At 41.1% G+C, this 1096904-nt stretch overlaps 13 protein-coding genes, 5 long non-coding RNA genes and 2 pseudogenes across 67 annotated transcripts; 13 read left to right on the forward strand and 7 right to left on the reverse strand.

The window, feature by feature from the left end:
* The first annotated feature begins 52655 nt into the window (after positions 1 to 52655).
* LOC306656438 (pre-mRNA-splicing factor 38A-like) lies at positions 52656 to 54735 on the forward strand. Its single transcript, XM_079131625.1, is given in 2 exon segments — positions 52656 to 53292; positions 53294 to 54735. Coding segments are annotated over 2 exon segments (918 nt in total). The 5' UTR covers positions 52656 to 52662; the 3' UTR covers positions 53582 to 54735.
* Positions 54736 to 75423: 20688 nt separating this feature from the next.
* PSMD12 (proteasome 26S subunit, non-ATPase 12) lies at positions 75424 to 103161 on the reverse strand. Its single transcript, XM_079131608.1, has 11 exons — positions 102967 to 103161; positions 95040 to 95099; positions 94827 to 94955; positions 90645 to 90752; positions 89383 to 89487; positions 86722 to 86871; positions 86503 to 86637; positions 85225 to 85337; positions 79901 to 80075; positions 77111 to 77188; positions 75424 to 76006 (listed from the first exon to the last, which is right to left on the reverse strand). The coding sequence occupies exons 1-11, from the start codon at positions 103072 to 103074 to the stop codon at positions 75797 to 75799; spliced, it is 1371 nt and encodes a 456-aa protein (XP_078987734.1). The 5' UTR covers positions 103075 to 103161; the 3' UTR covers positions 75424 to 75796.
* Positions 103162 to 112746: 9585 nt separating this feature from the next.
* PITPNC1 (phosphatidylinositol transfer protein cytoplasmic 1) lies at positions 112747 to 403808 on the forward strand. Its single transcript, XM_079131631.1, has 9 exons — positions 112747 to 115239; positions 270388 to 270536; positions 283815 to 283903; positions 284834 to 284841; positions 306017 to 306088; positions 354820 to 354915; positions 378897 to 379052; positions 384857 to 384920; positions 399698 to 403808. Exons 1-9 carry the CDS (start codon positions 115192 to 115194, stop codon positions 400012 to 400014), a joined length of 999 nt encoding a protein of 332 aa, XP_078987757.1. The 5' UTR covers positions 112747 to 115191; the 3' UTR covers positions 400015 to 403808.
* On the reverse strand, positions 271302 to 832711 carry LOC306656451. The gene is made up of 2 exons (XR_013762516.1): positions 832539 to 832711; positions 271302 to 273123 (listed from the first exon to the last, which is right to left on the reverse strand). It is a non-coding gene; the product is annotated as an uncharacterized lncRNA (long non-coding RNA).
* Positions 412124 to 420821, reverse strand: LOC306656449. Its single transcript, XR_013762514.1, has 3 exons — positions 419431 to 420821; positions 417198 to 417372; positions 412124 to 412334 (listed from the first exon to the last, which is right to left on the reverse strand). It is a non-coding gene; the product is annotated as an uncharacterized lncRNA (long non-coding RNA).
* NOL11 (nucleolar protein 11) lies at positions 425553 to 451087 on the forward strand. Of its 3 annotated transcripts, none has more exons than XM_079131596.1 (18): positions 425553 to 425736; positions 427582 to 427695; positions 427821 to 427877; positions 428947 to 429095; positions 430902 to 430959; positions 433404 to 433548; positions 434912 to 435100; positions 439911 to 439987; positions 441462 to 441585; positions 442816 to 442904; positions 443251 to 443325; positions 444341 to 444525; positions 444635 to 444760; positions 445285 to 445515; positions 446116 to 446194; positions 446694 to 446786; positions 450336 to 450443; positions 450683 to 451087. In XM_079131596.1, exons 1-18 carry the CDS (start codon positions 425596 to 425598, stop codon positions 450797 to 450799), a joined length of 2157 nt encoding a protein of 718 aa, XP_078987722.1. In that variant the 5' UTR covers positions 425553 to 425595; the 3' UTR covers positions 450800 to 451087. The 3 variants fall into 3 exon arrangements, with proteins under 3 accessions (XP_078987722.1, XP_078987723.1, XP_078987724.1); XM_079131597.1 differs by having other exon boundaries at positions 445345 to 445515; XM_079131598.1 differs by lacking the exons at positions 425553 to 425736; positions 427582 to 427695; positions 427821 to 427877; positions 428947 to 429095 and adding an exon at positions 430069 to 430190.
* Positions 477664 to 482408, forward strand: LOC306656447. Its single transcript, XR_013762511.1, has 4 exons — positions 477664 to 477799; positions 478295 to 478387; positions 481915 to 482022; positions 482261 to 482408. It is a non-coding gene; the product is annotated as an uncharacterized lncRNA (long non-coding RNA).
* BPTF (bromodomain PHD finger transcription factor) lies at positions 542468 to 676839 on the forward strand. 15 transcript variants are annotated; one of them, XM_079131551.1, is made up of 32 exons: positions 542468 to 543317; positions 577312 to 578134; positions 590975 to 591198; positions 597186 to 597392; positions 597916 to 598104; positions 608090 to 608278; positions 612704 to 612891; positions 614298 to 614653; positions 615113 to 615244; positions 625786 to 625915; positions 626286 to 626424; positions 628754 to 628933; positions 630001 to 632314; positions 636694 to 636818; positions 637339 to 637467; positions 639518 to 639668; positions 640147 to 640189; positions 642328 to 642574; positions 642925 to 643086; positions 643302 to 643453; positions 644354 to 644462; positions 649783 to 649988; positions 654034 to 654259; positions 654956 to 655884; positions 657186 to 657268; positions 657540 to 657765; positions 662967 to 663298; positions 666441 to 666614; positions 667340 to 667532; positions 668413 to 668497; positions 671685 to 671871; positions 675929 to 676839. In XM_079131551.1, exons 1-32 carry the CDS (start codon positions 542690 to 542692, stop codon positions 675963 to 675965), a joined length of 9495 nt encoding a protein of 3164 aa, XP_078987677.1. In that variant the 5' UTR covers positions 542468 to 542689; the 3' UTR covers positions 675966 to 676839. The 15 variants fall into 15 exon arrangements, with proteins under 15 accessions (XP_078987677.1, XP_078987678.1, XP_078987669.1 ...); XM_079131552.1 differs by having other exon boundaries at positions 654034 to 654240; positions 654931 to 655884; positions 675137 to 676839; XM_079131543.1 differs by having other exon boundaries at positions 654034 to 654240; positions 654931 to 655884.
* Positions 681324 to 685948, reverse strand: LOC306656437 (UPF0450 protein C17orf58). Of its 4 annotated transcripts, none has more exons than XM_079131624.1 (4): positions 685791 to 685948; positions 683177 to 683692; positions 682907 to 683006; positions 681324 to 682299 (listed from the first exon to the last, which is right to left on the reverse strand). In XM_079131624.1, exons 1-4 carry the CDS (start codon positions 685864 to 685866, stop codon positions 682161 to 682163), a joined length of 831 nt encoding a protein of 276 aa, XP_078987750.1. In that variant the 5' UTR covers positions 685867 to 685948; the 3' UTR covers positions 681324 to 682160. The 4 variants fall into 4 exon arrangements, with proteins under 4 accessions (XP_078987750.1, XP_078987748.1, XP_078987749.1 ...); XM_079131622.1 differs by having other exon boundaries at positions 682815 to 683006; XM_079131623.1 differs by having other exon boundaries at positions 682907 to 683009.
* Positions 709724 to 720516, forward strand: KPNA2 (karyopherin subunit alpha 2). The gene is made up of 11 exons (XM_079131604.1): positions 709724 to 709852; positions 711170 to 711267; positions 711435 to 711572; positions 714748 to 714836; positions 715482 to 715750; positions 716148 to 716242; positions 716339 to 716602; positions 716783 to 717016; positions 717563 to 717745; positions 719201 to 719350; positions 720168 to 720516. Exons 2-11 carry the CDS (start codon positions 711193 to 711195, stop codon positions 720258 to 720260), a joined length of 1590 nt encoding a protein of 529 aa, XP_078987730.1. The 5' UTR covers positions 709724 to 709852; positions 711170 to 711192; the 3' UTR covers positions 720261 to 720516.
* Positions 731612 to 763495, forward strand: LOC306656448. 2 transcript variants are annotated; one of them, XR_013762512.1, is made up of 4 exons: positions 731612 to 732392; positions 759053 to 759226; positions 761831 to 762477; positions 763086 to 763495. It is a non-coding gene; the product is annotated as an uncharacterized lncRNA (long non-coding RNA). The 2 variants fall into 2 exon arrangements; XR_013762513.1 differs by having other exon boundaries at positions 762181 to 762477.
* On the forward strand, positions 790033 to 892439 carry SMURF2 (SMAD specific E3 ubiquitin protein ligase 2). Of its 3 annotated transcripts, none has more exons than XM_079131593.1 (19): positions 790033 to 790173; positions 836732 to 836770; positions 840909 to 841017; positions 846555 to 846688; positions 848834 to 848899; positions 850814 to 850898; positions 853403 to 853486; positions 856048 to 856250; positions 858863 to 858947; positions 864664 to 864822; positions 873220 to 873415; positions 874779 to 874882; positions 877280 to 877394; positions 881282 to 881460; positions 882748 to 882885; positions 885859 to 885979; positions 888617 to 888818; positions 890001 to 890076; positions 890379 to 892439. In XM_079131593.1, the coding sequence occupies exons 1-19, from the start codon at positions 790122 to 790124 to the stop codon at positions 890476 to 890478; spliced, it is 2247 nt and encodes a 748-aa protein (XP_078987719.1). In that variant the 5' UTR covers positions 790033 to 790121; the 3' UTR covers positions 890479 to 892439. The 3 variants fall into 3 exon arrangements, with proteins under 3 accessions (XP_078987719.1, XP_078987721.1, XP_078987720.1); XM_079131594.1 differs by lacking the exon at positions 790033 to 790173 and adding an exon at positions 790230 to 791055; XM_079131595.1 differs by lacking the exon at positions 864664 to 864822.
* LOC306656441 (large ribosomal subunit protein eL19-like) lies at positions 877402 to 881275 on the forward strand (annotated as a pseudogene). The gene is made up of 2 exons (XR_013767005.1): positions 877402 to 879538; positions 879643 to 881275. The product of XR_013767005.1 is annotated as a large ribosomal subunit protein eL19-like (transcript).
* A 3651-nt stretch (positions 892440 to 896090) lies between the features above and the next one.
* Positions 896091 to 922904, reverse strand: CEP95 (centrosomal protein 95). 2 transcript variants are annotated; one of them, XM_079131591.1, is made up of 20 exons: positions 922550 to 922904; positions 921080 to 921208; positions 920203 to 920310; positions 916423 to 916533; positions 913304 to 913409; positions 911438 to 911547; positions 909151 to 909282; positions 908017 to 908207; positions 905999 to 906111; positions 905685 to 905808; positions 904964 to 905114; positions 903696 to 903835; positions 902294 to 902386; positions 901342 to 901471; positions 900358 to 900527; positions 900184 to 900258; positions 898415 to 898567; positions 897072 to 897218; positions 896702 to 896773; positions 896091 to 896436 (listed from the first exon to the last, which is right to left on the reverse strand). In XM_079131591.1, the coding sequence occupies exons 1-20, from the start codon at positions 922566 to 922568 to the stop codon at positions 896245 to 896247; spliced, it is 2466 nt and encodes an 821-aa protein (XP_078987717.1). In that variant the 5' UTR covers positions 922569 to 922904; the 3' UTR covers positions 896091 to 896244. The 2 variants fall into 2 exon arrangements, with proteins under 2 accessions (XP_078987717.1, XP_078987716.1); XM_079131590.1 differs by having other exon boundaries at positions 911432 to 911547.
* A 154-nt stretch (positions 922905 to 923058) lies between these two features.
* DDX5 (DEAD-box helicase 5) lies at positions 923059 to 930190 on the forward strand. 2 transcript variants are annotated; one of them, XM_079131603.1, is made up of 14 exons: positions 923059 to 923175; positions 923465 to 923643; positions 924865 to 925030; positions 925351 to 925447; positions 925543 to 925676; positions 925892 to 925957; positions 926248 to 926389; positions 926474 to 926634; positions 926722 to 926894; positions 927150 to 927260; positions 927531 to 927592; positions 927683 to 927742; positions 929039 to 929263; positions 929486 to 930190. In XM_079131603.1, exons 2-14 carry the CDS (start codon positions 923600 to 923602, stop codon positions 929887 to 929889), a joined length of 1845 nt encoding a protein of 614 aa, XP_078987729.1. In that variant the 5' UTR covers positions 923059 to 923175; positions 923465 to 923599; the 3' UTR covers positions 929890 to 930190. The 2 variants fall into 2 exon arrangements, with proteins under 2 accessions (XP_078987729.1, XP_078987728.1); XM_079131602.1 differs by lacking the exon at positions 923059 to 923175 and having other exon boundaries at positions 923416 to 923643.
* Positions 930191 to 932749: 2559 nt separating this feature from the next.
* Positions 932750 to 948192, forward strand: POLG2 (DNA polymerase gamma 2, accessory subunit). Of its 5 annotated transcripts, XM_079131605.1 has the most exons (8): positions 932756 to 933484; positions 937122 to 937248; positions 937368 to 937473; positions 938596 to 938769; positions 943567 to 943707; positions 943809 to 943889; positions 945846 to 945946; positions 947977 to 948192. In XM_079131605.1, the coding sequence occupies exons 1-8, from the start codon at positions 932926 to 932928 to the stop codon at positions 948140 to 948142; spliced, it is 1455 nt and encodes a 484-aa protein (XP_078987731.1). In that variant the 5' UTR covers positions 932756 to 932925; the 3' UTR covers positions 948143 to 948192. The 5 variants fall into 5 exon arrangements, 2 of the variants coding, with proteins under 2 accessions (XP_078987732.1, XP_078987731.1); XM_079131606.1 differs by lacking the exon at positions 938596 to 938769 and having other exon boundaries at positions 932750 to 933484; XR_013762507.1 differs by lacking the exon at positions 947977 to 948192 and having other exon boundaries at positions 932759 to 933484; positions 943809 to 945727; positions 945846 to 945952.
* Positions 948193 to 961262: 13070 nt separating this feature from the next.
* MILR1 (mast cell immunoglobulin like receptor 1) lies at positions 961263 to 980443 on the reverse strand. 9 transcript variants are annotated; one of them, XR_013762510.1, is made up of 9 exons: positions 980158 to 980443; positions 978929 to 979214; positions 978796 to 978837; positions 977194 to 977247; positions 973050 to 973319; positions 968742 to 968916; positions 966106 to 966195; positions 963418 to 963486; positions 961263 to 962825 (listed from the first exon to the last, which is right to left on the reverse strand). XR_013762510.1 is itself a non-coding variant. In XM_079131614.1 (9 exons), exons 2-9 carry the CDS (start codon positions 978978 to 978980, stop codon positions 962773 to 962775), a joined length of 747 nt encoding a protein of 248 aa, XP_078987740.1. In that variant the 5' UTR covers positions 978981 to 979214; positions 980158 to 980443; the 3' UTR covers positions 961277 to 962772. The 9 variants fall into 9 exon arrangements, 8 of the variants coding, with proteins under 8 accessions (XP_078987741.1, XP_078987743.1, XP_078987737.1 ...); XM_079131614.1 differs by having other exon boundaries at positions 961277 to 962825; positions 968742 to 968858; XM_079131615.1 differs by lacking the exon at positions 963418 to 963486.
* An 11185-nt stretch (positions 980444 to 991628) lies between these two features.
* PECAM1 (platelet and endothelial cell adhesion molecule 1) lies at positions 991629 to 1062006 on the forward strand. Of its 12 annotated transcripts, none has more exons than XM_079131589.1 (17): positions 991629 to 991700; positions 1016832 to 1016995; positions 1017082 to 1017108; positions 1026692 to 1026985; positions 1028501 to 1028806; positions 1030583 to 1030858; positions 1032881 to 1033129; positions 1034735 to 1035010; positions 1036760 to 1037047; positions 1037696 to 1037803; positions 1038908 to 1038935; positions 1039677 to 1039750; positions 1041601 to 1041654; positions 1043134 to 1043196; positions 1048818 to 1048874; positions 1056416 to 1056438; positions 1060965 to 1062006. In XM_079131589.1, the coding sequence occupies exons 2-17, from the start codon at positions 1016932 to 1016934 to the stop codon at positions 1060992 to 1060994; spliced, it is 2217 nt and encodes a 738-aa protein (XP_078987715.1). In that variant the 5' UTR covers positions 991629 to 991700; positions 1016832 to 1016931; the 3' UTR covers positions 1060995 to 1062006. The 12 variants fall into 12 exon arrangements, with proteins under 12 accessions (XP_078987715.1, XP_078987707.1, XP_078987705.1 ...); XM_079131579.1 differs by lacking the exon at positions 991629 to 991700 and adding an exon at positions 1000207 to 1000360; XM_079131578.1 differs by lacking the exon at positions 991629 to 991700 and having other exon boundaries at positions 1016718 to 1016995.
* LOC306656442 (gamma-aminobutyric acid receptor-associated protein-like) lies at positions 1002712 to 1003523 on the forward strand (annotated as a pseudogene). Its single transcript has one exon. The product of its transcript is annotated as a gamma-aminobutyric acid receptor-associated protein-like (transcript).
* A 7068-nt stretch (positions 1062007 to 1069074) lies between the features above and the next one.
* On the reverse strand, positions 1069075 to 1074848 carry LOC306655972. Its single transcript, XR_013762377.1, has 2 exons — positions 1074507 to 1074848; positions 1069075 to 1069349 (listed from the first exon to the last, which is right to left on the reverse strand). It is a non-coding gene; the product is annotated as an uncharacterized lncRNA (long non-coding RNA).
* Between the last annotated feature and the right edge of the window lie 22056 nt (positions 1074849 to 1096904).

Consider the following 1096904-nt stretch of genomic DNA (forward strand, 5'->3'; position numbering starts at 1 on the left):
CCCATAGGTTCATGTACTGTAAGCTTCATCCTGCTGCGGTGAAGTTACCATGTTAAGAAAACTTTAAGAGGCAGGGCCTTGTGGGGAGGTAATTCAGCCATTAGGCCATCAGGGCGTCACTCTGGAAGGCGATTGATGCTGGCCTGTCAGAGTTCTTACCAGAGGGGAGTTGCTATAAAAGGAGAAAGAGTGGAGGCTGGGACTGTGGCTCAGTGGCAGAGCGCTTGCCTAGCATTTGTGGGCACTGGGTTTGATCCTCAGCACCACATAAAAATAAATAAATAAATAGATAGATAGATAAATAAATAAATAAATACAAAAATAATAAAAAAAAAAAAAAGAAAAGAGTGTGGGTGGCCTCTCCCACACTCTGTCTTCCTTTCTTACTGTATTATGGACCCCTGCCCTTCCCCGCCACACACACATACCCATCTTTCTCTTTCTCCTGCCAAGATTCTATTCACCATCTTGTACTTCAGCCAAGGGGTCCTCACCTGAAACTGCAGATAGAGCCACCTAATCTTGGACTTTCAGCCTCCAAAACTATGACTAAATAAACCTCTTTTCTTCATAAATTAGTCAGGTTCAGGTATCTTGTTATAGCAACAGAAAGTGGACTAATACACCACCCAAATTCTTTCAGTCTTCTCTCCTTTTCCCTTTCCCCATTCTCTTATGAATCATCTTCTTTTACTTTCCACGTAATCTAACAAGTATTTATTGTCTATTAATTTGAAACACTCATTGCTTAGCCAGGTTCTTCTCTAAGTCATTTAAAAATATAGCAGGGGGAGACAACATGGGTTTAAAACTATAAAGAAATGTTAAATCCTTGGACATGTGTATACAGGCGCACGTGCGCGCATGTGTGTTTGTGGTGGGAATTGAACCCAGAACCTCAAACATGCTATGCATGTGCTGTCACTGAACTACACTCCCACCCCTAATTTCTTGGACTCTTATATACTTCTCCTTTTTAGGGCAAAAGCTAAATTTGAAGATAGTAAGAGAACTTTTCAAAACTACTTTTAGGCCAGCTTCATTTCTACTTGAGATGTAGAGAACAAATGAGAGATCACACAGGTTAGACCAACTCTCCCACTGAGAACAACTTTAAAAAAAGTAGACAATGTATGTTTTTAGAAGCATCTACTTGAACACATCTGAATAAAAGAGGGGAAAAAAGACTATCAACTATGGGCAGGAAAGGGAGGCAGTTCTGACATTCGGGGTCTTTTGGCCCTGTGGGCATTTGCTTTTGCAGCGCTCTGGGTCTATAGCAAATGTCAGCAAACATTTTATGTAAAGGGCCAGATACTAAACATTTTAGGTCTCTGTGCCAGAATGTTATTTGTTGGTTTCTGGTGTTTTTAGCAGTCCTTTGAAAATGTAAAAACTGTGGAAATAGTGATGATGATTTCACAACTTTGTGAATCTATTTGTTACTACTGCCTTACACACTTAAAATGGCTAAAATGGAAAATATTTTTGTTAATGTATATTTGACCACAGTAAAAAAGGTTTCCAAAAATTTATATATACTCTTTTTTACACTAATGTCCCAAAAAAAGGGCTGAGAAGTGCTAGGGAGGAATATTGGCCAAATTATATTGTTATATTATTTGTATGTACTATGTAACAACAGATCCCATTGATATGTATGATATAATGCACCAGTAAAAAAAAAAAAAAAAAAATGTGGAAGAAAGCTGAAAAAACAGGCTGATAGCAGAATTTGGCCCAGAGGCTGTCCTTTGCCAACCCATTGTCTCCTGGAACAGTTATTGGCATCCAGTGATATGCTAAGGTGATCATGGGAGGGGTCAGACCCAACAGGGAGGAATGGTTTATTATTGATGGTTGGAAGTACGGTAATGGCTAACGGTGTGGCTCAGTAGTAGCTGCTCCAGACTCTGCTCCTCATCACCAAAAACAGAGAAAGAAGTACTGGAATATGGTGACATAAAGAAGACCAGCTTTTACTTTCTTATATCACTGTCATTCTTTACAGAAAATATACCCCTTACTGCCGCCATCCAGGGCAACCTCTTAGCCTGGGTAAGTCACTGATCCTAGAAGTAAGAACAAAGCATAAGTATTAGGCCCTCACAAAGAGTTTTAAAATTCTCTCAATTTATGAAATCGGATCGAGGGATATAGTGCAGTGATAAGAGCTCTTGCCTAGCATGTCCAAGGTCCTGGGTGTTACCCCCAGCACTGCAACAATAAAAATAAAACAGTGAAATGAGTTTGGTTAAAATAACTGCTTTTAATGTTACCTAGAGCCCAAGAGAAACAAATATAAATCATCTGTGGAGGAAGTGGTTTCCACAAAGAAGTTTGCCAATATAAGATCCAACACAAATTAAACATACCAGGCAAATAAGGAATAAGATAACATGAAGAAAACAAATGACAGCAGAATCGGCTCCAGGAGAGGATCAAATGTTGGAATCATCAGACAAACCAAAACAACTATACTTAAAAAGCCCAAAGAGGCAAAATACATGATTGGAAATTTCAACAAAGAACCAAAATGTCTTTTAAAAAGAACAAAATGGTCTGGGGATGTGGCTTAGTGATAGAGTGCTTGTCTGGAATGTTGAGGCACTGGGTTCCATCCCCAGTAGTTAAAAAAGAAGGAGAAGGAGAGGAAGAGGAAGAACCAGATGGCTAGACATAATACACACCTATAATCCCAGTTACTCAGGAGAATAAGACAAAAAGGATCTCAAGTTCAAGTTCAGCCTCAACAACTTAGCCAGATCATGTCTCAAAATTAAAAAAAAATAAAATAAGGGTTGGGGATAGAGCTCAGTGGTAAAGCATCCCTGGGTTCTATCCCAGTAACACACACACACAAGAACCAAATGAGAAAAATTTAAATTCCAGATGAAAATTGTTAAATTTGAAAATACAATAAACAAAGAATGAAATTATAGGATTAGATTTAACAGCAGCTTAGACACAGCTGAAGAGGAAATTAGTGAATGGGAAGTTATAACAAAAGCAAACATCCAAAGTCAAGTCAAAAGTGGTAAAAGGACAGAAAACACAAGAGGAAAAGTAAATGGCATAAAGGATACTTGTAAAGGTCTAAATGCAATTAGAGTCACGGAGAGGAGAGAATAGGGCCAAAGCTAATTTCAGATAGTAGCTTAAGAACTTTTAAAAACTAATGAGAGCTAGGCCTGGTGGCACACGCCCATAATCCCAGTGGCTGCAATCCCAGAGGCTGAGGCAGGAGGATTGGGAGTTCAAAGCCAGCCTGTGCTAAACAACTCAGTTGAGACTCTGTCTCGGGCTGGGGAGAGAGCTCAGCTGGTAGAGTGCTCGCCTCACAAGCACAAGGCCGAGTCCGATCCTCAGCGCCGCAAAAAAAAAAAGAGAGAGAGAGACTCTTTTTTTAGAGACTCGGTCTCTAAGTAAAATACAAAATAGAGCTAGTGACGTGACTCAGTGGTCAAGTGCCCCTGAGTTCAATCCCCGGTACCCCAAAAAAAAAAAAAAATTAAAAAAAAAATAATGAAAGACAACCACAACCCTGTGAGGGTCCATTTTTAAAAAATCCAATTTATGCTAATGCTGATACAGCACAACTATTTTTTAATATATATATATACATATATATGTGTGTATATATATATATTTAGTTGTAGGTGGACACAAAATGTTTATTTTAGTTTTATGTGGTAATGAGGATTGAACCCAGGGCCTCACGCATGCAAGGTTACCGCTCCACTACTGAGCCACAACCCCAGCCTCACAACTCAACTATTGAAAATAAAAAAACAGTAGAAGGAGAGAAACCTTCAAACTGGCCAGAATACCATCAAAATCACAGCAACTAGAAAGACAACTTTTCTACAAAAATAAAGGACATAGGAAAATTGAGATGTGTTTTAACTTTCCAAAAATTCATCCAACCTAAAAAATTCTCAACTCGGCAAAAATACGCTCCAAGAATGAAAACTGAAGACATTTTTTTAGACACACACACAACTAAGAAAAATTGTCCCCAGCAAAAGTGTACTACAGGAAGCACGAAAGAATGTTCTCTGAGTATGAGGAAAATGATCTCAAACAGAATGAAAAGAAACAAATAAGGTAAATATAGGGGAATATATATATGTCCATTGGCTATAAAGAAAAAATAAAACCTTTCTCCATGGCACACCCTGCAGTTTCAACCACTTAGGAGGCTAAGGTGGGAGGCGCACTTGAGCAAGGATTGATAAAGTACTCCAAGCTTCTTAAATTATCTGGAAATGAGGTTCAAGTACCAATTAATATTAGGCATCAATAAAGCAAAGGATGAATATTGTACTACGTAGGATGATCACTAGAAGAAGAAGAAAAGAGCAAATGGTGTCCAAGCCAATGGTAGCAGGAGACTGAATAAAAATATTCAATCCAGCCAGCCAGTGACGCACATCCTAATCCCAGCAACCTAGAAGGCTGAGGCAGGAGAAGGGCAAATATAAGGACAATCTTAGCAATTTAGCGAGACCCTCAGCAACTTAGCAAGACCCTGTCTCAAAAGAAAAAATAAAAAGGTCTGGGGATGTGGCTCAATGGTAAAGCACCCCTGGGTTCATCTCCCAGTACCAAAAAAAAAAAAAAAAAAAAAACCTAATCCAAAAGATGGCAAAAAAAAAAAAAAAATCATAGGTGGAATTTAAAACCACATAAGTCAGAAGTTACTTTAAATATATTACTAAGTAAACTAATTGTTCTAATTATAAGCTAAAGCTAATTTTATGCTATTAAAAAAACCTAAAATGTAAGGATAAAAAAGTGTTTAAAATAATAGTATAGACAAGGGAATGAAGGGAGGGGAAGGGGTTGGGGGGTAGGAAGGATAGTAGAGTGAAACAGACATTATTACCTCATATACATGGGTGACTGCATGACCAATATGATCCTACAATATGTACAATCAGAAAAGTGTGAGTTACACTCCATTTATGTATGATTTATCAAAATGTATAAATGCATTCTACTGTCATGTACAATTAATTAGAACACATTTTTTAAATTAATAAAAAATTAGCATAGACAAAGACAAACCATGCAAACAAAGTAAAAAGCAACCTAAAGAAAGGAAGAAAAGGGGTTGGGGATACTGCTCAGTTGGTAGAGTGCTTGCCTCGCAAGCACAAGGCCCTGGGTTCAATCCCCAGCACCACAAAAAAAAAAAAAAAGTCAATATCCAGAATACATACAGAACTTCAACTAAAAACACTAATGAGGCGGAGGAGAAATTTTTTTGTTGTTGTTTTTTTTGAAATTGTTGTTTTAAAGTGAGCAAAATACTCGAACAGATATCTCCAAAGAAGATAATACAAGTGATCGACAAGCACGTGGAAAGATGTTGAGCATCACCAATCATTAAAGAAATACAAATCAAAACCACAATAGGCTACTCCATACCCATTAGGATTGGCAAGGATGCAGAGAAATCAGAACCCCTGTGCACTGCTAATGGGAATACCAAATGGCATGTATGGTCATTGTGGAAAACAGTATTGCAATTGTCCATCAACAGACAAGTGCATAATCAAAATGTGATATGTCCATAGAATGGAATATTATCAACCTTAAAAGGGACACAAGATGGAGAAAACTTCAGGCCAGTATGGTAGTGAAATAAGCCAGACACAAAAGAACAAAAGCTGTGTGATTACACTTACATGAGGTTTCTGGGTTAGTCAAATTCACTGAAACAGACACTGGGAGGGCGTTAGGTTGAATGTGAAGTGTGCCCCAATAAACTCAGGCGATAGACAATGCAAGAACATTCAAAGGTGAAATTATTAGATTATGGAACTTATAACCTAACTGATGGATTAGTCCATTTGATGGATTTGGAAGAAATACTATACTGGGTGGTAACTGTAGGCTGGTGGGAGATTACTAGAAGAAATGGATTTCTAGGAGCATGCCCTTGGAGATTTAATCTTGTGCCCCTGACATACCTGTCTCCCTCTCTCTCTCTCTCTCTCTCTCTCTATCTATCTCTATCTCTATCTCTATCTCTATCTCTATCTCTATCTCTATCTCTTTCTATCTTTATCTCTCCCCTTCCTGGCCACCTAGAGCTGAGCAACCTTCCTCCACCTTCCCCTTTTTTTTGGGGGGGGTGGGTGTCAGGGATTAAACTCAGGGGCACTCAACCACTGAACCACATCTCCAGCCCTATTTTGTACTTTTTATTTAGAGACAGGGTCTCACTGAGTTGCTTATCACCTTGCTGAGCCACATCTCCAGCCCTATTTTGTATTTTTTATTTAGAGACAGGGTCTCACTGAGTTACTTATCACCTCGCTTTTGCTGAGGCTGGCTTTGACCTCGTGATCCTCCCACCTCAGCCTCCCAAGCCGCTGGTATTATAGGCATGCGCCACCGCACCCAGTATCCACCATCCCCTTCTGCCATGATGTTCTGTCTCACTCAGGCCCAAAGCAATGGAGTCAGCCAACCATGGACTGAACCTCTGAAACCGTGAGCTCAAAATAAACTTTTCCTCCTCTAAATTATTCTTGTGAGGTATTTTGGTCACAGTGACGAAAAGCTGACGAATACAAAGGGCATTGCCAGGGGCTGGTGGAAGAAGAGAAAGGGGAGATGTTCAATGGGTGCCATGTTTCAGTTTTGCAAGATTAAAAGAGTTCTGGAAATCAATTGCAAAAGCAAGTCCTGTATACACAAAAATTGTCGAGATGATGAATTTTATGTTATATGTATTTTACATAATTTTAAAAAATAAAAAAGACTAACTATGCAAAAGTTAACCGAAAGAAAATCTTTAGAGCAGAAAGCATTACTAGAAATAGAGACACAGCATGATAATGTGCTCAATTCACCAAGAAATATAGCAATTCTAAATTTGTATGTGTCCAATACACATAGCCTCAAAATATATAAAGCAAAAAAAAAAAAAAAAAAAAAAAAAGAAAAGGATGGAATTGCAAGAGATATATACAAATCTGCAGTTGTGGTGGAAGTTATGTGTATCAGTAACTGTTAGAACAAGCAGATACAAAATTAGTAAGAAATAGATCTGAACAACTGGATAAGCAAACTTGAACCAAAGGACATATATAGAATAGTGCACTCACAACTGCAGATCACAAATTCTTTTCAAGTATACATGGAATGTTTATAAAATGCTAGGCAATATAGCAAGTCCCAACAAATTTCAAATGCTCCAAATCATACAGAGAACATTCTCAGACAATGATGCAACAAAGCTAGAAAATAAGAATTTAAAAAAATGGTAGGTAAGAAAATGTCTACATGTTCAGAAATAACTATAAATAATAATATTCTTAAATAACTCATGGTTTTAATAAAATCACAGCAGACATTAGAAAATATTTTAAACTAAAAGTTAATTTTAAAAAGTATTGCATCCCCTGGGAGTGTATGTAGCTCAGGGGTAGAGCACTTGCCTAGCATGCACAGGACCCAGCACCAGAAAAAAAAAGAAGAGATTACATCCTAAAATTGTAATCTAAAAATTGGAATGTAGCTAAAGCTATGCTTAAATGTAAAGCTATATTTTTAATGCATATGTTAGAAAATACAAAACATGGAAATAAGAATAAACAAAATATAAACTGGGTCTGGAGGTATATGCTTATAATCCCAGCTATTCAGAAGACTGAGGCAGAAGGATCTCAAGTTTGAGGCCAGCCTGGGTAATTTGGTGAGACTTTGTCTCAAAACAAAATAAAAAGGCCCAGTTGGCCGTGGTGGCACACACCTTTAATCCCAGCAATTTGGAAGGCTGAGGCAGGATGATCGTGAGTTCAAATCCAACCTCAGCAACTTAACGAGGCCCTAAGCAACTCAGCAAGACCCTGTCTCTAAATAAAAAATAAAAAGGGTTGGGAATGTGGCTCAGTGTTTAAGCACCCCTGGGTTTAATCCTCGTACCAAAAAATAATAATAATGAAAAGAGCTGGGGCTGTAGCTCAGTGGTAAAGCACCCCCGGATTCAATTGGTACTCAAAAATTATTTTCTTCAAGAAGAATACGAAAAGATTTAAAAGTTAACTTTCAAAATATTGAGTAGACAGGGATCAATCTAAGGAAACTTGTGCCAGACCTCCATGCAAAACTCAACATTACAAAAGGAAAATCTAAACAAATGGGAAGTGCACCATGCATGGTAGACATGGAAATGTGTCACCTAGATGCTCTTCAGGAAAGAACTTCCTGCTCAGCTATGCAGATGTGGTCAGCTGACAGTCCCCAAGCTGCCAGCTCCTTCAGGATCTGCTGCAGCTACAGATAGCTGCCTTGCTAGAGGTTACATGGGCCCAGGGCAGCAAACATCCAGTGACTGAGTGAGACCAGGACACAAAAGCCTGCCATCCCCACTAATACAAGACATTCTGCAGACGGAAGGCAACTTCTTGCCTTGTTGCAGTTTCTTCAGCATCACTTTCTGATTCCTTCCTCTTCCGTTCATGCTTCCTCTCCTTCCTTTCACCAGTGTTGATCCCTATTGAACATCTTGCTTCTCAAACTTTGTATCTGCCTCAAGAGATTCTAAGCCTGCCAGTCGATATCAGGAGTGGTCTAAGAAAGCAGGTGATGAGATGGGATTTGGAACTGGCTGGCGCTGGGGTTGCCATCACCGATGGTCAGTAGGGGGATCTGGGCCCTGGCACAAGGTGGTGCTTCAGTCGTTTCAACTTTTTAGCTATTGGCAAATAAATAAGGTGTCCAGGTGGAAGTGAATGCTCTAGCAGATGTTGGATACCATGCCTGTGACTAGGAGATACAGAGATAATAGATTTAGGTGATTAGTGATAAGCATCATTAATGTTCTACAGAAAGATGATTAACTGCTAAAGGTAATAAGTAATTGGAAACCAGACATAGGGCTGGGGATGTAGATCAGTGGTCGAGCACTTTCTTACCATGCACAAGTCTCTGGGTTCAATCCTCAGCACTGGAAAAAGAAAAAAAAGAAGAAAGGAGGAAGGAAGGAAGCCAGGTGTGAAATCAGAGGTTTCACTCATTGCATACAATGAAACTCTCATGTCCCGTAGTGTAAGGCAAAAAAATAAAAAAATTTAAAAAAAAAAGACCAAGTCCACACCTAATAGTAGCTGGATTTCAATGAAGGTTAAATACCCAGCAAAGGCAGATCTGATATGTCAAGGTCAGATCCCTAACATATGAAATAGGAACATATGGGTGATGGCTCCAAAGAAGTGACTTCCAACACTTTTATGAACTTTCGGAACCTGCAGAAGTGGCCCATGATCCCAGTACCCCCTAGGAAGAACTAGCATTCCCATTTACTGGAACACAATGCAGAAACTTCTGCAAGAATACCGGTTCCTCTCCGAATTCCCCTTTCTCCGCTACTGTGCCTATAACCAGCTTAAATCGCAGCATAGCCAGCGAGGGACGTGCTAGGCATAATGAGGGAAGAGAGGGACTATTGCCCATGAGGAAGCTGCAAGGCTCAGCCAGAGGACACTGCTAAGAACCATGGACTGGATTCTGAGGGTGCTTGATCAAGAAGGCTAAACTATAAGATGAGGTAAGGAGGAATCTATTGACTTAGGAGTGCTCTCCAAAGTCAGAGCATTTAACATCCCGGCGAGGATCCCCCCCCCGAGGACCCCCAGGGCAAACTTATCGCCAGGAGCATGGAAATGGGATGGCCCAGGAAGCAAAGTTGGAATTCCAGATTTTCCATGATAGAAGGTGGAGGAACTAAAAGGTTTATGGTAGTAAGAATACTGAACAGAAGATCCACCAGATAATACATCCCACAGAAAGCAAGACACCCCATACATAGCCTTAAGGACTATGCTGGGGAGAGGGACAACAAGTCCACTAAGAAGTTTAGTGGGGTTTCCACATAGGCCAGTGTGGACAAAGGGTAGGCGGTTACGGAACTTGGCTTATTGATTGCAGTGGGTGTCGGCATCCTGAGACAATACAGGCCTGTTGGTAGTCTTAACCACCTCATGCTTGGTCCTTACCCTAGGGGTAAGAACTATCACAAATGGGAAGACCAAGTGCAAGTCTCTGAAATTAACCTTCCCCCGACCAAGCTTCCACATCAAAAGTAGTTTGATCTCCCAAAGTAGACAGGATAAGTTTATGTCACTCTTAAAGATCTGAAGAATGCAAGTTTGATGGTCTCTGCTGTTACTCCTGTAGAAACCAAAGGGATCCTTGAAGGTAGATGTATACTCACAGATTCACTAGAGCCAGGCAGTAGCCCTAGTTGCAACCACCATGCCAGATACAGCATCTTTGCCAAAACTGGTTAATACAGATTTATGAATATCGTGTGGGGTCCCTGTTTTGCCAAATGTGATCTTTTCTGTCCAGTAAAGATCAGAAACCACTCACATTCATGTGAAATGGATAGAAAATAAACATTTACAGTGCCGCCCAGGCCCTCCTAACATTCCATCCTCTATCATAGTCCAAAGAGGTCTAGATCATCCTGACATTCTGTAGAACATTCTGTGACTCCATTATGTTGATGACATCATGTTGAATGGTCTGGATGAACAAGAGATGGCTGGAAAGCTGATAAGACACCCACACAATATAGGGTTGGTGATGAAGGTCGAGAAGACTTAGGGGCCTTGAGAAGACTCAGGGCTGCATTTATAAAATATTTAGGGGTCTAATGGTCAAGGGTGTACAAGGATATCCCCCCAAGAGAAAATATCTTGTACCTATATTGTTGGAGGTATCAGTGGTGGAAAAAGATACCATATAGAATTGTGGTCCTGTTCCCCAAAAGGGATACACTTATGCTAGAGGACACAGTGAGAGTCCTACTGAATTAAAACTATGGCTATTGTTTGGACACTTTTAAGTTCCTTGTGTCCAGGGTCAGCAGGAAAGAAGAATCACCATTTTTGTGGTGGTACTTGACCCTGATTATTATGAAGAGGTAGAAGAACATTATAGAACCCAGAGGGGGGTCTCTTTGGCACTTTTGGGTACTTCCTTGCCCAATTGTGACTATAAATGGACAAAAGCGACAACCAAGTTTGAGAAGGACCTGTATGACCAGGAAGCCAGGCCCCCCAATGGGGATCTGAATCATTCTACTACATCAGCCACTGACACCAGCAAAGGTAATACCTGAGAAGTAATCTACAACTAGAAGAGAATTACAGCCCAAGACTAACTGCAATGAAGAAGCCCCAATCCACCCCGCTAACCTCCCTCTTCTAAATTTCCCCTCTGGAAGAAGGAATGCTCCCCCTGGAATCTGAGAGCTGTTCTGGGAATGCAGAGAGCAAGTGAATCCAGGTGGAACAGGGCTGGAGTGTATAAACACAGGAGTAGCCAGATCCACTCTGATCTTCCTTCAGAGGAAGGCCAGTCACCTAGCTGTAGGAAGAGCACAGCCTCCTGCCTTCAGCTCCTTGGGGCTTACCTTCTACGTACAAGGCTCTGGATTCAATCCCCAGCACTGCAAAACAGCAGCAACAACAAAGACACATACCAGGGTGCTCACAACAGCATTACTTGTAACAGCCAAAAGTTGGAAGAAACCCACATATACCTCAGCAGTAGATTAGGTAGACTTCCCTATCCAGTCAATGGAATGCCACAGAGCGGTAAGGAAGATAGAACAAGACACAGGCCAAAGAATTTCTGTATTTTCCTCTTGCTAAAGAAGGCAGGAACCTTCTTAAAGGAAATAGAATTTTAAAGAATTTCTGGTATCTCCAAACTTATCCTCTTGCTGTTCCTTTCTTTTCGGTTCTTGCTTGTATCCACCGTTCAACATTCTCCCAGTCAGTGTGTGAGTGTGTGAGTTCAGTGTGTAGTGTGTGCATGCATGCCAGATCAGAGTGTGTGTGTGTGTGTGTGGGTGGGTGTGAGTGTGTGTGAGCGTGTTCAGTGTGTGTGCTGGGCCACCGGAGTGGGCCTGCATCTCTGCCTCTGGCCCTCTGCAGGCTCTCTGGCCCTCTGCAGGCTCTGCAGAGAATGCTGACTCTGCATTTCTGCAGGCTGTCCTCAAACTGTCCTGGACAGGAAGCCAGGCTTCCTGGGGTCTTGAATCAGCAGGGCAGGAAGGAAATAAAGGCCACAGAACTGACGAAGAGGAAGAAACCAACTTAAAGGCAGAATCCATACCTCTCAGGACTGGTCTGAAAAGGATTTCCATACCCTATTAACAGAAGCACAAGCTCTGCATTGTGCTGTTTCCCCTGACCTAAGAGACTCTGGGCCCTTGGCCACACTGTGCTGCAGTTTCCTCACCTGGGAAATGGGAATGGCAAAATAGCCTTCTATCCGTTGTGATGAATTGCAGGTGTCTTTCACCATGGCTTGGACAGAGGGAATCCTCGAAGTCCTCATTACTTCAAAGTGTTCAGATCTTAAAAAAGGAATCACGCTGGGCAAGGTGGCATGTGACTATCGTCCCGACACTCAGGAGGCTAAGGAGGGGGATCACTTAAGCCCAAGAATTGGCCACCAGCCTGGGCAAGGGTAAGACCCTGTCTCAATAACAACACAAAAGGAATTTTAAAATGCCATTTATTTTCTTCCTGACTTTCATCTTCCACGGGCCAGCTAATAACTAATATCCAAAAAAGCAAACGAAATGAATCAGAAATATCCTGGTAGCCAATTTTTGGCAAGTGTGAAGAGAACCAAGATTTCCTTTATAAGTAATCAGCATTGAAATGGGATAATGTGTTTGAGGAAATCTCCATCCTAGATCCTATTTGCAACTGGAAATGGCACTTAGGGCCAGTAGATATCACTTGAGTGTGTCCCCAAGGGTTCACGTGTAGAGATTGAATCCCATGGTGAGGTATTAGTGTGGAAACAATCTGTGGAGTGTAGAGGCGGGGTCTTTGAGGGGTGATTAGGATTAAAACCATCAAGACCAAGCCCCAAGACTGAATTCTAGTGCCTTCATAAGAAGAGAGCGACCAGAAGACAGAATGTCCCTGTCTCTTGCCACATGATGCCCTCCAATGCCTTGGGACTCTGTCAGCAAGAAAGACATCACCAGATGCAGATCCTTGAACCTCTAGAACTGTGAGCTAAATGAGTCTCTTTTCTATAAAGTTACCCAGCCTCAGGTATTTCATTACAATAGGAAATATGGACGAATACATGGTCCACAAAGACCAGCTCCCATATTTCTAGGTAATGGAAGGTTCAGAGTAGAGTTTTATATATTTATTTTGTGTGCTGGGGATCAAACTTAGGGTCTCCTGCAGGTGATCCACCAGTGAGCCATATCCCCAGCTCCTTCTAAAATTTTACATTGAGACAAGGTCTCTCTAGATTGCCAAGGCCAGCCTGGAAATTTCGATCTTCCTGCCTCAACCTCCCTAGTAGCTGGAAATATAGGCATGCACCAACACATCTGGTTAGAGTAGAGCTTTTCAATCAGTAAAGGCACCAAGAAGCAGAGTCCCGTGGTGAGCCTCCTGTGGAAGCCTAGATGTGATGGGAAGAGATGGTTGACTTAGACTTTGGTCCATCCTGAGACCCTGGTCCTTATCCATCAAATTGAAGTGTTGGACTAAATAGTCTTTTAAATTTCCTGCAACTCAGGGCTGGGGGTATAGCTCAGTTGGTAGAGTGCTTGCCTTGCAGGCACAAAGCCCTGGGTTCAATCCCCAAGCGCGTGCGCGCGCGCGCACACACACACACACACACACACACACACACACACAAAAGATTTCCTGCAACTCAATGAGTAAGGATACCATTTTAATATCAGAAAAAGAGAGAGGGAGAGTGAGAGAGATGTGAGCATTTTGGTTAAGAATCAGCTAGGGAAAAATTAAAAAAAAAAAACAAAACAGGCCCCCTAAGGTCCTTCTTAAAAAAACCAAGTGTGTTTTAATTATAAGTCAAATTTCACTTTGAGGGAAGAAAATAACCCATAGGCATTTTCTGTTCTATTTAGTTTTAACTTTAATTTTTGTCTCTAACAGGTAACTCTTCGGCAGAAAGCCTCCAATAAAGCTTCTCACACTTTCTCCCTACGGGCCAGTTATATCCGAAGAGGACACCCTGAAAGCAGATCTGTCATTCTTAGATAAAGTCACTAAGAAGAAAGAGCAGAGAAAGAGCATTCCCAGTTCAAGTGACTTGAGTCGTCCTTTGGGGTCCTGTCTGACACTGTAGGGTTAAACCAATCTGAAGAGAGTGACAAAGTGCAGGATTTTCTTTTCTCTCTCTCTTTTTTTTTTTCTTTTATGGATTCCACATTCATAACCCAGCTCTTGGCAAGCTGCCCCTCACATGTTGCAAAACAAAAATGTGTTGCCTCAGTGTGATTTTAATAGGTCGAGCAGCGTGTTGGATCACTGTGCTCTGGTCTAGATGCAGAGACTCTGGAGCATTCTCCTCGCGCTTTCTCTGCTTCAGTTAATATCTTGCTTTCTTTGCAGCCATCCCCACGCTACAGGACAGTTTGGGGGCTCAGAGGTGTCATTTCCTGGGGGTGACTACAGGCCCTCTACTAAGCACCCCTGTCTCACTCTGTTCAAAGGAATTCAGATTCAGATTTGTATCATGTTTTGCAAAACTTACAAAATCCCACGACTTTTAGATTTTGAAGTTATTGGCACAGGCAAGTGCTTACGATCCTGAAGTTCTCCTGAGTGGGGTGGAACAGATTTCTACAAACAAAGCAAGCTCTGACCTCTCTAGCCTCCCACAGAAATGTTTCTACCCAGGGAAGGGGTCCTCTCCGGCTCTAGGATGCTGTCATGGAAAGTCTTATTTTTTATTTTTTTGCTTTTTGATCATTAATGAAATGCTTCATGAACCAACTTCAGAATCATCTTCAAGTACATAGTTCACCCAAACACATCTTTTTGCCTCATGTGCTTGACCAAAAGGTAAATATCATTTATGCATCCCCACAAAAGAAAGAAGTTAAGTGTTTATTGGATGTAAGCCAGTTGTTTTTTTTTAAGAAGTCTCAAAAATAAAAAATTAAAAAAAAAATAATCTATTGACTCAAAAGGCCTGTGAGTGGCTTTCGCAGTGGTCAGAAGACCTCCTCTGAGCCTCAGCAGGCCTTCCCATAATAGTCAGTCTGCTGTCCCAGAAGACAGCCCAGCACCATGGGTTGGTTGATCAGGAGGTATTAAAATTCCTCCTAGCACACAGTTGGATTTCTTTTAATGCAGCCTAATTTTTTTTTTTTTTTTTTTTTTTCTGGTCCTTGAACCACGCTTGCCTGCCCGCCTGATTGAGTTATTTAAAGGTTTTATTTGAAGGCAGGAGAGTTTCCAACTCTACAAATGACAATTGGAAGTGGATGATGGTTTCTGACACCAAATAAAGCTGCCCTTACCAGAACTCTCCTGGAAGACAACGAAGAGGCCACAGCCCCAGCAAGCCAAGAGCCAACATCCAGCAGGCCAGGGTGGCAGCGCTGACCTGGACCCTCCGGCCATTTCTGCTCTACCCCCCCACTTGGCCCCTCCCTTTCTTCCCCCTATGGCTGCTTTTCCTTCCCTTCTCTTTCCCCCTGTTCAGCTAGTCTTGAATACTTGCCCAACCACAGCTCCTACCCAGAGTTCGTACCTGTCTTTCATCCCTATTTTCTAGAGCGTCCTTACAGTTGTTCCCACTTTCTTCACCTCTATGGAAACGCCTCCTGTCTCCACTGACCACTGTCCTAGACCACCTACCCCAAATCTAATATCCTGACGCCTCCAGGTGATGATATACCGTCACGGCAGTCACAATTGCAAAGTTTTCCCCAAGTGAGCCCTTTGATCTAGCATTGGAATACGCATTTGTTGCAAACCTCAAAATCCATTCTCTTCGTCCCTAGTTTTCAGATGGCATTTGACGCCCAGACGGCAGTTCCCAGCCTCACTTGCAGCGAGAAGTTGCCCAGGAACAAAGAACTGTAACAAAAACTGTTGTGCACATTGTCAGAAAACATCTGTAAGTGTATGTAGGGGAGGGGGGGTGGGTCCTTCCTACTTCTCTTGGCTTGGAATAAGGATGTGCCGTCTGGAGCTTGAGCAATCAGCTTGGATCATGAAGCTCCGTGGTAAGCACATCAGAGCAGCCAGACTGGAAGCTGTCTGGGGTCTCTGGTGATTAGAGGGCCTCCCTACCAGCCCTGCAGTGACTATCCAAATTCTGTTATTTGAGAAAGTAAACTTCTTTTTTTTTTTGGTCCGGGGGGGGGGGGGGGGGGGGGGGGAGGGGGGGTGCTGGGGATCGAACCCAGGGCCTTGTGCTTACAAGGCAAGCACTCTACCGACTGAGCTATCTCCCCAGCCCCAAAAGTAAATTCTGTCACATAATAAGCCACTATTATTTTTGAAATATGAGTAGCGAAACATGTATCCTAACGTGAAATTTGTAAAGTCACATTGCATATAAGTAAACTTTACCTAACTCTTGCAAACAAAGGTTATTAGGCCCAAGCTGGCCTTTCAGAGGGAACAGATATAAGGAACAAAGAGAACAGATATTGGGAAATTCTAATGACTCAGACTTTTGGGGTTGGGGTGTAGCTCAGTCATAGAACACGCACTTGGTGTACAGGAGGCCCCGGGATCCATCCCAACATCACCCAGTCCTGTTGACCCCCTCTGCGCCACATCGCATAATAGCCTTAGTGTACCAAGGCGGGAGATATGTTTTGTAACTTTCATTTCTCTTATTTTGCATAATCACTAATTACCCAGAAGTTGGGAGATCAGTAAGGAAGTTCCCATATGGCCTTCACCCACATTCCCCAGATTTTAACATTTCACCCACCGCATGGGCTTTATCAGTCGCCCTCTATCTCTCTGTTTTTTGAAACATTTGACAGTAAGGCACAGACACATTCCCTTTTTTCCCCAAACATTTCAAGTGTGTATTTCCTGCAAACAAGAATTTCTGTGGAAACATAACCGCAGTAAGATTCTCCAAATCAGAAAATCCTCATATAATACATGTGGCTTACCTAGAGACATTTTCCAGATTTTGCCAAGTGCTCCAGTAATGTCCTTTAGGATACAAGAAAATCCCAAATCATATGTTGCACTCTGATGTCCGCTTTTGTTTGGCTTTTCTGACATGCTGGGGATGGAACCCAGAACCGGTGCATGCTGGGCAAGCACTCTGTCAACCAGCTGCACCCCCAGCCCCTGTCTTTTTTTATTTTTTATTTTTTTCTTCTTAAATCTGGCAAACTTTCTTTTCCTGCTTTTCATAGCCTTGACATTTTTGAGGAGTTTGTTATTTTGTAGAATGTCTCTCAGCCTGGGAACATCGGATCCTTTTCTCATGGTTAGATTCCATGTGTGCCTTCGGGGCAGGAATGTCCCGGAAGTAAATGCAATACTCCTCTCCATAGAGGGAGGCACCGATGTCAATTTGTCCTGTAGCTGGTGATGTTCACTTGGATTATTGGTTAAGATGGTGTCCACCAGCTTTCTCCATTGTAAAGTTACTGTTTTCTCTCTATAAAATTAGTAAGTACCTTGTGGGGAACTACTTTGAGATTGATGAGTCTCATCTGAATTATTTACTGTGAAGATTTGTGGTTAATCATGATATTACAACATTTTCTTTTTCCAAGGAGGATTGAATTTTAGCAAAAACTCAGGCCCAGGTACTTGTCTCCATGGACACTGTAAATAAAAATAATTTACCTATTAAGAAATCCCATTTTAGCCAGGCATGGTGGCACATGCCTGTAATCGCAGCGACTTGGGAGGCTGAGGCAAGAGGATCACAAGTTTAAGGCCAGCATTGGCAATTTAGCTGAGGCCCTAAACGATTTAGCGAAACCCTGTCTGGAAAATTAAAAAGAAAAAAAAAAAAATGCTGTGGATGTGGCTCAGCGATAAAAGTGCCCCTGGGTTAAATCCCTGGTACCAAAAAAGAAAAAAAAAAAAAAAAAAGGAAAAGGAAATCGCATTTTGACCAGGCACCATGACACACACCTGTAATCCCAGTGACTCAGGAAGCTGAGGCAGGAGGATCACAAGTTCAAGGTCAGTCTCAACTTGGTGAGACCCTCAGCAACTTGGTGAAACACAGTCTCAAAAAAAAAAAAAAAAAATTTGAAAAGACTGGGGATGGAGCCCAGTGGTAGAATGCCCTTGGGTTCAATCCCCGTACCAAAAAAAGAAAAAGAAAAAAGGAATGCTAGTTTTGAACACAGAGCATGGGCCGGAAATCATGCCAGGTCCTAGGATTCAAAAGCAAAGCAATCTATCTAATCATCAGGGGGTGCACTCAGTGAATAGGTGGCTACATGTGAACAAATGCTCTCCAGCACAGTAGGGGTTACTCCTGGGCTGTTAAGGCCTGGGTGCCTTGGAAGAAGGGGCTGCTTTGGTTCCTCTGCCCAGAACTGTGAGATGACATTCCTTCCTCTGCCATAAGACCATTTCCCTACGCTGATTTCTTTGAAGGATAACCCTCTCTGGGAACTGCAAACTTGAACTCTATTTATCTTATGTCTAAGGAATTTGGGTGCCAGACAGGGGCAAGAAACACAGAAACCTGGAGAAAGATCTCTCTCTAAGGAAGAATTGCCCGGGTGGGGCAGTCACACTGGCCTTGGACGCAGGGGCCCGTGGGGGTCTCAGCTGATAGCTTCCCAAAGATAAAATGCAACCTGGGTTTTTGTTTTGTTTTTGTTTTTGTTTTTGTTTTCATGGGGTGGTATAAAAGGGAGGAGGGTGACCTTAAGATTGAACCCAGGGCCCTGCACATGCTAGGCAAGCACGCTAGCACTGAGTGACACCGCAGCCCCTGGATTTCTATTAGTTTAATGTAAGTTGGTTTTAATCAGTGAGTTGACATTATAATTTGTTGGCATTGGACTGTTGTTACTTTGCAGCACGGGGGATCGAACCCAGGGGCGCTCACTACCACTGAGTCACATCCCTAGCCTTTTTTTTTTTTTTTGAGACAGGGTCTCTCTCTAAATTGCCCAGGCTGGCCTGGAACTTGCAATCCTCTGAGATCCCAGACTTTGGAGTTGCTGGAATTACAGGTGAGCGCTACCACACACCCAGGTAGCATTTAATTTTGATTTTGTAGTGTTTTATAGTTTAAATCAAATGCACTTTTTAGACTTCAAACATAAAACTTTTTGTAGATTCTTACAAACCTCATAGGCCCCAGCAACAGTGCCTGATGTGCCCAGGGAATTTTTTTAAGTTGCAAGAATTCTCATTTACTTTATCTCAGAGAAAAATGCCTCTTAGCTAATCAAACTTCTTAAAAAAAAAAAAAAAAAAAAAACACTTCTTCATTGAGATATAGTTATATACCATAAAAGTTACCCATTTAAAGTACACAATTCAGTGATGTCTAGTATATTTAAAGAATTGAGAACTGGTTGGGTGCCTCTAATCCCAGTGACTGAGGAAGCTGAAGCAGCAGGTTTACAACTTTGAGACCAGCCTCAGCAACATAGTGAGGCCCTAAGCAATTTGGCGAGACCCTGTCTCTAAATGAAATATTTTAGAAGGACTGAGGATGTGACTCAGTGGCTAAGTGCGCCTGGGTTCAATCCCCAGTACCAAAAGTAAATAAATAAATAAATAGGGCTGGGGAGATAGCTCAGTTGGTAGAGTGCTTGCCTCTCAAGCACAAGGCCCTGGGTTCGATCCCCAGCACCGCAAAATAAATAAATAAATAAATAAATAGGGCTAGAGATGCAGCTCAGTGGTAAAGCACTCCTGCATCCCCTGGGCTCAATCCTCAGTACCAAAAAATTTTGAAAACTTAAAAAAAACAAACAAACAAAAAAAAGAATTGTGCAACCATCACCACTAATTTTAGAACATTTCATCACTTGAAAAAAAACCTTGTGCCCATTGAAAGTCACTCCCATCCTTCCTCCAGCCCCTAATCACTAATCTATTTTATGTTTGTTTGCTTTTAGTAGTTCTGGGGATGGAACTCAGATTCTTGGGCATACTAGACAAACATTCCACTACTGAGGCACCCCAGCCGTTTCCATCTGTCCATATAAATAAATGGAACCTGTAGCGGGGTGTGGTGGTGCATACCTGTAATCCTAGCAGCCCAGGAGGCTGAGGCAGGAGGATCATAAGTTCGAGGCCAGCCTCAGCAACCTTGCAAGGGCCTAAGCAACTTAATAAGACCCTGTCTCAAAATAAAAAGTAAAGGGCTGGGGATATAGCACAGTAGGCAGAGTGCTTGCCTTGCAAACACAGGAACACAGGGCCCTGAGTTCAATCCAGAACTGGAAAAAATAAATAAATAAAAAGGGCTGGGGATGTGACTCAGGGGTTAAGCACCCAGTACCAAAGATAGATAGATAGATGGAATTGTACAATATGTGGTCTTTTGTGGCTGACTTTTTTTTTTTTTTTTTGCGCTGCTGGGGATCAAACCCAGGGCCTTGTGCGTGCAAGGCAAGCACTCTACCGACTGAGCTATCTCCCAATCCCTTGCTGGGCCTAATGTGGTTTTTGTTTGTTTATTTGCTTGTGACACAGGGAACAAACCCAGGGCTTCAGACATGCTGACCGCTGTCCACCCGGATATTCTTTTTTTTGCAGTGTTGGGGATTTGAACCCAGGGCCTTGTGCTTGTGAGACAAGCACTCTACCAACTGAGCTATATCCCCAACCCCTACCCAGATGTTCTTGAGGACCACACCTGCTGCAGCCACCCAACTCTCCAGTCATTTTTATGAATGAATAAACTGTACAGATAGACCACATTTTGTTTCTATATTCGCCAACTGATGGCAATGGGGTGGTGATAACTCTGGGGTTGTTGTGATCTGATTCAAGCCCTTCGAACATTCTATGGGCATCTCTGAACACGTAATTTTACCTCTCTAGGAGTGGAATTGCAGGATCGCATGGGAACTCCATGTTTAACATTTTGAGAAATTGCCCAGCTGTTGCCCGCAGGGACTGGACCACTTCCCATTCCAGCGACAGTGATCAAGGGTCCTGCTTTCTCGACATGGGGACCAACAACCGTTCTCATCTGTCATTTTCAGCACAGCGGTCCCACGGGCTGCGAAGTGGTATCAGCCTGTGTTTCCATTTCCGTTTCCCTAATGACTGATGAGGTTGAACATCTTCTCACGTGCTAACTGGCCATTTGAACCTCCAGAAAATATCTATTCAAATCCTTTGCCCACTTTCAGTCGGGTGATTTGTTTTGTTATTGAGTGATAAGAGTTCTTTATATATTTTGGACACCAATCCCTCATCATATATAAGCTATGCTAGGATTTTTTTTCCCATTCTGTGGTTTTCTTTTCACTTTCTTGATGATGTCATTTGAAATGCAAAAGTTTTTTGTTTTTTTTTTTTTTTTTTTTTTTTAGTTTTCTAAGTGCAAAAGTTTCACACATTGCAAATGTTAATGATTCCAGGTGATGAATTCTTCCTTTTGGTATTTGTGATTTTGGTGTCATAGCTAAGAAATCATTGCCTAAGCCCAGATCATGAAGACTTACGCCTATGTTTAGTAATAAGAGTTTTGTAATTTAGTTCTCACATGTGGGTCGACGGTCCACCTTGAGTTGATTTTTCAGATCCGCCTGTTCTCAGACCTTGGCACATGCGCTGAACTACACCGCTAGTCACGCAGCTTGCAGTTGGCGTATCACGTGAGCCAGCTCCATAATAAATCCCTTTACATATACATCTCCCATTGGTTCTGATTTTCTGGAGAACTCTAATCCACAGCCCTGAACCTAACTCCACTTTACAGATAAGCACAGAGTATTTTATCATATTTTAATTAATCATGGAAGCTTTTGGGATCCAACAATCATTGATTCAGTAATGATTGAGCTTGGCTCTATGCAGGACTGTCCCCAAAGTTACTGACTTTTCTGGAAAGGCCTTCACTACTGGCCACACCATCTGTGGTATTTAAGTCAGTGACATCATCCACCTGCACCAGCCTGCCTTGAGTGTCCCAATCCTGGCAATTGTTCCCGTATCTTGGCACAAGCACCTGGTTACTTCTTAGGTCCTCTAGTGTAGTCATGCCCCAGCATTTACAGACTGAATGTTTTTATTTATATGATTTTATTATAAATCGCTTTCCATCTATTCCATTGTTTCTATTCTTGTTGATAGTAATTGGGATTAAACAGGGCCTCACAAATGCTAGGCAACGCTCTACCACTGAGACACACCCCAGCCCTTTTTCTTTCTTATTTTGAGACAGTCTTGCCAGGTTGCAAAGGCTGGCCTCCAACTTGTGATCCTCCTGCCTCAGTCTCCCTTGTTGCAGGAATTCCAGGTATGTGATGCCACGCCCACTTTTTTTTTTTTTTTTAATTATGATGTAGGGAGCTTGTTTAATAGATAGGTTTTACTTCAGGAAAACACAGCAGGTATTACAAATATTTGGTTGAAAGAAGGTTTAATGAGTATAATCCTGTTGAGGATGGCTGAGGCAGACAAGGACACCCTCCCCTTCTCACTCACTATGGCTTTGGATCAACTCTTAAGCTCTGTAGAAAAGAGCTGTTTACACCCTAATTAGCACCCACTATGTATTTGGTTTTAGAAAAAAGGCTAGCAAACAAATTTTATCCAGCTGGAGTTGCCGCTCATGCATGTGGGAAGCCCTGAGTTCGATTCTCAGTACCACATGTAAATAAGTGAGTAAAATAAAGGTCCATCTACATCTAAAAGCAAATTTAAAAAAAAAAAAAAAATTTAATCCAGGGCAGGAAGAGGGTCACTCTTTTGTCCAAGATCTTCTTCAGGCATCAGCAGCTCCCTCTTTTTGGGCCATTGGCTGCAGGGGCACCCAGCCAGGCAAAAATCCTCCACCAGATGGGGCTGCAAATTTGTGCAGCCACTCTGGAAAGCAGTGTGGAGATTCCTTAGAAAACTTGGAATGGACCCACCATTTGACCCAGCTATCCCACTCCTCGGCCTATACCCAAAGGACTTAAAATCAGCATACTACAGAGATACAGCCACATCAGTGTTCATAGCTGCTCAATTCACAATAGCCAGACTGTGGAACCAACCTAGATGTCCTTCAATTGATGAATGGATAAAGAAACTGTGGGATATATATATATATATATATATATATATACACACACACAATGGAATATATGGAATATTACTCAGCTATAAAGAATAATAAAATTATGACATTTGCAGGCAAATGGATGAAATTGGAGAATATCATGCTAAGTGAGATAAGCCAATCTCAAAAATCCAAAGGAAGAATGATCTCGCTGATCAGTGGATGATGACACATAATGGTGGGTGGGAGGGGGGCAAGAATGGAGGAAGAAAGGACTGTATAGAGGGAAAAGAGGGGTGGGAGGGATGGGGGAAGGAAAAAATAACAATGAATCAAACATCATTACCCTACGTAAATGTATGATTACACAAATGCTATGCCTTTACTTCATGTACAAACAGAAACAACATGTATCCCATTTGTTTACAATAAAAATAAATTAAAAAAAAAAAAATCCTCCACCAGGGACAGCCAGACACTATGGAGCTGAGGGGGACAGGCCTGCCCGAGGGGGAGGGGCAGAATGCGTGGCTTCCCCCTTTTCCCTGAGAAGCATCTCAGCAGAGTCCCCTCGCCAAGAAGGCCACTGCGGGTCCTAGTTTCCACAGTCTCTTGGCAATGGGGACTCTCCCCTTCATGCCATAAAAACACTCGCTTGCCATGTATTTCCGCCAGGGACCTTCCTGATCTCAGCCTGGTCTTGTCAGTCCAGGACTGCCAACCACCCCTTCGAATCCCGGCTTCGGACTTGACATTCCCAGGTTTCCTGGGCCTCCTGGCTTGTGCTTCACAGTGTCCTCTCAGGGCCCTTCTCAGGTTCGTACCAAGTAGCCAGTGGTTTCCAGAGCGTCCCAGGTTATACCAGACAGGCTCAGATGATCTCTCCTTCCCTGCACCTCCACATCCAGACCGACACCCGGCTCTGTGTACCTGGTAAAACCTAAATCCACTGGAATTCTGAATAGGATTCAATTTTGCTTCTGTCAGTAATTTGGAAAGTATCTGGAATGTTCTGTATCCTACTAGAAAGAAAATTCTCTTCTTGCAAATGCCTCCCTTCTCGGGGCAGCCGTGCCCTTCGGCCCCTCCCCTCCCAGGCCCTTCCCCTTTCTTCTCCAGGCATCTGCAGTCCCTGCAGCAAGGGCCAAGTCACAGTCCCCGGCATTCTCTGTCTGTGTCTTGCAAATTTCACAAGCCTCTGATGTCAAAGGGTGTCGATGGCTTTGCTCTGGCGGGTTACTGCACACTTCCTGGCTCCCCCAGGGACTTGAGAAGAACCATCTCCGGTTTCAAAGACTGAGCGCCATCGCAGGGCAGGGGGAGGTGCCACGTGGTGCTTGCCCGAGTGTATTTAAAATCGAGCACGCCTTGCCTTCCTTTTCTTCCCCCCAAACCCTCTCCTGTCTGGATGACATGGGGATTTGTATTCCTTTTAATAACTCGGCTCGTTTGTTTGTTTGCAGCACTGGGGATTGAACCCAGGAGCACTCTACCTCTGAGCTACATCCCTGGCTGTTTTAATTTTGGGAGACAGGGTCTCACTCATTTGTCCAGGCTGGCCTCAAACTTGCCATCCTCCTGCCTCAGCCTCCCAAGTAGGTGGGATTATGGACATGAGCACCTGGCAAACTAATCTATGAAGCCCCTTGGCGAACAGGCACATTTCCCTTGCCTTGACAAAGCAACCTATCTCAAATGACAATGACGGAAGGCCCAAATTGTTAGGCAGATTCTTCCCAGGCGTTTTTTTTTGTGTTTTTTTCTTTTTTTTTCTTTTGTCATCTTTTTTTTCCCTCTCTCTTTTTCCTTTTCTTTCTCTCTTTTTTTCCTTTTCTTTTTATTTATTTACTGATATATTTATTGGCAGTGCTGAGGATGGAACCCAGGGCCTTGCACATACATGCTGGGCAAACACTCTACCTCTGAGCTGCACCCCCAGGACAGGTACCCTCGGAGGGGGTACCCAACCTCTTTATTCATGCCTTGGTGCCCCACCCTAGGAGGGGAGAGCCTCAGGAAGCAGTGTTTGCTAATTTTTAAAAACTTAGGGGGCTGGGGAGATAGCTCAGTCGGTAGAGTGCTTGCCTTGTAAGCACAAGGCCCTGGGTTCAATCCCCAGCACCCAAAAAAAAAAAAAAAACTTAGCAGCATATGGCATAAATAGGTTACAGAACAACAGCGATAACAATGCAGGCAGAGAAGGTGGGTGACATGTTTCCCTCGGCCCCACCCCCACTGCCACCCTAAGGATCACTCCTATGACAAAAGACAGGTTTGCAGGAGAGGATCATAACATTTACTCCAGCAAAGCTTTTCGTGACACAGAAGGCTTCTGAATGAAGACCCAAAGGCTTGGGCAGAGGAAACTGTTTCTATGGTCAGGTTCTCTGGACAGCTGGGTAGAAATGCCTCTGGACTGCAGGGTATGACCTCGTGGTGGTAGATGACGAGGGAAAACCCAGCCAGGCCCAGGGACACTCGTCTTAGCATTGGGTTGGAGTATTTCCATCTCGCAGGTGTGTGGCAGGACCCCTCTGGAATGAGGCTGGTCTGTGACTGACTGTCAGACAAGGTGGGTCAGAGAACTTCTTGAAGGCCAGAGCCAACACAGAAAGGCTGGGAAGGCTGCACTCAGACAATGGTGCCCCTTCTCTATGGAAGATGAACAGTCATGGGCATCGGTAGCCACCAATTTTAGGGTTTCTTGTAAAATGGTGTAAATGGGAGCTGGGGATATAGCTCAGTTGGTAGAGTGGTTCGACTCCCAGCACCACAAAAAAAAAAAAAAAAAAAAAATGTAAACAGGGTTATGGGCCCTTTTCCTTTTGTGTTGGGGATTGAATCTGGAGCCCTTTGCCATTGAGCCGCATGAAAAGATGGCATGAAAAGATGGCAGAGCCACATGGAAAGATGGCGTACCCGGGCCTCCAGCATCACAGCTGTGCCGCTGCATCTCTCCAGGAACTCACTGCTATGCCTCTGAACTTGTCAGGTGAAGTGACGCACAGCTCCATGGGTGAGGCCAGCAGCTCTCGGGAGCCCTATATGCCCTGAAAAATTTTTAAGGATCCCAAAGAGATTTGGTTCGTGCGTGCTATTCACAGGTTAATATAAACAACATGTTTTTGTGAAAGATTGTTATATTTTCCAAAATAAGAAAATTAGTAAGAAGAACAGTTATTTTACTTTTCTGCAGACCTCTTGGACATCTGAATTCAGAGGAGGCAGCGGGATTTTCCTGTTGCTTTAGCATTTGATCTGTCGTAATATCATATTTCACTACCTGAATGATCCTAGTTTATAATCATGAAAGGATGAGGGTGGTCTTGGGGGGTTCCTGTGAAAATACTTGAAGCCTTCGAATGCCTTGAAAAGGTCCTGGGGATTCCAAGGGTTCCCCAGGTCACACTTTGAGAATGTTGGTCTCAGCCTTTTTTTGAGGAGGGTCAAGGATGGGGAACCGGGGATTGAACTCAGGGGCACTCAACCACTGAGCCACTGAGCCACATCCCCAGGCCTATTTTGTTTTTTGTTTTTGTGGTGCTGGGGATCAGAACCCAGGGACTTATGCTTACACAGATAGCACTCTACCAACTGAGCTACATCCCCAGCCCCTGTATTTCAGTGACAGCGTCTCACTGAATTGCTGAGGCTGGCTTTGAACTCATGATCCTCCTGAGCCACTGGAAGTGCAGGCGTGCACCACTGAGCCAGCCTCAAGCCATTCTGGATCAGGTATTCCACTACCTGGAACAAAAGTCCTCCTGACATGACACCTCAGGGTTGGTGTGCCTGTTTCCTGCTCTGGCAATGCCCCTGCCTCAAATTTTTGCATAAATCCCCTCTCACTTTACGAGTCTTAGAGTCTTATTGCCATCCTGGGCGAGATTGTAATTTTTTTTTTGGATTGAACCGAGGACCTTATGCATGCGAGGCAAGCACTCTACCAACTGAGCTATATCCCCAGCCCCCTTAACCACTTAATTTTTAAGAACTTAAGCTTCATATGGGAAGGTGTTTTGCTTGTTCATGGGTGAGGGCACTCAAAAAAATTATTTATTTTTGTACTGGGGATTGAACTTAAGGGTGTTTACCACTGAGCCACATCCCCAGTTCTCTCTTTTTTTTTGGAGGGGGGAGGGTGCTGGGAATCAAACCCAGGGCCTTGTGCTTACAGGGCAAGCACTCTACCAACTGAGCTATCTCCCCAACCCCTATTTTTTTGTATTTTGAGACAAAATACTAAGTCTTGCTAAGTTGTTGAGTGGCTCACTAAGTTGCAGGGCCTGGCATTGAACTTGGGATCCTCCTGCCTCCGCCTCCTGAGTAGATGGGATCATAGGCATGTGCTACTGCGCCCTGTTCAATAATTTTGTGTTGAATTAATTAATATGAGTGATGACATAAGGAAAACCTAGAGCATGCTCTAATTTATTAAAAGTTAAGTCAGTTGTTAGAACGGCGGTTGATGGGGGCTGTAGATAGGGGTAATGGCAACTTATTTAATTGGCACAAAAGTTCAGTTAGGGCAACTGGGGATATAGCTCAGCTTGCAGAGTGCTTACCCTGGGTTCAATCCCCAGCACTGGGCTGGGGCGATAGCTCAGTTGGTAAAGTGCTTGCCTTGCAAGCACAGGGCCCTGGGTTCAATCCCCAGTACTGCAAAAAAAAAAAAAAAAAACCCACCAAAATATTTGTATATTTTAATAATAATATATATTATTATTTATAATTTATAATTATAAATAATATATTATGAATATGTATAAATTAATATATTATAAATTAATTATGATTTATGATATATAGTTATTAATATTTAATTAATATATTGTTTATATATTAACTATATATATAAATAAAAATATATATATTCAGTTAGGGAAGTTGAAGCTAGTGGTCACATCTCAATCAGGAAGCCAGAAAGGGACTGGGGTCCCACATCCCCCTTCAAGGGCACACCCACCCACAAAAACCTAAGGACAGTCCACGTGATCCACCTCCCAAGGGTACCACCACCTCCCCATAGTGCCACCCTGTGGACCAGGCCTTCCATTACAATGGACCCTCTGAGTACACTCAAAACATCCCCAAACTGTAGCACCTCATAACAGGTCACCTGTGATGTTGCTCATAGCTGAGGAGGCTACACATCTATATCTACTAAGACACTATGAGCTGGGCGCGGTGGCGCACACCTGTAATCCCAGCGAATCAGGAGGAGAAGGCAGGAGGATTGCAAATTCAAGACTCCCACTCAGTAAGACTCTGTCTCAAAATAAAACATAAAAAGGACTGAAGATGGAAGCCTCAGTTCAATCCCAAGTGCCGAAAAGCCAACAAGCAAAAAAATGCAATTTACTTTCATTGTCAACAAAATTCTGGTCCAGCCGGGCATGGTGGCGCACACCTGTAATCCCAGAGGCTCGGAGGCTGAGGCAGGAGGATCAAGAGTTCAAACCCAGCCTCTGCAACTTACCAAGGCCCTGAGCAACTCTGTGAACCTTTCTCTGATGAAATATAAAAAAGGGCTAGAGATCTGGCTCAGTGGTTAAGCACCCCTGGATTCAATCCCTGGTACCAAAAAAAAAAAAAAAAAAAAAAAATCATGGTCCAGCTGATGAGCAGATTCTTTAGCAAAAATGAATCATGTGAGGGGCCGGGGTCGTGGCTCGTTGGTAGTGTGCTTGCCCTAGCATGTGTGAGGCACTGGGTTCCATCCACGGCACCACTAAAAAAAAAAAAAAACTGAATCACATGCAAGCAGGAGGAAAGCTGCTACTGTAGGCACTGAACTTTTCTTACTATCAAATGAAATCTCAGGTCAAGTCTCACTTCTGTCTCTCTCACACACACACACACACACACGCACACACACATTCACGCAGTATCAGGAAACGGCCTGTCCATTTTGGCTGCCTGTCCATTTTGGCTGCAGAGGCAGGGATTTTGGTTTCCTTGGCTTCTGAGCTGTTCTTGGAGTGGGGCCATCTAGGGAAACTGAGCAAGTACATGGGTCCATCGCCCTTGGGTTGGATCCATCAAGGACACAAAAACCAGACTATCCGGCCCTCTCCCCCAAGTGGAGCAGACAAAAGTGCCGTTGATGTCGAAGCTGTGGAAAGCTTCAGAAGGGCAGGCGAGGAAGCATGGCGTGAGCGGGCACACAGCTCTGACGGAGCTGGGAAGGGAGCACCAGGCGGGGGCAAGATCCAGCCCTCGGATCAGCCCCCGACTGTTTACACCCTTTGCTTTCTGAGAGCCCGCCTGCCTGGTAGGTTTCCCTGGTGTCTGAGGAATTTTCTCAAAGGAACACCACCCAAGGAAAAAATGCTCATGATATCATGTCAGATGGAAAAGTCAAGATAGACAGATAGATTTCCTATGTTAATTCTTTTCTTTTTTCTTTCCTATTTTGCTTTCTTTCTAATTTGACCCGTTAGGTTTTTTTTTTTTAATCCCCCCCCATCCCCCCTTTGGTGCTGGGGATTAAGCCCAGGGCCTTGCATATGCTAAACATGCACTCTACCACAGAGCTACACCCCCACCCCCAGCCCCCAGCCCCGGAATTTTTTTTTTTTTTTTTTTCTTCCCAAAGCAGGCATTGAAAAACAAGACCAGAAGGAAATGCATTACAATATTATCAGTGATGTTCTCTGGGTGTTTGGATAACAGGACATTTTTCAGGTCTTCTTTGCGTCTCTCTGTGTTTTAAAAATTTCAGACAGCTAGGATGTGTTATTTGATCACCATAAACACATTTTATAATGAAGCACATCACCCCAAACTCCACCAACCCAGCGGCCCCTCAGCCTGGGGGAAGGGAAGGTGTGGGCTATGGAAAAATGGGTGGGGAATGTGCTTCAGAAATACTTGGCAGTTGCAAAATGTTGGCTGCGGGGGGCGGCGGGGCGGGGCACACGTCTGGAAGGCCAGAGCAAGGGTCCACCCTCTGCCTATTTGCCTCAGAGTTTCCTCCAAGTTACTCCAGTTCCCTGATTTTTGGTCTGTTCAGAAGAAACACAGTAGCAGATGTTATTTTTCCCAAGAAAATGTAGTCCAAACTCCCCTCTGCTCCCTGTCCCCACGTCCCTCACCTGATATTCAGAGAGACTCTGTCTTTCCTGTCTACAAGTGTCTCTCAGTCATGGAGATCTCCTTTGACACTTCAGAGAGCAGGGCCCAAGTTCCTGGGGGCCTGGCTGTTTGCTGGCTCCAGCTCTCTGCTTCCATTTAAACCACCCCGACTGCCTCCTCAGCCATGTTGGGACCACGTTGATAGCACCAGCTGCTGCCCTGGATAATGACATAGACAGAGTTTGTCCTTTGGAAACACTTGGCATGTTTCTTGGAAGGAAAAACTGAGCTCATCCCAAGAAACAGAAGAGAGAGGCAGTACAGTCTTCCCTGGATTCCGCAAGAATCTATTTCTTGGCTTTTTTTTTTTTTTTAACTCCGACTAGACTAGATTTTTGTAGCCCCTGGATTCCCAAAGAATGAGCTTTCTTCATATAAGCACTACAGAGAAGTCGTATCCCAGGCACCTCAGAAGAGCAAAATCATGCCCCATCCTTGCTCGGTTTCAAGTCACTTTCTAAGAATCTGAGAATCTAAGAAGGCTGCGTGGAGCCCCAGGATGGAGCCAGGGACATCTTCCAGTTGCTTCGGGAGATGGACTGATGTTTGAGAACACGGGGAGGACACGCGGGGAGGTGTCCTGCTTGAGGGAAGTAGCAGCTGAGAGGAGTCAGAAGATCTGCAGGCAGCAGCTATTACTACACCCAGGTGGGACAGGTGGGGCATGGCAGATGGGAGGAGGGGGCACCTTCTGACCCTCACGGTGGAGGCTGCCCTGCTGCTACAGTCTCTTGAGGAGGAGCAAAGTCTCCAGAGACCAGAGCAAAGAAGGGAGGATCAGGGGCTGGGGAGAAAGCTCAGTTGGTAGAGTGCTTGCCTCGCAAGCACAAGGCCCTGGGTTCAATCCCCAGCACTGCAGCAAAAAAAAAAAAAAAAAAAAAAAAAAAAAGGGAGGATCAGAGAGGGGATTAGACTTAAGAGGGTCCCCAGTTCCCCACCGCCGAACCTTTAATGATCTTCCTGAGCAGTACAACAACCGGCCCTGTTCTGATGAGCCCCGTTGGCCTGACCTGGTCCCTGAATTAGCTTTGCTCTTTTCATCACCCCAGGCACAGAGCAGCTTTATCCTGGAGGTGACTAAGCTTAGCACTGTGGTCCTCACTCGAGTGACCAGATGGTCAGTGCAGGTGGTGTCCTCCCATGCCCAGTCCTCTCCCGGAAGAGCAGAGGGACGACCCAGCTCTGTCCAACAACAGCAGGTCACAGACCATGTGATGCCCAGTCAGATCCACACCAACCCTCCTCACACCGCTGGCTCTTCAGGATTATACTCAGTCTTTCCACCAAACCCCGGGAAATGACATCCCCTTCCTCACTGGGATTCCCTCCCCTTCTCTGGCCCCTCTCCTGGCCTCTGTCATCTCCTGACTGCATGAGCTCTGATGGTATGTTTAGCTGTCCTTGTCAGTGAAGGGAACTGAATCCAGTGCGTCACCATCTAAATTGGCCCCGCCATCCCTGTGTTGATGCCCTAAGCCCTGGACCTCAGGATGTAAAGTATTTGAAAGCAAGTTCCTTCGAGTCTTTAAAGAGGTGATTAAGTCAAAGTGAGGCCATTGGGGTGCGTCCCTAATTCCCAGGGTATGGGATACAGGATGACAGGTGCCTTTATAAGAAGAGGAAGAGACACCAGGCAGGAAGAGGGCTGCCCTACAGAAGCCAAGAAGAGCGGCCTCAGAAGAACCAGCACCGCCACCACCTTGACCTTGAACTTCCAGCCTCCAGAACAGTGAAACACGTTTCTATCTTTAAGGCACCCAGCCAGTAGTAGTTTGCGAGGGCAGCCCCAGCAAACTAATGATCCTTAGCAGGAGAGAATTCATGGGATCTGCACCAGGGCCCCGGGCGGCTGGCAGCACGCCGGTCACCTGGTCCACCGGCCATTGCCGCAATGAGACAGCAGCTGTTTCCTGCTGCCCTCTGAGACCTTAGAGAGTCTGCCCAGCACAAGCCGGTCTTCCCTTGAGGAGAGGAGCCTGCGCGGGAGCGCGGCGGAGACCGCGAACAGTCGCCCCCTGGTGGCTATAAGGAGCCATGCAGGTCTCTCTGAGGACCAGGTATTAGAACCAGTTTCTATTTAATCAATACTAGAGATTGAACCCAGGGGTGCTTTACCACCAAGTCACCTCCCCAACCCTTTTTATTTTTTATTTTGAGACAGGGTCTCGCTAAGTTGCTGAGGCTGGCTTTGAAGTTGTGATCCTCCTGCCTCAGCCTCCTAAGTCGCTGGGATAACAGATGTGAGCCACCTTGTCCAGCAGAACCAATTAATTAAAAAACAAAACCAAACGAATTGTTTAAAGATATGAACTGCTGGAAGAAGTGCTAATTACTGTCTCTTCTCCTCTCTCTCTCTAGAGTTCTGAGGAAGAGAGGAAAAAGTCAAGAGAGAAGAAAGAAGCAAGGGGGGAGGGAAGCAGGGAGGCTAATCCTGCCCGAAAAAAATAAAGCAAAGTTAAATATTCCCCTAAAAGAACCCCAAGGTCATCTGCCCATTGCCACCTTAAGCCAGGCCCCCTGTAGCCAATGAGCTAGGAGCCCAGCCTGGTAATTGTACCAAATATTTTACTGAGATAGATACATTGATTTAATCCTTATAAAAACCCCTAGGCAGGTGTCTTTTGCTCCAAGTCATTCTGCCCCTCATCAAGGGAAAGGATGAGCGCAGAGTTCTACCCCACCATTCAATTCAGCCACCAGGGATCTCACATTCAACAAGCGTTCCCGCTGTGGTCCTGGCACTGTTTACTGCAGGAAGTAGGACAATGATCTGAGCTTAGGTGGCCCAGGAGAAGGAGAAAGTCAGATCTACACACAAGAATAGGAAAATAAGTAATGGGATCACTTTAGACAGTGATAAGCAACATGGTTCAAGTAAAGCTGGACATTAGGAGAGATGATCTGGTTCAGGCTTCACCTGAACCAGAGAGGTCAGGAAGTCCATTCTTTCTCTTTTTCTTTTCCCAGTGCTGGGGATCAAACCCAGGCCCTTGCACACACTAGGTTAGCACCCTGCCTATGTTCCTGGTCCTAGAAAGCCCACTTAAAGAAGTGTCATTGGAGCTGAGAATCAGGTATTAAGAAGAGCCATGTTGAGTTCTGGGAAAGGAGTATTAAGGAAGAGAGAGATTAGCATGGAGCGCACAGATGCTGCCCCAGGAACAAGCTGATGTGTTCAAGGGTCAGAAAGAAGAGAAGGGGAACAGCTGGAAGGGCAGGCAGGTCAGCAGGGAGGACAGGGGCTTGGATATTATTCTTTTTGCAAGGGATGCTGTCAGATTTATTAGCAGTGATGAGTTATGATGACTTAAATTTTACAGAGGACAAGAAGTTAGAGAGGTCTTTGTGGTCTGGGTAAGATGTGACAGTGGCCCCCACAGGATTGATGGACGGGATGAAGAGAGGCAGAGCAGCTGAGGATGTCAGCGTGAGCCACTGTGGCAACAGCAGTGTCATTTCCTGAAAGGTGGAGGACCACAAAGGGGCAGGCCGATGGAGAAGTCCAGTTCTGTATCTTGGCCATGTTGAGTTGGTCTTGCCATTTATTTATTTATTTTGTGAGATAGGGACTTGAACCCCAGGGGGAATTTACCACTGGGCCCATTCCCAGCCCCGCCCCCCTTTTTCAATTTTGGAATTTTGAGACAAGATCTCGCTGATTTGGTGAGGCTAGCCTTGAACTTGCAATCCTCCTTTCTCAGCCTCCTGAGTAACAGGGATTACAGGCGAGTCCCAACAGGATCGCATTTCTTGTGAAAGGAGAAAGGATGTTAGACAGGCAACGAACAAAATCTACTATTGGTATGTAGCTAAATTTTTTCTATGAAGACGCTCAAGGGCTGGGAGTGTAGCTCAGTAGTGGAGTGCTTGCCTAGCATGTGACACTGTGGGTTGATCCCCAGTACTTAAAGAAAAAAAAAAAATCTAACTCTGTATGGTGACATGCATCTATAGTTCCTGCTACTCGGGAGGCTGAGACAGCAGGATCCCTTGAGCGTAGGAGTTCTGGGCCAGCCTGGGCAGCACGAGAACTTGTCTCTTAAAAAAAGAAGATACGGGTCAAGCATGGCGGGGCATGCCTGTAATTCCAGTGACTTGGGAGGCTGAGGCAGGAGGATTGCAAGTTTGAAGTCAGCCTCAGCAATTTAGCAAGACTAAGCAACTAGTGAGACCCTGTCTCAAAATTAAGAATAAAAATGGGCTGAAGATGTGGCTCAGCAGTTAAGTGCCTCTGGGTTCAATCCCCAGTTCCAAAACAAAGAAAAGAAGGAGAAGGGGGAGGAGGAGGAGGAAGAGAGAGGGGAGGGGGGGGGTGGAGAAATTTTCAGGAACATGCTAAGGAATTTCTTTTGGGGAGAGGGCTTTGGGGCAAGGGTAAGGGATGGGAAAGTTTTAGTTTTATATACTTATATATCACCTCATTTGTTTTACAATGGTTAGGGTTTGTTGTTGTTTTCAATTCCAAGTGTTAAATGCCTGGGGCTTAGGCCATTTTATTTTTTTATTCATTTATGTTTGGGGGACCAAAGCCAGGGCTCCACCTCTGAGCCGCACCCCAGCACTCCAGGCCGGTTTAATTTTCATTCATTCATGTCTTTTGCCTTGAAAAAAAGAGAGAGAAAGTCCTGTAGAAAGAAACCTCATTAACCAGATGTGGTGGTGCACGCCTGTAATTCCAGCGGCTCTGGAGGCTGAGGCGGGAGGATCGCCAGTTCAAAGGCAGCCTCAGCAAAAGCGAGGCTCTACGCAACTCAGTGAGACCCTGTCTCTAAATAAAATACAAAATAGGGCTGGGGATGTGGCTCAGTGGTCAAGTGCCCCTGAGTTGGGTCCCTGGTACCACTGCCACCCACCCCCGCCCCCCAAAAAACGAGGTCTCATGAATGCGATTAAAGAAAAGGTTCAGAGGCAAAGATAGGTGTGCAATTTTTCCAAAATTAGTATCCGAGTTATGCCCTTAATGAGTTTATCCAATAAGTTTAATACTTCAGTTAGTTTCTGCCACATAATAAACGACATGACCAACTTCTTGTTTCAGCAGCAGTAATCATTTCTCCTCCCCTGGTCTGGCCTGGGTTCACCCACTAGGCTACATTCAGCTGTAGGTCAGCTCCGGCCGGGTCGGTGGAACGGTACGGAGCTGCCCTTCCAGCAGGACAGCCTGGCCGTGTTCCAAGAGGACCAGCCCCACGCAGGCCCCGCCCATGCTGCGCGCGGGGCGCTTTCTGTTGTCCCATTGGCTAAAAAAACACGTGACCAAGGCCGGAGATAATGTGGGCGTGGCCTACCCAGAGGCGCAGATTCCCTAGATCTGATTCCGTGGGGTTGGGGGTCATCATTACTATGATTGCTACTACTCCTCTGATCCACTTTAAGAAATGTTTCTTGAACAAAGGAGAAAGTTTTGGAAGACTTTTTTAAAATTATGCTCTATTTAATTGTTGAACAAATCCTTTGTTCAGACAGCATAATTCAATTTGTGTCATAACCAAGCACGTGGTATAATGAGCAGTTTAAAGCAAATTTACATAATGAACACTGAAAGGAAAAAAAATTTCCAAAACACTAAAGAAATTCTAAACGCTACATCCAGTGTCCCAGAGATCAACAGCTAGGAGTTAACAATATTTCAGGCCAGAGGCAGAATGTCTTCTTTGTGGCCCCACGTTGATGGCTTCCTATATGAGCAACATGGAGAGTGGAGACGAAATGCCCATTGGAGTTAATCAGATCCAAACCGGTCACTCCCTTTGACTCCCCGCCGAGAACACAGGGAAGGAGAAAAGGTAGCGGTGCACACCTGTAATCCCAGAAGCTGAGACAGGAGGGTCTCAAATTCAAGGCCACCTGGGTAACTTAGTGAGACCCTGTCCCAAAATAAAAAGGGTTGACGATGTAGCTCAGTCGTGGAAACCTCTGCATTCAGTCCCCAGTTCAGGGGGGAGCGGGGAAGAAATATGGCCATACATGTATGTGATATATGGTTTTTGTTTTTGCTTTTTGTTTTGGTACTAGGGATTGAACCCAGGGACACTCAACCAGTGAGCCCCATCCCCAGCCCTTTTTATTTTTTTATTTAGAGACAGGGTCTCACTGAGTTGCTCCGGGCCTCGCTAAGTGACTGAGGCTGGCTTTGAGCCAGCAGTCCTCCTGCCTCAGCCTCGGGAGCCTCAGGGATCACAGGTGTGTACCACTGTGCCTGCCTGATATACATCGTCATGAAACAAAGGAGGCATATGGCCATTCTGGTCCTCCAGAAGTGAATGATCTGATGGGGAAAATAAAACTTCATACTGGCAGCCCAGAGAGAGAGACTGGCAGACACTGAAAGGATAATAGGAGGCAATTTCATAATGACTTATGAAAAATCAAGCGAGATAGTAAGATGAAAAAGTAGAGACTAAAAAGATATGCAGGGCTGGGGACACAGCTCAGTGGCAGAGTGCTTGCCTAGCATGTGGGAGGCCCTGGGTTCCACCCAGCTCTTCTGGGGTTGGAGGGGGGAGTCTAGAAGATGTAATCCAGTTAAGATGAGGCCTGACTGGATCAATGCCTGGTGTCCTTAAAAGACCAGGAGAGCGCACACAGGCTCAGAGCCTCGAGGAGACACGAGGAGGGCGGCCGTGGAAGGTGGAGGCAGAAGCCACGGAACTCCTGGGGCCACTAGGAAGTTCAGAAGAAAGGAAGGACCCCCCCCCCCGCCTCGGGCCTTCAGAGGGAGCGTGGTTCTGCCAACACCTTGATTTTGGACTTCTGCACTCCAGAACTGTGACAGAATAAACCTGTGTTGTGTTAGGTCACCAAGTTTGTGATAATCTGTTTATGGCAGCCCTAGGAAAGAGCCCCAGGAGGACTGTGTAAGCAGCACGCAGGCCTGTTTTCCTGGCCACAGGAACACACTGGTAGCACTAGCTCACTGGTGCTCCAAGGCCAGGTCAGAAGTCTGAATGTGAATGAGGGGGGCAGTGGGTTTTTAAGTCTGGAAGAAGTATTCCCTTTGATGACCCAGAAAATGTATTTAGAAAGAACCTTGAGAATCACCAATGATTTGGTAAACTGTTCAGAGAATTCTGGATCTTGGAGCTGGGAAGCAGAGCTGGCCAGGCATAGCCTTGCCTAACACGATGAGGACAGGTTCAGTCTCTCGCTCAGGTCGGAACTCATCTTACTACTTGATCAGTTTTCTAAGTCGAATGACATTCAATTAGGCCTCTACACTCCACAGAGTAAGTGAGGAATTCCCACACTAGTCAATTCTGGGGACTTCTTCCCCCGTTGTCTGATTCATATCAGAACTTGGACTTGCTCAATTCAAAAACCAGGAAGGGACCCAGCCTGCAGGCTGTGTGGACACGGTCAGCCCTGGGTCTCTGGGGCTCCGTGCCTGTGAGCCTGGCCTGCTGCTTCTGAGGCCCACGTGCTCCCCTTACCCCATCAGAAGCTCCACAGCCCCTCCTCACACCTGCCACATGGGTAAACAGCACAGATGTCCCGTGATACCTCGAAGGTGCCAACCTGACCCCTTCCCCAGACTTGGGGGAGTCAGCAGTTCCCTGCTTTCTTTCCAGCTGAGGTCAGCCTCTTTCTCCTCAGCCCCAAGTAGTTCCCAACTCCTTTTTTGGGGGCGGGGGGGGGGGTGCTGGGGATTGAACCCAGGGCCTCGGGCATGTGCAGCAAGCACTCTAACAGCTGAGCTATATCCCCAGCCCAGTTCCAGACTCCTTTAATCAACTACTCATGCCTCAAATCTAGGGGTAGAGGAGAGAGCATCCATGACTTTCCTGCCCTCACTGCGTAGCCCTTTGAGAGAGGTGGGACACACAAACACCAAGGCTTCTTGGAACCACAGAGGGAAAAATACATGTCCAGTCTGTTTTTTAATCTCCCACAGTAGCAGGAACACTGAATAATCAGCTCAATAAATCATGTTCCAATTAGTAAATGAAAGAGCAAGTCCTTGAGTCCTGGTTCCCTGAGCCAGATATTTTCTGGATGGATAGATACACAATGATGTCATCGGGATTCAGTTTGTCTGAATAGGGCCCCAAATGTTTTCTTGCTCAACATAGAATATTCCAGGATGCAAGTTTTTTGAAAACAACAGGGTCACTGGGAGCTTCCAGGTACATCTGAAAGAAGCAGATGAAAACAGCTCTTAGTAGTTCTCTTCATTTAAATTCACTTTGAGTAGCAGAGCTGGCTGATCCTGTTCCAAACCCCAGGATTCCAAGGAAACAGATTCGACATCTCATTGCTTATAGATGAAACAGGTGATTCATAAACATACACAGTTCAGCATGATACCATCTTAAAATGTGTAGCATCTAATACATCTCTATCAAGTGGTGGTCTAACTATGTCAAATAATGAAGATTTTTAATCCAGATTGAAAATGCCTTTCCCAGAAGGAGCCCTTGAACGAAATACCAGCCAATGTTTTCCTCAACATAACATCCTTGCCATAAACATTCACAAATAGCAGGAGAATTTAAAAACCAGGAAGGAAGTGAGTGATAGTTAGCTCATGGGAAGGAACACAGCTTCCTTACCAAGACACGAGTGTTCTGTAGTCACTTATATCCCATCCAACTTGGGCCTAGCGATTCAGTTTACTTAGAATGATTTTAAGTAGTAATTGCGTCAGCTGAACAATTTGTCCCTGCAGATCAAATCCTTCAACTGATTCTTCAGTTGAACAGTTTGTCCCTTGTGTGGGTCAAATTCCTGAAGAGGGAAATATGGATTTTTGGTATCATAGGTTCTACCTACCAATCAGCTGTTGGTTATTTGGAAATTTGGGGCAACTGCTCTGTCCAGGCCTTGCATCTTATTTTGCAATGTGTAGTAGAGCCAGTTTCTACCATTTGCTCCAATTCATGAGCTGTGGATGATAATTTTTGGCCAGTCCCTGGTTTTCAACATGCTCAAGGTGACAATGACCCCAGCCTCCATCCTGGGTCACCTCTTGGCGTGCATATGCTGAGTCCCATTGGAACACATGGAGAGCAAGATGCAAGACCAAGAGAGGGGTTCGTTGCAATATGCTGGTCTCATGTTTGGTGGAGTTTTAAGTGGCATGATTGATTGGGAAACCATACTTTCCATTCCCTTTTACCTTCTCTATCAGAACAATTTTTTGTTACCAAATGCGATGTTTTGATTTTTGGTTTCAGTACTAATATCCAGGGACAGATTCTTCCATTGAATACATCTGAGAGACAAACTGTTCAGTTGGTCTGAATAACTGACCTGACTACATCTCAAGGCATTCAGTCGTAAGTGGGGTTTAGCAAACTTCCTCTGACAATACAATTCATCTCAAAAGCCAGAGAGCACCTACATGATTAAATATATAAGTTCAAGTTCAGGAAAAAAAAAAAAAAATGGTGTAGGCCCAAAATGAAGTTAAGCCCAAAATAAGAAAAGTGCTCTCTTTTCTCTGAGTGAGGGTCTTTGGGGAGAGACCAAAAAGCTATCAACAAAGAGTTCACCAGATCAAATTGTTCCCCTGATGAATTTTCTGCAGACCATCTGACCTCTGGCCTTAGAGGAACCCAGCTCATTAAGAGCAGATCCATTTTTCAGGGATGGACACAGATTGTCTATCCATTGCAGTACTGGACTACAAAATCAGAATGACAGTTTACTGATAAGTAAAGAGAAATTTAGCTGTCACCCAGGAAACCACTTGATTAACCCCTACTGGCCTGGTAGGCAGGCAGACATAAATGATATCACAAAAAGTATAGAGAACTTGGAAATAAGTAAAAAAAATAGTGAGTTTTCTTTCAGTGTAGCAATAGGCTTGACTTTCCATTGTTGACTATGTTAAAATACGATTGGAGCATGGATTCATCTGTAGATTTTTGTCCACTGGAGATTCAGGGAATTTCTATGTGGTAAAACAGATAACCCTATGACATTACAGTGTGTGGCCTTGTTGAACATTAATTCATTTTCTGCCTAAGTAGCAGTTATACTCATTTAAATATCCTACATTCTCAAATACCCTCTGAATTGGTTTTAACATCTTACTGATTTCCTTATTAACTAATAAGGTGAAAATATGTGATTTGAAGTCATTTTATATTAGTATGTGTACATTTATAAGAGTCATGGTTTTACCTTTGTAAAAAAAAAATTGGGGGGCCCAGCGGCACGCACCTGTAATCCGAGCTACTTAGGCAGCTGAGGCAGGAGGATCTCAAGTCTGAGACCAGTCTCAGCAACTTTGCATGGCCCTAGGCAACTTAGGGAGATCCTGTCTCAAAACAAAAAATAAAGAGGGCTAGGGATGTGGCTCCATGTAGCTCAATGGCAGATCACTTGCCTAGCGTACCCAAACCCTGGGTTCAATCCCCAGTATAGAAAAACTTAATAAAATTGACCACTTTAAAGTGATCAATTAAGTGGAATCTACTACAACCACCACTTCTGTCTAGTTCTGAAATATTTTCATCTCCTCAAAATGAAGTGACTGTTCCTTCAGCAGCTACTTTTATTCCATTCTTTCCTCCCCCGCAGCACCTGAGAACTGCCAGTCTGCTTTTGGTCTCTCTGGATCTACCTGTTCTGGATATTTCGTATAAATGGAATTAGACCCTATGTGCTCTTTCCTGTCTGCCTTCTTTCACTTAGAATCATGTTGCAAGTTTCATCCTCATTATAACATATGAGGACATATCAGCATTTCTGAGTTTCCTTTTTATATCTGAGTGATGTTCTAGGATATGGATATGGACCTACAACTTATTTATTCATTCATCCTTTGATGGACATTTGGCTTCTTTCTACCTCTTGGCAATTATGAATTATGTTGCTGTGAACATTTGTATCCAAGCATTGCCTTGAATACCACCCCCACCCCAGTGCTGGGGATTGAACCCAGGGTCTCAGGCGTGGTAGGCAAGCACTCTACCACTGAGCTACACCCCAATCCTTGAATATCATCTGCAATTCCTTTGGGTATGTATCTCAGAGTGCAATTGCTAGGTCATATGGTAGTTCTGTGTTTAACTATTCAAGGATCCATCAAACTATTCTCCACCATGGCTAAACCAGTTGACATTTAATTTGGCATTTTTGAAAATAATACTTGGGGGCTAGGGTTGTGGCTCAGTGGCAGAGCACTTGCCTAGCATGTGCCAGGCACTGGGTTTGATTCTCAGCACCCATATAAATTAATTAATTAATTAATTAATTACAAGTCCATTGCCAACTAAAATATATTTAAAAAAAAAAAGAAAATAATACTTGGTAAATTACCAAGTAATATCCAGCATGTTATCATTAACTTAGTAGTATGTCTGGAGGGGTGGGAACTAGAGATTGAACCCAGGGCCTCTGTACCACTGAGCTATATCCCTAACCCTTTTCATTTTCTGAGAGAGGGTCTCGCCAAATTGCTCAGGCTAGCCTAGAGTTCGTGATCCTCCTGCCTCAGCCTCCCAAATCACTGGGATTACAGACTTGTATGCCTGGTCTTAGTGCCTCAATGATAGTTTAAATAAAAAGGTTGCTTTTGGGCTGGGGAGATAGCTCAGTTGGTAGAGTGCTTGCCTTGCAAGCCAAGGCCCTGGGTTCTAATCCCCACCACTGGGGGTGGGGAGAGCTTGCCATTGAGCATGGAGGTAGATCAGAGTGAGCTCACTGTGTGATTTGAAGATATTTTTGCATGCTGTCTTGATCTCGTAATAGAAGTGATTCCTATAAGGGGATCGTGAGTTTGGGGCAGTAATTCCTTGTCCATTTCCATACTTAGGACAGCCTTGTCTCCGGGTCCATTCAGGTGAGTCACATAGCTGAGGGTCCCTCCCACACACTCCTCCGCTCATCAATGTGTGCTTCTGGGGCTCTTATTTTTTTCAGCTTTCATGGTTAACTGCCTGATTGTCACATTCTTTCTTCATAGTACTGTACTTACATAACATATGCTTTTTTATATACTGGGGATTGAACCCAGTGGTGCTTAACCACTGAGCCACATCCCCAGACCTTTCATTATATTTTATTTTGAGATGGGCTTGCTAAGTTGCTAAGGCTGGTGTTATTTATTTATTTATTTTTTTTTTTTGTATTCGGGAGTGAATCCAGGGACACTCATCCAGTGAGCCACACCCCCAGCCCTTTTCTGTATTTTTATTTAGAGACAGGCTCTCACTGAGTTACTTAGGGTCTCGCTAAATTGCTGAGGTTGGCTTTGAACTTGTGAGCCCCCTGCCTCAGCCTCCTGAGTGGCTGAGATTATAGCAGTGCACCACTGCACCCACCTATATAACATATAATTTTAAAACTAGTCAAGTTAAAGTTAGTTGGTTCTTCTTCAAAGTCTGTGTGTTTTGTGACATGTAACAAGGACTATTCTAGATGTTGGGACTCCAGTTGCCAACTCCTTGTGAAAATTGGCATAGGCAGCTCACCTTCTTGCAGTCAGATCTGCCTATTCACTCTGGTACAGACGGAATATGTTGCTGCCATAATTTAATTGTCAGTGGAAGAACATATTTCCAAACTGACTGCAATCCCTAAATACTGAGAGCAGAAGAAAACCACATTATAATAATTCTGCTTCAAGATTTTCATTCTAAAATGTAAAGGAAATGTGGTCTTTCCATGAAGTAGAAACACTTGGCATGAAAGATCTACTCTACCATCTACATATAATGGAAATCAATGGAGAAATATCAGAAAATCAGCTTCTTAGCATTCAGTAGCAGATAGGATGTGTGGGATTTTTGTTGTTATTTGTTTGTTTTCGGTACCAGAGATTAAACCCAGGGATGCTCTACTGCTGTACTGTATCCCTAGCCCTTTCCTTTTTTATTCCAAGACAGGGTATTATTAAATGACTTAGGACCTTGCTAAACTGCTGAGGTTGGCCTTGAACTTGTGATCCTCCTGGCTCAGCCTCCCAAATTGTTAGGATTGCAGGTGTGCGCCACTACGTCCAGCTTGGATCTGTGTTTTAGGAAGCATCTCATTTCTTCCCAGCATTATCGTTTTGCTCTTTCTTTCAGCTGAGTTTGCTTGGTTAGAGGTATTTAATTCTTCAAACTCTTACAAATTCTAAATGAGTACTATGGTAAAGCCTTGATCAAATAAACCTCATCTTACTGCTTTAACCTTTTTAGTTTCTGCGCTGAAAATGACAGTGAAGCATTAAAAAAAAAAAAAAAAATCATTATGAAACCAGAAAGTTTTCTTTTACAGTTCAAAGAAAAATGTCCAAAGTTCAAATTAAGGTATGAAACTGAATCAAGTCCTAAATTTAGAAATATTAAATTACTTAAGGCAAAGATGATTTTACTGTAGACTCAGAATCCTTAATGGATTTCATTACATGTTAAATAGCGATAAAGTCATAAAAATGGCAATACAGGAAAACCAAGAGAAGGTGCTACTGTGACAACTCAGCTCCTCCTGGGAGATAAAGCTCCCAGTTGAGAACATTATTTCTGTGCTCCAAATAAAGTTCCAGAAAACTTGGCCCAGATGTGTTTCTGCGGCTGTATAAATAATCTGTGTTTATTTAGCTATTTTTATTATTCATACTGAATAATCTTCTTTGTATTTGTCTTCAGAAATGCCAGGTATGCTTTAGATTTTTTTTTGTTCTTGTTGTTTTTTTATGATTCTAAAGCCCTAAAAAGTCCTTAATGGATTTCAGACACAAGACCACCTATTGCGAAGACAAGGATTGCCTTATTTAATGGTAGTGGTTCCCCAATGGTTTAGCGCACCAAACACACCCAGCCTGGCTGAAATTACCTGGTGAGGGTCATCCGGAGTCATTCCTAGGTCACTGGCTCTCAGCTCCCTCAATGGCAGGCACAAAAGGACAGAAGTTCTCGTGGAATTGTCTGTGGTTGGTGGGATAAAAATTAAAATAATAAAAGCTTTGCCATGGGATGATCCCTCTGTGGGCCACCACATCCCTCCTTTGTATAAACCCATCCTTTTGGTTTTCAAAGTCAAAATGGAAACGGATGGCACACAGAAGCTCTCTGCACTATCTTTGCAATTTCCTCCAACTCTGTAATTATTTCCAAAATTAACAGGAAGCCAATATGTAGATAAGCCCAAAATAATTGAAAATAGGACCCCAGATAGACACTTGGGCAGTCATGTTCAGAGAGGCAGTAGTCATGGTAGCCAAAAATTTGAACACAACCCAATGATGATCAACAGATAAACAGATGTTTACTACCATCTATCTTCTTTTCTTTTCTTTTCTTTTTTAATATTTTTAGTTGTAGATGGACATAATGCCTTTATTTTATTCACTTATTTTCATGTGGTGCTGAGGATGGAACCCAGTGCCTCCCACATGCTAGGCACTCTACCACTGAGCTACAGCCCCAGCCCCTCTTTTTTTCTTACATTGTCATCAATAGTATCTATATATTGGCTTTTATTTATTTATTTGTTTGTGGTGCTAGGGATTAAACCCTGGACCTTGCACATACCAGATAAGTGCTCTAACTCTAAGCTACAAACCCAGCCCTGCATTTTGGCCTTTTTAAAAACTGTGGTAGCTGGGCATGGTGGCATACAGCTGTAATCCCAGCTACTACAGAGGCTGAGGCAGGAGGTTTGAAAGTTTGAGGCCAGCCTCAGTAATTCAGTGAGACTGTCCCCCTTCCAAAAAAAAATGGTGGGGTGGGTGCTGGGGCTATAGCCCAGTGGTAGAGCACCCCTGAGTTCAATCCCCAGTACCACAGGGTGTGTGTGTGTATATATATATATATATATATATATATATATATATATACACACATATATATGTATATGTATATATATTGTGTGTATATATATATATTTTGTGTGTATATATATATTTATGAAACCAGAAAGTTTTCTTTTACATATATATATATATATATTTTTTTTTTTTTTTTCTTTGTATTTTTGGTGCCAGGGATTGAGCCCAGCTCCTTGGATGTGCTATGCACACAGTCTACCTCTGCACTAACCCCAACCCCTGGACATTTTAATCTTTTTTAAGTACACAGCTTGATGGCATTAATTACATTTGCAATATTGTGCAGCCGTCACTGCTATCTATGTTCAAAACTTTTCATTGCCCCCCACAGAAACTCTGTCCCCATAAACATTAACTCCTTCCTTCCCTCCCCAGCCCCTGGCCACCACCAGTCTACTTTTCTCTTTGGGAATTCGACTGCTCTAGGGGCCTGAGTGAGTGGGAGGGATCCTGTCGCAGGCCCGCTGTGACTGGGTTCCTCTGCACAGAACACCTTCACGGTTCATCCATGGTACCGCCCTCCAAACTGTGCCCCTTTAGGAGCCTGCAGAATATGCAATTGTACCCTCCACTCCCGAGTCTGAAGTTCAGCCTTTCCTTGTATCACATACTGACTCGGGCAGGACAGAAAACCCATCACTCATAGAGTATTTCTCTCATGTTAGCCCCAATTTAGGCTGATCTGATCATGAATAATTACATTTAAATGAAGAATGAAGGGATTCCATTTCAAAGGATTCCCGTGTTTTATTTCCAACGTAGGGGCCTCTTGTGCGGTGAGTTTCCAGCACTTCTCTGTCCACTCGGTTGCTGGTTCACACGGAATGCTGCCTTGGCAGAGAAACCATTTATACCCAGGTTTCTGCGTACATGATTCAACGGAAAGTTGTCTGCATAGATTTTTTTAGTCCTCCTTTTACTATATTAATGCTAACCTGGCTAAAATGATTTTTTTTTTTTTTCTTCATAATATCAAGACCACTTCTGTAAGCTCATGGCCCATGAATGAGGGAGCCAAGCAAACCTCGATCAGCCGGCCTTCCTTGCCTCTGCAGCGAGGCCCACGGATCAGGCGCGGGAGGGCCCGTTTTCTGGGTATGGAGCTGGCCCCGGGTTTCAGAGGAGTTGGGTTTTGGTCTCCCTGGAGACTGCGGACGTGCTTCGGTCGGTCAGGGGCTAGTCGTGCAGGTTGAGACTTTACCTCAGGAAGGCAGCTGCAAGAAGGCTGGAACTCATTGTTATCTGCGGGGACAGGAGTCCAGGTCCCCAGGGGTGAGAGCTCGAATCTTGCCCTTTGCTTTTCTTTCTCTGGGATCCATTTTTTCCCAGAGTGGTGATATTTGCTGTGCCTCCACTTAGGACTAATCTGCATGGGGGAAGGTCAAAGTTTAGGGCCCAGCATTCAGCATCCGCCCCTTTCCTTCAGGGCCCATTGTTATTGGGAAAGGGTGCCCTGGGAGGTTTAATGTTTGGCCAAGTGCCCCTCCCTCTTCCTGAGCCACACTGTCCCTCTGTTTTTCTTGGGGAGCTGTAGGAATATTATTTTCCATAACCCTTCAACTTCTATCTCAAACCATTGAAGGGGTGGGAGGAAAGGAAGCACTTTAGTATAGCTCAGATTTCCAAGTTCTTTAATTTCAACTTTTTTTTTCCTTTTTTTTTTTTTTGCTGGGGATGGAACCTAGGTCACCCTATGGTGGGCAAATGCTCATTTCTGAGGCATGCCCCCTTATCTTTTTTTTTTTTTTTCGGTGCTGGGGATTGAACCCAGGGCCTTGTGCATGCGAGGCAAGCACTCTACCGACTGAGCTATCTCCCCAGCCCCCTTATCTTAATAAGACCTCCAAAACACCTGTCACTCTTGCTCAATTTGTCTGACAAGTGTGCTATTATCACTATTATGACCCAATGGGACGCTCCACAGGATGTCCAGCTGGTCCACTTAGCTGTGGACTATATTCTGACAGCGGGTGAGAATTAATGTAGCCTTGGGGCAAGACTGCGATCACAGACAATTAGTGTTCCATCCTGGATGAATGGGACATGTTAGTTGTCACCTCAAGAGAAATAACACAAGTGGGATCTCGGCTGCAGCTTGGTGTTTTTGGTAATCCATGGTCTCTCTCCAGCCCCTGCCTGGTTTTCATGGAGAACAGATTGGAAAATTAAGACTGTGCACTGCCACTGCCACCGCCACCCCATGGTGTCCTTCAGTGTGCCACCTATCTCTACCCATCACTAGGATGTAATGTTGCCTTTAATTTTCTACTTTGGCCAGTAAGGGGCAAGAAGAGAGTCAGAGGTCTCCATTTAGCCTTCCACACTATGACAGTTATGTCACAGGTCAAGGAATGGCTGTGAAGTCTTGCCAGCTCCAGGAAGGTCCACTTAAATGCTATATTTGAAGGGCTGGGGAGATAGCTCAGTCGGTAGAGTGCTTGCCTTGTAAGCACGAGGCCCTGGGTTCAATCCCCAGTACCGCAAAATAAATAAATAAATAAATAAGTAAATAAATAAATAAATAAATAAGTAAATGCTATATTTGAGGCTTTGGAAATGACCACAGACCCACAGACACACTGCAAGCTGGTCAGGTATTACCTGCCTCCATACGCTAACCTCTAATGAAGAGGAAGTTGTGGTGAGGACAGTTTGGGTCCTAGGATGTCAATGTCAACTCAGACACTGTGACCAACAGTCCTTGGAAGCCTTGGGAACATTTTAGTCTGTTCTTTGTTACTATAACAAAATACCTGAGACCAGACAATTGATAAAGAATAGAAGTTTATTTACTCAAAAGTTCTGAAGGTTGGAAAGTGCAAAAGCCAGTATCCAGTGAGGGCCTTCTTGCTTCATCAAAATATGGTGGAGGGCAACACATAGTAAGGCAGAAGGCCACATGTCAACTCAGATTGCTTCTCCTTCCTTCCTTCCGTCCTTCCTTCCTTCCTTCCTTCCTTCCTTCCTTCCATTTCTTTTTTCTTTTTGGTGCTAGGGATGGAACCCAGAACCTCATGCTTGCTGGGCAAGTGCTCTGCCTCTGAGCTACATCCCCAGTCCTTTTCTTCTTCTTCTTGTACAGCCACCAGCCTCAGGATGGAAGCCTGATCTAATCCTGAGGATCTCCCATAGGCCCCGCCACCAAATGCCATCAACATATGAATTTGAGTATTAAGTTTTGAACACGTGAACTTAGGGGACACACTCAGACTCACCCAAGTGTATATACATGGCCCCTTTGGAGACTTACGTTATGGGGACCGCAATGTTTTACTGTGAGCACCTGCTGTTACTGTGTGACACAGGTTCCTTTCTCCTGAGACCCAGATTCTCCTCCAATCAGGGAATGAAAACAGAGTCAGGTCCAGAAACTGGTCAAGGAGTCATGACTATTTAGTGTCAAGAAAGTATTCGCGCTTTCTTCCTGTTGTGTGGATTAGCACCTCCACGATTGCCCGTTTATCTTACCCGTAGAGAAGCCATGCTTCCTTGACCATCTCTGGACTTCTCTGGCATCGGGCCCCCTTTCCTACCACTCTGAACTTGCTTCTCAGTATAGTTTTTGTGCCCATCTTGTTCTGGATCCTGTCATCTCCACTGCTACCGCAGAGCCAAGTTCTGCAGGCAGATCTGCTCCTGCAAGTCCTGACCTGCGAGTTCAGCCTCCTCGAGCTTTTGAAAAGCACAGTTACATTTCACTTGTTACACTGACACAACACAGTTACATTTCCTATTGCTTTGACAAATGGAGTGTCCTCGGGGCCCTCCTGTGGAACAGCCATCTGATGGATTCTTCTGATTCTATACGGTATATCCATTCTAGCACAGCCACTTGTATGAGTCTTTTCTTTTTTGCTGGGACTTGAACCCTGTCTGCTCCACCTCTTCTTACTAGCAATGAGGCTTTTTCATTGCCAGCTAGCCAGTGGGTGATCTAGTTACAAAATCCCATTGTAGCAAGCACTCTGCCCCTGAGCTATACCCTCAGTCCACCCTGTGAGTCCTTCTTCCACCCTTTGCCTCAGTCCTCTAGTATTTCTACTTCACTTAGTATGAGTTGTTGGTTCCTCTAAATGTCTAAAGGCCATTTCTTTAATTAAAATATTTTTTATTTTTACAGACTGCATTTTGATTCACTGTACACAAATGGGGTACAACTTTTCATTTCTATGGTTGTGCACAAGGTAGATTCATACCATTCATGTAATCATACATATACATAGATAATACTGTTTCATTCTACTATCTTTCTGTCCCCCACCCGCTCCCACCCCATTTTCCTCTACACTACCCAAAGTTCCTTCTTTCTTCTCTTCTCCCCCGCCATCCTCCCTCGTTATGTTATATATTGTCATGCACTTATTAGAGAAAACATTCGGCCTTTGGTGTTTTGGGCTTGGTCTATTTCACTTAGCATGATATTTTCCAACTTCATCCATTTATCAGCAAATGCCATAATTTTCTTCTTTATGGATGAGTAATATTCCATTGTACATATATACCATAGTTTCTTTATCCATTCGTCAATTGAAGGGCATCTAGGTTGGTTCCATAGTATATCTATTGTGAATTGAGCTGCTATGAACATTGATGTGGCTGCGTCACTGTAGTAAGCTGATTTTAAGTCCTTTGGATATAAACCGAGGAGTGGGATAGCTGAGTCAAATGGTGTTGGGACTAATGACACATTAACTAACTCAGGCTGACTCCTTACTCCCTGGCAGGTGAGCAAGATCAAGGCCTCAAAGGCGGTTTCGTGGAATTTTTTTTTTGGGGGGGGTACTGGGGATCGAACCCAGGGCCTTGTGCTTACAAGGCAAGCACTCTACCAACTGAGCTATCTCCCCAGCCCCTCAAAGGCGGTTTCAATAGTTAGTGACAATAAATCGGACCACCATCAGGGATTGGTTAACAACAGTTCCGCAAATGTGATCAGCTCTTGCTTGCCATATAGTCCTATAGGACTCTCGCCTGCGCGAATAGCACCCCCCCCCCCTTGCTGACTTTAAGCTGATTGGTTCCCACCTAGCCTCCACCCTACATAAAAGCTGTGTGACTTCCTCAATAAACAAGTTCCTGCTGTGACTCTGATTGCGTCTGCTTGTCCTCCGCCTGGAGGGCTGGGTGCAGGCGGTCAGTTGGCCCTACCTATCCTGGTCTGGCCTTGTTGGGGAGTGCCCCCTTCCCTTGCCACTGGTTGAGAAGAGCAAGGGGGCTTAAGATCCCGACAAAATGGTGGGTCCATTCCAAGCTTTCTGAGGAATCTCCATACTGCTTTCCAGAGTGGGTGCACCAATTCGCAACTCCACCAGTAATGTATGAATGTACCTTTTCCTCCACATCCATGCCAACACTTATTATTGCTTGTGTTCTTGATAATAGCCATTCTAATTGGGGTGAGAAATCTTAGGGTGGTTTTAATTTGCATTTCTCTAATTACTAGGGATGATGAGCACTTTTTCATATATTTGTTGATCACCTGAATATCTTCTTCTGTGAAATGTCTGCCTATTTCCTTGGCCCATTTATTGATTGAGTTCTTTGTATTTTGGGTGTAAAGTTTTGAAAGTTCTTTATAAACTTTGGAGATGAGTGCTCTGTCTGAAGTGTGTGTGGAAAAGATTTTCTCCCACTCTGTAGGCTCTCTTTTCACATTATTGATTGTTTCCTGTGCTGAGAAAAAAACTTTTTAGTTTGAATCTATCCCATTTATTGATTTTTGCTTTTATTTCTTGTGCTATGGGGGTCTTGTTAAGGAAGTCTGGTCCTAAGCCAATGTGATGGAGATTCAGGCCTCTTTTTTCTTTTATTTGTTGTAGGGTCTCTGGCCTAATTCCTAGATCTGTTATCCATTTTGAGTTGATTTTATACAGCATGAGAGATAGGGGTTTACTTTTATTTTACTGCATATGGATTTCCAGTTTTCCCAGCACCATTTGTTGAAGAGGCTATCTTTTCTCCATTGTAAGTTTTTGGCACCTTTGTCTAGTATGAGATAAATGTACTTATGTGGATATGTCTCTGTGTCTCCTATTCTGTACCATTGGTCTACCTATTTTGGTGCCAATACCATGCCGTTTTTGTTACTATTGCTCTATGGTACAGTTTAAGGCCTGGTATCACAATACCTCCTTGTGAAACCTCCTGCATCACTCTTCCTGCCCAGGATTGCTTTGGCTATTCTGGGTCTTTTCTCCTTCCAGATGAATTTCATGATTGCTTTCTCTCTTTCTATGAGAAATATAATAGGGATTTTAATTGAAATTGCATTAAATCTGTATAGCACCTTTGGAACTATGGCCATTTTGATAATATTAATTCTGCCTACCCAAGAACATGGGAGATCTTTCTATCTTCTAAGATCTTCTTCAATTTCCTTCTTTAATGTTCTGTAGTTTTCATTGTAGAGATTCTTTGGTTAGATTCCCAAGTTTTTTTTTTTTTTTTTTTTTTTTTTTTTTTTTTTTTTGAGGCTATTGTGAACGGAGTTGTTTTCCTCATTTCCCTTTCAGGTATTTCATTGCTTATGTATAAAAATGCTTTAGATTTATGCGTGTTGATTTTATAGCCTGCTATTTTGCTGAATTCATTTATGAGGTCTTGAGTTTTCTGGTGAAGTTTTTGGATCCTCTAAATATAGAATCATGTCATCAGCAATAGTGACAGCTTGAGTTCCTCTTTTCCTGTTCATATCCCTTTAATTTCTTTAGTCTGTCTAATTGCTCTGGCTAGTATTTCAAGGACGATGATCAATAGAAGTGGTGAGGGAGGGCATCGCTGTTTTATTCCAGTTTTTAAAGGGAATGCTTTCAGTTTTTCTCCATTAAGAATGATGCTGGCCATGGGCTTAGCATAAATAGCCTTCACAATGTTGAGGTATGTTCCTACTATCCCTATTTTTTCTAGTGTTTTGAGCATGAAGGGATGTTGTATTTTGTTGAACACTTTATCTGCATCAATTGAAATAACCATATGATTCTTAACCTTAAGTCTGTCGATGTGATGAATTACTGTTATTGATTTCTGGATGTTGAACCAACCTTGCTTTCCTGGGATGAACCTCACTTGGTGCACTATTTTCTTAATATGTTTTTGGATGTGGTTTGTCAGTTTTTTTTTTTTTTTTTTTAAGTTCTTCAAATAGCACATGTTTATTAACATAGGCGCTTTACTTACTTTTTCACAGATAAAACACACTACATTTTTGCATTAGTATTTACAGAATGCATTAAAATTGTCTTACAAACTGTGTCTGCATGAAATATTTCTAGCAATCTGGATTCATGTGTAAATTTTATGACTGTTCCAAAAGTTACTCGCTAATTCTTTCTGTTTAGTTACTTCAGAACAATTAATTTTTCAAGAGTGAAACCCCGTTTTCCTTAAGTACTTTCCCAAAAAAGAAAAATAATAAATAAAAGGAGAGGTTGCAGTGTTCTCTCAGAAGTGGTCTGTCAGCACTTTTACAGTGTAATTTCAGTCAAATAAGATGAGATAAAATAAGCAATTTCTTTTGAATTTTGTGGAAAGGAAAGCATTCTAGAAAAAGAAAACTTTCATAATTCCAGTCAATGAAGTACCTGTTACTATGAAAGACAAGATAAAAACCCTCATGCTTTATATACAGAGAAAAAGATAAAATAATGAAAGGGAATATGTTATTTGTCACTGCAAAGGAGCTTCCAGAATTTCCTTGGTATAATTTTAAATCTGGTATGAGGTGCCGCATTTAAAATGATTGAAGGGATTCTAAAATGGTGAACCGTACGGTAAAGGATGCGCATAGCATCCATGGCACCAACCCTCAATATTTAGTGGAGAAGATCATTCGGACACGGATCTATGAATCTAAGTACTGGAAAGAAGAGTGTTTTGGACTTACCGCTGAACTTGTAGTTGATAAAGCCATGGAGTTAAGGTTTGTGGGTGGCGTCTATGGTGGAAACATAAAACCAACTCCCTTTTTGTGTTTAACCTTGAAGATGCTTCAGATTCAACCTGAGAAGGATATCATTGTAGAATTTATAAAAAATGAAGACTTCAAGTATGTCCGCATGTTGGGGGCACTTTACATGAGACTGACAGGCACTGCAATTGAGTGCTACAAGTACTTGGAACCTTTGTACAACGACTATCGAAAAATTAAGAGCCAGAATAGAAATGGGGAGTTTGAACTGATGCATGTAGATGAGTTTATTGATGAACTATTGCACAGTGAGAAAGTCTGTGATATCATTCTGCCCCGGCTACAGAAACGCTATGTGCTAGAAGAAGCTGAGCAACTAGAGCCTCGAGTTAGTGCTCTAGAAGAGGACATGGATGATGTGGAGTCCAGTGAGGAGGAGGAAGAAGATGAGAAGTTGGAAAGAGTGCCATCTCCTGACCACCCACCGCAGGAGAAGCTACAGAGACGTGGACAAGCCCCGTCGCTCTCCCACACTGCGCTATAGGAGGAGTAAGAGTCGGTCTCCCAGAAGAAGAAGCCCTTCCCCTCGCCGAGAAAGGCATCGAAGCAAAAGTCCAAGACGTCACCGGAGCAGGTCCCGAGATCGACGACACAGATCTCGCTCCAAGTCCCCAGGTCATCACCGTAGTCACAGACATAGGAGCCATTCAAAATCTCCTGAAAGATCTAAGAAAAGCCACAAGAAGAGCCGGAGAGGGAATGAGTAGAGAATTCAGCTTGGTTTCAGTCCAAATGCCTCCTGTGATTATGAGGGTATCTCCATGTGGAAGGATTACGATCTGCTTTCCAGGCAGCTTTAAGAGTATTTTAGTTTTTTTTACCAAGTTTCTCCACCCCCCCCCCCTTTTTTTTTTAAACGAAACGGTGCTAGGTTTTCTCTTTTTTAAATATTGTAATCAATATCTTTGAGGGATGATGTTTCTTTGGTCAGATGTTGACCCAACTAACTATAACTGCATTCAAACTTACAAACTTATGATGGTAAGAAAGGGTCTGGGGGTTGAGAATATGAATGAGAAAGGAAGGATCTGGCTACCTGGCGAGTGACCCTTTCCCTTTTTTGTTATTAAACTCGACATAACCATTTCCTTTTTTTTTTTTTTTTTTTTTTTTTTAGTTTAGTTTCTGGTTTGTTCTGTGATTAGAACTGCTTTGGGAGTCCTGAGATGTATGCTGTTGGTGTTATTCAAATGTCAAATCAGTAAAATATAGTCTTTTTCCAGTGGTAGAAAGTGGTAATAGAGCTGAAAATTGACTGGTTAGCAGCAGTTCTGCAGGATTAGAATACATTCAAACATAATGCTTTGGATCATCAATCCAGTTTCATCAAATAGTTCAATAGTAGCACTTGACACCCTTTGACAGCACATTCCTGTACAGTGCCATTTATTGTCCCCCAAAAGCCTTGAATTCCAGGTTCAGATCCTTAGCTTTTATTCTATGAGTACTAGTCAGTAGCAGTAGGTCTAGAGAACTGGAAAAGATTTGATGGAAAGGAAAGTAGTAACAATCATGGTTTTGACCTGTGTTGCTCAACAGTGGTGCCATTTACAAAGTCAGAAAATATAGTAGGAAGATAGCTTTTTAGAGTGGCAGGAAATGAGGATAAATCAAGGTGGTAATGAAAGTGATGCATTCAGTTTAACAAGTTTAATTTGAGGCAGTTATGGTGTGTGGTGTAGCTAGATAAATTCCAGATGATTTAGAAACAGGGATAAGAGTTCAGCATAGTGATCTAGGCCAGAATTGATGTTTATGTAATTGTGGAAGATGTAGATGAGATTGCCCAAGGAGTGCATGTAGGTAAAAGATGAGCAAACAGTAGCACCATAGGCATCATCAACATTGGTGACAAATCATCTATATAAAACTGTAATGAGTCACTCACAAAGAACAATTAGGAAAGTAGATCAAAGAAGCCAACAGTCTGAGGACACAGAAGCAAAATAAAGAACTTAAATAGTCCCCATTGGCACCAAGAGTCAACAATGTATTAGGATCTTTGCTACAAAAGTTCCTTTCACCTGTACTTACCTTTGCTCATTTAAAAAGGAAAAATGATTGAATGACTTCCTACAGTTCTAGTCCCAGGAAGAATTTTGAAGACCAGCTGCCTTATAGGACCTGGTTTCTTGCAAAGCCAAATCTAGTCATAGGATAAACATCTCTGTTGCTCACTACTGAACTGAAGGAGTTATATAGCAATATTAAAGTTTTTTATATACTTGAGCTTTCATATTCTTAAGTGATTCCTCTCATGACAACACCTGAATGAAAGTTGTCCATGAGAGCTGTTATGGTTTGTGATACAACTATATACAAGACTGTTTTAAATTTAAGTATAAGCATATCTACTTAAGGCTAAAAAAAATAATAATAAAAAAATAAAAAAATAAAATGATTGAAGGGGAGCTGAAGAAATAGCTCATATTGGACAGCGCTCGAGTCCCTGGCACCTCAGAGGACAGAAACAACAACAACAAAAACAACTCTAGGATGACTGAAGGTTTTGAATTTAGGAATATCTACAAGTAAATTTTATCATTTTCATGATTCTGAATATTTTAAAATATTAGATAGAAAATGTCTCAAAAGAGATTATATTGATTTTTTCAAGAAAATTTCTTTTTGACATTATTAGTTGTACATGTTTATAAGACAAATTGTGACAATTCAACACCTGTAAACAATACCTAATGATCAAACTAGGATAATTTAGCATTTTCATCTCCTTATATATTTAGCAATTACTTGTATTAGGAAACTTCAACACTTCCTTTAAAAATCTCTTTATAAATATGTGATAACTTGTTGGGAAGTACAGTCCCCCTACTGTGCTGTAGAACATTAGGACTAACCCCCTATACCAAACCTCCTTCAAACTCTTTCTGACCTCTACTGACTGTGATTCTATTCTTTACATCTATAGAATCCACGTTTTTAGTTTCCATGTAGCAAAATTCATGTGACATTTGTCTTCCTGTGTCTGATGTATTTCATTTAAAATAATGTCCTCCATTCTGTTTATGTTGCTGCATATGACAGGTTTTCATTATTTTTTTTTTATTGTAAACAAATGGGATACATGTTGCTTCTCTGTTTGTACATGGCGTAAAGGCGTACCATTTGTGTAATCATAAATTTACATAGGGTAATGTTGTTTGACTCATTCTGTTATTTTTTCCCTTACCCCCACCCCTCCCACCGGTTTTCATTATTTTTAATGGCTGAATAATATCTTATTATTAATATATATGTATGTATTACCACATTCTCTCTTTCCATTCAACCACCAACAAATAATTAAATTGACTTCAAATCTTAGCTTCTGAGAATAGTGCTGCAATAAACATGAACATGTAGGTATCTCTTTAATATGTTGATTTCCTTTCCATTGGCTACTCAGTAGTAGAATAGCTGGACTTCATGTTAGTTTTATTTTTAGTTTTTTGAGGAACTTCCAGTTTCTCATAAAGACTGTACTAATTTACATTCCCACAAACAATATGTAAAATTTCCACTTTCTCCACATCCTTGATAGCATTTTTTTTGGGGGGGGAGGGAGTTGGTTTGTCTTTTTGATTATACACATTCCAAATGGGGTCAGATATTGTCTCATTGTGATTTTTATTTGAATTTCCTTGATGAGTGGTGATGTTGAGTGATTTTTCATAAACTTCATGGCCATTACTTTCTCTTCTTTTGAGGAGTGCCTAATCAGATCATGTGTTCATTTTACTGAATTTCTTTCTGTTGAGTTTATTGAGTTCCGTGTATATTCTTGATGTGAATTTTCATAGAATAAATATTTTGTAAATATTTCCTCCCATTTTACTGATCATCTCATCACTCTTGTTTCCTTTGCTGTGCACAAGAGTCTTCGTTTGACGTGATCCCATTTGTCTATATTTTTCTTTGCCTGTGTAGTTGGAGTCCCCCTCGGGAATGGCCAGATCCGCAGTCCAAGAGGCCGCAGCACCGGCCTCCGACTCCATGTCCGGGTTGAACAGAGCCTGGCCCCGCTCCTCGCCTCCGCCTCCGCTCAGCGCTGCCATGTTATAACCCAGAGCCGGCCTGAGTGGCCGCCGCTGGGCGGGGAGGAGGAGAAAGATGGAGGGCCGGCTTGTCAGTATTTTAAGGATTTTTGCGTCTATATTCATCAAAGATATTGGTCTAAAATTTTCTTTCCTTGTTGTATCTTTGTCTGGTTTGGGTATGAGGGTGATATTAGCCTCAATAAATGAGTTTGGTAGGGTTCCCTTTTCTATTTTCTAGAATACTTTGAGAAGTATTGGAATGAGTTCTTCTTTGAAGGTCTTGTAGAACTCGGCTAAGAATCCGTCTGGTCCTGGGCTTTTCTTGGTTGGTAGTCTTTTGATGGTTTCTTCTATTTCATTGCTTGATATTGATCTGTTTAAATTGTGTATGTGTATGTCCTCCTGGTTCAGTTTGGGAGGATCATATGTCTCTAGAAATTTGTCGATCTCTTTAATATTTTCTATTTTGTCGGAGTATAGATTTTCAAAATAGCTTCTCATTATGTTATGTATTTCAGTGGTGTCTGTCATGATATTCCTTTTTCATCACTAATTTTAGTAATTTGAGTTTTCTCTCTCCTCTTTGTTAGTGTGGCTATCTGTCAGGATGTTTGTGTTAGTTTTTCATTGCTGTAACAAAATACCTGAGGCTGGGTAATGTATAAAGAAAAGAGGCTGTTTAGCTCACAGTTTTTTGTTTCTTTGTTTGTTTTGAGGCAAAGTCTCACTTTGTGTCAGGCTGACCTCAAACCTCTGGGCTCAAGTGATTCTCCTGCCTCAGCCTCCCAAGTACCTGGGATTACAGGTGTATGCCACCATGCCTGGCCTCACTCATAGTTTTGGAAGATAGAAAGTCCAAGATTGGGGAGCATCATTTGTTTGGCCCCCGGTGAGGGCTTCATGGTCATATCACAACATGGCAGATGGCATAATGGTGGGAACAACCCTTGTTCTTTTTTGTGAACCTCTTTCTCAAGAAGTGATAGTGGTCCCATAAGAACTTCAATAATCCATTCTAAGGGCAGCACCCCTAGTGACATTAACTACTTCCCTCTAAGACCACCTCTTAAAGGTTCCACCAACTCCCAATCTTATCACACTGAGGAATACATTTCCAACACATGAACCCTTAAGGGACACACTCAAGCCATATCCAAACCACAGTAGTATTAAGTCCTGTATCTCAGGAGAGTGTTTCCATATTGATAAGCTCTTCCTTCTCTAATTTTATGTTTCCAGCCCTATTCCAGCACCCTCCAGATCCATGCCCACATGTATTCTCCTGGCTCTTGCTGGCTGGGTCCTGCAGTTCCTTTAGAATCTTGTCTCTTTCAGAAGTAGGCTTCCCTAGCTAGGTTATTTTGTAACTTAACCCTAGTTGTTGGTCTTGTGGTTAGGAGAAGAAGAAGAGGAAGATCCCAAGGGGGAGCCATTGTTGTTGTATGTTATGGTTTGGATTTTTAATGTCCTCTGAAAAACTCACATGTTAATGCAGGAATGTTCAGAGGTGAAATGATAAGATTATGAGAACTGTAACCCTATAAGTGGATTAATCCACTTTATGGATTAATAATGAAAATGGATTACTGGGTGGTATCTAGGCAGATGGGGTATGGTTGGAAGAAGTAGGTCACTGGGGGTTTGCCCTTGGACTATATTCTGTCCCTGGATCATCTCTCTTTGTCTCTCTCTCTCTCTCTCTCTCTCTCTCTCTCTCTCTCTCTCTCTCTCTCTCTTTCTCTCTCTCTCTCTCTCTCTCTCTCTCTCTGTCTCATGAATTCAGACCTCTAAAAAACCCTTTAAGCCCCAAATTAACTTTTCTCCTCTATCTCATTCTTGTTAGGTATTTTGGTCAGAGTGACAAAAAGCTCACACATCTTAAAATGCAGAAACCTCTGCAACATCTTTAGATTTTTTTATTAGAGCATTATAGTTATACATAGAAGTTGGGCTGATTTGGACAAAATCATATGTGCATGGAATTTAATTTACTCCATTTCCATCTCCCCTTTCCCTCCTCTCTTCCCTTCCCCATTCTCCTTCTACTCTACTGATCTTCCTTTCACTCATTTATTTTTTTTATTTTTTATTTTTTTGGGTGCTGAGGATCGAACCCAGGGCCTTGTGCTTGCAAGGCAAGCACTCTACCGACTGTGCTATCTCCCCAGCCCCTCACTCATTTTTAAAAATTTTTTTTTATTTTTTATTTTTTTACTCATTTATTTTTGATTGGTGCTTTCTACATACACATAAAGGTGAAATTCTCTGTCGTATATTTATAGATCTCATTAAATTGATTCTGGATTTCCACCCCTTTTCCATTCCTCCTCCCTCCCTCCCTCTCAATCTTCTATTCCATTGATCTTCCCTATAGGGTCTGATATCCTATCCCTCACCTCCTACCCCATGCCTTCCTTCTTTCCTTATGCTCTAGCTTCCACATATGAGAGAAACATTTGACCCTTGATTTTCTGTCTGGTTTATTTCATTTAGCATGATGCTCTCTGTGTCCATCATTTACTGGCAAATGCCACAATTTCATTCTTATTTATAGCTCAGTAAAACTCCATTGTGTGTATATACTGCATTTTCTTGATCCACTCATCTATTGATGGGCTTCTAGACACTTTCCCTAATTTGGCTATTGTGAAGTGTGCTGCAAAAACATTGAAGAAGCTGTACCACTAGGGTATGCTGCTTTTAATTCTTTTGGATAAATACCAAGAAGTGTGTAGCTGGGTCATGTGATGGTTCAAGTCCTACTTTTTTGAGGAATTCCCATAATGCTTTCCAGAGTGGTTGTATTAATCCCACCAAAAATGTAAGCGTATCTTTTGTCACATCCTCACTAGCATTTACTATTGTTTGTGTTCTTGATAATTGCCAATCTGACTAGAGTGGGATGAATGCTTAGTGTGCTTTTGATTTGCATTCCCCTGATCCTCTGCATCATCTCTAAGTGTATTCTTTAAGAAGGAATGAGCTGCTGGGCATGGTGGCACACGCCTCTAATCCCAGTGGCTTGGGAGGCTAAGGCAGGAGGATCGTGAGTTCAAATCCAGCCTCAGCAATTTAGTGAGGCCCTGAGTAACTCAGTGAGACTCTGTCACTAAATAAAATACAAAAATGGACTGGGGACATGGCTTGGTATTTAAGCACCCCTGGGTTCAATCCCTGGTAACCCCCGCCCCCCGCCAAAAGTAGGCCATTCCTGTAAGATCAAAGAGTCCGAGGGAATCCAGGGTCACCAGACTCTTGAGAACATGAATCCAGAAGTCCCCGCTGTTCCCTGTCTCCCACGTTTTCAATCCATCAGGGAGTTGACAGTAGCGTAAGGAACTAGCTGAAGTTGACTCTCCAACTTTCTCTGAAACTTCACTCTTGATACTTCTGAGGCCTGATCTTCAAAACCGTTTGCATACTGTAGATGAGTCTCCATAGGCTGCCGAGGGGTGTCCTCTGGATTTCACACTTAACCCCCAATGGCTAAGTAAGTACTCCGAGTCTCTGTTTCTCTCCAGTACTGACTGCCCCCAGAAACAGCCGCTCACTTCCATTTCTTCTATCTCCACAGCTTTTCTTGAGGGCCCGGGTGTTCCCCTGCAAGGGTCATCCTAGTTCGCCACCAGTTGGTCTGAACCACTGCATCCTTGCAGTTCACCAGGGGCCATCGGTGCTCCATCCCCATCTGCTACCAGCCATGGTTCTCACTGCCAGCTAGCCACAGGGCCATCTGGTTACAAAAGCCCATTGTCGAGTCAGCATTCTTGGGTCACTTCCAGCATCAAATGAAGTAGGTCCAGTTCCCCGCAAAGCAGACTCTGAGATAGATATTTGCACCAAGGGAGCTTACAAAGGCTCGCCTGGGAGGTCAGCACATGTGAGCAAGCCAAGGAGGGGGCTTGGAAAGAGGGAGAAGTGGAACCACATGGAGGTTGTGTGACAGAGGCCCCATGGATGCTTCGGGGTGTTTCTCCGGAGCTGAAATGATCCTTCAGGCTTGTCCCAGATTGCAGCAAGAGGACCAGGACTTCTATCCTTACATCACCTAGTCATTGGCTAATAGGCAGCTCTTAGAGCTGAAGGTGACCCCAGGGAGCAGGCAAGGTAGACAGCTGTGGCACCAACCCTCCAGGAATAAGCAGTTCAGTCCTGACGACGGTGACAAGCTGGGCAATGTCCCAGTGTCCACTAAATAAAGCCAACAAACAGAACAACAAAAAAGCAAGGGAGCCCAGTGCCATGGTGCATGCCTGTATCCCAGCTGCTTAGGAGGTTGAGGCAGGAAGATTTCAAGTTCAAGGTCAGTCTGGACAACTTAGCAAGACTCAAAGAGAAATCTAAATTATTATAAAAATTTGTTCTTTTTAGCTTTACAGGACAGTAGAATGTACTTTGGCATATCATACATACATAGCGTATAACTTCCCATTCTTGTGGTTGCACATGATGTGGAGTTACACTGGTCATGTATGCATATATGACATAGGAAAGTGATGTCTTTGATTTGTTCTACTGTCTTTCCCATTGCCATCTCCCCTCCCTTCCCCTTTTCCCCCCTGTCCAGTCTGGTGAAACTTCACCCACCACTGCCTCACACCCCATCGTGAGTCAGCATCTGCATATCAGAGAGAACATATTCAGCCTTTGTTTTTGGGGGACTAATTTCACTCAGCATGATAGTCTCTAGTTCCATCCAATTACTGGCAAATGTCATAATTTAATTTTTCTTTATGGCTGAGTAATATTCCATTGTGTGTATGTGCCAAATTTTCTTTATCCATTCATCTGTTGAAGGGCACAGTTTAGCTATTGTGAATTGAGCTACTGTGAACATTGATGTGGCTGCATCACTGTAGTATGCTGATTTTAAGTCCTTTGGGTATAGGCCGAGGAGTGGGATAGCTGAGTCAAATGATGGTTCCATTCCAAGTTTTCTGAGGAATCTCCATACTGCTTTCCAGAGTGGCTGCACCAATCTGCAGTCCCACCAGCAATGTATGAGTGGACCTTTTCCCCACATCCTTGGCAACATCTGTTGTTACTTGTTACTTGTATTCTTGATAACTGCCATTCTGATTGGAGTGAGATGAAGTTTTAATTTGCATTTCTCTAATTGCTGGTGATGTTGAACATTTTTTCATGTATTTGTTGACCATTCCTATTTCTTCTGTGAACTATCTGTTCAGTTCCTTTGCTTATTTATTGATTGGGTTATTTGATTTTTTGGAAAGTTTTTTGAGTTCTTTATATATCCTGGAGATTAATGCTCTGAGGTGCAGGTGGCAAACATTTTCTCCCATTCTGTAGGTTCTCTCTTCATGTTCTTGATTGTTTACTTTGAGGCGAAGAAACTCTTTAGTTTGATAATATCCCATTTATTGATTCTTGATTTTATTTTTTGTGCTTTAGGAGTCTTGCTGAGGAATTTGTAAACCGAAATGATGGAGATTTGGGTCTACTTTTTTTTTTTTTTTTTTTTTTTTTTTTGCGGTGCTGGGGATCAAACCCAGGGCCTTGTGCTTGCAAGGCAATCAATCACTCTACCAACTGAGCTATCTCCCCAGCCCTGGGTCTACTTTTTCTTCTAGGAGGGGCAGGGTCTCTGGTCTAATTTCTAGGTCCTTGATCCACTTTGAGTTTTATGCAGGTGGGAGATAGGGGTCTAATTTCGTTTCATTACATATGGATTTCCAGTTTTCCCAGCACCATTAGTTGAAGGGGACATCTTTTCTATAATTTGTTTATGGCAACTTTGTCTAGTATGAGATAACTGTATTTATGTGGATTTGTCTCTGTGTCTTCTATTTTAAAGCAACATTTTTAAAAAAGATCTGGGCATGTGGTTCAGTGATACAGCACTTGTATAGCATGCTCAGGACCCGGGTTCAATTTCTGGTAAAAAAAGAATTACAAACTAAGGGAAAGTAAAGGGCCAGAAGGGTGGAAGTGAATTACAAAGGGGAGCTGAATCCCTGATCTGTTTCTTACAAATGGGGCAATTCAGACTGTTGTTGAAATTCTTCGTATTTGAAGAAACTAATGGAATCTGGGCAGCTACAACTTGGAAAGTATTTAAGAACTTAACTTCATTATTATTATTATTATTATTTTGGAGGGGTACCAGGGATTGAACTCAGGGGCACTCGACCGCTGAGCCACATCGCCAGCCCTATTTTGTATTTTATTTAGAGACAGGGTCTCACTGAGCTAGTTGCTCAGCACCTTGCCATTGCTGAGGCTGGCTTTGAACTCTCCACCCTGCTGCCTCAGCCTCCCTAGCCACAGGGATTACACGCATATGCCACCATGCCCGGCTTAGAAATTCATTATTTTTATAATTTTTGAGACAGTGATCTTGCTATGTTGCTGGGGCTGGCCTCAAACTTCTGGGCTCAAGTGATCCTCTGGCCTCAGCCTCCTGGCTAGCTGGGACTATAGGTGTGTGCAGCCACACCGGGTTTGTTCTAGCAACTTTGCTTAAATCTTATGTTACTTACTCTTATGAGGGAAAAATTCCTGGGTAATGTAAAATTGGAAGTTGAGGATTAAACAAAATTCTAGCAAGGAATGATAAAGGTTCAAAACAGTTAATAGGTTGCATAATAATTGAACTCAATAGGCATTTGAGTATCCACTATGTGACAGATACAAAGATAAACACATTCCCAACTTTATGAAAAAAAGGAAATAGAAATATTTTACAATCTTTAAAAAAAAATCGAGTTCCACATTAACATTGTTTTATAGTCACTCAAAAAATTAAGAACATTTTTCTACAGCTTAGGAGGCAGCATAAATCCAGACTTTCAAATCACTATACTCAAAAACTGGTACTGAGGGGAGGGGGGGGCAGTGGGGATGGACTGAGACAGACACCGTTACCCTGTATACATGTATGATCACACTACTGGTGTGACTCAACACACCAGAGGAAAAAGTAATGCTCCACTTGTGTACAATGTGTCAAAATGCATTCTACTGTCATGTCAAACTAATTAGGATAAATTTTAAAGATGAAAAAAAATTGGTGCTGAAAGCTGGGAGTGGTGGCACCAAGGGCTCAGGAGGCTGAGGCAGGAGGACCATTAGTTCAAAGCCAGCCTCAGCAAGAGCAAGACACTAAGCAACTCAGTCAGACCCTGTCTCTAAATAAAAATACCACATAGGGCTGGGGATGTGGCTCCGTGCCGGAGTTCAATCCCTGGTACACCCAATCCCGACACACACACACACACACACACACACACACACACTCACACACAAAATTGGTACTCAAGACTCACACTGTGGCTTCACTGTCACATTTACTTTACTCAGGATCATTAGTTATTGGTGGTACTGGGGATTTGTCCCGACCCGCAGGACTACAACGGGAACATGGAGGGGGTAGCAGGCATTGGGAGAGACAAGAGACACGAGAAATGGAGCCAAGACAGCAGTCTGATCAAGTCTCATTTATTAGGGAGGTAAGTCCAGTTGATATCAAGTACAAAAGCCAATCAGGGGAAGGGCGCGTAGGCAAAACTTGTCCACGTGCCAGAGCACTCTATGGTGACTAATGCAGTCCATGCAGAGAGCACGAGCAAGGAAGCATGCTTGGCCATCATAAAGCACCGCGCAATCTAGCCCGATACACACATAGTATTGTCTGACAGTTGTTGGTGCAGGAGGCACGTCCGCCAGCATCCGGCAGGTGCCATCTTAGCTAAACATGTGGCAAGGCAGGGTCCATGGCTGGATGGCTCCGGACAGGTCCCCCTTTTTTATTTTATAGAGCTGGAGTGTCAATCCCTCCGGAATTGCGTCTGTCTTAGGTTGGAACGCACCATCCTAGTCACATAGCCCGTAGTTGGAGAAGACCGCAGCACAGGCGACTTTCCTGTTTTAGGCCTATCTTGTTAGAATCTATAGGATAGCGTTCTCTTACCCGTCATTGGCTGTCCAGTGATGGTCTATTAAGATCTATATATTGATCAGATGTTACACCATCACGATCCATCTCTCCAGTCGATGGTAATGAACCTGAATAGGTTTTGCCTGTATAGCCTCAATTTGAGCTCTGATAAAAGCCATAATCTTGGGGGCTGGGGATATAGCTCAGTTGGTAGAGTGTTTGCCTCGCAAGCACAAGGCCCTGGGTTCAATCCCCAGTACTGCAAAAAAAAAAAAAAAAAAAAAAAAAAAAAAAAAGCCATAACCTTATTGAATATCACAGGACCTAACAGGACCTATAGATACTACGAGCAGCAAGCAAAGGAGGGGACCTAAGAAGGGAAGGAGATAGGGAAGGAGTCCACTGAATCCAGTCCATAGTGGATTATCAGCCAATGCTCGTCGACATTTTTCTAGGTCTTCTTGCAGTTGTTTGATCTTGTTCTTTACGATTCCTGATTTGTTAGCATAGAAACAGCATTTTTCCTGTAAAGCCAAACAAATGCCTCCCTGTTCGGCAGTTAGAAGGTCTAACTACTCTCTGTTTTGTAGGACCACTTCTGCTAAGGAATCTATCTGATCTTGAAGATCTTGTATGGTGCTGGAGAGTATTTGTACATCGGAAATCAATTGTTTGGATAATTTAGTATATTGAGTAAGAGAGACCCCCAAACCAGCAGTACCTGAGGCCACTGCTGTAGTTATTCCAAGTCCTGAAAGTAAAGGGATGAAAGTGACAGCCGTTTAGGTCGCCCTGCAATGTGATCAATTGTTGGTATAGGAACAGGCTCATCTCCTGGAATAATGTCTACGTCTGGGAGCAAGGCAGCTAGGACACATAGTCCAGTCCGGTTGATTGGCAGTTGAGTAAAAGCCTTATTACCTCCACAAACGAATACAGTGCCATTAGGGGAGCACAATGGCTGTGAAAGATTGAATGTCTCGGAGCAATCACTAAATGTTATAGTCCCTATATCCAAATCCCAGGTATTATTATAGCCAGGTGAGAAAAAGCAAGTAGTACTGGAGTACATGAATGGCTGCACCAAAAGTAGTGGAGTCGGTAAACAATTTCCACTGGTGAAACTGGACCATGATGCATGAAGATTGGTCATAGTCTTATAACTTATCATTGTGAGGTTGGTAGCAGAGTTATTTCTATAATCAATTGGGATAGCCAGTGGAACAGGATATCCTTGCTGCAGACAAAGCCAACAATCTACAGTCAAGGGAGAGTTGGACTGGTTAAGCAAGGTGTGAGTGGCCTCAAGAGTATCATAAGGAATTCTGGTGACATGTTGAATTTGTAATTTTTCACAAAATTTTTGGAGGGTTTTGGCTGTATACCCAGGTCCGTTATCTGTTTTAATTTGTTTAGGTATGCCCAAGACTGAGAAGCAATGTAATAGATGAGCGATTACGTGTTTCGTTGCTTCTCCAGCCTGAAGGGTAGCCAATATAAACCCACTAAATGTATCTATGCAGACATGAATAAACTTTAGATTACCAAACTCTAAGAAATGGGTAACATCCATTTGCCACATCATATTAGGAACAAGGCCTTTAGGATTAACTCCTAGATGTGGAACCGGTAGATGAATAGCACATGTGGTACAGCCTTTTACTATTTGTCCTGCTTGTTCCCTAGTGATCTTGTAGAGTAACCTAAGAGAGTGGGCATTTAAATGATGTAGGTTATGAGTGTCTTGAGCTTACCTAATATTATCTGAAAAGGCTACCGCAACCACTTTGGTGGCTGTGTCAGCAATTTTATTGCCCTTGACCAATGGCCCCGGAAGGCCAGAGTGAGCTCTGATGTGTCCAATAAACAAAGGCTCCCTTCTGTTATGGATGAGTGTCTGGCATTGAAGGAACAGTGATGCTGTTTCAGAAACATGTCTGATCTGAGAGACAGTTTCAAGGAGTGGCACCCAGTGCGCTAAGTAGGCACTGTCTGTGTAGATATTAAGGGGTCGATTGGGAAAGGCAGATAAAGCTGCAATAAGAGCCTGTAATTCAACGAGTTGGGCAGATGTGCATTTTGTCCAGAAAGTGACAGTCCTATCAAGGTAGGTGTAAGCAGCTGTTCCTGTGGATGACCCATCAGTGACGACAACGAGAGCGTTGTGTAAGGGCTCCCTTCTGTATGAGGGAACACAAAAGGATGTAGTTTGCAAAATTGAACCAATTTATTTGGTGGATAATGATTGTCTATATCACCTGTGAATGAGGCACAAGCAATAGGCCACGTGTCAGTATTTTGTAACAGCCAATTGACCTGAGATCAGGTGTAGGGTTGAATAATTTTATATGGTTCTATTCCAAAATATTTTCTAGAATCTTCTCTCCCCTTGATAATCAGTTCAGCTACTGCATTATAATAAGGCAATAGCACCTTTTTGGGTGAGGAAGGAAGATGAATCCACATAATAGGATTATCTTGCCAGAAAAGGCCCGTTGGAGTGATGGAAGTGTTAAATATAATGAGTGTCGAGGGGTGAGAATAATCAATATTGGTAACAAATTGACCTGCAATAGCATCCTCCACCCTTTTAAGAGCAGCTAATGCGTCAGGGGATATAGCCCTGGATGATTGTGGATTAGGGTCTCCTTTTAATATCTCGAACAATGGTTTTAACTCCCCTGTGGTTAATTTAAGGTATGGTCAAAGCCAATTTATATCACCTAGAAGCTTCTGAAAGTCATTAAGGGTATTTAAATGATCTCTCCTGATGGTTGCCTTTTGATTAATAATTCTAGGACCATTGAGCAGGAAACCTAGGTAAGTATAAGGGTCTTGTAGCTGAACTTTTCTGGAGCAATTTGTAACCCTACTGCAGTCAGCTGCTGTTTAAGCTGTGTGAGACATAGTAATACCTGTTCTCCTGATTATCCTGCTATGAGTATATCATCCATATAATGAATAATATACATTTGTTTCCAAGAATCTCTAGTAGGTTGTAAGGCACGAGCGACAAATTTTTGGCACAAGGTTGGACTATTAGCCATCCCTTGTGGCAATACTTTCCACTAATATCTTTTCATAGGTTCTCTAAAATTTATTGATGATAGACTAAAAGCAAATCTTTTTTGATCATCTACATGTACAGGGATAGTGAAAAAACAATCTTTGAGGTCAATAACTACCTTAAAATACCCTTGAGGAATGGCTACTGGAGATGGCAGCCCTGGTTGTAGGGCTCCCATGAGCACCATAGTGACATTGACAGCCCTTAAGTCCTGTAGTAATCTCCATTTACCAGATTTTTTCTTAATTACAAATATAGGAGTATTCCAAGGAGAGTTACTCTCTATGATATGTCCAGCTGTTAGCTGTTCCTGCACTAACATTTGAGCAGCTTCAAGTTTTTCAGAAGTTAGCGGCCATTGATCAACCCAAACTGGTTCATTTGATTTCCAAGTTATTGGATCTGCACACAGTTGGGGTGCAGGCATGTCAATGGCCGAAATCAAAAATTTCCCAAGACTTTTCTGTCTATCTGTCCCACATTGGGAATGGGATGTAAAATACCATTTTCAGCCTTTCCTAGCCCTTTGCCTGGTGTATATCCCTGAGATAGCATTTGGGCAGCAACCGTTTCATTGGGGCTGCACATGATTACTTTCATCTGAGAGAGTAGGTCTCGTCCCCACAAATTAACAGGCAAATGAGGTATGATACAAGACTTAATGAGGCCTGTGTTGTTTTCTTTGTCTCTCCAAGTGAGGTATTTAGAACTCCGCTTGGGATTTGTACTTTGACCAATACCCCGAAGATTAGTCATAGTTTCTGTGGTAGGCCAAGAAGAAGGCCAATCCTCTTGTTTAATTATGGTCACATCTGCTCCTGTATCTATTAGACCTGTTAAGGATTTGCCATCTAGCCATAAGGTCAAAGAAGGTTTTTGATCAGTTATGTGTTGTACCCAATATACATTAGAGGATCCAAAGCCTTCATTTCCTCTCCTAGGATTTTGAACTGGGTGTTTGGTTGTTACTAATGATAACAGTATCAGCTGTGCTATTCTTTCTCCCTGAGTAACAGTAACAATGTTGTTCTCTGTTTTAGCCATGATCTTAATTTCTCCCAAGAAATCTTGATCTACAACCCCTGGTAGTACTTCTAAACCTTTCATGGTGGAGCGACTTCTTCCTAAAATTAAGCCAAAATAACCTGGGGGCAATGGGCCAAGAATTCCAGTATTCAAGGCTTGAGGGCCCATTTCAGGAGTTAATACGACATAGGAGGTGGAACTGAGGTCCAATCCTGCGCTCCCTGGGGTTGCTCTGCTGAGGTCTGAAATGGATTGTTGTTGTTGCTGTTGGCTGGAATGAAACTGATTGCCCCATATTGCTTGTTTCGGGACCTGAGGCTGGCCCCTCCTCTCTTTTCCCTGATTGTCTCTTTTGGACTTGCATTCATTAGCCCAATGTTTTCCTCTTTTGCATCTAGGGCAGAGACCAGGTGTCTTGGCCTCAAGAGTTTTTTGTAAGTCTGATCTGCAGTCTTTGGCAAAGGGTCCGCCCTTGCCACATTTAAAGCAGGCCCTTTTGTCTTTGTGTTTATTATTAAGAAAGTCTCTCACTGTCTGCCCACTAAAGGCAGCCGCCATTGCTAAACCCTCTTGATAAGAAGGTCCTATATCTGAGCACAGATGAATATATCCGGTTAAATCTGTCTTCTTTCTGTATGGTCTTATAGCGGGACTGGCATTTTCATAAGCAAGTTGCTTGACATAGTCAAGGCCTGCATCCGAACTGCCAAAAATACGGCCAGCCGTTGTTATAAGTCTATGAACAAAGTCACAAAGGCTCATTGGGGCCTTGTTTGACTCCTGTAAGGGACATGCTGATGTCTCCCTTAACAGGCAATTTTCCAGGCCTTAGTGGCTGCCGCCTGTATCTGAGCATATACTCCAGGGTCATACTGCATATGATTGTCCGTGGTTTCAAAATCACCTACTCCAGTGAGCATATCAAAAGTCCACCCATTTCCCGCCTGTTGATTTCTTTTAGCTGTCTCTTTGCAATTTTCAAAATATTCAGACTTCCAAAGCAAGAAGGCACCTCCAGTCAGGGTGGCTCTGACTAAAGTATTCCAATCCTGTGGTGTTAACCAATTTTCTCCTATGGAGTCTAAAATAGCAAGGGTGTATGGCGCTGTAGCCCGGTACTGAGAAACAGCAATTTTTAATTCTTTTATGACAGTAAAATCAAAGCCAGTGTGGTGCCTCCAGGGTTGTCCCTGATTATCCCTGGTCTCAGTAACAGGGGAAGCACTTAGAGGAGGGGGTTTGAAATCTCTGTTAAGGGAACTCCTCTTGGACACTGTTGTCCAGGTAGAATTTGGGGGCGAATATCCCTTTTAAATCCATCAGGAGTGGGCGCTGACTCATTGCTCGTCTTTAATTTTTGTAACCTAGTCATCAGAACTTGATATTGTTCCTCTAGTTTTAGTTGTTCCTCTAAATGTTTAATTTTTTCTTTAAGGTCTTCCTTTGGATCTATTACTGCCATTGCCATAGGAGCAGAGGGCGTGCGATAGGGAGGTGGGTGTGAGAAAACGGACTGTCCTTGTTTAGGCGGCCAGTCGGGATTATGATATTTTGAGGCTTCCTCATTTATGAGGTCCCAATCAACTTCCTCATTGTCTATTTTATTCTCGTTTGAAGGCTCTTTAAAATGAGCCAGTAAAGGATACATTTTAGGTGGAGCTTCCACCTGATGTTGAGCTTTCTTTTTAACGTCTGTGCCGCCTGCATCTGGAAAGGGACTTGTAACTTCCTCAACTTCACTCTCAAGGGAAATAAGATTTATGCCCCCTTATCCTCGGAGGGCTCTCCCCGAAGATCCTCTTTTGATGCTGTTTTTAAAATGCCTTCTGTCTGAGGGACAGCTGCCGCTATGTCAGAATTATCTGTTGTATGTTCTAAAAGATCCTTTATGAGATTCCAGTAAGCAAAAGCTGTAATAGGAACCTTATCTGGGCCAAATGTTTTATGAAAGTCCCCCAAGGCATCTCCTACCCTATTCCATCTTTTTATATCAATGTTTTCTTCTTGTGGGAAGCAAGGACAGGTGTCCTTAATAAGGTCAAAAAACTTAAAAAGATCATCACTCTTAACCTTTACTCCTCGAGTCTTTAAGGCTTCTTTTAATTGCTTAACAAAAATTTCATGCCCACTTAATTCTTGCCCCATAATTAGGCGGTTCTGCACCTTTGTGAGCAGCACGACAGGCTCCCCCGCGATCCTTCTTGGACTGACTTTCGCTTTGTTCAGCCGATGGATTAGACGCCTCTTCCCTCCGAATTCCCCGGCCAGCCCCAAGCTGGGCGCCAACCGTGCGACCCGCAGCACTACAACGGGAACCTGGAGGGGGAGCCGGGATTGGGAGGCAGGAGCCAGAGGAATGGAGACGAGTCGGCGGCCCGGTGAAGCCTCGTTTATTAGGGAGGTGAGTCCAGTTGATATCAAGTACAAAAGCCAATCAGGGCAAGGGCGCCAGAGCTCTATGGCGACTGATGCGGTGGGCGCAGAGAGCAGGAGCCAGGAGGCATGCCTGGGCGTCATGCGGTGGAGCGGACAGTGCTGGCAGCCGCCGGTGCAGGAGGCTGGCCCCCAGCGTCCGCAGGCGCCATCTTAGCTCCACACGTGGCAAGGCAGGGTCGGGCGAGGGCTCGGACAGGGATTGAGCCAGGAACTTTTTTCTTTTTTTTTTAAAAACCCTATCTCTACCCCTCTTTTTGAGATAGGGTCTTGCCAAATTATTGAGGCTGAGCTCGTTTATGATCCTCCTGCCTCAGCCTCCCGAGTAGCTGGGATTACAGGTGTGTGCCACCACACCGTGACAAAATAAATTTTAAAAAGTTTTTTTTTTTTTTTTTGGTAGCACTTTACATTTAGTGTTCTTAGGAGGAATAGTTCTCAAAGAGTGGTCCATGAACCAGACTGCTTAAGTATCATCTGAGAACTTGGTGGAAAACTCCAGGACCTCATCCCAGACCTGCAGTCAAACCCAGTTTGAAGCCCCAAATAGGTGTTTTAACAAGTCCTGTTGGTGCTCTGATGTGTTAATTTGGAGAACCACTGGTCAAGGGCATAATAAGGTGCGATCTAAGTCATCAACCCTGTGAGAATTTAGGAAGAAAGTAAATTAGTTGACTTTTGAAAAAAACATGTAATGTTTTCCCACTGCTTGAAATAGGGTTAGATTATCCAGAAGAACTGAAGATGTATATACCCAGAAAAACCTGCACACAAATGTTTATAGCAGCTTTATTTATAATCATCAAAGTTTGCAAGAAATCAAGATGTCCATCTGTAGGTGAGTGGATAAACCGAGTACCATCAACAACGTACTATTGTTCAGTGCAAAAAAAGCTATGAAGCCGTAAGACATGGAGGAACCAGGTGTGGTGGCACCTGGGGAAGCTGAAGTAGGAAGATCACAGGTTTGAAGACAGCCCTGGCAACTTAGCAGCACTGGCTCTCAAAATACCAGGGCTGGGACTACAGCTCTGAAGTAGAGCGCCACTGTGCTAACTCCCCAGTACTTGAGGGAAAAAGAGAAAATTTAAATGCACATTAAGAAGCCAATATGAAAAAGCCCATATACTATGACTCCAATTATGTGGCATTGTGAAGACAGGTATGGAAACGGTAAAAACATCAGTGGGCTGGGTTCAGTGGCCTACACCCGTAATCCCAGCAGCTCTGGAGGCGGAGGCAGGAGGATAGTGAGTTCAAAGCCAGCCTTAGCAACTTTGTGAGACCCTGTCACTTAAAAAAAAAAAAAAAGGCAGGGGGTGGGAGGGTCAGGGATGTGGCTCAGTGTTCAAACACCCCTGGTTCAATCCCCAGTACCAAAAAAAAAAAAAAAAAAATCAGTGGTTGCCAAGGACTGGGGGAGGTGTGAACAGAGACTTTTGGTGGCATTGAAAATAATGCTGATATGGTAATGGTGGATGCGTGCCACTGTACATTTCTCTGAAACCACAGAATATACACCAAGAATGACTTCCAGTAACTGTGGACCTTGGGTGATGATGTGTCAGTGCAGGTTGGTGGACTGTAACTAATGCATCCTCTGTTGGGACGCTGAAGATGGAGGCTGCACACATGTGGAAGGGCTACTTGGGACATGGGGCACCTTCCACTCAGTTCCACATAAACCTAAAACTGACCTAAAAAACAAAGTCTTAATAAAAATCAAAACAAAGGGTTGCAGAGAGATGACTTTAGGAAAATAAAAACATGAAAATTATCTATGGTTTTTTGTTTGTTTTAGAAGAAAGAGAATTGAAAAGAGAACTGACCTTTTCAAGTATGAGTTTATTCTCTAGGTTTTAATACTCACAAATTTGTATTTTTATTGCTGCTATATCCAGAAGCTAAAAACAATCAAAAACATGTACTTTTATAATACATTTAACTTACACAGAATGAACTATATAAATTTTAAATATGTTTCTCAATGACTCAACAATAAACATATGGAAAATGAAGGTAATTACAGAAACAGCTACTGGATTTTAAAATAAAAACATTATTTGGAAATCTAAGGTGATTCATTAAAAAAAAAAGCTTCATCACCTGACTGCTGATTAGTAAATTAATGAAAATTATAATGAATCAAGTATAATCTTCCTCACATCTAAAACAAAGTAGCTGTCATGAACTTTAGGTCTGAAATGTAAACAAGATTCATGTAGGTTTTGAATATCTCAAATTCTGACTACCTTATAATGGAATTTTTTTTAAGACTAAGAATCTGGTAAATAATAAATCTTCTTGATTGACTTTTGAATTTTTGAAAAGGGCAATAAATGGATGAGCAGCTTATTAATACAAGTGAGATTTGGTCACCAGGGCAGTTACAAATGGCACCAAATCATAACCCAGGAAGAGCCCAGTTTGAGAGTATTCATGTTTAGTGAAAACCAAAGAGGAATATTCGGGATCTCTATAGTACCATTTAGCCAGTCTAGGTTTGGCAGGCCCAGAGGTAATGAGTCCCAAGATGTAGATTCACATTAGCTCCAAGTTCACTTATAAATCAACAATGCAAAATGATTTTTTCTGCCCTTTTCATTCAAAAGAAAATTAGAACCATATTCTTATTGCTGGTGTGAACTTCTGTTTCTAAACTTGCCATAATTTTGGTTAGTTTTTTAAAGATAAGTGAGAGCAGATGTTGATGCTATTAATGTGACTAATGCATTAAATTTCACAAGAATAAAAATTCCTCTATATGTCATTATTCACAATGACTCAGAACATAAATATTTCAGAGGTCCTACAACCGTCCCAAGCCTTGGGGATCATGAAATAGGATAATTTAGTGATCATTAAATGGGAAATTATGAGAAATGTCATTTCTAGAATGCTTAGTTTTCCTTTCATTTTTTTAAAAAAGTAGACCTCACACTTTCTTCACTTAAACATCATTTTCAGTAACTTTTTGACAGTGTTTTATTTTCCTATTTTCTCTGAAATAAATCAGATTTTTTAAAAAGTCCAAATTTTGCTGATGCTAATTGATTTCAGATGTTTCTTTTGACAGTAAAATTTTTAATTCTGTGGGGAAAAAAAATGACCATACCATTTTCTATGAGGGTGGCCTGAAAGTATTTTTGTCATTTAAGCATGAAAAAATTAGATTATTCAGCATCATACAATGGAACTGAAGTTCCTAAAGAGATAGTGAATTTGTAATTTTAATGACATAATTAGACCTATAAATAAAAACCATAAAGAAGCCTTATAAAAATAACTTTGTTACTTTAAGTCCATTACAAAGAAGGTGGTGACAAAGGAATAGAACAAAAAAAAAAAAAAAAAAAAAGTCACTACTTTTACATAGGATAAACCCAACAGCCTATGTTAACATGATGTCAATTGATTTTGTTAAATAACTGGTCATGGGAAGAGAGATAAAAATAAGCAAACTACTGTGATTGAAAACAGCTTGATTAAAGATAAAAATGTCTACAGCCCACTAGATCACTTCATATATACTCCATCTAGTGACTTCCTGTCATGGTACTAAATAATACCAATAAAAATCAAAACTCTATCCCAAATGTTCCCAAATGTTCTTGTGTACTCTATGGAACCTTTTCAATTTCCTAAGTCACTTTTAGCTTCACAACAATTTATTTAAGAAATACTTGTCATACGGGTATGATTACACACACCTGTAATTCCAGCTACTTGGGAGGCTGAGGCAGGAGGAAGGCCAAGTTTGAAGACAGCTTGGGCAATCTGAAAGATCCTGTCTCAAATTTTAAAAAGTGGCTGGTGGCTGGGGACACAGCTTATAGCTTAGTGGGAGAGCACTTGCCTAGCATGTGTAAGGTCCTAGGTTTAATTCTCTGTACTGGCAAAAAATAAAAAAATAAAATAAAGGACCCAAAATAAAAACTGCTCGTCAAAGGGGCTGAGGATGTAACTCAGTGGCAGAGCACTTGGCTAGCATGCCCAAGGCCCTGGGTTCCATGCCCAGGACCAAAACAACAACAAAAACACTTGTGAAATCACTACCCCACAAAACATTTAGAAGCAGAGGTAACCATAGAAAGTAAACACACATATACTGCTTTTATTATTATATAGTTGTTAGTTGAATGAAAACAAATAGCTAAAAAGTTTTTCAATGACAGAAAAACATACTTGGGTAAGTTATGGCACAATTCTTTGTGTATTCAGACAACAGAAACGTGTATTTTTGCACCAATCGCAAATGCAGAGTTAATGAAACTAGGGAAACAAAAGGTCAAAAGAGCCTCAAACACATTCACTATTTTAAAATTTTAGATAAAGAAGCAGAGAATAGGAAAAAAAAAAAAGAAAGAAAAAAAAGAAACCAACATATACACCATGATAACAGTCTTTGTTTTTTTTTTTAATGACTTCCTATTTCATCTCTTTTCTAAAAGCAATGGGATCCTTATTGTAGATTATGTATCATCTCCTCTTTGGCTATAAGGTGTGTAGTTTTGTTAACCAGAGACATCAATGAGTTCAGTTTCTGAGACCAGTCATTTAATAAATTATTGGGATCCTTGGGTCTCTGGAAGTTGATGATTCCTGCCAACCTATCTACTTTAGCAAAGATGGTCTTGTTAACTACTAGATTTGAGAGAAAAGCCTCTGACTCCTGCAAGAGAAAGACAAATTGGATTAAGACAGAATAATCACACATGATAAACAAAACTCAAGGAAAGCATTTTCTAAATTCTTCATCCAAGAATATGCAAAGTTAAAATCCATTACTAACAGGAGCTGCCGACTGTAAAAAGATAATGTACTTATCATAACTAATGTACTTATGGTATGACAGTCAAAGGAATGAAGGGAACCTGAGTTCCAGGGTCCAGGCCGAGTGCAGTGCATCCCTCCAGGCGCAGGACCACTGGTGCAGGGGAACAGAGCCAGGGCCACCAGCAAGTCAGTTTATTCCCGTCTCTGTATTTCCCCTTGAGAGGTACTTCAGCACAGTTTGTTGCCAGTTTAGAATACTTGCTCTACCCCCTGGCACCCAGCCATGGATAAGACATATTGCTTCTAAGACTTAGCATCCTCATCCGTGAGCAACCAGATAACCAAGCCTTGTGTTCCCCGATCCTCCTACAGAAAGGGCTTCCCAGGCCATTTCCACACACTGCCATGTCTATGGGTGCTAGTGTACATTCCGTCAGCATAAAATGCAAACCTGAATGCAGTACTCCTCTAAAAAGTCCTTTTCAGGTAGAAGGTAGTCAAGTCTTCCTCAGATTTCCCCCTCTTTTTGAGATGCTGGGGACTGAACTCAGGGACTGTGCACACTCGGAAAGCGTTCCATCACTGAGCTGCAGCCCCAGCCCCAGCCCCAGCCCCTACTCACATATTCTATTTGTGAAGTTCATTTTTGTGGAAACTGAAACATATTTATTATCTATACATGTTGGACTTCAAATTAATCAATGTAAAACAAGTATTTTTTAAGTGAAGGATTTTTAGTGGGTGGGCTGAGGAGTATTCTGGGGATTGAACCCAGACCACTGGGCCATAGCCCTCATCTCTTAAGTGAATATTTTAATTAGCATAAATAATATCAGTATAAAATTATTACTTAGTCTATTTTTTGGTGCTCAAGGTTGAGAAACTTTCTTTAATCAAAACTTAAAATTAATAAAAAAAAATATTTTTCTCATTTAATGTTTACAAGGTGACTGATAATCAAAATGGTTAGATAACGCAGAGGAAGATGTTTCCTACTTACATCCACAGACAGATCGAGGAGTTGTGCCATCCTTTTCATTGTTATCCGAGTATAATATTTGGCCATTATTCTAATATTCTAGATACAGGACAGAGGGCAGGGGGACACATAGTAGCTGTTAGTAAGGTTGAAAGTCTATTTATTTTCATATTCAAGTAAGTTTACTTACAATGTCAGACTCAAAACTTTTATTTTTTCGATAGCCTGCCTCCAGAAGGAGGCTGGTTCTAAACTTTAAAAACAAAAATAAATGTGGCGATCCTTTGATGTCTGTAGTTATTTGTGAATTATTTAGTACATTATACAACTCAATAAATATACAGTTAAAAATCTATGCTTGCTTTCATTAGTGATTACAAATTATAACTGTACTAAAATATTTTTGCTAAGCCCAAGAATCTAAAATTAAGCTTTACTAATTATGACACAAATGTTTTAATGGTTAAAACTAAAAAAAAAAAAAGGGGGGGGGGGCAACTTAGAAATCCATCACTTTACACCAGTCTGACTACTTAAAGGTGACTTAAGTTTTCTAATTTCCATGGAAATGACACTGGAATTAAGACACAGAGACTCCCTGTGATTAATATTTAGTGTTCTCAACAAAACACCAACACTTGAAGGAAAAACGGGGCAGAGTGCAGAGCAGAATGGACTCATCTCTGAAGCAGTTACACCTGCGTTGGCACCAGGGCTGACAGCAACACCAACCTCCCTGGGAGCCAAGATGCACTCTAGGCTCCATCTTTCCCATCACCCTTTAAATTGCACCAGTGGCCACATTCTATTCATTCTCTTCCTTCAAACAATTCCACTGCACACGTCCCCTGGGAATCACTTGGCTACCACCTTTATTCACATCCATATAGCCCTTGACTTAACTAATCTTCTCATCTTCTGTATTCTATCTTTATTTTGGAACTGGGGATTGTAGGATTGTACTGGGGGTGCTCTACCACTGAGCCACATCCCCAACCTTTTTTATTTTATACTTTGAGATAATGTCTCCCTAGGTTGCCCAGATTGGCCTCAAACTTTTCAATCCTCTTGACTTAGCCTCCTGAGTAGCTGGGATTACAGGTTTGTGTCATGGTGCCCAATTTCTAGTTTTGTATCTTTAAATCTACTTTCCATATGCACAGAGGGACCTGTAAAATATAAGCCTGGACATTATATTCTTAGTCAAAAGTTTTCACTAGTAGATGCACAAAATGTGCATGATCCAGACCCTTCCCATGGCTCCTTCCTTCCTTCTAAATGCCCTGATGCCCCCATACTTTTGCTCGGACTACTGCGTCTGCTTAAACGGCTGCTCTCCCTTGTTTTATGACCACTACTTCCTTTTGCGAATCTTATCACAGTCATCAATTCACACGTTATCTAGTGTGACCTTTCCTCCAGGTAGAACCAGTCAATTCTCTCCTTATGCCCCAATCTACTTGCTACATACTTGTACCACAATATCATATTTTTACTTATAAACACATTTTAAGATTTTTTCAAAATTTGTTCTAGTTATACATGACAGAATACATTTTGACACACTGTACACAAATGGTTTACTTAAGATTTTTAAGAAGCTTCTTCCCATCCCACCTCCTAGTACTAGGTATCTCTACCACTGAGCCTCATATTTAAACTTTTTAAAATTTTATTTTGTGAGAGAAACTTGCTAAGTTGTAGAGGCTGGCCTTAAACTTGAGATTCTCCTGCCTCAGCCTCCTGAGATGCTGGGGTTACAGGCATGAACTACCATGTCCAGTTGACTTTCAAGCTTCTTGATGTAGGGGATGGTCTCTTATTCTCCTATGTGCCCCAACACTTTATATAGCATCTGCTACACAGACAGCTCACAAGAAATATTTCTTATGTGAATGAATCAATATTGACACATTCAGTGTAGTAATACTGTGAAGATCAAAGTTCAAGTTTAAGACATATTACCCATTTTCACGATGAGCAAGTAAGCATTAGAGTGAAAACATATCTTCTTCCCTTCTTAGGAAAAGCCTTCTGGTGTTTGACTTTTGAGACAGGGTCTTGCTATGCTGCCTGGGCTGGGCTCGAACCTTTGACCCACCTGCTCTAGTGTCCTGAGTAACTAGGATTATAGGTGTGGTCCATCACACCCAGCTCTCTTTGTAGTTTATACACTACAATATTTTGTATTCTTGAGAGGTCTTCCCCAAATAAAATATTCTAAAATATAGTTACCTTTTCTGAAAAGTCAAAATTAAGAGGAAAAAAAAGACAAGATAGATGAGTTAAGCTCTGAACACTATGGGAAATACAGAGCACACATTTGAACAAGACTTTACATTACTACTACCTAGGGTATAAAGGGGAAGCAAATCTTAAGTGAAGAATTAAAAATATAATATCCTACTAATTAGAATAAAAAAATAACATCCTAAAGAATCATTTGATTACCAAATTTAAAAAACAATAGTTTAGCTGGATGTGATGATGCACACCTGTTATCTCAGCAGCTTGGGAGGCTGAGGCAGGAGGATCTTGAGTTCAAAGCCAGCCTCAGCAAAAGTGAGGCGCTAAGCAACTCAGTGAGACCCTGTCTCTAAATAAAATACAAAATAGGGCTGGGGATGTGGCTCAGTGGTCGAGTGTCCCTGAGTTTTATCCCTGGCACCCTGGTCTCAAAAAAAAAAAAAAAAAAAAAAAAAAAAAAAAGCTTAAATTTACCAACATTTAATTCTAAGATGATACAGAAATGTAAATTCATTAGTTAAAGGTTAAAATAAAAACTGGCATCTCTATCATGCAGATTCTTACATGTTCGACAACTCTGTTCTTCAAGTCTTTCCACCTTTTTTCACCTTCTTCTGTAGAACCAAAAACATCAGTTGCCGGACTCTCAAGAGAACCTTTCCTTAATTCCATCCCATAGTCTTCAACAAGTGTGGACCACCGCATCAACTCCATTGTAGTAAAAAGCTTTAAAAGATCCCTGTAAATTACATATAATTTAATATTCCAAATCTATTGAAATGAAGTATCATCTAACACAGCTTTATCATCCCTAATCCAAAAATCCAAAATGCTCTGAAGTCTGAAATCTTGAGAGCTGACGTAATGCCAATTAGAAATTCTACACTGGATTTCATAAATTTGAAGGTAGTCTGTGATTAATTTTAAAATGCTGAACTTAGGTGTAAATAAGTATAAGAAAATGACTTGATTTTTGGTGGCACAGAAAGTCACAGGAATAATGATGTAATAGTGACACTTTTGCTTTATTTATTTATTTATTTATTTTTAGTTGTCAGTGGACCTTTATTTTATTTATATGCTGTGCTAAGAATCGAACCCTGTGCATCAAATACGCTAGACAAGTGCTCTACCACTGAACCACAATCCCAGCCCTACTTTTGCTTTCTGATGGTTCAATATACATAAACTTTGTCTCATGTACAAAATTATTAAAAATATTATATGAGGGGCTGGGGATATAGCTCAGTTGGTAGAGTGCCTGCCTCGCAAGCACAAGGCCCTGGGTTCAATCCCCAGCACCAGAAAAAAAAAAAAAAAAAAAATTATATGAGCCGGGCATGGTGGCATACACCTGTAATGTCAGTGACTCAGGAGGCTGGGTCAGGAAGGTCACAAGTTCAAGGCCAGCCTTGGCAACTTAGCTAGACCCTGTCTCAAAAGAAAAAAAATAGGGCTGGGGAGACAGCTCAGCTGGTAGAGTGCTTGCCTTGCAAGCACAAGGCCCTGAGTTCGATCGCCAGTACGGCAAAAAAAAAAAAAAAAAAAAAAAGAAAAAGAGCTAGGGATTTAGCTCAGTGGTAAAGTGTCCCTCATTTCAATCTCCAGTAACTCCCTTAAAAAGTATGAGTTTAACATATTCAAATCAATAAATGTAATTCATCATTTAGAAAAATTAAGAAAAATGACACAATCATTTGAATAGATGCAAAGAAAGACTTCAACAAAATTCACCACCTACTCATGATAAAAACTAGGGAGAGAAGGACTCTACCTCAATATCATATGACAAATAGAAAGCCAGCATCACAGTGAATGGGGAAAACTGAAAGTATTTCCCCTAAAACTGCAAGAAGACAGGACATTCACTCTTACCACTCCTATTCAATATAATACTAGAAATTCTAGCCACAGTCAGTGCACACCTGTAATCCCAGTGACCAGGAAGTTGAGGCAGGAGGATCGTAAGCCTTAGTAACTTAGTGAGATTCAGTATCCAAAAAAAAAAACAAAAAAAACAAAAAAAACACCAAACCAACATTCTAGCCAAAGCAATTAGGCAAGAGAAGAAAATAAAAAGGATAAAAATAAGAAAGGAAGAAGTCAAATTATCATAGATGATACAGGTGATCCTATACTGAGAAGATCCAAAAAGCTCCACCAGAAGACTGCTAGAGTTAAATAATAAATTCAACAAAATAGCAGGATACAAAAATCTACACACAAAAATCAATAGCTATCCTATACATCAATCATGAATCTGTTGCGAATGAAATCAGGAAAATACCATTCACAATAGCCTCAAAACAAAACAAAAAAAGCAACAATAACCTAGGAATAAATTTAACCAAGGAGATGAAAGACATCTATAACAAAAACTTTAGAACACTGAAGAAACTGAAGAACACAACAGAAGATGGAAAGAACTCCCATGTTTATGGACAGGCATATAAGATTATTAAAATAGCCATAATACCAAAAATACAGATTCAATGCAATATCCAACAATGTATCAATGACATTTTTTACAGAATTAGGAAAAAAAAAAAAGTCCTAAAATTCATTGAAGAATAAAAGACCCAGAATAGCCAAAGCAACTCTAAGCAAAACAATATTGGAGGCATCACATTATACCTTATTTCAAATTAAACTACAGAAGTATAGTAAACTTTACTGGCATAAAACAGACACAGAGCAGGTAACAGAAAAGACACAGAGACAAACATGCATAGATACAGTGATTCTTGACAAAGGCGCCAAAAATATATGTTGGCAAAAAAGCCTGTTTAACAAATGGTGCTGGGAAAACTGATGTTATCCATATGGAAAAGAATGAGACTTGATCCCTCTCTCACATCTTGCACAAAGAATTAACTCAAAATGGATCGAAGATTTAGGAATTAAGTCAGAATCTTTCCAACTCCTTCAAGAAAACAGAGGGTTGGGCTGGGGATATAGCTCAGTTGGTAAAGTGTTTGCCTCGCAAGCACAAGGCCCTGGGTTTAATCCCCAGTACCCCAAAAAAAAAAGAGGGTCAACATTCCAACATATAGGTGCAGGCAAGGATTTCTTCATAGAACCCTTAAAGTTCCAAAAATAATATCAAGAATTAATAAATGGTATGGCATCAAATTAAAAAGCTTATGCACAGCAAAAGAAACAAGAATGTAAAATGAGAACCTACAGATTGGGAGGAAATCTTTATTAGCTAATCTTCTAAAACAGGATTAATATCCAGAATATATAAAGAACTCAAACTTTCAACAAAAAACTCAAATAACCTAATTAGTAAATAGGCAAATGAATTGAACAGACACGTCTCTAAGGAAGAAATACAAATGGACAAAAAAACACATGAAAATATGCTCAACATCTTTAGCAATCATGGAAATGCAAATCAAAACTGCACTGTGATTTCATCTCACTCCAGTTAAAAAGGCAGCCATCAAGTATACAAACAATAAACCCAGTGTGGTGGCACAGGCCAATAAATCCCAGCTACTCAGAAGCGTGGAGAGGAGTATCACAAGCTCAAGGCCAGTCTTGGCAATTTAATGAGACCCTGTCTTAAAATTTAAGAAGGCCTGGAGACGTAGCTCAGTGATAGAGTACCCCCAGGTTCAATTTCTAGTACTAAAGCGGGGAGGGGAAGAATATGAACATAATAAACACTGGAGAGGATGTGGGAAAAAAAGGAACACTTACACTGTTGGTGAGATTGTAAAATAATACAACCACTATGGAAATCAGTATGGGGTTTCCTCAATAGACCAGGAAGGGAAGCCATGTGTGGTACATGCACACCTATAATCCTAGCTTGCTTGTGAGGCTGAGACAAGAGACTGCCAAGTTCAAGGCCAGGCTCAGCAGCTCAGTGAGATCCTGTCTCAAAATAAAAAATAGGCTGGGGATGTAGCTCAGTGGTAGGTTCAATCCTCAGTATTAAAAATAAATAAATAAATAAAAGCCAGGCATGATGTTGCACACCTGTAATCCCAGAGGCTTGGGAGGCTGAGGCAAGAGAATCACGAGTTCAAAGCCAGCCTCAGCAAAAGTGAAGTGCTAAGCAACTCAGTGAGATCCTGTCTCTAAATAAAATATAAAAGAGGGCTGGCAATTTGGCTCAGTGGTTAAGTGTCCCTGGGTTCAATCTCAGCACCAAAACAAAACAAAACCCAAAAGACTAGGAATGGAACCACCATATGACCCAGATATACCACTCCTCAATATCTATCCTAAAGAAAGTCATTATACTACAATGACACATGCATACCATGTTTATAGCAGCACAATTCATAATAGCCAAACTATAGAACCAGCCTAGGAGCCGAGGTGTCCATCAACAGAGGAATGGAAAAAGAAAATGTGGATATATACATAATGGAATATCATTCAGTCATAAAGAATAAAATTATGTTATTTGGAGGAAAGTGGATGGAGCGTGAAAGCATTATGTTAAGCAAAATAAACCAAACAAAGTCAAGGGTTCTGTTTTCTCTCAGATGTGGAAGACAGAGAGGAAAAAGGAAAAAAAAAGGCAGTGGTATGGACTTCATGAAAATGGAAGGGAAAACAGAGTAAAGGGACCACAGAAAGGGTGAAGGGGAGGGAAAGGAAATACTAGGGAATGACACTGACCAAATTATACTGTTATAACATGTGCACGTATGAATATGTAATAATGACGCCATTATGTGTAATTACAGAAAAATAATAGAAAATAAGGGGGAAAAGCACTGCTGAAATTACCTTCAGGCTACGTTTATGAGGTATCCATGAAACAAGCAAATTTTGTATTTAGACTTAGGTCCCATTCCCCAAGATATCACATTATGTATAGGCAGATATTTCAAAAACAATAAACTCTGAAATCAGAAACTTTTTTTTTTTTTGTTTTTTTTTGTGGTCCTGGAGACTGAACCCAGGGACACTTTTTCACTGAGTTACACCTCCAAGTCTTTTTATTTTTTATTCTGAGGCAGTTTTCAATAAGTTGCAGAGTCTGGCTTTGAACTCACAATCCTGCCTCAACCTCCTGAGTCTCTGGGATTACAGGTATGTGACAGGCTGAACTTGGAAACATTTCTCATCTGAAGCATTTCAGATAACAGAGCATTCCCCTACTTAACATTCTGCTCTTGCCTGTCAATCTCTGAAGTAACTGTAAACAAACACAATGAAACAGATATAAAAACCTCTTAAACTGTAAAAGCCCATCATGCTGCTGCTGCTTTTTTTTTTTTTTTTTTTTTGCGGTGCTGGGGATTGAACCCAGGGCCTTGTGTTTGCAAGGCAAGCACTTTACCAACTGAGCTATATCCCCAGCCCCCATCATGCTTCTTGTGAAGCCTGTCTATTTTATATTTGATAGATTATCAGAAATGTGTACTTCCAAAAAACCTAAGTCCTGAACTATTAATGACAACTTTATAAAAAGGGCTAATTAGGGGCTGGGGTTGTTGCTCAGTGGTAGAGCACTTGCCTAGCATGTGTGAGTCACTGGGTTCAATCCTCAGCACCACATACAAATAAGCAAACAAAAGGTATTGTGTAAAAAAAAAAGGGGGGGGGGCCTAATTAATCAAAAGCTGATCAAGTCAGCTTGATACAAAACTTCTAAATAAGTAGTTCAGAATAAACTGTTATAATCTCATTATGTTAATTTCTAATGCAATACTAAAAACATCCCATCACTTAATTATCTCTAGCTTCCACACATGAGAAAAAACAGAACCATTAACTTTGTGAGTTTGGCTTATTTTGCTTAACATAATGCTCTAGTACAATCTGTCAGCAACCAAGAAAGACATATACACTCAGGTGAGACAATTTTCTTTCAAAATGATGTTTCTAATGAGACACACTATGCTAATTACAAAAGCACTTACTTGTACTTGGGAATTTCTTCTAACTTCTTGTCACCACTTATTCGGTGAACCAAATCTGACTGTTCATTGTCAAAGGGAGCCAGGATAACATAGAGAACAACACTTTTCAGAGCCTAAAAATGTTGAACACAACAGGTTATATGCAAGACTAAAAATGTAATGGAAATTTTGGCAAGAACTGAAAAATTATGGAATCATCATACATAAATTTTTAATTTTGCACTCCAAAAGTACTAAGGGGAGCCGGGCCCAGTAGCACATGCCTATAATCTCAGTGACTCAGGAGGCTGAGGCAGGAGGATCTCAAATTCAAGGTTAGCTTTAGTAACGTAGCAAGGCCTAGGACTTACCAAATGTGGTCTCAAAATAAAAAATAAAAAGGGCTGCTGATGTGGCTCAGTGGCTAAGAACTAAGGAATTCAATCCTCACATACACACAAACACAAAAAGTACTAGAGGAAAAAATTCTTACCAGGCTGCATTTTTCATTTCTTTCGGTAACATTTAATTTTTATAAATCCATTATAATAAATATTTGCTAACTTAAATTACTACCTCAACTAACATTTTTTGTTTTTTATTTTATTTTATTTTTTGTGGTGCTGGGGATTGAACCCAGGGCCTTATACATGGAAGGCAAGCACTCTACCAAATTGAGCTATATCCCCAACCCAACTAACATTTTTTTTAACATTCACTTTTGACAAATGTACGCAGGAAAAATTCTTAAAGTAAACTGGCAACATAAACATGGAATATACACACAAGCTATTTAAAACAGCCTTTGTAAAAGAAATTTCCAAAATAATACTGAAACTTATTTGTGACCTTTGTTAGTAAGTGTTTAGCTGTACATAAGAAACTTTAAACTGGATACCATGATGCACACCTATAATCTCAGCAACTCAGGAGGCTGGGGTCCCAAGGGCAAGCCTAAGTAAGGAGAGCCTCTCTCAAAATGAAAAATAAGGACGGGGATACAGCTCAGTGGCAGAGGCCCTGGGTTCAATTCCCAGTGCTACAAAAAACAAAACAAAACAAAAAAACAAAAAAGAAACATTAAGCCTACAGTTCTTCAAAAGTGATATGTGATTTAAATTATTGCCCACTTAGTCTAATAGATATACTGAATATCACACAATGAATAGAAAGAAGCACCACAGAACTGCACATAAGCTACAGTTACAATGTCTTGAAAAAAAAAATCCAAGATCTTCTAACTAATGTCAATTAACTAATGACAATTAATTGTCAATGTCAATTATTAGAATATCTTACCTGCTGCCACTTTTCACTTTCTGCCTGTATACAGGGAGTATCATATATTGCTCTGTAGTGTTTACAAATAGACAAATAAGATCCCTCATGCTGATCCAGCTGAATCATTAAATTATAGTATTTCAACTTTAATTTCTGAAAAAAATTTGACAAAATAAATTGGGGTTCATGGGTCTTACTCAAATTCTAAAATAAACACATAGTCACAGATATGCTCACCTCTGTGTTTTCCTCCTGGAAAAATTTGGTGTTAATTTTCTTGCTGATAATTTGTGTCCGAATATAATCCTTCACGGCAAGGCAGAGCCTCATTTGCTCTAGAATAAATTCCACTCGCTCTTTTTTTTCCATTGACCCATAGGTTTCCACCTAGCAGAGTAATTCCCCAAATAAGTTTATATTTAGGAATTTTTATGAATTGCAACAAAAGTAAATAGTCTGTCAAATAATAACATACAATAATGACAATTACATAAAAAGCTAATTACCTTCGGGAAATTACAATTTAAATAATCTTTATGCAGCAAATGGATGTAAAATGTAGACTTACATAAGATTCATTATATCACTGAGTATCTAGTCATTGTCCAAGTATCATATACATATATTTTTTTAAATATTTTTAGTTGTAGATGGACATAATACCTTTTATTTATTTATTTATTTTTTTAACGTGGTGTTGGTGATCAAACCCAGTGCCTCACATGTGAAGGCAAGTGCTCTACCACTGAGCCACAACCCCAGTCCCGAGTCTCATGTTTTAAAAAGGTGGATTAAAATCCAGATAGATTCAGATTTGTAATTGGTAGCTATAGTCCTCCTTTTTTCTTTGTCCTTTACTTGATGAAGAAATCAGGTCAATCATCTTATATTTTTCTAGAGTCTAGATATTGTTGATTGCATCCCTGTGGTATCATTTAACAAGCTCCTCTGTCCCTACCATATCCATTCTGTAAACTGATAGTTAAACCTAGAAGCTTTTAGGGGAGGCTTGAGATTTTTGTGGGCAAAACAAAAACATCAGAGAGGATGTTGCATCATGTTGTCACATGACCCTCCTAGTTGAAAAACAGAACCTGGAAGGCAAAATGAGACAATTAAAAAAAAAAAAAAAAAAAAAAAAAAACTCATTGGGCTGGGGTTGTGGCTCAGTGGTAGAGCACTGACCTACCACATATGAGGCACTCGGTTCGATCCTCAGCACCACATAAAAATAAATGCATTGTGTCCATCTATGTTAAAAAACAAAACAAAACAGAACTCATTTGTTTGCTAAGGTCTTGGGGAGGAAGGGATGAATAGGAAGAGCAGATTTTTAGGACAAAGAACCTATGCTGAATGATACGACCACAGGTGATATGTGGTATACATTTCTGAAAACCCACAGAACATGCAACACCAAGTGTGAACCCTAACGTAACAAACGTATGGACTTTGAGTAATAATGATGAGTCAGTGGAGGCTGACTGACTGTAACCAATGTATCACTCTGGTGGGGGAGCACAATAGTGGAGGAGGTTGAATACCCCGCGGTGGGGGGCAGCAGATACACAGGAATTGTCTGTACTTCGTGTTCAATTTTGCTGTGAACCTAAAACTCTAAAAGTCTACTAATAAAAATCTAACTACAGTTTGAAGTCAAACAGGTCCAGTATGAATCCAAGCTCTATCACTTCTTGGCAATGACTTTTTTTTTCTTTCTTTAAAAAAAAAATTTTTTTTTTTTTTAGTTGTAGGTGAACACAATGCCTTTATTTTATTTATTTATAGGATTGAACCCAGTGCCTCACCTGTGCAACACAAGCACTCTACCATTGAGCCACAACCCCATCCCTAGACAGGTTTCTTATCTGGGGAGTCCTAGATTACACTGGAGACAGAGTCTGAATTCATTAAAATGACTTAAAAAAATGTGGTCACAGTATACACACATTTTTCAACTAAGAGAGTCCACAGCTTTTCTCATTACTTTTTTGCTCTTTGTTGTCTCATTTTTAAGGCCTCTCTTAAAATACTGTTCTGAAATGTGGCAAATTATAAAGTGATTTTCATTTCCTTTTTTTTTTGTGTGCTAAGGACTGATCCCTGGGCTTTCTGAAGAGTAGCAAGTGCTTTATTACTGAGACATACCCACAAGCCCTGGTTATTTTTCTTTTTTTGTTAAAACTAATTTGGTTCATGGCACATGCCTATAATTCCAGCTACTCGGGAGACTGAGGCAAGAGGATCCTGCCAGTGGTCTCAAAATAAAATTAAAATTCAAAGGGCTAGGGACATAGTAACTCAGTGGTAAAGCATCCGTGGTTGGTAGAGACATAGGGGGACATACATACCTCAAAACCAATTTGGTCTAGAAATTTATCAGATATCAAACACTCATTAAGAACGAAGATAATGAGTCAGGTGTGGTGGTGTACACCTGCAATCCCAGTGACACAGGAGGCTGAGACAGGAGGATTCCAAGTTTGAGACCAGCCTCAGCAATTTATTGAGGCCCTATACAATTTAGTAAGCCTGTCAAAAAGTAAAAAGGACTGGGGACATGGCTCAGTGGTTATGCCCTGGTACCCAAAACAAAAAACAACAACAAAAAAGAAAATAATTAATACCATATTCCTAAGGCATAAGTAAACAGTACATGAATTAACTATTTTTTTCTGTCTTAGAAATTTAACCCAGAGGCACTTTACCACTAAGCCACATCCCAATCCCTTTTAATTTACCTTTTTATTTTTAGATAGGATGTCAGCAAATTATCTATTTTTCACTCTTACTCTTGATGGTTCAACAAAAAGTGATGTGGCATCCAAGTCAGCTACTTGCACAAGACACTGCCAACTCAACAAGTCGCTTTACAAACTCCAAAATGCAGCATCTTACCTGTAATTCTTGTAAAATGGAGGCTGCCTCTTTCACGTCACCATTTTGCTCTTTTATAGTTGCTAATGTTTTAGTCAGTCGAGCACGTTCAATTTCAACATAAATCTACAAATAAAAGAAATTTACATTATCAAAATTTTTGTAGAAAAATGTTAAAATTTATCGAGTTTTGCTTTTTATTTTTTGTAGCACTGGGAATGGAACCAAGGGTCTCATATGTGCCAAGTAAATGCTCTACCACAAAGAGATACCCACAGCCAAAATGTGTTAAAATTTAAAAGGCTGAATTGAACCATTATTAAACTAGGTATAAGAGTACTTACCTTGCTGCTATTGTGCACTCTATCTGCCCTGTATAAAGCTATGAGACATTTCACATTTCATAAATGCAATTTTAAGAAAATGTCTCTATGAAACTATTTTTCAGCTTTGCTTTCAGAACCCAAATACGAAATTACTATGTTTTAACAAGCTATATAAATGGCATAAAAAATGGAAAATGGCTTTAAAAGAATTGATTATTTGAAAAATAACATACTTCATAAAGAAGAAATGCAGATCAATGTCAACAATGTCACCAATGCTCTAAGTCTGATTTATCTATCTATTTTTTCTTTTCTTTTTTTTGGTGCTGAGGACTGAACTCAGGACATCATGCGAGCTAAGCATGTGCTCTACCACCATGTGAGCTACACCTCCAGCCCAATTCATCTTTATATATAAGACTACTTTAAAAATATCTGACCTTACTAAGTATTAAAGTTGTGAGCATTTTTTGTAAATAACTAATGTTAGTACACTTATAATTTTTAAGAAAATAAACATTAAAAACAGCTATCACCTAAAGAGTCAACTGAATGAATTTTGACACTCTGTAGCAATCCCTTCCACACCCTACTCCCCAAAATCTTAATTTTCAATAACATTGAAATACTTAAAGTTTCTGAAATATACCATGTGCCTTTACTTAGGTTATCTTTGTATATAATTTCCCCCCATGTATAAAATACCCTTCTCCCCACACCCTGGTCCTACAGAATTTCTATTCATTTTAAAAGGCTACATAAAATCTGGAATAAGTTCACTAATTCCTAGGAAAATCTAGTCATACCAAGACTGATATTATTTAAATATATTCATTTGCATATGGGAAGATACTAGAAAGGAATGTATAAAAATAATAAGAGCTGTATCAAGCTGATAGCATAATCAATTTCTTATAAAAATAAACATACACACATACATAGATACTTAAAACTCACCTTTCCTTCTGTAACCATTCGTAGAGTATCAATTAATCGAAGTTTGACTGGGAGGTCTGTGATTTCTTCAACATAAGTACAGCACTGCTGAACCATTTTTGCAACAGCCTAAAATTAATATTTATTCATAAGTGAAATTCATTCCTCATACAAGTAGGAAAAATGTATTCTAATGATGGAAAGGCTAAATGTGTAACTTTGGTCAAATTTCATCTTCCCAAGGGGTAACTCTAGACACTGAAATGTCCATAAAAAATATTAAATCACATCAAAATCTTATACCTAAGAAGTACTGAATGTCTAGTAACAAATCATAAAGTTTAGAAAACCTTAGATGCAAAGATCAGCCTGGCAGAAAGCATGAAAAACATGGTAGCATACTGAAGGGGGGGAAAGGGATGAGAGAAGAAGAGTTCCACAGTGGCTGGAAGCCATGAGCAGCAGACGCTGTGATGGAGGGCAAGTGTCAGTGCAAGAGCAGACAGTAAACAGTTCCATCCTCTGGGTGGAGAGGAGCCAGTCACCCATACTCGCCTCAGTAAAACACGGCACTCAACGTCAGAATCTCCTGCCCCTGGTTTCCTCAAAGATAGTATGAGAGGCCTGGACTACATTCCCTCTAGTTCTAATACCCCAAGACCTAGGTCGAAGGTTAGTAAATATTTTCTGTAAATTTATGTGAATGTTTACCAAGTAATTGTTTGTGGACCATATAGTCTCTGTGGCAAATATTCAACTCTGCCTTTTTAACTCAAAGCTCACAGACAACATATCAACAAATGGATGTGGCTGTGTTTCAATAAGTTTATTTAAAAGAACAGGAGGCAGGTAGCATCTGGTCTGTGGTTCATCGCGTGTCAATCCCTAATCTACATTTTAAATATCACATAATCACTGCTAGTAACTAGAACACTAAAGCCATCAAGAAAATGTTAAATTACATTAAGTGTCCTGCAAGACAGCAGAAAAATAAACAGCATATCTTGGAAAGAATTCCATGAAAAATAATCAATGTTCAAGTAGCTTAGGTTAAACTTTTACCTAACTGAAAAATTAGACCAAGGGTTCCAGAAGGCTAAGGTTGTTTTGTTTTTGTTTTAAAAGAGTTTCACTATGTTGCCTAGCATGGCCTTGAATTCCTAGGCTGATGATCCTCCTGCCTTAGCCCCCTGACTAGCTGGGACTATAGGAGCATACCTAGTACTTGCCCAGCTAAAGTTAAGGTTTTATTTGCATTGAATAACAATGCAAAAACAAAAGAAAAAAGCGACAACAACAAAAAATCAATTGGGTTAAAGATAAAACTATTATCAATATTCTAATTTGAAGTGAATATTCTGCTGCTTTCTGAAAAAATGTAGTTATGTCAGTAAGTCTTTAGGGAAGTTATGGTTGGAGTGACCCCTGAGTTCAGGTGATTACAAGTAAGATACCCTTAAAGGAGCAATGTAGAAAAGGCTACTTTCTGAGCCTGCTTATGCAAAAAAAGAAAAATTTTAGGTAAAAAATAATTATAGGATGAGTCCCTAAGCACTTGCCCTATCTATGAAGATACAAACACATCACAGGGAAAAGAGCAGCCCAGTTCCAGTTCTGGTGTCATTAGCTAGCTGTAAGAGTGACTCCATTCCTTTCTCCAGGAAGCCCTCCCTAACACACCTAACCACACATTTTCTCTCCCTACTTGCCTATTATATCGCCCACTACTCTTGGGTCATTTATTATATACTTGTGTCACTTATTAAATACTGCCCCACTTATGTGTGTAATGTTTTATCAATCTTAAGGATACATACTAAATGTATACACTGATACTTGTGATTTAGAGTCCTCACTAAACTACAGGCTACTTGAGATCAAGAGCAAATAGCTTGCATGTTTCTTCATGTTATCACATTCCAAGAGCCTTAAACATAAAGTTTAATTTCTCCATCCAAAAAGCAAAAAGTTAAAGTAAATAATACCTCCATTAGTTCAGATTATATGACACTATAAAACTAAATCTGTATTTTAGGACAGGTGCTTTTGTGTATGCACTGTGTACTGAGCCCAGGGTCTCTGGCATGGTGGATGAATGATCAATCAGTGAGGTACATGCACGGCCCTTTCTTTTTGGGTAGGAAAATAGGTTTCATTCAAAGCCAGTTCTGAAGGAAGACGGATCAAACTGTTGTTTCCAAAGTTCCATCTCCAAAGAGTTCTGGGATGAGGAAAGCTCCCGACCCGACATTTTTTTATTGGTGCCTTATGGTTGCACATAATGATGGGATTTATTGTTCCATATTCAAACGTGTACACATATAAACAATATGATTTGACTAGTATCACCCTCAACACTTCCCCCTAACTCCCCACCTCTCAGCCCTTGGCTCCTTTACTGTCTTCCTTTGACTTCCTTGAGATCTATCCCACCTTTCTTTTTCCTTTTCCTCTCTCGCTTCCACATGACATAAAAAAACACACCCCTTGACCTTCTGAGTTTGTCTATTTTGCTTAATATAATCCATTTTCCTGCAAATAACAATTTCGCTTTTATTTATCACTGAATAAAACTATATTGTGCATATATACCACATTTTCTTTATCCATTCATCCACTGATGGACACCTAGGCTGGTTCCATAGTTTGGTTGTTGTTCTATAAACATGGGTATGCCTGTATCATGTGCTATAATTACTTTAGTTCTTTAGGATAAATACCGGGGGGTATAGCTCCCCAGTTCTTTTTATTTTTATCTTGAAGACAGGGTCTTGCTCAGTTGCCCAGGCTGGTTTCCAACTTGCAAACTTCTCAACCTCCCCAGTAGCTGCGAATATAGGCATGAACCATTGCACCCAGCTAGGATGTAGGTTTTGAACTGCTCAAAAACTACATAAATATATGTTTTTGTTTCTTTCAACCCTGGTTGCTCTAACACTTCTAATTAAGTAGCTCTTTCAAAACTGTCCCAGAGAAAGTCAAGTCTTCTAGAAAACTGGAAAATGATTATCTCTTAAACAAAAGAACTGAGCACCAAAAAGTATATTTCAATGAATTTAACATTCATATATATTGGACCCCCTCAAACTAAAACTTTGCTAATTGTTTAATCTGGATAATTAAAAACAGCCACATTAAAATCTATACCTACATAAAATCTATAGTTACATAAAGGAAACAGTTTTATTTGCAAAATTCCTGAAAAGAAAAATGCTACCACTACCAAAAACTTCCACATGCAGAGAAACTAGACAAATCCTAGTTTGTTGTAATTCGTTAAGCAAGACTTGTTAAGTAGACATTTAAGGGTTCCTCTAGTGAGCCATTCCTTTCTTAAGAAGTTGAAATCTGTTTACTGAAAGGTCATTATTCATGGTATGCCTAAGATTTGGCTCATGGAAACCTAATCAGATGGCTAAAAATATTGGCAATTTACAACCTATTGACATAAATGGCCGTGCAAATTTTTATAATCTTAATTATTGACCTGCATGTTTCTTCTTTACCCCAACTCATTCCTTACACGTAGGCTCAATCTTTTCAGTATCTGGATTATTGGTTCAACTCAGGCCAGGAAAATAACTGTGTAGTAATCAGAATATTATCCAACTGTATATTCTTTACTTTAAATCCTGGTGGAGGTCAATAGTTTCATATTTCTTAAAAACAAAACAAAACAAAACAAAACAAAACAAAACACCCAGAAGCTATTCAAGGCAACAGCACTGTAAGGATACAGTGGCTCACGCCTGTAATCCCAGCTTCTCGGGAGGCTGAAGCAGGAGAATCACAAGTTCAAGGACAGCCTCAACAACTTAGTGAGACCCTGTGTCAACAAATAAAAAGGGATGGAGATGCAGCTCAGCAACAAAGTGTTCCAGGGTCCAATCCCCAGTACCGCAAAACAAACAAAAGATTCAGTTAAACACATAATAAATTAGAAAATCAATGACAGATTACAGCAATCATTAAATAAAAAGCAACCAATAGAACAAAGCTGCATCTTTAAGTAAAACTGCATAAAAATATTCAACTAAAGACAAGAAAAAACAGAAGTCATGAGAATATGGCTAGAATTTTAAAATACTCTCTAGAATGTTGTAATGTTGACTTAACAGATTTTCAACAGAGTCACAGAATAGTTTTCTAAAATTCCTTATTAAAATGCAAATATATTTGCTTTTTGAGCAATCAAGAACTCACTTGTTTTAACTGACTCCGCCTTTTTGACAGAAGCATAATATTTTCATTAAGTAAATCCCATTCTTTAGCCTCATAGCACATCTTCACCACTGCAACTAAGATTCGGGATGTAGACACCATATCAGAAGCCTGTAAGAATGAAAATGTTAAAAGTAAACAGAACAATATAAGTGACACTAATGGTAATTGAGATTTTCAATATAATCTACTCACAGTACGTGTTTGTTTTTCTAAAGAGAGAAGGGTTTCAATGACTTCTTGAAGTCTTCCTTCCTAAAACAAAAGATAAAAATGAAAAACATGAAGATAACAATGAAAAATGATGACACCACCAACACAAACCAAATATCTGACCTGAACAGAGATGTTTCTGAAACAGAAACGAAAAAAAAAAAAAAAAAAAAACGAAAAAAACCCAAAGGCCTATTCTAGAGGGGGAAAAAGAAATCTATAATTACTCATGTTTTTCCCAACTTCAAGATAATGTTTGCTTCTCCAGTGAATTCCTTAAGGCAGTGGTTCCCCACCTGAGGCCCAAAAGTTTTCCTTAATATGTAGAGAAGCCTAAAAAAACTGAACATATAACAACAATGATGCCTCACCTGAGAAAAATGCCAAGTCTTTGTTCTGGATTCTAATTTATCAAACTCAAGAGTGGTAACACCTGTTTATCTTATTTTGCATTGAGACTTTAGCTGGTAATTGCAAACAACTTTGAAGAATAAAAATGGGAAAATAATTGTTTTCTTTACAAATTTACCATATATAGATGGTTTACAATAGGAGCCAGGAGAATAAAAAGTTATATTGGTGCCACAAAGATAGGAAGCTCTGGCTTAATTTTTCAAGAATTTTCCCTCCAGTACTGGCAGTACTGGGGATTGAACCAAGGGGTATTCTACCACTGAGCTACATCCCCAGCCTTTTCTACTTTTTATTTTGAGGCAAGGTCTTACAAAATTGGCCAGGCTGGCCTGGAATTCATGATCCTCCTGCCTCAGCCTTCTGAGTCATTGGAATTATAGGCATGCACTACCATGCCTGGCTTCAATGATTTTTAAAATAAATTAGTAATCATACTTACAGGAAAAAAAAAAAAAAAAAAAGACCACCTAAGAATACTCATACATGCTATAGTGAAAGTCATGCTCTCAAGCAGATATTGACACAACTGAATACACCTCTTTATGTCAACTGATAATAACCTCTCCGTACCTCCCCCCATACAAAAACAGAACATTTTCCCTGGGACTTACTTTAAGGGACAGCAATTAAAAGTTCAAATAATATACACCACGACTAAAAGAGATCATCCTATTAGGAACCATACATTTTGATTAAAACAAACAAACAAACAAAAAAATCCACAGCACAAAAACTGTATTGATTAAGATCAATAACAATCATGTACACAACTCTGCCAATGAACTGGAAACAACGAGGAGAGTTGTTAAAAGTTTTTTAGAATTCTTGACTTAAAAATTTTTTTTTTTCAAACAATAAATGAAAAGCTTTTTTTTTTCCCTTCTTTGTGGGGCTGGAGATTGAACCCAGGGATTTGGGCTTGTGAGGCAAGCACTACCAACTGAGCTATATTCCTAGCCCCAAAAACTTTTAATGACATTCATAAAGGACCTGAGTACTATCCTTTCTTTAATGATGAAAGAAACTAATAATAGTTTTTGAATTAAGGGCCTAAATGATGTTTCCAAAATACTGTTGACAAGTTTTAAACTATGTATTTTCTCTTCTTGTTTTTAGTGGTGTGGGGAATGGAACACGGGCCTTGTACACACTAAGCACACTCCACTGCCCTGCTGAGCCACACTGCCAGGCTAAACTGTATTTTCCATGCAGCAAGGAGTATGTACAGCACAGCCGCTGTATGAACTTACTTTAATTAAATCCAAAACATGCATATTAACATATTTTAACAATATTTCCTATGCAAAGATTCTGGAAGCCCTAAAGATTCATATACACAATAAACACTGGCCAAATGTTCATCAGAAGAAAGGACTAGAAGGACTGCTAGAGATTACTTAAAGCCGTCACTTCACTTCAGAAATTAAAAAGACTGAGAACCAAACAGTTTAAGTGAGTCGGTTCAGCCACAAGTGTATTAGCAGAACCAGATTGCCAGGCTCTTCCCTCCCAGCCCAACGTTCCCTCTACTACATTGCAGTGCTCGCTACCACACTAGTTGAAATCATGCTCTTTGTTTTGATTAAAGTAAGCTCCACAGGGAAATGGTTGATATCTGGAAAACAAAGTGTAAAAAGTTCAAATGCAAAAGACTGCTTGTTTACTGTGATAGTCATCTGTCATATTTACAATTGCTGTGATTATGTGACTATGACATAAAGAGTAGTATACTTTATTATATGGTATTCTAATTCAGAAGCATGGGTACTGCCAGGTCCCCTGGCACAGGCCTGTAATCCCAGCTACGTGGGGGGCACAGGAGGACTGCAAGTCTGAGGCTGGCCTCAGCAACTTAATGATACCCTGTCTCAAAATTTAAAAAATAAAAAGGAGCAGGGACGTAACTAAGTACTAGAGCCCTTGCCTAGCATGCACAAGGTCTTGGGTTCAATTCCCAGTACCTCAAATACACACAAAAGCATGCATATTAAAGAACTGCACCCTACATGGGAGGGAGTCAGACTGCAGCATCAACAGGGAATTAAATGTCATCATTCAGAAAGGTGTTCCTGGCTAAGACTGTAAAATCAGCAGTTATGTAGCGCCTCCTTTAACACCGAACCCTACTGACTTCCTACTTTGCAATTACCCCCAAATTATACTCTATTTTAATGTTTACTATCTTAGTACTCTCACTAGAATGTAAATTCTAAGAGCAGTGACCAAGACACTGTTGTTGCAGCTCAGAGAGCTGCTGCATCACACACCAAGCACATAATGTTGCTGCATTTTTTTTTTTTTTTTTGCGGTGCTGGGGATTGAACCCAGGGCCTTGTGCTTGCAAGGCAAGCACTCTACCAACTGAGCTATCTCCCCAGCCCAAGCACATAATGTTGCTTCAGCAGATACTGTGGTATATCCTTTTATACTTTTGGTGGGGCAGGTAGTACAGGGGACTGAACCTACGGATACTCTAACCACTAAGCTACATCCCCAGACCTTTTTAATTTTTTATTTTATTTTGGGACAAGGTCTCACTAAGTTGCTAAGGCAGGCCTGAAATTTGTGATCCTCCTGCCTCAGCCTCCCAAGTGACTGGTCAACCTTTTATACCTCTTAGCAGAATTACTAATGTACATATCTTACCAACTTAGTGGTTTATAAGTTTCATTAGGCCTGGATCCTTGCTTAAATTGTTGCTTCCCGGGACTGGGGTTGTGGCTCAGTGGGGAGCGCTTGCCTAGCATGTGTGAGGCACTGGGTTTGATCCTTAGCACCACATATAAATAAATGAATATAATAAAGGTCCATCAACATCTAAAAAATGTTCTTTAAAAAAAAAAAAATTGTTGCTTCCCTCACATCAACTTGCATATAGTATGTGTTGGTTGAATGGATGGACACTGACCTGAACTATTCAGTTGATCTTTTTTCTTTTCTTTCTTTCTTTCTTTTTTTTTTTTTTTTTGCAGTGCTGGGGATTGAACCCAGAGCCTCTCTACCAGCTGAGCTATATCCCCAGTCCCTATTCAGTTGATCTTTATGGCTTACAACTTTTTATTTTTACTATCAAAAAAGGGGGATATAACAAATTATGTGGCTGTTAATTTAGTGATATTTGAGGGAGACCTCCAACAATACCTTTAAATGCAACTTCCAATTCTCAAGTCATCCTACATTTTTCTTCTAATTTTCATTATTCAGTCCTGTGGTTAAACATCTTCCTCCTCCCTGTCTATTCACAAAGATCCTGAAATTCTACTTCCTTGATGCTGCCTTTCAACTCACAGGGAACAAAAAGGTTAGACCATCCAACACCAACTTGTTAGAACACGCTGCTTCTGTGACTCATTCTTCTCATTAAAATAGTCCTTGTAAATTAGGTAAATGACTAATAGTCTGTTGAACATCAATGCATGTTGGGTATCTGTAAGTGTTGTATGTCTGCCTCCTTAACTCCTAAATGGATCCAATCTGTTAATGATTTGTTAAACAACCTAAACAATAAAAGGGCTAATAGCAAGTTCCCACAAACAGTCGAAACTTAAGTTAATCCAAAGCTTCTAAATGTCCTATTTCTACAATTAGTAAACTGTTTAATATTTCACCTTCTCTTTATTGTTAATATTAACCTTGAGAAGCTGTAACCAAAGAAATGATAAGTCATTAAGAGGAAGGAGAATCAAAGGATATAGTATTCAACTTAAGAATGTAAGTAGTCCCCAGATAATCATATCAAATATACCATAATCAAAAAGAGAATAGAAAACCCTTTGTGTAGAAAGAGCTGCCAAACCTTTATAGTACAGAAAAGGCCCTCTTTAATTTTAAACTCCTCAATATAAGGTGAAGGGAGAACCATCAGAACTAGTATCACTTTTTTTTTTTTTTTTTTTTGTGTAGATAGATACAGTACCTTTATTTTATTTATTTATTTATTTTATGTGGTGTGAGGATCAAACCCAGTGCCTCATCCATGGGAGGAAAGTACTCCACCACTGAGCCACAACCCCAGACCCTACTATCACTTTTATTATCTTATCAACCTGACACAGTGTTCCTCACATGCCAATCATACAATCACTAGAATGAAATTGTTAAAAATAATGCTTTGATCTAAATCACTTATCTAATACTACGTTGTATTTGTAACTCCTGACCCTCAATTTTTCCTCTTCAGAGAAATGAGACTACCCACCCCAAAGGACTGGTATAAGGATTAAATCAATAGTTATAAAGATATGCCTGGAACATAGTATATACATCAATATCATAGCTAACATTTTTAGAGAACTTATACAGAATAAATACCAGTTATTATTGTTATTTGCTAGGTGGGTGGTCAGTATATAGATACAAAATTGTACTAGAATCAAATGGCCTACATTTGGCAATTTTACTACTCAGGTCTGTTTTTTTAAGGCTTCCACTATATAAGGTTTTCTCACCTTATATATTCTTATTAAGCTAAACCAACAATTTTTACCTTCAAATGTCTTCTGCAATTAAAACTGAAGGAAATTAAGTGCAAATTGATAATCCCTTAAAAAGGTGTGAAATGTAGCAAAAAGAACACTATTCCTGTCGCTAGGAGACCTGAGCTCCCATAAACTGAACTCTTGTTTTCTTACAAGTAGGGGGAAAAAAAAAAAAAAAAAAAAAAAATTCCTTCAGAGTTTTATTGATGGATTCTAAATAAAAACAAAAAGAATGTATGTTAAAATGCTCCACACATTCCAGAGTAGAAAAGCAATATTACTTTTCTTTCTTTCCTTCCTTCCTTCTTTCTTTACTTTGGCAGTACTGGGGACTGAACCCAGGACCCTATGCATGTTAGGCAAGTGCTCTACCACTGAGCTACATTCCCAGTTCTTTTTATTTTATTTTTGAGACCCTGGCCTCGAATTTGCAATACTCCTGCCTTAGCCTCCCCAGTAGCTGAGATTACAAACAATGCATGCCCACACCTGGTTAAAAAAATAAATAAATAAAAATTTTTAAAGTTTGGCAGAATCATTAAAAATTAACATAAAATGGATAACATGTAAAACTTAATTTACGCCTTTAATTGTATCTAGTGTAATAGGGCCAAACATCCTTCGTTAAAAAAGATTCCATTACTCATCTAACACCCCAAAGGCATCTGGCATTTGAGTGTGCAAGTCTTTTCCACTGTCTTGAACCTAACAATGTCCTAAATGAAGGCTACATCTATGATCACTAGAACAACTGTGACAGTGAAGGCTTTTTCTTTCTTACCAGTCTAAAAGCTCTATGACAAGAGCTCTAATAATCTTTATTCTTCCCAGAGTGTCTAATACTGCTAGGTATTGCATAGAGCAGGCCATTACCAGAAGAAATTGGTAAAGAGATTTTTATCCCTTCCCAGGTCTCAATTCTAAGAATATTTACTTGTACTTCTCCTAAAGCAAATAATTTGTTTCTTATTTATGGACACTATAATTCTATGAATTCCAAGCAGAGATGCAAGAGCTGATTTGAGACAATGTCTCACTAACTTGCCAGGTTAGCCTGGAACTTTTCAATCCTCCTGCCTCAGCCTCCTGAGTAGCTGGGATTAAAGGCATGTGCCACCACTCAGCTATCCAGTTTTACATATTAAGGTATTTCACATATTCCTGGTTTCTCCCTCAAATTATCAGCATTGGTAAAGCTCCATCTTCATCCTCAAATGGCAAACATTAACTGGAGATGGAAAGTTGCTTCCCTGGGAGGTGCTCATTAGTTCAGGTTCCCATTACACTTGGCTCAATAGGTGAAACAAGCTAGGCAAGAGCACAGCTTTAGAATTGGTTTGTAGGTTTGTATCCTGGCCCACTACTTTACTAGCTGTATGATCTTGGGGCATGTGACTCAACTTTCCCTAGCCTCAGTTTCCTTGTCTGTAAAATAAGAATAATAGTAACACCTATCAAATAGGACTGAAGTGAGGATCAAATGGGTTCATGTAGTGACCAGCACTACAGAAAGCACCTAATAATTGCTAATTGCTGGCTACTCCTATCTGCCTGAAAATGTAGACACTGAATTTCTCCACCCTTACGTAATTGATGTTTCTTTACCTGATGGAAAGCTTAGGGATGAATTTATGGCTACCCGTCAGCAAGCATACCAAACCTAAGAAATACAGGTGTATCAACTTCATTATCTTTCTCCACACTTGCTTTTTAAAAGTCCCATTAAAATCCTTTTTTTAAGAAAACCAGTAAAAAAGTCTTCTCTAAGAACTAAACGTGATGCATTTCTTGACACTCCTCTTGCCTATGAATTCACTACACTGTAACACACTTATACAATAAGTTCCTTAAGGAACAAAAACAATTCTTAGTGAACACATCCCAGATGAATAGTAATACATGTGTGCAGCTAAATTGATCATGGAATTTAATGAGGCCTGGGTGTAAGTCTTAGCAACAGCCCCTGATGGAGTTGATTCTGCAGCAGCCAATCCCTAATGAGGCACACCTAGTTCTGAATCCTAGATTCTGCCTATTACTAACCTTGGGCATCTAACTTTTGAGTCTTCCTTTCTTTATGTGAAAAATGATACACAAAGTTGTATGACGCTGCACAGGACCTCGAAATGTTTGGGCTAACTTAGTTTCTATTCCATGGTAGAGGGGCTCAAGGTGCAGATCAGAGACCTAGCATATGAAAGGCCCTGGGTTCAATCCCCAGTACAGCAAAACAAACACAAAAACCAACATGTAATTCCGTGGTAGATAAGCAGGTGAGCTATTGTTCATTACCTCCCCTAATGGGCACTCCACCACTGAGCTACATCCCCAGCCCTTTAGTCCCTACTTTTCTTCCTATACTTTCCTAAGAATGACTCCTCCCTATCCCGATCTTACTATTTACTAAGGCTCGATACAAATGTCTGCTTCTCCCTAGTAAGAATGAACAGCTTCCTTCTGTGCGTTCCAATGACACTTTACATTTGTAGAGTTCACCACCATGCATGCCTTGACTAATTAGTTATATATAAGATCGCCTAAAGAACAGGGTCTTGGGTTAATTATTTTTGCACTATCACTTTCCTTCTTCCGGTCAAACACCGGGCACGTTACCAGGATTCATAAACGATTGAACGACACAAATTCATTAGGTAACAGCAATAGAACCCAACTCTCTGATCCAGTCTGAAAGCTGAAGCGGCCTTCATCTCTGGAAAATTCTAAACTAAACGTTACTTAAAAAGAACATCCAAGAAAAGGCAGAGTACAACGCGGCCCCAACTTCTACAGGGAAGAAGTGACCACCTGTCGGGGAGAGTCTGGGAAGCTGCAAGCATTAGCGTCCTCCGGCTACCGACCGAGTCGACCTGGGGTCTCCCACCCATACAGGCCTCACCCGGGCTGGGCAGGCAATGGGGGATGTGCGCTCCAGCCCGCAGGCCCCCTGAGGCCTAAGCAAGCTCCGCGCCGTGACTCAGCCCCTGGCGCCCGCCAACAACCAGCCGGCCTCCCCTCACCTTGGCCAGCTTCTCGCACTCGGGCAGGCGCTGATCCACCGTGGCGCTGTAGTCCACCTCCATCTTGACGATGCGCCCATCAGCCCGCTCCGAGCCGCCGTCCGCCATGGTTCCAGCCTAAGCGTCCCCTGCTGTCCCCCTGCTTCGGCCACCACTCGTCACCCACACCGGAAGCCGCCCGCGCACACACTCAGGCAGTGCGCTGGGAGCCCTCGCGAAGGACCCCGCGAGGCCCCCTGAGCCGACCGCCAGTCAGGCGCTACCGCGGACAGCCCTAGGACGTAGGGCGGGGCGTGGGGCGGGGCGTGGGGCGGGGCGTGGGGCGGGGCTCACCGCTCGCCCCCACCGCCCACGTCCGATTTTGTGCTTGGTAAAGTCAAACTTTTCATCTAAAATTCGTGGGTAGAAAAGCGAGTGTAGCAGAGTGGCACATCCCAGGTTTTCTTACACCCCTGCTTCGAATTATAAATTTCTTAGAATCGCGGGCAAGACATTTAGCTTTTCTTGAATCTCGGTTTTGTCATTTGTGCGTGAGGAGCCTGAAATGAACACTCAGAAAAAAAGTGCTAAGGTTGTATCTGGTCGAGAATCTTGGCGACTTAATCTGGGATTTCTGATTGCTCATAGGGGAGGATATGGCAGCGGCTCGGTAATATTACGTGCTTTTTGTTTTCGTTTTCACTCTAACACACTAGGTAAGAAGAATCAGCCGTTTTATTTGTTATCCCTCTTATGAACATCAAACCAGATAACGTTAGTCCATTTCAGTTCTTAAGGGCCGTACAAGTTTTATTTGTTATCGGCTGCATTCCCAGGGTCCATATAAAATAGCTTAGGATCCTAAAAAATTTTAATGAGGTTGTAGAGGCTATGGTCATATGGTCAACAGTAGCCTGGGAAACAAACGAGAAATTTGGGGGTATTTTTTTTAAAGTATCTTTTAAAATATGTTTTTAGTTGTTGATAAATATTTATTTATTTATTTATATGGAGAGCTGGGAATCGAACCTAGTGCTTCATGCATTCTAGGCAAGCACCCTACTACCGCTGAGCCACAACCCTGGCCCATATTTTCTTACACGACTGATTCTCAGTCTGAATAGAACTCAATTTACTCTCTTGCTATCACAATCATGAATAATATGACCCACCTATAAACAAAACAACATAATACTGTAGCAGTGATATAAAGAGAAACAAATTTTAAAGTACCAAAATATGTCCAAGGCTCTGGGTTCCACCTCCAGCACTGCAGAATAAAACAAAACAATAATGCTGGTAAGTGGGATTACAGGCATGCGCCACCTTACCTGTCTCAACTTGCCTTCTTAAAGTGGTTACTTGGATATCCAAGAGACACCTTAAACATACATCCAAAACTGCTTTTCTTTCCCTCTGGCTTTGCTTCTCCCTAACTGAGGATATAACTCATTGGTAGAGTACTTGCCTGGCATATAGAAGGCCCTGGGTTCAGTCCTCAGAACAACAAAAAAGACAAAAGAAAAGAAAATTCAAAGAGGTAGTCATCTACTTGGACCCCTACCCAAGAACAATACCTTTAGAAGTTGCTTATATGTGCCTCAAGCATCATAAAGGCTTGCAGTTGGAAATATGATTCTTCCAAAATGCTGAATAACTTCTTCATAAACTCTGACTATATGGAATAAAAAAGGATAATCTTCAATCTTCAATTGTTTTTCACATAGAAGAAATCTTAGTTCATATTAATAAATATCATAGCATGTGTAACATCAAATTAGACATTAAGTGCCTGGCAGGACATTTAAAAGTCTGATAATATTTTTATTAAGTGTGTAGGACAATATTTTTTATTAAGTGTGTGTGTGTGTGTGTATGTGTGTGTGTAGTTCTGGGGATTGAACCTAGGGGCGTACTTCCCCAGACCTTTTTAAAATTTTGAGACAGATTCTTGCTAAGTCACCCAAGCTGGTTTTGAGCTTGCGATCCTCCTGCCTTAGCCTCCCAAGTAGCTGGGATCACAGGCGTGTAACACTGTGCCTCTCTAAGGAGAATATGCTATTGTGTAGGTTTGTTGCATTGCAGGCTGCCTAGCATCTCAGTTACATGCTATTTCCCTTTTCTCCCTAATGATTGTGTCACCTCCACGTTCCCCTACAACACATTCTGGGGGCCTGTGTTGTTGAGACATACGAGGCTAAGATGCTACCTAGATTTTCTGTGTTGATTTTCTTTCCTTTTTTTCTGTATTGAGAACAAATCCCATAGCCGTGCACATGCTAGACAAGTGCTCTACCACTGAGCTACATCCTCATACCTTTTTTAAAAAAATAAAAAAAATTAATTTTTGAGACTGGGTCTTGTTAAATTGCCCAGGCTGTTCTTGAACTTCCCGTCCCCCTGTCTCAATCTCCAGAGCAGCTGGGATCATAGGTGTACAACACCACTGCTGGGTGAAATTGGTTTGAACTAAAGTAGACAAAAGGATCTAGTAGTATGATTTTTGTGTGAAAGTTTTGAGAAGTCAAAAAATAACAAAGATGAGATGGAGTCAGCAGATTTATGGTTTCCAGAACTCAAAAAATAAGAGTGGGTGGGAGGACTAAGAGGCAAATAGGATATTGAGAAAACTCTAGTTGGCTCCCAAACCCAAGTTCTTCCTTCCTAGGCTTAGAGGTAACAGAAAAGAAAAGCAAGTTGAAATCTAAGAAAACAAGAAGTTGAAATCGTTAAGTAGATAAAGAGGGAGCTCAGTAGAAATCTGACCAATGGTCAGAGATTGAGAGTACTATATGATAGATGCTTTGTGAATTGAATTCTTTATTTGAATGAGTCTGATTAAATTTGTGGCTTTGTGAGGAAGGAGTTGGTTTCAGAAGAGAAAAATTGGCAATGGAGGAATAAGGTATCTAAAAGACAAGGGGGAAGTGCTGATTGAAACAAGCAGTTTATTCAGGAAAAAACAATGAAATGATGTGACCTAAGGGCTAGGGCTGTAGCTCAGTGGCAGAGCGCTTGCCTCCCATGTATGAGGCACTGGGTTTGATTCTTAGCACCACATAAAAATAAAATAAAAAGATATTGAGTCCATTTAAAAAAAATAATGTGCCCATATATTAATGACTATGTTTGGTATATTTTTTCGTATTTGACATTTCAGGCACATTCAGCTTATTGGCTGACCCAAGGTTCCTGCCTTTGGGAAGTGAACATTCCCATGGGAAGACAGAAAAAACACCTGTAAATATGTGCTGCGTGGGGATTTGGTAAGCATTTGGGAGGTGGTCGAGGAAAGCCTTGCCAGTGAGCCAAGACCGGAAGTAAGGGGGCGTGTCTCGCAGACATCTGGAAGATGACGATGCCAAGAGAGGTTACAGCAAGCAGGTGCAAGAACCCTGAGAGAGCTGGGGATATAGCTCAGTTAGTGGAGTGCTTGCCTCGCTTGCACAAGGTGGTTTCGCCATTAGAAGGAATTGGTTTTCAGTCTGAGTGAGAAGAGAAGCCTGTGGGGGCTTGGGGCAAAGGAGAGACACGAGCTGACTTAACATATTCAAATACTCAGTCTGGCTGCTGTGTGGTGATCAGATTGGCCCAGAACTCGGGAGACTAGTCTCCAGGTTATTACAATAATCCAGAAGGGAAATGACGGTGGTATGGACCAGGGCGGAGGCAGTGTTAAGAAGTGGCTGAATTCTGGACATAGCTAAAGATAGAGCGAGGATGGGATTTTCTGATAGACATGAGAGGAGAAGGTTAAACATGTCTGCAAGATTTTGGCCTAGCATCTGGAAGTTACCATGATGCACCAGATGAGGGAGAATTAAGGCTGGAAGGAAAAATCAAAAAGTTCGGTTCGGGATATGTTTGAGGTGTCCTTAAGTAACTGTTTTAAGAAAGCCCGTAGAGCCAGATAAGGTGGTGCATGCTTGTTATACCACTTACCCAGGAGGATTGCAAGTTCAGGGCCAGCCTGGGCAATTTAGTGAGATCTTGTCTTACGAAAACAAAAAACACTAAAATAAAAAAGAAAGGGCTGGAGATGTAATTCACTGGTAGGGAATTCAAGGAATAGTACTGAAAACAGAACGGAACAAAAAAGGCAAGCAGTTATATTTCAGTTTCAAGTTAAGGGACTAGAGATTTGAAGTTGGCAGTCATTGCTGTATGGATGGTATCTAAAGCTATGAAGCTAACATTACAGAAACGATCCTGAGATGTTGTGTATAAAATGTTTTTATAAATTGCCTATTTTAAAGGTAGTTAGGGGAATTGCTGTTTTCTAGACTGTTGTGAATCATTTGTATGAAAAATTACAGTGTATTTTATCTTTGGAGTAAATCTCTTGGTCCTGTGTTGGAATTAGTTCCTGCCAGATGCAGTTAGAGTCCCAGACTGACGATGTTTCAACTTGATTTTTTTTCTTCACTTTGCAATGATGTAAAAGCAATAGGCACTCAGTAGGAATCATACTTCGAATTTCGAGTCTATCTTTTCCTTTATCTTTTCTTGTGATTCTGGGAAACCCAGCTCCTAGTCAGGCCTGAGATCACAAGGCCGAAGACCCATAGTCTACAGTGGGCTGTATTGCTACTGTATGATGTTTGGGACGTTAGGTGTGTAAATGCATTTTCAACTTAAGATATTTTCAACTGATTATGGGTTGATTGGGACATAACCCCATCAGAAATCAAGGAGCATCTGTATAACAAGTCAAAGTTACTATATTTGTTTCCTATTGTTGCTGTAACAAATCAGTGCCTTAAAACAACAGAAATTTATTCTCTCGTGACCTGGAGTCCAGAAGTCCAACATCAGTACCAGTGAGCAAGATTGAGGTGTGGTGCGACCATGCCCTCCAAGAGCCCTAGGGGGCGACCCATTCCTTTCCTTACCTGGCTGCTGGTGGCTGCCAGCCTCCCTTGGTTTGTAGCTGAATGACGCGTTCATGAGCACATTACCTCTTCCTGTGAGTGTCAGATCTCCCTCCAGCACTCTCTTTCAGAGACATTTGTCATCATTTTTAGGGCCCACACAGATAACCCAGAATAATCACCTCATCTCAAATTTCATAATTGCCTCACACCTGCAAAGTCCCTTTATCCATATAAAGCAACATTTCTAGGTTCCAGGGATAAGAATCTGATATCTTTGGCTTACTACAGCTACCTAAACAATTTTTAAGCTGGAATATTGATTTAAATTATATATATATATATATATATATATTTTTTTTTTTTTTTTTTTTTTTTGGTACTGGGGATCGAATGCAGGGTGTCACACATGTTGGGATGATCTTTACCACTGAGCTATACTAAAGTCCCTTATATACTCTTTTCTTTTTTGTATATGTTTTTATACAAAAAAGATGGACACAATATTTTTATTTATTTATTTTTTTACGTGGTGCTGAGAAATCGAACCCAGTGCCTCACACAGGCAAGGTGAGTGCTGTACCACTGAGCCACAACCCTCGCCTCCCTTATATACTCTTTTTTTTTTTTTCCTTATATACTCTTAATAGCAAATAATTCCCTCTTTTTTTCTCTGGCAGCATCTAAAATGTTCCACATAAAGTGAAATTACATGATGTTTCTATGGCACTCTGTAGTTAAAAAATATTATTTCTGGATCTGTACTGACACCAATTAATGGTACCAGGTTAAATACACTTTGACATTAAGCCAGGCATGGTGCATACCTTTAATACAGCTAGGTGGGAGGCTGAGGTAGGAGGATCCCATGTTCAATGCCAGACTCAGCAACTTAGCAAGACCCTGTCTCAAAATTTAAAAAAATATTAAAAAGGGCTGGGGAATGTAGCTTAGTGGTACAGTGCTTGCCTACCCTGCATCAGGCCCTCGGTTCAATCCCTAATATTGGAAAAAAAACCAAAAAACTTTGAAATTAAAAAAAAGTTATGATTGCATAGTCGCCTTTATTAAAGAACAATCATGATCAAAATCATATCTTCTTTCATCATTAAAATTTCTCCAGGGCTGGGGATGTAGCTCAGTTGGTAGAATGCTTGCCTTGCATGCACAAGGCTCTGGGTTCAATCCTCAGCAACAAAAAAACTACAAAAAAAACCCCAAATTCTCTCCAGTGGGTTAAGGTTATGTACTGCCTCATAGGTGTGAACAGAATACTGGATTGGACTTTTTTCTTTTTCTTTTTCTTTTTTTTTTTTTGGTGGGAGAGGATGCTGAAGATTGAACCCAGGGCCTCAAGCATGCTAATATACATTCTAACTTCCAGCTATACCCCCAGCCCCTGGATTGGGTTTTCCTCTCCAAAGAATGTCACAATGCTAGATTTTCTTCATATGTGTGAAATGAGGAAATATAACAAAAAAGTACAATGGTCTGAACACTGAATTTTTCCTAGGTGGTTCTGTAGGTAAAGACTTACAAAGGAAATTTAGGTTTTTATTCATCAGAATATTCCAATGTGTTGCCACTATCTGGAAAAAAACAGGTTATTCAATAAAAAGTCAAATTTTGATGAATTTCTCACCAGCTTATTTATTAAAAAGAAGAAAAAGAACACCTGCACCTTTGAATTAGAATCTCCAGGTTTTTTCTATGGGAAACAATTTTTACCACATCATTGTCAATTCATTTTTATTTTATGAGCATTTACTACACAGCTACAAGCAATTCCACATCAAAGACATTCTCTGTATTTAATAGAGGCCTGATAAATGGGTCTACATGTGAGAATTGCCTTGGGACTTGTTTTGTATAGTTAATAAGAAAGTATTTTAACATATGCTTATCAACCAAACAAGAATAGATAATAGAGGGATTTAAACACACACAGTTATACTTTGTTGGAATTAAGCAATTAATATTGAATAAAACAAAAATTAATTGCAAAGAAAAACATTTGATTTTCTAGACCTGCCCAATAAAAATGGGGTGCAGGCCAAAAGGAACCTAGCAGCCATCCTGAAAGAGTTATCTGTGGCCAAGTCATACAATCTGAGCAACAAAATTAATAACTGATGGTATTGTATTGATTGTAACTCAAAATATGAAATACATGTGCATAAGTCCATACCAAATAAATAAATAATTGCTGGGGTGTAGCTCAGTGGTGGAGCATTTACCTAGCATGTGCAAGGCCCCTGGTTCCATCCCCAGCACTATACACACACACACACACACACACACACAATATTAAGTGAATGAATAAATAAATAAATAATAACGAATCTTGCAGAATTCCTCATTATGACTGTATAGACACTCTCCCCTACACTGGGACTACACTGCACTCCCTTAGTGTGGGTGGGACTTAATGACTCAGAATCGAGCATGGAAAGGAAATAGTAACTTTACTGTGGAAAAAACCTGGCAGATATTACCTTAACCAAGTGATCAAAGATAAGGTTACGACAAACACAGAAGGGTCTTTATCCAGACCCTTAGACACTTCAGTCATGTAAAGCTGAAAATGCGGATAAGAACAAAGAGACATCTTTATGTCACTGTGGCATAACAATTTTTATTTCTTCTTTCCTTAACCCTTACTTTGACGATCTGAAAGGCGGTCTCAAAAGCTTCCTCTCGGTGTAGCTAAACATTAGACAGGATTAACAAATGTTACACTGATCACCCATCACCCCCACCCCAACAGGCCCAATGTGTGTGTGTGCACGCGCGAGTGAGCACCTTTGGGGGTGCTACCTTTAGTGGGAAAGGCAGGAATACCGCCAAACGTCCTACAGTGACCTCCACGACAAAAGAATTACCTGTCCCAGCATGTCCACAGTACTGATGTTAAGAACCCTGCAGTATTACGTGCATACATCTAGTAGATGTTTCCTGAGTGCCCACAATGTCCCTCGCAGCATGCTTCATTTTCCAGATGACGGAGGCAAATCTGTCTCCTCAGAGGCCCACCACCATGTTGGGTGTTGGAGAACAGATCAAACACCAGAGAGTAGGTTACAATAGTATACATGAGGACCACACTTGCATATAAACAAGAATCAAACGACTAGTCCCGCAAAATGTTTTGGAGTCCTTTAGAGATAGGACTTGCCATGGGCCTTGACTAACCCGTAAACATTATGGGTAGGAAAAAGGGAAGATGGGAAGAAGAGCCATAACATTTTGTTTGGAAGTACCAGTGATATTCTAGGAATAAAACACAATGTGAGTAGCGTTCCAAAAGCTACACTCTTTTTCAGGAACTACGTAGAGGTGAGTTAAACCCTTCAAAGGGTTTATTTTGCACACAAACTAGGAGGTTTCAACAAGGAGGGCTTCATCAGAATGCAACTCAAAGACAATAGGTTGGAAAACTCCTCCTGACTTTGATTTTGATGTGCACCTTCCCCCCACCCTGTGTTCTGAGTACACCTGCCTCCAGAGGTTGTCATTTATGTGGACTAGGTGCTGTCACAAACACCCACAGCATACTCTTCTTTTCCTTTTGGTCATAGCATCCCTCTCTGGTAACCACTCTTTGTTCCTCTTTTTTGCTCTTTGTGCCCCATCCTTATTGTTTTTATACGTGATGATCACTAACCGCAAATTGCACATTGTTAATAGAGCTTTCTTACTAACCATATGATGACAGCAACACCTTCAAGGCCCTTGGTAAGTATGATAGCATCTGTTGAAAAGAAACAAAGATACAACTCTCCTGCCACAGTTGACGACTTACACATTTTTAAACGCTCGCTATTGGCCAGTAGGTGGCGCTCTCTCCCTTAATGTGAGTGAGTTGTGAATGAATACTCTCCCTACGCCCTCCACCTGCAGGCATGGTTGTAGTGAATACTAATCTGTCCCAATTCCTGTCCAGATCTTTTGAATTCATCCTCTTCAGTCTTTGTTTAGTTCTCCCCACGTCTCCTGTAGTATTATAATAACATAATGACCTCCTGCCTCTGCTACCTGTCCTAACCCAATCCAGCACATTGCCGTCAGAATCGTTTTTTCAAAAATATAGACAGTCCACAGTTGGGGGATGGGTTGGGGAGAGGGATTCTCGATGAAGGCAATGAGATGAAGCAGAAGGGTAAAGCCAAGACTGTAAGGCTTTCTCCAGCCACCAGATTTGTCTTATTTGGCTGGAGTAGGGATAAGGAAGGGTAATGAGCTAATTGTGGGAAAGGGATTCTGTGTCTTCAGCCTTCTGCCAAGTAGACCACAGAGAATCACTAAAAGATTATGAAGGTGGTGGGGTTAGAGCTGTGCTTGCACAAGATTAATGTGACCAGGCGACCAGGCATGCGGATGGGTAAAGGAGGAGAGAATCCAAAGAAGTCACCTTACAACAGAAGGATTGGGGGAAGAAACATACTGCTGGCAGTCTTTGTGGGTTTCCTATCTGCAGATTCAACCTATTGCACATGGAAAATATTTGCAGAAAAGCTGGTGCAGTGGTGCTTTTCTGTAAAAATATTTGCAGAAAAGCTGGTGCAGTGGTGCACACCTGTCAAGGGACACAAGTGACTGGGGAGACCCAGGCAGGAGGATCACAAGTTTGAGGCCAGCATGGGCAGCATATGGAGCCTGTCTCAAAATAAAAAATAAAAAAGGGCTGTAGCTGTAGCTTAGTGGTAAAGAGCCCCTGGGTTCAATCCCCAGCACCAAAAAAAAAAATAAATAAATAAAATAAAATAAATAAATAAATAAATAAATAAATAAATTAATTAATTAAAATACTGGGAAAAAATGTGAACACATACAGATGTTTTCCCTTGTCATTCTTCCCTATAGTATAATATCTATTTATATAGTAGATTGTATTAGGTATTATAAATAATTTAGAGATAATTTAAGATATACAAGAGGATGTTTGTAGACTGTGTGCAAATATGCTATTTTATAAAGGGAGTTGAACATTCTTGGATTTTGGTAGCCAAGAGGGTCCTGGAACCAGTCCTCCTATGGATACAGAAGTACAAGTGTACGTGACCATTTACAATTTGGGAAATTCAGAGAAGTAGTTCCTTCACTCCATCAGAACACTTCATTCCAGAACCAATGTCAGCAAACACCTAGGAAGACAGAAATAGAGCCCACACACCTGGCTGTGATGTCCAGTGTGCACCTGGATGGGGGCTAGCCAATACATTGCCTCACTGTGTCTGTAAAGATGATTAGGTGCCCAGAGCAAACGCCACTACACTTGTTTTCAAGTAAGAAGTAGAAAAAAGAAAAACAGCTTGAGCTGCTTCGAATCACAGACTTTCAATGTGTTATTATTCAACACTACAGTGTCAGATTTAGATTTTTCCACCTCGAGGAATTTGGTTTAGCTTTAATTAGTTGCTGTGAATATTTCTGAGCCAACTCTGGGAAGCATTTATCTAGAAAATAGTTTTCATTTAAATATAAGCTGGATACAGGGTGTCATTTTTCGAGCAGGCTTTGTATGATGTTCAAAGTTCTAAATTCACTGTAGTCATCTCATGACCTTAGCCACAAGCCCATCATCGTTAGACTGGTGAATGGCTTATTAATCATAATTTATAATATTACACTATTGAGGCCATCTGTAATGCTATCCAAGTTCTTTGAGTAGCTGCAGAACTTTTACTTCGTGAATATTTTTTGGAGAAAAGATGATGCTTACAGTAATTCTCATACAGGCAACGGATGCATTTTTCATCTAGCAACTTTTCAGAAAAACAAGCTCCAGAATACCAGACAAATGAAAAACAGACTTCAGCAGCAACTTGCTGCTTCCTGAGTAACGGAAGAATGTGCTTCTTGTGGTTAAAATGAAGGATCTGCTTAATATGGATGAAATACCAACACTCCAGGCGTTTTCATTGACATTTCACTGTGACTTTCTGAACTTAAGAGTGCTGACACGAAAACCTATTCTTTCTGCTCGCCAAAGCCTGCAGTCAGATTGCAAAGCCAGGACAGAAGAGGACCAGGCGACATCGGGTTCATGCCTATTTTTTCTATTTGTACTTAATTTTCATTCACACTACTGCACTCCCAATTTCTTGGGATTCCGTCTCTGGAACCAGTTAGGACACTAGGAAGAGCTCCCGAATCTCATCGTTGCTGTAGCATTGGCCTTGCCTACCGGATCAATGTGAAAACGGTGATGGTGGGTATTTGTAAAGACTTTCCTAAGGTCAAGGGACACTTGTGTACCGTGGGTCCAGAAGCTTCCCAGAGTGGCTGGGTAGGGTACTGTGGCACCCAGGGTACATTTGAAAACAGACTCAAAGTCCCTTTTTCCGATGCTCCCCGGAGCCCGCCAGGCTCGGATCCGGGGCAGTCCTGCAGTCTGGCAGCAGCCCGGGAGAGACATGCTGTTTTGTTTAAATCCTCCACATTCTTTGCCATTTCCCCATTGGCCGGATGGGGCTACCCTCCCCGCCGCGGCCGCTGCTGATGTCAGCCTCGTCGCGTTCGCTCCTCCCGCACCCACCTCCCCGGCCCCAGGCACACTGCAGCTCTGCGCGGACTCTCCGGCCCCGGCGAGGTGGCTGCAAACTCGCGGGCACGCACGGCGCTCGGGGAGCCAAGAGGGAGGGGACGCGCGCGGAAGGCGCCAGCTTCCTCTCGCCCGCCCCTAGCAGCAGCCAGTCGAGGTTGGAGGCACCCGGGGCCCCAGCACCGCAGAGCAGAGCGGCGGCGGCGGCGGTTGCTTCCCTTTTCTCCAGCCGAGCCCTGGAGCGACTCAGGGACTGGCCCTAAAAAGAGCAGGAAATCTTGTTTACCTCCCGGGGAGAGGAGCCGTTCGAGCCTTTGTCTGGAAAGTCTGCATCTCCGGATCCGGCTGCGATGTGTTCCTGGTGACATTAGCACTGGGCAGACCGGTCGGAAGAGGAGGTAGCCAGGGTCTGCTCTGCTCTCGAAGGCGGATCGAGTGAGTGACTTTTGTGCATTTGTTTTAATTTGTAGAAATCTCTTTCTTTCCCTCCCTCGCTCGCTGCCGGGCATGTCCTGATCTGGCGGCCGCTCCTACCGCCCCAGGCTGCCGATCGTAGCGCCTCCAGCGGGTCTCCCTCCCTCACTCCTGACTTTGCAACACCGCGTTCCGGGAGGACCGACCTCGGCGAGGAAGGAGGCGGGGGAGACACGAACACCGGACTCAAACCTTGACATGCTCTCGGGAGGACAGGAGGAAGCCAGGAGCTGAGCGCACCGCGGAGGTTGCTTCGCCGCAGGTTCCGAGCGCCCTGCCTTGCGCCTGGGCAGCAGCCTTGTTGGTCTGGGGGGACGTCCCCGCTTCCCGCCCCGGAGGTCCGCGGCCGGCAGGACCATGCTGCTGAAGGAGTACCGGATCTGCATGCCGCTCACCGTGGACGAGGTAGGCGCCGCGCCGGGCCTCGCTCGTTCCCGCCCGCCCACCCCCAGCCCCGGGGCGCGGGTCTCCCGCTGTCGCCTCTCGGCCGGAGGTCCACAGCGGGCGGCAGGGAAACCCGGGTGGAACTCTACCTCCCAAACCAGAAGGCTGGAGGGGGAGGAGACAGAGGATTTGCCGTTTCCACTTGTCACCCTAGCGGGGGAGGGCGGCGTTGGGTGGGGCGGTGGACTCCAGGTGGGCTCTTTGGAGGCACCCAGAAACCAGATTGCTGGGGATCACAATGCGCCAAAAGGAGATGGTGCGCCCCCTCCCTCCAATTAAGAAAACGAATACAGCAAACCCAAGAACCCAAGCGCGCTCCGTAGCTAGGGTGTCGGGAGCCCCCTGCTCTGGAGGTGGGCCCGGCCACTCCTGCCCGCCTTCCGCTGTAAGGTTGGCGCGCGGGGTGCCCTCGGGATCTACAGCCTCCCAACCCCTTGAGGGGGCATCTCAGAGCTCTGGGGGCCGTCTGGGCTTCCGGTGGTCGCTCTGGCCTGGGCGCCTCTCCCGCCATAACCGCGCATCAAGCCTCGGGGATCTGGCTTGTCCTTCTGCAAACCGCCTGGCTGGGAAACTTTCTGCGTCTCTTGTTTCTTCCGCCGCGGGGAGCGTGGTCTGCGGGCGAACCCGGAGCCGCGGGGGCTGCGGCGCTACCACAGGAGGGCGCTGGAGCACGCAGTGCCCGGCCAGGGTCCCAGCTCCAGGTCCTGCAGCTGCCGGGCGGGGACTCGGCCTCCAAGCGCTGCTTGGGTTCCATTCTTCAGATCCCCCAAAGCAGTGATCTCCATCATCCAGGAAATGGTGACTCAAGTGAGGGTTATTCTGGCCCGGTCTTCCCTTTCATTCCCCTCCCCACCTTTTTGGTGATTTCACAACTGCTTAGCGTCTGTCCAGGGACAGCGAGGGAGCTTGAAGCAATTTGAAACTCACAAGTGTGGTTTGGTGTGGCAACACAAATGAAATCAGCGACCCAAACTGTATTCGTATTTAAATACAATGCATTTAAGCGATCAAATATGTCATTGAGTCACTGCTTTGTGAAAGGAGAGGTGCATTTTGTGAAGGGACTCTCTTCGTTAGTCATCTAGAACAAATATTAAGGCAAAGTCCTAATACAATCCAAGGCATGATCAAAGTAGCCCGGAGTTTACAAAACAGGGACACTGACTGCCTGGGAGGGAGAGCCCAGCTCCCACCAGCATGACCAACCAAGCTTTGGAGTTGGCTGGCATTTGAGGAGGGTCATGAAGGGTGGAGGCCATGTGGGTAGGCAAAGGTTTTATTTGGGGTGGGGGCCGTGAATCTGATCTTGTAAATGGAATCAGCACAGCTTTGTGGGGAATGAGGAAGGCAAATGAATGAACAGAATACCGGGGAAGTGTCTGAAAAGGTGGGGCTCTTCGCACCTCCAGGGAACCCTTAGAGTGGAGGTGTGTATGTGTACTCAGTCTCCGGAGGGTGGATAGGAGTTTGGAATCTAGAACAGTGTTGGGACTGCATGAATTGCACAAAAATTGCAGGTGATAGTCAAGAAAAGAACCAGTTCTAGAATCTTCTCTTTTAGCAACAAAATCTCTTTATCCTGGTTTATTTACATATTTATTTGTTTATTTATTTTTGTGGTGCTAGGGATTAAACCCAGGGGCACTCTGCAACTGAGTTACATTCCAACCCTTTTAATTTTTTATTTTGAGATGGGGTCTTGCCAAGTTGCTGAGGCTGGTCTCCAAGTTGCCATTCTCCTGCCTCAGCCTTCTGAGTGGCTGGGATTGCAGGCGTGCCCACCACGCCCGGCTAGCCTGGTGTTTTTCCTCAGGCTTTCTTAAAAACCTTCAGGCAGAGTGCTTCCACAAGTACCCAGTGAAGTAATCACGTTTGAGTGATATAGGTGGAGGCCCTTTCTTAATTGGCCCACAAAATCAGACTCCACCTGAACTATAATGTATAATTATAAATTATTTAATGTATAATTCATTTGGATTAAAACAAGCATGATTCAGTTTCTGTGAGGTCATATTCTGATGTCATTTTCTACTTTGTAAGAGAAGCAAGGGGCAATTTACACAGGAGGGCAAGAATTCAGATTAACCAAATCAGATCATGGATGAGGAAAGTAGGCCTAGCTTGCTACAGGTCAGGTCCCTAGAGCCTGAGCTGGTAGCAGATCTCCCGGTCTCCACCACCATTCCTGGCTCCATGTCCTGCTGATCTTACCACTGGATACTGGGAGGCAGTTTAGGTGCCTTTAAAGACCTTCATCATCAGCTTAGGTAGATTTTGGGAGGCCTAACCTGTGCTTCCAATCCTGATTGGCCTTGGACCTGATTCAACCTACCTGGAACTTCTGGATCTTGCTTCTGTTTAACTACCACAGTTAATTAGTAGCAGTGTCCAGTCAGTGTCCGTTCTTTGTCTCTGGCTTTATCATTTGCTCACTTAACCCCCTGCTGGTGCTTGGGAGTTAGGGGGCTTCTGTATGATTATTCACATTTTGCAGATGAGTTTACAGAGGTTCAGAAAGTCTAAGTGATGTGCTCCAAGCCACATAACTAGTTAACAGCCAAGCCAGGAGAGCCCTGGGAAAGCACATTATTTATTTTTCCTTACTCTGCTCTTTGCCTGTCAGTAGCATTGAATCCAGGAAAGGGAAAAACCATTCCGTGGAAACAGATAGTTTCAGTGCACTCAGCTAAATAAAAAAATCAGAGGGCTTTGAATTGTTATAGATCATACTGACTTCTACTATTTCTCTAGCCTTATTTTACCACATAAAAATGTCCTCCAATTCTAAGAAAAAAGAATAGCTATGAGAGATAAAAGAAAATAAAGCTGAAACACAGCCTAGATCAGGCGTTGGTGTGTATGTGAGTGTAAACATTAATTTCAGAGCTGGGGATGTAGCTCAGTAGTAGAACATTTGCTTAGCATGCACAAGGCCCTGGGTACGCTCCCCAGCACAATAATGACAACAATAAATATACATATTTGTTTATATATATATATATATATAAATTTTAGAATAAAGAATTACAGCTGGGCATGGTGGCACATGCCTGTATTCCCAGGGACTTGGGAAACTGAGGCAGTAGGATCCCAAGTTCAGGGTTAGCTTCAGCAACTTAGCAAGGCCCTAAGCAACTTAGCAAGATCCTAAGCAACTTAGCAAGACTCTTTATCTCAAAATAAAAAATAAAAGGGGCTGAGTATGTGGCTCAGTGGTTAAGTGCCCCTGGGTTCAATCCCCAGTAAACACCCCCCCCCCAAAAAAAAAAAAAGAAAAGAAAAAAAATTACAAGATGTAACATTCCATAGATTAATTTTAATAAAAAAATTCATTGGGGTAGTCTCATTTATGTTAAATGTAGTCTTCTCTGAACTAAATATAAACCTTTTGGAAAGTTATGAACAGGAAGATCCCTAGGGGCCGATGGTTGCTATAAAGAGAAAGTTGTCATTGTCTACATTTGAAGCATTTGGTGACATAGATTCTAGAATTTTAGACTGGGAAGAGCTGTTTAGCAGAGGTGGTTTGTAGTTGAGCCACTTCATTTCACCTAGAATTCTAGGCCAATAGAAGGCACCGTCACTTGTCCATCTCAAGGCTAAGGACAGAATTCAGGTTGGAACCTGGGCCTTCCTATTTCTGGTGGGAGGCTGTTTAAGTGTTAGGTCACCGTGTCTACAGTGGTCCCTCCTCCGGGAGTCCTTGTTGGAAGACAGTGTTAATCCCTAAGTCCTATGTGTACAGCAGCTACGCTGGGCAGTCCCTAGATGAAGGTGCTTTGAGGACTCTGACCTTGTGTCTACCTAAGGGACATATAGCAAGCAGTGCTTGGAACTGGAAGGGTGGCTAGGGGCTGTATCTGGAACTGCTTTTGTATAACAAGCCCACTGGTTGTCCTTAGATGGTATGTTTTTGGGGGGTAGCATTTGGATGTGTAGCTTGAGGAGAGGTAATAGTGGAGTTTGGGACCTCTTCACAACCCCCCGCCCCAGCCATTCCTTTGGGTTACCACTGGTCCCAGCATCCCACTTAGCATCCTCAGGACTCTCTGGAGCACTGTGGATGATCATCCCTTCCTGAGAAGGGTACTTATTAGCAAGATAAGTACCCCCCACCAGGCACAACTGATGGAGTGGAGCACACCTGTAATCCCAGCAGCTAGGGAGGCTGAGGCAGGAGGATCACAGTTCAAGGCCAGCCTCAGCAATTTAGTGAGGCCCTAAGCAACTTAGTGAGACCCTGTCTCAAAATAACAAAGGGCTGGGGGTGTGGGTCAGTGGTTAAACATCCCTGGGTTCAATACCCAGTACCAAAAAAAAAAAAAAAAAAAAAAAAAAAAAGTTAAGTGCCTCCCAAGAGCTAAACACACCCTAAAACTACCCAAGACAGGAATCCTTCAATTTTTAATACTTTCTTTTCCTTCTCTATCTTTGCTGTTTTAACAGTTCCTATTGTGATTGCATTAGCATTAATGTGTGTACTTTGAGGGATTTGTGGTCTTTAGGGATTTGATGCACAATGAAGGAAAACAGAAACTTTCCCCTCCCGTTCAAGACAAGAGGAAAGAGAAAGAAGAAAAGAAAAACAACTTTTTCATACAGAATATTATTTTGTTCTTTGCCCTGGCAGGGAGCCAGCGCACTTTACCCAGGCTCCTCCAGGCCCCTGGAGAGTTTTCTTACGTACGTTTCTGAGAACAGATTTGGGATTGGGGTGGTGCCACCTCCAGAGAGACATGAATGGAGATGCCAGAAAGCTCACAGTGCTCCTTCTTCTCAGTTTAAACAATTTATTGTGCAATGCACCTGGAAACGTCATCGGAGCAGAAATTCTTGAAGGAACGAGGTTTTAAGTTCCAGAGTGGCACTGACTTTGCTTCTTGTACAAAGAGGTACCTTTACATTAAGGTACCCTTAAATGTAAAGTTGTTTGCTCAGGGCTCCTCGTCAACGTATTTTGGAAAACGCTTTTTTTAAGCCTGAGCACTATTTATTTATTTTGTGGTGCTGGGGATCAAACCCAGGGCCTCACGCGTGTGAGGCATGAGCCACATTCCCAGCCATTAAGCCCCCCCCCCCCTTTTTTTTTTCAGTACTGGACTTTTTCCTTTTTTTTTTTTTTCCTTTTCCTGTTAGCTTAGTTGAAAGGGACTGATGCCAGCATCATGACTTTGATTTCTGGGTGACCCAGGTAGCTTTTTGGCCTGTTCCACAGCCAGGGGACAATATTCCTCATGCCACCCAGCTATATTGCAAGGCTCAGTTCTTAGTGGTGAGTGGCAGGGAGGGAAAGGAGGGCAGGTTAATGGATGAGTGTAAACCTTTCGCCACTAATGGAACAGCGAGGGACAGATGCTGTCCTGCTGGCGGGTCGGCCAAGTTGACTTTGTGCATGAAGGACGCCGTGTTTTCCCTGCGCTTTGGGTGTGCATGACTGTCACATGAAACAGATTCTGGGCCTTGAGAGAAAAAAAAAAAAAAAAAAACCCACATTGTCCTTAATGAAACCCCAGTTAAAAGTGGTAGTAATTAACTTTTGCTTTTGATTACAAAGACAGCGAGCAAGTCCCTAAGGTTTTTAAAAGTCAAATTAGAAACCCTGCATCTGATTGAATGAATATTATTGATATTCAGAGAAAAGCAAGTAGTTTTCATTTCAGGAAGGCTGTTATTTCAACTGAATGAAGAATACTTTTTTGCAGGCAGTTGTTTTTTTTTTTTTTTTTTTCCCACTTTGGTGCTGGGAATCTAACCCAGGGCCTTGTGTGTGCTAAGCATGGGCTTGAACTCTAACTCTGAACTACACTCCCATCTCCTCTAGACAGCTGCAAAACAAATCAATACATCTAGGGTCTCTCCCTGGCACCCTAGAGCGCCCAGGTAGTGTGTGCAAGGGGCGGGGATCACAAAGTGTTTTGTTTTGTTTTGTTTTGGAACTGGAGATTGAACCCAAGGCTGCTTTATCACTGGGCTACATTCCCCATTTCTTGTGTTTTAGTTTCTTGTTTTGACCCTCAGTTGCTTAGGTTGCAGAGGTTGGTCTTGAACCTGTGATCTTCCCGCCTCAGTCTCCCGTGCTTGTTTTTGTTTTTTAAAAATATGAAAGTATGTGCACAGTGATGGGGGCAGTTGATGTGTTTTTCAGGAGCAGAAATTACTGGAAAAAACATGTCCGGGTTTTTTTTTTGCTGTAGTCACCTGAGTGAGGGCACAGGTGCCCTGGCAGGCCTGCGGGGTTCTGGCCTGATTTCTGTTGCTTGGAGGTCTGCGTGGCTCAGGCGTCTCTCAAAACTATTATGAAAACTAGGCGACACTTCTGCCCCTGTTAGGGGAAAAGGACTGAGTTCTGAAAAACAGCCGATTTATAGAGAAGTCGAGAAAGTCGTGTGCATCTTTGGCAAATTCCATCCCTGGAGAGGAAAAGGCAGATTGCAGAGTGCAGACTTGCCAACTGCCCCACCCCATCTCGTCTTGGAAATCAGGAATGTTGTGGGATTCCCGAGTGGAGATGTTTTCCTAGGTCAGGAAGCCAGTGAAGACCAAGTATGTGATAAATATTACAACGACAAAATCAGTCTTAAATGTAAAGTTGTTGGAAGAAAGGATCTTGGAAATATTACTTTTTGTACCACACAAACTCCAGTTTACACAAGGGTACTATTCATACAAACAGGGTTTCAGGGGTGCACCTCCAGGGGCACCCTTTGCATGGAACCCAGTAGGAACAGAGCCTGGTAATGGACCAGCTGTTCTTGTCTGCCTCACCACTGGCCCAACCCCTGCCACTGTCATATGCTTCAGCTTGACACTCTAAGCAAGCTTGTGAGTCTGTAAGGGGAATGTCATCTCAGAATCATCTTTCTAGATCATTCTATCCTGGGCTGGGGATGTAGCTCAGGATAGAGCACTTGCCTACCATGTGCAAATATGGGTTCCATTCCCAACTCTGAAATCAATGAATAAAGTAAAATAGCGTCCCCTGTTATTTTCTATCTCTGTTTCCACATGTGCTATTTCCTTCTTGGCATTGACCACAACTCCTTCTTATTTTGTTACTCATCTCCATTGTTATCTTTTTAACATGTCATCCACATGGGAGAACACCCATACAGTCTTTTAACTAATTTTTCTTCCGTACTCAGTCTTTGAAACCTGCTGTGCATTTTCCAATCACAGCCCATCTCAGTCAGAACTAGTCACTTGCAGGGCCCAGGTTCCACGTGTGGCCCTGTGGTTGTCACAATGAACAACACAGTTCTGCTTCAGTGGAGGGTCCTGCACATGGTAAATACTGCTGGATGGATGGATGGGAGGAAACTGGGAAAGCCAGGAACCCTTTAGGAAATCTGACTTTAAATATCTTTCTTTATACTGTCTAAAATTTTTCTGTTTAAAAAGTTTCAACCACCTAAAATTTTACCAACTAGAGATTCTTTTATATTAAAAACATCCTCCTTTAACAATTCCTTAGTGACACTCGGAGAGGCTTGAAGTCCGTCATTCCAAAGAGTTAGGGAATCTGGCTTCTTTCCTTCTAACTCCCAGAGGAATATGTTAGTTTTTGTTTGTTTGTTTGTTTTATTATTACTATGTAACAGATCAGTGGTTTAAAAGAACAACACAGTTTGTCATCGCCCAGTTTCTGTCTGGGTATGGCATGGCCGGATTCTCTGCTCAGGGTCCCAAGGCCAAAATCAAGGTGCCTCTCCCGCTGCCTCTCTTTCTGGAGCTTGGAGCATCTTCCAAGCCTGCGTGGTTGTTGGCAGAATTCAGTTTCTTGTGGTTGTAGAACTAAGGTGCTGGCCATCAGAGACTGGCTTCTAGAGGCCACCTGCCATTTCCTGCTATGTGGCCTCCCCCACGCATGGTGTTTTATTCTTTCAAGGCCAATAGTTGAGCTTCTGCAGTTTTGAATCTCTTGTCTCTTTTTCTGTAAGAACTCTCCTGGTTAGGCTAGGCTCACCATATTCAAGGGAGGGAGATTTTGCATATGCAGGATGTGCTCACCAGGCAGTAGGAATCCTGGGGGCCATTGATATTCACCACAGGGAGATTAGTGAAGTGGAACGTTTTTTTTCCTTGAAGGACAGAAGTAGTTCTTTCTCTTTTTTTTCTTGGTGGTGCTGGGGATTGAACCTAGGTCCTTGTGCATGCGAGGCAAGCACTCTACCAACTGAGCTATATCCCTAGTCCGGTTATTTCTTCAACCTAGAAAACTTAGGAATATGGAAGTTCTAGGTTGGCCCTTTGGCATCCTGAAAGTATTCATTCCACAGATACTTTCTTGAAACTCCTGCTAGGTGCCTGCTACGCTAGGGATGGCATAGCAAGAAGGCAGACCTGATGGCCTTCTGGAGCTCATAGGCCAAAGGACATTGGAGAAGATTGTTGCTATTTAAAAATAGATTTTGGAGATAGTTGCACAACTCTGTATCTATATCAAAAACTTTGAATTGGTATTTAAAATACATCTCAATAAAGCTTTTTTTTTTTAATAGAGATGTTTATAAATTTGTTTTAGCAGCATAGACACCTATGATCACAGAGTCATTGACAGAAAGTGCTGAGCTGGGATATGAGTGAATTGAAAAGTTATGATCCCTGTCCTCAAGGAGATGGCTCTGGTTGTCCTGAATTTAAAGGGCCTTCTGAAAGGAGCTTGCCCTCTTCCACAGCAGTGTGGGAAAAAATATCTGCCAGATTTGGACCAGAATGACCGCAATTTAGGTCAGAACATAATACTTAGGGGAAAAAAATAATCACAGCTTGAAAGCTGCCCTTATGGCCAACAGCAGGACTGTGGGGCACCAGGGGGGCCTTCCTTGACAGGGCACCCCTCCTGCACCCTAGGGGTCAGAAGGGGACAGAGGCTGCTGTCCATCCTGAGAGGAACAACCCCTTGGAACCTCAGGACCATCCTGGGATGACTCCAGCGGCATCTCTGCTCCACATGTGCATTGGATGGGATGGCGGGATGAATCCTGGAATACACAGTGAAGAGATGCCTCTCCAGGGGAGGGGAGTCTGCTGTACTCATGTCTGATAGAGGACCTTCAGACTTCCAATTGTGGGATTATTCCAAAGGTGGCCGATTGGCTACTTAAATTGTCTCTCAGTACCCAGGTTAGGCTGGGCTCATCTTCCAGGATGGCAGGGGACACACTGTCGTAGGCACTGGCCTTAAATTGATGACAGAGGAAGGATTCTGGGGTCACCCACCACTTCCTGGCTGTCTGCCTGAGCAACGTCATGTAAGGCTGTTTATTGACTTAGAAACACTGAAATTGGAGCTCACCAAGATTTTGACATCAAGTATTAAAGTGACTCATTCTTTCATTTCCCAGCACTTTGACCTAAAGAGCCCGCTCTTAAACCCCGATTTGGACGTGAATGGAAGTTGACTCATATATCTACACATGAAGCCACCTAAGTTCTTGCTCACATTTATCTAATGACTTTGGATCTTTTCTCTCTTTTTTATTTGTTCCTTTTAAGTTTGGGTGAAGCGTGACCTTCTAAAATTCATCGTCATCTTTTATTCCTTTAGTGTGCTATCAAACCATCTATAGGATATTGTTTCTCTACCAGACCAAATCATCTAGAGAGGAGAGGCCAAACTGATATAATTTGATGACAACCTATAATAATAATGTTGTTTAAGTACCTAATCTAGCAGCTAATCTCCCAAGATTGCTCACCTACCCCATGTCATTCATACATGTACACGCAGGCACACACACAGACACACCCACCCCACACAGGTCTGATTATATTTGCTTATTAAGATCCCAGTGTTTCTGAGCACTACTCTGAATGCTTATTTAAAAGAAAATTTATTAACTGAGGAATGAGAAATCCCTATTAACTTGGGTGCTACTATAATTAAGTTGTTTAAACTTTCAAATACACAATGTCTCGTTACTGGATTTTTTTTGGCAGTGGGGAGAGGCAGGGTCTTATTAAGTTGCTTAGAACCTCGCTAAGTTGCTGAGGCTGGTTTTGAACTTGGATCCTCCTGCCTCACCTCCCCGCTGCTGCTGGGCATGCCAGGCTGGATTCTTCATATTTCTCAACATCTCTCCCTTATGTTCTAGTTTTAACTGTTGTAACAGAGCTTATTTACTTATTCTTTTCCTTTCTTTTAAGGTGCTGGCCTTTGAATGCAGGGCTTTGTGCATGCTAGGCAAGTGTTCCACCACTGAGCTACATCCCCAGCTCTATTTATTTATTCTTAAAATTTAAACTTAAAGTTTCATTTATCTCTTGTCTCTAGAGAAAAATGCTTAAAACTTGCATGGAAGTTTACAGAGACAGTAGTGATATGACCTGCTCATGAGTCTTGTGCTGGATTTCCTGAAAAGTCTTGTGCAGGACTCGAGTGTCCCAAGAGCTGAGGGATGCACACCTCATCCTGCATTTCTGAGCCATCTTTGCTGCTGTGTCTTATGTAATGTGCATTGTGAAAGTCACTTGCCTTGCTCTCAATTGCAATGGTGAGAAGCTAGACAGTTGTCCTGTGTCACAAGTCTTCATCAAGTGTGGCCTGGCAGCAGTTTTGCTCTTGTGTTCGTAATGAAATAACTCTGTATGCTTTGGCAGTGCATCTTATAAAGGTTCTGTTTGGAAACTGTGGGTGTTAAAACTTGTGTTTTTTTTTTTTTTTCCTTTGGCACCAGGATTAAACTCAGGGGTGCTTAACCACTGAACCACATCCCCAGCCCTTTTTATTTTTAATTTTGGGACAGGATGTGACCAAGCTGCTCAGTACCTTGCTAAGTTGCCAAGGCTAATTTGTGATCCTCCTGCCTCAGTCTTCAGAGCCTCTGGGCTCTGGGTTTATGGGCATGTGCCAATGTGCCTGGCTTAAATTTGTTTTCTAAGCATGCACGGGACCTTGAATTTTCTGAGCATGCACGGGACCTTGAATTCAATTCCCAGCAGCACAAAAACAAAAAAAAAAAAAAAAAGAGGAAAGAAAAAAAATTTGGTTTCCATTTTGTGTGCTTGGACTGTTAGAAGTCACTTTTCATATGCAAAGGGAGGAAAGTGAGAAATTGCATTTGTTGAGAGACTTCCTGTTTCCCTTGGACCTCGGAAGAGTCTTATGAGTTAGATATTATCATACCCATTTTACAGATGGGGATCATGGCTAGTCAATGGTAGACCTTGATTGATATACCTCTGCTCATCCAGCTCCTTAGCTAAAAATGTCCCAGGTCTCTGCTCTATGTAGTTCTGTCTTTCTGAGATTCCTAAAGGTAGAAAGGACCTTTCAAGATCATCTAATCCTTTCACAATCAAAAAACTCAATTTCATAGAGAATAAATAAGTAACTTGTTCAGGATTACCAAAGGAATAATTATGTTACAGCAAGAGGAAAAGAGTGGTTCATAAGTTTAATCTCATATTAAAAGATCAATTTGGGATGCAGCTGTGGCAGAGAGGACCTGGGTTTGTTTGATCCCCAGCACCAGAAGGGGGGAAAATATAGAAAAAAAAAAAAAATTGCATTTAACCTAAGTATTAAACCAAGCGACATTCCTCTGTTCAACTTCAATTAATGAATCATATTCCTCTTTGAAAATAACTTTGATAGTTCATGCTTCAAAAAGAGAACCACCTCTACACTCTTAAATTACTCCTTTTAATGGCAGTAAAAACCCTTGGCCTCATCCACAGAGACGTTAGCTCATGAGCTCTTGTGAGTTACTTCAAATTAGTGTCTGGGAGCAGAAAAGCGCACCGTGCTTCAATGTGTTTAGTGGAAAACTTAAAACTTGACGGGGAGCAAGCAAATTGGGAGGTATTAAAATGATCAAGATGTATCACTCACAGCCATGTAGCTAACCATTCCAGCTGAGATGATGCTCCTTGGAAGTTTCCGGCTCACCTTTATTTACTAGCCTGGCATCCTGAGCCAGTTTACAAGTTAATATCATTCTCTCACAGTCACACTGTGTGTGGACAAAAATAAACGTTCTCTTGATAAGACTGTTATTTTGAGGAGCTGTGGCTCAGTGGTGGGGCATTGCTCAGCATCTCAAGGCCCTGGCTTCAATCCCCAGCACCACAAATAAATAAATGGAAATGAAAATTTTAAAAAGTTAAAAAAATATATGTATGTATATTTTGAAAATGGAGCTCTAAAAGACATTTTTCAAAATTTGAGAAATCTCGGGAAAGACATTTACCATGATGGAGAGAATGTTAATAATGGTTAGGGTGGCAAATTTTATGTCATATGTATTTGACTGCGATTTTCTTTTCTTTCTTTCTTTTTTTTTTTGGTACTGGGGATTGAATCCAGGGGCACTTAACCACTGATCCACATCTCCAGCCCTTTTTTATATTTTATTTTGAGACAGGGTCTCGATGAGTTGCTTAAGACCTCGATAAGTTGCTGAGGCTGGCTTTGAACTCGAAATCCTCCTGCCTCAGCCTCCCAAGCTCCTGGGATTACAGATGGGTGCCATCAGGTCCGGCCCTTGACCACAATTTTCATAAATAAAAAAAAAAATCAAGCAGAAAGTGGCAAGGGTGTACATGTACAATTAAGTGTGGTCCCCTTCCAATAGTTTAGGTTTCAACATGTTTATTTCCATTGCTGGTAACACCTGTGACTCTCCCCCGAGGAATCTGAGGAAGGGTTTCTTCCTCCACAAGTGTACATTTTAGTGTCCTTAAGTGCACTCACTTTGTTGGGCAACCATTGCCACCATTGTGTTAGTCTGTTTTGTGTCACTGTAACCAAGTATCTGAGATAACCAACTTAAAAAGACGAAAGGTTTATTTCATCTCACAGATTGGGAGGTTTTTCAATCCCTGCTCAGTTGACTTGTTGCTTTGGGCCTGTTGGGGGGCAGTACTTCATGGTGGGAGCATGTGGCAAGGAAGCTGTTCACTTCGAGGCAGCTAGGAAGCAAAGAGAGGAAGGGCACAGACCCCATGATCTCCTCCAGGGCACTCTCCCAGGGACCTAACTTTCTCCCAACAGGCCCCACCTCTTAAAGTTTCCACCATCTCCCAATGGTGTCTTAGTTTGGTGACCAAGTCTTTATATACATGGGCCTTTGGGGAACACATATCTAAACCATCGGGACCACCCACCTTCAGAACATTTTTCTACTTGCAAAACTAAAACTCCTTGTGCATTAAACATTGACTCCTCATTCCCGTCTCCTATGCCTCTGGCAACCACTAATCCACTTTCTGTGTTAAGAGTTAGACTCCTACCTAGGTGGTCACTGTTTTTTTTTTTAAGCGTTGGCTCCATAATTTTATCGTTCAACTTGTACATCTCGAAACAAACTAAAAAAACCTAAATGAAAGAATTTAACTAGATTCCGCACCCCCCCCCCCCCCCCCGAATTCTGCCTTCTTTCAAAGAAGGAAAATGACAAGATGGGCCCATATATGTGTTTTGGGTGGCATTAATGAATCAATGAGTGACCCACACCTCTGCCGCAATAGCTGAAGTGATTGACAATTTTAATTCAGAAGAACTACTATCCTGTGATTTAACAGAGCAAACGCATTTTGTTCAGAATATTTACTAAAGCAGGAAAAAATACTGATGCCTTTTAGAAGCATTTCATATGAGCATGGTTGGCATAGACAAATGTTCTACTGAAGTAAAAGACAGAATATTTGATGAAAGATAATGCTTTATTCCTGTACAAGGTAGAAGACATTAATTGGACTCTTTCTCTGAGGAAGGAAGTACAGTTAAAATGTTAGCTTATTTTCTTAGAATTTTATAAATGTTTAACCTAGGAGAAAAAAAGAATTTAAGTCAGCCTGATGGCTTATTAATAAATTAACTTTGTAACATTTTCGTTCTTGTCAATTCTCCTAGCGATGTCTACAAATAGAGCTTTCAGTTCGCTAAACTCACCAGCTAATGGCCTAGATTTCATTAGATTTTTTTTTCTTTCTTTCTTTCTTCTTTTTTTTTTTGAGTTAGTCTCCCTGTTTCCCCTCCCTGGTCTCGAACTCCTGGACTCAGGCAATCCCCCCTGCCTCAGACTCCCGAGTAGCGGGGGCTACATCTTGGACAGGTGATTTTCTTGAAGACAGGAGTCCTCAGTAAAGAATTTTGTGCTTGAGCTCATTTCTGGTATGTCTTCAGAAATCTGAAATTCACTATGGTTAGTTCTCTGGGGACGTAACCCTTCATCAGGAAGATGTTCCCGAGTTCGTCCTGATCTGATGCTGATGAAGAGCCTCATGTGACCTTGACATCATACATGCATCACCATTCTGGATGATTTTATCCTCCACAAAAACTCTGCGGTGACCCAGAGTGGTTTTCAGTCCTTAAAAATTGCTATGAAAATAGATGGTTCTTTCATTTAATGAAGACAGGTTTAAAGATATGAAAGGGGTTACTTAATCCTCCCACCCCCAAGGGCAAAGAGTGTGGTAGCTAGAATTGCATTTGGTCTTCGGGGTACACATTGTACCTGGCAGGCTGGAGACTCCAACCCTGGCCTCTTGAAGGCCGTGATGAATGCTTATTTTTTGATGGGATGCTTTTGCCCCTCAGAAAGAAGTACCGTGTCCAAATGAAAAATCTTTAGATTCAAGATTGAATTGCTCACCTCTTCTGGATCGTACTTGTCGGAAACTTGGACATGGCTGAGAGTAATTATGGTTTTGGGGCGGGATGACTACTCGCTGCAGATAGGGATGCATTTAGACACACGCTCTTGCCAAGATCTGGCTGAAAAGGAGCTTGGGTGTTGTTTTCTTTAAAAATAATAATTAGGCTATTAGTTGTCCAAATGGAATAATCCCCTTAAGCCTTTTCAAGGAAAGCACTTCTACAGGGTCAAGTGTGTTTAAAATCAGCCATTATTCACCAACGTGCTCAGCCCCTTACCTACATTCTTCAAGGTGTTCTTTCTCTTTTTAAAATGTTGTTGGCTCCATCTGTCAGGAACCATCTTATTTTTTAAGGAGGAGGTTCAGGTCTGGTTCTGAGATCCAAAGCAGCCACATCACCTGACCGAGGGCAGTTTTCTCATAGACTCACGCTAAGGCCTTCCTCAGGGTCGGCCTGGCCTGCAGCTTTTGCTGGAGTCCTGGAGGAGGAACTGCCCCCAGGGCCTTCCAGGCCTCTTTTTATTTTTGGAGAAGAGTTAAGAACAAAGTAAGAAGAAGTATGGGGGAAGTAAGCCAGGATTCATGGATTGTGGTTTGGGGGCTGGAGCCCAGACCCGTGCTGAAGGCCACAGGGCTCAGGATCTGTCGCCCTGGGCACCTCTCAAGAGTCTCAGGCTGGGGAGATCTGCCCACCCTGATGCAGATTGGAGGGCTTCTCCAGTCACCTCAAGACACGCCTGTGGGTGTGGCTGTCTGCAAGCAGGAGAGATTTCTCTGTTTTCATTGGGTCTCTTTGGATTGCAAATTGGCCACACCTCAGGAGGTTGACACTGTAAGTCCTGCCAATGGCCCCTGCTTCCCACAGGAAGTATCATCTCTGGAAAGAGAGAACATCACTTTCAAATGTGATGTTTCTTCCACTTTTCTCTATTCTTTTATTTAATTAATCACCTTTGAGTTTTGTCTGCCTGAGCCAAAGTAACCATAAATGGCCCTAAGTTGGGATTTCAAGTCAGCCTTACCAAATTGCCCAGGCTGGCCTCACACTCATTGTCTCAGGCTCCTGAGTAGCTGGGATTACAGGCATGCGCCCTCGTCAATCCCCATTTTGTAGGCTCTGTTTTCCAAGAGGCCCTGTGGGAAGACGGAGGTGTCCCTAGGATCAGAGTTTGCTATGTGGCACAGTCATCATGCCTTAGCTTCCGCGTCGCAGCCTGCAGGACCATACGTTCTAATTTAACTTTGCGCTCCAGCGCCCTGATGTTTACGTTGCCATGGTAGTGTGTCTGTTGCTTGGTGTCAAGATGGCCATTGAAAATAGATAGGCCAAAATAACGGCTTAACAGGTGTCCGGGCCCTGTGAACTTGTTTGTAAAACTATTTGGTAAAGAAGTCCAGGGCAAAGAAATCACAAACTGTGGCCTTCACTGCATTTTATAGTTTAGCGTGGGTTTTCCTTTTCTTTTTCTTTTTTTCTTTTCCTTTAACACATTCCTCCCGCCTTTCCGTTTTATTTATAGACTCTTTTCTCCTTCAAGCGGTGCCATGCCAATTTTCTGTAGTAACACCAGAAGATTTCAGCTTCTTCCATTCAGCAGCAGATCTCCTTTCCTGACTTTGCGTAATTGGAGCCCTCCTTCTAAAAATAGCCCTTCTTTTCCTAAGGTGATTCTCATTATAGCTGATGTATTCTTTATTTAAAGCGGAAGACCTCCTCTTAGCATGCCTATTTTAATTGATATGCATTTGTTTTCTACATAAACATACAATAGATAAAATACACACATAAAATACCTGTAACAGCAGGGCATGGTGGTGCACACCTGTAATCTCAGCAACTCAGGAGGCCAAGGCAGGAGGATGGCAAGTTGGAGGCCAGCCTCAGCAATTTAGGGAGGCCCTAAGCAACTTAGCGAGACCCTGTCTCTAGATAAATGAATAAATTAAAAGGACTGGGGAATGTGGCTCAGTGGTTAAGCGCCTCAGAATTCAATCGCTGGTATAAAAAAATAAAATAAAATAAAATAAAAAATAAAAAGGGCTGAGGATGTAGTTCAGAGATTAAGTGTCCCTGGGTTCAATCCCCGGTGCCAAACAAATGGCCTTAAGAGAACCTGAGCGTTAAGCCAATTCAACTTCCTAAGCCTTCCTACTGTAAAACTTGTTTCTTTAACGCTCTTGGTGATCATGTTGCCTTTCGGCTTACATGGAGGCCGTGGTAGGTGCTGGCTCTTGTGTGGTAGAACCTTTTCTATGAGACCGTCCACTCTGATTTGTTCACGGGTACTTCCCTCTGTTGAGTTGACATCTGACTCCCCAGAATTCTCATGGTCCTTTGCCCCACTTTGCCGCCAACACAAACACAAGCCTCTTCCACATCCTGGCTCTTTAAATATTTAAAGAAATCTATCATATCGTCCTTCAATCCTCTCTGGCACTGGCTTCCTATCCACCATTCCTTTAGTGATTCTATTTACGAAATGGCTTTGAGTCTCCCTCACCGTTCTTGGCCCTTCTTTGTTACTGCCCTTTCAAAAATACTGACCACAATGCTCTTGAGTAGGGGTCAGCCCACTTTTTCTGTAAAGGGCTGGAAACCCCTTAGACTTGCAGGCTGTGACGTCCCTGTTGTAACTACCTCCTTCTGGGTTTGTAATAGGGTGCAGGCACAGGCAATTCAGAAATACAAGCACGGCTGCATTCTAAAAACATTTTAGTTACTAACACTGGAATTTTCACGTGCCACACAATAGTATTCATCTTTGATTTTTTAAAAATTATTTAAAAATGCAAAACCCATTTGTGGTTCAAGGGCTATAGAGAAACAGGTAGTGGACTCGGTTTGGCCTCTGGGCCAGAGTTGGCTTACCCCTGCTCCAGAGTAGGTGCTGGAGGATAGTGCTGAGTTCTTTGGAGCCATTAACCTTCAGCAACTTATTCTATGTTGATACTTCAGTGTGAGCGTGGTCATAGTCCAAAGCTGCCTCAAATTGCTGACCGCTCTTGAGGGGGCAGGCAGCTGCACTTGGACTTCGTGGATCTCCCAGTGAAGCTCAGTATCTCCGTCCTGTGTGTATGAGAGTCAGCACAACCAAGCATGTTGCCAGCAGCCGTAACACAGGTCTTTGATATCTAAACCTGGTGAGTGGCATCCATTGGTTGCAACTGTGACCCTTTTTTTTGTACTTAATTTTTTTTTTTTTGTAGTACTAGGGGATTGAATCTGGGACATCTGAGCTCCATCTCCAGCCCCTTTGTTTTTCTCCTGTATTTTTTTTTTTTTTTTCTTTTTTTTGTGGTGCTGGGGATCGAACCCAGGGCCCTGTGCTTGCAAGGCAAGCACTTTACCAACTGAGCTATCTCCCCAGCTCTCTCCTGTATTTTTTAAAATTAGTGCATTATAATCGTACACAATGGTGGAGTTTGTCATTACATATCCACATAAGCACACAGTGTAACAATATAATTTGGCCAGTATCCCCAGGCCTTTTTATTCTTTGAGACAGTTTCCTGCTAAGTTGCTTAGGGCCTCCCTAAATTGCTGAGGCTGGCCTTGAAACTTGCCATCCTTCTGCCTTAGCCTCCCGAGTGACTGGGATTATAAGCATGCCCCATTGTGTCCAATTTACTGACTAGTTTTGATTCTTGCTTCTGTTACCTGTTGTATTAGCTGCTCGGTGGCAGATGAGGTATGTATGCCACTGACTATTCAAAAACATCTAAATCACAAGATGCAGGTCATTACTGTTTACCTTTGTTACAGAAACCAGTAGGCATTTGGGTGTAGAAAATTAAACTGTCAATTATATTAATAAGCTTAAGACTGGATTATTCCCTACTTCCTCATTAGTTTTAATTTTAAAAATGAGGTTCTTATTAGATATTTTGTGGAACAGTTTAACTCAGATTATAATTTAGCATGCAGAGGAGAAAATTTAGAAAGAGAAGAAGCCAATTTATTTTTAAGTGTATAAACATTTAATTAAAGTGATATATTTATCTTTGTGGACATTAACTTAGCAAGGCTTGGCTTTCAGGGGAAGGGAAAACTCAGAGGGCCCACGTCTGAGGAACATTCTAGTGTTGATGATCTTTTCTCCTTGGAAGTCAGTCTTCAAGGTGGATCCTGCCGTCTTCTTTTTATGGAGGTGGAAATAGATGTGCAGAGGTTTTTGCCAAAAGTCACCCAGATAGTCAGTGGTAGAGCTGGGTTCAAACCCAGGGGTCTTTGGTTATAAATCCATTTACTTTCTCCAAACCACCATTGATTTCCATAGTCAAAGGGAAGTGGACATTAGTTGGTTATCAAGGGAAAAGAATTGGCTGGGCATGTAGCTTAGCCATGGGGCGCTTGCCTTAGCATGCATGAGACTCTGGGTTTGATTCCCAGCCCTACCAAAAAATGGGATTCATACACTAAATATCCTAAAATAGATATATGTTCCTGAAGCATTTGCTGGAATGATAGGTTTCTAGGTCATACATCTGAGGAAATTATGTAAATTAAGCCTATTGACCTCAATGGGATGGAACCATCCAAGTCAAAACTCTGAACTTGCCATTCTCGGGTAAAACAGGTACAATTTCAGATTACCTTAAGGCTGTTTTAAATCTTGAGAGGAAAGCATCTAAGCCTGTCTAAACTGTATCTTGCAAAAAGGCGGTTCAAGATGCCATGCTAAGTAGCCACCAACTCAGATGTGACAGAGCCTAGGTGGGAATGGGCGGTAACCTGAGGATGGTATTGAAACCAGAGCGTCACCAATACAGGACTTCAACAGGTTCTCTGCACTTCGTTAAGCGCCCTGTGACCCCACCTGTATCCCAAGGCCTCACAGCAGATGGATCCAAGGGACATGAAATAGATTGGCAACTGAAGCTCAAGGTAAAATGTAGTTAATAATTGTTTAAGTGTAAGAAATAGATCCAGTGAACAAATCGGTGCTGGGAATGGCGTAACCCTTGCTGAGAGTATTCTAGGGGGAAGCTGGTTTGTGGCCTCCTGGAGCAGGTGGGTGGCTACTCATGGTTTAGATTTGGGGGTCCTCGAAGGATGGCAGTCAACCGTTCCTCTAATGTGGGGTGGGCAGTGCGGGGGCTTGAGCCTGGCCCTGTGCCTGCTGGGCAAGTGCTCCACCACTGAGCCACATCCCCCCTCCCTTGTCGCCTCTTTGATCTTCTCACAGTGACTCACAGAGCATTGCCCTTACTGGTTGCTTGGTTCAGGTTGACTAAGAGTGTATGGCCATTAAAACTCAGATTGAATTTTGTATCGATTGTGGCTCGAAAAATGGGAAAAACGTGTTGCTCTTTTAAAAATTTTGGTTTCTTAAAATTGCATAGTAAATAAATATGAAGTGACACATCCATAAACCCATTGTCCTGCTTAATAAGTAGGAAGACAAAGTTCATTTAACATTCTCTATATGCCCCTCCCTGATTCCAAACCCTGTATACATATGGAGCATAGGAAATGCAGTCTTCAATAGATGGCTAGGTTTTATTTATCCTCATTGAGATATATAATCCCCATACCACAAAGTTTGCATTTTTAAGTAGATAGGCTGTGTTTTTTGCATATTCCCGAAGTTGTGCAACCATTACCGTTATCTAATTACAGAACATTTTTATCGCCTTTAAAAGAAATGCTGTACCCACTGGTAGTCACTTTCCATTTCCTTCTTTCCCCAACGCTGTCAGCTGCTAATGTACTTTCTATCTCTATGGATTTGCCTGTTTTGAACATTTCATATAAGTGGAATCATGCAGTATGTGACCTTTCGTGTTAGGCTTCTTTTGCTCAGCATAATAATTCCAAGCTCTATGTTGGAGCATGAAGGAGTAAAGCTATGTTCATTCCTTTTCATGGCTGCATAGTGTTTCATTGTATTGATGTATAATATTTTGTTTATTTTTCGTTGGATGGACCTTTGGGTGGTTTCCATTTTTTGGATCCTGTGAACAATGGTGCTATAACATTCATTTATGACCTTTTTCTAAATTAAAAAAAAAAATTTGCAGTTGTAGATGGTCAGCATGCCTTTATTTTATTTGTTTATTTATGCAGTGCTAAGGATCAAACCTAGTACCTCATGCAGGCTACCAGGCAAGTGCTCTGCCACTGAACTATAGCCCTAGCTTCCATTTATGAGCTTTTGTTTAAACTTGTTTTCGATTCTTTTGGATATATCCAAGGGGTGAAATTGCTGGGTCAGTAAAAAATTCTAGGTCTAACTTTTTGAGGAAGTGCCAGACTCTTCCATACTGACTGTGCTATTTTATGTCCTCACCCATTGTGTCTGAGGATTCCTGTTTGCCAACTCTTGTTACTTTCTGTCTTTTTCATCCTAGCCGACCTAGAGGGTGTGAAGTGGTTTTGATTTCCCTATGGACTAGTAATGTTGAGCACCTTTTCCACGTGCCTATTGTCAATTTATATATCTTCTTTGAAGAAATTTCTACTCAAATCCCTTGTCCAGTCACATGTTTTTTTATGGTTACAAGAGTTTTTGTGTATTCTGGACGCTAGACCCTTGTCAGACATGTGATTTTCAAATATTTCCTCCCACTCTGTGTGTTGTCTTCTCATTTTCTCCTTAGTGATCTTAGAAGCACAAGTTTTAAATTTCGATGAAGTCCGTTGTATCTATTTTCACTTTGCTTCCTTGGGTTTTGGGTTTGACAGCTAAGAAACCATTCTGTAGTCCAAGGTCACAAAAATTTATACCTATTTTCTTCTAAGGGTTTTATAACTTTAGCCATTCCACGTTGGTCTTTGACCTCTTCTGAGTTAATTTTTGTGTGCAGTATGGGGTTGTGGCCAGATCCACTCTTCTGCAGGCGGATATCCATTTGTCTAAGCACCACTTGAACTCAGGGCCTTCCGCATGCAAGGCAAGCCCTGTACCACTGAGCTACATCCCCAGCCCTCCAAGCACCATTTGCCAAAAAGACCATTTCCCCCCAAGTGAAAAGCTTCTTATTTTTCACTCAGCATTTTGATCTAAGACTGATGCATAAACCACAAATCATTCTTTTTTTTTTTTTTTTTTTTTTTGCGGTACTGGGTATCCAACTCAGGGCCTTGTGCTTGTGAGACAAGCACTCTACCAGCTGAGCTATCTCCCCAGCCCATTCCTTTTTTTTATGATTATGTTTCATCCTATATTTGAAAGTACCATGATGTACTTATCTGTTCTTTGTTCGTGTACATTGGGTTGTTCCCAGGGGTTGCTCTCATGAACTCTGTTGCTGTGAGCCTACTTGAATGTGTCTTTTACTACTTGTGTGTGAGATGCTCTCTAGGGTATGCTGAAGAGCACAGAGTATGCACACGCTTTCCGAAGCGATTGCAATATTTATGCTGCTATCGGCGATGTGTTAAATTACATTTGGGAAAACTTAAGTTTTAAGCATTCTGTTTGTTTTGTGTCTCTGTGAAAAAAGTCATTACTAAGAAGAAAGAAGTGGTATTTGCAAATAATTTGCCTGTTAGGCTTCTGATAGCTTATTAGTAAGAATTATGTTAAACAAGCAAAAGGCCAATAGCTAAAATACCTAGTATCTAATTAATATGTCTTTAAATTTTAGAATAGTGGTGTGTGAGCCTGGCATGGTAGTGCATGCCTATAATCCCAGCGACTTGGGAGGCTGAGGTGGGAGGATCTCAAGTTTGAGGCCAGCCTCAGCAACTTGTGAGGCCTGAAGCAATTTAGCAAGACCCGGTCTCAATTAATCGATCAAAAATTCTGGGGATGTGGCTCAGCGGTAAAGCACCCCTGAATTCAATAAACAATAAAATAAACATGAGTATATGGCTTAAATAGATCTTTGGCTAGTTGAGGTCATGGAGGTTTTTACAGATAGTAAAATGGAAGTCTCCCCTTTTTCACTGTTTTGCTTTCTGAGGTTGCAGTTAGCTGCAATCATCTGTGGTCTGAAAATATTAAATAGAAATATCCAGAAATGCACAATTCATAAGTTTTAAACTACAGGCTGTCCTGAGTGGTGCAATGAAGTCTCACGCTGTCCCATTCCATCCCTCTTGGGGTGTGAATCGTTCCTTTGCTGTGTGTCCATGCTGTATGTGCTACCTGCCCGTTAGTCACTAAGTGGTTTCTCACCTCCCCGACCACACTTTATTCCATCACTTCTCCTACGGTCACTCCCATTAGATTAGGTCACTCCCATTAGATTAGAAGTTTCCTAATAATAAGATCCAAATCCCTGGGGTTAGCACAGCCTCATTTACAACATGAATCTAAGCCCTCTTGTGTGACATTTAAAGTCCTCCCGGTTGCCTAGCATGTGCGAGGCTCTGGGTTCAGTTTCCAGGACTGCAAAAAAAAATTAAAAAATTAAATGAAGTCCCCCTGGGCTGACTTTGCCCATCAGTATACTCTGCTTTTTGCTATATCTTCTGCTTTGGCCAAATCAAACTAATTACAGTTCCCCAAATGTACTATGTAGTTAACTTTTAATATCTCTTCATTTTATTGCCTTAGCTCTCTCAAAAATCAGTGCTAATGAAATGTTGGCTATTACAATTACACGGACATGGTTATATAACGGCTCCGTGATGCCCTTAATAAATGAGATCTACAGTCTTACATCTGTTGAACCCAGAAATTCATTCCAACATTGTTCTGTCTCATGTTTTATAACATTTTTCAAAGATCATGTTGTACTCTTCTTTCTTCCGGATGATGTGCAGAGAATTTTGGTCAAGAGCGATAAAGTCCCAGTGTAGACACCTCAGATATGCAAGAGTCATGTCTTTCAGGATGGAAACATGGTTATTCAGGCAAGCATGATTTTTTAAAAGTCAAATTTGGATATCCTTTGTATTTATTATATGCCTAAAAATATACTGCCATTCTTTATTGCTCATCTGTTGGAAAATAATTGCGGAATTGAAGTGAGGCCCTCTTGATGGCATTAGTGGCTTTATAAGAAGAGGAAGAGGGACTGGAACTGGCACACTTGCTCTGTCCACATGTGGTGCCCTCCACCATATTATGATGCAGCAGATGCAGCACCATGCTCTTGGGCTTCCCAGCCTCCAGAATCATCAGCCAAATCAGCTTCTATTCTTTATAAAGTACTCAGCCTTGGGTACTTTGTTACAGCAACAGAAAACAGACAGCATATACCATTATTTTATTTACAGTTATTTTTGCAGAATATTGCCTCTGTGAGATTAGATGGTGATCCTGTCTATTTAGCTAAGTATACATAAACCTAAGAAAAACAAGGTGGTCATGCGGGCCTAGGGCCCATGAGGTGTGTTTCTGCTGAGGCTCCTCTGCTTCTTCCTCTTGTCCTGGTTTCCAGGATACAGAGGTACTTGGTTTAATCCTGTCATGTCTGAGAAGTTTAATTTTTGCTGTACCGTCCTCCTCTTTTCAGCTTGACACCTACATCACCATTCAAGAACAACTTACATCAGTGATCTATGTCCTTAAAAGGAAATTGTCACGACATTCTGTACACTCCTGGTTCTTGAGCCCAGTGTAATGTCAGTAAGGAAAGCAGAGACAGACCTGATTTGATCTACATATAATTTCTTGTTTGCCAGCCTTGGATCTCCTAAAGCTTATTGTCCTACAAACCTAAGTATTTAAAGTTCTAAATTCTAAATCATTTAATCTGTCTCTCTCTCTCTCTCTCTTTCTTTCTCTCTCTCCTCTCTCTTTGCTACTGGGGATCAAATGCAGGACCTTTGCACAAGCACTGTACCACCAAGTGGGTAGTTGACCAGCCTGGGCCTGCATTTTCCTCCTTCTGCTTCAGGTTGGGGTAGCTGGGATTACAGGTGTGCACTGCTATGCCTGGCTCCAACACACTTTGTACTGAAGGCAGAATTTCTAACTTGTTCAGTTGGTCTGTTTATGACCGCATTGCTCTGCCTGTCATGGGAGAAGCTATTTAATTTAAGCAGCACATTCTAACTTTGCTTACTAAGTAGTGACCTAAAAAATTACACTGCAGGAAAATGGAATTTCATGCAAAAAGTTCCTATCACAAGAGAATTGCATTTTTTTTTTTTCCAATTCTTTGGGCAGGTAGGCAGATTTCTTCATGTTTCTGGAAACTTGCTGGAGGGAAGGAAGCAAAAAAGGAAGAAATCAGCAACTGGGGAAGATGTCAACGTAGGACTTTTTCCTAACAGAGCCATGATGAAAACCAGTGCCCTTGACCAGAGACATCAGGGGCTGGTGATGCCATGGGTCATGTCCAGAGATCTCCCAATCCTGTGAGCAATTTGTGTGGCATTGGGTTAGTATATTAGTTTAGGTGATTTTATGCAAGCTTACCAGGTAAGGGACAGAGGACAGCAGCCTCTTGGTGCAGGTTACCATTGGATTGGTCGTTCAGTGATACTCAGACTGTGGTTCTGTAAGAAAAAGCATGCTGAGGGGGAGAAGAAGACAGTAGGAGATTGGAAAGGACAGGAGAAAGGAGCCCAGAGTGGAAGAGTGGAAGCTCTAGATGGTTCCCTCTGGTCCGGCTCACCAGCACAGAATCTAGACATTTCCTATTTCTGGGATGGAGCACAGACGTGGTGCATCTCGTACGAAGACAGATTTATAGCCAGCAACTATCATCTCGAATGGCTGTGCCAGGCGCCTGGATCCTTCTCTGTCTTGGCCTCCGTGTTGTGCTTTAGATCCAGCCAATCTTTTGTACAGTTTCTAGTTCTGACCTTCAATGTGGTAGTCAGGGAATTTCTGGGAAAGGGAAGACCCTCTTTTCCCTGAAGGAGATGGTACATCGACTCATTAAAACAAACAACCTTTTGCTCCAGAACCACCCACATCTGGCGATCCATAAGGCACAGAGTTATCAGGAGACAAATCATGTCCTCATTTTGCTTGAGTTCTCTGGGCCTGACAAGAGTCCATCTTTGATCCCCTAGAGGTGGCAGAAATAGCAACGCTTTTCAGATCAGAACTAAAAAAAGGCATTCCATGGAAAGGAATATATTTTATTGATCAATGATTAGGAAATCTTTTTTATGACCTGCTTTGTATTAAATATGATTTGAAAACCTTCAGCGGAACATTCTCAGGAATTACTAAGTCACCCATCAGGCCAGAAGTGAGTCTCAACATGTGGCTAAATTCTTGGGGATGCATAGAAATTAGTCACTTCGATTTTCTACTTGTGTTTTTTTATTTCCTTACTTTTAATGTCTTCTCCTCCTAGAAGCACTTAGTGTCTTGGCACTCAGAGTTATTTTCCAGTATTTCCTCTGGTCAAATCAATAACTCTCTACTTATATGGTCGCTATGTGATGGAAGGGAAATCAGAAATGCCTAATGTGGGTGCCTAATTGATTAAGAAGCCACTAAGAATTGCACCAGCCATGAATAATGCATTATCCATGTTGTTAACTAGAAGATACTGGGCTCCAGTCCCTTTTGAGGCTCTGGAGAGTCTTTCTATGTGCAGAGGGGAAGGTAACACTTCAGGAGACCTCTGCACACCACTCCTAGCAGGTAGGCTTGGAGAAGGCGTTCTTCCGTCTGGTGCTAGTGAGAACTTGGCAGGAGTGGCAAGCTCTGTTCGTTTTTCACCCGTTTGGATTCCTCCACTCATACAGCTTTTCCCTCCATGCCAAAGACTTGGGAATGAAGAACAGTAACTTTTGGAAACCTTCTTTGTTGTTCCAAATCTCTTTTTACTCTGTGGTGCTAGGAAAAGTCAGGTTGCTATACCAGCTGGGCACCTCTGCTCAGATCATGGCTGTTAAGTTGCTTTGTACGGAGTTCCGCTCTTCAACGGTGTCAGGGAAGTTACCTTCATTTTCCCATGCCTTAGTTTCTTTGCCTCCTTGAACTGTGGCAAAGACACAGTGTCCACTCGTCTAGTAATTATTTATCGACTTCTGGGAAGACAGTGTTGAATGAGCCAGCGGATCCTTCCCTGACTGGGGCTCACAGTCTAACAGGGCCAAGGCAATTAGAGACCTTCTAGAAATAATATTGAGAAGCTAATTCCACATGTCGGTGATACATGAGGCCAACAGGAAATGACCTCAAGTTGAAGTTAAGATTCACAGTGTGACAGATGAAGCCAAGAACCTGTGAACACTTAGAACCAGGCAAGGTGAGCTGGTGGAACTCTCAGGAAGTATGACTCAGTGGTGACTGTCACCGAGAAGGCGTAAACCATATTATCTGAAGAAAGGTGTGCCAGCACAGGCTGCCAAAGAAAAAAGGAGAGGCAGCGAGGAAAACATAGCAGCACATCCGGGGCCTGTCCCAGGGAGAGGGGAGGCCTGATGCCCATGCAGAGCCCTGGAAGAGGCAGGTGGAAGTGGGGTGGAGCAGGGATTTGGAGAGAAACTGAGTTTGAATTCCAGTTTTGCCATTTATTAGGCATTTAACTTAGACAAGTCACTTCACCTCTCTCAGCTTCAGCTTGCTCAAACTGTCTCCTCTGAGCGGAGCATGCCTGTAATCCCAGCCACTCAGGCCTCTGAGCAAGGAGGATCTTGAGTTCGAGGTCAGCCTCAGCAACTTAGCTAGACCCTATCTCAAGACAAAGTTTATATTAGAAAGATGTCCAATATACTAAAGCAAACCAGAAAAAAAAAAAAAAAAAAAGGCTGCAGATGTGGCTCAGTGGTAAAGCACCCCTGGGTTCAATCCCCAGTACTGGAGGAAAATCAAAAACACTACCTACTTTGCAGGGTGGATGTGTGCATATGCCACTCTAAGCACTCAGGAAATGTTACCTCTGCTGGTAGGGACCCAGCTGAGATCTGGACCTAGCTGAGATCTGAACCGAGCATGTCTTGATTCTCTTACTCCTAAGACTTCATTGTGCTAGCTTTGTTTTTTGTTTAGTATTTAAAAAATTTTTTGATACTGGGGATCGAACCCAGGGCACTTAACCCCTGAGCCACATCCCCAGCCCTTTCTATGTTGTATTTTGAGACAGGATCTCACTAAGTTGCTTAGGGCCTCACTAAGTTGCTTAGGGCCTCACTAAGTTGCTGAGGCTGGCGATCCTCTTGCCTCAACCTCCTGAGCTGCTGGGATCACAGGCGTGTGCCACTGCGCCTGACCTAGCTTTATTTATTTTTTAAATATGAGACAGAATCAGGTGAGGAAGAGCTGTGTTTTAATTATATTATTGCCGAGCTGCTCTCTGTTTTGCCGTGTTGAATGAAGTCCATTGATCTTTGCGGAGGAACGTGTGTTACTGAGCCAAGTCAGCCCGTCTGCGTTATTAACTTGCTCAGAGCTTTTTGTGCCAGATTGATTTTAAAAGCTCCCAACAAAATAGAGGATTTCATTTAATAGAAATATTGTCAGGATGGCATTGAGATTTGAGTTTTATTTTCAAATCATTTAATCTAAGAGTATTTTCTATCCGTGATTGGTTGGATCTGCAGATACAACCTGCAGCTAGAGGGTCTGTGGTAGTGGGTCCTGGCCCCTGGGGTTGTGATATTTGCTCTGAGCATCTTGTGACCTCACCTTGCTTGTAGAGCTTTCTTTTCCACAGATAAGGACTTGGGTTTAACAAAATCTGTTACCAGTATTTCCAACTTACAAGGTCTGTCGGCATTTGAGTGAGGGTAGGTAGTCAGGTTGGTCTGTGGGTTTCTGTGCAATGGATCATGGGGAAACATACAGGAGAAGGGTGCCTAAGAATAGTAATTCATGGGCTGGGATATAGCTCAGTGGCAAAGCCTCTGCCTTGCACTTGCAAAGCCCTGGGTTCAACCCCCAGTTCAAAAAAAAAAAAAAAGAATAGTATTTCTGTGGCTTCTTGCAAAGTGAATTCCAATTTTTTTTTTTGGTACCAAGAATTGAACCCAGGGACACTCAACCACTGAGCCACCTCCCCAGCCCTTTTTTTTTTTTGTATTTTATTTAGAGACAGGGTGTCACTGAGTTGCTTAGGACCTTGCTAAGTTGCTGAGGCTGACTTTAAACTCCCAATTCTCCTGCCTCAGCCTCCCAAGCTCCTGGGATTACAGGTGTGTACCACTGCACCTGGTGAGTTCCAGATTTCTGTCCTCCAGCCAGGAAAATGTTGCCCACATCCCTCGTGCAGGCAGTGATGGTGCTCCTTCCACAGCCTCTTCATCCTCAATTTGATTCAGTGCAGAAGCATCTGGAACCATTTCACAGAAGAGATGTTGAGTGGATTTCTTGCAGCCATGAAAGCCACACTTCCCTAAAATTGGTTTAACACCAATCCTAAGCCTTTTGGTGTTCCTGTTACATTTTACAGGTCTTTATGTGCCCCTCGAAAAGTAAACTTTCTAGAGAAGAGAATGACTATTTCATGGTATGGGACCATGAGACCCTCAGAAATGGTCACAGCTTATTCAAGGTATGCCACTGGTTCAGGGGGCCCATTGTTTTCTCCCCACCCTCAAATCCTTGCTGGAGGCTGCAGGTGGCAAACTTTTCCTTCTCCTCCCTTCCTCTCCTCCCTCCCTGCCCTCCTGTCTTTCCTTCTGCAGGTGTTAGGGATGGGCCCCAGGAGCCATGCAAATGCAAACATTTCTCAAAGTGTCAGACAGTAAATGCTTTTAACTTTGCCAATTATATTGTGATCACTTGACCCTGCTGAATGCCAGTGAATAGTTGTTCAAAAGTGACTTCAGAGACTAGGTGGTGGAGGAATGCGTGTGACCACGTTGATTAAAAACCTAACAAATAGGCCACCGGCCTACAGTCCCTGGTTTGCTCACCCCTTCATGGACCATCATAAACTTCCTAGACCTTTTTGAGTATGAAAACCATCATTTGGAGTAAGAAGTTCATTTGAATAGAAATGATATATATTTCAGAAAAAAACAAGATTCCATATTTACATATGACAACATTTTCCTAAAATCTAAAATATATTTTATTTGTATATAAATGTCACACATTTATTTCCTGAAAAGTGGGTTCTTCCTAAAGGCTTAGTAAGGGTACCTATGTTTAAGATAAAACAAATTCATTGATTGGTGACTGAATTTGTATTCACTTTGAAGTTTCTTTTTATATGTGGTGAGTTCCCAGCACCAGGTGTGCACACCCATCTCTTTGTAGCAACAGGAAGCTCTGAGGTCCCTATGAGTCCTTAATGGCTCAGAAGTGCCCTCTCCTAATCATGATGGACAGTCCATGATTCACCTGGGAGGAGTCTGGTTGCTTGGGATGAGCCCAGGCTAATCTCAGGGCTCTGGGCTTTGCCAGACTCTGGCTACTTTATACCTTTGATACATCGGGCACTTTCTCATTACTAAAACCTCCTCCTCACGAGAGTGGGATCTGGATTTGTCTCTTTTCAAAGTCATCCTTCATTACACACGAATATTGGCTGCACCTCGAACTTGGCTGTGAACTGATGATTCTCACCAGGGCCTGTTAACGCAAATTCCATCACTCCCACAGCTAAAAATAAACCATATTTAACACTTGGAAGCAAAATTCCAGGCAAATATATAATCTGATTTGATTGAGTCTTTGTTGAAAATGTTAATGTTGAAATCAAATACTTACCTTGAAGATGAAAGATTGATTCCTTCCTTCCTGTGATAAGGTGGATGGATAGAAATCAGTTCCACCCAAAAAGGACTGTAATCAGAGAGGTCGGTAGATGTGTATGCATCTGAAATGACAGTAGGTCATCTTGGCATGGGCATTTCCCCCCATTTGTGGCACACTGTCATTGAGGATCCGTCTTCTACTTAAACTGTGAAGCTCCTTTAAGGATTTAGGAATATTTAGTGTTTGCACCTAGTTTCTGTGTAATATGAAAACATACTGCCTAAGATATGCAGATATTAGTGATAGTTACCCCTGAGAGATGATTATAGACGATTTTCTTCCGGGTTGGAGGGGTAGCTTAGTGGTATAGCACTTGCCTAGCATGTACCCTAGAGGTCCTGAGTTAGGTCCCCAGCACTGGAAATAAATACATAAATAAATAAATAAACAAACAAACACGTAAGTAAGTTCAATAATGAATATATAGTACTTTAAGAAAACAGAGGGCTGAGGTTGTAGCTCAGTGGTAGAGCACTTGCCTAGCAGGTGTGAGGCACTAGGTTCAATCCTCAGCACTACATAAAAATAAATAAAATAAAGGTATTGTGTCCATCTACAACTGAAAAATTTTTTAAAAAGTTTTCAAAACATAAGAAAATTTAAAAAAGAAAACAATGCAAAAGCTTTTAAAGTTTTTTGACAGTAACCTAAGTAAGTATATGTTAAATCCTGACCCAGAACACACATGCCTTTATGTATTTATAAAATTAAGACAAGAGTTTCATGAAATATTAGTTAACCTTTTTGTACTTGTCCTTGATGTTTCTTACTTTTTAAATCCTATTTTATTGAAGAGAAAGAAAGGAAGGAGGGAAAAAAGGAAGGACAGAATTCAGAATTCAGGTATTAATCAACTGAAATGATTTCATGAACTGTTGAAAACATTTTTTTTTTTTTTAACCATACTGGGGATTGAACCCAGGGCCTCACACGTGCTAGGCAAATGCTCTACCACTGAGCTATATCCCCAGCCCTTTTTATTTTATTTTGGGACATGGTCTCACTAAGTTGCCAAGATGGGACTTGAACTTGTGACTCTTGCCCCAGCCTCCTGAGTAACAGGGATTACAGGTGTGTACCAACCAGCTTGGACAAAAAAGACTGATTTTAGTGCATTGATTGCTAGTCTTTTTTTTTTTTTTTTTTGCAGTACTGGAGATTGAACCCAGGCAAAGCAAGCACTCTACCAACTGAGCTATATCCCCAGCCCTGATTGCTAGTCTTATATTTCATGAGTCAATGAAATTAAAAAACAAAACAAAACAAAACGGACTTGATATAAGACCATCCACTATTTATATGGTAAAGTCAGGATATTTTAAGACTCCAAAGTAGTCATTTCTCTCATCATTGTTCTTTTATTCATTTGTCATGTTACCAATTTGTTTCTATGAATTTTGTGATTCGGGGGTATTCTCACATTAACACATCCCTGGTCTTACCTCAAGCTTCAATTCACCCCCATCTTATAATGTCCCTTTGGCCTCTGTGCTGCCCTCTTCAGGACAGGGGCCTACCTCGCCTGGCAGTTTGGCTTTAGGGTATAGTTAAACGGAAAATATTCCTTGATAGTAGTACAATGAGTTTGCAGGGGTGAGCTTGCTGTTTCTGAGTTGTGGTTTTGGCTAGAGTTATTAATAAAGACTTGGACACTGAGCAGAATACTAAAAATAAGAAAAGGATATGCTTAAAATAGATCTCGTGTGCTTCTGTGGGGTTACATGGTAATCTGTAAAACCGGGTGGGGAGCCCAGGGCCTCACACGTTCTAGCCGGGCACTCCACCACTGAGCCACATCCCCAGCCTCTAAAAGAATTTTCTGTCGCCTTGAATGCTAACATCCACTTCTCCCTGACTACAACTTATGTTAGAATCATAAACGTGTAGAAAGGCTGGATTCCCACATCTCCACACATTTGCTATCTCCAAGGAAGATTTGTCATTCTGCAAGATGAATCCCTCTGAAAAACTTCCCTTCCTTTGTCTTAAGCCATGGCTTTCCTGACAGCCGTAAGTGCATTTCGGCAGGACCTTAAAGTCTCCTGAGCACCCTCAAACCCCATCAGCTTCTGCTCTTCCCTGACCACACCCACCCCACCTCCTATTTCCCCAGTAGATTCGCCCCCAGGAGAACTCAGCCCTCTTCAGCTTTCGGGAAACTGAGCTGGGTGTTCCTGAAGAGGACGATCTTTTAGCTGTAAGATGTTTTCTATAATAATAGCTAACATTTTTGTGGGCTTGCCATGTTCTAGAAACTTTGTTACAAGCTTGAAGAACATGATTTCATTTAATTCTTAAAAAAAAAAAAAAAAAAAAACATAAGAAACAAAACACCTTCCCCTAGTTTGGCTTCTTCAGAGATCTTTGTAACTGCCAGAGGCTTTTTTGTATGGATTTCAGGTTGTACTGAAAGCTGTTGTACTCATTCATCTTACCCCTATTTATTGAGTGATTATTATGTGCCAGACAGTTGTCTGGACACAGACACATAGCAATGACGCTAAAAATCTCCATGTGTTCATGGTGCTTATATTCTGAGGGTTGTAGGAGAACCCTGACGATGACATATGAATACAGAAAACCAATAATGTCAGAGTTAAGGTGGGAAGAAGGACCTGAGAGTAAAGATGGGCAAGTGGTGGGCAAGGTCTTTGATGCACCACCATTCAAGCTGAGACCTGACTGCATGGCAGCAGCAGCGTTTGTAGCATTTGGCAAAAAAAGTCATTTGCTCCTGCTCTAAGTGGTTTTCCCCTCTCTGGTTTTTAAAAAGTAGTTTCCCTGTCTCCTCCTTGCTGTCAGCCTCAAATAGGGACTTCGCTGAGCCAGATCAAGGGAAGCCGGAGCTGGAAGGGAGGTGGAGCTACAGATGGGGAGTAGAGATAGCAGTGGTCTTAGCCGCAGGCTGTGGGAGCAAGTGTGGACGCGGGGAGACCTGCATCAGGAGTCTCGTGCCTGCGCCAAGCCCACACATGTTTATGGGCAGGTGCACTGGGGCCAGTCACCTGTGCGATGGGAGCATCCTGCCCTTTGCAGGGGGTACAGCCAAGAGTTGCTGGTATTGGCATAAGCAGAGGTCCAGGCTGGATGGGAGGGTGGTCAGGCAGGATCAAGGGGCTGAGACCACAGAGGATGCTGCTCCTGGAGTTTAGAAAAGGACCTGGCTCTCCAGAGAGATGGAGCAGAGCCAGGCTGGGGCTCAGAATCAGAGGCGGTGGCTTTAGAGAGCCTTGCTGACGAATGATTAAGGAGGCAAGAGCCCAGTGCTTAGAAGTCGGGCAGCCAACTGGGAGGGAGACTCTAGCTTGGGACTTGATGTTGATGCCTTAGCCAGGGAGCCGCAGGGCTCTGTGGCTGCCTGTCCTATGCCCATAGAGCATTTTCAGAAGCCACTCTGCAGTACAGTGAATGAAGCGTGCCTCTGTCTTTCTGTCTGGTAAAGCCTGACCGTTTGCATGTGGCTCTTCTGCCTGGGAACCCAGCTGCCAAGGGAAATGTCTTCACTCCTCAGCAGGCAGTTTCCTCTGCCGGCTCCCAGGGGCCTGTTCCATGGTATCATCATTGAGCCTTGTGCTCGGTGCTGGAGTCTGTTAGGGAGGCTGGCCAAGGGTTAGAAAGCCTGAGCTCAGGATCTAGAGTCAGACTGCCTGGTTTGACTCTGAATCTCTTTGGGCAAGTTAAGCACCCTCGGTAACTCATCTGTAAAATGTAATTTATTAATGTACCCTATAGCCTAGGATTCTTGTGAAGATAAAAGTCTCTGGCCCCAGAAGCATTGCTGTTATTTATTTATTTATTTATTTATTTATTTTTTTTGTAGCAGGAATTGAACTCAGAGGCACCTACCACTGAGCCACATCCCCAGCCCTTTTTTGTATTTTATTAAAGACAGAGTCTCACTGAGTTGCTTAGTGCCTTGCTAAGTTGCCAAGGCTGGCTTTGAACTTGCGCTCCTCCTACCTCAGGCTCCCAAGCAGCTGGGATCACAGGCCTGCGTCTGACGTTGCTGGTTTTAATATGTTGGTTTCCCTCACTGAACTGCCAGTCCTCTAAGCAGTCCACAGTTTTGTAGTCCCAGGGTTGACACATGGATTCATATATTCATTCAACAAACACTTAGTAATGCCTACTTCCAGACCCTGCAGGGGTTGCAGCCACTAAGGACAAGGACACAGCCAAGTTGCTGCCCTTTTGGGGGCTGACATTCTGCCGTGGAGACAGACTGTAAGCTGGTGAACACAGATATAAATAATTCAATTTCAGATAGCGATAAGAGCTATAAAGAAAAAATAAGTTGGGGTAACGTGATCCACTGACCTAAGATGGGTGCGAATGTGTGGAAGATCTTCAGACAGAGAAGGCTTTGGCAAGGGCTTCACGTATGAATAATGGTCAGACTCAAGTGACAGTCTGGGGGAGAGTACTCCAGCGAGCAGCAAGTGCTGGAGTGACCTTGGTGTGTTGGATCAAGTAAGGTAAGCTGAGGGAGCCAGGAGGAGAGCAGAAGGTGGGAGGCAAGAGAGGGGAAGGAGGATCATCCAGGAATGCACTGGGCAGCCGAGCAGAGCCCTGGGACCTGGCTGGGAGTTTGGAATCTGTCCCTCTTGCAATGGGAGCCGTAGAGAGTTATCAGCCCAGGAGGGATATATTCCAATGTATGAGTCTTTGCAGTGTGAACTTTGCAAGATTTGGAAGCAGGGGTAAAAGACCAGGAGACAGACGCATCCTGATGGCCTTTGCTGGAAAGGTGGTAATCAGTTTTCAGTTTTAATGATGGCCTTCTGTCACGGGTTGAATAGTGTCCCCCCCAATTCATGTCCATCTAGAACCTAACAATCAGATCTTATTTGGAAATAAGGTCTTTGTAGATGTAATAAGCACCTCAAGATGAGATCATCCTGGATTTAGAGCGGGTCCTACACCTAGTGACTGACGTCCTCATAAGGGGAAGGCACAGAGACACGGAGAGGCCACATGAAGACAGAGTGGAGGCGGGAGTGATGCAGCCGTAAGCCAAGAAGCATCTGGGGCCACCAGAAGCTGGAAGTGGCAAGAAAGGTCCCTTCCCTACAACCTCTGGAAGGAGTTCAACCCTGCGGACGGACACCTTGCTTTTTCACTTAGCCCTACCCCAGAACTATGGGGATACATTTATGTTGCTTTAAGTATCCAGTTTGTGGTGCTTTGTTACTGTGCCCTCAGGAAACAGAAAATCTGCACTGGGTTGGGGGAACACAGGAGGTGGTCTGAGCAGGATCAATGGCCACTCGGTAGACCTCCCTTTGGCCCTGGAAGCTGATCATACCAGGAACTCACAGAAGCACCGGGAGTCCAGAGGAGGCCCCCACTGAATGCCTGCTGAATGAACAGATGCTCCTGAGCCTGGGCTGAACCTGGCCTCTGGGTCACTCTGGAGCCTCAGCCATAACTGTGATTGGCCACGTGCTGAGCGTGGACAGGGTCACCACCCCTCGGCTATGTGCCTTCTAAGCCCCTCTGGACTGAGAAACCAGATTAAGATCTTCGTTATGATTTCTGTAAGGAGGACAAGCTTCCTGAGCAAGGGGCCTGATGCATAGAAGGTGCAGGTTTTAGAATAAGGACTTTGTACCGGTGATTTTTTTTCTGGGCTCAGAAGTGATGGTTCCTTCCTCCTTTCAGATGTTCCTCCGGCCAGTTAGAAGAACCGGAGCTACAGCCCAGGAGCCTCACCCTGGGCCCCAGCAGCAAAGAACAGGCCTGTGGGCACTGTTCTCTTTTGTTCATAGTAGAAAGTGCTGAGACGGGAGAGGAAACAAGAGGCCACTGATATTTAATTGTATCGTAATGCTGCCAGAGGCCCACCCACTGTGTTCCTATAAATTTCTTCTGGCCCGTCCTGTGCAGAGAGCACAGGGACAGTGATGGAGCACTTTTTTCCAATTAGATTAATGAACTGCACTCTCCATAAAACTCAGGTCCAAATGGCAGGGCTCCACAGAGCCTGGGTCTCTCCCAGGAAACCCAGCCCTTTATCTTGGTGACATAGCACCTGGTTGGGTTTGGACACACAGTAGGAGCTGAATGTTTCTGTAACTGCAATCAGGACCAAAATGGCAATACACATGGTCCAAGACCGAGCATGGTTTTTGACTTATGATTTTTCTATTTTACAGTGGTGTGGGACTTTGAATTTTGATTTTTCCTGCGCCAGCAATATGTGGTCAGGTATTGTCTTAAGATGCTGGGCAGCGGCAGGCAGCTTCCAACCAACCACAGGACCACCAGATGATGAGAACATCCCACTTACAATGTTTTTGGCTTTGATGGGGTTATCAGGATGTAACCCCCTTGTCAGCCCAGGAGCATCTCGAGTTTGACCGTAGGTTCAAAAAGAATCTGATTTTCCTAGGAAATTGATCAGGTGTATATTACCTGGATGGTATCAGTTTCTTTCATTCTTCTTTTTTTACTTTTATTTTTTCTTGCCATTTTATTGCTGGAAGCTTGCAGTATTTCCATATCATCCTGCTTTTTCTTCCTAAAAAGAGTCTCTGCTTATATCCAGAGTCTCCACTTATATCCAAATGTTCTTTGCTTTCTAATGCTACCCAAACCCTGCTCCACATATTCCTGTTCTCCCCACCCCACCTCCACTCTCACCCTTTTTAGTCACTGTGTAGGGGAAAGAATATTCTACTTGGAGCCAAACAGAAGGGAGTTTGAATTTTAGATCTGCTGCATAATAAAGGAGTAATCTGGGAAGCAGCTTAACCACTTTGAAACGCCTTAGAAAGGTCATCCATAGGTAGACAGTGAGTGGTTAGGCCAATGTCCAAGTACTCAAGGGTATGGGTTTCTTACCTCTCTTTCTGTATTTCTTGATTCCTGGTCTAATTCTGATTTGTTCCAAAATGAGAATTCTCTCTCTGGGTATCATTCCTACATAATTACCCAGATTTGTGTTTTTCTACTTTCTTGAGCTATATGAGCATTTATCCTTAAGTGATCCACTGATCCCCTCTATCCAATGACCAGCTTAATATCACACCAAAGTATGTCAAACCTTGTGCTTCACCAGTGCAACCATTCGACTCTCCTAACCCATCATTTCTTTCTTTTCTTTTTCTTTCTTTGTGCTGGGCATCACACCTAGGGTCCTGGTCATGCTAGGCAAGTACTATGCCACTGAGCTACATCCCCAGCCCAAATCATTGTTTCTTGACTCAACCCTCTTTGATCTGATATTTCCTGTTAGCTATTGTCATTGATTTAAGTTTAAATTTATTTTTTAAACTGATACATAAAAGGTATCAATTTCTATGTCATATTTTTTCTTGTAATTGATCTGCCGCCTAATGTTGATTTTTTTTTTTTAATCAAGCACTTTATATAGTTAATAAAGGAAGTACAGAATAAGAGTCAAAGCAGCTGTATTTGCTGTTGGCATGACCATTATAGCACCACATTCACAGGAACAAAAGTTTAGAAATAATAGGATGACTTTTGTCCCTCCAGCTACTGGTGAGAACCTATTCTGTAAAGCAGATGTTTGAAGGTTTGATAATTATGGAAGCTTATTTCTCATAGAAATAAATATATTCTCCAGCTTGGGCAGGGGTATATAACATTACTCTTGGACATTTCATTGATTCATCTATTGACAAATGAAACATCATATATATTTATGATGTACTACATGGTGTTTTTTGGGGGTACTGGGATTGAACTCAGGGGCACTGGACCACTGAGCCACATCCCCAGTCCTATTTTGTATTTTTAATTAGGGACAGAGTCTCACTGAGTTGCTTAGCACCTCTCTTTTGCTGAGGCTGGCTTTGAACTCACATCCTCATGTCTCAGCCTCCTGACCCGCTTATAGGTGTGCACCACCACATGCGCTTCTACTGGGTATTTTTATACATACATATTGTGGCATGATTTTAAAAAAAATTAATTAACTGTTTTGTTCTTTGTGGTGCTGGGGATCAAACCGAAGTCCTCATGAAAGTGCCTAAGCCACACCTCCAGCCCACCTGGGGGAACAAGTAAATGAAGCTAACTATCATTCATCTTAGATGAGACAGACATATATTTTCTTAAACATGCTTGGGTGCATTCATGGATTGTGGGAAACTTAGACACCCTGTTTTCTGATTTAGCATCTTTTGCCACACTCCTTGCTTGTACAGAATCTAGCTGGTGATGAATAAAGAAAGATGATAAAAAGCTTTGTGCAGTGGCAGTATCGTAGCCAATGAGGTTTATCTGAGATGTGATTATTGCTAATTGAAAACTTTTCCCAATACCCCACCGTGAGGACTTGCAATATTAAAAGAAAGACAGAAAGATGATAAAGGGGAAAAAGAAAAGAAAAAAAAAAAAAAAAAACCCAACGGAACAGCACAAAAAAGACGCAAACGAACAAGTTAGCAATACCAAACAATCTTTCCCCGTAGGAAGTAATTTTGTATATAAAACGTATGAGGCAGGCAGGAAGAGAACAAAAGTCTGCTGAGAGGAGACCTGTCTCAGCGGAAGGAGGGTGAGATTGGTGAGACGTGCCCCTGGTGTGAAAAATTCAAGAGGACACACCAAAACGCACATAATATTTTAAAATATCAGATTAATACGAAATCCTCCTGATGAACAAATATCGAGATGTTAAAGATAGGACCTGACCCTGCATTGGCCATCTCAACCTCACTTGCTTCCCTCTAATCCTCGGTCATGACCTTGAGTAACCAAGAGTAAGTTCATGGGGATCTCAAAAGGAAAAATTGCTAGTTCCTCTAAACCTGGATTTGCTTTGGGCTTGAATTCAAACTCCATTATAATCTTCTCTGTGACCTCAGGCAAACAGCTTCACCTCTCTGAACTTCCTTTTGTAAAACAGAAAATGCTTTTGCTTTTAGGGCTTTTGGGTGATTTGAAAATGATGCCTTGTGAGGCACTGGGTGCGTAGGGACACCCAATAAACAACAGGTTTAAATAATTCATGATTATTCACAGCAAATTAAGATCCTCAGGAGATATAACCAGGTCCAACCTAAGTGCATCACGCATCGGTCAGAGTTAATGGGGCTTCGTTGCAAGTTCACAGGTTGTATCAGAGTACAGCTCTTCTGCCTGGGCTTTGTACATCCGCTCAACAGCTAAGTAACCCACTTCCTGTTTAGTCACAGCTTCTTGCCTGCGCCTCACTCTGGGCTGGCAGCAAGTTCCCAGTCATTCTGAGTTTCTCTAAGGCATTGCTTCAGATGGATGGCATGTCACCTCATCGTCATTGACACTGTTTGCAGCCTCCCATGCTCCGTGGAGATGGGTTCATGCTCCTATCACGAAAGCCTGAAGCTAAGACAGGCAGAGTGGAAATCACAGGAGGGGGACATGGGGACCCAGCTAGTCTTGGATACAGAAAACTGGAAAGCATCTCATTTGTTCTCTAAAGCTGTCCCAGGCAGATGGAAGCAATAGTTTTGGCCGCTTTTCTTCTAATCGGATCAGAGACCAGAAAGCTGAGCCCTCACTTCAATTCTTCTTCTCCCTGGTCCTGTGAATGTGAAATGAGATGGGGGAAATGACAGAAGACCTTCGCTAAGATAACTTATTAGACTTTGGGAGTCTTAGTCATCATCGATCTTCGTTAGTGTCTGAATATTCATCAGGAGCCTGCTGCTCAGAGAGGGGGGTTGTGAGCTGTGGGGGGCTTCACACATCTGGCTGCCTCCATGAGCGCTCTTCAGAGTTAAGCTCTGCTTGGCCACTTAATCAGTCCACAGGAACTTATTGAACTGGGTGCAAAATGGTACTGAAGAATAAGAGAATGGGATTTTTGTCTCTGAAGTGTTGATGGTTTAGTTGGGTAGAATTGAGGGGATCCCGAGGGGAGCCTTAGTTTCCCACTTCTGCTGTTTTTCCGTGTTCTCTTATTTCTGTCCCAGCAATATGGCTGGCTTCTCCTGGGTTAAGAACCTCTGAGGCCGGGCAGGCACAGTGGTGCACACCTGTAATCCCAGCTGCTTGGGAGGGAGAGGCTGGAGGATCAAAGCCAGCCTCAGCAACTTAGTGAGACCCTGAGCAACTCTGTGAGACCCTATCTCTGAGGAAAAATATTAAAAAGGGCTGGGGTTGTGGCTCAGTGGTGAAGCGCCCCTGGGTTCAATCCCCAGTACCAAAAATAAATAAATAAATAAATAAAATAAAAAACAATGACTACGTGTAAAGCCATATGTGGTCCAGTCTGATCCATGTCATTGCCAATCCTCATGAACCACCTCATGTGGTGGGTAGAGTATTGAGTGGGCATTCCACGGACGGTAGCAAAAGATAAAGATGGGCCCCCAGAACAAACAGCAGCAGCTTGTCTTTGTTTACAATTTATTTTTCCCCATTGTGGATCCCCCCCATTCATTTGATTTTTAAAAATATATTGCATTAGAGCTGGGGTGCAGCTCAGTGGTAGTGCATTTGCCTAGCATGTGCAATCCATCCCCAGCACCAAAATAAATAAATAAAAATATTGCACTAAAATGATATTTGTCTGAAGGTCTGAGACTTTTGGTGTCGCCTTAAATTTTGCACCCGAGGTCAGTACCTCCATCTCTCTCCCCAAGCCTGTCTCTTGTCTATTACAAAAGGCCATCCCAGGTCGCCTTTCTAATAGACTACTAGTGATCCTGTCTCCTGGGCGGCTTCTGATTGCCCAAGAACTAAAACCCAGCCCTGTGGCTTGGCATTCCAGTCTCTTCACCATTGGTCCCTAAACAACTCACGAGGGCAGCTGCCCAGTCTGGTCCTGTTCCTTCCTTTCTGTTCTCACCCAGCCTCTTCAAGAGTGTAACCCTGGCTGGGGTTGGGGTTGGGTTGTGGCTCAGTGGTAGAGCGCTTGCCTAGCATGTGTGAGGCACTGGGTTTGATTCTTAGCACCACATAGAAATAAATAAAATAAAGGTTCATCAACAGCTAAAAAGAAAAAAAAAAAAAGTGTAACCTGGCTCACACTGTAACTGCTGCCCGGATTGTCGCCTGTCCCCAAATCTCTTCACCAAAGTGGCCCTGCTAAGCTCTTGTTCCACCTCAGATACCCGCTCCTGGCGGGGCTCCCCCCAATCACCCTTAATTGCTCTGTTTCCCCAGAGGACACTGTTTCCACTCACTTCACCTGTTGGTCAATGCGCTAGCTCGCTGAATGTGATTTATCTGTTTACCTTTGTCCTCAGTTCCACTGCCCGCTCCTGGAGGAGAGCAACAGGGCTTTTTGTGGCAAATGAATACAGTTTGCTATAGTGAAAAAAAGCAGCAGCTACAAAATAACCCATTAAAAAACAAAAGCATGGCCAAGAGGACTCTGGTCTTACAGCCAGGAGATCCTCGGTTCGAGTTTTAGTCCAGTCAGGATCCGACTTTGCAATGCTGTCATTATTTTTAGATTTTTTTTGCTGTGGAAACTTCAAATGAAAGCAAAAGTAGACCAGTCAACTCACCGGTCAATCTTGTTTCTGGTAGAACTGTTCCCCTTACCAGAAGTGTGGGGGCACACCTGTCATCCCAGAGACTCTGGAGGGCTGAAGCAGGAGGATGGCAAATTAGAGGCCAGCCTCAGCAATTTAGAGAGACCCTTTCTCAAAAAGTTAAAAGATCTGGGGATATAGCTCAATGGTAAAGTACACCAGGGTTCAATCTCCAGTAGCAAAAAACCAAACCAAAACAAAAAAAAACCCAACCTGCCCCCTTTTTGCCCCCTGGATTATTTTGAAGCAACTCCTAGGCACTGGGTACCACTTCATCTATTATTAGTTCAACAAGAACATGGCGATTTTAATTGATTGCAAACTCAACACGATCCATGTGCAAAGAAGAGGTCACCATGAACTCAGATCATGGGGAAGCCCTTTGAAGCAAATCACAGAAGACAGATGTGGATTTTGGCAGCAAAAGTTTGTAACTGGGAAGCAGCAGTCTTATGTGTCAGCAGATTATCAGCAGATTGTTTTAGTGGGAAGGGGGGCGGGGCAGGGAGAGCGAATGGGAAGGGAAACCCGGGCCTGGAACAGTAGGGTGGCTTTTTGGGTAAAGAGAGACTCTGGTAACCTTTTAGTTTTATGTAACAACGTGTGTTTTGAAGAGTTGCATTCACAATTGTGATGTGGGCTGAGGACAGTAGTACTACTTACGTAATGCCCTTCAGCTCTGGCTTTCCAAGCGCTTTCCTTGTTAACTAATTTCTCCTTGAACAGCCGGAGAAATTGTGACAGGCACATTTAAAGAAACTGGTCCCTGCACCAGGCTCTAGTGGGGGAGAAATGAGAACTCAAGTTGTCCATGCACAGTGCTATACCAGGGTGACCTGGCATTTCTTCCCACTGGGCTTAATCCTTATTATGAATAACAGAGAGGAGCTTTGTTAGGCAGGGAGTGGATTTCTGCTGCTGGGAGAATTAGCTGCAATCTTATTCAGAAGGTGCCTTCTGATGCAACAAGGTCTTTTGAACTGTGCATAAATAAGGGCCTTTGTTCGGGCATTTGGAGCATAAGGCTTAAGTTGCTCCCGAAGTTCCAATCAGACTCCAGGTATCTTTGGCTGATTTTGGTTTTTTTTCCCTTCCCTTTTCCCCCTCCAAATTGTTTTAGTTTCTGCCTCTTCAGCACTTCCCAAAACTAGGGCATAACCAACCCTTTAACTGGAGACTTTTCTGCTCGGAGAGGGAAGCAATTCCTCTGTACCCAAAGAAATGAAATGGAAAATGAAAATATATGCAAGCTCAGCCAGGATAACTGACAGAAATAGAGTTCTTAGGGATATGGTAAAGAAATAACTTTGTTTCTGATTAAAATTTATTTATATTTTAAAAAAATATTTGATCTAACGAGGTATGGTGGTGCATGCTTGTAATCTCAGCAGCTTGGGAGGCTGAGGCAGAAGGATCACAAGATAGAGGCCAGCTTCAGCAACTTAGTGAGACCCTGTCTCAGAATAAAAAGTGAAAGGGGCTGGGGAGGTGGCTTGGTGGTAAAACACCTCTGAGTTTGATCCGCAGTACCGAAACACACACACATACAGACACACACGATCTGTAGCCTGCTGCAAAGGTTTTTGTTTTCCTGAGGTTTTTAACTGGGATCCTAGCTAGCACATTGCTTTTCTGTCGAGGCATACTTAAAATGAATTTGGCAGCTTAATCCAGGTGTTACGTTTGCTTTTGTCTCCTTCGTCTACATGTGTCACTGGGCATGTGGATGTCTGTGGATCTTCTACCCAGAGAAAGGTGATTTTATCATAAGGAATTGTCTCTCAGAATGCAACAGCTTCCAAGAAGTTTTTTTTTTTTTTTTTAAAAAAAAGGACCGTGGGTCAGCTCCGTGGTAGAGCACTAGTCTAGCATGCACAAGGCCTGGGGGTTCGATCCCCAGCACCCAAAGAAAAGAAAACAAAAAGAACTGAGCAGCTTTCCTGACCTGCAGGAGAGGGTAGTGACCTCTGCCTGGGGTGTGGGAAGCCCAGGGGGGGCCTGGTTCGGGAACCTGCCCTTATGGTGCTGCATGCATTACTCTGCTCTCCACCCTCATTCATCTCAGCTGCATTTCTACCCTCATTGGGTCTTTCTAGAACCACTGGGCCATTCTACTCTCTCTTTTTCATGGCCCTGTGCTTCTAGTCCATCCTGAGAGCTATTTTCTGGCACAAAGTCTTTTGTCTCCATCCAGTTTATCATATTTTGTCACCAGCCTGAATCCCCAAATTATTGATCAGCCTGTTGTCCTGTCAGCTCTGGTTGCTTCAGGTGCGATTACCGCAAGCTTCCAGTTGTGGACGACCCAGTTATTGCCCGCCAAGGGAACTCCAGACTGGCTCCCCCTGGTTCCAAGGCCTTGCTGACACTCTGGATTACCTTGGCGTCATTATAATGATAACAAACACACCCACTGACGCCATGACAGATCTGACCCTGCCCAAATTAGGGAAGAAAAGATGGCACCCTGATTCCTGGAGACTACCTCCTTTTCTCTGAAGAACTCTGATGACAGCATGTTACCATGCAGCCTTATCACCCAGTCCTAGAACCCAGGCCCCAGGCCTGCCTGGTAGAAGGTGCCTTTAGCACATGAGCCGTCCTTCTCTATTTCTTGGCCATTGAACAAAACTTCCTGCCTGCTAGAACTGTTTGGTTGCTTACAGATGGCACGAGGTAGGAGAAGCAGCTACCTAGCCAGAGACGTTGCTTAAGCTGCCCAGGCAGGTGCGTCAATCTTCAAAGCACTTATTGCTCTGTTCCCTATTTAGTGCCTGACATTTTATCTCTTTGCTCTTCCACCCTGTCACCTGTGCATTGTCACCCAAGCAATTAAGACCATTCAGTTGCACTTACTTAATTTGCACGGGCTTTCCAAGGGGTGAGAGAGCAAAGTCCCTTGTCTTGTGTTTTTTCCTCCACTTTGGAAAGTCTCTGCTTTTGGAAAAAGTTAAAAGTGACCCAGGGAAGGGCTTTTGGTGATGCTGATTCACACATCCCTTTAAAACCTCAGCTCAGGCGTTGTCAATGTAACCTGGAATTTGTCAGCTTGTCATGTTCTAATCTCTCATTTTGGAGCCTTGTTGAGGTTATTTGTTAAACTGCCATTAAAATGAGCATAACATGGGCTGGGGAGATAGCTCAGCTGGTAGAGTGCTTCCTTGCAAGCACAAGGCCCTGAGTTCGATTCCCTAGTACTGCCCCCACCCCCCCATAAAAGGTGTAACACTTTCTTTTAAAGGGGAAAAAATGTAATATGCACACCCCCCTATATTTTATTGGCAGATAGCAAAAAACAAAACAAAACTTCTGTCTTTACTTTGACAAGACATCTAGCCTTGTTGTGGATATTTGGTTGTACGAGAACATCAACCCTATAACCTAGACATCTGGGAGAATTAAAACTCAACAATTTTCTCTGGGGATGGGGAGTAGGAACAATAAAATAATTATGTACAACTAGTTGCTAAAATAATCAAATAGGAAAGCTAATGCATCTCTTTTTAAAAGGATAATCCTTTGCTGGGGTGGTGGCACACACCTGTAATCCCAGTGGCTCGGGAGGCTGGGGCAGGAGGATAGGGAGTTCAAAGCCAGCCTCAGCAAAAGTGAAGTGTTAAGCAACTCAGTGAGACTCTGTCTCTAAATAAAATACAAAATAGGGCTGGGGATATGGCTCAGTGGTCGTGTGCCCCTGAATTAAATCCCTGGTACCCCCCCCCCATCCCAAATAAAAAGAAAGGTTAATCCTTTGGTAGGTCTTTCACAATCGGTGCTAAAATGATGTTAGAAAACAAACTTTTGGGCTGTGTGTGTAGTGCAGTGGTAGAACACTTGTTTCTTAAAAACAAGGATCTGTGTCACAAAACAACCAATAAGCTACTGTATTCTCTGTTGGCCCAGGTTTTGCTTAATTGTTTCTCTTTCTAGAGATGAGATTAGTGTGGTAGTTGGGGATCACTAAGAGCTAAACAAATTAAGTCACACACAGCGGCACTCACATCTCTAGCACACCCAACTAAAGTCGCACTTCAAACAGGGTGCATTGTCCCACACCTGTAATCCCAGCTACCCTGGAGGCTGAGGCAGAAGGATCACAAGTTTGAGGCCAGCCTTGGCAATTTAGTGAGACCAGGGGTGTGGCTCAGTGGTAAAGCATCCCTGGTTCAATCCCAGCAGCAGGGTGGGGCGAAGGGGGAAATCACACCTCATGTTTGCTTTCATGACTGAGAAGTAAATTTAGAATCTGTTTCCTGATTTGTGTGGTATATATATTTTTTTAATTGGCTACTTTAGCTGTTTGAACAGGAGCTTGTGTTTTCTTGCCTTTGCTGCCCATTAGGTGTTTAAGAAGGAAGTAGCCACCTGAGAGGGGTAGAGGTCACGCCATGCCTGTCTTCCTCAGGCCAAAGGGTGCAAAGGAGACTTTTAAAAAATTGTGGTGGTGCTAGGGATGGAACCCAGGGCTCCATGGGTGCCAAGCCAGTGCTCTACCATGGGCTGCTCTACAGTCTGGAGACTTCCTAAAAAGTTGTGGTAAAACACACACGACATGAACATGCACCATGTAGGCCATTTTTAAGTCCGCCATTTACTGGCATTAAAGGCTTTCACCATGTTGCCTGCCGGCATCCTGATCCGTTTTCAGCACTTTCTCCTCATCCCGCACGGAGCTGTGCCCACTCCAGGATCAGGCCCAGGGCCCCTCCCCTCTGCTCCCCTCTCCCCAGGAGCTCATTAGTGGAATCACCCTGGTGCCCCACTGGCTGGCCTTTCCTCCACTTAGCACAGTGTTTTCCACTTTCTTCCATGTGGGAGTGTGTTCAGGATTTTCTTTTTAAGCTTGAATCATGTTCCTTTTTATGTATATACTGCATTTTGTTTACCCATTCATCTGCTGATAGATGCTCAGGAGACACCTGTTTTCTATTTTTTTCAGTGTTGGGGATAGAACCCAAGGTCCCACGTGCTACACAAGTCCTTTGCCATTGAGCTATGCCGCTTTCCCTCCCACCCTTTTAGAAAAAAAATTATTGAGACAGGGCCTCACCAAGCTGCCCAGGCTGGACTTGAACTTTTGATCTGATCCTCCTGCCTCAGCCTCCTTGCACCTGGAGCAGAGGCGACTTTAAAAATTTTGTTTTTAAGGGGACTGGGGGGTATAGAGCTCTTCCTTAGGATATACTGGGCCCTAGGTTCAGTCCCCAGTACTGAAGGGGGAAAGAAAAAATTGGCCATCGAAAAGTCTGTTTTCTATTTTCCTGCTGTTCTTTGGCTCTGAAGCCAGTCTTGCGTGGTGCCAGGTGTTAAGAATGCAGCAACGGGGCTGGGGATATAGCTCAGTTGGTAGAGTGCCTGCCTCGCAATCACAAGGCCCTGGGTTCAATCCCCAGCACCGCAAAAAAAATAGAAAAAAAAAAAAAAAAAGAAAGAATGCAGCGATGGATGAGCTCACCTAGCTTTCAGGGAACTTCTCTTCTGGTGGGGCCGACAGACAAGAAAATTGGCAACCTTGGCTTGGTGGGTGGCCACCCAAGCAGAAGGCCCAGGAGGACCCGTCTCTGCAGGTAGGCAGGGGAATCTGAGAAAGGAGGCCGTTGCTCATGTACTAAGTTCTCTTACCTCAAAGGCTAGAAATAGGTGTGGGCAGATTTTTTTTTTTTTTTTTCAAGATAGTGAGGGTCTTGCTATGTTATCCAAGCTGGCCTTCAACTCCTGGCCCACCTCAGCCTTCCAGGTAGCCGGGAGTACACACACAGTGCCTGTCCAAGTGTGACTCAATTTAAAAGGCTGTGGAAGTCTCCCGAAAGACTCTGGAGCTGTGCTGCCATCTCTCCACACTGCCTCCTGTCAGTTCTTCTCAGGGCTTACTGTAGAAGACTTCTCCGCCCAAAACCACACAGCACAAACTTCCTAACTCATTCGTCTATAAACACACGGGCGCGTGTGTGTGATGTGGGCCAACTTTTAAGCAGTATTCTCATCCACAGTATAGTACTTAAATTCTCAAAATCTGTTATATTCCCATTTGTACATACAGGGAAATGGTAGAATATAATTAACTTGTGGTGGAAGAAGAGTGTGGGATCTGAACGCCTGACATTTAGCCAGCTGCTCTTCTGTCTGTGTTTCTTGTTGCTCTGTATATGATACTGTACAAAATTGCTTGGCTTTTCCATGTGTCGGACACCACGGGACGCTGGGAAGGTCCTCAGGGCAGGGGACTGATTTGTGTGGTTTATTATTGACTAGAATGGTAGAATCTATGTGCGTTTGGAGGGTCGTAGACAGGCCAAAGACAGTATGAGGCATCTGGCCCCCCCTTAACTTGAAAGAACAGACGAATGCCCATATTGGCCACTCGAGAGTTTCAAAGACAGCTAAAGGATGTGTCTTGCTTTCTAGATACTCCGTCTCTGTAGCCTAAATTGCCTCTGTTACGTTCTGCTCTCCAGTCTGTGTATTTGTCCCTAGTTAGATCATCATCGGTGGCATGTTTGTTTTGGTAATCTCCAGCTCTTGGTAACATCTGGCGATCGTCTGCTTTGAAGAAACCGACAGAAGAGCAGCAACAGAGAAAAAGGCATTTGCTCCCGGCCTTTGCAGACATGTCCTTTGATGTCCATGGAGGCGGACTCTTCTTTACCTTTTCAATCTTGAGCCCTAATTTCTTACTCTTTATTTGAATCTGGGTCCAAAAGAATCTACTCCCCCCCCCGACCCCCCCGCCCAATGGGGATTGAACACAGTGGAGTCTTACCACTGAGCTAAGTTCCTAGCTGTTTGTTTTGTTTTGAGACAGGGTCTCACTAAGTGACTAAAGCTGGCCTGGAATCTGTAATCCTCCTGCCTCGGACTACCAAATTGCTGGGATGGCAGGTGTGCACCCCCACATTCAACTGGGTCTGAAAGAATCTGAATTCACTTTAGTCATTTCAATGACTGTCTTTTTGCAAATGATACCCTCATATCATAGCTCCAGCCTTAGACTCCTTCCAATCTTCAACGGTATTCAGGATAATTGTACTTGAATATCCTACAGCACCTTAAAGTCCCCCAAAACCACAATTTATTGCAACCTCCTCTCCCAAACCTGCTCCTGCTGCTTGACCCTTATCTCCCTTCAGGACATCACTGTCTTCTGAGTCACTAAGACCAGAAGAAAATAGAAGCTCTGTCCCCACCCTTTCCCACCACCAATTAGAAACTAAGTACAACTGTCCCTCCTTATCCATAGGTGGTATTCTTCAAGATCCCCAGTGCATGCCTGAAACCACAGGTAGTGCAGAATTCCACGTATCCTACATATTTTCCTGTACACACATACCTATCATTAAGTTTAATTTATAAATTAGGCACAGTAAGGGATAATCAACAACATGTAATAATAGTAGAGAACAGTTATAACTTTCTGCTGTAATAACATTGCCAGTGTCACTTCTCTTGTTCTTTGGGGCCAGTAAGAAAAATAAAGTTTACTAAAACACAAGCATTGCAATATCGGGACGACTGATCTGTCTTAGGCTGCCAAGTGACCAATAGGTGGATGGTATATACAGCATGGATACACCGGACGGAGGGATATTCATGCCTTCTTGCCCTTACACTGTCAAATCTCTGATTCCACTAAAGGTCCCAGATATTATCACCTCAACTCACCATTTCTCTTTCTACTAAAGCCTTCCCTTTCCTTTCCTCCACCTCAGGCTGACCTTGGCTCCTGTAGTTTTTTTTTTTTTTTTAATATTTTTAGATGTTGATAGATCTTTATTTTATTCATTTATTTATATGTGGCACTGAGGATCGAACCCAGGGCTTCACACATGCTAGGCAAGCACTCTACCACTGAGCCATAACTCCAGCCCCCTGTAGTTTTATTTTAAACAACTTTATTGAAAGATAATTTGCATATCATGAACTCACCCATTTTAGCTGCACTGATGAGTTTCATTAAATCCATATAAATCCATATATATGTGCAACCATCATCACAATCCAGTTTTAGGACATCTCATTAGCCCTCATTGTAGTTAGTTCCTGTTCTCACCCCAACCCCAGTGGTCTTCTTTATATCTATAGTTTTATTTTTTCAGTAATTTTATTTAAAAAAAAAATCATATAATTGAACTGGGGTTGTGGCTCAGTGGTAAAGTGCTAGCCTAGCACATGTGAGGCACTGGGTTCGATCTTCAGCACCACATAAAAATAAGTAAATAAAGGTCTACAAAACTTTTTTTAAAAATCATATAATAAGCAGTCATTTAAGTCTGGCTTCTTTCAGTCCACACAATGTTTTTATATTCAGCCACATTGCTAAATGTATCAGTAATGGGTTCTTTTTTATAGCTAAGTAGTATTCCGTTGTATGGATATACCACAGTTTGTTTGCCCAATCATCTGTTGATGGCTATTTGGGTTGTTTCCAGCTTGGGGCTCTTGTGAATGGAGATTCTATGATCTTTTGCAAGTCTTGGCGTGGATGGATATTTTTCTTTCCTTGGTTAGAATTGCTGGGTCTTGTGTTAAATGTACATTTAACTTTTAGAGAAACTTCCAAACTATCTTCCAAAGTAGCTGTTGCATTTGTACATTCTGACCAGCAGTGTATGAGAGTTTTGGCTTTTCTGCATCCTTGCCGGTACTTGGTATTTTCTGTCTGATGATTGTTCTAACAGTGTGTGGTTGTATCTCACTGTGGTTTTAATTTCCTCATTTCCTGTACTCTTTAAGATTGACTGGCTGCTTTCAATTATAGATGTGTTGTACTTTTTTTTTTTTTTTTAATCTGTGGAGATATCTATTTATCTTCTGATAATCTGGGAGTTGGTCTAAGCAGCTGATGGAGCACTGTGCCATTGGGTAGGGGATATGGTAAGGATTTAGGGTTTGTTGAAAGAATAAGCAATCTGAAACAATAATGAGCGACCAATCCTTACATATTTTCAGTAACAGAAAACATTGATAAAGTGATTCCAGAGATGATATAAAAGTCTAATCATTTCTCCTGAACAAACTCTTTGCCAAAGTTTCTCAGAAGTTGTAAACTTGGCTGGAAGTATAACTCAGTGGTACAGTGCTTGCCACGTGCATGAGGTCCTGTGTTCAATTCCTGGCAACACACACACACACACACACACACACACACACACACGCAAAGTTATAAACTTGACAGAATTAAATTTTACTTTTCCCCACCACCCTTTGCTTTGTTCACACATGGTGAGAGGCAAATAAATACAATAGAGACAGCACAGGAGGAGGAAAGAACCTCTCTCTCGCTGACTAAGTGCTTGTGGAATAGCTCGGGTTAGAGCCATGTGGGTTTTGGGTTACCCTGTGGTTCCAGGTGTGGGGGATTCCACCCACATTGTGACTTCCTCTCCAGGCCCAGCCCCCATCTCTATCCATGACAGCAGGGATTCCACTAACATTTCCTATAAAGGGCCAGAGAGTAAATATCTCAGACTCTGTGGGCCAAGAGACAATATGAATGATACCGTGTAGGTGTTTATGTAATGAGAGACCAAACAAGTATCCATGCTTTTATTGAAATTCAAGACATAATCATAATAATTGAGTACAGTTTTCAGTAATACAGGTCTACTAATGAGAAGAATGGGATTCTTTTGGGGAAGATAACATTTCTCGTAATTGGAAGTTCAACGTTAGTGTCTCCTATCATCTTGGTAGAAATGTAGGCCCATTCTCCTTTAGAGCCTCGCTGGAACAAAGGACCTGCCTTCCTGAGAATTCACCAGCATGTGTTGTCTGGATTTTCCTTTATAATGTTGGAGAACTTTTCATAGGAGGAAGCAGGTCAGGAGTATAGGCTGTGGGGCCCTCCTTGGGTTTGAATTCCAGCTCACCTCCAGATTGCCATTCTCTTGCCTCAGCCTCCCAGGTTGCTGGGATCACAGGCGTGTTCCGCTGTCCCTGGCTCTGATTATTTCCACCAGCTATCTGGAAGCTTCTGTTCCCTCATCTATAAAATGAATAACCCCTGGGTGAGGTGATGCACACCTGCAATCCCAGCGACTCAAGAGGCTGGGGCAGGAGGATCATAGTTTCAAGGCCGGCCTCAGCAACTTAGTAAGGACGTAAGTAACTTACCAAGATCTGGTCTCAAAATACAAAAATTAAAAGGGCTGGGGATGGAGCTCAGTGGTAGAACGCCCCTGGGTTCAATCACCCTTCTTCCAAAATAAAAGAGTAATAGTACCTGTTTCACAGGATCGTGTAAAGATTGAACACAAAGACTTACAATGTTATGTGGTGAGCTTTATTCTTCTAATTTTTTTCAGCCTTTTACAAGTGTAAAACCTTTCTTAATTCACAGGCAGCATGAGAATGGGTGGCAGTCTGAATTTGCCCTGCAGATAGTCTTGGATCCCTGCATTAGAGTGTACACTGGAATTATTGCCACTTACTTTTGGAACAACAATTGCTTTTATTCCCTAATTGCAAAGCACCATATGCTCACCTCAGGAAACTTGGAAAACACAGAAAAGCACAATAAAACAAAAGTTATTCAGAATCAACACCACCCCGAGATGCTTCCCCGTTTGCATGTTGCTCTGGATCCTTCCAGCTTATCATCTGTAATACACATTTGTTTTGAAATAAAACCCGCCAGCTCCAGGTTCTGCATGTTGCCTGGTATTCTTTTCACTTATTAATAAATCATAGTGTTGCTAATATTTTTCTATACCCTAAATTTTAGTGACTGCTAAAATTTTAGTGACTACTTATTCTGTTACTCAGATGTACTAAAGCAATTTCCAATGGCATTAAAATTGTTTTGCATTTTCACCATTAGACTTAACTATAAATTAGTACATACATGTTTGTACACATCTCTGATCGATTCCTTGAGATAAATTATAAAACTGTATCAGTAGGTTAAAGAATACCTACTTTTTTTTTTTTTTTTTTTTGCTGGGCATGGTGGTGCACACCTGTAATCTCAGTGGCTCAGGAGGCTGAGGGAGGAGCATCGAGAGTTCAAAGCCAGCCTCAGCAACTTAGTGAGGCCCTAAGCAACTCGTTGAGACCCTGTCTCTAAATAAGATTCAAAAAAGGGCTGGGAATACCACTTAGTGGTTAAGTGTTCCTGGGTTCAATCCCTTTATGGTATCAAAAAAAAAAAGAGAGAGAGAGAAAACCAAAAAAGAATACCTACATTTTTTTAATGGTTTGGTGGACCTTATGATTTTTCCTCCAGGAAAGTCAAATAGTTTATCCTCTTCCTATTTGGTATGTATGAACACTGTTCTTGACCCTGGTCGTATTTTTGCTTCATTACTGATTTTATGAATTAAAAAAAATCAAAACAGTCTTGTTTTGACAACTCATATATTTTAAGATGTACCAACAAAAATGGAACTTGCATTATGTGCCCACGAGAAAGATTAAACAGGTGTGTACATTTTGCCTTATTGCCTTCTGTTGTTTTAAGAAAAACATGTTATAAATTCAAAACCAAGTCTATTATTGTCATCCCATTTTATAGACGAGGAAGCTGATTCGGAATGGTTACGTTACCTGTTTAATTAGTAAGAACAGATAAGTAGGCAATCCTAAGAATGCTTTTTATCATGTTGGTGATATTAATATGGCCATTCCAGTCTTTTCCCCTCTGGTCAGCATTTGCCTGCTATTCATTTTCTAATGCCATTTCTTTTAAGTTTTTTTATGTTGTATTTTAGATGTGCCTTTTGCAAGTAGCATATAGCTTAATTAAAACAAAATCCCAAGTCCAAGAGGTGTTTTTGGTACCCGGGATTGAATCAAAGGCACTCAACCACTGAGCCACGTCCCCAGCTCTTTTTGTATTTCATTTAGAGACAGGGTCTCACTGAGTTGCATAGGGCCTGGCTCAGTTGCTGAGGCTGGCCTGGAATTTGGGACCCTCCTGCCTCAGCCTCCCAATCTGCTGAAATTACAGGTGTGGACCCCTGCACCTGGTCCAAGTCTGTTTTTTGGTAACCAGTGTTTTTTCAGTGTTCGTGTTTATAGTTATTGTTGGTGTTTTAAAATCATTTGTCTGATTTCATGCTATTTCCTATTCTTTTCCTTCATTTTCTTTTTCTCTTTCTCTCTCTTCTTTGGACTATGGTTTATTAATTGTCCCCCTCTTTCTTTTTCTTCTACTGGCTTTTTTGTCCTTAAATGTTTAATGTGTGTACTGAAATGGCAGTCCAGAATTAACTCCTATCACACTCACCTCAGTTTTTTTTTTAATTTAATGTACTAATTTCTTTCCCTTGTGGGTATTTATTGTATCTTTGTATTTTATTTGTTCCCCTCCGTCTCTGCTCATCACTTCTAATTAGTCTAATTAATATGCACAGAATTTATTTTCTAGAAATATATCTTGCAGTGCCTTTTTCAGCAAGTGCCTGTGAATGGTAGACACTCTGAGCTCTTGTTTGAAAGCAACTTCCTCTGCCCCCATCTTTCAATGCCTCTGTAGGGAGAGTCTGCCCTTGACTCTGAAAACACAGTATTCCATTTGTCTTCTGAGTGCTCTTTTATTGCCGAGAAGTCTGTCTTTCCTTTGTGGGTCATCTTCCATGTCCCTCTGACAGTTCTTGAAGGGTTGCTCTTTGTCTTGAATATTCTGCAGTCTCACTCTGTGTGTATGAATTTATTTTTATTAATTCTGCTCAGAACTCAGTATTCTTTCCATGGAGGGTCCCCATGGCTTTCTCGACTATTATCTTTTAAAATGTTGCCGCTGTTTCTTTGTGACAGTCATTAAACAGTGCAGCTCAGCTCTCCTGTTCTGGGAAGCAGAGTTGACTGACGGCCCCAGATGCCACCTTTCAGGGATCACTCCAAAGGCACACTTTCCCTGGGCCGATGTCTGAACAGACGCGGGTGCCTGAGCTTGTCCGTGGGTGCAGGATGCAGGACTGTTATAACAATTGACTTTGACGCAAGGATTCCCCATCAGAATGGCCAAAGCTTTTACTTCTTTCTTTTTTTTCTTTTGCCGTGCTGGGGATTGAACCCAGTGCCTTGGATATACTAGGCAGGGGTTCCACTGCTGAGCTATGCTCCCAGCCCCCAAAACTCTTACAATTACATTTCGCCGAGTCTCTTCCAACTTGCTATTTCTTCCTGCGACGTGATCTGAAGGCTCTCCCTGTCTCCCCTGCTTCCTCCTCCTTTCCCTTCGTAGCTGTTTCCCCAACATCTTCTCTTGGCATCTGCTTCTTGGAGAATCCAAATTCACACAATATCCCCATTTATATCATTTGATTCTAGGACTGTGTATATGGACCTTCTCATTATACTCTCTATGCCCTTACCTATTCTTTCATTCCTTAATTTATTTCTCTTTTATCTATTTTATTTCTACCATTTATCTATTTTTTTAAAATATTTCTTTTTGTAGATGGACACAGTACCTTTATTTTATTTATTCTTATGTGGTCCTGAGGATCGAACCCAGTGCCTCACACGTTAGGTAAATGCTCTACCACTGAGCTATAGCCCCAGCCCTATCATTTATCTATTTCACTTCTTTTTTTCTGTCTGATGCCCTTTGAGTAACTTCTTCAGATTTGTCTTCCATTTTACTCAATTTTCTCTTCATTTGTGTCTAATCTGGTATTTAGCCTATTAACTTTGCAATTCCGGTGATGAATATTTATTTCTAGGAGTATTATTTGGCTTATTTTCACATATTATATTTTTCATTATATATAATGTATTTTTTATATCAGTTATTTATTATTGTCTCTCTTTTTTTTTTTTTTTGCAGTATTTTAGTTCCTCCTTTTCTGTCTTGTTTTTTGTCACTGGGTATTGAACCTAGGGGCACTTTACCACTGAGCCACATCCCCAGTCCTTTTTATATTTTATTTTGAAACGATCTCCCTAAGTTGCTTAGAGCCTCGCTAACTTGCTGAGGTTGATTTTGAATTCGCGATCCTCCTGCCTCAGCCTCCCAAGTCACTGGGATTATAGGCATGTGCCACTGTGTCCAGCCTTGTCTTTAATATTTTTGAACATATTTTGTATTCTTTTTCAAATGATTATTTTATTATCTCAAGTTCCCTGCTTTAAGAATCTTGTTTGTTGTGTTTGCTATTTTCTGCTGATGGTACATTCTAATTTTAAATTTTCTGAACTGATCGCTAGCGGGGATATTTTTTTCTGTGGGAATCTCATGAGGTTTGATGGTGGGACCCTTCCAGGACAATTTGCATTGCTTCATCTAGAGATTCTAGGAGTGCCACTAGCTTGGAGCCAATGTTTCTGCTAATGTCTTAATTTGGAGCTTCCTAAATGATCCTGCTTATGGCTCAGATCCATTTCTCAGGGGAGGGTTTTTTCCAGATAGAGCCCAAGGACACAAAATTGTCTTATGTTCTGGGGGATAAGCTTTCCCCTTTGGTCTTTCTTTCCACGGAGGAAGCAACTCTTGGAGGGCCAAGTGTCTTCAGGTTTTTAGTTCCAACTCCCTACCTCAGGGTGGCTCAGCATTTCGCTTCCTTTGTCCGCTTGTATTTAAAAATGCAAGCCTGGAAGTTACCAGACAGCCTCAGAACACTGGTTGCAGAGGCGCACACCTGTAATCCCTGTGGCTCTGAAGGCTGAGTCAAGAGGATCACAGGTTTAAAGCCAGCCTCAGCAATTTAACAAGGTCCTGAGCAACTTAGTGAGACTGTCTGAAAATACAAAAATAAAGAGGGCTGGGGACGTTGTTCAGTGGTTAAGCGCCCCAGGGTTCAATCTCTGGTTTAAAAAAAAAAAAGTCTCAGACCCCTTCACAATTCACACTTTCACTATTTTCTCTTTCTTCTTCAGGTTACACTTGATCTGGATTCCTAGGTGTTTGTAATGGGAGGATTTTGGTCTCCTCACTGCCTGCACATCATCTTAGTTTGCTGCCATATTCCAGAACCAGAATATGCTTGCCACATTGACTTCTGGGCTTCAGAGTTCTTAGCGGGCCAGTTTCTAAGCTGTGTCATTAGTGAAATCCATTAAGCTCGCCCATCAGTGGAAGAGCAGAGTGTGGGGGGTACATATATATAGATGCATGTATGTCCTGAGGGGTTTGAAAAGAAAGCCACATTTATTTTCCAGTCCATGGTAACTTGGTTGGTAAATTCAGATGGTTCTGTAAGATTTTTCAAATAACATCTAGAAAGCAAAAATAATAATTGCTTCATCGTTATTGTTTCTTCTACCACACAGGCCTGGTAGCAGAACTCCTCTTTTTTCCCACCCCACCCCTTTCTTTTTCTCAGCTTTCCCACCATCCTTCTCAATTTGTCCTTTGTCAATAAGGCAGAAAAGAGAGGTTGAAGTGATGTATGGGTATAATCCACCGTGCTCTGCTAAAAAGATAAACCCAAATGAAGTGATTTATTACTGGTGGCAGGTATTCTGCTCCCAGGATTGTCTGTCAAAGTGAGTGCTTATTGATTTTCCATACCTTCCCTGTCAGATTCTGGGTTGCCATTGTTCGTTGGAGGTGCTAAGCAGTGAAAGGTGGCAGAGTGTTCTCCCTGCTAGACTCTCAGGCCTCCATTCATATTCCAGTGCCCAGAACTCCTTCTGCCTTTTGCCTTCTGCTGTGAGTATGAAAACAGAACTTTTCATTGCTACTTCGAATGCCTCAAATGAGAAATGAGATGTATTCTATAAGTTTGGAAAAATGTCTCTAGAATCTTCTTACTTGATTCAAATCGATAGTGGGTCTCAAGAGAATAGCACAGGATAATAATAGTGCAGCTCTGGGGATAAGACCTGAGTAGGTCCGGTGTGTTAGATAAAAGATATTGAGCATGCTGTGGGAACTTATGAAAGAGAGAGTCTCCTGTCACTTCAGGGGACCATACACTTATCACACAGGATATGTCTTTCCTGTTTTTTTTTTCTTTTTTCCCCTCAACTCATCCCATTGTGTTGTAAAATGATGAAGCAAAAATTTTCCAGCAAATATCACATGGCCTTTGAGCTTCTTCAATATCCAGATAGTGAAAAGATCATCTTAAAAAAATCTTAGCATTTTTAGCTGGGTGCTGTGGCACACACCTACAATCCCAGCAGCTTGGGAGGATCACCAGTTTAAAGCCATCCTCAACATTTTTTTTGAGACCCTAAGCAATTTAGGGAGACCCTGGGTCAAAATGAAAAATTAAACAATGGACCAGGGTTAAGCACCTGTGGGTTCAATTTCTGGTACCAAAGCCTTAGCATTTTGAACTGGCGAGAACTTAGATCTTTTAATCCAGTGTTCTGACTTTACACTGGAGGAATCTGAAGGCTGAGGGTATTCCCTGACTTACTCAGGGTCACAGAACCAGTCAGTCCCACAGGCCGCATGGCAACCTGGGTCTCTCCAGTTCCTGCCCGGCACTGTTTCTGGGAAGGCTTCTGTTTCATTTCTCTCCTGGGTAACAAATGTTCCATGTTCTTTCACAACCTACCCCTCGAATTTAAAGAAAACCGTGCTGCTGATGACTTTCTTGGTTTGTATTTCATTGCGTGGTCCTTTGGTCAGGAAGGGAGTTCTGTTTGTTGGAGGAGGAGTAGACTTAGCTATGATTTTTTTTTTTTCTTTTCTCTGTTGTGTGTTTCAAGTATAATAATCTACCCAAGAATATCTCTTTTTAGGCATTTTCCAAGTACATTTTGTGCTAGGTAAAAAGACTGCCTTCATGTAAATGAGATGGAGCTGGAGAAATTATTTACATGAAGTAATGATATTTCATAATTGGTAAATTTTTTAAGAAGTCTTCTTAGTTTGATTGCTAAATAATCATAGACAAATACAAAGATTGTATTTATAATCTGTGCACATATAATATACTGATGCTATTTAGCATTTGTATTCTGTAAAAGTGTCAGCATCCTGTAGTAATTCAAATAGAAATAGTGGTGCTTAGCAAGTATCAAAATATAGTTGCTAAAGAGAGATGGATATGGATATTATTTCTTTCTTTGCACCTCTGATTGGCAGGTGCGGGGATTGAAAGCTTGGTTTTGGCCAATGTAAAATTTCTTTTTTAACTTTTTTTTTTTTTGGGTGGTGCTGGGGATTGAACCCAGGGCCTTAGTGCATGTGAGGCAAGCTCTCTACCAACTGAGCTTTATCTCCAGCCCTTAACTTCTTATTTGTAATACTGATTGATCCCTTAGTTAAATTCATGGAATATATTTCCATAATGTGCATTTGTGACAACATTGATTCAGTTTTCTCTGAGCCGAAACCAGTGGTTCTCACAAGTCAAGCAGGGTTTTGACTTTATGGTATGATCATTTTGTATGTCACATAGCATGCTGGTGCTCTGAAGAAGCAAATTCAGTTTCCAGAAAGTCCTTAACTTAGAGTTAAGAATCATCACCTACATCAGGAGAGGCTGCTTGAGTGTGACTGTACTGGTAAAAATTAAAAGATATTCTATATGTTCACATAAACAGAGAAAAACATATAAACCTGTGTTATATTCATTTGCTTCCCAGAGTTCCTTGGTGGTTCGATCATTCATCTAGCTGAGATGTAAGATCTTTTGAGCTTCTAACATAATAGTTATTCATGAAGGCATTTAGGCTGATGGCTTTCCCAGAACGTCCTGCTGTTCGTGATGGACTTCATCTATATTTCAACAAATTTCTAAATGGGGGAAACAGAACATTTTTCCTTTGATTAATTCATTGGTTTTTTTTTTTTTTTTTTTTTTTTTGGTCCTTAAGGACTCATAGGCTGGCAAACTCCAAAAGGAAGTCAGAAAAGGAGAAATGGTAAATTGGAATTGGAATCGTAGAACTGGCCCCATAAAAATCTTTGAACGCTGTCCTAAATTCAACATCTGAAACACAATGGACCTGGTGAAGATTTATGAAAGCTCATTTAAAAAGCTAATTTAAAACTGCACAAAAGAAGCACGGTGTTATGAGTTTAATAAAATTCTTGTGCTGTTTTCGACCATTATTTTACAACTCTCTGGTTGTTAAGGAAGTTACTTTGCCCAAGAATCAAGTACTCTGAGTAACAAGTTGCTGCTAGTTAGGTCACAGAGGTATGCTTTGCAAAATGGACTATTAACTGTGAGACTATCTTATGTATTATGTATATTATATTATTATTAATTAACTAATTATATATACAAATTTTTTGGCAGTGCTAAGGATGGAACTCAGGGCCTGGTGCTTGCTAGGCAAGTACTCCACCACTGAGCTACACCTCCAGCTGCGAAGGATGGTCTTGAAAAGTTCTAAGGAAGGCGTGTGTACAGTGTTGGCAGTGCCAGTGTGAAGCCCTATTAGCCCCTGGTTGAGAGAGACTTGGTGTTTGACATAGATCTTCCTACCTTGTCGGTGGCCTGGGAGATTTGACTTGCTGTTGCTGACATGCTCCCAACTTGGGACCTGGGTGTTCAGAAACTAGCAAAATCAACCATTTATAACAGGATCTTTTTAGAAGACAGTCTGTCACCCAGCAAGGCAGAACCCCTCCCTGAGCTGTCTTTCCCCACCTTTGTATGAGGCAGAACAGGGAAATAAGCCTCATCTCTGGTGTTGGGGCCTCTCCTCTCTTCCTCCTTGTCCTCATGGGAGGGCTGGGGTCTTCAAACTAGAAGTTCTCTTCTCAGGATCTACCAAATGCTCCAAAACTTCACAGAAGCTTAACTCCCAGTGTCTTGGGTCAGGTCCCCTGGAAGTTAAGGGGTTCTCCTGGAGCTGATGTGTATGGGGTTGGAGGTGGAGTTGGAAGGGTGGCAGGAGGGGGGAAAGCTAGACCCCTGTTGTTCTTGGGGAACTTGGAAGCATGACTGGCATGCAGAACTGGTGTCCGGGCACCTGGACAAGGGCAGTCTTTAGTGCCCTGCTCCCATATCAGCCAGCGATTGGTTTTGGGCCACAGAGTGGCTCCCATTGGCAGATGGCACCCATCAGCAGCCGACACTCAGAGCAACCTGTGCTTCGTGCCTCATATAGGGATCCAGACAAGGCCCTTTGGCACCACCCATGACAGCAAAGAGAATAGGGCCAAGCCTTGGTCTTTTCACAGCACATCCTATTTTACACAGCTCACCTGTCCTGCAGGGGTCCCTCCTCAAAGTGCCCCTCTTACCTCCTCATTCAATGTTGTCAGCCCTCTCCCTTGAAAAGCTCTACTCCTGGTCACAGGAACGGAGAGTCAGGCGCCTGTGTCTTCTGCGTGTGTGGCTTTAGTGTACCTAACCAGGGTAACCGGAGGCTCTGTGGGCCCTGGTGCTGGCAGGAGAGATGACGAACACTTTAATCCCTGTCTGTCTTCTAACCACTTTCTTCCAGAGCCAACTGGAGGCTAATAAGCCTCAGCAGCGAGTATTAACTTCACCACTCCCAAACAATCCAGCCACCAATTTGGTTTTATAAAAGTATGTTCCTCCTATTAACAAGGCTGTGACCTTGGCTTTTTGCAAAATAATAACCAGCCCTTCTTGTGCCTTGATTCCTTCCTGAGCCTGCTTTTGTTCCCTGTTAGCTGAAAAGGGCTCTGAGCGACCTAGGACATATTTTTCTGAACTCAAATTCTTTCCAGTTACAAGGTTTGGAGGGGGCTGGTGTGGACTGGTGAGAGATTTCATTTGTCCCTTTTTCATCTTTATTCTGACCTAGATGATTGATTATTAACTTAATGGAAGTTGTCACAGGCTTTTGAAAGGGGCCTGCTTGGTGACTGAGTGGCTGTTATGAAATTCTGAATTTGGGGCCCAGGTGTCACTCTCTGCTCTGCTAACTTGTCCCTTTAGGAATCGAATGTGTTTTGCTTTGCTTGTGCCCCCAGCCAGATTTGCTTTACGGGTTATCTTTACTCAGGGCAAACACCGCACTCTGTATCTGAAAAGCAAAGTCACCTGCCAGCCTCGACCAGGTACATGCTACCTTATATTGTGTCAGAATATTTTCATGAGCTAAGAATAAAACCTCCAAAGGGTCAACCTGATCTTCTAGAAAGTTGTCCCTAGGCCAGTGATTAAAAATCAGTAAACAAGGGCATTTTAGACCTCTGGGATTGCTCCCCCTTCCCCCAGTTCTGGGGATTGAACCCAAGGCCTCGCACATGCTAGCCAAGTGCTCTACCACTGAGCTACACCCCCAGGCCTTTTAACAAACATTTTTATTTTGAGACAGGGTCTCAATGAGTTTCTGAGGCTGCCCTTGAACTTGCCATCCCCCTGCCTCAACCTCTGGAGTGTCTGGGATTACAGATGTGCACCACCATGCCCAGCTGAGATGGTCCTTAACTAGTAATGTTTAGAGACTCCTAGTGGGTCAGAAATGAGCTTGATTCCTATGGTGCAGTGGCACACATTGCACGTCATGCTGCATGGGCTCGGTGCTGGGGCAAACGCTACTAGGCAGAGAGGCTTCTGTCCATATGTTATCCTGTGAGGAAAATGTACATTGATAACTAATCCCATTGACCTACATTTCACTGTACTTGGAATAACCATTAAAACAGAAACTACAGAAGGCAGCGAGAGGGGCATGTCACTTGGTGTAGGTTGTCAGGTAATGCTTAGGGAAAGGTGGTTTAGAGTTGTAGAAATGGTCCCGGTACAACCTCCAGCTGGGGAGGAGAATGTAGAAACCAGATTTGTTTTGGTCACGGTCATTTGCAGGTTCGGTAGTCATGCTGGAGTTACTTACCAGCTGTTAGACACGCTGAGGTCAGAGGCACAGCATCAGGCCAGCTTTGGGAGCTGCTCAGGCAGGTGATGGTGAAGCCACAGGAATGATGAGGTGGCTTCCTTAAGAGCCTTTGGAGAGGACCAAGAGGAGGCAAGAGGCTGGGCTCTGGGAGGCTGCCTGGGCCAAGCCTCCCTTCAGGCCTGTCACTTGCAGGCCGTAAGGCTGTAATAACTGAGGAGACCACTGTTAGTAGTTTGTTCCTCCAGCACTGCCACTGCACCAGTCCCTGCAGGTGCCCCAGGATGACTCTGGAACCGTCTGCAGTCTATGAGAATTCCCTTCCCAAGGAAAGTGTTTTAGTCTCTGTGACCAAAAAATCTAACAAGAACAACGTTAGAGGAGGCAAAGTTTATTCGGTGCTCAGTTTCAGAGGTCTCAGTCCATAGACAGCCAACTCCATTGCTCTGGGCCAGAGGTGAGGCAGAACATCATGGCAGAAGGGTGTGTCCAAGGAAAGCAGCTCAGGATGTGACCACAGGAAGCACAGGGATCACTCTGCTCACCAGGGACAAAAATATAAACCCCAAAGCACACCCTGAGTGACCTACCTCCTCCAGCCACACCTCACCTACCACACTTTATTTACCTTCATCCATTTAATTGCTATCCAGGGATTAATTAATGATTAGATGGCTCTCATCATCGAATGTACTTTCTTGATCGTCTCACACGTGAGCTCTGGGGGACACCTCATCAACACTGTAACATGTAGCTGCTGGCGTGACATGTGCAGCCTCCTGCTTCAGCACACACTGAACATACCTGTGCTCTCCATCCTGGACTCACAGTGTGGGCCTCTGGCCATCACATCACACCACCCAGGGCCTGTCAGAAGCACAGACTCCACCCTGCCAACCTAAAGTTATCAGGCTCTGCATTTAACAAGCTATCCAGGGCTCCCCTGCCTGTGGAAGGGTGAGAAGCACTGATCTGATTACCAACTACCTCCTCAGCATCCCGAGGCTGGCTGGGGCCCTGGCACACCCAGGCAGACTCCCCAGATTCTTCTGGCAGCGTTTCCCCCCCATGGGAGTTGAAGTCAAGGTGGGCACCATGGCAGACAGCTGGGGACTGCTGGGTACCTTGCTTCTCTGGGTACCTTGGTCAGAGATTCTGCTCAGGGCTGGACCCGGAGTTCCTCCATGGAATTAACACATTGCCCCCTTCTTCTCTGGTTCACTATCTGTACCCATGTTTAGGGACTTAGAAGAAACCTCAGAAAAATAAAGTAGAAAAAGGCCATCAAGAAAAAGGAGGACAGGACAAAGCAACAGCAGGACTGAGATTTTTTTTTTTAATCAGTTCTCATTGCCATACGATTTACACTGATTTTAAGTGAATTTTCCAATTTTAAATGTACAACAAAGTATAGTCATGCTACCATCCCTGCCATCAAGATATAGAACATTTTATCTCTGTAAAAAGTTTCCCCATGGGACTGGGATTGTAGCTCAGTGGCAGAGTGTTTGCCTAGCATGTATGAGACACTGGGTTCAATTCTCAGCAGCACATAAAAATAAATAAATATGGGCTGGGGAGATAGCTCAGTTGGTAGAATGCTCACCTTGCAAGCACAAGGCCCTGGGTTCAATCTCCAGAACCGCAAAAAATAAAATAAAATAAAATAAAGAAAGAAAGAAAGAAAGGCATTTTGTCCATCCGCAACTAAAAATCTTTAAAAAAAAAAAAAAGTTTCCCCTTGACCTTGTGTCATCAGGTCCCTCTCCTATCCCTAGCTCTAAGCAGTCACTGACCTAAGCAGCTACTGAATGTCTGAGTACTTTGTTCCTGTTTTTTTTTTTTTTTTTTTTGGCTTGGTAGTATTTCTCTGAATGGATATACCACAATCTGTGTACTCATTTATCACTGGATGGACATTTGGACTGTTTCCAGTTTGTAATGATAAGAAGAGTTGACATAAATATGCGATTTTTTTTCTTTTTAAGTTTTTTATTTTAAAATAATTTTAGATTTATAGAGGAGTTGCAAAGATTATACAGCGTACTCCTATAAACCCCTTTATCTAGCTTCCTTTAATGTTAATATCATGACTAATTATGATACAAGCATGAGAACCAAGAAACTTAACATTAGTACAATATTATCAATTCCAAATTTTATTCAGATTCCATCAGTTTTTCCATGAGTGTCCTTTCTCCATTCCAGGGTCTTATTACTATATCAAATTGCACTTTATCATCACATCTCTGTAGTGTCTCCAAACTTTGGCAATTTCTTTGTCTTTCCTTCTTTTTCATAACCTTGACATTGTTGAAGCATACTGGTTGCATGTTTGCAGACTGTCCCTCAAATTGTATTTGATGTTTTCTGATTATCGGACTGGAGTCTGGGTTTTGGGAAAGAATACACCCACAGCCCTCAACCTATAATATCAGGCTGTAGGTGATTATAATTTCATGATGCTGTTGAAGCTAACCTTGATCGCTTGGTTGCACACTGTCTGTCACAGTTTTCCACTGTAAAGTCACTAATTTCCCTTTCCACACTCTGTTCATTAGAAGTGAGTCACTCGACCCAGCTAACATTAAGGCGAGAGTAATTAAGCTTTACCTCCTAGAGGGAGGACTATTGAAGAATTTGTAGATGTAGCTAAAACCACCCCAGTCATGCATACATATTTTTAGAGAGATGCTTCAGGCCTATGCCAGTATCCTGTTTACACTCTAAAGTTTTCCCACTAATTTTAACTTTCATCAGCGGATCCTGCCTTCCTCTATCATTAATAATGTTCTACTCAGGATTTTCTATTTCTCTCAATCCTTCTGTGTTTATTACATGGAATTTTCCCCTTCTCAGTTTATTTCTCTATCCCATCATTTATTTATATCAGTATGGACTCAGAAATATTTATTTTGTTCTCTGGGTGAGAGGTGTTTATAAAATAGAAAAAAAAAAAATAAAACAGCTTCTCTGAATCACAGGGAGGATCATGGGGAGTGAGGAAGACATAGATTCAGGGGAGAGTCCATGGTGAAGAGAATGGTCAGCAAGATTGAGATGTAGAAGGGAGGCCGTGGCAGAAACAAGGTCCTCAAAAGCAGACACAAAGGAAGCTTCCATGTCAGGAAGGAGAACCCGAAGAAGCCCAAGTTAATTAGCTTTTGCTGTCTCAGTCAAGATGTCTTCTGTGAAGAGATGGGGAACTGGCTTTTGGAATCTTAATTTCACTGGCCAACCCTCCTGGCCCCTGGAGCAGCGTTTCCCCCATCAGCACTGGGATACATCGACTGTGGTGGGAGCAGTCGTGGGCACTGGAGGATGGTCAACAGCATCCCTGGCCTTTACCTCCTAGATGCAGAGAATGTCCTCTCCTGCTTGCCCAGCATCCCGTGTCCCATTTACCCTGGGGAGCAAAGTCACCCCTTGCTGAGAACCACTGATCCAAAATAATGTCGACAATCCTGGTGATCCACAAGATCCCCCGACCATCGCCTTTGAAGGCTAGGGCCATGGTATTTGCCTGCTGTTTCCTGCAGACAAACTCTACCCCGGCCAGAAGCAGTGGGGAAAGGCACGTCTCTTCTCGGGGATGGCTGATGGTCCTTAGTATGCAAGCTGCCGAAGCAGGAGGAAATGGAGTTCTGGTTGGCAGAGCCTCTGAAGTGGTTCTGCAAGGTTGTGGTGTTCATAGCCCTGCCTCACCTTGTGGTAGAGGGTTGTTTTGCTCTCCCTGTGGTTTCTGTGTGGGCCGTGAGAAGCAGCTTGGTCGTTATGACAGTTGGGGGACACACACAAGCTCTTCTCACAGGTTAGTTCCTGAAAGCCCATTTGTTTGGGACCCAGCAGGATACCTACTGAGCTGGGTGCACATTGGTTCCTAGTCCAGTTCTCTCCTAAGGCAGCAGGGGAACTTTGGGTACTGTATCCCCTTTACACCTCTTGTCTTATTATCCAGAGATGCTTGCATTTTAGCCTAACATTTTTTTTGTTTTGTTTTGTTTTTTAGTTGTCAGTAGACCTTTATTTAACTTATTTATATGTGGTGCTGAGACTCGAACCTAGGGCCTCACCCCTGCCAGGCAAGCGCTCAACCCCAGCCCCCTGACTTTTTTTTTTTTTAAACCTTTGATAAGTTTTTAACAAGACTTTGACTATTTCCAACCTAGCAAAGGTGATAGAGGTTGAGGAACAGGGCCAAGGTTCAGGCCTGAGTGTCCTTGCACAGCTGCCGGTGCCATCTGTTGGCGGCTGGCAGAACTGATGCCCTTTGCTGTGATGGAGCTTTGTTGATTGCACAGAAAGTTGAAAGTTGGCAGCCAAGAACCTTCTTTCCACCTGGGAGCATAGGATTGGCAGGATTAGGGAGAGTGGAAGGGGAGGGAACGTGGGTTTGCTTTGCAGGTCTGTATCAGGAATCAGATGGTGCCAGAAATCCAAAGCTGAAATAATTTTAGGAGGATTTTTCAAGGTACTGACTGAGATGCCTTTGGGACCTGAAATCCATTTAGGAGCCAATTGTCAGTTAAGGAATTGTGCTTTGGGGAGTTAACAGAGCAAGAAAGATCTCTCTAAGCTAAAAAAACCATGGTGTCATCTGCAGAGTTCACATGAAGTCATTATTTGTCAAATTCGATTATTGAGGGATGCAACTAACTCACTCTCATCCATGAAACTAAGAAAATCACTTGCAAAAGAGCTTACATTCTATCTTCTCTCAAAATGCAAATGCTGGGTGTTTGTTTCTATGGAAATCCATTTAGGCCAGTGTATCCCCATGTTTCTGATGACAACACTGAGATTCCTAGAGACTGTTTTGTAGGTCCGATATAGCTAGTTGATGATGAGAACCGGAATTAGTCCATCTGGGGGGGGTCCTCAAGACTGGCTGCACATTAGAATCCCCTGGGAAACTCCAAAAGCCCCAGTGCTTGACCTTTCTGCCAGATGCACTGAGTTAATTGGGCTGAGCAGACCCTGGTCCGGGTTCTCCTTTTGAACCTCTGGCGGTTCTCAGCTGCCTGGGTCTAAGTATTGCCACTGAAGAAGGGGTCTGCGGACCAGCGGAATCGCGCTGTGCTGTGGTTCTCAGGTGATGCTTGTGCTCTTACAGAGCTGCCCATCTTCTTTGAAGTTGTCTGCGATCGTTTTATTTTTACCATGTGCCATTCAAGGTGTGCTTTGGATGGCTCCCCTCGAAGGCCTGGGGCTACCCACTGCCCTTCGAGTTTCGTGTGTCTCCGATTGAAGCCACGAGAGAGCCTGGGGACCCCCCTCCTCCTTGGTCTTGGTTATCGCCAGCAGTGGAGTGCTTCACAGTCCCTGATTTCTGGGTGCGTCACTGCGTAGTCACTGAGCCAGGGCTGTGGGCTGCCTCCAGGTTCCTCCTGGTGAGAAAGATGGTGCACCAGTGCTGGATTAACCCACCACCAGGGGCTCACATTTTATTCAGCTCCCAAGACACTCCAGCTCAGATTCTGCTGGTATTGGAGGTAGTTTTTTTTTTTTTTTTTTTTTTTTTTTTTTTTTTTTTTTTAATAGAAGGTCCTCAGTCAATGTTTGTTTTTGAAGATTTGAGTGAATTTCAGTCTGTGTGGGTACCTGGGACACATTGAGCATTGTACTCAAGCTCTGTCCCAGTTGGCCTTGGTGCCATTTGCAGGCTCCTGTTGCTGGACAGCCCCCTTTCTCAGCAAAGTCCACCACCGTCCTTCTAAAAGAGATCTTTTAAGTTCATTTCTTGAAATCCAGTGACCTAGGAGAGCCAGTCAAATCTTTTCTAAATCTGCAGTTCCCTTTTGGGTAGTGCCTAAAAGAGACACAGTGGTCCCTGTTCAAACTCATTTTGGGGAGCCCAGAGCCTTGGCTTCCTTTCTACCCCTTCTCTGCTGTTCTCGACAACAAGCCCCTTTTGATGGAAGACCCTTCCGAGAGGGGCAGAGCAGTTTCCTTTTCTGTTTCTTCCTTTCTCCAGGCTTCCCTCCACCGATCTCCTGTACTGCTTCCAAACTTTCTCCCCCAAAGAAAACAACAAACCAAACTTGGAGGAACAAGGCAGGCTTGTCCCCATGGGTGAAGTCTCTTGAAAGGATGTCACTGAAAAATGGTTTCTGTGGCCCCTTTTCTTCTGGAAACTTTGGGAGGTCTCTGAGGACCCGACCTGGAGAGACCCAGGGTGCTAGTTATGTGCACAGAAGCCCCCTTCATTAGTCACCACAGGTCCTTAGACCTTGCCAGTGCCTGTCAATCCTCTGAATTCAGAGGTTTGGAAAGGGCCCCAAACTGGACTTGTGACCTTCTTTAAAAAAAGAAAAAAATGTTTTTTATTTCTTCCATCTCCTCTTCTCTGCTACTCTCCACCCCCAGCGCTTCTCTTCTGTTGCCCACAGCAACCCCAGCAGCTGCTACCTCAGAGTGGAAGGTTACTGAGTTTTTATTCACTGGAGCCACACAAAGAAGCAGGTTTTTCTGAAAGTCTGCTGAATCAAACCATCTTTAGCATCTAGCCAGTAGCTCTGCATCATGCCTCCCACCCCCCCACCCCCCAAAGCTGAGACTCTGCCTGGCCACACCTTTAGAGGTGTCTGTTTACCAACAGTGCTTTGTAAACTCTTTAACACATTCCCTTATGTTCACACTGGTCACCTCTTAGTAGGGTGCAGGGTGTGACTGCATGGGAAGTGCTCCCATGGAGACAGCCAGGCGACAGGGAGGACTAAATGATTCCCCCGTGGCTGTCCTCTGTGTGGACTAGACGGCCAGGCTGTAAGGTTTTTCTCTTTTGCCCTTTACCATAAAAGAAAAAGGAAGTGCCAAAGTTGTCATGGAGATAAATCATTAGCTAGAGTAATTGAGCCATCTTTAAGCAGGGGGAGTGGAACTGGCCCAGTCTTCCATTAAGATATCTGAATCTCAGTCTGCAAATGAGCACATGGTCTGATTCCTGAAACTCATTCTTGTGATTCTTTAGAGCCTCATTTGGAAGACTTTCTGTTTGAATACCATAACACTCCTTTGAACACAGAAAGAGACCAAATCAAAGATAACTTTTTTTTTTTAAAGGGGAGAAGAAAAACATAAATTTGGAAACACAAAATAATGCTCACCATTCATCCTGCCTCCTGATTTCCAAAACACACAGCTCCTTTAGATGCCAAGGACCGGCATGTCCTTTGAGATATTTGTCAATGACATGTGAAGCGTGTGCTGAGCGAAGGCATTTTCTCCTGCAATGTTCATTTTTATTTCAATGGTTTGCCTCGGTACTTTTCTTTAATTAATACTGTTTATGCTCACTGATGAATAATTCAGAGTCATACAAGCAACAGATGTCAGAGGATTCAAAATGACTTTCCCTGAATTATTTATTATTTCCAAAAAAGTAACAGGTTTGTTGAACAAGTAATTGGCAACACAGATGTAGATCAAGGTTTGTCAGCAGGCAGCGAGGTCTCCTCCATCTTCCCCTTCTGTGCCAGGACTACATTGGAGAAGGGGAGTTGTACCCCTGCTCAGAGAGCCATTTATGCAGACGAGCTTGACTTCCGGGTTGCCTATGCATGATGAAACAAAAAGGGAACTCATCCAGAAACACAAAGCCAATGTGGCCTTGCAGATAGCTCTCAGACGTAATGACTTAACACAGGTACCCAGAAAGAGAAGGCATCTTTGTTTGCAAGTATATATTAAGTGTAGGGACTCCCCCTGGTCCCTGCTGCGAAGAGGCTAGAGACCTAGAATAGAGAAACAATCTATCAGATGTCTACAAATTTATGTGTAAGAGTGTTCTCTGCAATGTTGTTTAATGACAGCATTGTAAAAAGAAAAAGTCCAACAATGAATCATTAGTTAAATAAATTCTGGTAGATCTAAGCCATGGAATATTATATAGGCATTAAAGTTATATATGTGTGTGCACATATATGTGTGTGTGTGTGTATGTATATATATATACATGTACTCTTTTTTGGGGGGGGTACCAGGGATTGAATTCAGGGGTGCTTTTCCACTGAGCCACATCCCCAGCCATTTTTTAAATATTTTATTTAGAGACAGGGTCTCACTGAGTTGCTTAGGACCTCACTGTGTTGCTGAGGCTGACTTTGAACTCACGATCCTCCTGCCTCAGCCTCCTGAACCACTGGGATCACAGGCATGTGCCACCATGCCCAGCATACATATTCATTTTTGATTTGGAAAAATATCAGCATAGTAGGTAGATGATGATATTAAGTGAGAAACGCTATAAACCAATATGGTTTCATTTCTATAGAAAAAAATGTGCATGTGGTTTTTCATAGGCATGGAGAAAAGTCTAGAAGCAGCTATTACCCCAAAATATTAATAGTGGTTAGTTAGGAGTAGTAGGAGACAGGGTGACTTTTCTTCTGCTTCACATTTTCTCATTGTCTCTGCTATAAATATGCATGTATTAGTCATCGTAAAGGTCAAGCTGCTGAAAGGAGACATCCACCAGTATGGTGATTTACAGAAGGGAATTTCTCTCTTTTAACAGTTTGAGGTAGGAGAGTTCCAGGGGGCAGGTGGCTCTGTTCCATTCAGATACACATGGACCTTGGTTCCTTCCACCCTCTGGCTTTTCCATTCCCCAAGACCTAAATGGCCAAGGCTGTTATGAAGAGGAAGAATGGGTGCAAGAGATACGCAGAAGCTGTCTCCTTGTCCTGGTCCCAACGTGATCTGTTTCACTTCTGCTGCCATCCTTTGGCAGGGACACAGTCCTGTGGTTGTACCCCATGGCCAGCTGCAAGGCAGGCTGGGAATAAAACCCTCATGGTCATCTGTGTGACCATCTGCAGCACACTATGTCAAGGAAGAAGGAGGAAATGAATTCTGCTGACAGCTTTCAGTTGCTGCTAAATGTATTGCCCGTGCAATAAGAACTAATACGAAAAATTTAAAGGAAATAGAGTTTTGGATTAGATGACTTCAGAGGGCATTTCCTTTAGGAATTAATTATACACAGAGGTATGCAATTGGATCACTATCTTTCCAGGGAGTGACAGTCTGGTTGAGAAACCAGACCAATAAAAATTAAAAGAGGCATATGCAAAGGGCCTGAAAAATGTTCAGAGTACAGAGGAGAAAGTGGTCTAGGGTCACCAAATAAGGCTGAGATTTGAAAAGCTTGCAATTTTATTTCATTGATCTACCAGAATTATGTGGACTTTTGAAAGAAGTAAAACTCTGTTTTGTGTCATTTTAGGGTAGCGTGACATCCTATTATACCATAGAGCAACTGAGTTGTATTTGCCTACTGACCTAGCAATAAAGTCTTAATTGTCCTTCATAACTATTGTTTATTCTAATTCTTATTATATATTATATTAATATATATATTCCCTGCCCCACCACTGGGAATTGAACCCAGAGGCTCTTAACCAATGAATCACATCCCCAGACCTTTTTTAATTTTTTATTTTGAGACAGGGTCTTGCTATCTTGCTTCGGGCCTCACAAAGTTGCTAAGGTTGACTTTGAACTTGCAATCCTCCTGCTTCAGCCTCCTGAGTGGCTGGGATTACAGGCTTGCACCACTGCACCAAACTCTACTTTTTATATTAAAGGATCCTTATTTACACACTTTGCACATTTAATTTTTTTTTTTTTTTTTCCAGTGCTGGGGATGGACCCCAGGGCTTCACCCAGACTGGGCAAGTGTTTTCTCAATCAGTAAGCTACATCCCTAGCCCCTATTGTAATTCTTGTTTGAATACAAGAAAATTTAACATAAATGATCTTTAACATAAAAGAGCTTGGAAAAGCTACAATTTAAAGGAAACTGTTCTATGTAAAAACTATCTTTTAAGTAAGTTTATAAATATGGGCTTAAAAGTTTTTACTAAGGTTATTTCAAGTCAGATGTTTCTAGATTTATTGCAAAGGCAAACCAAAAACATAGAGTTATAGGAATACTATGATACATTATCTTCTTCATAGTAGGATCAAACTTTGCATATCTTTAGCCTTCTGTCTAAAGTTTTTAGTCTGCAGTTTAGACTAATAAAACTAGAACATACTCTGATTTTTATGCACAAAGTCTCCCGAAGTCAAATGGCAGATTACAATCTGGACTCACCCTGATTCTGGTCCCTTTAAACACAGTGAACACACATGCCCTCTAAATTGCTGTTTCTCTGATATTCCAGGCCGTGCAACAAAATATTTGAAGGGAGGCAGAATCATGTGGTGCTTTGGTAGTCTTTTCTGGAAAAATCAGGTTTTGGGAGCTCTATAAGTCAAGAATTATTGCAAATGAGGCTCAGATTTGAAAATTACTATTTGTAACTTATGCTTATTCCAGGAAGAAAGATTTCTATAGCTGGGAAGAACTTCAAAAATTGATCTAGTTGCTTGATTTTGCAGATGAGGACCTGAGACATGAAGAGGTCGAGTCATTTGGGGTCACAGAGTTCATCTGTGGCAAAATTAAAGACCATAGTGCTGACTTCAGTTCTCTGGTCCCCACACCCACAACCCTGGAGGTCCTCTCTTTATGTGATGGCTCTGGTGATAACGCAGCCTCCTTTCTACCAATGAAGGGAACCTCAGGTAGAATCTCCTCTCACTGCTGCTCATCTGAAGGGGTGATGGTTTTGGACCAGGGAGAACCTGGAGGGAGAGACCCTGCTCCTTTCTGGATGCTTTGCTTGCAGAACATCTGCAGAGATAATGAGGGACATCTCTTGATTCAAATTAGTAATAAAAAACCCCATTCCTGGACTTCCAGCCAATTTTGTAAAAGATTTGTAGCCCAAACATCTCTAGATTAAAAAAAAAAAAAAAAAAAAAATTTCTAACTGTTCTTCAGAATGCTGAGAATTGGTATCTCACAATGACAACAAAAATAAAATATTTCCTTTTCATAAAGTGGTCAAAGGGCTGAAAAGCAATCCTATCTTTTAAAAAATTTCTTGCTCTTTTTTGATCAACATTAAGATGAATTTTCACTTTGGGGGCTTGGCTTTGGTTTAATTGTAGCAGTTTTTTTGTTTTTGTTTTTTTTTTTTTAATGTTTCATGACCTACAGGTTCATTGATTTCCAAAGACTATAAATCCATCTGCCTGTCTATCCATCATCCACTTACTCATGAGTGCAGAAGGGGATGTTTCCTCTGAAGAAGGACCAACAGCTAGGATGGCAGGCTGTCAAGTCCCCAGGGGTTCCTACTGTGGCACATAGATCTTAATTTTCAAAATACAGCTCCATAACTTCAGTCAGCTCTGATGAAGGTCTGTGATGCAGACAGTCCTGTTGGTGGCCATGTGGTTGCCATGTCCTCATCCATTCTCTTTCCGTGTGATGGGCATAATACCCAGCTCTGAGAGCTGTGGATGATTCCCACTCTTAACTTTGCCTAATTAGATTTCTGTTAAAATTTGAGGTCATTTGTAGCCAACTTTTCTCCAGATTAAAAACATTAGCCTTTGTTGAAATGTTTTCATTGTTCTAAATTGGGACCATCCTGTCTTGACATCGAATCATTCAGTCACCACATAAACTGGCATAATTCTCCCGGGGCTGCTTATCATTGTTAATTTACATCTGACCTTATGCTGAAAAATATTTGAGGCAGTGGAGCCCTAATTTAGAACATGCTGGCTCTGGCTTTACCAATTAGCCTAGACTTGTGAAAATGTTAGTCCAAATAACCTAAGAAATAGGGGAGACAAATAGGAGAACTAGGGAAGTGGGGGAGGACTATAGATTTTATGTAAACTTCAGATACCTCCCTGAAATACTAGATTTATTTATTTATTTATTTATTTATTTATTTATTTACATCCTGGGATTGAACCCAGGGCTACATCTGAACCACTGAGCTACATCTCTGGCCTTTTAAAAATTTTATTTAGAGACAGTTCTCACTGAGTTGCCTAGGGCCTTGTGAAGTTGCTCAGGCTGGCTTTGAACTCTAGATCCTCCTGCCCCAGCCTCCTGAGCCGCTTGGATTACAGGTGTGTACAACCAGGCCCAGTTAGACATTCTTTTGGCTCTTGTGACAAAAAAGCTGGTTATATCTAGTATTTCCATCTTACACATAGAGAAATAGAAAACTCAGAGAGGCTGGAGGGGAGTGGCAGGGTCAGTATTTGAACCCAGGTAGTACAGCCCTGGGGTCCTGGCTCCCGACCACTTGACTGGACTGCCCCATTATGCATTTGCAGGTAGTCATTTCCTAGTGGCCACACCATTGGGAGTATTTGTTATGAGTACAGTGGGAACTGTGTGGAGCACACTGGAAACTGTAGATGCTTACAGTTTCATCTGGATTTGAGGATTTAGTCCTACAGCCTCTGCCAGGCCATGAGCTAGAATCGTGTGCCTGGGAGGCATCGGGTCCCTGTAGTAGTGGGCGTTTCTAAGAGAGAAGGAGTGACCTGCCAAGTCAGTCTTAATCATCAGAAGGTGAGGGACATTGGAGCTACAGGGAGACATTACTAAAGATGACTCTTAAGATGTCAAGAGAAAAACAAATGACTTCTTACATCACACACACACGCATACAATAGCACATGCTGTGGTACTGTGAGCTGAAGGCTAGCTTCTTGAGGGTGGTTTAAGTGCATTAGATTAGTCTGCATTGTGGATTAAGGGACTGTGGGATTTAATAACTTTGTAGTAAAGAACAGCCCTGCAAATGTTACTCTGCCATAAACATGTAACCACTCTAATTGAATTTAGACCCAATATTAAAATTATTCTTTTGGTGATGCTTCGGAGATGCAGCAAATAAAATAACAAAAGTCACGATTGATTAAATGGAAACTTCACCATGTGAAGGTTGATAAGCACTAAATTCTGTTCGTAGCAGTTTTTATTGTAATTTTTTTTTCTGAAATGTACTAAGAAAATTCTCCTGTTATGTAATTTATGGTCATGTTGCTGTTTAAATGTGCCAAAAAATGTTCTCAGAGTCTTGGCAGGATTTTGGAATATAGTATATAACCTTAGTCTTGGGCTCTCTATATAATGAACACTCTATATGTTGATGGCTGGGTTTTATGAGCTGTCTTCTCCCTTTTTGTGAAGGAAAGAACAGGCTGATGTACAACATGTGATGCCCAGCATGCCTTGCATGAATAATGGTTGGAAAGTACACTTTTTTCTTCTGCTCCCGTGGAGAGTCTGTCTGTAGTTTTACTAAGCTTGTGTCTGCCCACGAAGTCCTAACGAGAGGATGACATTGATCTGAGACTGTGCAGATGTTCCTCTGGGATTCTGCAGCCTCCTGTTCTATGGGCCTCCTTACATTCCAGGGGCTCCAGAGAGCCTGTGGAATCATGAAGTGGGAGGTAATTATTAGAAAGAGGTCTTGTTTTTACTTTCTTTTTTTCTTTTGGTGCTGAGGATCAAACTCAGGCCCTCATGTTTCATAGGCAGGTATTCTACCACTGAGCTATACCCTCCAGCCCTCCCTCCCTCGCTCCCTTCCTTCCTTCCTTTCCTCCTTCCTTCTCTCCTCCCTCCCTCCCTCCCTCCCTCCCTTCCTTCCTTCCTCCCTCCCTTCCTTCCTTCCTTCCTTCCTTCCTTCCTTCCCTCCCTCCTTCCTTCTTTCCCTTCTTTTTTTGGTGCTAGGGATGGAACTCAGGGCAACTTAACCACTAAGCTACATTACCAACCTTTTTTTTTTGTTGTTTTGAGACAGGGGCTTTCTACGTTGCTTAGTCCTCACTAAGTTTGCTGAGGCTGGCCTCAAACTTGCCATACTACTGAGTCACTGGGATTATAGTCATGCACCACTTCTATATAAGGATAGCAGATGGTACAACTTTGAGGGTGGGGAGAAGCAAGGAGGAATATAGGCGACTGAACAGTGTCTAAGCATTTAGCGTGGTGGGGGCAGGCATTTAGGAACATTCCAGAAACCTGCTTCCCTCTTGCTCCTCAGGTAGTCTTTTGGAGTCCTATAAGTGGTATGTTTTATTATTATTATTATTATTATTATTATATTTTTTTTGGGTACTGAGGATAGAACCCAGGGCCTTGCACATGCTAGGTAAGTGCTCTATCACTGAGCTAACCCCAACTCTTTTTATTTTATTTTGAGGTATGGTCTTGCTAAGTTGCCTAGGATAGCCTTGAACTTGTGATCCTCCTGCCTCAGCTTCCTTAATAGTTGAGATTCTATGCATGCACCACCATGCCCAACTATAGAAATTATTGTCAAAAGTTATATAAGCCCATGCGAGAGTGCATGCCTGTACCCTCAGTGACTCAGGAGGCTGAGGCAGGAGGCTCGAGGATCCCAAGTTCAAAACCAGTTTCAGCAACTTAGCAAGACCCTGTCTCAAAATAAAAAAATAAAAGGGGCTGGGGATGTGACTCAGTGGTAAAGTGCCTTTGGGTTCAATCCCCAGCACCCCCCAACCCCTCTAGAAAAAAAAAAAAAAAAAAAAACGCTATATGAGAAAGAAAACCAATGGTATAAGATACGAGTACTGGTTAGACCTTTATCACACACACAAAACTCACACCATTTAAGTTAGATCCCTCTCCACCACCACAGACAAGAACCATTCCCATTTTTCGTTATTGTTCAGATTTGAGAAAGTTCTTTCCTTTCGCATAATAATCTGAAAGAATGAAACATTTCTGTGTCCATCTGAGCTCAGCAGGATGCCTAAGTGAGAGGTGCTTTATTCAACACTTGTCCAAAGATCTACTTCTGATGGAACTGTTAATTTGCAAACTCTAGAAAGGGGAAAGTTTAAATTTTTCCAGCTGCCAAACTTTGGACTTCATGGTGAATCATCAGGACAGACTTTCTAGGCCAAGTGTGAGTGAGCACTGATTGGGGCTGACCGTCTTGGGGTGGAGGAGCGTGACAAGTTTATTTAGATGCCTGGCAAGGGCTCAGACACATGGGCCTCCGGAGCCTGCACAGTACCCCCAGGAAACGTCTTCCCCTCTCATCCCACTACAGATCCTCACGCACTGCTGACAGGGGAAAGCGAGGCTGCAGGTTTTTCCCTATCTGTCGCAGGGGCATCAGGGAGGGAGAACGCTTGCTCAGAAAGAAGGTTTGGATTACTGAGCCGCAGCTCCCAAGAACTGTTGCAGGCAGGATTTCATCCTTGCTGAAGTTTTTCTTTGCACTGAGGATACTGAGGAAAAAGGGAGGGTAAGATGAAAGATAAGCCCCTCTTTAAAAATATTTTTGAGTGGGCCCGTCCAAGAAAAAAATTGGAGATTTCTCAACTCACAAATAAGGGGCTTTACTGCATCGGGGAATTAGAAGGCTCCACAATCAGGTTCTTTGGAAACTAAGCATTGGCTGGCACATCCCAGGCATGGGTTGCATTGGAATGTACCTTGTGGAAACTGGCAGCCTGGTTGTTACACAATGGGAGGCGGAGGCCTGCCAGCCACCTTCAGTGTGCCCCCGGAGCTGTGCAGTTCTCTTAAGTCTTTCTCAAGTCAGCCAGTTCTGCCAGACAGATTCCACTGGCTTGGGGTATGTTGGGCACAGAAATCAGGCCTCACAATTTTATAGATGACACATCTATAGATACCTTGGGGACTTTGTCCTCAGTAATCTTCATCAAATCTGAGAGAAGTTAAGAGTCTCTCTCTCTCTCTCTATTTCTTTTCTTTTTCTTTTTCTTAAAAGCCATGGACTTTTTAAAACTTTATTTATTTGTTTGTGGAGCTGAGGATCGAACCCAGTGCCGCACACATGCTAGGGAAGTGCTCTACCACTGAACCACAACCCTACAACCCTCTCTTTCTTTTTAACTAATTTTTGAAATTGAGGCAGAAATTATTTGGGATTTGGGGATTTTGTTCCTTTTTAAGTAATATTTGGTTGGATGTCTCTACCACATTTTGTTTGTCCATTCATCCCTCAGTGGACACACTTGGGCTACTTCCTTTTGGCTATTGTCAATCACGCTTGCTGTGAACATGAGTGTGCAAATCGTTGTCTGAGCCCCCACTTTCAATGCTTTGGGGTATATGTCCATTATTGGAATTGCTAGGTCATATGGAAATTGGGCTCCCACCCACACCCCCCCAAGAAAGAAGAGTATCGCAGGAGCCTGGTACTGCCCTAAGATCAGATTGCTTATTCTGTTTCCTTCTCCCTCAAGGTTTTGGTGGGAAAGAGTGACCTCTTCTTAGGCTGAAGTCACTGGTGTAAACCTCTATCACTCATACACCCACCCCACCCCCAACTCCAACCAAGGCACAGGGAAGATGACAGAGTGAACTGAAGATCATGTCATGCAAGCAACTCTCTGCTCTTTCTATTCTTTGTTTTTCTTATTTCTCCTTTGAAGACCATAATCTGGGTCTAGATTACATAGCTACTGTAGTTTAAATTCTGAAATCAATGATGCTTCACATGATCTGCATACAGGAATCACCTGTTGTTCACTGATGTTTGAATCTCACCTCTAGCCATTCTGCTTTAATTGGTTTGTGGCCTGGCTTGGGCATGGGGATTTTTGAAGACCTCCAGGTTATATTTACCTGATGTGTCTTTACCTGAGTTCCATAGCACTCAGGTGAATGATTGAGCCACAAGATTTTCTCCCTCTCTTTCTGTTCTTTTGGTTATTTCTTTGGAACATATCTATAAATTTGAAAAATTTCAGTCTCAATTTTAAAGACATTGAAATAGCTCTTTTGGTTGTTTTTATTTCTTCTTTTGTTTTTGCAGTACTGGGATGGCACCCAGTGAGTGCCCGGTGCATGCTAGGTAAGCACTCTACCATTCAGATATACCCTCAATCCTGTTCTTTTGGTTCTTGTTCTAATTATCAAGGCTGCATGATATAATTTGAAACCAAGAACAAGGAAACCTGAGTCATACTCTTGGGTATGTCATTAGCTAACAAGAAATGATGAATTACTTGACAGGATCTCAGTTTTTGTTTTTAATTGTGGCTTTAATATTACAACACAGATCAGAAAGTCAGTTAGGACAATGAGATTAATGACATTTTAAAAGTATCCCCTCCAGCTCTAATATGCTTGTGTGAATGAACAGGTGGAGATGATGGGGAATGAGGGAGGCTTGAAGAGAGTCCATGGTATGAACGTCATCATGTTCTAGTGCCACTGAGCACCCGGATAAGAGGCTCCCCAAGGGTGCTACCTGGAAGTTTTTGATGCCCAGAAGCTGCCTGTAGGGCTGTTCTCTTCAGTAAATAAAAAGATATGAAATAAAGATCTTGGAGGATCTGTAGTCAATGTCACAACAGGGAGACAGTTGGAAAGTGTTGGGATTTCTTTAAGTGATGGGGGGGACACAGCAACAATTTGGTTCCACTAGGGCACAGGTCTTTGTTTCCAGGAATATTGTCACCACTGGGCCACTGTCCACATGGTGCCCCAGGAACTGTTGAAACCAACATTTCTTCCAGGATTCTTTGAGACTTTATACTTACTTCTTTCCCCCACTGATCCTTTTCAAGGAGTGTGTGAATGGTTCAGGGTTTTGTTTTGTTTTGTTGAGTTTCTTCTCTCCAGATTAACAAGGCCAATGTGGTTGATTTGTCGTGCCAGGAGCCATGTTGGTGTAGAAAACCAGAGAATACAGACTTGCCCTGGGTGCAAAATTTTATTTCCATAGGGACTTGTTAGGCCCCTGGGAAAGAGAGAGGGAGGTGACCTCCTCTCAGCTCAGCCTCTGGATGTGGGAGCCTAAGCCAGCCCTGTAGCTTGGAGCTGTCAGGATGACGCAGAGCAGCGTGTGAATATAGCCGGCTGCTGCAGCTGCTGCACTTGACTCTGGGCAGCCTGTTCCCAGGAACCCACAGGACACTAAGGACCGTGATGTAACCCAGATCTGCCAGATGTGGGAGCCAGCATGAGTCATGCCCGGCGATTCATTAAGAAATGTTTTCTGGGTCATCTGGACGCAAAGCATGGTCTGCCTCCCTTGCCATCTGGGCTTGGAGGCACCACCTCCACACACTAGGAATCCCCAGGTTCACTAACATCTGTCAAAAATTACAGCTTGGTTCTTAGAGCTAACACGGTGCAGAGCCCAGGCGCTTGATGGTCTCTGGCTTGTAATTCGTTAAAGGCTTTTACCTCTTTGGGTAGCGGGGGGAAATCGGATAATAAAAACACATGTGTTAGGTTGCTGTGAGGTTTCCATACAACCTAGTGAGATCAGAGATGGGGTGGGTCATTGTGAGGAGGCAGAACCTCTCTGGCACTGTGCCAGTGAAATGCCAGGAATTGTCCTTTTTGTTAGATGTGTATAGATACCTCATGGGGACTAACAAGTGTTGTAAGCTGACATTTAAAAAAACTCCCTACCAGGTTGGGTCTCAGTGGTGAATGCCTGTAATCCCAGCTACTCAGGAAGGTGAGGCAGGAGGATGGCAAGATCAAGGCCAGCCTGGGCAACTTAGCGAGACCCTAAGCAACTCAGTGAGACACTGTCTCAAAGTAGAAATAAAAAGGACTGGGATAAGTGCCCCTGCATTCAATCCTTGTCTCCCTCTCATTCCCCACCCCACCTCCCGCCCCAGAACCTGCCCCTCCAAAAAAAAAAAAAAGTCAACTCCTTATTAACATATAACATACAGTCAGAAAAACGTGTGCGTACATTACTGGGTAAATTTCACACCCAGGTAACCGTCGTGGGTTGAATGATTCTCCCTCAAAAGAGATGGCCCCCAAAGTTGTGAATGTTATCTTATTTGGAAGGAGGTCTTTGCAGACTTGATTCACTTTAGAACCTCAAGATGAGATTATCTAGATCGCCAGGAGTAGACCCTAAATCTAATCCCAAGTGTCCTTAAAAGAGCCAGAAGAAGAGAAGACAGACGCACCGAGGAGAAGACGGCGTGAAGGACGAGGCGGGACTGGACTGACTCCTGAAGCCACCGGAAACTGGAAGAGGAGAGTAACGGATTGTCTCCTGGAGCCTTCGGAGGGAGTGTGACCCTGCTGACACCTTGACTTAGACTTTCAGAGCTGTGAGAGGATAAATGTCTGTGGTGTACATTCCCCACCACTGTGGCCATTTGGTATTTGCTATGGAAATTTATACACCCAGGTCAAGATACGGAATGTATCCCAATACCTGGGAGACATACCTCAAAACCATCCCTGCTTGACACCAGCCCAGGATACCCAGTGGGGTGACTTCCCACCCCATGGGCAGGTTTTATGCCCTTTTTTTTTTCTGGTGCTGGGGATTGAACCCAGGACCTTGTGCTTGTGAGGCAGGCACTCTGCCAACTGAGCTACCGCCCCAGCCCAGATTTCATGCCCTTTGAGTGTGATTGGATGGAAGCATTCAGTACCCGCCCAGGCTGTCGGACTTCTCTCCCTCAGCACTTAGTGAGATGTGTTATAGTACGGTGTGTTTGATCATCTTCTTGCTGTATACAGTAGCCCCTCCTTATCTGTGGCTTCAGGTGTGTTTGATCATCTTCTTGCTGTATACAGTAGCCCCTCCTTATGTGTGGTTTCAGTTACCCATAGTCAAGTGTTTTCTGAAAATATGACATGGAAAATTCCAGAAGTAAACAATTCGTAAGTTTTAAATAACTTTCATTAGAGTAGTAGTATTATAATTGTTCTCTTTTATTATTAGCTATTATGGTTATGCTCTTACCATGCCTCATTTATAAATTAAACTTTTATCATAAGTATGAATGTATATATAGAAAAAACATAGCATATATAGGATTTAGTACTGACCACAATTTCAAGCATCTTGGAACAAATTCCCTACAGATGAGGGTGGGGGCTGCTGAACCCCATGTCTTGGAAAAGCCCATTACAGGGCTGAGCAAGCAGAGCACACCAGTCTCTGGGAATCAGAGTCTGGGCTGCTGATTGTGAATTTTAAATATTCTTAACCCATCACTGGAAAGATGAATGGCACAGCTGTTGTATCCTTCATCTCCAGTCTCAGAAATAAATTTGCATCTTTTAGGAGCTCCAGTTTTAATTCTCCTTTCCAGCTTTCAAGTTTTATGTTCTGTAACTTAGAAGGCACCCACATGATCTGTAACATTTCTAAATATCCTGCTTCGGTGAGTATGTGGAAATAGTGCTGATGTGTGGAGAACTAGATTAAAATCCAGGGTCTCCATCTGTCTAAAGAGAAACTGCTTCTGATTTGCCTGATGCCCCCAAACCTTCATGGAGGTGGAGGAGGATGGGTGTGGTGATCTCACCTGCAAGAGCTGTTTTCCCTACAGACCTGAGGTGGGTGGATGGTGGTAGCAATCTAGCCTTCATTGTGAAAGATAAATCTTTGTTTTCCTAAGACAAAAGCAATGCACCTTCTTTGCAGATTGGGAAAATCTCAGGTCCCCCAGAAAATATCCACCAAGTTGACACCCTCAGTTAACCATCATTGAATATATTCACATATACAATTCATATGCAACCTTTCTTCCTGTGCAAACATTTTATGTCTGCAGTTAACTATTCCTTGATGCCTATTATGTGCCATTCCCTAGGGATATAGCATGAATAAAGGGGACACAACTGTCCCCTGCCTGGTACTGACCTTCCAAGGGGAGCTTACATATACAGTAAGTATGGTACTAAAGTGAGATCTTAATGGCACATGCTTATTAACCACTACTTTCTTCCACTAAACTACATGTCACCTCTTTCCATTGCAACTGATAGTCTGACACAACTTCTATAGATTTATCAGTGAACAAAGCCAGAACTAAATCCCTCGTGGGGTGTTGTTTTGTTTTTGGGACCCAGGGTTGCTTTACCACTAAGCTATATCCCTGGCCCTTTTTAATTTTTGGAGGCAGGGTCTCACTAAATTGCTGAGGGTCCCACTAAGTTGCTGAGACTGCCTTTGAACTTGTGATCCTCCTGTCTCAGCCTCCCAAGTTGCTGGGATTACAGACATGTGCCACCTACTGCACATGGCTTCTCTAATGGTTTTGCATGTTGGTGGTGACCAGCAAAGTCCAAGATGGTGACTGCTCCATCTACCTGGGTTCCTGAGTGCCTGTGAGAATCAGAGTATCCCTGTTTATTTGCAAGTAGTCACTTTGGCTGCTTTGACTGTGGAGGATGTACTATTCAGTTTTTTGTTGTTGTTGTTGTCGTAATGAAATAACCGAGGTGGCTGACTTTGTAAAGAAAATAGAATTCTCTAGCTCACAGATTTGGAGGTTCAAGGGTATGGTGCCTTCATCAGCTCAGGTCTGGGTAGGGCCCTTCCAGCTGTGTCACATCATGGTGGATGGTAATTGTGAGAGCCTGTGGGGGACCAAGTGATAGCATCTTGGTACAAAAACTCAGGGTCAAGCTCAGGCTTTTTTGAAACTCACTCTCAGTAGAACTCACTCCAAGTTATTAATAGTCCCTTCCAAGGTCAGTGCCCCAGTGACCTCAGGACCTCCTACTTGGCTCCAACTCTTAAAGACCCCACCTCCCAACATAGCCACGTTGGTGACCAACCCTTCAACACCTGGATCCTTGGAGGACAAACTACACCAAAACCCCATAGCAGAAACCTTGGGGTCATGGTTACCGAGCATTTAGTGGCCTGTCCTATCTGATGGAGCTACGTGTGAAACATATAAAGTATCTTAAGGGTGGAAAACATTTAGCTAGCTCTATTGTGTCATCACACTGGTGTTAATAGAGAGGGGTTTTGTTTGTGTGTTTAAACCCAAGACATATCATCACATATCATTGGCATTTAAAAGGTACTATTGAGGGGAGGCAGAGCAAGATGGTGGTTGAGTAAGATCGTCCAGGTGATCTCTCCGCCACAGACACACTGAGCCAGGTGACTATTCACACAACCAACTGCGTTCAGAAGAGCTAAGGAAATCAGGTGAGAGACCATAGTGCCCGCTTTTACTACAACAAAACCAAAAAATAAACAAAACGCATTGAAGAAGGTATGAAGGAGTCACCCATGTCTCTGGCTTGGGGAGGGAGAGAGATTAAGTCCAGGCCTTGAACTTGAGGTACATAGAAATGTCCTTGAGTGTGGGATGGTTTATCTGTATTTGACCGTCTTTTATTTGATTATTTCCTACTCCTACGCTTACAGTTTTGGAAATGCTAAAATATAAATGAGTTTTTGGTGTTGCTGGGAATTGAATTCTGAGCAGCAAATGTTGCTGGAATTATAGAGAGCACTTCTGGAAGAGTGCCACATGTAGTACTTGTCCTTAGAGGAAAAAAAATGCCAGGGAGCACAACTTGCTGGAGAAAGGAGCCAACTTTCAAAATATCACCCCTCTAACAAATGTGTGCGTAAGGGAGAGCTTCCCTTTCCCCATTATTTTTCTTCTTATTTCCTCCCAGTATTTAAGTACAAAGTCTTTTGTACAATAATTCCCCCTTGTAAATTATATGAAAAATATTTTTAGTACTCTAGCTTCATTACCAAATATGCAGCTTTTAAACTGGTTCCAAGCGGCCTTTGAGTCCCTTGTGTGGCTGTCTTTGAGTTGAGTCATTTCAAGGTTATTGCTCGTCTTGGTGAAAACCACATTGCATTGGGCCCATTTGTGATGAGTGTCACTCGGATCCCAAGTCCCAGTCTCCCAGGGTTGCTATGGAAGAGTTGAGTCAACATTCTGCTCCTGTTCAGATTGCGCTTGACTGGGAAGTGGAGACACCCGCTGATCCACGCTGGCGGAGGCCTCCTGAGCACCACCATTTTCTAGAAAGAATGGGTTTGCGCGTCAGAGCTCTTTAGGATTTCAACCTCAGACACAAATGTAGTGATGCAAAAGACTATGATCACAGGAGGTTAAAGCATTATTTCTGTTTTGAATAGAGATAAGAAGGTTGAAGGTGGACTGGGATGTGGCTCAGTGGCAGAGCGCTCACCTAGCATGCTCTAGGCCCTGGGTTCAATCCGCGGCACCACAAAAAAATCAAAGAGATGCTTTTAAACACAGAACAGTAGATTTTTAAATTCTAAAGTAATACACAACTATTCCAAATATATTAGAGTAAGAGGTCTTTTTTGAGCTTTTTTAGTTTTGCCCCTCTCTGCCAAGTTTACCATAGTAAAAAATGTGCTATTTATTTTTTCAGACCTTATTCTGTGCAATTACAAACATGATAGAAAGACTTATCTAGGTTTTTTGTATTTTTTAAAAATATATAAATGGTCACATTAAAACACCTTACTATAAACTCCCTTTTTAAAAACTTAATTTATAGCTGGACTTGGTAGTGTGTATCTGTAGTCCCAGCTGCTAGGGAGGTTGATGTAGGAGGATTGCTTGAGCCCAGGAGTTCTGGGCCAGCTGGGCAACAAAGCATGACCCTGACTTTAAACCAAACCAGACCAAATCATGCACTTGATTTAGAACAGAAGTCTCTGTGTGCAGGTATTCTTACATCTACTGTATTCTTTTTAGCAGCAGCTCATTGAATAGATGCATAAAACTTTATTCCCTTAATGACGGACATGCAAGTAAGTCGTTGCCTCCATAAACTCATCTTTGTTTCTTTATGTTTTTGTGCATTTGTGTGAATCTTTTCCCAGGTTGGATTCCTTATGTGGCATTGCTCGTCAAAATTAGGCATGTTCTTAATTTTGATAGACATTGCTGGCTCACCTTTCTTAAGGTATATCAGTTTATAGTTCTATCAACAGTGGGTGGTTACCTGTTTCTCCACATCTTTTCCAATTTCACCTTTTAGTCTTTTTAAATTTTGCCAACCTGTTGACTAGAAAAATCTCAGGGTTGATTTAATTTGCACGTCCCTGATTCCTAGTTGAGGTCAGGTATCTTGTGTTCATTAGGCATGTGTAAATTGTCTCCTAATTTCTCTTGCTCACTGTTTCCTTTTGGGTTGTTTATCTTTTTAACTGATTTTAGGAACTCTTTACATGTAATAGTATTAATATTGGGTATTTTGTCATAAATATTTTATCCTGGACTGTTGCTGTTGTGGTATGAAAGTGCATGTGTTTTATAGTGTCTTTTATAGTAGATGAATTTTAAGTTGTTTTATAGTCAATCTGTCAATTTTCATTTTTGTGTCTCCAGAATTTCATGTTTTTTTTTTTTTTTTTTTTGGTGCCAGGGATGAAACCCAGGTATGCTTAACCACTGAGCCACATCCCCAACCCCCTTTTTATTTTTTTATTTATTTAAAAAAATTTTTTTTTAGTTGTTGATGAACCTTTGTTTTATTATTTATTTGTGGTGTTGAGAATGAAACCCAGTGCCTCATACATGCTAGGCGAGCACTCTACCCCAGCTCTTATTTTTTTATTTAGACACAGGGTCTTGCTAAATTGCTTAGGGCCTCACTAAGTTCCTGAGGCTGGCTTTTAACTTGTGATCCTCCTGCCTGACCTCCAACCCGCTCCCCCAGCTGCTGGGATCACAGGTATGTGCCACTACGCCCAGCTCATGTTTTGTTTCAAAATTCCTTCCACATCCTAAGACAATAAAGATATTTTCCTCTATTTTTTCACATAGTGACTTTAGACTCTGACTCTAAATAAGATATAATTCCCAAGTTTTTCCATTTATCCCAGGTCTTTATTTTTTAATGTCTTTCAGTAAAACTTTATTCCTCTCTTCATATAGGTCTGGCACATTTTTTGTAAATGTATTTGTAGGCATTTTGTGCTTTTGGTTGCTACTGTGGATGGGATCTTTTCCAGAGAAGTCTGATGATTTGCCCAGATTCATTCAGCAAATAAATGGACAATATATATTTTGCTGATGTTTCACTGTCACACTAGTCTGAATACCAGCAGTCCCTGAGCAGCCCACCCTGTGTGTTGTGGTCAGAGGCAGGTGGTGGGTAGTTGGTGCTGGGCTGGTGATGATGGAGGCAGTGGGTGGGGGAGCAGGACCTTGGCTTTGTGTGTCTGCTGACCTGAGCCTTGTTCATGGCTCCCCTTGATTCTGTTTAATAGTAGATATTTCCAGCAAGGAAGCATTGCTCAGTAATGGGAACTGTGATCTTACTAAGGAATGCTGAGTGGGTTCATCTCCCAATCTGAATGTGTTTCTTTCCAGTTCCTTTTATCTTCTTCTCTTCTGCCATATTTACTGGTTGTCAGTAGAGTTGCTAGATAAAATACAGGATGCACAGTGAAATCTGAATTTAAGATGTCCCACTTGAGACTTAGGTGTCCTAAAACATTATTCAACGTTGATCTGAATTCATATGTAACTGGGTGCCCTATGTATTTGTTAAATCCTAATCTTAGAGACAAGAACCCTACCCTCCAGAAACTTACCTTTTGGAATGGAGAAAGTCTGCTGGGAAAACCTTATTGTTGCCTGCAGAGTTTTCCAACCAGATCCCAGGCTTTCCTCATAAGGTGAACCCTCTCCCACATGGCCTGATCCCTGCCAGGCTCATTTCCCACAGCTAGCAGCCAAGGCCACTTCATCCTCCTGCCTTTTTATGTCATCTTTACTCTTTTAAATTGTGATTTAAAAAAAAAAAAATGCAACATCAATTTACCCTCTTAACAATTGTTTTTTTTGTTTGTTTGTTTTGCAGTCCTGGACTGAACCCAGGGCCTCATGCAGGGACTAAGAATGTAGCTCAATGGCAGAATGCTTGCTTTGCATGCTTGAGACCGTGGGTTCAATTTCTAGCACTGGGGTGTCGGGGGAAGAGGAGGGAAATCTTGGCACATGCTATAACATGGATGAACCTTGAGAACATTATGCTCAGTAATGGGATACATAAATAAGTCAATCGCGACAAGACAAATAGAGTAAAATTTCACTTAGGTGAGGTATCTGAAGTAATCAAAAGTAGAATGGTGGCCTTCAGGGACGGAGGACACAGGGAAACATGGCGAGATGGCCTTGCTTGATGATCGTGGTCAGCAGAATGAAAAAGCTGATGTATAATATTGTACCTACGGTTAACAGCGGTATAGTATGTATTTTAAAATGGCTGGACTGGTGGCATAGTTCAGTGGTGGGACCTCAGTGCTGGGGATTGAACCCTGGCCTCCGTTGTTTTGAATAAATGCTTTTATGCTGTTTATCCACTCAGCAATCTAGACCTATCTATTTTCTCCCCACTAATGTGTGAGAGAGTTACCGAGGGTTTAATTTGCTTTTGCTATCCCTCAATTCTCCAGCCCTTCCTAATAGTTAGTAATTTTAAATTATTATCTTAGTTCTTGGCGACATTTGTTACTCTGAGTAATACATTTCTGGTTTTCTTCTTTCTATCTTTTTTTTTTTTTTTCTTTCAATTTTAGGGAATATTCTCTTTCCATTCCAAGCCTTGTGTTTCCCTCCATTGTTCTCCCTTGTTTACTTTTACTTTGATGTCGTCAAGGTTCTGGATAAACAAACATGACATGTCTGTACAATGGGATGTTATTTGGCAATAAAAACTATGAAGTGCTGATACAAGCCCCGACGTGGATGAACCTTGAAAACTTCATGCCAAGTGAGAGAAGCCAGACAGGACAGGCGGCACACGGTTTTCTCCTGTGTACCATGCGGGAGAGCTAAACCCACTGACTTGCTGGAGACGCGGGAGGATGGAGACAAACTGCTTGGGGCTACTGGATTTCTTTGGGGGACGATGAACTCATTTTTAAATTAGATAGCATTGGTTGTGTAACCTTGAGACTATCCTGAAAACCACTGAATCTTATACTTTGTGAGGGTGAATTTTGTTGGCTCAGATTTGCTATTTTGCTGCTGCCATTATTCTCCCTCCCCCAACCACTTTACAACCCAGGTGGTTAGCCCCAGAACTTCTTCACCAGCCATTGGTCCGGTGTTATTAGCCCGCGAAATTCCACTGCTTAAGAAGAGCTCCCCCTTCATTTTCTCTCTCTCCTCCTCCTCTTTCATGCTCTCTCCTCCTGGTTTTCACTCTCTCTCTTTTTCTTTCTCACCCTGCAGGGAGACACTGCCTGACCACTTAATAAAATCTCTTATGTGAGTTCCCGAGTCTGGGGTGGTATCCAGGTGCTTTCACATTTTATGGACTGTAAATTACACCTCAATTTTTAAAACAGATTCTTGACAATAACATTTTGTTTTCTAATCCTAATATCTTTAGGCAGTTTATAAAAGTTGGACACTGGTTAAGGCCCATTGATGTGATTCCTGCCGGTTGAACAATGTCACTCAGGTCTAGGTGCTCAGTTCTTCGTGCCTTCTCTGTAGAATCAATGTCAAGGTCCCCAGATCTTCCAAAGACCAATATTTCAAGCAGCAACTTTGAAATGAATCTTTTTTCCTTATGTACCATCAACCAAAGCTGCTGTTCTTTTCTTTCTTTTTTCCCATATGGACAAAACAGCAACATAACAAAACCATAACACATTTTCTTCACCTAGATGACGTTGTCCCCTCCTACTTCACCTGTCTCAGTCTGTCATCGTCTTGTTCCAACCCTCCAGCCACAGTCCTCTCTCCTTTGCTGCCTTAACTCAACATTTTCTTTCTTCCTTCTTCATTTTTGTTCTCTTTGTAGTCTTTTGAATTTGTAAACCGTTTTGCGAATTCTGCATTAAGAATGTAGTAAGGCGGAAGTAAGATTTCTGCATCTTAGCATGCCCAGAATGATCTTCATTTTCGTTTTCCACTTTGCCATCTGTACCGTCAGTGCCTCCGTTTCCCCATCTGAGTTATCAGTGAGTATTAAGTGCGTTATGGTGGGCCATACTCTTAGCTTCTGGTACATCTTAAATTTACTTGGGAAGCTTCAACCGTCGATGTCGCAAGTTGAGGCACATTAGATGGACCACAGCGTTCCACACTCCGAAAACATCACGTGGATTAACAGTAAATAAGACGAAAGTCAGTGTGATGATGTTAATAATCCTTTTACCTGAGTTGTGCCATAGGTTTATGAACAATTCCTTAGCACTCTTTTCTGCTTTCATAAAATTATAATCAGTGACTATGTGCTTTTTTGGGGGAGAAGGTCACTAGGCTGTTCTAAGCCCTCTAGATTTTAAGTAGAGCAGTCATTTTCAGGAAAGGGATTTAAATTGTAATGCAAATTAATGGAAGTATTTGGGAGAGTAACCATACAAGCTGCTTAAGGAGAAGTGGGGGATTCAGGATAGTGAAGATTGGAGGAAGAGGCTGGCCCAAGTATAAAAGCAGAAAAGCCTGAAAGCCTCAGTCTCATCGATGGACAGCAGCATCCGGGCCAGTCAGAAAGCCGGGTCTGCGGTGGCGTTGGAGCGCGGGTTCCTGGCCTCATCTTGGCCTCTTCTCATGAAGGAAACAACCCTGCGCTAGTGAGAGGACCTGGCTCGTGTTGGAAGCACCAAAGTCAGGTTTACAGTGAGGAGAAGGGAACCCAGTGGATTTGGCCACTCCGCCTTGGAAGGCCTTCCAGGGCCCAGAGGGAAGTGGGCGTAGACCTGGGCAGCTGTAGGACGGAGACAAGCCAGTGGAGGTGAGTTGCTGAGAACGCAATCTAGGGACACGCAGGCGGTGCAGGGGACAGGGAAGCCCAAGGAGGATGGCCCCGGACTTCCCTCGGGTGGAGCTGGGGGAAAGGTGGTAAGAACTGGAACAAACCATGGAACCATTTGTCTCACAAACGAGTTTGCCCAAGTGTAGCAAAGGGGACCTGCTGTGGCTCCCTGAACTGGTGGTGGAGTCCAGGTGCCTGGTCTGTCCTGAAGGGAAAAGTGGGCTGCGTTGTCCACCCAGCACCGCACTTTTGGTTAACTTTTTTGTAGCCCCGGTTTTTTTCTCCAGCCTTCCAGCAACCTGTGGAACATCCTTCCCCCAAAGCAACCACTTTACCACACTATTGAACATAAGATGTTTTCGTTTTGTTTCTGCCTTGAATCTAGAGCAAGTAAAACCATGACAGCACATGCCTGTAATTCCAGTGACTGTGGAGGCTGAGGCAGGAGGATTCCAAGTTTGAGGCCCTAAGCAATTTAGTGAGACCCTGTCTCAAAATAAAAAACAAAAAGTGCTGGGGATGTGGTAAAGTGCCCCAGGTTCAGTGGTTCAGTTCCCAAGGGCTGTAAAAAACAAAAACAAAGCAAAACAAAACAAAAAACCCTGACAACAGTATAATACCTATATTGTTATTCTCATCATCCTGTTCACCCAGGTAGCTGTAGGAACAGCTCTTATCTAAAGCAACTGAAAAGGTGCAGAAGCCACCAAGGCTCAGCTCCTCCAGGAGCAGGCAGTCACCTGGGCAACGTAGTGAAGTTTTTAACTTGCTGCTGAAAATCTACATGGAAATAGCGGAAGTCTTTCTGGAATTCATTCCTTCCTGAGGCAAAGGGAAGTCCTGGGAAACGGTTTAACAAAGCAATTCTTATGATATTTCTAATTTGAATTTTCTCTTTGCTTGGACAGTCTTGCTAAAGTTTTGTCCATTTTGTTGATCATTTCAAAGAACCAACTTTTGGTCTTATTGATTTTCTATTCTCTAGTTCATTAATTTCCACTCCACATTATTTCCTTTTTTCCAGCTTGCTTTGGATTTAGTTTAGTTTTTCATTTTCTAGTGTCTTCTGGTGGAAGATGAGGTTGTTGTTTTGAGATCTTTTTTTTAATACATGTATTTACCACTGTACGTGTCTCTGTAGTAAGGCACTGCTTTCCCTGCACTCCATGTTTTAGGATGTGTGTCTTTATTCATCTCAAAGTATTTTCCACTTTTCCTTGTGATTTTTTTTTCTTTGACTCATTGGCTATTTCAGTTTGTTAATTTCAATGTATTTATGAATTTCCCCAATTTTTCCCTTCAAAGACCAAACCTGACCCTGCTTAGCTTCTGAGATCAGACTAGACTGGGCACATTCAGTGTAGTATGGCTATAATCTGACTTTCCAAAATTTCTAAGTTCATTCCATTGTTGTTGAAGAATGTGTTTTATATGAATTCAGTTCTTTTCAGTTTATTGAGATTTGTTTTATGGTCTAGGATATAGTGTATTCTAAAGACTTCCAAGTACACTGAGAAGAGTTTATGATTCTGCTGTGTTGAATGGCATGTTCTATAAATGTGTTAGGTCTACTTGGTTTATAATGTTACTCCAGCCTCCTCTGCCTAGTTGTTCTATCCCATTATTGAAAGTGGGATAAGGAAATCTGCAACTATTTTTATAATTTAATTGTGTATTTCTACCATTAATTCTATCAGTTTTTGCTTTATGTATTTCAGGGCTCTGTTGGGTGCATACATGTTTATAATTGTTTCTTCTAAACAATGACCCTTTCATTATGAAGTGCCCTCTGTAGCTCTTGCAACACTTTTTGCTTTTAAAATCTACTTCCTCTGATATTAATATAGCTAAACCAGTTTTCCCATGTTTACTGTTTGCCTGATATTTTTTCCACCCTTTTATGTCAAACCTGTTTATAACTTAGAATCTAAATTGTATCCTGTAGACAGTATATTGTTGGATCCTGTTTATTTTGTTTGTTTTAATTTTTGTACTGGGGAGGGAACTTGGGGTGCTGTACCCCTGAATTACACACCCATTCCTTTTTATTTTGAGACAGGATCTTGCTAAGTTGCTTGGGATCTCACTAAGTTGCCCAGGCTGGTCTCAAACTTGTGATCCTCCTACCTCAGCTTCCTGAGTGACTGGAATTACAGGGATGCACCACCATGCCCAGTTGTATCTTGCTTTTAAAGTTGAATAATAATCTCAGCTTTCTAATTGGATTGCTTAATCAACTCATTAGTTAGATTTCATTTTGTTAAATTTAATTTTATTATTGTATAGTTGGATTTACAACTGCCATTTTACTTCTTGCTTTCTAAATGTCTCCTATCTTTTTTGTTCCTCTCTCTTCTACCTTTACCGTTTTCTTTTGTATTAAGGAAATATCCTCTGTTACAGCATTTTTTTTCCCCCCAGTGCTGGGAATTGTACCCAAGGCCTTATTCATGCAAAGCAAGCAGATTACCACTGGGCTTCATTTAGGAATGAAGCTAGTTAACTAACTAGTCCCAGCTAGTTAATTCTGTTATTGACACTATTTTGTTTTTATTTTTGTTTTCATTTGAATTGGAATTAGTGTTCTAGGGTTACTTTGTGATATTTGAAGTGCCATTTATGTCATTGCCTACCTTTGTTTATTTTTTAAATAAAAAGCAAAACAGCATACAATAGCAAAAAAGGAAAGTCTCTTTAGTCCTTTTGATATTCCCCATTAGTTCTGTAACATAAATACTATTATATGAAGTTAACATTAAGATTAAAACATTATAGCAGTGCCATAGTAGTGATCTGTGGTTTCCCACCTGTTTCAAAGCTTGATTTTTTTTTTTTTTTCCTTCCCCCTAGAAAGGGAGACAATGATGCTTATATGTTGATAGCCAGTGCAAACCATGCCTGATCTTCTGGCATAAGACCAGAAAGACAGAACAGTGCGGAGACTCGGTGACAACAGGCTTGTAATAACCATCACTAGGCTAGAGTCTGCAAGTCAAAGCAGAGGAGAGAATTTTAATTGCCTCTATCATTTTGGCAAGATGATATATATATTTTTTTTCCTTCTAACCTCTTATGACTGTAAATTATGTTTTGTTGTGCTTTGTTTAATCTACTGTGATTATAAAAGTACTATATGTTCATGGATACTATTTGGAAACTTCAAAAGAAAATAGAAATTTTATAACCCAAAGATAACTACTCTTTAATATTTTGGAGAGCATGCTCTCCTTCTCCTGTAGTGTTTGTGTCTATATGGAGATATAATATTTAAGTGGCATTCATTTGGAGTTCATTCATTTTGTGCCTAAGAATTATATAACAGTGAGAGTTTTGTTTCGCTTATATCATGGAAGACTTAATATGTATCCTGTCTTTTGTTGTTACTTTCTTTTTAAAAATTGTTTGTGACTTTAGTTTTTATTTCCACTGTGACCAAAAGTTTGTACAGAAAGTTCTTTTAAATTTCCCAGTGTTGGGGTTTGGATTTAGACTTCTGATGCACCTAATGAGTTTTTTTATCAGTGAGGAGGTGACAATGAATTATATAATTTCTTCATGGAATTTAGTTAGGCTTTTATTATGTACTATTTTTATTAATGTTTCAAGAACACATACAAAGAAAGAATAGCTTGTTATTGTGAACTGACAGCAGTTTTCGTTTGTTCTTGTTTGCTAAGACTTTGATCATCCTCTGACTGTGACCATTTGTAAGTCATTTTGTTATGGTTGTGTCTTTCACAAGCAAAATGTCACTACATTTAAATTTTTTCCAACCCAGTATGAAATATGTACTTTAAATATGAAAAGAACAATTCAGTTTTTTTCCATTATTATAACTTAGACTATGATCTTACTTCTGCCATTTTACTTTATTTTTTAATTTCTTTACTTCTCCTTCAACTTCTGTGGTTTGCTTTGTGCACTGTGTCTTCTCTAGTTCTGTGACAATTCACATACTATTTTAAATTCTTGCTGTCACCTTTAGGTACTAGAAAGCATTTTCGGCCTTTGCCTTTTCTGATTATTAAGGTCAAGGTCATTAGTACTTGGAACGATACCTTCCCTTTCCCCCTTTATGCTCTTTGGCCTCCTTACCTTCTATGATAATGTGTGCAACTCTGAATGCTATTAGTACTCCTTTTGCATCATTTATTTTGCTTAAATTTTGATGCTCAGTCAGTATTACATCATATTTACCATGATTATTTGGACATGAGCTCTTTTGCTGGAGCCAATGCATACTGTAAAGTCTTCCCTACCTTGGTTTTCCATATCTCAAGCTCTTTGTTTTGATACTCAGATATCTAGAGCAGATCTTCAGTCTGTAGTTGTTTTTGACAACACCTGACTGGTGGCATGTTTTCCAGTTCTTGCGTTGCATGCAAAAAATAGTTTGACCAGGTGCACAATTTCATAGTAACTCTCTTTCTCAGAATTCTTCAGATGGCATTTCTTTTGAGTTGTGGGTGGCAACACTCACTTCTTCCTCTTTACCTAAATTGCCTTGGAGCTTGCCAGCATGCTTTGTAAGAAGTCGTCTTTGTCCCGTTATTGACTCTGTCATTCTGCAGCCTTGAAGCCCCTTTCTTGTTTTCAGGAGTACCGGCAAATCTCAGCCCTCTTCAGGCCCTTTCCTTTTCTGTCCTTCTTCCCTCAAATCATCATGGTTGAGAGATGAAAGTGTGTAGATATTAATTAGTGATTCAGAAAGGTCAGTTTATTTTAGGTAAGCACATAAATCATGTTTATGCCTGTTTTATACCATCTGAAAAGTTTTTAGTGTATTTAATGTGAAATGAAAATGTGGAAGAAAAGGACAAGCAAGAAAAAGTGAAGTAAGATTTTATATACCTTTTGAGATTAGGTGACACTAATTTTTTTTTTTTTTTTTTGGTGTACAATCTCCCTGTAAATTTAAGATATTGTTTTTAGTTTAGATTTTTCTTTTTTCCTTTTTTTGTGTTTGTTTGTTCAAATGTTTGCCTGTTCTAGTCTGATTTTTTTTTTTTTTCCCTGTGACCAGAATAACTGATGTAGAGGAAAAAAGATTTATTTGGTTTCAGAGGTTGCAGTTTACAGTGGACTGCCTCCTTTGCTGTGGGCCTGAGGTGCAGCAGAACATCATGGTGGGACAGTCTGTTGGAGGAAAGCTGCCCAGCTCCTGGCAACCAGGAAGGAGAGGAAGGGAGGACAAGATAAATCCTCTGGCCTTCCTCCCTCCCACCTGCTTCCTCTAGCGAGGCCCTACCTCCCAGTAATCCATGCAATTTATTAATCCAGCAAATGGATTAGTCCACCAATGAGGTGAGAGCCCTCAGGAATCACTCATTTCCTGAAAGCCCCACCTTAGGACATATCTGAGACACAAGATCTTTTGGGGGACAGTCCAGATTCAAACCATAGTATTGCCCCAGTCATGAATTTTAGAAGACGTGGCTCACATAGGCTAGGGGAAGCATCAGTACTTCAGATTTAATTGACAAAATTTATAAATTCTGCATATATATATATATATATATATATATCTCACACTAACTGAAAATAAATTATTTTCCCATTGAAATAATTTATTTGCTATGTGAATGGTAAATTCAGAACCAACACCTACCATTATTTTCTCATACCGATAAAAATTCAGTTCAATAAACATCTGAATATTTATCATGTGCAATATACTAGTGATAAAAAAATATTTTTAAGTTCTCATTCAAGAATTGGGAATTGATTAAATCACATCCACATTAAGGGATGTTTTACAAAATCATTGAAAATTTTTGAAGAATATTTAAGAATATGGAAAAAGCTGATAATATATTCAGTTAGAAAAAGCACATTACAAAGTGATATATTCAGTGTAATTTCCATTTCATCTAAAAAAATTCAAAAGTAGAATTCAAAACTAGAAAGAATATGTTCTTAAATGTTAAAATTGTTTATTTCTGGATTAGTTAAAAAAAATTTTACCATATTTTAATTTTTCTGTAATGAAAACAAGTTGATTTTATGATCCGATGATAGTATAAGGGCGATGGTGGTTTTTTTAGGGATAGAACCCTGCTCTTTAGGATTAGGGAATGGGCACATTAATCCCCATTTCATGGATCTATTTTAACCTCTTGGAAAAGTGGGCTCAAAGCCAGACCTTAAAGGGAGAATGGAATGTTAAGAGATAACAGGCAAAAAGAAGGACGGACACACTGAAAGGAGTCACACTGGGAAAATGTGCAGAACAGAGCAGGAACCCAGTAAATGGACTGGGAGGCTGGACTGAGATGCAGGGCCTGGGCAGGTGGTACATGGGCGCTGGGGGAAGAGTGGGGAATTCGGGGAGGAGTCTGATTTTGCGCATACACTGGAGGAAGTTACGAAAGGTTTAGATTTGAGGTGAGAGAATCCTAGGAATGGTAGATTTGTGTTTTAGATGGGTGATTCTGGAAGGAGTAATAAGGAGGAAGTTGGATCCAGGAGATGAGAGACAGAAAAAACAGGAGGGACGCCACTCCTGGTTTCTTCTCTTTGGTTGGTCCTTCTCGGTTGCCTTCTGGGTTTTTCTTTGTGCCTTCGCCCCTCCATACAGGGGGCTTCTGAGTACTGTTCCCATTCTCGTCAGGCCACAGCTTCCTCTACCGTCTGCAGGCTGTGTCTTCAGTCCAGAGCTCCAGCCCAGATCTCCTTCCTTCCAGGGTTTCAAACTCAAGTATGTGAATGATGTTCAGGTCACCTTCATCCAGTTGTCCTGTGACTTCTCAACCTCACAGAAATTTCTATCTTTCTTTCCAAACCTGTTTCTCTTTCTATACCTTGTCCTTGATAGTCTTTATTTTCCCACCCTATCAGTTACACAAACCAGAAACTTGAACATCCTCTCAAAAGACACATGCAAGTACTGTGTGGTTCTCTTTATACAAAGTACCTAAAAGTAGGCAAATGTGGCTGCTTGGAGAGGGGGAACTGGGAGAGAACATTTACAAAGCATAGAATTTCAGTTCTAGTGATGGTTGCTCAATGAATGAAGGCTGAGGCAGCAGGATCACAAGTTCAAAGCCAGCCTCAACAACTTAATGAGGTCCTAAGCAAGATCCTGTCTCAAAATTTGAAAATGAATAAAAAGGGCTGGGGATGTGCCTGGGGTTAAGTGCCTTCGAGTTTAATCCCCAGTACCCCCTCATGATTATAATAAATTATTTTTTAGTATTATCATTTTCATTATAATGAAAACCTGTTCACCTTGGTTGGACCCCAGTTCCCAATTTCTCCCATACTTATTTGACCATGGAATTCTGGTCAAAATACAAAAAAAAAAAAACAAATAAGATTGGAAAGTGTGATGTGTTCACATCCTACCGAAGGGACCCACTTTGGGAGCATTCCTGCATGTGTTGGGGCAAGGAAGAGAAAACCTGCTCTGCCCCTTCTGGAACTCAGTCTTCTAAGGCCCAAGAAGTTGTCCTTGCCTTGAAGGGAAAGGCACTTACCCACTCAGGTCATTAAAGGAGCCAGGTGACATCAGGCTCAGAGAACACTAAGCCCTGGAGGGTGAGGGAGCTCAAGCACCAGACCCAGAGACACTGAGTACTGGTGGGTGAAGGACACTCACCCACAGGCCTCAGAGAATCCAGAGCAGTGGTGGACCAGGGGCGCTCACCCGCAGGACCCAGAGGAGACTGAGCACTGCTGGGCAAGGGGGGGCTCACCTGCAGGCCCCAGTGCAGAAGGAACAAGAATGAGCCAACAGACCCTCACAAACAGGACTTTGAGGAAACTGAACTCGGCGGGAGTAGGGTGCAGACCCAGGGACACTGAGAATACTGAGCACTGCTGGGTGAAGGGCACTCACTCACAGGACCCAGAGGGCCCTGTGGAAGCATTATTGGAAATAGTGGTTGGTCAGTTAGTCTTCTCTGGAACCACCTCATGATGTTGTTTCTATGGGAGAGTGGACTTGGGACTTTAAAACACTATAGCATGGAATGGAACTTCTAGAATATCATTCCCCCAGACTGGAGATTGATTAACTTTGCCAAGTTTAAGCATAGTATCTGCTCACTTTTTGCAGAGGATTGTAAATTATTTGGGAAAGGTGGGAAGTTCTGCTCTCAGTCTCTTGGTTAACTTTCTGTCACTATCCCAGATCTATGAATGTTGACACTCCAGGCTAAATGCAGGGAATAAGGTGAGTGAAATGGCAGCGTGGCTTCTGTAGCAGGAGCCAGTCTAACGCCCCAAATCCTGTACAGCCTGAGAAGGTGCCCTTTTTCTATGTACAATCTTGGACCACCCATGTCAATGAAGACTCCTGTTTTTTTCTCATTCTGTCTGTCCTCTTCCCTGAAATTTCAGTAAGGGCTCACTTTCCTTGCTGACTTATTTCTTATGCATAAAAAATTACACACTCATAAAAACTTTAAACGTGGGCTGGGAGTGTAGCTCACTGGTGGAGTGCTTGCCTAGCATGCATGAGACCTTGGGTTCAATTTACCAGTACTGAAGGATATGGAAAATAACATCCCCCAAGAACCACAAAAACAAAAGTATCAAAAACTTCAAACCTTATAGAAACACATTTCCCATAATCTTCTCTTAGGTGATCACCATTAATGATGGACTCTGTTTTTTTTTTTTTTTTAATTTTTCTTTCTCTACTCATATACGAGTACAAGTGTTGCATTTTAACAAAACTCCTGCTCTACCTACTGTTTCACAGCTTGCCTTTTTTTCCCCCAACTTAACTATACATCTGGGGCATCTTTGCATTTTGGCAACTAGACACCTATTTCATGATTTCTTAAAAAATATTTTTTTCATTGTGAGCACAGTGCCTTTATTTTATTTTATTTTATTTTATTTTATTTATTTTTATGTGGTGTTGAGGATTAAACCCAGTGCCTCACATGTGCCAGGCAGGTGCTCTACCACTGAGCCACAACCGCAACCCCCTATTTCATGATATAATGGCTATATTGTATTTCATTATTTGGATGTACCATGATTTATCTAAATGTTCCCCTTGATGGACTACTGGACTCTTTCCAACTTTTGACTATTGCCTATAATGTAGACATGAATAATCTTAAGCAGATAGATCTTTGCATAATTGCAAAAGGGTTTCTTTAGGATAAATTCCTATGGTATGAGCATCTTGTTTTCAGTCCTGGGGATTGATCCCAGGGTCTCAGGCTTGCTGGGCAAGTGCTCTACCACTGAGCTATTTATCCAGCCCACAAACATCTTACATTTTCATAGACCTTGCCAAGTCATCTTCCCTAAAGTTTCTCTTTGTGTCACTCGGACACTGGCTATCTTTCTTAATCTTAATGACTCTAACTGGTAAAAATTCTGTAGTTTAAATTAGAAGGAAAACAGTTTTTTATATGTCCTCCTCTTGAACGGCTCCAGGGAGATACTGATTACTTGAGATTGGACTTTCTAATTTTTGTTGGTCATTTGTATTTCTCTGTAAGTTCCTGCCTGAGCTGCTATTGCTGATGCACTTGAATTCCTCATTGCTTTTGCCTGCCAGGAGGGAAAATCCATTTCCTGTCTCCAGAACCCTGTGCAGATGACTGTACCCTGCCTCAAGGCTGGGCAGTAACATCCAGCTCAGGATTTTTGCTAGGAAGGACCCAGGTTTACTCCCAGCTGCTCCACAGACTGTGACCTTTGATTTCTCTAGTCCTCAGTTTCCTTGCTTGAACACTGAGGTGGTAATTTTGCCTATCCCATAGGGTTGTCTTCAGAATTAAATGGAATGATTTTTATAGGAAGTACTTGGGTCAGGCCTCTCATGGTACAAATGTTCAGGAAATGCTATTGTTGTTATAGCTATAACAAGTTCTTTTCCATCCTCTGCCTTCTGTGCATTATCAACCCTGAGACAGTACTTTCTGAGCAGTATCAATATTGCTTTCAGAGCAACAGCAGTATTGAGATGGCCAAGGGTACAGGGCAAGTCAAATACCTGGAACTGGAGCTGTGTTCTTTTATCTTCTCTGTTCCCATGATTGTATGGTGCATGAGCATTAATGATGTGTGACCTGGCTTTGAATATATCACTTTTCAGTGTTATTCTGAGAGTACACCTCTGTTCACTCTTTTATTACTGACTTATATGTAATTGTAGGTTGCAAACTGCCTGGCTAAGGGCAGCTCACAGATATCTCATGTTTACAGAGTATCATGGTACTTTATGTATGTTTCTTATTCTTATTCTCCTTCCCTTCCTCCTCCTCCTCCTCTTTCTCCTTTTTCTATTTGAGCTGATATTTAGAAACTGAGTCATTAAACATAAAAATCTAGATGCCTGGCTTTTCTGGAGAAACAATAAATAGGCAGTTGTCCTATAGAACTGGTTTGCTGCTACGTGCTCTGAAAGGGTCTCTCCAGGCTTGCTTGCTCCCCACTCTCCTCCCAGTCATGTTCACCTGGACCCCACTTTTAACCCAGAGTCACACTTGCCCTGTTGATTGCTTATGTTAGGCTTATACTTCTTGGTATCCATGTCACTACTAAAAGTGGGAAACTAAGACAAAAAATAAAGTAAAAGGACCATATTTATTTGGATAAGTAAAAGATATCTCCATGTATTTAATTGACCAAGAAAGTGTGTATGTTAATTTTAGCCATTGACTTCATTCATTGGCCTGACCTGACAAATCCCTGGAGCCAGCGGAGACACCTTGAATAAATCACTCCCTTCTGCCTCCAGGGCCATCTCTACTTCCTTTATCCCAAGGGTTCTGGACCTTAGCCTGGGGAGCAACCCATCGTATACACATAGGACACATATAAAAATTTAAATTGAACAATTTTATAGATTTTGTATCAAATTTCATAGCTGTACTATAGAATGGTGGGATATAATGGGTTAGAATATACTGTTGCCTGGGCCTCACCTCAGAGGTAGGATTCAGTTAGCATGAAGTAATGTTTGGGTGTTAGACGGGTTTGTTTATTTATTTTTTTTAAAAAGCTCTCCTCTGTGCAGCTTGGGTTGAGAAATTCAACCCCCAAAGAGCAAGAGAACTTTTCTGAATGGGTGAAGAAGAGGGACATTTATTGGACTTGTGTGTAGGGGCATCATTATTGACATGTTGCTTCTTAGAATCTCCAGGTTTTCACACAAAAATTGAAAGTCAGATGAGTCCTGGGATTCTGCTGCCTTGGAGCTGACCTACCCAGGAAGGCCAAGTGGGTGAATGAAACCATCTGGGCTGGTAATTCTTAGGATAGAAATGTTTCCAGTATTCTCCCTGGTGTGTTCTTTTCTTGGACTCCCCATCCAAAGACCTATAGGATCAGACTTTGACCGTGGACTTGGAGACAGGGAAGCATGCTGCTTGCCTGGCTCTGAGACCTCAGTCAGCTTTCCCTGGGCAACTGGGCCTGTCAGTTTTGGTAGCAGAAGCCCCTCTTCAGAGCTCTGCATCCACCTTGGGGTTTGCAGCCAAAGCTCCACTAGTGTGAGCACTGCCTTCACTAGGGTGGTCTTTTCACCACTTCCCCCCAACAGCATGGTTCATTGTGGCCAGTTGAGGTGCTCAGGCCTTGGTATCTGGTCCCACCATCAAATCTCAACATGATGGCTCTGACTTTCCTGGATTCTAAACATAGCAGAGTTCAGTGCTCTATTCTGTGTTCTCAGGCACTTTGCACTTCCTTTTAGAGTCTTTATATTATTTCAGTATCATTTGTTGTTTATTTGTCTATTTCTGTTACTAGAATCTAAGCTCCTTGTTTCAAAGAACTGTACTCCATCGTTCTCGTATTTGTGGTGCCTGAGACATAATTGGTGTTTAATAACAATTTTTCTAATGCATTTGATTTTTAAGAATCCTGCCAACTCCTTTACTGTAAGAATAGTTGTTTTCTAGATGCTATAGAAATACCACTCCCACCAAAAAAATTAACAAGAAAGTTAGTTCGAAATGTTGCTCACATCCTGAAGGGGCTTGTTATTTAGCGGGGGGATGAGCTCAATCATTCCCACACTTACTTGACGATGGAGCTCTTTAACCTCCTATAGAACTGTCATTCCTTGCACTTACACTCATTCTGGGTAGAGACCATTTATTAGTAGATAGTTGAAGGCTCTTTACCTTTTGGGGGGTCATGGACCTTTTAGAAATGTGTGGTTGAGGAGGATGGTGCACAGTTCAGGTACCCCTGAAGCCCACCCAAGACATCCCTCCATGGTCAGGGAAAGAACAGAAAGTAGGAAATTTCAGGTATGAGGGGATCTACATGGGCCAAGACAGAAGAAAGCTGGAAGAGATGGGGCTGTTGGTGCTGATCAGTTTGACTCTGATGAAGAGATCTTTTGAGGAGGAGGGACCAGGGCTGAGTTGGGGGAAGCCATGTGGAATGCTTTAAATGCTTGAGGTAGAATTAGCAGATCCTAGAAATTGATTGACTGTGAAAATCAAGGCAGGTGCTGGGGCCAAGGATGACTTTACTAACAGAGCCTGGAGCCATAGTGGAATTATTTACAGAAACAGCAAAGCCACGGATTGACAACTTTAGCATGTCATGTAAACCCATGTAGTGATCATGTCAAAATGCCCCAACATGCCTTTATTAACTAGTGCTGAGTCTCCTGTCTGGAAATTCATTTTCAGAATTGAATTTGCCATCTAGCTGGGCATCCTACCTTGAACAGTTAAAAATCAGATTTGTCTGACTTCTAATTTTAGAAGGAACTGGGCTGACCTTCATTCCGCTGTTGCTAACCGGAGCCCTGTTACCTGGGTGACTAGATTTACAATATGTCAGTATGCAAATACCATCTGCCCAGGAGGAGAAAGCAGGAAAGGCCTTGCTCCTCCAGGGGCTGTCAGCAATTCTGGAAATGTCTCCCTCTGGGAATGGGGAAGAGGGCTTGCTGAAGAGAGCCCAAACCAGGGGAGGCGAAGTGATGCTTCATTTCTGGAACCTATTCATGCTTTCCTCACTGAGGAGTTTGGGCTGCCTTAAGGACAACCCTGAAGGTCTATCATTAGGGGTGTACACGCCAAGCTTGAATTTCACATTTCTTCTGGTAGAGGGAGCAAAAGGTGATGCATATGTATGTATGTGTATATATATCTCTCCAGTGGGTCACAAAACACTTAGATCCAGATAATTGAAATAGCTTAATGAAGACTTTGACCATGCGATTCCTGCCTCCCCAAAGGCCATTAGGAATCTATTTTCCAACTGATAAGTGTGAGCTAGACACAGAGCCAGCTGTCCTGATAGGGTGGGCTTTGAAGAAGGATAAAATGATGGGGATCCTCTGCCTCTTTCTCCTGCACATCAGGTTGGCTGGATAAACCAAGGGATTTTTTCTCCCCAGAGCATCTATATTCAGCTCTTGTCCTGTGTATTGTCTCAGGCTGGGGTTTAGCATCACATTTAGAAACATTCAACCCCCGAAGGCAAGGATGTTCTGCTGTTCTTTTTCATGCAATAACTGTCACATCAGCTGTCAGTTGCAGGAATCTGTCCCACCCACACATTTGGTGAGTCCAAATTAGGTGGACTCATTAATTTTTAATTTTAATTTTCAAATCTCAAGGACATCCATGGGTGGGTGAGCTTCCCTTTACTGTCTCTGTGTTGGAATTTATGTGGGAGGATGACTTTCCAGGAGCAGAAACAAGGACCCTCGACTCTTACTTCTAGTGACTGACTTTCCCTGTGGCCTCTTCTCTCTTTTCCCACCTCAAAAAAAAAAAAACAACAACAACACAACAACAAAAAAAACAACCCTCTTCCTGGCATCATCTTAAAACTGTCAGCAGCATGCCAGAGTGAAGAAGGTCCTTTTACTTCTCAGGAAAATCTCACCCAGCATTATAAAAGCCTTTTCTCTGGATGTCAAGCATGTGGCCAGGAAATTGATGCCTGACCAGATCCTAGAGCCAGGCTGCTTGGGTTCACATCCTGGCACTACTACTTACTAGCTGGTGACCCTTGGGCAAGTTACCTAACCTCCTCTATGCATCAATTTCCTCATTTGCCAGCTCAGCATAAAAACACTACCTACTTATATAATTGTGAAGATTAAATAAGAACAGTGGTAAAAAATTTAAGGGTGGAAAGGACGGTGGGAATGAGATGGTCATTATTATCCTATGTACATGTATGATTGCACGAATGGTGTGACTGCATCCGTACAGCCAGAGAAATGAGAAGGTGTGCTCCATTTGTGTAGAATGAGTTGAAATGCATTCTGCTGTCCTGTATAACTAACAAGAACAAAAAATAAAAAAAATATAGAACCAGGCTGAGCCTAGAGAAGTCAGCTCTGTGTGGCAGCTTGTATGATGACTTCTGTCAGGCATCTGCAGGGATCCAGGGTGAAGCAGTAAACTTTTTGCTGTTAGCGAGTAAATTTCCAGGATGCGCTTGCAGGCTGTGAGCTCCCAGTTCCTTCTTGTCGAATGACTTCCTATCTGTGCAGAGATCGAGTCCCACCATCTATGTGATACCCCTCCCCCACAGCAGTAGCTGGTGCTACTCTGTCTCTAGCTCCTTGCAGTCTGCTGCCTGGTTAGCACACTTTGTTATGCTGTCTCTGCACATTGCCTGCTTGTCCATAGCATGAAGTTTGTGTGTTGAGGTTCTTCTAGAGTAGTGTAAAGATGCCCTGAGGCCAGAGAATGGCCTGGGCTGTTTGTTCAATGGATGATTGCCCAAGCCTAAGACAATGATGTGAGTGACCAAGGCCAGACTTGTCCCATAGCTTACTGTTGGCCTTTGAAGCCACTTGTTTGGCTTTTATACTTCTATAGGTAACTTAAAAACCTGAAGTAGGTAGGAGACATTGCAGGTGGGTAAAGTGGTACAGCTACTCTGTTTAAAAAAAAAAAAAAAAAAAAAAAAAATGAAGCATTGATTTTTGGACAACATGGGCGAACCTTGAAAACATTTTAAATAAGGGCTGGGATGTAGCTCAGTGGTAGAATGCTTACGTAGCATGTATAAGACCATGAGTTCAATCCTCAGCACTACAAAAAAATGAGCAAACCAATAAATAAATAATAAAAGAAAAGAAACCAGTCACAAAAGGCCATCTATTGTATGTTTCACTTATAAGCACATTCATAGAGACAGGAAATAGTTTAGTGGTTGTCAGAGACTGGGAGGAAGGAGAAAGGGGAGTCACCCTTCATGAGTATAGGGCTTCATTTGGTGTGATGAAATGTTCTGGAATTAGGTAGTGAAAATGGTTGCATAGCTTTGTGTATGTATTAAAAAACCACTGAGAGGGAAAAAGTCTGAGCAACATCCATATAGTCTACTGCAAGTTTAAGGTCTTTTTCAAGAGTAGCTGTTATCTAAAATAGAATAGAGTGACTTAATTCATATGAAAAATGCAAATTATCAAGATTGTTTTTGAGGGCTGGGGATGTAGCTTGGTGGTAGAGTGCTTCCATAGTTTGTGCCAGGTCCTGGGTTCTGTCCCCAGCACTGCAGGGGACAAAAAAAGAAGTATGGTTTTTTATCCCAAATCTTGGAGTATAAGTTACATACACATGATTCATAAGTGAGTTCTGTAGGACTCTGCTGCTTTCTATATTAAAGTTCTTTAATTTACTGTGCTACTGGCTGGGCCACCAAAATAACACTGAAAGCAGCTTCTGTAACAGAAATAGAAGTGCCCTTTCAGGTCAGGCCCACCTCTACCACCCCCAGGCTTCATGGTAATAATTCACAACTGCTCTTTGTGGTGCCTTACAAGAGAGTCTGAACTGTTTGCAAATGTGTTTGGGCCTTTTCGACCTTAAAGGGATTTGATGCATTGAGTTTGCACCGGAGCATTTCCAGGGAACACCCTCCAACCCCTTGAAAAATAACCATCTAAGTTCATTGGTGTTTCATCAGGAGTCTACTGATTGGCCCTGCTGGTTTAAATAAGTACTAGGGTTGAAATCTCTCCCAGGTCTGTCTTGGTACTTATTTGGAAGATTTGATGCCCAAGCTTTGCCTCAAATGGGCTTTATAAGAATAGGAGACCCTGGAGAAAATCTACAGTTGACCTTAAATGTCCTGTGATCACTACTCATCCATTAGGATGGCCGTTATCCAAAAAATGAGAAATGGGTGTTGGTGAGGCTATAGAGAACTCAGTGCCCTTGTGGGAGACAGATCAGTGGTTCCTCAAAGAGCTAAATCTAGTGCCATAGTGTACACCTATAATCCTAACCACTCAGGAGACTGAGGCCGGAGGATTGCAAGTTCAAGGTTCCCTCAGCAACTTGAGCAGGACCCTGTGTTAAGTAAAAATTTTAAAGGACTGGGGATGTAACTATGTGGTAGAGTATTTGCCTAGTAAGTGTGAGACCCTGGGTTCAATCCCCAGCATCATTAAAAAAAAAAAATTAACGTGGGATTACCATACGATCCAACCATTCCACTTCTAGGTCTATGTTCAAAACAATTGGAAGCAGAACTCAGATTCTTGTATGCTGATTCCCCTAGCATCATTATTCACATAAGCCAAAAGGCAGAATCATATAAATGGATAACCACATGTGGTCTATCCATACAATGGAATATCATTCAGCCTCAGAAAAGAGTGAAATTCTGACATATGATGTAACATAGATAAACATTGTGAAACTTGAAATTTGAAAACATGCTACGCAGTGAAATACACCAGATGCCAGAGAACACATATTGTAATGATTCTACTTTATGAGGTCTCTAAAATAGACAAACTAGTAGAGGAAACAGGCTACTAGAGAGTGGGAGAAATAGGGAGTTGTTTAATGGTTTTAACAGGGGTCTGTTCGAGTTGATCTAAGTGTTCTAGAAATCAACAGTGAGATTCTTTTATAACCTTGTGAGTGCACCTAATGCTACTAAATCAAATGCTCAAAAATGGTTAAAATGGCTAAGTGTGGTGGCACATGCCTGTAATCCCAGTGACTCAGGAGCAAGCAACTTAGAACAAGCACGCGAGGCCCTAAGCAACTTAGTGAGAGCCTGTCTCAAAATGAAAAATAAAAAGGGCTGGGATATGACTTAGTGGTTAAACAGCCCTGGGCTCAATCCCTAGTACATTAAAAAAAAAAAAAAAAGGTTAAAATGACTGGGGATGTAGTTCAGAGGTAGAGTACATGCTTAGCATGTGGTACAAGGCCCTGGTTTCAATCTCCAGCATCGCCCCCCCCCCCCCCAAAAAAAAAAAAAGTAAATTTCATGTTATATATATTTGCATTGCAAAGAAAGAAGAAAATAGTTCTATTAAAAAAAAACAAACAGTAGTTCCTGTTGGTCAGTTCATCTGCTTTTTTCCTCCCTCCCAACTCTTCGAAACCACGGTAAATATATTTCACCATGGTGTTGCCTAGGGGACCTGTTCACACCCTCCCTCAGGAGGACATGCAGAGACAGAGTGACTGCCTCCTGTTGATGCAGTGAAGGACAGGCCACCACTCAAACTTAACCATTGATAGAATCTCTCCAGATCATTAGAATGAGTCCAAAGTGCAATAGAAGCTCAGAAGAAAGATTTTTAAATGTAGCAATTCCTGGAAATGTACCCAATTTACTCTATTTTGCCTATCTTTGTTAGCTGTCTCTGGAGAGCAGGACTTGTCAATCGTTTGCTCTTCATTCTGCTTTTCTGTTTGTTTTCTAACAAGGAAGAGACTCTTAGGCTGCCTTTCCTTAAAAGAACAGTGCTTCCCTACAGCCAGCCACACACTCTCTGGCTATAAGCAGAGACCTGTGGAACCCCCTGCACTTCCCCCAAAGTGGGGTGAGAAAATCTGCTGGAACCTTCCAAGCTTACATCCATAGATATGACTTGGTTCTGCCTCTCTCCCAGCATTGTTAGATAGTTATCCCCAAATGTCTTGCTGTACCAGCTAACACTAAAGCAAGCAAAGGAGTTTGGTGACCTTCCGGTTGAAATTCTCTTGAGATCTTGTTTTGCTAGGCTTGAAGTGACTTGAATGACTGAAAACATTGAGGATGGCCACTGCTCACTTGTGCTCAAAGCAGCAAGTGCTCTGCTTTGCATTTTGCTCTCGGGAGGGTCTCAAAGATACCACAGCTGACTACTACCATTTCTCAGTGGATTTCTCCTTTGAACCTGTACTTTCGCTCCCCATGATACTTTGGGTCATTTTCATAATTGATTTCATGAAGGGTTGACATGAAGTCAGCAAGCACCCAAACAGAGAGTTCTCTCATTCTGGAAAGACCCCTGCTACTCTGATAGATGAACCTCTGTCCTGGGAACACCTTGATCATGAGGCCAAGGTACTGACAAAGAAGTCGGAAGTAGATGGTGCAGAGTCTGTGTCCCAGCAAAGTTTTGTCTTCATTCTCCCGCTTTTAGGTCTGGTATTGGCTATGGACTTATGTTCCACAGTAAATGCCAGAGTCTGGATTGCTTGCAGAGGTCAGACCGGTCACCAGACCTCTCCATTTACTTGAATTGCATTCAGTTTCACTTTTCCTGGCAAATTGTTAGAGAGCTCTGATTCTTGCAGCTGGCAGCCTTCTGTCTTCCAGGCGAAACCCTCTTCTTGGCCAGACACCAGCTGTGTTGTTCACATCTCTGCTTCCAGTGTCTATGGGGCCTGGCGTATAAGACATGCTTGTTGAAAACAATGATCCAGAATGCACAAGCCTTAAGACAATCTCAGGACCAATGTATGGAGAAATCCCTTGTCCTGCCCCTAGAGCCAACTCCCCTAGTGACCTTTGAGTTGAGTTCTACAAGTTCCTCTTTGTTCTCCTAATGATTCTTTCAGGCTGCCCACTACTGGCCAATTTGTTCAGCTTCTCATTTATAAATACAAGCATGACATACACCTACTGCCTATTTTATGTTATAGAATCCCTGTAAGTGCTGCATGATACCATTTGGTTTTTCAGTTTGAGTCAAATGAATCCTTGAGGCAAGACTACCACCCCTAATGCAATCAGCTTTGGAGATGTGAATAAATGTGTGCTTTTATTTGTAACATGCTATAAAGTGCAAGGTAACTCTCCTCTGCTTTTTGAGTAGATGATTCTCCTAGGGGACTGAGCATATAATCTGCAGTCTTGCAGACATCAAGGGGTAATGGTGTGTTTGTACCTGTATGAGGCATATTGGGGCCCTTCCCTTAAAGTGAGTTGCTTGATTTCTATTCAGTTCAGTGAAACCTTGGACAGGTCAAGCATCACTGTACAGTGTGCTTTTATTAGTCTGTCACAAAAGGGGATTTAAAAAAAAAATTCAATATCAATAACCCAACTCCTTTTTAGATTCTTTTATCAGCTTTTTCATTCCTACACCTGGCATAATGACCAGGTATTACGTAAACAAGACACCTCAGAGGGCTGCTTATAAAAATCCAGGAGAAAAGAAATATGTGATGATGTGCTGATATCCTGAAATATGAGCTGCAGGTTTTGTATTTCTTTGTGGGATCGGATATTGGTTTTTTGTGGTTTATTGACCTGGCAGAGTGACATCTGACGAAATACCCAAGAACTTTATGTCTCCCCCCACACTTCCTGTCTGCATGGAGAAATCTGCACGTTAATCACAGAGCTTGGAAGCTGAGGGTTAGCTATCATGTCCTTACCCTGGGCAGAGCCCAAATCAGTTCCTGGAGGTAAAACACACCCTTTCCCCAAAGGAATTGGAGTTGCTCTTGCTGTAGCAGTCTCAGATTGAATCCAAGACTGAGAAGCAACCTAAGGGGAGGTCCAAGGTCAATGAGGAAAATGTCCTTGTAGACAGGCATTAAAGTCAGAAGAATCAGAATGTGTTTTCCCCTTCTGATAGGATCGTTGGCTGCCACACATCAGTCAGCACAGACCAAAACTCTGTACCCATTAAATATGGACTGCCTAGTCCACTGCTTTTCCAGTCCTGACAATACACCATTCAACTTTCTATCTCTATGAATTGACAACTCCAGGCGTCTCATATCTGTGAAGTTCTAACACCCTTGAGAGTGTTTCTGAAAGTGTTTGATGTCACTACCATCAAATAAAACTTCTGCAGAAAGAAAAGATGGTCTTGGGCAGACGGTCATAGTTTTCCTTTGATTTCTTTTTGGATGGAGTTTTACCGTGTTATCCTTGCTGGTCCCAAACTCCTGGGCTCAGGCAAATCTCTCAGCTCAGCCCTCCCAAGTAATTGGTTCTACAAACATGCACCACAGTGCTCAGTTCAGGTTTTCTTTGGTTCCTGCATTATAAATCATGGCGGTTGCCTCCCTTTCTTTCACTTCTTGGAACTACAGCATAAGAGGGATGTGTATGGAACAGATCTTCAAGTCCAGATATGTATCAAATAGGAAGAGTGATAGCGATGGCAGTTTATAGACAGTTTGATAATTTAGGAAGCAGTTGCATTTGTGGATTTTCTCACGTTATTCTCACCATGTCCTTGTGGTTATTTTATTAGTCCCATTTTTAATGTTAACACAATGTGGTTTGGATAAGTAAATTGTCTAAGGTTACAAAGCCAAGAGAAGGGCAGGGGCAGGACACTGGCTCCATGTTTTCATTTCTAAAACCCAGTGCTCTCTGCTGTAGCACACTGTGAACAATTATCACCTCTCTGGAGGCCCAAGTAAATAGCAGGGAAGGGAGGGCTTCTCTAGGCACATCCCTAATCACCACCTCGCTGGCTTGAAAAAACTAGAAACTTGTGGCCTGGCTCTAACTCCTGACTAGCCAGCTTCGGAGTGGAGTCTTGATGAGGCATATTGAATCCTAGCTGGTCTAGATTAAGGTCTAGGCCAGCACCATCCGATAGAAATTTTTAAAAAATATTTTAAAAATATCTTTATTCTGCTGTTTATTTTTATGTGGTGCTGAGGACCAAATCCAGTGTCTCACATGTGCAGCAGGGTAAGCACTCCACCACTAAGCTACAACCCCAGCCCCCAGTAGGAATTTGAGTTGTAAATAAACAGCTATGTATGGAGTTTTAAATTGTTTAATAGTCACACTTTTAAAACATTTAAAAAAAACACAGGTTAAAGTTAATGTCAAGGACATGCTGTAACTGGGCGTGGTGGTGCACACCTGTAATCACAGTGACTTGGGAGGCTGAGGCCAGTCTGGGCAACTCAGCAAGACCTTCAGCAATTTAATGAGACCCTGTATCTCAAAATAATAAATAGAAAGTACTGAGAATGTAACTTGGTGGTAAAGTGCTCCTGGTTTCAACCCCCAGAACACCCCCCCCCCAAAAAAAAAGATATATTCTAGTTAGCCTGGTATATCCAAAATGCTACTATTTTAATATGTAATCATTATAAAATTATTAATAAGCTAATTTCATCTCTTTCTTCTCCTCCTTTGGTATTTAATCTTCAAAATCTAGGGTACATTTCACAATTATAGCAGTCTCATGTCACATGCTAAATTTTCAATGGAGATACCCTATCTGTCTTTAGATTTCATAAAATTTCCTGTTGAAAGAGTAAAGTCACATACCCAAGATGTTTTAGACATAAAGATTTTTAAATAAATGAGTCAAGCATCTGTCTTTAAATTAAAATTGAAGAAAAGTTAACACGAAGTCCCTCCATTACACAGGTCACATTTCAGATGCTCACTAGTGACATATAGCAAGTAGCTACTATACTCCAGTTAGCTACTAGGTGAACAGCTGAGTCTGGTCCAGACTGGACCTAGTACCCATGGAATAGAACAGGGTTTAGCAAACTTTTTCTGTAAAGGGCCAGATAGTAAATTGTTACAGCTTTGTGAGCCATACATACATCCTCTGTGAAAACTTCTCTACTCTGTTGCTGAGTGTGAAAGCAGCCACAGACTGAGTGAGCATGACTGTGTTCCAATAAAACTTTATTTAAAAAGCAGGCACCAGTGCACGTAGTTTGGCAGCCACTAAAGCAGAACATTTGTCCTGGTACTTTAGCTGTGCTGTGGGATTACAGAAAACTGCTCTAACCTCTAGCTTTTTGAGATGAGGTTATTAAAACATGGGCCCTTTGCATCTTCTTCCCTGTGTGTAATTACAGTTTTGACACCACCTGGCGTGAAGTTGGCACTGAATCTGAACCCTGTGTGTTCTACCTTTCAAATGTTCTCTTCGATGCGTTCCTTGCACACCATGAAGCAATTGCTTCACTGTGCTTTGAGGTTCATGTATTGAGATGGAAAGAACTAGAAGAAAGTTTTCAACAAATGCAACAGGGGTTATATGGGTAATATGAGAACCTTGCCAGAATGCCAAATTATATCACCCTCTGCTTTTTCCTTTAGACACATAGCCAGACAGAGTGGCAAGAATCAGACACATTTCACAGATGGAAAAATAACATAATTTCATGTTAAGTCAGAGGCACAGGTGTTTCTTTGCCGTTAGGTTATGTGACATTCATTCATATTGATTGTAAAGGCCTAAGTGAATATAAATTCTGATTTCTGACTTGGGGCCTCATTGCGTCAAATTATATCCTCAGGGAGTAAGTCCTCCTAGAAAAGGTCATGTTTACTAGAAAGCAGTGGCTCACATTTGTCACATCCTAATGTTTGGAAATGAATGTGGGATTAATGGAGGAAGAGAAAGGAGACAAGATGGAAGGACACGGGTTGGTTGGAGGAAGATAACACCCATTGGTTTTCTAGGGTGGGGGAGATGAGAAATGGGCCATGCCAGAACTTCAAAGGCCAGCAGTTGGAAAAGCAGTAAGTGAACTTCATTTGTAGCTTGGAATTCTGTTGAACCTAGGACTTTGGGTCCCGTACTTCTTCAGGCAAGGATGAGGTTGAAGGTATTTTTGGTGCTCAGTTCATAATCCCTTACCATATTCAGAATTGGGGCTTGGAATTGGTCACCTTTTTAAAATCAAAGTTTATGGCTGAACTGTGAAGTGACTCGATGGTGCTCAGCACTATCGTTCGCAAAAGCACAAACTGATGAACCAGCTCTCCTTCTCCAGACACATTCTGTAACTCTACCTGGTGCAAATTCTGCAGCACTTTGAAGCACACAGCTCTGTGCACAAGTGGGAAAGATCTGAATCCCCATGATGTTTTTTGACAATTTTTTGATAATTATTTGGGATAGCTATTCTGAGGATAGCTCACATGGAAGCTCAGCCTGCAGCACAGAGCTGTCTCTAATCATGATTGCCTGTAATGATGATTACCCAAACTCTGGAATTATAACAATAGATTTTACAAAGTTAGAACCTAATTGCTCCTGCATTCCATATGTGATCACAGATTAAGCAACTTTGATCTTTCAGTAAGACTTCTGTTACTCAACTTACAAAATAGCAAAGTTCAAGGCGTGACTTTCTGCTACCTCCCCCCCCCGTCCTTTTAGATCATAGTGATTTAAACCAGATTTGTTAAATAAGTTCACCAGTTAAAGATATAAGGACTAAAATCTAGTGGAGTAGAAAGAATACCAATCTGTGGTGCTCAGATCCCAACTCTGTTGTCTAGAAACTACAGAAAGTCTTTGACTTCTCTGAGACTCAGTTTCCTCAGTTGTCAAGATCTACCTGGTTTAATCATTGTATTCTAAATGAATACAAAACAATCAGTACTTCTTGCTAATGGGCAGTCAGTAAAGTTATGCAATGCCATCATCTCTATCATCATCATCATTGATTCTGTTACCAAGTCTGAGGTCTTCAGAACCCTTCTGGTCTTTGGATTTTGTAGCCTTCATTCAGCATACTAGTTTATTTGCAGTAGTGATCAGAGAGGTGGTATTTTCGCTCAGTTAGGGGTGGAACTTTGCAAGACATTAGTATGAAAGAGGCAAAAAAAAAAAAAAAAAAAGACCTCCTGACCAAATCCCAGCAACTCAGAGGTTGAGGCTGGAGAATGGCAACTTTGAGGCTAGCCTCAGCAACTTAGCAAGGTCCTAAGCAACTTCACGACACCCTGTCTCAAAATAAAAAATAAATAAAAGAGCTGGGGATGTGGCTCAGTGGTAAAACTCCTCTGGGTTTGTTTCTCAGTACCAGTGGTTTGAGGGCAGGGAGAAAAGGAAAGAAAAAAAATAGGCTATCCTTAAGATGGGACACTCCAGCCTGGCACCCCTTAGTCCTGAGCAAGTGCTGATGAATGCCCTCACCACACTCTGCCTCGGAATTCAGCTCTGAATTCCCCTCTTGCTCAAACACACACCCAATGCTGAATGTAGTTCTGGAATGCCCTGGAATTTGGCATTTTTAGGAGGATCCTCAGTGATGTGGAAAACAAGTGGTTTCAGGGCCAAATTGTTTGCTGCTTGTATCTGCAAATCAATTTGTGCTTTAAAATCAAACAACATCATAAACTGCTTCTGGATGGCCCAGCTCCAGTGACCACAAACAGCAAAGCCAGCTTGATTTTCTTGGGAGGGACAGAGAGGACAGCCTTGCTCATCAGGGTGTCTGGACTTGAGTGTCCTGCCACCCCCAGCACCTGTGGGTCACCCCCAGACTGATGCTGTCACAGTGAGCTAAGGCTGGCGGCTGCCCTGCATTGGAGAAGCTGGAATGATCAGTGAGGCTGGGCCCTCCACTGACCACCCGTGAATCAGCCTGCGCTGCCTTCCTGTTCTGTTTTTGTCCCCACAGAGCAGGAAGCACTTGAACTGAGCCCAGCCAGGGCTGACTCGCTTCTGGCTAATGGCTTTTTTGTGTCATGCATTGACCTTGGTCCTATACATTTTTTTATATCTGAGTGGGTTGGAGCTTTTGAAGATAGTCTTGTGTTGGCTCAGCTCTTCTGCAGACCCCACCCCACTGAAGAGAGGACTTTGGGTTTTTAGGTGTCTATTTCTGAATCAAGTCTACACTTTGTAAAAAGTCGAGATGAAAGTCACATAACGTAACAGCAGCATCCAGAACTTTCATAATATTATGCGACCTCCATCACCATCTAGAACACTTATCACCCCAAAAAGAACCCTTGTACTCATTGTACTAGTTTTCTAAGTCTGCATGACAAGCACCACATGCTCAGTGGCTAACAACCAAAGACATGTATTGTCTCACAATCTGGAGGACAGAAGTCCAAAGTCAAGGTGTTAGCAGGGCTGCTTTCTGGAGGTTGTGAGGGAGAGTACGTTCCTTGTACATGGCCTTCATTTCTTCATATCACCTTCCTCTGGCCTCTCTGTCTCTGTCCAAATTCCTCTTTTTATAAGGATACCAGTCACATTGGATTAGGGTCTGTCCTTATAACACTTTAACTGGATTACCTCTGTATAGACCCTATCTCCAAATAAGGTCATATTCTGAGGTTAAGACTTTTTTTTTGAGGTTAAGATTTTTAACCATGTGAACTTTGGGTGACCTGCTTCAACTCACAATGCCCACTAAGCAATTTCAATATCAGTACATCATTCTTTTTTATGGCTGAATAATTTTCCATCGAACAAACATAACATTTTTTCAACATCAAGTCAAAAAGCACCTACGAGTGAAAGCTACACCCCTGAGCAGCTGAACACCTTGTACCCTGTACCAGGATTCTGTCCCTGTCAGGGTAAGGTGGAACATTGATCTCAAGGTATAGCTTCCTAATCTCCAATCTGTGAACTTGTTCTTAATGCCCCACTTGTTCTTATTGCCCCACTTTGAAAGAGCATTATAGTCTTTTCTTATTATTATTTTTATTTTGGGATCTTTAGTTTTATTTATTTATATGTGGTGCTGGGAATTGAACTCAGTGCCTCACCCACCTAGGCAGGCACTCTACCACTGAGCCACCACCCCAGCCCTGAGCACGATAGTCTTTGGAAGTAAAAGTAAAAACAGAACTGGGCCTCTGGGAAGCCAGGCCAAGCTTCTGATACGGTGCAGAGCCCAGGCGCTTGATGGTCTCTGGCTTGTAATTCGTTAAAGGCTTTTACCTCTTTGGGTAGCGGGGGGAAATCGGATAATAAAACACATGTGTTAGGTTGCTGTGAGGTTTCCATACAACCTAGTGAGATCAGAGATGGGGTGGGTCATTGTGAGGAGGCAGAACCTCTCTGGCACTGTGCCAGTGAAATGCCAGGAATTGTCCTTTTTGTTAGATGTGTATAGATACCTCATGGGGACTAACAAGTGTTGTAAGCTGACATTTAAAAAAACTCCCTACCAGGTTGGGTCTCAGTGGTGAATGCCTGTAATCCCAGCTACTCAGGAAGGTGAGGCAGGAGGATGGCAAGATCAGGCCAGCCTGGGCAACTTAGCGAGACCCTAAGCAACTCAGTGAGACACTGTCTCAAAGTAGAAATAAAAAGGACTGGGATAAGTGCCCCTGCATTCAATCCTTGTCTCCCTCTCATTCCCCACCCCACCTCCCGCCCCAGAACCTGCCCCTCCAAAAAAAAAAAAAAGTCAACTCCTTATTAACTATAACATACAGTCAGAAAAACGTGTGCGTACATTACTGGGTAAATTTCACACCCAGGTAACCGTCGTGGGTTGAATGATTCTCCCTCAAAAGAGATGGCCCCCAAAGTTGTGAATGTTATCTTATTTGGAAGGAGGTCTTTGCAGACTTGATTCACTTTAGAACCTCAAGATGAGATTATCTAGATCGCCAGGAGTAGACCCTAAATCTAATCCCAATGTCCTTAAAAGAGCCAGAAGAAGAGAACAGACGCACCGAGGAGAAGACGGCGTGAAGGACGAGGCGGGACTGGACTGACTCCTGAAGCCACCGGAAACTGGAAGAGGAGAGTAACGATTGTCTCCTGGAGCCTTCGGAGGGAGTGTGACCCTGCTGACACCTTGACTTAGACTTTCAGAGCTGTGAGAGGATAATGTCTGTGGTGTACATTCCCCACCACTGTGGCCATTTGGTATTTGCTATGGAAATTTATACACCCAGGTCAAGATACGGAATGTATCCCAATACCTGGGAGACATACCTCAAAACCATCCCTGCTTGACACCAGCCCAGGATACCCAGTGGGGTGACTTCCCACCCCATGGGCAGGTTTTATGCCCTTTTTTTTTTCTGGTGCTGGGATTGAACCCAGGACCTTGTGCTTGTGAGGCAGGCACTCTGCCAACTGAGCTACCGCCCCAGCCCAGATTTCATGCCCTTTGAGTGTGATTGGATGGAAGCATTCAGTACCCGCCCAGGCTGTCGGACTTCTCTCCCTCAGCACTTAGTGAGATGTGTTATAGTACGGTGTGTTTGATCATCTTCTTGCTGTATACAGTAGCCCCTCCTTATCTGTGGCTTCAGGTGTGTTTGATCATCTTCTTGCTGTATACAGTAGCCCCTCCTTATGTGTGGTTTCAGTTACCCATAGTCAAGTGTTTTCTGAAAATATGACATGGAAAATTCCAGAAGTAAACAATTCGTAAGTTTTAAATAACTTTCATTAGAGTAGTAGTATTATAATTGTTCTCTTTTATTATTAGCTATTATGGTTATGCTCTTACCATGCCTCATTTATAAATTAAACTTTTATCATAAGTATGAATGTATATATAGAAAAAACATAGCATATATAGGATTTAGTACTGACCACAATTTCAAGCATCTTGGAACAAATTCCCTACAGATGAGGGTGGGGGCTGCTGAACCCCATGTCTTGGAAAAGCCCATTACAGGGCTGAGCAAGCAGAGCACACCAGTCTCTGGGAATCAGAGTCTGGGCTGCTGATTGTGAATTTTAAATATTCTTAACCCATCACTGGAAAGATGAATGGCACAGCTGTTGTATCCTTCATCTCCAGTCTCAGAAATAAATTTGCATCTTTTAGGAGCTCCAGTTTTAATTCTCCTTTCCAGCTTTCAAGTTTTATGTTCTGTAACTTAGAAGGCACCCACATGATCTGTAACATTTCTAAATATCCTGCTTCGGTGAGTATGTGGAAATAGTGCTGATGTGTGGAGAACTAGATTAAAATCCAGGGTCTCCATCTGTCTAAAGAGAAACTGCTTCTGATTTGCCTGATGCCCCCAAACCTTCATGGAGGTGGAGGAGGATGGGTGTGGTGATCTCACCTGCAAGAGCTGTTTTCCCTACAGACCTGAGGTGGGTGGATGGTGGTAGCAATCTAGCCTTCATTGTGAAAGATAAATCTTTGTTTTCCTAAGACAAAAGCAATGCACCTTCTTTGCAGATTGGGAAAATCTCAGGTCCCCCAGAAAATATCCACCAAGTTGACACCCTCAGTTAACCATCATTGAATATATTCACATATACAATTCATATGCAACCTTTCTTCCTGTGCAAACATTTTATGTCTGCAGTTAACTATTCCTTGATGCCTATTATGTGCCATTCCCTAGGGATATAGCATGAATAAAGGGGACACAACTGTCCCCTGCCTGGTACTGACCTTCCAAGGGGAGCTTACATATACAGTAAGTATGGTACTAAAGTGAGATCTTAATGGCACATGCTTATTAACCACTACTTTCTTCCACTAAACTACATGTCACCTCTTTCCATTGCAACTGATAGTCTGACACAACTTCTATAGATTTATCAGTGAACAAAGCCAGAACTAAATCCCTCGTGGGGTGTTGTTTTGTTTTTGGGACCCAGGGTTGCTTTACCACTAAGCTATATCCCTGGCCCTTTTTAATTTTTGGAGGCAGGGTCTCACTAAATTGCTGAGGGTCCCACTAAGTTGCTGAGACTGCCTTTGAACTTGTGATCCTCCTGTCTCAGCCTCCAAGTTGCTGGGATTACAGACATGTGCCACCTACTGCACATGGCTTCTCTAATGGTTTTGCATGTTGGTGGTGACCAGCAAAGTCCAAGATGGTGACTGCTCCATCTACCTGGGTTCCTGAGTGCCTGTGAGAATCAGAGTATCCCTGTTTATTTGCAAGTAGTCACTTTGGCTGCTTTGACTGTGGAGGATGTACTATTCAGTTTTTTGTTGTTGTTGTTGTCGTAATGAAATAACCGAGGTGGCTGACTTTGTAAAGAAATAGAATTCTCTAGCTCACAGATTTGGAGGTTCAAGGGTATGGTGCCTTCATCAGCTCAGGTCTGGGTAGGGCCCTTCCAGCTGTGTCACATCATGGTGGATGGTAATTGTGAGAGCCTGTGGGGGACCAAGTGATAGCATCTTGGTACAAAAACTCAGGGTCAAGCTCAGGCTTTTTTGAAACTCACTCTCAGTAGAACTCACTCCAAGTTATTAATAGTCCCTTCCAAGGTCAGTGCCCCAGTGACCTCAGGACCTCCTACTTGGCTCCAACTCTTAAAGACCCCACCTCCCAACATAGCCACGTTGGTGACCAACCCTTCAACACCTGGATCCTTGGAGGACAAACTACACCAAAACCCCATAGCAGAAACCTTGGGGTCATGGTTACCGAGCATTTAGTGGCCTGTCCTATCTGATGGAGCTACGTGTGAAACATATAAAGTATCTTAAGGGTGGAAAACATTTAGCTAGCTCTATTGTGTCATCACACTGGTGTTAATAGAGAGGGGTTTTTTGTGTGTTTAAACCCAAGACATATCATCACATATCATTGGCATTTAAAAGGTACTATTGAGGGGAGGCAGAGCAAGATGGTGGTTGAGTAAGATCGTCCAGGTGATCTCTCCGCCACAGACACACTGAGCCAGGTGACTATTCACACAACCAACTGCGTTCAGAAGAGCTAAGGAAATCAGGTGAGAGACCATAGTGCCCGCTTTTACTACAACAAAACCAAAAAATAAACAAAACGCATTGAAGAAGGTATGAAGGAGTCACCCATGTCTCTGGCTTGGGGAGGGAGAGAGATTAAGTCCAGGCCTTGAACTTGAGGTACATAGAAATGTCCTTGAGTGTGGGATGGTTTATCTGTATTTGACCGTCTTTTATTTGATTATTTCCTACTCCTACGCTTACAGTTTTGGAAATGCTAAAATATAAATGAGTTTTTGGTGTTGCTGGGAATTGAATTCTGAGCAGCAAATGTTGCTGGAATTATAGAGAGCACTTCTGGAAGAGTGCCACATGTAGTACTTGTCCTTAGAGGAAAAAAAATGCCAGGGAGCACAACTTGCTGGAGAAAGGAGCCAACTTTCAAAATATCACCCCTCTAACAAATGTGTGCGTAAGGGAGAGCTTCCCTTTCCCCATTATTTTTCTTCTTATTTCCTCCCAGTATTTAAGTACAAAGTCTTTTGTACAATAATTCCCCTTGTAAATTATATGAAAAATATTTTTAGTACTCTAGCTTCATTACCAAATATGCAGCTTTTAAACTGGTTCCAAGCGGCCTTTGAGTCCCTTGTGTGGCTGTCTTTGAGTTGAGTCATTTCAAGGTTATTGCTCGTCTTGGTGAAAACCACATTGCATTGGGCCCATTTGTGAGTGTCACTCGGATCCCAAGTCCCAGTCTCCCAGGGTTGCTATGGAAGAGTTGAGTCAACATTCTGCTCCTGTTCAGATTGCGCTTGACTGGGAAGTGGAGACACCCGCTGATCCACGCTGGCGGAGGCCTCCTGAGCACCACCATTTTCTAGAAAGAATGGGTTTGCGCGTCAGAGCTCTTTAGGATTTCAACCTCAGACACAAATGTAGTGATGCAAAAGACTATGATCACAGGAGGTTAAAGCATTATTTCTGTTTTGAATAGAGATAAGAAGGTTGAAGGTGGACTGGGATGTGGCTCAGTGGCAGAGCGCTCACCTAGCATGCTCTAGGCCCTGGGTTCAATCCGCGGCACCACAAAAAATCAAAGAGATGCTTTTAAACACAGAACAGTAGATTTTTAAATTCTAAAGTAATACACAACTATTCCAAATATTAGAGTAAGAGGTCTTTTTTGAGCTTTTTTAGTTTTGCCCCTCTCTGCCAAGTTTACCATAGTAAAAAATGTGCTATTTATTTTTTCAGACCTTATTCTGTGCAATTACAAACATGATAGAAAGACTTATCTAGGTTTTTTGTATTTTTTAAAAATATATAAATGGTCACATTAAAACACCTTACTATAAACTCCCTTTTTAAAAACTTAATTTATAGCTGGACTTGGTAGTGTGTATCTGTAGTCCCAGCTGCTAGGGAGGTTGATGTAGGAGGATTGCTTGAGCCCAGGAGTTCTGGGCCAGCTGGGCAACAAAGCATGACCCTGACTTTAAACCAAACCAGACCAAATCATGCACTTGATTTAGAACAGAAGTCTCTGTGTGCAGGTATTCTTACATCTACTGTATTCTTTTTAGCAGCAGCTCATTGAATAGATGCATAAAACTTTATTCCCTTAATGACGGACATGCAAGTAAGTCGTTGCCTCCATAAACTCATCTTTGTTTCTTTATGTTTTTGTGCATTTGTGTGAATCTTTTCCCAGGTTGGATTCCTTATGTGGCATTGCTCGTCAAAATTAGGCATGTTCTTAATTTTGATAGACATTGCTGGCTCACCTTTCTTAAGGTATATCAGTTTATAGTTCTATCAACAGTGGGTGGTTACCTGTTTCTCCACATCTTTTCCAATTTCACCTTTTAGTCTTTTTAAATTTTGCCAACCTGTTGACTAGAAAAATCTCAGGGTTGATTTAATTTGCACGTCCCTGATTCCTAGTTGAGGTCAGGTATCTTGTGTTCATTAGGCATGTGTAAATTGTCTCCTAATTTCTCTTGCTCACTGTTTCCTTTTGGGTTGTTTATCTTTTTAACTGATTTTAGGAACTCTTTACATGTAATAGTATTAATATTGGGTATTTTGTCATAAATATTTTATCCTGGACTGTTGCTGTTGTGGTATGAAAGTGCATGTGTTTTATAGTGTCTTTTATAGTAGATGAATTTTAAGTTGTTTTATAGTATCTGTCAATTTTCATTTTTGTGTCTCCAGAATTTCATGTTTTTTTTTTTTTTTTTTTTGGTGCCAGGGATGAAACCCAGGTATGCTTAACCACTGAGCCACATCCCCAACCCCCTTTTTATTTTTTTATTTAAAAAAATTTTTTTGTTGATGAACCTTTGTTTTATTTATTTGTGGTGTTGAGAATGAAACCCAGTGCCTCATACATGCTAGGCGAGCACTCTACCCCAGCTCTTATTTTTTTATTTAGACACAGGGTCTTGCTAAATTGCTTAGGGCCTCACTAAGTTCCTGAGGCTGGCTTTGAACTTGTGATCCTCCTGCCTGACCTCCAACCCGCTCCCCCAGCTGCTGGGATCACAGGTATGTGCCACTACGCCCAGCTCATGTTTTGTTTCAAAATTCCTTCCACATCCTAAGACAATAAAGATATTTTCCTCTATTTTTTCACATAGTGACTTTAGACTCTGACTCTAAATAAGATATAATTCCCAAGTTTTTCCATTTATCCCAGGTCTTTATTTTTTAATGTCTTTCAGTAAAACTTTATTCCTCTCTTCATATAGGTCTGGCACATTTTTTGTAAATGTATTTGTAGGCATTTTGTGCTTTTGGTTGCTACTGTGGATGGGATCTTTTCCAGAGAAGTCTGATGATTTGCCCAGATTCATTCAGCAAATAAATGGACAATATATTTTGCTGATGTTTCACTGTCACACTAGTCTGAATACCAGCAGTCCCTGAGCAGCCCACCCTGTGTGTTGTGGTCAGAGGCAGGTGGTGGGTAGTGGGGCTGGTGGTGATGATGGAGGCAGTGGGTGGGGCAGGACCTTGGCTTTGTGTGTCTGCTGACCTGAGCCTTGTTCATGGCTCCCCTTGATTCTGTTTAATAGATATTTCCAGCAAGGAAGCATTGCTCAGTAATGGGAACTGTGATCTTACTAAGGAATGCTGAGTGGGTTCATCTCCCAATCTGAATGTGTTTCTTTCCAGTTCCTTTTATCTTCTTCTCTTCTGCCATATTTACTGGTTGTCAGTAGAGTTGCTAGATAAATACAGGATGCAGTGAAATCTGAATTTAAGATGTCCCACTTGAGACTTAGGTGTCCTAAAACATTATTCAACGTTGATCTGAATTCATATGTAACTGGGTGCCCTATGTATTTGTTAAATCCTAATCTTAGAGACAAGAACCCTACCCTCCAGAAACTTACCTTTTGGAATGGAGAAAGTCTGCTGGGAAAACCTTATTGTTGCCTGCAGAGTTTTCCAACCAGATCCCAGGCTTTCCTCATAAGGTGAACCCTCTCCCAGGCCTGATCCCTGCCAGGCTCATTTCCCACAGCTAGCAGCCAAGGCCACTTCATCCTCCTGCCTTTTTATGTCATCTTTACTCTTTTAAATTGTGATTTAAAAAAAAAAAATGCAACATCAATTTACCCTCTTAACAATTGTTTTTTTTGTTTGTTGTTTTGCAGTCCTGGACTGAACCCAGGGCCTCATGCAGGGACTAAGAATGTAGCTCAATGGCAGAATGCTTGCTTTGCATGCTTGAGACCGTGGGTTCAATTTCTAGCACTGGGGTGTCGGGGGAAGAGGAGGGAAATCTTGGCACATGCTATAACATGGATGAACCTTGAGAACATTATGCTCAGTAATGGGATACATAAATAAGTCAATCGCGACAAGACAAATAGAGTAAAATTTCACTTAGGTGAGGTATCTGAAGTAATCAAAAGTAGAATGGTGGCCTTCAGGGACGGAGGACACAGGGAAACATGGCGAGATGGCCTTGCTTGATGATCGTGGTCAGCAGAATGAAAAAGCTGATGTATAATATTGTACCTACGGTTAACAGCGGTATAGTATGTATTTTAAAATGGCTGGACTGGTGGCATAGTTCAGTGGTGGGACCTCAGTGCTGGGGATTGAACCCTGGCCTCCGTTGTTTTGAATAAATGCTTTTATGCTGTTTATCCACTCAGCAATCTAGACCTATCTATTTTCCCCACTAATGTGTGAGAGAGTTACCGAGGGTTTAATTTGCTTTTGCTATCCCTCAATTCTCCAGCCCTTCCTAATAGTTAGTAATTTTAAATTATTATCTTAGTTCTTGGCGACATTTGTTACTCTGAGTAATACATTTCTGGTTTTTCTTTCTATCTTTTTTTTTTTTTCTTTCAATTTTAGGGAATATTCTCTTTCCATTCCAAGCCTTGTGTTTCCCTCCATTGTTCTCCCTTGTTTACTTTTACTTTGATGTCGTCAAGGTTCTGGATAAACAAACATGACATGTCTGTACAATGGGATGTTATTTGGCAATAAAAACTATGAAGTGCTGATACAAGCCCCGACGTGGATGAACCTTGAAAACTTCATGCCAAGTGAGAGAAGCCAGACAGGACAGGCGGCACACGGTTTTCTCCTGTGTACCATGCAGGGAGCTAAACCCACTGACTTGCTGGAGACGCGGGAGGATGGAGACAAACTGCTTGGGGCTACTGGATTTCTTTGGGGGACGATGAACTCATTTTTAAATTAGAGAGCATTGGTTGTGTAACCTTGAGACTATCCTGAAAACCACTGAATCTTATACTTTGTGAGGGTGAATTTTGTTGGCTCAGATTTGCTATTTTGCTGCTGCCATTATTCTCCCCCCCAACCACTTTACAACCCAGGTGGTTAGCCCCAGAACTTCTTCACCAGCCATTGGTCCGGTGTTATTAGCCCGCGAAATTCCACTGCTTAAGAAGAGCTCCCCCTTCATTTTCTCTCTCTCCTCCTCCTCTTTCATGCTCTCTCCTCCTGGTTTTCACTCTCTCTCTTTTTCTTTCTCACCCTGCAGGGAGACACTGCCTGACCACTTAATAAAATCTCTTATGTGAGTTCCCGAGTCTGGGGTGGTATCCAGGTGCTTTCACATTTTATGGACTGTAAATTACACCTCAATTTTTAAAACAGATTCTTGACAATAACATTTTGTTTTCTAATCCTAATATCTTTAGGCAGTTTATAAAAGTTGGACACTGGTTAAGGCCCATTGATGTGATTCCTGCCGGTTGAACAATGTCACTCAGGTCTAGGTGCTCAGTTCTTCGTGCCTTCTCTGTAGAATCAATGTCAAGGTCCCCAGATCTTCCAAAGACCAATATTTCAAGCAGCAACTTTGAAATGAATCTTTTTTCCTTATGTACCATCAACCAAAGCTGCTGTTCTTTCTTTCTTTTTTCCCATATGGACAAAACAGCAACATAACAAAACCATAACACATTTTCTTCACCTAGATGACGTTGTCCCCTCCTACTTCACCTGTCTCAGTCTGTCATCGTCTTGTTCCAACCCTCCAGCCACAGTCCTCTCTCCTTTGCTGCCTTAACTCAACATTTTCTTTCTTCCTTCTTCATTTTGTTCTCTTTGTAGTCTTTTGAATTTGTAAACCGTTTTGCGAATTCTGCATTAAGAATGTAGTAAGGCGGAAGTAAGATTTCTGCATCTTAGCATGCCCAGAATGATCTTCATTTTCGTTTTCCACTTTGCCATCTGTACCGTCAGTGCCTCCGTTTCCCCATCTGAGTTATCAGTGAGTATTAAGTGAGTTATGGTGGGCCATACTCTTAGCTTCTGGTACATCTTAAATTTACTTGGGAAGCTTCAACCGTCGATGTTGCAAGTTGAGGCACATTAGAGCGTTCCACACTCTGAAAACATCACGTGGATTAACAGTAAATAAGACGAAAGTCAGTGTGATGATGTTAATAATCCTTTTACCTGAGTTGTGCCATAGGTTTATGAACAATTCCTTAGCACTCTTTTCTGCTTTCATAAAATTATAATCAGTGACTATGTGCTTTTTTGGGGGAGAAGGTCACTAGGCTGTTCTAAGCCCTCTAGATTTTAAGTAGAGCAGTCATTTCCAGGAAAGGGATTTAAATTGTAATGCAAATTAATGGAAGTATTTGGGAGAGTAACCATACAAGCTGCTTAAGGAGAAGTGGGGGATTCAGGATAGTGAAGATTGGAGGAAGAGGCTGGCCCAAGTATAAAAGCAGAAAAGCCTGAAAGCCTCAGTCTCATCGATGGACAGCAGCATCCGGGCCAGTCAGAAAGCCGGGTCTGCGGTGGCGTTGGAGCGCGGGTTCCTGGCCTCATCTTGGCCTCTTCTCATGAAGGAAACAACCCTGCGCTAGTGAGAGGACCTGGCTCGTGTTGGAAGCACCAAAGTCAGGTTTACAGTGAGGAGAAGGGAACCCAGTGGATTTGGCCACTCCGCCTTGGAAGGCCTTCCAGGGCCCAGAGGGAAGTGGGCGTAGACCTGGGCAGCTGTAGGACGGAGACAAGCCAGTGGAGGTGAGTTGCTGAGAACGCAATCTAGGGACACGCAGGCGGTGCAGGGGACAGGGAAGCCCAAGGAGGATGGCCCCGGACTTCCCTCGGGTGGAGCTGGGGGAAAGGTGGTAAGAACTGGGAACAACCATGGAACCATTTGTCTCACAAACGAGTTTGCCCAAGTGTAGCAAAGGGGACCTGCTGTGGCTCCCTGAACTGGTGGTGGAGTCCAGGTGCCTGGTCTGTCCTGAAGGGAAAAGTGGGCTGCGTTGTCCACCCAGCACCGCACTTTTGGTTAACTTTTTTGTAGCCCCGGTTTTTTTCTCCAGCCTTCCAGCAACCTGTGGAACATCCTTCCCCCAAAGCAACCACTTTACCACACTATTGAACATAAGATGTTTTCGTTTTGTTTCTGCCTTGAATCTAGAGCAAGTAAAACCATGACAGCACATGCCTGTAATTCCAGTGACTGTGGAGGCTGAGGCAGGAGGATTCCAAGTTTGAGGCCCTAAGCAATTTAGTGAGACCCTGTCTCAAAATAAAAACAAAAAGTGCTGGGGATGTGGTAAAGTGCCCCAGGTTCAGTGGTTCAGTTCCCAAGGGCTGTAAAAAACAAAAACAAAGCAAAACAAAACAAAAAACCCTGACAACAGTATAATACCTATATTGTTATTCTCATCATCCTGTTCACTCAGGTAGCTGTAGGAACAGCTCTTATCTAAAGCAACTGAAAAGGTGCAGAAGCCACCAAGGCTCAGCTCCTCCAGGAGCAGGCAGTCACCTGGGCAACGTAGTGAAGTTTTTAACTTGCTGCTGAAAATCTACATGGAAATAGCGGAAGTCTTTCTGGAATTCATTCCTTCCTGAGGCAAAGGGAAGTCCTGGGAAACGGTTTAACAAAGCAATTCTTATGATATTTCTAATTTGAATTTTCTCTTTGCTTGGACAGTCTTGCTAAAGTTTTGTCCATTTTGTTGATCATTTCAAAGAACCAACTTTTGGTCTTATTGATTTTCTATTCTCTAGTTCATTAATTTCCACTCCACATTATTTCCTTTTTTCCAGCTTGCTTTGGATTTAGTTTAGTTTTTCATTTTCTAGTGTCTTCTGGTGGAAGATGAGGTTGTTGTTTTGAGATCTTTTTTTTAATACATGTATTTACCACTGTACGTGTCTCTGTAGTAAGGCACTGCTTTCCCTGCACTCCATGTTTTAGGATGTGTGTCTTTATTCATCTCAAAGTATTTTCCACTTTTCCTTGTGATTTTTTTTTCTTTGACTCATTGGCTATTTCAGTTTGTTAATTTCAATGTATTTATGAATTTCCCCAATTTTTCCCTTCAAAGACCAAACCTGACCCTGCTTAGCTTCTGAGATCAGACTAGACTGGGCACATTCAGTGTAGTATGGCTATAATCTGACTTTCCAAAATTTCTAAGTTCATTCCATTGTTGTTGAAGAATGTGTTTTATATGAATTCAGTTCTTTTCAGTTTATTGAGATTTGTTTTATGGTCTAGGATATAGTGTATTCTAAAGACTTCCAAGTACACTGAGAAGAGTTTATGATTCTGCTGTGTTGAATGGCATGTTCTATAAATGTGTTAGGTCTACTTGGTTTATAATGTTACTCCAGCCTCCTCTGCCTAGTTGTTCTATCCCATTATTGAAAGTGGGATAAGGAAATCTGCAACTATTTTTAATTTAATTGTGTATTTCTACCATTAATTCTATCAGTTTTTGCTTTATGTATTTCAGGGCTCTGTTGGGTGCATACATGTTTATAATTGTTTCTTCTAAACAATGACCCTTTCATTATGAAGTGCCCTCTGTAGCTCTTGCAACACTTTTTGCTTTTAAAATCTACTTCCTCTGATATTAATATAGCTAAACCAGTTTTCCCATGTTTACTGTTTGCCTGATATTTTTTCCACCCTTTTATGTCAAACCTGTTTATAACTTAGAATCTAAATTGTATCCTGTAGACAGTATATTGTTGGATCCTGTTTTTTTTGTTTTTTTAATTTTTGTACTGGGGAGGGAACTTGGGGTGCTGTACCCCTGAATTACACACCCATTCCTTTTTATTTGAGACAGGATCTTGCTAGTTGCTTGGGATCTCACTAAGTTGCCCAGGCTGGTCTCAAACTTGTGATCCTCCTACCTCAGCTTCCTGAGTGACTGAATTACAGGGATGCACCACCATGCCCAGTTGTATCTTGCTTTTAAAGTTGAAATAATAATCTCAGCTTTCTAATTGGATTGCTTAATCAACTCTTAGTTAGATTTCATTTGTTAAATTTAATTTATTATTGTATAGTTGGATTTACAACTGCCATTTTACTTCTTGCTTTCTAAATGTCTCCTATCTTTTTTGTCCTCTCTCTTCTACCTTTACCGTTTTCTTTTGTATTAAGGAAATATCCTCTGTTACAGCATTTTTTTTCCCCCCAGTGCTGGGAATTGTACCCAAGGCCTTATTCATGCAAAGCAAGCAGATTACCACTGGGCTTCATTTAGGAATGAAGCTAGTTAACTAACTAGTCCCCAGCTAGTTAATTCTGTTATTGACACTATTTTGTTTTTATTTTTGTTTTCATTTGAATTGGATTAGTGTTCTAGGGTTACTTTGTGATATTGAAGTGCCATTTATGTCATTGCCTACCTTTGTTTATTTTTTAAATAAAAGCAAAACAGCATACAATAGCAAAAAAGGAAAGTCTCTTTAGTCCTTTTGATATTCCCCATTAGTTCTGTAACATAAATACTATTATATGAAGTTAACATTAAGATTAAAACATTATAGCAGTGCCATAGTAGTGATCTGTGGTTTCCCACCTGTTTCAAAGCTTGATTTTTTTTTTTTTTCCTTCCCCCTAGAAAGGGAGACAATGATGCTTATATGTTGATAGCCAGTGCAAACCATGCCTGATCTTCTGGCATAAGACCAGAAAGACAGAACAGTGCGGAGACTCGGTGACAACAGGCTTGTAATAACCATCACTAGGCTAGAGTCTGCAAGTCAAAGCAGAGGAGAGAATTTTAATTGCCTCTATCATTTTGGCAAGATGATATATTTTTTTTTTCCTTCTAACCTCTTATGACTGTAAATTATGTTTTGTTGTGCTTTGTTTAATCTACTGTGATTATAAAAGTACTATATGTTCATGGATACTATTTGGAAACTTCAAAAGAAAATAGAAATTTTATAACCCAAAGATAACTACTCTTTAATATTTTGGAGAGCATGCTCTCCTTCTCCTGTAGTGTTTGTGTCTATATGGAGATATAATATTTAAGTGGCATTCATTTGGAGTTCATTCATTTTGTGCCTAAGAATTATATAACAGTGAGAGTTTTGTTTCGCTTATATCATGGAAGACTTAATATGTATCCTGTCTTTTGTTGTTACTTTCTTTTTAAAAATTGTTTGTGACTTTAGTTTTTATTTCCACTGTGACCAAAAGTTTGTACAGAAAGTTCTTTTAAATTTCCCAGTGTTGGGGTTTGGATTTAGACTTCTGATGCACCTAATGAGTTTTTTTATCAGTGAGGAGGTGACAATGATTATATAATTTCTTCATGGAATTTAGTTAGGCTTTTATTATGTACTATTTTTATTAATGTTTCAAGAACACATACAAAGAAAGAATAGCTTGTTATTGTGAACTGACAGCAGTTTTCGTTTGTTCTTGTTTGCTAAGACTTTGATCATCCTCTGACTGTGACCCTTTGTAGTCATTTTGTTATGGTTGTGTCTTTCACAAGCAAATGTCACTACATTTAAATTTTTTCCAACCCAGTATGAAATAGTACTTTAAATATGAAAAGAACAATTCAGTTTTTTTCCATTATTATAACTTAGACTATGATCTTACTTCTGCCATTTTACTTTATTTTTAATTTCTTTACTTCTCCTTCAACTTCTGTGGTTGCTTTGTGCACTGTGTCTCTCTAGTTCTGTGACAATTCACATACTATTTTAAATTCTTGCTGTCACCTTTAGGTACTAGAAGCATTTTCGGCCTTTGCCTTTTCTGATTATTAGGTCAAGGTCATTAGTACTTGGAACGATACCTTCCCTTTCCCCCTTTATGCTCTTTGGCCTCCTTACCTTCTATGATAATGTGTGCAACTCTGAATGCTATTAGTACTCCTTTTGCATCATTTATTTTGCTTAAATTTTGATGCTCAGTCAGTATTACATCATATTTACCATGATTATTGGACATGAGCTCTTTTGCTGGAGCCAATGCATACTGTAAAGTCTTCCCTACCTTGGTTTTTCCATATCTCAAGCTCTTTGTTTTGATACTCAGATATCTAGAGCAGATCTTCAGTCTGTAGTTGTTTTTGACAACACCTGACTGGTGGCATGTTTTCCAGTTCTTGCGTTGCATGCAAAAAATAGTTTGACCAGGTGCACAATTTCATAGTAACTCTCTTTCTCAGAATTCTTCAGATGGCATTTCTTTTGAGTTGTGGGTGGCAACACTCACTTCTTCCTCTTTACCTAAATTGCCTTGGAGCTTGCCAGCATGCTTTGTAAGAAGTCGTCTTTGTCCCGTTATTGACTCTGTCATTCTGCAGCCTTGAAGCCCCTTTCTTGTTTTCAGGAGTACCGGCAAATCTCAGCCCTCTTCAGGCCCTTTCCTTTTCTGTCCTTCTTCCCTCAAATCATCATGGTTGAGAGATGAAAGTGTGTAGATATTAATTAGTGAATTCAGAAAGGTCAGTTTATTTTAGGTAAGCACATAAATCATGTTTATGCCTGTTTTATACCATCTGAAAAGTTTTTAGTGTATTTAATGTGAAATGAAAATGTGGAAGAAAAGGACAAGCAAGAAAAAGTGAAGTAAGATTTTATATACCTTTTGAGATTAGGTGACACTAATTTTTTTTTTTTTTTTTGGTGTACAATCTCCCTGTAAATTTAAGATATTGTTTTTAGTTTAGATTTTTCTTTTTTCCTTTTTTTGTGTTTGTTTGTTCAAATGTTTGCCTGTTCTAGTCTGATTTTTTTTTTTTTTTCCCTGTGACCAGAATAACTGATGTAGAGGAAAAAAGATTTATTTGGTTTCAGAGGTTGCAGTTTACAGTGGACTGCCTCCTTTGCTGTGGGCCTGAGGTGCAGCAGAACATCATGGTGGGACAGTCTGTTGGAGGAAAGCTGCCCAGCTCCTGGCAACCAGGAAGGAGAGGAAGGGAGGACAAGATAAATCCTCTGGCCTTCCTCCCTCCCACCTGCTTCCTCTAGCGAGGCCCTACCTCCCAGTAATCCATGCAATTTATTAATCCAGCAAATGGATTAGTCCACCAATGAGGTGAGAGCCCTCAGGAATCACTCATTTCCTGAAAGCCCCACCTTAGGACATATCTGAGACACAAGATCTTTTGGGGGACAGTCCAGATTCAAACCATAGTATTGCCCCAGTCATGAATTTTAGAAGACGTGGCTCACATAGGCTAGGGGAAGCATCAGTACTTCAGATTTAATTGACAAAATTTATAAATTCTGCATATATATATATATATATATATATATCTCACACTAACTGAAAATAAATTATTTTCCCATTGAAATAATTTATTTGCTATGTGAATGGTAAATTCAGAACCAACACCTACCATTATTTTCTCATACCGATAAAAATTCAGTTCAATAAACATCTGATATTTATCATGTCAATATACTAGTGATAAAAAAATATTTTAAGTTCTCATTCAGAATTGGGAATTGATTAATCACATCCACATTAAGGGATGTTTTACAAAATCATTGAAAATTTTGAAGAATATTTAAGAATATGGAAAAAGCTGATAATATATTCAGTTAGAAAAAGCACATTACAAAGTGATATATTCAGTGTAATTTCCATTTCATCTAAAAAAATTCAAAAAGTAGAATTCAAAACTAGAAAGAATATGTTCTTAAATGTTAAAATTGTTTATTTCTGGATTAGTTTAAAAAAAATTTTACCATATTTTAATTTTTCTGTAATGAAAACAAGTTGATTTTATGATCCGATGATAGTATAAGGGCGATGGTGGTTTTTTAGGGATAGAACCCTGCTCTTAGGATTAGGGAATGGGCACATTAATCCCCATTTCATGGATCTATTTTAACCTCTTGGAAAAGTGGCTCAAAGCCAGACCTTAAAGGGAGAATGGAAGGTTAAGAGATACAGGCAAAAAGAAGGACGGACACACTGAAAGGAGTCACACTGGGAAAAATGTGCAGAACAGAGCAGGAACCCAGTAAATGGACTGGGAGGCTGGACTGAGATGCAGGGCCTGGCAGGTGGTACATGGGCGCTGGGGGAAGAGTGGGGAATTCGGGGAGGAGTCTGATTTTGCGCATACACTGGAGGAAGTTACGAAAGGTTTAGATTTGAGGTGAGAGAATCCTAGGAATGGTAGATTTGTGTTTTAGATGGGTGATTCATGGAAGGAGTAATAAGGAGGAAGTTGGATCCAGGAGATGAGAGACAGAAAAAACAGGAGGGACGCCACTCCTGGGTTCTTCTCTTTGGTTGGTCCTTCTCGGTTGCCTTCTGGGTTTTCTTGTGCCTTCGCCCCTCCATACAGGGGGCTTCTGAGTACTGTTCCCATTCTCGTCAGGCCACAGCTTCCCTACTAACCGTCTGCAGGCTGTGTCTTCAGTCCAGAGCTCCAGCCCAGATCTCCTTCCTTCCAGGGTTTCAAACTCAGTATGTGAATGATGTTCAGGTCACCTTCATCCAGTTGTCCTGTGACTTCTCACCACCTCACAGAAAATTTTCTATCTTTCTTTCCAAACCTGTTTCTCTTTCTAATACCTTGTCCTTGATAGTCTTTATTTTCCCACCCTATCAGTTACACAAACCAGAAACTGGAACATCCTCTCAAAGACACATGCAAGTACTGTGTGGTTCTCTTTATACAAAGTACCTAAAAGTAGGCAAATGTGGCTGCTTGGAGAGGGGGAACTGGGAGAGAACATTTACAAAGCATAGAATTTCAGTTCTAGTGATGGTTGCTCAATGAATGAAGGCTGAGGCAGCAGGATCACAAGTTCAAAGCCAGCCTAACAACTTAATGAGGTCCTAAGCAAGATCCTGTCTCAAAATTTGAAAATGAATAAAAGGGCTGGGGATGTGCCTGGGGTTAAGTGCCTTCGAGTTTAATCCCCGTACCCCCTCATGATATAATAAATTATTTTTTAGTATTATCATTTTCATTATAATGAAAACCTGTTCACCTTGGTTGGACCCCAGTTCCCAATTTCTCCCATACTTATTTGACCATGGAAATTCTGGTCAAAAATACAAAAAAAAAAAAACAAATAAGATTGGAAAGTGTGATGTGTTCACATCCTACCGAAGGGACCCACTTTGGGAGCATTCCTGCATGGTGTTGGGGCAGGAAGAGAAAACCTGCTCTGCCCCTTCTGGAACTCAGTCTTCTAAGGCCCAAGAAGTTGTCCTTGCCTTGAAGGGAAAGGCACTTACCCACTCAGGTCATTAAAGGAGCCAGGTGACCATCAGGCTCAGAGGAACACTAAGCCCTGGAGGGTGAGGGGAGCTCAAGCACCAGACCCAGAGACACTGAGTACTGGTGGGTGAAGGACACTCACCCACAGGCCCTCAGAGAATCCAGAGCAGTGTGGACCAGGGCCGTCTCACCCGCAGGACCCAGAGGAGACTGAGCACTGCTGGGCAAGGGGGGGCTCACCTGCAGGCCCCAGTGCAGAAGGAACAAGAATGAGCCAACAGACCCTCACAAACAGGACTTGAGTGGAAACTGAACTCGGCGGGAGTAGGGTGCAGACCCAGGGACACTGAGAATACTGAGCACTGCTGGGTGAAGGGCACTCACTCACAGGACCCAGAGGGCCCTGTGGAAGCATTATTGGAATAGTGGTTGGTCAGTTAGTCTTCTCTGGAACCACCTCATGATGTTGTTTCTATGGGAGAGTGGACTTGGGACTTTAAAACACTATAGCATGGAATGGAACTTCTAGAATATCATTCCCCCAGACTGGAGATTGATTAACTTTGCCAAGTTTAAGCATAGTATCTGCTCACTTTTGCAGAGGATTGTAAATTATTTGGGAAAGGTGGGAAGTTCTGCTCTCAGTCTCTTGGTTAACTTTCTGTCACTATCCCAGATCTATGAATGTTGACACTCCAGGCTAAATGCAGGGAATAAGGTGAGTGAAATGGCAGCGTGGCTTCTGTAGCAGGAGCCAGTCTAACGCCCAAATCCTGTACAGCCTGAGAAGGTGCCCTTTTTCTATGTACAATCTTGGACACACCCATGTCAATGAAGACTCCTGTTTTTTTTCTCATTCTGTCTGTCCTCTTCCCTGAAATTTCAGTAAGGGCTCACTTTCCTTGCTGACTTATTTCTTATGCATAAAAAATTACACACTCATAAAAACTTTAAACGTGGGCTGGGAGTGTAGCTCACTGGTGGAGTGCTTGCCTAGCATGCATGAGACCTTGGTTCAATTACCAGTACTGAAGGATATGGAAAATAACATCCCCCAAGAACCACAAAAACAAAAGTATCAAAAACTTCAAACCTTATAGAAACACATTTCCCATAATCTTCTCTTAGGTGATCACCATTAATGATGGACTCTGTTTTTTTTTTTTTTTTAATTTTTTTTTCTCTACTCATATACGAGTACAAGTGTTGCATTTTAACAAAACTCCTGTTCTACCTACTGTTTCACAGCTTGCCTTTTTTTTCCCCAACTTAACTATACATCTGGGGCATCTTTGCATTTTGGCAACTAGACACCTATTTCATGATTCTTAAAAAATATTTTTTTCATGTGAGCACAGTGCCTTTATTTATTTTATTTTATTTTATTTTATTTATTTTTATGTGGTGTTGAGGATTAAACCCAGTGCCTCACATGTGCCAGGCAGGTGCTCTACCACTGAGCCACAACCGCAACCCCCTATTTCATGATATAATGGCTATATTGTATTTCATTATTTGGATGTACCATGATTTATCTAAATGTTCCCCTTGATGGACTACTGGACTCTTTCCAACTTTTGACTATTGCCTATAATGTAGACATGAATATCTAAGCAGATAGATCTTTGCATAATTGCAAAAGGGTTTCTTTAGGATAAATTCCTATGGTATGAGCATCTTGTTTTCAGGTCCTGGGGATTGATCCCAGGGTCTCAGGCTTGCTGGGCAAGTGCTCTACCACTGAGCTATTTATCCAGCCCACAAACATCTTACATTTTCATAGACCTTGCCAAGTCATCTTCCTAAAGTTTCTCTTTGTGTCAACTCGGACACTGGCTATCTTTCTTAATCTTAATGACTCTAACTGGTAAAAATTCTGTAGTTTAAATTAGAAGGAAACCAGTTTTTTATATGTCCTCCTCTTGAACGGCTCCAGGGAGGATACTGATTACTTGAGATTGGACTTTCTAATTTTTGTTGGTCATTTGTATTTCTCTGTAAGTTCCTGCCTGAGCTGCTATTGCTGATGCACTTGATTCCTCATTGCTTTTGCCTGCCAGGAGGAAAATCCATTTCCTGTCTCCAGAACCCTGTGCAGATGACTGTACCCTGCCTCAAGGCTGGGCAGTAACATCCAGCTCAGGATTTTTGCTAGGAAGGACCCAGGTTTACTCCCAGCTGCCTCCACAGACTGTGACCTTTGATTTCTCTAGGTCCTCAGTTTCCTTGCTTGAACACTGAGGTGGTAATTTTGCCTATCCCATAGGTTGTCTTCAGAATTAAATGGAATGATTTTATAGGAAGTACTTGGGTCAGGCCTCTCATGGTACAAATGTTCAGGAAATGCTATTGTTGTTATAGCTATACAAGTTCTTTTCCATCCTCTGCTTCTGTGCATTATCAACCCTGAGACAGTACTTTCTGAGCAGTATCAATATTGCTTTCAGAGCAACAGCAGTATTGAGATGGCCAAGGGTACAGGGCAAGTCAAATACCTGGAACTGGAGCTGTGTTCTTTTATCTTCTCTGTTCCCATGATTGTATGGTGCATGAGCAATTAATGATGTGTGACCTGGCTTTGAATATATCACTTTTCAGTGTTATTCTGAGAGTACACCTCTGTTCACTCTTTTATTACTGACTTATATGTAATTGTAGGTTGCAAACTGCCTGGCTAAGGGCAGCTCACAGATATCTCATGTTTACAGAGTATCATGGTACTTTATGTATGTTTCTTATTCTTATTCTCCCTTCCCTTCCTCCTCCTCCTCCTCTTTCTCCTTTTTCTATTTGAGCTGATATTTAGAAACTGAGTCATTAAACATAAAAATCTAGATGCCTGGCTTTTCTGGAGAAACAATAAATAGGCAGTTGTCCTATAGAACTGGTTTGCTGCTACGTGCTCTGAAAGGGTCTCTCCAGGCTTGCTTGCTCCCCACTCTCCTCCCAGTCATGTTCACCTGGACCCCACTTTTAACCCAGAGTCACACTTGCCCTGTTGATTGCTTATGTTAGGCTTATACTTCTTGGTATCCATGTCACTACTAAAGTGGGAAACTAAGACAAAAAATAAAGTAAAAGGGACCATATTTATTTGGATAAGTAAAAGATATCTCCATGTATTTAATTGACCAAGAAAGTGTGTATGTTAATTTTAGCCATTGACTTCATTCATTGGCCTGACCTGACAAATCCCTGGAGCCAGCGGAGACACCTTGAATAAATCACTCCTTCTGCCTCCAGGGCCATCTCTACTTCCTTTATCCCAAGGGTTCTGGACCTTAGCCTGGGGAGCAACCCATCGTATACACATAGGACACATATAAAATTTAAATTGAACAATTTTATAGATTTTGTATCAAATTTCATAGCTGTACTATAGAATGGTGGGATATAATGGGTTAGAATATACTGTTGCCTGGGCCTCACCTCAGAGGTAGGATTCAGTTAGCATGAAGTAATGTTTGGGTGTTAGACGGGTTTGTTTATTTATTTTTTTAAAAAGCTCTCCTCTGTGCAGCTTGGGTTGAGAAATTCAACCCCCAAAGAGCAAGAGAACTTTTCTGAATGGGTGAAGAAGAGGGACATTTATTGGACTTGTGTGTAGGGGCATCATTATTGACATGTTGCTTCTTAGAATCTCCAGGTTTTCACACAAAATTGAAAGTCAGATGAGTCCTGGGATTCTGCTGCCTTGGAGCTGACCTACCCAGGAAGGCCAAGTGGGTGAATGAAACCATCTGGGCTGGTAATTCTTAGGATAGAAATGTTTCCAGTATTCTCCTGGTGTGTTCTTTCTTGGACTCCCCATCCAAAGACCTATAGGATCAGACTTTGACCGTGGACTTGGAGACAGGGAAGCATGCTGCTTGCCTGGCTCTGAGACCTCAGTCAGCTTTCCCTGGGCAACTGGGCCTGTCAGTTTTGGTAGCAGAAGCCCCTCTTCAGAGCTCTGCATCCACCTTGGGGTTTGCAGCCAAAGCTCCACTAGTGTGAGCACTGCCTTCACTAGGGTGGTCTTTTCACCACTTCCCCCCAACAGCATGGTTCATTGTGGCCAGTTGAGGTGCTCAGGCCTTGGTATCTGGTCCCACCATCAAATCTCAACATGATGGCTCTGACTTTCCTGGATTCTAACATAGCAGAGTTCAGTGCTCTATTCTGTGTTCTCAGGCACTTTGCACTTCCTTTTAGAGTCTTTATATTATTTCAGTATCATTTGTTGTTTATTTGTCTATTTCTGTTACTAGAATCTAAGCTCCTTGTTTCAAAGAACTGTACTCCATCGTTCTCGTATTTGTGGTGCCTGAGACATAATTGGTGTTTAATAACAATTTTCTAATGCATTTGATTTTTAAGAATCCTGCCAACTCCTTTACTGTAAGAATAGTTGTTTTCTAGATGCTATAGAAATACCACTCCCACCAAAAAAAATTAACAAGAAAGTTAGTTCGAAATGTTGCTCACATCCTGAAGGGGCTTGTTATTTAGCGGGGGGATGAGCTCAATCATTCCCACACTTACTTGACGATGGAGCTCTTTAACCTCCTATAGAACTGTCATTCCTTGCACTTACACTCATTCTGGGTAGAGACCATTTATTAGTAGATAGTTGAAGGCTCTTTACCTTTTGGGGGGTCATGGACCTTTTAGAAAATGTGTGGTTGAGGAGGATGGTGCACAGTTCAGGTACCCCTGAAGCCCACCCAAGACATCCCTCCATGGTCAGGGAAAGAACAGAAAGTAGGAAATTTCAGGTATGAGGGGATCTACATGGGCCAAGACAGAAGAAAGCTGGAAGAGATGGGGCTGTTGGTGCTGATCAGTTTGACTCTGATGAAGAGATCTTTTGAGGAGGAGGGACCAGGGCTGAGTTGGGGGAAGCCATGTGGAATGCTTTAAATGCTTGAGGTAGAATTAGCAGATCCTAGAAATTGATTGACTGTGAAAATCAAGGCAGGTGCTGGGGCCAAGGATGACTTTACTAACAGAGCCTGGAGCCATAGTGGAATTATTTACAGAAACAGCAAAGCCACGGATTGACAACTTTAGCATGTCATGTAAACCCATGTAGTGATCATGTCAAATGCCCCAACATGCCTTTATTAACTAGTGCTGAGTCCTCCTGTCTGGAAATTCATTTTCAGAATTGAATTTGCCATCTAGCTGGGCATCCTACCTTGAACAGTTAAAATCAGATTTGTCTGACTTCTAATTTTAGAAGGAACTGGGCTGACCTTCATTCCGCTGTTGCTAACCGGAGCCCTGTTACCTGGGTGACTAGATTTACAATATGTCAGTATGCAAATACCATCTGCCCAGGAGGAGAAAGCAGGAAAGGCCTTGCTCCTCCAGGGGCTGTCAGCAATTCTGGAAATGTCTCCCTCTGGGAATGGGGAAGAGGGCTTGCTGAAGAGAGCCCAAACCAGGGGAGGCGAAGTGATGCTTCATTTCTGGAACCTATTCATGCTTTCCTCACTGAGGAGTTTGGGCTGCCTTAAGGACAACCCTGAAGGTCTATCATTAGGGGTGTACACGCCAAGCTTGAATTTCACATTTCTTCTGGTAGAGGGAGCAAAAGGTGATGCATATGTATGTATGTGTATATATATCTCTCCAGTGGGTCACCAAAACACTTAGATCCAGATAATTGAAATAGCTTAATGAAGACTTTGACCATGCGATTCCTGCCTCCCCAAAGGCCATTAGGAATCTATTTTCCAACTGATAAGTGTGAGCTAGACACAGAGCCAGCTGTCCTGATAGGGTGGGCTTTGAAGAAGGATAAAATGATGGGGATCCTCTGCCTCTTTCTCCTGCACATCAGGTTGGCTGGATAAACCAAGGGATTTTTTTTCTCCCACAGAGCATCTATATTCAGCTCTTGTCCTGTGTATTGTCTCAGGCTGGGGTTTAGCATCACATTTAGAAACATTCAACCCCCGAAGGCAAGGATGTTCTGCTGTTCTTTTTCATGCAATAACTGTCACATCAGCTGTCAGTTGCAGGAATCTGTCCCACCCACACATTTGGTGAGTCCAAATTAGGTGGACTCATTAATTTTAATTTTAATTTTCAAATCTCAAGGACATCCATGGGTGGGTGAGCTTCCTTTACTGTCTCTGTGTTGGAATTTATGTGGGAGGATGACTTTCCAGGAGCAGAAACAAGGACCTCGACTCTTACTTCTAGTGACTGACTTTCCCTGTGGCCTCTTCTCTCTTTTCCCACCTCAAAAAAAAAAAAACAACAACAACAACAACAAAAAAAAACAACCCTCTTCCTGGCATCATCTTAAAACTGTCAGCAGCATGCCAGAGTGAAGAAGGTCCTTTTACTTCTCAGGAAAATCTCACCCAGCATTATAAAAAGCCTTTTCTCTGGATGTCAAGCATGTGGCCAGGAAATTGATGCCTGACCAGATCCTAGAGCCAGGCTGCTTGGGTTCACATCCTGGCACTACTACTTACTAGCTGGTGACCCTTGGGCAAGTTACCTAACCTCTCTATGCATCAATTTCCTCATTTGCCAGCTAAGCATAAAAACACTACCTACTTTATATAATTGTGAAGATTAAATAAGAACAGTGTAAAAATTTTAAGGGTGGAAAGGACGGTGGAATGAGATGGTCATTATTATCCTATGTACATGTATGATTGCACGAATGGTGTGACTGCATCCGTACAGCCAGAGAAATGAGAAGGTGTGCTCCATTTGTGTAGAATGAGTTGAAATGCATTCTGCTGTCCTGTATAACTAACAAGAACAAAAAATAAAAAAAATATAGAACCAGGCTGAGCCTAGAGAAGTCAGCTCTGTGTGGCAGCTTGTATGATGACTTCTGTCAGGCATCTGCAGGGATCCAGGTGAAGCAGTAAACTTTTGCTGTTAGCGAGTAAATTTCCAGGATGCGCTTGCAGGCTGTGAGCTCCCAGTTCCTTCTTGTCGAATGACTTCCTATCTGTGCAGAGATCGAGTCCCACCATCTATGTGATACCCCTCCCCCACAGCAGTAGCTGGTGCTACTCTGTCTCTAGCTCCTTGCAGTCTGCTGCCTGGTTAGCACACTTTGTTATGCTGTCTCTGCACATTGCCTGCTTGTCCATAGCATGAAGTTTGTGTGTTGAGGTTCTTCTAGAGTAGTGTAAAGATGCCCTGAGGCCAGAGAATGGCCTGGGCTGTTTGTTCAATGGATGATTGCCCAAGCCTAAGACAATGATGTGAGTGACCAAGGCCAGACTTGTCCCATAGCTTACTGTTGGCCTTTGAAGCCACTTGTTTGGCTTTTATACTTCTATAGGTAACTTAAAAACCTGAAGTAGGTAGGAGACATTGCAGGTGGGTAAAGTGGTACAGCTACTCTGTTTAAAAAAAAAAAAAAAAAAAAAAAAAAATGAAGCATTGATTTTTGGACAACATGGGCGAACCTTGAAAACATTTTAAATAAGGGCTGGGATGTAGCTCAGTGGTAGAATGCTTACGTAGCATGTATAAGACCATGAGTTCAATCCTCAGCACTACAAAAAAATGAGCAAACCAATAAATAAATAATAAAAGAAAAGAAACCAGTCACAAAAGGCCATCTATGTATGTTTCACTTATAAGCACATTCATAGAGACAGGAAATAGTTTAGTGGTTGTCAGAGACTGGGAGGAAGGAGAAAGGGGAGTCACCCTTCATGAGTATAGGGCTTCATTTGGTGTGATGAAAATGTTCTGGAATTAGGTAGTGAAAATGGTTGCATAGCTTTGTGTATGTATTAAAAAACCACTGAGAGGGAAAAAGTCTGAGCAACATCCATATAGTCTACTGCAAGTTTAAGGTCTTTTTCAAGAGTAGCTGTTATCTAAAATAGAATAGAGTGACTTAATTCATATGAAAAATGCAAATTATCAAGATTGTTTTTGAGGGCTGGGGATGTAGCTTGGTGGTAGAGTGCTTCCATAGTTTGTGCCAGGTCCTGGGTTCTGTCCCCAGCACTGCAGGGGACAAAAAAAGAAGTATGGTTTTTTATCCCAAATCTTGGAGTATAAGTTACATACACATGATTCATAAGTGAGTTCTGTAGGACTCTGCTGCTTTCTATATTAAAGTTCTTTAATTTACTGTGCTACTGGCTGGGCCACCAAAATAACACTGAAAGCAGCTTCTGTAACAGAAATAGAAGTGCCCTTTCAGGTCAGGCCCACCTCTACCACCCCCAGGCTTCATGGTAATAATTCACAACTGCTCTTTGTGGTGCCCTTACAAAGAGAGTCTGAACTGTTTGCAAATGTGTTTGGGCCTTTTCGACCTTAAAGGGATTTGATGCATTGAGTTTGCACCGGAGCATTTCCAGGGAACACCCTCCAACCCCTTGAAAAATAACCATCTAAGTTCATTGGTGTTTCATCAGGAGTCTACTGATTGGCCCTGCTGGTTTAAATAAGTACTAGGGTTGAAATCTCTCCCAGGTCTGTCTTGGTACTTATTTGGAAGATTTGATGCCCAAGCTTTGCCTCAAATGGGCTTTATAAGAATAGGAGACCCTGGAGAAAATCTACAGTTGACCTTAAAATGTCCTGTGATCACTACTAATCCATTAGGATGGCCGTTATCCAAAAAATGAGAAATGGGTGTTGGTGAGGCTATAGAGAACTCAGTGCCCTTGTGGGAGACAGATCAGTGGTTCCTCAAAGAGCTAAATCTAGTGCCCATAGTGTACACCTATAATCCTAACCACTCAGGAGACTGAGGCAGGAGGATTGCAAGTTCAAGGTTCCCTCAGCAACTTGAGCAGGACCCTGTGTTAAGTAAAAATTTTAAAGGACTGGGGATGTAACTATGTGGTAAGAGTATTTGCCTAGTAAGTGTGAGACCCTGGGTTCAATCCCCAGCATCATTAAAAAAAAAAAATTAAACGTGGGATTACCATACGATCCAACCATTCCACTTCTAGGTCTATGTTCAAAACAATTGGAAGCAGAAACTCAGATTCTTGTATGCTGATTCCCCTAGCATCATTATTCACATAAGCCAAAAGGCAGAATCATATAAATGGATAACCACATGTGGTCTATCCATACAATGGAATATCATTCAGCCTCAGAAAAGAGTGAAATTCTGACATATGATGTAACATAGATAAACATTGTGAAACTTGAAATTTGAAAACATGCTACGCAGTGAAATACACCAGATGCCAGAGAACACATATTGTATGATTCTACTTTATGAGGTCTCTAAAATAGACAAACTAGTAGAGGAAACAGGCTACTAGAGAGTGGGAGAAATAGGGAGTTGTTTAATGGTTTTAACAGGGGTTCTGTTCGAGTTGATCTAAGTGTTCTAGAAATCAACAGTGAGATTCTTTTATAACCTTGTGAGTGCACCTAATGCTACTAAATCAAATGCTCAAAAATGGTTAAAATGGCTAAGTGTGGTGGCACATGCCTGTAATCCCAGTGACTCAGGAGCAAGCAACTTAGAACAAGCACGCGAGGCCCTAAGCAACTTAGTGAGAGCCTGTCTCAAAATGAAAAATAAAAAGGGCTGGGATATGACTTAGTGGTTAAACAGCCCTGGGCTCAATCCCTAGTACATTAAAAAAAAAAAAAAAAAGGTTAAAATGACTGGGGATGTAGTTCAGAGGTAGAGTACATGCTTAGCATGTGGTACAAGGCCCTGGTTTCAATCTCCAGCATCGCCCCCCCCCCCCAAAAAAAAAAAAAGTAAATTTCATGTTATATATATTTGCATTGCAAAGAAAGAAGAAAATAGTTCTATTAAAAAAAAACAAACAGTAGTTCCTGTTGGTCAGTTCATCTGCTTTTTTCCTCCCTCCCAACTCTTCGAAACCACGGTAAATATATTTCACCATGGTGTTGCCTAGGGGACCTGTTCACACCCTCCCTCAGGAGGACATGCAGAGACAGAGTGACTGCCTCCTGTTGATGCAGTGAAGGACAGGCCACCACTCAAACTTAACCATTGATAGAATCTCTCCAGATCATTAGAATGAGTCCAAAGTGCAATAGAAGCTCAGAAGAAAGATTTTTAAATGTAGCAATTCCTGGAAATGTACCCAATTTACTCTATTTTGCCTATCTTTGTTAGCTGTCTCTGGAGAGCAGGACTTGTCAATCGTTTGCTCTTCATTCTGCTTTTCTGTTTGTTTTCTAACAAGGAAGAGACTCTTAGGCTGCCTTTCCTTAAAAGAACAGTGCTTCCCTACAGCCAGCCACACACTCTCTGGCTATAAGCAGAGACCTGTGGAACCCCTGCACTTCCCCCAAAGTGGGGTGAGAAAATCTGCTGGAACCTTCCAAGCTTACATCCATAGATATGACTTGGTTCTGCCTCTCTCCCAGCATTGTTAGATAGTTATCCCCAAATGTCTTGCTGTACCAGCTAACACTAAAGCAAGCAAAGGAGTTTGGTGACCTTCCGGTTGAAATTCTCTTGAGATCTTGTTTTGCTAGGCTTGAAGTGACTTGAATGACTGAAAACATTGAGGATGGCCACTGCTCACTTGTGCTCAAAGCAGCAAGTGCTCTGCTTTGCATTTTGCTCTCGGGAGGGTCTCAAAGATACCACAGCTGACTACTACCATTTCTCAGTGGATTTCTCCTTTGAACCTGTACTTTCGCTCCCCATGATACTTTGGGTCATTTTCATAATTGATTTCATGAAGGGTTGACATGAAGTCAGCAGCACCCAAACAGAGAGTTCTCTCATTCTGGAAAGACCCTGCTACTCTGATAGATGAACCTCTGTCCTGGGAACACCTTGATCATGAGGCCAAGGTACTGACAAAGAAGTCGGAAGTAGATGGTGCAGAGTCTGTGTCCCAGCAAAGTTTTGTCTTCATTCTCCCGCTTTTAGGTCTGGTATTGGCTATGGACTTATGTTCCACAGTAAATGCCAGAGTCTGGATTGCTTGCAGAGGTCAGACCGGTCACCAGACCTCTCCATTTACTTGAATTGCATTCAGTTTCACTTTTCCTGGCAAAATTGTTAGAGAGCTCTGATTCTTGCAGCTGGCAGCCTTCTGTCTTCCAGGCGAAACCCTCTTCTTGGCCAGACACCAGCTGTGTTGTTCACATCTCTGCTTCCAGTGTCTATGGGGCCTGGCGTATAAGACATGCTTGTTGAAACAATGATCCAGAATGCACAAGCCTTAAGACAATCTCAGGACCAATGTATGGAGAAATCCCTTGTCCTGCCCCTAGAGCCAACTCCCCTAGTGACTTTGAGTTGAGTTCTACAAGTTCCTCTTTGTTCTCCTAATGATTCTTCAGGCTGCCCACTACTGGCCAATTTGTTCAGCTTCTCATTTATAAATACAAAGCATGACATACACCTACTGCCTATTTTATGTTATAGAATCCCTGTAAGTGCTGCATGATACCATTTTGGTTTTTCAGTTTGAGTCAAATGAATCCTTGAGGCAAGACTACCACCCCCTAATGCAATCAGCTTTGGAAGATGTGAATAAATGTGTGCTTTTATTTGTAACATGCTATAAAGTGCAAGGTAACTCTCCTCTGCTTTTGAGTAGATGATTCTCCTAGGGGACTGAGCATATAATCTGCAGTCTTGCAGACATCAAGGGGTAATGGTGTGTTTGTACCTGTATGAGGCATATTGGGGCCCTTCCCTTAAAGTGAGTTGCTTGATTTCTATTCAGTTCAGTGAAACCTTGGACAGGTCAAGCATCACTGTACAGTGTTGCTTTTATTAGTCTGTCACAAAAGGGGGATTTAAAAAAAAAATTCAATATCAATAACCCAACTCCTTTTTAGATTCTTTTATCAGCTTTTTCATTCCTACACCCTGGCATAATGACCCAGGTATTACGTAAACAAGACACCTCAGAGGGCTGCTTATAAAAATCCAGGAGAAAAGAAATATGTGATGATGTGCTGATATCCTGAAATATGAGCTGCAGGTTTGTATTTCTTTGTGGGATCGGATATTGGTTTTTGTGGTTTATTGACCTGGCAGAGTGACATCTGACGAAATACCCAAGAACTTTATGTCTCCCCCCACACTTCCCTGTCTGCATGGAGAAATCTGCACGTTTAATCACAGAGCTTGGAAGCTGAGGGGTTAGCTAATCATGTCCTTACCCTGGGCAGAGCCCAAATCAGTTCCTGGAGGTAAAACACACCCTTTCCCCAAAGGAATTGGAGTTGCTCTTGCTGTAGCAGTCTCAGATTGAATCCAAGACTGAGAAGCAACCTAAGGGGAGGTCAAGGTCAATGAGGAAAATGTCCTTGTAGACAGGCATTAAAGTCAGAAGAATCAGAATGTGTTTTCCCCTTCTGCTAGGATCGTTGGCTGCCACACATCAGTCAGCACAGACCAAAACTCTGTACCCATTAAATATGGACTGCCTAGTCCACTGCTTTTCCAGTCCTGACAATACACCATTCAACTTTCTATCTCTATGAATTTGACAACTCCAGGCGTCTCATATCTGTGAAGTTCTAACACCCTTGAGAGTGTTTCTGAAAGTGTTTGATGTCACTACCATCAAATAAAACTTCTGCAGAAAGAAAAGATGGTCTTGGGCAGACGGTCATAGTTTTCCTTTGATTTCTTTTTTGGATGGAGTTTTACCGTGTTATCCTTGCTGGTCCCAAACTCCTGGGCTCAGGCAAATCTCTCAGCTCAGCCTCCCAAGTAATTGGTTCTACAAACATGCACCACAGTGCTCAGTTCAGGTTTTCTTTGGTTCCTGCATTATAAATCATGGCGGTTGCCTCCCTTTCTTTCACTTCTTGGAACTACAGCATAAGAGGGATGTGTATGGAACAGATCTTCAAGTCCAGATATGGTATCAAATAGGAAGAGTGATAGCGATGGCAGTTTATAGACAGTTTGATAATTTAGGAAGCAGTTGCATTTGTGGATTTTCTCACGTTATTCTCACCATGTCCTGTGGTTATTTTATTAGTCCCATTTTTAATGTTAACACAATGTGGTTTGGATAAGTAAATTGTCTAAGGTTACAAAGCCAAGAGAAGGGCAGGGGCAGGACACTGGCTCCATGTTTTCATTTCTAAAACCCCAGTGCTCTCTGCTGTAGCACACTGTGAACAATTATCACCTCTCTGGAGGCCCAAGTAAATAGCAGGGAAGGGAGGGCTTCTCTAGGCACATCCCTAATCACCACCTCGCTGGCTTGAAAAAACTAGAAACTTGTGGCCTGGCTCTAACTCCTGACTAGCCAGCTTCGGAGTGGAGTCTTGATGAGGCATATTGAATCCTAGCTGGTCTAGATTAAGGTCTAGGCCAGCACCATCCGATAGAAATTTTTAAAAAATATTTTAAAAATATCTTTATTCTGCTGTTTATTTTTATGTGGTGCTGAGGACCAAATCCAGTGTCTCACATGTGCAGCAGGGTAAGCACTCCACCACTAAGCTACAACCCCAGCCCCCAGTAGGAATTTGAGTTGTAAATAAACAGCTATGTATGGAGTTTTAAATTGTTTAATAGTCACACTTTTAAAAACATTTAAAAAAAACACAGGTTAAAGTTAATGTCAAGGACATGCTGTAACTGGGCGTGGTGGTGCACACCTGTAATCACAGTGACTTGGGAGGCTGAGGCCAGTCTGGGCAACTCAGCAAGACCTTCAGCAATTTAATGAGACCCTGTATCTCAAAATAATAAATAGAAAGTACTGAGAATGTAACTTGGTGGTAAAGTGCTCCTGGTTTCAACCCCCAGAACACCCCCCCCCCCAAAAAAAAAGAATATATTCTAGTTAGCCTGGTATATCCAAAATGCTACTATTTTAATATGTAATCATTATAAAATTATTAATAAGCTAATTTCATCTCTTTCTTCTCCTCCTTTGGTATTTAATCTTCAAAATCTAGGGTACATTTCACAATTATAGCAGTCTCATGTCACATGCTAAATTTTCAATGGAGATACCCTATCTGTCTTTAGATTTCATAAAATTTCCTGTTGAAAGAGTAAAGTCACATACCCAAGATGTTTTAGACATAAAGATTTTTAAATAAATGAGTCAAGCATCTGTCTTTAAATTAAAATTGAAGAAAAGTTAACACGAAGTCCCTCCATTACACAGGTCACATTTCAGATGCTCACTAGTGACATATAGCAAGTAGCTACTATACTCCAGTTAGCTACTAGGTGAACAGCTGAGTCTGGTCCAGACTGGACCTAGTACCCATGGAATAGAACAGGGTTTAGCAAACTTTTTCTGTAAAGGGCCAGATAGTAAATTGTTACAGCTTTGTGAGCCATACATACATCCTCTGTGAAAACTTCTCTACTCTGTTGCTGAGTGTGAAAGCAGCCACAGACTGAGTGAGCATGACTGTGTTCCAATAAAACTTTATTTAAAAAGCAGGCACCAGTGCACGTAGTTTGGCAGCCACTAAAGCAGAACATTTGTCCTGGTACTTTAGCTGTGCTGTGGGATTACAGAAAACTGCTCTAACCTCTAGCTTTTTGAGATGAGGTTATTAAAACATGGGCCCTTTGCATCTTCTTCCCTGTGTGTAATTACAGTTTTGACACCACCTGGCGTGAAGTTGGCACTGAATCTGAACCCTGTGTGTTCTACCTTTCAAATGTTCTCTTCGATGCGTTCCTTGCACACCATGAAGCAATTGCTTCACTGTGCTTTGAGGTTCATGTATTGAGATGGAAAGAACTAGAAGAAAGTTTTCAACAAATGCAACAGGGGTTATATGGGTAATATGAGAACCTTGCCAGAATGCCAAATTATATCACCCTCTGCTTTTTCCTTTAGACACATAGCCAGACAGAGTGGCAAGAATCAGACACATTTCACAGATGGAAAAATAACATAATTTCATGTTAAGTCAGAGGCACAGGTGTTTCTTTGCCGTTAGGTTATGTGACATTCATTCATATTGATTGTAAAGGCCTAAGTGAATATAAATTCTGATTTCTGACTTGGGGCCTCATTGCGTCAAATTATATCCTCAGGGAGTAAGTCCTCCTAGAAAAGGTCATGTTTACTAGAAAGCAGTGGCTCACATTTGTCACATCCTAATGTTTGGAAATGAATGTGGGATTAATGGAGGAAGAGAAAGGAGACAAGATGGAAGGACACGGGTTGGTTGGGAGGAAGATAACACCCATTGGTTTTCTAGGGTGGGGGAGATGAGAAATGGGCCATGCCAGAACTTCAAAGGCCAGCAGTTGGAAAAGCAGTAAGTGAACTTCATTTGTAGCTTGGAATTCTGTTGAACCTAGGACTTTGGGTCCCGTACTTCTTCAGGCAAGGATGAGGTTGAAGGTATTTTTGGTGCTCAGTTCATAATCCCTTACCATATTCAGAATTGGGGCTTGGAATTGGTCACCTTTTTAAAATCAAAGTTTATGGCTGAACTGTGAAGTGACTCGATGGTGCTCAGCACTATCGTTCGCAAAAGCACAAACTGATGAACCAGCTCTCCTTCTCCAGACACATTCTGTAACTCTACCTGGTGCAAATTCTGCAGCACTTTGAAGCACACAGCTCTGTGCACAAGTGGGAAAGATCTGAATCCCCATGATGTTTTTTGACAATTTTTTGATAATTATTTGGGATAGCTATTCTGAGGATAGCTCACATGGAAGCTCAGCCTGCAGCACAGAGCTGTCTCTAATCATGATTGCCTGTAATGATGATTACCCAAACTCTGGAATTATAACAATAGATTTTACAAAGTTAGAACCTAATTGCTCCTGCATTCCATATGTGATCACAGATTAAGCAACTTTGATCTTTCAGTAAGACTTCTGTTACTCAACTTACAAAATAGCAAAGTTCAAAGGCGTGACTTTCTGCCACCTCCCCCCACCCCGTCCTTTTAGATCATAGTGATTTAAACCAGATTTGTTAAATAAGTTCACCAGTTAAAGATATAAGGACTAAAATCTAGTGGAGTAGAAAGAATACCAATCTGTGGTGCTCAGATCCCAACTCTGTTGTCTAGAAACTACAGAAAGTCTTTGTCTTCTCTGAGACTCAGTTTCCTCAGTTGTCAAGATCTACCTGGTTTAATCATTGTATTCTAAATGAATACAAAACAATCAGTACTTCTTGCTAATGGGCAGTCAGTAAAGTTATGCAATGCCATCATCTCTATCATCATCATCATCATTGATTCTGTTACCAAGTCTGAGGTCTTCAGAACCCTTCTGGTCTTTGGATTTTGTAGCCTTCATTCAGCATACTAGTTTATTTGCAGTAGTGATCAGAGAGGTGGTATTTTCGCTCAGTTAGGGGTGGAACTTTGCAAGACATTAGTATGAAAGAGGCAAAAAAAAAAAAAAAAAAAAAGACCTCCTGACCAAATCCCAGCAACTCAGAGGTTGAGGCTGGAGAATGGCAACTTTGAGGCTAGCCTCAGCAACTTAGCAAGGTCCTAAGCAACTTCACGACACCCTGTCTCAAAATAAAAAAATAAATAAAAAGAGCTGGGGATGTGGCTCAGTGGTAAAACTCCTCTGGGTTTGTTTCTCAGTACCAGTGGTTTGAGGGCAGGGAGAAAAGGAAAGAAAAAAAATAGGCTATCCTTAAGATGGGACACTCCAGCCTGGCACCCCTTAGTCCTGAGCAAGTGCTGATGAATGCCCTCACCACACTCTGCCTCGGAATTCAGCTCTGAATTCCCCTCTTGCTCAAACACACACCCAATGCTGAATGTAGTTCTGGAATGCCCTGGAATTTGGCATTTTTAGGAGGATCCTCAGTGATGTGGAAAACAAGTGGTTTCAGGGCCAAATTGTTTGCTGCTTGTATCTGCAAATCAATTTGTGCTTTAAAATCAAAACAACATCATAAACTGCTTCTGGATGGCCCAGCTCCAGTGACCACAAACAGCAAAGCCAGCTTGATTTTCTTGGGAGGGACAGAGAGGACAGCCTTGCTCATCAGGGTGTCTGGACTTGAGTGTCCTGCCACCCCCAGCACCTGTGGGTCACCCCCAGACTGATGCTGTCACAGTGAGCTAAGGCTGGCGGCTGCCCTGCATTGGAGAAGCTGGAATGATCAGTGAGGCTGGGCCCTCCACTGACCACCCGTGAATCAGCCTGCGCTGCCTTCCTGTTCTGTTTTTGTCCCCACAGAGCAGGAAGCACTTGAACTGAGCCCAGCCAGGGCTGACTCGCTTCTGGCTAATGGCTTTTTTGTGTCATGCATTGACCTTGGTCCTATACATTTTTTTATATCTGAGTGGGTTGGAGCTTTTGAAGATAGTCTTGTGTTGGCTCAGCTCTTCTGCAGACCCCACCCCACTGAAGAGAGGACTTTGGGTTTTTAGGTGTCTATTTCTGAATCAAGTCTACACTTTGTAAAAAGTCGAGATGAAAGTCACATAACGTAACAGCAGCATCCAGAACTTTCATAATATTATGCGACCTCCATCACCATCTAGAACACTTATCACCCCAAAAAGAACCCTTGTACTCATTGTACTAGTTTTCTAAGTCTGCATGACAAGCACCACATGCTCAGTGGCTAACAACCAAAGACATGTATTGTCTCACAATCCTGGAGGACAGAAGTCCAAAGTCAAGGTGTTAGCAGGGCTGCTTTCTGGAGGTTGTGAGGGAGAGTACGTTCCTTGTACATGGCCTTCATTTCTTCATATCACCTTCCTCTGGCCTCTCTGTCTCTGTCCAAATTCCTCTTTTTATAAGGATACCAGTCACATTGGATTAGGGTCTGTCCTTATAACACTTTAACTGGATTACCTCTGTATAGACCCTATCTCCAAATAAGGTCATATTCTGAGGTTAAGACTTTTTTTTTGAGGTTAAGATTTTTAACCATGTGAACTTTGGGTGACCTGCTTCAACTCACAATGCCCACTAAGCAATTTCAATATCAGTACATCATTCTTTTTTATGGCTGAATAATTTTCCATCGAACAAACATAACATTTTTTTCAACATCAAGTCCAAAGCACCTACGAGTGAAAGCTACACCCCTGAGCAGCTGAACACCTTGTACCCTGTACCAGGATTCTGTCCCTGTCAGGGTAAGGTGGAACATTGATCTCAAGGTATAGCTTCCTAATCTCCAATCTGTGAACTTGTTCTTAATGCCCCACTTGTTCTTATTGCCCCACTTTGAAAGAGCATTATAGTCTTTTCTTATTATTATTTTTATTTTGGGATCTTTAGTTTTATTTATTTATATGTGGTGCTGGGAATTGAACTCAGTGCCTCACCCACCTAAGCAGGCACTCTACCACTGAGCCACCACCCCAGCCCTGAGCACGATAGTCTTTGGAAGTAAAAGTAAAAACAGAACTGGGCCTCTGGGAAGCCAGGCCAAGCTTCTGATCCTGATCCTAATTCATCTTTAAAATGGATTTGCTCTTCCAGTTTCTTCTTCCTCTTCCTGCTCTTATCCTCAGCGCTCTCTTCTCCCTGCAACTGCTCAAATGCACTCACACTGAAAGCTTTTTTAAATACAGGCCTTTCTGAAGAGAGGTGTGGCCCAGATGAGAAGCATAATCCTTAGAAAAGACCCAGCCAGCGCCAGCCCACTGCTGTTGTCATGGTTACTGGGCCTGGTCCCTCAGCTTGGAGCTTCTTCGCACTCCCCTCCCTGCACCTGCCTCAGCATGAGAGGGACCTTCCACCCATGTGCACTGCTGTCTTGTTCATTTCTCTCTCTCTTTTTTTTTTTTTTTCTTTTTTTTTTTATTGTAAACAAATGGGATACATGTTGTTTCTCTGTTTGTACATGGCGTAAAGGCATACCATTTGTGTAATCATAAATTTACATAGAGCAATGTTGTTTGATTCATTCTGTTATTTTTTTCCCTTCCCCCCACCCCTCCCACCCCTCTTTACCCTCTATACAGTAGTTCCTTCCTCCATACTTGCCCCCCTCCCTAACCCTAGCTCTAACCCTTCCCTCCCCCCCATTATGTGTCAACCTCCACTTATTAGCGATATCATTCGTCCTTTGGCTTTTTGAGATTGGCTTATCTCACTTAGCATGATATTCTCCAATTTCATCCATTTGCCTGCAAATGTCATAATTTTATCATTCTTTATGGCTGAGTAATATTCCATAGTATATATATACCACAGTTTCTTTATCCACTCATCAATTGAAGGGCATCTAGGTTGGTTCCACAGTCTGGCTATTGTGAATTGAGCAGCTATGAACATTGATGTGGCTGTATTTCTGTAGTATGCAGATTTTAAGTCCTTTGGGTATAGGCCAAGGAGTGGGATAGCTGGGTCAAATGGAGGGTCCATTCCAAGTTTTCTAAGGAATCTCCACACTGCTTTCCATAGTGGCTGCACTAATTTGCAGCCCCACCAGCAGTGTATGAGTGTACCTTTCTCCCCACATCCTCGCCAACACCTGTTGTTGCTCGTATTCTTGATAATCGCCATTTCTCTCTCTCTTACGCACATAGACCAGGGACCTGCATCCCAACTGGCCAGAGCCTTTTCAAGAACAAACTAGGATTGTCATTAACTTGCTGCAGACTCAGGCCCCTCTCCCCAGTCCCAGAGTCCTGGTGGCAATGACTTCTGTCTGTGTTGGCTCACATGTGATCTGCAGGAGGGACTGAGCAGGGTCACATCATTCTGCCTTGGACCCTGAGCAGACTAGTTTCTCATGCGAACATTGTTTTCCTGCTTCCAGTCTCTTCTCCCCATCAAATTAATTTTGTCACTTTGAAAGTGCACTGGGGAAAGAAATGCTGGCTGCCCAGCATTTTCAGATAAGCAGAAAGGAGAGTGAAACATCCTGAAGAACAGAAAATGTTCCTATTGTATGTTGCTCCATTTTGTCATTTTTAGGGTAGGACATGTGACTTCTGGGACTGGAACTGAGAGGCCACACCCACAGTGTAGTTGAGTGAAAAGGAGTTAAAGATACTGAGTATGGTTCTTGGTGTGATGTCCTCTTCTGGAGCTTGGTTTCAACCATGGTTGGCCTGGATATTTGGAGCTTTTAAAAACTTCCAGGATCCCAGAGGCTGGGGAGGCTGAGGCAGGAGGATCACAAGTTGAAAGCCAGCCTCAGCAAGTTAGTGAGACCCTGTCTCAAAGTGAAAAGGGCTGGGGATGTAGCTCAGTGGTTAAGCACCCCTAGGTTAAATACGCAGTACCTAAAAAGAAAACTTCCAGGAAGCCAGACATGGTGGCACACATTTGTAATCCCAGCAACTCTGGAGGCTGAGGCAGGAGAATCACAGATTTGAAGCCAGCTTTAGTAATTTAGTGAGGCCCAAAGCAACTTAGAGAGAACCTGTCTAAAAATAAAAAAGGAGCTGGGATGTGGTTCAGTGGTTAAGCTTCCCTGGGTTTAATTCTGAACTGGGAAAAAAAGTTTCTGGGTGATGTCCAGCTGCCTGTGAGATCTGCTATTCTAGGACCTCCAGTAGAAGTGAGCACCTCCAGGGTTAGTAGAGGCAGGTGACACATAATTGTCCGCATCCAGCAATCCTGCTAATTAGGCAGAAAGCAGGGACAGAAACAACATACCCTAGGAAACGTTTGACCAAGCCAAAAAAGACATTAGCTCCATGTAACCCTTAGGGCCAGAATGGAAAGTGAGACTCCAGCACTCCCTTTCCCTGCTGCCGTGGAAGGGTGGGTCATCGCTGAACCTTAAAGACTGCCAGCCACCCCAGGGACCATTTGCCAAGGTGATGTGGAACATTCGCAGGAACAGGCCGTTTCTGCATTCTGCTCACAACTGGTTCTCTTCCTAACTCCCAGAGAAAAGTCACATTAGGCACAAGTGGCTGCTTTCTTTTCTCAGCAGAAGGTGCTGATGTCATTAGTTGCTCCGGCGCCATGGCGGGAGGGGGATTCGTCAGAGGCAAACTGGGGGGCTGACCTCTTTGTCTCTGTGTCTGTGTGCTTTGTAGTACAAAATTGGACAGCTGTACATGATCAGCAAGCACAGCCATGAACAGAGCGACCGAGGAGAAGGGGTGGAGGTCGTCCAGAATGAGCCCTTCGAGGACCCTCACCATGGCAACGGGCAGTTCACTGAGAAACGAGTGTATCTCAACAGGTAAGTCATGGCAGTGGGTGATACACACAGGAGCCCCTTGCACCTGAGCCCACAGCACCATTGAGGTAAAGGGTGTGGATGTCTGGGAGAGAAAGGTCACTTAGAGAGCCAGCCACTCTCATTGCAGCCAGCAATCTCATTGTTTCCAAAAAAGACTCCACCCCCTTTGCATTCTGTGAAATGGACCTCAGCTGCATTTTCATTAGAACTTACATCTTCCCTTTCCCTCCCTTTGGATGACACAAGATGAAATCTGATCTTAAGAATCAAATAACTGGGCTGGGGAGATAGCTCAGTTGGTAGAGTGAAGGCCCTGGGTTTGATCCCCAGCACCGCAAAAACAAAACAAAACAAAAAGAATCAAACAACTTAGTCTTGTATCATTGTTTTTGATCAACTGTAGGAAAAGAGATGCCTATAAATTTTAGGGAAGAGCTGAGGGTGGCGGTGGTCTTGATTTAGGAAGATTTCTATTTACTATCAAGGAGCTAATCAGGTGTCACAAAGAGAAATGACAAAACGAACAGGCACCTGTGACCAGAGGGATAGTAATGGCAAAGGTGGCTTCTTCCACTTCTCATGAGAACCCAACCTCCCCAAATGGAAGCTGTCACTCTGCATTTGGGAGGGTAAAACTTCAAGAATCAGAAACAAGCATTTTCTAATGCAAAAATATCATTCGTTTTGCAAAATGTATTCTTTACTCTTACTGTTTTCTTATCACTGGTGGCACGATTGATTATTAGGGCCTCTCTTGAGTTCTCCCCCCCCCCAATACCCGCATCCAGACATCCTTCACTTCTTTTCTAGGGCATGTGAAATACGTTGTATTGAAGTTACCTGTCAGCCCCAGTAAACCAGTCTGTTATTAACTTTTCCATGACTGGCTTTATGCCCACCATGGCCTCTCCAGTTGACCTATTTGTGATTATTCAGAAGCATTTCCAACTAACTGGCTGAGCAGTACCCCCACTTTATTCACTGACCCTGCGAATATTCATTCATTCATTCTTGGTGCCTTGTATGTGTACATACGATTCTCAGAGGAGCCATATTTGGATTTCACCATTCCATCATTGGCTTTACTCTCTGGCAGACTTACATCGGCCATTCTGCCTTGATGGGAGAATCTGGGTCCTGTCACCAGGGTGAGTGGAAGTTCCAGGCCAGGAAGTTCTTGGGCTGATATAACCAGTGCCTTTTAATCTGCCCAGGGATGCAGTAGCAGGGAATTCCTGAGTCATAATGAAATGCAAATGAGATCAATCCCATTCATTTATTAGAAGCTGTGAATTCCCAGGATTTGGAACCAGTTCAGCCTCCAGCCAGCTGTTGATTTACAAGGAGTCTCTGAGCTCTGGGTCTGGTCCGAAGAACACTTTCTTACAGAGACATATTTCTTAATATGAGCTTTGGCATTCTCAGTGTGGAGGGTGTGAAGCAAATATTGAACAGTTTTCCCCTTCGGGATCACCTCTGTAGAGCAAGAAGAAGTGAGGGAGATACAGGAAAATAGAAACTATGGAAAATTCCATTTCTTGGCAGGCGATTACATTCTCTTAAGTTATTGCCTGGGGAATGTTCTCTGTGCACCAAAATCAAGAAAAATTTTAGAAACTTTGTAACTTTTGCTGAAACAGAATAAGAAGTATCCAGCTGTCTCTGTCATTGTCTGTTTTCTCTATCAAAATATATGGTATTTATTTTAAAGGAGAGTCATAAACATCAGTAAGAGGGAAATTTGTTATAAATAGAATATGCGGGACTTCCAGTAATGGTAACTAAACAGATTAATGTAGACCCTCCCCCACTTCCTATGACAAACACAGGATGAAATTTAACAATATAAAGCTGAGCTCAAAACAAAGAAGGGGAAATCCTCAGGTAATAGAGAATGGGGGAGACTTGAACCACAGTGGGAGGCATACCAGTGAGTGATGAGAAAGCCATGGGACATCAGAATCCAGTGTAGTTCATGATGTCTTGGGGCCAGGGGTGTCATCTCATAAGGGGGCAGGAAGTGTGACCTCAGGACCACACAAATGGGGAGTTAGAACTGAGGATTGAGCATAAAAATGGCTTCTGACAGTCAAGAACTGAGAGGGGTTACTACCTAGAGATCCACATTGAAAGAACTACTAAAGGATGTACTTAAATAAGAGGAAACTGAATCTGGGACACAAAGGGTTATCTAGAAGTAAGAATAAGCAAATAAATTGGTAAACATCTGAGCAAATCTGAATGAGTAGAGAATGTCTTTAAAATACTAAAAATGACAAATTGGGGGTGTACTTGTAGAATCTAAGCAATAGACAGTAATAACAGAAGATAAAAGGTAGTAATTATAGTAACAAAAACCCTCTAAGGTGCTAATAATGTTTAGGAATGGCAGAGAAATGTTTATTCTGGTTTTGTTAAGGCAAGTATACACTTTCAGAACGTAAAGGTAACTCTGAGGGACTAGTGAAGCAATAAATAACTTCTGAAAGAAAGCACAGTCAATCCTTAGAATGTGGGGGAGTGAAAAAGAGAAACCAGCTGTGGATGTAGCCCAGTGTTAGAACATTAGGCTTATAGGCATGTGCCCCTGGGTTCAATCTCCATCATCATAAAATAGAAAGAAAAAAGTATGCTAAATAGAAAATGTACATTTTGAGAAAGGGAGCAGGATCCTCTGAATTCTTGCAGTGCTGTTTCCAGTTGATGCCAAGGCCAAATAAATTCCTTTTAACACAGAGGATCAGTTGGTTAAATGATTTCATGTTAGTATTTTGTTTATTATTTTATAATAATACAGACTTCAGGAAGGAAAGTGAAGAAGAGGGAGAGGGAATGGAGGGTGACTCCTGGGAAAATAATTGATAATACCTACCATATGAACCTTGATAACAAAACCAAAAAATAATAGGACAAAAAGGAGATCTGTAGGTGAATCTCAGCTAAGACCATAAACATGAAATTTCTGTGTAAAACATTAGCAAGTCAGAATAATAATAATAATAATAATAATAAATCATGACCCACTTAGATTTATCCCTGAAATTGATTTAACATTTAGCCAGGTGTGGTGGAGCATGCCTGTAATCCAAGTGACTTGGGAGTCTGAAGCATGAGGATCACAAGTTCCAGGCCAACCTCAATAACTTAGCAAGGCCCTAAGCAACTTAGCAAGATCCTGTCTCAAAATAAAAAATAAAAAAGGGCTGGAATGAAAAAAGGGCAGTGGTTGAGTGCCCTAAGGTTTAATCCCAGGTACCAAAAATGAAAATAAAAAATAAATTAATAAATTAACATTTAATAAATCTTTTCGTGTATTTGTCCACAATAGTCAGGAACAAAATAAGGATCCTTGTTATCACGACTTCTTTCTAATGTGAAGTTCCTGTCCAGTGCAATAAAACAGAACGGAAGAGCTAGGGATGTGGCTCAGGGGGTGCTCAGCATATGTAAGACCCTGGGTTTGATTTCCTAGCACCCTCCCACACACAAAGCAATACAAAGATAAAGAGGAGTAGAAGAAATAAATTTCCAATTGCAGATACTATTGAGTAATGGAAATTTCAGACATCCCAGACAGCTGTTAGCATCAATATAGGAATTTAGCAAGATAAATCCATATTCAAAAATCACCAGCATTATTATATAGCAGAAAGAGTAATTGCACAAATATAATTTTTACACATTTCATTTCTAAAGAAAAAGAAACTTAAAAGTACTCAGTAATCTATAAGCTAAACAAAACCTTTTTGGAGAAAAAAATACAAAACATTTTAGAGAATATTTTCAAAACATGTGGTGAAGTATACCATGTTTATGGATTATAATTGCTTTATTATAAAAATAGCATTAATTTCCAAATCAGTCTATTAATTTAATATAAATCTGATTAAAATTTCAATAGGGTTTTTAATAAATAGAAGTAGAAAAAAATAATTCCAAAATTTTTAAGAACAATTTTGAAAAGTTGAGTAAGTAGAAAGGAGGGACTTGCTCTATCAGGTATTCTGACTTTTGATAAAGTTATAGTAATGGAGGCAGCGGGTACTACAGCAGAGTTAAACAAAACAGCCCCCAAGTAGATCCAAGCCTTTATTAGTATCTGGTATTTAATAGAAATTAATAGAAAAACAGTTATATTTTCAGTATCACAACGTACAGAGAAAAATAAATTATAGATTGATTAGAGACCTAAATGTGAACCAAAAAGATAGAAAAAAAGCATAGGTTAATATTTACATTTTTTGAAAAACAAGGTAGGACTGATTAATTAAGACAAAGAAATGGACTCATTTACTCCATTAAAATTAAGAACTTCCGTATAGGAAAAAAAAACCCAAAAACCAATACTTAAAAAAAAAAATTAAAACATTTTGCATAGCAAAAAACACCAAAATTTAAAGAACTATCTATAGACAAGGTACTGATATTTAAAATTTAAAAATACAAAGAAACAACCCTCCCCCTACAAAAACAAAAATATATCAATTTTTTAAAAAAATAATTAACACACACACAGTAACCCAGTCAAAAAATGGACAGAGATTGAACACGCAATTCAGAGAAGAGCAAACATAAATGGCCAATATATATATGAAAAGTGCCCATCCAAATAAGAAGGTAGGAAAACACAAATTGGAACTGCAGTAGCATCCCCTTTTACAACATACCAGATTGGCAAAAATGAATTCTAAAAATACTAGGGGTTGAAAAGGATGTAGTTTGAAATCGTGGACCATTTTTTATGAAGATGAGATTAAATAGGGACAAGTATATGGTCTTTTCTTTGGATCCCAAAATACCAATTGTACAGGTACCGGATGAAGGATTTATAATCTTGTAATAGCATGTGTGAAAGAAGTATACTGCTTTTAGTTGACAATTTAATATTATGCAATTTATGTGTATAAACACATACATAGTAATTTTTGTATGTATATATACATGTACACATGTGTATGTAATAAACATACAGCTACCAACATTATTATTCAGCTGCATCCAGCAAACAGAAGGATTTCTAAAGCCATATGTTTGATAACCTTGCCTAATTTTACACTAGTCAGGACATACCTGGAGATTTGTCTGTTCCTGGGTGGCACATTGAACATGAATGTAGACACAATGGTGAGTTGAAAGAACTCAGGGCATATGAACATTGACTGATGAAACCAAGGAGGCTTAACCTGGAAAGGACAGATGTGGAATGTATCATGGTACTTTGAGAATTGAACCTATTATACTGTAAGATTAATAGAACCAAGACCAGCAGGTGGGAATGCCAGCAGAGAGATTTAGGCTCCATTTATAGAAGACATTTTCAAACACACAAGTCATCTGAGGATGTGATTGGTGCCTTATAGTCAATTATGCTGTTGTGGGTTCACCCAGGCATGATTAGGACACTCATAGGGTGCCTTCACAGATTCAAACACCAAAATAGGTGGTTAAACACAGTAGATGGCTGGTTCAGTGGACAATCTGGAAGATCCTTCAGAACTCTCCTTTTCTACATTCAAAGTATTTATTAGACATTACCTGCCTCTCAGCATAATGAGTAACCAAAGAGGCAAAAGAAAAAAGTATTTTTAGTTTCCTTTACACAAGTCTAAACTGGGTCCATCATTTTATAATCAGAAAGACTTTTGACTCATTTGGAAGAGAATAGGCATACATTTTAGAACCAGGGAGATTGTGGTTTAGCAATAGGGAAAGAAAAATTAATATGTGGTAGAACCAAGAATTAATAAGATGAATTTTCATAGTCATAAAAGAAAACCAAAACCAAACTTATTACTTGGAAGTCACAATCTAGTGCCTCCTCAAACTAGCTCCTGTCCTACATGCAAAGTCATTTGACTGCCGTGTTGGCAAAACAACACTGTAATCATAATTCACTAAAGTTTTATTAAAACTTACAATGTACAACAAATCATGCAGGTTTTAGAGGGAAGCTCTTAATGATTTAGGCATGCTCCTTATCTCCTGATTGAGGTAGGGTCCAAGGCTGCTTGGTTTCCACATTCATGAGTCTACCTGTCCATCTTGTGAATGTCCACAGGGGAGCAGGTCCTAAAGAATGTGTTGGCAGTAGCTAAGATGTTCCCAGTACTCACTTAATAATTCACATTATTAAACATAATCTTCTTTGGACCTGAATTCATGAGCTGGTGAAGTGAATGGAATCTCTTCCTTACATCAGTCTATGTGAGAAGTCAAATCACATTCAGAAACTGCTGTGTACCCAAGGTAACTATTAGAGGCACTGGAAATATTCAAAGGCTGTATAATCACAACCTACTCTCCAGTTAATGTGGAAAGAAGAAAACTGCACAAAGGGGAGTTAGATTCAACAATAATTATTATCACCAAGTAAAGCCCAAACATCTGTGTTTCAGTGAGTGGTTCTCTCTGGCTGAAGCATAAGTTACTTATGGGAATTAGTGGAAGACAAGCTGAAAGGCAGAAATGGAGTCTGTCATATAAGCAGAAAGGGTATTTCACAGAATAATATTAGGGACCCACAGAATTATCTGAAGGTGAAAAAAATGGGCAGGAATCAGCTGGCTCCAAAGGGCCAAGAACACAATGATGACCATCATCTCCAAGCAGAACCAGACTGCTTCCTTCTGCCACCTCTGCCACCTCCAGCCATCACTACCAGGGTTCTGTGGATGGACCCCAATTGCCCCCTTGTTCTTCCTATTCCTTGTTTCAAACTCTTAAATATAAGCATCCTATGGGTTTCCAGACCTAGCCTTGAATACCAATGAGAAGGGAAAGGAACTTCCAGACTGTTTTCCAAAGGCGCTGGACAATTTATATTTCTGCTAGCAATGCATGAAGGATCCATTCTTCCCACATAGTAGTTGAAGCTGGCTATTGTGTGTCTCTTTGATCATAGCCATCCCACTGGGTGTGAAGTGGTATCTGGTGGTTGTTTTAGTTTGTATTTCTCTAATCATGAATAATGCTGAGCATCACTTGGTGTATTTATTGGCCATGTACATGTCTTCATTTGAGATGTCCATTCAAATCCTTTGCCCATTTTATAAGTGGATCAAATGTCCCTTTAAAACACCATACATCTTGCACATTTCCCAGGGACTCTGGAGTTGCTCCGCCCTCCAGCACTTCCCACAGCATCTGATACATGATTGGGTTCACCATATGCTTTGGTGGTTGCCTAATATGTTTAGTATATTAGCACTAACACATCGTCCATTTACATGGACACTAATACTATAGTACATTTGATGGTTGTCCTTGGTCCTTTGATCCAGTTTAGTTGACCAAATAAGTGGTATTTCTTATCTTGTCTTTAAAACTTTTGGTTTCAATTGACATTCAGAAAAAATAGGCAAGACATTAATCGGATGTGGAATAGTAATTGTAAATAAAACTGTCTCCCAGAAACACTTGATGGTGGACTTTTCTTTTGTCACCTTTTATTTTTCACTCCATCCATTGCACTTTTCTAGTCCCTTCCCACTGAAGCCCATGGGAGGAAGGAGAGGGGGGAATTGGAGAAAAGATGGAGCCTATTTTTAGACTTGTTTTTTACTCATGAGTATCATATCCCTTACCACCATGGCTCCTGGATTATTAGGCTGTGCTGGCAGCTGCCAGTCAGGGAGCCTCTCCAGCTTCTAATAGTGATCCTAACTAATGCTCAATTGATTTGCACAGAGAGAATAGCATTCTCCCCGCTCTGTGACCTCACCTTCCATTGCACTCTCTCGGTCTCTGGTGGATTAGTAGGAGAAGATGAAGCTTCTAGAAGTCATGGATCCTTTTTTGGCAGGGCATGCAAAGCCACCAGCTGGTCCTTTTACCTAACAGTATAGTTGTGGAGCTTTGCTGCCATGGCTCTGTGCTAGCAGTACCATTTCCTCCTCCTATTCTACCAGCACATTCTACCAGATCTGCTGAGCAAATCATTGCCATTTCCCAGATTGTCCCCAAAGTCAGCTTAATGCTTAGAGCTCATGTGGCTTTGGGAGAGCCTGCTACCCAGGTGGTGGAGATAGTGTCCTAGTCATAGATTCTGGCCTAATAGCTTGTTTCCATGCTGTTTTCTAAGAATCTTCATGATCCTTTCCGACTTCTTGATATACAGAGACCATCTTCATTCTTTCAAAAAATATTCATGGAGCACCATTCTAGATGCTGGGAATGCTACAGTAAACAGAACACAGGTCCTTGCCCTGGTGGGACTTGTACTTGTCGGTGGGAGTGACCAAGAGTTCATTACAGACATAACAGAGAAGAACATTCTAGGTTTTACAAAATTTCTATTACATATCATTAACATGTAAGGATATACATGTGAATGTGAGAGAGCTATGGAAAAGTTCTAGAGCATGTGAAGAGTTTCCTCCTTACATACCTTTCTGCCTAAGCCATTCTGTACTGTTACCATCTCAATACTTAAGAACATTCCAGAAGTTCTTCTAGTACCAGGCCCTCTTCTTCCTTCTGCTCCCTCAACTATTCTCACAGGAAGTTATAGAGATAGAAAGTTTTGGCCTAATTGGGGTCTTAGAGAGCATCCAGCTGAGCGTTTTTCCACCTTGGCTCTGCTGTACCCCTGAAAGATGATGTTGACATGAGCAACTGTTTCCTGGGAGCTCCCAGCCTGCTGACCATGTTACCCTAGTGCCATTCAAGCAGAGCCTTCAAAGAACCTGCACGATACAGGCCCTCTTTCCCCAAACTCAACCCAGAGTGTAAGTAAGTGGGGTCTGTGTCCAAGGTTTCTGGGCAGTTCCTGTGGGTGCAGTAGCAGCAACTCCGCCTCCTGCAGGTGATAGCTCTGGTCCAGAACTCTGTGCATCTCCTAATTGCTATATAAACAATTATATTAAGAGTACAATTGAAAGACCAGCCAAAACAACCATTTAGAAGAGTAAGTGAATGAATTAGAATAACTGAAGAAGAAAGACCTCAGAAATCACTGTTCGTACAACTGGATAGGGACCATTGATTATTATCAAATCATTGTCAAATACCAATTTCAGCACAAAGAGGAAATGATAGGTCAGAATATTCCTCCTGGATCAGAGGGAAAGGGTAATGGGGTCCTATTTAAAATGAGCTCCTGTCATTTGGGCATAATCTCAGTGCAGAAAGATACAGGATTTAGGTGTCAGTTTAGGAGAAAATCTCCGGTCCATCTTTTCTGCTGGGAATGTTTAAGTTCCAGATTTCCAGTTAAGACTGTCACAGTTCTGACCCCTGTTGAGAAAATGAAATTAGATTCCATTTAGACCACATTTAGCCTAATGATGTTCACTACCTCCTGGATCAGGTCCCAAATAAGTGTATACTGCAATGTGAGATTAGATACTAGAGGAAACTGAGACTATCTGGATGGTAAAGCAACAGAAGCTTCTAATGGACTATTATGCTTCATTTCCAGAAGCTCTGTGAAGCAGCTGAACACTTTGAACTTTAGACCAGTTCAGAACCTACCTTGCCCAGGCCTTTTTATCTGGTCAGTTGTGATATAGGAAATCTTGGGACTACATGAGTTGAGAGATGATGTACCAAGTTCCTTAACCTTGTTTCTGTTGAATTTGGGGACCAGATAACCATTTGTTATGGAGGGAGACAAAAATACCGACTATTGAGAACCAGTCCTCTAGGGTAACTAAGTGTCCTGATTTGCCTGGGGTTGAGTGATCTTCTGGCATATGGGAATTTCAGTGCTAAAACCAGGAAAGTCACAGGTAAGCCAGGATGAGTTGGCCACCTGGCTGGATTATGTTTCTTTCATACTAAAGAAAGTAAGAAAACCAACATTTTGAAGTCTGTCTGAGAGGCATTGACAAAGACATCTTTTGGGGAATATGAAGCAGTTGACTATCTTGTCACAGTAGCATGTTTTCAGATTTTAGAAAAGCTTTAGAATTTAAATGTCTCTAAATCCTGAGTGTTGGAGAGATGTTCTATTGGGAAATTTGATCCTGGCCTGAGCATGGACTAAGGACTTGATTCAAACTCACTGTCTTTCTAGAACAGAAGCTTTTGTTTGACACCTTGTAGTGAGTTTGAATGACAGGCTTTTTCTTAGAATTGTAGGCTGTGTGACAATGTACATCGTGAAAGTGACAGCAACAGTGGGGACTAATTTAATTCCATTTTCCTTTGCAGGTCCCGATAAATCACTGCTACAGGGAAAAATAAGTTTTACTTTCTCAGACATAAATGATTCAAATAATGATGTGTTCTGGGGAAAGGGAAACTGAAAGGAGGTCTGTTAGTGGGTTTAGAAATACTGAAATAGCATTGTGTTAGTCAGCTTTCTGTCAGCATAACAAAATACCTGAGAAAATGTACTTATAAAGAGATCAGGTTTATTTTGGCTCACACTGTTTTAAAAGTCCCAGTTCATGATTGGGCAGACCGATTGCTTTTAGGCCTTTGTTGGAGGTTTCACATAACAATGGGGGAAAGGGGAGCACATGGCAGACTGAACTGCTCACCTCATGGCCAGGAAGCAAAAGAGGAAGAGGAAAGGGCTGGGGTCCCCCAGTCCCTTTTAAAATGCATGTCCCTGATGATCTAAGGACCCCACATTCTAAAGGTTCCACCACATCCCAATAGCACCACTCTGGGGACCAAGCCTTTAACAAATAGCTCCTCTGGGGGCCATTTAACATCCAGACTATAGCAAGCACATCACAGAACTTGTTGCAAAGAAGTAGGCCCAACCTGCTGCACTTGACCCAGTAAGTGTCTTATACCAAATATACAAAATTGTAGCAGCCATCTTGGCTAGATGCTTGTTTTTTTAGGGCATCTCATTGGAAAAGGTGGTTGACAGTAGTGCTGCCTATCCTGCATGAGTTGTGGTTGCACAGCTAAAATGAAGTTTCTAGATTCCGGAGTCATAACTGTTTACAAATGGAAAACTGTCAATGGTTTCATCTTCCTTCCAGAAAATGATTTTTACTTAGGAATATGGTTCTGCTTGGAGGCTTTTTAAATGCTAGAGGGAATGAATTGTGGAGGTAGAGGGTACCTGGGCTCCAGAGTGCTGCATAGGAGGAGCCTAGTGCATTTGAGGAAGTGTGCAGCAGAGATGGAACCTCTCCACACAAGAGGATTTTGGGAGGCGGGATTTGGGCTTGAAAGAGATGTATGTACTTTGTCTAAGCTAAACAATGCCTTGCTTACTTTGAGAAGAATTTCCAACCCCGTTTCACTCCATTAAAAGCGTAAGAGCATATGCACCCAAGACTCAAATCCATGTCTTCCTACATTATTCATTGGCGCATTGCCCCGGGGTGTGGGTACAAACAGGAAGGACCCCAGGGGAAGTTTTGTTCAAGACCATTTCCTGCAAGCAAGCCTGTGGGATTTTCCCACTCGATGTCAACCTCAGTTGCCCTCCAAAGTCACTGATGGAATCAGTCATCAGCAAAAGCTATAAAAACCCCTGCCAGGGAGCAGCCAATCCTTTGAGAAGCGTGAGTGTGAGGTAAATGAGCAGTTACTGTGGAGATGATTTTATAGGAGTGAGAAATTCTGCATTACAGCAGCAAGAAGTATCAGGTGAATTTTAAAGCAGCTTCAGCTATCTCTTGCAGCCCACCCGAGAGCCAGGGCCGTCGACTGACACTCACCCATCTGTTTCAACCCTTGATAAACAGCCCAGAGCTTTGAGATAGGTCCGGCCAACCATTGAAAATGCATATTTGTCTTTTCAAAAGCCAGGTCTGGCTACTGTCAGAAATAAGAGAAACAATTTGAGAAGACACACAAGGTACACAGTATTTGACAGTCCCTGGTTGTCATTTAGGTTTCACATCTGAGAGGGGTTTGGGATTTGGGGTCTACTGGTTTGATGTCTTCCCTTTCTCGGTTTTATCAGCTTGGAATTCAGAACTGCTTCTTGATGTTCTTTACTGCCAACATGCAGGCCTCAGGGGCTGAGTGTCTACGTCATCTCCCTAGGTTTGATCCACTGAGAGATGTTAGCATCCCAGACATAGCTGTAGGCACCAGAACAGGAAAGAAGCAGAACAGTGGCCTCTGGGAAGACAGAAAAATCCTGGTTATATTGCTGTGGGGGGAGGGGGGTAGAATCATGTAGATGTACTTTAAAGACTTGATTGCCTTACGTATTCCTGAAATATTATAAGGGATATTCGAGGAATTCTTCGGGCCTGTGCTATGCTGTAGGGCTTGCCTCTGAGGGAAAACACAACAGAAGTTAATTAGTGTTGGGTTTACAAAAGACCTTAGGACCTGTGCCTTTTGAGAATGTGTTTTTGCAAATGACAGTCCAGGCCCTTACTCCAGAGGAATGGCTCTGTTGCTGGATAAATTTCCTAGTGCTGACACAACAAATTGCCACAAACCGAGTGGCTTACAACAATATAAATTTATCCTCTCAGGGTTCTGGGGGCCAGAAGTCCGAAATCAAGGTGATAGAAGTGTCGGATCCTTCAGGGACTCTGCAGGGCATCTGTCCCATGCCTTCCGCTGGCTTCTGGTGTCTGCAGCAGTCCTCGACGTTCCTTGGGCCATAGCTGCACCTCTCTACTTTCTGCTGCCGTCTTCACATGGCCTTCCCCTCTGGTGACTGAGTCTCAAATTTCCCTCTTCCTTTCCTGTAGGATGCTTCTCATGGGAGTTAGAGCTCAATCCAAATGCAAAATTATTTCATCTTGAGATCCTTAATTGCCTCTGCAAAGACCCCACTTTCGTATGAGATCATGGTCACAGTATGAGTTTACTTGACATTTTGAGGGACACCATTCAACCCACTGTAGCCATCAAGGGACCACGTTTTGTTTCTCTTCATGTCTCCAAGTTTCTTCTCTCTACTACTATCATCCATTTTTGAAAGGCCACACATACAGGTTGCTAGGTTGAAGCTGATCGCTAAGATTTGCCTGTTTCCCCCACCTTGGGCTTAAACACCCCCTTATACCACCTCATCCACACTATCCCTAAGAGACCAAGGCCGGTTGACTGGTTTCTCCAAACATGGCACCTCCCAGACTCTAAATTCTCCAATTAAAGAGGCCAGGCTTACAGCCCTCAGAGCCTTCCTCCCCCAAATGAGGCTATAGCCTCCTGCCTTTATGCATTTTGAGAGGATATGAATGTGCACTGAAAATGCTCAACTGTGGGAAAGACTGCAGGGATGGGGAAGTGATGGACATAAAGAGAAGAGATACTTCAGGATCCCTGTATTTCTCTAGCAGTTTATCCAGAAAGATGTGGTAACATGTCTAATTTTTATCTATTTTTTTTTTCTTTTCTCAGCAAACTGCCAAGTTGGGCTAGAGCTGTTGTCCCCAAAATATTTTATGTGACAGAGAAGGCCTGGAACTACTATCCCTACACAATTACAGGTAAGGCCTTAGCACAACCAGTGTGCCACACATAACAAATGCCAGGACACAGCAGTAGTGGAATTTCACTGAGTTAGAAATGATAATCCATACAGGACTGGCAGAGGATGGGGTCCATCTAAGCCATTTCATCTTCCTCCCAGGAGTGACTGTAATGAACAACTATGGAACAGGGAGGTAAAACTTAGTGACATCTCTAGAGGTTTTATTATCTTTATTTCTCCCTATGATTCATCTGTGAAGTGGTTTATTTTGGCTTGTTTGAATTACAGCCCCACCCCAATTGATTATAATTTGTGTCAAGATTTCTGTTGAGTCTCTCGCTCCAAATGCCTTCCTTTGTTATTGGAAAATATGAAAATCTTTAAGATCACCTTCCCTCTAAAGCAATGCTCATAAACTTTCTGCACTGAATACTATATCAGAAACTGTGGTCCCAAAATTTAGGTTTGGTTCCTGCACTTGAACACACTAAAATCCAGGATCCTGCTTGCACATGCTCATAACAAGCTCTTTGTATTGGTTATAAAAGCTACTTTTCCACTTAAAAGATTTGCTTTGTGGTTAATGAAATGCTTTACTGGAATTATTAGTCTTTAATTCTGCTCGTAGAATGCCAACTCTTGGGTTTTTAATTAGCCACAAACCTATAGGCTAATTGAATCTCGTTTTCTTGTCCTTATCTGCCCAGCCACAGAGCTATTAAAAGAATTTCAGAGCAAATATGGAGACATTAGTATTTATGAAAATCTAATTTTTGAAAGGTTTCTTTACTACATTTTTAATAATTATAGCTTATTTTTTAACAATTATAATTATAACTCAATATTTATTAATTCTGTGGGTGTATATTACATATAAGTATGGTCTAAATCATCCTTATCTCTTTTTTTTTTTTTCCCTTTTCTCCAAATGAACATCTCGAATCAGAATACACAGTAAGTATCATTAAATTTTTTAAAATATCCTATGATCAGTGGAGTAATTGGAACATTCCTTATATTTGTCTTATCAATGTGAGTTTTTTAAAAAAGGAATAATTCAAAATCAGAAATATTTAAACTATTACATAGTTATATGTAATGCAACAATTTGAATGGTCTCATTTGTTCAAGAATGTAAGTGTTAATTTGAAGTACCTGGATGGTCACTTTATATAATTAACTTTGCTTATAATTTTCAAATGACTGCTTTATTGGTGATACATTCACTATCATAGAAGAACAATTTCTAGCAACGTGATATTAAAGGGATTTGCGGAATTGTTGGAAGGTGTAGTTTTTATGTTGGAGAACTTTGAAACTGGAAAGATACATATGCGAACAATTATCCTCAAAGATCTGAAGTGGACAGTCTCTGTGGCTTGATAAATATCTTCCTGCCCTAAGGCTCTCGAGTCATTACTTACACTAAAAGAGAAAGAGAAAGACCCCATATTATTGTGTTGTGGTATTTTCATTTGTTCATTTTCTCTAGTGCTGCACAATCAAGCTAGCATAACAAGAAAATGGTTAACTGAATTGTGATAAAAGTTTTTTGTTTTTTTGTTTTTTGTTTTTTTTTAAATTTCAATCAAAACAACCCAAGGAAAGAGAGAAGGTAAAAGAAATGGAGGGAAGTGATTCATCATGCCTTTGGTGTGAGCATAGTGCCTGGCACATAGTAGGTGTTCAATAAATCATTATGGACTGACAGAGTGAATGCGTGAATGAATGATAGATGCACAGGTATAGAGGACTGACAGGTGCCTTGGAGTCAACTAGGCCTGGGTGTCCTCTGGCTCTGCCACTTACCGTCTGGACGTCCTCAGCAAGTAGCCCTTAGTGAGTTGAGCTCATGCCGACCATTGCTACATTCTCTCCTATCCTCTGCGGAGTTAAAAAACAAATATACAAATGCTATCAAAGTTTTTCACACATTTAAATTTATTTCATCCAAAGTACTATTGGTAATTATATCCCCTTATGCTTAAGTATTAAAATCTTCTCTTTTATGAAATGATAGTAATATATATAGCATATTTTGCCCAATGTCCCTAACTTCAAAAAAAGTAGCAATTTTTTAGTAAAATACAAATTTTTAATTTTAGAAATTAGGGGACCACTGTTCTCTCTTCCTGTTTTTTTTTTTTTTAAATTGGGAAAATCCTTCTTTTCTAGAGCAATTAACAGAGGCTTCAGTGACCTGACCTAAGGGTTGGAAAATATGTTTTGTCGAGAGTCATGTTGTAAATAATTTCTGCTTTGTGGGCCACACAGTTCCTATCACAGCAGAAGCAGCCATTGACAGCGTGTAAACCACTTGGCATGGTCAGCGTGTAAACTCACCCAGGCATTGGGCCAGCTTTGGTCCTCAGGCAAGTAGGCCAGCCCCAAATCTAAGGCAGGGAAGGCTGTCAGTGCACTGTCTGTGGCCACAGGCAGCTTGACGCTTCCCCACACCAGCGTCCCCAGATCTGCTGCTTGTTGCCATTGCACAGTCGTCAAGAGACAGACTTTGGAATGGGTTGAATCCTGCCTCTGGTGCCCATTAGGGGCTGTGTAGATTACCTTCCTTTAAGCCTCCATTTCCTCACTTGTACGTGAGAAAATGTAATAACTAAAGGGGATGTAAAGTTACATTACATAATTCTTTGAAAACCTAGCCTAGTGCTTGATGCATGGTAAATATTCAACACATGCCATCCTTAAAAATGGAAGCTCTACGGGAGTGTACATGGTGTTAGTTTTTTGTCACTGTGACCAAAATACCTTGTAAGAATATATTACATAAAGGTCTGAGGTTCTGGAAACAGATTGAATACATGTCACTGGATAGTGCTATCCCTACAGGGCCACCCAGTCCCAAGGCAGTACTCTGGGCCAGCTCCATTTCTATAAACCTTGGTCACTTTTGAGGACTTCCCAGGGGCTTGTGGCCTTTACTTCTGTCCAACTTCTGCCCCAGGGTATTCTTGTACCTCCAGTAAGACTTCCATTTCTTTATTATTATTTTGCAATACTTGGGATTGAACCCAGGGCCTCACACATGCTACCAAGTGTTGTACCACTGAGCTATATCCTCAGCCCTACTTATTTTATTTTGAGACGGTATTTCACTAAGTTGCTGAGCCTGACCTCAAACTTGTGATCCTCCTGCTTCAGCCTTTCCAGTAGCTGGAATTACAGGCATGTGCCATGGGGTCCAGATAATTAGACTTTTAAAGATACATAAAATTTTTTATTCCTTTTGGAGAAAATTTTGGATCAAAACATATAAAGAGGAAGTTATTTCCAGTTGTACCATCTCATACTCTCTTTTCTATTGACTCAAAATATTACCTGGCCTCTTTTATCTGCTTTCTCATTATTCTGCCCCTATTTTTACAAACTCTTTCCCAGTTCACTGCTCTGTGTATTTCAGTCTGAGGTTAGCCATCATTTATTAAGTACCCATGATATGTAGAACATCATGGCATCATTGAGGAAAGTCTTCCTGCCCTTTGGGGTCATAATCTGGACATTCCAGTCAAAGCCTAGGAGTCATCAGCAAGTCATGGGGTTTATGGAAGCCAAGAGGGGGGGACTCAGCTGGGGGCAGGCTGGCAGAAGACCTGTCCACTGCGCTGGACAAACTCCAGACTGAGCTGCCAGCAGAGGTCCTGACTGGAGGGCAGAAGAATAGTTCTGGGAAATCCTACCAGACAAGCAGGGGCAATGTGAAAGCAAGGCCCTGGGCTCTGGACTGGGGCTTTGGGTTTTAGGCACAGGGCTCTGGTCCCCAGGGCCAGAGCCAGGCAAGGGCAGAACGCAGCAGTATTAGGCATGTTATCTAATCAAGTGGTGCTTGGAGAGTTAGTAAGCAGAAATACAAAATGTCAGTGGAACTGCAAATTAATGTAGCCACTCTGGAAAGTAGTGTGGTGATTCCTCAAAAAAACTACAAATGGAACCATTTGACCTGGTTATCCCACTCCTCAGTTTATACCAAAGTAGTTAAAATCAAAGTACTGCAGTGACACACCATATTAGTAACTCAGTTCACAATAGCTAAGCTATGGACCAACCTAGGTGCCCTTCAACAGATGAATGGATAGTGTGGTATATATACCCAGTGGAATATTACTCAGCCATAAAGAAGAATGACTTTATGACATTGACCAGTAGATGAATGGACCTGGAGAATATCATGCTAAGTGAAATAAGCCAGTGCCAAAAACCAAAAGTTGAATGCTCTCTCTCTGATTTGTGAAAGTTAATCCAAAATAAGGGGTAGGGGAAGAATAGAAGTTCAGTGGGTTAGACAATGGGGAATGGAGGGAAGGAAGGAGGATAGGAAAAGAAAAGACACTGGAATGAATCCAACATATTTCCTATGTACATATATGAATACACCACAGTGAGTCTTACATCACAAGACTGGAATTCTAATTAGAATAAGGTATAGTCCAGGCTTGTATAAATATATCAAAATGGCTGCTACTATTATGTATAACAAAAAGAACAAATAAAAATTTTAAAAGTAGAAAACATTTAGCTTAATTTAAATTTTCAGATGAACATTTTTCAGCATAAGTATGTCCCAAATATTGCATAGGACATGGTTACACTGAAAGACTATTTTCTTATATTGTATCTGGCAACCCAATGGATAAGAGGCAGCCGTGTGGTAGAACTGGTCTTAGAGACCCAAGTATGGCAATCATGTTATGAGAACAGGGGATTCCAGTGGGCCAAGGGAAGAGGAGGGACAGGAATTATATAGGCCAGGAAACTGTCCTGCAGTTGGCATGCACAGTAAGTCAAATGCCCTGTGGGAACAACTGGGAGGGACCTCCTACCTCCATTATGATTGGTTCCAGGAAGTGGACTTAGTGGGCAGAGTTGGGGAAGTTAAATAGGATCAGATGAACTATCAGTGTTTCAAGGAAGACCAGTGCCACATGTCAGTGTTATGGATGAAGCATAGAGAGTTAGAAAAAGGAGAGAAGTGCCATCCAGTGAAATATGGTAAGATTCCTAGGAGTAGGAGGCATTTCCTGAGGGACAGTGACGCCCCCCCTGCAAACACCTGCTGTCCTTTGTCACCTTGGGCTGAGCAAAGTACTGTAGACTGAAGACTTAAACAGCAGACATTTATTTCCCACAGTCGTGGAGGCTGGAAGTCCCAAATCAAGGTGCAGGTTGATTCGTTCCTGGCGAGGATCTCTGTTCTCACATGGTGAGGAGAGAAAGCAAGCTTTCAGTTTTTTCTTTTAAGGGTACTAATCCCCTTAGAAGGACTCCACCCTCATGACCCCATCTGAACCTCACTAGTTCCCCCAGGCTCCCTCTCTGGACACTGTCACACTGGGGGTTTAGGGCCTCAGCATATAATGACAGTTCAGTCCATAGCATGCCAGCCTAGGGGACAGGTGCTGGATCCTGGCCACCTGGAGGACAGATCGTTGTGCTTGGAAAGTCAGGTCAAGGTCTGGATTCAGTTCTCCTTAGGGACTCCACTTTGTTGCTGACTAGTTTGCTTTTATTTTCCAGCCCAAATATAGGACAGCTTTTTTTTTTTTCCAACTCCCCAGTGACTAGGGATCTGGATTTTTCTCTCTGCCCCAGGTTTACTCCTTTAGGCTTACAGTGCACATTTTGAAGCTGCCACCCCCTGACTCAGACTCAGCTATGTTCTCACACTCTCTGCCCACAAGAGCTTGGGCTAAAGAGCCCACCCTGTGCTCTGAGTGCAGGTCTATGCCCAGGATTTATGACAGATCCTTTCAATGGCCTTCATCTTCCTTCCTATTTTGAGTGCATTTTAATTGCGCTCTTTATCCCTCAATCCTTTAATCCTAAATTCCTCTTTTTGATGTCTTTCTCAATCTCCTTATTTCCTGCTCTCCACCCAAAAGAAAAACTTCCCCAATGCCAGATTCCCAAGTAGGGTCACTGTGCCCTCCCTCTCTCAGACAGGCAGCCCCAGGGCTCTGAAACTCTTGATCAGTGTCTCTTCCAGAGCAATACCTGGGATAACTAGGTCTGTATCTGACCATCCTGCCTGTTACTTAGACCTGGTACTAACCCCATTTGTGATAAAACCCAGGCAAGAGAACTTTGTACTTAGGGTCATCTAGGACCTTGACATTATCCTCATCATCAATGCAGGAAAACTTTTTCATTATTGTGAATGATTGTGTGTGTTTAGAATTCTGTGGAAATGCCATTTGGCCAGGAAGTGGAAAAATATCTTTAACCTGATTATGGGAAAAATCTTAATTATACAGTAAACAAAGAACAACACAACGACAAGTTTTCCAGAAGGCTGATGTTTAACCAGTTTGTCAAAATGTGCAGGCTCTTCTGAAGTTTCAAAAGGCACAAAGCAAGGTGCCTAAGGAGACTGACTGCCTTCCAAAATAGTTGACTTTGTTTTTTACTAGAGCTAAAATAATAATAATAATAATAATAATAATATTAAAAATCTTCCCTTGAAGATGAACATAACTCAGTGGCATCAGTTCGGCCTTAATAGTAATAAAGGAGAAAGGATTTTTTTTCTTTTGTAGGAATTTGAAGACCTTAGTTATAGTGAGTTGATAACAGTATATATATGTGTGTATAAATACATCACTGCCATGACCACACACCTCTCCATCACTATATTCTTTATTAAGAATCCATAGAACCCAGCAGCTCAGGAGGCTGAGGCAGGAGGATTGAGAGTTCAAAGCCAGCCTCAGCAAAAACAAGGCACTAAGCAACTCAGTGAGACCCTGTCTCTAAATTTAAAAAAAAAAAAAAAATAGGGCTAGGGATGTGGTTCGGTGGCCAAGTGCCCCTGAGTTCAATCCCTGTTTTTTGTTTGTTTGTTTGTTTGTTTGTTTGTTTTTTAAAAAGAATCCATGGAAGCCAGGCGTTGTGGCGCACACCTATAATCCCAGCAGTTTGGGAGGCCGAGGCAAGAGGATTGTGAATTCAAAGCCAGTCTCATCAAATTAGTGAGGCCCTAAGCAACTCAGGGAGACCCTGTCTCTAAAGAAAATATTTTTTAAAGGGGGGCTAGGAATGTGGCTCAGTGGTAAGCACCCCTGAGGGTTCAATCCCTCATACCAAAAAAAAAAAAAAAAAAAAGAATCCATGGAAGAGGCGAGGACAAATGGAATGCACCTTTCTATTAGTTAAAACAGTGACTATTCCACAGGGAGAAAAGGCCATGAGGGACAGTCCACTGTTACCTACCAATTTTATTTAGATTGAAGAGGTAGGAAAAAAAGTTGGAAGAGACCTGGGTGCGGGGGTGAAATGACTTTAATGAGAGCCTCAAACAGTATTGAGCCACCGTGAGAGATGCAGTGTTGAGGGCTGGCTTAGACAAGCTTGGGGAAGAGAGCAGAAGCTGTTCACAGTTGAGAATCTGTCAACAGTCACCCAACGTAAACTCAGGTTATCTTCCCAGGAGTGGCAATAGGGAGATTGGGTTATTTTTCAGGAAGTAACTAACTGTCTTGGGTGGAAATTTCACTCACAATCTGGACCTTATCAGCTTCCCCAGTAATCCAGTAGCAGATGGGTGCCCTGATATAGACTGATGACCTCCGTCCTTCTTCGGCCCTCTCACCCTTCTTAAGTCTCCTCTCCCAACCTTCCATCCAAAGAGGAATAGTAGCTACTAAACTACATTAACTAGGAAATCAGGGACATGTCCAGGGAAGAATACCTTTATCATCCCAGACTAATTATAGAGAACCATTTGACCATCTCCAAGCGTCCCTTCTGTGGGGCATGTAGGCACAAGTTAGCTGATTAGGAGATAACTTTCATCTCCATCACAACTAGCCTTCATATCCAATGTAGTACATAAATTTTTGGACAAGGGAAAATTTCTGATCCTAAGGAACAGAGCCATGTAAGCAGGGACATGTTAGGGAACAGTCCTCCAGTTGAGGGCGCTGATGAGCAAGGAAGCAATAGACACAGGCCTGAAGAGGACCCTCATGGAGAAGATGGTGGAGACATAAGTCGTAGACGGGTGTCATAATTAGTAAGTCAAATGACCCAGTTCAGAAATCCTCAGGGTTCTAGAGAATTTGAATGGAAGTAATCTAGAACCATTTATAACTACCATTTAAGATGGTACACAGCCAATTAAGTAAGGGAAGAAATATACAGAGTCAACAGATTTTTTATTCCAGGGCTTCTCCAAGCCTTTACTAGTCTAATGTACATTCTGGATCTCCAAAGGGAGCTGTGGTGTGCAATACCTCCCACACTTATTTATCCATGGATTTTGAGTAAATATGCATAGATTTTGTAAAATCAGTCTTTAAAATGTAGGGGAGGGCCGGAGGTATAGCTCAGTTGGTAGAATGCTTGCCTCACATGCACAAGGCCCTGGGTTTGATCCCCAGCACTACCAAAAAAAAATAGTAAAATAGAAGGGAAGTTCCATAAACTTCTCTTTCAGTAAATACTATTCTTTTTTAAATTTTAGTTATATGTTGCCTGAAGGTTATAATTATTCAAATACCAAAGCTTTTTGAAGAATGCCCAATAGTAATGAAAATGTTTTGTTGTTTTAGAATCAGGTGACACAGAACCTTTAAGTTCCTTTTCATTCCTAGTCAATTCTGTTAAGCCACACAGCAAAGGCAGCAGTATGCTGGGATGCGGGGATTTGATGCATTCAGTGACGTTCCTGTGTTAGTCAGTGTTCTGTCACTGTAACAGATTACCTGGGGTGATTAACTTTTAAGAGAGGAGGTTTATTTTGGCTCACAGTTTTGGAGGTTTCAGTCTATGATGATTGGTCTGTCACTAGACCCGTGGTGAGACAGCACATCGTGGCTGGAGTACATGGGGGCTGAGGGAACCTGCTAACCTGATGGCCAGGATATGAAAGAGGGAGGAGGAAACCTGGAGCCCACTCTCTCCTTGGGGAGCACTCTACCCTCCAATGAGCTAGGATCCTCTCACTAGGCCTCCCCCAAAGTCCTAGTACCTCCCAATAGACCCACCTTGGGGTCCAGTCGTTTTAACATGTGGACCTACAAAACAGCTTATTCACAGATGTGCCAGGGCCCTTGTGTGGACCTGGAGCTTGTCTCCACATCTTAGCAACTCAGCAAATTAACACATGGTGCAGCAGGAGCTTGGGACAGCCAGTTTGTGTGTTCAGTTTACCCCACTTCCATTGTGCTGGCTGCTCCCAAGCACTTCTTTGTTCTTCAGAGAAAACTAATCCAGCCATTTTGAGGGGAGAGAATAGAAGATGTGCTTCTTTAACATAATGTTGCAAAATTGTCACTCAGGATGACATTGCATAGAGAGAAAATTTTTGTAGGGATGTTCAATAGAAGATTGTACTAGGAAATTCTCCTTTTCTTTGTTGTTTATTTTCTACTTACTCTACTAGAAAATTTGATTTCTTTCCCAAAATTTACTAATACCTATGGAGTTGTGTTCAATTCAAGTTGGTGAGATCGTAATGACACAATTGGAAAGATTTTGCAGGGAAGAGTTATTTCTGTTAAAAAAAAAAAAAAAAAATACAAGCCCAGTGCAGTGGCAACATGCCTGTAATCCCAGCAACTTGGGAGATTGAGGCAGGAGGATCACAAGTTCAAAGTCAGCCTTAGCAACTTAGTGAGGCTCTAAGCAACTTAGCAAGACCCTGTCTCAGAATAAAAATTCAAAAGGGCTGGGGAAGTGGTTAAGCATCTGGGTTCAATCCCTGGTACCAATAAAATAAAATACAAATGACTGTTGGCAAACTAAAATAGAGTATTTCAGTGATTAAATAAAGCAAATGTAAAATTGCCCCCATATCTGTTGGCCTTTGTAATCACTAAGATATTCTGAATTTCATGATAGTATATAACTTTGCTATCCAGATAAGTGTTGCTGAAACAATGTAACTATGTTTTCACTTCCAGTTGTAACAACAACAGATTTGCCCAGCTGATTAAAAGGAGTGATTCTTGGCCTGGGGTTGTGGCTCAGTGGCAGAGCACTTGCCTAGCATGTGTCAGGCACTGGCTTTGATCCTTAGTACTACATTAAAAAAAATGAATTAAACAAAGTTAAAAAAAGGGGAGGTGATGCTTGCAGGTTTTAGCTGAGAAACCTTGTCATTTGAAAGTTTCCTACCTGGCCATATACTGTCTCTATCTGGGGAGTCACACGTACTCATTCCCATCCTGTTATTTATGTGCAGTTCACTCGCATTTGATATGGTCAGCCTGTCTCTCTACATCTGTGCCTTGCCTTTATTGAGCTTAGCCATCACTATTCATGAGCATCCTCTGTTTATTTCTGCCTCAACAAGTCCAGCCCTAGATTGTAGGAGACTGTATTTTGTGTGCCTGCTCAGTTTTCCTAGAAGTGCCAGTAGCAGACCATCGTCCATTCAGAAAATATGCTTTCATTCATGTATTCGGCCCTGTCTCTCTCCCGGCCTTGCTTCTCCAGTGAGTTGCTGTTGACTCAGCATGTCAGAGGACAGGACGAGGCTCCATCAATGGCTGAACTAATGAATGCACAGGAGTCTCCGCGTGGGGCTCCGGCTGCCGGGAAGCATGGAGAGGCCGAGCTGCCTCTCCTTGCTGTGGGCTGAGAGGCAGCAGCTGTTTTCCGGCTGTTTCAGTGCTCTGCCTGCCACACACTCCCTTCCTCTCACCCTCCTCCACTTCTCCTTTGGATTCCACTATTCTTCTTGGCCACAGTCTTCTTCCTATATAGCATATATTTGGGGAGTTACTCTGATTCATCCTCATCTCCCTTATTTACATGCAATTCCTTGCCTCCCTCTCCTCTTTGCTTTAAAATTCTCAACTTTTTTCTCCACTTACTTCCTCTCCTCAATTTCTGGAACTGCCTTCTTTGCATTTTTTTCCCCCAACTACACTGCCACTCATCCTATCTGTGGATAAAATCACACAAAGCGAGAACAGCAAAAGGACCCAAAAAAATTTCCCCCTTATTTTGTTTTCATCTTTGCCTGAATAATGACTGAGATTATTAGCAAATGGGCAAGTGGCAGACACACCTTCTTGAAATTGATGTGTGTATTAAAGATCTTCCATACACGCAACAGGAGTTTAAATTTTGCCTTCTAAGTATGGGTAACATTTCTGTGGATGCAGGATAAAAATTTCCTGATTAAGATGAAGAAAGTGGAAAGTTACTTTCAGATTTAAATAACAGCCTGGCACAATGTAATCCCAACTATTCAGGAGTCTGAGGCAGGAGGATCACAAGTTCAAAGCCAGTCTGGGCAACTTAGCAAGACCCTCAGCAACTTAGTGAGACCCTGTCTCAAAACAAAAAGGGTTGGGGGTGTAGTTCATTAATAGAGCATCCGAGTTCAATCTCCAGTTCTTCTGTCCCTCTACTCCCCATCCCAAAAGACTGAGATACCAAAGAAACAAAACCAAAATAGATCTAGATACAAATTATCCTGTCACACTCATTCATCACCAGTCTCCTATTTTACAAGGAACAGTGACCTTTCTCACTTACTTTCTAGTAGTAACTCCAGCCCCAGCATCCAAGAAACCCTAAACTCTCTCCACCTGATCTCACTAGCTTTGTGGAACATTTTGGTGTGAGTCCCCTGTTGGTGAAAGGTAGGAACATTTTCAAATCCAATTTTAGTAATGATTCCATCTCAAGTTGAAGTTCCCCATAGGGCCTTGGAGGAAATTTAACATGATAATGTGGACTATAGTGCCAGAGAGCCAAGTCATCTTCAGGAGAACTCCACCGGAGAGAAGGTAGAATCCATGTGGAGTTTCTTTTTTTTTTTTTTTTTTTTGCGGTACTGGGGACCAAACCCAGGGCCTTGTGCTTGCAAGGCAAGCACTCTACCAACTGAGCCATATCCCCAGCCCTTGTGTGGAGTTTCATGTTCGCTGACAGCAACATGTGCTTTGTGCTAACAGAACAAGGTGGCAAGAGAAGAATGTGTGCATTTCCAGGTAAAAGTTAGAAGGAGCATCTGGGTGTGGTGACACATGCCTCTAGTCCCAGCTACTTAAGAGCTGAGGCAGGAGAATCGCTAGAGCTCACTAATTTGAGACCAGCCTTGACAACATAGAGAAACAGCAGAAGGAAGGAAAGCTAAAAGTAAATGATCTTTTAAAAGTTTATAAGTACTTCATCAACCCCAAACCAGCTTCTCAAATATTCCATTTAACTTTCTGGACTCCAAACCCCCTTGTAAAGTGCTGATCTCAGACATGGGAGAATTTGAGTTGGTGAATAAGGCACTGAGTGTTTGGGCTGAGGGTTCTTCTTAACGAGTAGTTTTCAAATTGTCCTTCTCTTGGCCTGGAACAGTCTGCGCATGTGCCTCAGTAGCTGTCTTGTCCCTGCATAATATTTTTTGAGGCTGGAGCTGTAGTTCAGTGCTAGAGCACTGCCATGCACACCCGAGACCCTGGGTGTGATCCCCAGCACCACAAAGTAAATTAAGAAATAAAATTTAAAAGTGGTTTGAAAACTATTGAGTGTAGCACTGCTTGATCCTGCCCTGTTCTAAAAGTTCATGAATAGGAGTGATGTGAGGCAGGAACCCCCAGAAATAGCAGTTTCTAGACTTGCGGATTTACTTCTCCTTCATCTATGTAATGGTGTTCTTTATAACGTACTTTTCAAGATAGTGAACTAAAACTTTAAGAACTTTTGGGTAATTTTGCGACTTTCTTTAGTGATAGTGTAGTTATTGGGGATATCATTGATGTGCTCGTTAACTCTTTATGGGATTTGAATATTTTCTACTTATTGAAAAGGATGATGTTTATTATAAAATCCAACCATTATCAAAAAGTTTATCATGGTACTAGGGATTGAACATAGGACCTGATGCATGCTGTCAAGTGCTTTACCACTGAGCTACATCCTCAGCCCTTTTTAATTTCATTTTGAGCCAGGGTCTCATTAAGTTGGCCTGCAGTTTTTCTAGTCACTGGAATTATAGGTGTGTATTCTGTGTTTTGTTTTGTGCACTAATGGGGATTGAACCCAGGGTTGCCCTACCACTGACTTACGTTCCCCTTTTTATTTTTTATTTTGAGTCAGAGTCCCATTCGGTGCTGAGGTTAGCTTTGAACCTGTGATCCTCCTGCCTCAGCCTCCTGTGTAGCTGAATTACAGGGGTGTACCCCCATGCCTGGCTTCACATTTTTTTTATAGGACTAATAATGCAGTTAATGAGCTTTTTTCTTTCATCTGATAATTGTGCCCTCCCTGGAGTTCTGGAAATGGTTTTAAAAGCAGTTCCACAATGTAAATTAACCTAAACTATCATACTTAAGTTCAGTTTTAGAACTTATTAAATTTTAAAGGTGCTAGGATATTTTATAATAAATGAGTAATTATTTCTCCAATATATATCTGTCAGAAATATTGGAGAAAACCGATAACTTGTTTTTCCTCCTTTGGGTTTGTCTGAAGCAGGCTACGTCTATCATGTGAGAAGTACACACACGTAATTTTTCTGCTGTTAGTAGCCACTGGCTATATTGAGAAGCAAAACCTGCAGCTCCACTGAACTTCAAGCTCTGCTCTCCTGGAAACCCTTGCATGCTTTCCTGATTCTTAAAAGGGTGTCTGAACTCCAGAGCCAGACAGCCTTGTATATTTGTCGTGTGACTCTGGGCGAGCTGCTAGACTTCTTGGTGCCGTGGTTTCTTCCTCTGTAACATGGGGGTACTGATAGTAGATCTTCATGTAGTTATATGAGGGTTGATGCGTTAATGGGTGGATTCATATGTAGCAAACACTTGAAAAATGCCTAATGATAGTAGTCCTGTAGAAATAAAATGTCATTGTTGCCTCAGTGTTGGGTCACATCTGGGCATGTGGCATGTTGAACAAAATTTTACTTTGGATCATCGTTTTGAGCCAGAGAAATTCTAGAACTCCTAAGGATAAAGAAACATGGGCAATAACAAGTGTTATCAAGGATGTAGAGAAATTGGAACCCTCATATGCTGCTGGTGGGCACACAAAATGTGGCAGCTGCTTTGGAATACCATAGCCATCTGGCAGTTCCTGAAAAGGTTAGTTACTACAGGATCCAGCAGTTTTACTCTAGGTATATACCCAAAAGAAATGAATTGCCTCTACCAGAACTTGTGCAAGAATGCCCATGACAACATAATTCCTAATAACCAAAATGCAGAAACAAATATCCATCAACTGATGAATAAAAAGTGATATCCATGCAATGGAATATTATTCTTTTAGAAAAAAGGAACAAAGTACCAGAACATGTAATCACATTGATAAACCTTAAAAACATGCTGTATGAAAGAAACCAGAAACAAAAAGCCACTTGTATACGATTTCATTCATGTGAGTTGTCTACAATAAACAAGTCATAGAGACAGAGAGTAGTGGTTGCTTACAGTATGGTGTTGAGGGGAGGCAGGAACAGGGAAGTGATAGCCAGTGGGGGAGATGGAAATGTCCTAAAATTAGACCATGGCAGTGGGCACACAACTCTGTCAGTACACTAAGAACCATTAACTTGTATACTTGAAATGGGCGAATTGTGTGAATAAAAGTATTTATTTATTCTGGTTCTGGGGATCGAACCCAGGGCCTTTCACATGCTGAGCACTTGCTTTACCACTGAGCTACAGCCCCAGCCTCTAAGTAAAGCAATTTTTAAAAAAGGGTAGGGGGAATCAACTCCTGCATTTGGGGGTGCAGTCTGGGACTTCACCATAAGAATCTGCAGAGGCCTGATACCTGATTTTAACAAGCCCAACAGATGAGGCATTATGAAGTAGGTCTTGGAAGTGAACTGTTGAAGAGAATATTGTTTTTGTTTTATATTGCCAACTGGTGTCACTTACAGTTTTTTCTTTTTTGTTTTTGTTTTGTTTGTTTTTGTACTAGGGATTGAACCCAAGGGTACTTTTCCACTGATCCACAACATTCCCAGTCCTTTTTATTTTTTATTTTGAGACAAGATCTTCCTTATGTCCTCACTGTTGCTGAGGCTGGCTTTAAACTTGTGATCCTCCTGCCTCAGCCTCCCAAGCCAATGGGTTTACAGGGGTGCACCACCATGCCCTGCACACTTATAGTTCTTCTTGTGGGAGCACAATATTCTTGGACGACAGTCTTCAAAATGAATGGTGCAGATTCTCCAAGTTTCAACACTCTGCTTCTGTGGGCCTGGGCCCTGTCAAGCCTCAGACTCATACCCCATGGCCCTCTTTCTCAGCAGCCACCAATCCCCTCTCCCTGAGCAAGTGTGGAAACAGCTAGGGTTTCCAGTGCCACCCAGAAACTGACTGAAACTCCCCACGCATCTGACCCTTTCTCTTTAAGACTTTGGTTTGCTTACAGTTAGTTTTGTTCTCATAACTGTTTCTTACTGCCATAGCAACCCTAATCAATCACAGGACCAAAAATAGCTCTATCATTTTTCCCTGAGCCTATCTGTAGTGAATTGGGGATGCAGCTTTGCCTTGTGTTTTGAATACGCCACTTTCATTTCCCGACACTGAACCTGGGAGAACTGTCTGGAAATTATTCTTGGGGAGGCCCAGACAGCTTGAATCTTTCCTGGCATTCTTCTTCCTGCCCACAGATGCCCCCTTCAGGTCTAAAAGCACCAAATAGACACATTTAAATATTCAACAAAGAACCATTCCCTAAACATTCAGTTTTAGGTGCTGGAGATTCTGTGGGTACCTAAGGATCCTTTCTCAATAAGAGCTTCATCCTGATGGATTCTACTGGGTTTGGAAGGCCAATGAAAGATGCAGATACCAGATATACAGGAAGCCGGTGAGGGCAGCAAGCAGAGGACAGTGACACTAGTAGATTCTTCTGACCTGGGAGAATCCAAGCTAGAAAATCAAAGATGAGGTGACAGGAGAGCTTCTGCCCTGCTGCACTGATCTCTTCATGACTCTGCTGCTGTTTTAAGGGGGTTGAAAGCAAAACAAACACTGGCCATAATTACGGGAACTTTTTCTTTTTTCTTTTGAGATAGTTACTTAGTCCCTCACTAAATTGCTGAGGCTGGCTTTGAAATTGCGGTCCTCCTGCCTCAGCTTCCTGAGCTGCAGATACAGGTGTGCACCACTGCACCTGGCTAGGGAACATTTTCTGTGTTTCTCTTCTTTATTCTCTCTTCCAAGCTATACCTCTAGTCCAGAAGAGAGAAGAAACATGCTTCATGAGAAAAAGGATTCAAGATCTGGAGTGAGCCTGGGGAAGAAGGACATGTTGGGAGGAGCAGACATGCTTCCCTGATGGCTCCCAGGCTCTGAGACAGGAGCTTGAAAGTCACTGCCCTTTCCTGTTTCTGTAAGCAGTCACTCATTGTGGACCCTAGAGCTCCTGACTTCTGCTTTTTTTATGCTGTTTCTTAATTTCTTGAGTCTCAGTCTTTGTAATTTAGCTGAGTGAACTAAAGTCCTGGTAGGGTTCTTCTTTCTCAGCATGAAGCTGGTAGGAGGTCGAAAGCAGCTAAGAGAAGGGGGGAAGGGAAAGAGCTTCTGCCCAGAAGGAGCCACCAAGGACAGATCCTAGAAGATGGGACGACGTGCCACATGCCCTGGGCAGCAGAGCAGACTAGAGGGTCAGGGGAGGCTAGATCTGCTCCATGGCTCAGCCACCACCCACACCATGGGAAAACCAGTCAGGTGACCTATCTGTGGGCACCACTGCAGCATTGTGGGCTTGCTCTTCCATCACTTGTGGGAGTTTCAGGAGAGGGGTGCCATGGAGTGGGCCAGCCTTTCTCCAGTCCCTCTTCTGCCAGATACTATCTAACCTTGAACATTCATCATCTCATTAATCCCTCATTCCCAGCTGTGAGTTTGGCTTTGTCTCCGTTTTATAGATTAGGAAATCAAAGCTCAGGAGGGTTGGGGAATTTGCCCCAAATCACAGAGTTTGTGAGAAATGAAGCTAGGATTTGAAATAAAGTATGTTTCACTGCAAAACCTGTTTTTGCTCCTGATCCACCACACTTCCTTTGTGTGGGTCAGGGGCACACTGCTATATGTGGGTACCAGCTAATGATGATCTTACTGGCATCAGTTACTCATAAATATCTCCCTGGGCAATAAGCAATGGCTGATGACAGAGCAGATAATATCATAGGTGAAATGACTAAGTCAGAAAGAGTATGAATTCCCAATGCCCTGGACTGTTCAGAGCTCACAGTAAGTGATGCTTAATCAGATGAAGGCCAGAGGGGTGATTCAGAAGGGAAACAGTAGGCAAGTTGAGTGTGTTTGGTTTTCTATTGCCATGTAACAAATTTCTCACAAACTTAGCAACTTAAAATGACACAAATTTATTATCTCAAAGTCTCCATAGGTTAGGAGTTTAGGCCCAGTTTAACTGAATCCTGGGCTAGGTGGATACTGGGGTCTCATCCAATGCTCTCGTCTCTCCTGGGGTCCTCTTCCAAGCAAGCCCACTGGTTGCTGGTAGGATGTACTTCCTTCTGGCCGTAGCACAGAGGTCTCCTTTTCCAGCTGGCTGTCCCCGTGGCTCCCATAGACCTTCCTCAGGTCCTAGCCACGTGGCCCCCTCATAGTTTAAAAGCCAACAAAAGAAATCTCTGCTTTTTAAAAAAGAGGTCATAGATACTATAACAGACGCTCAGGAGTGAACATCTCATCTCCTTGGTAGCAAAGTCTGCACTCCCTTTGAAGACTTGAGGGACCAATCCAGGGTGCAGTGTCCCCTCATAGCTTGTGTGCACCATGGGGTAGGGTTCTGGGGTCATCTCAGAACTCTCTATTGCATTCTGTGGGGCTCATGGAACTTAAAGCATCCTGTGTTTTCAGATGACTGAGACACAGAGAACATGAGAATATTCCAAATTCTTTCGCCATCTTCCAGTTTTAGATAATGGCTGACATTCCTGTTATCCCTCTTGGAGAAGTTTCAAGTGTGGTTATATCAGAGTTCCCGACTTCTTTTCCACTCCCACACTTCTGACAGGTCCCTCAGTGGCATGGAATCCCTTTCACTCAAGGAAATGTCAGAATCTTTAGGGGATTGCATATATTTTGAGGAAGTTCAGGATTGGAAGTCGAGGGTCTCCCTTCTCCCCCTTCATATTTGAGAATGTCTAGGATAGATGGTATATTCCTGGTTGTAGCAAAAGTATTATTTGAGCAAACTTTAATTCAAAGAATGCTTAGAGGGCTGAAAACTGGGGGAAACTGACAGACATTATTCCTATGGTGATGGGATGTGGTGAGGACCCTCCTGTCGGATAGTGACAGGATTGGAGCTCCTCATCTGGTTGGTGATGGGAAGCTGAAGATGATAGCTAGAGCTGTATAGCTGCAGACAGCATGCTGGGAGCTAGAAAAGGCAATGCTTCTAGGCCCTAGAATCTTCAGAGGGAGCTAACATTTCAGGTATCTTGATTTCTATTTCTAACCCCCAGAACTATGAGAGAACACATGTCTTTGGTTTTAAGCACTGAATTTGTGGTAATTTGACTGCCCCCCCACACCCCCTAGGAAATTAATACAGGGAACGAGAACATTTGAATTCAGTATAGACATTTCAGGTCAGATGTAACTGTAAGACATTTTGGGATATCCTTGGGGCAACTGAAATGTAAAAAGAGGTTGGAATTAGAGATGTCCATTAGAGTACCTACAAAGAATGGAATGGTCATGGGAAAATCAGAAGCAGATGAGATGACTAGGGGCAAAGGTTTGGAGGGATCACTTCCATTGAAGGCTGAAGAGGTTTGAGCAGGTTAGGGACAGGAGTTGCTGGGTCATTTTGACCTCTGTGGAGGTCTCCAGGATGCAGTTGAAAGAAGGGTGCTGGTTTAGAAATGCTTTGAGAATCAGTCATCTCCATACCATATTGTACTGGCTGAGAAGAGGTAAACGATTGAAAGAGTAGAACTGGCCAGCACTGACTACTCTTAATATATTTGATTGTAAAGATAGAATTGGAGTTAATTATAGATAGAGGAAGAAACAAAAAACTTTGTGATCATTTGTTTTTAAGAATATATTTTTAGGCTGTGGAGATAGGCAGGGAAAAGATGTGAATTATCAGACAGGTTCCAGAGAAAAGCCTTGGGAATGTTTATTGTTGTGCACCTGTGACGTGCCAAGTACTATGCTGGGCCTTACCTGCATGATCTTATTGATCTTCTCAACAGAGAACAGAAGGATCATCCTCATTCTATAAATGGAGAAACTGAGGCTGGAGCTGTTAAAAGAATTTGCCCAAGGCAGTATGTCTTGGATTTGAGCCCAAGTCAATTGGTTCAAATGTGTCAGGACTTTCATTATATTATTTTGCATTGGGAAAAAAACAGTGACACCTTTCTCTGATTCACCAAGAACAAGGAGCATAACATAATAAGCAGAAGATTTGCAGTAGATGAAAGGGAAGTTGTAGGTGTTTCTGTCACAGCATCTATGTTCTCATCAAAGCCTGAATCAAAATGATCATCTGTGAGATAGGAAGGGCAAAGCCAAGTGCTAGGGCTGGAGAAGGAAAGGAGTTTAGGATAAGTTCGTGGTTGAGGTACCAACAGGAAAAAATAACAGGCCTTGCCTAACACTTATAGATTGCTAGGATTTGTGCGCTGGAATTTTTACAGCCACTAGCCTGCATGGGGCAGGAGGAAGTTTATCTTAAGATGGATATCTTTCCGGAAAGAGGTTAATGACAATTCTGAGCCACAGACTTCTGATTTTAACTTTAGACATTTGCACACTCCATGACTCCGAGAACCAGCTGTCAGGTATCCCAAAGGGATTAGCAGTCCCAGTCCACCTGCCTACAAAGAAAGCACTGACCATCCTGGAGTTGGCCCATCCAGTCCCCATCCTCCTGCTGCCACAGGCAGGTGCGCTCCCAGCCTCAGGGCAGGGTTGCTATTCTGACATGAAAATAACCTGAGTCTTTGACTCCAAAATAACAGCACCTGCTAATTTGCATAGGAGTTTTGCATTTCATATCTGGGTTTAATACCCCAAATGCTAAAATTCATTTGTTTGACCTAGTTAAGTGGTTTTAGAGGTTCAACTGATACAAACTTCTTGTGGTTTTTCTACATGGCATCCCCAGGCCTACTCATACCCTGCATGGCCCTCTTGTCCTGCACTCATTGGATTGGTCTCGGATGAATTATGAGTTTACAAGTACAGAATTGATTCACTTGAAAGCTTGTTATTTTTAAGAGGGTCTCTAGGCCAGGGCATCTCCCCATGTTCATGAGTCTCTCAAAGCTCTGCAGGGGGCTTTAGTTCGCCAGGGTCTCAATAAGCAGCCCCTCCTGGAACCCTGTGGAACAGGGCGTGAGGGCAGCACTTACCCAGGTGAGAGGTTGAAGAAAAGACAGCAGAGAAAGTGTTAATGAATAATCACAGGGCCTCATTCTCCATAAAGGCAATCACTGGAATTGATTGTTTCCATGTTTCCTTAGTCACAGTTCAGAATGCTTATTTCGCTTAGATTCAGACAGATGGATACAGGATGTACACAGGCATGTGACGCCAGGAGAATTATCCCTGGCATGTTCAAGGCCTCTGCCTTCTTGTACAGATGCCCCCTGGGGCTCTAAGCTGGGCCAAAAGGGGAGCATAGTCATTGTGGGGATGAAGCCCAAGAGGTGAGGGTAGGTATTTGTGGACTTTTGGATTTTAGACAATACGCTCTGTTTCCTTCCCATACATAGGAGGGTGAGCTGATTTTCCAACTTGAACAAATGAAATTTAAATTGCTGGACCCTACTCTAGGGTTTTTAATTCAATTGGTCTGGGGTGAGGCCCAAGAATTTGCATTTTTAACTAGTTCGAGAGTGATGCTGCTGTTGCTAGACTAGTTACCCACTTTGAGAAGCATTGAGGTAGTAGTCAAGAGCGTGGACACTGGGACTAGCCACCTTGCTTTCAGACCTGACTCTATGAAGCACTAACTGTGATTGTGGGCCTTTTACTTAACCTTTCTGTGCCTCCATTCCTCATCTTGAAAGCAGGGATGATGATGATAATAGTACCCACCCCTTGGGGTTGATGCAGAGAATAGAGAATACGTGAGAGAGAACGTGAAAGTATTCAGACTATGCTGATGCAGAAAGCACATTTCCTAAGTGGTGGATAAATACTAAAAGGACCCAGCCTCTTGGGACTGTGATCAGATCAAGCCAAGTCTCCTTTCCCAACACCTGCAGCTCCCAGTGGAGTCGCTGGGTCATTTTACCCATTAGCTTTTAATCCTATCTGGAGGCCCAGAAAGTAATGCTACCTCAGTGCCAGAAGGAGTGTGGTTTACACCATCATCTGTCAAAATCCTCTTCTCAAGCTGCCTTAACTCTTAAGATCTACCAGATATACAGAATGAGAAGTCTGGAACACTAGGGCCAAGTTGTATTCCAGGTTTGTGGTGTCCTTCATGCAGCCAGCAAGAGGGGCTGCCTTTTCTGTTCAAGCTCAGCTGCAGCCTCATACGGATCACTAAGTTTGTTGACTGCTTCCTCAGTGCTCAGCATTATTTACATATGTATGATATTTTTGTTGTTTTGTTTCAAAAATTAAACGTAGGGCTTTACACATGCTAAGCACACACTCTTACACTGACTCTTAGCACAGTATATTTATGCACATCATTTTATTTAACCTTCACAATGCCACTCTTAAGGTAATAATTATTATTCCTGTTTTAATACTGCTAGGGTTCAGAGAAGTTGAATGATTTATCCAAAGTCATGTTAAAAGCCAGGTCTGTCTAACTTCAGTTATCTCTGCTTTTAAAGTTCTGCACTACCTCCCTAACTTTATGTGAATATTTATATTCAAGGTAAGGCAGGTCCCCATTTATCCAGCAGTGGCAGTCACTCCCCAAGGTAAGTTCTCCAGACCAGAGTTTTCTTTTCCAAAGCTGGTGGCAGGACCCACAGAACGTATTTCTGTTGCGTTCTCTCTCTGGCCTGACTTTGGAAGAAATTGTGTTCATGCTCCCAAAGGTGGCTTTTCCTAAGTGAATATGGATATTGTCATAGTAGTTCAACACTTCTGCTCTAGAACCATGCTCCCAACCAAATGGTGAGAAGAAAGCAGAGGCTGTACTGAGCGTGTGCAGAAGAGAGAGCTTGCTTTAATATATGTTTGCTTTTTCTCCATAGTGTTCCTTTCTGCCGAAATTCTCCATTCATATAGAAACCAAGTACGAGGACAACAAAGGAAGCAATGACAGCGTGAGTAGCCACCTCATTCTGTGCTATGCTTGCCTCTTGATCTCTGAGAGTCCCTCATATGGCCAGGGCCTGCAGCGGGATCTGGAACTGGAACCCCAGAAGTATTCTGGCTTAAGACCTCTGAAGGTTATTTCCCTGGGATTTCTTCCAGAACTACTTTGTGGCCTAGCTTTTCTTTCTTTCCATCTGTATGTTCCTTCCATGGGCTTCTGCATAAATCTTTGTGACCTGGAAAGGACAATGGGGAACTCAGAACTCCAGGATCTGGTTCCTAACCATTAGATTTAGCACACATCTTCTCAATGACTATTAAATATTTACTTAGAAAAATGTGCACTTATGTGCATGCTGTGTCTGTTGGCTGGTCGGTGCTTGTGTTCTCATGTATGTGCATTCACACACATATGTCATGAAAACTAGGGAGAACCTCTGCAAAATGTTTACCTCAGGAGGTAGTCACACTCTGAATTAGAAGTACTTTGTTTATTAGTATTGCAAAAATCCATCATCTAACCTGGTTTTTATTCTTTTGATTGGGGTGAAATGATTCTAAATTCCCTTCTTGAGGGTGAACATTTTGATGTAGCCTGGAGGCTCTCCTGAGATGGGATGTGGAATCCACGAAGACCTGTCAGGGAAAGAGTCTGGATCGAGAGGCTGCAGAAATTCACCCATTCATTCCTACCTCATTGACATGTTTTGCATTTGTAGAAGTGATAAAGATTGGAGCTCTGTCAAAATGGGCAAGAAAAGAGTTTCTTGACAAGGTGACCTTTTGGTGCATTGTCTGAGGTGAGGCAAAACAGGAGGCAGGAGTTGTGGAGGTACCAAAGAACCATCAAACAAGAGCTAAGTTCTCACATTCCATCAACTTCAAATCAGTCACTGAGAAACTAGGAAACCTGCAGACTCATTTTCCAAACTTTGATACTCAGAGTTTATGTAGGGGACAAAGACCAACATATTAAATGACCAAGACCATAAGTACAATAATGAACTTCCTTTTGTGTGAAGTCATCTCTAGTCAACCCCTAGAATGGGAGGCCTTTGAGGAGGGGGTCTTTTGTAATAACTCACCTATTAACAGGGACTGACCTAGCTTGTACCAGGTCACTTTACTTCTTGAACTGTGCTGGGGAAACTGAGTTTTTCAGGGATTGACATACTGCTTTCTTTGTAAATAAAGCTTTATTGGAACACAGCCAGGCTCATCCACTGTAATATTGTCCCAGCTGCTTCTCAGCAGCAGGGTTGAGTAGTTGCAAGAGAGATCATATGGCTGCAAAGCCTGAAATGTCTCCTACCTGGTGCTTTCCAGAAAAAAAGATCACCAACTCCTGGGTCAGAAAAACTCACATCAGAAAAGCATCCACCAGATCTCAAAACTGGACCACTTAATCCAACTCCCTGCCAGCTGTTGCAGCCATATGCCTTATCCAGAATTTTGGGAACTTTCCAGATGAAAGAACATTGATGGTTTGAGCACTCTCCTCCCACTAAATTTGTGAACCCTATATTTGGCATTTCCTCAAGATGGTGACCCAAACAGAAACTTTTAGGACCACTCAGCAGCAGCCTGAAATTAAAGGCAATTTCCTTGCCAACCTCCTCAAAACCACAACAGCATCACTAAGTGTTTAAACTTGAACTTTTGTAAAATAATGACTTTTTTCTGACTGGAAAATTAATATACAGTTACTAAAACTTAAAAAATGCAAAAACTTGAGAAAAACTTGAAGGAAAAATGAGTAGTAATCCCACAATTCAGAGATGACTGCTGTTAACATTTTGGTTTGCATTGCTGGTTATTAGAGAATTTATTCTTTAATCAATTCCTCCAAAATCAAATCATACAATATGCTGTTTTTAACAAGGCATGATGTGCCCTTCCCCATATGCTATTTAATGATTGCACTGCCTCTAAGCTCTGCTCATTGGATAGCAAAGTAGGCCTGACCATTCTGATATAAATGTGCACTATCAGGAAAAGGTTGATAAAATCAGGTCAGGCACCTGAGTTGCTTTTCCTGGCACAATCAGAAAATATGAGGGGAAATTTTGCTTTAGATTATCTTTAGTCTTTCTAAACAAATTCCTCTGCTTTCTCTCTCTTTCTTTATACCTCTCCAGATCATCTCTCTAGGTGTAGAGGTGTGGAGAGGAGGACGTGATGACTTTTGTAGGTTGATAGGACCCCTATAATCTTCTGCTTTATCCTCTCTTCATTTCAAGCAGTCCAAAAAACTCACGTAATTATCATTTATTTTCTTGTATCCCCTTTTGGCAAGTGCTAAGTTCTTCTTCCTACTCCCTTAGAACTTAGCTGTTTTACTTTCCCTTTCTAGGACTTTAAAATAGCAGGTTACCCTTTCAGATGTTTCCAACACAAGGAAATGATAAACATTTCAGGTGATGGATGTGCCAGTTAACCTGATCTGATCATAACACATTGTATACACATACCAAAATATCATACCACACCCCATTAATATGTACAATTATGTATCAATTAAAACTTCTAAATATTTGGGGGGGTTCTAGAGATTGAACCCAGCTTGCTTAACCCCTGTCCACATCCCCAGTCCCTTTTTTTTTTTAATTTATTTTTATAGTAAACAAATGGAATACATCTTGTTTCTCTTTATGAAGTAGAGGCATACCATTTGTGTAATTATACATTTACATAGGGTAATGGTGTTTGATTCATTCTGTTATTTTTTCCTTCCCCCCTTCCCTCTTTTCCCTCTATACAGTCCCTCCTTCCTCCATTGTATTTTTTCTTTTGAGACAGGTTTTTGCTAAATTGCGTAGGGCCTCACTTGGTTGCTGAGGCTGGCCTCAGATTTAGAATCCTTTTCTTCAGCCTCCCAAGTCACTGGGATGATAGACATAAGGCACCCCAGGACTTTTAAGTATTTTTAAAATATCAAATTTTCCACCTTAGAGTCAGCATCCCCTGCCCATGCCAAGGACTGGACCTCTTTGAGCCTCATACTGGCCTGCAAGAGAAGCACTAACCCCCAGAGAACTCATATGCAGACCCTGAGGACTTAAGTGGCTGACTCTGGGGAAAATGCCAGCTATTGTTACCTTCACTGCCACTTTCTCCCCAACACCCTGACCCTGAGCCTGCCTGTGGGCCTGCTCCTTAACTCTCTGTCATGGCGCTCACCTTTTCCAAGTCCATGTCCTGCTGCCTTGTTTCATTGAATAGGCCACCATGTGTCTGAGTCCCCGTCCTGGCCTCTGTCTGGTTCTGCATCCTCCATTTCCAGGTCTTGGTGCCCAGGCCATCAGACCAGACAACCCCACCCCTGCTGGATTAGCCTTCTTTGCCAAGTCACTGTCCTCTGATTTCCATATTCAGCAGCAGCAGTTGATCATCCAGCTGGTTCAAGGTTGGTCCCAGGGAGGCAGAAAAGGGAGACTCCATAGGTTTACATTCATAATTGCTGATGCTTCAAATCAGAACACAAGAAATATAAATATTTATCTAATAACACTTTAATTATGAAAAGACAGCTTTGTTCAGCCCAGGATTTCAAAACCGAGCCCTAAGCCAATGGCATGTGCTTGCAAGCTTTTCTGCTAAGGGTTGATTGTGGAGGTTTGGGTGGGATCAGTTCAGAAAGCAGTGCTATAGTGGGTATTGGTCTTGTCTCACTTCATTGCCAAGTTATTTAATAAACTCAGTTCATCTCTTGGCATTTTCTGAATGTCTGGTCTTATCATTCAGTTCCCATCCTTCATGCTACTATCTGCACCCTGTTTCCTCCCTTACCTGCCAAAAATGTAATGAAATGGATGATGATAAGAAGCAATAATTGAAAGATGCTAGTGATAATCATATTGATTAGTGGTTGAATAGAGTCCATGTTGTTATCCTATTATCAATTATCATATAAGTAATTTTTTTAACATGACCTAAACTCTAGTTTAAAAAAAAGGTGGGGGGGGGGCCAGGATGACTAGATGGAAATATCTTCTCATCCTTGTTAAAAATATTATTAGTAAATTTATGATTGTGAAAAGCTGCAAACTGTGATTACATTAGCCAGGACACAATGGGGAAGTTGTCTTAAATTGAGGCCCACTTATTTTATGCACATACTGATGAGAATTATTTAAGCCTTAATTAGTGTTGGGGAGAATGGCACCGTGCCAAGCTACAGTTCTGTTGTTTATCCAAGGCCATAAATCTTGATCTAAGAGTCAGTGCTTAGCACAGCCTGGTTCAGCTGGAGGAGAGGCCGCTCCTGGGACACCTGCTGCCAGGTTACTGGTATTCCATGAGGTTAATGGGGGCAGTCTGGCCTTTGCTTCTGCTTCCAAACAAAATAGGCACCATTTAAAGCAGTGGATCTGAGCCTTGTCTGCAGGCTGGACTCACCTGAGAAGTTTTAATGGCTAGTGTCTGGGTCCTAGTGATTTACTAGGTCCCAGGTGCAGACTGTAGAAAACCAGCCAACACGCATGAAGGATGTAACACTCCCTTCCAGAAAGCTGAATTCTCTAAATGGTAGTGAGCGTGGTTTTAGTCTACCCTCTGGTGGAGCCTGATTATGTTCCCTTGGCAGGATACAGGACATGGCAACTCTATTCACCCACTGTAGGGAGCTGGACAAGTGGTTCTCCATCATGACTGCATATTAAAATCATCTGGAACCCGTGGCAGTCATGGATGCCACCGTCCTACCCCCATGGTTCTGTTCATTCATTTGGGGTAGGATCCAGGCAATGGGATTTTTTTAAAGCACCCCTAGGTGAATCTAAGGGACAAGAAGACTGAGAAACAGATATAAGGAATAAACAATTAGGAAACCAGGTTCTACAAATGCCTTCATACATCAGAAAACAGTTTAGAAAAACTCTGTCACCGTCACCTCACCCCATAGCCCTAGGGTAACACATATATTCTGGTTAGCCACATATTGTCAAGGACATTATTCCACAGCTAGGAAACTCCTCTGATTAGATGGAAAGAATGTCTAGTTCTTTTCCAGTTCCTGGAAACTAAGTTCTGTCTTTCACAGAGCTCTCCCTGGAGGTTGCCTGAAAGAAAGATTCATAATTAGTATTTAGTTTCTAGTTCATCTATATAAAAGATCAGTATCAAAGTTCCAGCTATATGACCTTAAGCAATTCCCTTAACCAATCAGTCTTTATTTCTTTATCAAGAAAACAGAATAAATAATGCTTGCAACAGAGTGTGCAGATTCCCAGAGGTTGATTTATATACAAGCTGTAAGGAACTATACCGATATTAGATATTGCTACTGTGATGGCAATACCTTGGGTTAGCTGTGTCATAATCTTTTCCTAATGAGACTCAGATTTTGTCTGAATTATCAATAAGCCATTTGTTGTTTGACAAGTTCTGAGCACCAACTCTGCTGAGCACTAGGAGAGGTATCGAGGATACAGAAATAAGAGATCACTCTTCCATTGCTTATGGAGTCGGGGAAGCAGATCATAAGTTAAAGAAAAAAGTTACAGCTGTAGTTAAATACTAATAAGGCAATAAAAAGAATAGGGAGAAATCAGCTTAAAACCATGTGATTAGGAAGTCTCTCAGAAAAGATGAGGAGTTCATGTGGGACCTGAGTGCAGGACAGAGCCAGCCATTTGAAGGACTTTCCAGGCCAAGAGGACAGTTATGGTTTAAGTCACATCTCCACACATGCACACACCAAAGTCATGTTACCTCTCAATGTGATTGTGTTTGGAGATAGACTTAGATTAAGTTAAAATAAGGCCATTAGGGTGGGCCCTAAACCAACTTAACTGGTGTCTTTATAAAGAGAGAAAAATTTGGACACACAAAGAGGCACTAGGGTAGCTGGATGAGTGGTGCACACCTGTAATCCCAGCAACTCTGGAGGCTGAGGCAGGAGGATTGCATGTTCAAAGCCAGCCTCAGCAATTTAATGAGGCTCTAAGCAACTTACCAAAACTCTGTCTCTAAATAAAATATAAAAAAAGGGGGGGGTGGGGATGTGACTCAGTTGGTTAAATATCCCTGGGTTCAATCCTGGTAACCCCCAAAAAATTGGCACTAAGGGTGCACACACAGAGGAAAGACCATGTGAGGACACAACAAGGAGCTGTCCATCTTCAAGCCTAGGAGAATGTCCTCAGTAGAAACCAATCCACTAACACCTTGACCTCGGCCAGCCTCCAGAGCTGTGAAACCATTAAATTCTGTTGAGTAGGTTAGGGCAACCCCAACAAACAAACACAGAGACTGGAAGGCCAAAGGTCCTGGCCTCTGACACAGCCTAACATTTCCAGAAATTGATAGAAAATCACTGACCAGAACATTTAGAGTGAGAGAAAGCAGATGATGTTGAAAACATAGTGGAAGCTAGATGGTCAGAGACCTCTGGGGCCATGGCAAAAAGTTTGGATTTTGACGCAGTAGGAGTATTTAAAGGCTTTTAAACAGAAAAGTGACATGATATTGTGTATGAAGTTTTTAAATAAACTTTTTATTTTGGAATCATCTTTAATTTACACTGTTTGTGAAAATAATGCATGCATCAAGTTCCTGCATACCCTCTCCCCAGCTTCCACCAATGTCAACATTTTCCCTAACCATGATGGCCTTATCAAAGCAAAAGACTATTGGGATTTTACCAGTTTTCCCACTGATGCCCAACATCCTCTTTCTTCCATTCCAGAATCCAGATTAGGATCCTATGTTATATTGGGTGATATATGCTTTTACATTTGTGGGGGTGGTTTTCCTTACCATTCTATAGACAGTGAGTAAGAATGGAAGCTTGCAGGAGTCTAGCTGACAGGCTGCTGCAATAATCCAGACCTAAATGATAGATTGGGCTGGAGTGATGACAGCGGATGTAAAAGGAAGGGATGGATAGATTTTGGAAGCAGACTGACTTTCTGGTGTAATTGTTGCAGGCCATGAGAGGTGGACAAAATTAGGAAGGCCTCAGGATTTCTAACTTAGTCTGTTGACTGAGTGAGTAGTGGTACCCTTGCCCTCCCTGGAACAGTGCAGAAGCAGATGTGAGAGGAAAACCAGGAGCACCATCTTAGACATAATGTTTGAGTTTCCAGTGAGACTTTCCAGAGAAATGGCAGGTAGGCAGTTGGATACTTGAACCTGGAATTCAGAGAACACATAAGTCATGATTCATGGATAGAAATGGACTAGATTATCCATGGAGTGAGTGACAAAAAACAGAAGGTTCCAGATGTTCCACTTTGGCAAGCTCTCAGGTCCTGAGAAAGATCTTCCCATGGCTTTCAAATCCAGTTTCTGATTATTAGCTTGGTTAAGACTCATTTTCAATCATGGAATTGTTCTTGGTTTTAGGAAATGAGACTCTTTCATTTAGTGACTACAGACGTTTACCAGAAAAAGTAGAGATTCTTTTAAATGAACTGCGTAAACATCTGAATGAGTTGACAGGGCTCAATTTGCATTGCCTTGGAGAACTGGCCAGAAATGTTCTCCCACTGACTCCAATATCTTCCCCTGGAAATTACTAGCTGACAAAAAGGGCATGTCACCATCATTTTAGGAGAGCCATATTGATCAAGGATTTACTACTCCACTAGTCATCATGAAGTTTGCTTCATTATTAACATTTATGACATCCAGAGGGCAACACGGATAGAAGTAGGGTAAAATAATTTATTAGCACATCTCCAAATGTACTAAAATTAATTTGTGAAGTAGTCATGCCAGAGAGAACTGTAGAATCATATTTACAAGTCTCTGGAGTTGATTATCTTTTCCTTAAATGGCTTCTAATTGAGGATTATAGAAAGAAGAAAGCATTTACTTTATTTTTAGACATCTCTGATCTCTGATGTCTTCAACTTTTATGGTTCTGTTTTTAACCTTAGATTATTATAACCAGCCACCTACAAAATCTGCAATTTTCTCTAATGTCAGTGCACGGCAAAAAGAAGGCTGCACAAAACCACCCCCATTTGAGTTTGGAAGGATTATTATCCACTTTGGCCTGTGAAGTGGAAAGTCAATGTCATTACTCAATCTGTGTCTAATGGTATCATTTTGAGGACAATAGAAAGCAGATCATGTTTGATTCCTTAAGATCTGGCCATTGCTATTTGTGGTACAATTTGTGATCTGAGAGCTGGATGCTAAAAAAAACATAAGCACAAGGAATTTCTGTCCAGCATGCTGATTGGCTTTCTGATGCTCAGAGACATCATCACAATGCAGCTTACCTGGACATTCAGAGGACCTAGAATTGTTGCTAGTACCCATTATTATGAACAGATACAGCTTAAAGAGGTATTCGCTTTCTCTCTGGGCCTGGTTCACCCAGGCTGTGATAAATTCAGAAAGCCCCACATATTAACACGTTAGTACCAAAGGTTAAGAAGACACTTAACCTGGCTGGTCAGAGGCAGCATAATCAAAGAGATGGGGCAGAATTATGGTTGGGAAACTAGAGATCAGAGCTAGAAAAGGAAGACCAAGTGTCCAGGTCTGGATGACCATTTTGCAACGACCATAGTAATAATTGAGTCATTAATGGACACTAAACCACTGAATGAAACAAGTATTAGAGAATAGGACATTCATACTGTTTCAAAGTACCATTACAGACATTGTATACTAATAATAAACATGGAGAAGTCTAGTGGATACCTCAAGAAGCAAATTTTGCATCACTTATAATGGGACACATTGTCATAATAAAGCCTGTCATTGTGACATACAGCGGACACAGCCTTACCTATGATTACCCTTGCCAAAATGTTTAACCTGGATGCAATCGTAAGGAAATAATCAGACACTCTACAAAATAAGGGACACTCTACAACACAACTGTCCAAACTCTTAAAATAAGTATATCATAAAAAAATAAAACTAAAGCAAAACAAGAACTGTCCTAAATTAAGTAACACTAAAGGAATTTGATTCAGTCCTGGACTGGGGTAGAGAGCATGTATCAAGCAAGAAAAGATGTTATTGAGACAACTGGAGATATTTGCATATGGACCATATATTGGGTAACAGTGTGGTCTACTACTGAATCAATGTTAAATTTCTTGCCTGTGATCATTATGTAGTGAGTAGGCAGGAGAATGTCTTCAGTCTTAGAAGATACATGTTGACATATTTAGGAATGAAGTATTATGTAGCATTCTCTTACTCTCATATGTTTCAAAAAAAAATATTCATACATGTATTTTTTTTCTTCAAAAAAAAAAAAAATGTCGGGGGTTTTCAAGATGGCGGCCTAGAGGGTGGCTGCATTTCGTGTTGCTCCAGGACTCAGGATTCAAGAGAGGAGATATTGGGACGCTTAGGACCAACTCAAAGCAGCCGGGTGACTCTCACTCCCTGGGGGGGCATCCCGGATGGGACGGGGGTCCCGGAACGCAGGAAACTTTGTGAAATAGAACTGCCGGCGAGACGCCCCTCCCCTCGCTGGAGCAGTGAACTCGGATAGCTGGGAGCGCCGTAGAGGAGGCCGCTCGGCACAGCGCTGGGACTCGGAGCAGCCACTGGGGCTCCGGCGGCTGCCCGGGGGAGGAGTGGCGGGGAGAACTGTGTGGACTCAGGACACCGGGGCCTGCCCTGAGGAGGAGGAGAGGAGCGTGGCCACTTGGATTCGGAGAGACTGCGCCAGAGCTGCAGGCGGTTGCCAGAGGAGAAGCTGCGCGGCGAGCTGTTTGGAATCAGAACGACGCTTCTGAACACCGGGGCCTGCCCTGAGGACGAGGAGGAAGAGGAGCGGCCGCTTGGATTCGGGTGACTACATGGGAGCTACAGGCGGTTGCCAGAGAAGGGGCTGCGTGGCGAGCTGTTTGGACTCTGACCACTTCTGAACCCCGGGGCCTGCCCGGAGGAGTAGGAGAAGGAGGAGAAGGAGCGCGGCGGGTCCTTTGGACTCGCAGTGACTGCATTAGCGCTCCAGGCGGCTGCTCAGAGGAGAAGGCGAGTGGTGAGTTGTTTGGTCTTAAAGTGACAGCTCCTGAACACAGGGGGGCTGCCTGGAGGAGAAGCGTGGTGGGACGCTTGGTCTTGAGTGGCCGCACCAGAGCTCCGGGCGGTGCCCAGAGGACCCATGCAGCGGGTCACGTGGATTCAGAGCCACTCAGAGGGACTGCTCCTGAACACCCGGGGGGTTATCTGGAGAAGAAGGAGGAACGGGGAGGGTCACTTCGACTCGGAGTGATTGATTGCCCCGGGCTACGGGTGGTTGGTGGGAGGAGGAGGCACGAAGTGAGTTTCTTGGACTCCTAGTGACCGCACCGGCATACTAGGCGGCTGTCTGGAGGAAGAGGCCTGTGGCGGGTCTCTGGGACTCAGAGCGATTGTTCGGGGCCACAGGTGGCTGCTCAGAGGAGGGGCCACGCAGCCAGGCGATTAGGTGCAGAACAGGGTCCCAGGATCTAGGAGGCTTCTGGGTGGAAGAGCCGCACAGAGACAGGCTTAGGGCGGAGAGAAGGTTCCAGGCCTATGGGCAAATTCTCTGAGGAGGGGCAGCCTAAGGAGATTCATCTGCGAAGGGTGAGGCTCCCAGGCCCAGGAGGTAGGGCTGGGCCCCTGGAAACTTTGCAGAGGAAGGCAGCCCAGCCCAGGCAGTAGCTGTAAATTGAGGGGAACCTCTAGGAGGAAACTGACCAGCGAGACCTCCCCACTGGGTGAGTCTTCCCTGCCTGGTGAGGTTTCCCCACAAGGACGGTAAAACCAGAGACACAGGCCCAAACAGGCCTTGCCTCAGCCCACAGCCTAGGTCCCCTTTGGATGACCATTGGTCAACAAGTGGAGGCACCTCTGCCCACTAGCAGGGAATATACCCCACCTGAAGGCCACCACTCCTAGAGAGGCAGCTTCCTTGTGGAGCACCGCATTATCAACTTCCTCCAAGACTTCAGCCTACTGAAGGCTAAGAGGGGATATATATAGAAATCTTCAGAGACATTGTAAATCAACAGAGGAAATCTGCAATATCTCAGCGGTCCACTGATATCTGAACAATATGAGAAAACAAGGAAAGAAAATGCTGCAAACAAATCTAGATGTTACATCAATAAAACCCAATGACAGCATGGCAGAAGAAATGACAGAAAAGGAGTTCAGAATGTACATAATTAAAATGATCAGAGAAGCAAACGATGAGATGAAAGAGCAAATGCAAGCATTGAATGATCGCACCAATCGACAGTTAAAAGAGCAAATACAGGAAGCAAAAGATCATTTCAATAAAGAGTTAGAGATATTGAAAAAAAACCAAACAGAAATCCTTGACATGAAGGAAACAATAAACCAAATTAAGAACTCCATAGAAAGCATATCCAATAGGATAGAACACCTGGAAGACAGAACATCAGACATTGAAGACAAAATATTTAACCTTGAAAACAAAGTTGAACAAACAGAGAAGATGGTAAGAAATCATGAACAGAATCTACAAGAACTATGGGATATCATGAAAAGGCCAAATTTGAGAATTATTGGGATTGAGGAAGGTCTAGAGAAACAAGCCAAAGGAATGAACAACCTATTCAATGAAATAATATCAGAAAATTTCCCAAATCTGAAGAATGAAATGGAAAATCAAGTTCAAGAGGCTTACAGGACTCCAAATACACAAAATTACAACAGACCCACACCGAGGCACATTATAATGAAAATACCTAACATACAAAATAAAGACAGAATTTTAAAGGCTGTGAGAGAAAGGAACCAAATTACATTCAGGGGGAAACCAATACGCATATCAGCAGATTTTTCAATCCAGACCCTAAAAGCTAGAAGGTCCTGGAACAACATTTTTCAAGCCCTGAAAGAAAATGGATGCCAACCAAGAATCTTATACCCAGCAAAACTTACCTTCAAATTTGACGATGAAATAAAATCCTTCCATGATAAACAAAAGCTAAAAGAATTTACAAAAAGAAAGCCAGCATTACAGAACATTCTCAACAAAATATTCCATGAGGAAGAGATGAAAAACAAAGAAGCAAATCAGCAAAGGGAGGAATTATCCTAAAGGAATTGTCAAATAAAGGAGGAAACAAGTTGTGTCAAACAAATAAATAAACAAAATTTTAAAAATGAACCAAATGACCGGGAAACCAAATCATTTCTCTATAATAACCCTGAATGTTAATGGCCTGAATTCATCAATCAAAAGACATAGACTGGCAGACTGGATTAAAAAGAAAGATCCAACAATATGTTGCCTGCAAGAGACTCACCTCATAGAAAAAGATACCCATAGATTAAAGGTGAAAGGATGGGGAAAAACATACCATGCACATGGACTCAGCAAAAAAGCTGGAGTATCCATCCTCATTTCCGATAATGTGGACTTCAAGCCAAAGTTAGTCAGAAGGGATAAAGAAGGTCATTTCATACTGCTTAAGGGAAGCATAAATCAGCAAGATATAACAATCATAAACATCTATGCCCCAAACAGTGGCTCATCTATGTATGTCAAACAAATCCTTCTCAATTTCAGAAACCAAATAGACCACAACACAATAATACTAGGTGATTTTAACACGCCGCTCTCACCACTGGACAGATCTTCCAGACAAAAATTGAACAAAGAAACCATAGATCTCAACAACACAATCAATAATTTAGACTTAACGGACATTTATAGAATATTCCATCCAACCAAGAGTGAATACACTTTCTTCTCAGCAGCACATGGATCCTTCTCTAAAATAGACCATATATTATGCCACAAAGCTAATGTTAGCAAATACAAGAAGATAGAGACACTAGCATGTATTCTATCAGATCATAATGGATTGAAGTTAGAAATAAATGAAAGAGTAAAACACAGAAACTATTCCAACATCTGGAGATTAAACAATATGCTATTATATGATGAATGGATAACAGAAGATATTAGGAAGGAAATTAAAAAATTCTTAGAGGTAAATGAGAACAAAGAAACATCAAAATCTCTGGGACACTATGAAAGCAGTACTTAGAGGGAAATTTATTTCATGGAGCGCATTTAATAAAAGAAGTAAAACTCAACAAATAAACAACCTAACACTACAACTCAAAGCCTTAGAAAAAGAAGAACAGAACAGCACCAAAAGTAGTAGAAGACAGGAAATAGTTAAACTCAGAGCTGAAATCAATGAAATTGAAACAAAAGAAACAATACAAAAAATTGACAAAATAAATAGTTGGTTCTTCGAAAAAATAAACAAAATTGATAAACCTTTAGCCACACTAACAAAGAGAAGACGAGAGAAAACCCAAATCACTAAAATTCGGAATGAACAAGGAAATATCACAACAGACAGGATGGAAATACAAAACATAATTAGAAGCTATTTTGAAAATCTATACTCCAACAAAATAGAAAATTTCGAAGACATCAACAGGTTTCTAGAGACATATGAATTGCCTAAACTGAATGAGGAGGACATAAACAATTTAAATAGACCAATTTCAAGTACTGAAATAGAAGAAGTCATCAAAAGCCTACCAACAAAGAAAAGTCCGGGACCAGATGGGTTCTCAGCCGAGTTCTACAAAACCTTTAAGGAAGAGCTCATTCCAATACTTCTCAAAGTATTCCATAAAATAGAAGAGGAGGGAACCCTCCCAAACTCATTCTATGAAGCCAATATCACACTGATACCTAAACCAGACAGAGACTCATCAAGGAAAGAAAATTTCAGACCAATATCCTTAATGAACATCGACGCAAAAATTCTCAACAAAATTTTAGCAAATCGCATACAAAAACATATTAAAAAGATAGTGCACCATGATCAAGTGGGTTTCATCCCAGGGATGCAAGGTTGGTTCAACATCAGGAAATCAATAAACGTAATTCACCATATTAATAGACTTAAAGTCAAGAATCACATGATTATTTCAATAGATGCAGAAAAAGCATTTGATAAAATACAGCACCCCTTCATGCTCAAAACACTAGAAAAAATAGGGATAGTGGGAACATTCCTTAACATTGTAAAGGCCATTTATGCTAAGCCCATGGCTAATATCATTCTAAATGGTGAAAAACTGAAAGCATTCCCCCTAAAAACTGGAACAAGGCAGGGATGCCCTCTTTCACCACTTCTATTCAACATCGTTCTTGAGACTCTGGCCAGAGCAATTAGACAAACCAAAGAAATTAAAGGGATACGAATTGGAAAAGAAGAACTCAAACTATCCCTGTTCGCTGATGACATGATTATATATTTAGAGGAACCTGGAAATTCCACCAGAAAACTCTTAGAACTCATAAGTGATTTCAGTAAAGTAGCAGGTTACAAGATCAATGCCCATAAATCCAACGCATTTTTATACATAAGTGATGAATCTTCAGAAAGAGAAATTAGGAAAACTACCCCATTCACAATAGCCTCGAAAAAAATAAAATACTTGGGAATCAATCTCACAAAAGAGGTGAAAGACCTCTACAATGAGAACTATACAACACTAAAGAAAGAAATTAAAGAACACCTTAGAAGATGGAAAGATCTTCCATGTTCTTGGATAGGAAGAATTAATATTGTCAAAATGGCCATACTACCTAAAGTGCTATACAAATTCAATGCAATTCCAATTAAAATCCCAATTGTGTACCTTACAGAAATAGAGCAAGCAATTATGAAATTCATCTGGAAGAATAAGAAACCCAGAATAGCTAAAGCAATCCTTAGCAGGAAGAGTGAAACAGGGGGTATCGCAATACCAGATCTTCAACTCTACTACAAAGCAATAGTAACAAAAACGGCATGGTATTGGTACCAAAATAGAAAGGTAGATCAATGGTACAGAATAGAGGACACGGACACAAACCCAAATAAATACAATTTTCTCATACTAGACAAAGGGGCCAAAAATATGCAATGGAGAAAAGATAGCCTCTTCAACAAATGGTGCTGGGAGAATTGGAAATCCATATGCAACAGAATGAAACTAAACCCATATCTCTCACCATGCACGAAACTAAACTCAAAATGGATTAAGGACCTCGGAATCAGACCAGAGACCCTGCAGATTATAGAAGAAAAAGTAGGTCCAAATCTTCACCTTGTTGGTCTAGGACCAGACTTCCTTTCCCATAGCACAAGAAATAAAAGCTAGAATCAACCACTGGGATAGATTCAAACTAAAAAGCTTTCTCTCAGCAACGGAAACTATCAGCAATGCGAAGAAAGAGCCTACAGAGTGGGAGAATATCTTTGCCAATCATACTTCAGATAGAGCACTAATCTCCAGAATCTATAAAGAACTCAAAAAACTCTACTCCAAGAATTCAAATAGTCCGGTCAACAAATGGGCTAAGGAAATGAATAGACACTTCACAGAAGAAGATCTACAAGCAATCAACAAACATATGGAAAAATGTTCAACATCTCTAGTAATAAGAGAAATGCAAATCAAAACCACCCTAAGATTCCATCTCACCCCAATTAGAATGGCGATTATCAAGAATACGAGCAACAACAGGTGTTGGCGAGGATGTGGGGAGAAAGGTACACTCATACACTGCTGGTGGGGCTGCAAATTAGTGCAGCCACTCTGGAAAGCAGTGTGGAGATTCCTTAGAAAACTTGGAATGGAACCACCATTTGACCCAGCTATCCCACTCCTTGGCCTATACCCAAAGGACTTAAAATCTGCATACTACAGAAATACAGCCACATCAATGTTCATAGCTGCTCAATTCACAATAGCCAGACTGTGGAACCAACCTAGATGCCCTTCAATTGATGAGTGGATAAAGAAACTGTGGTATATATATACAATGGAATATTACTCAGCCATAAAGAATGATAAAATTATGACATTTGCAGGCAAATGGATGAAATTGGAGAATATCATGCTAAGTGAGATAGGCCGATCTCAAAAAGCCAAAGGACGAATGATATCGCTGATAAGTGGAGGATGACACATAATGGGGGGGGAGGGAAGGGTTAGAGTTAGGGTTAGGGAGGGGGGCAAGTATGGAGGAAGGAACTACTGTATAGAGGGTAAAGAGGGGTGGGGGGAAGGGAAAAAATAACAGAATGAATCAAACAACATTGCTCTATGTAAATTTATGATTACACAAATGGTATGCCTTTACGCCATGTACAAACAGAGAAACAACATGTATCCCATTTGTTTACAATAAAAAAAAAAAAAAAAAAATGTCTAATAGCCAGGCATAGTGATACATGCCTGTAATCCCAGCAACTTGGGAGGCTTAGGCAGGAGGATCACAAGTTTGAGGCCAGCCTCAGCAACTTAGTGAGCTCCTAAGCAGTTCAACAAGACCATGTCTTGAAATAAAAAATAAAAAAGGGCTAGGGATGTGGCTCGGTGGTTAAGTGTCCTCTGGGTTCAATCCTCAGTACAAAAAAAAAAAAGAGAGAAGAAAAATGTCTTATAATATCAAAGAGCTATTCACCTATTGCAACAGATGTTAAATAATTTACACAAGGTCACAAAATCTTTAATTTTCCTTTTGGTGCAGTGTAGCAAGTTTTACATCTTCTCTCTCATTTGTTATGTCCATATTTCATTAATGAAACAGAAAAAAAAGCCTGATCATCACTGTTTTCTATTTACCCAAAATGTATTTATGAAGAGGAGGGTTTTTTGAATTTAAGAACCCTAGGTTCTTACTAATTTTGCACTCCCAGCTGTGCCCTAGAGTTTTGCAGCCATCTGGGATGTTTCAGACTAGACTTGTAAGTATACAACTGTACTAAGGGCTAGAGTATGGGTAGGCACCTCACCTGTGTATTTCTACAACAACAAATTAGTACCTCCCCAACCACAGTACTTAGGCTGTATTGAGTTGCTTATTTAACTGTCTCTCTTTCCAACTAAGTTAGAGTTCTGTGAGGGCAGACACCACATCTTTCTTGTGGTATGTGGTGGATGCTCAAATAAGTTTGTATTGGAACATAAGTCATTAAACCAAGTCGGGAACAAGACAAGGATGCCTGCTATTACCCCTACTATTCAATGTTTTAGAAAGAAACTAGATAAACAATATGAAAAGAAAAAGAATATCTGCTTTGATGGTAAAAATGTTCTAAAACTGGTATGATGCAGAGAAAATAAAGTCCCTGCATGATAATGGCATACAAATTTGTGGAAACTTCATGGTTTTCCTTTTTGGAAGAAAAGAAAATGTGCACATTATCCACTGGTTTTATAAAAGGAAATGAAAACTAATGAGTTTGGCCACTTGCAGTGGGTGGGTGGGAACGGAGGAGAGAGAGGGAAGCACTATTCTGGGGGCATGTGCCTTTTTGAATAGGTCAACTTTTGAAGTCATGTTAATGTCTCCCACACTGAAAATAATAAAATCAAATCAACAAGGATGGGAAAGGGGGTGGAGAGACACTCTAAAATAGAATATAAACAGAAATATGTGAGTCTAAATATATTTTAAATTAATAAAATAACCACAATGAAGGGGAGGGGGAAATATCTACCCTAAGTAGTCCTTAATTACACAGAATGTTGACTCTGTATCCTCACTCTAAGTACAATAAGAATTGTAAATAAACATTGAATTCCTAATCATAAGTTTGTTTCTTACCATAGTATGGGCTAACAATACTGAAGCTATTTTCTGTGTAATGTAAGTTTGAGGAAATAAACAAATGTAGAAGAAAGATGAAAAATAGAGAAGAAAATCACCATTTGCAAACATCGTAATTGATTTATGCAGTAAACATCATTGGATGCTGAAACTTGCACAAAATTTTGATAAGAAACAAGATTTTTTATGTAATCTTAAAGTATTTCTCTGCAAATTATTTATGGGATGAGCAATATAAGTAATTTTACAAAAGAGAAGCCTGGTATAATGCCTATAATACCAGCTACTTGAGAGGTAGAGGCAGGAGAATCCCCCGAGTTCAAGGCCAGCCTTAGAAACTTAGCAAAACCTGTTTTCACAAAATTAAAACAAAACAAACAAAAAAATGTGCCACGAATGTAGCTCAATGGTTGAGTACCCCTGGGTTCTATCCCCAGCACCACCACCACAAAGAAGTAAAAATTAAAATTAAAAAATAGAAAGTTAAATTTCAACCAAATGTCCATAACATTATCAGTCAGTATCAGGAATGATGTACTAAAAAACACACACTATTACTTCTGTGGTGTTTTTGCTTCAAAATGCATAACTGAAATCAAATCATAAGAAAATTTCACACACAGACAAACTGATAGGATTTTATGAAATAACTGGCCAATGCTTCCCCAGTCCACATCTTAAAGACAAAGGCTGACAAATCATTTTAGGTAAGAAGACTAGAAAGACCAGACAGCTAAATGCAACATCTGATCTTGGACTGGTCCCTGAACTGAAGGTTACTGGGTCATTGGCAAAATTTGAATGTGGACTGTGGCTTAGATGATAGTGTTAGTATTATGTCAGTGTTAAACTCCCTTTTTTTTTTTTTTTTTTTTTTTTGCAGTGCTGGGGTTCGAACTCAGGGCCTTGTGCTTACAAGGCAAGCACTCCACTGACTGAGCTATCTCACCAGTTCTAAACTCCCTCATTTTGATTATTGTACTGTAGTAACGTAAGAAAATTACCTTTTGTTAGGAAGTTTATCCTGAAATATTTAGGAGTGAAGGGACATGATATCTGCAACATACTCTCCAGTGTGAAAAAGACAAATATTAACGATTCAAGAATCAGAGTAAAGGGTGTTCAGGGTTTTCTTTTGCTTTTTACAATCTTCAAAATTTTTCGCTAAATTTGAAATTATATTAAAATTTAAAATTACAATGAATTATTGAAATTGAAACAAATGACATAAAGAATATAACTAAAGATTAAAATTTTTCTCATTTGTAGATGATGTGTCTAAATTGAAAACCTAAGAGAATTTACAAATTCTCTTTAATTGTTAAAATATTAAATAATTTAAAATGAGTTCAGCAGGGTGCTAGATAACAGATACTTATAAATATCACTGTTATTCCAGATGTGAGTAATAATTAATTACAAAATATTAATTCTTGCCAGGCATGGTGGTGCATGCCTACAATCCAAGCAGCTCTGGAGGCTGAGGCAGGAGGATTTTGAGTTCAGAGCCAGCCTCAGCAACTTAGTGAGGCCCAAGCAACTTAGTGAGACCCTGTCTCAAAATAAAATATAAAAAGGGCTGGAGATGTGGCTCAGTGGTTAAGTACCTCTGGTTCAATCCCCATAACTAGAAAAAAAAAGGTAACTATGGTGGCAATGTGAAAAGAAGATGACTCTAAACAAAATTCTTATTAGAGGGAATAACAAAGAACTGAGTTAATGTAAGTACCTCATTCTCATGGATAGGAAGACTAATAGTATTGAAAAATAAGTTATTAAAAAATAAATTATTTCCTAAATTAATCTCCAAATGAAACACAATTCCAAGCAGAATCTCTGCAGGATTGTCATAAATTGATTATAAAATCAAGTAGATGAATAAAATAACCAGGACAAATTTTAAACAAAGAAGGGAGATTCATCTTATTAGATAACAAAATCATAGAGTGCTATAAGCACAAAGACAGAAATAAACCTCAGCCAATAATGGGAGTTTGATAATAATAAATAAGGTGTCTCAAATCAGTGGATTTCTAAAGTAACCTGGGTTCAATTGACATTTCATATGGAAAAATAAAATAATAGATCCTTAGCTATATTACCCTATATTCAAGGATAAACTCTAAAAGGAGTTTACAAACCTAAGTATGGAAACCATTTAAATAATTTAAGTCCATATTGTTTATGGGTATATTTACATATTTATAAATATAAAGTTTCCAAAAAATGTGAACCAAATTCACTAATTCACAATAAATGTCAGTCTGGAGTGGATGAAGGGCTTTCAACTGTCAGGTGTGAAACTTTCTTTTTTTAGAAAGGGGGCAGAATTGGAATGAAAATGACCAAATGTTTGCATATGTTCTTGAGTTGAGGTGAGTGGCTGCTTTTAATATGATCCTTGGCTGAAGTCCACAATTCCTACTTATTTTTCCACCATCCATAGGCATCATGAGACTTGAGTTGATAAGTCACATGTCCCTGGAGGCTCTTGTTCTTTTCCAAGGTGGAGAAGGGGAGTGGCCACTAGACCAAGCACCAGACTCTTTACTTAGTGGCCTCTTACCTGGAGATTGGGAGTTTGGGTTTCAGAGACCGTCCTTCCTTGAGTCTCAGTCTCCTGGAGGGGATCCTGCATGGCACAGCTCTACCTCAAGAGGTGAGAGCACCCTGTCCTGTCAGTCAAGTTAGTAATCAATAGGATAAAGGTGTGATGGATAAAGGAGGCTGACCAGTGGGATTTCATTCCCAGATCAGCCACTTAGCAGCTGGTTCAGACATGTTCCTTCATCTCTGTGTGACAGGTATCATGTCGATTCCTACTCATAAGATACTTACAAGGATTAGCTATGTGAATCATGAAAAGTACACAGAACCCTATTTGGTACCCATAGTAGGTGGTCAACATTTGCCATGACTGGTATTTCCATATTTCACCAATTCTAATGCCGCCCTTGATTTTCATGTTTTAGCAACCTGAAAGTGGAGCACATTAGAGTTGATGGCATCTTACCATGCATACGTGATGGCACTTTTTTTTTTTTTTTTTTTTGTGGTGGTGGTGGTATAACTGGTGGCATCTTAGATTCAGTGACATAATGAGTTAATTCAGCGTGATACCTCCTCCTGCCCAGGATGTCGAGATGTCCGTCATAAGTGAACTTAAGCACTGTAGGGTGTTTGCGTACAAAATGTGCACACTGATCTGGATTCTGCCATAGAAAAATCACTGAAGAATAAGCTATTCCATCGTTCAGTCCTGAAAAGTTGTTTGTTAACTTCTTCCAAGACACTGCCAGGCTTCCTAGTAATGCAAATGACTTGACAGAGGTCTGAAAGGGGAACAGTTGAATGTCTTTCCTTGAATCGTCTTTCCTTTGTAGGTTCAGAGCCATCATCTTTGTAAGATAGATTGCTCTCCAAAATCCCTGGGTGGCATCTATCTGATAAACACACCTTCAAGGACAAAGTCTTGGCTAGTATTTTAGTCTCTTAAAAAATGTGGGGTCAGAGGATTGTGAAAGCTGAATTTAGGGAAAAGAAGTTAATGATTTCCAATGAATGCATTTTCAAAGCAAGTTTTTATTTTTGATTCACTGAAAGTGCTACTTCTATCTGCTCCTTTGCTTTCACACAGGCTCTGCTTGGTACCCAACCAGCGTGGCAGCTGTTACTCACCAAATCCTGTACCTGATCTTCTGAGACTGATAACAGTGCTATCTGAACAATATTAAGCTATTAGATCGTATTTAAATCATATTTCCCCACTAACACCTATTGAAGGACTATTTATATTCCATCAGATTTTATGGAGATTTGGTACATAAACTTATTAAATATAAACTTTATGGAACTGCATCAGAAAATATTTTATGTTGTTCCCAGCCCTTTAAAGAGATGGTCATAAATGCCTTTGGAATAGGAAAACCATTATCTGGAGTAATTTTAATTATCTCAAGTTATGCCCATCAGATTAGTAGCAAATAGATGTTGAAAAGCACAGCTAAATGCCATCACGGAATAGATACTCCTGGGTGAAACCACATAATTGATCACTCAGTGCTGAAATGGTTTATTATCATATCTAGGTTCAGAAACCTCTCATGAGTTTGTTACGGACTCACCTTCACCTTGATTAGCATGTTAAAACTAGAGTGAAATATTGAAATGAAATATGAAACAATGAGAAAGGTCCTTGGAAATGAAGGACACTGGAAAGATTTACTTTTTCTAGTAACTTAATTTTGATCTGTGGGGGAAACCTTCTTTTTAGCACCCAACTAAATTTGCTTAGAGCCATCTGGGTGTCTTGGAATGGATGATTTACTAGCCACACACATGACTTCTTCTGAGTACAGATTTTTGAGAGCTATGTTTTTTGCCAGATGTATTCCCTAATTGCCCTAAAGATTGTAGCTTGTAGAACCCACTTTTATACATTTGTACTGTGGGATGTCAAGGAACAGAATGTACAATAGGTAAAAATCATATTATACCCTTACGCAACTAGGAATACCCAGAGTAAAGGACTTTCCAACTCTTCCTGTTTTATCTTATACCACACCAGTGTCCCTACAGGTAATGAATGTTTAATTACATTGAATGAAACCTAGAAGTGGATTTATTGGGCAGAAACGTTCCTGTGCTTGAACAGTTTCTCATGCTGTGAGGTCAGCTGATGTACTTGAGGAGGCCTACAGTGTCTCAAGGGCTGGCAACACTGGCTGGAGAGATGGAGTCAGACCTGTTTGCAACAGACCTAGATAGGCTCATGGTTTTCCCACTCAGTGTTCTGAAATGACAAGACTGTAAAGTGTTCTGGTTTGAAGACTATTCCCTTGGGTGTTCTGTATTCTGTAGAGGTCTAGTAAATTCTTGTGGCTTAAAGACTCTTCCCCCTTAATTTTCCTTATTCCCTTGGGTTAGTTTTTTAAATGACAAAGAATGTTCTGAATCAAATAATGGATGTAAGCCATTTGTCCTTTCTGACAGATCATAGATATTTACTAAATAACCATTATATTCCATACCTTGTCCTCATTTCAGGGTGAGAATCTGAGTTGTCCTTTGTTTTATATTGAAAGTAGAGAATTGTCTCAATGGTGCATTAATTCATTGTACAAGAAACATTTGTGGAGCCTCTATTTAACACCAGGAGTTATCAGTCTGATAGGGAGGCAAATGTTGTTATTCATTGCAGCCTAATTTGGTCCATAGGAAGGAGTTTGAGACTGGAAGGACAGGGAGGGTTATGGTACAGGGAGAGGTTAATGAGAACACAGGTGACTTTGACAGCCTCTCAGATGAGGGGGAGGTTGTCCCAAGATTTAAAACATTGACTGTAGAAATGGAGAGGATTAATTAGAAAATGGGATACAGTAGCTGACTCCAGAGTCAACTGTTTAGTTTTTTGGGTATTTTGTTTGTTTGTACTAGGGATTGAACCCAGGGACACTTAACCACTGAGCCACATCCCCAGCACTTTTTTGTATTTTATTTAGAGACAAGGTCTCGCTGAGTTGCTCAGGGCCTTGCTAAATTGCTGAGACTATCTTTGAACTTTCGATCCTCCTGCCTCAGCCTCCCAAGCTGCTGGGATTACAAGCAAGCACCATCATGCCTAGCTAGTTTTAATTCAAGTTTTTGTCATGGATTGGTATTGGTGTCACCAACTATAACAAGGAATATTTTCAAGTGGCTTAGGAGATACAATGGTCTGAATGCTGGTTCCCCTTTCCCCCACCAATTTCCTATTGAAATCCTACCCCCACCACACACACACACACACACACACACACACATACAGTGATGGTATTAGGAGGCAGGGCCTTTGGGAGGTGATAGCCTTAAGGGTGGAGCCCTCATGAAAACAATTGGTGCCCTTATAAAAAAGGCTATAGAGATCCTTACTCATTCCACCATGTGCGGACTCAGCAAGAAAGTACCATCCATGAGCCACAGAGTATGCCTTTGCCAAACACCAAAACTGCCTTGATCTTGGACTTCCCAGCCTCTAGAACTGTAAGAAATGAATTTCTGTTGTTCATAAGCTGCCAGTCTAGGGTATTTTATTATAGCAAGAGAAGACCAAGACAAGAGAGTTTGAGCAGTTCAGTTTTCGTCCAGTTGAACTTGAAATACTCATGGAAATTTTAGTGAAAATAACCAGTAGGAAATGTAAAGCCAAGACCTAGAGATATAATTTGGGTTAAAAATAAAGATAATTTTGAAATCATAGAAATGGAGGATATTTCCCCAAGAACACGTGAATGGAATGGAAACTGTGGGAAGACCAATATTTAAAGAGAGAAATAAAAGAGCATTTCATGAGGATGAGTAAGAAGAGTGCTCTGAGAGATAGCAGGAGAGTTGGGATGCTTGAGGGTCACCAAGACCCAGGAGAGTGAGAACACCAAGGAAGACATTGTCAGCAAATGATAACATCAACCAAGTCCAGTGAACACAAAATTTAAAGGTCCTGAGGGATTGAGCAATAAGAAGGTCATTGGTGACCTTTTTTGAAATGGTGGGGACAGAAGCCAGCTTGCACTGTACCAGAGAGGAATTCCCAGATGTTTGGCTGTGAACGGAAGGAAAAGAATTGGATCTGAAAGGGACTCAGGGAAGGGAGAAGCCTTTGCAGGACATCCTGTCTCAATGGGAAACAGGCTTATGTTCTAATGCATCTCCTGTGTTCCAAACAGCAGTTATAGATAAAATATCAAAAGAGGAAGCCAGATTGATAGAGCTACATAGGTCAGAAGCCTAGGAGGGCAGAGGTGGATGTAGAGTGACAGGACTCTGGGGATGGGCAGTGGCAGGCATTGATGTGAGTCTTATAAGTAATGGGACTAAAAGTGACTGTGCAAAATGGGAGAGCAGAGCCAGGCTCACTGTATAAAGGAGGCAGGGGTGGGCTCCCCACTGGTGGAAGGAGGTGATAAGCCCCTAGGGTTTCAGCCTGCGCTATAGCTTGAAGTTGGGATTTTGCTTATGGAGGGCAACAGTGAAACCTGCAGACTGGCATAAGGAATGAGAAGACTGAAGATGGAAAATACAGACAGAAGCAGCAAAAACAAAAGACCCTGCAAGCCTAGTATTAATAAATATAGCCAAGATGACCAATGGTTGGAACATGAATTTGCTAGAGAAGAAAAAAATTTTGTAGATGAATCTGGTTGAAATAGTATGTTGGGTGGCTTGAAGGAAAAATAAAAAATGTCCATTTTTAAAGAATGCAAAATAAAGAAGAAAAAAGAAACAAGAAGGATTTGAAAAAGAATCAGTTAGAAATTGGGAGATTGAGTGATTAAAATGGGAGACTCTGTAGATATGATAAACCCGAGGCTAGATACAACTGAAGAGATAATTAGTGAACTGGAAGATAGTATTGAGGAATACAAACCCCTTTCACTGCACAAAAAGAGAAAGATTTTTGTATGGGTTTGGGCTTGTTTGTTTGCTGAGGATTGAATGCAGGGCCTCACACATAGCAAGCATGTACTCTACCACTGAGCTATACTAACAGCCCTAATAATTATTTTTATATATAAATAGTTAAGAGCTGGGGCTGTAGCTCAGTGGTAGAGCACTTGCCTAGCATGTCTGAGTCCTGAGTTCAGTCCCCATCAGCACACTACTGAAGGGCAAGAAAGAGTTAAATTAGGTGGGAAGATAGAGTTGCTACATAGTTGTCTTATAGGAGCAGAAAAATATAATGGAGAAAGTGGGCAGAAAAGCTACCAATATTTGAAATAATAAAAACTAAAAATTTTCTAGAATCAGGGACACAGATCCTTAGATCAAAGTATACTTAGAGCAATAATAATAATAACACTTATTGAGCACTTATTTTCTAGATTCCATTCTGTATTCTTCCTGTGAATTAACTCATTAATGTTCTTATAACCCTGGGATCTGTGCATTTACACATCAGTAACTCGAAAAGAGAGAGAATGTGTGTAACTTACCCAAGGTCAACCAGCTGGGTGGTAGGATTTAACCCCGAGCAGCCTGCCTACCCTTTAATCCCTCTCTAAATGCTAAGGGGATAAGCAAAAAATAAATCCATGACTGGACACATTGTAATGAAAACTACAGATTGTCAAAGTTTTTTTTTTTTTTTTTAACTCTCAAGAAATCATGTACAAAGCAACAGACCTAATGGTATGTCCAACTCCATTTTCTGTAGCTATAACTGAATACTATAAATTGAGTGATCTATAAAGAATAGAGGTTTATAAGCTTGCTGTTCCTAAGGTTGGAAATGTCAAGATTGTGAGGCACATCTGGGCAGTCCTTTTGATGGTGGGGACACTCTGCCAAGTCCCAGAGAAGTGCAGGACATCACTTATTGACACAGACTGACCTAGCTTGGATTTCCCCTTTACTTATGAAGCCAACAACCTTTGGATTAGAGCCCCACCTCTAAGTCCTCATTTAAACTTAATTACCTCCCAAAGGTCCCATCTCCAAATACCATAGTTGGATTAAGTTTTCACTCTTTTAATGCCTTGCAACAAGGGATTAAATTTCAGCATGAGTTTGGGTGGGAACATTTAAGCCATGACATGGTTGGGTTCTTATTACATTAGTATCAATGGCTGGAAGAAGTCAGTGGAGGGTTATATTTTAAAAGTAAACTCAGGGAGAGCATGGGACCTAAGGAGCAAGTGGGGGTCCATCAAGTAATATTAACTCTAGACTGAACCAGAGAGAAATGGTCCTGCTGAGCCTCCAGGCAAGAGGAAGAAGCAGAGGGTGGAGCAGGAACCTACTGGCCTCTAGCTTCCTGTAACTGGGGAAGAAAGGCCATGCAGTGGGATGGAAAGAGACAGGAAAGAGGGTAAATGAAGGTCAAAGAAACCTTTGTGAGAAATAGGTGAGAAGAGCTAGCTGATTGCTTGGCAGTCTTGGCAGCCTGGCAATTTGGGAAATTCTGATCGAGTAGTGCCACCAGCCCACATAGCAGCATCTCTTTCCCAGCTGCGCTTTGCAGCCTGCATGCAGCAACACAGGAAGTCATTGAGTTGATTCAGGATTTATTTTCAGGGTGGGTTTTATAGGGTATGGAAAAATTGAGCAAATAAAGGTCAAAATGAGCCTTGGAGTCCAGCAGAAGCTCTTGGGGATTGGAGAGTTCAGTGAGGTGAGAAGGGGAAGGTGGCCTGGGACCAAAAGGAAGAGAAGGACCAAGGGGTTGGAGAAAAAGTAATTCATTTTCAGATTTCAAAAGAGGAGTAATTCTGGGAGACTCAAGACCACAGCGGAGCTTGCTGGGGAGTGGTTAGCTGAAGTGGAATGGAAGTCAGAGTCTTGGAGGAAACCTGGAAAAGGAATCAAGAGGCTGGACCTGTAGCACTGGTGCACTACCAGATAGACACTGAAATCACAGGGTGGGTAAAGTCAAATCTGAGTGTGGTCTGTAGCGTTTAGTGGAGCTAGGTGAGGTGGTCAGTGAACAACAAGGTTCATCAATGAGCCATGTAGCTAGAAAGCCTGAGCCTAGGAGGAGGAGGAGACCTTAGGAAGAACAGCCACTTATTCTATCACTGGCTGCTAATCTCTAGGAATTTTAATGTGTTTTTAAGTTTTCTCCCAAGGAGTCTTTGAAATCATTTTCTGGAAATGGATTAGTAGTTCCAAACACACTGCCTTTTCAATAGTGAACTCAGTGTTCCAAGGAGGACATATGGTCCTCCACTCCCTCTGTGAGGCTTGCTTGCTGCCCACAGTGTCCACCCTCCGGGGCTGTGGTGTTGCTGAATTACCAGGTAGGTGCCACTGCAGACTCTGGGCTGCCTCTTACACCACAGCTAGTGGGTTCCTTTGATCAATCTGAGCAGTAATCACAAAATTCAATAGTCCTCTCACACCTTTTCCCCAGGTTTCAAAGTCCAAAGCCAGAGCCACTTACTAACTTGGGCAATGATGACAGGGCCCCACCTAATGGCCCTTTTGCAAAGTGCAGATGGAGCCACCAGGCTCACCACCATCCCTTTCTCAGTGTGTGAAGATGCAGAGGGCAGAAGGTAAACCAGCGGCTCCAGCAAGGAAGTAACTTCTTCAAGGGAAAAGTAACCACAATGGAGGCCCCACACATGTGGCCCAGTAATAATGACAGTGACATGGATATTGGCAATAATGTTTACCAAGCATGAACCCAGCAACCTGCTAACCAGTCTATAGTTAGTCTCATTAGACCCTTACAACTATTAATATTCTCATATTGCAGCTGACACCAGGGCCGAGTGAGAACCAGTGGTCTGTATAAGATCAGAGCAAGCAGCTTGCAGACTGGGCTCCATTCTGGGTCAGTGTGGCCTCAGAGCACCAGCTCTTAGGTAACGAATGTGCTATATTTGGCTCCAAAAAATGAAATTATAAGACCATATGTGGGATCTGCTGCCTGAGTTTTTAAAGCCTGGTTGAAGGTTTAAGTGCTTATAGTGAGGAAAGGGAAATAATTCCCTTCCATCTTAAAAAAAAAAAAAATGTAGAAAGAAAAAAAATTTTTTTTTCTCCTCCCAAGTCTTAGAGGACAGCAAATACTCCAGAAAAGAATTGTGCTGGTAATAATATCCTTATCATCGTATGTTTTCAGTAACTCTTTGTTAAGAATTTTCTCAGAGATGCTCTACCCTTATTAGGGGTGTTTATCAACTGGAATATTCAGGAAAATGACTTTCCAACCATGTCTTTGGTTTTTGCACATCTTCAAACATGGAAGGAGAACAGAGGTAGGTCACCTGAAACTTGACTTAGGTGGGATTCCCCAGGATTAGAAGGTGCTGTGGTGTGGTTAGGGTTTTAGTATGTCCCCCCAAAGGGCTTGTGTTTTGTGATTTTATCCTCTCTGTGAGGTATTAAGAGGATGAAAACAATCCAACCATGGAGTTTATAGGTGGGGCCTCTCAGAGGTGACTAGGATTAGATAAGGTCACCAGGGTGAGGCCCAATGATTAAGTCCTAGGGCCTTATTAGGAGAAAGACCAGGAGACACCACACACATGTATATATGCACTCCTGTCTCTTGCCATATGATGCCTTGCACCATCTTGGGACTGCCAGCAAGGCTATCACCCAATGTGGGTCCTCAGCCTTGTTTCCCCAGAACAGTGAACCAAAGTAAAAATCCTTTCTTTCTAAGCTTACCCGATTTCAGGTATTTTATTACAGTAACAAAACTAAGACAAAAGGTTATGCCAGTGTGCTAGTAGCAGGATGCTGCTGATACTTGAAAGGGGGATGTTTCTCATGAAAAGGAGCAGATTGAAGGAGGATCTGGGTGGGAACACCATGATAGGAGAAAGACTGCCCCAGAGACCCAAAGGCAAAGGAAACAAGTTAAAAATAACACAAAGCTAATGATAAGCCCAAGGGCTCCTTGGCAGGAGCACAGTTGAACAGAGAACTCTATTCCTAGAGCCTGATGTCTGAACAATTTATTTTTCCTGCCTCTTAGTCCCCATGTGCCTCCCTCAGCTGAGATCAAGTGCCAAAGGACATCTCAAAATACCCACAGCCAGCTCTGCTCAGCATATCTCCCCATGTGGAGAAGGACAGCACTGCAAAAGGCTTTTGTCCTGAACCACTTATGAATTTTCCATAGTCCGGGCAAGACCTTGGACACATGCCGCCTGCCAAATGGCAGCCTCTGCCCCGCCTGGGAACAAATCTTGTTCTTAACTCCTGAGTGCTCACCGGGTGCGTTGTGAATTCCTCGGTTTTGCATCTTCATCCTGAAAACCTCTCGACCTTTTCTTAATGAAGATTTTAGCTAGGGGAAATTGCATTAGCCACTCATGTACTTCTGCCAGTCTTCTAAATTATGTTAGTTGTAAGGGAAGTCAGTACTGTAAGTCCTTGTATTTGTTGTGGACTATTCCTGGAAATCATAATGAACAACAAAATAATAACTAGTGGACAGGAAGACCACTTTTCAAACCAGGTTGGAAAACTCCTGTGGTACCAGACAGAGAAAATCTTCCTGCATGGTTGTCAGGAAATCCAGTGGATTCAAGGGGCACTCACAGAGCCCACAGTAGGTACAGCACCAAAGGATAATACGTAATACTCATAGGACTGTGTAATATCTCAGTTAACATTCATAACAACACATAAGGGAAATGTTGAGTTTGCAGATGAAGGCGCTGCTGTTGAGAAAATTTTCAATAAATTGCTGAGGGCTACAAAATTAATAACTGACAAAACCAAAGTTCTCAGTTTTTTTCCACATTTAACCTCACCTGCCCAGAAGCAGATGCGTGGCCAGAGTGGACCTCAGTGAATCCTCAGGAATGGAAGCTTTCTGGGTGACTGAGTTGATGGAACACTGAGCAGTGGGTGATAAATGAGACTGTTATTCAGTAGTTTGGTTTAAAAGATCTTCAGGGGTTGGGGATGTAGCTCAGTGGTAGAGGCCTTGCCTAGCATGAATGAAACCCTGGGTTCATATCTCACACACATCCCTGCTTCTGTCTGTCTATCTATCTATCTATCTATCTTTCTATCTCTTTCTCTCTCTCTCTCTCTCTCTCTCTCTCATACACACACACACACACATAAAAGATGAGATTGAGAGAAATGAAAAACGATAGTTAAAAAAAAAAAGATATTTTCTTTACTGAACCTTAAAGAAAACCACCCCTTCCTCAAATACCTACTGTAGCATTTACCTTTGTTGTTCTTGTTGCTTGACCCTTTTTTATTTTGTGGTCATGCTGGGGATCAAACACAGCACCTGGCACATGCTAATCAAGCACTCTACCACTGAGCTAGTCCCTGAGCCATCAAGTGACCCATTTTGCCCCAACCAGATTCAAGTGCCTTCAGAGAGATAGCATGAGATTGAGAACATGAAGCATCACACTGACAACTGGCTTTTCCAAAGAACTTTTAGAACCATGATTAAATTCGACTAAGAGGAGGTCTGCACATGCAGGCTGGAGACTGCTGACCCACGCCTGGATGACCAGGCCCTGGGCGAGGCCCCCTTTGCCTGGAAGCCTATGTCTCCATCTCAGGAACATTTTTAAAGCTGAGCTTCATAATGGAAACCCTGCCACAACCTGCTATCAGCAACTGTGATATTAAACTGGCACAGAGCCAACAGCAATGGCACAGAGCCAGTGAGGAGAGATTAGCATCACAAGATTTTAGGCTCAGGGCCAGAAGAATTTTTTCCCTTTTCATTAAAAATTAATAATAAAATGGTAGAAAGAAAGAAGGAAAGGTGCAAAAGAATTTTTGTTTAGCAGCCCTCAGACTATTCTCCTTGGACATACAGACAAGCATGGAAAAGGACCACAGCCAGTCTGAAACATTGGCAGCTGCCTGACCTTAAAATGGTCTCTGCAATAACAGACCATTCTAAGTTGCCCCACTCTGCTGCCCTTGGGTGGCCCAAATGCACAGGGAGTGTGTTACCTCCAGCACCGGGGAAATTGCAACTAGCAAGGCCCGTTTTCCACTTGCAGTTGGAGGAGCCCTCATATGAGCAGAAGTTTGGGTTGCTCCCTTCTTGTGCCATGCTGCTCCAAGGAAGAACTGTGCAATGGTTGCCTGCTTGTGGCACCTGCTCCTTACTGGCACTGCATCATTCCAGCACACAGCAAGACATGTTTAAAACAATCCTTTTCTAAAAGTCTGCTCCCTTCTGGGTGTAACCTGGAGAGGAGTCAGCCCTGAGAGTTGTATCATGCAAAAGAGCCAAGGTGGCATTTTCCAAGAGAGCGCTGGGACCATCCCCCTCACCCCTCCATCAGGGCATGCAGCCCAGCTGCCCACAGCCTGACCATCAAACCTGGGAAGGACTCCTCTGTTGGAAGCAAGTCTCAGGGACTGGATGATGTGCCTGGTGATCCTGCTGTCTCCAAACCAGAACAGGATGTGTTCTGACTTTCTTTTAAACTTTTTTCTTTAGAAAAATGGCAAACCTTCTGAGAAGTTTGCACAAATAGTACCAAGATTCAAGATTCATCAGTAATTAATGTTTTTGTTCATTCCCTTTGTCTGTTTCTCTCCATAAATATTTACACATTGCTTTTCCCCAGAACCTTTGTAAGTTACAGACATCAAGACCCTCTGCCCTTGAACATGGCAGTGTGCATGTCCTAGGAATAAGGACTTTCCTTATGTAATCATAGGGCAGTGATGAAATTCTGCAAGTTTAACATTGACATAGTATTGCTGCCTGATACAGAGGCATGTTGACATTTCACCAATTGTCCCAGGAATGTCTTTTTAGAGCAACCAACAGTAAAACCCTTCTGATCCTTTCATGTTCCAAATCATGCTTGCACATTGCATTTAGGTTGTCGCTTTCTTGACTGTCCTTTAGTGTGGAACAGTTTCTTAGCCTTTCTTTGTCTTTCCTTTTGCGAAAAGCACTCACTGTTTTGTGGCTGCCCTTCATTCTCAGGTCTTCCTCATTGTGTTCTCATTATTAAATTCAGGCTGCGCATCCTCAGTGGGAGTTCTGTAGTAGTAATATTGGGTCTTTGTGAACTTCCCCAATGCCCTTTCTCCAACATGATAGCTTCCCTTCATTTTAACTTCAGGACTTTGAGAAGACTTTGGCCTCCTTTGGTTTTCCACACTGTGTTCATCCTGGACATGGTATTGAGGAGTGGTGGGAGGGGTCAGTGTCTACTGGGGCTCAGGCTGCCATGTTCCTCAGAGCCCTGGAGAAGGAAAGGAAGAGCAGGAAGAATCCTGAAGTAGGGCCTCTCTAGACTCCTAACTGGGTTCACTGTTAACTCCTGCAGAGTGCCTGATGAAGCCTTCCTGGGTTATTCAGAAAAGATGTGAATTTGACTGGATTAGTAAAAACAGGCCATATTCCTTGGCTCCAAGTTTACCTCTTTTTTAAATAATACTTCTGTGGGGTTTTTTATACCTTTATTTTTACGTGGTGCTGAGGATCAAACCCAATGCCTCAGACATGATAGGCATGGCTCTACTACTGAGCTATAACTGTAGCCCCCCAAGTTTACCTTATGTAGCCAAGTTTGGACATTGCTTTCAGATGGTTTGACCTCTTAAATAGTGTATCATTCCTACTTCTCCATTCAACTACTGAGACCCTATTTTAAAAAATATTTTCTTATTTGTGGTTGATGAACCTTTATTCACTTATTTATATGTGGTGCTGAGAATCAAACCCAGCATGCTAGATGAGCACTCTACCACTGAGCCACATCCCCAGCCCCCTGAGGCCCTGTGTAAGGCCCTCATCTCTTTTCTAGGACAGTCTCAGTAAACCCATCTCCTGCACAGCTACCAGGAGCTGTGCCATCCATTTAGACCACAAAACAATCCCTTTCACAGTAGCTGCTATTGCCAGGATAAAATTCTAGAACCTGGTCCCAAAGACCCTTGTCATCTGGCCACCACTTTCCTCTGTCCTTCCACTATTCCATTTCCTACCCTCAAACTATATTCCTGAAATATTGGATGTTTCCAGAATCTTCAGCATCAGCATTACTTGAGAACTCTACCCCAGACCCACTGAATCAGAACCTGCACTTAAGTGAGCCAAGATTCCCCAGGCAATTTGTGTGCACATAAACAGGGGCATACTATTTAGAACATGCTGGAAGGGCTTGTCCTCTGTGAGGAACTTCAGTTGCCCCTCGGACTCTGTGGTCCTTGGTTAGGATGTGATTCTCAAACTCTTCTGATTCAATAGATTCAGCCACTGAAATTCAATTTGGAAGTATTTTTTGAGTTTTTAACTGATTCTTTTTAGTTATATATAACATTAGGATTCATTTTGATATAATTATAAAAGCGTGGAATATAATTTGCTCTGTTTCAGTCTCAATTGTTTTGCCTTTCCCTTCCCTCCTCCCTCCCTCTGTTCCTTTCCCTCTACTCTACTGATTTTTCTGGTACTATAGTTTTTTTTTTTAATTGTTATTATCTTGCCGACATACATGGTGGTAAGATTCACTGTGGTATATTCACATAGGTACTTAGGAGAATCAGGTCAGATTCATTCTGCTGTTCTTTCCTTATCCCATCCCTTCTTCCTCCTGCTCAGTTCCCTTCATCTAGTTCACCAATCTTTCTTCTATTTTGATGGCGTCCCCTCCCTTTTCCCTTTCTCACTTTCTTTTTATATCCCCACCCCCCTTATTTTGGACTGTCTTCACCAGATCAGAGAAAACACTTGACCTTTGGCTTTCTGAGTCTGGCTTATTTCACTTAGTATGATGGTCTCCAGTTCCATCCATTTATCAGCAAATGCCATAATTTCATTCTTCTTTTTGACTGAGTAATACTCCCCTGTGTATATACACCACATTTTCTTTATCCATTCAACTCTTGAAGCATGCCTAGGTTGGCTTCGTAACTGGGCTATTGTGAATTGTGCTTCCATAAACATCAGTGTGGCTGCATCCCTACAGAATGCTGGTTTTAGATCTTTTGGATATATACTGAGGAGTGGGATAGTTGGGTTATATGGTGGTTCCACTCCTAGTTTTTTGTTCTGTTTTTTTCCTTACTTTGAGATATAATGGATTGGCTTTATCTGAACTTCACTTTTTTCCTTCACAATTTTTTTTCTGAACTTTGATGACTGCTGCTACTTGTTGGCTCACAAGATGTCGTCTGCTGGCAGATAACAATGAATTAATTACCAGCCAACAAATGCCAGTGTTAAGATTTGAAGCTCATGGTATTTAACAGTTCAGTTCAACATCAGCAAAAAATAAAAAACAAAAAGTAAGTGTTAAGCTTTTATTTACATGTGAGATACTAAATGAGTGATACACCTGGTGTGTAGCATGTTCCCTAGGACCCCAAGGTCACGTGTGCTTGTGGGCACTTAATGTCACTTTGGCAGTGACTGTCATCTTACTGGAATCTGGGATGCTAGCTGTCTAGACTTGGAGAATTCAGCAAAATCAAAGACTTTAGCTGACACCCATTAAATTTATTTCATCTCCCATGTTCAGACACCTATCTAAACCAATATAACCATGACATTTATTTGGGATCCCAAGGTTGAAGGATGAGTGTTTTTTAAAACAAAATTCACAATGGACCTGTTACTACTTGCTACCTTTGACCTTATTTAAAAACTTGGCATTGGAGCTCCGGATATGTAGCCCAGTGGTACAGCCCATGCTTATTAGGTATTAGGCCCTGGGTTCAATCCCCAGCACAAAAAACCTTACAACAACAAAAAACTTGTAGTTGACAGACTAATTGTTCAGCCTTTCCTGGAATGTTAATAATATATGACCCCTTAATTTAACAAGAGTAGCGCCTGTTGAGACAAACCTCCTAACAAAGTTGCCTTCTCCTGGTGTTGCCATCAGGGAGATATGAATTGGGTCCTTTGGGAACCCAAGAATTAAACTATAACCACATGTTGCCACCAAAGTGAATTCATGGTATACATCATTGCTTTATAAAAGGTGATCCAGAAAGTCATTGTGATCTTGACAGATGAGGTGGTGTGTTCCAGGCAAATGGGGTGGGAAGAGGCATAGGGCAAAGGAGGAGCAAGAACCAGGGCACAGGGCATGGTGATACAGCTTGGGGCTCTGAAGGGGAAGGGAAGCCTACCCAGAACAAGGAAGTGAGAAAGGAGAACTTTCTAGATGAGTTGATGCATGGAGGCAGGTACACTCAGTCCAGGCATTTGTGTCGTATCTGGGACTTTGCAGAGCACCTGCACACCATTATCTCACCAGGTCCTGACTGCTCAGTGAGGAGATGGGACACGCAGAGTGCCCACTTTCAGATGATGAAATGGAAGCTGGAAGTTGTTTCTAGGGTCACACAACTCCTAGGTCATGGAGCCAAGATTTCCACCATAAACCGATGTGTTCCAGGAGCATTGAAGAAACTAGGCTAGTTTATTGGAAAGAAAATTCATGAGCAGGTGTGTGGATTGCATGGATAGGTGGATAATAGATGGATGGATGGAGAAAGTCTCAAGGGAAAGAAAGTTAGAAGTCTGCAGTTGTCTGGGTGAGATGAAGATTAAAGGACTGTCAGGAAGATGGATTGGTGAGATGTAGAAGCAGTGGAATAAATAGAACTTAGTGCTTGACCAGATAGGAGAATGAGGAAGAAATAAGAGCACAAGATGATTCCCAGATTTCTGCCTTGTAGGATTAAAGGACTACAAGGAGGCACAGCCTAAAATCTTATAGTCAAAGGGTTGAGATGGGGATGATAAATGTAGTTTTGAATGTGTTAATTTTGAGTCAAACCAGAGATTGGTGTAGTCATTTGACATCAACAGGCCTGGACTTCAGGGAAAGTGTCTTAGATATTCAAGAACTTTAGTAGGTCATTAGCAACCAAAGAGTAACATTTTATTACAGGTGTTCACTGTAGTATTATTAATAACATAGCAGGAAAGAAAGAAAGATCTTAAACAGTGGGAAAATTGGTTCATTTTTGTTAGAACAATATAGTGAAAAGCAATTCAGACTTTTAAAGTGAGTCCTGGGGCCAGGTGCAGTGGCACATGCCTATAATCCTAGCAGCTTGGGAGGCTGAGGCAGGAGGATCGCAAGTTCAAAGCCAGGCTCAGCAATTTAGCAAGGCCCTAAGCAACTCAGACTCTGTCTCTAAATAAAAAATACAAAAAAGTGCTGGGGATGTGTCTCAGTGGTTAAGTGCCCCTGAGTTCAATCCCTGGTACACACACCCCACCCCAAAATTGAGTCCTGAACTTGTAGGTGACTTTCCCCATTATGACACTAACATTGTCTGGCACTTACTGAGTCCAGGCCAAAATGAAGTGGACTTGCCCTGCTTTATGTCACTGAATCTGCACTACTGCCCATGTAGGGTAGAGCCAGTTCTGCTCTCACTGTACAGGTCAGAATAAGTAACCTCTGTAGGGTGTCCAGGTCACCCAGCCACACAGCAGAGCTGTTCTCAAACCCAGGTCTGTAGACTTGTGGCTGCCACATTGTTATTTGCTCTATACAGTTTTCTTACTTTATTTTTCCATAATAGAGGTTTGATTTTCATAAGGAAAAAAGAGAGAAGAAAAACTAATCTTTAAGAATGACATAGGAAACAGCCCAAAGTAGATTCACAAAAGCAGATTTGAGAGCTGGCCCACTGAAGTAGTGGCAGGGTCCTACCCACAGGGTTTGTGGGGGGACAAAATTGACAGGCCAGGGCAGGAGCCTGGGACCTCACCATATCACAACCCTGGGAAGAGCTCAACCACCTTCCCACCTGCTGACCCAAGTCTGTCTTCCACATGCTGGGAAGCTCCTTCTGGAACCTTCCTCAGTTACCCAGGATGGGGGCGGATTGTGTAACTCTGCCAAGAGGTCTTTCATAGTTCGCAAGTTTGACTCCAGAGGTATTTACAACCCATGCACATGGAAGGGAAAACCAAACAAAACACAACCTACCAGGAAAGCGTAATCGTTTGTTCCTTGATTTGTTTTTTCTGACAGTAGATGCAATCTTTTATAGTTCTTAAGTGGTTTTGGGCCAGCACCTGTTGCATTGTTTTGTCCAGAAAGGTTCGCCAGGAATGAGCTGGAAGGTGACTCGGGCCCCAAAAGACCTCAGGATGGTTGTTTGGCAAACAAGAGAAGGAAGTCCTCTGGCTTCTAGCAAGCCGGCCGCTGGCCTCATTGCCCTTCAGCTCTGGCTGCATTACCCACGGACCTCAGCAAGCCATCTGTCCCATGTTATCCTCCTCCTTCTCCCTCATATTGAGGTAGGGAAAATCATGTAATTTTTCTGTCAGGAATTCTACCTCTTTGAGCAAAGGATTCCTTGTTTAGGCTCCAAAATAAAATTTTTGGAAGGAGGGGATCAAAGTCACCTGGATGAGGCAGACACCAAACATGGAACCATTAAAGGCTGGCCCCACATGGGCCTGAGAGCACTTCCAGATTCAATATCGATCTGTCAACTGTAGAGGAAACCAGTAGTTCTGGTTCCCAAAGACCACCTTGTGAATCAAAATAAGAAAGAACGGGGAGAAATTGGAACTATTTTAAGCACAGCTTCTGAGACTTATTTTTGGAGGAATTATTGATCCTACTGCGGGGAAACCGTGCACCCGCTTTGGTGCCAATATCTGCATCCACATGTGGGAGGTGTTGACTGGATCTCCTGAGAAAGTCCATGTCCAAAGAAGGCTGCAGCCCAGAGGAGGAATTTGGATTGAGACAACTCTGCACCAAAATTAGACCAAGCTTCTGAAAGGAGCCTTGTCACAGCTGCCCTAGGAACCGAAACTTAAAAGTGTTTTTAGTTTAAAAGCCTATTTAGTAAATGAATGGAATCGTACCATTTGTGACCCTGCTATATTGCTTTAATGTACTTCTCTGTCCTCATAATTAGTTGCCATGACCTAGAGCACCTGATTAGAGCATTGTTTTTCCAAACAGAATCTTTTTCCCATCGGTCACTATGTCACTTTGATTACTGTCTGGAACCTTCTTTCTCCCCTTTTCATCTCAGCTCAGTGATCTCCAGATCACCACCGTGCCCTGCATGGGGCTTCAGGTCATGGCATGAGATAGTTCTCAGTCCTCCCCCTGGTTTGCTGAAACTCATTTTAGACACCGACGCTGGAACAGAAGTGTTCCTTCCCTCAAAGGAACCATGCTGTGGTTTTAGACCCACTGTTCTCCTCTCTTACCCTTGGGTCTCTGCCTCGGCACTTTCCCAGACATTCTTTCCTCTTTTATCTTATTGTCCCCATACTCCCCCAGGTACCGCTATTGGAGTTTTTTTTTTTTTTTTTTTTTTTTTTAACTTCACCCATGAGCCATGGCCTAAGTTATTCCTGTCCTGTCTCTCGGATGTATTGTTGTTGTCAGATGTTTGTCTGTTTTGAATTTTCGAGACCTTGCAGAGGAGGGGGTGGAGAAAGGGAAAGGACACACCTACCAGTGGTTCCTCTGAACACCACATTTCATGTGTTCTTCTCGAGTTCTCTAACCCTGTCTTCTGCCTGCACACCTTACAGCAAAAGGCCTAGTTTTCTTTACTAGTGAATGTCTAGGATGGTGAGGCCTCTGGGTAAAGCAGCCTCCCTGGCTTCAGAGCCCGGAGAGACCCAACTTGACCCAGGGAATGAAGACAGGGTCCTCATCATTTCCTAAGCTACCATGAAAAATGACACCAGCCAGGAGGCTTGAAACGATAGCTAGAGGCTAGAAGTGGAACTCGAGGTGTCAGCAGGGTGGGGTGGCAGTGGCTTTTCCTTTCCTCTCCCACCTTTTGATGGCCCTAGGAACTTCCCAGATTGTGGCTGCATCACTCCAACCTCTGCCTCTGTCTTTACACAACCCTCTTCTCCCTGTGCCAACTGCCTTGTGTCTTCATTGTGTCTGCATTTGTCTCTCTCTCTTTTTTTTTTTTTTTTTTTTTTTTTTTTGCGGTGCTGGGGATTGAACCCAGGGCCTTGTGCTTGCAAGGCAAGCACTTTACCAACTGAGCTATCTCCCAAGCCCCTGAGATTCTTAAAAAGACAAAACCAGAGGGACTGTATAGAGGGGAAAGAGAGATGGGAGGGGTGGGGGAGAGGAAAAAATAACAATGAATCAAACATCATTACCCTACGTAAATGTATGATTATGCAAATGGTATTACTCCATGTACAAACAGAAACAACATGTATCCCATTTGTTTACAATAAAAATCAATTTAAAAAAAAAAAAAAGATAAAACCATTGAGCTAGAAAAACAGATCTGTGGTTGCCAGGGATTGGGGTGGGAGGAGGGTATGACTACAAATGAGTTTCTTGGGTGATAGAACAGTTCTGTATCCTCATTGTAGTAGTGGTTACAGGATCCATACGTGCATTAAAATTCATGAATCCATACACATCCAAAAAAAATCAATTAAAAAAGTAATGTTTCTGGGGCAGGGACAGATCACCGTATCTTACTAAAGGTGTTGAGTTGTCATTTGTATTTGGTGAATGACAAAATGGCACTTGATTTTGTATACAGTTCATTTTTCAATAATTTTATCTGTCCCACACTCAGAGGAGTAATGGGTTATGATATATGTAACTATTATGGGTGGTTGCTAATTTCTTTCCTGTACTTGATTGTATTTTTTGAAGTTAAAAACATCTAGTTCCCAAGAAACTTTTTTTCAAAAAGGGAAGCAGGGGAAGAACTTTAGGAGGTCCTTTCTGTGTGGTTTCACCCAGAGGTGGCCAGACTGAGCAATTTGGGGCCCAGTACTGGTTTCTGAGTGCCCCAACCTTCTTGGCACAGAGTTCTATTCGGGTGTTAAATTAGTTTAAACGGATAGAGAGTGGCGGCGGCAATGACTGTTGAAACAGGCAGGCAAGCCTCCTTTCCTGCCCGTGACTACCCCAGTTTTTAAAATCTGCTTCCTCCTGGTGACTCAAATGTGGGAGTTCTTTTCTACACTTGCTTCTTGGTCTTCCGAGGACACCCCACCCCCATATCCTCACTTCACTGCCAGTTAGTTGCTCGCCTGGGACTTCAGCATCCCTCTGGGCAACCCTGGCCATCCCGACTGTGTGTGAGCCTGCCTTGGTTACGTCAGAGAGCTGAAGAGGACACCTAGAATGCCCGCAGCCTCGCCAAGGGTAGCCACTTACTCCATGCTCCTCTCAGATTTCCACCCTGTCCCTCCCTCAGGGGCTCCAGCCTTCCCTGGAAAGTTCTTAATTCCCCTCCCCTCCCACTCCCCTAATCAATCCTCCCTTGTGGAATCTCATGTATGGTGGGACTGTTGGGCCATTATTCCACTTCCTGGTTCAGCCTGGTTCTATGACTCCTCAGGGGTGTTCATATGACCAGCTTATACCCCAAGAACTTTACCCCACCCTCACAGCCTCTGCCTTCTTCCTTAATCCCATTACTGGAACAGCCTAGAAGGTAACTTCGGCCTAAAGATAGCTCTCTGGAGAGAGGACTCTTGTGAAGCCCCTTCCTCCCACGGTCTGTTTAGTGCTTGTTAAAATGCAAACCCCAAGTTGAATAGGAGGAATGACTTCTCATGTTCTGTAGCACACAGTAGGGTAGCTATGGTTGAAAACAATTAATTGAATATTTCAAAATAGCTAGTAGAGAAGGTTTTGAATGTCCCCAACACAAAGAAATGATAAAGAGGATGGATGTGCTAGTTACCCTGATATGATCATTACACACTGTATACATGTATACATATATTGAAATGTCACACTGTGCCCCATAACCAAGTACAGTCATTATCTGTCAATTAAAAATATGTATTTTTAAAAATTGGGGCTGCGGGTGTGGCCCAGTGGTAGAACACTTGCCTAGCATGCAGGAGGCCTGGGTTTGATCTACAGCACCACCACCCCCAAAAAAAAGGTAAAATAAAAAATGTCCCTTAAACCTAATCCACTGGAAGGTAATTGAGCTGTCCATGAAGGACAGGGGCAGCACAAGCAAAACACAGATCCCAGTAGCCCCCCACCCTGCTGGGCCTGCAGCTCCTCACCACCACCTCAGGCAGGGTTTTCTCTGACACTCTCAGGACTTCAGTCTGCTTTGACACTCCCTGCTGGCATCTAGAAACCAGTTTTCCCTTCTGTACCAAAGGCCTAATGATGATGCCCACCTGGGCACTCTCCAGAGAGGCACCGACGTTTACCCAGCCTCTGAGTCAATCCAGCAGAGCCCTGGGGATGAGTTTCCTTACTCAGCCTTAATACCCCTAAAGCCTTTGGCGAGTGGAACATTTGATGAGGATTAAATAAAAGCAGTTCACCTCCCACTGGATTGCCAGATGGGGCTCTCATTCTGCTCCAAAACCAAGGTCAATTCCGGAATGGGTCTGGGGCCATTTCTTCCCAGGTACTCCCAGAACTCCCAGCACCAATAATCAGAAGTATCCTGGGACCAGGCCACTATGGGCCTGTGTTGATTTTCCTGCCTCTCTGAATTTGCACTAGAGCACTTCTGTCTGAAGCACACCTTTTAGTGCTAGTGCATTGACCCTCTGTGTCTGTGAGCTCTCTATCTGCCAAGAAACCAACTGCAGGTTGAAAACATTTGGGAAAAAAATTACATCTGCCCTGAACATGTACAGATTTTTTTCTTGTCATTATTCTCTAACAATATAATATAAAAACTATTTGTGTGGCATTTACATTGTAGTAGGTATTAAAAAAATATTATATGAGGGACTTAAGCACCAAAGGGGGTCCTGGAACCAACCCATGGGCTATCTGGGCTACTTTAATAACATAGATTATATTTTATTTTATATAGTGTTGTTACTTATATCTTTTCCTTTTATTCCCCCCCCCTTTTTTTTTTTGACTTAGTTGCTCAGGCTGGCCTTGAACTTGTGATTCTCCTGCCTCCTGAGTAGCTGGACCCACACCTGGTTGTTACATCTCATATTAAATCTAGTCTTTACAAAATCTTAAACCCTTGTGAGAGCAGACTTTATCTTACACATTTAAGAGGCACACAGCGTTGAACCCTTAGTAGGTACTTAATACATAATTGCAAACTTATTGATTGCAGGGCACCCAGCTTCTTCCTTTCTTCAGAGCACTGTCTTTAAGTAATTCGATCTTCAGAACAAGTAGCAATTACTCAATGTTCTGGAAAGCAGAAAATGTTTTGGAAGAGGTCAAGGATGACTGTCTTTTTCATCCTGGCTTAATGGCCACATGGAAGGCAGGTTGAAATGTTCTCTGGTTGGATCCTAGAGTGTGCATACTTAGGGAACAGTAACCATTGAATTGCTTAGCCATGAAAATGCCAGTAGTAACAGGGTCATGAGATAGTGGTTTTTGTTGATAACCTGGACTTTTTTCTTTTCTTTTCTTTCCTTCCTTCCTTCCTTCCTTCCTTCCTTCCTTCCCTCCCTCCCTCCCTCCCTTTTCCCCATAGCTGAAGTATTTTTCAGGCTCTTTCCAACTGGATATGTGACTGTTAGATAAGAATCCATAAACCATGAACCAGTTCTAGCCCTGTAGGTTTAAAACATTAGCCAGGTACGAGCATCCCCTTTGCTCTACCAAACCAATGGTCACTTTGCAAATCCAGAGCATTAGAACGAAAGCAGTGTCAAAAGCAACAACTCTGCTGCCAGTGTGTCTTCTCACTGACCCTGTCCTTTCTTGGTATGTCTTAGTTAATTGCTTCTTGAGTGCTGAAAATAAAGTTATCATAGAGGAGAACAGCCGCTTAGCTAGGCTTCTTTGTCCTTTTATCATATCTGAAGCATAAAACAAAGTGGTAGGTATTTCTCAAAATCCCTGCTAATCAGTCACCTCCACCCTGCATCTTCATCTGCTCAGGCATATGGCAAGAGGATAAAATTCACACCACTATAAGCTTGGACCATTTTTTTTTCCACCTCAATTTTTTAGAAACAATAGGCTTTATTTTTTAGAGCACTTTTATGTTCAGAGCGAAATTGTGTGAACATACAGAGAATTCTCATCTAAGATTGGATCTTAAACCATGAAAGTTAACTGTTGTAGAGAAAAGGACTGCAGAATCTGTGATTGTCAGAATTGTGCATTGTGGACTTATAAGAGCCATCCCAGATAGATGGACTGTAATGAGAGAAATTACAAAATCTAGAAAACAACCTAGAAATAAAACAAGAGATTTCAAAATCTACAAAGACACCTCTGTTCAAGTAGAAATCTAGAAACACATTCCATATTTATCAGTGTTTTTCTCCTAATGATCACATAGCACATAATAGTTCATCAGATGGATTTATCCTAATTTCCATGGCCATTTTCCCATAGTGGAATGTTTAAGCTTTTCTCTCTCTCTCCCTCCCTTCCCTTGCCCCTCCCCTTTGCCATTATAATAATATCACAATGAAAATCTTTGTGCATGAAGGCTTTCCTTTATTCAAGTTTCTTTCCTTATAATAAATCCTCAAACTTATTAGACCAATATATATGAAGATTTTTTTAAGATATTTGATAGTTACTGTTCATAATGCTTTACAAAAAAAGGAAAATTGCTCCCTTTTTAAAAAAGTCTATAAGATAATATTTCCTCAGATTTGCTTTCTCATTGTAGTATTGCTGAGTTCACATTAAAAGGAGTTTGTCTTCTTGAGCGTTCACTCCCTGGAGGGCATAGAGGTCAGGGTAGTCAACCAGATGGGCATCAAAATCCACTACAGATGATGTGTGGGAAGAAAGAAGAAGGGAAGAGGAATAAACACTTTAGTGATGGCTTCAATGTGTCCCTTGTTGGAAGCTTAACCCCCGGGTGGCAGTGTTGATAAAGGGTGGAACCTATAAAAGAGGTCCTTAAGTCAACTGGGGCCATGTCCTGAAAGACTTCAGTCTCTCCCTCTGATTTAGTTTGATAATGTGATCTCTCCTTCTCACACCTATTCCTACCATCTACCATGAAGTCCTCACCAGAGCCATGACCTTGAATCTCTAGAACTGTGGCTAAAGGAACACTTTTCTTTGTAAAGTTAACCTGCATCAGATATTTCGTTATAGCAATGAAAAAAATACTAAAAGAATATCTGTGACAAATACACAAAGATGGGAATGTTACTACAATTGATATAGAGAAGTACCTCAATTAACTATCAAATCAAGTCCCATCTCGAAAGACAAATTCTTCCCACAAAGCCAACAAGGCTATAGAGGTGCACAACTCTCCCATTCAGGTGCAACCCAGAGTTTTGGTTTGATGAACCAACAAGGTGCTTCTTGTCCTAAAACTAACTCAGCAGATCTTTTACTCCACCTCGAAGAGCTAGTAGTGGACCAGAACTCTGACAGCTGCTGCTCTCACCATTGGGGAAGTTCAAATGAATACTTTGGCTAAGTGTTTTTCTTTGAAGCCTGGTTAAGCCTCCGTGACAGTATTGGCTTCATTCTGGATCCTGTCCTCAACTGGGCGTGAAGATTAGACTATATCACCCAGCTGTGCCTTCCAGTCACACCACGCCATGACCACCCCCACTTCCCATTTCCTCCCTGCAGCCCCATCACCCAAGTTGGCTGCTTGTGAGTTGAGGGAGCAGGAAGGGAACAAGCCATGGAGCAAGACATAGGACCCAGGTATCGCTCAATATCATAGACTTAACTGGAAGAAATTTTAGTAGTCATCTGGGTCACTTGATTTCAACTTCATTAGGGCCACAGATTGTTTGAGAATCAGATGAAAGTGGTTGAATCCTCTAGAGAGAGATACACCTCAAAACCATCCAGCTAAACTTAGCTTCCCCTACCACCACCCCTGGAGTTAGGGATTGAACCCAGGACCTCACACATGCCAGTCAAGTGCTCTGTCCCCAGCCTATAGACTAAGCTTTTTATTTGACAGACATGGACATAAAAATCCAAAGATGATGCAGGGACTTAGCCAAGATTACACAGAAAAGAAAACTGAATTCAAACTCTACTCTCCCAATTCCCAACGTATGACCCATAAGCCCGTACTATCAGGGCTCCACTCTGTATTAAGCCCTGTATTGGGAATTATGGAAAATTATAATGCTTACAACTAAGGAAATGGAGCTTAAACTTATAAGAGGAAACCAAGATCAATCTGTAACCAATATTCCTACTTTGGGAAGCTGAAGAAAAATTCTTTCCACCCTTCAGCAACTATTTATTAAGCACCTAGGAGCATCTCCTAAAAATCTATAACTAACTAGGAGATTCATAATTTATTGGAAATTTAGATCCTTTGTAATCTCTCACCCGAAGAGGATGTTGAGGTCCTCAAAGTGATTGTGGTGGGGGGGCTTTGTTCAGGTGGTGGAACCCTATCCTAAAGTGGGCTCTGCAGAGTTTTAACTCATGCAACTTTCCCTTGCCTGGTGTTTCATGGACTTTGGCACAAGTTTAAGATCATATTAACAAAGGAGACCAGGTTGTGCAGATGTAGTGCCTAAGTTGAGTCAGCTGCAACCTTAGTTGTTCAAGAAGGAAACAAAAGCAGAAGAACCCCAAGTTTGAGGGCCATGCTAAGCAATAGCTGCCCAGAATATATATTTTATAAGTAGCAGGAGGAAAACCAGATTCAGATTTCATCTTTCTAGAAAGAAGCAGGAAAAGCACGGTGAACCGATAATTGTCTCTTCAGTTGGATACTAAGATACAGCCTTTTATTATGGGAGGAGCCTTGTTCTGAAGCCTGGAGCCTGGAGACTTCCCTCCATTCTGAGCTTCTCTACTGGCTCATCTCCCTAGCTTTGCAGCTTATTCTTTTTCTTTTGCAGAATGTACTTTATTCTGCTTTTTGTTTTGTTGTGTTTTGTTTAACCAGGGATTGAACCCAGGGATGCTTAACCACTGAGCCACATCCCCAGCCCTTGTTATATTTTATTTGAGACAGGGCCTTTCTAAGTGGCTTAGGACCTCGCTAAGTTGCTGAGACTGGTTTTGAACTTGCGATGCTCCTGCCCAGCCTCCCTAGTCACTGGGATTACAGGCATGTGCCACTGCATCCAGGCTGCCTTACATTTTTGGTGATAGCCTCCTAGACTTTCTCTCCCATACGGTGGTAACTTTTTAAGGAGAGGAACTCAGCCCTCACTGTCTTTCTAGTCCTTAAAGCCTAGGGTGGCACTTGTATGCAATGAGTATGTCAATCTGGGCCCAACCAGGAGACAGAGGCCACACAATAAATTCAACAGGAGGAATATAAGTAATTATTAACCTTTGATAGGAGGAGCTATGGAAATGTCAAGAGAACTCTAACCAGTACCCTATAGCTAAGAGAGAATACCCAAGGAAGGACAGAGGTGAAAGGGGCCCCTTTCCATGGTTGGGGCTTCACTGAAGAAGTTGTAGTTGTAGCCCACAGGATGGTGGGGAAGTTCACCAGGTCACCTGAACCAGAACTGGTTCGTACTCACTGGGCAGCAAAAAGCCTTCCCGGTCATAGGCAAGCTGAGACAGGTGGACAGGGGTATAGAAGTTGGGACACACTGCCAGTGCGAGGCCTGGACAGGAGGGCCATGGTCAAGTGGTTCCCAGACCCACGCCAGGCTGCAGGGTCCCTGGCTAACTCTGCCCTCTAGGCACACAGCTAAGGCAGAGCATCACTGATTGTCCCCACATACAGACTCCCTGGCCTCCAGGATCCAAACCTGAAGAGTCCCTTTCTTCCTCCAGTGTCCCTCCAGCACCCTCTACTGACAAGGCTTATGGTAATGTGCACTCTAGAGGGGAGAGAACATTATTAGATTCCAGCTGGTTATGGCAGATCAGAGACTGAAGGTGGGTTTAGACCCTGAGAGGCAGTAATGTGATCACCATTACAATGTGTGATCAAAAGTTTGAATTAAATTAGGTAAAAATCTATCAACATCCTTAACCCTTAACATCTGCTTATTCCCTTTCTTTGAATTCCATAGTTTTTGTTTTTATTTTTTTCTAGTACTGAGGACTGAACTCAGGGTTACTCTACCACTGAGCCACACCCTATCCCTTTTTATTTTTTATTTTGAGACAGGGTCTCGCCAAGTTGCTGAGACTGGCCTCAAGCTTGCCATTCTCCTGCCTCAGCCTCCTGAGTAGCTGGGATGACAGGCATGCATTACCACACCTAGCAGAATCCCATACATTTTACCCATAAATATCAAACCTGTTTAACTTCTTTTGTGATTTACTCTCTACGAGCTTATTCCCTTCGGGGTGTTCTGTTTTTTTGTTCTTAATGAGGCACATGCCTTCCTTCTCTTGGATCACCCTTGAAAAGATGAAAGAGAACAAGAGAGGAAAAAGAAAAACATCTAGGACAACTTATTTCTGTACTCAACCTTGAACTTGTTTGCTTCCTGTTTCATTTCGAGCAATCCACTTGTCCCTCCCAAACACTTTAGGAGTGTCCCAAAACACTTGAAGTGGCAGTGGAAGGAATCAGGGCTGGTAAGACATGAGCTTTCTCTGCCTTTAAAGAAAAGGCAGTGTTCATATCAGGTCAGACTGGGTTGTCTGAAGAGATTTGTCCAAGTAGCTTCCAAACATTTTAGAAGAAAAGAAGTGAGAGAGCAAACAGCAGAGTTGGGGAATAATTATCAACACAAATATTATTCAGAAAACTTTCTGAAAGGACCAATACTTTCATCTTAAGCAAAGCAAACCAAGAATAATATCGCAGTGAAGGGAGCTTCAGGTGCTGTCTTGTGGGAGATCATGTGATTAACAGGCACCAAATTTCAAGACAGTACACTTAGGCATCGACCATCCTGTTCTTCCCAAATATTCCATTCTCCTCTGAAGAGTCTGACATAATTAGTGTTAACTGATGGTTCCCTGCAGGTGCTAGCTCAGCAGTGAGATGGGGGTGCAGTTACAACTTCCTCTAAGGATGAAGTGGTTTTCCATGCATAATCTGTTTACTGTCCTTCAGAAGCATGCTCATCCCTTTAGACTAAAAAAGTAGCAAGGGGGAAAACTGGAGGAACTTAATCTTTCTGCCAAAATTTTTATCTGTATATTGTCTTTTTTCTTCTCCTCCCCCTCCTCCTCCCCCTCCTCTCCTTCCTGCTCCCCCTCCTCCTCCTCCTCCAATTAATGGATATTAATTGGAACCCAATTAGACTGGCAGGGAGCCATGTTAGTATCTTACCAAGTTACACCATGTTACCCCTACATGTACCAAGGAAATCGTGCTCTTAATGATCAAGAAAAATACACTTACTTATCCTTGGGCAGTGGGATTATGTTTTATCTTTTTGCTCATCTGTATTTTCTGCAAACAAGCATGTATTATTTGTAAATTAGCTATATGTAAAAATTTTAATGAAAACACATGCACATTTTTCTTCTCTAAAAATCTGGATATATCACTGCTCTTTGTCTCAAATCTAACCAGCCCCTTCCCAGCCTCTTCACTCTCCCTGTTCAGATTAACTGCCAAAAAAAATCAGCAGACTGCAGTTTTGGAAGAGGTTTTTGGAAGAGATTTATTTCCTCACTTTTGAACTTCTAAAAACAGACCACTTTTTCTTCTACCCCTCACCAAGCAGTGATGGATGCCACACCTGCCTCTGATGTGACAAAACCTAAGTGATGAATAAAAGCCTTTTATGATTCTTGCACATTCTGTGGCAGGCGAAAGCACTAGCTAGGGACACTGAGCCATGTGAAGATGCTTTGTGGAGTGTTATTCTGCCTCAGGCATGGCTGTACTGACCCACAGGCACCTTGGGGGATTTCAGCTGGCATTGCTAACCTTTGATATGTTGCTCTGTCCTTTCAGATTTTTGACAATGAAGCCAAAGACCTAGAGAGAGAAGTTTGCTTTATTGATATTGCCTGTGATGAAATTCCAGAACGCTACTACAAAGAATCCGAGGTAAGTGATAGACTCACTCATTCGTTCATTCATTCAACAGGGATTCAAGTGCCTCCTCTCCTGGGATCCTTCCATCCGTCTTTGTGTTGCTTCAGTTTGTTCTCCCATCTTGCTGGGTTCTTTAACGTGGGTCTCAAAATTAAGTCCCTGCTCCTCAGGGCCCATCACTGGCCTACCTGTCAATCCATTAGCTTTCCTCTCTGCCCAGCTCTGCCATCACTTTTTGCCACATTGATGTTCACAGGGCTGAGCCATCTAACACAATGGCCTCTCTGAAGAACAACAGCTTGAATCCCCAGCTACATACTCTGCCAGAGCAGGAACTATATTTTATTTGTAGCTTTGAGTTTTAACATTTTTTAAAAATCCTCAAACAATCCTTAAAACTTTGACCACTCATGATGACCCAGAACCTTTCTCTCAAAATAGCAAGCACCTTCAGAAGGCCTTCTCTTTTCTTCTTGGCCAGAAATACATTTAAGAGACTTTCCCTCTGGTTTCCACCCTGCCAGAATCCTCCCTTTGCCCAGTTCTCCCTCTTTATTTTATTGTTGGTGCAAGTCACCATTTATATCCTCTTAGTATTTTATTAATGGCTGCTGACGGAACTTGAGTGACCCGCCTGTAAATAACGTCCCGGCCCTGCAATGACAACAGATGCAGGGCTATTTTTGTTGTTTAGCAACATGCAACCAATCACAATATGTTTGGAATCAGGGCCCCAGGCTTGTCCTTGAGCTGTAACACATGGACCTTGAAACTCTTAGATTCATTAAGGTTCATAGAAGACATAATAAATAATCCTGTTAAAAGAGAATTCCACCAGGTCACACACAAACTGGTCTCTGGTGTGGTTCAGATTTGTTTACCTCCACATTTTGGGATATATTTGGATAGAAAAGTCTTACCTGATCCTGGCAGATGTGTAGCTGCTTAATTGCAGGCTCATGGCTCTCCAGCTGCTGTCCCTTAAAGGGCTGATGTGAATCATTCTTGTCATACACATCAGCACAAAGGATGGGCATGTTAATGTCATCAGCTTATATTACACTCTGCAGCCATCCACACCTGTGCATTTTAAGAAAAGTAAGTTAAATATTCTCTGCTTAACTGTGGACCTACTGAGAAGAAGGACAAAGCAGAACTCCATCAGCCTTCCATTGTCTCCCTCTATAAAGATACTTCTGTGGTTCCATACCAAGTCCAAGGTTCTTAATGGGGCTTTGATGACGTTACACAAAGCATTGGGAGAAGCCGTTGCCCCATCACTTCTGTGGCTCCTTCGTGTAGGGTCTACTGTCCTCTGGACAGCTTGTCCTCTCTGGCAGCTCTGCCTTCCAGGAAGGCAGTGTTGCCAGAAAACTGAACTAATTTCAGCCCTTCCTCCTAGAGTACTTTGGTGTGGTCCTGCCTATTCCTCAGGGAGCACTTTTCTGATTTAGTGGAAAGTCTTGGGACAAATAGGGAATATTAATGAAGAAATCAGCAGGTCTCGTTTAAGGTCATTGGGTGCCTGACTCACTTCCCTGTGCTTTGTGCTCCTAAGAACCACCACCGGAAAGCTGCTTTCCATTCACACTGGTGGACTACTGTTGTCATGCTTGACGGAGTCATTCACGGACACATTCATGGACCATAAAGCATTCTTTCCTGGATGTAGTTTGACCAAGGAAATGAGAGATGGTCACTCATCTAATAACTATTGACGGAATACTCACTGAGTTAAGACAGTGAACAAAAGAGACTCAGTGGCCCTCCCTCATGACACTTCTGATGTAGCAGAGGAGCCAAACAGTAAAGGAAAGTTGCATAAACACATAAGTAGAGAGTACTCTCAGGAGAGATGTCCTGAAAGAAATAACAACAATGATGAAAGATTTGCTTCCAGGTGGAAGGCAGAACATGTACAGGATCCCATGATGATGTGTATAGAAGGCAAACATGGTGGCCATGGCAGAAACAAGAGGAAGAATGGGATGATGGAGGAAGGGACCGTTTAACACACTGAGATTTTATTCAAGTGCAATTAATCCCTTTGAAGATATGGAAGCTAGAGCACCATAGGGTCTGATTTATGCTTTCCAAAGATAGCTCTGGATGGAAAATACATTGAGGAGGGCAGAATGGAGATCAAGAGACCCCTGAGGTCAGTAGAGTTGTTTGCATTATTAATTACTTAGGTTAAATGCTGACTTGAACTGGAGGACCAACAGCAGGCATAAGGACAGAGATTTTGAGATAAATCTTGAAGATAGAATTGACAGGAATCAGTCATGGATGGGATACAGGGGTGAGAGAGAAAGAGGAGTCAAAATGGCCCAAAGGATGCTGGCATGGGCAGCAGATAGATGGGGTTCCATTTACTGAGATAGGAAGATGAGAAGAGGAATGAGTTTTGAGAAAACTGGGTGGATTTTGATGCCAGTGAGACATCTAGAATGAAGAGAAATCAGTCTGGAGCTTTAGGTAAGAGATCTGGCCTGGAGACCAATCAGAGTGTCTGGTGAGTAGAAAATATTTAGACTCCTGGGAATGGATGAGAGAGGGAAGGCATAAAGTATAATGGGAGTGGGTTCAGGATGGAGCCTTTAAGAAGACCAGGAAGAGGATGAGGAGGCACCTGGAATCTACAAAGAACTGACCAGAGAATAAGGAAGAACACAGGGAGGGTGTCAAGAAACAGAACGGAAATAAAGAAGAGTGGAAAACTGTTCCCCAGAACAGTTCCAAACTGGGGACAGTTCTGCCCTGCATGGGTGCTTGCCCCACACTTTTGGTTGTCACAACCTGAGGAGCACTGCTGGCATCCAGTAAGCCAAGGCTGGGGTGCTGCTAATTATCCTGTAAAGCAAAGGACCACCCTTTACAGTAGTTATCTGGCCCTAAATGTCAGTAGCGCCAAGGCTGGGCAGTGTGCTCTAGAGCAGAGGTCACTGCAGGTGAACCAACTCTGGGTCAAGCCCGCTCACTCAGAGCCAGCACTGCCTGCCAAGAGTCAGGCTGGGGCTGGGGTTGTGGCTCAGGGGCAGTGTTTGCCTAGCACCTGAGAGGCACTGGGTTCGATCCTCAGCACACATTAAAAAAAATAAAATAAAGATATTGTGTCCACCTACAACTACAGTATTTCTTTAAAAAAAGGAGTCTTAGGGTGGCTTAATGAATGTGGAAGAAATGGGCCTCCTGGGGCTCAGCCCTGTGTACTCCCCAGTTTTGCTTCCAGAGGATCTGCTGCCTTCGTCACAGGGAAAATTCCTCCTCTGTTGGCAGTCAGACCACAAAGGGCTACAGGCATAATCCAGAGCCTGCAATAAATTCTAAGGAAGAGAATGTGTGGGACTCCCAGTGACCCCAACCCCACCATCATCTGATTCTCAGAATCCCTGGCTGCAGTCTGAACTCACCAGCAGTGTGTTCTATAGACTGTTTTGGTTGTTGTGTGTACTGTGAATGTGACAGGGACAGAGAATAAGAGAAGCAACCAGTTCAGTAGGCAAAACATTTCCAAATTTATTTCTATTTAGCACATTGTAAATCATTAACACCCTCCTCCCCGCCCTAAAAGTTTTCTTCTAATAGGAAATCTGACCTTGTCACTCTGCTTAAAACCCCTCTCTGGGCCACCTTTAGAGTTCTACTCAAGCACAACTTCCCCTTAGGGAGCTTTCCTGAGCTTGCTCCCCTAGCCCTTCCCTGGTCTGTGGCTTCTAGATCATTCCACCTCATGCTAGCTCACAGCCACAGCATGAGCAACACCAAGACAAGAGCCGCATCCTCCTCCCTCCCGTATTCAGCAGCTACTGAAGCACCAGCTCTTAGCAGATGCTGCTCCTCAACAGTTGGTGAATGAGCACGAGTGAAGGCCAGGGGCTTTGTTTTTTTCTTCCAGCAGTGACAATTTCAGAGCAAGTGCTATCAAAGGAAATGAATTTGCTGCCATTAAGCTAGCAGTTGTGAATCAGAGTTCCTTTTTGTTTAATCTGAGGCTTACTGCCTTATGGGCTTTTTCTTCCCATTCATTCTTGTGAGTTGACTATATCGGCATGGTAAAGAGCAACACACTTTCTGTGCGGAAAGCCAGCGAGCTGGTGGGCACAGTCCGTTCCAAGATATTTTGATGCTGATGAATCTAGACCAAGGTTAGCTGGGCACTTCTCTCTACCCAGCTACAGCCACACACACTGCCACCCAGGCCAAAGGAGGGGATCAAAGCCCTTTCTTTTTTCTTCCCATTTCTCCCTGGAAACCTGAGCCACACAGTCAAGAATGCCTGTCTCATTAAGGTGACCAGAGCAAGGAATTTTCCACCGGCTGCCCTCTGCCTCACAGTCCTCATGCCACTACTAACCAGGGATTCAGAGGACACTCTGGGGACTCCGGATCAGCTGATAGCCCAGTCCAGAGCTCTCCATATTCTCATTTTTGCAGTGCTGCTGTTTTTTTGTCCAAATCAAGAGCTGTGTTTCAGCTCCCAGGAGCCTCTTAGCCTCAAGTTTTATTCTCATATCCAGCATACAACCCTGCAGGGCATGTTCTAATGTTAAAAAAAAAAAAAAAAAAAAATGAGTGTGATTTCTCAGGCAGGGAGAACACCTCCATTAGGCACCAAGACCTGTGTCCCCTCGCTGAAAGTCAGAAGGATGTTTGCACCTAGTCACAGGGACAGTTCTCATCGGCACCTCCAAAGCAGCAGAGAGAGTGAAGCTGAACGCCAAGCAGGTTGTACTTGTTATGCAGTTGATAAGTAGCTTCTTGCTTCTGCCAAGATTCCCATCCGACTCTTTGATGCTTTGCCAAGATTTCAAGGTGAAGATCCCAGCGGAGGAACCAGGAACTTGGCACAGTAAGTCACAGCACGCCTGCAGAGGGCACAGGCGGAGACTGTTTCTCTAAAGCTGAGTTGGCAGTTTGGGGGGGTGCAAGAACAAATCTCCACATCCAGCCTGCAGGACTTGTCCACCCCAGACAACCTCCAAAAGTCAAGCTCAGAGTGATCTCCTTAGAGGCCATTGGCTGGTGCTCCCTGGTTTACTGTGGTCCTGCGTGAGCTTTGCCTTCCATGATAGGATGGGGTGTGACCAGAGAAAATAGGGTCTTCATGAGCCTCTGAGGTGTCCCCCCTGCAGCTTTTTCCCAGAGACACAGCACTTGGTAGGAATTTACAGCTTCTATATTTTCAGACCTGCCTCCAGACAAAGGTGGGGAAAGAAAAAAGAAATGTAATTCCCTAATGGAGAAAGTTTAGAAGTAGAGGATTTTTGTGGGTATGTGCTAGGTTTTTTTTTTTTTGTTTTGTTTTTGTTTTTTTTTTTTTTTTATCTTCATTGATTGTATAAATGTAAAGCAGTCTCTAGGCCAAAGATTCTCCTCTGGGGACAGTTCAGCACCCCCAAAGACACCTGGCAGTATCTGAAGGCATTTTTGATTGTCACAACTGGGACTATGCAGCTAGTGGGTTGAGGTCAGGAATGCCACCACACATCCTACAAGGCCCAGAACAGACCCACAACACAGTCACCCAGCCCCAATTGTCAAGACCAAAAGAAACCCTGATTTTAACCTACCCAAGGAAAGGACACTCAGTAAGACCTATCAGTGGCAAGACTCATGAATGAATTTCTATAGTTAGCACTTAGTAAGCACTTACTGTGTGCCAGGCTCTGTGCCAGGCCCTGAGAGTACAAAAACAAGATGGTATCAGCCCTGGGAAAGATTACTCTCTGCTGCTTTTTGAATGTGATCTAATCGTTATAGATGAAGGAAACTTCTCTCCCCCAGATGTAAAGGGGTCTTCGTCTTACAGGTGGTAAACAGAGCACAGTAATTTCATTGGGGAAATTGTACAGTATTTTGAACTTGGGCAGTAATCGAGAAAAAAAGACTAACAGGAGCTGTCCTCAAAATTGAAAAGGACCCATAATTGAATGTCTGACAGTGCAGAGGGGATTTGGGGACAGAATTTGATTTAGAGCTTTCTCCTTGGCTTGGGTAACTGGAGTATCTCTTAAAACTGAGCAAGCCTCTAGGTCCCTGGATTATCGTCTTCCTGGGCCAAGAAATCCTTGGCAGCCAGTTCACTGGTCACTCCACTAAATGTCTATTGAATTCTCTCTTGAGGGAAAAGAGCAAAACAAAAAGAGATACATCTAACTTTTCCAATAACTGTCAAGGGTGAGAGATTAAATGCTGTTTGCTAAGGACGGTGGGTCCCCAGAAAGGGAACAGAGAGGCCAAATGAGTAAATATTGTCGCCCTTAGCTCTATCCTTCAGCACAAAAGTGCTTCCTCCAAACCATTCATCACCCTCAAATTAAAAATATTTTCATTTTGATCTGCATCTTGGCAGTTTAGGGTGGTAAGGATTTTCAATTATCTCCAAATGGCCAGATTTGACACAGCTGCCTCATGCTGGGGTACATAGTTAAGTTCAATTTGTTGTGCCGTTATTGTCATTCCCCTCAAACCCCCCTCCCCAGTCCATCTGTTTCTTTCTGAGAGGAACACAGCTGTTTTGTGATGGGTTCCTACTTACTTACTGGGGTCTGGGTGCCTCCTGGATAACAAGAGGACTCACTACAGCCTCGGCATGGAGAAAAGAGACGTCTCTATCCAAAGTGGCCCCCGATCCCTCCCTTTCGCAGGGTCTGGAGATGCTGGTGCTCTTACAAGTCAATGGGGAAACCCTTGGTTGATGCCTCTGGAAGTGGCCAGGAGCAGAAAATCCTAGGGACAGCCATGGGGAACAATTTCCATGCAAGTTTTGCATCCTCAGGAGCTGGAGCTCTAGTGCAGATGTCATCTCCCCAGGGGCCTACTCTCTGGTGGCCCCAGGGCAGCACAGCATGGTACCTACAGCATCATCCTGTGTATGAGGAGAGCCTGGGTAATCTCTCAGGAAACTGGCTTTGTTTTTTTTTTTTTTTTCCCTGCTCTCCTCTGCCCCTTTACAAGTTGGATGACTTCTGGTACATCTACCCGGGGCCACAACATTAATAAGAGGCAGTGGGTCTCAGAGCTCCTAGTGTGTGTTTGAGTGGCTGCCTGTGTTTGCAAGCCAGGATCTGAGCAGCCTGGCCAGGAAAGTTGGAAGAAAACTGCCATTTCTCTCATCTTCCAGAACAGGTCCTTCTTGAGGACTCAGGGCAGGACATTGGCTGGGAGAACGCAGGGGTAAAATGACAGGAAAGACACGGCTCACCTTAAGACAGCTCGTAATCTGGTTGAAAGATAAAGGGCTAGATGACAGTTTGGCATAAGGCAGCGGAGAGATATATACCCACTGCCAGGTGAGCTCTGCTCTCCTGAAACCTCTCAACCAACAGAGGACTCTAGGGAGGAAGCAGTTCTGGAAATGGGAAAGCTGGCAGGGCAGGCTCTACTGGGGAGGTGGAATCTGAGTGCGCCTTTGGGAAATAAAGATTGTCTTTATTATTTGCTCACAAATGGATCATGATCTTTATTTTTAAAAAATCAAGAGATGTTGGAAAACATCAAAAGAAAAATAAGGGGCAAGAGTGTAGCTCAGTGATAGAACCCATGCTTAGCTCTCATCATGGAGAGAGCTATCATTAGAGTTGGTGTAGAGTTTATACCTAAACGTAATGCATAGGTAGCAATTATTTTCTTAAAGTAAGCACATGGTATGCACTCTACAACACACATTAACACACTGACTACGTAAGCATGCCACCTTTCTGTGACAGCACACACCTCTCTAGCAGGTAAGTGGTTATATAATATGCCATGTGTATCGTTCCCCATTTGATGGACACTTGGTGTGTTTCCATCCTTTTGCTCTTATGGTACTACAAGAAACATATCTTTTGGATATTCATAGTGCATCCATAGAGGACATTCTAATAGTGAAATTGTTGAGTCAATGGGTAAGTAGGTTTAATTCCTCCTAGATAAAGAGCCAGATTGCCCTCTGACCCACACTTGTATGAATGAGATTGATAGGCAGTGTAGCAAAATGGAGACAAGGATAGGAAATCTCAGCATATACTCAAGGGTCAGTGAGGAAACTACTTGCCTGAAGCAGAAGGAGAAAACCTGGAATGCCAAGCCAAGGAGTTTAGACTTTATTCTGCAGGTAGCAGAGGGCTTTCAAAGCAGGAGTCACCAGCAACCGTATAAATGATTGCATTTTTGACCTCTCCAGAAAGATGGCTCTCCTGCAGATCATGAAGGCAGGCTCCTGGCCACCAAAAGCTTAGGACCCTCCAAATCCATCAACCTAGTCCCCCCTCTTGCTTTTCTCTTCCATGAACAAATTGCCCTCTCTCATCCTGACAGCAATAATATTTTGTTAATGAGTAGAACAATTTAGAAATAAAGGGGCTTTAAAATGGTAGCTTAGATGAATAATTAGCAGCTCACTTCCTCAAGGAATAAATAGGTGTTCTTTTTCAGACCTCATTCCTTCCAAAAGAGAGGAAGCTGGGACCCAAGACTTGGTGAAGTCTTGCCTAGTGCTGGGTTTTAAAACCACTTCTCCTGTTTGAGAAGAAATAGAACTAATAATGTAAAACTACAGCAATGTTTTGAGCAGAGCCAGGGGATTGGTAGTGCCCAACTTCATCCTAGAGAAAGTGTTTTTGCTTCATAATTTTCCAAAGGAAAAGCAAAATAATTTAAATTGCTATAATAATTTGCATGAATGAGTTCCCCCCAAATTCAGTACCCAGAACAACAGTTGCAAATCTTACCAGTTAAATTTGGTAGTGAAATACCAGACCAAGTAAGTCAAACAAAATAAAGGGAAATGAATTGCTAAAGACCAAATGAAAACCAGAGACTCTAAGTCAGGAATGGAATTGCTGACTATAGCACTGGGTCATTGAATCCACTAGAAAGAACCTTTGGGGATAGAGTCTGACTCAGTGGTAGAGTGTGTGCACAAAGCCCTGGGTTTGACCCCCAGCAGACTCCCAGAAGGAACAGACCAAAGAGGGAAGGAATTATTGGAGCAAAACATCTATGGGACAGAGAGACCATTGGGCTTGTTGTCTCTGCAAAGATAACTTGTAGAACCTATGCATCAGGGTTCCCAGCCCATGCTCCATGTCTGCGTGACTCACTCTAAGATGAGGGACCCTGGCTCAGGGAGGGCTCCCAGGTGATCATAGTCATTGCATTTCATTATCATCAATTCAGTGTCTTGAATCCTTTCTTCCCTTCAAAAGAATGGTTGGGTGAAGAAAAGATGAGATGATATTGAAGGCAAGCCAAGGCATATAAAATGCACAGTCCCTGGTATACAGTAAGCATTTGTGATTTGAATGCCATTGAGATATGCAAATGGGTGGCAGGGACAGTGGCTCAGTGGTAGCCATGTGCCTTTGGCTGCCATGAGAAGCACTCTGGGAGCTGGTTTGCATGTTATTTTTTACCTGACAGCATGAGTGCAGAGGAGCAGCAGAGATATGATGCTAACAGCTCCCATCCTCGGCTTCTCGAAATCCTCTGCAGGCTCAGCAAGATCTTTCTGAAACTAAAGCCGTTTGTGTTGCTAAAACTTACCAAAAAAAGTGTGCTAAAACTTCTGTTGTTGTTTAACCTAAATTTCCAAATGGCTTGTGTCTGATACTTAACCTCTATGAAACCTTAGAAGTTACATTCACTCTTGTGCCAAGTTTGAGCAGTCTGTGCCAATGGAGTCCCAGGACAGTACCTGTCCTTTGTCTGCTGCTATAACACAATATCACAGCCTGGGTAATTTGTAGAAATTTATATGGTGCTGCAGGCTAGGACGTCCAGGAACATGGCACTGGCCCCTGGTGCGGGCTCCATGCCGTGGGATAACATGATGGAAGGGCAAGAGAGTCATTGTAAAACAAAAGGGGCAAAGGAGGCTGAATTTGTAACAGACCCACTTGTCATTACTAACCTATTCATGCAGTAATGACATTAATCACCTCTGAATGGTTCCATCTCATACAATGGCAGTGTTTGAAGGGACATTTGAACCACAGCAACGCCCAAGACAGAGTCAGCTTTCTTTTTTTTTTCTTTTTTTTTTTTTTTTTTTTGTTGGCAATGGACCTTTATTTTCTTTATTTTTATGTGGTGCTGAGAATCGAACCCAGTGCCTTGCACGTGCTAGGCAAGTGCTCTGCCACTAAGCCACAACCCCAGCCCCAGAGTCATCTTTCTATCAGTCTGCTATGCACCTTCTTGCCTGATACATTTTAGGGGAAAAAAATAACATTTTAAAAACTTTAAAAGAAGCAGGAACCAAAGGGCCACAGACTCTCAGGGTAATGAACACTTGCCACCAAGCTTTTCCTCAAGTCTATCCAGTAGAGAACCTCCATCTGTGCTTTCCAGAAAACAAGCAGTGAATCTACAAGTTACTCCAGACTTGGGCCAGCTGCATTGGCCCCTGCTGTTTTTAAAGCACCAGAACTCCTTGGCCCTTCAAGGAGTTTCCAAATCATGTCAGAATCACCTAGGGAGCTTTTTTGAAAAATGGAGATACCTAGGCTTCACTTTAGGCCAGCCATACCAAACTCGCTAGGATGGGACGCAAGAATCTGTGTGAACGCATCAGGTTTGGGAAATGGCCTCAGGCCAGAGCTCCCCAACATTTTTCATGCCATGTAGAAAATGATCGGTATTAATTGACATTGGGGAGGAGCTCATGGGATTCAGAGGCTTAGTCTGGTTGCCTGAGGGCCAAGGGCACAGTGCCTTGTCATATCTGTTATCCATTCCAGGGAAGGGAGCTTTGCCTAAGGGAACTCCATTTACTGTGTTCAAGTTTTTGAATGGTTTTATTGATACTTTGTTTGGGAGAGGGCAGTAGCTTTTAAGACAAAGACTGCCCATTCCTCCACTAAGACAGGGGTCAGTGACTGAATTTCATTCCATCTGTTGGGAATCTGATACCCTCATGGAGTGAGAACCAATACCTTCCTTGCCAGTTACCAATATTAATCATGATACACATTTGTGCACTTTTTCTCCTGTTTCTTTGGAATTTGGGGTAGTTTAAGATTGACCCTCATCTAAGTTTATTTCCTCCAGTCTACAACTAGGATTCTGTGACACTGGAAATGATATTTTTCCCTTTGTGTTATAAGACCTGACCAGTGATTGTATCCTCCACTCCTGTTTATTCAGACTCCCAAGTACAACGGTCCAGCCTTAATTCCAAAAATATCCAAGAAAGAAGAGATGCTATTAAGGTACTTGTCTTAGACTTTTATTTTTAAGGGGCCCAGAGAAAGACGTACAATTACTAGCTCACTAACTTGGGTCTTAGGTTTTTTCAACAATTCCTCACAAACGTGCTAAACCTAGCTTTAGAGGGTCAGGAACTAACTTTTGAGAAAAATAAATGCCAATGTTGTCATTTTTTTCAGTTGTATATTTACTCCTAATATATGAAAAAATAATACTGTCTCCATTTTATAATAGGGAATCTGAGGCTCAGAGAATCTTTTTTGAGGCTCAGAGAATCTAAGTATGCTTACTGGAAGTTTCAGATAGCCTGGATTCAAACCTCAGTTTGACCCCAAAAACCATTTTCCCTACACCTAGCTGGCTCTTTCAGGTAAAGCTGGAGAAACAAACAACTGTTGTCCTTGAAAAGTCACTCCAAGAGATCATTTCTTCTTTAAATGTTCTAGTTAAACTCAAGTCTCATGACCATAGGAATGGATGGTCTTGGGGAAAGACAGATAATACAGGCCCTTGCTGTCTCTTGATGACCTGATCTGATGGAACTCCACTCCCTATCTCTGGGGAAATTTTTTGGTCTCTATGAACATTCCAGAAAGCATTAGATTGGGCAAAGCATACTTGGGTCTGGAAAAAAACAGAAACTGGCCATCCAACAACTGAGTAATACAGGAACCCATTCCAAAAAGAAAAAAATAGATACAGTAGCGAGAGAATACATCCACAGACCCATTGGGGAAATACTCCTCTCATTTTATCATCCCACAGTAGTTTTGGAGCTAAATAACTTACCTTGGTTCACACAATTGTTGCTGAAACAGAAATTCAAACCCAGAGCCAGGCATGGTGGCACACACTTATAATCCCAGTGACTTAGGAGGCCGAGGTAGAAGAACAGCAAGTCCAAGGCCAACCTCAAAACTTAGCAAGACCCTGTGTCAAAATAAATAAAAAGAGCTGGAATGTAACTCAGTGGTAGAATACCAATCTTCAGTTCCTACCTCCGCAGAAAAAGGAGAGGGGGAAAAAAAGAAAGAAAGAAAGAAATTCAAACCCAGGGTGTCTCATTCCAAAGCTTTTTCCATTTCCTCTTCAGTTCTGCTCCCAAAACTTAGAACCCCGCAGAGGTGCTCCTCAGCATGGTCAAAAATGAATTTGATTGTAAAGGGAAGGTTGGAATCCACTCATTGCTTCACCTGCCTTATATTTTAAGATTCTAAGCAATATGACAAGCAAAATGAGCTCTAAAGCTAAAATAAGTTTGCAATCTCATCCAGTTGTAAAAATGGAAACTCTTTATTGTCTTCAAATTACAAAGATTGATTGGTTTATTGAACATTTCTATCTTAGTTTCTGTTCAACAGGTTGGAGGTCCAAGTTTCCCAGAATAATACGGTACATGAAGATCTGGCTGGATCAAGGCACAGTTAATCCAGTACAGATCACTGTTGCCCTATTGCAACTCATGAAGAATATTTGTGAGTCTATTATCAGCTTTTGATTTCATAAACTTAAGCTATCTATGGGCCAAATCGTCCATTCTTGGTATGGATCAAGGCTACTTTATAACCTGTGTCCAAAGAACACTGCTAAAATCAGAGTGGGTGAGGCGCTCCCACCAATGAGCCATCTCCCACCAAGCTCTTTCATGGGAGGAGCTAGGCTCAATGGCTTTAGGAGTGCTGCTTCATGGCCTCTCTCTGTCACTTATATTAAGGCAGATTGCTTTCCAGTGTGCCCTTGACTCACCTTATTGACTCCAATTAGAGGTGATCTTGATATTTGTTAGTGCCAAAAGAACCAGTTAGCATTGTGTAACAGGAAGTTTGGGAGTCGCCTTCTATTACACTGGAATTGGGAACCAGGCCCAAAGCTGGGAACAAAGAGGAGTTATGACCCTATGTTCTTCAGGCTGCTGCTAATCACTGGGAGCAGGTATTTCCTGGAGCCTGTGAGATGACCTCTCATCTCCACTTGGGCCATTGGTCCCTTCCCCCTTCATAAGCTATATATGGAGATGAAGGAGGTGAGTTCCCAGAGTCATTGCCTGTACACTTCTTGCCTAACCCTAAAACCATGCAGTAAGAGTCTTCTAAGACTGTCTAATACAGAAATTGGTGGGGATCTGCACAAATGCTGTTTGTGGAACAGGAACATGCAGGACCTTCCTTGATGCCACCATCTTATAAGACTGAGTAGACTGGCAAATGTCTCCAGGAGTTTATAGGAGAACACAGAGATTGGTGTTATGGTTTGGATGTGAGGTGCACCCCAAAAGCTTCCATGTTAATACAGGAATATGCAGAGTGAAATGACTAGGTTATGAGATCTGTAACCTAATTGGTCCATCCTAGTTTGAATGCACTGACTAACTTGGTAACTGTGGGCAGGCAGGGTATGATTGCAGGAGGTGGATTTCTGGGGGTATTTCCTGGAAGGTTGCGTCTTCCCTGCGGCCTCTTCCTGTCCTCCACCCACCACCCCTGCTTCCTGACCCTGCCATGAGCTGAGCAGCTTTCCTCTCCTGGGCCCTTCCAGGAGAGGAAATTAGGGGCATGGCCATGATGGGGAGGTTGGGACCCTGGCCCTTTCCTCTCTCTTTTTTTGCTTTCTGGGCACCATAAATTGAGCAGGCTTATCCAGGTGTGATGGCACACGCCTGTAATCTCAGCAGCTCAGGAGGCTGAAGCAGGAGGATCACAAGTTCAAAGCCAACCTCAGCAAAAGCGAGGCACTAAACTCAGTGAGACCCTATCTCAAAATAAAATATAAAATAGGGCTGTGCCCCTGCATTCAGTCCCCAGTACCCATCCCCAAAAAACAAAAACAAAAAAATAAGTGAACAGGCTTCTTCTGCCACATGCTCCCCCTCCTGCCACAGGCCCAAAGTAACAGGACCAAGCCACCACAAACTGAAAGCTTAGCCAAAATAAACCTTTCCTCCTTGTACATTGTTTATCTCAGGTATTTTATGACAGTAACAGAAAGCTGACAAATACTTGCCCTCCCAGGAAGTCAATGTGTTCGTCAACTCAGAAGCCCTCCAAATCACTAAACTTCTTATTCCTAAGTTTTTGTGGAGCTTGATCACCAATATTCCCTTCTTTTCCACAGAGGTCAGTGGGTTGGATTGAGAGTTCCCACCTTCTAATCATTTCCTTGTTCTGATGACAAGCCTCATCCGAGGCTATCTAAGGGCTCCACCCATGTCATCTCATGAGCATAGCTCAGGTGTGATGGAAGGGGCTCCTTGTGAGTAGCAAAGGCTAGGAAAATCGCTCTAGGCTCAGGAAAATCCAAGGACTTTAGGAGCTCTGTTCCAGGAACCAGGGACAAAGACCAAATATACTTCTCTTTGCACCACAGGACTAAAAAAGCAAATAGGTCTAAAGTGCCTGACACCAACTCTGTACAGAGCAAACCTTTAGTAAGCATTCGTTCATAGGGTTGCTTTCCCACCTCCCATCCTTGGCTTTATTCTGACACCTCTCTTGGGATTCCCTGTGCCTTTAGCCCTGGCCCCTACAAGGCATCCTCAGTGGTCATCCGGGGCTAGAAACCACAGCATGTGCTCAAATTTCCCATTTTCTTACTTCCTCTTCTCATAGTGTTTCTGTACCTAAATTATAGCCAAGACAGGCATGGTGCACACACTGAATCACACCCTGCCTTTTCTCTGCCTTCCTGTGTCACATGCACCTTAGGAGCCAGAGTCCTTTAATAGTCACTTTGCAGAGGAATAGTACAAATCACTGTTTGCAGGACATTCTAGTGCCAAGGGCAAAGGCTTTAAAAATAGCACTTTGTGTATTAACTGTATTAACTGCTAACAAAGCAAGAATTGACTCATCTGGCCAAGATTTGCATTTAAGGTTTCTTTTTTTTTTTTTTTTTTCCTGTTTATACTGATGCATCATAATGGACTTTTTACAGAAAGTGTTAGGTCAGTCCTCAAGTACATGCTTCAAGCTCCTGAGTTTGTGCTTTTGTTTTTTAACAACTTAATTGAGCTATTAGTCACATACCTTTCAAGCCAGCCATCTTGAGTGTACAGTTATATTTACAGGTATATGCAGTCATCCCTGAAATCAACTTTTAAATATTTTCATCACCCCAGAAAGAAAGCCCACACGCTGTGCTGTCGCCTGCCTGTCATTACTCTCACCTCTACCCTAACCCTAGAAGAGCGCTAATCTACTTTCTCTCTGTAGATTTCCCTGTTCTGGATATTTCATACATATAGGATCTCTTATTAATATGTGGTCTTTGGAAACTGACTTCTGTGAAAGCCCCTTGGTTTTTATGTATATCCCTCTTAGAATTCAATTTCAAGAAATCCTACACTAGCCAGGTGCAGTGAAGCACACCTTTAATCCCAGCAGCTCTGGTGGCTGAGGCAGGAGGATTGCAAGTTCAAATCAAGCCTCAGCGATTTAGTGAGGGCATAAGCAACTTAGCAAGACCCTGTCTCAAAATAAAAAATAAAAGGGGCCAGGATTGGGGCTCAGTGGTTGAGTGCCTATAGATTCAGTCCCTGGTGCCAATAAGAAAAGAAATCCTACACTAAAGTCAGGACTAAATGACCATTCTTCATAGCAAAATGAGAATAATATCTGCAACATCTTGGAGTCTTTAGGAAAAGTTCCAGAAAGCAGGAAAAAAAATCTAATGTGTGGTATGCCCTATCAGCTCCTCCCTATATTAGGGCTGAGCACTTTGGTTACATAATGTTGCAGTTCTTGGCTGGGGTTCTTGCTTAGCCCTTTTTCATTTAACATTTATCAAAAATTTCTAATTTCAATTAACAGGGCAAGCCCCTGTTGGTTATTGTCCTTTGTGGTTCAAATTGAAAGTGTAATTAATCTTGGAAACTATATCTCAGTGAACATCAGCTAATAATATTGCCTCTGAGATGCAAACTCTGCTCCAGCTGGTCCAAGAGCTCCTGTGGGCTTCTCTTCACACCTTCCAGGTGTGAGATTGACTGTAACCCACATGGGAACATGGTTCACGTGGGCTGCACTAAAGAAGCAGGCCTCAGATCACCCCAGGTCTGCTTTGTCCTAGTGTAAGATGGGGAAGCCCACAGGCACAGCTGACCCTGTGGAGGGACAGTCCTCTAAAGAGGATGTGCCAAAGGAGAGAGCTCGCTAGCTGCCTTTCTGGCCCGGGGTCAGCCCCCTCCATACAAATGGGTTTTAACTGCAAGGGTCCTATTGCATTAGCCACGCTCAGGGAGTACCAGCAGCATTCAGAGCAAGAAACCTCATTGCAGCCAGAACACAGCCCCCCATGTTCCCAGCCAGCCTGCTCCCCGGCCAGAGTAGCTGTGCAGGCCCCTCAGGGCCTCAGGGCAAAAATATTGCTCTCAGGGAACTTCTGGGTCACTCAGTGGATCCAGCTGTACTACCATAGCGTGCATTGTGCTCCATACTGAGTTAGCGAGCCGTGGAGGAAGTACCAGGAAGACTTTCTGTGAGAAAACCTCTCCAACCCATGTCCTCAGTATAATCGTGCCCATCCAAAATGATATGTTGAAGTTCCTACTTATGAGACAGGGTCTTTACACAGGTAATTGAGATTAAGTGAGGTCATTAGGGTGAACCCTAATCTCCTGTGACAGGTGTCCTTTTAAAGGGGGGAAATTGGACACAACTGGCACAGAGGGATGACAATGTGAAGACACACAAGAAGAATGTCATGTGATCCCTCCAGAGTTCACTTCTCTAAGTCACAGAGCACCAGTGATTCCCAGCAAAACACCAGAAGCCAGAAAAGGGACAACCAAAGCTGAATATCCCCAAGTTCGCCATTAGGAAAAGTAGTTGAACCACCCCCAGCCTGGTCAGTTGCCCAAAGGAAAGACCAACACATGTCTAGGAGTGGCTCTCAACTTCAAAAGAGAGTTTCTAAGTCACCTTTAATAAGCTCAGAGCACGTCTGCTCTGGGAAGAGGCTGCCCAGTGGGTTCCCCATGCCAGGGAAGCTCTGTGCCTGGGTGGTTCCTGAGACCCAGGTGAAGTCCCCTCCTTCAGGAGAGGGATAGCCCACAGTAGATGCAGTCTACCTTGATTTCTACTTTTGTTAACTTTGAACAGGATGTTCCTGCCATGAAACCAAAGAGAAAGGGAAATAAATTGCTTCCGACTGAAGACTATCTCATGTCCTTGGCTCAAGACGTGTCTCACTAGCAAGAACTCTTCTCTTGCAATTCCTTTGTCCACTGCACTGATGGACACTGACAGGTCAGAGCTTCCAGAAAATGGAAATGCCCGCCCAGCCTTTCACTTACACCTGCATGACGACAGGTGGTCGAATTCATATTAGAACTTATCAGCATTTTCTCATCAATTCAACCACAGGAATAACAATTATAATGCAGAATAATCCTACAACGTCTGGGATATACCTAGTGACTTTCTTCTGAAGAAATTAATGAGAGTTGAGGGAACATTACAACTTCTCTAAGGGTTTTTTTGTTTCCTGTGTGTATCAATCTGGTATGCTTTCTGTGCATTACGCACCTTGTACATTCGTGCTGGGCTGGGGACATTGCCATCCCCAGCCCTTTTTATTTAGTCTCATTAAGTTGTCAACGGTCTTGCCTTGAAGTTATTAAGGCTGGCCTCCAACTCATGGTCCTCCTGCCTCAGCCTCCCCAGTCACTAGGATTACAGGCATGTGCCACTGCTCCTGATTAATTAACACCATTTTAGGTTGAGGAAATTGAGGCTCATTGAGGCTCTCTCCTGGTGGATGTTCCAGAATTTCAGATGATCACATCCTGTCCTCATGTTATAAGGATGTCTCTGTCTATTCAGAATTCTGTAACCAAATACCACTGACTGGGTAGTATTGTAACAACAAACATTTATCTCACAGTCCCAGAGGCTGGGAAATCCAAGATTGAGGTTCTGGCAGATTCAGTGTCTGGTTCCTGGTTCAGATGCGCCTTCCCGTTGTGTGTTCACAAGGCAGAAGGGATAAGGGGCTCTCCACAGCCCCTAGTCACTCCCCGTAGGCCCACCTCCTAATGCCGTCACATTTGTGATTAAATCTGAACATAGAATCTGGGTACTGGGCATGCACAAATATTCAAACCATAGCAGGCTAGGAGCGCAGGTCTGAGAGGACTGTGACTAAGTCATGAATCATTTCTGAACTTCAGGTTCCTCACCTAGCACACAGATAACATTCATACCTAATAGCAGTGGTTGCATCTTGGCTGTACATACAGATTATCAGGGAAGCTTTTGGAAACCTAGGTTTCCAGGCGCCACTCAAGTCCAATGGGATTCGAGCCCTGGGACTTTGACCTTGCTGTGTATGCCTTCTCCGTAGAGGTTCCTCTCACAGTTCTGGAAGCTGAAAGTCCAGGATCAAGGTGAGGCTCCAGAAATCCGTTCTTCCTTTCCTCTTCCATCTTCTGTGGCTCCAGGAGTTGCTTGGTTTGTGACTGAGTCATTCCAATCTCTTCCTCTGCCCTCAAGTGACCTTCTCTTTGTGTCATCTCCTCTCATAAAGACACTTGTCATTGGATTTAGGGCCCATCCGTTTAATCCAGGAAGAACTCATATTGAGATCCTTAATTATAGCTACAAAGATATTTGTTCCCAAGTATGCATAGGTTCCAGAGGTGATGACCTGAGCATAGCTTTTGGGGATCACCATTCTCCCCACTGCAGAGAACTTTCACTGTATTGTTCTGAGTTTGGCTCCACCAGGAGTTTTGAGACACAAAATATTTTGTTTACACTGAAAGCAAGCTTGTGTCCTTTTATAATAGGCTAAACCCTGACACATGGAAAGGCCCAGATATCAGAGGTGAAGGTTGAGATTTATAAACCTTGTTATTAAAATAAGGAAACTCCGAAATGATCATTTAAAATGTAAAATAGTCCCGTTCTTTTATAAAGACTGATACAAGTGATATAATTGAGTTTGAATCAGGACCAGAATACTCCAGAAGCTGTAGAAACACAACTCAGAAATATATTTAAAAAGCAAACTAAGAAGTTGTAAGAAGTTGAACAGAGCTGGGCGCGATGGTGCACGCCTGTAATCCCAGAGATTTGGGAGGCCGAGGCAGGAAGATTGCAAATTCTAGGCCAGCCTCAGCGACTTAGCAAGATTCTATCTCAAAATAAAAAAGGGCTGGGGGTGTAACTCAGTGGTAAAGTGCCCCTGCATTAAACCCCCAGTACAGAAAAGAAAGATAAATGGAGCAATTTCGAAACCAAGTGAGAAAAAAAGAGGGAAAGATTCCAAGAGGAACAAAGGAATGGGCATTTGGAGGTGGCAGGGAGGGGGTTAGAGGGAGCGGGAGCGGGAGGAAAGAGAAGCTCGCAGTGGCCAGCTTGTTGCAGGTGAGGCCTCGTGCTCCATCCCCTGCCCCTGCCTTTTTTTTTTTTTTTTTTTTTTTAACTCATTTCCATTCAAACGCCTTCAGCGGGATGTTCATTTCTGATCTAGAGTTTTGATTAAAGGCGTCCTTTGGTAAACCCTTCTCCCTCACCTCCCTCCAGCTCTTTGAAAGTGAATCTCTAATTATAGGCCCCGTTTGAGATTTCCTAGATGAAATCAGCAGCTGTAGATATGACACCAGTCTTGCAAAAAATCGACTCACTGTTGCCATAAAAAACCTAATTGTTAATTGCTTCTTTGGCATCTGGCTATGACAAAAACACCCTTTTGCTGTTTAATACTAAAAGTAAGTCGTGGAACGAGCCCCGGGCTAGAATTAGGGAAGGCTGCCTATCACCTATTTGCCTTTTTGGGTGCAAAATATTTTATTTCTCTCAGGTCTTAGTGTCCCTGTCCACAATATTGAGGACATGAAAACAAATTATCACTTTCAGGTTAAAAATTCTATTCTGGGCACTGTGGTTGTAGTTCAGTGGTGGAGTGCTTGCCTAGCACCTATAAGGCACTGAGTTTAGTCCTCAGCACCACATAAAAATAAATTAATAAAATAAAGGTATTGTGTCCATCTACAACTTTAAAAAAAAAAAAGTTTTTTAAATGCTATTCTGAATCTTGAAAATACAATGTACTTCTTATTTCCACCTGGCCTTTTCCCACAACTTTATTCTGCAATTAGTCTAATGTAATTTTATAATTTGTGATGCAGTCAGGAACCACACATTGATTTAAGCATCTCCATAGTTTGGACTCTGCTAACAATACTTGTCCCGTCTTTTCTGAACTGAAGTTTGCTGTGAGGCCTTGCAGTTTCAGCTACAGTCCATCTGGGTTCCATGTTGCAGTCTTGTTTTATTCTTGAAAGGTGTGGACCTTGGATGTACCATGAAGATTCTGGATTCGGTACCATTGCAGACTCAGAGGTTGTGGGCTAAAGACACCAGCCGAGGGCAGTCCCTGTGACAGGGTGGGAAGGTGGAGCAGGGTTAGCTGGTCCAGGTGCTGCCAGTTGCAGGCCTCTTGCCCAACCATGGGACAGGATCCAAGGAATTGGAAGGCCCCTCAGGCCATGGACCTGGTTTAATTTCATTTCCCTGCCCCTGGTACCTGCCCATCTTGCTCAGTTCACTGGGTCCTTTGTCTCCTGCAACTCTGGGTTGCTGGGAGTTTTGGCCTTCGGCTTTCTGCTGGCTGGCTCCATGACCATCCTTTACTTCCTCAGTAGAACAACCTCCACTCAGGTTCAAGAGGGTTTGCCTATCTGTATTCTGGCCAACCAGAGTGGAAACCATGTCTTCTAAGCCTCACGATGGCTACCCATGTACAGTTAATAATACTGATTATTTGCCTCTGCTGTGGAAAAATCAGTAGGCAGATAGGGAAAGAAACATGTATCATACTTCATTTTTTGTTATAGATAAATAATATTCCATTGAATGGCTATGCCATGTTTTGGGTATCCAGTCATAAGTTGATAGAGCTTTAAGGTTTTGTTTTGTCTATTACAAATTTGAACGTCCATGGACAAGTTTTTTTGGAGATATATGCTTTTGGTTCTTTCCAGTAGATACCTGGGAGTAGAACTGATGGGTCCATGTTTGACATATTGTGGAACTCCTCAAGTGTTTTCCAAGGTCGTCACACTACTTTACATTCCCATTGGCAACGTATGAGAGTTCCAATCTCTGCCCATCTTTGCCAGCACTTATTGTTGTGCAGATAGTATTTTACTTAGTCTTTCACTTAAATATCTACTCAATTTTGGCTGAGATACCAGTGCACCACCCACATCTGGAAGATGGGTTCAAAGAGAACTCAGGCATTTACTCAACATCTGTGGTGTGCCAGGACTGTGGAAAAATCAGTAGGCAGATAGGGAAATACAGTAGGCAGGGAGCAATGCAGCCGATTTTTCTTGGGGGGTCAGCCTGGCTCCAGGGGAGGTTGATGAGCAAATGCCTTTACAGATCATCCACCTGCTGGACTAGGACAGGAGGCTTTGGACCGTAAGGGAGGAGCTACACAGGAAAGGGTCTTGGGGTAGTGACACTTGAGTTCAGTCTGGAAGAAAGAAAAGGACAGGTAGGCAGAGTGGAGGGTTACCTGGGAGAAGGAAGTTCAGGAAGAGAGACCAGCACCTGCTTAGGCGTTCAAGAGTTCTGGGACTTTGGAGAATGGGGCTGCTGGGAGCTTCCAGAGGCTAGAGGGACAGCATGGCATTGGGATGGTGGTCCAGAAAAGATGTCGGAAAGGTAAACAATTACATAAGGGGCCTAGCACTTCATGCCAGGTGTTTTAACTTTATCCTCAACTCATGGTGCCATGAATGGGTTCTGAGCAGGGAGTGATACCGTCGGTTTTTCCTGGGGGATCAGCTTGGCTGCAGAGTGGGGAATGGTGAATAGAGGGATCGAGACGAGGTGGGAGGATAAGGCTCTGCCTCAGCTTCCATGAAGGCCTGGCATTGGCCTCCTGTGGGAATTGCTCCTGGGGTTATCCTGTGTCACCAGTGCAAAGTCCTCACAGACGAAGCTGACCCACAGCGGGAGTCAAGGGCAGCTAGAAAGCCCTCTTCAGAGGCTAGTACCAGGCGGCCCCAGAGCCTCAGCCAGACCTGAGTGAGAACCTAAGTCTTTGTGAGAGGCCTGCTTTTGCCTCTTCACCCCCCACAGAGGCAGGGTCTGGCCTGAGTTACAAGGGCTGGGCCATCACAGCTCATCTACCTTTCTACTCTCCTGGGAAGGGAAGCCTTCATTTTCTGCTTCACCCTGTGGCCTCTGCTTGAGGCCCTTTGCCTCCTGGGGCCTACGTCACGTAGACAGGGTTGGGTTGTAGCAGGATCCAGGCCCAAGACTGTACAGCAGCCCCAATGCAGCTGCCAGTCTTTTTTACAATAATGAAAATAATCTTATAAAAACATTTTAAACATCCTTACTGGCATTTTTGTGCTTTATTAGTTTACACGTTCCTTTTGAAATACCTCAGAAAATATAATCCTCTAAGTACATAATCAGTAGCCAATTTCCACATGGCAATCATTAAGCAAATATTAAGTGGTTAGACATTTTTTCAAACACCTTTTTTGCCTTTCTTGTTTCATTCTTAAACTGAAAGTTAACACAAATCTTTTGTGTAAAACTCAGTGGGTTTTTACATTTTATATCCAGATCAACATATAATCATCTTAACCCTGCACCAAGGGGTTGCCTCTCTTCTACCTTTCATCACCACAGATAAGTTGTGCTTTCTTGTGGACTTCAGTTTGAATTACACAGTGTAGATATGCTGTTGCCTCTGGCTACTTTTGCTCAGCATATCTATGAGAGTCATAGATGTTCTTGCAGGTATCTGCCAACATTTGTTCTTTTTCATTGCTGTATAGTATTCTGTTGTGTGAAGATACCACGGCTTATTCACCTGGTTTCCTGTTGTGAACAATTGGGCTGTTTCCAATTTTTACCTGTTATATATTAAACTGGTATGAATATTCTAGTATAGTCCTTTGGTGGCCATCTGTACTCATTACACTCAGAAATGAAATTACTGGGTCATAAATATGCATGTGCTTGGCTTTGTAAATGTTACTGAGCAATTACCCAAAGTTATGGACCCATTTTTCACTCCCGTCAATGCCCTGGACTCTTTTTTTTTTAAGGTAAAGTTTATTGACACTAAAATCAAGGAAAATATATGATACAATGCCTCAAATCTAACTTTATTTTTCTACCCGTACTGGGGTGCCTTATCGCTGAGCTATTTCCCCAGCCTTTTTTTTTTTTTTTTTTTTTTTTACATTTAAATAGTCAAGCTACATTTTTGCCAATTATTTATATTATAATCCCTCCCTTTTTTCTAATCAAAAAACTATGTAGGGCTGGGGAGATCGCTCAGTCGGTAGAGTGCTTGCCTTGCAAACACAAGGCCCTGGGTTTGATCCCCAGCACCACAAAACAAAACAACCATGTAATCCACCTTTCTTCCTTCCTCCCTCCTTTTCTTCCCTCTCTCTCTCTCCCTCCCTCCCTCTCTCTCTCTCTCTCTCTCTCTCTCTCTCTTCCCTCCAGTACTGGGGATGGAACCTAGGGCTTCATACATGCTCTACCACTGAGCTACCCCTCAGCCTCACCCTTTGAAGTAAGTGTGCCATTCAGTGGTGTTTTAGTGTGTCCACACAGATGTGTAATACCACCTCTGTCAAACTCAGCACATTTTCATCTTCCTATAAGAAATGCCAGTTCCTTTAGTAGTCACCCCATATCCCTTCCTCTCCCCTGGCAACCCCTCATCTACTTTCTGTCTCTGGATTTGCCCGTTCTGGACATTTCATATAGATGGTTAAATTTTTAATATATCAATTTCTTTGACATTTTTTTTTCTAGGATCCTAAACACTTCAAGTCAGAAAAGACAGGACGGGGACAGTTAAGGGAAGGCTGGAGAGATAGTCATCAGCCCATCATGTGCTCCTACAAGCTGGTGACCGTGAAGTTCGAGGTCTGGGGACTTCAGACCAGAGTGGAACAATTTGTGCACAAGGTAAGTGATCCCACAACAGTCCCTGGGCTGTGGGCAGGGTTGCGCACCGCACAACCCCAGCCAAGGGCTAGGCAGGGCAGGCACCTTCACAGCATTTTACATATGGATTTGATTGTGCTCCACCACCAGACGTAGCTATTCTACGCTTCGTCTCTCAGTCCGTGTCTTCCACATCCATTGGATGAGCTTATTTGGGAAATGGGGCTGCAGGGCTTATCTGTGTGCACAGGCCTGAGGATAGTCCTCAGAAGATCTGCACCTGTAGGTGCCTGAGGCGGACGGAGCCCGAGAGGTGGGCCATCCGGTGGTCCTGCTGGAGGGCGTTGCAGCCTGCTGCTACCTGATGATTCTCCTCCTGAAGAACCATCAGCAGCCTCGAAATGCGGATTTCAGTTCTGTGCTCACTTTGGCTTGACATATTAATTTTGTAGCAGAAACCCACTTGGAGATTTCCGTTTTCTCTTGGTTTTTTTTTTTTTTTTTTTTTTTTTAACTTTTTTTTTTTTTTATTGTAAACAAATGAGATACATGTTGCTTCTGTGTTTGTACATGGCGTAAAGGCATACCATTTGTGTAATCATAAATTTACATAGAGTAATGTTGTTTGATTCATTCTGTTATTTTTTCCCTTCCCCCCACCCCTCCCACCCCTCTTTTCCCTCTATACAGTACTTCCTTCCTCCATACTTGCCCCCCTCCCTAACCCTAACTCTAACCCTAACACTAACCCTTCCCTCCCCCCATTATGTGTCATCATCCACTTATTAGCAATATCATTCGTCCTTTGGCTTTTTGAGATTGGCTTCTCTCACTTAGCATGATATTCTCCAATTTCATCCATTTGCCTGCAAATGCCATAATTTTATCATTCTTTATGGATGAGTAATATTCCATTGTATATATATACCACAGTTTCTTTATCCACTCATCAATTGAAGGGCATCTAGGTTGGTTCCACAGTCTGGCTATTGTGAATTGAGCAGCTATGAACATTGATGTGGCTGTATCTCTGTAGTATGCTGATTTTAAGTCCTTTGGGTATAGGCCAAGGAGTGGGATAGCTGGGTCAAATGGAGGGTCCATTCCAAGTTTTCTAAGGAATCTCCACACTGCTTTCCAGAGTGGCTGCACTAATTTGCAGCCCCACCAGCAATGTATGAGTGTACTTTTCTCCCCACATCCTCACCAACACCTGTTGTTGCTCGTATTCTTGATAATCGCCATTCTAATTGGGGTGAGATGGAATCTTAGGGTGGTTTTGATTTGCATTTCTCTTATTACTAGAGATGTTGAACATTTTTCCATATGTTTGTTGATTGCTTGTAGATCTTCTTCTGTGAACTGTCTATTCATTTCCTTGGCCCATTTGTCAACTGGATTATTTGAATTCTTGGAGTAGAGTTTTTTGAGTTCTTTATAGATTCTGGAGATTAGTGCTCTATCTGAAGTATGATTGGCAAAGATATTCTCCCACTCTGTAGGCTCTCTCATCACATTTCTTTGATGAGATAGTTTCTTTGCTGAGAGAAAGCTTTTTAGTTTGAATCTATCCCAGTTATTGATTCTAGCTTTTATTTCTTGTGCTATGGGAGTCCTGTTAAGGAAGTCTGATCCTAGACCAACAAGGTGAAGATTTGGACCTACTTTTTCTTCTATAATCTGCAGGGTCTCTGGTCTGATTCCGAGGTCCTTAATCCATTTTGAGTTTAGTTTCGTGCATGGTGAGAGATATGGGTTTAGTTTCATTCTGTTGCATATGGATTTCCAATTCTCCCAGCACCATTTGTTGAAGAGGCTATCTTTTCTCCATTGCATATTTTTGGCCCCTTTGTCTAGTATGAGAAAATTGTATTTATTTGGGTTTGTGTCCGTGTCCTCTATTCTGTACCATTGATCTACCTTTCTATTTTGGTACCAATACCATGCCGTTTTTGTTACTATTACTTTGTAGTAGAGTTGAAGATCTGGTATTGCAATACCCCCTGTTTCACTTTTCCTGCTAAGGATTGCTTTAGCTATTCTGGGTTTCTTATTCTTCCAGATGAATTTCATAATTGCTTGCTCTATTTCTGTAAGGTACGTCATTGGGATTTTAATTGGAATTGCATTGAATTTGTGTAGCACTTTAGGTAGTATGGCCATTTTGACAATATTAATTCTTCCTATCCAAGAACATGGAAGATCTTTCCATCTTCTAAGGTGTTCTTTAATTTCTTTCTTTAGTGTTGTATAGTTCTCATTGTAGAGGTCTTTCACCTCTTTCGTGAGATTGATTCCCAAGTATTTTATTTTTTTCGAGGCTATTGTGAATGGGGTAGTTTTCCTAATTTCTCTTTCTGAAGATTCATCACTTATGTATAAAAATGCATTGGATTTATGAGCATTGATCTTGTAACCTGCTACTTTACTAAATTCACTTATGAGTTCTAAGAGTTTTCTGGTGGAATTTCCAGATTCCTCTAAATATATAATCATGTCATCAGCGAACAGGGATAGTTTGAGTTCTTCTTTTCCAATTCGTATCCCTTTAATTTCTTTGGTTTGTCTAATTGCTCTGGCTAGAGTCTCAAGAACAATGTTAAATAGAAGTGGTGAAAGAGAGCATCCCTGCCTTGTTCCAGTTTTTAGGGGGAATGCTTTCAGTTTTTCACCATTTAGAATGATATTAGCCATGGGCTTAGCATAAATGGCCTTTACAATGTTAAGGAATGTTCCCACTACCCCTATTTTTTCTAGTGTTTTGAGCATGAAGGGGTGCTGTATTTTATCAAATGCTTTTTCTGCATCTATTGAAATAATCATGTGATTCTTGACTTTAAGTCTATTGATATGGTGAATTACATTTATTGATTTCCTGATGTTGAACCAACCTTGCATCCCTGGGATGAAACCCACTTGATCATGGTGCACTATCTTTTTAATATGTTTTTGTATGCGATTTGCTAAAATTTTGTTGAGAATTTTTGCATCGATGTTCATTAAGGATAAACCTTTAGCCACACTAACAAAGAGAAGACGAGAGAAAACCCAAATCACTAAAATTCGGAATGAACAAGGAAATATCACAAGAGACAGGATTGAAATACAAAACATAATTAGAAGCTATTTTGAAAATCTATACTCCAACAAAATAGAAAATTTCGAAGACATCAACAGGTTTCTAGAGACATATGAATTGCCTAAACTGAACGAGGAGGACATACACAATTTAAATAGACCAATTTCAAGTACTGAAATTGAAGAAGTCATCAAAAGCCTGCCAACAAAGAAAAGTCCGGGACCAGATGGGTTCTCAGCCGAGTTCTACAAAACCTTTAAAGAAGAGCTCATTCCAATACTTCTCAAAGTATTCCATAAAATAGAAGAGGAGGGAACCCTCCCAAACTCATTCTATGAAGCCAATATCACACTGATACCTAAGCCAGACAGAGACTCATCAAGGAAAGAAAATTTCAGACCAATATTCTCTTGGTTTTTAACGACGTTTTTTCCGTCTGGGAAAAAATAATGGAAAATGCAGTGTTGAGCGTTGCCCTTTGTAGCTGCTCTCATTTTCATAAAAATAAATACTCCCCAAGTTGTCTCTATATTCCAGATAGGTAGCTATTTATTTTTCCACTTGAAAACTGATAAACACTAGCTTTACAGAATTCTGTTGCGGGTACCGGGATTTCTCCTAAAAGCACCGAGCTTGTTACTTAGATGGATTTTTCTGCTGAGTAGGGGGCCAATTGATGGGAGAAGTTTGGTTTTGGTTTTGTGGTACTGGGGATTGAACCCAGTGGCACTGTGCCACTGAACTACATCCCCAGCTCCTTTTTTTTTTTTTTTTTGAGACAGGACATTACTAAGTTGTTGAGGCTAGCCTCAAACTTGTGATCCTCCTGCCTCAGCCTCCCAAGCTGCTGGGATTACCCTCATGTGACACTGCCTCTGGTAGTTTTTTTAACCCCAAATGATCTCCTCTTACTAAAGAGCTGTTTTCATAGTGCATTTTATTTCTTTTCACAGTGTGTGTTTAGATTGTAGCAGGGCTCATGCATTTTTTTTCTCAGGGATGAGTGGCCAGTTCTGAGAATTGGAGTTTTTAAATCTTTTAAGAGGAGGTGGGGATGCAGCTTGGTGGTGGAGCACTTCCCTCACATGTGTGAGGCACCGGGTTTTCCATCTCTAGTACCCACAAAAACAAACAAATAAAATTTAAAAATTAAAAACCTGTAAGGAGGGGCTGGGGCTGTAGCTCGGGGCAGGGCATATGCCCAGCATGTGAGAGGCACTGGGTTTGAGTCTCAGTACCACATATAAATAAATAAAGGTATTATGTCCATCTACAATTAAAACTATTTTTAAGAAAAAAAAAAAAAAACTATAAGAGTGCTGCTTTATTCACGGCATTCCATTACCCATTTCCAAATAAAATGCAGTGTCTAGGACACCTCCAGAACACACCTGCTCTGGCACATGAGTTGCTAATGAGAATCTGAGGGTAGCATTTGCATGGGCTTAAAGCACCAGGGATGCTTTTCTCTGAACACCTTTGTTTTTGTTTTTGTTTTTTCCAAGACTGTATTCACAGTTAAGGGTGGGGGGATGTTCAAAGCGAACCATTAGCACATTATTGAATTCTTGTTTCCATCCAACAGCTGTGTTGTGCTAAATGTAATAGGGTATATTTACTGGTGCCTCCATGCTGTTCTTTTGAGTTCCATGAATTCTACCCACTCAGCACTCAGTGTGTGCATGGCTGGGTGTTGTTTCTTATGTTCTTTCGTGTTTCCTATTTCCCAGTCATAGAAGTCCAACTAGATCTCCAGAGACCTGGGGGAGTAAACACTTCGTTATAAATGCTTCCCTTGTTTCTACAAATTCACCAAATTAAAATCCTTTATTTATTAAAACATGCCTAAACCTTCCATGAGAGGTTTTTGACAACCACCAGATTTGTTTGACTGGAAGAAAGGAATGTTGGAAGGAGACTGTGGGTATCCAAGAAATGTAAAAAAGCATATTTATACAGGAAGCAAAAGAGTGTCATGAAGTAAAAGTATGTGAACAGTGTTGCACACATACGCAAAGGGTGTACATTATTTTCCTCAGCCTTCTATTCCACACACGTCCCGCAGGAATCAGGTTCATTCCTTTATCACCAGTGGCGCTATCATTCCTGTTATCTTCTAATTTGGGCTCTTATTTCATCTCTTTCAATAATAGTTGACTAAGCTGGGTTTTTTCCTTCTATTACATGAGAGTCAGGCCTAGAAGGATATTTACCTGCCTTGTATGCCACCTTGATTTACTTCTAAAAATTGACTCCTTATTTAACATGTTTCATCAGAGAAGAGGGAAGGTTAAGAACACCGTGCTGGCAGGTCACTTGCCACCTAGAAAAGGGCTCTTGATTTACCAGCTTTAACTTCCTGGCACCAGAGACAGACAAAAGTAGGAAAGTAGACACTGTTCTGGTTAGAGAGAAATGAAAAGGAAACTCTCAGGCCACAGCTCCCAGAGATGCATTTGAGTCACTGCTGTGCAACTGTCGTGTGTTGTCAGTTTGTGCAAACACCGGGCTCAATTCTCAAATGCCACAAAGCAGTTGATTCACAGCAAGTGTATGCATGCCCTGGGAAGGGCTGGGACAAGCGGCCACCACACCTGTGTGGCAGCCTGCAGTTGTCATCACCTGTGGACAGAGGAATTGCAGAAATCCATAATTGCCAAGACTCCCAGAATTGGGAAACAACCTATTTTCCTGACAGTTTTGATCCAACCTGGTATTACTTCAACCTCCTTCTTTTCCTTTCCAGGTGGTCCGAGACATCCTGCTGATTGGACATAGACAGGCTTTTGCATGGGTTGATGAGTGGTACGGTAAGTCATTTTCCCCAAAATAATTTGTAGAACAATTTCATGACATGTTGACTTGAACTTTGAATCCCTCTGGCTTCAGCTCTTACCTAAAAGGACAACAAAGGCAGGCTGCAGCTTCCTGTCTTGAAACACTATCCACCAAGCATAATAAAGATGTAATTATAGAAGCTTGGTCTAAAATAACCACAGAGATATTGACTAAGTAGGACCTTGGTATGTTTGATGCATACATAGTTGATATGCAGGGCTCTATCGTTCTGTTGGACGGAGTTCAAACCCATCCTGATTTATCCCAGACTTTAAGATCAAAGCTTTCTGAAGCATCATGTCAAGTAAAAGCAGTCCTTTGATTCAGAGAACACTTGAAACAATCCCTCACCAAATACATACAGGTTCTGTAAGAATTCAAGGGCAGACAAAGGCATAGGTACCCGTTAATCCTAATCATTCTGGCTTTTTTTCATGATGTGGGAAGGTTAAACAAGTGCTGCACGTTTCCAGTAAATCAAAACAAGACTTGCTTCATTCCAAGACGGATGGACCACCCTCCCCAAATCCTCAGCCCTCTCCTTCTGTCCACGAGAATCCTCTGCATCCCAAAATCAGTCATCAGAAGATGGCTTCTGTCCCTGGCTATAAATAGAAAGGCACATGCCCAGTGACTTAGGTTAGATCTGACTCTCAGATTGATCGTCTAATGAAATGCCCTCCTCCTTGGCCTTTTCCTAAGTCACATTGCATTTGCTCTGAGTGTAACCTAGATTGTGTTTTGATCTTTTTCCATCATTGTTCCACCAATTCCCTCCATTTTCTTAGCGCAAGGCAGCAGATTTAAAGTAAGAGGATATATCGCAGGATAGAATGGGCAGACAGTGATGGTTATTCATGTTGGTAACTGTTTCTTAGCCACATTTGAAAAGGCATGGTTCTGGCGGCTGTGGGCTTTTGTTTTGTTTTAATCTTCTTGGATCTATACCAGTTGAAGAGGAAAGGCATCTACCTGGGTTTGTCCAAATGCAGATCATCATTTACTCTCTCACCTGACACATCTCCAGGATGCTACTTTTTGCAGCAAGTTGTCCTGATTCTTCCAAAGACCTGTTTGTTGTCTTTTTTGAGGCAGGTGGATAGAGAGTCTCCTCTGATCCTTAAACAGCTCTTTCTGGGTGTTCTTTGTCCTGGGAACCTTTTCTTAGATTCTCAGACAGAGCACAGACATCAACAAAGATTAGGAACTTCTGGCCTCTCCTGACTTGTGCTCCTGGGAGCTCATGGTTTCCTTGTTACAAGCTCCAAGGGAATATCAAAAGAATATTCAAAGAATAATAGGCTTGAACTGATTGGCAAGAGGACAGAACTTGAAGGCCCCAAATCTGCCACTGTGAAGACCAAGAGACAGGGCACCAGAATGCCACTGAGGACTTTCCAGAAAAGGCAACATTAAAAAGAGTAGCTGGGCTGGGGATGCAGCTTAGTGGGTAGAGCGCTTGCCTTTCATGCACAAGGCCCTGGGTTCAATCCCCAGCACCACACACACACAAAAAAAAGAGTAGCCCATCTCTGATCAAGAGGACAAAACAGGGCTTGGGGTGTAACTCTGTGATAGCTTGTCTAGCATTCTCAAAGCCTTGAGTTCAATCCTCACTACTGCAAAAAAAAAAAAAAATGAATAAGCACAGCAAAGCTGTTAATCAGGGAAAAGGGTTTGATTAGAGACAGGATATAAGCAGGAAAAAAAATCATGAGTGGATAGTAAGTAAATGGCTGAGTACAGAGAATAGGGCTGATTCTTTCCTATCTCAGCTGTGCCTAGGGCATGGAAGAGACTTAAAGGCATTTAGTTGAAAGAGAGAGAGGCTTGCCTAGAATGCGTAAGGACCTAATTTGAATCCCCAGCACTGCACAGTTGGGGAGGTGGTGGGGGGAGAGTGAAAGGGAAACAGAAAATTCTCAGATTATTACAGAAGCCCAAATCTAGAACAGCACATCAAGGGAAATGGGAGGTCTCCAGCCTGGAGACCTTCAGGAATAGAATACCTGCCTTCCTACTTAGGGTGGGTTAGGTGAGGGCAGTTAACAGCTTAAGGAACCTTATTACTCAAAAAGTCCTTTCTGTACCTGAGTGCAAAAAATAAAAGGAGTACAGACCAGTGGATGTAGATGATCAGGGCCCCTTCTTCTCCCCAGAGTAGGTCTCTACCCCCTATATCCACATGCACAGCCCCAACCATAAACAAGCAGCATATTCACTCAGTAAGGGGTCCGAGAACCACACCATCAATTTCACATCAACTACCACAGGCACCAGCAGCCAGCTGAGCTGCCAGCCACAGGTATAGTGGCTCCTTCATTACCTGATGCAGACACTTGGGAAATCAAATGAATGGAAGCAGCCCATGCCCACAGTCAGTTGCTTATTCAAGAAATGCTGAAGACTCTGGGATTTCAGGTAAATGTGTTTGTCTCTGTTACCAAGGCCAAGTGCATGCCAGGTTAACCCTGCAGTTTGGGGTACCAGAAGTTGCTTTTTTTTCCTTTGGTCCATGAGGCTCTCATTAATAAACATGGAAAAGGCCTAAAGTAATGAATCCCTTGCCTACAGGTATAATTCATAGCACTGGTTCTCAAAGTGAGGTCCGTGGGCCTGCAATATCATCATCCCCTGGATATTTGTTAGAAACACATATTCTCAGGACCCCTGTCCCCAGCCAAATCTGCCAATTCAGAAACTTTGGTGGGATCTAACCCAGCAATCTGTTTTAATAGGCCCTCCAGATAATTCCAAACTATTGGCCTGTAGCATGGGCTGTACTCCAGATTGGATTGCAAACACAGTTTAATTAGTTCAGTTCCAAATAGGTTAAATTGGAGAATCATAGCTGTCTTCAGGGCCAACTTCTAGACTCTGGTGCCTTGTGAGAATTAGGAAAAAACACCCCTTTTAAACAGATAAATTAGAAAAAGATGCCCCTTCTGGGCAGACCCAGTGGGTTCCATGGGTTTGAGACTGGTGCACACACCATTCACCCTTACGTGGTGGAAGCCCTGGCTATCTAATTAGACTCACCACCTCCAATGCTTAATTAAGAACCAAGAAAAGAGACATTGTAGAGGATGGTGATCTTTTCACACCCAAGGATTAATTTTGCATCTTTTCTGAATTCCAGCATTTGTCTGTCACGAAACTATTTCCCTAAACAGATTTTATTCTGCTCATGTTCATTGTGAGATGTATCGGTTTCCATGTCGGAGGAGTTGAGTTCATCTTTCAGAGCCCTGATTGGTCTTTACCCATGAGCCTTGGGTCTCTCTGCATGACTAGAACACTAATCAGAGAAGCAACAACAACGCATTTCAGGAGATGGGGTGAGAGGAGAGGTGGATAAAAATAGACAGCCCAGCTTCACAAGAGCATGTTTTTGCTTCACAAATCTGACAGTATTTTGAGAGAGGAACACTAAAGATTGCCAGAGGGAGCCTGTGACTGATTGAAACCTAACAAATGTCTTTGAAAACCAAACTCTTCCCAAAAAGTAGGAGGGATATATGAGAAGTTTAGACTGATATAGATGAAACAGCCCTCATGGAAGTGAGTCCTGGAGTCCCTGGAGCAGGCCTCCTCCTGCGTGCAGCAGGTTCAAGGCAGAGACAGAAGCCTAAGAGAGGCTAGCATCAGCTGGTTGAGTTCCCTAAGCCAACATTTTCCAATGTCCCCAAGTTCCCTGAAATATGAACTTGAGCACCATGGCTCTTATGCGACATTCAGGTGTGTGTGCTCAGACTCATTTTGCTAATGAGACAACTCATAGCTTTCCAACAGATTTTCAGAGGAAATCACTGAACCCTTCTCCTCTACCCCTAGTTACATGCTATAGGGGAAAAAAAATCACAACTTTATACTTCCAGTTCTTAGTGGTCTGAATTATTTGGGAAGGTTATGCACCAGGCCTTTCAGTACAAGCAAGTGGAGGCACCCTAAACTTTTTGTAATAAGCATGTACTGACTCTATAATCATTTTAAAGGATTAAACAATGGCACTTCCCAGAGCATGACCAACATTTTACTGGAGCCAAAGGAGTATCCCATCTAATTCATGATTGTTGGATCGTCCCCAACCCAACTACCTGTTCAAGACTTCAGTTTTGAACTAGCATGAGAGAAAAAAGACCTCTATTTTAGCTGAAGAGCCTGGAAGTGGAGAGATAATGTTTGTAGAAAAAAGTGAAGTATAATGTGCCATTGAACAGAACAAGTCATTGAATTCAAGTACGAGACTTTCCTTTTTTCAATTTTACCTGCTGCAACTGTTCAGTACAATGGAGAAGAATTCATGCTTGCAGATACTTTGTTCCAGGGCATCTGTAGCATCTCTGTATGTTCAAAGATCTGTGTCCTAAAGGCCTTTCAAATATATGATCTCACCTCCTCTTCCTATCAAATCAACCTCCCTTCTTTAAAAATAAAATGAGGGGCCGGAGAGATGCTCAGTCGGTAGAGTGCTTGCCTTGTAAGCACAAGGCCCTGGGTTCAATCCCCAGCACCAAAAAAATAAAAAATAAATAAAAATAAAAATAAAATGAGTGGCCAGCACAGTGGTGCACATCTGTAATCCCAGCCACTTAGGAGGCTGAAGTAGGAGGATCAAAAGATCAAGGCCAGCCTAAGACACTTAGTGATACCCTGTCTCAAAAATAAAATTCAAAGGATTGTTGTTGTAGGCCAGAGGTAGAATGTCCCTGGGTTCGATCCCCTGTACCGAATAGGAAAAAAAATTAATGATTGTGCCGAGGTTGTAGCTCAGTGAGAAAACATGTGCTTAGCATGCGCACGTTCATGGGTCCAAACCCCAGCTCCACTCAAAACATAAATAAAGTAATTGAAAGAAAATTGCCACCATAAACAAATTTGTAAGACTAGGAGAAAATGTTTGCAACATATGTAGTCAAAGAGGATTAATATCTATAGTATACAAAGAAGTTCTATAAATTGGAAATATAATGCCTCAATAGAAAAACAGTAAAGAATATGAATAGGTAAATCACAGAAGAAATGCAAGTGGCCAATAAACTCACTACCAATCACAAGGAATGTAAGAAAACAAGAAGATATTACATTGGCCTATCTGGTAGCAAAAGTTTAAGAGAGTGATAATATCCAGTTTGGGATATAAAGTGACAAATTACAATATGTACTATAAAAATAGTAATTATAAATAACCTATGATCCAATCATTTCACTTTAAGAAATTCCTTTTTTTGGCACTGGGGATTGAACGCAGGGGCACTCAACCACTGAACCGGTGCCCAGTCCTTTTTTGTATTTTAATTAGAGACAGGGTCCCACTAATCTGCTTACGACCTTGGTAAATTGTTGAGGCTGGCTTTGAACTTGCAATCCTCCTGCCTCAGCCTCCTGAGCCACTGGGATTACAGGTGTGTGGCACCACACCTAGCCTGAGAACTTTATTCTTAAGAAATATATGGCTGGGTATATAGCTCAGTCAGTAAAGTGCTTGCCTTGCAAGTACAAGGCCGTGGGTTCAATCCCCAGCTCCAAAGAAAAAAAAAAAGAAATATACATGTGCAAGCCGGGTGCAGTGGCACATGCCTATAATTGCAGCGGCTTGGGAGGCTGAGACAGGAGGATCACAAGTTCAAAGCCAGCCTCAGCAAAGTGAGGTGCCAAACAACGCAATAAGCCCCTGTCACTAAATAGGGCGGGGGTGTGGTTCAGTGGTCAAGTGTCCCTGAGTTCCAATACCCAGTACCCTAGAAAATAAATAAATATACATGTGCAGGCAGGGGTGTAGTTCAGTGATAGAGCACAAAAAAAAACACACACACAGAAAAGAAATATACCTGTGTTCCTGAATATATGTACAAAGCCATTCTGTGTGATAATGTTTATCAGAGTTAAAAATTAGTCTCAATGTAAAGTCCATAAACAGAACTATGGGCAAAGGAATTCTGGCCTGCCCATACTATGAATATTGCACAAAACCATTAAAAAGAATAAGGTCAGGGCTAGGGTATGGTTCAGTCGTGAAGCAGCTGCCTGTGGTGTTCAGAGCCCAGGGTTCTCAGCAGCACAAAGAAAAAGAAGAAAAATAGAGCGTTCTGTTGTACCAATATGGAAGTATGTACATTTTCCATTAGTAGAAAGAGGAAATCAAAACTACTACTTGATGGTATAGAAAAACATAGTAACTACAGTATGATTCCATATACATAAAAGTAAATAAGTCTTTGTGTGTGTGTGTGAGAGAGAGAGAGGGAGAGAGACGTAACTTCATAGAATAAATATCCTCCAACACATTCCTCAGTCTCTTAAGGAGAAGCAGTCTCTCGAGGAGAAGCAATAAGATTGGAAGAGATTAATAGGAATTAAATACTTTTCTCTGTTCAATCCAGTACTCTTTGAAATCTTCTTTAGGAACAAAATTCATGTGTTACTTGAGTGAGCAAATAAATACATAATAACTTAAAACATCTTATTTAAACAAATGGTTGAAGCATGGAAGGCTCACATAGTTGAGGTCTATTTTGCTGCTTAATGTGAGCTTTTAGTTGACAGTTCAGGAAACCTAAGAAGATTCCTCAATTCACAAATCCCCAGTACCAGAGCACTCTTTGCCAGGACCTCAGCTGGGTCACCTGTCAAAGGAGAGGATTCCACTGCTGTGTGACCTTCACATCCTGGGAAATGCAACCCAGGTTGCTCTCTCCTCACCTAACACAGGACAAGAAGGAGCTGATAAGGAAAGAAATGGCTTTTTCAGAGGGCAAGGAAAATAAATTTTGTCCCCTTAAGGTACAGTGAAAGAATACTGGAACTACACTGGAATACTTCCTAGTGCTGATCATGTCAGTGAAACTCTGGTAGCAAAGCTCTGAAGATACTAGATGCATTTGCCTTATCTGAAGAAATACTGTACTGGTTCCAATGCTCTTGAATCAGACAATTAACTCCAGTGTTACTTGTTTCAGAAGCCTTGGTTTAAGAAACCTTACTTAGGAAAAGCAAATTATAACCTTTCAAAATCTAAGTTAAGGGGTGGTTATTTACCAATTTACTTGCAGCATAACTGACATAGGGTTCCTTTCATTAAGAGTTTGTCTGATGCACATAAGTATTTGTTTGCTACAAATGCTGGAACTAAATTGTGAGAAGCTGTTCTGATCATTGAAAATCAATCAATAATGAAGATGAATCATCTCTGAAAGTATAATCTGTCTTTAGGCATATGTAATTAAATTGATTCAGATATAGATCTCGAGGTAATATATATTGCAAAAGCAAAAAAAAAATGCACTTTGCCAAATAAACTGGAACATTTTCACTTGATTAGGATTTCCATAAATTACCAAGGTATGCTGAAAATATTTACATACACATGTATTGTATGTGGAGATATTTAAGGACTTAGATAAAGGTATTTTCCTTCGGCATCAGCAGGGACCAAGTTATCATCATCCTTTAGAGAAATACACTATAAGTGTTCGTCCTTACATAAAGCAATTGGCTTTTTTTTTTCTTTTACATGGAATTTTCTGAAATTTTGGTAGTTGGTGTTTGTTCATTTGCTTGTTTTCACAGTGCTAGGATTGAACCTACAGCCTTAAACCTATTAGGCAAGCCCTCTACCGTCACACACTGAAGTTGTGTTTCTTAACTCTTCGTTTTTTAAAAAAATCAGGGGATTTTGTTCTTCTTACCAGTTCCAAATTGATGAAATTCATCTTCTAGTGATTTCCAAAGAATCGATTTTTAAATAATGTTACGCTCTTTCTTATGTAATGCATAATTTAAAGCATAATGTAGACAATTTAGAAAACATAGATACAAAAAAGAAAGCCTATGAAAATTATGTGTAATTCCAACTCAATCACTGTTAACATTATGAAATGTATGCTTTCATTGTTTTAAAATGTAGATGACACTTTTCATACTAAAATTATATAATGTATTCAGTTTTTCCCTCATATTTTTTATTTAACAATAACTCGAGTATAAACCAAACAGAGTGGCACACACCTGTAATCCCAGCAGCTTGGGAAGCTACAGCAGGAGGCTCACAAGTTCAAAGCCAGCCCCAGCAACTTAGCGAGGTCCTAAGCAATTCAACGAGACCCTGTCTCTAAATAAAGTTCAAAAAAGAGCTAGGGGTGTGACTCAGTGTTTAAGTGCCCCTGAGTTCAATCCCCAGTACCAAAAACAAAACAAAACAAAAAAGAGCATCTATACATATTAGTGTTAAATATTCTTCTACCTCATTTTTAATGATTGCATAGTACAATCAGTCCCTGTAATAGTTTTTGGGTTTTCACTATTAAGAAAAAGGTAAGGTAAGGGCTGGGGATATAGCTCAGTTTGTAGAGTGCTTGCCTCCTTGCCTCGCAAGCACAAGGCCCCGGTTCAATCCCCAGCACTGCAAAAAAAAAAAAAAAAAAAAAAAAAAAAAAAAAAGAACAAGGCAAATCTGGCCACTGTAGTGCATGCCTGTAATTCCAGCAATTCAGGAAGCTGAGACAGAAGGATCACAAGTTCAAGGCCAGCCTTAGCAACTTAGCCAGGCCCTAAAAAACTTAGTGAGACTCTCAAAATAAAAAATAAAAAGAACTGGGGATGTAGTTCAGTGATATAGTCCCTGGGTTCAATCCTTAGTACAAAAAAAAAAAAATACAGTAATGAACATCTTTGTTGTTAAATCCTTTTTCACATTCACAAAGCTGTTATATCTTTGAAAGCGCATAGTCACACCATTTAGGCCCTTCTTTTAACATTGAGCTAATTAGAGATAAAGAACGATTTCTTTTGGGATTCCCTAGAGCAAATAAAACTAAAACTTACTTGCTTTCGTTTTCCAAATAGGTGTCTAATGACATTTGTATAGAGAAACTTATTTAAATTTTAAATTTTCAGGTAAAACCAACAGCTTAATATTCATTACAGGTGTGTTTAAGATATTTTGAAAAATCAGTTATTGAAATTAATGTGATTGTATTGAAGAATGTGTTGTTGGTTGTTGTTAAGTAAGTGCATTTGTTCTAATAATGAAGCAGCCTCTCCTTATTGCATCTCAGTTACATCTATTTTCTTAAAAAAAAAAAAAAAAAGCATGCTCTTTGCCTCGTTAGACTGCTGCTTAGCATTCTTGATACTTACATTGCATAATGACAGCATTTTTGATTAATGATTTCAGGGCAGGAGGGGGATTATCAGCTAAATAAAATAGCCCAGGTCTGGATTTAGAGCCATTCTCCATCTTGGCCCTAGACCACAGGAATTAAATCATAAGTTCTGCATGTCTGCCCTTTGGAAATGAAGAGAAATTTCACATGACACTTGGATTGATGTAAAAAGACACTAAACCACATGACACAGGAAATACTTAAGGAAAAATTCCAACTGTGAATATCCACTGCAAATCCCCCACCAAGCCAGTTAGTGATTGGGGTGTGGTAGATGAAGCAATCCTCGGGCATACCTTCATTGTTTAAGAGGTACGAAATTAAATTCTGCTAAGGCAGCAACAGCAGAATGCCTAACTGGAGAAACTGCTGATAAAATGTAAAATAACTGAGGAGTGGGGTGAGGGTGGGGAATAAAATCAAGGAAATGTTTAAAGTGAGACTATCAATTTTGTGCATTTCATCTAGATGGAAGGGTTCCTTCTCAGTTTTTTTATCAGTTGAATTAAGACAGGATTTCTCAACCTCAGCACTGTGGACATTTTAGATCAGATCATTCTTTTTTGGAGGCTGGGGGGATCCTGTGCATTGTGAAATGTTCCCCCACATCCCTGGCCTCTACCCTCTCTTATAGATGCCAGTAGAACCCCTTCCACAGTTATGACAACCAAAAATGTCACAGGATTGTCCCCTATTGAGAATTACTAGATTAAGAGATCATTATCCTGAAACACTGCAGACTCAGGCCAAAAATCATGTCATGTGCCATTTTATTTATAGATCAGTGTGGGTGGAAGTAGTGCCAGCCATCTTCAAGCTGTTAGGCTAGACTCAAAGCTCAGTGTAGACCTGCGCTCTTTGACACCATGTATCTGTGCAAATATGCATCCGTGTGAGAATGGCACTCTTGTACCTGGGAGTGTCACTGCTCTGCCTTCTACGTCTCCTATGATAGCAGTGAAAGTGCCTTTCTGTGGTTGAATGCATTGATTGAAAGACTCCCAGTGTACTTGGAAAGGCATATGGAAGGTAAGTATTAAATCAAATAATCCTGACCCTCTGTCCCAAAAGGGATCTTCTAACAGAGCTTTAGGAGATCTCAGGCTATGCACTGGCCACATGCTAATACTTTCTACCACCAAGCTCACTTCACAAGAATCACCCCTAAATAATTTCCACTCTTCTCTATTCTAAATCTATGTTGACTTAACTTCCTTGCCCTTACTTCCCCTTTGGCTAGTTTAGCTAACTTTATGATTTATTCCTCATAAAGTTAGTCAGTTCCCTGCTTTATAAAACCTATCTGGCTACTGCTAAGCTACCATCTTTCCCTAAAGTCTCCCCATGGAAAGTTTGCATTTAATAACGGAAGTTGCCAACATCTTGACCTCTTTCAGATATGACAATGGATGATGTTCGGGAATACGAGAAAAACATGCATGAACAAACCAACATAAAAGTTTGCAATCAGCATTCCTCCACTGTGGATGACATAGAGAGCCATGCCCAAACAAGTGTATGTAGAATTTTTAAAACATGTTGCCCACCCTGTATGAAACAAACACGTAAATTGATCTTTGAAATACTGCAAATGCTCTTTTCCCAACCTTCCACAAAATCATGTCATTGCCCAAGAGGCTGTTGGTGAAGATGCTGAGCTGGGTCTAAAGTGGCAGTGTCACCTCTCTCTTCCAGACATTTCCATTCTTTAAAGTTGCTTGACTTGGGGGTTGTGTTGGTCATAAAGCCAAGAACATGGAAGTGGAAACGTATTATGGTACTAGTGAAATGGCCTGCACCAAACATAAAAAGAGCACAGGATTAAAAATGGGTGTCGTATGTAAACTAGAACGATATGTCAGTAACTTTTCAAAACAGTTAACACTTACTTGTTCATTCAGAGGAAGGCTTCTGGCTCATCTGCTATTTTAGGTTTCTTTACATGTGCTTTGAAATACTTTCTAAGGCTCTTTATAGCTGTTTTACCCAATCAGTTCTTTTTTACTTAGGGTAATCTCAAGACGGAACTGCAGTCTGCATACACAGGCTGAGCAATGAAGGGCTGATGATGGGAAATGTGCTGAGCTGCATAGACGATCCAGCCTGGGGCTTAGCAAAAGCCTCAGAGCCTGAGGTTTAGGTCGCACATGGGAAATTGAGAGCGTATGGTATATGTAAGCATCTTAAATATAGTCATCTCTCAATCCTTTATACTAGTGAAAGGAAAAACCGTTAACAAAGAAAAAAGTAATCACCAAACCATTTGTATAGGTCTTCAGCCATACAAAGAGCTGGAATCTCTTTGGGGTCCAGCTTGAGTTGTCTGTTAGCCCAGGGCCCGGAATAATACATATTAGATTTAAAAAAAAAAAAAGAAAGTAGAGAAAACAAAGGAGGCCATCATTGTAAATGGATGTTTTAGAATCGTGAAGACCTTCTGTGCACTTTGGAAATTTTAGTTAAGATTTAGAGCATGTCTTTGGAATGTGCCCTGAAAAGCTTACAGGCTGCCATTGGCTGCATGTAACTGCCCTTGAGTCTGCAAGGGCCCCCAACTCTTCCTGCCCTGCTTTGCATGCAGTGATTGGATTTGCAGAAAACGGATGGGGCAAGACTCACCTGAAGTGTTTCCCCTCCACAAATGGACCCATTCCGATAAGAGTCCCCACTCCTCTTTCCCTGTTCTAAAGATAGAAATGTCTTTAAGGAAACTATTCTTGAATTTTCCTCACTTTCAACTGCCTTTCCTTTTGGAATGTTAGATACCAGTTCCCTCTCAACAGATCTGAAAGCCAATCACCATAAATATGACCTGACAAAGGAAGCCACAGGGAAGGGGGTCACTGGGGATGTCTCAAGGGCACCAAACCAGTGCTTTTCACCTTCTCAGTTCTTGAAGTTTGCAGCTTAAGGCTCTTTGCTTGGTTTTCTTTCAGTTTTACTCTGAGTATTTTAAAGTCAGTTTACTATATAGAAGGTGATAAGCTAGAAGTCCCACGCATTCTCTGGCTGCAAATCAGTTGTGACTTCAGCATGAAAGATGCCCTACCCCTTGATAAGTTGATTATTTTGAAAGCTTGTGACTTTTCCTTTATTCTTTGGAATTCCATGAAATTGGGGATCATTTATTTTTCCCACAGTCTCTCTTCACTATGATAATAAAAGAAATTTTTTTAGAAGTTAAAATCAAGAGGCTGCCGTGCATTACAAATAAAACCTGCATGGGTGATAAATGAAATTTAAATCATCCACCTGAGCAAGGATAAATTAGTTTAAAAGTATGCAAAATTAACACCCACGAAGCCAGCATAAGGAAATAACAGACTCATTTTCAATTGAGGGTTTTCAAAGCCTTCAAGGAAGGGAACTTTAAAGAGACTGAGAATGGAAAATTAAAATTCTGTGCTTTGGACGATTTCTGCCCCCTGGTGGATGCATGAAGTAGAGCATCGTACACAGCCACTGGTTAGAAAATCTAATTTTTTAAAGATGTTATTTATTTATTCTTGCAAAAACACACCATAGTCCAATTCACTAAAATTTTTCTGAGAGTCTCGACTTAAATAACTCCTTTTTTAAACCCTAATCTCATTTCTTAGCTAATTGCCTTAGTATTTTTCAGAAGTGGTAAGTTGCCAAGCATAGTGGTGCATGCCTGCAATCCCAGCAACTCCAGAGGCCGAGACTGGAGGATCACAAGTTAGAGACCAGCCTCAGTAATTTAGTGATATCCTGTCTCAATAAGAAATAAAAAGGGTTGGGGATGTAGCTCAGTCATGAACACCCTTGGGTTCAGTCCCTAGTACCGCCAAAAAAAAGAAAAAGAAAAGAAAGTGGTAAGTTAATAGGATATATCGTGAATTTTATATTACATCAACACAGTTGTTATTTTTTATTTTTGTAAAAACTTTTCCCTTTCAGGAAATTTTAATAATTACTCAGAGGGAAGCCCTCTTAAGGATTTCATTTTATGGAAAATGTTTCTGGTTTGCTCAGATGTTATAAAACCTAATGATTAATAGTGTATCATGAATGTTCATTCCATACTTAATATTTCTAGAGTGGCTATGTGGTTTCACAGTAGTTTAGTCATTCAGTATTACCTAAAGAAGTTTCAATTACTAAGTTCATGACAGAGGACAAGAGAGAATGAAAAATGGGACTCTGGAAAGTCAAAATAGATGAAAATCCACGGGCAGCAGATTTCACATTTCACTCAGAGACAAGCCCTTAGACCTTCACTTGGTGCCTGTTCTAATAAGCCCAGTTACCTGTTGCCCTCTTCCTGGTAAATAAAATGTCAAAGGATACCAGACTGGCAGTAGTTAACAGCAACACTGAGAGGACTGGGGGTGTGGCCCAGTGGTAGAGTGCTTGCTCGGCATGTGCAAGGCCCTGGGTTCCATCCCCAGCCGTGCAATAAATAAATAATAATACTGTTAATAGTTTCTGAAAATGAGAAAAGAGATAGTAAGCTATAAAGAGCAAACAGATCCAGAGAAGGAAATCATCCCTGGGTAGTTGTACAGGGATATATTATGTCTCAAAGGTAATAAGTGTGTTTGTGTGTGTGTGTGTGTGTGTGTGTGTGTGTGTGTGCTTATATACACTAAATACATCAGGGAAAGATTTATCTTTTAAAATGTTACTTTTAGTTTCTCACTTAAGAACTTTTCAGGTATTTGGAAAATCTACATCATCTGACAATGCCTGTTAAATGAAGCATTACTGATTTACCTGTTGAATTACAAATAATGCTATTTTCCTCTTAAAAACAATCCTTGCTCACTAAATGATCCTCTCTTTTCATTCTCTATTATTTTTCTTCCAAGTTGCTTTGAGAAATGGTTTTATTTTCTTGGCTTTGGGGTAATTTTCAGGGTTAATTGTTGTCTTCTTATTTGATTTTTTAAGCTGAATTAAAATATAGTGTCTAAACAGTCTCAGAGTAGATACACACCCAGGAAACCAGGAACAACAGCACCTCTGTGCCCCTTCAGAATACCCAAAAAAAAAAAAAAATAAAGAACAAGAAAAAAATAAGTATTTATTAAATAAGAAGACAGCATGTTGAGAAATTCTGATGATTTACCTAAATTTACCCTATAAAGATATATCAGGGTTTTGTTTTTGTTTTGTGATCTTAAATTTACAATAATATGTATCATTTCAGGGCCATTGATTGTTTTAATTTCTATTTCTTTATGAAAGAGATGACCAGATCTAATAATAGCTCCATGTATTTACACCATAACCACAACACCCACACAACACACACACCTCCTCAGTCTGGTTGTATGCTCTCCTGTTAAGTCTTTATCCAGAATACTTAAAATACTGGCTAAATAGTGCTCTGGAAATCCTAGATGGGTATTCATAAAGGAATATTGTTTTCAGGGATATGTCTTGGTATAATGGAAAATAACTGAGGATTTAGTATTTCGAGGACAATTTGGGTTTGTGATCAGTAAGAGCCCTCTTAACGGTAGGGTTTCCATAGTTCCTCTGAAGACAGGTGTGATGATGAATCTGTTTGCATCTCTTCTAAGTGACAACTCAGTTTTCTTTCTTTTTTCCCTTTGAAGACATGACAATGGATGAAGTCCGAGAATTTGAACGAGCCACTCAGGAAGCCACCAACAAGAAAATTGGCGCTTTCCCACCTGCCATTTCTATCTCCAGCATTCCCCTGCTGCCTTCGTCAGTGCGCAGCGCCCCGTCCAGCGCTCCATCCACCCCTCTCTCCACAGACGCACCAGAATTTCTGTCAGTCCCCAAAGATCGGCCCCGGAAAAAGTCAGCTCCAGAAACTCTCACGCTTCCAGACCCTGAGAAAAAAGCCACCCTGAATTTACCTGGCATGCACTCTTCAGATAAGCCATGTCGGCCCAAGTCAGAGTAACTTCATATGAATATCTCATGGGGTTTTATATTTTCATTTTGTTGTTGTTGTTTTTTTTAAGAATCTTCTGATATAGGGAAAGACTGCTTTGTCACTCAAACATGTTCCTTTTATCTCTGAGTGTGCATGGGGTTAAGTAATTTCACAAATAATATGAATCCTAAGTATGCCACACAGCATCATAGTAGATTTAAAATGTAAGACTTTCTAAAAAACCAGAAGGAATCTTGTAAGCCAGGGAGGAAACCTTAGTATTGGGCATTTGGTGAGGCTGTCATGGACTTCAAGGGTAAATATATGAAAACTTCACACCACTTTGTTGCCAAGTGTGGTAAAATAGTGAAGTCGATTTCCTCCCATCAAACCTGAAATTCTCAAAAAATACTCTCAGGCATCACAAACCTAATTGTTAAATTTTGAACTGCTGACCACCAATACTTGAATACCAATAGTTACTGAGATTTTGATTAGTCTGACTCAGGATTTGGGGCCTAGTTAACTCCTTAAATTTTTGAAAATTTTCATTATCAACTTATAGAGGCTCCAAGTGCAATTGATGATAACATATTTATACCTTTCACAGAATTTAATAATAAAGATTCCACTTGTTTCTGTCTTTTAATAACTCTCCCCTTTGTGCCCTTGTGGCCTCCGAAATCTTTCAGAATTGCATGAATAAATGTGACTGTAACCAATTTATTTTGGAATGGTTTAGTTTAAGAACCAAGAGACCCAGGTGAAACAAGCATCTTTTTTCTGTACAGGTACCAACAAACCTTGACCTGTCAGCTACCATCATCCATTAAGATTCTCAGAATTTGCAATTACCTGAATAGAATTCATTGACTATTTGCCCATTTGAAGACATCCAAGGGTAGAGTAAGCTATCTGGGCGTTAACACAGAGTGTCTGGTGTGCAGACCATGAGAAAGAAAATTGTCTCCCATTCCTCTCCTGGTTTTACTCTTAGTCATCCAGGCATCCCTGGAATGAATCGCCCATCACCAGCCCTTAGAAAAGATCATTCTCTTGCTCCTTCCTTGAAATCCAAATTTTGGAGCCTGGGGGTGTAGCTTAGTGGTAGAGCACTTGCCTAGCATGTGGGGGCCCTGGGTTTGATCCCCAGCACTGCAGAAAGAAAGATCCAGTTATTAGGAATGTTGCAGAAATCAAGTAAATACTGCCAAGGGAGAGGAGAGCATGAGCAGAATTGCTGGCTCCTATTTGTAAAAAGAATGAATGATAATGAATGTTCATTTGTCTCACTTCCATTTCTGCAAGTAGTGGGAATGCACGATTCAAACTGAGATTGACAGGAGGCAAGATCATTCATCAAAGTGGCAGAAAGAATTCTCCTTTGGTCCAAAGAGAAATCTGTCACTGTTGCACCTCACTGCCTTTAAACACAGAAGGAAGGGCAAGCAGAATCTCAGCATTGATATTTGTCCTCCAAGGGAGGAAGAAAAGGTAACTAGGCAACTCCAGAGCCCACGCCCTAGCAAGCCTTCCTGACCATAACCTCCAACCTCAAAGGGGCCTTCCTAAAACACAGATTCCAAAGGAACAACATAGACCAAGGAGCAGATTCTCCTTCCCTCAGCCTCTCAGGGACAGTGCCTGCTTCCCTCTGTCAGTGCTCAGCACTCCCGGTAGTCTCTTGCAGGTTGACACTCTTCCCCCAAGGTGCAGGCGCTGGACCCATGAGCCCAGCACCATCGTTTATCTATAGTCTGACATTTAGCTTAAAGGAAAAGTAGACCCAGTACTCAAAGGAAACCAGTCACAGATATATTAGATCAACAGTGCGTCTCTCCCTTAAGAACGATAGTATTGAGTAAGAAAACCTCTTTGCATGGTATGGAAGCATGAATTTTGCTTGTGGGAAAACTTAATCTTTTATCAGACCCCTTGGACTTTTCAGGGGCTCCCTCTCCATGCGGTAGTACTTAATGAGAATGTTTGGCTTTAGAAAGCAAAAGTCTACTTTCAGAAGACAAGGAAATAGTGTATGTATTTGCTTATTTTTGAGCTGAAATCAGGGTAGGGGCGGGATCATTATTTTCACGTAAAACAAATTTATTCTGTGCAGGTTGTTAACACATCTGGCCCTAGTTTGTCCATTAATCCCATTGCTGTTTTCCCTTTTTATAAAATAGCTTCTGCTGTCAAAGTCAATAATTCAATATACTTTAGAAAGCTAATTTCTGATTTCCTTTTGTGAATTTTCCTTCTTTTATAGTCAGTATGATACCACAGACATCAACTGCAAAGCTACCCATGACAATGTGGTTCTTAAGTAACAAAGTGGGTGTGCTCTTAAAATACGTTCAGTTTTTCTGTCTACATATGACTTGTGTGCAGTACAAAATGGGGGGGTGCAGGTATTCCTTTAGCTGCTTTGAATATTTACTCCAGTTGCCACATGGCACAAATGACTTCAGTATTTTACATTCTTGGTTTCCAAGTGTCATTTTACCTTCTCCATACATGTGCGGATTTGTTATTGTGGGATACAAGCCTGCGATGAATGTGTACATAGAACATTAATAATTCTTACAAGGATGGAAATTAATTGGCTGCATGATGGAAATTTACAAGAAAAAAAAGCAGAAACTTGAATTTGCTGAGCATGTTTGAGGAAAACTAGAATCTTAACTCAGTGCCTCTGTCTGCAATGTGGAAACCTTCAACTTTATTCACCAAAATTGTATTATACCTGTATATATATAAATATAGGGTAGTGAGTTCCATACCACCAATTTTAAGTCTCTGGTAGCCAAATGGAAACAAATAATCCATAGGATAACACACATGTTCACTCCTCTTCATCTCTGAGTTAGCGGAGACTATGAAAATGGCCATAAGTTCTGTTACGTTGAGTAGGTTTGAGTCCGAAGCGTCTCTGTACTTTTTGTTGACTGTAGCACACCATTCTTTCATTGGCTGTGCTTTCCTGGGAGAAAGAGGTCTCCATGTTTTTATTGTATAAACTGTCAGAAATCACCTCTGAAGATCATTTCATTTTGAACTGTAGAAAGACAAAGCAAAGAAAATGGATAACAATGAGGAGGCTGTGACGTTTTTATTTGCCCCCATTATCCCTGAAACAATAGGAGCTCATTGGTGAACCAATTTATAAATGCTTCTGTTAAGGTTTTGCATCTATGTGTGAGGGAAAGGGTTTTGATTAGTTTTGGAGGTATGTATTAGCCATGTTTTGGGTTGTGAAAATAAGTACCACAGTGGTGGATATATAATGAAGACACTTATAAAACAACTCAGCAATACTCCTAAAAGTAATTATGTGATTTTCTTTCAAGGCAAAACAGTGAACTAAGAAAATAGATGCTGACACCTCTTGATAAATCATTTTCAGTGAAAGTTTCAGAATGATTGTATTTATGAATATTTTTAATCCTACTTTCTTGCTGGTCTGGAGATGCTGCTCAATGGGAGAGCACTTGCCTAACGAGTGCAAGGCCCTAGGTTCAATCCCCAGCACTACATAAAAATAACAAATAAATAAGAAAATTCTTTAGTGTCTCCCCCTGGCTTAGAGACAACAAAATAATAGGTCAATAGGAATTGGCTTAGGACAATAGGAATTTGATGCTTGAGAGTAGCCAGAACGTAACTAACTCTAAATAAAATGTGTAATCAGATAATTCAATAGAGAGGAATTGTCTGAATGGTTTTAGTACTTTTCTGATCATCTGACTCAGGCTAGGTGACAATCTGCCATCTGAGCCATAGTTCTTGGAATTAAAAAAAAAAAAAAAGAAAAGAAAAGAAAATTTGCTGTCCAGTGACTATAACCTGATCATCACTGTTCTTGCTGAAACTCAAGTATCACACAATAGCACAGCGTTGGCAATGCTGAGGCAGAACATACTGGCTTCTACCTTAAAAATCATCTGTTTGCATTTGAAATGTGTTTAAGCTTTGTAGGGGCTAGTGCAGTAACAGAATGTGAGTGTGTTGAGAGAGTTTTTCAGATGCCATTGTTAATTGTAATGTTGTGATGTTAACTAATGCTTTGGGGTAACCTCTCAATGCCTCTGCCTGTTTCGGTTCAATTGTGTCTGTTGCACTGGACACTCCCTTCAGTTTCTTTGTATCTCTGAGAAGAGGCCCTCTCCTTTTATGTTCTCCTGTGCCACTTGTGTAACTTCAAGTGTAATTTTTAGTGCTTACATTTTGAGCTGGGATCCTGATTGGTTACATTAGTCAAAATACCACTGCCACTGCCGAAGGACCAAGTGTTACAGGTGACAAGCAAGGCAATCGGAAGTTGACACTCACATGTGCCATCCTGTATCGTTTTATGGCTGTACGGTGTCATCCCCACCCCCAGTTATTTATTATTGTTAATAACTTACTTTTTCTTACATTCTCTTGTAAATAAAGTAAAAAGCAATCTTCTTTCCAAGTGTAGCTTCCCCTCTTTCGTTCTCAGCTGATGTCAAGGGATTGTTGGCCCTTAACTTGCGGAATGATGGACAAGAAGATATGGAGGAAGAGGGGACAAGCCTGTGGCTGCTGCTTGTGCCTTGCCCTAGAGCCTCGTGTGAGCTTGGCCTGCTGATGGGCATGGACCCTGGGTGGGAAAAGCCTGGGTGTCTGCCCTCATTGTCCAGCCAAAAAGTACCTGAGGTGAGTCTGGAGCCAATGGAACGCACACATCCATCTATGGAGCACCTGATTCCCCCTCAGCCAATGCAGAGCCACATACCCCAAGGGCATCTATGGGAAGGCCACCCAGAGGGCATCATATGGCATATGCTGTTTCTCCATCTCAAATAGCTCCTGTTTACAAAAGTGTCCTCCCGGCCCAGTGGTAGGAGAACAGCTTTGCTTTACTGCCCCTCCTGGTAGGCTCCGTGGCGCCTAAGCAGCAGCCCACCCTCACACCAGACTCCAACTCAGTGCTGAAAGCAAGTCCACATCGCACGTGCCTGGGATCAGGCACAGGGCCTCCTGTAACTGTGTGATCAGTCAGCCTTCTCCATGGAAATATTTCCCAAAATCCTATGATATTGATCCAATTAACAAAAACAGTCGTGCTTCTGTAGCTCCAACTTCACCATCACACCCCCACCCTGCCTTCCAATTCTCTGTTCAAAACACACCAACTTCCCACACAGTTGCTGGCTGACTTTCAGCCTGATATCCTTGGTACAGCCCAGCAGGGTGTTTGTTCCTGTGGCCGAACCACCCGGGGTTGTTAAACATTGGGGTGCCTAATGTGTAGATGTTTGCAACGCCCCCACTTCCCTGGTAAGCTTTCCTCGAGGCTTTCCCTCCTGAGAGCATGACGCTTAGATTTCTGAATGGCCACATTCTTTTCTAAAATTTCCTTGTTTCGTTCATCACATTTCTTGCCTCCAACCTCCAACTACACCTTAGCCTCAAGTTCAGACTACATTTTGTGTTTCTTTTCCAAACCCTGTTCTGAAATATCTGAATGTGAAAATGTCACTGTCGAACCTGAAGTTTTTTTGCGTTTGGAACAACAATAACCTGGGTGTGCATTGAAGTAGGGGGTGTGACTCGGTGTGGTGGTCCAAGCAGATCCTGTTCTCAGGTTTGCAGATTGACTCTCTGCTTACCGCTCTGGCCCTCTGACATTCTACACTCCCATAAATTGTCCCTCATCCGTGGTGTGCAACCTAATATGATACCCCATTCAAAGTATACAGCTACTCCCGTGCTCCTGAGAAAGTTGAGGACAGGATGGTCTTATGCCTTAATGCTCTTGGTCTGTTTCCAGCATGGAAGAATTGAGCTAATGTGTAGCCAGAGAAACCAGATGTGGCCTGAGGACCTCCTGCATCCAGCCATTCAGTGCAGCAACATTGATCAGCTGCATTAAGCACCTGGAATTCAAGGGATAATTCACTTTAAACTATTAGTACCCACTACCTGCTCTAAGGCAAACACAAAAGACAGGATCATCCCTTCCCCTCCTTTAACTTAATAAAGTTTCATTTTTCCAAATGTAAAGTCAGTTGGACCTGTTTATGCATCTGCCCTTCGGTATTCATGGTGTAAATAACTTGAACTCTGTGCCTGGAAACCAGTGTGATAAACCCTTTACTAAGGACAATCCCAGGGAACCTTGGATCTTCATTCTCTCAAGAAACTGATCATTTGTCACAAGTAGCTTTGTCAAACAAGACTCAGTTATTAAACTTGCCCCAAACTTTGCCTCTGGAACATTCCTTTTTGGTCTGTCCCCAAAATTTGTTCTTTGAGTCTTTTTGTCTTTCTTGGCCAATTTTCCAGAGTCTGTCTGTCTTTGGTTGTCCTTGGGTGGCATGGCCAAGCTCAGAGGGCAACACTGACCACTACAGCCTTACTAGATGCTGAGCCTCCTTTGACTTAGAGGACATTTTGACCATTGTCAGTGGAGGGGGTTTGAGGGCAGCCAAATTTGCACTTTTATGATTTTTAAATCTTGTTCCAAAATAATTTTCCTGTTCCCAAGGGCTATCGCAAGGAAGATGCAGGCGGTCTACTGCTCCTTGGCAACCCTTAGAATCCTTTTATACCTTTCAGCTCAAGCCGCTCTCCTCAGAGCATTCCAGAGACAGCTGGCTGCTCCCTATGTGCAGGATGTGCTTGAGGTCGCCCCTCGGTGCTAAAAGTATATTTTGTCTCTTCTCAAAACACCACTCGAAAACATAGAACGGCTTATACAAGTTTGAATATTCCCACCGTCATCTTGGAGTTGTTCTGTTTCCTTGTGTTTTGTGAAAATCTGTGATACAAACCCAAGGATGTGACGTTTCATCATCCTTAAAAATTTTAGAATTTGCTCTTTTGAGACTGGATATGGAGCTCAGTGGGAGAAGTCTTGCCTAGCATGCTCAAGGCCCTGGGTTCAAAATCCCTACACCTCCCCTCAAAATAATTAGCTCTTTCTTTGGGGGATCATAACTCATGGATACTTAACTTTCAACAAAGTGCTTTGAGGATTTTAAATTGTTTGAATTTGGCACATGACATGACAGTCCTTTTTGTAGCTCCGTAATATTCCACAGCATTGAAAACTCCATGATTTATTTAAACACTCCTTTACTATTTAGTATGTAGATTGTTTTCTGGATTTTGTCATTATGTGGAGTGCTACTAGGAACCTCTTTTAACATAGTTTATGAGTTTTTCTAGTTATTTGTTTTGGATATATTCCCAGAAATCAAGTTACTGGATCAAAGGATATTTTTGTGACTTTGGTTACTTACCACCAACATCTCCTCCAAAGAAAATTGAATTAATTTACAATTCCACCAACAGCATATGAGCCAGAACATGTGCCTCTTTTAATTAGCATTTGTGAGACAGGACCCGGGTTGAATCCCCAGCACAGCAAAAAAACATATAATATAGCAAGTATGTGTACTTTTACAAGTTCCCATCCTCCACCCGTTGAGCAATTGCCAGCCTCCCATTCCCATGTAAGTCCTTTGCTGGTTTAATGTATCAATAGGTCAAATACCGTGATTGGGTATTTTGGTATTCATGTTACACAGAGCCCAGGCAAAATGAAATGCTCTGGTTCCTTCAACCAGTAAGTGACTTCTCCGGCTACCTAAGCTGTAGAAACTGACTAGCTACCACAGACACAAGAGCCTCACTGGAGCATAAGGAACTACGTTTCATTGAATAAGTTATTTTCTTTTCATTCTAAGTCATCTGTCTTTCACGTTTTCAGTGCAAAGAAGCATTGAATGCATCTTTACTTGAGGATTTCCTGGAACCCGCCATATTGAGTACCACCAACTAGGGGGTTTATTGTCCTCCCTACCAAGAGAGAATCAGAGTACAAACTGGAGCTCACGGTTATTGTAGGCCGTGTGATCCCCTCATTGGAGCAGAACCTTGGTAAGGACCAGGCCCAGTTCTTCCTGAGTCTGAGGACTGCACCCCGGACCTCAGCATCCTAGGCCAGAGCTCTACCACTGAGCTACGCCAGGGTTCTGCTCCCATTTAACTTCTTGGAAAGAATGTAAAGCTAGATTGTATATGTGCCCCCAGATGGAAGAGAACAGGCTGCATATCCTGCTCTCCAGAGCCATGCAAGTGCCACCCCTGGAAATAGAGAATCCACCACAGGGAAGCGCTATGGTCATTTCTCATGCATGACAGGCTCAAGGTATAAAATCTACCCATGTTGGTTTGGAATCTGAATGTTTCCAAACATTCCAACTCCCCAAAACTTTCACCTTCAAAATCAAAGGAAGTCAAGCATGGTGTTGCATGCCTGTAATCCCAGCAACTCGAGAGGCTGAGGCAGGAGGATCGCAAGTTCAAAGTCAGCCTCAGCTACTTAGTGAGGCCCTAAGCAATTTAGTAAGACCCAGTCTCTAAATAAAATATAAAAAAAGGCTGGGGATGTGACTCTGTGGCTAAGTGCCCTCAGGTCAATCTCCAGTACACACTCCCCCCCAAAAAAATTCAAAGAAAATATTCACTGAGACAAACAGTCATCTCAGTTGTTTTTTCTGTTCCAACATACTCATGACTTCTCTCAAAACTTTTTGGCTATTTTTCATTGCAGTGAAGTGTGCATAATACAAAATTTACCATATTAGCCATTTCAGTGCACAAGTCAGTAGCATTAAATACATTCCCAGTGTTGGACAACTGGAGCCACCATCCATTTCCAAAACCTTTTCATGATCCCAGGCAGAAAGTTACCAATGAAAAACAATCCCAGAACAAACACTCACTCCACCAGCCCTGACAGCCTCCATTCTACTTTCTCTAGAATTTGCCTATTTTAGGTCCTATACATGGAATCATACACATCAGTCCTTTTGTGTCTGGCTTATTTCATTTAGCATAATGTTTTTAAGGGTTGCCCACACTACAGCAGATATCCAACATTTTAAAGACTTATTTTACAAGGGGAAAATCTGATGTGCCAACAAACATATCTACTCTGTGCTGCATTAATAAGCAGACATTGTCTAATTACTAGAAAAGAGACATTTTATAAGGTCGTGTGATATTGGGCAAGTCACTTCACCTTTCTGATCCTTCTTTCTTCAAGTGTAGCAATGCTGCCAATAATAGCAAGTGTCACTTATTAAATCTGAATGGTGGGGGCTGGGGTCGTGGCTCAGTGGTAGAGCACTTGCCAGCACATGTGAGGCACTGGGTTTGATTTTCAGCACCACATATAAATAAATAAATAAAGGTCCATCAACAACTAAAAAATAAAAATAAAAAAGAGCATATAAAAAATTCTGAATGGTAAGTATGTAAAAATAAGATTGCCAGCTGATGGTGGAAGCTGCTGCTGAAGAATCATGAGAAAAACAGAGACAGAGCACACAAGCAATTTTTTTTTTGGGGGGGGTGCTGGGGATTGAACCCAGGGCCTTGTGCTTACAAGACAAGCACTCTACCAACTGAGCTATCTCCCCAGCCTCCACACAAGCAATTAAAACAGAAGGTCCATGTACATAGCAGGTAACTCACAAGACAGAGAGGAAGACATTACCTGGAACACCACCAATACATGAAACTTCTTTTATTTGGGGTTTATTTTGAATAAATCTCTGTCCCTTTCAACCACAGGAGCTAACTAAAAATAATGTATTAGTCATCTTTCTGCTACTGTGACAGAATACCTGAGGTAGTCAATGCATAAGGTAAAAAGGTTTATTTTCATAGATTTTAATCCAAGGTCACTGTTGCTTTGGGCCTGTGATGACAAGGTGTACCATGGTGGGAGTACAGGGAGGAGGAAGCTTACTCACCTCATTGTGGCCAGAAAACATGGAGGAAGGGGTCACAGCCCCAAAGTCTCCTTTAAAGGCATGCCCCTCACCCCTTGACCTAACTTCCTTCAAGTAGGCCCCACCTCTTAAAGATTCCACAACTCCCAATAGCAGCTCCGGTGGAAGTCCAAGCCTGTAACACTTGGGCCTTGGTAGACATTCCAGATCTGAACAATAGTAGTCAGGAATTACACTAAAATGTCCTTTCTAGAAACACATCTGCAGAGAAAACATAGGAAATACAATTTTTGAGCACTTTTTTGGGATTTCAAAAAACCTTAATCCCAAGTAGTAAGAAAAGAAAGATACTTTAAGAATAAAGTGCATTGTGTGTCTACTTGAAAGTACCTACAGAGAGGAAGTCAGACCTGTGAAACCTGCTTCATTTTCATGCATGCAAGTTATCAAAACAATTATGCTTTACTCCTGTAAATTCAGTGAGGGTGCTTGGATCATTTAAAAATGAGATAGCTCTGTCAGTAGAGTGTTTGCCTTGCAAGAACAAGACCCTGGGTTCGATCCCCAGCACCCAAAACAACAACAACAACAACAACAAAAAACATGGAAAATAGTGGTCAGGCACAATGAGGCACACCTGTCCTCTCGACTACTTGAGGCTGAGGCAGGAAGATGGCAAGTCCAAGGCCAGCTGGGCAACTAAGTAAGTTGTCTCAAAAGGAGAAAAAAAAAGGGCTGGGGATGTGGCTCAGTGGTAGAGCCCCTGCCCAGCCTGTGTGAGGCCTGGGTCCCTCCCTAGTGCATTGTAACTGCCTGGTGGGTCAACTGGGTGTTACATTCAGCTCCCACTGAGCAACATGACCCGCCATTGTCAGAATATAAAAATGTCAAAAGCTTTTTTTCTGATATAGTGGGTCTCATTTACATCTAAATGAAAAAGCTTTTTAGTGTGATAAGACACCCCTCCACGCTTGAGGAATGACTTTTGAGACAGATCTGATTAGTACGCAGAAGTTAAACTAGAAAGGCCAACATTTTGTTAATTGGATTTGCTGAGCAATACCTTTGCCTCAGCTGAAACTCTTCATCGATCCCTTTTTACATAAAATTAAGCCGAAGGCACGCAGAGAAGCATGCGTGTCTTCAAAACTAGCCTTTTCAAATTTGGAACCAAACACAAATCAATTATTTTAAGTGTTTTGGGGGAGATTCTGTCCTTTTCGTCCCCGCTGCACCTTTCTGGGCACTTCAGATGAAAACCAAGGAAAGATGGTTTAAAATGTAGAGGGGACAACCTGGGAGCCTTTCATCCCAGGGGGTTTCCCGTGAGCCTGAGATCCCGTTACACACAGTCTGTGTTAAACTTCTGGAGGAAGGTGGCTGTCCCGAAAGCACACAAGACGACAGGTTTTTGTTTGTTTGTTTGTTTTTGTTTTTTAATTTATTTTTATTGTAAACAAATGGGATACATGTTGTTTCTGTTTGTACGTGGAGTAACAGCATACCATTGGCATAATCATACATTTACATAGGGCAATGATGTTTGATTCATTCTGTTATTTTTTCTTTCCCCCCACCCCTCCCACACCTCTTTTCCCTCTATACAGTCCCTCCTTCCTCCATTCTTGCCCCCCTCCCACCCCTCATTATGTGTCATCATCCGCTTATCAGTGAGATCATTCGTCCTTTGGTATTTTGAGATTGGCTTATCTCACTTAGCATGATATTCTCCAATTTCATCCATTTGCCTGCAAATAAGATGACAGGTTTTAACAGTTTCCTACCTCAGGGACTTCTGCTGACTTGCTTTCCTGACAGCCCTCTGGGATAGCTCCCTAGTGACAGCGATGTGCAGCTTCACCCATGAACAGACACGTCCAAGTCCAACGTGTGTACCTACCAAGGCCAGCTGAAAAATGGTCACGACCACCTTACCCCCCTCACCCGCCCGTCTCTTTTTTCCCCTTTAAAACTCCATCCTTCTTTCCCTTGATGGGACCCTTGACTTCTTACTGTACCTGTGTCTCCTGATTGGCAAATGGGTTCTATACTCAAGTACAATGGCCTTTGCTTTTGTTTTATTTAACCCCATTTATGATATCTTGGTTTATACTTCTGAGATTCCACATGGAATTCTCTCCTCTCCCAATTTCTGGCCTTTGTGTTTTGGCTTTCCACTGATAAGTGGTCTCCAACTCACACATCAGAGTTATTAATGACCTGTATGCAAACTGGCTCCTTCCCCCCTGGCCCAGCCGCCATATGCCCTCCACTGTGGCTCCATGCCTGCGGCCAAACCCGCATCTCCACACCCCAGAAACCCCGCTCCCATCTTCCCTCCTGGGCAGGCATCCTCACCTCCCCTAGACAGTGGCAGCTCCCACTTCTCTTCCAGTTTCCAGCAAGGGAAGATTTTCCACCAATATCTCAAGGTGAGGCTCTAAAAATGTCTTCTGGCTGAGCCATGGCCACTGGGGTTTCAAATGCTAAAAAGTCCACATTGATCAACCTCAGCTGCACAGGGCATGTTCGTCAGGCAGGTGCAAATCTGGTTCTGTGCACAACACTGTTACCCTAAGGAAATAGGGTCTGAGTTCAAAACAATCAACTCTTAAACAACCTTCTGGAACGTAGCTCTTTTGAAACTTGGGTACAGCTTGCATGTCTGCTTGATAGCTACTAATTAGATGTACCTGAAGCAAGAAGTCATCCATATGTTTCAGGGAAAATAATAAACTTAATTTTATCATAATCAAATCTAATTTCAGAAAAAATAATTTCTTGATATGAAAACACTATGTAAATTGCAAAGCACTAAAAAACAAAACTTGCCATTTGTCTTTATTTCTGAATATTAGCATTTGGATTTTAAAAATCTAGATGTAGCCAACACTTGCCATAAAGACAGTACTGTCTTCAAAAAATTTTTTAACAGAAAAATGAAAATATTTGTATCGATGGCACCTAATGTCTTGTTTCTTTCCTATTCAATCGCTAAGACAAAATTTAACCAATTTATAAATCTGTAATTATACAAAAAAATAGTCAACTCAAAGTTCAAGTTAAGAATCGGACCAGGCTGGGGAGATAGCTCAGCTGGTAGAGTGCTTGCCTTGCAAGTACAAGGCCCTAAGTTCAATCCCCAGTACTGCAAAAAAAAAGGACTGATTTATTTGCAAAGCTGGTTGAGGAAGAGGGATTTGGGGGCATTTTGTCCTTCATCCATACATACCCTCATACTTACTCATGCTGCGCTTACAGAGTGAGAATCTGTGGAGAGTAGATAAGAACAATTTCCACATAGGCAAACAGGGAGCCTCGCTCAACACTGGGTCTTTCCCTGAGGCAGCAATGCCACCAAGAGGCATTACCAGTACAGACCCCTGCCCAACACCCCTTGTCATACCTAATAGCAGCCTCAGACCTCTTCCTCAGCCCTGCCCCAACATATTGAGACAAATGAGCTGCCCCTCTTCTCAGCTGACCTGGTGCTTTGCCTTCACCTGCATTTTCTCCCTGCCCTCCCTGTGAATTGGTTCACAGCGTCAATTTCTGCTTTAGCCCTCATTTTTATTCTAAAATCTAGAACTTTCTTTCCTCTTTTTTCTTTTCTTCCTCCTGTTCTTCCTGCCTTTGCTCCTTCCTTCCAAGTACCTAATATATACCAGACACTAGGAGAGGAAAAACAGTGCAAAAGTAAGCAAAAATAAATCTGATATCTGACCCTATAGTCTGGCAGAAAAAAAATATATAGTATTTATACAGTCACACAAATGTGTAATTACAATTTGAGGCAGGATCAATGAAGGAAAGTCATATCATGTTAGGAGAGCATGTAACACAAAGAAGAGGACTGTTTTTCTTGTTTTGTTTTTTTGCAGTGCTGGGGATTAAACCCAGGGCCTTGGGCTTGCAAGGCAAGCACTCTACCAACTGAGCTATATCCCCAGCCCAGAAGAGGACTGTTTAGCAGATCTGAAAGGCAAGTGACAATTAGACAAATCAGGAGGAGCTAAAAGCATCCCTAGCAAAGGACATGGCATGTGCAAAGGCCCTGGGGCAAGAGGAGGTATAACCTATTCCACACTCTGAAGAATACAGCTTGAGTCAGAAGACAAGGGATATGTTGAGTGATGAGCCAGAAAAGAGTGATAGGGGCTGAATCTTCCCCAGGTCTTGTGACTTAGCAAATAAAAATACAGGATGCCAGTTCCACTTTAATTCCAGATAAACAGTGTATAATTACATGGAACCTACCTAGAAAGAAAAAAAAAAAAAAAAAAAAAAAAAAAAAAAAAAAAAAATTGTTATCCAAAACTCAGATTTAACTGGGCAGCCTGTAATTTGTCTGGCAACCCTACTTGTGGATCAAGGTAAGGATTTGACTTTGCTCATCCTGAGAACAAGGTATTAAAGGGTTGTAAGCAGGAAGTGGCCTAATCTCATTAGAACTTCCACTGGATCACAAAGGCCACAGATGACAAGGAAGCAAGACCAGTTCAGGGATACCAGGAAGCAACTACCGTGGTCTAAGTAAGAGAAATGGCTTGGAATACCAGCCAAGGAGAAAGGCAGATAGGCTGCGCTAGGCCTAGAAGACAGAGTATCCTGCTTTCCTATTTTAAATGCCTTCCGTGAGCCTATGATACCCAGATCTATGTCACCTGCCTGGATATATAAAATTCTAGAATCATATAGGCTACCAATTGCTTTGATATTTCAAACTTAACACAACCAAAACAGAAATCTGATGCTGACCTCTCCAAACCATTCTTTGCAAACGTTCCTCACCTGCCCTGACTTCTCATTTCAATTAAAAAAAAAAAAAAAAACTAAACACTCAGATCCACCTGCTCACTCAAGGCAAAAGCACAGAACTGGTCCTTGATTCCACTCTCACCACCACACTGGATCCATTCACCATCCTGTTGACATCACTTTCAGATCACTTCCTGAATCAGCCCACCTTTTCCCATCCCCACTATTGTCACCTGCCAGGAACCACCACCTCTTCATGCACATGAATGCTAGAGCCTACAACTTGCTCTGTTTCCACCTTTATCCTCTGTGAACTGTCCTTCACTCGGGAGCCAGGGTCATCTTTTCAAAGCTGTAGTTAAAACCCTTCAATTAAAGAGAGCCTACAGAGTGGGAGAAAATCTTTTCCACACACACTTCGGACAGAGCACTCATCTCCAAAGTTTATGAAGAACTCAAAAAACTTTACACCCAAAATACAAAGAACCCAATCAATAAATGGGCTAAAGAATGGGCAGACACTTCACAGAAGAAGATATACAGGTGATGAACAAATATATGAAAAAGTGCTCATCTTCCCTAGTAATTACAGAAATGCAAATAAAAACCACCCTAAGATTTCATCTCACTCCAATTAGAATGGCTATTACTAGGAACACAAGCAACAATAAGTGTTGGTGTGAATGTGGGGGAAAAGGCACACTCACACATTGCTGATGGAGTTGCAAATTGGAGCAGCCACTCTAGAAACCAGTATGGAGATTCCTCAGAAAGCTTTGAATGGAACCACCATCTGACCCAGCTATCCCACTCCTCAGCCTATACCCAAAGGACTTAAAATCAGCACACTACAGAGATACAGCCACATCAATGTTCATAGCAGCTCAATTCACAATAGCTAGATTGTGGAACCAACCTAGATGCCTTTCAGTAGATGAATGGATAAAGAAACTGTGGTATATAAACACAATGGAATATTACTCAGCCTAAAGAATAAAATAATGGCATTTGCAGGTAAATGGATAGAGTTGGAGAATATCATGCTAAGAGAAATAGGCCAAGCCCAAAAAACCAAAGGCCAAATGTTTTCTCTGATAAGTGCATGACAATATATAATGCGGGGGGCGGGGGGGGGGTGGCAGGAGGAAGAGAAGAGTGAAGGAACTTTGGATGGTATAGAGGAAAATGGGGTGGGAGGGGGCGGGGATGGAAAGATAGTAGAATGAGACAGGGGCTGGGGAGATAGCTCAGTTGGTAAAGTGCTTGCCTCACAAGCACAAGGCCCTGAGTTCAATCCCCAGCACCGCAAAAAAAAAAAAAAAAAAAAAAAAAAACTAATGTTCTGCCCTTAGTAGAATGAGACAGACAGTATTACCCTATATTCATGTATGATTACATGAATGGTTGAATCTACATTGTGTACAACCATAGAAATGAAAAGTTGTACTCCAATTGTGTACAATGAATCAAAATGCAGTCTGTAAAAATAAAAAAAGGTTTTAATAAAACAAAACAAAACAAAAACCCTTCAATTGGCTTTTTACTCATTTAGAATAAAATGCCTACTCCTCACCCTGTCTTGTAGAGATTCCTGGAAGATCAAGGTCCCTCCCCATCTCAGCACGTGACCTTCCATTCTCCCCCCCACACACACCTATCTCCTCCTTGACCATCAAATCTCAGGGGAAAGGTCTCATCCTCCGGTCTCACACTACCTCCCCGATCCCACTGAGAGCGCTCCCAGAGAGCGCTCTGGGAATAGGGACCTGGCTGTGTCCTCTGCAGAGATCGTGGCTCAGAAGTACTAATCATTATTTGTGAAAGAAATGAGGGCTTTGGAAAGTGGGGGCCTGGGAGTTAAGGTGAGGAAGTACCAGTGGTTTCTGCTTCTGCTGACTTCACCCTAGTCCTCAGCTGGGAACACTTCCTATAGCCAGTGCTCTCTGGAGCGAGCTGCTCCTTCTCCTGCCAGCACTCATCTTTCCAGAGCTCTGGTCACTGCTCAGGGACCTTCAAAATCCAGGCTGGACACCCCCAAGATGACAGGTTGCCCAAATTGTTCCTGAAGATCTCAGGGCTCTTGCAGACACAATACTCTGCCCACCCCCCCCCACACCCCAACTCTTCAGCCAAGGGGTCTTCTCCCTCATACCTCTCCTGTTACAATTAAATCTTGAGGGCTGGGGACACCTCTCAGAAGTCAAGTGCTTGGCTAGCATGCACGAAGCCCCAGGTTTGCTTTCCTCCAGTGAAAACAAAACATCTGCCTGACTTCAAACTCCAAATCCACACCCATTAGGTTGGCTGTTATTAAGCAAATACAAAACAAAAATAACCAGAAAATATCAAATGCTGGCAAGGATGTGAAGCTATTGGAACCCTTGTGCACTACCAAGAGGAACATAAAATAGTGCAACTGTTGTGCAAAACAGTACGGCATTTCCTCAGAAACTGAAACAGCCAGGTGAGGAGGCACACGCCTGTAATCCCAGCAGCTCAGGAGGCTGAGGCAGGAGGATCAGGAATTTGAAGCCACCCTCAGCCATTTAGCGAGGTCCTTAGTGAGACCCAGATTCAAAATAAAAAGGGTTGGGGATGTGGCTCAGTGGTTAAGTGGCCCTAGGTTCATTTTCCGGTATTAAAAAAAAAAGAAAGAAAGAAAAAGAAACACAGACTTACCGTATGATCCAGCTATTCCACTTTGGTGATTGAGGACTTGAAGGCATGGTCTCAAGGAGATATTTGTGTGCCCATGCTTCCTGTAGCATCATGCACAAGAGGCAAAAGGTGGACACCACCAGGTGTAGAAGGATGAATTCTCACACACACCACAACACAGACGAACCTTGAAGACCTGGTAAGTGAAATAAGACATTCACCAAGGGATGAACATCCTATGAGTCTACTTATATGAGTATACAGAGGAGTCCGGTTTATAGAGCAAAATAGAACGGTGGTTTGCCAGGGGCTGGTGGGGAGGAAATAGAGGTAATCATTTCAGGAGTTCAGTTTGGGAATAAGAAATCTGGGGTTGGGTCTGTGGTTCAGTGGCGGAGCGCTTGCCTAGCATGTGTGAGGCGCTGGGTTTAATCCTCAGCACCACATAGAAATAAACAAATAAAATAAAGGCATTCTGTCCATCTACACTACGAAAAAAAGTTTTTCTAAAAAGAAGTTCTGGGACTGGGCATATAGCTCAGTCGGTAAAGTGCTTGCCTCACATGCACAAGGCTCTGGGTTCAATCCCCAGCACCACCAAAAAAAAAAAAAAAAAATGTTCTGGAGATGGATGGTGGTGATGATTGTACAAATATGTAAATATAGTTAATGTGTGTGTAAAAATCGTTAAAATGAGCTGCATCAGGGGTGCACGCCTGTAACCCCAGCTGCTCCAGAGGCTGAGGCAGGAGGATCACAAGTTGGCCAGTCTGGGCAACTTAGCAAGAGCTTGTCTCAAAATAAATTTTTCTTTTATTGTTGTACTGGGGATTTAACCCAGGAGCACTCTGCCAATGAGCCACATCCCAGTCACTTTTAATTTTACTTTTGATTTTGAGACAGTCTCTTACTAAGTTACCTAAGCTGACCTTGAACTTGTCATCCTCCTGCCTCAGTCTCCTGAGTCACTGGAATTGCAGGTGTGCACCAGACCCCTGGGTCAAAATAGAATTTTTTAAAAGGGTCTGGGATGCAACTTAGGGATAGAGTGCTTGCTTAGCATGCATAAGGTCCTGGGTTCAATCCCCAAAACAGAAAGGAAAAAAAATCTAGATACAGCTATTGGGGGTTGTCATGATTGGAAGGGCACTAGCATGAGGTTGAAATGTGTGCCCCAAAGTATGAGAAAAGATCTTAGGTTCTAATTTTTGCTGTGGAGATGTAACAGGGTTCCTTTTTTTTTTTTTTTTTTTTTTTTTTTTGGGGGGTGCTGGGATTGAGCCCAGGGCCTTGTGCCTGTGAGGCCAGCACTCTACCAACTGAGCTACATCCCCAGCCCGGCCCTTCATGTTTTGAGTGTGACCCCACTGCTCCTCTGCTGGCAGTTTATTTTTAAACTGACCCGTGCTCCCCACCGCTTCTTTTTCTTCCTCTTCTCCTTCCCCACCTCCCCAACCACAGGGGAAATGAGATTAATTTTCTCCCCATTCCATGCCAGTCCCTCCACTCACGGACCACAAGAGTGAAGGAATCTGTGTCCCCAAGGCAAGCAGACCTTGCTGTGGTCAGCAGGTCTGAGGAAATGGGCATCGCAAGCACACCATCTGAACATGCACCTAGTCTTCTGAAAGGCACACCCAGAGCCCAGTCCTACATTTCCCCTATAAAAGCCCCTGGTTCCCCTTCGAAGGGGAACCGTAGCTCTTGAGACCCTCCTCTGCTACTCTCCTTATTTGCTAGTCAATCAATTAAACTTCTTTTTCCTTCTTCTCAAAAACCTTGCCCTCATTATTTGGATTGGCCCTGGGAAGAAGGACTGAGCTTTTGGTAAGAGAGAAACCACCATCAGAGGTGTCTGCCTAAATTTTGATAATTTTGCTCCATTCCTTGCTGTGGACTGAACATTCCGTTTTGAGATTCTAAAACTAAAAACCATATCTCAGAGCATCTTAGACCTTATTTTAAGAATCATGACAACTTTCACATAATAGGAAGACTTGATGAGATACACGTAGCTACCCTCCACTTTCTTCGCAGAATGATCCTCTATAAATACTCCTTTGACAAAACACTTATTGTACCCCACACGCACAATGGTAAACATCACTCCACTTTCCACGACAAATCCGTAATGGGGAACATCCTCCCTCTTGAATATGGGCAGACATCCCTTCCTATCCATTATATAATTAGTCTGTTCATTGTATATTTATCACCTGATTCTATTCTAGGAAATGAATGTGAAAGGGAGTACCTTCCCACAGTCTTCACAGCTAGGCAGCCACGTAGCATAAACATGACAAATAATTGAGACAGAACATCCATAGCACGGAGTTAAATGTCCAGGGTCCCAGCTGCCTTTGAAGACTAGCCCTTAATTGTCTTTCACCAGTGATGAATAGTCAAGCCCTGTTCTTGCTCTTTGAACCTGATGGACACACACTGGAAATGGAACACTTTGACCTGTTCCTAATTTGGCTTTCAGAAAACTCCCCGTTCCCTTATTACAGCTGGTGTCCTTTCCAGAAAAGATTATGATCTCCTTTAATAGTTTACCAAACTTAGACTCAAATTCACAGAAGAATATGCAGATGCCGTTCCAGCTTTCTCAACCAGAAAGTCCACTGTACCCTAACAGATCCATTACCACGGCTTGCAAGGGAAGGGTGATTTATCCAACGAACACATTCAATTCCTTGTTTGGGTCAGGCAAAAAAATCTGGTGCCGTGAATACAAAAATGTAAGGTCATTCCTGAGATCAAAAAGTACATTTGGGGAGCTGAAGATGTAACTCCGTGGTAGAGCACTTACCTAGCAAGTACAAGGCCGTAGGTTCCATCCTCAGAAACACACACACATATCCAGAGAATATATTTTTGCTGGGTATGTAGTAAATGCTAGGTAATGGAGATGTGCAGATATGTAAGGCAGACAGGGGTCCCCTACCCCAAAGAAGCTTATGACATAGAGTGGGAGACTAGATATGTGAGTGAACAAATACAAACTATGGTAAAAGAAACAAGTAGACTAAGTTAAAAGAATGATGGACAAGACTCACTTAGACAAGGTAGAAGGATGGTGTCCTCATCACCTTTTACCTGAATAACTTCAATAACCTTCTAATGAATCTATTTGCACCCCAAGGCATTTGTGCTGGTTGCTAAGGATGCTCTTGACCCAGCTAACCACGTGATAAACTCCCTCACCTCCTTCACGTCATTACTCAAAAGACATTCTCTCATCTGGGTGTGGTGGTGCACACCTGTAATCTCAGCTACTCAGGAGGCTGAGACAGAAGGTCTGCAAGTTCAAGGCTGACCTCAGCAACTTAGCAAGCCCCTGTCTCAGATTTTCAAAAAACAGGTTCGGGATGTAGCTCAGTGGTGGACTGCTTGCCTAGCAGTGTCAAGCCGTGAGTTCAACCCCCAGTACCATGTATGAACAAAAAAGATACCTTGGCCATCCTAATTCAATTTTGCATATACACACACTGCCTGTTCACACATACATACTTTATTTTCCCTTTTGAGCTTTATTTTTTTCCTCCTTATGTTATGAAGCATAACAACCCACATCTTCCTGAACCCATCACCTAATCAGTATCTAATCTGAATATTTCACGAAATCCCAAAACTACCAAAAATCAATTTCCTATTATTCACAAGTAAAAAAGAATGAGAAAATTCTTCATGTTCGGATGGGATGATCTACATCATTCATATCTCTTTTAGTCCATAAAGTGAAAAAAGAGCAGAGAGCAGAACAATGGATACGCTATGCTGCCATTTACATAAAGGGAGTGCCGGGAAAACACACAAGTGTATGACTTGTGCGTGTGGAAAATCTACTTAAAATGATCCTCTCTGGGGAGAACAGGGTGGCTACAGGTAGGGTAGGAGGGTGTTGTGCACTCTTTTTCATGTCAGGAATGTTGTGAATGTGTAACCTATTGTATTCGTGTGCCCAGGTGCCAAAACAAAGTGCCACAGACTGGGTGGCTTAAAATATAAAAATGTATTTTCTCAGAATTCTGAAGGCTAAAAGTCTGAGATAGAGACATCATCGGGTTGGTTTCTTCTGAAGCTCCTCTCCTTGGCTTGTACCTGGGTGCCTTCTTCCTATCTTCACGTGGTCTCCTTTCTGTGAGTGTCTGCATCCTAATGCTCTCATTATAACAAAACCAGCCATACTGCACTAGGGCTCACCTAATGACCTCATTTGCCTTCATCATTCTTTAATGGCCCTGACTTTATTGGGGATTAGAACCTCAACATAAGAATTTTCAGGAGAGGGAGAGAATTCAGCCCTTAACACCTATTGAGAAAGAGGGAGAGAGAGAGAGAGAGAGAGAGAGAGAGAGAGAGAGAGAGAGAGAGAGAGAGAGAGAGAGAGAGAGAGAATGAATGTGAATGGGGGAAAGAGAGAGGGAATATGAATATAAATGAGGAAAAGAAAGAAGGAAAATGTCTAAATTCACCTCCTGTAACCTTTTCTAGGGCTAGAGACTAACCGAGGGTCGCAAGAATTCTCAGCAACCATAAGATGTTCTGTTGCGGGCTTCACGCAGCTCTTCTGTTCCTTGTCCTAAGATCTCCAAGCATCAGAGGTCCCGGCTCAGCCTTCTCTTCTGGGGCGGGAGCCTTCCCACTTCTTTCCACTAGACTCCTTCAGGAACCTGGCACCTGACTCAGTTCAGAGACTCAAGAAAGGTTGCTGTTTGCCTCTTTTGCAAACCAGGGAGCTTTGAACCCTCCCTTTCCTGGTAGGTCACTTTGATCCCTGTACTACTCTTCAGAGCACGTAATTGCATAGCACTTCTCCAAGTGTACAGGAACCCCTGGGAGTCCAGAGGCACTTTCGGAGGGTCCACGAAGACAAACTGTTTTCATGATAACATTAAGGTATCGTTTGGGGCCGGGACTGGGGCTGAGTGGTAAAGCACTTACCTCACACGTGCAGGGTGCTGGGTTCGATCTTCAGCACCACATAAAAATAAAAAAAGATATTGTGTCCATCTACAACTAAAAAATATTTTTTTAAAGATGTTATTCACCTTTATGTGCCATGAAGCTGTCCAGAAGCTACCAACATGATAGCAAAATGGATTGGACACCTAAGTAGATGAGAGAATCTGGTTATCTTCTTTAAGTCAGACATTGAAGAGAGTTTTTAAAACATAAACCCTACATTGTTTTTTAAAGTATTTTTTCATTAATAAGTGGTGTTTATGTTAACATATAGAGTTTATTATTTTAAATATATTCACTTGTTTTAGCTTTGATTTGTAATATAGTAAATATCTAGAGATACAAATCATATAAACAAAAGCTCTTTGCAATAGTCAGTAATTTCTAAGAACTGGGCTTGGTGGCACAACCCTGTAATTCCAGCAACTCAAGAGACTGAGGCAGGAGGACCTCAAGTTCAAGGCCAGCCTCAGCAATTTAGTGAGACTCTCAGAAACTTCATGAGACCTGTCTCTGTAAGGCCCCCAAAAAAGGAAACCCCAACTCTGTCCCATGGATCCACGGCAACCCCAATCAACCGCAGGAGGCGTCACTTGATGCAAACCGCAAGAGGTGTTTATTCCAGCGCGCTGGGACCCGACTCGAGGAGTCAAGTCCCTAGCAGAAAATCTTGTAGGTTTATAAAGGCAAAAACCACACATCAGGAGGGGTCGCACATGAAAGGGAAAAGGGGGACAAAGCTGCCGGGAAATTTTAAAGGGGGTCTGGGTTTGCTGATAACATACAACATGTTTCACAATGTTTTACAACAGGGCATAGATTCTGGTCAATAGTTTCTGGTAATCATACTGTTTGAGCACTATCTGGCTATCTGGCTCAATTTACCCTTTTATTCTCTGTTTGGGGCTGTTTCTTAGAGCAGCTTTAAGGGCTTTGTTCCCATTCCTGGGAGGGTGACCTTAGGGAGTTGAGATGACTGGGAGGGTGACCTTAGGGAGTTAAGATAACTGGGAGGGTGACCTCAGACAGCTTAAAAAAATGTCCATTCTTTCATCTCAAAATAAAAAATTAAAAGAACTAGGGATGTAGTGCAGTGGTAAAGTACCTCTGGGTTCAATCTTCGGTATAAGAGAGAGAAAAAAAAAAAAAAAAAAGACTGTAAAAAAGTTCTGAACCACTAAATCTGAGAACCCCTTTTTCAGTGTCTTCCAGCTGGAGAAGGAAAGCATAAATCCAATATTAAGCCTAAGCTTTTACTATCATTAGCACCAGTACCAGATGATGCATGTTACATTAGCACTGTTTCCCAAAGTCAGATATTAAATTGTCTCAGAGAGTCCAGGAAGACTCCTAGAGGAGAAGGCTACTAGACTGAACCCCCAAATAAGGGAAGTATGTACCAAATAGGTTCAATAGAGGGCCTGATTGTGCTGGGAGGAAAAGGAAGATTTCACAGAGATCGAGATGTCTGTGCTAAACCTCAGTGCAGATAGAATTGCTTTTCCACTAACAAAGGGACCACAAATTTCAACATCAAATTCCTTTGTCTCTTTAAAAAAAAAAATGACTTAGCTGGACTCAGTGGAACACTTCTAAAATGTGAGCAACTCTGGTAGCTGAGGCAAGAGAATTGCAAGTGCAAGTTTGAGGCCAGTCTGGGCAATTTATGAGAGTCTGTCTCAAAATAATCTTGAGTTGCTGGGATTATAGATGTGTACCACTATACCCTGCCACAATTTATTTTTTCTATTTTTATTTTTTGCATAATTGATTGAATTACCCATGCTTACCTTAGCAAGATTCTTTATTTTGGGACACATCGAAGTTTATCTTAAAAACACAAATTTCTCCTGGCCAAAAACTGCCCAGGGCATCAAATTAAAAAGCTACTGCATAGTATAGCAAAGAGTGTGAAGACAGAACCTACAGAATGAGAGAAAATATTTGCAAGCTACTCTTCTTACAAAGGAGTAATAGTCAGAATATATAAAACACTTAAAAAACTTACCACCACAAAAAACAAATAACAATCAATAAACAGGCAAAAGAAGTAAACAGACACGTCTCAAAAAAAGAAATAAACATAAACAGTCAAAAAACATTATATTAAAATGTTCAACATCTTTAATAATTAGGGAAATGCAAGTCAAAACTACACCAAGAGAGCTGGGGTAGTAGCTCAGTGGTGTGAGGAACTGGGGTCGATTCTCAGCACCACATATAAATAAATAAATAAAAATCCATTGATAACTAAAAAATATTTTTAAAAAGTATCTACACCAAGATTTCATCTTTCTCCAGTTGGAATGGAAGCCATTAAGTATACAAGTAAATGCTGGAGAGGATGTAGGGAAACCAGAACACTTAAGACTGTTGGTGGGGTTAAAAATTAGTATGACCACTATGCAAATCGGTATGAAGATTTCCCAAAAGACTAGGAATGGAATAACTATATGACAGAGCTATATTTATTCTAAAGAATTAACGTCAGCATATTATAGTAATACATGCAGACCTATGTTTATATTGGCAGAGTTCACATAACCAAATTATTGCATCAGCCTAGGTGTCCACCAACAAATGAATGGATAAAAGAAAATGTGGTATATATACACAATAGTGTTTAATCTAGCCACAAAGAAGAATGAAATTAAGTCATTTGTTGGTAAACAGATGGAACTGGAGAACATCATGCTAAGTAAAATAAGCCAAACTCAGAGAGTCAAGGGTTATAGGTTTTCTCTCGCAAGAAAGGCGAGGTGGGTGGGGAATTGGGATCTCCCGAAAATAGAAGGAAGACCAGTAGAGGAAGGGGGCCAGGGTGAGGGAGGGAGGGAAAAGGGAGGTACTGGGTAATGAAATGAATCAAATTATATAGTGTGTTCATGTATGAATATGTAATCAAATTCCAGAATTATGGGAGATTATAATGCATCAATAAAAACGAAAAAAATACCAACAAACAAATAACAAAATTTGCCCAGGGGCCTTTCGATCTCACTTTTTTTCCTCAAATTAGTTTTTAAAGCTCGTAAACTCGCCCAGTCAAGGAAACAAGGTGAGACACAGCCAATCTAGAGGCCTATAAACTCGCCAAGACTGGGCAATCTTGAGGCAATCAGGAACAGCACGTTATTGAGAGTTCACTTCGGAGTTTTCTTTCCTAATCTAGTTTATTCACATTCAGCCACTTTCTAAACTTCCGGTCTCCACGAGAGCCTAGAGCACATCCGGGACTCGAAGAGGCGTGCCTCTGGGGGCGTGGCCCTGGCACGAAGCCCAGGCCCCGCCCACCGGCGTCCTTCGGCTCCGAGCGCCGGCTTGGCCCGCTAGGGGTCGCAGGCCGCGCGAGCCGTGACGAGCGCCCGCCCCTTTAGCCACTTTCGTTGTCGCGAGAGAAAGCGCGAGGCCTGCCGGGAGAGATGCGCCGCTGTCCTTAGGTCTGGCCAAAATGGCAGCCCTGGAAGAAGAATTCACGTTGTCTGCGGTAGCCCTGGGCGCCGGGCCTGACGGAGTCCTAGGTGTGGAGCCGAGCGACAAAACAGACCAGTTTCTGGTGACGGACAGCAGCAGGACCGTCATCCTCTATAAGGTGAGGGCGGCAGGAGAGCCCCGACTGCTGTCTCTCCCCTTTCTGAGCAAGGAGCCTTAAGCTCGGGTTTCTCAGCTTCAGAAAAAGATTGGGAGGCGCCTTAGCAGAGACCAGGCCAGTCTTGGTCTCTGTCTGGGACGCTGAACGGGGTCAGAATCGGGCTGGATTGTTTATTTTTTTGTAGAGAAAGGCATATTTCCGAGTTGTGAGTGGCGGAGCGTCTCAATGCACGTGGGAGACACTGCGAAAGGAAAAGGAACCTGTTTTCCCTTGGAGTCTCCCGGAGATGTCCCTGCTAAGGGTCTCTCCCGGGGAGTCTGTCACCCTGCTGCCCGCAGAGGGGTCCAGTGGAGATTGGGCTTCAAAGGAGGACATTGGCAGGCTGGGAACATGGATTAGGCCTCTGTCTGTCCACTTCAGCCCCCATTCGTTGGGAGGAGGGGTTCTTTTGGCCATTGGAGAGGCCGAGGTTTCTTGGTAGCCTGGTCAGAAACTTGATTTCGCGTCATTTGTATGGGGGCAACTGGTTCACGCTACTAATCCTAGAGATGAGTCCCAGGAAATCGCACGTCCCGCCACCTTTTTCCCCCTGATTCTCAACACTCTTAACCTTGGTTTTGGTGGTCCGTAGAAAGTAGTTTTTTGTTTTGTTTTGTTATGCGGTGCTGGGGATTGAACCCAGGGCCTTGTGCTTGCCAGGCAAGCGCTCTACCAACTGAGTTATCTCCCCAGCCCGAAAGTAGTTATTTTTATGTAGGCTGCTGAACATAGTTTTCCCTGTCATTTAAAAGTTAGCCACCTACTTCAAAGTTTGGGAGGCGGGGTGCCAACAATTCCCTGTACTGTTGGTTGAGACTCATCTGGTGACTCTATTGGTCTTTACCTCGGCTGTCCAGTGGATTTGTAATGGGAATAATACTGACTGGTTGGAATTGAATGGACTCGATTCTAGTTATCCCTGCTTAATTTAACGTCCCTGCTCAGACCCATAATGAAATCAATTTTTTAAAGGTACTAGTGTTAATTAACAGTGTTAATGTACTTGATTTTTCACTTTAGTAAAGTAGTTGTTTTTATGTTTTCATTTAATTTTTAATTGTGGTAAAAGACATAAAATTGGGGTTGGGGTTGTGGCTCAGTGGCAGAGCACTTGCCTAGCATGTGTGAGGCACTGGGTTCATGTCTCAGCCCCACATATAAATAAATAAAATACAGGTCCATTAACAACTATATTAAAAAAAAAAAAAACATAGAATTTATCATCTGTCCGAGCAGAATGACACAGGCTTGTAATTTTCCCCCATTTGGGAAGCTGAGACAGGAGGATTGAAAGTTCAAGGTCAACCTGAGCAATTGAGTGAGGCCCTAAGCAAAGTGAGACCCTGTCTCAAAATAAAAAATAAAAAGGTCTGGTGATATAGCTCAGTGGAAAAAGTGTCCCTGGGTTCAGTCCACAAAGACAAAACTGAAACTCTGCACCCATTAAATAATAAATAGTAGTTTTATTCCTCTCCCCACTGCACCAGCCCCTGGCAACCACCATTCCTCTGTCTTTATCAATTTGGACTACATTAGATACTTCAGATGAGTGAAATCCTACAGTATTTGTCTGTGACTTTTTATTTTTTTTATCTTAAGAAATTTGTTAAATGTTGTCATTACAATGACTTCTTTTAGGGGCTGGGGAGATAGCTCAGTTGGTAGAGTGTTTGCCTTGCAAGCACAAGGCCCTGGGTTCGATTCCCAGCACCCAAAAAAAAAAAAGACTTCTTTTATTGTAAGTCTAATTGCTTTTAATGTCTGAAAATTAACTTCTTGAATAGTGTTTTATCTTACTTTCATTAGGTTTCAGATCAGAAGCCCTTGGGGAGCTGGTCAGTGAAACAAGGTCAAATTATAACATGTCCTGCTGTGTGCAACTTTCAAACTGGAGAGTATATTGTTGTACATGATAACAAGGTGAGTTTAAAAACTTGCATATTACATATACAACACAAGACAAATATTGATACATTAATATTTGTGGTTATTATATTATGTAAAAAGAGAATAGGATACTTTTTAACTGTATGCTTTTATTTAAGGTTTTGAGAATATGGAATAATGAAGATGTAAACCTGGATAAAGTGTTTAAAGCTACAGTAAGTCTTTGGATTTTCCTAAATATTTACTTAGCTTATTGGTGACACTGAATCTTCATAATGTAGTATATGTTATTTATATTAATGCCTCTGGGAAAGTGAGCCTAAGGTTATAATCAGTTTTCATTTTAGTTATCTTATAATATGTCTTGATAACATACTCCAATTCATATGTTAATAGACTAGAAAATATAAACCTTATTATCCCATGAGATTGAAAATTTAATTCATGAATGATTATCCATGAGTCTGGATGTTTGGGTGTGTCTTTCATGAGAACAAATACTTCCTTTGCCCTTTCTTAGAATATATAGAATAGACCTTTAAGAGTGACCTGTAAAAAAACCATGACTAGATATATCTTACCTACCAATGACCTAAAGTATATTAAATTAAGTTTTCTTACTGATAAAATGAGGAGGCTCTCAAATGAGGTTGATCTCAAAACTTCCTTCCAATTCTAAATGTTTAATCTAAATATGATTGACACATTTTTAGAGTGACTTTCTATAGGGCTAATTAAGATGTATTGCTTTTGTTGCCTAGACCCTTGAAACTTCTGTCCTGCTAGTTGTGCTATCCTCTGACTTGACTCTAATTTTTCTGTTTACTTTGCAGTAAAATAATCCTGAATTTTGCTCAGTGGGTTTTTTTAACCCCACATATGGGTATTAAGTTCTTTTCTTGGGGTTTCAGGCTGTAGTCATAATTGGAGCATCAGTCTTTAACACCAGAACTGTATTAGTGGTGTTATTTGTATCTCCTTTCACCTGTGGTTTTAGGAGCTCATATTTTAGCCCAGCCTCCCATATTCACAGTGGGTAAGCCAAAAAACAAATAAAAATGGTTACTTATGGAGGAGAGAAGGGGACAGGGTAGAAAGATTAAGAACAGAGAAGTTAGACTTCTGATTGTATTTTGAGTAGACTTGATATTAGAATTATACATACTCGTATAACAAAATTAAATCAAAATGAAAACCAGTAGCTTAAAAATAATGTTTTATCCTAGTATATCAGGTGTAAATTGTCTTAGAATAAAAATTGAAATATTCTTAATATTTTTCTAGTTGTCAGCTGAGGTATATAGGATACACTCAATACAAGGGACAGAACCAGTAGTGCAGTTCAAAGAAGGTGCCGTTCGTGGTTTAGAGGCCTTGCTTGCAGAGCCCCAACAGAAAATTGAAACTGTAATCTCTGATGAAGAAGTGATTAAGTAAGTTACAATATTTATAAGTGAATTTTTTACCAAAGCGAAATGTACTAAGCATTTTAAAAAAAATATTTTTAGTTGTAATGGACACAATAACTTTATTTTATTTGTTTATTTTTATGTGGTGCTGAGGGTTGAACCTAGTGCCTCACACATGCTAGGCAGGTGCTCTACCGTCGAGCCACAGCCCCAGCCCAAGCATTTTTTTATTACACTCTTTGCCATGTTCAAAAAGTATATTTGCGGGGCTGGGGAGATAGCTCAGCTGGTAGAGTGCTTGCCTTGCAAGTACAAGGCCCTGGGTTCGATCCCCAGCACCGCAAAAAAAAAAAAAAAAAACCGACAACAAAAAAGTATATTTGGTTATATACATAATAAAAGTAAACTAAGTCTGTGATTAGAGCTCATTGGTACTAGTATGCACTAAGCCCTGGGTTTGGTTCCCAGCGCCACAAAAAAAAAAAAAACCCAAAAAACAAAAACCTAATTAAAAACCATTTGTAAGACACTGACTAAACTAACATCCCCAAAATCCTCTAGGGTAATATAGATGATTGAGGAAACCATAGTCATATGCGTCCAGTTCTAATGACAGAGAACTTGGATAGTCAGTTATTTGATCATGAAATGAATAATCCCAAAGACCAAAATCTTTTTCTTTCATATTCCCTGACTGCCAGGTCACAACCTTTTCCTCTGGAGGAAGGTACAGATTGTTAAGTGAAGTCATGATAGTATTCTTTGGTTTTTTTTTTTTTTTTTTTTTTTTAATTTAATTTTATTTATTCATTTATTTATTCTCTTTTGAATCTTTTTGTTTTCATTTTTTTATTGGTGCATTATTGTTATATGTAATGATGGAATTTGTTGCTACATATTCATACATGCACACATGATAGTGCTTTAAGACCTCTGCTTTCCCAGATTCTGGAATAAAACTGGAAATATGACTCGCCCAAGTGATAGAAGGACATTTCTTGATTTCACATCTCTCTGATCCTCATTATTTCATCACATTTCCTGTTCAGTTGACTTGCTGCCTTTCCAGGTCCACCTGGTGGAAACTAAATTTCTACTCAAAGCAAAGACTTTTTCTTAGTAAGTGGACAATGACTAGCTTGATTTTAGACTGCATGCCTCTGAGGTGTGAGCATCTGTATTTGGGGAAAATCTTTGGGTGCCAAAAAACTACCTAGCCTGCTTTAGTTATGAGCCATATTTAGCCTACCTGCAACTTAGTTCCCTCTGTTACTTGAAGGCAGATGACATCCAAATGTTTTCCTCAGAACACTAGTCCCAAAAGTAATTCTGAAGAAAAGGGGATGGGGGAAGTTGATTTAGGTTTGGGAAGCCCTGCGTACTGTCATCTCTCTCTTGAAACTTTACAATTCACATTGTCACCTGAGGGCTAGGTGTAGCGTCACACCTATCACCCAGCGACTGAGGAGGCTAAGGTAGGAGGATCTGAAGTGCCAGTCTTAGCTACTTAAGAGTCCCTAAGCAACTTGATGAGACCCTGTCTTAACATAAAAAAGAAATTTTTAAAGCGGCTGGGGATGTAGCTCAGAGTGGCCCTGGGTATAATCCCCAGTACAAAAAAAAAGATTGTCACCTGAGAAGTTCAACCTGCATTTAAACCAGAAATGCATTTGACAGAAATGCCTATTCATGGCCTGTGATATTTTGAAACATTGCATTAAGTGTTCTTTGGTGCCTTTTTGGCTCCAAAGATAATTAATAATAGATATTTTCTTAAATTTTATGCATAATATGTTTCAACTGATTATTTCATTTTGTAATTTTTTTTAGGTGGACAAAGTTTTTCATGGTATTTAGGCATCCTGCTTTAATTTTTATTACTGAAAAAGTAAGTGACCTCTTTAGTTTCTTGTCCATTGTGTGAAATTTTTAAAGTCATCTGTATTATTTTTGAAACTAAAATGATATGTTAGTGATTTTCTAAGAAGACTTAAATATTTTATTTATTTTTTTATTAAAACCTTTTTATTTTTACAGACTGCATTTCTTTTTTTTTTTTTTTTAATTCTGTATTTTATTTATCACTGAAGAAAAAACAGCAGCAAGTTCTGTGTTGGCTTCAATAAGACCAAATAGTTAATCTTTAACATAGCTACTACACTCCAAAAATTGAAGTCAACACAGTCATTACTACAAATTACTTGTTGAAAGAATCTATTCTGAAGAGAAAGAAAATTAGGAAAAAGAATTTAAACAATTCCTCTAAATCGCACATTTATAAATATTGTCATATTTAAAATGCTTGAAAGGCATGAAATCTCCATTAATGGAAAAGCAGTGTGCTATTGGCAACAGAAAAAAACAGCGAGTTTACCAAATGCTTGGAAATTTAAAAGCTGTACTGTTTTGGGTTTGCACTTGAACAGTATTGTCATTACAATAATGACTGCAAATTGCTTTATACTCACCTCCTCTTAAGTAAAATCTACAGAAAATCCCACTGTATCCAACGTCTGTAATATTTACTGCACTTAGAGTGAACCTAAAAACTTTCTAAATTTAGTTAATAGTAAATACCTCAAAATACCTAAAAAGGTATGTTTCAACCACTAATGGTGTGAAAATTGTTTCAGATCCACTGGTTTAAAGGGTCTTCGAATACATTTTAACAGAAGCTTACACCTCATTCCAAATTAATATCAGATATTTCAAAATCAAACAAAAAAAGATCAATTCTATACCAAGATACAGGTGTTACTCCATACCCGACAGGTTCACATTTTTAATTTATTTTTTAGGTTTTTTTTTGTAAACAAATGATTGATGAAATAATGCAACACCTTAAATTCCAGAAAATGGCATGGTTTTCCAACCTGTGGATGCGGTGCATGATCAATCTATTATATAGGATTAATACAAGTTCATGCTTTTTGTGTTATGGTGAAACAACATTAAAGAATCCAATTTAGATTGGTTGAAGCACAAGTATAATAATCCTTGAATGTGATCAAACCTATGTAAGACAGGAGTTACAGACTGCATTTCGATTCATTGTACACAAATGGGGTACAACTTTTCATTTCTATGGTTGTGCACAATGTAGATTCACACCATTCATGTAATCAAACATATACATAGGGTAATGCTGTCTGTCTCATTCTATTATCTTTCTGTCCCTCACCCCCTCCCACCCCATTTTCCTCTTCACCATCCAAATTTCCTTCATTCTTCTCTTCCCCCCCCCAACCCCCCTCGCTATTTATTGTTATGCACTTATCAGAGAAAACATTCGGCCTTTGGTTTTGGGGGCTTGGCCAATTTCACTTAGCATGATATTCTCCAACTTCATCCATTTATCAGCAAATGTCATAATTTTATTCTTCTTTATGGATGAGTAATATTCCATTGTGCATATATAACCACAGTTTCTTTATCCATTTGTCAATCGAAGGGCATCTAGGTTGGTTCCACTATCTCACACTCATTCATTGCTGGTGGAGTTGCAAATTGGTGCAGCCACTCTGGAAACCAGTATGGAGATTCCTCAGAAAACTTGGAATGGACCCACCATTTGACCCAGCTATCCCACACCTCGATTTATACACAAAGGACTTAAAATCAGCATACTACAGTGAAAACACTAAAAAGTGTACTGGGGATATAGCTCAGTGGTAGAACTCTGCTTGGTTATATCTCCAGTACAAAAAAAAAGTATACTAGTTCCAATTATTTCTATACTTATTTACTATACTATGCTATCTTACTATAATTAATTTAACTGGACAGGAAGTTTTTAAGTATCATTAAAGTCATTAGAATGGAGCAACTGCCAGACATCGTGGTGAGCACCTATAATTCCAGCAACTCAGGAGGCTGAAGCAAGATTATTGAAAGTTCAAAGCCAACTTCAGCAACTTATTGAGACCCTGTCTCAAAACCAAAAAGGGCGGGCTGGGGAGATAGCTCAGCTGGTAGAGTGCTTGCCTTGCAAGCACAAGGCCCTGAGTTCGATCCCCAGCACCGCAAAAAAAAAAAAAAGGGGGGGGCTGGGGGGATGAACCATCCCTAGTTTCAATCTCCAGTACCCCACCCCAAAAAATGGAGCAATAACTTCTATTTTTTTTTTATATATGTATTTTTTTTTTAGTTGTAGATGGACAAAATATCTTTATTTTTTTAATGTGCTGAGGATCTAACCCAGTGCCTCACATGTACAAAGCAAGCGCTTCTACCATTGAGCTACAGCCAAGCCCACAAATCCTAGTTTTAACATTTAAATATAGTTGGTTGAAATAAGAATATTTATAAATTAAAATTACCCTTTCATTGCAGCATGGAAGTTATTTTGCTTATGTACAAATGTTCAACTCACAAAACTTAAGCAAATACACACTTTCACTTGGAAAAGAAGAAAAATGTATTACACCGAATTTTACTGCATACGTGGATCGGAAATTCATCTCTTTGATGTCAATAAGTGAGTTTTCCTTAAACTTGCAACAATTGTAAATAGAAGGACAGAATAGGTTAGTGTATAGTTTTCAATCTTGCAATTTTCTTTTTATAGCACTTTCCTTTTCATGCTTCTTTAACACATTATGTCTTTTTGTTTTGTATGTGGCCAAATTTGCCCATGCATTAGATCAGTTGGTGCTGTGTTCTGAGGGGGTACTGAAATACTTCAGGTACAGCAGAGTTTTCAAACATTTTTTCTGTGACTTTTATGTCTTAAAATTTACCATAAGCAATGTGTAATGATATAATATCTATAATAAAAGAAAAGCCTCCTTTTATTCTTACAATAAGGCCCAGGTTCTTTGATAGAGAAATTAGGGGACCATATAATCTGTGTGGCATTGAATGGTCTATTACTCTTTTCCAGCCATTAAATTCAGTGTACCTTTCTTTGAACAATGACTGAGACAGGTGGATCAAAAGGAGACTTAACAGAGAAGCTTTGGCCTGTGTCACCTGCTTTTTGTCGATTTTTTTTTTTCTTTTTTAAAGATTTTTTAATACCTTGGAATCTACCTCTATGTAATGGTTTGAAGTATAACCATAGTTTTATGCCTCTAGGGTAAAAACAGAAAAACCTTTTGTGGTATTCTCTCCTCAAGTCCTTTATGGCTTCTTTTCAAGTTGTTTTGAAAAGGTAATGGTGCTGGGGAGAGCAATATTTCAGAAACATCCATATTAAAATTAATGTGAGAGAGAGTGTGTGTGTGTCTGTGTCTATGTCTGGGATTGAAACCAGGAATGCTTCACCACTGAGCCATATTCCCAGCCTTTTTTATTTTTTGGTTTGAGGCAAGGTCTCACTGAATAGCTTAGGGCCTCACTAACTTGCTGAGGCTGTCTTTGAACTTGTGATCCTCCTGCCTCAGCCTCCGGAGCCACTGGGATTATACGCATGTGCCACCGTGCCTGGTGTAATTAATCTCTTGATGGTGAAGCACTGGGTTTATTTCCCAGGACAAAATTTAAAAAAAAAAAAAAAAAATTTTTTTTTTCTAATCAGGGATATCTCTATTGAGTAGATTGCCTTTAGTGCTGGTAGACCTCTCCCAATTATTATAACAAGTGTTTAAATTATTACATATATTTTCAGTTTTATTTCTTCATTTTTACTGTGATTTTTATTACTATAACCCTCTCCCCATTTGAAAGTTGTAGTGTATTCTTTAAGGGAAAGCCCAGATTGATGTGATTGTTGTTTCTTTTTCCGATTGGATTATTTATTAGATTGTTAAAATGTTAGAAACAACCCATTACATTTAACTATAATAGATGAAGAAACATCCTTTACCCACTAATGAACCACTAATACTTTTTTCCAACAGGCTCTGATGGATGTATATATGAAAGCTTGATACCAGTATATCCAAGTGACACAGAAAAAAATCAGAGGGTAGTTAGATCACAGTTGCTTAAAGCTGTTGTGTCTGGTAGTTCTCGGACTGGTGTCGCACTCACTGTCCTGGATCAAGATCACATAGCAGTCCTGGGACCTCCAGTGCCAGCTTCTAAAGGTAACTAAACTTCAATCAGTTAAGAAGTCCTTTACCTTTTTCCTTCAAATTTATTATAGCTTTTAGTCTTCCTGTTCTTTTTAAATTTCTTTATTACTACCCTAATTCATTCTCTTTATCACCATACTCACTCAAGTTATTTGTGTAACTTTCTAATTCTTGAATAAGCCTTTGATTTCATTCAGCATTGATTAATCTTTGTAAAACACTTGTTTGTATTACTCCCTTGCTTATGACTATGATGTCTTAAAGAAGTAAAATGACGATCCATCAGCCTATAGCATTAGAAATCCTGGAAAGCTTTGCATTAGCAGATTGAATTCTTAGTGACATTTCACAGTCTGGAAATCCACTGGACTTGGACAGTGTACATCTTGGGGTTTACTGGTATGCTTTTGATCTCTGGGACTTCTAAGCAGGGCTGTCATCTCTTCACCCTCCAGTCTTCTATCCCTCTATCATGAATAACACAGTTGCTTCTTGTCTGTACAAGACTGGGGGACTCCCAGCCTGTACTCTAAAACTCAGAATTTGGGTCTCTCCATAATGTATACCCCATGTACTTTTTCCTGCCTTGTCTTGTAATTTCTGGACAAGAATCCTCTTCTATATTCAGGCCATCCTCACCTGTGTACTTGTTGTGTTTCCTTTATTATTAAGACGGGAGCTACAGGACTGGGTGTGTAGCTTAGTGGTTGAGCCTAGCCTGTTCGAGTTCAATCCCCAGCACTGCAAAAAAAAAAAAAGAATGAAAAATAAAACTGATTTAATAGGAGCTACTTGTTATAGCAAAACTATCATCTGCTGAAAATTTTGTATGTACTTTCTCATTATTTTTATCATTTATTTCTCTAAAAACCCTGTGAGAGAAAGTAGTTATCAGTATGTTACAGATAAGGAAATTGAGGTGTTTAGTAACTAAGTACTAGAACTAGGATTTAACTCAAGCAAGTTAATTCTGTTATGCCGTGTTCCCTGCCACTCGAGTCCTGAATATTAACCAGCTTATCTGTGTTTCTCTCTGTGCTCTCCCTCTTCTTTCTTAATCTTGCTCTACCCACCTCCCCTACCCTCCTCCTCCTCCAAAAAGCAGTCATTAATACTAGTTTTCTGTGTCGCTTTCTAGAGATTTGGAGGGATTTTTTGTTGTTGTTGCTGCTGCTTTTCTTTCTTGTATATGTACAAGCTAATACTACTATTTTCCTTTTTTGGACAAATGGTAACATGCCATATATACTGTTGTATACTTTATTCGCCTACTAGATACATTTTAGAGGTCCCCATGTCTCCACTTATTTTAGCTTCCTTGCTTTTTTTCTCCTCCTTAAACAGCTGTATATTTAATTGAATGGATATTCTGCAGTGCATTTATCCTTCTAGCTGCATATTAATCATTCACCCTTTTTTATGATAATTGAGGTAAAAGTCACATAATGTAAAATAACCATTTTGAAGTGAACAATTCAGTGTCATTTAGTAGATTGATTTTGCTTTTATGGTTCTTTTCGTGTTGTATAACTACCATCTCTTAGTTTTAAGAAATTTTTATCACCCTAAAAAGAAACCTGACTGGCAGGCACATTGCTACATGCCTGCAGTCTGAGCTGCTCAGGAAATTGAGGCAGGAGGATCACAAGTTCCAAGCAGCCTGGTCAATTAGAGAGACCCTTTCCCAAAAGTAAAAAGGGCTGTAGATGTAACTTGGTGTCACTGGATTGAATTCCTAGTACCATGCAAAAACAACAACAACAACAAAAAAAAAACACATATACCCATTAAGCAGTTGCTCCCCATTCTAGGATCATTCAGTACCTTTTGTGTCTGACATCTTTCACTTAGCATAATGTTTTCCAGTGTCATCTACATTGTGTATGTATCAGTATTTCTTTTCTCTCTCTCTCTCTCTTTCTCTCTCTTTATTTCTTTTGATGTTTCTTCCTTTCATTTTTTGGCAAAACAACGTTCCGTTGCATGTGTATACCACTATTTATTCATCCATTGATGGATATTTTAGCTATTTCCACCTTTGGGTTATTGTGAGAATGGAATGAACGTGTATGTACATGTATATTTGTTTGAGTACCAATTTTTGATTCTTTGGGATATATACCTAACAATGGAATTGCTGGATCATATGGTAATTCAGTGTTTGACTTTTTGAAGAACCACTGAATTCCATAATGATTGAATTATTTTACATTCCCACTAATATTGTACAAGGGTTCTTTCCAATTTCTCCACATGTTCAGCAATGTTTGCTATTTTTCATATTTTCTGTTATCATCATAGTGGTTATACAGTACTACTTCCTTATGGTTTTGATTTGCATTTCCCATTTTTTTCGCATATGCTTGTTGGCCATTTATATTATCTTTTTTGGAGAAATGCCTACTTAAGTCCTTTTTCTGTTTCTTAATCAGGTAATTTGTCTTTTTGTTCATTTGTAAGAGTTCTTTATATATTATGGCCCTTATCAAGACGTGATTTCCAGATACTTTTTTTCCCATTCTGAAGATAAGATTTTTAATTTTGTTGAAGTCCAACTTATCTATATTTTTCTTTTGTTCCATGGGATTTTGGTGTCATTTCTACATTACCAAATAGAGTCACAAAGATTGATCCCATAAAACTCTTCTAAGTTTTATGATTTTAGCTCTTATAGTTATTAATCCATTTTCAGTTAATTTTTGTGTACAGTATGAACTGAGAGTCCAATCTCATTCCTTTGCATGAGGTTAATCAGTTGTCCCAGCATCGTTTTGAATGGTCTTGGAATCCTTGTTGAAAAATCATTTGGCCGTAGATGACTATTCTATTTCATACTGTTTAGATTATGCAATGCAACTTTATAGTAAATTTTAAGATCAGGAAATATGAGTCCTCCAACTTTATTCTTTTTTAGGATTATTTTGGCTATTTTTTTTTTTTTTTTTTTCTTTTTCTTTTCAGGATTGTTTGGCTTGCAGTTCCCTATGAGTTTGAGGATTGGCTTTCCCATTTCTTTCTTTCTCTTTTGCCATACTCGGGATTGAACCTATGATTTCATGCTCACTAGGCTAATGCTGTACTGCTGAGCTACATCCCCAGACTTTTTTGTTTTCATTTTGAGAAAGTGTCTCACTAAGTTGCCCAGGCTGGCCTCAAGTTTGTGATTCTTCCTCAGCTTCTCAAGTAGTTGGGACTATGGATTACACCTGACTTGGCTTTTCCATATCTGCAAAAAGAAACAATTATAATTTTGATAGGTATTGCATTGAATCTGTAGATTGCTTCGTGCAGTGTTATCTTCGCAATGTTAAGTCTTCCAATTCATGAATACAGGATGTCTGTCCATCTATTTTCCTAAGCTTTTACCTCCTTAGCTAAATTCATTATTTTGGATGCTAATGTAAATGGAAATGTTTTTCATCCTTTTCTTTCTATTTTTTTGGTTTCCCTATGACTCAAACTTCAAGCTAATTAAGCAAGTGTTTTACATTACCAGCCCCTTGAAGTTTTTTTGTTAATTTCATTTTTAGATTTTTTTACTTCTCTTCTGTAGAAACAGCTGAATTGTGTGTGTTGATTTTCTACCCTAAAATTTTCTAACTGCATTTATTAATGATAGTCTTTGTATATACCTGGGCATAGTCTTTGGCATTTTCTCTATACAGAGTCATATCAACTATAAATATAAATAATAAATTTACTTCATTTTAAATTTGGATACATTTTTTTCTTTCCTTGCCTGACTAATCCATGGAACTTCCAGTACAGTATTGAGTAGCGTAGGCAAATGGGAATCCTTGTCTCGTTCCATATCTTAGAAAGTCTTAAAATAAATAAATAAATAAATAAATAAATAAGTTTCAGTCTTTGACCATTGAGTATGATGATAGCCATAGATATTTCACAGATACCCTTTATCTTATTGAGGAACTCCCTTTCTATTTCTAGTTTTCTAAGTGTTTTTATCATGAAAGAGTATTGAATTGTTGAATTTTTTTTTGTGCCAGCTGAGATGATCGAATGACTTTTTTTCTTTGTTCTATTAATGTGGTATGCTACCCTGGTTGATTTTCTTGTTGAACATACCTTGCATCCCTAGAATAAAGCTCACTTGGTCATGAATTTTAACATGTTTTCAAATTCATATAGTTGGTATTTTGTTGAAAATTTTTTGTATCCGAACTCATAAGGGATATTGATCTATAGATTTTTTTGTGTGGTGTCTTTGTCTCACTTTGGTTTCAGGATAATATAAGCCTCATGTGATGAGTGAGAAAGTGTTCCCTTCTCTTTTGTATTTTGAGAGTTTGGTGTTAATTCTTTAAACGTTTGATAAAATTCATCAATGAAGCCATCTGGTCGCGGGCTTCTCTTTGTTGGGTGTATTTTTTCCTTATTTTGTTTTGTTTTTTTGGTACTAGAGATTGAACCCGGGGCACTTAACCACTGAGCCACATCCCCAACCCTTTATTTTTCTTGTTTAGGGCCTTGCTGAGTTGTTGAGATTGGCTTTGAACTCATAGGCCTCTTGTCTCAGCCTCCCAAACCACTGGGTTTACAGGCATACACTACCACTCTGGGCTGTTTTTTTTTTTTTTTTTTTTTTTTTTTAAATTACAGATTTATAACCAACCATTAAGACCTCCCTTCTTCAGAGCTCATCTTTCTGGTCCACTTCTTGCCATGTGTCTCATTTCTTTATTACCCGTTCTTGTACTTAATAAAATGAACTTGTATATTTGCCTATGACTCCTTTCCCCACCCCAGTGTATCCTCTATTTACACTATGACTACATCTGAGCTTGTGTGTCCTATTTTATAGACTGCCTCTCCATATGGAACATAAAATTTCAAACACTGCAGACTTCAAAAGAGTTACCACAAGGGAGCAGTGGTCAAGTAAGTTTTTTCACAAGGACTTTTTCAAATTTACTTATTTTTGTAACTGATAAATATTCTGGAGGGGAAAAAATCTCTTTAGAGCTAAATATAATTAAATTCTTTTTTACCTGAAAGAATACATTTTATTTGGCTATTGTTTTAATAGTTTCTGTATGTTTCATCTTTTTTTTGGGGGGGGGGGGGGGTGCTGGAGATTGAACCCACGGCCTTGTGCGTGTGAGGCAAGCACTCTACTAGCTGAGCTATATCCCCAGCCCGTTTCATCATTTTTAAAAAAGACTCAATTGTAGCTACTACTAAATCAAGGGAGAAGAATTAGCTAGTTAATAAAATAACTTCTGTTTTTAGCTGCTCTTTAATTTGGTCTTTTTAGTTTATTTTGTACTACACCCAAGGGTGTTATTTTCCTAAGAAATTCATCTTTTAGGTTATATGGAACTAATTAAATAATTACAGTTGACCAAACTTCCTAAAACAAAGTCCTTGTCTATTTTGTACTTGGTTGTACTTTTTGTACCTACCAACATTGATGAACATTGTTTAGACATGCAAACAAAATGTCAGAGCAATAGGATGTTATTGATAATTTTATAGGACAAAGAAATTAGGTTTCTTATGGGACTGGAGTTGTGACTCAGTGGTAGAGTGCTTGCCTGGGGTGTGTGAGGCCCTGGGTTCAATCCTTAGCACCACATATATATAAATAAATAAAATAAAAGATCCACTGACAACTAAAAAATTTTTTTAAAAAAGAAATTAGGTTTCTCAGCATTAATTTGTTTATAAACAAATGATTTCAACAAAATTAACTACTCACAATTTCACCACTCTAACGAACTTGTTTGATTTCTGTCTACAAGCTTTTTGTTCATGTACCTATCTTATTTTTATGATCTTAAAATTGAAATCATAAGATATAAAGAGTGTTCAATTCTGCATGTTTCATTTACGACATTATTACACTTTGTGTTACAATAACCTTGGAAATTATCATATTAGTAAATATGTAATAGTGACTTGATTTTGAACAATCCATTATTTATTTATTTTCCAGTACAGGGGATTGAACTGGGGCACTCTACTTCCGAGCTATATCCCCAACCCTTTTTATTTTGAAATGGTTTTACTAAGTTGCTGAGGGTGGTCTCCAACTTGCAGTGCTACTTCAGCTTTCCAAGTTGCTAGAATTTTAGAGACAGAGTCTCATACCCGCCCAGTTATTTTAAATGTATATATTGGTCAGATTTTTCTGATTTAAAAATGCCATTTAGTTATGCTTTATTTACCCTTGACCTTACTCCAACTAATAAGGTATACATAGGATATTCTTTTTGAAAGTTTCTTGACTTTGCCTTGTTTATTGTTATATTGAGATAGCTTATATAGTAAGACAGTGTAATAAGATGTAAGACTTTATTGAGTTAGATATTAGAGAGAAATTTGCACATAGTTTTGATTATTGTTTTTGCAGCTGTGGTATTATGGTGAAAATTTGTTCATGCTGCATGGAAAAGTTCTAACTGTGATTCCATACAAGTGTGAAGTGTCATCATTAGCTGGTGCTCTTGGAAAACTCAAGCATAGTCAAGATCCAGGTAGAAACTTACATGTGTGTGTGTGTGTGTGTGTGTGTACACATTTTATTAATAAAGGTATTTTATAACTACAAGTTTCATATATAGATGCCCATAACCTCTTATTGACTTAATTTATTATTTTTATATGCGTAAATGGTACCTGGTTATTGAACCCATGGTCTCAAACATACTAGGCCAGTGCTCCGCCACTGAGCTCCATTCCCAGCCCACATAGCCTGTTCTCCCCCCCCCCCCCCCTTTCTCAGTGCTGGGGATTGAACCCAGGGCCTTGTGTTTGCAAGATAAGCATTCTATTAACTGAGCTATATCCCCAGACCCCTGCCTATTCTTAATGTTGAAATTTGAAACTTCCTTGACCAAGGCAACTACTGTGGGAATAGTCCACATTGCAAGAGCTGCTACAGACTGGAGATACATTCTTTCAGCACTGGGGAATGAACCCAGGAGTACTTAAACCACTGAGCCACATCCCCAACCCCCCCCCCCTTTTTTTTTTTTTTTTTTTAATATTTTATTCAGAGACAGGGTCTTCCTAAGTTGCCTAGGGCCTTGCTAAATTCTGAGGCTGGCTTTGAACTCATGATCCTGATACACTTTTTAATGCCAGTGTTTTTCTGACTTTCACAGGCTATGGGAAGTTGAAAGATTCCTCACAGCAGAATTAGTACTACCATTACTCCCTTGTTTACTGTCAGGATCAACTGATAGTTTAATGTTGCTAGTATGGGCATCTGCCCTTTAAGTATACTATAATTCACTGATTTGAGGTTGTTAGTAGAATTACATGGACTTTAAAACCTCTTTCTTTCTTTTTTTTTGAGGAGGGCACCAGGGATTGAATTCAGTGACTGTTAACCACTGAACCACACCCCCAGTCCTTATTTATTTATTTATTTATTTTGCTGGGCTGAGGATTGAACCCAGGGCCTTGTGCTTGCAAGGCAAGCACTCTACCAACTGAACTATCTCCCCAGCCCTTTATTTTTTTATTTTGAGACACTGAGTCTCACTGAGTTGCTTAAAGCCTTGCAGAGTTGCTAAGGCCAACTTTGAACTTCCGATCCTCTCACCTCAGCCTCCTGAGTCACTGGGATTATAGGCGACTGTGCCTAGCTAAAAACCTCTCTTAAATTGCATGAATGGTTGTTGTTTATTGTTCTTTGTTTGGTTGGGTAAATAATTGTAGGTCAAAATATTACAGAAATATTATATTTTATGTTTTCTTAGGCACTCACACCATACCCCATTTTGTTAACTGGGAAACATCTCAGGGATATGGACTTGGATCACAGAACTCAGAGCCATCAAGGAGAATTGTAAGTTTAGTCGTTAAAAGAGAAATGTTACAACAAATATTGGGAAACAGATAATGCTAAATTATTTTAATGATTCACAACTATACAACTCTTACAGCTTTGATCTGAGAGTGCACTTTGATGCTTTAACCCAGTATCCTCGTAGCCTTCATCCAAAAATGATGAGGGGGGACTACCAGTTTTTATTGTCGTGTCTGTGGTGCTAAGGTCCAGCTGTGAAAATGGACAAAAACCTTAAAAACCTTCACATACTTTATTTCAAAACTGAAATAAAACCGTCTTTCCCTGTAACAGTTTACTTTTGACACTGTGTGATTGAGATCCTAATCAGTTTACTTAATTCCAGTTAAGGAGAAAAAAAGTTGAAGTGAGTTCACAGCCAGAAGTTCCAGCATCTGAACAACTTCTATCAATCATAAAGGTAAAGAAAAAATACTGGAAATAGGAAAAATCAACCCAAATGGATAAAAATAAATTGCATCTACTCTTTATTCTACCATTTATTTATTTATTTATTTATTTATGCATGCATGCATGCTTGTGTAGTATTGTGATTCTCCTGCCCCTTGGCCTCCCAAGTCACTAGGATTACACGTGTGCAACGCTCACCGGCCATTTGTATTTCTTTTGAGAAATGTCTGTGTAGTTTTTTTGCTAACTTATTGATGGGTTATTGTTGTTGTTGTTTTGTTTGTTTAGGGTAAGTTTTTGAGTTCTTTATACATTCTGGATACTAATCTCCTGTTGAAGGAGTAGCTTGCTAAGATTTTCTCCCATTCTGTAGGTCTGTCTTTCCATTCTTATTTCCTTTGCTGTAAAGAAGGTTCTTAACTTGATGCTGTCTCACTTATTGATTCATGTTTTTATTTCTTGAGCTTTAGGTGTCTTGTTATGAAAGTTGGTGTCTGTACTAATATGTTTGAGTGTTTTTGTTTTTGTTCTTGATACCTGGTATTGAACCTAGGGGTAAACACTGAGCCACATTCCCACCCCTTTTTATTTTTTATTTTGAGACAGGGTCTCTCTAAGTTGCTAAGACTGGCTTTGAACTTGCAGTCCTTCTGCCTCAGCCATACCCATTCATTCTACCTTTTTTTAATGAACATTTTTTATAGCTATAGCTACATTTGGTATTAAGGTTGATAGCTTCTTTACTATCATCTTGTTAGGTCAGTGTTCTGGTATTGGCCTCATAATTATCTCATTGAACTTTTATTGGTCATTTATTATTTAGCCTTGCTTGTAAAGATTTAGCTTTCTAAACTCTGGAATTTTTTTACTGTACAGCTTTTTGTACTAAATTGTAGTGTCAGTTCTTTTCATAGGAATGCATGAATACTGTTAGTGACTTGAAAAAATGTTGTGCTAGGAAATTTTAAGTTCAGAGTGACATTTATTAATGTGCCAGACCAAACTTTTTAATTCTGTCCTTTCAGAAAGATTCAGAAAAACACATTGAAGTAGAACTACGTAAGTTTTTGGCTGTCAAATGGACACCTGACTTTCATACACTAGTTGGGGACATTGTATCAGGACTTCTGGGAAGATGTAAAGCAGAACCATCATTTTATCCCAGGAACTGTCTCATGCAGCTTATTCAAACACACACACTTTCCTACAGGTAGGTGTTTATATACACCTAACTTTATGTGCATAACTCTTTTGACCTTGTTTTTTATAGTTGAGATTTTTCTTAATACATAAAAATTATTTCAATTTTTTTTTCTTAGCTTATGCCCTGGCTTAATGGAAATTGCCTTAGAAAAAACAGATGTACAGATGTTACAGCTTTGTCTGCAACAGTTTCCTGATATTCCTGAGTCAGTCACCTGCGCTTGCTTAAAACTTTTCTTGAGGTAAGTTAGAACCTAGTGGTCTTTTCCTTCACTACATTTTTGATCTCTTAAATTATTTGATTTCTAAGTGTTGAAGTACTTAGAAAATGAATTTGCTAGCCAGGTGCCATGACACATGTCTATAATTCCAGCAACTTGTCAGGCTGAGATAAGAAGATCATGAGTTCAAGGCCAGCCTCAGCAAGTTAGTGAGACCTTAAGCTGCTTAGAGAGACCTTGTTTCAAAATAAAAAGTAAAACTCATTGTGGTGACATACACCTGTAATCTCAGTGATTTGGGAGACTGAGGCAGAAGGATCACAAGTTTAAGGCCACCCTCAACAACTTATTGAAACCCTAAACAACTTAGTAAGACCATAACTCAAACTTAAAAATAAAAAGGACTGAGGATGTAGTTCAGTCATAATGCACTTGTGGGTTCAACTCCCAGTACCAGAAAAAAAAAAGAAAAAAGAAAATGAATTTGTATCCAAATGTTCAAGTAATGATAAGAATTAACCTCTTGCTTTCAATTAACATCATAGCATTGGTGATGACAGTCTTCAAGAAATTAATATCAATATGGAGTCAGTTTTTGATTATAGTGATACCAAACAAGATGAGAAAATGGAAGAGCAAACTGAAATTCTTCAAAATGGCTTCAATCCTGAAAATGGTAACTGCGGTAACTGTAATCAAGAGGTAAATGAAAAGCCTCAGAATGCAATGGAGGAGACTGCCTCATGCCCTGTGACACCAAAAAGAGCAGCTCTGTTGTATCCTTTGAAACAATTTTCCCTTGCATGATCTCTTTCTAGGGATACAGTTGTATGCTTAGCCGTAACTAAGGAGTAATTACATAAGATAACTTATTTTTTGAGTCTGCCCTTGAAAATGGATTATATTAAATGCTATATTTGAATAATTTAAATCCGTTTTCTTAATTTAAAAGATATGCTGTGGCTAGCAAGATGGTCATGCCTATAATCCCAGATACTCGGGAGGCTGAGGCAAGAGGATCACAATTTTGAGGCCAACCTAAGCAACTTAGTGAGACTCTCCCTCAAAGTAAAAAATTTTACAAAGGGCTGGGGATAGAGCTTCCTGAGGTTCAATCCTCACTAATGCAAAAAAGAGAGGAGTGAGGGGGAGAAAGAATGAGAAACCCTACTGAGTTACAAGCGATCCGTTCTAAAAACTAGTATTTATATTAATTAAGTATTCCAGATGATCTCTCGACTGGGATAGTATTTGGTGATGAATTCTTTCTAGATAGGTAACACTTTCATATAAATTTAGGAAGGGAATTGCTTATATTCTAAATAGAGTAAACTTTATTTGTTGAAGTAAGATTTTTTTCCTTTAGTCCTGAGTAGAAATGCAATTCTTCATTCAGCATATAGTGAAATATTTCTTCTGCCTCACTTGAAGGACATCCCCGCACAGCATACCACTGTAAGTATTCATGCAAGTCCCATAGAATATAAACAGAAATAATTGTGACTTAAGTTGTTCTGCTTAACTTTGACCAGCTATTGACCAGCTATTAAGACATTCTAAAGGTTATCAAGTTCTTTCATGGTGAAGGAATTGTGCCTAGGGAATAGAGTGATTTTTGGGTGATAGACCTTGGCATTTTATTTGTGCCACGCTCAAAGCCCACATTAAGCCATACAAGTTATAAATAAGTAGACACTAAGAATTGCTTAAAGAAGAATTCTCTTTTCTCTGCGTGTTATTTATAAACAGAATAAATTTATCACCCACTGGTCCTAAACCACATGAGTTCCTCAGTGATGGCAGTGACATTTTATTCATTTCTTTGTCCCCAGATAGCTAGCTTATTTGTGTGATATATGATTTGATTGGACAGCTTCTGAGAATTTCTTCCAGTATGTCTATAGAAAATTTGTTTTATCAAGATGATAACTTGGCTTTTTTTCTTTCCACCCAGCTATTTCTGCAATATTTGTATTTCCTTTATTTGAAGTGTAGTGAAAATGCTACTATGACTCTTCCTGGAATACACCCACCAACCTTAAGCCAGGTCAGAAAACTTTTTACTTTTTCAGACAGGTTGTATTTTATGCAGTCTCAGCATCTGGAAATCAGTAACTGATTTTTCCTTGTCTCCTCCGAAATTAGGGAGATCATGTGAATCTCCTCCCTCGTCGTATATACAGATCACTGGAGTTGGAATAGGAACTCTTAATTAAGTAAATAGATTAGGTCACAATTCTATATTACACAACTTTATTCATTTATTTATTTATTTATTTATTTATTTATTTATTTACTTTTCCAGTGGTGCTGGGGATTGAACTCAGGGCCTAGTGCATGCAAAGCAAGCATTCTACCCTGACCAACTGAGCTGTATCCCCAGCCCTAAATTCATCTTAAGTTCCTGATTCTTACTTATGAGACTTGCCAATAATTTTCTTAGCGCCGGGCATGGTAGTATACACCTGTCATCCAAACAACTCAGGAGGCTGAGTCAGCAGGATCACAAGTTTGAGATAGTCTTAACACCTTTTTGAAACCCTATCTCAAAATAAAAAATAAAAAGGACTGGGAATACATTCACTGAGTTCAATCCTGCCAATATATAGTTTCCTTCATGTCTAGAAATAATTTTTAAAATATTTCTGATTATTCGTTTATGTATTTTTGTTTGTTTGTTATTTCCACAATCCCAGAGTGCTGGGGACTCGAACCCAGGCCTCCAACATGAGAGGCAGGCACTCTACGAGATGGGCTATATGGCCTGAGCTTGTTTATGTATTTTTGAGTGCTAGGGATTAAACTTAGGTCCTTGTGCTTGCTGGGCAGGTACCTTACCACTGAGCTTCAACCTGGCCCAAGAACTTTCTTTTATGTTTGGAATAGACACAGACATCCTTCTCTCATTTTGTCAGTGCCCAGTTATCTTTGCAGAGTGTGATATTGCTACTCCTGCCATCAAGGTTCCAGGCCTTGGTTTCCACATTCTTACTGATACCTAATATGTCAAACTTTTTATTCTTTGCCCATCATAAAGTTAATAAAACGTTACCTTATTTTAATTTTCATTTCTTTGATAATGGAAGAGGTACACTATTATTTCTATTATCCATTTATATTTCTTTTTATGAAATATAAATCTTTTTTAACAACCTGCTAAGTCAGGTTCTTTGTTCATTTTTCTATTGCATTTCCAATCTTTTTTTTCTTTGTATATTAAAGTAATTAGCCTTTTCCTGTCAGATACATTATAAGCCTCTTTTCTCTGTCATTTATCTTTTTACTCTTTTCAGCAGTTTTTGACATAGAAAAGTTTTTATTTTTTATTTATTTTTATTTTATTTTTATGTTGTTACAAAAGTACTCTGCTGGGCTGGGATTGTGACTCAGTGGTAGAACGCTTGCATAGCATGTGCAAGGCACTGGGTTCAATTCTTAGCACCACATACAAATAAATAAAGTTTCATCAACAACTAATAAAAATTTTTTTAAAAAGTTCTAAGATTTTCCTTTAATAGCTTCTTTTTTAAAAAATTAAATTTAAGCGGGGAGAGGGTAAGGGAAGAATGGAGGAATGTTGGATTGTGTAAAGGGAAATGGGTGGGGAGGAGGCGGGGGGGGGGAAGAAAATGGAACGAGACAAACATCATGATCCTTTACATGTATGATTACACAAATGGTGTGACTACATCGTGTACAGAGAAGTGAAAAATTGTACCACATTTGTGTACAATGAATCAAAAAAATATATATATATTTGCTATAGATGGACATAATGTGCCTTTATTTTTTTTTTTTAATGTAGTGCTAAGGATTGAACCCAGTGCCTCACAGGTGCTAGGCAAGTGTGTTACCACTGAGCCACACCCCTGCTCCTTTAATAACTTCTTAAAGGTTCATGTGATGTTTAAGGCCCTTCCCACAGTAAGATTATAGTCATCCTGTTTTCTTAATACTTTCATGGTTTTATTTAATTTTTTTTTTTTTTTTTTTTTTGCAGTGCTGGGGATTGAACCCCAGGCCTTGTGCTTACAAGGCAAGCGCTCTACCAACTGAGCTATCTCCCCAGCCCCCTAATTAATTTATTTCTTTGTTTGTTTGTATTTGGTATAGGCATTGAACCCAGGTGTGCTCAACCACTGAACTACATCCCCAGCCCTTTTTTTTTTTTTTTTTTTGGTGGTACTGGGGATTGAACCCAGGGCCTGGTGCAAGGGAGGCAAGCACTCGTTCATCTAAGCTATATCCTTAGGGCCTTGCTAAGTTGCTGAGGCTGGCTTTGAACTTGTAGTCCTCCTTCCTTAGTCTCCTAAGTTGCTGGGATTGTAGGTGTTGCGCCACTGCGCCTGACATAGTATTTATTTTATTGTAAAGAGTTTTGTAGGGATCAGCTTCCCCTTCACAAGTGAATAACCAGTTTCCTTAATGCTTTTTTATGAGAGTGATTTCTGTGTGTTTCTATACCATTTGAGGATGTAGAACTACACAGAATTTTTTTTTTTTTTTTTTTTTGCAGTACTGGGGATAGAACCCAGGGCCTTGTGCATGCAAGGTAAGCACTGTACCAACTGAGCTATCTCCCCAGCCCCACAGAATATTTTTATAAATGTATATTAATAACTTTATTTTAGTTCATGGTAACTCACCTGTGATACACAATACCCTATCCTTGGGGCATAATGTGTAATGTGTCTTTCAGAATAGAAATTGAGGGGTTTGGGCTACCGCTCAGTGGTAGAGTGCTTGCCTATCTTGTGAAAGTCCTTGGTTTGATCCCTAGTACCACAAAATACAAACAAGTAAGAAATGAAGATGAATGGGTCCTTTTTTTTTGTGACTACAGATAATTACTTAAAAGTAAATTTAAAGCCTGGAAATTGTAGCCCAGTGTAGTCTACTTGTGTAGCATGTACAAGACCCTGGGTCTAATCCCCAGTACTGCCAAAAAAAAAAGTGAACTTAAATTTGTTTTAATAAAAATGATCAGGGGCTGGGGGTTGTGGCTCAGTGGTAGAGTACTTGCCTAACATGTGCAAGGCACTGGGTTCAGTTCTCGGCACCACATATAAATAATGAATAAAATAAAAGTCCATCAACAACTAAAAAATAAAATAAAATAAAAAGATTAGTATTAACTCCCCCTTGGAAAAAATATCAATCTAGCTTTCCTATCAAAAATTTATATTCCTTGCTTCTCTCTCCTACACACTTGCTTTTCCTCCTCCTCGATTTCCACTCTCTCTAGCGTGCTCCCTTTCTCTTTCCTTTCTCTTTTCCTCTCATTTTCTCTCTTACCCTGCAAAAGAAAAAAAAAAATTTACATTCTTAACTGGGTGTGGTGGTGTGGGACTGTAATCCCAGAAAATCGGGAGTCTGAGGCAGGAAGATCAGAACTTATTTTTCTTGTAACTGATATAATTATGAATTTGATACATGAATTAAAATTAAATTTATAGGACTGGGGATATAGCTCAGTTGGTAGAGTGCTTACATTGCAAGCACAAGGCCCTGGGTTCAATCCCCAGCACCGCCAAAAAAAAAAAAAAAAAAAAATTTAATTTATAATCTTAAGTTTCCTTTTTCTATTTATCTTCAGATCATGGATTGGATATGTCTACTTCTGGATGCTAATTTTACTGTTGTGGTAATGATACCAGAAGCAAAAAGGCTCCTGATAAATCTTTATAAGTTTGTGAAATCCCAGGTTTGTGACTTTTTGATATGTACTAATTCTGTTTGTACTTATATTACAATTTATTCTTAAAATGTGTTCATGGAGTAGCTTGGAGTGTGGATAACATGTTCGAGGTCCTGGATTCAATCCCCGGCACCCCCTCCCCCACAAATTTTTTTACTCATGGAAAATTCATAAGTAATCATGGAAAACTTGCTTATTTATCTAGAAATTATTATAAAAATTACTCTGAATTATTCTTTTTTTAGATATGTGTTTATTCCGAACTCAACAAGATCGAAGTAAGTTTTCGAGAGCTACAGAAATTAAATCAAGAGAAGAATAATAGAGGATTATATTCAATTGAAGTGTTGGAACTCTTCTGATATTAGCAGTTTTCCTTCATAGGCATTTTATGAAGCTGTTTTATGTGAACTCTTCATGTTCATCCAAGCAAAAAAGGTTTTGTTTGTGACCATCTCTCAGTGTCAAGAAAACGGTGTCAGTGAGTATCTGGACGATCACATATTGCTCCTTGGCAGGACTACAGGTTTCACATGAGCCTACTCTAGATTGTGGACAGTGCTGGGAGAAGGTCTGAAAGTTTTTTAAATATGTGGCTTACCTGATTTTAAGTAAACTTATTTGTGTATTGATAAAAGTCTATTTTCTTATTTTGTGTTTTGAATAGTTTTTCTTTGAATAAAAAATCACCATTGAAGCAGTGATTCTAGGAAGGTTAGCTTTATGATGAAAGTCTCAAGCTGCCCCAGCGCATCTGTGCTTTTGGTGTAAGAGGTCAGTGCCAGGCATGGTGGCACACACCTATAATCCCAGTGACTTGACAGCTAAGGGAGTTTGAGGCAGCCTTGGCAATTTAGCAAGACCTGTCTCAAAATGAAAATGAATAAAAAGGACTGGGATAAAAAATTCAGTGATAAAGTACCCTCAAGTTCAGTCCCCACTCTGTCCCTCCAAAAACAGAACTCACAGAATGACTACCATTTTAATTTAGTAGAAATTTTTTTATAATATTTGCTTTTTTTTTTTTTTATTGTTGATTGACCTGTATTTTATTCATTTATTTATATGCAGTGTTGAGAATCAAACCCAGTGCCTCACATATGCTAGGCAAGTGCTCTACCACTGAGCCACAACCCCAGCCCTAAATTAGTAGAAAATTTTAATCACCTTTAAATACTGTTTACAAATTATTTCTAGGTTGCCTGTGATATAAAATACTAAATTTAGAAATTAAGATTTTATAATGACATACAGAGACTCTGATTGATATGTAGAATTCTTCCAGGCAGGAAGGACTGTGTTTTACCCTTTTCTGCACACTTAACACAAAACCATAGGTGTACAACAGGTATGTAGTAAATGTTTATTCAATAATCATCTCAGGCTGGGGTTGTGGCTCAGTGATAGAATGCTCACTTAGCACACATAAGGCCCAGGGTTCAGTCTTCAGCACCACATAAAAATAAATAAAATAAAGATATTGTGTCCATCTACAACTAAAAAATTTTAAAATAACAATAATAATAATAATAGATCATCTCTAACTAAAGACTAATAATTTTGAGGGTTTTCAGTAGTTTCATGTTCTGGAAAGTAAATCATTTGCATGTGCGTACAAGCAATGTCTCCTTTTTGTGTTTTTGTTGCTTTATTTTGTTTTGTTTTTTGGTACTACGAAAATCCCAGGAATGCTTTAACACTGAGCTACATTCTCAGTCCTTTTTATTTTTATTTTGAGAGAGTCTCACTAAGTTGCTGAGGCTGCCCTCGAGCTTGCAGTTCTCTTTCCTCAGCCTTCCAAGTCCCTGGGAGTACAGGCATGCACCATTGCACCTGAATCTGGACTTTTTTTTTTTTTTTTTTTTTTTCTAATAACCCTAAATTGTATCAAAGATTTGTTTCTGCTTGGTTTTGGAATATCCCCCAAAAAAAGCTCATATGTGAAGACTTGGTCCCCAACACAGCAGTGTCCAAAGGTTTGGCTTTGGGAAATCACTGGAGAATGAAGGATCTGATCTAATCAGTAGATTAATCCATTTGACAGATTAATAATTTGAATGCACTGCTGGGAGGATATGGAAACTAAGCAGGTAGGGCATGATTGAAGAAAGTAGGACCATACTGGCATGCTCTTGGGAACTGCATTTTGTTGCTGGTCCCTTCCTCCTATCTTCCTCTCCCTCCTTTCCAGCCGCCATGAACTGACAGCCTTCCTCCACCACACGATTTAACCACCACACCCTTTCACCATGATGTTTCTGCTTTGGAGTTAACCCACCTGGACTTAAACCTCTGAAACCATGAACCAATGTAATTCTTTCCTCTATGAAGTTGTTCTTACCAGGTATTTTGGTCACAGCAATAAAAGCTGACTTAATATAGTTATCTGTATAATAATAAAATAGTTATACTTTAAACTGAAGTTCTCCTTCTAGGAAACAATTTCCTGCTGTGAACCTTATTTGTTTTCTAAAGGAAATGTGGGCTAACAGCATTCATTGCTTTTTAAGTTTAGGTAATTTTGTTTGCTTTTTGCTTCCTTAGCCTTCTATTTGTAAATGTTTGCTGACTCTAGCAATAGTAAGGTCCATTATGAGTCATGTGTAGAACTGCAAAGTGAAGATAGATTTTTTTCCACCTCATTTTTTGAACAGCTTAATTCTAAAAATGTTGGAAGGGGAAAAAAAAAAGCAAAAACAGTGGTCCAGGTATAGTGATGCATACATATAATCCAAGTGACTCAGGAGGCTGAGGCAGGAGGATTTGATGTTAAAGGCCAGCCTTGTCAACTGTGTCAGACTCAGTGGCATACACCTTTAATCCCAGAGGCTCAGGGGATTGAGGCAGGAAGATTACAAGTCCAAAGCCAGCCTTAGCAACTTAGCAAGGCCTTAAGCAACTCAGCAAGAGACCTGTCTCAAAATAAGAAATAAAAGGACTGGGGATGTGGCTCACTAGTAAAGCATTCCTGGGTTCAATCCTTGGTACAAAAAAAAAAAAAAAAAAAAAAAATCCTCTGGAAATAAAAAGGGCTGGGGATGTAAAACAGTGGTAAACCACTCCTGGGCTCAATCCCTAGTATCTCAAAAAAAAAAAAAAAAAAAAAAAGAAAAGAAAAGAAAAAGAAAAGGGGAACACCCAAGTACCCTTCACCCAGATTTGTTGTTGTATTTTGTTTGTTTGGTTGGTTGATTGGTTTTTGTAGCGGGAATTGAACCTGGGGACACTTAACCACTGAGCAACATTCCCAGCTCCTTTTTGTATTTTATTGAAGACTGAATCTTGCTGATTCAGTCTTAGGGCCTCGCTAAGTTGCTGAGGCTGGCTTTGATCCTCCTGCCTCAGCCTCCCAAGCCGCTGGAATTATAAGCATGCACCACCTCACCCAGCTCAGATTTGCTTTCTGGTTGCATGTTTTCATGTTTGCTGTACTATGCTATACATTTTTTTCTTTTCTTTTCTTTCATTTTTTTTTTTAATTGTGTTCCTGAACTATTTGAGAGTTGTTTGCAGACATCCAGACACTTCAGCTTAATCCCATACATTCTTAACCTTAATACTCTAATTAAAACACCAGCATTTTTCTACAGTACTACAAAGCAGTGAACAAATTCAGAAAACTAGTATTTATGCAGTGCTATTATCTAGTATGATTACTATCTTTACTCATATTTCCACAATAGTCCCAATAATGCCATTTACAGCTGGACTTTTTTGCCCCTCTCAGATCCATTCAAGGATCATGCATTGCACCTCCTGCATGCCAAGCAAGCACTTAGCATTCAACTATTTCCTCAGTCCCTGCTTTTAATATTCTTGTTCTTGTTGATTGTTTTTAAACTGGAATAATTTCCCAGTTATTGCATTGTTGAAGAATTTAGGCCAGTTACTTTGCAGATTATTCCTTCATTTGGATTTGTCTAGTTGTCACCACTTGATTAGATTCACATTAAACTTCTTTGATGATGCTATAGAGCTGGGCACAATGACACACATCTATAGTCTCAGCAACTCAGAAGGTTGAGGCAGGAGAATCACAAGTTCGAGGCCAACCTCAACAAATCAGGGAGGTGCTAAGCAACTTAGTGTGACCCTGCTTTGAAATAAAAAGGGCTGTGAATGTGGCTCAGTGGGAAAATACTCCTGGGTTCAATCTATATTTACAGAGGAAGAAACAGCAACCGGTTTGTGTGGGGTGTTGGGTTGGATTCGAGGTAGCGCTCAGGACAGGATTATGGAATTCATACCAGTTTTTCCCAGTACTTGTACAGTACCCTCATGTTATTTTTTTCTGGCAAGGGCATGGATCTGGGGTGCAGGCCAAATATTCATGGGTGTTTTCTGCTTTTCAGTGGGTCCTGGGTACTTATTTTGAGACTATCTTTTTTTTTTTTTTTTTTTTTTTTTTTTTTTTTTTTTTTTTTTTTGAGACTATCTTTTTTGTATACCCTGCTCATTCCCCTTCCCCTGATACTTTGATCCCTTAATCTTTTTTTTTTTTTTTTTAATTTTAGTTGAAGATGGACACAATAATTTTGTTTATATTTTTTTATGTGGTGCTGAAGATTGAACCCAGTGCCTCACACGTGCTAGTCAAGTGCTCTAGCACTGAGCCCCAACCCCAAACCTGATCCCTTAATCTTAAGGGTTGGTTAGGGGTGAAGATCTGCCTTTTATAACTTTAGACTGGCAAGGGGCAATGATCCTGCTTTAATTTGAGATAAAAAGTCTCATCCTGGACTGATCTAAAGGAGATAGACACTGGTCTCAGTTGTGGAGGTGGGTTGGAATTATTCCTTTTCTATCCCCTTAACATGAAATTATGCCATCAGAGACCCCTATGTGAGCGACAAAGAAATGTCACAGGAGAAGAGATATCTAAGGTATCCCAAAGAGCCAGCAGCTCAACTCAGTACTCAGGGTTTTTGGCATATGTGATAGAAAAGAATTTCAGCAGTACTATTCAGAGGCATAGACAAAGGTGTATTTAGGAAAGCAAGGCATATTCAAGAGAGAATGTGGGCTATTTTGAGAGTGAAAAGTATTTGAGATAAAGAAAGGAGCATAATTTCAAGGAGAATATGGACCATCTCCCGAAAGAGACACAACCCTGATCTGTTGAATTCTTACCAGAATCAGTTGATTATTTTGGTGATTGTGGCTACAGATTATTAAACTGTTTTTGGCATAAATTTCACTTTAAAATAGAAAACTGGCTGGGCACAGTGGCAGATGCCTATAATCCCAGTGACTCTGAAGGCTGAGGCAGGGGGATTGCAAGTTCAAGGCCAGCCTCAGCAACTTAGTGAGAATCTGTCTCAAAGTAAAAAGTAAAGAGGGCTAGGGTTCTAACTCAGCAATAGAGCACCCCTGGGTTTAATCCCCAGAACCAAAAAAATAAAGAGATTGTCTAATAGATCTTAATATCTATGGAATGAGTATGCAAATTAGCAGGAAGTATTATTATCCCGTAACATATCAAACAGTCTAATTAAACAGAAGATTCCTTGAAATTGTATGGTATCTGGTGACTCTGCAAGGCATAGAATTAAGATTAGGATATTTCATCTAAAAAATGCAGTGGTCCAAAGTCTGGAATTGATAGAAATTTGTCTAAGGACAAAAGTATTTGCACTGGAAAGAAAAAAAAAAAAAATTTTTACTATATTTATGTTGAACAGGTTAGAAATAATGGACAATTAAGTGAGGAACCATAAAACATGCCCCTTTAGAGAGTAGGGTGTCTTTATGACAGGTGCACATTGTTGCCATAATGAAATTCTTTTTTTGGAGAGGGGATTATTGTTCCTCTCTTGCCAAACAACTGACACTGATTTACTTTGCCAGAAATGCAAATACCAGGAAAGGAAGGGCCTATGTGAGTGGTGATTGCAGTTTCCTATATTGGTATATAGAAATTAACAAAATGAAACTCTTATCTAAAATTTAATTTCATCTAAGTCTAATTATCCTTGCCTTCCTTTTTTTGTTTGTTTGTTTGTTTGTTTCTGTTTGTTTTGTAGATGGTGTCTCAGTATATTGCCCATGCTGGTCTCAAACTCACGGACTTAAGTGATCCTTCTGTCCTTTTTTGTTTTTTGTGTCCGAATGAATTTGTATCTTTTAGACTATTAGTGTCAAATATGTCATGCATTGTTATAATATGCTTAGGCTGTTGGGCCTGGTGGTGCACACCTATAATCCCAGCTACTCTGGAGATTTCTAACTGAAGGATCACAGGTTCAAGGCCAGCCTGGACAACTTAGGGAGACCTTGTCTCAAAATAAATATGATAAGGGCTGGGGATATAACTCAGCAGTAGAGTGCCCTGGGTTCAATTGCTAGTACCACAAAAAGAAAATTAATAATAATATGCTCAGACCCCTGGACTGATAAGATCTATTTCTTCTGGTTTAACATTTGATAAGATATGGTTAGTGTTTAAATGTTTTATTTTGCTTTAAAATGAACTTGGACTTTAATGTATTTGAAGAAAAGCACTCTTGGATTTGCACATACAACACGTATCATCCCTGTTTTGTTACTAGATTGTGTAATTGTATATAATATGGGGCAATAGTGTAAGCTCTACAAAATGAAATATGCACCATATTCTGTTCTATGTATTTTTGGACTGGGGATCAAACTCAGGGATGCTTTACCATTGAGCTATATTCCTAGCCCTTTTTATTTTTTATTTTGAGACAGGGTCTCACTAAGTTGCTGAGACTGGCCTCAAACTTGTGAAGCTCCTGCCTCAGTCTCCAGTTGCTGGGATTACAGGTGTACCACTATACATGCACTGCCATCAGAAGACATGTTTTAATTAGTCAAGAATATAAAAGTCGTCTTTCTAGTCATAGTAAGCCTGGAAATGTTTATATAGCATCCATTTGTGTGTTCATTTAACTGGTTTTTTGAGGTACTGGGGTTTGAACCCAGGGACACTCTACCACTGAATTACATCCCTTTTTTAAAAATTATATTTTGAGGCAGGGTCTCACTACATTGCTGAGGCTGGCCTTGAACTTGTGATCCTTCTGCCTCCGCCTTTGGAGTTGCTGGAATTATAAGGTTTGTCAGTTTGAGTACAGTGCTAGAAGTGCCTCGTTGTTGAGTTCAGCCCATACTGTCTGTAGAGAGAAGCTGAAAATTTGCACATTCTTCCTTGCTACTTATTGCAAGTGGTGTTTGTTCTCAAATTCAAATGCTTCTTTTTTTAGGAAACAAGTTTACTGTGACCCAGAGAAAATGTCAGTTAGGATGGTGTTTGGCCAAGGGACTTAGGATCTCCTTGCTGAGCCCCTGTATATGGTTCAGGAAGAGGCAAGAGATCAAGGAGATGAGGCAGAGAGCTCTTAGGAGATGAAATATGAAGATGGCACAGAGGATGTGCTCATTGAATGATTTTCAAGTGATTAGAGAAGATAGCTTGGGTTGGAAGCGAAACAGACTGGAAAGTAGGAAGGTGCAGATCTGGCCCCAGATGTCCCGACTGACTCCTTTCGATGTGATAAGGAAGTCTCCCAGACTCAGAAGGAGTCCAAATCTGTAAAATAGAATGGAGGGAAGGTAAAGGGCTGCTAATACCTACCCTGACAAGTTGCGGAAGAAACTGAGAACAAGAAAGCCTCTACCTCTGGAGAAAGGCCTGCACTCAGCCTGACCAACTAACTCCACATGTCTATCACCTGTCTTTTATTTCATTTCCCAGCCTTTTCTTTAAAAGTTCTGCTCACCTTCCATTATTTCAGAGATGGAACTTTTGAAACAATGAAATTCCTTCCATCTTCCTTCAAAGCTGGATTTCAGTAGAACCTGTTTTCCTCCCAGTTTGACTCCAAATATTTCTTGAGCAGTGAACATGATGGCCTAGCCTCTTCCTCCCTGGATGGGATCTGCGCTCTCTAGTAATAACTACAAACATGAGATGGAGGAAGAGTTTCCACAAAGAATAAGTGAAGAATCAAGGAGTTGGTTAGTCCCAGAAGCAGAAGACCAACATCTGAAAAGAGGGAACTTACCAGAGAAGAGTCTTCTCCACTCTACCCTGCCCTTGGGAAAGTCAGTGGCTCAGCCCAACTACTTTCTCCACAGGTGTCATCAGCAAGCAAATCCAAAAACAAGGCTGTGTTGCAAATCCATAGAAATTTTTTAGGGAACATAGAAAACAGATTTTTTAAAAAGGAAAGAAAGGTGGAAAGTGGTTCTCCTTATTCCTCCTAAGACTATATAAACTATATTGTTGTGGCTCAGTGGTACAGTGTTTGTCTGCCATGCCTGCAGCACTGGGTTTCAATCCTCAGCACCGCATAAAAATTAATTAATAAGGGCTGGGGAGATAGCTCAGCTGGTAGAGTGCTTGCCTCGCAAGTGCAGGGCCCTGAGTTCAATCCCCAGTACTGCAAAATAAATAAATAAATTAAATAAAGGCATTATGTTCATCTACAACGAAAAAATATATATATATCGAAGGCCTGCTAAGGGTTATACAAAAAAGTAGGAGAAAAATTCTTGCCTTGTGATTATTATCTAGAAGAGACCATACAGCAAAATCAAATCATAGTACACATTTATACTTGTATACCAAATAAAGATCAGTGACAGTCTGTGCTTCTGGAACTCTGTAAAGGAGAGGTCTGTAAGAGTGCTTCCCAGACCTGACTTCATGAACCAGCAAAATTTCCAAAACATGGGGATCTGACATGAGATTGCCAAGGTTTTATTTTTGCTCATTAACCTTGAAGAACTCTTGGGACCAGGATGAGCTCGGTGGTAGAATGTTTACCTAGCACAGGTGAGACTGGATTCAAACCCCAGCACCAAAAAAAGAACTCCCGTACTTTTTCACAGTTCAACTTAAACCTGTCCTGATACTGTATGTCACAATCGTTTTATTTCTATTTGGAGCCTAGGTCTAAGACTATTGTTAGAGAACAAGAAGAATTGGGGACTAGGCTTTGAATGGGGAAGATTTATGTGGATAGAAAGGTAAGTATTAAAAATATTCAATATAGGGCTGGGGATATAGCTCAGTTGGTAGAATGCTTGCCTTGCAAGCATAAGGCCCTGGGTTCAATCCCCAGCACCGCAAAAAAATATATATATATATTCAATATAGTGAGGCCAGGTGGCACATGCCTATACTAACAGCTACTTGGGAGTTAGAGGCTGGAGGATCACAAGTTCAAGGCCAACTTAGCAAGAACCTGTCTCTAAATATAAAGGCCTGGGGACATAGCTCAGTGGCAGAGTACTCAGCTGGTACACACAAAGCCCTAGGTTCTATCCCTAGTACCACAAAAAAAAAAAAAAAAAAAAATTCAAAACTACAAAGTAAAATTGAAATCAGCACCAGTAATTTGAAACGATGGATCAGATTTTATGTTACTGGTATGGCCCAGGTTCCTTTGAGTGTAGTTTGATCTACATTACTGAAAAGCACACAATACTCAGGTCCTATTTTACTCTTTGATTATGTACCATGACAACATTTTCACTGACGTCAGAGCTTAGCACACCATAGTGGGCTAAACCCAGCTGACTACAGTTTTTATATGGCTCATAAGCTAAGAATGGTATTTATATTTTAAAAGGTTAGAGAAAGGACTGTTGGTTGTTGCTCATGGTAGAGCAGGGACATGACTAGCAGAACTCAAAGCTCTGGGTTCAATCCCCAGCTCTCGCACACAAAAGGGGAAAAAATCCAGGAGGAGCACTTCATGAAACATGAAAATTATGTATGAAGCCAGGCACGGTGACTCATGCCTGTAATCCCAGTGACTTGGAAGGCTGACGCCAGCCTTGGAAACTTAGTGAGGCCCTACGTAATTTAGCAAGACCATGTCTCAAAAAATATAAAAGGGACTGGGGATGTAGCTCAGTGGCAAAGTGCCCCTCAGTTCAGTCCCCGATACCAAAATAAAAAAAGTTCACATTCATTCTCCATGAATAAAGTTCACTGAAGGGGCTGGAGTTGTGGCTCAGTGGTAGAGCACTTGCCTAGCATGTGTGAGGCACTGGGTTCAGTCCTCAGCACCACATAGGGGTAAATAAAGTAAAGGCATTGTGCCCATTTACAAAAAAAAAAAGTTTCACTGATTGAAAAAAGTTTCAATTTTGTCCTTGGCTACCTTCACACTACAGTGGCAGAATTGAGTGTTTGGGATGGGGAGTGTAGCAAAAAATTAGGCTAACCTCACCCAAGGACAGGTCTGGCCTTTGCCCTTGGCTCCTAGGAGATGATCTTTAAGCCCCAGCAGTGCCCTCTCGTGTCTTTGCGTACCTGGAACTTCGCACCACATCAGATAGTAACTGATTTAGGTGAGGGCTTTGGGTCGCCCTCTGGGGAGGGTGAAGAATAATAACCACATGGTTGCTCACTGTCTACAGGAGTGAGCCCCAGTCAAAACTGGACACCAAAGCCCTGTTGAGTTTCCCTGATCTGATGGGCAGTGTTCCACATGTATTGTCTTACATCACTAGCGGAAAAAGTTGGTGCTATTCATGACTACTAGGACAAGACCACTGGCCTCTGCAAACTTGGAACTTTCTGGACTCTGTCCCATGGAACTCATCCATAGGCTGATTTTAACCTGTTTCCTTGTACTGTAATAAACTGTAACCATGAGTATCAAAACTTTCCATGTTTTATTCAGCTTTTTAGCTGCTGTGACCAAAAGAGCTGATGAAAAATTTGAGGAGGCAAAGTTTATTTGGGGCCTCATATGTTACTGGTAGGCCCAGGTTCCTTTGTGTTTTCAAGGATCTCAGTCTACAGATAGCTGGCTCCATTCCTTGGAGCTCCCGCTGAGGCAGAACATCATGGCTGAAGAGTGTGGTGGAAGAAATTGGCTTAGGACATAACAATCAAGAAGTAAGAGAGCTCCACTCAACAAGGACAAAATATACACCCCAGGGACCCACCTCCCTCAGCCACGTACTGCCACCACATTAATCCCTATCAGGGGACTAATGCACTGATTGGGTTAAGGCTCTCATAACCCATTCATTTCACCTCTAAATCTTGCATTGTTTGACACCTGAGCTTTTGGGGATACCTAATATCTAAGCCATAATACGAGAGTTCTGAGTCCTAGTAAATTATGAAACCTGTAGGAGTTCTTGAGGGCCCCCAAATTGCAATTATTTTCAAAGGTGAGATAAGTGGCAGGAACCCTTGAACTCACCACCGTGTGAGAAAGTGCAAGGACACATTCTTCACACTCCACATGCAACAGTACACGTTGCAGTGAGCAGATTTTACTTGAGAGTGAAACCGGAGTTTCTTCACTCCTGCAGGAGGATAGAGCCTCTGCAGCCTAGGAAGCTTGTTTCAGTGTTAGCAGCTGACCAAGGCAGGGGATGCCCGCCAGCGTCAGATCCAAGGGTCTCAGCCAGCAAAGATGGATTCTCTCCACTACTGTCAAGTAGCATGTTGCATCCCAATAGTGGGCTGTGCCCTCCAATGTCACAGCAGACCCTAGCAGTTCAACTGTCAACTTCTTGCCAGATTCTTGCCTTGAAAATCTGAACAATAAAATTCATGGCCACTGAAAGGCAGAAAGGCAATAGTGTAAGAAGTAGGTTTAATTCAAGTGGAATGAAACGAGAAATTTACAGGGTAAGAGGGGACCCAATTGTTGGTTGCTACTTGAGTGAGCTAGGGATTTATATAGCTCTTGGGAGAATGCTACTGGTCCAAATTTACGCCAATCAGGTTTTGAAAAAGTACCAATCCTACTGGTCTAAATTTTTGCTAATCAGTTCTTGGAAGGTGTTGATGCTATTGGTTAACCCTTGCGTCCGAACTTTCGAGTCTGCCACCACCTGTTTTCCTGCCACTCATCTGGTCCGGGTGCCCTGGCTTGCCTCAGCCCTGGCTCACCATGCCTCAGAAATCCACTGGGCATGGTGGGCTCTGTGGGTGCACAACATGTGCTCACTGCCTGTGCTCCAACCCATGGGGGCTGCTGCTCCAGAGTTGCTTTACTCAGGACAAAGGCTTGGATTCAACAGGAGCTCCAGGCCATGCCTATCCCTCTCTCAAAACTTCTAATATTCCACTGTCACACCTTTAAGGCATAGTGAATATGACTTGTTTTGTTCTTGACTTAGGTGCAAATGCACTGTATTTGTTCTGAGGTAACATCATACATTGCTGAAAGAACACAATATAGGCATCAGCATTGCCAGACTAAGCACACAACACAATCTCAGTTCATGGTAAAGCAACTGTCAGAAAATTTAGAAAATCTGAGGTGGAGCTGTAACTTAGTGGCAGACACATGCTTAGCACGTGTGAGGTCCTGGGTTCAATCCCCAGCAACCACAAAGAAAAACAAAAGAAATTAGAAATGGGCTTTCTCATCACACTACAATTTCTTTACAAAAATTTTAAATGAAGCTGCAACCAAAATAAGTTTCCAAGTAGCTTGTTAGCCAGAGAAAGCCATGGAGCAATGATGAGTTATCAGCTTTAAGACTGTCAGCCACGAGGCTGGGGGAGGTAGCTCAGTGTCAGAGCACTTGCCTAGCATGTGTGAGGCACTGTGTTCAATCCTTAGCACTACATAAAGATAAATAAATAAAGGCATACTATCTCTAACCTCCCCCCCCCCAAAAAAAAAAAAGGCCAGCCTTTGGCAAGAACAATTGCTTAAAGATCTGAAGACATGCTCAACAAAAATAAATCAGGAGAAATATGGTAACATAAGTTTCGGCAGGTTTTCTTGATTTCTTTGGTGTTTTCTGTTGTTTAATCAAACCAAAAACAGTTTGGTTTGTCCAGGTGATTGTTTTTTTGGTTGGTTTGGTTTGGTGCTGGAGAACTCAGGGCATTGTACATACTTAGCATATACCCTCAGATCCCCATTACTTGATTCTTTTTTTTCTTTTTTTTTTTTTTGCGGTGCTGGGGATCGAACCCAGGGCCTTGTGCTTGCAAGGTGAGCACTCTACCAACTGAGCTATCTCCCAGCCCAATTTCTTATTCTTAATTGAGTCCACAGATGCTACTCAAACTGCTCAGTTTGAGAAGTCACTGCTGAGGTTGCAGTGAATAAATATTAGCCTCTATGATTAGATGTGTGGAATAACTATAGGCGATACTATTTTTCAAACCGTGCCCAAAGTTAAGGAGGGTGGTGCACACGTAAAATCCCAGCTACTCAGGAGGCTGAGGCATGAGGATTGAAACTTTGAAAACGGACTCTGCACTTAGACCCTGTCTCAAAATTTTAAAATAGGTCTAAGCATGTAACTCAGTAGTAAAGAGCTCCAAGGTTCAACCGCAGTACCACCAAAAAAAATCCAAAGAATGTGGCAGTGGTAGAGCACTTACTTAGCACTGGTGTTTAATCCTCAGCACTACATAAAAAATAAATAAAATAATGGTATTGTGTCCATCTACAACTAAAAAAAAAACAAAATGAAGAAACACTACTTTAAAATGGTCTGAAGTGGAATCTGCTAAGATGTGTTACAACTGGTGACAGTAAAAATATATAGAGGAGTGAAGAGAGGTTTGCTCAGGCAAATTTACAAAAACATTGCCTTAAAAACAAAAAGAGATGGTTAAAGCTTACGATTATTTGTTGCATCATTTAGAAGTTACTTTGAGGAAAATATTTGACTCTCATGTGTTATTGAATCAGTAATGTTAATGTGAATTTCATTTCCTCTTACAGACTTATCCTATCTTGCTGTTCTTATGTACCACCACCAAACCTTTTTAAAAACAATTTAGCAAGATCCGTAAGGTTTAAAATCTTAAAATATTTTTTAATCATAGATGTACACAATATCTTTATTTATTTTCATGTTTTTGCTAAGGATTGAACCCATTCAAGGCCTGTGCTCTACCACTGAGCAACAACCCCAGCCCCTTAAAATATCTTTTTTCTCCTCTTGGTGGTGCTAGAGATTAAGCCTAGGGTCTGACAAATGTTAGATAAGTACTACACTCCCAGTCCAATTCAAGTGTATTACTACAAATTTATCTGCAGAAATATGGCCACAGAAGTATATATAAGTATATTCATTTCTATCTTTTTATTTTTTTCTTTTGGGTTCCAGGCATCGAACCCAGGGTGTTTTACCCCTGAGTTACATCTCCAGCCCTTTTTGGGTTTTTATTTTGAGACAAAGCTCTTGCTAAGTTGCTTAGGACCTCACTAAATTATTGAGGCTGGCCTCAACTTACAATCCTCACCTCAGCCTCCTGAGTCACCTGGGTTTACAGGCATGCACCACCATACCCGACTTCATTTCTGTCTTTTTGCATAGGAAACATTTGAAAATAAATGCCCAAAAGAATACTGGTTTAAATAAATAGGACCTATTCATTGAATGGTTTAATATAGCAGAATTTAAAAGAAAAGAGAGTCAGGCACAGTGACACTTGCTGGTATTCCCATGGACTCAGGAGACTGAGACAGGAATTGCAAGTTTCAGACCAGTCTAAGCAACTTAGTGAGACCCTGTCTCAAAAAATAAAAACAGGGCTGGGGGATATAACTCAGTTGGTAGAGTGCATGCCTCGCATGCACAAGGCCCTGGGTTCAATCCCCAGCATCACCAAGAAAAAAAAAAAAAGACAATAATTGAAAAAAATAAATAAATAAATAAAAATTAAAACAACACTGGGGGATGTAACTCAGTGGTAGATCAGTTGCCTAGCATATGTGAGGTCCTGGGTTTGATCCCCAGTACTGGAGTGCGGAAAAAAGGGCAGCTCAACATGTATTGATATGAAACAATCTCAAGAATATAACAGCTAAAACCGATGCGATGGTGCATTCCTGTAACCCGCCACTCAGGAGGCTGGGGATGTAGCTCAGTGGTCAAGTGCCCCAGCACCTCACACACACACACACACACAAAAAAATATATATATATATATGTGTGTGTGTGTGGTGTGTGTGTGTGTGTGTATAAAATCAATGAAAATAAGCAAGGTACAAAACAGTGGATGGATGTGTTGTGACTCAATAGCTGTGGGACATGTTTACACTTGTTGATTGATGGAGGACACAGTAATTGCCTTTGGAGAACAGGCATGAAAACAGGCTTGAGTTGATAGTGTAACTTTTCATTTACCCTTTTGTTTCTTAGGAATTTTTACAGTCCATCCCCACTCCAAATGAATTTAAGTGATTTCTGAGCCACTTTATCTTTAATGGATTAAACATTGCTTTTAAAAAATTGTTGTGAAATATGCATAACGTTGTGAAATATGCATAATTTCCTATTTTAACTTCCTTCATTTCTCCCCTTTCACACACACAAATAAAAAAGTGTAGGCCCAGCACAGTGGCACAAACCTGTCATCCCAGCAACTCAGAAGATCAAAAGTTCAAGACCAGCCTCAACAACTTAATGAAGCCCTAAGCAACTTAGCAAGACCCTGTCTCAAAATAAAAAATAAATAAAAAGGCTGGAGATGTGGCTCAGTGGTAAAGCGCCTCTGTGTTCAATCCCTAGTACCAAATAATAATAAATGAAATGGGTATCTGAGGGGATGCATATGTTAGTTCGTTTTAACCATTCCATAGTGTCAGCACAAACGGCCAGAAGCAGACCTCCACAGATTCAGAGAAGCCTTTATTCCTTCACAGATTCAGACACCATTCGAATCCATTTTCCAAATGGGAAAAGACCGTCAGTTACAGAGGGGATTTGGGTTTCATAGGATACAATGTATAACCATTGGAAGCTGTGTTCCTGCAGCTTTGAAGGTCAGGGGCTAGTTGAAAAGGTTAAAACTTTAATTAGGAGGGTAGTTGTAAAAATGGTTGAAACTCATTGTTGTCTGGGGAGATAAGAGTCCAGATGTCAGGGATGAGTACTCAAATCTTGCCCATGGGTATTTTGCTGTGCCTCCATTTAGGACTAATTAGCCATGGGGGAAAAGTCATGGTTTAGGGCCCAACATTCAGTATCCCGCCCCTTTCCCCCAGGGCCCATTGTTCCTTGGCTAGTTTCCCCTTCCTCCTCCTGAGCCACACCTCTCTCCAATTTTCTTCGGGGACCTGCTTTACAGGAATATTATTTTCCATAACCCTTTCACACAGTGGTGTGTGTACATATGTATCTCACATGCACCAAAAAAATAATTTCTGGGCTGGGGCTTGGGGCTCAGTGGTAGAGCACTTGACTAGCATGTGTGAGGCACTGCATTCAATTCTCAGCACCACATACAAATAAATGAATAAAACTAAAGGTCTACTAACATCTAAAAAATGTTTTTTAAATAATAATTTCTAAGTGCACCCAACTATATGTTTTTCTTCTATTAAAACAAATGGTAGGGGCTGGGGATATAGCTCAGTTTGATAGAGTGCTTGCCTCGCAATTACAAGGCCCTGGGTTCAATCCCCAGGACCAAAAAAAAAAGGTAGGCTGGGATTGTGACTCAGTGGCAGAGTGCTCAAAGAGCATATGTGAGGGCTGGGGAGATAGCTCAGCTGGTAGAGTGCTTGCCTCGCAAGCACAAGGCCGAGTTCGATCCCCAGTACCGCAAAAAAAAAAAAAAAAAAAAGAGCATATGTGAGGCCCTGGGTTCGATTCTCAGCACCACATAAAAATAAGTAAAATAAAGGTATTATGTCCACCTACAACTAAAAAAAAATTAAAAATAAAAGGTTAGCCAGGTGCAGTGCACAGGCCTATAATCCCTGTAGCTTGGGAGGCTGAGGTAGGAGAATAGGGAGTTCAAAGCCAGCCTCAGCAACAGCGAGGCGCTAAGCAACTCAGTGAGAACCTGTCTCTAAATAAAAAAAAAAAAAAAAAAGAAAAAAATAGAACTGGGGATGTGGCTCAGGGGTCAAGTGTCTTGAGTGATCAATTCCCTGTACTCAAAAAAAAAAAAGCTTAATTTCTTTAATGTAAGTTAGTTCCAGGAACATAGCATTCATTTTTAATTAATTTTGATTTAATGGATTCATTTTTAACCACAGACAAGTCCCTAACCCCACCTTGTCAGCTTTACTTTTTTTTTTAGTTGTAGATGGACACAATATTTTATTATTATTTTTTAATGTGGTGCTGAGGATCGAACCCAGTGCCTCACACGTGCTAGGCAAACACTCTCCCACCGACCTACAACCCAGCCCCTGGTAGTTTCCTTATTGAAAGGCAAATGCTGTGACTTGCACCCTCCCAGGGCACTACCTGGTTGCTGGGTGGGCTGACATTAGTTGCAACAGAGATACAAAAGAGGAGGGCCGAGTGCCTGGGAATTCTGAATACAGTCCTGGGGGAGCTGGCTCCAGGCTTTGTAAATGCTGAGTACTCATTCAGATGCACTTTGCCTGGCACTGAGAAAAGTATGCTACTAGGTTCACAGACCTCTTCCTCCTGGTCACCCTTGAGGGTGGAAGTCCCTTATTGTAATGCATATAATTCAAAACTTGTTCTGGATTTAGATTTCTAAATTTTTAATCTGCCTGGTGATCCTTACCTTCGTATCTCCATCTTTATATTCCTAGAATCAAATTTCCTCTTCCTAAATAACATTTTCAATTAAATATCTCAAGCGTAGGTGCCCAAAATGAGTTCTCGATTCCCCTACACCTTCAGCTCCTGCTCGGCCCCAGATTCCCCAGGTACTTGTGTCCATGCTTCCCTCCCCCCTCCTCCATCAGCAGGTCCTGTCCACCCTGCTTGGCACATATTTCCCACATGTCCCTCTCTCCATTTCCACTGCGGCCATCTCCACTGGCATCTCTAACCCTCCCACTCAACCGCCCTCAACTGATCTACCCACTTTCACTCTGGCTTCTCTCCTACCCAGGTATCCTCTTCATGGTGGTGAGTGATCAGTTCATTTAGCCCTTTAAACAGTTTGTTTGTTTGTTTGTTTTGCAGTACTGGGGATTGAACCCAGGGGCGCTTTCTACCACTGAGCTTCACTCCCATACCTTTATATTTTTTTGAGACAGGGTCTTGCTAAATTGCCCAGGCTGGCCTCGAACTCATGATCTGTCTACTTCAGACTCCCCAGTCACTGGGATTGCAGGCGCACACCATGACGCCTGGCTTTAAAAAGTTTTGATGCACCGGTTGTGGTGGCACACACCTGTAATCCCAGCCACCTGGATCCCAGCTGAGGGAGGAAGATTGCCAAATTCGAGGCCAGCCTCAGCAATTTAGCAAGACCCTAAGCAATTTAGGGAGACCCTGTTTCAAATAAGATATAAAAAGTGCTGAAGTGCTGGGAATGTGGCTTAGTGGCAAAGTGCCCCGGGTTAAATCTCCTGTACACACACACACACACACACTCACAATTTGGTTGTATCAATGCATGCTACAATAAATGGATTTGGAAAACATGATACTAAGGGAAAGAAGCCAGTCACAAAATACCATTTATCTAAAATGTCCTGAAGAGGGAAATCCTGAGACAGAAAGTGGATTTATGGTTGCCAGGGGACAGAGTTAAGGGTGAAGGCGGGGGAAGAATGGGAAGTGACACTGGATCAAGGGCATGTGTTTCCTTTTGGGGTGATGAAAATGTTCTGGAACTGGGTAATGATGTTGGTTGCCCGGCACTGTAATTGTACTAAATATCACTGAATAGTATATCTTAAAATGATGAATTTTATGTTTCGTGAATGTTACCAAACATTTCTCAAAGTGGGCTTGAAATATTAAAATGATTGGTTTATTTTACTTTATTTTTTATTTTTGATTCATTCATTGTACACAAATAGGGTACAACTTTTCATTTCTCTGGTTGTACATGATGTAGAGTCAGACTGAAAATGACTGTGTTTTAAAAAATAAAAATGGGCTTTAATGGCTTCTCACTTCTTGTTTTAAAATAGGAGCCAGATTCCTTCCTATAGCTGGCAAAGCATGCTTGATCTGACCCCGTCTAGTTCTTCCCAGCACTATCTGCCCCAGACAGACTCCCAAGGCACCTTCACTGCTTTGTGGAGCTGTTCCCTCTGCAGGAAGTTCTCTCTCTAGCCCCCCACAGGGCTGGCTCCTCCTTAGCATTTTGGTTTCCATCTTGGAAAGGCCTTTCCTGAACATCCCCTCTCTGCCTCAGTTCTTTGCTTCCTTCCCAGCAGTGATCATGGTACTTGCTTACTCACTCACTTCCTGCTAGGCTGTGGACTAAGTGAGGATGGGATCATGTCTGCTCTGTATTCTTAGAATCCAGACCATGCCACATGTACAATTTACAGATTTCTGTGTAGAATAGTAGAATGAAACTTGGAAAGTTAAGAATGCAGTACATTTTCTTTAAAAAAAAAAATCTTATTTTTATTATTATTATTATTTTTATTATTTATTTATTTATTTTTACAAGGAGGCTTACCATGTTGCCCAGGCTGCTGTTCTCAAATTCTTGACCTCTCTCTCTCTTTTAAATTCTTTTTTGTAGTTGTATATGGACAGTATGCTTTTTTGGCCTTGTGCTTGCAAGACAAGCACTCTACCAACCAAGCTATATCCCCAGCCCTATTTTGTTTATTTTTATGCAGTGCTAAGGATTGAACCCAGTGCCTCACACATGCTAGGCAAATACTCTGCCACTGAGCTACAGCCCCAACCCCTGGCCTCTCTTGAGTGATTCTCCTCTCAGACTCAAATAGTTTTTTTGCACCTTTAATTGGAGAAAAATATATACAAATATATACATTTCCTACGTAAGGCATCTTAAATCTATTAGCCATTTTCTGTATTTGGCCAGGAGTTGGAAAAAATGTGTGTCAACAGATGGTGGGCCAAACATTAACTCATGCTCAGCACTTGACCCAGAGCTGTTGGCGACACACAGTGTCAATTCTGGCCTTCTTCTGAGGAATGGACAATCTCTCTGATAGCAAGCAGACCTCTTTTAGCACAAGAGTTAATTCAGAGCTAAGCCCAGTGGCCTACACCTGTAATCTCAGCAACATGGGAGACTGAGACAGGAGGATCACAAGTTCAAGACCAGTGTCCGCAATTTAGCAAGGTCCTAAGTAATTTAGCAAGACCCTGTGTCAAAATAAAAACTAAAAAGGGCTGGGGATGTAACTCAATGGTAAAGCACCTCTGGGTTTAATCCCCAGTACCAATAAATAAAATAGAGTTAATTCAGGAAAAATACAAATGTTTGCAAATTTAATTTTTACCCCCTTAGATTAAATGAGCTTTATTTTTGTCCTGTGAAAGGAGATAGGAGCTGGGGTGTACCTCAGTGGTACAGCACTTGCCTAGCATGTGAGGCCTTAGGTTCAATCCTCAGTTACTCAGAAGAAAGAAAAGAGACAGATATTTTTTTGCTATTTTTTAAAAATATTTTTTAGTTGTCAATGGATCTTTATTTTACTTATTTATATGCGGTGCTGAGAATGGAACCCAGTGTGTCATGCCAAACAAGCGCTCTCCCACTGAGCCGCAAACCCAGCCCTATTGTTCTTTTTTTAATTATTGATTTTTTTTTTTTTTCAGTACTCATGATTGAACCAGGGTTCCTGTACCACTGGGCCGCAACCTAGCCCTTTTTTTGTTTTTTTTATTTGAGACAGGGTCTTCCTAAATCGCCAAGGCTAGCCTCCAGCTTGTTTTAGCCTACCAAGTTGCTGGAATTACAGATGTGTACACTGTGGCCTGGTTGTTTCTTATTCTCCTCCTCCTTGTTCTCCTCCTCCTCCTCCTCCTCCTCCTCCTTCTCCTCCTTCTCCGTTTTTGTCAGTGCTGGGAATCAAACCCAGAGTGTCACAAGTGCTAGGCCAGTGCTTCACCACTGAGTTACGTTGCCAACTCAGCAAGACAGGTATTCTTACAATAAGATGACCTAGTTTATTGAATAAAAGAATTTCATCAGGGCTGGGGATGTGGCTCAGTGGTAGGGCACTTGTCTAGTATGTGCAAGGTCCCAGGTTTAATCCCCAGCACCACAAAAAAATTTCATCCAAGAAATTGTTACCAGGCACACACTTGTAATCCCAGCTAGACGGGAGGTTAAGGCAGGAGGAGCTCAAGTTCCAGGCCAGACTTGGCAATTCAGCAAGCTGATCCTGCCTCAAAATTTAAACTGATAAAAAGGGCTGAGGATGTATCTCAATGGTATCCCAGTACCACCACCAAAAAAGAAAAAAAGAAATTGTTACTAATAAGGCATTTACATCTGTCCTGAGCAAATAACTTTCTTGTTTTTATAGGGCTTTAGTTTATCAAGTGATCTTCCATGAATTTGTTCATCTTTTTTTTTTTTTTTTAATTAACCTCTCCAAGTAAGCATTACTATTACTTCTGCAAAAGAGGCTGCCGGTGGAGCCAAGCAAATGCAGTATGTCCACAGTCACAGGCTCTTGTGATCCTGCAGGAAGAATTTCAAATGAGTTTCACAGATTAACAAGTGGTGTTTATTAGCTGAGAAGTGAGGATAAGGAACAATGTAGGTGCTGTGTGGACCACTCCAGAGAGGATGGTGTGACTCATACAGAGTCTGGATTTTTAAGTGTTGTAGTTTATTCGTTCTTGCCATTGTTATGTTTTGGATATGGAGTGTCCCCCAAAAGCTCCTGTGTTACTTCTGGAGGTTTAATGATCGGATTACGAAAGCCATAACGTAATCAGTACATCCTAATTAGAATGGATTACCTAGGTGGTAACTGTGGGCAGGTGGGGTGTGGTGGAAGAAGGTGGGTCCTGGGGTGTACCCTGCAAGGGTGCATCTCCCCTGTGGTCCCTTCCCCCCTCTCTGCTTCCTGGATGCCACAAGGTGAGCAGCTCCTCTGCCAAGCTTTCCGCCATGATGTTCTGTCTTACCTTCGGCCTAGAGCAATGGAGTCAACCAGCCATGGACTGAACCTCTGAAACTGTGAGCCAAAATAAACTTTTCCCCCTCTAAGTTGTTTTTTCCAGGTGTTTTGGTCACAGTGAGGAACAGCTAAGGCTCATCCCCCTTTTAAGTGGTTTGTTACCCTTTGTATAGCCCTCAGCAAATTTCCTTTGTTAGAGTCTGTCTGTAATGATCCAGTCACAAAGGGAATGTTGTGAGGACCTGGCTGCAGGGGTGGGTGTGAACTGATTTTGAAAAAACAGTTCTCTTAAGGAGTTCTAATTAACTATGGCTGGGGAAGGTTTGGTATATCTGTTCCATTTTCCAGATGTTTGTCTGTTTTAATAAGGTTCCCTGTGATACCCTGTCCTGGACTGTGGCCTCTCTTTGCTGGATATGTCTGATGTCCTCCCTGTAAGTTACCACCCTTCATTGACCCTCCTCCATCCACTTGTTCACGACTGACTAGCTACTTCACATTTCCATTTTGCAGATGGGAAACAGGTTCGAGGAGGACAAATGATTTGCCCAAGGTTAGGCCATCTGTGTTGATAGCCTACTTAACTTTGAGCAAGTTGCCTGGCTTCATTAAGCCTCCTGTTCTTTTCTTCCCTCCCATCCTTTCCCACCTGCCTGGGGGATTGCAGTGTGAATTACATGAACTGATGCATAGAAAGAGACAGGCCCTAGTCATAAGCCCTCAGTCTAGAAGTGCTATTGTTGTGATTGTGCCATTTATGCCCTGTCAAGGTGGCCCACGATAGACCAAGGGGGTGGTGACCCTTCCCTCTGCTCAGCATCCAAGTTTCCAAAAGGTCCAAGAGTTGAGGGCTGGGAACTCAGGACCAGAAAAACCACAAACAGATACTTGTACAGTGGAATTTCCAGCTCGGATAGGGGAAAGGAATGTACATTGAGGTTCACCATAGACAGAAAAATAATCTAGCCTGGCAACATTCCCAGGGCCAGGCGTTCCCAGTGTCTTCCTGACCCAAGTCCACACCCAGGCACGCTCTGACCACCCAGCCACACTGCTACTCTCACTGAATCACCCTTTCTTGGGACATAGTATACACTGACAAGACTCAAAGAACAGGGGTGAAAAGGCTCAGAAAAGGGAGGAAGGAAGGAGGCTGAGGCAGAAGGATTGTGAGTTCAAAGACAGCCTCAACAACTTGGCGAAACCCTAAGCAACTCCGCTAGACCCTGTCTCTAAATAAAAAATAAAAAGGCTGGGGATGTGGCTCAGTGAATAAGTGCCCCTGAGTTCAATCTCTGCTACCACCTGGACAGCCCTGCCCCAAGACCAAGGCTCTGCTCACCCAACACTGCAATGGATGGAGGTAAATTAAAACAGTTTTGGAGATGAAGCTGCCCCTAACTCCTTTTTTTAGCAGGGAGGGTACTAGCCATAGAAACCAGGGACACTCTTCCTCTCAGGTATATCCCCAGCCTCATTTATATTATTTTTGAGACAAAGCCTTGCTGAGTTGCTGAGGGGGGCCTTGAACTTGTGATCCTCCTACCTCAGCCTCCCTAGTCACTTGGGTTACATCCATGCACACTGAGCCTGGCTTCTCCCCAAGTCCTTCTTTACATTGTTGACAAACAAGGATGGAGGATATCTCTATTATCTATTTTTCCTACATAACCATAGTAACCAGATGTCTTTAAACTTTCATGTGCCTGAAAGTAGCCAGCCTCTTAATAGGGAGCAGCTAATTTTTTTTTTTTTTTATGTTTTTGTTGTGGTGCTGAGGTTCAAGCCCAAGGCCTCACACATTCTAGGTGAGTGCTTTACCACTGAGCCACAACCCCAGCCCCAGAGCAGTCAATCTTAACCACACTTTCACATTCTTATCCATAAGAGAACACTCTCTGCCCTGTGCCCTGGATATTTCCCTTTGCAGAAGCCATAGACCCTGCCCTTCCCCGTGGAAAGAACAGTGATTTTACTTTTCCTTTTAGAAATCATCACGAAGACAAGTAATTCTGCAGATTTTAGGCCACTTAAAACATTGGCTTATAAACCAGGCACAGTGGCACACGTCTATAATCCCAGTGACACAGGAGGCTGAGGCAGGAGGATCATGAGTTCAAACCCAGCCTCAGCAATTTAGCAAGGCCCTAAGCAACTCATTCAGACCCTGTCTCTAATAAAATATACATATACACATATGTATATAATAAAATATACATATACACACGTGTGTGTGTGGGTGTGTGTGTGTGTGTGTGTAAAGGGCTGGGGATGTGGCTCAGTGGTTAAGTGCCCCTGGGTTCAATCCCTGGTACCAAAAAAATAATAATAATAAAGAAAAAGGAAAAAAAATGGCTAATGAAATAAAAATATCTCTTAACAGTCACATCAGGGCGCCTCAATATCACAATGCAATTCTAGCTCTCTTCATGTGTGTGCACAGGTGCACATGTGCAACGATGGATTTCAGGGCCTCTGGGCAAGTGCCATGCACTGAGTTATACCCTAGCTTTTTTTTTTTTTCCCCTTTGTGATACTGGGAATTGAACTTGGGGGGCTTTACAATGAGTTACATCTCTAGCCATTTTTATTTTTTTATTTTGAGATAGGGTCTCGCTAAATTGTTTTGGGACTCATTAAGTACCAAAAGAGAAAAAAGGAGCTAGTGATATATTTATTTTTTCACAGTTTGCTTTCTTTTTGTATATATTTTGTAGTTGTCGGTGGACACAATACCTTTATTGTATTTTTATGTGGTGCTGAGAATCAAACCCAGGGCCTCACACGTGTTAGGGAAGTGCTCTACCACTGAGCCGCAACCCCAGCCCTATTTTTTATTTTTTGTGCCAGGGATTGAACCCAGGGGCAGTTAACCACTGAGCCATACCCCCAGCTCTTTTTATTTTTTTATTTATTTATTTTTTTGCAGTGCTGGGGATCAAACTCAGGGCCTTGTGCTTGAGAGGCAAGCACTCTACCAACTGAGCTATCTCCCCAGCCCTCCCCAGCCCTTTAAAAAAAAAAAAATTTATAGTTGTATATGGACATAATGCCTTTATTTGTTCATTTTTCTGTGGTACTAAGGATCAAACCCAGTACCACACATGTGCTAGGCAAATGCTCTGCCACTGAGCCTCCCCAGCCCTTTTTACATTTTATTTAGAGACAGGGTCTCCCTAAATTGCTTAGGGCCTCACTAAGTTGCTAAGGCAATCCTCCCGCCTCAGACTCCAGAGCCACTGAGATTACAAGCTTTTGCTACCACACCTGGCCCACTATTTAGTGTTTTTGAAATCCATTTTAGGAACTGGAAGTGGGACTCAGTGACAGAGTGCTTGCAGTGGTCTTGTAAAGAAATGTCTCAGTGGCCCCAGGCAATGATGGGGTACCTGGCCTTTGTAGAGTCCTCACAAAACCTCAGCATTTCAGAGGTAGCACTGAGGGATCTGGGAACCTGCTTCCAGGAAAGCTGAAGGAATCAATGGTATCAGACAGGCTGGGGTCATCTAGGGGTTTGGGGCAGAGCAGAACATGGATCATAGGAGAGAAGACAAGGATTGGGTCCCCAACCATTACTGATCACATCTGGCAGATAAGACTCACCTATGCTGTTCATGGCTCTGAGCAGAGACAGCACCAAAGAAGGAACCTAGAGACTTGAACCCCTCCGTAATCTCCATTGGTTCCCCCAAAGTCATCCCAAGTACACTCTAATCTTTCCCAGAGAGTTTTTTTTTTTGGTGGTGGGGGATTGAACCCAGGGCCTTGTGCTTGCAAGGCAAGCACTCTACCAGCTGAGCTATATCCCCAGCCCTCCCAGAGAGTTTTAAAGACAAGCTGGCTCTCATCTCTTCCCAACCCACTGTGTCTCCCAAATCCCCCCTAGAAATTAAGGGCTATCACTGGCTCCGGGAGAGGAGCAGAGAGAAAAACGTATCTACTGGATTTAAGGCTTATGTTTGGGAAAAGTTAGCCACTCTCTGTACCTCCATTTTCCTTGTTGGTAATTTGAAGGTAATATTACCTATATTTCCTAGGGCTATTGAGAGAATGGAGTATAGAGATTTGAGCATTTCATTGATTCAGACACTCCTGTTTTGTTTTGTTTACAAACTTTTTTTTTTTTTTTTTTTCTGACACTGGGGCTTGAACTCATGCCTGCTGGGCAAACACTCTACCACTGAGCTACCCGCCAGCCCTGACATTCCTTTTTTTCCCCCCCTCCACATAACATCTCTAAAATTGGGATGCACCTTGTGATAAATGGCACCCTGTATTCATTGTAGTCCTTCCTCAGTATTGCATGGGATTGGTCCCAGGACTCCTGTGGATACCAAAATCAATGGATTCTCATGTCCTTTTTTGGTGACATGAAAGCCAGGCCTGGTGTCACCTACCTGTAATCCAGTAGCTCGGAGGCTGAGACAGGAGGATTACAAGTTCAAAGCCAGCCTCAGCAATTTAGCGAGGCCCCAAGCAACTTAGTGAAACCCTGTCTCAAAATAAAAAATAAAAAGGATTGAGGATGTGGCTCTCTAGGTAGGCCCCCTGGGTTCAATCCCCAGTACCAAAAAAAAAAAAAAAAAATTTATCCATGGTTGAGTCCTGGGATGTGGAACCTGTGGATGAGGAGGGCGAACTGCATGCATAAACCCAAGCCTTTTCTGTGACTTCTCCAACTTCCCACCAGTAGCTGGGCCAGTAGCTCCCCTGGATGCCATCTAGTCACTATGCCCTGCCCAGTTAGAGCCACATGATGGAGCAGCAGTGATGGTGGTGGCTCTTCAGTTGTAGTGGTTCCTGCAATCTCTGACCCTCCTCATCACTGCCTGCCTTGTCAGGTTTTGTACTCATCTTACCTGAATCCACCTGATAGTCAGCCCTACGGGAATTCAGGAAAGAGGGCATAGTCAAAAACTGCTGGGGTCCTGTCCCAGCCCATGCAACATCCATTCCTGCTGTTGCCATATGAACCCAGAGTACATTGGTTAACCTGGATTCAACTGTGGAGTTCTGGCTTCTGCCTACCTCCCCTGGGAACCTGTAGGCATACCTATCTGCAGATATTCTTTTTTGGTGAGGAGGAAGTACTGGCAATTGAACCCATGGGTTTTACCACCAAACTACATTCCGACCCTTTTAAAAATTTTTTTAATTTTTAATTTTGAAACAGGGTCTCACTGTTGCTGAGGCTGGCCTCAAACTTGTGATCTTCCTGTCTCAGCCTCCTTAGTTGCTGGGACTACTGGCATGCGCCACTACCCAGATCCTGATTTTGGACTTTTAAAAATAATCATATTTATTTATTTATTTATTTATTTATTTATTTATTTATTTATTTATTTATTTTTATGCAGTGCTAAGGCTCAAACCCAGTGTCTCGACTGGGATAGTATTTGGGTGATGAATTCTTTCTAGATAGGTAACACTTTCATATAAATTTAGGAAGGGAATTGCTTATATTCTAAATAGAGTAAACTTTATTTGTTGAAGTAAGATTTTTTTCCTTTAGTCCTGAGTAGAAATGCAATTCTTCATTCAGCATATAGTGAAATATTTCTTCTGCCTCACTTGAAGGACATCCCCGCACAGCATACCACTGTAAGTATTCATGCAAGTCCCATAGAATATAAACAGAAATAATTGTCTTAAGTTGTTCTGCTTAACTTTGACCAGCTATTGACCAGCTATTAAGACATTCTAAAGGTTATCAAGTTCTTTCATGGTGAAGGAATTGTGCCTAGGGAATAGAGTGATTTTTGGGTGATAGACCTTGGCATTTTATTTGTGCCACGCTCAAAGCCCACATTAAGCCATACAAGTTATAAATAAGTACACTAAGAATTGCTTAAAGAAGAATTCTCTTTTCTCTGCGTGTTATTTATAAACAGAATAAATTTATCACCCACTGGTCCTAAACCACATGAGTTCCTCAGTGATGGCAGTGACATTTTATTCATTTCTTTGTCCCCAGATAGCTAGCTTATTTGTGTGATATATGATTTGATTGGACAGCTTCTGAGAATTTCTTCCAGTATGTCTATAGAAAATTTGTTTTATCAAGATGATAACTTGGCTTTTTTTCTTTCCACCCAGCTATTTCTGCAATATTTGTATTTCCTTTATTTGAAGTGTAGTGAAAATGCTACTATGACTCTTCCTGGAATACACCCACCAACCTTAAGCCAGGTCAGAAAACTTTTTACTTTTTCAGACAGGTTGTATTTTATGCAGTCTCAGCATCTGGAAATCAGTAACTGATTTTTCCTTGTCTCCTCCGAATTAGGGAGATCATGTGAATCTCCTCCCTCGTCGTATATACAGATCACTGGAGTTGGAATAGGAACTCTTAATTAAGTAAATAGATTAGGTCACAATTCTATATTACACAACTTTATTCATTTATTTATTTATTTATTTATTTATTTATTTATTTACTTTTCCAGTGGTGCTGGGGATTGAACTCAGGGCCTAGTGCATGCAAAGCAAGCATTCTACCCTGACCAACTGAGCTGTATCCCCAGCCCTAAATTCATCTTAAGTTCCTGATTCTTACTTATGAGACTTGCCAATAATTTTCTTAGCGCCGGGCATGGTAGTATACACCTGTCATCCAAACAACTCAGGAGGCTGAGTCAGCAGGATCACAAGTTTGAGATAGTCTTAACACCTTTTTGAAACCCTATCTCAAAATAAAAAATAAAAAGGACTGGGAATACATTCACTGAGTTCAATCCTGCCAATATATTTTCCTTCATGTCTAGAAATAATTTTTAAAATATTCTGATTATTCGTTTATGTATTTTTGTTTGTTTGTTATTTCCACAATCCAGAGTGCTGGGACTCGAACCCAGGCCTCCAACATGAGAGGCAGGCACTCTACGAGATGGGCTATATGGCCTGAGCTTGTTTATGTATTTTTGAGTGCTAGGGATTAAACTTAGGTCCTTGTGCGTGCTGGGCAGGTACCTTACCACTGAGCTTCAACCTGGCCCAAGAACTTTCTTTTATGTTTGGAATAGACACAGACATCCTTCTCTCATTTTGTCAGTGCCCAGTTATCTTTGCAGAGTGTGATATTGCTACCTCCTGCCATCAAGGTTCCAGGCCTTCGGTTTCCACATTCTTACTGATACCTATATGTCAAACTTTTTATTCTTTGCCCATCATAAAGTTAATAAAACGTTACCTATTTTAATTTCATTTCTTTGATAATGGAAGAGGTACACTATTATTTCTATTATCCATTTATATTTCTTTTATGAAATATAAATCTTTTTAACAACCTGCTAAGTCAGGTTCTTTGTCATTTTTCTATTGCATTTCCAATCTTTTTTTTCTTTGTATATTAAAGTAATTAGCCTTTTCCTGTCAGATACATTATAAGCCTCTTTCTCTGTCATTATCTTTTTACTCTTTTCAGCAGTTTTTGACATAGAAAAGTTTTATTTTTTATTATTTTTATGTTTATTTTTATGTTGTTACAAAAGTACTCTGCTGGTCTGGGATTGTGACTCAGTGGTAGAACGCTTGCATAGCATGGTGCAAGGCACTGGGTTCAATTCTTAGCACCACATACAAATAAATAAAGTTTCATCAACAACTAATAAAAATTTTTTTAAAAAGTTCTAAGATTTTCCTTAATAGCTTCTTTTTTAAAAAATTAAATTTAAGCGGGGAGAGGGTAAGGGAAGAATGGAGGAATGTTGGATTGTGTAAAGGGAAATGGGTGGGGAGGGGGGGGGGGGGGGAAGAAAATGGAACGAGACAAACATCATGATCCTTTACATGTATGATTACACAAATGGTGTGACTACATCGTGTACAGAGAAGTGAAAAATTGTACCACATTTGTGTACAATGAATCAAAAAATATATATATATTTGCTATAGATGGACATAATGTGCCTTTATTTTTTTTTTTTAATGTAGTGCTAAGGATTGAACCCAGTGCCTCACAGGTGCTAGGCAAGTGTGTTACCACTGAGCCACACCCCTGCTCCTTTAATAACTTCTTAAAGGTTCATGTGATGTTTAAGGCCCTTCCACAGTAAGATTATAGTCATCCTGTTTTCTTAATACTTCATGGTTTTATTTAATTTTTTTTTTTTTTTTTTTTTTGCAGTGCTGGGGATTGAACCCCAGGCCTTGTGCTTACAAGGCAAGCGCTCTACCAACTGAGCTATCTCCCCAGCCCCCTAATTAATTTATTTCTTTGTTTGTTTGTATTGGTATAGGCATTGAACCCAGGTGTGCTCAACCACTGAACTACATCCCCAGCCCTTTTTTTTTTTTTTTTTTTGGTGGTACTGGGGATTGAACCCAGGGCCTGGTGCAAGGGAGGCAAGCACTCGTTCATCTAAGCTATATCCTTAGGGCCTTGCTAAGTTGCTGAGGCTGGCTTTGAACTTGTAGTCCTCCTTCCTTAGTCTCCTAAGTTGCTGGGATTGTAGGTGTTGCGCCACTGCGCCTGACATAGTATTTATTTTATTGTAAGAGTTTTGTAGGGATCAGCTTCCCCTTCACAAGTGAATAACCAGTTTCCTTAATGCTTTTTATGAGAGTGATTTCTGTGTGTTTCTATACCATTTGAGGATGTAGAACTACACAGAATTTTTTTTTTTTTTTTTTTTTGCAGTACTGGGGATAGAACCCAGGGCCTTGTGCATGCAAGGTAAGCACTGTACCAACTGAGCTATCTCCCCAGCCCCACAGAATATTTTTATAAATGTATATTAATAACTTTATTTTAGTTCATGGTAACTCACCTGTGATACACAATACCCTATCCTTTGGGCATAATGTGTAATGTGTCTTTCAGAATAGAAATTGAGGGGTTTGGGCTACCGCTCAGTGGTAGAGTGCTTGCCTATCTTGTGAAAGTCTTGGTTTGATCCTAGTACCACAAAATACAAACAAGTAAGAAATGAAGATGAATGGGTCCTTTTTTTTTTGTGACTACAGATAATTACTTAAAAGTAAATTTAAAAGCCTGGAAATTGTAGCCCAGTGTAGTCTACTTGTGTAGCATGTACAAGACCCTGGGTCTAATCCCCAGTACTGCCAAAAAAAAAAGTGAACTTAAATTTGTTTTAATAAAAATGATCAGGGGCTGGGGGTTGTGGCTCAGTGGTAGAGTACTTGCCTAACATGTGCAAGGCACTGGGTTCAGTTCTCGGCACACATATAAATAATGAATAAAATAAAGTCCATCAACAACTAAAAAATAAAATAAAATAAAAAGATTAGTATTAACTCCCCCTTGGAAAAAAATATCAATCTAGCTTTCCTATCAAAAATTTATATTCCTTGCTTCTCTCTCCTACACACTTGCTTTTCCTCCTCCTCGATTTCCACTCTCTCTAGCGTGCTCCCTTTCTCTTTCCGTTCTCTTTTCCTCTCATTTTCTCTCTTACCCTGCAAAAGAAAAAAAAAAATTTACATTCTTAACTGGGTGTGGTGGTGTGGGACTGTAATCCCAGAAAATCGGGAGTCTGAGGCAGGAAGATCAGAACTTATTTTTCTTGTAACTGATATAATTATGAATTTGATACATGAATTAAAATTAAATTTATAGGACTGGGGATATAGCTCAGTTGGTAGAGTGCTTACATTGCAAGCACAAGGCCCTGGGTTCAATCCCCAGCACCGCCAAAAAAAAAAAAAAAAAAAATTTAATTTATAATCTTAAGTTTCCTTTTTCTATTTATCTTCAGATCATGGATTGGATATGTCTACTTCTGGATGCTAATTTTACTGTTGTGGTAATGATACCAGAAGCAAAAAGGCTCCTGATAAATCTTTATAAGTTTGTGAAATCCCAGGTTTGTGACTTTTTGATATGTACTAATTCTGTTTGTACTTATATTACAATTTATTCTTAAAATGTGTTCATGGAGTAGCTTGGAGTGTGGATAACATGTTCGAGGTCCTGGATTCAATCCCCGGCACCCCCTCCCCCACAAATTTTTTACTCATGGAAAATTCATAAGTAATCATGGAAAACTTGCTTATTTATCTAGAAATTATTATAAAAATTACTCTGAATTATTCTTTTTTTAGATATGTGTTTATTCCGAACTCAACAAGATCGAAGTAAGTTTTCGAGAGCTACAGAAATTAAATCAAGAGAAGAATAATAGAGGATTATATTCAATTGAAGTGTTGGAACTCTTCTGATATTAGCAGTTTTTCCTTCATAGGCATTTTATGAAGCTGTTTTTATGTGAACTCTTCATGTTCATCCAAGCAAAAAAGGTTTGTTTGTGACCATCTCTCAGTGTCAAGAAACGGTGTCAGTGAGTATCTGGACGATCACATATTGCTCCTTGGCAGGACTACAGGTTTCACATGAGCCTACTCTAGATTGTGGACAGTGCTGGGAGAAGGTCTGAAAGTTTTTTAAATATGTGGCTTACCTGATTTTAAGTAAACTTATTTGTGTATTGATAAAAGTCTATTTTCTTATTTTGTGTTTTGAATAGTTTTTCTTTGAATAAAAAATCACCATTGAAGCAGTGATTCTAGGAAGGTTAGCTTTATGATGAAAGTCTCAAGCTGCCCCAGCGCATCTGTGCTTTTGGTGTAAGAGGTCAGTGCCAGGCATGGTGGCACACACCTATAATCCCAGTGACTTGACAGCTAAGGGAGTTTGAGGCAGCCTTGGCAATTTAGCAAGACCTGTCTCAAAATGAAAATGAATAAAAAGGACTGGGATAAAAAATTCAGTGATAAAGTACCCTCAAGTTCAGTCCCCACTCTGTCCCTCCAAAAACAGAACTCACAGAATGACTACCATTTTAATTTAGTAGAAATTTTTTTATAATATTTGCTTTTTTTTTTTTTATTGTTGATTGACCTGTATTTTATTCATTTATTTATATGCAGTGTTGAGAATCAAACCCAGTGCCTCACATATGCTAGGCAAGTGCTCTACCACTGAGCCACAACCCCAGCCCTAAATTAGTAGAAAATTTTAATCACCTTTAAATACTGTTTACAAATTATTTCTAGGTTGCCTGTGATATAAAATACTAAATTTAGAAATTAAGATTTTATAATGACATACAGAGACTCTGATTGATATGTAGAATTCTTCCAGGCAGGAAGGACTGTGTTTTACCCTTTTCTGCACACTTAACACAAAACCATAGGTGTACAACAGGTATGTAGTAAATGTTTATTCAATAATCATCTCAGGCTGGGGTTGTGGCTCAGTGATAGAATGCTCACTTAGCACACATAAGGCCCAGGGTTCAGTCTTCAGCACCACATAAAAATAAATAAAATAAAGATATTGTGTCCATCTACAACTAAAAAATTTTAAAATAACAATAATAATAATAATAGATCATCTCTAACTAAAGACTAATAATTTTGAGGGTTTTCAGTAGTTTCATGTTCTGGAAAGTAAATCATTTGCATGTGCGTACAAGCAATGTCTCCTTTTTGTGTTTTTGTTGCTTTATTTTGTTTTGTTTTTTGGTACTACGAAAATCCCAGGAATGCTTTAACACTGAGCTACATTCTCAGTCCTTTTTATTTTATTTTGAGAGAGTCTCACTAAGTTGCTGAGGCTGCCCTCGAGCTTGCAGTTCTCTTTCCTCAGCCTTCCAAGTCCCTGGGAGTACAGGCATGCACCATTGCACCTGAATCTGGACTTTTTTTTTTTTTTTTTTTTTTTCTAATAACCCTAAATTGTATCAAAGATTTGTTTCTGCTTGGTTTTGGAATATCCCCAAAAAAAGCTCATATGTGAAGACTTGGTCCCCAACACAGCAGTGTCCAAAGGTTTGGCTTTGGGAAATCACTGGAGAATGAAGGATCTGATCTAATCAGTAGATTAATCCATTTGACAGATTAATAATTTGAATGCACTGCTGGGAGGATATGGAAACTAAGCAGGTAGGGCATGATTGAAGAAAGTAGGACCATACTGGCATGCTCTTGGGAACTGCATTTTGTTGCTGGTCCCTTCCTCCTATCTTCCTCTCCCTCCTTTCCAGCCGCCATGAACTGACAGCCTTCCTCCACCACACGATTTAACCACCACACCCTTTCACCATGATGTTTCTGCTTTGGAGTTAACCCACCTGGACTTAAACCTCTGAAACCATGAACCAATGTAATTCTTTCCTCTATGAAGTTGTTCTTACCAGGTATTTTGGTCACAGCAATAAAAGCTGACTTAATATAGTTATCTGTATAATAATAAAATAGTTATACTTTAAACTGAAGTTCTCCTTCTAGGAAACAATTTCCTGCTGTGAACCTTATTTGTTTTCTAAAGGAAATGTGGGCTAACAGCATTCATTGCTTTTTAAGTTTAGGTAATTTTGTTTGCTTTTTGCTTCCTTAGCCTTCTATTTGTAAATGTTTGCTGACTCTAGCAATAGTAAGGTCCATTATGAGTCATGTGTAGAACTGCAAAGTGAAGATAGATTTTTTTCCACCTCATTTTTTGAACAGCTTAATTCTAAAAATGTTGGAAGGGGAAAAAAAAAAAGCAAAAACAGTGGTCCAGGTATAGTGATGCATACATATAATCCAAGTGACTCAGGAGGCTGAGGCAGGAGGATTTGATGTTAAAGGCCAGCCTTGTCAACTGTGTCAGACTCAGTGGCATACACCTTTAATCCCAGAGGCTCAGGGGATTGAGGCAGGAAGATTACAAGTCCAAAGCCCAGCCTTAGCAACTTAGCAAGGCCTTAAGCAACTCAGCAAGAGACCTGTCTCAAAATAAGAAATAAAAGGACTGGGGATGTGGCTCACTAGTAAAGCATTCCTGGGTTCAATCCTTGGTACAAAAAAAAAAAAAAAAAAAAAAAATCCTCTGGAAATAAAAAGGGCTGGGGGATGTAAACAGTGGTAAACACTCCTGGGCTCAATCCCTAGTATCTCAAAAAAAAAAAAAAAAAAAAAAGAAAAGAAAAAGAAAAAGAAAAGGGGAACACCCAAGTACCCTTCACCCAGATTTGTTGTTGTATTTTGTTTGTTTGGTTGGTTGATTGGTTTTTGTAGCGGGAATTGAACTGGGGACACTTAACCACTGAGCAACATTCCCAGCTCCTTTTTGTATTTTATTGAAGACTGAATCTTGCTGATTCAGTCTTAGGGCCTCGCTAAGTTGCTGAGGCTGGCTTGATCCTCCTGCCTCAGCCTCCCAAGCCGCTGGAATTATAAGCATGCACCACCTCACCCAGCTCAGATTTGCTTTCTGGTTGCATGTTTTCATGTTTGCTGTACTATGCTATACATTTTTTTCTTTTTCTTTTCTTTTCATTTTTTTTTTTAATTGTGTTCCTGAACTATTTGAGAGTTGTTTGCAGACATCCAGACACTTCAGCTTAATCCCATACATTCTTAACCCTTAATACTCTAATTAAAACACCAGCATTTTTCTACAGTACTACAAAGCAGTGAACAAATTCAGAAAACTAGTATTTATGCATGGCTATTATCTAGTATGATTACTATCTTTACTCATATTTCCACATAGTCCCAATAATGCCATTTACAGCTGGACTTTTTTGCCCCTCTCAGATCCATTCAAGGATCATGCATTGCACCTCCTGCATGCCAAGCAAGCACTTAGCATTCAACTATTTCCTCAGTCCCTGCTTTTAATATTCTTGTTCTTGTTGATTGTTTTTAAACTGGAATAATTTCCCAGTTATTGCCTTGTTGAAGAATTTAGGCCAGTTACTTTGCAGATTATTCCTTCATTTGGATTTTGTCTAGTTGTCACCACTTGATTAGATTCACATTAAACTTCTTTGATGATGCTATAGAGCTGGGCACAATGACACACATCTATAGTCTCAGCAACTCAGAAGGTTGAGGCAGGAGAATCACAAGTTCGAGGCCAACCTCAACAAATCAGGGAGGTGCTAAGCAACTTAGGTGACCCTGCTTTTGAATAAAAGGGCTGTGAATGTGGCTCAGTGGGAAAATACTCCTGGGTTCAATCTATAATTTACAGAGGAAGAAACAGCAACCGGTTTGTGTGGGGTGTGGGTTGGATTCGAGGTAGCGCTCAGGACAGGATTATGGAATTCATACCAGTTTTTCCCAATACTTGTACAGTACCCTCATGTTATTTTTTTCTGGCAAGGGCATGGATCTGGGGTGCAGGCCAAATATTCATGGGTGTTTTTCTGCTTTTCAGTGGGGTCCTGGGTACTTATTTTGAGACTATCTTTTTTTTTTTTTTTTTTTTTTTTTTTTTTTTTTTTTTGAGGACTATCTTTTTTGTATACCCTGCTCATTCCCCTTCCCCTGATACTTTGATCCCTTAATCTTTTTTTTTTTTTTTTTTTTAATTTTAGTTGAAGATGGACACAATAATTTTGTTTATATTTTTTTATGTGGTGCTAAGATTGAACCCAGTGCCTCACACGTGCTAGTCAAGTGCTCTAGCACTGAGCCCCAACCCCCAACCTGATCCCTTAATCTTAAGGGTTGGTTTAGGGGTGAAGATCTGCCTTTTTATAACTTTAGACTGGCAAGGGGCAATGATCCTGCTTTAATTTGAGATAAAAAGTCTCATCCGGGACTGATCCTAAAGGAGATAGACACTGGTCTCAGTTGTGGAGGTGGGTTGGAATTATTCCTTTCTATCCCCTTAACATGAAATTATGCCTCAGAGTACCCCTATGTGAGCGACAAAGAAATGTCACAGGAGAAGAGATATCTAAGGTATCCCAAAGAGCCAGCAGCTCAACTCAGTACTCAGGGTTTTTGGCATATGTGATAGAAAAGAATTTCAGCAGTACTATTCAGAGGCATAGACAAAGGTGTATTTAGGAAAGCAAGGCATATTCAAGAGAGAATGTGGGCTATTTTGAGAGTGAAAAGTATTTGAGATAAAGAAAGGAGCATAATTTCAAGGAGGAATATGGACCCATCTCCCGAAAGAGACACAACCCTGATCTGTTGAATTCTTACCAGAATCAGTTGATTATTTGGTGATTGTGGCTACAGATTATTAAACTGTTTTTGGCATAAATTTCACTTTAAAATAGAAAACTGGCTGGGCACAGTGGCAGATGCCTATAATCCCAGTGACTCTGAAGGCTGAGGCAGGGGGATTGCAAGTCAAGGCCAGCCTCAGCAACTTAGTGAGAATCTGTCTCAAAGTAAAAAGTAAGAGGGCTAGGGTTCTAACTCAGCCATAGAGCACCCCTGGGTTTAATCCCCAGAACCAAAAAAATAAAGAGATTGTCTAATAGATCTTAATATCTATGGAATGAGTATGCAAATTAGCAGGAAGTATTATTATCCCGTAACATATCAACAGTCTAATTAAACAGAAGATTCCTTGAAATTGTATGGTATCTGGTGACTCTGCAAGGCATAGAATTAAGATTAGGATATTTCATCTAAAAATGCAGTGGTCCAAAGTCTGGAATGATAGAAATTTGTCTAAGGACAAAAGTATTTGCACTGGAAAGAAAAAAAAAAAAATTTTTACTATTTATGTTGAACAGGTTAGCAATAATGGACAATTAAGTGAGGAACCATAAAACATGCCCCTTTAGAGAGTAGGGTGTCTTTATGACAGGTGCACATTGTTGCCATAATGAAATTCTTTTTTTGGAGAGGGATTATTGTTCCTCTCTTGCCAAACAACTGACACTGATTTACTTTGCCAGAAATGCAAATACCAGGAAAGGAAGGGCCTATGTGAGTGGTGATTGCAGTTTCCTATATTGGTATATAGAAATTAACAAAATGAAACTCTTATCTAAAATTTAATTTCATCTAAGTCTAATTATCCTTGCCTTCCTTTTTTTGTTTGTTTGTTGTTTGTTTCTGTTTGTTTTTGTAGATGGTGTCTCAGTATATTGCCCATGCTGGTCTCAAACTCACGGACTTAAGTGATCCTTCTGTCCTTTTTTGTTTTTTTGTGTCCGAATGAATTTGTATCTTTTAGACTATTAGTGTCAAATATGTCATGCATTGTTATAATATGCTTAGGCTGTTGGGCCTGGTGGTGCACACCTATAATCCCAGCTACTCTGGAGATTTCTAACTGAAGGATCACAGGTTCAAGGCCAGCCTGGACAACTTAGGGAGACCTTGTCTCAAAATAAATATGATAAGGGCTGGGGATATAACTCAGCAGTAGAGTGCCCTGGGTTCAATTGCTAGTACCACAAAAAGAAAATTAATAATAATATGCTCAGACCCCTGGACTGATAAGATCTATTTCTTCTGGTTTAACATTTGATAAGATATGGTTAGTGTTTAAATGTTTTATTTTGCTTTAAAATGAACTTGGACTTTAATGTATTTGAAGAAAAGCACTCTTGGATTTGCACATACAACACGTATCATCCCTGTTTTGTTACTAGATTGTGTAATTGTATATAATATGGGGCAATAGTGTAAGCTCTACAAAATGAAATATGCACCATATTCTGTTCTATGTATTTTTGGACTGGGGATCAAACTCAGGGATGCTTTACCATTGAGCTATATCCTAGCCCTTTTTATTTTTTATTTTGAGACAGGGTCTCACTAAGTTGCTGAGACTGGCCTCAAACTTGTGAAGCTCCTGCCTCAGTCTCCAGTTGCTGGGATTACAGGTGTACCACTATACATGCACTGCCATCAGAAGACATGTTTTAATTAGTCAAGAATATAAAGTCGTCTTTCTAGTCATAGTAAGCCTGGAAATGTTTATATAGCATCCATTTGTGTGTTCATTTAACTGGGTTTTTTGAGGTACTGGGGTTTGAACCCAGGGACACTCTACCACTGAATTACATCCCTTTTTTAAAAATTATATTTTGAGGCAGGGTCTCACTACATTGCTGAGGCTGGCCTTGAACTTGTGATCCTTCTGCCTCCGCCTTTGGAGTTGCTGGAATTATAAGGTTTGTCAGTTTGAGTACAGTGCTAGAAGTGCCTCGTTGTTGAGTTCAGCCCATACTGTCTGTAGAGAGAAGCTGAAAATTTGCACATTCTTCCTTGCTACTTATTGCAAGTGGTGTTTGTTCTCAAATTCAAATGCTTCTTTTTTTAGGAAACAAGTTTACTGTGACCCAGAGAAAATGTCAGTTAGGATGGTGTTTGGCCAAGGGACTTAGGATCTCCTTGCTGAGCCCCTGTATATGGTTCAGGAAGAGGCAAGAGATCAAGGAGATGAGGCAGAGAGCTCTTAGGAGATGAAATATGAAGATGGCACAGAGGATGTGCTCATTGAATGATTTTCAAGTGATTAGAGAAGATAGCTTGGGTTGGAAGCGAAACAGACTGGAAAGTAGGAAGGTGCAGATCTGGCCCCAGATGTCCCGACTGACTCCTTTCGATGTGATAAGGAAGTCTCCCAGACTCAGAAGGAGTCCAAATCTGTAAAATAGAATGGAGGGAAGGTAAAGGGCTGCTAATACCTACCCTGACAAGTTGCGGAAGAAACTGAGAACAAGAAAGCCTCTACCTCTGGAGAAAGGCCTGCACTCAGCCTGACCAACTAACTCCACATGTCTATCACCTGTCTTTTATTTCATTTCCCAGCCTTTTCTTTAAAAGTTCTGCTCACCTTCCATTATTTCAGAGATGGAACTTTTGAAACAATGAAATTCCTTCCATCTTCCTTCAAAGCTGGATTTCAGTAGAACCTGTTTTCCTCCCAGTTTGACTCCAAATATTTCTTGAGCAGTGAACATGATGGCCTAGCCTCTTCCTCCCTGGATGGGATCTGCGCTCTCTAGTAATAACTACAAACATGAGATGGAGGAAGAGTTTCCACAAAGAATAAGTGAAGAATCAAGGAGTTGGTTAGTCCCAGAAGCAGAAGACCAACATCTGAAAAGAGGGAACTTACCAGAGAAGAGTCTTCTCCACTCTACCCTGCCCTTGGGAAAGTCAGTGGCTCAGCCCAACTACTTTCTCCACAGGTGTCATCAGCAAGCAAATCCAAAAACAAGGCTGTGTTGCAAATCCATAGAATTTTTTAGGGAACATAGAAAACAGATTTTTTAAAAAGGAAAGAAAGGTGGAAAGTGGTTCTCCTTATTCCTCCTAAGACTATATAAACTATATTGTTGTGGCTCAGTGGTACAGTGTTTGTCTGCCATGCCTGCAGCACTGGGTTTCAATCCTCAGCACCGCATAAAAATTAATTAATAAGGGCTGGGGAGATAGCTCAGCTGGTAGAGTGCTTGCCTCGCAAGTGCAGGGCCCTGAGTTCAATCCCCAGTACTGCAAAATAAATAAATAAATTAAATAAAGGCATTATGTTCATCTACAACGAAAAAATATATATATATCGAAGGCCTGCTAAGGGTTATACAAAAAAGTAGGAGAAAAATTCTTGCCTTGTGATTATTATCTAGAAGAGACCATACAGCAAAATCAAATCATAGTACACATTTATACTTGTATACCAAATAAAGATCAGTGACAGTCTGTGCTTCTGGAACTCTGTAAAGGAGAGGTCTGTAAGAGTGCTTCCCAGACCTGACTTCATGAACCAGCAAAATTTCCAAAACATGGGGATCTGACATGAGATTGCCAAGGTTTTATTTTTGCTCATTAACCTTGAAGAACTCTTGGGACCAGGATGAGCTCGGTGGTAGAATGTTTACCTAGCACAGGTGAGACTGGATTCAAACCCCAGCACCAAAAAAGAACTCCCGTACTTTTTCACAGTTCAACTTAAACCTGTCCTGATACTGTATGTCACAATCGTTTTATTTCTATTTGGAGCCTAGGTCTAAGACTATTGTTAGAGAACAAGAAGAATTGGGGACTAGGCTTTGAATGGGGAAGATTTATGTGGATAGAAAGGTAAGTATTAAAAATATTCAATATAGGGCTGGGGATATAGCTCAGTTGGTAGAATGCTTGCCTTGCAAGCATAAGGCCCTGGGTTCAATCCCCAGCACCGCAAAAAAATATATATATATATTCAATATAGTGAGGCCAGGTGGCACATGCCTATACTAACAGCTACTTGGGAGTTAGAGGCTGGAGGATCACAAGTTCAAGGCCAACTTAGCAAGAACCTGTCTCTAAATATAAAGGCCTGGGGACATAGCTCAGTGGCAGAGTACTCAGCTGGTACACACAAAGCCCTAGGTTCTATCCCTAGTACCACAAAAAAAAAAAAAAAAAAAATTCAAAACTACAAAGTAAAATTGAAATCAGCACCAGTAATTTGAAACGATGGATCAGATTTTATGTTACTGGTATGGCCCAGGTTCCTTTGAGTGTAGTTTGATCTACATTACTGAAAAGCACACAATACTCAGGTCCTATTTTACTCTTTGATTATGTACCATGACAACATTTTCACTGACGTCAGAGCTTAGCACACCATAGTGGGCTAAACCCAGCTGACTACAGTTTTTATATGGCTCATAAGCTAAGAATGGTATTTATATTTTAAAAGGTTAGAGAAAGGACTGTTGGTTGTTGCTCATGGTAGAGCAGGGACATGACTAGCAGAACTCAAAGCTCTGGGTTCAATCCCCAGCTCTCGCACACAAAAGGGGAAAAAATCCAGGAGGAGCACTTCATGAAACATGAAAATTATGTATGAAGCCAGGCACGGTGACTCATGCCTGTAATCCCAGTGACTTGGAAGGCTGACGCCAGCCTTGGAAACTTAGTGAGGCCCTACGTAATTTAGCAAGACCATGTCTCAAAAAATATAAAAGGGACTGGGGATGTAGCTCAGTGGCAAAGTGCCCCTCAGTTCAGTCCCCGATACCAAAATAAAAAAAGTTCACATTCATTCTCCATGAATAAAGTTCACTGAAGGGGCTGGAGTTGTGGCTCAGTGGTAGAGCACTTGCCTAGCATGTGTGAGGCACTGGGTTCAGTCCTCAGCACCACATAGGGGTAAATAAAGTAAAGGCATTGTGCCCATTTACAAAAAAAAAAAAGTTTCACTGATTGAAAAAAGTTTCAATTTTGTCCTTGGCTACCTTCACACTACAGTGGCAGAATTGAGTGTTTGGGATGGGGAGTGTAGCAAAAAATTAGGCTAACCTCACCCAAGGACAGGTCTGGCCTTTGCCCTTGGCTCCTAGGAGATGATCTTTAAGCCCCAGCAGTGCCCTCTCGTGTCTTTGCGTACCTGGAACTTCGCACCACATCAGATAGTAACTGATTTAGGTGAGGGCTTTGGGTCGCCCTCTGGGGAGGGTGAAGAATAATAACCACATGGTTGCTCACTGTCTACAGGAGTGAGCCCCAGTCAAAACTGGACACCAAAGCCCTGTTGAGTTTCCCTGATCTGATGGGCAGTGTTCCACATGTATTGTCTTACATCACTAGCGGAAAAAGTTGGTGCTATTCATGACTACTAGGACAAGACCACTGGCCTCTGCAAACTTGGAACTTTCTGGACTCTGTCCCATGGAACTCATCCATAGGCTGATTTTAACCTGTTTCCTTGTACTGTAATAAACTGTAACCATGAGTATCAAAACTTTCCATGTTTTATTCAGCTTTTTAGCTGCTGTGACCAAAAGAGCTGATGAAAAATTTGAGGAGGCAAAGTTTATTTGGGGCCTCATATGTTACTGGTAGGCCCAGGTTCCTTTGTGTTTTTCAAGGATCTCAGTCTACAGATAGCTGGCTCCATTCCTTGGAGCTCCCGCTGAGGCAGAACATCATGGCTGAAGAGTGTGGTGGAAGAAATTGGCTTAGGACATAACAATCAAGAAGTAGAGAGAGCTCCACTCAACAAGGACAAAATATACACCCCAGGGACCCACCTCCCTCAGCCACGTACTGCCACCACATTAATCCCTATCAGGGGACTAATGCACTGATTGGGTTAAGGCTCTCATAACCCATTCATTTCACCTCTAAATCTTGCATTGTTTGACACCTGAGCTTTTGGGGGATACCTAATATCTAAGCCATAATACGAGAGTTCTGAGTCCTAGTAAATTATGAAACCTGTAGGAGTTCTTGAGGGCCCCCAAATTGCAATTATTTTCAAAGGTGAGATAAGTGGCAGGAACCCTTGAACTCACCACCGTGTGAGAAAGTGCAAGGACACATTCTTCACACTCCACATGCAACAGTACACGTTGCAGTGAGCAGATTTTACTTGAGAGTGAAACCGGAGTTTCTTCACTCCTGCAGGAGGATAGAGCCTCTGCAGCCTAGGAAGCTTGTTTCAGTGTTAGCAGCTGACCAAGGCAGGGGATGCCCGCCAGCGTCAGATCCAAGGGTCTCAGCCAGCAAAGATGGATTCTCTCCACTACTGTCAAGTAGCATGTTGCATCCCAATAGTGGGCTGTGCCCTCCAATGTCACAGCAGACCCTAGCAGTTCAACTGTCAACTTCTTGCCAGATTCTTGCCTTGAAAATCTGAACAATAAAATTCATGGCCACTGAAAGGCAGAAAGGCAATAGTGTAAGAAGTAGGTTTAATTCAAGTGGAATGAAACGAGAAATTTACAGGGTAAGAGGGGACCCAATTGTTGGTTGCTACTTGAGTGAGCTAGGGATTTATATAGCTCTTGGGAGAATGCTACTGGTCCAAATTTACGCCAATCAGGTTTTGAAAAAGTACCAATCCTACTGGTCTAAATTTTTGCTAATCAGTTCTTGGAAGGTGTTGATGCTATTGGTTAACCCTTGCGTCCGAACTTTCGAGTCTGCCACCACCTGTTTTCCTGCCACTCATCTGGTCCGGGTGCCCTGGCTTGCCTCAGCCCTGGCTCACCATGCCTCAGAAATCCACTGGGCATGGTGGGCTCTGTGGGTGCACAACATGTGCTCACTGCCTGTGCTCCAACCCATGGGGGCTGCTGCTCCAGAGTTGCTTTACTCAGGACAAAGGCTTGGATTCAACAGGAGCTCCAGGCCATGCCTATCCCTCTCTCAAAACTTCTAATATTCCACTGTCACACCTTTAAGGCATAGTGGAATATGACTTGTTTTGTTCTTGACTTAGGTGCAAATGCACTGTATTTGTTCTGAGGTAACATCATACATTGCTGAAAGAACACAATATAGGCATCAGCATTGCCAGACTAAGCACACAACACAATCTCAGTTCATGGTAAAGCAACTGTCAGAAAATTTAGAAAATCTGAGGTGGAGCTGTAACTTAGTGGCAGACACATGCTTAGCACGTGTGAGGTCCTGGGTTCAATCCCCAGCACCACAAAGAAAAACAAAAGAAATTAGAAATGGGCTTTCTCATCACACTACAATTTCTTTACAAAAATTTTAAATGAAGCTGCAACCAAAATAAGTTTCCAAGTAGCTTGTTAGCCAGAGAAAGCCATGGAGCAATGATGAGTTAATCAGCTTTAAGACTGTCAGCCACGAGGCTGGGGAGGTAGCTCAGTGTCAGAGCACTTGCCTAGCATGTGTGAGGCACTGTGTTCAATCCTTAGCACTACATAAAGATAAATAAAATAAAGGCATACTATCTCTAACCGCCCCCCCCCCAAAAAAAAAAAGGCCAGCCTTTTGGCAAGAACAATTGCTTAAAGATCTGAAGACATGCTCAACAAAAATAAATCAGGAGAAATATGGTAACATAAGTTTCGGCAGGTTTTCTTGATTTCTTTGGTGTTTTCTGTTGTTTAATCAAACCAAAAACAGTTTGGTTTTGTCCAGGTGATTGTTTTTTTTGGTTTGGTTTGGTTTGGTGCTGGAGAACTCAGGGCATTGTACATACTTAAGCATATACCCTCAGATCCCCATTACTTGATTCTTTTTTTTCTTTTTTTTTTTTTTGCGGTGCTGGGGATCGAACCCAGGGCCTTGTGCTTGCAAGGTGAGCACTCTACCAACTGAGCTATCTCCCCAGCCCAATTTCTTAATTCTTAATTGAGTCCACAGATGCTACTCAAACTGCTCAGTTTGAGAAGTCACTGCTGAGGTTGCAGTGAATAAATAATTAGCCTCTATGATTAGATGTGTGGAATAACTATAGGCGATACTATTTTTCAAAACCGTGCCCAAAGTTAAGGAGGGTGGTGCACACGTAAAATCCCAGCTACTCAGGAGGCTGAGGCATGAGGATTGAAACTTTGAAAACGGACTCTGCAACTTAGACCCTGTCTCAAAATTTTAAAATAGGTCTAAGCATGTAACTCAGTAGTAAAGAGCTCCAAGGTTCAACCGCAGTACCACCAAAAAAAATCCAAAGAATGTGGCAGTGGTAGAGCACTTACTTAGCACTGGTTTTAATCCTCAGCACTACATAAAAATAAATAAAATAATGGTATTGTGTCCATCTACAACTAAAAAAAAAACAAAATGAAGAAACACTACTTTAAAATGGTCTGAAGTGGAATCTGCTAAGATGTGTTACAACTGGTGACAGTAAAAATATATAGAGAGTGAAGAGAGGTTTGCTCAGGCAAATTTACAAACATTGCCTTAAAAACAAAAAGAGATGGTTAAAGCTTACGATTATTTGTTGCATCATTTAGAAGTTACTTTGAGGAAAATATTTGACTCTCATGTGTTATTGAATCAGTAATGTTAATGTGAATTTCATTTCCTCTTACAGACTTATCCTATCTTGCTGTTCTTATGTACCACCACCAAACCTTTTTAAAACAATTTAGCAAGATCCGTAAGGTTTAAAATCTTAAATATTTTTTAATCATAGATGTACACAATATCTTTATTTATTTTCATGTTTTGCTAAGGATTGAACCCATTCAAGGCCTGTGCTCTACCACTGAGCAACAACCCCAGCCCCTTAAAATATCTTTTTTCTCCTCTTGGTGGTGCTAGAGATTAAGCCTAGGGTCTGACAAATGTTAGATAAGTACTACACTCCCAGTCCAATTCAAGTGTATTACTACAAATTTATCTGCAGAAATATGGCCACAGAAGTATATATAAGTATATTCATTTCTATCTTTTTATTTTTTTCTTTTTGGTTCCAGGCATCGAACCCAGGGGTGTTTTACCCCTGAGTTACATCTCCAGCCCTTTTTGGTTTTTATTTTGAGACAAGCTCTTGCTAAGTTGCTTAGGACCTCACTAAATTATTGAGGCTGGCCTCAAACTTACAATCCTCACCTCAGCCTCCTGAGTCACTGGGTTTACAGGCATGCACCACCATACCCGACTTCATTTCTGTCTTTTTGCAATAGGAAACATTTGAAAATAAATGCCCAAAAGAATACTGGTTTAAATAAATAGGACCTATTCATTGAATGGTTTAATATAGCAGAATTTAAAAGAAAAGAGAGTCAGGCACAGTGACACTTGCTGGTATTCCCATGGACTCAGGAGACTGAGACAGGAATTGCAAGTTTCAGACCAGTCTAAGCAACTTAGTGAGACCCTGTCTCAAAAAATAAAAACAGGGCTGGGGATATAACTCAGTTGGTAGAGTGCATGCCTCGCATGCACAAGGCCCTGGGTTCAATCCCCAGCATCACCAAGAAAAAAAAAAAAAGACAATAATTGAAAAAAATAAATAAATAAATAAAAATTAAAACAACACTGGGGATGTAACTCAGTGGTAGATCAGTTGCCTAGCATATGTGAGGTCCTGGGTTTGATCCCCAGTACTGGAGTGCGGAAAAAAGGGCAGCTCAACATGTATTGATATGAAACAATCTCAAGAATATAACAGCTAAAACCGATGCGATGGTGCATTCCTGTAACCCAGCCACTCAGGAGGACTGGGGATGTAGCTCAGTGGTCAAGTGCCCCAGCACCTCACACACACACACACACACACAAAAAAATATATATATATATATGTGTGTGTGTGTGGTGTGTGTGTGTGTGTGTATAAAATCAATGAAAATAAGCAAGGTACAAAACAGTGGATGGATGTGTTGTGACTCAATAGCTGTGGGACATGTTTACACTTGTTGATTGATGGGAGGACACAGTAATTGCCTTTGGAGAACAGGCATGAAAACAGGCTTGAGTTGATAGTGTAACTTTTCATTTACCCTTTTGTTTCTTAGGAATTTTTACAGTCCATCCCCACTCCAAATGAATTTTAAGTGATTTCTGAGCCACTTTATCTTATAATGGATTAAACATTGCTTTTAAAAAATTGTTGTGAAATATGCATAACGTTGTGAAATATGCATAATTTCCTATTTTAACTTCCTTCATTTCTCCCCTTTCACACACACAAATAAAAAAGTGTAGGCCCAGCACAGTGGCACAAACCTGTCATCCCAGCAACTCAGAAGATCAAAAGTTCAAGACCAGCCTCAACAACTTAATGAAGCCCTAAGCAACTTAGCAAGACCCTGTCTCAAAATAAAAATAAATAAAAAAGGCTGGAGATGTGGCTCAGTGGTAAAGCGCCTCTGTGTTCAATCCCTAGTACCAAATAAATAAATAAATGAAATGGGTATCTGAGGGGATGCATATGTTAGTTCGTTTTAACCATTCCATAGTGTCAGCACAAACGGCCAGAAGCAGACCTCCACAGATTCAGAGAAGCCTTTATTCCTTCACAGATTCAGACACCATTCGAATCCATTTTCCAAATGGGAAAAAGACCGTCAGTTACAGAGGGGATTTGGGTTTCATAGGATACAATGATATAACCATTGGAAGCTGTGTTCCTGCAGCTTTGAAGGTCAGGGGCTAGTTGAAAAGGTTAAAACTTTAATTAGGAGGGTAGTTGTAAAATGGTTGAAACTCATTGTTGTCTGGGGAGATAAGAGTCCAGATGTCAGGGATGAGTACTCAAATCTTGCCCATGGGTATTTGCTGTGCCTCCATTTAGGACTAATTAGCCATGGGGGAAAGTCATGGTTTAGGGCCCAACATTCAGTATCCGCCCCTTTCCCCCAGGGCCCATTGTTCCTTGGCTAGTTTCCCCTTCCTCCTCCTGAGCCACACCTCTCTCCAATTTTCTTCGGGGACTGCTTTACAGGAATATTATTTTCCATAACCCTTCACACAGTGTGTGTGTACATATGTATATCACATGCACCAAAAAAATAATTTCTGGGCTGGGGCTGGGGCTCAGTGGTAGAGCACTTGACTAGCATGTGTGAGGCACTGCATTCAATTCTCAGCACCACATACAAATAAATGAATAAACTAAAGGTCTACTAACATCTAAAAATGTTTTTTAAATAATAATTTCTAAGTGCACCCAACTATATGTTTTTCTTCTATTAAAACAAATGGTAGGGGCTGGGGATATAGCTCAGTTGATAGAGTGCTTGCCTCGCAATTACAAGGCCCTGGGTTCAATCCCCAGGACCAAAAAAAAAAGGTAGGCTGGGATTGTGACTCAGTGGCAGAGTGCTCAAAGAGCATATGTGAGGGCTGGGGAGATAGCTCAGCTGGTAGAGTGCTTGCCTCGCAAGCACAAGGCCGAGTTCGATCCCCAGTACCGAAAAAAAAAAAAAAAAAAAAAGAGCATATGTGAGGCCCTGGGTTCGATTCTCAGCACCACATAAAAATAAGTAAAATAAAGGTATTATGTCCACCTACAACTAAAAAAAATTAAAAAATAAAAGGTTAGCCAGGTGCAGTGGCACAGGCCTATAATCCCTGTAGCTTGGGAGGCTGAGGTAGGAGAATAGGGAGTTCAAAGCCAGCCTCAGCAACAGCGAGGCGCTAAGCAACTCAGTGAGAACCTGTCTCTAAATAAAAAAAAAAAAAAAAGAAAAAAATAGAACTGGGGATGTGGCTCAGGGGTCAAGTGTCTTGAGTGATCAATTCCCTGTACTCAAAAAAAAAAAGCTTAATTTCTTTAATGTAAGTTAGTTCCAGGAACATAGCATTCATTTTTAATTAATTTTGATTTTAATGGATTCATTTTTAACCACAGACAAGTCCCTAACCCCACCTTGTCAGCTTTACTTTTTTTTTTAGTTGTAGATGGACACAATATTTTATTATTATTTTTTTAATGTGGTGCTGAGGATCGAACCCAGTGCCTCACACGTGCTAGGCAAACACTCTCCCACCGACCTACAACCCCAGCCCCTGGTAGTTTCCTTATTGAAAGGCAAATGCTGTGACTTGCACCCTCCCAGGGCACTACCTGGTTGCTGGGTGGGCTGACATTAGTTGCAACAGAGATACAAAGAGGAGGGCCGAGTGCCTGGGAATTCTGAATACAGTCCTGGGGGAGCTGGCTCCAGGCTTTGTAAATGCTGAGTACTCATTCAGATGCACTTTGCCTGGCACTGAGAAAAGTATGCTACTAGGTTCACAGACCTCTTCCTCCTGGTCACCCTTGAGGGTGGAAGTCCCTTTATTGTAATGCATATAATTCAAAACTTGTTCTGGATTTAGATTTCTAAATTTTTTAATCTGCCTGGTGATCCTTACCTTCGTATCTCCATCTTTATATTCCTAGAATCAAATTTCCTCTTCCTAAATAACATTTTCAATTAAATATCTCAAGCGTAGGTGCCCAAAATGAGTTCTCGATTCCCCTACACCTTCAGCTCCCTGCTCGGCCCCAGATTCCCCAGGTACTTGTGTCCATGCTTCCCTCCCCCCTCCTCCATCAGCAGGTCCTGTCCACCCTGCTTGGCACATATTTCCCACATGTCCCTCTCTCCATTTCCACTGCGGCCATCTCCACTGGCATCTCTAACCCTCCCCACTCAACCGCCCTCAACTGATCTACCCACTTTCACTCTGGCTTCTCTCCTACCCAGGTATCCTCTTCATGGTGGTGAGTGATCAGTTCATTTAGCCCTTTAAACAGTTTGTTTGTTTGTTTGTTTTGCAGTACTGGGGATTGAACCCAGGGGCGCTTTCTACCACTGAGCTTCACTCCCATACCTTTATATTTTATTTTGAGACAGGGTCTTGCTAAATTGCCCAGGCTGGCCTCGAACTCATGATCTGTCTACTTCAGACTCCCCAGTCACTGGGATTGCAGGCGCACACCATGACGCCTGGCTTTAAAAAGTTTTGATGCACCGGTTGTGGTGGCACACACCTGTAATCCCAGCCACCTGGATCCCAGCTGAGGGAGGAAGATTGCCAAATTCGAGGCCAGCCTCAGCAATTTAGCAAGACCCTAAGCAATTTAGGGAGACCCTGTTTCAAAATAAGATATAAAAAGTGCTGAAGTGCTGGGAATGTGGCTTAGTGGCAAAGTGCCCCGGGTTAAATCTCCTGTACACACACACACACACACACTCACAATTTGGTTGTATCAATGCATGCTACAATAAATGGATTTGGAAAACATGATACTAAGGGAAAGAAGCCAGTCACAAAATACCATTTATCTAAAATGTCCTGAAGAGGGAAATCCTGAGACAGAAAGTGGATTTATGGTTGCCAGGGGACAGAGTTAAGGGTGAAGGCGGGGGAAGAATGGGAAGTGACACTGGATCAAGGGCATGTGTTTCCTTTTGGGGTGATGAAAATGTTCTGGAACTGGGTAATGATGTTGGTTGCCCGGCACTGTAATTGTACTAAATATCACTGAATAGTATATCTTAAAATGATGAATTTTATGTTTCGTGAATGTTACCAAACATTTCTCAAAGTGGGCTTGAAATATTAAAATGATTGGTTTATTTTACTTTATTTTTTATTTTTTGATTCATTCATTGTACACAAATAGGGTACAACTTTTCATTTCTCTGGTTGTACATGATGTAGAGTCAGACTGAAAATGACTGTGTTTTAAAAAATAAAAATGGGCTTTAATGGCTTCTCACTTCTTGTTTTAAAATAGGAGCCAGATTCCTTCCTATAGCTGGCAAAGCATGCTTGATCTGACCCCGTCTAGTTCTTCCCAGCACTATCTGCCCCAGACAGACTCCCAAGGCACCTTCACTGCTTTGTTGGAGCTGTTCCCTCTGCAGGAAGTTCTCTCTCTAGCCCCCCACAGGGCTGGCTCCTCCTTAGCATTTTGGTTTCCATCTTGGAAAGGCCTTTCCTGAACATCCCCTCTCTGCCTCAGTTCTTTGCTTCCTTCCCAGCAGTGATCATGGTACTTGCTTACTCACTCACTTCCTGCTAGGCTGTGGACTAAGTGAGGATGGGATCATGTCTGCTCTGTATTCTTAGAATCCAGACCATGCCACATGTACAATTTACAGATTTCTGTGTAGAATAGTAGAATGAAACTTGGAAAGTTAAGAATGCAGTACATTTTCTTTAAAAAAAAAAATCTTATTTTATTATTATTATTATTTTTATTTATTTATTTATTTATTTTTACAAGGAGGCTTACCATGTTGCCCAGGCTGCTGTTCTCAAATTCTTGACCTCTCTCTCTCTTTTAAATTCTTTTTTGTAGTTGTATATGGACAGTATGCTTTTTTGGCCTTGTGCTTGCAAGACAAGCACTCTACCAACCAAGCTATATCCCCAGCCCTATTTTGTTTATTTTTATGCAGTGCTAAGGATTGAACCCAGTGCCTCACACATGCTAGGCAAATACTCTGCCACTGAGCTACAGCCCCAACCCCTGGCCTCTCTTGAGTGATTCTCCCATCTCAGACTCAAATAGTTTCTTTGCACCTTTAATTGGAGAAAAATATATACAAATATATACATTTCCTACGTAAGGCATCTTAAATCTATTAGCCATTTTCTGTATTTGGCCAGGAGTTGGAAAAAATGTGTGTCAACAGATGGTGGGCCAAACATTAACTCATGCTCAGCACTTGACCCAGAGCTGTTGGCGACACACAGTGTCAATTCTGGCCTTCTTCTGAGGAATGGACAATCTCTCTGATAGCAAGCAGACCTCTTTTAGCACAAGAGTTAATTCAGAGCTAAGCCCAGTGGCCTACACCTGTAATCTCAGCAACATGGGAGACTGAGACAGGAGGATCACAAGTTCAAGACCAGTGTCCGCAATTTAGCAAGGTCCTAAGTAATTTAGCAAGACCCTGTGTCAAAATAAAAACTAAAAAGGGCTGGGGATGTAACTCAATGGTAAAGCACCTCTGGGTTTAATCCCCAGTACCAATAAATAAAATAAAAGAGTTAATTCAGGAAAAATACAAATGTTTGCAAATTTAATTTTTACCCCCTTAGATTAAATGAGCTTTATTTTTGTCCTGTGAAAGGAGATAGGAGCTGGGGTGTACCTCAGTGGTACAGCACTTGCCTAGCATGTGAGGCCTTAGGTTCAATCCTCAGTTACTCAGAAGAAAGAAAAGAGACAGATATTTTTATTGTTGCTATTTTTTAAAAATATTTTTTAGTTGTCAATGGATCTTTATTTTACTTATTTATATGCGGTGCTGAGAATGGAACCCAGTGTGTCATGCCAAACAAGCGCTCTCCCACTGAGCCGCAAACCCAGCCCTATTGTTCTTTTTTTTAATTATTGATTTTTTTTTTTTTTCAGTACTCATGATTGAACCAGGGTTCCTGTACCACTGGGCCGCAACCTAGCCCTTTTTTTGTTTTTTATTTTGAGACAGGGTCTTCCTAAATCGCCAAGGCTAGCCTCCAGCTTGTTTTAGCCTACCAAGTTGCTGGAATTACAGATGTGTACACTGTGGCCTGGTTGTTTCTTATTCTCCTCCTCCTTGTTCTCCTCCTCCTCCTCCTCCTCCTCCTCCTTCTCCTCCTTCTCCGTTTTTGTCAGTGCTGGGAATCAAACCCAGAGTGTCACAAGTGCTAGGCCAGTGCTTCACCACTGAGTTACGTTGCCAACTCAGCAAGACAGGTATTCTTACAATAAGATGACCTAGTTTATTGAATAAAAGAATTTCATCAGGGCTGGGGATGTGGCTCAGTGGTAGGGCACTTGTCTAGTATGTGCAAGGTCCCAGGTTTAATCCCCAGCACCACAAAAAAATTTCATCCAAGAAATTGTTACCAGGCACACACTTGTAATCCCAGCTAGACGGGAGGTTAAGGCAGGAGGAGCTCAAGTTCCAGGCCAGACTTGGCAATTCAGCAAGCTGATCCTGCCTCAAAATTTAAACTGATAAAAAGGGCTGAGGATGTATCTCAATGGTATCCCAGTACCACCACCAAAAAAAGAAAAAAAGAAATTGTTACTAATAAGGCATTTACATCTGTCCTGAGCAAATAACTTTCTTGTTTTTGATAGGGCTTTAGTTTATCAAGTGATCTTCCATGAATTTGTTCATCTTTTTTTTTTTTTTTTAATTAACCTCTCCAAGTAAGCATTACTATTACTTCTGCAAAAGAGGCTGCCGGTGGAGCCAAGCAAATGCAGTATGTCCACAGTCACAGGCTCTTGTGATCCTGCAGGAAGAATTTCAAATGAGTTTCACAGATTAACAAGTGGTGTTTATTAGCTGAGAAGTGAGGATAAGGAACAATGTAGGTGCTGTGTGGACCACTCCAGAGAGGATGGTGTGACTCATACAGAGTCTGGATTTTTAAGTGTTGTAGTTTATTCGTTCTTGCCATTGTTATGTTTTGGATATGGAGTGTCCCCCAAAAGCTCCTGTGTTACTTCTGGAGGTTTAATGATCGGATTACGAAAGCCATAACGTAATCAGTACATCCTAATTAGAATGGATTACCTAGGTGGTAACTGTGGGCAGGTGGGGTGTGGTGGAAGAAGGTGGGTCCTGGGGGTGTACCCTGCAAGGGTGCATCTCCCCTGTGGTCCCTTCCCCCATCTCTCTGCTTCCTGGATGCCACAAGGTGAGCAGTGCTCCTCTGCCAAGCTTTCCGCCATGATGTTCTGTCTTACCTTCGGCCTAGAGCAATGGAGTCAACCAGCCATGGACTGAACCTCTGAAACTGTGAGCCAAAATAAACTTTTCCCCCTCTAAGTTGTTTTTTCCAGGTGTTTTGGTCACAGTGAGGAACAGCTAAGGCTCATCCCCCTTTTAAGTGGTTTGTTACCCTTTGTATAGCCCTCAGCAAATTTCCTTTGTTAGAGTCTGTCTGTAATGATCCAGTCACAAAGGGAATGTTGTGAGGACCTGGCTGCAGGGGTGGGTGTGAACTGATTTTGAAAAAACAGTTCTCTTAAGGAGTTCTAATTAACTATGGCTGGGGAAGGTTTGGTATATCTGTTCCATTTTCCAGATGTTTGTCTGTTTTAATAAGGTTCCCTGTGATACCCTGTCCTGGACTGTGGCCTCTCTTTGCTGGATATGTCTGATGTCCTCCCTGTAAGTTACCACCCTTCATTGACCCTCCTCCATCCACTTGTTCACGACTGACTAGCTACTTCACATTTCCATTTTGCAGATGGGAAACAGGTTCGAGGAGGACAAATGATTTGCCCAAGGTTAGGCCATCTGTGTTGATAGCCTACTTAACTTTGAGCAAGTTGCCTGGCTTCATTAAGCCTCCTGTTCTTTTCTTCCCTCCCATCCTTTCCCACCTGCCTGGGGGATTGCAGTGTGAATTACATGAACTGATGCATAGAAAGAGACAGGCCCTAGTCATAAGCCCTCAGTCTAGAAGTGCTATTGTTGTGATTGTGCCATTTATGCCCTGTCAAGGTGGCCCACGATAGACCAAGGGGGAGTGGTGACCCCTTCCCTCTGCTCAGCATCCAAGTTTCCAAAAGGTCCAAGAGTTGAGGGCTGGGAACTCAGGACCAGAAAAACCACAAACAGATACTTGTACAGTGGAATTTCCAGCTCGGATAGGGGAAAGGAATGTACATTGAGGTTCACCATAGACAGAAAAATAATCTAGCCTGGCAACATTCCCAGGGCCAGGCGTTCCCAGTGTCTTCCTGACCCAAGTCCACACCCAGGCACGCTCTGACCACCCAGCCACACTGCTACTCTCACTGAATCACCCTTTCTTGGGACATAGTATACACTGACAAGACTCAAAGAACAGGGGTGAAAAGGCTCAGAAAAGGGAGGAAGGAAGGAGGCTGAGGCAGAAGGATTGTGAGTTCAAAGACAGCCTCAACAACTTGGCGAAACCCTAAGCAACTCCGCTAGACCCTGTCTCTAAATAAAAAATAAAAAGGCTGGGGATGTGGCTCAGTGAATAAGTGCCCCTGAGTTCAATCTCTGCTACCACCTGGACAGCCCTGCCCCAAGACCAAGGCTCTGCTCACCCAACACTGCAATGGATGGAGGTAAATTAAAACAGTTTTGGAGATGAAGCTGCCCCTAACTCCTTTTTTTAGCAGGGAGGGTACTAGCCATAGAAACCAGGGACACTCTTCCTCTCAGGTATATCCCCAGCCTCATTTATATTATTTTTGAGACAAAGCCTTGCTGAGTTGCTGAGGGGGGCCTTGAACTTGTGATCCTCCTACCTCAGCCTCCCTAGTCACTTGGGTTACATCCATGCACACTGAGCCTGGCTTCTCCCCAAGTCCTTCTTTACATTGTTGACAAACAAGGATGGAGGATATCTCTATTATCTATTTTTCCTACATAACCATAGTAACCAGATGTCTTTAAACTTTCATGTGCCTGAAAGTAGCCAGCCTCTTAATAGGGAGCAGCTAATTTTTTTTTTTTTTTATGTTTTTGTTGTGGTGCTGAGGTTCAAGCCCAAGGCCTCACACATTCTAGGTGAGTGCTTTACCACTGAGCCACAACCCCAGCCCCAGAGCAGTCAATCTTAACCACACTTTCACATTCTTATCCATAAGAGAACACTCTCTGCCCTGTGCCCTGGATATTTCCCTTTGCAGAAGCCATAGACCCTGCCCTTCCCCGTGGAAAGAACAGTGATTTTACTTTTCCTTTTAGAAATCATCACGAAGACAAGTAATTCTGCAGATTTTAGGCCACTTAAAACATTGGCTTATAAACCAGGCACAGTGGCACACGTCTATAATCCCAGTGACACAGGAGGCTGAGGCAGGAGGATCATGAGTTCAAACCCAGCCTCAGCAATTTAGCAAGGCCCTAAGCAACTCATTCAGACCCTGTCTCTAATAAAATATACATATACACATATGTATATAATAAAATATACATATACACACGTGTGTGTGTGTGTGTGTGTGTGTGTGTGTGTGTGTGTGTAAAGGGCTGGGGATGTGGCTCAGTGGTTAAGTGCCCCTGGGTTCAATCCCTGGTACCAAAAAAAATAATAATAATAAAGAAAAAGGAAAAAAAATGGCTAATGAAATAAAAATATCTCTTAACAGTCACATCAGGGCGCCTCAATATCACAATGCAATTCTAGCTCTCTTCATGTGTGTGCACAGGTGCACATGTGCAACGATGGATTTCAGGGCCTCTGGGCAAGTGCCATGCACTGAGTTATACCCTAGCTTTTTTTTTTTTTCCCCTTTGTGATACTGGGAATTGAACTTGGGGGGCTTTACAATGAGTTACATCTCTAGCCATTTTTATTTTTTTATTTTGAGATAGGGTCTCGCTAAATTGTTTTGGGACTCATTAAGTACCAAAAGAGAAAAAAAGGAGCTAGTGATATATTTATTTATTTTCACAGTTTGCTTTCTTTTTGTATATATTTTGTAGTTGTCGGTGGACACAATACCTTTATTGTATTTTTATGTGGTGCTGAGAATCAAACCCAGGGCCTCACACGTGTTAGGGAAGTGCTCTACCACTGAGCCGCAACCCCAGCCCTATTTTTTTATTTTTTGTGCCAGGGATTGAACCCAGGGGCAGTTAACCACTGAGCCATACCCCCAGCTCTTTTTATTTTTTTTATTTATTTATTTTTTTGCAGTGCTGGGGATCAAACTCAGGGCCTTGTGCTTGAGAGGCAAGCACTCTACCAACTGAGCTATCTCCCCAGCCCTCCCCAGCCCTTTAAAAAAAAAAAAAATTTATAGTTGTATATGGACATAATGCCTTTATTTGTTCATTTTTCTGTGGTACTAAGGATCAAACCCAGTACCACACATGTGCTAGGCAAATGCTCTGCCACTGAGCCTCCCCAGCCCTTTTTACATTTTATTTAGAGACAGGGTCTCCCTAAATTGCTTAGGGCCTCACTAAGTTGCTAAGGCAATCCTCCCGCCTCAGACTCCAGAGCCACTGAGATTACAAGCTTTTGCTACCACACCTGGCCCACTATTTAGTGTTTTTGAAATCCATTTTAGGAACTGGAAGTGGGACTCAGTGACAGAGTGCTTGCAGTGGTCTTGTAAAGAAATGTCTCAGTGGCCCCAGGCAATGATGGGGTACCTGGCCTTTGTAGAGTCCTCACAAAACCTCAGCATTTCAGAGGTAGCACTGAGGGATCTGGGAACCTGCTTCCAGGAAAGCTGAAGGAATCAATGGTATCAGACAGGCTGGGGTCATCTAGGGGTTTGGGGCAGAGCAGAACATGGATCATAGGAGAGAAGACAAGGATTGGGTCCCCAACCATTACTGATCACATCTGGCAGATAAGACTCACCTATGCTGTTCATGGCTCTGAGCAGAGACAGCACCAAAGAAGGAACCTAGAGACTTGAACCCCTCCGTAATCTCCATTGGTTCCCCCAAAGTCATCCCAAGTACACTCTAATCTTTCCCAGAGAGTTTTTTTTTTTTGGTGGTGCTGGGGATTGAACCCAGGGCCTTGTGCTTGCAAGGCAAGCACTCTACCAGCTGAGCTATATCCCCAGCCCTCCCAGAGAGTTTTAAAGACAAGCTGGCTCTCATCTCTTCCCAACCCACTGTGTCTCCCAAATCCCCCCTAGAAATTAAGGGCTATCACTGGCTCCGGGAGAGGAGCAGAGAGAAAAACGTATCTACTGGATTTAAGGCTTATGTTTGGGAAAAGTTAGCCACTCTCTCTGTACCTCCATTTTCCTTGTTGGTAATTTGAAGGTAATATTACCTATATTTCCTAGGGCTATTGAGAGAATGGAGTATAGAGATTTGAGCATTTCATTGATTCAGACACTCCTGTTTTGTTTTGTTTACAAACTTTTTTTTTTTTTTTTTTTTTCTGACACTGGGGCTTGAACTCATGCCTGCTGGGCAAACACTCTACCACTGAGCTACCCGCCAGCCCTGACATTCCTTTTTTTTCCCCCCCTCCACATAACATCTCTAAAATTGGGATGCACCTTGTGATAAATGGCACCCTGTATTCATTGTAGTCCTTCCTCAGTATTGCATGGGATTGGTCCCAGGACTCCTGTGGATACCAAAATCAATGGATTCTCATGTCCTTTTTTGGTGACATGAAAGCCAGGCCTGGTGTCACCTACCTGTAATCCAGTAGCTCGGAGGCTGAGACAGGAGGATTACAAGTTCAAAGCCAGCCTCAGCAATTTAGCGAGGCCCCAAGCAACTTAGTGAAACCCTGTCTCAAAATAAAAAATAAAAAGGATTGAGGATGTGGCTCTCTAGGTAGGCCCCCTGGGTTCAATCCCCAGTACCAAAAAAAAAAAAAAAAAAATTTATCCATGGTTGAGTCCTGGGATGTGGAACCTGTGGATGAGGAGGGCGAACTGCATGCATAAACCCAAGCCTTTTCTGTGACTTCTCCAACTTCCCACCAGTAGCTGGGCCAGTAGCTCCCCTGGATGCCATCTAGTCACTATGCCCTGCCCAGTTAGAGCCACATGATGGAGCAGCAGTGATGGTGGTGGCTCTTCAGTTGTAGTGGTTCCTGCAATCTCTGACCCTCCTCATCACTGCCTGCCTTGTCAGGTTTTGTACTCATCTTACCTGAATCCACCTGATAGTCAGCCCTACGGGAATTCAGGAAAGAGGGCATAGTCAAAAACTGCTGGGGTCCTGTCCCAGCCCATGCAACATCCATTCCTGCTGTTGCCATATGAACCCAGAGTACATTGGTTAACCTGGATTCAACTGTGGAGTTCTGGCTTCTGCCTACCTCCCCTGGGAACCTGTAGGCATACCTATCTGCAGATATTCTTTTTTGGTGAGGAGGAAGTACTGGCAATTGAACCCATGGGTTTTACCACCAAACTACATTCCGACCCTTTTAAAAATTTTTTTAATTTTTAATTTTGAAACAGGGTCTCACTGTTGCTGAGGCTGGCCTCAAACTTGTGATCTTCCTGTCTCAGCCTCCTTAGTTGCTGGGACTACTGGCATGCGCCACTACCCAGATCCTGATTTTGGACTTTTAAAAATAATCATATTTATTTATTTATTTATTTATTTATTTATTTATTTATTTATTTATTTATTTTTATGCAGTGCTAAGGCTCAAACCCAGTGCCTCACACATGCTAGGGTCTGCCACTGAGCTACAGACCCAGCCCTGATTTTGGACTTCTAATGTCTTGTTTACTAGGCCCATAAATATTTTCCCTGTAAATTCAATGCGTACTTGTCTTGGCCTTGTTCTCTGACCAAGCACCACCACAAATTGTGCCCCTTTCAAACTGCCTGTGCATTTGCATGCATTCCAAGATCCTTTCTTCCATACGCCCCAGTTCAAGCCCAGTGTTCTCTGCTGCCTTCAACTGGTTGAGCCCATCCTTCCCTCAACCCTCATTGGATTTAGGAACTGCCAGGAAACTCCAGGGCTTTCAAAAGGTTTCAGCTGGGCGTGGTGGCACATTCCTGTAATCCCAACAGATCAGGAGGCCGAGGCAGGTGGATTGGGAGTTCAAAGCCAGCCTCAGCAATTTAGCAACGCCCTAAGCAACTCAGTGAGACTCTGTCTCTAAATAAAATACAAAATGAGGCTGAGGATGTGACTCAGTGGTTGAGTGCCCCTGAGTTCAATCTCTGCCCCCCACCTCAAAAAAAAAGGGTCTCTATCAGCACTTTGGACAGGGAACTTCTTCATTCTTGAAGACTCTTCTTCACTGTTGCAAAACATTTAGCACCCTAGCTTCCACCCACAAGGTACCAATTGTGCCCCTAATTACTGAGACAACTGGAGAAAAAAGAAACCATCCCCTGACATTTCCATTGGCCCCTGGAAGGATATCACTGCCCTTGCTTGAGAAAGGCCAGAAGGAAGAAAACTGTAAATACAATGTATCACTAGAAAATACTCTTCCAGGGCTAGGGGGTGTAAGAATGAAAAGCTGGGCATGGTGGCGCATGCCTGTATTTCTGCAGCTGGGGAGACTGAGGCAGGAGGATTGTGCGTTCAGGTAGGTGGGGATCAAAGTGGGAGGAAAGGAGGCCAAGTGCTCTGAGGGCGTCAGAGGGTGTGAAAGAATGGACGTTTTTTTAAGCTGTCTGAGGTCACCCTCCCAGTTATCTTAACCCCCTAAGGTCACCCTCCCAGTCATCTCAACTCCCTAAGGTCACCCTCCCAGGAATGGGAACAAAGCCCTTAAAACTGTTCCAAGAAACAGCCCCAAACAGAGAATAAAAGGGTAAATTGAGCCAGATAGCCAGATAGTGATCAAACAGAATGATTACCAGAAACTATTGACCAGAATCTACGCCCTGTTGTAAAACATTGTGAAACATGTTGTATGTTATCAGCAAACCCAGACCCCCTTTGAAATTTCCCGGCAGCTTTGTCCCCCTTTTCCCCCTTTCATGTGTGACTCCTCCCGATGTGTGGTTTCTGCCTTTATAAACCTACAAGATTTTCTGCTAGGGACTCGACTCCTGGAGTTGGGTCCCAGCGCGCTGGAATAAACACCTCTTGCGGTTTGCATCAAGTGACGCCTCCTGCGGTTGATTGGGGTTGCCGTCCATCCATGGGACAGAGTTGGGGTTTCCTTTTTTGGGGGCCTTACATTTGGGGGCTCGTCCGGGATAAGATGGCCCCCCCTCATCCGCGGAGTCGACCTTGGAGGTAAGAAGGGGTACCCCGAAGTTGTCTGTCGTTGTCTTGTGTTTTGTTTTGTTAGTTGATCTGGTTCTGCGAGCGCGCTTTCGGTTTCGGTGGCAGCCGTTCGGTGACCCGTGAGGGTGGCCGAACAGTGGCCGGCAGACGTGCCTGGGGGGCCACAGGTTGCAGCCCTGGGGGACGCCCTAAGGGTGGAAGGAGAGCCAGGGACGCCTGGTAGTCTCCGTCGGTAAGGGCGCTGATGGGGTTCAATTGGTGGATCAGAGATTGGCGCCCGTCTGTATCTGGTTCTGGTTCTGTTGTGTGTTTGTAGCAGAGGTGGAGGAAGGGTTGGAACAACTGGGGGGTTCTCGGCCCGGGCTACTCTCGGGTGGACCCCAAAGGTTCCTTCTCTGGACTCCCGCTCCCAACAGCCCTGAAGGATAACTTAGCAAAGTAGCTTCAGTCTCAAAAGTAATGAAAAATAAGGTCTCATAATTTTAACATCCAACCTGTCTGGATGAGATGGCTAAAATGCCTTAGACACAGAGTTTCTGTTAAAACCTGTTAGATCCTTCCAGATCTCAGTCAAGGCTTACATTGCAATATAAATAAAAGAAGCCTAAAGGCTCAGTAGGAGACCGGTCTCAAACCCAGGGAAAGAAAAGGTAAAAAGAGTCTTTAAAACTCCAGCAAAGTAAATTTTATGGTACTTTACTAAAGTAATTAACGGCCGTATGATTTTTTTCCAGGACTCTTGGTTTTTTTTTAATTATATGTTTTTTTGAGCTCATGATTTTTTTGACCAGTTCTATTTTTTATTCAACTAGAGTTTTTGAACATCTGTTACACTGCAATGGAGATTCACCTATGAAGTTACAAGGGCTTGATTTTGTGTTATTTGTATGTTGTGCTGTCTGATGTCATGTTTTGTCTGTATCAAAACTGAGCGCTCCTAAAATTAAGATTTAAAAATGGATCCAGATACTTTTAATTCACGTGATTTAAAAAGGTTCAAATTGGGTAAACTAATAAGAGTAAAATGTCTTTGAAAATAACTTGCAAGTCTCTAGGTGGTCAAGCTAATAAAATATTGATGTTAATAAAATGTCTAATATCAATTGTTTCTAGGACTTTTCTTCAACAGGGAAGAGACAGCAAATACTGTTCAGGACACTTGTCTGATATCTTGGTTTTTACAGAATAAGTGAATTAGAGTTAACATGTATGGGATTACTCTAATGTGTTTGTAGAGACATCTGATTAATTTACAAAGTTAAAATGCTAATTGTTAAATAACATCGAGTACTTTTAACTCCTTGAATTCCATGGGGTATCATACTTAAACATTATTGGTGTTTTCATAGGTTGGTAAATAAAAGGGTTTAAACTTGCTTTGTGTCATCACTAAACTAAAAACAAGGTTACTAAGAGTATGTCCTAACAAGTGCAATTCTATATACAAAGGGTCCCAAAAGTTTCAACTGTGTTTCAATTAGAGTACTATAAACAACAGAATATTTAATCTTATTAAAATAGAGTAATTTATCTAAATTCAGAAATTTCATAAGAGTTGTTTCAGAATGTGAACAAAAAGGGGTCAACGAGTAGGAAAGAGAAAATAAAAGGTTCTGGGTATGGAAATATATTTAGTAAAAGGAAAAAGGAAATGTTTCTGGGTAAGAAAGTGCTTGTGTGATGAAATACATGAGGGTCTAAGTAAGTGCTAAGAAAGTCTATGTAAGTAAAGGGCAAGTTTCAACAAGTTTGTGTGTAACTAAGTTGGTTATATGTATGTGAGACAGCTAAAACTATTGAAGGTTTTTCCTAAGGTGAAATACTAACGTTCTGATATAAACCAAAGTTTAATCTATATGGTAGAATGACATGGTAAAATGACAAGGATTTGAAACACTAATTTACTCTTAACTTTGTGTCTATTAAGTTTTATTCTTTAGAACAATTAGTCTTAAAAATTGGGGTGTATACAATTATGATTAAACAACTATTATAGAGTATTGTACTTTGTTACAGAGTATACATTTCTCTTTAAAAACTCAATTTGGTAAGATAAAAGTGTCAAGGTATTTGTGAAATGGTCACTAGTTGTATATTAAATGTGTTCATATTTTTCAGGACCACAAGTTTTTAAAGCAACTAATTTATTAAGCTCTGCTATCCTCCAGATTAAACTTGTCTGTAATGGTAATCTTAATCTTATAAAGAGTAAATTTTATTGGGGATTTATTTCTATCATTTAATGTTCTATTATAGGACCTGCTATCAATAGGGTATGTGTAAAATTTGTTACTTTTTACACTGGGATAAAGAATTTCAAATGTAAATGTATTTCTAAACATTAGAGTCTGATTGTTTAAAGGTTAATATTGTGAAACATGAAAGAAACATGAAAACATTTTGCCATTTAATCACAAAAGGAAAGTTAAAAGCTCTCTCAGTGCAGGCCATTTAGCTCATCTCGTACGTAGAGTTCCTGACTCTCAAGCGGGAGGCCTGGGTTCGAGTCCCAGCACTCTCGGATTGTGGAAATAACAAAAGTTCTTTCAGCCTTTCTTTGATTCATGTTTTAGATACTATGTTAAATTGTGTTAATTATAAAGTTTATATAGACTCAGGAAACAGTATATGTAAACTACTTAATGATATTTAAGGAAGAAGCAAAGATCAACATCAGAATTAGAACACTTAAGATCTGTAAAGAGCCCTGCCTTACCTGAGATAAGGCTCTGCCTCCCACCTTACTGCATGTTAGAGTGACTCCAAAATAAGCCAGACTTCAGCTTATTTAAAGTTATAGTCAAAAGATTGGTTCTTGTTGTAAAAGTACTGTGATCTCAAATAGGGGATAGAATATAGTTCTCAATCAAAATTCAAGATAGCTATTATACAAGCTGAATATATTTTTACTCTTGCTAATTTCATTTTGTAAAACTGTTACCTGTTAATGTTTTGCAGAAGTAGCTGCTTCAAGAATATACAACCTAGGTAACTTGTGATAATAAGCCATCACCTATAGAATAGATAGTGGTAACTTCCAGTACTAATGCAGACTCCAGTTAGATAAAAGGGTAAATAACTGTAAAGTTATGGACATCAAAGTTAAAGCCCATTACTCTTAATTTATGACTGGTGAGACTGGCTTGCTGGATAATTAAGATCAAACTTAGAAATTGGAGTTAAATACAGAGGTCAAGAAAAGTCCATATTTGGGTCTTGCCCTCAACATTAGCCTGAACCCAGGGAGTAAGAGAACTTCTCTAAGGAGCGTTGCAACTCTGGGTCACACAACCTCCTGATCAAGGAGATTGTTGACTAGAGGATGAAAAATCATCCAGTGCATCTGCTGCAGAGGAGGGTCATGGAAAAGGGGAAACATCCCTTGATGTTTCTAAAGGAAGTCACCCCATCAAGAGACCCTGCCTAACCAAAGTCACTGGTGGAGCTAAGGAGCCGCTCTTAAGTTCTGTACGAGTGACCCCTGTGGGACTCAGCTGACTCTTTAACAAGACAGGAACCAGGTCAATTTGACCAGCTTGATCTTAGACACCCAGCAAAACAGTTAAAACTAAAGTATAGCCATTCTTGGGCATTTAAAGGAAATAATAGTTAAATGTAACTTTAGATGTAGCCTGATAACTATCAGAGAAACTGCCAGAGTCAGAAGTTTTTAGTCAGTTTAAGGCCTGCAGACCTTCCTAAGCTACACAGGTAGACTTAATCTATGTTTGCCAGTATGATTATCTATTTCTAAGTAACAGAAGTATAGAGATCTCTACTAAACACAGGTTATACCAATAAAGGGATATTTTACAAAATCAGATGACATTAAGTAGCTTAACTATATTTTTTGGGGACATCTATGGCAATGTTAAAGTCCCCAAATAAAGGCCTTGTTCTCTCCAGCCTTTGCTAGGCCTAGTTATGGGAACAATTTCTCAGTTCTTTCACCTCCTGGTAAGAGATTAACTTCTGTCATTTTCATGATACTCAGTGGCATGTTTCAGATGCTGCAACATTTACTTTGTGCTAATCTCATTTCAGTACTCATGTCTTTTTGTTCTTCTATCATAGAAGCAGCCACCCCCAGATGACTTTACAACCTGCTCTTCCCCAACCAGGCTTCTTCCTGGGACCCCTCGATTGACCCGATTTTTAAAAAGAAGGAACTCCAAACTGCTTGCCCCTCGCTGCCCCCATTCAGCTTCGAAGCAGCCAGAATGACCGACGCCCCTTTTCATTTCCTTAACAAGCAGTTATGGGTTCCTAAAGCTAAAGCGGGGAATGAAGACAGAATTGGGAATAGGCAGTTAGTGTAGAAATAGGGGATCGGGTCAAATCGAGGAAATGAAGCCATGAGGTCATCTGCCTCTGCAAGTTGGAGACTGCCCCTGGAAGAATGGAATGTCAAGGATCTCCGGAGGCCAATGATTACCAAATTTACCTGCCTTTATCAAGGACTGTTTATCAAGGACTGCAAACAAGGGGCTGCTAATTGGTGGCCCGCCCCCTCGGCTCTTGCCTGCCTAAAATCGCCTAGTCACCTTCATCAGGGAAAGAATAAGTGCTGTACAGGTACTAATGCTCAGGCAACAATACCAGTCCCTCTGCCATGGAAATAGCTTTGGAGAAGAGTATATAGAGACAGAAGTTCCATGATTAGAACTTACCAGAAAAGAAAATGGGGAAATGAAAGAATGGACGTTTTTTTAAGCTGTCTGAGGTCACCCTCCCAGTTATCTTAACCCCCTAAGGTCACCCTCCCAGTCATCTCAACTCCCTAAGGTCACCCTCCCAGGAATGGGAACAAAGCCCTTAAAACTGTTCCAAGAAACAGCCCCAAACAGAGAATAAAAGGGTAAATTGAGCCAGATAGCCAGATAGTGATCAAACAGAATGATTACCAGAAACTATTGACCAGAATCTACGCCCTGTTGTAAAACATTGTGAAACATGTTGTATGTTATCAGCAAACCCAGACCCCCTTTGAAATTTCCCGGCAGCTTTGTCCCCCTTTTCCCCCTTTCATGTGTGACTCCTCCCGATGTGTGGTTTCTGCCTTTATAAACCTACAAGATTTTCTGCTAGGGACTCGACTCCTGGAGTTGGGTCCCAGCGCGCTGGAATAAACACCTCTTGCGGTTTGCATCAAGTGACGCCTCCTGCGGTTGATTGGGGTTGCCGTCCATCCATGGGACAGAGTTGGGGTTTCCTTTTTTGGGGGCCTTACAGGTGCTTGGGCTGTCAAATGATACTTAGGACTGCGTTTTGAGGGTGGCTTGTCTGGGCAAGACAGGGCCAGAACTGGGGCAGGCACCAAGCCCTTCTAAGTCCTCCTGGGCAGGGTGGGCGGTGCATCCCTTCACTCACCTGGTGGAAGGTCTTCACTCTTCAGCTTCTACAAGGGGAGATGGAAGCCAATAATCCACTCATTAGCCGATTCCATTCTTTTTTTCTTTAATACCAGGGATTGAACCCAGGGCTCTTAACCACTGACCTACATCCCCAGCCCTTCATATATATTTTTTTTTTAAATTTTGAGACATGGTCTCACTAAATTGCTTAGGGCCTTGGTAAGTTGCTGAGGCTGGTTTTGGACTTGCGATCCTCCTGCCTCAGCCTCCCAAGTTGCTAGGATTACAGGCGAGTGCCACCACCCAGCAGCCCATTCCATTTCAATAGTGCCAATGCTGGGGCTAGTTCAGCGGAGCTTAGTACCTCCTGCACCCCACGACACACGAGTGTAGGTGCATATAAATGGAAGGCCTTACCACGGCTCTGCAAGAAGCTGAATGTCCATTTTTATCACGACTGGGTGATATGCCAGGTGCAGAGGCACACGCCTCTTATCCCAGTCACTTGGGAGGCCGAGACAGAAGGATCCCAAATTCCAAGCCAGCCTTAGCAACTTAAGCAAGATCCTGACTCAAAATAAAAAGGTCTGGAATGTAGTTCAGTAGTAAAGGGCTTGCCTAGCTTGTGCCAAGCAGTGAATTCCATTCTCAGAACAGGAGGGAAACAAAACAAAACAAAACAAAAACCAAAGTCAGGTGATATATGTATATCAGGAGGGATTCACAGTACCTCTCCTTACTTGGGGAACCAGTGATGGCAGAGAAGAACCCCATAGGAAGAAGAAAAATGGTTCCCCAAAGACATCCACAACCTGCGAAGGTGTCATTGTGCAGCAAGGGAGGATCAAGGTTGCAAATGGCATTAAGGTTTACCATACAATATGAAATATGTTTCATCTTCATTCCTGTCCCTGACACAGGGTTTCTGAAACTATTGGAACTTCCTGACAGGAGTGTCCTCTGTTATTAATAAGGAGCCCCCCCCCCCCCCCCCCCCCTTTATTTTTTTTGGGTGCTGGGGATCGAACCCAGGGCCTTGTGCTTGCAAGGCAAGCACTCTACCAATGAGCTATCTCCCCAGCCCAAGGAGCCCCTTTTTGATGGCACCCGAGTTTATCCTAATGACTTGACTAAGGCTTCAAGATAGGGTTAGGGTGGGGCTGAGCCTTTCTTAAATACCATGCCTGAGTCAGACACAGTGGCCCATGCCTATGATCCTAGTGACTCTAGAGGCTGAGTCAGAAGGATGGCAAGTTCGAGGCCAATCTCAATACCTAGTAAGACCACTTCTCAAAATAAAGACGGCTGAGGGTGTAGTTCAGTGGTAGAGTGCCCCTGGGTTCAATCCTGAATTCTACACACCCAAGAAGAAATATCCATACCTTGATTAGAAGCCTGGAACTTGGGCTGGGGAGATGGCTCAGTTGGTAGAGTGCTTTGCCTTGCAAGCACAAGGCCCTGGGTTCGATCCCCAGCACTGAAGAAAAAAAAAAAAAAAAAGAAGAAGCCTGGGACTTACAGCCCACTGCCCCACCACCCGAAGGAGAGGAGCTGTAGTTATCAGTCATTCCCAAGAGATGAGACTTCCATAAAAGCTGGTGACTGCTGAGGGGTTTGGGGAATTTCTGGCGAATGCATCCATGTTCTGGGAGGGTGGTTCTCCTCAACTCCATGAGACTCCCGAGCTCCGGATCCTTCAGGACCTGGCCCTTTCTCCTTCATCTGCATGCTCCTTATTCTTTCGAACATCCTTTATATCGCTGCAATTATAGGTGTGTGTCACCAAACCTGGCTCATTTAATTTTTTTATGCATTTCAAAAGTAAGTTTCAAACATCAATGTACTTTATCATTCTTATCACTAACTTTTCCAGTGTTTGTTGATGGATTTTGATTTTTTTTGTTTTTAGTGTCTTTATTTTATTTTTATGTGGTGCTAAGGATCGAACCCAGTGCCTCACGTGCTAGGCAAGTGCTCTATCACTGAGCCACAACCCTAGTCCCGGGTTTTGATTTTTTGAGGCATCAAATTCATGTAAAATGAGGGCTGGATAGATAGCTCAGTCGGTAGAGTGCTTGCCTTGCATGCGCAAGGCCCTGGGTTCAATCCCCAGCACTACCAAAAAAAAAATTATATAAAATGAAATGTACAGATATTAGACATGCTATTTGGTGAGTTCTACAAATGCTGTGCTCATGAAATATGGGACATCATGCCGTGTTCTTTCCCAGTCAATCTTTCCACCTTCTCCCCAGAGGCAATCACTGTTCTGGTAATTTACCCACCATAGATTTGCCTGTTCTAGAACTTTTACATAAATGGAGTAATATAGTAAGTATCCCTTTGTATCTGGCTTTCTTTACTCAGCATAGTTTCTGGGATTTTTTTCCTATTTGTTGTTTGTATCAGTAGTTGTCCCTTGGTGTTGCTGAGTGACATTCCATGGTGGGAAATACCAGCTCATTTAGCCATTTTTCTGTTGATGGACAGAGGGCTATTTCAAGTCTTGAGCTATTACAAATAAAACTTCCATAAATTTTCATTCTTGCAATACTGGAGATTGCATCCAAAGGCTGTAGACATACTAAGGAAGTGCTCTACCACTGAGCCACATCCCTAGCCCTTTTATTTTGAAACAGGGTCTCGCTAAATTGTCAAGGTTGCCCTTAAATTTGTGATCCTTCTGCCTAGGTCTTCCAAGAAGTTGGAATTACAGGGATGCACCTCCACACCCGGCTCATAAACATAGTTGTACAATTGTGTGTGTGTGTGTGTTCACATGTTTTCACTTCTTTGGATAAATGGATAAATTCTTTTTTTTTTTTTTGGGTGCTGGGGATCGAACCCAGGGCCTTGTGCTTTCAAGGCAAGCACTCTACCGACTGAGCTATCTCCCCAGCCCCCTGGATAAATTCTTAAGAGTAGATTTGCTGGGTCTTAAGGAAAGGTGTGTGTTTAATCTAACCAGAAACTCTCAGATATTTTCCCACAGTAGTTGTATCATTTAAAATTCCCACCAAAAATGTTTGAGAGTTCTGCTTATTCTACATCCTTGTCAATGGGGTGTTTCCATTCTTTCTAGTGAGAGCGGCAAAGTATTTCCTTGTGGTTTTAGTAGGCATTTTCCCCTGATGACTAAATGATGTGAAAGTTTTTGATGTGCTTAATTGGCCATTTATTGAATTATCTTCTGAAGTCCTTTGCCTGTTTTTAAAAGTGGATGGTTTTTATAATTAAAAGTTTTTCTTCTTTCTCTCCTCCTCCTCCTCCTTTATCTTCTTTTTGAGTTGAGTTCTTTATATAGTTCAGATATTCCTCTTTTGTCAGTTAAATACGTCAAGAATACTTTCACTTAGTTGTTGGCATATCAATTTATTTTATTTATTTATTTATTTATTTATTTTTTTACGGTACTGGGGATCGAACTTAGGGCCTTGTGCTTGCAAGGCAAGCACTCTACCAGCTGAGCTATCTCCCCAGCCCTCAATTTATTTTATTAAGCAAAGAAAATAATGTTTTAGATGTGGTTAAGATCCCAGTCCATCCACAGCTAAAAGAACTGCACAGGATCCTCCTGCACTAGAATAGCCATCCACGTCCTGGAAATAGGAAACTGTCAGTGCTGGGATTGCTACTCAGTAGAAGAAATGCATCTCTGGATGAGCCAATGTTTCAAATTCTGATGTCTAACTTATCAATTTATTTTTATGGTTATTACTATTGGTATCCTAAGAAATCTTTGTCCATAACCAAATCATCCAGTTTCCTTCCAAAGCCTTACAGATTTTCCTTTTATTTATTTATTTATTTATTTTTTTTGCGGTACTGGGGATCAAACTCAGGGCCTTGGGCTTGCAAGGCAAGCACTCTACCAGCTGAGCTATCTCCCAGCCCCTTTTATACGTAGGTCTGAGATCCATCTTGAATTAACTTTTTTTTTTTAGGATATGATAAATACATATAATTTTGCCAATTTAAGAATTAACAAATACAGTAAAATAAAATTAGGCATTAACTTTCATAAAATATATACTCAAATGCTTATTAGTTACTATAGAGCAAAAAGTAGTTTTTCAAAGAAGGAACACTGGAAATAATTCTTTTTCAGCAGGGTACTGGGGATTGAATTCAGAGGCACTTGACCACTGAGTCATATCTTCAGTCATATTTTGTATTTTTTAAAAAATGGGGTCTCACTGAGTTGCTTACCACTTTGCTTCTGCTGAGGCTGGCTTTGAACTCATGATCCTCCTGCCTCAGCCCCTGAGTCACTGGGATCACAGGCATGCATGAGCCAGCACATCCGCTTTACAGGTCTTTTTATGCCAGTACTTTTGTTACTATGCTCTGTAATATGTCTTGAATGAAGTATTCTGATATCTCCTTCATTCTTTTTGTTCAATATTACTTTGGCTATTCAGGGACTTTTCTGTTTCCATGTTTTGTTTTTTTTTAATTTATTTTTATTGTAAACAAAAGGGATACATGTTGTTTTTGTACATGGAGTAACAGCATACCATTTGAATATTCATACATTTTCATAGGGTAACGATGTTTGATTCATTCTGTTATTTTTTTCCTTCCCCCCACCCCTCCCAACTCTATTTTCCCTCTATACAGTCCCTCCTTCCTCCATTCTTGCCCCCCTCCCACCCTCCATTATGTGTCATCATCCGCTTATCAGTGAGATCATTCGTCTTTTGGATTTTTGAGATTGGCTTATCTCACTTAACATATTCTCCAATTTCATCCATTTGCCTGCAAATGCCATAATTTTATTATTCTTTATAGCTGAGTAATATTCCATTGTATATATATATACCACAGTTTCTTTATCCATTCATCAATTGAAGGGCATCGAGGTTGGTTCCATAGTCTGGCTATTGTGAATTGAGCCGCTATGAACATTGATGTGGCTGTATCTCTGTAGTATGCTGATTTTAAGTCCTTTGGGTATAGGCCAAGGAGTGGGATAGCTGGGTCAAATGGTGGGTCCATTCCAAATTTTCTAAGGAATTTCCACACTGCTTTCCAGAGTGGCTGCACTACATTTCCAGCAATGTATGAGTGTACCTTTTTCCCACATCCTCTCCAACACCTATTGTTGCTTGTATTCTTGATAATCGCCATTCTAATTGGGGTGAGATGGAATCTTAGTGTAGTTTTTTTTTTTTTTTCTTAGTGTAGTTTTGATTTGCATTTCTCTTATTACTAAAGATGGTGAACATTTTTTTCATATGTTTGTTGATTGCTTGTACATCTTCTTCTGTGAAGTGTCTGTTCATTTCCTTAGCCCATTTGTTGATTGGGTTATTTCTTTCTTCGTGTAGAGTTTTTTGAGTTCTTTATATATTTTGGAAATTAGTGCTCTATCTGAAGTATGAGTGGCAAATATATTCTCCCACTCTGTAGGCTCTCTCTTCGCATTGCTGATAGTTTCCTTTGCTGAGAGAAAGCTATTTAGTTTGAATCTATCCCAGTTATTGATTCTTGCTTTTATTTCTTGTGCTATGGGAGTCCTGTTAAGAAAGTCTGATCCGAAGCCAACAAGGTGAAGATTTGGACCTACTTTTTCTTCTATAAGATGCAGGGTCTCTGGTCTGATTTCAAGATCCTTGATCCATTGTGAGTTGAGTTTTGTGCAGGGTGAGAGATAGGGGTTTAGTTTCATTCTGTTGTATATGGATTTCCAGTTTTCCCAACACCATTGGTTAAAGAGGCTATCTTTTCTCCATTGCATATTTTTGGCCTCTTTGTCTAGTATGAGAAAATTTTATTTATTTGGGTTTGTGTCCGTGTCCTCTATTCTGTACCATTGATCTACCTGTCTATTTTGGTGCCAATACTATGCTGTTTTTGTTACTATTGCTTTGTAGTATAGTTGAAGTTCTGGTATTTCGATACCCCCTGTTTCATTCTTCCTGCTAAGGATGGCTTTAGCTATTCTGGGTTTCTTCTTCTTCCAGATGAATTTCATGATTGCTTGCTCTATTTATGTACAGTACATTATTGGGATTTTAATTGGAATTGTATTGAATCTGTATAGCACTTTTGGTAGTATGGCCATTTTGACAATATTAATTCTGCCTATCCAAGAACATGGGAGATCTTTCCATATTCTAAGGTCTTCCTCAATTTCTTTCTTCAATGTTTTGTAGTTTTCATTGTAGAGATCTTTTACGAGGCTATGGCAAATGGGGTTGTTTTCCTCATTTCCCTTTCAGCTGTTTTGTCGCTTGCGTATAAAAATGCTTTATATTTATGCGTGTTGATTTTATAGCCTGCTATTTTGCTGAATTCATTGATGAGGTCTAGAAGTTTTCTGGAAGAGGTTTTTGGATCCTCTAAATATAGAATCATGTCATCCGCAAATAGTGACAGCTGAAGTTCCTCTTTTCCTATTCGTATCCCTTTAATTTCTTTGGTCTGCCTAATTGCTCTGGCTAGAGTTTCAAGGACAATGTTGAATAGAAGTGGTGAAAGAGGACATCCCTGTCTTGTTCCCGTTTTTAAAGGGAATGGTTTCAGTTTTTCTCCATTAAGAATGATGTTGGCCATGGGCTTAGCACAAATAGCCTTTACAATGTTCAGGTATGTTCCTACTATCCCTATTTTTTCTAGTGTTTTGAGCATGAAGGGGTGTTGTATTTTGTCGAACGCTTTTTCTGCGTCAATTGAAATAACCATATGATTCTTATCCTTAAGTCTATTGACATGATGGATTACATTTATTGATTTACGAATGTTGAACCATCCTTGCATTCCAGGGATGAACCCCACTAGTTCGTGGTGCACAATTTTCTTAATATGTTTTTGGATACGGTTTGCCAATATTTTGTTAAGGATCTTTGCATCTATATTCATCAAGGATATTGGTCTAAAATTTTCTTTCCTTGATGTGTCTTTTCCTGGTTTGGGTATGAGGGTGATATTAGCTTCATAGAATGAGTTCGGTAGGGTACCCTCCTTTTCTATTTCCTGGAATACTTTGAGAAGTATTGGAATGAGTTCTTCTTTGAAGATCTTGTAGAACTCAGCTGAAAATCTATCTGGTCCTGAGCTTTTCTTGGATGGTATGGTAGATTTTTAAAGCCTTCTTCTATTTCATTGCTTGATATTGATCTGTTTAAATTGTGTATATCCTCCTGGTTCAGTTTGGGAGGAGCATATGTCTCTAAAATTTGTCAATGTCTTCGGTACTTTCTATTTTGTTGGAATACAGATTTTCAAAGTAGCTTCTCATTATGTTCTGTATCTCAGTGGTGTCTGTCATGATATTTCCTTTTGCATCATGTATTTTAGTAATTTGAGTCTTCTCTCTCCTTCTCTTTGTTAGTGTGGCTAAGGGTTTGTCTATTTTGTTTACTTTCTCAAAGAACCAACTTTTTGTTTTGTCAATTTTTTGAATAGTTTCTTTTGTTTCAATTTCATTGATTTCAGCTCTGATTTTAATTATTTCCTGTCTTCTACTACTTTTGCTGTTATTCTGTTCTTCTTTTTCTAGGGCTTTGAGCTGTAATGTTAGGTCATTTAGTTGTTGACTTTTCATTCTTTTCTGGAATGCGCTCCATGCAATGAATTTTTCTCTTAATACCGCTTTCATAGTGTCCCAGAGATTTTGATATGTTGTATCGTCATTCTCATTGACATCTAAGAATTTTTTAATCTCCTCCCTGATGTTTTTTGTTATCCATGTTTCATTCAATAGCATATTATTTAGTCTCCAGGTGTTGGAGTAATTTCTCTTTTTTATTTTGTCATTGATTTCTACTCTCAGTCCATTATGATTTGATAGAACACAAGGCTGTATCTCTATTTTTTTGCATTTCCTAAGGGCTGCTTTATGGCATAACATATGGTCTATTTTCCAGAAGGTTTCATGTGCTGCTGAGAAGAAAGTAAATCCACTCATTGCTGGATGGAATATTCTATATATGTCTATTAAGTCTAGGTTATTGATTGTGTTATTGAGTTCTATGGTTTCTTTGGTTGGATTTTGTTTGGAAGATCTATCTAGTGGTGACAGCGGTGCGTGAAAGTCACCCAGAATTATTGTGTTGTGGTCTATGTGATTCCTGAAATTGAGAAGGATTTGTCTGATGTACAGGGATGCACCATTGCTTGGGGCATAAATATTTACTATCGTTATGTCTTCCTGATTTATGGTTCCCTTAAGCAGTATGAAATGTCCTTCTTTATCCCTTCTGACTAACTTTGGCTTGAAGTCCACTTTATCTGATATAAGGATGGAAACCCCCGCTTTTTTACTGAGTCCATGTGTGTGGTAGGTTTTTTCCCATCCTTTCACCTTTAGTCTGTGGATGTCTTTTTCTATGAGATGAGTCTCTTGCAGTCAGCATATTGTTGGGTCTTTCTTTTTAATCCATTCTGCTAGTCTATGTCTTTTGATTGATGAGTTTAGGCCATTAACGTTCAGGGTTATTATTGAGATATGATTTGTATTCCCAGTCATTTGGCTTATTTTTGGTTTTTAAGTTTGCTTGGTTTCTCCTTTGAGTGGTTTTTCTCTAAGGTAGTTCCTCCCTTTGCTGACCTCCATTGTTGTTTTTCATTTCCTCCTCATGGAATATTTTGTTGAGAACATTCTGTAGTGCAGGCTTTCTATTTGTAAATTCTTTTAACTTTTGTTTATCATGGAAGGATTTTATTTCATCTTCAAATCTGAAGGTTAGTTTTGCTGGGTATAGGATTCTTGGTTGGCAACCATGTTCTTGCAGAGCTTGAAATATGTTGTTCCAGGCCCTTCTAGCTTTTAGAGTCTGGGTTGAGAAGTCGGCTGCTATCTGTATTGGTCTCCCCCTATATATAATCTGATGCTTTTCTCTCACGGCCTTCAAAATCCTATCTTTATTTTGAATGTTAGGCATTTTCATTATAATGTGCCTTGGTGTAGATCTGTTGTGATTCTGTGCATTTGGTGTTCTATAAGCCTCTTGTATTTGATTTTCCATTTCATTCTTCAGGTTTGGGAAATTTTCTGATATTATTTCATTGAATAGGTTGTTCATTCCTTTGGTTTGTATCTCTGTGCTTTCCTCAATCCCAATAATTCTTAAATTTGGTCTTTTCATGATGTCCCATAGTTCTTGGAGATTCTGTTCATGATTTCTTACCATATTCTCTGTTTGGGCAACTTTATTTTCAAGATTAAATATTTTGTCTTCATTGTCTGAGGTTCTGTCTTCCAAGTGGTCTAGTCTTTTGGTGATGCTTTCCATTGAGTTTTTTATTTGGTTTATTGTCTCCTTCATTTCAAGGATTTCCGGGGGTTTTTTTGTTTTGTTTTTTAGAATCTCTATCTCTTTGTTGAAATGATCTTTTGCTTCCTGCAGGTGCTCTTTCAGCTTATTGGTATTATCATTCATTGCCTGCATTTGCTCTCTTATCTCATCCTTTGCTTCGTGAATTATCTTAATCATGTATAATCTGAAGTCCTTTTCTGACATTTCTTCTAACATACTGTCATTGGATTCTATTAATATAGAATCTAGATTTGTTTGGATCATTTTCTTCCCTTGTTTTTTCATGTTGTTCATGTATCTTCCCCTCTAGCAGTGCAGATCTGGGGTATTGCAGATTTCCCCCTATAGGCTTATAGTGGCCCTATAGGTTTCCAAAACCCTTTCTTTAAGGGGAGATCAATATTAGCAGTGCCCAAATCAGACACTGCAATCCTAGACCAAATAGCCCCTATGGGGACAATAACAAAATTGTCATAGTAAACAAAATGAGTTCAAATATTATCTTCAGTAAAACAAACAGGTTTGAAATAAGGTCTGCAGTTTCTAATGGAGGACAAAGAGGATGCAGAGGGGTGTAGAATGTGGCTGTTAATGGGATAAGAAAAGAATATACAGAAGTTCTAGAAAATAGAAAGGGTGAGAGTGTAATCAAAAGAAATTGGATGTTAGCATGCAAAAAAGGGAGAAAGAGACTCTGAGGGAACAGGTAAACAAAAGGAAAAGAGAGCAAGAAAAGTAAAGAAATAAAAACTTAAATTTTTTAAAAAAGAAAATCTACTGTATAACAGTCATATACTAATGAAACCTCCAAGTGTTTAGTAGCCTGGTGCATGAGAGGTACCTGACAATGAGCTTCAAGCCTCCAGCAGGCATCTCAGGATGGGATTTGCCCCACCCAAAGATCGGAGCTACTGCTTCCAGGATTATCCAAGATGGCCTGGCTTTGAAATGTGTTGGCAAATGGGAGCTGCAGCTCAGGGGTGGATGTGGTCAGCTGGAGGTCCTGGAGGTGGGATGCGGTTGGTCCGGCAGGGGTCCTGGAGGTCGGGTGTGTTTGGTGTGGTTGTGGGGTCCTGGAGGCCAGGTGCAATCAGTTGGTCTGGGGTCCCAGTGATAGGGCGCAGTCAGTTGGTCTGGGGGTCCTGGCGGCAGGGAGCAGTCAGTCGATGTGAGGGCCCCAGAGGCAGGGAGTGATCGGTCGGGCTGAGGTATCCTAGAGACAAGTTTCAGTCAGTCCGGCCAGGGGTTCTACAGGGCCTGGCTGTTGTCTCAAATTGGCAGCAGCCACGTGTAATCAAACCTGCAGGTACTACAACAGTGAACTTCCAGGCAACAGCAGGCAGCTGGTGCTCCATTGGCGGTTGGCGATCAGTTTGCTGATGTTGTCGGACCATCGAGAGGTGAACCTCGTGCGTTGGGTGATGGATAGGTAGGTATAAGGCAGGCGATGGACCGGCGAGAGGCAGGCAAATAGCGCATGATAGGCGCCTGACAGTGAGCAATCTGCACTCAAAAAAGGCGTTGATATGCTGGCAGACTGCAGGTGATCACAGCAGACAAATGGGGTAAACACCAGGGGATCAATAAGCAGCAAAAACTGCCTCACCTAGAAACAGATATCCTCTGCTTGAAACCAGAGTTACGGAGCGACAAGGAATGCAGCTTCCCTCTAGTCCGCCATCTTGGATCTCTTGGATTAACTTTTGTGTATGGTTTGAGATCATTTGGAAGGATTGGCCTTGAGGATTAAGGATAGGCTGATTTGAGGGAGAATAAGAACAGAGAGGACTGGGGTTGTGGCTCAGTGGTAGAGCACTTGCTTAATACGTGTGAGGCGCTGAGTTCGATTCTCAGTGCCACATAAAAAAAATAAATGAAGATAATGTATCCATCTACAATTAAAAATATTTTTTTTAAAAAAGAACAAAAAGTTATAGCCAGGTGTAATGGTATGCATCTGAAGTCTCAGCACTTGGGATATCAAGATGGAAGGATCATTTGCAACCTGGGCAACATACTGAACCTTGACTTAAATCTTTTTAAAAAAAGGGGCAGTGGTACACACCTGTAATCCCAGCGGCTCAGGAGGCTGAGGCAAGAGGATCACAAGTTCAAAGCCAGCCTCAGCAAAAGCCAGGCACTGAGCAATTCAGTGACACCCTGTCTCTAAATAAAATACAAAATAGGGTTGGGGATGTGGCTCAGTGGTCGAGTGCCCCTGCATTCAATCCCTGGTACCCACCCCCACAAAAAGATGAAAGAAATAAAGAATCGTTCATTCCTGAAATAAAACACTTAAGGACATTACCAAAGGAATCACATCTCTCTTCTGAGGTCACTTGGGGCAAACAAGGTGGAGGAAAAAGGGATAGACCACTTAAAGCCTTGACCCCTAAGAACCCATTCTCGAATGTTGTGGGTTTTTTGCGGGGTGTCTTCAATTCAGTAGCACAGACCCTTCACCCCTCATCTTGAGGATGCACCGCCGGGAACAACTCTGGTTCACAAAACTGCACTTTGGAGGACTGACCTGGAGGTGGCGCCCCTGCAGTTAATCTGGAAATGCTGGACCAAGGCTCAGGTCCTTCTGCACATGAATGAGGATGTCACCCAGTAGAAGAGGATGCCACAACTCAGAAAGTTGGGCTGGACCCTCTCATCAGACCTGGAGGAGAGCAGGGGTTTTGCCATGCCTAACAGCACTCCCATGTCCTTAAATTTCTTTTTAACTCCCATGTCCTCAGATTCAGAGGGACCTGGGTTTTAAATACTACACTCCAATTTTCTCATAAAGCACTCCAAATCCAGCCTTACCACAGAATCCTTCCATGACACAGCCTAAAAGCTTTTCTGATCACAATGCGCTCTGAGTGTTTCTAGGACAAAGATGCATATGACACCTTTAATAAAATAATTGCAAGCAGGGTTGGATCGAGGAGTTGGTAAGACTTTCATCACCCTGTGTCCTGCAGGCTGGCTGGCCCCTTCTCAGTTATGGAGAGCCTTCCCTAACAGAGTGGTCAGGGAGGTGGCAGAGCTGCAGGTGATCTGAGGGATTCCATTTGTTCTTTTCTGAGCCACTATTCTGACCAAGGATTTGATGATGCAAACAGGCTGAGGCATGTCTGGAAGACCACCAACCAGTCCTTCCCTCTAACATTCGGGTCTAGTTTTCTGAATAAAAGAGAAGCCGGAGAATGAGGCACAGTCTGGGAGGAGACTGCTTTACATTAGGTCAGCCTGGTCATGCTTGGTCTGGAGGACGTGTGTGCGTGTGTGTGTGTGTATTCCCAGGGCAGTGCAAAGCAGACCCATTCCTTCCAGTCTCAATTTATGGGTACGCTATCCCAGCAGCCAAGGTGTGGGGAGCTTTCCCCCAACCTCTTACTTATTTTAGGAGAAAAGAAAATCCTGCCAGGGTGCAATGGTGCAACTCAGGAGGCTGAGGCAGGAGGATCATAAATTCAAGGCCAGCCTCAGCAATTTAGCAAGACCCTGTCTCAAAATAAAAAATAAAAAAAGACTGGGGATGTAGGTCAGTGGTTAAGTGCCCCTGGATTCCCTTTACTGGGAAAAGATAAATATAGAGAGAGAAGAAAGAAAATCCTATATGCCTTCAGCATTGGCTGGCAAATGTGCAGTGTGTTTAATTTATCACTTTCCTTCTTCTAAAAAAAGGTCATTCATTTGATGATCAAGCTAACATACATTCACTTTTGTGTAATGCAAATAAATGTTTAATAAAATTCTGAATCTCCTAAGATGTTGACTTTATAGCTTCCTGGCTGAGAAAGCAGCATTTGGGAGGGTGAGAGGATAACGAAATGGCTGAAATTACTCCAGGCAGCTTTAGCTGATCGGGAAATAAAAATATTCTGTCCCTCCATTGCTCCGTGTGAATGACCCATTAAGAAGACTAAATGGGGCTTTGAAAAATCGGTACTTGCCTCCCTGTCTCTCAGCCAGGCCTGTTCAGAAAGCAGGGAGGGCCAAAAGAAGCAGCTCAAGGGTGATGGAAATCCAGCTCAGAAAAAAAAAGATAGTGTGTAACTTCCCCCTGGAAACGAAATTTGTTTTGCACCGTCAGGCCAACAGGGCTGCAGATTCTTGAATGGGATGTCTGTGGCAAGGAGGATCAGAGGCATCTCTCTCTGTAGTATAGTAACCGTCCTGACAAACTGAGAAAAACGACAGCGGGTGTGGCCGCAGCCTGGCAGCTGCTTCTAAGTGGGTGTTCCCAGGAGCTTCGGAGGCCTCAAGAAAGACAGCACAAGAGTCAGGACTATCTGAAGACAGAAAGACTTTCATTTCAGGCAAAGCAACACTGGCTTGAGATGAATGTCTCTTGCCAGTTTGGTTCACTCTCTCCATTTTGATTCTTAATCATTCCATTCTCTTCACTCAGAATGTGGTAATTGATTTCCTTATCAAGAGGCGGGGCGGTACATTTGTCAAGGCTTTCGGGGCACACAGAAAATCTAAGACCATTGTCTGGTGGACTGGCAGCTTCCAGCTGCAGTCATTTTTAGCATCAGGTAAGCCTGTTGGCGTGCACTTTTCAAATTTTATTTGTAAACGTGGTCTTTTGCTGATTAGGTAAGTGATAACATTCTTTATTTTGCAACTGCATCATCCAGAAAAGGGGATTTTTGACGGTGATAAAAATAAAGCCTGTTGGATCATTTTTAATGGTAATAAATGGTTCCTGAAGATTTGATTAAAGAGAAAACTAGGTCAATCTAAGCAGAGTCCAAATGAGGTATAAAGTCCATGGGGGAAGGGAGGATTGTGGAATCATAGACTCAGTCAATGAAAAAAAAATTTTAAGTGTAAAAATCAAAAAGGAAAACAAATTGCCAAAACATCTTGCATATTTTCTCTGGAGATATGTAAATATAGATACAGAAATATCTAGATATCTATGTCTATATATGTTACAAAAGGGCTGGGGAGATAGCTCATTCGGTAGAGTGCTTGCCTTGCAAGCACAAGGCCCTGGATTCGATTCCTCAGCACCAAAATAAATAAATATATATATGTATATATATAGTTACAAAAAAGACCAGAAACTTCGTGGCCACAAGGCAAGGAGTACTGATTATTTATTTTATTTTATTTTATTTTATTTTTTGGTACTGGGAATTGACCTGAGGGGCATTCTACCACTGAGCTACATCCCTGCCCCCTTTTAAAATTTTACTTTGAGACAGGATCTCAATAAGTAGCTAAGGCTGGTACCATCCTCCTGTCTCAGCTTCTGGAGTCTTGGGGATTTCAGGCAGTGTGCCACCATGCCCTGTTTAAGGGATACTAATTAAAGAAAAGAAGGCAAATCTGTAACCTCCCCTCATTTCTCATAAAACTTATTTTTTATCAATTTCTACTTAAATATATTTCATATACCATAAAATTCGCCCTTTTCAAAAAGTACCCAGTTCAGTGGGTTAGTATATTTACAAGGCTGTGCAAATATCACTGCTATCTGATTCCAGAACATTTTCATTACTGCAAAAAGCAGCCCTGGAATCAGTAGCGGTCACTCCCATTTTCCCCTCTCCAGCCCGTGGCAACCATTTATCTACTTCCTGTCTCCACGGATTTGCCTATTCTGGACATTTCATATAAACTACTGAATCATACAATATGTGATTCCACAAGAGAAGCCTTTTATGTCTGGCTTCTTTCACTTAAGCACACTTTAAAAAAATATTGCAGAAAGATATATATAGATGTATGTGTGTGTGTGTGTGTGTGTGTGTGTATTATACATAGAACATAAAATTTACTGTCTTAAATTTTTTTTTTTTTCAGTACTGAGGATTGAACCGAGGTGATCTACCACTGAACTACGTCCCCAGGCCTTTTTATTTTTTTATTTTGAAACAGGATCTTCCTATCTTGCTGAGGCTGGCCTCAAACTTACCATTGTTCTGCCTCAGCCTTCATAGTAACCGGGAGGACAGGTGCACAACATGGCACCTGGTTTAGGTTTAATATTTTGAGGATCTGCCAAAACGTTTTCCAGAGTGTAGTTGGTACCTTTCTCCATTCTCACCAACAATATATAAGGTGGCTGTTTCCCCAGATCATTGCGAACAACTCTTATTTTCTTCCTCTTTCTTTCTTTTTTCTTTTTCTTTTCTTTTTTTGCAGCTCTGGGGACAGAACCATATCTCAGGCATGCCAGGCCAAGTGTTCTACCACTGAGCACAGCCCTAGCTCCAAAACGTGTTCTTTTCATTTAAAAAATAATTAACAGTGGATGTGAAATGGCATCTTATTGTGATTTAGATTGTAATCTTAACAATATTTTGATTTTTAAAATCAGAAGAATACAGTGATCCTTTTCTTATGTAATTAATAAATTTAGAAGAAACGTGTTACTAAAACATGCTTGTGTGTGAGGCCCAAAACTCATCTAAGTTCATATGAATGCAAATAGGAGAATTATTCACATAGCTAACAGAGCATTAAAGGGTAAATGGGAGATGGGCTCAGGCTAGCAAGATTGATGGTATTCTTTTCTTTTTTAGAACCCAGGGGCACTTTACCACTGAGCTACATTCCCAGCCTTTTAAATTTTTTGCTTCAGGGTCTAATTGCTGAGGGTTTGGCTTAGTTGCTGAAGCTGTCCTCAGACTTGAAACCCTCCTGCCTCAATCCCCCAAATTGCTGGGATTACAGGGGTGTGCCACCGTTCCTGGCTTAACTGATGGTATTCTCAGGAGGAAGAAGGAATGGTACAGATTTAAAACCTTCACAAAGCTGGTCATGGTGGTGCACATCTGTAATCCCCTGCTTGCCTAGAACGTCCAAGCTTGTCCAAGCTTCTGGGTTCAATCTCTAGTCCTTCCCCACTCCACAGTGAACAAACAAACAAACAAACAAACAAATAACCTCCACAAGCTTAAAAGACAATTAGTGTTTGGTAAGCACTTTGGTACTGAGCTAAATCCCCAGCCCAAAGATAAAAATGGTGAATTTCCCATATTACCAAGGCCCTCTGTTAAATACTCCATGTGTATTATTTCATTCGATCCTTAAAATAATCCTATGCAATAAGTTCTATTTTTATCTTTATTTCACAACTAAAAAAACTAATGCTTAGAGAAGTAAAGAACTATGCTATTATTTGATAGTCCTGGGAATGAATCCAAACCTGAGGCCGGAGTAATTACATTGGACGATACCATGTTGCAGTCCATGAATTCTCAGTGTTTTATTAATAAAATAGTAAATACCAATAAACTCATGATAATTACTATTACTGCCAACCTTTATTTAGTGTTCACTAGGTTTCAGGCACCATGACAGGCTTTTTTTTTTGCCCTGCTGCTGGGAATTGAACCCAGCCCCTCGTACATGCTAAGCAAGTGCTCTGTCACTGAACTACACTCTCCGCCCCAGAGTAGACTCTTTATACGCATTATTTCTTTGACTCTTTGTAACAACCCTATAAGGTGGGTATGAGAGTCATTCCTATTTTATGGATGAGGTTAAGAAAACTGCCCAGGATCACATAGTTGCCCCCAACTAATTTCATGTTTTTATTGTTTCCCAAGCATGTTGGGTCCATTCTGTCTAGAATGTTCTTCCCCAGCTCTTCACATGGACCACTGCTTGAATGTTCAGGTTGTGACTCAGATGTCACTTCATACAAATCCTCTCTCTCTACCTTATCCAAAGCAGCACTGTAGGCCTATCAGCACCCAGTAGGCATTCAAAAATATTGCTTGAGTGAGTGAAAAAGGATCTCATGGGTCCTTTATTTGCGAAGTCCAGAACAGCATGCTTTCCTGGCTCAAGTCCTCCCCAACTCCTGAGGATACTACCTTCTTTGAGTACCTTCAAGACTGTCTGTCCTTACCTGTCAGGGGGTCCTAGTCTGCTCGATCCTGAAATAATCCTTCCTTTCACTCTCACTGAGCTGTGTTCTCCTTTTGTACATTCAACAAGCTTTTCTTGCACCTTGACCATGAACACGGGCTGCCTGGAAGGACATGGACAAGATAAAGTTCAACCTTTACTTTCAGGTGGACTGGATGTGTAAATCCAACATAGTAAGAGAGGTACAGATGAGAGACACGGATGGTCACTGGAGCAGCACATGTAACCAAAAATAAAGACATACATAGATACTTCTCTGAGAGGACACTCAGTAGAGCAAGCCAGGCAAAAGATGTGGTGATGAACTAATACAAATTAACCATCAATGTCTTTTAAAAGGTGTACAGTGATGCTGATTTCAAGCCAGGCACAGTGGGGCACTCCTGTAATCCCTGCAACTCTGGAGGGTGAGACAGAAAGTTCACAAGTTCAAGGCCAGCCTCAGCAACTTAGCAAGGTCCTATCTCTACAAAACCTTAAAAAGGCTGACGATGTAGCTCAGTGGTAGAGTGCCCCTGGATTAAATCACCAGTATACTAAATAAATACCTAACGCCAATTAAAATCTTTAAATTGCTATAAATTTTTTTGGTAATTTTATAACAGCACAAAGATGTATTTATAATGGGAAAATTTCTGAAACATAATAAGGATCTCGAGGGAATATTATGCAGCTGATAAGATGAAAGAATGTTTGATAGTGCCGGGTGCATACATGCCTGTAATTCCAGTGGTTCAGGGGCTGAGGCAGCAAGATCTCAAGTTCAAAGCCAGCCTGAGCAACTTAGCAAGGTCCTAAGCAACTCAGGGAGACCCCGTCTCTAAATAAAATACAAAAAAGGGCTGGAGGTGTGGCTCAGTGGTTAAGCTCCTCTGGGTTCAATCCCCAGTACAAAAAAAAAATGTTTGAAAAAGTAACAGATACAAAACACACTAGAGAAAATTGTGTGTCTGGTGGTCTCTGGTGTGGTCTTGGTTATGTAAATATATCCAAAAAAGACCCTGGGCCTCTCCAGTCTGTGGGTTTCAGTGAAGTCAACTTAACCTTTACTCAAATTTCTCTGCCTCATTGCTCCCACCTGCTCTCATAGATCTCTGCAAAGTCCCTGGGGACCTCCCAAGCATTCCTAAAATGTCTGTGCTTGATCGGCACAGTCACCCTTTTGCCAAACCTTTTCTCTTTCCATACCTCACAAAGGATACCTTCAGGTGGGGTGCCCAACCACTCAGTTTGTCTGGGATGCAAAAATTTTAGTGCTAAAACTGGGGATGTCCTTGGCAATGTGGGTTCAGTTGGTCACCAATCACTGTTTCCCTGTGCAGGGTACTTCCAGAGTGGCCTCATCTTTAGGTACATCAGGTTTGTTTTCTCAGCTGGAGTCAAGCTGTATTCCTCCCCAAACAGGTAGTGATGGACTACCCAGAAGATGGAGCAAGCAGAATAGTGGGACTTTTATCCCCGGCACCATAGAAGTGAGAAAACTTGTGAAAAAATAGCTTGAGAAACAAATGATCTGAGCACAGTCCCAGACAAGAGATGCTGGTTTGGGACCCATGAGTGCATTGATTGGCAACTACAGCAGCTATCAGAGGGAACCAGCGGGTCCAGGGGAACTATAAGGGGGAGGGAAGCCTAAATGAACCAACAGGTAGATGCAAACAAGTCCACTACCCACCACAAACACACAAACAAACAAAACTGAGGGAGTGGCCAAAGACATAAGACAGAGGAAAACCAGGATTTGAGGTTTGCAAGTTTGGGGGCATAGTTTATACAATCTGTCTTTGATTTTCAATTTGGCAGTGACTTATCCCAAAGCCAGTATTGATACTGAGTGATCATTCCCTATCTCATCAAATAGACTGCGCTTCCTCTTCTTCTAGCTCCCAGATGCAGGCGATTCCACAGGGTTTACATGAGGTGCTCTTTCTCTCTCTGCACTGTCTTCTCTAATACTTCCTTTAATCCACCTGGCCCCCATTTCTTTTTTGGTCCGGGGGATTTAACCCAGGGGTGCTTCACAGTTGAGCAACATCCCCAACCTCTCTTTCATTTTTTTAAATTTTGAGCCAGAATCTTGCTCAATTGCAGAGGCTGGCCTTGAATTTAAAATCCTTGTTTTAGCCTAGCAAATCGCTGGGATTACGGGAGTGCACCGCCACATCCGGCCTGGCTGCCATTTTCACTTCAGTGAGGTTGATTCCCAAATTGCACTACAGTCTCAATCCTTCTAGAGCTCCAGTCCACATTTCAAACCATCTTCAGGACATTTCTACCTCCTTACCTCCTATCAGTAAGCCAAATTCAGTACATCCCAGTAGGAGCCACACAGGATCGCAATCATTGGAAGGAAGCTTGGAGACGATCTCACCCAGATCTTGCCGACCAGGGAGGTGTAGCACCCACAGTGCCCAGTGGATGGGAAATGGATAGGTGGAGACCTTAGAGCGCCTGGACCATGTAGACCAGTCACTTCTATTGATTACAGCCTCATTCTCTGAAGAATCACAGAGTAGGGTCACTGGGTAAGCAGGAGGCAACCATCGGCAGTCAGGTGCCCAGCACATCATTGACTGCATGGACAAGAGGCTCATACAGATGCTGCAAGAGTTTGTGAGGTGTCCAAAGGGTATGAGGCACAAGCCAATGTGCAGGAAGATACAAGTGTGCATGGGTGTGAGTGGCGTATGTGATGGGGTTCTGGGGCAGGCAACTCAAAAACTCTATTTGCACACTTTTATATTGGATAATTTGTTTGCCGTTATGAAGCATTCACTAATAGTGCAGGCAGGTGACTGTTCTGATAATGTGTTTGTGCTCTATAAATGAGAGTTTCATCATTATATCGAAATATTAGCTAGGAAAAAATGTGATTCGATCTAAAATCCTCAAGAAATTTTCTAAGTGTGTTTGTCAATGAAGGAGGATTAAATATAATTTTGTGGGGGGCAATGGGAATTAAAACCCAAGGGTACTTTACCACTGAGTTACATCCAAGTCATTTATTTATTTATTTATGGTACCAGGGATGGAACCCAAGGGTGCTTAACCACTGAGCCACATTCCCAGCCCTTTTTATATTTTATTTTGAGACAGGGTCTCACTAAATTGCCTAGGACTTTGCTGGTTGCTGAGGCTGGCTTTGAATTTGTGATCCTCCTGTCTCAGCCTCCAGAGCCACTAGGAATAAAAGTGTGTGCCACCCTGCCTGGCTCAGTTTTTTAATTTTATTTTTATTTTGATATAAGGTCTCACTAAATTGCTGAGACTGGCCTCAAATTTGTGATCTTCCTGTTTCAACCTCCCAAGTCATTGGGATTATAGGCATGTGCCACTGCACCAAGTAATCTAGCTGTTTTTCTCTCTCCCTCCTCCTTTCCTTCCCTTCCTTCCTTCTTTTATTTTCTCTCTCTTCTTTCTTTCTCTCTCTTTGTCCCTCTCTCTCTCTCTCTCTCTCAGTTCTGAGACTCAAACTCATAGTATCCTGCATGCCAGGCAAGTGCCCTACCACTGAACCACTTCCCCAGTCTAAGCATAACTTAAATATAATTCCTACTGCTGTAAATGTGTGAATAATTATAAAAGCCAGTTTGATTTTTTTTTTTTTTTCTTTCCTTGATCATCTACTGTTGCAAATAGTTAATTGTTATTTAAAGAAATCACTGTTAAAAGAATCTTGGGCTGGGGAGATAGCTCAGTTGGTAGAGTGCTCGCCTTGCAAGCACAAGGTCCTGGGTTCAATCTCCAGCACCGCCAAAATAAAAAAAATTAAAAAAAAATCTTGATCAGGCCAGGCATGCTGGCACACACCCGTGAACCCAGTTATTAGGAGGCTGAAACAAGATAACCACAAGTCAGAGGCAACTTAGCAAGACCCTGTCTCAAAATAAAACAAAAACATAAAAAGGGCTGGGGACATAGCTCTGGTGTTAATCCCCACTGGGGAGTGGTGGCAGGGAGAGCTTTTTGCAAAGTGTTACCTTTTTTTTTTTTTTTGGTCTGGTTAAATTTTATTATAAAACACCTCTAATGAACTCATGTTCTCTTACTATCAAATTATTTTCCCCAAAATTCACCCTAAGGAATTTGTGGAACAGGGGAAGAGACTTTCCATTCCTATCACCTTTGATGTATACTGTTAAATTTTATATAATACAATTCTACCAACTTACAATGCCAATAGCAACTAATCTTTCTCATGGTCTCATTTGCATTGAGCTTTGTTTTTATTTTTTATTTTTTGATTCACCGTACACAACCTTGCATTTCTCTGGTCGTACACAAAGTAGAGTCAGTCACACCATTTGTGTAATCGTGCATGTACATAGGGTAATGATGTTTGTCTCATTCTATTATCTTTCCTTCCCCCGCCCCCTCCCTACCCCAAAGTGCTACCTTTTTAGCATTTAATATCTTCTCTAGGCTTGCCTAGCACATGTGAGGCCCTGGGTTCTATCCTTAGCACCACATAAAAATAAATAAAATAAAATGAAGGTATTGTGTCCATCTACCACTAAAAAAAAAAATATATATATATATATATATAAATCTTCTCATGCTATATTTTAATTTTTATTATAATTACATTCTATAAAGTATTTTAAAAACCACATTCCATATGCTTCTCTAATTTTCATTGGGTGCTTTAATGTGAAAAGTGTTGGAAACTACCGTTCTAATCCAGCCTCCTGATTGGTGAGGATCCCAGGGCTCAGCATTCAATGACTTAAGGTCACAGTACTAATCACCTCCTAATTTTCCATCCAATCTCATCCTTCCCCCAGGTTTAAGGCATTCCTCCCATTAGGAGGTAAAGCCTGCAGTCAGTTAAGGGAGCAGAGATGCTGGGTCTGGACTGTCCACGGCTAGACCCTGGACTCAGGCACACAGGCCACAGCCTTTTATTTTTATGCTTTTTATTTTTGTGGTGCTGGGCATTGAACCAAGGCCTCATACATGCTAAGCACATGCTGTACCACTGAGCTACTCTCCCAGCCTCAACCTCAACCTTTTAACTGGAAGTGAGTGCTGCTAAGAATCAGTGGCCAGCATGCAGCCTTGGCACTGTTACCAGGGCAAGCTGGGCCTGGTGCCAGGTGGCAGCAGCCTTGCTGTCTTCCGGGTTCAATTCTGTAGCCTGATTTTGGACCCTTCCTGGATGCAAAGCCTCAGAGCCTAGTTCTTGGATACTCTCAGTGATTCTGTGAATGGAAGCAGGCAGTGCTGGTTTCTGTTGCTAACAACCAAGGGCTTTACTGACAAATTGGTATCAGAGTGGTTGTAGGGCATCTTCTCGGAGAAATGGGCTGGCATGGTCTGTGATTGTCAGTCTAATTTTTGAGGCTGAGGGTAAAGACGATGCATATATTATTAAGGTATGAGACTGACAGCCAGATGAGTGCCATTCACACCTCACTGTTGGCAAACAGTGGAAACAATTCAACAAAATCACCCGTGTCACTTGGAATTAAAGGCAAGTCTCTAGATAAGTGGTTGTGGCCAAAGCTGGTGTGGTTCCTCTTGACAGTACTGGGTGCTCTGGATTTATATATACCTCATCTGCATATAACACTTCATCCCATTTTGGAAGTGACCCGAAGCTTGCTAATGTTGAGCCACAAGGCAGAGCAGGAGGTTCTTCAGCAGATCCAGACTGCTGTGCAAGGAGCCCCACGATCCAGGGTATCCCATGATCCTCCATGCACAGTCGAACTCTGGGTTGACAAACCCCCAAAGGAACATCACCATGCATCTGCTTAGAGTTTTGGAACCAAGTCTTGCTCTTTGGCTAATAACTATTCTTTTTGGAAACTGCTTTTAATTTGCCCCTGGGCCCTAACAAAGATGAAAAGTCAGATGACCACATACTGCGTAGCTTACTGTGTACTGAGTATCTGTTCCACTTAGCCGTAAAGTGCCCAGTAGCACTCCTTTCCCCAGGAAGCATGGTATATGTGAGCGGGTCTGAACAGGTTCCAGTGAAGCACAGATGCAGTGCAACGCCAAGCATGCTTTTTCTCACCTCATTATCTCGTTGTCACCACTCCCTCAATTCATGCCATGTCCTTCTGGACCAGGGGACTGAGGTGAATATTTGATTTAAGGATGGCATCAGCTGGACAGGGTAGAACTGCACTATGTGTTCTTGAAAGACAGAGACAAAAAGAAACCTTCCTAGTGGATGGAGGTTTGAGTTGTACTCTTTGATTCTCTTTGCCATGAGAAAGACTATTCAACCCAGGGACCAGGTGTCATGAAACTAGATTGGTGACAAGGAGGTTTGGGAATGAGGATGTAGAAGAACATCTCCGAGTAGACCTAGAGACTATTTGTGTCTCATATTGAACACTTATCAAAATGTTCTCATTGCTAAGGAAGTTTTAAGAAGCAAGTTGGGGGCTGGGGCTGGGGCTGAGCAGTGGAACGCTTGCCTCGCATGCAGGAGGTCCTGGGTTCGATCCTCAGCACCACATAAAAATAAATACATAAGATAAAGGTATTGTGTCCATCTACAACTAAAAAAAGAAGGAAATAAAAAGGAAGCAAGTAGATGAGAAGAGCCACCTGTGATGCAAATCAAGCTTCTCCTCTAGTCAAGCCAGTGCCTGTTTACTGGGGACCTGAACAAAATGGCAATAAGGCTGGGACTGAGGTTATGACAGGCTCATCATGGGTTTCTCCACACCAGGATGACCTGGCTATTGCCACTGTCAAGTGACCATTTTAAAAGGAATCATTACAATGGACTCTTTCTATCATGGAGGGACAGTGAGTCAGTTATCTTGGGAAAGTGTTTATACTGAATTTGGATCTGCTTTTTCTGCTAGCCAAGCTTTTATCAACATCTATGTGAGTTTTCTGAATACCTAACTCAATAACATGGTATCTTATTCATCATGGTATCTGCTTAAGGAGCTAACTTCACAGTGAAAGAAGACTGTCCTATTAGATTCACTAACCTTACTTTTTTTTTTTTTTTTTTTGCAGTGCTGGGGATTTGAACCCAGGGCCTTGGGCTTGCGAGGCAAGCACTCTACCGACTGAGCTATATCCCCAGCCCTCACTAACCTTATTGTGCACACCAACAACCAAAGTAGCTAGCTTCTTGGAACAGTGGAAAGGCCTATGAAATATCAAGAATCTGAGCCAGATGGAAGGCAACAGCTTGAGAGCTTGGATTCCATTTGAAAGTCTATAAGTAAACTTACAGACTCTGGGTTGTAACTGTTCTAATTTTTTATTTATTTATTTATTTTTTTATAAGGAATTGAACCCAGGGGCACTTCTGAGTCACATTCCCCAGTCCTTTTTATATTTTGTTTTGTTACATTTGGTCTTGCTAAGTTAACATAGGGCCTACTAAATTGCTGAGTTTGGCTTTGAACTGGCAATCCTCCTGCCTCAGTCTCCCGAGCCTCTGGGGTTACCAGTGTGCGCCACGGCACCCTACTTGTACCACACTATTTTAACCAATCTGAAGGGTTTTAAAGAAGTTGACTTTTGCCAACATCTAAAAATCAAGAGATTTCTTATGAAAACCACACTCTGATATTCTCTCCCCATTTAGGGCTGCATTCCCATAGATGTCTTCATTAAACAAAACACGGGCACTTCCGTTTGCCAAAGCCATCACCTTGCCTGCTTTATGTATTTTCATTACTTATCTGGTTGGTGCTCAACCGAATTACAGTGAATGCATTTGGCAATCAGTCCTTGTATTTTATTTATTTATTGGTACTGGGAATTGAATCCAGGGTGCTTTACCAGTAAGCTACATCCTTGGTCCTTTTTATTTTAAGACAGGATCCAAGTTGCTGAGGGTGGTCTGGAGAAATTTCGGGCCTCCTGTCTAACCCTCAGCAGTTGCCGAGTGTTGCGCCTGGCTGTTGCTTGCATTTCAATTTACATTTCATATATATGTGTTTCATATATATATGTATTTTGTATATATGTATGTTATATATATATATGTATTATAAAATTTTTTTGTTGTAACCGGGGATTGAATCCAGGGGCGTTTAACCACTAAGCCACAACCTCAGCCCTTGTAATTTTTAAATTTAGAGACAGGATCTCACTGAGTTACTTAGAGCCTTGATAAATTGCTGAGGTTGGCTTTGAACTCCTGATCCTCCTGTCTCAGCCTCCCTAGCCGCTGGGATTATAGGTGGGTGCGGCGTGCCCGGCTTAATTTTCACTTCATGTACGTGTTCTATTCTCCTAAGTAGACTGTAGGAAGCCAATTAGTGGACTGAACCCTATTAAGTATTTTTCTTTAATTTGCTTTCTGGCTGTCTCATATTTCAATAGATATTAGTACGTGTTTATAAAACCTTTCTCTGATCCCCGGAGCTAACCTTGGCCCCCTGGGTTGAGTCCTACAGATTCGAGGTGTGAGCCTGCAATTTCGTCAACATGGTTCGTTCCAGGGACCAAGTTGAGACCTAGTGACTTGTCAAGTAAATAAATTAGAGCTATTTTCCGATTATTACAAACATACAACACCTCGAAGTCGACTCGAGGCGGGAGAGCGAGGCAAGTTCTGGCCGAGTAGCAGAGTTCCTAGCTGGGACTTCGGGAAAGGGGAGGGGAGGGCGGAACGCAGCTGCGTTCAGAAGGTTATCCCAGGCTTTCGGGAAGGGGACCCTATGCCGCGATCCTGAGTGACCCTCCCTCGGGCCGGCAGCCCCGGGCGTGGTTCCTGGCAGTCCCCCAGCAGTGGTCATTGGAACCAATTTCAGGGCTCTACCACCAAGCCTTCGGAGTTCACATTTCCGGGGGCTAGCCTCCCGGCCCCCAATTTCCCTCGGTCGCCGGCGCTGCCTAGCACGGCAAGTCGCTAGCTCGACCCCTCCGCGACACCTTCTAGGGCTCCGGTTTCCCCACGGGGGCGCGAGGGGCATGATTATCTGGGGACTCTCCTGCCCTCCGGTTCGAGTCCGGGAGGAGGCTGTGCAGCGTTCGGGCTCCAGCCGGGACCGGGTGGGGACTATGGTCCCCGAGGCTTCCGGCTGGGGCAGCTCGCGAGCGGCGCGCCCCTCTCCCAGCCGAGCCCCGGCGCCTGGTTCCCGGCTCCCCGGCTCCCCGGCTCCCCGGCTCCCCGCCCCCGACTCGGGGCTCCCGCGCTCCCCCTAGCGGCCGCCGCGCGCCCTCGCTCCGTCCCAGGCTCGTCGGCGGCGCAGCTCACGTGACCGCGCTCCGGGCCTGCGGCCGCTGTCGGTTCCCCCAGTCACCGAGCGAGAGGGAAGAAACAAGATGGCGGCTGAAGGCGATCCGGAGTGGGGCCCCAGCAATTCGGACTGAGCCTTCTCCCTCCACCCGCTTCCGCCGGCCGGGCCCCTCCCGCCCGGCCGCGCCGGCCTCCCCACCCGGCCCCGGCGCCCCCCACCGCCCCCTGCGCCCGCCCCTCCCCCCTCCGCCTTCCCTTCTCCCCCCGCCGCGGCTCCGACATGAGGGGCCGGCGGGGCAGGCCGCCCAAGCAGCCCGCGGCTCCCGCTGCGGAGCGCTGCGCCCCGGCCCCGCCGCCGCCGCCGCCGCCGCCGCCCACGTCCGGACCCATCGGGGGGCTCCGCTCGCGGCACCGCGGCAGCAGCCGGGGCAGGTGGGCCGCCGCCCAGGCTGAGGTGGCGCCCAAGACGCGGCTGAGCTCGCCCAGGGGGGGCAGCAGTAGCCGGAGGAAGCCGCCGCCGCCGCCGCCGCCGGCCCCCCCCAGCACCAGCGCCCCGGGCCGGGGGGGGCGAGGAGGCGGGGGCGGCAGGACGGGGGGCGGGGGCGGCGGCGGCCACCTGGCCCGGACCACCCCGGCCCGCAGGGCCGTCAACAAAGTGGTGTACGATGACCACGAGAGCGAGGAGGAGGAGGAGGAGGAGGACATGGTCTCCGAGGAGGAGGAGGAAGAGGAGGAGGAGGACGGCGACGCCGAGGAGACCCAGGATTCCGAGGACGACGAGGAAGATGAGATGGAGGAGGACGACGATGACTCCGATTATCCGGAGGAGATGGAAGACGACGACGACGACGCCAGTTACTGCACGGAAAGCAGCTTCAGGAGCCATAGCACCTACAGCAGCACTCCAGGTACCCACCCCGGCCGGGCGCTGCAGACTCCTTCCTCACCTCCTCCCCCTCCCCCTCGCTCACTCCCTCTCGTGTGCAGTGAGTGCATCCTGCTCCGGTCTCCCCCCACCCCCGCCCGCCCCCCAAACGGAGGGGAAATGCGACGACACATCAAGTGGCAAAAAACTAGATTTACAAGAGGAAAGAGGCGCATTGTTCAAAATGGAGATTGCATTGTTGCAGTTTGCAGGCCACACACTCGCTCGCTCTCTTTCTCACCCCCAGCCCCCCCTTTTCCTCTTCAAAATTTGTGCCAGTGCAGTGTCTCCACCGGGCAGGATTGAAACTTTGGCACACACACATCCATTGCGTTCATTTTTCTCCCCTTGTTTTGGTGTGGGCTTTTTGGAATGAAGGAAGCCTCTTGTTTTGCAAACCTCTTTGCATTTCTTATGTCGTTTCTTGTAGATTTTTATTGTCTATCTGTTCCTTAAAAGGGTATTAAGGATTTAGACGGTTTGTGGCACCCAAACACACAAAACATGCTTCCCTTCTCACCCCTGACTGTGCGGTTTAAAAATTATGTTAAGGAAATGATCAGTTGAGTTGGTAGGGGATTCTTATCTGGTGTGGTGTGGTGTGTGTGTGTGTGTGTGTGTGTGTGTGTGTGTATTCAAGTGCTAATGGGCGTGTGCAACAGTTGTTAGTAAATGGTTGATTAAAAAACAAAGTTGAAAACCAAACCAAACCTAATGTGGTAATCCATTCGATTCAAAATCATTTTGGTTAAATCTAAAGTAAAATACAAAACCGCAGAAACGTGCATCCGGATGTGATCCTTGCTTTGTTTGGGAAATGCAAGTTCTGTGGCACCTGTTGCAGAAGATGTGCGGTTGATCATCCAGACATAATTGTTGAAGATGAACTTTTGAAGTCACAGCAGAAGTGTCAGATTTATTACAAAATGACTTTCTTTTCACTCTGTTTCTGAGTAAAAAGTCTTCCCTGGAACTGTAATGAATTTCTCCATGGTGAATTCGCTCCTGTTTTCTCACAGGAAAGTTTTTCAGGCTGGTGTTGAGATGCATTTTGTTAAAAAAAAAAAAAAAAAAAAAAAAAGAAAAAGAAAAAAAAAAAGCCACGCACAATTACTGCTTTGTTTTAAACACATAGTTGTGGTTTACTAAATTGTGAAAAAAACAACTTGTAGCAACAACCTCCCAGACTTTTCCTTTATATTTTTGTTAACCTGGATTAACTAAATTGGAATCCAGCTTTAAGAGCATTTACAAAATAGTTTTTGAGGAAATGGGAGGGTCTTAAGAAGGCAATTAATGTGTGTCCTGTCATTTTCTGAGACTAGGGTAGTAGAAATGGTTACTTTGAAACATTTTTAATAATGCTTAAATTCTTACTGGGGTAAGTGTGGGTATTAGTATTAAACCAGATGTAAACCCATTTAGATTGTCCTAACATCAAATGAGACAAGGTGATTTTTGACTGAGAAGAATAGTTTCTTGTCTTGTGTGGAGATGCTGGCCAGGAGAAGGAAGAAAACCGTATCAAGTGTCAAGGGTTTATGTCTTGTATGTACAAGGGACTGTTTGCAAGGTTTCATTTATTGCCAATTTAGTTCTAGTATGTCTTTTATAGTAATAGGTTTAACTTTAAGAAATCACATGTCGATCCTCGTTGTACCAAGAATCTGGAATTGAAACATGGAGACTGAATTACAGACACGAGGGAAAAAGTTTTTTTCAAGTTAGAATTGAGGCATTTTGGCAGAGAAGTTCAGCTAACTTTAATTCCTACCTGAAGGAATTAAATAATATTTGAGTGATGGCTGTGCATATGCTGAATTAAATTATTGTGGCTAGTTTTCTTAAAAAAAATACTTGTGTATTTCTGATACTTCTGTGATATTTTGTTTTTAGTGACAGTTGTGACCTACTTTATAAACTTGTCCTGTGCTTATAGGAAATTGTTAATTTCTTAGGGGTAGACGTTTGTATATACTCAGCATCTCCTGAGGGCGTGTTTTACACATAGCAGGTACCCACCAAAGATTGGTTGGACAAATTATTGTTAGTAGCTGAGAATTTGTAGTGAGTGAAGTTTTGATAAGTCACTTATTACATTATTATGCCATTGCTTAAATATTTTGAATTGAGGAAACTAACAGTTAATCTCATTAATTTTTTTTTTTAGATGTTGATGGACCTTTATTTTATTCATTTGTTTATATGCGGTGCTGAGAATCGAACCCAGTGCCTCACACATGCTCAACCAGTGCTTGACCACTCAGCCACGACCCCAGCCCAATCTCATTAAATTTTGATAGACATTTTGACTAGTGAATGTTTCTAATAGCAGAGTTAACTGTTTTGAGCTGCTATTTCATATTGCTTGCTAGGCATTTTCCTTTTATTGGATGTGGCGTTAACTTGAATGTTTTGCCTTTTGGAACATATTATGGTAAAAATGTATGTTACATTTTGTGTTCTGAACTTTTAGAATATGTCCACTGGCCTACAATGAGTAATAATGCAGGGCAGTGAGTTGTTCAGGCTAAGGATTAGTTTCATTATCTGTATTTTCTGGGAGGAAGGCTGTCAGGTACATGTATATGCGTGTGGTTTAACATATCACAAAGAAATAGAGTTGGTGGATATGAATTCTGTTGTACTATTAAGGCTAAAAGGAATATATTTTATTGATAATTTAGAATAAGTGGGTTAGTTTTTGTATTTTAGAATGTTGGCATAAGCACTATTAAATTCTTGTATAAAAATAGCTTATTCATCTATTCATCTGTCGGGCACTTTGTAGTACTGTGTATCGAGTACTTTGAATATTTATTGATACAAAGACATTGGTTGACATTGCAAAAGCCATAGATTTAAAAAAAGTATATTCACTGGAGATTAAATGTTTTCCTTAGAGAAGAAAACAATTTAAATGGATACCTAAGGTATTCCCATGATAAACGTTATTGTAGGAATGTCAACTTGGAAATCATCTTATTTTGCTTAAACTAGAGACATTTGAATAAATAAAACTTTTATTATTTTTATTTATAAAATTTATTTTGGCCAATAGTCATACTTTGCTAATGCATTGAGAAAGATTATATAGAAAATCTATTTTGAATAGGCATTTGCTAAAGTTTTCTTAGCACTCTGAAATTAAGCATTTGCTAATTTAAATGTTCTACTTGAAACATTGCTTCTTGAATTTAACTTGTGCAAAATTTCTAAGAATACCTACCTGCAGTTTTGAAATTTGAAATCTCTGATAATGTCAGAAAGCAAAACACCTGCCATTATACTGGAAGACTTAAAGATTATGTCCACAGTGGAGATCAGTGACAGACATGCCTTGAAGGAACTGTAGATTCATCTGAAATAGAACTTGTTACTGGTTTGGCAATATTTATTCCCAGCAGTGTCAGCTAAATATCTTTTCAGTATACATGTAATTCCTGATTGCTACAAGTGAGGTACAAAGTGCAGTGGTGATTTAAAGGAAGGCAGTATCATACTGGGTTAAGGGGGATGGTGTGGGCAGATGCTTCCTGGATGGGTTTGTGGATTTAAGGACAGACTGAGGGAGGGAGTGAACAGCATGAGCTCAGGCACTGATAGTAACGTGTGGGCAGTTGGAAGAGCCTAAGTATGTGAATAGGAAATAAACTGTAAAGCTCCATTGTATGTCATGTTGGGCAGTTCCTAGAGAAGCAGTCCAGAGCAATTTATTTCCTCCCTCGTTTGTCAAGTAAGGCTTGTGCCAGATTGGTGATGTCAGGCTTTTTTTCACCTCCTGGAACACCCAAGGGATAGGCTGTATTCCCATCAGCACCATGCACAAGTGTGAATCACACCCACATCACTTCACTTCCCAAAGATACTATTGAGCCCTGGTGTAGCCCTTTCCCCCAGACTGAGAACTACCTGTGAGGTCATCTGAAACCAAACCCCCCGCAATCCATTTCATATGTCTAATTTTGAGTACTGAGAATCAGTCAGAAGATCTGACAGCAGGGGGATAAGATGTCAGTGGTCTGCTAGGAAATTTAGGTTGGTTTCTGTGCAACAGGATGGATCAGAAGAGGATGTGATAATGGGTGGGATCTGGATGGGTTTTGTAGCCTTGGGTGGAACATCTATCCAGAAGGCACTTCAGAATTCTCTGGGTCTTAATCTGTCAGAAGTGTAGAGTGAGAGTGGAAGCTTCACATGTGCCTCTGAAAAGCAGCATGTGCAGTACCAGCAGGCAGGTCAAGATTATAAGGGGAACGAACACCATCTCTTTCCAGGTATGAGCACCTGAAGAGGTTAAACGTGAGAATTAAAAGAAAGGAAATGAGGGCTGGAAGAGTCATTAAAAAGTTGGGCAACATGATCTATGAGTCGTATAGAGGCGTGTCCTAGGTTTGTGATAATAAATAGGTTTGCTCGCTTGCTCTTCTGGTACTTGCCCATAGGCATGTTTGGAAATGGGTCTGTGTATTAAAACGTGTGCAGCAGGATTGGGGGAGTTAAGGCTAGGTGATCTGGTCTCTCCTGTTAGGTCTTCCTTTCCTCACTCCTCAAGACCCTGTTGTCCTCTCAGTGACTATAGCCCCTTGCAGGTGAGTATATGGGAGTGAGAGATTGGTGGGTAGTGATGGCCAGTGACAGCTGGGTGACAGCAGGACCAAGTCCTAGCTGATGCCCTCTTTCTTCTCTGTTGCTTGGGCTCAAATCCCTCTTGCTGTGAGAAGTCTTCTTGGATTCTTCTTGCTCACCTTGGTCTCTTCCCCTTGAATGTCTGTTTATTGAGGTGATTATAGTCTTAGTTTTTTCCTTTGTCTCTAGCTAAGTAGAGACCCTCGTTATTCTAACTTTTTTTCACATTTTTGGTTCTCTAAACGGACAAACCTTGGAAGTTTTTTTTTTTTTTTTTTTTGGTAATGGGGATTCAACCAGAGTTGCTTTGCCACTGAACTACATTCCCACTTCTTTTTCTTTTTTTAATTTTGAGACGAGTCTCACTAAGTTGCCCAGATTGGCTTTAACTTGAACTTGTGATCATCCTGCCACAGCCTCCCTCCCAAATTGCTGGAATTATAGACCTGTGCCACTGTGCCCAGTTGAAGGCAGAATATTTTTGAATTTACAAAGAAAAAAGGCAAAAAGCTTACACATGGAAAAGGCACTTCAAAGACTAAAGGAAGATAATAAAGAAAGAATTAAAATGCACATTATTAGATATTGTTATGGTTCAGTTGTTTGTTGTTATATATGTAAAATTTTTTATTTCTTTTTGTTATATTATTCAAATAACTTTTTTTTTTTTTTTTTTTTTTTTTTTTTTGGGTACCCAGGATATTGAACTCCGGGGCACTCAACCACTGAACCACATCCCCAGCCCTATTTTGTATTGACAGGGTCTCACTGAGTTTCTTAGCACCTTGCTGTTGCTGAGGCTGACTTTGAACTCTTGATTCTTGATTGATTGATTCTTGAGTCTCGGCTTCCAAAGCTGCTGGAATTACAGGTGTGCCCCCTCTGCCCCTACACGTCCTCAGAAACATTTTTGATAGCCCATAGTTTGCTGAAAAATTATAAACACAGTAACAGTAATAGCTAACATTTATTGGACATCTTCTAAATTGCTGATTTTTAAAACAATTTTTTTGATGCTGGGAGTTGAAACCCAGAGTCTTATGCATGCTAGATAAGTGCTTTACTACTGAGCTACATTCCCAATCCCCAAATTGAATTTTTTTTCTTTTGTTTTTCGGTACTGGGGATTGAATTCAGGGGCATTTTGTCATTGAGCTATTCCTAGTCCTTTTTATTTTGAAACAGGTTCTCACTAAGTTATTTAGGGTGTCTTCCCTAAGTTGCTGAAGCTGACCTCCAACTTGTGATCCTCCTACTTCAACCTCTCAAGTCACTGGAATTCTAGGTTTGTGCCACCATACCCAGCCCCCAAATTAATTTTTAAAATAACAACTTTATTATATATAACTTGCATATTATAACAAACTTTATCCTTTATATGTATATTAACTCTTGTGAATATACCAAAAACCCCCAAAGTGTGTGGTTTTGGTATAGTCACAAGAATAAATAACCATCAACACTGCCTGCTTCCAGAACATTTCTGTTACCCAAAAGAAACCCACACTTCCAGAAGTTACTCCTTGTTCTTTCCTCTTCCCACTTCTCTTTAGCCACTAATCTACTTCCATTTTCTATTGATTTGCTTCTTCTGGACATTTCTTAGAAATGGAATCATAGTGAATGGGGTGCATGCCTGTCAAGATTTGTGCATGTTATAGCAAGTATCAGTACTACGTTTAAATAGTATTTTCATTTTATATGAATATATGTTGTGCTTTTCTGTTTCATCAGTTCATGGTCGTTTGTTTTCAGTTTTTGACTACGAAAAATGCCACTATGAACATTCATGTATAGGTTTTTGTCTAGTTGTACATTTTCATTTCTCTATACACACATACACACGTGTGTATACATATATATGTGTATATATTTACTTAGGTGTGGAGTTGTTGGATCATTACAAATTAAAAAAAAAAAACAACTTTGCTTTCTGTACTGGGGATTGAATTCAGTACCACTGAGCTACAGTCACATTCCCTTTTTATTTTTTATTTTGAGATAGGGTCTTGGTAAATTGTTGAGGTTGGCCTCAATTTGCAGCCCCCCTGCCTCAGCCTTCCTAGATGCTGAAATTACAGATGTGTGCCACCATACCTGGCTGCAAATTCAATATTTTTTTAAAATATTTTTTTAGATGTTGATGGACCTTTATTTTCTTCATTTATTTATATGTGGTGCTGAGAATCAAATCCAGTGCCTCACACATGCTAGGCAAGTGCTGTACCTTGGAGCCACAACCCCAGCCCACAAATTCAATTTGTTAGACTTACTTCAACCAGGCTTGTTTCATTTGTTAACAATAGTTTCTTTCCTTTTTTTCTATCCTGGTGCTGGGAATGGAACCCAGGACCTCACTCATGCTAGGCAAGTGCACTACCACTGAGCTGTATCTGCAGCTCTGTTTATAATTGTTTTTAAACAGAATTCTCTTAGGACAAAAGGCAGCCGGATTTTAAGTCTTCCTAAAGGTCTATGATTATTGGATTGCCTTCAGTCAGCTTGGGGAATTTATTCTAGAAGAATTTGCCTGATTAAGGACCAGTATAAGTGGGATCATACTGCTGATGTCCACACTTGTGTGTGGCAGGTATCAGGGGCACCTGTAATATATAAGCATATCATGTAATTTAGTCTGTCATAATTTATGAGAATTTGGGGATTCTAGATGAGTCTTTTTGGATTTTCAGGGATCTAGAGAGGTGATTTGTGGCATAATGATTTAGGATAGAAACTGGAACCACATATCATGAGTTTAAATCTGGGATCTTTTTTTTTTTTTTTTTAAGTACTGGTGCCAGTACTTAGGGGTCCTTAACCACTGAGCCACATCCCCAGGCCTTTTTTTTTTTTTTTTTGAGATAGTGTCTCACTGAGTTGTTTAAGACCTTGTCAATTTGCTGAACCTGGTCTTGAATTTGTGATCTTCCTGCCTCAGCTTCCCGAGTTGCTGGGATTACAGGCATATGCCACTGTGCCTTGCAGTTGCTTAATTTTCTGTGCTTTATTTTTTTTTATTTGTAAAATAGAAATATAGTACTGAATTCAATGTTTTATGAGTATTAAGTGGATTAATAATAATTGAAATGCCTAGAACTGTGCCTGGCAGAGTCAATGTTAGCTATTATTGTCTTGACCCCCCCGCCCTCCTGAACTGCAGATGGCAATTCTTTGAAGATTGTTTACTGTATGGTAGCGAAGTAGTATTTTATTCTCTCAAATGCTGTCAACTGACTCATAAGATGTTACAAAATATTTCGAGGAACACCTTTAAGTAAAATTGCAGGTTAAAGTAGAGCTTTATTTCTCCCCCACTTTAATAGAAATGTTAAATGTTGCTCATTTAAAAATTTTAGTTCACCTGACATCAGGTTTATTGCTCAACTATAACAATGAGGTGACCACTAGAAATGGGTTTATATAATTGTTCTATTTTTTAATAAAGTTTTTATCTACGTAGTTAAAAAAGATAATCTGGATCATAGTAAACTGATTGTTTTTACTTAATATATGGCAAAATGTTTCCTATATCATTTTTTATTTGTCAAAGTAGTACATGAATATAGATTAAATAAAACTTAAAGTTTACGATAGGAGCTGGGGTTGTGCTCAGTGGTAGAGCTCTTGCCTGGCATGTGTGAGGCATGGGTTTGATTCTCAGCACCACATACAAATAAATGAATAAAATAAATGTCCTTTGACAACTAAAAAAAATTTATAAAAAAAGTTTATAGGGGCTGGGGATATAACTCAGTTGGTAGAGTGCTTGCATTGCAAGCACAAGGCCCTGGGTTCAATCCCCAGCACCCAAAAAAAAAAAAAAAAAAAAAAAAAAATATATATATATATATATATAAATAAATAAAAAATAAAAATAAAAAAAGTTTATGGCAAACAAAAGTAATTCCCTGTTGTACCTCTTCTCCCCTGAGGCTTCTCCAGAGGCCAGGGCTTTCTCTCCTGCAGCTGTTTTGTTCTGTTCTGTTTTTCTGCGGTTTTTGCTATAGAATTTAAAAAAAAACACTATGCTCATTTGATTTATTGATTTTAGAAATTTATTTCTTATTTGTTTAGTACCAGAGATTGAACCCAGGGGCACTTATACACTGAGCCGCTGGGATTACAGGTGTGTGCCACCATACCCGGCCCAGACATTTATTTCTTTAACTTTGTTATGGTAGATGAAGATTTAACCGTAATATAGTTCCCTTCACTCTCTCCTTATCCTCCTTTAATGGGGATAGTGTTGAGTTTTGGATAAATCATGAAGAATTGATTTTAGCTGTGCACCGTGGCACATATCTGTAATCCCAGTGACTTGGGAGGCTGAGGCAGGAGGATCACAAGTTCAAAGCCAGCCTTAGTAGTTTAGTGAGGCACTAAGCTACTCAGTGAGACCCTGTCTTAAAATAAATTATTAAAAAAGCCGGGGATGTGGCTCACTGGATAAGTGCCCCTGGGTTCAATCCCTGGTACTAAAAACAAAAAAAACAAACCCTAACTGATTATACCCATATGACCTTTTGAATCAAGTAATGTATGAGATTGTATTTTTTTTTAAAAGCTATTTTCCTTTTCTTTTCTTTTTTTCATTTGCTTAATGTTCTGTGTTAGCCCAGTTTGCTTTCAAGTCTGTAAAATGTCATTGCTTATTATTTCTCAAACTTTCAAATGTGATAATTCTGTTTTTATTTATTGATTTCCCTTGTGCAGTCCCCAGTTTCTCCTTTTGCCTGAACTGTTTGCTCTCTGGGTCTGTTGAACATTGCCCTGGGAATTCTTATTGCTTCTCTCCCATGTTGATCCCTTGTCTTTGGTCTCATAATTTCTTTTTTGGTTTACATTCCTTTTTTTGCACAACCCCCAGTGCCTTCTTCAGAATGGTGGCACAAGAAGTTAACTTCTATCATTACATTACATGTGCGCAAACTTCCTTTTTTACTCTATTACTTAATGGATAGTTTGGCTGGGTATTGCATCTTAAATTTTAAAAATCAGTTTCAGTTGGGGGTTTGCTTTATTGTGTTCCAGCATTGCATATTGCTGTGGACAAGTCCACAGCTATCTCATTACTTCTTTCATGTCTGACCTGCAGGCTCTTTTCGTGGTAATGGTACCGTAATTTTATATTCTATCGTGTGGCTTTTTGCTTTTTTTGTTGTTGTTGTGCTGGGTTGTTTGGATCTGGACATTTGTGGCCTACTTCTATTATTTGATAATATTTTCCCTCAAATTTGCTTAGTTCTGGAGCTCCTAGTTAGATGTTGGATCATCTAGACTGTTCTTTAGTTTGGATCTTTTTTATTCTTTTTATATTTGTCTTTTTGGTCTGCTTTCTGAAAAATTTCCCTTTATAGTCTAAGCCTTCCTTTTTAAAATTTTCTTTGTGGTGCTGGGGATTGAACTTAGGGCATTGCTATTCCTTCTTTTGAATCAATTTTTATTTCAGCTACTAGGTATTTAATTTCCAAAAGCTGTTTTCTCTGCTCCTCTTTTTTAGCATCCTGTTCATCTTATATTTGTCTGGGGACACCAATGATAATTTTCAAAAACTAGTGAAGTTCAATTTACACATACTTAAAATTCATCTTGTTAGCGTATGATTTTAAGTTTTGGCAAACAGTTATGTAAACACTAGGTCCCATCACGACACACTTCCAAATTCCCTTGTGTTTTTTTTTTTTTTTTTTTTTTTTAATTGTGGTGCCTAGAGCCTCACACATTCTAGGCAAGTGTTCAGCTATATCCCCAGTCCTTTTTTTTAGTTTTTTTATTTCAAGACTAGAGTCTCTTAAGAAATTGGTCCTGGGTGTGGTGAACATGCCTGTAATCCCAGCAACCCTGGAGGCTGAGGCAGGAGGATCATAAATTGGAAGTCAACCTCAACAACTTAGTGAGACCCTCAGTAAATTGAAGGGACCCTGTCTCAAAATGAAAAGGGTTGGGGAAGTAGCTTAGTAGTAAAGCGCCCTTGGATACACTCCCATCCCCCCAAAAAGAAGTTGGCAAACTGTTTACCAGAATAGTTTTACCATCTTATATTAGCAACAGCAATATATGAGAATTCCAGCCATTCTTATAGGTGTGTAGTGTTATGTTTCATTATGGTTTTCATGTATCATCATAAGGTATTTTACATATAATGAATGTGTTTATGCCAGTAATATATGAAAGCCCATTTCACCCAGAATTGATTGTTTAAAAACCATCTCTGGCCATGTGTGTGGGCACATGCCTGTAATCCCAGCTACAGTGAGGAGGTGGTGAGGCAGCAGAATTACAGATTCGAGGTCCTCTGGGTCACTTAGTGAGACCCTGTCTGAAAATTTAAAAAGAAAAAAAAGGGGGTGGGACTGGGATTGTAGCTCAGAATCCTCCAGGGTTCAATCCCCAGTGCTGCTGAAAACAAAAAACAAACCCAGCTTTGCATTTAATAGGTTAAAAGTTCTGTTAGAATTTGTATTTCTTTGACTACTTCATTGATTTGTTCATTTATTAAAAAAATACCTATTGAGTACACACTGTGTTCCAGGTGCTGTCTCAGATACAACAGTGAGTACCTCAGATTTGGCCCCTTCTTTAATGAAGTTTCTCCAGAAGCAGGACAGGCAGCCTGGGTGTCAGCAAGAGAAATGTTTCAAAAGGGGACAAGTAAATATAATGGAGTCAGCAGGGCTTGGAGAGAAGGCTTCCCTGAAGAAGTGATAGTTAAACTCAAAATTAGAGTAACCAGGTTAAAGGAGGGGAGAGAGGGTTCTATACTCTGGGATCAACATGTGCAGTCGATGGGAGGGGAAGGCATGAGTACTAAGTAGGCATCATGTGATCAGATTTATGTTCTTTAAAAAATGTCTTTGAGCCAGGTGTGGTAGTGCATTCCTCCCAGCAAATTGGGAGGCTAAGACAGGAGGATCACAAGTATGAGGCCAACCTCAGCAATTTAGTGAGACCCTATCTCAAAATAAAAAATAAAAAGGCCTAAAAGGGTCTGAGGATATAGCTCAGTGATAAAGTGCCCCTGGGTTCAATCTCCCCTTGGGGTGGAGGTGGGGGTGGGGGTGGTGACCCCCAAGTCTGTCTGTCTGTGAAATAGAGATTGAATTGGAGTGGTTCAGATTATAAAGGATTAAGGGAGCTAGACTGTTGTAGGTTGATATTGGTGAGAATGGAGGGAACTAATTCAGAAAATCATTCAGGAGTTGGAATGGCTTCTTAGTGATGCACTGACTGGACTGGGGTGTGGTGAGCGGGGAGGAAGAAGACAAGGAAGAACTGACTTCTGGCTCTCCTGCATTTATGTTTCCTTGTTCTTATTTCTCATCACTTCAAGTCTGATCTTCAGGTAAGACTGAATTCTTCGTAGTTCTCACAAACTGTAGTTATTCTCTGCTGTGATAACTGCCTCCTTGCCACCGGTCACTCACCTTCTGCTTGCCTTCTCTGTCATTCCCTTAGTCTCATCGTGGGGCTGAGTTGCGTTCTATCCCACTGCGCCGTTCCCCAGGATCATGTGTGCATTTATATGTTGTTTAGTTCCCGTATGTCTGGGGTTTTTCCAGGTGTCTTTCTGGTACTGATTTCCAGTTTGGTTTCATTATGTTCAGATAGCATACTTCATTGCCCTTAGTTTTGTTCAACATTTTTAGAGCTTTGTTTTGCATGCTGAAATATTGTCAGTCCAGTGGAATGTTCCATATGCACTTGAAAAGAGAGTGTATTCTGTCATTGGGTGGAATAGTCCATTAAAGTTAATTAGGCCAGGTTCTTTGGTAGTGTTAAGATCTTCTGTGTCTTGCAGATTTTCAACTTGTTTTATTGATTCCTGGAGAGAGTAGTGTTAAGGTCCACAGCTGCTGTTAAGGATTTATGTCTTTCTCCTTGGAGTTCTATCAGTGTGCAGGTATTTTGAAACTGTTATCAAGGTCATAAACCTTTAGAAAGGTTTGTTTCATCCTCTTGATTACTTGACCCCTTTATTGTTTTGTCTTAATATGTTTAAGACATTAGACTGTGAAGTAGCTGTTGATTATCTGGCACCTTCTTCCTTGGAACCTTCTTTAGGGCTGGAGGGTCTCACCCAAGATCCCCGCTTAGTGCCTGGCAGTCTCTAGTATGCAGACAGCATCGGGTAACTGTTTACTGGGTCAAAGAAAGCCTCTGGATTCTTTTCACCCTCTAGTTCTAACTATTTAAGTTAATTAAAATGAAATTAAGCTTCTGTTTCCTCAGTGGCATTATGTATGTTGCAAGTACTCAGTGGCCACATGTGGCTAGTGGCTTCTGTTTCACCACACATTTGAATCATTTCATATGGTGCAGAAAGTTCTCTTAGACCGATTGTGGTAGTCACTGGCCTCTGTTGGTCCTGTAAGAATTTACCTGACATCTCTTTTCCTTTGGGCTTTTCTTTGCCTCAAATCTTGTGCTACCTGGGTAGCCTCAGCATTCTGGCTGTGGTCCTCTGTCAAGATTGTTGGCCCAGTTTTGTGTATATGATGGTATCACATTTCTGTGGTAAGTGTTGGGGGTCTTTGAGATGCATGTACATTATTTGTTGTTCTTGGTGGTAGGGGTCAGGTGGGCGAAGAGGCAGTTAATGATGTTAGAAAGCCTGCCACAGTCCTGGTAAAATTAAGGCAGATTTGGTAGTGTTAAAATCTTCTTCTTAAGATCTTATATACAGAACAGAAGACAGGAAGGATTACAACTCAGACTTGGTTGAAGAATTTAATGTGATAACTCAAACCATCGTGGTGGTGGATGTCTATAATCCCAGTGACTCCCGGTTAATCCCAGTGACTCCCGGAGGCTGAAGCAGAAGGATTGTAAATTTGAGGCCTGCCTTGGCAATTTAGCAAGACCCTCAGCAATTTAGTGAGACTCTGTCTCAAAGTAAAAAGGACTGGGGATGTAGCTCAGTGATAAAGTGCCACTGTGTTCAATCCCCAGCACACACCCACACCCCCACACCCCCACACCCCCACACTCCCCAGCCTGCCCACACACACAGAAAAAGATGAGAGAATTCCTTCCTATGTTGTAAAATTAAAAGTTACAGTATATAAACCAAATTGTGAAATACTAGTGTGTCCTAGTATGCCAATATTTGTGGACTCTTTCATATGTGAAACCTCTTTCTCAAGAGTTACTGCCAAGCTGGGTGTGGTTTATGTAATCCTGTAATCTAAGTCACTTGGGAGGCTGAGGTAGGAGAATCACGAATTTGAGACTAGCCTCAGCAATTTAGTAAGAACCTGTCTCAAAATGAAAAATAAAAAGGACTGGGGATGTAGCTTAGTGGTAAAAGGCCATTGGGTTCATTTCCTGGTACCACACAAAGATAAATAAATGGTAACTGCCAAATTATTTAACGGTTTTCAAGGAAAATGCTTTTGTGACTTAAATGGTTAAGTTGCAGCCCTGGAACCTTCTGAAGTTTGCTAAGAAAGTTAATGTTTAGCCTCCTCTCCACTCATGGATATGTTCTGTAATTCACACACTGGAGACAGCCTGGCCAAGTGATTCACACTGAATGGCACTGTTCAGTAGGTGCGGTTTCTATATTTTACTAGAAACATGGCTTCCTGCTTAATTTCAATATGTTCATATTACCTCCTTTGAGGTCTGTTTATAGTGTATTCTATTTATGGAACTTAAAAAGTATTTCAGAAATGCACATATTAATCAGTGTGGAATTTTTCTTGTCCTTTTTCCTTTCTAATGTGTGCACAACTATATTGAGACTTGTCTGAAGAAATAATCCAACATTTAAAATAGGTGATAAAATTTTAGCCCCTCCCATCAGTTCACTTTTCTGTTTTAGACATCAAATTATTTCACATACTTCTTAAAGTCTTCGTACCTTCATTTTTCTTCAACCATGACCATACTCATTTTTCAGAGTATTGTAAATAATGCACAATTTAATGTGATTTTTCTGTAATTTTGGATACATATTCAAATTTTTGAGTTTGAATTTTCCAGGTAAAAGGCCTTAGATTACTGATCCTGTGTAAACTTGGACGCTTGCTTCCTTCTGGATAGTTTGAGTTGCTGTCTCCAAAGTGGAGATTGATTGTGACAGGCGTCATAAACTCACAAAATCAGTCCTAGTGTGTAAAGAGGTGAAGTGTCCTTTCTTAACTTTGTTAACATATAACTGCATTTGTTATTTGTCTTAAATTGTCTGAAAAATTAGTTGTATTGAAGGACTGGGAATGGAAATCACTGCTACAGTGCTCGCCTCACTTAAAAAGGGATCTGGGTTCTACCCCAGCACCACACTCTCCTGACAAAAAAAAAAAAAATTTCAGTCCCCGTTTGCGTTTACAGCCAGTGCTGTCCTAAGTGTGCTGGCCATGTATCTTTAGTCGTGAACGCTGGTGTTTTTTTCTGTCGAGTAGATTCCTAGATGGTGATGAGTGTGTGCTGTTTTGAAAGTCTGGACCAGGTTATACTCCCTTTGCTTGTTTGTTTTAACCTTTTTTTTTTTTTTGGTAAAGGGCCACATAGTGAATATCTTAGGCTCGTAGTCCCTGTCACAACGCTATGGTTGTGGAACAGAGCAGCCATAGACAATATGTAAATGAGTGATGTTCTAATAAAATTTTATGGACACTGCAATTTGAATTTTACCTAATTTTTCTTTTTTTAAAAAATAATAACCTTATTTAGTTTTGTATGAGGTGCTGAGAATTGAACCCAGGGCCTCATGCATGCTAGGCAAGCACTCCACCACCAAGCCACAGTCTCAGCTGTGAATTTTACCTGATTTTCACATCACCTAATATTCTATTGATTATTTTCCCACTCCTTTAGCTCTCATGGGCCTAAGAATAACAGGTGATGGTCTGGCCCTAATTTTCTCATCTCTAGCCTAACTGACCTAAATTCCCAAAGATTTTCTTTGATTTCTTCCAAGTGTTTTATAGTTTTACATTTTATATTTAGGTCTATGATTCATTTGTAGTTTTTTTTAATAAGATGTGAGCTAGGGGAGTTATTTTTTTCTGTAAGGAGAGAGATAGGGGTTGAGGTTCTTTTTTGGGGGCATATAGATGTCTGTTGTTCTGATAACTATTTTTTTGTGGCAGTGACTATTGAACCTAGGGCCTTGTGCATGCTAGGCATGCGCTCTACCACTGGCTACCTCCTCAGCCCTGCACTTGGAGTCCTCCTGCCTCAGCCTTCTCTGAGTGGCTGGGATTACAAGTGTGCGCCACCATGCCCAGCCCTCTCTCTATCTTTTTGCTGCAGTAATCTTGATTACTGTTTTATAGTTAAACTTTGAAATAAGGTGGATATGTCCAACTTTATTCTTACTCAGTTTGGCTATTCTGCGTCTTGTGACTTTCCATTTATGTTTTTTAATTGATTTATCCATAGCTACAAATTATTCTACTGGGGTTTTTTTTTTTTTTCTTTTTAGTTTTTATTTTGACACAGGGTCTTAATAAGTTACCAAGGCTGTCCTCAAACCTGGAATCCTTTTGTCTCAACCTCCCAAATTGCTGGGGCTATGCGTGTGAGCCACTTTGCCCGGTTTCCTACTGGGATTTTTTTGGGTGCTGGGGATGGAACCCAGGGCCTTGTGCTTGCAAGGCAAGCATTCTACCGACTGAGCTATCTCCCCAGCTCCCAGCACTGGGATTTTTGATTGGGATTATGTTGAATCTATAGATCGGTTTGTGGAAAATTGACATCTTAATAATATTGAATCTTGCAATCCCTTAATTTATGCCTTTTTCATCAGTTTCTTTTTAGTTTCCAGCTGGTCCTTCATGTATTGCTACATTGATACCTAAGTATTTTGTGATTTTTGGTGCTATTATAATTGGTACTCCTTTTTTTTGGCATGTGGTTCTGGGGATCAAGTCCAGGTTTTTGGACATGGCATGCAAGCCCTCCACCACTGAGTGTATATCCACTACCACTGTACTTTTTTAAAAAATTTGAATTTCCATTTATTTTTTATTAATAATAGAAATGCAATTGGTTTTTCGTATTTGGAATTTGTCAACTTGAACTCATGAATTTGTAGCTTTATGTTTCTGTAGATTTGTTAGGATTCTTCTGCATAGGCAAATCATCTTGTGTGGGAGCTGGAGCTCATTTTATTTCTTCTTGTCTAATATGGATCACCCCCTTTATTGCACTGGCTAGGACTTTTAATATGTTGAACACGAGTGGTGAGGTGGATGCCTTTGTTTTGTTCCTGGTATTTGACTTAAAGCTTTCAATCTTTCACATTACTTAGATTTAGCTGTTGCTTTTCAGATTGAAGAAAGTTCCTGTTTAGTCTTTTTCTATTTTACTGAGAGTTATCAGTAATAGTTGCTGAATTTTGTTCAGTGCTCTTTTTGGCAGCTGTTGAAACGTTCGTGTGGTTTTTTTTTTGTTGTTTTTTTTTTCTTAGTCTGTTGATGTAGCAAATTATATAGATTTGTTTTGTTTTTAAATGTTGAACCAGCTTTGTATTCCACAAGTTAAATCCCACTTGATTGTGATGTATTATCCTTTAAATATATTGCTGAATTCTCACACATGGTGTTTTTAAAGTGTTTTTTTTTTTTTTTTCTTGTGGTGCCAGGGGATTGAACCCAGGGCCTTGTGCATGTGAGGCAGGTACTTTACCTACTGAGCTGTATCCCCAGTCCTGAAGTATGTTTGTGTTTGTGTTTATGAAAGATATTGGTCTGTAGTTTCCTTGTAATGTCTTCATCTGATTTTGGTATCAGAGTACTGCTGGTATCACAATGAGTTGGAAAGTTTGCTGCTTTTTCTGCTTTTGCAGATGATTGTGTCGAATTGGAATGACTCACTCTTTAACGGTTTGGTAGGATATACCAGTGAAGCCATCTGGGCTTGGAGTTTTCTTTGCTGGAAGGAAAATTTTCTTACTGTGAATTCAGTTTCTGATAGTTTATTGCAGTTATAAATTCCTTTTGAATGGACTTTGTTTTTCTCTCTTATGAAATTGGTTCCTTTTATTTGAGAGGTCCAGTTTATGAATATGCAGTTCATAATAAATTCCTTATTATTCTTTTAATATCTATATAATCTATAGTAATGTACTCTCTCATTGAAATTTGCGTTTTCTCTCTGGCCAAACCGTCAGAGGTTTATTGATTTAGTTGATCTCAAAAGAAGCAATTTTGGAGTTCAGTGATTTATTTTATTTTTTATATATAGTTCTGGTACCAGGGATTGAACTCAGAGGAGCTCAACCACTGAGCCACATCCCCAGCACTTTTTTAATTTTTTTAATTTTTTTTTTAGTTGTAGATGAACACAATACCTTTTTTTTTTTTTAAATTTTTTATTTGTTTTTATGTGGTGCTAAGGATCGAACCGAGTGCCTCACACATGCTAGGAAGTGCTCTACCACTGAGCCATAACCTCAGGCCCTCCCCAGCACTTTTTAAAAAATATATATATATATTTCTAAATTGTAGATGGACACAATACCTTTATTTTATTTATTCATTTTTATGTCATGCTGAGAATTGAAGCCAGTGCCTTACTTGCTAGGCAAGTGCTCTACCACTGAGCCACATCCCCAGTCCCAGTCCTTTTTATTTTTTGAGACAGAATCTTGCTAAGTTTATTGCATTGCTAAGTTGCTGCGTCTGGCCTTGATCTTGAGCCTTCTGCCTCAGCCTCCTGAGTCCCTGGGATCATAGGCATGAACTACCATGCCCAACTGTCTATATAGTTTCTTTTATTTTTTTGATTCCTGCTCTTTATTGTTTTCCTTCCACTTGCTTTGGGTTTAATAAACTTTTTTTTACTTCTAGTTTCTGAAAGCAGTTTGAATATTGATTTAAGACCTTTCTTTTCTAATATAAGCATTAATTACTATAAATGTCCCTCACACAGTGTTTTGGTTGTGTTTTGCAACTTCTGATATGTCTCACTAAAAGCTGAGGCTGGCCTTGGGTGTGTGGGCTTCCTGCCTAGCCTTCTGAACTGCTGGAGTTAAAGGTGTGTTCCGAGACACTGGGGTTGACCCGTGGATTTTTTTTTTTTTTTTTTTTTTTTTAATTGGGTACTGGGGATTGAACTCAGGGGATTCGACTAATGAGTCACATCCCTAGTCCTATTTTTTATTTTATTTAGAGACAGGGTCTCACTGAGTTGCTTAGTGCCTCGCTTTTGCTGAGGCTGGCTTTGAACTTGACAGCCTCCTGTTTTAGCTTCCCAAGCTGCTGGGATTACAGGCATATGTCACTGCACTTGGTAAGCCATGTTTTTTTTTTTTTTTTTTTTTTTTTTAATTAAAACATTTAAAAATTTTTACAGACTGCATTTTGATTCATTGTACACAAATGGGGTACAACTTTTCATTTCTATGGTTGTACACAATGTAGATTCACACCATTCTTGTAGTCATACATATACTTAGGGTAATACTGTCTGTCTCATTCTACTGTCTTTCCTTCCCCCACCCACTCCTGCCCCATTTCCTCTACACCATCCAAAGTTCCTTCAATCTCCTCTTCCCTCTCCTGTCACCCGCCGACTTGTTATGTATTGTCATCTACTTATCAGAGAAAACATTCGGCCTTTGATTTTTTGGGCTTGGCCTATTTCACTTAGCATGATATTTTCCAACTTCATCCATTTACCAGCAAATGCTGTAATTTTATTCTTCTTTATGACTGAGTAGTATTCCATTGTGTATATATACCACAGTTTCTTTATCCATTCATCAATTGAAGGGCATCTTGATTGGTTCCACAATCTAGCGATTGTGAATTGAGCAACTATGAACATTGATGTGACTGCATTATTGTAGTATACTGATTTTAAGTCCTTTGGGTAAACTGAGGAGTGGGATAGCTGGGTCAAATGGTGGGTCCATTCCAGGCTTTCTGAGGAATCTCCATATTGGTTTCCAGAGTGGCTGCACCAATTTGCAACTCTACCAGCAATGTGTGAGTGTGCCTCTTTCCCCACATCCACGCCAACACTTATTATTGCTTGTGTTCTTGATAATAGCCTTTCTGATTGGAGTTAGATGAAATCTTAGGGTGGTTTTAATTTGCATTTCTCTAATTACTAGGGAAGATGAGCAGTTTTTCATATATTTGTTGATCACCTGTATATCTTCTTCTGTGAAGTATCTACCCAACTCAACTCCTTAGCCTATTTATAGATTGGGTTCTTTGTATTTTTTTATTTATTTATTTATTTATTTTTTTATGTGGTGCTGAGGATCAAATCCAGTGCCTCACATGTTTGAGGCAGGTGCTCTACCACTGAGCTACAGCCCCGGTTCTTTGTATTTTTTGGTGTAAAGTTTTTAAGTTCTTTATAAACTTTGGAGATTAGTGTTCTGTCTGAAGTGCGTGTGTGGAAAAGATTTTCTCCCACTCTGTGTAGACTCTCTTTTCACATTATTGTTTCCTTTGCTGAGAAAAAGCTCTTTAGTTTGAATCTATCCCATTTATTGATTCTTGGTTTTTATTTCTTGTGCCATGAGGGTCTTATTAAGGAAGCCTGGTCCTAAGTCAACGTGATGGAGATTCGGGCCTACTTTTTCTTCTGTTTGGTGAAGGTCTCAGGACTGATTCCTAGGTCCTTGATCCATTGTGAGTTGAGTTTTGTACAGGTTGAGAGATAGGGGTTTAATTTCATTTTATTGCATATGGATTTCCAGTTTTGCCAGCACCATTTTCTCCATTGTATGCTTTTGGCACCTTTGTTTAATATGAGGTTACTGTACTTGGGTGTGTCTCCGTGTCTTCTATCCTGAACCATTGGTCTACCTGTCTATTTTGGTGCCAATACCATGCTGTTTTTGTTACTACTGCTCTACAGTAGAGTTTAAGGTCTGATATTGTGATTCATCTTGCATCATTCTTCCTCCCAAGATTGCTTTGAGCCATTTTTTTTTTTTTTTTTTTTTAATTACAATGGTACTTTATTTTAATAGGCGCAAGATTTTACACTTCAAAAAAAAAAAAAAAAACCACTAATAGATAACAGAAGTGGAATGCTTATTAAAGTCACAGTAGACATAATGTTCAGCTGAGAATTGCTTCAAGATACCAGAGAAGTCAGTATTTGCTGGAATACGCTGTGCGCTTTCTTACAGTTTGGGTTATAGAGGTCCCAGTTCTTTGTGGTCAGGGTTATGGTCATAAAACCAGTTTGAGCACAACTGTGCTTCAAACTAAATTTTCAATAGTTGTGACAGTCTGCACAAGATGTTGAGAAATGCCCCCCTGGAAAAAGGTTAAAGTTTGAAACCTTCCTTCTAGAATTTCCAGTAGCCAATATATTCTTACATCCCTGAAAACAGAGCAAAATGAAATTTAATAGATATTGCCATTTGTATCTGATGGAGGAGGTTTATATAAACTTGGTAAGTCTACATTTTGGGGAGTACAGGCAGCAAAATGTATTCAAGTTAGAATGTGGGGACTATTAGGACCAAATGAGAATACATTTCTTGACCAGTGTCAAAAATCCTCAACTTCATACAAAGTGGTTAATAGCCACCAGAACTAAACATAAAATTTTTTATTATTTGATGTTTCTCCGTACTGGTAACACTAAAGTCATTAAAAACTAAAGTGTATAATCCTCCTTGTAGAGGTAATACACAGGAATGAACTGACAACGGAAAGCTGCTAAACCTTTAAATGGGTCTACCCCTTTGTGTCTGCTCCCGATATTCCATCCCCCTCTTCCCTCCAAAATCCAGCTCAGGTTGTCCTAAAAGTGACCTGTTACAGAATATAAGCTGTTGGGGTCTAGCGTCTAGGACGGTGGATTTCTACTCTTGACTCTCCAATTTGGAAACCTCAGGTCCAGACTCCTTTAAAACCCTTCCTGATAAAACAATTTGTAATCCGTAGATTAAGACAATATAAGTTAAAAGTAGCCTAATATGTGAAAACTCCTTTTTGAACTTCCAAATAAAAGCCACAGGCTTCTTGGTGGCCAAAAACCTAAATCTGAATTATTCGTGTCTGGCATTGTGTAAACATATTTTTAAGTTCCTTCTGCTGGACTTCATTAACTACTTCTGAGCCATGGGTTTTTAAAGTGGAATAACTTTCAAATATTTTGGATTTCCCAGGTGTCCTTCTATTAATAGTTTAACAGAATAATTTAATTCCATTATGGTCAGAGAACTTAGTATGATTAATTAAAAAAAGAAATTGAAATTTGCTTTTTGGCCTGAAAGTTTGTTTGGGTGAATGTTCCATTTGCAATTGGAAAAAAGGTGTATTCTGTTGCTGTTGAAAAGTTTCCATAAATGTCATTGAGACCAAGTTGGTTGATAGTGTTAAGGTTTCTGAATCTGGACTGATTTGTAGTCTGCTTGTTCCGTTGGTTGCTGAGAGAGGTTGTTGAAGTCTGCAACTACCATTAGGGTTTTGTTCTTTCTCCTTGCAGTTTCATAGGTTTATGCTACATATATTTTGATGCTCTGTTCTAGGTGTATGAACATTTACAGTTGTTTTTTCCTCATGGTTATTTAATCCCTTTATCATTGTGAAATATCCTCTAGCCCTGATTTAAAATTCACTCTTCCTGCAATCCCAGTGACTGGGGAGGCAGAGACTGGAGGATTCCAAATTCAAGGCCAACCTGGGCAATTTAGCAAGACCTTGTCTCAAAATATAAGACTGTGGATGTAGCTCAGTAGTACAGTGCCCCTGGGTTTAATCTCCAGTACTACGAAAGAAAAAAAAAAAAAAAAGAAAAAAAGAAAAAAAAGCCATTCTTTCATTTCTTCATATCTCTTTTTTTGAGTTGGTGTATTTGGACCATTTACAATTAATATAATGGATATGGTTGGGTATAGATTTGCTAGTTTGTTACTTTGTTTTCTTTATATATTCCCTCACCCCCATTTCCCTTTTATGTCTATTTTTGGACTAATTGAATGTTTTTTCATGTTCACTTTTAATTTATTGGCTTTAATATCTCTTTTTTAGTGATTGCTCTCGGAATTTCAAAATATATACCTCATTACTTAGAGTTAGCATTTTACCACTTTAAATAAAATGTAAAAACATCACAACCATATAGGCCCCTTTTATCTACCCCCATGGTATACTTGTTATCTATCTATCTATCTACATTGAAAACCCTATAATCAGTGTTACAGTGTTTGCTTTCAACCATTATACGTACTTTAAAAAGTTTAAGAGGAGAAATAGTATTTTTTCCTTTTTTGCTTTGTTGTTGTTGTTGTTGTTCTGGGTTTTGAACCTAGGGCCATTGAACCACATCTTTAGCCATTTTTATTTTTTTAAATTTTGAGATGGGGTCTTGCTGCTGCTTAGGAGCTTGCTAAGTGACAGCCTGGTCTTGAACTTGCGGTCCTCTTGCCTCAGCCTCCTGAATCACTGGAATTACAAGGGTGCATCATTGCATCTGGCTCTTGTTTTGCTTTTTAATTTACCCAGCTCATCTACTCACCATCTCTTCTTTCTTTCTAAATTAAAAAAAAAAAAAAAAATTTTATAGTCGTAGATGGACAGAATCCCTTTATTTTGTTTATTTGTATGTGGTGCTGAGGATGGAACCCAGTGCCTCACATGTGCTAGGCAAGCGCTCTACCACTGAGCCTCAGCCCAGCCCTCTTTCTTCATTCTTGTAGTTTTAGTTTTCCCTCTGGTTGCATTTTCCTTCATCCTAAAGACTGTTTACCATTTTAGCATTTGCTTTTTTAAGGTAAATTTTCTAAGGTTTTCTTCATCTGAAATATCTTCATTTTGCTTTAATTGTCGAAGGATATTTTTGCTGGATATTGAATTCTAAGTTGACATTTCTCTAAGTACTTTAAAGACAGTGCTGCAGTTTAAGTCTCTGAGATGCTTAAAGTTAAGGCTGGTACAGTCACATATATGTTTTATAGGGAGGTTCATTACTTTTATATCCTCATTGTAGACTGTATTCTTTATCAGTACGAATCATTTGTAACAGTTTTTAAAGTTTGCTTTGAAGTAAATCTTTATAACTCGCTTCTTTTTTATTTTCTATAAGGTGACGTTTATCTGGGGATAGAATAGGCAGTTAAAAATGTGTGTTTGAGGGGCTGGGGAGATAGCTTAGCTGGTAGAGTGCACAAGGCCCTGAGTTTGATCCCCAGTACCGCAAAAAGAAAAAAATGAAATGTGTGTTTGAAATTTATAAGAGAGAGGTCTGGGTAGAGAAATGCACTTAGAAATCATTGATATTTTGATGGTTTTGAGTCATATGATACCTGGGGGAAAGTGAGGGCAGCTGGTTGGGAAGAACTGGCATGTGCCAGAGGGATGTGTGAATGAGATTGTCATGAGTGAGCAGTGGGAAGCTCAAGGACATGGTAGCTGGGTGTTGTGGCACATGTCTTTAATTCCAGTGGCTCAGGAGGCTGAGGCAGGAGGATCTCAAGTTCGAAGCCAGCCTCAGCAATTTAGTGAGGCCCTGAGCAACTCAGCCAGACTCTCTCTAAATAAATTTAAAAAGGGGGGGGGGGGGGGAGCAGGAATGTGGCTCAGTGGTTAAGTACCCTGGGTTCAATCCCTGGTACTAAAAAAAAAAAAAAAAAAAGGACATAGTAATCAGAGGTGACAGAGTTTTTAAAAGTAGGTGGTATGTTACCTTTATTTTATTTTTTTAAATTTTTATTTTACTTATTTTTTTTGCGGTGCTGGGGATGGAACCCAGGGCCTTGTGCTTGCAAGGCAAGCCCTCTACCGACTGAGCTATATCCCCAGCCCTATTTTATTTATTTATTTTATGTGGTGCTGAAGATAGAACCCAGTGCCTCACACGTGCTCTGCAAGCTGTCTACCACTGAACCATAACCCCAGCCCATGCCTTTAATTTAAAGCGGTTCTGTCACCTTCTCCTGGGAGGTTTCTTTGTGACAGTGACATTTTCTAATTGTCTAGGCCAGTGTCTTATCAAATGTCTGACTGTTGGGATTTGTCTGGTTGTTTTCTACATGCATAGATTTAGTTTACATACTTTTGGCAGCACATCTTATTAGGAGGCACACCATTGATTTGTCCCGTTAATGATGGTGATAAGTTTGATCACATGCTAAAGGTAGCATCAGCCAAATTTCTTCCTTTAAAGCTCCCTTCTCCCTTTTTGGTACTGGGGATGGAACCCAGGGGTACTTTACCATTGATGTACATCCCCAGCCCTTTTTAAATTTTGAGATAGGGTCTCACTAGTTTGGCAAGGCTATCCTCGAACTTATGATCCTCCTACCTCAACCTCCCAAGTTGCTGGGATTGGAATTACAGATGTGTGCCACCACACCTGATCAGGGTTTTTAACACTAGGGGAGGAAGGGCAGTGTGGTAGTAGCGTAAACTTAGAAGACAGGTTGGGTTTGTGTTTTAGCTATAACTTTATGGAACTGGCTGTTACCTTATACAAGGCATGTAGGCTCTATGAGCATCTTTGAGAGGAAGTAATAATAGTACCTACTTCATGGAGTTTATCTGAGGATAAAATGAGATAATGTATTTAAAAGTGCCCAGCATAATTCCTAGCATATAGAAGGCACTCTGTGAAAGCTAGCAGCTTTTGTATTATCACTGGTGTGAAAGGATAGGGAATGGGTGCAGATGGAATGTACTTGAAGAGAAAAGCACAGCCTTGTGAGTAAGTAACCTCATGCTGGATTGGGACACTATTCCAGATCAAAGGGTAAATTTAGCCTTGTTATTTTTGGCAAATTCATTTCCTTCTTCCTTCTGGAGATCTACCCAGGACCTCATGCGTGGTAAGGCACTCTACCACTGACCTACACTGCCAATCATTGTTTCATATATACGTGTATATATATATATATTATATATACGTATATATATATTAATTTTTTTAGTTGTAGATGGACGCAGTGTCTTTATTTTATTTATGTATTACTGAGAATCGAACCCAGTGCCCCATGTATACAAGGCAAGTGCTCTACCACTGAGTTACAACCCCAGCCCCCATATATTTTTATTTCTGAGTTTTTTTTTCCCTCTTCCTCCCCTCAGGCGTTAGGGACTTGAACCATGACCCGTGCGCATGCTAGGCGAGTGCTCTCCAATAGGAGTTATTTCTTCAGCTCCTCCATATATTTTTATTTAATTTTATTTTAACTTTTTGGTACTAGGGATTGAATTCAGGGGCACTTTGTCACTGAACTACATCCCCAGTCCTTTTTATTTTTTATCTTGAGAACAGGTCTTGCTGCGTTTCTGAGTTTAGCAGTGAATTTTCAGTCTTTGTGCCTTAACTTCCTGAGTCTCTGGGATTACACACATGCACCAAGATGCTCGACTGGTTTTGTAATATTTTAAACATTACTATTAAATTCATCCAGATTATTTTTGCTATGCCAATCATGGCTTATGTATATGTAATAGTAGATTAGAGAATTACATTTTATAAAATTTATGCTGTAAGTGAAATTCCCTCATCCCTCTACCAATACTGAGTTGTCCCTCTTTCTTTAAATACCAGTTAGAAATAGGGGAGCATATTATTTCCCCTTTAGAAACATACATCGTATTTAGAATTGTCTTAAGAAGTCTAGAAGTAAAAATATTCAGAGTTAAAAATAAAAATTTTAGGTGTTGACTCTGAAAAATCATCAGTGACTTCTGGCAGTTAATCCTGCATGACGTCATTCCTAGGTCTCCACCCTCTGCAAGCATTTTGTTCATGGGTGTCACTAGTTCAAAACATATTTTTAGTTCTACAGTACTAAAGTGACAATCTGTGTTCTAAAGAAGTTAACAAATGAGACCGGGGCACATGAGTGATTGTAGTATGTTGGAGGGCTGTACATCTTGGTCAGAGAAGCACAATGCCAGCCGGCATACAACAGCACAAGACCATGAACTCAGGGGCACTTGACCACTGAGCCCCAGCCCCAGCCCTATTTTTTGTATTTTATTTAGAGACAGGGTCTCACTGAGTTGCTTAGTGCCTTGCTTTTGCTGAGGATGGCTTTGAACTCATGATCCTTCTGCCTCCGCCTCGTGAGCTTCTGGGATTACAGGTGTGTGCCACCATTCCCGGCCATTTTTTCTTTTTAGACTGGGCCTTGCCAGTTGCTGAGGCTGGTCTCCAACTTTTGATACTCTTGCCTCAGTGGAGGTGACATTTGAGTGCAGCTTTGAAAACTGCCTCAAGTTTCTCAAAGCTTTAGCGATGTAAGGAAATATTTATTTAAAATGTATAGACAGGGTGGTTGTGGTGGCATACCCTGTAATCTCAGTGATTTGGGAGGCTGAGGCAGATGGATCACAAATTTGAGGCCAGCTTTAGCAACTTAGCGAGGTACTAAGCAATTTAGTGAGATCCCATTTCAAAATAAATAAATAAAAAGGACTGGGGTGATGTGATTCAGTGGTTAAACACCCCTGGGTTCAATTCCTGGTACAATATATCTATATATCTATATATGTGAACTTGTACACACACACACATACACAGTTTTTTTAGAGAAATTAATTAAACAAATACAGATTGTCACTACAGTGCTTATTTTAAATACTCAGGCATGTAGAAAACTCTGCAGCAGTCAACACATGGTGAGCCCTGTCATCCAGAGTTCAGAAGAGGGCACCCCGGTGAAAGACTTTTCTGTTACAAAATACAAAACTGCAGACAGTTTTGCCCCGCAAACTGCTAGGTCCTTTAAATTAAAGCATCTGTGCATAGCAACATAATTCCTCTCTAAGACCACCTGTTAGCTGCTCCAAAGTCCTTGCCATTCAGGCTAAGTTCATTCCCTCAACTGAATGTGCTGGAAATTCATTGACAGATTGTTGCTCTTTCATTCTTTCATGCAGACCACATTCTTTCCTTTTCTTTTTGTAGGCTTATTAATGTCTTTGATTAAACTTAAACTTCCTTTTACATCAGTCTTATTCTAATCATGCCTCCTGAGGCAACCTTTTCCTTCCCTTGCTTGAGTTTCCACGAAAGCCCTACTTTCTGCTTGGTATGGGGAATATCCAATTTCTTTAAAGAAGCAGTTTTCAAATTTGGCTGCACATCAGAATTATCTGGGGAGAAGGATGGAAATACAGTTTGCTAAGCTGCTCCTCCTGGGTTGTGTAAATTTTGGGTTGCATTCGGAGAATGCTTGAAGGATGACTTTACAGCCTCTGTACTTCAGACTTAGGATTGTTTTTAAGGCAGCTTCTCAAATTTTAATGAGTGCATGAATCACCTGAAGATTTTGAGAAATCAGATCCAATTAGTAGATCTGTGTGGGACCTGAAATTCTGAATCTGTCTCAACATCATTTCAAATAGAAAGGCTTGAAGGGAATTCCTGGAATTTCAGCTAACACATTGGTTTTTTTACACATCTGGATCTCAAGAGGGAATAAATTTTCTACGTCATAGGGAGTTTCTTCAAAGTGTGGTCCCCAGGGTTGGGGGTGTAGCTCAGAGGTAGAGTGCTTGCTTGCCTAGCATGGCCAAGGCCCTGGGTTCCATCCCCAGCACTTAAAAAAGAAAAGTGTGGTCCCCAGAACAGCAAAGTTAACATCACCTGAGAATTTTTAGAAATGCGGATTCTTAGACTCCTTCCTTCATCTGTTTTAATCAGTCAGCCCTCCAGTGATCCTGATGCACTCTAAAGTTTGAGGACCACTCTTCCTGGGTTTCTTACTATAGTCCTCTATTTCCTTACACAGAAGTCAAAACACATTGCTAACGTTTGCAAGTAATGTAAAAGGCACCATTTCTGTGTAATTGTGTGGACTAGCAGTTCAAAACTACTGATTCTTTCAGTGTTTAAGTAATTTACTATATGATGGCCACTTTTTAATTTAAACAAACAACATAAAACTCCCTGCCTTTAAGGAGATTATATTCTAGTGGTGATGTTAGCTACCAGTTCATATATGTATCCACCCACAAGCAGTAGAAAAACTGTTTACATGGTTTTAAATTGTTTCACCTTTTGTTTCAATGTTTTTAAGATTGATCCATGTTAATATAAGTAGCACTGGTGCTGGGGCGTGGCTCAGTGGCACATCACTTGCCTAGCAGGTGTGAGGCACTGGGGTCCATCCTCAGCACCCCATAACAGATCAAAAAAAGGCATTCTGTCTATCTACACCTACAAAAAATGAAAAGAAAAAAAATATAAGTAGCACTAAATCCCTCTGGACTGCTCAGTAGAATTCTGTCAGATTAATGTGCCACATTTTAACCATTTTCTTGCTGATGGACATTTTGATTGTTTTCAGTTTGATTTTTTTCCTTTGGTTTTAGAAATATCAAACGTTCTGCATATGCATGCATAAGGAGAGTTTCTTCAGAGGTGTTTTTCAAACTGTGGGCTGCAACAAGCTTTTTAAAAAATAGTGGAGGTGGAGTAGACTTATAAGGCATGTAGTGAGCCAGGCACGGTGTCACAGTCCTGTAATTCCAGCAATTCAGGAACCTGAGTCAGGAGGATCACAAATTCAAGGCCAACGTCAGCAACCTAGCAAAGCCCTAAGCAAAATAAAAATTAAAGAAGAACTGAGTATGTAGCCCAGTGTAAAGCACCTCTGGGTTCAATCCTCAGTACCCAAAAAAAAAAAAAAAGAAAAGAAAGAAACGGCATGTTGTAAGAATAGTGTTCTGTCTGGGTGTGGTGGCATACTTCTTTAATCTCAACTATTTGGGAGGCTGAGGCAGGAAGATTGCATGTTAGAAACCAACCTGGGCAATTTGCAAGACTCTGCAAAATTTTTAAAGGTACCTCAGAATGTAGCTCAACTGAAGAATACTTGCCTAGCAAGTGTAAAGTCCTTGGTTCAGTTCCCAGTAATGCAAAAATAAATAGTGTTTTGTAGAACTTTTGTTTTCAGGGGTATTTATACTGGATTAAGATGTGAACTATACTTCCTACTGTGGTCATGGGCAAACAAGTTTGCAGGCTCTTTTCTCAGGGTTATATATACAGCCTTATACCTGATTAGCTGAAGTTGTGTTACCAGTTTATAATGTAAACTGGTATTTACTGATGTTTCTGGTGTTCTCCATCCTTTCCAATAGTTTATTTGCTTTAACATTTTTGTTAAAGCAACAATGTTGCTTTAACATTTTTGTCCCTTGGTAAGTATTTCTTTGTTTGTTGTATTTTATTTTGCTGTTTCCTGCTAACTAGTGAGGTAGTGGTTTTTTGTTTTTGTTTTTGTTTTTTTTTTTGCCGTGCTGGGGATTCGAACCCAGGGCCTTGTGCTTGCAAGGTAGGTACTCTACCAACTGAGCTATCTCCCCAGCTCCCGCTTTTTTTTTTTTTTTTTAAATACTAGGTACATGTAATCACTGAGCCACATCCCCAGCCCCTATTTATTTTTTATTTTGAGACGGTATCACTAAGTTGCTTAGGGCCTCCCTAAGTTGCTGAGGCTGACTTTGAACTCAAATTTTTTTTAAACTAAGGAAAATTAATATAATTAGATTAGTGATAAAAACAGTAACATCTCTAACACTTATTTAAAAGTACTTCTGTGACTAGTCAAAATGACTTCACTTGCTAATTATTAGGAGTGGAGGGCGTTAAGTGGCTTAATTTTATGAGTTCTATAAGTCTGAACCTTTGAATTTGCTATAATCACCTTGTATTCATACAGGATCATCAAAAGTCACTACTGGGAGCATATTATTGATTTAAATATTAATACTCCTTTTTTTTTTTTTTCTCTTTCCATCCCTTTTTTATGGTCCTGGAGATCAAACTCGGGGCCTTGAGGGTGGTTGCATGCACTATACCACTGAGCTTATCTCCTGTACCTGAACGTTAATATTCTTACATATTTACATAGATACTTGCCCAGTATTTTCTTTTAAATTATTATAATAAAAACACATTCATGAGATATTTTTAAAAGTATAAAAGGGTTAAAAATTTAGTCTTTGTTCTTTTCCTGTCCCCCATTTCTCCCCAGAAACAAATACTTTTAAGTGATTCTGCTAGGCATGGTGGCACATACTGTTATCCCAGTGACTTGGGAGGTTGAGGCAGGAGGGTCACAAGTTCGAGAGTAGCATCAGTAACTTAGCGAGGCTCTAAGCAACTTAATGAGACCCTGTCTCAAAACAAAAGAATAAAAGGGACTGAGGATGTGACTGAATGGTAAAGTGCCTCTAGGTTGAATCCCCAGTCATCCCCCGCAAAAAAGATTCTTACGTGACCTCCTATCACTGTTCCCATCTTCTTTTCTTCCCTGCCCCTCTTTACTCAGATGACATCATTCTATTAATTTTCTGTAACTGGCTGTTTCCTCCACTTATCTTAGATTGTTTCATGGCTGCTCACCAGGACTGGGTCCTCTCCATGTGGTCCTGACCCACCCTCTGAGCAAGAGAATTGGGACTGGTTTGGGGGTGTCCTGTCCAAGTGGGCACAGGACACCACGGTTTCCAGTACAACAAGTTAAACTAGTAGCTGGGAATGGTGGTACACGTCTGTAATGCCAGCTACTTAGCCTTGAGAGTTTGAGGCCCTCCCTTGGCAATTTAGGGAGAACCTGTCTCAAGATAAAAATAAAAAGGGTTGGGGAATGTTGCTCAGTGGTAAAGTGCCCTGCCTTCAGTCGTCAGTACCAAAAAATAAAAATAGAAGATTAACATTTTGTTAATACTTTTCGACTGCTAGATTTGATTTCCTTATGTAGTTCATTAGAATTCATTTAACTACTGATGCATATTTAGGTTAAAAAGAAAAAGCCACAAAACTTTATCTTTTATGAACCATGTTGAATTTTTTTTTTTTAACTTTTTATTTATTATTTTGAGACAGGATCTTGCTAATTGCTAAGGGTCTCATAAATTGCTGAGGCTGGCCTCAAACTTGTCATCCTCCTGCCTTAGCCTCCCTAGTTGAAAGTATACACATCTATCACCATGGCCAATGTTATACATTAAATACCTATATGGATATATCTGCAGGATAAATTCCAAGAGGCAGAGTGGGTCAAAAGGAAGTTTTTTTTTTTTTTTTTTTTTGGGGTGCTGGAGATCGAACCCAGGGCCTTGTGCTTACAAGGCAAACACTCTACCGACTGAGCTATCTCCCCAGCCCCAGGAAGTGCTTTTAATAGATCTTTTGCCAGATAATCTTCTAAAAATTTGAACCCATTTATACTCTTCTAAAAATGTATTCACATTTAATTTAATACTGTGAGAAGTGCTTATACCATTCAGTATGTATACAAAAACTGCTTGATTGGAAGCTATTTTTCTGGTTTCCAGCTAGATAATATATTGTACAATTTATGGATGTCCTTTGGCTTTCTTTACCTTTAAAACCAACAGAAAACTGACTTCAGCTTCAAGGATTCTGACAGACATTGTACATGAATGACTGAGAGGGACACAGGGGCTGGCTCTGTAAGCAGTTTTGTCTCATGCTTTTTTCTTCTGTTCTCTACATTTGGGAGATTCATCTAGGCCCAGTCTTCCCTTCCTACTCCTTTTCTCAGTCATACTTATGTAGATGAGTCCCTGATGTTATTTCTCAAAGATTGTGAGACTGCCCAGCCTGACTTTTGTTGTTGTTATTTTGGGTTACCAGGGATTGAACCCAAGGATGCTTAACCACTGAGCCACATCCCCAGCCCCTTTTATTTTTTATTTTGGACAGTCTTGCTAAGTTGCTTAGGGCCTTGCTAAGCTGCTGAGGCCATCCTCAAACTTGTGATCCTCCTGCCTCAGCCTCCTGAGTCACTGGGATTACAGGTGTGTGTCACTGTGCCAGTCCTCACATTAACTAGCATGGTGATTCTATGATTTGATGGCTGTGTGACAAATGCATTTCTGTAGATGTAGTTGTCATTTTGCTAAGTTTGCCAAGATGGAAGCAGCTCCTTTTACACTATATATGGCTCACCAGCCAGTTCTGGTCCAGGGTGATCACAAAAAATAATGGGTACATTCTTGGAAAATCTGCTCTCCAGTGTAATGAATGTTGGGGTGCATTGTATGTATTTAAAGATTTTGACTTTTTATATCCTTTAGCATGCCTTTTTTTCTGTGGTACAATGTACCAACTTAATTTGCAGATAGTAAAAGAAACCTGGAGGTGAGGAGAGCGTGTTAAAAGAGAGTAGTTAAGAGGCAACCCAGAATTGTGGTTCATAAAACTTTATTGTACAAGAATGTATTTAATGTTAATTGAGGTCTTTAAAATTACTCCTGAAAATTAGGAATACATTTACTATTCCACAGAAGACATCAGAAAGTGTAATAACAAGTAACTTAGGAGGCTGAGGCAGGATGATCAAAAGTTTGAGGCCAGCATCAGCAACTTAGTGAGACCCTTGTCTTTAAAAAACAACAACAACCACGACCACCAACAGAAACAAACTGGAGATGTAGTTCAGTTGGAGATGTAGTTCAGTGATGGAGCACCCCTGGGTTCAGTAACCAGTGCTGCAAGATAAATAAGCAAATAATAAAACAATTTTAATAATACAGGCAGTTTAAGAATAACTTGTTACTTTCCACAACTTTTCACATTTGTAAAACAGGGCTGATTATAATACTTCACTTGGACTTGTTCAGAAGCTTACATAAAATATGTTTATGACTAAGCTCTCAGTGTTTATGTCGTGATACATTTATGTACCTACATATGTGTGGCTGGGCCTCACAGCTTCTAAACTGGGGACTAGGTGACTAAAAGTTAGCTGGTTCCTTAACTGCCCGTTTCCTAGGCAGGATACCTTTTCCTCCCAGTGTTGGAAGTCCTGTTCTCTCTTTCCTCCTTTTTGCTTTCCTTTCTGCCTCTGCCCTGAGGCTCTGCCTCACTTCGGGATTCCTGTCTGGAAGTACTTCTGGCAGTCTACCTGGTGACCTTGCTGTCAGGCTGAGGGGTGTTTCTGTGTTGTACTTGATGCTCTCTGAGCTCTCTTGTCCCCTGTGCCTGTCATCTTGTATGTAGATGTTTTTTCTCCTTTATGCTGTTGTATCTTTCACAAATAACAGTTCCTTTTGTTGTTATTGTTACCTATAAACTAGTTAATCCCTTCGGGTAACTGAGAGTGGGTTATAATAAAAATTATTTTGTCTGGTTTGGAATCTAGTGGGAATGTTAATCTAGATTTTCTATAGACTTAAGAATTAGAGCTAAAATTAGAACTTCTGGTATTCTTACTGTTGGTGGTGGGGATTGAACCCAGGACCTTGTGATACTAGGCAAGTTCTATAATACTGAGGTCCACCTCCAAACCCTGCTCTTGGTATTTTGAGAATTAGTGTCATAATAGAAGCATGCTTATCTATTTTTTGAGGTGTTTATGTTCAAAGAGGAAAAACTGGAGAGCCCTTAAGTTGTGCTAATGTACTAATTTATAATGGTACCATTTTTTTTATTTACAGGTAGGCGAAAACCAAGAGTACACCGGCCTCGTTCTCCAATCTTAGAAGAAAAAGACATCCCGCCCCTTGAATTTCCCAAGTCCTCTGAGGATTTAATGGTGCCTAATGAGCATATAATGAATGTTATTGCCATTTATGAGGTACTGCGGAACTTTGGCACTGTTCTAAGATTATCTCCTTTTCGCTTTGAGGACTTCTGTGCAGCTCTGGTGAGCCAAGAGCAGTGCACACTCATGGCAGAGATGCACGTTGTGCTTTTGAAAGCAGTTCTGCGTGAAGAAGACACTTCCAATACTACCTTTGGACCTGCTGACCTGAAAGATAGCGTCAATTCCACGCTGTATTTCATAGATGGGATGACGTGGCCGGAGGTGCTGCGTGTGTACTGTGAGAGTGATAAGGAGTACCATCATGTTCTTCCCTACCAAGAAGCCGAGGACTATCCCTACGGACCAGTAGAGAACAAAATCAAAGTTCTGCAGTTTTTAGTCGATCAGTTTCTTACGACAAATATTGCCCGTGAGGAGCTGATGTCTGAAGGGGTGATCCAGTATGATGACCATTGTAGGGTTTGTCACAAACTTGGGGATTTGCTTTGCTGCGAGACGTGTTCGGCGGTATACCATTTGGAATGTGTGAAGCCACCTCTTGAGGAGGTGCCAGAGGACGAATGGCAGTGTGAAGTCTGTGTAGCACACAAGGTGCCTGGTGTGACTGACTGTGTTGCTGAAATCCAAAAAAATAAACCATATATTCGACACGAACCTATTGGATATGACAGAAGCCGGAGGAAATACTGGTTCTTAAATCGAAGACTCATAATGTAAGTAAATCTGGTTCTAATGTTTATGTGTATTTACAATTAAACCATTTTCCTTCATCATTGATGCAGCAGAGCTATATGCTGATGTGGTCTAAACTTTTATCAATAGAGAATTGTAGTTCATTTGTAGTTGTAATGCATTCACACAGTTAAAAATTATTAAAAACAGTGTATAAAGTTACAAAATGCATACTGTTGGTTTAGAAGCCTAGGCTTGGAAATAGAATGTTCCTGGGTGGAATGCCACTGTGGGCCTTTCCTTGGGGCCTGTTGAGGTAATTGTACCTTAACATTGCCGCGAGGAGTTTTTTTGGCTCTCTTATCATTACCGTATCTGTGTTAAATGGAGCAGCACAAGCAAACCTCACTGTCTAAGGGAAGATCAGCTTTGCTGTTGTTGTAGTCTTCCAGGAGAGAGAATCCTAGTCTGGCCTCAAGGTTCTAAAGCTCTTTTGGGTATCATTGGGCAAGGTCGGGAAAACACTGGTGGGTTTTCTGCAGGGCATTTGGCAGGGTTGAGTAGTTTTGGCTTCTGAAGTCTGCAAAGCCTTCTTCCATTTCTCAGGAATAGATCAGATCTGAAAATCTGTGATGGAATGAAATGAATGTCAGAGTAGCGCATAGAGAACCTGAACTTCACCAACTGTGCTGTTGAGAAATATGAACTGTTCTGTTCTCCCTTTTTTTTTTTGGGCGGGGGGAGGGTGGGTATAGGGGATTGAACTCAGGGGCACTTGACCCTGAGCCACATCCCCAGCCCTATTTTGTATTTTCTTTATAGAGACAGAGTCTCACTGTGTTGCTTAGGTCCTTTCTTTTGCTGAGGCTGGCTTTGAACTTGTGATCCTCCTGCCTCAGCCTCCCGAGCTTCTGGGATCACAGGTGTGCGCCGCACTCGGCCCCATTCTGGTTCTTGATCTTTTTGTGGGTGACTGGTTTGGACTTAGCTGAAGGCTGCGGAATCTTCTGTGCCCCGTGTTCTGCTTGTGTGCATTGATGTGCCCTTTTGTGGGTTTGTGTTCATCCTGTGGCCGCTTGGTGGGCATTTTCCACCGGGCAGTCATGTCCTTGGTTCTGAGAGCTCTTCTGATGACTTCTTCCTCTCCTTTTCCCTGTTGTATTTGCCTTGAGCTATTATTTCATTGAATGTTAGACTTCTATTTTACTTTTCTGATTTTTTTTTTTAAGTCTTTCCAGTTTTTCTCTTTCTTTTTTTTTTTTTTCCTCTCCCCTCCTTGGAGTAGGTGTGTGTTGATCAATATTTCCAGATTTCCTTATGTTCCCCCAATCCTACTATTTAGTTTTTCTTTTCTGCTACCATGGTTTTCCATGTTTTTACGTTAATAGCTCTTTTGTTGTTAGTCTTCCTATTTAAGAAAAATAAGTCCAGTTTTTGTTTCATAGAGTATTTTCTCTTAACTTTCGTCAGGATGTTAATCATGGCCCTCCACCTTTGAATAATCCGTTTCTTCTAAATTGCTTCTATTATTGATTTGGTAGAGCTCTTTCATCCACAGATGTCTGTATATAAGGATAAAAAATAGATGTTTTCTGTTCCTGATTAACATTGTGCAACTGTACAGCTAATTGGGGAAGCTCTGAACAAGTGGGTAGGACTTAACAATTTTTGTTTTGGCCACAGGATGACTTTCCTAGTTCCTTTTGTTGGTGAATCCCTGGTGTCCGTATCTTTAGCCTCTTTCTCTGGAGCTGGTTGGTGACCCAGAGAGCCTTTTCTAGTGTGCTCATTGGAGCAGACAGGTGTGCCTGGTGGCATTCTGGTAGTTGAGGGGTGAAAGCAGGTTGCTTTATGGTGCCTGTACACTTTTTGTCACACTTAAAGCCCAATTTTCTAACCAGTACCTTTGTTCATCTGAGCCTAGTGTCTCCTGGTCCAGAGAAACCATTTTTTTTTTTTTTTAAATACTTGTTCTATTTAGTTATACATGATAGCAGAATGAATTTAAATCCATTGTACACAAATGGAGTATGACTTTTCATTTCCCTCTGGTTGTACATGATGTAGAGTCACACCATTTGTGTAATCATATGTGTTCATAGGGTAATGATGTTTGTCTCAGTCCAACATCTTTCCCACTCCCTGCCCATTCCCCTCCCCTCATTCCCCTCTGCACAATCCAAAGTTCCTCCATCCCCCCCCCCCCCCCTTATGTGTCAGCATCCACTTACCAGAGAAAACATTTGATCTTTTGTTTTTTGGGATTGGCTTATCTCACTTAGCATGATATTCTCCAACTCTATCTATTTACCTGCAAATGCCATAATTTTGTTCTTAAGGCTGAATAATATTCCATTTTGTTTATATACCACAGTTTCTTTATTCATTCATCTACTGAAAGGCAGGCATCTAGGTTGGTTCCACAATCTAGCTATTGTGAATTGAGCTGCTATAAACATTGATGTGACTGCATCCCTATAGTAAGCTGATTTTAAGTCCTTTGGGTATAAACCGAGGAGTGGGATAGCTGGGTCAGATGGGGTGGGTCCATTCCAAGTTTTCTAAGGAATTTCCATACTGCTTTCCAGAGTGGTTGTACCAATTTGCAACCCCACCAGCAATGTACCAGTGTAATTTTTCACCCGTATCCTCGCCAACATTTATTGTTGCTTGTAGTCTAGATAATTGCCATTCTAATTGGAGTGAGATGAAATCTTAATTTTGATTTGCATTTCTGTAATTACTAGAGAGGTTGAACATTTTTTCATATGTTTGTTGATCGATTGCATATCTTCTGTGAAATGTCTGCTCAGATTCTTAGCTTATTTATTGATTGTGTTATTTGTATTTTTGGTGTTATAAATTTTGGAGATTAATGTTCTGTCTGAAGTGCGTGTGGTAAAGATTTTCTCCCACTCTGTAGGCTCTCTCTTCAAATTATTGCTTCTTTTGCTGAGGAAAAGCTTTTGCGATTGAATCCATCCCATTTATTGATCTTGATTTTACTTCTTGTACTTTGAGAGTCTTTTAAGGAAGTTTGGTCCTAAACCAACATGATGAAGATTTGGGTCTGCTTTTTCTTATATTAGGTGCAGGGTCTCTGGTGTAATTGCTAGGTCCTTGATCCATTTTGAGTTGAATTTTGTGCAGTGTGAGAGATAGGGGTTTAATTTCTTTTGCTGCGTATCATTTCCAGTTTTCCTCACCATTTGTTAAGAGGCTATCTTTTTTCCAAGGTATATTTTTGATGCCCTGTCTAGTATGAGATAACTGTATTTATGTGGGTTTGTCTCTGTGTCCTCTGTCCTGCACCGTTGCCTATTTTGGTGCCAGTACCATGCCTTTTTTATCACTATTGCTCTGTAGTATAGTTTAAGGTCTGGTATTTTGATGCCCCCTGCTTCACTTTTCCTGGTAAGGATTGCTTTGGCTATTCTGGGTCTCTTATATTTCCAAATGGATTTCATGATTGCTTTCTCTATTTCTTTGAGGAACCTCATTGGGATTTTAATTGGAATTGCATTGAATCTTTGTAACTTTTGGTAGTTATGGCCACTTTGGCAATATTAATTCTGCCTATCCAGGAATATGGGAGATCTTTCCATCTTCTAAGGTTTTCTTTAATTTCTTTCTTTAGTCTTGTGTAGTTTTCATTGTAAAGGTCTTTCATCTCTTTTGTTAGATTGATTCCCAAGTACTTTATTTTATTTTTTTGAGACTGTTGTGAATGGGGTAGTTTTCCTAATTTCTTCTTCAGGGTATTCATCACTTATGAATAGGAGTGCACTTGATTTATGAGTGTTGATTTTATATCCTGCTACTTTGCTGAACTCATTTATCAATTCTAGAAGTTTTTTGGTGGAATTTTTAGGATCCTCTAAATATAGAATCATGTCGCTGGCAAATGGTGTTAGTTTGAGTTCTTCTTTTCCTATTTGTATCCCTTTAATTTCTTTTGTCTAATAGCTCTGGCTAGAGTTTCAAGGACGATGTTGAATAGAAGTGGTGAAAGAGGGCATCCCTGTCTCGTTACGGCTTTTAGAGGGAATGCTTTCAGTTTTTCAGAGAACCTCCTTTTTGCCTCCTATGGATTCAGACCCTTAGTGGATATAAAAGGAGGGATGGTCTAGAGATCTCCTTAAACCGCTTGCACCCAGTATTCTGTGCATGTGCAGTGCCCTTTGAGGGACTGGAAATGTAAATTGGGCTAGTTTGGGATTGGACACTCTTGGCTCTGCACTTTGGCAGTAATCACTTGTCCATCTGCTTTCAAAAATAAAAAATTTTTTTTCTCTCTCCTTTTTTCCCTGTCCTTAGGAGTTTTTCTCCCCTGACCCCCAGTAGGGGTTGAACCCAGGAACTCTGTACCACAGAACTGTATCCTCAGCTCTTTTTTTGTTTTCTATTTTGAGACAGGTTTTATTAAGATGTCCAGGCTGGCATTGAACTTGGAATCCTCCTGCCTCAGCCTTCTGAGTAGCTGGGATAGTGGGCCTGTGCCTCTGGGCCCTGAGAGTTTATGTGTTTGAAAAGATTTCTTTAGCATAGTTTTAAGAGGGTTTCAGGAGGGAGCAGAATTAGATCTGTCACTGTTATCCAGAAACTGCTATAAGAAACAGTATATCAACATTTATTTTTTTTTTGTCCATACCAGGGAGCCTTGTGCTTGCAAGGCAAGCACTGTACCAACTGAGCTATATCCTCAGCGCTGTATCAACTTTTAAATGAATATTTTGTCTCTTTTGGTTTGGATCAGTTTTTTTTTTTTTTTTTTTTTTAAATATGTATAATTTTTTTTTTCTTGCCTTCTTTATTGCCCAAGTATTTGGTCTTGTGTTCATTGTGTCTTTTTTTTTTCTTTTCTTTTTTGTTGTTTCGAGGCGGCATCTTGCTGTGGAGATGGTAGCACAGCAACAGACCTTTGTTAACAGTGATTACCAATGATGAGATAACTATAACCACATTTTGGGTTGAAATTTAATGCTGAATTGTCATTGCAAGTGAAAATTGAGTCATATTGTACATCAGGGAGCCTGGTGCTTGTCAGCCTCTCTGTGTCCCTCCGGCAGTTGACAGTGGTGCCCACTCCGTCTCAAATGCTCATAGGCATCAGGGTTGCTGTGAACAGATAGATTAGGAAGTGAAACAGTCCATGCTGCTCTTCTCCTGTCCTGTGCTTGCTTTTCTTTCATGCCTGCCTTCCTCAGCCTTCTGGATTTTCATTTTTACTGCCTCTTTCTTTTCCACAGCTGCCCTTTTTGGCCAAATAGTGACCAAAGGTGCTTTGTCCTCATAAGCCTTGAAATCGTTTTAAGGCTTATTACACAGTAAGCAGTGGTTGAGGCCTTCCTTAGTTTTAGAGAACTGGAAGTAGAATTAGTTGGTGGTGTTTACTGATAATAATACCCCAAAGCAATATTTATTGGGCACTTGATATATGTGTCACAGTGTCCTAAACATTTTATGTACTTTTCTCGCTCATCTTCACATAGTCCAATAATGTAGGTGCTATATTAGTCTGCATTTTATAGATGGAGTTAGTAAAGCTTGGAGCAAGTTAAATAACTTGCTCTTGGATTTGTCCAAGATCCTGTGGCAATTAGGAGGTGGGACTGGACATTTTTTTCAGAGCCTGTAAGAATATTTAAAAAAAAAAAATTTGTTTTTATAGATGGACAGCATGCCTTTATTTTATTTGCTTATTTTCATGTGTGTCTCTAAGGATCGAATCCAGTGCCTCATGTGTTAGGCAAGTGCTCTGCCGCTGAGCCCCGCCCAGCCCCATAAGAATACTTTTAATACCTAATTTTATACTGCATTTAGTTTCCAAATGGCCACTTTGAAAAGTCTGTAACTTGTATTGTTTTAGCTGTTGAAACCAAAGCTTATACCTGGGGGAGACTACTGTAGTGGTTTTTGTTATGTATATCCCCTGAGTATTTCTGACAGCTTTTAATCTAAAAATAAAGGCATTTTTAGAAAATATAAACTAAATGAACTGGTATTCTAGACAAATTCTCCTTCTTGATATATCAAGAAGCATATAGAGCTGGGGTTGTGGCTCAGTGGTAGATTGCTTGCCTGGCATATGTGAGTCCCTGGGTTTGATTCTCAGCACCACATAAAATAAATAAAATAAATGTCCATCAACAATTAAAAAAGTAAAACAGTATGTCGGAAAGAAAATTATGTACTACTTTGAAAGTAGTTAAGTAAGTGTGAGCTTTTGAAAGAAAGGACTTAAGCTCCCTTTTGGGGTTGTAGTTCAGTGGTAGAGTGATTGACTAGCTTGTGTGAGTCACTGGATTCAATCCTCAGCACCACATAAAATTTACGTAAAGGCATTGTGTTCATATACAACTTAAAAAAAAAAAAAAAGAAAAGAAAAAGAAGCTACCTTTTGTTGGGTTTTTGTGGCCATGCCTTTAATCCCAGAGACTCGGGAAGCTGAGACAGGAGGATTGCAAGGTTGAGGCCAGCCTTGGCAACTTAGTGAGGCTCTAAGCAACTTAGTGAAACCCTGTCTCAAAATAAAAAATAAAAAGACTGGGAATGTAGCTCAATGGTAAAGAGACCCCTGATTCAATCTTCAGTTTAAAAAAAAAAAAAAATTTTTTTTTAACCTTTTAACCACCTGTGGATGAATTTTTGGTACATGATTAATAAAGTTAAATTTCTACTCTTCTAAATTGAACAGTAAAATTATTCATCTGTTTCATAATAAAATTATTCATTAATTTAAATTTGTTTAAAAACCTCAAAATTAGTCCCTCAAATTGCTTACCTTCCTTCCTTTCTCTTTTTTCAGTACTGGAACTTGAACCCAATGGTGTTTACCACTGAACTGTGCCTCTCTACCGCCACCCCTTTCCCCCACCAACCCTTTTTAAAATCTTGAGACAGGGTCTCACTAAATTACTCAGGCTGGGCTTGAACTTGTGATCCTCCATCTTCGGCTTCCTGAGTCACTGGGATTATAGACATGCACCACAGAACCCCCACTCAAATGACCTTTCTTGATGCGTAGTGAAGTGCACAGAATTTAATGATGATTTCAGACAAATAAGGATATTTCTTTTCATGCTGTGATATAGTGAATATTTTCTGTGTAAAGTCAAATAGGAAATCTAACATTATAGTTAGTGATAACTAAGTGTTCTCTTGCAATAATTTTAGTACACCTGGAAGATCATACATCATTTTTTTAATTAAAAAAATTTTTTTAGTTGTAGATAGACACATAATACCTTTGTTTTATTTATTTATTTATTTTTATGTGGTGCTGAGGATTAAACCCAGGGCTTTACACATGTGAGGCAAGTGCTCTACCACTGAGCTGTAGCCCCAGCCCAGATTATACATCTTTAATGAAAATTAGATTAAAACAATTTCAAGTTATGTGTCCCCTTGTAGTAGATTATATGTGAACTCTTGTGAAAGTTTTAAACCCACATAAAATTTTACAGTATGTGGAGGTTTAGTATATGCTTTCCTTGGAAGCCCAGAAACTTAAAATGATGAATCTCAGTGGCCCTGTTGACCCAACTGGAAGGGGGTGCCCAAAACAAAGTCTCTGTCAGTGAACAATTTTTTAATTGTAATTTTAACAGGTCATAGAAAAATTTCCATTGTTTTCTTTATTGCTTTTAATAAGTTTTAAAATATTATTTGCATAAAAGTTAGTGATGCGTACAATAAAAGAAAGTCTACCTAAGTAATCTACCTAAGGAGCTGAGATTTTCAGCAAACAACTTAGAGGTTGGTTTTAATTCAAAGTGTAAGATGACGTATCTTTCTTAAATGCTGCTTTCATCCTGACAGTCCCTTGCTCTGATACTGGAACTTTGGTACTATAGAAGTTACCAGATTGGATTAGTACCTTCTTTCAATCTCCATTCTGAATAAAATTATCTTGGACATAGCATTTAAAACTTTGTTTTTTAATTTCCCAAATGAACTAAATTACATTTAAAAAAATTATACAGCTTTCTACCCACAACTCCCCATTCTAGCTACTTACTTAATGGTTTAGATTGCCGTCAAACCTGTGCCTGAATCCCTTCTGCCCACATGCAGTTGTGTATATTCAGCAACCTCCTGGATATTTCCACACCACAGGTGCCTCAAAGATAGCAACACATCTAAACTGGAACTCATCAGTTCCCCTATTATCTGCTCTTCATGCATTCTTCTCATCCAGAGAAGCTGGAAACCTGGGAATAATCTTTTGTGATATATTTGTTATACCTTTTATTTATTATTACTGTTGTCTTTATTTATTTAGTTAGTTCTGGTGGTACTTGGGATTGAATTGAGGGGTGCTCCACACTAAGCTGTACCCCTAGTTTTTTTAAATTTTTGTGTTTTTGAGACAGGATCTCACTAAATAGATGAGGCTGGGCTCAAACTTGAGATTCTCCTGCGTCAGCCTCCCAAATCACTGGGATTACAGGTGTGTACCACTATGCCCAGCTGAATGATTTTTAAAACAAAAAATTTGGATTTTTGTAAGGTCTCTTTCCCCATAAATTGAAAAACCTTTCAGTTACTTTCATTTGCTTTTAACAGGTTTTAACACAGGTCCCTAACTTTGTATATTTAAATCTCTTCCATATCCAAAACAATAAATAAAAAGCCAACCAAAATACCTTAAAAATTCTTGGATCACCTGTTCTTCAGGGCTCAGCCTTATTTATGCCATTTCTTAGGGCTTACTTTTCTGAACCCTTCTGGTGTTCTGAAATACTTTGATACCCAGCCAAAGGTGGGGAAATAGTGGCATCTGCATATTATTCATGAGTTGTTGGCTCTATTCTAAGCACTTTACATATCTGAACTCATTTACTCCTAAAGCATATCCATACTAGAACTGCCACCTTGTTTTGCAGATGGAGAAGGCATAGAAAGTTTAAGTAATTTATTTAAGATCACTCAACTAGTAAGTGGTGGAATTAGAATTTGATCCCAGACAGTCTGGTTGCAGAATGTGAACTCCTAGCCACCACCTTGGCCACTTGACTTGGTGTTGTCTTTAATTGCTGAACTGCTAGTTAGTTGTTTTAGTTTCTTAGTCTGCTGTAATTAAGTTCCGCAAACAAGGTGGCTTAAAACAGAATTTTATGGTCAAATAGTTATGAAGGCTAGAAGTGTAAAACTCAAGGTGCTAATCAGACCCTACCTACTCTGCAGGCTCTGGAAAGGATCCTTTCTCCTTGTCCCAGCTTCAAGTTCCCCAACTAGAAGCTTGTTGGCTTGTTGGCAGCATAATTCTATGTGCCTACCTCCATCTCTTCACTCAGACTGGGCCTTTTCTATCAATGTCCCTCAATTAAAAAAAAAAAAAAAATTTGTAGTTGTAGATGAATAGAATGCCTTCATTTGTTTATTTTTAATGTGGTACTGGGGTTCAAACCCAGTGCCTCACACATGCTAGGCAAGCACACGGCCACTGAGCTATAGTCCCAGCCCTGTCCCTCAGTTTTTCCAGCCTCTTTTCAATATCCATTTCCGAAGTTATTCCACATTTTTAGGTGTGTGTTACAGCAGCACTCTGTGTCTTGATACCAAACTTTGGGAGTTTCCCAGGACTGCTGTAACAAAGCACCACCTACTGAGTGGTTTGAAACAACAGGAAACTTACTGTCTCACAGTGCTGGAGGCCAGAAATCTGAAATCACATGTCTGTGGGGTGGCTCTTTTTGGAGGCTTTTGGGGAGACTGTTCCCTGCCTCTCTGCTATCTTCTGGCAGTCGTTGGCTCTTTCTTGGCTTGGAGACAGATACATCTCTTCAGCCTCTGCCTCCATCTTCACACTACCCTAGTTTCTGTTTCTTCTCTTGTAAGGGATGATTTCATCTCAGACCTGTAAGTAATTATATCTGCAAAGACCTTATTTCCAAAAAAGGCCACACTCTAAGGTTTTAGGTGGAACTGAATTTGGGGGGACACCATTCAACCCATTATAGAGTTTCTTACGGTTCATTTCTATGGATTTGTTTAGAAATGAAACTTGAAACATATTGTCAGTCACACTGTCAAACTTACTGTCTAGCCTGGTAAGACTAACTAGAAAAATTTAAAGAAACTTTAAAATGTTTATGTTCACCCTAAATTATATTTTTGGCAAATGTTTTCTACAGGAACTTCGTAGGCCTGTAGGAACAGAGCCTCTGTGGAAACCATGGTGTAACTCCAGAACCAGCTATACACAAAAAGCAGGGGGTGTTTATACAGGAAAGTTGCTGTTGTCACTTTTAAAATTAGGACAGATAATTTTGATTATATAAACTGTGTAAATAAGCCCAAGTACCTAACGATAAACAAGTAACTTCTCTTTGAAAGCACTAGCAATTATTGTTTTGCTACTTTGTGCTTGTAATGAATTTATCCTTCAGCCTCAAGAAGAGAAAGTGTAGTCAGTGTAAATATTGTCTTAGATGAGCAGCAAAGAGGAAAAACAGTTACTAGCATCACAGTTTTAGAGGGACATCAACAAACTATACTTTTGGAGGAAAATACGGGGTTAGTGAAGTCTGGAAGACTTGCCGTGTAAAGAGTTATTAAGTATTCGAGCATATCTAGCCTGAGACAGAAAAGCAGTAAAATTATAGATGCTGTGAGTGATTTGAATGATGATGTGTGGAGGAGGTGTTAGATTTATTTTGTACACCGCTAGCAGGCAGAACCAGGACTAATTGGTGGAAATACTAGGAATTTGAGTCATCTCATTATAAGAAAAAACTTACTAAAAACAATTCTAGTGTAGAATGGAATGCCATATGATGAAGTGAGTTCTCTGTTGTGGATAGGAGATTTCTGCAGATGCCAGCATGGACCTCACATGACATCAGCTCTTAGGGCCCGGCCCCTTTCCATAGTCCTTGAGTTGCTTGAACAAATCGACGGAATGTCTTTAGTGAAAGTTGTTCCTATAGCATCTCATTTTTATAATGTAATCATAACACAAGTTACATTTTCTATCCCAAAAATGTTTAATGTAGAGTGTTTTTCTTATTCCATTGAAATATGTAAACAGAGGCTGGGTGCAGTGGTGCGTGCCTATAATTCCAGCGACTTAGTAGGCCGAGGCAGGAGGATCACAAGTTCAAGGTCAGCCTGGGCAACTCAGGGAGGCTTTAGCAACTTAGTGAGACCCAGTCTCAAAATAAAATAAAAATGGCTGGGTGATGGATCCCAGTGGCAAGTGCCTCTGGGTTAAATCCCCAGTATGACAAAAACAAACAAACAAAAAAAACTAGTTCGATAGAACCTCATATGTTGGGGGTGTGTTCAGTGAAATGCACTGTCAGGTGAGCTTGTTCTTATGACCATCACAGAAACTGCATCGGGTATGATGTCACTAGGCAGTATGCTTGTATGGGACTGCCATCATCCATGTGGTCCATTGTTGACTGAAATATCATTATGTGGTGATGCATTTGCCACCGTGCTTGTGCCACCGTGCTTGGCTGACGATCTTTTTTGAAGTCTCCAACTCCCTTAAAAGTGAAAGGAAGGGACTGGGGTTATAGCTCAGTGGTGGAGTGTTTGCCTAGCACATGCTGGGCATTGGGTTCAATCTTCAGCACCACATAAAAACAGATAAAGGTATTGTGTCCATCTACAACTAAAAAAATATATAAAAAAAAAAATGGAGGGAGGGGCTGGGGTTGTGGCTCAGTGGCAGAGTGCTTCCCTACCTTGTGTGAGGCACTGGGTTTAGCACCACATATAAATAAAATAAATAAAGGTCCATCAGCAACTAGAAAAAAAAATAAAGTGAAGGGAATCTCAGAAGAGATTTGTCAGGAAAGAAAGCTGTGCTTTTCTCCAGTTTTAGAGCTTTGATTATTCTTTTTTTTTTTTTGGTACTAGGGAATGAACTCAGGGGCACTTAGCCACTGAGTCACATCCCCAGGCCTGTTTTATATTTTATTTAGAGACAGGGTCTCACTGAGTGACTTAATGCCTCTCTTTTGCTGAGGCTGATTTTGAACTCGTGATCCTCCTGCCCCAGCCTCCTGAGCTGCCAGCACGCCCCACTAGCTTTGATTATTCTTAAGAAGAGAGATGAGACATTGTTGCTCCATTGAGATGACTCCTTCAACCGGAAGGACCAGAACTTAGCAAAGCGTTTATACTGCCTGATGAAAATAAATCTAAACTATATTAAAATGTGAACCTATTCTCTACCTCCCATGTACTGATCATAGTTTAATAACATTTCTGATGGCTCAGTGGTTAAAGTTTTATCAGTTTGTTATATTGATGATGTAGTTAGTTGATTAAGGTAAAACTGAACTGTCTCTATCAGTTGCTCTCTCATGGCTCCAAATTGTGAGTTCATCTTTCTGTGTGTCCTATTTTTAGATATCTTTGTTTGCTGATAACCTCTCTTCCCACCATTAGTCCCAAATTATTTTATCCTAAGATGCTGTGGGTTATGAAATAAAAATTAGTGGAGGGTGGCTAAATGAAATAAAAGTGCATTGTATTTGAATAAGACCCAAGGGAATCTCTCATAATCTCATATAATGAGTTCATAAGATTTCGAAAAAACATTTATTTTTTTGCAGTGATAGGGTTTGCATCCAGGAATGCTCTACCACTGAACTGCATCCCCAAACCTTTATTTTATTTTGAGAAAGTCTTGCTAACTTGCTGAGTTGTCCTTCAACTTGCAGTCCTCCTACTTCAACTCCCTAGTAGCTGGGATTATAGGCACGCACCACTGTGCCTGGAACACTCATAAAATGTGAATGTATAGTGCTCATATAGTGAGCACATATCTTTGTGTTAACATATTTTAACTTTTCATTGGATAGATGAAGTTGTCAGATGAGTGGCAAGTGTCTAATGTGTTTCTCCCCCTTCTACAACAGAGAAGAAGATACAGAAAATGAAAATGAAAAGAAAATTTGGTACTATAGCACGAAGGTCCAGCTTGCAGAATTAATAGACTGTCTAGACAAGGATTATTGGGAAGCAGAACTTTGCAAAATTTTAGAAGAAATGCGTGAAGAAATCCACCGGCACATGGACATAACTGAAGACCTGACCAATAAGGCTCGGGGCAGTAACAAATCCTTTCTAGCGGCAGCTAATGGTAAGCGGGGTTTTTCTCATTAAGTATTTATAGTTCCTTTCTCCAAGATAACCTCATTTACTCTAACATAAATTAGATATGCTATGTATTGTATTATTTTATTTCTTTTTTTAGATTATTTTTTTGCTTGAATACTTTCTTTTTTATTATTTTTATTCATCTTTTAATTTTTTACAGACTGCATTTTGATTCATTGTATACAAATGGAGTGCATCATTTCGTTTCTATGGTTGCACACGATGTAGATTCATACCATTCTTGTAATCATACACGGACAGAGGGTAATGATGTCTGTCTCATTCCATCATTTTTCATACCTCCTACCTCTCATTTCCTTCTAAAGTTTCCCCATTCTTCTCTCACTCCCCACCCCCCACCCCTATTATATATCATTCTCCACTTATCAGAGATTTTGTTTCTTTTTTATAAAAAAGTTTTTTTTTTAATTTTTTTTATTTTTACTTTAGTTGCTGATGGACCTTTATTTTATTCATTTATTTATATGCAGTGCTAAGAATCGAACCCAGTGCCTCACACATGCTAGGCAAGTGCTATACCACTGAGCCACAACCCCAGCCCTGGTCATTCCTAGTACTCCACAAACCATTTATGTCTTATTAAACCTTTGTGGCACCTCCCCCACCCCCCATTCTTGTGCCTCAGCCTCTTGAGTTGCTGGGAGTTAACAGGAATGTGTCATCACACCTGTCCCCAGTCCTTTTAAATATAAGAAATGATATTCTCTTTGAATCATTCTTTGCTTTTGTTTTTCAAAATAAAACTAATTTTGGAATAGTTTTAGATTTATAGAAAGTTATAAAGAGGGGCTCCTGGGGGTAACCCTCAGTGGTAGAGCATTTGCCTAGCATGTACAAGGCCCTGGGTTTAATCCCCATTTCCCCCTCCTTCCACAAAAAAATATGGAAAAAAGTTTCAAAGATAGTACAGACAGTTCCCATGTTCATCTTACTGTTTTCCATTAGTATAATACATTTGTTAATGAATCAGTATTGATACATTGTTATTAACTAAAGTTTTTATTCAAATTTCCTTAGTTTTTACTTACTCTCCTGTTTTTTTGGTCTCATGTTCTTATCTAGGATATACCACATCATATTTAGGTACTGTGTTTTTCTCTAGACTGTAGCTTCTCAGATTTTTTACTTATTTTTGAAGACTGACAGGTTTGTTTTTTTTTTGGTACTGGGGATTGAACCCCTGGATGCTTAACCACTGAGTAACATCCCCAGCACATCCACCCTTTTTTAAAATTTAGAAACAGGGTCTCATTGAGTTGCTACATGCATCCCAAAGTTGCTGAGACTGACTTTGAACTCTCATCCTCCTGCCTCAGCCTCCCGAGCTGCTGGGATTACAGACGTTCACCACTGTGCCCATCTTAAGACTGACAGTTTTGATGAGTATAAATCAGGGATTTTGGAGAATGCCCTCAGTGTGAATTTTTCTCGTATTGCTTCGATGGTTAAGTAGGGTTATGGATTTGGGAGAGAAGAGGGAAGAGTCAGAGGGCCATTGCCATCATCAGTTCAGGGGTCCGTGCTCTCTCCATGACCACTTACCATCACTGATGATGTTCACCTCTAGCACCTGGTTGAAGTGGTGTTTGTCAGGCTTCTCCATTGTAAAATTGCCCCCACCTCTACACCTTAGACCTTAGTACATGCTTTATCCAAGCAAGTCACGCGGTGGAGCCGCGTGATGGGGAGTATGTTCTACCTCCTTGAGAGAGCAATAGCTATACAAATTATGTGGAATTTTTTCTGCCTACTAGACTTGTCTGTTTTGTATTTATTCAGTCATTTACTGTTATCAGGATAGCAGGATAGACTTGTGTATTTGTTTTAGACTTTAGGTTGTAATTCATTACTGCCTTATTTATTTTGTTACTTAACTCTTTGAACAAAATTTCCAAGTTTTAAAGTAAAAAATACATATGATTTTTTTCTTAAAAAGTCTACAAAATACAGAAGAGTGTGCAGGGAAAAGTGACTCCCCTTGGTAACCATAGTCTCACTTGCTTTTTACAGAGGCAGACAGATTGCTCTTTTGTTTTTTCCTCCCTGCAGTACTGGGGATGGAACCCAGGGCTTACCATTGAGCTACACCCCCAGCCCTTTCCTTATTATAATTTGGAACTGGATCTTAAAAGTTACCCAGGCTGGTCTTGAGCTTGGGCTCTTCCTTCCCCAGCCTTTCTGAGTTCCTGGAATTACATGTGTGCACCACTTGCCTAGCTCGTTGCCTGTTTTGCGTTTTGCCGGCTGTATTTTGTGCATGTTTACTAGATACCACTTGTCTTTTCTAATAGTGCCTTTTAATTTTAACTTAGATAAATACGAGGTAAGATTCTGTAAATACACATTTACCTGCCTCACTCTGTTCTTCTCTTTATATTATCTGCTGTATGTATAATCCTGTTTATTTTCCCCATTCTCCATTTGCTTACAAATAAAATGTTTAGATTTAATAAATGTATTCAGTTCAGTTATATCCACTCTTCTTTACACACTTTGCATCAGTGTTCTCTTCAGTTCATGATTTTAGAGAATGGTAATCATGCTGTCACATATAGATACTGTTGCCCACAAATATACTGTCTTCAGAAACATTTAGCTACCACAAATTAAATTTATTCATATCTGATAGTTGGAAGCATTTTTCTGTTAGTTTTTTTTTAATCAGAAAAGTTTCAGTCTTCAGTAATATAATCCCTCTTTCCCTCTCCTCCATGCTATTGATTATGTCACAGAAAGTTTTATTTCAGCCAGGTTACTTCCCCTCTTAATTTATTTTCATGAAGGCTTTCTACCTTTAGTAGAGTAATAGAGAACCAGTCTCAGACAGAAAAGTATGTTTTTATAAAGTAGGTTGAATTATTAATGTTTCAGAATGAGCTTACCTGTTTAAACAATGGTATATGCAATATTATCCATTATTAGTTAATTATCCATTCCAAAACAATGGATAATCACAAATGGTTAGTGGTCTGTTTTGGGGGAATGTCAAAAACTAAAATCTTAAGTAGGGGAATTGAATAAAGGATTATCATGTGATAGAAGACTATGGGAGAATTAAAAATAGTGCGTGGATAAAGAGGTACTCAGATTCACTTCCTCTGAATAATCAATTTTATCATTAAAAGATAACCAATTTTGATGTTCATCAATCATCAGAGAAATATGATTAGTCTCCCTATACTTTTGTATTTTAAATGATCTAAGCATAGTAAGTCTTTAAAAAGTTTTTGTTGTTCTTACCGAATGGTGCTTTGTCAAGTAGGGAGATACACAGTGGTTTGGTTGGGAGACAGTTACAGTGGAGGATCAACAGTTATGTGCCTTTAAGAAAAAAGGTAATTAGTAATCAAATTTTCATTTTCCACATAAAGAGTTCTTTAAAAACAATCATTGAGATACTCTCATTGGTAGTTTAGCAAGAGTAGTTGAAACTTGGGTAGATTAGAACTCAAAGGCAGTCTGTGTAGGTAGGTAAAAAGATAAAAACAGCTGGGCACCTGTAATCCCAGTGGCTTGGGAGGCTGAGGCAGGAGGATTGCAAGTTCATAGGCAGCCTCAGCAAAAGTGTGAGGTGCTAAGCAACTCAGTGAGACCCTGTCTCTAAATAAAATACAAAATAGGGCTGGGGATGTGGCTCAGTGGTCAAGTGCCCCTGAGCTCAATCCCCAGTACCCCAATCCCCCATAAGAAAAAAAAGATAAATACAAATTATGTGAAAGGGGATCTGGGAATGGCTTGGAGAAAGAATAAGAAGCAGTTATGTTTCCTACAACTTGAAATTATTTTCCTGTAACTATTATAGGTGTTAATTTAATCATCGGCTCTGAATTCTTATAGCAGTTAGGATTAGAAAAGATGAGTGTGTGGGGAATTAACTCCAGTCAACTCAATATAATCACTTTACTAGAAAAGTCTTTTTCTTTTTCTTTTTCTTTTTTTTTTTTTTTTTTTTTTTTTTTTTTTTTTGAGTTGGGGATACTAGGAATTGAACCCAAGGCTGCTCTACATCTGAGCTACATCTCCAGTCCTTTTTATTTTTTATTTTGAGACTGAGTCTCTCTTGCTTGGTTGCCTTGGATGACCTCAAATTTGTATCCTCCTCCCTCAGCCTCCTGCACCAATAAGATTACAGGGAAAAGTCACTGTTCTTTACAAGATTGGGTTGTTCGGTTTTTTTGAGGTACTCATGGAGCATTTCCCCATGACCTAACCCTCTCTCCCTCTGCAGGGTTTTTTCTAATCCTGTCAAAACAGGTGAGATACCTAACAGTTTAAGAAATATTGGCCAAAATGAAGATCGAAAACATTTAAGGAAAGGAAAGGAAAGATAAACAAAGAAATTTAAAATTCTGAAAAGGAGTATCATGGGTACACATGACATTGCAAATGTTTTTTCTTCATAAACATTATACTCTAATTGGTAAGCTTATTTCTCATGGGGATACAATGTAACAGTTCAGAACCTACTTTATCATGTGTACCAGGATTAAACAAATAACTGGATATCTTATAGATAACGAGAGCCAGTTTTCTCACCGTTGACAAGTTGCAAATAAGCAAGGTGGCAGTGCTAGAGTGAGTCGCAGATACACTTTCATACATGGACACAAATAAATATAGAAATAGTGAACATGGGGGAAAATAATATCTGTGTACATGGCTTAGGACACAGAATACACTGCCTACCTGTGTTGGTGAAGAGAACCTAGAAGCAAGCAGGGTGCAGTGATGCACACCTGTATTCCCAGCCGCTGGGGAGGCTGAGGCAGGAGGATCACAGGTTCAAGATCAGCCCCAGCAATTTAGTAAGACCCTGTCTCAAAGTAAAACATAAAAAGGGCTGGGGATGTAACCTGCATTCAGTCCCTAGTACTGGAAGAAAACAAACAAAAAAAAAGAACCTAGAAGCAACAGTACTCTAGCAGCATCAGGTATACCTGCATGTTTATTTTCCAATCTTAAAAAAAGAACTAAGGCTGCTCGAAGAGAGAGCAGATTGTAGGACTGGGGCAGAGAAAAATACACGGTATCTCGGAGTAGTATCTTGTAGTGGTGGAATGTAAGCAGATGCTTGTTGAGTGTATGAATGGATGAGATGTGAAAAAAGAACTTCAGAAAAGCTCCTAGTGGTCAAAGTTGGAATATTTTCAGGGGGGAAAAAAAAAAGTGTTGAGTTGTAACCTAAATACTGTCGTTAATACCCATTTGTCCATACTGATTTACCATGGGTCTACACCCTGTGGTACTTTCTGTGCTCTGTTGCCTGTGCCCTGCTGTATTATCACTCTGCACAAGTTGAAAGATGGTTAGAGTTCACTCTTAGAGACTTAGTGACTCTCAGAATAGTTTTGGGGTTTTAGAGAGAAGTCATTTCCACATGGGCCTCTGCTTATTTTGTTTGTTTCACAGTGCTGGGCATGGAACCCAAGATCTTGTTCATACTAGGCAAGTGCTCTACCCCTGATCTACACCCTAGCCCTTGACCTCTGCTTATTTTGCACTTGAGGAAGTAAGAGGTCTGGAGAGGTTAGGTTAGCTTGCCTGAGTCACAGACCGGATTCAAGTCAGTCTCTGTTGAGTCCCAGGCCTCTAGGTTTTGATCCTTGCACTGTACTGCTCAGACTGAATTTATGTCAGCTTCTGGTTTCTGTCCTATGGCAGAGGATATGACAGTAAATCTATATGAAGTCTCAATTTCAAAAGTAGACTAATTTTACTTTTTTTTTTTTTTTTTAAAGAAAATAGAACCTTTAATCAACATGTTTTCTAGAAGTTAATTGGTGGTGTGCTCAATACAAAATTTTGCTTGAAATCTGCTTATTTCATAGTTCAAATGATTTAAAAATATTTAATTTTTTCTTTAGCATTAAAACTCTTAAGTGGCATTAGTAGTACTTTTATATGATTAAACTGAAAATAAAAATTTTAAAATTTGATTTTTGTTTACAGAAGAAATTTTGGAATGCATAAGGGCCAAAAAGGGAGAAATTGATAATGTTAAAAGCCCAGAAGAAACAGAAAAAGAGAAGCATGAGAATGAGAATAACAACTCTAAAGATGCTGAGAAAAGCAGAGAGGAGTTTGAAGACCAGTCCCTTGAAAAAGACAACGATGACAGAATACCAGATGATGATCCTGAGCAAGGAAAATCTGAGGGTAAAAGAATTACTTGGTTAAAAAGAAATATTTTTATCAGTATGATTTATAAAACCTCTAGTTCATTTGCAAAATAATGGAAAATTTTATTGCAAACAACTACTTTTTATTTCTAAAGAGGTTAGGGTACCCTCTTCCCTTGTAACATACATAATAGTTATTCTATGTGTTGATGATTTACCATGATGTGACACTCATGTTTCTACTTACACTTCCTAGGTAGTTTCCATTCCCTGAGATTTCTTGATGAAAAATTACTATTTTTGTACCAGAATACACACTTTTGTGACAAACTGTTTATTTTTATATTACTTAAACATTCTTAATATAGTAAATAATCTTAAATAATTTTTGAATTACCTATTGCAAACGTATCCCAGAATCTAATTGCTTTAAAATGGCCATCAAATAGAGGCAGGTTTTTTGGTGATTGATCATTTTTAGTAGTTGATTGAATGTGGCCATTTGTCCAAAAGCAGTTTTAAAGAATATCTTTAAAGTTTTGTTGTGCATTTTACTGTAGAGCCAACAGAAGTTGGGGATAAAGGTAACTCTGTGTCAGCAAATCTTGGCGACAACACAACAAATGCTTCTTCAGAAGAGACTAGTCCCTCTGAAGGGAGGAGCCCCGTGGGGTGTCTCTCAGAAACCCATGATAGCTGCAACATGGCAGAGAAGAAGGTGGCATCTGAGCTCCCCCAGGATGTGCCAGGTACAGAGGGCAGTGTATCAGTGCCTCTGTAATGGGGGGAATCCTTCCCTTTGTAGTAAAAGCTGAATGTCACCTAGAACTCTAAAGTATGTGTTCATTCATGCTGCTTGCTTCCAGTGCCATCCCTGATTGCTAAATTGTCATCTAACATTGGAAGTTTGATAAATGTTCTTGCAGTTAGTGCTTGAAACTCATCATAATCCTCATGCTTTTAAAACTTCATTTAGCTGTTTTTATTTAATACTTATTTGTATATTTTATCACCAGGCCATAGTGGCAGATACTTTGATTTTAATTACTTACATATTAATGGCTTGGTGTTGAATGATTTGACCCTTCAGCTTTGTATATACTAACAAATTAATTTTATGTTTGCATGTGCTCATTTCAAATCATAATGTTATGACAGAAAATCCATCCTCAAAAAACATTTTTGTAAGGTACATTTTTATGTAATTTATGTTAACCAGTAACTCATTTTAAGCTGTTTAAAATTATATTCAAAGTAAGTTATATTGTACCAAGAATGTCATTATGTCTTTTTGCTTTTTTGAAAATGAAAATGTATTTTTATTGTAGTAGCATATATATGTTTTTCAAAAAAATTCAGATGAGTAAAACAAGTTAGTACTGATAACTTCACAAAAATACCAAGAATTGTAGTTGAAGGAAATCCTTAAAGATCTTTTTGTATGTGTATAAGAATGTTACCTATTTTCAAACTTTAGTAATTTTGTTACTGCACCTTTTGCCAAGTTGTGAATTTGCTGTGTTGGAAGATTAATATTTGAAAGACCTGCATTCTGGGTCTACTGCCATTAAGTTAATGTCATTTAATCTTCCAAGATGTCTGTGTTTCTATTTTATGACATGAAGGATTTTAACAAACAGCAGTTGTTCTTTTGGGGGCTATTTACTTGAGTACTTGTCAACAATGAGTTGTTGCTGAAAATAATAGTTTTAAGATTAGGCTGTGCATCAGGCTGTACATGCAGACTTCATGAGTCACAGCTGTCAGCAGAAAGTTCACTGGACATTATACTGATTAGAGAGTGATCGTTAAGATGAGAAAAGCCGGGGCTGGGGAGATAGCTCAGTCGGTAGAGTGCTTGCCTTGTAAGCATAAGGCCCTGGGTTCGATCCCCAGCACCCCCCCACCCCCCCAAAAAAAAAATAAAAAGATGAGAAAAGCCTGATCTGGTGTGGTGGTGCACACCTGTAATTCCAGCAGCTTGGGAGGCTGAGGCCAGGAGGATTGTGAGTTCAAAGCCAGCCTCAGCAACTTATTGAGGACCTAAGCACTCAGCAAGACCCTGTCTCTAAATAAAAATATAAAAAGGTTCTGGGGATGTGGCTCAGTGGTTAAGTGCCCCTGGGATCAATCCCTGGCGCACCCCCCCCCCCCCCGCAAAAAAAAAAAAAAGAGAGAAAAAGAATCTGAAAATTCTGCCATCTGGTAAAACTAATAAAGAAATTTGTTTAGCCTAGAAAATAATAGGCATGGCAGTTGGAAGTAATATAATTGTTCTCAAATACTTGATGGTTAAAAATGTTCTTTGAAATATAGGGTGTTTTGTTATAGAAATTATAGTAAAGAGTATTTTTTTATTTTTTTTATTTTGTGGTACTGGGGATTGAACCCAGGGCCTTGTGCTTGCAAGGCATGCACTCTACCAACTGAGCTATATCCCCAGCCTAGTGAAGAGTATTTTGATTAAATATTTGCCATATTCTTAAAATTAAAGGTGTTTATAACATAGAAATAATAAGTTCCCTTTCACTATAGGCATTCAATAAATTCCTATCATATTATTTCAGTGAGTCTTTTAGTGAAGGAATTGGAGAAACTAACAAGTCTGTAATTTGATTCTGTAATTTGATAGTTAGATCTCTAAGTACTGTCCAGTTTTTACAGGGTTAAAAGTTTGATAGTGGAGTACTACTGCTATGATGTGGAAAAAATTGCATTTTTATTGGAATCATAGTTATATTTTAGTAAACACTTTAAAAATATTATGTTTTTTAAGATTGGAATACTTAATGTCAACGTCAGACTTAGTAGCGGATTCATATATGATTTAGCAGTTGTGTTTTTTGTTTTGTTTTTGCAGTATTGTGGATTAAACCCAGGGTCTCACACATGCTAGACAATCACTCTGCCATTGAGCTATATTCCCCAGCCCTTTTTACCTTAAGACAATGGTTCCAAGTCCATGGGACTTGGGTGTGTGCCATCACATCCAACTACATTTGCTTTTTAAGTTTTTTATTATCAATTTATTTATTTATTTATTTGTAATATGCTTTGTCATGTTACTAGAATGGTTTTTTGGAAAAACTATTATCCTGATATCTGACATACTTTTGAAGAATGCAAAATGAATAATATATAAAAAGCATTTAGGATTGTGTCTAACACATTAACTGCGCAATAAAAGTTGGGTATTATTATTATCATTACTGCTATTATAAATCAGCTCTTTTGATGAGTGAGAAGGCCTAGCAAGAAAATAATAAAAATGAGTGACTTGTATTATACACTGATTCAGTATTTATTAATCAACATAATTGATTGTGAGATTGCTTATAGTTAAACTTGGCAGTTTAAACGGTATTTTCATGTATAAGTAAAAAAAAAAAAAAATACTTATTTTTGAACCTAAACCAGAAATTTTAAAGGAAGGTGGAATGGGGGTGAACAGCGGTTGTCAGTAGCTGGCATTAGAATGGAGTTGGGGTCATTATCAGGATGAGAGTGCTGTGTGGCCAGAGATTGCTATCTCTACATTATCGCTTTCTGTATATTAATAGAAATATTATTGCTATCTCTATAATAAATTCAAAACCTGACCAGTTATCAACTCATAATTCTCTTAAAACAAAACAAAAAACCAACCCTGGAATCTCTATTCTCATACCTGTTTCCAGAACATGAAAAATATTTTTAGACTCGTATTGAACATGTCACACCATTCCTCCCCCAGTGCTGGGGATCAAGCCCAGGGACACAGGCACACTCAGCAAGCACTCTACCACTGAGTCACACACCCTCTCCCTCATGCCAGGTTTTAAAGAAGAATTTGTTTATTTTTGTAAAGTGAAAAAGCATTATAAGTCGTTTCTGACTTAATATACTAGTGGGGATAAATCAGTGACTAAAGTAACATGTAACTCTGCATTCTAGTGGATAGTAGACAGACTCATTGTCGAAGTTCTGACCTCAGCGATGACTCTTCTGCACCCCAACCCGCACCCTCTACCCCACTCCACCCGCTTTCTCTTTGCCTCCCTCCTTTCTTTGCTTTTTGGTCCAGCATTTGGTTAATGCTGATAAATGCCCTGTGTGTATTTGAATAACACATACGTGCACTTTCAGCTATTGAATGCAGTGTAAGACAATTAGGTCAAAGTTGTTTTTGTTGTTGTTTTGGGCAGTGGGTAATGAGGATTGAACTCGGGAGCTTTACCACTGAGTTAAGTTCCCAGCCCTTTTTATTTTTTGAGACAGGCCTTGCTAAATTGCTGAAGCTGGCTTTAAACTTGGAATCCTCCTGCCTCAGCCTCCTTAATTACTGGGATTACAGGTGTGCACCAGGTCAAAGGTTTTAATTGTGTTGAATTAATCTATTTTCCTTATTGTGTTTTCCTCCCCCATTGAATGATACACACACACACACACACACACACACACACACACAAATTAGTTGTAGATGGACACAATACCTTTATTTTTTATGCGATGCTGAGGATAGAACCCAGTGCTTCACACATGTGAGGCAAGTGCTCCACCACTGAGCTACAACCACAGTCCCCACTGAATGATTTTAAATACTACTTAACAACTATTTATTGTGGAATTGCTTCTTTCTTTCTTTCTTTTTTTTATTATTTGTGGTGCTGAGGATTGAACTCAGGGAACTTGCTCCTACTGGGAACACTGAACTATACCCCAAGTTCCCTCTCTTTTTAAGTTTTTTTTTTGTATTAGTTTGAGGCTGTGTTAGATACACCTAATTTTTATATTTTCTTATTAATTTAACTTTTTATTATTGTGAAATGTCCTTAGTGTTTTTTAAAAATTATTTTTATATCTATTTTAGTTTTTGATGGATCTTTATTCATTTATTTATATGTGGTGCTAAGAATTGAACCCAGTGCCTCACGCATGCTAGGCAAGTGCTCTACCACTGAGCCACAACCCCAGCCTGTCCTTAATGTTTAATAACATTTCCAGGCTATACTACCTTTCTTTCAGTTTGTATTTATTACATTTTGTATATTTTCTGTAGTAGAGATTTTTCGTTATGTGTTTTTGTTTTTTGCGTCAGGGTCATGCTAAGTTGCCCGGGTTGGCTTGGAACTTGCTATTCTCTTGCCTCATCCTTTTGAGTCAGTGGAATTACAAGCATGGGAATTTGTCTTTTCTTTTAGTCGTATGAGGTTTAAAATCTACTTTAATGTTCACTTCAGGAATTCTAATAGAAGTGTGTATATTTTATTTCAAGATTAACCTGGAGATAAAATCTCATCAAAGATACTATCATTTTCTTGCAGTTTGATAGAAGATATTATACAAAGCAAAAATGACAAGTTTGTAGCCTAGAACTGTAGCAAGTGAACTCAAAAATAAGAATGGATAGGTTTCATGATACCCACCCATTATTTTAGGTATAATCAGTGATCTGAAATGTTTCATATGGCTCAGATTGAAGATGAAACTGAAAATAGGAAAGTATCAGTATTAAATAAAACTATTCCCATAACTATTTTTAATGGCTTTGAAAAAATGTTCTTAGACATGGTTAAGCTTTCACATCTGTTACATTGAACTACAGAAACGTATGGTTTTAACCTATTTCTTAATTTCTTGGGAGAAGGACACCTTAAAAGAATACTTTATTTAGTTTTGAATTTTATTACAAAGGGAATCCACCAGTTACGAGGCTTCCTTTCCTTCTTCTGTTTTTGGTACTAGAGATTGAACCCAGTGGTGCTTTACGATTAGCTGCATCCCCAGCCCTTTTTATTTTGTTTTGAGACAGGGTCTCACTAAATTGCCCAGGCTGGCAATTTTGTGAGACCCTTCACAACTTAGTGAGACTCTGCCTCAAAATAAAAAAATGAAAGGACTGGCGATGAGACCCAGTGCTAAAGCACTGTGGGGTTCCATTCCCAGTATCAAAACAAAACAAAATGAAACAAATAACTACATATTTCTGTTCTCGGTTCAAGAATATTGTGTTAAATGTAACTTGAAATTTCATTTTTCACTTCATATTATATACTGACATTATGTTGCTGGAGGCCTTTTGTATTCATGCTTTATAATTTTAATTTTCCTCACTGTAACTACTTGCTTGTTTATTCTCTTTTCTGTTTGTGTGAATTTGTGTTGTGTTCTACTGAGGAATGCTTTTAAAATTCCAGTCACCATGTCATATCAATCCTGCATATGTCTAAAGAATTAAAGAATATGGACATTTTCTTACATAATTACTGTGTCATTTTAATAAAACTGACAGTTCCTTAATATCACCTAATATTCTGTCCATGTTCAGATTTTTTCACTTATTTTTTTTCCAAATAGTTGATTATTTGCAAATAAGATGGTTCGCATGTGACATGACATGACATGACATGACATTTGGTTTTCCATCTCTTGAGTCTCTTGGTCTAGAGCACTCTCTCCTCTGACTTTTTATTTACACATGCTATTGAACTGGTTAATGAATTCCAGTCTGTCCTATGGATTGTTCCATATTCAGGATTTGTCTATTTCTTTTCTAATTGTGTTTTTAATTTGTCCTAAAGGTTTAATTAGATTTAGTTTCAGCTGTTCTTGGCATGAATACTTTACAAGCAATGTGCTGGGTATTTTGTATCATGTCAAATGGCTCATGGTGCTTGGTTGTTCTGCCTTCACAAATGGTAAGATCGATCAGTGAGTTCATGTAATGAGATTGTAAAGTTCTCTGATAACTTCTAATTCAGTGGTGATCTTTCCAGAATCGGTTATCTATTTGGACGTTATAATATGGATCCTAATTCTATCATTTATTTCTGTATTTTTTAAACTGAAATTCTCCTGTAAAGAGTTTTTGTGTAAAGACTATTCAGGCTGTTTGAACACACTGAAACCTTGCTAGAACAGGAATGGTGAAATAAATGCTTAGGTTTTTTGTTTGTTTATGGAGCTGGGGATTGTTCTTTGGGGGTGCTCTAACCCTGAGCTACATCTCTAGCCCTTTATTATTTTTTATTTTGAGGCAGGTTCTCACTAAGTTGCTTAGGGACTCGATGAGGTGCTGAGGCTGGCCTCAAACTTTACAGTCCTCCTGCTTCAGCCTCTGGACCTGCTGGAATTACAAGCGCATTGTGCTTGGCTAGTTATTTCTCTTAAATTGTTATTTTCAGAATCAGAAGTTGATGTTTCCTTTGTTTTCAGTGGTGATTCATGAGTTAGGGTCTTCTCTTGTTTTTTAAAGTATCAATTTATGTTTGGGAGGTTTTTAAAAAATACATATTTAGCTGGTTTCATTCACTTGCAGCTGTCATTCATTTTGTTTCTTTTCAACAGTGGAAGCCTCTTCATGGTGACTCTCAAGTCCTTTTAACCCATTCATGACGTTTTAGATAGATGACTTCCTCACTTTTTGGTAAAGTAGGATGTCTGAGACTTGTCTTATACCTTTCCTATCCTTGACTGGGGATCTCCCCCACCCTGCTCCAAGAAGTTTCAGTTCCTTTGGTGGGGAACCATATTCACAGACCACAGTTCAGACCGAGGGATACTTTATGCTATTATGCTAGCATTTACTCTATGGTTTTTTTGGTGAGTAATAGGAAATGCATGGTGAAAATGAAAAATATTTTTGAAGAGAAAAAGACCATCAGTCTGTATTGATTTTTCAAAATCAGATAGGATTTTCTGCTTAGTTGGTTTTCACACATGTAGCTCTTTTTCTTACATGAAAAGTGTTAATTCTTAAACTAGTAACTCAGTTATGTATTCATTTTTATATAGAATATGTGCTAATGTGCATTAATAAGGAAGTGATTTTATATATATCAGTATTTTCATAAAATCAATATTGCTGTTGACAGTAAACATTCCAAATGACTTTTAAGTTTATTAACTTACTTATAAAAATTATTCATTTTTTGGTATTGGATATAGAACCCAGAGATGCTTTCCCTCTTGAGCTGCATCCCTAACCCTTTTTATTTTTGAGAGAGGGTCTCACTAAGTTGATGAGACTGGCCTTTCAAACTTTGAGCCTCCTGCCTCAGCTTCATGAGTAGTAGGGATTATAGGTGTGGGCCACTGTGCTTAACAGCACTTAAGATTTTTTGTAACTCTTTATTTGTTTATATATTTATTTGTCCTATATTTCCAGTTAGAACATAAAATATTTCCCTCCCCTTCTGACATGAAAAGTCCCCACTTTTTTTTTTTTTTCCCACCGCTAGTACTGACAATTGAACCCAGGGGCTCTTTACCACTGAGCTATACCCCAAGCCCTTTATTATTATTATTATTATTTTAAATTTAGAGATAGGGTCTCAGAGTTGCTTAGGGCCTTACTAAGTTGCTGAGGCTGGCCTTGAACTTGTAATCCTCCTGCTTTAGCCTCCTGAGTTGCTGGGATTTCAAGTGTGCCTCACTGCACCTGTTTTTTTTTTTTTTAATTTTGTTTTGTTTTTTCCTATTTGGTTTTTATTTTGAGACAGGGTCTTGCTAAATTGCTCAGGCTGGCCTCAAATGTGTAATCTTCCTGCCTTGGCCTCCTGAGTACCTGGGATTGTAGGTCTATACCACTATGCCTAGCGTTGAAAGTTTCCCCTTACATGAAAGTTAACGTACTACAAATACTATTCTGCAACTTTCTTTTAACCTTGGAGATCATTTCTTGTGTGAGTATAGTAATTCTCCTTGCTTAAGTGCATGGTATTTCCTTTTATGTACTCTTTTATTCAGCCAGAGCCCCATTGATGGACAGTTTGCTTTTGGCATTTTGCTGTTATAAATAATGCTTCATTGAATAGTTTTACAGCTAAGTAATTCAGATTTTTTTTTTGCAGTAATTTTCTGCACACAGGATTACTAGGTTAAGAGTAAATGCGTTGCTCATTCTTGAAGGTACTTATTTTCATGTTATTTAACATTCTGTATGATACATTTACTTTGGTTATCCCAAATAATATAAGTTCTGTGAATAAATATGATTAGAAAAGGAAAAAAAAAAAAAAAAGTGAATGCATGTGCTGGCCATGGTTGTTCACAACTGTAATCGCAGCAACTGAGGCTTAAACAGAACAGCAGGTTCTGGGACAGCCCTGGCAACTTAGTGAGATCCTGTCTCAAAAAATAGAAAGTTGTTGGGGATGTAGCTTGCCAGTAGAACACACCTGGGTTCAGTCCTTAGTGCTACAAAACAAAACAAAAACAAAAAGAGTAGCAGGTGCACCTGAAATCCCCTTGGCTTTGGAGGCTGAGGCAGGAGGGTTGCAAGTTCAAAGCCAGCCTCTGCAAAAGCAAGGTGCTAAGTCACTCAGACTCTGTCTCTAAATAAAATAGAAAAAGGCTGTGGTTCAGTGGTCTAGTGCCCCTGAGTTCAGTCCTTGGTACCAAATAAAAACCCAACCAACCAATCAAACAAACAAACAAACAGAGTAAAGTCTGTGTAGTTTTTCTAGATACTGTCAGTTCCCTTTTATCTACTGTGGCCCATTTTCCACACCTGCAGCAGTGTAGCGAGTGTCCAGAACCAGCACCACTCCACCTGAGTTTATTGGGAGGGGTGGATTTCTGCTAGGCTTATAACTATATGTTCTTTCCATATAGTTTTTATTTTTTTAATATGTTTTTAGTTGTAGATGGATACAGTGCCTTTATTTATTTTTATGTGGTGCTGAGGATGGAATCCAGTGCCTCGCATGTGCTAGGCAAGCACTCTGCCACTGAGCCACAACCCCAGCCCTCTCCATGTAGTTTTATTTTGCATTTCTTTTAGCTTGAACAAAGTGAGCATTCTTCTTTAAGTTTAAAGGCTACTTCATTTCTTTCATAATTATTCCTATTTTCTGTCAGGTTGTTGGTTTTTTTCATGAAAAATATTTTAGGCGCTCGTTGAACATTCGAGATAGTCATTGTGACATTCTGTTAACCACCTTTTACTTTAACTGATTCAAATACTATCTTACTATTGGCAAATCTGAATGCAGAGGGAGACTCTTAATTTCTGAATGGTTCTGGAAAGACTTGGGCTTTCAGTTCATGATTGTGTTAATTTTTTTTTTTTAATATTTTTTTAGTTGCCAATGGACCTTTATTTTACTTATTTGTATGTGGTGCTGAGGCTCGAACTCAGTGCCTTACACATGCAAGGCAAGTGCTCTACTACTGAGCTACAACCCCAGCCCATGTTTGTGTTAATTTTAATACACTTTTAGGAATCAACCTCTTAGTTTAGTGGTTATGGTTCAGTTGTCGTGGAAAGTGAATTGCCTTTAGGCATTACCTGGGGGATGTAGAACTCAGGCAGAACCTTAGAGGCAAATAATCCTGTTTAAATCTCTTCCTAGTATGATGGAATACTTTTGAAAAGTAAGAATATAAACTTCAGATTTTGACATATTATCTCAGCAAAACCACTTTGGCTGTATCTGGTGTACCCTACGTTATGTGAAGTAGTTATATCAGTTGTTTTTTTCCTTCAGCTCTGGGGTATCTGACAGATTGTCTGCCTTGCACTATAGACTGAAATGGTAAGAGTTTGTTAGTTAATAGACAGTAGACAAAAAATAACTCATAGGGTGATGCTTATCCATTTCTTTTCATACAGTGCTTTATTCACACATGATCAACTTTTTAAAAAGATACTAAAGCTTTGTAATGAAATCCTGAAAGTTAAATGCCTTTTCTGACAACTAGTTTTTTTTTTTGTGATTTCCAATTTAAAAATCAGATATTCTATTTTTCTAGAAGAATCTAACAAGACATGTGACAGCAGTAACACTAGTGGTACCACTACCTCCATCCAGCCTAATCTGGAAAACAGTAACAGCAGCAGTGAACTAAATTCTTCCCAGAGTGAATCTGCTAAGGCAGCTGATGATCCTGAAAATGGAGAAAGAGAATCCCATACACCTGTCTCTATTCAGGAAGAGATAGGTAAGAATATACTTCATCCATTAAAGGGAGTTTTTTTTTTTTTTTTACATTTTTCAATTTTTTAGAATAAAATTTTAGTGGGGGTGGGAAGATTTAAATTTTTCTTTACCCATTTTGTTTTCCTTTTTCTTTTTAAAGTTTATTCTTATTTTTTTAAACATAAGTAGCGCCCCCCCCCGCCTTTTTTTTTAAGCAGAAAAGCAAGCTGGGTGTGGTGGTACACGCCTGTAATCCCAGCTACTGGGGAGGCTGAGGCAGGAGAATCAGGAGTTCAAGGCCTGGCAGTTTTGTGAGAGAACCTGTCTCAAAACAAAAAGCATACAGAGGAATAAAATAAATGACCCTTTTTATACCCTTTCCCCAAGTGTAACCACCATCAGCGATTTGATGTGTACCATTTTAGGTCTTTCTCCCTGCAGTTACATTCGTGTATGTGTGTTTATGAAGTTGTTCGGTTTTTTTTGTTTTTTTTTTTTTTTTTTTTTTCACACAAATGGGATCATTCTGCATGTATCATTCTGCATCTTGGTTTTTTTTTTTTTCATGTCAAATGCACTATTTTTAACTGCTGCATGATGTTTGATTATTATAAATTGTGGTGCTTTTTAACATTCTCAGCATTTATCTTTGTATACGTGGGCAAGTATATCTGGCAGTATAGAAACACTAAATGGAATTGTTTGTTAAATGGTAGGCATATTTAAAAATAATGATAGCTATTGCTTAATTGTATGTCAAAGGAATTTATACCTATAATTCATACATCTATTTTCCCCCATTCTTAAACCTTAAATTCAGTATTATCAATTCTACATTTTTACCAACAGTAAAAAGTATTTCATTTCAAAATTTGCACATCCTTCCTTATTCATGTGGTTGAATTTCACATGTGTGTTGAACTTTCTGCGACTTGATTAGTCTTATGTGCTCATTTTTTCCTATTGAATTTTGATATTTTTCCTTAGTGCATTTTTGGACTGCTTTACATATTATGGCTATTAATCTTCGATTTTTACATATATATGTTTATATAGTAGTTTCTCATTTTAGACTGCTGTATGTTCATCTGGAAATTTTTACATTTTTATGTAGTTAAATTTTTTAATCTTCGGTGTTTCTCTGAATTTTATGTATTATCAAGGAGAATAACGTGTCTCACAGCAGATTTCTTATGACACTTATATAACTGTTTTTAATCTATCGAATATAATTTGGTATATTGTATAAGGTGAGAAACCTGTTTTAATTAGGACATTTTCAATTGCAAATAATCAAAGCAGTTTAAACTAGCTTAATTGAAGAGAAATTTAATTAGCTTATGCAGTTGGGACTTCTGAGCCATCATCAGGCATAACTGGACCCCCAGGTATAATGACTCTTTCTGTCTTCCTCTCTTTCTCTCTCACCTTTTGAATCTACATATGTTTGTATGTTAATTTCATTCTCTCCTAATACAAACAGGCTTTTTCCAAGTGGCAGGGAAGATGGCACCAGCAATTTGTATTCCTATCTTTCCAAGCAAGGTCTGTGACCCAAAGACAAGGCCCCTACTCCTGCTCCAAATCAAAAGTCCTTGAGGAAGGAATTTGAGTGGCCTATCTTGGATCATATTGTTCCCACCCCTGTGGCCAGGGCAGGCAAGGTATTATGATTGATGACTCCAGCAAAAGTATGTGATTAGAGTGGGGTAGGAATGGTTTTCCAAAGAAAGAGGGGTACTACAAAGATAAAACGCGTAAATACCTGCAACTCCACCCTGTGGTAGCTCAGCATATACATGTTTACTCACATTTGTTCCCATACATACAGTTAAAAATACCTCTGCCTAACATAATGCAAAAATCTCACCCATAAGTGAAAAATTCCAAAACCTCTGTCCCACAGTTACATTCAGTAACTGTAATTGTTACAGTAATTGTAATTGTATCTAGATCCAAATCTAGATTTCTGTGCTGTGCATTAATTTTGACAGGTCTTATCATGGCTTATCTTGATTTTGCAGTCTGTGAGTCAAATTATGAATTTAACTGCCTGTAGCATTCATTATCCTGATAGTAGAGGGTGCTCTTCAGTAAGTCTGGGAGGATAAATGTGCATGAGAGGTGAGAAGTATATGAGAAAATTCTCCTTCTGGAGGCCATTCTGTTGTAGCAGCCTGGTTCCTGCTGGGAATGGATTTCTGGGGATTGCTGTAGGATTCAACAGTCTCATACTCCAATTTGGCAGGTTTGGAATTTTTTTCCCTGGCAATAGCACTCCCTTACAGATCATTAGATATTCTGCTGATAACTTATTAATGATAATTAATGATTAATAATAATGTGTCAAGGTCCCTGAAGGTGAATCCCCCCCTGCCTCCTCATTTTGTCTGTTTAGTAGGTCAGTAGCCCTAGCCCTCAGGTGAATAGAGTTTGTTTAGGCTTCTGCCTCCTGAAACCATTCAACAATGAACTTTAGAGACTGGGGGAGAGCAGATCTGTACTCTGCCACAGGCTGCATGGGAATGACTCACTCCTTTATAATAGAAAGAATATGGCCCTTGGGTACAATGTGTTGGGTAAGAACGTTTGCCTCAGCCTTGCTTCCTTTGCTCTTTCAGGTCTTCCCCAGGGGATCAGTTATCTCCTCCTAAGCAAGTGGCAAAGTATTAATTCTGAGCAATATTGGATTGTTGGCTCCAAATTGAGGAGCTTCCTTTAAAAAGCACTGTGCCAGTCATTCCCTTTCTGTTTCTGGGAAGTCCAGTCTACACCAGATGTTGTGAATAAGGTCTCATAGGGTGGTATAGATGGTTCTTGGAAGTAGCCGCCATAGCTCAGCATCGTGGCATAAAGCTTCAGCATGTGGGGAGTAAGGATTTGAGACCCAAGAGAAGACTAATGGTTTTATATTCAGGGTTACCAGCTTTCAAGCTCCACATCAGAAGATAACTCGGTTTCTTCACTCCATCTTGATTTAGTCAGTGCCAAATTTTGGAGCCAAAATCTTAAAATACTCCTCTGCATTATTTAGGACTAGCTGGTTTTGACAGAAACCCATCAAACTTGCTTAAAACAAGAAGGGAATTTTATTGGCACAGTTGAGTAGTCAGCAGGTTCAGGGCTGCTGGCAGCCTCAAGTTTGTTAGGGGTCCAGATAGCTGAATGAGATTATCATGGTCTTCTCTCAGTTTTCCCTTCTCATATTCCTCTCTTTCTTCTCTGTGATGGGCTTATTGTTTTCTACCAGTGTCAGTTTTTTCCATTTGTAGGAGTAAAATCAGCTCGCCACTAATGTAAAATCCCTCCAGCTCACAAAAAGAAAAAGCAGAGATCCTTTCTCCATCTCCAGATTAAAAGAACTGGAGTAGAAAGCTGACTAGTGATTGGACCACCTAGCCAGTTCCTGGGAGAGTCACTGTGGCCAGTAGTGGTGCTCTCTGTCTGGCCAGGCTGAGCCTGTTGTTCAACCCAAAGGAGGAAGATACTTGATTTGTAGCACTGGCTGTATCATATGATTGAAGTGGGGAAGAAAGCATTTTTCCAAAGGAAAGAAGAGATGTGGAACAGATTAAAAGAATAAATGTTGGCTAAACTGTCTTAACTTTTTTCCCCTCCAACATGCACAGCAGTTTTCCCAATCCTATCTTTGTCTCTACTTACTTTAAATGCCATCTTTAGAATATATAATGTGATAAATTCTTGTCCTTTTAATTACCAATGCCACACTGTCCTAATTAAAAAAAAAAAACAAACTTTAAATTAGAAAATTCCTATCTTAAATTCAGTTGTCTGGCCAACATGGATGTTGGAACATGATGCAGTAGTTTTAATATAGAAGAGAAATATTCAGCCGAAGTGAGATTACATAGATACCAAAGCAGAAATTGCTCCTAGGCAGTTTAGTCCATCACTTTAAAATTTTTACTATGAATATGTTGAGAGATCTTTGTTATATTAAGAAAACTAATTTAGTTGATTTTTATGATAATAAGCTTACACATCTAGCTTCCCAGGAGAAAAAAAATCACTTGGTATTTCTAAATACCAAGTTCAAAACTATTAGGTATTCAGACAGTTTCCTTGAAAATCTAAAATCAATCATGTCCTTTTAATACAGAAATCTATATTGAACAATGTTTTGTTAGTGTGCATTTTGTGTCGTTATGTTCATTACTTGTAAATTTTGTAACAGCCCCTCCTGTTCTAATAGATGAGTTTCAAAACAGGTAACCTTGCCCATATATATTTTCTTTAAAATAATAAACGACTCACAATAAAATTCTGACACGTTTTCTTTTAACTACATTAAAGAATTAGTGACATTTGCTTTGACTAGTCAAGAACTTTATTTACTTTCTGGATCTGAGATGCATTTTGAATAAATGAGGCATTGTTCTTATACTTATTGTCAGCAATTACTTTGTGGCTTTTTCATTGGTAACAGGTGACTTCAGATCAGAGAAATCTAATGGGGAGATGAGTGAATCTTTTGGAGCTGGAAGAGGAGCATCTGGCTCAACTCGCATTATCACCAGATTGCGGAATCCAGACAGCAAACTGAGTCAGCTGAAGAGCCAGCAGGTGGCAGCCGCAGCCCATGAAGCAAATAAATTGTTTAAGGAGGGGAAAGAGGTATATTCTTTCTTATTTAAAAAAAAAAAAAAAAAAAAAAAAAAATCTCTGGAGTATGAATAATTATATTTATTATACCTTAAAAATAGGTGCAGAGGTTTATAGATGTATTTTTGAATTATATTTTCACTATTTTCAAGAATGTAGTGGGTAACAAGTATAAAAGCCTTAGGCTTACATTATGATAAGTGTGTTTGCATGCCCAAAGATGTTGTAAGAGGGTGATACTAGATGATCTTTTTTTTTTTTTTTTTTAATGTAATTCTAAAGAGATTACAACCTTTTACACATATGGCATGTGAGAGCTTTACAAAGAACTTTAGATTATTTAATCACTTTGAGTGAGCTGCAGCTACAGGAGAGGATATACCTAACCAAAAGCAGAAAACAGTGCACAGGATAGACAGCGCCAGCTCTGGTAATGGGATCAAAGGTGGGACTCAGTGTCTCTGTCCCCACCTAGCTGTGGTGACAGAACAGTGACCACAACTGTTGTCTCCTAGAATTACTTGTAAGTAAACGAGAATAGACGATGTTCTTTTTCTTCTTTAACATCACAACAGTTGCTTTCAGGCAATAAGTTTCAAACTTCTTTTTGACCCAGACCCTTAGTAAGATAAACATTTTTTTCCTAGTAATTCTTTACACACATCTAAAAGCTTCCTGAGGGAGTATTTATCTTACTGTGCCAGAAGCAATCTGATATTTTTTTCTTGTCGTCTAGTGCATTTTATTATATTTTATTATTTTAAAAGTTGAATAAGACCCACCATCATTTCATAATCCACCAAAAGGTTAGGATCAACTTTATTTTCCCTTGCCTTGTGGTGCTGGTAGTCAAACTTGGGACTTGTGTATGCTAGGTAAGCACCCTACCAACTGAGCTACACCCCAACCTGGGGATCAACTTTTTTGTCAGTCCTGGGGATCAAACTCAGGACCTCTCACATGCTATTGCAGTGGAATCAACTTTTTGAAAGCACTGTTTTATATTATCCATACATTTCTTCTACTAAAACTGGAATAATAAAAATGCAGAAAGAAAGATATGTTTTGGAGAATTTATTTTAGATGTTAATAACATGTAATGCCCTCTAATGTTACAAATTTGATATTGTGGTTGGTGAATACTTGCACATACAGTCTCGTGTATATTTGAGATCATGAAAGTAGTCACTAGTGTCTAACACACACTTAATGTTAGTTTTCTTTCTTTTCATGGTCATATCTTGGTTGTTTAATTGTAAATTATTAGCTTTCACTTTTACTTTTAAACCTCAACAGTTCAATTATAAGATGCATCTTAACTCATAGAAATGTTTAATTACACTTATTAAAAGGCAGTTGATAAAACAAAATTTGCATCTTTGCTGTGAATAATGAAGATTTTTTATTTTCTTTGTCAGGTACTGGTAGTTAACTCTCAAGGAGAAATTTCACGGTTGAGCACCAAAAAGGAAGTGGTCATGAAAGGAAATATCAACAATTATTTTAAATTGGGTCAAGAAGGGAAGTATCGCGTCTACCACAATCAGTACTCCACCAATTCATTTGCTTTGAATAAGCATCAGCACAGGGAAGACCATGATAAGAGAAGGCATCTTGCACATAAGTTCTGTCTGACTCCAGCAGGAGAGTTCAAATGGAATGGTTCTGTCCATGGGTCCAAAGTCCTTACCATATCTACTCTGAGACTGACCATCACCCAATTAGAAAACAACATCCCTTCATCCTTTCTTCACCCCAATTGGGCTTCACACAGGTAAAGGAAACTAAGGATCATTTTTTGCTGTTAATTACTAAGCACTTACAAAGTGATTGATATGCCTTAAAATGTCATTGCTAGTGAATTAAATGAAGTTAGTTTGGTCAGTCAGTAAAGAACCTAGAGGTGTGGGTGTACTTTTAAATTGTTGAATCAGCACTAGCAGTTCAGTGATTATTTTAGGAACCAGTGTTTATGCCTAGAAAGTATAGGCCATCAAGTTCCAGGACATTGTAGAAGGTCAAGGAATCGTGAGGACTAAATGATTTCTGAAATTTCCTCTAATGTTTAAAGTCTGATTCTGTGAACTTGAAACTTCGAGTAGCAGTACATTTTTCTCTGCCACCTAGAATCTTTGCTCACATGCACTCTAAGATGGAGTTACCATAAATCAACAACTATTATGCTTTTAACTTAAAATCAACCAAATGAAATAATTTTTCTTCTGAAATATAGGGCAAATTGGATCAAGGCAGTTCAGATGTGTAGCAAACCCAGAGAATTTGCGTTGGCTTTGGCTATTTTGGAGTGCGCAGTTAAACCGGTTGTGATGCTACCAATATGGCGGGAATCCTTAGGACATACCAGGTGAGTGAACTCTGACCCTTGTGAATGATGAATGTTGGGTACTGTTTTGGAAGTACTTATTGATCAAAAATGAAAGTTAATGTGGTTAAGAGTCACACTAAAGATGTCACACCTCTTGGCCACCTTTAGTTCTTATTTGTAATACAGTACTGTAATAAAGATCAAAAGAGATCAGATACGGAAATTTTTTTAAAGTAAAAAGTATTTTTCTTGGAATAGGAAGAATACTCATGTTTTTTGAGTATCTGTACTAGAATGTTCCAGGTACTATGCTAAGGATCTGCCTTATACCCTTTTTGAGACTTGAGTGACTGAAGATCTTATAGCTCCCAAGGAGACCCAGAACTGTGTAACTTGGACAGATAAATTTTGAAACTTGAATCTGCTTAGCCCTGATAGACTTAGAAAAGAAAAACAAAACAAAACTTATATAGTCTTTAAAAAGTTATTTCAAAATTATTATACGCTTATGGTAAAAAATGCAAATATTACCCAAGAGTATAAAGCAAAAAATAAGATTCATTCTATCTTCCCTGCTTCCCTATGGGGCTTCTACCATTTGTCTAACCCCTTAATTTTAATTTTAATTTTTTATTTTTTGTGGTAGTGGGGATGAACCCAGAGACCTCCTGCTACATTGAGTCACACCCCCATCTGGGATTACAGTATGCTATTACTTTCCACATTTGTTTTATTTTATAATGAATTAACTTTTAGGTAAATTTATACCTACTAAACATTTTCATGTGCTAAAAACTGCTTCCAGTTTTCTTTGGTGTTTCCCCCCACATAATCTTATTGATGCTCCTGTCTTCTCCCTGGCCCCCTTTTCCTTCCCATTTTGAATATAATTGCTGCTATTTGTAGAGTCCTCCACAAATGGATGGACTTAATTTTTCCTAGCAACTGAAAAACAAGGTTAAACTAAGGTGCTGCAGAACTGTGCACCAGGGGACAAGAGAGCTCAGTGGGTGTCATGCATCTGTTATATTTTTTCTAGCTCTCTTTTATCAAGGCCAAGCCAGGAAAGAGCCAAAGTAACTGGGAGGTAGTGCCCTGTTTCTGTTGCTCCTTCTTCATATACCTCCAGCCTTGCCCAAAACCATTCTTTTAGGAGGTGATCATCCTGAAACTTGTGTTGGCGGGCCAAGAAGCCATATGTCTAGTGTCAGAACAAAGCTTCAAGAACTATGTTAATTGTTACTAAGTAAACCTCCATTATTAGATGTAATGTAAAATTAATTGTACCTTTTATAGATTTGTTTTCAAGCACTGAATATTCTAGTAGAAGATAGAATTCAGACTTTTTTTAATCCATTTTTTTCATCATGCTTTGTCAGCATGACTGGTCTTTTCAAAATGTTCTTTAGACTTATAAAATTCTGCTGTGAATTGTATTAGTATAGCATCTGGTAATATATACATAGGAACTCTTGTTTAATATAATGATGAAGGGAAATAAAATAGAATAAAATTTTTTTAAAAAATTAGGGGCCATGATTTAAGAAAATTAGAAATTAAAAATAGGACTTCCTCTTTTGGTAATGGTATGGTTAACTAAATAGGTCACAAATTTCTAAAACTAGATCCTAAAGACATACCTAGAAATTCAAACTAATATTTTATTCAAAAAGATTTTTTATTGTGATAATCAATAAAAAACTTTTAGTAACAGTATTTTTTAAATATTTATAAATGATCTTTATGGAGAAATTCATGAAAATTTTTGATGAAAACAAAAATACAGAAAAAGCAGAAAAGTTTCTCTTGTGTTTATGTACAGTATCTTGACAGTTTTAGGTTTTCTCCTGTTAATATATAAATTGATTTGAATAACATTAAAAGTTTTAGTTGGGCTGGGTGTGGTGGCGCATGCCTATAATCCCAGCCACTCAGGAGACCGAGGCAGGAGGACTGCTAATTGAAAGCCAGCCTCAGCAAAAGCAAGGTACCAAGCAACTCAGTGGGACCCTGACTCTAAATAAAATACAAAATAGGGCTGGGGATGTGGCTCAGTGGTTGACTGCCCCTGAGTTCAATCCCTAGCAGCCCCTTGCCCCCCAAACAAAGTTTTAGTTGGATTTCCTGTAGAATTGGTAAGATGACAGGAGAAAAGACTAATGACAGAAAAGGCAAATTTTAAGGACAAGGTGGGAAGGACTTGCTCTGCCAGGTTACAAGATGACTTCTTTTTTTCAAACCTTTTTAAAGGTTTTTTTCTTTTTTTTTTTTAAATATAATTTTAGTTGTTGATAGATCTTTATATGCAGTGCTGAGCATTGAACCCAGTGCCTCATATGCTAGGTAGACACTCTACCACTGAGCCACAACTCAAGCCCCACAAGACTTCTTTTAAAGCTATGATAATACAGTAGTACAGACGCAAAGATAAACATAGACCAATGGTACACCATAAAGAGTCCACACATGAGTGGAAAGGTAAGGCATGATGTTCAGGGAAAGGGGAGTGGTCAATGAGTTATCCATGTTGGTGGAACATGGGTTCCCTGCTTTATGCTATAAAGAAGTCATTTCCAGATTGAGCAAATCCTAAATGCGAAAAGCAACACTTTAACAAAACTCCAAGTAGAAATTATGGAACATTTTCTTTATGACCCTGTAAGAAACTTCCCACTTGTCTCTTCCCCCACCTTTTTCATTTACAAGCATGTTGCCAGATGAAAGTAAGTGTAAAAGAGTGTGTATGTCTGTATACACTGCAATGAGTTCCTATGTTTATAAGTGATACAAATGTAAGATTCTGTGTAATGTAAGCTGTAATGGATAATAATAAAAGTGAAGCCATATGCAATGGTGCACACCTGTAACCCCTGCAACTCAGGAGGCTGAGGCAGGAGGATTGCAAGTTCAAGGCCAGCCTCAGCAATTTAGTGAGGTCCTAAGTATCCTATTGAAATCCTGTGTCAAAATAAAAAGGGCTGGAGATGTGGTTCAGGTGTTAAGCACACTTAGGTTCAATCCCCAGTACCCCCCCAAAATAAGCATCTATGCATTCACCACCCAACTTTAAAATGAGGACATTACCATGATTGCATTTGCTTTTCACTCACATTATCTTATTTCTCCTGAGAAAACTACTTTTTTTGTGTGTGGGGTGTGGGGGGTATTGGGTATTGAACCCAGGGTCATGTGTATGCTAGGTAAGCAGTCTACTGTTGAGCTACATTCCTAGTTTTTTGTATTTTATTTTGAGACAGGGTCTCACAAACTTGCCTAGCTGGTTTCAATCTTGTGATCCTCCTGCATCAACCTCCTAAGTAGCCGAGATTATAGGCATGGGCCACCACACTTGACTAGATCACCACAACCTTTAAGTTTGTGTTTTATTATATGCTTCCTTTATAATAGTAGTTTGTTTTTTGTTGGATTTGAGCTGCCTTGTAATAAAGTATTGTCCTAAAAGACTGGGTCATGAACTGGTTGAATTTATTTTTGTTGTTTTATTGTAATATAATCAAAAGAAGGTTAGTATCTATAGTATATTCAAGAACTCTTACACTTCAGTAATACAAAAAATGAAGCCATTTAGTAGTGGGAAAAAAGCTAAAAATATAAATATAATTTACTCAAGAAGAGACACAACTAGCCAGGAAGGATGAAAAGGTGCTTAACTTTCATGGTAAGTTGGGAAATGCTCATCAAAACCATAGGCTACTGTTCCACATCCACCAGATTGACAAAAGTTTAAAGAAAGACTATTAACAAAGAGATAACATACGAGTAAGACAGCCCTAATACATTTCTGATAAAAGCTCAGTAGTGGAAGGAGTGGTATAAAAAGTGAAGTTTGGTGAAAAAGTTAAGGCAGTTCTTGTGTTTCATACCAGAGAGGAGCTATTACATGTATACACGAGGACGCATGTTAGAAGAATGTTCCTTAGAATTTTATATTTAATGGTAAGATATGAAAATAGTCCCCAAATAGTCATCATTGGGCACATTTAAACTATGACATTGTCTTATAATAGATTACTGTGTAATAGCAAAAGTCAAATAGAGCAACAATTTTAATGAGATTGGATCTATAAATATAGAAGGTAATGAAAAGAGTTCTATCACTAAAAATACATGTAGTTTGATATTATTTGTGTTAAGTTTTAAAGCATATATGCTAATATACTACAATATTATTAAGGAAATGTAGATGTTTATAGTTAATGCTTAAAGAAATTCAAGGACTGTATGCTTTGAGCTTAAGAAGTAATACTTAAGGGCTGGGGTTGTAGTTCAATGGGAGAGCGCTTGCTTGGCATGTGCAACATACTGGGTTCGATTCTTAGCACCACATATGAATAAGTAAAAATAAAAAGGTCCATTGACAACTAAAAAATATTGAAAAAAATAAAAGAAGTAATACTTAAGTAAAATATGATCAAGAAGTCATGAGTCAGGTACAGTGATGCATGCCTGTAGTCCCAGCAGCTGGAGAAGCTGAGGCAGGAGGATCTCAAGTTCAAAGCCATCCTCAGTAAAGATGAGGTGCTAAGCAACTCAGTAGGACCCTGTCTCTAAATAAAATACAAAGTAGGGCTGGGGACATGGCTCAGTGGTTGAGTGTCCCTGAGTTTAATACCAGGTACCAAAAAAAAAAAGTCATTGTGAAAACAAGCAATTTTGATTTGAATGTTAATGAAAGCATTATATATATTGAAATTTGTAGGATGCAATTAAAAAGTTCCTAGATGAAATTGGTAGTCCTCAATGTTTGTATTAGAAAAGAAAAACTGCAAATTAATTAGCTACATATACATCCAAAGAGGCAATGTAAAGGAAAGAAACGTTGAAGGTAAGAACAGATTTATTGAAATAGCAAAGATGTGTAAAACTATAATTTACAAAATTCTGATGAAATTATCAAGGAAAATGAAAAGCCAGAAAACACAAATAACTGATATCAAGAATAAAGAAAGGAACTTACTAACCAATATTTCTGATTATCTAGTACTAGCACTGGGGATTTTAAAGTCCCTACAGGTCCTCTGACAAATACCCAGGCTCCCTACATCCATAGAGAAAGCAGCCACCTTGGCTAATTTGGGGTTGGAGGGGGAGTTGGAAAGGAGATGCTAGAGTGATCTTATCCTTAGACAGCAGGTTATAGGCCACACTTAGAAAAAGGATTTCTGGTTATATTACTGCATCTATGATTTTTTAAGTAAGTTGTGGAAATTTCAGGAATGAGAAATTTTAAGTCTTCTACCAAAGTAGAAAATGAAGGAAATCTTGTAGATCTTAATTTTTGTTAGTATATAAAACTTGACAAACAAAGCACTGCATGCGTACCTGTGGTGCATATCTGTGATTCTAGTGACTCAGGAGGCTGAGGCAGGAGGATTGCAAATTGCAACTTAGCAAGACCCTGTCTCAAAATAAAAAGGGCTGGGAACTGGCAGTGTGTCTCAGTGGTAAAGCATCCCTAGGCTCAATTCTCAATACTCACTTCCCAAAAATAGTTGGAAAAAACTTGATAAAAAGAAGCAGGCAAATAGAAAATAATGGCCCTGTTTCTTTTATTAATATTTATCATTGATCAGTAATTAATAATAGACGTGCACGTAGGAAATCTTATATAAACTATTAGCAAATATATTCCAGAATAAATTCAAAGAATAGCAAATTGACTTCTTGCTAGGCATGGATAACTTGTTCTAATATTAGATTATTTTGAGAAACCAAAGAAATTTTATGATCAGTTCATTAGATGGCAGAAAAGTTTTGGTTTTGTTAGTTCATTGTCAATTAAAAAAAAAAAAAAAGCTTAATAATATATTGTTCTCTTTTTTTGTGGTAAAGATATATTTCAAACAAAATCATTGTCCTTTTTTCTAAAACCCTTAAAGTATTCCCCTTCAGGTGGAACGAAACAAAGATGCCCACTATCTCTACTATTTTTATTTTCATTTTTATTTTTCAAAGATGTAGATGGACAGCATGCCTTGATTTTATTTGTTTGTTTTTATGTGGTGTTAAGAATCCTCCCCAGTGCCTCACACATGCCAGGCAAGTGCTCTGCCTGAGCTCCAGCTCCAGCCCTCACTACTATATTTTGACTTTAACTAAAAATAACAGCCAGTGCAACTTGCCAAGAGAAATAATATGTTAACATTGCCAAGATATAGGCACAGTTATTATAATTGATCTAATTACGTACTTCAGAAATCCCCCCATGGCTGAAATACCATCAGAAACAATATGAAAATTAAATAAGATTTGTGGCATACTGAATAAGAGCTTTCATGTAAACAAAAAAATAACCATGTAGAAAACACCAGGGGACTTCTGAGTTAAAATAGCAAATTAAATAAACACATTTAATTTTGTTCTTCCCTGACTTCCATCAGAACTGACAAAGGGATGATGGTGGTGGTGGTGGTGGTGGTGATTTTTCAGTGGTGTTATGGATTGAACTCAAGGCCTCTTGTGTACTACGTTAGTCTCTACCACTGAGCTGCATTCCCCAGACCCCAAGAGCTATTTTGAAGTTGTGAACCCAGAGGGGCAAGGAATAGCACAGCATATAGCAGTAGTAAAATTATGGAAGCAGTAATTGAAATGGACATTGGTAACCTATTTAACAAGGCCACTGCTCAATGGAAATGTTCCCATGTCACACCACTGAACCCTCAAAAAGCACAAAGGCAGAAGTCAAGAGCAGTCCACTCTGGACTGTCTCTTTATAACGGGCCTATTTTACACTGCAACGTGCCAGGTACTGTGATTGTGGTGGGCCCTCTGTCATCTTGGGCTTGCTCATAACCTCGCCTGCTAATTCACCAAAAGAGGCTCTTACAAAGCTACAGCCAGACTGTGTGGCACAGGAACAAGGTCATATTTTATTGGACACTTTTCATATTGACAATATTACCCTTTCTCTCATGCAGCCAGTTTTATGCATGCTACTGAGTTTTCAAAAGCCAAACTTTTTTTTACTATTTGGGATATACACATAAGTAGTAAAACTGAAGGACAAACCAGGGAATTTTTTTAACACAAAAGTCAGAGTAGTAATTGCCAAGGGTTAGGAGACACAAGCTTCTGATACATTGCTTATTGATAAAGCTCAATTTTTTGAACTATGTTGCATTTTATATATTCATAAAAATTTTAAGTGAAAAGATGCCAGCAACAACCAGAAAAGCTGTCAAACAGCTAGGAATAAGTTTTAATACGAAATATTCAGGCCCTGCATAAAGGAATCTTTAAAACTTCAGTAGTCTTAAAAGATACTCTGCCTTGTGAATAGGATTTGCTCTCCTGAGGCCATGGGTGGCTTGACCAAAATGATATTAATAGTTCATCTAGAAAAATTAATGTGCAAGACTAGTCTTAAAGGAAATTGGATATTTAGAATAGGTGTTACAGCATATTTTGAAGCTAACATAATTAAGATAATAATTTGTCCTGCTGAAGAAGGAGAGAAATGGAGTAGATTAGGAAATCTAGAAATAGATATAAATGCATGTAGGCATTTAGCAAGTGGTAGCGTTACATGTCAGAAATCAAAGAGGGCATGTTTGGGGAAAATGTTACGTAGATCCTGCCTTAGCAAAAACATTCAGATTAATGAAGATTAAAAAAAAAAAAACAAAAAAAACCCTAAAACAAAGAAAATTGCAATAAGAAAGCATGCATTAATTTATATTTTTGTTGTGATACTTTCTTTTTAAACAGATAAAAACCCCAGATGGCATACAGGAGAAAAGTGGATACATGTATTTAAAATTGTGTGGAAAAATATTATAATCATATTCAAAAGACAGATGAAAAACTGAGGAAAAATATTTGCACTACAAATGGAAAATGTCCTTAATTGACAAAGACCTTTTATAAATGAAAAGGACTAATAGTCCAGTACAGACAAGACAAAGGAATTGAACAGGCATTGTGCAGAAAAATAAATATGAAAGGCCAGTAGACATAAAAAATGATTACTTCTCTCATAATTAAAGATCCATGGGATAGTGTCTCTTACTGCTCAGTTGGGCTAACAATTTGGAAGTTTGATACTAACTCAGCTCATATGGATGTACGGGACAGCAGGTTATCTTTGTAATGGATGGGAGGCTGGAGGGCACAGTTCTGAGGAGCAGTTTGGCACTGTCTTGATTGGTTAAGTGCAGGAAATTTTGGTCTCAGCCATCCCATCACTAAGGAATCTAGAAGGATATTCTCCAACTTTACCATGAAAGATACGCTACATGAAATGCTGTATGTAGTAGTTTTAGTATAATAGCAAAACAACCACAACAGAATCCTGAGCACTGCAGGCCGTCAGGAGTGGAGTTGATGCTCAGTCTATTCCAGCTCTCAGATGACTCTGTATATGTGGAAGGAAAGTCTGCCACCCACTGTGCCCACCACAGTGGAGTGGCTGCTGAAGCCTGCATGTTACCAGTCTGATAGGTCTTCCTTCCTGTGGCCTCTAGGCCACCAGTAGTGCCAAAGATTTCTCCCTAACAAAAAGGATAGAAGTCCTACCAAGCTCCCTATGCTTCTGCCTCTCCCGAATAAGATCATCTTGGTGGCAGTGGTTTTTTTATTGGGAAAACATCACAGATTAACTGTAATACTATAATAATATAACTATTAGTTGTATCTATAACACTTAATGGCCTAGCAACCTCAGTAAAGTATAAATCCTTTGAATTTGGGGACAGAGACCAAGAGCCCCAGAGTGTCATGGTGCTAGCATTCTCTACACAGTGCTCCATTCCAGGCCTCTCTCAGAAGATAGCTCAGTTAGTATGGTGGACCTGGCCTTTTAGAGGCGGAAGAAACCAAGGTAACAAAAACTGTGGCAACTACTATTGGGTTCTGGCATTGGCATCCCTTCCTCAGGGTATCCGCCATGCTATGCCTCTGAGAGTATTGGTGAATAGATGGTATTTGAGTGAGTCAGTTCCTAATGAGAAACCTTTCCTCTCCAGCCATCACGTGAGGAGAACCTGGGAGCTTATGGAGTATGTTCTCTATTGTAGTTGTGTGCAGTTAATAGTCATGAACTCTCAACCTGGGGGAGCCAGTGTGCTGAGGTCCTATGATCGTAGGAACACAAAGACTTCTTAAAAAGAGGGAAAGGAAGGAGGGCAGAGAGAAAGGGAGAGAAATGGGGAGTGTTTGATGCAAGATGAAGGTAAAAAGAATCCAGTCGTCGGGTCCTCCCACACCCATCTTTGTAGCATCACTAAACTAAGTTGACTAAAGGTCCCATATAACAATGCATGAAAAATTGACTTCCTTTGGTTTGGTTGGGATGAAAGCGATTCTACCACTGGGGCTCGTAGAGACAGGAGTTCTTTCCTCTCTTTGTAGATTTTGGTTCATGTCTGTTTATGAGAAATATTCCCACTCATGAAAATCTGGACTAACCACCTTAATGTAGAATCCCACATAGGCCTGCACATTACTGGTGCATAGGTGCCTGTTCTGCCTGATATTAGAGGGTGGCTGTGCTTTACTTGGGTCTTATGATTGAGTTCATTGTAAACCTCCTTTCCTGATTCCTCCTCTAATCCAAAAGGGCCCCTTTTTCTGTGCATGTATAGTAAGCCAGAATTCTTTGTTAGTGGACCTTGTGAAGTCTTCAAAATCTCCAGTGCTAGTGAGAAAGAAACAGAATTATTGGTTGATGTAAAAATAAAAGCTTTTGGATTTGGACTTTGTAGGAAGGAAAAAAAAAAAAAAAACAAAACACTGAAAATACACTTAAAAATTTTTTTTGTTTGTTTGTTGATGAACCTTTTCTTTATATGCATTACTGAGAATTGAACCTGTGCCTCACACATGGTAGGCAAGTGCTCTACCACTGAGCCACAACTCCAGCCCTGTGAAACATATTTTCATAGTGAACTAATTCAGTAAGATAGTTTCTCCCTGCAGTGGCATATTTTTTAGTTCTTTTAAAAAGATCTTTTACTCTGATACAGAAAGATCTTCTAGTACAATTATTCACTGTTTAAAAACCGTAGTGTGTACTACCAGTTCTTTTGTGTAAATGCATAATAGACTAAAAGGTGAAAGATTTGTAAGATCTGAAGAGAAACCAAAGTATGCGTGATGGACTGTATAAAGAGACACATAAATGGTATTATGTGTGAAATCTTTCAGGAATAAAACAGAAGTATTTCTTTCAGGAAGGGATATGGAAAAGATAACATTTTTTGGTTTTGCCATTTTCTCTTTTTTTAAAAAATTTTTATTTTTTTTTTGTAGTTGCAAATGGACAGTGTGCCTTTATTGTATTTGTTTATTTTTATGTGGTGCTAAGGATCTAACCCAGGGCTTCACAAGTGCTAGGCAAGCGCTCTGCCACTGAGCTACAGCCCCAGGCCCCAGTTTTGCCATTTTCTACTCTGATTTTTCTTGTTAACAAAATTCTAAATCTATTTATTTTTGTCAGTTGGGACTGGGTTTGTGGGATTACAACTAAACAGACTTTGGTTTTGTGCCTCATTTTCAGAATTGCATTTTTACCTTTTAAAGTTAAGTGTATTTCTGTTTTCATATCTGTGTGTTTTTAGGTTACATAGAATGACATCAATTGAAAGAGAAGAAAAGGAGAAAGTAAAAAAAAAAGAGAAAAAGCAAGAAGAGGAAGAAACAATGCAGCAAGCTACGTGGGTAAAATACACATTTCCAGTTAAACATCAGGTAATTTTTACTGTAATCCTTCTAAATAGTGTTACCCATTTCTGAGACATTTATTCTACAACTTTGAATACCTTATAATTTTCACTTTTCACATAACCTTTTAATTGATACAGTTGGGATGAAGTACATCTGTCTGATAATTTTATAAGCATAGATTCCTCTTACTAGGGAGTGTTTGAGACTAATTTGTAGAAATTGTTATAAAACTAAAACTTTGTTAAATTTTGTATTTTAGGAAGAATTTTAAGTTCTTTCATAAATCTGATTCCCAGTGAAAATTCAGTTGATTGAGAAATTTAATTTTCCTGATTCTTACTTTTGTTTGATAATATACTGTGTTGTTTAATTAACTTGTTTTTATTTATACCAGGTTTGGAAACAAAAAGGAGAGGAGTATAGAGTAACAGGATATGGTGGTTGGAGCTGGATTAGTAAGACTCATGTTTATAGGTTTGTTCCTAAATTGCCTGGCAATACTAATGTGAATTACAGGAAGTCGTTAGAAGGAAGTAAGTAATTGAGTCTTTGAATAGTTATGCTTAATATGAAATATTTTAAATGTTTAATTTTTCACTAGTAATAATTATATTTCTTTCTGAATAACCACGTTTGATTTGTCTTATTTTCTTATAAATTGATAGTATATTGGCCATAGTTTGGATTAAACCATTTTTCTGAAATTTTTGATAGTATGTGCAAAATTACTGTTGTCATTTACTAATTATAAACTCTTAAATTTTAAAAATTACCATGGGCTGGGACTAGAGCTTAGTTGGCAGAGTGCTTGCCTCACAAGCACAAGGCCCTGGATTGTTCAATCCCAAGCACCGCAAAGAAAGAAAGGAAAAAAAAGAGATCTATATTCACAAGATTTTACTATCTAGAATTTCAGTTAAAGAAATGCAGTATAAAAAAATTTTTTTTTCTTTAAAGCCACAGCCACCTAATTATAATATTGCTTTTCAAAATCTTAAACTCACTACTAGTTGACTTCAGGAGTAGTTACATATCTGGTAACCTCAACATACTGCACATAGCAAGTCTATCCTGTACCAGGCATGTAAATGAGGTGTTCATTTGATTTACTACTGGCTAACAAACTTTAGCATCTAGAAATCAGAGTTCTAGAGATAAACTTTCCTTTGTAGAGACTAGATGGTGTGTCAACCTTCACACCAGCAGGAGTGAGAAGTCCGTGACCAAAATGTTCTGTGACTCTTGGCTTCTGTAGTCCTATTTCCTGTTTGCCATGTAGTCTCTCCCCTTTGTTACCTAAGCAATTTTCAACAACCACTGTGCTGATTTATGTTGTGATGTGTGCTGTGAAACTTACATGTATTGCACAATAGTGTGTACTTACCTAGTTAATCAACTTGGCTTCTTTGTGAATACTGATGAAAACTGGACTGGTAGATTTGTGCTGTTGTTAATGTAGGAAAGTTAGTATTGTTTTATCTTTTTTTTTTTTTTTCTTAGTTGTCAGTGGACCCTTTATTTATTTATTTATATGTGGTGCTGAGAATTGAACCCAGGGCCTCACACATGCCTGGCATGCATTGTACCACTGAGCCACAACTCCAGTCCTTGTTTTATTTTTGTACAGGAAAAATACATGTTTTATAAATATCACTGGTATTTATTTTGTCAGGTCTGACAGTATCTTGAAAATGGTAGTTGCTCAATGAATATTTCTATTTGGTAAATAGCAACAGTCAATACTCAGTTCTATTATTATTCTATCCTTTATAATAAATTCCAGCTGATTATCGTAAGGTTCTTTTATTACCTTTTTGTTGCTCCACTTATCTACTTAGGACTTAAAATGTATTGAGCTCTTTAATTGTATCTGAACTGCTTTGATATGTGTAGTAAAATACAGATGATCAATGTACAAATTATTTATACTTTTGCAGATTTACTTTGTATCCACTTTCCTTAATATAGAGTTTCTCATATTCAGATGCCAGACTTTATCTAATCTGGTACCAAGTTGATTTTTTTTTTTTTTTTTTTTTCTGCCATACAGGGGTTGAGCCCAGAGCCTTGTGCATGCTAGGCAAGTGCTGTACCATGAGCTACACCCTGACCCAGGAAGTTTGGGTCTTTTTAAGACTTTCTTCCCAGGTGGTAGTAGGGAAGAAAGCAGCAGTGCACACTGTCCCTGGCTCTGGGCCTAACTACAAAATAGGAACCATAGTGAAGGCAGTAGAAACTGTAATTAATGATGGCAGAACAACTGTTGCTATAATAATAGCTAACCTAGGCTGATAGGGTGAGGGAGGCACATTTATGTTGAAAAACAGAAAAATGCATTTGGGAAACTTGACTTGACCCAAGAAGACCAGAGTGTTGAATGTGTCTGGCTGTTTATCTCTGACTTCTGGCATCACGTTAAAACTGGGCATTTGTATTTGCACACCATTTTTAAATCTTCAGTAAAGATTAGGTTTGAGATACTCTTTATGTAAAGACTTTTTTTTAAAAATGTGATGATGATATGGAACTCAGGGCCTCATGTGTGCCAGACAGGGGCTCTGTCACAGAACTGCATTACCAGCCCATGAAGATCTTTAATGCAGGAAAAAAATCCAAACATTTATAGTTGTCTATTTTAAATGTCAGTGTTCTTACAACTTGTAAAGGGTCTCCTACTGGCTTGTAAAAATTTTCTGAGCAACTTGAATGTAAGAAAGTGTAATGTACCTTCAGCTTTTGTTTTGTTTTAATGAAATATGACTGACTGGAAAATACTTGGTTATTTCTACTAAACTGGATATATTAAAGTATATTTCCAATATTGGAAATAATTGTAACTGACATAAATGTGGGTTTTTTTAGCCAAAAATAGTATGGATGAAAATATGGATGAATCAGATAAAAGGAAAAGTCCACGGAGTCCAAAAAAAATAAAAGCAGAGCTTGATTCTGAGAAAGCTGAAGTGAAAGATGGAGATGCTGCAAAAGGAACAGACCAAAGCGAAATGGAGATCTCAAAGATTACTGAGAAGAAAGACCTAGGTAAAGAGGCCAGAGTGGAGGGGAGGCAACCTGGGCGTGGCGAGAGTACAGAGGGTCAGGTTCACACCACAGTGTGTCTGTGTGGTAGATAACAGCTTTATTGAAACATAATTCATACATCTTACAGTTCCTCCTATTAATGTGTAAATACAGTGGTTTTAGTATATTTCCAGAGTAGTTCAACCATTATCACATCAATTTTAGAACATTTTCATCATCTGGAAAGGAAGTCTCATGCTCATTAGCAGTCACTTCCCAATCCTTTCTTGGATGGCCCCAGCCCACCAGTCTGTTTCTGTCTCTGTGGATTTGACTGTTTGAGATATTTCATGTAAGTGGAATCAGATAATATGCTTTCCTTTATGACTGGCTTCTTTAACTTAGCATAACGTTTTCAAGGTTCATCCATATTGTATATTTCAGTATTTTATTTCCAAATAAGGATTACATTGATTGGCCACATTTTGTTTATGCAGTCATTGCTTGATGGACTTTGGGCTGTTTCCACTTTTTAACTATTATGAATAATGCTACTCTGAACTTTTATGTACAAGTTTTTTTGTAGACACGTTTTCACTTCTTAGAGGTATACCTAGGACTGGAATTGCTGGATCATATGGTAACTCTGTGTTTAACCTTTTGAAAAATTTTCATTGTCTTTCGTAAAAAGTGGTTTTTTGAAAAATGATATGAGCTAGACAATGCATGCGTCTAAAGATATTTTAAAAATACAGAATCTTTTCATTAATGTGTGCGATAGCGTAGCACATACTAAATAATTTTTCATTATAGCATTCCATCTTTTTAGATACTAAGAAATACTAAGAATCAGAATATTTATATATTTGTAAATTTGTGAATTCAGAAATATAGATTTTGTGTTTTTTAACCTTTTATCAAGTTTAGCCCTGTTCATACTTTAATCATGTATCAAGAACTTTGAAATATATACTTCTTTTTAAGCCCTAATGTGAAAAGAAGAAAAATGGGCACTTTTAAAAATAAGTCTCGTAAATTTCTCGTTTTAGAATAGAAATTACACTTATATAAATGTCTTTATTTCACAGATGTAAAAGAACTTTTAGATTCTGACATTGATAAATCCTTCAAGGAAGAACCAATGGAAATAGATGATGATGTGAAAACAGAGTCCCATATAAATTGTCAGGAAAGTTCTCAAGTAGATGTGGTCAATGTCAGTGAGGGTTTTCATCTAAGGACTAGTTACAAAAAGAAAATAAAAACTTCCAAACTAGATGGACTTCTTGAAAGGAGAATTAAACAGTTTACACTGGAAGAAAAACAGCGCCACGAGAAAATGAAGTTGGAGGGTGGCATGAAGGGAGCAGGGAAGTCATCTCCAAGTTCTTTGAAAAGTATTTCTGAGTCACCAGTAATAACAAAAGCAAAAGAAGGGTGTCATAGTGACCTGCTTAGACAAGAACAGAGCCCCAGTGCAGGTAATGATAAATCAGAGGACTTGATTCAGGGGTGTTCACAAAGTGATTCCTCAGTTCTTGGAATCAGTGGTCCTAGTCTTAACACAGACAAACTCTATCCAAAAGATCAAGTGTTAGATGATGTCTCCATTCAGAGTCCTCGGATGAACTATGGCAAACAAACTTCAGTTGAAAATGACATAGATGAGAGTGTCTCTGAACCTGCCAGTAAAGGCCAGGAACTCGGTAAGATTAAAACAAAAGGAAGTGATTTTTTCATTGATGACTCTAAACCAGCCAGCACAGATGATATCGATACTTTGATCTATAAGAACAAAAAACCACTCATACAGGAGGATAATGACACCATTGTTTCTTCTTCTAAGAGTGCTCTACTTCCATCAGTACCTAAGAGTACCAGTGACACCAGGAGTGCCCCATCTCTGTCAAAAGCATCAGACTTTGATGGAAAACTGGGATGTGACTCTGAATATAATAGCACTTTGGAAAATAGTTCTGATACTATGTCTGTGCAAGATAGCAGTGAAGAAGATATGATTGTTCAGAATAGCAACGAAAGTATTTCTGAACAGTTCATGACTCCAGAACAAGGTATTGAAAGCTTGGAGCCATTGAAGTGCGAGTTTGTTTCTACTAAGTCCACTGGAAACTGCGATGACAGGCTGCAGGGTAAGGTAACTGAAACGAATGGTAAAAGACCAAGTCAACAGTACAAGTTAGAGGAGAGACCAGTTAATAAATGTATTGATCAAGTAAGTCTAAAAAATATCACTGACAAAAGGAATAATGAAAATCGAGAGTCTGAAAAGAAAAACCAGAAAGCAAGTGCATTTCAAATAAATGGAAAAGATAATAAACCTAAAGTGTATTTGAAAGGTGAATGCTTGAAAGAAATCTCCGAAAGTAAAATCATAAGTGGTAATGTTGAACCAAAGGTTAATAATATAAATAAAATAGTCCCGGAAAATGATATTAAGTCATTGACTGTTAAACAGTCAGGTGTAAAGCCATTCATTAATGGTGATGTTGTTATGGAAGATTTTAATGAAAAAAATAATTCAGATTCAAAGTCACATGTACTGAGTTCTTCAGCTGGTGAAGGTAATTACCAAGATAGTCTTGAGGCGCTACCATCAACCAAAGAGTCTGACAGTACAGAACCCACCACGCCTCCACCATCTTGTCCAGGCAGTAGTTCATTTAATCAGGTAGAAGATATGGAAATTGAAGCCTCAGAAGTTAAGAAGGGTACTCCATCACCCATCACATCTGAAGAGGAATCTAATCTCAGTAGTGATTTTATTGATGAAAATGGGCTGCCCACCAACAAAGATGAAAATGTCAATGGAGAATCTAAAAGAAAAACAGTCATCACAGAAGTTACCACAATGACATCCACAGTGGCCACAGAGTCAAAAACTGTAATCAAGGTAGCAAAAGGTGATAAGCAAACCGTTGTCTCTTCCACAGAAAATTGTGCCAAGTCCACTGTCACAACCACTACTACGACAGTAACAAAGCTGTCCACACCCTCCACGGGCAGCAATGTAGACATCATCTCTGTAAAGGAGCAAAGCAAAACTGTGGTCACCACAACAGTGACAGACTCACTGACCACTGCAGGAGGCACACTGGTAACATCCATGACTGTGAGCAAAGAGTACTCCACAAGAGACAAAGTGAAACTGATGAAGTTTTCAAGACCGAAGAAGACTCGCTCAGGTACCGCTCTGCCATCCTACAGAAAGTTTATTACCAAGAGCAGCAAGAAGAGCATATTTGTTTTGCCTAATGATGACTTAAAAAAGTTGGCAAGAAAAGGAGGAATCCGAGAAGTCCCTTATTTTAATTATAATGCCAAACCTGCCTTGGATATATGGCCGTATCCTTCTCCTAGACCGACCTTTGGTATCACATGGAGGTATGTGCTTTAGAATGTATTTGGGGGTGGGATAAAGATTTAAAAGAATTACCTCATAAAAGTATTTCATTTTCTAATAAAATGGGATAATAGAAATAAGACAAGGAAGCGTCTGTTTAATGGCCAAAGGTAGTAACTGGTAGTAAAACACAGGAAACTTCTAACTCAGCCAGCTTAGTTAGGTAATAACAGTTACTTAGGAAAAAAAAATGTTTAAAGACTTAAAACGTGGGCTGGGGAGATAGCTCAGCTGGTAGAGTGCTTGCCTTGCAAGCATAAGGCCCTGAGTTCAATCCCCAGTACCACAAAAAAAAAAAAAAAAAAAAAAAGTCTTAAAATGTAAGGGAATTCTTTAACATGACTTTCAGTTTTAACTTTCACATGACAAAAAGAACATGTTGAAGCTGATTGTTTTTATGTCTAACTTCCAAGTTATTGCCATATTGTTTATTCTGGGAGCAAGATACCCACAGAAGTGGATAATCACCACCTTTCTGGAATGTTTGTATTGTGTTGCTATTAGGTGATTCATAAAAACATAAGACTTAAGGAAACACGACTATAAAATTTTATAAAGTTCATTGTAATGTGGAAATCTTCCTAATGTAATTTATTTGCATGAGAAACATGTTCTAGAGTTCTCTGCTATTTATATGAGAAAAAGTATACCCTAATATTCCTTAGGAAAGTTTGAAACCCGGAAATAGTTCTAATTTAAAAATTTCTGGGCACTTTAGGCTTTGGGGACAAATCATAAGTATGTAGTATTGGCAGTTATAAAGTTGTGTAGTTTTTATATTGGGAAGAGATCTTAGAAATTCTTTTACAGATGTATAGTGATTTGTCTCTGACTACAGAAAGGCAATATTAGGAATTAGTGCCTGGTTTTCCTAAATCCCATTCTAGTATTTTATCTTCTGTATCACATTTCACATATTTGTCCTTGCTTTTTCCTTTTTCATGTCTTTGTTTCTTATCTTTTCACTCTTAAAATTGAGAATGATGAAACATAAACATTGAAAAAAAATTGGGAGTATGCTAATCTTAGTAGCGATTAGATTTTGCTAGATTCCTGAAAGTATTATTTCAGTAAGTTACTAAGCAGATTTCATTTCTCTTAAGGTTTCATTTCTGTGTGTCTTTTAATGTTTCCAATTTCTTTAAAATCACACTTTTTTGTGTCCTTTATATTACAGTCAGCTAGTGTCAGAAACGACCAAAAAGGAATGTAAATAAGTGCTCTCTATAAAAGAATTAATTTACTGATACAAGCAGTCAGAGTTTGTATGACCAAGTTTTTTATAAATCATCTTTTGATTTGAAGTAAAATATCATCACTCCATTACACATTCAATAGAGACAGCTGAAAAGTACAATTTCTCTGCAGGGCCTGCAATGAAGGATTTGCAGAATCCTGCAGGGAATCAAGGAACTCTTCATTACAGTTCATGGATTTGTAGGATTACTCTGCACTTTTCTGCTTTCTTCATTGAGAGCGGTCCCAAAATGTATCCTTGACTGTCCTGCAGGTAACTTCTTTCCCACTGGAAAAGTTACTGTGTACAAATACGTTAATTAAAATGACCTGGCAGTTGCGGAGGCTGGCCTTTCTGCTCTTGTCTATTCTGAAGTGGAAGGTAGGCTCAACTGGGAAGCACTTTTCTCTGAACTCTCAAGAAGAAATAGTCACCAATCCTAATCATGTGGTTCTCAGGGCCCTTCTCTGCACGGCTGGGTTTCAGGAGCCTTATATTATGTTTTAATATGCATTGTGACACAATTTGTATATTTGTAGTTGATTTCTCATTTTTTAGTAGAAGGAAATACCTTCCTGTACATTATTTATAAATAATTGCCTTCAAATATATGCTGACATCTTAATTCACTGCAGTTGGGACAAACATAATCCCTCTGTCTAATGGAGTCATGGGTACAGATGTAAGTTATTCTTGATTTTAGAATGCATTTTTAAAACCAAAATAAAACCATGCATGTGAAATGCATTTTTATACTAACACTTGAATCAGATATGTTTGTTGTTTAGAGTAGGAGCTAAGAATGCCAGCAGTGCATGTATGATCTCTGTTTATTTAATGTTAAGGCTGAACAGTATGGAAGAAGGAAAACTTGTCTCATAAATGCCGGAGCGTCACTTCTCCCTCCTACACTGTCCATTCCCTTATTTCCTTTCCCCCAGGCCCTGATGTTGTGTTTCGTTATCACTTTGAGCTGGTAGTTGTCTTCCATAGTGCTGCCAGAGGCTTTTTCCTAAAATGCCAGTCTCTCCCAGGAATATTCCTAGTGAGCTGAGGGACTTGCTGACTATTGCAGGGAGAAGAGGGAGAGCCGCTGTCACCTGTAGATCAGATCTGTGAGCAGAACTTCACCCTGCCCAGCGCTGGAGGCCCTTAATACATTGGCTTTTCATGCTCTTCTTTCCACCTTCTTCTTCCATGCCAGCCTCACTCTGCATCTCCATACCCTCCCCAGAGCCATAACACATTGGATGTGGTATCTGGGAAGAAGTGCGTGCTCTTGCACACTTTCCTCTTTAGCGTTATGTGTGCCCCTTGCCTTCAGTCAGCCACTCTCATACCCTTAATTTGTCCTTTGAGAAGTCAGCAAACTGCTGACCTTCCCTGAGCCCAGTCAGGTATCCCTCCCTGGTACTTCCTCTCTGCAGCTCCTTGAGAATACAAGGACAGGTTAGAGTTCACTTCTGTGTCACCAGTCCTTTCACATAGTCCAACAACCTAAAAGGCACTCAACTCCCCCCCCCCCCCCCCCCCCCCCGGTCTGGGCATCAAACCCAGGCCCTGGCATGTGCTAGGCAAGTGCTGTATCACAGAGCTATGTCAACTATTTTCTGAATGAGTGATCGAGCAGGCTAATAATCCATGAGGTGTGTTTCTCTTCTGATGTTATATGCATTTCAAAATAGAGTGCTTTGAAGCTATTATTTGGCTGTAGACAGTTAGTGGGAAAAGAAGAGAGAATGAGAGTGAACTTTTCATTTGCTTTCTTCCATGAGAACAGTTCCTTAGGTGATTTTACAGGGGAAAGTGACAGACACTTTCCCCCTCTCAGGACATCCCTGCACTAGTTAGCATTTCCCTGATGATTTAAAGATGATCTGTCCTGGGCTGGGGATATAGCTCAGTTGGTAGAGTGCTTGCAGGAGGCCCTGGGTTCAATCCCCAGTACCACCAAAAAAAAAAAAAAAAAAAAAAAAAAAAGATGATCTGTCCAGCTTAGAAGATTCACCGGGTGGTAACAAAATGAAAAGAATGGGATATGCATGCAGAGATGGGACGACGTTAGGAAACTGTAGCAACTTTTTTAGCTAGAACTTTCCCTTTCTTACATTGTTCATTTTTCCAGCTAATGCTAACAGTAGAAAATATTGCCTTTCAAATACAAAGTTATCTGAAGATTTACTGTCTAAGTCTGTTAGTGGGAGGAAATGATTTTCATTTTATAGGCTTCTTCTACATTGCAGTCAACCAATATATTTATTTACATAGTTTGAAAATGTCCAAAGAATATTTAATTATCCAGAGATCCTGATGGAGAAGTGATAACCCAGAATTGCTTTAAAGCATTTTATGATAAATTACATTTTAGGGCATGATAGTCACTACAATTGAGTAATTTCATTTTGAAACACGTCTTTAGTATTATAAAAGTATTCAATAACTCCATGCACAATGTTTAGGGGAAAGTATGGATAGAGATTCTTTTCTCTTCTGATTAGTTCTTTTTCTAATGATGTTTTATTGTTTTTTGTGGGATACCCAGACTACACTAACTTGGTTAAAATGTTGTTGGTATTTGCAGTATTCATCATACTGTAGTTTGTGTTTTGAAGAATCTATTTGGATACAAAATTTTCTTTCTGTTTGGGAAGGTCTTACTAGATTTCCAGAGGGTTTTTAGTTTTGCTTTGCTTTTTGAGAAAATGTGAACATACTAAGTTATTTTGTTTCAGCAAAATCTAATTAGTCACGATTTTATCCTTCAAAACTTCTGTATCAGTAATAGTCTTTGATTTTTCTCTTATTTGCTCTCCATAACTTTTCTAACATTTTTTAATTAATTTATAAAATCTTCATAAATTGTTGATATGTCAACCTTCCAATGAAACATGCACTCTTTACATATTTATATGGCATTTAAAGTTGTTAGATGCATGTTATGCCTAGAAACAGAAAGTTCTTCTAAGGGACATGTAATGTCACAGTCTTATAAAACCACATTATAAATACTGAAGTCACAATAAGGATAAGAAACACAATCTTTCAGTTTGTATAGAGAGCAGAGTGTGTGTGTGGTGTATGTGTATGTGTATACATGTGGCTTTATTTGGGTTGTTCTTTCAGGTATAGACTTCAGACTGTGAAGTCCTTAGCAGGAGTGAGCCTGATGTTACGGTTACTGTGGGCCAGTTTGAGATGGGATGACATGGCCGCCAAGGCACCTCCAGGAGGAGGGACTACGCGGACAGGTAAAGGGGTTCGATACTCTGTTTAAGTTCAAAAGATGAAATCACTTGACCATTCACTTAATTTTAAGCACCTCTGTAATTTATAAAAAACAGCTTTGCTTAAGTTTGGCATATGCCATAAAATCCCAGGGGTCAGGAAGAAAGGCAAGATTATAAGGTGAGTCATGATAGGTGAACCATTCTAATTTCAAAGTAATATTTATTACTGTTCAGTGTAAGTCATTTAAACTGAAACTTCTGGAACCCTGTGCTTGTTGCTTTGGTTCTAGGGTGTTTATTACTCTGACTGAGTGCTACCAACCATAGCTAAGTGGCACCCAGAAGCATTTAAAAATTCTCCATGTGGATGAATCTCAGTATCATTGCAGTCTAGCAGTAATCCTGTAGTCATTAATTAATCAAATGTTTCTGAAAGTTTACTCCATATGTGTCTCTTTTTGAAAGCACCAGATGTTGTACCTTTTTGGTCTCTTGAGTTTTTTAGGTGGTTATTAATACTGTGTGAATTAAATCACCATAGAAACATCTGAAACGGAAATTACAACAACAGAAATAATTAAGCGGCGAGATGTTGGTCCTTATGGTATTCGTTCTGAATATTGTATCAGGAAAATAATTTGCCCCATTGGAGTTCCAGAAGCACCAAAAGGTAAGGAATAGGACTTCTGTCCTTTTGTTAGTGACCTATTAGCCATATGTTTTATGAAATTTGATGATAATTATTTCCTTACCTATTCAGCTTTTGAAAAAAGTATTCTTTGCTCACATATCAGGATTCCATTAGGCACACATTGATGACTACAGGTATTGTGCAGGCAACCACAGGGTTCAAAGCACTATAATAATACCTCATGTAATGAAGATAAGGGATGTGGCTTTATGCCAGATTGTTAGCTCCAGAAAGGGAGCCACCATTCTGTCTGGGTCATCTGGGTCCTGGCACCATGAATAGAGTTGATGTAAAGGTTTGTGGGCTCAAAGGTTAAAGCTATTGCAAAATATTCCAACGCGCAGTATAGAAATAATTTAAGAGGCATATTCAAGATTCATACAGACTTCCATGAGAGATACTGTTTGGAAAATGAATAGAAGGCGATCTGGCCCTATTCTCAAGGAACTAAAGAAAAGGTTATGTATCATCATTATGTGTTAATGTGCTGCAAATAAGAAAGATTAATGGATAGTTCAGATTGTAGATATATGAGTCAGTAATTCTATATGAACAGGAAATATGTTTAGGAAAAATATGTTAAGAAAAGTATGAAAGGAAAATGTCTTTAGATTGAAACTTATAAACATTGATTCTACCCTTGTGCACACATTTAATTTTTGAAAATCGATTAAATTAACTTAAAATTCATCTTTGTGAGTAAATTACAAGAATGGCTTTTTTGAAAGAACACCGACAAGGCGGCACCTGTCCTGGTAGATGATGAAATATTAACATAATTAAAACAGCATTGTCCTGGCAAGAAATAGACATTTCAAATAGGCCAAGCTACAGATGGGAGTAGATGTTCCTGACAGGTCTTCCATTGCCTGGACCCCACAGCTTTCAGTGCAGTTCCCTTTTCTTTGTCCTACATCACTTTGTATAGTCCAGGACCTACTGCTGTCTCAGTTTCCTTCTGTTGCTCCCCTGTGATTATATTGCTTCTCTGTCCCTGAATGTGCAAGAAGGTTCTGTGCTCATCTTTCCCGTTTTTATTTTGTTTTAATCTTAGCCTTAGAAGATCTGATCTGATTTTGATACTGGGGATTGAATCCAGGGTGCTTTACTACTGAACTACATCTCTAGTCTTTATTTTTTATTTCGAAACAGTATCTCACCAAGTTGCTGAGGCTGGCCTTAAATTTGCGTTCTTCCTGTCTCAGCCTCCCGAGTCACTGAGATCACCAGCCCGCACAACCACACCCTGCTTTATCTATTCTTAGTAGATTCAGATCTCTCCTTTATGTTAGGTAAATATAGTGAATCCTCCTCTCAGTGCTGTGATGGAGAAATACATATAGCCATAGTTGTATACCACTGAACCTGTGAGAGGAACATGCTAGGTTTTTTGAAGGAAGTTGAATCCATATTGATCCCTGAAGGATAATTTGGTTTCAGTGAGATGTAGGGAGGGGACTTGGAATGGAATTCAAAGCACAGAGAAAAGGCGTGGTAGAGGGGTTGGATTGCCTACTTTTTGGGGGTGGGAGGAGATACTGGGGATTTAACCTCAGAGCAATTCACCACTGAGCTACCTCTTCAACCCCCAATACTCCACCCCACCCCACCCCCTTTATTAACTTTTTATTTTGAGGCAGGTTTCACTAAGTTGCTTAGGACCTTGCTAATTTGCTGAGCACTTGCCTTGATCTTTCGATCCTTCTGTCTCAGCCTCCTGAGCCACTGGGATTATAGGTGTATGCCACCATGCCTGTCGGACCACCTACCTTTGATGTGAAATTTGATTGGAACCCAGCCACACTTAGTTATGCATCGGCTTTGGCTCTTATCACGATACAAAGGCAAAGTTGAGTAATTGCAACAGAAACCATCTGGCCCTGCACAGTCTTAAGTATTTACACCATCTGGCCCTTTAAGAAGAAAAATGTTTGCCAACCATTGCTTTTCATGATATGAGAGGTTATGCCAGAAGTACTCTAATTTTAGTAGCTGTATTGCTTAAAATATTCTCATTTCTTTGCCACAGAAACACCTACACCTCAGCGGAAAGGTCTTCGATCAAGTGCATTGCGACCAAAGAGACCAGAAACACCCAAGCAAACTGGCCCTGTCATTATTGAAACCTGGGTTGCAGAAGAAGAGTTGGAACTATGGGAAATCAGGGCATTTGCTGAGAGGTAAGGAAATGGTTACCACCTCATTAGGTATTTGAAGATTTTTGTCACTTCAGAATTAAAGAACCTTGATTTTAATAGTTTCTTCAACACATCCCCCCATTAATTTTACTCCACCTTTTGATTTTAAGTGCTGTGAATAGTTTATTAAGGTCCCATTTCTAATTTTTTTTTTTTTTTTTTTTTTTTTTTTTGCGGTGCTGGGGATCGAACCCAGGGCCTTGTGCTTGCAAGGCAAGCACTCTACCGACTGAGCTATCTCCCCAGCCCCCATTTCTAATTTTTAATATCTTATTCATTTGTTTCTGTTTGTCTGAAATTTTTTTTATTTATTTTTGGTGGAGATGGAAAATGTTTACTTTTAAATAGAAATAATTTCATGCCTTTATATAAAATGAAGGTCAGCCAGATTTCATGTACATTAGATTCCAGATGTCTGACAGAAGAATTTCTGACAAATTTCTCCTTCTTTTCCCTACAGAGTGGAGAAGGAAAAGGCACAAGCAGTTGAGCAGCAGGCTAAGGTTAGTATCTAGAAGGTGTCACAGGACCTCAGGCTCAGGTGGAGGCTTCCCTAAGACAGCAGCCACTGGCCACCCAGGAAAATTCCCACCCGACACAAATTTGCATTTTGCGATAAACTCATGCACACCGAAAGCACAGTAACCGTATATTCATGTGGACCTCATCTGTATCTTAATTTTATTATGTGACAATAACTCTGTGGGGTTGGTGATGAAGCTCAGCAGTAGAGTGCTTGCCTCACATGCACAATAGAAGGCTCAGGGTTCAGTCCCCAACACTGCAGAAAAGAACTTTGGGATAATACCAAGCTGTGGTTTTACATCGTATACATATTTGGAGAGCATTGAAATAATTTTTTAAATTATCTTTATAATGCCATGAATAGTTTCTAGAAACAGTTTTTCCTGCAAAATTCCAATCTGGAAAATTTCTATAGTCCATGATAAAGCAAACTGTACTAAGACTGTATAAGAGTTTGTTGATCGTAAAGCTACTAATGGTTTCTTAGCATTTCCATACTATAATAAATGTAATGTAGACACCTAGATATTTGATACCCTAAGAAAAGGTGCTTATTTCTATTGAGAAGATATGTTAAGATTTTAGCCAACATGAATGAATAAACTTTTGGAATATACGGTAAATCTACATATATTTATAGTAAGTAGTATTAACATTATTACACATAACTACTTAAAAATTAATCATATAAATCAGTGTTTGTTTCAAACTGCTGTTTTCTCTCACTTTCTGTAAAACTTTTTTTTTTTTTTTTTTCAAATTCTTAATTTATTGTATATCCTTATCTTCACTTAAAGTTTGGAAAAACAGCATATTTGGATGTTACCTTTCATAGGAAGTTTATCCGAAAATCAGTTATCTATTCACATAGCAACTGCCGAGTGGTTTTGGTTTTCATTTTATGGGTTTATTTTGTTATCTCTACAATGTAACAGTGTATTACATTTTTAAATTTTAGTAAAATGCATGTTTTCAAATAGCCAATACTTCCAGTTTTGAAGGCAGTAACCCCCAGTAAATTACTATTAAATGTGTTCAGTTTCTTTGCCTTGTTTTTTTTTTTTTTGTCTTAAACTAGTTCAGTAAGATGAACTTCTTAAGTATCCGAGACTCAACTTCTGTTCTAAGGAATGAAAAATTATGCAGAGTACCTCACATTATATTCAGGTATATAAAGTGTGTGCAAAATAGATTCAGGAAAATTGAACAGAATGTCATAGGCAAGCAGTTTGCAATAGCAGTGAAGCATTGGAATTTGATCTTGGTAGACATCCCAGCTCCATTATGAACTAGCTCTGTGGCTTTGGACCAATTACACAACCTCTCTGAGTCTTAGTTTCCTCATCTTTAAAGTCACAATATGAGCAACCTTATCAGGAGTGTTAAGTAAGTTAATGGAGGTAAAGCATCTGTCACTAAATTGGCAGTAAATTTCATCTCTTGTTTTTACATGTGTACACTTATACTATTGGAAAATGTCAGCAATCTGTAACGAGACAGATATAAAATTCATCTTCAATCGTGTACTTTTAAAGACCAGATTGTACTATTCTATATAGTCAAAAATATTTTTCTGTGAAGTTGTTTGAACCGAATAGTATAAGAAGTCTAGAAACAATTCTCTTATAATTTTCAGTTTGCTCGATTGCAGGTTTGTCCACTTGAATAATAATCTTAAATATTAACATGCTCCTTCTCACTTGGGTACGTTAATATACCGTAGTAAAACAGAAACCTTTTACAGCTCCCAGCTTTTGTTCTTTGCTCTAAATTTCACTGCTAAGCAATAAAGTTTTTCTTTCTCCAGTAGGATTACTCATATCTCCTTTAAAAGTTTGGATATTTGTACACGCCAGAAAAATTAGAAGATGTGTTATTTTCTGTTATGAACTCCTTAGTACTTGAAATATATGTGATGTGGAGATGTGAAAATATTGTCTTCTTTTAAGAAATTAAATTTAAGGTCATATTTACATGGGCATATTTCCACGAGTAAAATATCTTAGAAATTTAGTGTAGTTTCTTAGCATAAGAAACATTGTGGCTAAACTTCTTGCAGAATGGAATTTTTATTTAGAATGATTTTGGTTCATGTTTTCTTTCCGGACTGTCTTAGAAACGATTGGAGCAGCAGAAGCCTACAGTCATTGCAGCTTCTACTACTTCCCCAACAAATAGTACAACCAGCACCATCTCTCCAGCTCAGAAAGTGATGGTGGCCCCCATAAGTGGCTCAGTTACCACTGGAACGAAAATGGTATTAACTACTAAAGTTGGATCTCCAGCTACAGTCACATTCCAGCAAAACAAGAACTTCCATCAAACCTTCGCTACATGGGTTAAGCAAGGCCAGTCAAATTCAGGTACATAGCTATAATGAAATCAAACATTGCATTCATTCAGGAAAAAGCATTTTCAGTTCTTTGCCTACTAAAATGAAACATTTCTTTAGAAAATTGTTTTCTTCTTTGGCTGGTTGAAAAAACAAGCTGTAACATTTGGTTTGTTACAGATAATATTACATTAGCAAAGTTCCTCTCTTACATTATTTCACTTGCAACATCTACATCGTTCACCTTGAGTGGAGAGGAGTGTTTTTATTAAAAATACAAGATGAGCCAATACATTTCATGCATTGGTACACTACCTAGAAGTCACTACGTTGCTGGTTATTTTAAATCTAAAGCTTATTAAATGTCTTATACCCCATTAGCCACCAGCACAGCTGCCACATCTGCTACAACCATTGCCAGCACAGGTCAGACGTTCCAAATTACAGGCAATCCAGTCACTATGGCAGGAAAAGTAATTACCAAACTGCCACTTCCTGCAAACAGCAAGATTGTCGCTGTAAATGTGCCAGCAACACAAGGAGGTAAGGGAAATGTGAAGTTTTAATTCACATTTGCCAGATCATACTGTTGCCATTATTTTTCATTTCCTTTTCACTGATTTCAGTCCTCAGATCTCACATTTTATGTAGCCCACTATAAAACCCTGCCACACATAGTTTCTCCTTAGAAACAAAGCAGCACTCAATGCTTTTCTGTAGAGGGGCAGTCCTTAATTACTTCTTCATCTTTTTTTAAGGCGTTGTTCAAGTACAGCAGAAAGTCCTGGGTATCATTCCATCAAGTACAGGTACAAGTCAGCAAACCTTTACTTCATTCCAGCCCAGGACAGCAACAGTCACAATTAGGCCTAATACCTCAGGCTCTGGAGGAACCACCAGCACATCACAAGTAAGAGTTCTTCATGGGCTCATTCTCTTTGGAAGCATCGAATGTTTCAGGTTGAAGGGTTTAGAATGGCCTCTTCCCACATGAGTGTAGCTGATTTTCCTTTACTTTTAATCTGTCATCAGGTACTTATTTGTAAAAATTCCATTTATTTCTGATAAGTAAAACTGATACATGAAGTGTTAATTTTAATATTTGTTAATAGCACATTAGTGTAGTTTATGAATAATAGTAATTACTTCAAGGATTTTATAAAGAAACCTGCATTAATCACTGGACCTCTCTTCCCCTCAACAAAGAAACATGCTGTGCAGCCTAGTTAAGAGCTAGAAAGAAAAATAGTCTGCGGCACTATGAGTACTCGGTTCTCAGCTGTTCTGTAAACATAAAGGACACGTTATTTCTAGTATTATGGCAAAGGTTTAACATTTTGCAGACTTGAAAATGTTCTTTCTATAAGTAAAACTGGAATAATTCGCTATCTAATTGCCCTTTTAAAACTATGAAAGAACTTTTTTTAGTTTCTCATCTGACTCTTAAATGGTCTGGGTTACAGGTATAGATTGGAGCGTAGATAAATAGGACTCAACATTTTCCTGTGAGCAGTAGTTACAGAGCAGGGTCTTGCTGGTTCTTTTCCCTCCTTTCAGGCTGTAGACTGTTCTTGGTATCAATGGCAAGGGATTTTATACTATCTTATTTGAGTTAAATAAAATTTTCTCTTCTTAAAAATTCATCTTTATTCCAATGCTTAACATAATTAAAATGCAGTGTCCAGGAGCCTCTATCATTTCTGTAGGCATGTTTATCAATATAGAGTGTTTAAACATCTTGTGTTCTAAGACCATCCTGCTTTAGTAATTTAAAAACATTTTAATTCATTGTCCTTTGTGTCATTTATAGGTTATCACAGGGCCTCAGATCCGCCCTGGTATGACGGTGATTAGAACCCCACTCCAACAGCCAGCACTAGGAAAGGCAATTATCCGAACACCTGTGATGGTACAGCCAGGTACTCATCCATCCCGTGTTACCATTTTACATCTACGCAGCCAGTCTAAGAAGTCTGTGATACTCTGTATTTGGCACTGTGCATATTAGAAACTACCAATTTGGATTAATACCTCAGAGCATACTAAATTTTGAATCCATTATGGGATACATCTATCATAGATATTATGTCAGTCTTGGTCTTGCCATTAAGAAAAAAAATGGGTTCAAGTATGCTTACTAAAAATGTTAAAGAAACTGCTAATGAAAGGAATTATATAGGTTAAAAATCATTGAAGTAAAAAAAGATTGCACTGAAGTTTGTATGACAAAGGACAATCAAGAAAACAGCTAAGAAACATAAAACAGCAAAAATCAAAAATATGAAGGCAGTACTAGAACTTCATTTATCAGAATTAATGTGAATGCCTTAAAACTGCCATATTAAAATTGGAGTCTGTAAAGATGGAGTAAAAAACAACCAAAAAACCCACCCCTATACACTTATGAGAAATATACCTAAAATCAAATTTCCAGAAAAGGTACAAAATAAAAAGATTCACAAAGACATTTGACATAAAGGCCAAAGAAAGAAACAAGGATAACCCTGCATAATATTCAGTATTTACAAAAAGAAGGGGAAAAAAAACCAATTAAGACAAAAAATTTTATTTTGTATTGGCTTAAAGATAAGAATTGCAACAAAGCTGTAACTGGAGTCCTTATAAATAAAAAGTATTTCAAAACTATTCAAAGTCAAGGAGGCACCAGCAAGAGCATAGTAGACCACAAATGGACCACTGTCTACCAACCTTTATGTTTTCAGGAATGCACATTCATTTTAAATATTTATTGACTACTTAGTGGAAAAATGGTTTTGAGCCACAAATAAATTCCCAAAAGTAGAATGTGTGTAGGCTATGTTCTTGGTAATAAAGCTAGAAGTTAATAAGATGATCTACTAATGACCTTTATTTGCTTGGAAAATTTTCAAAACCTATAAGTAACTTTTAAGTTATAGAAACATCAATTATGTAATTATAAATCGTCAAAAGCAAATTCAAGCCTTTCCACCAAAGCTGAACTCAGACATATTCAGTTTATTCATTAAGTATTTGAGCACCTGCTCTAGGTGTTAAAATACGTCTTAGGTCTTAATCAGAAGTTAATAAAATGTAGAGAACAAGTCTCAAAAGAGAATAAAAGGGAGAAAATAAAAGCACATGTACCAATGATTGGGAAACAGAAAGGGGGGAAAATTAAATCAGACAGATCTGTTGCAAGTCTAATCTTGAGAAATGGAAGGAAAATGCCAATTCACAAAATTGGGAAGTTTGAGAAAGTATAATAAAATCAGAGGAATTTTTTTAAATCAAAAGAGAATTCCAAATAGGTACCTTTATGGTAAGACTTGCAGAATTCTCAGTCTCCAGCCTTTGGAATGAAATCTATTTGAATAATATGATGTAATTAAATACTGTGCTTATAAAATGAAAGCATCAGTGATTCATGTCCAAGGAAGAAATTTGGAAAGTTGCCACATTTTACCTACAAAAAGGAATTCCAGACAACATGGTTTCATTGGTAAAATTCTTCTAAATGGTTATGAAATAATTTCCTTATTATAAAACATAGTTCCAGGGCACAGAAGGAAAGATTCACAAAATAGTTTATAATGGTTATGTAAATTTAGCACAATTCTAATGTTAAACAGACCAGTTTTATAATTTTTGCTTTTTTAATAAAAAGCAGTCTTCTGACAGGGCATAATGTTGTATCCCTGTAATCCCAGCTACTTCAAAGCCTAGCCTGGGCTATTAGCAATACCCTGTCTCAAAATAAGAAGTAAAAAGGGCTGGGAATATAGCTCAGTGGTAGAGTGCTGAGATTTTAGTTAATTTGCAGATTAACTGTTTCTCCTTGATGCCTTATCCAGATGCAGTCATGTTTATCTGACCCGCATATGTGAATCTAGAGCTTCCAAACTGCCCATACCTGGGGTTTTACCATTTTTCTTCCCTGAAGTCTTAAATGCCGGATAGGGTAGAGTTTGATAAACTGCTCAACCTTGCCATCCAGCTGTGCAGTGCTCATTGATTGTCTGTTAGACAAAGTTTGCCTTTACATACTGATTCTTAGTAGTGATAATAGTAGCAACTCTCATATACTGATCACTTACTCTGTGCCAGGATATATTCTCTTCATTCATAAGTTCTCATTTAATCTTTATATAAAATAAGTACTAATATTACCCCATTTTATACATGAAGAAACTGAAACTCAGCATGTTGAGTAATTTCTCAAATTATTAAGCTGGATGGACTCATTTTGGATTTGTCTGATTTCCAAGTCCATATATTAATTTATTCATTCAACAAATATACAGTACTACTTATGTGCCAGACACTGTTCCAGACCCAGATGATTATACTTTGAACTAATTAGCCAAAATTACTACCCTCATGTAACTGAAAGTATAAAATAGATAATAACCAGATAAATAAATTACATGTACATAATATTGTATATGTGTTTAAAATGTAATTGTATATAATGATATATAAACTTTTATAAACAATAAATTAATGATCAGTACCTTGGAAAATGGAAATGAGGTTGATAGGAATGTTGAAGAGTTGGGGTTTGGGTGTGATTTTCAGGGAGGGTTGAATTTTAGAAAAGACAGCTGGAGAAAGTTGAAAATTAGAATTTACCGACCTGAGGAAGTAAGAGAACTGAGCACGTCTCAGGAAAAGAGTTTCATGCAAAAGGAACAGCAAAGGTGAAGGCCCTGAGGTGAAAGTGGGCATGATTCCTTCAAGGGAGACAAGGTGGCCCTTGTGGTGAAGAGGCCTAAAGAGGACAGGCGCTGGGTGAGGCAGAGAAGGGTGGGTGGGTGGGCATATTCCATGCCTGTCTCCAGATCGCACTGGAACTTCACGATCCCTCTTCCCTCTACCACACTAATCTGTCTTAAAGTGGGATTCACAATCTTGCAAGGTCTAATTGTCATTATTCAATTTTTGAGTTTAGATTTTGATGATAGTCTAAAAATAACAGGTACATATTGGATTATAATGAGATTCATAGAATTCACCAGTACCAGTCCTTTTATCTGTGTTTATTATAGCAATTTATTAGTACCAGGTCATCACTTGAAATAACTTTTCATAAATTGTTCCTCAAACAGCAGTGAACAAGGACATGGGTATTGGGGTCCAAAAGCTCTCAGATTTAAAGCACTTGACCACACTATGTCTTTTAATTCATCTTGAGTAAATAGATGAGAACAACTAAGAAACATTTAGCAGTAATAATAGAAAACTTGAACTGCCAGTTGTTAAAACATAAATTCACCAGAGTTGGTGGCATGATACCAGAGGAAACTACACAGATATTGTAATTCAAAAGGTGTTGTATATGAACATTTACTTTATGACAAAAGTGTCATTTTGAATCAGTGAATTCTGCTGTTGTAATTGGCTTATAGTTTGGGGGGTGAAGTAAGAACACGCCAGTGAATGTATGTCTAGTCAGCGACTGCATGAATGTAGGAAAACTTCTTGAGCAAAAATTAAAGCAAAAACAATAACAAAAAACCTAAATTAAAAAGCTTAGGTTGGGGATATAGCTAAGTTGGTAGAGTGCTTGAGGCCCTGGATTCAATCTCTTGCACAAAAAAAAAAAAAAAAAAAAAAAAAAACCTAGCCTACTTGACTGCATTAAAAAATATTTATAGGTTTAGAAATAAATAAAATTGAAGGCAAAGTGGGAAAAAGACATTATTTAAAGTGGGAAAAGTAGAGAAATGGACAAAATATGAGAGGGAGTTCACGAGTGAAGTACTTTGAGATGCTGACTTTCTGTGGTGCTTGAGGCAGTTCAGGCACTGTGAAACTATGATACTTTTGATTACTGGAATATTCTAGGGTTTGAAGAGATGGGCACTCGGAGGTGAGGTGGGAGTGTGAATTTGCATATCCTTTCTTAAAACTCAAACAGCATTATGTTCCTATTGTGAACCCAGGAATATTTTGGGGTTTATTCTAAGGAAATCACCAGAAACACACAGAAATTTGTAATGAAGGATTTTACTCTTTTTCTTTTCTTTTCTTTCTTTCTATTTTTATTTGTTTATTTTTTTGGATACCTGGGATTGAACCCAGGGGTGCTTAACCACTGAGCCACATCCCCAGTCCTTTTTCTTTTTTCTTTTTTTTTTTTTTTCTCTTTTGGGTGCAGGGGATCGAACCCAGGGCCTTGTGCTTACAAGGCAAGCACTCTACCAACTGAGCTATCTCCCCAGCCCCTCTTTTTATTTTTAATTTAGAGACAGGGTTCCACTGAGTTGCTTAGAGTCTTGCTAAGTTGCTGAAGCTGGCTTTGAACTCTCAATCCTCCTGCCTCAGCCTTCCAAGCTGCTGAAATTACAAGTGTGTCACCACACCTGGCTTTTTACTGTATTTTAACAAAGAAAAATGGGAAGTACTCTGAATTTTCAAATACGTTCATGTAGTTTATCCATGTACAGTAATATGAAATATTATTTAGCTATTAAAATGCATGTATGTGTATACACATATATTCATAGAAGGAAAAAAAGAGAATAAATATAAAAACTTCAAAAATCTGATGTCATTTACTAGTAATGAATCTGTAAATGTCAAAATAGCTACCAAATAATTATCTTTAACAACAGGGGGGAAATTCCACTCGCCTATTTCTTCTAGTTTTACCAAATTAAACGAGATTTGTAGAAAACTATAGAGCCATTTCAGTTAAATGCATTCATTCAATGAACTTTTATTGAACAATTACGATGAAAGCATTCTTTGAAGACTTTGCCCTAGTTTTGAGGACATAAAATGGTACTTGCCCTCATGGTTCTCCCAGCTATGTCAAGTAACTGTTAGAGCCAGGCGCACACCTGTAGTCCCAGCTACTCTGGAGGCAGAGGCAGAGAATTTCAAGGTCAGACCAGCCTGGGCAACTGAACAAGACCCTGTCTGTAAATAAAAAGAAACAAAAAGGGCTGGGTCATAGCACAGTGATAGAATACCCCTTGTTTTAATCACCAGTACTGCCAAGGGAAAAGGAGAAGATTATATTTAGAAAAATGAAAAATATTAGAAATAAACAACCTTATAAATGTCTTATTTTTACATGTTCTCTTTTGTCTTCCCTGCTGTCATTTTGGCTTGTATCAAAGAATATTATTTTCATACTCTAGTACTTCAGATAGCAGAAACTGGAAAATGTTTGCTGCTAAAGTGTTGAGTTATTTGAATTCAAAATAATTGTAAGGGCACGTGAGCATCTGGGATATTTTGCTGTTTGTGCAGGCACTCCCCAACAAGTGGTGACTCAGATCATCAGAGGTCAGCCTGTTTCCACTGCAATTTCTGCCCCAGGCACAGCTTCCTCAACACCTGGGCAGAAAGGAACGTCAACTGCAAATCTACAGTCTCCAACTCCACAGTCCCCTCGCCCCCAGCAAGGGCAGGTGAAGCTTACCATGGCTCAGCTCACTCAGTTAACTCAGGGCCACGTAAGTAATTTAACTTTAGAGGTGATCTTATTTATTCTTGCTATAAGTTTGAAAACATGCCCTTAATTTTGATAAGTTAAAAAATGTACTTATTTTAAGAAGGATTTTTCCTAGAGTACCAACAAGGGTGCTTAACCAGGTGCCATGGTGCACGCCTGTAATCCCAGCTCCGTGAGAGGTTAAGGCAGGAAGAGCACAAGTTCAAGGCCAGCCTTAGCAACTTAGCAAGACCCTATCTCAAAAAAAAAAAAAAAAAAGTAAATGCTGGGCATGTAACTCAGTGGTAAAGCACCATTAGGTTCAATCCCTAGTACTGAAAAAGAAAGGAAGAAAAACAAAAAAAAAAGTGTACTTCTTATAATGCAAGACACAATAAACCCCACTATATAGTCCCTAGGTGGGGAGGTATACTAGTGAAATGGATAACCCTTTTACCTGCCAAAGGTTTATTAGTTGGCCAGTTTCCATGGGAAAACCAAATTTTGAGCACATTAAACTGGTTCCTTGGAAGATACAATATTGTAATCAGGTCATCCGTTTTTGGTGGCGGGGGAGAAGGGCAGGGGTGGAGTGGTACCAGGAATTGAACTCCGGGACACACGATCACTGAGCTACACCTCCAGCCCTATTTTGTATTTTATTTGGAGACAGGGTCTCACTGAGTTGCTTAGCGCCTCACCATTGCTGAGGCTGGCTTTGAACTCGAGATCCTCCTGCCTCATCCTCCCAAGCTGCTGGGATTGCAGGTATGCACCACTGTCCCCAGCAAGTCATCCAATATTGATCAATAGATTGAATGAAGTTTCCATCAAAATCCCAAGAGATTTTTTTTTTAAAAAGAATCAGCACTAGCTGATTTTTAAGATTTAAATGAAAGTACAAAGGATCAAAAATAATTATGATGCTATTAAAGAATGGGAGTATTCGCCTTGTGATATCCTGATATCCATATTAACTATAGTCCTTTACCAATTCATAAATCGAGTTACCAAGGCAGGGATAAAGAGACTTAACAGAACAGTAGAATCCAGAATGTAATCTCCACCTCTGTGGACACTTGTTATACCACAGGTCACTTTACAAATCACTGAGGTAAGGAAAGATTTTTGAGTAAATGGTGTGCGTGTGTGTTATGTATATAATATGTATATTATATATAATGTATAACCACAGAATTGGACCACTCCCTTATTCTGTGAATAAACTTAATTCCAGGAAGATGGAAGTCCTAACCATGAAAGATAAGATAGAATAAGGTATTTTTCATAGCTTTCTCTATTTGATTTAGTTTGATTTATTGCAGTACTGGAGATTGAACCCAGGGCTTCATGCAACTTACGCAAGTATTCTACTACCAGGCCACATCCCCAGCCCTATAACTTTCTCTAAACCCACAAAGAGACACTCACTGTAAAGGAAAACATTTAATAAATTCAACTTTATAAAAATAAGAGCTGAGCATGGTGATATACACCTGTAATCCCAGCAATTTGGGTGGTTGAGGCAGGAGGATTTCGAGTTCAAACCCAGTCTCAGAACTGTGTCTCTAATAAAATATAAAAAAGGACTGGGGATGTGGCTCAGTGGTTAAGCGCCCCTGAGTTCAATCCCTGGTACCAAACCAGCCCCCTCCCAACCCCAAAATGGAAAAATAGGTCAGTAGAAAACAGAATAAACAAACTTGATGAGGAAAGAGGAAATTCACATGTGTAAAATTTTTTAAAAACTGATGAACTTTATTAATGATGAAGGAAATGCACATTATGACTATATGCCTAAGAGATGGGTCTAAGTTAAATGTTCAGCAGAACCAAGAATTAACAAAGTGGTGGAGCTCAGTGAACTCTGGCACGGTTCATTGGAGTGTCATTTAGTTTAGCCATTTTGGAAAAAAACCTAGATGTTACCTAGTACAGTTAAAGATGTGCATTTTCCAGGCCGTAGTAGTTCTGCTATTTATGTCCTTGTGGAAATCCTTGTTCCTTTGAGCTCCAGAATGCATGAATATAATATATATAGCAGCATTATATAATACCCTCCTGTCAACCTATAGATAAATTGTATATTCCTACAAAAATTAAAAGTGCACAAATTGCAGCTACTCAGAAATGCATAGATGACTCTCACAAATATTGAGTTAAAGATGCAAGTAACAAATACAGGGGCTGGGGATATAGCTCAGTTGGTAGAGCACTTGCCTCGCAAGCAGAAGGCCCTGGGTTCAAATCCCCAGCACTGCAAAAAAAAAAAAAAAAAAAAAAAAAAAACCACATACATACATATATATCTATATATGAAATTCAGAAATGGGCAACACTAAGCTATACTGCATAGGGTACAGAGCTGCTTTATTCTACCTGGAATGGGAACCATTTCCATTGTATTATTCATGAAGTGTGTTCTTGAAGTCATGAACTGCCGTAGTCCTATAGAGACCTCATTAGTAATACTCCAAGAAGATAAGTGTTTTCAACAAATGCAGGTGGTGGTTACCTCTAGGGGAAAGGGAGAGAATTGAGATCAGGGCGCATTACAGGGGTCTTCCTGAATATTCACAACAATGGCTAGAGGGGTGGTTTTATAGATGTTTACTTTATAATTGTTCCTTAAGTTATACTTGGTCTTTTGTATATTTTTGAGCTTGCCCAAAATATATAAATTTTAGGAGGGGTGCAGTAGCACATACCTGTAATCTCAGTGGCTAGGCTTGGGAAAGCTGAGGCAGGAGGATCACAAGTTGGAGACCATCCTTAGCAATTTAGTGAGACCCTGTCTCTAATTAAAAAATAAAAGGGGATCTGGGGTTGTGGCTCAGTGGTAGAGGTGCTTGCCTAGCATGTGTGAGGCATTGGGTTCAATCCTTAGCACCACATAAAAATAAACACATAAAATAAAGCCATCTATAACTATAAAAATTAGAAAAATAAAAAAAAAATAAAAGGGCTGGGGATGTGGCTCAGTAGTTAAGCACCTCTGTGGTCAATCCCCAGGACCAAGGGGGGAATATCTATGTATATAGAGAGATTTCTTTTTCCCCCTTGGAAAGCAAGAGTAAATAAGCTTTGAGAGACTCATGAGTGTAGTGAGCTCAGTACATAGACTTTGTGGCATCAGTTTTGTCCACTGGGAATTTATGGGATTATTTTTTACTTTCTAATTCTTTGCCATGTTCCTGGCAGTCAAAGTTTGCTAGATTAAGGTTGCTAGGTTCTTCTTTTTTTCTTTTTTATTGTTGTTGTAGATGGAAAGAATACTTTTATTTTTTTATTTTTATGTGGTGCTGCTGAGGATTGAACCTAGTGCCTCACACATGCTAGGCAAGTGCTTTGCTGCTGAGCTACAGCCCCAGCCCCCAAGGTTGCTAGTTTCTTGACAGAAGAGGAAGTACATCCATAGTTTTTGGTTCCTTGTTCTCATCTGGATAACTGCTCATACCTTTGTGACCCTTCTTAGTTGGGGTTTGCAATTGATACCTGGAACCCTAAGATTTTTGTACTTGTGTACACATAGATACTCAAACACACTGTAGGTAAAAATTTGATACACATTGAAAAAAGCAAAACTCAGTAGACCTGGGTTTCTCATTTTATCTCACCTTTAACTTGGGCAGGGGACTTGACCTTTCTAACCTGACCATTGTATCAGATGAGGTATTATATGTGAAGGTACTTTGAAAATTATGAATTAATATGAATGTCAGGTGATTTAAATTCAAAATTTTATTGAGACCATACTTACTCCAGTGCCTTATCTTATAGATGGGGAAGCTTGGATCTGGAGGATTGATGTTGCTTATAGGTAGATATCTGACTGTCCATTTGAAGTGCTTGAACTGGAATTCTGGATTGTTCATGTTTTTTCCACCAAACAATCCAAATATCCTTATTTGAGCTTATCTAAATTCTTGGAGATGACATTCCTTAGTTATTCAAATATATTTTTCCATTATAATGAGGGATCTTCACAACATAGAAATGATGTAGTAAAAATGCTTTACAGATTGATATTTTGAACACTGTTTACATGCTGTGTGTTTTTTCCACAGGGTGGCAATCAAGGTTTGACCGTGGTAATTCAAGGACAAGGTCAAACTACTGGACAGTTGCAGTTAATACCTCAAGGGGTGACTATACTTCCAGGTCCAGGACAGCAGCTCATGCAAGCTGCAATGCCAAATGGTACAGTTCAGCGGTTCCTCTTTACCCCATTGGCAACAACGGCCACGGCAGCCAGTACCACCACCACCACCACAGTGTCCAGTGCCGCAACAGGTAGAACTCTGGGCTTCTTGAGAAGGCCATGTGTTATTACCACTTGTTGCTGGGCTGATGGGGATGAGAGTATTGATACTTACCCTTAGCAGGTTACTCTTCGAGCCAGTGAGCTAAGTAGTTGACATAGCCTCAGAACATTTCAGTGCTTTGATGGTTTGTTCTTATAGACTTCCTGTCTATACTACCCTTTGCGCCCATTAAAAAACAAACATACCCACAAACAGAAAGGGGCAAAATAACAGATATCACGATAACTGTGCCCACGCTTCCTCTTTATTGAGCCTTGTAGGTGCTGAAGGCTGTCACAGAGGTGATCTCAGGAAGGGTACCTATATCCAGTTCAGATTCTGTAATTGCAGGGCACTATCATTAACTGCCACCACCCATAGGAGAAATGTGAGACTTGGTACTACCCTGGCCCAGAAGACTTGATTGATTTCCAGAGGCTGCGTCTTGCTTTAGAAGCCTGCACTCTGGAAAGTTAGAAAAGTTAAGAGGCCGCCAAGAAGCAGGTCTCCCTCTCCCAGTTCAGGAGAGTCCTAATGTGAGCATGTCTAAGTGGACCTCTTCAAAGATTGACGTCTTTATACCAAAATCTAGAATTATCAACTTTAGAAAATCCCTTTCACATTCTTCTTTAACCACAACCATATGTTCTAGAAGAATAGAAATGCTTTGTCTTTTTTTTCACAGGTTCAGGTGAACAAAAACAGAGTAAATCATCACCCCAGACACAGGTGCAACAAGCCAAAACCCTGCCACCAGCTCAGTCATCGAGTGTGAGTCCTGCAGAAGCCCAGCCACAGACTGCTCAGCCTTCAGCACAGCCCCAGCCCCAGCCCCAGCCCCCGCCCCCACCCCCAACCCCAACTCAGCCTGAAGTTCAGACTCAGCCTGAAGTTCAGACCCAAACAACTGTTGCATCCCATGTCCCTTCTGAAGCACAACCCACCCAAGCACAGTCATCCAAACCCCAAGTTGCAGCACAGTGCCAGCCTCAAACTAATGCCCAAGGACAGTCTCCTGTTCGTGTCCAAAGTCCACCACAGACTCGAATACGTCCGTCAACTCCATCCCAAGTGTCTCCTGGACAGCAATCCCAGGTTCAGACTACAACCTCACAACCGATTCCAATTCAACCACATACATCTCTTCAGATTCCTTCCCAAGGCCAGCCACAATCACAACCCCAGGTACAGTCTTCAACTCAAACTCTTTCGTCAGGACAAACGTTAAATCAAGTTACTGTTTCATCCCCATCCCGTCCTCAGCTACAAATACAGCAGCCACAGCCCCAAGTCATTGCTGTGCCTCAGCTGCAACAACAAGTCCAGGTTCTCTCTCAGATCCAGTCACAGGTTGTGGCTCAGATACAGGCTCAGCAAGGTGGTGTGCCCCAGCAAATCAAACTCCAGTTACCTATTCAAATTCAGCAAAGCAGTGCTGTGCAGACTCACCAGATTCAGAATGTGGTTACAGTGCAGGCAGCCAGTGTGCAAGAGCAGTTGCAAAGGGTTCAGCAACTCAGGGATCAGCAGCAAAAGAAGAAGCAGCAACAGATAGAAATTAAGCGTGAACACACCCTCCAAGCTTCTAACCAAAGTGAAATCATTCAGAAACAGGTAAAGTTATTAAGTCAAAGCAGCATGTTCGGTAGCTTGAAATATTGTGCTGTGCAGTAGACTTAGTGTTTGGTGGTATTAGGTTTCCTAAAGGAGACAAAATCATTGGTGTTCAAATAGAAGCAGCACTGGGTGGACCAAAGGCAGTAAATGACTGCAATGGTTTGGAACTCTTTCCTTGGCTCTGGAGTCAGTGCCTATGAGAAACTTCCTATATTTGGGGAGAACTAGGAGGGGAAGAAGAATTCTGAGTTAAAATATCATTAATACAAAACTTGAAAATTTAAGCCTTAAAGCTACTTCAGGCATTATAGTAATTCATTGAAGTTATTTACAGTTGTCATTCCTTAGTTTACATAGACACTACACAAATTGTAGAGAGATTAAATTCTTTTGCATTTCTAGCCACACCTTTGTAAAAAGTGTTTTGAATACTGTTCCATAGCTTAAATAAAAAGTGGCACCATGTAAAGACATCTCGCACTAGCATTTTAGTAAAGCAAGGCAATTTAGATGATTTAGAATTATTCCACTAAAATGCAGTCACACATACAGCATCCTGTAACATTACTGGAGAAAACTTTGCTTTTTGCCTATAGTGCACTCTATTTAGCATGAGGCAGGAATTTGAGTGTGGGTTCCAAGTGTTACTAAGTCATGAAACTCTCTTAACCCTGAGCTATCTCATTAAAACTCCTTTCTTTGCAGCCACAGAGGATTATTAAATGATTAAATGAGGTCATGTATGTGATTTTAAAGATGTAAGGTAATATTCCTATAAAAATGAAGTCATGTAATTTGTTTATATGCCTTTAGTACAGCTCTCAGTACTCTGTGATCTTCAAATTGAAATTTTTTCCAGTATCTTTCTTCCTAATCTTTATATAAGTGGGGGGTTGGAACACAATTCTTTAAAATATATGCCTGGGAAGGAAGCATAATGTTAAAAATATGGCCTTTGGGGCATGACAGTTGGGTGAAAATTCTGGCTTTATTACTTATTATTTAATCTCATACTACTTGGTTAATTTCTTTATGTTTCAAAATTTATTTACTTATGAAATTATACCTATGGTCAGTGTTGTTATAAGGAATAAAAAAAGTATTGTCAAGTGCCTACCTTAACATGATACCCCACATGTAGCCCTTCTGGTAACTGTTAATTTTATTTGTGTTAATGATATAAAATTCTTTGCATTTTTTGGAAAACGTGTGCTCTGATTTCTACTGCTGTTGTCTGTGTAGTAACTAACCTGTGGTCATTATAAAATGTGCACTTTTGGATTTGTTCTGTTCTAAAGGTGGTGATGAAGCATAATGCTGTAATAGAACATTTAAAACAGAAAAAGACCATGACTCCAGCTGAAAGAGAAGAGAATCAAAGGTAGGGAGAAACACAGGGCCTCCTTCTGTGTTGGTCTCTTCTCTTTAGCCTGTACGTGCACCAGAATTCTGATTTTGTATTTGTCTTGATTGAAGTTCATAAACTGAGAACACTTGGCACTAATAGTTGCTCTTACTGGGTTTGAGTCACTCTTTGAAGCTTTACAGTCGCAGAAAGTTTGCATATCATCTGTAGGGACATAGGAGACTCATGTCTTAAACCTTGCAGATTGAAACACCCAGCATTACATAGGTTGTATATTTTTCTCTAGAATGATTGTCTGTAACCAGGTGATGAAGTATATTTTGGATAAGATAGATAAAGAAGAAAAACAGGCAGCCAAAAAACGGAAGCGTGAGGAGAGCGTGGAACAGAAACGTAGCAAGCAGAATGCTACCAAGCTCTCTGCTCTGCTCTTCAAACACAAAGAGCAACTCAAAGCCGAAATCCTGAAAAAGAGAGCGCTCCTAGACAAAGATCTGCAAATCGAAGTGCAGGTAAGAGGGTGTGTCTTTTACTTCTGTCAGTATTTAGTGTCTCAGGTTATTCTTTTTTGCCTTGAATTTCTGATTAAGCCTAAAATGTTAGCTTTATTTTCTCAAATTTACAGTTGTGTATATGGTGTACATAGAGTAAAAAAGGCATACATATCTTTTGAAACAACAGAGCTTTTCTAAGTGTATTTTTATACCATATTCTCTGAACTAGCCACTCTGAGAGATTAATCCACTGATTAATATTTTAGAACTCTGTTGGGAGTAACTTATTCTCTGTGACATCATCCTGCCAAAAGTTACCAGGAGCCAAGTCCCACAAGAAAGATGACAGTACTGCAAAATAATGTTATGAGTATGAAAAATAAAGTGTGTCCTTTAAAAGACAAATTTTCCCGTAACTTACAACTATTTCTGAAAATGTTGCTAATCTACTACTTTCTTGGGGGATTTATTGGAAAATGGAAGAAGGCATTTGAATACTTGTGCATATTGACACAGCTGTTTCCTCCCTCTCGTTGCACTCTCATGACGGGGGAGCAGTCATGCGTGACTTTTTTAAAGACAGTAGGTGATTGAAAACTTCTTATAAAATGTCTTGTACAGGGGCTGGGGTTGTAGCTCAGTGGTGGAGTGCTTGCCTCACATGTGTGAGTCACTGGGTTCCATCCTCAGCACCACATAAATAAATAAAATAAAGGTATTGTGTCCATCTACAACTAAAAACAAAAATTTTTTAAAAAATGTCTTGTACAGTTTTAGGTGAGAAATACAAAGAAAATATCAACCAGACCAGTGGGCAACATTACATAACTACAGTGCTGGAGATCTTCCCACTGAAGTCAGAAACCAGGCAACAGTGCCAACAGGCAACATTATTAGTTAGCATCTTGGGAAGTTCTGCCTAATGTGTTAGGCCAAGAGAAAGAAAAAGAGGCAAAAATTGAAAGAAAGAAGACAAAATCGTTATTATGTGTGATATGATTATTACATTGAAACCCCAAGTTTCTTAAATTTTTTTTTTTTTTTTTTTTTTTTTCTTTTTTCATACTGGTGATTGAACCCAGGGGTCTGTACCACTGAGCTATGCCCCAGGCACCACCACCCCCTTGTGAGGCAGTATCTCTCTCATTAAATTGCCAAGGCTGGCGTTGAACTTAAGATCCTCCTCCTGGCTCAGCCTCCCAAGTGGCTAGAACTACAGGTGTGTGCCTCTGTACTTGGCTGAGAAAATGATTAAAATTTATGAGAAAATTCAGCAAAGCATTCAACTACAATTAAACATTGAAACTGTGACCATTGTCAGTATGTCATGCATAAAAGTGCCAATTCACAGTAGCAAAAGAAAATCTAAAATACTGCCCTCTTACCTTATAGATTAAGATACTCTTCATATAGATCAAGAATTTAAATGTATAAAAGAAAATCACAGGGCTGGGGATATAGCTCAGTTGGTAGAGTGCCTATCTTGCAAGCAAAAGGCTCTGGGTTCAAACCCCAGCACTGGAAAAAAAAAAAAAAAAAATCACAAAAATACTACAAGAACACAATTGTTGTTTTAATGAGGAGGGAGATCACTCCTAACCCTTGGAAAAACAGATTTAGTGTTATAAGAAGGAAAAATACTGTAAACAGTATTAAAAATTATAACAAATAAGAAAAAAATAATTTCTGCGTACAACAGAATTGGTATTCCTAAAGTTTATAGTGCTCATGTCAATAAGAGAAAGATAAACAATGTGGTAGAAAGTCTAGTTCCTGGTAAACATAAACAAAGATACTCAGCATAACTACTAATGAAAGAGAAAACACCATTTTTTTGGAGAAAATACTATTTCTAAACCTCATTTCATCAGTGCGTGTCTAAAATGTAGATGTCATCTAATCCATAATTTAACTTCTAGAAATTCATCTAAATCATCTGGACAAGAGGTTTGTCTGGACAGGGTCATTCGTTAAAGTGTTAATAACAACAAAAAATTATAATCACTGTCAGGTCTGCAAAGTGGAGACTGGTAATTTAACCTTTCTCAGCAAGAACAGTATGACCCTTTGACTAGGCTAGTTTTTATACTGTTGGAAGTTTAGTATCTTCAACCCTGGGTACCAAATGCCTGTAGCATCCCCCTTATTTTAACTACTGAAAAGGTGGCCCAGCCCCCTCCACCTATTCTAGGCTGTTTCAGGACCATCCCCAGTTGAGAACAACTAGTGTCTGCACAAAGTAGAATTCCATTTTAACAAAACAGTAAGGGATTGGTATTTGTTTATTAATCTTGAGAAGTTATCAGTGGTAAATGCTCAAACAAAAAATATAGGTTATAAAATAGTATATGTAGTGTGATGTTGATTCATTCAGCAAATATTTGAAATTTAAGTTGCAGCTGGGTGTGGTGGTGCATGTCTGTAATCCCAGCGAGTTTGGAGGCTGAGGCAGGAGGATCTTAGATTTAAAGCTAGCCTTGGCAATTTAGCGAGACCTTGTCTGAGAATTTTTTAAAAAGCCTGGAGATGTAACTCAGTGGCAAAGTGACTCTAGGTTCAATCCCTGGGACCACCAGAAAAAGTGGTGGGGGAGGGTTGAACTTTATTTTCTAGAGCAATCGTACATTTGTGCAGAAGGTACAGAGAATTTCCTTATCAGTCCCCACAACCCCCATACAGTCACTCTTATTATTATCTTGCATTAGTGTGGTACTTTTGTTACAATTGATGAGCCAGTATTGACCAAAGTCATAGTTTACATTGTTTCACTGTGTTCTATTATAAACTTGTATAAATGTATGTTTTCTGTCCTCCATCACAGTATTATACAGAATAGTTCTGCCATCCTACAAATCTTGTGCTTTGTCTTTTTATCCCTCTGCCTTTCTCCCTGCCTTTTTCTGTTTTAGTTGAGATGGACACAATACCTTTATTTTTATGTGGTGCTAAGGATAGAACCCAGTGCCTCACACATGCTAGGCAAGCACCCAGCCACTGAGCTGCAACTCCAGCCCCTGCTTGTGTTTTTGATAAAATATTTCTTGTTCGTCTTTTGACACATATTTATTTAGCTCTTTGATCATGGTAGACACATGTAAATTTTGTCAGTTTACTTTATAAAATTTCATTTGTAGTACATTCAGCTTCTGCTATTGATTTTGTTGGTTGCCTTTTTTCACATTATGTGTTTTCATTTTTCGGCATTTGAGTGTTGCAAGCTCGTCTTGAAGGGATTTTTGCTTCTTCTCTTGAAGCCCAGTGTTGCTCAGTCAACCTTAGCTTCCAGCAGGAAGCCTGTTCACAGCCTCCAGTCCCAGGAGGCATTTCTTGGGCCTGTCCCCTGCTGTGGGTTGGCTGCCACTTTCTGGTTCTGAACCTGGAGCCCAGCAGGCCTGCAGTGTTATCCCTGCTTAGTTTTGTGTCCCCATTCCAGAGAGTTATTTATATTTTATTCAGGCTTATCTTCTCTCTTTGCTTTTTGTAATATTTTGTTGCTGTGTGTATATAAGTTCAGAAAATTAAGCACAAGTCCATTCTTTCTGTCTGTTGAGTTAGTCACACCACTAACCTTCTCACTTCCAGACTGTCTCTAGGCTCTTACAGAGATAATGGATTCATTAAGTAAGCCATTCAGGTTTGTTTGATAGAATTTTTCTGATGTATGTTAGCTTCCCAAGGTACTAAAATCATGATTGTTACTAAGGTACCTTAGGGCGTGGTGGCAGAGGTGAAAGATACAGGGTAAACTGCTGTGTTGTTTTTCCCAAATTCATGGACCTTTTCTTCAGACAAATCCTTGAAACGAACTTCCTCCCTCCCTTATCTTTTCATAGACCTCTCTGCTTTATTTTTTCATATTTTGTTTGTTTGTTTGAGTGGTACTGAGGATTTAACCCAGAGGCACTTACACAACTGATCTACTCCCCCAACCCCTTTTTTTTTTTTTTTTTTTGCTTTTGAGACAGGGTATCCCTAAGTTGCTAAGTTTGGCCTCGAACTTTGAATTCTTCTGCCTCAGCCTCCTGAGTTAGTGGGATTGCAGGTGTGCACCGCCACACGTGGCTAAGTGTCTGCTTTAAAACCTGTGTAACTCCTGTAGGTCCAGGAATTCATTTAAATTACCAGTTAGAGCAGCTTCTTTTATTCATTTTGCTATGGGGAAGCTATTCTGTGTCTTTAGAATTTAAGCAAAACTACCATAATAGCAAAAATGGGATCAGAAGTAGTGAACAGTGTACTCAGTTATTCCATCATATGAATGAGAGATTCAAAAGTCTCCCCCTCTGTAAACCTTTAATACCTAGAATAACTTCAAATGTTTATTAGTATTTTTAAAAGAATAATTCTCAGTATAACTCTAAGATCAGTGGGATAGTTTTCTTTTTTTAAGGGGGTGGGAAATTATTCAGAAGCCTGTAGAAAATTCTTCAAAGGAAATGTGAGCTATAAATGGTTGACCTGAAAGCCTAAAAATTTTTGGAAGGAAATTAACAATGATTGAAAAAACATGTTTGGTATTTTGATTTATTGTGGAAGTTTATAAATACCTCAGATTTTAAGAGATTCTCTTGTTCATGGTGGTGGTTATTTGCACTGTGTTCATAGTTACTGATCGCAGTGGTTTTTCTCAGAAGTAACCTAGTTTGCTTTACTCATTATTTCCAACAGTAAGTTGAAGTTCTGGAGAGCAGAGTTCTGTCTAAGGAGTATTTCATGTGAAAAAGTCAGATTTTAACTTATGGCAAAACTCATACTGAGAAAACCATGTGTTTTGGTGCTAGCTGCCCCCAGTCTTGATTGAGGGCCCATCTGTCTCATTCACTTTGTGCGGGTCAGAACGCATTTGAGTCTCATGTTCAGTCCACGTCCTGTCTCCCTGTAAGGACAAGAATGCGAACAGCTACAAAAACAGTACCCTAAGCAACCACTGAAATAACCCGGACAGGACAAGGGCTGTCTGGCAGGGGTGTTCTTTCTAGGCATTTGCTCATCTTTCTCTCTGATCTTCCTCAAAGAGATCTAACAGTTTTTTCATTTTCTATTTCTGATTGTTTTAATTGGGCTTAAGATATAGCAATAAAACTCTTAGAATTACTAAAACTCTCATCAGACCAAAATTGAACTATGGCAGGAAGCGGGGGTCATGTAGCCCCACCTGGCCAGGTCGTGCTGGTACGTATTTCTGATGATCCTCTTACATTGTCTTTAATTGACAACAGGAAGAGCTCAGGAGAGATCTGAAAATGAAGAAGGAGAAGGACCTGGTGCAGGCGGTGCAGGCCAGTGCAGTGGCAGCACCCTCTCCCCCAGCATCTGTGGCGACAGCCCCCCCACCCCCTCCACCCTCACCTCCTGCAGCGCCCCCTCCCCAGCACTTGGCCCTCCTCCCCACGCCCCCACTGCCTGCAGCTTCCCAGAAAAGGAAGCGGGAAGAGGAGAAAGACTCCAGCTCAAAGTCCAAGAAGAAGAAAATGATTTCTACTACCTCAAAGGAAACGAAGAAGGACACAAAGCTTTACTGTATTTGTAAAACGCCTTATGATGAATCTAAGTGAGTAGATTTTTTAACTCTAGTTCATATTCTTTAAAGTTTTAGCTGTTAAATTAACAGTTTTAAAGAAAATGTGTGTATTAGTAACAGTATAAGCAAAAATCATCCATTGGGAGGATAGTAATGTTACATCTCTGATCTTGCATATGGTGTTCTTAACACTTGTAAAGTAAAAATTGCCATTTCACATAGTTACGAGTCTTGTGTCCTTCGTTATATTCTTTTCTGTCAAAAGCAAGCTTTCTTTTGCTCCTTTGCTTCCTCCTGTTCTCTCTGAATTAACTCCAAATCCATCAGTAATCTTCTGGAGGAAGTGTATTACCATCGATGCCTAGAACCAAGATGGTCCCTTCTGGGGTCTCCAAATCCTAGAATCCATCTGAATGAGACTGGTTCAAGAGGCTTCAAATTTGAGTGATTCCCTTTTTTATTGTTTTGTTTTAAGCAATTCTTTTTTGTATTGAAATCCTGCAACTTAATATTTTTTGTCAAAGTTTCAAACATCTTAATGAGAACAAAAATCAGAAAATTTTATAAAATAAAAGTATCTTTAAAAACTGATCATGGTGGTACTTGCCTGCACCCAGCACTCAGGAGGCTGAGGTGGGAAAATCCCTTGAGTCCTTGAGTTCAAGACCAGCCTGGGCAAAGGAGACCCTGTCTCAGGGGGAAAAAAAAACAAACTTTTTTTTCTTTTACCCATTTCTCAAGTATAAGACTCAAAAATTTAATAACCTTGGCAGCTGGAAGCTGTTTTTGACAGTTGTGACTTGTATTTGGTGATATAAACAAGACTTTAGAAACAGTAATCCATAAATGTAGTTTCTTTTCTTTTTTTTGTCATTACTATCATTAAATATTTAATTTTTATTTTGAACATTCAAGCATAAGTCAGTTTTTAAAGCTGCAATTAACCACAATATTTTTTTTTTACAGTGCCAAAAAGTCTGTGCTTTTAAAAAAATGATCATTTAGAATTAGAATGTTGACATGAAACATTCTAACATTAAGGGGGTGCATGACCACTACATAGGATAGACAGCTGTCTCTTAATGATGTCTGAGTGGCAGTGTAGTGGCTGCTCCCACGCTGCAGGGCTGCACTATCATCTGTCTGCAGATGCCAGACGAACACTTTTTGTGTTGAATTAAACACAGATCAGTTTAGGCAGCTTCACTTTTCATTGTCTTACATTAGAAATTATACATAGCATAAAGAGTGGAACCCTTTTAACTGATTTGTCCCTCAGTTTGGTATAAGTGTGCCTCACTTTAAGCAAGACCTACTAAATGATTCCTTAAACAAATCAGAACATGAGTTACTTTCTTTATAAAAAGATCTTATTGTGGAATTTCTTTTAATAATAAGGGTTCTTTGGCCTGTTAAAAGTATTCAAATCATAGAAATTCATTTCGTACACAACTTTTTTGGAATATCTGAGTTGCATAAAATGAGGTGCACATGTATGTGTGCTCATTCTACTGAGGTTGCCTCATTATTTTGTGGCTATTTCATATTTTTCAGTTTGTCATCATTAACATTTCAGTATTCCCGGTTCATTCATTCCCTGTTCTAGTTGGAATGAGTTAGTATTTTTTTAGGAGTATTTCCTAATCTCTCATACCAAACCATCCTGGTTTGAGAATCTAGTGAAAGTGACTAAAAATTGAAATTCAAGCCGGGCATGGTGGTGCATGGCCTGTAATCCCAGCTACTCAGGAGTCTGAGGCAAGACAGTGGCAATTTATAGAACAGCCTGGCAATTTAGCCAGACCTTGTCTCAAAATAAAACATTAAAAGAGCTGGGGAGGTAGCTCAGTGGTAAAGCACCCCTGGGTTCAGTCCCCGTTATTGGAAAGAAAGTTGGAATTCAAGTCCTGCTCTTTCTCGGAGAACACACGGCCTACCACACTGAAGAGGCAACGTAGAGAAATACCTCAGAAAATTCCCCACCCGTGACAGGGAATTTCATGTGACTAACCTCATAGTTCAAAAGAAAACATTACTGGTAACAGGATAAACCACGTGACTATGTGTTATTCCCTCATATTTGTGAAGCAGGTCCGTTTGAAGCTTGAGGACCCATTCCATTCTTCCAGGTGGATTTACCAAGAAATGTCTTGGTAGAAAGAAGGTGTCAGCGGTGTCGGCAAGGCCAGTCTGAGTCTCTGTGACTCACATTGACTGACTTTGACTCGGCGTGGTTTCAGCAGAGGGCCTGTTGACACTTTGTTAGAGACACTTTGATGTTTGTCATTAGGGTGCCTAATCACAAACTCCTTGAGGTCGCACACCATTCCACACCCGCACAGCCTCACCCTGCCAACGCGGTAGAACCTCTTGGAGTTCCACAGAACTGTTTTACATCGTTCTCCCCGCCGTGTGTCCCCGGTTTGAGTTGAAGCAGTTCCTTCAGCACTCCTTACCAGTTAGCTAAGCAGGTGCTCTCCACATTGTCACATTGTATGAACTGCAGAACTGGCCCACGTCATGCTCCTTTATGAAAGGTTAGATTAAATGCCAGTGTTTATGTAGGAAACTTGGTAGAAAGTGAATTACTACATGTACCTTTTTAGTTTTCTTATTCATATCATGTTTTGACCATTTATCTTCTGCACCTGGCTGACCTTGCATGTTCCTTGTAGTGTAACTTCTACTTGGTGTTTGCGCTTTCTGCTTTGTTTTCAAATTTAAATTGTGAGATACATTTTCAAACCTATCTAAGAAATAGCCCTGATATTGAAATGGCTTTTGTGGAATAGGTTTGACAGATGTAAGTCTTCGATTCTTTGGCTTTGGTTTTTGTGCCTGTTACAGTTTTACACACATTCATTAAGAGGAAGACATTACCATCAGTGTGTTGTTTATTTTTTCAAATTCCAGTATGTTTTTTAAAGACCCATATTTCACTAAACAGTGTGTTTGTTGAAATTGATGTGAGTGACCTTATGTTTCCACATTTGATACAGTGTCAGATGCTGTAGTTTGCTAGGGTTAGCATGGTTGGATTCAGGGTGTTTAGCTGACTTACTGCAGAAAGTTATCCTGTAAGAAAAGTGAATCAGGGCCGGGAAGACAGATTTAAGTACCATGCAGCTCAAAATGACAATTACATTGTCATTTTCATTGTGAATACTTTTAGGTTCTATATTGGCTGTGATCTTTGTACTAACTGGTATCATGGAGAATGTGTTGGCATCACAGAAAAGGAGGCTAAGAAAATGGATGTGTACATCTGTAATGATTGTAAACGGGCACAAGAGGGCAGCAGTGAGGAATTGTACTGTATCTGCAGAACACCTTATGATGAGTCACAGTGAGTTCTGATAAGACCATCATATTTAATAATTTAGGAAGCCAAATTGCTCTGACTGGTTACTTATTTATTTTTAAATAAAAAGCAAGATATTTTTCTGCATATATTATACACTTACAATACAAATTTCTTTCCAATTTTTTTTCTCTTTTTCCCTCTTTACCTCCCCTTCGAAACTTATGTTGCTTCATAGTGAATGCTTGAGATGCTTTGGGAAAAATTTGGATTAATGGCAGATTTGATTCTTTAATATGTAACATAGAAATTAATGAGATTAAAATAGCCTGATTTGTTTGGACTTTATCAGTGTTTGAAATGGTGCTTTATTGTAGGTTAGAAACTGCTAATTTGGGTACAAGCTCTGAGACTCTGTTATTAGCTTATAGGATTCTGAACTCCCATTTGATATGGTACTAGTTGAAAGATTTCTGGCTTTATTTTGTTTTGAGCTTTAAAATCAATGAAATGTTTTATATTTTTCTTCAGATTGGTTCTCCAATATTACACAGTTCTCTTAAACTTTTACTGCTTGTTCTTAACATCAAAAATACTAAATTAACACATTGGAATGTCAATCTCAAGAGTTTTTAAACAACCATAGTACTAAAATTATACCCCAGGGTATAGCAAATTCTCGCTTGCATGTTTTATTGTTTTTAAAAGTAAATTATAACCAATGTTATCCCATGTGTTTTGGACTCACATTTCCATTTCGGATCTTGCAGATTTTATATTGGCTGTGATCGGTGTCAGAATTGGTACCATGGGCGCTGTGTTGGCATCTTGCAAAGTGAGGCAGAGCTCATTGATGAGTATGTCTGTCCACAGTGCCAGTCGACAGAGGATGCCATGACAGTGCTCACGCCACTCACCGAGAAAGATTATGAGGGCTTGAAAAGGGTGCTGCGTTCCTTACAGGTGAGAAGCCACTGTGCCCAGCTTGGGAAAAAGAAACCAACCTGCCTGACTTTGGAAACATTTCTAGGGTTTGAACTTTAGATCTTCCAGTTCGTGGCTGTTTGCTGAATCCCAGCTGTTGGAGTGAAGAGCCTGATAAGTGAGGGGCTTCCCATGTCCACATCCCACCTCAGCTGTCGTTTAGCTAACACTCTGAGTTAAAACAGCTCACTTGTTTTTGACTTAAATTCTATTCTTAAAATTTTATCTCATGGCCATAGGTTGGGAAGAATTTGATTAAATTTTAGCTATTCTCTTGTTAAAAAAAAAAAAAAAGTGAGGGGATCTACGTGGTTTACGTGGTTTACAAGATTAGGGAGTATTAGAGAAGTATGCAAGACACAGAGCAGCAGACTGAAACTTTTCTTCTGTTGTAATCAGAATCACAGAAATGGGAGGAGCTGAAAGGAGAACCAGAGACTCGATATGTGGTTGAATGTTGTTTAACGTCACATCTTTGCCACCTCATTACGGCAGTGGTAACCATTCGACACTTTGAACCCATCCACACCAGCTTTACAGAAGTGATTGCATGCCAGCTTCACTCAGTTGGCAGGTCATTCATGCAGAAACCAGAGCGCAGATGTCGTGACTCCTAAACCAGTGCTCCTCCCCCCACACCAAGGTCCTCAGACCAGCCTTGTGAGAGCCATTATTGTAGAGTGCACTCACCTTAGGTAACTTGTAACTAGAGCAGAAATCGTCTAGTATTAATAATTTCATCTCAAATTTAAAGCTGACTTTTAGAGTTTAAGGGTTTCTTGGTATGGTAATTCACCTGAGAAACTGAAATAGAATTAGTATTCCTACTGATAGTAATGATACCTGTTTTTTATCATAGGCTCATAAGATGGCCTGGCCTTTCCTTGAACCAGTAGACCCTAATGATGCACCAGATTATTATGGTGTTATTAAGGAACCTATGGGTAAGTACTTGAGTTGAAGACGAAGTTTTTTCTGGAAGTCTCAATAGCCATATAAAATTTTTACATCATGAGGATATCTTGAGCAAGACTGATGGGAGTGTAAATTGGTATGGTCACTCTGAGAGGTAAATTGAAAGTATCTGGTAAACCTTAAATGTGCTTATCCCTGAACCCAGCAATTTCATTTCTTAGGCGTCATGTGTGCACAAGTATGTATTCATTGCAACAGTGCTTATAATTCCAAAAGCACTGGAAATGAAATGAATGACCATCAGCAGAGGAGTGACTAAATTAAATGATGTGAGTGGAGTATTACTCAGCTGTATGAAGGATAAATGTCTGACCCTCTCCTCCACTGCTATTACCTCTTCCTCATATTTTCCTGAGGAGAGCAAAGCTGATAGACCTGCAAGAGAATACAGATTCATTTTCTAGAAAAAAATGATAATAAGTAGTAGCTATAACTGACTATATTAAGATGAACAACTACAAGTGATTATATTAAAAAATAATGTATTTCTAAAAAAGATTACAAAAATTAAAACAGATAAAAGCTACCAAAGCTGCTAAAGGATTAGTTTCAGCTGATAAAAGAATTGTGCTCCAAAAACCAGCAAAGCATTTTTTAAGTGGGGAGAATTTGTGTGTGGTGGCAACTTAATCGAGGGGACATCATAAAGAAGTAAGGGGACTTGGTTGGAGCTGTCTGATAAACAAGCGGCATCACCTGTTGCTTAATGACGAGGTGCTTAGACAATTTTGCCATGGCATGAGCACCGTGTTGCACAAGCTAAAATGACTGACACCCCTGGGAATGTGGTCTTACGGGACTGCCACCTGCGTGGGGCCACAGTTGGCCGAGGCCACTCTGCTGATTACCTTTGTGCTCCTCTTGTGGAAGATCAAAGGAATTAAATATTGAACATATTTCAGGTTCATGTAGTCTTTGAGAAGGAACGAGAGTTGTTTGTTAAAATAAATTAATAAACTCTAATAAAAATTATACTTATTAATTGTAGAAAATTTAGGAGATGGAAAGAGAGACAGGAAATCCTATAGTAAATACAAACATGTTCCTAAGTCAGTCATGTTCAAAACATTGTCAGTGGTATTTTATAGTTTAGTAATTAAATATATTTTAATTTTTTAACCACAATTCTTTTCTTGAAGAACTAGGTTGTTTTTCTGTTCTTTCCCTTTCTCAAAATTTTGTTAATATCATGAAGGTAAACATCGTGTGTACCTCTTCTGTAGATGGAGGAAGATAACATAGATCTCTAAGACATGTTGTTAGAGGAAGAGAAATGAACATTACCAAACAGTACCTTGCAGTAAACAGTTGTGTATTTAGAGTATGTGAATGTGTTTAGAAATGCATAGAAAATGTATGGACTGGGCTGGGGATTTGGCTCAGTTGGTAGAGTGCTTGCCTTGCAAACACGAGGCCCTGGGTTCAATCCACAGCACCACAAAAAAAAAAAAAAAAAAAGTATGGACTGATACAGACTAAATTGAAAGTTGTTTCCTCTGGAGTTATGCAGGAACTAACAGGAAAAATTAACAGTAGCTTTTTGTTTGTTGGTACTGGGGATCAAACCCAGTGGTGCTTTACCACTGAGCCACGCCCCCAACCCTTTTTATTTTTATTTTGAGGCAGGGTCTTGAAGTTGTTGAGGCTAGTCTTGAACATGCAATCCTCCTGCCTCAGCCTCTCAAGTTGCTGGGATTACTGGTGTGTGCAGCCTGTAATAAGAGCTATAAATAACTCTTAAGTAACAATGACAGTAATATGAATATCTCAAGAGAAAAATGGGCAAAATACATGAATAGGGAACAAATAGAAAAAAATTCAAACTGGTAGTAAAGACATGAAGAGTTACAGAAACACTTTCATTCTCCTAACAGCAGAAATTAAAAATTGTAACATTGGGGTCTGGGGATGTAGTTCAGTGGTAGAGCGCTTGCTTAGCATGTGTGAGGTACTGGGTTCGATTCTCAGAACCACATAAAAAAATTAATCAGTTAAAGGTATTGTGTCCATTTACACCTAAAAAAAAGACTTTTTTTTTTTTTAAATTGTAACATTGGCTCTTTACCAGAGATCATTCAGGATATTACATTTCAGACTATAAATTGGGGTTCCCACAACCCCTTCCTCACTTCCCTTACTTTGCTACAGTGATTCTTAGAACTCAAGGAAACATTTATGTTTACTGGTTTATTTTAAAGGATATTACAAGGGATAGAGATGAACATCAGCTTAAAAAAATGGATAGGACACAGTATGGGGAAGTATGGGGCACCATCTTCTGGGAACCTTCACATCCTCGGCTATCTGGATTCTCCTGGAACCTAGTCCTTTTAGATTTTTATGAATGCTTTATCGCATAGGCATCATTGACCATTGGTGATCAACTTAATTCTTCAGCCCCTTTCCCCTCCCTTGACGTCACAAGTGGGGGTGAAAGTTCCAGCCCTCTAATCATTCCTTGGTGTCTCTGGTGACCAGCTCCCATCCTGAAACTAAATATTATACCTATCTACCACTGTAATGATTTTTGTTGTTTCTGCATCCTGCCTGAACTATTAAAAACCAGTTATTTTTATTCATATTGGCTAATATGTTCCCTTGCATTCATTTTTAGTAGATAATTTATATTACTACTGCTATGAATGGTAAGTTAGTATCACTTTTTATAAATATAAGGCAGGCAGCAATGAAAGTGAATAAAGAAAATGATATTTAGGTCTAATACAGGATCACAAAATCACTAGTACAGAGATTTTGCTCATAATTCTAGATTCCCACTTCTTTCTGTACTGTATTTAATTGTTTACATGTGAAAATTTATTGTACTTAGACATGCATAGATCCTGTTGATGTGGTTTCCTTTACCTCAAACCAGCTGAATGAAGAGTTGTTGTTCTGTGTAGTTAATTAAAAGTATAAGAACCTTCTTAACAACAACCAGGATTTCTATTTTAAAACCCCAGTAAAAAACAAAATTTTGAAAAGATGCTGGTATGTTCTTCATGAATTGCAAAATAGTCTCCAGTGTTAAAGCAGCTTGGCTCCAGGACTGTTTGAACAGTAAATGTATATTCTAGTTGATCAGAACTGCAGGACATATTCATATTGGAAAAAACCTTAAAACTTTGAAAATGGTTTCCATTTTATGTTTTGAAGACCTTGCCACCATGGAGGAAAGAGTACAAAGACGATATTATGAAAAGCTGACGGAATTTGTGGCAGATATGACCAAAATTTTTGATAACTGTCGTTACTACAATCCAAGTGACTCCCCTTTTTACCAGTGTGCAGAAGTTCTTGAATCATTCTTTGTACAAAAATTGAAAGGATTCAAGGCTAGCAGGTAAGCGCATATGTTCGGGTTCTGAATTAACTCATCTCCTCAAACTCTATACTGTCCCATCCAAGGAATCCATCTAATTTAGTTTATGGTAAATTTGAACCTTAAAGTCAAAAGCTTAAAAAAAAAAAAAATCAAGACTCCACATTATACTGTTAGGACAAGTGGACAGGCTCAGCAGTGAGAAATTGCTGGTCTGTTTTTAGTGTGCTTAAAAATTAGAATTTTTAAATTCAAAAGTATTTATCTCATGCTCCCAGAATGCAAGCTGCCACCCTAAGGTCAAGGGGTGTGTGCACAGGTAGGCAGAGCTCTTGCTCTTCTTACGTTTGTCTCCTATAAGGGATTGAAGAGATAGAAATGCCTCTTCTTAAGGGGAAGACCTGAGGGGTATTCTCCTTGATTGATGTGTGCTTTGTCTTTGAAATCATAAAATGTTCTGTTCTCTGGATATGTGTTCTGAGGTAAAACTAGACTTTAAATTCATAGGCCTCTCCTTGAACATCTGATGACATAAAATCATTGAGCAACTTTGTGTGAAAGTCACTTACTGTTATCTTCATGCCCATCTGTTTCTGAACCTCAATCCCTTTCTCAAGCCCATGATTTTCTTCCTTCCCATGGAGACCTTGTTTCCTTTCCTATGATAACTGCTACCATTCTATAGAGATTCATTACTTACTATACCCCATTCACAAAGCTGCCAGCTTACTCGTCCCTAGATATTTCAGATTGGTAGACCTGGACTGGGGTTGGGGCCTGGGCATCTATATATTATCTGATGAACTCCTAAGGGATTCTATACCCAGTATAAAAATCAACATTATGAAGCTGGGTGCCTGTAATCCCAGCTACTCAGGAGGCCAAGGCAGGAAGAATCTCAAGCTCAGGCCAGACTGGGCAACTTAGTGAGACCCTATCTCACACTAAAAAATGGGAAGGTCTAGGGACGTAGCTCAGTGGTGGCGCACCCCTGGGTTCAATCTATAGTATTAAAAAAAAAAAAAAAAAAAAAAAAAAAAAAAAAAAAAAAAAAAACAGATAAAGGAAGTTATCAAGTCTAATATAAATTGTTACTTACTATACCCCATTCACTTTAAATCCAAGCAAATCTATTCAGCAAATAATTATTGAGAACCTGCTAATAACCCAGAATTTATCAGTGAATGAAGTAAAGCCCTTTCCTCTATGGAACTACATTCTTGAGGTCAGTGGAGAACAATTAAAAATATCATAAAACAGGAGGACAATTAGAAAAAGATCTATCCTCACTGTAAAATTTCTAAATACCTAGGATGAAAAAAATTCTTCTACAGAAGGCAATCTATAAAAAATACTAGCTAGAATGACACCAGACTTTTCTACTACAGTATGGGACTCTAAAAGGTTATGGAGGAATACATCCAAAAGTTTGAAGAAAAATCATTTTCAGCTTAGATATCTATGTACAGCCAAACAATCAAATGTAGAGGCAGAATAAATACAATTTTAGTTATGTCTTAGCAAGTTATTTTAAGATATGTGCATTAGCGGAAATAAGGAAGCAAATCAAAGCAGAGGTACAAGAATTCTAAACTGGGGTGACATTTGTACAGCAGGCCTGTTAGCAAGCATCTAATTAGAGCAAGAGAATGGAACTCTCCCAAGACAGGGGTGTATGGGGGAAGAAAATGGTTTTATGTATTAAATTTTAAAAGATGGTGATTAAGCCCCAAAAAATGTAAGGAATAAAAAGAAAGTCCATTAGAAACTCCATGAAAAACAAAAAGCTATAGAAGAATGCCTCCTTAGCAAAAAACGAAATGCAACAAAGAAAGATATGCACAGACGATAATACAACTGCTGCGTTGCTTTTCAGCTTTTAGAATCAACCTATAGACAAAGCAGAGAAAGATATAATGATTACAGGGAAATAAGACTTGGCTCAATAAGTAGGGTGAGGCCAGGTGCCATGGCACACATCTGTAATCCCAGTGGCTCGGGGCTAAGTCAGGAGGATCACGAGTTCAAAGCCAGCCTCAGCAAAAATGAGGCGCCAAGCCAACTCAGTGAGACCTCTGTCTAAATAAAGTGTGAAATAGGGCTGGGGATGTGGCTTAGTGGTTGAGTGCCCCTGAGTTCAATCCCCAGGACACACCCTCCCACCCTGGGAAAAATAAAAGTAGAGTGAGGGGCTGGGGTTGTAACTCAGTGGTAGAGCGCTTGCCTAGCACATGTGAGGCACTGGGTTCCATCCTCAGCACCACATAAAAGTAGATAAAAGGTATCATGTCCATCTACACTAAAAAGATAAAATTTTTAAAAAGTAGGGTGAGAAAATGTTCTCTTTTGGCATAGTAGGGTTTAAATAAAATAAAGTTGATAAAGCAAGAAAGAGCAGTGTAAGAAATCTGACTACCCAAAGAGCTAAGAGATGGAAGGACTTGGCCTCAGGGAGCCTGGAGTCAGGCTGAGTGAAGATAGGGCAGAGGAAGGTGACTTCTCATCACAAGCCTCTGCTCTCATGCTTTCAGCTTTGTGCCTCATGCAGTTATTCCTCTGATTAAAATTTCTAAAATTGCAGTTTTAAATTGAAAGACCTTCAGAAGGCAGAAGCTGGGATATTTGAATCCCACTCTTGCTGCCAAGCTTGCAGGCAGAACCCTGAGATGAACAGTTGCAGCTGCTGATGGAGAGGAAAGTGCCTAGTGTTCCTGAACTGAGTGGCAAAGCAGAGAAATTTGAGGAAGGAGAGGAGGCCTAGTGGCCGAGTCTGTGCAACAAAAGGGCCACTAGTACTTTTTCCTTTTTTTTTTTTTTTTTTTTTTAAATTGTTGTTGTCATTGCTGTCCTGGGGCTCAAACCCAGGCCTTTGCTCTGTGCTCCTACACCACCAGGCTACACCCCAGCCCAAAGGGTCTACTTAGGAAGTCTTGTTCCCTAGTTATTTAATGCAGCTTTTTATATACTCAAGTTAACATAATTTTCATTTAAAAATATGGAAACCAAATTGAGACATTTGCTCAGTTCCACTTAAATAAAAAGTTGTATAAAGGCCACTCACTACTGCCTTTTCAGGGAGTTTCTGTTATTGCAAGGTTTGAGGCTGAGTGAAACATAAGTAAATTTATCAATCATTGAAACGTGATTTATGCATTTCCAGTATTTCCTTTGCCATTTCCCCATTTTTAATTTATGATCTCCAATATAGTTTGCACATCATTTTCATTACTGCACTTTGTTATATAATTCATCATTTATACCATCCATGTTCTTTCTTTTCTTACAGATTGTGATATCTTTAGTCTGAATTTTTAACTGGAATCAGAACTGGATGTTGGGGTCACTGTTTTATTGTACCACGTGATTACCTAATTCAAAATTGTCCCCCTAAAAGTTGAGATTAGTTAATATAATTTTTTAATGTTAAAAAAGATGTATAGTGGTAAAAAATTTATTCTAGCAGCCATGTTGAACAATGTATTTAAAAATTGTAAACTCTTGGAATACTGTATTTATCTGCTATTGCAATATAAAGTACTTTGACTTAGTCCTGGTAACTGTACAGTAATTTGGTTTACTAACGAAAGTTGTGAATAAAACTGTGAAACTAGAAAGAAGACTTTCTGGACTTTAATAGAAAAATGTGATTTTAATATTACTATTTCTCTTCTTTTAATATAATTTTTCCTTTATATTTCCCAAATCAATGTAAATAGACACACACACACACACACACACACACAGTGCACACACACACTCCTTTTTCTATAATGGTAAAGCTTCTGTAAATGTCTCTATTTGTCCCGTTGGCTAAAAATGTTGTAATCTTTATTAGACAAATATATATATTTTTTAAAATATTGGCTTTTTCCAGTGAGCTATCATGTTTAGTGTACAGTGAAAAGTTTTAATATTATAGGTTAAAAATTTAATTGTTCTCTTCTATTTGCTTGCCAAGGATGAGTGAAAGAACATGGCTGCTTCCCCCAGACTGACTGCCTTGGCATCCACGTAAACATCAGATTTGTTTCCAAAAATGAAGGGTGCTTAATTGTTCCCTTTTCTCTGTATTCTGTAGGTCTCATAACAACAAACTGCAGTCTACAGCTTCTTAAAGTTCAGCGTGTTAACCTAACATAAAACACAGCAAGAATCTGGTTGTCTGAACTATTTTAAATTAAGGAGCCAGATGTTTTTAGTCAGGTTATCCTGACAAGACTTGACCTAAACTTCATTTTTATTGGTCATAACAGTCCAATTATATTCTTGGCCAATTTTGTCCAACGGTCAAGGGAAAAGCAAAGTCAACGACACCATTATCTTGTCAAGATCAAATGGTTTTACTATTGTGGCAGAAGCGGGAAAACTGTTTATTGAAAAAAAAAAAAAAAAAAAGAAAAAGAAAGCAAGAAAAAAGATACTATGGGGTCAAGTGTAACTCCATGGAAATGCCACGTCTGCTCTTCAGTGAAGAAGCTGGTTTAGAGTCTCACAGAAAACTTTTGACTGTATTTATTTATTGTTGCAAAAAAGACGCTTTTTTATTGCTGCCCTCATTTGTCAGCTAATTATTTTTTCTTATAAAATCCAGCCCCGGTTCCATGTAATCCATCCTGTATCTTATCATGATTCCTGAAGGTAAAAGTACAAGACGACCTCTAGATGTCTTTTCTTTCTATGAAAGGAGCTGCTATGTACACATGTGCACACACACACAACTGGGAATCAACAATGAGTTTATTATTCATGGTAGACAAACATTAAGCTTGCAGAAAGGTTGGACCGAGTGGTCCTGGACTACAGACTCTGTTGCCTTGAATATACCAGTACAGTTTGTCATTTACTCCGCACCAGGCTAAAATGAGCAAAATCTATTTGAAGGTATCTTGTTTGTAAACATTTGTCAGATTCTAATTTTTTCTTTTTGTATTAAAATTCAACTATGGATGTATATGAAACAAAATAAATGGAGATAATTTTTCTCCCACAGACGAAGGTGTCCTTGAATGTGCGCTAATGATTGTCTATAAGCCTTTGTGGGAGAGGGAGGGCTGCCAGTCGAGAAAGGCAGAAGGCTCTACTCAGGTGGGTTTCTCCAGGACAGTAGTAGCCCTTAGTTGTGTAATTCCCAATTTGTTGTCACCATCTCAGAAAATCTGCAGCTGTTGCATTGCACCAGTGATAAGGGGGATACGACACAGTACAAATTGCCTTCCTCTGTACTTTCTATGATTCCAGTCAAACTACCAGACAGCTACTTATATTGTACGAAGGGCATTTGTAGGTGACCTCACCCTCTGTATTTTTTGTTTGTTGGTTGGGTTGATTTGTTCCTTGTAAGGAAAAGTAGTGGCAGGAGTAGGGAAAAAATGGAAACTTGATAGACTCAGATTTGTTTTCCTTTGTTATTTCCACAATCCCACAGTGCTGGGGACTCGAACCCGGGCCTCGAGCATGCAAGGCAGGCACTCTACCAGATGGGCTATACAGCCTGCGGAAACTTGAGAGTTAGGTGTATTTTGCATGTTTTTCCTTTCAGTGTTCTAACCTTACACATGGTATTACTGCGTTGTAATAATGGCTTCTCTAAAGTCTGGCAGAGTTGGATTATGCAGCTTTGCAAAACTTTTCCTAGTTTTGCACTAATTCATATTAGCTTTGTCCCATTGAATTCTGGAATTTACCTAGTTATTGCTCTTTAAAAGTTTCCATCTGTTTAATATTGCCCTGCTATGCAAAACCTCCCCCAGACCAGTTTCTTAAAAGAACGATGTTGCTACAGTTCCCAGTTCTTTCTTATTATAGGCTCAGGTGTACGGGTTGTTCTGGGTTAATTTTGTCTGATGAAGCCCATTCCTTTTTGTGCATAAAGATATCACTTAAACCTATGCTTACAAACTAAAGAAACTAACTGCTCAATATGGAAACAGGAAAACAACGTTTTTGCTTAAAGTATTAAGATGGAAGTAGTTAAATACAGGTTATTTTGTCCTTTTAGTTTTTAAAAAATGTTACATATGTATGCACTGTGCCGATGCAAGAATTCTACATTTTAATGAATTATAAAATTATTCTGCATCTCATCATGTCACAGTATTTCTGTAATATTTATTCATATACATATATATAAATATATATGAGCTTAATCATTTAAAACTTGTTACAGCAAGAACTTTCCTACCTATAGGCAATAGATTGCTATGTTTTTAACAAATTGTGGCAAATTCTAAACAGCAGTTCTTTTTGTACGTAATAGGACATTTCATCCTAGAAAAATAAAGTAATGTTTTTGACATTGGATTTGGTGCCGTTTCTAATGAAACAATGGTTGGTTGGTTGATTGGTTGGTTGATATATTTTCTAAAGCTGTTGGCATTGCCATATTGTACAAAAAAAGGTAAATTTTATGAAAATCCTGAGACCAGGAAGATGTTAATTTCATATGTGTATAATATAAAGCCTTTTGCAATTTCTATCACCATATAAATACATAGACATTTTATAGTTTTATCAACTATAGAGCTTTAGTCTTTCAAAAGTAATTTTTGAAAAACATACATTCTTATTTCAAAAGCTGCTTTTCTATGAGTATTCTTTGACAAGCTTCTACTACTCAATAAGATATTAAACTATTTTGCTTTCAGTATTCAAAGTAGTATAATGCATATTTGTGATACTGTTAGGATGTTTCTATCCCAGTCTTTAGGCCTGTAAATATACTAAATTTGCATCAACAGATTTCTTTGGCTAAAAGTATTTTCAATGTTATGCTTTATCTGCCAAGTTTACAGTCCTGGAAACCATTTCACAAAATGTATTTTCATAATATTGCTAATGCTTTTTTCTCCTATCCTAATTCTGTGGGATTTGTATTTAGTGTCCTACAGTATGTTTAAAAAAAAAAATCGTGAACTTTTGGAGATACTTTCTAAAGTAGAACAGTTAATTAGCTTTTTGTATTTCAAGTGGCCTGGAGTGTTATGTAGAGACCCTGAGATATGCCGTTGTTTGTAACCCACCTTCCTAGAATCTGCGAATAAACGTTCTTTCCCAATTTCTGTTCATTCCTGTTAGGCAAATTCCTGGCTTCTTTGTTGTGTATCCCATATTTAAGAGCCAACCTGATGCTAGGCACTTTGGCATACACTTGTAATCCCAGAGACTTGGGAGGCCGAGGCAGGAAATCTCAAGATCAAGGGCAGCCTCAGCAACTTAGCAAGACCCTGTCTCAAAATAAAAAGGGCTATGGTGGGTGAAGCTCAGTGGTAGAGCACCCCTGGGTTCAATCCCCCAGTACTGCCAAAAAAAGAAAAAGCCAACCTGGTGGCCTTTTAGAATGTCTCCATGTGACAGAGTTGAGCAGACCTACCTGTTGTTACAGCAGTCACTCTTCTCTGATTGAGGCTGTTCCCCAGAGGTCTCAGAACTGTGTCCTTCAATTGTGAATGGTGATACCTCATGGGCAAAGTAATGACTGCTAAGTACTTAGTGGGGAAAGGCCAGCTGAAGTATTGTTAATAGTTTGAAATAGTGTGAGGCACTTCTAAATACTTAGAATGATATACCGAAAAAGACATTTCTCAGAAGATCACACCACTTGATGCAGTTTGAACCAAATTCTACGAAAGAAATATGCCATATTTTAAAATGATAAAGGTCTGCTTCATCTAACATACTTCATGCATGCTCAAATATGTCCTGCAATTGAGGTTTTTGCACTGTAGGTGGCAAGTCAGTTTTCAAATGTTTGCACATATGTGTGCTTAGTCAACCTGAAAAAAAAAATTTTAAGAGAAAGTTGAACAGTGCCAAATGATACCTTCAAAGTATAGTTTTGAAAAAACTAGTAACCCCTGAAAAAAAAAATCCATGTCTCATAGACCTTTCCCTACAGAAAGAAAAACAAGTACTTTTTTCCCCCTTGAATTCTAAAGTAAGTTTAATTTGGAGGAGGGTCGCCATTGAATTACTCTTGAAGGCAACTGAGTATTTTATTGATGAGGGACTATTATGTGTGCACATAGGCACAAAGGGCTCTTCAGTCTTCAGAGCACAAAGCCATGTGCTAAGAAAAATCCTTATCAATGGGATAAGAGGATTAGAAACTACAATGAATTGACTAAAATTTTCCATCAAATTAAAAAGATTGTATTCAAGGTCCTAACTGAATATTGAAAGAGAAATTCCACTTTAAATTTTGCCTAACCTGGAATTCCCAGTCTGTTCTTCACTGTCTCCTGTTCATGTCCCCAGCCCTCTGCCATTCTACCTCAGCTGCTCCTCACTATTCCTTGAATGATGGCCTTAGTTTTTATCCAGGCAGTCTCTAAAAATCTGGCCTGCATGTTTTTCTGGGATGTACATGTTACCTGTGTGACCTCCAAATGTCACAGATATCAGGGCTCTGGCTTTTTTTTGTATTTCCAAAATTTTTCATATAAAGTGTTATCAAATCAAACCAAGTCAAAACCTAACTCTCAGGTTTATGTAAAAGTGATTTTTATCTGTTTTATTTATTATTGTGTTTGTTTGAGTCAGTGTCTTTCTAAGTTGCTCATACTGGCCTCCAATTTGTGATCCTTCCATCTCAGCCTCCTGAGCAGCTGGGATTATAGTGTGAGCCACCATGCTGGGCTTTTTCTCTCTCAGACTAGGCCCACTTATAAGTTCTGTCTTATGCTTTAACATCTGACCGTCCTACTAATAATTTATCTATTTAGCTATATTGGAATCTTCCCATCATGTTCCTTAAATCGCCGCTTAGCCTTCTGACAATTAAAATTTTGACATTTTACTGACACTATCTTATGACTGAGTTAGTTAATTTTATATTTAAAAAAACAATTCATCAGCTGCTTACTCTATGGCCAGTAGTTTATGTCATAAGGAAGTTGTTCCCAAGAAATTCTGGTAGAATTTTTTTAATAAATTTGGGTAGGACATATTTTGGGAAAATTATCTAAAAGTCCCTCAGTAATGTCAGAACCTCTTTTCACCTCTATGCCTATCTTTGAGGCAAAAGTATCAAATGTTTTGTTTTATGCAATTGCTTCTTGCCTCCCCGTCAGTTCTCTAGTGTCCCATCTTGGACATCCTTTAGATAATGTAGTTCTTCTCTGTGGCCATTAACATTGTGAACTCCCTGAATATGTCACCTTGAGACCAAATAAGCTGCTGTTCTCTGTTTTTTTTGGCGGGAATCTTCATGCATATTGGCGACTCTGTTCACAATGCTTCAAGTTGACTGAAGGACAGCTTAATCTTCTAAAAAGAAAATGCCATTGAACTCAAATATAAAATCATTATTAAATTAAGCCTTTTTCAGGCCATCCAGAAAATATTTAAAATTCACTTGCTTGTGAGCTGTCATTGATGAATATCGGTTCCAGGGTTTGGGGACCAAGTTTGAAATTTTTGTTTTCTCAAAACTTTTTGGCTCAGTAAGGCTAAAAAACCCAGGTGCGTCCAAGATCTGATTTCAAGGCAAGATTTACTGCTTTACAAACACAAACATGATACTTGGTCTTAATAGAAAAATGACATCAGATACACCCAATATACATTTAGCAGTGGAATAGCTGTCAGTTCAGCACAAAACATAAGTTATTGGGAGCAGGGAGGCATGAAAATATAGTATACCTTACATTTTGGTACATCAGGAACACTTGCTTTGAATACTGTTTTGCTTGAAGTAAGCCCTTTAGTACTCTGCATATGTAAAATTTTAATACTTGTCCTGAGCTCTGACCTAGTGTTTGATCTAAATGACATTTCATACGTAAATGTCTTCTGACTCGCGTGCTTACTGTTATGTACAGTTATAAATGTGATGGTTTGAGTATATAAAATTTGGTTTGATATATGATATAAACTATTCAAAAGTTGTATATTTAAATTCAAGAAATGTTTTTTGTGAACTATTTCTACTGAAGAATGTATTAAATTAAAATAATTTAAAAACCTAACATGAAGCAGTGATCTGTTAACTGGACAGGTCAGGTATCTGAGCTACGTGAATCACTGTCTGGGACAACAGTTTACTGGGACTACAGTTGAATAACCGCCATTGAGCTCCCGAGGATGTCACTTAAGAGGCATTTTGTAAATAATAGTGGCAATGTCAAGATTAGAGCTGGAAATGTACAAGTCGTTCATAAAGCAGTGGTGGGCCAAAATCCTAAAGACCCCATTTTTAAAGATAGATCTTTCATGTCTTGTTCAAGTCTCCTGTCCAACATCAATGGCGGGATGGGTTGTTTTAAATGCATTGGGTGTGAACTGCACTCTGAACTTGCCGGTCCCTTTTCCGGTTAAATCTTTTCACATAGCTGCTGCTGCTCCTGAGCAGTCCATCTCCTGGCCGCAGGCGCCCTCTGAGAACCTGGAGCAGAGCTGTAGGGAGCTGCCGTCTCTTGTGGTAGATGTGGCCCATCACAATATACCTGCTGCCTGAACAAAACAATCAGAACATCAATTAATGGTGTCTTTACGTGCCATAAGACAATGAAAATATGTGAAACCTTTAAGATGCCTGAATTTGAATTTTATTATCTTGCTGCACATGTTAAAACTCATGCAAACCAACCTGTAGGCTACAGGTGGGGACAATCTAATACTTTTAGGAAATAGCCAGGTAACCTGTAAACAGCGGACGTTACACAACAGAGGTCCTAATCCCAACGTATGGTGCCAAAATACGCCTTTCTCAGTTCTGTACAGAACTCTTACTCCTTCTGGGAACAGTGTTAACCACTCCACTTGTTAATGTAGTTAAGTGCCTACTTCGTGCCTATCCCTGGTGATCTCACCTTTGCGGGGGCGGGGGTGAGGGTGGTTTAACTCACAAGGGGTCGAAATTATAACCTGTCATTTAAATGCTATTGGTTAACAGTATTCCCAGAAGAAGGTACAAATGGCGGAATAGAGTAAGTCTATGAAGCGGTCATTTAGGTCAGTTTCAATACCAGGTTTAAATTCTGGACATGGCTTATTGCAACTGGAGGAGTCTAGGGCTAATATGTGGACCCTGAAGAAAAACCCGTCCGGAGCGATGTACAGGCGGTTCATCTTGTACAGCCCGTCCTGGTCCACCAGCAGAGTCACCAGCCGGATCCCCGTGCCGAGCACGTCCACATCATGCACGATCCCGTTCACGGCTGCTTTCAAAACAGTGTGGAGAAAAGCATTACAGTGACTTCCTCTCCACTGCCCCGCGGGACTTTAGCAAATCACGCAATAGCCCAGGGGGCCGGGCGGGGCCTCTAGGATGGAGAGGGTGGGTTTCTCTGGGCTCGGAAAGGCTCGCGTCGGCCGGGGACAGGCTCACCGAATTCGCTCTCGCAATACGACTCGCGCTCGTCCAGGTCCGCCCTGCAGGCGCGCGCGCAGGGCTCCGCGCCGGGTTCCGCTTCCCTCGGCGGCAGCGGCGGCGGCGGCGCGGGCGCGGGCCCGGGGGGCGGGGCGGCGGCGCGCGGCCTGTTGGGGTGGGTGGGGCCGACAGGGGTCTCGGCTGCCCGCGCGGCCGGGAAGCGCAGGGCCCGGGCGCGGGCGCGGGTGCGTGGGGAATCCTCGGGCGCGCGGCGCGGCGATGCGCGGTTCTCTGCCTGCCCGAGGCGCGGCCCCGGCGGCCCGGCAGGCGCGCGCGCGGCCTCCCGGAAGCCCGCCCGGTTCTCGGCGGACGGCGGGGGCTTCCGGCGCCGGGGATCCGGCCAGGCGCGCGGAGTGGCCTCCGCCGCGCGCGGCCGTCGCGGGGCCTCCGGGACCTGCTGCACCTGGGGTCCGGGAGTCTCCTCCGCTCTCGCGCCGCCGCTGGGGTCGGGCTTTCTGTTGTGTGGCGGCGATGCTGCGGGGGTGGGGAAGGGGAGAAGTAGTGAGGAGGGGGCCGGGGACCGCGGGAAGGGAGGAGAGGAGATGGCCTGGAGGGGAGGGAGGCCCCTGGGGGCAGCCAAAGAAAGGGCTGTGGGAGAGGAGACTGGGGACGAGGGGGATTCAAGGAGCACCTGCAAGAGCGGAGGCGGGAGGCCGAGAGACCTGGAAGTGAAGGAACGAGAACCAGGGGGCCGCCCCTGTGGTGAGGGGCGGGACACGTTTCCCAACCCCCAAGGAAGGAAATGGGGGTCTTGCCCTCTAAGAATGGGGCCAACTAAGAAAATTTTGCAAGTACCGTATGGGGAAATCAGAGGCCTGATTGTAACGTTTTATTCTGTTAAGGAACCATTTCAAATCTATAGCTTTTCAAATTACAGTTCTCTATCCTAGGACTCAACATTTTTTATAACATTAGTTAACCAATTTTTTCCCATATATACATGTATATATATGTGTGTGTGTGTGTGTGTAAACATCCGGCTTTTTGCTATTTACAGTTTGTTGAGACAGTACCAAGAGCAAGCCCCAGGGGGAAAGTCTCATGTTACAGGTTCTCCTAATTGTTTAAGCGCCCCTGACAACAGAACTATTTGGCTTTCCCATCCGTATTTACACTGTCCTCTTGGTCTCTGCAGAATCAAGCATTTGTGAGTGGATTTTTATCTGGCTTCTTGGACACCACTTACTGGTAAACCGCAGCTTAGAAAGGGTTTTAAAAGCTTGACTGGGAGGCAGAGGCCCCTAGTTAAGTATAAAAGCACACATTGCTTCCAATTTTCTCCCCATTAGATGGTGGAGAAAATCTCCTAAGTGGTATGGCATGACGACACATTTTTAAAATTATTAATGATTTTTTTCTAGCTCTGCAGACAGGTTGGTGAGCAAACCTCAGCCAGCTTGGAAGCTGGGCAACTTTCCATGCCCAGTTACACAACATCACCCGCCCCCAGCCCCCGCCTTTTGCCTTGGTCCCAGTGCCCTCCAATCAGACACAAGAACTGGGAAGCGGTCTTAATTTTTCGCTCCCTTTGCATTAAAGAGCTTGATCTGCCTATTTGGAACTCTGGCAATACTTCATTTAAAGTGATTTATCTTGCCAAATTGATAATCTCCTTTAAAATCAGGTTTTGCCCAACAATAATGGTTGGTTACAGTTCATGTTTTGCAAAGAGGTTGATTCTGACTCACTATATTGGAAGGGTGTATCCTCCACAGCTGAATAAAGTTCTGGTGGATATCCAGTTCCTGACTGTCAACTGTTGACCTCGCAACTACTTCCCCGTTGATATCACCATCTGTTGTCATGGAAATGATGATCTGATATTTGGGTTAAATGCCACTGAAGTCATTCATTTCCATTGGAAAAATAGCCCAAAGTAAATTGCCCTATGAGGTACGGAAGCTATTTTTCCCAGAGATAATGAAGAGAATAGAGCATCCAGATAAAAGCAAAACAAAAACACGATTCTGCAGAGAACGCCTGATTTCTTAATTTCCCTCGGTAACAATTTCATGTCATGCATGAAATGTGCGTATTGTGTCTTAAAAACAGATCCTGGCTCAGGTGTCCCAAGGCTGTTCGCTGGGGCTGCGGGGAGCAGTGCCCGGGGCTGTCGGATCTCCGCTCGCCTTCACCGACACCCCAGCCCTCCTGCGCGCACCCGGCGCGGTGCCCACCCGCGGCACCCGGGCGCCGACAAGGCGGACCCCGCGCTCCTGGGCGCCCTGCGCGCCCGGCCCCGGGCACGGCTCCCAAAAGGCGCGCCACGACCCCTTTTGACACTTTCCCTCCTCCGGGACAGAGCAACTACTTAACATGCAAAGTTTTCTCCAGCCTGCCTGGCTCGCCCGGGATCGCTTCAGTAGTTGAACCGGCTTCTCTCCGAAAAGGCCGCCAAGAGACACAAAATCCTGGGGACCCGTTTTACCCCTTTCTAACACGCACACAGATCCGGAGTCTCCCCCTCTGGCAGGCTCCGACCCCTGCCTCGTCCCGCCCTTCATCAAGTCCTCTCGCCAGTCCCCGCCGGATCCCCGCTCCTCTCTCAGGGTCTGCATTTCAGCGATCCTACCTTTTCTCTCCGCCACCGGGGCTTCGGGGGATGATCCCACGATCAAACAGAGAAGCCAGAGGGCTCTAGCTGTCATTTTTGTAGACAGGGTTCGCAGGCTCTAACATGAGCCAGGGCTTTGGCTGGCTTTCTCTCCCCCCACCCCTGCTCCACACCCCCACCCCCGTTCATGCTAATGAGGGGCAGCCTTTGGGGAAACGGGCATCGCCGGCTGAACAGACCATTGGAACAAAACCGAGCGGCAGGGATCTCCCCCTCTTCCTAAGGGGGACGAGCACATGGCCTCTCGAAGTTCTCCCTGGCAAGGTCTGTCCTGGGATCTGTGGGCAAGGATAACATCACATCCTGAACTTTGAACCCGAGTGGTTTGCAGGTTGGGATGGGGTGACAAGTGAAGAGAATAAAGGTACTAAGGGGCCGAGGGACAGGGCGGGGGAGCATGAGCAATGGGAACGTTTTTCTAGATTTAAATCAACAACAAATAGAAAATTAGTGCTCAAGACAACCATGGCTTGTGGAAGGGAAGAGATGCCAGAGGACAGAAAATCCACACCAGAATGTGTGCGACCGTTCCAAGAAAACCAAGTCAATACCTCTGGTCTGGTAAAACTATTTCACTGTATATGCAACATTGCTGTTTCAGAACCAGAGGGGGAAAGCCCTCCACAAAATAGCTCCCATCCCCCTCCCGCCCTCCCTCCCTATTTCCCTCCATTGAAATTGGTATTTCAGATCTATCAAGTGCTTGCTGAGTGGCTTTTACCTGCTAAGTTCTAGGAGACAAAGCTGAGCAAAACACCTTCTCTGAGCCCAGGGAAGGGCTCCTCACCTGGAGAAAGGTAGGCTTTTTTATTCTTTCTAAGAAAAAGCTTCCTTCACATCTTAGGTCTGATGTAATTAGACAGCACTGCAAGTTGGTCCTGAGCTAAAGGGACTTTTTTGCCTTGGATTGGACAGAAACCCAAAGGGAAATAAGTTCACCAGAGTAAGTCCCCAACCTCATCCGGGGTGTCCACAGCTTCAAATTGCAGAAGAGATGAAGGAACTTTATCTGAAGTGCAAGAGCCAACAGAGAGGGGCAGCTGCTAAAGGAAATAACAAACTTGCTGCACCACGAGCTTTTGTCTCAGAATAATAGTGCTAGTGGACCGAGCAGATTCTGGGGACCATGTCCTCAAAAAAGGCACTGGGAAGCTAGAGGGAGAGCCAGGGGCTGGTGAGAGGGCAGGACTCCATCATGTTCAAGTTCTTCTGGAGGGACTGAGGATAGGCAGCTGGGCCACACAAAAGCATTGGCTTTGTGCTGTGAAAGTACCAGAAGACAGGAGTTAGGAAGTCACTGGCTTAATGTTAGCTTCAGAAAGGATGTTCTAGAGCTGGAGATGTAGCTCAGTAGTAGAGCACTTGCTTAGCATAAACAAGGTCCTGGATTTTAGTGGTCCAGTGCCACTAAAAAACAAAAAAAGAAAGAAAGAAAAGAAAAGAAAAATCTTACCGTCAAGGTCTCCAAGAAAGCAGACTGCTTAAAGGGGTTGTGGCAATGAACTGCCTGCTGCCAGGGGCATCCAAAGAGGAGAACCTCAGGGCTCACGCAGAGCAAGCAGGTTCCTAGTGTGTGTGTTGCGGTTTGAGGGTATAGTGTGTTCAGTAAGGTCACCTAGAGAAAGGCTGGGGACCTGGGGGTGGAGTTCAGTGGTAGAGGACTTGCCTAGCACACACAAAGGCCCTGGGTTCAATTCCCAGCACAAATAAATAAATAAAAATAGAAGAGGCTGGCTGCTTTCTGCAGCTCAACTCAATTTTGTTAAGGGACTGACTGATCAAGGGCCCAAACTCTAAAAAAACAGATGCATAAACTAAACTATCATTTTTGTTTGTTTGTTTTTGGTGTATCTGGGATTGAACTCAAGGGCCCTCAACCACTGAGCCACATCCCCAACCCTATTTGTATTTTTTTAGAGACAGGGTCTCACTGAGTTGCTTAGCACCTCACAGTTGCTAAGGCTGGTTTTGAACTCTCCATCTTCCTGTCTCAGCCTCCTGAGCTGCTGGGATTACAGATGAGTGCCACTTTGCCCAGCCTAGACTACCATTTATTAATTTGGCATGGAGAGTCTACAAAGTGAGTCACAGGTATAATTATGAATCAGAAACTTGCCTATGGAGCACTAAATCAGATCATACCTGAATGAGGAGTGAATGAAGATTTGAATGAAGATTATTTCCTCATTCAAATGCAGAGGAGCAAATTTTCTATTTCTTCCAAAAGAATGTCATTACTGCAAGTCCCGTGTACACCAGAGTCTGTCCACACTCCATAGAGGACCAGATAAACACAGGCCCCTTCATGCTCTGGAGGCCCAGATTATCAATATTCTCAGATTCCAGTCATCCAAATGCTCTTTTTTAAGCCAAATGGAATAAAAGCAATTAGGTCTAAACTTTCTCAGTTACAACTATATCTTAGTAACTTCAAGTGATTATATTCAAGTCACCCAGATTCAATGTGGGGTGTTCCTGAAACTCTTCTGTGGCAGGGATGTTATGAATGCCCTGAACCCACTCCCTGAAATACAGTGGCAAAGAGTGAGTAGCTCCCAGGATGGCAACAGCTGGAAGAATTTGCCAGGGTTCAGGACTAGGTCTTGAGCAGCATCTGCCTTGCAGGTTCAGAAACCAAACTAGGGTGGAAAGCACAGAGAGTTCAAAGGAATTTTTCTATGTAGCCAGAAAGTCTACTTATTAATGTACAAGGGATAGTTGACTCAGGCAGATGCACATGCTCATGTCAACCTGCCTAGCATCCTCTTATAAACAAGCCACATGGGAAACCAAGTTATCATCAGTGTGCTTCCTAATAGAAACCAGAGTATAGGGACTCCATCATGTGATTAGAATGCTTCAGGTATTGGTTTATCCTAGCCTCATGTGGAAGATTCCAAGAACCTAATTGGCATCCCCTTTCTTGACCATTTCTGGTATTTTGAGTGTAACTTTCTGCTTTGCAGATACTCACTGAGCATCTACTATGTACGTGTTGGAATTTTTCAAGTGATAGAAATGCTTTTGTTATTCATGAGCTTCCCGAATCATACCTGAGTTCATGCTAGTTAAGGTGGCTCTTGGAGGGTCTCCTGATACTTCAGGATGAGGATAGATACCAGTAAGACCATGATATGGTCAGGAGGTTGGGACTTTGCGTGAGGCCAACAATCTCTAGGTAAGAGGAACTCTAAAGCTTGAGTTCACTTCCATGGTCAATCATATCTTTCCAATGAAAGTCCAACTGGAAACTGTGGACTCTGAAACTTCCTGACTGGTTGGGAAGTTGGTGTGCTAGGAAGATGGTATGCCTTGTTGCACAGAGAGAGGATGCATTTGAGACCCTGCCAGAACTCGCCATAGGTGCTTATTAATTAGGCTGGCCCTAATTTGCATCCTTTAAATTAAACTGTAATCTCAAGTGTAGCACCTTTCCAGGTTCTGCAAGGGAATTCAAGAGAATTATGAAACCTGAGCAGGTCATGAGGATCCCCAAGATTTGTAGCCAGTTGACCTGAAATAAGGGCAATCTCCTTATGGACCACACTCCTGCATCCGTAGTGTCTGTGCTAACTCTGAGTGTCAGTGCCATAATTGAATTACAATATACAAGTTGGTATCAGAATCCTACGTACCAAGCACTGTCTTGGAAGCCAGAAATACTATGCATACTGCTCTTCAAAAAGAGTATAATACCATGGCTTTGGTTTCCCTTATGTAAATTACAATCCCATTTTAGTTCTGTTTCAGGAACATCTTGATTGGGGCCAGTGTGTCCCCAGAATTCTTCAGACTTTCACAGACAACCCCTAAACTTAATTCCCACAAGCACTAGTCTAAGTCCTGGATTATGAAAGCATAATTCTCCTCCCCTAAGTGGCTCAAAGACTATTATGGGGAAATAACATTTAATACATTATGTTAAGTGCAACATGATAGTACCTGCTAGAGAGAAAGTGGTTCATAGGAGGTGGAGGCCAAGTAAAGGTTGCTGGGAGACATCACATATGTGGGGTTGACCATCCAGAGCCATGGGTACTGCATCTGTGAATTCAAGCAACCTCTGATAAAATATATTTTTAAAATTGTGTCCGTACTGAACATATCCAGACTTTTTCTTGTCATTCATTATTCCCTAAACAATACAGTAGAACAACTGTTTACACAGGATTTACATTGTGTTGTGTATTACAAATAATCTAAGATTTTTTTTTTCTTTTGGTATTGGGAATTTAACCCAGAGGTACTTAACCACTGAGCCACACCCCCAGACCTTTTTATTTTTTTATTTGGAGACAGGGTCTCACTAAGTTGCTTAGGTCCTCGCTAAATTGTTGAGGTTGGCCTTGAACTTGTGATCCTCCTGCCACAGCCTCCCAAGCTTCTGGGATTACAGGCGTGCACCACCATGCCTGGTATGGACATGATGTAAAGTCCACAAGAGAAGGTGTGTATGTTGTTGCAAATACTACTCCACTTTATATGAGGCACTTGAGTATCTACAGATTTTGGTATCTGAGGGCATCCTGGAACCAATCTCCCAGGGATACTGAGGGAAAACATCACGTATTTATATTAAATACTCCAAAAATTTGAAATTAGAGTTTTCAACAAAACAAAACTTTCAAACCAGGCACAGTGGCATATGCCTGTAATTCCAGCTTTTTGGGAGGCTGAGGCAGAAGGATCACAAGTTTGAGGCCAACCTCAGCAACTTAGTGAGACCCCACCTTGAAATTAAAAAATAAAAAAAAATAAAAATAAGGACTGTGGAATTGGGGGGATAGCTCGGTTGATAGAGTTCTTGCCTTGTAAGCACAAAGCCCTGGGTTCAGTCCCCAGCACCACAGGAAAAAAAAAAAAAGGAAAGGAAAGGATAAAAATAAGACCTGGGAATATAGCTTAGTTGGCAGAGTGCTTGCCTTACATGCACAAGGCCCTGGGTTCAATCCCCAACACGACAATAAATAAACAAACAAATAAATAAAAATAAAAAGGACTGGGGATATAACTCAGTGGTAAAGTTCCCCCAGGTTTAATCTCCAGTACCAAAAATAAAAACAAAATAAACAAACAAAAACCTTCAAAATTCATTTCTAAGCTATTTTTATAATAGTAGTTGGAATAGTCACAATAGGAAAAAAAATATCCAAGAAATTGGTAGAAGCTCCAGGTTCAGGATAATGAACTGGTCCTCGGGGAAGGCAGGAAATTGGAGAAGGAAGGGTTTGAGAGGCCTTCCATTCTGTGTTAGTCATTTATTGCTACAGAACACATTATCCCAACATTCTGCAGATTAAAACAATAAGCATGCTATTTCATACTTTCAGTAGGCTGGCAATTTGGCACTGGCTTAGCTGGTGTTCTGCCCAGGACGTTTAGTCGGTCTGCGGGCTGGGGCTGTAGTCTGACCTGCAGGCTCAGCTGGGGGAGGGTCTGCTTTCCAGTTCATAGTTCATGCACTGGCTGGCAGCTGTGGACTCCTGCTGGGTTTTGGAAGAAGACTGAAGTCCTTGCTAGTGGGGGACCCCCCCCCATAATTCTCTCTCTTTCTCTCTCTCTGTCTCTCCATATGTATACGTATAATTTTATGTATGCGTGTGTGATTTTTTTTTTTTTAAATTGAAGAAAGTCTTTTTGTGTGTGGGGGGGGAGGGGGTTTATCGGGAACTGAACTCAGGGGAACTCAACCACTGAGCCACATCCCCAGCCCTATTTTGTATTTTTTGTGTAGAGACCAGGTCTCATTGAGTTGCTTAGTGCCTCACAGTTGCTGAGGCTGGCTTTGAACTCTCCATCCTCCTGTCTCAGCTTCCCTAAGCCGCTGGGATTACAGGTGTGCACCACTGAGCTGGCCTGAAGAAAGTCTTCTAAGAATAGCCCAAAAGACACCAGGGACATTGATAAACAAAAGACTGATGGATTTTAGTGTACAAAATTTAAAAGTTCTGTGGAAAAAAAAAAATCAGTAAGAAGTTAAAAATTAAAATATTCTGATAAAATATTTACAACATATATAGACAAATCATATGAACAGGCAATTAGCAAAAGAAGAAATACAAATGGACAGTAAACCTGTGGGGGAAATGTGTAGTATTATCAGTGATCAAAGAAAAGCCACATAAGACAAAAGAAATCTTAAGGAAAAAAAAACAAAACAAAACTTCCAAATGTGGGGAAATAGGTATTATAACATTCCTATACTAACTGCTGCTCCGTGTGAACTGATGTGATGCATCTGGGCGTCCAGTCAGCAATATGTAGCAAAAATATGGAAATGGTCATAGGCTTTGACCCAACAATACAGCATCCAGGAACTTGGTCATTTAAAATTATCATGGAATACTGTAATTACTGAATTATAAATAGGTTAATAGGTATTAAAGTTTTAAAAACCATGTCATAAAAATGTATCTTTAAACAAAAAATTACTTGTATACCATCATCCCACGTTTAGATCCAGAAATTATGTAACATATTTACATGTACATACCTGCATAGAAAAGGTTTGGAAATTGATATGTGAAACTATTTAGTTATTTCTAAACAGGATTATAGTTGAGGTTTTTTTTTTTTTTTTTTTTTTTTGCTTATTTGTAATATCCAATTATTCTGCAATTAATAGGTATTTCTTGTATACGGCTCTTTTTTTAAATTATGACAATCTTTTATTTTTACAGACTGCATTTTGATTCATTGTACACAAATGGGGTACAACTTTTCATTTCTATCGTTGTATACATCTCTTCTTGTAAAGACACTGATCCTTTCGGGGGCTCTAACCTCATCCGAACCTAAGCACCTTTCAAAGGCGGGGTCTCCAATGCCATCACCCTGAGGGTTAGGGTTTCGCCATGTGAATTTGAGGGGGCATACACTGAGCCCGTATTCAGTGGTCCCCTTCTTTGCCTGTTAATGCAGCAGCAGGACAAGCCCTGGATGACCAGGGTGGGCAGCCTCAGCCTCCACCTGAATGGAACCCTCACCGTTTCCTGCTCTCAGCATTTTTCCCTCGGACACTAGGACCTCCGCACCCACTGTGCTCCAGATCTCTGGCAAGAGAAGCAAAACTTTCTTCTTGTTATTTATTATCTAATTATTAGAGGCCTTCCACGGTGTATTGGTTATCTATTACTGCATGACAAATCATCCCAACATTCAGCGGCTTGAAACAATAAACCTTTGTCACTCCGCCCTTTCTGGGGGCGGGCCAGCTGCGAGTGGCTGGAGAAGGGCCACGCCCACCTCCCGCCTCCGCATTCTGGACCCGCGCATTCTGGCGTTGTCTAGATCCAGGGAGGTAGGGTTTGCAGAAGCCTTGCAGGCAAGGGAGGCAGATGCAGACGCAGAACCTGAGTCTGGCCCTGAGAGAAAGAGGCGCAGTGCGCACACCCCAGCCTGTCCTGACGAACAAGGGATTATTGTTCAGCCCCGCAGGGTGCGACCCTCACCTTGGAGAGGCGCCCTCTGCTGGTCGCTCCTGAGATTCGCGGCCAGGAGCCTCCGCCAATCCTTTTCCCCTTGAGGTTGGAGTTTTCAACCTCCCTCCACTGAAGGTGTTGCTTGAGGCTCTGATTCTCATCCCACGTGCTGCCGCCGCGGAATTCCCGAGAGTAGGAAAAACTAGCATCATTACCCATTTTTAAGGCTGGAGTCTGGTGCAACTTAAAAAGCAAAAATTTGAAAATTAATGCTATTGCATTGTATTTTCATATGGATTCTGCTGTAAGTTTCTGGCATTCCTAAATGAGTTTTGGAAACCTGCACTAATACAATACTAATAAAGATTTGTATTTACTCAAATGTTCGTTGCAAACATTAAAATTCCAATGTAACCAAGTCTTAAAAATAGGCCAAACTAATCGATATTGTTAGAAGTACGAGGTAGTAATTGAAGGGGAGTCAATAGTGAGCTAAGCAAGACCTGTGCTTTACTGCGGTATGGGGATTGAACTCGTGGGCTCTGTACCACCATGCTACAACCCCAAACCTTCATTTTTTAATTTTTATTTTGAGACAGTCTCGCTAAATTACCCAGGCTGGCTGGCTTCCAACTTGGGATCCTCCTATCTCAACCTTCCCAGTTGCTAGGATTACAGGCGAGCACCACTACTACCAGACTAGTTTCATGGTCTGAGTGCAGATTATACAAATGTGTTCAGTTTGTGAGCACTAATCTGCACACACGGGTGAGTTTTTCTGAATGTATGTTAGTTACATGTTGATAACAATTATTTTTAAAAAATTCATAAGTAGAACAGCCTATAATTAAAAATAAATCATGACCCTAATAAATACTATTTATCTGACTCAATTAAAAAAAGATCATTTTAAGTGAAAAGTTCAAATAATTTAATTTCTCCAAACAATTGGATCCATGGTCATATAATGCTAATGGGCACAATCACCCCAGTCTCCATACTGTCAAATGAATTCTGACCTATTCCAACATTTATCCCTTCACAGGCCAGCCTGTCCTGCGCAGCAATATTAGGGTTTCAGAACTAGGCCTTAGGCTCAAGAAGCTCAAGAAAGACCTGTGGGAGGCAGGGCTTCCCCCTGCTCACCCCAAGTGTCTCAGGTGGGAAACATCTTTGACTTCCTCTTTCATTTTACCCCTGAGCCTGTGTGGTGAACTGGAAGAAATCTCAAAAATGGGGGCATGGATGAGGCCCTAAAATATTTTAATGTGGCCCATCGATAATATAGCTGTACAATGCCTGCTTGCCACACCGCTCAGGCAATCTTGGCATTGTGGGCATTTTGTCCTGGATCCTTTTTCATTTGGGGAACGTCCTGTGTGTTATAAGATGTTGAAGAACGTCCATGACTTCTCCCACTGGGTGCCTCCCACTTGTGATTATTAAAAATGTGTCCAGACATGGCCCAATGTCCCCTGGGAAGTAAAACTGTCTACAGTAGACCAAACCATTTGGCTAAAAGAGATGATTGACCTTTACCACAGCAGAGCATTTTTAAATCTTCAAGTTGATTTTAAACCACTTTTAACCATATTATATAACATATCTTAGTTTTATCTTTCTTCTGTCTTTTTTTTTTTTTTTTTCTCAAGCCAAACTCTAACCAGCTTAAAAATATGGAACGCTCCACAAATTTGTGTGTCATCCTTGCACAGGGGCCCTGCTAATTTTCTCTGTGTCGTTCCAATTTTAGTATATGTGCTGCTGAATTGAGCACTCTTCTCGGTCTTGATGTAATAAATCTGATGCGCTGCCATTCGTTAAAACTTGTTAACTTTGTTCCAAGGTCTCTTTTGCTCTCTGTCTCCCAATCGTGTCAAAGGGCATACACTTTATATTGCAAAATAAAATGGGAGCCTGTGAAACTTTTGCAGTTTACATCATCTGAAATTCACGGTGGTGATAGAATAACTATGCAGAATATGAAAATGAAATGTACAAGATTTGTGTAAAGGAACAGTAAGGGTGTTCACCATGGCAAGCGTCGATGCCACTCGACTCAAATTTCTGTGTAAGAAATTAGCTTTTCCTATTTGTAGGAAGAGTGGGTAGGAGGGTAGTTCCTGGGTGGTCTCATGAATCAACATAAAGAAACATCTGTGACCCAAGCTGGACCAATCATAACTCTCCCCTGGAAACTTAAATTCTAGAGAGAGTGACGTCTCTCTGGGATGAAGAAAATCACCAGAGGTGCTTATTTTGGTGATGACCCTCTGGCTCTGAGAGTCATAGCGATTCCAGCTTCTTGCACTTTGGGGTCCTCTGGTGTATCCTTGATTCCCACTGTGGTCCCCAGATTGCGTCCTCCGGCTCTACCTCCCCTTCTCTTTACTGGGTGCCCCTCCCCTCTTGTCTTTCCGGTGAGTTATCAGGTGCTTTGCTTCAGGCCTGATTTGCCGCCACCATTGGCAACAAGAGGAAACTGGAACTACTGAGCAGTTGTTCGCAGAAACAAAAAAAAGAGAGCTCCTGGAAGCCTGGGCCAAGAATTTGAAAACTGGGGCAAGGACCAAAGGCAAGGGCAAGACAAAAGCAAGACGAGGACTGAGAGGTATTTCTTTAAATTTCCAACTAACAGGTCACAATTGGGAAGGAGCGTGATGGGTGGCAGGGAGTGAGGACAGGGTGTGGAGAAGCCACTGGACACATGGAGATTGTCCTTGAGGCAGCCTGGCTGCATGGAAAGAGGGCAACCAGGACTCTCAAGAGGCGCCACAGGGCCAGAGATGAGCTTTTCAGGAATGGAGACGCTGCAAAATACCTTGGGGCTCAGAAGAAATAGCCAGCAGAGTAGCAAGGCGAAGACCCAGGCGGCTGGGGGAGTTAATGCCTTGCACCTTTCCAGTGACTGCTAAGTGACAGCTAAGTTTCCCAAAGAGAAAGGGGTGGGTTCAGAGCAAAGGCAGTGGGAAGGACTGACCTGGGCGTGGGAAGGGACATTTTCTCCTCATGAGACAGGAGAGGGAAGGAATCAGGAACAGACCAGAGATGGAGGGAAGAGAAATTTGGAATTTGCATTGAGTGATCTGAATCCGGGGTATTCAGGAGGCACTCCATCAATGTTTGCTGACCTCAGCTGAATGAGCTACGGTGGGTGAGTGAGAAACATCTTCCAGAGAGTTGCTGGGCTGGGGAGTGCCAAGGGAGGATTGAGGCAGGCCAGGTGAGCACCATGGAGGACTGAGCCACCCAGCGCAGAGTGCCTGGTGAATCTGCACACGCCAAGATCTGTGAGCAATACTTGCATTTAGGGAACCAGGGTTACACTGTCACCATTTTCTCCCAGATGCTGTCTACAGATGACAGGCAGGAGTCAGTGCGGTTCAGATTTTTTCAAACGCCTACTGCATGTATAGTCCTAATGTGATCACCAGCTCCCAACTCTGAGTTAGGAGGAATGTGATGGAAATTATCCTCTGGTCTTCCTAATTCCTAATCTTAAAAAGGAGGACAAGGGTGTCAGTTAAAATTCTCCCTTGGTTGTCTAGTTGTTATTGTCGTCTTAATACGGTTTTTTTATTTTGGAATAATTTCAGATTTGCAGAAAAGTTACAAGATAGTGCAGAGTTCTCCTATATCCAGTTTCTCTGGATTTGACATGTGACCGTATCATGATCCTTGGTCAAAACTAAGAAATCAACATTGCACATTAGTAGCAACTACATTTCATACTGTATTCAGATTCCACTAATTTTTCCACCAAAGACCCTTTTTCTGTTTGAGACTCAAATCCGGTTTACCACCGTGACTTTAGTGTTTAGTTGTTTTCAGAGTAGGACTTAACTCAGTGACATTCTTTTTGTATAAGTTTGCAAGAAGAGTTTAAACTGTTCATGTTAGTTAGCTGAACCAGTCTTTAACAGTCTGAACTCTATTTATTTCAATAATTTGTAGAAAACACATGCACGAATGCACACCCAAACCCCCATATTCTAATTACAATTTATTATTCATAATACTTGTGGAAAAGAAACCATAAATTATGTTTATTATATTTGTGTGTTGTAACAGCACAGTTGCTTTTCTATAAAATCCGTTTAGCAGTGGAAACCTGGAGGCAGCCCAGTTGGATCTTGTCCCACGTCCCTTGGGATTAGGGTGAGGAGAAAGTCCTGCAAGTGTAGCTGCCCAGGGCGAAGCTCAGCCAGAAAAGCTAGACGGTAAAAGAGGTTTGTCCAGTTATCAGTTTATGTTTCCTAAGAATTTTTTTTCTTTCGAAATCAGTATCGACCCTGGGTGTGATCCCCAGCAACGCAAAAAACAAAAGAAACAAATAAATTGTATGAACGAAGCAAGAGTAAATTCTTCGTAAATATATACAATTTATATTTGTCAATTATCACTCAATAAAGCTGGGGGAAATACATTTTTCTCAGTATTTAGAGAATAAATTTATCAGTTTCTGTAATCATTCTGTAAATGAGACTTTACATATTGCAGTGCTACTCCTGTACAAATGGGAAAAAATTAAGTTTAAGGTTGGAGGAAATTCTTTTAAAAGGAGAGTAAATGCCCCTCTTTGGGGGCAGATTTAGTATTCCCCTCAAAGTTACAGTGGTTTCAAAACACTCCGATACTTCTCTCACTTTGTATGACAATAGATCTCAAAATCGCTGCAGAGAAGCGAAATAACGATTGCAAAGTCGACTTTTGGGTTTATAATCACCTTTCCACCAAAATTATTCTCCGTGCGACCCAGATGGGACTCGAACCCACAATCCCCAGCTCCGGAGGCTGATGCCTTATCCATTAGGCCACTGGGTCACCACAGAATCCGGGTTCTCACACCTTCTCCTTACGTGATGCCATCATCGCGGTACCGCCCCCGCGCACCAACGTCTTGCGTAAGGGTGGCGTATGATTTGAGGCTGCCCCCAGCGGCTGCAACGCGCGCCTGCGCCCTACTGAGCTGTCGTCCTGGCATCGCATGCGCCTGCGCAGTCGGCCCTTAGCCACGCTCTCGGCTCGTAGCTGTCACTCACCGCTCCGCGCGCCTGCGTTTGAGTTCCCTAGCCGCGGGAACTTCGTGTGCTGCACGCGGGCCGCAGCTGAGCGGTCTCCTTTCCGTTGAGTTTTTCGTGAAAGGTTCTGAACAGTGGCTGTACGCTAGGCGCTACAGTGAACTCTCAGCAAAATCCCAATGCCTGCCCTTCTCAAATACGAATTCATTTGTCCTGGGCAGGCCCCGGCGTTTGCATTTCCCAATGTCCCCTGGGACTCTGCAATGAAAGACGGTCCTTAATGCTGTTGCAAGGAAGCACTCGCAGATCTTCAGGTCCTCCGCTTTACACGAGCCCCAGCCCTAAACTTCCTGAAGCTCGCCGCCCTCTCCCTTTCTTTCCTGCTTTTACTCAACAAAGATGAATTTATTAATCTGCTATATACGGGGACTGTGCTGGGGACCGTCGGCCGATTCCAGGGCGAACAGGCTTTTTCACCCCAACAGAACTTGTTAATGTGCCCTTTCTCACGCACCACTTACCTAGATCCGTTTACCTCATCGTCTCCTCTTTGCCTCCAGATGAAAGGTTTTTCTCTTCATTTTAAAACTAGATCTTGGATAAGAATTTAGAGACTTCCCGATTCCATGCACAATATCTCTACGCTTGCTGCATGTAGATGCTGCATTTGTAGGATTTAAAAATACTTGTTTTCTTCTTGGACGTGTAATATTTGTCCTTTGCAACTTAAAAAAAATAATAAGAAATTGAACGTAGCCCTAGTTCTATCATTTGGAGTTAAACACTATTGACATTTTTGTGTATATTTTTACTTTTTTTGTGTATGGTATGTCACTCTTTTTATTACCTGTGGCCTGTGAACCATGGGACGTTCAGGAATTGCTTTTCATGAAAGCTAAGACGTTATTTGTTGGTTGACATTTGTATTGATGATGTGGCAGAAGCAATAATGTGAAAAACTGGCACAGCAAATTGAGGCAGTGGGCTACTGGTAGTCAAACTCTTCACCTTCATGACATGGGAAGAGGGGAAAAACAGCTTCACTTAGCAATGTGGTAGGTGAAGCTATAAGAATAATTATTTGGGGCTGGGGTTATAGCTCAGTGATAAAGTGCTTAGCACGCAGCAGGCGCTGGGTTCAATTCTCAGCACCACATATAAATAAAAAAAATAAATAAAGGTCCATTGACAACTAAAATAAAAAAAAAATGATTAATTGTATTGAGTCTTAACTCTCAAGCACATATGTTTAAGAAACTGGAAAGTATTCATAAGCCACTTCTACCCCATCCTAAAATATGATGGTTGTCTCGAAAACATTAGTGGGATGTTTGAGCGTAGGCTGAACTAGCTGATTTGTTAAAGGGAAGTATGATTGTTTGAACTCGGGCATTTTCTAGGTATTTTTTAGAAAGTGAAAAGAATAAGCATGTCACTCCAAGAAAATAATGGACACTCTTTGTTGTGAATGAAACAAACTTTCAAGAAAACATTTTAAACATTGATACTTTGTGTGCACCACCAGGAGCTTGGCAGTTTTCAAATAAACATTTTCCTGATGACTTAGGTTATACAATGAGTGTGATTTTTTTTAAAAAAGATTTTTTTTTTAGTTTAGATGAGCACAATACCTTTATTTAATTTATTTATTTTTATGTAGTGCTAAGAATCAAATCCAGTGTCTCACACGTGCTAGGCAAGTGCTCTACCACTGAGCTACAACCCCAGCCTGTGAGTATCATTTTTTGATGTACAGTGTGGTTTGTGAACACTTGGAAGATCTGCACAACTCATAGTCCAGCATATTCCAAATGTATATTAGAAAATTATGCATGGGTTAGACAATGCATGGGTACAGTACCATACAGAACAGTTTCACTGCCTTAAAAAGGCTCTGCATTTTACCGGTTCTTTCCTCCTCCCTCACAATCCCTTTCCAACCACATTAATCCTTTTGTAGTCTCCATAGTTGTTTTTTGTTTTGGTACCTGGGATTAAACCCAGGGGCACTCAACCACTGAGCCACATCCCTAGTCCTTCTTGTTTTGAGACAGGATCTTCCTAAGTGTCTTAGGGTCTTGCTAAGTTCATGAATTTGTGATCCTCCTGCCTCAGCCTCCCATACAGTCTCCATAGTTTTGCCTTTTGGCCTTTTCTAGAAAGTTTCACATACTGTAGTTGGAATCATGAGTATGTAGGCTTTGCAGATTGGCTTCTTTCACTCAGCTATCTACATTTAAGGTTACTTCTTGTCTTTTTGTGCTTTATCATTGAATAATATTCCTTTTTTTTAATTCCTTTTTTTTTTTTTTTTTTTTTTTTTTTTGGTGGTGCTGGGAATTGAACCCATTGAACCCAGGGCCTTATGCATGCGAGGCAGGCACTCTACCAACTGAGCTACATCCCCAGCCCAATAATATTCCATTTTATGGATATACTACAGTTTATTCATCTATTGAAGAACATCTGGGTGGCTTTCAAATTTGGGCAATTAAGCTGCACATTTGTGTGCAACTTTTGGGGTATACAAGTTTTTGGCTAATTTTGGGTAAATGACAAACATCATGATTCAGTCTCACCAGCAATGAGAGTTCCTGTTGGTCCACATACTCACCAGCATTTGTGCATTATTGGTGTTTTGGATTTTAGCCATTCTAGTCTCTCATGGTATGTAATCATGTCTTCTTCTTTTTCTTCTTCTTCTTCTTCTTCTTCTGATGATGATGATAATGATGAGGATGATGATGATGATGTGTGGTACTGGGGATTGAGCCCAGGGCCTCACAGGTGCTAGGCAGGCATTCTATCACAGAGCTATATCCCCAATCCTTTTATTTTGTTTATTTTGAGATAGATCCTTGCTAATTTGCCATGGCTGGCCTCAAATTTACAGTCCCCTTGCCTCAGCCTCCTGAGTAGCTAGGATTACTGGCATGCACCACTGTGCCTAGCTGATATTCCATTGTTTTAATTTGCAATTCCCTAATTTCACTGTGCAATATCTTGGTTGGAGAAATGTTGTGTGAAGATCTGTGAGAGTAACCCTTGCAGAAGCCAGGTTGATCTGGGAGGGTGAGGCAGGAGGATAGCAAGTTTAAGGCCAGCCTGGGCAACCTAGGGAGACCCTATCTCAAATAAAAATTGCAAAAGGCTGACGATGTGGTAAAGTGTCCTTGAATTCAGTCCCCAGTAACACACACACACACATACACAAAGGACCTGCAGATGTGCTGACAGCAGAGTGACACACCAGAAAGTGAACATGATCCAGTCCAACTCAGTGTCTCTCCTGCCTCATCCATAAGGGAAAGGATCAATTGTAAGTGTCTTGACCCCTAAGTCATTGAGTCGTCCCTTCAAGGTGTGAAGTCAAAAACAGGACTGGGTGGACACCCAGCAGGAGAGGTAGCCAGACCAGTCTCAGTGGCAGGAGGTGCGTGTTCCTGACCCTTAGTCTCTGCTGCCTTGGCCGTGTATTTTATGATCTCATTAATCAAGCTCTGGCCTGGCTAGGCAAGGAGATGATCTCCACCAAAGAGATCGGCAATGGCCACATGGATATTAAGAGCTTTGAGTGACTATTCATGTAACTTACATACATGTGCCTTCTAAATTCATTCCAAGAGACCCAGACACGTGCCCCTTCCCCAAAGCACATGTATCATCAGTACTCCCACCACACTCCTCGGAATCCAGGACTGTAGACGTTCCTCAGCCTAATGATGGGGTTATATCCTGATGAACCAGTCACAGATGGAAGAGATTGTAAGTGGAAAATGCACTAGTATACCTAACATACCTCAAACCTGCTCAGAACAAAGCAGCTCACTGTTGGGCGAAATCATCCAACAAAAGCCCATTTGATAAGAGAGTGTTAACTATCTCATGTACCCACCCAAATGGACACTGGAAGCCACGATGGATGCAAAAACACAAAACACGACATCCAACACCATGCTGGCCACAGGACACTACAGAGTCTGTTGATGGGGTCACATGGCTGACTGGAAGCTACGGCTTCCTGCAGCGCCCAGCATTGTGAGAAAGTATCATAATGAGTGCAGGCCATATAGCCCAACTGGTAGAAAGTATCATAATGCTTATCAGTATCATAATGCTTATCATAATGCTTAACAGGAGCTACTGTTGGGCACTGAAATGTCTCCCAAAGGCCTGTGTGTTAAAGGCTTGATCCACTATCTATGGCAGTTTGGGGAGGTGCTGGAACCTTAAAGAGGTGGGGCCTTATGGGAGGAGGTTATATTGCTGGGGGCATGCCCTCAAGGGGACCCTGCCCCTTCCTCTCTCATTTGGATTCCCAGTTACCATGAAGTGAGTAGCTTCCTCCAACATGTGCTCCTGTCATGACATGCTGTCCCTACCACAGCTGATGAGGCCAAGCAGACATGGCCTGAAACTGAGTCAAGTAAATCTTTCCCCCTTCTAAGTTGATTATCCGGCATTTGTGACGTAATGGAAAGTTGACCTCACACTAGGAAAAGATCAAAATTCAAATGTGAAAGTAAAGTTTCTACTGAATGCCTTTTGCTTTTGGTACCGTGTTAAAGCTCCAAAGTCATGAAGTGAACCACTGTAAGTCTGGGACTGTCTTTCAGTTGCCAGAGGTAGAAAATCCAATCCAAAATTGGCTTAAAGCAATAGAGAATTGTTATGGCTTAAATATGAAGTGTCCCCCCAAATCTCATGTGTCAGGCAATGCAAGAAAGTCTAGAGGTGCAACGACTGGGTTATGGAAGACAACCTCATCAACAGAGGGATTCACTTGGATGAATTAACTGGGTGGTAACTGCAGGCAGGTGGAGTGTGGCTTCAGGAGGTTGATCACTGGGGGCATGTTTTGGGGTTTATATTTTTTCCCTGGTGAGTAGGACTCACTCTCTCCACTTCCTGATTGTCATGTTCTGAGCTACTTTCCTCCATCACGTCCTTCTGCCCTCTGTCACACCTGCTGCCTTGACGTTCTGCCTCATCTAGGGCACAGATGTTGGCCGACTGTGGACTGAGACCTCTGAAACCGTGATTGCAAATAAACTTTTCCTCCTCTAAAATTGTTCTTGTCAGGTCTTTTGGTCACAGCAGAGAAAAAGCTGACTCAAACACGAATTTACCAACTTATACAACTAAATCTAAAAATAGGTTTTCCTTCAGGTGTGTCTTGATCAGGGGTTTAAAAGTGTCACCAGAATCTGGTTATTCTCTTGTTTCTTATTCTATACAGATATATTGTTCCATTCTCAAGCAAGTTCTTTCCTCATAAGGAGAGATTTACAACAGCTCCAGACTTTGCATATATTATCATAATTCTCAGTTGTAGAGGGGGGCATCTGTCTCCTATTTGTCTGAGAAGTCCCATGTCCAGCTCTATTTATCCAAATTGTCACAGGCTCTGAATCAACCACTGTGATTTACTGTAGGATTACTCTCCTTGACTTATGCCAGTTGGAGTCCATCCTGGGGTGAAGTCCATCTTGCCCAATTACAAGGACTGATTTGAGTGAGCACTGGTTCCCTCAGGAAATTCAGAAATTACTCTTATGGCAGAAGAGTAATTATCTGCTGGGCAGTGTAAACAGTTTATGTCCATTCTGCCAACCAGCTAGCCAAGCTGGTTTTTAGTTCTCTAGTGTAGGTCCTCCCCTCAAGCTATCTGTCCTTTTAGGAAAGTGGTGTATCAGAAAGGGTGCTGCTCAAAGTTCTGCCCATCAGGGTTTTAGTGTTTACTCCTCTTCAGGATCACCTCCACCTGAGGCCATCGACTGGGAGCAATCTTCTTCAGCTAATGCCAACACATCATGCAGATGTGTCTTTGTCTTGCCCACCAAAGTGGTCATTGCATGACCCGAATGTCTATTAAGGTAAGAAGGGGGCAGCTGGAAAAGTCAATCTCTTGCTCATATGATTTTCTTCTCCCTCCTTCCCTGCTTCTAATTCATCATGGAGTGCTGTTGTGTCCACCCAACTTTATGGCTGAAGAGCAAATGACTCTCAGTTCCTTGAGGCAAAAATTCTGAATTTGAGTTTTCTTAGTTCCTATTAGCTAATTCAGGGTTTCTTGGCCACAATCTGAACAATTCTTTCTTGTCAGGGGTTGTTCAGTGCGTCTGTAAGATGTTAAGCAACACCATAGTCACTGGATACCAGTGGCATCCACCTCTCAAGTTACAACCAAAAATGTCCCTAGACATTACCATATGTTCCCCAAGAGGGGAAAAGTCATTGGAAATCATTCAACATGAGCATGCCAGCTGAGCCCCCCTCGGCTTTCCTCAACCCCTTTAAATGTGTTTATCACTACAACTGTTCTGTCCCCAGCACTTCCCTTTCAGTGACTGATAGCTTAAGTAGGTCATTTGCACTAAAGCGATCCATGGACTGCCATCTCTCACATCCGAATATCAATGAAATCCCCACCTTTCATACGATCTCAGTCCTGATCTAAACAGTTCAAAAATGCCTCTTTTTCTGTGAGTCTTTTGCCAACTTCTTAATCCCAGTACTAATTCTTCATTCAATTTGGGGATTTGGGTTACTAGCGACAAAAGCCAACTTTGAACTGTGTTACTTAAAGAGTCACTCTAGCTGCTATAAAAGATAAACCCTACAATATATCTGTGACTTTTCACAAAAGACTCCCCCCCGCTTCATGGAAAACCTAAGATAGGAGTTTCTGAGTGGCAGGTGATACAGGGACCCAGAATACTTCCATATGCAGCTCCAACATCTTCCACATATGGCCCCACTGTGGTCATGCTCATCTGCTTCAAGCCAAGAAAAAGGAGATAAAGACATAATAACTTCCTAAGATTCAGAAGACAAACATCATGTTCATGTGAACTAGATGAATGGTCCCACCAGATCTAAGGAGACTGGGAAATAGATGGCTAGGCAGTCACTTTCCAACAATGATTATTCCAAATGGAGAGTGGAATGTGAGCTTCAGTGGAGAATTAGCAATTTCTGCCTCAGAAAGGGAATTTGAAAAATGTGTAATTCACAGAACTGAAAGATGAGTTAACAAGAAGGCCTAGAAGGAAGGCAGAAACCAAAGGATGTCAACCTCAGCAGCACGTGGGCCCTGTCTTTCTCTAGGCTGCTGCTTTCTGACCGCTCAGCTCTAGTCCCATTATTTCTCTGCATGTTTCTGCTCAATATTCAGGTTTATAAGACAGCAAATCTGAATGGATGTTATGGACTGAATGTTTGTCTCCCCCAGCCCAACTCATAAGTTGAATCCCTGAGCCCCAGTATAATATTTGGAGATGGGGGGTTTGCATGGTAATTAGGGCTAGCTGGGGTTCTGAAGGTAGGACCCTCACATTGGGTAAGTGCCCTAATAAGAGGAGATACCAGAAAGCTTTTGCAATTTTAAGAAAATAACTTTCTGTTCTTTAAATCTGTTGGCCTGTGATATTTTGTTGCGGCAGTCTAGCAGACTATGGAAATACTAGAACTCTTGGGTGCAAGTAACAAGATCATTATTAGTCATTAGTTAGAAATCTTCCACTTGGGACAGAAACTTAAGATGGTTTATCTGGAACATACAAAGAATACCTGGGCTTATTAAATGGTAGTACCAAGGGTATTCTGATTACAGATATGGTTAGATCTAGAGTCTCAGTGTTCGAATGTCATTGGCCATGTGTCTTGAACCCAGGGCCTTGTGCATGGGAGGCAAGCACTCTACCAACTGAGCTATCTCCCCAGCTCCGGCCATGTCTCTTACCAATCATATAAGCCATCCAATCCATTGAATTATGGCTTGGTCGGCCTTTTTCTGGATATACTTGTACTTACCCTCTGTTAGATAATTTATTCATGTTCCTGACTTTAAGCTACTGTTTATGCCATCTATTCTCAGTTTTAAATCTCCTGATAGCATCTTAGAAATTCAGGCCTATATAAGTTAAATTTCAGCCTAACTGAAGTCTCAGAAGCACCTGTATCATTCATTCATCTAATGAAAATTTATTGTCTACCTACCACCTGCCAGACACTGTTCCAAGTAGTGGACAAAATAGATCAAAACTGGGGCTGGGGAGATAGCTCAGTTGGTAGAGTGCTTGCCTTGTAAGCACAAGGCCCTGGGTTTGATCCCCAGCACCAAAAAAAAAAAAAAAAAAAAAAAAAAAAAAAAAATAGATCAAGACTCTTGCTCTCATTGAACTTCCATTCTAGTGGAGTTGGTAAGGGGATTAAAATCTCACTTAAGGAATCCTTCCAATGCAAGTCACACAACACTCAGCTTTATTTGTCTTAGTGAAAAAGGGGATTTATTGAGCTGTAATCAGAGTTCACGAATACAACCAGCTTCAGGCTTGAGCTGATTCAGCTTTGTCTCTAGGATCTACCTTTTGGATTTGCTTCTCTGGAACAGTTCCATTCTCAGGTTCACATAATCACAGCACACAGTCCAGTGGAAGAACATCTTACTGTCAAAGGTTTCAGTGAACATTTGATCTCATTGTTACATCTTTATCACTGTCTTGGACTATTTTACATTGCTATAACAAAATACGAGGTTTTAGCTATTGTACAAAGAAAAGAGGTTTATTTAGCTTAATAGATTTGGAGGTCCAAAGAGCATGATGCTGGCACCTGTTCAGCTCTGACAAGGGCCATCTTGGCTACATCACAACTTGGCATATGGCATCATGGCAGAAGCACTTTTGAGAAGGAACAATAGAAATATCACAAGGTGAGATAGGAGGCAAGAAACATTCAGGGCCAAGCTTATTTAATTTAGTTCAATTTATTTATTTAGTGGTTTTGGGGATTGAACCCAAGGGTCCTTTACCACTGAGTTACATCTTTTATTTTATTTCGGTGTAGATGGACACAATACCTTTATTTTATTTAGTTATTTATTTTTTATGTGGTGCTGAGGATTGAACCCACTGCCTCACACATGGTAGGCAAGCACTCTACCACTGAGCTACCACCACAGACCCTCTTTTTATTTTTATTTATTTTAAATTTTTTTTGCAGTTGTAGATGAACAGAATGCCTTTATTTTATATATTTATTTTTATGTGGTGCTAAGGATCGAACCCAGTGCCTCACATATGCCAGGTAAGCACTCAGCCACCAAGCTACAGCCCCAACCCACATATTTTTATTTTTGAGACAGGATCTTGCCAAATTGCCCAGGCTGGTCTCCATCTTGCAATCCTCCTACCTTAGCCTATAAGTAGCTGGGACTACAGGCATGTGCCACTATGTCGGCAGACTTGCTCTTTTTATAACAACCCACTCTCTCAGGAACTGACGCAAGTCCCATCATATGACACTGGTCCCTTCTGAGGCAAGCCTCCAATGACCTAACTACTTCCCATTAGGCCACATTTCTTGAAGATTCCACAGTCTCTCAAACTCTGCCACATTGGGGACCAGGCTTCCATTGGGGATACTCTCAAGCCATAGTCAAACCACACCATCACAACCACCGTACCAACTTCTGTGTTTGGGGAATGGAATGTTCCCATTGGCCTAGGCCAGATAAGGCCCTTCCTGTATTTCCATCTAAACTACAACACCAGGAGTGGTAGAGTATGGTTCCTCAGAACAACACTATCTTTTCTTCAACTGCAACTTTCACATTATACTTCTGTTTCAGGTCATTTTCAAGTTGCAGTACAGAATAGAGAATGAGAACAAGGATCATGGAAATATAATGTCTGGGTCCAAATCCTGTCTCTGTCATATTTTGGCCACATAAGCCTAGGCAATTACTTAAGCACTCAAGATTGTCTTCTCATCTGTTGAGATAATAGTTCTACCTCAGAGAAATGTGACAAATATATTAATTAATTTACTACACTCAGAATACTTTTTTTTTTTTTTGTCCTGGGGATCAAACCCAGGGGTGCTTTACTACTAAGCTACATCCCCAGCCCTTTTTTAAATTTTAATTTTTTTGAAACAGGTCCTAAGTTGCTGAGGCTGGCTTTGAACTTGCAATCCTCCTGCCTCTGCCTCCCAAGCTACTGGAATTACAGGTGTGTACCACCCATGCCCGGCTCAGAATACTTCTGGGAACATCTTCTCAAGCAAAAGAGAAACCAATTTAACAATAAAGGAAATGCATTGGATCACATAAGTGTGCAAACCTTCAGAAGTATCACTGCAACCTTCAGGCATAGGGCAGACTGTTGGTCAGAGCTCTCAAGATTTTTCTACAAATTTTCTTACTCAATTTCTAAGGACTCACATTCTTGTTTTAAAGAACAGTGCCTGCTTTCCTTCAACCACTAAACAAAAGGGATAGGCTTCCCAAATGGATGAATTTAGGTCATGTGCCTGCCCCTGAACCATTCACAGTAGCCAAGAAAATGCTTTGCAGTGATTGGCTTAGGAATGAATTCTTTCCACATTCTTCCATTTAGGGGGATGGGATTATGCCAAGTGCTAGTAAGAGCAACCCCCTATGAGCTCCTTGGCAGGGACACACCAAGTGAGGCTGGCATGAATGCCTGCAAGGGAGGACAAAGTTCAGTTTGAATTTACTTGTAGTAAAAAATAAACCAATATAATTTTCCTACAATACTCCCTTTTGGGGACACAGGAAAACTGCAGAACGAAAACAAAAACGACCCGTGATTCAGATGCTCAAAACCATCTTTGATGTATTTTAAAAAGAAATACATGGCAAAACTTTGATGATTTGCTGTGTGATTATATAAGGGAAGGTCTCCCACCCGCCTTGACACATTTTGAAATATTCAGGGATAAAGGGACATATTTCTGAAACACTGAAAAGGCTCAAAGATGTATAAAAATCAGATATATGTATGCACGTATACACGTCTACATCGAAATAGCAAAAGTGACAAAATATTTGGCAAATCTAGGTAAGATTTTGCGATTCTGTATTTGAAATTATTTTAAACTGTAAAGTTAAAAAAGAGTTTGGAGAAAGAGTCATAATATAAATTTTGTTACCAAATTTGCAGCTTCTACATGGTCTCATGCACAATAAAAAAAAAAAAAAAAAAATCGAAACTGAAAAATGCAACAAATCTGCTCCACCGCGTCCAGAAACTCCTGCCAAGTCCCTTCCTATGAGAAAAAAAAATATTGATTTTTTCTTAATATAATGAGTTTTAGGATCATTTTGTATTATTTAAGGCACCAGCGCAGAAACAAGAAACAGGACCACAAACACCGCACAAACGCGGAGCACCCCTAAGCTGGGGCCAGAAGGGGCTGTGAACCGCCCCTTCGCGCTGCATGCCGGGTCCTGGAGTCCGCCCACTCCAGCCTGCAAAGTGCTCTGGGATCGCCGGGCCACTCCCTCATCTCGCGATGTTGTGCTCCCCTTCTTCTAGGCCCTATCCCGCCCCCCCACTCCCCGCCTAACGTGTTTTTCAAATCCACCAATGGGTGCACAGCTTAGGCTCGAACCAGCCAATCGGAGTGCGGAGTCACCGGGAAATTTAAATCGCGCCGGCCGGCTGCACGAGGCACACCGTCTCTGGGCTGAGCCGCGGTGGACGTTTCGAGGGCAGCTGATCCGCAACCTGCGAGCCGCCTCCTGTGGAAGCCTGAGCCCGCTGTGCAGGTACAGACTCAGACCACAGCCGGTGTCCGAGGGAACTGTTGGCCAGCGGTCGGCCCTCGGTTTGTGGACGGCGGGAGGGAGGCCCGGGGTTTACTCTGGGCCTGGCCTTGGCCTCCCAGGTTGACGCGGCCTTGGGGCGTCGGTCGTTGACCAGGCGGGTTAATTTCGCAATGCGGGGTGGGGGCTCTCGGGACCTAGGCGCTGCCAACCGCAGCGCGTCGCGGCCCGGAGAATCCAGGAGACAGGACCGAGGGCGAATGTCCCAGGGTGGGCACGGTGTCCCTGGCCTCTCCACCCATTCCCCGCTGTATCTTCTCGGGGAAGGGGCTGGGGACACAAGGGCAGAGAGGCTGGAGATGAGGGTAGAGGTGGCAGTTGGAGAAGGCTCTCCCCAACACATAGGCCCTAGGTAGACTTGTCACAGTGTCACAGCACAGTGAACGAGCATAGTGGAATTAAAAGATAGCAAATTGTGAGGAGGGCTTTGGCTTTTGTCATCTTCTGGAGTATGCTTTTAAGTGACAGTCTGACGCACAATTGATGTCATTCTAATTGGATACATTCACTGGAAATCTTTGAAAATGAAAATGTGTGCGAGATGCTGAAGATGCAGCCCAGTGTCACAAGTTTGCAGTGTTGGCACGATGCACCGATTTTTATTTAACTTTCAAGTCTGGACAGTGGGCTCATTTTGGTCATTTTAAAAGACAGTAAGGCAGGGAGCGCCTTCAGAGGATCTGGATTTAGTGCCCTAAGGACATTTTTTTTTTTTTTAAGTGAACCGGGGTCCCCTACTTTGTGTTCCATTAACTATAATGAACTCTAGAGTGCCAATGATGTGGTGACCAGAGCTTGTGGCTTCTGAGCACTTAAAAAGTGACTAGTTCAAAATGAAATAGCAGTATTCTGTGTAAGACACACTGTGTGCTATGTGAAATACACACTGGATTTCCAAAATGTGTAAAAAAAAAAAAAATGTAAAAATCCCGATTTTTTATATTGATACCATTTTGAGAAATATTTTGGATGGATGTGTTGTTAAAATATCAAAATTAATTTTGCTTTTTGTTTTCATGTGGTTACAGGAGATTTTAAATTTGTATGGCTTGAATTATATTTCTGATGCACAGTTTCCTTTTAGAGAGCAGGAGACAATTATCCTTTGATTAAAACTGTATCCATAGCACTGGAAAACTTGAAGTTCCTTCTTGGTATAGAGGTGGATTCAATTTTTGCTTGATAATTCTATTCTTATTTGGTTTCATTATTGACAAAGCAAAATGATAAAAGGGAAGTTTTTTCTCTCCCATCTTTTAGCTTTCTCCCTTTGTCTCATAACCATGTCCACCAATGAGAATGCTAATTCACCAGCTGCCCGGCTTAACAGATTCAAGAACAAGGGAAAAGACAGTACAGTGAGTACCTTCTGTTGTTTTTTTGTAGTACTTTTCAAATGAGAGGATACTTGAGAAGGAGGGAAGACTTAGAAGGATTTTTTTTTTTTTTTTTTTTAATTAAAATGCCCTTACTTGGCAACAAAAATTGATGTGGTAGGTGAAATGATCCATTATCTTTTCTCAAGGAAATGAGGCGGCGCCGAATAGAAGTTAATGTGGAGCTGAGGAAAGCTAAGAAGGATGACCAGATGCTGAAAAGGAGAAATGTAAGCTCCTTTCCTGATGATGCTACTTCGCCACTACAGGAAAACCGCAACAACCAGGTAAATATAGTTTAGTTTATGAATTATAGTAAATCCAGAAAATCAGTATGAATGTTTCTTGGAAATTTAAATAATATTCCATAGTATTATGGTTTTGACTATCAATTAGTGAAGATTATTTTCTGTTCCCAATCAGCAGTTCTTATTGTCTTCTTTTCTACTCATCCTCTATAATCTACTGAAGCTGATTCCAAAGTCTTTGGGTTCTGACCTTGCTGCAGGTTCTCTGCATTTCTAGCTGCTAGCTGGTACCTTGACCTAACTGTTTCAGTGTTAACTGTGTTCAGAACTAACCACTTTGCAACTTAATTCAGACATTTTTGATGTTCTCTATTTTTTTTATTTTTAATTTTTTTGGTATTCTTTATCATCAGTGTTCAAGTCTTTTTCCTCCTGAAATATTTATGGTAATGTCCTAATTTATCTTATTCCCTGAATTCCGTGTCATATACTCTTTTCTTAAAATTTTCCAAAACTACAGTTGTGTGCCACACTGTTTACTTTAAATACAGACTGTAAATATGGTGCTCCCATAGGATTATAATGGAACTGGAATAGGAATGCTTAGCTAAAGAAGAGACAAGAGAAAAAGAAAACTGCAGGAAAAAAAAAAAAAAAAAAAAAAAACTCCTCAAGAAGTGAAGGATTGAACAGAAGGTTTTGTAGCCTCAATAAGCTTCTTAAAATATTTAAGCTGAGCATTGGACTGCCAGCCTGTAATCCTAGCTATTTGGGAGACTGAGGCAGGAGGATCATAAGTTCAGGGATAGTTTGAGCAACTTATCTAGAACCTGCCCCCCAAAAAATGAAAAGGTGTGGGGATGTAGCTCAGTGTCACCAGGTTCAATCTTCAGTATGGGAGTCCAAAACATGGACTGAAAGTGTTTTCATGAATAGAATATGTTCATAGTACATTTTCTCCTTAATAAGCAAAACTGTGATGAAAACAACAAAAGCAAACCACCATGGGCACATTTCTAAAAAGAATGATTCCTTCTTAAAAAGAGCTTGAGGCAGATCCTTCAGGAGGTGTTTCAGAAGGCACTGTTATAGGAAGTGCCAGATTCATGTGCAATACTGCCTCTGTAGACCTCTGGTGGGCTGAGATGGGGAGGTGGAAGAGGGTGACACATGTAGTGCTAACCCTGTACCGGCCTAGGCTGATGTGTATACTCATATCTTAGTTTTTAATTTAAAAAGTATATAAAGTTCAAGATGAAAAAGAACTAATAAAATGAGGATTAAATCTTTTTACTGTATTTCTACTATACCTTTTTTACATTTAAATATGCTGGATACACAAATACTTGACATTGTGCTAGAATTGCCTATAGGTACAATAACATGCTGTATAGGTTTGTAACCCAGGAGCAATAGTTCATATACCTTTAGCCTAGGAGTGTTGTAGACTGTACTGTCCAGGTTTGTGTAAATACATCCTGAGATGTTTGTACAAGGATAAAAATCACCAAACAACGCCATTTCTCAGACTGTATCCCCAGCATTAAATGATGTCTGATTACTGTTTCAGGCATGTTCTCTCTGCTCTAAATCAGTACTCTATATGAAGGACCTCAATAAATTAGACCCAGTTTAGATCTTTGGATGTATCCCTTTCATCTTAAAAAATACTGGGCACAGGCCTACATTTTTTTTTCCCTCCACATTATGTTCTCCTTTAGCACTCTACATTTACCTTTATTTTATTCCCATTGAATGCTGTTTTTTTTTTTTTTTTTTTTTTTTCCATTTCCTAAGTTCTGGGGATCTAATTCAGGGCTTTTCGCGTTCTAGGCATGAGCTCTACCACTGAACTGTACCTCCAGCTCTTCCTGTGAGCTTTTTTCTTTGTTTGTTGGTATTTTATTTAACCTATAGGTACTCTACCCTGAGATATACCCATACCCCAGGGTCTCACTAAGTTGCTGAGGCTGGTCTCCACTTTGTGATCCTCCTCCCTCAGGCCCCTGAGTAGTTGTAATTACAGGTGTGCAACACAACTCCTGACTCCTGTGTGCTTTTTCTAGGGTACTATTACTCAAATACTATCTCCTAACAGGAGACACACCATTCTCAGGATTCTATAGTTCCTGTTTCTACAGAAAATACAGAATGAATGTTGTCTAGAAATATTTATTCGTTGATTCGTTCATTTATTTTTTGTACCAGGGATTGAACTCAGGGGCACTTAACCACTGAATCCCCTCCGCAGCCCTTTTTTTGGTATTTTATTTAGAGACAGGGTCTCATTGAGTTGCTTAGGTCCTCACTGAGTTGCTGAGGCTGACTTTGAACTCATGATCCTCCTGCCTCAGCCTCCTGAGCTTCTGGGATTATAGGTGTGTGCCACTGTGCCTGGCCTGTAATACTTATATTTGTCTTCCTGTCACATTTACTGTTAAGTTGTGAGCTCCTAGAGAAAGGGACACTCCTTTTGGGTTTTGGTACCTGGTATTGAACCCAGGGGCACTTAACCACTGAGCCACATCCCCAACCCTTTTTAAAAATTTTTATTTTGAGACTTGCTAAGTTGCTTAGGGCCTCAGCCTCTTGAGCCACTGGGATTACTGGCGGGAGCAGTGGCACCCAGCTGACACTGTCTTATTTTTTAATTAATGGAAGCATTGGTTCTCAAATCCTTCTGCTGTGACTCAGCATACAACTTTTATGTTTGTAGAACTCGAACTTGGAAATTATATACATTACATGCTTAGTTATGAAAATACCCAGTACATTGCCTATAGCTCCTGTCTCTTTCTCCCGCAAAGCATATCTGTATGCAAGTGATTGAGACCAATGTAGTAATAACCTGTCTGCTCTAAATTTTAAAAAAAAAAATTAATATTGATAAACCTTTATCTTATTCATTTATTTATGTGTGGTGCTGAAAATCAAACCCAGTACCTTGTGCATGCTAGGAAGTGCTCCATCCCTGAGCCACAACCCTAGCCCCTGCTCTAAATTTTTGAAGTCAGAGTGCTTAAATAACTTGAGACTCCAGTGAAGGACCAAAACTGTTTTACATATAAAATAATATTTAGCAGGCAAAGTTAAATGTAGGGCTAAACTTTTAGTAACTGACTATAAATCTAAGTGTCTAAACAATGGCAAGCATGGATTATTTTGTTTATATTTGGTCTTAAAAATAATTTGTAAATTTCCACTTTTCTTTCAGGGCACTGTAAATTGGTCTGTTGATGACATTGTCAAAGGCATAAACAGCAACAATTTGGAAAGCCAACTCCAAGCTACTCAAGCTGCTAGGTAAGTCTTATGTTCTCTAGCATGGGCAACCTACAAAATTAGACTTATTAGAATTTTTTGGCTGGGAAGAACAGACAGATGGTGTGGGTAAGTTTAAGCCAGCCTTAGGCTTAGAATTTCTCCTGAGGTGAAACCAGGTGTGGTGGCACACATCTCTAATCCTAGCACCTCAGGAGACTGAGGCAGGAGAATCAAATTCAAGCCTCAGCAACTTAGACCCTGTCTCAAAGCAAAAAAAAAAAAAAAAGTTTTTTCTGTAGGTGACATTTTAAACTATACTTTTGTATAGTTCCCTAAAGTTTCACCCTGAGTGATAATTACTATTAATTTTTTGGTATACTTTAAAAACAAATTTTTTGTCAAAGTGGCACTTCAAGTCAAAGTATATTATAGATTTTTGTGAGGATGCAAAGGGAAGCAATCTACGTTACGGTCAATATTTTCAGTTTTGGGGAAAAAGGTAGTTAGCTGTCCCAAGTATATAGCACTGTATGTCATCTCTTCAGCAGCTTATCACATTGTCTTCAGCATGTAGTGCTCCATTTAAAAAGATTGTCTAAAGTTCTAAACGTTCAACCATTTTAAATTGGTTTTCTCATAAATGTTAATCACCTTCAACTTTTGTTTCTCTTTTTATCCTCTTAGGAAATTGCTTTCTCGGGAGAAACAGCCCCCCATAGACAACATAATCCGGGCTGGTTTGATTCCGAAATTTGTGTCCTTTTTGGGCCGAACTGATTGTAGTCCCATTCAGTTTGAGTCTGCATGGGCTCTCACTAACATTGCTTCTGGAACATCAGAACAGACCAAGGCTGTGGTGGATGGAGGTGCTATCCCAGCATTCATTTCTCTCTTGGCATCTCCACACGCTCACATCAGTGAACAAGCTGTGTGGGCTCTAGGAAACATTGCAGGTATGCGCACTTAAAATTCTTTTGACTGAATGTATCTAATCATAATGAGGTGGGAAAAGGGCTGTGTTACAATTAATAGTGACCTTTGTGTCACGTTTTAATCTTGCTTTAGGCCCTTATTATGGATGAGAGAGGCATCTAAAAAAGGCACCAGAGAGGCATCTAAGTAAGTTAGGGAATTTCTGATGGTGTATTCAGTCACTGAACAATGATGGTGCTGGACAAGTAAATGCAATTAATCTTTTTTTAAAAAATTCTTTTAGTTGTAGATGGATACAATACCTATATTTTATTTATTTATGTGGTACTGAGGATCGAACCCAGTGCCCCATGCACTTGAGGCAAGCACTGTACCACTGAACCACAACCCCAGGCCTAATCTTGCTTTTGTTTTCAGGTGATGGTTCAGTTTTCCGAGACTTGGTTATCAAATATGGCGCAGTGGACCCACTGCTGGCTCTTCTTGCAGTTCCTGATATGTCAACTTTAGCAGTAAGTTACTGACATAAGTAAAGCTACTTGTGTTTTTATTCTGATTTCTCCTACCTTCGTAGGACAGGCCATCATTCCTTTTTTCTTTCTCCCTAGTGTGGTTACTTACGTAATCTCACCTGGACACTTTCAAACCTTTGTCGCAACAAGAATCCTGCACCCCCATTAGATGCTGTTGAGCAAATTCTTCCCACTTTAGTTCGTCTCCTGCATCATGATGATCCAGAAGTACTAGCTGATACCTGCTGGGCTATTTCCTACCTTACTGATGGTCCAAATGAACGCATTGAAATGGTTGTGAAAACAGGAGTTGTGCCCCAACTTGTGAAGCTTCTGGGAGCTTCTGAATTGCCAATTGTGGTAAGTTAATCATTAGATTACAGAATAAAAGTAGGATTGATAATGTTGAAATATTATTTATTTTCAGGCAATGATGGGCCTCTTGCTTGTCAAAACTTTTAGGATAGAGAACTTTTGGACAATGCTAGAAAAAGTAAAAGGTGTAACCATCAGCATAATTTTTTTTTTTTTTCTTTTCAGACTCCTGCTTTACGAGCTATAGGGAATATTGTGACTGGAACAGATGAACAGACTCAAGTTGTGATAGATGCAGGTGCACTTGCAGTCTTTCCAAGCCTGCTAACTAACCCCAAAACTAATATTCAGAAGGAAGCTACATGGACAATGTCAAACATCACAGCTGGCCGACAGGACCAGATACAGCAAGTTGTCAATCATGGATTAGTCCCATTCCTTGTTGGTGTGCTCTCTAAGGTAACAAAATCTTAGGATTTAATCAGATGACCTTTGGTATTTATGGGGAGGCTTGCCTGGTAAGATTTTTTTCCAGTACTAGGGATTGAACCCAGAGGTGCTTTGCCCTGCTGGCTCTTTTTTTTTTTTTTTTTAAACTGGGGACATAGGGTCTCACTAAGTTGCTATGGCTGGCCTTGAACTTGTGATCCTCCTGCCTCAGCCTCCAAAGCTGTTGGAATTGTGAGTGTGCCCCACCATGTCCAACAAGATTCTTTAATTTTTTTCTTTATTTGTAGATGGACCAAATACTTTTATTTTTACTTGTTTATTTTTATGTTGTAGTGAGGATCAAACCCAGTGCCTCGTACATGCTAGGCAAGCCCCCCCCCCAGCAAGATTCTTAAAGGACATTGTTGTATAGTGCATAATAGCTATTAACCCCTTTCATTCAAGGTTGGATAAAACCAGTTGGGTAGTTTTACTCATTTTTCTTGTGAGATAGTACCTTTGGGATATCATTTGTATGACTTTTCTGAAGCAAAACCATTTTCTTATGCTTATCAGGCAGACTTTAAGACACAAAAGGAAGCTGTATGGGCTGTGACCAATTATACAAGTGGTGGGACAGTTGAACAGATTGTATACCTTGTTCATTGTGGCATAATAGAACCATTGATGAACCTTTTAACTGCGAAAGATACCAAAATTATTCTGGTTATTCTGGATGCCATTTCAAATATCTTTCAGGTAAGTCCTAACAAGGTAGCATTTGTTTCAATTTTCATTTGTCATAATCATTTTACTATTTAGACTTGGTGGGGGCAGTTAAGTGTACTCAGTAGGCCATAGAATCTGAATCAGGAAGTCCGTTGAGGTGGAACCACATTCTCTTTTTTGAAGAATGGGGTCTCTTGCCAGTGCTACTCTTGAATTCCTAGGTTTAAGCCATCCTCCTGCTTCATCCTTTTGAATAGCTGGGACTACTCATCGTGCCCAGCTGGACCACACCTGATAAAAGATCCAGTGGGATTACAAGTGATACAAAGGAGATGGGAAGTGGATGATGTATGTGTCTTAAAGTCAGGTCCTTCAGTGGAGATTACCCATACCAAATTTTGGTGAAATTAAATTTGAATGACTCATTTATCTAATTATTTTTCTTTTGATTCCATCTCTAATTTAACCAAGCATGCCAGCATCTGACAGTTTGTCATAGTGATTGGTGGTTGATAAGTCCTACTCATCGACTTCTACACTTGGGATTCTGGAGATTTTTACATATAGAGTGCAGTCTGGAATGAGGAATGCTAGTGTTACTGTAGATGTGGAGTGTTCCTATTCCCCTCATCTAAAACCCCAAAATTATTTTGAGGCAAATCAGTTATGTCATCTGTATATTTATGTATCTCCTAAAAACTGAGGCCTTTTAAAAAAATATAATTTTCACCTGATGTGGTGGTATGCCCTACCCAGCTACTTGGAAGGAGGCTGAGGCAAGAGGATTGCCAAGTTTGAGGCCAGCTTGGCCAGCTTGGTAAGATATTCAGAAATTTTGTAAAGGGGCTAGGGATGTAGTTCAGTAGTAGCACCCTTAAGTTCATTCCCTCGTAACCACTCTAAATTCCATACAATTCTTATACTTAATAAATTCTTTTTTTTTTTTTTGGGTGCTGGGGATCGAACCCAGGACCTTGTGCTTACAAGGCAAGCACTCTACCGACTGAGCTATCTCCCCAGCCCCTACTTAATAAATTCTTACTAATATAAATAAATAGTCCAGAGAAATGTATTTTTAGCACATCATAAGCCATGTTTGGCCCTAATCAGTGATTCTTCACCTTCACTACACTTTGAGATTATCTAAGATGTTTTTACAGAGGAATAATTCTGTTTTCAGGGCAGATCAATTGAACTTGAATGTAGTGTTACTTTACTAATTGCCTATGTGATTTTGATGCGTGGAAAAGGTTGAGATCTAAGATCTCTGTGGTTGACAACTATAATAAATAGTAGTTGCTAGAGATTTGAGCACCTTGAAAATTTCAAGAAAATGTAAAATGGACATAAAATTATCAAGGGTTATTGAAGCAACTGTTAAGGATTTATTTTTGTCTGCTGGATATTAATATGAAAATATGGATGTCTTTGTCATTGAAACAACATTCAGAGTACAGGCAAGTAAACTTGGAAATTTTTTTTTAGGCTGCTGAGAAACTAGGTGAAACTGAGAAACTGAGTATAATGATTGAAGAATGTGGAGGTTTGGACAAAATTGAAGCTCTACAGAACCACGAAAATGAGTCTGTGTACAAGGCCTCATTAAACTTGATTGAGAAGTATTTTTCAGTAGAGGTGAGTAACGGATGGTAATATTAACTTGGAAAATACACATGTAAAGTCAAGCTCATGAAATTTTTGCCTTTGTACTTTTTAAAATGAGTCCTGTGTTCTTGTTAAGTAGAGCAAACTTATCAGTGTTTGTAGGATTTACTGTATTTATTTGCTCCTCTAACATTTGGCCTGATGGTGGTATTTAACCCAAGAGATTACTTTAATGAACAGCCTTGGGGACATCTTAAGAGTATCCCAAGGCTGTTTATGGATGTCTGTGGAAGTTGATGGAGAAGTGGGCTAAGCTTAGGATCGTTCTGTGTGTTGATTAATAAGTGTTGCTTCCTTTCCTACTGAAAAGTGATAGGTGGAGAAGAAAAAATTCAACTTTTCTGTCAGTGTAGTAGCATTCCTTAACCCATTCAGAACCTTTTCTTAGGCACTAATAAATTGACCAAGTGTTAGCAGCCCTCTTTCTCTTCCTCCCTATGTCAGATACTAGAATATGGTGCACAAATAAAGGTGAAATATGCAGATGAAGCTCTTAGGAATAAATGCACACTGATTTGCTCAGTGTGGTGGTACACACCTATAATCCCAGATCCTTAGGAGGCTGAGGCAGGATTGCAAGTTCAAGGCCAGCCTGGGCAACTTAGTGAGACCCTGCCTCAAAATACAAATGAAAAGGACTGGGGATCTAGCTCAATTGCAGAGCACCCCTGGGTTCAACCCCAGTACCACAGAAACAAAAGAATAAATGCAGACTGCTAGGCAGGCTATTGCTTAGAAGTGTGCCATGTTTGTGGTTTATAGTATTGTTGTTTTTAAATCTTTCCAGGAAGAGGAAGATCAAAATGTTGTGCCAGAAACTACCTCTGAGGGCTATACCTTCCAAGTTCAAGATGGGACTCCTGGGACCTTTAACTTCTAGGCTGTACAGCTGAGGCATAAAGTTTGTTGTGTACTGTGTTCGGTATAAGTTTGTCTTACTGTTTCTCTACTAAGAGCTCTTTTTAAATGTGGTTTGTTATTGTAGCACTTTTTACAACAAAACTATACTTGAACAGTTCCAAACTGTACATACTGTATGAAACTTGTCCTCTAAATGGGTTTCTTATTTCTATGTGGAATTTCATATCTTACAGTGTCCTGTAAATAAAGATTAAATTCCACCCTTTTCTTCTTTACTTCACCATGCTTGTGTGTTGCTTTATAACTTGGGACTCCTAATTGTAAAAGAAGAGTAACCTAAGGTGACTGATGTAACTAACCCGAGGTGGTTCCTGGTTGCAAAAATCATTTGATGCAGATTTGTGATGTCATCAAGGAGACACCCCTTTTTTTTCATGCCAGATTTTGAGCCTCCTGGCTTTTGTCAAGGATTCTTCTCCTCTTGGTCCTATTGGTTGTCATGGCTGTTCTAGAACTTGTGATCCTCTTGCCTCAGCCTCCCAGGTAACTGGGATTATAGGCGTGCTCTACTGTACCCTGCTGAATCTTAAAATTAATCACAAATATCTCCTGGAGCTATAAGTGGAATTTATTCCTCCTAAAGTTCTGGCACAAAAGTAGTTCCAGGTGAAACCCAGCTGCATATTTGCATATGTGGGAAAGTTTACCTGGAAGTTCTAATTTATGAAGGGTGGGTGGTTTGTCTTCTTTTTCAAGGCTCGTGCTCACCTGTTCTGAGAAAGAACCACAAAAAAGTGTTAACTACAGTATCCTGTAATCCTTAGGAAAAAAAATATAGTGCATCTTTTAAGTACTGTGATCAGTTTTCTGCTCGTTTGATTTGTGGAAAAGAGTAAACCAAGTCTCCACTGCTGAAATGTGGAGCACTGACAACTGCTTTTCCCGATGGAACCTGTGCATGTGGAGGTGGGGATGTGGATGTAACACCAAAAAGTGGTTTATGACCTGCAGAGCTACTGTATTCAGTAAAGAAGACATTTTTTAAAAGTTGTTAGTGTACTGCCACAGATCTCCTCATACCTTCTCTTGACTGCACATGAGGATATTCTCCCCAAGTTCATCAACATGCACATAAATAACATTTTGTCTTTTGCAGATAACAAGGTTTTAAGTTCCTTCGATGGAACAAAATGTTTAATACTTATCGTGTTTGGGTACAAAACTAGAGCACACTGGCTAATGCTTATTTAAAACACTTCCTAAAGCCAAGTTCCCAGCATGGAACACAGCCTCCGTGGTACGCATGGTCCTGAGCATTTTGTTTGGAGCCTTGGGTTACTTTCAGCTTTTCCTGTACAAAGTCTCCCATAAAGGGAGGGGAAGAGAAGTGACAAACCATGGCTGTACCTTGCTACCTACTTCTCACTCTCTCCTCTTTCCTTTCCCCACCCTGAGTCCTTTCTAGAAGCTGGATCTTCAACTTGAGAAAAGGTAATGTAAACCTTTACACTCCAGGCTTCTGCTTTAAGACAGGAGCTTACTACTTCAGGGGGCCTAGTAGACACACTTCAAGTGTAAGGTCTGAATTTGTTAAAGGCATGACTCAACGGTGAGGTTATGGACAGGAGCTAGCTAATTTCCAAAAATACACTTCATAACTTTAGATAAAATTCTTAACATACTAGTTTCCTCGGAGTGTCAGAAATCCATAGAAGCAGGGATGTTTTCATTGAACTCATCTGTGGGCCAAATTTTGTATCTTTGAGAATGACTTGATTTTTAAAGAGTAACAATGCCCTAGATAGCCACCAACTTTCCCCTTTCTCATGGCTAATGATTTACTGATGTACCAAATTTCTTTTTTCCCTAGCAGTTTCAAATCTCATTCAGTACTTTAATAAATTATATATCTTTGCCCATAACTTTCATTTCTGCACTATAGTAAGTTTGTGAAGGAACACTTCTAATTGTATGAGGCAATTACCACAGTTAAAACTGTTAGCACTTTGGTTGTTGCAGTAGTCTTTGAAGGGTAACTATCATAAAAAGATTGGCTATTGGGCTGGAGGGTGTAGCTCAGTGGTTCAGTGCTTTCTTAGCATGCCCAAGACCCTGGGTTGATCACCCAACTGCCCCCCCCCCGCCCCCGCAAAAAAAAAAAAAGGAATATCAGTGTTAAAACATTTTAGAAAGTTTTGGTTCTTTATGTTGTTACATTATATCTTTGTTTTAGTATCAAGTTACTTAACTCCTTTTTGGACAAAGTGAAATAAACTGCTAAAGTTGATTTCCCCCCCTTTACCTTCCACGTTTCTGTAACTGCATCATTAATTGAAAGGATTTCAAATCTTGGACAATATGGTTATTGTAAATCCTCACTGTCAAAAGGATATTTGCTTCAGCACTTGGTCTCTCTCTTTTTAATAGAACTAATTCAACTCAAATCAAATACTGTTCACCAAAAGGATATATTCCTTTCCATCCTGCCTTTAAAGTAGGAGAAAAACCCTCAATTTTGTTTGTATGGCCAGTTGGAGACCTTGTGAAATGCAGACCAAGTTCAGAAGGTCATTAAGGGAAGTGTAGCTGGCTACTTACTTCCCTCCGCCCTATTGAAGTTTGCCAAAACCCTGCTGACTGAATTTGGAAAGGCCTAAAACATGTCACTAATGGTGCTTTCCTTTGAAATTGGGCTGTTGACCTAATTTGTGATGGACAAAACCTGGCCAAATCGTGCAGCACCCCCCCCCCCCCCCCCGCCGAAGGGGCAGGGTTGCGAAGGGTTTCAGCAACATCACTGATTTAAGTTTCATAACCTCAGCTCATAAAGATGAGAAAAACACCCAAGCTATCAAGTAGGGTCTTATGAGGGCAGAGGTATAATTTAATTTTGAGCATTTGTATGTTAAATGGCATCTTGTTGGCATAGTTTGAAAGCATAATTCTGGTGTCTCTCCACACCCAGTTCCTCCTAAATATTTGGGAGAGTTTCATAACACTGTGTAGGAGTTGTACACACCAAACCCTCTTAAACCCATCAGTTCATGCATTCCTCCAAGGCTTCGCACGGTCATAAATGTCTTTCCCTATCCTTGTTCTGGGAGGTGGTGTGGTGCTGTGGAATGGACTAGTATTTAGAAGCCAAAGGGCTGGGGATGTAGCTTAGTGGTAGAGTGCTTGCCTACTATCCATCCCTAGCACAACAAAAATAAGCAAATGAAGGAGCCAGATCTGCCCGAGTTCAAATTCTGCTTCTCCCATAGGTCTGTGGGTAACATTTAGGCTGTTACAGGACACATCCCCTGGAGTAAAAGGAGCAGATACAAATGATTACATGGTATAAATATCCCAGATAAGTACTACCAATATTCCCAGTCTTTTATCAGAAAATATTTAGTTCTTCCACAGACCCCTATTTTCATATATTTACCCACTAGGCTGAGTATTGTTACTGTGTCAATCACAGATTAAAATCAATTTAAGGGGCTGGTGGTACGATCAGTGGTAGAACAGTTGCCTAACATGCTTGAGGCCCTGTGTTTGATTTCCAGCAAAAAAAAAAAAAAATCCAAAAATCATCATCATGATGATAGATTGTTGAGTATATGATTATACCTGTACTCAGTGATAGTATTCTATCCAAATGTTCAATGTTTTTCAGCCTTTAGGTATTATAGGGGCCAAAGAAGGCCCACCAAGTTCATGGATAAGCTTTCACCTTTTATAGATATCCCAGTGACAGCTCCTGTTCTTTGTGAATCCACTGTTTCTCTCTCTTGCAATTCTAATATTAGAGTAATGGGAGCATTTCCTCATCTAACACTTCATTGGCCATGCATGAGACCCAAGTCCAGCAGGTTATGGTTTGCTTGAGATCTGTCAGAAAAAAACATAAGCTTCTACTAGTGTCACTCAGGAATGAGTTTGCTGGGGATCAAATCTAGGGCCTTGTGCATGTGAGGCAAGTACTTTCCCAGAGCTATATCCCCAGCCCCCAGAATTGCCCTTTTGAGGTGGCAACAACAAAGCCATATTTTCTAGTCTGAAGAAGTTTTAATGTTTAGAACTTCAACACATTTAGGTAGAAATATTAGAAGTTTGTCCATAAAAAGGGGGATCATGAAGGATTAGATGAGTACAAAAACTTTTGAGTTCATTTAAAATTGATAAAGAGCCAAGGTGTGATATACAGAAGGCAGCTACTGATTGTAGCTGCAAAACATGCATATCATTCTTTTTAGGACAACTGTTGTCATACAAGAGAAATGTGGAAAACATGTGGAAACAGAGAACTATTTTTTTAACCCTTTGCCTGATACCAAAGTTTAAGGGGATCAATAACATTTACCCCCTCTATTCCTGTCTATCCTCTCAAGCAATGTCTCAGTCTCTTGGAGCAGACATTAATTTAGTAAACGCAAAGAAGTTTGTCCCCTCTCCTCCCTTTTCCACCTGTCCCCTGCACCTCCCCTTTTTCCTTCCATGTAACTTTTTTTTTTTTTTTAAATACCCAGGGCCTCACACATTAGGCAGGTGTTCTACCACTGAGTCACATACCTAGTGCAAGGTAACTTTCTAAAATAACTTCCTATTTATAGAAATGATACTAATATTTTTAAATGTAAAAAACAGAACACCACAAAGATTAAAATAATAGCTGGGGCTGGGGGAGTAGTTCAGAGATAGAGTGCTTGCCTAGCATGTGCAAGGCCCTGGGTTCCATCCCCAGAAATAATAATAACCTAAAGTTCCAGCATTGGATTGTATAATTTGGCACAGATAGGAATATTTAACTTGAGTAACCTGAGATCCAAAACAGGCTGTGAGCCCAAGAACCTCTGAAATTGTACACAGCATTTACTGTTCAATACATTGCATGTGCTTTTCTTTCACGTGTGTGTGTGTGTGTGTCTGTGTGTGTGTTTTACTGGGGACTGAACCCAGGGATACTCTACCACTGAGCTACATCCCCAGTCCTTTTTATTTTTTAGTTTTAAATTTTTGAGATGGGCTCACAAGGTTGCCAAGTCTGTTCTCAAGCTTACAATCCTCCTGCCTCAACCTCCCAAGTAGCTGGGATTACAGGTGTGTACCAACTACACAGCATGCATGTGCTTGTCTAAGAAAGGGGCTCATGCATGATTAGGTTTTCAAACTATCACAAGCTTTTTTACAATTTATTTTCTACATATTTGTATTGTAATGTGCTTTCTTTTCTTATGTCACTATCAAAGATTGCTTCATGCAATAGTTTAAGACTTCTGACCAATGAGTTTAGCTATAATTTGATTAAAGAACTCTAGTTGAGCAGAAGCTGCTTTTTTATTTTTTAATTTTTATTATTCTTTAGTTGTAGATGGAAACAATACCTTTATTTTATATTTATGTGGTGCTGAGGATCAAACCCAGTGCCTCACGAGTGCCAGGCAAGTACTCTACCACTGAGCTACAACCCCAGCCCTGTTTGATTTTGAGATAGGTCTTGTTATGCTACCCAGGCTGGTCTCAAACTTACAGTCCTCCTGTCTCAGCTTCCGGAATAGCTGGGATTACAGAAATGTGCTACATTGCTCGGTGGAACAGGTCTTTTAACCATGGTCCTGAAAAGGCGGATTTGTGGGTATGGGGTATAGCTCAGTGCAGAGAGCTTTCCTGGCATGTGTTCAGTCCTAGCAACATACGCGCACACACGAGTGCACAAGATGCGTTTTGTTGACACTTTTGTAATTTGGATCTGAATGTCCCATAAAAGTCCATATGTTTAAAGGCTTGATCCCCAGAGTGGCACTATTGGGAGGTGGTGAAAACTTTAGGAAGTGGGCCTAATAGGTCACTAGGGGCATGTCCTCAAAGGGAATTGTTGGGCTTCGGCTCCTTCATCTTTCTCTTTTGCTTCTGTCCCACGTCCTTGCCATTGCCACTAAGAGACCTAAAAGCAGTGAATCCCCTGATTATGGACTGGAAACTCTAAAACTAGGAACCAAAGTAAAGCTTTATCTTCTTTTTCTCGCCCCTTAGTGCCGAGGATGGAACCCAGAACCTTGCACACGATAGGTAAGTACTGCGCCACTGAGTTACATCCCCAGGACAACTTTTCTCTTTATAATTACCTCAGGTATTTTCTCATAGTGATGGAAAGCTGACCAACACAGACATTCATTCCCAAAGCAAAGGAAACACATGAAAACTCTGTGTTCCTTTGCCCCCAGAAAAAGAAGACAGCAAGGATTTGCATTTCTCCATTGGCCTTGAGTTCTTGGCCTCCAGTCTGGTTTTCCTCAGGTCCCAGTCGGTGGTAATAACAATGGTACTCATCTGACTCCTCATTCAATCCCTGACAGCCAGGTCTCAGAGAGGGAAGTCACACACTTCCCAAGTGCTGATCCAAGCTCTGCCACTGCAGAAGGAATGGTTCGTAACTGGTTAGGAAGCACAGAGCTGGCCTGGTCTTCCCCAGCATGATCAGGGATGTCGTTCTCTTCAGGAATCAGTCCCTTTGTGGGCCTGGTTCTTTTGCTCCAGAGGTAACAATTGTCATTTTTCGTTGGTATTTCTGCAGTGGTAGTCTGACTTGCTCTTCTCATCGAAGACCTGAGGAATTTGCCAGCCAAAGTCACAGCTGACTCCCAGGTGGCTCTCAGTCCTGTGACCGCACCAACACCCCAACACCGATTGGCTTGGAAGGTTCAAACTTGGCTCACTGGGGTACGTTGCTTCCCAATTCCCAAACCAGGAGATTTATGGGCAGGCCGTGGAGAAAACAAATCTCTAGAGGTGAGATGTGGCCAAGCGGTTTACTTTTGTTGCATGTCCTAGAATTCTGCCTAAAACAGAAGAGGCTGACCTCATTCTTACCCCACCCAAAGATTAAGTGAGAAGAACTAGATAACTAGCAAGCTATTATTGATATTGCTAAATGACCTAGCAAAGAAATTTCTTCATTTTCTGTTTCTCTGTCTCTTCCTCTCTCTGAATATATGTCAGTGTGTATATACACATATAAAGAGTATACATATATATACATGTATATTCCTCAGATATGTACATATACAAAAAAAATCTTCTCTTCCATGGTGTGTCGTTTACGAAACTGAGTTCACCATCAAAATGATCCAAGAATGTATTCTCTAGCTCCCACAGTTGCCAGTGTCTGTGCCTCTCAGGTAAAAATGGGCGACAGAGCTCAAATAGTTTCTTGTTGCAAAGAAATTCTTCAGTGTCCATTTCCTGAGATAATGGAGAAAATGCAAGCAGGTTTCTGACATACTTCAGCTGTTCAGGAAATACTTTAAATAATTTCCTGCTCTAGAGAATAGGAGGAGGGCCAGAGAGTTGGAAAGTATTACTCTCTTTCTTTACGGTCTCAAATGCCGTTCACAAGGACCCTTCACCATTCACATACCCACTCCTTCGGCTCTTTTCTGGCTCCGGCAGCCTTTTTATGTGGGAATGTTCTTTTTAAGAATGTGGCGAGAATCCTAGTAACTTGGACTTCCCATCACATCCTGGCCTGAGCTTCCTAAGGAACTGTACAAATCTCAGCTAATTAAGCCTGGAAAGCCCCATGAGAATCCTCTGGGCCGTTATTGAAATGCAGCCAGCTCTGAGGTGGACCAGCCGCTGTTTTGCCCTGACAGCAACAATTCAGGCAGTCAGAGGAAGGGAAGCCTATCGCCTAATGCAGTCGAAACTGCAAGGAAGAAGCAGGCTAAGCAAGACGTCATTAATTGCCTCCTCGTTTTGCTTCCGTGGGCCTCGGATACTGGCATTTTTATCTGGGTCATTTAGGCCTTTGGTAAGATTTCAGGTAGTAGTTAAAAAATAAATAAAAATCTTTTATCTAAAGCAGTCGTCCTCGGTCAAGGCAAACTTGGCTCACACCCTCCCCGCTAGGGGATATCCAATAAAACATGGAGACATTTTTTGTTGTCACATCTGGGGAAGGGGGAACGTTGCTGTCTCCTAGTGGGTCAGGGACACAGCTAAATATCTTGTAGTGCACAGAACACCCCACAGTAAAGAACTATCTGGTCCAAAACGTCCACAGCGTGGAGGCTGAAAACCCTGGTTTAAAGGCTCCCAGGGACTCAATATTGGCGGGTGTCCACACTTCATCTTGAATCTTATGTTTGTGACCTTGTAGCCTGTTCAGCTTTGGAATCAACTCTCATATGACGGCAGGCTAAGTCTCGTGGGGTCCCAGGCTCAGTCCCCTTGGATACATTCTCCTGAGGCCCCTGGCGGAGACGCACCTCTCCCTGCACCATGGGTCCCTGGCAGCCCGTGCCCCCTGTGTCTGGGGAGGGGCCCTCCCAGAGAGGAAGCACTTGCAGAGGTCCTGCGGTGAACCAAGCAGGCATTCCCGCTCCTCTGACAGCTTATTCAGAAAGCGGCTCTTTCTTTCCAGCCTCTTTAAGGCCCAACTGCCAGGGAGGCCCCAGGCTTCAGCCAGAGGCAGCCGCAGGGGGCATGCGGCTCATAGAAAGATGCCGAGAGGTTTAATTCCAACCCTTCCTTTTGCAAACTTAAAAATGGTACTCTTTGAGAAGACCTGGGTCTCCTTCAGCTCACCGTGAGGGCTCCTGGAGACCCCAGGCAGCCCCACCCTCCTCTCTAAGAGCCCCTGCAGCCTCCACCGGCTGCTACCCTCCCACACTGTGTCCACCTCTTTCCTGAGGTGATGGTGTCCACCTGTCTGCCCTTGCTCCATGTCTTGTTCTCTCTGGGCCCAGCACAGGGCACTGGCCTAGCCCATCCCCCTGGCAGGCATTTAAAGAGAGAAAGTTGGGCTGGGGTGGCTCAGTGGTGAGCCCTCACCTAGTGTGTGAGAGGCCCTGGGTTCATCCCTGGCACCAGGAGAATGAAAAGAAAAAAATAAATAAATAAAAGGAGAAATCCATGCAGATCTCACTTCTCTGGAGCTGGGATGCTGCGAACTCACTCGAAAGCCAGACGCCTGCTGGTCCTGGACAAGGAACTCTTTCCCTGGGTGGCTGTGCGGGGCCCTGGGTTACTTGTTCATTGTATCAGACGGGCTGACTGCAACAGGCTGGGCAGTCAGGACGATGGAAGCTGCTGCCTCGGGTCTGGAGGCTCCTGGTCCTGGGGGTGTCAGGTCTCAGGGCCGCAAGGGAAAGGTCCCTTCCAGGCCGCTCTCCTGGGCTCATCAGTGACCGCCTTGTCCCTGTGTCTCTCCACATTGACTTCCGGCTATTCTCCTCTGTCTCTGTCCAAATCTCCCTTCTTATATGGACGCCAGTCATATTGGATTAGTGCCCACTTTAACGACCTCATTTTAACTTGATTGTTAAGATCCGATTTTGAAATAAGGTCAAGTGGCAAGGTAGCGGGGGTCGGGGGGTTATGATGGCAACGGATCTTTTTTGGGGGAAAGCAATTCAAACTGTAACAACCAAATTCAATTCATAATCTGAGGTTGCGCTTTCTTTTTTTCCTTGAAGTGGGGTCTTGCCACATTGCCCACGCGGGTCTCAAACTCCTGGGCTCAAGGGATCCTCCTAACTTGGCTTCCACAAGTGCCTGACCTGGAATTGGATCTTTGGGAAATAAAATTACATTACGAGATTACTTGGGGACTGGGGTTGTGGCTCAGTGGTAGAGCGCTTGCCTAGCACATATAAGGCACTGGGCTCAATCCTCAGCACCACATAAAAATAAATAAATAAAATTAAGGTATTATGTCCATCTATAATCAAAAGAATCAAAAAGAGAGATTACTTGGGCTATTGGCAATATTTGCATATGAGCTGTAAATAATAATATGATAGCAATGTTAAATTTCTTGAATATGAAAATGATACTATAGTCACATAGAAGAGTCTTACCCTGCAGCTGGAGTTCTGACTCAGTGGTAAAGCACTTTGCCTAGCATGTGTGAGACATTGGGTTTGATTCTCAGCACCATATAAACAAATGAATAAAGATAAATATAAATGAATAACATAAAGGCCCATCAACAACTAAAAAAATATTAAAAAGAAAAAAGAAAAGCCTTACTCTTAGGAGATAACATAAAAGCGTTCAGGTGTAAAGGGGCATAGAATTTACACTCCGTAGTTCAGCAAAAATTAAAAATGTAGAGGGCAGGCCGGGTGTTCTGTAATTCCAGAGATTCAGGAGGCTGAGGCAGCCTCAGCAATTTAGTGAGGCCTTAGGCAACTTAGCAAGACCCTGTCTCAAAATAAATAATAAAGAAAGGCTGGGGATGTGGCTCAGTGGTAAAGTTCAATCCCCAGGGTCAATCCACAGTATTGCAAAAATTAAAAGAAAAATGTAGCAGGGAGGGAAAGAGCCGAAGGGCTGATGTGGCAAAATGTTCTTTGTATTATTCTTTGAAGTTTAAAGTGATTCCAAGCTTAAATTTTAAAAAGCTAACACAGCCGTTGTGTAGTTGATATACTTTATGGAGGTTAGATCTTTTCTCTTCTCCAGATTATTCCCTGCTCTCTGCAGGTAGAATGTGAGGAGGAGTCTATGGATTCTCAAGTCCACAGCTTTGCTTCTGAAAGGGAAAACCTCTAGTCGCCATTGTGAGGTGTGGACAGAGGACAGGATGCACAGCTCTGAGCGGCTGCCTGGGCTCCGGCGGGGCCCTCACACCACCTACTTTGGGAGGTGAGGGATATGCCCAGGGCGTCTCCCTCGGGGGAAGACAGTTGCCACCCGTAGCGTGGGTTCCTGACCAGTCAGGACGCAGCTGGGTCAGTATGACCCTTCCTACATTCAGGTGACAGTGACCTGCACAGCAGCCTTCTCTGATGAGGCATAGGCAGTGGGAGGTTGATCCTCATTCCTTGGGTGAACTTCCAAGTGGTGATGGTTCTCCAAGTCTTATGGTGTGGTTCTTAAATGTCCCCAAAGGCCGACAGGCCTGGTCTCCAGCCTGTGGCGCTATGGGGAGGTGGGGGAACCTCTCAGAGGGGGCCTCCCTGGAGGGGAGCTGCTCTGCCCTGCCACATGCTGCCTGCCAAAATGCTATGCTGCCACAGGCCCCCAGACAACAGAACCAACTGACCATGGGCTGAAACCTGTGAAACTGTGAGCCAAAATAAACCTTTCCTCCCTTTAAGTTGATTTGCCTCAGGTGTTTGTCACAGCAATGGAACACTGACGAGCACACCTGGCTGTAATCTTGGCCAAGAGGATCTGGGATATCAAAAGGGGCCACTCTCAGTGGGAGGACACACTGGTTGATTCAGGAACGTTTATTTGCAAAACAGCTTTGGGGTCATGCATGGGGAAGTCGAGGGAAGCTACAGGCGGTGTGGGCAGCTCCTTGCCTCCTCTCCTGCCCACAACCCTATGGCAGCACCGCAGGTTCAGCCTTTCCTGTAGATTCCTATCAGGGGGGCGGGTCTCAGTCTTGGCCTGGGCCACCCTGGTCACCTCTCCTGCCCTGGTCCCCTGAATTAATGATGCCTTCCAGGACGTCCCATCGAGGCCAAGGGTGTGGGAGACCAGAGATGGAGCAGGATGTGAAAATAAGAAGCAATCATTCTGAGATGAGTGTGGGAGAAAGAAGAATATGAAACCAATTTACCTCTAAAAAGCGTAAGTGGGGCTGGGGACGTGGCTCAGTGCTGGAGTGCTTGCCTAGCATGGACGAGCTCAATCCCCAGCACCACAAAGAAAGAAAGAAAAGGCACAAGTACAACTGGTGACAATGGCAAGGACATGCTTCCTGTGCTCCTCCCTGTCTGTCTGACAGTTGACGAAGCGTGGGCAACGTAGCAGCAGGCTCTGGTCTTCCTGCTGCCGCCTCCTCCTCTCCCTCCAGCCCACACAGCAAGGGAAGAGGCTGGTTTGGTTTGGTTTGGTACTGGGGATGGAACCTAGGGGTGCTTAACCACTGAGCTATACCCCAGGCTCATTTTATTTTTTATTTTGAGACAGGGTCTCACTCAATTGCTTAGGACCTTGCTAAATTGCTGAGGCTGGCCTTGAACTTGTGATCCTCCTGTCTCAGCCTCCCCGAGCTGCTGAGATTACAGGCCTGTGCCACCACGCCCAGCTAGACCTTGGTTTTTAATTTCCCTCTTCAAAGAAGAAATTCCCCTCATTGGCATCTTGGGCAGAGGCCTGGAGCGTGCGTGCGGGCTCCATCTTAGCCACCTACTTGCTGGGATCTTGGGTAAGTTATTTAACCTTTTTGTACTTCAGTTTCCTCCCCTCACAGGGTTGTTGTGAGACTTACCTGGCCCCCAGATACCATGATTGAAACAGCATCCAGGAAGCAGCAGGCCGTGGTCTCCAGGTGTGCTCTGCCTCTCCGGACACGTCTCAGCAAATGCGTTCAGCCTGGGTTTGGAGGCAGAGATGTCTGGGCAAGTGAAAGGAAACACAATCTCCTTTTTTATTTTAATAAAACTGTGATTATTTGCAAGTTCACATGTGCTTCTCCCAACGCCTCTGGGCCCAGGAGCTGGTCATTCCTACTTCTCTCCTTTGCCCTTTCTGTGGCTGTTCTGCCACAATGACGTGAAGTTTGATTTGGTGGATCATAAGCAACGTGTGCTGTGAGTGCCTAGTGAGTGAGTTATTCTGGTTTTACACAGGAAGGGGAGAAACAGCGTTTTCCTTATAGTAGTGGTCTAGAGACAGAAAATGGAAGTTATTGGTAAAATGAAACAAATCCAACAAAGTATTTTTTTTAATGGTGGGTCAATATTTCATGCATTTTGGAAACGTGAACGAGGGGCAGGGGGTTCACTATGAAAAGTTACGTAGGGGAGGCTGAGTTGTTGATCCGGGTCTGCAGGTGTTTGTCAGAGTGGGTGAAATCTCCCTCTTCGCTGGGAAAACCGCCACAAGGAGGCAGTAGAGCTTAGTAGCTAGTAGCCTGGCTCTAGACTGAGACAGATTGGAGTTTCAATCCAGGTTCCGACACCTAATAGCTGTGTGATCACCAGCAAGTTGCTTAACTGCTCTGGGCCTGACTGTCCAAGTTGGCAAAATGGAGATAAAACTAGGACCTAATGCCTAAGAGAAGTTTTAAATGTTAGAGTTCAACAAATAAGTTCTCAATTAATGTTAGTCTGAAAAATGAGAGATTGAGGGGGCAGCAAATTTCAGAGTAGGGGTTAAATGTCTGTGTCAGGATCCTGGTGATCAGATGGGAGGAATTTAGAGCTCATCACTGGACTGGACGCTGGTGCTTCAGGGGGGCTGATCCGGCTGGCTCATGGGAGTGGCTGAGTCTCAGTGGAATATCAGACTGCTCAATTTTTACAGAGGCAGGGAGAGAAACCGAGAGGGAGGTGGTCCCTATTCCTAGCAGCCCCTGGAAGTCAGAGGTGGGCTTGAAGCTCTGTGGTTTCTGAACCGGTCAGCAGCCATCATTTAGGGACTGCGAGATTCCGAACGGCAGCTAGACTTCACGGGGAGCATTTCCTGAGCACTTGGGGTGCAGGCCCTGCCCCATGCATGGCCCCCATCCACACAGACCTCTCAGGAAAGCCTTGTTACCTCATTGTGAGAGACTGGTGGCCACAGCCCTCTCTCCAGACGACAACTCGGAGAAACTCTGAGGTCTAGTGGCTTGCCACCGTGTGACCAGCTTTTCTGATTTCACCATCTTCTCCAGGGGACCCAGGGAGAGTGTCCCAGACTCTGGCTCTGCAGAGGCCACTTGGGCTTTTGGTCATGGACAAGGGTTCCCACTTGGGAAGCAGGTTCCCCAAGAACACCCTGAAGAGCCCCAGGGAGGGCAAACTGGTTTCATCTGGTGGAGGGGCCACAGGGGCGGGAGAAGCTGGGGCCTCCAAGAGGCTCTGGATAGAATATCCGGCCTCAGGGTTCTCTCCACAATGCCTGACTCTTCTCTGACTGCCACTGAGGTATGGAAAAGGGAGGAACCAATGCTGGGCAGAAGAAGGTCCACAGCCGGACAGTTCTAAGAGACTTTTCCCCAAAGTGCTTCCTTTTAACCCAAGAGCTATTCTTTGAGCCTTCAATCTGAGTCTAAGGAGGAAAATCATATTTACCACAAACCACTCCATCCCCAGTGTGCACTTACCTCTCAAGTCTCACGAATACTTGGGATCTGGGGACACAGATGCCACCTTTACAGAAGAAGAAACGGAAGGTTAGGGAGGTTAAGGAAGGTTCCCAGCCACCAAATAGCAAGATTGGAAAAGTGAGCTCTACTCAGTCTGCACCCTGCCTCATAGGCCAGGGGTGGTACTAAAAGTCCTCCGCCCCTCGAGACTTTAATAATAGAAGGGATGAGCTGGGTATCCACAGGACCAACTGGGATGGGGGCAGGATGGACAGTCCTCTGGTGCTGGGCTGTGTCTTATGCTCAGTCACTTCCACAGGACAACTGTGGCCCGGTGAAGAGGGAACTGTTCCCATTTTGCCAGTGGGGAAACCGTGGCTCAGAGACGGTGTGATGGTTGCCGAAGATTCCACAGCAAGCCGTTGTCCCTGCCCAGTCAAGGGAGGCACCACACAAAGCACAAACAAGCTCCCTGGGCAGACGCGGGTTTGTTCACTGTGCACAGCCTCAGTCTGAAGTGAGTCATCTGCAAGTCAAGGAACCAGCCCCTGGACACATGATGAGGCTGTTCTGTCCATTACACAGAGCTGGGCCCAGATAATGTAGTTCTAAGCAGAGAAGACGCCACATTCCAACCGCGTCCCCTCTGTAAGCCCTTGGGCGCAGTCCAGGCCTGGTGACCCATGGAAGAGGTGACGCTGTGCCCTGGTGTCTAAACCACATGGCTTGGCCAAGTCTGCTGGGCTTCTTCCAGCTCAGAAACCCATTTGTTTCTACCCTTCGATGTGAACCAGATGTGGGGCACCTGACTCTGCAGGAGGCCCCGGGCCCCCGGCCCTCAGCGTCTGGCCAGGGGGTACACAGGAAGCTGCGGCTGGTGGGCCAGGCTCTCCCTTCTCTCCCTCACCCACCCCATCCCAGTCCTCACTGGCTCCCCCTGCATCTTCCCTCACCCCCAGCATGATGTGAAGCAGGAAATGACTGGACAGATCTCAAAAGCCCATATGTCCTGAACAGTCTCTCTAGGAACTTTCTGGGCCCATAGTTCCATGTGTCATGTCTTTTCCACTCACAGTGTTTGAAAAAAACATATAAAGGAAAAGTGCAAAAGGAGAATGAGGGTGGGCATACTTCATCTGTGCTGCCTCACCCCTGGTGATCTTGGGCAAGGAACTCATGTCTGCATGGACGCATGGCTTCAATGGGCTGTAATCCGTTACTATTTATTTAATTTATTAATTTATTTATTTTGGTACCGAGGGTTGAACCCAGGGGCACTTAACCCCTGAGCCACATCTCCAGCCCTTTTTATTTTATTCTCTTGAGACAGGGCCTCACTAAGTTGCTGAGGCTGGCTTTAAACTTGTGATCCTCCTGCCTCAGCCTCCCAAGTCACTGGGATTTACAGGCCTCCCTATTTATTTTAATGATTAAACTATTTCCAGTCTAAGTCCCCGGGGGGCCCATTTCAGCTAGTCGCTGGACTTTTTTGTTATGACCCATCATTCTCTGAGCTTTCTAGTACAAGCTGTTCCAACCTCTCCTTTCTTGCCCTAGTCCTGGAATTAGCTGGCTCTCCAAGGACCCTGGTTCTTTTTGGTGAAGTGGCATTTAGAAGTCAAGATCTGGATGCTAAGTGTGCTCGTTGCTACTAGGGTGAGGTTATTCCCTGCCCCTTTCAGTGTCAGAGCGAGGGAAGGTAGGTACAAGCACACAAACATTCATGCCTGTATTTATTTATTATATTATTTTCAAAGATTGTGGGAATGTGGAGATGGTTAGCTCAGTGGTAGAGTACGTGTTCAGCACTTGTGAGGTCTTTGGTCCCACCCCTAGCTCCTGCCAAAATTGTACTATACATATATATATACACACACACATATATAATATGTATGTTATGAATATTTCTTTTCTTTTCTTTTTTTCTTATTTTTTTTTTTGCGGTACTGGGGATTGAACTCAGGGCCTTGTGTTTGTGAGGCAAGCACTCTACCAGCTGAGCTATCTCCCCAGCCCTAATATTTATTTTATATTACATATATATTTATTATATACATAACAGAATTTAGCATCTTGGCCATGAGTAAATGTAGAGTTCAGTGATATTAAATAGTCACGTGGTCAACTATCATCACAATCTACTCACATAACTTTTTATCTGCAAAACTAAAACTCTATACCTATTTGTCAAAGATTGATTGACCTATTTATTTAGTTAACTTTTTTTTCCTCAGTACTGAACCCAAGAGCGTTCACCCTCTGAGTTACATCCTCAGCCTCTCTCCTTTCAAGTTTTATTTTGAAACAAGGTCTCGTTAAGTTGCTGAAACTGGCCTCAAACTTGGGATCCTCCTGTCTTGGCCTCCTGAATAGCTGGGATCTCAGGTGTGTGCCACTGTGTCTAGCTCTAATTTACTTATTTTGAGGTGCTGGGATGGAACCCAGTGCCTCACGGATGCTAGGCAAGTGCTCAGCCACTGAGTCACAATCCCAGCCCATATTTTTTTTTTATTTCTATTCGAAAAACCGTGAGTTTATCCTGATATGTCTTACCCAATACCATGGGGGTCGTTCTAGATTTCTCTCTGACAACAATGTCTTCCTATCCCTGCTTGGGATCCAACACCCCATTCCGGGCCACGTCCTGCGTGGACGTCCCTCTCTCCCTGCATGGGCTGAGCCGTGCCGTCAGACAGCTCTCTATGGGCTCCCGCTCCTGGCACTGTGGGTCACTTGCCTCGTCCTGGCCACTGACCCTTCAGGCTGAATTGTCCAGGAAAGGAAGAGGGTTGGGAACGAGGTGGTAGAAGGACTCCTAACCCCATGGTTTTAAACTAGACTGCAGCTGCATCCGGATCTCGGCAGTGGCTGGGCTTCTCCCACTCCAGCTTCTGATCCAGGACACTCTGTTGTATCCCGTTGTCCCATCTCCTTGGTCTCTTCTGGCTGGTGACGTCGTCTTGTTCTTTCCTGGTGTCTTCTGGTGAGACTGGGGATGCAGATTTTGGGGAAGAAGGTGGAAGAGATGAAATGCTCTTCTCCTCACGTCACAGCAAGGGATGTGTTGTATCAACACACCATAGTCACGTTTTAAAGACCAAGAAAGTGGGATTCCAAAGCTGCCATCTGCCTAAGGTCACACAGCCAGCAAATGGCTCAGGGAAAATTTGAGCCTAGGTCATATGAATTTTGTACCCATTTCTTTTTCTTTTATGCTATTGGGGATTGAACCCAGGGATGTTTTACCACTGAACCATATCCCCAGCCCTTCTATTTATAATTATTATTATTTTTAAATTTTGAGACAGGGTCTCACTGAGTTGCTGAGGCCTCACTAAGATACTGAGGCTGGCCCGAGACTTGTGATCCTCCTGCCTCAGCCTCCCAAGTTGCTGGGATTCTAGGCGAGTGCTATTGCATCTGGCTGTACCATTTCTCTAGTTTGAGAAGGACAGCTAGCTGGTCAAAGAAATGAAGCAAAGGGCAGAAGGTGGGAGATTTTACCCACAGATGAGGGCCTTCAGCCAGGGTTCAGTTACCATCCACCCCTGACCTCTTCCTGGGGCCCTGTCTGTCTGGCCAGGTGTGATGATACAAACCTGTAATCCTGGTGGCTTAGGAGGCTGAGGCAGGAGGATCTTGAGTTCAAAGCCAGCCTCAGCAACTCAGTGAGACCTGCTCTAAATAAAATATAAGAAGAGCTGGGGATGTGGCTCAGTGGTTAAGCACCCCTGGGTTCAATCTCCGATACTGCGCCCCACCACCAAAAAAAAAAAAAATTCCCCCGGTACAAGTAGCAAAGCAGGCTTCTCTTTAAATAGATCTGTTAGGACCATCTTTTGTCCACCAGATGGGATTGTCTGGTCCTTGTGCCTCTAGTGCTGGGACTAAAAATAATCTAATATGATCATTTAAAAAAATGCATTTTCCTCGAGGGTTCAAGTCAATGCTACCACTAAAGCAGCCTTCAGTCCTAAGGTCCTCTGTGCCCTGTCCCTGCAGTCTTCTGACTTCTCCCTGTCCTCTGAGCCTCCCCCAGTGGAACGCCACAGAACAGGCCATCCGAATGGCTTATGGGTATTGGACATGCTGACCCTCCTTTGCCTGCTATCAGCCTCTTTGCCTAAATTAACAGCAACATCAGCGTCACCGCTTTGGAGACTCTGGAACATCCTGATGTTCCAAACCACGTCCCCAGGGCAGTATCCAACCAGCATGTGTGTTTTATTTGGTCTTCACTTAATTAGAAAAAAAAAAAGTTAAAATTAGTTCACAACATGAAAAAATCAGGAGCTCATCAGAAAAGCCTGGATTTTGGCTTCTCTTGAAAAATCAGATGTGGCAATAAGTGGCCCACGTTCTTGCATGGCAGCACGTGGCCGGAGCTGAAGGACAGCTGCCCCCTTGGCTGTGACACTCCTGTTCATTCTCCTCCAGTCCTTGTTACTGACACTGTCCTAGCCTCACCTCTTGGGATGGTCTTCCTGGCCTCTTTTTTTTTAAATATATTTTTTAGTTGTTGATGGACTTTCATTTTATTTATTTATTTTTATGTGGCACTGAGAATCGAACCCAGTGCCTCACACATGCCAGGTGAGCGCTCTACCACTGAGCCCCAGCCCCAGCCCTTCCAGGCCTCTTAAGGTGTTTGAGTCCACAACCTTAGTGTTAGATTCTTCTAGTTCATTCATTCACTCAACAAACTCTGAGCCTCCTCCCAGGTCAGGTTCTGAGCTAGACTCCCAGATTAACCATGTCTATGTTGGCGATTCCAGAATTTATATGGTGAGTCCCTGATAAAGGTAAACCTTGCTAATGGGGGAGCACGGAAGAGGGGTCCCTAGCGCAGTCTAGACGGAGACAGGTAGGCATCCTGCAGAGACACGTGCCCAGGAAAAGTTGGTCGCCATCTAAATTCAAGTGAGGTTTTAAGGGGTCCCCTGACCTTGGGCTGGGCACCTGCCTGTCTGGGCTTCCCCTGTGGTATGCCCTCCACTGCCTCCTCTCTCTGCTAATTCTCTTCCAGGACTTTCAGTTCATCTTGGGGCCCTTCAGAGCTGTGAGTGGTCAGGGAGTGGCAGAAGGACAAGTCGAATTCTTTGGGCTATGCCGTGAGATGACATCAGGGCCGGGAGGATCTCTCATGGGGATCACGGAGGCCCCGTTCTTTGGAGTTTGAAAGAGCAGGAACCTTGGAGTCAGCCGGCTTTGGCCGGAGTCCTGGTTTCGCTCCTCAGAGGCTGCGTGATACTCTCTGAGCGTGTTTCCTTGTCTATAAAATGGGATTAATAGGGTGTGTTCACAAGGTGACTGTCAACCTGCCATGTAACGCGTGTAAAGTCTCATGAGTAACACAGGGAGGGCTCGGGTGAGAGCAGTGGCAAAACACTTGCCTGGCATATCTGAGGCCCCGGGTTCCATCTCCAGCACCACACACAGCAGCCTTGGGAACGCTCACCCAGCAGGTCCCCGTCATCACTTTGAGGTGTATGATCCACGAAATTTCATCCCCTGCATAGATTTGAGTATCCCTCACCACTGTCAGGACACGCAAGCGTCCCATCACCTCTAGGCAGCTCCTTCATCTTACCCCTCAGCCAGCCACGGCCTTCCCCCTCTCCTAACCCCTGCTCTGGTCTCCATCGCTATAATTTTGTTGCTTCAGAATGTCATTCAACTGGAATCACGCTGCCTTTTTTGAGATTGGATTTTTTCCTTCCACGTCAAGCCCTGAGACCCATCCGAGTGGTTGCAGGTATCAACAGCTCCTTCCCCTTCCTCGTTGAGTAGTATTCCATTTTATGGATGTATTATAATATGTTTATCCATTCACCTGTTGAAGGGCTTTTGGCTTGTTTCTGGTTTTTTACTTGCAATGGTCAATTTTGTGTGTCAACTTGGCTGGATCATGGGATGCCCTGGTTGTTGGTTAAACATTATTCTGGCTGTTTCTGTGAGAGTGCTTTTGGATGAGCTAAACATTTAAGTTGATAAACTGAATAAACCAGATCCATCTTCCTCATGTAGGTGAGTATCATACACTCAGTTGAAGAACTGAAAAGAACAAAAATCTCCCTTCCCTGGGTAAAAGAGAATCCCTTCTGCCTAATTGCCTTTGAGCTGGGTATACATTTTTTTTTTTTCCTGTCTTTGGACTTAAACAAAAAATACCTGCCCTTCCTGGGAATCCAGCCTACTGACTTTTGACCTAGAATTGTACTTTTCTCTCTTGGGTTTCCCAAATACTGATGGCAGGTCTCACAATTGTCAGCCTCCAGCTGTTTCTTTCTTTCTTTCTTTTTTTTTTTTTTTTTTTTTGGTGGTGTTGGGGATCAAACCCAGGGCCTTGGGCTTGCAAGGCAAGCACTCTACCACCTGAGCTATCTCCCCAGCCCCTACTACTGTTTTTTGATGGGGATTAAGAGCCCACACTACCCCTTGGCCACACCTCTGGCCCAAGTCAATGCCTTACAAACCTCCATTTGATTCTGTTTCTCTGACTAATACACAGCTATTGCAAATAAAGCTGTTGTAGACATTTGTGTGTAAGATTTTGTTTTGTTATGATTTTTGAGACAGTGTCTCACCTAGTTGCACAGACTGGTCTCAGACTTGTGGGCCCAAGTGATCCCACGGCCTCAACCTATCTAGTCCTACGTAGCTATGGTCCTGTAGCTAGGACTGTGGCCGTGGGCCTCTGCGCCCAACCAAGATTTTGTATGAACTTTAAGTTTTCATTTTTTTGGAATAAACATCCAGGAGGGCCACTGCTAGGTCTTTTGGCAGGTGTATATTTAACTTTATAAGAAATTGCCGAACTGTTTTCTAGAATGGCTGTAACCATTTTACATTACAGTGTATCATCTTTATTATGCTAATTGAACTAGTTAACTTTTTTTTTTTAACTAGTTAACTTTGAAGTGGGTTGGCATTTTGAAGGCTGCTCTTTCAGAGATGTTTGCCCACTTGTATTATAATCATGGCTGTCACAACTGCCACATATCTTGTCCCCCCCTACCCCCCAGTTCTGGGGATTGAACCCAGGGGCCTTCTACCACTGAACTCCATCCCCAGCACTTTTTAGAAGGTTGAAACAGGGCCTCACTATGTTGCCCAGGTTGGCCTTCTACTTAGAGTCCTCCTGCCTCAGCCTCCAGAGCCGCTGGGATTACAGGTGTGCTACCACAACAGGCCTGGTTTTAACTTTCACATATATAAGTCAAGCAGAGTCTGCAGGCTTATAAATTTGAAATAACAAACCTGCTGCCTGAGATTTTCTGACTGGTGAAAGGTCTGGCCAGGCTTTTGAATCAGCTGGGTGCGGGGAAGCGTCACCAGGAAACTCAGGCTGCCTGGACCCGACAGGAAGCGTGGGGCGAAGCTTACTCCACCTCTGGCTGCGGTCACTCGGTCACTCCTGCTGGAGCCTGAGGTCTCTAGGCTGGCTCAGTGTGCACCATCAGGAAATGGCCCAGGCTCTTAAAATGACCCCACCCCTGAAAAATAAAATTCACCAACAAGGAAGTGCCAAGCTCCATCTTTAGAGAAATAGTATCATACAGCCAGGAACAAAATTGATGTGCAGAGGAATTATGGCTCTGTGTTCCTGGGGCTTCACACACCCCTGTCCGTGGCAGGTGGGCTTGGGAGTTCTTTTCCTGAAGAAGGCTACTGTGGATTATCTACTGATGCCTGATAACACGACCTTCTTCCCGCTTCCCTGCATCCTTACCACTTGTGCAGAAGTATTTCTTACCTTGCTTTTGGTTATTATTTTATAATGATAGAATTTTTTTTGATGTGGTGCTAGGGATTGAACCCAGGGCCTTATGCTTGACAGGCAAGCAATCTACCAACGGAGCTATATCCCCAGCCCCAATAGAATTTTTTAACATGTTGCATTCTGGTGTCAATAAATAGATTCAGTCAGATGTCTCGGTAAGGACCTTTATGGATTTATATCATCTCACCTAAGTCTGTCAATACACCTTATAGCACAGGTGAACTATGGACTTCATTTTATTAGGAAATTCCCATGATAGGCGCTAGAGATTCTCAATTGTTACAGCACTTTACAAAGCCCCCATGGTGGTATGTGGTGGCTCTGGGGTTGGACCAGGGAACCAAGGGCTGGTTCTAGGCCTTGCCCCTCACTCTTGCCTTGTAAAAGCCAGGAGCCACATAGGTGGCCCTTGAGCACATGAGATGTGGCTAGTCTGAACTGAGGTGGGATGAAGATGACTTGGTGTGAAAAAAACAATGGAGATAGAATCGCTCATTCATGATTTAAAAATATTGCTTCCATCTACAACTAAAAAAAAATTTTTTTTTTTTTTTTGGGTGCTGGGGATCGAACCCAGGGCCTTGTGCTTACAAGGCAAGCACTCTACCGACTGAGCTATCTCCCCAGCCCTAAAAAAAAATTTTTTAAAAGAAAAAAATATTGTTTACAGGCCAAAATGATATTTTGGATCTGTTAGGCTAAATAAAACATTTTTATAAAAGTAAATGTTATCTGTGTCCATTCCAAAGATATATAAAATGGGCTGGACATACTGGTCCACACTTGTAATTCCAGTGACACGAGAGACTGAGGCAAGAAGATTCCAAGTTCAAGGCCAGCCTCAGCAATGTAGCAAGACCATCAGCAACTCAGTAAGATCCTGTCTCAAAACAAAAACAATAAAAAGGACTGGAGATGTAGCTCAGTGGTAAAGTGCCCCTGGGTTCTTTTTGTTGTGCTAAAATACACGTAACACTTAGTATTTTAACCATTTTAAGAGTGTAATTCAGCAGCAGTAGGCACACTCATAGCCTTGTGCAACCATCGACATCATCCATTTCTAGAATGTTTTTGTTATCCCAAACGAATTCTGTGCCTTCTATTCCGCTGGCCTTGGCCAGCCTCTGTGATACTTCTATCCCATGAATGTGCCTACTCTGGGTACCCAAGTAAGTGGAATCACACTGGTGCCTTTCACATCTGATTTATTTCACTTAGAATAATGCTTTTTGAATTCATCCACATTGCTGCATATGTCAGAAGTTCAATCCATCAATCAATTAATTAATAATTTAGTAGTGCTGTGCATTGAACCCAGGACTGTAGGCGTGCTAGGCAAGCATTCTCCCACGGAGTCACATCCCCAGCTCTCCATTCCTTTTCTTTTTTTTTTTTGGCGGGGGGATGTACCAGGGATTGAACTCAGGGGCACCCGACCACTGAGCCACATCCCAGCCCTATTTTGTTTTTTATTTAGAGACAGGGTCTCCCTAAGTTGCTCAATGCCTCACTTCTGCTGAGGCTGGCTTTGAACTCACGATCCTCCTGCCTCAGCCTCCTGAGCCACTGGGATTACAGGCATGTCCTACCACACTGGCCTTTCCATTCCTTTTCAAGGTTAAATGATACTCCATTTTATGTATACACCGCACTTGGTTTATTCACTCATTGCTTCTTCGTGTTGATCCAGCTTTTGGCTATTGGTAATCCTGCTGCTAGGAATGGAGGTGCACAGACATCTCTTTGGCCCCCTGCTTTCAGTTCCTCTGGGTCTGGACCTAGCGGGGGATTGCTGGAGCTCATGGCGATTCTACGCCTATTGAAGAGCTGACGTAGTCTTTTCCACGGTGGCTATGCCATTTTACATTCCCACCGGCAAGGCACACATGTTCCAAATGAGTGGCTCTCTTCTGGAACACGGATGTTCTAAGTCCCAAGTGAAAGCACACCCGTTACAACAAGGTCAAACTGTACATATGGATGTAAAGTTAAAAGTCACTCCGAGGTGACTTACTGAGCTGGCTGCCTCTCCACCTGATTTTTATCTGTGTTTGCTGCATCTCTCTGCCTCCATTGCTGCCCAGATACCTCGTTCTCTGTATGATCAACAAAGAGAACACATCACTCGCCTGCCTGGAACCCCTCTCTCTCTCTCTCTCTCTCTCTCTCTCTCTCTCTCTCTCTCTCTCGTGGTTCTGGGAATTAAACCCAGGCTCCCTTTACCCCTGAGCTACATCTCCAGTCATTTTCGTTTTCTCTTGAGACCTTATCCTGCTAAATTGCCCAGACTGGCCTCAAACTTGCGATCCTCCTGTCTCATTCTCCTGCATCACAGGGATGACCTCATTCACTCTTTTGCCACCACACAAGTTTCCCTGCTGTAGTTCAGACCAACCACGCTTGCTCCCATCTTTGCATGACCCTGCTTCTGTATGCAGGGCTGGTGACCGCTGACCTCTTTCCCCTCCCTCTCTTCAGATCCCTGGACCAAACGTCCTATTTCTCCCCAGATCCTTAATTCCCTCATCCTGCTGACTTTGTCAGTAGAGCATTTATCGGCCCCTGTCCTGCTATGTGTTCATTTTCAATCTCCTTGACTCCACTGGAGTTAGACGTTCTCTATTTTGTTCATCTTCTCTCCCTCCCCAATGCCCAGAACAGCATCTGGCAAAAGATACTCATTTGTTAGCTGCATCTACAGGTTAGGTGGGTGGATAAATGAATTAATACATATGTAAAGCACACATGTTTTTATTTGCAAATGTCTTACACATCGGAAATATGACTATTCAGATCTGCTTGCAGCATGAATGAAAAATGACTTATAAGATTGTGACTATCACAATCTTATAAGTACCTTCTAGGCAATTATACAGGTCTAGGATATGAAGTGACACTGGAAGCCATCCCAGTCACCCCTCAGCTCATTCATTTCCTACCACAAAAGGTGTGTTTTCCCTGGCTCTTGGATAAAATGGCCAATACCCTCGGTGAGGACACTGTAGCCTATAAAACTGGTTTTCTGTCGCTGGGCTCCAGTTCATTTCCTCAGGTCTTTTCAGGAGGGCATGCATCTGAACAACTCCCAAGTCACTCTCCCATTACGCTATCCCAAACCCCCTCGTGGGGGTGAGCGGTGGAGGTGGGCGGGGATGAACAGGAGAGCCCCTACACTGCAAGGTAGGATCTTCGACTTTTTAATTAATTAAGTCATAATTTAATTAATTAAGTCGTAATTCGTGGACCATAAAACTGATTCCTTTAAAATGTACACTTTGGTATTTTTAGTAAATTCAGTTACGGAACCATTACCACCATCTAATTTTAGAACTTTCATCACCTCCAAATGAAACTCTGTCATTCCCTGCTTACCTCCAAAGCAAGCACCTGTTCTGTTTCTATGACTTTTTCTTATTCTGTACATTACATGTCTGTACATGAAATCACACAATATGTTTTCAAGGTTCATAAATGCCATAGAATAAATCACTACTTCATTCATTCTTTTTTTCCTGCCTATGGATTTATTTATACAAACAGCACCAGAGGACACCAGACCCCATAGACACCAGTCCTGCAAAACATGGAACTCTTCACAAATGACAAATTTGCATGTCATCCTTGCGCAGGGGTCATGCCGATCTTCTTTGTGTGGTTCTGATTTTAGTATATGTGCTGCCAAAGCGAGCACTTCATTCATTCTTATTGCCAGATAATATGTTGGGTGGCAATAACACTTTTTTTTTTCCTTTTTTGCGGTGCTGGGGATTGAACCCAGGGCCTTGTGCTTCTGCGGCAAGCACTCTACCAACTGAGCTGTAACAATAACACCTTTTGTTTATCTATTCATTACTGATGGACATTTTGGTTCTATCCACACTTTGACTATTGTATGAATAATGCTGCTATAAACATTTACATGCAAGTATTTGTGTGGATATGTTTCCAGTTCTTTGGATGGATAGCCAGGAGTAGAATTGCTGGGTTCTAGAGCAATATAAACCAACACCTGTTTAAGATTTTGAGAAAGTGTCCACTACTTTCCAAAGTGACTGTGATTTTTACATTCCCACTAGCAAAACATGAGGTTCCAATTTTTCCATATCCCCACCAACCCTTCCTTATTTGTATTTTCTTATTGTAACCGTCCTAGTGCATGCACAGTGCAATCTTGTTATGGATTCGATTTGCATTTCCCTAAAGGCTACTGATGTTGGGCAATTTTTCATGCACTTATTGGCCATTTGTCTATCCTCTTGGAGGATTGTCTGCATAGGTTCTTTGCCCATTTTTAGATTTGTTGTCATTTTATGGATAATAATTTGTTGAGGTGTGAGAGGCCTTCCTGTGTTCTGGATAGTAGACTTTTATCAGATATATGATTAGCAAATGTTTTCTCCCATTCCATGGGTTGTCTTTTCCCTGTTTTTTTTCTTTTTTGGTTCTGAGGATTGAACCCAGAGGTGCTGTAACACTGAGTCACATCCCCAGTCCTTTTTATTTTTTATTTCGAGACAGGGTTTCACTAAGTTGTTTACAGCCTTGCTAAATTGTGGAGGCTGGTCTTAAACTTGCAATCCTCCTGCCTCAGCCTCCTGAGTCACTTGGATTATAGGCAAGCTCCTATAATGAACTGCTCTGAGTTCACTTTCTTGGTAGTGTCCATTGAAGCACAAAAGTTTTAAATGATGATGAAGTCCAACTTTTCTATTTTGTCTTTTGTTGCTTTTGTGTTTGTTGTTGCATCTAAGAAATCATTGTCTGATCTGAATTGAACTATTGTGTCTAGTTAGGTTTGTGATCCATTTATCAGTTAATTTTTGTATATGATGTAAGGCAGGGAGTTCCACTTCACTTTTTTGCATGTGGATATTTAGTTGTCTCAACAACATTTATTAAGACATTAATTCTCTATAATGAATTACCAATGATTATGGTTAAATTAATAATTTATCCATGCTTTGTGAATTTGTTAATCTTCCCCCATTGTTTGCTGTCAAAATCAATTAAATATAAAGCCACACATAATTTTTTTTTTTTTTTTTGAACACCAGGGATTGAACTTATGGACACTCAACCACGGAGTCACATCCCCAGCCTTATTTTGTATTTTATTTAGAGACAGGGTCTCACTGAGTTGCCTAGTGCCTTGCTTTTGCTGAGGCTGACTTTGAACTGGTGATCCTCCTGCCTCTGTGCACACCACCACACCCAGCTGCAATATCCTTCTTTTTTGTGGTACTGGGGATTGAACCCAGGGCCTTGTACATATGAGACAGGCACTGTACCAACTGAGCTATATTCTCAGTCCTTGCAACATCCTTTTCTTAACTGTGTTTTGAGACAGGGTCTTGGCTAAATTGCCCAGGCTGGACTTGAACTTGTGATTTTCCTGCCTCAGCCTCCTGAGTAGCTGGGGTTGCAGGCAGGCACTACCCTGGCTGACTTTGTGTGAGTTTTCTCTATCCTTCATCCTTTTTCCACTTGGGTTATTTGTTATTTTCTGGATTTAACAGAAGTTCTTTTAACTTTTCTAAAAATGAATCCTAAAGTCTGTCACTTTATTTTCAGTGTGGTTATGGTATCTTGTTTTTCTTCTTTCTTTCTTTCTTTCTTTCTTTCTTTCTTTCTTTCTTTCTTTCTTTCTTTCTTTCTTTCTTTTGGAACACAAATTTTTCATTTTTTAAAAAATTTGAGTTTCTGTCTTGGGTCTTACTTGAGAAACCTTTTTCTACCCAATGTTATGAAGAAATTCCCTACTTTTTTTCTAAATGTTTTTTTTTATTTTATTTTTAATTATTTTTGGTTCTGGGGATGGAACCCTGGACCTTGGGCATTCTAGGCAAGCGCTCTGCCACTGAGCTAAGCCCCCAGCCCTTTCTAAATGTGTTAAAGATTCGCTTTCATATTTTGGTATTAATCCACCTGGAATTTATTATTGTGTGTGTTTGAGGTAAAGATCCAATTATCTTCTCCCATGTGGGTTACTAATTGTGCCAGTGCCACTATTTTGGAGTGATCCAGCATTGTCACTCCACTGAGTGGGATGTCCTCTTAGTTAAATATTGTTTTCACATGGCGAGGGTAATTTTCTGGCTTCTATATTCTCTTCCACTGGTCTCTATATCTATTTGTCCTTGCACAAATATTACCCTACCTCAATTATAATATTATTAGAGCCTTCAGAAGGATATGTTCTTCAAAGCTCTCTTAGCTTTTGTTCTTCTTTATCAAGTTCCACAAGAAAACCTATTTGGATTTTTACTGAAGACACATTATAGATTATAAATTATAGTATAGTTAATTTGGATGAGAAATGATATCTTTACAAAATTCAGCCTTCCATCTCTAATGGAGGTTTTATTTCTACATTAACGGTATATAGTTCTATGTCTTTCACTAATTCTTGGAACTTTTTCCATAGAGGTTTTACATGTATTTTGTTAAGATGTATTCTTAAACATCATAAAACGCTTGTTGCTGGAGTAAATAGGATTTTTTTTAAAAATATTTTTTCAGTTGTGAATGGATCTTATTTTATTTTATTTATTTATTTGTATATGGTGTTGAGGATTGAACCAGGGCCTCACACATGCCCAGCGAGCACTCTACCCCTGAGCCACATCTCCAGCCCCTGTAAATAGGATTTTTGTGTATGTGTGTAGTACAGGGGATTGAGCCCGGGGATGCTCTACTACTTAGCTACATCCCTAACCCTTTTTTCAAATTTTGAGACGTGGTCTTACTCCATTGCCCAGGCAGACCTCAAATTGTGATCCTCCTGCCTCAGCCTCCTGCATTACTGGGATTACAGGCATGTGCCACTGTGCCTGGCATAAATGGGACTTTTTTTCTAATTGGTTATTACAGTGTTTAGGAATGCTATCAGGTTTGTCTTTTTCTTTTTCCTTTTTTCTTTTGCAGCGCTGGGAATTGAACCCAGGGCCTTGGGCCTCGAGGCAAGCACTATAACCCACTGAGCTATAAGGTTTTCATATGCCAATATTATATTCAGACACCATTCTGAACTCTTTTAAATCTAGTATTTTGTCCAAAGATTCTCTTGGCATTTGCTTGACGTTTTCCTTCCTAATTTTTAATACCACTTAATTTATTTTTCTTGTCTTTATTGCATAGCTTAGGCCTTCCAATACAATATTAAATAGAAGTAGTTACGGGGTTTTTCATTTCTTTTTTCTAATCTTAAAGAGAAGGCTTCCACAATTTCTTTGTATTTCTGTATGTTTTCATAAAACTTTTCACCAGGTTGAGGAAGCTGGCCCCTCATCTAGTTTCCTGAGTTTATTATTACTATTAGTTACAAATGTGTATCATTCTTGCATGTTTTTTCTGCTTTTAGTAAGAAGATCATATATATTTCCTTTTTAATCATCAATTTTCTTTATTATGAAATACCTTAAAAATAGAGAAATGGAAACCACGTGCCTATAATCCCATGACTCCAGAGGCTGAGGTAGGAGGATTGCAACTTCAAGGTCAGACTCCTCAGCAACTTACCAAAACCTTGTCTCAAAATTGAATAAAAAGGACTCAGGGTGTAGCCCTGATTTCAAACCCCCAGTATAAGAAAGAGGGAGAGGGGCAGGCAGTATAGCTGCGTTAATCAGAGTTATAGGCCACGGGAGTCAACTTCAGCTGGTTTAGGTAGAAGAACAATTCCTAAAAGGAAAGTGGCAACTCTCAGAATTGCAGGGAACACTTTGAACTCAAAATGCTGCAGCTCCCACAGCCAATTCCTCCATCACTCAACCCTGGAGACTCCACCAGTAGCATGGGGCAGCTATCCCAGGAGACTGATGCCTGAGCTTCCAGAAGTGGAGTTACTCATGGCCACATAGCACAGGGCTGATTCTGAAGAGCCACACCCAGGTCCTAGGCTTATACCCTGGACACACAGGAAGATAATTCAGATGTTGGGCAACCCAAAGGAAGAGAAAATGGTCATTAACACCTATGCACTCAGCAACTAGCATGATCATGAAGGAAGGCAGTTTAGTGCAATGGTTGCAAGCATAGATTCTAGATCCATATTCCACGGATCAGTAGCTGTGTGCTCTGGAGGAAGTTACTTCACTGTTCTGTACTTCTGTTCCCTATATGCAAAATATAATAATAACAGTAGTTACCTTGTGGGATTCTTGGGATGATTAAATGAGGTGGTAGAGTAAAATTCTGATACTGATGACTAGCATATAAGATGTGCTTTATAAATAATAGCTATGTTATTGGTTTGGGTCCCATCTGGAAACAGATGACACTCAAAATGGGTGATTTGTGTTTAAAAGGGGATTGTTTACGAAGGTATGGCTTTTCTTTTTAAATGGACCTTTTATTTATTTATATGTGGTACTGAGAATCAAACCCAGTGCCTCACGCATGCTAGGAAAGGACTCTACCACTGAGCCATGACCCCGGCCCCGTAAGGTGTGGTTTTATTGTTGAGTAGCCCAGGATGTGTAGCTTCAGACCCGAAGAGGCAAGGAGATGGGTGGTTCCTGGAATCTAGACACAGAAGGCTGTGTGGACAGAACTCCTTGTAGAACATTTGGTTAAGGGATTAATCCACTGATTAGGTTGTAGCTCTCCTAATTAATTGTTTCACCTCTCAAAGTTCTTAGATTGTCTCACATGTGAGCTTTTGGGAGACACCACATATCCAAACCATAACACTTGGTAACAGGTCATGAGGCCCAAGTCGCTAACAGAGTTGCATTCATCTGCCACTCATTCCATGTTCCCCTCACCTTCTACTGATTTGGTGGGATGGAGTCTTTGCTTGAGGAAATTGGAGTCCTTGGTTCAGTCTTCATTGGGTTTCCATTGACAGTACTTTTGAGGATGGAAGAACAGAGAATCACCTCAATGGATCTCCTGGGTTTCAGACATGGTCCTTCTCTTCCTTTATTATGTAGTAGAATTTTTTCCCAGAACAAGTATTGGCCACCCGTCAGTACAAGGATCCCCTTCTCTGCCTGCTGCGTTAGTGGCATGAGGATCCTCAAATGCCCAGGGGGAAGTCCAAGCTTCCAATTCATCAGAACCATGACTGTTTTGGGTAGAAAAAAATCAACACTGTTTTAGTCAGCTTTTTCATCACTGTGACCAAAAGGTCTAACAAGAACAATTTTAGGGGAGGAAAAGATTATTTGATACTCATAGTTTCAGAGATTTCAGTCCATATATGGCCAATTCCATTGCTCTGGGCCCAAGGTGAGGCAGAACATCATGGTGGAAGGGTGTAAAGGAGGAAAGCAGCTCAGGACATGGCCACCAGGAAGCAGAGAGAGACAGTTCAATTCACCAGGGATAAAATATATACCCCAAAGACAGGCCCCCAGTGACCCACCTCCTCTAGCCATACCCCCACCTTCCTACTGTCACCGACCAGTTAATCCATTCAAATGGATTCATGCACGGATTAGGTTAAGCCTCTCATGACCCACTCATTTCACCTTTAAACTTTCTTGCATCATGTCACACAGGACTTTTTAAGGGATACCTCAGATTGGCACCATAACACCCACCTTAGGCATTAGAACATCCAAACCCCCAAACTCAAGGTCAGGGATGAAAAATAAGAATTCTTCAAGTGTGTCCTTAGATGCAAGAGTGAGAGTGACCACCCCTACCTCCACCCTATGCTTCCTAGACCCATGAACTTTCTAGTTTTGAATGGGTCAACTCCAAATATTGGCAGCTTCTTATCCACATAAATTGCATCTTATAGTCCAACACGTCAAGCCTGAAGGGTGTCATCTCCTAATTAACCATGCAAATGTGTGTTCAGGAGGCTGTTCCATCCCTTTCGGAGTCAGCTGCTTTGGGGCAGTGAGTGGCACATGAGCTAAGACCAGTGTCTTCTGTGGTTGTGAGCCTATTGCTTACTTCTTTTGCATTAAGTGTTCCCTGGTTGCAGATAATGTTGTCTGAAGTATAGAGTGATGGGTAAATCTGCAAATAATGGTGTTGGCAGAAGCACTGCAAGCAGGGGACATACCTGAACCTGGAATCTGTATTCCTGTGAGGACAAGGCTAAACCCTGTCCGTGAAGGAAGGGATTCTTGGTAATTAATGATACCAGGTGGCTGGAGAGTTCCACTCCACCCCCAGACCCCAGGAATAATGTCAGACCGAGGTAGCAGTGTTGATCTCTGCTTGTGGAAAGGGCCCTCAGCGGTGTCTGTAGCTGCATCAGCCTAGGCCAGAAGTCTGTGTGGTCTAGTTCATGCACAGACTCCCTCCCAGCTGCCATGGCCACTTTGTGCCATGACCTATCGAGGAAGCACGGGGGTGCCTGGGAAAAGGACCCAACTGATATCCACAAGCTGAGGCATCCTGGCCACCTGATCACAGAGAGCCTCCTCTGCCTGGGTGTTCTTGGTTGGGCATTTATTTGATACACAAATGTCTTCACACCCGGGCCCAGTCCAAGGGATCCATCCATATGTCTCACCTCCAGAATTTCCCTGCTACCAGTTTTCCAGTCTTGTTCTTTCCAAGCCACTAATCAGTCAGCCAACCCATGAGCTGCCAATGAATCAGTGTGGAAGTGGACGACCAATTATTTGATCTAAAGTTCTGCCTCTGGGAAGATTTCCTTTCACCAGTGTCATTCAGGGCCATGCCCGAGTGGGATGTAGTGTCACGGTCATCTGCTTCCAGTTGATGTTAGTCTTTTTTTTTTTTAAATTGTAAACAAATGGGATACATGTTGTTCCTCTGTTTGTACATGGCGTAAAGGCATACCATTTGTGTAATCATAAATTTACATAGAGTAATGTTGTTTGATTCATTGTTATTTTTTCCCTTCCCCCTACCCCTCCCACCCCTCTTTTCCCTCTATACAGTCCTTCCTTCCTCCATTCTTGCCCCCCTCCCTAACCCTAACTCTAACCCTAACACTAACCCTTCCCTCCCCCCATTATGTATCATCATCCACTTATTAGCGATATCATTCATCCTTTGGCTTTTTGAGATTGGCTTGTCTCACTTAGCATGATATTCTCCAATTTCATCCATTTACCTGCAAATGCCATAATTTTATCATTCTTTATGGCTGAGTAATATTCCATTGTGTGTATATATATATATATACACACCACAGTTTCTTTATCCATTCATCAATTGAAGGACATCTAGGTTGGTTCCACAGTCTGGCTATGGTGAATCGAGCAGCTATGAACATTGATGTGGCTGTATCTCTGTAGTATGCTGATTTTAAGTCCTTTGGATATAGGCCAAGGAGTGGGATAGGTGGGTCAAATGGTGGTTCCATTCCAAGTTTTCTAAGGAATCTCCACACTGCTTTCCAGAGTGGCTGCACTAATTTGCAGTCCCACCAGCAATGTATGAGTGTACCTTTCTCCCCACATCCTCGCCAACACCTGTTGTTGCTTGTATTCTTGATAATAGCCATTCTAATTGGGGTGAGATGGAATCTTAGTGATGTTAGTCTTAATACTGATTTCTCCAAAAGCCAGGCTGCCAGTTCTTCTTCCTTCTCTACAAACTCATAAAGAAATTTCCACGAGCCCACAGTGTGGGTTGAGGGAGAGGTGATGAAGCAACAGGAGCTCCTTGTCACCTGCTCAGTCGGTTTACTTGTGCCTTCCAGATCCTCCCAGGCGGGATATACCACTTGCACTTTGAAATGGAGTTCTGCCATGCTTGTCACTTGATCACGACCAGGTGTTCACACCTTACCTGGGCCCAGGAGCAAACCAGGGGCTGCTTTTCAAAGGAAGAGTAGTTTATTGGTTAAAAAAATAAAAATAAAAAAAGGGCATGACCTTTCACTAGTCTGTCCTCCTGGCGGGGCTTGCCAACACTTCATAGAGCCTCTCTGTAGGCCAGAGATGTTTCTGGCTGCATTGACTTTGCAGGTCACCCAGAGTAGCATGTCCCCATGTAATATTGTCAATTCCAAAACTCACCAGGGTTGTGGCTTTTTCTTCAGGGTGAGCAGTACAAGGTGCAAGAATTTGTCTCTTACCTTAGAAGGAATGTTCTGGTATTCGCCAGACTGCTGGACCGTAAAACTTCACAAGGAGACAGACTTTGAAAATCTGTGGGATTTTTTGCCCACCTTCTAGCACACGTGTGGCTTATTGAGATATGTAAGGTGATTATTACTTACAACTCATCAATGCAGTGGACCAACGTGGTATTCTGGGGGCTATTGGGATGAGCAAAGTCTTCTGGACTAGAATGTGATGGAAGAAATGGAAGTGGACAGATCCTTAAGGCAAAACAGCAAAGATCATCTGTATTGGCTCCTTCTTCTGATTTCTTTACCGATGGCACAGGCCAAACTGTTTTCTGGTGAGTAGTTGTATGTTAGTCCCTAGAATTGTAGCTATGATTGGCACAGCTGAGACCTGATTAAGTCTGGGGTCATCACTTGACATTTTCTGTGGCTTAAATCATTCAAATAGGCACATTATATGGGCAAGAGATGGGAGCAGCTGTCCCTGCCTCTTTCAGGGGTTTGATGGTGGCATGAAATACTGCGGTTTCCCATGAGTTTGGTGCTGTTTTTGACTTGCTGTCCTGGCAGGACATTTGGGGTGGGAGAAGATTCAGGCCTCCTGTTTGACCATTCCCACCATCACATCCTCTCTCTGAGCACCATCACGGGGATTCTGCCCTTTACGAAGTGTGTCAATATCCTAGGGCCGGGGAGGTAGCTCAGTGATAGAGCACTCACCTAGCATGTGCGAGGCCCCAGGTTCAGTCCCTAGACTTAGTGGCTTAACACAACACATTTATTGCCTTACAGTTAAGGAGGTCAGAAGTCTGAAGTTGTTCTCACTGAGCCGAAATCATGGTACCGACAGCCCATGATTTCAGAGGCTGGAGGGGAGGAAGCATTTTCATGCCCTCTCCAGCTCTCCAGGGCTGCACACGTTTCTCGGTTCATGGCTCCTTCCTCCATCTTCAAAGCCAGGCTTGTTTGTTTGAGTCCCTCACATCGTACCACCCCGAGATTGCTCCCGCCTCTCTCTTCCACATTTTAGGACACTTGTGATCACAGTGGACCACATGATCCAAGATAATCTCCCTATTTTAAGATAATCTGATTAGCCAATTGAATTCCATCTGCAACCTGAGTTCCCCTTTGCCACATCACACAGTGTATGCGCAGGTCCTGGGATTGGGAAGTGGACCTCTGGGGTGGCATCCTCTGCCTACTGCACTATACACTAGGTGCATGTCTGTTATTTTTTTTTTTTAAGCAACCACAGGAGTCTTGCCTTGCCTCAGATTCTACTTACTCCTGCTCTCCAAAAACTCTAGTTCCCATCAGTAATCTACAGTGGTGTTTCGAGTCACAGGAAATGTCAATTCAGAGGTAATATCTAAGAACCCTAGAAGGTCTAGATATTTATTTTGTACAGCTATCCAGTACAGAGGGCTGGGGGTGAGATATGCTGTTATGCCTCAGAGCATTGCAGACCCTTCTCAGTGGGTCTTGGCCTCCCCCTCAGTCAATGGGTCATGGGCCTCTGAGCTGGTAGGTCTGAGAGCTGCAGAGGAGGCCATAATCCCCATATGGGATCAAGTTTGATTTCTGCCGAGCAGACCTGCAATGTTTCCTCCTTACTTGTTAAGTCATATCTTTTTTTTTTTTTTAGTTGTTGATGGACCTTTATTTTAATTATTTATTTATTTGTTTATTTATTTATTTATTTTTCTTGTGGTGCTGGGGATTGAACCCAGGGTCTTGTGCACTCAAGGCAGGCACTCTACCAACTGAGCTATGTCTCCGGCCCATATTTTATTTATTTTTATATGATGCTGAGAACCCAGTGCCTCACACATGCTAGGCAGGTGCTGTACCACTGAGCCACAACCCAGCCTAAGTTGCATCTTAGTAGGTGCTTCCTAGGATCCCTGTGATCACTTGGCCATCACCCCAGATCCCTATGACACAGAGAAGTCTGCATATGCTCCCTGTCATTTATTAACTGTGCCACCTGGTGTCTGACAGGCACCCACCTGGTATCTACCCTTCTGGAATTTGGATATTCTTCTCGAGATCAAGGTTGCCAATTTCTTTGCCACATCCCCAGCTTCGTCTCCAGCCCACAGTGTCAGTCCCCCCAGAGCTGAAAGGTACTGGTGTCCTTGTCACAACGTGTTTTTTGAAGTCTTGATAAAGGGAATGTCCTTCAGGCCTTGACAGTAGAAGAAGGGAGAAATGGGTAGGGATGACTGAGAGGTCATATATAGTTGATCCATTTAAATATTCTCATATCTTTGACCTTTCAGATCCCTTCCTTTAACACTTGGTATTCCAGAGAATTTTCAATATCTCAACCTGAAACTTGCTGGGCAAGATGTCTAGTGAAGCCTCTATAATTAAAGTTGTTACTAGTTTGCAGTATGGCAAAACCCAGGGTCTTGCACATGCTAAACCAGGGCTCCTCCACCCAGCCACATCTCCACCCCTTTGTAGTTTTCATTTTAAGCCAGGTCTCACTAAGTTGCTGAGGCTAGCCTTGAGCTTGTGATTCTCCAGCCTCAGCCTCCCATGTTGCTGGGGTTAAAGGTGTGCGCTACCATGCCAGCTAGACGAGCTATTATTATCATTATAATTTTTGATGTTTAATAATCCTTGGATTTCTGAGATAAATATTACTAGATCATTTTTATTGCCCCATAAATTCATTTTACATATGCTTATTAGGATTGTTTAGGTTTATAAATATATTTTTTAGGATTTTAAAATCTCTGTTATTTTCCTAGCCATCTAATGAAAAGTTTGCCCAAGGTGCAAAGAGTCTGGGGAGAAAGGTCCTCGCATTAATGATTCTTCTTTCTGTGAAGGCTGATGCGTTCTGTCCTAACACTCTATCCTTGAAAGTCATTTCTGCCCCACCCCCCATACCATGAGGATGTTAAGTGGAACCCAACTGCACATAGAACAGGTCATCTGTGAAGGCTGTGCTGGGGACATGAGCCAGGCTTGCCACTAAGGCCGAGGGGAGCACCGTCTCAGGCTCACCTGTAATCCATCGGTCCCTGGATGTAGGTACCATGACTGGGTTCTAGTCTGTAACATATGAGCAGAAATGATGGTGGACTCCGGGCTATGCCCTTAAAGGAAACGGGTGCCTCTCCTCCATTTTCTCCCCTTTCTGCTGTCTGGAATGTGCCCTTGCTGGGGTGATCGCTTGAACTACACCCTTGGAAAGAGAGGTAATAAGATAAAAAGAGCCCGGATCCCTAGCAGCTAAGAACTGCTAAAACAGAGACAGACATGTCGCTTTGTTGAGACATCTTGGTTTGGGTTCTCGCGCAGCCAAACCCACTTCCTCTACCATGTCAGCACTTCTGGGTTTAACTTTAGTGTTATAGTCTTATTATTGTCTTATCATCATTTTCACAGTCCTGGGTCTTAACTGTATCACTTAAGATTTTGTCTTACATGGTATTTTGAAAAATATGAGCAAAGAAAAACAGCCATGGTCAAGTGCAACGCTAAGGTGGGCAGCCTGCAGCTCTGAGGCAATGACTGGCGAAGCATAGAGTTGTGTTGAAAACCTGGATGTTGGATCAGGCAGTCCTGGGTTCAAATCCTGATTTAGCTTATCCCCAGCTGTGAGCCCAGGGTGGACTTCCTTCTTTGTAAGAGACTGTGAGGATGCTAGTTAAATGTCCTAGCAGGGTTTAGCAACCCAGAGCTCCTATTTGCAAATGGGAGCCGCCCTCTGTCCCTAGGATGCCTTTTGTCTCTCTGCCTCAGTTTCCTCCCCTTCCATTTCTTGCTTTCTGTTCTTCCTTTCCTTGCATTTTCTGGTTTGCTTCTACCTCAAGCTGGGTTCCTGAAACCAAGGTGGGTTTAGCATAAATGGTCTTTAAGCGGCCAGCAGGGCTTCATAGTTGGTCTGTTATTTAATCTCCCTTCTCCAAAGATGCTTCTTCTGTCAATCAAGAGACCTGTGTCCTCTTTTCTCCCATGGGGCCATCAGCTGCAGGGACATCCCCACAGACAATCAGGACTAAGTCAGACCCCTGTGACCTGCCAGACCCCACCCCCTGCCCCCTGCAGCCATTCCTGTGTTTTCCTTTAGAGTCCTCCTTCCCCCTGAGGCCTGAGACAGGGAGCTGGCACCCTGAGCCACGAAGTCAGCCAGGACTGTCTCAGACCTCTGATAAGTCAGATCTTGGAAGGAGGCTGCCCCCTTGCTCTTCTCCGTGTTTCCCTGTGGTCTTATCCCCAGGATTTGCAGTACATGCTTAATATTTCCTTAGGGAATCTGTGGGGGGAAAAAAGACGAGGAAAGAAAAACAGAGAGGGAAGGAAACGGGAACTCAAATGCCACTTATCCCACAAGGGAGCTGAGGCCCAACTGTGGGTCCTTCTTTGGGCAGTGGGCAGCCAGGCTTCCTGTGGTGGGAGCTCAGGCCTCTCTTCTCAGGCTTGGGTTCCACCCTGACGGTGAAGGCCCCAGACGCCCTCGCCCCTCCCTGAGAGCTCAGCCTCTTGTGCAGCCACACAAAGGTAGCCAGTGTCTGGTGGCTAATGTGACAGACTTGTCAGGGACTTCCTGCCTTTGATGCATGCCATTGCCGTGAGCTGGGTTGGGCCTCTGAAGATGAGAGGATCCTTTAGACTTCCTGAGTGTCTCAACATTCAGACTCTTGGGGTTTGTGGTTAGAGACACTGGTATGAACATTGTGTTCTATAAAGTGTGCCCTCCGGGTCTCATAAAGTGAGCCGGCAAAGCTTTGTGCAAAACAGCCCCTAACCAAACTGACCTACGGGGTCCAAAAGACCCTTGACCTTGCTGTCTTTAGCAAAAAACGAATGAATGGATGGATGTTGGAGGAAGAGGGGAACTGCCCAGGTGGGGGATTGGTGACCACAGAACTCTCCCGCCCCTGCTCTAGCACCTCAGGGCCACCTTCAGAAATTTCTCCAGCACTCGCTATTGCTGCGAGCCATGCATAGGGCACTGCATTCTGCTCCTCTTCTCCCTTACAGATGGAGAAACTGAGGCTTGGTGAGGTTGTGGCTGCCCGAGAGCACACCGACACAGGACTGGAACTCAGAGCGGGTCGACTACAGAGCTAAGAGAGACCTTTCTGTTTCAACAGCTTGCGGCGTCTGCAAAGTCAGGAGCCATTGGACAAGCTCTTTTTTAGTTACCTGACTGAGGTAGGTTTGTTAGGTCTCTCCACTTCCCCCTGCCTCTTTCCATCCTGTACTCTCTGGATGGAAGTCACTACAAACAACCCACACTTCAGAAGTGCAGAGTTATGATCAACCTCCTTGAGAGTGGAACGCCTATGGAAATTATTTGGAATACTTCTGCATGGAGAAGTGAGGAGAGTTTGTCCCCTCATTTATTCAACTTTGGTGTGTGTGTGTGTGTGTGTGTGTGTGTGTGTGTGTTTGTACTGTATATTGAACCAAAGCCTCATGCATGCTAAGTACCCCCTCTATCACTGCACTACATTACCAGGTCCTCAATCATGTATTTTCTTTGGCAGGGTGCAGGGATTGAACTCAGGGGCACTTGACCACTGAGCCGCACCCCCAGCCCTATTTTGTATTTTATTTAGAGATAGGGTCTCACTGAGTTGCTTAGGGCCTTGCTTTTGCTGAGGCTGGCTTTGAACTCTCGATCCTCCTTTCTCAGCCTCCCAACCCACTGGGATTACAGGCATGTGCCACCGCGCCCTATCTCATGTATTTTTATAAGTGTACACTACTGACACTTTCAAATAATTTGCTCATTATATTTTCAGGTGAAATACCTTTGCATTGAAATTAATGGGTCCAATTGTCAAATGAAAAATAAAATACCATAAATGTGCCAAAGAATACCTAAAAACACAAGGAAAATAGTGTGTTGGGAGGCTGAATTATAACAAATGGAGCTAATTCTTTGAAAGTGTTACTGACATATTGTTTAAACACTAGTTGATCCTGGTTGCCTGTCTCTGCTGGTCCCTGGACGGTGTCTCCCACAGCAGTGGAGCGGGGACTGTGGTTTTTGCCCTCGAAGGGCTGTCCATCATTCACAGCTTCTCTCTGGGTGACTGTCTTGTTCCCAGATTCACTTCTTCAAGGATATTGGTGCTCAGGTGGAAGTAAAGCCTCAGGTCTCCTCCCAGGGTGAGCCTCTCCCTGATCCCACAGGAGAGGGATCTGGGAAGCCCTTAATGTGAAGACAAATTGGAGAAACTAGGGAGAGGTAGAGGGTGGTTTGGGGCACGTGAAGGCCCCAGAATGGGAATGGGAAGTGGTCCGTGTTCTCAGCTGGCTTGACCTGGGTAGATGGTTCTTAACTACCTCCCTCATACCCATTTCCTGTTCTAGCAATTGTCTCTGCAGTGGGCGTGAGACCTAAGTGTACATTCTAGAAAATTCCAACCTGACCTTGGTAGAACTGTGAAGAAGTGCTCTCCAGCAATTCATTTAGGACTGACCATGCACCCCAATTCTTGGACTAGAGCGTTCAATTGTTCTGGTTTTCCTGGGACCATCCTGGTTTTCAAAGTCAAAGTACCACACCCTGGCAGACCCAAGTCTCAGGCAAACTGGGATGGTAGCTGCTTCGCTTTCACCTCCAGGTTCTAGAAAGGAAAATCTGAGGTTGGGGCAATGTGAGGAAATTGTAGGGAGAGAAGGAACTCAAGATAGCCAAAAGGAGTGGGTCGCCTGGAAGGTGGACCAGTTTGTGCTAAAGATGAGGAGGGACACAGGCAGTGAGCTCCTTGTCATGGATTGTTTATTGAGGACTAGAGAAAGAATGGATGCATGCTTTGGGGCCCAGAGATCTCTATGGTCAAAGCCACCTCCAGGCCATCTCCTAGGATTGCTCCATCTCTTCCATGGAGGAAAACTCCTACTTTCTTAGTTTACAGGAAGCACACAGAAGGGTACAGATGTATCCTGCCATGAAAAGATGTTCACAATTAATTGCTCAAGCAAGACAAGCAGGCTGTAGAATGCTTTGCAATTATTAATGTATGAGCTGTTCAGTAAATAAATAAGTTAGAAGCCACATGCCAGAATGATGCCTCCTATTATCTTTAAGCTTTTATCAGAGAACAAACTTAAAGATGCTTGTTTTGATTTTCAGAGAGGGAGAAAAAAAATACTGCAGCTTTTATTAGCATTATTTTAACACTCATAATAACATTCCAAGCTTTGAGCTGCCCACTCCATTTTACTATAAACACAAGGCCCAGAGCTTTGTCTGTAGATCTCTGTGGTTTATGCAGAGTGGTTTTTCTGCTCTTCTGGAAACTTGAATTGATGTTGCTGCCTGTTTCCATGCTGAGCACTGTGTTTGCAGGTCTTTCCTTAAACGGTCACATTGTTTTGCACCAAGTTTTCTGATATGGGTTTTATGACATTAGTGCCCTTTGGTCAAAAAGCCAAACCCAAATTTTAGAGCCCGCCAAGTCAGAACTACTACGAAAGGTCTATAGATTTTTCTTGCTTTGGGCTGCAAAATAAGACTTCAGGCCACAGTCTCTGGACCATCTCACTAAGGTTGGGAGGTTCCCTCTGTGGGGATGCTGAGCACCCAGTTCCAAGGCTGGGTAGGGACAAGCTTGCTTCTTTCTCCACTCCTGGGGAGGGTACAAAAAGCAGGTTTCCTAAGAGACCCCCAGGCAATTGCTTTCTAGACTGTCTATCTCTGACCTCAAGTAGAGGAAGACTAGATAAGTAAAACGTCTTGCCTCAAAGCTACTTCCGTGGATGTGTCCTTCAGACCTTAAATGCAGGTGTTCCTTTCTCACTCAGGACTCGGTCATTTCTCCCCACTGCGGCAGAAGCAGCACCAACACCCGCGGCTTTGCCAAGGGTATGCTTCCTCACCCTCTATCCCTGGGAAGGTGCTGGCATGGGAGCAAGCCTGCGGTACCAACCGTCTCGCTGTCACAGGGTTGGCATGGCATCTTCTCCCCTTCAGCCTCCCGTCAGCTCAGCTGGGTGTCCCAGAGGAGGAAGCACCTGCTGGTCCTGTCTTGAGGCTACGATTCTCTGCCATATAGAATGAGTCACTGCAGCACCATGGAGCGGATTTTACTCATCCCCCAGGAATGGACCCTTGGAAGACTCCAGAATGACTAGCCTCAAGTGTTCTGTCTCAGGCACAGGGCATTTTCTCCTGCCCCACGTCTGCAGTCACTTCCTCTCTGGACACATCCTGTTTCTGGGAACAGGCAGCCTGCCAGGCAGATCACAGCCTCTGAACAGACGGGCGGAGACATCCTTCCTCTTATTTCTAGTACCTGATCCCATCTTCCTTTCCAGTTGGAGATATCGATCAGCATCTCCGCTTTTCCCAGGAAGGAGAGTAGAGAAGGAGCTTGTTTCCCTTGGCAACTCCAACTTATCAGAGGTGCTCAGAAACCACCCCTGATTCGTCACCAGCTTCTCAGGCACAGGTAATCAGAAAAGGATCTAGGGCGAGGATCCATTCATTCATTCATTCAATAAATATTTATTGAGTGCCTACTATGTGCCAAGCCCTGTTCTAGATGCTGAGACACAGTGGTAAACAAGACATAGAAATCAATGTCCTCATGGCAATTATGTTCCACCGGGATGGACAGCTGATAAACAAGATAAAAATATGAAAAATTATAGCACGTTAAGAGAGTGATAAATGTTAAGCAGAGAGAACAAAGCTGGGAAAGCAAATACAAATGCGGGGTCCTGGGGAAGGGTGAATTTAAATTAAACAAAGTGGCTGGGAAATTGAATTTTGAGTAAAGGCTGGGAGGAGGCCAGGGATAGAGCTGGCAGTTAGCTGGGGGCTAGAGGATTCTACGCACAGGAAAAGAGCAAGTTCCAAGGTCCTAATAGGTTGATGAACAGGAGAAAGGCCAGTGTGGTTGGAGTGGAGCGAGGCAGGAGAGTCAGAGGAGTTAAAATCAGAGGTTAAAAGGAGCAGCTTCCTGTCATGATTGCCCTATCATGATATGGGAAGCTACTGGGTTTTAACAGAGAAGTAACTGTATACAACTTATGTCTGCAACTTATGTTTTAACAGGATCACTGGGAACAGCGATAGTAGCCTGAAGAGGGTGAGCGCAGGATGTGCAAACGGGGAGACCCCTTAGGAGGGGACTCCAACAGTCTAAGGAAGAGAGGATGAAAGTGTGGACTGGTGGGGCAGGGGCACTGATGGGCAGTGGTTCTGGAGTATTCTGAAGACAGCGCTCACAGCATCCGCTGGTAGGCCAAGTGTGGGTATGAGAACATACAAGGAGACAAAACACCTGTGTTTACAGTCCAAGTAATTGGAGAGAGGGAGCTGCTGTTAGTCAAGATGAGAAATTCTATAGGAAGAACTGAACCAGGGCAGAATGGCAGAAGCTGTGGCTTTGGAAAATTTGAGATGCTCATTATGCAATCTTGTGAATTATCAGGTAGACTTTGGAGACACAGATCTGAGTTCAGAGGAAAGGTCCTTGGGGGGAGATATAAATTTGGAATTATCCTTTCTGTTCAGATTTTTTGTTGTTGTTGTTGTTTTTGTTACTAGGAATTGAACCCAGGGGTACTAACCTACTAGCCACACCTCTAGCCCTTTTATTTTATTTTATTTTTTGCAGGGTCTCAATAAGTTGTTCAGGGCCTCGCTAAGTTGCTGAGGCTCATTTTGAACTTGCAATCCTCCTGCCTCAGCCCTCTGAGCCTCTGGGATTACAAGCTTGTGCCACCTTGCCAGCTTCAGTGTGGATTTTATTTCCTATGGTAAGTGTTTTGAAAATGTAATCTTTTAAAATTTCCAGTATGTGATTTTTTAAATGAGGTAAGTCAAATGATGTGATTTCTCCATTTCAAACCTTTAAATTATTGCTCTTTTCACTCAAGCTAAAAAAACAGTCTGAAGACAGTTTGGTAGTGTTACTGAAGCAAGACATAAACCTCATAATCCCACTCCTGAAAGTCTACTCAGCTGCAAGTCACACTCATGTGTCACAGGAGATCCAAATGACAATGCTCATAGTGGCATTATTTAAAATAGTCCCCAAATTGGAGACAGTCCAACTGCTAACCAATGGAAGAATGGATAAATTGTGATATATTTATACAATATAATACTACATGACATGAAAACAAACCATGGCTATTCACAGCAGGGACAAATTTCATGAACATATCATTGAGCAAATAAAGCCAGATACCAAAGGGTAAAGCTGTGTGATTCTGTTTGTGCAAAGTTCAGAGCAGGCAAAGCTGGTCTGCAGTGATGGAAGTTGTAATGGTGTCTGTCCTTGGCCAGTGGGTAGGCAAGGAGAGAGGAAGGAAGGGGAAGGCTTCAGGGTCACTGGGAAGGCTCTGTAGTGGAGTGTAGAAGGTGGTTTAAACAGGTGGGTCCATTTGGTAAGAATTTGTGAATTGTACAAGGACTTTCTCTGCATGCATTGTATTTCCATAAACACAGCCCTTATCTAAAAGGCCCTCCACCATATTGTCACACCCTCTTCCCAACCTCCATTTCTGGTCGCACCCCAACTTTTCTCACTCTGCTCTTGTGACGCTTTTCTCATTGCTCTTCTCCAACATACCCCCCTGGTTGTTCCTCCCTTGAGGACTTTGCATTTACAGTTCTATCTTATTCCAGATGTCCACTCCCTCGCCTAATTCAAGTCTCTCCTTGACGTTCCCCTAATTAGGGAAGTCTCCCTAACTAACCTATGTGAAATAACCTCTTTCTTCACTATTGTCCCCTTATTTTTTCTTTTTCTTCTATTTTTATAAAAAGTTGTAAACAACTAGTCAGTTTTCTATTACTATAATAAAATACTTGAAACTGAATACTTATGAAGAAAAGATGTTTCAGCTCATAGTTTTATCTGAAAGGTCAAGAATATATAGCCCCATTGGTTTAGTTTCTGTCAAGGACCAGAAGTGGGTGGCATCATGGTGGGATCATGTGCCAGAGGGAGAGATCACATGGCACGAAGCCAGAAACTAGAGTCAGGAAAAGACCAACAACAACCACCTCCCACTAGGCTCTACCTCTTAATTTATTTATTTATTTTTTTTGGCAGTGCTGGGGATTGAACCCAGGGCCTCCTGCATGCTAGACTGAGCCACATCTCCAGCCTATGCTCCACCTCTTAAAGGTCTTATTAACTTCTTATTATCACCATACTGGGGATCAAGCTCCTAACACATGAAACCCTGGGGGACACACTCTAACCATATAGCACAGTAGAAATGTATTGCTTACAGTTCTGAAGGCTGGGAAACCCAAGAACAAGGTGCAGCTGATTTGGTGTCTGGTGATAGCAGCTTTCTGCTTCATAGATGGCACCTTCTTACCACATCCTCACATGGAAGAAGGACCCTTCTTTCTTTTTTTTTTTTTTTTTTTGTGGTGCTGGGGATCGAACCCAGGGCCTTGTGCTTGCAAGGCAAGCACTCTACTGACTGAGCTATCTCCCCAGCCCAGAAGGGCCCTTCTTTATTTTTCCTAAGCATTTATCATCATTTTATATATTCTAAATTTATTTATTCATTTATTTCTTGTCTGTCTCTTATTAGAATCTAAGGTCCATGAAAATAGCTACTCTGTTATATATATGTAGATGTATATAGATATATAGATATAGATTTTTTTGATGGGGGGGGTGCCAGGGATTAAACACAGGGGTACTCAGTCACTGAGCCACATTCCCAGCCCTATTTTGTATTTTATTTCAAGACAGGGTTTCACTGAGTGGCTTAGCACCTCTGATTTTGCTGAGGCTGGCTTTGAACTTGCAATCCTCCTGCCTCAGCCTCCCAAGCTGCTAGGATTACAGGTGCGTGCCCCTGTGCCCAACTGCTGCTCTGTTTTTGTTCCCTGATATAGCCCAGTGCCTGAATCAGGTCTGGCACAGAAGAGGTGCTCACTAAATAGTTCCTGGATGACTGAATGAAAGAAATAGCAGTAAATAAGACAGATGTGATTCCTGCTCTCATGGAGAAAAGAAAGCTTGAGTCTTTAAAAGGAGTATAAATAGTCTAGCTAGCTCTGAGGTATATGTTTTTTTCTTTTGGTATTGGAGATTGAACCTAGATCTTTGAGCATGTTAAGCATATGTTCTACAACTGAGCTGCACCTCCAGCCCTAGAGGTTATATATCTTCATATTTTCTTATGGTCGTGGATGGGGACAGAGCTAGAGTGGATTTTCAATACATGGCTATTGTGAACTTGAAAGCTACATTTATTTCTAGGCTTTAGAAATTCATTCTCTCAAAGAAGGAATGAGTACGATCAATTGAATGAAGGAATGTTTTTAGCCCCATTTGGTTTCCCATCCATAGAAATAAGCCTGGATCCAAGCCTACCAACAAGTTCCTGAAAATCAGGTCCTGGTGTGAGTGAGAGATTGTGTGTCCCTTCTGAGCCCGTGTGTATGCCAACACCACCTGTTTATTCAGAGCAGCCACTCTAGGGCACTGCCGCTCCCAGATGTAGACTCTGGACTTGTCTTTATAGGCAGGAGCAAAAGAGAACAGCAAGGGACACGATGAGACCTGAAGACAGGGCTCCAGATCTGGAGAGGAATGGGTTCCTGGGTAGGGGACAAAGGAGGCTGTGTCACCAGCTCTGGAGGAAGTGCCTGGGCTGGAATCTTGGCTGGTCCTCTCGCCACCGTTCTGGTCTTCCCAATTGGCCCTCCCTGCCTGACAAGGACATTTGGCCAAAGCCTGCCCGAGGCTGCACCTGCAGCCCCCAGCCCTGCACCTGAGAGCTGGTCTCCCGGTGCAGGACAGCCCCACAGGGTTTAAAGAGTTACTTCACTGGTAAAAACCCTCCTCCAGCCTGGGGGGGGCTTTTGTTCCGCAGCTCACATACCTTCTCAAACAGTAATTAACTCTCCCGCCGGCTCCAAGTGGAAGCTAGAAAAGTTGAACACAGTGTCCCTTGTTCAGTTGGGAGAAAAGAGGCAGGAACACTCTCAGCGTCTTGGCCCGAGGGCACACACAGTGAGTCAGCGATGTCGCCCAGGAGGAGTCTGGAGTCCTGTCCACAAGTGACATGCTTGACTGTAATCACCACCCCACCCTGTCCTCCTGGTTGCTTCCTTCACAGTTCTGTGGTAGCTGTTCCCACTCTTCCATCAGCTCCCTGTCTCCTGAAAACATATTGGAATTTTCCAACCATGAGATCTTTTCTTCCTTTCTTTTTTTTTTTTGTTTTTTTTTTTTTTTTTTTTTTTTTTTTGTACTTGTGGGTTGGTAATCTTTTTCATTTCTTGACTATCATTTTCATGCAATCTTGAGGCAGAGGAGAAAAACACATAGGGACAGCTGCCATATTAAAAAGTGAAAATTCGATAATGACGCCGATATCATCATTTCAGCGAAAGGTTGCGGGGGTGGCAGGAGAGTGGGAGGAATCACTCATCCCACATTCCAACCAAATCACTCGCATCCTTCTGGGGTATTGCTCATGTGATTCTTTTCTCTGAATGTTTTCAGAGTGTGGTCATCTTCTTGGTTTGCATAAAGTTTATATCCTTCTTTTTTCACTTGACATCTTCATTGGAAGTAATTCCCTCATGTTTTGACATATTTTTTATCATCATTACTTACAAGGTTGTGTAATATTCCACCAAGAAGATTTACAAGGATACACTTTAACCAGAATCCTATTGTTGGTCTCTTGCTAAATATTCAAGGTGTTCCTGGCATGGGTTCAAAAATGTAGTGTAGAAAAGGAATGAAGAAGGCCGGTTGCACCCAGAATATTCTGTTTTATTTTGTTTTTGTAAAGAAGTATCATTCGAAACCGTCCTGTCATCCTAGCAACCCTGAAGGCTGAGGCAGGAGGATCACAAGTTCAAGGCCAGCCTCAGCAACCGAGCAAGACCCTCAGCAACTTAGCGAGACCCTGTCTCAAAATAAAAAAATAAAAAGGGCTAGGGATGTGGTTCAGTGGTAAAGCACCCCTAGATCCATTCCCAAGTGCCACACACACAAAAAATATCATTTGAATGTGGCCAGTGGAACTTAATATATTATAAGACTAGTATAAATTAATGGGAAGATATTCATAATTTAAAAAATGGTGTGGAGACAAATGAGTTGCCTGCTAAGGAGACAAAACTCGGACTCATATCTTTCACTGGGAAAAATTCCAAATGTGCCAAATATTTAGATGTTGAAAAATAAGGGAGAGAAACTATAAAAATACTTGAAAAATTCATTGGAGAATATTTTACTAGTTAATAAATGGAAATTTCATCCAAGTCTGAAACTAGGCCCAGAATCCATAAAATTTAAAAAAAAGAATGAAATGATTATATAAAAATATATTTTCTTCATGGTAGAAACCATCATAAGTGAAGTCAAGAGACAAACTAGGAAATGTATTTTCAGTTCTGCATACAGAAAGGACTAATTTCCCTTTTATACGAAGAACTCTACAAACTGGTAAGAAAACAAGCCAACAGCCTAGTAGGAAAATGAGCACAGACTATGTATAAACCATTCACAGGGAAGGAAACACATACTGTCTTTAAACACAAGAAACATGCTCATCCTCTCTCATAATAAACTCAGATGAAAACTACTAGACAGGACTAGTCTTTATAGATCAGATTGGCAAAGATCAAAAAAGTTTAACTTAGTGTTAAGGGCCTAAAATTGGACTTAGAGGACCTGGGTTTGAATTCCAGCTCCACTCCCTGTAAGTTGTCCCTTAAATCTCTGTGGAGACCAAACTGGTGATATCTACCCAAATTTAAAGTACACAACATTGGCCAGGTGTGGTGGCACATGCCTATTATCCCAGCTTTGCAGGAGGCTGAGGCAGGAGGATTGCAAATTCAAGACTAGCCTCAGCAACTTAGTGAGGCCCTAAACAACTTCTCAAAATAAAAAAAAAGGGTTGGGGATGTGACTCAGTGGTTAAGTGTCCCTGAGTTCAATCCCTGCTACAAAACAAACAAAAACAAAAAGTACACTACTTTGAATTCAATTTGTCTTGTGCAGTTAGTTTTTAAAAAAATTTTAGTTGTAGATGGGCACAATACCTTTATTTATTTTTATGTAGTGCTGAGGCTGGAACCCAGTGCCTCACACATGTGAGACAAGCACTCTATTACCAAACCACAACCCCAGCCCTGTGCAGTGACTTATTAAGTATATTTGTTGCAGGGTAGATTAATTAGCAAAAGATCAGAAACAACCTATTAAGGGAGTGGTTAAGTAAATTAGAATATATCCAAACAATATGCAGAAACTTACTGTGCACTTATATGAAATGATAAGGAACGCAACTTGGAGAAAAGATTGCATATTGTCTGTTTCTGTATCTGATACCAGTTACTCTCTAAGGATGGGGCTGGGGCAGGTTGAAGGATGCCTCTTTGATGTATTCCTCTTTGTGTTTTTTCAATTTTTAAGTGAAATCGATTGCTGGACAAGTAAACGATTTACATTTTAAAAATTAAAAGTAGAAGCTGTCAGCCATGGGACTGATCTTTAGGAGCCGCCTTCAGTGGCTCCTTGTAGTTAGGTGGAAGGCAAAGAGCACCCCTGTCCTAGGGAGAGAGTGTGAGGCCCCCCTACCCATATGCCCTGGAGGGTAAAGCTCGGAGGTGGTTGGGGAAGGGGTGGGGAATCTGCCCTATGAGGCTTAATGCTTTATGGTCTCCCTGGCTGCCTGAGCTGATCTTCCCTGTCATCTGAAGGACCTGGAGCCTGGAGACAGGACTCATTGAGGTAAGCTTGGAAGGATTGAAGTTGGAACTCCTTGGAGCCTGGGTGGCCAGCCTACAGCCAAGTTCCTGACAGTCTCCTTCCAGAGGGACCCCAGGGTGAACCCCTTGGCAACTGTCTCAAAGGTGGGCCCTTTTAGAGACTGAATGATTCCCTTTGGAAAAACCTCTTGGGATAAACAAACAAACAAAACCTAAGCAAGGTGTCCCAAGAGTCATTTCAACCATTAGGAAGATGGGTCCTTATTTGTGTACCTTTTACTGGAGGGACAAGAAAGATCAGTTATGCTTAAATAATGTCACAATTAGCAACTTCCCCCCAGTACTGGAGATTGGACCTAGGGGTGCTTTACCACCTAGTCACATCCCCAGCCCTCTTTAAAATTTTATTTTGAGACAGGGTCTCAGTAACTTGCTGAGGCTGGCCTTCAACTTTTTTTCTTTTTGTTTTTGTACCAGGGACTGAACCCAGGGATTCTTAACCACTAAGCCACATCCCCAGCCCCTTCCATGTTTTATTTTCAGACAGGGGTTTTGCTAAATTGCTTAGGGCCTTGCTAAGTTGCTGAGGCTGGCCTTGAATTTGTGATCCTCCTGCCTCAGCCACCCACCGCGTCACTGGGAATACAGGTGTGTGCGACTGTGCCCAGCCCTGATTAGCAACTCAGTGTTTTCCTGCGTTGTATGTTATTTATTTATTTGAGTCAGATTCTGAGAAGTGGAGTTTTAAAGTATGGGGGTTGGGAGCTTAGCTGTCAGTGGTAGAGCATTTGCCTAGCATGTTTGAGGCCCTGGATTTCACCCCCCAGCCCTGCAAACAAAGAAAAGAATAGTCATTTTATATATGAATTTGTCAAAGGGTTGCATCACATTTATTATTTCTACCCATGGAAAAGACAGTGAGTTCTCTCACATGAAACCATGTACACACAAACGTTCGTGACAGCAGTTTTAAAACAACCCCCAAATGAAAATCACTCACATGTCCAATAACTGATGAATGGATAAACAAAATGATTATTACTCAGTCATAAAAAGAAACAAAATACTGATGATACATTTTACAATAGGGAAAACCCTGAAAACATGATACTAAGTAAAAGAAGCCAGATACAAAAATCTTTGTGTTGTATGATGATGTTTATATGAAAGGCTCAGACTAAGCAAATCCATAGAGACAGAAGGCAGAAGAGTAATTATCTACAGCCCAGGAGAGAGGGATGGGGTTCTTTTTGGGGTGATGAAAATATTCTAAAATTAATAGTATGTGCATACAACTGTTAAGTAAACTAAAAACCACTAAATTATGAACTTAAAAATTATTAATTATATGGAGCATGAAATACATCTCAATAAAACTTTTTTAAAAAGTCTATGAAACTGACCAATATAAAGTTTTTATTTATTGATTTTTTCCTGGTTAAGTTAATATTTGAAGACTTTAATTTGTTAAAATATTTTTTGATAAACTTTATGTATAAATACTTTGTCCACTAATCATTTGGATTAGTGGGTCTTTTTCTGCCAAGTTTGTTTAAATTCTCTACATAATACAAATATAAAAGTTTTCCTAGCAGGGTGTGGTGGGGCACACCTGTAATCCCAGTGACTCAGGAGACTGAGGCAGGAGGAGCAAGAGTTCAAGGCCAGCCTCAGCAATTTAGCAAGGCCTTAAACAATTAGCAAGACACTGTCTTGAAAATAAAAAAATAGAAAGGGCTGGGGATGTGACTTGGTGGTTAGGAACCTCTGGGTTCAATCCCTGTTACCAAAAAAAAAAAAAGTTTTCCCAGCTACATTTGAGAACAGAATACAGTCTGTTTCTTTTTCTCTATATCCATTTATCTTGGATAGGCAAGACTGTAAAGAATAGCCTCAGAACATTCCTATAACCCCAGAGACTCAGGAGGCTGAGGCAAAAGGGTCATAAGTTCCAGGCCAGATTCAGCAACTTAGAATGAGACCCTGTCTCAAAAAACAAAAGGACTGGGGGTGTGACTCAGTGATAAAGTGCCCCTGGGTTTAATCCCTAGTACCACAAAAAGGTGTAAGAAACAATTTTATATGGTTAAATTAATAATTTTTCCCTTTGTGATCTCTTTTTTTATTATTTTCTGAAGGAAATAATACAAAAATGAAGAGTCAGAAACAAGGTTGCAGTGATAAATAAGTTGAAGGTTTGATTTTTTTGGAAGTATTAAAATAATCTCATGATCTAATTAAGAATTTTAAGAGCCCTAACAAATAATGAGATAGGAAATAAATATCATAAGAAGAGAAACCCCTTAAGCCAGGTTGAGGTAGCATGTGCCTGTAGTCCAGGCTACCTGGGAGGCGAAGGCAGGAGCTGGAGACCAACCTGAGCAACATAGCGAAACCCTATCTTGAAAAAACAAAAACAAAAAACAGCATATGGGGCTGGGGAGATAGCTCAGTTGGTAGAGTGCTTGCCTTGGAAGCACAGGGCCCTGGGTTCAATCCCCAGCACCTCCAAAGGGGGAAAAAAAAAAACCAAAAAACCAGCATATGATTTACAGTTCTATCATAGTAAATCTGCAATTCCTGAAGAAGTGGAAGATTTTTCTGGGAAAATATAAATGACCAAATTGATGCATGAAGAAATATCAGGGTACCCAAACAGATATGGAAGAAACTGAACATGTGATTTTTAAAAAATTAGATCAGAGAAAAATCTGAATTCAGAGAATCTGCTAGTCTGTACCAATAGCATGCAGCGAGGGAGAATCTCATTTTTCTGAAAAAGGGATTATACTTTGAAAGAGTTAATGCCCTTTGACCTCCAGGTAATTCCAATTCTAGTATTCATTCTAATAAAGTAACTAGGGATTCATAAATAAGAATATTCATGATAGGGCTGGGGCTCTAGTTCAGTGGTAGAGCACTTGCCTAGCATATGTGAGGCACTGGGTTTGATTGTCAGCACCACATAAATAAATAAAATAAAGGTCCATTGACAACTAAAAAAATATTAAAAAAAAAAAAGAACATTCAGGGCTGGGGTTGTGGCTCAGTGGTAGAGTGCTTGCTTAGTGTGTGTGTGAGGCACTGGGTTTGATCCTCAGCGCCACATATAAATAAATGAATGAAATAAAGATCCATCAACAACCAAAAAAAATTTAAAAAAAGAATATTCATGATAGATGTTTACTAATGAAAAGCTGGATACAATGTAAATATTAAGTAATTTTAGAGTGGATGATAAATCATGTATATTTATAGAATAAAATGTGACACTGATACTAATTCATATTCAAATAATATTTAATGATATGGAAAAGGTCTCATGATAAGTAAAAAATCTAAATATAAAACTGATTTTACCATATTTTTTCCCTTTTGACAAAAAGCACGTGGTAGTTAGAAATCATATATTAATAGTGATTGCATCTGAGCATTTAAAATTTTCTTTCTTGTACTTTTCTGATTTTCCAAATTTTCTTTTTTTAATTTATTTTTATTGTAAACAAATGGGATACATGTTGTTTCAGTTCAAATTTTCTATATTGAACTTGTATTACTTTTATAATCAGACAAAAATTTACTAAAAACATCTAAGTTTGCATAGCATAAGGGAAAAAGGAAATACAACAAAATGATAAGAAAGTTTATCTTTGGGTGGTAGATAATAGGCTATTTTTAGTTTCTCCTTTAGAGTGTTCACCATTTTCCAAATTTTATAATAAGCAATTATTGCTTTTATAATAAATATTTAACAACATCAGTCTCCATTGGCTAGATGATACTTCATTAGTACATAAACTATTACATTGTACATTTTTTTTATAATTTATTTAATGTCCTTTAATGTTATGAGCACTTTATGTTGTTAAACATTCACCCAAACACCGTTTTAATGATTGCATAATATTTCTTATAGCTTTTGTCATCTTCAGAAGATTTTATTTTTATTTTTTAAATTCATACTCTGCTCCAGTGAACATTCTTGCTCACAGCTAATTTTCAGAAATTCATCCAATTTTTGAGTTCTCCACATCTCCTCAGTAAGTATAAGCAGTGTTGAGTTTCTCTCCAGAACAATAGGGCATTTATTCCCTCCCCAGGCAGGCAGTTGGCCAGTGCCCTCCAACTTGAACGTGCATGTGATCACATGGACATCTTTTTAAACTGCAGGTTCTGGTTGGGCAGGTCTGAGCGGGGCCTGTGGTCTAGCACTGTTGTGATGGACTTCCCCTGAAATCCATGGCCAGTCTGTCCTCTGTGGATTCAAAACTCAAAAGCCCTTTCTCTTGTCTCAAGGTCTGTCTCAACATAATTCCAATCCCAGCCTTACTACATTGGTTCTGGATCCTTCCTGCAGAACCACATGGAACTTTAATTCCCTTGAACTTGACAGTTTACCAGGACTTTTAAGGCAGATGTTAGGTTCCCCTGAAATTTTTTTTTTTTTTTTTTTTTTTTCTCAGCTTCTTGGAACCTTCTTCCTTGGACATGACTTGAAGTCCCTTAGCACTTTGATTCTTCTCCCACTGTCCTTTGGACAGTGTAATACCTGGGGCTTTAAATGTTTCTTGCAGTGTGGGGCTGACAGGCTGAGTAGCGGGGGACCATGCTGCTTTTCATCCTCCATGGAATTCTGCTATGGTTTCAGCCAAAAGTCCATGCCAGAGCAATGACTCAGACTGAGCGCATTGTCAACTAAAGGCCTGAAGTCATTTCCACAGCGGCGGCTGTTGACTAGCACCTCCCTCAACTTCTGCTTGAGCAGTTGACTCTTTGGACCCAAGACCCCCAACGGACCCCTGTTAAACGTCAGTTTTCTCACATTTTTTTTTTTTGCAACTGACTCAAGAGAGGGGTACCGTGACCACAGGAAGGGGGCAGTGTTGAGTTAGGGAATCCCTTCACTATTTGGACCAGTGTGAAGGTGTCACTGATAATTGCAAATTGTACCTTTATCTGTTTCATTTAGGAATCCTGCTATTGACACTCAAATGTTTCTGAAGAAAGAATTTTATAGAATCTAGAGTTGATGATAATGAAGTTTTTATTTTTAGCTTATCAAAGTGACCTTTCTCCTGTGTAACTACTCCTCTTCCTCTGCCCATTCATCCAACATGGGGTGAAATATGAATTAGTAATATGTGACACTACTAATATATGCAATATGACTCTAACGTACCCTCTTAGTAGAAAATGGAGAACACATCGAAGTTGAAGAAAATGAAAATTCTGTACATTTGATATCTTTTCTTTATTTCTTTCTTATTTGCATATTTTATTTGCTAAAACTTAAATTTTTTTTCAGTACTCGAAATTGAGCCCAGGGCCCTCTACCTCTGGGCTATATCTCCAGTCCTTTATTGTCTTATATTTTGAGACAGGGTCTCACTAAATTTGCCCAGGCTCCCAAGTAGCTGGGATTAAAGGCATGTGTCACATGCCTGGCAAAACTCAGTATTTTAACTGTTTTATTACATGAACAGTAAATAGCCATTATAACTGGGTGTGGTAGTATGCACCTATAATCCCAGCTGCTCAAGAAGCTGAGGCAGAAAGACCACAGTTCAAGACCAGCCTGGTCAAGTTAGCAAGATCCTGTCTCAAAATAGAAATATAAAGGGCCAGGGATATAGTTCAGTAGTAGAGAACACTTGCCTAGCATGCATGAGGCCCTGAGTTCATTTCCTAGTACAAAACCACAATGTTTATTATAGAAAAAGTGGAAAATACAAAATTGTCAAAGAAGAAATAAAAATCCCTACAGTCTCATTATCTAGAAACTATTTCTAGTTACATTGTGATATGTTTCCTTTAAGATATTTAAGCTTGCATATAGATTATTTTTTTAAGAAATCAATTTATATGACTACTAAAAGCATTAAATAATAGAAATGGATTTATACACTAGCACTATATCATAAAGGTTTTTTAACTTGACACGTTAGAAGTATTTTTCCCATGTCAAGAAATATAAATATTTGTATATTCCATATAATTAAATATATAAACATTTTATGTATTTAATAAATATATTTTTATATTATTTTAATGATTATGTATACTCCATAGTATGAAAGTACCATAATCTATTTAACTGATCTCCTATGATCAGACGTAAAGTTAGCTTAGAATATTTTGCTGTTTATTTCAAACAAAATCACTCCACTCAGTAATGTATTATTTTTTGGGGGGGCAGGTAGAGACTGAGGGTCAAACCCAGGGCCTTGTGAATGTGGAACAAGCACTCTAGCACTGAGCTACGGCTCCAACCTGGGTCACATGTTCTTTTGTTCTTTTTTTTTTTTTTTTTTTTTTTTTTTTTTGCGGTGCTGGGGCTCGAACCCAGGGCCTTGCAAGGCAAGCACTCTACCGACTGAGCTATCCCCCCAGCCCACATGTTCTTAACCTCATTGTAAACATGTGCTATTCAATGATGCCTAACCCTTAAACTTAATTTCATTACAAATATACATTTCAATACATTGATATAGTTTCTTTGCTTGGTACTTTTAGTGGCCCTGTGATATTCTATAAAATTGAATGTATTGCAGTTGGGCATGGTGGTGCACTTCAGGAATCCCAGCAACTGGGAGAGGGTGGGTGTTGAGGCAGGAGGATAGCAAATTCGAGGTCAGCCTCAGCAATTTAGTGAGGTGCTAAGTGACTTAGTGAGACCCTGTCTCAAAATAAAAAATAAAAAGGGCTTGGGATGTGGCTCAGTGGTAAAGCACCCCTGGGTTCAATCCCCAGTACCCCCCCAAAAAATTGAATTTATTGTAGAACTGGGATATATAGTTCAATGATAAACTGCCCCAGAATCCATCCCCAACACCTAAAGAAAAGAAAAAAAATTGAATTTATTGCAGATTGCTTAGCTATATGTAATTAAAAATGGCACATTAGAAATTGATATTTCCAACAAGAAAACTTCACAATGAACAGTAAACAATCCAGCAGATAGTTTGTTTTTATTGTCTGTATTTCTGTATTCTATGTATTTTTTGTATTCATACTCATGAAGATTTCCATATTCATGCCTCTCCCCAAGAAGATCCTGAGATAAGGGAATGCTTGGAGAGATGTCCTTGCACAGCTCCGCAGGACAGGAATTCCCTCTTCTTTCTTGACTGGCTCACTTGCTTTCCATGGCTTCAGTTCTATGGAAAACTATTTTGGAAAGTGTTGAGTGAACTGACTCTGTATGTTTTCACATTGTGAGGATTTACTCTGGAAGAATATTATTTCACCTGTATTTAGAGAAATTTGCTTGTTTTGGCAACCGCTCTCTTGTTATGAGGATTCACATGATTCAGATTTCACGTTCTGAAATGCTGTGGGCCAGGCTCTGTGCTGGGTAAGTTCATACCTAAAGACTACATTTATGAATGGGCTCATAACTCACTGCCTTTCTTTAACATTAACTCTAGAATGTTTTCAGTGCCTACATACAGTCACAGATTTAAATTCTTAATGGCAACAGTGAATGAGTTCAGATGAATTCAGAACAAAAACCTATGGGTCTTTTCAGATGAATTAGACCACAATGTTTTAATAATTTTGTAAGTAAAAGATTCTAATATGGAGGGGAAACACCCTTGGGCCCCTATAAAGATATCATAAGTCATTTGAAGGGTATTTTTAAAGACAGCTACTTGATAATTAAGAAAGAATTCCATTCATTTCAAGTTTATGGGGTTTGGCACAATAAATATTTGTTGAATGAATGTGTAGCTTATATTTATTTTGCCAGGTTTGTAGAAACTATTGGGTCTGAATGATTCCATATGGAGTATGTTTTGAGGCAGGACACAGTCTGGGTGGAATTTTGTCTTTGGGTTTAAATATTTGGTTTTCAGGTGCTCTTCTCATGTGGTCTGGTCTTTGCCTAGCCTTCATCTGTTGACCATAGTGCTGCTTTTTAAACTCTGCCTTCATGTCCTACCTCTTGTCCTTACTTGTTAGCTCTGGCTGAGTTCTCGTCTTTGAGGAACCTAGGTGATGTTGGCCATGAAAGAAACCAACCTTTCCCCTAAATTCAAATGTAGGAATGGGGTGTTAGAACATCAGTCTTTCTGTGGAAGGAGAAAATAAAACCTTTTTTTTTAAAAAAAAATTTTTTTTTTTTCAGTTCCTATTCAAAAAGTCACACCTTTCTAGATCCTAGCTAGGTCTCAAGAGGCCTTTTGAATTTCTTCCCTCCCTTTTGGCACCCTGCCTGGCCTCTGTGTGAACAAACCCATGCTGGAGGGCTGGAGGATAAGGGACCACAAGGAACAAAGGCAAGCCACCCCAGCTGAGGCCATCTTAGACCAGCTCATCCCCAGATGACTTGCCAGCTGACTAAAGAGGCATGAGCGAGTCCAGCTGAGATCAGAAACCCGGCCCAACTTTCTGACCCATATAATTGTGAGCTAAATAAGTTATTGTGGGTTTACTCATTGAATTTTGAGGTGGTTTGTTATATAGCAAAGCTGAGTGGTACACCCTGCAAGGGAGGCCTGGTCACATCACAGGTTTCCTAACTGGCTCAGTTTTACTTGATAAGACAAATTGTGGAGCTGTCTTACTCTTCCCTAACATCCTCAGCTTCCCTAGCACAGCACTTAACTGTAGTGGTCAAGCTCTTGGGCATGTAGTCACAGACCTGAACCTGAATCCAGTCTCTTCCCTTATTAGCTTTGTGTGACCTTGGATAAATCCCTTTTCCCTCTCTGACTTTTTATTTTCTCATCTGTAAAATATGGAAACTAACATTGCCTCACACTATCACGTGTGGTTACTTATCCAATATCCACTCCTGGTCCCCATACTTCCTTAACACACCTCTGATTTCACTCAGGTATTAATTCATGGTCAAGACTGGGAGGTTGTTCCTGGTTAGTCTCAACTAATCTTGAAAATTCCATTTCTTTTTCTTTATTTTTCTCCTCCTTCTTCGGTTGAAGTTCATTCTCTTGTCTAATGTTTAGTTTAAGAGTGAGCATTTCTCAAAGTCTGATGAAAAGAAACATACTGCTATGGATGCTTCTGGCAAAAAATTTCTTTACTCCCTTGAAGATGATAGAGGAAGAGTTTTTTTTTGTGGTTCTGGGGATTGAACTCAGGGCCTTAGTGCATGTAAGGCAAGCACTCTACCAATTCAGTTATAGCCCTAGCTCAAGATGCTATTTCTTAAGGTTTTTTTTGTCTCAGTGTGAGTATCTTGGGATAGGAGCCGCCATCTTGTGATCATGGGGAGAGTTACTTGGGGTCAAAGCCAAGCCATGAAGAAGGCAGAAGCATGAGACAGAAAGAACCTGTGACCCTGAAAAAATTATTAATCCACTGAAATTCCAATCATTCAATCTACCCTATCTCAAAACTACTAGTTACCAAAGGTGATTAATCTTCTTTATTGTTTAAGCCTGAGTCAGGTTTTTTAGTCCTTGTTTACCTAAGTACCCTACGTGATCTTCCTCAGTGTAGCATCTAGCACATAGTAAGCCCTCTATGAATATAGCTCTTTTTATGGTTATATTGGTGTTCTTTTGGCGTTGAATGTCGTATTGAGGATTGATCCCAGGGCATTGCTCATGCTACGCAAGTGCTCTACCACTGAGCTACATCCCTAGCCTGGTTGCTTTGGATTCTTTCCTTCCACTACTAAATGGTTTCAGATTTCACAGCTCTTAGAAAAAAATGACTTACTGACTCCTATCCACATTCTCAGATTTAGTACTTTCCTTTTTACTTCTGTCTCTAATTTTGGAGCAGGGGTAGGCACTATGGCCAGTGAGCCAAAACTAGCCCCACTGCATGCTTTTGTAAATAACATTGCATTAGAACATAGCCATGCCTATTCATCTATGGCTGCTTCTGCATTAAAACCCTAAAATTGAGTAGTAGTAATGGATATTCTATGGCCCCCAAAGCCTACAGTATTTCTCATCTAACCCTTTACAGCAAAAGTTTGCCAATCTTGCCTGTCTGAAGCCAATGCTTCACTTCTCAGAGAAAATTCACATGGGACCTTGTTAATAGTGCAGACTGTAACTTCCACAACATAGATTTTGCTTCACTGAATGATTAATTAGGACACTTGTGGGCAAGTTACTGAAAGTCTGACCCAAGCCAGGTGGTGGTTTAGAAATGGCTGGATACAGGGCCTCACATAGGATAATCAAGATTGGAATTCTCTGTCTCTTGGTCTCTCTGTGTTGAATCTCAGGTCCAAGAGCGTCTGCCATTGTGGGACACAATTTGACCCAGTTGTATCTGTCCTTGGTTCGTGTCCAGTGGAAAAGAGGTAAAATCTTTGTTTCAACATATTCAGTAAAAGTGGAGGATCACTAGAATTGACGATCTTGGTACTAAAAAGCCACTCTACAAAGCAATGAATAGTTCTTTTCTTATGCTTCGTATAGTGTATACAAAACATGTCCTTGTTGGTTACCTGTCCTCCTTCTCCAGATAATACACTCTAGGAGCAGTGTGCAGTCACCTGGTATATTCTGAGCTTATATTATTTGGAACAAATGACCCTCGAAATATGTTTTATTTGACAATTGGGATTGGGGTTATTCCTCATACATATTTTTTGGTTTTTGCTTTTTAAAATTTATACATATTTATATTATAAACATTCCTTTATGTCACTAAGTAAATGAAGTATGAAAACCTGTGCAGAAAGCATGTATGCCAAATTCATGATGGTTGTTTCCTCTCGGGAGAAAGGGAGGGAGGAAGGAGAATTTTCATGTTTTTTAAATATAAAAACATCTGAAGAAAAAAAATAAAGTCTTTGGGAACACAATTTTCCATGGTTACATAATGGTTTATCATATGACTATACCAATTATTTTTAAGCCAATCTCCTTTTGTACATTTAAATTGCTTTCAATTTGTTGTTCTCATAAATAGTATTGGGATGAATAATCTTGCATATGTCTTTATGCATACCTCTGATTATTTCCTTAGAATAGATTCCTAGGAATGGAATTACAGGGTGTAACATGTGTTTTGATATTTATTTGTAAATTCCTTTTCAGTACGGTTAAAATCAATTCAGTGGGTAAGATTTTAAACCCACAATAACAAGTTATAAAAAAGGAATGACCACTGAGGGTCTAACCAAAAACAATTACAGAGAAATTCTAGTTCTAGTATATATACATTTTCCCTTTTCCTAAAATGGGGTCTCGCCTTGTTGCCCAGGCTGGTCTTGAACATATGGGTTCAAGCTATCCTCCCACCTCAGGCTCTAAAGTAAGTGACACTACAAATATGCGCCACCATGCTGAGCAAGTTCTACTGTCTTTATGCATCTCTGTAGGTAAAGGACTCTTCTTGCTCCATAAATATCTTCACAGTTACCGTAACAGCTTTCCCAGGAAATGGATACATTTAAACAGTTTCCTCCGTCATCATTTGGAAGATTCAAAATGACAATGCTTTGGAGGGATCTTGAAAAATGTATTGAGTCTACTCTGAATGAACCGCAGGGCACTTTGCTTCCGACTCAATCCTTGATGTTTCCTTCCCTATGGAAGAGAATAAATTAATGTGATGCTCCTGACTTCCCCATCTTTTTAAAATTCATTCAAGCTTTGGAAAGGTGGACCAACTCCCCTCACTCTGGAGTTTCGAGATTCTCTTGGAATTCAGTTGCCTGCAGGACATTTGCTTTTCTGGTCCTTCATGCTATCAATCTTTTTGGGACAGTCCCCCCTCACCATGATGGGGTTTTGGTTTGGCATTTTGGGGTTGCTACCTTGAATACCTGAATAACAAAGAGGATGTATTCCAGCAATTGATTATATGGTCAGAGTCTGTGCCGATCAAAAGTATACACACTGTTGGAGACGTGATTGTCTTTTAAGAAGTTGTGAAACAGCCTTTCTTCAGCTAGAGGGAGTCGAACCTGTTAAGTGATTTCAAGTGGTTCTCCTGTTCAATGATCTATAATTAACCAGAATGACCTAACTCTAAGTAATTTATTAACAGACACATGACTGATCAATATAATTTACTTATTAATCAATCAAGTAGTTAATCACATTTTGTAGAAGGTTCATATTAGATGCTCTTACATTTTGATGTGATGAGAAGTCTGGAAATCAGGTGCTGATTGGGTATCTGAAGGCGAGTGGAGAAAGAAATTGGTCATTATGGAAACCTGAAAGGTGACAGCCTTGAGTCCTTGGGCACAGGTAGGACAGAGAAGGAGGAAATGAGGCTGAGGAGGTATGCAGGGCCCTGGTAGCACCAGGAATGTCACTCAAAGCCATTTGGACTGGATCCTAAAGGAAACGAGCAACCACTGAGGGATTTTAAGTAACGGATTGACATTGACCCATGGGTTTACAAGTCAGGTTGATCTCATTCTGGCCCATATTCTCTGCATTACCCATCAAGACTGCATCGTACAAATATTTCCACATCTCCTCCCATCCCGCCCTTAGAGAATCGTGTTGTAGCTACTACAGTTTTGTATTTTGAAGATGATTGGAGATGACTTTTTTTTTTCCCTGAGCCTGCTCATGTTGCTCAGTTGTCCAAAGTAGTTGCAGGGGAGTGATCCCCCACCTCCCTTTCCCCGGGGGCTGAGGCTGCTACCTCATCCCGAAAAGATGTGTTGCTTCATGATATCAGCTTACAGCAAAACACGCACAGATAACTTTTCAAACATTTAATTGTAATACTTCCATGCTTAAATCACCAAACTGGCTTTGGAAAATATGCAATCTCTTCAAATTACATTCTCTTTTAACTCAGAATTCACAGTATAACAGGCTAGTTTGTATACTTAAGACATTTGAAAATGGGTCCATACAAGTGACCTAGTGTTACATGATTTTCTGTTTGTAAGAAAGCAGAGCATTGCACATGGGACAAGTAATGAAAATCAGCTGGGAAATGTGCTTTGCCACCTGCATTGTATATGACAAGGTTTGTAAGGAACTTAGAGGTTGGATTAGTTTCCTAGGACTCCCATGACAAGGTACCACAAGTGGGGTGGGTTTAAAACAATGGAAATTTATCCTCCCACCATTCTGAAGGCTTGAAGTCCAAAGCCAAGGTGCTCCATCTGAGACTCTGGGACTCTGGGTAGATTTTTTCCTTGTCCTTTCCTAGCTTCTACTGTCCTTGGGGATCCTTGGCTTCCAGCTATATCTCTCCAATCTCTGTTCTGTCATCACTCAGTGTTCTTCCTGTGTACCCCTGTCTTTACATGGCATGTTCCTCATCTTATAAAGACACCACTCATTGAAGTAGGACCATTCTGATGGCCTCATTGTAACTTGATTACATCTGCAAAGATCCTATTTCCAAATAAGGTCACATTCATAGGAACCCAGGGGTTAGGACATCAACATGTCTTGGGGGGTTGGGGAGCAATCAACCCATAACAGAGGTTGTCTTGCTCACTATCTATTAGAAACATGAATTTGTGATACAAGATCTGTCCAATTTTGATACTTAGGCATAGGACATGGTGGTCATCTGAAGGCAAAACCAGGTACTTGTGGGAGAGTTGGAAGAGTGTCCTGTGGCATAAGATCTTTCTATTCTCATGAAGGTGGGATGAACTGTTGAGATGACAGCCATAGAAATTGGTTGGAGAACTGGTTGGGTAAGGAAAGGTCTAAAGGGTAATGCAGGCAAAGTCTGGCACAAAGCACAAAGAACACTGGTGGGGAATCCAGTGCGTGATGAACATTCTGGAGGTACATGGTGGATGGTCAGCCCCTTCAGATCTGCACTGCGCAAAAGACATAGGAAGCAAATCGTGTTTGTAATTTTGAATTATCTAATAGCCATATTGCAAAAAGTAAAAATAGGGAATTTAACTTGAATGTTAAATTTTATTTAACTCAATATTTCCGATGGCATGCCTATAATCCCAGTGCCTCTGGAGACTGAAGCAGGAGGATCATAAGTTCAAGTCCCTAAGCAATTTAGTGAGACCTGTCTCAAAAAATAAAACGGCTGGGGGTGTGGCTCAGTGGTAAGGTGTCTCTGAGTTCAATCCCTGGTACAAACAAACAAACAAACAAACAAACAAAAAACCAAAATATTATTTCAACTTGTCATCAATTAAAAAAATGTTAATAAGATATTTTGCTTTTTTCCACAAGTCTTTAAATCCAATGTGTACTTTATACTAGTAGCAGCGTATCTCTCGCCATATTTCAAGTGCGCAATAGCCATATATGTTACACTGATGGAGATTCTAGAAATGCTGCCTGTTGGTGGTAAGGTTCAGACCACAGGATGGTTGTAGATGAGACTCCAGTTCTGGGGAAGAACAAGTAAGCCTGAAGAGGGAAGGGGTTCCAAATGGAGATAAAGTGCATGTAAAGAACAGGGCACACTGAAACTTGGAATCCCTTGGAGATGAAGTATAATAAGTACACCTGACCAGAAATGCTGGCAGGGAATTTGTTCATCGTTCTGTGTCTCCTTCTTCAGGGTAACTTGGTACCAGCTTCTCTCAGTCTACTTTATCAGTCTCTTTGGAGAGACTCATTTCCTCTTTTATTGGTCTATTTGAAAGACCTTAAAGAGGTTTCCTCAGCTGATAACTATACCCTGTCAACTCACCTCCCCAAGGCTCAGTCTTCCAGGGGGACCCGTTGCACATTCCAAGGAAAGAAAACTCTGTTTGATACCAGGCATGATGGTGCATGCCTGTAATCCCAGCTACTCAGGAGGCTGAAGCAGGATAGTAAATGTGAGGTCAGCCTAGGCAGCTTTAGCAAGACCATGTCTCAGAATAGAAAATTTAAAAAGGCTGGGGATGTAGTTTGGTGGTAGAATATCCCTGAGTTTGATCCCCAGTACTGAAAATAGAAAAAAGGAAAAAGAATCATCATCATCATCATCATCATGATGTTTGGCTTCTTGGTTAGCTGTCCACCCTTGGCTCAATTGAGGTCAAGCTTGCCTATGACAAACATGGTTACTCAGCTTTGTCCTGGTGGAAGGCAGCTGTTCTCAGAGTGGGTTATCTGCACCAGCAGCATTAGAAAGCAAATTCATGGGCCTCTTCCCAACCAAGTAGATGGGAAACCTCTGGGGTTGGAACGTAGGATGCTGTTTCGGAGTCATAGGTGAAGGCAGATTTCCTTAGAAGGGGATGTGTGTAGGGACTGCCAGTTGGTATGGCCAAGATAGAGGGCAAGAGGCAAGTGGCAAGGGGGAACCCAGAACTGGAGAGACATAGGAAAGGAGACACAACCTCAGCTTCTATCATTGGAGACCAGGTATACTGGGAGGTGGGGGTCATAGAAGTGACCCTGGAGAACAGCTCAGAATGTGAGTTAATCCTAAACCCTGTCAGAACAGGACTGTTCATGACAGTTTTTATGAACCCAAATCTGAGTTCATAAAAACTGGGACAGGCAGAGGCAGGGGATAAAACGGAGTACAGAAGGGGGAGGGAGGGTTAGGTTGATGGCAGTAACTGCATGGGGTACTGCTTTATCAGTTCCAAGCTCAATTGTAAGAAACTAGACCTTAAGTTAAATTCACGATATTTTAAACATGAAAAAAAAAAAAAAAAAAGTCGACTTTTACACAATGGTATAAACTGCTGAGTGCCCAAGGCTTGCTTTTTCCATGGTGCATACACTGTATTAAATTTGAAATTTACACTATAAAAATAGCTTCACTGAGTACCATTATTAACATAACCTTACCTCAGACAGATTTTTTATTGCTGGAGACAACTCTTCTACATAAAAAAAACATATTAACGTCTGGAACAGAAGAAATACCAACTACAGATGGTAAGCATTTTCTTGCAAAGTCACATCAAATTTAACATTAGCCCTGAAAAACAGGAACATGTTTAAAACAATCTTTAAAACAAAAGATTTTAAATAGTCTCATAACTGTGTGTAGGTTTTCACCTGTGGTCCAGAATAAGAGTACCATTAAGAGTACCATTTTAAGTGATTAGTAAAATATATTAATGAAAAAGCATAAAGCTTTTGCTCAAAAATGATATTTAGTCAATGCTGTTACAGCGTTTTCATTGGAAGTTTCTTATTAAGTGGCATTTGTGAAAAAAAATTGATTTTATTGGTATGAAATAGGTGATGTTAGTATACTTGAGACGATGCCTGAAATAATGATTTGATGAAAGGCGTACAATTCTTCCCCAGAGCAAATTAAAAGCCATAAGGGAATAAAATGCCTTTGAAAAGATTTTCTGCATTTCCCCTAACCAAAGGTATGTACAGGCACAATTTATGTTCCAGGTGGATTTCTATTTTAGGGAGAAAGCAAAGTATGAATTTCCTAAGAATTGTAATTCCTCCATTTTTTCCCTCTACAAAACACATCTAAAAGTGTTGCTATGATGAAGTAAGATGGTATGTCCAATGCTGAAATTTAATCTGATGAAAGTTGAGCTTTCCTTAACAGTGTAACTCAGGATGCTGCAGTTGTTTTCAACATGTGGTACCCTGAGAAGCAGCATCACCTGAAAAATTATTAGAAATGCAAACACCAGAGTTCCACTCCTTAAGCATTCTCTCTGGGGTGGGATGCACCAATCTGTGCTTTGCAAGCTCTCCAGGGGATTCTGATGCATGCTGACCTTTGAGAACCACTAGAGTAGTTGTTCCTGAATTTGGTTGTGGGTCAGAGTCCCCTCTGAAGCTTTTACAAACACTCCTGAAACCAGCTTCAAAAAATTCTGATTCAGAAAGCCTGGGATGGGCTTAGGAACGTGTATTTTCATCAACAAATGACTTAGGGTGCCACTGATTAAAAAGCACTTTTAGTCAAATTAAATATGTCAATACAAGTTCTTCTCTCCCTCCTTCCCTTCCCCATCCTTATTCCCTTCCATCCTTTCCTTCCAAAAATTCTCCTCTACTAGTCTGAGCTTTAATTATTATTTTTTTCCATCACAGAATAGTTTACTGTATGGCCCTGTCTTTATGTTTCAGTGCTATTTTCCTTTTCTGGAAGAATTTTCTGCTTGAATTAATTTAATCAATATTATATAAGATTCTCAACTCCTAGTTAATTTTCTTTTTTGTTTCAGCTATCAATTGATAGTTTCCTGCATATTTTCATTATAATGTACACTTTTAAATAATCTTAAAGGAGGGGGGGCATATAAATACTTTTTATTTTTATTTATTTATTTATTTTTGCAGTGTTGGGGATTGAACCCAGGGCCTTGGGCATGCAAGGCAAGCACTTTACCAACTGAGCCATATCCCCAACCCTGTGTTTTTTTCTTTATTCTTTCATTAGACATCCTTATTATTATTTTTTGTTCTTTTTAGTTATACATAATAGTATAATGTATTTTGACATATTATACATACATGGAGTATAACTTCCCATTCTTGTGGTTATACATGATGTGGAGTTACATTGGTCAAGTATTCATATATGAACATAGGAAAGTTATGTTTGATTCATTCTACTCTCGCCCAGCACAAAACTCAACTTAAAGTGGATCAAAGACGTAGCCATTAGACCAGAGACCCTGAGCTTGCTAGAAGAAAAGCGGGCCCAAATGTCCATCATGTTGACCTACAAACCGAATTCCTCAACAAAACTCCTAAAGCGCAAGAAGTAAAATCAAGAATCAGTAAATGGAGTGATATCAAACAAAAAAGCTCCTTCACAGCAAATCACGAACGTGAAGAGAGCCTATGGAATGCAAGAAAATCTTTTTCACCTGCACCTCAGATAGAGCATTAATCTCCAGGATATTTATATAAACATGTTGTTTTGTTTGTTAGGTGGTTGGTTTAAAGGCTTCTGACCCAGCATCTCTGTAGTCTGGACCTGTAATAGTTGAGGATACTGAATTAAGAGATGAATTCAAAATGACTTTCCTATTAGTACTATTCCACTTTATTTTGTCATTTATGTTACTTTACTATAAACCTTTGGTTACTTATTTTCCATTAAATATTTAAAATCAATGTCAAATAACATTTAGCATTGTAAGGAAAACAACAATAATAAAATCATCTTTCAAAAAGAGTACTCCCAATATATTGAATGATTTTAAAGTATTATTCTTATCTGAATTTTTGTTTAAACAATAAGATTTAAACTTACAAGCAAGCCTAAACGGAGTCCTCCTTTGCATATCACGTCTGTATCCATTTCCCTGCACTGTCATTTACACATTTGAATGTACTGCTTTAAATTTCACAAGCAGTCTTCCCCCAGGCTCCCTGTCACCTGAAATACTAACTTCTATTACCTAATACAAAGCTACAAATTATGTCAGTGGGTGGTTTGGAACACAGTGTGTGCCATAAGGCAAATGTGCATGCATTCATCAGTTTGCTAAGCTCATTGTCACTGTTCAGCCTCTTACATAGTGAGAGCACCTATTGTTTAAATTGATTCTTATATCATCACATCTTCTGTAGTACAAGAAGCATTTCTAAAGAACCTTGTGCACTGCTTTGCACATAATAGGTACTCAGCATTTGTTGAATGAATTTCTAGTGCCATCCCTTGTATTTTTAGTCTGAGCTTCTGGAACATTATATAATTTTGGGATCACTTTAATTGTAGGGGTATATCCAGACCGATGAAATGCTCTTGGAGGTAACTTCAACTGGAGATAATGAAGTGACTTCTCTGATGAATTAAATGCAACAACTTACATTGATTAGAATTAAAATATATTAGACTATATTAAACATTTTACAATTTTTGTGGGGGTGTTAGGGATTGAACTCAGGGGCACTCAACCACTGAACCACATCCCCAGCCCTATTTTGTATTTTATTTTGAGACAGGGTCTCACTGAGTTGCTTAGTGTCTTGCTTTTGCTGAGGCTGGCTTTGAACTTGGAATCTTCCTGCCTCAGTCTCCCTAGGAGGCCACTGGGATTACAGGCATGCTCCACTGTGCCTGGCAATATTTTATATTTCATTAGGTATAACAGCCTTAAGCAAAACTAAGAAAGCACACATACATAAAATTCCTCACACTGTAGTTTTCATTGTACTACTTTGGTGTGTATACATACGACTTTTATTCTGCTTTTAAATTGCATTATATATAAACTCTTCCATGTTACATGATCGTCCTAATTGCCGTTTAAATGACTATAAAAAATCCATGCAGTTGACGTAATTCACCATTAGGCTCACTTCCCACCCCCTTTTGTTATTAGCCAAACTTTGCAAAGAACATCTTCTGTATTATTTGTCAAGAATAAATTGCTAGCAGTGCAATTATAGGGTCAAAGTGTAAGTCACATTTATTTTTATTTCATTTTCTACTTTTTCCTTCCGAGATAACGAGACACAATACTGTACAAAAAGCTTTTCACACAGTCTCTCCAAGGCTTATCTTATTAACAATCGTTTATGGTCTTAGTATCATCTTCCTACTCTTGTGCTCCAGTTGGAAAAAGAGCTGGAGTAGGCAGGTAACCTGATCTCGTCCACCAGGTGAGTCCAGGGTGGAGGCGGCAACTACAATACCAGCAGCAAAGCACTCTAGGGGATTTGCTATGACACTGGGTATGGGATGGAGCCCCTTCCCTCGCCTGATTGACGATAAATTGCGGGGTGGGGTGGGCAATGGACTCGGTTCTAACTTTGCTCGCCTTGGCCCTTCAGAGCGCTCTGCACGCAAGTGGGCATCTAGTAAATGCGGTCTTTCCGGCACCGACACAAACTCTCCCTTGGATGGGCTGGACACAATCTCTCCAGGTGCCCCCGGGCGCCGCAGCTTTGCGCTTTTGCCGGTTCCTGCTCTAAGCCCAGAACGGGACCCTGGGCGGGACCCTGGGCAGCAGAGCACTCGGTCCCCGCGGGCCCGCGCCCAGGGACACCCGGCGCGCGCCCGCGCCCCGCCCAGGCCCCGCCCCGCCGGCCCCGCCTCCCGTCTCCTCTCCGCCCCCCGAGCCGACGAGTGGCGGCGGCGGCCCCAGGACCCGGTTCCCTCAGACAAGAGGGCGGGTGGAGGAGGAAGCGGCCGAGCCCCGAGTCCTGCTCCGGCGCGCCGAGCACCGCCCGCCTCAGCCGACTAGCCCCGTCGGCTCCGGGGCTCGCCGAGCCGGGCGGAGGGAAAAGGCCGCGGCGGCCGCGAGGCGGCGGGTGCGGCGGCGGGGGCGCGGGCGGAGGCGGCGCGGCCGCCGCTGCCGCTTTGTTGTGCGGCCCGGGCCGGGGAAGGAGAAGTGGGAGGAGGGGGGAGCTAGGCGTCCCGCTCCCTCCGCGGCTCATGGCGACGACGCTCGGCACATCCGGGACCCTCCGGCCGAGGCGGCCGCGGCGCCGGCTGCTCGGGCCCCAGCCCCGGCCGCTGTGGTGACTCCGCCGCGCCTCGCCGTCGCCCCCGCCCCGCCCGCCGGCCCGGAGCGCCGCCGCCGCCGCCGCCCCCGCCGCCGGGGACATGTCTAACCCCGGAGGCCGGAGGAACGGGCCCGTCAAGCTGCGCCTGACAGGTGAGGGGGGCGGCGGGCGGCCGGGAGGGCCGGCCGGCGGGGGGTGCCTGTGGCCTTGGGCAGGGCCAGAGTCGCGATCAATGGTGGCTCGGGGTCGCGGCGTGGGAAGGCCTAGTTCTGGGAGAGTCGTGGGAGGACCACTCGCGCGGGGTGGGAAATTCTTAAAAGAGCCTGGAGGTCTTTTGTGGAGGGGAAGCGAACGCCGGGCCGGGTCCGTGGCGGATCTGAGGTCGGGACGTCTGGGCAGAGGAGCTCGACTCCCCCACGGCCACCGGGAGCAGCCCCTGGGCTGCTGCCCAGGTGGGGTTGTGAAGGGGATTATTGAATCCGGTTGCTGACTGCGCGCAGTAAACACTCCTTAAAGATGGAGTGCTTAACGGGAGGGCGTGTGTGTGTGTTCCCGGGTTGTTAACTTGGACACCCACTTCTGCCCGCGTGCAAAACCTTGACTCTGTGCTGCCGGCCACTGTGGCCGGTGCCACACACCTTCAACGCCCGTCTTTGGGAGGAAGGGAAGGAGACTGAGGTTGACTTTTCCGGTGTGTCTGCCTGATCCCACGACTCGGGCTTATTGTGCGCTCTGTGTTTTGGAAGTGTTTGATTGTAGGGTAGCATGTTTTGGGTTGTTCCTTGTAGGCCGCAGAATGTGGCTCACGTCTGACTCTAGATCTGCTGTAGAAACACTTTTTTTTTTTTTTTGGGGGGGGGTGTGCATTTCTAAGTATGTGCTCATACAAACTTCCAAGCAAACTTTCTCTCATTTCTCCCCTCTCCCCCTTCGCTTTTCTAAATGGAAAAGAATGTCCAGTGGGGTTTGCTAGATAGAAGACTATTTTTACAGTGTTTACGATTCCATGTGCATGAAATCTTTGACGTTACCAGGTATGTTTTTGCTTACGTTGCCATTTTTGGTATTATAAGAACATGTCACCTTCATTTTAAGGTAAAATTATATTTGGTTTGAAAGTGTAGTTGAAATCAGTCTGGTTATAGTAGTATCATCATTTACCATTAATAAATTGTCACCTTTTCTATTCGGATGTGTGTTGAGTAAATTTTCTTTAGAGGATTTGTGTGTATGTGCTGGAGTGTAAGAATAAACTGTAATTATGTTTGTCCACACTAGACCCTGAGATTTTTATGGACACATTTTGTAGTTGCATACTCATAGCACATCCCAGTCCACTGGCTGAACTTTCTGGATAAAAACTTGATTTGAGTTTGGTATTTGAGAATTCAGCTTGAATGTATGTTGCCTGCAATTAAAAATTTTATTTTCATTACAGTTTTGCCTTCCCAGGGGAAAATTGCGAAGAATCATTAACTGAGTGGTTCTTAATAGAAACCTTACATTGGGGGATGCTTGTCTTTACCTCCCTTTCAGTTTCCTTATTTTGGGGAAGTCAGTGGAAACCTTTATAAGGGATCTTTGTTGCTTTAGTTTATCTCTTGCTGTTCTTATCAGGAGTCAGTTCTGTGCCAGCAATCCTGGAAGGAAACTGTGATCCTAGGTGTGCAAAAACCATCGGAACAGGCTGTAGTCATTTATTTCCCTCTAGGCTATATACATACAGAGAAAATGAGGGAGAAAACTGGGATTTTGATTTTCCGCAGATAAAATGAGTTTTGAGACTTTTAGCGTGATTCAGTAGATCTTGACATATTATCTGAGGTTTCCTTACTGCTTGTGATTCATTATAAAAATTCACAAGCAAAGTTTGTTAGGAAGGATTACACTATTTTGGGGGGCAGGGAAAGAAAACATTGAACTAAATAGAGTGATTTTGTATATTTAGATTTTTTTTTTGTATTTGTAGATGGACAGTATGCCTTTATTTGCTTATTTTTGTGTGTGGTGCTAAGGATTAAACCTAGTGCCTCACACATGCTAGGCAGTCGCTCTGCCACTGAGCCACTGAGCCACAGCCCCATATTTAGATTTTTCTGAAGAATTTTAAATACAATTGTAAAAACAGTTTGACATACTCTGATAGTTCCTTAAAGCCATTGGGAATTTGCCTTTGAATCGTTTTGTTTTTAAGTTCAACAAACATTAACAACCCCCCCTCATGCCTTTTGGTTACATATGATGGAATCTTTCCTGTTTTGCCAGGAAAGTTAACTTATATTTTTTCATTTTTGTTCATAATTTAAAAATTAAATGGTATAGATTTTAACAAATAGATCTCAAGAGCTGGATTCAATTAGCAGCTTTTTAGGACATAAACATTAAAGAGTTAGATGGAAAAGATTGTTTTGACTGACTGGATAAATGACAGGGCTGTGTTTGATGTTCGTCCAGAAATTGGTCTGGAGCTGGTGCCCAACTTCTCAGTCCATCTTGAGAAGCCAAATAAAATATTTAACCTAGGCCTCATTTTATTTTATTTTATTTTTTTTAAAGTTGATTCTTTGTTAAGACCTTAAGAAATGTTTGGCATACCTTTAGACTAAGTGTTTAACAGTTCATTTAGATCTGGGTTTCCTAACAGAGGAAAAAAGAAATCACTAAAATACCCAGAAAACAGCAGATCCCACAGTGAATTTTGTTTGGTTACAATACACTTGGGCTATAAGATGTTTTGAAATTATTGTTCTTTGCTTTCAGTTAATATACTAATATTTTAAATTTACAGAGTGCCTTTGATTCCAACGTGCTTTATGAACTGTAGCTACTCAATGTAGAATTGCTAATTTACTGAAAGGTGGTAACAATTATTATTATTATTATTATTATTTTTGAGATGCTAACAATTCTTGTGGAACACACACACTCTGAAGGATAAATATTTGTCATGATATCTCTGCCCATAACAGATATTAGAGTTTTCCACATGTTGTTCCTAAAACCACAATCAATTAATGGACTGTGGTATTTTTTTGATGCTAAAAAAGTGGGGCTAATCCAAAATTTGAGCTTCCTCAGGACATTGGTGGTTAAAATCTGATTTGATCCATCAAATTACTTCTGTTCTTTATGACACATTAACACTTGATCATTAAAATGGTCTGTGTGGTAATACTATCAATTTTCCACTAGTATTTCAATGTGTAATAGGTATAGTATGCTTATCTGATATAAGGTTTTCTTACAATTGTAAGAAATGGTTTGTATAGAAAGTACTCTTTATGTTTGGTTATAGTAAAAAAAAAAAAAGGGGGGGGGGTTGTTTAAAGACCATTATTATTTTTGAAAACCAAAGGCCGGAAAAAGCAGTTTAATGTAATTTCTAATATTTTAAATTATTAGGTATGGAGAAATAGCAAATTATTTCTCCAGAACATTTATTTCAAGACTTTTTGTAAATTTGATGTTTTTGTATGCAATTTCTCATCTTACTAGTTTATAAAAATTCTTGGCAGTACGATCAACCTTACTGATCTATAAATTAAGGAAATTAATTTGAAAATCCTACTTTATGCTGGTTACTTAATATTATTTAATTTCATATTTTATTTATAACAAACCTTTAAAAATTACAACTTGATTGCACCTTGCAGGTTTCTGTACACCATAATGACTTTTAGGGATGTTAGTGATTGATTTGAATGACCGAGGTTCATTCTGTTTCTTTGGTTTCTGAGGAGGAAGCCAATGTGGCTTAGCTCTTTCCTTTTCTCTTAAGTTCTCTCTTGTCTAACCTCCTTCGGACAGGGAGTAGAACATGCCTAGGTGCTTCACACAGTTTGGTTTTCTTGGTGAGTAAAGTCTGTGTGCATGTGTGTGTGTGTATTTTAATCAGGGCTTCTACTTTTTTTTTTGTTAGTTGGTTATTACTGTTACCACCTACTAACATTTATTTAGCATAGAATTCAATTTTCAAGGTAAAGCGAAGGGTCACACTTAAGGAACACAAGGTTTCTCATTTTTGGTGTGAACCTTTTAAAGATGTAGTATGTCCTACTCTTTTAAAGTAGACTATACTTAACAGACTATAATGTTCTCCTTGTGATTCATTATTATGAATATAAATTGTTGTATAATTGTAATAGGGTGGAGTGAGAATATTATCATGGTCTGCAGAGAGTACTATTTGGCCCTGGCTAAATATGATAGGTTGTTTAACTTTGTTCATATTGGTTTTTCTCTCTTGACCTCATTTTTTTGTTAACTGTTACTCTCATGTTTAAGAACGCTGGACTCTTGAAATACACTGTTGTAATCATTATTGTTACATGTTTATGACAGAAATGTATTAAGTGCAAGACATTGTCATGTTTATATCTGTTATCACTTTTAGTTCTCACAATAGCTCTGTGAAATAGGAGATTAAGTACATGTCAGAACCCAAGTTATCTGTCTATATAGAAAGCCTCTTTCAAATGAATTATAAGTTGTGTGAAAAAATAAAAAAAAATAATTGCATTCATTTGGAATTACCCTCACCCCTTGGAATCCTTGCTTACCTTTTAAGGCTCAACTCAAGGATTACCAGTATCCCTAGAACTTTTCCTGACCTGAATTGACTCCTTTGTCTCTTTAGAAGCTTTTTCTCCATTATCAAACCTAACTCACTGACAGGCATTTATTGTAAATATGTATGCTATAAACTCCATGAAGGCAGAATCCTTGTGTCAGCATGGTTTAGGAGCTTTTTAGTGTTATATTGAATGAATGCAGAGATACATGTAGTTCTGTATATTGTTCTACATGTTTTTGTTATGGCTAATGCACTGAGTATGAGTGACAAAAAGATGAAGCTATAGGCAAAGACTAGCCCATTTAGGCTATTACTATAGTTTGCCAAGAAGTTTGATTCAAAAACAAAAAAAGCTTATTTTAAGGTGGTGGGTACCTTAAAAAAGTATTTGAAGCTTTGGTATATTTTCTAATTAAAAACAGTCTGGGTGGGGCTGGGGTCGTGGCTCAGTGGTAGAGCACTTGCCTGGTATGTGTGATACCCTAGGTTCCATCCTCAGCACCGCATATACATAAATAAAATATTAAAAACAGTCTGAGGGGGAGTGCTGGGATTGTAGCTCAGTGGCAGAGTGCTTGCCTAGCATGCAAGTGAGGCACTGGGTTCAATCCTCAGCACCACATAAAAATAAACAAGTAAAATAAAGACATTCTGTCCATCTATAACTATTAAAAAAAAATTTTTTTTTTTTTTTAAAGAGAAAAGGTGGGGCTGGGGTTGTAGCTCAGTGGTTAAGCCCTTGCCTAGCATGTGTGAGGCACTGGGTTCAGTTCTCAGTAATGAATGTAAATAAATAAAATAAAGGTTCATCAACAACTAATAAAAATATTTTTTTAAAAAAGAAAGGTTTATTAAAAAAAATAGAACTGGGGTTGTGGCTCAGTGGTAGAGCACTTGCCTTGCATGTGTGAGGCACTGGGTTCGATTCTCAGCACCATGTATAAATAAGTGAATAAAATAAAGGACCCTCAGCATCTAAAAAAAAAAAAAAAAGCAGTCTGGGGATGACATGGAAGATGGTCTTGATTAGTTAGGATTTGTAAAAAAATGACTTTTAAGATAATCAGTTAAGAGGGTTTGACAGTGGCCATTGTTCAGATTTTTTTTTTGTTTTAACATTTATTTCCAAGTTTTGTTATTACAAATAATTGCTGTAAACATCTTGGTGTAGAAAAAATTAACTTTTAAAAACGTATTATATTATATTATAGTTCCATAGAAAGTATGTTACTGGATTCAGGTGTGTTGATACTTTTTAAGGTTTTTGACTAATTTTTCTTTAGGCTGCTTCCTAAAAGAGTTTTGCCTGTTTAGAGCAATAATGAATAAATAAGTGTCTTTAAAAAAACAAAACTATTCCACCATAAGCATTGGCTTTTATTTTTAAAATTCTTTGCTAGTTTTATGTTACATAGTATATAAACATTTATTTATGAAGTTAAATATTTTCTGTTTACTAATTGTATTTTTCGTTGTTGAGTTGTTTAGTCTTGTCCTAGTTAACTGTTAGGGACTCAGTGTTTTTCTTATTGATCTGCCTGAGACTTGAAAATATATTAATCTGTTGTCATATTTGATACAAACATTTCTGTGGTCTATTTTTTGTCTTTTAATTTTGACCATGTTTGGACGTGCAGAAATTTGTTATTTTAGGAGTCAAATCTGTCCAACTTTTGTGGGTTTTTCTTTTTTGTTGTTGTTGTTATTTCTAAACTTAGGAATGCCCTTTTATTTGAGAAACTTCGTATTTAAATTTATTTTATTTTAGTGTCTTTAAAAAATGGTTTAAGAAGCTGGGAGTGGTGATGCATACCTGTAATCCCAGTGACTCAGGAGGCTGAGGCAGGAGGATCTCAAGTTTGAGGCCAGACTTCGTATTTTAGTGAGACCCTATTTTGAAATAAATAATAATAATAATAATAATAATAATAATAATAATTAAGGACTGGGCATATAGCTTGGCAGTAAAACACTTCTTAGTGTTCAGTCCCAAGTACCTCTCCCCCAAGAGGTTTAAGAAACCATTCTTCCCTTCTACAGTGTTTTGATATCTTTTCAGTTTTGTTAATTATTTACGGTAGAGTCAAATCAGTCTGTTGACCAGTGCTAGTGTTTTTATTATTATAGCATTATAATTTAATATTCTCACTATGGCATAGGAGTGTAGGTTAGTGGTAGAGTGCATGCTTGAGTGCATCCTGTGTTTAAATCACCAGCTCCTCCCCACCACCAAAAAATAACCCCAAAATCCCATTGGGCCAAAATGTTTTTTCTACTCATTTGTTGTGTGTGTGTGTATGTATGTGTGCTTTACTGGGGATAGAACCCAGGGGCTCCACTACTATTCCACATTCCCAACTCTTTATTTTTTGGTTTGAAACAGGGTCTCCCTAACTTGTCCAGGCTGTCCTTGAACTTGAGATCCTCCTGCCTCAGCTTCCAGAGTGGCTGGATTATGGGTGTATACCACTGTGACTGGTTCACTTATTTGCTCTTTGGCATAAATATGGAACTTTAAAATTTTATTTGGACTGTGATGAGAATTGCACTAGTTTGGGAAAAAGAGGTATTTATGTGTACTTAGTTTTCTCATCCAGGAACTTGCTGTTTTTTTACATTTATTCAAGATTTGATCCATTTTGATCGGGATAGTTTTATAATTTTATTTCTGTATTTTAACTTAACTTCAGCTAATTTATATTTCTGGTACTTAGGTTGTATTTTATTTATTTTGTATTTTAGTTATAACCTGTATTTAGGAATGCAGTTACATGTTTCTTGCTTTATTGAGCAATTTTCCTAGACATTGAGCTTATTAGTATTTCACTTGATGCTAGTTTTTCTAGTAATCAGTTTTTGGCACTTTTTTATTTTTTATTTTTGTTTTTTTTTTGGTTACTGGGGATTGAACCCAGAGGGGCTTAACCACTGAAACACATCCCCAGCCTTTTAAAAATATTTTATTTAGAGATAGGGGTCTTACTGAGTTGCTTAGCGCCTCGCTTTTGCTAAGGCTGGCTTTGAACTCTTGGCTCCTGCCTTCGCCTCTCCAGCGGCTGGGATTACAGGCGTGCACCACCACATCCCGCTTCAGTTTTTGGCACTTTTTACAATTGACTGTAAACATCTAAAAATATTTTTGTTGGGCATAGTAGCACATAGTAGCACTTTTAATCCCAGTGATTTAGGAGGCTGTGGCAAGAGTATCACAAGTTCGAGACCAACCCTGACAACTTAGTGAGACCCTGTCTCAAAAATAAAAAATAAAAAGGGCTGGGGATGTGGCTCAGTGGTAGAGTGCCCTGGGTTCAGTACCCCACCCCAACACATTTTTTTTTTTCTCTCTAGAATATTCCTCCTAATGTTTAGTTGAACAAAGTAAGGAAGTTTGTTTTAGAATAACTTTCTGAAGGCATTTACTTCGTTTTTTTTTTTTTATTTTTATTTTTTGGTGGATGGACACAGTACCTTTATATTATTTATTTATATTTTTATGTGGTGCTGAGGATTGAACCCAGGACCTCACACGTGCTGGGCACTACCACTGACCCACAACCCTAGCCCCTTACTTCTGTTTTTAAAACCACATTTGATATTGTATTAAAAGGTATCCAAACAAATTTGATTGGCATTCCAGTTTAGTTTTGTAGGAAAAATTGACAGTTGACATTGAGCTTAGTGGTGATACACAAAGGGCATTTCTTTCTTCCCAAAATGTTTCCTTGTGCCCATTCAGGTCTCTTCCCATCCCCAGGCTTTGTCAACTACCAGTCTGCTTTCTGTCATTATGATTTTGCTTTCTGTAGAATTCTATAAATGGAATCATATAGTCTGCATCTCCTGAGTCAGGTTTCTTTCATTTAGTATATGCTTTTGTGATCCATCTATATTGTGTACCACTACAGTTGTTTAAAATCCCTGATGAGTATTGCATTGTGTAGATATACCCTACTATGTTTATTCATTCACAAATACCCACAGTCAATTGTTGTTTCCAGTCTTTAGTCAATACAAATAAAGTGCTGTGAACATTTGAGTATATGGTTTTTTGAACATTTTTTTTTAATTGGGTATATGTTTTAACTTTTAAAAAATTTGCAAAACTTTTTTCTCAGTTGTATTATTTCGCATTTCCCCTGACAGTGTATGAGAGTTCCCGTTGGTCCTTGTTCTGTTCAACATTTCATGTTGCCAGTCTTTGATTTTAGTCATTTAATAATTGGTATGTACAGGCATTTCACTTTAATTTTCTTTTCCTTAATGACTGGAAATACTTATTTGTATTATTTATATTTCTTGGTAAATATCTGTTGGAATATTTGGCTCATAGTTTTAAAATTGGGTTGATATTGAGTTTTGGGAATTATTTGTTTATGGATTCTGCATACAAAACCTTTATTAGATGTGTTTTGCAGGTATTTTCTCCTGGTCTGTGTACCATCGGATGATGTTTCACAGAGCAATTTTGAATGTTAATGAAACCCTTGTTTATTGATTTTTATCTATTATTGTTCCTGCTTTTTGTGTCCTAGGAAATCTTTTCTAAAGATTCTTTCCATGCTTCTAAAGATTTTTTCTCCTGCAAAATTATTTGTAATTTTAGCCTTACATTTAAATCTTTTACCATTTTCAAGTTAATTTTTAAAATATGAAATAAAGATTGAGATTTCTTGTTTTCTTTCTTTTTAAATATGGGTATACATTTTTTCCCAGCACTATTTGTTGAAAATACTTTTGTTTCCTTCATTGAATTGTCTTGACATCTTGATTGAAAAAGTTTGCAATATACATGTAATTCTATATCTGGAGTTCACTGTTTTCTTTATCTATATATAATTCTGCCCTTTATAAATTTATCCTTTATAATACCATATTGTCTTGATTGCTACAGGTTTAAAATTGTTAAGTCTTCTCGTTTGAAACATTAATAAAAACTTTTCATAAACATTTTCATATGAACAGTTTAGTAAGCATATTTGAGTTTTTGACTTAGGATCTCATAATACATTAGAACTACTATTTCATTTATTCAGCCATCAGATATGTATTGCTTTTGACCTGTGTTGGGCATTAATAAATTTTTCTGGCAATAGTGGAGGTTGAACCCATAGCCTTGCACATGGTAGGCAAATGCTCTATCACTGAGCTGCATCCCCAGCCCTTTATCTTTTACTTTTTGTTTTGAGACAGAGTCTTACTGAGTTGACCACACTGGCCTTGAACTTGAAATCCTCCTGCCTCAGCCTCCTGAGTAGCTGGGATTATAGGTTTGGGCCACATGCCCAGCTGATAATTTTTATTACAGTACCATGAATGGAGATATAAGAAATCAGAATAAGGCTAGGTTGGGCCCTACATTTTTGTTTTTAAAATTTTTATTGCATGCATCAAATTTTTAAATTAGTTTTCATTTCTTACTGATGAAGGTGGAATGCAGCAAACTTAACTTTAATAAGGTTTACCAGCCAGCAGCCCCTTCAAATCATATTTGGAAAAGGTGGGATATAAAGAATAAACATATCTAGATCATTACACATTATACACTTGTATTAAAACATCATGCTATACCCCATAAATATGTACAATTATTAGGTGTCAGTTAAAAAAGTAAATATCTATAATGTGAGGCACCGGGTTCGATCCTTAGCACTACACACAAAAAAGTGAATAAAGATGTTGTGTCCATCTACAATTATAAAAAAAAATTTAAAAAAATCTAAAATGTGACCAAAGACAGGGTTGTTCTGTTAAATGTGGGTTGAATTATGAGTATGTACTGCTTTTACTTTTTTTCCCTACAAGACAAAGGAAGAAAATTATATTAAAATCTAACTAGACCATTTTGATGACTGCATTCCTGAGAACTGTCTCAAAACAGAAATCCATAATGGAGATTGTATTTTCTCTGTAAGATATACTTAGTAATTTTATGGAAGGCAGTCAGAATGTTGTAGAAAGATTGTAGAACTTGGAGACAGAAAATTTGGGTTCAGATTCTAGTTATGCTACTTAATAAGTTTTGTGCCTTTAAGCAATTCACCCATTTTCTCTGTGCCTGTGTCTTTAGTTATAAATGCAAGTTTAAAATGACAGTGTTATTTTAGAAATATTTAAGATAAGAAATAATGTATGTGAAAAATACTGTTTAATCTGTAAAGTTTTTTATAAATATATTTTATTTTTGACCAAAGATTATGTTTAAATGAATTAATCAAAACCAGTTTTCTATTTTATGTGAGCACGTACAAAATTAACAATGAGTAATGTAGATATTGATTTAAATGATATGCATTGCTGGTGGGATTGCAAATTGGTATGATGACTCTGGAAAGCAGTATAGAGATTCCTCAGAAAACTTGGAATGGAACCACCATTTGACCCAGTTATTCCACTCCTTGGCATATACCCAAAAAACTTAAAATCAGCATACTATAGTGACACAGCCACATCAATGCTTACAGCAGTTCAATTCACAATAGCTAAGCTATGGAACCAATCTAGGTGCCCTCCAACAGATGAATGGATAAAGAAAATGTGGTACATATATACAATGGAATATTACTCAGCCATAAAGAAAAATGAAATTTTGGCATTTGCCAGTAATTGAATGGAACTAGAGACTATCATGCTAAGTGAAATAAGTCAGTCCCAAAAAACAAAAGGCTGAATATGTTCTCTCTGATATGTGGATGCTCACTCACAGTGGGGGGTTGAGGGGGGTCGGGAGTGAAGGTTCACCAGATTGGACAGGGGTGAATTGAGGATGGCAGTGGGAAAGACAGTAGGATGAATTGGACATAACTTTCCTATGTTCGTATATGAATACACGACCAGTGTAACTCCACATCATGTACATCCACAAGAATGAGAGGTTATACTCTGTGTATGTATGATATGCCAAAATACATTCTACTGTCATATATAGCTAAAAAGAACAAATAAAAAATTTAAAATTTAAGAAAATAAATTATCTTTTAAGATAGGCATAAAATTTCTTTTGTTAACATTTTGGAGCAAGAGTAGGATGTATGAAATACTTATGGACACACATTAATGCAGTGGTAATGACTATGCAGTGGTAATGATTATGTGGTGAAATACGATGTGTGTGTATATATATATTTTAAGTAGTATATATATATATTTTTTTCTTTTCATCGCTAGATATTTCACCCAGGGACGCTTTACCCCTGGGCTATATCCCCAGTCCTTTTTATTTTTTTTTTATTTTGAGATAGTGTCTCGCGAAATTGCTGAGGCCGGACTGGAGCTTGTGATCTTCCTGCCTGGGCCTCCTGAGTCTCTGGGATTACAGGCACGTGCCACCGCACCCAGCTAAATACCATACCTTAAAGTACTGTAGCAAACAATTAAACAACTGTACTTTCTCTTCCTTCCCTCCCCAAATTTTTGGTAAGAATTAGACGTTAGGATTTGTGGAGTATGGAGCAAGTCTTTATGACTTGATTTATTTCCGTGCAGCAGCTAGCACTTTCAAAAATAGCCTGAAGTTCCACCTCTTGCCAGTAGGTGGAGCTATTTCTGCGGAGGTAGGTAGATGTAAAACGTGGGGAAGGCCTGAACCCAAAGTCTATTATCAGTGTATTTGGAATAAATTGAGTTGAAGGAATAGAACTGTGAAAGGTGACCCAGGCTTCTAATGAAAATTCATACTTAAGTATAGTTTTAAAATTTATTTTATTATATACATTTGCCCACATTGTTTTCCTCAACCATCTGAAAATCTCTCTGGTTCAACTGGTATAAATATAACTCATTTTAAAAAATTTTATTAGTTATAGATGGACATACGCCTTTATTTATTTTTATGTGGTGCGGAGGGTTGAACCCAGTGCTTCACGTGTGCTAGGCAAGTGCGTGACCACTGAGCCACAACCCGAGCCCTTCAGTATAGTTTTCTTACATAAATTCTTTAAATGCTGCATATTGTAGAAGAAGAAACAAAAAATATTTAATTATATCAGAATTATAAAACTAATTATTTCATTTTTGTATGATCCTGTGTTATTGGGCTTTGAATATAACTTTCTTCTTCCAGTGAGGAATAAAACATGTTGGTTGGATTGGCAATTTTGTAAGGAAAGGATGGAAAAATCCTTTTTTAAAATTTAAGAAAAGTAATGTGACATTTGATACATTGAAAATACTGTCTCTAACATAGTACTTGATATATAGTACATTCTCAGTATATATGAATTACAGAGTGATGAAATTGAAAAAGGCTTTTGTGGTCATCAAGACCTCACTTAAAACAAGTAATAGGATTTCTCTTTGTGATGTCATGATTGAATTAACTAACATCTGTATCTTAGTAATTTTGATGACAGTAAGGTAAAAAGAGGACTGAGGAGTTCTTTTGTTAGTATTTGGTTTGATTTACAAAACTCCTTTACCATGCTCTACAAATTTTGCTTCTTAACAAAATAAAGATCAGACTGATATTGACATACACTTGACATAAATCTGTAGAGTATCACCTAAAAAATTTCACTTGCATGAGGAGTCTGTCAATGTTAGGAAGATGATTTAGTAATTTAATAATTATTTCAGAGCTCTGTGGGTTTTTTTGTTTTTGTTTGTGGTACTGGGGGTTGAATTCAGGACCTCATGCATGCTGGGCAAATACTGTACCACTGAGCTACATCCCTAGTGCTTTTGAAAATTTTATTTTGAAGCAGAGTCTTGCTAAATTAACCAGTCTGGCCTCGAAGTTATGATCCTTCTGCCTCAGCCTTGCCAGTGTGCACCACCATGCTTGGCTCAGAGCTCTATGATTTTAAAGTGTTTCTTTTTTAAATTTCTAATTTACTTCAGATCTTATCTTTGTATGTATTCTGAACTGAAAATAGTGAAATGGACACCTTTAATTTGAAGAAAAGGGTTTTTAAAAATCTTATGAAGGAAATAATTGGTATAACTTCCAATTTTTAAAAATTAGGATAGATGTATCTTTGTAATGAAGTTTGAATTCTTTTTTATATTTCCTAGTTGTTTTATATTTTTAAACAAATTTTAGCTTAGGTAGGAAACTGATCTTTTTATTACTTTTTTTTTTTTTTTTTTTTTGCGGTACTGGGGATCGAACCCAGGGCCTTGTGCTTGCAAGGCAAACACTCTACTGACTGAGCTATCTCCCCAGCCCATCTTTTCATTACTTTAAGGGTTGGTGATGTTAGTTTAAATTTCTTCTGATTTCCAATTTAGTTAGCTCCTAACTCTTTTTTTTCCCTAGCCAGAAAGAAGACTTGGACTAGGATGGAATATTTTCGTGTTTTCATGTCATTCAGTAAACATTTGCTAAAAGTCTTACATGCATCTAATGCTGAGGTGTAGGCTCTGAGATTAGAAGAAGAGGTCAGGACACTCACTGATGTTGCTGTCAGGACACGGAGTGGGAACAGAATGAATTGAGAGGACTTGATGGATGAAATAACTAAATAGTGTTACAGTTAGTGGAATATACAGTGGGAGTGGAATAAAAGAATGAAAGCTCCTGGATATTTTCAGGAGGACTTAGTTTCCAATATCTAAAAATTGAGCAGTCTGTTTTCTACCTTTATTTTTGTAAAAGAAAGGTGCCTTGCTCAGCTATCTCAAATGGTACATTGTCCTGTGGCGAGAGGGCCTTCCAGGCCACCAGAGACAAATCTGAATATTGGTGACATGGGTTGAGAAGGTGGTGGCTCCAATGATTGGGTAAACTTTTTTTTTTTGGTGGTACTGGGGATTGAGCTCAGGCCTCATGCTTGCTAGGCAAGCACTCTACCTGTACCCCCAATCCTGGGTAACAGCTTTTCACAAGACAGGTAATTTCTATTCTTTAATTTTCAACAAAATGGAGAACTTGATTAAGTTGTTAGGGAAGTCAGATGCCATAATTCTCCATAAAATTTTAAATAATTACAGATTTTTGTTATTTTTTGACATATGTAACTCAATTAAAATGATTTAATTGCATTGTTACAACAAAACTCCTTTCATTCCTATCTACTTATATTATGGTTTGGATGTGTGAGAAAGCTCACGTGTGAGACAGTGCAAGAAGGTTCAGAGGAGAAATGATTGGGTTGTAAGAGTCTTAACCCAGTCAATGATTTAATCCCCTGATAGGGGTTAACTGAGTGGTAACTGAACTGGTGGCTGGAGGAGGTGGAAATTGGGGCATGGCTTTGGGTATATATTTGTATCTGGCGAGTGGACTTTCTCTGCTTTCTGATTGACTTGTGAGCTGTTTCTTTCTGCCACGATGTTCAGCCTCACCTCAAGCCTGGAGGAATGGAGCTGACCTTCTATGGACTAAGACCCCAAAAATCGTGAGCCCTCAAATACACTTTTCCTCCTTTAAAATTGTTCTGGTCAGATCTTTCAGTCACAGCAGCGAAGAAAGCTGACTAAAACAACTTATTTATGTAAATAAGTTTTCTTAGCATTTATATTTATATAAATGAAAAAAAGAATAGAATTTATGCCATATACTGATTCATTCCAGCAATAATATTTCACTCCTAGAGTCATAAACTAACTAAAAATAAGAACACTCCACCCATCTCATTAAGAAATGCATTTTCAGTTCTTTCCTTTTTCATCTTCCTCTACTGCTTTCAAATATTTGTTCTAATCAGAATCCAGAAGAGGCCTACACTCGACGATTGTATTTGGTTTGTATATCTCTTAAGTCTTATTAAACTATTAGACCTCTTCGTTTTTTTTCCTTTAAATTTCATTATCTTTTTTCCAAATTTATTTATTAAAGAAACCAGGCCTATTAAATACCTGCAGCATCTTAAAGCTCTTTATGATTCCTCTCTAGCCTTCCCATCATACCCTTATGTTCCATGACTTGGAACTCATCTTTTCTTAAATCTTGGTTCTCCTGTATATCCCAGCTTTAAAAATTCTTGTACTGGGAATTGAACCCAGAGTGCTTTTACCACTGAGCTGCATCCCTAACCCTTATTATTTTTATCTTTTTGAGACAGGGTCTCCCTAAATTGCTGTCTAGCTTCAAACTTATGATCCCTCCTGCCTCAGCCTCTCCAGCTGCTTGGATTACAGGTGTGCCCCACCACCCCCGTCTGTATCTCCACAATTTTGGTGGTGCTGTTTCCTTAGATTCTGCTATCCTCCTTACTCACCTGGTTTTCTTGCCTAATCTCAGTTTAAGACATAGCTGGAGCATTATCTCCTCTAAACTCTTGGTGGACTTCCCAGAGTGAGTTGGTGTCCCTTGCTATCAGGTCCTGGTATGAAACTGGCAGGACTTTCATGGTAGGTGGAGGAATATAATGAAGGGGCTGCTTAAAATGTTATGAGGAGGGTAAAGGACTAGTGCAGCATTTAGGGACTAGGAGGGATGGGAAGTCAGGCTAGCAAGGGCAAGCAACTGCTGTGGTTTTTGTTTACTGAACCCAATTTGAAGCCAGAGGGCAAAGGAACCTTTATGGACTACATAAATTAGGCTGCTATTTTTGTTTTTTAGGTTGGGTTATATATATTCTTTGGTATACTAACCTGTAGATGCCATTTTCCAGCTTTTGTAATTTATTTTGTGTTCTTTCTTTGAGATTTTCAGGAAATTTACTATGGATAATTAATAAATAGCATAAAAATTTCCAACAGCTTCTAGAAGCATTGTTATTAAAGCATAAAAATCCAAAGTTATTTTCGTAAAGAATTAAAAAGATACTCAATGGAAAGAAAAACAAACTGCAAAGAGAAAGAAGACAGATACTGTCTGAATAAAACAATTTATGTAAATATGTGAATTTAATTAGTTCTCGGATGATTTTTATATTGAAAAAATATAATGCAGGGGTAAGAATCATAGATTGTTAGTGCTTCCCTATAGAATATTTTTCTCTAACCTTTCTGTAAGCCATTCTCCATAGAGCAGTTTCATAAAAAAAAGAAAAGTTGCATGATTTTTATTTTGCTTTAACCTTCCAGTGGCTTTTCATTGTATTTTGAATGAAATAGATATTATTTGCCAAAGACCCTGTATAATCTGACCCCTTTAATTGGTTTTTCCTTTGCTCATTGTGCTTTAGTCATATTAATTTTCTTTCCCACCTCAAGGTCTTGCTAAGTTGCTGAAGCTGGCCTTGAACTTGCTGTCCTCCTGCCTGAGCCTCCTGAGGAGCCTGCTGGGATTACAGGCATGTGCCACCATGCCCAGCTTTGTTAGTCTTTTTAAAAAAATAAACTTTAAATTTTAGAATTAAGATTTACAGAATGATTGAAGATATCACAGAGAATTCCTATATTTCCCATGCCTAGTTTCCCCTTTTATTAACTAATCTTGCATTAATATGGTGCATTTGTCACAGTTAATGAATTGGTAATGGTATAATATTATTAACTGAAATCCATACATTATTCAGATTAATTTTTCCCTAATGCTCATTGTTTTTTATCCCTAATAGATTGGAACTTCTTGCGTGGCAGAAGTGTGTATGTGTTTCTCATTCACCTAGTGTCTGAACACTTACAAGGTACTCAGAAAATATTTCTTGAATGACTACTAGAACTTCTTCCTCATTCTAGGTGAGAAAATTGTTTAGGGAGGTCACAAATGAATTCTCCAAGTCCCATGGCAGATTCATTTTCAGTTGGTACTGGAAACCATATCTTGTGATATCCAGTTTGCTAAGTGCAGAGGTGGGTTTATTGTGAAAATAATGAAGTTTGATTTTAGGACCTGATCTGAGGGCCTGGGAAGTACTCTAGCAATCTGGTCACATGGTCCTTTTTAAAATAATATTTTCTTGGTGTGCAGTACTTGCATAGAAAAAGTATAAAAATTTTAAGTTTGTAGTTTAAAATTTTTCAGAAACTGAACACATTTATATAACCAGCATATAGGTCAAGAAACATAACATTGCCAATATGTGATTACAGATTTTTGAAGTTTGAAAATGTACATTATTTTAACCATAGTCAGCTAAGATTGCTATCTTTTTACCCCAACTTCCCCTTCATTACACTTCTTGTGTCAGGTGGCAGTGGAATGAATGACTGTGGGCATTGGTATCTGACTGTGAGGAAAGTGATTTGGGAATACGTTTAGTTGGGTTTTAGCAGGTTATATTTCTGTGGTTCACAATCTCTGTGTATAATCAAGGCATTGCTAGCCGTCCTAGTATAGGGATGGTTTCTAAAAGTACTACCTGTTGTGTGACTCCATTTGGTATTGTGGCATAAACCTGCAGAACTAGAGGTAATATAACGATGTGAATGTGCCCTATGTCCTCTGGCACCTGAAGTGTGATGAGTACAGGGAAAGCAAGGTTTGATACCAAAAACCAGTCAGTGGAAAATTATTCCAAATCTTGTAGCTTTATTAAAGAAAGAGACTTAAGAGTTCTCCCAAGTTTACATAACAGTACAGAAAATTACCCTTTGTAAAAGAAATTTCAAGTCATCAATTAACAACAAAAATACATTAAACTATGCTAGAGGAAAGACAATTATTTTTGTTATCTCAATAGAAAATGACATAAAACTCATGAAAAAAATGTGGTACTGACATAAAGATTGTCATATAAATCAGTGGAGTAGAATCGAGTACAGAAAGAAATTTATTCATCTGTGGTCGTTATGGTTTGAATTTTAAATGTCCTCCAAAAACTCATGTGTTGAAGATGTGGTCCTAACATTACTGTTTAGAGGTAGGACTTTTGGGAAGCGGTTGGATCATGAGGTCTCTGACCTCGTTAATGGATTAATTCAATGATAGGTTCCTAACTTAATGGGTAGCAAGCAGCAATGGAAGATGGAAACGTTTGGAGTTGGAATCTAATTGGAGGAAGTAGGTCATTCGGATGTGCCCTTGAAGGGTATAACTTGTCCCCAGCCCCTTTTCTCTGTCTCACACACACTTTACTTTGCAGACAACATGAGGTAAGGAGCTCTGCTCTGCCAGGTGCTCCCTGCCATGATGTTCTCACCACAGGTCTATAGTGATGGGACCAGATGACCATGGACTGAAACTCTCAAGCCATGAGCCAGAATAACTCTATCCTTGTTTATCTCCGGTATTTTGTTGCAGTGACAGAAAGCTGGCTAACACAGTGGTCAATTGATTTTTGATGAGGGTGCCAAGATTCAGTGGAGAAAGATTACCTTTATCAACAGTGTTAGAATAACTAGATACTCTCACATAAAAGAAAAAAATTAAATCCCTCTCTCATACCATATGCAAAAATTAACTCAAAATGGGTTACAGATAAAACATAACAACTAAATCCACAAAACTCTTAGCTGGAAATACAAGACCTTGGATAGGAAATGATTTCTAAAACATGACCCTAAAAGCACAAGCAACCAAAGAACAAAGTAGACAATTGTGTTTCATCAAAATTAAAAATCTTATTCCCCAAAGGAAACCATCAAAAAAGTGAAAAACAATTTACAGAATGGGGGAAAATATTTGCAAATCATTTATTTGATAAGTATCTAGTATACAGAATATATAAAGAACTTTTACAGCTGAAGAATAAAAGGAAAAATGACCCAATTAAAAAATGGCAAAAGGGGCTGGGGTTGTGGCTCAGTGGAAGAGTGCTTGCCTAGCAGGTGTGAGGCACTGGGTTCCGTTCTCAGCACAACATAAAAATAAATGAATAAAATAAAGGTTCATCAACATTTAAAAAAATATTTTTTAAAAAAGGCAAAGGATTTGAATAGCAATTTCTCCAAAGAAGATATTTCAGTGACAATAAACATGTGAAAAGATGCCCAAATACTGTGAACCTTAGCTGGACTTGGTGGTGTACGCCTGTAATCCCAGCAACTCTGGAGACTGAGGCAAGAGGATCAGGAGTTAAAAGCCAGCTTCAGCAACTTAGTGAGGCACTAAACAACTCAGTGAGACCCTGTCTCTAAATAAAATACCAAAAAAAGGGCTGGGGATGTGGCTCAGTGACTAAGTGCCCCAGCGTTCAGTCCCTGGTACACACCCCACCCCCCAAAAAAGTGTATATACACACGCCCCTTAGGGAAATGCAAATTAAAATTACAATGAGATAACTAGTTTACACTAAATAAAACTAGAGATTATTAAGCAAGATAAGTCAAACTCAGAAGGTCAAGGAACAAATGTTTTCTCTCATGTGCAAAAGATATAGAGGAAAAAGTAAAAGAGGGCGGATCTCATATCAAAGGGAGATCATCATAGGAAAGGGACTAAGGTGTGGGAGGTGGGGCAGTGCTAGGGAGTGATATTGACTAAATTGTTAAATTGTGTGCATGTATGAATATGTAGCTATAAATCCCATCATTATGTACAACAATAATGCACCAATAAAAATGTGAAAAAAATAAAGTCTATAATTAAAAAAATATGAAAATAAGTATTCTCACAGATGTGGCGAAATTAGAACCCTCATACATTGTTGGTGGGAATGTAAAATGGTTCAATTATTGTGGTAAACAGTTTGGTAGTTCCTCAGAAAGTTAAACACAGAATCACTATATGACTTATTAGTTCCATTCCTAGGTATATATGTAAGAATTGGAGACATGTTCACATAAAAACTTGTGCATAGTAGCTTTATTCATAAAAGCCAAAATAGTTGGGTGGAAACAACCCAAATATACAGTAACTGTTGAATGGATAAAAAAAAAGTGGCATATCTATGCAGCCTTATCTATGCAGTTGAATTTTACTTAGCTGTATGTAACAAGGAGTAGAGTACCAATATATGCTACCTGATGGAACTGATTGAAAGACATAAGACACACAGGCCATGTGTTACATGGTTCCACCTGGCAAATCCCTAGAGACAGAAAGTAAATTTGTGGTTGCCAAAGGATGGGTAGGAAGAGTCATTGCTAATGGGTGTAGTTTCTTCTTGAAGTAATAGAAGTGTTCTGGAATTAGGTAATGGTGAAGATTGTATAGCATTGTGAATACATTAAAAGCTATTGAATTTTAGGGGCTGGGGAGATAGCTCAGTCGGTAGAGTGCTTGCCTTGCAAGCACAAGGCCCTGGGTTCGATCCCCAGCACCCAAAAAAAAAAAAAAAAAGCTATTGAATTTTATAGTTTAAAATGGTAGATTTCATGTTAATGTAAGTTTTATCTCAATGAATTTCAAAAAACCTATCATAACAAAAATATGGTTATTTTCTGGCTTTTATAATTTTTGTCAGCATTTAAAAATTTATGACTTATTGTCTTATTCTAAATTGAATATCTACTCTCATGCCTAATTCTGTGTTCTTATTAAAGTAGGGTCCTCCAACTGTATAAACTCCAGTCTTCACATACTTGGATGTACCCCAAGATGTATATTAGCATCATATAAAAATTGTTGAAGAACTGTGTCTTATTTTTAAGCATGGGGGATTAAGTAGCCATGTTTATTTCTACTCTCACTCAAAACCCCATTTAATGAGATAAAGAGATTAAAAACAGTATAAACCTACAGGAGAAAGCCAGCTTCTTGGGCTGCTGTGGTGGGAGGATCACTTGAGTCCCGAAGTTCAAGACCAGCTTGGGCAACATAGCAAGGCCCTGTCTAAACAAAAAACCCAAAAAACCAAGAAAACAAAACAACAAAAACAAAAACGAGCGAAGAAGAACGGGAGACAGTAAATAAGTAATGTCAAAAAATTTTAGGAATATGGTTACAGTAGGCTATTTAGCTGAGAAAGTGGAATATAAAATATCTGTAGACTAAGATACAGAGTCCTTAGAGAATTCCAACTAGTTCATATCACAAATCTCTAGAAAGACCTAAGAATGGGAGACAATAGCTATCTCTGAGGGTGCAGGTGAGATATGTGACTGAAAGCTGGAAGTGGTTTAAAGTCTGTGGAAGGTTCTGTATATACTTTGTCCAGGTCAGGCTGGTGACTGTTCTCCCTCCCTCACAAAAAGCTCAAGACTTATCTTGTGGAGAAAGATACTGGGCTCCAGACCCTAGAGATTCTTGGCATTGTAGAAGAGAGAGAAAAATGAGGAGACTGGCTACATCTTACATGGTGAAACTCTCAGCCCCTTACACTGAGTAGCTCCAAGACCACTAGCAGCCAAGTATGTCTTTTAACCTTTACAAAGTTTTTTTTTGACCCCCCACCCCCACCCTCCCATAAAAAATTGGACAGCCCCAGAGGAAACACTGAAGTTTCCCATTGAAACAGGTCACCTTGCCTTACACTCTGTAATGGAAGCCAACAGTTGCCAAGTTGGGGAGGAGGGGTCTTACCACCCAGGCATTAGACTTTTCACTTGCACATGTAAGAATTAGAAATGGCATCAACTTCTCAACAGCAGTTCTAGAAAGGGGAAGATGATGGAGCAATGCCTTCAGAATTCTGAGGGGAGATAATTTCTAGCCTAGAAACTTAACCACATATTTGGTCAAGGGTTAAGGCAGCATAAGGGCATTTTGGAACATGCTACATTTCAGGAAATTATTGCCAACCATCCCTTCTTAGGAAACTGTTGAAGGGGTATACTAACCAAAATGAGGGACCATACTGTGGAAGAGGAATACAAGGATGACTGGATCCTTGTATACAAAGGGAAAGATGGAAGCAAAGGGAAGCCCAGGGATAATAAACCTAAAAAACAACTGATCATCTAGGTTAGGAGACTGGAATTCTATAGTCTTGAGGTTTTTTTTGGGAGAGGGTCTGCATTAGGATTCTTGTTTACAAATGACTAAAACCCAAATGTATTGCCAGCAATGAACATTATCCATATTTTAGATAAGAGAAATTTGTACATAAGAGAAGCAGTGTGTTTAAATTTTTTTGAAGTTGATTTGTTTTTTGGTGCGTGGAATAGAAACCAGGTCCTTGTGCCTGCTACACAAGAGCTGTACTACTGAGCTTACTCCCCTCCCCTCACTTTTGAATTTGGAAGTCTTATTATTAGTGAATATCATTTTTATTTACTGTTGGGAATTTTTCTTTTTATCTGCTTTGTCATTTACCTATGGCTTTATTGCTAAACTACGCTTTTATAGAAACATTGAAACTTTGAGCTGGCTGAGATCTGGGAAATTACCTGAGTCTGTGCTTTGTAAATCTTTAAGAAGCTTGCAGATTGGCTCCAGGTGGTTTTTGTGAATCCCTCGGGTTGAGTGTAAAATTGTTTATGTGGATAGTTTCCCCCCTGTGGCCTGGTGCCCAACTTCTTCATATTACAGAAAAAGAAGCTCAGAGAAGTTAAGAGACTTACTCAGCAGTGGTCTCTTTAATCATGTTTTGATGTGCATTCCTCTCTTAGATCATGCTGTCTTCAGAGTCCTGAATTGGTTTGGTTTTGGTTATGTGATCACTTTAAAATTTCTTGAACAATGTGTATAATAATTAGGATGAATCTAGGAACTAATAAGAGTTTCTTTCTCTCACTCTGGTGATAACTGGGGATTGAAGCCAAGGGTGCTCTATCATTGAGCTACATCCCAGAGCTTTTTATTTTTTAAGACTGGATCTCACTAAGTTGCTGAGGTCAGCCTTGAACTTGCAATCCTCCTGTCTTAGCCTCCTGAGTAGCTGGGATTACAGGTATATGCCACAGTTCCCAGCAAGAGTTTCTTTTGGGTAATATACTATATTAAAAATGGTTTAGGGCTGGGTTGTGGCTCAGTAGAGCACTTGCCTAGAACATGAGGCATTGGGTTTGATCCCCAGCACGACATAAAAAACTAAATAAACAAAGGTATTGTGTCTGTCTACAACTAAAAATAAATGTTTTTAAAAAATGACTAACTTAAAATAGTCCTGAGCATTTTAGAGAATAAGATTTTTATTTTTTTCTGTTTGATAGGAAAAAACTGTGAAAAAATTACAGAAAAATTTTGTCTTTTTTTTTTCTTTCTCAGTTATGGGGATTGAACTCAAGACCTTGTGTTCACTAGGCAAGTGCTCTACCACTGAGTTATGCCTCAGTCCTGGAAAGATTCTTTAAGTCTGCATCTCTGCCTATCTTTCTTCTTACCCAATCCTTACAAACTTTACATTAATTTTTGTAATTGTTGAAGATTGATGTTAGAGACAACTTTGGCATTTTTTTCCTATGAGGTTGAATTTTCTAAAATATTAATCTCCATCCTAGTTAGTCACATCTATTGACTTTTTCAGGATCTCACAGTTTTGCAGTTTGTCCTGGAATACATTTTAGCATGGAAACCTTAAATAGTGTAGATTGGGTATATATTACAAACTCTCAAGCTTTTAGTTAATTTTGGAAATGAAATTTAAGGACTATTATACCTTTCTGTAACTCGTGCCTTGAGCTGTTACTGTGCTTAGTGTTGTGTTTTGTCTCTTTTACTATAGAGAATAGAAACTTACTTGGGGGCAGGGATTTATTTTATGTAATTTGTATCAAGTTTATAAGGGAATTCTTTTTCTTTCATGTTTCTTGTTTCTTTTTTTTTTTTTTTTTTTGGGAATCTAACCCAGGGGTGCTTTACCACTGAGTCTGTTCTCATCCCTAGCACCCTACCACTTTTTTTTTTTTTTCTTTTTTCTTTCTTTTTTTTTTGAGATGGTCTCACTAAGTTGCTGAGGCAGACCTTGAACTTGTGATCCTCCTGTCTCAGTCTCCTGAGTCGCAGGAATTGCAGGCTGTGCTGCCATGCCAGGTATATAAGGGGAATTCTAAGGTTATTATTAAATAATGAAAGTTAATAGAATGTATAGTTTTCCCTTAGTATCTGTGGGGGATTGGGTCTAGGACTTTTTGTAGATACCCAAATCCATGGATTCTCAAGCTTCTCATGTAAAATGGTGTAGTATTTATGTGTAACATACACACATCCTCCCATTTATTATAAATCATCTATAGATTACTTATAATATCTAATACAATGTGAATACTGTGTAAATAGTTTATTGTTTAGGGAATAATGGCGAGAAAAATTTACAAAAATTTACACATGTTCCATGATGCAGTTTTTTTCCCCTGAATATTTTTACTTTGTGGTTAGTTGAATCCTTAGATACAGAACCTGCTGAGGTGGAAGACTGATTATATTTAAAGGTTGAAAGGCATTTATGTGAAATTAAAAACAAACTTGATTATAACATAATATACATAGTACATTTTAGAAATTTTGAATATTAGCATAAAGTGCTAGAAAAATAAATCATTACTGAAAGATAACCTTGTATTTTGGAATATATTGGAACCCTTTATTTTTTGAATAGTCTCTGGCTCAGAATTATGCCTTAATAGGGAATTTGCTTTCTCTAAGTTTAAAAGTGGATTTATGAAGTCAAGGACATTTTTTTTTTTTTTTTTTGCTTTTTTTCCTCTTTAAAAAATTTTAAATTTTGTTACACAGTAAAATGGGAAAAAAATCAGAGTTACCCTGAGGTAGTGTTATTTGGCTTGAGCTGTGAAGAACAAGACTTGTGATTTATTCTGATGGTATGATTGATTTGAAATGACTTGAAGAAATCAGTTGTTAACCAGTTTTTTGTCTTTTGCACATGATTTTAAAAGTTTAAAAAAATCAGATAAGCTAAATGTGTATATATGATGAATTTGGCTTGTACAAAGGAGAGTACGATGAAAACATTAATTTTTCTCTCCTTTCTTAATGTGGTCCCAGATATAATCAGTTACCAGTGTCTTCCCTTACCTTGTAAACTGCAAATACTTAAGTAGAGGATGCTTTCTGGTTTTTACCTGCATATCCATTCCCACTTCTTCTGGTAACTTTTCTCCTATTTTTCCTTTTGAAAATGTCTCCTGTCCTATCAGCACAAGTAATACTCTTGGTCTAAGCTCACTCCTTAGAGCTACACTGGTCTTAATCTCCTGGTGGAGAGAGAAGTGTAAGCAACATCAAAAAGTAGAAAGTGCAAGGTTATGTGTGGGGAAGGGAAGAAAAAGAACACCCGAGTCAGATTGTACAGTGACTTAAATGAGAGGTTGAGGAGTCTGGATTTTATCCAGCAGATAGGATTAGTGTAATGTTTCTAAGCAAGGGGTTTATAATTGCTTCACCATTGCTCCACTGAGCCATGTCTCTAGGCCCCATCCCTACTATTTCTCCTTTGAAATTTCTCTTGACCCATCCTATTGTTTCCAGTCTTAAACTCATTTTACTATAGTAATTCAGTCCATTTGACATCAGTTTGAGATTGTTGTCGTAATTAACGAACATGTTTTCTCAACTGTAAATCCTTTCTCTTGCAGCCCATTCTGAACGTCCCCAGATTATTTTACTTGGAAGCATCGCTCTGATCATGTCCCCTCAGAAATTTTTAGTAGCTCCCTGTTGTTGACAAGATCAGATTTAGGGTCCTTAGCCTATCATTGAAGCAAGCCATTCCAAAATTTAACCCCATTCTACCTTTTAAGCCTTTTTTCCTTTATTTAATAGGTTCTAGCAATCTTGAAATGTTTCTTTTAACCCTCTCATATAATCCTACCCTTTTTTTTTTTTTTTAATTTTGTTTCTTTCTTTCTTCTGGGTTGTCCTTTCTCTGGTTTCATCTCTACTGGTTCATTGTTCTTAGAGTTCAGTTAAAATTGTACCTCCCTTGTGGAGCCTTTTCAAATAATTTGGAAGCTAATTTGAGCTCTTACCTCTGAATTCTCAGTAAAACTCTTTGTACTTAGGGTACTTGTCACATAATGGTTTCTGCTGTATTTGTCTTAACTACCTTGCTAGATGATATTGCTAGGTGATATAACTTAACAGTGTTTATTTTCCAAACACAGTGCTTTCATATAATTATATGCTTGATAAATTTTTTTTGTCCTATTAATTCAATTTTCCTATTTTGAACTACATTTTGTACTGACTATAAATGTTTTGGTAATTCAATTTAGTACTGTTTGTTTAACATTACTTTGTTTTAAGCTATTTTGTTTCTTATCCATGGCTTTCCAACTGAACATGCTAGAATTCTCAAAGACAGGAAATACATCAAATATATAGTTCCAGAAATCCTGTAGAGTGTATACATTGTTTTTAGTTTTTTAAAATAGTGCTGAGATGTTCCTGTCTAGTATTACCTATTTGGGTTTGTAGCTTAATTCTGTTAAAAAGTTTTAAAACCCGTTTCCTAGAAACAGAGGTTCAAATAGTCTTTTTTTTCCACACACACACACACACACACACACACACACACACACACACACACACACACACACACACACACATACTGATGCCCCGCCTGCCCTTGAGATAGGGCCTCACTGTGTTGCCCATCCTGTCCTTTAATCCATGGGCTCTTGTGATGCTCCTTCCTTATCCTTCTAAATAGCTGGGACGACAGGTGCATGCTACTGTTTCTTGCTTAATATGAGGGCTTTGTATGGAGAGTATAAATTCTGCACAGTCTTTTTTTGGCTAGTTGCTTATTTCTTAAGTTAATTCTAACTAAAGTTTAGCATTGAGATTTTTTTTGGTGTTTTAAGTATATACCTGAAGCCTCAGAATTGTAGGGACTAGAATTTTACTGATACCTATAATTCCTCTAAATAATTGGAATTGTGAGATCATTCATGTTATGAGAACAAAATAGACCAATGAAGGTAGAGATTTTGGAACTTGCAACAAAGCAGATATTACACATTTAATGGTTATTCTTGTGTTGCATGGTAAATATATACTAAATGCTTTTTATAACAACTATATTTATTATTTTTACTCAGTTAATACATTTTACCTACAATGGAATGATACTAGGGTAGGTCATTGAGGGGTTAGTGAGAAGAGAGTTTCTTTCTCTGCTTCTGTTTGTATATGTTACCTTTTCTTTGAAGTTGTGTTTCCTCTGTTTCAAGGAACCCGGATCAACTTTCATATCAACTCTTCGTACCTGGGTACCTGGGTATAGGGAAATCTGTTATTATCACTAGGGATTCCACCTGTGTATTTATTACATAAATTATCCATCAATTACAGTAGCTCCCTATTGTTGCTAGGGATCAAACTCAGGGCCTTTTTTAAAAAATATTTTTATTTGTTGTTGATGAACCTTTATTTATTTATTTGTATGTGGCGCTGAGAATCGAACTCACTGCCTCACATATGCTAGGCAAGTGCTCTGCCACTGAGCCATGATCCCAGCCCCCCAGGGACTCTTGTGTGCTAAGTATGTGCTTTACTACTGATCTACATCCCTGTCCCCTTATGTATGTATTAATTGCCATATTTTAGGAAATGATTAACTGAAATCATCTCAATCTTCAAAGCAATGTGAAGTAGTTGGGTAGACATATGGCATGTCACCAGAAAACACTGATTTCAGAGGTTAAATAATTTGTTCAAGAGCTCACAGTGAGTTATGTGTTGGGGGAGATGGGATTTGAACCCAAATATGTTTCACTCCCATCTCTAAGCTCTGTGTATACTGTGGTCCTGAATTGTTTAGTTCTTTTGACAGAGGTCTGGAAGCCTTTGTTTTTGTTTTTCCCCTTAAGCAGTTACTGTTTGTCTTATTTTTCCCTTAAAAAAAAAAAAAGCAGATAAAATGTTTCTAAATTTCTTTAGAACCAGGTTTTAGGTCAGATAGTCTTTTTCCCTTTTTCTTTTCTCCTGTGTCTCTTTTTCACAGCTGCTTAAGCCTAAATCAGTTGGAGATTCATTTGATTTAATCTGTACACATTCTGTGGGAGGATTGTGAGGCAAGGAGTATGTTGGGGTATGCATGCTCAGTTTTTAGCCATGTGGTGTGGATTACACAGGACACTTCCGCTAGTCTAACTTCAGGCCTCTGAGCTAATGGAGAAATTTGTGATTAATGTGCCAACAGTATAAACTTCTGGAGATTAAGAGCTTTGCCTTTTTTCCCTTTTATAAAGAGAGAGTCTTAGAATAACAGGATGGAATGGCCAAGAGATGATGAGAGGTCTGGTATGATACTAAAGTGCTGATCTTCTCTAATCTATAATTTCCTTCTATAGAATGGGAATAATAATATTAATCCAAAGGAATTAATGAGCTAACCCATATAAAGTACCTGAGAAGTAGAAGACACTCAATGAATGTTAGTTAATATTGTGCACATGCTTCTTATGTCCAATAAAAAGAGTGTGTGATCATAAGTTGTAGGAGTTGAATTTAGGGTGTTTTCCAGTTTCTCTGTTTTGTTTACTTTATTTCATGTTTTTTTGTTTTGGGGGAGGGAGGTGATTAAGTACATTTTGTGTTCTGAAAGTGTATCATAGGAGCCAAGCTTATTTTCACATATCAGTCAAGACTCGTTCCTTATCTGTCAAAGTTTAAGTAATTTAGTTCTAGAGCTCCTGTCTGGTTCTATCAAATACTCCTTTCTTCTTCTTTCAGAATTTAAATATCTATGTGTCTCTCATCTTTAAAATTCCTGCCTTAGTCCATTTTCTTCAATTCCCTCCTTTTTTTCAGGTTGACTTTGAGAAAAGAATAGTCTTGCTCTTCTTTCTGTGTTTTCACCTTTCATTTAAGTAGCAACTCAGATTTTGGCCCGTTACTCTTTTGAAACTGTTCTTGGTGAAGATGCTGGTCCTCTAAGTGATTAAACAGATTTTTTAAAAATTTTACTTGCCTGTATCTCAGTACTTCATTTAACTAACAGTTGCTTTTTCAGGGGCACCCAAGACCTAATTGAGTGCTGGTGAAAGTAGGGCCTTTGGATACATGTTGTAAGTTCTCTCAAGTCATGCAGAGAAAGCCCTTAGCTGGGACCTGTAAAAATCCTGTAAAGGCAACTGTACTCATCATCAGTTCAGTTAATGAGAGGCAGACTCTGGGTAGCTCTTATAATTTTCTAAAAACAGTTTTAAAAAATCTATTTGTGCTAATAAACTTGTTAAAACTCTGCATGGACTGATATTTGTGTTTCCCTTTTCCCCCACCATAGTTGTTCTTGTGGCTTTAAATATAAATTTTTAGTTTGACAATATTAACAGACAGTTCTCTTGCTTTACTGCTCACATCTAACCTGTTGCACCAGTTTGGGTGTGGTGGCAGGAACTAATTTCTTGTGTTTTGGCCAGTAAGCCCTCTGTACACTTACAGAGTAAGTGGCTCTCTTTCTTTTGTGGTATTTAATTTGAGCAGGATCATATATTTTTAGAAATTCCCAAAAGGCTGATAATCTCTCAAATGAAATGATTTTCTACTTGATGTAGGCATGAAGACTTTGGAAGCATCTTGTAAACAAAACAAAACACACACACAACCTCTTCTAGGATTTTTGCTAACTGCTTCATCTGCATTAACTTTATATTTCTTCTTCTTGGGGCAAAAGCAGGTGCTTATTTCTTCCATTCACTTCAGGTGGCCAGCCTGTCATTTTATTGTCCTCTCATAAATCCACTCCATTTACTGAGGTCAGATTTATAACTAATCTTCATGTTGAGAGTGTTACTCTGTGTATGTAATTGAAACATAGTTTCATGTAACTTAACTTGACACTTGATTAAACAGCTCCTTCTAGGTCCTTTTTGTCATTTGTTTTTGTGATTCCCAGGTCATTATTCTAAACCTAACTATTTGTAAGTTTTCTCTATATTTTCCTCAGGGCTTAAGATTACTTTGTCTTCCAGCAGCCTAGATTTCAGGGTAAACATTTTTCTTTCAGTCATGTCACCAAATTCATTTTTTATAGACTTCAGGTCAAAACTTCTCAATGCAGCTGTTTCTGTAGTTCTGAATAGGCTTTCTTTTGTTGTGGAAAGTTTACCTTTTTATTACTATGATTGATTCTCCTAGCCTTTGTTTTTCTTAGTTCTGCTTTTTAGTTTGCTTTCTGTCTCTTTTTATTATTCTTAAAATTTTGTTAACATGATGTTCATTTTAACCTCTTTTTTTAACATTGATTTACCTGATGGACTTTTCTTTATACTACAGTATTATTAAAAAGTTATCTTCCAGATTTTCCCCTTGGACATAAGTCTCCATCTCTGATTCCTTCTGAGGATGTCAGTTGGTTCCCCTGGGAAATTTATCTCTTTGGAAACAGGGTTTACTGTGGAACTGGTTGTCTCTTTTAATTCTAATGCAGCAATAGTTGCTTTAACTTGCCTTAAGAATTCTTGTATAATCTTTACAATTTATAATCAGGTTTTGGGGAGAGGTGAAGTTGCCGCAGCAGATGAGGGGAGCTCTGTTCTCTCTAGATTTTACTCATAAGTAAATAGCAAAATGTAGTGAAAAGAGTTAATTGTGCTATATATTTTTTATATTTAAAATTTTTATAATTTATTATTAATTTTTGGTGATACTGGGGATTGATTCCAGAGACCCTCTCCCATTGAGCCACACCCCATCCCTTTTTAAAAGTAATTTTATTTTGAGACATGGTCTCATTAAGTTGCCCAGACTGGCATTGAACTTGTGATCTCCTTCTTCAATATTCAGAGTTACTGGAATCGCTGGCCTATGTCACCATGTCCAGATTAAAAAATTACACACTTTAAATATGTGAAATGTATTGCCAAGTACACCTAAAAATTATTGAAAAAGTGCAGTGGAAAGAGTATGAATTTTGAAGTAAGAAATTTGGATTTTAATCCCTTTTCTTCTTGGTAGTTTTTTTAAAAAAAATTCTTTGGTTGTCACCGGACCTTTATTTTATTTATTTATATGCAGTGCTGAGAATCGAACCCAGTGCCTCACACATGCAAGGCAAGCACTCTACCACTGAGCTACAACCCCAGCCTCAACCTGGTAGTTTTGAAATACTTAGTTTTCTTATGAGAAAAGCTGTATCCACCTCATTTAGTTGATGTGATTTTTAAAAGCCCAGTTTATATCAAAGGTGGTATGTAGAAGATAGTATCTTATCTATTCACTAAAGCTTTTGTTTCCTACTTAAGAAATAGACCTCAGACCATTATGACAGTCCAACATGCTGAGAGCTTCATTCATTTAGTTAAGGAGTATTGAGTACTTGATGTATGTCAGGCATTATGGTAGAAGGTATGTTAAGGCATTATTTGTAAAGTAGCTTACAGTATGGTGTTTCACTGTACTTTGTTAAGTGCTATGGTAGAGGTAAACACAGTACCCTAAGAAGACTCGGAAAGGAAAACCTAATTTGACCAGGTTAGTAGAGATCTGAATAGATGTTAAGACGACTTTTTGAGTAAAGGTGAAGCGATGATTGTGCTCAGTTTTTAAGGATAATAGGATTTATCTGGGTGTATAAGCTGAGGAATAATGAAGGAGGCATTTTGCATTGAAGGAATATGGTAGATGAAAGGTACTTTTGGAGGATATAGTGAGAGATTGTATTGGAGATCAGGATGTGTTTAGGTGTGTTAGAAAGCCTTGAGGGTCTTTTTAAAATTTTTTTTTAGATGTTGATAGACCTTTATTTTATTCATTTATTTATATGTGGTGCTGAGAATCAAACCCAGTGCCTCACACATGCTAGGCAAGGGTTCTACCACTGAGCCACAACCCTAGCCCCCTTTGAGGGTTTTTAAGCAAGTAAGTAAGTAATACAGTCCAAGTTCTGTTTTAGAAAGCTTTTAGAAGGTGCATGGATGATTAAGGATAAAAATTAACTTTCAGGTTTCCTTAATGACTGTATGAATTGATGATGCTGTTAAACTTGAGGGGAAGAAGGAAAGATGAGTTAGAATTTAATAATGGGGAAAACCTTAGAAACAGCTACTGAAGAGAAAATAGTATTAAAGAACAAAAATTGAGCACTGAGTAAAGAAGTTTTACTGCCCATCTGGGAACCTAGTCTAACAGAGTAGTTTCTAGGAGAGAGAGATGGAGTAGGTCTTTTAAAACTAAACAACCACAAAACGTCTCTGTTTCCTGTTTGGAAAGCAAAATCTCTGCATGTTTTGATAGGCTGGTGATACATATCTGTTGACCAGATAAGGCAGTGGCCTGTGTATGTGTCTTAATTGAATGTGCCTGTCATGAAATTATAAGGTGTAGCTAGTTGCCAGTGCGCAGGCTAAACAGGAATTAAATAAATTTAAGCTCAGTACTTCTGTGCTAAGAGAAAATAATGGTTACTTCTTGTTTGAATTAACTCACCAGAATAATACTGTAATAATCATTAAAAAAAAAAAAGAACAGATGATTCTGTTTTCTAACATGATGTACAGGAGCTGTTTTTATCTGGGATTATGGGGCAAGTTCTGTGATTCTTGGGTCATTTGCTTTTGAAGACCTTTTAATTAGACTCAGTTTAAGAAGACCATTCAAGGGCATAGAAATCCACTGTTTCAGGCTGGTAGCTTGTTTTAACATAAACTCATGTATTAGGACCTTGAAGCTTGGCTTTTGTAGCTATTGAGAAAAGGACCTGAAATGGCCCTCTTAAGTGTGGTCCTTTCCAGTGAGGAAATTTAGCATACTTTTTGGGCATAATACTGAGTATATCAGGTTTGGAACGATGGTATAGCCATTAATGCAACTGACATTTAGGCTAGGAAAACTAGAGACAATATCAATAGTGGGGTTTCTGTGTTAAGAGGATGTTATAGAGTTTATGTTTCACTCTTCCAGTGAAATAAATTCTCTGATCATTTAAAAGAAAAACAGGGATTCCCCATATTTGTTATAGTGAACCTACTTCAGTGCCTGTATGTGCAGTGGTTACACTGTGTCTTGCATGAGGAATGTCTTTGTCATTTTTAAGATTAAACCATATGCAACAACAGTATTAAACCAGAGTTGACAAAAGGGGGAATTTTGGTAGGGATAGAGCTGAAGAATCAATTTGAACTCTTTTTTTTGGGTGGTTGGGACCAGGGATTGAACTTCAGGGGCACTTGACCACTTAGCCACATCTCCAGCCCTGTTTTGTATTTTATTTAGAGACAGGTCTCACGAGCTGCTTATACCGTTGCTGAGGTTGGCTTTGAACTGGTGATTCTCCTGCTCAGCCTCCCCAGTTGCTGGACTTAGAGGTGTGTATCACCATACCTGGCTTCACTTTTAATTCTTATTAGCATTATATATTTGGTCTGTGATAGAATGTTTAGGCTAAAGAGTGTGGTTATCTGATCCAACAGTGAGTTAGGAGGCCAGTATATGCAAGAAACAAAAGTGTTTAGAGTGTTGTAATTTGTTTTGTGTATACTTTACATCTAGAATCTCTAAATGTGTGTCTTGTGTAGAACATTTAGTTTGATGATAGTGTCAACAGAGCAAAACCTGGCAAATTAGCCAGAACAGAATCATTCTGTAGGTTCTCAAGTGTTGGTAGTCTGTTGGCTCCACTGGGTGGCTTAATCTTACGATTTTTTTGAGACCCCCCAAAACCGTTTAAAGAACATAGGCTATCAAGGTCTGAAGATTGTGTACTCAACGAAAAAATTTTATTGCCAGGGTGGGGTAGTGGCACACTCCTGTAATCCCAGCAACTTGGGAGACTGAAGCAGGAGGATTGCAAGTTTCAGGCTAGCCTCAGCAGTTTAGTGATGCCCTAAGCATTAACTTAGTGAGACCCTGTCTTAAAACAAAAAGGGCTGGGTATGTGGCTCAGGGGTTAAGTTCCCCAGGGTTCAGTCCCTGGTACCAAAAACAACCCCTCCCCCCCCAAAACAACAACAACAACAACAAAAAACCCAAAACTTCATTGCCAAGCAGGGAACCTGGATCTTAGAATCTGGGCAGGTACTCGGGGATGGAGAAATGGGATAAATCCTTTATGCCAAAAGACAGTAAACTGTCTTTGTTTCATATGAGAAAAACCATCCCATATCTATGAGTGTTCTTGATCGGCAGGTGGTATCTGGATTTTTTTGTTGGTAGCACAGAGCTGACTGGAGATGGTTCGTACTGTATGTATGATATGAAATTATGACATCTAACTGTCCATATATGTGATATGTCTGAGTTAGGATTATGTCACCTAGTCATATTTGCATTGCCATCAGTGGACTAGGGGGTCAGGCTAGGGTTTAGTAGTCATTTATATATGAAGACATGTGTTAGTCATTTTTGTGTTGCTATGACCAAATACCTCGTAAGAACAATTTACCGCTGGATGTGGTGGCACGTGCTTATAATCCAGTGGCTTGGGAGGCTGAGGCAGGAGGATCGAAAGTTCAAAGCCAGCCTCAGCAATTTAGCGAGGTCCTAAGCAACTTGCAAGACCCTGTCTCAAAAAATAAAAAGGTCTGGGGATGTGGCTTAGTGGTTAAGCACCCCTGGGTTCAATCCCCAGTACCAAACAAAACAAAACAAAAACCACTCAGGAGGATTGCGAGTTTAAGGCCAGCGTGGGCAATTTAGTGACTCCAGCCCTTTATGTTCTTTTTTTTTTTTTTATGGTACTGGGGATTGAACCCGGAGCTTGTGCATGTGAGGCAAGCACTCTACCAAACTGAGCTTACATCCCAGCCTCCTTTATGTTATTCTTTACTGAGGTTCTTAATCTAGAAATACCTGGTATGTGGATGAGCTTTTGCATTGCTATAAACTCTATAAGGTGTATATTTGTGTGTGTGTTGGTACAGTTTTCATCAGATTTCCAAGGGGGCCCTTATCACTACCATCTCATTTCCCCCCAAATTAAGAATCTTTACCCAAGACCATGGTTCTTGAAGTGTGGGTGCAGAGAATAGCAGCATCAGCATCACCTGGGAATTTAGAAACCCTCAAGATAGAACCTCTTAATCCTATAATATATATACTGATATTAATTTACTGGTGTTGTTATAGAATTATTATTATTATTATTATTATTTTTGCAGTCCTGGGGATTGAACCCAGGGCCTTGTGCTTAGAAGGCAAGCACTCTACCAACTGAGCCATATCCCCAGTCCTAGAATTATTTTTTTTTAATATTTTTAGTTGTATATGAGTGCAATACCTTTATTTATTTATTTTTTTATGTGGTGCTGAGGATCAAACCCAGTGCTTCATACATGCTAGGCAACTGCTCCACTGCTGAGCTACAATCCCAGCCCTATAGAATGATTTTTTAGTTTAACGTATTTGTACTCTTCATTGTGTTTTTGAATATGACAGTGCTTTGGTAAACATTGTGGATTACTTTTATCTTAAAGAAGGCATTTTTGGTTGCAAGTGAAAAAACCCACTCAGACCAACTTAAGCAAAAAGATAAATTGTGAGAGGACCCAGTTTTGGTACCAAAAAGGGAAAGTGCAGCCTGGCTTTAAGAAGAGAAAGGATCCAGGGACTGGTGAACCTCAGGAACTGAGACTGCTATTTCCAGTTGCCATTTAGAGCCCATTTATAACAATCATCTTTCTAGGTGCCTAGCTAACTCCTCCTCCATAGTGTCTCTGACTCTCAGTGCTAACTTCCTAGGAGAGAGGATCTGACTGGCTTATACCACTGGTGCCTTCTTGTTATCCAGTAAGCTGTGGCCAGTATATCAGGGTCACATACTGCACGTATGTTCACAGGTCACCTATCCTTTTGGTTTATGACTTTTGCTCTAGCTATAGATTATATTTTATTGAGGTAGTATAATTTATAGTATTTTGATAGCTTTTTAAAGTTAAGTAGGACTCTTTATTTGTAGAATTACTTGATTTGCTTTTTAGTAGTGAGTTGTTCGTTTTAAGCTTTCTGTTTCAACTTTTCCCAAAACAACTCATCACAAATTTTTTGGTGACTATTGTAATTACATTGTAGATTTTAAGTTGTTTAGTAGAACCACCCTATTATAATTTGACTTACTTATTTATTTATTTTCTGGTGTTGGAGATAGAACTCAGTGGCACTCGACCACTGAGCCACATCCCCAGCCCAGTTTTGTATTTTATTTAGAGACAGGGTCTCACTGAGTTGCTTAGCACCTCACTCTGCTGAGGATGGCTTTGAACTGGCAATCCTCCTGCCTCAGCCTCTGGAGCCTCTGGGATTATAGATGTGCACACCACACCTGGCTCTGACTTATTTTTGCATTTATTGGGGAGAGGGATATGGAAATATGCCTTGAAATTATCAAACTGTACAGTTAAGACAGCTTTTCTTAGTTTAAACTCTTTCCTTTCTATGTCTTGTAGATTTAACAAAAAGGTACTGGTAGGTTTCCAGTGCCTTATTTTATATATTTATTAGCTAGATGTTTTGGGACCATTATGTGCAAATTTGAATCAGTAAAATTTTTGCCACTTTAATTGTCAGTAATTTTTTCTTCATTCAAACTTTCTGTAGCAACTTAAAACTGTCATTTGACTATAACTTGGATAAGGATGATGCACATGGCAATATTTCATTATAGGAAGAATCTGGGAAATGAAAAGCATATTCCTTTGCATTGGAAATTTTACTAGGAAATACTTAAAACTTTTGGCTTTCAGTGGAGTAAGAAGGAGGAACAGTAGAAAAAGAAAGTGTTTTGGTTTTGTTTTGGTACTGGGGATTGAATGCAAGGGCTCTCTGCCACTAAGCTGCATCTCCAGTCTTTTTAATTTTGAGACAAGGTCTCTCTGAGTTGCCCACTTAGATACACACACACACACCAATCCCTGGGTTCAATCCTCAGTACTGTTAAAAAAAAAAAAAAAAAATGGCCATAAAGGGACTGGGGATATAGCTCAGTTGGTAGAGTGCTTCCCTTGCAAGCATAAGGCCCTGGGTTCAATCCCCAGCACCGCAAAACAAAACAAAACAAAAGAAAACAAAAAACCCATAAAGATTTTAAAAATATAAACAGCTTCAGTAGGGAAACTGATGAATTCCATTTGGAGTAAATAGAATTATTTGAAGTTCTGGTGAAGTATCTTAAGTGTGTATGTTTGGTAGACTGATGAAATTGGTAGTGAAATGAGGCTAGACATATAGATTGGAATTCACTTATTTACTGAAAGCTTATTTAGGTACATAAGCGTTTTTATGGATTAAATATATCTCCACAAATTATTATGTTGGAGCTTAATGTCCAATGTGATGTTATTTAAAGAATGGGAGGAAATTAGGTTATGAGGTTGGAGCACTACTCAGTAGACAAAAGAGAGACGATTCTCCTCTCCACCATGCAAGAAAACAGCAAGAAGACACCTGTCTCCTATCCAGGAAGAAGGTCCTCATTAGACATTTAATCTTACTGGCACCTGATCTTGGACTTTCCATCTTGCAGAACTATGAGAAATAAGTGTTTGTTGTTTAAGCTACCCAGACTATGGTATTTGTTTGGCAGCCCAAGCTAAGACAGATTTCTTGCCAAACCCCTTTCTTTTTTAAGGTACCTGAAGTCTGAGAGAATTTCTTTAGAAATTTTAGAGTAGGAAGAATGACAGCTAATATTTGAGCCCTATGTAGTAGGTACTCAGTGTTCTGTGTGTTTCAGTTTGTTTAATCTTTAAATCGACACTGAGGTGACAGTGTCCTCATTTTATCCCTATTTTCAGATGGGGCATCTGAAGCAAAGTGACATTAAGTAGTTTTCAGGGCATTCTGATCCTCAGTGTTTATGGTGTTTACAGTTTAAGACTGTATCATACTGTCTCAAAAAAAAAGTAAGAAAAAAGAAATTAAAAAGAGAGAGAAAGAAAAAGGAGAAAAACTTGGGAGTGGCTAGAAAGTGTTTTGAATCTTTCCCTACATATAAAATAAGTATTTAGGCATTATGGAAAGGACTGTGTACACAAACTTTACAGTAAGGTTTTCTTCCCTTGGAATGCAGCTTCTCTTATTATTTGGCATAATTTAGGTATTCTCTTTCAACCTCTTGGACAACCAGCAGTTAGGAGTGGGTCTGTTTGATTTATTGTTTTCTCTTTCTTTCTTTTTTCTTTTCTGAGTTCAAGGCTGCCTTGAACTTGCCATTGTCTTACTTTAACCTCAGTAGTCTCTGGAATTACAGGCTGGCCTGAGTGGGTCTGTTGGAATGAAGGTGTCCCTTAAAGGAGGTGGTGACTGAGTCTCAGAATAATGCTTATGTGGTGCTGAGGATAGAACCCAGTGCCCCACACATGCAAGGCAAGTGTTCTACCACTGAGCCACAACCCCAGGCCCTTCAGGATAATGTTTAGTCTGCAAACAGCATAGGAGATGCTTAAAACATTGTGAATTATAAATGAAAGATGATACCTTTATGAATTTTCATTCTCAAGTTAGAGAAAATAATCCACAGAAATACTGGTTTAAGATACATAGCTAAAATGCTTTCAGATGGGTTCTCAAAATATAGCTTCTATAGTGTGCTTGCTATGCGCTAGGTATCTAGATTACATACTTTGTATTTGTCTCTTGCTGAACGTACTGCTTGACTTTTTTTTAATTTTTAAGATGTGAACTTAGATCAGATCTTGATTATTATGCTGGTTGAAAGACAGATTACTTTAAAATTACTATTAGGAAACATTTTTAACTGTGACTAGAACAAATAGTATCTGCATTTATTATGTCAAAGTAGATTATTATTTTTGTATTGAAAAAGTTCAACTTGTACCTGATTTTTAAAAAAAGCATATGTATACCCTAGTCTTGTTTTATTTATATATTTATTTGTTTGTTTGTTTGTTTATTTAGCAGTGCTGGGGATTGAACCCAGGGCCTTGTGCTTGTGAGGCAAGCACTCTACTGACTGAGCTATCTCTCCGGCCCTAGTCTTGTTTTATTCATTTAAATTGTGCTAGGCATGGTGGGTGCCTGTAATCCTTGCTTCTTGGGAGACTGAGTCAGGAGGATGGCAAGTTGAAACCAGCCCGGGCAATTTCATGAGACCCTGTCTTAAAATTTAACCCTGCAATTACAAAAAAAAAATTAAAAATAAAAAAAAAATTAAAAATAAAAACCAAACTTGTTTGGGAAGTTTTTTTAAGCCCAAATATTCATGTTTATTGAAATAAAAAAAAATTTTAAAAAGTTGATATGAACGGTTTAAAAAGGTAAGTTTTAAATTACCTTTTTAAAAATTAAAAAATTTAAATCAGAACCAATTTTGCCTTTGGTGAAACATTTAAATGTTGATATTGTTTATTTTTGTCAAGTTTACCTTATTATGAAAGAACCTGTTATCTTTTAATGTGTCATTCAACATACCAATTACATAACTGTCAGGTACTAAGTTAAACTTAAGAGGCCTAGATTATTCTGCAACATGCATGAAAGAAATTGCCTAAATGATTAAATATAGCTGTAAAAAAAACAATAGCCATAGAATGACATTGAGTTAAAGCACGGCTACTGTGTTTATAGAGATAAACTGCTATATGTATTGAAAGAGGAGAATTCCTAATTTTTTGGAGAAGACCTTTCTATAACCTAGGTTTCAATGAACTATTTTATGAATATCTGTCATCAATAATTGCTTTAACCTAAGTAGGATCCTGTGAGAAGGAAGATCAAACTTGGGAGAGTATGCTTCATTCATATGGTGGGTTTGGGTTCTGTTAGACTACTTGAGTTGGAATTTCAACTCTGTCACTTACAGTATAATTTTTTAGTAAATCTGTACCTGACGCTCAGTTTCTTCATCTCTGAAAATGTAGATATAATATCTCTGCTAACTTCACAAATGTTTGATATACACTTGCATATAGTAACTATTTGATAATTGTTATCCAGTGTCTTTATATTCCCTGCTACAATTGCATTTTATTAAATATATTATTTAAATAGACATTTTTAAAAAGCATAAGAAAATATTTTCTTGTGGAAAAAAAATTTTTTTTTTAAAATTACTGATTGAACCTAGGGGTACTTTACCACTGAGCTACATCCCCAGACCTTTTTATTTTTTATTTTGAGACAGGGTCTCGTCAAGTTGTTGAGGGTCTCATTAAGTTATTGAAGCTGACCTAGAAAACAGTCCTCTTGCCTCAGCCTTCCAAGTTGCTAGGCTTGGAGATGTGTACCACTACACCCAGCTACTTATGAATATTTTTACATAATTTTTAATGACTAATAGTATTTTAGCATGCTGTTTGCCATAATTTATTTATGGCTTCATTATTGTTAGGCTTATAGGGTTGTATCTGATACTTAAGCTCACTGCAACATTTTGTAATAATACTTTTATATGGGAATCTTCGTGTAGTGCTCGTTTCAAGAAAAATAAAAACTTAAATGTGTAAAAATTATATTGTCTGTAAGTTTTCTATAGAACTTAAATTTCATTTTTATTTCATGCTGGGGTCCAGTTAGAGGTTGTTTGTTGGAACAGAAATATCTAACCTTTTGTGTGAGTGATCAGGAATGGTGCATACTAGTAGACATTTGTAAATCACTGAGGTAACTTGCTGACGTTCATATAAAATGTGATTCTGGATTTCGGTTTTATTTTGCAATGATAACGTAAGTTCAAAGAACATCCAGAGAAATCTGGAGAAGTTTACTCTATACAAAAATAGTCTGTACAACTTTTGAGTTGCAGAAAGTGTTATACAATCTCTTTTTGTGGGGCAAAGGAAAATGGGATGTCCGAGCTCCCCCCTCCCCTTCTTTTTTCCTTTCTCTCAGGCAGTCTCATTCCAATCAGCAATGTAATTGGAATGCAACTCCATTCTGGAGGAGGAAGGGAAATTTTTGGCAAGGAGATGCCAAGCAGTTGTGAGCTTTATTCACATTAAGCATAGACAGTCATTCATTATGAATCCAGCTCAATCGAAAACAAGCATACTATTCTATCCCTACAGCTGGAATTTACTCTGATACTATGACCTGGTATGCTACATATAGATAATTCCTTTCTGACCAAAAAATAAATTATTGGCTAAGTGATAATATTTATTGTCATCTGTACTTCTGCAAACGGTTTTCTGTAATTGCTGCCTCAAATAAAACACACAAAACAGATTTTTACAGAATTATAAAACATTTCTTGAGAAAAAAAAGTTATTTATGACCTAATATTTGAATTATAGTTGACCTGTGAGTTCTGAGGGCAAAGGACCATGTCTTACTTATCTATGTAGCTGCAGAATCTATTCTAGTACTTGGCACAAAGTGAATGCTCAGGAAATCTTGGATGAAAAAAAAAAAAAAGAATGATGTAGGAAGTATCCCCTTCTCATTAAGTATCTTAAGATGCTTACAGCTGTATCCATGTGAAATAGGCATTATCAGTATACCCTAGCATAGCTTACCTTAGTTTATTTTGATCATCTCCTCTAATCATTTCAAATCATTTATCTGAAGAATGGGCAAGTGGAGTAACTAGAACATGATAGGTTTTAGGGATGTAGACCTAAGAATGAGAAGTACTTTAAAGGAATTCAAGAAGGGTAGTAACAAGATCAAAGTATTGTAGGGCTGGGATTGTGGTTCAGCGGTAAGAGTTCTTGTCTAGCATTCGTGAGGCACTGGGTTTGATTCTCAGCACTGCATATAAATAAATACATAAAGGTCCATCAACAACTAAAAAAATTTTTTTTAAAAGTAGTATTGTAAATTTAATCTGTACATCTACAGGTGGTTTGAGACATTGTCCCTAATGAACTGTAGCAGTAGTACTGTGCTGGTGAAATGTTACAGTTGTAGTTAGTGTTAATCAAAATTTGACATGATTACTAAATATCTGGAGTCAATATAATGTTCATTAAATTATATACTTAAGGCTTCTGTGCCCTTCTGTATATATAAGAACTACAGAAAGCTTACTAAGTATTAAAATACTGTGATACTAATAACTGTCTATGAGAAAGACTCTATACCGTAGCCTTTGTTCTGGCCCTGCCTACTTTACAAGAAATCTTTTCTAATTTGGCAGCATTTATTTTCTTCTTTCCCTTCTTCCTCTTCTTCCTTCTCCTTCAGATTGAGCCCAGGTATTCTTAACCACTGAGCCACATCTCAGACATTTTTTTAAAGAATTTTTTTAAGATGTTGATGGACTTTATTTTATTCATTTATTTATATGTGGTGTTGAGAATCAAACCCAGTGCCTCACACATGCTAGGTAAGCACTCTACTACTGAGTTATGACCCCAGCCCCTCAGATTTCTTTTATATTTTATTTAGAGACAGGCTCTCATTGAATTGCTTAGGGCCTTGCTCAGTTGTTGAGCCTGGCTTTGAACTTGAAGTCCTCCTGCCTCAGTTCCCCAAGCCATTAGGCTTATAGGCACCATACCTGGCTTGGCAGCGTTTCTTAACTTTATTTTTATTTGTCTTCTTTAAGAAACATTTAGAAAACAAATGAAATCTCCTCCAGACTGCCACTCCGCCTGAGCTTCAGAACTCCCAATCTTAGTTTTACTTTCCATTATAAAAAAAAGGGATGTTTATTAATAAAATTACAGTCTTCTTTGAGATAAATTCCCAAGAAATTAGAACAGTGCAATAAAGGCTCTAGTGTGTGAAAATAATTTATTTATACAAATAAAATTACCCGTTCTCAAATCACGTTTAGTAATCTTCCTTTAAAAAATTGCAAATAAGAGTTTTTACTTCCAGGGCATAAAATAATTATGCAAAAACTGGCTGGAGTTGATGAGAATTCAGCATTAAGGATAGCAATTTGACAATTCTAATAATTATTTTAAATTAAGTCTTGTTTCTTCTATGACCCTGATGTTATCTTTTCTAGTCTCTTAATTACTAAAATGCAATTTTTTTCATAAACTTTCAACCTTTTCTTAACATTCTTTGCTATTTTAATTTTTTAGTTACCCTTTATAATAGCATCTGATTTGTGATTTTTAAAAGAAAGTATTAAACATGACCTGAGAAGTGTGTTTAAAATAAAGTGTTTAAAATAATGATAAATAGAATATTTCATAAGTCAAAATCATGATTATATCAGGATTGATAATTTTATCTGCTATATAGTTGAAAAAATATCCTGTTTAATGAAATTATTTTAGGTTATTTTGAGATCTCTTTCATTTATTCAGCAGATACTGAGCGCCCATCAGATGCTAGATAAAAAGAGATAAGGGAGTGCACACCTGTAATCCCAGTGGCTTGGGATCCTGAGGTAGGAGGATCATGAGTTCAAAGCCATCCTCAGCAACAGTGAGATGCTAAGCGACTCAGTGAGACTGAGGCCCAGTCTCTAAATAAGATACAAAATAAGGCTGGGGATGTGGCTCAGTGGTTGAGTACCTCTGAGTTCAATCCCTGGTACCCGCTCTGCAAAAAGAGAGAGAGAGAGAGAGAGAGAGAGAGAGAGAGAGAGAGACAGAGAGACAGAGAGACAGAGAGAAACAGACAGACAGACGGGAGACATGATTTGTGCTGTATGGAGTTTGCTCCCACCATAGTTATAAGCAGCATTCTAAACTTAAACAGTTATAATGAAATGTGAAAAGTGCTTGTGGTAAGTATGGGCAAAATACAAGTCTGTGGAGGCTTAAGAGAAACATGTTCTAAAAGACTTCCTTCCCTTTTTGAGACTTTAAAGATGAGTAGGTGAAGAAGCTTGGAAGAATGTTTGAAGCAGAGGAAATGGCGCCTCAAGGCTGTGGTCATGTGAGATGTGGGGAATGCCTCTGAGAAAGTGAAAGTTTAGTATGGCTGAATTTTATACTTAGGGGCTTATGGGAAGTTTTGATGATAAAAAATGAGGACAATGAGGTAAATAGAAGCCAAGGCTTTTGAAGGCATTGAAGTCAAAATATGTTTGGGTCAGAAGACCTTTTTTAAGGATGGGAGAGAGGGAAATGGGTGAGTGTACAGCTGGTGGGGTGAGCCTTGAGGCAGGAGACTTAATTAGGAGGCGGTGGCAATTTTCTAACAGTAGTTGATAGTGACCTGAACTAAGGTGCTGTGGTACTGATCCTAGAGAGAAGTGAACAGATGAGGGATATATCAGAGAGAATTGATTAGAATCGATAATTGCCAACACAGATGGGTAGGGAGAGGAAAGGTGGTTGCTGTGACAGTTTCTGACTTGGGCAATAGAGAGGAAAGCAAGGCTATTTATTGAAGGAAACTGGAGGGAGGAGCAGGTTTGGGGGCAAAAGGAAGATGGTGATTTCATTTGTGAACATACTTAGTTTTGTGGACCTGGAGTTCAGGTTATAGCTAAGATTTGGGTTTTAGAGATTGAGGTATCATCAAAACCATAGAGTAAAATGGTTAAGACCAGGGGAGTATATGGAAAAGTGACTCTTCAAAGTCTTATTTCTAGAGGGAGGAAGAGTCTTGTCAATCTATGAATTCTCTCCCAGGAAAGATAGCTCTTTCCCCAGAAAAATATACATACTGATAGCAATTTACATATAATTTCAAGAGTTACCAAAAAAAAAGGGTATCTGTAATGCTCAGGTTATAGAGTAAAAGAGGAGGACCTAGGACAAAACCCTAAAGAAACTCAACTCTTATGGATGGAGTATAAGAAAATCTGGCAAGGAAGACTTAGAATGAATTTTATGCCCTATGTGAATGTGCTTTAAAACAGAACCAAAAGAAGAGAGAGCTTCCAGAAGAGGTAGTAGTCAATATTGGTAAATGCCTCTGAGGGTCAAGTGTAGCGAATGCAAATGTCCTTTGGATGGATTTAATATTAGATCCCTAGGTCTCTGGAGAAAAATAGTTGAGGGACTGTGATGAGGGAACAAGCCAAATTAAGTGGACTGAGGTATTAGAAGGAGGTAAAGAAGTGGAGTCAAAGTGTAGACAATTCTTTTTTTTTTTTTTTTTTTTTTTTAGTTGCCAATGGACTTTATTTATATGTGGTGCTGAAATCGAACCCAATGCCTCACACATGCTAGGCAAATGCTCTACCACTGAGCCACTACTCCAGCCCATAGACAGTTCTTTTGAAGATGTGTCATTAGGAAGGGAACAGGTTGCTAGAGGGACACTTACTTAAGACTTGAGTATGTTTAAATGCTGACAAAGTGGAGACGAGGTAGATGTGTAAGATGGCGCTCAAGTTCCCTGGTAACATGGTAGATTGTGTGTGAGATCCAGAGGCAGGAGAGTGGATATTGTAAGTGGCAGGAAAAAGAAAAAAATGAGTATGAAAAGAATGAGTTTGTGGCAAGATGTTAGAGAAATTCTCATGTTTTTTTGTTCTCTAAAATAGGATTTGAAATGGTTTCACTTAATGAATTGTAGGATGGGTTGTGGTTTAAAAAAATCATTACCTCATTAATACCAGGATTATAATTTCGGGTTTGTATGTGTGTTGTATATGTATTGATCCTGAGTATTCTGTTCAGTTTATATGAAGTTTATAAAAGTTTGGGGAGAGATTCAGTTTGTAATTTGATATTTCTTAGTTATGGCCATGGTTTCCATGATTTTTTATGTTTTTAAAAACAAAACTTTTTAAAGACGTGGTCTGAGAGATTCTGACAAGTAAATCATTGTGCTTACTTACTATTTCATTTAATTACTAATAATGTCTGTTTTCAAAATAATTTTTACTCTATTTCTAAAGTGATTTACTTATATTTAGACTTCTTCCTGTTTCTTTTGTCAAATGCGTTTTATACTCTAAACTTTCGGTAATTGTAATTAATTAAACAGATCACTAAAACTGGAAATAGAAGTGGGTACAAATTAGCCAAACATTACATACATATTTTATAGATTTAATTAAGAATATGTGAAAATGAATCTTTTCACTAATTGGGTTTGATTTAAAGAAGTGTAAGTTTATAACTATATAACTAGTAATTTTTAAATTGAAATACAATTTATATACTGTTAAATTTATCCTCTTATAGTGTGCAGTGCAGTGATTTTTTAGTATATTAACATACATCCATGTAAGTAATTCTTTAATGCAGGAAAACTCAGACTTGTTATCTCTAGCTTTATATTAACTTTAAAGTTTAAAAGACACAGTAGACTCATTTGTGTCATTGAGGTAATGATTTAGGGGACGGTAATTTATTTTTCCTATAAAATTTCTATGGCATTTTGATAATAATAGCATGTTATTTTAAAAACGTCACACTTGTCTTGTGCATGATCCTTTTTAAGTGTAAAATTATTTCATCCTTCAAATAGACATGACAACCTGAATTTGTGTATCTTGTCCTTAGAATTATTTTTCCAATTGCTGATGGGTTTCTCTAAGAATATCTCTATGGAAGATAGGAATTGGGTCCTGATTAGATTATAGGATTTATACATTTCTTGCCCTCAACTGTTATTGGTGATCATTGCTAAAGTTGCAACCATTGCTGTTCAGCTGTCTTTTGTTTGTTATTCTTTAATGAACGTTTATGATCATATTTCATATAGGCACTGCAGTAAGGGTTTAATTATCCACTGTTGTTTTCAGTGTTTTAAAATGAAACAGTGCAATCTTACCATTTTATTTTAATTTTTCCCATGTATTTTTTTTTTGTTTCCTTTACAGTACTCTGTGCAAAAAACTTGGTGAAAAAGGATTTTTTCCGTAAGTAAATTAACTTTAAATATAAATCTTGCCTACCCTGTGTAAATTTTTTTGGATAACATTTTCAGAATTGTCTGGTTTAGGAATTTCTCTATTCAGAATATGTCAGTGTTATTTTATGAATGCTTTGGTTCAGAGCCATTCAGCATCACATTTTTCTAGGAAATTTTGTACTTTTTCAGCTTAACCCCATTCCTTTTATTCACCCTCATACATATTTATATGAATGTGTGTATGCAGATGAGTGTAATACATGTGGAAGTTGCAGATACTACTAGATTTTTAGAAAATATTTAATATTTTGTAAAGACCTTTTTAACATTTTATAGGAAATTTTATCTATGCATTCAGAATTTATTGGGAGTTAAAAAAAGTTTTTGAGCCTTCTTAGAATTTACAGAGTTGTAGGAAAGAAATCTCTGTCATGTTCGATTGTAAATATGCTTATGTCTCAAATTCCAAAGCAGAGGTATAGTGAATAGACTATGAATATGGGAACCAAGGGGTTGTAAAATTTTTTGTGGCTTTCTTTAGGATTAAGTTTTGTGAGAGAGGATTGGGTAGTAGCCTTCGTGTGTTAAAAATCTTACCCTTGTAATTTATGCTTTACAATAGTTTTAAGTTGAGTAAAAATTACACAATTTTTAGTAAAAACTGCTTAGTCAACAAAATTTTATATGTCAAATATTTGAAGTTAGAAACAGATGATTCATTAGATTTTAAAATTCGGGTCCTACCACCCAGGAAAAACATGCTGTATGCACAGATTTGGTATGATGTAATTTTTAGGTGTTTTGAATGTTTTAAAACAAAACAAAACAAAAAAAAACTTCTTGATATATTTTTATTTTTTTGGTACCAGGGATTGAACCCTGGGGAACCACATCTCTTAAAAAATTCTTACCCATTTTCCCAAAATTTCAGCAAGAAAATTTTCAACCACGAGGAAACATGTAAATTCTACTATTGTTAGTTTTATCACACATCTGTTCATATATCCATCATCTGTGTTTTCTTTAAAAAGATAGTGTCATTTTTTTCTCCTCTCTCTGTTTTTTGGTACCAGGGATTGAACCCAGGGTTGCTTAACTACTGAGCTACATCCCTAGCCCTTTTTTATATTTTCTTTAGAGACAGAGTCTTTTGAGCTGCTTAGGCCCTTGCTAAGTTGCTTAGGTTGGCTTTGATCTCACGATCCTCCTGCCTCAGCCTCCTGATGTGCTGGCATTGTAGGCCTGTGCCATCATGCCTGGCTATTTTTTTTTCTCTTTAATGAAACATTTAAAAAAGATTTTTGTGTAAGATAGTATATTGAAATATTTTATAGAGGCCAAATCAGAGTCACTCAGAAGCAAGATGTATTGGTTAAATGTTTTCTTTTTGTCTTTATGTAATCAAAAATAAAGTTTTGTTTCCTTTGGAAAGTGACTCAATTTTAAGTTAAAGTATCTATTTCATTATTCTCTCCATTCCCTGAGTACATTTGTGTAATAAGGAGGTTCTTGAGCTTTAACTATTCTATTTGACTTGGAAATTATGGGGAGAACTGAGAAATTTAAAAATACAGTTAACGCTTTAGCCACTTTATATTTACCGCTAGAGGTCTCACTAGTGTTGGAAAACTTGATCACTTTCGACCATGTTAGAGTAACTTGACTCTCAAGTTAAATTTTTGTAGAATAACATAATCAGGTTGAAACCCAGGTATTTCTTTTTCTTTTCTTTCTTTCTTTTTTTTGTGGTGTGTGTATAGAGCTTATATTTTGGTTTGTTGTGTCACTTAAAAGAAAAACCTAGGTGCCAGGGACTCAGACTTTCCTATTTTATTAAGAATCTGGATGCCACACCTGGAGGTTTGTGTGGAAATAGTTATTTCTCTTAATCCTTAATTCTTTAACTAATTAAGTAACATACAAAGGAAAAGCCACAAAAGTGTTTTTTGTTTGCTTTTGCTTACATAAATGTATACATTTATGTTTACTTAAATAGTAGAATCAAGAGAACAAGTTAGAGTGGATTCTTCCCAGAAAATACTTATTATTTTTGAAGGAAGAGGTAAAAAAAATACTCTTCCATGAAACACTTTTTACAAATGGTTAAGTATTACTGAAGTAATATGAATAGCATTAAACTTTAAAAGTAATTTAATTAAATAGATTTGGTATCCTAACTTGTTTCTTTAAAACTTTCAGTATTAAATTTGGTTTTCCCTTATTATTTATTCAGAGGTGACATCATAGAATCATAGAGTTGGGGAACTAGATAAGCGATTTTTTTTTCTTTTTTGGGGTGCACTGAGTATTGAACCCAGGGGTGTTTAACCACTGAGCCACATCCCCAGCCCTTTTTTATATTTTATTTAGAGACAGGTTCTCGCTGATTTGCTAAGTGCCTCACTAAGTTGCTGAGCCTGGCTTTGAACTCTCCATCCTCCTGCTTCAGCCTCCCAAAAGCTATTGAGATTACAGGTGTGCACCATTGCGCCTGACTTTGGATAAGGGATTTCTCTCTGTCTGTGAATCTTGAAAAATTAGATCTTGACTTAAAAAAATTACTGTGGATCTTGAGATGCAAAATTTTTCCAGTTATGAACACCCACCAACATTTCATTCTAGTGTTTTCAGCCTTTTTCATGAAGCATTCTATCCCTGTATCTAACATCTAAATTATCATTTTTGTCTCTTAAATGCTTTTAGTTCCTTCTCCTGATTTTTTAATTTTTGTTGAAAAGGACCACCTTTTTTATTATTGCTTTGAGCTGAAAAAACTTGTAGTGACATCTTTGACACTAGTTTCTTATTAATAAAGTAGGTCTTTTTTTAACAGTCATTTCTTTTTTTCATGTGACTTCCCTAATTCCTTGCTTCTCATCCAGCTGTAGGATTACATAATAATTTCACAGGAATCTCTGTGCCTGTGATCTCTCCTTTCCCTAGTCTATCCTGAATACCACTAACAGAAAAATAAGACTGTATTTCCAGCCATGCTCAAGAATTTGTAGACTTGCTGATAAGCTGAATCTTTCCAAACCTATATCAGTCTTATTTCTCCAGCAGTATTTACTTTTGTACCTTAGCACAAATATCTTGGTTAGACTCCTCTAAGCCCTTCAAATATTATTACATGCTCCTTGGCATTCTTAATTTACTATTTAAATAATAAATCCCCATTACTCTTTATATACTATTTAAATTTGAACTGTTCTCCTGATTTCCTGAACTCTTATTTGTTGTAATTACTGTTAAACCATGTAGTGAATGGGAGTATAGTGGTTGAGAACAAGAATTTGAGAGCCAGCTTGCATGAACATGGATTTTGTTTGTTTTGTTTTTTGTTTTTTTTTTTTTTTTTTTTTTTTTTTTTTTGGCAGTGCTGGGGATTGAACCCAGACCCTTGCGCTTGTGAGGCGGGCACTCTACCAACTAAGCTATATCCCCAGCCCATGAGCATGGGTTTAAAATCAAAACTTCAGACTCTGATTCTGCCACTTACTACTGTGTGATCTTAGGCTCATTAGTTAATCTCTTTGTGCCTCAGTTTCTTTATCAGTAAAATAGGGATAGTAATAACCTCATAGGGTTATTATTATTATTAATTTTCCCTCCAGGTATGGTTATGTTTTCTCTCTCTTCTATGACAGTAAACTCTATTATGGCAGATTTTACCCTTTTTGTTCTGTCATTGCTCATGGTTAGTTATCCAATAAAATTTATTAGTTAATTTAATTATCTGTAGCCCATGTTCTTGTGTGGAAAATCTATATTTATTATGTTCTTTAAATGAGCTACTAAGGAAGCCATTTGGAAAGAGTGAGCCGTGAATGTTTTAGGTATTCACCTTCCTGAGGTCAAAGGGCTAGTAACAATCCTTAAAAACTTCCACATTACGAGGTAGCCTTATACTTTGGTACTTTAACCGAGAATGTTTTGAGGCAAGAACAAGAAAAAAAATTAGTTTTGGTATTTGATGTGAAAGTGACTTTATATTTGACTTAAAGTAGGCCACTTTCATTTGGAGCTGAATGTTAAACTTTTTAAAAACATTTGTTTTGTAGCAAATAGTAATCTTTATGTAATTAATCTTCTGTCTTACATGGTAAAATATTCTTTATAGCACTAATCTTCCTCTTTCTTCACAGGCCTTCCTGATCCATTTGCTAAAGTGGTGGTTGATGGATCTGGGCAATGCCATTCTACAGATACTGTGAAGAATACACTCGATCCAAAGTGGAATCAGCATTATGACCTGTAGGTTTAAATGATTAATTTGAAATAAAATATAGAATTAATATTACTTTGATATAGTATCTGAAAAGCATAGTAGAAAATGATCCGAGTTAGATGTGGTATAATTTGGTATTCACAGAAAAGGTACAAAACCTAGTGGAAAGGTGGTTTGGCCCATTAACCTGGTTTTGAAAGATGTAGTACCCCTAAAAAGCCTGCAAAGAAAAGTGGCCAGGCATGGTGGCCTATAATACTGGCTACTGGGAATACTGAGGTAGGAGCATTGCAGATTGGTGAGATGTTCAGCAACTTAGTGAGAGCCTGTGTCAAAGTAAAAAAAAATAAAAAGGACTGGGGGTATAGCTCACTGGTAAAGCACCCCTGGGTTTAATCCCTAGTACCAACAAAAAAAGTAAAACTGGCTCATAGTATAGAGCACCCCCTTCCATTTTCAATGAAATAAATGTATTAATTCACTCTAGGCCAAGTTTAAGTATAGAACTAGGAATCAAAATTGCTTCTCTTTAAATTATATTTTAAACATAGTAATATATGTAACTTTTTTTAAAAGGCACATGGTACTATAAGGTTTTTAATGGAAAATGGTATTTATTCCTTGACCCATTCTCATTCCTGATTCTCATTCTCAAGGTAACTGCTTTAATAAATTTGGAAATTTATTCTGATATTTTCTTCTATTTAAAAATATTTTATACATCTCCATTATTTTTTTGTTTCTGGTTTAAGATATTTTAAAATTTCTACCTGAGAAGGTGATTCAGCTTTTAAAACTAATACCCCTCATTTCATCCCCATAATACTTATTTGCCCCTTCCTTTCTCTTAGCCCTGTAATATAGTTATGTGAACCTTTGTAGTTAAATCATTGTTCTGTGATTACATGATTATGATTATGTAAATATTCAGAGCTGGATCACATGGTGTATAAGAATTTTCCTGTCTTGACCACTTTTGTTTCTGAAGTTAATAGTTATCTCTGTCATTTCTCTTGTTTTCTGTCTCATTAATTCCCAAATTCTCCTATGGAACTAAACATTCTTTCCATACATTCAGTCATATCAGACATTCCATTGGCTTTTTCTTCTTGGAGACATCTTTCCAGGACCCTCTGTGCTTTTACTCCAGTCTAGCTTGGTAGTTTTCTAAGAATTGCTATGCAATAGTCCTGGGACTTGTCTTTATCATCATGTCAGGAATTGCCTTTGTTTCTTCTAGCTCCATTGACTTTCTGTTTTGGTGAAGTGTATCATTTTGAGAAAGAGTACAAGATGGAAAAAATTTTTTGGAATCTGATCTAATAATATATTTCACCTTCCGATATAGACTGTGAGGTCAGACATCACTTTTGTTCAAAATTTTGAATATATTGCTCCATTATCTTTGAGGTCTAGATTAGCATCAATAGAAATATGTGAGCCACCAATGGGAGTTCATCTGTAATTTTAAATTTTCTAGTAGCAACACTTAAAAAAAGCAGATGAAATTAAGCATAATATATTTTATTTATTTCAGTGTCTAAAATATTGACATTTTGACATATACTCATTGTAAAATATTGAGCTATTTTATCACATATTGTCTTTGAAATCAGAGGTTTGCACTTAACAACTCACTTGAATTTGGTCTAACCACATTTGAAATATTTAGTAATCCCATGTGGCTGAAACAGTGCAGGTTTTAGATGGTGCAGGTTTATAGTATTTCTAATGGCATCCTAATTTTGGTCTTTCATGATTATTGTTTTTCATATGAAAGATTTCAGGGCATTTTCTCTTTCTCTGTTGCTAATGCTTACTATTTTTCTTAAAAAATTATAGCCACCCTAGTGGGTATAAATTAATACTTCATTGTGGTTTCAGCTAACAATGTTGAGCAACTTTTTTTTCTTTTTTCTTTTTATTTTGGTATTGGAGACTGAATCCAGGGATGCGTTACCACTGAGCTACATCCATACATCACCAGCCCTTTTTACTTTTTATTTTGAGACAGGGTCTTGCAGAGTTGATTAGGGCCTTACTAAGTTGCTGAGGCTAACCTTGAACTTGGGATCCTCTTGCCTCAGCTTCCCCAGTTGCTGGGATTACAGTTGTGTGCCACTGTGTGTGACTGCAGTATTGATCATCTTTTCATGTACTTCTTAGATGCCTTTTTTTTTTTTTTTTTTTTTCCCTCGTGCTGGTGATTGAACCCAAGGCCTCACACATATCAGATAAGCATCTCACCATTGAGCCATATCCCCAGCCCTAGATTTCATTTTATAGTTAATATTTACTGACTATGTAGGGACTTCTCCCTTGCTTTTTTCCAGGATAGATATACATTGGAAGGAAAAAGATCAGGGAAATACATTTTGCAAAATCTTTGCCTTAAATTGGCTAAGTCTACAAAGACTTTAATGTATGTGTCATATTTTGGTCTGTATGATAATGTTATATTTTCATATAGCAGTATCCCTCATGATAGAATATCTTGAGGCTTGTTTATAAATCATATATATTTTGATGAAGTTTTAGTAGAAAATACAGCCCTCTGTTTAACTTTTGGTTATAAAATAATTGACTTCTATGTGTTGTATGTTCTATGAAGTGAAGTTTTCTTAAATTAGGAATACTTTGCTAGGTGTAAAAAAATTTTAATATTTCTGATTAATTTCTGGCTCAGGCTATTTGGACAGAATGTTTGCAATGGATACACTTAAACAGTACAGTACAATTAATAATTTTGAGTAATTCACAGTTTGACTATTTTCCAGAGGTCCATAATTATCAAATGTATGTTACAGCTTAATGTAGAGCTTTCCGACCTTTTCACATCATGGTATATATAAAAAGTATGGTGGTACATGGGCAAAAAAACCCAAAAAGGTATTTTTCAAAAGAAGAAACACAAAAGGCCAGCAAATATGTGAAAAAAGGTTCAGTATCTCTAGCAATCAGGGGAATGCAAATCAAAACATCACAAAGATTTCGTCTTCCTTCAGTCAGACTTCAGTCAGAATGGCGGTTATCAAGGACACATCAAGATCACAAGCTTGCCAGGATGTGGTGAAAAAGATACACTGATACATTGTTGGTGGGACTGCAAATTAGTACAACCACTCTAGAAAACAGTGTGGAGATTCCTCAGAAAAGTAGGAATGGGGGCTGGGGCTGTGGCTCAGAGGCAGATGAGGCACTGGGTTCAATCCTCAGCACCACGTAAAAATAAACAAATAAAATGAAGGCATTCTGTCCATCTGCGACTGCCAAAAAAAAAAAAAAAAAAAAAAAAAAAGAGTTGTAAGTTTAAAAACAAAAAAACCTAGAAATGGAACCACCATATGACCCAGCTATCCTCCTCCTTTGTATTTATCCAAAAGAACTAAAATCAGCATACTTCAGTGATACAGCCACTTCAGTGTTTATAACAACACAGTCCACAATAGTCAAATTATGGAATCAGCCCCAGATGCCTATCAGTGGATGAATGGATCAAGAAAATATGGTGTGTGAGTTTTTATATATATATATATATAAATATATATAAAATATATATTTATATATATAAATATATAATATATAATAAAATATATATAATTTATATATAATATATAAACATATATAAAATATATATATAAAATGTAGTTTTACTCAGCTGTAAAGAAGAATGAATTGATGGCATTTGCTGGTAAATGAATGGAAATGGAGAACATCATACTAAATGAATTAATCCTGAAAATCAGGGGCAGAATGTATTCTCCTATATGTAGATGCTAGAGCAAAATAAGGGAAAGAAGGTGGTGGGCAGGGGGAAGTGGATATCATAAATGTATAGGGAAAGATCAGTGGAGTAGAAGGTAGAGAATGAAGAGGGAGGAAAAGAAAGGGAAGGAAATACAGAATGGGTTTAACATCATGTTACATGCATATATAAAGGTAATAAAGGGCATTTTGCCATTATGCATATTGGGAAAGTACCAATCAAAAATAAATAAGATGCGAAAGGAAGATCAGTAGAGTAGAAGAAGGAGAATGGGGGAGAGAAGGGGAAGAAAAGCCAGGGTGGTGGGAAATAAGGATTGAAATCAAATTCCTTGCATGTATGATTTTTCTCAAAATGAACCCAACTACTGTGTATAATGCTCTAATAAAAAAAAACTCAAAAACTTTAAAAAAAAATGGCACACTGCACTAAAAACAGATGGAATTTCTGAGACCTTAAGAATCAGTATTTTAGCATATGTACAGTTTAGGCCAGCTAGTTGGGAAACTGATTGAATGTGCTTTTTAAAAAAATGTCTGGTTTGGGCTGGGGATATAGCTCAGTTGGTAGAGTGTTGGCCTCGCAAGCACAAGACCCTGGGTTCAAATCCCCGCACCGCAAAAAAAAAAAAAAGAAAAGAAAAGAAAAGAAAAGGTTTGGTTTGAAGTGATTTATTTGTTTAATGCTTGATCCTGGTTCTGGAATTTTGACATAGCATGCAGTAGATATATACCACGATACATATGATAGGTCACTTGTTGGAAAATTGTTGTGTGCATCTTGATTGATATTTTAGTTCATGTCTTTTCATTTTTAAGCATTGGAGGCCAAATTCAACTTGGCTTCATTTTTTTAAAAAGAAATGTATTGGTTTGCATAATTAGAGCCCTGGGTGAACATTCTTTAGGCATAGCTGGATCCTGGGACTCAAGTATGCTTTCCATGTTTCTTATTTAAAAGTTTTAGCCCTCATTTAAGTGGTTTAGACTTTTTTATATAGTAAGTAAACTTTCTTTTTGTTTTGTTTTACTTAATGATACTTTTAAGATCAAGGTTGCTGGACCAAAAATTTGACATCGTAGAGTCTTGAAATGGAGTTAGGTTCTACTGATATAATTATGTTACATGTTTTTGCATGGGTTGATTCCATGTTAACAATTGGCTGTGGTGGAGCTTTCACATAATTTCAGACATATGCATAGACAAGTACAGTAACGCTTTTCCCTGCTCTGCTTGTCTGCAGGCAGTGAAGTGAAATCTACAAGAGTCCTGCTCGCTCAAGGCCTGCATACAGGGAAGAAGCAGGGGAAAAGCGTTACAAACAGCTTTTGTTCTACAGCATTTAAAAATATAACAGGTAGGTCAGATTTTTGGTCTGTCAGCCTTGACAATGTCCCTTGAAAGTGAACTAAGTCCTCTTTGAGTAGTAGGTCATGTGATTGAAATATATTTTAAGTGTGTCTGACAGAAGTTCTTTTAGGATTTTTGTTCTTAGAAAACAATAGTAATTATAAACTCTTTTATTGTTATTAGACACTAGCTGCTAGAATTTTTTTTTAACTAATAAGCATTGTTGCCTACTGTGAGAGTGGAAGATATGATAAGGATATATTAAAAGTTATTTCTATATATTTAAAGATTTTTAAAAATTTAAATTCAGTCCTGGAGATTGAAATTTTGCATGACCTAGCTATACTTTGAAATATATGTGTAACTTTAGAATATAAAAAGGACAAAATAAAATTTTTATAACACTTGTAACTACCAAGTTACCCATGTAGCCATTTTGTTTTTTAGGTATATTGGAAAGTCTGATTCGGTTACAATCAGTGTATGGAATCACAAGAAGATTCATAAAAAACAAGGTGCTGGATTTCTTGGTTGTGTTCGTCTTCTTTCCAATGCTATCAACCGCCTCAAAGACACTGGTTGTGAGTAGATTCTAGTCCTTTTTGAATTAAAAAAAATATAATGTTATTGTGTTATTTTAATTGTTATAATGATTTTATTATATTTATGTTATTAGGGGTTCAGAAAATTAGCTTCTCTATGGCTGAAACATTGGTGAAAATTCCTGATCTATATTTATTTTGTGGACTTCAGAAGGGTGAAAAGAAAGGTGTTAAAAGTATATATGCCTTTTTAAATTTCTTAGCAACTTTTTCTGTTTTGGTGGATCTGTGAGATGAAAGTGATTTTTTATTTAGGTGATTGGAGTGTAAGGTGGCAGTTAAGGAGAATGATTAGTAGATAAGACATATAAAACTGAACAAAGTTAAAAGTTAAAGATATGACATTATTTTGAGTATATGACAATTGTATTAATTACTTAACTATAGACTAGGCTCAGTTTATCACCCTCCTGGCCTTGAGGAGGTATACCAAGATCAAGATGTTAGAAGTTATTTCTATAACAGATGGACAGATTGACAGTTGACAAAGCATCCTTTTGATATGTCTTTCCATTGGGACATAGATGGAAATATCTTTTTCAACAAATTTTTTTTTTTGTTATTTCTACATTTTTTATACAATATACAAAAAATATTGTTAGCTGTTATCATGGGATTTTAGCTCAGATGCCTATGCTAATAAACTCATAAAATTTAGCTTAGGAACTTAAATAAAAAACAGAGTAAATTTAACATTGAATGCTACATATATTACGAGATGATCCCTTTTAGTGGAGTGTAATACCACAGCCCAGATACTCAAATATTCACCTGTTAAGACAAAGGGAGAAAATTGAGCTAGAAATTGAGTCAGAGGAATTTAAAGGAATCTGAGAAATTCTTATATTTCTGGGTTCACAGGTGATGACCAACAGGAGAGAGAGGTTGGGGTTGGAAGAGATCTACATGTAAAAATAAACTTTTATTTCCCAATCCAGCAGCAAACTTAAAACTTATAGATCAAATGTCTGACATTATCCCTAGTTCACATTACACAATGTTCATTGAACCTTGGTGATACAAAGATGAAAAAGACATGGATGCTGTTGTCTGAGAAGTAAGGATAAAAGCTGCTGACAAAGGGAGTTTGCCACATTGGAAGAAGTGAATAGGAGAAGAGGAAAATGCCCTGCAGGCATCCACTATATAGCCAACCCAGTAGCATGCATTTATGTTGCAGAGAAAAAACATCTTTTATGTTTTTGTCTGGATAGCCAGGGGCTGTAGTCTGGGGGCATAGAATTTTCTTTCTGCTGCTTGTAAATGTTTAATGGCATTAATTTATTTGAGCTTTTTGATGTGTGATAATATTATCAACCATTATTGAGCACCTGATGTAGTGTTCTACCAGATTGAATTTAAGAACACAAAGACTAAGATTTGATTTCCTCCTTTTACCAATTCATGATTATTTAAGAAGCAAGTTTCAGAGTAATTCAGCTATATGTGCTATAATCAAAGTAAAACCAACACGCTGTGGGTGACATTGTTCTTATGGTAACTTAGAGGGCTAGGTCAATGTTATATTTATTTTACAAATGAGGTATCTGAGAGAATAAATGAGTTGCTCCTAAATGATTAGTGGCAAAATTAAATCAAACCCAGATCTTAGTTTTTCCCTTGGCTTCTTATTAATATTTATTGTGTGTATATGTCATTTGGAATGGTTGCATAAAAAATAATGATAATGGCAACTAACATTTATTGAACACATAAGTGTCAGATACTGTGCTGAGATTTGTAATTATCTTATTTAGTCCTTAAAAAAAAAATCTAAGGTAAATTTTATGATATGAGAGAAAACCAAGGCTTAGGTTGTTTAAGACCAGCAGCTGTTAAGATGTAAGCCATGACTAAGACTGAAGTGGTCTGAAAGCTTTGGAAAGAAAATAACTGCCTGTTATTGTAATACACCAGGGTTGCATGATTTTTGAAGTCTGTTGAGATATTTATATTAATTTTATATACAGTTAAGAGAATTTTAAACATTTGTTTTATAATTAAAATGATTAATTATCTAAATGATCCGATTTCCAGTGGATTATGTAAATATACTGTCACTTAATAGAAGTTAGAATTTCTGATACCAGCTAAGTAAAATTTTTTCTTATTGATTCGGAGTAGATCAGAGATTGGATCTATGCAAACTTGGGCCAAATGACAATGATACAGTTAGAGGACAGATAGTAGGTAAGTGTGAAATTTAAATTGATGTGAATTTTGACCTCATTCAAACTGACATAAAGATTAAAGCCTTCTAATTCAAAATATAATAAATATAGTTTGACTGTATTGGCATTAACTAAAGATGAGTTATGTAAAATGCTACAGACAGTGTATCTAGGATCCAGATTAACTTAATTTAAAAAATTTTTAATATAAGAAAAAATTTTCAGTTTTTAGTGTTGTATAGAACTATTGATCCTTTAGGCAGGGATTCTTTCAAAGTACTCAAATAAGGTAAAGCACTGAGGTAAACTTTGTAGACGGTTATTAAAATTTTCTGAAAATTCTTGAACTAGTTTTTGAGTAAGAAAAAAATATTGAACTTTAAAATTTACTGCTTTGTTTAATGTTGAATGCTTTACAGTTTTGAAAATTGTGCTAATTGAGAAAAAAATACAATGAGCAATAGTGGTGTCACACTAACTGGAAATAAGGGTGAAATCGTTACCTCACTCATAAGGCACTCAATTAGACATGGGCTAATAGGCTATCTTGAATTGACCTAGAGGAAAAGTCTTCATATAAAATTTCCTGAGACTTTTCTTAAGAATTGGTATACTGAGATTTGATGAAGATGCATAGTGTACTAGGACACTCAGGAAGGCACTTTTGAAACTCTTTAATTAAAACAAGATAAATGCAGTTGGAATCTTACACTTCTTGATAGAGCAGAATATAGAATAAACAGATTTTATTATGAGTCTATCAGAGAGATTTTAGTTCCTGAAAGTATTTGGAAGACTTCATTTTACAAGACAATGAATTAAGTTTCATAGTTGGGGAAATGCCAGAGTGGCCACATAACAGAACTCTTTGGGGTTTATCCCAGGGAGGTATTTGCATTACAGAATTATTGACAATTCCTGTCATTCTTTGATTGAAAAGAGATCAAAAAAAATGTCAAAAATAAATACCAGCATACAAGTCTTTTACATGTAATTGCTTTTACTGTATTTGATTTGATGTTAGGTAATGCTTGCCAACTAATATCTAGGAGTAACAAAATAGTTTTACTAGGTGAAAATTCACATATACAAATAGGATATTTTGTTTTACATTAGAAATACTGGAGTATACTACATAAAAAACAAATGTCTTACTTTTTTCCCCCCAGTACTGGAGATCAAACCCAGGAGTGCTATACTATTTGGCTATATCCCCAGACTTTTTTATTTTGAGACTGGGTCTCATTAAGTTACCCCAGTAGATCTTGAACTTGGAATCTTCCTGCCTCAGCCTTCCCAGTAGCTGGGTTTATATGCAGGCATCAAATATTTTACTGTGTGTGGGTGTTGTATGCATTTTATTAAAAGGTTTTATGTGAATCAATGAGAGGCAGGCTGGACTCATCCATGATCTTTTAGTTTATATTGTTAAAGCTCATGGAGTCTAAGGATTGCCATATTGCCAAATTTAGTGTATTTTTAAAAGATGATCAGATTATCAAGAATTTAAACCCAAGTTAATGTGAACTTTTCTAACTAATTTATACATGAATATACCATTAATGTGTTAAGTCTCTTAAGTACAGCAGTGACCTTGGATTGCCCTGTTACAATAAATTAGACTGTAGCCAGGAACATGAAAAAGTAGAAAACATTTTTTACGTGGTGCTGGGGATCGAACCCAGGGCCTCATGCATGCTAGGTGAGTGCTCTACCACTGAGCCACAACCCCAGCCCTAAAACCTTAATATTTTAACATCACTTCTAAAGAGAAAAATTCTGGGAAAATAAGCTACAGATTTTAATAGAAACCAAAGAGTTTATTCTGAGGTATTAAAAAAAGCTAAGCCAGATGCCTTCTAAAGATAGATATTTTAGATTGTAATAGTTCTTTCTGTCTGTGAATTTTAGTAATGTTTCTGTTATTTAATAGTAAGTCTTCAGTCCAGAGACCGAATAGGCACAGGAGGACAAGTCGTGGACTGCAGTCGTTTGTTTGATAATGATTTACCAGACGGGTAAGCTAATATCGCTAAAATCATTAGAGCAGTATATAGAGAATATCCTTAAAATAATTTTAAAAAAAGTTGATATTTACTACATGCTTTAGAAATTTGCTTGATCAATTCCATAATAAAGAAATTTCCTTCTACTTGGAAAATTAGAAGGATCTTGTCATAATAAATTTATAAAATAAGCCACAAGTTAGGTCTGTTAAATTTGATTTTTTCTAAAAAAGAGTTTTGACAAGGATGCAGGTGAAAATTTGCTAAATATAATTCTTCTATACATACATCAATTTAAAAGAAAAATTTTTTTGCTTGATTAAATTCCAAAGAGGCCTTATAGATACTGAATTTGAAACATTGTTCTATTTAGAGGGTTGGGAAAGAGAATTTGGGTAATAGAAATTTTGACAAAGTAGCATTTATTGAACATGTATGGGTCAAATACTATTATAAGTGTCACTGGCTCTTTGTGGTACCAAATCCACGGGTATTTGTCACCGCCTGCAGCAACATTTTGCGCAGGTCTTATGGGTGGTGGACTGGAAACTGAGCTACTTCTATCTCTGGGCTGCTTCCTTGCTTGCTTGCTTGTTTATAGAGGATAGAGGAAATGAAGCTTACTTGCTTTGAGAGGAGAAAGAGAAAGAGGCTTTGCTTATCGGAGAGAAAGAGAGACTTTGCTTAAGAGAGAGAGACTACACTTTCAGAGATGCATCCTGCATCCTGTGAACTAAGGGTGCGTCTACCTAAGGTGCTTTAGTGGTGCGTCCCGCTTACTGCGATCTGTGATCTGCAACCTAAAGATGTGTTCTCAGTTCTCCACTCTACGATCTGCCTTCCGCCGCTGCCCCTACTCGCTGCTTCTATCTGCTTGCTGCCTTTTCTTCTTCCTTTCTGCTAATGGCTTCTCTCCACCTCTTGCTGCTAGCTGCTGCTTTCGCTGTCGCGCTCTTTCTGCTTGCAGCTTCTTTCTGCTAGCTGCTGCTGCTTTTCTGTCACCCTCTCCTACAGCCCGCTTATATCACCTCCAGGAGGCAGAGAGCAGGGCCACACCTCTTATGCAAAGATTAAGCAAGATGCTAGAACACATGCGCATGCATTGTGTGCGTGGACGATAAATCACCTGAGTGTGCTTATGTCAATTAACCTCCTTGCTGCTGATGCCGTTCTGGCGCCGTCTGCATGGCACAGCCCCCAACATATAAGCACTTTATAGACATATCATTTAACTCTCAAAACCTCTTGGAAGGTAGTGTAGAACATACGATTCTGGCCATTTGATCACTTGGGTTCCAGTCCTTACTTTTCTGCTTACTGGCTTTATGACCGTAACTGATTTATTTAACTTCTGTAAGCTTCAGTTTATATTTATTTATTAAGAAGGATGATTGATAATAGACCATACCCTATAAATTGTTGAGAAAATTAAGTGAAATCATTTACTTAAGGCACTTAGTATCTTACATACAGTGTTTAATTTTAGCTACTATCATTTCTGTTACTACTATTATTGTCACTCTTTGATTTTACACATAAAAAAACTGAGGCCCACAGAAGTAAAGTAACTTGTCTAACTAAGGCCACATAGTAAGTGGCAGAGCTGGAGCACAAACCCAGGTCTTGATTCTCAAGCTCTTGATCTTTATCACTACTCTCTTTTATACTGATTTTGTCTTTAAATTTTTTTAACTTTCAAAGTTTTTTAGTTAACTTTAAAGAGATATAATTTATATACAATAAATTGGATCCATTTGAAGTATATAATTGATTTTGCTTCAACTCAAATTATTTCTGACGGAATTTTTTTTTTTTTTTTGATTAAACCCAGGGACACTCAACCACTGAGCCACATCCCCAGCCCTTTGTTGTATTTTATTTAGAGACAGGGTCTTGCTGAGTTGCTTGGTGCCTTGCTGAGTTGCTGAGGTTGGCTTTGAACTCTCAGTCTTCCTGCCTCAGCCTCCCAGCCAATAGGATCACAGGTGTGTGCCACTGCATCCGACTTTTGACGTACATTTTTACATCCAAGCTATGGCATTTGCTTATTTTATTTAAACTATTAAAAATTGTGCTGGGCACACAATTGACTTTAAAAAATTGAGAGTGATTTTTATTTTTAGACCACCTGGATTCCATTGTTTAGTTTTGTGCTTACTAGCTATGAGACCTTGATTAATTTATGGTTAAATATATTTTTGGTGGTGTCATTTTTCACACAGTTATGGAGAAATTAGCATAATTTGAGCATTATGTAATTGAAAAATTCTCAGTTTAGCTGATGGAAAAATATTTGTCACATCTCAGTGTAAATATTTTAGAAGCTCAGAATTTCACAAAAATGTATCGTGTAGTTCTAAAATAAATTGAAAAAACCCTTTATTCTGTGACTTGATCTTTCTGTTTGGCCTGATTTGGGATAGTAGATAACCTTTGTGATTGTAGTGAAAATGTTCTGTGTCCTAATTTCCTATTAATTCCTATTAATGCCTTATCTTTCAATATTTTTATTTAAGCTGGGAAGAAAGGCGAACTGCTTCTGGAAGAATCCAATATCTAAACCACATAACAAGAACAACACAGTGGGAACGCCCAACTCGGTAAGATCATACAGATATTTCCAATGGTTTTTGCTAGTCACTTTCTTTTTTATCTCTTATCTTTTCTAGATTGTTTTCCCTTGGTTTTATACTGCCATGGATCAGTAGATCTTAGAGCAGGTGCTTTTATTTTTAAAAAGTAATCATCAATAACTGGGTGCATGGCACATACCTGTGATCCCAGCAGCTCGGGAGACTGAGGCAGGAGCATCATGAGTTCAAAGCCAGCCTCAGCAGTGAGGCCCTAAGCAACTCATGGAGACACTGTTTCTAAATAAAATATTTTAAAAAGGGCTGGGTTGTGGCTCTGTGGGTAAGCACCTCTGGGTTCAATCCCCAGTACCAAAAAAAAAAGTAATCATCAACAAAAATTATATTAGAGCTCCAGGTCCTATAGTATTACTTAATAAACATTAATTGATCTGGACTTGGTGGTGCACGCCTGTAATCCCATTGACTCTGGAGGCTGAGGCAGGAGGAGCACACAGGTTCGAGGCCAGCTGCAGCAAATAAACAAGACTCTAAACAACTTAGTGAGACCCTGACTCAAAATAAAAAATAAAAAGGGCTGGGATGTGGCTCCGTGGAAAAGTGACTCTGGGTTCAGTATCTGGGGTTTTTTTTTTTTGTTTTTGTTTTTTTTGAGCTTGTGTTTGTATCTGTTATTGAATGGTTATTATAAAATATGCATACAGGGTTTCCATTCTTTTAGTCACATAAGGAGATGATCATATTATATCATGTCCAAGTAAGGTCTGTGGTCAAGATAAGAACACCTACCTTAGAGTGGGCAGTAAGGAACTTGTCAAAGTTGCAAAGGAAAACTCTGAAAGAGGTGACTCTGAATTAAACCTTGAAGAGCGGTAGACATGTAGTCCCTTTTTTATGGAGCTCAGTGTATAAAGACATCAGGATGCAAGGTCATTTTTTAAAACTGTGAAGACATGCTTTTAAAGTAACTGAAAATGAATAGGTAAGAGATTTAATTCCCCTTCTCCTCTTTTTAAAAGTAAAAGCAAAGTTTATTTGTCATCTCTGCTCAATGTTTTGTTTGCCTTTTTTTCCCTACTGGGCAGAACTAGCACCAGGAATAGATTATCAAATGCTTCTTGTTAGCTTTACATCTTTTACTTATTGGGAATTAATTGCTTAGTTCATTGGAATCATAAAGTTTCTCTATTATATTATGATTGTCAGGTAAACGCTTAGTTCATGTTGCCATTTTTAAAAATGTGGATTTCACAGTTGCATTTCTAGTATAACCTTTCAAGGATTTTGTTGAAGTTGTTGAAGTTATATCTGAGCATAAATGAATGTGTACTTGTATTAGTGTTTAAAGGAAGCCTATTTCCTTCTAACTTATTTAACTGATAGAATTGATTTCCTTATGTATAAAATGTGGATTCATATAAATGTTATTCTAAAAATGAATTCTTGATTATTTTGTTTTGGAAGACCTACAGTAGTCTGAAAATTCCTTGAAGAGACAAATGACTTCTTTATTCATTCAATAAGTACTTACTGAGCTACTTGTACTAACATGACAAGCACTAGATGATAATACGGAATAAAATCAGTAGACCCACCCCTTTCTTTTCAGTAAATATTCTAGTGGGGGAAGACGGACAAAACCAGGAGTGTAAGAAATGATGTATATCAGAGATAACTACTGTGTTGAGAAACTAAAGCAATGTATGCATGCTCCTCAACTTGATTGGGATTATATCTGATAAACCTGTCATAAGTTGAAAATACCTTAAGTCAGAAAATCATTGAATACTTAGCTTACCACACATAACTTAGCAACATAGTGTGCTGTACAGTATCTGTCATTTACCTAGTGATCATATACCTGACTGGCAGCTGCAGTTCCCTGCTAATTGTCTAGCATTTTGACAGTATTCTCTTGTGTATCACTTGCTAGCCCAGGAAAAGGTAGAAATTTGAAGTACTGTTTCTATTAAACATTGTTTGCTTTTGCACTGTTGTAAAGTCAGAAAATCAAATGGTGAACTATCGTAGGTTGGGGGTCTGTCTGGATTTTTCTAGGTTGGAAGATTGGAAGGACGCCTTAAGGAGGCATCAAGTGTAAACTATGATTTGAATGATAAAAAAGAACTAAGCCTAGGGAGAATAGGAGAAATGAGTATTCTAGGTGGAAGGAAAAGATACTCTTCTCAAAGACTAAAGGTAAAATGGACTTTGGAAAGTTGAAGAAACAGGAAGAGTATCAGTATCAGTATGGCAGAAGCCAAGTTGGGAGGGAGAATGATGGGAAATCAGGTCTGAGAGGTAGTTTGTCAAGTTCTCTTTGTAATCCAGTATTCAGATCTACAAATATATGGACTTTATATAAAAAGCAATTAAAATCATTATTTAAATATATAATTGACATAACTTGAATTTCTTTGGTGCCTAAGAGCTTGCTTTTGCCACAGTTCTTAAATCATTGTGTTTGTATTAGTCCTTTCATTTTCTTATATGATAGGTGATTGTTATTGTAGAGAACTCTACTTTTGATATTTAAATTGATAACTTTTTTCCTTGCTACTTTTAAATAGACCGGCATCTGAATATTCTAGTCCTGGCAGACCTCTTAGCTGCTTTGTTGATGAGAATACTCCAATTAGTGGAACAAATGGTGCAACGTGTGGACAGTCTTCAGATCCCAGGCTGGCGGAGAGGAGAGTCAGATCTCAGCGACATAGAAATTACATGAGCAGGACACATTTACACACTCCTCCAGACCTGCCAGAAGGCTATGGTATGACCGACCACTAGCTGAGGAAAATTAAAGAGTGGCTTACTAATTTTAGTTTGCTAAGAAAGAAAATTAACTTAAAAATTATTAATCTGGGTTTTCGGATTTTGCATGAAAATAAACGTAATTGTAAAACCTCCCAACTTTGAAAAGCCTTCTAACTTTTAGAAGACGACCTAACCAGTGTTTGATGAATCACTTTAGCTTTTTTGCTCTTTTAAAATGAAATGTGACTAATATCTTATCACAAGTATTGTGAGAAAACTGAATCATAAACAACTTTGCAAATAGGCACTGTATAAAGATAAGGTAGCATTATTATTGATAAAGGTCATCTGAAGTAAACATACAGTGTGATTTTTGATTTTAGATAAACATATTTAGGAATAACTTCAAAGGCATATTTCTTATGGCATTCAATGTATTTGTTTTTTCTATAATTTTTCATATCTGAGTGACTGGATTATTATAAATGATTTAGTCTCATCTTTGTATAAGATGATTTTACTCTTATACAGTTTCATGGAATTGTAGAATTTCATGTGGAAGATAACATGAATCTTCTAGTTGAATCAACTTTTCTAAATCACTACTTGCAAACAATAACATGTTATGCATTTGGCTGGCATTCCTTGCCCTCTTAGCACTGACTGTTAGGTAAATTACTTTGGACTGATAGTGACACCTACTGACCAAGATTGGAAATTACATGATCTAAGTTTTTTTTTAAACTGGAGTATTTTAAAAAACTATTCTGCAAATTCGTGATTCTAATTTTATTTTAAAACATATCTTACGGAAGGCAACAACTTGGGAAGCTGAGGCAGAAAGATTGCAAGTGCATAGCCATCTTCAACAAATTGCAACTTGGCGAGATCCTATCTCAAAATGAAAAAGGGTTGGGAGTATGGTTCAGTGGTTAAGTGCCCCTGGGTTCAATCCCTGATACCAAAAACCATAAAGTTTAGCTTTTTTTTTTTTTTTTCCCCCTTTTGGCACTGGTCATTGAAACCAGAGGTGCTTTACCACTGAGCCACATCCCTAACCCTTGTTATTTTTATTTCGAGACAGGGTCTCACTGAGTTGCTTAAGACCTCACTTGGTTGCTGAGGTTGGCCTTGAACTTGTGATCCTCTGCTTCAGCCTCCCGAGTCACTGAGACTGTAAGCATACACCACTGTACCGGGCCATATTTAGCTCTTTAATTTGGAAAAGAAATTAACTATCTGCTAACTGTGCTATGCCTCATAGGTTACTTACTTTAGAGTGTGTGAAATAGACAAATGTCAGTTCACATCCCAGGTTTGCCATATTACATTGAGCATAGTATTTAACCTCTGTGAACCTCAGTTTTATCTTCTATAAAATGGGGAACCAATAGTACCAGTAGTGTAGGTTTGTTGCCCTACACTACACTAGGTTTGTTTGTATCATTGTAATGATACAATTTTATGTGAAATATCTGACAGAGTGGCATAGAAAGTACTCAATAAAATTTAACTGTTATTGTCAATGTACAGATCTTAGAATAAAGTATCTCCTGCCATTTCTCTTTGAGATTATAAGGCAAGCTATTTGGAGTAGGAGAGGTTATACTTTTACAATATTTGTGTGATCTAGATTGAAATTTTTTCGTACAACTAAAACATAGAAATAAAGTAGATACCAAGACTGAAATTATTACAGCTGTTATCTTTAACTGATTTTAATCATTTTTATGTTTATAGTTTTTTAAAGTTTGGAATTTAAGAGTATAGACTTAGAAACTTATAAAGAAGTTTCTGCTAATAAATATTAACAGTAGTTTTGTTGTCTTGTATATTGAATTTTCTCATTAGATTTTTAAAAGAAAACTGATTTTGTTGCTTAAGAAAACAAAAACTGAAGGAACCCTTTTACAGAATTCTTCTTCAACCTGGTTTCCTTACTTTATACTCAGTGGCTTTGAGCTCATTTCATCTTTGACTTCTCTCTCCCTAGTATGCACACTTGATGTTAACTTCTCTTCTTTCCAACTTGATTATTTTTCCATCTTTACCTGTTTATCACTATATAATGTGTCTCTTATAGCTCATCTTTTTTGTGACTGTGTTAGCCTAATTCTAGTCTAAAGAATACATTTCTGGCCCAGTATTGTGGCGTGTGCCTGCAATCCTACTAATTCAGAGGCTGAGGAGGAGGATCACAAATTCCAAGCCAGCCTTAGCAACATGGGTCCTAAGAAACATAGCGACACACTGTTTTAAAATAAAAAATAAAAAGGACTGGGGATTGACTCGGTGATTAAGTGCTCCTGGGATCAATCTCTAGTTTTAAAAAAAAAAAAATCACTTCTTTAAATTAATATTGTGACAATCTTATTTTCTGTTTTCCATTGCAGTGTTTAGTATTTGCACTACATTATAAGTTTAGTTAGGTTTTAGATAGCTGGCCTGTAACCCCCATATAATTGTTTCTAGGGAACAGAAAAGTGATTTGTGAAGCTGTTATTCATAATGAAATAAAGTGGTAATTTGGAAATTTTCCCCTATTAATATGTCAACCTAGTGTATGTAACGGTGTTTGATTTGGACATTCTGAATGTGTTTTTAGTATTAGTTTTCTTTATTTTACAGAACAGAGGACAACACAGCAAGGTCAGGTATATTTCTTACATACTCAAACCGGTGTGAGCACATGGCATGATCCAAGAGTACCTAGGTAAGAACATATTTTAAGTACTCCTCATACCATGAGTATACATTTTACTTTGGATTTCTTGCATTTTTAAAAAAATATTTAACTTTTAAAAGTAGTTTATATAAATGTTTGACTCTGACAGTCATTTCAGTTTAACATTCAGTAGATAATCTTAACCTATTTCTCTGCAGTCCCACCGGTTCCCTGCACCAGTGTACAGTTCCCTTTTCTGATTCTCTTAAAAAAAGCAAGACAGCTGGTCATGGTTGCATATGCCTGCAATCCCATTGTAAACTAGGCAGGAGGATCAAGTTCAAGTGCAGCCTCAGAAATTTAGAAGGGCCCTGTCTCAAAAGGGAAAGAAAGAGGTTGAGCTGAGCATGTGGCTCAGTGGTAAAGCACCACTGGGTTCAATACCTGGTATCAAAAAAAAAAAAAAAAAAAAAGGGCAGGGCAAAACATGGGCTAAAATATTCCCTTTGAAATAGGTAGGTGATTGATTATTATTCTTTCTGGTTAGGCTTTTTTTTTTTTTTTTTTTTTTTTTAAGTTCAAAAAATTAATCTCATATAAATTATTCAGTGATCTTTTATATGTTCCTTAATGAAGTTTCATTTTGATGTAGAAAGGAAAACAAGGGGCTGGGCATGGTGGCCCACAGCTATAATCACAATTCCGGAGGCTGAGGCAGGATCATGGCAAGTTCAAGGCCACCCTCTACAATTTAGTAAGACCTTGTCTCAATATGAAAAATAAAGGGCTGGAGTTATAAGTCAGTGGAAGAGCACTTGCTTAGCATGTACAGGGCCCTGAGTTTGACCTCCAGTACTGCAAATGAATAAGTAAACAAATAAAGGAACAAACTCACTAAAAAGGGCTGAGGATCTAACTTAGTTGTAGAGTGCCCCAGCTTCAGTCTCTCGTACCAAAAAAGAATAAAGAAGACAACTTGGGTTAATTCAGTTCCATTGTATGTAAATATCAAAACTTATACATTTGAACTATAGGCATTGCATTCGCTAACCAAAATGTCAATTATCTTCTTATTTTCAAGAAGAAGGAATGAAGGACTGGGGCTGTAACTCAGTGGTACAGTGCTTGCCTTGCATGTGTAAGGCATTGGGTTTATCCTTAGCACCACATAAAATAAATAAATAAGTAAATAAAATAAAGGTATTGTGTCATTTTCAAGTAAAAAAATTTAGAAAAAGAAGATGGAATGACACAAATAGGTTCAGTAATTTAGTATAATTTTAAATACATGCTGGTATTAAATAATGAGTTTTTCAAACATTTAGTTTTCTTAAGTTTTCTTTTTTTTTTGGAACTGGAGATTGAACCCAGAGGCACTTTACCACCAAGCTACATCCCCAACCCTTTTTATATTTTATTTTGAGACACGGTCCTGCTGAGTTGCCCAGGCTGTCCTTGAATTTGCAATTCTCCTTCCTCAGCCTCCCTAGTAGCTGGGATTATAGACATTTTTCATTGCCAGCTTGACTTGTTTTCTAATGAACAAGTGCAAAGTACCAAGTAGTGCAGTCTACCCTGCCAAAAACCTTGAATTTCAAGTTCTAAATCAAGTTTCTATTGTACATGTGTTCCTTTGTAGGATGAGGATGTTTTGTACGTCAACACACAAACATAAAAAAACCCATGGAGTGTCAAGAGAACTTTCCTTCCTAAAACTGACTCAGACTTCTCTCTGTAACTGAATCAAAAAACAGATGTGACTAGCTGTTGTTGGGTTGCTTTGATACTTGGTATTTCATAAATAAAACGATTATAATGAAAATATTTTATTTGGTTATATAATTTAATTAGAATCTTTTGAGAGTGGCAGCCAGGGAAATATGCTGTCACTAATTACTGTATCAAGGTTGCCATTTCTTGGCACTATAAAATGTTAATTTTTAAGAAGTAGTAGAGAGGGTATTTTCTATCTTTTCAATTAAGCTTGTGAAAAAAATCCAAGGTCCTAACTTTTAGAAATCAGAGTTTTGTTAAATTATGAAAAGAAATGTTTTGGATTCTGTTTATCAAATTGAAGATAAAGAATAAGCTTTTCTTTAAAATTATTTAGTCATTAATAAGAAATATAAAGAAAAATTATTTTGTAGTAGCAAGAAAGATGAACTTGAGTTATCTGTTGAAAGAGTATAATATAAGCTGACAGTGGAAGTTGACATTTAAAGAGATTTCAGCATCACTGTTGGGGATTGGGAATATGGTCTTATTCTTTTTTTTTTGAGTCTTTTTAAATATCTTTTTAAATTTGTTCTATTTAGATATACATAATACCATGTATTTTGACATACGTACATGGAATATGACTTAGATAATTAGGATCCCATTCTGTGCTCTATTTTGGGGGGTTGGGGGAGGTGGGTACCAGGGATTGAACTCGGAGGCACTTGACCACTGAGCCACATCCCTATCCCTGTTTTGTATTTTATTTAGAGACAGGGTCTCACTGAGTTGCTTAGTCCCTTGTTTTTGCTGAGCCTGGCTTTGAACTTGAAATCCTCCTGCCTCAGCCTCCTGAGCTGCAGGGATTACAGGCGTGTATCACTGTGCTATACCCTTATTTTTAAGGAAACATTTTCCATGAATGAATGAGAGGTTTCTATAAAGTTTTAAGAATATTGGCACCTGTTTTGAACACTTCATGAAATTATGCCCTGTATTATTTTTCTTTTTATTAGTCTATGTGCCTCAAATTATCTTAAAATTTTATATTTTATCTTTTGTTTTGAAAATTTTTTTAGCAAATGCCTTTTCTATGGAGGATCCTTTATTAAAGCAGACTATATTTATTTAAATGCCATCACTATTTAAAGGCATTTATAAAACTGTATAAACCAGAAAATATGAAAATAACTTCATTTAAAAATACCCAGTATACTTAAATTTATCTGAGATGTCCCATTTCATCATGCTTTGCATTTCTGTTTAAAGTACTGATTAAGATCTAATTATTCATTTTATTGCATGCTGGCTGTAGTCTTGAAGTTTAGATTGATTGGTTGATTGATTGATTGTATTGAGGATTAACCCAGGGGTGTTCTACCAGTGAGCCACATCCCTAGCCCTTTTTGGTATTTTATTTAGGACAGGGTCTTGCAGGGTTGCTTAGGGCCTTGCTAAATTGCTGAGGATGGCTTTGAATTTGTGATCCTCCTGCCTCAGCTTCCCAAGTCACTGAGATTACAGTTGTGCACCACCATGCCTTGCTCACATTTGTATATTTATGGCTACATAGCATTCCATTTTTCTGTAATCAGTTCCTAGTTGGACATAAAAATTATTTCCAGTTTTCTACTTTTATAGAAGGTAGAGGCTTTAGAGCTCTCCTGCGTATGACTACAGATTAGTAAAATTCTAAATAAAATAATACAAAATTAGTTTCTGTATTATATTGGTAGAATTCCTCCTCCTTTATATTTTCATCATTGATTTTCACTTCTAAAAGTTCCATTAAAAAAATCACCATTTATTTTTAATACTGTTTCATCGATAGTTCAGTGGTACCTTTAAAAAACTGCATATCATAGCTGTTCTCATTTTGGTCTCTGACAATGCTTGGGTATCTGATTCTGAGGTTTATTGTTTCTACTGACTTTGACAGTGGTGTTCTTTTCTGAAGTGTTTGGTGATTTTAGACTGTGATTTTATTATTTGTTCTTGATTAATGGGGTTCTCTGAACCTGAAGTGGGAATTTAGGTAGTTTTCCTGGAATCACTTCATCCTTCTGAGTACTTAGTTTCTGAGGAAGTTTTTAGTTTCCTTTCCCAACTTTGCAGCTGGCTTCCTCTCTCCCCACTGGCCTCTCAGGTACCAGCTCTACCTCCGTTTCCTCCCTCTCTTCCCTTTTTTTCTCCCTCCACCCCCACTCCTTTTTTAGTAGAATTCTTGGAGTTTTCCTTTGCCTCTTTTGTGACTAGCTGTGTCTTCAAATATGTTTCTCTTTAAACTTTAGTTGTTCTGTAGCAGGGGGATCTCTTTCTCTCTCTCTCTCTCTCTCTTTTTTTTTTTTTTTTTTTTTTTTTTTGGTACTGGGGATTGAACCTAGGGGTGCTCAACTACTGATCCACATCCCCAGCCCTTTTTTAATTTTATTCAGAGACAGGTTCTCACAAAGTTGCTTAGTGCCTGGCTGAGTTTGGCTTTGAACTCACCATCCTCCTGCCTCAGCATCCTGAGCTGCAGGTCAAGAGGATCTCTTGGAGCGCCTCTAAACCGAACTCAAAACCATCATTTCAACAAAGCTATGAGGGCCTCTATGTGCCTATTATCATGTGTCACTGAGACCAAGCCATTATTTGAGGGGGGAAAAAAAAAGTCTTTGTCTACTTTAACTTTTAAAACATGATTTTAAAGAATCTTGTCACTATAATTATGTTCTAGTTTAAATCTACAGTAGGCATGCTGCTGTTATCTTTTTCTCCTCTCCCCACAAAGGCAAACAGCCTTAGTGTCTAGATGCCTGAGCTTTCTGGGTCACTTTCAAAGAGTGGCATTTCTTTAGCATTTACAGGCAATTCCAGTAGCCTGAAGTGTTACTTGGGCTTGAAATGACCTGAGTATGTTACTCATTGTTATGTGAGGCCTAAGTGGGGTCATGGAAGACAGTGACCTCCTTGTCCCCATGGATGATGACAGCGACTTTGGGATCTTCACTCCGAAAGATTTTTGTTCTAACAGTATAGAGGATAGAATTTTATAATCCTGGTTTCATTATGAATAGCCAAAGGGAAGCAATGCCTAGGGTCAGGTATAGGAGAGTGGTAAGGAGCTTCCATGCCCACTCTGGGGATATCACCTCCCTAGCACCTTAATGTTTTTAATAATGAAGCTCCTTATCTCATTCTTTAAGGTCCTATAAATTCTTATCTGTATGTAATAGTATTTTAAGTGTGTACAGTATAACAACAGTGGCCTTTGATCCATTAAAAGCCTTTTAGCTTTTTTCATTGCAGCATTAAGCCTTAGTGCATTCTTCCTTAGGTGTTTTAGAGTCTTTATTCACAAGTTTATAGATTTCAGAAGTCAAAAAGAAGTAGTTATCCTTTAAAAAAAAATGCCATGATTATTTTCAGGATCATAAACTTCTTTTTTATTTTTATTTTTGGTACTGGGAATTGAACTCAGGTACTTTACCACTGAGCCATATCCCCAGCCCTTTATATTTTTTATTTTGAGACAGGATCTCGCTAGCTTTGAACTTGTGACAGGATCATAATTTCAATAACATTTCCAGTTTTGCTTTTTTGAAAGCTTGAAATTACTCATGGAATGGACATTTATTTACACAGATTTTGTGATGTAGTAAAGAAAGAAATAGTTGAAGTGAAATTTTAGAAAACATTTAATTCCTTTTATCACTGATACTTTTAACACAGTATTTTCTGTCAAACAAATATTGAAGTATAGTTTATGTTGGCAAATGTTGTGATTGCTTTTATTTTAATTTAAAATCTGTGTTACATTAAAGTCCAGAAACTAACTTACTAAAAATGTAGGCTTTGTGATAAGTTCTTCTGAGCTGTTTATGGATTGGGTTTTGAATATGCAGTTTGTTAAACCACTGGGAATTAAATATTCCAGCTCAACATCTCAAGTTTCTGAAACAATACATTTTCTCAGACTTCATGGAATTGTTCTGTGTCATTTACACTTGCTTGGCTCGGCAGGCACAGCAATGAGGTATTTTTTACTTTATATTTGTTTTTGCAGGGATCTTAGCAACATCAATTGTGAAGAGCTTGGTCCTTTGCCTCCTGGATGGGAGATCCGTAATACTGCAACAGGCAGAGTTTATTTCGTTGACCATAACAACAGAACAACACAATTTACAGATCCTCGACTCTCTGCTAACTTGCATTTAGTTTTAAAGTAAGTTTTTGAAACAATACATGTAAAAATGCCAGTTGGAACAAGAGGGAATTGATAGGTACTTTTTATAATAAATGTGAGAGAATGTCTGATCTCTTCAATTTATGAGTTATTTTTATTTATCAAATTTTATGTAAGAGTGTGACAGAGTTTATACTGACCTGAGTATTTTAATTCTGCTACAGTGCTTAAGTAGGAACTGATCTTGAAATATAGGTAAAAGGTATGTATTGGAAGTACTCAAGTGAGAGGACTTTTCCCCAGAGGCAGTAACTTCACAGAAGTTGAGGCTAATATTAGTGACTAAAACTTTAGTAGCTTATTGTGTGCAAAGTATTGTTCTTTTACTTTATATGTATTAGCAGTTTCTTCCCCAGAAATTCCTCAAGGTAGTTACTACCCTTTACATGGACAAGGAAACTGAAATATAGAGGTTGATTTTCTGTAGGTTGTTAGGCAGTAAGTGGCCATGCCCAGAGATTCATACCAGACATCCTGGCTTTAGTTGGCTGTTAACTCTTACACTGAGCATTGTTTGAAAATGTTATTTGCATCCTTTGCTTTTCTTTTCCCTCTAGTTGTCCAGTTTTTTCCTAACTTTGTTGTTTTGCTGGCATTGCCTTCTGAGTAAGGGGATAGATAAGGAAAAGAGAGAAAAGGAAACTTCATCACTAAGCGAAGTACCAAAGGGTCTTTTTCAAGAATTCTAATGAAACTCTGTGTGTGGTGGCAGTGGTGGTGGGGACTGACTCTGCTTCTGAGCTATATCCCCAGCCCTGGTAAAAACACTTTGACAGTGGCATATCAATAAGGTTCTTGGCCTTAGACTTCGAAAAACAAGGTTCTCTGTGACTCCAGAATACCTTAGCATCTAGCACCTCTAAACAAATGATATTACCTGGTCTATCTTCATCATTCCTTACTTACATAATAAGTACTCAGAAGTGAAGTGCTTATGATGAATGTTAAAATGTTAAACTGGGCATGTTGTCACACTCTTGTAATCACTGCTTTGGGAAGCTGAGGAAAAAAGAAAGTTTGAGACCAGCCTTTGGGCAGCGTAGCAAGACCCTATCTCATAATAAAATTTTTTTTAAATATTGGGGATATAGCTCAGTGGTAATGCATTTGTCTAGCTTATACCCAGCTCACCCCCCCACTACCATAGTTAAAGCTAATTCGGAATGACTTTGGAAATTATCTGTTTCATTAATCTTTTTGGACTAGGTTTCATAAAGCAAAACATTTACACAAGAGCTACCTACCAGTTGTTTAGGATAACAGAATAAAGCATTTGAAATATCTATCCATGGTTTCTTTTTCAAAATATGTAATCTTATTATGCCAGTAGATCTTTATTGTGGATAGAAGATTCTAAAATTTTGGTTTCAAATTAAATTCACAAGTATTTGGCAGGTTTACAGTTTGTAAGCACTTGAGGAAATACTGAGAATTCTGGGCTGTTTCTGTGCATTAGAATCTATAGTCTGCCCTTTAAGTAGCACTGCTCTGGGGCACTTGCCTGGTGGTTGAATTGCAACATCATAAAGTATTTTTTTTCTTCACCTCTTAGTATGGAAGCACAACTTTTCTAGAGTAGCTATTCTACTTTAGTCTTTTACCAGCATTATATGAGTTCTGGTTGCATGAGAACCTTACTAGTACTTGGTATTTACTTACTAGTACTTTGTAATTATAATTTGACAGTCTGATGCTTTATCTCAATGTGACTTTAATTTGCATTTTCCTAATTATTAATGTGGTTGAGCACCTTTTCATAGGTGATTCATACCAGACATCTTGGCTGTAGTTGGCTGTTATTAGGTTTATTGACCACTTGGATTTCCTTTTTTTGGTAGAGATCCTCTTCACATCTTATGACCATTGTCTATTGAGATCAGAGTTTTTTGTTGGCCTGTTGATCAGTTTTATGATGTTTTATATAAATTGTTTACATCCTTTGCTTACTTTTATAATGTGCCCTTTATATTTAAAAATTTGAACTGTAGATCAATTTTTTGATGCATTTATAGTTTTGTCTTTACTAGGGAAGTCTTTAATCCATTGGAACTTTTTCCTTTGTGTGTGGATTTAAGTGGCATGTGGGGGCAATTAACTGGGATTGGTGAGATGATAAGGAATCTCTAAGATAGTGACATTCTCTACTGAAAGTTTTTATTTTGTTTTAGTATTATCACTATTTGATATCTTCCTGCTTCCCCCACCCCACTGGACTCAGACTTATTTAAAAAGAGGGCCCATAATCTACGCATTTTTCCTTCTTCAGTATGTAGCATACCCAAGTGTTTGATAAATGTATATTTATTAAAGACTCAGACTTCTGACTCTTTAGGAGGCCCAGAAAAGTCCTAAGAGGTTAGTTTTATTTTATCTTCTTTCCTCAGGAGTTTGGAGTTTGACTTGATGTTGCCAGTGGAACATTTCAGTAGAATAGTTATAGGTCCTCTGTCTTTTGACTGAATAGTTAGTTGTATCAAATAACTGAATTAAAAGTAGTGTTCTGAAGGAAGGACTAGAGGGGATGATTAGAAATGTTGGTTGTCTTTTCCGTTTGAGTAGATTACAGGAAGTAATTTGAAGAACAATTGACTGCTCTTCTGATGGTGATTATTTTTCCAATTCTGTTTATTAGCTTGCATTAATATCATCAACATTTCTGTATCTCAAAGTTTTATGGTCATTCCCAGTAGATAGTTCTCATGTGAAATTTTCGTTTTGCACTGGGGGTTGAACTAAGGGGAACTTGGCCATTGAGCTACATCCCTAGTTAAATTGCTGAGACTGACCTTAAACTTGTAATTCTCCTGCCTCAGCCTCCTGAATCCCTGGGGATTATAAGCAGGCACCACCACTCCTGACCTGAAAGTGTTTTCTTTTTTTTTTTTTGGTATCCTCTCTCCAGTATCTCTGAATAATTGTGCTGTGAAAAAGCTTAAGCGTTTGTGTATCTTTTATTTTTTTTGTTTTTAAGAAGGGCAGAATTTCAGAAATCCAGTTGACAGTGTCATCCGTAAAGTCTCCAACCTGATAAATCTTCTCTGGAATTTATAGTCCTGTTATATTAGACAAAATATGTAAAAATTATTCACAGAATTTAAATTTCTATCAGAAGTTAACTTAAAATTGAGAAAGGACTTAGTTTTTATATAGATATAAAATGTAAAACCTAATTCGTATGTGAAAGTGAATTTATTATGTTGAGGTATAAGAAACAATTTTAACCTCAAATTGATGGTTTTAAAAAGGATATTCATCTGGGAGCAGTGGTGCATGCCTGTAATACTAGTATCTCAGGAGGCTGAGGCAGGAGGATTGTGAGTTCAAAAGCCAGCCTGAGGGGCTGTGGTTGTGACTTAGTGGTAGAGTGCTTGCTGAGCACATGTGAGTGAAGCACTGGGTTCGATCCTCAGCACCATATAAAAAAATGGACAAATAAAATAAGGGCATTATGTTCATCTTTAACTACAAATATTAAAAAAAAAAAAAATCCAGCCTTAGCAACTTAACCAGGCTCTAAGCAACTCACTGAGACCCTGTCTCTAAATAAAATACAAAAAAAGGCTAGGGATGTGACTCAGTGGTTAAGTGTCCCTGGGTTCAATCACCAGTAATTTAAAAAAAAAAAAAAAAAAAAAGGATATTCTTAAGGCATCAGTTTTAAAATTTAACGTTGTTATATTAATCCTTATATATCTTAGGATATGTTGGGTAGAAGACTCTTTTAACATTAATGCTTTATTTCTATTTTTAAAGACCTTTGGAATGTGTTTTAAATATGTGTTAAAAGCCAGTTATGGTGGCACATTTTTATAATCCCTGCAATTTGGGAGGCTGAGGCAGGAGGATCACAAGTTCAAAGCTAGCCTCAGCAACTTAGCTAAGTCCTAAGCAATGGAGACCCTGCCTCAAAATAAAAAATAAGGGATGGGGCTGTAGCTCAGTGGTTAAGAACCACTGGATTCAATCCCTGGAATCAGAAATAAATGAATAAATAAGAAAGTCTGTTAAAGGAATTTTGGATCTAAATATATGAGCTGTCAAATACATTGTTATCTAGTTACTTGGTAGATCTGATATGGTTCTTATTTTCTCTTTGGAATTTTTCTTTTTCCAAAAAATGTTATTGGAGTATGGCTATTGCTGTCAGGCTATTGTTATCTGACTAATCATGAATTGCTGAAAGTAGTTTAACCTTTAGTCTGAATTTTAGAAGAAGCTCTGATATATGGATTTTATTGTTATATAACTTTCATAAATATTTTTAGATGATTTTGATTTTTAATTAGTTTTTTTGTAACTTGTTTCAGCATTTAGGAAGTAAGAACTGATTGCAATAAAATCATAGAAAGGGTACTTTATCTGAGCCAGAAAATAAGATAGTGGGGCAAGTTATATTTTAGAGAGGAATCTCCTATTCAAACTAAGAAGAATTGGGAATCTATTATTTTGAGAGGAAGTGATGTTACCTCTTAGAAATATGTATTAGGCCTATTTTATATAAAATGTTCAGGAGGATATTATTTAAGTCCTTTTTTATGCGGTACTTTAATCTCCCCCAAACCCCTTCTATAATACTTTTGGTGTTATTCTTTTTAAAGGGAAGTTTTTTATATTCTGAAGATTATGCAGTTCCTGTGAGGCCTCAGCACATAATCTGTTAGTGATGGTACAGTGTTGATAGACTATTGCAGAACATTGTCATTGGGATTCAGTAAATAACTTGTCAAAGGTCACATTCTTCTAAGAAATCATTTTTAATCTTTTAAAAAAATTTTCCTTGCTTGAAAACACTTTATAGATTTTTTAACCCAATAACTATATTCATTGCAGTTAAAATGACTAACATATACTCTGCTTAGTGTGCTCTGAGCACAGTTTAAGCACTATCTTACGTCGTTCTTTTTGTAACTCTATGCTGTCTCCCTCTCACCAATGAGAAAAATGGAGCCTTAGTCACCTAACTTGTTTAGAGGTGTAGAAAAAGTGTGAGAGCTGGGATTTGAATCCATCCAGTTTGACTGTAGACAGGTATTTTTTTTTCTTCCTGACTTTATTCTTTTAACACTGTTTCCCTTCCTTTGATTGGCATTGCAGGAAGTTATTACTGTAAAGGAAGCTTTTCTGTTTTTTCTTTTTAAAGATGACTGTGGGCAAGGGTTTTACAATTTGAGTCTTCTCTACATGTCAGGTTCACTTATTTCAGGAAAATTGTTTGATTTCCTGATTAAGTCTCTAGACATTGTCAAACACCTTGAAGGGTAGAGGATTGGCACCTGCAGTGTTTCTTGACTAGCACTGACATCAGTCTTTACATAACTGCCCTTTGCACCCTAGTATAGTTGAAGAGATAGACTGCTTTACTGGGTAATTGTGTGTTTCTTTTCCCTACGTATATGAGAAATAATAACTTATGGTGGCTGAATCTGGGATTGTTTACTATTTCAGTTTTAAACCTTTTCCGTTTGCAGGTCTTTTTTGTCTTTCACACAAGGCTTTGTGCATGAGCTTGCTCTCTCTGGATTTAAAAAATAAAGGTTTATTGAAATATAATTGACATACAATCAACTGTAAATTTTTATACAGTTTAACATATTTAACTTGTTATATACCCAAATATCTCACCACTTGAAAGTGAACATATCCAAACATATCACTCCAAAGGTTTCTTCATGTCCCGTTGTAATTTCTCCTCCTCTCCCTCCCTGTGCTGCTTTCACCTTGTATTAGTTTCCCAAGGCTACTGCAACAGAATACCACAAATTGGGTGAACAACAGAAACTAATTCCCTCACAGTTCTGAGGCTTGAAGTCCATACTGAGGGAGTCAGCTGGGTTGGTTCCTTCTGGAATCTCTGACGGAATCTGGTACATGTCCCTTTCTTGCTTCTGGCGGTTTCTGGAAACCTTGTGTTTTTCGGCTTGTACACATTTCACTCTAATGTTTATCTTCCAGTCATCTTATAGGTTTCTTTCCTTTGTGTCTACATCTAAATTTCCCTCCTCTTACAAAGATAACAGTTGCATTTAGGACCAACCCAATGCATTGTTTTCTCATCGTAGCCTGATTTTATCTGCAAAGATCCTATTTCCAAATAAGGTCACATTCACAGGTCCAAAGAGTTGGGACTTCAACATGTTTTTGGAGGGGACAACCCACAAAACTCCCTTTTGGATTTTAGGTAAATGGAATCATAACAGTATTTTTGTTTGGTTTCTTTTCCCCAACATAATTTTGAGCTCTGTCTCTGTTGCATGTATAGTTCATTTCTCTTTATTGTTACAATGAAATATCATCTGAGTTGTTTCCAGTGTTTGGCTATAACAGATGAAACTATTAAATAAGCATTTATATACAAGTTTTTATATGAATATATGCTCTAACTTTTCTTGGGTAAATAAGTACTTAAGAGTAAAAAGGCTAAGACATTTGGTAGATTTATGTATAACTTTTAAAGAAATTGCCAGGTTGCTTTTCATAGTGTTGTACCATTTTACATTCCCACCAGCCATGTGCATGAGGTCTTGCTCTGCATCCTTGCTAACTCTTGGTATGATTAACCTGGTTAGTTTTAGACATTCTAATTGGTGTGCAGTGGTATCTCATTCTTTTTTAAAAAATTTTTTTATAGATGGACACAATACCTTTAATTAATATTTAATTAAGCTGTTTAGTTTTTATTTTGTTGAGTTTTTGAGAGTTCTGGGATATTTACATATATGTCAGATATATGCTTTCCAAAGATTTTCTCCTAGTCTGTGACTTATCTTTTCATTTTCTTATTGGTGCATTTTGTAAAGCAGAAATTTTCTTTAAAATTTTGTTAAAGTTTAATTTCTCCATTTATTCTTTCATGGACTATGCTTTTATTGTTATATCTAAGAAATCATGGTCTCACACAGGTTATAAATATGTTTTCCTCTGTTTCCAAGTTTTATGGTTTTAGATTTTACATTGAGGTCTGTGATCCATTTTGAGTTGATTTTTGTATCTGGTATATTTTGTATACCCAAGTTTTCGTCACCTCACCCTATAGTACTGGGACTTAAGCCCAGGGCGTCACATACACTAAGCAGTTTTCTACCACTGGGCTATGTCCCTAGTCCCCCAAGTTCATTTTTTAAAAATAGGATTTCATAATTATTTATGAAGTACTTTTTATAACATTGTGTGTGTGTGTGTGTAAAAACACCTTTATTATTATGTTTAGAAGAATAGTTAATATTGACATTTTCAAAAATGCTGTATTTTCTCTGTATGGTTATGTTTCAGACATAAATTTGGCCTGGTATGAGAATCATGATATGTAATGTAAATTAGGATGATCTGTTAATGAACTGAGTTATTTTCATGTATTTTTATCAGAGCTTCCATTACTCTTTTCCTTCAGGTTAGGAGATTATTTGCTTATCTATTTCGTATAAAATTAATTTTAAACTTCAACCCTGTCGCTCAGTATCTGCATAGACATCAGTAATAAATTATGTAACTTTATTTCCTGACAAATTATTGGAATTAACTACTTCATTACATTATAGAGTTCTTTTTAAAATATCTTAAATGCAACTTATTTTATGCCAGGAGAATAAAACAATATCTAGGCAAAGTGTCTCTTAAAATTATTATTATTATTATTATTATTACTACTACTATTGTTATATTTATGATGTACTTGGGACATTATTTTCATGTTGTGGTATTGTATGTGTAATTAGGTCCAACAGTGAATTTTCTTAGTGTCTCTGAATTATACACTTAAAAATGGTTAAAATGGTAAATTTTATATTTATTTTACCATGTATAGACACAGAGATAAAGTCATTTTTATAATGCACTTAGACTTCTTTGTAAAGTGCTTGTTTCTCTGTGACAGTAACTTACACATGATTTCCCAAATTGTTGTAGTGTAGATTATAAAAGATAAACAGGAAGGGTTTCTGCCAAGCTGCCAATTTGAACTTCCGATTGGCTCTTCCAGAAAGACAGACCCTAGATAACAAGTAGTGTTTGGCATATGCCTGAATTTTAACATAGGTGATGGAACAATGTAGAGGAAAATGGAAATAGTACTTGACAAATTTGTTCCCAGGAGCAGTATAAAGCTTCATGGATAAAACTCCATTTTCTAATTCTGTTCATGTGGACTATGTTCTGTTTCTAATTCTGTTCATTCTAGTTCATGTGGACTATGAGAAATAAACTTTGGAGCTGGCTTATTGTTGCTCCCCCACCCCCCAAAAAGAGGCTAACCATATGTCCTAATAAGGCTTGGCAAATGATATATTGCTAGACTTGATTTATAGTCTGATGGTATTTTAAATGTATTTGCAATCTTTTAAATTTAAAATACTTTCATAGTAACATTTCTGTTACTTCCAGTCGGCAGAACCAGTTGAAAGACCAACAGCAACAGCAAGTGGTGTCATTATGCCCTGATGACACAGAGTGTCTGACAGTGCCAAGGTACAAACGAGATCTGGTTCAGAAACTAAAAGTCTTGAGGCAAGAACTTTCTCAACAACAGCCTCAGGCTGGCCACTGCCGCATTGAGGTTTCCAGGGAAGAGATTTTTGAGGTAAACTTAGAAGTCTTTTATTTTTTTACAAGTGTTATTTTAAAATAGAGGAAAGTTAAATTTAGTGTTTTATTATTCCTTTTTCAAAAATACTTTTTTGGGATTCATATCCCTCTTGAGTGAAAGCATTCTCTTAATTCTTTTTTAATTGTGGGGAGTAAAGCCAGTAATATTGGAGATATTCAGTATGTGAGGTAGGCATTAAATGGGATGAAGCGTGCCACATATTCAAGAGTGCCTTGGTTCAGTTTGATCTCTGCATTGCAAATTCTTATTTGTTAATGAATATTATTTTTTAAAAAATTTTATTTAATTTTTGGTATTGGGAATTGAAACCAGGGCCACTTAACCACTGAGCTACATCTCCAGCCCATTTTTGTATTAGGAGTTGCTTTGGACCTCGCTATGTTGCTGAGGCTGACTTTGAACTCATGATCCTCCTGCCTCAGCCTCCCAAGCTGGTGGGATTATAGGTGTGTACCACTGTGCCCAGCCTGTAAGTGAATTTTAAAAGGCCACAAATATTATCCATTCCTCTATTTCTGATGCTTCTGAAAGTTAAGAGACTCTAATTAAAAAATATTATTTTGTCTGATTACTGTTGGACTACTTCCTTAATTTATTGAAAATCTTTCAGTTATATACTTTTATCATTGGAGGATAGCCCTAATACCAGCTTCAAAATTCTTGTCATAATAGGTAGTAGAGGCCAAAGGTAGGGGTTTCCCATTCATTAGAGGATTCCTGTACAAAATATGTTTGGAACCCCAATTATCCTTTTCCTAAAGGATGAACTTTTTTCTTTCAGAGCACTTCTGACCTTATTTGTAGTCTACTGTTCATATTTTAAAAGGATATAAAGCTACCCATGTAGTGAACCACTTTATGATTGCTTGTGTTCTTTTGGAACTGTTTTTCTTACACTTACTTTACTGGTACCTGTAACCTAAAATTAGGTCAACCAACTTTTAAAAATTTGCTGTTCTACCAAATTCTCTTTTTCTTGTGAGTGGAAACATTACTATGGTTCATAGTACCTAGTAGGCTTTTCATATAGTATTTATCAAATAAATTGCTTTCAGAAGGATTAAACTACATCCATTTTTGTTTTTAAAAATTCTGTGCAGTTGAAAACATTTGAAATTTATTCATTGATTTGATGGACAAATTTTACTTTATTTAAATTGTGGCTGGGGATATAGCTCAGTTGGTAAAGGGCTTGCCTTGCATGCACAACACCCTGGGTTTGATCCCCAGCACCACAAAATAAACAAACAAACAAACTGTGTTTTGTTAGTGGGATGGGAGGGAGAGTTTAGTAGGTTAAAATCACCTAATAATAATATATATTAATTTTTTTCAGGAGTCATATCGACAGGTCATGAAAATGAGACCAAAAGATCTCTGGAAGCGATTAATGATAAAATTTCGTGGAGAAGAAGGCCTTGATTATGGAGGGGTTGCCAGGTAAAGACTTGCTTGTCACTTAATGACGTGTGGATCTTTATACTTACAAATTTAAGACACTGCCTGTGATGTAACTTTCTTATGGAGATTTATTTTCTAGTGTTATATTCTCTGATATTTGCAAAACAAGGACAGTCTGTAGATACATTCATAATGAGTTCAGGACATTACTGCTTCCATAAGAGTTATTCTATTGAATGACATAGCTCAGTGAGACTTTTCCTGAAAATAGCTGCAACTTTATGGACTTGTTGTACTTGTTGGCCCTTTGTTTTCACCATCTCTCTTGTTTAGCACTTATTTCCTCTGCTTTACATTGTCAGGAACAATCTTGAGACTTTAATGATTTATTATCTAAATACTGTTTCCCTTTGCTTCCATTGCCCCATTTTTTTCCTTTCGAAATAATAGTGTATATGCGCAGGTCTCATGATGGTCCTTTGAATGTTTCAGTACAGAAGATATAGTGTTTCTGCTACATTCATAATTATACATCAAATCCAATTGATTTATTTCTGATAGCATATACACTATCATAATTTTTTTCCACGTGTGAAAATTCACTTTATGTAAATGTAGGAGAAACAGTATATCTCTGAATCGAAATATTGAAAGGACTATCAAAATAACTCTGCTTCCCTATTCTAAAGCCAACCTACCTTAAATAGTGCTTCCACTAAGTCCTACAGCTGTTATTTAACATCAGTTGTATTGATTCGTAGACTTATTTTCATTCTGTCACCTTATTGCAAATGGTTAATTTCTTAAGGTTTTTATAAAATGTTCTCTTGTACATCATATTTAGGACTTAGTAGTTCTTACGGAATTATGATTTACTCAAATAGAATTCATGTTTGTAGGAAAACTTTATATGCTAGTGGCATCTATATATGGAATTAATAGTCTCAGAAATTTTTTTTTTTTTTTTTTCAAAACAACAGAACTTTTTATTTACTTTTGATCTGCAGCAGCACGTCTGGTAAACATTGGCTTTCGCTTTGCAGCAGGTGACAATCCTGTGCGCCACCTGTGCGTTGAGCACAGAGCAAGCGGGTGGGCTGGGGGTGGGAGGCTGGTTGGTGCCTGGACCCCAGATATCCACCTTTGCTTCTGCCTCTGCCGCTGGCAGGCAACCGAGCATCCGCGGATCCTTCCTCAGCAATCTTTTTTAACTTTATACTGTCAAGATTCTGACAATATAAATGGGATTGCCAGTGAACTGCTTTTTTTGAACTTTATTCTATAGTAGAACCCCCAAATAGTTCAAGTTCTTCTCTTATACATATTCTAAAAACTTGGGAAAACCAAACAAAATTTGGATTTTCTCTGACAAAAATACACAGATTCATGTGCAAGGCACATCAGTAAGTGTTGTGTGTAGGGATGCTGCATATGTGGAGACTTCACTTCTTTTTTTCTCTATGGTAATTTTTTTAATTGCTACATAGTGATGGTAATTTGATTTAGACTCCATCATATTATAGAATTTTGAAATATTTTCCTTTAACTATTTGGGAATTGTACCCCATTTGCTAAAAATGTAGCATTTAAGCTGTTCAATACATAATATCAAAACATATCATTTAAATAATTTTCTGTAGCTCAGGAATAATAATTGAGACTAGAACTGTCTCAAGTTTTAGACTGGTGATTTTATTTCATTTCCACCAAGATTAGTGACAGGTTATCTTTTATACTCTGAAAACTATGAAGGATTTATTAAGTTGGGGACAGTAGTACTTTTTATTGTGAGGTTTTTGAAAACATGGATGTAGTATACTTGAAACCAAGAAGTAGTGTGAATTATAACCAGAGAATGCAGACTGGCCCTTGTATCTACACCTATGCCAAGTGCCTTGGAATTTCTGATTTCTTATATTCTTATCATGGTATGTTTTAGGCTCTATTCAATGAAATATAATGAGATAAATGATGAACTTTCCTTACTAAAACAATGCCATCAACAAGATACCCCATTGTCCATCAACAAAACACTCCATTGTCCAAAAGTAAAAGTAAATTAATGTTATATTATATAGCCACATAAACTAGTATAAATCTGACATAATGGGAATGGACTAGGATAGACTACATGACATAGATACTTTGAAATAAAACTTTTTCCCTTCATTTTATATTTATCATGGGTTACAAATTTATTTAGCATTTAAAGTAGCAAACTATGGAGCTGTAGCATTTCCTGAGTAGCTGAACTGCTACATAATGCTTTTATACTCTGTGATGCTAAATGTAATAATAGTACCCAAAATTGCATGAGCAGAGACTTAAAACTTTGTTTTCCTTTCTTAATTAAAAAAATTTTTGCTAAAATGATTAATGGTACATCTTAATAAAAACTGATTAACAAAAATTTTTTTGTCATATCTTGTTTTCTAGGGAATGGTTGTATCTTCTGTCACATGAAATGTTGAATCCATACTATGGCCTCTTCCAGTACTCAAGAGATGACATCTATACTTTGCAGATCAACCCTGATTCTGCAGTTAATCCGGTATGATTTATAGTTTAATGATGTACATTGGGACCTATAGTCCTTGTTGTCACTAAATATCAGTGTAGTTTATTACATTGATTGATTGTGGTACTTGGGATGGAACCCAGGGGTACTCTACCACTGAGCTACATCCTCAGCCCTTACTATCCTTTTAAATTTTTAACAGTCTCACTAAATTTCTGAGGCAGGCTCAAAATTTAGGATCCTTCTGTCTCAGCTTTAAGAGTAGCTGGGATTATAGGCATATGCCTCTATGCCTGGCTCAATATAGTTTATTATAATAGGAATTACTTTTTCATGCCCTAATCATATTCTTTGACTCAGCAATTCTTCGAGAAAATTTTCTCAAGTAAATGATTATGGATACATGAAACAATTGGGCACAGGGATGTTTATTATTTATAGTAGCCCCAATTGAAAACAACAGTTATCCATGATTGTTAAGGATGTGTGGAAAAAGGTACACTCATACATTGCTGGTGGGACTGCAAATTGGTGCAACCACTTTGGAAAGCAGTGTGGAGATTCCTTAGACCACCATTTGACTCAGTTATCCCACTTCTCGGTTTATACCCAAAGGACTTAAAATTAGCATCCTACAGTGATACAAGCACATTAATGTTTGTAGCACCTCAATTTACAATATCTAAGCTGTGGAACCAACTTAGGTGCCCTTCAACAGATGAACAATAAAGAAACTGTGTTATATATAAAAAAGAATGACTTTATGTCTTTTATCGGTAAATGGGTGGATCTGGAGACTATCATTCGAAGTGAAATAAGCCAATCCCCAAAAAACAAAGGCCACAAATTCTCTCTGATATGCAGATACTAACACACAATGGGGGTGGGGAGAGAATAGAAGTTCATTGGATTAGACAAAGGGGAATGAAGGAAAGAGATGGGGTGGTGGGAATAGGAAAGAGTAGAATGAATCAATCAGACATAACTTTCCTATGTTCATATATGAATACACGACCAGTAACTCTATATCATATATAACCACAAGAATGGGATCCTAATTAGAATAAGTTGTATGTATGTATAATATGTCAAAATACACTCTACTGTCATTTATATTTAAAAAGAACAACAAAAAAAAGTTATCCATAAGAGGGAAGATTGATTAAATTGTGACATAAAGCAGAATAATAGAAATGGTTAAGAACACAGATTCTGGTATTGGGAATACATGGAATCATATCCTTTTCTCATCATATACTTAGCTGTGTGATATGAGCAAGTTCATTGACTTATGCCTTAGTATTTTAATTGCTAAAAATAATAAGTACAGTTTGTCTCAGAGAAGAGTGTGAGAGTTAAGTGGGACCTTGAACATTATGAATTTAGTACAGTGCTATGCCTTGTAAGCCCTATTATTCCTTATTATGAGCTTAGGAGAAGTTAGCAGTTATTAATTTATTGATTTGTAGTAACTCTGTTATCTTTTCATAGGAGTGCATTCTGCACAACCACTAAAATGATAATGTGGGATAAAGATGGTGTTCATGATATGTAAAGTGAAAAGTAGTTTATACATCAGTATGAAACAACTTTGGTAAATACATGTAAGTGTAAACATGGCAAAGCTCTACACTATAATACTGACAGTGTTATCTCTGGGTATTAGATAATAGGTGATTTTTAGTTCCTGTTTTGCTTGTCTGTGTTTTATCTGAATATTTTGTAGTGAACGTATGCTACTTTTAAAAAAGAAACAACTTTTTAAGATCAAAGGGAATTTTAAAGATGAGCTTAAACATTACTTATCAAAGAGAGAAGTGAATGAATTTTAAAATACAAATTTTCGATTAACAAAACAATCCATAATGAAAAAAACAATATATCAAAACATGATAGAAGTGTTAGATTCATTGAAGGTAATTCTCTATGAAAGGAAGATTTGTAGGTGCAGCTTTTTGGGGAGCCCACTACTACCATTGGAGTAATAACCAACTCACATTTGTTGAGTGCTGCCTGTATGCTGGGCCTAGTGCCATGGGTTTCATCACCTTATTGTACTCCTTATAGAAACTCTTTTTAGATACTTTCATTATCCTCATGTTCCTAGGTCTAGACAGTTAGTCTTACAGGGTTTAATTAATTTGAACAAGTGTGCACAGCCAGTAACTGGCAAGATTGTGACTTTCATCCACGTTGGACACCAAACTGCTTTTAAATCTATGGTCATTTGAGGTTCAATTTCTGGTTAGGTCAGGAAAACAATGTTCAGGATTTAAGACAGGACAAAAGACTCAGTAGGAGGTGAGAGGAAAGGAACAGAACCTATCCACAAATGCTTGAATGAAGCTGCAGTGGGATTGTGATGTGGACTGACTTCTAAAAGATAAATTTTACAAAGTGCCCTTACCCTGTGAGAGAGGCATCAACTGTGTATTTTATAGTAATGAAGAAAAGCTTTAGCATGCCCTATAGAAACATTCCCTGAATTTTATTGAACTTTGATGTGATGATTGATTCTATTTAAATAGTTGCAGAGTACAAATTTGGTACTTATCAAAAATCTTTTTTCTCCCCCAAGGAACTTATTTAATTAGAATTTTACAGGACTCTAGAAACCTGTATTTCTTATAAGCCTTTTATTAAAAGTGTGATTTGGGGAAGCAATTTTAACTCTCATTTTGTTTCAGATCACATAATACAATAAAATTAAATTAAGTCATTTAATTAAACAAAAAAAATCTATACAAATTATTGATACCTAAACACAATTTGGTTTGGAAATGAAATAAAATGAAATTATGTGTATATAGTTGTATTCATAAGATAAGTGTTGCTAAATGAAAAGCTGTATAATAATGAGAAACTAAGGGTTGAATCCAAGTACAAAGGAAGACACTTGTCAGGATTCCCATGTTTCATCGAGCATCAGAAACCATCAATCTGGCCACAGCTGCAGCCATGAGTATGCTTAGGCTTCAGAAGAGGCTTGCCTCCAGCGTCCTCCGCTGTGGGGAAAAAAAAGGTCTGGTTGTACCCCAGTGAGACCAATGAAATCGCCAGTGCCAACTCTCGTCAGCAGATCAGGAAGCTGATCAAAGATGGCTGATCATCCTCAACCAGTGACTGTCCATTCCCGGGCTTGGCGCCGGAAAAATATATTGCCTTGCGGAAAGGCAGGCATATGGGCATAGGTGTCAGCTAAAGGGTACAGCTAATTCTCGAATGCCAGAGAAAACCTGGATGAGGAGGATGCAGATTCTGCATAGGCTGCTCAGGAGATACCATGAATCTGAGAAGATTGACCGTCACAGGTATCACAGCCTCTACCTGAAGGTAAAGGGCAATGTGTTCAAAAACAAGCGGATTCTCATGGAACACATCCACAAGTTGAAGGCAGGTAAGACCGGCAAGAAGCTCCTGGCTGACCAGGCTGAGGACCACAGGTCAAAGACCAAGGAGGCATACAAGTGCCGTGAGGAGCGCCTCTAGACCAAGAAGGAAGAGATCATCAAGACTGTCCCAGGAGGAAGAGACCAGGAAATAAAGCTTCCCTCTTTGTCTGTACATAGTGGTCTCAGTCCTTGAAATAAAAACAAACTATCTGTTGGGGGGTGGAAATCAATCTTTTGGTTCTTTTCTTGTGCATTATACTGTATCCACATTCTCTGCATCTGATTGCATACCTGGATTTTCTTTCATTTTCTCCACAGATAGGTATCATTGGCTGCTGCTTTGGGGGTTGAATGCCCTTCTGGGTGTCCATTCTTAGTACCTATACAGCACAGAGACTTTTCCCTGCATTTCCAAATCGTCAAGGCGTCACCAGAAATCTTAATGCTACTTACATATTTACTTTTTATTAAAAAACTTCCTGGATAGTTTCTAGCTTAAGTATTCATATTAACTTTTTTCAATTTCAGGAACATTTATCATATTTCCACTTCGTTGGACGAATAATGGGAATGGCTGTGTTTCATGGACATTATATTGATGGTGGTTTTACATTGCCTTTTTATAAACAGTTGCTTGGGAAGTCAATTACTTTGGATGACATGGAGTTAGTTGATCCAGATCTTCATAACAGTTTGGTGTGGATACTGTACGTATGGACTCTTATATCTGTTTATTATGGTTAGAATATGAGCTTTAAAAAAGAATTGTTTCTGAACTGTGTATTTTAAAACTCAAAAAATATAGGGCTGGGGTTGTGGCTCAGTGATAGAGTGCTTGCCTCACAAATGTTGGGCACTGGGTTTGATCTTCAGCACCACATAAATAAATAAAGACATTGTGTCTATCTACAACTGAAAAATTTTTTTTTAAAAAATGCACTGAAAACATATTAAGTGTGGTTACATGAGTGATAGGCCCACATAAGACTTTCCCCTTTCTGCTGCTTTCCTATACATTTCAAATTCCTTAAAGTTAGCAGGTGTTATTACTTTAAAAAGGAAAAACAAACTAATACAGATTGAGTGTTCCTTATCCAGAATGTTTGGGACTGGCATTGTTTCACATTTTGGTTTTGTTTTAGATTTTGAAATATTTGCATATACTTGAGTTATCTTGGGGATGAACCCAAGTCTAAACACACAATTCATTTATGTTTTGGGTATACCTTATCTACATTACCTACAGGTAATATTTTACATTATTTTTTAGTGCACCTGTGTTTTTACTTTAACCCCTCCTATGAGGTCAGGTGTGGAATTTTCCATTTAGGGTGTCATGTTGGCACTGAAAAAGTTTTGGATTTTGGAACATACTGGATTTAGGATTTTTGATTCAGGGATGCTCAATTTGTATATCCTGTACAATGTACATGTACAGTACTATGCATAATGAGTTCCTCAGTCCAGTCCTGCATGTGTTAGTCAGAATAGCAATTTTTGAAGCTGTTGTTTTTTAATGAAGTGCTAATTGTTGGAATCATAAATTTAAAATAAGAACTAATCCTATTTAAGATAATAAAAATTCTGTTTAGGAAGATGTGCTGGTATTACATCCTTTTATGAAATATACAGATGGCTTTCTCTGGATTACTCAGGTCAGTGGGGGGGGGGTTCCGAGATTCCCTGAGGCCTCTTATCTGGATGTCAAAACATAAATGAAATTTTCTTATGTTGTGGTTCTAGCAAAAGGTCAGCTTTGACCAGGGTTCTTTCTCATTACTAAGGAAGTGAGATGTTACTTGTGTTTATATTAAAGCTTTTTGACTTTTCTGCCCAAGAAAAGGTAGTATAATAGCATAAGAACTAGAAGACAAATCTTGACCTTCTTGTGTTTGTCATATCATAAACTATCTTAGCTCTGTCTGTCTTACCAGTTAATAAACCTATAGGACTGGTTTTCTAGTTATGTATCTCTTTCTCTGTTTCCCGTCCAGTGAAAATGATATTACAGGTGTTTTGGATCATACCTTCTGTGTTGAACATAATGCATATGGTGAAATTATTCAGCATGAACTCAAACCAAATGGCAAAAGTATCCCTGTTACTGAAGAAAATAAAAAAGAATATGTCAGGTAAACATTTCTCTGTTCTCAAGGTTGAGAATTTTTTTTAATGTTGTAGAATGTCAGTATGGAAAAACATTTAAGTCGTTTTATTGCTATAAAATATGCTTTCATAGAATTTAGTCACTTAAAAACAATCACTGTTTATTGTTTTTCACAATTCCAGGGGTCAGTGATTTGAGCAAAGAATATCAGGGATGGCATACTGCTATTCCACAAGATGTCAGTTGGACTAAGGGGCCAAAGTGGTCTGTCTCTTCATTCATATAAATGAGAACTCAGCTAGGATAGCTGAAATGGCTGAGGGCTGGCAGGAACAACTCTCATCTGGGGGCATTGTCTGGGGCCTCATTGTCACTGGGCTCCTTGGTACTCCCTTCATAGTATGAAAGACCTCTGTCTCTCTCCCAGAAGATAGTCAGATTCCTTTTGTGCTGGTTTCCCAGAGCAGAAAAGCAGAAGCTGCCAGATCTTTTTTTATTAAGCACAGAGGCAGAGTGTCTCCCTGCAGGGTAAGAGAGAAAATGAGAGGAAGAGAGAGAGAGAGAGAGAGAGAGAGAGAGAGAGAGAGACAGAGACAGAGACAGACAGACAGACAGACAGACAGAGACAGAGACAGAGAAGATCGAGATTGCCTGAGAGAGTGAAATGGAGGAGAGAGCGTGACAGCGAGGAGGAGAGAAAGCTGCCAGATCTTTTTAAGACCCAAGTCTGGCACTGGTCAACACAGTTTCTGCTGTATTCTTTTGGTTGAAGTGAGTCACATGCCAGCCTAGATTCATTGTGGAGGAGGGGCTGTACAAAGTTGGGAACCCAGGAGACAGGGAGCATCAAAGCCATGTGCAGTGTAGCTATCTCAGGGAACAGTGCAGAGCTACTTTGGGCTATATCGCTAGCACTTTGCCGACGTATAAATGAGTACATAGTTTGAGGGAGAAATACAAGAAAAAATATTCTCCAAGTTTTATAAAATATAAATTGAAGAAATTTGAAATATCGATTTAATACTTATTATGGTAACTAAAGTCTTCTAAGTAAAAAACTGATAATCAGATTTAGGAGTTTGAACTTCGTATGTACACGGAAACATGAACGCTGTGCTATTTTGTATATCTTATGTCCCCAAATCTTATTAGCTAAAATTTTCCTTCTTTCAAAATCAGTTTCATACTGTTGATGGGATTTTTGGAAAGCAGTTTTATAACAGTTACCAAAGTGAACATGTATATGCCCTTTAACTAGCAGTTCTGTTTTTAGGACTCCCCTACAGAAAAACACATATAATTAAAGAAATATGAATAAGGATGTTCAATTAATGAATGCTTGTAAAAAATTACCAAAATGTTTTTAGAGTAATATGATTATGAATACATTCAGTAGAATATTATGTGTATGTTTGAAAGAGAGATTGTATAAGCAGTAAGGTTTAAGAAGCAAGTTCTAGAAGAATTACTTAGGGACAAAGTTGTGTTTTATAATTATATGGCTGTATATCAAATATAGTATTTGCCTAGAAGGAGGGAGCAAAGGTAGTGGCCTGGGAATGGGGAGGGTTAAGAGGGTAGAAGAATGGACTTTGAGGTTTCACTTGGTCTACATGGTTAATGTTTGATTTTTGTGTATATTGGTGACAACTCTGTTATATTTCTGGTAAAAACTGTAAGAGTGACTGGTAATTTCCCTCATCTCAGGAGCAAATCAGTTCTAGGATCCAGTGTGTCCTCAGTTCCTAGATTTACTTTCTCCAGGGCTCATGTGTTTACCGACACAGTAATAATCCCTGTACAACTGCCCAAATGAGATAAACAGGGACAAGAGTTATATAGTTTTGCTGCCACTTTAAACCATCAAACAGGTCCTCCAAACAATGTGATATTAAATCACTTATTTATTAGAGAACTAGTTATCCAAGTTTGGAAAAGAAAATGTTGATAACAAATTTGACAGATGAGTAGTCATGATGTATTAGATGGAACCGTTTCCTGGGTAGACAGGTAAATAAAAGCAATTCATTTATAAATGACAAACTCCAGTTAGCACAAGTTACACAACAGTGTATATAGTTTAGTGTACTTTTCAAAAAAATATAAAATGTCATCTTCCAGACTTTTTTATAGCTTCCAGGAACAATGAGTATTCAAAAAGTGCTATTGGCTAGTTTCTTCTCATTTTGGATATGAGGATTTTCTATCTCCTCTTTTATTTTCCTGCCTTAAATATAAACAGAATACACAGCAACACATTCTGATAATATTTTCAAATACAGCCAGAAAAAATGGTCATCATCTTAGTCACTGGGCTCTTTTATCTGGTTTGTTGGAATTTTGTTAAAAGAAAGAATTTTTATCAAGTTTTTTGTGTATGCATGCTGGGAATTGAACCCAGGGCCATGTACACATTAAGAAGCACATACACCATGTACACCTCAGCCAATAGAAGGTGAACCTCAGACCATCTAAGTTCTAATAGACTTCCTGTTTACCAGTAGTTTCTCTGATTTGAAGAATTGCTTCATTGATACTGCTTTTATTTATGGAATTTTACATTGTATCTACTTTGAACTGCCTCACAGCTCAGGATCTATCTGTCCCCATTAGTTTGAGATTTTTTTAAGACTTTAGAATAAATTTTTAAACATTTTTTTGAACCTTTATTTATTTATTTATATGTGGTACCGAGAATCAAACTCAGTGCCTCACACATGCCAGGCAGGCCTCCCTACCATGGAGGCACAACCCCATTCCTAGAATAAATTCTTTTTTTTTTTTTTTTTTTGTTCTTGTTTTTTTGCAGTGCTGGGGATCGAACCCAGGGCCTTGTGTTTGCAAGGCAAGCACTTTACCGACTGAGCTATCTCCCCAGCCCTAGAATAAATTCTTGATGCTAGATGTTTATAAAGTACAATGTTGCTAAAGAAGTGATTCACAGTAATTACCAAATCTGAATATCTGATCATATGAAACCCCTGTCCAATGTTTACAGGCTCTATGTGAATTGGAGGTTTTTACGAGGCATCGAGGCTCAGTTCCTGGCTCTGCAGAAAGGGTTTAATGAAGTGATTCCCCAGCACCTACTGAAGACATTTGATGAGAAAGAGTTAGAGGTCAGTACATCCATGTTATGGTGTCATCTAGTATGATAAGAAAAGATGAGAAATTATTTTGTTTCTTAGTTTTAGAGGTAAGTTGTATTTCTAATGCTTTTAAAGTTTTATGGTTCAATACTGTGAGAATTTTTATTTACAGGAAGTCTTTTATACTTGGAATTTCTTTGAGTGAGCAATGTCTCTTACATTATGTACCTTCCCCCCCCCCCCCCCCCCCCTTTTGGTACTGGGACCTAGAGGCACTTTACCACTGAGCCATAATCCCTAGCACTTCTTATTTTTTATTTCAACACAGGGTCTCACAAAATTCCTGACGCTAACCTTGAATTTGATATTTTTCTATCTCGGCCTCCTGGTCCAGGTACCACTGTGCCTGGCACATTGTGCGCATTCTTAATTTGTATTTCCTTATTGTCCTATCTTCCCTTAAATAGATTTTATGTTTCTGTGTATGTTTTTCCAGTGTTTTTTCTATTCCACAATTTAGTGATTGATTTAACTGAACCTTATCAAGGCTATTTTTTGATACCTTATCATGCTGAGTGCAGTGGTGCATACCTATAATCCCAGTATCTTGGGAGGCTGAGGCAGGAGGATCTCCAGTTCAAAGCCAGCCTCAACAATGATGAGGCACTAAGGACTAAGCAAATCAGTGAGACCCTCTCTCTAAATAAAATATAAAATAGGGGTGGGAATGTGGCTCAGTGGTTTAAGTGCCCCCGAGTTCAATCCCCAGTACCAAATCAAACCAAACCAAACAAAACCTTATCAATTGGTCTCTACCATATTGAAATTTACTTAGGTAAAGGTTTAATCTCAGTTAGGTTTGTACTAAACTTTGCTAGAAAACATTTAGTAGATCATTAGGGGAAATAAAACACTTGGGAAAACTTTACAGTATCTAATCATCCTTAGACCTTTAGAAACATTCATATACTAATAGTAACTCTACTCAGCAATTAAACATTTCTTGTTTCTGTTTAAAGTTAGTCCTTACAGCACCTCAGGTCTGGTTAAAGATGGTTAAGGTTAAAATTAACATCTTTAATAGGTTAAAGTTTAACTATCTGGTTAAAGTTATAATGAACATCTAACAAACACATTTGAATTTTCTTCTGAACTACTTTGAAAAATTAATGAGGTTTTATTCTACCAAACATCCCAAATTTATTTAGTGGTTAGAGATCACATAAATATTAGAAGTCTGCAGCTAACTTAAACATGATTGTATTCATTAATAGCAGTGTTCTAATTAAATGTACTAACAGCTGTTAGCAAATAAATCTAAAAAGATTCATTTGACTTAGTGCTATCCCCATTCGTTCTGCAACTGAATTATTCACAGTAATATGGCCAGGAGGAGGTGGTCAGGAAGAGGAGGGACACTAAAGTTGAAATACAGGACCTTTTCATCTGTTTATGAAACAAATGAGGAGTTTGCTTTCTAATTGCCACTCCTCTGAAGTAAAGAATTTGGAAGGTGTCTTTTGTGTTCTGAATGCATCCATAATCCTTTTAGGATAGCCTCTTCCCAGTTTAGTGTGGCTTATATTAAGTAGTCTTTTAGAAGCCTATACAAACTTTGTTGGAGATCTTGTTCAGTAGGGGTAGGATTTACTATATAGTTTCAGCTACTAATGAAATTGTTAAAATTTTTTAGAGTTACCCTGGATTAGTAGGATTAATTATATAAGATCTAGGATACACAAGTTACATTATGTTTTATATTATACACTTTCATAATTTCATAATTCACTGTTTTAAACATGTTAGAGTAACAAAATGAGTTAGTCTTGGATCCTAAAGAGATGTATTAGTAGTGCCAAAATGATTTTGATGTAGTTCATCTCTACTAACTCTGCATCAGGATGCCAAGCAGGGGTCTATATCAATGTGTTCATGTATTTCATATTTTAATATAATTTTAAGATAATTAAACAAGTTGTGTTAATCACTTATTCTCAACATTTCATGAGTTGCTGTGTACTGTGAGTCCCTTTCATGGGGACTGTCATTTTATTTTTTATTTATTTATTTTTATTGTAAACAAATGGGATACATGTTGTTTCTCTGTTTGTACATGGCGTAAAGGCATACCATTTGTGTAATCATAAATTTACATAGAGTAATGTTGTGGGGACTGTCATTTTACAACAGAGGAAACTGTTGGTTGATGGAGGGAATTGAAATGTCCCCCAATGACAAAGCTAATAGTGTTGAAACCAATAGAATGTGATGTGGGTCTGAGGAAGGCACAAATAAACTGTATGTGTCTCATTTCTGTCCATTTTTTTAAAAAGTAGAATTCTATTATAAAACTATGGAATGTGCACAATTCTTTAGTCTTGTTGAGTTCATCACAGTGGTGCTTTTCAGATTCCGGAGAGGGAACCTACATTGAATAGAAACCTCTGTTGGTTTCTAAACTACAGATCCTTTCATCCAGATGCAAAGAATTAGAATGTCTGAGCACAGACAGGACCTGGTGTGTATATTTTTAGAAGCTTTCTCATGTGCACCTTTAATTAAGAGCCACCAAGTGAGAATACATCACAAATCTAAAGTTCTGTTTTGAGGAATTTTGAGTGTGGCTTGGTTTTCACTGACTCATCTGCTTGGGCAATATTTTAACAGCTCATTATTTGTGGACTTGGAAAGATAGATGTCAGTGACTGGAAGGTAAACACCCGGTTAAAACACTGTACACCAGACAGCAATGTCGTCAAGTGGTTCTGGAAAGCTGTGGAGTTTTTTGATGAAGAGCGACGAGCACGATTGCTTCAGTTTGTGACAGGATCATCTAGAGTGCCTCTGCAGGGCTTCAAAGCACTACAAGGTAAAAACCCAGGGAGAGACAGGCACATGGCATCTAAGCTTCTGGAGGTGGGGTTGGGGTGGCAATATTTGGTTTGTACAGATCTTTTACAAACCATGTACTTATAAACAGATTCTCTAGTCACTGTTTCTTATCTGGAACTCACACACTGTGAAACCTTCTTCTCCTCCCTTCTCTTGTTCCCCTCCCAAGAGACTTTTCTGCGGGGTTCTCTGTGATTGTAGTGAGTGCCGCATGCTAGACTGGACTGTTTGTGGACTGCCTTTTGTTTTCTGGTCGTTGCTTTTACTTCCGTTGCACATTCCTATAGTAGAAGTTGTTCATTTCCATGTTCACGTTTCAACCTGGCAGAACATTTACCTACCTGGGATGACTTCCCCCTCTACTCTTTCCTTTAATAGAAAGAGGCAGCATGAGTCATGGAAGCCATCTGTTTGGTCAGAGCACATCAATTATTGCATGGCTTCAGACCATTGATGTATAACCATATTCCATTTTTTAAGGATTGTTTTCTGTGGAATGAGCTGTTTAATTTTGGATGAGTTGATAATATTGCTAGTGATTGTGGTACTTCATGTGCTTTCTTTACCCCTTAAGCTCTTCATTTTAAAGCTGCTGAGTGATGAGGGAGGATACACAAAGCAAGACTGGTACATAATATCAGTGCCACCACAGTGCATACCTTGTAATTCCGTAGACAAAGCTGCCTTTGAGTTGTGTTTACCTTCCTGGTTTGGAGAGCTCAAAATTGTATTTGTCCTCCAGATATTTGTATGGGGCATCTGTGGTAAAATGGTATATGATAGACTACTAATCTGCTTAGCCCATTTTGAGTCTTGAAATCTGAATTTGCATTAGGTTATCATTTTTTAAAAATGTTTGCATATGTGTTTTATCTTGGATTTGCCCATTCTTTGGACTATTGATCTTAAAAGAAGTTGACAAAAGGATTTCAATTCTCAACTCTTTCCAAAAATGAAATTCTAGCATATTAAGGCATCCAGCCTTATCCAAACCAACTTTAAAAACCCAGATTCTTTTCCTGCTACCCTGAGGTAGCATGTGTGGATTTACAGCATTCTCCTATCCCTAGATCTTGTGGCTTATGTACCAGTTTTAATCTAAGATTTTAGAGATGGAGACATGCACCTGTGGTGATTTGACCCATTTTTTTCTTTGCAGGTGCTGCAGGCCCACGCCTCTTTACCATACACCAGATCGATGCCTGTACTAACAACCTGCCAAAAGCCCATACCTGGTATGTTATTTTTGTAACTTTCCTCCCTGTCCCATGTAGGTGTGTGTTAGTTCCTAACAAATTTTTCATTTATTGTTCTAAATCACATTTAAAAGGAATGATAAATAAGAGAATTAAGAGATTTAAAAGTAAATATTATTCAGAAATTGTAGGAAAACCCCAAACTGGTAATCTATACTTTAGAAAAAATACAGTCTTTAACTTTCTGTGTGACACTAAGATTGATGTGGTTGTATTAGTATACACTTAACATATAGGTCAATTTAAATGAACTGTGTAAAATCTGATTTACTTATTCACAGCTTCAATCGAATAGACATTCCGCCCTATGAAAGCTATGAAAAGCTCTATGAAAAGCTGCTAACAGCCATTGAAGAAACATGTGGATTTGCTGTGGAATGATGAACTTCAAGGACTTACCCAGACTCTATTTATACCCCTGACTGACAGCCTCCCTTCAGCAGAGTTTCAAAGAATGCTGAAATACAGGAAAGTGCCCCCACCCCCCCTAAATTTTAGGACACTGTGAGGGGAAAGGACAATTTTGAAATTCCTTTTCAAGGAAAAAAAGTCTTTATGCTTTGCCATGAGGACACATTCAGCTGCTATTTAAAATTAATATCTTGAACCTTACAGAATGCTGACTTTTCCTGCATTTCCAGAGTTAGGCAGTATTCTACACTTAAAGACTACTACTATTTTTATAAAAGGTAATCTATTCAGAACGCTTCACAGATTTCAAGTCTTTCACACATCAAGACAACTTCAGCAGTCGGTACAAGTCACATTTCATTTCGATTGAATACATGATTTTGAACAGCTCCTGTACTTGCTCTTTGTAAAAAAAAAAAAAATAAAGTTATTTTGAATTATTCTACCTTTGTAAACAATTGGCTAAATTGGCTAATCATTATCTTTAAGAAATTAAGCCATTTACATGTTTAATCATGTTTTTTCTATAGAGCATTGTATTTTGCATTATGTGGTTCAGCCTAGCCTATGTGGGTTGTTTTTTATATTTTTCAAGCATGATTTTCCTGGAAATACAGCTATATAATTTTGGTTATCAAATTCCTAATGCAACCATTCAGTCTGAACTTAGTAGTTTCTTACTGTAAGATATGTTCAGGGGTTCCTGTTTTTAAGAAGACGTTTTTAAAAGACATGATGTTTTTAATCTTGAATCAATATGATCAGGACTTTTTGAAATTACTTTTCACCTTAAATGGGAATACTGCATTTTTATAGTTTCTCAGAGCATGTGGAAGGGTTAGGATTTTCATTCTTCTGCTGGGTCAGCTTGTATTTAGTATATATACTACTCTTGTAAACCAAAGCCTCTAATAAGTGCACCTAATTTATATTTTAATTACAGTGTTAAGTTGCTATCAAGTAAACCACACTGGAGCTTTGTTTAGCCACTCATAACTTCAATCAACTAAAATGATCAGAAATGAAAATTTTCTTCTAAAGATTATTTAGCAAGCTTAAATTCCATGGTACAAATCACTTTAAAACTGAAGAGTTAATTTTGGAAGTAAAGGAATCCCAGTTCCCTCAATGTTGAAAATCTGCATCTGAGCTTTCAAGGTGTGTGGCTTATCACTCAATCCAGAAGGCAACCAAAACTCTGGGGGTGAGGGATTGGAAAAATCTGAAATCACAGGTGGATTTTTAAATTCAACCATCAAAAATATGTACTCTTCTGTTTTTAAAAACATCAGTGTGAAATTTGGACAACTTTTGGATTTTGCAGTTTAAATATCGAGCGCATAGAACATTTGTGTTGTTTTATGTGATACAGTGGGTTCCAGTCTGTGTTCTTGAAGCCAAAGGGCTCCTCACAGGTGCCTGATGAGTGACAGTTTAGAGAGGGAGGGAAAGCCTAGCTGGTATTGGTAGGAACCTCTATCCCTGTCCCTTCTCCCTTGACTCAGAGCAGCTTCTGTGTTTTTCTTTTATATATTGGAATTCTAAGTAAGCTTTCCTGGGGTGTGTTGGGGTGGGGGTAGGGAAATAAGTAGGATAAAAGAAGCAGAGACTTTGCTGCTTTAAAAACAGTTGGAGAACTACCTGTGTAGTTTCTGAGTATTTTAACGTATTTTATTTGGCCAAATTTGACTGCTACAAAAGCTAGTCATAATCATAACTGTGCAGCAGTAATGTGCTTATGCCAGCCTTTTTTCCCACGGTTTTTCCTACTGCATTCTTTAGTACTAAAGACTATCTTGAAATGTACAGAAATGCTGTTTGATTGTCAGTGATTTTTTTAGCTTTTGTGATAATACATTGGTTACAGGTCCATCTCTCTTATAATAAAGCCTGAGTGCAGTTGTAGTTGTGCCTACTCTTAAGATACTTAAGTAAAAAGAAAATACACGATGAGTACTTCCTAAAATGGTAATTGACAGGGATGCAGTAACAATGAAATGATATTAACAGTTTTCACGTACAGTATGAAGAAGGCAAAGCTGACATGGTGGTGCACACCTGTAATCTGTTACTTGGGAGGCTGAGGCAAGATGATCACAAGTTTGAGTTCAGCCTCAGCAACTTACTGAGACCCTGTCTCAAAAAATAAAAGGGGCTAGGGATATAGCTTAGTGGTAGAGCACCCCCTGGGCTCAATCCCCAGTACCGCACACATAAAAAAATAATTAAAAAATAAAAAATAAGTAAAAATAAAGCAGGCAAATACCATCTCCTTGAGTGCCTTTTAACTTTATAATAATGACTTAGTGGAGCTTTAAGAAATCATCCTACACATGGCATCACCAACATGATAAATGAAAACATTATTTAGATTTCAAGATTACATCAACTGATTACTTCCAAATGGGTGCTAAGCAAACAATTCCCCCCGCCCAGTGTGTCATTGAAACTTGGACTTGCACCTCATGTTTAATGTGAATATTTATTTCCACACTGTTCTTCTTCCCTGTCCTTTATCTAGCTGTTATTTGAGATATGTAGGTGTCACCTGGTCCATACTGTTGCCTTTCCCTCATGAATTTTTTATTTTGAACAGTGATTACTTTGTAGAGCTTATATTGCAGTACCACAGTGCGTTTTGATTCAAAGGCCTTGTTTCATGGTGTAAAGAGTTCTTATTCTTGAATAGTGCTGTTGTATAGTGTATATTTTGTTTTGCACATAGTTTGTTGCCCCGAATGGGTTTAATTTTTATCAAGTCCTTTTTTTCTTTTTTGTATTTACAGTCCAGAGCACAAGTTTCTCTTCTTTTAAGTACAATGTAATTTGTTTTATTTTACAACACTAAATCTGCTTTAAACTTGCGGTGCATTGGACTGATGGCGCTGGCCAGAGTTAGAGATGGTTCCAGCCACCTCTATGGTCTGGTAGAGCAGCTAGCTCCCTCTGCTTCTGAGTTTAAGCTGCCGTGCAGTCAACGGATGCCATTTGTGATATTTAACATTCTTACATTAGGATGATGATTGTACCAAATGCTGAGTTGTTTTATCTTTAGGTGTAATTAGTTCACTTTATGTAATTTTCTTCCTTCTCTTTGAACTGACTTTAAAAACAAAGTTTTATCATTTTCATTGTATTTGTATTTATTACAGAGTGTTTTAGCTTTGATATTCTTTGTATTTTCATTTTCACTCAGTTGTTACATGAGCTTTATCAATAACATCTACATAAATGGTTTTTAAAAATTAACTATGTATGTGCCCATGCCGAAGTTGAGCAATAAAATGAATGCTGTTTGCACTGTCACAGCATCAACGTTTTTAAAGAATGTTGTTTGTAATGAATTGTCTTGAAAAAATTTGATTGGCTCTACAAAAGGTGATAAGAATGCATGCCTTTTCTTAGTTGACTCTTTATCCCATTAGAGAGCTCAGGACCCCTTCTCTTTCTCCGGTAGAGCAGGAAGTTGCATGTTTTCTCCTGCCATGGCAACTTGATGAGTTACCCATGCCTGCTGGGGGCCGTGAGGTCTACCTGGGTTTAGTGGAGGGAAGAGTGATGTGGTCCTGAAACCCATCTGTACCTAGGACTGTTGGGCCTGAAGGGCAGAGCTGTGGTAGGGACCTCACATTTGCCAGCCCTGCCTTAGTGTTGCAAGAAAATCGTCAAAATGAAAAGAAGAAATTAGTTTTACTTTCCCTAGAAGCGAAGGACTTATAAGGTGTATGATTTACAACTCTATAAATGCTAGTAGATGAAAGTCCAGCTAAGATACATAGGTGGGAGAGGACATGCATGTGGCATATTTATTTTTCATCTAGAATATGGTCTATGTGAGTCTCTACACAGCACAGGCTACAACAGAATGGACCACCTGGGGAACCTGTAAGTAGCAGCAGTGTATTAAGAATTCTAGGAATGGACATGCTGTGCTTTTAATATTCATTTGAAATTTATTTTTTGCTTTGTACTCATTGCCACATGAACTGCTTTTAGCTAAAATTTGTAAGGTTTTAGTACAGATTTTTAATAGTCTGTAGTTACCTGAAATTTTGATTTAACTAATGTTTGTTGGAAGTTTTTCTGCTGTGTGGTAACCTGAGACCCTTTGCTGTTTATAATCAAGGTTAACTGTTTCCCACTACATTTATTTGTACTTTATATCCCAGATGTAACAGGATAGGAGCCTAGCACCAGAATAGACGAGGCAATTACACAGAAGGGTTACCTTCCTGTGGTAGCACTCTTAGCAACTAGACACACGGTAGGTTAAACTTTACATGGAAGTTATTTGCCCTAAATGTGACTTTTTTGTTCATTCAGCAGATATTTACTGTATTCCTCCTGTGTGCAAGGCTCGCTGTCATAGCTGTGGATGGCTGTTAGAAAATTGAACTTCCAGCCTGTGTCTCAGTGAAGGCCAAGGTTTGCTACAGCGAAGGAGTCAGTCCTGATGGGAGGAGCACATGGTTAAACCTCACTTCGCTCAGCAAATTTCCCAAATGTGGCTGATAGAGCAGTTGATTTTGCTCCGGGAGTAAAAAAGGACTTTGCCTGGTAGCTCACTGTTTTATCAGCTGCCATTCTGTGAGGGCAGCACTTAAGACACCAGCTTTTGATCCAGTTGCCTGCTTTTCTCTAGGACAGTCAGCTCTCGCCCTTTGATGTCTCCTTGGGCACTGCTTCACTGATAAGCTCCTCCCCATGCTCTTCTACGTGCCTTCACGGCCACCTCTTCTCCTGGCATCCCTGCTGTGGTGCCCTATGCCCCTCCCTGGCTTTGACCAGCAAGGTCCCATATCCATAACTGATCTGAAGCTTTCTGCTCTTGGCTTTCTTTAATGCCTCCTCGTCAATGAAGGACACTATCTCTGCATGGGTTCTCTTTCCTCATATACCCCAACCACAGTGGGGGTTGGTGTGCTGTTGCTCACATTGAGCCCATTATGCTTCCTCCCATCTGCAATTACCCGTGCTCCTTTGAGGTGCAAACCTCTGGCTTTATACCTTTGCTGCTTCTCACTGTTGTCTTCTCCCACCCAGAAAAAGCCACAATGCTTATTCTTTCTCATCTTCCAACGTGTTGTGAGAAACCTGCACATACAGTTACAGTAAAGGTTCAACCCAAAGATCTACCTCTGATGACCAGCCAGTAGTCTAGCTTTTCTCCAATTTGGGGAGAATCCTCAAGTGTGTGTGTGTGTGTGTGTGTGTGTTTTAAAACTTCTTGTTGACATGCAGCAACAGGCTTCATGGGCTGGCTGCTCAGTTAATAATAATTGCTTTAGCACAAATCTGAGTGATGAAGAATGTGTGCCTTTATTTCCCCTTTCCAGGTTGAAGTCAAATTCAAAAGTAAGCTGGGTGTGGTGGCACATGACTGTAATCAACAGAGACTCAGGAGGCTGAGGCAGGAGGATGCCAGGTTTGAAGCCAGCCCCTGCAACTTTGGCTCTAAAGCAACTTAGTGACTTAGTGAGACCCTGTCTTCAAATAAAAAATGAAAAGGCCTGGGAATGCTGCTTAATGGTAAACTGCCTCTGGATTCAATCCCCAGTACCCAAAAAGAGAGAGAAAAGCAATAAGCTTTATAAAGAAAACACTTTTATTTTTTTTAAAAAAATTATGAGTATTGGAATGAATACACAGATAAGGCATTTAAAAAATTCTTCTGTTTCAGACTGTTTACTGGCTCAGTTCTAGCTCTGTCCTGGTAAAGGCCTCCAGAAACCTCACCTATGAGGTCTGACCCCGTGAGAAGGGATTTCGACTGTACTGAAAAGAAGCCAGCTGCAGCCGAGCTCTGAAGCGCTCAGCTTCCAGTTCCCGGAAGAAAGCATCATCGTCATTCTGCGTTATCATGTTCTGTAGTTGCTGAATTTCCTTCTCCATCTTAGATCTCAGCTCCCTCTTCACCTTATGTAATGTCTAAAAGAGAATTCATGTCATCCGGCTACTCAAAACATTTATCTAGGCCCTTGTCTATTTTTAGTATCTCTCCATCTTTAAGCTCCTCGAACAATTTTATAATTCAGCATCAGCTCTTACAGAGACCTGAATGAGTAAAGTTAAACTCACAGGACAAATATCTTGGACTGCAGATGGCTCATCTCATTAGCATTTTCTCCATTCCCTAAAAAGGTACAATACAGTTTTCTATTTCCTACAAAATTTCTGACCTGTTAATTATTACCTGAGCCTGGAATTTCTCTCGGGCTTTGAGTTCCTGACGTTCCTGTGATATGGCTTCTGCCAGCAATGAAAACTGTTAGAGGGAAGAAGAAAAACCAACAAAATGTTTGTAGTCTAAATGTAGAAATTCTTATACAAATGTTTGCAGGCTTAAGAGCTTGTCTTAATGAAAAAAGCAATATATATTATATAGTATGGCAAAGCACTGGCTTATTTTATTTTAAATTTGTCTTGAAAATGGAGTTACTATAATCTATATAGTGCTGCAAAGTTCTGAATTAACATGGAGGTTTCTTGTTGGTATACAAGCCAACTTTTGACACAGGTGGTCAGGATCCAGCGCATTCTACTAAGAGTGACAGTGAGCTCACCTGGTCCTTATAGTAGTTCTCCATCGAGTCTAGTTCATTCTGATGCTGTCTCTTTTCTTCATCTCGCTTTTCTTTGGCATAGTTTCTCAGGTCTTGTAATCTTTGTTTCTGAATTTGTAAACCTTCCTCAAACAGTTTCTTAAATATCTGTCATTTGATGATAAAGATGTATTCATTTAGGAATATCATTTTGCTCAACTAGAGGTAAATACCAATAATATTTTTCTCAGATTTTTTTAAAATAGCAGCTTTATTAGGATATTATTCACATACCATTAAACTAACCCTCCCTCTTAAAACTGTACACTTTGGTAGGTTTTGATAATTCAGAACTGCCACTATTACCACTAGTTTCAGAACATTTTCATCACCCCAGAAAGAAACCTCATCTCTGTTGGCAGTCATTCCCCATGCTCCCCTCTTTTAGCTGGCACCCTTAATCTACTTTTTGTCTCTATGGATTTACCTATTCTGGACACTTCTTTCACTGAGCATTATGTTTTCAAGTTTTATCTATATTACAGTATGTATCAGTACTTCATTCCTTCTTGTCAAATATTATACTATGTGAATATACATTTTGTTCATCCATTCATCAGCTGATGGACATATTAGCTATTTCCCCTTTCTGGCTATTAGAAATAATGCTGCTATGAATATGCGTGTACGTTTGTATGCAGGTTCATATCTAGGGATGAAATTACTGGGTCATAATTAACTCTATGGTCTTCTTGAAGACCTGCCAAATTGTTTTCCAAAGCAATCATACGTTTACAACCTCACTAGCCCTGCATGGGAGTTCTGACTTCTTCTCATCCTTATCAACTCATCTTTTGTTTTCCCATTCTTGTGTTAGTGGTATATCGTTTTGATATGTATTTGATTAACAGTGTTCAGCATCTTCAAGCAGCCATTTGTATATGGCAGGAACCCCAGAGCAGAACATGCTGCCCTGCATTGTGCGGCACAATGTTAGGTGGTTAGCATTTGAGGAGCCTTGGAAAAGAAAACAGTTCAGGGGGTTTGAATATGCCACGTGTTCTCCGTTTTTTGTTTTGGTTTTTTTTTTTTTTTTTTTTGGTACTGGGATTGAACCCCTGAGCTATATCCCCTGACCTTTTTATTTTCATTTTGAGACAGGGTCTTGCTAAGTTGCTGAGGATGGTTTTGAACTTGTGATTTTCTTGCCTCTGCCTCCTGAGTCACTGGGATTATAGGTGTGTGCCACCATGCCTGGCTTGGATTTCAGATTTAAACTGAGGCAAGAATTACAACAAAGAAAGTAGTCTTTCTTTGTAGACAAAATTCACCTTAACAGGGCTGGACAGAAAGAGCATACTTACCATTTCTTCTCGGGTTCTCATTCTCATCATTTTTGCACGCAACTGAACTCTATAATCATCATAATACTTTCGGGCACGAATAATTTGCTGACGATTTTCTTTTATTTTCGATTGGGTCAACCTCTGTCTATAAATGCAGTCCTTGAAGTCTTGCTGGGAAAGGAGAAGAGGATATAAGGGTAAGAGGAAGGCAGATATGAGCTTTCTTATCCCCCGACAGTCCCTCATGCCTTTGAGCAGAAAGGCAGCCATGCAGGAACAGTGGCCCTGTATCCTGGACAGTGTGTGGAAAACCATCAGCTCCCAGAAGCCCTCAGCCTTTGCAGCTTCATCACCTTGATCTGAAATGTAGCACAATCTGAAATGAGCCTCAATCATGCAGAGAGCAGCCAGGACCTGAGCACCCCCAAATTTGAGGGTCTCACCTCCTCACTCCACTAGGGGTCACCAAGTGTCACAGCCAATGCCAACTTAACAAGAGCAAGAAAAATGGCAATCTGGACTTTCAAGCTTGAGTTGTCAAGAGTAATTAGGCTCAAACTAGGAAATCAGACAATATCAAAGCAGTTAGGATGAAATGAGGTCCTGTGCCCAAAGCCTCCAACTCAAATGTTCAGATATTGTTTTTTCCCATACCAAGGCAACCTAAGCAGTTCTTAGGTAGCATTTTGAACTGTTTAGGATTATAGTTCTAATGGCTTATCTCAACTCTACATTCAACCAAAGGTGTTTTTCTCCCCCTTTATTTTTGTCAGGGCTTAGATCTATCCCAGGGCCTTGTGTGTTCTAGGCAAGCGCTCTACCACTGAGCCCCCCAATCAAAGGTTTTAAAATCGCTTCCTTTGGCGGACTGACCTCTGACCTCTTCCTTCACTATACTTAAAAGGGACTATGTTGTGCTAGGTATGAATCCCAATCCAAATTACAATGGAAGCAGCTGGGCATGGTGGCACAACTTAGGAACCTTAGGAAGTTGAGGCAGGAAGATCAAGTTCAAGGCCAGCCTTTTCAACTTAGTGAGACCCCTGTCTCAAAAAATAAAAAGGACTAGTTTAGTGGTAAAGCACCCTTGGGTTCAATTCCTAGTACCAAAAAAAAAAAAAAAAAAAAAGAAAAAGAATCAAAATTAAAATGGAAGCTGGAAAACCACTTCAGCTCTCTACATGGGAACAGAGAAAGATGGGAGGGCAAAAAGCAATAAGCTACAACTGCCTTGCACCTAGAAGGGGCTGTGAAGGGAGAGAAAGAAACTGCATCACAATCTCAGCTGCACCCCTTGCCCCCAGAGCAAGTTACCATCTAAAGTCTCAGGTTTTACATTTCATAGAAAACATCTCAAATTGTTACTATAAAGGCTAAATGAAACTGGATATAAAGTATACAGCACTAAAGCTGGATATGATGGTGCACACCTGTAATCCCAGAACCTCAGGAGGCTGAGGAAGGGATGGCAAGTTCAAAGCCAGCTTTAGCAACTCTTCGAGATCCTAAGCAACTCAGTGAGACCCTGTCTCAAATGAAAACTAAAAAGCACTGGGGAGGTAGCTCAGTGATAGAGAACCCCTGGGTTCAATTTCCAGCACTAGAAAAAAAAAATTGTATATAACATTTCTATAGCATTTCTCCCTCATCAATTTTGGATAAAGCTTTAACTGCTTCTGCAGGCAAGTGTTAGAAGAATCTGTGCTGCCCCCGCTATACAGATAAAAGGAAATGAATAAACTTTTCTAAGTTTCAAAATTAGAATACCCAACTTGTTCTTGACATACCAGTCTCTTGTTATGTTCATATTCTTTCTTCACAAGGGAAGTGAGGAGATCATGCCTCCTCAGGGCTTCTTCTATCTGTAAGGGGGATACAAGGCAAGTTAATAGTGATGTTCAAGTACAAGCTCTTCCCCTTTCTGGTTTATATTCCTACACTTCAAGTTGATGGTAACTTACTTCATCCTGCAGTTTCTTCTTTGATCGGCTCTCCCCATGTACCTCTTTGTTGAGCTGTTCAACCTGTGCAATTTGTTGTTTCCACATTTTGCTTAGTGTTGGGCCAGAAACATAGAGAAATGGAAACTGCTCCAGCATTAGGGGCAAGAGACTGTGTTCATTTACTTTCACTGCAGGGACAAACGAGATGCTCTTAATCTGGGAGACTTGCCAACAAGAACTCTTACCCCATCTTCCTGGTAGACCAAATCTCATCTAATTGATGTGATGATCCTGAAAAAAGGCCATTCTAAATGTACTTATCACTTTTGCATTCTTTCTCTGATCAGAGTAAGCCAACTACTTGTTAGGAATGAGGATAGCTCAACATTCTTAGGATGACATGCTGGCCTGAGAAGTCCATACTAACTGTTCAGCTGCAGCTGCCTCAGCACCTGTAGGTGGATGCTTCCTATGTGTTTAAACAGAAGACTCCTCAGCCCTCCTGGTAGGCATGTGCTTACAAAAAAAACTGTTTAATGGGATGTAGCTGGAAGGCCAGCAGTCTTTGGGGAATAGTTAAAAATCGGACATTTCACATGACCTTGTTTGCTTGTAACAAGACTCTTAATACTCACAAAAAATAAAAAGGCATTAACTATCAATATACAGAGGCAGGACAGGCCATCTGCTTGCCTTCAAGCATCCCCTGCATTCTACCAACTTCCCAGCAACAAAAACAAAAAAAGGCAACCAGAGTGAGGCTCAAGCTGGAGCTGCAAACAGTAGCCCTGGCTCTCTCTCGGTGCCACTATACAGGCCTCCCTAAGGCAATTCTTAAGAGTTTTAGCTCTCTTTACAGAAAACCAGTCATATGGCAGTGATAAAAGAAGGAACTTTCTGCTGCTAACTGGTGGATGTTAGTTTTTAAAGCTGTCCTTGGTGTGAAGTGCATACTTTCAAAGGTGGCCAGTTTTCCATGAAGTACAATTTTATGGTTCTTACTTGGAGCTGCTTTATTTGGCTTTAGGAAGCCACCTCTTGGACTTGGAGTTATGGATTTTCTGGAGTAAATCTTCCAGGACTGATTACGTTTTGGAGTTCTTGTATGAATGGCTTCTCTGTATATTTTTCCCTTCAAAGCAGATATAGAACAGAATGGAAGTAAGAGAAGTATAACTCTTTCATACATCACCTTAAGCATTCTATATTGACAAAAATAGCTAACCAATCCCTAGACAACCCACTTTTCTTTTAAATTTCTAAAAATCTGGTTAATATTCATTTATTCTAAGGTAAAGGCATCTTTTGGCCCCTGGTATCCCTTGGAATTTTTCAAGTTTTAGTCACCTCATTCCACACTCTAAATATAACCACTATTAATGCTTTGGATATGCTTCTTTCACAACTTTTCCTACATGGATTAAAAAAATTCCCAAGCAACTATGTATTATGTTTAGTTGTGACCATATTGTACTTCATAAACTATTTTGTTGAGTAACATTTTAATATAAGCTTTTCCCCATGCTTTTACTTAGTTTCTGTATTAACCTTTTGAAAGGCATCAAACATGCTTTGGTTTTCTCCCATTCAATAAAGTAACTGGGCTTCTCTGTCTTCTCTTACTCCCCATTTACTTGGTCAGCCTATGCCATTTTTTATCTCCCTGGTTTACTAGAAGTAGAAACCCTTAAAAACTAATGCAAATTTTAGGCAGAAGGAAAACAGTAGCTTTCTCTGGTAACATGTCTTTCTGTAATTTAGCAACTTGACTACCTCATGAATAAGGAAAAAAAATCCTACATTATGAAATGAAATCCTGCCTTTTCCTAAAGAGCTAATGATTAAGGCCCTGTTGATCCTTTTTCTTTCTTTCTTTAAAAAAAAAAAAAAAAAAATTAGTACTTCCCACTGATCTGATCAAGTGCATTTATTATAGTGGAGACTTTTTACCCACTGTTTCCTCCTCCTCCTCATTTATCCTTTGAGGTCCAATATTCTCCTGAATTTTATTTCTTCTTAGTTCCCTTTCAAATGCTTCAGTTAATGCCTAAAGGGGGAAAAGTTATATAATATTATAGTTGTTAAAAACATATACATGGGGGTTGGGGATATAGCTCAGTTGGTAGAGTGCTTGCCTCGCAAACACAAGGCCCTGGGTTCAAATCCCAGCACCACCACCAAAAAAATAAATAAATAAATATGGAAATATATATATATATATATATATATGGAAACAATTCACCTAGGAAACCGTTCACCCCCAAAATATCAAGCTCAGTCCCTCCCACCTTTTTTAAAACAGTTCCTTTCATATTGTTTTTAAAGATATGTAATTGGGGCACATAAAATGAAATTTCATATTATGCATTTTTTTGTTCCCACAGGTTTTGTAATTATTTTGATACTCCCCTAAATGGAAGTTACATGCTGAATTACATACTGAATATAACTACTGTAAGACACTTCAATTAATTTTAGTCTTCACTATTATAAATACAACTGGGCACTGTGGCAAATGCCTGTAGTCCTAGCTACTCAGAAGGCTGAGGTAGGAGGATCTCAAGCTCAAACCAATCTAAAAAACTTAGTGAGTTCCTGTTTCAAAACAAAAAATAAAAAGGGCTGGGAATGTAGCTCAGTGGTAGAGTGCCACTGGGTTCAGTCCCCAGTACCACAAAAAGAGAAAGTATGGTAGTATATACCTGTAATTCCAGCTACTCAGGAGGACTGGGCAACTTAGTGAGACCCTGTCTCAAAATAAAATTAAAAAGGGTTCAGTAGTAGAGCATTTACCTCATTTCTGTGAGGTCTTGGATTCAATCCCCAGTAGTGCCCCCCTCAAAAAAAAAAAAAGAGGGAGGGAAGAGATTATGGAACCTACTACAGCAAACAACTAAGTGTCCTACATTTATGAACATTTCAGAATCTCTGTTCTATAGCAGAAAGTCCTCAGCAATCTTAATCATACCAGTCTCCTTCTTGGAGCCCAACCGCCTCCTCTAAAGGCTACATTCTCATTCTGATCAATGACCCACCATGTAATTAAAGTGACCTATCATGTTTAATCCACCTCAACTTCCCTTCATCTCTCAAGTTCTCTCCAAAAATACCAACTCATACTCTTTCTTAATCCACTGAAACAATGAGCTAATTTTCTTGAGAATTTCATGAGTAATTTTATGCTCCTTACGATGGACATAAACTATATCACATAATTCCCTATCATCCACTTAACTCAAAGCATATTAAGTGTATTTTAGACCTTTAATCAATGGCATGCTAATTTAATCCATGGTACCATCTGGCTGAGGGGAAATGGCCTGCTACCCAACAGCAATCAAGGAATGGGGAAATACCTTTGCTTGAAACTGGCGGATATCTGTTTCTTTTGGCTTACGCTGCCTCCTCCTCTCTATCTGGAACTGTTTGTGTTTGTTAACTGGAGATGGAGAAAGCGAATGGGATCTATAAGGCGGCTTTTTGTGCTTGGGAAATCCTGCAAAACAGAAGGGCCATTTACCATTAGTTCCTGACAGCCAGAAATATTAAGCTGGAAACCAATTAGTTGGTTCTCACCAAATCCAAGAGAAGAATGAATGTGCTAAATGTGTTCTTTTTTATAACTAATTTGTATTTAGTCACACCAGGTAGACAAATGAACACAAATGTGAACTATCTCAAGCATTTAGGTTGTATATTCAATTTTGGATTGAATTCAACATGTGGAATGCTTGTTATACACTAAGTCCTATGGAGTGCTCTTGGCAATGAGGAGGGAGAAAAGGTAAATTATCTGGGTTGTGTTCTGCATCCTTTTCCATCAAGGTCCTAAGGAGGAGATGAAAACACTTATACATAGCTTATGAATACTTACAAAGTAGAATGCTTATAAGCAACATGGGTAAGCATCGTCTAAGCAGTGCAGATTCTTCCCTAATGAATAGTGACGTATATTCCCATACCAGTGGGATACATTGTGTGAACTTAGTTATACAGCAGCTAAAATGAATTAGCTGGACCTTTAAGTATCAAAATAGATAGATTTCCAACACGATGTTAACACAAAAAAAGCAGACTGCAGAATGATATATAGAGTATCTGTAAATTTTTTTAAATTTTTGTTTTTTGAGGGAGATGGGAGATCAAACCCAGGGCCTCATGCATGCTAGACAAGAGCTCTACTACTGAGCTGTATTTCCAGTCCTATGTAAAATTTTAAAGAACATAAGACAAATGTTCAGACAAGTAATATATAAACTGTCAAAGTATGAAAATAGTCATAAACCCAACCTGGTGGCACACCCCTGTAATCCCCAAGCTGACGCAGGAGGAATGCAAGTTCAAGGCCAGCCCTGGCAACTTAAAAGACCCTGTATCAAAAAAATAAAGAGGGTTGGTAGCTCAATGATAGAGTGTCCCTGGGTTCAATGCCTAGTACCAAAAACAAAAACCAAAAAAAAAAAAAAAGTGGTAAGAGGAAACACTACCAACTTCAGTTTGCTCTTATTTTTGATCCTTTTGTATATTTCTGAAATTTTTAAAATGAGAAAGTCATTAAAAACACAGAGAACTACCTAAGTAATTCACATGGACACCACCATTCTAGGTCCCTCTGGGCAAGTACCTGGTCTTAGCTTCTTTGGCTCATATTCCATGATGCTGTCACTATGCTGAGACAGTGTCTCCTCATTTCCATTTTCCATCTCTTTGTTTCCAATATCTTCTTCACGCTTAGTCTTGTCTTTAATTCGATCACCTAGAGCACTTCTTAACATCTATTGAGAAAATTTTTTTCAACATCTTTTATTGATTTCAGCAAAACGTAAATTAGAAGTAGAAAGCAGACCTTTAAAGTTTCCTCTGATAGTTAATAATAACAAGTTTTCAGATGCTTATACATCTTTAGCTTTTAAAAGGTTGGTATCAATACTAATGACTACTCGGTTTCAGTAAACTTTATAGTAAGTCAAATAGGGTTTAATTAATTCAATGTTGTCTCATTGCATTTTGTGGGAATCAGTGATCCACCCAATTTTATATCAAATCCATCTTTATTGACAAAGGGAAATTAAAGATAAATGGTTTAACATTATCATGTACATTAAATGATTCTGTTTTCATCAGAAGCCAATACAATTTGGATAAATCTGTGTCATACTTGGTTATATCAAGAAAGGCTAAGAGATCTTTGTTCATTTCTTATCTGCTTGACTTTTGGAACATTTTTACAGTTAAGGCAGACACAACTGATTTTCTAATACCTACGCTTTAGCTTTCACCTTCCTCCAAAGATCACTGAAATGCTTACTACTCATAGTAATTAAAGATTAAAAAACAAAACTTGCCCAATCTAGTTCAGAGAGCCGTTGAGAGAGTTTCTCTGACACTGCATGTAGTTCTTGTTCTGTTAACCTCTTTCTTGACCTCTGGGGTGAATCCCATGATGAGACTGCAGCTCTATTTTCATTTCTATAATGAAAGTGACTATGTGACATATTTAAGTAGCCAGTTATACATTACTTAGTTCAAAAATAACCATGTAATACATGCTTTAATACATATTTCATGCTGGTTTCCACAGCTAAATTTGTAGAGTGTACCCTTCACTTTTCACCATTTGCAAACAGACTATAAACATGAAAGCCTGGAGTAATGTTACCTTTTTCCCTTGGGAATCTTCCTTGCCCTGGGGCTGGGGACCTGAGTTGGATAGGTTTCCTGTTCACTATCATCAGGCACCTTGGAAGTTAAGATAACTTTATCATCTGGTTCCTATTAACATAGAACAAAGTTAATTTGAAAAAGCTACAAAGAAGACATGCAGAACCCTTTTGAGGGTGGGCAAGGGTGAATCTGTGGCATAAAGCTACGTTCTTCAATTTCCATGTTTATTTTTAAATGCATTTGTCAAAATACCATATTGACACTCAATGTCAAAGGGGTAGAGCTATGTCTATCATTTTTGCTCAGAGAAACAGTGTGGCTTAGAATGCCATTCTAATATAAAGGCAGGTGAGGGGTTCTCAAACATGAATTTCAGAGGTAATGGCTACAACTAGACAATTAAAAAGTGCTCAAATCACAAATTTTATCTCATCTATTGAGGAATCAACTAGAACTGTCCAAAAGTGAAACACTTAAAACAATCATAAAACTTCTCAGAATATAAATATAAACCCAAGATTTTCAATATTTTCTTAACCTTAGAGGGAATCTTTTTCTGCTTGTTTGTTTTGGTGCTACAGATTAAACCCAGGGCCTTGAGCATGCTAAGCATACACTCTACCACTGAACTATACACCTGTCTCCTAGAGGGAATTTCAGAAAATATTTGTGATAAACATTATTTGGTGTTTAATGATATCCTCAATTACACTTCAGAATCCTTTTCTTCTATTAAATTTAGTACAGTTTAGTAAATAGCAATATATTTAATCAAATTTAAAAATATTTTAAAAATGAAATTTAAATGTCCAGCTCAGTGAATTATTTCAAAATGAATATTCCCATTCACTGCCACCGAGGTGAAGAAACAGATTACCAATAACTCAGAAGCCCTTACACCATCCCCAGCAAGACTTCCCCAAAGGTAACCATTATCTTATGACCTCTTTCCCTCTTTTTTTAATCTGTCTACCCTCCTATCTGAATAAACACAGAGAATGTTTAAAATGATGGTCACCTAATGCTAATGATGCTTATTTCATCTTTGTACCTTTTCTGCACTGCTTGAACTTTTTAATAATGAGAATTGAATGTGTCATTGTTTACAAATTTACCCTGGCACATATCTGCCTATTCTTTCTAGGAAAGTATGGACATATGGACAGAATAAGAGAATTTTTTTATTTAAAAAGAACTCCCTCCCACCCCCCACCAAAGGGAAGAGTAAAAGCCAAAGATATTAATAGGTGTTCATGCTGGATAATAGAAATATGGATGAATAGTCACTTTTTTTTTTAAAGCAGTAGTGGGCATTGAACCTAGGGGTGCTCTACCATTGAGAACATTTCAGACCTTTTTATTTAGAGACAGGGTCTCACTAAATTACAGGCTGGCCTTAAAACTTGTCAAGCTCAGCTTCCTGAATAGCTGGGATTGTAGGCATGCATCACTGTGCCCAGTGGCAATTTGCTTTTTCACATTTTAAAGGTTTTCAAGAATTTATTAGATCGGATACACAACATGTGTTCTGAAGTCAGAATACATGAGTTCAAATCCTGCCTCTAACAATTGTTGTATAACCTCAGACCAGATACTGACCTCTCTACATTAGATTCCATGGAAAATATACTGATTTCTCCAGAAATGTTTGGAAGAATAAATTATTCAATTCCTGTAAAATACCCAAAAATGCCTGGCAAAAATAAACAAAAGTTCCATATGTGTTGTTTCTTATTTCCCTTTTTATACACTTATCTTATTCCAACCTTCCTATAACAAGAACATGCAGGGGTATGTGGAAGTAAATTTTAAGAAGCACAATGCAATATGCTTGACTGTCATTCTAACAAGAGACCTCTAAGTAGATAGGCTTCTAGTGTTGGGGACGAGCTCAGTGGTAGAAGAGCACTTGCCTAGCATAAGCAAGGCCCTGGGGTTTGATATCCAGTATGATACATAATTTTTTAAAAATATGGGCTTTCTAACCAAATGGAAGCAAATTTTTCCACTTACAGAAAATGCTGTGTGCTCTCCAGATGAATTCATGGCAGGGGAGCAGTGACTTGAACGCAGGTATTCTTTTCCTATAGGGCAGGGTGCTCGAGGCTCTGAAGGGTGGTAGGGTGGATGTAAAGGAATAGCGGCTCTGATAGGCTCCCCTAGCTTTCTAGCGCTTGGAACTGTACTCACAGAAGGGGTTTCCGCTGGCAGGACAAATTAACATGGATCAAGGATAAAATTCTAAGACATAAATTATTTTGCATATACCTACAACTATACAAACACATTCACGCACACACTAATAAATCTTTTAAACTTCATTAAAAATATACAAAAAGTGATGCATCCTTAGCCAACAAGCAGAAATTTAATTAAATGAGAATGAACATAATCTTATTTAGCATAAAAATCGATCCTGAAAGTTATTTTAAAATAATGAGCTGGGCAAGGTGATGTACACCTGTAATTCCAGCAACTTGGGAGGCTCAGGCAAGAGGTTCACAAATTTGAGGCCAGCCTGGGCAACTCAGTGAGACCCTGTTTCAAAAAATAATGGAGTGGGGATATAGCTCAGTGGTAAAGCACTCCTGGGTTCAATCCCCAAAGAAATAAAAATAATGAAAAATTAGAGGCAACCTAATGGTTTAAAGAATGGCTATGTAAATTATGGTTCATCCACCTGTTAGAAAACCAGTTAGTCATTAACAATGATTTTATGTAATACTACCATATAAAAATTTTGTATTAAGTAGGAATGAGAATATTTTTCAAGTTACTATATTCTGTTATTCATTACTATTACTATATTCATATATTATTACTATATTCTGTTATTTATAAGTTGAAGACCATCAACTGATATACAAATGAATCAGACTGTATTGTCCTTTAAAGAAGAAAAAAAACTAAAACCCCCAAATATTCTGAGAAGATAACTTAGATAATAAAATTGTAGAAGCAAAAATACATGGCTAGACCATATTAAGCAGAAATGAGAGCTCACAATTAAGAGCACAAATTATAAATAAAATTGTAAAACCAAAAAGATTCTTATATAGTGCAACTAAGTAAAAAGACAAATATCCAGGGCAATGAACTGTCTCTCAACCCAGGAACAGTCTAATGAACCAACAACACATAACTCACTATCTTCAATGAAGGATGTCCTATTCTTGACTAGGAAACTAGATGAGGGAGGATTTAACATATCTCTGTGTGGTTTTGCACTTGGTGAGGGTGACATTCTTTTAGACTGCTTGTGAACAGGACTTTGAGCACCTAGGAAAGAAAATAAAGGTGAATTTTTTTACCTATCAAAATATTTGCTAAATATTATACTAAATGCCAAGAGGAATAAAATAATGTTGACAGAACAAAGTTGGTTAAATAATATCAATTATTTTTAATAACTATCACATAGTAAGAGGCAGTTCTATAGTCCAGGATCACTTATACAACTTACTCAATGTTTTATTACTCTGCTTTAGAAAAATAGGTGCTAGAGTTGTAGAAATGCTGATTGTTATGCAGGTATCTCTAGGTATACAGATATTAAATGAATTAGGGGTTGTGGCTAGTACCATAATCAAAGAGTTAAGAGTTCAGAAATTGAAACCTAAATTAGATGCCTGTGAATGTGTATGACACTTGTCTGACATCTTAAAGAAAAAGGAAGCTGCCATAAGCCCTTTCATCAAATCAATCCCAATTATCAGTGTGAGGCCTCCCTTTCGACCTTTTCTCCTTTATTACATTAAACCAAATTCTGCTCTCTATAATTTGAAAACAAGTACAGGTTGAGTTCCCTTTTCAAAATGCTTGGGATGAGAAGTGGTTTGGATTTTGGAATATTTGCATATACATAGTAAGATCTTTGGAATGGGAACCAACTCATTTGTTTCATATACACAGCTGAAGGTAATTTTATAAACTATTTCTAGTATTCTGGCATTTTGACTGTGATCGGTTATATGAAGTCACGTGTAGAATTTTCCACTCGTGATGCCATGTCAGTGGCTCATAGAGTTTCAGATTTTGCAGTACTTCAGATTTTTGGATTAGAGATGCTTGACTCATCTTTTACTGCTGTACTTAATTTACATGGCGCTTAATATCGGAGGACCCATTTCTAAAGTCACCATTCATTCCCTCCACTATCAATCTATCTGACTTCCTTCAAGAAACATTTTTGTATTAAGTACACTTGACTTTGATCATTCCATTACTTTGCCTCTATCGATGACAAGCACATATCTTTGGTCTACTGTGATGTTCAGACTTAGGTCTTTGAACAAAATTTCTTGGGAGTGCAGCATCTACTCCTTGGAATTAGGGTACTGGTGCTTACAGGGACTTCAGAGGTGGTTTAATCCAATTCTCCAATTCTCTTATTTAAAATGTGAAAAAAAGATAAGCACCACGTCCAAAGTCACACAGCCAGTAGCAAAGTCTGGATGAGAGTCTGATTCACAATTTTAAGTACCTAATTACACAGTAGCATTCTTGTCCTTCCATTCAAAAATCTTCACCGTGTATCAGTGTTTTCCTAAGTTTTGAAAAACTATGATGAACAAGAATAATTTTACTTATCTTACTTATTTATCAGCAGCTTTCAGAGGTGGAATGTAAGCTCCATAAAGGCAGGGATTTGTATCTGTTTTGTTCCCAACTCTCTCACCATTGCCTAGTATAGGAAAGGCACCAAGTATTTGCTGAATGGGTATGATGGCCACTTTCCCAGGAATTCACAGTTTACATAACTATAAGTCACCAAGCATTGTGGGAATGGTGTTACAGAAAGGAAGAGAGAACACAGTTTCAACAGACTGAGGCAGGTAGGGGAGGTTGGGCTATGGAGAGTGAGTTTGTCAAGAACTGGAAGAAAGAGCATCCCAGCAAATGGAACAATATATGTCAAAGATGAACATGGCATGCAAGGTGGGTAGGACGGTTGGAGGGCCTTAAACTGGGGATGAGAGATATTCAGTTCTACTGTGTGTAAGCAGATTATTGGAAATGTGACCTAAATCCTGGGAGGAAATTTGCTACTGGGAGTATGAACTTGTTAGTTGAAATGATGTAAAAATTCCTACTTGGGAAACTATAATTAAGGAGTACTCCAGAAGTGTGACTAGACTATAAAGACACATCCAGAATTCTCTTCTTAGGATATCAGGTCCCACAAATTACATGACAACCTCATACCCACTGATTTGCCTAGATCTTTTGTGCCCATCTGCTTGTGACTCCCACTTGCCTGTGATTTCAGACAACTATTCATATTTAATGCATAATGGTGTTATTCTGGAATTTCAACACTGAGGTTCAATCAGGGCTCTATTCTTCTCAATTTTAAAGAGCATAACAATATAACATTGTTATAACTATATACCAAATAATAACTGATATTTAAAAGTTAAATATTCACCATTACTTCTTAGAGAAAAGGTGTGTGCTGTGTCTCCAAGTCTAATTATTTCACCAGTGGATTCTGCTTCATCTTCATCCCAAGAGGGGCCCAGAGGCTCAGGTGAGGAGGAGCACCTGAAAGAAATTCTCACTCACTCAGGGCCCAGCCTGACCATAGAAGGCCCTCCTGCTTCCAACTTCCAGACTGCAGGTATTCAGAATGCTCACTTGCTAGGTGCAGAAAAACTGAAAAAAACCAGAGCCGCGAAGTAACTCAGCAGTAAGGGACTTGCTGAGCATGCCTGAGGCCCTGAGATGTTCAAAACAAACAATATTGTATGATCTTCCTTTTAGTACTTTATCACTTGTTTGCTGCTTGTTTGTTTTGTGTTGACATATATAGTGAAAAGAACTGTGTATAAATTGTCAAGAATTAAATGGACAGAATACAAAGAACAGCAGACATGAGTGAATCTAAAGGTGTAGAAGTGGAGGGAGTGTGGTAGAGCATTAATTTTGCACTAAGTATCCTTGAATTGTCTCACTTTTGCACTTGTTTTAAAAAATATAATGAAATGTAAAAATCAAGAATTTTACCTGGTGATGGGTCTCCTTTGAGACATTTTTCACAGTGTACTTTATGTAAAAAAGGTATTGCCTATGTTTTTCAAACCATGACATACTCCATAAAAAATCAAGTTAAATATTTAAAAGAAAATCACAGCATCACGTTCAACTTTTAGTTAGCAAGAAGTACAATCAAATCTGTAACAACAATATGTTTTGTCTATGAGAGTAGCATAAATTTTAAAAATGATAATTGGTCAATGAAAATGGCTCATGAAGTACCTGCTCTTTCATGCTGCTGGAGGATGTAAATTAGTCATGGCCTTCTTGAAAAACAACTTGGCAACTTTTATTAATAGCCTTAAAACATTCATACTCTTCTATTCTGAATTTAGCCTAAAGACATGAGAGGAAGGGAGAATAAAAAAGGCTTTTTTTTTTTTTTTTTTTTTTCCCTGTCTCCCCCAGTAAAGGAGTTAAACCCAGGGTCACTCTACCCACTAAGCTACATCCTCAGCCCTTTTTATTTTGAGACGGGGTCTTACTAAGTTGCCCAGGCAGGCCTCAAATTTACAAAATCTTGCCCAGCTTGCTTTTTTATAATTGTTGTTGTCGTCATTATCATCATAACAAACCTCCATATTAGAAGAATGGGTTAGTAAACTATGATATACCTACATGAATCATATGATATATAGTCATTATAATCCCGGCTATTCTAAAGGCTAAGGAAGGAAGATATCAAGTTCAGGATCATCCTAGGCAACTTAGCAAGATGTGTTCCAAAATAAGAAGTCTAGCATGCATTATGCCCTGGGTTCAATACTAAGAACTGGGGAAAAAAATATTATGAATACTTGGGAAAATACTTGATGTTAAATTTTTAAAAATACAAGAAATAAAATGATAGAGACAGTATGACTTAATCCAAAAAAGAAAAAAAAAGTATAAAGGACTAAAATATAACAAAATGTTAACAGTAGTACTTAGTTTTAAATGATAGATTTCATCTTATTTTCTGCTGTTAAGGAATATCTCTGTGCTTTCCAAGTTTCCTGCAAGGTGGATGAACAAGGGAAAAATGATAATCCTTTCATGATCAAGGGACAAATGAAAACTGAGTAGGTAATAAAGACTCAGAATTAGTATTATATGTAGCTCATGTTCTTAAAACTCCCTCTAAAAGGTAAAAAAATAGGAGAAGTTAGTAAAATGTTAACATTAGTTTTTTTGGTACCATTCTGGTATATTGTGTGCATATTAATTATCAGTAGATGAGAAAGCATAATTTGTTTTAATGAAATACACAGACATTGTGGGATACCTCCCAAAAGAAACTCTCTTCCATGATGATTTGGACTCCTTAGTGCTTTCTAACTCTTCCAAAGGTTCTCCTTGGTGGGATTCTTTAAAATACTGTTCAGTTTCACCTGTTTTAAACAGATTAAAAACAACAACACACAAACAAAAAAAAAATCTAAGTTAATATCACTTTTTTTTTTTTTTTTTAAATGAGGCCAGAAGAGGTAAGTACAGTGAGACAACCCCCAACCCATCCTGGTAACCTAGGCTCCCACGACAGTGAAATTAGAAAAAAATCAAATCACCACCTGCAATGAGTTACTTGAGTAACAAAGAAACAAGAAGCATGTTGCTTTCAAAGCAAGGCCTACCATGTATATAATAATATTTTCTTTTTTAAGTGAGGCTAGGGGTAGGTTCACTTATCATTCTTTACACTTCTCCATCTGTAAGGGATGTCTGAGGTAATCAAGATAGCAGGAAAAACATAATTCTATCAACCTAATTCAAGTTCCAAGACAACCATGCCTTAGGTGAGATTCAGACCATATCATGGTTTAGATGAAATTTTCCTTATGATCACTCACTTTTCTCCAACCCCAAATACCCAATGAATACACATGTTTGCCAGTAGCACTAATTCACTAGGGCCATGATTTCAGGAGCTATTGTGGGTAAAACCTAATTCAGATTTACCTCTCTGGATATTCCCATGCCCAATTCTAGACATTTCCTGTTCAAACATCCAACTCATTATTTTCTATTTCTGTATTCACCAAGCAACATTTTAATAACATCTGTCAACACTGTGCATTTACTCTGAGCTAGGCTCTGTGCTCAACATATCTCCTTATTTGACCTTTACAACAACTTTCATATGAGAAAACAAGTCTGGAGAGTTTCTCAGACAGTGAGGGGTAGAACACCCATGGTTTTCCTTCAAATCCCTCATTCTTCAATGGTAAATGATAATGCTAACTCAGGTCCCAGGCAGAAGTTGCCCTGCACTGCTGTTACAACTAATGCTAACAAAGATTTGCTTTCTATTTTGTTAAGTAGCATTGTGAAGAATCTGATCAGCTCTAGATAACACTGCCAATTAAGTATATTTTGGACCTGCCTAAGTGAGACTCAAATCTTAGAAAACACTGTCCAACTGTCACTGAGGGACAGTGTCCAACTTAACAACTTCCACCTATCACAGCTCAGCTCACCACATAATACCAACCTTTCTGGGAGGTAGTATCCCTCAGCTTTTCGTTACCACCAGACTCACATGAGGGCATGTCTTCCTCCCTCATCCCCACCACTCTATCAGTAGGCACTATCTTCCCTCCTCTTCCTGCAATCAAGTACTGAATTGTAAAAACTGTCGCTGCCTTTACAACACTTTAAATTAATTTCAACTTACTTGAAGGTAGTTTTCTGTCTCTTAAATTTTGCTGCTCAAAAGACAAGGGATACAGAGCATCCAAATACTTACTGGTAACCTTGCATTAGGTGAATTCCACATTATTCACTTTCAGTACTCTCCTCTAACTCCCCTCCTTCATTTCTATTTTATGTATTTAAGGCTGTCTCCCTGACTTAAATACAGGTGTTATTTTTGTTTTGAAAAAAATCAATGATATACAGCTTTGAATCCTCCCAAAGTACCCAGATTAGCATTTAACACATAACTACACCCAAAATTTTAGAATTTTAAGAAAAATAAATTTCTAATGTATACTTTTCAATCTTCCCTCTGGCTTCTAATTTGTTTTAGCATAAATTGGTTAAAGGTAGGGAAGTATCTCTAACTAAAGACTTTAAGATTAATTTTAAATGTTATAATTATAGCATAGTTCTGTCCATGATGGCAGAATTAGGGAAGATGAGCCCACCCAAATTTTTTTGTAACTTGTATTAAAATTTTATGTTAATTATTGTGCTGATAATTTTTTGGGTACATATGCAACATAAGAACAGATTATATATTATTCCATCCAAGATCAACAGTATTATTCACATCCAACTTTTAAAATACAGGTTTTTTGTGCAATGATAAATATCAATATACTTAAGACTTTCAAGTGCCTAATTTTTTCTGTATTATTTCCTTAGAATAAATTTCTAGATATGAGGTTTATTTATTAAAGATGATAAACAGTCCTTAAGTATTGCTGATTGAGTTTAAATAACCATAACTCTTTTAGATAAAAATAAGGCAATACTGATCTTCCTAAAACAGAAACCTCACACAACAAATTTTTATAATTTGGGGAATTAAAGAGTAAAAACTAAAATAAATATTCAGCTGGGAATGGTAGTGCATGCCTGTAATTCCAGTAGCTCAGAAGGCTGAGGCAGGAAGACTGCAAGTTCAAAGCCAGCCTGGGGGTGTGCATGGGGGGGAAGAGCCAAGGATGTGGCTTAGTGCTCCTGGGTTCAATCTCTGATACCAAAAAGAAAAATATATATATTCAGATTGGTAGCCAGATGCAGTGGTGCATGCCTATAATCCCAGCTGCTCAGGAGGCTGAGGCAAGAGGATCACAAGTTGGAAGACAGCCTGGCAACTTACAAGGATCTGTCTCAAAAAAAGCAAAGAAAGAAAGGAAGGAATGAAGAAGGAAAAAAAAAAAAAAAAAAAGCTGGCCATCACGAAATATCAGCATGGGTAGAGATCCACAAATTCTTCCTGCTAATGTCTTAGTATCATCCAGATTTGTAATATAAAAAGGTGATTCTGACATAGGAAATTTTGGAATAAGAAATTTATGCAATAATAGAACAATAAACAATTCAGGCAGAAATTTAGCTTCCCATTATAGATTAGCTTTAAAGTTATTTATAAGTAACAATCCAAACTAACAAAGGAGTTGATGATACAGTTTCCAACCACCTGAAACAGAAACAATTACAATTACAAATGTACAATTAACTTTTTCAGGCATATTGTATTGGTGATTCTGCTTCCTAAGAAAAATAACCAAAGAGATAAAAGGCAAAAGGGACGTAACACAGTTGTAGACCAAAACAAATTTCCACTCTTCTTACTTTCTTTTTTGGTGCTAGGGGTTTGAACCCAGGGCCTCATCCACACTTAAGTATGCACTCTACCAGAATTCTGATCCCCAGCCCCTCCATTCTTAAACTTACTTTTCTCATGAGATGTTTCACTGATGTGTTCTGTAAGATACTCCAGCAATCCATCAAATATTTCTAGGAGATTCCTGATAGATTCTTTGTCTCCTTTCACTATATTTTCTCCTGAACACAGAATATAAAACTATTAAAAAATTTAATGAAGATAATGAAAGCCTCATAATCCATTTTAGTTTTTTATTTTGGTACTAGGAATTGAGCCCAGGGGAACTTCACCTCTGAGCTATATCCCCAGACCTTTTGATATTTTGAGACAGGGTCTAGCTAAATTACCCAGGCTGTCCTCAATCTTACAATCCTCCTGTCTCAACCTCCCAGCATTGTGATGCACAACAACACCTGCCTTGAAAGCCTCATAACCTTGAAATAGATATAACATTTTGAAAGAATATATGGAATACAAACTCAGAACAAATAATATTATAAATACTAAAAACATCAATTTCCTGTTGTTTAATTATATCCAAAAAAATTAAGATAGTAAGCTTGAATATGATGTTGAATAATTCACTGGTATATTCCTTCTTTTTCTCAAGAAGCAAAGTAACTGGTTTAAGAAAACATCTTCTGGTAAGATTTATACCATAATACAAAGCAGTAAAGCAGCAAAGCAGAACTTTATCAGACTGGTGGAAAAAATGACAGAAGAAAACACTTTCAGATTGTGGGATCCTATTTCTACAGGTTGGCTTACTCTAAAAATAATAGTAGTAGAATTATACCAAAACAAAAAACTCAATACTTTCTTTAGGAATTCGTGATTCTTTTCTCCTATTAACTTCTATTCATATTGTACAGATCGAATCATATTTCTGATTAAAATCTCATCCATGGGGTTTGATACCCAGCAGTGCAAAAACAACGACAACCACAAAAAACACCCCAAAACCTCATCCAGGCTCCCTTTCTAAATCTTAATCTATAAATCCTCTCCTTTTTTTTTCTTTCTTTTTTTTTTTTTTTTGGTACTGCGGCTTTAAACCAGGAGTGCTTTACCACTGAGCTACATCCCCTGTACTTTATTTTTTATTTTGAAACAGGGTCTTGTTAAATTGCTGAAGCTGGCCTCAAACTTGTGATCCTCTTTCCTCTTGCCTCAGCTTCCTGAGTCACAACCACCATGCCTGGCTAAATCCCTTTTTAATTTCACCCCATCCTCAACCTCTTCAGTCTCATCTCCTACTATATTCACATAACACTCAGAAGTTAGTCTTTAAACAATTCCTAGCACAGTACCTGGCCCCTAACAGATGATTAATAAATGTTAAGTTGAAATGTTGAATAAAAATGGATTGGCAAAGCTACTCAGGAGACTGAGGCAGGAGGATCTCAATTCAGGCAAGTCTGGGCAAATTAGCAGACCCTGTCTCAAAATTCAAAATGTAATAAAAAAGACTGGGGTGTTGCTCAGTGGTAGAATGTCCCTGGGTTCAATTTCCAGTACCACAAAATAAAACAAAATGAAAAAAACAAAACCAACCATAGGGTTTAGAGAAAAATGGGGCCAGGAAATAGTACCTGAAAACTGTCAGTGATATAAAAATAGAAGTCAAATAAAAATGGGAGCACAATTCTGTACATGTTAAATAATTTATAAGTATATAAATACTACAATAAATATGGCTTTTAAAAAATCTTTATTTTAGTTGTGCATGGGCCTTTATTTGTATGCGGTGCTAAGGATTAAACATAGTGCCTTGCTCATGCTAGGCAAGCGCTGTGCCACTCAGTCCCAACCCCAGTCCCTAAATATGGTTCTTTATCTTGAAAAAGACTTGAAATGTGTGTGCAGAAGTGGCTAATGGGAGAATTGCAACTTGTGAGTTATTATGAAGTAGCAGAGGAAGATTATCAATATGTCAATCTTTTTCAGTATTATAATCCTGAAATTTGCTTTTATGTCTTTGAAACGTGGGCTTCAGATGCATACAGTGTAATAGGTACCTGTTTCATCAAAATTGAAAATTTGAAGAAAAAAAAAAGAAAAAGGAATAAAAAGTTATTCTCCATTAAAAAAAAAAAAAAAGGACTGGCAAAAGCGTGGCTACTTGACATGTTTAATGTCACCTAAAATGGAATCCAATCAACATCAGATATGGATGGAACTTAGCCTTTGTGATGCTCTGGTGATCCCTTTGGGATATCATGCATTCTCATGAATTCAAACCAGAAAGGGAGAGGCAGAGTACAAATTTGATATTTGAGAAAATTTGACCACTCTTAACTTTAGCTACGATGCAAAACAAACCTATACCAGAACTCTGATGTTTTACACCACTTCTAGTAAAAACATGCTATGTTGGAACATTTTTTTCTGTTTAAAATAATGAACGTGAAATCTTGTTTTTAAGCCCTGTGTTTTTCTGGCTTAAAATACATACGTACCCCATGGGCATACTCAAGACTTCTCAGTTTCCAGGATGGGGAGCAAACTCTGCCAACCCAGCAACTAAGACTGCTGGCCAGAATGCAGTGCTTTGTGGCAGAAAAGAAACTGCTTTAAACACAACACAAGGAGTAAAAAGCTGCTCTGCAATCCACAGGAGGAGGTAAGCAGTGTGCAGTATTTCATGGGTGACTGTAGTTTGTCAGGGGCAACTTCGCGATAAAAAGTTCTACAAACACAAATGTTTATAATCTTGCTACAGTATATTTTAAAAGTACAAATATCAGAAACTGTCCAATGTATTCAGGTGATAAAGCAATTCCAAACTATAAACAAACAGGGAAACTGGGATCATTTCTCAAAATGAATTATCTTCAAACTGATTTACCACATTTACTCCCCTAGAAATGAACTCAAATACTTATGACAGTGTATCTTTTGCAAAAATTTGTTCTCGTCAATATTAAGAAATGTAAATTTCCTACCATGATTAACATTTATCTTCTTTAACAAATGTCAAAAAATACATCAAAAGTAGAAGCCTTCTTTTTGTGACTGAAATATAGTTTCAAGTCCCTAGGATTCCCTCTGTTCATTAGTTTGAAATAATTTACTGGAAAAATTCTTTTTTATTACTATTAACAAATGTAAGAATTTTTAAATGTATTTTGTATGTTTGGTTTTGGAATACAGCAAACTACAATTCATTTTATTTTAGAAAAAAGTCTTAAAAACAGGTTACATTTTAAAAAGGTTTTGAATATGTAGTATGGTTCAAAATTCAAAAAATGTAAGAGAAATATGGTGAATATCTGGGTTCCCTTTCCTGTAGCCCTGAAGTTCCCCTTGTTGCAGGGAATCATTATTATTTTTTAATCTATTTTTCTAGAGTCTTTCTAACTGTACTCAATTGGCTCTATCTGCATATATATCCTCTCCACCCTTGTTTTAACAAACTGTAGCATACTCTACATTATAACTCCACTACATTTTTCTCACAATAAACATTGGGGATAGTTCCCCTAAAATGAGACACTATGCATTAGCAATCATCTTTCAAATCTATTGAGCAGTTGCACTGTCTGGAACTATTATTATTTATCAAAGCAGTTCCTATTAATTGGCATGTAGGTGTTTCTAACTTTAAGCTGCTATAAACATGCAGTATTGGTATGCTTTAACGTGAACTATATTTCAGATCCAGATCAATGTTAAACTCTCCTGAAAAGCTTTCATGTATGGTTGCCCTAACTATATCAGTTGTCTTGGTTTAGTCTTAGTTTGTCTGTTCTATAAGCTCCCTCATTTGGCGAATTAAACAATGTCTAAGGTTCTACCTAATGTTATTTTACTAAAATGCATAATTACATAATTAAATTCATACTAACCTGTTATGTGAGACAAGCTAACCTGCAGGTAATCCAAAGCCAATGAGTCAATCACTGCTTGTACATTGTGAGCATCATCCTCTTGACTCTTGGGAATAGCTATGAGGTCTGTGGGGCAAAAGTCACATTTTTTTTGCATCTATGAGGATTCAAGTTTTCACCTATTTGTCTCTGACCTGGCTTATGAGTAAACCTAAACACAAAGTAGGATCTTTTCAGTTGAATATTTATTTTTCAATATTATTTTAATTGTTGATATTATACCCAACACCTAATATACACATGTTCTACATAAGTACCATGTAAAAGAAGATACAGAGGCACCAAAATTCAAGGGGATGCAAATGGTCTAATGAGGAAGGCAAGACATGGGCTGAGACTTTACAAAGATATAGAGGCAGTAAAGGAGTCTATGGATAAGAATCCTGAGCTCTTTAGCCAAGGACACAGCAAAATGTGGCACCTTTTAAAGAAATGTGCAAATCACAACTTAAAATGTAAATTTACTGTCTTCTTAATAAGTTAGATTCATAGAATAAACATCAATTCTTATCTGTAATACTGGCTAAGCAGCAGAACCCAATAAATTTCCAAGTTCCACTCAATTTTATAAACTTTGAAATTTTATTTACAGAAATGGTATGACTTTCACAAAGCATTACATATGATTAGATTAAATGGGGCTGGCCATCAAACTGATTTGATTATGAAAGGGTCTCCTAAGATATTCATTAGGGTAAGAATGCTTATTTGGATAGAAATAAGATGCAGACCAACAAAATAAAATTTTATAAATACCAAGGGATCTAACTAAAGGCACTAGAAACTTTTGGCCTAAGATATAGACACAATTAGTACCATTTTTCAGTAAACTTACCTGGTACTTTTTCTCCCAAAATGGATTGATAAAGAGCAATAAAAACATTAGAATCACAATCTTCAAGTGTGTGTATCCTCAGGTGTATGTGACATTTAAAAAGAAGGTTATTGGCAACAGTTACCCACTCTGTTGGGGAAAAAGAAGAAAATCAGTCTCTACTAGCACTAGGAAAAGTCAAGCACACATTTAAAAAAAAAAAAAAAAAACCCACAAAACAAACAGACACTGAACTCTATACAAAACAAGGAATTTGTTATAAAATTTCAAAGACCCTCCTAGTCAAGATTTTTGAAAAGATGTATTGGGATGATTTCTAGAGTGCTATAATTTCAATGTAGTCAAAGCTATAATGCAAATTCAATTTTTACTGTTGCAACCCAAAATCTTCACTTATATACTAGTTTTTATTTTACAGAAGACTTAAATAGGTGTTTTTACTTAAAAATATAAGTAAACAGAACTATCATACCACAAAAAAGGTTTGTAAATGACAATCTCAAGTTACTAGAAACAAATTAATGAAGGATGCTTCAAATTCCCAATAGTATTAGTTATGTTTTTACCCAATTATCTTGTGCAAGTCAGGGTCTATCTGGCGCCCAAAGGGTGGGGATTAATTTAGGCTGTTCCTAAACTCAGAACTAGCATCTTAACAATACTGTTTAAGTTCTTTGGGTGTTGTATGACAACCTGCCCTCCCCCAGGGCTGGGATTACCAAGGTTAAGGATGTCTTGACTAAAGATAATGTAGAAAGCCTAAAACATTTGTTCACCGAAATTACTGCTGATTAAAAGGAAAGCACGTTAATATCAGATGCATCTCCAGTAAGTTATGGACGCATGTTTTGGAAGCAAATATCTTCCATACACCTGTTTCCCTCCTTATGCCCACTTCTCGCAGCAGACCAAACCATGACAACCGTTTTGTATGCTGTCCTGGAGAATAGAGCAGAGCGTCCTAGACAACCAAATCAATTCGCTTTTCAAAAGGGATGCCAGACAAACCCTAACTCCAGAGGGCACTAAAACAACACCACACACCGCTACTTTACTTTGGCGGGGCATCGACATATCTTAAAAAGTGTCATGCCTCTCAAGATCAATACAAATGTAGGTTTGGCCTCAGTCCCCACAATACAAGAGCGGAGAACACAGAGACAGTGGCGGGACATTCCAGAGAGATTCAAGTCCGGGAAAGATCCTGCCGACCGTTCTTTGGCAGCCAGGACGCAGGTGTCCTACCAGCCTTACCACCAGGCCCTTTTCACAACCCACGTCGCTGTCTGAGTGCCCGGAAGCCCAGAGGTAGCAAGGCTGAGCCCCTCATCTGGAGAACCCGCGACTGCGACCGTGTGCCGCACAGTCACGAGCTCCGCCGGCAGCCCAGACCCAGTTCAGGACCGCCCGAGGCCGTCGGGATAGTGGACATCTGAAGTCCACAAACCGGGGCTCCAGGCCGAGACTCACCAGCCTCTGAGCCAGACATGTCGTAGAGGCAGGTCGCCGCCGGACTTCGAGGCGGGCTCGCGGGCGACGGCGTCCTGTTAGGGCCGCACCGCGCAGACCTGGGGCGGACAGGAGGGGGTACGGACCACACTGCGGGGAAGGAGGGGTGAATGAGGGAGGGACGTTAAAACGGCTCCTCGCCGCTGATTGGTCATTACAGGAGCACTTCCTTTCGCAGCACGCGCCTAGGCGGCAGTTTGCGGGCTCTAGAAACCATTCCCCGCGGGCAAAATCCCGCTAAAGTGTTCTCAGGGAGCCGGGCTGGGCAAGCCAGGTCACCCAGCAGCCCTGGCCCGTCTCCCGGGGGCATCAGAACGGCACTTCCGGTGAGATCTGTTGATTTGTGTTCCTCCGCCGACGCCAACTGAGGAAGTAGTGCGGTCCGCTCGCCCCATGAGGCAGTCACGTGACAATGTCAGGCTCCGCCTTCTCGCTTCATTTGGTTATGGGCGTGGGGACTCTTGTGGAGACGTAAACATCACCAAGTGGGGCGAGTGGGTTGGCTTGCGCTGGCTTTTTTTATTGCCTTGCTGGGCCTGAAAAAGGGCAGAGTAGTTTGCTTGAGGTGTGGAAAGACAAGAAAAAAGGTGAAATTAAGAGACTGCGAGATGAGGCATCGTAATGATTAATGGGCCCAGACGTCAAAGAGGCGAAAGCCGGGCGACTGTGAGGGAGCGGTCGCGGGGGGAGGGGTGAGAACATGGCGGATTCCGGAACGCCAGCGGGCGTTGCGGCCTTTGCGCGGGGGGCGGGGTGATTAGGTCATAGAGCGGCTCCCAGCATTCTTTGCGGTGGAGGAGGCGGTCCAGACTATAAAACCGGCTGCCGGGACGCGGCCGGCACCTCATTCATTTCCACCGGTCTCTGGTCGTTTAGCTCCAGTTGTTGTCATCGCGGTTCCTCCGCCGCTGCCGCCCCCGCAAGGCTTCGTCGTAGCCGAGGCCAGTAACAGCGACTCGTCGCACCCGATTCTCTTCTCTTCGTTCCCCGCCAACCGCAACCATTGACGCCATGTCGGGTTATTCGAGTGACCGAGACCGCGGCCGGGATCGAGGGTGAGTGTGGGAACAGACCTGTCAGGCCCGGCGGGTGGGGGATGGGAGGGCGGGTGAGGGGGGCGGCGCGCGGGGGCGGCGGGGTGGAAACTCGGCCTTTTCGGTCCGTCTGGGGCCTCAGTGGAAGGCTTGCGCCATTTTGATATTCAGGTAAAAGCCGTTAGGAGAGATTTGCCAGTTAATTGGCCTCAAGCTGGCTTTTTTGCTGGGGGGCGGTGGCAGTGGGCAGGGAGTCGTCGGGCCCCAGATTTAGCAGCAGTTGGAAATCCAGGGGATCGTTCTGCGAGGGGAGGAAAGCGCGACGCGTCGAGGCCAAGGCGCCGCCGATAGGTGCAGCCTTTCGGGAGGGGTTTTAGGGGTACCGGGTGTTGTGTGGGAGTTGGGGGGCCGCTTCTGAGGCCGTCGATGCGCGGGAGGGTGGCCGGCGCGGGGGAATCGGCCATGTGGCAGAGCCGCGGACACAAAATGCCGGCCTTGGACATGGCGGCGGCGCCTTTGTTACCCCGCCCGGCGGAGGAGCTCAAAATGGCAGCGTCGAGAAAATGTGGCGCAGAGAGAAATGCGAGACAAAGGGGGAAGCGCCGCCCCAGCGGGAACGCCGCCCGGCCGGCTCCGCCCGGGCCGGGACTCCTCCCCCGGTAGTCGCCGGCTCCTCCTTCTCTTTTTCCTCGCGTTATATAATTTTGCTACCTTGATCAGGAGCTCTTCTGAGGGTTTCCCCCAATTCGATTCGCTTGCATGAGTGCCCCCTCGAACATCCTCGTTGTTTGGCTGCTTTCACTGCCATTGCTGTCCCGTTATCTATAAACACCAAAGCTGATTTGCTTGAAAACAGCCGTAAAAATAACATCGTTGTTAGGTTGCGCCTTTCTTGTCTCTCCTACTTAATGCCTAAGCTCACGGGAAAGACTAATAGTAGCTGCAAGCTCTTGTCTGCCCTTGTAATCTGAACTTCTGTCTTTTGGGCAGCCAGTTTCCGACCTGATAAATTCCAGGCTGGCAGTTAGGCCTCAATAGCGTGTACTTGGGACTATGGGAATGCCAATTGTGGCTGTCAAGAGAATGACTATCTCTAAGGAGAGGTGATGAGCCTATCTTTAAGGACTCAAAGTTGTATATTTGTAGAAGTTCACTCTCGCTGATGTTAAGGGATAGTAAGTGAATGTATATGTGAACCTATGGACATTTGGAAATTATAAAACTTTTTTTCCCTAATTTCAGGTTTGGTGCACCTCGGTTTGGAGGGAGTAGGGCAGGGCCCCTATCTGGAAAGAAGTTTGGAAATCCTGGGGAGAAACTAGTTAAAAAGAAGTGGAATCTTGATGAGTTGCCCAAGTTTGAGAAGAATTTTTATCAGGAACACCCTGATTTGGCTAGGCGCACAGCAGTGAGTAATTTCTTATGGTTTCTAGTAAATGACAATTTGATGTGTATCTTGAAAATAGCTCCAATTTGGAGAGAATTAGTTCTTTGACTTGAGGGAGAGAGATGACTTGGAAACAGGTGGCTTTGAATTTTTCTTCTTAAAATGGGTGAGTATAATAGAACAGGTGGTTTAATGCTGTGTTGGGTTTTCATATGTGAATATAGATAAAGTTCACTTTGGTCAGTTATAAAGTTTTTTTTTAATTGGTGGTGGGTTTTTATGGGGGGGGTTGTTTTGTTTAAACTTAGAATCTTAACTAATTCCCCTGATTTGTTTTGTAGCAAGAAGTAGAGACATACAGAAGAAGCAAGGAAATTACGGTTAGAGGTCACAACTGTCCAAAGCCAGTTCTGAATTTCTATGAAGCAAACTTCCCTGGTAGTGCTAGTTTTCAAATTCCTCCCCCTTTTATGTTCCCTTCTTTGTCTTGGCCTTAAATTTTTTTTTTACTAAAATGACTGTGTTGATGGCAGCAAACGTCATGGACGTGATTGCAAGGCAAAACTTCACGGAACCCACTGCAATTCAAGCTCAGGGATGGCCAGTTGCTCTAAGTGGATTGGATATGGTTGGAGTAGCGCAGACTGGATCTGGAAAGACATTGTCTGTAAGTTTTGATTGGATTACATTGTAACTTTTGGGTTAAGTGGATGATATATGCCAAAGAAGATGTAGTGAAAGGAAAAATAGCATTTTAAAATTACCTCTACATGGATTACATTGTAACTTTTGGGTTAAGTGGATGATATATGCCAAAGAAGATGTAGTGAAAGGAAAAATAGCATTTTAAAATTACCTCTTGCGTTTCTCCCTTTCCAATAGTATTTGTTGCCTGCCATCGTCCACATCAATCATCAGCCATTCCTAGAGAGAGGTGATGGGCCTATTGTAAGTACATTTTTTAAAAATATTTGACCAGATTGATACTGTGGAGATTATAGGCTATGTAGCAAACGATTTAATTTGTGATGCTTTAATATAGAGATGTTAATATTCTCGTCCAATTTAGCTAGAGCTACCTTGAGTATTATACAGCATAAATAATCTGCCAGTGTAAATTTAGCAATTTAAAGCTAGTATCCACCTGGTTCAATCCCCAGTACCCCTCCACCCAGAAAAAACTTCACAGACAAAGCTAGTATCTAGGTCTGCTTAAAAAGCTGTTCATTTTTCCTTAGTGTTTGGTGCTGGCACCAACTCGGGAACTGGCCCAGCAGGTGCAGCAGGTAGCTGCTGAATACTGCAGAGCTTGTCGCTTAAAGTCTACTTGCATCTATGGTGGTGCTCCCAAGGGACCACAGATACGTGATTTGGAGAGAGGTATGTAATTTATAAGGTTCTCTTCATCTCTAGCAGTGACATAAGTTCTAGATATTAAGTTATTTTTATCCATTTTAATTGAAGGCGTGGAAATCTGTATTGCAACACCTGGAAGACTGATTGACTTTTTAGAATGTGGGAAAACCAATCTGAGAAGAACAACCTACCTTGTCCTTGATGAAGCAGATAGGATGCTTGATATGGGCTTTGAACCCCAAATAAGGAAGATTGTGGATCAAATAAGAGTAAGTGCAGTTGTATATGTTGCCTTTCAAACTCAATTTTAAATTCTTTTAAGGGTACAATTTCATCTCTCCTTCCTCATCTTTCAGCCTGATAGGCAAACCCTAATGTGGAGTGCGACTTGGCCTAAAGAAGTAAGACAACTTGCTGAAGATTTCCTCAAAGACTATATTCATATAAATATTGGAGCACTGGAACTAAGTGCAAACCATAACATTCTTCAGATTGTGGATGTATGTCATGATGTAGAAAAGGATGAAAAGTAAGCATTTTATGTTTAATTTTTTAAAAATCTTATATGGTGTAGGAATCATTGTTTCATGGATCCTCTTAAAAGTGATTTTAAGTTGATCATTTAATATTTCTAAAGGAAAAGGAAAGTAATGTATCCCAAGGGCAGAATTACATAAGTGGTTTAGTAGATGTTTCCTTTTTGATATGTATACATGTACATTTAATTTAATTATAGAATGTAAATGTGTACGTATTGAACTCAAAATTTTTCTTTTATCTCTAGACTTATTCGCCTGATGGAAGAGATTATGAGTGAGAAGGAGAATAAAACCATTGTTTTTGTTGAAACCAAAAGAAGATGTGATGAGCTTACTAGAAAAATGAGGAGAGATGGGTATGTGGGCTTCCTCTGTTCACATGATAGGTTAAATTACATGCTATTTCAAGTGAAATGAGAGGTGTGCTACCAGAAACAATAGAATTGTCTCAGATTTTTTAAAAAATATTTATTTGTAGATAGACACAACACCTGTATTTATTTTTATGTGGTGCTGAGGATCAAACCCAGTGTCTCACATGCTAGGCCAAGCAGTCTACCACTGAGCCATAACCCCCGCCCTCTCAGATATAAATGTTAGTCTACTAATGTAGCTTTTTAATCTAGGTGGCCTGCCATGGGTATCCATGGTGACAAGAGTCAACAGGAACGTGACTGGGTTCTAAATGGTAAGTATTTAAAATATGAAAATTTTATTGTTATTTGGATTTTTTTGCTCAGATTAATGGTCACACATATATATATGCCTTCCTTTGTAGAATTCAAACACGGAAAAGCTCCTATTCTGATTGCTACAGATGTGGCCTCCAGAGGGCTAGGTTAGTACAAACTCGCATTCATGGCTTGGTTTCCCAGAAGATCTCCATGTAGTTTTTTTAAAGAAAGTTTATTGCTTTCTTTAACCTCTGCATTTTTTCTAAGTTTTTTTCACATAAAGGTGCAGTCTTTGTGGCAAGGCCTAGGCATGACAATCGGAGGACTCGAGGGGGATGGAGGACTAGTGATCGGCTGGCTGCTTCCAGTCGATTAGAGAGGTGAAAAGCTGAAAGTGTGCCAGTAATCTTCAAAGGGCAGAACATACCACCTCTGCCCCATAAACTGTTCTCTCCGGGGGAAAAAAATGGAAGTTACCCTCACAGTTCACTGCCGTGGTATTTCTTCTGTCCCATGCTTTGCATGATTGCCATGGTACAGCATTGTTTCAAACTGTTTACTGTGATCTGTGGGTCTTTGAGTTTCAGTGAGTTTGCTGAAATGTCGAAGAAATATTTCCAAACTTCAATGTTCAATGAAATTTTTGTTCAAGTTTGAAATGGAGAGAGCAGCTTTAAAAGGTACTAAGCCTTTTACAAATTGGTGAGTACTGGCACATGAGACCTAGAGCAGGAGCAACTTCTCACACTTAGTCAGTGGGAAAAGAAAGCAGTGCTTTGAAAGTTCCTCCCTCACCTACACAGTAGTCGTCATGTCGAGACCTGCCAGAGAGAGACACATTCTCAAGTGAATCCTGGCTTCTTGGAAGCGCTTGCCTAGACGAGACACAGTGCATAAAAACAACTTTTGGGGGACAGGTATGTTTTTCTTGCAGCTGCGGTTGTAAGGTCTTGGCAAGACAAGCAGTGTGGCCAGAATTTTGAACTTCTGATGAGTGTGTAATGCAAAGGACCTTGTACGTTTTTATTCAAAGGTCCTCAAAATGAGCACATGAAGAGGTTGCTGTGAAACTATAAGTGGCCCTACTGCGCAGAAGCATTCAGATGTCACTTGATGATCTGTAAGGGGACTTGCTGATTTGGGAACGTGCTAGGGAGAATACATATTCCTTTCAACAGGTGCTATCACTGGGTGGGCGATGACCTATACAGATGACATGTGCTTTTTTCTTTTTTTTTTTTTTTTTTTTTTTTTTCCTCTTTTTTTTTTTTTTTTCTTTTTTTTTTTTTTTTTCAACCTCAATGGTATTCCTACAGAGAATGGATAACCATTTTAACTGTATTTTTTGCAGCCCGTACCTTCTTGGGAATACAATTGTCTAACTTTTTATTTTTGGTCTGGCTGTTGTGGTGTGCAAAACTCCGTACATTGCTATTTTGCCACACTGCAACACCTTACAGATGTGGAAGATGTGAAATTTGTCATCAATTATGACTACCCTAACTCCTCAGAGGATTATATTCATCGAATTGGAAGAACTGCTCGCAGTACCAAAACAGGCACAGCATACACTTTCTTTACACCTAATAACATAAAGCAAGTGAGCGACCTTATCTCTGTGCTTCGTGAAGCTAATCAAGCAATTAATCCCAAGTTGCTTCAATTGGTCGAAGACAGAGGTTCAGGTAAGGCCAACCCTCAATAAGAAATATGGGTAGTTTGGGGGTCACATCATTATCTACAAATCCACTTAAGTGGAACTGGAGGGTGAGTAAAATTTCGAAATTTCTCGGGAAATTGTAAAACTCCCTGCAAACCTGGCATGAATAGAGCTACCCAGTTCCTTCTGTTAGCAATAATTTGTGCCATAGACCTAATTGATCAATTTGCAATTATTTTCTTAACAGGTCGTTCCAGGGGTAGAGGAGGCATGAAGGATGACCGTCGGGACAGATACTCTGCGGGCAAAAGGGGTGGATTTAATACCTTTAGAGACAGGGAAAATTACGACAGAGGTTACTCTAGTCTGCTTAAGAGAGATTTTGGGGCAAAAACTCAGAATGGTGTTTACAGTGCTGCAAATTATACCAATGGGAGCTTTGGAAGTAATTTTGTGTCTGCTGGTATACAGACCAGTTTTAGGACTGGTAATCCAACAGGGACTTACCAGAATGGTTATGACAGCACTCAGCAATATGGAAGTAATGTTCCAAATATGCACAATGGTATGAACCAACAGGCATATGCATATCCTGCTACTGCAGCTGCACCTATGATTGGCTATCCAATGCCAACAGGATATTCTCAATAAGACTTTAGAAGTATATGTAAATGTCTGTTTTTCATAATTGCTCTTTATATTGTGTGTTATCAGACGATAGTTATTTAAGAAACATGGGAAATGCAGAAATGACTGCAGTGCAGCAGTAATTATGGTGCACTTTTTCGCTATTTAAGTTGGATATTTCTCTACATTCCTGAAACAATTTTTAGGTTTTTTTTGTACTAGAAAATGCAGGCAGTGTTTTCACAAAAGTAACTGTACAGTGATTTGAAATACAATAAATGAAGGCAATGCATGGCCTTCCAATAAAAGATATTTGAAGACTGAATCAAGTGGAAATTGTACTTTATTTTACACATGTCATGTTAAACTTGGCTTAGATGGTATGGGGTTTTGGGGTTTTGTGGTTTTTTTTTGTTTTTTTTAAGTGACACTTGGGAAATGAGAATCAGGAGGCCCCTTTAAAAATGGGATTAATTTAGATAAATTTTTGATTTTTTTAGACTAAATTGCTTAAAAGCTTTCTGTAAGCTTCCAACATCAGGGGGTCATTTTTTAATAATCTATTTTCCTTATTAGAATGAAAACCAGTAAGATAGTAGAAGCACCTATCTGGAATCAGAACAACATGGATGACTGACTGTTCCTTTGGGAAATTTATAGAGAGCTTCAAATAACTTGCCTTTTCAAAAGATGACATTCATGCTCTCGGCTGTATTGTGAACTACCAAAATTACGCTTGAAAGCTGAGTTTGAATCTTTACTAATTGAATTTGCATAATGTCCTTAGTTCAGGTTACTTAGATTTTTGTCTTCAGAGACTTTCCGGTCTCTCAGTCATACTGGGAGTCGTGAATGTCTTCATAATTCAGGGAGTTCTAGAGGTCTTCAAACTATAAGGGGAAAAACCTCATCAAAATTAATGGTTAATCATGAGGCACCAAAAGCACAGTGAATTGTACAATATAGATCTTCATGGGTTTATTGCTAAAAAAAAAAAAAAGATCCGGGGGATAACTTTAGATTCAACTTTGGTTCACTGACCTTTCTAATTTTACCAGTGACTAGAACTAGTTCTTCCCATAGAGTCTGATGTATGTTTACCCCAAGATGAGGGAAGTCTGAAGGAGTCTTCATTAAATTTCTGAGGATTAAATTGAGGCTTTGATGTTAATGCCTTATCTTCAAAATGTAAAAAGAGAATATGCTTGGGGTGGGGCCTGTGATAGGAAGTGGTATTTCTAGGACTAATAAACATTGAAAACAATTCAGCTGCTAGTACCCTGAATAGTTTTCAATGGCATGGTTAGTTTTATTCATGATTTTTAACTTAAAGTTTTCAGGACAGGTTGGAGCTTCTATTACATATTTTATTGTTTAATGTCAACATGGGCCTTTTTAATTTGTAAACAATGGAAATGATTGTGGGACTGTGGAAAAATACCTTTATTTACCTTTGAAATTTTAAGACAGTCCACTTTTTAGCATGTGTGTTGTGTCCAGCCTGTGGTTGTCTTTAATAAATGATCTTTTTTCCTCCCCATTCTCTTCCTTTATTTATTTGCGAAGAAGCCTCTTCCTGAGTGTGAATTAGTGTAGAAAAACATTACAATTGTTTTCCTTCTTCCCCCACCCATCTTTTGTTACACCCACTTGAACTATTTCCTGAGCCTGCCGTACAACTTTCCCATGATCAAATGTCCCCAGGAGCACTTGACCACTGAGCCACGTTCTGCGCCCTTTGGAGACATGGTCTGGCCCGTTGGCCTCAAAACACATCTGCCTCGATTCCTTAGTTATGTGCCACTGTGCCCAGCAACAACCAAATGCAATTGAATTGCCAAGTTATTAACCTTTAACACCCTCTTCCTTGGAGCCTATTATAATGTAGCTTGTTCCTGTCTACTGGGCCTATTAATCTCTACAAGGTTTCCAGAACCACCCTAAGGAAAGCTGTTGGGAAATGGACTTTGGAATCGACCATTTTCTCTGGCTGTACTTTGCCACTATCTGGGCAATTAAAGTCACTTCCTGTTCAAAAGGAGGTTGTAAAGTCATCACAAGTCTGCTAGGTAGGTGGTCCATGGGTCTGTTCTTGGGAATCTCGTTGCATGTTTTGGCAAACCCAGGCAAAAGTCCTTGGTTAAAAAGTTGGCTTGTACATTAGGGGTTCTGCATCAGGAAGGGCTTGTTTAAAACATCGCTGGACACGCTCAGTTCCTAAGGCATACAATGTGTTACAGGTTCTGCTGGTGTGGGACTGCCCTTTGGAAGTAACTGCCCTTTCGCCTTCACATGCACCACAGCACCCTCAGAAAAAGTTACTAAAAGACAACTAGTCCAGAGGCTCAGGAGGCTGGCTGGGTCGCGAGTTCAAAGCCAGCCTCAGCAAGGGCGAGGCGCTTAGCTAACTCCGTGAGACCCTGTCTCTAAATAAAATGCAAAATAGGGCTGGGGATGTGGATCAGTGGTTGAGGGCCCCCGAGTTCAATCCCCGGTACACCGCCCGCCCCCCACCCCGGAGGAAAAAAAAAAAAAAAAAACAGGAGCACCGGTAGCATTTGCCCTGAAAGCCTGGGTCTAAACGATCATATGTGGTTAAAACCTTTTTAAAAATGGAAACCAAATTTTATTTTTGTAGACACCCTAAGATCAAGAAGCTTATTTGGTGATTTGGAGAACATAAATTTTGGTCGTTTTTCCGGGTTTCTAAGTTTAGAAGTTAAAGGTGACTCAAGCGACTACAGGACGCTGGTGAAAAGTGGATGAGGACAACGGTACCGATGAAGGACCAAAAGACCAGCAATTGCCGGCGGGGGGCTGGGGGAGGGGGCGCGACTAAGCTACCGAGAGTTGATAGAAGGTAAGGGGCTGAAGAGCCACAACGGGCGGGGCAAGCCGGAAGTGGCTGTCAGTGTGGTGGTGTACTTCCGGAGGTGGGCCCTTCCAGCGCATGCTCACTTCCATCGCTAACGCTGTAGGTCCCCGTGCTTTGCCAGTTTGTGGCCGTTTATTGGGTTCTTCACAGTGGTGGAGTATCGTGCTTTTTAACTCTTGAAGGAGATGCGGTCTAGTGCAGCCATCAGGACCTGCCGGAAAGTCTGCAGGTGTCTGTTTTCTGGGTTTGGGGACCGAATAGAAGGGGGGCAAGCCGAGCGGTTGACGGAAAGGAGTGACTCCCTCCCAGCGCACCTGAACTCCCACGCGGAGCTCCCCCGGGGCTGCGAGCAGACAGAAGCGCCGGAGTCTGCAGAGAGTGAGGCGCTGTTGGAGGTTTGTCAGAGAAGGCATTTTCTTAGCGGAACTAAGCAGCAGCTTAGCCGAGATTCTCTTCTGAGCGGGTGCCACCCCGGTTTTGGAACTTTGGGCATAGAGCTGCGGAAGAACCTGGCGGCAGAATGGTGGTCCTCGGTGGTGGTGTCCAGGGAGCAGGTCTTCGCGGTGGACGCCCCCCACCACCAACCAGGTCCTTCACCGCCTGGAGACGGCGCCTTCAGGTTAGTTTCTGCAGGAACTCTACGAGAAATCTTGCAAGACAAAGAACTGAGTAAGGAACAGCTAGTAGCATATCTTGAGAACTTATTAAAAACTTCTGGGAAACTACGGGAGAATCTGCTTCACGGTATGGTTCTTCACGATTTCATGCTTCAAAAACAAGTTTGGGGTAGAAAGGCAATCTCGCTCGAGTTTGGAGATTGCATCTGGTCCTTTTTTTTCCATGCAAAGGAAGTTATCTGGGTCTCGTTTCTCTGAAGTGGTCCGTGGAATGAATTGGTCCATGACTTATTACTGTTTCCTAAAGAATTTGTACGGAGGAAGCTAGTCAGGCTGTTAGCCTCACCAAGCAACCCCATAGATTTTTACAGCTCAGTTGAACAGCCCTAGAATTAAGACCTCATTTCAATCAAGTGTTTGAACCATTTGCTCATTGTTAACAAAATGTTTACAAATATTTCCACAGTTACCTAATTGACTAATCAAGAGTGTTTTGTTTTGTTTTGTTTTGTTTTGTTTTTTTAAGCAAAAGGAAAAATTCCTCCCTTCTCCCCAAATTAATCTTACTGAAAACTGATCGCCAAACTGTTTTGACCCATTAGGTAATGTTTGCGTTTGCCAACTATTAAGACTAATTGAACTTTATAAGTGATTGTTGAGTCTACACACATTAACTTGTGGGATATCACTGGCCTTTAAAATCAAACACAATGCCAAGATTCTAAAAGTAAAAAGAAGACCTCCGGTTCTTTACAGGACAGACTTGTTGCCATTTGGTCTCGTTTTTGTGAAATGCTGCACTTGCCATCTTAGTACTATAGAGTAACTTAAAATATCCTAAACATCCATAGTTGTGCCCATATTGTATCCTTTTAAAAATTTCCTTAATGAAATAAAGCGAATAAAAACAAACTGATCATCAATATGATGATTTCAGTTTATAATACTTTATTCCATGTTGGCTTTACTTTGGGATGTTGAATCATTATCTGCTCATTTACCTTGACCACAAAACAAATCATTTTTCTTCCTATCTTTGTTAAATGAAAACACTATCCTTCCAGGTTTAGACTCAGAAAATGAGACATGGCTTCCTTAGATATCCATTCATTTGAGCATCTATTTAGTTATGTGCCAGACATTTTCTTGCCTTTAGGAAACTTAAATTGATTTAATTGTGAATCCCTTGGTGGTTTAGTGTTTTTTAGCTTAGACTTACCTAGTTTGCCTCTTTTTCTGTTCCAAGTGCCCTTGTGCTCTTCTGTCTGTCCCATGTCAGAACTGTTGTGACTGCCTCTACTTATAACTTTTAAAAAATTCTTAGCCATTCTATCTCCAAATACTGCCCTGCCCTATTTTTATGTCTGTCTGTGACTAATTATGTGCTAGACCTTTTCCCCATCTTGTCATCAGTTTTCTTCAACACATTAATCATGTTTTGAAGTTCGTATATAATAACTCTAATGTGTCTGTTTCTGGTATTTGTTTTTCTCTGAGCTTTTGGCCATTTGGAATTTTCTCCTGTTATTCAAGGTAATTCATGCATAAAAAGTTTTAGAGATAATTTGAAGTTATAGGTGGAGGAGGATATACTTATGCTGTGGCAAGTAATGGGGAGAAGGTGGGATGCATATCATCTTCTTCTCCTTCTCTTCTAGATCTTCACCTCTGTTCTAGAGTGTAGTCTTATTAGTGTCCCCAGTGAAAGCTAAAGTGTTTACAAGGCCTGATCCTCCTTGGTGGATGAAAAACGATAAATTTTGTACTTTCCAGTCCCAGCATTTAGCAGGATGCTCTGTTACTTGGGAATTTGAAAAGCAGCACTAACTAAATACTGAGTTCACCTCTCTGTTCTTCCCTACTTTCCAGATCTTGGACCCTCATGTTCCCTTCTGCCTTGGTAACTGTCCTGTCTTTACCCAGATTTTAACGTAATTTTTGACCAGAATCTCTCATTACAATTTACTAAATCAAGTAACATACAGTGTTGTAATTTACTGAGCTATAGTCTGAATGCACAAAGAACAACAAAGATGTTTATTTTGAACTTCTTACAATTCTAAGTAGGAATATTATAATTTGAACTCTGAAACTATTTTATGTGCATTAGAGGATAAAACAAATAGGCAAATGTTATTGGAACCAAGATTTTCACTGTAAGAGAAAAGGCAAAAATAAAAAGGAAGGCAAGAATAAATGGTAATGTTAAATGTGAACTGGGAATATCAGCATGAACTCTTGTGAAAATACATATTTCCTGACTTTCTTCATTGAAAGAGCATAGAAAGCAATGACATTCCATAGCAGTGAGCATACCTAGCTCCCAGGTCTTGGTTTCTGAAATGAATAGTGCTTGGGGAAATGGCAGGGAAAGTACACTTAATGGGACTAGAAAGCAAAGACTGGCCTGAAGACTAGTGGGTCATGTCAGAGGACTTAGAGACTGGTTTGATTTTGCACAATTTGAGCATTTAAAAAAATAATCACAATGGATCATAACATACCAGGTAAAATAAATCTGAAAGTCCATAGTGTTAATTAAAAAATAATAATAATAAGTAATGAGGCCAAGGGTGAAGAAGGGGCAGAGGAAGCATTTGTTTTTACAGAAGCTATACAATAAATGTAAAAGGAAAAGTAGCTGAGAAAAATCACCATTTAATAATCATATAGTTCCCAGTATAGTTGATTCAAGCAAGAATCATCAGTGAATTCTAAAATATCAGATGGGAGATGATTGGGAAGCAGGATATTGTTGGGGAGTAGATATTTACTACCTTAACTAAATAATCATATTTGGTTTTGTCAGTATTGGAATAATTTGTGCATTCCTGCTAAAATATAATTAGCTCAAATTTAGTTTTAAGAAAACAGTAGACAAATCACAAATGTAAGGTAATGTATGACAGTCTGGACTCAGTTATTGTCCAGTAAAGTTGAAGCCGGGCGTGGTGGCGCACATATTTAATCCTGCAGCTCAGGAGGCTGAGGCAGGCAGCCTCAGCAACAGCGAGGCGCTAAGCAACTCCGTGAGACCCTGTCTCTAAATAAAATACAAAATAGGGCTGGGGATGTGGCTCAGTGGTGGAGTGCCCCTGATTTCAATCCCCAGTTCCCCTGCCCCCCCCAAAAAAGAAAGCAAAGTTGAGTCAGGAAGTCTTCTCAGTGGAAAGATTGAAGAACCCCAAAATGCAGTACATGAACCTTAAGAAAGAGAAGAGCAAAAAACGATATTTTGGGTAACAGAACAAAATATCCACCATATGCTAAAAGATACTGTGGTTAAGTTTTAGGTGTAATAAAGGTATGCAGAGATTTAAAATTTTTTTTTTAGTTGTCAGTGAACCTTTACTTTTAGTGATGCTGAGGATTAAACCCAGTGCCTCACCCGCTAGGCCACAACCCCAGCCCGGAGAATATTTTTTTTTTACTATTTTTAGGAGTTGCATGTTGAAATGTTTGGGAGAGAACAAGAAAAAGAAAACCTGGCAAAATGTTGATAATTGATGAATACTGGTGAAGGATATGCAGGTGTTTATTATATCCAAGTGTCTACTATTTCAACTTTCTTCAGATTTGAAACTCTTCAAACTAACAGGTTGGGGGGAACTACCTAAAATTAAGTGGTAATTAAGATCTGTCTATTAACTCCATGGTACTTACCCTGCTGTGTTAGCATTATACTGTTAGTTTGTCTGTAGATTGATGAAAATAATTTGGGTTTCCAGAATGGATTTGTACATGACTGGTGTGTTTTTTGACAGGTGCCTTGGAGCAATATGTTAATTGCCTGGATCTGGTAAACAAGAGGCTGCCTTATGGCCTTGCTCAGATTGGAATTTGTTTTCATCCTGTTTCTGATACAAAGCAGATTCCTAGTGGTGTTAAAAGGTACAAAATATGGCAAATAACTTAGCCTTGTATTTAAATAGTCAAGAACCAGTTATTTCCACTTTGGGATAAATTATATAATTTTCAGATGAACTAACTGATATTTTTGATGTCTAAAGAATTGGTGAGAGGACTGAAGCTTCGCTAGTATGGTTTACCTCTGCAAGGACTTCAAGTCAGTGGCTTGATTTCTGGTTGCGTCATCGACTCCTGTGGTGGAGAAAGGTACTACAATAACAACTTTATAGTTAATAAGTAAATTATTTTAATTGTCAGAAATAATACTTCTGTGTGATGAACTTGGATTTGATGTAGCTGCATTATATATATATATATAAGAAATAGCTATAATAAATGAGCAAATACAAATAAAAACTTTTGTAATGACTTTCATTGCTCCAGATTATAGGCTTACTTTGGTAAAGACACTTTTTGAGCTCAAATGTTGTTGTTAATAAGAAGATAGAGTTCAAGCCAGGAATGGTGTTGCACTCCAGTCCCAGCTACTCAGAAGACTGAGGCAGGAGGGCTGCAAGTTAAAGTTCAGCCTGGGGCTGGGGATATAGCTCAGTTGGTAGAGTGCTTGCCTTGCATGCACAAGGCCCTGGTTCAATCCCCAGCACCACAAAAATAAAGTTCAGCCTAGGCACCTTAGCAAACACTATCTCAAAATAAAAAATAAGAAGAACTTGAGGAAGTGGGGTACTCAGTGGCAGAGCACTTTTCCTAGCATGCTTGGGACCCTAGGTTCAATCCTTAGTACTGAGAAAACAAGACAAGGTAGAATTCAGACCCCTCTCCTGGCATTCCTTGCTGGGTAGACCTCAACCCTTTCCTCTTTCACAGCCTCAACTTTTTTTCTGAATGTTCCACGTTAGTCAAAATGACTTTATAGTTTAAAACCAAGTTTTATTATCTAATGAAGAGAGGAGTTGAAGGACTTTTGTATTGTTATTGTCTTACCTTTTCCCAACTTTTAAAAATCCCAAACTCTGACCTAAACTAAATGGGAAAATCACAGATAACCAAGCACTTTACAGAAGGATAAGAATAGTGACCATCTAATACTTTTTTCTTTATCCTGTTTAGTTCATGTTTAAATTCCCCTCTTATTCATTGGCACAAAAAGCCTAAGTAGCGTCAATAGTTTTTCTCAACAGTTCTTACAGACTGAAAACCAATATATTTAGCAGTATACTCATGCATACTTAGTTAAATTTCAGAAGTTTTACTTGAGTCTTGACTGATTTCAGTCAGTTGCTGGATAGAGTCTTAGGTAACTTTAATTCTTAGGATTAATTAGGGGATTAGTGGTAAAAAGTTAACAAGACCAACTTTCTTTTCCAGTTTGCCATGAGTCCATCTAACTTCAGCAGCAGTGATTGTCAGGATGAAGAGGGACGAAAAGGAAACAAACTTTACTACAATTTTCCCTGGGGAAAGGAGCCAATAGAAACCCTGTGGAATCTAGGGGATCAAGAACTTTTACACATGTATCCTGGAAATGTGTCTAAATTACACGTACGTTTTAACTTGAGCTCCTGTATGTTCTTTACCCAGATTCTCTGGGATCAATTTTGAACCATTTGAGAATGATTGCAGACCGGGTATCCCAAGACCCCTTAATATTTCAGTGTGTATTTTTCAGGTGATACCTATATAACCACTGTGCAGCCATCAGAGTGAGGATTAGCAGGAATCCATTGTTACTATCCATTCCACACAACCCTTTGGATTTAATTGAAAGGCCTTGGAATGACCTTTATAGGCCCAGGATCTAATCCTGGATCACGTATTTCCTATAGTCTGCTTCACATGACTCTATGTCTCCTGATCTTTCATGACCTTGGCACTTTAAAGGTGTATGGGCTAGTTGCTTTGCAGAATGACCTTGGTGTGGATTCGTCTGATTTACCACAGAAGCTGTGCTGCCTCCTCCCAGTGCATCATATTGGAAGGCACATGGCATCAATCTCTTGGTTCAGGTGGTATCTACCAGGTTTCTCTAATGCCACTACACATTTCATGTTCATTGATGAGTATTAAAAAGTCTTTAGTGGCAGATACTTTTTTTATACATAAATTCTTTGTCCCTAAATTTTACAGCATCCATTGATGATTTTTGCCCAAATAAGCTAACACTATGAGGTTTGTCAAATTTTTTTATACTTTCATTATTACTTCTACATTTATTGGTCAGCAATATACTATAGGGTAGAACTTTTCCTCCTTCCCCATTTATTCATTTTCTTGTATTGGTATGGATTCACAAATTTCTGTTTTTCCCCATGGGTCCAATTTATTACTGTGATTATTTATTTTGATTCCCAGATTGTCCTAGACATTTCCAGTGTCCTTTTCTTTTCCCCCTGTGCTGGGAATCGAACCCAGGTCCTTAGGCATGTGAGACAAGCTCTTTACCACTGAGCCACATCCCCAGCCTTCCAGTGTCCTTTTGACGTGTTAGCACTTTCTTACTTTTTATAACAAATTGTCCTAAAATATGAAGATCATCTTAGATTTTCTTCACCTGGCTATAGAGTCAGCCATTTCCTATTAAAAGGAAAATGTATTTAAAAACAGACTTTGCCATGAGGTATATTCCTTATAACCAGATATCATTGCTTTTGGGCTCTCCCATGGGTACATGTAGGAAGTGTTGTAGATGATTGCATATGAATGTGTTTACACACTTAACCTCTATGTTTGTATCTCTTAAAATCTAGGAGTTCATATCAGTTCTTCAAATTGCAGTCCAGTGCTTTAGAGGTTATTTTAGTTTCCCTCTGCAAATTTGTTTTTATATATTTCTTTCTTTTTTTTTTTATTTAAACATTATTTAAATGTTTTTTAACATTTTATATATTTCATTCTTATTTTTTTCCATACATGTATATGGGTTAATAATGTCTGTCTCAATCCACTGTCCTTCCTATCCACACCTACCCCTCCCTTCCCCTCACTGTCCTTTGCACAATCCAAAGTTCATTCTTCCCTACCCACCCTCCATTATGGATCAGCATCTGCTTATCAGAGAAAACATTTGGCCTTTGGTTTTTTGGGATTGGCTTATTTCACTTAGTATGATATTCTCCAGTTCCATCCATTTACCTGCAAATGCCATAATTTCATTCTTTTTTAAGGCTGAGTAATATTCCATTGTGTATATGTACCACATTTTCTTTATCCATTCATCTGTTGAAGGGCATCTAGGTTGGTTCCATAGTTTTGCTATCGTGATCTCTCTGCAAATGTATAATTCTCTTCTCTGACAGTGAGCAACCTGGCTCCAAGTATTTTCAGTGTATTTACTTATTTTTCATTTGTTGTATGTAACTATACTTCCTACCATGTTTAGACAAAGCTCAGCCCCAGATATACCAGTCCTCCCACCACTACACTCTGGATGGATGTTTCATCTAGGTGAAGGAAGAAGGAGGAGAGGCTGGTTGGAAAACTATATCCTGAATGTGCTTTCTCTCTGTGAAAACCCCCTCACCCAATGCTCTCAACAGAACACAGGGAAGGAGAAAGCGTGGCCCTGTCCACTTGGCCTTCTCCCTTCTCTGCCAGTAAGTTTGACCCTTGACCTCCTGAGCTGGATGTACCAAGCAGCTTTAAAAGCTCAGCCCTGGCAAGGGGAAAAAAAAACAATGCTTCTTATACTTGATAAAGTAAAACAAAATTTTCTAAAATTTAAACATATGACATAATCCCTAAAGAGAAGGGACCCTGCCTTCCGAAACTTCACCCTGTGCAAGTGGTTGCAGTTTTGAACGCACAATTTTCTGCAGTGTACAGGTGGGAGTTGTATGTGCTTTGGGTGGCTAATGCAGTCTTCCAGTGAAAAAAGGTGCCTGAGACCTGAAGATGCTATAATAATAAAAATGTAGTACAGGTTGACTAGAAATGTTCTGAATTCTGACTTTTTTAGTTTTTGGAATATTTGCCATATACATAATGAGATATCTTGGGAGTGGGACCCAAGTCTAGGCATGAGATTAATTTCTGTTTCACATTCATCTTATTCACGCAGCCTGCAGATCATTTTAGACAATTTTCATGTGCCTGTGTTTTGACTTTGAGCCATCACATGAGGCCAGGTGTGGAATTTTCTACTTGTGGGTGTCAGTACTCAAAACATTTTGGATTTTTTTATTTTCACATTAGAAATGCTCAACCTATAGTTTGTGTACAATGAATAGAAAACTGATTAAATTTGAAATGTGAATAAAATACCTATAAATAATTAGCTTATTCGAGAACATTTTCCATAATTCCATGAAGATCACACTTCATTTTCGGCTTTCAAATGAAACTTACTTCATTAATTATTATAAAGACCAGTTCAAACTTGTGAATAGTGATTTAATGATGATTCTATATCATGGCTATTAGTCATATGATGGTCTTTATTTTGGTCTGGGGATTGAACCCAGGAGTGCCTAACCACTGAGCTACATCCCCAGTCCTTTTAATTTTTTTTTGGGGGGGGGGGTACTGGAGATTGAACCCCGGGCCTTGTGCTTGTGAGGCAAGCACTCTACCAACTGAGCTATAACCCCAGCCCCGCTTTTAATTATTTCGAGAGGATGTCTCTAAGTTGCTGAGGCTGGCCTCAAACTTGCAATCCTCTTGCCTCAGCCTCCCAAGTTGCTTGGATTATCAGTGTGTGCCTTTGTGCCCAGCTCATGAAATTCTTTATCGGAGTAATTTTCACAAATGGAACATTTTCTACTGCACAATTTTTGCTCTTCCACAAAATTGTTCTTCTCTTTCCATAGTTCACAGAATTATTCATTATTCATTGAATATATTGTAAATTATTAAATAGAATTTCTGCCATTTAGTGTTTGGCTTTGAGAGCTGGGAATGTAGCTCAGGGGTAGAGCACTTGCCTAGTGTGTGTGAGACTCAGGCTTCGACCCCCAGCTCTGCAAAAAGCAAAATAGTCTAGCAATTAGTAATGGCTGAAGAAGAGCTAAGATAGAAAGAAATTCATTCTGGAAGATGTGAGAAATCAGATACCAGATATTCTAGCTAAGACCAGTTGCCATTGGATAGCTTGACATCCATGGATATTCAATTTTAAAATGTTGGAAAACAAAGTATTCTTAATACTTAATAATGTTTCTTTGACTCAGATGGCACCACAGAGTCTTACAGTGCCTCAGAATTATCATACTCATTATCAGTTCTATAAATGTGTGACAGATATCAGCTGTTAATGGAATTAGATTAGAATCCCAGGTATCAGAAAGTACACTGCTCTTTGAGGGCAAGTTTTTAATCTTTGAAGTATCATATGCAGTTCAAATGTCAGTATATATATGTATGTATTAATGAAGACTGATCATGGATAATTAAAAGAAGTTGAGGGTTTCAGTTGTTTTTTAAGCATTCAAAAATAATCACAGCCGAGTTTATCTACTCAGGAGGCTGAGGCAGGAGAATGGCAAGTTCAAGACCTGTTTGAGCAATTTAACAAGACTGTCTCAAAATAAAAAATATAAAGGGTTTGGGATGTATGTTAGTGGTAAAGCACTTACCTAACTTGTACGAGGACCTGGGATCAATACCCAGCACTGCAGGAAAAAAAAAAAAAGAAAGAAATCACAAATATTCAGATAAACAGTGATAATAGGAAGAAAAGAAAAAAGAACTGCTATTTTGTAAAACTTTAAAACTTTTTAAATTGAAATATTTTAATATTTGAGGTGATTCTTCAGTTTAAAAGAAATGTTTATCAATACTTGATGTATGTGATGTATTTATTATATTTGATATTAATAATTATAGCTTTAACCCAAAAGTCAAGTTCTCAAGAGATGTTTATTATGAAAATTATATTTTAAATATAAATCTTAAATTATATATATTATGAAATTATATTTCCAGAAAATCACACTCTAAATTCCTTTTCCTAAGCACACCAACACCCCTTGCAAGAGCTCTTCCGACCTTTTTAATACTCTTCAAACAGATTTTCCTTAGAGTGTTCCCTTTCTAAATATCATTCTCACCTGGGAAGCACTGAAAACACTTGCTCCCACCGCAGCGGAGTCCCCCCGCTCTGGGAGCAGAGCCCGGCACTGCTGTGGTGCAGGTTCACAGCTGACTGTAACCTGGCAGCCTGGGACCCACTCATGAAGTCTGAACTCCCTGAGCACAGAATGTGCCCCATGCCTAGCACAGGCCTGGCCTAGACTGGGTGCTTCGTAAAATGAATGCATAACTTGTATTCTGATTGTATCATTCTGAAATACATAATTTTAACAAAGAGTCCAGCTAACATGATAACTCCATTTTTCTGTGAAGGGCCGAGATGGACGGAAAAACGTGGTTCCTTGGGTCCTGTCTGTGAGTGGGGATCTGGACCGGGGCGTGCTGGCTTACCTCTACGATTCTCTCCAGCTTGCAGGGAGCTCCTTTGTGAGGAAGAACATCCGTCATAGAAAGGTGCTTTTGGTGTTTCAGAGCTGGACTTGGGAAACTAACCCTGGGGACTTTTCCTTTGGTGTTGATTGTGTTTTCCTCCCTTCACCCCTTGATTGCCCTAGGTCCTTAAACTCCACCCTTGCTTGGTCCCTATGAAGGTTGCTCTGGATGTGGGAAGAGGCCCCGCCGCGGAGCTAAGACAGGCAAGTTCATACACGTGCTGTGATTTTCATTATGACTCTTACTCCAAGTAAACTTGGGGCTTGCCACTTGGAATTTTATTTTTATTTACTTTTGAAAATGTTTTAATTAAACAATGAACTCTGGGTAAGTACTGTGGTTTATTGTAGACAGTTGAACTGTGGTGTAAAGAAAGCTGAGTTCAATTCAGTGTCTTTTACCTATTAAAGTCATGCCCACTAAGTTTCATATCTTAATGATTTTTATAATTCTGGGGCTGGGGGGACGGAGCTCAGTGGTAGAGTGCTTGCCGGCACAAGGCCCTGGATTCAATCCCCAGCATCACAAAATATAAAAAAAATAAAAAGTAAAAATAAAAATAAATTTTAAAAACCCCCACACAATTTTAGCAATTAAAAATGTGTACAGATGTCTAGTGAATTATTTCTTTCCCTTTTAACTTAATACTTGTTGGTGTTGTAAGCAAAGGCTCTAGATCAGTGATTTTGATTTTCCTAATCTATCTGGTTTAATGATTAAGTATTATTGTGAAAATCAGGGCATTGGTTTTTAGTTTTTTCCTGAGATTCCTTCAGCTGTCATCATTTCTGTGGATACTAAGACCCACCCTGGTGAGGTCTGTGAAGTGGCAGTAGTGAACTAAGCAAAGAGGACAATGGCTTGTCCCCAGGCCCTTGTAGCCTCAAGTTCCTGGGGTTTGAGAAACTGCTCTCAGGGACCACATTTGGTAATATCTGGAGGCATTTTTGATTATCACGGGAGGGGAGGTGGGGTGTGGCTTAGCCCTGTGTCTGAAGTGCCCAGGTGACAAGGCACCCTCTGGCTGTTACAAATTTTCCTTTGTTTTGCTTTGCTACTGCATGTTGAGAAATCAGTAAGGTTTACTTATGTCATTTAATTATCATGACTTTTCCATTTCCAGTCAGACTTTGTTTCCAGCATTCCACTAAAACTAGTGCCTTCTCTTGGAACATTTTTTGTAGCTGGCTTCTGGAATTCCATGCTGCTGATTTTTCTCACATTTTCCCCCCTGGCTCTTCCCTTGCCTTGATAATAGTAGCATAATCCTAGGGCTCAGTTCTCAACTCTCTTGTGAGTTTAGAGTTAATATTGCTCTTTGGACCTGTATTTTGTCTGATAGAATCAGTTTTAGTTTAATTGGGTTTGTTTTGAATGATAATGATTTAAAATTCTTATTTGATATAAAATATCTTTCAGAAGATTTGTATTTAATATGCAGTTTGTAATGCTTAATTTCATTTTCAAAGGAAAATACACCTTATAAAGTATACAATATGTACACAATATGTAACTTATAAACATTAATATGTGAACCCAACAGAAGCCAGAGGGCAAGAGAGCTAGAGTAACACAGTCCAAAGAGGTCAGCCTTGCCTAGACACAGAAAGGACACAAGAAAGGACAGAGAACTGATCCAGAAAGGCAAAAAGAAAATAACTCCACACAGTGGCAAAAGTGGGATTAGAATGGAATAAACCTGACTCTAGAGTTTTTATCTCCCCACCGACCCTGCAGGGCTTCTCCAAAGGTGGAAAGTTCTCTAGGGGTGAGATCAATGCTTCTTTGCATCCTCAAATCAACCCTAAATAAATCTATAAAGATTTTTTTAAAATATGTGATATTAATGCCTCTTTATTTGTTTATTTTTGCAGTACTATGGATTGAACTCAGGGCCTTGCACATGCTGGGCACGTGCTCCACCACTGAGCTACACCCCTTTTTATTTTATTTTATTTTGAGACAGGGTCTTGCTAAATTGTCTAGACTGACTTCAACTTGTGGTCCTCCTGCTTCAGCCTCCCAAGTGGCTGGATCACAGGTGTGTGTCACCACACCTGGCTTACTACCCATTTTAGAGATTAAAGAAGATGATTTGTGGTTTCACAAGAATAGGACACTATTTTTTTCATATTGGAAGTCTTTATATTTTTCTTCAGGTTTGTCAAGGGCTATATAATGAATTGCTAGAAAGTGGAATTTCTGTGTGGCCTGGATATTTGGAAACCATGCCATCTTCATTGGAACAACTTTATTCAAAGTAAGAGTTATTTTCCTTGCACTAATAAACATGTTTTTTCCAGTGAGTGTATGTGTCTTTAGTTAATGATAATTTAAATCAATCTTTAAGCATATGTATAACAAAATTATTTCTTACTGTCCCTTTTATAGAGCCATGTGCCCTTTAGTCAACCCATTAAGTCCCAAGTTTTCAATTCTGAAAATATTTCAACAAAATTGACACAGGTGTACTAAAATAGGTTGGAGTCATAACCTAGAATTTATCTTTTATATATATTTTCACATATATATATATGGAAATTATATTTTTTAAACACTGTAATCATTTACTTTTCTCAAAAGACTATATAGACCTCTAAAAACATAATAATTATTTAAAAGTTCCCATATGTGGTACATCTGTTGCTCAATTTAAGTTTCACCTCTGGGATGATGGGTCAAAATGGGTTGATTGCTGTAGCAGGGAACAGCAGGTGTATTTGAGTGCATGCTGTGTGCAGTTCCAAAACTTCATGTCATAAAGTATGTGCACCTTAGTTTGTCAAACAGGGATGGTGTTATGTATATTAGATGCATTCGTTGAGTCAGAACTCAAAGAACATTTACGGGATGCCTTTCCTTGATGTCGTTTTGGCTCATTCTGAGATTAAGTGGAAGAGAATTCTAGCCAAGCACAGAGCACTAGGCCTCTCAGGATTTGGCACCTCTGCTCACCAGATTGCTCAAGACTGAAACTGGCTACTGGTCAATCACCCCCAACCTGAACTTTCAAAACCTGAAATGCTCTGAAATCTGAAACTTTCTGACGTTTTGCACGTGGAAAATTCCACATCTGACCTCATGCAACAGGTTGTGGCCAAAACGCAGGTGCACCAAAGAGATGTCAGCCTGCCTCCTACGTACATGTCAAGTCCACATCTCTGTCTTCACAGTTATCACCCAAGTTAAGGTCACCAGTATCTTTTGTCTAATAGATTATTGAAATCATCTCCTAACTGATCTCCCTTTATCTAATCTTGCTAGTTCTGCTATTTCATTAATAAAAGTGATTCATTCTTTTCCTTTGGGTATATATATATATATATATATATATATATATATATATTTTACCTTTGGGTATTGAATTCAGGTCTTTTGGGTAAAGTATTCTGAAAATTTGTATTCTGAACTTGTTAAAATTTACCTTTTGAATAATGTCTGCAGAAAAATAGCTTTCTCCAAACAGAAATAGAACAACTAATGGTTTTATTGTATATCAAATGAAGAGATGTTACTTGAACTTCCCAATCCTCATGGGTTCTAAAAATCTTATCTTTTGAGTCATGTGGTTGTAGCAAGTTATAGTTATTATTTATATGGTTCAGGCTTTATTGTTCCCACATATTTTTATCCATATATTTATAATTAAACACCTACTGTGTCTTATGCACTTTGATGTAGTACTGAACAAGACAAAGTTTCCTGGTCTTGTGAAGCTAATATTCTAGTAGGACAAGATAGATAACAAACAACTAAATAGTTTTTGATGGGATCCTACAAAGAAAAGAAGCATTTAATGAGATAGTGTGACTTGGTAAGCAGAAAGGCCAGTCTAGATATGTTCAGTGATTGCTGAATTAGAAACTATTAGCATGCTAAGTTATAAAGAATGCATGTATTTGGTATAATTTGCTATATAACTGATCTTTATTATAACCTTGTTTATTATACTAGACTTTAAAATCATTGTTCTTGAATTACAGCCAAGTTCCGAAAGGCTGCGGTTATTATGAGGTTTGTCCATAGTATCACCCCAAAGGATGTGTTGAGGCGTCAGTGTTTATGGAGAGTTTTAGTCTCTTAAGACTTAAGACTTCCCCTATTATAATAAATTACAAACTCTAGGAATTTTGCTTTGAATATGATTCAGAAACAAAAAATGTTGTGTTTTTCGGCTTCAGCTCCCAAGCCCTGACCTTGAGTTTGGGGGTGGCACGGCTGTGGTTGCAGCTGGTAGTGTAGATTTGTGGGTTTGTGCTCATGTGTTTTGTTGCTCTGCTCTTTTCTTAGGTATGACGAAATGAGTATCCTCTTCACAGTTTTGATTACTGAAACTACTTTGGAGAATGGATTAATACATCTGAGAAGCAGGGACACCACAATGAAGGAAATGATGCATATATCCAAATTAAAAGACTTTTTAAAAAAGTATATATCATCAGCTAAGAACATATAGGTTTTCACATTTGTATGATAAATACTCCTAATTTGGTTGTCTTATGTTCATTTGGATTGTTTTCAGTCCCTTTGTACTCAGAAGTGAACATTTTTTGGTGCTTTGACTCATTCGGTGTTATACTTTTGATGTGTTCCATCATACCAAGAATATGTTAAGCTACAAGAAACAAAAATCCTGCTACACTAGTTTAAGCAAATTGAGGTTTGTTTTTCTCATATAACATGCAATGCAGGGGACAGACCGTCCAAAGCTAGTGCACCTCTTGATAGCTAGGGACCCAGGCACTGGGTGGACCACCATCTGCAGTGTGTTGACTTTTATCTTTGCTTGTTGCCTCATGATCACAGGCGACTGCTGCATTTCCAGCCTTTCCACCTTCTAATGAGGAAAGTCAAGGAGACAGGAGCTAGCCAGTGAAGATTCTTCCCACTTTAGTTAAGAAAATAAGAGCTTTCCAAGCCATTCCAATCAGAAGATCTCTGTACGTCTCACTGATGAGAACTAGGCCACGTGGCAGTTGGTCTGGGACCAGGCACTATCTAAGGAAATGGGAATGCACTGGTTTAGTAAAGTGTGACTTATCCTTTGGGTGCAGTAGTACCTGACTGAAATGGGTTTTGTTATCGGGAAAGGAGGGTGTTTGTTGTTTGTTTGCAGTCCTAGGGATTGAACCCAGAAGTTCTTACCACTGAGCTACATCCCAAGCCCTTTTTATTTTATTTTGAGATGAGGTCTTGCTCAGTTGCTGAGTCCGGCCTGAAACTTCCAATCCTCCTGCCTCAGCCTCTTGAGTTGTTGTCTTAAGATAGAAAATAAGAAGGGCTAGTGCTGACTCAATGGCAGAGCGCCCTCGGTTCAAGCCCAAGTACAGAGGAGGGGTGTAATTTCCATAAAATAAACTTACCTATTTCAAGTGATTGATGAGTTTTGATGAGTGACTACCATCACAATGACAATAGGACATTTTCATCACCCCAGAATGTCCCCTCATGTCATTTTAGACTGCCTTAGTAGTAAGTAAACCTTATGAGATTGAGAATTACTTACCTTAACAGAACTTCCCTCACCCAGATGCTTTTAATATATTTTATGCTCTTAAATATTTTCACAAAGTAAAAATGGATGAACTTTAGAATTGTGTCATATTGGTGCATTATTCCACACTGCTATTAGAAACCCTTCTATGAGGCTGGGTGCAGTGGTGCCCGCCTGTAACCCCAGCTACTCGGCTGAGGCAGGTGGATCACAAGTTTGAGATCAACCTGGACAACCTACCCAAGACCGTGTCCCCAGAATAAAAAGAACTGGGGGTGCAGCTCAGTGGTAGAGTACCCCTGAGTTCAATCTCCAGTACTGGAGGTGGGGACAGAAAAACAGTCCTATGAAACTCATTGTTGATTTTGCCATAGAATGTTCTTGAAGACAGTGGCCTGCTGTGTTTATGGTATGTCCTCGTGTGAAGAAGCATAGAAATTTCTCCGACTTAAATACCAGGGACTGTGTGCTCTGAGTCACTGACCTGTGACGTTGCCCCTCTGTATTCACAGGTTGAATTCTATCTGTGGGTTCAACCAAACGTGGATTAAAAGTACTCAGGAAAAAACAAAAAGCCTTGCATCTATCCTAAACCTACTCTGCCCGCCCCTTGTTCTTATTCCCTAAATAACAACTATTTGAGAGTATTAACGTTGTCTCAGGTGTCCATACTCTAGAGCTGACTTAAAGCACAGGGGAGCATGTGCACACGTCTTGTTGTTGGTGAGGGACTTGAGCATCTGTGGATCCAATCCCCACGGATACTGAGGGGCAGCTGCATTTTTGTTCATTCACAAAGACTTGTTTAAGTACCCGGACGTCTTAGTGAACAAAACAGACAAGGGCCTCCCAGGAGGGGCTTGAGGACAATTTTGGATGAGTGACAGAAGGAAGTGGAGCGGGTGACTTACTGGGTGACAACTGGGCAGGGAGCCCTATGCAGGTGGTCAGGGAAGGCTTCCGAGGACGGGGTGCCTTCTGGACAGAGGGACTGACACACCAGGCCCTGCTTTATTAAGTGGGGGGAAGGCCTGGAAGGGCCAAGGAGCAGAAAGCCAGCCAGGAAGACTGGAGCAGAGCGAGCGGGGAGACAGGTGGACGACGGGATCCAGGAGGGCGCAGGAATCCACTGATCACCCCTCAGGCGAGCCCTCCCCTTGACAGCCTTAGGGAGCGGCAGCACCGAGAGCAAGAGCCTCCTCGGGCTCCGATCTCCAGCCCTGGGAGCGGGAGCAGGGGGAGGTGGAGGGCCCTGGGGACCACACCCGCCTGCCACTCCTCAGCCCCGCAAGCTCTGTGCTGCCTGGGCACTACCCTCCCCAGAGTCCTATAGATTGTTGGTTGTTATCATTTGGATCTTAAATGTGCCCCCAAAGACTGGTTCCCCAGCTGATGGGGATTGGGAGATGATGAAAGCATTAGGAGGCGAGCCCAGCGGGAGCGAGGCGGACCTGGGGACGTGCCTTGGAAGGGTTTGTTTCATCACCAGCGCTTTCTCTCTCCCTTTCTGCTACCACGAGGTGAGCAGCCCTGCCCTGCTCTGTGCCCCTGCCAAGATGTTCTGCCATGGACCGAAACCTCCAAAACCGTTCTTTCCCCGGGTATTTTGTCACAGAAACAGAAACGGGACTAACACATTGGTCTTTTTCTTAATGAGCGGTTAGAGCTCATTATGCATTACGGACCTGCACTTACCTGAGCCCTGAGTTCAAAATGTTTCCCCCTACTTATTCTTTGACTTAATTTGGGTTTTTATTTTAAATATAATTTGTAAATAGTTTATCTAATCAAATGTCCTTCATGTCTTCTGGATTATGAGTCATGCCAAGGAAAGCCTTCTCTGTTTTAAGATTATTTTCATTTTTAAATTATTTTTGGTACTATGGATTGAACCGAGAGGTAATTTACCACTGCGTTCAATTTACCCCAGTCCTTTTCATTTCTTATTTTAAGACAGGTTCTCACTAAGTTGGTTAGGGCATTGCTAAATTGCTGAGGCTGGCCTCGAACTGCAATCCTCCTGCCTCAGCCTCCTGAGCCACTGGGATTGTAGGAGTGTGCCACCACACCCGGTTTAAGATGCTTTTTCAATCCTCCTTGTTTTTGTCTCATATTTCTATGACTTCATTTAAAATATTTTAATAATTAATTGATCTGAGTTGATTTTGTTATAAAGAATGATGTAGTCATACAATTTTTATGGTTTTGTTTGTTTTTAACACTGGGGATTGAATCCAGGGGCACTTTACCACTGAGCTACATCCCCAGTCCTTTGTATTTCTTGGTTGGGACAGGTCCTTGCTAAATTGCTGAGGTTAGCCTTGAACTTGAGATCCTCCTGTCTCAGCCTTGTTTGTTTATGTATTTATTGAGATGGGGTCTTGATATGTTGCCCAAATGGTCTCAAATTTTGAGGCTCACATAATTCTCCAACCTCAGCTCCTGAGTAGCTGGGACTATAGGCACAGGCCATTGGACCTGCTAATTGGCACTCTTGAACCACGTTACAGGCTGTGGCTGTGACTCCATGGTAGAGTGCTTGCCTGGCATGCGGGAGGCCCTGGGTTCCATCCCCAGCACCAACAGAATAAAAATAAACCGCATCATAGCCTTCCTCCTGTTGGGTGAGCTCAGAAGTCTAGGAAATTACCGTTGCCTTACCACTGGGGCAGGGCTCTTCTCCACCAGTGAAGGGCAGGAGGGAGGGGTGGCTGGCAGAGAAGCAAGATGCTGTCCTGGCAAAGCTCTGCCCTCCACTCCGGCCTCCAGTTCCTCCATGGGAGGCAGCTGAGGCCCAGGCGGCAACGGTGGTGTAAGAAAATCTGCAGAGGATTACAATTAAAAGGAGAATTTAGCAAGGATGCTGAATACAAAGTCAACCTCCCAAATCCTGTGTTTCTCTATGTCAATCACATGAAATAAAAATACTATTTCCCATCATGTCAAAATACTGAACGCCTAGGAACGCAGCTAACAAAAGATGTGTGAGATATTCATGCAGAAAATGATAAAATGCTCTTGAGAGAAGGGAAGGAGACATACACAAAAGGTCAGGTGTGTCATATTTGTAGGTTGGAAGACTCGGTACCATGGACATGGTGGTGAGCCCCAAATGTCCGTTGAAATCCCCACCAGGGTCAGTCTACTTTTAGGAAAATGACAGGCTGACTCTGAAGTGCATGTGGCCATACAAGAAGCCAGGGAGAGCGAAGACAGTGCCTGAGAACGAGGTGGAGAGGTTTGCTCGCACAGGCGGCAAGACTCATTTCCAAGCAGTTAGTGAAGTGATGAAGCAGAGTCTAAAATCCTGGAAGGAACCCACGTGGACATGGACACTGGACTGTGGAGAAGATGACGCAGTGGTTTAGTGGAGGAAGGACGGTGTTTTCCGTAAATAGTGCTGGAGCAACTGGGCATGTTTGTGGGGAGGAGGAAGGAACTGGAGCCAACCTGGCCTCGCCACAGAAGCACTTCCAGCTGGACGCAGACTGAAGGGTGAAAGTAGCCAGGCACTGTGGAGCACACCTGTGAGCCCAGCTACTCCGGAGGCTGAGGCAGGAGGATTCCAAGTTTGAGGCCAGCCTCAGCAGTCTTAAAATAAAAAGGGCTGGGGATGCGGTTCTGGTAAAATGCCCCTGGGTTTGATCTCCAGTATCAAACAAAGAAAAGCAGATGTAAAAAGCTTTTATAAGATAGTGATAGAGGATCCTACTTTTATGACCTCAGGTGAAGAACATATTTCATCTGGACCCACATACACTGTGCATTTTAAGTTCTTAAAATTAAAACTTTTCAACAAAAAGCACCATTAAGAATAAAATATATATATATATATAAAGGAAAGCAAGGAAGTGACTCCCACGACCAGGAGCTGACCTGGGAGATGGGGCTGGAACAGGTTGGGGGCGGAGGGTCCCAACGACATTCCACCCCCACCACGCGGGGCTCACTAGCGCTTCCTTGATAGAACTCACGACCTGTACGCACATCTGTCTGCGTTCTCAGATGGTATGTGTAGAGAATGTAGGATGTGCAAAGGAACCAACATGAGAAACAGGGCTATCGAATGAAAAACGCAGTTGACCTCTTCCTCTTCCCTTCCTGGAGTCAATCCAGAGGTCGTCAGGTGGGGCGGGGCCTCTGGGTGGCAGGAGGAGGAGTGGAACCACAGTAGCCCGGAGCTGGGTGTTAGGGTCTTCTGGGGGAGGCGGGCGGCCGCACAGGGCGTGATGGAGCAGAGAGCTGGGTGTCCACACAGCGGAGGGTCAGCCCCCTGTGGGGTTGGAGCCCTTGAGTGGCACCGAGCTCTGCAAGTGGGCAGGGAGGAGGCGGGTGCCAGAGCCCAGATGGGGTGACAAGGGTGTTGTCACGGAGGGGCAGCCAGGAGGGGTGTCCAGGTGCAGGGCCCTGGTGGTGACGGAGGCCTGCTGAGTGATGGATTCTGAGTGGGGTGCGGAGGGCTTTGCTGTGACAGAGCCCAGGCAGGGTGAGGGTGGTGGTAGGTCCCTGAGAGAGTGGAGGGACTTCTGCAGAAGGGGACATTGGTGTGGGGGCGTGGGGCGTCCAGTCCAAGAGGTAGGCAGAGGGTGTCTGGCTGGAGATTTATTATACACAGGGGGACTGACGAAGGTCCAGACATCCACTGAGGGCACTGGGAGCCCCATGCCTCATAGTCCAGATTGCTACAGATGAGGGAGAAAACTAGAATCGCTGTGGCCTTGGCTTGGAATGGGTGATGTCAGTGTAAACTCGTGGATTTCACTACAAGTCAGAGACGTAGAAATGCATACAGATGTAAACGTAAGTATGTACACAAATAGGTTCCTAAGCTCTGACCCTTAGAAAGGGTCTAGAAGCAGCAACACCCTGAGCGTCATGATCACAGTTAGAGCTCAAAATCTGGTTTCTAAATATAGAGCTCACCTGGAATAAACCAGCACTCGAGAAAAATGGATCACTCCAGAGTAAGGTCAGGACAAGTGCAAGATGAATCTGAAAGTAAGGAAAATGATGGGAGCATGTCAAAAGAGCACAGAGCCAGCTTGGAGGGGACCCTGCTGGTTGATCTAGGGCAATCTGAGCATCATGATACACCACGGGAATGATGGATGATAATTTATTGGATAAAATAGAAATTCATAACTCCATAAAGATATAAATAATAAATCATGATGGTAATGGATGACAACTTACTGAATAAAAATAGGAATCCATGACTCCATAAAGATATATGCAACAAAGGATATCAGATTCCAAACTGATAAATAGCATGTTCACGTAATTTCAAAGAGCCTATCCACAAAATATTAATTATTACAAAATACTATAATTAATAATGTAATGTGGTGTGTTCATCTGAGAAACCCAGCAGACATCCCTGTAAGCAAGTGATCAAAGGAATCACCAGTTACAGGAGAAATTGACACCACGCACTGCCTCAGAGGACACATGGGAAGAACCAGGCATCCTCTGTGACATTCTGTCATAAATGCACCCCGAGTCTCGATCACAGTCATATCAGGTAAACTCAAAGTGAGAGACATTAAAATGTAATTGCTCTCAGACTCTGGAGGCCGAGGCAGGAGGACTGCAAGTTCAAAGCCAGGCTCAGCAACTTAGCAAGACCCTGTCTCAAAATTAAAAATAAAAAAGGGCTGGTTAAAAGGCTCAGTGGTTAAGAGCCTCTGGGTTCAATCCCTGGTACCAAAAAAACAAATAAACAAACAAAAAAAAATCCACCATATTGGCATGATTGTCTTCAGGAGAGGCTGAGAGGCTTTTCGACACTAAAGGATATGGATTGTCTTGGTGAATGAATCCATGGACAGAAACTCCCACACTCAGGACCCTCCTGGACCTTGGCCTTTGCAGCTAGCTACCCAGGGACTCATCTTTTCTGATATTCTTTATAATAAATCAGCATAGGAAGTAAACTTGTGCTGAGTTTTATAGCCATTCTAGCAAATTACCCAGCCTTGGGAAGGGATGGTAGGAACCCCCAATTTATAGCCATTTGGTCAGAAGTACATGAGGTCCAGACTTTGAACTGGCTTCTGAAGCAAGGGCAGCCTTGTGGGCCTGAGCCCTGTAACCTGGGGGCTGCTGTTAACTCCCAGAGGTGAGCGTCGGAAGTGCTTTGAATCACTAGGCACCAGCGGGCCTCAAGAGTTGGAAAACTGGTTGTTGACGTGGGAAAAATCCCACACATTTGTTGTCAGCAGTGCTGTGAACAGAGAACGTTTTCTTCAGAGTGGTGGATATTGTTGTTTCAAGATGATTTTATTTTATTCTTTGGTCAGAACTCTCTAGAAGCGAGCATCCTGCTACCCAACGAGGGTCTGCTACCTGCAGGCATGTGTCCTGGTGCCTGGCTGCAGACTGTGGGTCTGCCACAATCCTGACCTCCCCCCCGCCTACCTGACCTACTCCATCCACCTCCACGTCTATAGGAATCTATTTCCCAGACCTGGTTCTGCCTGCTTGCCCGCCGTCTCTCCCACCGTCTCCTCCCACTGATTGTGCCCGTGACTGACCTTCAGTGAGTGTGTGTGGTCCCCAGGTCCCTGTGCCCTTCTTCTCTCTCCCCCTCTCTGTCTCTCTCTTTGTAGGACTGAGGAGGGAACCCAGGACCTCATGCCAGGCAGGTGCCCTACCGCTGAGCTACAGCCCGGCCTTTCCCTGCTTCCTTTCTGACCTCCACTGTCCCTCTGGTGACCAGATTCCACAATCCTCACTCTGAGCATCCAAGTGTACATCTTAGAAAAGTAAAGACGTCGTGGTTAGAAATGCGGGCTCTACCGCGAGTTTCTTTCAGGCCTCTACCAGGCTTGACTGAGTGACCTTGTGCCTTAGTTTCTTTTTGTATGAAAAGAGGGAAATACAAGTGCCTGCCTCAAGGAGCGGTCACAGGGATGACAAGAGGACATACACCAAAGCACTTAGAGCAGCTACGGGGTCAGTAGGTATCAAGTATTATTATTGTCATTATAAAGTTTTTATAAAACTCTCTCACTCGTTCTTGCTCTTGCACGTTCTCTCTCTCTCTCTCTCTCTCTCTCTCTCTCATCCTGCAGGCAGACACTCTGCCTGTCTGCTTAATAAAATCTCTTGCATGATTTAAAAAAAAAAAAAAAGGAGAAAGAAAGTTGTTATAAAGGCGATTTTGAGAGGCATGTCGGACACCTCTTGCCCTGTGTCACATCCTCTGGGCCTCACCTCTGATTCCAGCGGCCTCTAGGACTCCCCCCACTCTGTACCTACAACTTCTTACTTCAAATACACAAAACACATCATTTTTTTCTGTCCTGAGCCCTTGCCGGTGCCATGGAGTAAGACACCAAAGGAGGCCTGCTGGGGCTGCCCCCGTGCAGACTAGAGACGGAGGAGGGTGTCCCCTCCTGGGGCTCCCTTCAGACAACAGGGTTCGGAAACTGACTAATCAATGCCTCTCACCACTGATGCTCAAGTGGACACTTCTGAGAGCCTCTTTTGTGCTTCACAGAAGGTTCTAGTGGGATCCAGCCCAGGTGCCCCCCGCAGTGCCCAACTCAACAGACCCTTCTGTTGGCTTTTCCTGCAGTCACTGAGGCCCATTCCTGGGTCCACCTCCCAGATAAGCTATATGCACAGAGGGCCTTATCTCCAGCTCTGCTTTCAGTCGAGTTCAGGAACAGAGGGGTCAGGAGGGCCTAGGAAGCAGCCTCGGTGGACAGATGCCCCAAGGGGCTCTGTAGAGGGTGGTGAGTGGGGCGGCGAGGTCCCTAGCATGCCAAGGCTTCACAAGTCCTAGGATTTTCCCCTGCGGTGGAGAGCGAGGTGCCGGGAAGGAGGAGCACAGGGTTGGGCAAGAGCTGCAGTAGTTACGTTTGCAGCGACAGTAATTACGGGGCGCTGGTTGCTTCTCTCATCCGCATTAGAAGCTTTGCAAGGAGAAAATGAGAGGCTGTTGACTCGGGGCAAACCGGGAAACCTAGAGGACTTCCTCAGCACACTTAAAGCTGCCCTCATCTCCCAAAGCCAGGGGGTAGGCGGTGCCCACAGCAAGCCCAGGATTTGACCAAAGGTAGTGCCACCAGGGAAGCACATGGGCACACACAGCAGTTCTCTCCTCGGGCATGGACAGGGAAGGAGCGGGCCTCGAGACATGGACATTTGGGACTGTGAAATCCCTAATTCCCTTGAGCCCTCTGGGACAGAACCCTCCCCCCGCCATTAGAAGCCTCGTGCGAGGCAGAAGGCTCATACCTTTATTCACTGTTGTGCTAAAATGCACATGATATAGAATTTATCCTCCTGACCAGGTTTAGGCCCACGATTCAGTGGCATTAAACGCGGTTGTGTGGTTGGGCACCATAACACCCCCGTCGACAGGACTTCTCCATCTTCCAAACTGAAGGTCTGGGCCCGTTAGACAGTCACTCCTAACCTCTGCCCGGCCCCTGGCAGCCCCCACTCTATTTGCTTCACAGAATTCTTTAAGACCCATCCCTGTCTCCCCATGGAGCAGGGTCGTGTCTCAGCAGAGCCTCAGCAGGGAAGGACAGTCCTGCTGCGGGAGCCACCGTTTACCTCCCCAAGGGCTGCAGGGGTGCCAGGAGCCAGCGGGTCCCAGGGCAGAGGGTGGCTGAGAGTGCTCAGCATAAGACTGGATCAGGGAACTGGAGTTCGTGTCATGCCAAGGACACCTGGAGCTGGTCCAGAACCTGCCGCAGGGATGTCTTCCTGAAGCTTGGGCCCAGTTGGATCCTAGAGCCAAGCAGCCCAACATAGCAGCCACAGGAAGTTGGAAGCAATGGTGCATTCTGGGTGAAAGAGGGCTTGGGGCACATGTTAAAATGATAATATTTTAGATATATAGTGGCTTAAATAACATATAATGATTCCAATTAATTTCACCTGTTTTGCTGGGCATGGTGGCACACATCTGTAATCCCAGTGACTTAGGAGGCTGAGGCAGGAGGATTGCAAGTTCGAGGCCAGCCTCAGCCACTAAGACCCACAGCCACTAAGGGAGACTCTGTCTCAAAATAAAAAACAAACAAGGACTGGGAATGCAGCTTAGTGACTGTGTTCAATCCCCAGTACCAAAATAATAATAATATAATAATAACTTAAATACTATTAATTATAATATTATTACTATTATTTTACCTGTTTCTTTTCTTTTTTTTTTTTTATTATAGCTACTGGAAAAATGCAAAAGTGCCTACGTGGATCACATTTTATTTCCACTGGACAGTGCCAGGCTATGGGAAATTCTGTGGCAGAGTCAGAAGGCTCAGAGAAGGAGGCATGTAGAAGGGATTTATTAGGGGAGACTGGAATACACACCAGCGGACCAGCTCTTCAGGAGGGCCTGTACACAGGGACATTTCCTTCATCGAAGCAATCCAAATGCACTGGAACTAGGGAAAACCTAAGTAGTGGCTGCCCCCTGTCAGCCAGAGATGCTACCATGGCCCTGGCTGGCCTGGTGCCCACTGGGATAACAGGATTCTGGAACAGCAGAGGATAGCTGGTGGCACCCAGGTGAATGTGAGGGCCTCTGTGGGTGACAAGGCCAAAGTGGTTGTGACTCATGATGAGACCTAGGCCGAGAGACCCAGGTGTTTCTAGAAGTAAGAGCCATAGGTGGCCAAGAACAATATTTCTACCAAAAAAAAAAAAAAAAAAAAGATCCAAAGCAACTGAACGGGAGAGAGACTGGTGTCAGCACTGAAGTGGAAAATTGTAAATTCCTACCCAGTTTCCGGACTTGAACCACATCTCAGACCCATCCAGTGACAGAGCTATTAGGTCGCTTAGAAAAAAGACTCTGTTGATAAATAGCAAGTATAAATGGTAAGTATTCTCTCAGTCCTTCCCCAAAGCTTCTGAGAGCTCTTTTTTGGGGGGATGGGGTTGGAGTAGGGATTGAACCTAGGGGTGCTTAACCACTGAGCCACATCCCCAGCCCTTTTTATATTTTTTCCTTAGAGACAGGGTCTCACTAAGTTGCTAAGGTTGGATTTGAACTTATGATCCTCCTGCCTCAGCCTCCTGAACTGCTGGGGTTACAGGTGTGCACCACTGCACCCAGCTTTTATAGTTCTTGAGCAGACAAATTATACACTGATGAAAGGAGCCCATCGGTCCATTCAGGGGACTGCAGGTGCTGTCAGATACCGGGTCTGAGCTGAGGCTTGATACCGGGGGCCCAGAATGCCTGTTTCAGTGGGAATGCACGGAAGCCACTGATAAGCGGAGCGCTGGTCCAAGCTTTCTCACGCTGGCCACACTTGGGTGTACTGCCCCCATGCATTTAAATGCAGGCGAGTTGGGAGGCTGCTAGTTTTGAGTGGAACCCAGCTTCCCTGCTCCTCAGGCCATTTGATCTGGCAGATCTAGTGCCTCTCAAGCAGTTAGGGACATCCAGCAGAGTCACCTGGGTACGACAGCAAGGCCGTGATTTCTACCCCAAAGAACAGCTCACCGTTCACAATGCTGCTCCTGGCCTGCCATTGAGTTTTCAAAGAGACCAAGTGCCTGAGCACAGGACAAGTGACTGTGTGACCAGAGATGTCTATCAGGAGTGGGAGACTGCCAGGTGGGAAACTCATGGCCCACACATGAGGGAAGTGGGACGTTCAGCACTGGGCCTGAGCAGGTCCACGGGTAGAAAACAAGGCACAAGAGCGGGAGCATAGAGTCCCCTGTCACCGGCCTCTGTGGCTCTAAGGCCTCGTTAGCTCACACCTATGACCTGCCAAAGGAAACTCAGAGCTGGTTTGACTTGGTCAGCTTGATATTCTGGTGAGAATCAGAACCGGACCACTGCTGGACCCAGTCAGACTGTCCTGCAGGCAGAAGGGAAGGAAGATCTTCCCAGCAGGCACAGCTCCTGGCAGCGCGTGGGGTCTTCCGCTTTGTGCAGAGGCAGAAGCGTCTGCCATAAGAACGTACTCAGATGCCCAGACAGCAGCAAACGCTCAGGTGGGCGGTCGACCCACAGGTGACCGGAAGGAGCGAGATCAGAAGATCAGGGACCAGAAGATGCGGGGGAGACAGGGTGGGTGAACTCGTGGCAGTGAGCAGAAAGCTGGGCACCTTTGTGTCCCTCGTCCATGCCCACAGAGAGCCACGCACGCAGGAAGAGGCAGTTCACGTGCCAGCGGAGAGAACCCCTTGTTGGGTGACGCCAAGTGACCCCCCCCTGGAGTGGCCGCCATGGCAGGGAGGAGTATGTCCAGGGTTCCCCTGGGGAGGGGGCATCGTTTGATGCTTCCGTGCGGGTGACAAGGCAGCCGGCACAGCCCCAGGAGGGCCCGGCAGCCAGGGGCTCAGACCTTGTGGGGCTGGAGATCTGGGTGACCCCAGCCACCTGGACAGCTGCAGTGAGGGGGTGGGAACCAAGCACGGGTGATGGGGAGGGAGGTCAGGAGCATCACTGAGGACCCCAGGACCTGCCCTGGTCCACCTTCCTGTGGGAAGTCCCCTGGGGAGGTCGTGACTGGCACCAGCTGGCGTCCTCAGTGGCAGGTTCAGCTCCATGGTGGGCACGGGGACAGCTGAGTGGTGCCAGGACTGGGGCAGGGGCACCACCTCGTGCCCGCCGGGGGCCGCGTGGCACCGTCACAGTCGCAGCCAAGCAGGGCACGCAGCTGTGGTTGCCTGCCTGGCCCTGGCGCCGGCTGGTGGACTGGTTCTTTTGGTGCAGGCCACCTTGTGTGACCCTCAGCTAGGAGGGGGTGGCCACCGAGGGTGAAGCCTCTCCTGGCCCGTCCTCCGACACAGGCAGTCTGGACTTGCAGACCTCGGAGGGTCTTCAGGCCCCGGCTCAGCTTCCCCCGTGGCCCCCGGCCGGTGATCCTGGACTTTTTCCCTCCTTCCCTGTCTCACTCCTCGGTCCCTCACGCCTCCTCCCCAGGATCACCTCCAGTAGACTCCCTGCTCCCTGGTCCTCGTCTCTGGCTCTGCTTCAGAGGAGCTCAAGTTAAGGCAGACAAGGAAGCCAGTGACGGCCAAGTCACCAAGTTTATGATGCCGAAGGCTTAAGTGTTCCTAAGGGTGGCAGCCAACTAGCCTGTCTCGAGTAAGCGCCATCACCCTCAGATTGGCTGGCATTTTGAGGTTCTATTAGATACCTGATCATACCCTGGGCTCTTTACATTCATTCTCACAACAATGTGGGTATTATTCCCATCCACTTCCTTACCAATGAGGACAGTGAAGCCCAGAGAGGTTAAGTAACTTATCCAGAGTCACACGGCACATGACTCAGCCTAGGTTCAGATCGGATCTGACTCTGAAACTGCATATGCTTAGCCTCTATAATATACTGATTTCCATAAATAAAAATATCAACAGAGAAAGTGAGGAATGATGCTCATGCGTGCTGCTTCATGGCAGTGGAATCTTTAAATTCACTCCTGCCCACCCTGTTGCTGTTGGCTAGGATTGAGCTCCTGGTTCAATCCTTACCAGGCCCTGGTGACCTTGCAAGATAGCTTCACTCTTCTGAGTCTCCTCACTTACAAGAGCAAGTTAGTAACACCATCCCTGTGAGCGTCCACGTAACAGAGGCCGTGGCCATCTGGTCGGAGGTTCATTGCTAGGAACAATCAGGACTGAGGTTCAGGCAGCCCCGAAACGAAGAAGAGAGCATCGATAACTTTGGTCGAGCTGCTTGTTTGGGATCCTAGATATATCTGTTGACTTTTATTTTCCTTTTCTTATAACTCCTAGAAGAAGACACTCAGGCTAGAAATCATTTTGTGCCCCGTGATGGCTTGAATGGTGGCAGCCCAAGAACATAAGTCTGTGTCCTAACTCCTGGAACTTGTGAACAGGACTTTATTTGGTACAAAGGTCTTTGTAGATGTAATTAAGTTAAGGATCTTTTTTTGAGGGGGAGGAGTACCAGCGATTGAACCCAGGGTGCTTAACCACTGAGCTACATCCCAGCCCCCCCATCACCTTTTTTAAAATTTTGAGACAGAGCCTTGCTAAGTTGCTGAGGCTGGCTTTGAACTTTCGATCCTCCTGTCTCAGCCTCCCGAGCTGCTGGGATTACAGGCATGTGCCACTGTGCTCGGGTCAGTGAAGGATCTTGAAGTGAAATCATCCTGGACTATCCAGTTGCCCCTGTCTTCTCCCGTTTTCTTCTTTTCCTTCCTCTTCCCTGCCCCCAGTGGGTCTTTAGATCCACTTCCAAGGAACCTTGGTGGGCACAGGGACAGGGAAACTGGAATGTTGGTCACTGTGAGGGCTCCAGGATACATAGTGCAGAGCATCGCGGCCTAAGAATTGTCGTTTTAAAAATAATCTGGGGAAAAAGTCAAAACGAAAATGACCCAGGGAATAGGGAGGACGGTCCACGCCCACGAAGAGCAGAAGGACTTCACAGAAGGGCCCAGGGGGTCCACCTAACCACTGCTGTCTGGTGCCACCATGGGACAAACCCAAGCGACTCAAAGAAATAGCGCTTAGCCTTGAGAAACAGGGATTCACAGGGTCAGACATTCCAAGAGGCCAAACGCGGCTCCTTTTGCTTCATTTAAATCCGCTTTCCTAGAAAGCGTCTTATGCTGAGATGAAGTTGGCTTCTTTAAATTTCAGAAGGAGAGTTCAGAATAGGTGTAATCGGTGTTGTGATCACGACAGGCTTCTGAAATACAGAAGGGAAGATACGGGTAATTCAGGAAATGTAGGATATGTGAACAGAGGGGCTCTAAAATCCTGTTTCTAGGAGGTAGGTGGCCTGTTAGAACCAAGCATTGACTGGTTTTTCCCAAACTGTGTTAAATCATTTATTTATTTATTTGGTACTGGAGATTGAACCCAGGGACACTTTAGCACTGAGCTACACCCCCTTTTTATTTTGAGACAGGGTCTTTCTAAGTTGCTGAGGGTCTTGGTAAATTACTGAGGCTAACCTCAAACTTGTGATCCTCCTGCCTCAGCCTCCTGAGTCTCTAGAATTATGAACCTGTGTCACTGCACCCAGCAAAACATTTATTCCTGAAAATGTTTTGGGGACTTTTTATAGGACACTCCCTGCCCTGTCCTTCCCCCTTTCCCACTGTTCCATCTCCTGATGAGATTTGTTAAGAGCAGTTATAGTGAGTACCCTCGCTTCCTGGGGTGTACCCGTGGTCCCCAACCACCCCAGCCTTGGGTCCAAAGCCCCTGGTTGTGGCGATGTCACAGGGACCCTGATCTGTCAACAGCAGCTCTTATCCCCCAACCCCGTGGCCCACCTGTCTTCCCTGGCGCCACCTTCTGGAACACTGGGGTAGCATAATGGATCTCCTGGGTGTATCCTGTCCCTGGGCAAAAGACAAGGCGTGGGAGTTATTGGGCCAGTTGTCTGACCCTCTGGCCACACGGGGGCAGTGGTGTGGAGCTCATGGGCTTGGTGGAAAGCTCTTGCCATTTGGGACCATGGGTTCCCCGCCTGACTCCAGGTCTGGCACGGATTCCTCATTCGCGAAAGGGAAAGACCTACGCGGGGAGTTGGTGGTGCTGCGTTAGGGTGGGTAAATTGCTTAGCACCACGCCCAGCCCAGTGCCGGGGCGCAGGGAGGGTGGAGCTCCTGGCCTTGGGTCTCCTCCACCGTGAAACGCAGCCTGTCCTGCCTCCCCCGGGAGGTGACGTGTATCTCACAGCGTGCAGAATATGGGTAACAGCAAGGTACCGGCTTCCCGAAAATCACTAAGGGAGCAGGATTCAAGTGTTCTCTCCACACAAAAATGACAGCATGTGAAGTGCTCTCACGCTTACTAGCTGCATTTAGCCATTTCACAGTGTGTACCCGGGCTGGGGTGCAGCTCAATGGAGTGCGTGTGTGGCCCAGGGGTTCCATGTCCATCCTGCAAAAACACCAACACCAAGTAATGTAGGTCTTTCAAAACAACATGTGGTGCATGAGAAATATATGTGATTTTTATTGGTCAATTAATATATATATATATATATATATATATATTTTTTTTTTTTTTTTAAGAGGCAGCTAGGCACGGTGGCACAAGCCTATAATCCAAGCTGCTTGGAAGGCTGAGGCAGGAGTATTGTAAGTTCGAGGGCAGCCTCGGCAACTTAGGGAGACCCTAAGCAACTTAGCTAGAACCCGTCTCAAAAAACAAAAAGGGATACAATTTTCTCATACTAGACAAAGGGGCCAAAAATATGCACTGGAGAAAAGATAGCCTCGTCAACAAATGGTGCTAGGAAAACTGGAAAACCATATGCAACAGAATGAAACTAAACCCCTATCTCTCACAATGCACGAAACAAAACTCAAAATGGATTAAGGACCTCGGAATCAGACCAGAGACCCTGCAGATTATAGAAGAAAAAGTAGGTCCAGATCTTCAACATGTCAGCTTAGGACCAGACTTCCTTAACAGGACTCCCATAGCACAAGAAATAAAAGCAAGAATCAATAACTGGGATAGATTCAAACTAAAAAGCTTTCTCTCAGCAAAGGAAACTATCAGCAATGTGAAGAAAGAGCCTACAGAATGGGAGAAAATCTTTGCCAATCATACTTCAGATAGAGCACTAATTTCCAGAATCTATAAAGAACTCAAAAAACTCTACACCAAGAATACAAATAATCCAATCAACAAATGGGCTAAGGAAATGAATAGACACTTCACAGAAGAAGATCTACAAGCAATCAACAAACATATGAAAAATGTTCAACATCTCTAGTAATAAGAGAAATGCAAATCAAAACCACCCTAAGATTCCATCTCACCCCAATTAGAATGGCGATTATCAAGAATACAAGCAACAACAGGTGTTGGCGAGGATGTGGGGAGAAAGGTACACTCATACATTGCTGGTGGGGCTGCAAATTAGTGCAGCCACTCTGGAAAGCAGTGTGGAGATTCCTTAGAAAACTTGGAATGGAACCACCATTTGACCCAGCTATCCCACTCCTTGGCCTATACCCAAAGGACTTAAAATCAGCATACTACAGAGATACAGCCACATCAACGTTCATAGCTGCTCAATTCACAATAGCCAGACTGTGGAACCAACCTAGATGGCCTTCAGTTGATGAATGGATAAAGAAACTGTGGTATATATATACAATGGAATATTACTCAGCCATAAAGAATGATAAAATTATGGCATTTGCAGGCAAATGGATGAAATTGGAGAATATCATGCTAAGTGAGATAAGCCAATCTCAAAAAGCCAAAGGACGAATGATATCACTAATAAGTGGATGATGACACATAATGCGGGGAGGGAAGGGTTAGTGTTAGGGTTAGGGTTAGGGTTAGGGAGGGGGGCAAGTATGGAGGAAGAAAGTACTGTATAGAGGGTAGAGAGGGGTGGGAGGGGTGGGGGGAAGGGAAAAATAACAGAATGAATCAAACAACATTACTGTATGTAAATTTATGATTACACAAATGGTATGCCTTTATGCCATGTACAAACAGAGAAACAACATGTATCCCATTTGTTTACAATTAAAAAGAAAAAAAAGAAAAAAACCAAAAAGGGCTGGGGTGTAACTCAGGGGTAAAACAACCCTGGGTTCAATCCCTGGTGCCAATAAACAAATGAATAAATAAATAATCATGAAGGACTTTGGAACACAGTGTGTATCATTCTGAACTTGTACAAAAAATTCTCCAAGATATCTTAAAGTGGAAAAAAAAAAACAAATCCCAAGGTATAGAATGGCCTCTCTGTCACATGCTACCATTGCCATTGGTTTAGATACCAGCAGATTCAAGAGGATATCTGTGGGAGGATTTTAACCTGGTCATGGCCCCTGGGGTGAGACAGGATGTCGGGCAGGAGGGAGACGTTGCGCTCTGTTCCTTTGGTTCCATTTTTACCCATGTGTCTGATAGACCTTCGAAAGCAAAAAGAACCCAAAACCCACCAACCAAACCTACTAAAGCACTCAACAAAGTTCTCTCACCTGCTGGAGTTTTATAGATGTTTACGTACAAGTCACCTTCCATGGGTATGTCTCCAGAATCCTTGGGCACATTCTGTCTCATGGCTTTTCCTACATAAGTGGGTACAGAATCATTCAACTGGACGGATTTGGTCACATTTCCCTTCTCCTTGTCTCTTCTGCCAAGGAGCAGAATTCTCCTAAGTTCTGAAAGAAAGAGCAGCTGGCTTCTCCAGTGGCCTACACTGATGTCTAATGAGGGGAAACCCTATATGTGTCCAAAGCACCTATTCTCCAAGCTAGGGTCCCTCCTGTTGTACTCCCCCAACCCTGGCCCTGAGAGGAACATTCTTTGCCTATAAGATTGCATTAGAGGCCAGTGAGTGGCGCACACCTGTGATCCTAGCAGCTTGGGAGGCTCAGGTAGGAGGATGAAGAGTTCAAAGCCAGCCTCAGCCACTTAGTGAGGCCCTAAGCAACTCAGTGAGACCCTGTCTCAAAATAAAAAGTAAAAAGGGCTGGTGATGTGGCTTACTTGTTATAAGTGCCCCTGGGTTCAGTCCCTGATACCAAAAAAAAAAAAAAGAGATTACATTAGAAAAGGCAGGTCACATTTTCTTTCCTTCCTGAAGAGAAGAGTCATAAGAATATTTGGCACATCTTCAAGAGATATTCAATGACAGGGGCAAGTTCTATGACAGTAATAATGAAGAACTCTTACAAGAACCTGGTTTTTCATAGGAAAGTGAGATGTGCTTTCAAAATGTGTGCAATGTCGCTGGGTATGGTGGCACACACCTGTAATCCCAGCACCCTAGGAGGCTAAGACAGGAGGATTGCAGTTTTGAGGCCAGCCTCAGTAATATATTGAGGTCCTCAGCAACTTAACAAGAAGACCCTGTCTCAAAATAAAATGGACTGAGGATGTGGCTCAGTGGTTAAGCACCCCTAGATTCAATCCCCAGTACCCCCCCCCAAAAAAAATAAATTAGAAGTATAAGTTAGGACATTTATTTTCAACTTGTTTGGTTGTTTTTTTTTTTTTTTTTTTGATCCTGGAATTGAACCCAGAGCCTTGTGTGTTCTGACCACATGCTCCACATGCCGAGTGACACCTCAGCCTATTTTCAGTTGCGTCCCTGACCCTCTAGAGTGGAAGCAGGCACAGGGGCCTCCCATTTATATTTAGTTCTCTCACCAGTGTCTAGTTCTCTCTGACAGCATCTGCCCAGCCCCATCCTACCGGCCAGAACACTGAGGCTCAGAGGCAGAGGAGCCTGCCCCGCACAACTCAGCTTGCTGGTTTGTGTGCCCAGACACCAAGTGTCTTGTGCAAATCTTGATATTCCCCCCATGAAAAGACCACTTCCAAAGCTGAACCAGAGGAGGTCCAAAGAGGGAACTAGTGAAAACCGGTAACCGAGGCCTTTTACTGGGGACATTAGTGAGTTTTCTGCCGGATGCGGCCCTGGGGTGGGGAAGGGAGGATGCCGTTCTCATGGCTCGGCCGGCGGAGCTGCCCCTAGCGAGGGAGAGCCCGGAGGCACGGAGCTGTGCCAGGAGGACCGCCAGGGTGAGCTCGGCAGTGTGCAGCGCCCGGGCCGATGGACAGGCGGGCCGCTCGTTCAAGTGCCAGCGTCCGTCCACCCAGGTTCGCAGCAGCGCAATTCACGGTAAGTTCCCCAGGCTGCCGTGCAGGGGCGGGAAAATGTGGGACGTGCCTACAGCGCAGCGTTCTTCTGCCCCGACCAGGGAGGACGTTCTGCCCTGCGCTGCCACACGCGAGAACCCCGAGGCCACGCCCGTGAAATCAGCCGGACAAGGACAGCCACTGCGTGATTCCACTCAGGAGGCACCTGGAGGAGTCGCACCGGCAGAAACACCCAGCCGGGGAGGACAGGACAGGGATGGGGAAGTGGCGAGGGCTGCACAGCAAAGTCACTGAACTGTGTGCTTAAAATGGCTAAGGAGGGGCCCCGGGAGGAAGCCGGGTGGTGGCCCTGGGGTGCATCCCCAGCAGAGCGAAACAGAAAGAAAAAAAAGTACAGTTAAATGGGCAAATATCATGTTATAAGTATTTTGCCATTATTAAAAAATGACTTTAGGGCTGGGGTTGTGGCTCAGTGGCAGGGCGCTCGCCTAGCACGTGTGAGGCCCTGGGTTCCATCCTCAGCACCGCATAGAAATAAATAAATAAAATAAAGGCATTCTGCCCATCTACAACTACAAAATATTCTCAAAATAATGACTTTAGAAAGAGTGCAGGAATTATTAGGAACTGTGAGCCAGTGACAGCAGAGCTTTAGGCCTCCCATGGGGCTCCTCTGGGGAGAGGCCAGGTGACCACACAAGCTGCAGGCCCGAGTGGATTTCGGGGGCAGATGAGGGCCATTTGGGAAGCTCGATTATTCACCTTCCCCACCCCCGTCTCCTCTTTTCATTTTCTCCCCATTCCATTGCTTGGGAATTGTTTTTGTTGTTTTTTGTTGTTGTTGTTTTTGAGGTGCAGGGGTAGAATCCAGGGCCTCATGAATGCTAGACAAGTGTGCGGCCACTGGGCCACACCCCAGCCCTTCCCCATTCTATTCTGACCCTCCTCACCCTCCACTCTGCTGTCTATATCCCAAACCCAGGGGTAGGAATGGTGAAGAACTTACTTGCTTTGTATTTTTGTTGTAGCCAAAAAACCAGAACTAGGATTATTGCCAGGAACACCAGTAGTAACCCTGGAAGCAGCAGAGGCAGCAGTGGGCATATAGGACAGCTGTCTCCTTCTGGAAGAATACAGCATTCCCTGGTCAGTGCACAGCCTTCTTCCCCAGTGACACTGACCTGGCAGGAAGGACAATCACCCTCTCTCCCAAGGCAACCAATATACTGTGCAGCTGATCCCTAAGGCATAGCGGGTACCCACAACCCACCAGTTAACTCATTAGTCCTTTATGGGAGAAAGCAATTCCATCAGAGTTTGCGTGGACCCTACCAGAGGGACTCTGCATTTAGGTGGCCAAAGTGGGAAGTGGGTGGGTACAGAAACAGCTGCAATTTCTGGAAGCAACTCAGGAAAAGAAAGTACAATTATGCAAGCCATTGAAAAAGATGCAGCGTAGTGTTACATGTTGGTCTGTTTCTGCTTCATTGATCTGAGGTTAGCACTGGGGCAGTCACCAGTTCTAGAAGGATGAAAGGACATGTTAAAGGCTAAGCAAATTGGATTCACTAACCATCTTAGTCCATTTTTGTGCGGCTGTAACAAAATGCTTGACACCAGGTAATGTGTAAAGAAAAGAGGTTTATTTGGCTCTCAATTCTGGTTATCTGCTTATCATCAATAATGAGTATAGTTTTATCAATGATCCAGCTCTAAGTGTGAGGTTGAGAGTGACTTTTATTCTCCATCCAGAAATATCCTATCTGTATTTTCATTTATAGAATTCAGTTGCACAGTAATCTTCTACTTCCTCCAAAAAGCAGAAGTAATCCTGCCAAATAGATTCAAGGGAAACTCTCAACAGGAAATATAGGGGTCTGGTGTGCTCTGTTAACTCACGCTCTATTTTGGAGAAGAATTCAGCTATTAAAAGGGCTGGGGATGCAACTCAGTGGTAAAACACCCCTGGGTTCAATTCCCTTGTACCATTTTAAAAAAAAAAATTCCTATTCTTCCATTCTTCCCCATAGCAGAGGCCGGTCCCCTCTTCGTTGGCTCATCAAGCTGGACACCCAGAAGTTATTCTGCTTCTTTCCTGACCTGCACTATCTGTGACTCGAACCAGTGAGCAAGTCCTGCTGGCTTCTGTAACAGTTCTTGAATCCATCCGTATCTGTCCATCTCCCTATGGCTTCTTTCCTGGGTGATGGCAAGACACCCCCCGCCCCCCCCCACCAGTCCCCAGCTTGCAACTCCTGCCTGGTATACGCTTTGAATTAGCTGCCAAGGTGACAAGTGGCGTCCTAATGTTTTCCTTCCTGTCCTTGCACATGGAGGACTCTTCCCATGCTCCAAGCCCCTCCTACCTTGGTCCCCTCTCTCTCCAGCCTCAGCTGGGGTCACGCACCCCCTCAGCTGACCTTCAGCTTTACCAGCCTCCCCGAGTGGGAGCTCTGAGCACGATGGTCCTGGGCTGGCGCCCTCTTTCCCAGTCTCTCCTCCCGGCCCTACCTCAGTATCCGCGCCTGTGCGAGGGGCCTTCCCTAGAGCGCTGCCTAGGCGGGTCCCGCCTCCTCATCCCGCTTGCCTCTCCTTTGCAGCAACCCCGAAACGTGTGATTTCTTTGTGTGAGTAGCTGTGTTTGTGTATCCCCCACTAGACCGGAAGCTCCAGCAGGCCCGGAACCAGATGGGCTAGGCATATCTGGATTCTCATGAAATATTTGATGAGTCAATCAGCGATCAATGAATTTGTGTGTATGGCTCATACCTTCACCTCTTACTGGGTTGGGAACATGACCACGTCTTAGGTATCACTGAGATCCCAGGAGCACAGCTGCATGCTCAGAGCAGGCACTTAATTGATAGGCCTTAATTAAAGATGGCATAAATTTATTTATTTATTTTTTGATAATGGGAATTGAACCCAAGGGCTCTCTATCACTGACCTACATCCCCAGGTCTTTTTATTTTTTTGCTTTTGAGACAGGGTCTTGCTAAGTTGTTTAGGGCCTTGCTAAGTTGCTGAACCTGGCCTTGACATTTCCATCCTCCTGCCTCAATGGCGGGGACTGTTTCCGCCATGCTGCTTGACAAGGTCCAAGCACGGGGAAGGGCTTGGCAAGGCCCCCATTCCAGGAAATTGCCTGTCACCTCTCCTAGGAATTGGGTGTTTTCTTATAATTATCATACTTATAACTGTGCAACTGCAAAACATATTTCCTGATTGTCGTGATAAGAATTTAACCTCAATGAGTCTGCGGAGCTTGGGGGAGGATGAGGAGTGCTTTAAAAAAATGTACCAACATCACACATAATAAGTCTGAGGGTACAGAGTGTGAGGAGTTCTTCAGAAAACTAGTTACAGGAATAGCTTGCTCATATGCTGATCACACCTGCCCCAGTTAATGCTTGACCAGAAAAACAGCCTGACAAACAGGAGACTTGTTGTCCCCACAGTACAAGGACCACCCTACTGAGCTTACTAGATTGGGGGACTTTGTGATAGCCACCTAGAGGGAAACAAATGAATAAATATAAGGACCCACCTCCCACAGATCCACCTCTTCCCTGTACAGGAGTGTACAATGAAAATGGTGAATGAATAATTAATATTAATGGTAAATGAACAAATGTCCAATGTTTGTCCTTCCTTCAAAGGTTTGGATGTCAAGGGCCATCCTGGAAATGTAGGACTAAAGAACAAAGAAACCGCATAGGCAAACAACTAGAAAAATATTTTAAGATCAAATCCCTTATTGCATGTTAACTGGTTATGAGTAGTTTATGCTGGCTTAGGTCTCACATATGTATTATAGTAGGTAGAGGACAAATCAATAACATAAAGAACATTAGGATAAAAATCAAGCACTCACACTGATTGTTCGGCAGTAAACAACCTAACTTAGTTTTACCTGAGCTTGTTTAGGTAATAGAGTAGACCTTTAAGGTTAAATCAAAAACATAATAATATGAGCTAAAGATTAGCGCATGTTTTGCTTAGCAGTTTGGTAAAATTAGCTTAAAACAAAATAGAGTCATTATGCTGACAATAGGTCTGACCCCGGAGGGTAAATAAAGGCCAGTAGGGTGAAAAGAGGAAAGTACCTTTCACTGTAATATGCTCAGGCGAGTAACTTCAAGTAAATATAGAAAGTTGACCTTAATGTACCCGCTCTGCGTTAGACACCTGCTGGAAAGTTAATGACAAACCTTGTGGTAATTTCTCTATAACTTGTATCTTGTTTAATCCTGCTTTACTTAATATTGTAAAAGAAGAGCTAAAATAAATCTGAGCAGCACTCGCTTCCGGCTGCTCCAGGGCTTCGAGTCGCTCCTCTGCACAGACTCCACCCGTCCTCTGGGGACCCCGCGAGTTGCTGGGGCTGCTCCCGGCACCCCAACCTCCCAAGTTGCTGGGATTACAGTTGTGGACCACTGCGACTGGCGTAGTTTTAGAATTTACCGGAACAGGTAAATTACACTGTCTCCAGGGCAGTGTAACAACTTGAAGAAAACATACATGCACAGAAAACATGTATTCATGGGTCCACTGGCCCTACTAGGAAATATTATCCTCTAGCTACTGCCCTCACCCTGCCCACCGTGTGTTTATTGGGGCTTTCCTTCTTATGCATATTCCTTTTAAAATTATAATTTCTGCTCAGTTTGTGCCCTGATTCCAAGACTTCTTGAGTCCTCAGAAAGAAGGGGGTTTTGCCCACATGCTGAGAATCATGAAATAAAGCATCTGAGATCTATGACGTTTGCCTAAAGATCTAAGACTATTATCTGAAACAGTCCAAGGTCTTTGAAAGAGAAAGTGAACTGGGATTATTAAGAATAAAGACTTAGGGGCTGGCACTGTAGCTCGGTGGTAGAGTGCTTGCCTCTCATGTGTGAGGCATTGGGTTCCATCCTCAGCACCACATGTAAATAAATAAAGATATCGTGTCCGTCTACAACTGAAAAAATATTTTAAAAAAAGAATAAAGACCTTGCTGGGCGCCATGGCACAAGCCTGTAATCCCAGCAGCTTGGGGGTTCAGGCAGGAGGAGCTTGAGTTCAAAGCCAGCTTCAGCAAAAGTGAGGCGCTGTCTCTAAATAAAACACAAAATAGGGCTGGGGATGTGGCTCAGCGAATGAGTTCCCTGAGTTCAATCGCTAGTTACCTGCCCCCACCCCCCCCCCAAAAAAAAAAAAAGACCTCAGTGACAAGGATCTTGAGTGTTGGCCAGGGGCACAGGAGCCCTTGGTGGAACAGGTACAAATCCCCCACATCGCAGGACCTCCAAGTGTCAGGTGACCTACTTACCGATGACTGTGAAGTTGAATTGGGCACTGTAGAATGAACAGTTGACAACTGTGGCTTTGCATTTGTAGGGGCCCAAATCATCCGCACTGGAGATGGTTAGGTTAAAAGTCACAGGTTCGCCTCTTCCTGTCTTGTTGACCAGGAATTTCTTATTCAAAAACAAGAAATAGGCGATGTCCAGTGATCTGTTCTTGTGGGAGCAAAGCAGAGATACATTCTGACCCATCACAACCGAACTCGTATTTGAGTTCAAACTTGGAGAAGAGAATTCTGGAAAACAAAAATCACATGACAAAAGTGTCCTTGTTAAAATCCCTTCATAAGAACTCAGTGGGCCTCTAGCCATGTTTTATGGGTTGAGTGATGGGGACACTGGGTCCTGGCCAGCTTTCCTAAGGCAGGTATTCCTTGCCTGCAGAGGCAGACCACGTGCATGAAGAAGCTCAGCACGCCCAGAGCCTCCTCGCAGTGACTGGCAGGTGGATGTGAGCCGGTGAACTCTTTTTGTGGTTGCCGCCTCTCTTGCCAGGGAGGATCTGAAAAGGGGCTCCAGCAGGACTGGCTCTGCTGACTTGGAAATCTCTCCACAGCTCCAGCTTCCAGGACACACTTTCTGTCTGATGGCTCGTGTGGTCCATCAGTTATTTTCATGTTTGTTTTTATCTTGGAAAATTTCAAACAAAATAGTACAGACGACAGCATCAAGAACCCCCAGGGACCCACCACCCAACTTCAACAATAAACGACTTGTGACCCATCCCATTGTCTGCCTCCGACCCCTCCTAGGATTGTTGGGGTCTGAATATGATTTTTCCCCTTCCAAACTCAAGTTGGAATTTAATCCCTATTGTGAGGTATGAAGAGAGAGCAAACACACTGTGGTGTAAGGCGGGTCCTTTGGGAGGTGATGAGGATTGGATAAGGTCATCAGGGTGGAGTCCCATGACTGAATATGGGTGGCTCTATAAGAAGAGGAAGAGGAAGAGCTGTTGCTTAGCATGTGTGAGGCCCTGGGTTCAATCTCAGTGAGTAAAAAGAAAGGAGAGAGAGAGAGAGAGAGAGAGAGAGAGAGAGAGAGAGAGAGAGAGAGAGAGAGAGAGAGGGGGAGGAGGGAGAGGAACCAGGACATGCACATATATGTTCCTAAAGAGCTGCCTTGACTTAGTTTGTAGTATTGTGCTATCGTCAACAGAAAACAGACTATTTTTAAAGCAAGTATCTGACCACTTATTGTTTTGTTCACAAATTTCTGTATTGAGAAAGAGACGAGGAGGCTCTGACAATCGCGGACTGACCTGGCCAGAAAGTGACCTGTCCCGGGCAAGGCCTTGGTGTTCTGCTATCGGACATGAATGGTTTCATAGAACACTGACACCGGTTGAAGCCACTCTAGACAGAAACGAGACCGCTCCATAGTCACATCCACAGATAAGAACACAAACACTGTCCAAACCACAAGAATGACCCAGCAGCCCCCTAAACGGCCAATATGAATGATGGCTGCTTTACCAATTGCAGTGTGAAAATTACTACGCAAAATGGAGTCATTTCCGTCTCACCCCACTTAAATGGCATGGCAGGGCCACAGGGATGAATGCTCAGGTCATGGGTGTAATACAAAGCTGCTCCCCCCCACCCTTTTCGAGTCATCACAACCTAGCTTGTCAGTCTGAAAGCTGCTCTCCCCGCCCTTTCCGGTGTAGCCATTTTCCCCGCCTCCCAACTACTGTCAATCTGTGAACATTCTAGCTAGCTATTGGTTCATCAGTCAGCTTGCAAGTATCCTGCTCCATTATTGGTGCCCTGTTAGGCCCACGGGATTCTTAAAGATAGCTTCACCGCCATCTTCTCTCTTGCTTTTCTTTCCTACACACTTGCTTTCTCTCTCCTTCTGGCTTTCCACTCTCTCTAGCACGTACCCTTTCTCTTTCCCTTTCTTTTCCTCTCATTTTCTCTCTTACCCTGCAGGGAGACACTCTGTTTGCTTAATAAACTCCCTTACGTGATTTCCCGTGTCCCTCATGGTCTCTGTGGGATTCCTTACAATGGGCTGCTGCAAGAACTCTCCCAAGCCAAATCAATGAAACAGGCTGCCATATTGTCAAGACTAATTCTACTTAGCCACTACTCTGAAACAGCTGCTATGACTAAGACCAGTTTGAGGCCTGGGGAGGTAACTCAGTGGTACAGCGCTTGTCTGGCTTGTGTGAGGCCCTGGGTTCAACCCTAGCACTGAAAATAAACAAAAACTATAGGCCTTGGACCTTTCTGCCTATTTTTTCCTTGTAATGTATTTGTTGAGAAAGCAAGTCGTTTTTTCTGAGTGTTCTATGATAAGGATTTTGCTGATTCTATGGTATCCCCTGTCCCCTATATTCCTGATAAATCAGTTATTAAAGGTATGGAATTAATGAAATTCAGATTTGTAGAGAGCAGATGAACCCCCAGTCATTGGCTGATCCTGTGGGGTTGACAAAAGCCAAGCCTGGGAAACATTCCTTGCCCAAAGTTGATGTGAACAGCCTTGACACTCAGCTCTGATACTAACAGTTATCAGACATTCCAGTACAATGGGCTTCCTGGGTGCAGCAGGATAATAGCAAGATGTTCTTAGCATTGCATCAGTAAGATAGCTACAAAAATGTTTCTAGTTCTGTAAATAAAAAAGCCTCTTGATAACTCACAAGTCTTGAACAATTTATAATACCCCTATATCTTAACTTCCTGATTATGAGACCCTATATAATAAACTTGTGGAGCTAGTCCTGGGTCAATGTTCCTCCATCCAAGTGCAGTGTCCCACCTGGCCCCAGTTTTGCTTAAAATTGTCTCTGTGTTTTCTTTTTCTCTGTGTTTTCCTCCACCTCCTATCTACTCGAGATCCTTTGTTGATGCTTTTATTTAGCAAGAAAGCATCATAGTAGGAAGTGTGCAGTTCCATAGGAAGCATATACTATCTGCTGATCTGTTTTTTTCCTTTTTTTTTTTTAGTAGCCTTCGGAATAACGAGTTCATTCAGAGTTGGTAAGTGGAATATCCTACTTCTTTCATTTCTTTTTATTTATTATCTGAAATAATTCTATAAAGAGAAGCTTTTCCTGGTCAATTGTTTGGTTACATTGAAATATGATTTATATAGAAAGTCAGGGTAAAGTTTGACTCTGTCCTTTTATTGACCAGTTTTGAAAAAAAAAAAAAAAGTTGGTTCTTAGCATCTTATAGCAGTGACATATTTTTCTTTCAGAATCTTTTAAAAATGCATTTGAACATATTTGATGTGTTTTGATTCATTACAGTTATTATTCTTACTGTCACTTTTTTATTGATTTTCAAGTTGGCTTTTGAGGTTTTTGGATCTGGTTCCAGTGTTTTTGATAGCTTGATTGTTTGTCCTTATTTAGAAATGCCAAAGAAAAAAAGAACCCCCTTCAGAAAATCAAACGGACAAAATGAAACAAAAACAACTATGAAAGAATGAAGAGAAATACAGGGAAATATTTTTACATTGTTAGGTCAGATTAGGTCTTCCAAATAAGGAAAAAAAAAAAATTAGGAGCCATAAAGAAAAGATTAAAAACCTGAACTACCTGAGAACTTCAAACTCCTCTATGACAAAATTAAAAGTCAAGTGAACAAAATGCTTAAAGAGTCAGTACAACCAAAGGATTTTTAAACATACAGAAGTCAACTTCAGATCAACCAGAAAAAGGCCAACAATCCAGTTAGCAGGCAAGTAATATAAATAGGTAATTTCTAGAAGAAGAGATGCAGATGGCCACTAGATACCACTGGGACCAAAGATTCAGCTTGGGTGGAAGACAGATTTATATGCCTGGAAAATACCGTCAGCTCCCTCCCACTCTTTGATCTGCATAATTAACATTTTTCTCAGTCATGCATCTGCTCAACTTCAAAACAAGACCTCACTTCCCTTTCCAACCCGATAGCCATCCCTACATTTCCTTTATATGGGAATGCTGGAACCTTAATGGCCAATAAACATGAAACAGATGTGCAGCTTTCTAAGTGATGAGACAACTTCAAATTAAAATACTGGGATATCACTTTGCTCTCATTAGATTGGCACACATTTTATAAACAATTATATCCACCACTGGGGCCAGTGTGATGAGCTCACACTTACCCCAGCTGGTGACCATGGGTAGGTTCAGCCTGGTGGGAGGGCGACACTGAGAATCTGTAATAATTTAAATGATATTCCCTTTGACCTGGCAAATTTCAATTCTTAGGATTTTATCCTACAGAGATGCTCTCAAACTCCCATTTGCCCACAAAAGATATTTTGTATAGTGCTATTACAGTATTGTTTATATTATGAAAAAAGTAGAATAATCGGCTGGGGATGTAGCTCAGTTGGTAGAGTGCTTACCTCGCAAACACAGGGCCCTGGGTTCAATCCCCAGCACCACAAAAAAAAAAAAAAAAAAAAAAGTGGAATAATCAATAAAAATGAACTATGGCTGGATCATATTATAAAATACCATGTAGTCAAGGTACAGTGGTGTACACCTGTAATCCCAGCTATTTGGAAGGCTGAAGCAGGAGGACCACAAGTTTGAGGCCAGCTTCAACAATTTAGTAAGACCTGTTTCAAAATTTAAAAAATAAAAAGAACTGAGGATGTAGCTCAGTGGTAGAATACCCCTGGGTTCAATCCCCAGTACTGCAAAAAATAAATAAATTAAATACCATGCAACTCTTGGGGAAAAAAATGAGATAAATCTATAACTTCTATTAAAAGGAAAAGTTGTACATGAGTGTATTTAGGGCTGGGGTGTAGCTAAGTGCTAGATAGAGTGCTTGATTCGCATGCACGAGGCCTTGGGTTCAATCCCCAGCCCTGGAGGAAAAAAAAATTTTAACAATGATACTGAATAGAAAAACATGATTGATAGTGGTTGCTTCTAGAAATAGAGAGTGGAAAGGGATTAGAGGAAATGTGACCACAGTTTTATTTTATACAGGAATAAAGAATGCATATGGAATAGGGTTAGCACATACCAATAGCCTTCTGTTTGCCAGGAGCTGTTCAGAGGAACAAAGACTGTCTCATTCCACCCCCACACGACCCTCCTTGGTAGGTACTTTTAGTACTCCACTTCATAGTTGAGAGACATTAAATTAGGCTAGTTATGTCTGGCCCAGGCTGACAGCTGGGCAACAGCAGAGCCAGGGTGAGGATCTAACGCGGTATAGATTGTCTTTTTTTTTTTTTTGGTACTGGGGATGGAACCCAGGGTTCCTTAACCATTGAGCCACATCCCCAGCCCTTTTTAGTTTTTGATTTTTGAGACAACGTCTCAATAAATTGCTGGGGCTGGCCTTGATCTTGCGATCCTCCTGCCTCAGTCCCCCAAGTAGCTAGGATTGATTACAGGCCACTACACCGGACCTGCCTTCTGATATATATATATTTCTAGTGTTGCTTGAATTATTTTGCAATGATTATGTATTGGTTTCCTAGTTGAACAACAACAGAAAGTTAGAAACAGTTCATTGTAAAAGTAATCTCAATACTTTGTCTCTGAGTCCAGGAAAAAATGTTCCAACCCCCTCCCTAAAATCAGTTTATTTAAACCGTTTATGTAGCTGAAAAGACTTTGTTCTTTGATTGTTCATCTAAAAGCAAACGAACTAAAACCTTATAAACGAGCACTCATGTTTAAAGCTGACCATCTTCCCATTTTAATTAAAATAGCTTCAGTGAGAAGAAAATGAAACTTACCATTTGTTCTCATGCTACTGCAAGTCAGAACGGCTTTTTGAACTGAAAGAGAGAAAAGGAACATGAGAAAGCTCAATTTCCACACAATGCTTCGGTGTGGAGAGTCGAGTCTCAAGAAGACGTGTGGGCTTACAGGTAACAGAAGAAAAAATGCCCCAGAAGAGCACGTTCAAATGTCTCCACATTCTCTTAAGTGGAACAGAGAGGAGTGTGGAGCAGAGATTATGGTAGAGGTGCTCTCGATGCTGATGAGCTGCTTCGAGAACTTCCTCCTTTTCTTGACCATATTGAGGAAATCAGAGGATCTCCATGAGCTTTGCACAATCCGATGGGTTGGTTTCACCATTGTGTAGTAACGTCCTATGTTACTACACAAGTTCTCACAGGGCAGGGTGGCCCTGCCTCCAACTGGCTGGGGCCTTGGACAGTGGGATAAAGAAAAAGAAAAATCTGGCTGTTACATTTTTTTTTTTTTTGGAGGGGTGGTCCCAGGGATTGAACTCAGGGGCACTTGACCACTGAGCCACATCCCCCAGCCCTATTTTGTATTTATTCAGAGACAGGGTCTCACTGAGTTGCTTAGCACCTCACTTTTGCTGAGGTTGACTTTGAACTTGCCATCCTCCTGCCTCAGCCTCCCGAGCAGCTGGGTTTACAGGTGTGCGCCACCGTGCCCTGCGGGTTATATTGTTATATATGTAAACACACCTGATTGTCTCTGCTCCCAAAATGACCTGAATAACTGTGTGCAATTCTCTAATTCCGAATCACGCCTGCTTTTTAAATGGCGCTTCCTTTGCCAGTTTGTGGCTATAATAGTTTTACAGTACTTTATAAAAGTTTGTTTTTTTTCTCCCTTCTTTTTGGCACCAGGGATAACCCAGAGCTGCTTAACCACTGAGTCACATCCCCAGCCCTTTTTTATTTTTTTATTTAGAGATAGGGTCTCATTAAATTGCTCAGCGCCTTACTAAGTTGCCGAAGCTGGCCTTGAACTTGTGATCCTCCTGTCTCAGCCTCCCAAAGCATGGAGATTATAGGCATGTACCACCTTGCCCAAAAACTTGAATGGGTGTACTGCTGTCAGATGCATGCACAAAATTCAGCTTCCTCTTTTCTTCGTGTTGGCAATCTTCACCAGCATCCCGTCACCTTTCAGTTACCACTGCTGGCTAGTTGGAAAAACAAAACCAAATCCAGAATAACAAGAGATTCATTTGGGGTACCCACATTTTTACGTACAACTGTGGCAAAGGTTTCTCTCTCAGATACAATACAAATCGGAGACAAGACTCAGGCAAGGAGAAGACCTTGGAAACTTTTATTATTTTCAAGATTAATAGTTGTCATTTTCCTACTCACCTTGTAAGAAAAGATCCAGGACAAACCTCCATTTCAGGACAAAATAAATACATCAGAAGATCTAAATGGCAAAGGTGGAAATGACACAAAACTTGGGAAATGACCGTGATGGATCAGATGAACTCTTTCCTAATGAATCGCTTAGTGAATCACAAGTCCAGTTGTTGGACAGTGAATCTCAGTGAGTAGAGAACGAATCTGAAGAAGACGTTGTCAGATCAGGGAAATGTGGCAATGGAAGATTAAGTACTGCTTGTTCATAAGTAACTGAAGAGGAGCAAGGTTTACAAAACATTGCAGGCTGCTGCTTTCAGTTATAGTCGGAAGAAAATGATCAGTGAAATGAAATAAAGTATAACGGACCACAACTGTGTTTGCACATACAAATCCATGTGTGTCTGTAAGCAGGCCTTTGTACCGGTGACCGGCTCCAATATAACCCTCAACTTTTTCTTTTCCCACCATCCGCTACTTTAGAGTAGCAGGATGCTCTTGTCTTAAACGTCTATTTGTGCAACATTGATTTATAGCTACAAGAAAAGGGATTTAATTTTACTTTAAAAAAATAATGTCAAGAGTCATCAAATCACCTGTTTAAGAGAGCATATGTATTTTTTTGAAACCGGAGTTACATTATTTGAAAAAATCTTCACTCCAAAAAATGCAAGCTAAAAACTTTTCCTGAATGAAGTATGTCTACAGCAATACAGTGACTGAAAGTGAGTAACAATATCCAAATTACTATCACTTGTTTTGTAGAACAGAAAAGAAAATCTTGAACATTTTGCTGGGCATGGTCGTGCATGCCTGTAATCCCAGTGGCTGGGGAGGTTGATGCAGGAGGATCACAAGTTCAAGGCCAGCCTGGGCAATTTAGTGAGACCCTGTCTCAAAAGAGAAAACAGAAAGGGCTGGGGCTATAGCTCAGTGGTGAAGCACCCCTGAGTTAAATCCCTAGCACCACAAATAAATAAAAAAAATAAAATGCCGTGCTAGTTTGTAACTACTGCTCATACTTTCCAGTGTATATGACAAAGAATTTTTTTAATGATGTTGTAGACTATTTCATGATGTGTGAAGAGAATCACAATATGGTCAATGAAACAGAAAACCCTGTTATAAACAGTTGTAAGGTAGTACGTAACTTAAATGCATAGGGAAAAACTGGAGGAATGCTTTCTCAAAATGTCCATATTGGCCCTATCTGGCTGTTAGAGTTATGGGGAAGAGTGTATTTAGAAGAGTGTATTTTTAGCATTTTTGGAATTCTTTTCTGAATTAATATTCTTATTATATAGAAGGGGAAGGAAAGGGACACTTGACACTTTTCCCTGTCCTCAGTCAAGCCTGGTAGTAGGCACCACTCTGCAAGGGCAGGAAGTCAGGGCCACTTCCCCAGAGGCCAGGACTCCAAACCGCAGTCACTGAGAAGGGAAAAGTAAGTTTTACATGAAAGGTGAAAATAATATTTCTTGCTGGAAGGACTCACCTGGGGTCCAGCCTGTCCTCTGTCAACCTAACCTCTTGCGAACAATAGCCCCAATTTTCTTAAGAAAAAATACCTGTTTTGAGTCCTGGTAAACTACAAAAATGGAAACAGCACACTCAACAAAGAAAGTACCCAGTAGGTATGAGTGTAATTCATTTCCACATATTGTTCTCGCTCTCAGGAAGGTCTTCAGCCCTCCCTGCCCTTCAGTTTCCATGAAATTCCTTGCCATGGATAACATTCATCCTTAGGGACAGTTTATCATCAATGGCAATTAGCTATGGCGGCTGTTTACAGCCTCGTGTCCTTGGGTGGAATGCTTTTCCCACATGATGTCCTCCCATCGTCTGGAGGATTACCATCCCCATTTTACATGGAGGAAATCTCAGCTAGTGATTAGCAAGCTGGGATTCAACCCCTGATCTCTCTGAGCCAAAGGTGGGCTCCTAAGCCTTCTCCACTGCCAGAATCCTCACTCACCATCAGAATCCTCTTGACCTCAGGCCTCAGAGTCTCTTAGTTCAACCCTGAGGGGCTTGTGGTTCACTTCTACTGGATCCAGAATTCTCCAGACTCCCTGAAGCATACACAGAAGTAAGGCCATGGATTCAGCTCTCACAGGTCTGAAAAGAGTGGATGTGTGACAAGGGGCTTCCCAGGGGAGAGAGCTAAGGGCCACCTGAGGTGCTGGTTCTTGTCCCATGTTCCCATGTCAGGTGCCCTATCCGTGGAGAAGCCAGGTCCCTGCCCAGGAACAGGCTCTTCTAGGCCAGCATCCCTCTCCAGTGTCACACACACAGCTTGGGCTCCCAGCCCCCAGCCCACAGTTGTCATTTCAGGGCCCATACCCTGTCACCTCTGGGGGATCTGAGCAGAGCCAGGGCAGAGTGGAATCGTCCCACATCCTCCTGGTGTGACCACCAGGGTGTGGAAAGAAAATGTCTCTAACCCTCAGTTTATAGAAAGTCTTAAGTTACATGCTCTTCTTAAAAAGTGTGACACTCAGTGATTTATGCTGCTTTTTGAGCATCCCTTATCCCAAATGCTTGGGACCAGAAGGTTCAGACTTTGGAATATTTGCAATGTACATAATGAGAGATCTTGGGGATTTATACACACACACAGTCTGAAGGTAATTTTATATGATATTATAAATTGTTTTGTGCATGAAATAAAGTTTGTATGCTGAACCTTCAGAAAGCAGAGGTGTCACTCTCTATCATTCCTGGCTCTGAATTTATACACTTCCAATAAGCAATCATTTTCTTACACTTATTCACACATAAGTACTTAGTGGTAAAAAAAAAAAAAAATCACATGCCATTAATATAGTCAAAAACTGAATCAATGTTCAGGGTGTGCAGAGCAGGGGCATCCCCAGAAGGTCTATATCAGCTGACAAACAAAAACAAGGGCAGCTTTCATTTCCCTCCCCCCGCATCCCCGCAACCAGGCTGTGTTTTTTATTTTTTTAGTTTTTTAATTTTTTTGAATGTGAAGTCTTTTTTTAATTATTCATTTATTTATATGTGGTGCTGAGAATCGAATCCAGTGCCGCATACGTGTGAGGCAAGTGTTCTTCCACTGAGCCCCAGCCCCAGCCCCCAGGCTGTGCTTCCATTAAAAGTCTACTGTACCCCTCATTTAATGTTTTAGGTAAGAGGAGCTATCTGATGCAGTTGAGGGACCAGGAAGAGGGTCCTCTAGGATGAGGACGCATTCTGTTGGATGACTTTTAAAAATGTTTCCTGGGGCTGGGGATGTAGCTCAGTTGGTAGAGTGTTTGCCTTGCAAGCACAAGGCCCTGGGTTCAATCCTCAGCACCACAAAAAAAAAAAAAAAAAACCAAAAACAAAAACAAAAAACCCACAAAGAAACGTTTCCTGCAAGTCATCTGCCTCAGTACAGTGATCATTGTCTTAGAAATCATTATCTGATTTTACGAGGGGACGTGATATCTTGTTCTGTTACCGGGCCTGCTGCTCTAGTCCTTCAGAAACCCATCACACATTTTCCACCATGTCATCTGAGGATTTCTTTTTTTCCCATTATCATGACACCTTGGTTGATATCATGACCACTTTGTCTATTTCACCATCAGTCAATGTACGAAAAACTAGAGCCTCGTTGTCAATGTTAAAGACTTCGGCTTACTGAAGGATGCTGAAGAGTATCTTGTACATACGTAAGAAAGTCAGCTATCATATTAGTCCTCACTCAGCATACAGCATCCTTCAAGGTCAGCACCTGGTTCAGTGTCATCACTGAACACCGAGCGGGTCTGAGGTGGTGTCAGAATTCACGGGTGTGTCTTTAGTCAATGTGTTCTAAGCTTTGGCAACAGCAGGCACAGTCCTGATGCTAAACTCCTTGAGAAAAACTTCCACGCCCTCACTTCTGATCACTGCTGCTAGAATGTTGTTCAAGAACACGTTTTTATGTTTACTCTCTATTGATCTAAAGATACCCTGACCATGTGGCTGAATTGATGAAGTTACATTTTGGGGGAAAGACATGGCATAAAGAATATTACTTGTGTGTGTGTGTGTGGGGGGGGGGTACTGGGGATTGAACCCAGGACCTTGTGCATGCAAGGCAAGCACTCTACCAACTGAGCTGCATCCCCAGTCCATACAGATTATTTTTGATAAGAATTTCAGCTGCAGGACGAGCAGAACAGTTGTTGAGCAATAACAAAATTTTGTAGTCATCAGCCAATTCAGCTTCCCTGCAGTCAACACCAACCACTCGTACAAAATGTTTGGGAAACCAATCAGAACAGATATCCTTGGCCATCTTGCCCTTTGTTAGAATTAATGGACTGGTTAGAACTGCCAGGCATAGTGGTGCATGCCTGTAATCCCAGTGACTCAGGAGGCTGAGGCAGGAGGATCGTAAGTTCAAAGCCAGCCTCAGCAACTTAGTGAGGCCCTAAGCAAATCAGCAAGACCCTGTCCCTAAATAAAATATAAAAATGGGCTGGGGAAGTGGGCTCAGTGGTTCAGCCCCCTGGGTTCACTTCTACTGGAGCCAGGTAGCAAAAACAAAACAAACAAACAAAAAACCACACTCCTATAAGCGGTGAATAGCCCATCCCAGCGCAGTTATCCTGTTCTTGGCATCCTTGATTCCTGGGATGCTTCGTCAGCCGTAGTCAGTGCCTTTATGGACAACGACATCAAAACACCGGCATTTTGCCAGCATTACAGACTGGTTCTGGCATTGGGTTTCCATCAGCTGTGAGGTCGGCTAACCCGTCAATGGATTCTCCCACCGCTTTGTGATCAGCCCTTGCTTCATCATCACAAATCATCAAATACAGGGTGCCACGTCTGTCCCTGGAGAGCCACAACCTGCCTGTTGAACACTTCCAGCTCCCTTCCATTTCAGCTCACTGCGATGGCTCTTGGCTTATTTCATAAATCAGCACACCGTCAAGAGTCACCAGGCCGCTCTTCAAACACAGTCGAGAGCCTCGTTTTTTAGCCTTGAGCTGCATTTTCTTGTTTTTCATTATCTTCTGTGCCTGGCACTCAGCCTGGAATGCCAAGTATGTCCTTCAGTTTCTTTGGGCCCTGGATGCTGGTCAGTGCACCTCGCCCCCTCGGTGTGACGTTCCTCACTCACCCCTGTCCAGTTTTTTCCGACAGTGTGGCTTCCTGGGCTACAGATGGACGTAAATCCTTCCCCTTTTTCTTATGGCTGCTACCCGTAGGGGTATCTGCTGACCTTTTTGACATTTTCGACAATATCATCACCCTGCTGAGCAGAGAATAAGCAAAACCACATATAGTAACGCAGAAGTGGTGGCCCAGGGTGGGCACCGTGAAGAACCTGTTGTAGAGGCGTCTGGCCTCTGGGTGTTGGTTTATCGGTGGGCGCGCTTGTGTGGAGAAAGCTGAGGGAAACTGGAAAAGGTACATCACAGCTGAAGGGGACGGGAGGGCCTATTTCTCCTTGGGAATACCGAATAAACCGTGTCGTGCATGGTGTTTCAACTGCAACCCCTCACGTGAAGTCAGGGGTGAAACTTCCACCAGTGGACATCACGTCAGGGCTCAAAAAGTTTTGGATTTTCAGATTAGAGCTGCTCCATCTGTACTGTGATAGCAGCAATTTTTCTCGCTCAAGAAAGGGGCATAGAAAGAGTTCCACGAGTTGAATTTCTGGTGGGATGACCGCTCACTCCCCGTCCAGTGCTAGAATTTCTGCTAAAGGGAAGTGGAGGTTTGGCAGGTGTGACAGGTTTGATGCTCTCTCAGGAGTTTGTCCTCCGTCTGTGCTTGGGCAGAGGGCGCAGCTGGGTCCCTGGGAAGCATCGGGTATGGGTAGGTCAGCGGCATTTCTCAGGGTGAAACCCTCAGTGACAGGCAGGAAGCTTGCTGACCACAGATGACACACAAGGACAGCGGATGAAACCAGGGAAAATACTACTCACAACTGTTAGCAAACGTTACTAGGAACATGTTAGCCAGGCCCCGGAAAACGAATGAAAAATGTCACTGGTGGCACAATAAATCTGAGATGAAATCTCAAATTGAAAAAGGAGACGTTCACCCATGAACCTGGCACATCCTTTGGGGCCCCAGATCATGCCAAATCCATGCAATCACTATCCACAGTAATTTGTTAGGTTGGTAAGATTGAGAACCATAAGCCCAATACAGTCAGTATATCCCTTTCTGTTGCGCTAAGAACTTTACACTGAGAATCTCATTTAATCCTTAGAAAACCTGTAATGGGGAATGGGGAAGTATTAGAAAAATACTTAACCAGTAGAGGAATACAAATCTGTAAACCAGCACATGGATCGAAAACTTAAAAATAGATGCCACCCCACCCTTGCTTTGTCTCTAGACTAACCTGTTAGGAAACGGCTCATCAAGTGAGACTTTTCCATGCCAGTAGTTAATTGAATCATTTGTATAATTACCAAGGATTTGTTGATGTTTAGAAGTGGTCAGCTTGGTCTTCCTGACCACGATTTGGTCAGCCCTTACTGTCTGGGACAGTTTGGCCCCAGGAAACTGCCTTGAACTTTTCCAACGAAAAACCATTTTTCCAACCATTTTCCTTGAAATGGTTGACCGTCGGGTAATGGGTACACTCAGAAAACTGAGAATTTCTCTTCACACTAACCATGTCGTTCGTGGTTTTAAGTTCTGCATGGACATTAACCTCTGATGGACATTAACAATTACAAAATTTAAAAAGTTCCAGTTGGTACCCTATGTATATGTATGATTACACAAACAGTGTGACTCTACTTCATGTATAGCAGAGAAATTAAGGTTGTACCCCATTTGTGTACAATGAATCAAAATAATAATAATGAAAAAAAATTTTTGAAGGAAAAAAAACGTTCCAGCTGGGTGCAGTGGTGTGAACCTGCAGTCCCAGCTACCAGAAGTGGAGATCCTAGGCGTCCAGGAGTTTGGGGCCAGCGTGGCCTCTCAAAGTTATAGCTTTCATAATGCTATTCAAAAAATTTATATTCAGTATTTTTGTTATCTAACATTTCTACATAACAAAAATAATTTAGTTCATTGCTTTACTTTTATTTAGCCTTCCATAGAACTTTAACAAAGGCAAAGCATGAGGATTTAATACATTTAAGTGACTTCGGAATTCTTTTATGTTCACTTTTGCCCTTCAACAACAAATGCATTTTCATATCATAATTTATTTAAAGATCTCATAAGTTTTCCTCTTGGAGTTGATGCTTTGTTTCAAACAAAAAAAGGCCATATTTCTTCATTTTTATGTCTTCTTTTTCACTCGTTGAATTAATCTTGTAAATCTAAAGGCATTCAGTCTCTGTTAGAATATCACCAAGTAAGGATAACATTCCCTAAAATGTTTCATTTTCTGAAGAGTCTCCCATTTCCATTGATGTAATAATGCAGGACTCAATAGTTACCAAGTTGTCTGCATAACTTCAGCTTCAGCTCCAAGTGCCCTTGAGCTTCAAATACCCTTCCAATTCCCATTATGTCAGTGCCCAAGTCTTAAGATACAGTCTTTAATTCTCTCTGCTCATTAATAAAATGTGGTAAATAGAAAAGCTCATCAGGAAGTTATTTTAAGTGGTTGAGGCGAGTCACATCTTGAATTACATCATCCAGATGGATAGAGAGTTAGACTCCTCCTGTCTGAGGTTGGGTTCCTGAGCAGCAGAACCTGAAATGGACTTCTGGAGTATGTGATTTATTGAGGGAGTGACCTAAGGGGAAGGGAGGTGGCTGGGAGGTAGGACAGGACAGGGGCAGAAATATATGCCAGAGTTTGAACCAGGTTGCAGGGAGGGAGCTGGGCCTTTACCCCACCCGGGCTGTGCAGCTGGGCCTGGCTGGGCGGGTGCATGAAACCACTCTGGCTTCTCAGGGGAAGGCCACCTGTTCTCTGGAGAGGAGCCTGACCCAGGGGAACTTGGCAGGCTCTAGCAGCATCCACCCCACCAGCAAACCCAGAGTTCTAGAGACACTTTCTAAAATTAGAGTTGAAACTTCACGTTTCCTCTCTATTCTGCTCCAGCACTTCTCTTTGTACACCATCCAATATGGTTTTCATAAAATGCTTATCATAAAAATTTTATTTCCCAAGCACTGACAGTCAAAGTTGGATTTAGTATTTTGGAATTCTCTTCGCTTTTAGGAGTTCAACCAAAACCAATAACCTATTTCAAAGTGTTGATTTTTTTTTTTTTTTTTGCAGGTTACGGTATTTTAAGATACAGGTTACACACAGTTGAAGCTTTGGTAATGATGACCATTCCATCGCCTTCATTTATAAATTTTCCAAAATTCCTTTCCTTTTTTTCAACAGTTATGTTTTACAACAAGCAGGACCACAAATTTAGGCCACATGGATTCCTTATAGGGGCAGAGGCTGGCAGGGGCTCGGGTCACTTTGCCTGTTCTCCTCTATCCAGGTCGGCCCTGGGAGCCGTGGCGAGGAGGCCCTGTTCCTGGGCCTGTAGAAACGCCCACTGGACTCTGCCCCCTCCCAGGGAAGAGGGTGCTGAGGATTCTGGGAAGACAGGGTCAGTGCATGCAGGCCAGCTGCTGGCCTCATCCCCTTTCTCCTCTCTCTTCCTGGAACTTGCTCCGCCACACACTGTCGTGAGTGAGTTTTGGTGCCCATCCCTGGAGCGGGCTGGTGACCTCCCGATTGTGGGCATCACTACCCAAGAATGACACCCTCAGTAACTCCATGTCATGTACAACCACAAGAATGGGAAGTCATACTCCATGCATGTATGATACATCAAGACACATTCTACTGTCCTGTAGGACTAAAAAGAACAAATTAAAAAAGAATTTTAAAAAGGCAACAACAAAAAAAAGAATGACATCAGCTAATGGATCTGCAGGATCTCTCCGCCCCTCCACGTTCACTGTGCTCTCACCTAGGTCTTTCAAGGACCAAAGAGAAAGACCTAGCACTTACTGAGCACCATCAGGACAGCTGTGAGCTGTCGTGAGGTTTCACAGTTTAAAGAACCACTAAGGAACAGCACAGGCTCCCACTGCTACACAGAGGCAGAGCCGGGATACTAACTCCATGCCCAGCCACGCTCCCCTGTGGAAGACTAACAAAAATTGAAACCACCTTGCTATGGTTTGGCTCTTAGGTGTCCCTCAAAGGCTCACCTGTTAAAGGTTTGGTCCCCAGCCTCATGCTATTGGAATGTGGTGGAAACAGGTGGGGCCTAATGGGCGATCCTTAAATCACTGAGGGTTTGTCCTCAAAGGGCATTGTGGGACCCCGGTCTCTTCCTCTTTCCCTCTCTCACTCTCCCACGGACAGGTGAGTGGCTTTGTTCTGTCATATGCTCCCTCCACAATGTGCCACCACAGGCCCAAAACAATGTGTCAAAAAAAATCTCTGGAACTAAGCCAAAAACCAACCCTTTTCTCTTTGTAAGTTGATTATCTCAGGTATTTTGTCATAGTGATGGACAGCTGACCCACACACTGTCCTTTCTGCCCTGCCAGTGGCCACTGAGGGGAACAAGGGCCTAAACCTCAATGGAAATTTTTCTTTAGCACACTTAAAACATTTATCGCGTATTTGTATATATATTTATTTATGTATTAATTTGTGTATGCCTGGAGTATCATGTCTGCAGAAAGGAATGGAAAAATTGTATTTTTTATACTTTTAAATATATTATGTCAGGTTGGGGCTGTGGCTCAGTGGTGGAGCACTCGCCTAGCATGTGTGAGGCCCTGGGTTTGATGCTCAGCACTGCAGAAAAATAAATAAAGATAAAAAATATATATGTGTATATACTATTTCTATGTTATGTATTTTATATACTTTTAACATATCTCTGTTAGAAATAACAACTTAAAAGTTAAATAGCAACGAGCGTCCAAAGCAGCCAGAGAGATGTTTAGGAGAAGACGTTGCTGATTGACTTGAGCTGGGTTTTTTCCGTCCCACCACAAGATGGCACCATTGTCAAGTTCCTGTAGTTTCCCATGGGCTGGGGAAGGAACCACTGCCCACTAACTTTCTGCCCTGAATGTCTGGCGGTTTTTTTGTTTTGTTTTGTTGTTTTGAGTCACTTGAGAACAAAACAAAACAAAAGTTAGAGATCTTTTTAGAAATTACTTTTTTAGGCCAATATGAGCACACTAAAATGGGTGCTTTTTAAAGGAATTCGATCCCGAGGTGAAAAAAGGCGCGTAAAGACGGGTGCTCGGCAACGAGCTGCTCTTTAACTCTCCTAAAAATTTACCCTCTACCGGGCATGGTGGCCATACCTGTGATCCCAGGACGTTCAGAGGCCAAGGCAGGAGGTTCTCAAGTTAAGGCCAATCTGGGCAATTTAGCAAAATAAAAAACATAAAGGGTCGGGATGTGGTTCAATGGTAGGGCACCCCTGGATTCGATTCCCCAGAACAACAACAACAACAAAAATCATCCCGCTATTCTGATTATCTAAAGTGAAAAGTGCTGTCAGCTCTGGCGTGGGTTCATGATTCTGAGCAGGTGAGTCTCCTTCCTTTTTACCGTCAACGTTCTCTCCCTTATTTTTACTTCATTTGGAAAGATTTTATCCCCATGGCCTTGACGAAGCACTTGATAATTTTTCTACCTTGTATTTAAATGTGTATTTGATTCACTAAAGGCTGGGTGTGTCACTCAGTGGTAGGTCTGTCACTTGTGCTTAGCGTGTGTGAGACTCTGGTTTGATCCCCAGAACCAAAACAACAACTTAAAAAGTTGATGAATTAAAGTTCCCAGTGGACAAGGGACGTTCTTGCTGGACTCATTCAAGGATCCTGGGGTTTGGACCCAGGACACCCCTGACGGTCTGTGGCACTGTGGGACTTAGCGTTGCTGTACCAACCCCCTAGCACTCAGCCAGGGTGCATGTAAACCACGTGCACTACAATATCTAGTTACTGTCCTTGCCATTTTGTCCTGTGTGTGTGCCACCCACCCACTGGGACCCACCAGGAATCTCTCCTGGGCCTACCTGCCCGTCACTGCCCTGAGAACCGTGGCTGCGGTAGTCTAGGCTTACTTTGGACGCCAACGATCAGGTTTCTTAGGTTAATAAAGATTATTGAAGCTTCCACTGTTTGAGGCAGTTTTATGGTTTTTGTAAGCATATTACATGGGACATACTTATACTAAGAATATGATTCTTTGCTTATCTGAAATTCAAATTTAACTGAACGTCCTGTGCTTTTATTTACTAGATCTGGGACCCCCTATGTTGTAGACATTTACAGTGGTTCAGCCTACATTACAATGCAGTTTTAGAACATTTCCATCACCCGCCAAGTCCCCTCTTGCCCACTGGCCACCAGTCCCTGATCCCTCCTCAGTCCCAGACAATCACTGGTTTGCAGTCTGTCTCTATAGATTGGTAGAAGGCTGTATTTTTAAGTGGAGAGAACTGACTGTTACATAACTTAGTTAAAACCTAAGTATTTGCATGAAGAGTTTGGTTTCATTTTTTGAAGTGAAACCACAGAACAGACTGACTTTCCAATGTGGGGCTTGTCTGTTGCATCTGAGTGGCCTCCGGTTACAGGTATGTGGATTATTTGAATCTCTTGGTATTTGCAGACCACCCGGGTCACCCAGTTGTGGCAAGGGTGAGAGCCTCTTGGCTTAGCATTTCAAGTGTGGGTCCTTTCTGGGCCCATCCGGGGCAGGGTAGGATGGGAGGGGACATCAGACCAACAGAGGGGACATTAAAGCACACTGCATACTATGCCCATGAAATGTTTGTCCTTGGCTGCCTGGGTCTAGTCTTGGGGTGAGTTAACTAAGGGAGATCCTACAGGGGTCAAGGGGCCAAGCCCTGTGCCTGGTGGCTGGAAAATAGCCACCCAGAGATTCAGAATTACATCTTTGCTCAAAATCCACTAAAGGCCAAAGCCTTTGGATCTAGGGACACTCATGAGAGACAGTACCTGCTTAATAAAGTTAATTCTTAGCCAGGAGCAGTGGTGCATGCCTGCAGGTAATCCTGGTGGCTTGGGAGGCTGAGGCAGGAGGATTGCAAGTTCAAAGCCAGCCTCAGCAGCTTAAGAAGACTCTGTCTCAAAATAAAAAAAAAACAAAAATGTGCTGGGGTTGTGGCTTAGTGGTAAAGTGCCCCTGGGTTCAATCCCTGGTACCAAAAAAAGGGAAGTTAATTCTTTAGACACTAACATTTATCAAGCACTGACTATGTGCCTGCGTTTTCTGAGTACTTTATGTGTATTGACATCTGACAAGCACACCACAAAGCACCTATCATTCTCTGCACCTTGCCTATGAGGAAACTGAGGTGCAAAGGGTAAGTCCCCCAAGGTCATATAGCTACTCTGGACTTAGGAAAGCCTTTTCTCTTACCACCATTCTGTGTTGCCTCAGGCTATGGGGTGACAATTTCTGTGGGAGCCCCAAAAGCAAGGCATCTGAGCCCTGGGGAAGGAGAGTTGCTGACCAGAGAAGCAAGGAACAGCATTCCAAGCAGAGGGAACAGCATATGCAAAGATTAGAGGTCTGAGAACTGGGGCGAATGACCTTTCAGTAAAGAACTTGAATATTTTCTGGGGGAAATAGTCTGATTTTGGCAAGGGAAGAAGTTGCTGAGAAGAGCCTGGAGGAACTTTAGGAGTGACTTAGAGCTCCTCTGTTAACTTGGTGAGCTCTCTCTGGCATGAATCTCCGTATTCATCTGGCAGCCCCTCGTCCTCCTCCCTCTAACTGCAGCTCTGAAGGCTCAGCCTGGAGCTGCCCAGCATCCTGCCAACTCCAGTGCGGTCCTGGGGAATGGGGAATGCGTTTGTGGGCAGCCAGGAGAAGGCAGAAATCCAGCGGCTGCCTGTCCCTGCTCGCTCCCTTCCTGGTGACTTATCACTATGGAAACTGGGCTCTCTTCCTCTGTGGCTGGGCTGGTGGGGTGCATTGTTGATGCCATAGCTGAACAGTCCACAGTTCCTCTTTCCTGCTGCAGAAATGTCACAGCCACTTACGAGGTCCAAGAGCTGCAGCTCACACCTGAAGAGCCCGGGCTTGGGAAAAACAATCGGCTGGATTCCCCAGGGCTCCAGGGATCGGGGTCAGCGGAGAGGCAGAACAATGCAGGAGGGAGAACAATGGGGCTGAACGGGTGGCCCCACTTTCCCCTTCCTCCCAGGCCTTCCTAGTCAGGGTTTAAAAATGGATCAACAGGCGGTTGCAGGTAGTATTGTGTTAGGTGGCAGAAAACTGAAATGCAAAGTCCCTTTGTGTGGGCAAAGGCTCCTGCAGGGGCGAGGCCCCTGGCTCAGGAGGCCTAAGGTGTGGGGAGGCAGGCCCAGGAGGGAGGTTGCCCAGAGGCCACACACCTGGGCCCTGTCGGTCACTTCTGCGTTCAGGGAAAACTGGGGGGTCATCAGCTGGAGGCCTGATCAGCGCTGTCTCTGCCCCGGGTTGGTCCAACGCACAGGTGACATTCCGCATACCTGTGCCAGGACCTGGAGTGGCAGGACACGAGGCAAGTGGTAAGAGGGTCCCAGAGACAATGACGGAGGCTCTCTGGCCAGGCCATCCCGAGGCAGTGCCAGGCCGGAGGTCCCCTTGCTGGGCACACCAGCACGTCATGGCCAGCCCGGGCCCTGGGCTCCTTCTCGTAAGATGACTAAGGGATCCCTCTCTAGACCGTCTCCCACGGGAGGAAGCATTTTCTGGTACACCGATGGTGATGTGGCCCTGAGGGAAACATTTCATCCAGGACCTGGGGCATTTCGGGTCTTCTCTAGAACATTCTGCCTCGGACACCCAGGATGGTTCCGAGGCATGACGCAGCCCTGCGTTCTCTGTAGCTGGAATTGCCCTTGGTTTGGAGCATGTCCGCTCCTTCCCGCCCCTGGAGAAGATTCCGTGTTTCTTACACATTCTAAGTAGCAGTGTGAAAAGTCAAGTTTCCTTTTGAGTGGTCTGGACCCCAAATCCCAAGGAAATGCTAGGCTTAGGGAGAGCAGATGGCGGCAGTAAGGGATGGGAGACAGCCCACTTCACCTCTTCCTCCTGACACAGGAGCTATGTCTCTGCATGCTCCCCCGCAGCAGAAGCAGTCTGGAGGGTCTCACTGCTGTGGGGGCCCCAAGGCAGTGATCCCTGAGGACATCCACCCAGGGACCATCCCACAGTACTCATTTCCCTCAGGACAGGAAACTAGTCCTTTTAAATTTTTGTTGTGTTTTGTTTTGTACTAGGGATTCCCAGGGGTACTGTACCACTGAACCACATCCCTAGCCATTTTTATTTTTTATTTTGGATACCAGGGATCTAACCCAGGGGTGCTTTACCACTGAGCTACATCCCAGCATTTTTAATTTTTTTAAATTTTAAGACAGGGTCTCACTAAGTTGCTGAGAGTCTTGCTAAGTGACTGAGGCTGGCCTTGAACTTGAGAGCCTCCTGTCTCAGCCTCCGGAGTCACTGGGATTACAGGTGCAGGCCACTGTGCCTGGCCCCCTTTGTTTTTAAATAGATATTTTTATTGAGATAACAGTAGCTTCACGAGCATGTGCGGTAAATAATACAGAGAGCTGCCCACTTTGCCCCGTTTTCCCCTGATGGTAACGTTTTGTGAAACTACAGTATAATATTCCAGTCAAGATATTCACGTTGGTTGATCCGTAGAGCTCACGGAATGTCTCCCCTGTTACGCATGCGCAGGTGTGTCTGCGTGTGGGCGGAGCTCCCTATGGTCTCAGCACCTGTGTCCATCCCCATATCCAAGGTCAGGGTCGAGATGCTGAATAGTTCCAACACCGCCAGGATCCCTCCTCTTGTCCCTGTGGCGGGACACCCACTTCTTTCCCAACCTCCACCCTAGCCTCTGGAAACCACTACAGGCTGAGTATCCCTTCTCCAAAACGCTTGGGAGCAGAAGTGTTTGGATTGGGGTTTTATTTTTTCTTTCAGGATTTGGAATATTGTACACATACATGAGGTAGCTCAGAGACGGGGCCGAGTCTAAACATGAGATTCATTTGATGCATAGGTACCCAACTGGAAGGCGGGTTTTTTTGTTTTTTGTTTCCTTAACAAATATTTTAATTAATTTTGTGCATGAAACAAAATTTCACAGGGTGGGATTTTTCCACTTGCGGCATCACACCGCACTCAAAATATTTCCAATTTTGGAGCATTTTCAAGTCTTGCAATTTCAGATTAGGGATGCTCAACTTGGCATTTGTCCTCCTTTTAAATTTTCTTATTTCAAAAATGTTTTATAGATAGAATCATAGTTTGGGGGATTTTTTTTTTTCCCACTCAGAATAATTCCCTAGAGATTCATCCAATTTCTTTTCTGTCTCTCGCTCTTGCTCTTTTCTTTTCTGTACTGGGGATTAACCCTATGGGGCTCTACCACTGAGTCACCTCTCCAGCCTTTTATTTTTTAATTTGTGACAGGATCTTGCCAAGTTGCTGAGGGCCTCACTAAGTTGCTGAGACTGGCTTTAAACTTGCAATCCTCCTGCCTCAGCCTCCCAGGTTGCAGGGTATACAGGTGTGCACCAACCTGCCTGGCTTCATCCAAGCTCCTATGTTTATCTACAGTTTGTTCTTTTTTATTACTGAGTAATATTCCATGATATGGACGTAATACTGCTTATCCAACCATCCACCCACTGAAGAGCATCTAGCCTGATTCAGTTTTTCAGGAAAGCTGGAATTGCAAATACAGTTGCTATGAACATTCATGTGCAGGTTCTTTGTGTGTGCATGTTTTTATTTGTCTGGGCAACTGGTCCATTTTTAAACAGTCTAATTAAAGCAGGCCCTTGACATTTGGGAGGGGTACAGCTCCAAGACCCAGATGTGTTCCGACATTGCTAGTATTAGGAATGTTTACACAGTCTCCAGGCTTGGTCCTAAATCATGAGAGTCTCATTTCTGTCTAGAAGCACCACTTCCTGTACACATTCTTCTACCCCAGCTTGGCTGCCTTTTTGATGTGTATTGATTTATTTTAATTCTGTTAAACCAGGTAACGAAGCTGTAAAGAAACAGGAAGCGTTAAGACAATTGTATAGAGCAAAGTGAAGAATTGCATCCTAGAATAACCTTGGTGAATAAATATTTCATATTCTGCATCTTTGACTTTTTAGACTCTGACCTCCTCCTTCCGTCTTTGTTCTAGGCCAAAGATTTTTCTGTTGTGGGGCATTTCAAGAAGTTTTGAAATGTTTTTCTTCTATGAGCATGGTATGAGGAATTAAGGGCTCTGAGCAGGAGCCAGGCAGCCAGCAGTCTGATTGACTTTCCCACTTCCACTAGCTGTGGGATTTTGGGCAAGTGTACTAACCTCTCTGAGAGTCTGATTTCTCTGATTTAAGAAAAATGGTAATCATAGCATCTAACTCATAGGATTAAATGAGACAACCCATTAGAAGTGTTAAAAGCACTCAGTAAATACCAGCTATTATTAGAGAAATGTAAGGTCCACAGGAGAATCCTGAATAAATTGTGTGTGTATGTGTGTGTGTATGTGTGTCTATTGTACTGGGGACTGAACCCAAGGACACTATTACTGAGCCCTTTTTATTTTTTGTTTTGGGACAGCGTCTTGCTGAGTTGTCTAGGCTAGACTGGCCTCGAACTTGTGATCCTCCTGTCTCAGCCTCCTGAGTCACTGGGATTACAGGTGTGTGCCACCACGCCTGGAAAAAATGATATTTTTAAAGAGGAAAATCATAAGTCTCATACAAATATAAAATAAAATGAGGTCAACTATTTTATCTAACTAAATGATGGAGAAAGTGAGAGGGTATAAGTGGTTCAGGGAAGAGTTGAAGAGCGTATCTGAATCTCTCTCTATACACGATTAGATAGATAAGTTGATTTGTTGATCAGTTGATTGATAAGTGGGCATCTGCTGTCAGGGATGTTGAAGTGAATTTGTTTCATGCACACTTAGGTCTGGGGATGTGGCTCAGGGGTAGGGCACTTGCCTAGAGGGAGTGAGGTCCTGGGTTCCATCCCAGTGTGGCCAACAACAAAAACAACCCAGCAAGATCACTGTCTCAGAGAGCGAAGGGCAGGGCAGCGGGAAGGAGCTCCCCGAGCCCAGGGGTCCCAGCTCTCCTCTGGGCTTCCCTGGCTTTTCAGTCCTCCCTCTGCCATGGCCGCACCTCCCGCCCCCACCCTTGCTGGGTGCTCCAGGCAACATAGGGTCAGTGCGGGGCCCCTGTCGAAGGAGCCTGAGGAAGCCAGGGCCTGTCACCCTTTCATGAACACTCTGGGCCTGCGTCATTTTGTCACCCAGTGGTACTGCCAGCCGGGATTGGAGGCTGCATTTTGCTGTCTGTTTTGAGTTCTGGCCCCTGTCACTCCTTGGTGAGTTCAGCTGGTCTGCTTAGACTTCCACCAGGAGGATGCAGAGACATTTTTAGTGTTGTCTGGATGGTCATTTGGAGCCCTAATACTCCTTCATGGCCTGAACTGTGATCCTGGCCCACAAAAGAGGCCTCTGATCCCTGCTGCAGTGGCCACCTCAGAGGACAACAGCCTTCCCTCCTTTTCCTTTGTCTGCATCCCCAGCAGCCACAGGAACGCCACCGTACCCATGGCATTGGCTTTGCAGATATTTGCTTCCTTAGTAGTTCCGTCAGTAGGAAAGGTTTTGATAGACATTCCTTCCCCACCCTGGAGTGAAAAGGCATGGCATCCGTGGCTTCTGGGGACCTCAGGAACTGGCCCTAACCCTGCCTCTTGGCAGACGTTACAGGTACACAGTGAAGGTCTGGAGTACCCTCCACAGCTTCTGGAATCGTCTCCTTCTCTCTCAGCTGCCTTTAAAAATCTTTGCAAAACTTTCCTTACCCGTTGTGCTGCCAAGTTCTAGTTGACTACGCCTCCCTGTCATTCCTACCCAAAGGTAGGAAAAAAGTCAGAGAACTCCTTCCTGTCAAAGCATTGCAGTTATTCGAAGGTCATAATCGGATCTGCCAGGCATCTTCTTTTTTGAGTCTTAACATCCGACTTCCGTCGAAAGCTCCTCTCACAGTGCAGATGGAAGGTCCCTATCTCAGTATTTTCCCTGTGTTTCTACTTGCTTTGGGGTTTCACCATCCTGCCCACCAAGCAAGTGCTAATTCCCTCTCTTGGGAACGTTTGGCTTCCGCTGATGCCTCGGACAGTGATGGCGGCCACCTCACTTCCCAACCCATCAGTGTTCCCATGCGTTCTGCTGTTAGGCACTGCCGTGGTCAGCTTTTGAGGAATGAAGCCGGGAACTTCATTTTCTATTACGTGTCATCACTGGGCCCATTTCCCCCGCTCCTGGGAGTATTTTTTGACCACTGAATTGTCATTTGGCCCTTTGCACGTTCTTCCCAGGGCTGTAACAGCCAGCCAAAGAGTCTATGCTCTCGGGGGGCCGCCATCTGAGCCAGTGGCCAGCATGTTCCCAGGAGAGGGAGGACAGAGCTATGTGCATTCTGCTGGAGACCATGATCAAAACGCTTTTGATATAATTACTGCACAGAAGGCCTGGGTGTAGCGCAGTGGGACAGCCCCAGAGCGTGAGGCCCTGGGTCCCATCCCCAGCACTGCAAATACAGAAAGAAAACAAAAAATCATTCCACAAGCGGAATCTCATCCCTCTTCGGTTACCATTCTCCATGGGGACCCGGGACAGTGCTGGGCGGGTGTCTTGCTCAGAACCATGCTGGTGGGGACTGTCTTAAATATTTAATGTCCCTTCTCCCTTAAATTCCCAGAGCAGATCCACAGAAGTGGTTAAAACATAGAGGGTGACGTAAGTGCCAGCCACCAGTCAATGTCCTGTCTCAGATTCTGTGTTTTTTTGCTATTTCTCCCCAGTCCCTTTTTTTAAACTATTAGAAGGACAGATTCAGCAGTCCAGCTGATCTGGACTTTAGGAACCAACTGGAGAAATGGCCACAGCCTTTCCTGATCCGCCAGGAAAGGCTCTGACCCTCTCAGAGGTGGGGGTCCACAGGCACTGATGGGGGCCTCGTAAGGAATGGGAACCCTCTGTCTGCTGCAAAGCTCCCCAGAAAAGGGGACTAGGCTCTGTTATAAATGCCTTTAAATTACAGACTTTGGACTTCAAAGTAATCCCTGTGCACAGGCAGCTGCCGGCTCCCACCTGCTGGGGAGGGAACCTCTCTCTGTCCCTGGATTAAAGGGGTTCAAAGCCAGGAGCCTGAAGAAACTTGGGGCTTGACTGCCAACTTCACTGTGGATAAGTGGCTTGCAGGGGGCTTAATCAGCATTTGTCAGATTGCTTTTGAGTACATTTAGCATTTGCTCAAGCACCAACTTAAACTTCTGGATCAAAACTGGATGATAAGCTGGAAACTGCCTGTTCTTGAAGCCAAAGGCCCTGTTTGTATCTGACATCAGTTTTGCTGATCTCTAGATACATCTTGACCATTTTTTTCCCCCTGAAGAGTTGTTCCTGGCCCAGGAAATTTCTTCATGAACTTGTAATAAACCAATTAGGGTTTCCTGTTATTTTAGCAAAGTTCGTTTCATCCTTGATAGAAGGAGAGGAAAGGGAGAATGAGGATTAAATATATATATATATCCCGCTGCTGATGATAATGATGCTAATGATTATTACTACTACTGCTACCGAAGCAGCAAGAGTAGCCACCATCTAATGGATATAAAGTCCCCACCAGTATTTTGGGTTTTTTTTTATTTTTTATTTATTTTTTTTTTTATTTTGGGGTTTTTATCAAGACATCTAATGCATCCCATGAAGAGTTCCAGAATCTTCCTGGAGAAACGCAGGGGCCATTGCTGGTACAATAAGGAGATCTGCGGCAAGTTGACACTGGTATGGAAAGGATGCTGACGCAGGTCGGCCTGGGCTGAGGCTCTGGTAGGGTGCACAGCGCTCTCGCATTCTTCTGCTATTGAGTATTTCTTTAGTGACTTGGATGAGGACTCTGGCAAGCGTCTGATTCAATCGGTGGATGACACGAAGCTGGGAGGGAGAAGCCAGAGGTCAGAATCCATCATCAAGAAGATCAGCCAAGGCACCGCCTTGTTCCCCACACCAGAGAGAAGAGCAACCCTGGAGAGGGGCGTCGCAGAAGGCCACCTCTCACATGGAGCGTCCGGGTTCTTCACTCTGCAGGAGGAGCTTCACCTGGCACGGTGACACGGTGCGGAGGGATCTGCGGACCGGCCAGCTGACAGCGCAGCGAGCGCCCTGGAGGGCAGGCCCAGGTATTTGCCTCTCATCCCAGGGGGCCCAGCTGGGTGCACGCAGGACTTTCCTCTGGCTGCTTTCTCCCTGGGGGACATTGGCCTGCTTGACCTGAGAGAGCATTTCAGCTCCCTTGATCTGTGCTGTTTCCCCTTGTGGCCTCTCGGTCACCTGACTTGAAAGAAAGAAGAAAAAGAAAAAAAGAAAGAAAAAAAAAAATCCAGCCACAGATTGTTCAGCCCCCGAAAGATCTGGCGTTTCTGCACAAGGCGTTCCTGTGACAGGCTGCTGTCCTGAGAGAGGGACTGTCAGATAAACAAAGGATGCCGTTACATTGGAATTCCAGATAAACAACAAATCATGTTTTAGTATGTCTCATGCAAGATGTGGAATGTGCTTATAGTAAAAAAAAAAAAAAAAAAAAAAAATTACTTGATGTTTATCTGAAAAAACAAGTGACACTGTGTATCAGGTATTTTCATTTGCTAAATCCAGCAGCCCAAGCACATCCAAGACAGGTCAGAGTGATGGTCAGGGGCCTCCCAAGGAGCCCTGGCTTGGCTTGGCCTGGCCTACTATTCGTCTGTATCACCTCTCATCTAAGAGAAGGGACAGGCAGGGGCCAGCTGTGTGCCCTGTTGGCTGCTGCTGCCTGGCCAGGCCCCTTCAGACCTCCAAACGCTCACTTCTGCCTTCACCCCTGGGGTCTCCTCAGGTCCTGGTCGTCTCTGCTGGCCTCAGGGCTGCCCTCCCTTCAGGGCGAATCCTGCCTCACAAGGTTAGTGGCTAACACCGGCTTTCTATCTGGCCCAAGGAGCTGAGCTCAGTGCTAAGGCCGGCCATCCACAGCAAGTCTGACAGTGTGGCCATGCAACACTGCTGCTGGGTCAATGGTTCACGATGACCATTTATGTATGGGCTGTGCTTCTGGCTCATTCACCTATCCAACAAGTACTTCCCAAGGGCTGGCTCTGTCCTGGGTGCTGTATAGATGATAGGGGCACAGCAGTGAGCCCAGCCGTCCCCATAGACTGTCAGTCACACAATAATGGAGGCCACAGAGAGCCAAGAGGGGTACCGCAGATGGTCTGGTGTGGTCTAGGAGTCTCCTTGGAGCTGGGCCTGGAGGGAAGGAGTTAACTACATGGGGGTTTAGGAAGAGCTTTCCAGGCAGAGGGGATGGCGGGACCTTGACTGCAGAGGGGCTGCGTCAGGAGGCTGGTCGTTTTCCAGGCTGAGGGGAGGCCAGTGTACAGGGACAGCCTTTCCGCTCATCTCATCTGTTCCTTTCTCCAAAGTCACAGGGTGGGACCAAATAGAATTTGCAAATCTAGTATAAATGAAAACACAGGGCCCTTTTTCAAAAATTCTTAAGAATTTCCTGATGTAATCACAAGGCACGAACGTGTGGGGGCTTCTGAGCCAGGACTTTTGTCACAGGTCACGGGCCTGAGAAACTGGCCCTGGTCTCATGAGTTGTGTGTGCATTGGGTCAGGAGCTAGGTCTGTGTCTTCTGACCAAGGAAGCTGCTGTACAAGGTCAGCTGCCTCACAGCAAGCCAGGCAGGCAGATGTGACTCTGAGCACCTGGTTGATCCTTTACCTTCTGGCTATCTTTTTGTGGTGTGCTTACTTGATGGTAGGGACTGGGGAGTTCTTTGGGGTCCCTTTTGTGGTTGGGCCCTAATCCCATCCATGGCTCTACCCACATGACCTAATCACTCCCAAAGGACCCGCCTCCAAATACCATCACTTTGGCGATTAGATTTCAACGTATGAGTTTTGGGGAGATGTCAACATCCAGTCAACAGCATGTGGAAGAAGGGTTTTGGCAGATGTGGTGAAGTTAAAGCTCCTGACGTAGGGAGATTATCCTGGATCATCTAGAAGGGCCCTAATTGCAATCACAACTATCCTTATAAAGAAAGAGGCAAAGGGGGATTTGACAGGCAGCCAGAGAAGCCAATGCGAAGACGGAGCGGAGAATCGAAGATGCTGACCTGGAAGTCAGGAGCGATGAAGCCACTAGCCAAGGAATGCCAGCAGCCACCAGAAACCAGAAGCGGCAAGGAGCCGGTTATCCCCTAGGACCTCTCCGTGGGTACCTTGATTTTAGTCCAGTCATCCTCATTTTGGATCCAGAGCTTTGGGAGAATAAGTCACTGTTCTGTTATGGAAATTGTCTACCAAAGCCACAGGAAGCTGAGAGAAGCCTCCCTCCTGAGTTTGTTTAAGTAGCAGCTTTACTGAGATAAATTTCACACATGATACCATCCATCTTTTTTTTTTTTTTTTTTTTTTTTTTTTTTGGTGCTGGGGATCAAACTCAGGGCCTTGTGCTTGCAAGGCAGGTACTCTACCAGCTGAGCTATCTCCCCAGCCCCCGTCCATTTATTTAAAGTGTCAAATGTGCCCCCCCCCCATGGGTTCCCTCAGCCCAGCTTGGTCCAGCCCGTTTCCCGGGAGGATGAAGTTTGTGGACAAAGAGGAGCATCCGTTGGAGAAGCGCCACTCTGAAGGCGAGAGGATCTGAAAGAAATACCCGGTTCAGGTCCTGGTGATAGTAGAAAGCTCGGAGCGGAGATCTGGACAAGAAGAAATACTTGTGCCTTCTGATCTCACAGCTGGTCAGTTCTACTTCTTGATCCGGAAGCGATTTCATCTCCGAGCTGAGGATGCTTTGCTTTTCCTTGTCAACAATGTCATTCCACCCACTAGTGCCACTATGGGTCAGCCATACCAGGAACACCAGGAAGAAGGCCTCTTTCTATTCATTGCCTGCAGTGGTGGAAGCATCGACGTTCTGTGGAGCTGCTGCCCCTGAGGTGGCGGGTCCCATTCCACAAAGAGAGAGGTGGCACCTTTTCTTGACCACCACCTCCCCTCTTCAGGACCTGCACTTTTGCAGTTTGAGGCTTTCTCTCCAGCCCCTCTTAGGAGGGGTAATGGTGGGCATGGCCTCTTGTACCTCTCCTTCCTCCCCTTTCCCCAACTTTCTTTGTCCTCCCTTGCCACTCACTTTAGACTTCTTGATTGTCAATCTCTGTCACCTCCAGTGATTGATTTGGTTTCTCTTCCTTTCTAACTGCCCAGGGGGCTCAGAGCCCTAACAATCCCTTCCTTTCATTACCTTCTTTTGGAGGGGGTAGATGGAAGGGCCTGGAATTGTGGGGGGAAGGTAGGAGGCACATCATAAAGAGGAAACCACCAAGCTGAAAAAATAAGTGTCAAATGCAGTGGTTTTAGTATATTTACCAGATTGCGAAACCAGCTCCAGAATCAATTTTAGAACATTTTCCCATTGCCCCCCCAAAAGATATCAGGGTTTAGCTATCATGCCGGAAGCCCCAGCCTCAGGCATCCACAAATCTGCTTTCGCTTCTTCTGGATATTTCATGTAAATGGAATCAGAAAAGACGTGGCTTTTTTTTTCACACTACACTTCTTTCACTTGGCATAGTGCTTTCAAGGTCCCCCACATTTGTAGCATGTGTTGGCACGCCACTGTTTGTATGGACTTATCGCCTCTTGTTTGGTTACTATGCATGATGCTACTGTCAACATCAGTGTCCAAATTTCTGTGTGGTCATTGATTGCCTAAGAGTGGAATTGCTGCTGGGTCATTTGGTAACTCTATTTTTAACCTTCTGGGAAGCTGCCAGACTCCCTTCCAAAGTGGCTTTGGAAGCGACATTTATAATCCCACCAGCGGTGCATGGGCTTCCAGTTTCTCCCCATCCTCACCGACGCTGGCCGTTTTTTGTGTGATGCGAGGTATCCAACCCAGGATCTCGCAAGTGCTGGGAAGTGTTCTGCATCCCCCCTCCCCATCCGTCTTTTCTTCTCAGAGTCATCCTCGTGCGTGGGAAGTGGTATTTGACTGTGGTTTTGATTTTCGTTTCCCCAGTGATGAATAATGTCAAGTCAACTTTTCACATGTTTATTAGCCATTTGTGTGTTTTCTTTGGAAAAATGTCTATTGCAATCCTTTGCCCACTTTTTACAATAGTTGTCCTTTTGTTGTTGAATCGTAAGACTCTCTTTATATATTCTGGATCCTAGACCCTCACCAAATATAAGATTTCAAAATATTTTCTCCCATTCTGTGATTACCTCTTACTTTCCTGACGGTGTCCTTTGCGACGCAATATTTTTTAAAATTCTAATGAACTCCAGTGTGTCGATTTATTTTTATATTGTCACTTGTAATTTCATAGTTTTGAGAACAGACTGCACAATTGCCTGTTTTGGCTTCAGTGCCTGGGACATAGTGAAACTCTTCTTTTTCCCAGTCCAGTGCCTGGGCCACTCAGGCTGGAAGAGAACAGGTCTTTGGCCCCTGAGGCTGTTGTGCAGCTGATCTGCTGTCAGGGCCAGCTTCTCCATTAGGCCCAGGAGGCACATATCTAGGCCCATCATACTTTAAGGGGCCCATGGAAAACACACACACACACACACACACACACACACACACACACACAATTTGTTTTTAAGTCAGGAGAATAAAATAGAACTTTTAGATCGAAAAAAGTTTTAAATGTAATGTATATATGTTCTTATTTAAATCAATACAGTTGTAGAATATATATATGTATATTTTTACTTTTTTGGAGGAAGGGGCCTACAAAGACCAAATGCCCATGGCCATGGGCTATGATACAATCCTGTCCCCTGTTCCTGGAGAGCTCTCCAGCACTGTGGACCCCTCTACTCTGTCCAGCCTGCCCTGCCTCCTTTTTGTTCAATTGCCCATCTTTGTGAGGGGCTAGATTGAGAGGGCCTCAAAGAAAACACTGAGTCCTTCCCTTTGAGTTCATTAAAATGCCTGCCTTACATGAGCAGGTCTTGAGCAGGTCTTTGTTTTTTTTGGTAGGGTCTCACTACATTGCCCAGGCTGGTCTTGAACTCAGAGCTCAGGCAATCCTCCTGCCTCAGCCTCCAGAGTAGCTGGGACCACAGGTGTATCTCAACACCCCTGGCCTAGGAGCAGCAGTTCAGATGGAGCAGGCTGGGCCCAAACCAGACCACCAACTAGTATTATTACCCTTGCTTTTATTTTTATTGTTGTTATATTCTTATTGCTGTGAAAAAGAAAGGAAAAATCATGATAAAAACAATATTCAAAGAGCTTTTCCAAATGGAGCCAGGAGGCTGTTAGGAGCAGGATGCTTACCCTGTTCAAAATGCTACTGAGGAAAGTGAGTTGGGTCACCCCCATCTCAGAGCATCCAGAACAGATAACTGCATCTGTATCCGGAGGTCAGCAGACTCCTATCCCACCGATGAGTCTTCCTAAGTATAGACGTCCTCTTCTTGGCCTTCTGATGTCCCGTGGCCCTGTCCTATGGCACCTGTTCTTTCTCAGTTTTTCTGCCCAGGAATTTTTATTGCTTTGATTGCTTGCCCATTGAGGTTTCCCCTCTCTGTGTCTTCTATGGGACACTGAGGGCAATATGACCTGTGACTCCTGAATTGCAATGCCTAAGACCTCAAATAAAGCCCTTTTACTTTTGTGGTTTCCGAATTTGAATTGGGCTCTGCTGTTTAAACCTGCTTCCAAATGCTTGCTTTTGTTGGAACTTTCCCAACAAACCTGTGCAGTGGGTAGATGGGTGTTCTATTCCTATTTTATCATCAAGGAACATGCATGAGCCTCAAGACAGTTCAGCTGTCAAACTGCAGAGAAGAGACAGGAACCTCAGGCTTCTGATTGGCATGTTCCCTAGTTGGGGTGTGTCCTAAGCCCAGCGGACAGGAGATGAGTCCTGCTCTTCATCTCAAAAGTCAATCAAATCCACAGCCATAGGTGGAGGGAAACGTGTGTATCTCATTTCTGATCATCACAGTCTTGAAATAGATGGAGGCCTGCCTCACCTGGTGCCTGCAGTTCGTCGGTTACCTGCCTACCCCACCTTCCCTCCCTCACCCCACCCCACCCCAGCTGCTCAGAAAACAGCAGCCTAGGTTTAGAGAGGCCCTGTCTCAAAATCAAATAAAAAGGGCCAGGGATGTAGCTCAGTGATAGAAAAGTTGGGTAGCACGTGAGAGGCCCCGGGTTAAATTCCCAGAACTGTAAACAATAAATAAATAAATTTAAAAATTAGAGAAATATATCTAAAAATGTGATACTAAGAAAACAACTGACCTAATGAAAAATTGGACCAAAGATTAAAAATTTAAAAGATAATGCAGTTTCATGATGTAAAAAACAAAAGTGAAGAAAGGTTTACCAGGAAAAGTCCTTGGGTGCCCAGTTTCTACCACCCCGATGTATACTTACTTCTGGGTGTGGTGGTACCTGCCTGTAATCCGAGCAGTTTGGGAGCCTGAGGCAGGAGGATTGCAAGTTTGAGGCCAGCCTCAGCAGCTTAGTAAGACACTGTCTCAAAATAAAAAGTAAAAAGCCTTGGGGATATGGTTCAGTGGTAAAGTGCCCCTAGATTCAATCCTCAGAACACCCTGCAAAAAAACAAAGAAAGAAAAAAAAAAGTTTACAACTACTGACTATAAAATGTCAATACCAGGGCTGGGGATATAGCTAAGTTTGTAGAGTGCTTGCCTGTCAAGCAGGGGGCCCTGGGTTTAATCCCCAGCACTGCAAAAAAAAAAAAAAGAAAAAAAAAGAAAAAGTTCAGTATCCTTTTATATTTGCTATTTATTTTTAGTTACACGAAAGAATGTATTTTGAAATGTGTACATGGAATATAACTTCCCATTTTTGTGGTTGTGCATGATGTGAAGTTATATTGGTCATGTTTTCATATATGAACATAGGCATTTTCTACCTTTAAACAGTCAGGTAATTTAGTCTTTTTACAATTTTAGATACTTTTTCTTATATCATGGAAACTATTCAAATCCTTTTCTCATTTCTCTATTGTTCTACTGATCTTTTTAATTCCTGAGTGTTCTTTATCTATTAAGGAGGGTTCTTCACCTATGATGTGAGTTACAAATTTTTTTGCCTAATTTATCAATTTTTTATTTTAGGGTTTCTGGATTTTAATTTATACTTACACCAGTTTCCACCAACCCAAGTGTATTAGATGTTCTTTCATGTTTTCTTCTAAAACGTCTATGGTTTCATTTGTACATTCAGTTAATTGATCTATGTAGAAATCATTCTAGTGCATGGTGTGAGTTGTGGGATATAGACCTTATGCTTCTTTATTTCCTCCCTCCCACGCCCCTTTTCTTCCTTCTTTCTTCCTTCCTTCCCTCCCTCCTCCCCCTTTCTCTCTCTCTCTCTTTCTCTCTTTCTCTCTCTCTCTCTCTCTTTCTTTCTTTCTCTCTCTCTCTCTCTCTCTCTCTCTCTCTCTCTCTCTCTCTCTCTCTCTCTCTCTCTCTCTCTCTCTCCTGGGGATTGAACCCAGGGGTGCTCTACTACTGAAATACATCCCCAGTCCCTTTTATTCTAAGGCAGGGTATTGCTAAGTCACTGAGGCTGGCCTCAGACTTTCAATCCTCTGGTCTCAGCCTCCTGAGTGGCTGGGATTACAGATGTGTAACACAGTACCTGCTTCTACTTTTCTTTTAAAATATTAACATTTGTTTTTTAAATAAAGCCTATTTTCTCATAATATTCTGAAAGTATTAGAATCGTGCATGAAACAAGTATTATGTTTTAGAAGCTTGCTTTGGAACTTAGAGGACATACTGGAGTATGGATATTTATTGCTATGGCTTGACTGTTACTCTGAGATACAGAAGTTGCTTACTCTACAATATCTAAAAATCACCATTTGAAGCCAATATTTATTACTCATGGTGTTTCCCATTTTCCTCCCAAGTCAACATTCCAATAAGTGGGTGGGGACAATTTCTAGTAGATTGCCAAAGAAGATAGATTTTAGTAGGAGAAGGGGACATAAAACCACAGCAACAAAACATAAACAGTACAACAGAAAAAATTCCTTCAGAAATAAGTGGATTAAGTGTGTACTGCTCTTCAGTCGCTCCTGTCAAAACTTCCATTGGGTTTCAAGATGGCAGAACAGAGGCTGCTCTGTGGTGTGAAAGCAAGAAAGCAGACAGGCAGTTTCTTGGTATGGTGGATGAACCATAAAAAAGAGAGGGGACTTTACTGAGAATTAGTTCTGGACATTCAAAGCAGATCAGGGACTCAGGAGGTTGGATACAATAAGGAAGAAATCCCCAGCACTAGTGCAACCGCCACCACCATCGGTGGTACCTGCCTGAGTGGTCCCTCCCAGGAACAGAGTGGAGGGATGGGAATGAAAGGCATTCACATTTTTAGGAGGTCTGGAGGCATGCCTGGGTACATGTAGATCAGAGATCAAAGACACTGCAATTAACCTGAAAGTCACACTACACAATATCCTTGTGCAAGAAAGAAGCCACATCTCTCCTGGCTGCCTGCACAGGACAGAAAAGGAACCATTTTGCAGCTGAGATGAGGTGGCCAGCAGCTGGAGAAACTGATTCCTGGAAAGCCTGAACTGTGCCTAATATACAGGCCTGGCAAACCCACACTGCATGACACAGAATGTGCCTAAGTGACCAGGAGAAAATCAAACATGGAGAGCAGTTTACACAGGGGAAACCCACCCGCTGCCCTCCTCCCCCTCCAGACCAGCTGCTCGCAGGACCGGCTGGGAGAGACAAACCTGGCCCAGATTTCAAAAGAGTGGAGACAGAAGAGGTGAAGTTTGGAGACTGAACCAGAGAGACCAGGAAACATGGGGTCCGCAGGTAATGGAGGAGACTAAGGATTGGGTCCTCCACTGCATGAGTGAATCCCAGAGGAGATCCCTGGGGTGCAGTCTCCCAGGGTGGACTGGTAACTGCTGGGCACTGGAGGAACACTGATTTAAAATCTTCAGACCAGTTGCCATTCAATGAAGAACCTGGCGCCTACCTAAGCCTAAACCCCACCTCCAGGAGCTCCGCCTATGGAATTTCCTCTCACACCCCACCTACCCCTGCTGAGAAGGGAAATCCAGAATCTTTTGAACTCCAACAGAAACAATTCTTTGACTTTTCATTGAGATTTTTATTTTTAATTTTAATTTAAAATTTTTTTAAATTTCTTTTTTCTTTGTCCAGTTGTGACCTGAATGGTTCATGGACACTTATACATACTCATATTTGTTTCTTTTTTCTCATTTCTAGCATTTTTTGAAAGCGGTTATTTTTCATGGATCAGTACTTTGATTAGCATATTTCAGTTTTGTTTTGTATTATTTCAATTTTTATTATATATATATTTTTCTTTCTCACTTACCTGTTTCCCTTGATCCTCTTTCTCTCTTTTCTTCTGCTAAGTCAATATCTATTGTTCTCTCTTTCACTTTTCCATTAATTTTTTACTTCTATTTTCTCTCCTCCCTCATAATTATCACATCCAATACCACTTCTGTTCTCTCCCTGTCCACTGTTTGAAATTATAAGCCCTTTTGCAAATTTACTGTTTTTACTGTGGGCAATAATTGATCTCATTGTTTCTGTTTATTGTGACAATTAATATTGTAGATATCATAGCAGGAACTATTTGGTTTAATGCTGTATATTATTTGCACTGGTTGTTGTTATTTTTTGTCTCCCCATAAATTGTGAGGCACTGGAAACCTTCAGGAACACTGTAGTCTACAGGGTAGAAACTCTATTGCCTCAGATCCATACTGTTAGATGGGTAGACACACAAACAACATGAAAAAGCAAGGGAACAAATTGCCCCAAACAAACCAAAATACTTCAATAACGAAATCCATTGACACCATAGTGGAAGAAATATCAGAGAAGGAGTTTAGAATGTTAACACTTAAACTGATCTGTGAGGTAAAGGACAATATAAGGAGTGAAATCAGAAAGAAAATACAGGAAGTGAGAGATTATTTCAGCAAAGAGAGGATTCTGAAAAAAAAAAAAGTAGAAATCCTCAAAATGAAGGAATCAATAAACAAAATTAAAAATTCAATGGAACACATCACCAGCAGAATAGAAAACCTGGAAGAAAGAGTTTCGGGCAATGAAAACAAAATATATAATGTTGAAAATAAAGTTGACTATGGAGAAAAGATGTTAACATACCATGAACAGAACTTCCCAGAAATATAGGATAACATGAAAAGATCAAATGTAAGACGTATCAGGATAGATGAAGGCTTGGAGATACAAACCAAAGGAATGCACAATCTTTTCAATGAAATAATATATGAAAATTTCTCAAAACTTAAGAATGAAATGGAAAAATCAAATACAGGAGGCTTACAGGATCCTGCAAATATACAAAATTACAATAGGCCCACACTAAGCCACATTATTATGAAAATGCCTAATATACAGAATAAGGATAGAATTTTAAAGGCTGCCAGGGAAAAATTACAGGTCATATTTAGAGGGAAACCAATCCAGATCACCGTTGACTTCTCATCCCAGACCCTCAAAGCTAGGAGGTATTGGAATAATATATACAAAGTTCCAAAAGAAAATGTATCCAACCAAGAATACTATACCCAGCAAAATTAAGCTTCAGAATTTTTTATTTCATCATAAAAATCTTCCATGATAAACAAAAAGTTAGAAGAATTCACAACTAGAAAGCCTGCATGCACTTCAAAGCATATTCAATAAAATATTTCATGAAGAAATGAAAAATGAAGTTAAAAACCAGCAAAATGAGGAACTACACTAGAAGAATAGTCAATCAAAGGAGAAATGAATTAAAATAAAAAACCTGAAATAAACCAAAATGACAAGGAATAAAAATAATTTCTCAAGAATAACAGTGAATGTAAATGGCCTAAATTCATCAATCAAGACATAAACAGGCAGACTGTATTAAAATACAAGACCCAACAATATGCTGTCTCCAAGAGACTCCCCTCATAGGCAAAGACATTCACAGATTGAAGGTAAAAGGATGTGAAAAAAAATATCATTCACATGGATATTTTAAACAAGCAAGTGTTTCTATTCTCATATCAGATAAAGTGGACTTCAAGCTAAAGTTAACCAGAAGGGACAAAGAAGGTCATTTCTTATTAAGTGAATTATACATGAATAAGACATAACAATCAGATATTTATATGCCAAACAATTAAGCATCTACATGCATCAAACAAACTCTTCTGGATTTCAAGAATCAAATGAACTACAACACAATAATGGTGGGTGACTTTAACATGTCTCTCTCATCACTGGAGAGATCCTCCAAACAAAAATTAAAGAAGTTATATAAAACACAATGAATAATTTAGACTTAACAGATGTATATAGAATATTTTATCCACCAATGACTGAATATATTCTCCTCTCAGCAGCACATGAATCCTTCTGTAAAATAGACTATATCTTAGGACACAAAGTAACTCTTAGCAAATACAAAAAATAGAGATAATATCCTATCATATCATAATGTACTGAAATTAGAAATCAAAGAAAAAGTAAAAAAAAAAAAATAGAAATTGCTCTAACACCTGAAGACTAAATAATATGCTATTGAATGACCAATGGATAGCAGAAGAAATTGGGGATGAAATAAAAAAATATTTAAAGGTAAATAAGAATAGCAACGCAGAATATCAAAATCTCTGGGACACTATGAAGGTGGTTCTAAGAGGAAAGTTCATTGCAGTGAGCTCATTTGTTAAAAGAATAAAAAGTCAACAAATGACCTAATATTACCTCTGAAAGCCCTAGAAAAACAAGAACAAATCAACACCAAAAGCAGTAGAAACAGGAATTAAAATCAGAGTTGAAATCGAAATTGAAACAAACGAAAAAATTTCAAAAAATCAATGAAACAAAAAGTTGATTCTTAGAAAAAAATAAATAAAATTGATAAATCCTTAGCCAAGCTAACTAAGAGGAAAAAACTCAAAATATGAAAATTTGTGATGACAGAGGAAATATCACCACAGACACTACTGAAATAGAGAAGATAATCAGAAACTACTTTGAAAATTTATACTTCAATAAAATAGAAAATATCAAAGACATCAACAAACTTCTAGAGACTTATGACCTACCCAAATTGAATCAGGAAGACATAGAAAAGTTCAAGTAATGAAATTTCAATTTCAAGCAATTAAATAGAAATGAAATTGAAGACACATCAAAAGCCTATCAACAAAGATAAAGTCCAGGACCAGATGGAGCCTCAGCTGAGTTTTACCAGAACTTCAGAGAACTAACACCAATCCTCCTCAAATTATTCCATGAAATAGAAATGGAGGGAACCTCTCCAAACTCATTTTATAAAGTTAGTATCACCCTTATACCAAAACCAAAGACACATCAAGGAAAGAAAGCTTCAGACCAATATCCCTGATGAACATAGATGCAAAAATTCTTAATAAAATTCTGGCAAATTGCATACAAAAACATATTTAAAAGATAGTGCAACATGATCAAGTGAGGTTCATCCCAGGGATGCAAGGTTGGTTCAACGTATGGAAATTAATGAATGTATTTCACCAAGTCTATTATCAATAGACTTAACACAAGAACCACATGATTATCTCAATAGAGGCAGAAAAAGCATTTGACAAAATACAACACCTCTTCATGTTCAAAACACTAGAAAAACTAGGAATAGTAGGGACGTACCTCAACATTGTAAAACTATGTTTGCTAAACACAAACAAACATAGTTTTACCCAACATCATTCTAAATTGAGAAAAATTGAAAGTATTCCCCCTAAAAATTGGAACAAGACAGGGATGCCCTCTTTCAGCACTTCTATTCAACATTGTCCTTGAAACTCTAGCTAGAGCAATTAGGCAAAAGAAAGAAATTAAAGAATATGAAAAGAAAAGAAAAACTCAAACTATCACTATTTGCTAACAACACGATTCTATATTTAGAAGACCAAAAAAAAAAAAAAAAAAAAAAAACCACCAGTAAACCTCTAGAACTCACAAGTGAATTCAGCGAAGTAACAGGATATAAAATTAACACCCATAAAGCAATTGCATTCCTATACATTGTTCTGAATCAGCTGAAAGAGAAATTATCCCATTTATAGTAGTCTTAAAAAAGAAAAAAAGAAAAAAAACTTGGGAATCAATCTAACAAAAGAGGTGAAAGACCTCTACAATGAAAACTACAGAACACTAGAGGAAGAAATTAAAGAAGACCTTAGAAGTTGGAAAGATCTCCCATGTTCTTGGATAGGCAGAATTAATATTGTCAAAATGGCCATACTACCAAAAGTGCTATTCAGATTTAATGCAATTCCTATTAAATTTCAATGATGCTCTTCATAGAAATAGTAAAAGCAGTCATCAAATTCATTTGGAAAAATAAGAGGCCCAGAATAGCCAAAGCAATTCTTAGCAAGAAAAGCAAAGCAGGAGACATCACAATACCAGATCTCAAACTATACTACAGAGCTATAGTAACAAAAACAGCATGGTACTGGCACCAAAACAGACCTGAAGACCAATAGAATAGAATAGAGGACACAGAGACAAACTCACATAAATACAATTATCTCATAGTAGACAAAGGTACCATAAACATAAATTGGAGGAAAGATATCCTCTTCAACAAATGGTGCTGGGAAAACTGGAAATCCACATGTAGCAGAATGAAATTGAACCCCTCTCTCTCACCCAGCACAAAACTCAAAGTGAATCAAGGACCTAGGCATTAGACCAGAGACCCCGAACCTATTAGAAGAAAATGTAGACCCACCTTTCCATCATGTCCTAAGACTCCTAAAGTGCAAGAAGTAAACTCAATAATCAATAAATGGGATGGTATCAAACTAAAAAGTTTCTTCACAGCAAAGGAAACGAGCGTGAAGAGAGAGCCTATTGAATGGGAGAAAATCTTTGTCACCTACAACTCAGAGCATTAATCTCCAGGATATGTAAAGATCTCAAAAAACTTATCACCAAAAAACTCCAAATAAACCAATCAATAAATGGGCAAAGGAACTGAACAGGCACTTCTCAGAAGAAGAAATACAAATGGTCAACAAATATATGAAAAAATGTTCAATTTCTCTAGCAATTAGAGAATGCAAATTAAAACTACACTGAGATTTCATCTCATTCCAGTCAGAATGGCAATTATCAAAAATATAAGTAACAATAAATGTTGGTGAGAATATAGGGGAAAAGGTACACTTATACATTGCTGGTGGGACTGCAAATTGGGGCAACCACTCCAGAAAGCAGTACAGAAATTCCCCAGAAAACTTGGAATGGAACCACCATTTGACCCAATTATCCCACTCTTTGGTATATGTCCAAAGAACTTAAAATCAGCTGCTACAGTGACACAGCCACACCAATGTTTATAGCAGATTAATTCACAATAGCTAAGATTTGGAACCAACCTAGGTGCCCTTCAACAGATGAATGGATAAAGTAAACATGAAATATATACACCATGGAATATTACTCAGCCTTAAATAAGAATGAAATTATGGCATTTGCCAGTAAATAGAGGATCTGAAGACTATCATGCTAAATGAAATAAACCAAACCCAGAAAAACCAAAGGCCAAATGTTCTCTCTGATATGTGGATGCTAACACAAAATAAGGTTGGGTGGGGTAGAATAGAAGTTCAGTGGATTAGACATAGGGGAATAAAGGGAAGGGAGGGGGAATGGGAATAGGAAAGAGAGTAGAAGGAATCGGATGTGACTTTCCTGTGTTCATATATGAATATACGACCAGTGTAACTCCACATCATGTACAACCACAAGAATGGGATCCTAATTAGAATGTGTTATACTCCATGTATATATAATATGTCCAAATACACTCTACTGTCATGTACATTTAAAGAGAACAAATGAAAAAATAACTTCCATTGAAGACGAGCACAGGGGTGCACGCCTGTAATCCCAGTTATTGGGAAGCTGAGGCAGAGGATCACAAGTTCAAGGCCAGAGACTTAACAAGGCCCTATCTCAAAATAAAAATTTTAAAAAATGCTGGGGCTGTAGCTCAGGGGTAGAGCACTTGCCTAGCTCGTTTGAGGCCCTGGTTCAATACCTAGCACCCAAACAACGACGACGAAAAGCAAAAACCTTCCTTGAACCCCAGAGAGGGAAATCGTCTTCTAGCTGGAAGCCATTACTTCCTGGTTCCTGCTGGGAGGCAGAGAAGTCTGGCTCCTATTGTCCCCAGTCGAAGTGTCTTCCCTGACCGTGTGGAAGTCCTAGTGAGCGCCATTCAGCATGGCACCCTGGAGGCAGAGAGGATCCAATTCTGACAACACTGTAATGTCACCTAGACAGTCGTCCATCTGACTAACTTCCTGGATCATCTACTGGGTACCAGGCATTGTCCCTGCCATCAAGGAGCCAGCCGTCCATGGGGCGGGGGTTCCATTACCGAAGGCTGCAGACAGGGTCTGACAGAGGGAAGATGAGGGAGAGGGCACCGAGGAGAGGCAGCTCGGTCTGGGCAAGACAGGAAATTTCTGGAGGCTTTGGTGCCTGAAATGAGTTAGGAAGGATGTGTAGCAATGAGCCAGCAGGGAGGGGGAAGGGTACCTAGGCAGGGAGGGGACACACAATACATTGTGGGAATTATTCATTTCACCAACCAAAACGTAGAGCAAGGAAGATGGAGAGAGTTCAGGTCAGAGAGGTCACAAAGGGGTGGAGGAAGAGGATCACAAACTGGCTTTTAGGCTGGGTGTGGTGTAATCCCAGTGACTAGGGAGGCCAAAGCAGGAGGAACACAGATTGGAGGCCAGCCTGGGCAAATGAGATCTTGTCTCAAAGTAAAATAAACAGGGATGGGAGTGTCACTCAGTGATAGTGTGCCCCTGGGTTCAATCCCAGTCCTGTTAAAAAAAAAAAAAAAAAAAAAAATTTTTTTTAAAAGAAACTGATTTTTTTTTTTTTTTTTTTTTACCGGAAACCAGAAACAGGTAAAGTGGAAGAAACTGGTTTAAATCTTGGAAAATTCTCTCTGGACCCAGTAAAGTGGGTGTGTTTGGGGATGCAGGCTGGAGAGGCCTCTAGGAGTTGTGGGCACCTCATAGGGTGGCCCCTGTCCTCCACACCAAAGCCCACTGCGGAGGCCGGAGGAAGCGTCCTAGTTTCCTAAATTTCAAGCCCAGCTGCCTTGATGGCTGCTCTCTCTGACAAACACTGCTGTTTTTTGGAAAAAGTCAGCCCAGGAAAGGCAGGAGACCCGATTTATGCTCTGGGGGACCCACAGGAAAAGCAGAGACCGGGCATGTGCCCAGTGAGAGAAGGGTAGAGCTGGAGAGAGGGAAGACTCGGTCACCCTGCCACCAGAAAGGGGGGTCCCCAAATTCAGAGGAGACAGGGAGGGTCAAGAACGTGGAGGCAAATATCATGGTGCCTTTTTTTTTTTTTTTTCCACCTATACAAAGCGGCCGCATTCAGTGGTCCCTCAGGAAGGCCAGTCATTTCCTGAGGAGATATCAGGCCAGCCCAGGCCTCATTGTTCTGGGTTTCCAGCAATGGCCGCCATTACCTGACCAGTCCCACGGCCAGTCTCTTAGTTACCAGAGTGGTTTCTGCTCTTCACAGGACAAGTTTCTCATCTGTGGCGAGGGGGAAGTGTTTTCTGCCCTGGAGGCATGGCCCAGAGGCCGCACTGACTGTGCTTCAACAGTCCCCGGCTCTCAGGATGCAGCTGAGGTGGGCCCGAGGGGACAAGATGTGGCTGGGAGTCCTGCTGACGCTCCTGTTCTGTGAGTTTTTCTTCTCTTCCCGCTTCACTTAAACTTCATGAGAACTGCAGCTCCTGAAACCAACCTATTTCTCCTGTCTCTTCCAGGTTGGAGCCTGGGTGGTGAAGAGAACTGTAAGTCCCACCGTTCGTTTCTACCTAGCTTTGCTCTCAAAACTCGCCTCCGCTTGCTTGGGTTTGATAACAATTGAGAAAACCATCCCGGTTGGAAAGCTAAAGCTCAGTCCATGTGGTCAGTTTTAGAAGAGCTCAGACCAGAGCGCTTGCGCGCAGGCAAGTTCTAATCAATGTGTTTTGGAAGCAGACTCTTAAGGGTGTTTCTGGATCCTGCTGGGCTGCTTCTAGTTGGGGAGGTGATAAAACAGTGAGTGATTCCATAATGTGGTGGAGGTTCTTCTACCATAAATTGCTTTTTTTCATATCCTGCCCCATCCCCAATTATTTTAAAATTTTCCATCTTTTTTCCCCCTTTATTTCCTCTCAATTGTTTTCATTCACAAATGGAATACAATTTGATGTCAGACTCATGCAGACAGAACATAGTTTAGATTGGTATGATAACTCTCTTTCTCCTAAATGATTTAAAAAAAAAAAAAAAAAAAAAAAAGAACACTGGCTTTCATTTTCCATCCGTGGTGAGGCTACGATTTTATCTGCATCACTCGGGGCTGCCACACAGGCACACAGGGAAGCAAGCATGTGATGTTTGCAGGGTTTGTCAGCTGCTTTGCAGCCGATCGTGGACCTTCGTCTTGAGCGAAGTGGGTTTTGTTCTGCGTTGCCTGGGAACAGGTGAGGGAAGGGTCTGAGCTGGGTTTAGGGACTGTGCACGGAGAGACAGTCCACAGAACAGAATCCTTCTGTCAGAAATCACTTCTGCTGCAAAGAATGGAGACAAAGGGTGACTGGCAAGTCGCACAGCTTCTTTTTTTTTTTAATATTTTTTTCTAGTTTTCGATGGACCTTTATTTAATTCATTTATTTAAATGTGGTGCTGAGAATCGAACCCAGGGCCTCACAGGCACTAGGCAAGTGCTCCACCACTGAGCCACAACCTGGCCCTTGCACGGCTCTTTGGAGATGAAGAAAGTGGGTGATGCTGGGTTAAGCCAAGGCTGAGGTGGTGGCTCCAGGATGGGGGAGCGGGCGTGGCCACCAGAAGGGACAGTCTGCGGAGTCTCCATTCCAGTGTCTGTGTTCTTCCTTGGGCCTTGGCCTCCAGGGCAGTCCATGGAGGCAGAGATCCCTTCTCTTCAAATCATCTCCCTTGGGCAATGGTGTCATTGAGCCTCAGAAGTGACGACTAGTCCAGGCAAGAGCCAGTCAACAGGCGACAGCCACAGGACCCCTCCTCCACCAAGGTCTGACTTCTGTCTTTAAGACCAGTTGCATTTTGCCTCTTGGAGATTTTCCCCCCAGTCTGTGAACTGGTGATGGCCACAGCCTGTGGCATGCAGCCACGTGAGGTTGGGCTGCATCCATCCGCACGTAGTGCAGCGACGGATACTCCGTGATGTTGAAGGAGAGGCGCCAGCCCGCCTCCTGTGGCACCCGCTCACCTCTGTCCACTCCAGCCACACTCGCCTGCTCTGTCCAGACCCTGCCCTGCACACGCCGGGGCCTGGGCTCCTGCTTCTCTCCATCCACACATCCTGTTTCCCAGCTCGGCCACCCTCAGGTCCCTTTCCCCACCTTAGGCGGAGGTCAGCCACCCCCTTCCCTGGGGTCCTCGGGAACGCCCTTTGTGCCTTCCGGGTAGACTCTGGAGCTGGAGCCGGCGGCTCTCCCAGGCTTCCTCCTGCTTTGTCCTACACTAGAGGGAAGAGACTCGGTGGCCACAGGGCACTGGCGGGTCCACATGGGGGTTAGAGCTTGGGGGCTGTGACCGGCCTCTACTTCTTGAGTCCCCAAGACCCACAGGATGCCCAGCTTGCTCGTGGGTCCCACTCTGCACCCCTGGCCCTTGCCCTCCTCTTATCTCAGGGCTTCTGTGCCCCTCCAACCCCCACCCAACCTCAGCCGCCTCCCTTGCCTCAGGAGATGACCTCGCTCCATCTTCACCTAGCACACAGTCATCTGGAGGGAACTCCCTGGACTTCCCTCCCGGCCCTGGCTGCAGGCTTATCTGCCTCCCCACCCATCCTCCGCTTCCCTCCTGGCTTCAGGGGACACATCCGCCCCCTGGTCGTCAGAGCCGGCCTTCACCTGGGCCGGAGCTCTTCCCTCCCTCGCTCCAGGACCTCACTTACACATGAATTCCTGGCCTCCTCCCCATCCCTACTTGGAGAGTCTCCTCCTTGCCTCTGCTCTTCTCAGTCTACAAACCCAATTGGGAACTCTTGCTTTGTCTTGTCTTGTTTTTAGGAAAAAGAAAAATCAAACACAAACAACTGTCCCCCTCCATTCACTTTGGGTCCCTCTTCCTTTCTTAGGGGCACTGTGAGGCTAGTCTAGAAGCGCTGCCTCTGCCTCCAGGCCTCCCAGCCCCTCCACACAGACAGCCGTGTGGCTTGGGCCCCACTCCTCCCTACCCGGAATCCCTTCCCTAAGGGTCTCCAAAAACCACCCCATGCCAAATGCAGCGGACACTTCCGGCCCTTCCAGGACTGGAATACTCTGCTGCCTTGCAGGTTGATCATGCCCTGAAGCCTCCTTCTCTGACCTTCTAGATCCTCTTTCCTGGTTTTTCTCCTCCCTCTTAACAAGCCACCCTCCTTCTCCCCAGGGGAGAATTTGATTTTTCCCTGAGTCTGTACCCCACCCCCTGGTCTCTGCAGGTTCCAGGTCTTGTTCTTTGGGGAACTCAGTCCTTCCTTCCTCCACAAGCCCCTCTGATCTTCTTCTAGCCCTGGCCTGTTCCCTGAGCGTCAGACTTAACCTGGGACCAACAACTGTTGCCTTCTTCTCCTCAGACCCAGCTGTACCAGGGGACTTTGTCTTCCTTCCTTATTGTTTTCTGATGCTCTCTATTTTAATTGATGCCACCCATATCCTCCTGGGAACCTCATGATCTGGGAATTTTATCTTCTACTTTTTCAACTTCCATATCCAATCAAATCTTTCTGAAATCGTGGTAAAATAAAAATACTATAAAATGTATTATGGGTGACATTTAGGACACTCACGGTGTTGGCAACCATCAGCATCATTTCATTCTAGAGCACGGTCATTGGTCCACAGAACAAATCCTTTTGAGTCGCCTTGCGAGTCCCACATCTGCCCCCGCTCAGGCCTCAGAAGCTGTCCCCTGAACCATCAGGCTGCGAGCCAGCCTCCGGTCTTGGGTCAATGACCTTTCTGAAGTGCTCGTCTCAGCTGGCACGCCCCTGCTGAAGACCCTCAGGTCAGAGCCCAGCCTGTGCACATGGCCGAGTAGGCATTTCATTCTGGCCCTGCTGACCCGGCCCTCCAGCCCCACACCCGGCTTCCTGTAACTGCAGGGTCTACGTGCAGCGATTTCTCACACCCAGGTGCCCTCCTGCACGCTGTCCTCCTGCAGCACCCATCGCCTGCCCGCGGCCTGCCAGGCCCAGTCCAGGGGGCACTTCTTCAGACTGTCCTTGGACTCTCCTGGGCCACCCTTCCTCTCAGAGTCCCGGGCAGCACTGAGCTGCAGCGAGCGGGGTCTCCACAGTCAACACGGCCCTGGGCGGCAGAATGACTCTTATTCACCCTGGATTGTAAGCGTTCCATCTGTTCTCGTGGGTGGGAACTTGAATTGAACTTGGACGTGCTTAAGATTCAGGTGGGAAGACGGGTTGGCTTGTTCTCTGCTGAGCACAGAAGTTCATCGGGATGCCAGGCTCAGGCTCAGGGGCGCTCGGTAATTTTCCTGACCACAGCGGGTGACCCCTCCTTCTCCAGTCCCCCTTCTTTCTGAGTCATTTCCAGGTTGAGGGCCAGGTGGCCAGCTGAGTCATGCCACTTTATCTTTCCAGAGAGCATCAGCATCCGCTGACTGGTGACCTCGGGATCAAGGGGAGTAGGCCCATCGTTTGGGTATTTGGGGATTTGGCTTGGTGGTTCCTGGGTGCCTTATCTGTGCTGTGGTGACTCTGTAAGCTTGGATCCCTGTCCATCAACCTCCCTCTCTCCTGGTTGAAACGATCTGACCTCCTTAGGCTGCTCGGTGACCCCATCCCAGCACATCTGGAGCATTATGCTGGTCACAAAGACCAGTCCTAGTGACCACCACAGGGCTACTAGCAGGGTAAGGGGTCATCAGCAAATGCTGTTGTGTATTAGGATGGAGAGCGCCAACTTTTTTTTTAACTTTAATTTTTTAATTTTTAAGTTTTTAATTTTTTTGCAGCACTGGGGATTGAACCCATGTAGCTCTACCACTGAGCTATATCTCCAGCTCTTTTTATTTTTTATTTGGAGACAGGATCTCAGTAATTTGCACAGACTGGCCACCAGCTTACAATCCTCCTGTCTCAGCCTCCCTGGTGAAACTGGGACTCATTTTAATGAATTTTTAGAAACACTTTTCCTGCCAGATGTGGTGGCCCAGGCCTGTAATCCCAGCAGCGTGGGAGGCTGAGGCAGGAGGATTGTGGTTCAAAACCAGCCTCAGCAACTTAGTGAGGCCCCAAGCAACTCAGCGAGACCCTGTCTCTAAATAAAATATAAAAAAGGGCTGGGATGTGGCTCAGTGGTTAAGCACCCCTGGGTTCAATCCCTGGTACCAACAGAAAAGAAAGAAAGAAAGCTTTTCCTTTGTCCAAGTGGCCTTCCTTTCCCCCTTGTCTGTCCCTGGCCACAGCCTTTTGCTCTTCCACCAGGGAATCCCTGGAGTCCATTTCTTTAAGCAGAGAGCGTTAGAGTATTTAGAAAAGCAAGCTGGCGGAGTGTCCCGAGCTCGTGGAGACCATCCCCACTAAGCTGCTGCCCTGTGCTTTAAACTCGCTAAGAAGTGGTAGGGTTTGTGTACAGAGGAGGTAAATGAGGCCTAGCCAGTAGGAAGCGGGGGGGGGGGGGGGGGGGGGGGGGGGGGGGGGGGGGGGGGGGGGGGGGGGGGGGGGGGTGGGGGGTGCTGAGACTGGAAGGTCCAGGGCAGGAGGAGCCGCGAACACTGCCTGAGTCCCCGTGGCAGCCGCGGCCCGGCTTGCTCTCCTCTGTGCAACAGCCTGGTAGGGACAGTGCTGACACAGAGGAGCCTCTTGTGCTCCGGTGCTCAGGAGGAAGGAAGGGAAGGTCACCCAGGGCCAGGAACTGAAAGCGCAGCTCCTTCAATGCCCTCAGCCATCTTGGTCAGGAGGGTCAGGATGAAAAATGCCAGGGGCCAGGGTGCAGCTCCTGGCCAACTGCTTGTCCAGCATAGGTGAGGCCCTGGGTTCCCTCCCCAGCACTGTAGAGAGAGAGGTGAGGGGAAACAGCAGGGAAGGCAGGGACTGGCAGTCTTGTTTTTGCAGGACAAGCAGTGGCCCAGAGAGGGTATGTAACTCAAAGACCACACAGCAAAGGACTGTGGGCTCAGGGCCTGAACTCAGGCATGCTCCCCTCTTTCATACCAGTGCTGTACCCTGGCCTGGGGCCTGACCGTGGGGCCACTGTGGGCAGCTCATTCAGGGTGGAAGAGTGAAGTGGCCGTGATCCAGGTGGATTGTCCCACAGTGGGCCCAGCAAAGCTGGGAGTATGGAGAGTCACTGTCAATCAACCTGAAAATGAAAAATAAAAACTTAAAAGTGGTTTTTATTTGGAACAATTCTCTAGAAACATGGACAGGAGTGACAGGTGTAAAGCTCCAAGGTGGTTTTTTTTTTTTTTTTTGTACCAGAGATTGAACCCAGGGGTGCTTAACCACTGAGCCACATCCCCAGTCCTTTTATTTTTTTATTTTGAAACAGGGTCCTGCTAAGTTGCATAAGTTGTTGAGGCTGACTTTGAACTTGCACTCCTCCTGCCTCAGCCTCCCAAGTCTCTGGGTTTACAGGCGTGTACCACCGCGCATGGCATTTTTTATTTCTGTGATTGGTAGGATCCAGCTAACATTTCTAAAACACTTCACAGGTGCTGGGAAATGTGCTTCTAGTACTTAAACTCATATTCTTATTTACACTTATTTTGCCCATTGTATGGATAAGCATACTGAGGCTCAGAGAAGTTTAGTAACTAGCCAAAGGTCACACAACTTGTTAATAGCAAAGATGGGATTTGGTCCAGGTAGTCTGGCTTGATGCACTTGACTTCTACTCTTTATTTTCTCCTGGGAAAACCACTAAACTAAACAACCTGGCTTAAATGAAGGAGGAGGCACTGAGAGGTAGGAAGGAGATCTGCTTGGGTTGGGACTGTATTAGTTGGGGGGAACTAAATAGGGTACAAAGAAAACTTCAGCGTTGAGAGCTCGCCCAGCAAAGAAGTTGTAGAGAAAAGGGAATTCTGAAGATTTGCTGTAGGAAATGAGTCAAATTTAAATAACCACCTCGTTTCATCTCATGGACCACTTAAATGTCATTTTTGTTGTTGTTGTTGTTAAATCTATTCTCAGAAGAAAGGGTTTGATATAGACTTTCGTACTCATTGAAAAATCTGAGACGTGTTATAGACAAAGTAAGTTTCCAATGACTCAAAGAAGACTTAACTTTGTTTAAAGAGGGATAGATGGGTTTGGTGGTATTCTGGCCAGTAAGCCAAAAGCGATTTGGGACCATTTATGTAAATTATGTTTAATAAGCTGTGCTTAAGGGGGAAATCAGAATGAGAGGAAAGTATAGGTCGGCAAATGCAGCTGTGGCCTCTTTAGCACACCAAAATGTGTCACAAAGACTGCTGGAAGCTGAGTAGAATTTACCTTTGTACCTTTTAGCAGCCAAAGCAAAAAGGAGAACATGATCCCCTAGGAAATTCTCAGGATCCACAAGATGGAAAGGAACCCTTGCTCCGCACCAACACAGCTGTGCCTGGAGCCGGCAGAACAGCATCCCAACGTCATTCCAGACTCTCAGGTTCCAGAAAACTTTTGTGTGTGTGTGGTGCTGGGAATTGAACCCAGAGCCAGGAATGTGCTAGGCAAGTGCTCCACCACTGAGCCATGCCCCCAGTCCCTCCATAAAACTATTTCTTTTTGCTTCTTTTTTGGTACTGGGGATCATCAAACCCAGGGGTGCTTTGCCACTGAACTACATCCCAGCCCTTTTTATTTTTTATGTCCAGATAGGGTCTCACTAAGTTGCTGAGGGCCTTGCTAAATTGCTGAGGCTGGCTTCAGCCATCCTCCTGCCTCAGTCTCCCAAGTCGCTGGAACTATAGGCGTGTGCCACTGCACCCCACTCCCTAAGGCAGTTTCTTGACAGCATCTGTACTAGTCTGCTCAAGCTGCCATAAAAAGCATCACAGACAGTCGGGCGAGGTGGTGTGCACCTGTAGTACCCGCTACTTGGGAGGTTAGCATGGGAGACTCACTTGAGCCCAGGAGTCTGAGAGCAGCTTAGGCAAACAGCAAGAGTCTATCTAAAGAACAAAACAAGACAAAAAAAAATTTTTTTAAATAAATCGAAGGCTAGGTGGCTTAAACAACAGAAATTTATTTTCTCAGTTCTGGAAGCTAGAAGTCCAAGATCAACTTATGGACAGGTTTGGTCTTCTGAGGCCTCTCCTCCACCTGGAGATGGCCACCTTCTCCCTCTGTCCTCACATGGTCTTTGTGTGTGTGTGTGTGTGTGTGTGTGTGTGTGTGTGTGTGTGTACATGTGTGTGCATGCATGTCCATCCCTCAAATCTGTGTTCAAATTTCCTCCTACAGATATAAATTTGATTGCATTAGGGCCCACCCCAACAGCCTCATGTTAATATAATCTTTTCTTTTTGGGTCTGATCTGGTCTCCAATTACAGTCACATAATGGGAGTTAGGGCTTCAACATGTGAATTTTTGGGGAACGGGGGGGCTACCAGGGATTGAACTCAGGGTCACTTGACCACTGAGCCACATCCCTAGCCCTATTTTGTATTTTACTTAGAGACAGGGTCTCACTGAATTGCTTTGCGCCTCGCTTTTGCTGAGGCTGACTTTGAACTCACGATCCTCCTGCCTCAGCCTCCTGAGCCACTGGGATCAACATGTGAATTTGAAGAGTTAATATTTTTACAGTCCTCATTAACCCCAAATCCATGGTTTTAGAAAAGAAAACCACAGGGAAGGTACAGCTGTGTGAGGTTCTTTGAGATAGAACGAGGGATCTATCCAGAATCCCAGATGGGCTGCAGAAGGACCAAGAGGATCCTCAAAAAACAGACTTGCCCTACTCTGCTCAGAAGCATAGACAAAAGTCCTGACTGATGAGCACAGACTGGAACCTTCTAGCCTGGAAAATTTTCAGAGCAGAGGCTCATTACGAACCATCTGACAAAAAATATTTATTAAAATAGCCAGAGAGTATGCAGTTTTGAACAATCCATCTTCCCATCAGCCCACCACTGTAAATCAGTCTCCTGACGTGACCTCTAGTTAACTGAATTCTATTGATAGCCTATGGTGGCTGGATATAAGTCAATTCAGCACTGGAGTGCATGGGCCGGAAATGGCGCATTTGGCAAGTCAATCTGCAGAGCCTGGTTTCTGTGAACAGTGGTTGGTGGTTGAGTGCAGCCTGTGCTTCGGGTGCCTAACGTGTGCTCTTTGCTTCTGAGAGGCTGACGGCATGGCCCCGGGTGGGGGTATGTAAGTGGCTGCCTCAGAAGTGGTTTTTGATCTTCAAGATCTGGTGACACCTCGGAGCCATTATACAGAAAACACCAGCTGGCTGAAGCATGGGGGTCTTACTACTTTTATCTAGAGACATCTTTAAAGGCTTCTAAATTGTTCAGAACTTTGTTTTCAATTCGTAATAAAAGTTCACCACTCGACTCTTTCAAGAGTCAACAAATTGTGAGGTCCCTGTTCATAAAGATCTTAAATTTAAAAAATGTTTTAGAAAGAAAGAAAATGGCCAGGCATGGTGGTACATCTCTGTCATCCAGGGAACTCAGGAGACTGAAGCAGAAGGATCACCAAGTCAAGGCCAGCCTGGATAATTTAACGAGACCCTCTCTCAAGATAAAAAAAAAATAAATATGACTAGGGATGTAGTTCGCTGGTAAAGTGCTCTTAGGTTCAATCCCCAGCACCACAAAACAGACAAATAATTAAGAAAATGACAGCTGGGACTGCATTTATTAGATTAGGCCAGGGTGGGGAAGGAGCATTCCTGAGCGTGACTGTCTAGCTTCAGAATAGAGGTAGCTGCCATTTATTAAACACATTTATGTGCCAGGCTCTGAGCTGGGTGCTTTCCGGCTGCTCTCTTGTAAATCTGCTCTAACAACCCTCATGGGCTATTATTATTTTAGAGATAAGGAACTGAGCTCAGAGAGTGTAGCTGCCTAAGGTCACACAGTGAATTCAAACCAGGACTTGGACATCTGTGCTTCCTCCAGGGGCCACAGTGTGGCAGTTGGCAAGCTGTGCCCTCTGTCTACTCTGCCACCTTATCTTGGTATGAATAGGAGCAACTTAGTATCAATGGCCTCTTATTTGACCCACTACCCAAAGGCATTATCCACTTGATCCTTGTGGGTCCTGGGACACTGTACTACATGGGATATGGTGATACTGTGATGGTACCTCATCTGGTGATTCCTGATGGCAAAGGCCGCCAGGACAGTGTGGTTTCCGAGCTAACAGGCCTGTCTGCCCTCCCTGAATTTGCATTTAGCTTTCACCATCAACACCATCCAGATGGAGAGCCTGCCAGACTGGACGGTGCAAAACGGGCAGAACCTGACCCTGAAGTGCGTCGTGGACATCAGCACCACCTTGCAGGTCAAGCCTCAGCACCTGATGCTGTTCTACAAGGATGACACGCTGCTTTATAACGTCTCCTCCATGGAGAATGTGGAGAGCTTTTTTATTCCCGAAGCCCGGGTGTATGACTCAGGGACATACAAATGCATGGTGGTTCTGAACAACAAAGAGAAAACCACTCAGGAGTATAAGGTCTCCGTGAAAGGTGAGTCCTGGAATTTCAACGTGGGCAGCAGATGAAGCATCACACACACAGTGACCTGAAGAGCAATTGTGAATGAATAGGACCACTTAACTGCCCATCTGTCACCCTTAACCTGAAAATGTAGGCATTAGGTCAGGCTATTCTTTCTTTCTTTTATTTTCTTTTTTTTTGCAAGCATTCTACCAACCGTTCCTTTTTTATTATTATTATTTTGAGAATCCCTCTCCCAAGAATTCCTTTCTTCATCTCATCTCAAAAACCATGCTTTTCCTCCAGGATCAACTCAGGGATTTCTTCTTTGACACTTTCCCATACAAAACTGACCCCGCCACCCCCAGAGGCCCAGTCCTTATATCTCTTATGTTCTCTCCACTGTCAATGGGATTGTTGATAGAAAGGCCACAGGTTTGTGTTAAGATGCTGAATTCTATCGTCTTTCTGTTTGGGGTCCCATCTGGGCAAATCCATTCTAAAGGTCAAAGTCCTCATTGGTAAAATGAAGATAGCAATGATTCCCAGCTCACAGAGTTACTAAGAGGGTTGAAAGGTATCGTGTACCTGGGTGCACACTTGCGATCCTAGGTCCTTGGAAGGCTGAGGCAGGAGGATCACAAGTGAAGGCCAGACTGGGCTATTAAGCAAGACCCTGACTCAAAATAAAATAATAAGGCCTGGGGATGTCGCTCAGGAGCACAGTGCTTGCTTTACATGGGCAAGACCCTGGGTTCCATTCCTGGTACTGTGAAAAAAAAAAAAAGTTTGATGTAGGTAGAGTGCTGAGCATAATTTCCAGCTCAGGTTCCATTGCGTCTACCATCAGGCACTGCATAAACATTTCGGTCAAGGATGGACTGCATAGGTCATGGTGGTCCCCTCGATGATGCCACCTTGCCTTGCCACAGCCATCTTACTTTGGATAAATCACTCTGCATTTGTGTGACAAAATCACTCAACAGCGCATTTATCAGAATATGCCCCTGGGCCGAGCGACACGTGACTTTCTCAAACATCTCTTGACTTTTCTGTTCTGAAATTGTGAGAACAGAGATAATGTTTGACCAGTTTTTAGATCCCAAAGAATCTGGCTCGTAGTACGTACTCGATAAATATTTATGGGCTAAATTCAAATCAACCCTCACCTGTGGTTGGTATTCAATAAATTACAACCACCACCACAGTAATATTAATATACACTGGCTGGGGTTTTTTTTTTTTTTTTTTCTCCTCTTTAAGCTGTATCAGTTGGGAATCTGATTGTACCACCTTCTCAAAGGGATTGTAAGCCATTGAAAACACCAACACACCCAGGGCTGCATATTTTGTATTTTTCAAAGTACCTGGCACAGTGCCAGACTCATACCTGCTAGACACATACCTGGGAAGCCTCCCAGGAAATTAGCATGGGTGTCTGGGAGTCGGGGAGAAATCTCAGATGGGCTGGCCATAATGACAGCTGAGGGAGGCTTATGCTACTAGGTTAAACTGGAGCTAACTGAACTTTCTCATTCTCCAAAGGAGTTCCCAGTCCCAAAGTGACACTGGATAAGAAGGAGGCCATCGAAGGCGGGCTTGTGACAGTCACTTGTTCTGTCCTAGAGGAAAAGGCCCCAATACATTTCACAATTGAAAAACTAGAACTACATACAAAAATTGTCAAGCAAAAAAGGGAGAAGACTTCTCGGGACCAGAATTTTGTGACGTTGGAATTCCCAATTGAGGAGCAGGACCATGTTTTAGTATTCCGCTGTCAAGCCAGGATCATTTCTGGGATCCACATAGAGATCTCAGAGTCCACCCGGAGCGAACTGGTCACCGTGAGGGGTCAGAGTCCTGCTCTCCTTGTTCTTTGTGGTTTGTGGTTGGGTGTAGAGAGGGAACCCAGAACTGGGAAGGGGCTGTCCCTTCTGTCTGGGCTGCGTTCTCAGGACTGAAGACCTGATCCTGATCAACGTGTTAGTGTTTTTCAAACTTTTTGACTGGGACACAGTTCATATAATATTTATTTAATTATATGAGAGCATTTCCTAAACAAAAGTTTCATAGACGATATTTATCTTTAAGATACATGATGAACTTTGATGTTTTCTATTCTATTTCAGTTTTTTTAAATACTGGCTGTGACTCACTACACTGATTCAGTGTGTGACCTGCAGTTTGGAAGCCACTGTGTTAAGCCCTTGTGGGTCAGACATCGGTGGGGTCTGGAGGACATTGGGATGTAGTGGGCGCCTTGTGCACGATAGACACATGTGCCAATTTGTATTTTTTTAGTTTTCTGTGAGGTTGAGAGTACGTTCTTTATGCTTGTAAGCCTATTATATTTTCCCCATCAACTGCTTATCTATATATGTCGTCCATTTTATTGTTTCTTATTCATTTATTTGAGTTCTTTATAAATTAAAGGAATTAAGCCAGGTGAGGTGGTGCACACCTGTAATCCCAGCACCTTGGGAGACTGAGGCAGGAGGATCACAAGCTCAAGGCCGGCGTGGGCAACTGAGTGAGACTGTGTGTCTAAACAAAAACCAAAAAGGACTGGGGATATAGCTCAATCCCCAGTACCAGAAAATAAATACATAATAAATGAAAGAAATTAGTTGTTTGTCAGAGGTACTCTGCAAATATCTCCCCCAGAGAACCAAAAAGTTGAATGTTCTAAAAGATGCCTACCCTGTATAAATTTTTGCTTGGAAAAGGAGGTTATTTTTTAATCTTAGTTTTATTATGAATTTTAACAACTATAGTAAAAAAAAAAGTTCCCGATGAGTGTTATATGACTCTAAATTCAATTTTTGCATTTTATTTTACATAGTTGAGATCTGTGTGTATAATGTAGTACATGCCATGGGTTTATTTTTTTAAATATTTTTATACCTTTATTTTATTTATTTTTATGTGGTACTGAGGACCAAACCCAGTGCCTGGCAAGTACTCCACCACTGAGCCACAACCCCAGCCCTGTGAGTTTGGTTCTTGTGTGTGTCTGGGAACCAGAGCTGAGGACAGCCCTACGTCCTTGAAGATACCACATCCTGGTATCTGAGATTTTATTAACACAGTGTTTTTCAAACCGTGTGAGTCATAAAATCAATTCGGTAAGCCGTAGCCAGTGTTTCAAAAAATTAAATAGATTAGTGGAGAAGTCACTGTGGGGGCCTGTGGTTATTCAAATAATGTATTTCTATGGGGCAGCAGAGTCTGCATAGCTGCCACTTTTGAACCTGCAGCATATTCATGATGAGATGCCAAGGTTCCTGAAATGGTATGAGAATAGTCTTGAAAATCCTTGGTGGGTGGGGAGCACGGTCCCGTTCACCTGCTGCAGTTATTTCTGAGGTCTGTAGACAAGACCTAGAGAAGGCCTTTGGCCTTTGGGAAACTCTAGAAAGTCAGAGAGAGCATCGCAGCTGAGGATGCATGCAAGTGAGATAGAAAGGAGCTTCTGCAGCCCAGGCGGAGGAACTGAGAGGAAAGGTTGAGTTTTTAAAATCAGTTTGGAGAAACAAGTGGGAAAACATGGGGAGCAGCAAAAAGCAGAAGGGTGGGAAGTGCCTGGGTTGAACCTGAGTCTGACTGGCTGGTCCACTTTTCTCGTAGAGTCCTTCTCCATGCCCAAGTTCCACGTCAGCCCCTCTGGAGTGATCACAGAAGGAGAACAGCTCCACATCAAGTGCACCATTCAGGTGACACACTTGGCCCACGAAATTCCAGAAATCATAATCCAGAAGGACAAGGCAATCGTGGCCACCAGCAGACGCGGCTCCGAGGCTATGTACTCGGTAATGGCCATGGTGGAGCACAACGGCAACTACACCTGCAAGGTGGAGTCCAGCCGCATATCCAAGGTCAGCAGCATCGTGGTCAACATAACAGGTAGGGCTGCCGCAGGAGGGAGTTTGCAGATGGCGGGCCCCCGAAGCAAGTGTGCTGCCATCCAGGATGGCCAATGAGAGCCCAGACGTTTTCTGCCCCTCCTTGTCTGAATGCACGTGCTCAGGCCGGGCTTCGGTGCTCGTGGGGAAAAGCCATGCACAGACGGCATGCAGTCTGCCTCCTCGGTTGAGTCTTCAGGCTCTCGTGCCAAACCCAACCCTGCCACTCACTACTTCTGTGACCTTGGGTGAGTTACTGACCTTGCCTCAGCTCTGAGAGATGGAGATGATGGCACTCACCTTACAGGACTGTTGAAATGACTGAATAACTACGCTCCAAAGGGTTTGCACAATCCCTCCTTCAGAATAAGCCCTCATAGAATACTATGTTTCGATGGTCATTCTGCATTTATCTTTCTTCTGTGCCAAGCACTGTGCTAGATCCCAGGTAGTTCCTCCAACAGGTGAGGAAAAATAATAGTAACAGTTTCCCATGGTGGAGCACTGTGATAGGTTTATACCCATTTTTATTTAGTGCCTATAACTATTCTAGGAGGTAGTTATCGTGACAGCCATTTTATGGATTTGAAAACTGAGACTGGGAGAGTAGTGACTCACCTAAGGATTAGAAGTGTCACCATGTGGCAGAACCAGGGTCACCCTCAGCCCGTTTGATTTCCAAACCCATGTGCTTGAAAGTTCCCTCTGATTCCTACCTCCTTACCTGGCTTCATTTTTCTCTGAAGAACTTATTACCAAAAGTATCGACTCTGTTTCTCTTGTTATGGGATGTATTCAGCCATTAGAATGTAAGCTGCTGAGAGCAGACCGTTAATCATTTTAACCAGTGCTTTTATCTTTAATTTTTTTTTTTTTTCTTTTTGGTGGTGCTAGGGATTGAATCCAGGGCCTGATGCACACTAGGCAAGCACGCTACCACTGAGCTACATCCCTAGCCAGTGCTGTCTCCTTAACACCTGGAACAACACCTGGCTGTAGTAGGAATTCATTACATTACTGCTTGACAGAGACAGAGAGGATCAGCTCTTCTTGGTCCCTCCATGAAAGTGTCTATTCGTGCTTGCTCGTGTTCGATCCTTCGCTCTTTCACTAAGCCCTTCTGCCCCACCATGTGCAAGCGCTGCGTGCCCCGGCACAGCCACAGTCCCCGGTGTCCTAGGTCAGAGGCCACCAGTCACCCATCTGGGTGATTGGCATATATGTTACACCAGCAGCCTGACCTCCTGACCTCCAGTGTGTGCTAGAAATTTAGTGAACTATTGAGAATGACAAATACTTCTTTGATGGCTCCTGACATTTTTCACTGATGAGATTTATATTATCTCCTTAGAGAAAAGTATTGAGTCAACATATATGGAACTCCTTCTGTATGCTGGGCATTGTTGAGAATAGAAGCTGCCTGAGTCCTGGTTTTGCCTTTGAAGACGACCCAGACCCAGGCAGACCAGTCTGTGGCAGTTTGTTACAGTCCTAATGGACAAACACACGCTGCCTAGGACACTTTCCCTGGATAACTTCCTCCTAGAGACCATTCCCTGATTTCCCAAGGTGGAGTTCGGTGTCCCTTCTATGGGCTCTGCTGCCGACACCTTGTTGGAATCACCCACTAGATGTAAATGCTTTCAAGTCAAGAATTGCTCTTTGTGTGCCGCTGTCTCCCCTGCACCTAGTGAGATAGCCTGCAATAAGTACTTGTGGGATGAAATGCGTGACTAAACAAATAACGGGAAATGCATGAATCATGACTTGCTGCATTATAAATGGCAAAATTTTTCTTATTCATGTCTATGAAATAATTGGGTGAGCAGGCCAGGAGAGCCTGTCATGGAGACCCAGGCACAGAGAGTCTATCCCTGTGAAGGTGTGCTCATCAGGTAAATGAGAAGCGAAGACCTTCTACAGGAAGGTGGAGTTGGTTCTGCCAGGCTCACGCTGCTCTTTCCAGGCAGGGGTCCGGCTGGTGCCCAGACACATCCTCTCCTTCCTCCTGGCTGTTTTTCAGAACTGTTTTCCAAGCCGAAGCTGGAATCTTCCTCCGTCCGTCTAGACCAAGGTGAAATGCTGCACCTGTCATGCTCCATCCCAGGAGCGCCCCCAGCCAACTTCACTATCCAGAGGGAAGACATGATTGTGTCGCGGGACCAGAACTTCACCAAGATCGCCTCAGAGTGGGACAGCGGCATGTACACCTGCACCGCAGGTATCGGCAAAGTGGTCAAGAAAAGCAACACTGTCCAGATCACCGTGTGTGGTGAGTAGGTCCTCGCCAGCTTGGAGTGTGGGAGGAAGGGAGCGGATCGCCTGCTGCCATGCTTCCAGTCTGAAGGCAGATCAGACTTAGGCAGGGCAAGAATTCAAGGGAAAGAGAGAGGTGGAAAATGGAGAGTCCAGACAGAGCAACAGGGTGTTCCTGCCCAGAGTCCACGAGAAAGGCAATACAAGGACAGTGTCATTCGTTGGCCAGGATCAAGTTCAGGGCTTTGTTGTGACTTCACACTGATGGTGTGGCCTTGCAAGATTCTGGTCACTGGAAAGGCCAGGGAGGAAACACTGCTCCGTCAACACTAAATACTAAAAAGATCTAAGTTCCAGAATTGACTCATATCCCAGCTCACCAGAAGGGGCAGGTCTTCCAGTGGGAAGAAGACAGAGCTGGACTTCTCAGACTTGAATGTGCACGGGAGACCTCTGGGGCTGGGGCTGGGGCTCAGCGGTAGCGTGCTCGCCTAGCATGCGTGAGGCCCTGGGTTCCATCCTCAGCACCACATCAAAATAAAATAAAGGTATTGTGTCCACCTGCAACTAAGACAAAATATTTAAACACACACAAGCTCTGATTCAGTAGGTCAGGATGGGGCCCGTCACTACCTGTCCAGCTAGTGCTTTGGTGATGCTGAAGCTGCTGACCCTTGGACCACACTGTGAATATGGAATCCCAGTCAGCTGTCACTGTCACTGTTACTCAGTCACAGTCCTTCCATTTCATTTGTGGTTGTGGCTTATCCATCTAAGATTTTAGTTTCAGTTGAACCAGGTACTTAGCCTGTTTTCAGTTCTCTAAACGTCCAACTCCAAGGCAGGAATGTAAGAGACAAAGGTGGGCCATTATGTTTTAATTTTTGTCATCATTGCTCTTGGGAGGAGGTCACTGGTCATTTCATCTCATAAGGTTATCAAGAAGTTAACTTCCAAAAATGACGTAGAAGAACTCTTATCTCTTGAGGCATGTGATTTACATGTCCAGAATGTCTGAGGCACCAAAAGGAATTTGTTTCAAAATATATTCTGTTTGGGTACTCAATATGCTTTTTTGGTGTCTTTAGGTAACACATGGAAAAATATATATATGTGTGTATGTGACAAGTTTAAAAATATAAGCATGGACATTTATTTGAATTTGTGTAATTTTTTATTTTGCCTAGGGCCTGTCTTTTTCCCTCTCCCTTATTCACACACACACACACAAACACACCTCTGCATGGCAGTCTTGTCTTGTAGAAGTCCCTTAAAAGTCATTGAGCAGGGCTGGGGTTGTGGCTCAGTGGTAGAACACTTTCCTAGCACTTATGAGGCACTGGGTTCAATCCTCAGCAATAAAAAAATAATAAATAGAAAAATCAGTAAGCAGGCAGACTTTTGAAATTACAATATGACAAAACAAAATTCAGAGTTTGAAGAAGGAATTTTTGGGGCTAGATTCATTGCTTCAGTCCCATTTATTTATTTATTTTTTATTTTTTGGTGGTGCTAGGGATTGAACCCAGGGCCTAGTGAACTCGAGGCAAGCACTCTACCAACTGAGCTATATCCCCAGCCCCTTCAGTCCCATTTTTATGATTTCTTTCTGTCATTCTAGAAATGCTCTCCAGGCCCAGGATTTCCCACGATGCCAAGTCTGAGATCATAAAAGGACAGACCATAAGAGTCAGTTGCCAGTCGATAAATGGAACTTCACCTATTTCTTATCACCTTTTGAAAGCAACTAGTACTTCAGAAATACAGAAAAAGTTCTCAAATGATCCTGCAGTATTCCAAGATAAACCAACCAAAGATGTCGAATACCAGTGTGCCGCGGATAATTGCCATTCCCACCCTGGAATGGTCAGCGAGGTTCTGAGGGTCAAGGTGATAGGTAAGTTGCTGTGTTAGGGGAAGAAATCATGTTGAGGGGTGGGGCCTTAGGTAACATTTTGGAGGGTTTGGAGTTGCCCAGGATTGTAGGGAGAAGAAGAAAAATGGGTGTTATTTGTGTGAAAACCATAAACCAAAAATACATCAAAGCAAGACCTCGTAATGGGCCTGGAAAATAAGATGTAGCCAGTATAAGATCTTTTCAGACGTTTCAAGTGAACTGCAAAAACATCATACATGGGACTTCAGGAAGCCTGAAGTTGTGAGTTTGGGCTTCCTTAACTCTTGCTCTTTTTCAGATGAACTGAGAGCCATCCCTGAGAATCATAGGGCAGAGCTCTTCTCTGTGGTTGACCCTGGTGGAGCAATTCTGTCATGTGTAGAACCTGTAGCAATCAGAGCTACAGGTTTGATCTCATGGGAATTGCCAGTGTGTACCTGGGATTCTCATGCTCAAGAGAAATGTACCATTGTCTCAGGGATGGGTATTTTTCCTAAGCCTCTATCTTGTGCCTCTTAGAAGACCTTAGGAGCACCATTGCTTGAATATCTTAGATACTCTGCATCCAGTTGTAAGAAGTTGATTTTTTTTTTTTTTTTTTCGCGGTGCTGGGGATCAAACCCAGGGCCTTGTGCTTGCAAGGCAAGCACCCTAACAACCGAGCTATCTCCCCAACCCATGTAAAAAGTTGAATAAGGCATCCTCCTCTCCATCCTTTGTCTCCTTTTGTTTAATGACTGCACGAGATCATTAACACAGCTTATTAATTGCATATTATGCATGGATTAACCTTACAAAAAAGAGCCAGAAGAGAGAAGGACATGATAAGAATGGGTTCTTGGGAAGATTAACCTAATCACTGCACCACTGAGAAGTCGAGTTTTCAGTCTCAGGATATGTTCAGAGGCAAATGCTGAAGTCCCTGTGAAGCTGTTGGTGTGATTTGGGTTGATATTAGTGGCTAACACTTACTGACCTCTGACCATGCGTCTAACCCTGTGTGAAGTTTTATAGTGAATTATTCTAATTAAGACTATGATCACCAGGTGAGACTGGTAGGGATAGTATTCCTTTTTTGTGATGCAGCAACTAAGGGTTAGAGCAAAGAGCTGATGGGTGGTAGAGCTGCCATCTTGGTTTCCTATCCCTGAAAGCTGCAATTGATTTGTGGATGTTTTTCATGCTCACCTGGGGGTGTCCTTGGAGTCTGAACTGGGAGTTTCTCAACCACTTTATGACTTGTCTTATTGTTTGCTTTTGTTTTTTAAGTTGTGATAAAACATGTACACGGTGAATTTACCTTCTTAACAAATTTTTGGTGTAGAGTTTGGTGGCATGAAGCACATTCCAGTTGTTGGTCGGCCATCACCACTGTCCTTTTCCAGAAGTCTTTCCATCTTGCACACACACACACACACACACACTCAAAACATCCCAACAGAACATACAAGTTAGCCTGATAGTTGAGCTGACTAGTCAGTAATGCTCAAGGTAGTAAGTGAATGGAGTTGTCCCTAGTGTCTAGTGTTAATCAATGAGTGAGGAGAGAAAATGTCCATTACTGCCCTTCTGGGTTCATCAGGGAAGGGACCATGAGGAAGGTAGGATGAGAAGAGCAACTTAAATGAAAGACGTGAACCAAGTCCAAGTCACAGCCTGGGAAGGAGGATGGCCATGGGCTGTGGCCACTTCAGGTTCCTTCTCTGCCTCCCTTCTTCACTCAGTACTAATCCTTTTCCTGCTTTCCAGCCCCAGTGGAGGAGGTCAAGCTTTCTATCCTGGCGAGTGAGGAGGTGGAATCTGGGGAGGAGATTGTGCTTCTATGCTCAGTGACTGAAGGGACCGGTCCCATCACATATAAGTTTTACAAAGAAAAGGAGGACAAACCCTTCCATCAAGTTGTCACAAATGACACCCACACATACTGGCACAAGACACAGGTTAGCAAGGAGCATGAGGGACAGTACTACTGCACGGCTTCCAACAGAGCCAGCTCCATGAGAGGCAGCTCCCAAAGCAACACTCTGACAGTCAGAGGTAGGTCGGGGTCTCAGCAGCAGGTGTGTGTGGGCTCGGAGGGGCAAGGACAAAAATCACACCCCTTGTAAGAGGGAGTGGGTGTGAGGTCAGGTGGGATGTCAGCTCACGTAACTGAAGGTTAAAAAAACAATGTCCTTGAGCTCTACGGTTCAAGTGACAGAAACCCATTCAAATTAACTTGGGTAAAAAAGAGGAATTAGTTATTATAAGAAGTCAGAAGATTTCATAGAGTCCCAATTCCAAATTCTTAGTAGAGAGACACTAAGTGACTCACCTTGGGTCAAACATCTGCCCATGGACCACCTGTGGTCAAGGGGATGGAGTCATGCAGAAAGGACTTGGTTGGGGAATCCACTATGAAGGATGGAGGGCTGAACAGACACCCCAAAATGGAGTCTACTCCAGCAAACTCAGTTTGATCCCTCCTTGAAGATCACAGCTGGCTTTGGATTATAACAGAAGCAACCGTTTCCCCACCAGCTATGAGTTCAGCATCCCTCAAAAGATGCTAAGAAAAGATGCCAGTTACAGAATTGTAAAAATCAGTCTCTATTCGATGCTTAAACCAGAGATTATTTCCTGCTGGCCCAGGAAGAACCTATTTACGTATTTCTTTTTTTTTTTTTTTTTTCTTTCCATTTCCAGTTTTCCTTGCCCCATGGAAGAAAGGACTCATTGCAGTTGTCGTCATTGGAGTGATCATTGCCACCTTGATTGTTGGGGCCAAATGCTATTTTCTGAGGAAAGCCAAGGGTGAGCACAGTCGTTTCCTTCTGTTGTGACAGGTTGTCCTTGCTGATGTGTGGTGCCCTGGAGGGAGCTGGGGAGATGCACCTGGTTTTTCTCCTTGGGGTGTTACCTTGCTAACCACAGATCTAACCTTCGCCGGGGTGGGGCTCCTGTCGCCCCTGGATGTAGCTAGACAAAATGAAAGGGGCTGCTTTCCTTGTTGGGCAGGTTGACAAGGGGACGTGGTGGGGAGTTGCATCTTCATGTGGTTGGAGAAGCTGTTTCTGTGGGGTTTGGCCACTTCCAGTCTTCTAACCGGTAGAGTGTCAAGGACACACACACACTGAGAGCTTCCCAATTAATCTGCCAATTGTGCAATGATTTCTGCCCTGTGCTTGGGGTTAGTCAGGCGTGGATGGGGAGCCAGGAACACCTGCTGGCATTCAGGACTCAGGTCAGCTAGCCCAGACTCAAGGAAAAGGGCACAGAATCAATGATTTCTGCAAAGAAATATTTTCATGGGCTAAGGTGGGTTCTTTGGGGGAGACTCTGGGGTTTCTGCCTGGGATGAGCAGGGGTCCTGGGTCTTTTCTCAGGCAGGAAAACTGCAAGAGACAGGCTCCTAAACAAATTCCATTCCAAGGCTGACACTGGCCTTGGTCTCAAGTCAGCTTGGAATTAAAAGCACGGGATTGATTTAGCCTTTACTTTTTGAAATTGCCTTGAACCAAAGAAACAGCTGCCCACTTAACTGACTGATCTGGTTCGTACCATTATCTTCGCCTTCATCACTCCCACTAACGAAAATCACATCTGGCTAAGAGTCAAAATGTGGTTTATCTGGGAAGTGATACAAAATCTCTTTGACCAAGAGAACACCTCCTCCTTCTCTCTCCTCTCCTCTCCTCTCCTCTCCTCTCCTCTCCTCTCCTCTCCTCTCCTCTCCTCTCCTCTTCTTCTCTCTCTCTTTCTCTCTCTCAAAAGCATGAAAATATTGAGCTTTCTTTTCTCTCTTTTTTAATGGGTGTGTAATCTTCAGGAAAGTCAAATGTGGTTGTGATGACTATTACTATCTGGTGTGCACGCAGGCACCTTACCCTGACTTTGGTTTTCCTTTCTCTTTTAAAGCCAAGCAGATGCCCGTGGAGATGTCCAGGTCAGTATCCTTGTAAGAGGGGAAGCTGATTTTGTGGGCACGGGTGGACTTTGTCTGTAGGGAGAGTCTGGTCATTAGGAAGTTTTCAGTGGTTCTTGGCAAGGTCAGAAAAAGAAGAGCTGTGTGTGTGAGTGTGTGTGTGTGTGTGTGTGTGTGTGTGTCTGTCTGTCTGTCTGTCTGTCTGTCTGTAGAAGATTGCCAGCTGTCCTTCCATGGGAGAGAATGGCTTTATTCTGAGATTATGTCCTTCTTATGCTGTTATTTGTGAAATCCTCTTTTCTGTACCAAATTATAATGGTAGTAGAGGGACATTTAAAATTTTTACTTGGCAAAATAAAATTGACCTTTAAAAAAATATTATTACTCTCCTCTCCTCTCCTCTTTACTATAATTGAAAACTGAAATCCAAGGGTATAGAAGTTATTGCTGTGCTGTGGAGAGCAGCCAGCACAGGAGAAGATTCAGGAAGTTAAGAGCAACAGATCCAGAACTCTTTGGCCCTGACTCTTATTTTAGCAGCAGAAAGTTCGGTCAAATAATCTTAGAGCTGAAAAACTTGTTAGTTTTCCAAATGGAAGAGTGAAGCTTTTTTTCCTTTGGAAAACTCCTTCTGCTTTCTCGTGATCTTCCTTTGCTGATTTTGTTAATTTGAGGTTAGAGCAAAAACAAAACAAAACAAAACAAAATTATATATTTTTTTTCTTTTTTCTTTTTCTTCTCATTTTCAACTTTCATTTCAAGGCCAGCAGCACCACTTCTGAACTCCAACAACGAGAAGGTGTTGGATCCCAATATTGAAGCCAACAGCCATTATGGTAAAGTCCTGGTTTCCTTCAGTTGCCAAGAGTTTTACCAACCAAAGTGGGTGGGGTTACAGTTAGAAGGGAAACCTGGCTTCCAGCAGGGGTACTTATCTAATCAGGCATTAGACGGTGAGCTAATAAGCAAAACAAAAACTTTAAAGGAAAGGCAGAACATTTTATTCTGTTTTCACCACCTTCTAAACTTCCTGTTAATGAAACCTGGAGAAGACCCTAATGCCTTGTAGCCTTCAGATACTTTGAATACTACCCATGAGAAAACAGCGTGCACTTGGAAGGTAGGGACCAGATATCAGATTAAAGCCCTGGTAAAACATCTTCTCAGGTGGAATATTAGATGCACAAGATACTTGTGTGTTTTTTTGTTTGTTTTGCGGTACTGAGGATCAAACTCAGGGCCTTGTGCTTGCAAGGCAAGCACTCTTCCAGCTGAGCTATCTCCCCAGCCCAAGATACTTGTTGTGAGGCTCATCCCAAGCTTACAGGTCTACTCAGTGGCATGGGTGACTAGTTCCAGCAGTTCTTAATCCTGTTACGTCCATGATAAAGTTACCCAAGCAATTTAGCAACCCCAGCCAGGCTATAATTATGTCACACAAAAGTTCTGTCTTAAATCATATTTGGAACAATTCTCTGTCTTTATCAGCGGTTTGGGGAATAGAATGCCCAGGTTCTTTTCTAATTCCATAACAGTGTCTCACAAAATAAGGTATTTTTAAGATGTATATTTTACAGGGAAATAATTTACTTGAGAAAATAATACCTTTTTGGTATAAGGGGGGCCCTGTTGGTATTTGTATTATTGCTACTAAATACAGCAGTGCTTTAAATGAAATGTCAACATTGATTTATATTAAAATATAGGATTTTGTTCCAATTTTTCAAAATGTCAGAAGTACTCCAATTCTTATTCTCTTGTCTCTGCATGGATTTTATGATTTTCATAATCATAATACTAATTATAGAAAACCATGTGTTCTTCAAGAATAGTATTTATAACATTTGTAAGAATTCTTTTAATAGCAGGGCACGGTAGTACACACCTGTGATCCCAGTGGCTCAGGAGGCTGAGGCAGGAGGATGGCAAGTTTGAGGCCAGCCTCAGCAACTTAGCGAGGCCCTGAATGACTTAGTGGGACCCTGTCTCAAAATTAAAAATAAAAAAGGGCTGGGAATGTGGATTAAGTGCCCAACTTTACTAAAAAAAAGACAAAAGTACTAGCTTTGGTAGCACATGTGCTAAAAGTGAAATGATAGAAGATTATCATGGCCACTAAAAAAAAATAAAAATAAACAAAAACCTTTTCTGTGTGTGTGTGTGTGTGGTGCTGGGGACCAAACCCCGGTGGCACATACTAGGCAAGTGCTCCACCACTGAGCTATACTCCCAACCCCAAACTTTTTTGTCTATGCCCACTAAGGTGATATCTGGAGAGACTGTTCTCTAACCAATCTAATTCCCTAACCAGAGCCAGTTACTTAACCAATATCCTTCATATTTATAGTTGCTGACTGGTCCCTTCCAGAAAAGGAATAATTTAGAAATCAGGCTGTTGCTCACATGGAACAATTCTGAATTCCAAATAATCACAAACAAAAGTGCCGCTCCCCCACCTGTCATCCTACCCTTAAGATGGTTGGGGTCCCACTGGTGTTATGGATAGACCACATAGCAGGTCAGAGGGGGCCCACAGGGAGACCCAGGAGGCCCAGAGACATGACTGTTTGTCACTTATACCGCTGAAGAAGTCAAGCTTACTTACAGGCATTGAATTTTTTAAAAATTAGAGAAAACTCAAATTTCCATTATCACTCATCCTAATTAATGGTTATTTTTCAACTAGGTTATGGTGATGATGTCGGAAATCATGCAATGAAACCATTAAATGAAAATAAAGGTAATTATCTAAGAGTTTTATTAGAAACTTTCACATTTAAAAAGACCCATAAGAAAAGAAAACTAAAATTTTAAGGTGATTAGATAATCTCCCAGCCCTCTTGATGACCCCGTGACTAACTGGTGTGTAAGATGGAGATAATTAGTTGCTTCCTTCCAAGATGCTATCTAATGTCCTTAGTGATAACCCAACTGAATAGGTGAATGGGTTATTCCTAAAAGCAATGTCCAGATTCAGAGTGGACTACTGAGTAAGGAAGCAGATGTCCTTTCTCTTGGGTAATCAATTTGGAAATTCTATTTATTTATTTATTTTTGGTGCTGGGGATTGACCCCAGGGGTGGCTTTTACCACTGAGTTATACCCCCAGCCCTTTTTGTTTTTGTTTTTGTTTTTTTTTTTTTATTTTGAGACAGGATCTCACTAAGTTGCTAAGGCTGGCCTTGAACTTATGATCCTCCTGCCTCAGCCTCCCAAGATGCTGGAATTATAGATGTATGCTACCAAGCCTAGCAAACTTGGAACTCTTTCAAGCAATTAACAATAGTGTGCTTCTGCTTAAACTCAGAGGAGTCAGACTAAATCATCAAGTTGCTTTCCCTACTAAGCTACCATCATGGTCGCTAAAACTCCTAAAGATGTAAAAGAATCCTGGAAAGCCTGTTTTTGTAAAGTATCCTTGACTGCAGAGTCATTGTGTAGTTGCTGGTGAGAATTCCTGATTCTTTAAGCCTTAAAAACAAAATAATAGGGCTGGGGTTGTGGCTCAGTGGTGGAGTGCTTGCCTAGCATGTGTGAGGCACTGAATTCGATGCTCAGCATGTAAGTAAATAAATAAAATAAAGGTCCATTGACAGCCAAAAATATTTCTAAAAGAAAAATAATATTCTGAGTTGAAGACAAATCGATTCTTGCAGCACCCTGAGAGATTTCATTACCTTGTATGCCTCAGACCCGCAAAGCATTTTGGAGCTGGTGAGCCTGCTACCCGAGATCCTTTCCTGCATGCTGGGGGTGGTGTAGGAAGCATCACAGCATGGAAGGTTGAGGCGTTTGGAGGAAGCCCAAGTGGGAGTTCATTGCCGTGGCTGATCTTGGGCTGTTTTCTGTAACCACTGACCTGTTTTAAGTCCTCTCACCGGGACCTCGGCAGCAGGCTCCATCCACGTCCCTGTGAGAGGGGTGTCCCAGGTCAGTGCCAGGCTCCTCCTGCCTTCCCAGATGGAGGTTTCTTGTCCACCTAAAATGGAACTCCACCTGTGTCTGGCCACCCCCTCGATATTCAGAGGATTTTATTTTTATTTTTATGTGGTGCTGAGGATCAAACCCAGCACTTCACACATGCTAGGCAAGCGCTCTATCACTGAGCTGCAGCCCCAGCCGCAGAGGACTTAAATGACTGGAATGAAAACCTCTAAGGTAGCCCAATACCCCCAAAGAAGATGCTGTCTAAACAGGGTGCTGTGGTTCCTTTGAACAGACTCTCTGAGCTCGGATGTGGAGTACACGGAAGTGGAAGTGTCCTCAGTGGAGCCTCATCAAGGTAAGCCCCCCACAGAGGGAGCCAGACTCATGCTTTGCTCTTGGTTTGGGTATAGGCACCACAGTGGGGGTGCTGTGCCCAGTGAGAAGCATCTCTCAGAAGGGAGGTGTCAGCAGATCTGTGGGATGTGCCTAAGGCAGAGCTATAAAATTGTAATAACCATTAGTTACGAAGAGTTATGAAGCTATTAATAACAGGTAACCCACGTTGAGCATTCACTACGCATGTGCCAGGAGATGGCTGAGGGCTGAGCAAGGTGTTCCTCTGGAAGGGACCCTGAGGGCAGCCTCACCGTGAAGTGTTCCATTTCTCCCACAGGTAGCCCCATGGAGTGTGTTCCTAAAAAAGTGTCCTGTGCAGACCGAACAGGTGTCAATCAATGCATGTTTTAAGGATTAGAGATTTGCTCTTTAGAGGGTCGCTTTTGAAAGCACAGAATCCCTTCCAGCGTGAATGGTGGCATTGGATTTATGCCTCAGCTTAAATAAAAGTAAAGTGCCAATGAAGTGAAAATGTGCGCTGTCATCTGTCTTGGGCAGGCCACCTGGAAGTCCCTATCTCTGCTTCAGTGCTGGGAGATTGACAGAAAGTGGGCCAGTCCATAGCAAACACCAGAACATCAATCTTGGTTTCTTTTGGCACCGTTAATAAAACATGCTTCTCCTAATCCTCCTCCTCCTCAGCTCCCCCAGAGCCTCCTGCATGCTCTAAGGAAATAGCCATCCAGAACCTTCTGGCCCTGCTGGGGCACTCCTTAGGACTGTTGCCATCCATCTCCCTTCCTGCTGAGGCTACAGCCAGGCTGTTCTCAGCCAGGCGAGCCTGGGCAGTTTTCCAGGCTGGGTCTGTTGTCATTAGCCAGAGCCATGTGGTCATGGCGTCCTGAAGCCATCTCTTGTGCTATGATCTGGGAGGAGTTTTGGAGTCCTTCCTTCTTCTCTTGTTTAGCATGATTCTGGGCACTGTGTCAATGGGTGTGTGGGTAGAACTTTTCTGAGAAAGTTATCCTGTGTAGCCCCTGGGCTGCATGCCATAGGCTGGGCCCCTTGCCCATGGTTTTCCATCAGACTAGTCCCTGGAGTTGTGGATTGCTCCATCTGCACAGCTACAAGTATCCCACTTCCAAGTCCCGAATGGACTCAGGAGGGGTGAGGGACATGGCAGGCTTGAATTTCTCCTCCTTTTCATTTTCTTATAAAGTGATTGACGTATTGAAGAGCAATGGAGACCCATGAGGGATCTTGCCGCTGTGCAAGAAGCAAAGGCACAGAGTCTCTCCCTCACAGAAGTATCTCCTAAGTGGGAGTCAGGAAAACAAGGAAGCAAAGGAACAGATCCTATCAGATGATTATAAATGCCGAGAAAGAGCAGAATGGGGTGGGCAAGAAGACATAAAAGGAAACACTCTTTGAGGGCTGGCATTTAAGCTGGGTCTGAAAGATGCAAAAGAGGTGGTCCCCAAAAGAAGGGGGACCCGGGAAATAGCATAGGGTATGGCAACTCAGAGCTTGGCTCATTTAAGATCTGTAAGGAGGCCTGTGTGTCTGTAGAGAGACAGACGATGCGGATGAAGCTGGGGAGGGTGGAGTTGTGGCTGGCACGTGCAGGCCCTCGCAGGTTTTCTTTGCATCCTCTTCTAAAAGGATTAAGGCGCCTTTGGAAGGCTTTAGCAGGTTCCACTGTTCTTCTAGAAGGATCCTCTTGGTCAGCATGGGAAGTGGGGCAGGCATGGAAGTAGAGAGACTGGTGTGTAATCACCAGGCAGAGGAGACAAGGGTGGGACCAAACTGTTAGCAATGAATGGACTCTAGATATAGTTTGGAGACAGATCATAGCATGTGATGAAAATTTAATGTCAGGACAGAGAGACAGAATCACTGAATGTTCCTGGATGGAGCACCTGTAGGCACGGTTGTGATGTCTGAGGTTGGGAGGAACAAGTTCCTGGTGACATCCGATTCAGTTGGTGGAGTTTGACATGCCCAAGAAACACCCAAGAGGAGAGAGCATAAGGTCTGGTGTTCAGAAGGGAGCCGGTGAGGGCTGGGGAGGGTGGGACTGTGGGGTCCCTTGGTCCAGCCTGAGCCTGGCATGCTAGCTCCGTAGCTCTGCATCCTGGGTTGGCCCTGTGAGTGACAGCTTACTTCTTCCTAAGGGGATGTCAGGCTCGGAAGGAAAGGGAATGGATAACAAGAAGGTAGGGCTATTCAAAGATTTTGAATGTAAATGGAAAAACACTGCTGTCCTCTTGGTAGTGCTCCAGTGGACAGTGAAACCAGAGGACAGGGGAGATGGGGTTCTGCACATTTTCTGTCTGCAGTAAACAGTGACACTCCCCTGCCACCCTGGGCTCCTGGCACCAGACCTCAGATCCTCCCACGGAGGGCCAGGTCCTGCCTTTGCTTCACAGCTTACTGAGCCAGGGTGGGTAGAACTATGACAGCCACCGTGGTGCCTGGGAGGCTTTAGTGTAAGGAGCTGAAGGGAAGAAGGAAGTAGTGTTCTGCCCTTGGAAAACGTCCTTTTCCTGTTCTTTTGGGAGATTTCTAGATGGGGTGAGGGAGAGGTGATTGCCCTGGGGGTTCCCTGCCAATTGGTGCAGCTCCAGGTTGTAGTCAAACCAAGTCGTTGCCTTTCCCAACCTGCACAAAGGTGCCTCGTGCATATTGTGGGACCTGTGTAGAGCTGGCACCAGGGTCACTGGGTGCCAGTGGGGAGATTCCAGAGGACTCAAATTGAGTTTTCTTGTCCCAGCCTCTCTGTGAGGCTAACTGATAGTGGAGAAGGCAGCCTGAGCCCCCAGCGTGGACCCCTCGCCTTCCCATGGCAGGGAGTGGGGCATGACTAGGTGAGGGCTTAGTGGGCCCAAGGCAAGTGATAAGTAAACTTGACCTGGTCTTGGCCAACTCAATCCCCTGTTCTCAAGGTCTCCCCTCCTCCAGCTATAGAGGAAGAATGGGGACCTCGTCCAGCTCTAATCCTTGCTGGCAGCTGACCAAGTGGTCACAGTGGGTGGAGGAGGGGCGGGAAGGAACTCGTTAAATCTCGGTTTGCTGCATGTTTGCTCTGAGGCCGATTGCTGGGAAAACCCCATGACGCTGAACCATCTCTGTCTCCGTTAACATAGAAAAACAGAAGCCAGAATAAAGCACCATCCGGAAACACTGCTGACAGCAGAGACAAACAGCCGCTAGCCTGGTTTAGTCATTAGCAGGCAGCTGCTGCCACGGGCTGCAAGAGGAGGGGAGCCAGCCATCAGCTGCACCCCACAGTCTGCTGAGCTGGGCAGAAGAGGCAGCAGGCAGCAGGAGAGGCCAGGGTGCAGCTCAGCCTGGAAACAGAAACCACCCCCGCTGCCCTGAGCTATGAGGTGACAGGGAGGGTGTCAGGTGTAGTTACTCAGGTCCAGAAAGTGTGTCCCCAGGGTGATCAGAAAAGTCTCCTGGCCACTTCTGTGTGCTCAGGACAGTGGCGTCTCAAGGTGTCCAGGCCCCCAGCTCTCTACCCCTAGCCGTGCCCCTTCTCCCCTAACTCCACTGTGAGTCTGGGTCAGAGGTGAGCTGGCAGTGACCCCCATGCACGGCATCCTTTGTCATTTTTCACAGCATTAAGCGCATGAGCACCCTGTGCCCACCTGCCTACCTCATAGCCTGGAACTGCTGAAAGCTAAGACCAGATCCAACCACCTTTTCCTCCTCCACGGTTCAGGGCACACAGAGGCACCCAGGGTTATGTTGAATGGTTGACTCGACCAGGCCTGATGTTGAACAGAGGAACCCTTGGGGGTGTGGAGAATCGCTCAGCAGATTTGGGGCTCCTAGAACTTCCCTCTGTGCCACCAAAGTAGAGTGGAGGGTTGTGTGGGCATCTCTGCTGTGCCTCTTGAGTTCTTTTGAAGCAGTGTCCCTGTAGTAGTTGGCCTGGTACCTCTGCCAGTGTACTGACCTCCAGCTCCTGCCCGAGGGGAATCACTTTAATGTCTTCAGCAAGGCCTTTGCCATTCCAAATGCCCCCCAGTTCCACTGTGGAGACTGGGCCACCCCCGGACCTTTCCCTGGCATGTGGGCCTTCACTCAGGAGCCACACATACTCAGCGTCCAGGAAAGAGATTTCAGTCCCAACACCCATCCCCAAAGAGCGCAGATTCCTCTGGCAGCATGTTCTCTAGCTGGTAGATGGAAAACCTCAGGGACTGGGCAGATTATGCCAAGACCTGCCTGAAGCTCAGGGGGTCTGGTGGAGACACCTGCAGGACATTGACCAGTGCTTGCATTGTCATACCAAACTATGGCAGGTGCCCCCAGGTGACAGTGCAAGGCCTGGGAAGGGGAGGTGCTCAGGACCTGAGCCACCACCCTGGAGGAGCTCAGGGCCCACCTGAGGAGACAGTGGGAACAGAGTCAATGTGCTGTAGGTAAATGTCCCCAAAGTGTTGTGGGAGCACAAGGGCCCAGGTAGCTGGCAGGGGTACGAGCAAATGGGTATGTGGGTGTGCGAGGTGTGCACACAGGGGTGCAGGGACAAAGCTAGCCCAGAGTTTTGGAGGAAAGGACAAAGAGAAAGGACAGTGTCAGTGTGGATACGTGTGGGGTCAGGAAGGGAGAAGGCTGTCCCCAGAGCGTGAGTCATAGAGGGTATCACAATGCAGTTAGAATCTCTGGTACACCCTAGCCACTGCCCTTAGGAGAGAAATGTCCCCCGTGATGGCAGGAAGCATCTTACTCTGCCCGGGGCTCCCCTTCCCCATCTGTGAGAGGAGAGTGTTGGCCCTCTCTCCAGGGGGCTTCCTTTCTACAATGAGACTTCCTGGTCTTTTGAGCAAAGATGAGCTGGGGGAAGTGGCCAGGTTCCATCCTGTTTCCTCAGGGTTTCTGGGTGTCTGGGTGTGCCCTTTGTGCCTGAGTGTGGATATCATGGTTGAGTGTGTGCATGCCCATAGGTACACAGTTTGTGTGTACCCACTGTGGGGTGTGACCATGTGTGTCTACACACTGAGCATGAGTGTGTGTAGACACAGTGTGTGTGTGTGTACATGTTTGGTTGATCTGCACCCCAGGTTGGTGGTCTTGTCCTCTGTTCTGAAAGGATCTAACCCCGAGGATCTCAGCCCCAGTTGCGTATTAGAATCCCCTGGGGAACTCTTAGAGACACCAGTGCCAGGGCACACCCAGTTCGGTGAGACTCCAGCTACCCCGTCAGCTCAAATTGGAAGTGAGCCAGTCCTCACAGTCACTGAAAATGCCAGGCTGCACCCCAGAACTCAGGACCCGGTTCTGCTCTGGGCTCTGGGGGATGGGGGCAGAGCAGCTGGCACAGGGTTGCCGTGTCAGGGAAAGGGTGGGTTGCCGAGCTGAGGGCTGCAGGCCTGTGCAGAGCCCCTCACCTTGGCCCCTCAGGTCCAGGGATCCTCTGCCCTGGTGGCCCTGCCCCACAACAGCCTGTTGACCTCCTGCTTCCAGCCTGTGAGTGACACTGGGTAGGCTGGGATCTTCTGAAGTCAAGGAATAATGAAGTCACTGGTGCTTCTGGCTGTGGCCACTGCCGGGGTGGGTGGTGGTACAGCCATGGGCAGGCCTGGGACCCAGAATCAGCTACTGACTTGTGCCTGGTCCCTTTTTCAGCTCTGGAAACAAAGGGGACAGAGACGGTGTACAGTGAGATCCGGAAAGCCGACCCCAGTGAGTGAAGGGCCCCTGGTTCTCTTGAGGTGGGGGGCTAGAGTCACAGATGGGGCCGTGGAGGTGGGCAGGGGAAAGAGGAAGCAAAGGAGGTTGAAAAGGGTGCCTCCTCTTGTACCAGATTTTCTCTTTCTCCCCGCCACCTGCACTGCTGTGTATGACGTCAGGGAGCGCTTGCCAACCCTGAGAGAGGCCACGCTGCACAGCCCAGGTGAGGCCAGTGAGCCTCCCTGCTCCCTCGTGGGCTCCCTTTGGGGCCGAGGCTCCCCAAGGCCTTTGACAAAGGCAAGAGCTGTGCTTTAAAGTTGCTCAGGAGCACCAGGCTTTCTCGGAGTGGACTGCTTTGGGGCCGGGGTGGGCTTACGCATCTCTTCCACTTTCTTTGCTTTCTGCCCAGCCTGGAGTCAGCCCCCCTCAACCCCTGCTTCTCCCTGAAGAGCACCTTTGAAATTGGGGAAGCTAGGGAAGCACCCCCAAATTGCACTTTTTATAGAATTATTGTATTCACTTCTGGTGAAATGAAATCCACAAAGACCTCTTTTAAATTCTGAAAGTAAATCAGCATAAACAGGCATAAACAGGGCTGGGGATGTAACTCAATGGTTGAGTGTTTGCCTTTCATGGACAAGGCCCTGGATTCAATCCCCAGCACTGCAAAAAGGAAAAAAACCCACAGAGTTACAAAAGGCATGTACTTTTAGCTCTGAATCTCTTGCTTTGCACAGTAGACCTCTGTGTAAGTGAATTCTTTGAAATGGAGTCTTTAACACAGCTGAGGAACAGCTGTTAAAAGTGGTTACCCAGGACTGGGGCTGAAGCTGAACAGTAGAGTGCTTCCCTCACACATGGGAGTCACAGGATTCGATCCTCAGCACCACATAAAAATAAAGATATTGTGTCCATCTGTAACTAAAAAAGTATTTTTAAAAAAATGTGGCTATTCAGAGTGGTCCATGAACTAGCAGCAGCAGCAGCAGCAGCAGCAGCAATCTTGGCCAGGCCCACATCTGCTGAATCAGATTCTCCAGAAGCTGAACTCAAGTTCTTAGGGTTTCCTGATGTTGCCCACATTTGAGAAGCACTTTTATATTTTTTTTTTTTTTTTCTTTTTGGTACCAAGGATTGACTCCAGAGACCCTTAACCACTGAGCCACATCCCCAGTCCTTTTTATATTTTATTTAGAGACAGAGTCTTGCTAACTTGCTAAATGCTTTGCTAAGTTGCCGAGGCTGGCTTTGAAATCACGATCCTCCTGCCTCAGCTTCTCAAGCTGCCAGGATTACAGGCATGCACCACTGCCTTTAAAGGAACCAGTCAATGACCTAAAGAGCCTACTTTTTATCTCAAAAAGTGATCATTCATTAATTCATCTTTTTTTTTTTAAAGCATATTCATGAGGAGAGCAGAAACAACCACTTGTGGAACTTAACACTTTTGAAAACCTTTGCTGAAGAATTTTTGGTTCAAGTGCCTATTTTTTTTTTTTTTAACATATTCAGAGCTATCAAAACATAAATTCAGAAATAAATGCTCTACCACTGAGTTACATCCCCAGCTGTGTTTATGCCTTTGGGTTGCTTTTTCTATTTGTCTAGTAAAACAGAAAAGTCAAAGGTAAGGTAGAGTTCAAGGCTGAACCCATTGGTCAGTTGCATAAAATGCCTCATCAGTTTCCTAATAGTTCCCTGGATTGCTCGCGCTCTTGGGTCAGTGCTGAAGTATTCACTTTCAGTTGCTTCAGTTATTGCAAAAACTCCTATCTGAGCACTTACTGTATGTACTAAGTGGCCTGTGCACATCATATCTTTTCACCCTCACAACAAATCCCGTTTTGCAGAGGAAACAAAAGGGGTGGTTAGAACTTGCTATTTATATACCATCCTAACAAGGAACAATAAATTTATAAAGTAGGTGACAAAAGAAAGGGAAAGGGCTTGAGGCTTCCAAGGGGAACAAACGGGAAGGTAAATATCTGGGGAAGTCAATGGAGTAGGTTTGCTTGTCCAGGTTCATCTTGGCACCAGCTTCTCCATCTTCATGGCCCTGAAACTTCCCTGGGAGGAAGCCCCCATGTCTCAGAAGTTCCTTCTTTTAGTCCAACAAGGAAGCCCTGGGGAGGCTCCTTTTTGCATCTGTTGATTTTTCTTTGACTCCAGCTCAAAATAAGCCAAAGTGGCACATTTTGGAGTAGCCTATTCTGATCTCCTTTAGGGCAGTCAGCTGATCAAGCAGGTTCTCTTGGGATCCTATGGCTGGTTCTAGATTACTCAGTCCTGGGCTGTCACAAACTGACTCCCCTCAGGCGTAACACCAGCACTGTAAGAACCAAATCTTGTAGGGATTCAAGGTGGGAAGGAGACAGGGAGACCCTGTTCTGGTGCTGCCACTTACCAGGTGTGTGACTTCCACCCAGATGTCTCCGCCCCCAGAGGCTCAGATTCTTCACCTTCTGAACGAGGGTGGTATTGAGTGAGAAAGGGGAGTGAGGTGGGATCTTAGGCCCTGGCATTCATTATTCCAAGCAGTCAGTGTGTTACCCCTACATGTGGCGAGCATCATTCAATACTTTAAAATTGCCGGAGGAACTCAGGTCCTAGAGAGTTCAGTACCTCATCCAGAATAGGACTAGTCTCTAGACTCCCAGACCAGGGTGCCCAATCACCCCACCTGAGCCAGGGGAGAAGCAGGCAGTGTGGGATCCGGTCCCTCTGCGGGCTGGTCTCTAACCTGGCAGGTCTGTAACCTGCCCAGGTGCCAAGGGTAGAGAGAGCCCTGAGTCTTGCATGGGCTGTAGCCCTGTGGCCTGCAGCTGCCTGAAGCTGGTGCCCCCAACCTCATCTGGAAGGCTTGGCTCCAGGAAGTCAGGGGGTTTCCGGGTTTCAAGTTCCCCCTCAGCCATTGCTCAAGGAGAAAAGACCACAGGCCACACTGATTCCTTTTTGTTTCTCTTCCTCTTATTTCTTTCCTCAGTTCCCTGGGACTCCCTGAGTGAAACTCTCTTCTCTATAATCCCCTTTTCTCCACTTCCCACCCCACTTCCCTGGGGGAAGCCAGATGATTGTCCAAGGAGCCAGATCCTTCGGTTGCTGATAATCCACCCACCTTGGGTCTCTCCCACTCTCTTCTTTAACATTCCTTTACTCATGCTCCCCCCAGAGCTTATGAAGTACAATCCTTTCTCATGGCCCCTCCAACATCTTTATCATTCTTCAAATTCTTCCACAGCTGCTTGCTCTGGGTACGACTCTGCATCTGTCTTCTGTTCCATGTGAGTTTTGCTCTCTGTACCCCAACTCCCCTCAGGTGTGGAGCACCCCTTCCTCTTTTCACAGTTACAGGCAACATTTATTGAGCACTCCCTGGGCGTGAGACTTCAGAACCCTCACTTAATCCTCAAGGTCAGCCGACAGTTGGTGGGGGTCTGATTATCATTCTTCCAACAGTTGATGGGGGCCTGATTATTATTCCTGCTCTAGAGATAGGGAAAACAAGCCCAATGGTTAAGTAATGTGTCCTTGTCCCACAGCCAGTGACAGAGCAGGGATTGAACCCAGTGGAGCCTGGCCTATGGTGGTACTCTTCAAACCCTTCCCGTTTCTTCTCTGTGCTGCCAAACCAACTGCATACATGCTTCTCCATTGCCCATCTTTCTTCCTTTGATTTCCAGTTACCAGCTTAACTGGACAATCCAACTCTATCTACTTTAGAAATTAAGAATAACATCCTTGTGTGGCCTAGTTGAACCTGGGCAAGTCACAGACCCTCTCAGGGCCTCGGTCACCTTCTCTGTGAAAAGAGGCGGAAGGGCCATACTCTGAATCCATGGTTCTCAAGATTTGTTAAAACACAGATCGTGGGGCAACCCGCCCTGGCCCCGCTGCTGAATTTCTGATTCAGTGGGTTGCGTTTCTAACAAGTTCTCAACCGCTGCGGGTGCTGTTGGTCTGGGGAACAACACGCTAACCATTTTGTAGATCCTCTGTGCTCCCTTCGTCCTTCTGATTGTGCCACACAGGTGCTGCTTCTTGTTGGAAGGCGTGGGGTCTTTCTTGTTCTCCCGGAACCCTGGAGCAATTACTCAGGGTTGACTGACAGGAAAAATCCAGAAACAACCTGTGTATGTGGCAGGGACTGACTCCCAACAACATAAAGGGCCCCGTGTGATTGGCGGGGTAGACACATCAGTGGGCCCGCTGGGTCGGTGCACAGCTGGGCCTTAGGTCAAGGTCACATCCCTTCTTCTTGTTCTGCACCATCTTCTGGTGGCAGGACTTTAGCATTGGTTATTTTGGGAAATGGCTCATAGGGCGTAGTTCTGACTCTTAAGCCCCTTTTCTCCTGAGTGATACAAAGGAAAACCGCTCCCCTAGATAAGCCAAAGGGCACAGGCAGCCTGCCTCCAAGGAGCAGCCCCAGGGCGGGGTCTGGAGAGACTTTTGGGGACAACTGAGGAGGCAGGAGTCCTTGCCGGGAGCTCGCAGCCTGTGGGAAGTACCTGGTCTTTGCAATCTTGCTTTAGGCTCTAAGCTTAGCTTGCTTGCTTTTTAAAAATTGTTCTAAAATGTGCACAACACTAGCCATTTTCAACGTTCAGTGGCATGGAGTCCAGTCACATTTTTGGGCGACCATCACCACCATTTCTAACCCTTTTCATCTCTCCCCAGTGAACCTCTATACCCCAGAACCAATGACTCTGCTCTCCCCTGGCCTCTGTCTACCATCATTCTGCCCTCTGTCTGCCTAAATTTGGCCAAACTCACCAAAGTTCCCTGGTGCTGGGGACTGAACCCAGGGCCTATGCTTGGGAGGCAAGCACTCTACCAACTGAGCCACATCCCCAGCCCTTTGACTTTTTAACCTTTCAAATGAAGTAGTCAAACCAATGATCTTGAATTCCTTCCAGTCATAACATTCAGAAAGTCTCAAGGTCCTGGCTTCTGGAAGTGGGGGTCATTTGTCTTTGCCTCGGTCACCCCAGACCTGTCTACCTGAACACATCGAGGCTGCCTAGGGGATCATCACTTCTAAGAGTTAGTTTGTGGGTCATTTGGAGCCGATTCTAATCCTTAATCCGCCCCTTGACTCTACGACCCCATAGATATTTTCTCCTAGGCCCAAGTTTTCCCTCAAATCTGAATGAAGCTCTGCATCTCAGGAGCAACTCACTGTGTTCCTGCTGCGTTCATGTTGGCCACCCTGGGGGGCCATTTCCTGTTGTGGCTATTCTCAGCAAAGCCACCCTTGGCATACGGGATGGCAGGGGACATGGTGAGGACCAGGGGTTTCTCCTCCCTGAGAAGCATTGTGAACGTCTGAGTTTCAGGCACAGAGTGAGCCGTGGACAGCTGAGCAAGCTGATCCTCAGATGGGGAGGGGACCCCATCTGACTCAATAGATAGGGCTAGTGCCTACCGCAAGGAGCAGCCACAACAGGAAATGGTCATCAGGAAAGAACCAAAGAAAGGAGGCCTCTGGGCCAAGTCCCCCCTGGAGGGAGAGAAGAGCACTTGAGAGTCAGTCCCCACCCATCCTGTAAGGCCCCAAGCCAGCCAGGTCAGCAGGCACTGCCAACCTGTCCCCCAGGGTGGTGTTTCCTCCTTCAGCATGCAAGATGATTAAGAGAAAAAAAAAAAAAAAACTGCAAAAAACGTGGATGCTGCAGGGTGTGGTGGCGCATGCCTGGAATCTCAGCTACTCGGGAGGCTGAGCCAGGAGGATCCCAAGTTTGAGGCCAGCCTGGGCAAGCCTGTCTCAGAATTAAAAATAAAAAGGGCTGGGGATATAGCTCAGTAGTAGACTACCTGGCAGCAAAACAAAACAAAACAAAAAAATACTGCCCCACAAATTCTATTTTTCTGTTGGTTCTATTACCAAAAACTACATGGACATGGAGTTGGTATTCCATTGGTATTATCAGCATATCTGAATTTTTAGTGTTCTGTGCTCAAATCGTGTTTGGAAACATGGCCTCGATACCCTTTCTCCCTAGTGTCTGATTCCAGAGTTCTTGTGACTGTGGCAGAGCCAGTGCATGAGCTCCTTTGGGTCCTCTCAGTCAAACTTGGGTCAGGAGGTGCTGCCCATGGCCGCGCTCAATGTGCGGAGGTGACACGATACTCCACTTGGTGGCTGGGCTGACTCATCCTTGCCATTGTGTCTGCCTCTGGCCCAGCCAGGACAGAAGAAGGGCCCCTTAGGAACTTCTGTTCCTTCTAGAAGTGTGATATGATGGGCTGGGGATGAACCGAGGCCCCCTTGGGATGCTTCCCTTGAGAAGGATCGAGGACTTGGAGGGGGCTTATGGCCCTCTCACTCTTACCTCTACCACTCTCGAGAGCAGTAAATGTCCCCAGCACTCACATCTCCTCCGAGAGCCTTCCCCAGGCAGCTGATGAGGTTTCCAAAGCTACTCTGTCTTCAGGTCTTTGTCCTCAGTGGGCTTTCTGGAGAATCCACCCCAACCCATGGGCCACTGACCATTCAGGAGCTCTGGTATGAGTTAGGGCCTGGCCCTACTCAAAGTGGCAAACCAGTCACTTGTCTCTTAGAGTGAAAACCACCGCTAGCAAATGCAGGCAGAGACCACTCATCCTCCTTGCGGAGCTTTCTGTCATGTTTGAATTCTCTCACTCTCACTCTCTTCTTCCTGGTATTTGGTGAGGGCCATTGGCACGATGGTCCTGGCATGGCCAACTGCCCTCCAGGAAGAAGACAATGCGGCCTCCCAGGGAACTGAGATGAGATTCCCCAGGGGAAGGGGAAGCAGGGGTCCTGCCTTCCAGATAGTATGGCTCTCTATGCCCAGAGCCTTGGCCCTGTATGTACGTCTCACTCAGTTGATCCCACTCTTGGGAATAGGCAGACAAAGTCGTATGAGGAAATATCTTTACTCCCAAAGAAGATACTGATGGTATTATTTGAAATAACAAAAACCTAGGAAGAACCTAACTTTTTAAAGTAATCGTCAAGTAAACAGTTTCACATCCACTTAACAATTGTGATGTAGCTACTTTAACAATTATGTTTATGAAAGTACCATAAAATATGTAGAAAGTCATGTTACATACAAAAGATAGAATATAAAATGTCATATTTCATACAACTGTAACTGCCCCCTCCCCTGAAAAAACAATGCTTACTAAGAGCAGAAAATTACAGGGGAAAAATGTCAGTGGGATTCAGAGAGTGAGACCAGGGATCGTTTTCATTTTCCATTTTCTCCTTTCTCCTTTCTGATTTTCAATATTTTCCCTAAAAAAAAAAAAAGTGTTACTATTTTTTAAAAAAGCTGTTTAAAATGTTAAAAAGAGGTGTCTGGGGCTTTATGGACCTATCTTATGGAACTTGCGGGTCCCAGGGAGCCTGTTTGTGGGTAAAGGAGCTGTGAACCTGAGCACCAAGCCAGAACATGGCCTGGTGTCCCCTCTGTATCATTGTCCCCACCCTCTTTCCCCAATCTGCTCCAGCCCCTGAGAGCTGGTGGGGAAGCCCCCGTGTGCTCTTTGCCATGCTTACTGATGTGTTATCCTTTGTTTTGTAGATTTCATGGAAAACAGATATTCTGTAAGTACGCATTTCACATACATCATTTTAAAAAGTGCTCCATGGAGCAGTGAAATATTTCCTGACTCTCCCAGGGCCTGCTTTCCCCGATCCCCCTCCCCCGCCCATGCTGTTTTAGACCAGGAACCCTGAGTTCCTCTGATTAGCCGGGGCCAATTCTGATTTTGAATATTTTCTTCCACTATTTCTATCATTACATCTCAGCCCACATAGGAAAGGGGACCCTGGAAATCATCTAATAAGATTGGGAATCCAGGGTACCTATTGCTTCCCCCTGCCTTCCTTTTTGGTACTGGGAATTGAACCCAAGTTCTCTCTCTGTCACTGTGCTATATCCCCAGCCCTTTTTACTTTTTATTCTGAGACAGAGGCTCACTGAATTGCCCAGACCAGCCTCAAACTTGCAATCCTCCTGCCTCAGCCTCCCAAGGAGCTGGGATAATAGGTTTGTGCCACTATTCCCAGCTACTTTTTTTTTTTTTTTTAAGAAAGACACAGAGACCCAAGTTCAAACTGTGCAGAGACCTGTCTCCTACTATTTTCCCACTCTCAACCTTTTTGCGAGCTACCCAGCAAAGCAAGAGTTAACTGGGCAGCTATTCTCTTCAGAAATGAGGAATTTGCCTCATAAACTGCTTCTTTAAGTCTGGGAAGAACTTGCAGCAAGGTTTCTGCTAGCCCTTCCAGCGGGCCCCTGGCTTCCTTTGTTTTGCCCAAGTCTGAATTCTTGTAAAACAGAGCTTATTATGCCTTTGACAGACAGGAAGCCACTGACATTCTTTTTATGGAGGAAAGCTATCAATTTAAGGAAAAGAGGAATGAAATGGATGTCTTTCTCTAGCCTACACCCACCCAGACTCCTGAAATCAGAGACAGTGGCATTGGAAAAGCAGGGAGCCCTGTTTATAGACGAGGAACCTGAGGGCTGCATTGATGGAACGCTTGGCCAGCATCACCTGGGCCAGGTCTTTAGGCTCCTGGCCAGTGCTGTCCACAACATAAGACTCCCTGTAAGAAGTAAAGTCACTGTCCCAGTAATAGTGGCCTCTAGAGAGTGAGATCTTTGCTCCCTAGCCAGTGTGGGACCCTGATAAAAATGTGTTCTTGGGCTGGGGAGATAGCTCAGTTGGTACAGTGCTTGCTTTGCAAGCACGAGGCCCTGGGTTCGATCCCCAGCACTGAAAAAAAAAAAAGTGTTCTCTGCTGTGATAGACACAATGCAGGATCAACATATTTACTTTGTCTTCCATCCAAAGGGTCTCCCTGGACAAAGTTTCCAAGCTCCAGTTCAGACAGAACTTTCTCTTTTTCCGTGGGCCCCAAAATTCTGCTCCCACAAAGCTCCCTAGAGTTCAGCCAGGCTGGTCCCGTCCCCTCGTTTGGTGGGAGACAGGGGGCTCCTGGCTATCGGGGATGGAATTTTGAATCTTTAAGCGAGTGGATTTTGTTTATAAAAGAAGCAGGTATAGTTTCCCTAATAATCAGCCTGAGCGCGCAGGTCAGGAGAAAATTAATTGAATCGCCTAACAGGGAAATGGGAGGGGAGTTCCTTCCTGAAATCAAACCTGGCGATCATTCCCCTCTTGTTTAATGGCCGTTGCTTCTGAAAACATATTGGAGGAAATATCTGAACAATGAGACAGCCACTTAGCCAGCTACTAATTTGGTATTGTTTGACTTGCTTCAATGGCACATTCTGACTTCATTTTTCCTCTGCCATTTTTGCCTTGTTTATAAATTGTGTTTGTGGCCAATGCAGACAGATAAGTACAAGAGAACACCCTGTGCCTGAGTAAAAGGGGTGAATCTGAACCTGCAAGGGTCTTGGGATCTTGAGGAGAACCTGTTTTTTTATGGTGGGTTGGGGTGAGGATGGCATTTGCCAGTGACATCTCACTTCCCTCTTTCTCAGGACCAGCAGGCAACTGAGCTGCACTGGAACTTGCCCAGGAGCAGAGTTCAAGAGACTGGAGAGTGGGTTCTCCAGCTCTGCAGCCCTCTTTGGGGTGACCCTGTGCTCCCCAAACCTGAGTTTCCCTGTCTACAAAGTAGAGATGATCAGCAACAGCATGATAGCAACAACAATAATGACCACTTATTAAAATTTTTTTCTTTTGGGGGGACATGGGAGGAGGACTAGGGAGGGATTAAACCCAGGGCTTCGTGCATGCTAGCCAAACACTTTACCACTGAGTCACATCCCCAGCCCTTTTTATCTTTTACTTTGAGACAAGATCTCACTAAGCTGCTGAGATTGGCCTCAAACTTTTGATCCTCCTGCCTCAGCCTCCAGAGTAGCTGGGATTACAGGTGTGCACCACCATGCCCAGCTCTAGGATTTTCTTAAGGTCTAAATGAGAAACAGTGCAAACCACCATAAGAGCTAATTGATTATCCACTTTAAAGTTCTTTCCATCAAACACTCTGGAAAACAGTAAGTGTGGTCAGGGGATTTACTTTATTGGTCCCTGTAATGCCCCTGCCATGCTTGGGGAATTGCTTACCTGAGGCATAGGATGCAACCTTTCAAGCTTTGACTTAGGAATTGGAGATTCACATTCAAACTCAACTTCCCCCTAACAAGCTGTGTAGCCATGTCACTTTGAGAAAACTTCTTAACCTCTCAAGACCTCTGTTTCCTTGTCTATAAACTGAGGACATAAAAACTCCTTGCCTAGTTGTTGCAAGGATTAAATGATCTCCTGGCACAGTCTTAGTAGATGGGAAATGCTCAGAGTACTTTCTAGAAGTAGAAATTAGAGATCTCAGTGGAGGTTAAAAGGAAAATGCCCCTTGAGGAGGTCCACATCACATTCTGGCTGTACTTGGGAGGCTGACAGCTGGCCTCTGATTCAAGCACAGCAAGTCCAGTCCCTAGGTAAGAGCATGTTAACTTTTACTTCTCTGAGGCCCTGCCGACTGTGGTCCAGCCCTTTCCGTTTCTAGTCTTGGTCCTGCAGCAGTGCCCTGGGCACTATCTGCCCCAGAGAGGGAGAGTGGAGGTGTCTAGGAAGGGGCTTGGTCTGGGGCTGCAGAAAGACTGAACGCCAGGGTCACGTTCAGGGTCCTCGGGGCGGAGTGGAGGAAATGGTAGAGGGTAGCTGCCGGCCCTGGTGAACCTCCAATCCCCTGGGGCCAACACAGCTCTTTTGCCCCACTTGCCCGGGGTTCTCCTAGCACAGGAGGAGCCAGAGCCTTGACTTTCTAACTGTGGCCCCTCAGCTGTGTATCCTGTTCTAAAAGGTTTAGATCTAGCAAGGCCAGAACAAAATGGAGGCCCTATCCCATCTCACCCTCAGAGAGCAGGTGGGCCTGGCCATGGAGCGCCTAAGCTCAGGCAATCCCTACATCCTTTCTTGCTCCTGCTTCCTGAATTCCATCAGTAGCAAGGAGTCCTGTGCCCATGAAGGTTCCAGAAGAGTGGACACAGATGCTTCTTGCTCTTCTGGGCCCTCTGTCGGCCAGGAGCCCTCTGCTCCAGCATCTCCCAGCATGCTCTGCTCCTTTGTCCTGCAAGCATCTTTCCACTTCTGTGATTCCTCTGCTGCCCCGGTCGGGGCCCTCTAATTGCCTCTGAATTCTTGTGGTTCGTTAAGGCCGCTCTACTTCATAGTAGTGTGGTTTATCAGTAATTGAGAGAATATAAAGTTCCTGAGGGCAGGTTCTTGCATCCTCAGCTTAGAAAACAGTGCTGGGTCAGATAAGGGACCAGGCACATGGGAGACAGGAAAGTGACACAAGTACCTTTGAATCAGTTAAAGAACACTAGAAGAAGGCATGAGGAATCTTTTATATATATATAAAAAAAAAAAAACTTTTTATTATGGTGAAATATACAAAACCTGAAATTTATTATTTTAACATTTAAAAATGTATAATTCAGCCAGGCATGGTGGCACCCACCTGTACCCAGTGACTTGGGAAGCTGAGGCAGGATTGCAGACTTGAGCAAGACCCTATCTCAAAAGGAAATTGAAAATAAGGACTGGGGATGCAGCTCAGAACACCCCTGGGTTCAATTCCCAGTACTGAAAAAATAAATATATATAATTCAAGGGCTGGGGATGTGGCTGAATGGCAGAGTACTGGCCTAGCATGTGCATGAGGCCCTGGGTTTGATCCCCAGTACTGCAAAAAAAAAAAAAAAAAAGAGGTACTTCTCGTCATCCCTAACTGACACTGTGTGCCCATTAAACTGTAACTCCCCATTGCCCCCACCCCCGATCCTGGCAACCGCTGTTCCACCTTCTGTCTTTATAAATGTGATAATTATTGTACATCATATAAGTGGAATCATTTGGCATTTGTCCCTTTATGCCTGGCTTATTCCATTTAGCTTAATTTTTTCAAGGTTCATCAAAATGTATCAGGATTCCTTTACTTTTTAAAGACAGAACCAAATCTGTGGCAGGGTAGTACCGGGGTCCGAACCCAGGAGGACTCTACCACTGAGCTACTTCCCAGGGCAATCAATCTTCAATCCTGAGGAGTGTGACCATAGCTTGTGTTGTCTCTTGTCACTACAGAGAACGGAAGGCTCCCTTGACGGGACTTAAGACCGTGAAGACAGGTGCTCATTCCTGAGAGGACATCCACGTCCCCAAGAGGAGCAGATGCTTCCTGTGTTCCAAGAGCTCTGTGCATTTATTTATGACCTGCCCTGCTCCCAGCAACCTAGCAATTCCTCAGGCCGAGCCACCAGTTCTTGTATCCACCCTGCTGCGTTAATGTTGGGTGTAAAGAAATTAGGAGGGGCTGTTTATTTGCCCAGTGGCCCTCCTTCCAAGTTGGAGCATCCTTGCAATTTGGAAGAGCAGGAGAAGGTTCAGGGTAAACAGGCCACTGGGATATTCTGAAACTTGAATATTTTGTCTTGTACAGAGATTCAAAAAAAAAAACTTTCCCATGTACCCTCCTACACTGAAACTGGTTTTGTTTTATAGTCAGTCACTTCTAGAGAATGGCCTGGTTTGGGGGCAGCTTGTTTGGGGTATTTTTTTTTCCTTCTTCTTTCTTTCTCTTCCTGTGGTCCTTCAAAAGCCCGTAGCTCTGGGTAGTCCTTGTCCTCTGGAAGTGCACACTGCTGGCCATACAGCTTCTCTCCGTCCCCTCTGTGACCTCACTGGCCATGATGGGGAAACACCGCTGCTTGGGAGCATCTCCTTTGAAACACCAGCCTGAAGACGAGGTTCATCCTGGCGACGCTCACGACCGAAAACGAAGGAGGAGCAGGCCCAGGGCTTCTGAGCTCTCTTCTCTTCTACCTTGCTGAGGGCCAAAAGACGAGACGATGGTTGCCTACAGCGGATAGTATTTTCAATAGAAAAATGAAATGTGTATTTTTCTTACTAATTTTTTTTTTTATTTATTCCTTACTTTTAAAAAAATGGTCTCCTGAGGTCTCCAGATGGTTTTGAGGGGGTCTTGGGAGCGTGGAAGCAGGGCCGCGGCCGTTGTGCTGCGGAGTACACACACCTAACCAAGACAGCCTTCCCTGGTGGCCTCGGTGACGCAGCGGCGGGGGCCCTGAGGGGTGCTGTATTAAATAAATTTGATCTTTACTCTTCACGGATCTGTGAAATGTCATCTTCTGAAAGGCCACATGCAAATGGGACACCTGTAACACACTCCAAGCCTCCTCAGGCCTCTGGAGTCACAGAGAGGACCAAGCTGGGCTCATTACCAGCTGTGCCTTGCATAGACCAAGGGCCCATGTGGCTTCAACGGAGGTCAGGCTCAGAGGCAGTGTGAGTCTCAGACTTGGAAGTCATTAAAACCTGTCAGCGCGTGGCTTAGTGTTCACTTCCCAGCTGAAGACTCTGGGGCCATCCCTAGCACACCGGGTTGTCAGATTTAGCACAAGAAAATTTAAATGAATACATAAATCCCAGGCACCCAGTACCCAAGACTCAGCACAAAAATTTTAAATAGATACATAAATCCAAGTACCCAGTTCAATCTGAATTTCATAGAAATGACAAATAAGTTTTTTTAGTGTAAGTCTATCCCATGTAATGGTTGGGATATACTTATACCCAGAAAATAATTCATCTGCCTGAATTTTAAATGTAATACACCATCATTTATTTTATTTGGCCACCCTCTTGGCAGGGTACACTCCTCCCTAACCCCCGAGTCCTCAGGAACCATCCTCTCTAGTGACCTCGGACTTCTTTCCTCGCCAGGTCCAGTCCTCCTTCAGAACACCCCTGCCCCTCCTGGCTGGCCAGAAAGGTAGTGGGAAGTCTGAGTGTGCATCTGGGCTCTCCCAGATTCCAACTGCTGAAACTTGAAGGAGCCGCTTAAACTCTGAGCTTCCATTTCCTTTACTCTCAAATGAAGAGATTAGACTAGTGACTATTCATATTTGAGGGGCTTGGGGGGCGGGGATGGTGGGGATTGAACCCAGGGAAGTTTAACCACTGTGCCACATCCCCAGCCGTTTTATATTTTATTTTGAGAAAGGGTCTCACTTGAGTTGCTTCGGGCCTCGCTAAGTTGCTGAGGCTGGCTCTGAACTGGCAATCCTCCTGCCTCAGCCTCCCAAGCCGCACCACTGGGATTATAGTTATGGGTCACCTGCCAGGATACATTTGAGGATTTGAAACTCCTTTGAAAATATGATGAAAGTCAGGGATTCCTACTCCAGCACAAACCATCACAAAAATATTATACATTCCCAAGGTTTGGGGACCTGGACTCAGGTTCAAACCAAAGGACGAGATGACGATTACACAACCTTGAATGACCTTCAAGTCCGACATTTCCATCACTTGGGGAGAGTCAAGAAGAGTCCCTGTATCAACGTTTTAGTCCCCTGTTGCCACCAGAGAAAGGTCACTGGCAGGAACACCCTGTTGATAGAACGTACATGAGTTTTAATTATTTCCCTCTATTTCTGAGGACAAAATCACCCCAGCAGGGATCTTCCTGAGTTGATTTAATGGTTAAAAAAATGATCTCAGCCCAGGACCCCGACTTCAGCCTCCCTAAGTAGCTGACATAACCAAGCACCCAAGCCTGAGTAGGTGTGCAGAGGGGCGGGGGAGCGAGGCGGGCAGCTTTCTCGGCAGGGGACCTATTCGTTACAGCTCTGTGTAGTAAAATTTTATCCCTCTTCTGAGGACCCACAAGAAGTCAGTTGCTCATTTCACCATCATTTACTGGCCCGATCAATGTTCATTGATTGACTATCTGAACTAGACTCAAGATGGGCAATGTGACCCCAAAGGTCAATGGTCATTCATTAAAGCAAAGGTTCTTAACCAGGGTGGTTTTGTCCCCCATTGGTCACTGAACAGTGTCCAGAGACATGTTTTGTTGTCATGACCGGGTGAATGTGCCACCAGCCACCGGTGGTTGGTGGGTAGAAACCAAGGATGCAGGTTACCTCCCACTGTGAGAGGACAGTCACCCACAAGTCACCAAGTCCAAGATGCCAGTAGTGGCAAAGTTGAGCCACCCTGCATGGAGGCTTCCTGTTATTCATCTGTTTACCCAAGAAGTTTGTACCTGTCACACCCTGTGCTTGGGACACCGAGCTGAGTGTTGGGTAGGAGGATGGTAAGGATCATGTGGCCCCCACACTCCTGGAACATGCAGACACAGATGAGCAACACCCATGACAACACAGTGTGACAGGGATCTCGAGGGAACCAAATAGTACAGATGGGGGGGCACGTGGAAGAGCAGAGGGAGGTCAGGAAAAGTTCAGGAGGAAGTTGGGTCTAGTGAAAGACCTGAACCAACAGAAGGGCACCAGGTGGGAAAGGTAGGGTGAGGAGCACAGCAGACAAAGGGAGAAGGTTCTAGAAGAACCAGAGGCAAGAGAGAACATGGTGCTTTCAAGGAATAGCAGGACAGTCTGTCAGGTGAAGTCCCTGGGAATTTCTGCCAGACTCCCACCTGCCTGCCTCCATCTCAGAGGAGAGAAGGGAGAGGGCCCCAAGATGCTCAGCAAGAGCTTGGCTCCCCAGCACCATTGTTTCTAAGATGCCCCCTGGGTCATTAGCAGGTTGGAAAGAAAGGCCCAGCTGCAGAGGCCGGATTCAGCCGTGAATCGCAGAAGACAAGGTGAACAGGAGGGAGATGTCTCAGACCCCAGCGGGCTGCGAGGACAGCTGCAAGCTGAGAGCCTCAACCCAGGGTCCAGCGGGTGGAGGATCAAGTGGGGCCTGGCATCTGGGAATGCCCTGAGAGTAGGGGCAAAGAATGGCGAGGGCGTGAGGTTTTCTGGCAAAAAAAAAAAAATCCATAGCTTTTATCCATTTCTCAGAGGGAGCCATGATCCAAAAAAAGGGTTAAGGACTTCTAAATAATTAAAACCTCTTATGGACACGGTGTGATTTGATGTCAGCTTAAATCTCCACAATAGTGGTTGATACATTTTCTATCAAAGAGTGTTCTTTGGGGCCGCGGGTGTCACTTAGTGGTAGAGTGTTTGCCTAGCATGTGTGAGGTCCTGGGTTCCATGCCCAGCCCTGAAAAAAAGAAAGTGGTGGGGGGCAGGTCTACTTCAAAGACAGTCTTTCATCCGATGTCCCCAGCAGGACTTGGCTTGCCTTCACAAAGTTGCTCAGAGTAGCTGAGCATGGTGGTGCATGCACCCCTGTAATCCTAGCAAATTGGGAAGCTGAGGTAGGAGTTCAAAGCCAGCCTCAGCAACTTAGCAAAACCCTATCTCAAAATTAAAAAAAAAAAAAAAAAGAAGAAGATCTAGGGATGTGGTTCAGTGGTAGTGAACCCCTGGGTTTTATCCCCAGTACCAAAACAAAACAAAACACCCAAGGTGCTCAGCATAAGAAAACACGTGGTAACCTAAATGTCCTTCCAAAGGCAGCCCTCCCCTCTCAAAAGTAATGAACTCTTAGCCTGACCCAGAACACCAAAGGAACAGGCAATAAACTTATTGAAAAGCTTCATAGTTTAAAGTATTTCTAAAAACCTGAATTGTCCCTTCATATGGATTTCAAAACTCAGAAAACAGACCATTATTTCAAAATGAACTTTGACAATAGAAGGGAAATATTATTCCTATGTTCAGATAAGATGAAGGATGCCGGAAAGCAAATAAAATTCTTAAAGAAAAAGGTAAGTTGGAATAGGAGGCTGACCACCTGTTGACTCAGAGACCTTGGAGATGCCTCTTCTGCAAAAGAAGGTGTGTTTTCTTTCCCCCAAGGACTGCCATGACAAATTATCTCAATTAGGTGGCTTAAAACAGCAGAACTCTACTGTCGCATGGTTCTGGACACCAGAAGTCTAAACTGAGCTGCTGGTGGTGCTACACACCCCACACAGGCTCTTGGCTTTTTCTAGTCGGTCACTCCGGTGCCTGCCTTGGTCGTCAAGGGATGTCCTTCCACGGATCATCCAGTGTCTGTTTTCACGTGGCTTCTTAAAAGAACATCAGTTATGGAACCGAGGGCTCACCCCATTTTAACAAATTACATCCAAAAGACCCTGTTTCCAAATAAGCTCTCATTCTGAGCCTCCATTTGGACATGAAATGGGTAGCGGGGTGACATCATCCCACTCAGGATAGGAAGGAGTGGAAGGACCTAGCTCACATCTCACAGCTCGGACTTTCTGTTTCTAAGAAGCTCATGTAAGTGGGAAGGTGTGAAGTCAGTGGTTTACCCTCAAATAACAATCTCAGCTTTGTCTCTGGAACCTTCTCAAGCTGCACTTTGGTCTCTCGGGCTTTGTCGCCACGTCTCTGAGATACGACCGAGTTTCTCTCTCTGGTCTTCTCCAAAGTTCTCCCTCACTTTCGACTCTTTCTCTGCTCTCTCTTTTCCATTCCTCTTCCTCCTCCATTTCATCATTTCCCTTTTTTGCCCCCTCCCATGAACTGGCCAGCACAGGACCGAAGGTTATGCATTGCTAATATTTATGGATGAGCCTTATGTTCCCAGTGATTTATTTTGAAAACCAGTGCATGGAATATTTTGTATTTTTTTTTTTCTCTCTTTAGGAAAGGGGGTAAAAAGCCCCCCAAAGCCTCCAACTTGTTTTCTACATACAATTGACCCGTGGTGGATTATTTTTCCAAGGACTCATTGGATTCATTAGGAAAAAGTCCCCAGTTGCTGCCTTACTTCCTTCTGATCTGGGATGTGCTAGTTTTCCTGGAACCTCTTGGCACGGGAGGATCTGGTTTAGTGCCAGAAACTGTTCCATTAGTTCCTGGTACACCAACCCTCCCTCCTCGGGGATTGAGTTGTTGGGGCCAGAATTTGCAGAAGGAGGAAATCAGTGTAAGGGACTTCTACAGAGTCTGGGTCCTGGGAAAAGGAAGAAAAGTTAATCTTGGTGCCTTCCAAAGTGAGGACAGACCCTAAGGCAGGATCTAATGCCACAGGATGTTGATTTAAAAATGTATGTCCCTGCACTGGGATTATTGGGCTATAATCCCAGCTACTTGGGAGGCAGGAAGATTACAAATTCAAGGCTAGCTTTAGCTATTTAACAAGAACCTATGTCAAAATAAAAGACAAAAAGGACTAAGGGTTTAGTTCAGTGGAAACCCCTGGGTTCAATCCCCAGTAACATAAAATACTAAATATAAATTTAAAAAAAAAACATGTCTCCAGCCCTTTAAATTTTTATTTTTAGACAAGGCCTTTCTAAATTGCTGAGGTTGGCTTTGAATTTGTGATCCTCCTGTCTCAGCCTCCCAAGCCGCTGGGATTATAGGCATATGCCACCGTGCCTGGTGAGACTTTTAAATTCATTTGCAACCCTGGAGAGGAAGCTATTTTCCAATAGAGGTCAATTGTCCCAATAGCCTGGAAAAATGAGGAATCAGAGACAGATTATATTTCATTATGATGATGAAGTCATGTGATGTTTGTTGCACACCACGTTTGGGGTAGGTAGGCCATGGCTCCTAAATCAAACTTGAATCACACTCTTGGGGGCTGGTAGGTAGCAATGGGTAGCAGAGTTGGTAAGCAAGCCTAGCCAGCACTCAGAGGACTCATTTTATTGAATATTTTTGCAAGAAATTCTTCTTAAAGAGTTTATAGTCTCCATTAAAGCCCAGATCCTGTAGCAGGTGCAGAGGATGCAGCAGAACACCTGGAATATATGGTCTCTGGAACTTATGGTGCTTTGCTCAGAAAAGTCAGATTTTCCAGTCATGTTTGTGCAGGGGTAAGTTGCTAGAATGTCAAATGTTTATAGGGTTAACTCCAGTTAGTGTTAAAGATCTACTTACAAAGTGGATCCCCAGATCTGAGAGACTTTGAACTCATTGCAAAAGGTCTGAAATGCATGGGAATGTATTCTTTTTTTTTTTTTTTTTATTGTAAACAAATGGGATACATGTTGTTTCTGTTTGTACGTGGAGTCAAGGCATACCATTTGCATAATCATACATTCACATAGGGCAATGATGTTTGATTCATTCTGTTATTTTTTCCTCCCCCCCACCCCTCCCACCCCTCTTTCCCTCTATACAGTCCCTTCTTCCTCCCTTCTTGCCCCCCTCCCACCCTCCATTATGTATTATCATCCCCTTATCAGTGAGATCATTAGTCTTTTGGATTTTTGAGATTGGCTTATCTCACTTAGCATGATATTCTCCAATTTCATCCATTTGCCATGCATGGGAATGTATTCTTATCAACCTACAAATGCTAAGTGGATAATTGAGCTCACATGAGGGTCTTTGCCAACTCTTTATGTTAGAGTCCTTACACTTGAACAGTATGGGGTCCATTGGCAGGAGAGTAGAAAAGAACATCTGCAGTGGAAGCTCAATAAATATTTGTGGAATAAATGCAAATCCTGTTCATGGACTGCTGTGACTCTATGTTTATCAAAAATTTGAGACTTCAGATATTTGTAAAAGATACTCCTAGATATGTTGAAACTATCCTCTAGATTCTCTAGTTCTCATTTTTATTTTTAGTTTGGATCATCACAGTATAATTCACCTGAACCACAAAGCAAAAAAGAATTAACTTTATACTCTCTCTTTTTTTTTTTTTTTTTCAGTATAGGGAATTGAACCCAGAGGTACCCTACCACTGAACTGCATCTCCAGTCCTTTTTTAAAATTATCTTTTATTTTGAGACAGGTCTCACTAAGTTGCTGAGACTGGCCTCAAACTTACAATCCTCCTGCCTCAGTCTCCTGAAACACTGGAATTATAGGTATGCACCACCACACCTGGCTATTCTCTTAGTCCTCTTAGTCTTTGCAGATAAAAGGATTATATTCTTAAACCATGACTTTGGTTTCTGGTGGCGAACCTCATCCAATTTGGGACCCAATAGACACAGGGTTTTCTACCACTAAATTCCTCCTGGACATGGGTCCCTGCTGAGACCTCAGGTTTTCTTAGGTCAGACAACAAACACTATGTAGTTCCACGTGCTTCCTGTTTAACTTCAGCTGCCAAAGAATGTAGAGCCAAGTTCTGCAGCCCATTAGCGTAATTAACAACCGCCAAGAGCCTGTTCCATCAACTCCCTCTTCCTTTAGATAACATCCCCCCCATCTGATTCCTCACTACTCCGTCCTATACTAACCTTTCTCTTGTCAGTGCTTCCGATGTGTTGGGGAAAGGCCTAGCATCAACTATAAAAATTAAAACTAGAGCTTAGAAATTCACTAGCAGAAACAAGTCCAACTTTTAACTCATGTTCATTCGGGTGACTAGGAATAATGTCCCCGCAGTCTGTGAGGACTTGGGCGGGTCTTCTTCTAACCCAAAGACCTGAAGCTCATTTCTTCGTCCATAAAGTCAGGGGATTGGTTCCATTCTCTTGAAGGTCCTTTGAAGCTTCATTCATTCAGCAAATGTTTCTTGTACACCTACTATGTGCCAGACACCTTTCTGAATGCTTGGGATAGAGCAGTGAAGAAAACAAAGGTCCCTTGCCAGGTGGAACTTAGCTGCCTGCAGAGGGAGACAGAAATAAACAAGACAGATAAATAGATTGTGACATGTGAGAAGGTAAGGGCTAACCCAAAAAGAGTCAGCAGGCTGTGGGAGAACAGCAGGCAGGGTTAGGGGAAGGTGGCAGTACTCAACAGGGTGGCCTGGGAAAGCATCCTTAAGAAGATGAGATCTGAGCAGACTCCAGGTTGCTGAGGGGTTTAGCCAAGGCACAGGATATGAGGGAACCGATTTCCAGGCAGAGGGTCAGCTAAAGCAAGGGCCCTGTGGTACAGAAGCAAGGAGGCTGAAGGTCGGGAAGGAGCAGGAGAGCAATAGATCAGACCAGCTTTGTTGCTGACTATGACATAAAAATAAAAGCTGCCTAATTATAGACAGATACATTTCTTCAAATGCAATCATGTGGCAGTGTTAGAAAGGCAATCTCTAGGACACTGCACATCTACCACAGCAGAATCCTGATTAAGGAGATCCACAGGCGACTCACATTCGAAGCCCCGCTCGAAAGGACACCACGTGCCTTTACAAAGGCATGGGCACTTCCAACATCACAGGCTTGATTGACACAAAACACGATTGCGTCCCTCAAATTATCCTTTCTCAAGGGCTTTTCAGGACCACGGCCTGCTGAGAGCGCCACCTGGCGGCAGCATAGACGAACTTTCCGTTTTCAGGGAAAAGCTCTCACGCTGAATTTGAGCATCGTTTCAAGTAATTATACTTTTACCACAATTGGCTTGGACTTTTCAAAGATTTTCATGTTAGAAAAACCAAAATCGGTTGAGAAACTTCTCTAGGTTAAAAGGGACGCAAGAATCTAGACACAAATGCAACACCCAATCCTGGATCAGATCCCAGATCTGAAGGAGGGGGGCGGGGGAGGCGGAGCTATTAAAGGACATTATTAGGGGGTTGGGAGATAGCTCAATCGGTAGAGTGCTTGCCTTGTAAGCACAGGCCCTGGGTTCGATTCCCAGCACCCAAAAATAAATTATTCAATAAAGGACATTATTGGTCCAAATGGAAAAAATGAGTATGGAATGCATATTAGATAAAACATGGTATTCATGTTAAATTTCTCCAATGTGATAATATACTGTGGGTATGCATAATGTCCTCATTCTTGAGCAATACATGAAGTTTAGGAATTTAGCATCATGCCTGAAGCTTTCAAAGGATCCAATAAAAATTTAAATACTTTTTAAAAATGCACTGTGTATTCACACAGAGAGAGAAAGCAAATGGATAAATGTTAACAACTAATGAATTTGGATTAAAGTTTGCAAGTGGTTTTGTGCTATTCCTCATACCTTTATAAAAGCTTAAATTTTTCCAACATTAAAAAAAGGAAGAACTACCATCTTTGGGCACACTTTAAGTCACAATGAATTGCCTAAGAAAGAGACTTGGGGGCTGGGGTTGTGGCTCAGTGGTAGAGCACTTGCCTAGCATGTGTGAGGCGCTGGGTTCGATTCTTGGCACCAAATACATAGAAAAAATAAGGTTCATCAACAACTAATAAAAATATTTTTTAAAAAAGAAAGACTTGAGATCTCTGTGAGTTGGGCTGTATAGCTGCAGTAACCCTGAACTCCCTCTCAATGGTTCTCTTGTTTCTCTGGCTTATTTCTCTGAGAGAAGGAAGGTCAAGCCCATGGGCAGGTGAAAAAGGAAGAGATGGCATCCTGCCTGCCTGGGGTACAAAGGAGTGGAGGTAGGAGATTGAACCCCTATTTTTTTTAAATTACTAATTTTTTTTAGTTGTAGATGGACATGATACCTTTATTTTATTTATTTATTTATATGCAGTGCTAAGGATTGAACCCAGTGCCTCACACATGCCAGGCAAGCGCTCTACCACCAAGCCACACTCCCAGACCCTGGACCCCTATTTGTTTTAAAAGGAACAATCGTCATGATCAAGAGTTAATATCTATAAGGGAATGACGTTCATTGCAGTTACGAGTTTTTTATTCTTCTGCTATGGCAAATTGATCCCAGGAGTTCACCACCACTGAGCTACATCTCCAGTTGTAAGTTGCTGAGTCTGGCCTCGAACTTGGGATCTTCCTGCCTCAGCCTCCTGTGTTGCTGGGATCACAGGCATGTGCCACCACGCCCAGCTCTCTTTTACTTATTTTCTTGGCAAGAATCGGTCGATCTGGGGACTGGGCAGGGCAACGCCAGGCTCACGTGCATTACTGAGCACGGTGTGGAAGGAGGGGCAGCTGGTAGGCCAAGGGAAAGGTCTAGGTAGAAGAGCAGAGGGCCCGTTAGAGGTGGATGAGTCAGGCAGAATGGCTGCTGTTCAATTGTGGATTGTCCTCTTTATTCTGGGGGTGGGGGTGACCGTGGGGATGGTCCTTGCGGGCTTGGGCCCAGGTGCACAAACCCAGGAGAATCTTTGATTCTTTAGTGGATGTGAAGGGGGACCCCATGAAGGGACCCTGTCTGCTGGCAAGCTCCCCAGGAGAGCCTAACGCTGTCCTTCAGCACCTTCCCATCTTGTAGGTCTTTAACTCAGATGATTGACACCTCCAGCTCCTCGTGCTGGCCACGCCCAGAATGAGAAAATAACGGAGCTTTAGGAACAAAATAAGATATACACCCAGACCCTGTTGTCACCCTGGCTTCCCCTAGGGCTGGACCCTGCCCTAGTCCAAACGTTCAGGAGGTCCTTTAACTCTATCCTTCTTATGCTAGTCACTCAGTTTCCTTTCTTTCCTCCCCCTGTTAACCCAGCAGTGCCCTGCCCAGCCTCCAACTCTTTGATGAGCCGATAACCAAATCAGAAAATGACAACTTACATTGGTATCCTGGTTCACAATGAACTGAGCTCTTTCAAATAATGATTTCAATTAAGCCTTACGCTATTGTGTGAAGACAGGATTATTTCATTTTATAAACGAGGAAAATAAAGTTCAGAGAGGTCAAGCAATTTGCCCAAAGTCACATGGCTGGTTAAGGGAGACACAACCAGTCCACTTCTCTTCCCAATACCCAACAGCTTAGAGCAGAGGTTTGCAATGTTAGCTGCTCATTGGAATCATTGGGGGAGCTTTCCAACTCTCAGATGCCTGAGTTCCAGCCCTAGAGATCCTTATTGAATTGGTCTGGGAGGAAATTGGATGCTGTGGTTTTTGAATGTTGCCCAGGTGATCCTAATATTCAGCTAGAGTCAGGCACCACTGCTAAGCACGGCCCCTCCAAGACCATTCAGGCTTTCCTGGCAAACTCAAGGAACAACACTCTTTGCTCTTTAGGAATACAAGAAATGTTGGATGGTGAGTTTTTTGTCCTGAAACTTCTCAAAGTCACAAAGCTCAACCTGGGAGTCCTCAAACCAGACTGGTCAGGTAGGAGAGAACCCCAGGAGAGGGAGCCAGGTAAGTAAGTTTATTCTGAACTTCAGGACTCCTAGACCAAGACCCCCCTCACTGTCTTTTCCCCCAGCTCCTAATCTGAAAAGATCCTTTCTTTCTTGAATCCCTACTATGTGCCATGTGCAGGGCCAAGTCCTGGGAGTCGAGTAAGCCTAACAGAAAGGTTCCTGCCCTCAGAAAGCACCCTGGGGGGACAGGAAAGAGACAGCAAGTAATTAGAGGTTGTTGTGGTCTGGAGATGTGATGAAGTGTCCCCAAAAGCCCTGTGTTGGAAACATGATCTCTCCAATTTCAGAGGTGAAATGATTAATTTATGAGAGCCCTAGCCTCATCAGTGGATTAATCCATCTGTGGATTTATAATTTGAATGGAATACTGGGAGGTAACTATAGCAACAGTGATGCAACACACCTGTAATCCTGGCGACTCTGGAGGCTGAGGCAGGAGGATCACAAGTTCAAAGCCAGCCTTAACAACTTAGTGAGGCTCGGAACAATTTAACAAGACCCTGCCTCAAAATGAAAAATAAAAATAAAAAGGGCTGGGGTTGTGGTTCAGGGGTTAAGTGCCTCTGGGTACCATCCCTAGTACCCCCACCCAAAAAAGGAGAGTAAAGAGTAAAACATGAAAACCCTCATGGCCACCATCTCCCTGCCCCCTACACCCTGTCTACGGAGAACCAGCACCAACGGTTCCTTCCATTATTTACTGGGTAGTTATAAGCCCTGGCAGTAGCCATACCTGGCAGGTATAAAAGTGGTCCTCATTAAACATTGGGCGAATAAAATAAGTATTTCTTTTTTACATAAATGGACTCTTTTTAATCAATATATTTTTATTAACACAGTGATTATACATATTTATAAGTTACAGTGGAGCATTTCAATGCATGAATACAATGTGCAATGATCAGGTGAGGGTAATTACTGTATCTATCGCCTCAGAGATCTGTGTGTGTGTGTGTGTGAGTGACATGTTTCTGCAGTGCCAGATGTAGAACCTGGGACCTTGCACACACTGTCAAGTGCTTGTCTGCTGAGCTACACCCCCACCCCACCCCATACAGACCATGTTTTTGTGTTGGGGACATCTGAAGTCCTCTCTATTAGGTATTTTTGAACTGTTCAATTAGTTGTTGTCAGTCATAGCTCCCCTGCCCTCCTGTGTCATAGAACATGAGAGGCATTTCTCCTACCCAGCTGCTCCCCTGCATAAGGGAATCATTTATACATATTTTCTTCTGTTTCCATTTAACAGCAGATATTTATTTACGTGTCATCCCTACACATCTGCCTCGTAGTTTTCTTTCTTTTTTTAACCTCGTTATTTTTAACTACCTGGTACAATGAACCACCCCAGAATATGGAAAGACCCTCATTTATTTAACCAGTTGCCCATTAATAGACTTTTTTTTAAAAAAATTGCACCTAGGTTCATGCACATATGTGGGTCTTCTTCAGGTCGGAGGATGATCACATGGAACCTCTGACTGAATATTGTTCTCCTTTGGACATGGCAAGTTTACCTCCTTCTAGAAACTTCTTGGCTACACTGTAGCTCCTGGAAACCCTCCTGTCTTGAAGGACCGGGAAGTGAGTGCAGCCTTCGCCATTCTGAGCAGGAACGAGCTGCCCGGTGGGGCCTCCTCCCTCTGGGGCAAGTGGGTCCCAGTGCAGGGCTGGAAATGGAACCCACATGCCATCTACCGCCTAGCTACACCCCAGCCCCATGGGAGTCCAAGCTGAGAGGTTCTGCCAGGGGCACATTTGCTCACCAGCATGGGGTGGAGGAGGAAAGAAGAGAAAACATGACAGCTAAGAATATTCTGGGTGAGGGCAGCCAGCCCCTGCCTGCAAGTGGATCTCCTCGCTGGTGAGATGTCCTTGGCTGAGGAGAGCTGCCCCTTAGCTGAGCATTTGGGAGGCGGAGAGAGAGAGTGAAACAGCCCAGCCCAAGCCTGGGAAACTGGTGAAGTGACAGGCGCTCATGGCGCTGGCAAAATCCCCAATCCCGCGTTCCAATCCTCAGACTCTGCGAAAGGAAAATAATGAGTCTGTGTGTTCCTCGGATTGATTAAACAGTAATTAGGCATCAAAAGCTTGCTAAATGCCTCTCTTGAAAAACCACCCAGCTAGGCAATTTTTCTCTCACATTTAATAGCAACTATTCTTGTATTCTTTTTTGTCCAAAGTGGCTGTAATTGTGGGGGCCGATGAGACAAGCCCCCTCTGAAGCTGCTGTGGCAGAGGGAGGCAGCATCACCCTTCTGAGGGTAGCTGGGGACCTGTCCCAAGAGCCTCAGAAAGCCTCCTGCCCTCAGGATTCCATCCCTAGGACTCTACCCTGAGGCAGGGAAGAGATAGATTCATGTACAAAGATGCTACAGCCACGTCGTGTGTGGTGCAAAAATGTTAGAAATCACCTAAGCAGTGACCCTTAATCAGGGATGGGTTTTAGAATCAACTGGAAGTTTGTGAAAGACATGCATGTGCCTGTACACACACACACACACACACACACACACACACACACACACACTGGGGCAGTGGCTGGGTGGTCTAGCTGCAGTTTGAGCATCTCTATTTTTAACAAGCTCATTCACATAATTTCTTTCTTTCTTTTTTGGTACCAGGAATTGAACCCAGGGGCACTTAATAACTGAGCCATATCCCCAGCCTTTTTTACTTTTTATCTAGAGACAGGGTCTCACTGAGTTGCTTAGTGTAGGGGTGCCAGGCTAGTTCAGGCGCAGGTAAGAGACGACAGAGCCATAACCCAAACCCCGGGAGTTGGGTAAGAGCAGGCTTGTGGCAAGCAACCTGTAAACTCATTTATTGCAGGAAAAACCATACATTTTATAGACTTTTAACCCAATCACAATGTGCCACGGGGGATCAGACCACCAGGCCCCTATACAGATTCCCTTGGTAACACTAGGTAAATTTGGGGGCAGTTGTTTACATTCCTAGGTGGTCAGAGCAAAATGCTCCTCTCTGTAAGTTTATACACTTGAGACATTAACTGCTGCAGACCAAGAACTAGGATTTCTCCCAACAGCTTAGTGCCTCTCTGAGTTGCTGAGGCTGACTTTGAACTCACGATCCTCCTGCCTCAGCCTCCCGAGCCCCTGGGACTACAGGTGTGCTCCATCACGCCCGGCAGTCATTCTTATGTTCTCCTCAAACTGAAAATCATTGACCTGATCCCTCTCGGATAATAGGATAATGGGTATTTATTATTACATTTTTTTTTTTCATCTCAGAAAAATATACTGAGAAAAGAGACTAGAAGACAATAGAAAGTTCATTGGCAAACACGCCAGGCCCTGTGCTGGTCATTGAAGATTCCAAAATAAAGAAAGCACAGTCTGCCCCTCAAGAAGACAGCCCCGTGGACACAAATACCCTTCAACACTCACAGAGACATTGATCCAAAAGGCAAGTGCTAGGTGCAGAGTCACCTCAATCGAGGGAGCAGTCGGCTCTGGTTAGGAGGCTTGAACAATGCTTCCTAGAGGTGCAGAGGGCAGAAGGAGGGAAAGCACAGGCAGCGGAAACAGCTTGTGTGAAAGCATGGAGGTTTGAACACACTTTTCTGTCCAGGAAACGTGAGTGAGAGGTGTGGCTGGAGCAGAAGGCTGAGCTAGGGCGGCAGAGGAGGTGAAACTGGAGTAGCAGGCAGGGCCAGCTCAGGAGCCTGCATACCCACTGGGCTAACGACCTGCAAGCTGAGCCAGGAGGTCAGTGGTTCCCAGACTGTGTGCCAAGGAACACCCATGCTCAGTGCACAGGGGTTCCAGGGGGAAGAAAAAAAAAAAGCCTTTGGAAAACTCCAGCTGAAAGTGGTTTTTGTTGTTGTTTTTAATTGAAGGTCATCCATTCTGAAATGCCAGGGAGTCTCCAAGAGGGAGAATCACAGGAAGCATATTTGATTCCAAACTTATTTGACCATAGGCACTCCCCCCCCCAACACACATTTTGTGTAGTTTTAAAGAAAACTCACATTATTTATTTGTTCCTTCTAGTTTTGAATGACAGTAGAATATATTTTGACGTATCATGCATATATGGAGTATAACTTCCCATTCTCGTGGATGTACATGATGTGGAGTTACACAGGTCCTGTATTCATATATGAACATCAGAAAGTTATGTCCAATTCATCCCACTCTCTTTCCCATTCCCATCCCCTCCCCCTTTCCCCACTCCCCATTGTCCAGTCGGGTGAACCTCCTCTCCTCTCTCCCCCTCCCGTACTGTGAGACAGAATCAGAGAGAACATTTGGCCATTGGTTTTTGGGATTGGTTTATTTCACTTAGCATGATAGTCTCCAGTTCCATCTATTCACTAGCAAATGCCATAATTTCATTCTTCTTTAAGTATGGGTAATATTCAATTGTGTATGTGTACCACATTTTCTTTCTCCATTCATCTGTTGAAGGGCACCTAGGTTGGTTCTGAAGTTTAGCTATTGTGAATGAGCTGCTATAAACATGGATGTGGCTGTGTCACTGTAGTATGCTGATTTTAAATCCTCTGGGTATAAACCAAGGAGTGGGATAGCTGGGTCAAATGGTGGTTCCATTCCAGGTTAGGAAAACTTATTGTTAACATCTTATCCGGTGATGTCTCAGGGCGGAGTTTGAGACGTGGGCAGTGAGGAGCCCAGGGAGGAAACCAACAAAATGAGAACACAAACTTATGAATCCCACTACCCTTGGTTCAAATTCATCCCATGGTTTACCAGCTTGGTAACTTTGACCAACATTTAGAAAATTGTTCCACCAGTAAAGTGGGACTAGTGAAAGTCACCTAGTAGGCTTTTGGAGCCTCAGTGGAAGAACAGTAGCAATCCTGTGAATACCCAGCAGGTTCCAAGTGACAGGCAGTCACCCCTCTGATCTTGCTGCCACAATGATCAGAAAACTCTCTTGGCCTACAGATGGGGAGACTGATGATCATGCTGTGCAAGTGCCCGGAGGCCAAGGCCAAATGCACCAGGGTGGGTGGGGGCCATGAGACCACAGGAAGTCCCCAGCAGGAGAGGTGAGAAATCCACAGGACTGGGTGAGAGACACTCATGGGCCACGGGCAACAGGCTGGGGCTGGGGTGTTTTTAACCAGGGCAGAAGGTGCAGGCAGAGCAGCATCTCATGGGGCAAAACCAATGAATCATTGGATATAATCCCCCTTTATAACTCCAATCCTCTAGCATGACTTAAGACGGACTCTAATAGCGACCCCTTGATTTATTTAATTTTTTAGGATTGTAGACACAATGATTATTTTCAGTTTCAAATAGCATTTCATGTTGTTGTTCGTTGTCAGACTCAGAGAGTATTTATTATGTCTTTTCTGCAGCCTGTAATAACAAAAGAAAGAAGGATAAATTTTAGGCAAGAAAATTAGTCACTCGGCTCTTGGCTGAACATTACTGTGCATGCATGAGTCAAGGTTCTGTCACAGAAGAAGTATTCTGCAGTCGCACAGCCGTGGGGCGGGGCTGGGAGTGACAGCGTTGCCTTTTGAATGGATACTGGTGGAACTTAGATGTTTTCCAACTGAGAGACACTGGCTTATCCTCTTAGCAAACATGATCTTCAGCAGAAATCCTCCACTTGTTACAAAGAACGAATGGTAAAGAACTGTGCCAAGCATTTTGTTGAAGGTAAATCTGATCCTCATAATATCTCAGGAAAAACTGGTAAAGGTGTCACCATTTTGTAGGTAGGGATACTGATGCTCAGAGACGTTAAGCCACTTGTCTGAGGTCACACAGTTAAGTGTGGCAAATCTGAGATGCCAGTTCAGGTCTTTCTGATTTCATAGTGCAAATTCCATTGTCCTATTTCCACCATCTCTGGAGAAGGACTTATGTAAAATGCTTAGCACAGCACCTGGCACATAGTAGGCAATGTGATCAAATTTGGCAGCTGCTACCATTACTGCTAATCCTGAAACTCAGAGCAGTGAAGAACCTGGCACTCCCCCAAACCCAAAGTTAGTAATGGTACATTTTCCTGTTAACTGTTCTTATTGGCTGTTAACTGTTCTTATTTCCAGTTAACTGCTCTTTTAAACTTATTGGAATTTGGAACATGAAGGAAAAACTCATTATCCCAATTCAGGAGTTTTTCAGGTAAGGGGGCCAAAGACTGGCATCTACCTGGAAGCAAAAGGGGACTCAAACCCCCACCCCCAGAGTCCCAAGCAAGGACCCCTCTGCCTTCCTGGCTGGGCTGTCCTCCCTTTCCCACAGAACCTGCTGTGGGCTGAGGTACAGACTCTGGAAAAACTCCTTTATGCTAATGCTGAACCTATTAACTAGGATGGGGAAGGTCATTACATTTTCTTTTCTTTTAAGTATCAAGGATTGAACGTCCACCAAACTGCACTCCAGCCCTTTTTATTTTGGTGGGGGGGGGGGGGCGTGGGTACCGGGGATTGAACTCAGGAGCACTCAACCACTGAGCCACATCCCCAGCCCTCTTTTGTATTTTATTTAGAGACAGGGTCTCACGGAGTTGCTTAGTGTCTTGCTTTTGCTGAGGCTGGCTTTGAACTTGTGATCCTCCTGCCTCGGCCTCCCGAGGCCCTGGGATTACAGGTGTGTGCCACCGTGCCAGGCTTATTTTGAGACACTAAGCTGTCAAGGCTGGCCTCGAACTTGTGATCCTCCAGCTTCAGCCTCCCAAGTCATTGGGAATATAGGTGTGTGCCACCACACCCAGCTCAACTTTGTTCTCACAGCTAATTATTGTACTTGATTTCTGGGAGCTGTACTTGTTTCCTAGGGCTACTGTACTAAACTAGGATAAGCTTACCTGGCTTAAAGCAGCGTGTATTTTTCTCTTGCAGTTCCAGAGTCCAGAAGTTCAAAATTTGTAATTTCATGGGGTGGGAGTCAAGCTGACATTGGGGCCAGGCTCCCTCCAAAGGCTGTAGGGAGGAATCGGTTCCTCACCTCATCCAGCTTCTGGTGCTATGGCAATCCTTCACTCTGGATGTCAAGACAAGGACCTTCAATCATCTGCTCTGTCTCCATGCTCTTTCCTCTGTGTGTCCAGTCTCCCTCCGCTCGTCTCTTACGCAGGCACTTGTGATTGTATTCAGGGCCCACCACAGAACCTCCTGGTCTCAAGACCTTTCACTTTATCACATCTGCAAAGACCTTTTTCTGTATAAGGAAACATTAACAAGTTCCAGGGATTAGGACATGGACACCTTTCAGAGAGCTTTTCTCAGCACACTGCAATGACTGTTGTCCTTCCAGACCCTGGTGAACGAGATCTGGGGAAAAAATACCAGTCAGGGAGAGGGAGAGGAACACAGGGCCACTGCCTAGGCAGAGCTCTCGTCATGAGCTCAGCAGTCCTTCTGGGTTCTGGGCATGCTGGATGGGCACTTAGAACTCTCACTGAATGCTGCTCTAGGGTCAGCAAAATATAGACCATGGGTTGTCCACCTGGCTTTTTAAATAAAGTTTTATTGGAAAACGGGTATGCTCATTTGCTTACATATTATCTGTGGTTGATTTTTTTTTAAATATTTTTTAGTAGTCAATGGTCCTTTATTTTTTTTTAATTTATTTGTATGTGGTGCCAAGGATCAAACCCAGTGCCTCACACATGCCAGGCAAGTGCTCTACAACTGGGCCACAACCCCCGCCCCCTGTGGTTGATTTTGAACAAAATTGAATAGACAGAGTTAAGAAGTTGTAACTGGAAGCATGTGACCCACAAGCCTAAAATAGCTACTATTTGTCCCTTTAAGGTACAAATCCCTACAATAAAGAAGGAGGGGAAGCAGGAGGATATTGCTTTGTTCATTCCCACCCCCACCCCCACCCCCAGTATTTTATCCTTCTTGTTCCATTTTGGACAGTTTAAAATACTACATTTTGAAATTTACTCTTCTGAAACATACAATCTGTAATTAATCCCATCCATTGTACCTCCATCTTCCACCCCAGCATTCTGTTTTCTACCTCTAGAAGTTCAGTTTAGATCTTTTATCATATTTTTGTATCTCTATTAACAAATGTGCTCAATCTTTCCTCTTTGTAATCACTGAGTACATACATAGCTGTCATAATAGCAGTTTTTGCTTTGTCTACTTGTGGAATAAGGTGTAGCTAGTTCTATTATTGGATGTCAGACTATGGCTGTACCCATTTCCATTTATTCCTTCTCATCTCTAAATCTACCCTTCATTGCCTGCCCTGGGATAATTGAGCTGGACCTTGTAAGCATTTCTTCTTTGCAGCTGGCACAATGCTAAACTTTGTCAGTAGAGGGCGCTGGAGGAACGCTGTAGGCAAAGGGGCTACTCTTCCTCCATCTGGTGTGTTTTTTGTTGGTTTCTTGCTCTTATTGCATGGTTGCCAATGGACTGTGGGAGACAGTCAATGGTCCTTAGCCCCATTAGATTTTAATAGTATCCCCACTGACACTCCATGAGGTTTCAGCAGCTTCTCCCATGGGCAGATACTCAGTAGATCTCACAGGCCCCATAGAAGTTGATGTTCTGATTTCAACCAGTCTGCACCCTGGTGGGGGATTCTTGCTTGCCAGTCCTAACCACCAGCCTGGAAACTCACCAGGCAATTAGCTGGGGGCAATTGTAGGGTTTATAGCCTTTATTTCTACTTTCTCAAAGATCACTTTTCTGATGTCCAATATCTTAAAAATAATTGTTTCACATATTTTGCCCAGTATTTTTTTCCATTGTTTCTGGCTGGGCTCTGTTATTCCATCTTGGTTGGACAAGGAAGTCAAATCTAATTTTTAAAAATTTGTTTATTCATCCAGGCACAGTGGCACATGCCTGTGATCCCAACTGTTCTGGAGGCTGAGGCAGAAAGATTGCAAGCTCAAGGCAAGCCTGGGCAACTTAGTAAGACCCTGTCTGAAAATAAAAATAAAACAATCCCCAGTAGTAAACATATAACTTGTGCACACACACAAAAATTATGGTGTAGCAGCCACAGGGATGCAGCAATGAATAAAACAAAGATTCTGCCCTCCTAGAGTCACATTCTTGGGGCAACTGATCAAGAAAATTGCTAATGGTGCTTGAGTCCCCAACATCGGTCCTGGCTGTGGGTCACCAGGTTGAGAATTCACACTAGACTTTTCTGTTCCTAGTTGCTCCTGATCTGTCTTCTTGCCTTCCCTCCTTCCCCACCCACCACAATTCTTGAGGTGCCTCGTATTATTCCCCCAAGATAATTTATAGAATTCTTCAAACTGCTTGTCTGTGCAATGCCTGCTCAAAGCTACGTGTTGGGCTCCAAAGCCTAGAAAGTGTAATTCATGTCTTTAATTATATCCTTCTGCCATCGTGGGAGAAGTTTTCTTCCTTCCTTTCTCCATAGCATCACACTGGGCTCTTTAGTAAATGAATTGAGATCAAACCTTGCTCCTTGCCAGGTCACAGATCAGCAACCCTAACCAGCACCTTGCATCAGTCAGCTAAAAACCAAGGTCTGTTTTATAGGCCTGTTGTATGTTGTCCCTCCCTCCCCAGCACATCTTTTATTACTCTGTTTTAAATTGGGAAGGCAGTCAATCTCTGTCTCAATACTCAGCAGCACAGACAAGGTCATGGCCATAAATATATATATGTATAAATTTATAGAAATAGCTTGGTTAAGGTGTAATTCACCCCTTTAAAGCGACAATTCAGAGGTTTTTTGAAATATTCAAGGGTTGTGCAACCACCATCAAAATTAATTTGGGAACTTTTCATCAGCCCCAAAAGCAATCCCAGGTCCATTAGCAATCACCCCTCCCCCCATTTCCCCTTTCATAGCCCTAGGAAATGACTGATCAACTCTCTGTGTGGATTTGCTTATTCTGAACTTGTCATGCAGCTGGAGTCAGATAGGAGGTCCTTTGTGATTTACTTCTTTCATCTAATATCACTTTTTTGAGGTTTATACTTTCATTGCTAAATAATATTCCACTAGACAGACAGGTCACATTTTATTTATCCATTTACCACTGGATGAACATTTGGATTGTTTTCTGATAAAAAAAGAAAACACTCCTACACGTTTTCATAAAAATGGACATAAATATTTAGCTGCCATTCCTACCAGTTGGAAGACCCAACCCACTTCTGGGGGATCAGGGAAGGCTTCCCAGTGGGGGTGAACTTTGTTCTTCCCAAACATAAATTCAGAAATATACAAAATTAAATGCTCAGCATCTGGATTTAACAATTGTTAACATCTTGCCAGATTTTTTTTCCTAATTTTTTCTGAAGAACTTGAAGACGTGGTGGCACACCTCAAATACTGGAGTGTACATTTTAAGAGCTTTCCTACAGGAGACACTCTTGTCACACCTGACATAAGTCATTATATGTCTATAACGTCCTTTAGTTTATATTCAATTTTCCCCAATTATTTCAAAGATGTTGTTTACAGTAGCTTTGTTTTAAAAAGGACCTAATCAGGGTGGGGGTCAGTTTTAGTTTTCAACAAGAAGGGAGAGGGAGGAGGTTTTGTGTGCCCAGAGGGTGTCTGAAGGGTGACAGTTGGGGCTTTTGGGAAATCCATGAGCCCAGAGTTTGAGGAAGATGGCGCCTGATGTGGAAGCCCTGTTGGGTCCTGGCCCCTCTGTGTTCCCACTGGATGAGAAAGGAAACTTGCTGGGTGCAGGGCTGACATGCCCAAAGAATGTGGCTCTAAGGAAATAGCCTACTGGGTCTTCTGTAATCCCCAGAAGCTGACTGGACAGGAAGGCCTTAGAATCTTCTCTCCACCAGGGGAGTGGTCAGTCCATCATTCTTCTGCTCTGGAAATTTCTCCCTTAGGATAGATTCCGTCTTGCTCACCTTGAACTCACTGTGGGGATGGGCTATGCCTTGGACTCTCAGGACAATACTCTTTCTACTACCCTCCAAGACAAGGACATGTCCTTCCTCAGAACTGCTAGCTTGCAGAGTGGACCCTGACGGTAACAGCTGTGGACAGAGCTCTCACCTCCCCAGAGCCCCGGAGTTCAACCCTCTCCACTCCAGGATAGGCTGCCATGGAACTGCTGCGTGTCTGCCTGGCTCCAGGTGCTGGATAGAACATCAGAGTAGGAAATAGCTGAGGTGTTCTGACTCCTGTCCTTTGAGAACACCTGGTGATCCGATGTGGGCTATCGATGACCTTTTCAAAGTCAAATCCTGCTTCCTAGTAAGTCCTTTCATCTGTGTTTCTGAAATTTTACTTTTCTCTCTTTGATGAAACTTCAAACAGAAGCCACTCCTCAACCTGCCCTTGACCTGCCACTGAGGCTTCTTAACAACCTAGGAACTCATTTGGATGTGCCAGAAGAGTATTTAAAATGAGAGAGCAGAGATGGAGTAGCTGGATGCAGGGGGCAGCTGGCTTCTATGCCCGCCCTGTCCCCCAGCAAGCACTGGGAAGGCAGGTGTCTGAGTCCCCCACAAACCCCAGTGCTCCTTGCTGCAGGGTGCAGGGTGAGGAGAGGTCTTCCTTATACACTTCTGGGTTAGTCAGCTTTTCACCACTATAACCAAAATACCCAGTAAGAACAACTTATAGGAGGAAAGGTTGATTTTTGGCTCGTGGTTTCAGAAGTTTGAGTCCCTGGTCAGCCTGTTCCATTTCTTTGGCCCTGCAGTGAGGCAGAACATCCTGGCAGAAGGTTGTGGGAGAGAAAATCTGCTCAACTCATGGCAGCCAGGAAGCAGAGAGACGGAGAAGTTGAGAGAAGACAAACCCTTAGAGCAGGCCTTCAGTGACCTCCTTCCTCCAAGTATGCCCCAGTCGTCCATTCAGACATCAATGGATTCATCCACTGATGAGATCAAAGCTCTCCTGATCCATCACTTCCCCAAAGCCCCACTTGTGAACCTGCGAGCCTTTGTTCCATATCCAAACCACAACTTCCTTATCAGAATACTTCATTCATCAAGGCTTCAAGAGTTGGATAAATAATCCAAGAGACCAGTTTTATTCATTCATTCATTCATTCATTCATTCATTCATTCACTTGTTTAATCATTCAATTCACACTTAGGAGCACAGACTGTGAGGTGCAGTTCTCGGGGCTGAGCATCCAGTGGTGAAAAAGATAAAGTCCCCCCCACCCTCACAGGACTGCACTCTAGTGAATTCATTTGCATTCAATTGGTTTCAATAACAACAACAAAAAATCCAGACAATTATTTGTATCAACAGACTCTTCGTGGATAGAGCCAGCGATACTGTAGCCAGTGACCAGTTTGCTGCCTGGGCCACCAGACCTGTCTGAGTACCATAGCAGCCCCCATTGCAGGAACCCCCCTTTATGTCATTAAAATACTAGACCCAGTTCCTACAATTGTCCTTGCCTATCCCTGAATCCCCCTGAGCATTTGCCACTCATTCCTTCTCAGGGAGCTTCATTTCTGTAGATGGTGCTGCTTAGCAGTGACACTGGGTTATTCCACCTGGATTCACTCTGGAGGGTTGCAAGGGGCTGGCTCGAATTTTTTTTTTAAGTACTGGGGAGTGAATCCAGGGCCACTTAACCACTGAGCCACATCCCCAGCCCCTTTTTGTATTTTAATTAGGGACAGGGTCTCACTGAGTTGCTTAGGACCTTGCTAAATTGCTGAGACTGGCTTTCAACTCACAATCCCCCTGCCTCGGCCTCCTGAGCTGCTGGGATTAAAGGCACGTGCCACCACACCTGGTCTGAACCATGTATTTTAATTACACCCCATAAGTTCTTTTTCAAGATTTAAGGATTTGTCTTAGTCCCTTCCTGCCACTATATCAAAATAGCTTAGACTAGGTAGCTTATAAATAATTGAAATATTTTTCTGGGAAGTCTAGGAAGTCCAAAATCAAGGTTCCAGCTGATTTCATATCTGATGAGGGCTCACTCTCTGCTTCCAAGATGTCACCTGTCCATCCTCCAGAGAGGAAAAATGCTATGCAGTGAAACACTTGAGTTCTCTCAATGCCTTTTACAAGGACACTCTTCTTACTTATGCCTCCTGAAGGCCCACCTCTTCATACTCCTTCATTGAGGATTAAGTTTCAAGATAAATTTCAAAGGGACACAAACATTTCAAATCATAACATGGTTGTACCCTTTAAAAATTATTTAGGCTGGGTGTGTCACTCATGGTAGAGTGCTTGCCTAGCATACCCCAGGCCCTGGGTTCTATCCACACCACCAGAAAAAATTTAAAAACAAAACATAAATTATTTAAAGGCACCCATGTGTGTACAGTAATAGTTAAAAGAATCACTACAAATGCTAGTTCTTCTGGGTGAAACACAGTTTTAAGGGCTTTGAGTTTCACATATATTAAATGATTATGATTCAATGTAATCATAATGTAAATAGATAATTAGTCTACAATAACCCTGTGAGGTAAATACTAATATTATCTTCATTATACAGAGGAAGAAAGTGAGGCTTCTCAGGGTCAAGGGGCAGGGCAGGGAGGAAGTCCACTGCTGCCTCCGGAGCCCCACTTCCATGACACACATGTCACTCTTAAATGCACTTGAAACAATGCCACACTCAGGAGGAAGTTTTCCAGACTCATCAGGAAGGGGACAGAGACTGGCAATTCTGGAAAGGACGTCATCTAGGGACTCCCAGACCCCCAAATCCAGCAAGCTTTTCTCATTTTCAGATTCCTTGGCCATGCCTACAGCACCTGCAGCAGAATTTCTGGGCTCAAGCAAGGAAGCTCATCATGTCTGTGGTCCCAAAAGGGTTCTGGTTCACGTGGCTAGGGCCCCACCCCCTGGTAACCTCCAGTCTATTCCTGCCGCTTCCTAGAAGAAGCCTCAGCCTAGCAAAGCTAAGTAACTTTAACAAGGCCCTGTTTAGGCTCCTTACAGGACAGGGGTGACCTGGGAAGGATTCCCATGTGGGCACAGTTACCCTGAGGAACCCAGGTGTGGGTTTCTCTCGGACTCCACCCTGTCCCACGTGATTTTCCAGTGGGCAGGCATCGGGGTTTCTCTGCACTGGCGATAAACACTGGGGTAGGTGGGGTCCTTTCTGAGGGTTGGACAGAATGGAGTCAAGTTTCCAGAAGGGCTCACACTGAACAGAGAATATCTCTGAGGAAGGTGAACTATAGGAATGGAGAATGTGTCATGGATTAGTCTTTCATGTTGTTACCAAACCCAGGTCTGGAAGATCAACCCAGAGAAAAACCAATGTGGGAGAGATGATGGGAGTCCATGGTCACAAACCAACCTCCCAACTCCAGGAAGTTGAAGGGTTACAGATGTAGGAATTATGAAGGGGAGGAATGTTCACGACTTTTCTGGGAATGGGCATAGATCTTCCAGGAATTTGGGGGCCCCCTCCTTCCATGGTCTGGTGTTTCCAGTCATGCCAGCTGGTAGGTGTCTTTAGCCTTGAGGTGGGAGGGGAGAGGCTAGACAAGCCTAGGTCAAGTTAACCTCATTTTATAATTCTGTACAAAATATTTTTCAAATGATCCACATGTCTATAAGCAGAGCTGAGTAGAATGTGAATCAAAGGTTAAGACAGCAAAGGAGACGGGCAATCTGCAGGCAGAGATGTCAAGCCCCTTCATCCTGTTCCAGTCACCCATGGGGCATCTGCAGGACCAAGTAAAGAGTCATGTTTTCAGCAAAAGCAGTCTGCGCATCCTTGAAGAGTAACCAAGCAACCGTTACTGCCATGAGCCACAGGTCAGAGGAGTTCAAGAGCAAAAGCTAGGGGCACACTCATAATGCATTGCCCCGCTGTGTGACCTCCGACATGAGTGATCTTGACATCAGCTAAGAGCAAATGAAGCTGGAGGGTGTGTTTACATTTTTCTTCCGCATCAATGTGAAGTATTTGAGCCACATTCCTCACCTGAACACAATTACATGAGGACCTTGAGACACCCACTGGTGCCGTGGACTGAGCTGGATCTTGGGTTCGAAGCCCCAGGGCTGGTGGCCCTATGTGACCTTAACACTACTCATAGAGCTATGTCATCATCAGTTTAATTCTTCCCTGGTTGGTTTTGTTTTGTTTTTGTTGAAGAACAGTTGCTCAGTTTGGCCACATGGTAGCGCTAATGGGCTTGGTAGCAAATAACCAAGGAGGGTGTGGTAGGCATGGTAGACAAAAAAATCTCAAAACTGCCCTTTCATAATTGATCAAACCTCAAATTTCTCCCCATCTTGTGTTTTCTAGATTTCTGCAATGAAATTTCACAACTTTTATGAAAGCAGAACGAGGGGAAAGGGAGATGATAGGAAATCACCACTCAACCCTAATTTTGAGATATTCCCTTTAGACACTTTTCCTTTAATGCCTGTTACATGGTATGTATAATTATCATTCTGAAACGTGATATTACAGTGATTTTCAACATTATTATACATTCCTCACGAACAAGTCTATTGCTGCATACTTCACAATGACTATAGATGTAGGGCTTCCTGGGAACCAGGCAGGCCAGTTATTGGTTTGTGTAAATTTTTCCTTATCCTCAAATGATAGTGCTTCTCCCATGAGTTGGTTACAATTATTACCACATTTTATCTGTGAGTCAGGTGACCCCTATTTCATTGGTTATTACCATGACTTAACTCTCCGACTAGTGTATCCATTTAATTTGGTGCCAAATTTCATTATTATCAATATAGCAAGAGACAAACAAGCCCAGAGAGGAGCCTTGGCCATCTCCAGGTGGACATTGTTCCTTTAGCAGTGTTTATTGGGGGGCTTGTGATGGCCTGGTCTAGGGGAAGGAGGGAAGGACAAGAACCTGGCCCTGCCTTCTCGGAGGTCACAGTCCAGGGACAGAGACCAGTAATTACTTGAATCACTCTTTCCATAAGGGCCACAAAGGAGATACATAGCGGGCAAGAGAAGCCTAGAGGGACCTAGGCCACTCTTCAATTTACAACCTAGGGCCAAAGAAAGTGGTTGCCAGGGTAACGAGTTTGATTTTTGTCCTTGGAGAAAGGAAAACATAAGCCCCAGAGTCTGGCAAAGATGAGGGGGTCTGAGAAGCAGGAGGTGGGTAATGAGGAAAAGGCTGGGATTCTGTGTGGCCCGATCTCAAGAAAGGGAGAAGAGGCTGAGAGTTTTCGAGTCGTTCCCTGGGGCAGTCTTTGTCAACACAGAGGTTAACAGAATTCCAGCAGACCGTGAATTCTGTAGCCAAGTTGTTGAAACAGTCACTGAGATCCATCCCAGATGCCTGGGAACTGTGGGTAAGGCCAGCTAGGTCTTGGGCTGTCCCATCCTTCAGGGCAATAGTGAGCACGTCATTTCCACGGATCTCCTCCCTGCTCTTTACCCACAGGTCAGCTCCCTGCTGGTGAGGGCAAATCCTCTTATCAGGAATCTCATTTCTTTGGCACTCAACTATCCTCTGTTGCTCAAACACAGTGATCATGGAAACTGAGAGGAGAAAAACATCAGAAATCCTCTAACTCCCTGTATCAATTTTTCCTTTTCCATTTCTGGTCCTGTATACAAGATGAAGAGAACAGGCTTGTGGGGACATGGTCTGGTGACTGTGGCAGACATCCCGGGGCCTGCTCTGTCCACGCTCCACTCGTACTTGCTGGCACCAGTCGATCAGGTTGGATCTGCAGCATATGAAACAGACCACCAGCAATGTGTGACCTGGGACTCTGTCCACCACAGCCTAGGGAGAATACAAGAGGCCAGACTAAGGCGACAAGGCTTGGATGAGTAGAGACATGGCTAACAGAGGTGTCAAAAGACAAAATTACTACAAATCTAAAGATCTAACTGGCTTTTATTTGTGATTCGTGGATAGAATGAGAGCAGCCTGGGTAATAGCAGAATAGTGGATTTTGTAAGGTGAGAACCAGGAAATAGAACAATAGGGAAAAAAAAAAAAAAGATTGGTTAACATCAGGTTATTTCAGGTTACTTTTTTTTTTGTAACTTCCTTATTAGGCTGACTCTGGTGGACCAGAATGTCCAGTTTGCAGGAAAAACTGGTCTCTTTTGGCATCTACCAGCTTCCCTAAATTCTCAGTTTGATTATGTGGCATTTTGCATGAATGATTCCATTTTGGTCTAGTCTGCTCTGTTCGGGCCTAGCGCAGGAGCTCAGACCAACACAGTCGCCTTCCATAACTCTTGTTGAACCGATGTTTGTAAAAGGATTGAGAAAGGGCCAAGGAAGACAGAGACTGAGAAGTGACTCCCAGGTGTGGCAGCGTAGAGAGCATTTATGGTCTGACAAAGCATCAGGTTCTGGGCAGCGATGTTGGCTGAAGCCACTTTGGAACAGGTTGGAGAGGAGAGGGAGAGAGCTCTCTGGATGTTTTGCTGTCAGGGACAGCAGAGTGGGGCCGCAGGAGGAGCAGGAGGGGATTTTTCAGGGGAAGATAGATGAGTGTATGTTAATGAGAACGATCCAGTAGACAGGAAGAAGCTGAGTGCAGGAGAAAGGGACATGGCTACAGTAGGTAGCTCTCAGGGAGCCAGAAGGGCCAGGCCTTCACAGTATCAAGAACAGAAAAGAAAGAGAGGTTGTGCCCAGAGGCCACAGGTGTATGGACTTGGGCCAAGAACATGGGGGTGAGGCAGTTTCTGGGCCCCACTTCCAGAAAAAAGGGAGGCAAGAGTGTCAGGTGGGAAGACGAGATGCTGGGTTCTGCATAAAGAGCAGCCACCATTTTTCTTAGAGAGTGGGGACATGAACTTACTTAGGAAATATAGGCTTGCTGGGCAGGGTGGAGCAACCAATTAAAATTTGTGATTTTCAAATTAAAGTGGAATCATTGAGCAAACACAGACCATGTGAGACCTGATGGTGACCATGGAGACAGAAGGAAGCAGACAGATGTGAGAACAAGTTTGGATATGCCCAATCCAGGACTCGCTCATCGGTTGGATGTGACCTAGAAGGGTTGAAATCGAGGACAATTCACTATCCTTGATGTGACCAAGTGAGTGGGTGGGTAGAGGAGCCAATGACAAGATGGGGGTAGGCAGGAGCTGAGAGCTCCCCTTGAGACATGTTAGCTGGCTTTCAAGAGATGAGACCAAGCAGGCCATGGGGTCAGTCTGGGGCCTAAGGTGGAGGCTGGGATTTGCTTCTCTGTTTTACAGTATGAAAACTACACCATAGTTGGACCTGGGGTCTATGACAGTTACCATGACAATTGAAACAAAAGCAGAGGAAGGACTTTGGCTCCTGGTGGCAGAGCCTGGGCTTTGCTCCCTGCTGTCTCTCCAGCACCTGGCAAGGCATGTAGGGCTCAGCGTGTGTTTAATCAGGTTTCTGAGTTGATGAATGACATTTTAGTTCCTCCCAGCCTCCAGAAATTGGGTGATTTCTTGAGTCTGGGACAGGTACCTTCATAGCCTAAAGAGAGAAGCTTTACCAATTATAATAATGATGATGGTTTGGGGATGACTTGTAACCAGAAAGGACCAATTGCTCTCAATAATGATTTAAGTGGGTCACACCAGGATTGCTCAGAGTGACTCCTACAAAATAGGTGTAGGAGGGTGGGGTGAGGGGTTGGAAATAGAAGGGAAGCAATTCCAGTTCCACTAGTAAGCTGGGTTTGCCTTGTGACCTTAGGCTAGCTACTGGACATCTCCTTTCCTTTTTCTTTCTTTTTTGATGGGAATGATAGAGATCTCCCCTCCCTCCAGTGGCTATAGGGCCCACTAATAAAAGTAATTGTGGAGCCTCTGTGGCAAACAAGGAGACCTAATAAACCAGGGGCTGAGCATTCTGTCGCAGAAGCAGAGACCTTGTCTCTGTGTTAGGAAACTTAGCTCAGGTCCTGGACTCTGGGAAAGAGGTCAGTCATTTTGTAACCAGGGGTTAACAACAGGATTGGCCTTGAGGAGGCCAAATGGCAAACATAGCCTGCAATTGATCTGCCCTGGGGACCTACTAGGAATATTTCCAGTTTCCTCCAATGCAAGGAGCAGGGACCACCTGTAAGGCAGAGGTCATCTGCTACTTTCTTCCTGACAAGCTACACAGACGCATGATAGAAATCACCAGGACAGCTTCATGAGGAAGCAGGGTAGTTGAGCATGGAAGGAGGAACCAGGTGGGGTGGGGGACAGAGATGCCACAGACACTGTAGTCTTCCTACCAGAATAAAGTGAGAGCTTTGGCAAGCCAGTTAGGCAGACACAGCACCTAGAATGGAAAGCATGGGATGGCCCAACTTCTGCTATTTTATAGAAGAGGAAACTGAGCCCCCACCAGGGCCATTCATTTACTCACCAGATATTTCTTAAGAGGTAATTACATGCCAGGGGCTGGCCCAATGTTAGGGTTAAACATTGCTGCATAAAGCATCACCCCGCAACTCAGAGGCTTGAAACAACAGCCATTATATCTTCTCCCACATTTCTGAGTTGAAAGAGTTCAGCTGGGTGTTCTGCACCATTGTCTAGAGCCCAGCTCTGCTGGGGCCTCCACAGTGGCTTGCCCACAGGGATGGCCATTTGTGCTGTTGGCTGGGAGATGAACTGGAGATTCCTCCTGGAGTGCCTCAGTTCTCTTCCACATGGCTTCTCCATGTGGCTTGAGCTTTGAACAACATGGTGGCTAGGTTGCAAAAGCCTGGAAATGAAAGCTTCAGTCCTCTTGAGGCTTGGGCTTAGAAGTCCCAGAATATAATTTCTGCCTCATTTTATTGATCAAAGCCAGTCATAGGATGTATTCATTCACTATGTTGCATAACAAATAATCCCCAGACTTAGTGGTTTAAGATGACAATAAGTATTTACCTCTTACCATTTCTGTAGGCCAGGGAGTACAAGAGCAGTTTTTCTGACCCATTATGGGGTGGGGAATCTCAGAAGATTACAGTTAAAATGTCAACTGGAGTTGCACTCATCTAAAGGCTGGATGTACATATCACGGAACCCATTTCCAAGATGGCGCACGTGTACAGTGGACTAATTGGGGCCGGCTGTGGGCGGGAGGCCTCAGCTCTTATGCATGTGGGCCTCTCCACAGGCTGCTTGAGTGTCTTTACAACATGGCAGCTGCTTTGCCCAGATTGAGTGATGTGAGACAAAGAAGCCAGAATGCCCTGTGTGAGCTAGCCTGAGACATAGCTCATTGTCTCTTCTGCCATCCTCTGTCACACAAATCAACCTTGGTTCATGGCAAGAGGAGATGATGACAAGGCATGAATGACCAGGAAGTGAGGATCAATGAGGAACCATTTTGGAAGCTGGCAATCACACAAGCCCAATTCAAGATTCCAGAGAGTGGAGAAGTAAGTTGTACTGGTAGATGGGAAGAATGGCCATCTTTAATCCACCAGAGCCAGACTAGATGGACTTAACAGAGAACCAGTCACAGAGCTTACAGTCTAGAGGACCCCACAGAAAACTAGTGGTAGAGGATGATCGTGTCTTTCATCTTCATTACACAGATGGCAAACCTGAGACTCAGGAAAGGTAAATCAGATAGCAAGTAGCAGAGATGGAATTAATGCTCAGACCCTTCTGGCTCCAAGCCAAGCCCTTCTTTGCCTCATGCTATATTGCTGTTCATTATGTTATGATGTTAAATTTTATATAGAGAATATAAGATTGTATATAATGTAAAAAACCAGTTATGTAAAAGAACAAAAGGGAATACAATGTTTTGACAATTGTTAATAGGTTGGAAGAAAATGGGTGTTTTCTTCCTTCTGTGTTTCCGTATTTTTTTTTTCATCTTTTTATATTCTAAAACGAGCTTCTATCACATTCATAACAGAACCCAAACCATTTCCTGCTGTGGTGGATCACAGAGGCGCAGCAGGAGAGGCGGTTGCTGGGGGTTGGAGGGGCGGGTGGAGCCCTCCACCTGCCGGCTTGGTTCCTCCTCTGCTGTGTTTCCTGTGCCAGCTTCTTGAGCTCACCTGTGGAAACAAAGCTGTCCTTTGGGTGAGGTGTGGAGGAGGAGCCTCCTGAGGAGGAGGCGTGTGTTCCTGATTTGCCGGGGTAAGTGAAGCAAAGGAAACTGGGAAGGATGTTTCCCCTTCTTTTCTTTATTTACTTAGTTATATTTGCACTGCTGGGGATTGAACCCATGGCCTCTGGCATGCTGGACACTTGCTCTGTCACTAAACCACACCCCCCACCCCCATTTTCCCTCCTTCTCCTCTTCCTCTTTGGACTGGGGATTGAACCCAGGGGTGCTTTCCCACAGAGTGACATCTTCAGTCCTTTTCATTTTTCATTTTAAGAAAGGGGCTCTGTTGAACTGTTGAGGCTGGCCTTGAACTTGGGATCCCCTTGCCTCAGTCTCCCAAATCACTGGGATTATAGGCATGCACCACCACACCCAACTCCTTCCCTTTTAAAAAATAAAACTTATAATTATTTGTGTATATTAACTACACAACAATGGGTTTCATTGTGACAATTTCACATATGCACATAACATACTTTGACTGTGTCCACCCTCCCGATTCCCCCTACCACATCCTGTTCCCCTTTCCTGGTAATCTCCCTTCTGCTTTCATGTGGTACTTTTTCTAGATTCCACAGATGAGAAAAAATATAAAATACTCGCCTTTTTAAGTTTTGCTTATTTTACTGAACATGACAAACTCCAATTCTATCATTTTTCCTTCAAACGACATGATTTTGCTCTTCTTTATGGGTGGATAATATTCCACTGTATTTACTTTTTCCATTCATCCACTGATGGGCTTTTTGATGGGCTAGATCTATAATTCTGTTTTCTGGTCCAAGATCAGGGTGACTATCTCTCAAATACGAGTTTATATACCAGAACAATGAGAGAGACTATTTCCAGGATGGTATCCTAGAAACTCCAAGATCTATAGTCACTATAGGACAGGAACCCTTTGGTTGTTTCAAGGATTAGAAGTGTTTTTGGTTTCCTGCCTCCATGTGACATCTTTCACTTCTATTTTTTGAGTCTTAAGCACATCATCCCATTGTCTTCCTGCATGCATCACATTCTGTGATTAGTAATTTTCTCTAGAATAAAAAATAATAGCAACCATTAAGTGGGTACTAATTATGTAAAGATGCTATACTATACATTTTATATACATTTAAAAAAATTTTTTTTGGCCATACTGGGGATTGAATCTGGTGTGCTTTGCCACTGAGTTATATCCCCAAATCGATACTTTTTGAGTCAGGGTCTTGCTAAATTGCTGAGGCTGACCTCAAATTTATAATCCTCCTGCCTCAGCCTCCTGAGTCACTGGGATTACAGGAATGTGTCACTACTCCCCACAAACAATTAATCCTTATGATAATGTATAATATGAACATCTTCAATTTGTAGGTGAGAAAACAGGGGGTCAGGGAGATTCAATAACTTGTGCAAGGTCACATGACTCAGGAATGATACAAACAGAGCTACAACCCAGGTTGAGATGGGCCCACAACTACTAACCTAATGCTTCCTTAAAAAGAACATTATAGTTGGGCCCAGTGGTACTCACCAGTGATCCTAGCAATTTGGGAGGCTAAGGCAGGAGGACCACAAACTTGAGACCAGCCTCAGCAACTTAACAAGACTCTCAGTGGCTTAGCAAGACCCTGTCTCAAAATAAAAAATAAAATAAAAATTTTAAAAAGGGAAAGAGGATGTAGCTCAGTGGTAGAGAGCCCGTTTGACTCAAGCTCTTTATAGATAACCCTGGCCAAAACAGATTTAAATATTTTCTTGGCTTAAACTCTCACCTGAATGTAGATCATCCTTGTCTTCTGGACTGACAGATGCTGAGGAGCCACATGGAAAGAGCAAAGGCTAATTGAGCCCACCACTTCCATTCATGTTCTCAACTCTGCTTAACAACCTGGTGGGGAGCCAGCCTCTCCCCCTTCTGGTTTCTCTTTATCATGATGTATTGATCACCGCTTTAAGGTTTAAAACACAAAAAATGTCCCAGTCCTCTTCCGTGTTTAGGTGCGTATGTGTGGCTTGCAGTGGCCAGTTGAGGCTTCCCACCTCTGCGACTTATGTTGTGATGTGAGCAGGTAGGGTTGAGCGAGGCAGGGTGAAGCCAGTACTGGTAGGCTGTGATGCTGACCCCTCCACCCCTGGAGTGAGCACTGTGCTCCAGGGTGATTCACGGCAAACGCAAGATCAGATTTCCCATGCTGCAGTAGAGGTGGGAGGATGGTGGTTGGAAGGCAGCAAGGCTAGTGGGTATATCAGTCAGCTTTCCGTTACTATAACAAATACCTGAGATGAATCAACTTTTAGAGAAAAAGTTCATTTTGTTTCACCATTTTAGATGTTTCAGTCCATGATTGGCCTTGTTGCTTTGGGCCTGTGATGAGGAAATACATCTTAGAACATATGGTGGAGCAAAACTGCCCACCTCATAGCCATGCAAAACAGAGAGAGGGAGAGGGAGGAGCTGGGGTCCCACACCCCCAGGGACTAGAAGACATCCCAGTAGGCCCCCCTCCTCCCTCTTAACGTTTCTGCCAACTCTCCAAAGCACAAAGCGGGGAATAAGCCTTTATCACATGGGCCTTTGGGAAATATTTAAGATCCATGAGATAGCCCAGTTGTGATGGCACATGCCTGTAATTCCAGCAACTCAGAGACCGAGGCAGGAGGATGGCAGGTTTGAGGCCAAGCTGGGCAAATTGGCAAGATACTCAGCAATCTAGTGAGACCTTGTATCAAAATAAAAAGCAAAAAGAGCTGGGGCTGTCGCTCAGTGGTAGAACACCCCTGAGTTCAATCTCCAGTCTGGTGAAAAGAAAGAAAAACCAAAGAACACTTAGGAATAGCCATGCAGAGGTGGTTGAGGAAGAGTCGGGGCACTGACTGATCCGTGTATCCCTTCTCCCTGCCAAGCGTTAGGAAGTCCCGGAGACACAAGGTGCAGAGTAACGAGGGGAGGGGAGGACTGGTTAGTTTTTCTCCTTAGAAATTCCACTCTGGCCCTGCTTCACATCAATTAAAAGCCATTGTTCCCCTGTGGACCTTGGAATGACAGAACTTCGAGAAATTTATATTTAATAACCTTGGGTCTCACATGCTAATGAGCCAAGTGAATAATCCACTTCTCACTGGTCCTTTATGGCAGGAATTATTCACATGAGCATCAACCCTTGGGTTGAGGGTATCTAAAGTTTGGAAGACTTTCTTTCTTTCTTTCTTTCTTCCTTTCTTCCTTCCTTCCTTCCTTCCTTCCTTCCTTCCTTCC

The sequence above is a fragment of the Sciurus vulgaris genome (genome assembly GCF_902686455.1).
Source record: "Sciurus vulgaris genome assembly, chromosome: 3".
NCBI lineage: Eukaryota > Metazoa > Chordata > Mammalia > Rodentia > Sciuridae > Sciurus > Sciurus vulgaris.

Coding starts and splice junctions, on each gene's coding strand:
- PSMD12 (XM_079131608.1), bottom strand. CDS start 103,074: ATGGCGGACGGCGGCTCGGAGCGGGCTGATGGGCGCATCGTCAAGATG. Junction 85,338..86,502: donor AAAGTGAAAAGTGGCAGCAG/GTAAGATATTCT, acceptor CAACATTTTTAG/GCTCTGAAAAGTGTTGTTCT. Junction 80,076..85,224: donor GAAGAAATTCCCAAGTACAA/GTAAGTGCTTTT, acceptor TGTAATTTACAG/GGATCTTTTAAAGCTTTTTA.
- PITPNC1 (XM_079131631.1), top strand. CDS start 115,192: ATGCTGCTGAAGGAGTACCGGATCTGCATGCCGCTCACCGTGGACGAG. Junction 306,089..354,819: donor ACAAAGGAAGCAATGACAGC/GTGAGTAGCCAC, acceptor CTGTCCTTTCAG/ATTTTTGACAATGAAGCCAA. Junction 384,921..399,697: donor ATGGGTTGATGAGTGGTACG/GTAAGTCATTTT, acceptor TTCCCTTTGAAG/ACATGACAATGGATGAAGTC.
- NOL11 (XM_079131596.1), top strand. CDS start 425,596: ATGGCAGCCCTGGAAGAAGAATTCACGTTGTCTGCGGTAGCCCTGGGC. Junction 430,960..433,403: donor TAATTTTTATTACTGAAAAA/GTAAGTGACCTC, acceptor CTTTCATTGCAG/CATGGAAGTTATTTTGCTTA. Junction 439,988..441,461: donor CACAAGGGAGCAGTGGTCAA/GTAAGTTTTTTC, acceptor TTGTTTTTGCAG/CTGTGGTATTATGGTGAAAA.
- BPTF (XM_079131543.1), top strand. CDS start 542,690: ATGAGGGGCCGGCGGGGCAGGCCGCCCAAGCAGCCCGCGGCTCCCGCT. Junction 598,105..608,089: donor GCTCCCCCAGGATGTGCCAG/GTACAGAGGGCA, acceptor CTATTTTTCTAG/AAGAATCTAACAAGACATGT. Junction 628,934..630,000: donor TACTGAGAAGAAAGACCTAG/GTAAAGAGGCCA, acceptor TTTATTTCACAG/ATGTAAAAGAACTTTTAGAT.
- LOC306656437 (XM_079131621.1), bottom strand. CDS start 685,866: ATGACAGCTAGAGCCCTCTGGCTTCTCTGTTTGATCGTGGGATCATCC. Junction 683,693..685,790: donor CCCGGTGGCGGAGAGAAAAG/GTAGGATCGCTG, acceptor CCACCCCCGCAG/CATCGCCGCCACACAACAGA. Junction 683,010..683,176: donor GTATTGCGAGAGCGAATTCG/GTGAGCCTGTCC, acceptor CTGTTTTGAAAG/CAGCCGTGAACGGGATCGTG.
- KPNA2 (XM_079131604.1), top strand. CDS start 711,193: ATGTCCACCAATGAGAATGCTAATTCACCAGCTGCCCGGCTTAACAGA. Junction 711,268..711,434: donor ACAAGGGAAAAGACAGTACA/GTGAGTACCTTC, acceptor TCTTTTCTCAAG/GAAATGAGGCGGCGCCGAAT. Junction 716,243..716,338: donor CTGATATGTCAACTTTAGCA/GTAAGTTACTGA, acceptor CTTTCTCCCTAG/TGTGGTTACTTACGTAATCT.
- SMURF2 (XM_079131593.1), top strand. CDS start 790,122: ATGTCTAACCCCGGAGGCCGGAGGAACGGGCCCGTCAAGCTGCGCCTG. Junction 850,899..853,402: donor GATAATGATTTACCAGACGG/GTAAGCTAATAT, acceptor TTTTTATTTAAG/CTGGGAAGAAAGGCGAACTG. Junction 881,461..882,747: donor AACAGTTTGGTGTGGATACT/GTACGTATGGAC, acceptor TTTCCCGTCCAG/TGAAAATGATATTACAGGTG.
- CEP95 (XM_079131590.1), bottom strand. Junction 900,259..900,357: donor AGAAGAAACTGCAGGATGAA/GTAAGTTACCAT, acceptor TCCCCCTTACAG/ATAGAAGAAGCCCTGAGGAG. Junction 896,437..896,701: donor GAGAGAAATTCCAGGCTCAG/GTAATAATTAAC, acceptor ATTCTCTTTTAG/ACATTACATAAGGTGAAGAG.
- DDX5 (XM_079131603.1), top strand. CDS start 923,600: ATGTCGGGTTATTCGAGTGACCGAGACCGCGGCCGGGATCGAGG. Junction 925,958..926,247: donor AGAGAGGTGATGGGCCTATT/GTAAGTACATTT, acceptor ATTTTTCCTTAG/TGTTTGGTGCTGGCACCAAC. Junction 927,593..927,682: donor ACGTGACTGGGTTCTAAATG/GTAAGTATTTAA, acceptor CTTCCTTTGTAG/AATTCAAACACGGAAAAGCT.
- POLG2 (XM_079131605.1), top strand. CDS start 932,926: ATGCGGTCTAGTGCAGCCATCAGGACCTGCCGGAAAGTCTGCAGGTGT. Junction 937,474..938,595: donor GACTCCTGTGGTGGAGAAAG/GTACTACAATAA, acceptor TTTCTTTTCCAG/TTTGCCATGAGTCCATCTAA. Junction 943,890..945,845: donor CCGCCGCGGAGCTAAGACAG/GCAAGTTCATAC, acceptor ATTTTTCTTCAG/GTTTGTCAAGGGCTATATAA.
- MILR1 (XM_079131614.1), bottom strand. CDS start 978,980: ATGTGGAGACATTTGAACGTGCTCTTCTGGGGCATTTTTTCTTCTGTT. Junction 973,320..977,193: donor ACCCATGGTCACCAGCTGGG/GTAAGTGTGAGC, acceptor TTTGTTTTCCAG/AATTCTCTTCTCCAAGTTTG. Junction 966,196..968,741: donor ACAACAAAAATACAAAGCAA/GTAAGTTCTTCA, acceptor CCACTTATGTAG/GAAAAGCCATGAGACAGAAT.
- PECAM1 (XM_079131589.1), top strand. CDS start 1,016,932: ATGCAGCTGAGGTGGGCCCGAGGGGACAAGATGTGGCTGGGAGTCCTG. Junction 1,038,936..1,039,676: donor ATGCCCGTGGAGATGTCCAG/GTCAGTATCCTT, acceptor TTTCATTTCAAG/GCCAGCAGCACCACTTCTGA. Junction 1,043,197..1,048,817: donor CTCAGTGGAGCCTCATCAAG/GTAAGCCCCCCA, acceptor TCCCTTTTTCAG/CTCTGGAAACAAAGGGGACA.